Here is a 1,153,433-nt window from a genome sequence, read left to right as displayed (position 1 = left end):
TTTCTGTCTGTCCATAAGCCTTTCTTTATTTGCACCGGGACTACCCTTTGTAGCTGTGTCTTGGCAACATTCTGTGTGTCTTACCAACCAGAAAACAATGGCTCAGTTAAATATAATTCAAGTTTTATTTCTCAGCAAATCTTCTAGAGTCTCCCAAATAAATACATCATTAAATGATGAAATCCTTGCTGAGCTCAGACTCTCTATCGAGAGCTTGATATATTTTAGCACCCAGTTCCTCTCTCTCCTTATGTTCTGAGTCTAAGCAAATTCTAATTGTGATTTATCTCCCCGTGGAAGTCTGACTACAGGGAGAGTTCTCACTAATAATGCCACTATAAGTATTCCAATTCTCTGACAGTTCTATTTCTCATTGCAAATTAATACATGGGACAGATATAAATGATATTCCACATTGGTTAATTTGAGACTGCCTACCTTCATTGAATGAACAAAATCTAATCAGAAGCCACAGGTCAAACATCAGATTTGGGTCCATGGTGGATAATTTCTCCAAGGCTCTCTTGGGCTTGTCAGACTGCTAATTTGCTTCCCTGGAGGCAATTCTCAGATATTACCATGTGGAAACTGTTCTAAATTCCTACAGTCCTCTTTGTACTTTCATTCTAGGAAAGTTTGGAAACTGTGTGGGCAAAAATATTGTGAAATTGCAGGTGGATATTGAGGAAATTTAGGTGATAATCATGCAGAGGGAACAGTTGCTTTGAAGGCTGGGAGTGGTAGGTCAGGCAAGGATAGATTCTATATCCTTCTATAGAGTATCCACAACATTGCCAGCATGCCAGTGTGAGGGAAGAAGAAAAGCTTCCATAGAAGGGAATGTTTATCCAATGATAGCCAAATTTTGGAGGATGAGGAAAATAACAGTTCCCTATCTATATTAACTTGGATTTGCCTCTACCCTTTATCATTAATCACTGCTCCAAACAAAGTTAATGGGAATGTTATGGCTCAGTTTCTGTGGACTGGGGAAGCTTATCAATGGGGCTGCCACTTCCTAGCTACTTGTGGAATTTATCTGTGTTAAATGAGTTCACTCGGGGATGTCACGAACATTATAAACTCTGTCCTGCTTGGATGATGAAATATTAAAAAATATTCACACACATTTAGGAAAAAAGAAAAAGGGGAAAAAGATCCAACTTCCTCCCTCCATTCAGCCATGAAGACTTAAAAGGACATTTATCATTACACACAGTAATACACATCAATGGAGCTTAATTATATTTTTAAACCCAAATAGGTTACAATTCTGTGATTATTCGGGGACACATCCCTTTAAGAAAGACTATTTTGAAAGATCATGCACGATAAATTGGTAGCATACTAAAAAGTTGCTTTCTTGGATGAAATCTACCTGAATAGCTTGCTGCCTACCTGAGACATGCACATTTCGTCACATAGATGAACAAGGTTGTCTTATTATGTTATCCAAACAGTGAGTCATTGCTACTTAAGAACTCTTGATTCCTACAACCAAGAATAAGGCCACATCAAAAACACTGTAGCTGAGTTCCAAAGGGTATAAAATCCTTGCCCACGTTGATATGGAAAACAAGTTATAAAGCCAATCCTTCCCATTAAAGATATGTGCACTAAGTTCACTAGAGTGCCCTGCATTTCAATTAAATGATGTCTCTGAGCAACAAGAGTGAAATGCAGATGGTCTTGAGATAGTAGCAGGATGAAGACAGGAATAGCCAAGAGCTCTGCTGTTTGTTTTTTGCTAAACTCTGTGCTATTTGCATGATTCTGTTATTGAGAGTCCAGGTAGTTTTAGTCTTTTACATGGGGTGGGATGAAAGAATTAGGCAAGAGGGAAAGAGACCTAGCTAAAGAATGCCACACATCCAGTCTTCCTTAAAGTTGAGGAAGAATCCTGCACATTAGTTTTAAAAGCCACTATGTGACTTTCAGATTTGAGTTTCTTAAATATGCTAAGATAAGGCTTATAGAGGGAGAGTATGATTGAAGAGGCTAAATTTCACAAATTTTTTAGGGGCTACAAAAAACTATCTGAATCGACATTTCTAGGTAGATAACTGTCTTCCTTCCCCCACCCCAAGCCTTTTTTCCACATTATTCACCAAAAAGTCACATGTTCCTTGTGAATTAGAACTGATTTTATTAGAAATAGAATTTACTTTAAGAAATACTCTACTGATAACCAAGACACTAAAATATCCTTTAATGTAAGAAATATTCCTAGTAACTTTGCTAGGATGCTAAAAATAAATGACTTTTTGTGTCTCCTTTTCAAGTGCTGTGGGCATTGGGCTGAGGAAAAGCTTCTCTACTCATAGCTGAGTAATCTTGGAGATGTTGTCTAAATTTTTTGAGATTTGATTTTCTCGTGTCTACAAATGAGTTCAGTGATTCCTACCATCCAGTGTAGTCATGACAATCAAATTAGATAAACTATATACATTTTTTAGTTTCTGGATTACAGTCGGTCCTCGGTATAATTTCTCCCAATAATTCTTTCAATCCCAACTAGATTTTAGGCTTTTTTGGTCCTATGATAACCAACTGTAACTATAATTAGTGGATTCAATCCTTAAAAAATGATATACAAATTATTCATGATAGAATATAAATGTTTATTATAGCCATATATCAAAAGCATTAGATTAAATACATTTTATTAGTTTTTTCCAATAATTTAATACTTAATTAACACTTTATCAAATTCTAATATACATATTAATTCCACTGACAGGAAGATTTTCTGAAAGGATATAACATATAAGAAGAAGTAGGGCTTCTTCACTCAAAATCAAAATAAAATCATGATTTTATTATTCCATTTTTGCATAAGACATAGGCTCTTTTTCCAAATCCATTGGTAGAAGTTGGACAGGATTCTGAGCAGGGAGAGAAGTATGAGCAAATGTTCTAATAGCTCAATACCCAGATCAAGTACTATCTCCTTCAGCAATTCTTTGGTTATCATCTTTGGCAAATGAAATGACTGTTAGACTCAGGGCACCCTGCTATGGAAACAAAGAAGACATTTGCATCCTTCAATAGGTTTACAGTCTAAAATAAAGAGAAATATTATATATATAATATAATATACTGTAGATGTTGGAGTAAGGGTATTTGGCCAATTCAATTTGGTCAAGGTGGTGCATTCCAGAAAAGACTTAACTATAGGCAGAACCATTAACCTGATACTTATACACAAGTACTTTGTATGCATAACTAGGTGTCCATCAAGTAGGGTGAATGAGGATGATGGTGGATAGTAACAGACCTCAGAGAGGGACCTCATAAATGAAGGTACAAAAGCATGAAGCATCCTGGCCTATTAGGAGCCATAGGAAAATGAGTGGGCCTGACACAGAAGGGGTGGCAAGAGATAAGTTGGGAAAAGTAGTTGATGACAAGTCTTCATGGTTTTCTGCTTATTCTACAGAAGTTGGACATTGTCCTTAGGGGAGTGGAGAACCATTGAAAATTTTAAATAATGAGAGCAAATAAGAAGACAGACATTCTAGAAAAAAATCTCTGGAAGAAGTACAAAGGATGAAGGAAGGCTAGATTGGATGCAAAGTCCGGATTGGAGACTGTTTCAATCCTCCATGCTAGAAAGTGGCTAACATTCTCTTTTTGAAGTCTTAATGTACTGATTGTCAGTGTCATTCATTTTGCCACCTAGTTGCCCTTTTATTTCACTCAGAGGAGTTTTCTTTCTACAACTACATTGAAAACTATTCCACCCCTGACATATCTTGAATTGTTTTTTGGTATCTCCTCTATTAACCCTCTGGAATACACACACACACACACACACACACACACACACACACAAACAGCTCCCAGGACAGGGATACACACAGAGAAGATGAGCAGACAATGCTTAATTGACATATTCCACTGGTCTTGAAATACACACAATCAGTACCATGAGGTCATTCACACTGAAGGTCATATATCCACATAAGCTACTAAAAGATATCTGAAGGCTAACTCAACACACTGGAGAGTTGAAATGTGTGTGCCTCCATCTAGTTATTCGGTGTAATTTTATCTGAGTATTTGCATATAAAAATTTTTGGCTATCCTCATATGTTACTCTAATTTTGATTTTGCTGAATGTATGAGATGACTTTGCCTTCCACACATTGCCCTCATTGCTCACACCTTGCAAACTGAGTTTTCTTAGAGCCGTATCCAACTCAGTGGAATTTTCTTTCAAAAGCATCCACTCATTTCTTTGCAAAGCTGGCTTTTTAACCTGACCTTTTTCTGTATGCACAAATTAGGCTTCATTGCAAGCATTATCCTAACTGATAAAGGATTACATTATAGATGTATTAGAAACAATACACGTAACATGCTGTTTAGGTGTAGTGACATTTTGTGGATGATTGGGAGGTAATAGGAAGGAAAAAACTCCCTGTAAAATATCCCACAATTCTCACAATTTTAAAATTCATGGAATTGGGGGCACCTGGGTGGCTCAGTCAGTTAAACATCTGCCTTTGGCTGGGGTCATGATCCTGGGTTCCTGAGTGGGGAGCATGGTTCTCCCTCTCCTTCTGCTTCTCCTAACCATGCTCTCAGTGCCCTCACAAACATGTACTGTCTCCTTCTCACAAATAAATAAATAAATAAAATCTTTTTAAAAATTTATGAAATTGGACGATTATGTAGTCTAAGATAATAAGCCTCTCTACTTTGAAATCAATTCCCTCCTAAGACTAAGTTTAGTTTTTAGATGTATATGGATATGTACATTTAGGTACTAGAAATTTTAGTTGATTCTGCAAGAATGCAGCTATTCTATGGAGATGTCTGGGATTTGGGGGAAGAGAAAGGGATAGAGTGGAAAAGGTAAAGGAAGAGGAAAGAGGAGGAGAAAGAGAAAGGGGTAGAAGAAATGATTTTGGAAAATGTAAGGGTTGGAGAATATCTCCTAGGTAGGAAAAAAGGAAATATCAGAGACAGAGACATCAGGAGAAAATGAAAAAGTAGGACTGCACAGGAATCCATGACATTGCAAGTTCCCCCTCACAGCTGTCCTCACCCCCATCTGGTATGTGGTATTGTACTGCAGTGATGAGAAAATGAACACTGCCTTTCTCAGATTCTTTGCAGCAGAGGTTTCCTGACATGATTTAGGTCCTGTTGATTGGAGACACTGTGAGAGGCTTGAATTTAATTCTGAACCAAGTAGGGAGCCAGAAAGCATCAGGTCAGGCATCCATTTTTCTGATAGAGATATCATCAAGGACACCAGATTCTGGGGCCAGTCATTCTGATGGCAGCTCCTTCATGCCTAGGTGGCTCAGAACATGTGATCCTGAAGATGGTGACAGTCTCAGCTCTGGATTGCAGATGCATTTAGGGAAATGGCTTCCTGATTCCCAAGCATTTTGATTGTGGTAGAAATAGAACCTGCTCTTCCAGTATATGATTCTCTGTTTTGAATCCCTTACTGCTTAAAATAGTAGAGTGTTTCTGTTATATGCAACTGAAACCTGATTTATACACATCATTTTCGTGAAGTGACCATGAGGAATCCATGAGAGAAAAGTTGGGAGTAACTCCTTTAGGAAATAAAACTTTATCATTATCAAAGTACCTTAGGTATAAAACTTATACATGTTACGTCTGTATTGGTAAATATCACCCACTTCATTATTCATAGGTCACCTCTTTCTCATCATCAGTTGTCCTGACAATAGCCCTTAATACCAGAATTTAAAAAAAGAAAGAGACTTTTGCACAGAGTACCTGAATAATTCTCATTGGTCCTCATCCGACGAGCATTCAGAGTATCACTGACTGCTAATTAACATGAAAGTCAAAGAAATTGACATTTATAATTTCTCACTAATGTGAGCAGAAATTAGAAATACATGGGAAAAACTTATAAAGACAAGCACAAATAAGTAAGAGATTGAAATATCACAGAGGAAATGGAAAGAAATCAAAAGGAGATATGATATCATATTCCCCAAAATATCATTCAAATTATAATGCAGAGACAGTCCATAAAAAAAAGAACAAGACTATGCTCCAAGACAAAATATAAAAATTTGTTATCATTTTATAACTTAAAAACATATGATGTAATGAGATGAAGACATTTTACAACACAAACGCTTTAAGTAAATAAATGAGCCACGGTAATTTCTTTAAAGTGGATGGGTCACCCTTGAAACAAACGAACACTCACAGAGAGAATCAAATGCGTGTCATTCCCACCATGTGTAATTCATCAATGGAAGTTGGACTGACACCAAAGAGCCTGAGTAATAATTCTCTAATTGAGTAAATAGGAAATAATGGAAGTACTTCTGGGGTTTGCTTAGATTATGTGACATAAGGACACATTGGTTGAGTGTCCTGAAATTTCAGACAGTGAAGATGATCGCTTGACAATAAATTAGAAGCCACATTAAAAAATTGCTCATCACTTTTTCACATAGCCTACTCAGTGTGGCCACTAAATCAAGTTCATGAGTTTTTGTTCTCCCTCCCTTCTTGGCTTTATGGCAAGGTCCAAGGCAACAGTCCTTGCCTATATCCATGACATCAACTATTTCATAGAGTTGTTGTTGTTTTGTGCCCTCTGCTCTGAACTCAAAGCATAGATAGATAGATAAGTGATAGATAAATGGATAGGTAGATGATAGATAAATAGATTGATAAATAGATAAGTAATACAACTTTCCAAGGCATCTGATTACATGACAAATGATTTTTTGCAGAATACATAAAAAATGTATACATGAATACATATATACATGAATACCTGAAAAATGATTTTTTGCAGAATTATATATAAGGTATAATCCCCATTTAAAAGGAAAAAAAAGAGGGATGCCTGAGTGGCTCAGTGGTTGAGCATCTGCCTTAGGTTCAGGGCATAATCCTGGAGTCGGGATCCAGTCTGCATCCGGCTCCCCGCAGAGACCCTGCTTCTCCCTCTGCCTCTCTCATGAATGAATAAACAAAATCTTAAAAAAAAAAAAGGAAAAAGAAAAAAAAGTTGTGTGTATATATGTAGGTTTGCATAAAATACATAGAAAGTAGAAAGACTGCACAGATGCCAAAAAAAAAAAAAAAGAGAGAGAGAGGGAGAGAGAGAGAGAAAAGAAAAAGAACACTCCTGGGGCAAAGAAGTTAGAATAGGGAATATCTGAGGTGGTTGGGATCACAAAGGCAGGTGCAAGAAAGCTGAAGTCATCTTAGACTCCCTGTGCACCTGGATGTAATCATCACATCCTTTCCATATTGTCTTCTTCATAACTTTAGAATTTGTCTATTTTGAGAAATGGCTGTCCCTTCCTTAACTTCCCCAGCTTAGGCAGCCAATATCTCCCACTTCGGCTTCAAGCTATTCTTGCAAAAGGTTTAATTGCTTCTAGTTTTGCTTACACATATTATCCTTCTGCAGCACTAAATCCATACTAATGCCTTAGCCATAATTCTTTTAAAAATCTTTGAATTTGACAATTAGGCATTATACGATTATATATTTGGCACAAATATATTTTCGGTGTAGATAATTCAAATTATCCATACATTTCCTTTCTGTGTCTACCTCCTCCACTTACCTATCCATTCTCTATCCTAAATCCCACTTGCTTCCCCAGAGGCAGCGTATGTGATTTGTTACACATTTCTCCAGTTTCCTTCTATGCTTCTTAACATACTCACACTTCTATACATCTTTTTTGTTATTAGTTTTTGCAAAAACATGATTTACCATATATATTATTCTGCAGCCTTAGTTTCCTCTTAAAAATTTGTCTCGGAGAATTTTCCATTTAGGTATAAAAGGTCTACCCTATTCTGTTTAATTGTTGCAAAATATTTCATAAAACGGATATATTATGATTTATTTCTTGATAGACATTCAAGCTTATTACAGTTCCATGCCATTAAAAAATTCCATATTTGTACAGCAGACTCATTTTTATAGAATAGACTCTCTAAAAGTGGAATGCTGAGAGGAAGTATGAATTTTTTTGTTTTTGATAGATACTGTCCCAAATTACATTCTAAAAATTTTTTTACCCATTAGCACTTTATCTCTTGGCACTTTCATCAAAAGTGCCTGGGGACGCCTGGCTGGGTTAGTCAATAGAACAGGTGACTCTTGATCTCAGGGTCGAGAGATGAAGCCCCACTAGGCATGGAGCCTACTTAAAAATAAAATAAAGTGAAGGTTTCTTTTGAAAAGTGCCTGTTTCTGCAACTGATTTTATCTTTTAAATGTTTTTAATTATGATGGTAATATATGACATTTACTTATTGTTTGAATTAGTAATTCCAGAAACATTAAATACATTTTACATTTTTATCTGATAATCTCTACTTCTATCTTTTGACAAATACATATTTTCATTCATTTTAATAGAAATTTTAAATTGCGTTAAATGAATTCTATCTATGGATGGATCAATTGATCGATTATTCTTTCATCTGTTATATAGAGCCTCTGATAGGCAATGGTCAAAGACCTTTTATTGCATAGTTGGGTCTTTTTTCCAATGATGTGAAACCATTTCATAAGATACCACAATCCCACATACACATGGTCTGATTCTGGGCTTTCTATCCTTTTATATCAATATGTTTTTAGGTTTTGTTTTAATGTCACACTGTTTTAATTTCATAGCTTAATGACTTGTTCTTGTACTTGTTCTTGTCTTATTAGACAAGTTTCCTTTTCTTTATTTTTTTAAGATTTTATTTATTCATTAATGAGAGACAGAGAGAGAGAGAGAGAGAGGCAGAAACATAGGCAGAGGGAGAAGCAGGCTCCCTGAGGGTAGCCTGATGGAGGACTTGATCCCAGGACACTGGGATTATGCCCTCAGCCAAAGGCAGATAGATGCTCAACCACTGAGCCACCCAGGTGCCCTTTTCTTACTTTAAAAAAAATTCTCTTGGTTATTTTCATAAATTTTATTTGCCATATGAAATTGAGAGCTCATCAAGTATCACAAAACTTCACACTGGGATTTTCATTGAGGTTATAGAAATTTCAAGGGATAATCTGGGGAGAAATAACCATTATACAACACTGAATCTCTTTGTCCAAGAACGTGGGTAATTATTTCAGTCTTTAAATATCCTTCACTACATTTTTATGGTTTTGTTTTATATGGTTTCTGGGTTTTATTTTTGCTACTGCAAATGGATTTTTTTTCTTCCAAAACATTTTTCTAATTAGTCATTTCTGGTATTGGGGAAATTTTTAAAATTTATGTCTTCGTTTTTCAGCCTATCTACTTTTTAATCTTACACCTTTGTTATTCCTTTTCTAACTGCTTGCATTTTAGGTTTTGTGTTTGAGAGCTCTTGCTTGGGCTTCTTCGAATTTTCAGCACCTGGCTCTGGTGGGCTTAGGATGGTGGCAAAAGTGACCCATTGGTTGTTAGAGCCCTGTCCTTTTTTGGATTTTTTAAACTTTATTGAGGAATACTGACAAACATATACAATTGTATATACTGAAAGTGTACAATGTGAAAATCTGACATACCTACACATTGTAGAATGACTACCCGATCAAGATAATTAACACATTCATCACCTCAAAAGTTAACAGAGATAACTCGATGTGTGTGTGTGTGTGTGTCTGTGTGTGTGTGTGTGTGTGTGTGTGTGTGTGTAAGAATGCTTAAGATCTATTCTCAGTGACTTTCAAGTAGTCAGTACTGTGTTATTAACTGTAGCCACTATGGAAAACCCTATTGTGGTTTCTCAAGAAAAAAAATTGACTGAATAGCCAAATGATCCAGCAATCCCACTCCTGGGTGGGATACACCCCAAACAACTGAAATCAGGATCTCAAAAAGATCTCTATACCCTCATTGCAGCATTTGCCATAATACCCAATATATAGAAACAACCTAACTGTCCTTCCATGGATGAATCTATAAAAATGTGATATATATAAAATATATAATGTTATAATAGCATATTATTCAGCTATGAAAAAGAAGAAAATCCTGCCACTTGCAACCACATGCATGAATCTGGAGGGCATTATGTTAAGTGAGATGAGGCAGAGAGAGAGAGAGTCCTTCCCATGGGAGGCCAGTATCTTCCTATAGTGTTGCTCCATTTTCCTGCTGGAGCACCCATCCTCTCTGGTCCAGTGTTGGGTACACACCATGACTGTCCATGTGCTTCCTCAGATGAGGAAGCAAGAGATGGGAGAGCCATGCTCCAGCTACTTTGCCCACAGCCCCCAGGTGAGCTCCATGATGCTTCCTCACTGGATCCTGTGACTTCAAGTTCTGAACTGTATTCTGGACACAGGACAGTACATTTTTTTTATAATATTTTCTATTTTCTAGACATTCTTCAAAATCTCAGGTCCACCAATAGTACTGTTGCTTGTTTTCTAATGTTATTATTAATTTGTTTTCTTGCTTGTCATCTTTTTGACTGGCAAGGAATAGAGATTGAATTCAGTTCAGAATCCTGATCACTAGAATGATTTCTTCCAGATGTGAAATTTATCATATCTTTTGTCAACCTAAAACATGCTAGTGATTCTTCAGCTCCTTCCTCTATTTCATAGGACACTTGATCATCTGGTCCCTTCCACCTGTCCAGCCTCTTTTCTAATCACCTCTTCCCTACAGCCTAGATTTTCACACAAACACATCCTGAATACTTGTATCCCCCACATTCTCTCTCACCAGTCCTTACTCCTCACACTCTTCATTAGTTTTGCCCATTTCATCAGTTAGATTAGAACTAATAGGGCACCTCCTCCAGGAAGCTTTCCTTGACCTCCAAAATTAGGTTAGATGTCCCACATCCCTTCATCCATGTACCTTCTGCTTATTCCTGTCATTGCATTTGTCACATTACATGGAATTTTGCTTTTTACTTGTTCTTTACGTTTTTAGCCTGTATTTTATGTGAAAGTCAGGGATTGCAATTTATGCACCATGTAAACAACCTGATGGAAGGAACTGCCATCGATTCTTATCTGTATAATTTCTAGAGCTCAGTACCATGCCTTAAACATAACCTCTTAAAAGCAAGAGCTTCGGGGTGAGTCAGACTTGGATTCCAAATCTATTCTGTCATTTATTAGCTCTGTGCAGGGCTGGTTACATAATTGGGGGTGGGGGGAGGCAGGGCAAAATAAAAATGTGAGCCTTGACTAGGATGAAGAAGTCAATCTCTCTTCCCATAGGCCTAACTCCTCAACCCACAGCTGATGGGCAATCTTTAAGAGATCACAGCCTCCTTGTGGGAATGAGATTGGTACCTGGATTAGGAACAGGTAAGTGGCTTTTGCCACCACCTATCAAAAGGGGCAAGACACTGTCAGACCAGGACAGAGACCTCTCTTTCCTTGACCATTTCAAAGACTCCAACTCTCCCTGTGCACATGCCCAAAACCCGTCCTACCCCCATCTGGGAGACTAACAGCAATGGTGGACCGAGGGTCTTGTCCTGCAGACAGTCACTGCTCTGTCATAGGGTGAGGTCAATAGCAAAGATGGGAGAGAAGCCAGTAACCTCTGATAGGCAATCGGAAGCAAGACCACTTCTAAGCTAAGGTTCCAGCTCCCGGTATATTCTACATTGTCTCTTCAGACCTTACTTTAAAAACAGAAATTCAATGGTAAAATAATTAAAATGTCCAGAGGAGACAGTAGAGCTTTGATCTCAGGAAGAAGGAGGCCCTGCATAGCTATTGTGGTTGCAAGCCCAGGAAGCTGGCCCTGACTCTGTGACCTAAAACAGTTCACCTAAATTCTGAATTTCAATGTCTTCACCTGAGAAATAGACATGATAAAACCTACCTCATCAGGTTGCAGTAAGTTTTAAAGAAGTAATGTCCTTAAAGCTCAGAATACAGTACACTAATATTTTTATGGGAAGTTCAAGATCTCCTCTTTGGAAGGACTCAAATACAATTTTTTAATGGACTGCTTTGCTAAAGCTGAAAATGTGCCAGAGTTTATGGAGTTATTAACTCTCTTAGTCACTAATCCTTTTCTTAGCCCTTACCTCTTTGGGGTTGGATGGTGAAGTGGACAAAATGGCCATGGGATCATTTCACACTGTGGTCCACCATGTGGTGTGGAAATCAACTCTTAGCGTACACCTCAGGGTGGCTCCTGATCTCCTGAGGTGCTTAAATAATTCTGTTTCCTGAGCTCCACCATCAGAATAGCTGGAGAAAAGATCTGAATAGATGTTTCTTGCAAATATCCTGGGTGATTCATACACACACAAATTTTTTTCTCAATATTTTCAGGGTGTTTTTCCCCTCTTTTGAAGTCAATTCACTTGCATGGAATGGATAAATCTTAAGTGCACATTCACCGACAGATGCATCGACCCTATGCAATCTGAGCCCCTATCAACACGCAAAATACGCAATGAGCTACGTGTTTGTGTTCTCCCCAAATTCATCTTTTGAAGCCACAAACCCCAAGTGATGGTATTTGGAAGTGGGTGCCTTTGGGAAGCAATTAGATTATGAAAGGCATCGCCCCCACCAATGGAATTAGTTTCCTTAATAAGTGGAGGCACAAGAAAAGTCATGACTTTCTTGTGCATGTGAAAAACACAGGAAGGTGGCTCTCCATAAGCCAGGAATCTGGCCTCCATGGTACCAGATGTGCCAGGGCTTTGATCTTGGACTTAGCAGCCTCCAGAACTGTGAGAAATAAATGTTCCTGTGTTAAAAAGAAAACCACAAAGCCCAAGCCACTTGCCCCCAGGACAGTAAACCAAGATTTCATTGCAATTTCAACTTCTCCAGCAGTGGAATTTTAAACCAAGCAGTCTGGAATTTTCTGATCAGTTCCAATGAGGTCATCTGTCACATGGGTTCTCTCCATCCCCCAAAGCAAGATAAGGCGACACCACCTAACAAGACTTCCTCTCCTCTTCCCTCTAAGAGAAGATGACCTTGCTAAAATAATGTTTTTTTTTTTTTTTTTTTTGCTAAGAACTTCTTGTCTCACTTTCTTTCTGAAATAAAACAAAAACAAAAACAAACAAAACCCTTCCATTTTGTACGATTCCTTAGAGCATCTCTCTACTTGCCAGATGGGATGTTGCCTGATTTACGAATCACTTCAGAAAACTTATTAGGTCTTCAAATTTACTTGGTTGAATTTTTCATATTTATTAGTGCGTAAGCCGCCCAGTCTGTGGTATTGTTATTACAGCAGCCTGAATTGACCAGGACAGAACATTACCATCACTCCAGAAAGCTACCACCTGTCCCTTCCCGGTAAATAGACATGCTCAGCCTCCCAGAGATAATCACAATTAAGATTTCTTTCCAACATAGATTTCTTTATGCCTGTTTCAGAGCTTCACATAAAAGAATCATGTGTTACATACACTTTTCTGTAAAGCTTTTATTCAGTACATTTCCATCCACAATGTTGTCTGCATCAGATGTTGGTCCCTTCTGGTTGCTGAACACTATATAAACTCTACGAGTTCCTTTCACTACAGGAACACTCTACCATTTATTTATTCATCATCCTACTGGTAGGCAGCTCTGCTACTTCCAATGTAAAGCTATTATAAATAAAGTTGCCATGAACATTTTTGTGCAAGCCTTTTTAGATAGATTCTTATGGCTCTTGGGTAAATACGTGGAAGTGGAAATGCTGGGTGGTAGAGGAGGGTGTAGATTTAGTTTCATAAGAAAATTCCAGTTCTTTTACACTCACACCAACAGTGTTTGAGAATGTCAGTCACTTCTCATCCTCACGGAAATTGTGTTGTCAGTCTTCTATTTTTTTTATTTTTTATTTATTTATTTTTTTGTCGGTCTTTTAAATTTACTTTTAACCCTTCTGGTAAGTATTAAGTGATATCTCATTGTGGCTGTGGCTACCTTTTTCCTGACAACTATTGATTTTGAGCACTATTTGCATACTCTAATTGGCCATTCAGGTATCTTCTTTGTAAAGTGTCTGTTTCAATCTTTTGTCATATTTTGAATTAGGTTATCTGTCTTTTTTATTATTGAGTTGGAGGAGTTCTTTATCTATGCAGGATGCTAGCCCTCCTTTGTCAGATAGGGCTTACCAATCGTTTCTTTCATTCCAAACTCTATTTTCTTTTAATGGTGTCCTTTGAAGAGCAGAGTTTTTTTGTTTGTTTTGTTTTGTTTTCTAAAGATTTTATTTATTCATTCATGAGAGACAGAGAGAGAGAGAGAGGCAGAGACACAGGCAGAGGGAGAAACAGGCTCCATGCAGGAAGCCTGATGTGGGACTCGACCCAGGGACTCCAGAATCACACCCTGAGCCAAAGGCAGATACTCAACCGCTGAGCCACCCAGGCGTCCCAAGAGCAGAGTTTTTAACTGTTGCTCAAGTTCAGCGTAATACTTTGTTCCCACATGGTTAATGCCTTCTCCCAAGCGAACCACGTCTGTATCCACTCATCTCTGGACTCCCAGCCTAACCGTACCTGAGAGGTGAGCTGGGAGGTGAACAGCACACATTTCCATTTCCATTTCCAGTACACATGTCCCCCATTTCCATTCCTCCTCACTCTTCAGGCCCCTGCCTCCAATGCCCTCTGAACAATGACATCAAGGAGGTGGACTCACTAGGCACCTTTTAAGAAACGTCTGTCCCTGATACCACCATTTGGCAATTTTTATTATCCAAAGAAAAAGACAGCAGCCCTTATTTCCTGTTGTTCCACATTTTTCAGAGACACAAATTACTTACTGTGTTTAAAAATTCCTGACAGCATGGAGCCCCGGGTCACAATTTAAAATCTTCAGAATTGGGGGCAGCCCGGGTGACTCAGTGGTTTAGCGCTGCCTTAGGCCCAGGGTGTGATCCTGGAGACCCGGGATCGAGTCCCATGTCGGACTCCCTGCATGAAGCCTGCTTCTCCCTCTACCTGTGTCTCTGCCTCTCTCTGTGTGTGTCTCTCATGAATAAATAAATAAAATCTTTAAAAAACAATTTAAAAAAATAAAAATAAAATCTTCAGAATTGGGAACTCAGAGTGAAGGGAGAAGAGGAAGACTGAGATGCTTGTAGTGAGCTCCTCGGGCTCTTATGTTATGTTATGTTGTGTTATGTTATGTTGTGTCATGTTATGTTATTTGAGGTCTCTGTGTTCAGAAACAATCATCTGGAGCTTTCACAGCATTTGACAGGGGGTTAGGGAGTGAGGTAACCATCTTTGATGAGAAACAGCAGACACAGGGAGAAGGCACCTTGCCTCAGGCCATTGTGGGGAGCTTGGAACAGAAGCCAGGCCCCTATCAGGAGGTCCCAGTCGCCTCTAAAATTCCACCATCAGAACCAGGCAGAGCACAAAAGAGAAACCCACTGAGGAGAGGAAATGTTTTCCCACAAAAGCAATTTCCTCCAATTTGTATTTCAGCAACAAATTCGTTTCCAGTTTCAGATGCCACTATTCAAAACTGACCTGTTGCCTTTCGACTATAATAGAAGCTCTCTCATTCTTCAGTGATTTGCTTGTAAATATTTATCAATATAGCTTGGCCCTCAGCCCCCTTCCTCCGACTCTCTGACAGGGAGCCCCTGGCCCCTGCTGGCACTTCTCAGGCCTTGATTACGGTTACCTCCTTCACAGGGATCGATGTGCTTTCTCCTGTGGGTTATGAAGTGCTATAAATGCTTACCACTGAACTGTCGATGTGGAGAAATAAAAAAAAAAAATGTAAATTTTCAGAGTTCAGTGATCTGCATTATGCTTTTTATACTTTTGCATAGGTCCGGAAGATTTGCTTTAATCTTAAGAAAATGAAGCAATAGATTAGATTAGCTTCACTATATTACTCAGTACCCACTCTGCTAAGATCCTGAAACTGTCCCATTCCTAGAGTTGTATGTGTTTTCTCTTCCAATAGAATCTGGTTTATTAATGATAGGAACAAAGGCTTGATTAAAATTTCAGTCTTCCTCTCATTGACTGCTATAGTCATCTAAGGCAGTGGTTCCAAGCCCTCAGCCGGCATCAAAATTCCCTGGAGAACTTGTTAAAACATAGATTTCTGGGCCCCGCCTCCAGAGCTCTGATTCAGAAGATCTGGAGTGGGGCCCGGAAATTTGCATTTCTGACAAGTTCCTGCTAATGCTGATGCTGCTGGTCCAGGAATGCAAAGCATTGATTTGGTGCTTCCATCTGAACAACCAAGGGTATTCGCTTTTCAGTTTTGATTTCAAGCAAGTGATTGCCTTACTCCCATATTCTGAGCAGTGCAGAATAGTAAGGCTTTGTCTTCACAGGTAACAGGGTTCACCTCATGCAAAATCTGAGAATAAGTGACCCTCACACGAACAAAGACACATCTCTAGGTACCAGGGGTAGTAGCAGGCATCCTGCCCAGTCTTGGTGGCCTCTGGCTGTGTTGGGTTTCTCCAGCCCTGGAAAGGTCTGTGAAATGTTCTTATATGTTCTATGCTTCCTTCACATCACTACCTCTTTCTAGCCAGCTGCTTTTTTTTTTAAACTTCTTCCGCAGAGATATGTTAATTAGGATCTTCTTCTCGTTTGATCTTACCCGCTACATCCCCATCTGTTTTAAACAGTCTCCTACCCACACTTCAAGGCTTAGCTGAAACCTCACACCCTCACCCCCATGACACCCTAGAGGAACTTTCAGCACCTCTCTGTGGTCTGGGAGCATTATGATCAAATATCGCACCTAACACATGGCCCTGCCCTTTTCTGGTTACATGTTTATCCCTTTCTATGAAACTCAGGATCTTCTAGACTGAGCATTGTCTTAGTTATGTCTGTCACCCTGCAAAGTCACACTCAGTAAATTAAGAAAGCAAGACAGGAGGAAGGAGGAAGAGAGGATGTTCTGCTCCCAAGACATATGTATCATTCATTACAGAAAAGGGTAGGATGGTATTTGGGTGGTTGGGGAAAGCAGTGAGGGCTGCTACTTACCATGACAAGGCAAAAGCTTGATTCTCACATCAACAATGGAATCAGCCGCATGAATGATTTCACCATAGGCAAGACGTGGATCCAGCCCTCCAATAGAGGAGGAGTGCAGAATGCATTGCCCACAACCTTCTGATTCTTATGGCCTTTTGGCAGAGAGGATGCTGATGCCATGATAATGGTGGGGGGCTGGGTGCGGGGGGGAGGTTACTTGAGGCTGAAGAACTATAAGACTCAGGAAAGATATGGGATGAGATAAAAGCAAAGGCCGATTAATATTTGCAAATAGAGTTACTCATCATCGGTGCACTATACACCAGGCACTCATCTAGGGTTAAACATACAACGAAATTGAGAGTTATGCAATAAATTAAAATAGTATATATTTGTATCTTTATCCTGTGTGAATAGTATTGGGATTTCCTTTAATATAAGAAAGAAATCATAGATTCTTTTCTACATTTAATTTATCTTCAATATCTTGCAATATACAAGTGACAAATGAACTCACTCATACAATATAAGCCTTTTTTGCGGGGTGCCTGGTTGGCTCAATCAGTAGAGCATGTCACTCTTGATCTTAGGGTTGTGAGTTCAAGTCCCCTGTTGGGCATAGAGCTTATATATATAAAAACTCTCTCTATATAGATAGATATAGATATAGATATAGATACAGATAGATATATACAAGGCACATATATGTATGCCTTTTTGTTCTTTCCAAAAATAGTGTCAGAATATTTCTTCATAGAGCCACTTTAGAAGATAGTTTGGCGGTATCTTACCAAAGCTAAACAGTCTCATCATTTGATCCAGCAATCCAGCAATCATACCTCTAGGTATTTACTCAACTGAATTGAAAACTTATGTTCAAATAAAAACCTACACACAAATGTTTGTAGCAGCTTTATTCATAATTGCTAAAAATTAGAAACAACAAAGATGTCCTGCTGCAGGTAAATGGACAAATAAACCTTGTTAGATCCATAAAACAGAATATTATTTAGTGGTTAAAAGAAATATGCTATCGGGACACCTGGGTGGCTCAGCAGTTGAGCACCTGCCTTGGGCTCAGGTCATGGTCCTGGGTCTGGGGATCGAGTCCCACATCAGGCTCCCTATGAGGAGCCCATTTCTCCCTCTGCCTATGTCTCTGCCTCTCTCTGTGTGTCTCTCATGAATAAATAAATAAAATCTTTTTTAAAAAAGAAATGAAGCCATGAAAAGACATGAAGGAATTGAAACCATATTGCTAAGTGAGAGAAACCAGTCTAAAAGGCTATATACTATATACTATGTGTTTAGAACAATATGGCCTTCTTAGAAAGAGACACTCTGGACACAGTGAAAAGATGAATGGTTGCCAGGGGCTGGGTGGGGGAAAGAGAGAGATGAATAGCTGTAACACAAGGATATTTAGAGCAGTGAAACGACTCTGTATGATACTGTAATGGTCATAACGTAATCCACCATTACAGTGAATGCATGTCATTATACGTTTGTCAAAACTCATAGAATGTGCAACACCAAGAGTGATCCTAATCAGTGGACTTTAGTTAATTATAATGTCCATATTGGCTTATCAATCATAACCAATGTATCACAATCATATAAAATGTTAATAAAAGGGGGAAATGAATGCAGGGGAGAGGGAGATTTATGGGAACTACTGTACAATTTTTCTGTTCAATTTTTCTTTAAACCTAAAACTGCTTGAAAATGTAAAACATGGGGTGGGATAGGGAGAAAAAGCAGACTAATTCTGAACCACTCCAGAGGATCTAACTCAGGTGCCAGGAAGACCTTACTTAAAATGAAAGTTGATAAATATAGGAGTAGGTCCCTTTCATTGGTAGGCTCATGCTGCAATTCTATGTCTACCTAGAATGATGGCTCATGGAAGAAAGTCATATTTCAGTTAGGTTAGAACATTGGAGTAGATGATAACTAAGGTTACCTGCAATTTTGATATCCCGTGATGCAATAGAAAGTAACTACAAGTATAATAAACTCTATATATCAGAAAGGGAGACAGAACATGAAAGACTCTTAACTCTGGGAAACGAACTAGGGGTGGTGGAAGGGGAGGTGGGCAGGAGGTGGGGGTGACTGGGTGGCGGGCACTGAGGTGGGCACTTGGGGGGATGAGCATTGGGTGTTGTTCTGTATGTTGGCAAATTGAGCACCAATAAAAAATAAATTTATTTTAAAACAATAATAAATAAATAAATATCTGCTAAATTAAGATAAAAAAAAAAGAAAAGAAAAAATTAAAGTCGGGATGACATATTTCCCCAGACTAGGGGCTGAAGAAGGCAAGCAAAGCATGTGGAATGGCTGTAATTCTGAATAGTGGTCCTTGCCCAATAAGAAGTGAGGTGAGAAGGAGGAATTAAAGAATGGTGCTTTTTTTTTTTAAAGATTTTATTTTTATTTATTAGACACAGTGAGAGAGAGAGAGAAAGAGAGAGACAGAGACAGAGACAGAGACATAAGATATTGACAGCTGCAGAATCTCCCTCTCACCCTCAATTTTCCAAAGAGTATGATCACATATAAATGTATGTGTGTCCACACACGCAAAATCACTAGTGGCATGAGTCACCACTAATGGGTTGGCCAATTAAGTGGTTGATTTGTTTTTTGAAACATCCATACTAATCCTCAAAGATACTGTAGAAATGAGAGAATAGGGGCACCTGGGTGGCTCAGTCAGTTAAGCATCTGCCTTCAGCTCAGGTCATGTTCCTGGGGTCCTGGGATTGATCCCTACATGGGGCTCCCTGTTCAGCAAGGAGTCTGCTTCTCCCTCTCCTTATGCCTGCCTCTCCCCCTGCTTGTTCTCTCTCTCTCTCTCTCTCTCTCTGTCAAATAAATAAATAAAATCTTTTTAAAAATAGAAATCAGAGAATAGACACCCTTGGAATAAGAGTCTCTAAACTAAATTGTCCCACATCTGGGTATTTTTACAAATCTCCTCTTTCTCCTCCTATAAGGGAAACTACAGGCAAACTTTATAAACACACCTGGCTACAAAGCCCCTCTGTGGTCACTTAGGTGTTCTCCTCTAGAACATTAAAAGAAATTCAAAGTTCCTGTCTGCAGAGCTGCTGTTGCCAGGGCAACAAAGCCTCATCAGAATGCAGTTGCTTTGAGTCTCAGTGCTCCAGCTACTGGCTCTTTTGATTGGTGGACACACAGGAATCTCTTTATATCTAAGAAAGTTAATTTCTTCATATGCAACTATTGCACAAACATATCGGTCACCTGGGTCCAGACAGACTCCTGTATCTGGTTACCTGAGTAGCACTTGTTCATGGAGAGAGGGAAAGCAATGCCAGAGGATAGACCATTCTGTCCTTCACAAAGAACAGGTGGTACTAAGGGGTCCTCTCTACTCTGCTTTCCTAGAAGTTCTCCAGAGATCCACAAAGCTTGAATGTTTGTTTCTAATAGGCAGGCATTCCATCCTCCCTGAAGGCACTGTAATAGTCTATGACACAGGTAAATTCAACACGGGCAAATTCTCCAACTAGAACTGACACTAATGTTCCCTAAATATTTAAGGCTGGGACCACTCATCAACAGAATTCCCTGGCACTCAGCTTTTATTGGAAGGTCTTCCAGAAACAGCCTAAATTCTTATATTTCAGGTTTGTTCCAACTCAAACAACTTACCTGAGTGATTTCTGGAAAGTATGTAAACTGATATCGATTGGGTTTGAGCTATTTTGAGCTTGATAGAAATCCAGATGAGATGTTAACCCATTCATACAATCATGAGTCTGTATGTATATTGATTCAATAATCCAGAAAGCCAGTATTTTTCATGGAGATATGCTTCGGAGAACACTCTCTATCCAATTTTTGTTTTCTTTTTGTTTGTTTGTTTCAATTTTTGTTTTATTGGCAATAAGTGACCTGACTTTCTCATTCATTCTATGGATGATGATACAGCAAATGTGCTAATGTACTCATCTAAGAGAAATCTGAAATGGGGTCATTTTCAATTTTCTTTAGGAGAACAATAAAGACATGATGACTGTCTCATTATGAAGGTTCATTTCATATGCAGCATGTAGATTTTTAGTAAAATTTTTAGTATCTTGAAGGCTTACTCTCAGGAAAGCTTCATGCCTTTTTTTTTTTTTTTATATACTGTCATTGCATTTTCCCTGGGTATTCTAGTAATATTTCTAGAATTTTTACTCTCTGTCTAGCATTTGTGTAATGTACTGTATTCTTATATTTTACTTTTAAACTTGTCCCTCAAGAGGTACCTGAGTGGCTCAGTTGGTTAAGCATCTTTGGCTCAGTTCATGATCCCAGGGTTCTGGGATGGAGCCCAGTGTTGGGCTCACCCCTCAGCGAGGAGTCTGCTTTTCCCTTTCCCTCTATCCTTGCTCATGCTCTTGCTCTCTCTCTCTCTCTCTCTCTCTCAAATAAATAAAGTCTTTTAAAAAAATAAACCAGGCCCTCAAGACTTCTGATTTTTACTAATTATTCCCATTAACTTACCACGGCATTTCCAAAGAAAATTCCAACACTTTTTTTTTCATTTTTTTCCTTGATAATGTCTTCCTTGAAAATAGCATCATTTCAAATGAAATCCATTTAACTTCATTAGGTCTAGAGTGGGCATTTACCTCCTCTCCTGATAGGCAAATTCAGGTTCATTTGGGTTCAGGTGGCCCACATAACCAAGGGATTCTGGATGTGATCTCTGAATGTTTGTCCCATATTTTTATAACTAGAGCCACTTGCCAGGTCATTCAGCAACTCCAAAATGATTGTTTAAAGCAAGACAATGTGCCTGTGTGGTAGAGTGTACAATGTAAAGCCCTAACCTAGAAGATTGACATTAAAACTTGACAGAAACATTCCTTTTGCAGTAAAATAAACAGTTTTTTCTCCTCCTAGATAAGGTGCAGTAATTTTTTTGATTAATCCATATGGTTTTTGCTCTTGCCTCGGAAACCACTAAAGACAACAATTTTCCAGCTCCCTTCCTCGAAATTTTCATTATCAATAAATGCCTGTGATATCAGCTGAGATTGCTTTAGCCCACACATCCGGCTTATATCTTAATTGCAATAACTTCTTGTCACAAACAGCCAACTGAGCTGATGTATGGAAACACTGGATTTTTTTTTTCTCCTCCCCATCCTCCCCCCTGTACCTCCAGCCCCCTTCCCTCCATTCCCCATTCCCAACCTCACGGAGCCCGGAAAGTCTTGCAGCATTCCTGAAAAGTTACATAAGACACCAGGAGTAGATAACATTGTATGTTTCAAGTTTAAAATGCAGAATGTTTATGCCTGTCGGGAGAGAAGAATGAAAGAATATCTTTTTCAGGAATCCTATCTGAAATGACTGCAGTCTGAGAAGTGTTTCCCTTAGTGTAAAAACGATGTTTGAGGAGTTTGAGTGTTCTTTACTACCTAGTCAATGGCAAGTTCTTTGTTCCTTAAGAATAAATAACAAGGACCTAAGGGTCTAGGTTATAGCCACTTGGCTGAGATTTCTTAGGTTTTGTTGGAGGCAGGGGCAATGGAAGTAGGACTTCAGATCCAAGAGCAAGCAGTATCTTTGGTATGGAAGGACCAATAGGATGGAGGATGCGGGTTGTGGATTGGCATGAAAGAAAGACAAGCCAGGTTCTCCCTCGAGCATTTGATCACCTGGCTAATGGCTAGTTTGCAGATACAGAGAGTTAGGTCTGCCCAACTCTTGAGCTTTAATCCCAGCAGCCTTTTCCATCTGGCAAAAGAGACACCTTCTCTGAGAACAGAAGACACTGTGCTGTAATTCAAAAGAGGAGATCGTGTAGTTGGCAAATGGAAGCACCGAGAGAAGGCTTAATGTGTAAACATATTTGCCTGAATCAATATGCCACACAGAATTGGTTCTTCCGAGGCCTCCCGACCTTGCCCTTCCCTTCGGTGAGGTCAGCAGCGCGCCCACACACACGCACACACACACAGCCCCACGGCTGATTCCAACACGCTGCAACCGTCTCCGAGCCAACACTGAGTTACGGTCATCTCAGCACTGCCCAATTTCCAGGAAACTTCTGGGGCGCTCTGTTCTTTGTGGTCTGGCATCAGGATGGAAAGTTTAACCTGAACGCAAGTGGAGGCTGGTTGGTTCCTACAGACTCTGCATTCTTTTCTCCGGGGGGTTGGGTTTGTGAACAAGGATTGGCCCCACCTGTAGTGTAAATATTTTCAAAAGGCTTGTAGAGCGTAGACATGACCTCTGCCCGGTGCACTTACCACCCATCTAGATAAGTAACAACAGAAGGGAAATGCAGGGAGCATCTCCACTCCATTTCTTCAGGATGGAAGTGACTTGGAAAAAGGAATAAATGAAAGAGAACTGAACAATACAAAACTGTTCAGCTGGTTTCTTCCCTCTGCCCACATTGACTCCTGCTGTTGCTCTTTCTCATCCTGCTGAATTTATTTCTTTTATTTTCTGTTATGGAGATCTGCCACGGTGTGACTGGGGACTGCTGAATATAACTGAAATAAAGCACAATGTTTACCAATGAGTCTCCTTGTGGCAACAAGACCCCTCTGTTTCATTTTATTTATTGAGCTGTGATGGGCATATAGTGAAGCTGTACCTGTTCCATGTACACATCTTGATGAGTTTGAGATAAGTATTCCCATTATCTTAATACTGTCTCATTTAGGTCTTTCTTGCATCAGTACTTTTACCTGATGTCATTAATGATATTCACTCTTGCCCATATTCACCAGAAGTCACTGGAACCCCTGCTAAGCATGAGACACCATGCAAAGCCAGGTGATAGGGAAAAAGGCCATTGCAATGCCATCTGTAAGGGTAGTAGAAGACAAGAGAAAGTGACTGCCACATCTGGATGGCAATTCCAGGGTAATGGCCTCCAAGGGATGATCCTGACCAGCAACCTGGTCGGATTATTAATCTCTCTGTGTTTCCCATCTGTAACATGGAGACAAAACTAGTATTTCTTATAGACGTGTCTTATGAATTAGATCTGGGCTTCCAGTGACTATCTTCTACTTGTAACTCACCTCTGGCCCAGGAAGTTTAAGAGATGACCCATTTTCTTGTTGCGTTGCAATGACTTCCAATGCTGAACGGAGATGAAAGGGAAGTTGGGTTTTCTTCATCTCGGTTGGGATTGATTCTTCCTGCAGCTTCCATCACTTTGTAGGGTTAAATTAGACATGGATGAGGCAAGTCCTGCCCAGCTAGGTAGATACAAACTTCCAACACCCAAGGCTTGGGCAAAGTGTGACTCACCAAATCTCCAGACGTTCTAGAAGGCATAAGAATGTGAACATTCGGGGCGCCCGGGTAGCTCAGTGGTTGAGCATCTGCCTTTGACTCAGGTCTGATCCCGGGGATCCTGGGATCGAGTCCCACATCAGGCTCCCTGCAAGGTGCCTGCTTCTCCCTCTGCCTGTGTCTTTGTCCCACTATCTGTGTCTCTCATTAATAAATAAATAAAAATCTTAAAAAAAAAAAAAAAGAATGTGAACATTCAATTGTCTGGTGTTTGATGTTTGGACAGACCCAAGTGCCAAGAGAGCAGCTGTAATTCACATGACCAATAAGAGCCAGGATCACTTTGATAAGCAGGAAGATATACCCCCATGGTTCTACCTTAAGTTGCTGTGTCTCAGCACAGTAACTCACACGGAGGAAGATCTCTGGATGAGAACTTAGAATTTAATTGTTTGCCATACTAATGAACCAAAGAATTGAAGCTGGTTAAACTCTTTCAAAGACGCTATCACTGTGAGAAACTGCCATATTAAGACTAAAATTCTCATTTGACCTGGAAGATTGAGGTAGGATGAAAAGGTTTCGAAAGGTGGAATTTGGGGGGTGATACCACTTATCTAAGAGATAGTTGTATAACACATTTCCACTTATGTGACATCCAAATAACAGACACTAAAGAAACTCTTAAGTGAAAAATTTCATACTCGATGTGATAACAAAGAGCCAAAACCCAGGGAAACAAGGTGATATCAGTAAAATAAGCATGCACACACCCCCAAAGAAAACTCATAACTCTTCCCAATCACCCCATGAGATAGATGTTGTTCCCATTTTATAGATGAGAAAACTAAGTCCTAAAAACATGAAGGGATTTGCACAAAGTCATCCCAAGTCACCTTCCTCTGGCCTTAAAATCTGAACACTCAATACTGCAATATTCCTTCATGTCAGAGATTTACTTATGTTAAATGCACCACTTCTAAAAAGGCACGATATTCAAGGCTACTTCTGGCTCTGCAGCCTTCACCTTAATATAATATTACCTAATGTCAAGGAATTTCTTAAAAATTAAATCATCCTGTAGGGCAAAGACTGAAAAACTATTGGCCATGGTTCAAATCCAGTCCTCTGTCTTCATTTTTAAATAAAATTTTATTGGAATACACTCATGTTTTATGTATTATCTATGGTTATGTTCAAGCTGCAATGGTGGAAGAAAGTAATTACAATAGAAATCCTATGCTCTGCAAAACTGAAAATAAGTATTTCAGTCACTTGCCATGCAGCCCTTTGCAGATTCATATAAAAGGGTTAGTATAGGGCAGCCTGGGTGGCTCAGTGGTTTAGCGCCACCTTCGGCCCGGAGTGTGATCCTGGAGACCCGGGATGGAGTCCCATGTCGGACTTCCTGCATGGAGCCTGCTTCTCCCTCTGCCTGTGTCTCTGCCTCTCTCTCTTTCTGTGTGTGTCTCTCATGAATAAATAAATAAAATATTTTTTAAAAGGGTTAGTATAAAATTAATCCACCTGCCTATATATTATACACAATATTTTACAGTGGTCATGATATTAACTGTGAGACTTCTTGCAATTTCTTAAAGCACCAAATAAATCATAAAAGACTCAAGGCTACTTGATACAGTGTTAGGGGTAAGTGTATTTTATGCCATTCAAATCCACTTTGGGTAAACTTAGTACAATTCCCTTAGGCAAAACATCCTACTCCCCAGTGATCCTGGATAAATATAATCTTGACATGAAAGTATTCAACAGGCTCTAGTCTATAGCTGAAATTGCTACAGTAGAAGATGTATACTGGTTGTGGACTCACTCAGCAAATTTATTCATATTAAAACATGCTTTAGGTTTTAATTTTGCTTTACCACCCCCCACTTGTACAATTTGATTTTTGTTGTTTGCTGTGGTTTTATAAGCCATTTATCTTTCCTTCTTAGCTTATGAGCGCTTGCATTCTTTTGTATCTAAATCTTCAAACAGCCATACAATGAGTAAAATAAAATTGTTCCTGTCTTTCCTAGTTTTCTTTTTCTACTGATTCATTTGCATTAGTTTCCAAACATGTTCTTATTTTCTCTCGTCTTAAAAAAAAAAAAGAAGAAAGAAAGAAAGAAAGAAGAAAGAAAGAAAGAAAGAAAGAAAGAAAGAAAAAAAGAAAGAAAGAAAGAAAGAAAGAAAGAAAGAAAGAAAGAAAGAAAGAAAGAAAGAAAGAAAGAAAGAAAAACAAAAAAACCTTCTCTTGACCAACCTTCCCCTCTATGGTCCTGCTGGCTAACATTTCCTTAAAGTATAACCCCTTCAGAACTTTCTTCCAATTCTCTTATTTCTTCCCTTTCAAACTATTCCAAGCAGGCTTTTGTCCTCCCCACTTCCACTCCAGCTACTAGCAGTCAGCAATGACCTCATTGTTAAACCCCTACTCAGCTCTCAATCCTCATGCCACCTGACTTGCAACCGCAGCATCTGATGTATTTGCTTGCTCTATTCTACTTGTTATACCCTCTTTCCATGGTTTCCAGGCCACACCCTCAAGGGATCTTGAGTTTTGTCCCAGTTCATACCTAGAACTATGCCTGAGACTTTGGTGCTCAGTAAATAAGTGTTTAAATAAAGGAGAATGAGACACCTAACCTCATCTGCACCACAAAATAAATTCACACCACTGCTAGCAGGATACTATCAAATAATGTTTGGAAGCTTGTTAAAAAAATATGTTTATCAAAAAACCCAAATGATCACATTCCAATGCAAAAATATCAAGTAGCATTAACAAAATAGCTACCCTTCATCTATCTGTGCTATCTATATACACACTTCCTTTAAGGTATTTAAAGAAACTGTAAAATTTTTATTGATAGGGCAATGACAGTATTTCATTCTTCTGGGAATACCACCCATTTGGGGGAAAGAATTACAAATCTGAATAGATCATGGATTGAAAAGCATGGCCCAACATCTTTCTTCTTTACTTATCACTGTATTTGACAGAAGTTGTAAGAAGATCCTTGGGAATATATCAATGATGGATACAGTGGTGAATAGCCATGTTAGGAAAGCCAGTTAAGGAGGTCATTTGGATCAGGATGACACATTAACTACGGTGTTATCTCCTCTGGTCAGATAATATGTGGCATGCAGTAGGGGAACCTTCCCTACCTTCCCACTGCCTGTGAAATAGAAGATAAGCTCATTGTGGGTATCCAGTAATACTTCACAATAGAATGAAATTGGAAAAAAGAAAGCATCCTGGTAGATTTTAACTGAGTTGTTCCTATTTAAGAAGCATTTTTTATTCAATAGGTTGCTCCTAGATCAAAACACCTGTATGTGATAAATAGAAATTAAGAAGCCAGACTCTCACGGTTATTCAAAACAGCCTTTGAGAAAACAGAAAGCGATTTTACTGAGCATCTGCACGTTTAAGGAGACAACAAGCACGTATCACGAGAACACTGTAAACACAGTATGAGGACGAAGTTAGGATTGTGATATACAGGGCTTCCTCTGGGTGGGTGACATGCCACCAAGACAAATGGCATTCCAGCCACTCAGTTGGCCAACGTCTAAGATTATTAACCAACTTCCGTCCTGTTCTTTTTTTTATGGGTTTTAATGACCAGACGAGATTTCACTGTTTAATATTTAAACAAATGTTTTTTTATGCAGAGACAATAAAGCCACTGTTGAGGCTGGCTAGAACTGTTTAATATTCTCCAGTATGGCTGACTGCCATTCCTGCTGGAGTAAATGGCATAAGTTGATTTCTAGAAGTGTTCAGAAATTGAAGCTCTTTTGGTGACACATGTGAAAGGAATCTCCTTGAGTGGCACACATAGCATACCAGGTGTGTGTGGTCTGCCCTGCAGGGTGAGTTCCTCTATTGTTCTGGCTCTTCTAGAAGAACATGATTTGGTTCGGATAGCTTGTGTTGGCTGAGTGAACTGGCTCGCCTCCACGTGCTGCTCCTTCTCTGCATTAACCCTTATCAAATTGCTGATGGCCTTTAATATACCCCTTCTTAATTACCCACTGTCAGATGCAGCTGGGTGGTGGGTTTCTGTTAGGAGATTCAATATCCCACCTTGGTAAGATGACCTGTAATGAACCACTGAGGTAAACTTACTTAGCATAAGGGCATGTTTCACATGAGGCAGGACATCTCTCAAAAGCCACTTTGACCTACTTAAACACTAGTTCTATATTTTTTTTGTTCAAAGTTAGGTGTCATAATTTTTGGATTACATCAGGAAGCCTAACTTTACAAAATGTTCAGGATCTTTTATGTGCCTGAAAAAACTGTGATGGACAAATCCACAGACGGTCTTTGATGACACCCCTAAGGAGGTTTTATCTCTTATAAGTTTGAGTGTGGGTAGGACAGGCTGCAAATTGGGTCACTATCCCTGAGGATATTTAGCCACACAACCCTCAAAATACTGAAGTTGTACATTCTACTTGTGCCCATCATGTTTTAACTAGTTGGGGATTTTTCGTTTTTTTGTGTTTTTTTTGTTTGTTTGTTTGTTTGTTTTTTGCCTAGATGAGAATGGAGTCAAAGATAAAAGCCAGCAATTGGAAATAACAATATAAACCATCTTAAGTGGTGCAATCACAGCAATGAGACAGGGACCAAATAGAATTTAAGAAAAGTTTGTTGATTTCTATTGTCTAAATTGCCTTCTTTAATAACAATCTTTATACATCTCAAATGTAAAAAATAAAATCATTTGAATATTATTGTGTATAAATTCTAAAGCTTCCATAACACAGTCTGATAAATGATTCCTCCAATCCAACACCCATAGAATATGCATTAGAGAACACAATTTCTCAAAAAAGGCATGAATTGATATAACTCATCCACATTCTCTCCCCAAGCTCTCCCAGACTCATGATTTCAGAAATGGCAGCCCAGAGCCAGAAAACCATTTAAAGCTACTTGGCCACAGGGAGAAGTATTTCTCAAATTTGTCAGATCAGAAGTATTCCTTGGGGCATTTGTTAAAAATATAAATTCCCTTCACCCTTACCCACCCACTCCTCACTTCAGATCAACTCAAGAATATAGATTGTTAATAAGTCAGTTTTTTATATGAGGAAATTGTGTGAAACATTTTTCCAAGGTATAGAATCCCAAAATTATGACCTCACCAATTGAAGATGTACCAGTTTTGTGGCTTAATATATTCACAGGGAATGAACAAGAGAAACTGAAAAAGAACTAAGATATAAAAAGCATATATAAAAAATATAGATGGTAGGAGAGAAAAAATTAAGCATGGCAAGATAATGATCAGAAATAAGTAGTGACTAGAAACTTAGGATATGAGAATATGAAGGGAAAAAACAGATACAAAGACAGAGATGTAGAGAAAGAGATTGATTTCCAGAAAAGTTTGCTTTCTCACATTTACTTTGAATTAGTCTTGGACTTGTGTCCAAGATCAAGGTCCCCTGTTCTCATGACAGGGCCCTGCTCAGTAGCCCCTGTCTCTTTTATGCATGTAGTATTAGACACTTGGAGCTAATTAGGAATATGTGAAGTTTTGTTCTTAAAGTGTTTATTTTTAGAGTAAAATAATTAAGGAAAATAAATAGGAGTAGGACATGTGTTGATGGAAGAGCTACCATTAATTGAGCATGTAGCTATGTTGCGCTCACTATCCTTGTGCTCTAGCATTTCTTCATTGATCTTCACAACTCTCCAAGAGAGGTTTTATTACAATTTTATTGATAAGGAAACAGAAGCTTAGAAAAGTGGTTTATCAAAGATAGCATCATCTACCAGTGGGTTTGAACCCAGACACATCTCTTTCTTTTATACTCTATATTCATGAGACAGTAAGCTGTGGATTATGAGGCAAGAATCTGGATTCATTTCCTAGGTTGCCTGATAACTAATTGTGTGTATTTAGTTCCATGTTTAGTTTTCTTTGTGCCTTGGTTTCCATTTCTTCCAGTCTGTAGGCAACTTTTCTATTATCTGCTCAATATAGTATTAGTTGACATTAAGTATGGGGTTTCTATTTGGGTTCTACATCTGGTGTGAAATTGGGAGGAATGTATTCAAAAACTTTCAGTTGCTATCAAAATGGCAGCAGTAGCTCACAAGTGAGGAAGCCCATTAAAGCAATTCGAGGAACTATTCACCTATCTGGGAACCATCTGGTGGGTTACTATTGTCTTTGGACCTTGTCTCACACTTGTCAGCTTGCTAAATTCTAACAAAAGGGACAGAATGAAGCTACTATCTAAAATAAAGCATCTTGTGCCAACTGGCAAAAGGCAAACATGATCTCCCAGACACTCTTGCCTAGAAGTAACTGTTCTCTAATGAGTTGCTGTTTTTATTAAATATTATGTAGAGCTGATTCATCCTCTTGGATTATAAGAGACACAAACATAACGCAATGTGCTTTTCCTATGCAGAAGCTATTTGCAGCTATGTAACAAGTCCCGAGTGAATGTCTGAAAATCAGTCATGTTTGTACAGATTTAAAGAAGTTTGCACAAAGCTTTGAAAGAATTAAAAATAAGCATTTTTGAACAATCACTGCCATCCAAAGGACAATGCTCCCTGGTGTCAAGGCGTATCCTTTGCAAGAAGGAGCTGGGGGATGTGAAAAAGAACATGAAATTAATGTTAAGAAAACAGATGTCCAGAGCCTTAGGGATTAGCAATGCAATTCCTGAGCAAGAGAGCTATAAAGTGCAAATGAGTCCAGGAAGGAAATGCGATAATGTGGGGGAGTGATATCTATTGGGTAGATCCTAGGTCTGTAGGGGTTTCATATTTTCAGCAACGACTCAGTGATGGCACCAAGAACATATTTGTATTCGATAAGTTAATAGGTGACCCTGGGCTGACCCAGAGAAAATTAAAAGTCAGAATGCCTTTATTCAAGATGGGGGGGAAACTTGGTGAAAAATTTAAGAATAATTTCCAGACAACGCAAACACTACAGAAAATAACATGGCAGGAGAGAGCTGTTTGCAGTTTACCATGAACTTCATGCTATCTCTAACTCATCAGTACACAACGTGGTAATGTTTCCATAGAAGCATATAGGATGTACAATAATTAACTGGAAAGGGAGTATCCAGTGGGCCCCCTTTTCTTTCACCAGTAAAACAAATGACAGAAGGAGAAAATATGAGAGATTTAAAGAAAGGGAGATTTGGGTCAACCAAGGGGATGAGATTTGCAATGAAACAAACTGTTCAACACCGAGAATATCTGGTTAAGGATGTAGAATTATCATCCTTATTATCACTTTCTTGAGGTCTTTAAAAATCAGAGAATTTCTTGTCCAACCAGGACAAGGTACTTGCTATTAGGATGACCAACACGAATTGCACCTAGGTTTAGAGGATTCTTTAAGGGTCCCTTAGTCTGTTGCTTCTGTGGACCTTAGGAGAGGAAAGTGCAGGCTGTTCAAAACTTCCCTGGGCTTCTTGCTCTCATCCTGGACCCAGACAGCTCTCAGGATAACCAGACTTAGGTTGTGCTGGCTTTTTATCTCTCTGTGTTAATTGACTCTAAAGTTGGAGCATATCCCTGTTTCTTCCCACTCTATCCCCCAAAATGGAAACGGATGAGTTCATTTTCTCCTGCCCTGAACTAGCTCTGACTTTGCTAGCTCATGTTCTCAAATTTAGTTGTCTCACATAGCAGACGAAGATGAAGAGGAAAAAAAAAAAAAGGAAGAGGGATGAAAAGAAGAGAAAGCACAGGCAGTGCCAAGAGGATGACTGGGGATGTGAGCCTTGGTTTAATTTCCATTTGCACATGATCTTGAATGGGACTCAACATCAGTTAAAATGCTATCTTGACTCTGGAAATGTAGCTTTAATGTGAATTCCTCAGTCTCCCACTTCCAATCCATTTGTAACCCTAAAACTAGAAACTCTGGTACTTCCAGTTCTTTGCATTATCAAAGAAGTGGTCTCTGATTAAAGAATCAAAGTCATCTTGAGTTATAAGAGACATTAAGAGGAAGAACATCTAGTCTAACAATAGATAATATCTAGTCTTTATTTTACAAATTTGCAAACGAACAGCCAGGAGAATAAATGACTAGACCAAAACTACTCTTCTCTGGTTTACAGTCAAGATTGTGGTTCAGTTGGTTAAGCATCTGCCTTTGGTTCAGGTCGTGATCCCAGAGTCCTGGGATCAAGCCTTGTGTCAGTGCTCAGTGGACAGTCAGCTTCTCCCTCTCCCTCTGGTGCTCCCTGGGCTTGTGCGCACACGGTCTCGCTCTCTCTCTTTCTCTCTGTCAAATTAATAAAATCTTAATTAAAAAAAAGATTGTGGGCTTCTTGTGAGCAGGACATTTGTCTATCTTTTTCTGCCATAATCTCAGAACTTAGCACAGTGCCAGGCATAGAGTAGAAACTCAACGTGTTTTTATTGAATGAATAAATAAATGATTCCTGATGCCCTTTCTCGTGTTCTTCCCATTCAAGCACACATTTTAGTTCTAAAAGAAAAAACAAAATCCAAAAAGCAATCTGAGGACCAATTTAGCTCACTTCACCCCACCTCAAGCCCTGAAGTGACCTAATATTTTATCTTGGAATGTTCCACTGTGTTTCCAAAAATTCTTAGTATGTTGTAGTGTGGTTTGACTTAATTCTGTTTTCAGAAAAAAAGTCTGGCTAAGTGAGCCTTTCACAAATGCTCCATTGTTATCACCAGTCTCAAACTTTCACCAATGAAAAGAGTCACCTTATGAAATTTTTGCTGTTTTGATTCTCAGACTTTCTCCTACTCTTCACAATTAGAGGAACTCTTTTACCTTAGTTTATAGTAGAAGTAAATAGAGTACCATAAGCCATATGTAGGTAAATCTCACCATAAATTCTAATATTAGAAAATCTGATTTCCACTAAATTCTACCCCTGAAGTTAATAATAAAGTATATGTTCAGCAAATTGAATTTAAATAAACAATTAAAAAAAAAGAAAATATAACTTCAAAACAGATACATTACAGGGGAGGCCAATTTTTTTGTAGTACTGGAGGGTGTACCATAAGAGTCCTTTAAATATTGATCTAAGGTGTAAATGTGGTTCAAATTACATGCCACCTTTTCAGAACACATCTACTGTGCAAGAGAGGTAACTTCTGATACAACTGCAGGATAGGTAAAGCAGCCAACTGCTATGGCATGTTTTAGGACTGACTCAGGGCATTGGGAGTCAGAGTTCCCAAAGCCCTGTAAAGCATGTGGACTCTTTCAAGCTCCAGAAGTCAGGGATCATCTAAGAACTACCATACTTGAAACTTGCTCCACAGCCAGTTAAGTCCAGAGAGGAAAGAGGAATAGGAATAGGAAGAGAACATTTTAACCCTTACTGAATGTCAAATGCCCTACTCCTGGCTAACTTTGACTGACACATAACAAATGCTAACACACAGGACGCCTGGGTGACTCAGCAGCTGAGCATCTGCCTTTGGCTCAGGGCCTGATCTGGGAGTCCCAGAACCAAGTTTCGCATCAGGCTCTCTGCATGGAGCCTGCTTCTCCCTTTTCCTATGTCTCTGCCTCTCTCTCCGTGTCTCTCATAAATAAATTAATTAATTAATTCTTAAAAAATACTAACTCTGACACTGAAATATTCATAATTTTTTTAAAAAGTAACTCGGGGACACGTACAATACAGTAAAATAGAGAAATCAAGTGTACATGAGGAAAGGGATAGGAATAGAAAAACAGAGAAGCTAAAACAACAAAGTGCACCATAATGTATGTTATTACAAGAGACATGGATGTTGATTCCTGGCTTTTTAGCAAGCAGTCAGTGAGGAAAAGAGAACTGATTAGTTATATAACTCGTTATCTCTCTAAGATTTTTTTTTTTAATGCTCTAGAAAGCACACCAGATAGAAATTTGTCTCCTAAGTCCTCATAAAGATGACTCTGGGTAAATAATAAATAGCATCCCTAATGACATAGTTATCATAGATGAGTGGTTCTCAAACTTCAGAGTTCTCAAACTTCAGAGTCAACTGGAAGACTTATTAAAACACAGATTTCCAACACCACTCTCTTTCTGGTGCAGTTCATCTGAACTAGGGTCCTAGCATTTGTATTTTTAATATGCTTCTAGGTGATAGTCATGTTGCTGGTCCAGGAACCACACTCTAAAAACCTTTGCTGTAGGCACAAGGCCAAATTTGCCAGGTCCTTTTCCTTAAGCATCTTTCCGTAAAAACTGATGACAATGCATAACTACAATTGAGCAGTTACCTGGGATTAGTTCAAGTGCGTCCAGACACATTCCTTCTGGAGACCTAGTCCACAGCAGAGGAAGAGAGGTAATGACCATACCACTTATCCATTAATAATATTTGCTATATCATTCTTTACTGCAGCCCAAACTCTGTTGGTTTATTCATTGTATCTCTCAGCAAACATAGATTTCTTCCTCACTCATCAGATTGCTCTGGAGAAAGAACTCTACCTATTGGAACATAACTATCGTGTCGGCAATCACAAGAACAATCTTTTCTGATTGATGGCTGCCTCTTGAGTATCAGTAGTCTTTTGCACCTGTATTACTCATTATGTACATGTTCCCCTTTCATTATTCATCCATTATTCATCAACTTTTTAAGAGTGAGATCCCTTATATTTCCAACCAGAGGTCAAATTCTATAGACATCTGTAATGCTTCCTTGCCTCACTAAGTCACATGGCGTAGCACTTGTATAAAATGGGCACTCAATTATTTGAGAGCTGAACAAGATGCTTAAAAAGAAAATGGTAAGAAACCGGTGAATCTGAAAACTCATGTTGCCAGAGGAGATTCCCCTCAGCCATCGTGGCATACCTTCTTTCTCATCAAGATGGACTCTTGTGGATTGACTACATTCTACTGAGGAAACGAAAATGTGTGTTTAAAAATGTGATTTTACTGACAGTGTGAAAAATACATGGCATCGTTATCTTCCTTGAAATAGGATTTTTTTCCCGTATTTTAAAGCTGAGTTCATTCATTGATTCAACAAATATTTTGAGCTTTTAGTACGTGTAAAGTAAAAAGAGTACTATCTTAGGGAGCTCACATCACACTATGGAGCACAGACACATAACTCATTAATGTGACCCATACTAGATTGGACATACCCATGAAATAAGCTGGGGAAGCAAAGAAAATAATGAGCTTGGAGTGTGGGCATAGAAGGTTCTCATATCTAACCAAAGGAGCCGAATGCATATGAAGGGTAGCACACATTTTAGGAAAACAGGACTCGTACTGTAAGGAATTGGCATGCCTTTTACCATAACAGGTGAAGCAAGCAAACTAATCCATTAATCAGCTGTGAGCAAGGGAAGCATGAAGAAGTTTGAGAGGACACACACAGTAACATGTTTGGAGTGGGGGAGCCGGAGATATCCCGCCACCAGTTGTGATGGTCCTGACATTTCACCATTAAGAAGCCATTCTTCTACATCTTAAACATTCTCTAATTTTCTTTTTTTTTTCTTTCTTTTTAAAATGTATTTATTCATGAGAGGCAGAGATAGGCAGAGGGAGAAGCAGGCTCCCTGTGGGGAGCCTGATGCGGAACTCGATCCCAGGACCCTGGGATCACGACCTGAGCCAAAGGCAGACACTCAACCACTGAGCCACACAGGTGCCACCATTCTCTGATTTTCTAAGTCCTCAGGTAAAAACGTCATTTCTCCCAAGACAGTATCTTTCAACGTGGTGACACTGGACATTTTGAACTAGATTATTCTTAGCTGGGAGGGACTGATAAGCTGCAGAATATTCAGCAGCATCTCTGGTATCTATCCCCTAAATGTCAGTAGCAGCCCACTCCTTAGTCATGACAATAAAAAATACCTTCAGACACAGCCAAATGTTCCCTGGGAGGCCACATCACTTCCCATTAAGGTCCACTGTTCTAGGAGGTATAACACTTTAGGTTGGGGTCAGGTCTGTTCTGTTTCTTGAGATTGAAGAATAGCTCTCCTCTCTCTAGGGAGACTGCCTCCTCCATGTAGTCACTGTGCAGCTAAGAGAGAAGTGACTGACCAATTAAGAAGTAGGATGGCAATTGCCCACCAATTGTATTGGCTATAACAACTCTATCAATGGGGCGACAGGTGTCACCACCAACTGAAAATTTATGAATCAAACTATTTGAGCAAAGGAGAGATCTTGGGAGAGGGAGGAGAAGCAAATCAGAGTGTGATAAATCAAAATGGCCCAATTTTATAAAAGCTTGGAGAAGAATGTCTAAATTAAATCTTTTCTGTTTAGGTATATCAAACAGCAGAAAGGAATTTAATTGTTGATTTATTGATTGACTAAGCATCTATAAAGTACATAATTATCACTGATACATTATTAATAATCAATCCTGAAAATAATAATGTCCTTTATGTATATATAATGCTTTACAGCTTTTAAAATCCTTTTCACATATGACCTTTTCCAAAAATTGGCAATATTCTGATGTTTCAAAAATCAAAACAATCTAAAAAAGGATAAGTGTGAAAAATCTCATTTGTACCCTTGTCCCACCCACTCATTTCTTTCTCACTTCAGATAACTATTTTTCAGTTTCTTTGCTATCCTTCGAGAATTTCTTCATGAAAATCCAAGAATATACAAATATATATTTATATTTTCCTGTTTCTTACACAAAAAGTACCATGCTACACATTCTGTTCTGCAGCTTGTTTTTTTTGTTTGGCTTTTTTTCCCCCACTTAACCTCTTGGAGACTCCCATACAGAGAGCTTTCTCATCATTTGTTTCTTATAGCTACATTGTGTTCCATACATAGATATGCCACCATTTGTGTAAATAGTTCCCTATTGATGAACTCTTGGATTATTTCCAATTATTTTCTATTGCATGCAATGCTGTGATAATTACCCTTGGCCATACATTGTTCCATGCATTACCTTCATCTGATCTTGACATCAATCTAATGAGATAGACAGGGAAAGGATGTTCTCTTTGTTTCCCAAACTTGGTTCTTTTTCTGTGTGTGGTAAAAAAAAAAAAACACACACACACACACAATCTTAATCATATTTATGTATACAGTTCACTAGTGTTGAGTATATTTACATTATTGTGAGACAGATCTCCAGAAATTTTTCATATTGCAAGACTGAGACTCTATACCTATTAAACACTAGTTCCCTTCTTTTGCTCCTAACTCTAGCCTCTGGTAATCACGTCTACTTTCTATTTCTATGAATTTGACTCTATTTTAGATACTGCATGTAAATACTGCATGTAAATTGTGTTTTTGTAGCTGGCTTGTTTCACTTAGTATAATGCCCTCCAGATTCATCCATGTTGTAGAATATGACAGGATTTCCTTTCTTTTTAAGGCTACATAGCATTCCATTGTGTATATACTACATTCTGTTCCATTCATCCATTGAATGGATGACCCTAGGTTACTCCCATTCATAGTTATTGTGAATAGCGCTGCTATGAACATAAGTGTGCAAATATCTCTTCAAGACCCTGCTTTCAATTTTTTTGGTTATATGCCCAGAAGTGAGATTGCTGGATCATATGATATTTCTATCTTTAATTTTTTGAAGGATCACCATATTGTTTTCTATAGTGGTTACACCATTTTACATTTTACATTCCCACCAGCAGTGCACAAGGACTAAGTTGTATTCTTAAATATTCTAAAGATGATGTGTTATATATGCAGAAACCAAGACAGGCTGCAGCTAATAGAACACCAACTAGGAAAGAGAACTTCTTGACACAGTCCAACAGAATTTATTGACACAGTCCAGTGTTCTGTATTATTCTCCTCACTGTATTAACATTCCAAGTGAAGCAAACAATGCAAATGTTATTTTCTGTCATCAGTAAGTTTGATCATCTCTGTTAGAGTCTCTATAATAATTAACCCAAAGATTTTTCTACCCTTTGAAAGGATAAACTTTCCCCTCATTCCTCATGTATGCTAGTGCTCTTCTCCAGCACCACTTCCAAAAATGTAGACGATTAGTATACTGGTTCATTGGTAGTTATTTATGCCAGGTTATATTCATCCTCCATTATATATAAATTAATTGAAATCTTGAACTTGGGAACACAATTATGCCCCACTGGCCCAACATCAGGGAAAGAATCTCAAATGACTAATACAGTAACCTGGCTAGATGTGTTTGCTAACCCAAAAAGCTGTGATCTCTGGGCCAGGCACGTGGGGCCAGAGGAAGAACTAACTCTTGGCTGTATTAGTGGATTTTTCCACCAAAGAATTATTGCAGGAAGACGGGTCACAAAGTCAAAGCATATATTACTGAGCAGGGAATACCATCAGAGGCAAAAACAAATATGGGCAGGAAGAAAGGAAAGGCTGGCCCATTCTCCCTCACACGTCTCACCTCAAAGATGTTGGTGGTTGGAAGCTGTTTCAATAATGATAGCTCAGACTGATGACAATGCTCTCTAGAACTGTCCTTGTGATCTGGCTGTTTTATGTTTCAGAAAATATCCAGTGAAGTAAAGAAAGGTCATTGCCACGGGGAAGGATACAACAGAATGTTGTCCAGCAGAACTATTACTTTTCCTGCTCTACATATGTCTCAAATCAGCATTCAAAGGCTTTATGCTCTAATTGTCAGGGAGCTTGCCGCTGATGATAAAATCATGATCTCTGACACTGGAGTGCACGTGTCAACATTTAAGAAAAAAATAGCTTTTATGCATGAATGGCACAATTAATAGTCAGCTAACAAGTACTTGAATCTGATATATCATAGCAAAACTAGAAATACACCCACATGTAGAAGGAGATATGGAGATGTGCCTGTCTTCGACTTGGCATTGGTTGGAAGGGGAAAGAATCCTCCCTAAAGAATTCATAACCACACTCGCACATATGTAGGTTTGCTTCCCAATTTTGCACTTCCTGTTTGGTCCAAAGAAATCTGAATCTAATCCAATCCCTTGGGGAATAAGCCTTGACCTCCAAATTCTTTCTATTTCCCAGTGATCAAACCATGAATCTGATCACAAATTATCTTATCATTTATCTTAACACTTAAATTTATTATATAAATATTTCCAGAGAGCAGTAACACATGAAGACATTATTAGCCAGATATCTACGTAACTCTATTCTTAGCCATCTACATAGCTAAAGCAAATAACTCTTGAATCTCAGAATTCACCAATTCGAGTATTGCTCAGTTACAAGTGAGGAAACTAAAGCATAGTAATTAATTAACTTGCCCAAAGTCACAAGAAGTAAATGGTGGTGATTGGCAAAGTAGGATTCAATCCATGATAAGTCCCAAATGTTTTACTACTGTACTATATGCACTGCCTCTTTCTAGTGCACACATTCTGGTTTTTTGCAAGAATTTAAAAATTTCTGAATATTTTAGGGCCTATGTATGGTTAGTGAACAAGTAATATAAGAAAACTGTTCTTTTGAAGAGTATATTAAAATAGGGAAACATAAAATAAGCAAGTAAAAATAATAGCTTTAAGAAAATGGTAATTGGTATAAAGAGTAGAAAAATGAAATAAAGAATGACTAACAATTAGGATAGGGCTGCTTTTTCAGCAGAGCTATTTTATCTTATCACTAAGTTGGTGATGCTTGAGAAGGGTCATGAATAATGAGTTTAAAATCCAGTTATCCTGAGATCTGGAGTCACAGAGAGAACTTCCCAGCCAAAAGGAACAGCAAACATAAAGAGCCTAAGGTAAGAGGTTGCTATATTTGACCAATAATCACCTAGTGGCCTGGAGTCTACATGAAAGCCAGAATGGTTGGATGATTTCAGAGCAGTGTGTGGGTCTAGATCATGTGGGGCCTTGTCATTAGCTGGAAACTACTGGAGGATTTTATCATATCACTCGAACCATTTGAAGAACAGAGTTGCAAAAGCAGTACAGAGAGTTTCCAAATAATCCTTCACCTAGCTTCCTCCAATGTTAACATCTTATATAATGACAGCACAATGACAAAAACGAAGAAATTAACTGAACTACAGATTTATTTGGATTCTTTTTTCAGTATTCTTTTTCTCTGTCAGGATTCCACACTGCATTTAGCTGTTATATCTCCTTTGTCTCCTTCAATCTATAATAGATCTTTAGTCTTTCCTTTTCTTTCAGGACATTGATATTTTGAAGGATGGTCAGCTACATCTGTAGAGTTTTTCTCCATTTGAATTTGTCTGATGTTTTCTCATGATTAGATTGGGGTTATACGTTTTTCAAAAGAATATCACAGAAGTGATTCTCTTCTCTGTTCATCATTATATCAGAGGGAATAAGACACTATTACAAGGTGATGTTAACCTTGATAATTTGGTTAAGGTACTGCCTATTGGATTTCTCCAATACAAAATTACTAATTTTCCCTTTATAATTAATATCTTACTAGAGGTTCCTTAAAATCATGAAAATGTCCTGTTGCATCTCAACTTTGTGTCTACTGATTTTAGCATACCTTATTGAATCTTGCCTGCAGCAATGACTAGTGTGGATTTTACTCCACTTAACCACTGCCCAATAGAGGGAGCTGGGGGCACCTGGGTGGTTCAGTGGTTGAGAGTCTGCCTTTGGCTCAGGTCATGATCCCAGGGTCCTGGGATCAAGGCCTGCATCAGACTCCCTGCCCAGAGCCTGCTTCTCCCTCTGCCTATGTCTCTGCTTCTTTCTCTGTGTCTTTCATGAATAAATAAATAAAATCTAAAAAAAAAAAAAAAAAAAAAGAATAGAGGGAGCTGAAGAAAAATCTAGGGCTTATCCAAAGTGAAGAGTCTATTAAAAAATTGCTATTGGATGTATTGGATGGGCATGGGTTGATAAAAACACACTCACAGAAGGGGCATCAAAGATTTGCCTGGTTTAAACTTATTTTGTGAAGGTTAAAAATATTTCCTTGGAATCCAGAAGCAAAATTTGTCTTTAATGTGGATTTGCTCCCAAAGTTCAGACTTGAGATTGTATTTTAAGGTAGTCCTAGGTCACTAGTGCCAGAGGAGCCAATGGTGTATGTCTCAATCTTAGTCCAAAGGCTTGAGAACTGGGGAGCACTGATGTCCCAGAGCAGGAAAAGATGGATGTCCCAACTCCAGTGGGGACTGCAAATTCATGCTTCCTCTGGCTTTTTGTTCTATTTGGGACCTCAATGGACTGGATGCTGGGAAGGACAATTTACCTTATTAAGTTCACCAATTCAAGTACTAATCCTTTTGAAAGCATCCTCATAGACACACTCAGAAATAATGTTGTACCAGCTTTCTGGGGATCTCTTAGCCTCATCAAATTGACCCATAAAATTAATCATCACATTTTAAAATTTAAGTAAAGTTGCATGGTAAAATTTTTACAGTAACTATTAATGGAAAAGAAACTATGTTTATAATTTAAAACCAGTAGGGGAGTAAAAGATGGAATGAGAGAAAAAAATTCAAATAATTTCAAAGGCAAAAAGGAAAAGAAACAAATATACTCAAAGGTTTAGAAAAGGGGAAAGAAATAATAATGGTAGAAGTAATACCATGTATATAAATATAATTACAATAAATATGTGTGAACTAAATTTAGCAGCCAAATGGCAAAGATTATTACACGGGATTAAAAGATCCACTTATATGCTGTTAACAAGAGATGCACATGCATTATAATGCAGAAAATTTGAGAGTAAATATTTGAGACAAATATTAGACAAAGGAAACCCAGCATCAATATATTTATATCAAATCCTGTAGACTTTATGATCATACCGGAGGTACAGTCACTATATTGGATAAAATGTTTAGTTCACCAGGAGGATGATATTTTTAACATATCACTAACGTCTATAAAGTAAAAATCAAGAGAACCACAAGAAGTAGATCAATTCACCAACATCCATCTTTCAACTTGATAAATATATAGATTTTGAATAACACAATTAACAAGTTAAATATAAGATGGATATTTAGAACATTTTATCCAAAACATACTTTTTAATCATACAAAATAAAAAAACCCCACAAAACCTACCCTTATAAAAATCTCACCTGTAATATGCTTAGATCATGAAAACAAGAAATCTCAAAATTTAGTATCATACAGACTTAATTTTCTGACCACAATATAGCAAGATTATAAATTAAATAAAAATATAATTAGCATTATTCCACATATCTGGAATTTTTTCCATGTATCTTGAACTTTTTTTAAAAATAAGCTCCACATCCAGCATGGTGCCCAATGCAGAGTCCAGACTCTTGACCCTGAGATCAAGACCTACGCTGAGATCAAGAACAAGATGCTCAACCAAGCCACCCAGGAGCTCCTCATATCTGGAATTTTTAAAAAAGAAAAGCAGAGTTCAAAATCTGAGTCACAAAAGAAATAATAATGAAAATAAAAAATTAGAACTATCCAATACTCCAAAATACTACATAACAAAAATGAGTGATACTGAAAAAAAGCAATGCTTAGAAGTATAGAGCTTAAATCTTTGTATTAGAAAATATTAAAAGCTGAAATTTAAAATAATAGGCATCCAGCTTAGAAATTTAGGAAGAACATCAGAAAAAATACAAAAGACATGAAAAAGATAAATTTGTAACATACAAGGTAGAGATAAAATAGAGGATTAGCAAAGCCAGAAGTTTATTCTATGTAAATACTAACAAAATTGATATCAGTTCAGCATCTCAGCCGAACTCATCAAGACCAAAAAGACGAAAAATCACAGTTTTTGAAAAATTTGTTGCTAAAATGGACTCAATAAACTTTTTTTTTAAAACTTGAGTTAAACTAGCCATTTAAGATATTGAGTCAGTAATTTAAAATCACAAACAAGTGAGAAAATCCTAGGTGCATTAATGTAGGTAATGTAAATCACTCTAGCTAATTTACAAAGAAAAGGATTTGGAACAGGGTAATCACCTTTACAACATCACTGCAAGGACTAGGCTAGATTTGGCAGACTTTTTCTGTAAAGGACAAGATAATAAATAATTTAGGTTTTATGAGTCATATATAATCTCTGTCACATATATTCTTTGTTTTGATTTTTGGTTTTTAACAGCACCTCAAAAATGTAAAAACCATTTTTAGCTCGGATTATATAAAAGCAGGCCATGAATTTGGCACACAGACTCTAGTGTGCCCGGTCCTGATCTTAAGCTCAACATCCTGGAATGATAAGTGGAAGCAGGTGGTTTGTTGCCCACATTCAGGATAATTGCTAACTCTTCACTTTGCTTTATGTTCTTTTTTTTTTTTTTTTAAGAGAGAGAGAGTGAGAGCAGGTGCAAGTGGGGGGCAGAGCGGCAGGGGGAGAGAGAGAATCTTGAGCAAGTTTCATGCCCAGCATGGAGCCGATGTGAGGCTCGATCTCATGACCCTAAAATCATGACCTGAACTGAAACCAAGAGTCAGACACTTAGCCCAGTGAGCCACCCAGGCGCCCCTATTTTATGCTTTTTAAAATTAAGAGCGCTTCATATTCCACCCTCAGAAAAAGTTGATTAGGGAAATAAAATGTCCTCAAAACTCCACAGAACTGCTTTTTGTACAACTGCATTCAACATGAACTAAAATGGAAATGTTTATTCCTATTTTCCTGCAATTCTAATAAGTTATGTTCTTTTTCCCTGTGTGTGTTTATTAACGTACAAGTTTACAATAGATTATAAAAGATGTGCTCATATATCTATGTAGACATGCATGTCTTGACCACTGTATATTAATATTATATATTTATATCTAATTATAAAAATATATTAGAGACTTATTTGTGTTATCTATGTCCCCAAAGCTGTCAGCTCTGTCTGAGTCTTCCGTGGCTATTGGCTTCTTACAATTAAATGCATTTATTGATTTGCTTATCACTTTCTTGTCACATTACCTAGCGTGTCATGTGTTAACTAAATATCACAATTCAAGACATTTTGGAAAGAATGAGACAGATAAATTGAATAAATAAAATATGAATCCTAAGAAAGTATGGAAAGTATTTTTATAGCATAGTTAGCAGCTTCGCTGTGCTCAAGATATGATATATGTACCACTAAAATCATAATTGATAATATTGCATTGACAGTGGATGCCTGGAATATATATAAAGAAACAATATTTTTCCATATGTCAGTTCCTTTCTGTTTATTCACTTTTGTCTAGAACTAGCAAATCCTGAATATGTCTGGATGCAATGGTAGTTCTAGGATATCTAGAATTTCTAGCCCAATTAGAAACACTTCTCTCTCATATTTTTATATTTTTTCAATAAATGTTAACAATTTCTATATAACAAATCAAGCTGATGGTTTAGAACCATGATCTTTCAACTCTCCCTAGCCCACCACTTCTTTGGCATATGTTCTTATTGGTCCAGTTTCAAAGGGATTTAGCATGCATGTTTTTACTGAAAGCACAGGACATCAACCCTGGCACGTCTATAACATAGTGGACAGAGTCACCAAGAATTTCCCTGAGGTCGAAAAGAAATTAAATGACATTCTTTCCCTGAGTTCTCAGCTGGAGAGAAAGAACAAAACAACCTGTTCATTGCCATCTATAGAAATTTGGATCTAATCAAGGACTGAATATTAATCATGTTTTTACAGGAAGAGCAACACCAGGAAGCTTTTCTAGCTGAAAAAAAAAAAAAAAGAAAAAAGAAAGAAAATGAAAATAAAGCAGTGCACTTCACAGACAAGAGTTCTGAAAATGACTCATCCAGGAATCATGTCAGGAATGCCTGGCTGTTACCAGATGGCTGATTTGGGTGTCAGACTGAATTCTTGAGATCCAGGTTGTAGGACACTCTCTCCTTTGGATCAGATCTTACCTTAAACTCGTTGAGACCCCAGCTGATGTCCAGATGGGATTGGATGTTCCAGGGACATGGGGATGACGCTATGGTCTTAGGGGTTAGCTGACTTGTGGAAGAAGCATATTTGTTCTCAACTCTCTTCTCTGTAATGGAAAACTACAGACGCAGCCTCACCTGTCTTGGTGGGATTTCAAATTAATGTAAGCACATTTCTAGAATACATACTCATTTGGATGGCAATTCAATTCACACACTTACAGAAATATGCCGAGTCTACCTACTGTTTTTTATTTCAATTAACTACATACTGCCTTAGGATGCTTCATATTTTTTTAAAGATTTTATTTATTTATTTATTCATTTATTTATTTATTTATTTGAGACACAGAGAGAGAGGCAGAGACACAGGCAGAAGGAGAAGCAGGCTCCATGCAGGGAGCCCAACTTGGGACTCGATCTTGGGTCTCCAGGATCATGCTCTGGGCTGAAGGCGGTGCTAAACCACTGAGCCACCCGGGCTGCCCAGGATGCTTCATATTTAATGCATAACACAATTTAAACTCAAATCATTTGATTTTTCATTTATTCTCTTATCTACCAAGGCCAGCTATAAGCTCAGCGAGAACAGGGATCATGCTTTTTACTCTCTTGTGATCCCCATCTAGACTGAAGTGGAATTCAAACATATTCTGAATTTCAAATGAATAAAAAAAAAATCCAAGTGATGTTCTTCTTATGAAGGAACATCATGAGCTAAAAGAAATCAAGATAAAACATTTCCCAGAAACTTATCTTGTTTTATTGGAACCAAATGGCAAAATCCTATTGGATGGGCAATGTGATTGTTGGTCTGTATGCTGTTCTCACAGATGTGCTGGGCACAGCATGCTTTTTCCTGGAGCATAAACATGGGTGATGCCTTCCTCTGCTTTTCCCTTACCATTGGATTTTAGCATTCACCTCAAAAGCAAAACTACTTAAAAATTCATCTACATATATAGTAATCAATCAGCATTATTATTGAGAGACTACTGTGTTTGTGGATTATTATTTTTCAGAAGTTGAGTAGGTGTTATAAAATTAAAAAAAAAAAAAACATTATAACACCCAAACTAGAAGTCACTGTGATGGGTTAATATGATTTGCAGTGTATTTTTGGGGAAGTAAACTTTAAGTTTTTTAAGTGTGTGTGTGTGTGGGGGGGATATTTTGCTAATTTAACTCTTTTAGACACAAGGATCATGACCCTCATTAATCAGGTAGGCACTTCTGAGTTTAACAATACCTTAGAGATGTTTTCCAAACTGTACTCCTTGATACACCAGTTTCTGGCAAGAAGTCAGTAAGTGTTCAATAAAAATAGTGATTAAGTAAGTTTGGGAAATTGTGCCTACTTTGTCACCCACTTGAATAATTCCCAATGCATGTAATCATAGTAATGATTCTGAGAAGTCCTTCTGTTAAGAAAGCTTTGCTCAGCTTTGTTTAACTCAGTGTTTCCCAAACTAATTCACTTGTCGACTACCACCCCCTTTTATTTTTGATGATTTATTAACATTTCAAAGGACACTAGTGTTCCAAGGAGCACAATTCAGAAAAAGTTCCCTAAGGAGTTTATTCTTTATTTCCATTCTTTTTGAGGACAATAAAAGGATTAGTTGAAAAAAACCACACCTGCTCTCTGTAATGAGAACTTCATGTGGTTTACTCTGCATGAGTACATTGGTATCGTGGCTAGCCACTCCCTCCTAAGAAGCAGAGAATAATCTGAAACCCGTAGGTGGGGTAAAGGAATCCTTGCTATTCCATCACCGTATGAGTCTGTGTGTGTGTGTGTGTGTGTGTGTGTGTGTGTGTGTGTGTGTGTGTTGGAGCATTTATTTCTTGTTTCTCACCCCATGTCACTAAATGTAGAAAATATACATATGTACATTAAATGGACATATTTCCTTTGGTAACCACAGAAATAATTTGTCGCTGATTGCTGAGTTTTTTTGTCTTTGCAATTTGTCTGTAATTCTCCAAAAGATCAACATTCCGTGATATTTGGGAGAAACAAGAAAGATAAAGATATACCTACCTACTGTCTTGATAATTTCTTCTATTGTCCAGAATATTCTGTGATGATGGATAACGCGTGTCTTCAACTTCTTCCCTCAACCTGCTTCATTGTTTCACTTCATAAACATGTTCAAGTCTTCTCTATGCTAATCAGACAAACTCTCTTAAATCTCTTGGTTATAGTATTATTCCTCATACTATTCTCAGCCAAATTACTAGAAAAATGTTACTTTTAGTCATTCTGTTTGCACCTCCAATTTACTCTTCAGCCCTCTACATTCTTCCTTAATTACTTTTACTGATACTATTCTGAGAACACCAACCATCATGTCTCTGTTATTATCTTGCTTGATCTCTCTGATGTAACTGACTCATTAACCAGAGCCTTCGTGAACTTTCTACTCTCATAGTTTTCATTATACCACACCTTTTCAGTGATTCTAATTCTTGGTCATTTTGCGGAATTCTCCATGTCCATCTGACCCTAACTTTGCTGTTTTCTGGTGTCTGTGCTTGCTTACTCTTCTCACTCCATTTGTTCCTTCTGGGGAATGTATTCCATTCTCAAATATTTAGCCACCACTTGTTTGCTGATGATTTGCAATTATCTATCTCCATCATGAATATCTTCCCTATACATCAGACTCACATTATCAGATGTTTCCCAAACACCTTTATCTAAGTGTTCCACATGAATTCATACTCAACATACTCACAGTAGAACTTTACACCCCTTTCTCCTACTTTTCAAGGATTTACTTTTCCAAATGTAATCCTTACTACAGTTGGTGGTAGCCTTATAGTCTTGGTCGTGCCAAAAAGAAGCCTGTATTGCACCTTCATGCAGTCAGCCTTTCCTCTTTTCTTGCCCTCCCTTGCAACATCTAAGAGTAACTTGGTCCTTTCAATTCTGTTGCATTGCCATGTGGAATAGCTTCTGAATTTGTGGTCTCACTCATGCAAGTTTATTGACCAGAGAGCTGCTAAAATCATTTACCTAAAACACAAATCATGTCAAGTCATGGCTCCACATCATGCCTACCAGTCAAAATATAAAGGAAAGCTCTTGTCTATAGTACTTGTTCTCTTTCAGATTGCCTGCAAATTCTTCATTTTTTCATCTACTTATCTCTATGAAACTGGATTTTCTTCAGATACTTCCAAAAAAATTAACACAGCAGATTCAATTTGGAAACAGAACTCTTAAGCTAGTCACTAAAAACATTTGCAAAAAATGTAAAGCAATGAATGCCTCTTTCCTCACTAAATGTGATTCTTGTTTTGGAAAAAGTAGTTGCTTTTCATAAAAACAGGTCATTTATGTTAACATAATAAAGTTAGAATTTGTTATTTTTAAATGAATGAATGCATATTCTAGATGCCTCAGTTGTCATTTCTAATGGTAAATACAGATTGATGCAACCTGCAAAGGTCAAAGTTATTAAACATCCTCAATCATATTTAACAGTATAAAGTCATCCTGAGACCAAAAGCTTTATAAACTTCTGATGTAACTGTTACAATATAAGCTTCTATGCATGCAGATGTTCATTCACCTATTTGAAGTGTTAAGATAATGTTACATCTGACTGCATCTAAGCCAATCAATTCTGGGGTCTCCTCCTTGAGAAAGGACTCCTTCAACTCCAGTCTAGATGAGGTTGTTCCTTTCCTGTGCTCCAATTGTGCCGAAATAACTTGATTTCCTTTATCTCTCCTAAAGAATTGTCAACACTTGAAAAAGGTACTGTATTTTTTTCACTTTTATATTCTCATTGCCTTGATCAGTGCTACAAGATAATCAATAACTATTCACAAATCAAAGTCAGGGCTACGGCTGACTTCAAAGAAGCTTTCAGTTTTTGTGGCTGGCTTTCTTCCAGTTGCACCCAAAGTCAGATCAGTCTCAAATTTTCTTAATTTATGCCTATAAATCACCAATTCCGTGTGCTTATCCACTCACTCATCCATTCAACAAATCATGAGTGCTTACCGTGTCCCAGGCACTAGGCTAGGCACGGTTTCAATGCTGAAACAAAGCCCATGTGTTCTCTTCCCATTTGAAGCAAACTGTCTACAAAGAAAACTCTAGGGGCACCCAGGTGGCTTAATCAGTTCAGTGGTCTGACTCTTGAATTTAGCTCAGGTCATGATCTCAGGGTCGTGCGATGAGCCCCATGTGGGGCTCCAGGATCAGTGTGGAGTCTGCCTCTCTTCCTTTCCCTCCGCCCCTCTATCTAAAAAAATAATAATAATAATCTTAAAAAAAAGAGAAAACTCTAGTGCACCAGTAAATATACAAATACTGTATACTTGTACTTATGGCTAGGAAAAACAAACATTGTGCTATTATAGAGGATCAGGAAGGGACAAATCTTTTGATGGTTTGGACAATCAGAGAAGGATGCCCTCAGAGGATGATATTTAAACTAAAACTGTAAAGGGAGAAAGAAACAAGTGCAAAATGGAATAAAGAACAGGAAGTGTAAAGACTCTTAGGTAGGCAAGTGCTTGCCCTATGTGAAGAACTAAAAGGTAGGAGTCAAGAATAATCCTACTTTTTTAAGTGAGCAACTATAGGGGTCTTTTATTGCCACCACTTAACTGACTAAGCCTCCTGGGTGCCCCTAGAGTTTTCTTTGTAGACAGTTTGCTTCAAATGGGAAGAGAACACATGGGCTTTGTTTCAGTATTGAAAACGTGCCTAGCCTAGTGCTTGGGACACAGTAAGCACTCATGATTTGTTGAATGGGTAAGTGAATAAGTATATGGAATTAATGGTTTATAGCCATAAATTATGAGAATTTGAGACTGAGCTGACTTTGGGTGCAATTGGAAGAAAGCCAGCCACAAAAACTGCCCCTGGGTGGCTCATTTGGTTAAGCATCTGCCTTTGGCTCAGGTCATGATCCTGGGGTCCTTGGATGGAACCCTGCATGGGACTTCCTGCTCAGCAGGAAACCTGCTTCTCCCTCTTCCTCAATCCCTCCCTCCACTTGTGTGCTCTCACTCTCAAATAAATAAATACAATCTTAAAAAAAAAAAAAAGATCACTCTGATTGCTACCTGGGAAATGAAGAATGAGAGAATAAAATTAAAAATAGGAAGACCATTTAGAGAGTTCCTGCAACATCCAGGTAAAAGTAGCTTAGACTAGGGTAGAAATGGAAAGATTTGAGATCTATTTGGAAGCTAATTTACAAGGTTTGATGGTAAATTGGAATTGGAAGTGGAAATGTGAAGAAAATGTAGGAGTCAAAATAATCCTACTTTTTTTAGGTGAGCAAGCTAGGGGGGTCCTTTATTGCAAAAGATGTCTTCAGGACAGTAGCCTTAAAGAGTGGGAGAAGAGCTCAGAAATCAAAAATCAAATCGTTTTGGATATTACATTTGCAATTCCTATGAGACATTCAGGTAGACATCGGTGAAAGGTGAGCTTTGTATAAACGTTTGAACTCAGAAAAAGATGACTGATCAAAAATGTTAATGCCAGTCATCAGCACGTAGATAAAACATAAGTAAAATAAAGTTCAAAATATTTCCTTTGCTTCTTCTTCTACTTAAAAATGCTGATATAATTCTTGACCTCCCCCATCCCATATTTGTGATATAAAAAAAAGGTTCAAAATTGGCTTCCAACTCTAAATTTTGAAAGCCTTGCTGTCTCTCATTTACGATGATTTCAATAAATGATTATATTGCATCTTTCAAAAGATTAATTTTTCAGCTTTTCTGGATAGGACTTGTACTACAGAGTGTGGTATTCCTAAGGGTTTGAGAGTAGATCACTTCTGGGAAAATTAAATTATTTTGCAAGTATATGAATGAGGTCAGTTGTTATTTATATTAACCCATGGTGAAAGAATTTATAAAGTTAGGAATCATGTGTGATTAGTGAAACATCATCCTCTGGTGTTTTGTTTGGGAAGTTTAGATTTAGGATACCAAATTTTCTTGAACAGGTGAGACCTGAATTTTGTTTTCAAAGTTGATATAGTTATTTTCTCTATGGCAAAAAGCCTACCAGTCTAAGTCAACATTATTGCATTAACTATGGGTGGGTCTTTTTCCACTTTTAGATTTGAAGCTAAAACTGAAATGCTTAAGTCATTAATCTTTGTACTCCCAAGTTCGTGTAAGAACTCATGCCTGTGGAATTCTTTGATTGAGGTAGCGATGTCAGGAATTTTGGAGAATATCCTACTAAAAATCTCCCGAAGGCTTATTACCTCTCCTATCAGTACATATAACACACAAATAAAACAAAAAAAAAAAACCTGTGATTTGCTAACAAACTTAACCCTGAAGATGGAGGTGGAAGACATTTATGCATGAAAAAACATGACCAATTACATTTTTTTAAAGTTTCATCTTAATTCCAGTTAGTTAACATACAGTGTTATATTAATTTTAGGTGTTGGTTACATATTCTTACATACTAGTTTCCAAGCATTACTAGACATGGGGATCTTAAAACAATGACATATTACCAAACTTTTCATCTATCACTTGAAGATTTTGGAAAAAAGAATATTATGACTTTGGTTAAGCATGTAAATTATACACATGTATGTTTACGTGTATATGTGTATATATGTGTATACATGCATGGATGTATATGTGTGTGTAGTATATATGTAAGTGTTGGTGTATTTGTATATAGGAACATATGTGTAATGAAACCATAGATATCAAACTATTGATATGGATTTCCTCTGAAGAAGAATGTGAGAACATTCAGATGCATGAAGTGGGCTTTCATGTTTATTCCATATATGTTCATAATATTTTAATCTTTTACCATGTGAGTGTATTTATATTTCTTGCATAATTTAAAAAGAAATAGAGGGGAAAAAGAGGAAAATAAATAAATACTTGGATAATATTTTACTTAAAAAGCAGGAGGATAAAGAAGACAAAGAGAATAAAGGGAAGACAATAAAAAGTAGAAGTATGACAAAAGTGCTTAGACTTGCTTCATCAACTTGTTTCAAATCTGGAAAATTGATGCAAAGACCTGGCCATCTGAACTTTGGCTAGACCAAATGTTCCCAGTAGCAATTGGTGGGTTACAAACAAATGCACCTTTATGTACTGGTTTCATATAAAGAGAGATCCACCAGAATCAAGAACTTGTCTTTCTCTGGGCTTTGCCTCCCCATTTCTATTGCTGTTCATCATAGGGATCCTTCAGAGGATGAGTCATTACCAGCATTATGCTGTTGATCTGTGTTTTCGGCTCCCATTATTTAGATGGCTGACTTTGGCTGAGATCCTTATTCTTTTTGTTTTTATTAAATTCTCTTTTTTAAAGAGTTTGTTTGAGAGAGAGAATCAGAGAGAGAGAGAGAGAGAGAACACACAAGCTGGGGGTGGGGTAGAGGTAGAGAATCTCAAGCAGACTTCATGCTGAGTGTGGGGCCCGATGGGGTACTAAATTTCATGACTCTGAGATCATGACTTGAGCAGAAACCAAGAGTCAGACACCTAATTTAGTGAGCCACCCAGGCATCCCTTTATTGATTTCTTTTTCAAAACAAGCTTCTCAATGCTGTTCTATCTTTCCCTTGGGAATGGTCATCCCAATCCTCATGAATCATAAAGTCATTCCCTTAATCCTCATGAGTACTTGTTCAATATGTAACTCTTTGTAGAAAGAACCTTGAGCAGCTTCTCTCAGAGAAGGAAAACCCTCTAACTCCTGGGGGGAATTTCTATGTTATATCCACCTTGCCCTCCAACATCTGCAGAACCCCCTAGAAGAACATATACTATTCCTGTGGAGGAATTCCCACAAGTGTTGAGTGGACTCTTGTTACCAAGAATACAGTGATATTTGAATGAATATCTCTCAAGGAGCTGGAATGGAAATGGGTTTCATTACTGACAATGAAATGTCCCGTTGTTCCTTTCTCTCCTTCTGCTCATACCCTTATATTCCTCCTTTCTCTTCTCCTTCTTTCCTTCCTTTTTAACTTCCTCTTAGTTTTATGTCCAGTACATCCAAGAGTCGTTGTTTACAGAAGGCTGTCCACCCCAGGGTAAGTGTGACTTTTTCTGGGAATGAAGTGTCAGCGGGCAGCCTTGGTATTATTGCTCAGAATGATGCAAAGCCCTCATAGCAGGGGAGGGCCTGCGGCTCTGAGTGATGAGCTAGAACCCTAGATTTAATCTGACAGGCAGCCTCAGTGACTCGAAGGAATTCACAAGGAACACTTGGTCCCTCCTCGTGAGTCCAAGCGCTGTCTGGAGCTGCCAGTCTGTCTTGTCCTGTACTCCTTGCCCAGGGCAGGTTGGAGATCCTAACCCACACTTTAGACAGAAATAGGGTTGCTTGTTTGCTTCAGATACTAAGAACAACAGCATTTGAAAATGTCTTAAAATTGTCCAATCATACCACATTTTATTAACTGTCCCTACCTCTGCCCCCAAAAATAAAGGCAAGAGGAACAAAAGAAAAAGAGAGCCCTATCATCTCTCTAACGTCCCATAACATGGTATATCCTATGGTGAGATGTGGCAGTGAGTACAAAAGGCTGTTCAGTCTTCCTGGATATTTGGGGCTAGTTTTCAGTATTTTTTTTAAAGATTTATTTATTTGATAGAGACAGAGGGAGAGCACAAGCAAGAGGTGCCAGAGGAGAGAGACTCTGAAGCAGAGTCCATTCCCAGCACAGAGTCTGATGTGAGGCTTGATCTAAGGACGCTGAAATCACGACCTGAGCCAAACCCAGAGTCGGACACTTAATGAAGTGAGCCACCCCAGTACCTGACTTAAATGAGGCAAATAATGTCAGAGAATGATTCTCTCTACAGGGTGTTGGGAGAGGACGCCTAAGATATATTTACTTTGAAGAAATCATGCACTTAAGGTGTCATTTAAGTGATTTGATCTAACAAGTCATTGACTGAACATGGAATTAAAATTGTTTGGAAGCAAATTTTCCATTTGATATGTTCTTGGTAAAGACTAGCTGTTGAACAAAAAAGTCGTTGACATTTGACTCATGCAACTTTCCAAAATGGGCACGTGCAAGATTTTGAAGGTGTAGGCAAGGTTATTTAGTTGTAACTTAAGCCATATTCCACAAACTTCAAGATTTCTATTGGACAGAGATGACAAAATTATCTCAAATAAAGAAATGAAGTCAAAAGAATTTAGATTAATTTTCTTAAGTATACTTTGGGTTTTGAGTCCAGAACATTACCTGCAGGGCAATTCTCACCCTCTATCTGTTACATTAAGAACCTGGAATCACCTGTCAACTTGAGAAAACCCACCCAGAAACATTCAACAAGTTTACTTCTCACCAAGCAGGAGAGTTGGCATTGTTTAAGAGTTTGAAGACCCTCTCTTATTTTTACGTACATGCCTGGGCATTGTGAAGTATGCTCATCCCCCAGGCAACCCAGAGCACAATATTTTCTTCCTCCAGGTCCTTTAATAACTTTGGATTTGCACTATACCAGCATATAGCACCTTAGCATTGCTGATTTTTAATGACTCAACAGGTCTAGACTCATAGGCAAGAATTTTAGGGCCATCGCCCAGGCCTGAATCAGCCAGGACTAAATCCAATTCATCACTTTGCAACGATATTTGTTTATTCTTGTTCCAAGTGTGATTCAAAGAAAAACAAAGCCCAGGGAAGCTCAGTACAATGTGTTAGCCTGCAAATAGAGTTATTTTAATGAAATGTATAGACCTGGTCACCATGCCATTTCAAGGACTCTTTTGACTTCATTTATCTGAAGTGACCAAGAGAATCGCAAGTGAGTCATAATTATTTATTGTTCTCCAAGACAAAAATAAAATGAGTAATAGCCAAGCCTCTCAGAAAAAAAGGATGATATACCAGAATATTCATAATCCTTCCATTGTGCCCAGTTTCAATTATCTGATTGTCAGTGTGTTTATGGCTGCCCTTTGGATAAAGCCCAAATCTGTGATCATTAGCCAGCATTATCTCAGGCAACATTAGCCTAATGAAACTCTCCTAATCTTTTGCACCTTGGGCAAGGTGACTCTAATCTGGTTATTGATAAATCACCACCTATTCTATTAATCATCTGCATTCCTATGTTGTGTGCAATAAATGCCAAAAACCTGGAAGTTGTCATTTCCTTCTTTAAGTCTCAGAATCACAATTTATAGTTGTGTCTTGAGGTCCAACCAATAAGTCCTTCCAACTTTCAACATCTCTAGAGGATGTCATCTCACTCTGATTTTATAAAGATGATCCTGGCTATGGGTGGTGAAATCCCTAAGAAGATGGCAGGTAGGTGGGAGATGAGAGGCAGGCTCTGTCTCAGCCCCAGCAGTACAGCTACAGTCCTTGACCTTGGGAGGCAATGCTTCTCCATTTTTACAATATAACCATGATAACATGACCGACCTATGGTTTTCAAAGGGTGCCCTGTTTTTGCCTTAAAGACAAATTTAAAAAAAAAAAATACACACACACACAAAGAAACATATGTTTGTTCCCTACCTCTTGGAAAGAATTAGAGACATCTGATTAAAAGTGAATCTGATTACAGGTTGTAAACAGTAGAAAGTCTTTGCTTTTGTGTGGGTTGAGTTGGTTCAATGTTCCAAGGAAAACCTGATAATTCTTCCTCCCTGCCTATATTAGAAGAAACTTCCCTCTGCGGTAGGCTTTTTTAGGGGGCTGGGTCTGCCTCTGAACTTAAATCAACTACATCAGGAACCTGGGTGATGTTCTGGCTGTCTATTGAGATGGTTGGAAACAATTCTCGCAAGATATTTGGAGATAATTGACTGCTTCAGGTCAGGATCACAGCTGTACAAATGGTTCTTCAAAAGGCATGACATCAATGAAGTATTTCTGATGGTTGAAATAAGATACTTCTTATTGTGGTATTTTGTAGGCCAATTTATTTTGTAGACATGAAAACTCTTATAGAGCTTGTCAGGACACACTTTACCTCCAACAGACGATCTATCTTCCTTTAATTGAGTTAAAATGGATTTCTCAGAGAGCCATAAGAAGGTTCAACTGCCAATAATGACTAAGGATATAACCCATACTTAAACTGAAGTTTGGTTGTTTTCACAAGCAGATAACTTACTCAGTCAAGCATCTTGGCCATTCCATACAAACAGAGTTCAACAGAGCTACTGATGGGATAAAACACTGATATCTGAGTGTATTGTGTGTTTTTACCCTTATGATGGGTTGAATTTGCAATCGAGTCTATTCATATTCAAATGGACCCCCACTTAGTCCTTTATCCCCATTTGTCTTTTGGGATTTATCTCTTTCAGTTTGTGGCCATGTCAGGCCTGTGCTCAGGATCTACCCCTTCTATCAGTAATCCCCATGTTGGCTGGACTCAGATCTGGATTACTTTTTCTTCCTCTGTACTACTTCAGCAATAATGCATGCTCTTGGTAAATACATTCTTAATGATTGTAAACAGATACTGTTCTAAGAACATTTCCTTTCTTCTAAAGAGAAAGGCACACATTTATACATGGATGAATATGTTTATGACTGTCAGTGAAATCAGGTCTGAGAACGTCCGTGTTTCTATTCCTGGTTAAAATTATATTTAAATTCTTTTAGGGAAAATTTGCCATTACAGGTTTTCAAGAATTTCAAAAGGAGAGACAGAAAGAATGAGACTGGCAGACTTTTGGAAACACTTTGATGTTCCTCTCATCTTTGCCCCTTAACTCCTTGGTGTTTAAGTTTGTTTTATTTTAAAAGAGAAGTCAGTCAGGGTGCCTTGGTGACTCAGTCTGTTGCTTTCAGGTCATGTCTTGATCTCAGGGTCCTGGGATCAAGCCCCACCCCATATGACATTGGACTCCCTGCTCAGCAGGGAGTCTGCTTCTCCCTCTCCCTGTGCCCCTCCTTGATGTTCATGCTCTCCTCCCACCTACCTCTCTCATATGTAAATAAATAAAAAGAGAAATCAAACTGTTCCTCTTTTAAAAATTCTTAAAAGTCTGGGGTATCTGGGTGGCTCAGTGGTTGAGCATCTTTCTTCAGCTCAGGTTGTGATCCCAGTGTCCTGGGTTCAAATCCCACATTGGGCTCCCCACGGGGAACCTGCTTCTCTTTCTGCCTATGTCTCTGCCTTTCTCTGTGTCTTTCATGAATAAATAAAACCTTTAAAATAAAAATTCTTAAAAGTCCTATAAAGATACTACATACACTTAATTACGAATTAATAGTAATATTTCATCATTAATTGAAACTGCAGATCTGAGATATAATGGTGATACTCTGAAAAGTTAAACTAACATTTCATTTCTTTATTGAATTGTTGTCTCTTCTACCACACAGAATAGAATTGCCAAAAGTAATATAATCCATAATTCATATAACATTGTGGCCAGAACTACAACCTAAAATAATTTTTTTTCTACCTCATGGCTCCTAAGGAGAAATGCCCTCAAAATGCTGGAAGTACAACTCATTCTGATCACAGACCTTCAGATCTACTGCATCCAGCAGTTGGGCAGAATTTTTGCCCTATTCAGACAGACACCCCGTTAAAAAAAAAAAAAAGCCCAAGCACCTTTTTGATCTAACTTTAAAAAGCATTGTCAATGTCAAGAACACGGAGACTGTAAGCTGTGAGTTGTTTATTATGCTAGAAGGAGTCTTCTGTGTTGTATTGTTTGTGTGGTATGAAGCAACATTGTATGCCTGCCGTCCCTTTGGGACCCTCATGAAAAGGAGATATTTTATCTCTCTGCCTATGCCCGTAAATGAATTCTGCGAAGTAAATACAATATATAAAGACAAGCCTGGCTCCAGAGTCATCTATGTACCTTCTTTTGGTTAGAGAGGAAGTTACTCATGCTTATCAGAGGACCAAATTTTGTGTGCCTTTCTTAGGTCATCGGCATTATGGTAAGAAGACACCATTAAGGGTGGTTTTTAGGAACAAGGTGTGCCAAAACATGGTCTCCCTGTCTATTGGCTCCAGGGAGAGTGCTCCTTCCTTTATCCTTGAGGTAGAGGAACTTCTATGAATAAAAAGAGAAGTCAGATATCCTTTGAGAATGGGCATCAGATCACTAGTCATATAGGGGAGGTGGTTAAACACATTAATTTAAAAATATTTTTTCCCATCTATGGCACTGAAGTTTGGAGAACTGGAATCCCTTTTATTTTATTAGTTTGAATCAACGTGGGATTACTTGCCTCCGTGAGGAAACCAAATATGCAGGAATTTAGCCACTTGACAAAACCGTGACCCCATTACAAGCCAGACAATGGGAAAGGACAATGGAGAAGGAAAGTCAAGTTGAAATTGTATTGCTTCATGACTGAACCATGTCATTTATTTCCTGATCCTGACTCACAGCCTCTTCCACCCATGTACATCAGTTTTGTCCAATCTTTTCCATTTCTCCAGATTCTTCAGAGCATGGGAGTCTGACATCTGTCATCAGTGTAAATGTATTGTTGGGGTTAGATAAAATTGCTTCAAAGCCATGAACATCCAGACTCAACTCCTGAATTTGCTACTTGCTAGCTATGGGGCCTCAGACAAAAGCTTTCTAAGAACTTGCTTGCTTTATAAGTGATCATAGATTTTGTAAAGTAGCTATATAACATCTGAAACAATTTCCTAGAAAGTGAGGATATAAAAGCAGATCATAATTCTAAGATGTTTTCAGAAAAACAACTCATTGAAAACACTTGAGCTATTTTTTTTTTTTTAAGATAAAGGATTCAACTGGGAAGTATTTCGTTAGTTAACCATCCTAAGACATATAGTACTTATTATGTATAATATGTTAACAAAATTAAAGATTTAATTTTTACCCAAAGGCTTTGAAATGATTCTTGAAATTCACATGAAAATATTAACCATATATTACTGAGTTTAATTTAAAATTTAGAAATAGAGGGGCACCTAGGTGGCTCAGGGGTTGAGCGTCTGCCTTTGGCTCTGGTCATGATCCCCGGGTCCTGGGATCTAGTTCTGCATAAGGCTCCCCACAGGAAGCCTGCTTCTCCCTCTGCCTGTATCTCTGCCTCTCTCTTGTCGCTCATGAATAAATAAATAAAATCTTCAAAAAAATAAATAAATAAAATAAAATTTAGAAATAGAAATAATTCAAAGTTTTATTTATTTGATTTTACTGAGATACAATTGACATACAACATTATGTTAGCTTCAGGCACATAACATAGTAAGTTGATATTTGTAAATGTTGCAAAATGACACCACAATAAATCTACTTAACATCCATCACCACACATAGTTACAAATTTTTTTTCTTGTGATGAAAATTTTTAAGATCTACCCTCCTGGGATCCCTGGGTGGCGCAGCGGTTTAGCGCCTGCCTTTGGCCCAGGGCGCGATCCTGCAGACTCAGGATCGAATCCCACGTCGGGCTCCCGGAGCATGGAGCCTGTTTCTTCCTCTGCCTGTGTCTCTGCCTCTCTCTCTCTCTCTCTCTGTGACTATCATAAATAAATAAAAATACCTTAAAAAAAAAAAGATCTACGCTCCTAGCAACAACACAACTTAGCAAATATACAATGCAGTATTTAATATCCTCCCTCTGCTGTATATGCTCCCCCATTACTTATTTTAAGAATAATTTAGTTTTAATCTTAGAAAATCAAACATAGGTGTCTATGAATACATAACTGAGAGTTTTATGAGCTTCTCTTTTCTTTATTCCTCCCTTAAGGAATCCTTCTCAGAAGCTTAAAATACTGTTGTCAGTATCTTGTTCAATAGCCATCATATATTAAATCTGCTAAAAATTTTTAACTTACAACGTCAGCTCAACCAACATTTCAATCATGCAGAAGCCTGAAGTATCAAGATTAATTCACCAGGTGCAAATTTTATACATTTATAGCGAATCTGGAAAGTATATCTTTGGATTGATTTTCTGTGAGGTTACAGTGGTCTATTTTGGCCTGTCTGCCCCTTAATATCATCTCTAAGTATAAATTGGAACCCATCAAGTACCAAATACAGCTGGAATGTAATTGCCCAACAGTGATGTCAAACTCCTAGAGAGTAACAGTCTTAAGCTAAGTATTTCAAGGGGTTTACATCAATATCTTCTCTTCCTATCACTGATCAGAGAAACTGAAGGACTGAACAATTATGATTTCCCAATCTCATTCACTGGAGGAGAAAAATACTATGGAAAGAATCACTTAGGATTCCGGTCAGTGTCCATCAGCTCCCTCTCTACGGGATTTGTGTAAATCTACATTCTAAAAAGTGAAAACCCGTTCACACTACTCTCAATAGTATGGGCATCTGTTTTGACTCCTTTGGTGACTTAAAAACATCTCTGGGTCTGGATGTGTGCACTCTTGAAACTGCAATTTGTCAGCTTTGTAGTTGACAGATGGCATTTGTAGGGTTTGATTCGGGCTTGTCTTTAAGAGAAAAAAAAACTTTTTTTCTTAAAACTGTATGCCTTTATCAGAAGTCGCCCCTGGGCTGTTTACAAGTGCCATGGTTACAGTCCAGCTAGACTGATGATATTCACATGCAGGAAACAATGCAAGGAAAACAGGATTTGAACGGCTCCGACTGCACTGGCCCAAGAATTCCAGGAAGTGATTGTACTTTATGAAACCGTCTGTGCTCCGCTAGATTGTCTATAGCTTTTAAGGTCAAGTCCTATCACACTGAGTTTGCAATGCCCTTTGTAACAACGCGGAGTGTTTATGAAGCTGAGTACATGCTGTATTGTTTACCAGGCCGTGCGGTTTAAAGGTGCGATATCCCAATCTGCTGTTCAGGATGGCACTGGGAATCGATCAAGGGCTTTTCTGACATGGGCTTGGGATCAGTTCAAAGAGCCACTAGCAACAGGGACCATGCAACAGTCCAGAGCATGGAGAAAGTCACGACGCCTGCAGTCTCTGGCGGGACAGACGGGTGAGACGGTAGAAAATAAATGTGGGGAGCACTCTGAGTTTACGTTTTAAGATTTCTGTGCTTCCTGCTGTGGCCGAGCAGTCGCTTGTCGGAGGGAGAGAGGGTCTGGCGTACAGTATTCCAAGAGTGCGGAAAGGAGCCGGAGACTACAATGGAATTTACTTCTTCGTAAGAGAGCTGGGAGGCAGCCAGGCATTCCAGGCCTTGCTCTTGGATTCTTTGATTTCTCTGCAGGGCATAAGGACCAGAGATGCCTTGTGCTGCTGGACTCGGGCTGCTGGAGCCGGACAGTGGACACTGATGTGGGAAGAAAAGGCAAAAGAAAAATGAAATTTCCTTACTACTCCCAGCCCATTGACAAGTCCTTGAGACAGGCAGAGTGACCTTCATCTAGGAGCTCAGCTGCCTCCACGTTCACCCTTGGCTAAGGGCAAAAGGCAATCTTAGCTTAACTTTATCCCAACCCCCAGGATCCTGTAAGTCTCCTTTAACATATAAAAATTCCTTAGGAAACTTCCTTTATCTCTACTCCCAACCTAAGATACATGTTGGCAATCATCCTCCAAGCACATGGCCCACCTATATACATCTGAAGGGTCTCATGACTGAGTTTTTACTAAACAGCAATAAATGACCTTTTCCTAACAATAGCTGGCTCCCTCAAGATCCTGGAGACCTCACTTCCAAAATACCTTGGAGGATTGTGCTCTCCCTAACCCTCTCCCAACTTGAAAACATATAATCAGTTGCCCGTCATAACCCCAGTGCAGCACCTTCTGCCCATGGGTCCTGTCGTGGGCTTTAATAAAACTATTTTTTTTGCACCAAAGATGTCTCTAGAATTCTTTCTTGGCCATGGGCTTTGAACCCCAACATTTTCCTACATCAGACACCAAATCAACTCAACTGACCAGACCCCTGCTGCTCCTCCCCCATGAAGGATGTTGAAGCTAAGTCAAACAAGCAATAACACATAGCTATAGTTTAGGATGCTGTAGCAACTGATCATCTAGGCCTGCACCCTTTCAGGTAGGAGCATCCACTGCTACCCCGGCTTAAGTGAACTGACTTTCTGGAGATGTTCACATGCTATGCTCCAAAGTGATGGCCCCTTAGGGACAAACGTGACAGTACTGTTTCTCAATACATGGACTGAATGAGCTTTAGGGGGTGATTGTTGCTGTCAAATCAATCAACCTAAACTTAAGGGAGTGCATTAGTTTGTAAGTTAAGTGACTTCCCATTAGGTGCCATTTCTTCGAGGATGGAAAATAAATGGACAACAGTGAAATACTCTCCATCCAGCTCCACATTATGTACCCCACTACATTACTGGTTTCACAATGGAGGGTTGTATTGTGTTGAATATATTCATTTTATTTTTAAATTTCATCTTTAAATTAATAAGTACACTATGGAGAAAATTGCACAGGTCCCTTTAAGCCTTTTAGTAAAACTTATTTCTTTCAAGTAGGCTCATAAAAGAGTCACTGTTGGATGTAGTAGTGAGCATAACCACCTCATAAATAGTTGCCAATGACTCTTCAAAATTCACAAAACTAAATAAAAATTTAAAAACTCCACTCATCAGGTAAAAATATGGTAGAAAACACCAGATCAGAAATCCTATGATCTTTGTTCTGGGTTTGGCTTTGGCACTAACCGCTAGGAAATTTCATTTCTGCTATTTATAGGCATTGGGACAATCACTCCCTGGACCTTTGTCTTTTCACCTGCAAATAGAGGAGCTTTGAATATGTGATATATGCAAGGGCTTTCACATCTACAAAGATAGAATCTGAACCTGTGGCCTCCAGAGAAGACTCTATGGAGAGAGAGGGTGAAAGCTTCCTGGAGGAGGTAAGAAAGGCCCATATGGGAAAAAGAGCCAAGGTACCAAATTTTGAGGATTAATACCGCCATAAGAAGAAAAAAAGTACTTAATACTTTACATTTGCATAGAACTTTTTAAAAAGTGACTCCACAAAAAAGAAAATGACTTCATATCCATTAAATCTTCAGAAAAATCCTAGGATGTTGATATGGCAATTTTCTTTGTTTTTTTTTTTTTTTTTTTTGATATGGCAATTTTCAAATCACAAATAAAGATTGAAGGTGAGTCTTGCTGAAGGTACCTAGTATTGAAGGCTTGCATAAAAAAATAAAATAAAATAAAAATACCCCCCGACAAAAAAAAAAAAAAAAAAAAACCCACAAGTTTTCAGGCTCCAAGACCAGGGCTCCTTAAGCAGTCCAAATAAAAAGGTAATGGTGTCTGATGGAGAAGAAGTCAAACTGAGAGCATGTCTATTCTTGGTTCTTGCTGTATCACGTTTAGTTTTCTCAATGTTCTATGACGCAAAATGTAAAAGACCATTCATTGGCCCTTTGTAGGAACATCTTCTGATTTTAACTGTGTTAATTTTATTTTTCACCCTGTTAAGATATAACATTCATAGAAAAGAAAGGAAATTATGGAGGTATTTACTTGAGGCATATCTTGGGAGAAATATATATTAGAGAGTATGAAAACCATTTTTTTGTGTGTCCTAAGTGCTCTCAGCACATTGTCAAATGATATAAATAAATGTTAATTACTTAACTTATTCAATATTTATGCAGGTGGAGCTAACAAAAGCCTTAAGTACTATAGATACAAAAACAATATGTGAGGTACTAAAAAGCTGTTTTTATAGGGAAAAATACAGTTTGCAATTCTTATGCTGGAAAAAGAAGACTTAAAATTAATGAGCTCAATAACCATTCTAAGAAATTAGAAAAAGAACAGCAGAACAAACCCAAGGTAAAAAAGAGGGGAAGGGGTGATAGGAAATAGTGCAGAAACAAATAAAACAGAAGGTAAAGTTTCATATAAATATTCAAAAAGCTCAAGGTTGTTTGCAAAAACAAAGTTCTGGTGGATGTATCAAGAAAAAAAGAGAATATGCAAACAAACAGAATAGCCCCCCCCCAAAAAAAAAGAAAAGAAAAAAAAAGGAGAAATTAACATTATTCCCACAGATATTTAAGAAGAAATAAGAAAATATTATGCACAATGTTAGGCTAATAAGTTTGTAAGCTGATGAAATACATGAACTTGTAAGAAACATAACTTATAAAAATTACTCAAGAGGAAATAGAAATCCCCTACAAATTAGAAATGTAATTGAATCTGTAGTTTAAAATCTCATAAAGGAAATGTCATGTCAGATGATTTTACTTATGAATTCTACCAAACATGTTTTACACAAACGCTTCCAGAGACTAGAAAAAGATGGAAAGCTTTCCAACATATTTCATGAGACTTGTACAAGCGCAGTACAAAAACTAAGAACAAAGCAAAGCAAGGAAAATTACAGGTTAGGATTATTGTCATTCACTACATTAACAAGTTAAAGGAGATAAGCCATATAATTAACACCCAGAGTAGCAAAAACCTGTCCAATGAAATTCAATAACCATTCATGATAAAACTTTTGGCAAAGTAACAATAGAAGAGAATGTCTTTAACTTGATGAAGATCTATAAAACTCCAGAGCAAACATCATATATAATTGTAAAAGTTTGAAACTATTTCTTCTGAAATCATGAGCAAAACAAAGATGATATTACCACTACTTCCTTTCTACATTGTCATGGAAATCCCAATCATCAAGATAAAACATAAACAATTAATTCAATTAATCAATCAAGAATTGCAAAGAAAGGAACACGTCTCTTGTTATTAATAGGTGATATGAAAACCCAAAGAGAAAACCCAATAAAAGTAGTAACAAATCAATCAGCAAAAAAATTCATTTCTAGCTATAGTCAGATACAAAATGTAACTTAAAATACCTTCTACAAAAGTAAAGGACGCCTGACTGGCTCAGTCAGTAGAGCATGCAACTCTTTTCTCAGGGTTGTGAGTTCAAGCCCCGCATTGGGTACAGATATTAGTTAAAAATAAAATTTCTAAAAAATAAACAAAAAGAAAACACCTTCTGTGAAAGCAGGTAGATATAATAAATGATATAAAGCACATAGATACATAGGAATAAATCTAACAAAAGATATATGACATATGTATGATTAGAAAGGTTTTCAAAGCTCATTAAAGAACTCAGCCAATGGTAAAATACACCATCTTTTTCGGTATGAAGAGTCATATCATAAAGTTGTTAATTCTCAAATGGATCAGAATAGTAAATGTGATTACGATAACAATTTCAAAAAGTTTATTCTTGGAATTTAACTAGCTGATTTTGACATTTATATAACAGAATAATGGACAGCCAATGTGCTCCCAGGGAAAGAAAATAAGTAATTTGTGTGGCACGCCTGCGAAGCTCAGCAGTTGAGTGTTTGCCTTTGGCTCAGGACATGATCCCAGTCCAGGTATAGAGTCCCACATTGGGCTCCCTGTGGGGAACTACTTCTCCCTCTATGTTTCTGGTTCTCTCTGTGTCTCTCAGGAATAAATAAATAAAATCTAAAAAAAAAAAAAAAGAAGGAATTTGTGCTCTTAAATGTAGTGACTCATGTAAAACTATACTAATTAGAATACTAATAATGTGATATTGCACTCTAACTAACAAGGAGACCAAGGGGAATGGAATGGAGAGCTTAAAAACAAATCCACAGATATATGGAACAAATATGACACCTATAACAGAGGTGGTATTTGAGATTAATAAAAAGATCAGCCATTCAATAAAAGCTACATTCAAAAATGTTTAAAGATTTTTTAAAATAATCTCTATACCCAAGCTTGAACTTACAACAGCAAGATTAAAGTCTCATACTCCACCAACTGAGCCAGCCAGGTGCCCCTTACATTTAAATTTTTAAAACTGAACTTACAGCCCTCTTCTCACACTAAACACAAAAATCAAATTCCAAGAGGATTAGAGAAATAAACATGAAAATCAGAAGTACAGAATCCCAAGGGAATGTAGGAGGTATCTATAAACAGAACTTAAAATTTACAAACTCTAAAGAACAAGATTGAAGAATTCCATGACTTTAAAACTAAGAACAATTCTTCATCCAATGAGCCCACCAAGAGAGTAAAAATAACTAGCGATGGAGTGAGAAAACATAATTACCTCACATATCATTTATGAAAGCAAATAAACTCCACATAGTTAAAATTTTTGCCTATCACTATTCCTGCTTTAAGAGCTTGAATCAATTAATTAAATAAAAAGAGAAACAACCCAATATAAAAATGGGCAAAAGACCCAAAAAATAATTCCAAAGGAAAGGAAACACACATGGCCTGTCATAAACACTGAAAAGTTGCTTGGCTTCTTCAGTAATCAGAGAAATGCAAAGGCAAGATCACAATGAGGTTTCATTCCACATGTACCAGATTGAAGAAAGAAAAAAAAATATTTGGACATTAGCATGTGTTAAAGAGGATGTTGAGCAATGGGAACTCTCATCTAGTTCTGGTGGGGGGTTAAATGTGCACTGCTACTTGGAAAACAGTTTGGGATTGCCTAGAAATGTGAACATTCATAGTTTATGACCCAGAAATCCACTTCTGGTTCATACTCAGACTCTTGTTTATGCGCACCAGGAGCCAAGTACCCGAAAATTCTTATCAGTGCTCTTAGCAGTAGTCCCAAACTAGGAAACATTCAGATGCTGATCAAAATCAAAAGAAATAAAGCAGAATGGACAAATTCAAATGTGCATCAAAAGCAAAATAAATGAATTCTCTTGGTGGAATATTACATAACAGCAAAAAATAGTGAGCTACAGATACAAGCATCAACATGGATGAATTCCTAAAACATAGTTTTGAGCAAAAAGAGTAAGTCCCAGGGAAGTATAAATATAACATTTCCTTGATATAAACTCCCCACTAAGTCAAAACTAAACCATAGTTTGTTTAGGGATATACACATGAATGTTAAAACTACATATGGGACACCTTGGTGGCTCAGCTGGGTAAGTGTCCGCCTTCAGCTCAGGTCATGATCTCGGGGTCCTGAGGTCGAGCCCCCTGTCAGGTTCCCTTGTCAGCAGGGAGTCTGCTTCTCCCCCTGCCTCCCTCCCTGCTAGTTCTCTCTCTCTCTCTCCCTTTCTCAAATAAATAAATACAATATTTCTTTTTTAAAAATCCTACATATATATTTATGGGAAATGATTAACACAAAATTCAGGATACTGGTTACCTGTAATGGGGGCAGGGAAAGCAATTGCCAGGTCCACATGGAAGGGTTTGAACTATAGGTTATGTTCTGTGGGTAAACTGCATAGTAGGTACTTAGATATCCACATTATCATAATCCTTTATAGTATACGGGTATATTTTAGATTTTTGTATATGGATGATATGGATGATACACCCCATAATAAAAATAAATAAATCTTTGCTTACCACAGCATTCATGTCCAGAAGCACTTCAAAATAATCCCATTCTTTGCCACTGGATTATTTTGGTAGAAAATGCTTTTATAAAAAGCCCTGTCTTACAGTTAACATAATCGATGAGCTTTCAGGTTTGGATGGACGAGGCGATAGATAGTGAGAGGGGGCCTGTGGCTGCCAAGGGTGCACGTGAACAGTCAGAGGGCAGGAAGTCAGCGGGTACTGTGGCCGACATACTTCACATAGCCAGTAATTTCACCCAACAGTCCCTGTCTGCAGAATTGTCGCAAGCTGGAAATCCCACATCAGTCACCACTTCCCTGGTGACATTAGGCTGTTCTTCTGAATAATGGAAGGCTGAATTTTAATCACAAAATAGAAGGAAACGGAAAACAAAGAACGAACCCAAGAAGTGGAATATGAGGGCTGGGGTTTCTCCCTAAATTTCCCTTACACTTGTGTGAATGTTCTCCTCGGTTAAGTATTTGGAAAGCACATTGTATTTCATGAGTTTTTTTCTTCGCCCCTAAAAAAGAACAATTTGTTCCTCTACTAGAAAGAATGGCAATGTTTTCTTTCTTTATTACATGATAACACCATGTGACACCAGACAGGAGAGATCTTATTTAGGGGATACATGTGTGTAAAACTAAAAAGAAAAAGCTGGGAATAACAGAAAAGTAAAATGGTTAAAATAGTTAGCTCTGGCAAGGGTGGCATGATCACTGAGATTTACCAGGTAAGGAGGGTGGTTCTAAAACACTGGCCATATTCTATTTTCTTAATCCAGCTAAAAGATACATGGCCTTTCCTTTTACTGTTATTCTCTAAACTGTGCATGAATTTTTATAATCTCTTTTCTACACATTGTAAATTTCATAATACCTATTTATTTGCTTTATTTTACCTGAAGTTCTTAGATGCTCCTCATCAAAAGAAAAAAAAAGCAGAGATAAACACAGAGGGCCCCCAAAGAGCAAATATCAGAACCAAGCAGGCCAGGGTGAGAGAGATTTTTCTCACGTATACCTGGTACTCTTTTAAGGCATCAGACTTTTAAATACACACTTCTCATAAGAGACACTTTAAAGGCTCTCCTCCTGACCCCGGACAAATTACACGCATTTGCCAGGAGGCTATGGTTTGAGTGGAAAGGGAAAGGAATACCAGAAGAAGAGAAGCCACTGAGGTTGCAACCCAGTTGGTCTGCCAGAAGCATCTCAAGAAGGATTCCAAAAGCAGTGCGTCAATGGATGTAGAGCAACAGTGAGTTAGCCCCACAGCTGCCTGATAGTATGATGAGCGTGTCTACCTGTTTGCTTCCTGTGGCCCAAGCTACGTCTTCTGTCCCAGAATAATTGTTATCAGCAATGCCCTTTTGCTCTCAAAAGCATCCCGGTGAAGTATGCAGTCATCCTCTACACAAAGGAAAAGATGTTCACAGTGCGGGGGAGGGGGGGGGCTCATCCAGAAAGACATCATAAAAGGGGAGAAGCTGGAGTTTAGATGCTAGCCTCTAACTGCCCAGAAAGGATGGAGAAATTTTTTTAAAAAAAAGAAATCAAGACAGAGAGAGAGGGGATAAAGGAAAAGGAGAAGGAAGGGGGGGCGGGATTCTTTGTGGATTTGTTTAGATCTGTATGAAAAAGAAATGAGGAAATGTAAAACAAGACTCCTACATCCAAAGAAAGGATTGGTGGACGCTGGAGGGGATGGCATGAGAGGAGGGGGCCAGGAGGGGGTAGGGAGGGGGTGAGCAGAACAGGTGAAGGGGATCAAGAGACACAAATGTCCAGCCCCAAAGTAAGTAAGTCACAGAGATGAGAAGTGCAGCGTAAGGAGTATGGTCCATAAGACTATGATCACTGGGGCGCCTGGGTGGCTCAGGGGTTGAGCGTCTCAACTTCAGCTCAGGTTGTCATCCCAGGGTCCTGGGATTGAGTCCCACATCAGGATCCCCTCTGCCTGTGTCTCTGCTTCTCTCTCTGAGCATCTCATGAATAAATAAATAAAATCTTAAAAAAAAAAAAAAAAGACTATGATTGCTTTGTGTGGTGACGGAGAGTAACCAGACCTGCAGTAAACCTTTCGCAATGTATAGACTTGCCCAAACACTCACTATGTCGTATGCCTGAAACTACTATGACGTCGTGTGTCAATCCTTTGCTTCAGTGAAAATAGACAAATGAATGAATGGAAGAAAAAAATGCCAGGGGATTAGCTCTTACTTTCTTGACCAACTTGTCTTCTGCTTTGAGCTTCTAAATGGTGTGCCTGGGCTTCTTTTCCCTCAACTCCCTTTTCATCTGAGATGTGTAAAAGACACACGGGAGGAACTGGAATAATCACAGTTGATTTAGAGATTAGGGAATTTCAAGCCCTGCATCATGTCTTGGGAAGAAAGGTTGGAGGCTTCCTACCTATTCTCATCACAGGGTTTGTGACCTGTGTTCCTGCTATTCCCCAATACACATTCTTGTGGCTTTGTTAGTTCTGACAAAGAATGCTGGAATTTATGAGCTCTCTCCTCTTTTGACCCTTTTGGATGAATTTATCAACATTCTCTAATTTTATTAACAAAAGAAAAGGAATTATTTTTAGGTGTGATGACCACAGAAGGCTGAAACCGGACCCTCCCAAGCATGTTGCAACTCTATAAAGCGGTCCTAGGAGGCTCTCTCTCCCTCACGTGATCTCAACTCATAAGTCATTGTTTTGTAAACCTCGTCCTAAGAGGACCAAGTCACAAAGTTTCTGTTTTGTTTTTTCTTTAAAAAAAAAAAAAAGAATTTGCATATAACCATAAAGTGAATAACAGCTTATAGCAGCAAGGGATGAGGAGGTAAGGAACAGGACGAGGTAGGAAAGTCTTCAGAGAAAGAAATTCAAACCCAGCCTGGAGTATATCTCAGCCTCCAGAGACCCCAGGAAAAATATGAATGGCAGAGTTAACTAGAACACAAGCAATTTAATTTGACTCAGGAGAATGAGTAGAAAGAGAGGGCTGATCTCAGCCTTGGAATCAGACACTCCTAGAAGGAAAAAAAAAAAGGCATTTACTAATTAATTCATTTATTTATTTATTCAAAATGAATAATAGCAATCATATCATGGTTAGCTACAAGGGGAAAATTTTATTTGTTGCTTTCAGGTACACTAAACTCTGGATATCAATTTCTTGAGTACAGGAAGATCACTCAGAATTACTCTAAAATGCTGCAATATATTTAAGAAAGATCCTTGGCAGCAAAAAGACTCACACTACACAAGCTTGAGCAAATTTATGGCAACTCTAATGGGCCAGTAAACATTATCAGTAATGTCTTCATTTTTCTTGGTTTTAAGGCTACTTCTTTTGCTACGTGGACAACTCAGTTCTCCCTCTTAGTCTCCACTTAAAAAGGGAGTCAGGATTCATATGTTACACTAGCCCTAGAGTCTTTGTGGCAAAAGAATATTTACCCAGTGTTGAGACTTATGAATATAAAAGAGAATGACAAAGCAATCTACAAGAATTTCTCCCTATCAACACTGGCTCCAATAAATGTCATAGTAATGAAGATTTGGGAAGTAGAAGCTTTTCAGTAAAGGGAAAGGTATCAATCGAGTTTAACTTGGAACAGGGAAGAGAAGCATTTAAGTTGTGTTTTAGAGTGTAGATGTCCACCGCATACATACTTGTTCAATCCTCATTAAGGCACTGTGCCAAGCATTTATTTTTTCCCCACTCTTTTTCCAAATAATGGGTGAGTTCTGCTCTTTACCAGAATGGAAAAGGTGGCGATGGCAACTTCCCCTGAAGAAACCATCTGAGCCTTTTAGCTGAGATGCCTAAGGGAAGCCACACAGAAAGAAAGCTTCCAAGTATTGGGACAGGATTTTTCTCTTGAGCATTCAAGCTTATTTGCCTCTCCAGACAATTTTCAGTGTCTCCTCCTTTTAAAACAAATGCACTGCATTTGTTCATTTGAGAAGTCTTCATTTTGAGTGCTGTTGATATATGGATTAATTTTGAAGTGATGTCTTGGTAGAAATTGGCACATGATCAGCTGATAACAAGGATGACCCAGAAGAGAGAACAAGTGATGCATGTGGAAGTCAAGGTGGAAGAGAGTGGCAAAGACATCAGGAGACAGGGAATGATAAAGGAAAAGAGAGGAGGAGACAACAAGAAAGATTAATTTCTCTGATTTAAGACTTTTATCTGAACTGGCTCTGGTCATTGTAGGAATTAGCTCACATAATGCCATGCAATACCCAGTTACCTGGCAAACCTTTATTGAACATCTCATAGGTTCCAGACACTCAATTCAAGTCTAAGGATTCAAGACTGAACAAGACATGGGGTGTCTGGGTGTCTGAGTCTATTAAGCGTCTATCTTCAGCTCAGCTCATGATCCCAGGGTCCTGGGATGGAGCCCCATGTCAGGCTTTCTGCCCAGCAGGGAATCTGCTTCTCCCCATCCCTCTGCTCCTCTCCCCCCCACCCACCCACCTGCTGCTTGTGCTTGCTCTCAAGTTAATAAATAAAATATTTTTAAAAAAAAGACTGCACAAGACAAAGAGAGGACTTCTGCGGCAGACTACATCCCAGAGGAAATTACATCTAAATTCGGCTTTGAGGAATGAATAAGAATTTTCAAGAGAGGCAGGTAGCCAAACATGGCCATTTGTGGCTTCTGGTTCAAAAGGATCCTCAAGCATTGCTTTTGCAATTCTTTCACTTTTCCCCAGAGTCTCTACACTTTATCTCCTGGAGCTTTCCATACTGCCCCATATCTACTTACTGTCAGGAAATGACCTAGGCTCCTGTTCCTCAGACAAAGAGGTTCACCATTCATGAAATCCTTCAGTTTCTCTCCATGATCATTCATCCATATATCCCCAATCCTACCTCATCATCTCGTCTTACAGGAGAATGTCCTCATCCCCCCACCCATTACTCCTTGATATAACCAAGTCTTTCTTCAATCATTGAGACCTGTACCTTTTGTATCTCTTCTGGAACCTTTGATACCACTGTCTTCATCCTCCCTCCTGCCTTCATCTCACACCCTAGTTCAGCATGAAAAACGCCCAGCTTTTCTCCCTCTTAAATAGCAAACACATGCATACACACATACTCACAAATGTTTATTAAAACAATTCCTGTCAGGATTTCTCCTACCTGTACTTATGTTGTTTTATTCATTTCATTTACAAATCATGAATTCTTAGTGATTCTCAACCTAATTAACCTTTCTACACTTTTAGACATCACTGTTTCTTCCTTCTTGCAGTGCTCTCCTTACTAAAATATTAATTTCTTCCCAGTTCTCTTACCCATTTAATTATTCCTTCTAGATATCTTATCATTCTTTATCCTTTAAATATTTATAGTCCCCAGGGGCACTTGGGTGGCTCAGTGGTTGAGAAACTGCCTTTGGCTCAGGTCATGATCCCGGGGTCCTGGGATCAAGTCTTGCATTCAGGTCCCCGCAGGGAGCCTGCTTTTCCCTCTGCCTATGTCTCTGCCTCTTTCTGTGTGTCTCTCATGAATAAATAAAATCTTTAAAATAATAAATAAATAAATAAATAAATAAATAAATAAATAAATAAATAAATATTTGTAGTCCCCAGAGTTCAGGTTGTGATCTGCTTCTTGTTCCATTAGCTCTCCCAAGTAATTTTATTCATCTTTAGGGCTTATTTTCTCTGACTTCCCGTGCCCAACCAACAGTAATTTCCATCAGATCTTCCTTCTTTGTATTTATCAGTCCCAACCTCTTCTCTGTATCCAACCTATTGCCATTCATCAATGCTGGCTATCCTCACTTATCACCTTGTTTAGAATTAAAGCCTCCTAATGCATTTCTGCCTCCATTCTGGCAACCCTCCAATTCCTCCACAGTTTGCCAGAGTGATCTTCCTAAGTGATAAATCTTATTTTGTTCCCCTGCTTAAACACTGGAATGCTCTTCATTGCCTTCAGGATCAAGTTTAAATCCTTATGAAAATTCTCATTGTGACACAGAGACTCATTTAAGGTCAATCTCGATCTACTTTTATAATCTCTCTTCCCCTTCTTTATACCAAGTGCACACTTGGAGAAAATTTTCATCACCCTTCAATCATGCCATGATTTTCACACCTCATGCCTTTGCTTCTGCTGAAATTCCAGCCTGCAATATCTTTCCAGAATTTTTCCACATGGAAAAATTATACTGATTCTTCAAAAATATGAAAAATAATGACATCCTCTGCAAAGCATAATTTGTTCTACCTCCTTACGCTCTCCACCCTACAAAAAAAAAAAAAAGTCCCAGACAAATTTAGTTACTCTTTCTTCTTGGCTCCTATAATATTTCATCCATTCCACTACTAATAGCCCTTACCAGATTGTTTCACGGTCATATGATAACTCTGTTTCTCCTGGGAAATCAGGGTAAGGACAGTTAATGTCACGACTGAAACAATGATGATCTAGAACACTTAAGCTGGTGAGCCATCTCCTATGCCATGGTGTGTGCTTAGTATCATCCTGCTGGAGGGGAAAGTAGATCTGATAACCTCTGAAAGGCTTTGTCTGTACTACCATGATTCTCTGAATAGCTTCTTTCACCATTGCTTCATCAGGGAATCCATACAGCTGATGCCTTTGTTTTGTAAAGGCCACCCTGTGAACAGTGGCAGGAAATACAGCACCTCTCTTACCACATCATAGGTGCCTTTACTGAAGGTGACATCTTGATAGCCTTCAGGCTTGCTCTTATTCCCAAATGCCTAGATAAGCAGAATAACATTGTTATGGTGGTCCCATAAATTGAATCATTTTGAAAAAGGTCACAGTGGTTGGGCTTTTCCATAGGGGGTTTACTATGACATACAGAGTAGTAGAAATGAATGTATTGTGTGTCATTAATCTGTTAGTTCAACAGAACTTCCTTGAGATCAATCCAAATTTGAGAGTGCTTCTGAAGTCTGAAGAACTTTTCCTTTTCTAAAATGGGAACTGAGATAGAGATGTAGTTTCAAACCTCATGGGATAATTTAGTCTAATTGTAGGTATTGAAAACCCATGTGAGCACCTACCATGCACCAATTAAGTGAAATATAAACAGACACTGTGCAAAAGCACTATTTCTCAAGAATTGAAGCTCCCTGAATAAATTATCAGATAAAATTCTTTTAAGCAACAGTTTTATAATATCGAATGGACATTGTGGGTCTCGTGTGGACAATATGTGATCTAAACAAAATGGGAGCAGTTCAACTTTGAACATTTGCCCTGCTCTTTTTGGAGGGAAGGGAATGAAGGATGTGAAAGAAATTGGTCTAAAAGTTGGAAGGATCTTAGATCTCCTATCACAGCTTCTCTATAACTGCTTATAGGACTTAGAGAAGACAGCCATCTGGTGCCTCACATTCTCCAATACAATATGGATAAAATACCTGCTTCACAAAAAGACACAAATTGAGTATGATATGTGGAATGACAGTTACCTTAGTTCTTAGGAGAAGCCACACACTATAAAAACAAAGTATTTTCATCTGTATTGTGTATTATTCAGTCATTCAGCAATAGTCATTGTGCACTATGTGTCAAGCACTATTCTAAGTGTGGGAATGAGTAGAGAACACAAGAGACAAAAAAAAAATCTCGTCTTATTAAGAACCAGCATTTAATGGAGGAAGACAAAAGGAAATAAACAACAAAAAATTATATATTGGAAGACAGTAGGTTGGATGGAGAAAAAATGAAACAGGGGAAGAAGGCAGGGAAGTCTAAGATTGGAGATGGATTCCAACTTTGAATAAATGATGCTCTGGGAAAACCTCACTGACAGCAACAGTTGAAAAGCACTTGAAGAGGGAAGTGAGATGAATTATGAAAATGAAGATATATGGAGAAAGAATCTCTGGGGCAGAGGACACACAGGTGTGAAGAATTTAAGATGGAAACATGACTCTCTGTTCAAGGAACGATGAGAAGGCCAAGGTGGCCAGCCGGTGGGAGGAAGACCAGAGAGTTAGCAGGAGGCCAGATGCACAGAGCCTTAGAGCTCATTAAAAGGATTTGCTTCTCTCAGGCAGATGAGGAGCCATTGGGAAACTTTAATCAGAAGAGAAACATGGTCTGACTTGTATCTTAAAGGTATTCCCCTGGCTGCTGTTTTGAGAATAGATGTGTGGGAAGGTGCCCAGGTAATAAGCTGTTATAGTAATGCAGTTAGTGGTTAAGGCAGAAAGGTAGCAATGGATGCAGTGAGAGATGATCACACCATGTATTTTAGAGGTAGAGACCGCAGGATTTCCTATTGGAATGAACTTGAGGGTGAGAGAAAGAAAGGAGTCAGGGTGACAGCATGACTGTCATCCTAGCAAATGATAGAATGTACTGGCCATTGTAATTCCACTGATGTGACACTAGCTCAATTTCAGGGAATTTAAGGCAAATAATTTAACATTATCTCTTCTTCCACATTTGTATGTATCTTTCCAAGTGATAAAAACGTGAATATTCAATAGGGAAGTTTTAACGACTTTGACTAGGGGCGCCTAGGTGACTCAGTCGGTTAAGCATCTGCCTTTGGCTCAGGTCATGATCTTGGGGTCCTGGGATCGAGCCCCATGTCGGGCTCCCTGCTCACAGGGAGCCTGTTTCTCCCTCTCCTTGCCATTCCTGCTCTCTTGCTCTCTCTCTCTCTCTCTCTCTCAAATAAATAAATAAAATTTTTTTTTAAAAATACTTTGGTTGAAAAATAAATAAATAAATAAAAAAAATAAAAATACTTTGGTTGAAAGAAGCTATAAAATAAATTTTATATATATACATATACATATAACTTTATCCTATATATATATAACTGTATAAATGTACATAACTATATATATATAGACTTTAAAAGGCTCACTTAATCCTAACAAACTGTCTGTGAAGTAAAAATAGATCCACATGAAAGGAACAATATGGTGTTATTACCCAGGTTTTACAAATGAAGAAACCAAGGCCCTGAGAAACCATCATGCAGCTAGGACCAGTTCTGATTCCTTCTCCAGAGAACTACCATAAACACTGCCTCTCTGATCACATTAAACCCATGCGTGTTACTTTTATAATAAAAATAATGATTTCTATGTGGAAGGCTCTTGGGTTTCAACAACGAATGAACCCCTCCTCTTCCAGAGAATGTAGGTTGGTATTATAAGTAAGACACAATGGATTACCAGTTGGCTTTTTTTCCTCTTTAAATCTTATTTCCCCATCCTTCAAGTCAGAGAGTCATTAATCGGCAGCTTTGTCGTTCCATATGCATTAAAGCTAAACTGTGAAGATTGACTTGAAATGCAAATGCTGTTTTAACACCTTTCCAGCAAATACTACTTATACTAATGCCAGGCAAATAGCGAGATCAGGAGATTGTGAAACTCAGTTTTTTCTCCGATTCAACTGTCTCTATTTGCTATCCTAGAATATTCTGAAGGCAGTAAGTCATGCTAGAAGAGAAAGTTTATAACAATTTGTATTTCCTCTGCTGTGGGGCAAAGAAAACCTTAAATGTCGGTTTTATAGTCTTCTGTACTCCCCAGGGAATTTAGGTATGCAGAGCTTTGGCTGAGATAGGAAAGGAACAGCTCAGAGGTGGAGGCTGCTGCTTAAAATGTTCCTTTGTTTCATTTTTTTCCTGTTATTGTATATGAAACTTTGAAACCATCCTGACTTTCCATTCCAGAGGCACAGGCCAGCACAGGTGCCAATTGCCAGGACTGCTTGGATGAAGGGCATACACCGTTACCAGCTTTTATGGGGCTCAGAGAGAACGCAGAGGGGGTTTCATGGAGAAGTTTTACTATGAGGTTAAGATGTTTGCATACCAGGGGGGCCACGGTAGCTCAGTTGTCTAAGCATCTGACTCCTGATTTCGACTCAGGTCTTGATCTCAGGGTCCTTAGATCAAGCCCTGAGTGGAGCTCCATGCTCAGTGGGGAGTCTGCTTGGGAATCTTTCCCTCTGCCCCTTCCCCCACTCATATGCACACTTCACCTCTCTCTCCCTCTCAAATAAATAAATAAATCTTTAAAAAAAAAAGATGTTTGCCTATAAGGGTAAGCTGTAATCCTTTGCTACCTTTGGGTGAAAGGTGTCCTGTAAGGAAATTCAATAAGGGAGATCTTCAGGTTAGATAGAAGGTGGAATGAGGTAGGGTACGAGTAGTCCCCAAAACAGAGTGGAAATTCAAGGCTATGGGTCCTAAACTCAGTCTGTGTTTACTTGTCTTGTAGGCTGCTGCGCACAGTGTCTAAATTGTCGCTGCTTCCATTTCCTTATCTATGGATTACAGCATGCCATGGGGATAGGTGTCGTGTCCATACATAGATACCATCATTTCTTGGAAAATAAGCGCTTTGTTGAGCCGACAGGGCTCTCTTTTCTGTAGAACAGGGTGTGAACCAGAGCTCCTGGGTCTCACTCCAAAACTCTGAAGATATTCAGAAGATGCTATGGACAAGGCACTTTGCTTGACTTTAGGTAGGTTACCCAACGACTGTGCAGAACTTTGGGAGATCTGCTTTATTGTTCTTTTGGGTATATTACTCTGAAGTGATGGACTTAAAGACCTTCCGGACTAACCACTGTGCCATGTTGAACAGCAAAGCCACTTTAACTTGCTAGGTTTATTCTCATACTCTCGCCTGTGCCACCTCTCCTCTCAAACACCATGCACACACACACGGGATATCTCCTCACACTGGTCATTTGCCGGACCGATCCCGATGATTTGAGGGATGTCAAAACGCTTTCTGCTGCCAGATTTATGCACCCCTAAACTCTTCTCCTGTTATGACACTGAAACCTGTTATTAAAATGGAAAGGAGAAGAATCAAATCTACTCTGTTGTTGCTCATAGCATCAGTATGAGCACTGGGTTTGAATCCCAGCTCTGTCGCTCACTAGCTGTGTGATGCCTCTGAGGCTCAGTTTCATCCTCTGTGAAATGGGCACATTAATAGTACAGGCCTCATAGGATTTTCTATGGGAAATATAAGTAATAATGATACAAAGTGCTTACAATCTCGCCTAATATGTAATAAACACACAATAAACACACTTTTATGATTATTTCTGGTTCGCCCATCTTCAGCCAGAAGAGGAAGGGCGAAGTGTTATATTTGCACCAACCATTTATGAGTGTTCAACATAATTTTTATTTTACTCCTGTTGATGGTAAATTTTAAGGGCTTGTAAGAGTTGCCTCGTCCTGTAGACAAAGACCATTCCAATCACTCTATTGCTAATGACTGGAGTGACCTCTAGTGGTACCTTTATCATACTGGGCGGGGGAGGGGGTGACCACTCAAAGGCCACTGCTAGCTAACATCAGCTTTTACTATTTTGCTTGTAAGCCCAAAATTCACAAATTGCTTAAGTGGAAACTAATGTAGTGTTTAATTGGGTTGACTGATTTCATAATGAAAATATTAACATTCACAAAGTAGTTTCAACGGTCCCTTCTGAACATCACCACACCCGTGCCACTATATGGGTTTGTTTTCCATTACTGCTAAGTCAGAGGAGTCGTTCATTCATTTTCAGTTAAAATGGGTTGGTTGTCTCCCATGTGCCTGACACTGTGCTAGACAGGAAGAGACAGATAAAGATGAAAAATGGCCAAGCCTCTGCTCTTAAGGAGCTCCTTACTGAGTGAATGATTTGGGGGACAGTTTGAAGAGCAAAGTACTAAAAAAGTGTCTGCTTCTCGGAATGTACTAAAAAAGATGCCAGCACAAAGAATTAGCACTGTTTGGTGCTTTCTGGAATTGTAGACAATCTTTCTTTTTCTAATAAGGGAAGAAACAGACCCCCTTTAAACAAAGAAAGCGAATAAAGTATCATGTCCATCAAAATACAAAAGAATTCTCTTCCACGGGCTGGGAAGTATTGGCTGAGTGTAGAGTCAGGTAGCAAAAAAAGACAAGTATACTGCTATGGTTTTGTTTTTTTAAATCCATATGAAATAAAGCAAATTCAAATTCTAAAAATCCTTTAAAGAAGTTATTTTAAACTTGTTTCATTACCAGCAATCATATCTCCCTTCTTTTTCTGGATAATTCTACTTTCAAATAAACTTACTCCTTTCTATAAAGCAATGCATTAATAAGTAGGCAAGTAAAGATGATAACTTTTTAGAGCTTGGTATAAATTTTCGTGTAACTAAGTTCACAAGTCAGGAAAATATTTTGTCATATCCTATTTTATCTCGTAGAAGATTGGCAATGTACATCTAGTCTGTGTCTAAAGAAGTAGGATTCCCAAAGAGAACGTTAGTGCTCTGTTATAATACCTGCCCTTCAATCATTTTTATTTGATGGCTATACGAAGCTAAGGAATATTTTTTGCTACACATGAAAAGTATAATTGTCTCTTATTTCTCTACTCACTCTCCATGAAGACTTTAGTGACGACTAGTTGACAAGCTAATAACCTTCAAAGAGCTATTCAGACATGGCAGGCATTTAGAAATTATTCAAGCCTAATTCAATCTAAAGGCCGCAAAATGAATTCACAAAATCTCAAGTTCCTCCCTTTTAACTTTATTTTTTTTGTAAATTTATTTTTTATTGGTGTTCAATTTGCCAACATATAGAATAACACCCAGTGCTCATCCCATCAAGTGCCCCCCTCAGTGCCCGTCACCCAGTCACCCCCCCCCCTTGTAACTTTATTTGGCAATACTATGGCGATAATTCCCCCCACTTATAATGTAACTGGAATTTTCCTGAAATATTAGGCTTGATCATTGGGAATTCTGTTCCATTTTGTTTTAAGGTTTCTATTTAGTTGCTCACTTATGTTCATTCTCATGTCCTGGGAGTACAGACACAGTCCATCAGGAGCACCCAAAACGTTTTGTTTTTAAAACTTATTTGTTGGTTTATTCTTACTTATGTTTTCTTTATTCATTACATCTGGTTTTTTCTTCTTATTTATTCCTTATTCTTCTGAGGATTCACCTTATTTATTCTTAGCTGGTCCTCAGTTTAAATAAGCATTAAGACATTCAACAGGATGTACCACGTCTGATGAGGAGCTGGAATAGGATGGAACATGCAGTTCATAAAGAAATATTACAGAAAAGATGTATAGGGAAAAAAACCCAGGTTGAAAATTATAACATTACCTGTCCCTGGGGAGTCTTTGATTTCTCACTGTCAGATTTTGTTGACTCAAGATTTTATTTGCTTTACACTTATAACTACATTTACAATCTAATAGTCCATCATAGGCAATTAATATCCTTAGTCAACACTGAGTGGTAATTTGGACACAGTTAAACAGCTTATGCTTTTCTAAGCACTTGTACTAAACATTGGGCTAACATTAAGTTTGTTTGCTACATTGCTTTTAGTTATTTGAACTTCTCTATCACCACTTAAAACAATTATCAGCACATGTCTAAAACAAATAACAGAGGTTAGTTGGCAGCACAGATTTAAAAACAACTTCTCATGCTAACTGGGAAAAGCTATAACATTTGGATATCTAGCTTCAATTCCAGGGAAATAATAAAACTGGGTCAGGTCTTCATTAGAAAAGTGTTAGGGCTTATTGGGTATCTACCTCTGCTCTGTGAATTTTAAAAGTAAGTAGATGTAACTTCCAGAAGCCTCAGAAAATATTGGGAGATACAATCGTTATAATTATGCCTTTGAAACTTTTCAAGCTAGCGTGTTCTTTCATACCATTCCGTTTTATCCACACCCGTTTTTGCTTCATCTCCTTTGGAGTATCATCCACAGGTTTGAGGTGTTTTGCTCCTTAGCTAATTGCTTCTCTCAGCAGTTTGCTGCCACCTAGTGTCCAGGATGGGCAGTCATGCATTAAATCAGATTTGGTGAGTGACAGCAACTTGACCCTCACCAGAGAGCGCACAATGCAAAAGCTGGCATATGAGAGTTGTGATAATGGCTCTCATGATGATCCAATAATGCCATCAGGTAAGATTCAACTCCCATTAATACGTACCTCACCGTAAGAATGACCAGGAACAGTTCCAATCTCAAGTTTAAACTAGAAAACCAACTTACACATTTTCAAGCAACTGAGTTTCTTTCTTTTTTTTTTTTTTAAGATTTTATTTATTTATTCATGAGAGACACAGAGAGGCAGAGACACAGGCAGAGGGAGAAGCAGGCTCCCTGTGGGGAGCCTGATGCAGGACTCAATCCCAGGACCCTGGGGTCACGACCTGAGCCGAATGTAGACGCTCAACCCCCGAGCCCCTCCAGATGCCCCTCAAGCAACTGAGTTTCAAAACTTATTAATTATGAGCATTCTTCTGGCACCAGCCCTACCACATGAGTTTAGAGAACACAATCCAGAAGATTTAGTAGAATTTCAGAGGGATTTATACTGAGTTCTGCCAATTTTAGGAGTACTTTTCAATACTAAGTCCCAGTATAAGGGAAACTTCTCCTTATTTTGTCTACAAAGTGTTAGGCTTCCTCCACTTTAATCTTCCATTTATATCCAGCTACAATTGGATGGCATATTACTTCTGAAAGTCTAGTTGTTACTAGGATATGACAAACAGTGTTTGACATCCACTTTTCTTTCCAAGCCTGTTCCACTTATAGCTGTTCTGAAGAATAGACTTCATTTTGAGAAGTGAACACAGGGCCGTTACATAAAGTCTGATTGATGGCAGTTAAGGTGGGCAGGAGTTATCAAAATCTGAAAACGAAGTGTTTGAAGGGGAAGGAATGTATTATCATTAAAGGAGTGGGAGGATAGGATTGCCTGCTCTGGCTGAATGATGGGTTGGAAGCACCAGCCTTCATCATAGATCCCAACAATGGAGCCCGGCATCCTCGAGGACTCGCTCTGCTGGGCTGACCTTCTCACAATTCATTAAATGCCATTTGTCAAAAAAGTCCTCTTCAGCGATCAATCTAGTCACAAGCAAAGACTTGTTTGGACATCTCTCTGTATGTCTCACCAGACTAAAATATTAAAACTTACAAAAGAATGACCTCAGCAACTCAGAGCCAAAAATGAGGGAATTGGGGAAAAGAGAGAAAAATTCAGCCTCACTGTTAAAGTGATTCCAACATCTCTCTTCTTTCCTCCCTACTGACTATGTCACAGTGCTCACACTTGCCCACTCCCATTCTCCCTCATACACACCCACAGGTCTTCACATATTTATCTCTCCTCTTTCTTTTCTGCAAGAAATATATGCCATGGAATCACTCTCCTGGTAGTGGAGCAACCACTGCAATATTTAAAACCCTCAGTTATAAATTTTATGGCTGCTCATAAAGTTCCCAACTGATTGCCAATCTTTCCCAACCATTTCCTATATGGATATAAGCTTAAAATCTTGGAGCATAACACATGGTCTGTGTGAATAGAACAAACAGAAAGTCCTTACTTTCATAACTCTAAACATTTTCATTTAAACAGTCCCATATTAGCAAAGGTGAGACTCCTTTTTTGTTTTGATCATTAAGTGTGGCTACCTGAAGGAAGACAGGATTTTGCTTTGTTTCTGTTTTGTTTTTAAGATTTTATTTATTTATTCATGAGAGACAGAGAGAGAGAGAGAGGCAGAGACATAGGCAGAGGGAGAAGCAGGCTCCCTGTGGGGAACCCCATGCGGGACTCTGGGATCTTGACCTGAGCCAAAGGCAGATGCTCAACCCCTGAGCCACCCAGGTATCCTGGAAGACTGGATTTTGAATGAAGGATTATCCTGACCATGCTGGCTCTGTTCTGTCCCTATATATCTGATGACATTCTTAATGAACATCTAAACCTATGTTACATATGAGAAAATTTCTTAGATGCTAAGCAATAATGCAAATTGCACGTGTGTGTGTGTGTGATATATACCTATCTGTATATACACCCAATGTTGCTGATAGATTATATGCATTAGAGGGGATGAGTCAGGAACAAGAATCTAGGCTCTTTTTATGAGAAAGTCATCCAGACATATACTTTCCCTGTACAGAACTTGAGTTTCCGATTGCCAGTATTCATAAACCTGATGGTAATAAAATTCTTTTCTTTGTTTTAAAAAATACATAATGACACTTACTGTATTTCACAAAGAAGGCTAAGCATCCTTTTTCCACCTTGTTCTATTAATATTACAGAAATCCATCAGTTGTCTATTGGTGTGCCCTTGATAGGATTTTAAGAACAATTTCCTCTTCAAAAGGAATGGGGGGGGGGGGACCTTGAGCAGTGAAAGACTGTACATTCCAAGAAGGTTAGCAAATTTCCTTCAATGGAGCATAGTGAAAGGACTGTGGACAGTGTGTGTTGTGCTTTATATATTTAAAAAAATGTATAAAAAAGAAGCAAGGATATCACCATCTCTTCCAGCATCCAGATCTACAATTTACAGAGTTAAACAGTAATTTTGAGCAACTTTGAAAAGACAATCAATATCATATGCTATTTTAAACAATAAAAACTTAGGGTACCTGGATGGCTCAGTGGTTGAGCATCTGCCTTCTGCTCAGGTCGTGAACCCGGGGTCCGGAATCAAGTCCTGCATCAGGCTCCCTGCATAGAACCTGCTTCTCCCTCTCCCTATATTTGCCTCTCTCTGTGTGTCTCTCATGAATAGATAAGTAAAATATTCTTTAAAAAATTAAACAACAAAAGCTTTGTCTTTTTACCTCCAGCTATCTTACATTTTAAAGACACAGACTCAAAATAGCACAATGCATATTTCTAGATTTTGATCATTAAAATGCTTCATCTGTAGCCTGCTAGTCACAAATAGTCAACTTGAGAAAATAAACCAAACTAAAAGTCTTTCTTGTTCCTCTAACCATTTCTGGATTTTTTTTTCAACCTTCTCATTCAAGCAAAGAGAGCCCAAACAAACAAAATCCAGCTGTTTGCCCAATCTTTTTGATTTACGCCTGCATAAATCAAACCAGAAGTGACCTTATTTCTTATTTCACCAAAGGGAGTTGGTGACACATCTAAACCTCCCCCTGGGTAGGAGAAATAGGATAGGCCAGAAAGACAAATCATAGACCTGTAAGTCAAGGTTTATCATAGAGAAACAACAGGAAATATCTATGAGGTTGTTTACAGCTTGTCAGGCTGACTTAATATAAGACTACATAATGTGACTTACCTTGACAATAGTTTCAACTCTGGAATTTCCTTCCCCTGTAGTAAATTTTATGGTGCCCTTGAACCAGGGAAGCAGTGTGGTATGCAGTGTGGGAAGACACAGGCTTTGCTGATAGACAAACTGAAGTGTGAATCTCCAAACATCCACTTGGCTTTGGCAATATCTTAATGAATCTGAAGTTTTTAATTGTAAAATGAGTGTAAGAATCTATACCTAACATTACTGTATGAAGATCTAGAGATAATATACAAAAAACTCCCTGAATAATACATCTTTAACCATTTTTTAAACAACATTTTATTTATTTATTTGAGAGAGACTCTGAGCATGAGCCGAAAAAGGGCAGAAGGAGCAGAAGGAGCAGAAGAAGCAGACTCCCTGCTGAGCAGGAAGCCCGATGCAGGGCTCAATCCCAGGACCCTAGGATCATGACCTGAGCTGAAGACAGATGCTTAACCGACTGAGCCACCCAGGTGCCTCCATCTTTAACTATTATTGAGAGAATTATGAGCATCAAGCTATAGAAGCCAGAATGAGGAGAAAATTTTGTCCAAGACACAGGTAGTAAAAGGAGGTAAAATCAGGAGAAATCAAATATCTCTTTAGTAAAAAGTTTATTTAAGATTCAACCATCACAATGAGGCAGGAACCAGATGATAGAGACTTTGTGAAGGTATATGCTGCCCCAAACCGGAACTGCTCTACTCGATCACATCTCAGATTTATCACTTTACCAAAAGGCCCTCTTAGAAATAGGCCCTGTGCAAAGTCGTGCTTGTGGGAAGTGTCATTCCACAACCATTATGCTAAAATCAACCTGGTGAACTGCAATGCAGCCTTGGCAAGTACTAATTTTCCTCACCCACTGGGCACATGCCAAGTTGATGTATTCAAAATTTCATTTATTATTCAATTTACATAAAGAGCTATTATTTGGAGGTTGTTTTGCTAGACTGTAGACTTAGGAAATGTATCATTCAGCAGAAATATGCAGCTAAGGACTTTCATCTCAACTTGACATTATTGTTACTGGTGCAAAGGTGTTGCCTTTTAGGCAAGAGCTGAAGTAAGAGCTGCCATATGTCTTGGCAGAACTGGTATCTGTGAGATCCAGCACTAAGCCCCACGTGCCTTGGCACAACAGCTGCACAAATCAGTGCTGCAGAACTTGTTCTAAATACGTCACAACATAGATCTGGAGCAAGAAGGCAGAAATTTGAAATCCATAGGACTAGGTTTGCTCCTCCTGGGAGTGCTAGTTGTTTTACTTCTGCAAATATCTCAAGTATCCTTTTATGCAAGCCACTGTATACACATTATTAATTTTTTACCTGTCTTGCCCAGAACTCTAAAAATCATTTTATTTATACCTCAAAAAACATTTTTCACTGGATAAAAAGGGAGCACACCAAGTTTCAAAGCTTCAAAAAGGGAGAATTATTTCAGAACCCTGCCAATATTCACTGCAGTATGATTAGAAATGAATCTTGGATAGGCAAAGATCTCTTGGATAAGACCCAAAAAAATCCCTACCAAAAAAGAAAAAAAATGATAAATTGGACCTTATCAAAACTAAAAATGTCTTATATCAAAGACTCTATCAAGAAAATGCATAGACATACTACAGACTGAGAGAAAAATGTTTCAATGCATTGGCCAAATGACCAAGGACACATATCCAGAATATGTAATTACTACAAACCACTGATTTTAAAAATGCAATAAATATTGGCAAAAGTTTTGAATAGCGACATTCCACAAGATAAACAAGTAGACAAAAAGCACATGAAAAAGCTTTCACCATCATTAGTCATCAGTAAAATGGAATTTAAAACCAATAAAATGCCATTTTATGCTCATCAGAATAGCTAAAATGAAAACCTCTGACAACACCAGGTGTTGGCAGGGATGTGGAACATCTGGAATGCTCAGACACTGCTGGTGGGAGTGTAAAATAATAAAGTACTTAAGTACTTTGGAAAACTGGTTGACTTCCAGCAATTCCCCTCATAGTTATTGACATAGAGAAACAATAACATATGTCCACATACAGACTGACATGTACAAAAATATTCATAGCAGCTTTATTCATAATAGCCAAAAGTTGAAAACAGCCCAGGAGCCACTTCCTAGGGACATGAATACACAAATTGTGCATATTCATATAATAGAACAGTCCTCTGTAATAAATAGGACAGAACTACTGATACACACAACAACCTGGATGAGTTTCAAAAACATCATACTGGGGATCACCTAGGTGGCTCAGTCAGTTAAATGACTCTTGATTTCAGCTCAGGTCATGATCTCAGGGTTGTGAGATCAAGCCCTGCGTCGGGCTCTGTGCTCAGTGAGGAATCTGCATGAGATTTTCTCTTTCCCTGTCCCTCTGCTCCCCCCTGCTTCTCTCTAAAATAAATAAATAAATCTTTAAAAAAATTGTCGTACTGAGTGAGAGAAGCCCGACACAAATGACACCGTATGACTCCACTTATATAAAGTCTAAATTCAGACAAAACTAATCCAAGGTGCTTTCAACATATCATTTGACCAGAATATAATCCAAAATTATTCAATAAAGAAAGAGGGAATATGAAACATTCTCAAGAGAAAAGACAAGCAGTGGAGACTGACCCCAGGATGATCCAGATATTGGAATTAGCAGGCAAGAATTTAAAGCAGCTATACAGCCATGCTAAAGTTTGTGACGGGCCCATGAGGAAGGAAAAGGCAGGAAACACAGACAAGAAACGGAAACTAGAGGGAAAAAAGAACCAAATAGAAATCCGAGACCTGAAAAAAATTAAATATCTAAAATTAAAAATTCAATGAACAGATGAGCTAAACAGCAGATGGGAAATTATGGAAGAATTATTGACCTTGAAGACAAAGAAGCAAATTATCCAATCTGAGAAATAGAGAAAAGTAGATTCCAAATAATATGTAAGGCCTCAGGAACTCATGGCACAATATCAAGAGGCAAACAGAATTTTTGGAGTCCAGTAATAAGAAAGAGAGAATGAAGCCCCCTAAAAAAAACTATTTGAAGAAATAATGGTTGAAATTTTCCCATAGTTGGTGAAAGACAAACTCTATATTTTCAAGAATCGCAGCCAACCTGAGTCTAAGAGGTAGGATAAAGGGGCTTGGTGAACACATATTTCAATTATTCTGTATGTTAGAAAACATTTCATAATAAAATGTTGAAAATAATATTTAAAAACTCATAAAAACAAACATTTAGATCTGTATATGATATTGTATCTCAACATATCAACTTTTAATAAGTAATTAGAGTGTGTTAGGTGGATATTCAAGCTTCAAGCATTAACTGAAAGGTGTTCAACATCTTTGTGGTTCCTGCTTATTGAGGTAAAATGTGGTCCATGGAAACGGCAGCCAATGATTCGCATTATCTGATATAGTGTCTACTCCCAAATAATCAGTTAATTTATCATCCTCTTGTCACTCACTGAAAGTTCTTCATCTCATCTCATCAATATATACACATCTGATGAAAAAGTTTTTGGTTTTGTTTTTTCTTTTTTTTTAATTTTTATTTATTTATGATAGTCACAGAGAGAGGGGCAGAGACATAGGCAGAGGGAGAAGCAGGCTCCATGCAGGGAGCCCGACGTGGGATTCGATCCCGGGTCTCCAGGATCGCACCCTGGGCCAAAGGCAGGTGCCAAACCACTGCGCCACCCAGGGATCCCTTTGGTTTTGTTTTTAAAGTGAAAATGAAAGATGGGAGACAGAGTGCCATGCACAGCAACCTCCTCCCCACTCTTGTGTTGGTGATCTGGTCTTTCTCAGCAAGAGTGTACATTACAAAGATGCACCAGAGAGTCTAATCTTTCAGCACTATATTTGACCATAGGATGATAACGAATAGCGTTCATTAATTTATTTGTCCTACCTCTGCCACTTACTAGTCATGTGACTATAAGCAAATCCCTAAATTTACTCAAAACTCCATTTCTTCTCTACAAGTTGAAGAAGTGAAGAAAAAAATTGCTCCCTCGAGCTCCTTTCATGCCGAATATTTGTTGTCACCACTAGGCTCTTTTGAAAAGGACAATAATTCTATGTTTCCAGGAATTCTACTGAGATGCCAGGTCAACTGAATTTGTCTGGTATTTTTCTCTTTGGTCCAAGTCCAGGATCTACTTGCAGTCGGCCCCACCTGAACCCAGCAGATTTCGAACATATTCAGATAAGCATCACCAGCTCAGAACAAGTGTTCTTGTTTTAAAAAGGGAACTGACATGAGCAACTAGGTGGGTTTTAAAAGATATGAAAATCCCCAAAGAAAGTTAATGTGCTGTGATTAAGTTCGTACAGAACTGACATCATGTGGGGGAAAAGGAAAACCACCTACAAGAAAGTGTTACGCCTGTCCCTGTTTTCAAGTTCCTCCCACGCGTCTACTGCTTCTGTTGAAACTTGTAATTGCTAAAGTACTTTTTTATCATAAAAAGAGCTATAGTTCTAAAAGGGACTATTGGCACCCAAATTCAGCTTTGGTGCTCGAGGCCATTAAATTGTGTCTGGTCATTTCTTTTCTGGGCATTTAATAGCATTACTGTTGTCAGTGTGCCCAGAAAGGGGGGCATTTTCTATGACTCATAAATACAGCGCAAATATTCCACTAATTTTTGAATATTTCTTTCTTGGGACAAAGAGCTGGATTATATCGAGGCATGATGGCCAAAATAAAAGCAAAGATTTCATGACAGGTGAAAAGCAATCTACGTTCAACTGGCTAATCAAAGCATTCAAGTAACTGTAAAAAACACATGTCCTCATTCAAGGTGCTTTAAATAAAAAGAAGTTGCTTTCAGAGTAAATCCAAACTATGGATTGGATTTAAAAGTCCAATTTAAATCTCCATTTAAAATCTCCATTTAAAAATATAACATCTGTGTTAGCCTAATTTTCTGAGTAAGTAGGGATGAGCTGATGATCAATTCTGAGAATTAACTATCAGTGAGGCTCTTATTTGCACCCCTACCCTTTCCCCCTGGCTCTCCATAGGTATAGCTAACCCCAACCAGTATCTATTCCAGGAAATGCTGAAATCTGTTTATTTTGTAATTAACAATCAGGGCAGGCTTTTTCTGAAGCTTTTGTCTGGGCATCCAGAATCGCTGACTGCCACTAAGTTTATGACATTTTTTTCAGGCAAGAATTCTATCAATTCAAAATTATAATTCAGAGATCACTTTATGCTCGGGCCAAAAAGACAGAGATTGCAGTGTTTTCCCAACTTTTCTCCCAGAAGCCCCTTGAGATCTACAGAGATACATCAAGGGCCTGGTCCTATTTAAGTGAAACAGCTCAGCTTTTTCTGTTTCTTTTTAAAAAAAAATAAAATGGATGAAAAATCATGGATTATATCCAACTCCTCTCAATTTAAGGTTGAGAAAAATGGAACCTCAGGGACATGCAGTGGATTTTTATAATGTAGCTCAGCTAGGGGATTTAGACAAGTAACAATGATTAGACCAATAAATAGGAGAGAGAAAGAGAGAGAGAGAGAAGAGAAAGAGACAGAGAGAGAAGAGGGACAGAGAGAGAAGCCGAGCTGGGACCCTGTCCCACGGTGATACACCATTTTTCTCAGTTACCTTGGGTAAATGTCACCTCTATATCATACCTAATGTGTCTTGTTCCTTTTCATGTTTGTTGCCACCACTTTAGCTTAGGCCTTCCTTGCTCACCATGGGACTAGACTGTGTCTCCCTTCAGTCTCATCCAGCATCTTCTCCCTTCAATCCATTTTACCCCCTGCCACCGGACTTCCTACTGACCATGTTACGGCCTTGATGAGAGATACCTGATGGCTCTCCATTGTCTTCTGCTGTGCTTCCCAGGGTGCAGCACTGGCCCTACATCAATGCTACCTGAAAATTTGTGAGAAATGCTGTTCCTCAGGCCCCACCCCATACTTGCTGAGTCCAACACTCCAGAGTTAGTGCCCTGTAATCTGTGTCTCATCAAGCCTTCTGGATAATTTCAATGCACACTCACACCGAAGAACCCTAGTCTACAGAAGAAACTCCAAACTCTGATGGTTCTGCATCATCAGTTTCCAACCTACCTCCCATCTTTATCTTCTACTGCTTTCTAAAATGGAACCTATGTTCCATATAAACTGTACCATTCCTTTGACCCAAGAGATGACTGAACTTTTCCTACTTCTCAGCCTTTTCTCACTCTGTTGCATGAGCCAAAAGTCTCCTTCATGCTCATCTGTCTATGTCGAAACACCAGCCTTCTAAAGTCAACCTCAACTGCTCCTTCAAGAGTACCTCACAATATCCACATGACTACAATAACTTCTCCTTATTCTGAATGTCTACAACATCTTCCCCCTCCTTTGTTTTTTTTTATATCCTGACTAAATTATGATTATTTATCTATATGTCTTGTTAGAGCTCCTAGATACTTTAAGCCTATGAGGTAGAAGGCTGTGCTTGTAATTGTTTTGTATCAATGTGCCTACAACATTGTATAGATTTAATAAATATTTGGTAAATAAAAAAATAAAGACTTCTTTTTTTAAAAAGATTTTATTTTATTTTATTTATTTATTTTTAAAGATTTTATTTATTTATTCATGAGAGACACAGAGAGAGAGATAGGCAGAGACACAGGCTCCACGCAGGGAGCCTGACGTGGGACTTGATCTGGGTCTCCAGGATCAGGCCCTGGGCTGAAGTGAAGGCGGTGCTAAACTGCTGAGCCACCAGGGCTGCCCAGAATAAAGACTTCTTGAGACTAAGAACTATATCCTCCTTGGCATCCAGATGAGGTATTGTATATAACAGGGGCTTAGTATGTTTATTACTTGAATAAGAAACTGAAGAATAACAGTTTCTCTCAAAGGTCTGGTTTCTGATTCGTGGTAACATTCTTTGCACATCTTCTATATAACATTATTTTTAAAATACTTTATGGCCAAAGTTCAAATGGCTAGGAATTTAAAAAACCTGAATTCTAGACCAGTTACTTGCTGTATGTCACTTTACATAAGCCACTTGTCTTTTTTGGGTTTAAATTTCCCCCATTTAAAATGAAATTTTTAGACAATATGTTTTTAAAGCTCTCCTACTGTTTAAAATCTATAATTTTATAAATTAGCATAGTGCAGTGAAAAGAGCTCCCAATCACCAGACACTGAGTCTTTCTGTGATAACCATTCTGTTAGGCACTAGAAGTGAATTTTGAGTACCAGATCCAGCCCTGTAACTGACTAACTTTTTATATTAGTCAAGCTCCTGTACTGATTTGGAACTTCAATTCTTCACTTATAAAATCAGCTTTTATTCTAGGAGTTTTATCATGCAGGGCATCTCTTTTTTCTCATTCTCTCTTACTGCATTTACTCTGCCTTGTGCTGCAGCCATCAGTACAATCTTTTCTGCGAGATTGTTCCACTTCACCCCCCCATGTTTTATCTTCTATTCATGCAAAATGTTTAATAAATGCCTGTTGAGTTTAATTGGAAAGAGTACATGTTTTCTTGCAACTTACTGTAAGATTTGGTATTTCAATGAAAACATGACTATAGTTTTCTATCAAAAATTTTAAAGTCTTGAAAATTGTGGAATATCACAACTTCAGATGCTGCTGTATCATTGAAAAGTCTGTAGGTTTTAAAAGGGATAGTGGGACTTTATTTTACTTGACGAATTTCAAGCCTGACACTTTCTTACAGTAGAATCAATCCATAGTGGCAAGGTTAAAAATTCATGCTGACTGGAGTGACACCAGGCAAAGAAAAAGAGGCTAGGAAACAATCTGGAAAATCAAAAAGCAGAAAGGCTAGAACAACTCAATAGTCTGTATCAATGATGGTCTCAAATCCTATGACAGTCTTTTCTGAGGATAACAATGTGGTAAGATACATAGCACATTGACCATCCTGAAATGGAGGGTGTGTGAGAAATGTGCCTTGGTACACATGCTCTGTTTCTCAGATTATGCCTGAAGAAGAAAATGCTCCAGTGGGATTCTTTCTAATCAGCTTCAAAATATATATATATATATATATATATATAATTTTGTATATAAAAAGTATATATGTAAAATTGTATTTATTAAAAAAATTAAAAAATAAAAAAAATAAAATTGTATTTATTTGAGAGAGAGCAAGAGAGCACAAGCAGAGGGAGAGGGGGAAGCAGACTCCCCACTGAGTGGGGAGCCCCACACAGGGCTTGATCCCAGGACACTGGGATCATGACCTAGGCCGAAGGCAGATGTTTAACTGACTGAGCCACCCAGGTTCCCCTCCCATCAGCTTCTGTGGAGAGAATTTTGCCACCTTCTGAAATTACATAAGAGAGAAGATATCCTTTCAAATCTTAGATGGAAAGAGTGAGTTAGGGTGGGCATGAAGTCTCCCAGGCACCCTCTCATCAAAATATAACCAGAATGTAACTCACCTCTTTCCACAGACCATAGGCTGAAAACCAAAGAGATAACATAGAAGGAAGAAAATATGACCACTTGGAAAGCTCTTATCATCAGGTGGTTGTATATCCATTGATAGTGAGACAATTTTGACTTTGAGGCTGTAGTAGGCTAAGGCCAAAACTATACTAAATGAATATGAATCAAAAACTCCTAAGCCATCATCCAATGCAGGAACAGTAGAGGGAAGATTGTCTGGAGGCTGGACCAACAAGAATTTCAAAGCCCAGAATCTGGTCATCAGACCCAGGTGATGTAATTTGCCAAGGAGACAAACTGTTAACTTATTTGGTAGTGTAAGTGGTTTCTGGGCCATGAATGAGCTGAGGGCATATAATTGAGCAGAATTACCAATACTCATTCCTCTGGCCACAAAGACATCACATTCCACAGTACTGAGACCTCCAAAATTAGGATACACTGTGAGACAGAAGGAAGGAAAGGCGCAAAGACATGTGCATCTGTATCCCCTTTGTGTCTTTTGCATTTTCATTAGGAGCTTGGAATTAAATCCATGCAAGAGAAATCTAGAACTCTTTCCAGCTTGTCACACTTACAGTTCTTTTTTTTTTTTTTTTAAGATTGTGTTTATTTGTTCATGAGTAACACACACAGAGAAGAGGCAGAGACCCGGGCAGAGGGAGAAGCAGGCTCCATGCAGGGAGCCGGATGTGGGACTCGATCCCGGGACTCCAGGATCATGGACCGAAGGCAGGCGCTAAACCGCTGAGCCACCCAGGAATCCCCTCACATCACCATCCTTGAAATAAAATCCAACTCAGCGATCTGGTCTCACTTAGAAACCCAAGCTTCTCAAAGAGCATAGATTGACATGTCTGGCCTTTTACAGATTAGGTTGATGTAGTGGATTGTATTTTTGTTCTCAAATAGTCATTGCCCCTACTTTGGGAGAATAAATGTACCCATCTCATTGACAAGAGGCTTGACTGCGTGGCTGGCTTAAGCTAGTGCAATGTGAGCAGAAATGATGCTCCAAGAAGAATGTTCAAGAGCCAGTGTGTGGTTCTGAGAGCAATCCTGTCCCTTTGCTAAGATGAAAGAGTTTCAGGTTGGGATCACCCCTTCAAAATGAAGAGATTGTGGAAAGGAGCCATAACAAACATATAAACATATGAACTTGAACAGTAAATTCTTGTGATTGTGAGCCACTAAGTCGAGGGTTCATTTGTTACCACAGTATAGCTTAGCCTGAACTGACTGGTACACTCATGTTAAGTCATAGGCTTTCTTAACTGTCAGAAAAGCATGTCAGGCATCTTATTTTCCAATAAACAGCTGGTACATGTATAAAGGTGCTATGCTCAATGTTTCATCATATTGAAATTTTATGTATTGATATTTTATGGTTTTGGTTCAAATGGTCTTATCTTTTCTAGGAGGGTGGTGATTGAGAACCATATGCATCTGCATTCTCCCATCTACCAGTCTCCGTTTGGCCTGAATTCATTAATAGCCAATTTCCCCTGAGGCCAACTTCTGAAATTGTGTCACTAATCTCAAAATGTTCTACTAATTGAAACTTGAGTGTTTCCCTCGGTTTGCAATCTAAGTTCTATAAACTCCTATTGTCATTGTTTGGAAGCTTCGTAGAGAAAAAAGGCAAAACGCATATTATTTTGACCTTTCCAGTGCTCAAAGAAGATATACCTGATAGAAGCCAAAGTATAGTTTAGCCTATAAAATCATGTGCATTATCTCTCCTGACCAAGTGAAGAGCTGTTACCACAGAGATACTGGCCAGAGTGTAGAGGATTTTCTGCTCTTAAGAAATTATGGGAAAAATTTTCTATATTACACTTCAAAGTTTAAAGATGGAATTTTATCATCTTTAAACATGGGATTATTGTACACATTAATTTTCTCTACTGCAAAATTAAATGCAATTACTCTTCCAATTTGCAATCAGCCAGTTCTCATTGGTGTCGTATCTGACAATTTTTGCCCTTTAATTGAAGGAGATAGTTCATTTATATTTAATGTAATTACTGATAAGCTACATTTGGGTCTCGTATCATCCCATTTGGTTCCTATATAGTCCTTTCTTTATTGCTTTGTTCCTCTCGTCTTGTGTTCTTTGGGTTAATTAGGTATCTTTCAGTAGTAGTTTCTATCTCTTCTGTTGGCTTTTAAGTTATATCTATTTGTAATACTTTTCTAGTGATTCTTCTAAGGCTTTTAATACAAATCTTTGACTTATCACTAAAAGAAAGCATCACTACAACTTAGGTTACTTTGTATTAATACCATACAACTTTATATACAACGCAAGAACCTTAAAACAATACCATTCTATTTATATATTCTTTCCTTTTATCCTGTTATTACATATTTTATTTTTATATATGTTGAAATCACACAGTACATTTACCACTTTTACTATTAATATTTAATTGTCTTGAATTAATTTAAGAAAAGCAATAAAAGACAGACACTTATAGTTACATAGTTACCCAGTATTCTTAATCTTTCCTGTAGATTGGGTGTTCCATTTGATATCATGTCAGAAGTTTCCCTTAGCATTTCTTATAATGTGGATCTAGTGGCAACAAATTATCACAGTTTTGGTTTATCTACCACTGTCTTTACTTTGCCTTTGTTTACAAAAAAATTTGTTGAATATATAATTCTAAGACAATACTTGTTTTTTGTTTTGTATTTGTTTCAGAACCTTAACGATGTTATTCCATTGTCTTCTGACTCCATTCTATGGAAAGCCAGTTTTCAGTCTTATTACCTGTATGTGATATAGCTGTTATTCTTTGGATTCTTTAACTGTTTATATTTATCTTTGATGCTCAGAAGTTTGATCACAATGGATACAGGGGTTGTTTCCTTTGTGATTATCCTGGTAAATGTATGGTTGCAGAGCTGGTTAGTCTTCGTTCACATTTGGGTTCTTTTTTTTAAAAGATTTTATTTATTCATTCATGAGAGGCAGAGCCATTGGCAGAGGGAGAAGCAGGTTCCCTGCAGGAAGCCCTGTATAGGACTCAATCCCAGGACCTTGGGATCATGCCCTGAGCCAAAGGCAGATGTTCAACCACTGAGCCACCCAGACATCTTTCACATTTGGTTTCTAAAGCTTTGACAACTTCGGCCTCCTGGTTGGCTATGGTGTCAAACTCATGCAGCTACTAGACCTTTAAACAATGAGACCTCATACATGGAGAAACACAAAATTGTGAGACCATGAGACTGCTGGGCATATCCATTAACCCAGAGACCTCAGTCTTGTGAGTATAAGACCGAAGACCATGAGAAAGTAGGACTGTGGAATGACAAGGTGTTGAGACCATAAGACCTCATGTTTCAAGATTGCAAAATGTCCACATGAGACTGAGATTGTGAATATGATGGGATACACAATCTCTGTGCCTACTCAGACATCTGATTTATTATTTTACAATGCAGTTAAGTAAACACAAAGAACTTATAGGTCCTGTGGCTTTATTTGGAACTAGCTAGGTTTAACTCTGTTTCTTTTTTAAACAATTGCTTAGGTATTTAATCTTCATAGATTAATTAAAATTATAGGCAGGTTGCTGCCTTTAGGACTGTCAAGGAAAAATCTCTTCACCTCTTTCCTCTTGAAAACTACTCTGTACTAAGAACTACTACTCTGTACTAAGAACACAGAACTCAAAATCCCTTTTTGATGAAATCTGCAACCCTTGATCACAAAATGGGAAGAAAATAGTTGGAGGAATAGTACAACTTAGCCAAAGAGGGGTAGGTCAATCTAAATTTTGTTGGAGGTAACACCAATAAGAACAAACCCATTTGCCCTGCAAAACCCAGGAACAGCTTAGGAATAGGAGGCATAAGATACTTTGTAAAATGAAGCTCGGCAGGAAGGGTATAACCACAGTGGGTTCATTGAAAATTTATTTTAAGAGCAGTTAGATACTCAGTGCTTCATCCTTTCCAGATAATCAGACCACTTCTCTTCCTTTCCACTACTGAATATAACAGGTAATTTTTTCAGAGAAAGAACATCAAAGAGGCTCCAAATTTAAAAAAAAAAAAAAAACATCAGGCACAGAGAAAGATGTTAGAGATGTTCTAAACTGCAATCCATAGACAGGTCTATTAAGTACATACCTACCTTCTATCACTCACCAAATGACAGAATGCCAATAATTTAACATAACCTTCCAGACAGGAGATTGAGAGATCCATCTCTGAAGAAAGTGAATTAACCCAGAAAAAAACCCAAATAGATACTGATATTTTGGGGTTCCCCAGTGTATCACTTAGAGAAAGCTACCTGCTATAACAAATAGAGACCCTACCCCCAAAAACACGTTCATGTTTAATTCTCACTCACTAAGAGTCATGCCATCATTCAGGCATCTGTGCAGATGGAGACTCTGCCATCTTCAACACATGATTTCCAGGATTGTACTCAGAATCCTTCTCATTCCAGACATAAGGGAGTAAACTATGGTGTTTTCATGGGCCAAGCCTGGAAGTGGAAGGAGTCACCTCTACTAACATTCTGTTGTGTAAAACAGTCATAAAGCCATATTAAACTGCAGGAGGGCTAGGGAATGGATTTTGGTGGGCAGCTGGAAATTTTAGCCACACTCAACCAAACTTCTAGACCCAGGACTAATGGGCCTCCAATGAGTAAACCCTCTTTGTCCAGAAAGCCTTTTAGTGGCCATGCCTGATTCATAGAAACAATCCTCAAAAAAAATGAGATTAGGACACAATAAAAATGCAACCACAAGAAAACTAGGAAGTATCCTTGGAAATTAAAATTATCATAACTCCAATTAAACATTCAAAAAATCTTGAAGGATGAAACTGAAGAAACCTCCTAGAAAACAGAATAAAAAGGAAGAGAAGACCAAAAGGAAAGAAAAGGAGAGGGAAAGGAGGGCAAGGGAGGAGAAGAAACAGAAGGAAAGGAAGGAAAGGGAAGATGTGAGAAGATTTTAGCATCATTTCAATAGCAACATTGGAAGCTAGAAGCAAAAGATTAATGGCTTCAAGCTTTACATAAAAATTTATTCCAAGCCCAATGATTAACTGTGTAAAGAAAATTTCATATATAAACTGAGCAAAGTCTCAAAAAAATTATCTTCCATGAATCCTTAATTAGGAAGCCAATAAAGAATGTGTTCAACCAAAAAAAAAAAAAAAAAAAAAAAAAGAATGTGTTCAACCAAAACAAGGGAGAAAAATAAAAAAAGATACAGACACAGGATCCTAGAAAAAGGCCATACAAAACAGGAAGAGAAGAAGCAAGGGAGTCTTAGAATGAGGGCAGAGGGATGTCAGAGAGTCTCACAGCAGAACTAGAGAAAGACAAGTATAGATCTAAAAATTGAACAGAAATTTTTAAAAGGGGGCTGTTTCAAGAAAAAATAAAGTGGAACTGATCATCAGAATAGATTTCACCATACATTATGGAAATATGTTAACAGAGTTAGTGGAAAATGTAGTGAAATGTAGCCACAGGGTCAAAGAAAATTAAGGAAAGGCGGGGGAGACTATTAATTACAGAAAGAATAAAAAGTCACAAAAGAAAAAAATGTAATCACAGAATACAACATTATTAACAATATTCATATACTCTATTTGCTATTTGTTGATGTATAACAAACTACCCCCAAACTTTGCAGCAACACCTATCTGGGGCATCTGGGTGGCTCAGTCAGTTAAGCATCTGCCTTTTGCTCAGGTCATGATCTGGGGATCCTGGGACCGAGTCTCACATCAGGCTCCCTGCTCAGCATGGAGTCTGTTCCTCCCACTCCTGCTCTCACTCTTTCTCTCTCTCAATAAATAAATAAATAAATAAATAAATAAATAAATAAATAAATAAATATTATATATATATATATATTTTTTTTTTTTAAAGCAAGCACACTTATTATCTTACAATCTGTGGTTCGGGAATTTGAGCATGGCTTAGCTGAGTCTTACACTCTGGTCTCTCAGAAATCAAGGTGTCAAGCCAAGGTCTATTGTATCATCTGAAGGTTTGACTGGAGAAGAATCTGCTTCCCTATTCAGTCAATGGTTGTCGGCAGCATTTGGTTTCCCACAGGAAACAAAGGAACTCAGTTCCTCATTGGTTGTTTGCCAAGGGCCACCATCATTTCCTTGCCCCATGGGCCTCTTCATTTTGGTAGTTTACTTCATCAAAGTCAAGAAAGCAATCAAGTCTGCTCACAAGACAACAGGTAAAGTCCTCTGTAACCTAGTCTCAAAAATGACACCTATTTGATGTTGCTATATTCTATTGACTGGGAGCCAGTTACTTGAAGAGAGGGGATCACACAATACCAGTCATACCAGGACATGGAGATAATTAGAGACCATTTTAGAAGCTGCCCACAACACAGCAAGATAGTTTTTCAATTTTTACAGATTGAATTCAATTTTACAGACATACCTAAAAAGTGTGATAGAGATCTATTGAGGGTTCTGGAGGGAGAGGGTAGGAAGCATAAGAGAATTAAAATTCACAATGTATATGCAGGCAATCCATAAACAATATCTAATAGATATCAACTGGAGGATAGTAACACAAACATATAGCATTTAGGGATATGAAGTAAATATCAAGAGAATCTCAAAAAAGTTAACAATGATTGCCTCTAGGGAGAGGATGGGGCAGGAGACAGCTGGTTTTGGTTTTGTTTTTTTTCCTAAGCAACATTAAGCAAAGACTTGGTATTTTTCAGGTAAATATAAATGGATGAAATTTTGATTGCTAAAGGAAAACTTTAATGTTGACCACATTAATTGGATTTCAGACTTTAAAAAAAAACTTTTTATGATTTTCTTCACTTCGTGATTTTTTCTTGTCAGTTGTATTACTTTTTAATTAATTAAAATCATATGGTAACATGCAAAATATATTATCAGATATTCATTGTTATTTCTAGTTTTTCCTTTGGTCAGTACAACAGGTTTTATTTAAAGTCTGTATTTGTGTGTGTGTGTGTGTGTGTGTGAGAGAGAGAGAGAGAGAGAGAGAGAGAAAGAAAGATAAAGAGAGAGAGGAGGGAAGAGAATTGAGACTTTGGTAAATGTAACAGTGAGAACATTTCAGTGTCTTTTCACTAGAGTTGTAAGAAAACTATCCCCTCATCAGTGCCTGGGACTGATATAGCACAAGAGAACCACTTCCTGAGCAACCCCCCCACCCCCCACCCCCAAAAAGATGGAAGGATTTATGAGTGCAAGGAAGGAAAAGTACAAAAGGTGTTTCAGGCATGAGGACATTAATTCATGCCATTAACTAAGCACTTTTCTTTTAAAATAGGAATCTACCCATTTTTTTCCACCTTCTCTTTCTAGTATGTTCTATTACATCTTTATTTGTCTACATTTTAACAGGAAATTGGAAAATATTTCAGTGAAATTGAACAGCAGTAAGGGTGAGGTATCCCTTGGACAAAGGACAGCTTTCAATGATGGGGAAAAAAAACAAGAAACATGAGGATGGTCCATACGTCTTGCCACTTTTTACTGTGACCAGGGATATGGTCACTAGGTAATGTGAACAAAGGAATATTACATGTGGATATTTTTAAATTTTTGACATTTCCTCATGAAAACATAAGACTCCTCTTGAATAGTTCCAACTTTAGAGATAGTTGCTACATCTTCAATTGTATTCATGAAATGTTCTTTTCTTTGTAATTAAAAAAAAAAGATTTGCTTAGATTTAAAAAAGAGAGGTTTGCAAATCTAATTGCTATCTTTTGTAGAAAGTGGAAGTGTTTAACAAGCCACTCTATTCTCTTTGTATGCCTAGACATTTACATGGTTCCTTTTTTTGGTAATCATTTATCAGCTATTTTTAAAGATGACAAGAATATATTTTTTTCTTTATTTCTGACACAACTTTCTATTGTTCCCAATAACAACTGAAGGAGTATTTTTATTTGTATGTTCATCTTCATATTTACTGGATTTAAAAAAAAAATTTCTTGACCTTGAAGTACTTTTAAATTTAGTCTTAAATTTTAACTCAAACTCACCTGTGGTCACTCTTACAGTAGATGTTTTGAATGCCTGTCTTGCAAGCTGACCTTTGAGATAGGGGGCCCAAGTGAAGTCCTTTGCTCAAGGTCACATGGCTAGTTAGTGCCAGAATCGGGAGGATGTCCGCTCTCCTGACAGATTCTTATGCAATGTTCATTCCGCTGTGCTTAAAATTCTCTCACTATTTCCTCTGGTAAATAAATGGAATTGAGATTTGTTTTGTTTTGTGGGATTTATGAATAAATACTCCCTTCTGCCTCTAGGTGACAAATTAAACATATGTCTGCACAACACTTATCCACTAACATTCATAGTAGCATTATCCATAGTAGCCAAAAAGTGAAAACAATACAAATGTCCATCAATTAATGAATGGATGAACAAAATGTGGTCTATTCATATTCAGTAATAAAAAGGAATTAAGTACTGACACCTGCTACCACTTGGATAAACCTTGAAAACATGCAAAGGAAGTCAGGCACAGAAGTCCATATACTGTGATCTCAGTTATATGAAATATTAAGAATAGGCAAATCTATAGATACATAGAATCATGGATGCATAGAGTTGAAAGAGGCAGGAAGGCTCGAAGATAACAGGCAAGAGGTGTGGGATTTCTGTTTGCAGTGATGACAGTGTTTTACAATTGATTGTGATAACAGCATTACATAGTGCCCTAAGTACACTAAAAGCCATTGAATTATACACTACAAATGTGTGTAATGTGGAATATAAATCATACATTAATAAAACTGTTAAAAATGTGCCTTTGTTGGTGCTCATTTTAAAAAGAATTTAGATTTATATCATTAAGATGAAAAGAGATATCAGTAGCAACCATAGATATAAAGGTGCTCTTATAAAACAAATGTTATGGGGTGACTGGGTGGCTCAGCTGGTTAAGAGACAGTCTCAGGTCATGATCTCAGGGTTATGAGGTCAAGCACCATGTCAGGCTCCCCACTCAGCATGGAGCCTGCTGGAGATTCTTTCTTCCTCCTCCTTTACCCTTCCCTTCATGTGTACCCTCTTTCTCAAAAAGATTAAAAAAAAAAAGATAAATAAAATCTTTTAAAAACCCCAGATTTCTCAGAACTAAAAGAAACTTAATGTGTTTTGAGTTTGTGTGTGTGTGCGCTTTACCTTATGTATTAGATCCTCACTGTAAACTGTGCTAAGAAAAAATTTGAATGCCTATTTAGCTGTCTGTGATAGGCTCACCCTTTCTGCAAATACAGACCCTCCAACCTGCAGCTAGGAACTGCTGGATACAGGGAGTAAAATGGCAAAAAAATAAATGAATAAATAAATAAATAAATAAATAAATGCCACCAAGGGAGTTCATGGTAAAGATTCCAGTTAAAAATATATATATATACAAAAATACTAATTCAGAAAGATACATGGACCCTGATGTTTATAGCAGCATTATCAACAGTGGCCACATTATGGAAAGACCCCAAAAGTCCATCAACTGATGAATGAATGAAGAAGATGTGGTATATATACATATGAATGGATAAAGACTGATGCACACACACACACTGGAATATTATGCAGCCATAAAAACAAATGAAATCTTACCATTGCCACTACATGGATAGAGCTAGAGTATTATCCTAAGCAAAACAAGTCAGTCAGAGAAAGACAAATACCATATGATTTCACTCATATGTGGAATTTAAGGAAAAAAAAAAAGAGAGAGAGAGAGGCAAACCAAGAAACAGACTCTTAACTCTCTGGAGAGCAAACTGATAGTGAACAGAGGGAAGAAGGGGGGTGAGGGGTTGGGCTACATAAGTGATGGGAATCAAGGAATGCACTTGTGATGAGCACCAGGTCATGTGTGAAAGTGTTGAATCACCATATTGTATACCTGAGACTAATATTACACTATATGTTAACTAACTGGATTATTTATTTATTTATTTATTTATTCATTTGACAGAGAGAGACCACAAGCAGGGGGTGTGGCAGGCAGAGAGAGAGTGAGAAGCAGGCTCGTCGCAGAGTAGGGAGCCCAACTTGGGGCTCCATCCCAGGACCCTGAGATCCTAACCTGCGCCCAAGGCAGCTGCTTAACCCACTGAGCCACCAAGCACCCAACTAACTGAAGAGTTAGCATTTGTTGAGCACATTTTACATGCCAAACACCACGCAAATAATTGTACATAGTTTTAAAGTTATAATAATGGCCAATTGAAAAACCATTTATTACTCTACAATCAATATTGGTTGGCTATTAAGATAATGAAGTGTTTAAATTATTCAGTTGACATCTATTTCATGACTAAAGTCATCCACTGTCTTATTTCTCTCTGTGTCTCAGGAATCTATTTGACTAATGATAATCAAAGTATAATTTATAATAAAAACATGTTGAACTCTCAAAAGCAATTAATGAGTTAGCAATATGATTAGCTTGTGACTGCAGTTCATTAAAATCCAAGGAGTAGTTAAACAGTTGTCTTATTGATTCTTTTCATCTCCAGTTCAAGAGAGCAGAGCAAGGAAAACTATTTACAAAGGTAGCATATGGAGAGTTATGAGCATAATTGGAAGGCTGGCTAAGGCCAGTGCAAGTTTGCAGACTCTCACGAATATTGTGGTCTGATGACTTTTCAAAGGATTCGCAAGACTAACCACTGCTTTCTGCTTTATCTCACGCACCTTCCAAGAAGCCCTCAGACACAATAGTTGCTTTATTCTTTTGTACTTGAGCTTGAAAAGTGAGTTTCTCTTTATTATGTATAGTTTGGGTGCACGGCAGGTGAAGGCAGGGGCTTGGCCATTGACAACATGTGTCGCTCATGCAGTTATGTGGATTACACTTACCTTTCTAAGTGTGACTTTTCTCCTGAGAACAAAGTGCTTTACAAATATCTGCCAGAGCTCAGAACCTCAGCAGGGAGACAAGAAGATAGGGACCAGTAGTAAACTATTTCACACCTGAGAAAATCAAAGGAAAAGAGGCTTTCCAACTGCCACGTAAGGAAATTTTAATCTTTTTTTTTCCACTGTAAAAATTTATTTTATTGTGATAAGAACACAACATGAAATCTACCCTCTTAAAAATTTTTAAGTGTACATTATTGTTGACTATGGGTATAATGTTATATGGCAGATCTCTAAAGCTTACTCATTGTACTTAAACTTTATGCCTGTTGAGTAATAACTTGCCATTTTCCTCTCCTCCCAGACCCTGGAAACCACTGTTTCACTCTTTGATTCTATAAATTTGACTATTTTAGATAATTAATGTGGGTAGAAGTATGCAGTATCTGTCTTTCTGTGACTGGCTTTTTCCACTAAGCATAACGTTCTCAAGATTCATCCATGTTGTCACATATTGCAGTATTTCCTTCTTTTATAAAACAGAATAATATTCCATCATATGTATATATCAACAGCTGGATGAATAGAGAAAATATTAATATTTTAACTACTCAAGGCAAATGAGCTAAGAAATAATTCGAGGCTGAGTTTGACTCCTGCGTGCTGACAATGGCAACACAATCTGAAGAATTCGCAGGGACTCTGCTTAAGCTGTAGGCATCCATGCTTCACAGATGCTTTCATTGCAAATGGCACTTTGGACAAAGAGGTGTCCAACAAGACAGTTTTGAGCCAAGGGATTGTTGAATTGACTCTGGAAAATGTGGCATGAGGGGCACCTGGGTAGTTTAGTCGGTTAAGCGTCTACCTTTGGCTCAGGTCCTGATCCTGGGGTCCTGGGATGGGGCCCCCACATTGGGCTCCCTGTTGAGTTGGCAGTCTGTTACTATCTCTCCAGCTCTTTCTCTCTCTCTCTCTCTCAAATAAATAAATAAAATCTTAAAAAAAAGAAAAAGTGTGGCATGAATATGTAGCTTAAATATAAAACAATCACTATTAAGCACACTGCATAAGACAGCCTCTGCAATAATTGCCTCTGTGACCATAACAGGGATTTTTTAGCTGCAGAAGTTTACCGGAGGTGAACTTGATTGAATCAACTCATGAAAGGATTTGGAAAAATTTTTAAAAAGTCTGTGCATACAAATACACACTTGTAAATTACCAATATATGTTTAATCCAGCCAATCAATAATGAATGAAAAGTTACAACTAGATTTTGAATTAAAGCTGTTTTTAGATGAACTGATCATGGGTTGCCTAGGTGTGTCAGTCGGTTAAGCATCCAGCTCCTGATGTCATCTCAGGTCATGATCTTAGGGTCATAAGATGGAGCCCCCAATGGGCTCCATGCTGACCAGAGAGTCTGCTTGAGAGTCTCTCTTTGCCTTTTCCCCTCCCCTACTGCTCATGCACTCACGCTCTCTGTAATAGTAATAATAAAAGAAAAAAAATTTCAAAAGAAAAAAAATTAAAGGGATTGTTATCAGCAGAATTGGAACCAGAGATGGTGCAGAAACAAGACAGCAAGGAGAGGCTATGCCCATGAGTGGCCACTGGTGTCAGGCATCAACACTCTTGGGAAATGGCACTTCAGGGTTCGGAGGGAAGGCATCAATAACCCAGTAGGGCCTTGACTGGTATCTATAGGGCAGGTGCTATTTTTGTCATTGGTAGGAAGCTAGCAGGCAGTGAGGGAACCAGCGGGTGCCAGCTGGGGAAGGTCTGCGTGCTGTCTCACTCATCATGAACCAGAAACATCTTGAGATGGGTCCTCAGACAGAATTCCATTCAAGGGGCTGTCATTGTCCTGGGGACTCTCAGATCAATGGGAGCAATAAAAGAGGAGAGGTGATTTCTGCACAGCAAAGAAACAGTGTTTTGTTACAACTGTGGCATTATTTTTGTCCCAGATCACTGTTGCAAGGAGAAAAAAATAGATGAGTTATGTTCACCTTCCAAAAGGATATTTTTAGTACTTTTAAAAGCCAATTATGAAAAGCCATATGCAATTATAAAATAATGTTATGTTACTCTAATCCTGTAGTATAGTGCCAACAAGAAAAATAAAACCCAAAAATTAACTGCAATAAAGTGTCCTGTAGGTTTCTAAGTGATACTGAGATTGTAATTTTTAAAATAGCCTTTATATAATACAAGTCTAAATAGTCTGAGTTTTGTTTTTGCTGTTTGCAAATATGTTACCATGACCAATCTAAGTCAAGAGAATATTTACAGTATAAATGATGAAATAAATATATGCTTGTCTCTCATACCTGCTGCTACAGATAATACAGCACACAGTTTCTATCTTTCCTGAATTAGAATTTCTTTTATTTGCTTGAGGACATGACTTCATTTCTTTTTTTCATTTTTCTTAAACTTGTCAGTAAACTTATTTTTGCATTAATCAAAGTATTTAAATGCCTTTCTCTTGAGTCATGCTTAACAGAAACATAAACAGGGTTGGCTTTAGATAAAATTGTAAAAAGGCAACATTTGTTTCCAAGCCTCCAGCTTACCCAAAATGTTTTCAACCTTCCCCAAACCCCATCTCCCGCCTTCCAAAGCAAACTGTGTCAGTTTAACCTACCCGATTTAACCCATGGCAACCTATCTTAGAAACAACTACTGAAATTACTTACTATCTCCTCCTTTTATCAAAAAGTATCAAAAATAGCAGCTGAATTTTAACAAGAAACAATGCCTGGGCTGCTCACATCAAGGTAGCTTTAATCTAGGAGTGTACTTGGCCTGCCAGCATATGCAAAGTCTCAGGAAACATCTGATGGTACATCTTCCCGAATGTAACTATTAATGGCACATCATTTTAAACATTTCATGTGAAAACAAACATGGCTATATAAATTCGGATTGCAAAGTACCAAGAATCGCAAAGAAAAAACACAAGACTGTGAGGAAATTTTATTATTGTGATAGGCTGTTTGAACAACCACCACCCCCCCAAAGCCATTCATTTCTGTTATTTGATCTCATGTCCCACTGCCATCAGATAGGCATCTGTAGGAAAATTGAAACAGCACAGTCTTCAGCCAAGGGAATGAAGTCCTAATGTCTAATTATTTCAGTACCATCCAGCTGGAGAGATACCAGAAATTAGCAAGAGGACGATAACTCTTATGCAGTAGAAATAAATTGAAGTTCCAACATCTACTGCTGGTGTGACCTTGGGCAAGTCACTTACCCTCTTTGAGTAAATCTCTACATGCCACATAAAGGTAAGTGAGTCTTGTTTCTATTTTTTGTTCTATTTCTTGCTTTGTAGAGATGTTCATAGGCCCTCTCTGGAGCCTGGAATCTCATCCCTACAGCTGAGCGCCTCCCTGCCCACTAGCTGACTGCTGGTCTCCTGCTCTGGTGTGATGTCCTTCTGGGCTTCTGAATTCAATTTAAGAATTGCCTAGGGTAGAGTGTCAGCATTTGATCATAAATAATTATCCTTGTTGTATATTAAGATTTTACACAGAAATAGAAAAACATGTCTGTGTTTTAAGAATCTGTGGATGATTTTTGCTCACATCCCTCCTCCACCTGAAGGATCTGTAGGAGCTTGTGAGGAATGCAGAATTGGTTCTGGTGATGCCTACATCAGAGGTGGAAAGAGCTCGAGAAATCACACTCCTTTCTTTGGAATCAAGATTACATCTATCTTGGGTTTATTTGCCATCTGTGCTGGTAAATCTTTTGGGGAGAGACAGATACATAGTTTTAGATTTGAGGCCATCAATTAGGTATTTATATAAATAGCAAAATGTCTTAATCTGAACTTGGAATTCCTGGTAGAGGGTTTGTATACAGACAATGCCACTTCCCTCGTAGAAAGGCAAGCCATACATATGCACACAGAGAAGTGTGCAGGGTCTTTCACTCCTAAAAGACAGCCCCCAAGTGCAACTGTTTTTGATAGGGACAAGCCCCCTTTCAATGGCTACCGTGTTCTCCTTAGTGTTCTCCCAGAAACTGGGAATTTGAGTCAGCCCCAGGGCTTTGTTTGCAAAGGAGACACAAAACACACGGCCACTCTAAAGCTCCAAGAATAGTACCTGTCAAGAAAGGGTATGTTAGCAACCAGAAATTAAAAGTGTATTTCCCTAGAGATTTTCCAGATAACACGGTCTGATACATTCTGCTCAAGTTTGAGAGTTGTTAGCACATCTGGCTTCTAATCCCAGGCCTCCCACTGTGATTGTACAACTGGTAGACGGAGCAGGTTCCTCCCCAGCTGGCATGCAAGGAGGCTCCGGCTGAGATGGGAAAGGCAAACGAACATTCTCAGGGGATGGGAACAATCTCAGATCTATCTTCCCTTTAGCTTTGAACATGTTTATTCTAATGCCACAAACTTACTCTCAATTTTAGGACACGTGGCTCCTATTTATTGTTTTTCTTTTCTTTTAAGAGACATAATTTTCTTTCTTGTTCTTCTATTTTTTTCTTTATTTTATTTTGTTTTATCTAACACAATGAACACAGACAGATACAAAGAGTACAATAAAAAAGAAGTATCGTAAGCATGTTGAAAAATTCCTTTCAAGGCTTTTAGCTATGCATATGCATGTGTTCGAAAATCAGAATCATAACATATAGAGTCACTGAACATTTGCATTTCTTCTTTAAACTACACATGTCATGTGCCCAAATTTTTAAGGAGCTATATGCCTTCTTCTGATTGATTTCAAAGCCCTATTTATATATTAAAAACAGTTACACCTTATAAAGGTAGCAGTCTTGTTCCTGGTTTATTCTTATTGTTTGTTATTGTTTGAACTCTTTTTTTTTTTTTTTTTTTTTTTTAGGTTAAGGTAACCATAATTTTCTGAGTGACAAAACCAAAACACATCACCATGGATGTATTTTTTTTGTTTTGAGGAAAAAAAGCTCACATTAATCTACATGTTGAGATAACCACTATTAGTGCTTGGTATGTATCTTTCTCAATATGTATATTTACATATAATATATATATTTATTTTGATTGTGTTTACCTGAAAATCGTTGTCCGTTACTTTTACTTTTGACTTGGCCATATCCCTTTACTTTAAGCCTATGGCTAAAGAGCTCCACCTAATTGGATTCTGAATTTTTCCCCCTCTAATTTGAGAGACTTACTGTGGCAGTTAAAACCACTTACTTTATAACGTGTTCCCACCCACCCATCACTGTTTCTGTTTGTTTAAATATTTTATTTATTTATTCGTGAGAGACACACAGAGAGAGGCAGACACAGGCAGAGGGAGAAGCAGGCTCCATGCAGGGAGTCCGATATGGGACTCGATCCCAGGATCCCAGGATCACACCCTGAGCCAAAGGCAGACAGATATTCAACTGCTAAACCAGCCAGGTGCCCCTCTGTTTGGTTTATTATCACAGACTATTCTCACTCTCTCTCTTCTTTGTATACATTTTTTTCTAAGATCTTATTTATTTATTTGATGGAGAGAGAAAGAGTACAAGCAGGAGGAATAGCAGGCAGAAAGAGGGGCAGACATTCTCTGCCTGTGGAGCAGGGAGCCCAACGCAGGGCTCAATCCCAGGACCCTGGGATCATGACCTGAGCCAAAGGCAGATGTTTAACTGACTGAGCCACCTGGGCATCCCCATTCTTTATTTTTATAGTTTCTTTTTTTTTTACTTTATTTTTATATATAGCCTTTTTATGTTTTGTTAGTGATCACATTTTGTTTTGTCATTACTATTCAATTAGTTATTTACTGATGAGTGTTCTAATATTATACAGTTTCCCTACTAAGAACTTCTGGGGATGCCTGGGTGGCTCAGTCAGTTAAGCAGTCTGCCTTTGGCTCAGGTCATGTTCTCAGGGGACCCTGGGATTAAGCCTGGAGTTGGGCTCCCTGCTCTATGTGGAGTCTGCTTCTCCCTCTCCCTCTGCTCCTCCCCACCCCATCCCACCCCCAATTCATGCTCTCTCTCACTCTCTCTCAAATAAATAAGTAAAATCTTTATTTAAAAAAGAACTTCTGATACTTTTATTATGCTGTATGTGCATATTTGTGCTAGAAGCATCTCTAATATTAATTAGTTTCCATGGTCATGTACATGTCATTTCTTGTTTCACATAACCTACACATTTTCCAGTTCTCCATTTGGGTTTTTCATTCGGTTCTCTGGACCAGCTGACAGAGACCCAAGCCCATTTCCCATCATCTTTGTGCATAAAATATCTACAGGGAGTCTTCACTCATCAGTACGCAATGATCCCTTCTCATTTGTAGGCTCCAGTGTTCAGGACAATTTTCTTCTTCCTTTAATTATTGCTCTGGGTTCATCAACAGCACTATTTCTCTGAAAGTCTGTTCGACATAAATGTGAGTCCTAATTATATCTGCATTGCTCACCTTTTCTTCTTCTCTCTCTCTTTCTCATTTTTATCTCTAGACTCTCTGCCTTAATTTCAGGAACAATTCTTGAGTTTCTCTTCCACTTCAGAAATTTTATATTTTCAGTATCCAATCTACTATTCATTGTATGCATCATGGCTTTTATTAGACACTTGTGTTTTTCATCTCTCTCTCTACCACTCTGATTTTAGAACTTCATGACTACCTATTTTGGATTCATATATGCAAATTTGCTTAAGGCACTTTAATAACACAGTTAGAATCATTGAATTTTCTTTTCCTACTGTTTCTTGAGGCAAATTTGTTTCAGAGGGAAGCATTTGCTTTGATTCTTCAGAGCAGTTCCTTATATTAGGTTAAAGAATATTACAGCCTCTCTTTATTTATAAATATGGCAACTTTATATGATTTCACCGAAAAGAAATATTTTCTTTTTTAGGACTTATGACTTAATCCTCCACAAGTAAACTGTTGCTGCCCAGATTGACTTATAGCCAAGTCAAAGTAAAGATGAGTTTGTGAGAGATTTATTTGTGTCTCTGTTACTATTCTTCAGGTCCAAGTAAATGGGAAGATTGAGTATTATTCTTGAAATGAACTTGTGTTGTGCTAGGTGAGGTAGGGTATGGGGGAATCAATACCACAATCTCAGCAGTCAATTTTGTCCATGTAATTTCCATATGTGATGGTGGATGCTGCATAGCAAAAAACCCCACATTTCCTTAGGACTGCCTAGTTGCCATTCTCTTTTCAGTAATCATGGCAGACAAAAACAATGGTTCTTGGCTGCTATATACATTTGCCAGGGGATCCCTGGGTGGCTCAGTGGTTTAGCGCCTGCCTTCGGCCCAGGGCGTGATCCTGGAGACCCGGGATCAAGTCCCACATCAGGCTCCCTGCATGGAGCCTGCTTCTCCCTCTGCATGTGTCTCTGCCTCTCTCTCTGTCTCTCTCATGAATAAATAAATAAAATCTTTAAAAAAATACATTTGCCAGATTTGGCAACTAAAAATATAAGATGCCTTGTTAAGTTTGAGTAAATAACAACTTGTAATATTAGTATGTTCTATGTAATATTCAGGACACGTTACACTAAAAATTATTTGTTGTTAGTGCAAATCAATACCACAATGAAGTATCACCTTCTATCTGTCAAAATGGCTAGAATAAAAAAGATAAGAAATGACAGGTGTTGCCCAGGATGGAGAAGAAAAGAAACTCTCATGCACTGTTGGTGGGAATGTAAATTAGTGCATCCACCATGGAAAACAGGATGGAGAGTCCTCAAAAAGTTAAAAATAGAACTGCCCTACAATCTAGTAATTGTGCTACTAGGTATTTGACCAAGGAAAATGAAAACACGAATTCCAAAAGATATATGCACCCTTATTTTTATTGCTACCTTATTTACAATAAATAGATAAGATATGGAAGCAGCCCAAGTGTCCATCAATAGACAAATGGATAAAGAAGATGTGGTGTGTGTGTGTGTGTATATATATATATATACTATGGAATACTACTCAGCCATAAAAAGGATGAAATCTTGCTAACATGGATGGATCTAGAGGATCCAGAGGATGTTATGCTAAGTAAAATAAGTCAGACAGAGAAAGATAAATACTATATGATTTCACTTACATGTGGAATCTATAAAGCAAAACAAATAAACAAAAAAGTAGAAACAGACCCATAAATACAGAAAACAATCTGATGGCTGTCATTCGGGGGATGGGTGGAGAGGTGAGCAAAATTGATGAAGGAGAATGGGAGGTACAGGTTTCCATTTATAGAATGAATAGGTCACGGGGTAAGGTACAGCATAGGGAATATAGTCAATGGTATTGTAATAGTGCTGTATAGTGATGGTACACTTCAATAAAAAATGATTTATTGCTACTCTGAAATTCAAACTTTGTTATTCATCCTGCATTTTACCTGGCAACCTACTGCTAAGCCTAGGCACAGCATTAAGTTCTTTTCAACACAACCAGGCAGTCAGTATAAATCAACCGGAGTTGACATGTGAATTGATGCCCATTTGACATCTTATAATGGAGCTTACCTGGTAGGATACAAATGCTGACAAATAGGTCATACTTGTCTTCAATACTTGCATTTCTGAGTGTTTGGATGCTTGCTGGCGTCTGTCAGGATCTCTCCCACACGTGACCAGGAACACTGCTGTTATGCGGGAGGAATGGCATTGGTCACTCTCTATAAACTGTCATCAGGGTGGGTCCACCTCACCATGTCTCCCATAAATTCCTCAGATGTCATGAAATGTCAGTAGTGCCCTTCTCTAGTTCCTAATGGCCATGCAAGTTTCTATTAAGTATTTCAAAGGGATTTGGAGGAAAAGAATATTAGATGACTGTGATATAGTCATCTTACCACCTAACCTGGAGAGTCAGAATGATTTTCTTGATCTGAAGCAAAACAAATTTTTGCACATGGTCAATGGACATATTCCACCATGAACTTTAATGATCATATAAATCGGATTGTGATACTTATCTATAGAATGGCCAGTGTTTTCATGAATTCATTGTTCTCGTTGTAAAAACGGTTTTTAGAAAAAGGTAATCTTGAAAGTGGCTCTTGCTCCCTAGTTGGAATGTGAGGCAATGCGCAGACAGTAAGACGTGCTAATTAAATAGTGTGAAATATAACCCTTTAACATGATGAACGAAACCTTGGAAATTTCCCATGAAGATAATTTCTTGTTACAACACACACTGACCAAACTTTAAATGAGGATCTATTGAGAATAAAAATCAAAGAATTTAGACAGCACCTCCAAAATGATCATACGTGGCCTCTTTCCTTCTCTGCCTTTATCTCTTCCTCTCCATGGGTGACATATAAAGAAGAATTCTGCAGCATTAAATCAGATTTTATTCTCACTACTATCATCATATGCACATCAATGATACATGTCATACTCTTGCTTAGTTAAGTGGAGATTATAAGGAAAGCATTCCTTTAGAGAATTTGTTACTCAACTTCTATGGATATTTCATTCTAGAAAAATAAGATTTTGGTCTACGTATTCAGGACTGATGCCTTTATTTGAAGTTTTTAGTAAATACTAAGGCCACTGTTCAAACCTATTTAAATACAATAGGAAACTACAAAGTTGATTCATTTTCAGTTCAAAAAGTATGTTGCTAATAATGTCCTACTGTTCCTGCAGTAAGATTACTTTCCTTTTTATTTAATTAAGGTATACCTGACACACAATGTTACATTCGTTTCACATGTACAACATAGTGATTCAACAAATCTATATAGTGTGCAATGTTCACCCCAAGTGTAGCTCCCATCTGTCACCATGCAACGCAATCACAATACCATGGACTATATTCTTCATGCTGTGCCTTTTATTCCCATGATTTATAACTGGAAGCTTGTACCTCCCACTCCTCTTCACCCATTTTGTCCTTCCCTCTGGCAACTGCCAGTTTGTTCCCTTGCATTTAAGAGTATGTTTCTGCTTTTTTTAGAAGGTTACTTTTTTTTTTTTGGTGTAGAAATAGCTTTGATTTTTTATTTTAAGTTTTATATGTAATGCATATTCAAAGTAAAAATCAAAAAGTATAAAATGATATAAAGAAAATAGGAAAAAAAACTACCTTTAATCCCAACACTAGAAGATAAACTTTACCATAATGTTGGTATATCTTTCTGGATTTCTAGTCGTTTCTACTTAGAAATATAAATGTGAACATATACATGAATATAAAACTACAATCAGAATGTTGACTTTATTTTAGGTAATATGTGCTTCAGCACTTTGTTTGAATTCCTTTTTAATTTTAAAAGCCACCCTATAAAGTAGGTATTGTTAGCATTCCCAGTTTAGAGATAAAGAAATTCTGAGGACAAATTAGTCAGCTTGTCCAAAGCGACACACTAGCAAATGGTGAAGCCAGAATCTGAAAAGCAGATTTACTCCTGAGACAAGACAGGTGAGGGGCTGTTAATGACTTGCATTTTTCACCTAACAGCATATCGCTGACACCTTTCCACATTAATACATACCTAAACACATACATCCTCTTTATGGATGCATAGTATGCCTTTAAATGTTTGTGCCTCAATTTACATAAATGATCTCTTTGTGATGGGGTTTAGTTTGGTTCTTTTTTTGTCAATTCTACAATAATGCTATGAAGAGGACCCTTGCCTAGATCTTTGCTAATCTCCCTGATAACTTATTTAGGATAAATTCCTGAAAGTAGAATTTGAGTGCTCAATTTAATTCCTTCTACACATTGACAAAATGCATTTTCTAAAGGTTACAGTCATCTACACTCCTGCAAACAGCACCCTAGAGTAACTCTTCTCTACACTGGCTCCACATAGAAAAATTCTTAACATCTCACATTCCGGGTGGTTCATCGGTTTAGCACCGCCTTCAGCCCAGGGCGTGATCCTGGAGACCCTGGATTGAGTCCCACATCAGGCTCCCTGCATGGAGCCTGCTTCTCCCTCTGCCTGTGTCTCTGCCTCTCTCTCTCTCTCTCTCTCTCTCTCTCTCTGTGTCTTTCATGAATAAATAAGTAAAATATTTTTTTAAAATCTCACATTCCAAGACACTTTGAAAACAAAAATCTCCTTCCGTAGTGAGTTAGTACTATCACTTCCAAAGTCCAAATACTTTAAAGACTATGATTCTTTGTCTATTGGACCAATGCTCTTGCAGAAAATACGGTTCCAGGGTCCAGTCACCCAATCACGGCCAGCAGGCGGTGCTCATACACAGATTAGAAAGCTCTCTATGGCCACATTTACTCTGATGCTTAGGGCATCACTCACATCGTCTCAAACTCTTGGGCAGCACATTATGGCCTGCTTACTGGAAATTTACGTAATAGTTTGTCCAGTAATCTCTAAAATTCAGATTTTTTTTTGTTATTCGTCTTATATCAATGCCTTGGCAGGAGTGGTGTTAGCAAAGTCCAAAATAGCCTTCCCATTAGGAGGTCTACTATCTATAAGCAATTATAGCTTACTAGGACTCATTCACATGAGTTTTCAAGCATCTGATCTTAAACACGAATCAGCCAGCTTTCAGCTTTTACTTCTTTACCTATACTTCTTGTCTATAAGGAATGTCATATGCCAAAACACTACCTCATGCTCTTTCTCTGCCATATTTCACTTGTTTTAAAATATCATACATTTCTTATTAAAACTGTGGCTAAATATTTGTCATTGCAAGACTGAGGTGAATACATTTTTCTATGTTTTCCTTCCATTAGAGCTCAGTTTATTTTTTTTAATGCCATTATATTGGAAAGCATCATACTGCCTCGTACTTAATATAAGCATATTTCAGCCTCCTCTATGATTTCAGAATTCAAATGGAAAGTTTGAAAAATATGATCACACACATAAAAAAATGTCTGAACATTCAAAATATCAGAAACAAAACAGATGAGCATATGCTAAGGAAGAATAAAAGAAAAATAGCAGGGGGAGGGGGAAACAAGCCATAAGAGACTCTGAATGATAGAGAACAAACTGAGGGTTGATGGAGGGAGGTGGGTGGGGGATAGACTAGATGGGTGATGGGATTAAGGAGGGCACTTGCTAGGTGTTGTACGTAAGTGATAAATCACAGTATTCCACTCCCAAAACCAATATTTCACTGTATGTTAACTAACCAGAATTTAAATAAAAATTTAAAAATTTTTTGAGAAAAATATTTACAACAAATATGATTCGCAAAAGATTACATCCTTAAGAAATGAAGAGTTTGTAATTGTCTATTAAAAATATTAAAAACCCTAACAGAAAAAAATGGATGGTGAACTTGAACAGAATTTACAAAAGTAAAAATAACTATGGATGTATTTCAAGAACAGATTTAATCGAATTAGTTATGACAAAAATACAAATTAAAATGATCTTGTTCAAATTAGCAAAGAGTAATTCAATGTTAGTAATAACATGTTAGGACATGGCAAAGGTCAAAGTCACACCTCACACATGGTTAGTAAAAGTATATAAACACTCTAGAAAGAAATTTTACAATTTATAGCAAAAACATTAAAAATATTTATGCCCTTTCACCAGTAATATATTTCTGGAAATTATCAGAAACCAAGTCAAGTAGTATATATGTAAATTTCATTCTGACATTATTTATTCCAACAAAAGACTACACACCACCAAATATCCAACAATGCAGCATAATTTTTAACATATAAATGCAGCACAAATACAGGAAGAAAATATATCCTATTTTTAACATTTATTTTTTCTGGATGTAAAGTAATGGTTTTTGTTTTTAATTTGTACTTGTTTCTCATACTTTTACAATCAGAAAAAAAATACATAGATTTAAAAGATCAACTTGACTGAGGTATAATTTCCATAAAATAAAATGTACATACTTTAAGGGTAGAATTTTGGCAAATGGCATGCTAACATGGCACTCATCATAATTAAGATACAGAATATTTGAATTTTTAAAAAATAAGCTCTACACCCAACCTGAGGCTTGAACTCCCAACACCAAAATCAGGAGTCCCCTGCTTTACTGACTGAGCCAGCCCATTGCCCCACATACAGAATATTCTCTGCCAAATCTTTCCGCTTCGATCCCCAACAATCCCTGGTTAGCTTTCTGTCATAACACAGCAGTTTAGCCTTTTGAAAATTTCATGTAAATAGAATCAGTAGGTTATCTTTCATGTTTCTCTTATTCCCCTCAGCATAATTTTTTGAGATTTAAATATGATGATATATATATATATATATATATATATATATATATACCCATAGCTTGCCTCTTTTCACTGTTGAGGAGTATTGATTTCAAAGATATACAACAATTTGTTTATCAAATCAACTAATGATGGATATTTGGGTTGTTTCCAGTTTAGAGTTATTATAAATAAAGCTTCTAATTACATTGGCACATGTGAACATATGCTTTAGTTTTTCTTGAGTAAATATCTTGGAGCAGATTTTCTGGGTAGCATTGTAAGCGAGTATTTATTAAAAAAAAAAAAAAAACACCTAAAAGCAGTGTTTCTAAGTAGTTATACCAATAGATCTGCCCAACAGCCAAGTATGAGAGTTTCAAACGTTCTACATTCTAACCAGCATTTATAATTATCAGTCATTTTAATTTTAGCCACCCTCATAGGAAGAAGTTTTTATTTCCTTAATTATTAATGATTCTTAGCCTCTGTTATGTGCTCATTGGCAAAATCTGTAGGTCTCTTTTTGGGAATAGTCTGTTCAAATCTTTTTCTAATTTTCAATGGGATGTTTCAGAACTTATTATTGAGGTGCAAGATTTCTTAGTATGTTCTAAATAAAAGTCTTTTGTCAAATGTGTATATTGTGAATATTTTTCCCAGCGTGTAACCTGCCTTCTTAACAATGTCTTTTGAAAAGCCCTTTTGGATTTTAGTGATGTACAATTTCTCAGTTTTTTTTTTTTCGTTTATGGATTACGTTTTTGGAGTCGTATCTAAGACATAGACATACAGACTCTGAAACCACCCAACACCATGGACTGTATCATCAGAAGAAATTTCTCTTGAATTTCTGTTTTTCCTCTAGTGAGCAAGAAACATGAACAAGTCCTTTAAGTTATCTGAACATTCGTTTCTTCACCTACGGAATACATATTTTTATACTCAATTTCAAGGACTGTTTTGAGCATTCAAGAGAGCTTAAAATGTCTAGAGCAGCACCTGACACAGATGAGGAAAACAAGACATGTTGGTGTCTCTTTAATGACCTTGGTCAATTATGGCCTTTAAACAACAGTCAGCTATGGGTATATTAGAATGCATTTTCCCTCAGGGTTTCTAGCTGTAAATTTGCATTTCTGGCCATCTAATTTTCATTTTGATTCTGCTTCCTAATTTTGTGATGACTCTTTGGTGAATCACAAACTTTTCTGAGCTGTAGTCTCTTTCTCTGAAACGTGATGTCACTCCTCATTCTTTATAGTCACTTCCATCAATAGCTTATGAAGAGCTGGCATTTCATCAGGAATTTAAATATCAAAATAAAAGAAAATTTCTTTTTTCTTCTTTGTGATCTCTGAAAGTGAAAAGACAGTCTTCCAGCTACTGAAGTACTGAGTGCCTTCTACCACTTTCTCCTAGTCCAGAATAATAAAAATTAAAACATAAAACAGCTTAAAGAAAAGAGATGCTTTTTTTTTTTTGCCCTGTAAACTAGTTTAGCTAGGTCCCAAGTTCAAAAACTGAAGGAAAATTAGGTCATTATTCTAGAAAATCCAACTACAAATAGGAATTTTGCATCCATAGAACCATAGCGTCACTATATTCATTTCTTTGTAGCCTGATACACTAACAGCATCAAATGTACCAATTGCACACAAACTTTTTACTATGAAGGTCCATTTTTATCATGTTCTCTTTTTAATTTTTTTACAATTTCAGCTTTATTAAGCTATTCATCACTTCTGTATTTTGAAATATTTTATGAATACAATGTCAAATATTAAATATTAATTGATTATAGCATGTTTGATTCATCAAAATCTTTGTAAGTAATGGTCAGTGCATCTAATTGGCATGAGAAAAAGAAAGCCAGGTTAACTTGATGATCCTCCTGCAAAAGAGGCTTAGTTAAATATTGTGGTAAATTAACTGCATTCTTTACCCTTTCTTGTTTCCACACCTTTTGTTAAAGTGACTTCGGAGTTCTTCCTCTAAAGATGGAGTATTTCTTCATCCTTGATGCCTTGATTTGACCTTTAGGATAAGTGGAAGTGACAGTGGGCTAGTTCTGAGCCTAGACCTCAAGGGGCTTTGCACGAGGCTGCTTGCTGACCCTTATTTTCCCATCATCCCCAAGACAACATGCCCTGGTTAGTCTCCCAGATAATGAATGAGACTCATATTGAGCAGAGCTGGGTAGCTCATCATCTTGGTTATGGCCAGCCTGCATCAGCCACCTTCCAGCAGGTGAATGATCTCAATCAAGATCAGCACAGACTCTTGGTTAACCCCAAGGCTGACCCCACAAAATAAACACATATCACTGTGCCACAACATAGTTTTACAGTTGCTTGTTATGTAAGTAACTGAAACAAGTCTTGTGAGTTTTCTTGCACATAATGGGAACACATCTATTATGCTTTTAAATACTTTGAAAATAACCTCCAAACAGTTTTTATTTCTTCAGATACCTAAGCGTGGTTACTCCCGCTAACAAACAGACCTCTTCTGTATACATGTGATCACAGCCATTGTTACAAAGAGGCCACATATAGGTCAGATAGGAGTCCATTTAATACAAAGCAGGAATGGCTGCCTTCAAATGCTGCCATGCTCGTTTTTAGTCTCAAAAATCAATTTCTAAGTGAAATCCCCAGAGCCAATAAATCTGGATTCAATGAAAACGTGTGTACGTATGTGTAAATATGTGTGTGTCCTTGTATCATACCTACATATCTTTATTAAATGCCTCAAAATATTTTTAAATCATATACCCACCATAAAGAAAACTTGAATAAATTCTAATAAATACAATTACCCAGATTATTTTCCCTACTGGAAGTTTATTTTAAAAAGGTTAAACCAAAAAATAAAAAATAAAAAATAAATAAAAATAAAAAGGTTAAACCAAAGCATTAAATTATTTTTAAGACTCTCCTAAAATATTTTTTATACCAAGCAGGAGGTAATTTTCACAAACTGTTAGTTAATGAGGAATATACACTTCCGAAACATAATAGTTTTCATCTAAAACCAGACACCACATCCTATTCAGTAATAAATACTTGATTTATCACAGTAATATCAGAAACAAACAAAACATACAAGGGCACCACCATTATTTATCTGGATTCTAGAAGTAAGACGTCATACATTAAAATAAACAAAAGAAGATGTCAGTATTAGAAAAAATACATTTATCACTACTTGAAAGTAACATCATTTTCGATGGAGGCTATTCAAGAATACTGATAAAAAATATTTGAAGTATGAGAAGTTAAATAAGGTAGCTCGTTGAAACCCAGACAAAAATAAGTTGACATCAGATCACGCTGTACATCGTTTCAATTCTTATAATTGAGGATTGATTGAAATCACCTTTTTACTTAAGAATAATTTAGAGGAATAGTATCTCAGGTTTGGAGATAGATAGATAGATAGATAGATAGATAGATAGATAGATAGATATAGATATGCATATATATGTCAGTATATAGATATTCATATAACTTTAAAATAATACTTGTGACTATTTTTACTGTTGATTAATGCTATGAAGATTAGCAGAATTTAGGCACAGCACAGAAATGAAATGAAAAGTGGTTAAATTTTATTATAATTTATTCCTATGCATACTATACCACGCATATCATCAACTAAGTAAGTGCTATAAATCGTTATCAACATTTCAGTTTATACTGCAAAGTCATTTGTACTGTGGTTGTAAAAACCCACACTTATATATAATTATTTCAAGTACTCAGTAATACTAGAAAGTACTAGAAAGCACCACAATGTTTTTTAAATGCGAATTATTTTTAAACATGCCTGTAGCTATGGCAAGCACACACATACCCTCTCTGTTTACTCTGTGTGAGGGAGATGCTATGCTACTTTGCATAAAAATCATTTCTCAGTGAGAAACAATTCAACTTTGCACTCTGACTTCCAAAAATGCTCAAGTATATATGAAGGTGGTGAGATTCATGCAACCCCAGGTGGATGGATTGAAGTTCATCTTCTCTTCCTCCTTCAGCCTACTGTTTGGGAGAGACACTAATGAACACTGAAATGACCATACATTTAATACAACCAGAAACACAAAAAGAGAAAAAGAATCAATGTAGCCTGCTGCTGCAAATTCAAGTGTCTGTTAGGCTTCTAAAGACAACCCAACAGAGAGTAACAGATATCAATCATTACATCACAAACAAAAAATGATATGAGTATATGAAAAGGCGATCAATCTCACTAACAATGAGAAATGAAAATTAAGATGAGCTATAATTTTTGTCTACTAGATTGGACGAAATTGAAATGACTGATAATATTCAGTGCCAACAATACAGTGGAGAAATGACATTTTCATCAAATGCTGGGGGGTAGATAAATTGGTACAATTTTGTATAAGATAGTTTTGTCTGCATTTGAAAGGAAACCCAACTAGGAGCCCCTGATTGGCTCAGTCACTTGAGCATCAGGCTCTTGGTTTTCACTCAGGTCATGATCCCACGGTCATGAGATCGAGCCCAGTATTTGGGTCTGAGCAGAGTCTGCTTGGGACACTTTCTCCCTCTCCCTCTTCCTCTGTGTCTCCCCTGCTCTCTCTCTCTCTCTCTCTCTCTCTCTCATATAAATAAATAAATCTGGGGAATAAAGGGTGTGTGTGTGTCTGGGTGGCTCAGTTGATTAAGCAGCTATCTTTAGCTTAGGTCATGATCTCCGAGTCCTGGGATGGAGCCCCATGTTGGGCTGCTAGCCCAGCAGGGAGTCTGCTTGTCTTCTCCCTCTGCCCCTCTCTAAAATAAATAAGTAAATTTTTTTAAAGATACATGAAGCCTACCTTTTCTGACAGAGAATAAATTTGTGGCAGTGATAAATTTTGTGTGTGACATTTTGGTAGTATCTGCCAAAATTTAAATGAATAAATCTCTAACAGTGTAACATTTCTTCCAGGAATTTAGGCTAGAGATACTTCCAGAAACACTGTGGAAAGATATAGGCTTCCTTGTAGGTACTTCTGGGATTGTATACATGTATGTGCATCTGTATATCTTTACACAGTACTTCTGGAAATATGTGAAATATGTGTAATCATGCCAGCATCATTAATAAAAAATTGGAAATAACATATAACTTAAATGTTAGTTAATGCTTGTTAAATACTTGTACCTGGTATAATATCAGGTAAATATGTGCTAAGTGAATATTTAATGTTTTGGGTTTTGTTGTAAATTATTTGTTCTGTTTTGTTTTTTTAATCTCCATCAATGTAAGATTAAATCAATTGCAAATATCCACATATCAGAATGCCTTACAGCTATCAAAAAGAACAACATATGTTTACATTTGTTGACATTGAAAGATGTACAAGATATATTGTTCAGAGAAGAATAAGGCAAGTTTCTTAATAGTATGTGTAGCATCATCTTATTTTTCTTTAAAAAGGCAAGGAAAATAAGGCTAAGAATATAATTGAGAAAGAGTTTAGGTTTCGATATTGTCATATTTTTTAAAAAGATCCAAGCATTACTTATTTATTCTTCTGGGTGATTTTGGATGTCCCTCTTTGTTTTCAGTTGCTTAGTACAATGGATATAGATAAGATGTATTTTATATTTAACCAGCTTAGAGTTCTTAGCACCTCTTGAATATATAGTTTGATGTCTTTCATCAATTAAAAATCGCCAGACACTTCTCTCTAAATAATACTACCACCCATTCTCTTTCTTTTCTCTTATGGCACATCAATCACACATGTTAGACATTATTATCATCTCTTCTGTGTTTCTTTTACTCTTTTCTAAAATATCTATCCTTTCATTTCTTTGTGCTTCAGTATGGATACTTTCTTCTATCCTACCTTCAAGGTTACTTATTCTACCTTTACTCATTTGCAATCTGCTGTTAAACCATCCACTGAGTTTGCAGATTGCATTTTTCAGTTCTGGAATCTCCATTTGATTCTTTTTATAGTTTCTTTAGAATTCATATTTATTTATTTTAATGCTTTTGACATGTATTATGTATTTTGAAGTCCCTGATAACTCCATTATCTGCATCTGAATATCTATTTTTTCCAGCCTTTCTCTTGATTTTTAGCCAAGTCTTATCCCTTCATATGACTTATAATTTCTGATTAGAGCCAAATATTCCCTATGAAAAATTGTAGAGATGTTTTGAGACTCTAGATAATATTACCTTTCTCCAGAGAAAATATAATTTAGTTTCTGGCAGGCAGCTATGCTAGATGCATTAGTAATCCAAGATTTCCTTTTTTTGATCAGGAATTGAGATGATCTAAAATTGGGCTTAATTCTATATTAAATGTTCTAGTTCCAGTATCCCAGTATCTACTTTACCTTCACCTTGGAGAATCTCAACCAAAACTCTGGAATTTTTGTGAACCATTTCCCTCACATTGGTGGACCTTGAATTCCAATTTTTATAATCTCATTCCTGTTGACAACTCTACTCAGCTTCCCAACCTTTAACATAGCTTATTGTTTTGAAAATTGACAAATGGTTTGAGAGACCAACTCTCTGACTCTGGACTTACTTTTTTATTGGAGAGGGGGAAGGGGCTTTGGAGTACCCAAATCTTTACTTGCCAGTTTTTCTATCTATTTTCAAAGAAGATTTGTGAGAAGCAAATTAATATACCATTGGCAAATTACAAATCACAAGTAGTGTTTTTTAAATTAAAAAGAAGAAAAAAAAAGACATTATAGCAAATCACACTTTGAGTTAATTAATATCTGACATTTCTATAAAAATGAGGCAGAAGTTTTAACAAGAATTCTACATTTAAAGATTATATTCTAGGTATTTGAACCCTACAAAATATCAGGGGAACCACTAAGTGCATAAGGTATTAAAAATGGGAAACTGGTTGTCTTCGGGCTACTCCTTAAGATTAATCCCACTGGAAACTGAGATCTACTAAAAAGTACCAAAGTGACCAAACAGTAGGAAAGAGAATGAAATATCTGGGTTAAAATGTTAACATAAAGCCATAATCTTTTTCTATTAATACTATTAAGATAGCTATTGAATGCATTATTTTCTCTTAACCATATATCTGGCAGTCCATCAATGTTAGTTAATACAAGCAAGTAAAAAAAAATGGTAATGTAAAACAATTATCAGCAGCAACCAAGCATAGAAACGGCAAAAAAAGAAAGGAACTGAAAATTCTTTTGTGACTTCATATCTCCTGATACCACAACTACCTCTCAGAAGTCATATCAATGAATAAAATTTTACAAAATCCTGGAAATTCCCAATAATACCCACTTCCCATTTAGGTATGCCCACATTGGCAGTAAATAGGTGAGTCAGGAAAAATTCAGGGGAAAAGATGTTAATGTAAGCATTATGAACAGTGGGAATGTTAAGTCATACTGTGTGGACAGAGTGGTCCACCTTAACCATAAATAAAAGAAAAGGAACAACAATAAAAGAAGTCATGAACTGAGGGATAGACACAAATTTCCAGTCAGTGCCTCATGTCAGAGAAAAACTTTAAAAGAATATAAATATATAAACCAAGGATTCAGTTAAAACAGTAAAACCATATAATAAGAGGGAATTGAGAAAATTCTTTCCAGCCAAGGAAACAAATGGATAACAAAAAACTCACCATTACCTAGCTAATAAATAAATAAATTAGAAACCTTAAGAAGCAGATTAACTATGACTGAAAATTAAATTACTGACAAGGACAAAAGCCTTTGAGATAATTATAATAAATGCTGAGGAAATGGGCAAACAGATAAGACAATTAAAAAGAAGACAATAGATACAAAAGATAGACAAACACCATCTATCATCATGATAGTTCCTATCCCTGAGGAAGAAAACAACAAATAAAATAATAACAACAAAAAGAATGTTTAAAGATATAATAGGTCTAGGTAATTTTCTGCTATCCTAATGTCCAACTACAACCGCAGGGTAATAATAATAATAACAACAATGACAACAATAACCTCAGAGAGAATAAAGAAGAAAAAACTATAAAATGAGAGGCTGAAAAGCAAATGGATCAATGGTAACCTATTTGGCAAATATAAGAAAGCCAAAACTCATGCAGTCAAGACAGCTGAAGCTCAACACAGTTTGCTTTACAGAATTCTCAAAAGGTACAGGGACACACAGCCTCAGATCTCTCTAGAACTGTGGGTAAATGGAAGAGATGCCAAACTGATTGAGAGTTTTTCCCAAAGAAGTTAGCTTCTTAGTATCCTTTCCCATCTCGTGCTAAGCCTTTAGATTTATTATCTAGATATTTAGATTCAGTGGCTGTATGCACACTGATTTCTAACTGCAGAGACCCCCAACCCCACCCCGCAACAACCCCAGTTCCCCTGACTTTGGCTCCCAGAATGATGGCACTTGATTGTCCAAATAGGAGAGAATTGGGACACTAAGCAGTTCAAGAGGACATATTTAAAGACATCGATATTTGGAGATTCTCAACAAAAAGTCCATTAAGGTCATCCTATAATGAAGTTTGAATACAACATGCCCAACCCATTAACTCAGTGCTTCCAATCAGCTTTAGTAACTTATTTTAATCATAAACAGACAACCCAGAATTACGAGAACTAAAGGAAAACCTGTAACACAAAAGAGGCAAAACCAACCAACCAACAAAACAATAGGGAAAGAAAAAAGAAAATCCCAAATTAGAGAAAACTGTGTAGGGAAAAAAAATCTTTAAAGATGGTATTATTGATATCCTCAGAGGTAAGGAAAACCAATGCATCCTTGAAACTAGATTAGGATGCTCTTAAAAGGAGATTTCAAACAAGCAAAAGCTTTTAGAAACAGAAAATGTAAAAACAAAAACTGAAAAACTCAGTAGACAATTTAGAAAATGTAAGTGAGGAAGCTCTCCATCAAATAGTGCTGAAAGACAAAAGGATTAAGAAAGAGGGTAAGAAAGTCAGAAAGCCAATTTATGAATCTAACACTATAATAATAGGCACTTCAGAGAGATAAAATAAAAACAAGTGAGCAGAGAAAGTCATCAATAATATAATTTAAGAAAATCTCCCAGAACAGAGGTGCCTGGGTGGCTCAGTTGGTTAAGTATCCAATTCTCAGTTTTGGCTCAGGTCATGATTTCATGAGTCCTAGGATCTAGCCCCACATGAGTTTCCACACTTTGACAGGAGACTGAAAAATTCTCACCCTCTGCTCCTCCCCCTTCTCTCACAATTAATCAATCTTTTTTTTTTTTTAAAAGAAAATACTCCAGAACAGGACATTCATCACCGAATAAAAATTATATGTTATGAAAATACAAACAACCTCATATAAAAATGGTCTTCCAGGGCAACCCAGGTGGATCAGCAGTTTAGCGCCGCCTTCAGCCCAGGGCCTGATCCTGGAGACCTGGGATTGAGTCCCACGTCGGGCTCCCTGCAGGGAGCCTGCTTCTCCCTCTGCCTATGTCTCTGCCTCTCTCTCTCTCTCTGTGTCTCTGATGAATAAATAAATAAAATCTTTTAAAAAAAAAGGTCTTCCAAAGAAGATATATATATATATGTATATATATAAGTATATATATAAGGAGTTCTCTTGTATATATATATGCAATATATGCAAGAGAACTCAAAACATGTCTACACAAACTTTTGTACATAAACTATAAATTCTCCATGATAGCTAAACTATGGAAAACCCAGGCGCCCATCAGTTGGTAAGTAGCTAAACAAATTGTGATATATCCATACAATGGAATGCTATTCTGAAATTAAAATAAGGGAAGTACTGATACATGCTGTAAAATTAATGTATCTTGAAAATATTATGCTAAGTGAAAGAAGTCAGTCAGGAAAAGTTATATAACTGTATGAATTCATTTATCTGAAAAGTCCAGAAAAGGCAAATCCGCAGAAACCAAGTAGATTAGCAATGCTTAATGCTAGGAGTTCAGGTTGGAGTTAGTGTTAATAGCTATGGGTATACATAGTATATGAAATTTCATAATATAAATATTCTAAATTTGATTATGGTAATAATAGCAAATTCTTTGAATATACTAAAAAAACATTTAATTGTAACTTTAAATAGGTGAATTGCATGATAGGTAAATTATATCTCAAAAAAAGCTGTTTATATGTAAATTATACTTAATTAAAGCATTTAAAAAATGATTGGCCAGGCTTCTAGTATAATGGATGAGAATAGATGCAACCAATGTATTTTATTACCACATTTCAGAATACCAAGGACAAGAACAAGACTATAGACTTCCAACGGAAGAAAAATTAATAAGAATCAGAAATCTGAATGGTGTCACAGTTCTCAGCAACAATCAGAACCATGAAGAAATGCATCAATGCTCTCAATATTCTGAAAGTAAGCACTCTGCAATCTAGAATTCTATAGTTAACCAGACTGTGATCAAGCTAAGATAAAGATCATTCTGGTATAAAATATCTCAAAAAAAGTAACCTTGTGCACCCTTCATCAAGAAGCTTCTGGAGGATGCACTTCTTGAAATGAGCATTATCAACTAAGAAGATGACTAGGGATAAGGAAATGGGTCATCCAGTGCTGGAGAGAGACAAAGAGAATTTTCCGGAAATTCCCAAGGAAAGGGGAAATCTGAAATGATAGTTATGCTCTAGATCAGAAGGCAACAATCCAGTCTGAAGTATCACAATAAGCAACAAATATACAAAAGCAGTTTTCACCAAGAGCCTTAACTGCCATCCAACCCAAAATGCCTGCATGTACCTGCTTCAGATGCTTATGTGTTTTGGATTGCATAACCATGTGCTGTGGAAATTTCTGTTCTGTCCATGCTCTGATATTAGATCATCTAAAGACACTCATTTCAGGAATGCCTGGGTGGCTCAGTGGTTGAGCATCTGCCTTTGACTCAGGTCGTGATCCGGGGTCCTAGGATCAAGTCCTGAATCAGGCTCCCCCCCCACCCCAAGAGCCTGCTTCTCCCTCTGCTTATGTCTCTACCTCTCTCTCTGTCTCTCTCATGAATAAATAAATAAAATCTTAAAAAATAATAAAAGTAAAACACTCATTTCAAACCACAGAAGTGCACTTCATTCACCTTTACTTGGGAGCTAAAAGTAATCCATGATGTGATGTGTTAATCAGAGTATCCAGGATTATGCTGGGTAACAAATTATCTCTCAAGCTTTGAGGATCTATCACTCTCATACTACATGTCCAATGTGCCTTGGCATGGATATCCTGCTCCTGTAGTCACTGAGCACCCAGGCTAATAAACACTCTGATTCCTAACATCTTGTTCTCACAGTTGCCGCGGAGGGTTAAAGAGAGTTGGTTTAGCAACCACGCCTGAACCGCTCCCAGAAATAATATACATCTCCTACACTCCCATCACATTGGCAAGAGCTAGAAAAATGATCCTACTAGAACCACAACGTTTCTAGGAAATGGGACAGACCACATGAATATATGGTGAGCAATAAATATCTCTACTATATAAACTGAGAAGTAAAAATTACAAAGTAGCCTGTTCTCTCTGAACCTAGCTATCCAGAACCTGGCTCTCAGTCCACACCCCAGATGCCCCACCTTGGTAAGCCCTGGTTTCCCAGAATTCAGTTGTGACCTTGTCCACTTGTCTCCCCATGGGAAGCAGTTGTTGATTCTCAGGAAGCTGAAGTTAGAATATGAGACTGAGAATGTTCAGCTTGTTTTCTTCATCAGTGGGCCTTCTCCTAACATAACTATGTTTGTATTTGCTACTCAGATTTTCAAAAAATAAGAGCAGGCAGATAGAGAGAAAGAGAGTTAACCCAAAAGTCAGAATAGTGATATCTCTGGTGGAGAGAAATGGTAATACAGCTGAGAAAATGAAAAAGTAACATAAACTATTTCTTAATCTGGGTAGTAAGTGCTGGGTACATAGGTCTTTGTTTTATTAATTTTCTTAAACTAAATCTCTATCTATCTATCCATCTACTACCTATCTAGTCTACCGGTATGTGTCTCCAGTTTCCTGTTGTACAGTAAGGATTAACATTGACCAAAGAAAGATTTGGCCTGAGAAGTGACCTCTAGACCCTTAGAATGTCTTTCTTGGAAAGATCATGTTTATTATCTAGAGGCCTTGGATGTGTGATATCAGCTTGACCCCTGGAGAAGCTGGAAATACAGGTCAGCTATGTGGGCAGTCAGCTATGGCCATGTACCTGGCCTCAGTGAAATCCTGAACTCCAGGGCATGGTGGAGCTTTCTTGTTTGGCAACACTCTTTGCATGTTGACACACAGTGTTCCTGGGATCAGTGGGCCCTGTTTGCATGACTTCCTTGGGAGAGGACAGCTGGAAGCTCTTGAGGACAGCTGGAAGCTCTTGTCCCATCTGGTATGCTATCCTACGTCCCTCTTCCCTTTGCTGATTTTGATCTGCATTCTTTTCCTATAACAAATAAGAGCTTTGCTACATTCTGTAAATTCTTTCAATAAATCAGTGAACATGGAGGTGGTCTTGGGGACCCTGGGACTACATCCAGATGTAAGACAGTTTTTGCAATTAGTTTTTTTTTTTAATATAACAGAAGAAAAGTTCCCTAAATATAGGAAGAATTAAATCTGCAGAACAAAAAGACATTTTGTGCTCTGTAAAAGATTTATTTACATCAGGACATGTCACAAAGAAGTTCCTGGACATTAAGTATAATGAGGGAAAAGAAATCTTTAGTCATCCAGGGGAAATGCAGTTTACTTACGGAGACAGAAATAACTGCTGCTGAATTCCAGGGGAGAATATTAAAAAAATTATAAAAATCTGAGAAAGCACTACTGAAGAATATAATACTCAACTTAAATTTATGTTCAAGTATTAAACTAACAGACCAACATTCTTACTGAGGAAACAATCATGGGGTAGTGCACCCGTAGGCCCTTGCTGAAAGCTGTTACGCCAAAGTGAAATCATGCAATCAAATATGAATCAAAATATAAATAAAGATCTCAGAAAGGGTGACACGGGACTAAATTGATGAGCATTAAGCACTTAATTCATTTTATTGTGGAACCTGGTTAAACATGTGTTGGAGGGGCCCCTGGGAGGCTCAATTGATTTAAGCAACTGACTCTTGATCTTGGCTCAGGTCTTAATATTGGGGTCTTGAGTGCAAGCTCCATGTTGGGCTCCATGTTGGGCTTGGAGCCTATTTTTAAAAAAAAAATAACTGCTAGAATCATGGGTGAAGAACAGAATGTAGATGTTAAAACTCTCAGCTAAATAAAAATAATAAAATAGAAGTCAGGATGTGATTGGGAAGAAGGTGGGAGGGAGGGGGAGAAAACATGATGAATTCCTCCACCTTTCATAGCAGAAAGCTAAAGAATTTTTTCAGAAATGGACCTAACCCAAAAACATGACTCTCTCTCCGATATTTTTCATAACCAACTTTCCTTAAAATAAATCTATATAATTGAGCTAATATAAAAATAACTGACATTTATGAATCACTATATCCTAGGCACTGTTCTAAATGTTTTCTTTATATTATCTCTTCTTAGCTTTGCAACACTCTATGATTTAGGTACCATTAATCCTATTTTACAGATGAGAAATCTAAGGCCCAGACAATGTGAAATAACTTGCCGAAGTTCCCACAGAAAGTTAAAGGGTGGATCCTGGAAGAAATAATTTTTCATGTATGGAAACAATTCTATACAGTTTTTGACTTCAGATTTCTTTCCTCCCTTATGTTCACTTGTAATTAAATGTGAAATCTTAATATGATATACATAGCATAATATCATTGTTTTTACAAAAATGTCTTTCTTTGATCTAGCTATATATGCATGTGCATTGAAAAATGTTCCAGATATAGTCAGCAATATTGCAATAACATCGTATGATGGCAGATGGTGACTGCACAACAAAAAAAGAAAAAGAAATGTGGAGGAACGTTGCTCACCTAATATTAGAGAAGATGTTTCAGACATTTAAATTTGGGGTAATATCTCTGCTCTATAGTTATGTATATTGTTTGAATTTACATAATTCATAAGGTCTATAAAATTAATAAAGCACTCTTTAAAAATGTATCTTATAATTTGGCCAGGAAAAACAGCAAGCTTCTGCTGTACCAATACCATGAAATTTTGAGCAGCTATTTAAAGCCCTAGTATAGGGCCCCCTGGGTAGCTTAAGTGTCTGACTCTTGGTTTTCCCTCCTGCCCTGATCATGAGATCAAGCCCAGAGTAAAGCTCAGGCATAGAGTCTACTTGAGATTCTCTTTCTCTCTCCTCTCCTGCTCTGCCACTCCTCTGTCTCTCTCTAAAATAAATAAATACATCTTTTTTAAAAAAGTGCTGGTGTTAAGACTTATGGATAATGGATAAACTTATTTTTGTAGAAACAATCACTTTTCTTTTTTTTTTAATTTTTATTTATTTATGATAGTCACACACGGGGGGGAGAGAGAGAGAGAGAGACGCAGAGATACAGGCAGAGGGAGAATCAGGCTCCATGCAGGGGGCCCGACGTGGGACTCGATCCCGGGTCTTCAGGATCGCGCCCTGGGTTAAAGGCAGGCGCCAAACCGCTGCGCCACCAGGGATCCCCAGAAACAGTCAATTTTCAATAAAACATGAAGAATGCATTTAGTCATGTAAAATTAAATATGGTGTGTGTGTGTATGTGTGTTGTCATATACAGAAATAAGTTCTTCAAGATAGTAGCAGGGAAAAAAAAAAAAAGATAGTAGCAGGGGTTATATCTGAATGTTAGAATATGAGGGCAGCCAGGGGGCCTCAGTGGTTTAGTGCGCCTTCAGCCCGGGGCCTGATCCTGGAGACCGGGGATCGAGTCCCACGTCAGGCTCCCTGCATGGAGCCTGCTTCTCCCTCTGCCTGTGTCTTTGCCTCTCTCTGTGTGTCTCTCATGAATAAATAAATAAAATCTAAAAAAAAAAAAAAAATTGAGATAATTTTTACTTTATACTGTTTTCAGAGTTCTCCAAATCATTAATCATAAACATGCTATTAATTTAAGTACAATTGGGGAAATTAAAAAATTAAAATTTGGGGAATTGTAAAGGCCAAAGATACATTTGTATATGTCCTCAGAGAGGTTCCCTGATTTTTCTGTGCTGGCTGTTTGGCAAAGGTGTGGGTGTTTGGGTTTTTTCCACTATTTTTTTTTTCCTTTGCTCATGATTGCTTAAAACCTCTTTCTTGATTATCCTCTTTGAGATGTAAGACAGCGGGAGTTGTTCGGTATTGAGTCATTTTGACGGGGCGGGGGAAGAAAATGCTCCAGGGCCATTTGAACAACACGAAAGAATTGATTATATTTCTGACCTGTTGCTGCTCAATTAGGTGACTCTGCCCAGCTGTGGCAAGATTGCCCGAGCAGGCTATTCTGCTTAGGGAACATGTCGTTCTCAGTCCTTTGCTAGACTGATTTACCCCCTTTCTACTTAAAATGTGGTTTCTGGCACAGCAGCACAGACCTCACCCAGGAGCTTATTAGGCCCGCAGAGCCTTGGGTCCCACCTCAGACCTACTTTTATCAAGATCCCCAGGTGATTCTCAGGCACATTAAAGCATGAGAACTGCTGATTCCAAGAACATCATGTTTCTGATTCTCTCTGATGGGTGGTCAAATGTGTGCCTGCATCTAGGTCAGAGAATCACAGAAGGTTATATGGAAAATACCCACATTCCACAGAGGAGAAACCTGGAGCAGAGAATATTATTTCTGCTCCTTGTGGCCAACCATACCCTGGACACACAAACCTGCTCCAGGACCTGCAAAACCACAATCCAGAGATGTAAATTGGCAGCACTGGTTAGGATGCCCAAAGACAAGTAACACTGACACTAGAAATTGGAAATTGAAGACCATGTTACTTGAATGTTCTGTTGCTTCTTCAGGGAGCTGATTTTCCAGCTCTTAGTACCCAGGTTGGCATGTAGCAAACACTGTGTTTTTAACCTAATAAAGAATAAACTAGGGGCAGCTGACTGGTCGATGGAGCAAGGATCATAAGTTCGAGCTCTACCTTGGGTGTAGAGATTAGTTAAAAATAAAATATTTTTTAAAAGAAGAGGAAGGGGCACCTGGGTGGCTCAGTGGGTTAAGCATCTGCCTTTGCTCAGGTCATGATCCCAGGGTCCTCTGATGGAGCCCCACCATGGGCTCCTCCCTGCTCAGCATGGAGTCTGCTTCTCCCTCTCCTTCTGTGTGTTGGCTCTCTCTCCCTGTCTGTCTCTCAAATAAATCAGAAAGAAAGAAAGAAAGAAAGAAAGAAAGAAAGAAAGAAAGAAAGAAAGATTAGATGAACTTAAAGCTAAGAGAAAATTAATACAGAGTTTGACAGAGGAGCCCAAGGTCAATACCAGTTAAAGGTAAATCCAGGATTTGCATTTAAATCTTTTAATGGCAAGGATCCCTGGGTGGCTCAGCGGTTTGGGCCTGCCTTCCAACTGGGGCGTGATCCTGGAGTCCAGGGATCAAGTCCCGCAAGGTCCTTGCATGGACCCTGCTTCTCCGTCTGCCTGTGTTTCTGTGACTCTCATGAATGAATAGGTAAAATCTATTTAAAAAAATAAATCTTTTAATGGCCGTTCTGTGTTCTTTCTACCTCCTTTCCCCATTGTTGCTTTCCTACTTGTTTCTCTTTTAGCTGGTCCTCTACCATCCAAGTAAGATAATAGACCCAATGGGAAATTATGATAATCTCAAGAGCTACCAAAACGGTAATTGGAAAAGAGTCATCACCCTTTCCCATTTAAATTTGTTAAAATCTTCAGAGTAATGTGTGCTTTGTGAACATGATGAAATTATGTCGAATAAGCTTGGTGTCGAAACACCAAATTTAGGGAAAACTATGAAAAAAAATTTCACAATGAGCAAAAACAAAGCTAAAATCGTGGACTACCTGGGGAAAAAACGTAACAAATTCCATGTGATACCAGTTAGAACTCCAGCAGCATGTTTTCAGGAGTTCATGGGACAAGTCTAAATTTCACCTGGAATCAGAAAGAAAGGAAAACAGCCAATAAAACTCTGAAAGAAAAGAGTGATTAAATGAGACTTGCCTCCAAGAGAGTTCAGCATTTACCATAAAGCTATTGTGCATGAAGCAGTATCTTACTGGTGAATTTAATTTGTACTTTAAATCACATATTAGTGATATTTTTATAACATTGAGTCTTTTTGGCTAAGAAAAAAATACAACAATATCTTACTGGTGAATTTAATTTGTACTTTAAATCACATATTAATGATACTTTTATAACACTGAGTTGCTAAGGAAAAATACCTGTCTCCCTTTATTAATACATGGCCTTCAGTAGCATCGCATAATATTTCTTATCTATATATATCTTGTTAAATATATTTGTTAAGTATTTTATGTGGATTATAGTAGTTACTTTGTGGCTGTCACTATCTCTGTTGCTGTTATTATGAATTGATCTTTTCCAACCTTCTATTTTCCACTCTTTATAAAAAGCCAACTCCATGTATAGGAATTGAATCTGTAGAAGTACTCAAAGAAATTAAACATACATAAAATGATGTTTCACTGCAAGATGGCTTCAAAAAGTAAAAATAAGGTTTGACAAGTAAATTCTATTCTATCCTTACAATGACATACTCTGGAGTCATTTTTTTTAAATGACTTGGATATATAACGAATTGACATGAGTCACCGTCTAAAATATATCATAAAGAAAAAGAATTTTAGAACAGCATGTCAAATAAACCATCTTATTTTCTAAATTATGCATGTCTACAATGTATTTTCAATAAAAGCTCATGCTATTTTGTAATTGGACAAAATTAAAGTGGGACATCTTTAATACAATGCAGTATATTGCAAGCTTTATTGTTCACTTGAGAGAAATCAAAGCAGTATAAGAAAGAAATTTGAAAATCAAAATATTAAAAACACCATAATCCCATGATCTTGCCCAAGCAATATTAATATTATAATGCATATGTTCCTTTTCACTCCTTTCCCCTATAATCTCTTTCACTGTTTTTTATATTCCCCATAGGAATGAAACCATATAATGCATATGTTCCTGCCTTTTTTCCACACTGACTTGTAAACATATTATACAGAGTTTACTAACTATGAATATGCTGGCAATATAATATCCTATTGTGTGATGTCCCATAAATTATTTAGTCTTTCTCTTACAATTAGAAATTTAGGTTGCTTCAGTTTTCTCCACCCTAAAGAACAGTGTGATATGGACCTTCAAGCAAACAGCAATTCTATTAAATTTTAATTACAATTAATGTGACTTTCATATTGAATATCTCAAGTTGAAATCACTGCTGTAGCATTCATACTTATTTATAGATACATACCATCGCAAGATAACCACTTGAGAAATAAAAAATTCATCAAAGCTGTTTATTTGGATATTTAATAAACACAAAATAGTTACTTCAGTCACTTTTCCGGACTTTTGTCTGGAATGTTTCATGTGCTTGATACTCAGAATAACTTAGCAGAGTGGAAATTGCTTTGGATCGTGAAGGTCAGCTGATCAATTCTTTTTGCGGATGTTTTGAGGCAAGAATTCAAAAAAGACTTACACTAGGATGTAGGGGAAGGACCTCAATGTTCTTTTATTTTCTTTGTAAACCACCATTTAATTAACTGTTAAAATTAAGTAAAGAAAATTGACTTGTGTTAGTAGAGTGCACTAACAATGAGCATGTTATTATTACGGACCTCGGCTGAAAGCAGTCAGTCTCCATGCTTTGTCAGTGGGAGAATTTAAATGCCTTTAAGGAGAAAAATGAGACAACAGCACACTGAGCCAACTATGCAATTCTACCAAATTTTCCAGGAAATAAAGTTCACAATGTTTATTTGAGAAGGTACATGATCTCAAAGGCTGCACCTGCAAACTGCCATTAATAATTCACTTTGTCTGATTGCTACAGATAAGGAGAATATTGTAAGAGTTGGTATTTAAATCAGATAAGGAGAATATTGTAAGAGTTGGTATTTAAATCTCCACTTCACAAATGAAGAACTGCTCCCCAAAGAGTTGAACCCTCTCACCCAAAGTGATGCTACCCAGATATGTTCTATTTGAAATTGGTAATTCTCATGGAATGTGGGCTCTGGTTTGTTTGTCTAGAAAACAGAATATTCATTAGACAGATTGCTTTCAAAAATCAAAACAATTATGTAAATTCCCAACTACTTCAAAATGACATAAGGATTCACGACATCATTAAGTGGCATTTAAATGTGAATTTTACATCTAAGGTAGTTGAAAATCTAGCCTGCCTTTGTGGAGAGGAGGTGAGATTTATTGGGAATGACATGAGCAAACTTTCTGTGTAGATGGTGATATTTTACAGAGTTCTAGGAGTGGACAGATAAGTGATAAAATGAGTACAGTAAAATTTAACAATAGAATCTTGGTGAATATTCAATATTTGTTATAAAATTCTTTCAATTTTTCTGTATGGTTGAAAATTTTCTGCATGTTATAAAAATATAATAAAAAATAAAGGGAAAAAGGCATGGAGTTTTAGAAACCCATGTCTAGGCAGACAAATCACTTACAGTTATTTAAGAAACTCAATTTGAAAGAATGCACAAAAAATTATCTTAGGCATTTGGAACCTGACTGCATTTCTTAAGAAAATATTGATTTGTCTAAATTGTATTCAACTTTACTGTAATAAAAACTGAGATTATGGATTCTTTTCTGGATATTGGAGAGGTATATTTTGTGTTCAGAATGCTTCATTATTAATAGATTTATTTACCATTCGTGTTGTTAGCAGCTGAATAGACATTTCTAAGTGTTTCTTTTTTGAATAACTATAGAGACACAATTTCTCTTTCGTTGTCTTTTCAACTGTTTTCACAATTCTTAGGACAACCTGGAAAGCAAGCGAAGCAAATTTTGAGTAATTTAGTATGTCTGGGAAAGCCTTGCCATCGAGCTCACTTGAATTGCTCTTTTTCTGGTGCAATGGGGAAAAAACAGCTTCCTCTTTCAAGGCAACAAGCTCCAGAGACAGCTGCCCTCAGGGGCTGGATTCACCTCCACGGTTTTCCTCTATTCCATGTGTCTTTCGATTTCACAGTTCAAGGAAAGAAGGCAAAAATAAACAAACAAAAGACCCCTAAATAGTCCAAGTATCATTCTCAAAGAAAATGATTTGGGACAATTGTCTTAAAAGAATAAGCAACAATCTTTTTAAAATGACCTTAATAAAGTAGTAGTTTTGCTTTTCTAAAAATGATGGACTGATGGAAGCTGTGTGTTTTCTCTCTGTAGTTCTATAAGGCGCATATGTGTTTAAGCTTTGTAAAGGCAGGCAGTCACTGCACTTTATTCTTTCTGGAAATTCTGGGCTGTCAGAAAACCCATCTTTGCTATGTTTCTCCTACTATAGAGGATGTGGATGAGTCCTGCCTGCTTGTTTGCTAAAGATATTAAAACATGTTAGAGCAATTCTTTGTTGATACTTATATGCCGCTCGAGGCTCTTTCTGATTTTTAAATGCTTCACCAGGCTTACTGCCTTTGTAATACTTAGCAGTGGGAGCTAACCCTGTCTTAATGACCATTTATATATTAATACTCTTCATAATAGTTCTATTTATTTATTTATTTATTTATTTATTTATTTATTTATTTGATTTTAGTTCTATTTATTTTTTTAACAACTTTCAGAAACCTGAGTGTATTTGTGAAAGTTCCTTCCTAAATTATCGAATAACAATGGTAAAAGATGCATTTATTGCAATATGATTAGTTTTTCCTGGGAGAGATATGCAGGTTATTGGCATAAAAATATATGAAAAAGAAGTAACAGAGCCTACTGGCTTTCTCCCACGAACCCAAAGCATTAGATGCAATAGAAGTGACAGAGAGCTTTAAACCTAACAGAAATGGAGGGAATCCCTGCAGGGAGAGAAGACTCAGTCTTTGTTGCCATGTATGTAGCAGAAATGGCAGTGAAGAGCCAGGAACAGAGGTTAGGGAACTAGGTGGGAAACATGTTTTACTGTGTTCTTTTCTCTCCTCCAGTATTTCATCTGCTGTCCTTGTGGAATAGAAAAACTTTTAACTTCTTGAGAACCCTCCATACTGTTTTCCAGTGTGGTTGCACCAGCTTGCATTCCCACCAACAGTGTAAGAGGGTTCCCCTTTCTCCACATCCTCACCAATGTTCATCACGGCAATGTCCACAATAGCCACAATGTGGAAGGACCTGAGATGTCCATCGACAGGTGAATGGATAAAGAAGATGTGGTCTATAGATACAATGGACTATTACTCAGCCATCAGAAAGGATGAATACCTACCATTCACATGGATGTGGATAGAACTGGCAGGTATTATGTTGAATGAAAAAGGTCAATTGGAGAAAGACAACTTTCATGTGGTTTCACTCATATAAGGAATATAAGAAATAGTGCAAGGGACCATAAGGGAAGGAGGGGAAACCAAATGGGAAAAAACCAAAGAGGAAGACAGACCATGAGAGACTCTTAACCTGGGAAAAAACTGAGGGTTGTTGCAAGGGAGGTGGAGGGAGGGATGGGGTAACTGGGTGATGGGCATTAAGGAGGGCATGTGATGTGATGAGCACTGGGTGTTATATGCAATTGATGAATTATTGAAAACTACATCTGAAACTAATGATGTACTGTATGTTGGCAAATTGAATTTAAGTTAAAAAAAAAGAAGAAGAATAGGAAAACTTTAATTCCAGCCTAATGCTGGGTAGAAGAGTAGGTAACATCAGAGAAATTTTAGAACCTGGTTTGGAAGAGAAGGGGAGAAGAAGTGGTGAGATAAATTAGCCAACCCTCCATACAGTCCCTCCTCCTCCTACCCTGCTTCCACCCTTAGTGAGATAACTACAACTAAGTGAGGGGACTCTTCAGAAATAGCAGTGCCTGAAACAGAGGTGCTGGAGGGTATCTGAGGAACAGGACCATTTTATGAAGAGGGTAGATGTGCAGTAACTCAGGTATAACCTCAGAGGCATATGCCCCTTTCCCTGACCAGTCTGAAGGGGTGGGAGCTAGGGCTGAGGCCTTTGTCCCTTCCTCTGTCTATACCTCACTGGCAGGTAGAGTTCACTGATTTAAAAGATCATGAGCTTGTGGAGAAAATAAGGAGACATCCACAAAGCACAAGCAATATAGAAGTGAGATCACATCTGGAAAACCTAAGCTAAAGTAAGCAGAATTAAAGAGCATGAAGAACCAGAATTTAAAATAAGCTCAATAGAAATTTTCAATGAGATAAAGGAGAATATTGAAAATACGTGCTGTGGTCAGCAGTTAGAGATAAGAACCATTTAGTGAGACAGGGCATGAAAAATATGGTAGCTACAGAACGATCTTAAAAGGTGATTAATTGGCAGAATAGGTATAGTCAAAAACCTAATTAAACTGGAATATCAGATCCAGGAATTCTCCAAGAAGGCATTAATAAGAAATAAAGAGATGAAAAATAGCTTATTTAATGTAAAAGTCCTAGAGAAGGAGGGGAAAATACAATCTATGCTAGGAAAAGTAGGGGACTGAAAACATTTGTGTAATATAGGAGTCCCAGAGAGGAAAATGTATTTTATATATATATATATATATATATATATATATATATATATATATATGCTAAGAAACATAACAGAAAAAAGTATTCATGATAAATATAAATGAAATAAATTAAGATCAAAAGATAAAACAGCTCAGATTGAATTAAAAACAAGACAAAACAAAATGCAACATAGCAATATAGTGTATGAGATAAATTTACAATAAAAGAATATTGAATGATTGAAAATAAGTTACCAGATAAATATGAGTTAAAAGAACACATTTTAGGCACTTTAATATTAGTCAAAATAAAATTTAAGACAAAATTCTTAGAAATCAAAGAGAGACATTATTTACTAGAAGAGAGATAATCAAATAAGACTCCAAAGACTATAACTGCATCCAACTATATAGTCTTAAATAAATAAAGGAAAACTGATACAGATTAGTCAACTGGTAGCTGAATATTTTAATAACCCCTTTCCAGAGTAGAATGTAGATTATATAGCTCATGCAGAGAAAAAAGAAAAAAGACAACACAACTTACAGGTATATAATTTAAATATACATATACCTTTGTACCAAACATACACCAAATATTCACAGTAATGAACTATGAATTTAGGCAAGAAAGAGAGCTTCAAAAATTCTAGAGAATTCAATGTAATATCAATTACATTTCTGATCATAATGCAATAAAATTAAAAAGTAAAAACAAAATGAAACTCAATCTGAAAAGTCAAAACAGTTATATCCAGCTTCAAGAGATTAATTCAACTCAACAGACATTTGTTAAGCATCTACTAACTTGCAGTCCTTGGATACCTACAGAGGATCCAATAATGCACATTGAGATACAGGATAAAATATAATAACCTATTTACATTTTTCTCATACTTTAAAAAATCTATGTATATATTTTTAAATGTATATAATGTATTGGTATAATACTTGAAGTATATAATATGTACAAGTAGTAAGACATGTCATATATTAGTTATGTGTCTGTAGTGTTTATATTAATTCCCGAGGGTTGCCATAACAAATTACCATAAACTGGATGGCTTAAAACAGCAGAACTTTATTCTCTCAAATTCTGGAGGCTAGATGTTCAAAATCAAGGTGTCAACAGGACCATACTTCCACAGAAGGCCATAGGAAAAAATCCTTCTTTATAAGTGTTCTTTCCTTCCACTGATTTCTAGCAACCCTTGGTGTTCCTTGGCTCTTGGCTACAACACTCTAATCTCTGCCTTTTCTTCACATCGCTTTTTCCCCTCTGTGTGTGTGTTTCTGTGTCTCCCAAGCTCCCTCTCCTTGTTAGGACACCAATCGTTGTACTTAGCCCACCCTAATCTAATAGGAACACAACTTGATTACATCTACAAAGACCCTATTTCTAAATAAGATTAGTCACAGGTACTAGGGGTTTGGATTTAAATATATCTTTCTGGGGACACAAGACAACTCACAACCTTTTTTAAATTATGGAAGTATGCAATTCAAAAAAATTGAGATCACTAATGTGGAACTCAGGGGCAAGTACCATGGGAAACATGGGCATATGTCAGATATGGCTCCTGGCTTTTGCACACTAGCAATCTGTGTGACACATCACAGGTTCACTAATTACCATAATATATTTTGGCAGAATAAATGTTACAAGAAGAGTCCTGACAATGTTATAAGGCAGTGCAAAGGAAAAAGGTCATAACCAGGTTAGGGAATCATGAAAGCCTTTGTTAAGGAGGTGATGTTTATCATGAGCACTGAATACCATTTCATCCAGAGAGATGAACACTCTATAGAATGATTTCCTGGCACAGATACAGAGCCCAGGGAAGGAGCCAGAATACTGAATATAGTTTGGTTTAGAGTGATGGATAGAAAAATAAGAGGAGATCACATCACAGAATCCCTTGGAAACCAGAGGAAGATTTTATTTTCTTGTTGCTTTTGTTTCCTGAGGGTTTTTTTTTTTTTTCTTTATTTGGTGGCAATAGAGAGCCACTGAATGTTTTAGAAAATCTTATTCTGGAGGCAGTGTACATAATGGTTGGAAAGATGGATAGACAGGAGATACAGGGAGATACTGTTTAAATACCTAGGCCAAGGAGAAATAAAGACCTAAAGCCTCAATATCTATGAGAATAGGAAGGAGGAAAGTGATAGGAAGACTATTACCAATGTAAAAGAAATAACCTGACAAGTGATTTATTGATAAGTTGGAAGAAGTCAAGGGGCTTGAGTAATCAGGAGGCCAATACAAATGGTCATGAAAAGAGAGTAATCAAAAGGAAGATAGAAATTGTTTTCGTAAGGGCTTCAGGTTGGGGCACCTGGGTGGCTCGGTCAGTTAAGCACCCAACTCTTGATTTCAGCTCAGGCCATGATTTCGGGGTCATGAGATTGAGCTCTGTATCAGGCTCCATGCTGGTCATAGAATCTGCCTGAGATTCTCTCTCTCCCTTTCCCACTGCCCCTCCCCCTGCTCATGCTCTCTGTTTTTCTCTCTCTCTCAAATAAATAAATAAATCTTTTTTTTAAAAAAAGTTTGATGTTGAAATTTGGACATAATTAGATTTAAGCCTACCAAACAAGGATGCCAGATAGAAAAATGGAAAAGGTTTTGAGAGCTCATAAGACAATCCACGTCAGAGGCATAATTTTGGGAGTCATCTGCCTAAATCAAGGTGAGAACTAAAGCTCTGAGAGTCCATTCGCTCTCAAGGAAGAAAGTAGCAAAGAAAGCAGAGATAGGGTGGGATGGAGTTTGTGGTCTTGATTTAACTGCTTATTTTTTAAGTTATTTTCCATATCCTCCAACAGATTTTACAAATGGAATTGCTGAAGCATGCGTTTGTAGCAGAACAAGCCTTTCTTCTGCAATATATTGCTTTTCCTCTCCTCATCTGCTCATTTTTTCATTCTTTGCCTATTAGGCCAGATAATGTGAAGCTAATAGAAGTGGGTGGCCACAGAGAATTCTGGGATAAGTCTCAATTTTTAATAAATACCTTTAAAGATTCAGACACGCACACAAATACACAAGTATAGCAAGCATTGTGTTAGAAGTCGGGATATATGAGGGATGCTGAGCTTTAAGAAACTGTAGTTTAATGAGGAAGCTTTCAATCATGTAGGGAGAAATGCTAACAGCAGAACTGAAGATGTTTGATGAATGAATGGGTAGCTAGGTCTCATTATTTATATAACAATTAGACATTTATCTTTTAATGAATTTGGTGGTAAGGCAAAAGTGAGGAAAAAAACCAGCAGTACCTTGTAGCTTGAGCAGGAGAAAAGAAAAAAAAATACTTTTCATGATGAGGAGCAGGTAGGCATGGTTACTCAGAAGAAAGTGACCCAAGAGAAAGGCAGTTGGATATTCATATGATAGGATAACTGGCAATGCAGGGTCAAAAGTAGGCACAAGTAGATAAGGCTGGATGCCAGCCCAAAGTGAGCTCCAGTCTTCTTTCTGAAGAGGAAGAGAAGGTATGAAAAATAATTTGAGGATGGAGGAAGAACGTAGAAGTGGCAGAGATTGGATAACCAATTAATATCACTGGACCTTAAAGATAAGAAATAGGGACACCTGGGTGGCTCGGTGGTTGAGCGTCTGCCTTTGGTTCAGGGCGTGATCCTGGAGTCCCTGGATCGAGTCCCACATCTGGCTTCCTGCATGGAGCCTGCTTCTCTTTCTGCCTGTGTCTCTACTCTCTCTTTGTGTGTCTCTCATGAATAAATAAATAAAATCTGTAAAAAAAAATAAAGATAAGAAATCTTTAAGTTGCAAGCAAAAATATCAAAGGAAAAAGAATCAGACTGCGTCTCAGACTTTGCCACAAAAAAAATGCCTCAAAATCCTTGAAGAAAGAGTGAATTATACACCCATCTAAGCAGTCTTTCATATATTATGACATAAATATTTTGGAATATACAAAGAACTCAGGGACTGTAATCCCAGATATAGATATACTGCACAAAAATGAATTAAGAAGCAATTGCAGAAGAGAGATGAATGAAAAGTTGAGTTTGAAAAGCAACTGACACAGGGACACCTGAGTGGCTCAATTGGTTAAGCGTCTGCCTTTGGCTCAGGTCATAATCTCAGAGTTCCGGGATTGAGCCCTGCATCAGGCTCCCCAGTCAGTGAGGAGTCTATCTTCTCCCTCTGTTCCTCCCCATCCCTGTGCTCTCTCTCTCTCTCAAATAAATAAATAAATAAAATCTTTGAAAGAAAAGAAAAGCAACTGACACATAAATGAATATTTTTATGCTATACTTAAGATACATTTAGGGTTAAACCCAACTTTGTTTCCTGGCCCAGAAGACTACATGACAAAAATTTGATATCTTTGAAAAAGATGAGTTCCAAACCAATCTTTAAGTAAAATTTGTTAAACAAATTCATTCTGAGGTTGGAGACTGCCTGGCTATAAAACCAAAAATAGCTTGTAATATTATTGAGTTAATATGGAATTGATACAATATATTACTCCAATTCCCAACCTTACTCTTAGCAAGGGAATGAACCCTAGCAAGGGAATGTTACAACAATATAAAAATTTGACTTAAATAAGACTATGTTGAAATCTGTCTTTAAAAATATTTTTTTAAATTTCCTAGTCCCTTCTGTATTTCAGGAAATCTCTACCCTATGAGTTTTTCTGAGAAGCAAAGTCATCTCCCAGTGAGGACAGGAAACACCAGGGCTCTACTGGAGATAGCTTGAGCCCCTAGCCATGGCTTGTGTCATCAAATGTACCCACTCAAGACTGAATGAGGAGCTAAAGGTAAAAAGATGTGCCTACGGGAAGCTTTTGTGGTGGACAACAGCAAAGGCAAGAGCTGCTCTGCCTTCCCAGGGGCCACAGTGGCAAAAGTACAGAGGAGCCACCTGCTTTCCAGGGCTGGGGCAGCAGGCACCCAACTCATCAGATTGTTTAGTGGTGACAGTAGCAGTGTCCCCACCTGACTCACTGCAGGTCTCAACTGCAGTAAAACTGTGGCCGTGGCCTTAGTTCTGACCTCCTTTTATGTGCCTTTTATGTGGCCCTTTTATCTGCCACCGTGGACCCTGGATATTCACTGAGAGATCTGTGGAATACGTGCATACGCATATAGCCTAGGAGGAAAATTCTAGAGTTCAAATATCGTACCATTTCACTGAATACAACTTTCCAGTTGTGTCTCCCATTATTACCATGCTCTACAGGCTAAATGACTTATCACCTGTACTCACTTTCATTTCAAGCTCCTGATATTCCTTGCCTGGGATGACATTTCTCTCTTTCTCTCCAATGACTTCACCTTTTTGAAGACTTATGCCCCTTACAAAACTTAACCAAAGAAGCCAATGCTTCCGTGGCCATGACTGAAAGGGGAATGCACAGGTGTATCTGGAGAGAAACCCATTTTGTACTTTTGATGCATGGTGGCTTCCTGCTGGGAAGCCGTGGTGCTGAAAACAGCGACCATCTCTCAGAGAGCTGGGAGGGCCGGCTTATGACTTGAACTGAGTATTCTTGTCTATTGACATTCTTCCATCGAATTGTGTAAATCTCTTCCTAGAGTGCTTTCCTACTACTTTTCTCTGTTTTCTCACAGGGATTCCCTCTCCAAAGTGCCATCCTTAAATAAGAGCCTTGTATTTCATTAGCTGCCCACTGGAATGAGCAAAAGAATTAGCCTTTTTACAAACAACTGCATTTTTCATTGCTGTTTCTGTGTCTTATTATACACGAAAGAGGACTTACATTAGACGGTGTTCCAGGGCCCATTTCTACTAGCTAGACAGATCTCTTGCTATACTCCTCAAGCTCCCACTTAAATGCCTGGCCCTCCTTAGTGTGTTTCCTAAACCCTCACCTGCCCATTTCACATCCTGACTACATTCCATTCCTTCCTTTACATTGCCACATCAGTTAGTGCTTCTTTTAAAGCAATTACACTTACAATCAGATGCAACAATGACAAATGACATGTTCTTTTATACCTTTCCTAGTCTTTCCTCTTTCCTGTACTTTACTTTTTTTCCTGTACTTTAAATTACTGAAAGAAACTAACAACCAAAGATGTTCACAGATTCAGTCACTCAGCAATCACTAATGGGGTTCTTGCTTGTTCAGGCACTGCACTTGGCTTTGGTCACCCAAAGATGAAAGTAATAGGTTCTGACCTTGGGAACTCAAAATCTAGTGGGAGAGAGATGGAAACATGGCAGAGCATCATTGTCCATTTAGGCAAAAAAGAAACATACAAGTTTTGGGATTTCCTACAATCCCATAACAGGTGGGTACGGGGAGCAGGGAGGATAGAACTGCAAAAAACTTCCCCAAGAAGTAGGACCTGAAGTCATTTGTAAAGCATTAGAATATCAAAATGGGGGAAGGAAAGGAAAAAATACTTTCAAGGTAGAGCAATAGTGTGAGCAAAAGCAGAAACGCAAAAAGTGATCAGTGTATGCAGAACACAAGGATTTCAGTATCACTCAAGTGTGAAATACAGAGGTGAGGTGCAGAGGCCAGATGACAGAGGGACACACATGTAAAGAAGCTTGGGATTCATTTTGAAGGTCCTGGAAAGTCAGTGAAGGATGAATTGGCTTAATACTTTGGATAGATCACTCCATTGCCTTTGCATAAGATGGATTTGAAAGGGAAAATACCAAAGGCTGGTAAAGTGATTAGGGGGCTGGTACTATACTCTCCACCACAGAGTATCTATTCTAGGATAGGGATTGTAAGGTAAGAGAGGATGTGATGACTTGAAGAAACAATTATACAGTAAAAAATTGATTGTGTTTGGAGATTCATTTTCTGTGGGAGATTAGGAGGGAGGGAGGAATCAAGGCTGCTCCCCCATTTTGTTGCATCAGAGAGATGGTCAACCTGGAGGAAACATAGGAAGCTAAAGAAGATGATGTCAGTGTGGGACCAGTTGAGTTTAACTGTAGTGGAGTTGATACCTAGCTGGAATTTAGATCATTAGGTCCATCCTGACTTACTAAACAACTGAATTTCAGGAGAAAATTCTGTGCTAGACAGATTTGGCTTTACCAGTATCTAGCAGTATCTCACGGTTATACACATGAGAATGGGCAATGTAGAGAGATAATAAGATGAGAAAAGAAACACCAGGTTGACACTAGAATAAGGTATACCAACTGTAATGATGGGCGGCAAACAAAACCTTCCAAAGGACATGGAGACAAAATGGTCAGAGATGCATGGGGGGGAAAAAGCAGATATTTGAAGTGAGGGAGTGTGCTACCATGTGAAACTGGATGAGGATCGAACACATGCCCTGAATGTGACGACACGTCATTGTGCAGGTTGCAAGCTAGAAGCCAAATCTCAGAGAGTTGGGCAGCCCAGGTGGCTCAGCGTTTTAACACCACCTTCGGCCCAGGGCATGACCCTAGAGACCAGGGATCGAGTCCCATGTTGGGCTCCCTGCACGGAGCCTGCTTCTCCCTCTGCCTGTGTCTCTGCCTCTCTCTCTCTCTCTCTCTCTCTCTCTCTCATGAATAAATAAATAAAATCTTAAAAAAAAATCTCAGAGAGTTGAGTAGTGCCCGCAAGATGTGGAAGTGAGTTAAGAACCATAACTGGTGAAGAGTGCAAAATGAATGGATGATAGAGAGGACCAGAAATCTTGCCAGTTTATACAAAATCAGCTCTGCATAGTTTAAAATGGAATGTCTACAACTGTCTGCAGCCCCACCTGAGCACAATTATCAGAGCCACCCCTTGATCCCCGACCTTCAGCCATCCCTCAGATCATGGGACATGATGATAGCAGGTGTTCTCAAGATAGATCAAGCCGGCAAAACGATGTGGATGGTTAAGCAACTGTCTAGCAAAATGGATTAAAATAGATAGCCCAACCACTTGTGCATTTTAAGTTTTCTTCAGCCAGCCTTGCTATAAGGATGAATTGCAAGGCTAATGGCCTCAGTTCTCTGCTGAGGCATTCCCTACAGATAGTTTTCCATAAAAGCCAGGCAAGGAAGCAATTACAGAAAACATGGGCTACAGGGCAATTTACACGTTTAATACAATCCCTATCAAAATACCATGGACTTTCTTCAGAGATTTAAAACAAATTATTTTAAGATTTGTGTGGAATCAGAAAAGACCCCAAATAGCCAGGGGAATTTTAAAAAAGAAAACCATATCTGGGGGCATCACAATGCCAGATTTCAGGTTGTACTACAAAGTTGTGGTCATCAAGACAGTGTGGTACTAGCACAAAAACAGACAATGGAACAGAACAGAGAATCCAGAAGTAGACCCTCAACTTTATGGTCAACTAATATTTGATAAAGGAGGAAAGACTATCCACTGGAAGAAAGACAGTCTCTTCAATTAATGGTGCTGAGAAAATTGGACATCCACATGCAGAAGAATGAAACTAGACCATTCTCTTGCACCATACACAAAGATAAACTCAAAATGGATGAAAGATCTAAATGTGAGACAAGATTCCATCAAAATCCTAGAGGAGAACACAGGCAAGACCCTTTTTGAACTCGGCCACAGTAACTTCTTGCAAGATACATCCACGAAGGCCAAAGAAACAAAAGCAAAAATGAACTATTGGGACTTCATCAAGATAAGAAGCTTTTGCACAGCAAAGGATACAGTCAACAAAGCTAAAAGACAACCTACAGAATGGGAGAAGATATTTCAAATGACGTATCAGATAAAGGGCTAGTTTCCAAGATCTATAAAGAACTTATTAAACTCAACACCAAAGAAACAAACAATCCAATCATGAAATGGGCAAAAGACATGAACAGAAATCTCACAGAGGAAGACATAGACATGGTCAACACGCACATGAGAAAATGCTCTGCATCACTTGCCATCAGGGAAATACAAATCAAAACCACAATGAGATACCACCTCACACCAGTGAGAATGGGGAAAATTAACAAGGCAGGAAACCACAAATGTTGGAGAGGATGTGGAGAAAAGGGAACCCTCTTACACTGTTGGTGGGAATGTGAACTGGTGCAGCCACTCTGGAAAACTGTGTGGAGGTTCCTCAAAGAGTTAAAAATAGACCTGCCCTACGACCCAGCAATTGCACTGCTGGGGATTTACCGCAAAGATACAGATGCAGTGAAACGCCGGGACACCTGCACCCCGATGTTTCTAGCAGCAATGTCCACAATAGCCAAACTGTGGAAGGAGCCTCAGTGTCCATCAAAGGTGAATGGATAAAGAAGATGTGGTCTATGTATACAATGGAATATTACCCAGCCATTACAAATACCCATTATTTGCTTCAGTGTGGATGGAACTGGAGGGTATTATGCTGAGTGAAATAAGTCAGCCGGAGGACTAACATTATATGTTCTCATTCATTTGGGGAATATAAATAATAGTGAAAGGGCATAGAAGAGAAGGGAGACAGAACATGAAGACTCCTAACTCTGGGAAACGAACTAGGGGTGGTGGAAGGGGAGGAGGGCGGGGGGTGGGGGTGACTGGGTGGTGGGCACTGAGTGGGGCACTTGACGGGATGAGCAATGGGTGTTATTCTGTGTGTTAGCAAATTGAACACCAATAAAAAATAAATTTATTATTAAAAAAAAAGAAAACATGGGCTATGTGTCCCTGTGTCTGCCCACCTCTCCCTCCATGGCCTTCTCATGCTACTGTTCATTTTCTTCAGCACCCTATTTTGAGACAGATTTACAGATGCTGTCACACCAACTGATGTTTGGTGATAAAAGTCATTTTCTCTGCTTCAGCCCAGATTTTTCTGACCAGCATTCATAATGAACATTTGGATCTCCTTCAGGATCAAAGAATGCAGGGAGAATTGTCAAATGATAGCCTGAAGACTCTCATCACAGTAGACTGGGTTTTGTTTTGTTTCTTAGTTGCCGTATTTGCAAACACATTAGGTCTCTGGGACTATATTCTATTTGCTTTGAAATCCAGGGTTTTAAAACTCAGAAACAAAGGTCAAGATCCTATGTAAGAATCTAGATGGACAAGAATATTCTCACTCTTCCTACTCCGACAAGCAGGCAACCTGAGGTGAATGCTGGGGGCTGCATTCCACTGTCCAACAGGGATCCTGCTTGGTTGCTTCCTGTGGGTTGTGACAGAAATTGGCCTGAAGCAAGAAGGGGGTGGGAAGGTTTTGTCTACACTGGAAGCAGGAGCAGTTTCTCAGAGTTCATTGCTCCTATATTTAAATTTGCTTTCTTAATGCTCAGCACATCCTCTTGTTTCAAGAACACATTCTCCAACTTCTCCATTTAGTTTGTAGACTTACCTTCCTCACCTGCCAGAAATTGGCTGGAGGAGTTAAGTGACTTCTCAGTAACCTACTTCCTACCACTACAGGGATTGCAGGCTGAGAAAGTGACAAATCTGAATGGTCATCCTGTGATGCCTGATGAAAAAATACAGAAAAATTTGTATGTACAATAAATGTAACTTGTGTCCCAAGGGAGAGAGGACATTTTGAAATTTGTTGATTTTTCCCCCTTGGTTGTCTATTAAGAAGGAGAAGAAATGTCAATCCCTCTGGTTTTCTTTGCTGAAGCAACAAAGAACAGCAAGGTGCCCAGCAGGGTCTCCTAGCACATCAAACTCTGGCTGTGCAGAGACTCATCACCAGATAAACACCATCAGCCAGCCCTGCCACAAATGAAGGTGTTCCAAGCAAAGATTAAATCATGATCATCCTCTACCCTGACACACACACACACACCTCCCCACTTCTACCCCAAGTCCCAGCTGTCTTCCAACTGTGGGAAGCCCAGATTGGATTATGAGATGCAAAAAATCTCTTTTAACCTATAATACCAGTAATGGGATCCTGGTACCCTTAGTGTCCAACATAGGAAAAGGGACAAGTCTCCTGCTCAACCATGAATTCAGGCACAGGCCCAAGAGATGATTTAAGAAAGGTTGGGAACAGAAGTGGTCTGGGTGGCTCAGTGGGTTAGGCAATCTGACTCTTGATCTCATCTCAGTTCTTGATCTCAGGATCATGAATTCAAGCCCTTTGTTGTGTTCCACACTGGGCATGGAGCCTACTTAAGAAAAAAAGTTGGGAACAAAAGTTGCAGAAGAAAGATCAATAGGGAAAAAAGAATGGAATACAATTCTCCACAGAGATAAAAACGAACGAGTGTACTTTTCAATTGTGAAATTGGAACCTTAGCCCTTGCCTGGCACAAGAAGGTATGGGTGGTGATGGTCAAGCATGATAAAGGAGTTGAAAGGAAATACACATAAGAATAGCTTTGAAGAGGAAGTCCCTGAATTACAATAGTCAAATCTCAGGAACTCAGTTAATAAGTTAGTATTGGGTAATAGTTACTAATTGTAACATTGCCTTTTGAAAAAAAATTAAGATTTTATTTATTTATTCATGAGAGACACACAGAGAGAGGCAGAGACATAGGTAGAGGGATTACAACCTGAGCCAAAGGCAGATGCTCAACCATTGAGCCACCTAGGTGCCCTTGACAAATTTTTAAATGCAATAGCAAATGGCAGAAAACATGTAAATTCCAATTTTTGAAAGTAATCAGAAGAAAAGCAGTAATGGGAAATATGAGATTTTATCTTGCTCCCAGCTCTCATGACCTGAATGTCACACAGATCCCCAAGTCTACTGCTGTTGCTTCATTTCTGTTAGTCATCCGTTAAGTGACTTGAACAGATTTAATTACATGTCATAAGAGAGGTAATGAAACCATTATATAATATAGCCCATTTGTAATTTTTTTTCTCCTCCACAGCTTCTGAACACAGAGATTGATTTTTTGAGTAAAACTGATTTACCCTGATGTGTCCCTCTGGTGACATCCCACAGGACTCCAGTTCCACCTGCTTTATTATCCAACCTCCCAACTCTTATTCTAGTCCTAGATCCCAGAAGGTAAGAGGAAGAGGAAGGCAAGGAGGAAATGAGAGGAAACAGTTCTAACACCAATGCCTGTTGCCAGAGGGCAATTCTGGAGGCCAAGAGATCACTTTGGAAAATATTGCATGATTTCAGGAAGTGGGTGATGATGGTCTGTGTGGAGGGAGGAACAGAGAGAAACTGACAAATTAAGAAATACTTAGAGGATTATTGTAAAGACTAATTGGTTTAGGACAAGAAAGAGGAAATAAGAGAATGATGGCTTAAGCAAATTGATAAATATGGTGCTTGTTACTGACCAAGGAACAAAGAGGAGAAGGAGGCTATTTATGAAGTAAGATGACTAATTCCGTTCTGAATACCCTGAATATGCAGGGATCTGAAAGACCTCCAAATGGGGACCCAATAGGTAACTGAATATATGCATCTGAAGCTCAGGGGCAAGTCATTGCTAGAAATACAGATTTGAGAGTTAGCAGGACTTAGGAGGTGGCAATGGAAGCTGTCAGATTATTGCAAACCCCCACAGGGACCATAGGGAATCCATAGCGTTAGAAGAGCAAAGGGTTTTGAGAAACTCCAACATTTAAGGGACTGATAGAAAGAGAAGCCTAGAAAACTGTAAAAATGAGATAAGAGAAGTAGAAAAAAAAAAAAAACATAGACGAAATTGCCGGAATAAAAACTAAGGCAATAGTGTATTTCAAGAATGTCTGAAAGATGGTAGCAAGGCACATAGAAGACCAGTTTGAGGATCTTCCTAAATTCTCCATATAAAAGGAGATAGAGAAACTAAATAGCAAAACCAAAACATATGGGAGCATGTAGAAGAATTCTTAGTGACAAGACACCTTTACAGACTCCAAAATACAAGGGAGTGACAACAAACTATCAACAGTGACAAAACTCATGCAATTCCAGCATCTGTGTGGGAGAATGAAGATGGAAGCAACAGGACACCCAACAGACCTGAGATTAGGAGGACCTCAATATAGCCACCAGGAAATCACTAGAAAGTCAAGTGGGCCAATTTGGGAATAGCAGCTGAACTGGGCAGGGGTTTCCTTACTCTGAATCTCTATTTCTATAGTGACAGCACTCACAATAAGATCTCAATCAGTTGGACTAGTATCCACACTCTGAACTCTTGAAACTGAATTTCAGGGCTCCTCATGGGACAGCTCCCACACTGGAGGAGTGAAATAAAAATTGAGCATATTAAAGAGAAGTCTAGCTCAAAGTGAGGGGAACAGAAACAGGACATCTTAGACAAGCCACCAACATTTTATAATACCATGTGAGAATGACAGGAGAGTTTTGTGAAGTTAAAAAAGCCATCAGAACTAAACCTCCTGTTACACATTCAGGAAAAGGAAATTGCCATAAAAAATTATCAAGTTCAAATTTTTTACAAGCTTTCTACAAGATAAAAAAAATAAAGAGGAGAATAACATCCTATCCAAAATACAAGTGTTCCAAATGGTGTGTTCAAACTAGATCAAAATGACTGCATACATAAAATAAGGTAAAAGACAAGAAAATTACACAAGACATGAAAAAGCAACATATATCAGAATCAGAAGACCTCAAATGAGGTGACGGAAGTAAAAAAGAATTCGAGATAATTCTGGAGATGGAGCTATGGAGATGTGGAATCATTCACTATATTGTATACTTGAAACTAGTGTAACATTGTATTGCAACTATAGTCAAATAAAAATCGTTTTAAAAAGAAATAAAAGAAAAAATTATTTTAGAAATAAGGAGTAAGCTAGACAGCACGACAGTAAAAACAAACAAACAAACAAACAAAAAAAAAACACCACAGATAACGCCTTAAGAGAAATTTAAAAGAATGAAAAAATAGAATGTTTTAACTCAAAAGAAACAAAGACATTTTTAAAGGGGCTCAAGAGAAAATGAAAGTATTGAAGTTAAGTAAAAATGATCTAATAAACAGAGAATATAAAAAAAAGAAGAAAACCGAAAACAAGAGAATAGAACGAATACCCAAAACTAAAGTATAAGAGAAAGTTTCTAAAATTAAATAAAAGGATTTGAAGTTACATATTGAAAGAGCACAAGTCCACATAGACCCAAATAACGAATAGTACAACATTCTCTAGAAAAATCCTAAACTTTAAATTTATAGAGAAAGAAAATTAGATAATCATCAGACTTTTTGACCTCACAGCTTTGTGTCAGATTAATATAAAGTGAAAGATAGTCAAAGATAATGATTATGGGGGATCCCTGAAGTGGCTCAGCAGTTTAACACCTGCCTTTGGCCCAGGGAGTGATCCTGGAGTCCCGGGATCGAGTCCCACATCGGGCTCCCTGCATGGAGCCTGTTTCTCCCTCTGCCTGTGTCTGTGCCTCTTTGTGTGTATCACATGATTAAATAAATAAAATCTTAAAAAAAAAGATAATGATTATGAACTAAGGATTTTATATCCAGCAAAAAACAGACCATCAAAAAGAAGTATATAGAAAAGTCATCATCACAAAGAAAGAATAGTATTCCTATAATTCTTTCCAAAAGAATCTACTAGTAGAGAGCAAGCTTTGAGCAATCGAACAACTAGAAAAACATGACATGAAGCCAGATGATGAGCAATAAATCTATAGCAATGTGTAAAACCAAGACTAAAGAGAGGCTACAGGGAAAAAGTTTAATATGCAACAGCTGCATGATCTGACAATGTAGATATGGTGCTGTCATTACCTAAGTGTATAAGGATATTGGCATATGCAAACAATATTTTAAAATTACTTTAGTTATTGTAATTGATGGTACTAGCATTAGTGTTAGTACTCTGGGAATAGTTTGTATATATAATATGGGGATAGTAGTTTTCTGAATCTTGGCACTATTGCCATTTTGGACTAAACTGTGTTTAGGGCCAGTCTGTGCATTTAGGATGTTTAGCAGCATCCCTGGATCCTAGATACTAGTAGCACCAAACCTCCTCACCTCAAGAGTGACAACCCAAAATGTCTCCAAACATTGCTAAATGTCCCCTGAAGAGGACAATCACTCTTGATTGAGAACCACTTGGAAAAATCAAATGATTAATCATGAGACATGCTAATTCTAATTCATCCCCTGAGTCTTTTAAACCAAGATTCTTGGTATAGAGGAAAAGAAATACAGGTTATAGTATATACACTGAGGAGAGAGAGAATTTGCAGTATCCAAATTTTAGTCTTCAAATGTTATTTCCCATTAAGAGAAATCAGGGCTTGTTGGAGAAATGGCTGGCTCTGGATCTGGGGCAGGAAATGATTTTGGAGTTCCTTAACATGCCAGATATCAAGGAAGAAATTAAAGACAATTAGGGTCAATGTTGAAAAGACTCAGGTTCTAACTTGAAGAGTTAGATCACTGGCCAAAGTTCAAACAATTAATCTTCAACAAAGATAAGATTTGCATTTGGTTGGAAATCATTAATTATGTTTAAATTTATGAGTTCATAATAATATTTTAAAAACAATGATTGATTTTCTTCAGAAGATGATAGGGAAACAGGTAATCACCTTGAACTCTTGTAAGTAAAGAATATGAATCAATACTTTATCCAGCTTTTCCTCAATTAACCAAATAGTGGATGAGAGAAAATATCTCTGTAATAGGTTTTCAAAAATAAATTCAAATGAAATGATAGATTAGAATCTCATCGTTTTAGCAAACTCCTACAATTTAATAAATAGATCAAGGCATTGAGAATCAATGACACAAAAAGATCAACAATCAGACATAATGTGCCTCCTGAAAAAAGGACACAGTACCACCTATAGTCTTGCCAAAGAAATCAAACCAGACTCTGATTAAGTGTCTGGGCCTACCTTTTAGTTTATAAGAAATAGAGGGGATGGAGGAACATGCTACCAGGAGTATGGCTATCAGCAAAATTCAGATTGTGAAAAAATGCACAGCAAAATGGTCAGAGTTTTTTCACAGTCAGATTGTAAGGGAAAGAAAAGGATGCAAGAGGAAATTACATGAAAAGAGAATTAAATGTTACATCCAATAGTTTTAAATGGGCAAGGCTAAGCTGTAGTGTCTAAGCTATCATAGGGATGCACATAAGAGTGATAAAACCATGCAGAAGTCCAAGGAAAATATATTTTGCAAGATTTTATTTATTTATTGATGAGAGACACAGAAAAAGGCAGAGACATAGGCAGAGGGAGAAGCAGGCTCCCTGTAGGGAGCCCAATGTGGGAATCAATCCCTGGACCCCGGGATCATGATGAAATGATTTGATTCGATACAAATCGATTCTTTTCGATTCGATTCGATTCTTTTCAATTCCCTTGATGCACCCAGGCTGCCCTACAAGGAAATTATTAAAACAAAAGTCAGGGTGGAGGTTACTCGTGGGAGGAGAGCTTCTGAGGTGGCAGCATGGTTTCTATTTCTTGGCCTGAGTGATGTTTACCAGAGTGGTCAATATATATATATATAATAATTCACTAATTTATGCACTCATTCTCCATTATCTTGTGCGTCTGTTCTATTTTACAATGAAGAGATTGCAAGAGAGAAATAGACAGGAAAGGCATAGATCTCAAAAATAAGTATTTCTAAAACCTCTCAATTTTGTGACAAGTAGGTCAATTTTTGCCTCATTGAGGCAGTTTTGGTGAAGTGAAAGATGCAGAACATACTGAAGTAGGACGAGGAAGGGAGGGAGGGGGAAATGGAAACAGCAAACACAGGCAACCCCATAAGAAATATAGCTTTGGGGGACACCTGGGTGGCTCAGAGGTTGAGCGTCTACCTTCGGCCCAGGGTGTGATTCTGGAGACCCCAGATGGAGTCCCACATCCGGCTCCCTGCATGGAGCCTGCTTCTCCCTCTGCCTGTGTCTCTGCCTCTCTCTGTGTGTGTCTCTCATGAATAAATAAATAAAATCTTAAGGAAAAAAAAAGCTTTGGGGCACCTGTGTGGTGCAGTGGGTTGAGCGTCTGACTCTTGGTTTCAGCTCAGGTATGATCTCAAGATCGAGAGATGGGGCCCCATTGTCAGGCTCACTGCACAGTGCAGAGTCATCTTGAGATTCTCTCTCTCCCCTCCCTCTGCATCTCCCACTCTCTCTTTTTCTCTCTCACTCGCTCTCCCTCTCAAATAAATAAATCTTAAAAAACAATTAAAGGAACACAGCTTTGAAGGACAAACAAGAGATTTGGCAATAGAGAGAAGGATGAGCCTAGAAAAAAGAAAGAATGTGCTTAATTGTTGGTGGAGAGTAGTACACAGAAAGGGGGAGATTAAAGAGATAACTGAGAGACAGCCAGGAGCCAAAGTGAGAGACAGCCAGGAGCCAAATCTTGAAGATCTGATATCAAAATAAATCATGATAAAGAGAGAAAATTTTTTATTTAAAAAAAAATAAAATCCTTATGTCTATAGTAATTTAATTGGCTGATTGATTAAGGGAAAGAAAGTTCTTTCTTTCAGTAAAATGTTAATTAATAAACATGAAGGAATGAGAGAACTAGAAAATAGTTTTCAACAGGATGGGAATAATAGGATGCTGGACTTCAGCAGTGAAATATTGAGGAAGAACAGGATATTAACATAGCCTCAAGTTATCTCCCCAAAAATCACTTATTAATTATGAAGGGAAAAATAATAACTTTGAAGCAGAGAAATATGGCAGACACTTTATCCAAGTCAATATTACCAATATTAGAACAACACGACCCCATGTACCTCCTGGTATAATGCACTGAAGAAGACACATGTCAGTCATATTCCTGCCAGAAATGAATGGCCTGAATTCTAACTGCAAGAAAAAAAAAATCCAAATTACAGGACATTCTAAAAACTCATGGGGCTTTATTTTATAAAACTGTTAAGATCACAGAAGACAAAAAAAGTGGGCGAAGAACTATTCTAGATTAAAGACCCTAAAGAGATATGACAACTTAATATAAGAGTCATCTGGGATTGGATCCTAGCATGGAAAAAGAAAATAGCTATTTAAAGGACATAATTAGGAAAACTGAGAGAATGTGAACATGGGCCATGGATTCACTATTAGTATTGTTGTCAATGTTAAACTTCATGATTTTCATCACTACACTATGTTTACGTCAGAGAGTGTCGTTGGTCTTAGGAAATACGTCCTGCAGTATTTAGGAGGTAAGAAATTGGCTCTCTCTCCAATGTATCTGAAATTATTCTTTATGAATTGAGACAGAGACGGAGGAGCAGATGGGGCAAAATGTAAACAAGTGGTGAATCTGGATACAGAGTATATGGATTTTCTTGTGCTATTCCTGCAAAATCTCTGTAAATTTGAAATTGCATCAAAATAGAAGAGGGGAGAGGAGGAATGATTGATGGATCAAGGTCAGTAAGGAGATGAAAGGGGACAAGATTTAAAGCACATACAGAGGGAAGAGCCCTAGATTAGAGGAGGGACACTGTCTCCATTGTAAAAGGAGAGAAAGGGGAAAGATGGCTTCTGGTGTCATTTTCTGTGTTAGTTGAATGGAGAGAGGATAAAAATATCATCCTACTAGCAAAGGGAAAAGTCTTTATATTACTCTCATCCACTTTTGAAAATTGATGAAGGAAAGAGCAAGTGTGAGCCTGGAGCAGAAGGACCATTACTTGGCAGAGTGTGTTAATGAATCTTTGGATATGCAAAGAAAGGCTCCGGGTTCACTGTGTGAGCACACATGCCCACTCCTGTGTAGTGGAGGACAGAGATTGGGAGAAGTGGAGGGAGAAAATAAATAATGCAGGAGGGTCGCAGCCTCACCATTACTGGGGAGACAGTGGTTCAGAAGAGAGTGAGGCACTTACTCCCCTCTACCGCCCAGGCCAGGATGCCTGGTTCTGGTCCTGCTTATGATTTTCCCCTAAACCAGTTTTCACAGGATGAGCCTTGGGACTATTTTTAAACTAAAGGCATAAAATGTGTTCTACCTGTAAATTGTTCACATAACTGTTAGCCTTAGTCATTGCTCAAATTTAAAAGCTATTTGTTGAATGATGAAATCCTACAACAAATAGTGAAATATTCAAGTTTTAAACCCATCTCTGTAAGTACAGAACAGTATTACTTTCATGGCTTTCTGTTAAAATGCCCCCAAAGAGACCAATAGTCAAGATAGATGCAATGCATTTTCATTCAAAAGTGGGTTTTTCTTCCTTGAGTGGCTCGCAATTTTCACCATTACCTCTCTTCAGCTTGTTAGAGCAAAGATTTGGTCAACTGACAGGTGCACCATAAAGTCTTAAAAATAAATAAAAATTTGGCCCCCAGAGACATCTTTATGCTTATAATAGTAATGCTGTTCAAGCACAAAGTTTAAATATAGTGTTCTTTACACATGAAAGAGTATAAGGTCTAGAAAAAATTTTTTTTTCTAACAAATGAGCATTTACCCATTCAAATGAAGTAAAAGCCTATTTATATAATTTGGGGTGTTGGAAAATTGATTGGATGGGTGAATTTCTCTATCCAGCAAGATCCAGCCAGTTACTAAGTCTCTCTTATTTTCAAAAGAGGGACTAGGAATAAGATTGCTCAGAAAGTTGGACAAATGACATCAATGGCCAGAAACAAGAAGCTGGCACCATATAGCTGGATCTTGGGTTCAGATGATGGTACAGGGCCCAGCTGGGAGGGAGAGGCATCTTTGTTCCATTGTGTATAATGCAAGTGGAGAGATGGATCTCATATACAGCTCATTTTATACACCAGGGATGGACTTGAAGGAAGGAGGAGGACAGGATATTTACTCAAACACTGAAATCAAGCATAAATTGCACACAACGGATACAAGATAATGTGTCAGAGATGCTATAAGAGCACACTGATTTACAACCATTATAACGGGACCACATCTAAGAGCCAAGCACACATTTTATAGATAGTTCTTTCAATAAGCCATCTAAAAGGCAAATACCTAGCAAATACTTTGATGTTTTACTCATCCATTCTATGGACAGTATTATGTTCACGGTCCCAGGTTAGAAATAGGACAAAGAAAAGGATTGAAGAGTGCTTATCTCAAAAAGCTCATGGCCTAGAATGAGATGCTTGCCATCAACATCATCATCGCCATCATTATCCTCATGACAGTGGATATACACAACAAAAATATGCCTCTACTATTATGGGAATATCAGAGAGGGAGACAGGAGCAGTCTGTTAGAACATTCTTTAGGAACTGGTAGAAGAGTATTGAAAGGTAAAACAGACTTACACAGGGAGAGTAGAGTGGGTGGGCATAAAGAAGAGCATGTCTGAGGGCAACGAGGCATCAGAAAGCAAAATGCCCTTAGAAATCAGAATTTTGGTCTGCCTAGAGGGGATAATGCTTGTGGAGATGCAATGGCATGTGACAACTGCTGAAAGAAAAGTTGGGGGGTCCTGTATCTCATATTAGGGAGTTTGAACTGCATCCTGAAGAATCTCCAAAGACCACTGTTGCTAGGTAGAGCTGAAACCTTCCTGTTTTGAAGTTTTAAGATTGACTTCTCAATTTAAAAGTGTTCAAGATAAAAGATTCTAAGAGGAAACACATTATAAATGACCTAAGTTTGCAGTTACAAGTTACATAAAAAAGACAAATTGACCCAGCAAAGATAATCTGTTATTGAATTTTAGCATGCAAAATATCTATCTCAGCCACTTACTGGAGTGCTTAGAACTTTGCTTCTTCTCTTCCTTAAAATTGTTGGTATGACTATCCCTCTCTGGATTTTTAAACAGTTTTTCTGTTAATGTGTTAACTGTCATGTTTCCTAACAGTCTCTTTTGGCATCAAATTCAAGTGGTCTCTCTCCAGGTACCAGGATAATTTCCCAGCAGGATGGTGTATAGAGAATTACACAGTTGAATCAGTGCCAGTGAGCAGTGTAAAAACTGACATCAAGTCCCACAAGATGCCTAGATAGTGAGGAGAAACTGACACATTTCAATTATACATGAATCTCTCACCCTCTCCATGGTGGTGGCCCCAATAATGTTTGAAGTTTGGTTTTGCCTTAGCCTCGTAATGCCTTGAGAAAGAGACTCTGATTATAGTTTTCTCAGCATCCAAAAGATTATACTAGTTTCTACTCAAAGAGCTGTTAGTAATAATTTCTACCTTAGCAACTGTACAAAGCTTCCCTGATGTGAATTCTGTGCTCCCACTTATTGGCAAATCTTTAGCTCCCCAAAAGAGTCATTATAGTGAATTTTATTTCATATACTTGAAAAATTTTAAATGTATGCAAATAATCATTGTGTTTCCCAACCTTTTGAGATAAAACAAATATTTCTTTATAGAGATGGGAAAACTCATTCTAGGTTTGGAAAACAACATTTGCAATGGCTTTCAGGAATGAAAGTATGCAGAAAACTTCAGAAGACCATGTGGCTACATCAGATATATCTGAGAGGTGAGGCTCAAGCAGGAAGTGGTTTTGCTTACTGTGGCGAGAAAGGAGCTAGAAACACATCCCAGAATCTGGATGGGTATTAGTGAAGGAGCTCAGGCAAGTGAATGACATGCTCAATTTGAATTTAAAAGATTCATTCCAGCATCATTAAGGGGAACGGGTTATAAGAGGCATGCCTTGGATCCCAGAGACCATTGGAAACCTTTTCAAATAACTAAAGCCAAAAATGATGAGGCAGTAAATGGAGGATACAAAAGACCTCAGGAGGAAGGAAAATTGGCAGGACTTAGTAACTGGCTGGATCTTGCTGGATAGAGAAAATACAGGGATTTGGGGTGACTCCCCAGTTTGTGGATGTGATTTCCTGTATGATAATGTGCTATTTACAAAGAAAAACAAAGAATACAGGAGTAAGAACAGTTAGGGCATACATAATGATAACAGCTAAAATTTATTCAGTGCTTATTCACCATCCACTATGTTAAACTCTTTGCATTACGTTATGTCAAAGGGCATGATGAGTTTGAGAGGCCTATGCCATCCAGGGGAACATCCTCATCAGCAGCATCAGGAGGATATGAGTCTGCAGCTCAGAAGGGTGCATTGCTTTGGAAATCCCAATTCAAGAGTCATGATAATAATAAAAGCAATGGTTTATTGAGTGTTTGCCATATGCCAGATACTGTTCCAAGTACCTCATGTGTATAACCCTTGTAATTCTCAGACATTCACATAATATAGCAACTATTATTAATTCTTTTTATTTTATTTTATTTTATTTTATTTTTTTAAATATTTTATTTATTTATTCATGATAGTCACACAGAGAGAGACAGAGAGGCAGAGACACAGGCAGAGGGAGAAGAAGGCTCCATGCAGGGAGCCCGACGTGGGATTCGATCCTGGGTCTCCAGGATCACGCCCCGGGCCAAAGGCAGGCGCCAAACCGCTGCGCCACCCAGGGATCCCTCTTTTTTTTTTTATTTATGATAGTCACAGAGAGAGAGAGAGAGAGAGGCAGAGACATAGGCAGAGGGAGAAGCAGGCTCCATGCACCGAGAGCCCGACGTGGGATTCGATCCCCGGTCTCCAGGATCGCACCCTGGGCCAAAGGCAGGCGCCAAACCGCTGCGCCACCCAGGGATCCTATTAATTCTTTCCATAAAAGAGTCGAACAAGAAACATTAGTTGACTTGCCCAAGTCATGGAGCCAGTAAAGACTCTGAATCAGGAACCACATTCCCAATTCCTAAACCTTAAGGTTGAAGACCCACAGAAAGTTGCAAAACTAAGAGCCCCAAGCCACACTTGTGTTCCTTTGGTAGTAGATTACAATTTACTGCATTTTCAACCCTGTGGTGGGGTTCTACAACCCAGGGAACAAATGGGCATGTCTTGAGGGAATTCAAGTTAAGAAACTGGATTTGAAATTCTCCTTTGTGTGATTTTAGGCAAGTAACTTTGTCTATGAGCTTCATTTTTTGTCATTCTGTCAAAGTTGTATAATACCACCCAAAAGAATTTTTCTGACAATGAAAAAAATGGATTTCAAAGTGGAGCATATAGTGAATAGGCACTAAAAGCCTATCATACATTCAACTCTCTTCAGTCTGCAATAGCCTATTCACTTCTAAAAGTAGCCACCATCATCACAAAATACCAGTGAAGAGTCAAGGTCAGGGTTGGGGAAGAGATACTTCAGAATGGACTTCCTTCACATCTTCTTTGGAAAATTAACATGTTCCGGTGAGAGAATCAACACTTTTTATCTACCCTATTTCAAGAATTAGAATGAGCAGCTAATTATGTCTCCGTTCTAAGGTAAAGAGAATTATGAGATATTACCATTTCTTGGTTTTCTACAAAAACCAGTATTTTGTGTCCTTAAACTGACATAATAATTTCTTTAAAATATCATACTAGATATTAATCCATCTGTAGCTATTTTGCATTCTCAGATCACTGGGAGTATTATTGCTGTCATTCAATTTTTAAAACCTTGAGCTTTATGACTCTGCAGATTCTCTCAACTTTAAGTGCAGTTTTATTGCATTTTGAAAATAAAATATTTTCCTTAGATGCACAACTCTTATTGTTTTTATTGAACAAATGTTTAAGCTTCTCAAGGACAGAGAGTGTCTTGCATTCTTTCACACCATCTGTAGGTACCCAAGATAGTTTGGAGAACTTAACAAGCAGTTATTGAACACAAAAATACAGACATTCTATAAAGTATTTCATAAGAATCATTCCACTGGTAGGTCATTGTTGAGATTACAGCACACTTTAATTATAGCATATCTGGGCATTTGGAAAAATCTTATTAGGATCAGTGCATAACACATTCTGAGATAATTAAGAACTCCTAAGCTTTCTGAGATCCCATTTTACTTCATTGGATAAGCTAGGCTGCCAATGAATAAGCTAGACGCTTGAGAAAATTTGCAGAACTATTTAAAAATACATGGCTTAAGTCTTTCTTCCTTCTTGGAGTCGGGCATAATCCATCTGATTAAATTATAACCCAACCTAAGTAGTACTTTAGAATCAGTCAATACTTCCTTCTCCCCAACCTGATTTCCAAGGCAGAGGCATAAAAATCCCATCATACTCTATAATTTAGGTATTAATCTTTGACTCATCCTTGACATTCTACTTACACCTACACAAAGTCTCAGTCTTACAAAATGCCACCATTTCAAGGTTTAGCAAATTGAGGCATACAGCTCTTTACCGCTAAAAGAAAAATCTCTCTCCTTGTCCTGACTTCTTGCTCCCTCCCTCTCCCCCAAAACTACTTTAGCACATGACGAGTTTCTATCCTATCTCTAACTTCAAAAAAAATGTTGTATAAGCTCTCTAAATTAATCGAAACTCTTGAAAGTTAAGAGCTTAATAAAAACTCAAGGGTTGGGGTGCCAGGGTGGCTCAGTTGGTTAAGCTTCTACCCTCAGCTCAAGTCATGATCCGAAGGTCAGGACCCCTGCTTATCAGGGAGCCTGTTCCTCCCTCTGCCCCCTCCCCCTCGTGTTCTCTCTCTCACTTGCTCTCTCTCTCAAATAAATAACAACTTAAAAAAAAAAAAAAAAAAAAAACCTCAAAGGTTTCCTAAAGAATATGCTGTTTTATGTCATCGATGATACCTTCCAGAAATTACCTTCACACCATTCTGTTGCACAGCAACTAGGGCTTCTATTATTAATACATTCCTGGCATTATGCTCTCATTATAAAAAATCCTATTATATTTGATTGAGTTTAGATTTCTGCTTCCCCTTAAGACTACTTAGCACAGTGATTCTTTTCCCTAGCTATACGTTAGAATCACCTGGGGAGCTTTTAAAATACCAATGCCTGGGCCTTACCCCAGAACAAATAAATCAGAATCTCTAGGTGCAAAGTCTGAGCTTGGGTGTATTTTTAAAGTTATTACTTTTTTTTCAATACACAGCCAGGGCTTAAACTATTGTTTTAGCAATTGGGGGGCACTTAAGTTGGGTTTGGCCAGGGCTCACTTGTTATCTTCTAAGCATGACCCATGATCTGCACATTGGCAAGAATCTACTCACCTCTAAGATATGAAGCAGGCATTTAAACTTTACTTTTTAAAAAAGATTTATTTATTTATTCTAGAGAATGAGCATGTGTGTGTGTGGTGGGGGCAGGGAGCAAAGCAACAGGGACAAGCAGACTCCAACCTGGGCACAGAACCTGAAGTGGGGCTCAATCCCACAACACTGAGATCATGACCTGGTAAAAATCAAGAGTCAGATGCTTAACCAGCTGAGCTACCCAGGGACTCCAGGCATTTAGACTTTAATGTGCGTGGACGTCACCTGTGAATCTAAGCAAAATGCAGGTTCTGATTCAATAGGTCTAGAGTGGGACCTGGGACTCTACATTTCTGATCAGTTGCTCTGGATTTCTACAAATGCTGCTTCCAGGAACACCTTATCTCTTGTAACTGCACTTGTTCACACTGTTACACATTCCAAATATATTGATTGAGAATTCATTTCCATAGGTGCAACTTCTCCCTTTAGACCCAAATTTCTTTTGAATCAACCAAAGAAATGGCAACGTTAATGGGTAACACTAAATTGTCACCAATGTTGCCTCCTTTGACTCTCTAAAAGAGTTCAGGTTTTGTTTGCTTTATTATTTTGTTTAATAAACATTTTTATTTGTGTAAGCTCAAATAGATTGCTTAGCTGCCCTAGAAAGCAACAGAGTTAAGAGATGTTGATTTAGCAAATAGTAAAAATAAGTACTCATGTATTAGGATGAACTCAAATGCATAACTGGTGGTTCTTATTAAGTTAGTGTGGTTTCTCGTCTCTATACTTTCATTCCACAGTTAGCCCCAGATAAAAGTGTCGTGCTCATCATAAAAGCAACTCAAGATCCTTCCCAAAAAAGGTGAGGCAGTTTCAAGGGTATTCTTATTGTAGCATGCTTTACATAGCTTTTCAGGCATTGCAGTTTGAAGAAAGCCAAATTTCCAAGCTAAATTCTATAAGTGGAAATTGGAGGCTATGGTTAAGTGAACAGAAATAGAATTGACAACCTAAATGCGTCAACATCCATGAAAAGTGACATCAACAGGTTTGGTGTGCTATTGCTTCTTCTTCTTCTTCTTCTTTTTTTTTTTAAGGTGAGTAGGTGTTTAAAACTTTTAAATGTTTAGAAAGTGTTCTCTTCAGCTTATTTTGCTTTATGTAATTTTTTTAACAAGAAAGGAATTCTTTGCAAGGATTAGAAGATATGTTAGCACCAACAAATGTAAAATCGTGTATCTGGCTAAAAACAAGGACATCAAAAAAGACTACAGCCCTATCTCCCAAGAAATATAATTTGGGGACTATTATCATAATCCTTAATAATTAGAAGAGACTTCTGCACCTTGGATCTGATCATGAGTATCTACAGAACTGCCTGCCATGGAACAATATCGCTACTTGGCTGTTCGTGAAGCATTTGAGGAGTCTCTTTGCTGATATCCAAAGGGCTACTTAATGAATTTTTAAGAGAATAGAAGAATAGATCAATTTAAAATTTCGAGAACAAAAAGATGAAAACATTTCCAGGCAATCTCTTTTATCATTCTGCCTAAGTTTGTTGATGTTGTTACCTTTAAAATGAATTATTTGTGAGCCCAGAGAAGAATATGTCAGTTGTTCTATCAAAATATTTTACCTCTACTGGTGAAAGGCATTCAGTAAAATTCTTGATGAAGCAAAAACTAATCCCTCCATTCTCTTTATACCCTAATCGTCGTGTACATATTTTTATTATAGGTCATTCGTGTTTATTGTATTTTGAATCTATTTACTTCGGTAGACTGAATTCTCTGAATGCAAGGATTTTGTTTTTGATCATTTCTGGATTTAGCACCTCACCAGTGTCAGGTACTTTTGGAGACTAAAAGTGGTTCAGGACCATCAAGATCATATTGTTTAACCTAATATTGTTCAATATTTGATGAATGAATACACAATTACTTCAGATTAATATTCCATATAACAATGTTGAACTTTTCAAAAGGAAAGTCAGCATCTATTCTATGTCTTTCATGTTTTACAATGTTTATGAAATGATAGGAAGTATCAATTAGTCAATTGCTGACTTGATACTATGGTGATTTCCCCAGTTATCGTGACAAATAATTCAGCCCTAATAGAGAAAAAATAGACCTCTGTGCCTCATTATATTCTGATAAATGAATTAAAGTTTTGTGGATCTTTTGAATAGGAGAATGTTTGTTTCTAGAAACAGTTTTTCATTCAATGTGTGCATGGTTATGTGCTATATATATAGTACGCTCTATATAGATTTGTCTCAACATTTCTTAAGAGCAGACAAAAAACTAAAGTGGAAAAAATTAACTCTGGAAAGTTTAAATGAGCTTTTTGAGGAAGATGCCTCCTCAACTGAAGACAACTTCAGAGAAATTCAAAACAGTTAACAAGCTAAAGGATACCAGAGTGAAAATTAATATGACAGAGCCATATTTCTCTTAATTTCATTGCCCAAATGATGGTATGAGAAATTCTTTATACCATTTAACAATATATTTCAACAATAGCTCCCTCTGTGAAGCAACATAACCACATAAACCTTCCAAAGGACCATTTTTACTTCTTGATGGATGTTTCTATCTCACTTAAATGACATATTGGCTTTGAAGCCACTCTAATTTTGAAGGTCTAAATAGACCTTCCTCAAGGAAGGTCTATTTTTGAGATATTAGGCCAAATATATATATATTTCCTTAATTTAAAACAAGTTTGCTTCCAATATTAGTATTCAAAATGACTTGCTGCTATGAAAAATAATTAGAGGAAGAATTCTTATTTCTCTAATGTAGAAGTCTCACAATAGGCTGTCCATGTTTAAAAGTAAGAAATATATGGGGTGCCTGGGTGGCTCAGTTGGTTAAGCATCTGCCTTCAGGTCAGGTCATGATCCCGGGGTCCTGAGATCAAGTCCTGTACCAGCTCCCTGCTTGGTAGGGAGTTGGCTTCTCCTTCTCCCTCTGCCACTCTCCACTGCTTGTGTGCTGTCTCTCTCTCATTCTCTCTCTCTCTCTCTCTCTGCTTTCTCTCTATCTCTCATATAAATAAATAAAATCTTCTTTAAAAAAAAAAAGAAAGATACACCATAACCCCTTTCCAAGGAATGAAAACACCATCATGTGAGTTAAGTGTTTAGAAGTCAGCCTTTCAATCTCCCAGAACATTAACTAAAAAGAATGAGATAGAAAAATGGACACTAAAATCAATTAACTTTTGAAGTGCCTGGGTGGCTCAGTTAGTTAAGCATTGGACTCTTGATTTCACCTCAGGTCATGATCTCAGGGTTTGGGATCAAGCCTGTGTCAGGCTCAATGCTAAGCAGGGAGTCTGCTTGAGGTTCTTCTCTGCCCCTTCCCCTGCTCCCTCCCTCTCTCTCTCTAAAATAAATAAATCTTTTTTTAAAAAGTTGAAAAACTCAATTAACATTTCTTTCAATTAAAAAATTAACTTTCTTTTTTGCACTATTGGTGGGAATATAAAATGGTACAGCCATTATGGAAACACAGTATGGCAGTTCCTCAGAAAAGTTAAAAATAGAACTTCCATATGACCCAGTAATTCCACTTCTGGGCATAAGCCCTAAAGAGTTTAAAGCAGAGGGGCACCTGGGTGGCTCAGTGGTTGAGCGTTTGCCTTTTGCTCAGGTCATGATCTCAGGTCCTGTTATCGAGTCCCGCATCAGGCTCCCCACAGGGAGCCTGCTTCTCCCTCTGCCTATGTCTCTGCCTCTCTCTCTATCTCTGTCATGAATAGATAAATAAAATCCTTAAAAAACAACAACAACAACAACAACAACAACACTAATTTAAAGCCAAACTTGAAGATGTATTTGTAAACCTACATTCTTAGCAGCAGTATTCACAATTGCCAGAAGGTAGGAACAACCCATGTAGCCATTAGTAGATGAATAAACAAAACGTGGCATATCCATAAATGGAATATTATTCAGCCTTAGAAAGGAAGGAAATTCTGACATATGCTATAACATGGATGAACTTGAACACCTTATGCTGAGTGAAATAAGCCAGTCACAAAAACACAAATATTATAGAGTTCCACTTATGAAAGATACCTAGAACAGTTTAATTCATCCAGACAGAAAGCAGAAGGGAGGTTGCCAGAGGCCAAGGAGAGTGAGGAATGGGGAGTTAGTGTTTGGTGGGTACAGGGCTTCAGTTCTGCAAAATGAAAAGACATCGATGGGCACCCAGGGTGGCTCAGCAGTTTAGAGCCGCCTTCGGCCCAGGGCGTAATCCTGGAGACCTGGGATTGAGTCCCACATCAGGCTTCCTGCGTGGAGCCTGCTTCTCCCTCAGCCTGTGTCTCTGCCTCTCTCTCTGTGTCTCTCATGAATTAAAAAAAAAAAAGAAAAAAGAAAAAAGAAAAGACATCGATGGTGTTGATGGTCTCACAACAATATGAGTGTACTTCATACCACTGAACTCTATGCTTTAAAATGGTGAGATGGTAAATTTTATATTATGCATACTGTATAAAAATTCAAAAAAAATGTTTAATTAAAAAAATCATCATCTGTTGTCTTGGTCAGAATAGACACCCACAGACACAGGTCGGTAGGACAATGAATATTCTGAATCGGCATAATAGTCATGATATTGGGAGTGGCACCCAAACACCTGTGCTATTGCTTGGGTTCTGTGACTTACCAGTTCTGACAAGTCCATTCAGTTCTTGAGTTTTGTGTTGACCTCTTCTGAAAAATGAAGTCATAATCCCACTTCTGATTTCCATGTGATGTTGTCATAACAGTGAAATGAGGATTTTAAACTGAAAAAATCCATGTCCCAGGTTGGAAGGAGGGTAGGGTCCAACAAAGGACTTTTATGCCAGGAGACTCTGTTAATAAGCAGACGGGTTCAGGGTAGACAATCTGAAGAAGGCCTAGTGGACAATCCTTCCCCCTCTTAGCTGAATGGCCATATGGAGAAGTCCACCTTAAACCTAACCTTAATTTCACCACTTAAGAACCTATTTCTTGTGTAACCACAGACAGGTTACATTATCTCTTCACACTTTGGTTTTCTCATCTGTTAAATGAGAATAACAATCAATAATTACCTTGGGGTTGAGGGACGCCTGGATGGCTCAGTGGTTGAGCGTCTGCCTTCAGCTCAGGTTCTGATCCTGGGATCCAGGATCGAGTCCCACATCAGGCTCCTTGTGGGGAGCCTGCTTCTCCCTCTGTCTCTGCCTCTCTCTCACTCTCTCTGTGTCTCTCATGAGTAAACAAATAAAATCTTTAAAAATTTTTAATTAAAAAAATAATAATTATCTTGCGGTTGAGACAAAGATAGATTACGGTGCTTAAAGCAGTTTACCTGGCTGCCAAGAAATTTATCAATAGAACATCACGTCTGTATGTAACTTATGGCGTTGGTTCTCAAGTTTTAACGTGCATATGAATTTCTTGAAAAGCTTGTTAAAATGCAGATTCTGAAACAGTAGGTCTAGGGTGGGGCTCAAGATTCTACAGTTCCCAAGTGCGAAGGTAATGCTGATGCTGTCCACCCATGGACACATTTTGAGCAGCAAGATTCTAAACCATGGGTCTCACAGTGTGATTCACTTTTAAATATTCTGGTCTCACTTTAAAAAAAAAGAAATAAGGGATCCCTGGGTGGCTCAGCGGTTTAGCGCCTGCCTTTGGCTCAGGGTGCAATCCTGGAGACCTGGGATCGAATCCCACGTCGGACTCCCGGTGCATGGAGCCTGCTTCTCCCTCTGTCTATGTCTCTGCCTCTCTCTCCCTCTCTTTCTCTCTCTCTCTCTCTCTCTCTCTCTCTCTGTGACTATCATAAATAAATAAAAATTTAAAAAAAAATAAAAAGAAAAAAGAAATAAGAGTCAGAAAGTTTAATCAAGAGTGCTTGGGTGGTTCAGTCAGTTAAGCATCTTCAATTCAAGTCATGATTCTAGGGTCTTGGGATCAAGCCCACATCAGGCTCCCTGCTTGGTGGGGAGTCTGCCTCTTGCTTTCCCTCTGCCTGCTGCTCTCCCTGCTTGTGTTCCCTTCCTCTCTCTCCATAAAATACATAAATAAATAAAATCTTTTTTTTTAAGATTTTTATTTATTTATTAATGAGAGACACAGAAAGAGAGAGAGAGAGGCAGAGACACAGGCAGAGGGAGAAGCAGGCTCCATGCAGGGAGACGTGGGACTCGACCCCGGGATCTCCAGGATCAGGCCTTGGGCTGAAGGCAGCACTAAACCACTGAGCCACCCGGGCTGCCCAAATCTTTTTTTTTTTTTTTTTTTTTAAAGAAAGTTTAATCAGGTCTCAGTTTCACTGACTTCAGTCCTGAAAATTCTACATTTTTGAGCAATAAGTTACTTTAGACCTATAGACACAATCATTTAAAATCTCCATCTTTTATGAGAGGGAAAGAAAAGCCCAGAGCTGATGAATATTGTGCCTATCATCACAGAGCAATAGATTTAGGATCAATATCTGAGTTTCTCAGCTCCCAGTCCTTACACTTTCCAGGAATACAGTGATTGAAGACAGAGTCTTAACACAACACCCCCACAGACATATATTCTAACTGAGGAAGTTTTGGAGGACAGAGGGACAATTGTTAGCCTTTACAGAGAAGCCAGGGAGTATCATGCTTCATTCTGCTCCAAAATGTTCTTCTGACTCTTCCCAAAGGAACAGAAATGAATGACTAATCCACATTTTGTCAATATCTTCAAACCTAAGCAAGTTTAATACAAAACATCCCAGGCCATTTCCACCTTGAAAATGATTTTTCCTTGGAAATTTAAAAACCACTCATCCAAGATTCAGGCTTTGTTTGGCCTTTGGATCTTTGAATCTCAGGCTTCAGGGTCCTACTCTTTAAAACAGAACCACTGGGGCCCTCCCTGAAGAACAGACAGTAATGGTGACAGCCAACACCTAGGGCCTATGAGACTGTCGACTCAGAGGGGGACTTTCTCCACACCCATGACTAACCACTCCTGAGCTTCCTGAGAATGTGTTATAAATGTTCCCAGAGCTGTGCTGCAGCCCAGTGGGTGCTTTCTTGGCTCTGTCTCACCACATATGTTATCTTCATGGTAGCTGCTCCCAAAAAGGGTTGTAACTCAAGGGAATCTCTTCACAGATTCATGTCTGGCTTTAAAACAAGGAGCTCTCAAACCTGTCAAATCAGGAAAGCAGACGGTATCTCTATTTCGGGGTACATTTTCCCTCTGGGTGTGTAAAGGTTTCCTTCAGGAGGACTCTTCCCTTTTACATTCATAGGTTTGAGGCTTGCATGTTGGAAACCAACTCTGTGTCTGGAAAAGATCCTTTTTCAAGGTGTACCATTCAGCGAAGTTCAGGTTGAATCTATAGGGAGGGGATAGCAGCGGGTGAGGGTACACCATGCACAGCTTAATGTACACAGCATGCAGCATTAGTTGAATACTTCTGTTGGTTGCCATAGGAATGAGAAGACTTTTGATTTTAAATCATAGTTCCTCTGGAGCTATGTTAAAAATGTGACTGTGGATTCTTGCTGTTTACAGCTACGAGCTTTTTAAATCTAGGATTCTAAAAAAAAAAAAAAAAAAAAAAAATGCAGCCCAAATGTTTACCCTGTCAAAGGAGGTTACACTAACCTGAAAAAAATGTCACTCCCAAGGCCCTACTAAAGAACATGGACTTCTTCCAACTACCTTGGGCATCACAACTTCCAAGCTAGTGAAAAACAATGTGGTCCTGTTATCTTTCTTCCAGAAGGGATTTGTGAAATACACAAAAACTGGTGGTAACTCCCCCAAGGCAGTTGTCAGTTACATTGTAGGGTAGGCTGGGGAGGGGTCAAGGGGAATATTTTTAAAAATAAGGAATTGGTCTAAAACCAATAACTCTTGAGATCATTTTTTTAAAAAGATTTATTTATTTATTTATCTATTTATTTATTTATTTATTTGAAAGAGAGAAAGAGAGAGCACAAGAGGAGGCAAGGGGGAGGGGCAAAGGGAGATGCAGAAGCAGGCTTCCTGCTGAGCAGGGAGCCCAACTTGGGGCTCAGTTCCAGGACCCTGGGATCTTGACCTGAGTCAAAGGCAGATGCTTATCTGACTAAGCCACCCAGGGGCCCCTGAAATCACTTCCTAAAGTTGTTTTACCAAACAATTTTAGGCACCCTCTCTGTTTTTGTTTCCTCTATTAATTGCCCCCCTAATCATTTTTATCATTAATTCAAGGTTTTGATATGGATTACCAGTCTGTAATTTTAGGGTTAAATGCTGCACCAAGTTTGATTAGTGCCTACTCCCCCCTTCTCCCACCACCAGCTAGATGCTGCATTTTTCATCTAATTTGAAACGCTATGGAGAAAAGTTGAGCATCTTATGTAAAGCTTCCCAACTGGCATACCAAGTTGTAGCCCCCCAAACCCTGGATGGCTGAGTCCCTAAAGCTGACTGCCCCTCAACACATCTTCTCATTTATAAATATCATTTTTCAATGTATGCCTTAATATGAAAAAAAGTTGGGAGAATCTAAGTTTGGTGAACTTGTACTCTCCTTGAGAAAACAAATTTGTCTGGTTTATTAATGTATTCCCAACAACTCATCCATTGCTTGGCACATAGTGAATGATAAACAATTATCTACCAATTAAATAATTATGAATAAATGAATAGTGACTGAACATTTAGACCAGACAACATGTCTGGACTTACCCCTGGAAAAATATAAACTTCTGTTGTTGAACCATTTATTACCCAATGGATGCAGGGCCTACTCTGCTCCAAGCATCTATATATATTATGTCGTTTAATTTGGCTGAGGAAAGAGAGAAGTTTATGAAAAAGAGTGGCCAAAATTCTGCTATAGTTTGTAACTCCCTGTTGCAGGAAAAGGAAAGCAGAGTGGTAGAGAGAAAAACAGCTGCCCTTTTGGTGAGGATATGTTGGCAGGGGTTCTTGATGCTTCCCTCCTTTGCATGGCACACCAGAAAAAGAACACATATGGAGAGCTCGTGGAGTCCACGAGCATTCTTTGGGGAAAGATAATTATAATAACTAACACTCTGGGGCACTTACTATGGGCCAGGTACCATTCTAGATGCATCTAGATGTATTATTTCAACTAATACATGAGATAGATGTCTTTGGGGTACATAGGATGGGATATATTATTCTCGCAAATCCTTACATTTGTCAGCTGTTGAAAAAATATTTTCAAGTAATTCCTAACCTAAATGCTTCCTGTGTGTCAGGTTCTGTGTTGTCTACATAGGTCATCTCATTTGATCCTTATTTTTATTTTTGTTCTACAGAGATGCAAGATGAGGTGTACAGAGGTGAGCTTGCTCAGCTAAGAAGCAGCAAAACCTGGATGCCCAAGCCAATATTCTTAAGTACTTTACTACATTGTCTCCTGAATGATTTCAAAACATTTCTTTGGTGTTTATTTTATAGCAATGAGTATTCGAGACTAAATATGAAAAAAAAATCTCCAGGTACTAATTAATAATGCTTGTGACAAACTAAAACTCAGTAAGTACCAATACGGTTCTCTTTATTTCAGAAGCAAGCCCCCACCTACCATCACTCCCCTTTATAAGCATCATGGGAAAGGTGGTTCTTCTGTCATCTTCAACCCACTAGGAGCAAGGAATGCTGATTTGGAAACCTGATACCTGTGGTATGATGCTCCTCAGTGCCTTCAGGTGATAGATCCCAAAGACATTTATCTCTGAAATCAAACCAGGAACTGTGTCATGAATAATAATAATAATAATAATATTTGTTATGCAAATACCCTTGCACAAATGCACAAGTAAAACATTTAGTATTAATATTTAAGCACATAGACCTTGTTGTAGAATGTGTCAGTATATTAAAAACCTAAAAAGAAAAAAAAGAAAAATAAAAAAATAAAAACCTAAAAAGGATGAAATAGTTATCAAAGTTCCTTTGATTTATACAGTTTTGTTGTTGTTGTTGTTTTTTTAACCTTGGCATTTGGGAAGAAAAAAAAGGAGTTCACGGTTATCACTGTGTCTCTATTCATTTTTATCATTTTCTCCTATGTCTTTATATCTCTGTCTACCTCAGTCTTTTCTAATCTGAATTTGTCTATCAATCTATCTAATCTATTGGTAATCCTCAGTTTACATAGTAATATGGGATTGTAAAAATGACCTTGAAATGACCTAAAAATGACTTATACTGTTTTGATGCAATTCAAACTTACTCCCTGTGGGCTCTCACTGCTATATTCAATCTTATTTTCCTAATATGCTTTGAAAGTTCAGGAGCCAAATCTCTGTAGAGTCTATGACTCATGCCCTCAGAGATCATTCTTCCTTCTTTATACAACACAACTTGGGATATTTTCAGGCTACTTATCCTGATTTTTAGGAGGACTAGGAAAATGCAACTGAACTTGTGATTAGTTTTTGCCCCTCCAGGAGAGTTGAAAACAAATTACACATTCTCTCTACACATAAAGAATTGAAGGCAATATGATTTTCTTACCAAAAGAAATGAAGTTAAATATCATTATAATACATCCTCAAATTCATGTTTAGAAAAGCTACTACTGTCAATTCATTTCTCCATCAGTAACTGGCCACTTTCACACCGTCATAGTTAGGGATTTGAGAGTTATAATAGAGAGTTACTTGAGGATTCCTCCATTCCCTACTCAACATTTCTTCATTTCCCTATTTCTAGATGAATTAGATAAACACTAAGAGAGAAATAATTTATGAGTATTCTTTCTGCCAAGCAAAAAAAATTCTGTATTATAAGAAAGATCACCTTACTAGAATCCAGTTGGTAAAAAAGTACAATGCCTTTTTCAACCCTTGTTCTTTACTCTGTGAACCAGCCCTTTTACAGATATTAAAAGAGGGGAAAGAATATTTTCAGAAGTGGGCAGCAAGTGGAGCTAAAGGCTTCATTCTCCTTGGCCTTGGCTTCTGCCATATTGGCCAATGCCACCTCTCTTCTAATATGGCTTTCTCCAATGCGTCCAGAATGTGTCCAGCTGTGTGATTTTATTTTGAAGAATTTTTCTGCTAACTGAGAATAAGCCAAGGGGGAAAATTTTTGACATTATGTTCTTGAATAGGATTTAGAAGTCTGTCTACGGTCCTTTGGGGGCAGTGTCAGTCCCTGGTCCAAATTATGATGTTTTAATGCCCATCTCTGCCAGCTGAAGGTAGGCTTACCTCATTTTATTGCACTTCATAGATACTGTATTTTTTTTTACAAATAGGTTTCTGGCAACCTACATTGAGCAGGTGTATTGACTCCATTTTTCTAAAAGAATTTTTTCAATCACTTCATGTCTCTGGGTTATATTTTGGTAATTCTCACAGTATTTTAAACTTGATGAGGATAAGGATGATGATGATGATGATGTTTGTCATGGTGATTGGTGATCAGTGATCTTTGATGCTGCTATTGTAATTGTTATGGGACATCACAAACCGCACCGGTATAAGACCATGAGCCAAATCAATAAAGGTGTGTATTCTGATTGTTCCACCAACTGGCTATTTCTTCATCTCCCTCCCTCTCCTCAGGCCTTCCTATTCCCTGAGATACAACAATATTGAAACAAGGCCATTTAATAATTTTACAACGGTCTCTAAGTGTCCAAGTGAAAGAGAGTCACACATCTCTTGCTTTAAATCAAAGGCTAGGGCAGCCCCGGTAGTGCAGCGGTTTAGCACTGCCTGCGGCCTGGGGTGTGATCCTGGAGGCCCGGGATCGAGTCCCACATCGGGCATGGAGTCTGCCTGTGTCTCTGCCTCTCTCTCTCTCTCTCTGAATAAACAAGTAAATAAATTTAAAAAATAAAATAAAATAAATAAATCAAAGGCTAGAAATGGTTATGCTTAGTGAGGAAGGTATGTCAAAAGCCAGGATAGGCTGAAAACTATGCCCCTTGCACCAAGAAGTTAGCCAAGTTGTGAATGCAAAGAGAAAGTTCTTGAAGGAAATTAAAAGGCTACCTCAAGGAGCACCTGGGTGGCTCGGTCAGTTTAGCACCGAGTTGGTCTCAGCTCAAGTCTCGATCTCAGGGTCATGGATTCAGGCCCTGCACTGGGCTCCACATTGGGCTCCATATTGGGCACTTTGGGTGTGGAGTCTACTTTTAAAAAAAAAAAAAGTGCTACTCCAGTGAACACATGAGTGATAAGAAAGTAAAACAGGCTTGTTGCTGACATGGAGAAAATTCTAGTGGTCTGGCTAGAAGATCAAACCATCCACAATACTTCCTTAAGCCAAAGCCTAAGCCAGAGCAAGGCACTAACTCTCTTCAGTTTTATTAAGGCTGAGAGAGATGAGGAAGCTGTAGAAAAAAAAGTTGGAGCTAGAAGGAATTGGTTCATAAGGTTTAAGAAAAGAAACCATTTTCATAACAGAAAAATGTCAAGTGAAGCAGCAAGTGCTGATGTAGAAGCTGAAGCAAGTTATCCAGAAGATCTAGCTAAGATAGTTAATGAAGATGGCTGCACGAAACAACCGATTTTCAATGCAGGCAAACAGCCTTCTATTAGAGGGAGATGCCAGCTAGGACCTTCATAGCTCAAGAGGAGAAGTCAACACCTGCCTTCAAAGCTTCAAAGGACAGGCTATCTTGTTAGGGGCTGATGCAACTGGTGACTTTAAGCTGAAGCCAATGCTCATTTGCCATAAAAAAAACTCCTATGGCCCATAAGAATGATGCTGAATCGACTCCTTCTGTGCTTTATAAGTGGAACAACAAAGCCTGGATGACAGCACATCTGTTTACAACATTGTTGACTGAAAATTTTAAGCTCACTGCTGAGACCTACTGCTCAGGAAAAAAAGATTCTTTTCAAAATATGACTGCCTATTGACAATGCATCTGGTCATCCAAGAGCTCTGATGGAGATGTACAGCAAGAGTAATGTTTTCACACCTGCTAACACAACATCATTCTACAGCACATGGATCAAGGAATCATTTCAACTCTCAAGTCTTATTATTTAAAAAATACACTTTGTAAGGCTCTAACTGCCATAGATAGTGAGTCCTCTGATGGATCTGGGCAAAGCCAAATGAAAACCTTCCGAAAGGATATCTGGGTTACTCAGTCAGTTAAGCATTTGACTTCAGCTCAGGTCACGATCTCAGGGTCCTGGGATCGAGCCCTGCATTGGGCTCCCTGCTTTGCAAGGAGTCTGCTTCTCCTTCTTCCTCTGCCCCTCCCCACCCCACTGATTCTTTCTCTCTCAAATAAATAAAATATTAAAAGAAAACCTTCTGGAAAGCATTCACCCTTCTAGATGCCATTAAGGACATTTGTGATTCATGGGAAGAGGTCAAAATATTAAGATGAACAGGAATATGGAAGAAGTTGATTCCCACCCTCATGGATGACTTTGAAGGGTGCAAGATGTCAGTGGAGAAGTCACTACAAATGTGATGGATGGAAACAGCAAGAGAACTAGAGGCTGAGGGTGGGACTGAATTGTTGCCATCTCATAATAAAGCATAACAGAAGAGGAGATGCTTCTTATAGGTGAGCAAAGAAATTATTTTCTTGAGTTAGAATTTATTCTTGGTCACAATGCTGTGAAGACTGTTGAAATGATAAAGGATTTAGAATATTACATAAACTTAGTTGATCAAGCAGCAACAGGGCTTGAGAGGATTGACTCCAATTCTGAGAGAAGTTCTACTGTGAGTAAAATGCTTATCAAACAGCATCACAAGCTACAGAGAAATGACTCATGCCAGGAAGAATCAATCAATGTGGCAAACTTCATTTTTGTTTTATTTTAAGAACTTGCCACAGCCACCCCACCTTCAGCAACCATCACCCTGATCTATCAGCAGCCATCAGTATGGATGCAAGACCTTCTATTGGCAAAAAGGTTGCAACTCTCTGAAAGCTCAGATGTTGGTTAGCATTGTTTAGCATTGAAGTATCTTTAAATTAAGATATGTACATTTTTTTAGACATAATGCTATTATACACCTAATAAACTATAGTATAGTGTAAACAGCTTTTGTATTCACTGGGAAACCAAAAAATTCACTTGACCTGCTTTATTGCGATACTTCATTGCAGTGATCTGGAATGGAACCTGCGATATCTCCAAGGTATGTCTGTATCTGGCACCTTATATATAAGTGAGGCTCAAAACATGACTACATGCTTACATGGGATAAAATTAGGTTCCTCCTCCATGTGAGACTTTGTTTTTCCCAGTCTACCTTCCCAACCCTCGCAGCCTTCTTTAGCTCTCCAACGATCATGAAAAATCTTTTCACAAGAAAAGTCTGGAAATTCATTTACTTTAAATTAAAAGTAACTGATGATGGCTTAAAATGTTTCCTCTCCCAGGGAGAGTTCAATGTGAATAAAACCTCATATAAAATGTTTGCAGTCTCCTACCATTTGATGACAATCTTCAGCAAGCAGAGAAGGAGAAACTTCTTCTGAGGAATGGGTTGAGAGAGAAGAGAGTGACTTGCCAAGCAGAGAGAAACCACTGCCATTGCGACATATTCTGAGGTCAACTGTTTGCAAAAATAAATGAATATATTGTTTTCTTTACTTGTTTAGCAAAATAGCAGTTAATCAAAGATCTTAAACCTAGGGACCCCACCAAGGAATCCAAAATGCTCCCACATTCTAAGAGAGCTTCTAACATTTTAAAATTAAAGTTAGTTGAGTTTGTTGGGAAAAGAGAAACTTCCCCAATATTTCATGCAGGAAGAAGGCTGAATGAACTTCATATAGTTCCACACAAATATAAAACATTGTCTGGGGATCCCTGGGTGGCGCAGCGGTTTGGCGCCTGCCTTTGGCCCAGGGCGCGATCCTGGAGACCCGGGATGGAATCCCACGTCGGGCTCCCGGTGCATGGAGCCTGCTTCTCCCTCTGCCTGTGTCTCTGCCTCTCTCTCTCTCTCTGTGACTATCATAAATAAATTAATTAAAAAATAAAAAAAATAAAAAAAATAAAAAATAAAAAATAAAACATTGTCTGCTGGAGAGTTCTGGAATCCAGTAAAGCAATTAAACAAGTAAAATTAATTATAAAATTGTCAATAACACAAAACTCTTCATCTCTTAGTAAACAATAAACCCAAACTGACTCTGGTGGCAGTTAGCACAACGATACAAAAAGAACAAAAAAGCCAGTTGTCCACATAAAAATCAGGTGACCTTCTTTCCCAAAATGTCTGGGTCTTGTGGATCCAATAGAATGAATAAGTATACCCTCAAAATAAATTAATACAAACTGGTATCTTTCCTGGTCTCTAGATTCCATCTTCTAATATACCTTCATTTTGAATTAATCAAATACTTTTCCCTTCCTATATAGAGCATTCATACACATATGCTCTTGTCATGAAACTGAATATAAAGTACACACATCTCTGCCGTGTCATGTATTTGTAATAATCCTGGATTATTTCTTTCAATCTTACATTTCCAAACTTCCAGGTTATAATGCCATTGATGTAAAAGATATAACTCTACTTTGGCCTCTTTTAAAATAGTTTTTTTTATTTCTTGCTCACTGAGATATGTTAACACTGAGTTAACTTTTAGAGCTGACGTTTTGAAGATGATTTGGGCTGAATTGTTCAGTGCTACATAAGTGTTATTCTGAATACTTGCCCTAGCCTTGCCTTCTTCTGTGTCTGGTTCTGTTATACTTCAGAACAATAAGCCATTATAAATGTTGCTTTTGAGTGGATTAAAGTTATAAAACAGAGCTGAGCTGATCAGATCGTGACAATGGCTCTCGAACATTATAATGCTTCTCACCTTTAAAAATAATTCCTCACCCAGTTATCCCTATATGTAATCTATATCTATGCTCACAGAAAGTAAAGGCATTTTTTGAAAATCTATTTCAGAAGCTGATCTTATTATGTTAAAAAAAAACAGTGGTTAATTATTTAGTAAAATGAAGTCCCCGTTTTGCAAGTGAATAATCATTCCCTTCCCAAATGTATTTCTTTCTCTACGGTGAAATTTTCCTCTCTGTGTTTTCTTAAATCATGGCCCTTTCTTATTACATGTAGATTTTGTAAGACACTTCGAATTTACCTTTCTTGGTCAACTGTTCAGAAATGACGGACTTCCAAACCCATCCCCTAACCTCTGGGAATCAACTCCATTTTTCAAATTTCCAATTTAGCATCTCTGTCTTCAATAACACATTCATCTGTGCTCACCTAAATATTCGGTGTTTGTCAGCACCAGTAGGTTGTGCAGTCTCTCTCCCTGTCTCTCTCTCTCTCTCTTTTTTTCTCTCACCTATGAGTCATTACAATTTCAGTAGATTCACAATAGAGAGTTCAGAACCTGTCGCCCACACCTCACTGTAAGCTAAGAAACCAGAAGACAGCTTTCTCCTCTTGTAAATGTCAAATGTTCAGCATGTCTCCGTTGGAGGCTGAATAGAAATGTAACCTTAGAAAAAGTAAGTCCTTGGGCCTGAGCACAGCTTTGAGTATTCTGCTCTAAAGTGGACTTCCCTACAAGACCATATGCTTGGTAGTTTTAGCTTCTTGTTTCATCAGGCTCAACTCAGCAGCATCAGCTTAGTATCTGATTTGTTCTGATTGGGTGGGAGAGCCCACAAGACAAACAGTAGGAGATTTTCAGGTTTGTCTCAAAAGCAGCCAGAAGAACTGTATCTATGGGAGAGGGGAGTGTGGTGGTCTTCCATCTAAGACTTCTCAAATGTAGCTCCTTTTTTCTTAACAATCCAACACACCATACACCATGCCATATTCATTACTAATTTTTCTTGGTCAACCAAGGGTTGAAAACCCACTATAGCACTCGAATTTGACTATGATTATGCCTTTCATGAGCACATCTTCGGGTATTGTGTCTAAAAGTCTTTCCTGAGTCTTGATAGGGAGGATATCCAACCAAAGTCCTTTTTTGCTCTTGGGCTTATTTTGTTACATTCAGACAGAAAAGAATGCATTTAGACATATTGGCGTGATTTAGGCTAGAGCTTTGACCAAGCAATCAGAGGCAGGAAGAGGAAGAAAGGCCAGGGAAAAGAGGGAGGGGGTGAAATCAGATGTTCACTTTATATTTCACTCCAGAAAACAGCTCACAATTATAATTACCCACCTTGTTTTGCAGCTCAGAATAAAAGTGGCGTTGCACCAACCCCTACCCAAACAGCCATCGTGATTAGAAAGTACTCCACACCTTGGAGAACTGAGGAGACATGAGCATAATTTTAAATGCAAATTAAATTGAGGGGGTAGCAGAGAGAACACATAAAAGACAGTAAAACAAAACCTTTCAATTTTCTTAAATTAGCAGTCTAATGTGTTCTAAAGAGCAGCTCCACTCACATCTCTTCTTAGGGGTTGCATTTCATCACAATATAAAATGGGCAAATCCATCACTTTCCTCTGCTCAGTGCTCTTGAATTGAGATTGAAGGGAAAATTAGAAGCTGTTCATTTGGGCTCGCGTGCTCAGCAGCATTGCACAGCTTCATTTTATGCTCTGCGGTGTCCTGCTGCAAGAGGTCAACAAGTGCTGGTGAGTATCTGCTAACTTCAAGACTCTTCCTTTCCTGTATCTTTTTTAGCTACCTTTCTTTTTAGGGGGGGGGTCTCCTAAAAGATCTATGTTATAATGCATTTTTTTTAAGGCTGGGAATTTCAGGCAGCTTTTTAAGCTTCTTCCAGTGACTGATTCGCAGAAGGAAAGAGTTATTTTCAGCCTAGATGCTGGTGACTGATCTATGTATGTATTAATTATAACAGGGGAATGTTTAACATATGCTAGCTAGAACGGCCTTTCTCTACAACCCGTAACCAGCATTAGGGTAAGAACTGGGTGCCCCCAACAATTCCGAGACAACTTTTCTATCCTATTAACTATTTAATCATGTAATTCTGTTGCAATTGCAAATCAAACTGTGACTTGGGGTTATAAACATAAATTATTGAAGCCCAAATCCATTTTTAAACAACTATGGCACTTCTGTGCGTAAGAGATGGAAGGGGTGAGGGGGACTGGACAACAAGATGGTTACATGTCGATTTTGAAGGTGATGATTTTGTGCCCAAGTTTTATATGGGAAACTGGTCATTTTCTTCCCTCACAGTGGAGGATACAAAGAGGCTGAGGCTGGCGTCACCTTCTGTTGCTAAGGTAACATGCTCTGGCCATTTTATGTGATAAAGGAGGTCCAGTGGACTGTATACATTATTCATCGCTGTTCTAATCAAACAATCAAAATTGTTTACTTTCATCGGGAATTTAGTGAGATCAAAGACGCTCTGGCTGAAATTGTTCTTGCTTTGACTGTCGGCAGTTAGTCCTTGATTTTTTTTTTTTTTTTTACAGTAAGTATGATTTGCTGTTGGGGTACCTTTGGGTATTTTTTAAAGTTTTCTCTGATCAGATTTGGCTTCTTAAATTAAAATATGCACTGTTAGAAAGAGAAACGAATTGGATTAGCCTTCTGAGCTTGATTTTAATGACTTTGTCTTTTAAATTCTTTCCAAAAACATCCTGCAGAAATAGAGTATTTCTGCAAGTATCGGGGAAAGGCTACATATGCTAAAAAGAACCCAACAGGCTGAACGCTTTTTAATGAAGTGCATCAGCTTCCTGACAGGCTAGTGCATGATAATATTATGATCATTGCTCTACAGAGCAGAATTCTTTCTCAAAAGCAGCCTGGGTCAGGGGCAAGCAGGTGATGATCCTGTAGCACTTTATAAAATGTGCTGGAGGGAATCACCAAAAAGGAAGGAATCCAAGGCATTTTTACAACAAACATGTCAGCATGTGTCATAAACACAAGGCACCTATAAGTGGAGGCTCGGATTCCCAGGCGGTTCTCACTGTTCTAGGGGAATCGGAACTCCCGGGACCAACTGAGGATCAGTGCAGAACCGCTGACACTTAACGATGCCATTCATCAGACAGACCTTTTGAAAACGGATAGCATATGAATTTAACAGCCTAATTTCCGGTTAATATACAACAAGGAAAGACTGGTATGTTATTTCTCTTTAGCTTAAATCCTCTGAGTAGAATATATTTCTTTGAATGATGTTGATTAAATGTTGCATTTTCTCATACAGCAGGAAAGCGATGTTGAGGGTGGCTTTAGCATTGGAAATGTCAAATGATGGAGTATTCTCATGGGATATTTCTTATTCCAAAATTTTAAATATATATGTGTATATATATATATATATATATGTCCTTATAATATATAACAAATATAATACACTGTATATACACATGCTTATATATATATGGTTTTAAACATCTATTTGACAGTCTAACATATTACAGATTTGTTTTCCTTTTTCATAGGCATACAAGTAACTATTTTGTCTTGAAACTCTGCTTTTGGGACAACAAGGATGGATTATCCCAAAATGGATTATTTTCTGGATGTCGAGTCTGCCCATAGACTCTTGGATGTTGAGTCAGCTCAGAGATTCTTCTACAGTCAAGGAGCTCAAGGTAATAAAATGGGAGCAGGAGAGAAAACTCCTCTCTTTTGCATGTTGGTTTTATATTGACAGTGCAGTGTCTACTGCAGTAGCTTCAGCTCCACTGCAGATCAGTAATTGGGATTATTAAATCAATAACAAATCTCTACCAAACTGTTGCTGAAATTGCGGCAGGCGTGTAATAGAATGGATCAATGCAAACTTCTTGGATGTGATTAAAAAAAAAAAAAGAGCATTCTACTCAACTTTTGGCTCAAATGCCCCCTTTGAACAGCTATGTTAGAAAATAATTTCCACCTCCTTGCACCCAATACATAGGTATCTGGGAAGGTATCCAGAATGCTCCTAACCCTTCCCCCTGAAAAGGTTAAGTTTGCAGCCACTACACTTGAGGAGATCTAGGGCACTCTGACCTATCTGATTGAAATCCAGCTGGATTAGGGGCTCCTGAGATCAGCTGTGTGCTTCTAGAGCTGCCGTATCTGTTTTAAATCAATTCAGTTACTGCTCAAGGAATTGACAGTGCACTCGGGGAAAAGGAAGGAGCATGGCTGTTGTGAAGTGTGGCTGCTACGTGCATTTTTATTACATTTTTCAAGATGGTCAGTCAGGCTCCAGATTGCTTGCTCTTCTTGTTCCATGGTGCCTTGGGAATGTTTTGTCAGAGCATTAGAAAGAAGCCGGAGTGTTTCATGGGATCTCCTGACAGGCAGGAGATTTTTTAAAAAGTGGATTTTCTCTTTTCCATGGAATATTTAGAGTATTCGGTCAAGGCACCCTGATGATAGGCCAGTGATGCTCTGAGGAGAAAGGCAATGTCTGTGATCTTAAAGAGCAAAGTCGTCAAATTCTTGGGAGTCAGAAGCCAGAGCTGAGAAGGGGTGCTGTTTGGGGGATGCTGGTATCTTTGTTAGGTGGTGACAGGTACTTTACACAAGGCCATGATGAGATCTCCCTTGGCTTTCCCAGAGGTCTCCTCTGCACTGGCTTTCTCTCCCTAGCAAGCCAATTTCCCATGGCAACCTCGAAGGCTTGCAAGCCTCCTTCTCCTCTGCTTCCATTTTCCTGGGTATGATCCAGGCTTCTTCTTAAAGTCAGGAGGGTCTGGGAAAATATCTGGTTGATGTGCTTGGGTCAGTGCGCTCATCAGCAGAGCTCAAATTAGCAAAAGTGATACAACAGCTAATTTTCCTCGGGCCTCTGGTTGTGTGCAGTCAGCAAATGCTCCTCTCAGCCACCTCAAGAGACATGAATACCTTACTGATGTGAAAGAGTGAGAGGCTGGCCCGCAACCTCCAGCCCCTTCTAGATCTGCAAGTACGAAGATGCTAGAAGTAGATGGAGGAAAGGAGGGGCTGAGGCTCAGTCCGGGCTCCAGTCCCATGTTTAAATGTGACTGCATCTGATTCATTCGATCTGGGCGCAGCAGTAATGTTCAGTGGTGGGGTCATCTCTCTGAGCTGTGTAATCATTGGCACAGAGGAGAAGGGGAGTCGAGTTCGTTAACTTTGCCTTGCAGGAGAGACCATTTAAGGCTTTAAGAAGCCTGTGGGCTCCGGGCTTCCACGGAAGGAAAGCAGGCAGGGTGTGGGAGGCTCAGAGGACTCAAAGCAGCCTGGTGGTTGTCAGCAGATGGAGTTTGGGGGTGGAGTGGTCAGAATCGTCGCCATCCGTGACTGCGGTGTAGACAGCAGAACTGGAATGACTCGAAAATGCAGGGGAGGTGGTAGCGTAAGCCACCAGTGCTCCTGGGAGCACGTTCATTTTAAGGTAATCGGACCGACGTTCCAATCCAAGAATCTGGGACTCATTGTAAGGTTGAGGGGTCCCTAAACATCAACTAGGTTGATTTTTTTTTGAAAACCCCAGCCTTCCTGAGTCAGACATCCGGGTGTACAGCCTAGGAGTTTGCATTTTAAGCAAGAGCTCCAATGATGATAACCTAGCAGCACATCAGTCTAGGAGCTCACATTTAAGGACCAGTCCACCCAACCCCATTTCATTCCTTCCTCCCCAGAACAGGAACATTTTCCTTCACATAAGAGGCAGGATGACACAGGAGTTGCAGACCCAGGCCCCTGACCACAGAGGTTCAAATCATGGGTCTGCCACAGTGAACCTAGGCAAGCTCACCTCTCCCATCAACAGAAGTCATCATAGTGGCCAGTTCCTAAGTTAATAAGGGCCTTCAGGAAGTAAGATTTTAAGGCGCTGAAAACTGTCTGCCCCCTAAGAAATGCTACACATCAGCAAATCAGTAAAATAAACATCGCTGGCAAAAGGCCATCCCCTCCTCTGTTTGAAATTTCATAAGGAAGCCATTGCCAAACAAGAAGGTAGCCTGATAGGAGTTTAACCTCCTATTTTTTAGAGAAAAAAAAAAAAAGAAAGAAAATTTAATTTGACATGAATTGTAAAACAGTGATTATTTTCTGGTCACATCAAAACCCAGGTCAAAATTGAAAAATAGTGAAAGTTTGTCTTGGTACTCCCTCCCCACATAGTCCTCCTTTTCACATGAGAAGTGAAACCCCCCTTTCTTCCCTACGCCTTCCCCAGAGCCACACCACCGAGGGCCAGTACCCCAGTCTCCTTTCTGGACCTCTGCTGCCACTGTGACGTGGGGCTTGTCACTATACTGCCCCAGGTCCTCCCTGGTGTCTTCCTTCCACTTGGCACAGACTCCCCAGTCTTTCCTAGACAACCAGCCCCTGAACCTGATAAAAGGCTCCGCTGAGTGGGCAGAGGCCTGAGAACCACAGTCTGCACTCCTCCCTTTCAGAACCAGATGGATGTGCTTGAGTGGAGATTCTGAGCACCAGTGGAAAGGGGGCAGAGTGGGAGGAGGCTCTTGGGAAAGGCATTTGAGGCAATTAGGGTTTTTGTGCTACTGCTGAATCACAGCTCATGGCAGCTCTCTCTCTACCTGGCCAGCTCAGCCCAGGACAGGGGCATGGTAGGTTAGGTACCCCTGCTCTGACATCTTCTTCTAAAAGAAAGTCCAACTGGGAGCATAGTATGGAGCTAAGCACCTGAAACTTGAGTGACCTGGGATTTGACCCACTAAACTGGTGGGCGATCACTGCCCTTTTGAGTTGTTCATTCTCAAAGTTATGTTGGTTATTTCTGCAGACTGATCAGGTGTTCTTGCAGGTGTAAATTCTTTTAAAAGGGGAAGGAAGAAAATCTGAGTTTTATTTTCCGCATTACCATCCTGGATCAGTTTTATACTCAGATTCAGAAACTTCTTAGAAACCAACTCCTTCTCTAATAAGCACATGCAAAATGGTTGTCTAAGGCCATGATACCAGAATTATAGCATTTTTTACCCCATCACAGTTATTTTTCAATTCTTTTTGGAAAGTAGCAAAAGGCCTGCCCCTAAGAACATGCTTTTAGCTAGTAAAAGCCAGAGAAACCCCAGAGGTTGCAAAAGAATGACAAAAGCCATCCAATCTATCATGGAACAAATTCTTCTGAAAGTTCCAGAGATTTTCTAAAGTCAGTCATGAGCTCTGTGGAATAAAGCAGGTTGTTCTGTGGACCTTCATCTTTCCTTGGTTTGGTCCCCAGGTAAGGAAGATGAGTCCATGTCTCTTGGGGAGTCTGCTTTGGAAAGCATGATGTATTGCAGAGAGTAGAAAAAAAATCTAGGGTCACCCTGTTCATCATCCATCAGTGAAGGATACTCTTCCAATTAATCTGTGAGTGCTCCGTCACCAGTAAAATGTGCTTACCGAGAGGGAATTCTGTGAGGGTCTTCATGAACTCAAAGGGAGGATTCTTGCTGTTAAAAATACACCTGGCATAGAGAGCAGCCATGTCCCGACATCACCCACCTTCTGGGTTTCTGACAATGATGACTCACACACTCAACTTCGGTCTGTAATATTTTTACTGAACAATTGCATTGGGAGAGAAGTCCTATTATAAGATCACAAAACTAACATCAGGATTTTCATGTTGGAAGGGACATTATAGACGGTGATTCTCTTGGCCCCTCCTGAAACCAAGTGAAACAGAATTTGTGAGGGACAGACCCAGGTCCCAGAGCTACAGTTTCAAAGAGCTAATAGGCTATTCTGATGAATAGGTAAGAACCACTCTTAAGGATTGTTAATCACATGCTATTCAGAGGGTGGCCGGGAACTAGCAGCACGGGCTCCTTCTCTGGGCTTGTTAGAGATGCAGAATCTCAGGCACCCCAGACCTAGAAAAGCAGAACCTGCATTTGGACAAGATTTTCCAGTAATTTATGTTCTTTTGAGAAGCAATGACTGGATCCAGTGCATATTAGAAACACCTGGTGAGCTTTTATGGACTCAAGACTGGAGTCCCACAGCAGACCAATTAAATCAGAATCTTTGGTGGTGAGCTCTATACTTTGGGGATCATTTTAATTGTCCCTGGTGATTCAACTGTGCAACCAGGACTCAGAACTAGTGACCTCCTGTTTTACAGTAAAGTAACACATCTTGCAGCTATTCTTGCCTGGGTATCTTTCTCTATCTAGGTCCTTCCCTTAAATAAATCCACAGCATTGGAAAGGTGCAAATGGACTTTTTATAAAAAGGACTGGGCTATGTATGGGTGCTACCCTTTGCATATGCTTTGGATCCATTAATCCTCAAAGAAACTTTGGGAGAGAGGAATTATGATGCTTATTTCACAGATCAGAAAAGACTACACATTTAGAAAGCAGTAAAGTCAGGATTTGAATTCAAGTATTTCTGACTCCAACAACCCTACAGGTAGTGAAGGAAACATTCATAATGAAATCAACACTTCTAGATATGGTGAAGTTCAAGGTGGTTCCACCACATGCCCAGATCACACAGCTTATCAGATCACACAGCTTATAGCGAGAAGGTGGAGACCGGAACCCAACTCCTGTTACCACACACACCTATGCCCTCTCTGCTATACTAGGTTTCTTTTCTCCAAGATCGTCAAAATCCTCAGACAATTAAATTTCCTTCAAAAGGGAAAATATATTAAAAGGTAACCAATTGACTAAAGTCACTAGGCAATTAATTGTATGGCTCCTGCTCACAAATTTCCCCTCTTTTATCTTTTTAAATTACTCTTGGCATTAGAACCAGGTGATCTACTCATTTCATTATATAGCATCTTCTCAGTCTTGTCCAACGAAGGGAAATGCTGCTCTTGACAACTGATGAATGCCACAGTTAGTAGCTAAGAATCTTTTCAAGTTGTATTTGGAAATGGAGAGGAATTCATTTAAACCCTCTCTTTCAAACATCTTCTCTTGCCCACCCTATGAAATCTGTAAGAATAGCTGACTCTTTGATCTATAGCTCTGAGTTAAATATACTCTACACCTAAACTCTAAGCCTCTGGGACTTCTTGACATGGCCCCAAGAGACAAGGACATTTGGTAACACTTGATCAGTTGCAAGTCATTGACTACGGTCACCAGCACAGAATGTGCTCGTGCTATTTCCTCCCCTGTGTTTCATGCAAAACCCAACCCAATGTTGCCTTCTCTGTGAAGCTTTGCCTGACTTTTCTAGCCTTTTACCACAGCGTTCTGTTCATGCTTACTTTATAGCCTTTATCCTATTATATTATTCAACTTCCACTACTTACTAGCTGCAAGAGCTCACATAAATGGCTTCGTGTCTTTAAGCATCAGGGTTCTCATCATTTCTTTTTTTTTTTAAGATTTTATTTATTTATTCATGAAAGACACAGAGAGAGAGAGAGAGAGAGACAGAGACAGAGACAGAGAGAGAGGCAGAGACACAGGCAGAGGGAGAAGCAGGCTCTATGCAGGGAGCCCAACATGGGACTCCATCCTGGGACTCCAGGACCAGGCCCCGTGCTGAAGGTGGCGCTAAACTGCTGAGCCACCCTGGCTGCCCTCAGGGTTCTCATCAAAATGGATATAACCCTAGCTCTAAATTCATAGAGATTTTTGAGCATTAATGGAAGTGTGCTTATAAAGTGTTCAGTATATTATTTATTATTATTGATTAGTCATTGATGCTTTTGTTTCATTATTACTTAGGTGTCTGTTTCCTACCTAGAGAGCACTGATTTCCTTAAATACCATTTTTCTGGGTGCCTAGTATCATCCTTGGTATAGAGTAGGAGCATTAAGATTTAGTAAATGTCTCTATTGAACTCAAGGAATGAAAATGCTTAAATCTCCATTACAAAGAGATTCTCAGGATTCAGGGAAAGAACTTTTGACAATTAAAGATCTGGAAAGTAGAACCTTCTAGGATCTTTAAGGAATTCAAATCTTTAATTGAAAATAAGAGGCTGCTGAAGGCCAAAGGGAGGGGCAGGCAAAAACAATTTTCAAATACAAACAGGTGCAGGACATGGAAGAACATTATCAATTTTGCTATATCTCCCATAAAATAGAAGAAATTTAAAAAGCAAAAGCAAAAAGAAAACAACAGCAGGAGGGATTTTGTGTGCTATTGAGGAGCATTATTAACCTTTTACCTAGATTTAGAGGGCCGCTAAACAATACCATTCTTAGAAGAGCTCTTTAATTTATGATACTCTGTGATTGTTGAATTTTTATTCTGCTTAAAAGTAGAAGTATAGAATAAGTGACCAATGTTTACTTTGCTGAACTTAATTGACCTCAGTCCAAAAGCTGCTCTCAACATATTCAAGAAACTAGCTCTGAGTTATATCTCAGTTGAGATACCTTTCCCCTTCCTTCTTTAGATGCTTACTGCCTAATCCAGTGCTTACATTTTTTGGTTGACTAACTCTTAAACCAGTTTCCATTCACACTCCTGCTTCTGACCAGACTCAATGGAAGGTGGCTGTAGATACCCACCTAAGCCCCATGCTAGAGACACCTACCTTGAGAACCACTCACTGAAAGCCTGGCCATGGGGTTTCTAGGAGTCTTGCTAGGAGCAGATGCCTGGTTGTCTTCCTTCTTTTGGTCTGTCCCCTGAGACCTTCATGCCATGGTCTTAGATGTAGCTCATAACAGGACCTAGAGGTCAAATTGTCCCCATAAGAACTGAGGTAGAAATGGTGACTGGAAAGCAACCTGATCCCCATGTGAGGTATGATTGCCAAATGGATTATAACTTTTCTATTCACCAATATGATGTCCTCCCATTTGCCCCTCAGAGTCCTGCTAGGACCAGCCAGCCACATTCATCTTCATAGGGTATGTCCTAACCAAGTACGATACATGTAATTTCCAGACCTCTGTCTCTGAGAAGTGCTTCAGAAGACACTTTTCATATATACTTTCTAGCCTTACTTTCATGGCACTCAAGTCCTCACCCTCAACAAATACTTGCTTTTTGTCTTTTTTTTTTTTCTTTCCTCTAAAATTCTATCCAGGAAGCAGCATGCTGTGCTTCACTCACGGATGACAAGCTAACTACCAAGCCTTCCCTCCTAACCTCCCACACACTCCATTTTAGACCTGTAATTGCTCACACGCAGGCTCTCCAAACCTGTGTTTAATACAAGGAACATTCTGTGTGAAGGAGAGGGTGAAGGCAGATTAAGAGAAAAAATATTATGGAGATAGCCAGCCTGCCAATTTCATCCGTAGGTAGATGACCATAAAATGTAACCTTCCATTTCCAGAGTGTGCCATAGGAACAGGGCAATTCTCAGTACACAAAGTAGCATTCTTGGTGCCAGCAATTTACCTGCATGCAGTCTTCCAAACCTTTTTTGTGCCTTTGCCCCCAGCAAGCATCTGCTTTGCCATGTATTGTGACTCAGAGACAGAGAAGATGAGGGGATGAGAAACAGAAAGGGGAAAAATTATGTGAAAATACAATGAGAGAATTCCAATCAATTAATAACTCCTACTTTCACATAAGACATATGAGGGAGTCGATTATAGATTCGGCTCACACACAGCCAGCATCAGCCATGACCCAATTAGCATAAGCAAATCACAGGTGCTTGGGAAAGAATTCTCCTCATTTTCCCAAACAAATCTGTTTTCCTAAAAACTTTCAGTACCACCCTCTGGGACTAAGCTGGCAGAGGCAAGGGTTGAGAGCCTAGCTCATGAAAATCAGTTCATGGCTAATACCATTTTTAATATTTTAAGGAATATTTCAGTAAACAATTAGACCCCTACACTCATAAAAAACCACAGAATGAATAATGGTGGGAAATAGTACTTCTGAGGGACACCTGGGTGGCTCAGTGGTTGAGTGTCTGCCTTTGGCTCAGGTCGTGATCCCAGGTCCTGGATCAAGTCCCACATCAGGCTCCCCTCAGCCTGCTCCTCCCTCTGCCTATGTCTCTGCCTCTCTCTCTGTGTCTCTCATGAATAAATAAATAAAATCTTTTTTAAAAAAAAGTAAATAAATAAGTAGTACTTCTGAAATGTTAGGACTGAACAGAGAGACAATGTTGGAGATCTATGTATCTTTTTTCAACTATAAAAGCAAAACAGGGTAATATTGAAATATTTGGCCAAAAAATGGGAAGGAAAATCAACCCTACACAACTACTATTGACCCTTGAACCGATACAAGGGTTGGGGCAAGTACTGCCTATGAAGTCAAAAAGCAGTCTATAGCTTTTGACTCCCCCCAAACTAAATTACTAATAGCCTACAGTTGACCAGAAGACTTACCATTGATAAACCATCAACCAGCACATATTTTGTATACGTCCTATGTATTATATACTGTATTTTTATAACAAAGTAAGCTGAAGAAAAGAAAACATTATTAAAACAATCATAAGGAAGAGAAAATACATTTACAGCACTGTATTTATCAAAAAAAAATCCACCAATGAGTGGACCCACGCAGTGCAACCCACATTTAAGGGTCAACTGTGCATATGTATTATGAATATATTCGGCCAGTTTATGCTTTGCTTTTTTACTTTCTTAGTGGTATATTTTAATAAGTAGAAGTTTTTAATTTTGATGAAATCTGTTTTTTTATTATGATTATGATTTTATCCTTTAACAAATTTTTGCCATCCTGAACATTATGAAGGTATTTTTCTGTGCTATTGTTGTTTTTTTAAAGCCTTGTAGTTTTAGCATTCACATTAAATCTGTGATCCGCCCTAAGTGAATTTTCTGGATGATATGGGGTAGAGGAAGGATTCTCTTTATTAAAGAGAAAAAAAACTATTCTTATTACAACTGACATTTTGAAATGGGATCATTGAGAATAGAATATTTTATCTCTTTTCTTTCTTGTGTTTTCTCCTTCCCCCTTACTCTTTATAGTCTTTATGTTGCCCAGATCAAAAGTGAGTTATCATAGATGTGGTTTATATATCTTTGGAGTTTGTTCTTTACATGAAATTTGAACTAGGAAAGTTAGCGTTCCATTTTTAAGTTACTCTCAAAAGATTGAAGAATTCCCAAATTGGACTTTTTCTCAAAAAGTAATGATCTACATGGCATAAAATAGCAAAAAATCTAATATAGTTCTTTGTATACAATTGTGAATGTTGGCGTACCAATCCTAGGACTACTGGAATTAGAAATAATTGAATTAAAAAAAGAAATAATTTAATTTATTATTCTGTCATGTAAGGTTATTTAAAATGTTTTTGTACATTTAAGGTATTCTCCTAGATATTATCCACTCTAATATTCGTACTATCTGTCTATTTCCCTATTATTCAACTATCAGAAAGTCTTCAACGTCTATTTCTGTACGTAAAATTGTGTTCATGATCAATCTATTTGCAGCACTTTACTTTTGTTATACAATACATTAATGTCTTGGTGGATTAATAGAATTTCAACACACAAAGCACATTCATTCTGTTGGTCATTCAACAAATATTTATTGAGCACCGGTAGACTGCCAAGTACTAGCCAGGTATGACTCCAGCAGTCAATAAAACAAACTGAAACTTGCCTTTATGGAACTCACATTTTAGTGAGATTTTTTCACTTCAATTTATATCCCAAATATTTATTTACCTTTCTTTAAAATTAAATATTCAAAAAAATTAAATTAAATTAAATTAAATTAAATATTCAGATATTAACAATATGTCTGAATTATTTGCAGCAGACACTTATATGCCTATCAAATCGTGTGCCCCTCCTTTTCATAGTGTGGAGTTCTTTTGAGAAATTCCTATCCAGCCAGGAATTATACTTCCCACACCCTCTTATACCTTTGGTAGTGCCTATAATCAGTTCTTGCCAATGGAATGACAACAGAATTAGTGTGTCACTTCCAAGCCAAGGTATTTTAGAGGCGGGTGTACCTTCTCTACGCTCTTTTTTTTTTTAATTTTGTTTTATTTTATTATTTTTATTTGAATTCAATTTATTCAACATACACTGTGTTATTAGTTTCAAGGGTAGAATTTAGTGATTCATCAGTTGCATACAACACCCAGTGCTCATTACATCAAGTAATACCCATCACCCAATTACCCCACCCAGCAGCCCTCAGTTTGTTTCCTGTGGTTAAGAGCCTCTTATGGTTTAGTCTCCATGCTCCTTTTCTTTTTGCTGGCTGGTTGTAGATGACACGAGGCCCTAGGGGATGGTAGAGCCCAGAGGGAAAGTGCCAATCACTGTTTCACTTCAGATAGGAAGGGGGTCTAAAGTAACTCAGACTCCAATGTAAACAAAAAAATACAAATGTAAGGTTTATTTGATAAATTAGCATTACCATCGCATTGTTAATACTGACAACTGTCAATCTGAATAGGTTTGATGATATGATGAATATCATGATGTTTATCTGATAATACAATCATTATCCTTGATCTAGTACAATTTTGGAGTTGCCAAAAAAAAATGATACTGAAAGAGACAGTCAGCTATGCATCCTCCCGAAGGACAAGGCCAACTCCTAAAAGGAGATTTTTGCTAAATACTGAGGCCAACACAAAATTAAGTGCATCTCTTAGCAGTTACTGACTTTAAAAAAAAAAGTTGTGTAAGAAAATAGGAGTAATTTTGAGGACTCCATGGCCCATGAACCAAATTTGCATAGTTACAGTATCAAGTGGTTACTATTGGAATTCTGATCAAATTAGGCTGAGGAATGTGGAGAATATGGTATAGGAAACCATGTCCTTCCTCATTCTGTATAGTAGTGAGTGTAAACTGGGTCAAAAAAATATATATGTATGCTTCATATGCTCATATAGGAATAGAATTTTTTTCCCTCTGTGGGAGTTGAACCAGTGACTAGAAACAGAAGTGGAGGGGAGACTTTTCACTTTTTCACATCTGAATATTGTACCTTATGAATAATCACCTATTTAAAAATATATTTTTTAAAAAATGCACTGTAGCTTGTGAGAAATTATTAGTATTAGGGAAGATATTATTTTACTGAATTCAACAAAATCCATTATGAAAATCGGTGTATGAGAGATTGCAGAATTGACACCATAATTTAGTAAGTACCCTCAATAACATCCTTCTCCTAAAACCTATACAGTTTTCTAGGTTTTCACCTACAACAGCTATTAAAATCAGTGTTGGAAAAAACTGAAGTTAAAACTAACCCTCTGAATCACTATATACTAAAATGATTAATTAAGATTTTTTTCACTTAAAATGTTTTTAAATACTGAAGCACATTGTTATTTTTGCTTCATCAAAAAGTCTATGTTGTATCCTAATACATCCCTAATGTATGATATGCCAAACTTTTAATCAAATAAACAAAAAATTACTTGTCTACTTATCATCTTTAATTTATCTGTTAACTACATCTTTTGTGTATATTTTAGGGTATATAAAATATTCATACAGTACAATACTGACCCATAGATTAAGAAGTACATTTTGGGGAATGCAGGCTCAGTAAGCTTCTGCTGGTGGGTGGCTGAGTCTGAGTTTGAAGATGCATCTGTATCTGCTACAGAAGCTCTGATATCCCTGATAGGAGTAGTCAGATCAAGGCTGTCTCAGAAGCATGGTTTGAGATGAGACTTGATTGCTGATAGGATTTTAATTGGAGTTAGGATGAGGAGGACATTATAAAACAAGAAGACATAGAGGGAACTGACAGGGCTTGTTCAGACCACTAAAGCAAGTCTCCAACGGGGGTCTGGGCCCATTGACAGCAGCATCACTGAAGCCATGTTTAAAATGCCTTCCCCACACTTAGTAGATTAAAAGTTCTGGCGTAGTGGAGTAAAAAATGCTCATTTTTATCATGCTCCTAATAATTTTTAGGCTCACCAAAATTTGAAAATATCTAATTCCATGGAACTACACTGGAGGGCATGTGGATTTGTACTGCAGAGACATTATAGATGATAATAAAAAAATAAAAATAAAATAAAAAAAATAAAAAGCAGCAGTCAATCCCAAAAAAGGAAATTGAGAAATGGCTACTTTGAAGTATTCATCACAGATGGGTCAGCCATATTACTAATACTTACTTCAGTTTAAAATATTTGCATTTCCATGGCGTCCTGAGCACCCTGTTGTTACATAACAAAGAGACTTGAAAAGTTTCAGCCTCATTCCTTTTTTGAGTGTTGGACAGTGCTATTGTTTAATTACCTTTGAACTCTAGAAAAAAGCCCAGAAGGTCAACAATGTTGGCTGCGTGCCCCTCTCCTGCCTGCTTATCCTAAAGTTAAGGATATTTTAGGTATTTTAGTTAAATGTATTTTTCAAGTTGGTCAGTAAATGTTTCAGTTGTTGAAAAACCCCCTTGTGTCATTAAAGGCTCTTAGTCCATATATATTCTCAGGCTCTTCTGAGTTTCACACCTTTGTTACCCCTGATGCAACTGTAAGGTAGGAAGATAAAAAAAATGATGAATATCCTGGACTCCCTTTTTTCCATAAGCTGTTTCCAGGACAATGTGTCGAACTCATGGTGATCATTTTAATATTTAATATAATCTGAGTATAATTTTGCCTCAAAACATTTTATTCCAAAATGTCATGTTCCACGTATTATGTTGATACATTTGTAATCTTGGTGCATATATTGCCACTTTGTGACAAAGGGCTTGTGTTTTTATTTTCCTCCTGTGGAGAAAAGATAGAAGACTTCTACCAGGCTACTTTAAAATGAAACCCTGGTACCAGTTAATGTGCATCAAGATTACAATAAAAGCACATTGCCAATTTAAACTGTGTGTGCATTCCCTGCATTTCTCACTCAAAAAAGGGGAACTATTTGAAAACTTAGGTTTTTACAAATTAAAGATGACCAGGGCAACTGAGTGGCTAAGTCAGTTAAATGCCCAGCTCTTGATCTCAGCTCAGGTCTTGATCTCAGGGTCATGAATTCAAGCCCCAGGTAAGGCTCCCTACTCAGCAGGGAGTCGCTTCTCCTTCTGTGGCTCCCCTTGCTTGCATGTTCTCTCTTTCTCTCTCTGTCAAATAAAGGTGTAAAATCATTACAATAAAAAGTCATAAAGGAACAAAAATACATTTACAGAGCTGTACTGTAGTTATTTTTAAAAATCCACATATAAGTGGACCTGTGTTGTTAAAGGGTCAACTGTATTTTAATTTTTTTATACTTACTTTTGGTCACTTTCATACCTGTTCATATTTTTACAAAGTGATGTTGTGGCCTATACAAAATCAAGGTTATGAATGCAGTCTTTTCCAGGACTGACTGAAGAATATCATGTTTTAGGGCTGGGCTTCAGAGTAACGGATCTGATTTCACACTATGATTTCCCTTTCATAGTTTATGACATTAAGCAAGTTCTTAAATCTCTGGCTTTTCCCTTTTGAATGCAAATGAGAATACGAGTTCCTAACCCAAACAGTTATTTTGAGGATTAAGTGGAACAAAATGCATTTCACGAACTCTGGTCCAATATATGATTTGCAGGTAATACTTATGAACTCTTTTATAATAATAATGTATCTGTTTTCATCATGTTTTAGAAAAATGCAAATTAAAGAAATATATATGAAAATATATAGCTATAGGGGCACCTGGGTAGCTTAATGGTTGAGAATCTGCCTTCTGCATGATTCCGGGGTCCTGGGATTGAGTCCCACATCAGGAAACAGGAAACCTGCTTCTCCCTCTGCCTATGTCTCTGCCTCTCTCTGTGTGTCTCTCATGAAAAAATAGATAAAATCTTTAAAAAAGAGAAAGAAAGAAAGAAGAAGAAAGAAGAAAGAAAGAAAGAAAGAAAGAAAGAAAGAAAGAAAGAAAGAAAGAAAGAAAGAAAATATAAAGCTATATAACTAGACTTCATACTTAGGGACTATTGCTTAAACCAAGGGGGGAAAAGTAGGCTAACTGAAGTCTATTTAAGGAGTAACATTAAGTAAATAATAGATGACACTTTGATGGAGCAAAATCCATAAAAGTGATGTAGGAATGACTAACATTTGGAAACACTGAGCAAATAAACATAAAACACTAAGCAAAATGTCAAGTATCTAATATGCATTTAGTAAGGTTTAGCTCTTGTGTTAAATATGCTTTAGTTTTGTCAAGCTTCCAGTGGAAAATAGCAGGGCCACCCTGTCCCATCTCTGGTCCTCTCTGCCACCATTTATTCCTAATTCAGATTTCTAAGCTCCTTGAAAAAGTGAGACAGTCTGAAAACACAAGAACAAGAAAAAACAACAAAACTTTGGTTTTTTAAAATACAGCTGCCAAAAATCTCCAAAGAATTTTCTTTAAGGTTGGACTGCTGGTAATTTTCATCCTGCAAACTGTCTCAAAACATTAGCTCCACTGTACTGATTTCCTCTGGATTTACAGCAAACCCTAGTTTATCGGGTTGTGGCTTCCAGGTGGTGACTGACATAAGTCAGCATTTACCAAGGAATGAGGAAATCGATTTGGGAAAATCCACTTTAAATCATACTTCTCAATAAGTATTCGTCTAAGGAATGGTAGATTGCCGCAATAAGGAAAACAAAGAACATTCATGAAGTAACTGTTGTGTCTTCAAGAAGCTCAAAGACAACACATATAATGTAGTACAAAGTACTCTAATAGAAACAAACACAGGATCTGAAAGTTGGGAAAGGAAAGAATTCAGAGAATTCTTTGTGGAGGACTTAACGACTGAGTTTCATCTCAGGATTAGCATAGTAGTGGGGCTTCCCAACAGAAAAAGCTAGTACATATAGGTCTTCCCAGAAACAATTCAGTAGGGCCAGATCAAAAAAGTAACAAGAAGGTGAAGGTGACATCTGAGATTGAAGGAAAAAGCAGAGTTCAAGGAAAGAGACCTTGCATACGAGATTAAGAAATTTGCGGGGGGTGGAGGGGTGCCTAGGTGGTTAGTCAGTTAAGTGTCTGCCTTTGGCTCAGGTCCTGAAACCAGACCCTGGGGTTGAGCCCTGCATCCTGTATCAGGCTCCCTGCTCAGCGGGGAGCCTGCTTCTCCCTCTCCTTCTGCTGTTCCCCCTGCTTGTGCTCTCTCTGTCAAATTAATAAATAAAATCTTAAAAAAAAGAAAAAAGAAAAAAATTAGCAATCTGTAGAAAACACAAAGCCTTGGAAGGATTTCTAAAGCTGGGACAGTTTCTGGGCCAATTCATCCCCAATTTTGTTAGATATCAGAAACATACATTTTACAGCCCTGACTCAGATGCACTGATCAGAATTTTAGGGAGTCGGGTGTGGCAATCTGGATTTCCTTCTATTTTTAAGGGGTTGTTTTTGTCTTCTTTTTGCAGCTCCCAGATGCTTTGATGTAAATAGTATGAAGTCTAGAATTTGAAACCCACTGACTAGTCTCCTTCTTTACTTTTAAAATTCTTTTCTTTTCTTTTTAAAAGATTTTATATGTATTAGAGAGAGAGAGAGAGAGAGAGAGGTGAGAGGCAGAGGGAGAAGCAGGGAGCCTGACATGGGGCTCAATCTTGGGACTCTAGAATCACAACCTGACACAAAGGCAGATGGTTAACCGACTTAGCTACCCAGGTGCCCCTAATTCTTTACGTTTGTAGATGAGAAAAATAGAGCCAAGAGAGGTAAATAAATTAAATAGAATAAAAACCCAAGATTATATTCATTTATATTCACTATTTGCTGACAACTAACCATATTCTGGGAATTCACAAAATAGACAAATCCCTAGGCCTCAAGGAGTTAATCATCTAATATAGGGACAGATAAATAAGTAAATGATTTCAGGACCAAAAGATAAATGCTGGGAGGGCTGTGAGTTTTATAAACACAGAGGAAGGCACCCATATCAGAGATAGGTTAGTGTACGCATGTATGTTGGGGAGAGAGGGTAGATGTGTTTTCACTTTAGTGTCCAAGTCCAAGATGAGATGATGGTTAGTCAGCCTTTGCCTTAGACTTAAGTAGGAGAAAAAAAAAAAACATTCAGAGCTGTGTGAAATGGCTTGTGACAAGGCATGGACACATTAGGAGTATGATATGTTAGGGGAACCATGTTACAGAATGAAAAGGAAATTGGAAAATATTGGAAATTATTGGAAAATATGGGGAATGGCAAGAGAAGAGACTAGAATAGCAGGTGGTAGCCAAGGCATGAGCATACTTAGTAAGTAGGCTTAACCAAGTCAAACCAAGTAGGCTTAACCAAGTCAAACCTGATACAGAAGGCACTAAATTATCTAACACAGAGGAGAGCTGTTGTGAGATCTGTTTGTATCAAGACCACAGAAATAGAGGTCAGATTAGAGGGAGTGAGATTAGAGGTATAGAAAGAGAAGCAGTGGGGCACCTGGGTGGCTCAATGGTTGAGCAGATATCTGCCTTTGGCTCAGGTCATGATCTTGGAGTCCTGGGATTGAGTCCTACATGGGGTTCCCTGCATGGAGCCTGCTTCTCCCTCTGCCTATGTCGCTGCTCTTTCTGTGTATCTCTCATGAATAAATAAATAAAATCTTTTTTTTTTAAAGAAAGAAAGTGAAGCACCTGCAATGATCCCAACAAGACATAAAGACAGTGTGAAAAAGGAGCTAACTGATAGGGCACTTGAGTTAAGCATCTTCCTTTGGCTCAGGTCATGTTCTCAAGGTCCTGGGATTGAGCCCCCATGGGGCTCCTCGCTCAGCAGGGAGTCTGCTTGTCCCTCTCCCTCTGCCCCTCCCCCCCACCTGCTTATGCTTTCTCCCTCTCTCCCTCTCAAATAAATAAATAAAATATTTTTTAAAGTGGGAGGGGGGCATCCCTGGGTGGCTCAGTGGTTTAGCGCCTGCCTTCAGTCCAGGGCATGATCCTGGGGCCCAGAGATTGAGTCCCACATTGGGCTCCCTGTATGGAGCCTGCTTCTCCCTCTGCCTGTGTCTCTGCCTCTCTCTCTCTCTCTCTCTCTCTGTGTGTGTGTGTGTGTGTATGTGCGTGTGTGTCTCTCATGAATAAATAAATAAAATCTTAAAAAAAATAAAGTGGGAGTGGGGGGTGGTACTGACATAGTGACTTCAATAAGAGTGAGGGATCTTGGAATATTAAGAGAGTTCTTTCCAGATTATGTGGTGGTAGGGTGAGTAGACGGAAAGTGAGGGAGGGGTACTTCCATATGTCTTATGTGGACCCACTGGGTAGAGGGTGAGGCTGTTCATTGACAGAGAGAATATAAAAAGAAAATCAAGCTGGAGGGGAAAAAAGATATGCTCAATTTCAAATATACTGAATTTGGAGACCCTATAGAACGTCCAAGCATAGATGACCAGCAGGGAATAAATTCTATAGGTATAAGGCTTGATAGAGAGACATCTATATAATAATGTCACTGACTGCTTTACAACTATGTCTAAATATGTGGTTCCACTGGGCCTTTAATTTTCCTTTTGTATTTTCTTGGAAGACTGGGAGATGGTATAAAGGAAACATTTATTTTGTAAATTAAAGATTTTGACTGTAAGGACAATATTTTCTCTCTAGCACTAGTACTTAAAATTAATAGGCCGTTTGAAATATTTACATAAACCAAATGTTTGAAGTTACCAATTATTATTTCAAATTCTGACTTGTGTTTTTATAAGAAGCAAATTTTGAGTTGACACAAGATCATCTAAAGAAAACAAGTTTTTATTTTCTTTTAGATAATCTCAATGCAGTTCAATCTCTTCACAGAACTGTAGGCTCTAACAGAATGTTGCAAAAGAAGGGGAAGAAAAGAGATCCAGCTAGAGCTGTTAAAAATAGACCTTACTTTTCTTTTGAAACTACTCAGTAAGATCTTTTGTTACATTTAGTTAATTATGTACTATTTGGTGACTGAATTATGTACCATTTGATCGATGACAGGCAGAGAAAAAACTAGTTGGCTTAGCCCAATTCAGTTCTTGTCTCTGGAAAGCAAAACCACACTCCAAACATTATCTCCCAAGACTGATTTTTACATTAGCCGCCCTATCCTATGCTAGCTCAATAATCTGGACATGCACACAGAAATTGCAAAGGGAAATGAGAAGGGGAAGAGGACTCTCATTTCATATGTCAGGGGCTTAGTGTTTATTATCTTGTTTAGTACCAGAAAGAGAAATTTGTGGAAGTATTTGTTGTTTATTCTCATTTTAAAGATGAAGTAATCCATGTTTCCAATAATCAAGTAACTTCCCAAGCTCATACAGCTGTTAAGAATGAAGCCAGAATTAACGATCTTGAACCTTTTGATTCATCCTATTACATCTTGTGGTCCTATATTATATTGGCGACAGTGGCAATACTAGGAAAGATGTGCAGTCACACATGATTCCTCTATTTCGACATATTCGAAGGTGGAATCTCAATATAGTAAGATACAAATGTGACAATGAAGGCATTTTATGTAGTTATACTCTTAGATCCAACTTTTTCTTTCTTTTTTTAGGAAAAGATTCTATTTATTTATTCATGAAAGACACAGAGAGAGAGGCAGAGACATAGACAGAGGGAGAAGCAGGCTCCCCTCAGGGAGCTGGATGAGGAACTTGATCCCAGGACCCCAGGATCATGACCTGGGCCAAAGGCAGATGCTTAACCATTGAGCCACCCAGGTGCCCCAGATTCAACTTTTTCAAGTGATTTTCACCTTTATTTATTTGAAAAACTATCACTATCGGATGGTAGATCATCTCTGTCCTTTAGGCTGAATTGCAGAGTTGGGGGTGGGGGTGGAGAAAAAGACAATCTGCCTAAACCCTCATGGGAACTTCTTATTTTCAAAATTCGTTTCTCCCTCTCACTACAGACATAACACATAATAACTATAGAAATTTTAGAAAATATAGACAAACAACACACCAAAACTCTCTACATCATCCAAAAATAAACACTCTACAACCAGTGAATATCCTTGAAATCTTTTTTATACGCATTAGCGTGCACACACACACACGTACGTTTCTTTTAACCTTAATCAAGTTCCTCAGCTTTATTACCTTTAATTTTCTCTGTCTGAATTTAAAACATAAGTAAATTCTTTATATCTCGGTATAGTTGATTCTAACAAATGTAGGGAATAATCAGACACAGTTTGGGCTAAGACATAGAGGTCAACCATGCTTTATTTTTGCAGAAAGGGTGACTTTGCCAGCTGGGTTGATGTTCCTGGCTCTGTTCTGCCATTATTTACTAGACAGAGTCTCTGACTAATACCCTGTGATCTGATCACTGTCATCAGGCCATCTGTAGACACAACAGAATGCAAATAAAATATCTTCTGAATCTATATTGGGCAGGCCTTCCTCTTAGACACATACATTTAGGAATTTTTGTGTTTTTCCCCTTCCACCATCACAATATGTTTTTATTTTTATTTCATCCAGTGGTAGCACTTCATTACCTACCATGAGCAAGTGCTTAGATCTAATATCTCATTTAACAGTATAACATCTAGAATAATAGAACATTAGAACTAGGAGGGACTTAATCCAATTGGCTCATTTTACAGGTGATGAAACTGAGGCTCAGAGAAGAAAAGCAAAGCAAATCGTGTTAAACAATACCTGATATATACCAGAAGCTATGCGTGTTTATGTCAAAGTCACAAGCTTGTGTCAAAATCACAAGCTTCTGATTTAGATAGGATTGCCTCCAGCTTATAGGAAATTAAAGCTCAGCAGGATCATAGAACTATGAAGAGGTAAAGCCATGATTCCAAGATGAGTCTTTCCAACTCTGCTTTCCCCCACAATATCCTGCTTTTCTGGAAAGAGGTGACATCTAAATCAGACATCTAGATAGTTAAGAGAACAGAAAGTTCTAGTTCTGGTTCTCTACTACCTAGACTGATGCCCCTCTCTCTACATCTTGCTGTTGTACATGGGGCTCAAATGGGATTAGGCCCATGGTATGCACCTCTGAGATCACTTTGCAAGTGATAGAGCCCAGCAGTTTGCCACACAAAGATATATCCAAGTATATGTCATCCTTTTATACATTGAACATGAATTAGAAATAGCAAAACCTTCAGATTTCACATCATGTCATTAATTATAGCAACTATATTGAAAATCAACCATGTAGAAAGTACAAAATCAAAATAAATAAGGCTTAACATTACCTGTGCTATTCAACACGATTGGAAAAGTGACTTGCAGATCTGAACCAGGCATGTTCAACATTTAAGTCATAGAAAGCTATTTCAGTTTATGCCCAACTCAGTTCAACATACAAAGCCTAAAACACATTTTCCTTTTCTGCATCTAGCATGATTTAGCACCCAGCCCCCAGCCGCTCTGCACAGTATCTACTTTAAGAAGCTGAGAGGAAAGGAAGCAATGAACATTTGTTGCCCGCCTACCATTTGTCAGGCTGTGTGTTAGGTGTTTTACATTTATTATATAATGTTTTATCCTCCCAAGGCCCAGTGAGAGTTTATTTTATCTCTAATTTACATATAAAGAAACTGAAGCTTGGAGAGCTCACTAACTTTTTTCCAAGATCTAATAAGCATTAAGCTTAGTAATTATGCCAAGGTTTAATTGCGCAGTGACAGGCTTACTTGGAGCCGTCCGGTAATAATAGTTTTCAAATAATAAATGTTTATTGGGAATTTTCTTTGCCAAAAACTACATGTATTGCATGCTTGAATCCTCATAGCAACCCTAAACCATTGGCATATGTAAAGCCCATCTTATAGATCCACAAAGGGTAAGTGATCTGCATGAAATTGTACAACTTTTATTTTTAAAAATGTTTTTAAATAAATTCAATTTAATTAATATATAGCATTACTAGTTTCAGAGGTAGAATTCAATGATTCATCAGTTGCATACAATACCCAGTGCTCATTACTTCAATTGCCCTTCTTAATGCTCATCCTCCAGTTCACCCATCCCCCCACCCACCTTCCCTCCAACAACCCTCAATTTGCTCCCTAGAGTGAAGAGGCCACAACTTTTAAGTGTGGAACTTCAGCACAAACTCAAGAAAGCTAACTGCAAAGCCTGTGCTGCTAACTTTTATTTCTTATTGTCTGAAAGGAAAATAATATCCACATCATTGTGTTTATATATATTCAAACAAAATGAAAATTACAATGGAAAAAGACAAAGAAAGAGGAAGTTACTACATTCTCACAGTATGCTGGATTGGGGCTGGGAATAGAAACTTTCCAGCCATAGAGGATGAGCAGAGTTTAGACAGGCAAAGATGGGGAGGAGAAGAAAAAGAAAGATTTTCCAGGGGAAAGATTTGTACTGTCATTTGATAATGTTTTCTTAATTTGTGTTTGAGCTTATGTCTTAAAATCTGCTCATTGTTCCATCAAAGTGGTTAAGATTTGGGTTTTCTGGCAGACAAAGATGGCATCTAACTGTGCATGATTGATGCTCTAAGTCCCCTGAGAAGCCATGTGTATTGTATAATTGCCTAGGGTTGCATATCAAATTACCCCAAACCTTAATGCCTTAGAATAGCTAATGTTTATCATCTCACAGTTTCTATAGGTGAGGAATTCGAGAGTATCTTAGCTCAGTGGTTCTGGCTCAGGACCTGAGGTGGTAGTCCGGAGGGATGTTGGCCAGTCAGCCAAAGGCTACAGTCATCCAGATAGAGGAGGAGTTAAGATGCTGGAGGAGTAGGAGCTAGAACCCTAAGCTCACCTGTTCCCTCGACAGAGCAGAGATAGTTAGCTATCAAATTATTCTGAACACCCAAGAAGTCAATCAATAGGTCTGAGAGAACAAAACTGCAAGTCAGCAAGTAGAAAAGCAACCACCTTTTGCAAAGTAGGAGGTGAGGAAGTTCCTGGGGGCAAGCAGAGTTGCACAAGCAGCAAACAGAGAGGGAGCCAATTAGGAGGCTACCGCCAAGTATTAGAAGTGGTCCGGTGCAAATCTGAACTTTTAAGTTCTCTCCTGTAGAGGATGCACCTGGATTAAAGGTGCTCAGGTGGTGGAGAGGTGCAGGATCCCAGGAGCGACGGGGTGGTCTGAGCATCCCCTGGGCGGCAGGAAGATGGTGGTGCCAAAGTGCAGTGCTGCTCCCAGGCCGGGAGCTGGAAAGGCTGCCCAGAGCCGGGTGCCCGCTTTCTGCTATAAACTGAGCACAGGCTATGTGGTAGTGTGACGGCTTTTCCGGGTTGTTGGGCAACTGAGGCAAGATCCTTCTGTGCAGGCCAAGGGCAAATCGGAAATTTGGAGTTTTGAAACTTGATCATGCACCTGAGATTTAAAAAAAAAAAAAAAAAAAGGCTCAGACACAGGCAGGATGAATGCAGGGTTCACATGGAAACTGGGGAAACAAATCAGGTCATTGATTGCTTTTCTATGAGGGCTCACTGAAGAGTGGGGGGCCAGGGAGCAGGGCAATGCCTTATTCATCCCTTCCATCACTGCTGAAAGCCTTCAGGGAGCAAAACAGTGCCACCTAGTGGAATCTGGAGCGGCTTCTAGCTGCCAGCCGCGCAGCCTCCCTGTGCCCTGGAGGGGCACTTCCACTGGAAAAGTAGTCCACCTGAGAATCTGTGCACCAGCACCCTCCCCCAGAAGACCAGCATGAACAACTCACTCACCCCAATTTTACGGATTATAGAAGCCCGAAAAGCTTCAGCTCTAGGGGAAGTAGATTTGAGAGTCCTTTGTACTTTTGTTCTTTATTTCTTTTATTTTTACTATGTTTTCATTTATTTTCTTATTTTTTCCAATTCCTTTTTAAAATTGTTTAGTATTGATTTTTTAAAAAATATATATATATACTTTTCATACATATTACTAACATTACATACTTATATTTCTCATTCATATATATACTTTTCATACATATTTTTAAATTTTTTTGGTCTACTTTCATTTTATTTTATTTTCTTATTTTGGGATCTAAATTCTTTTAACCAACAGACCGAAACACACCCAGGATCTGGTGGGGTTTTTTGGGTTTTCTTATTTTTTGTTTTTCTTGTTTGGGGTTTGTTTTTCCTCTGTTTTTTGCTTTGTTTTTATTTTTTTTTTCTTTTGTTTTGTTTTCTTAGGCCTTGGGGTTTTTTTATTCTTTTTTTTTCTCTTTCTTCGTTTCTTTTCTGGACAAAATGACGAGATGGAGGGATTCACCCCAAAAGAAAGAACATGAGGTAGAACTCATGGCCAGGGATTTAATAAATACAGACTTAAGTAAAATGTCTGAACTAGAATTTAAAAGAATGATTACAAGGATGCTGGCTGGGCTTGAAAAAAGCATAAAAGACACAAGAAAATCCCTTACTACAGAGATAAAAGAACTAAAATCTAGTCAGCTTGGAATTAAAAATGCTGGAACTGAGATGGAAACACAAATGGAAGCCATACAAACAAGATAGACCAAGTAGAAGAGCAAATCAGTGATATAGAAGTTAAATTATGGAAAATAATGAAGCCAAAAAGAAGAGGGAGAGAAAGGTAATGAACCATGAAGGTAGACTTAGAGAATTCAGTGAGTTAATAACACATAATAATATTAGTATCATAGGAGTCCCAGAAGATGAAGAAAGAGATAGAGGCAGAAGGTTTATTTGAAATTATAGCTGAAAACCCCCCTAATCTGGAGAAAGACAGACATCAAGATCCAAAAGGACAGAGAACTCCCATTACATTCAACAAAAGCCAGTCATTGCCAAGGCATATAATAGTCAAATTCACAAAATACGCAGACAAGGAAAGAATCCTGAAAGCAATAAGGGAAAAAAGATCCTTAACCTACAAGAGAAGACAGACCAGGTTTGCAGAGAATCTGTCCATGGAAACTTGGCAGGCCAGAAAGAAGTGGAAGGAAATATTCAATGTGCTGAATGAGAAAGATACACAGCCAAGAATTCTTTATCCAGCAAGACTATCATTCAGTATAGAAAAGCTAAAGAGTTTTCCAGACAAAAAAACAAAAAACAAAACAAAACAAAAAAACTATAGTTTGTGACCACTAAACCAGCCTTGCAAGAAATTTTAAGTGGGACTTTTAGAGTGGAGAAATAAAGACCAAAGCAACAAAGACTAGAATGAACCAGAGATCATCACCAGAAATATCAACTCTACAGGTAACACAATAGCATTAAATTCATATCTCTCAGTAATCACTCTGAATGTAAATGGACTAAATGTGCCAATCCAAAGACATAGGGTATCAGAATGGATTAAAAAACAAGATTCACTTACATGCAGCCCTCAAAACACTCATTTGAGACCTAAAGACACCTGCAGATTGAAAGTGAGGGGATAGAGAATCATGTATCATACTAATGGACATCAAAAGATAACCAGAGTAGCCATACTTATATCAAACAAACTAGATTTTAAAACAAAGACTATAACAAAAGATGAAGAAGGGCATTTTATTGTAATTAAGGGGTCTATCTATCAAGAAGATCTAACAACTGCAAATATTTATGCTCCCAACTTGGGAGTACCCAAATATATAAATCAACTAATAACAAACATAACCTCATTGATAATGCAATAGTAGAAGATTTTAACACCCCACTTATAGCAATGGACAGATCATCTAAACAGAAAATCAACAAGGAAACAATGGCTTTGAATGACACACTTGACCAGAGAGACTTAACAGATATATTCAGAATATTTCATCCTAAAGCAGCAGAATATAATTCTTTTCTAGTGCACATGGAACCTTCTCCAGAATAGATCACATATTGGGTCACAAATCAGGCCTCAGAAATACAAAAAGATTGAGATCATACCATGCATATTTTCAGACCACACTGCTATGAAATTTGAAGTCAATCATAAGAAAATAATTTGGGAAGACCTCAACTGCATGGAGGTTAAAGAATATCCTACTAAAGAATGAATGAGTCAAACCAGGAATAAAAGAAGAATTAAAAGGAATACATGGAAGCAAATTAAAATGAAAGCACAACAGCCCAAAACATTGGGGATGCAGCAAAAGCAGTTCTTTTTTTTTTTTTTTAAGATTTTATTTATTTATTCATGAGAGACACAGAGAGAGAGAGAGATAAAGGCAGAGACACAGACAGAGGGAGAAGCAGGCTCCATGCAGAGAGCCAGACATGGGACTTGATCCCAGGTCTCCAGGATCATGCCCTGGGTTGAAGGCAGCGCTAAACTGCTGGGCCACTGGGGCTGCCCAGCAAAAGCAGTTCTAAGAGAGAAGTATATTGCAATATTCCAGGCCTACCTCAAGAAACAAGAAAAGTCTCAAATACACAACCTAACCTTACACCTAAATGAGTTAGAAAAGGAACAGCAAATACAGCTTAAAACCAGCAGAAGGAGGGAAATAATAAAGATTAAAGCAGAAATAAATGGTATACAAACAATAGATTAATGAAACTAAGGGCTGGTTTTCAAAAGAATTAGTAAAGTTGATAAACCCTAGCAAGACTTATCAAAAAGAAAAGAGAAAGGACCCAAATAGATAAAATCATAAATGAGAGAGAAGAGATCACAATCAACACCACAGAAATGCAAACAATTATTAAGAGAATACCATGAAAAACTATATTTAACAAACTGGGCAACCTGGAAGAAATGGACAAAATCCTAGAAACCTACAAACTACCAAAACCAAAACAGGAAGAAATAGGAAATTTGAACTGACTCATAACCAGCAAAGAGATTGAATCAGGAATCAAAAATCTCCAGAGAAACAAAAGTCCTGAGCCAGATGGCTTCCCAGGGGAACACTATCATACATTTAAAAAGTTAATATCTATTCTCAAACTGTTCCAAAAAATAGAAATGGAAGGAAAACCTCCAAACTTATTCTACGAAGCCAGCGTAACTTTGATTCCAAACCTAGACAGAGACTCCACTAAAAAGGAGAATTACAAGCCAATATCTCTGATGAACATGGATGTAAAAATTCTCAATAAAATACTAGCAAATTGAACTGAACAGCACATGAAAAGAATTATTTAGCACGATCAAGTGGCATTTATTCCTAGAGTGCAGGTGGTTCAATATTTGCAAATCAGTCATGATACACCATATTAAAAAAGGAAAAGGATAAGAACTGTATGATTCTGTAAATAGATGCAGGAAAAGCATTTGACAAAATACAGCAGCCTTTCCTGATAAAAACGCTCAATAAAACAGGGATAAATGGAACATACCTCAACATCATAAAAGCTATATACAAAAGACCCACAAGTAATACCATCCTCACTGGGGAGAAACTGAGAGCTTTCCACTACAGTGAGGAATAAGACAAGGATGTCCACTCTCACCATTACTATTTAACATAGTACTGGAAGTCTTAGCCTCAACAATCAGAGAACAAAAAGAAATAGAAGACATTCAAAATCTGCAAGAAAGAAGTCAAACTCTCACTATTTACAGATGACATGATATTCTATGAAGAAAACCCAAAAGACTCTACCAAAAATTGCCAGAACTCAAATATGAATTCAGAAAAGTTGCCAGATATAAAATCAAAGTGCAGAAATATATTGCACTTTTATACACCAATAACAAAGCAGCTGAAAAAGAAATCAAGGAATCGATCCCATTTGTAATTGCCAAATTACCAAAAATGATAAGATGCCTAGGAACAAACCTAACTAAAGAAATAAAAGATCTATACTCTGAAAACCATATGAAAACACTTATGAAAGAAATTGAAGAGAACACAAAGAAATGGAAAAATACTCCATGCTCCTTGATTAGAAGAACAAATATTGTTATAATGTTATCCTGCTCAAAGCAATCTACACATTTAATGCAATCCCCATCAAAATACCACCAGCCTTTTTCACAGCTAGAACTAGAACAAACTTTCCTAAAATTTATATGGAATCACAAAAGACCCCAAATAGCCAAAGCAATTCTGAAAAAAGGAAAAACAAAACTGGAGACATCATAATTCTGGATTTCAAGCTATATTACAAAGCTGTTGTCATCAAGACAGTATGGTATTTTAAAAAAAGGATGGTATTTTTAAAAAAGGATGCCTAGGTGGCTCAGCAGTTGAGCATCTGCCTTCGGCTCAGGGTGTGATCCTGGGGGCCGGGATTGAGTCCTGCATCAGGTTCCTTATGGGGAGCCTGTTTCTCCCTCTACCTATGTCTCTGCTTCTCTCTCTCTCTGTCTCTCATGAATAAATAATTTTAAAAAAGTATAGTATTGGGACAAAAACAGACACATAGATCAGTGTAACAGATGAGAGAACCCAGAAATGGACCCACACCTATATGGATAACTAATCTTCAACAAAGCAGGGAAGAATGTATAATGGAAAGAAGACAGTATATATATATATATATATATACATTAGTTTCATTTTTTTTTATTAAAAAAAAGAAGAAGAAGAAAAGGAGAGAGGGAAACAAGCCATTAAGAGACTCCTAATGATAGAGAACAAACTGAGTTGATGTAGGGTGGTGGATGGGGGATGGACTAGATGGGCAATGGGGATTAAGGAGGGCACTTGCTATGATGAGCACTGCGTGTTGTGTTTAAGTGAAGAATCACTGAATTCTACTCCAAAAACCAATAGTGCACTCTATGTAACAACCTAAAATTTAAAACAAAACAGAACAATCCCTCCCCCAAAAGAGTCTGCAGTCATCCAAAGGCTTGATTAGGGCTTCCAAGGTGGGTCACTCAGGAGTCTCTGTCCTTGCCACATGAGCCTCTCCCTAGGTTTCTTGGTTGGGTTCCCCCATGACATTGCAGCTGGCTTCTTTCAGAGCAAGAAACCCAGAGATAAAGCAAGGTGGAGTCCACAATGTATCTTATGACCTGGCTTTGGAAATGATACACCATCACTTCTAGAATATTCATTCTAGTGGTCACAGAGACCAACCTTGATATGAGAGGGGGCTACACAAGGGTATGAATACCAGAAGTTGGGGATCATTGGAGGCCATCTTGGAGGCTGGCTATCACAACACACACACATTTTCACAGGAGAAGAAAAAATTCAAAAGAAGTAAAAAACATGGTTCCTATTCTTGAACAGATTTTGCTAATATATCTCAAAGCCTCAGGTGGCTTTAAAATTAGGTACAATTTTACAAAAAACAAAATGTTGTCCCTCTGGAGAAGTCAGTATGTCTATGTTAAGGTAGCTATTAAATCACCTTGTGTCCATCTTTATCCAGGTATTAATTCAAGGAAAGCTAGATATTAAAGCTTTAAAAGAAGACTCAGACCAAGTCCAATATTATAATAGGAACAGGGCTGGCTTGAATGCCTGTCATGAAACCATGGGAAGCCACCACCTTTGGGGACTGCTGTGGACTTCAAAATTCTATAGTTCTATCCACATAGGCTAAGATGGGAATGGTGTACCTGTGAAGTTGTGCAGTGTGAAAGTTCTGAATTAAGGCCAGTAAACACTGTGGAGCTGGAACTCTAGACAAAAATTATAAAAGCAAGGCAGCCACTCCTCTCCTTTGTGGCCCCACAAAATTAATCAGAAAAAAAGAGAATTCATATCAGAACTTTGTAGAATGGATAGCTCATTTAACGGCAAGTTTAGCTGAGTGAGCTAATAACAATTCCACAGATTCTGGGTTTTCTAGCAAATTATTTTTAGAAAAGAACAAATGTCTCAGCAGCTACTTACTAAATTTGTTATAATAAAAAGCTTAAAAGTATTTTCACTATATTTTTGTTAAGCCTATTTAAGACATATGCTACTAATGTAAACTTTTTAGGGTTGATATTGCAGTTAATAGCATAGATCCTTATTATTTACATTTTGTATTTTCTACACGGATGATTTTGAATAACATTACTGCAGTTAGTGACATCACACTCATTTGTTTGTTTTGTTTGTTTGTCTATTGAGAGGTTAGGGAGACAGAGAGGAACAGAGTGGCGGGGTAGAGGGAGAGGGAAAGAATCTTAAGCAGGCTCCATGCCCAGCACAGAGTCCGAGGCAGGGCTCAATCTCACAACCCTGCAATCATGACCTGAGCCAAAATCAAGAGTCACATACCTAACTGAAAGCCATCCAAGTGCCCTGACATTTAGAGGTTCTCGTATTTTTGATTCATGTTAGATATGCAAAATACCGATATACACTTCATCTTTACAGCCCAGATTCTTAATCTGCTTGGCTCCTCTATCAATCAATTAATTTTTAATTAAAAAAAAATTAAAGACCTCTAGCATAATTGCAGGATAGATTACCCTCAAGGTCAAAACTGCATTTATCTACCACCTGTGTGAATAACTGACAATGACAGTTTTTTAGAAAGATTGAAAGTAAGGATTGGACATCCCCTCTAGTCCTTGGAAACTTTCCTAAATAGAAACATGTGTTTACTAGTTCCTTCTAATTTTCATTAGAAAAAAACCTACAGAAAAGTTGCAAAAATAAAATAGTACAAAGAATACTTACCTTTACTCAGATTCACCTATTGATAATATTTTGCCCCATTTGCTTAGCATTTGCTCTCTTGCCTCTGTCAAGCAACCAATTGATCAATTGATTGCTTTGTCCAGAGAGAAGTGTAAAAGTGTATGTTTATACTGAGAGAGGGCGGGAGAGAGAATATATACATGCAGTTGTGTGTGTGTTTGATTTTTGTGTGTATATCTGTACATACATATTTTTTTCCTAAATCATCATGGCCCTTTATCCCTAATACTTTACTATGTATTTCCTAAGAATAGGAATAGGATAGCCTTTTTCATAACCACAGCACAGCTGTCAACTGCAGTACATTTAACATTGATACTTTACATGTTTTTATTCAAATTCTAGCTAGTTAACAGTATATAACAGTGTAGTAACAGCTAATATTCAGTGTAATATTAGTTTCAGGTGTATAATATAGTAATTAAACACTTCCATACAACACCTCGTGCTCATCACAACAAGTGCACTCCTTAATCCCCATCATCTATTTAACTCATGCCCCTAGCCACTTCCCTTATGGTAATGCTCAATTTGTTCTCTATAGTTAAGAGTCTCTTTCTTGGTTTGCCTCTCTTTTTTTCCCTTTGCTTATTTGTTTTGTTTCTTAAGTTCCACATATGAGTGACCTCCTATGGTATTTGTCTTCCTCTGACTAATTTATTTCACTTAGCATCATACCCTCTAGTTCCATCCACATCATTGCAAGTGGCAAGATTTCATTCTTTTTATGGCTGAATAATATTCCATTGTATAAATATATACATCCTCTTTGCATTCATCAGCTGATGAACAATTGGGCTATTTCCATAATTTGGCTATTACAGATAATGCTGCTGTAAGCATCAGGGTGCATGTATCCTTTTGAATTAGTATTTTTAAATTCTTTGAGTAAATACCTAATAATGCAATTGCTTGATGGTAGGGCAGTTCTATTTTTAACTTTTTGAGGAACCTCCATACTGTTCTCCAGAATGGCTGCACCAGTTTGCATTCCCACCAACAGTGCAAGAGGACTCCCCTTTCTCTGCATCCTCATCAGCACCTGTTGTTTTTTTTTTTTTTTTAAGATTTTATTTATTGGGATCCCTGGGTGGCGCAGCGGTTTGGCGCCTGCCTTTGGCCCGGGGTGCGGTCCTGGAGACCCGGGATCGAATCCCACATCGGGCTCCCGGTGCATGGAGCCTGCTTCTCCCTCTGCCTGTGTCTCTGCCGCGCTCTCTCTCTCTCTGTGACTATCATAAATAAAATAAAAAAAAAATTAAAAAAAAAAAAGATTTTATTTATTTATTCATGATAGTCACACAGAGAGAGACAGAGAGGCAGAGACACAGGCAGAGGGAGAAGCAGGCTCCATGCACCGGGAGCCTGATGTGGGATTCGATCTCGGGTCTCCAGGATCGCGCCCCGGGCCAAAGGCAGGCGCCAAACCGCTGCGCCACCCAGGGATCCCAACACCTGTTGTTTCTTGTGTTGTTGGTTTTATCCATTTTGACAGATGTGAGGTAATGTCTCATTGTAGCTTTGATGATGAGTGATATTGAGCATCTTTTCATGTGTTGGTCATGCGTAAGTCTTTAGAAAAATCTCTCTTCATGTCTTCTGTCCATTTTTAATGGGGTCAACCATTTTTGGGGTGTTGAGTTTTTAACTTCCTTATATGTTTTGGGATACTAACCCTTTATCAGATACATCATTTGCAAGTATCTTCCACCATTCCATAGGTTGTCTTTTAGTTTTGTTGTTTCCTTCACTGTACAGATGCTTTTCATTTTGATGCAGTCCCAATCATTTATTTTTGCTTTTGTTTCCCTTGCCTTAGGAGACATATCTAAAAAGAAGTTGCCATGGCCAATGTCAAAGAGGGTACTTCTTGTGTAATCCTCTGGGATTTTTACAGTTTCCTGGCTCACATTTGGGTCTTTTGTCCATTTTGAATTTATTTTTGTCTACGGTGTAAAGAAGTGGTCCAGTTTCATTCTTTTGCATGCTGCTGTCCAGTTTTCCCAACATTATTTGTTAGAGATTGTCTTTCCCATTGGACAGTCTTTCCTGCTTTGTCAAAGATTAATTAGCCATATAGTTGTGGGTCCTTTTCTGGGTTTCCTATTCTCTTCTATTAATCTATGCCTATGTTTGTTCCAGTGCCATATCGTGTTGATCTCTACATATTTGAGGTCTGGACTTGATGCCTCCAGTTTTGCTTTTCTTTTTTTTTTTTTTTTTAATTTTTTTTTTAAATTTATTTATGATAGTCACAGAGAGAGAGAGAGAGGCAGAGACATAGGCAGAGGGAGAAGCAGGCTCCATGCACCGGGAGCCCAATGTGGGATTCGATCCCGGGTCTCCAGGATCGGGCCCTGGGCCAAAGGCAGGCGCCAAACCGCTGCGCCACCCAGGGATCCCTGCTTTTCTTTTTTTAAGGTTGCTTTGGTTATTTGGGGTCTTTTGTGGTTCCATACAAATTGCAGAATTGTTTGTTCTGGCTCTGTGAAAAATGCTATTGGTATTTTGATAGGGATTTCATTGAATGTGCAGATTGTTTTGGGTAGTATAGACATTATAACAATATTTGTTTTCTCCCAATCTGTGAGCTTGGAATGTTTTTCACTTCTTTGTGTCCTCTTCAATTTCTTTCACCAGTGTTTTATAGTTTTCAAATCTTTCAACTCTTTAACACTTATACTTTAATGCTTTCTTTGAATTTCAATTTTCTCAGCTGATCCCAGAATGTCCTTTATAGCACTCTTTCCCTGCAAGACAGGATCTAGTCCAGAGTCAGTTCAGTCTAAGTTCTGGCTTCAGTACAGAGTCAGTCTAGAGTCAAATATCTTTTATCTCCTTTTACCTGGAAATTTTCAAAGCCTTAAGCCTTGTCTTTTAAAACATTGGCTTTAAAAAGAAAAGAAGAAAAAGAAACACAGTTCTCCTTCTCCTTTTTAAATAAACACTTCCTACTTTTGAAGTTGTCTGACATTTCCTCATTGTTCTAGTCAGGTTACTCATTCTAGGATGGAACACTCCAAGAGTAAGGTCATGTTCTCTAGGTATCACATCTGGAGGCACTCAATATCCATTTGTCCCTCCATGGCATGGTAATTTTGATTGTCCAGTCAATGTGTTTTCCAATTTCTCCCTTGAAACTAATGAATCCGTGGGAGAAGTTTTATGATCATGAAAATATTATCATCAAAGTTTCCTCCTAGACTTAGCATCTATTATGGATCTTTATTTGATCTTTTTTTTTTTTTTTCCTTGCTTGATCTTTATTACAATGGCTGCAAAATGATGATGATTTTCTAGGTCCTGCACTCCTTCTGAATTGAAGTGTCACCTCTCTGCATTCTTTTGGAAACAAGAGACCTCCCCTTTCCTGAATCTCTTTATCTAGTCATTTATCCAATTACTACCAGTTTTATCCACTCATCTATTTATTATTAGGACTCATGAATGCCCATTATTAACAATTTATCATTTATTAGTGGACTTAATTATTATTATTTTTTGTTTTGTTCAAATTGTTCCAGATTTGGCCAATGCAACCCCCTTCAAGTTGCCTCCTATGTTTTTGTGACATGCCCCTTAATTTGGAGGAACACTGCCTTGTTTCTGGCATAATAAGACTATTCTTATTCTTCCATTTTTCTTTATATGCATTTCCAATCTAGTTATTTGTTGTTTTTAATGCAGCACAGAATGCTGGGAATAGAACATTTAAAAGATCATGGTTATAAAAGACAGATATGATGATAACCTAAAACTAATACTAAGACAGAAAAAAAAATACAGAATTTTGGGTAGTGGAATGTAGATAATCACAAAGATGGCCCAACTCATTAGGAAACTATTTAATCAGATCGAATTAAATAGTTATTAATAGTATGGTTTTGTAAATATTTGGTACTTAAATGCAATGATTATCATATTTATTTGTGCATATTAATAAGGTGGAAGCTTTTTTTAACTTAAAAAAGAGCTTGTGCATTTGTTTTTAAATTGATAATAGTTGTATCAAATAACTACAATACTCTACATACCATAATATTCTCCAGGATATATTTGTTTATGTAATAACGTAAATATTTTATTTCTAAATGTTTAGTAGGGGGATCCCTGGGTGGCTCAGCGGTTGACTGTCTGCCTTCGGCCCAGGGCGTGATCCTGGAGACCCGGGATTGAGTCCTACGTCGGGCTCCCTGAATGGAGCCTGCTTCTCCCTCTTCGTGTGTCTCTGCCTCTCTCTGTGTCTCTCATGAATAAATAAATAAAATCTTTAAAATAAAATAAAATAAATAAATAAGTAAATAAATAAATAAATAAATAAATGTAGTAAATGGTGACTAGCAAATTTGTATTAAGGTAAGCACAATTCTAAAATTTTCTAAAATTAATTTTTTACTGATATATGTATAGTGATGTACACAAATATAAAATATATGACTTAATGAACTTTTACAAAAGCAATCACTTTTTCTAAAAGGTATAATCATCACTCAAGTCAAGATATAGAAAGGTTCCTTTGTCACATCTTCCAAGACATTATCTTTCTAATTAACCTCCTATCAAAGTGTATTAGCTTTATTTATTTTTCTTGAACCTCACATAAATGGAATATATACATATTCATATAATATATAGGTCTGGCTTCATCTGTTTAACATTCTGTTTATGAGATTCATCTATCTTGTTTGTAGTGATAGTTTGTTCTTTTTCATTTCTATGAAGTATGACACTGTAATTTAAATATTATTATCATTTTTGTACATTTTGCTTTTATTTTTTTTAATTTTTTAAAAGATTTTTATTTATTTATTCATGAGAGACACACAGAGGGAAAGAGAGGTAGAGACACAGGCAGAGGGAGAAGCAGGCCCCGTGCAGGGAGCCTGACATGGGACTCGATCCTGGGTCTCCAGGATCACGCCCTGGCCTGAAGGCAGTGCTAAACTGCTGAGCCACCCGGGCTGCCCTACATTTTGCTTTTAATGGTTATTTAGGTTGTTTCCAGTTTGGGGATGTTATAAATACATCTGGTATGGACATCCGTGTCCATGTCATAGGGTGTTTGTGTGTTTATCTATATTTATGTATACTCTGTGTGTAAATAGGTGTCCAGAGTGGTTTTACAAGTTTACATTCCCACTAGCTTTCACAAGAGCCCCAATTCTTCTACATCGTCACCAATACTTGGCATTGAATGACTTTTAAGTTTTAGCCAGATTGATGGGTGTGTAATGATATGTCATTAGGTTTTTTATTTTAATTTACTTTTAAGTAATGATTTTAAGCATCTTACTGTACATTTGGATTGTCTTGTGTATGAAGTGCTTGTTCTTTTGTCCATTTTAAAAATATTGAGTTGTATTGCCTGTCTTTTCATTATTGTCTTAGAGGTTCTTTATTTATTCTGGTTACAAATCCTTTGTCATATACAAAACTTAGAATATCTTTTCCCAATCTGTGCCTTGCCTTGCCACTGTCTTTATTCTTTTACGATTTTCTTTTATTTTTAAAAATATTTTTTTTATTTATTTGAGAAAGAAAGCACAAGCATGAGGGAGAGAGCAGAGAGAGAAGCATACAAAGCCAACTCCCTGCAGAACATGGAGCCTGATGCAGCTTCAGAGGGGCTCCATTCTAGGACCCTGGGATCATGACCCAATCCAAAGGCAGAAGCTTAACTGACTGAATCACTCAGGCACCCCTAAGATTTTATTTTATTTTATTTTTATGTATATATATTTTATTGAAGTTCGATTTGCCAACATATAGTATAACACCCAGTGCTCATCCTGTCAAGTGCCCTCCTCAGTGCCCGTCACCCAGTCACCCCCACCTCCCCGCCCACTTCCCCTTCCACTACCCCTTGTTCGTTTCCCAGAGTTAGGAGTCTCTCATGTTTTGTCACCCTCTGTATTTTTTCCCACCCATTTCCTAAGATTTTATTTTTAGAGTAATCTCCATGCTCAAAGTGGGCTTAAACTCAAAATCTCAAGATCCCAGGATCAAAAGTAGCATGCTCAGAGCCATTGACTGAGCTAATCAGGTGCCCTGTCTTTTCTTTAAGAACACTACATGTAGTTTATTTGTACTAAGTTGTTGAACTTATATGAGCATAAACATGTTTGAATATATGAACATAAACATGTTTGTAGTATTCTCTTATTATTCTTTTAATAGATATAGGATCTATAGTGATTACTGATGTTTGATTTCTGATATTGGTAATTGTATGCTCTCCAATTTTTATCTTTGTTATGCTTGCTAGAAGTTAATCAATTTTATTGATTTTTTTTTGAAGAATGAGCTTTTTGTTTCATTTGCTTTTTTATTGTTTCCATGTTCTCAATTGCACTGACTTCTGATCTTATCTTATTAGTTCCTTTCTTCTACTCACTTTAGATTTATTTTCCTCTTCTTTTTCTAAGTTCTTGAGGTAGGATTATTGATTTGAGAATTTCCTCTTCTCTCATATGGACATTTAATGCATAAATTCCGCTATCAGCACTGTTTCATCTGCATCCCATATATTTTGGTATGTTGCATTTTTTAATTGTATCTTGTGATGAACAAAAGTTCTTAATTTTAATAGCATCAATATGCCTGTTTATTCTTCTATTGTTAGTACTTTTCATGTCCTATTTAAGAGTCTAGGCCTTAAAATATACTTCTAGGAAAAAATTTTCTTCTAGAGACTTTATTGTTTACCATTCACTATTAGGTCCATGATCCACTTGGAATTGAATTTGTGGGTGGTGTGAAATAGGGACCAAAGTTTGTTTTCCACCATATGAATATCCAAGTGATCAAGCACTATTTATTGAAAAGTCCATCTTTCCCTCACAATACTGCAGTGGACCTCTTGTCATAATCAGGTCACTGTTTATATATGGGTTTATTTTTAAATTCTCTGTTCTCTTCCATTTGTCTAATTATCTTACTTTGTTTTCAAATTCTATACCTTTATAATAAGTCTTGGTATCCTCTATATCCTACATTTAAGTCTCCAGTTATTTTCTTATTATTTGTCATGATAAGGCTACTCTTATCCCTTTGCATTTTCACACAAATTTTAGAATCAATTAGCCAATTAAAAAAAGTTTGGAAAAAAAAAGTTTGGAATTTCATTTAATCTATAGATCAATTTGAAGATACTGATGCCTTTACATAGTGTGTCTTTTAATCCATGAACATGAGAATGGGTTACTCATCCCACTCCTCATTTATTTAGATCTTCTTAATTTCTTTCAGGAGTGTTCTGTAGTTTTTCATATAGCGGTCCTGCTCATCTTTTGTGGGGTTTATTCATAGGTATTTGGTGGTTTTGATACTATTGTAAATGGTTTTTTATAAATTATACTTTCTATTTTTTTCGGTATATTGAAACAAAATTGATATTTTTTACTGCTATCATATCAGTGATGTCAAATTCATTTATTATTTCTAATAGTTTGGATTTTTATGGATTCTATATGTATACTCTCATAACATACATGACTCATCACAATTTTATTCTTGTTTTACAATCATTATATCTTTCTAATTATCTTTCTTTTCTTTAACTTAAAAGTCACTGCATTGACCAAGACTTCCAGTATAATGTTGAATACAAGTGCTGAGAATGGACGAAGTTTGGAAATCTAGGTACTCAGGTCTCATCCCCTCAAAATTCAGTAGGTTCAGGTTGAGGGCCTCAAAAATCTACATTTTAACAAGTATTCTAAGCAATATCAATGTAGGGGTACCCTAGAAACACATTTTGAGTAATACTTTTAAAGCTTCACTCACCTGAAGAATTTTCTTGATTAGGATGGAATATTGCTCTCCTCTTTCTTCCTTCTCTTCCCACCTTCACTTCTTCCATGCTAGCAATGTTATTTTTCTGATCACCCTCTTGTGCTGCCTTTCTTTCTCTGTCTCTAGTTCTGGATACAACATGCAGGGTCTTCAGTATTAAAAAGTTGACTGGCTTTAGAAAAGAAAAAAATCTTTTTAATAGCATCAACATGCCTGAGTCAGCAGTCCTATTCAAAAAGAAACAATCTTTTTAAAAAAGTATATTCAAAAGTTGTTGAGATCACAGTTGAATTCAGTTATTTCTATATACATATCCACACCCACACATGCATGTACACAAACAATCATATGGGTCTTGCTACATGATGAGGAAAAAAACAGATTCTAAAGGATACAAAGTTGTAGAAAATAAACTTAAATAATAGGAAATCACTAGAGAGAAATAGAGACCATGTGGTTTCCTAAATATGGCTAGTTACAAATCAAAGACACAATGTATTTTCTTAGATTAAGAGACAAAATATGCCTTGGATATTTATGGAAGGAAGAAGAGAGAGAAAAATAGCTGCAAATACAGAGTATTATAGCTAGGCAGGGCCTTAAGATCGCGTTAGCTGACCCTGGCATTTTTGTAGCTGAAGTGACAGAGATCCAACCTGGTAGAGTGAGTGACTTGCACAGTGTTACTTGGTGAGGTAGTGGGATGCACCCAGCGTCCCAGATTCCACTTCAGAGTTTCTTGCTTGATGTCATTCACATAGTTTATGATAAGAGATCACGTGTATGAAAGGAATCCCAGAGAATAAGGAATGTGGAAACAAAAGTGAGTCCTTCATATAGGATAAGAGAGAGCTACAGGAAATGGAATCAATTTTGTCAGCAAGTTGTAAGAAAAGATGTGAGAAAGGAGGCAAAGTGAAAAAAAGAATGGGAAAAACTAAATGAGACAAAGAAAACAGTTAAATTACGGAAGTCAAAAAATGGAAGATAATAGAAATAAAAATACAATAAAATAATTCAAGAACATGTAGATCAGTGTAGTATTTTTATGTCATTTTCATCAAAAGTATATCTATCTAGAATTATTTTAATAATAAAATTTTTAATTTTATATTTTTTATAATTTTATGTTTTTACTTATAAAATATAAAATCTTTAATTTTATTATTAAAATAGTATTTTTAATTTCATTAAAAATTTAATGAAATTGTATGAAAGTACATTTAGACTCTTGTAAAGAGAAGTACACCTAAAGTGGTAGCAATGTTAAGTTCTTGATCTTCTAAAATGCTGAAGGAAGAAGATATAGAAATCCAAAGAGGTACTTCTCTCTATCAAGAACCATTAAATCTAAAATCAAAGAAACACAAAGAAAGCTAAGGCTAGCTGTTTTTTCAAATGTCTATATTGTTTTTTTTTTCTTTTTAAGACATGGATAATGAATGAAAATACAAGAGATGGAGAATCTCAAAGATTTTTGAACAGTCAAGTGTCACTGGCTTAATTCAAAGAGAGTAGAGTTTTTACAGTATTCAGAATTGTTGGACTTTATTTCCTTACTTTTGCATTTCCTTAAGAACCTGAACCTAAATGTTACAATCATAATATTGGTTTGCTGCCTGAGTAGCCATTTAAAAACATTAACCTTCATGGTTCATTTGATGAACCAAATACTCCTGTTGTGTCTCCTGGGAGAGGAGACATCCATTTTTAATCTATATTTAACAGAGATAAACTGGACACAATCATGAGGCAAGTGTCATAGAAAAGTGAATTTTAAGTGTGGCTAGTCAACCAAATATATACTTAGCAAATCAATATACTGGTTAAGGACACAGGATTTAAAATCAGGCAGACATGGGTTTGGTTCATAATTCACTCTTTACTACTCATTACTTTTTCTCCCCTTCCTTCCTCCCTCCCTCGCTTCCTCTTCTCCCTTCTTTTATTAAAAAATATCTATTGAGTATTTACTATGTGCTAGGTTCATGCCATAGACTAGTGGGCTAGTTATCTGACATTCCTGAGAGAGAACATGAAAAGTTTATAGGGAAGAAATTTGTGGTGTGTGACATAAGCAAAGGTGCAGATGAAGAAGTGAGCCAGACTGGGACAAATCTGAGCAGACTGGAAGCAAATAATGGGGGATGAGTTTGGAAAAACATGTTAAAGTCAGGTTGTGAAGGGCTTTGCATGCCAGGATAGGCAATTTCAAATTAACTGTGCAGATAATTGGCAAACAATTAGAAATTGAATGATTTGGGAGGAATCTAGTACAGAAAGCCAAAGGAGGAGACTACTTCAAGAACAGTTTATTGTGCACTTCAGAGCAGACAAGAAAGAAATGGATTTAACTGTTAAAAGAATATGATGAACTTTAACATAAGTTTGGGTGGTAGGGATGGAAACCAGTGGTGGGGATGAAAGGTGAGATTGAGGGTGAAGACATGGACCCTGTGTAGCAAGAGTTCCAAGGGAAGCACAAGCAGAATGAGAAGGAAATAGTATGGTAGAGATTGAGGAAGCAGTGAGGCCTAGGGCAGGTATATTTTTCCTAAGATGAAGCGTTACCAGCTATGTGTAGAGTAAAAGACCAGTGTGGAGAGACTGAAGACTCTAGGGTGCAAGAGTTCCGAACTGACAGCAGAAGTGCAGAGGGGAGTCTTGCAGAGCTGGGGCAGCACTTCTTCCTCTGAGATGGAAGGGTCTGACTTGACACTGAGATTTCCTTTGTAGCAGGGAGGGAATCAAGGCAACATTTATCTGTGTACTCCAGGTGAGCTCTTATTAGAAAGAAGAGTGGCAACATCAAGCCACAAAAAAGACCAAGTGACTGAGGCCGTAGAAAGACAAACATAAAAGAGGTTAGCCCATCAATAGATTCAGTAGGAGCATCAAACCATTCTGATTCACACTCCAGAAACCTTTCTACTTCCTTCTGTGCTGTGTAATGTGGGAAAATTGCAGTGCAAACATTCAAAGAAATGTGAAGTGCTCTTGATCTTCACCTCAGTGGTACAGGGTTATAGAGACTACAGGTCCAGTGCAAAGACCGTTGTGTGTCCCCTAAAGCCACGAAATAAAGAAAAAACTTAAAGGTTAAAATGAATGGGTATTTATGTAGGCATAAACACATCCTAGAAGTTCTCTGTGAGTACTCGGAGTCTACATTCAAAGTATCAACTCTGAAAACTCTATGGCCCAACTGCTTCCAAACTTGCATATATCTTTCCTCGACCCTCCACCTCTAGGGTCAAGGGGACTGGTAAGAGAGCTTCTGAAGTTTGCAGATCCGCTGGCATCTTTATTTGAGCTCGGGGTTGGGAAAGAGGGAGCCTAGGGGTACCCTGGGTGCAGCGCCCTCCCCTGTGACCACCGGGGAGGGGGGGGGGGCTTGCACTCCAGCAATAATAACCCCTCACAAAGCCAGCTGAAGTTGGTCCATCTGGCCAGGCATCCTCAGTCTTAGGGAACCCTGTGGGTTAAGGAGACCCAAGTGTGCACTTGAGGAGCCGAGTAAGTGCGTTTGGCGGGAGAGGGCACAGTGCTGACGGGGCACCTTTGCTTCGGAGTCTTCCCTTACGCATCGGCCTATCTGTGCCAACAGCTGAAAACTGGGGCTGCGGGCAGGAGGCGGGGTGTCAGTCGGGAACACTGACCCATTGGCCCCGTGGCTGCAAGAGGAGTTAGGGGAGCCCTGGCGCAAGGCAGGGATAGCCTCATCTGTGCTCCAGTCCACCAATCCTTAACGGCTTTTCTTTCTCTCCCTTCACCCTTTTCTCTCCTTTGCTCCCTTTCTCTCTCTCTCTCCCTCTTTTTTCTCCTTTGCCCCCTCTTTTCCCCCCTCCCTCCCCGTCCCCTTCCCTTCCTCTCCCCTCCCCCTCCCCCTCCCCCTCCCCGTGTGTGAGCCTCTTCCTTTCCCCTCCTCCCCTTTTCCGCCTCTCTCCCTCTCTCTGCATCTCCTTCTCCCTCTCAGCTCGCCGGGCGACCCTGCTCCTGCCTCCCACGTTAATGGCGGCATCTTCGGAGGATGATATAGACCGGCGGCCCATCAGGAGAGTCCGCTCCAAGAGCGACACGCCGTACCTCGCCGAAGCCAGGATCTCCTTCAACCTCGGGGCAGGTAAGGACGAGCCTGTCGCCGGGCTCTCGCCCCCACCCCGCGTCCTGGCCCCCCTTGCCTCCTGGCCGGCTGGCTCAGCCCCCTCCCCCCTCGGGTGCCCCCCTCCTGGCAGGGCCCTCCCTCCCGCCCGCCCCCCTTCCTACCCAGCCGGGCGCCGGGCTCGCTCACTCGCTCTTTGTGTCGCCGGTGTTCGGAGGGGTGTGTGCTGTGATGTGTGTGTGTGTGCGGGGTGTGCGCGCGCGTGTTGCGGAGGTGGGGGAGGGGAGTGCGTGGAGCCCTACATCGGCCCAGGACTCACACACGCGGGCTTTCCCCTTCCACGCGGAGAGGAAAGTGTTGTCGGTGGTAACAATGATCTTAGGGATCACCAAGAGCTGGGTCGGGCTGCCAGGGCACCGGCTGTGGGCGGAGGGTCTGGCTAGGCTCTGCTGCTGAGGTTTGCTGGCGGGGTTACTAGAGGGTGGAACTTGTTGGTGACATTCAGACCGGTGATTTCTGGTGGGTTGACACCAGTGCTGCGGTGTTGGCTGGGGAGAGGGTGTGGGGTTGACAGCGGGGACAGGACCTTATCCTTTCACTGAGCTGTTGGAGAGCAACCCCAGGGATGATGATGATAATGATAACATGGTCTATAGGATACATGTTAGGTGATTTGACTGTCACTAGTCCTGGTGCCCAAAGTGGCCCAGAAGGCATTAAGTGGAAAGGACAACTGAGGTGAAGGAGGGAGGGAGGGAGGGAAGAAAGGAAGAGGCAATAGAAAGGAGTGAGAGACTCAGAGAGTCAAATTGCTTGGGTTGAGATCTCTCAGGGTACCTGATAAGAGGTACCCTGTGTCTGCTGTCCTCGCTGCTGCTACTGCTCCAGATTCACAGGCGGACCTCACCCTGTGTTACTGGCAGATGATCACCATCACTGGAAGGAAGTTATTCCCCACTACCTTCATAGTGCTGCCTTTTCTGAATGCCTCCTAAGCATCCGCCCCAGTTTGTGCCTCTTCTTTTCTAGAGTCCCTCAGCATTCTAGCAATTCCAGTGCAAAAAGGGGGAAGACTTTCCCTCAAAATAGGTTTGAAAACCAGATAATAGCTCTCTCTTTAGCAAACTAAATCCTTGGAAATGGAACTGAATCAAAGTATGTGTGTGCCCGTGTTGGGGCAAAGAGAACCTTTAAATGATAAGTATTGTATACACTGTTGAGAAGTTTGGACAAAGGAGAAAACTCTGATGAGAGAAAGAAGATGTAGTGGCTAAGTAACCTTCTCTTCATGACTGAAAGAATGGCAACTGAAAGTACCAAAGTAGCCAAGTTCCTTAGAGTGTTATTTTCCTGTGTTGGTGATTGGGGTTTTAATCATATGTTCCTCATCACTCCTAAAATGTTTTCCTTTGGATTTAGGGCTGGGGAAATGACTTCTTTATTGGGGGAAGCTTTTGCCATTTTTGTGGCATGCTGTAGTAGCCTGTGGTCTCATTTTGGAACTGTTAATCCTTCACTGGTATGTTCCAGATTCAGGATGTGGATGTGAGGAGTCTTCAAAAGTACTGAGAAGAGTGTTTTTTTTTTTTTTCTTTCTTTCTTTTTTTTTTATGACTAAGATTGTTTTCTCACGGAGCGATATTAGAAATTGTACCACTGACCTCTTTGCTACCAAACTCTGGTATATTCCTTGGTGTCTTTGGCTTAACACAGGAGAAAAAGGGCTAGAGTGGCAGTTAGTAAAGGTTGTTTAACCTTGTTTTACTTTTACAACAAAACAATAAAATAAAACACTAAAGGAAGCTTCAAGTTTCAGCCACTACTGAGTGAGGTTGAGCATTTGCCACCAGATTAAACTCAGTGACTTGCAATCTTTTATTCTGGTTGAATTACTCTGGAGGCCAATTAAAAGATTGGACTTTTCAGTCAAGACTTGTTTCCCTTTAATCTGGAAATACAAGCCCAGTGGGCTCCACGTGCCTTCTGTATGTCCCTTAGAATCCCTCTGATAGCAAGAAAAGACACCAGCAAGAAAGAGAAATGCCATCCAGAGGATGTTGGAAAGAAGGGGGGGCTGGTGTGCAGTCGCAATGGGCTCTGTTCTGCAGTTAGGGGAGCTGTCCTCTGCTTGTGGTGCTGAAGCGAAGAGCTGTGTGACAAAGACGTAACTGTAAGCAAGACACTCGAGGGAGGGGTCCCCTGTCCCTCCCAGTGATGGAGTCCCAGGGAAAATGCAGAAGATCTAGGCACCGAAAACTTTTCTATCCCTGCCCACCTACATTTACAGCCTGTTTACTACCCTCACGCCCACTGCTCCACTGCTCAAGTCAGGCAGTTCTGCTCTAATTTTGCGCAGGCTGCTCACTCCTGGCGCTTTGTTTATTTTCCAGCTGGTTTCTGGTTGCTTTCCTGACGTAGTAAGATCTACTCGCAGATGTGCCTTTCCCCCACGTTTAAAAGTAATTGTAACCCCTGGTTTAAAAAGCAAACAGCCTTGTTTATCTCCTTGAGCAGCAAGTTGTAATTAAACTATTAGTGTCGTTATCAGTGTTACTGAGCAGAGGAGTCTGCACACTTCTAATAAATTACATAATTTGGGCATAGAGAGAATTTTGTCTCTTAACAACAATTTATAAACAATTAAGCAAGGAAGCTTTCATCTGCCCTTTATTCTCACTCCTCTTCTACCCCTCAAATAGTCACTTATTGTTTATTCTTTCCAGAGAAAATTTTTATTGGTTTAAACTATTTATGTTTAATTTTTGCTTTCCCACACCCACTTATTACATATTTTAGAGGTTTAGTAATGCTTCATGAACTAAATATACATATATTCATTTTATTTGGATATCACAAAGTCATTTTGGGTACCAACACCCTTAAACTAATCTATAGAGTTGCCAGATAAAGTGGACAGGGCATTTTGAATACTAATTAAATACTTAAGCATCCTTTCAACTACATCCTGTCCCTGAGGGCACTTAATATCATTTCAGAAATAACTCCACAGCTTGAGTGAAGGATATACTCCTCCACCTACAGTCCCAAGTCAATCAAAGAATAGCACCAAAATGTGGGTCTTACTTCAGTTTATGAAGATGCAAATTTCAAGTTTCAGCCTAAACTGACAGGGTATAGAACAGAAGTTTTCTGAACCATGATTTCCATTTTTCAAAAAGAGCCCCTTTTATAGGTTTTTAACTTCTATTCAGCACTTAGTGTATTATGCTAATATTGATAATGATTGTTTACTGGAGGTAGTATAAATGCTGCAGAAAATTAAGCCAATGTATTTGCTGAAACTTACCTAGACACATCAGACCTCATTTAAAACATTGAAAGAGGTTTCTTTTTTCCTGAGAAATTAAAATGTGTTATAAGGACATCGTGTAACAGAAGAATGTATTCACACTATTAGTAGCAAGTGTTTCTAATTGTGTTCTCACTTGATAATGAACATCACTGACATTTAGCTTGTGAGAACTTACCCTGCCTTATGAGGTCATTCATTCACTGCATTCAATGCAGTGAATGCTTATCTGGCAGATGTTTTCCTATAGGCTAGTGTGTTTTATTTATCTTTATATTGAGAGTATATAGAAGAGTATTTGATATATACATATTTGATACATGCTGAAACTGAAAAGTTCTCTGTAATTACACACTGAGGTGAATAGAGGTATTATGGTAAATAGAAGATTTAAGCTCATCAGAAATTTCTTAGAGGAATGTCAGAAGAAGGAGGACTAGTCACCCTGATGATTTAGGATTTTTAAAACCCAAAACCAATATTGGGCCACAATTGAGAACAGTAAGTACTTCTCTAATCATAAGGAAGTTTAACTTTTGTTGACATTTCAGAATTGCTTTTATGTGGAGTAGATTTTAAGTTAATAGCATGGTCAACCACAGAATACCTATCTTCTTTGGGAGATCAAGATCTGTTTTAGTTTCTGATTCACTCAAGGGTAACTGTTCCTGACTTCTACTGGTCTTCTCCACTCTTTCAGGCACAGAGGATAATAGTCAAAATTGGCTTGTTCTGGCTGCCTGTAAGAATGGATGGGTCAGCCAGATTAAGTTATAAACTGGGTCTAAGGAGATCTCTTTCTTTCCTACCTTTCTTGAGAAGGAAGACTGTCTCTTAGTTAAATTATGAAAACCTATGATACTAAGAAGTGACAACCCAAAATATGCCATTATCACTTAGCAATGAGAATTCTCCGTAGGCAAAATTGTGAATATTGTCATACTGAACCAAGATTGTTTTACCAATCAGAAGGTCCTTATAAGCATCTTCTTTCACTTTTTCATTGAAGAATGTCAATGTCTCCCTATATATATATATATATATATATATATATATATATATATATATATTTTAAACTTATTTCAAATTGAAGACATCATATGGGTCTGGCTTTTATTTGATGGACCCAAAATCTGCTTGAAAGTATTGCTTCTAAGAGAAAAAGAAAGAGAAAGAAAGAAAGAAAGAAAGAAAGAAAGAAAGAAAGAAAGAAAGAAAAAGAAAGAAAGAAAGAAAGAAAGAAAGAAAGAAAGAAAGAAAGAAAGAAAGAAAGAAAGAAAGAAAGAAAATAATGGGTTTCATATTCAGTAGCCACAATCCAAATGGATGGCCATGTAGTTCACCAGAAGCTTCAATTATTGGACTTTCTAAGGGTCTGCCCTCCTTCTTTACTGTTGTTAAAGCTAACCAACCTGTAATCTCATTACGTAATACATTCAGATGGTACTGATGAAAACCACTGCAGACAATATAAATAATATAAACAAGGTAAAGTAAATAATTAACAATATGAGGAAATGGGAAGTCCTTTGCTGTTAATATTTATCTTGGCTGCTTACAATGTCATCATTTCAACAACAATTCATACATTTATGAGACAACTCAAACATAAAATCTGTGTCACATGGTTTAATTTTCTTCGGATCTCTGGTCTGAGCATTATTAATTTTTTTTTAAGATTTAAGTATTATATTTATTGTTATCACTAAATGATAAGTTGCTTGTTTAGTTTGTCTATAAATGTATGTATATTATATATGTTGTATATTATATATATATATTTTTTGATTTCATAAAGACCATGGAGGTGTGTTTTATATGAAAAATATGAATCAAGAGTCAGAAAAACTTGATTTTAATGCATCTCTGCCTCTAAAAGCATGGGCAAGTCATTTAATTTTTCTAGGCTTGATTCATTCAGCCCTAAGATGAGAGATTTAGATTTTAAGATCTCTAAAGTCTCATCCAACCTAAAAATTTTCTATGAATAAACCAGTACTTCTAACTCTTGCTGTACTATTGGGTATACACTATACCACTGATTTTTATATGCCATCTTATTTATGGTATAAAGCATATAGTAGAATAGCATAATTATAGCAATAATTAAAATATTGGATCACAGCTAGTTATGAAAATAAGTTTAATTAAAAGAAGAATTAACAAATATTAATAATCAATAATTAATTCTTAATAATTAACAATGTGTTCGAAGGCCTATCTACATACATCATCTTAATTAAAATGTTTTAAATTTGAATATTCAGGGATTAGAGTCTTTTACATGATTGATGCTTTGTAAATATTTGTTGTATGATTGAATAAGGTATTGGAGAAATCATAGCAATGAATGGAAAGTGAGAAAACTAAGTATTAATCCAGTTTTCCAATTGACATTTTAGTTTTTTAGCCTGTACTCTTTTATAATTAAAATGAATATGCAAGATCTATATTTTCCCTTTATCCTTTTAAATTACCAGGAGAGGTAAATATATTCCTTTGGAATTCAGATAGAATAGCCCCAACTTCTAGGCACTAACTGTAAAATTTAGGCCTGAATTACAGAGAATTTCTTCTCCTTTTTCTTCCCAAGCATGCATATATATTAACAGGAACAAATAAATTGTTGGTTGGAATAAGTGCAAAACAATATTTTTATGCATATATTTTAATACCAAACAAAAATATTTTATTTTACACTTGGACTTACTCCCTGATATATGCAACTTCAATTCATGATTATGTGCTGTACAAGCAGGCATTAAAACACAAGTGGAAACGAAAGATAGTTTGTAGAGCTATTTCTCTCCTTGACTTGATAAGGTGAAAAAAGAGACGTATATTATAGACTGTATTATATCATAATAACAAAAGAGGCCCCGAAAGAACTATTAATAGATATAATATGTTCCTCACTGAATGATACAAGAATTCTAGCATTTTTTTCCCTTTGTTTTGCCGCTGTTCCCACCCACTTTGGTTTTGGTTTTGTTTTTTTCCCACCCACTTTGGTAGATGATAAAGTGAATGTGATTTCAGGAGGAAAAAAAGTGGACTTTGTTGAGATTGTAATTGCTTTAATTTACAAGTCTTTTATATAATATAGGATAGTTAAATAAAAGACAAAATCAATTTTCTGGCCTTATTGAATGATGATGGATTGGCATAACTTTTTATACAGGTTATCGAAGGACATCAGGAATAATCACTCTACTAGTTATTTGACATTTATAAAGATACGTGTTGTGTAAAAGCCTGTAGCTTTCCTATTGATCTTTTCTTCCACATCTGTGTATCTTAAACTAACAATTCAGGAGCAGAATCTTTGAATAGTAAACACTTGGGCTGTAATGGTAGTCATGAGTATTCAATTTTTATCTTGATTTTGAAACTATACTGAACTTTATCATTATTATTGCTTGCTATTTATAGACATACAAAGCTCATTATTTCAAGATCTCTACCAAACATATGATAGCAGGTTGGTTTAATACTCAATAATGGTTTGAACAAGAGTACAGAAAAAGCTTCATTATGTTTAAATTTGTCCCTACTCCATTTGGGCCTTGTGCTTTGTGGGAGAGGTGGAAGACATAAGAAGAAGTAATAATATAATAATATTTATTTATTTAGCAAATACTGAGAAGTTAAATATGTATTAGACCATGTTTTAGACATTTGGGAAACATTAGTGATCAAACAACATCTAACCCTCATAAATTTTAACTTCTAAAAGTGGATTATGGACAATAAACTATAATATTTACATACATTCTATAGCATTTTATAAGTTAAGCACTAAGTCAAAAACAAATAAAGGAAGGTAAGAGTATAAGGCATGTGGAGGCAAAGAAAAGCGTAGATTGGAGGATAGGCAACACCGAGAAGAGGGAACATGAACAAAGTTCTCCGAAGTAGGTGAGAGAATGAGCAATGCCAGTGTGGTTGGAGGACAGGATAAGAGAGAGCTCAGGGAAAGCAAGTGTAAAGGCCCTATGTCTGGAGTGTTCCTGGTATGTTCAAGACCTGGCAAGGAGCCCAGTGTGTCTGGAGAGAAAATTTGTGAGGCAACAGGAACCAGATTCCACAGGATCTGGCAGGCCACTGCCTGGCTTTGAATCTCCTCTTAGTGAAATGTGGGACGGTGCAGGGATTTAAGCATAACAGTAACACGATTTGAGATAGACTTTTATTTATTTATTTTTAAGATTTTATTTATTTATTCATGAGAAACACAGAAAAAGAGGCAGAGACACAGGCAGAGGGAAAAGCAGGCTCCAGCAAGAAGCCTGATGTGGGACTCAATCCCAGGAATCTGGGATCACGCCCTGAGCCAAAGGCAGACGCTCAACCGCTGAGCCACCCAGGCATCTCTGAGATAGATTTTTAGAAGGATCACTGGGGCAGTGGTGGTGTGAGCAGACAGTAGTGGGACGATGAGGAAGCAGGGAAACTGATTTGGAAGCTATTACAATAACCCAGAGAAATAGTGATGGCTCAGCAAAGAGGTACAGCAGCCACAGTGAGAAGTGATCAGATTCAGTATGTATTTGAAAGGATAGCCGACAAGCGTTCGTGGTGGATTTAGCATGGGTTGTAAGAGAAGAAAAGGAACACGAAGTCCCTCAAAGGTTTGACCTGAGCACCTATGGGATAAAAGAGCCATTTTGGAGCTTGAGGGAATGGTCAGAAGTTCAAATGCAGACATGTCAAATGTGAAATGCCTACCAGACATCCCAGTGGAGGTATCAAATGGGCAGTTAAAGGGCCTAAGGTTAAAAACGCGGTCTGGCTCAGAAATAAATATTTAACTTGTCTGTATATATAGAGTGTTTACTAACATTGACTGTGCTAGGGGCTTTATTAACATTTGCCCATTTATTTCTCATTGGTATAATTAATATAATCCTTATTTTATTGACTTTGAAATTAAGTCACAAAGAGGTTAAATCATTTAGCAATGATGATATTGATAATTAGGGGAATAGGTGAAGAATTGGAAGTTAGATCATCATTTATATGACTCCAAACCCATATTCTTTTTTTTTTTTAAGATTTTTATTTATTTATTCATAGAGACACAGAGAGAGGCAGGCAGAGACACAGGCAGAGGGAGAAAGAGGCACCATGCAGGGAGCCCGACGTGGGACTCCATCCCGGGCCTCCGGGATCAGGCCCTGGGCTGAAGGCGGCACTAAACTGCTGAGCCACCCGGGCTGCCCTCCAAACCCATATTCTTAATGGCTATGCTGTCTTATAACAGACCAAGCTTATATCAGCTTTGCCATAAGGACAAATTTTAAGCTGAATGTAGCTAAGAGAAAAAAAAAATGGTAGAACTAAAAATGCATCCTACCTCAGTATTTAAAAAAATGTTTGGCTAGGCCTCACTTAAAAATGCACTTTAGGGACGCCTGGGTGGCATAGTAGGTCAAAGAGCTGACTCTTGGTTTTGGGTCTGGTCATGATATCATGGTTTTGAGCCCCACATAAGGCTCTGTGTTGAATGTGGAGCCTGCTTGAGATTCTCTCTCACCTCCCTCTGCTCCTCCCCACTTGTGCTTTCTCTCTCAAAAAAAAAAAAAAAAAAAAAAAGAAATGCACTTAATATCACCTCACATACACACTTGCATATTTATAACTGGAATAAAATATTCCTCAAAATACCCTTAATAGGTATGAATATACTCTGATGTTTTCTATATTATCCTATCCCATCCCTTCCCACCTCATTCCTTTCTAACATAGTCTAGTTATAAAAATGCTAGTTACAACCCATCTCAAGGATTTTACAACTACGGTTTAAAAAACATTACTTCATTGGTTGTTTACCAAGTGCTACTTCTGAACTCAGAAGCAGTATTTACAAGGAAATACCACTTCGATACTTCTTCAATTCCCCCAAGAATTTGGTAAGTTCATTTTCTTAACTAGACATGAATGAGTCAAGGTGAAAGAGGAAAACCCCAGAGTCAGGACCAACTTAGCAATTGAATACAATAGGCACAGATCCCAGGCTGACAATACCTTTCAAGGCCCACAAAAATGTTTTAATTTCTTTTAAAGTCAAGAAAAAAATGAATATAATCCAGCCTGGTTTACATTTGTCTTTATACCAACATAGTAATAAAATATAGTTTTTATGTTTTTTTTTTTAGTGAAAAGGGTTTTTAAAGGCAAAAATGCCTAGGAGCCATGAAAGTCTTATAATGTAGCCCTGCAGAGTAGAAAGAGGACAGATAGAAGCCTTTCTTCTCCAAAGTAGTATAGTGGTTATGTGGATATACTCTTGAAACTAGACTTCAGTTTTCTCACCTATAAAATTGAATTAATAATAGTGACCATCCTGGAGGTGTTTTATTATTTTTTTTCCCATAGAGTAGGTAATTTTTTTTAAATGTGAAAAGCTTAGAATAATGCCTGGCATAGAGTGAGTATTCATTACACAAAGCGGGAGTGAGCTTTCTTACATTTCTGTGTTTTGCCTCATCTTCGTTCAATTCTTCCAAGATACTACAAAACAGAAAAGAATGGAAAGAATGAAAAGAAAAAGAAAAAAAGGAAGATGTCCTTCTAGTTACCACATCTTATAAAACTCAATGAACTACAAATTCAGGAACTTCCACGTAAAGAACAAATTTTCTTAGCTGAATTTCACCTTTACTCAATGAATCTTGTTTGGAGTACTGAATGAATATGACAAGCCCCAAATGAGAAAGGAAGTCACCTTCAGATTCTAAAAGTTAAGGAAATTTACGTTTAATAGTCTATCCTCTGAGAAGTTGAATGGATCAACTTTGAAAAGTTGATCTTTTGCAAATGGCCATTTGGAAATGGCTATCCCATTCAAATAACTACTGAACTTTCCAGTGATTCCCCTGGATGTGGAAGAGATATTTTGTGGGAAGGGGAGGAAAAAAAAAAGAGCAAAGAAAGGGATACAGAGAGAAGAAAGGAGGAAGGCAAAGAGGGAGGAAGAGAGAACACAAATTTTTAGTTTGAGATGTCATCCACGTAGGCCAGGTGGACATCAACAAATCACAGAATCTCAGCTTTTAAAAACCAGAAGGAGTATTTCCTCTTCCCTGAATCATGGGCACAAGTGTTCTGTGATGGGTTTGGAGAAATACTGATACCAAAATCTGAGTATGCTACTCAAGGGCTGTATCACCTCTGAATCTTTGAAACCTATACATGGAGACAACAATGTCTGCCTATTTTTTGTTGTCACTTTAAGGACCAAACGTAAAAATGTGTTGCCAAGAGCCATGTGCTATAACAAAGGCAAGAAACAGATGTGGTCAGGGTGAATGGGACAGCTTTAGAGGTCTAGCTCTGGCACAAATAAGGCATAGGAATGAAAATGTGAAAAACAGACTAATTCTACCTCAAATGTTGTCTTTGCCATAGCCAAAACTTCAATACAGCCTAATAGCCCAGAAAGACTGCCTATAGCATCTACCTTGCACCTCCACCATTAACTCTCATCATTGTATGAAGTGTGGCCGCATTGGGATATTATCCATCCATAAGAGACAAAGTGCTTGAATTTTTAGAAGTGCTTGTCATTTTGAAGCTAAAAGTAACCATACTGCACTCTAGAACCACTGGCCATTTGGAGCATTAGTCCAGCTTAGCCATAAACAGACACTTGGCCAAATAACCAGGTGCATTCATCTTTCACAACCTCCTCTCCCATTTCATTTTCTTCACGCTCCTCTCCTTCCCCTGATTATTATTATTATTATTATTATTATTATTATTATTATTATTATTTTTAACCTTAAACCCAAAGCTTTCAAGGCCAGATCTTTATTTCTGAGAGGAAGAGGCTCAAATGTCCCACCCCCTTCATCCCACCCCCCCTGTGTATCTGCGGAAGTTTACAGCTGTTTATTACCTCCCACTCAAACCATAGAATTACATAGTTTGCACAGCTGTGAAGCCAGCTGCCCTGTGTTCACTCCAGATCTCCCACCACGCTGCCTTTCAGCAACATCTTTGCTTTATCTGGTTGTGACACCGGCTGTAATCAGCTAGGAAGCAACTCTTTCCGTAAGAAAAGTGACTTCCACCAGCAGTTTTGGCATGAAACTCAGAGCTATCTCACATGTAAGGCAACTTCTCAGTTCTAGAAACAATTCCTCAATGTTTGGTTTGGTCAACTGAAATAGAACAAGCAGAAACAAAATTAGGAGTGAATGGGTTCTTATATTTATTTGTACTTTTTGTCCTTGTCACAGTTTACAGGGGATTTCATTCATATAAAAGCAAAAGATTTCAGCGGATGCCTGGGTCTGCAGCTAGGATGGGTAATGCAGACCACGCAGACCACACCAAATTGTGGTTAATCACAGATTCCCCATTACATATAATTTATGATACCACATAATTTTCATGAGTGTATTTTACTGCATTTTTGACATAAAAAGATATTTGGTGAGTAGGCTTTAAGCAAATTAGGTGCTTGATCCATTATTACAATTTTGCAAAACTTCAAAATGATTAAGTCTTTTTTTTAAGTTGTTAAAAGACCTGAGGTAGTTTTCCTTTATCTTCTCGTGTAGGGAGTTCATTTTAAATGTGCAAAAATAAATCATTAGTGTGGTTTCTGATGTTTTAGCCAAAGGTATTTCCTACACTCTGTGTACCACTCACTCCTTGCCACAAAAAATTCTCTCTGCTTTCTGACGCAACCAGACAGCACAGTCAATGCTCCCTTGGTTTGTTGTTTAGTTGATTTGAAAATTCTTTTTTGTCTTTCAAAGTCTATTAATATGTTTACACCTATACTATAGGTAATATTCTTTCTGGTGTCTTAAGAACATTTTGTATTTCTAGAAATAAAAGATTTGCCTTTATTTTTCTTGTCCACCAAGATCTGAGTCAAACCATGTCATCTTGTCTGATGGAATAGTAACCACATAAATGGAAGTACGTGTTAAGTCTAAGAACAACTAGAACCATCCATAAATATGATACCAGGTCAACCCAAAGTAAGCTCAAATCAGCCTTAAACTCACTTCATTGGCCTCTCTGTTACAGCTCATATAATATGATCTGTATGAACAATTTCTGCTGTAAAGTTACCTCATAAAGAAATATATCATCTACAGTCCTTTCATAAACCCAATTATAGGAGCAATTCAGGAGAGTTACAGCTACTAGAATCTGTGTTCTATCTGGTTCCACTTATTAAAGACATTGAAGTGGAAATATTGAGGTGGAAAGGAAACAATGACTGAATTTACCGAATACAGAAAAGACTGGTATAATCACTCAATCAGGCATTACTTTGCTTCTTTTATTGCCATGTTGCCAGCTTCATTTATTCTAGGTGATTTGACCAGAGAAAAGCTATCAGCAGGCCCTGTGTATGCAAATATGAATATATATATATTTTAAATGTATTTTCAGTATCTCATTGACTTGGGTTTTTTTTTTTTTCAAGATTATTTATTTGTTTAAGAAAGAGAGTGTGTGCAAGTGAGGGGAAGGGGCAGAGGGAAAGAATCTTCAAGCAGACTCCCCAATAAGCACAGAGTCTGGATGTGGGGCTGAATTCCATGACCCATGAAACCATGACCTGAGCCAAAACCACGAATTAGATGCTCAACCACCCGAGCCACCCAGGCGCCCCTCTCACTGACTTATTTACACAAAATTGTGTATGTTTCATTCAAAAGTGTTGGCACTATTTAATTTAAATCCAAATCTTCATAGTGCTTGGATAACTAAGATGTTAAATGGCAAATGGCAGAGAAATAAAAGAATAGTAATTAATAAAACATCATTAGATAATAATTAAGAAAATATATTATTGAGTGAAGACAAAGTCCAAATGTAAAAGATGCGATTCCTTTTATTCTTATGACATGGTTCAGACCAGAAGGTATTCACATGAAATTTGTTGTTCTACACAGAATTGAAATAGTGATACTGAGGGCAGCCTGGGTGGCTCAGCGGTTTGGCACCTGCCTTCGGCCCAGGGCGTGATCCTGGAGTCCCGGGATCGAGTCCCACGTCAGGATCCCTGCATGGAGCCTGCTTCTCCCTCTGCTGTGTCTCTGTCTCTGTCTCTCTCTCTCTCTCTGTGTGTGTCTCTCATGAATGAATAAATAAATAAAATCTTTAAAAAAAATAGTGATACTGATTTTGAAAAGAAATTCCATAGGTTATAATAAAAAGTCATCAAAAGAGACCAAGTTGAGAAATGGGTGTTAATCAAATTAAAGCTTTTCTGCAGCCAAGATTCATCATTCAGAACCAGAGGGAAATGAGAAGCATCTGATGGCTACTTGTACATTGATTCCAATATTTGGTGCACTCCCCGCAACTGGGCACATACACTCAACAACACCAGTGGATATATTTTTTCAAAGATTCCATTTATTTATTCATGAGAGACACAGATAGAGAGGCAGAGGCACAGACAGAGGAAAAGCAGGCCCCATGCAGGGAGACCGATGTGGACTCCATCCCGGGACTCCAGGATCCTGCCCTGCGCCAAACCACTGAGCCACCCGGGGATCCCCAACACCAGTGGATATTAAAGTGAATGTAATTTTCTTTACAGTTTATGGTTCTCAGAAGACTTTATTCTTTGCCAATCACTACAAACCTCAAATACAGTCCAATAACCACAATGAATCTTGAGTGCATTTCAGTCTTTCCTAAATAATAACGGGTTTCATCTCTCTCATGCTTCTCTTCAGTGATTCTAAAGAATTGTGTTATTTATTTTATGCTCATAAAAATATAAATTCTTCCATAAGTCCTCAGTGTCCATAAATCTGCTGCTGAGGTTTACTTATTCTCCACCCCCTGAGGGGGAGGACAGTTTCGAGTCTTAGATCCATCTAATTCCCCCTCCACCCACCCCCACCTTATGTTCCCAGCTCTGCCTATGTAAGGACAAAAAGCTAGAGTCTGTATAGTTGGAAGCAGATCATAGGAGCAGGGTGGCAAGTAAAAGGGAGAGCTCTAGTCTTCCTAGGGATAAACTGCCAAGAGTGCCCACTGGCTTGTAATATGCCATCATATGTAGAAGGAGAAAAATAATGTCTGGAGATTATTGATTCACATGGGAGCTTTGGTTAGGTAAAAGTGTAGTGTGACTCGTTTGACTGCTCTTGAAGTGTTGTGTATAGAGGGAGAAGCACAGATGTGTCAAACAGACCTGAGTATGAATTCTGACTCTTTTGGGCAAGTTTATTATCTTTATGAACTTCAGACTGCTTACCTATAAAATGGACATATTCCTTTCCCAGGGTCATGAAAATGACTTGAAGAGGGTATATAAAGTACCTGGCATAGTGGATGCTCAGCAAACACCTTTCAAACCATTTAAACAAGAAGCATGTTCAATTTAGTTTAACATAAAATCTCAGTATTGAATCACAGGGACAACTATTAGATAAACCAAAGTCCCCTTATAAAACCCGTACAAAAGTTTGAGAAAAGAAGGGATGACTTGTTTATCGTGACTTATTTCATTAAATATACTTATAGCACATATTCACCAAAGGCTTGCTACATGCTTGATATGGATTTAACAGTTTCCTCAACATGTAAATCCATCAGTGAGAATATCATCATCCACAGGACTCCAAACTTTTTAAGGGAAGGGACCATGTCTCCCTTATATTCACCCATGAATCCTCAGTGTCTAGCATAGAACATGGGCCATGAGAGGTGCTCAAAAAGTGCTTGCAATGAAAATAACTGTTATCATGGCAATGACCATTTTGCTATGAGTCCATCTTCCATCTTTATACCAAACTCAGTGGATTTCTTCAGGTTTTAAAGAAAAGACCTTCATTTATTTTTTTTTTTGCATTTTCATGTTTTTATTGAGATGTAATTGACTTACAACATTGAGTAAATTTATGGTCTACACATGTGGATGAAAGGACTTCATTTTTTAAGAGCAGTTTTTGATTACTAGCAAAATGGACAGGAAGATGCAGAGATTTTCCCTATACCCTTTGCCCCAAACATGCACAGCCTCAGCCATGATCAACATCCCCCACAAGAGTGGGACATTTGTCACAATTGATGAACCTATATTGACATGTCACTATTACCTAAAGTCCATACTTGAGCTTAGATTTCACTCTTGGTGTTGTACTTTCTGTGGGTTAGTCAAGTGTATACCGGCATGGATCCATTATTATAGTGTCATACAGAGTATTTTTACTACCCCGCCAAATTCTCTGTGATCTTCTTATTCATCTTTCTCCCTATCCCTCATGCTTAGCAATCACTGACCTTTTTACTGTCCTTATTGTCTTTTCCAGAATGTTATAAAATTGGAATTATACAGTTTGTAACCTTTTCAGATTGTCTTCTTTCACATGCATTTAAGGTGGTATGTGTGTAAGATTTTTCCATGTCTTTTCATGGTCTGATAGTTCATTTCTTTTTAGCACTGAGTCACATTCCATTGTCTAGATGGACCACAATTTATTTATCCATTCACCTACTGAAGGACATCTTGATTGCTTCCAAGTTTTGGCAATTATGAATAAAGCTGCTATAAACATCCATGTGCAGGTTTTTGTGTGGACATAAGTTTTCAACTCTTTTGGATAAATACCAAGGAATGCGATTGTAGGATCATATGGTAAGAGTATGTTATGTTTTGTAAGAAATTGCCAAACTGTCTTCAAAAGTGGCTCTACCATTTCCCATTCCTCACAGGCAATGAACAAGAATTCCTTCTTTTCACTTCTTAATAACATCTATGGACACCTTCATATATTTGGTCCTTGTCTCCTTCTGACAGTTTCCATAAGCAGAAGCTTTAGAAGGAGACACTTACCCTCTCAGAGCTGTCTACAAGCCATGCAGACCTCTCAGTATTGCTGTATCCACCTCTTCAGCCCTGCTCTCTGGGAAGGGTACAGAGATATGATATTCTCTAGAGTTTGTGTCTGGTCCTAAAATACATGGAAAGAAAGGGTTATGTTGGTTTTCAATATTATTTCATTATAATTGCAATAGCACTAGTGATGATACCATAAGCTTTTCTCCATCAATACATAGTTCATGGTCCTCCCGGCCCCACAGGTGATTCTCTAAATATGATGGAAGTTTGAAAGTGCAGTTCTTGCAAAGGAGATTGGCTGTTACTTCTTCATGCATTACAACTAAGAATACCTTTGATTTTGCCCATTTTGAAAATGCCAAAGTAGAAATGAAGCAGGTACAACCAATCGTAATGTGCTCCTTCTCATCGATCTGGCTTTTTGTTGTTGTTTTTTTTTTTCTTTTTGAGGTTAACTGTCAGAACTCACATCACTGTGACAAGATCATGGGAGTCTGCCATTTTCTATATCTCTGAAGACTATAGCTAACTTTTATAAAATAAACCTCACTGAACTAGAAATAACATGCTCTGTATAGGACATGACCCTATATCTCTAAGTCCTTAGGGTATAAACTTGGACTCAACAAAACTTTTTAAAATTCTGGTATAATTCTCAGTCTGCCTTGAATTTTGGAGTGGGCAAATTATTAAAATATTTAAAGAATTGAGCTTAAAGAAAGCCTAGAGATTACTGTTCCTGTTAACACATCTTGCAAATGAAGAAACTATGTCCTAGTGAACCCTATGGTCTCCAAGAAGAGGGGGAAGAAAAGGAAAAAGAAAGTCTTCAGAATTTAGACAGTCAAAAGCGGCTCAGTTCCAGGGGTGTGCTGGCAAGAATATAGGTTCTTAAGAAACCAATGAAGCACACCTTTTCCCAACTCCACGGTCAGTGACATCACATCAGTGGCTTGAGATCAGCCATAGAGTGACTATTTACACATAAAAATCAGCAAATACTACTATAAGTCAGGACATTTTTTGAGAGCTGACACATCACTGCTCAGTTCCCAGAGTTGAGCCTGATATTTAGTTATCTTTCTTTCTTTTTTTTTTTTTTAAGATTTACTCATTTATTTATGATAGACATAGAGAGAGAGAGAGGCAGAGACCCAGGAGGAGGGACAAGCAGGCTCCATGCCAGGAGCCCGACGCGGAACTCCATCCCAGGACTCCAGGATCGCGCCCTGGGCCGAAGGCAGGCGCTAACCGCTGAGCTCCCAGGGATCCCCTAGCCTGATATTTAATAGACATACTCTAAGCACCATCAAATATATATGTAAGTGGTTTAGGCATGTTTTATTAGATGCTAAAAATATCAAAGGAAAAGTATCAGAACGGTTTCGCTTGACCAATTTAATTTGACAACTTAACATTCTAATGTTTATTTACTTCAAAGGATCTAGGAACATGTTGATAGGTAAAATTACTTTACTGCTATTTTAATATGGCAAAATCAATATGACTAAGATGCAGGATATAAGCATGTCTGTCAAAAATATTCTTTCATCTTTAGAATAGACATAAAAATGCATGATACAACTTAACAATTATTCATAGAGAATGTTTTATCATTTTTTATTGTATTTTGGACACTTAGGAAGATGAAAGTGGATTTCTTTCTGCAGTCCACTCAGTAATAAGATCAGGTTGGCCAACATTCCAACATATTATGCAACATTTCCACATTTCCCAACTAATGCTACTATAATATATTAATTCTATTTGGAATCGAGTTTCAATCAAATAAATGGTGAGTCAGTTGCAATACCGCTGCATACTGGCCTTGCCAAATGGAAAGGTGCATCTTGAAGCAAGAAGTCAACACCTATTTGGAATTCTTACGGCCTATCTGTCCTTAGAACAATTGCTAATCTATATCAGAGTGAAAAAAGTCATTACATGTAGGCTTTCCAAAGAGAGCCTCTTAAAATTATATTTCAGTTTCTGCAAGTCACATGTGTTTTTTAAGCAGTGGAGAGAAAGGTTTTTTTGTTGTTTTCTGAATAGTTGTTAGCTTATAGTAAATGCAGCGATAGATGAAATCAGGATCCCAAGGGAGCACCTGACTTGCTGGAGGGAATTTGAACAACCTCCTCTATGCTCTTCTTCCCTTTTAAAATGTGACTCAATGACAATCATAAAGGAGTGCATGTGCATACACTAAGAAACCAAATTAGAACTTCACATTTATGCACGAAGGCAGTGTAGGGTAATAAATGAGAATGTTTTCTCTCTTGGTGTGTTTTAAAGGTTTCCAGGTCATTTCTGGGCATTCTGACATATAGAAAACATATAAAGCAATTCCGAATGAGAGGTCATTAATTGAGAAAATAGCCTAAGGATGGAGAATTCTAGGAAAAAATGATAAGACAAACCTAAAAGGAATTAATAAATCCCGTTTCAGTTACTTTAATATATGCCAACTGAATAACGTGAATCAACAGAAAATGTTGTATGTGGCCTCAATATTATCTCATAATTAGGCTTGGCATGTTCCTTTGATGTAGAAAGTGACACCTGGTACATTGGGACAGTGTAAATAAAATCTATTTTATTTTAGATTTGTCATTGGGAAGTAGAATTGACTGATTTTGACAAGTTTCATGTAACTCAGTACAACAAGGTCTCTTTCTATGGGGACAATTACTTAGAATGCTATCAAGCCCTTTTTAGGGAACAGATCCTGGGAAGAGCAATTACCCCATCAAACCTCTGTTGGGCAAAAGATCTTACGTCATTAAGGTCATGAATTAGTGTTGAGGGCTGGAAATTTTCTTTTCATTTACTTTCTCTTTTTGAGGAAAGAATGAGTTCCAATCCTGGTTCCAGTTGGGGTCTGGGGGTTAGACCATGGCCCACGGAGTCTTGCCCTTGGGGTTACATCTCACCTCCAGGCCTCATTAAGTATGAGACCTTGAGTTAGTTGCTGAACCCCTCTATGTCTTTTTGTTTCTGGGTAAATTAAGGATAAAAATAGCATCTATCTTACAGTTGTGGGAACTAAATAAAGCAAAACGTACAAAGTTCTTAGAAGAGTTTCTGATACATAGTAAGTGTTCCGCAAATGTTCACTGGTTCTATTAGTGACCCTGCTGGCTCGGTCAGCCCAGGATTCGAATAAGCTTTAGACACTCAGCACCTATTGGGAGAGAGCCATAGACACAGTGTGAGCAGAGCCAGCTGGCTCAGCTGTGTCGTCCCCTCTATGAGTCCCTGCTTTTGCTTTGTTCTGCACAGATCTGCTTAGAGGCTCTGAAGAAAACCTCTTCAACACCCAGGTCGAGTCCTGGCTGAAGCAATCTGTCCCAAAGCCATCATCAGGCTGTGACTAAGCAGATTCAGAATTCAAGCCTCTTTTAGGTAAAATGATTTATGGGGTTAAGTATTTAACTCAGCAGGCAGGTAAAAGATGTGATAACCAGTGTTTAGTCACTTATAACTCTAACTGCTTGAGATGATTATGCAATCTGAAATGCCACAAAATGTGGGAAGCAGGGTATGAGTCAGTGAAGACTTAGATCCTCTTGCCCTTTCGTTTGGAAAGCCTCCTTGGTGTGTCCTCCCACTGTGGGGACTCTTAAACCTGGTTGCACAATTAACCCAAAAGGGCAGTAGTGGGACTAGAGTTCCAGATATTAACACAGCTATTTTACATAATACCTCTGCTTAGTATCCGCTACCCCCAGATCCTAGTGCTAGGCAGAAGGGACACAAAGATAAGTAAGCAAGCCCCTAGTCCTGAAAGCCTGAGTTGTCTAGGGTAGTGGGATAGTAAAGAGGTGGTTCCATGGCAAAGTGTTAGCAATGTCATAGTCAAGGCACAGACAAAGCTTTACTGGACGTAGACAATGAAGAGCCTAGCCCTGCCTGGGACAGTAGGGGAATCTTTACAAAGGAGGGCACCTGGGCAGATCCTCAGAGGATGAGTCGGATTTTTCCCATGGAGGAAATCATGGGGAATTGAAGGGCATTCTGCACAAAAGGCATCTGGCACTTAGTTTCTTCTCACAAAGGTTGTATTCCTTAAGAAATGTGCGTATATGATCTGCAATGCACCTAACTGACTGGACGTCTCTGCCATTGAGGAGTGCAGACTGAGAGAAGAAAGTCATGGAAGGTGACTGTGACATACCATAAGTGCTATACCAGCAGAAAATACGGACCCCCCAGCAGAGCCTCAGGATCTGGTGGGGCCTCAGAGTGGAGACTCACAGTGGAGGTGGTGCTGGAGTAGAGTTTTGGGAATGAGAGGCATCCCCCAGGAAGGCAGAAGAAGGAGTGTATTTGTCTCTCTCTCTTTTTTTTTTTTTTAACAGGGGAAAGCGCAAACACAGTCAAAGGGGTGTATTTGAAGGTATAAAGGTCAGATGGCATGCAACCTCTCAAAGAGCAGGAAAACTGGAGAGCATGTGTGAGCAGGGACTTACAGAGGAGATGAGGAGAGGGGACCTGACAGTGCAGGCCTCATGCAATACTCAGCAACAGTAAGGAAGATGGATTGGAGAGTGTCCATACAGGGAGGTGCATAGTTTCTCTGAAGCATTTTGCAAGACCCGAAAGAGGCATGAGCTGGGGCAGTAACAGCAAGGATGGAAAATTTATTTAGAATCAAGATATTTTGAAAAGTAAAATAGCCAGGACCTAGTAATCGTGGACTCTGAAGGGGTAGGGAGAGAGGGATGAAGACCTCTAAGTTTCTTTCTTGGCTAACTAAGTTCTGTTGACCAGATCAGGGAACAGAGGATGGGGCACATACTCTCAGGACAGGTTAATGAGCTTATGTATACACAGACAGGTAGGTTTGCGGGTACCTGTGCGGTCTCCCAGGGGAAGATCCATCAAGAAGCGAATACATAGGTTAGAAGCTAGGGAGAAGTACTCGTATTTACTAAAATCAGGTAGGTTCAGAGATTCTTGTTCAGGGTATCATCAGCGATTACATTGTGCCAAAGTATAGATACCCTCAACTGTTGTCTTCATTTTAGGTGTACAATGTAGTGATTGGATTTATGTGCTTAATACAAATGATCATCCTAATAACTTTAGCTAGCATCCCATCACCATGATCCCATCCCATCACCATCCCAATGTAGTGATTGGATTTATGTACTTAATATAAATGATCATCCCTAATAACTCACCATGATCCCCTCCCATCCCATCCCAATGTAGTGATTGGATTTATGTAATTAATACAAATGATCATCCCTAATAACTTTAGCTAGCATCCCATCACCATGATCCCATCCCATCACCCATCGCCTTTTCTTTCCTTTTTTGTTTTTTGTTTTGTTTTGTTTTTTGAGTATGGTTGACACATTATGTGACTTCAGTTTCAGGCAATTCAACTTCTCTATAGGTTATGCTACGCCCACTACAAGTGTGCAGCAGCTACCCTCTATCACCATATAACACTATTACAACATCACTGACTATATTCCCTGTGCTGTGACTTTATCCCCATGATTTATTCACTCTATAACTGGAAACCTATTTCTTCCTCTCCCCTTCACCCATTTTGCCAGTCCCCCCCACAGTCCTCCTCACTGGCACTCATGAGTTTATTCTTATGTATATAGGTCTGATTCTATTTTTTGTCTGCTTATTCATTTGTTCTGTGTTTTAGATTCTACATATGACTGAAATCATATGGTATTTCTCTTTCTCTGTCTGACTTATTGCACTTAGCACAATACTGCCTAGATCTGTTCATATTGTCACAAATGGCCAAATTTCATCCTTTTTTATACCTGGGTAATATTCCATTTTGTATATATACATATCTTCTTTATCCATTCGTCTACTGATAAACATAGGTTGCTCCCATATCTCGGCTATTGTAAATAATGCTGCAGTTCACATAGGGGTGCATGTATCTTTTCAAATTAGCGTTTTCATTTTCTTTGGGTAAATACCCAAAAGTGGAATTACTGGATCATATGGTATTTCTATTTTTAATTTCTTGAGGAACCTCCTACTGTTTTCCACAGTGGCTACACCAGCTTATATTCCTACAAGAGGCCCAGAATAGCCATCACCATCCTTTTCTATATTTGCTATGACCTAACAGAGCATTAGGAAGTCCTATGCCAGGGAAACCACGGTGAGAGACAGAAGGGGATTGGGAACAGACTCCGGAAAGACATCTATTTTAAAGGGTGCAGAGAATAGGACTCAGCACTAGCAGGTGAGGAGGAACCGAACGATGGGGAGGGAGACAAGAGCAGGCCAAAGGATAAAAAGGATTTTCTAGGGAAATACAGTGGCCAGTCGCCTTCATTCAAGGGCATTCGCTGTGAAAGAAAGATGGGAACAGTACCCTCATTAGCTAGAGTGGGACAGATGTCAGAGGAGGTTTTGTTTTGTTTTTCAGTTATGCACAGAGGTGTGGCTAATCTGATTTCCCTAGTTAGGTTACAAGCTCCCTGAAGAAGCAACCGTGTTTCCTCTAGCGCTGGGCACAGCCCTGATGCTAATTCGGGGCATGAAGATTCGCATACTAATTTTCGTCACAGAATTATTCAAACAACATCAATGGTGTGCACAAAAATTTAAAATGTAACTTCTTCCTATTTTTAGAAATATACGAATATACACATTTCATAATGGGAGAAAGCAGGTTTTGCAATGTTAACTAATAATAATGAGTCTTTTAAAAATACTGTAATTCCACAGATACTCATCCTCTTGCTCTGGAGATTTTCTTTTATTTAGACTTAATTTTAAAGTGTAACAAGTTATGTGCCTGCTTTTCTCTGCACACTGGCCTTTCTCCTACATTCATCTGTTAAGTAACATTTTCTCTACCACAGTGCTTGGACCATATGTTCCCCTTCTGTAGTGTTTTGACTTTCTTTGGTGGGGTAAATGGTACTTGGAGTGAGTCTCATCATTCTCAAATACCAAGCAAATACACTAATTAGGCTTAAAAATGATATCAACTCTTTCTGGGCAACAACTCATTGATCAAAAATATCACCCTACTATTGCTCCTAAATTGAAAGGTACAGGTTGGTTTATACTGGGGAACGCATGCCCCCCAAAACATGAGAGTCCACATTTAAAGTTTCTGTGTGTACTAGGATGTGTCGTTTAAGCTCAGAAAAGTGTTAGAACTGATTACAAATCATAACAAATGGACTCTATTTTCAACTGCCATTTTTAATTTAAACTTGTACCAAATCTAGTAGGATTTCCAGACATTTATATAAAGATACAATATAGATATGATAAAAAAGAGACCTTTAAGGAAGAAAATATGCCCTTCAAAATAATGAAAAGAATAAAACAATCTGGTGAACTCATGGAATGCATAGCAGAAGCCTCTCTTTAATAGAAGTCTGAAAGTAGTCCTTAGCGAGCAGTGATTTCTGTGGTTTCCATGTGCATTTTCCTGAGGTGAAATTGGGTGTAGTTATTAAAAGATGTTTAGATCTGCAAATAAAAAGACTGGTTTTCACAGCTAAATTCCATTTCATGCCAAGATTTCTCAACTGTGTGCAATAAATTAAGTTCCATTTCCAGGAGTTGCCCCTCATGTGTACATAAGGATGTGTACATTTTGTATCAGCTCAGTATTTTCAGAGCACTGTGACAAATGGTTCTATTTTTTTCTCAACTCATATCCAGTTTCTAGAATTTGTACCATCTAGCCTCACCTGATGCACTAGTGTATCTTGCAGACCTACACAATTTGTCGCTTTCTTAGAGGGATGGGATATGCAATGTCATTAATTCTATTACCTTGTTTTAAATTAGACACTTGAAAAACACCACATTTCAAGCTAGGCTTAATAACCACATGCAGCAGAACTAGAAAGAAGGCTGTCAGTTCAAGGCATGTCTTGGTTCTAATATTAAACCTTAGATTTCACAGATCTCATAATATCTGAGCTGTGACTATTTGCTTCAGGCACAAACGTGGCATTTAAAAAAATTTTTTTCAACCACATGGACATTTCGCTTTGCCAGAATATTTACTGCTTAAAATATTTAATGCTTGAAAATATGAAACTCTAACTAAAACATCCAATTTTGTCACATACCAAGAGTCAGATATCTTTTTGTCTGATGAGATCCTCTTTCGTTCTTTACATTTCCAGGCTCCTACATACTTGTCACCCATTTTGTATTCATTGGCTGATGGATTGATTGATTAGGCTATCAAATTGACTGCCCATAAATTGCATTCTAAACACAAAAAGACCTTTTTTTCTCTTAGAATTTTTGCCTACAACTTTCACTCTGGGAAATTAAACAGTATAGATATACATATAAAGGACCAGAGAAAGCAGTCGTGGGTAAAAAAGAAAGGTGAGAGAGTTCATAAAATTTAAAATGTGTGGCAACTAGCTTGGGTAGCTCAGTCGGTGAAGTGTGTAACTCTTGATTTTGGCTCAGGTCATGATCTCAGGTCATGAGATTGAGCCTGAGATCCAGTTCATGATCAGTACTTGGATTCTGTTTGCGAGTGTCTCCCACTCCTTCTCCCTCTGCCCTTCTCTGTGCTTGTGCACACATTCTTTCTCAAATAAATACAATCTTATAAAAAGTAAAATAAAATAAGTGACAATTGTGTGTCTTCCAGATGAAACAGATACATAGTTTTTTGCATGGGAACTACCCTGTATTTTATACTGATATATATATTTGGTATTATTAGCTCTCATTGCCCATGACATTCATGATTAATGTTTGCATAACTCCCTAGAATTTACAAAGTGCTCTTAGCTCTTATCTTCTCAACTGCAAGGTAAGCTCCTTTAGACCTAGAGGCATATTTGTATTTTCCTGACACTTCACAGGCTTAAATATATCCAAATCAATAAATCTTTGAGCTGTTAGGAATCTGTGGGATGTTTAATGCAATATCACAGCTGCAGATACACATATTATGACTGAGAGTCTGTTTTCAGTAGAGGCAGGAAGAAAGAGGTACAGGCTTTGGCATCGGAGTTGACTTAGTTCCCAAAAAGCAAAACCATTTCCCAATAAAGTAAATGAAGATGTTGCTAAAAAGTTCCTGAGTTCTTTGAAAGTATATCTGTAACTGAAGAATCCATGACTTTCTATTATCTCTCTAAGGAGACTCCGCACTTGGGTGCTGAAGAGATGGGGGCGCCGGGTGAGGGCTACCCCAGGCCCTACTAGCCAGAGTAGCATATTAAAAGGATGAGTAAGGGAAGGGTTCAGGGACTCACTGTGTTATCTCTCCAGGACTCACTTCATCTCTCTTCATCTTTATGACACATTAATTACCCAACGACTCCCGCACTATATCACATCTTATCCAATTTTTCAAATAACCAATTTGCTAATATTTGTAACCCTATAATAAATCAAAGTTCAGCTACCCCAAAACATCCCTAATGAAATGACATCTCATATTTTTTCAAATGTTAAAATAAATATCTTAATTTTTAAAAAATATTTATTTAAAGGAAGTTAGATGTGGCCATCTGTTGCCACATAGTTAACCAGTAATATAGTAAATACAAGATGAGGACATAAATCTATTTCCATTCACTGAACTCCTTAATCATGTGGCCTAAAGCGACTGCAGAACACCACTCACCTTTTTAATTTGTATTATGATAGTGAGGGCTAATCCTAGGACACTGCATTTATTTTCAAGTACCAAATGACAAATTAAATAAAATTTAATGTGGTGGGTTTTTAAAAATCCATTGTGGTGGAGAAAACATGCAAATTCATGTGAGATGCAAACTGGTTTGAAATGTAGTTTGTACATATGGGAATCCAGGAGCAGGTGGGGTTTTTTGCTCTTCCTGTAGTAAATTTTTTAGAAGCTTGGTATTTTAAGATCTGAGAGTCCAAGATTCTCTCCTGCCAATAGTTTTGACTGGAATATACTGTACCATCAGGCTTGCCTACCTCCAGATCTGATGGAAAATAAGAGATTCTCAACCATTTTCATAGATTCTTGGGGCAGGAAACCATTCATTATTTATGTTAAATCTAAAACTAAAACTAAATAATTAAAAATAATTACTTCAATCAACAATCATTTACTGAGGGCTTACTCTATGCCAGGCATTGTGCTTAGAAATGGAAAGACAATGATGAACATTAAAATATTACTCCCTGTTCTCACAACTCTCACAATCTTAAAGGGCACCTCAGTCTGAACAAATAATGTTTGAAAAAATTTTTAAAGATTCTATTTATGTATTTGAGCATGTGCATGAAAGAGAGAGTGTGCACAAGCGGTGGGTATGTGGGGGGACAGAGAAGAGGACCCCTAGCTGAGCAGGGAACCCAATGCAGGGCTCCATTGCAAGGATCCTGAAATCAAGACCTGAGCTGACATTCAGTGGACTGAGCTACCCTGGAGCCCCGTGATGTTTAAAAAAATTTTTTAATGAAAAAAGATTATTGTCCAAAGACTTTTTTCTTTAAAAATGCATATACAACCTTTTAACCAAACATGAGGTTATTTTCCTACCTCTTTTGGCTATAAATGTTTACTTTCTTCCTTTTAACTATCAATATCTATGTCAACAGAAGAAAGTATTGGTTACAAAGCCAACAGTCTCTTTATTTCCTTTTTCCTGTTTACTTATAGATTGAAGAAAAAAAGTGAGAATTTCTTCTGTTGTCTTAACACACTCCTCATTATCATTTACAAATTTAAGTTAGTCCAAAATAAGAAAACAATCTTCCTATTTCTGTGGAAAAGCTTATTCTGTGAAGCCTGAATCAGTACTGGCAGCAGCCTCCAGTAAAGCAGATGCCTGACCATGTTCACCAGCTAACATTGGTGGTGGTCCTGGCAAGTCTGCACATACCCTTCCTGCAAAGGTTTCCACTCCGATTTGATAAGCATCAGACAGCGGATGTCTGGGTAGATGTGGGCTTGGGTTCTAGGACAAATCAGAAACTCCTTGTGTATATTATCTTTTTTCTATTACTCCATCTTCATATTTGGAGTTTCACATATTTTGAGTAAAATCTCACTCAACTGTTAAATGGAGTTATTTAAATAAAACAGATGTATTATTTTAAGGTTTATTTTTATTTTCATTCATCATTCATATCATCTTCCCTAATTTAAGAAACGAAGAAACCTTAAATATTAGTTATATAACCAAGTTGGTCTTTACCTTTTTCCTGTTCACTCGCAGACTGGGGAAATAAGATATTGGACTGTAGAATAATATTGAAGATTCTTAGATTCTGTTGAAAAGAAAGAAAACTAGATAGGGTCCTTTACATGATATAGCTTGTTACAGAACATCATCTTTGATACAGAGAAGTCATGACCCATCCTTTTCCCACAAAAGAATCAGTAGACTTCCAGAGTGGTAATCTTCATTCATGTTTTAGTAAATTTACTCACTTTTAAGGTTAGAAGTTCTCAATGTGCACACAGCATTTGTGTTTAATATCCACTGATTGGCAGAAAAGGTGAATAATTGAGTAATACTCAACCATTTTTGTACTTTATTCAATGCAACACTATTTGCATAATCTGAAGAACAAGAACATGGATATGTTTGAGATGTATTCAGACTACTGTTACTAACTGGTATATGTCCATGGATGGAATGACTTCTTATAACAGCTCTGGGGTCCCACAGCAGTTCAAAAGGCATGGGTGTGGTATGGAAGGGAGAGGGGGCTTCTTCAGGTTAAATAATGCATGGATCCTTTTTAAAAGAAAAAAAAATATTGCTGGGCCTCTGGAATTGCAAACCTGGTTATAAACTCTTGTGCACTCATTCAGAGCCTTTGTCTAACCATAAAATCAAAACAAATTAACAATCAAATACAGGCTACAAAATCAATTAAAATCAAATTAACAAAACTCATTTGATGTGGCAAAACATGTTGTTTGGTTAAAATTAAATTACCACTCAAAATGTGAATATGGTATCGACTACTATGGCAACGGGGCTTCTGATTTCAGCATGTCTATATATTTTAAGTGCCAGGAGATAATTTTTTGGTAGAACATAGTAAAGCCTTAATTTCTTCTATGGATTTACTTGGTGCAAATAAATTTTTTACTTATAAGTCTATCTTATAGTCTGCAATAGTATTACTTATCACTGTTGCAAAAAAGTTACAATTGAATAAAATTGATTTTTTTTAGATTATCAACTGAATAAAAACACCAAATCAAATACATTTCTGTAGAGAATTTGCAGAATCTTAAAAAGGTGTTCAAGCACTCTCCTACCCCCATTTCCAATGACTGTGGACATCAGTTTGAATAAAATTGATTTTTTTTAGATTATCAACTGAATAAAAACACCAAATCAAATACATTTCTGTAGAGAATTTGCAGAATCTTAAAAAGGTGTTCAAGCACTCTCCTACCCCCATTTCCAATGACTGTGGACATCAGTTTGAAACCCCTAGAAGCCAGTAAACCTTCTGAACTTGCACAATGTAAAAGGGTAGTCTCTATAATAATAACACAAAGGCTTGAAATTCAGGGTTATAAGATATTTAAATGTCCAGTTGAGATTCCTACAAAGAATATTGCAGTTTCACTACTAACTCCTATTGTTCCTTCGTGCAAATTAGAAAAAGATGCCCCTCTCAGCAGACCTAACCCCAAGCTGGTGTTCACAGCTTAGCCACAGGGGCCAGGCAAGATTTCAGCTCCACTTATCCCCTGACTCATGCCTTCATGTTATGACAACCTGCACAACTGTACATGGCAGACTCAGGATATTAAGAAGTTAAGGAAGCAAGATTCCTCTCTTTAATTTTGTTTTCCATAGAAAAAAATCCTGACTCTCAAATTGACTCATTAGCGAGTTAAACCTCTTTGTAATGTCATATTTACTTCAATTGATTAAAGCAAATGCACTGGGAGATACTCCATGCAGTTTCCCTCAGGAAATTAATCTTGGTGACCTCATCTTAAATAAAAGACACTTTCTAATCATGGTTCCATTTCCATTTATTTCACTAATTCCATTGCATTTTCCCCATTTTTCCCATTTACTATAATTGTCCAAGTAATCAAACCCTAATTTCAAGTCCCCTAGCACCTTCTTGATCTCATTTTTTTTTGTAGAGGCTGTTTCCTTGTTATATGTGATGTTGTGATTCATAAAAAAATGTATATTTGGTCATTCAGATGATCAAAATATATCCTTCATATATGATTTGGTCTTAGTCTACGGTTCCTGGCTCACAGCTCTAAAAAACCTTAGAATTTCCTGCAATGAAAGCCATAAAGGTGTCTTTCTTATTTTGATGAGGAGACCTTTGGAAAGCCTTTGGGTAACCCAAGGATGGAGGCTGGTTACCAGGAGAACCAACCACGTGATGCAGGATTGGACCATCAGTCTGGGAGGGGAGCTAGGCTGGAGATTGAGTCAATCAATGGTCAGTGATTGAATCAATCATGCCTATATGATTGAAGCCTCCATAAAACTCAGAAGAACAAGGTCCTTGGTTGACGCAGTCTCTTAAGGTGCTGACTCTTGGTTTCGGCTCAGGCCCCAATCTCAGGGTGGTGGGAGCAAACCTGTGTGGGGCTCCCTGCTAAGCGTGGAGTTCGCTAAAGTTTCTCTCTCCTTCAAGTTCTGCCCCTCCTTTCTCTCTCTCTCAAATAGGTAAACATGTCTTTAAAAACAACAACAACAAAAAAAACCAAACACTTAAGGGTCACCTGGGTGGCTCAGTTTGTTGGGCATCGGCCTTCCAGTCAGGTCGTGATCCTGGAGTCCTGGGATCCAGCCCTGCATTGGGCTCCCAGCTCAGCGGGGAGTCTGCTTCTCCCTCTGCCCTTCCCCCTGCTCATGCTCTCTCTCTCTTTCTCTCTCTCTCTCTCTTTCTCTCTCAAAAGAATAAAATCTTAAAAACAAAACAAAACAAACCTTAAGGACTATGTTCAAAGAGCCTCCAGGTTGGAGAACATGTGTGGATTTGGAGAGAGTGGTGAGCCTGGGGAGGGTATGGGAAGCTCCAAGACCCTTCCCATATACCTTGCCTTATGCATCTCTTCTGTCAGGATATTCAGCTGCATCTTTGTCATATTCTATTATAATAAGCTGGTAATCTGCTAAGAAAAATGCTTCTCTGAGCTCTGTGAGCCACTCTAACAAATTAACCCAAAGAAGGGGTCTGGTTTATAACCTGGCTTTCAGCTGGTCTGAGCGGATAGGGAGGCTAAAGAGCAGACTTGTAGGGACTGAGCCCTTAACCTTTGGGATCTGATGCCACCTCCAGGTAGATAGCGTCAAAATTGACTTGCATTACAGGATAGGCAGTTGGTGTCCAAGCACTGTTTATTGCTGTGGGGGAACCCCTAACCCGCATTGGAATTGGTGATCAGAGCCACCAATTTACTGTGTGATGGGGACTAGAAAGTTATTCACCATGGCAACATTTCTCAGCAGCAGTGTGGATATATATATATATATATATATATATATATATATATATATATCCTCACTTGCTCTCTCTATATATATAGCTTAGTTTAAATAAAGTGTTCTTTTCATATAGATAGAGTATTTTGAATAGGAATACATCATGGAGAATTATGTAATACTGTTATCCTGAATATTGCTCACTGAGCTTGCAAATGCTGTGTACGGGTCATTTCTCAATGTGCATGTTATTGAGAAAGTCAGCTTGTGTTCCCATCCTGCTCTAACCCAGAGAGAAGGGAGGAGGAGAGAAATTTATCAAGAACCTGTGGCAGAGAACTCTGAGATGACACCCAGAGGTAGAAACCAGGAAGTTGAGGATTGAGTTTCAAGAATCTGACTGTATATTAGTGTAGTATTATTGTTGTTTAGAATCTTTGAGTTCATAATAAAAGCCCGATGTTTAGAAGAGCAATGGAAGCATTCCAGTGTTGTGTGTGTGTGTGTGTGTGAGAGAGAGAGAGAGACAGAAAGAGAGAGACTGAGAGAGAGAAAGAGAGAGAGAGAGAGAGCCCATTCCATTCCATGTGGGTGCATGCACATAAGCATTCTGCAGAGGCAACTTTATATATGAGCATCAGGGTCTGAAATACAGAAACAGATAATTGCTGTAACGCGATCATGAGCTTATGTAGTAAATCCTCTCTTCTCTATGCTTCATACCCAGCAGAATTATGCAGAGGCAATTTTACTTAGTGGATTATGGCCATTTATCACAGAGTAAATCATTGCCAGATCCCTGCAGAAGTAGAGCACTAGGAACTGCCTTCTACCCAGAGTCAAAGCCTGTAGTACTTCCCTCTTACCTCTGTTTGCATGCAAAATGACCTCCTCTGGGCAAGCAAACTAACAACTGCACGTCCAACAAGTGTATGCCCTAGGCAAGTCCTTTTCTATGCTGCCTTCCTGGTGTTTACATACATTCATTCCCAGCTGCCTTAAGGTCATCTAAAGCACATTGAAGCAAAAGTTATGGAAAGTTACCTCCAAAACTAAAAACATCTGCAAATCTTAAAGGGATGCTTTCTGAAATACTACAACACAAACTGCCCTGCCTCATCCCTGTCATCCCTTATGTGATAAATGGTTTTGGAGGACAGAGAAACTGGGCAAAAGATGGGCAAAAACATATTTTGGCTTTATCTGGTTCCCCCTCCTCTACTGAAGGACACCTAGCACAATTTGTCACTCACGCGGATCTCAGGCAAACTGCTGGGTGACACTCATGAAAAACTGAAATTCTTCATTATAGCCATTGATGTAGAGGCCTCTCATTCCTTGTCACTTCCCTAGGAGAGACTGCAGGGCTTTAAGAATACAAATTAATGAATTCCTCAAATATGGAGTTCCTCCTACATTCTGTACATGGACTTGGAAACTAGTAATGCTGAGTCGTCCTCTCCTTGTCACCCATATTCTGACTCCAGGATGGTCTTGGCTTCTCTGTGAATTCTTTGTTCTGTGATATCTTCAGGGTGAAGAATCTGGATCCTTTGTGCACCTGCTGTTTCATGGTAAAGTTTATGATTGTTCCTTCACTACTATAAAACCATTTTCAAATTAGTGTTCACCCTAATAAAGAAGTGTTTCCTGTCTTCAAATGTTTGGCAAGCTCTTTATTTTCCAAATAGGCCAAGGAAGGCTCTATTCAAAAGAACACTTCCATCAAGCTTGTTCACTGTTAGCTAAGCTCTTCATTTGGAAGGAGCAGAAAAGCTCAATTCAGTAATCTCAATTCATGGGAAATTATTATAATGAAAATCATATCTATAGACAAGCAGACATTTCATGGCAGTCCAAAATCAGTCACTGTCCACACCCCTTTATAGTAGGCTCTCCAGGACCTGGGCTGTTCTTCCTATCTAATTGTTACTTCAGCAACAAGTGTTCATGATTTCTGGTCATCTCTACTTTTCCCTGGAGCAAGGTGAGCAGTAAATTCTTATTTTTCTCCCATTATCAAAATCTCAAGTGAAAGAATGCATTTGTCCTAACAAATGAATATTGACTCTGTTGAGGCTTTTATACCAAGTTATCTTGTAGGATTCTGGTCAACCTAAGTGTTGATAGGTACCCTTTCTTGGTCCAGTTCATTACATCTGGATATTTAAAATGGCAGAGAACGTGAGCCCTGCACAGGGTGCTGCTTGTGGCTGCTTTCTCCCACAAGGCATGTGAGCAAAGCCATTGTCCTCAGAGAGCACGTCAGATGTGGCACATACCATGACTGACCCTTCCAGTATAACATCAGGCCACAATGATGTAGTAATGATATTAGGGTTTGAAGCCGACGGCCAAGAAAGAATTCTTGGGACATCTTTGGTGTAAAAAGGTGATTTTATTGAAGCACAGGGACAGAAAGAAATGCACTGGGATCATGAGGAGTGGCTGATTATATACTTTCAAGTTGGGAAGGGTTAGGGAGAGCATTAAGTCTCTAAGAAATTTTGGAAGCAACATTTCCAGGACTTTGGGGGACTGGCTATTGTTAGGAAAAATTTATTTATTATTGTCTAATCAAACCTTACTCATGAGACCCTTCAGATGTTTATTGGTGGGTCATGTGCTTGGTGGGTGATCTCCAACTTGTATTTTGGTGGGTAGAGATTAAGGAAATTTCCAAAGGAATTTTTATATGTTAAAGTAGACTTACAGGATCCTGGGGATTGTGCTAAGATTACCTTTTGCCCTTAGCAAAGTGTTAACATCAAGGCAGATGAGCTTCCTGTTTCAAGGACTTGCCAATGGGTTGTAAGTAGTAAGGAAATTTAATAATTTTTCTTCTGCCATTATTTCCCACATCAATAAAAAGACTATATTCACAAGGACAAATATGATTAGCTTGTGTTTCCAGTCCAGTTTCTAAGACTGTTGCATATTTGCATATGGATTTATTGTAGTTTTGTTTTGTTTTGTTTTTAGAGAAGGAGAATGGGGGTGGGGAGAAGAAGAGAGAAAATCCCAAGCAGGCTTTATGCCCAGCGTGGAGCCTGATGTGAACCACTTCAACTCACAATCTTGAGATCACAACCAGAGCCTAAATCAAGAGTCACATGCATAGCCAACTGAGCCACCCAGGTGTCCCTGCGTATAGGCTTGTAATATTGAGGCTACGGCTAAGGGTTTCATAAAAATATTGACTGAAAAATATAAATCTTTTCCATCTAAGTCTTTAGTATTTTGCTTTTCATGAGCTTGGATTGTGATAACATATGGCATAATTACAGGAAAGGTAGCAATAACAACTTACAAGAACTGAAAGATGCATTTAGCCTTTGGGAAATGTTAGATAAGGCTGGATAGTGACCAGCAGTTGAATTTAAAAAGAGGACCTACTATTAATTAGGCAGGCAGAGTAACTGAAAATCATGATTCTGGATAGCATCCTGATGATGGGAAATGAGAGACCAGGTAGCTACCAGGTAGACATAGGCATTATCTGAGTGCCTATTCTTTTATGAAATACATAGCCAGCTGGAAACTCAATTGGGAGATAGGGAGGGGGAGAAAAAGAAATATTTGTGTTGAACCTGTATCATCTTTGGATTCGGATATTTGCATTGTTCAGCTGTGGGAGCCCCTGATGAGCTGTGGCTCCCTGTATTTAGGATAGCCCTGTTTTAGGCAGGACAAATAAAATATGTTCAGTTCACATGCATCATGAGCTGCACTATTGACTAAAAAGACAAGGCTGTCAGCAGTCTGTTGCTTTGCTTGTGTACTGTCTGTGTAATGTCAGGAACCCTGGTTTCAAGTGTGTTGTCTTGTCTCCCTGCATCACCATTCCTTGGCCAGGTGGGTTGCAGCAAACGCACAGATGCTTTCGTGTTGGGCATCCAAGCAGGTAACAAGGAAAACTCTGTGTGGGGGCTGAGTGTCTCACACTTACAAAGATCAGATCCACCCTGGATTAGTGGTTCAACGTATAAGAATTACATTTTTAACATGTTTATTTAAAAAACAGATTATTTACTCTCCTTGTGCTCCAAAATTTGTAGGGCACAATGACAGCTGAGTGCCATGGGTTAGGTAATAAATGTGACTGGGCTTTCTTTTACCTATGGCCTTAGGACGGTGAGATCACCTTTAACTTCAAGTTTACTTTTAAACATATTTGGTTATAGTCCCAACCACATGGATTTTTCAGTGTAATAAAACATATTTTTATAGAGTGTCATCATGTGCTTGCTGCTTCGATAAGCAAATCTGCGACGGATTCCAAAATAGCATTTTTCAGCCTCAAGGAGCTTGCTATCAAATTACAGAGAAAAGCAATCATAAAAGTCACAATGGTCATAGCAATGAACATTGATTGCATGGTAAAATGCTTTAACCGCATTTCCAGCCATATCCAAAAATATTATAAATTATTCTCTCATTTTCACCAAGGAAAATATTGAGTCAGTGTGGTTAAGTGGCAAACCCAAGTAACCAGATACAGGATTCAAATTTAGATTATCGGGTCCCTGGGTGGCTCAGTGGTTTAGCGCCTGCCTTCAGCTTAGGGCGTGACCCCTGAGTCCCAGGATCGAGACCCACATCGGGCTCCCTGCATGGAGCCTGCTTCTCCTTCTGACTGTGTCTCTGCCTCTCTCTGTATATCTCTCATTAATAAATAAATAAAATCTTTAAAAATTAGATTATCTGAATTTAAAACTGCATTTTCCTATTATATCATGTTCAATAAATAAAATAGTGAAATAATAAATAACAGTTATACAAGTAATTGCTCTTAAAATTCAGAGAAGGAGAAGATCAACATAAGAGGTCCATTAGTTCTATATTTGCTTGATAGACTTTATAGGAGACAGTGCTAGAATGCTTAGACACACACATATAATGATATCTACACACACATGCACATATACATGGTGATATATACCTAGATACACAAACATACATACACATATACGCACATGGCGATGTCTACACACACCTACATCTATGCACATACATACACATATACATCGTGGTATGTACCTAGATACACAAGCATACATGCACACATATGCATACGATGATGTCTACACCCACATACATCTATACACATGCATACACACATATACATATACATGGTGGTATATATCTAGATACACAAACATGCACACACACGATGATGTCTACACATATAAACACACACACACACATATACATGGTGGTATATACCTAGATACACATACGCACATACATACACGTACACGATGATATAAATGTAGATACACATACATGCATGCACACATATTGTAGAGAGAGAGAGAGCGAGCAAACACTAAACTCGTTCTAGGAGTTTATAATCTAAGAAAAAATACAGGACACTGTCATGAAAACAATGCTTTTCATTAGAGCTGACACACAGACTAGCGCTGAGCTGCACTGACCATAATTGCATGTGTTGCCATCAGATAGAAGGGGCTCCTGTGTTCACCCTCCCCCTTTGTCTCCATAGACTAGTAAAGAAAAGCATACCTATTAGGTTAACATGTAAAGGTAGAAATAGTTCTTTCTTGTTTTGCTCAGGAAGGAAACCCCAGACAGCAGTTATGTCTTATTCCTGGCGGTCTCAAAGCAATGTAGAGGAGTAGTAGAGGGGGACCTATCACCGCAGACCTGCCAGCCTGGTCGTTGGCAGTGGGATCAGTGGGAAAACAGAAGAGAGGTTCAGGTTTCTTCTCTTGGGCTGAAGCAACGGTATTTTTACAGTGACTTGAGTCAAAACTCTCCGTTATCACAAAACTAATTTAGAAGTTTCTTAAGGTCTGGATGCTGGTTCTTAAAGCAGGCCTGATGTCCCAGGAACCAGATGCCCTCTTACATGCTTTGGTGAATATAAATGACTTCTTCCTTTGCCATTATGGTTTTATTTGTTTATTTCTATGATATGTATTATATCGTTTATATCATATTCACTTGTATTATGCATTCATTAATCATTCATCATGGCTTCTTTTATTTATTCATTCATTCATTTAACAAATATTTACTGAGTTGCCTACTTTGTGCAAGTTAACAGGGCACATTTCACTGATTACATTCACCCAATTGCTGATGTCTGCTCTGACATCCCTGAAGAGAATTCTTTCTCGACAAGACAATCCTTCAAAGGTCATTGTGCAGATAACAGCATAGTAGTTTTGCGATTTTAAAACCACTACTCAGAGGGAAAATAAAATCTTTTCTTCTTAATGCAGTTTTTCCCTTCCCTTTGGGTATTCAAAAAATACCAACATGGTAATGAGAGACAGTGTGTTTTCTTCCCCAGTAAGTGGAATCTTTGTTTTAATAGTCTGGCTACATACCCTTTATTGTCTTAAATATAACACAAGGTTCACTTATGAAAGGATGTGACTGGTTTTCTTACACTACTCATGAATTGATGGTAATCCCAAACCAGGAGCTTCTAATTTTTTCGTGTCTGTGTGTGTGTGTGTGTGTGTGTGTGTGTTAGACCAATGCCAGCATTATAAACGCATAGCTTTCTCAAGAGATTCTTTTCAATAGGAAAATAATTCCTGGCACAAATTCTGATATTTTGTTGATAATCAATTTCGAAGCATCACATGCAGGAATCATTGCTGTTTGGTATATAATTAGACCGATGGTTCAGAAATCAGTATTCAAGTAAGAATAAAAGGGAAAAAAATTAAATAGCCTGTTGTTGGAAAGTGTCAGTTGTTAGTGGTTGTGCACGGTGCTTCAGGGTTGAAGGAACTTCTAGAATCCTTTGCCACACTGTGTGAAGTAGTTAATTGTCAAGGAGGCTAGCTCTCTGGAAATGATGATTCTGAAGTTGAGTTCACAATGACAGCTGTTTACAGAGTAAAAGAGCAAAGCCCTTCGATGCCCACTGTCAGCAATCTTGATAAAAGTAGTCATTTTGTTTGTTTCCTCTACTTTAAAAACACTTAGCTAAGCCTCAGTGTCAGAAAAATGGATACTTAAAATTATGGTAGTATATAAAAATATTCCATCAATAAAATTACATGTTTTATAATTACCAACTTAAATCACCTTTGGTGGTGAGTTTTGGGAAACAGAAGGGGACGTGCGAGGGCAGACATCATGCCCTGACTTCTTTAACTATGGGAAAATTATAAGTTTTATCTAAATTCAGAAAGGTTAGAAATAAGCTGTCAAGCCATGGATGAAGTACAATACCAAGGAAAATATTTCCCTTAGTGAAACAATTGAAAAGTGGGACTATTTTCCAACTGACTGAAAAAGATGATTTGAACGGGCAGCTCTCATAGAATATTTGAATAGGAGGGAGCTTGGAGATTGCCCCCTCATTTCATGGTTGGGACAATTTAGGGAGAAAACTCGAGGCTGAATCAAGGGTTGATGCTAACCTTTGATGCAAAGCCAGAACCACTCATCAGTTTCTTTCTTCTAACAAGGTTGTCTTCTCAAGTTTGAACTTTGTTATTATTATTGTGGTTAGAACTCAGTAGGCATATAAAAGCAGGTGTAAAGCCTAAAATTTCAAACGTTGACTTAAACTCCTTAAACTCGACACAGTTACCTTTCACTGTAGAAAAACACATCCTTTAAAAAGACACCAGTATCCTCCCATGAATTGAATGTGAAAGGCAGGAGGGTCTTTTGCCAATCTTACTGATTCACAGCCAAGAATGGAAAAGGTCTGATCCTGTGCAATGGTTTCCCAGAACAGTGATGAAAAGATGTATTGAGGGGAGTTTATTCCAACCTGCCTTTACACAAAGGCCAAGAAGGCTGTAAGAAAGGGCTCAGTTTGCTTTTGATTTATAGTCAGGCTCCTCCAACAAACTGGCAGATACTGCTCAGAATCAATCTAATGTTAAGCGGGAGTCGAATGCTAAATCACAGCTCTCCTCGAGTGAATCTGGCAGGAACAAAGCTGATGTGTTGACCCTATGGGGTCCCAGTGCTTTAACCAATTGCATTGTTCTACCCAGAGTGACCTTTCTAGACAGGAACCAGCATTTCAGCATCTCAGAATAAGAAAGGGAGCAAACGGTAGAAACCATGGCTTCCACATCTGCCCTGGCCTAAGCCTGGGGCTTCAAGAGGGCACTTGGGTCCATTAACAGCAGATTCAGGCAAACTAAATGAGAGAAAATGAGCACTGCCAAAGCCACAGCTTCCCTCTCCAAGTTCCCCCACTGTATCAGCTGGTATAACTGGTCGCTATATTTTCAGTTTGCACCATTTAGCAAGATGAGGGCTCGCAGAAATGAATCCCCTTCTCTTTTTCCAGTGATGAAAATCTAGAGACTACAGGCAAGAAAGGAGTATTATCTTGTCAGAGTTATTTTTAAAGATTTTGAATAACCTAGCAATGATATACAAAAATCACGTTTTTTAAAGATTTTTAAAAAGATTTTTTATTTATTTGAGAGTGACAGAGAGAGAGAGAGAAAGCATGAGCATGAGAGGAGCAGGAGAGGGATAAACGGACTTCTTGCTGAGCAGGGAACCCAACATAGGGCTCCATCCCAAGGCCTGAAAATCATGACCTGAGCTGAAAGCAGACACTTAAACGACTGAGGGACCTAGATGACCCAAAATTTATTTATTTATTTTAGAGAGAGGGAGTGGGAGGGGCAAAGGGAGAGGGAGAGAGAATCTCAAGTGGACTCTCCTCTGAGCACAGAGCCCCATGCAGGGTTCAATCTTAGGACACTGAGATCACAACCCAAGGCGAAACTAAGAGTTGGATGCTAAACCACCTGTGCCACCCAGATGCCCTCAAAATTACATATTTTTAATGGGGACCTCAGGGTGATGGACAGGAAGGAAATATAATGAATAAGAGAATTTCATCAGGACTCTGAGGATATGTTAGGCTCTAATTTTCTTTTTTTTAAAAAAAATATTTTATTTATTTATTCATGAGAGACACATAGAGAGGCAGAGACATAGGCAGAGGGAGAAGGTGGCTCCTTGAGGGGAGCGCAATGTGGGACTGAATCCAGGACCCTAGGATCACACCCTGAGCCCAAGGCAGACAACGACTGAGCCACCCAGGCATCACTAGGCTATAATTTTCTATAAAATTGTATTTCATGTTGAGGGACTGTTATGGTTTTTGAGGTGGAATAAGATACCAGTATTCATTCACATTTGTTATTTTTCTTACCTATCAAAATACTAATAAAGTGAGGAGTTAGTTATCAGACAATATAAATTAATCTGACAGAGAACAGTGGCCAAGGCCTTATTGGGTGCCCATTGTGTGCTTAACATTCTAGTGCTCATTTAAGCAAATTTAAAACATTGTCTCTGCCTTCCAGCAGCTAATAATTTTAGAAAGAGATAAGACAGGTAAGAGAAGAATAGAGTACAGTGTGAGACAAAATTTGATTTAGTGCTAATTGAGGCCATAGAAAATAAAGGCTTAAGTACATCTTCGGGAATGAGAGGGAGAGCATGAGTTGAACTTTGAAAGAAAGACAGGAACTGAAGAAGCAAGAATATTTGGAGAAGAAAGGAAGAAGTCACTCAACTGAAGAGCTGTATTACTTTCTTACTTACAGAGGTTCTTTGCATGATACAAACCACCATTTCTTTGTTCTTTGCTAATACTCTCTATCCCCAATTTCTCTGTTCTCTTTTCCTCTTAAATTACCTGAGTTCATGTTTTTGCCTTCACAATTCCAGGATATTGCTTTTGCTGAGACCACTAATGCCTTCTATCCTATTAAGTCTAAAGGTCAAGTCCCTATCTTGTCTTTCTAGACCTGTCATCATCATCTGTGATGGTAGGACCCACCTCACTTCCATCATATGCCTGGCTTCCAGGACAATCCTTTCTTCTGGTTTCCCTCCAGAGTCACTGGTAACTTAATCTTGGTCTCCTTTCAAAGCCCCTGATATTTTAACATTGGACTGCCTCAGAGCCCGGTCCTTGTTCCTCTCTTCTTTATCTACACCAACTCTCTCGGTGGTCTTCTCTGATGTCATGATTTTAAATACCACATAAACAGAAATAACTTCCAAAATTATGTTCTGAACCCAGACAACTCTTCCAAACACTGTAGTCACTTGTCTATCTACTCTTTGACACCAAAACTGAACTCCTCATTTGTACCCATTAAACTGTGCTCTTACCCTCAGCCTTTCTGCCCAAGTTGATGGCTACAACCATATTCCTGGTTGCTTAGTCTAAAACCCTGGAGCCATCCCTTTTTTCTGTGAAAGAGAGAAAGAAAATCTGCACAGGTGTATGAGTTGGGGCAGGGTGGGGGAGAAGAAGGGCAAAGAGAGAGGGAGAGAAAGAATCTTAAGCAGGCCCCATGCTCAGCTATGGTCTGATAAGGGGGCTCAGTCTCACCCTGAGATGATGACCTGAACCAAAATCAAGAGTTGGATGATGGGATCCCTGGGTGGCGCAGCAGTTTGGTGCCTGCCTTTGGCCCAGGGCGCAATCCTGGAGACCCGGGATCGAATCCCACATCGGGCTCCCGGTGCATGGAGCCTGCTTCTCCTTCTGCCTGTGTCTCTGCCTCTCTCTCTCTTTCTCTCTCTCTGTGACTATCGTAAAAAAGAAAAAAAAAAAAAGAGGTTGGATGCTTAAGTGACTCAGTCACCCAGGCACCCCACCCTAGGGTCATTCTTGACTCTTTCTTTCTCTTATCACCTACATCTGAAAATCTTTAAAAAAAACTTCTAGTGTATGACCGCATCTTGCCACTTCCACTGGTACCACTGTGGTTCATGCCACCATGGTATCTCTCTTGGTTCATTCCAAATCCTCATTTCCTCTTTCTCCCATTAGAAATCTATTCCCAAAACAGAAGCCAAAGTGATCTTTAAAAATGAAACACCATGTCACTGATCTACTCAAAACCCCTTACAGGTTCCCAGTTTCACTTGGAGTAAAGCCAAAATCCCTACAATGACCAGCAGGGTCTGGAATCCTGTTACCTCCTCTACCCTTATTCCCTAGAATTGTCCTGCTCACTCACTCTGATCCAGCCACATTGACCTCCCCCCACCTTTTTTTTGGAACCCATCAGGTAAACTTATGCCTCATAGCCTTTTTGCTGTTTTCTGTGCCTGGAGTGCTGTCCCCCAGATAACACATGGCTCATTCCTTCACATCCTTCAAGTCACTGCTCAAATGTCCTTCACCTCACCAAGGTCCCTTCTAACTCCTCCATGTTATATTGCAAACTACTTGCCCAGTCTCAGTTTATATTGTTCATCATCTGTACCCCTGAGAAAATGTAAGCTCTGTAAGACCAGTGATCCTTGTCTGTTTTGTTTAATGAGAAAGACCACATAGCAGGTACCCAGTGAGTATTCACTGAATGAAGGAGCAGAGACTGGCCATGGCTAATTTATAGAAAGAGGGTATTATTAGATGACCATGGTATGGGTCAAAGAATCTAAAGAAAAGTGATGAAGACTGAATACATCTCCTCAGGTGCCCACATCAGGCTAAATTATGATCTCTATTTGGATCAAGGTCCTAACTGCAGAAGGAGAGCTCTGATTGGCCTAGTTTGGTCACCGGCTTGACCCTAGGCCAGGGGTGGATGGGGCAACTTGATGGACTATTCATTCTATCTGAACTGGCTCCTATGAGAAAAGAACAATTCCTCCCTTTAAAAATCAGTGTTCTATTATTTTCTGAAAGGAGAATGAATAATAAGCAAACACAATAGAAGGCCTATTCAGTAGTCATTCAGCCAGCATTGACTGGGGGCTAACTTCGTCACTTATTGGGCTGTTCACAGTGGGGTGTGTGAGAGGGACAGTCACATAAGCAAATATAATGCAGTATGACATGCTAAACTTCTATGGTGATAGAGAAAATTGAACAACTGCTTCTCTCTGCAAGGAGGGAGAAGAGAAAATAAGTGAACCTTTTTAGAGGCCCTGAGGTGTTTCATTAGAGAGAAGCTCAGCATTTCATCCTTCAGTCCTGTCACCTGTGGTTGCTAAAGGGATGCTGAATTGGAGCCTCTTTCATGACAGTTTGAGATACTTTCTCTTGCTCTGTCCCTGGGATGGAGAATAGATTTAAGGAATCAGATCAGCTAAGATAGCCAGGGATGAATAAGACCCCAGGAACTTGTCCCTCATCTCACTTCTTCCACAAACAAAGTGACCTGAGCAAAGCTTTACAGTGAAGTATGAACATGGTGTCCTTGGGGAGAAGTGACGAGACCAGCTTTGGCAAAAGCAGGTGCTTGCTCAGCAACCTTCAGAAAGAGACAAGATGAGGCAGCAGAGTGGAGTGGTTCAATGCATTGGCAGGCAGGGCTTGAAACTGTCTCCTTGGGAGAGTTTCTTCACCTCTCCCATACTCACCACTAGAAGGAGGAGCAAATGTGCTGGGCCCTAACCTTCATTCAGAAGATCGAATGAGAACCGTTTGTAGTGCAACCAGCACAGCGCCCCATACCAAATAAGCAGCCGTCATGTTTGCATTTTGGGGGAATGTTTGCTGAACATCTCTACAGTCTGGCTGCTGTTCTAGGTGCCACAATAAATGACACAGAAAAATAGTGCTCCTTTCCTAGGAGTTACCCCGTGGTGAGAAAAGCAGGTAGTCAATACAGAATAGGTTTCATAATATGCGGATGGTGATTGTGTCATGAAGAAAAATAAAGACAAGCCAGCAAGAAGGTAAAGGGGCAGAGATGGGCAATATATTAGTATAAAGGGAGGCCAATGAAGGCTTCTTTGATAATGACATTTGAACAGAGACCCAAAGGAGATGTTAATATACACATGTATATGCATGTAAGTATATCAAAGTAGGTGAGTAGGTGTAGTCATTTATTTAAATGCATATATTTACATATATTTACTTATATATCCATGTATTTGCATTATAGATTATGGTTAGAAATCAGAGAATAAAAGAGTTGTGACACCATCTTCAAAAAACTAAATCTGCAGAATAATTTTTTTTAAAGATTTTATTTATTTATTCATGAGAGACACAAAGAGAGGCAGAGACACAAGCAGAGGGAGAAGCAGGCTCCCTGCGGCACTCGATCCCGGGACCTCGGGATCACGACCTGAGCCAAAGGCAGACACTCAACCACTGAGCCACTCAGGCGCCCATGCATAATAATTTCTAATACTGAGAAAGTTCAAATACTCAAAAATTCAAATGCTACAGACACCACATTCATGCCCATTTATTTAAAGCTATCCATAATTGTGAAAATGTCAGTGTGTCTTAGAAATTAGTCTATTATGATCATGTTCTTGCAATTTTCATTCAAAATCCTGAAAATTTTACTTTAGGCTAGGATTCTTTTGCACTCTGAGGCCTTTTAGATGCCATTAAAATGGAATTCAAGATTTAGAGACATTAAATAGAGCTGTACATTCTTGAGCTTGATATTCCCACTATATTTGTTCCTTAAATAAAAGCTTTTTTCAGGGAGCAATCATCAAAGGAATTCTGAAGCTTTTCTATCTTGACTACACCTACGTGTTTGCTATTTTTGGCAAGCTCCCTCCTAGTCAAAAACATGCTTAGATTTTAAATTTTTCTTGTTCCTAGTGAAATTCGTGAGATTTGTCATTTTAATTTTATCTTCAAAGTTGTATTTCTCCCCCTAAGGTCATCATTAACTTTTGCCTCATGTTAAAAAGAGAGAGAGAGAGAGAAAGAGAGAGAAAAAGGGAAAGATGATTATTAAGGATGATTCATGTTAGGTACTTCAGTCTGAGATGCACTATTTCTCAAGTGCTCTGATAGGAGATTATTAAGTCAGTATTTCAGGAGTGTTTTAGAATTAAAATTGAACATATGTCAAGTGTTTTCTTGTGTGACAGTTGGTAACCATTCCCACCAGTACTGATTCCCAGGTTTTATTGGGTTATAAAATCTTGTGACTGCAGCTTTGTATATAATTTTTCCTTTATTCACGTTTGTTATTTTTCTATGATTGACATTTTTTTAAAGAGAGCCATTTGGCAGGGGCAAGGGTCAACTGAAAGGGATAGTGCAGGACTGCAGTTCCTGTGTCTTTTTCTCCATCCTTTGTGTATACCAAGCAAGCATAAGGAAAATGTCATGTGTCATTCATTATTTGAAAAGAAATACAAAATCACACAGAGAAGAAAATCTTTATGAACCTTTGGGCTGGAAGACACTTAGTGCTCCAAATTCTTATTATATTGATTAAGAAACCAAACCACTCTTTAAAAAGAGTGGCTTTTTAAAGTTAATTTAGTGGTGGAAGCCGCATCAGAATCCAAGATTTGTCGTTACTGACCTCGTGGTGTTTCAACCATAACATTCTATTGTCCAAAGTCAAGAGGAAAATGTATGGTGTAAATTAGCTTTCCAAAACACACTCACATTTCTGTTTTCTTTACTGGGGCACCAGACTTCCCATGTAATCAATATCACTTCCCAAAAAGTTTCTTCCACAACTACCCTCTGGCAGTTAATAAATTGAATGAGGATTTAGTGTGAATTCATGTGAACTGTGAATAAATTGGATCCAAGAAACATTTGCTGTGCACCAAGAAAATGCTAGGCATGGTGCTAAGTCCTGGATGTAGAAATAAGATAAAAAAAAAAGGGAGAGTTTGAAGTCAGAAAGCCTTGGACTTGAATCCTGGTTCAGTCACTTAGCAGCTGTGTGGCCTTGGAAAAATAAGTTAACCTCTCTGAGCTTCACTCCACTGGGCCTACTTCTGAGGACAAAATGAAACATGCCACTTTGTAAAATGCCTAGTCTTCTTGACCCATAGTAAACCCTCGAAAGTGAGACATCCCCCCCACCTTTAACTCCCAGATTAATCAATATAGTCAGACCACACTGTGAACAGGTGATGGTGACACAATTTAATAAACCTGCCATGAGTTACTGCTGAAGTGCCGAGGGCATCCTTGGGATATCCTAGAAGGATGTTTAAGGGGGAGCAGGAGAGGTGATTGAATAGGGAAACTATTTACAGGGCAGACAGGGATAAGGAAGAGAATTTCAAACCAAGGGAACTGCCCAAACAAATCACAAGCCTCAATGTGTGGGGGTCTGAACAACTCTGTCAATAGAAATAAATGAAGCTAAATTTTCTAGTAGCCACATTTTTTAAAAGATGCATTTATTTTAGAGAGAGAGCAAACAAGCAAGGGCAAGGGAGAGTTGCTGACTCCCTGCTGAGCACAGAGCCCCACATGGGGCTCCATTTCACAACCCTGATATCATGACCTGAGCCAAAATCAAGAGTCAGGCACTCAACCCATTGAACCATCGTGGCACCCCTCTAGTGGCCACATTTTTAAAAGGGAAAAATGGAAATGAATGTTGAAACCATATTTTACTTAGACATATATCTAAAATGGTATGTACCAGGAATCCCTGGGTGGCTCGGCGGTTTAGCGCCTGCCTTTGGCCCAGGGCGCGATCCTGGAGTCCCGGGATCGAGTCCCATGTTGGGCTCCTGGCATGGAGTCTGCTTCTCCCTCCTTCTGTGTCTCTGCCTCTCTCTCTCTCTCTCTCTCTCAAATAAATAAATAAATAAATAAATAAATAAATAAATAAATCTTTAAAAGTAAATAAATAAAATGGTATGTACCAACATGTCCTCCATTTAAAAAATTATTGAGATATTTCACATTCTTTTCCCCATACTAAGCTTTTGAAATATGGTGTGTATTTTCACTCACTGCACATCTGAATTCATCCTGGACACCTCTGAAGTGCACAATAGCCACATGTGGCTGGTGGCTACCATAGTGGACAGCATCGAAATAGAACAGTGAGTGTGCAGGTGGGAAGGAGCTCCACGGTTAGAAAGGAAGGCAGGGACCGGATGACAGGGGGGGGCCTTACAGCCCTTGTGGAAATGGACTTGACATTTCTTAAGTAGGAGAATTAGATCACCACATCTGTGACTTACAAAGATCACTCTGGGGGAAAGGGGGCTTGAAAGAAGGACTGGCCCTTAGGAGGCTGTCACAAATAATCTAGGTAGAGCATTGCTTCTCAATCTTCAGTGCATACGTGGATAATCTGAAGATGTTAAAATACAGCTTCTAACATTCTAGGTCTCGGATAGGGCCTGAGAGTCTGCATTTCTAACAAGCTCCCCAGATGACGCTCATGCTGCTGGTTCATGGATTGCTCTTTGAGTAGCAAAAAGCTAGGATAAAAACTAAAAAACAGTGTAAGCATTATTTTGCCCAGAGAGAAGGAAGACTCTTGAGTTAATAATCAAAATGCAAATAAATGACATGAATTCTTCATGGTCCAAAACTAACTACTTAGTGCTAAGCCCTATTTGAAGTCACCCTTTCTCTGGGAACTAGCTGTGTCAATTAAGGCTGTGAATGACAATCATTATCTCGCATTCCAATTTTGTTAACCTTTCCAGGAAGTTCATTAATACATGTTCAAAGGATAAAGACATTTTGAGCGCAGACTGCCTGTGATTTAATGCTCCCAGGGAAGAACATTTTGATTCACAAATAAGTTGGAAACCATAGGACTGTAACAAAATTGCCCATGTAAAGGTTGGATGTATGATTAATGAGTCCTTGTGTTTGATGCAGGTAATGTGCCACCAAGTGATGAGACAGCACAGGTCAGGGAAGGGAAATTACAACAAAACCGGTAAATTTGGGGGGCGCCTTTGTGGCTCAGTCGGTTAAGCCTCTGCCTTCAGCTTAGGTCATAACCCTGGGGTCCTGGGATCGAGCACCTCCACAGGGAACCTGCTTCTCCCTCTGCCTCTATGGCTCTCCCTACTCATTCTCTCTCTCTCTCTCAAATAAATATATAAAATCTTTAAAAAAACATTAATTTTTTCATTCAGTCCATATACATTAAATAATTTGGGAGAGGTCAGTTGATCAGTATAGAGAGTAACATCATGGTTTTTGAAGTTTATTTTATTGTATATATTTTATTCCGCCAGTTTTTGAGGGCAAAGTAAATTCAACCATTGTGATGACTTTTTCTTTTCATTTCATTCTTTTTTTTTTTTTTTTAATTTTTATTTATTTATGATAGGCACACAGTGAGAGAGAGAGGCAGAGACACAGGCAGAGGGAGAAGCAGGCTCCATGCACCGGGAGCCTGACGTGGGATTTGATCCCGGGTCTCCAGGATCACGCCCTGGGCCAAAGGCAGGTGCTAAACCGCTGCGCCACCCAGGGATCCCTCATTCTTTTTTTTTTTTAATAGAGAATTTTCTTCAGGGAAAATTTGTCTTCCCTTAACCAGAATTTATATTTTAGGAAAAAGAATCCTCAAGTTCATCGAGAAAGAAACATAACCCTGTTGTTCTTGGAGTTCCTTAAAAACTCCCAAATCATTCTTGGCCTTTTGGGGAAGTTAAGTAAATAAAGAATTAATATATTCAATTAGAAGAATTCCAACATACACATCTGTGTTCTTTGGGAATGCAGAGTTAAACTGTATAACTTACTTACTTTGCCAAGGCCAACAAAGCTGGGTTTTTTTTCTCTTGATTAAGTTGAAAGAACCTCAGAAGGAAGGGAAAAAAACCCAGTATCTGGGGGATTTATATACTGGGGAGATTTAATTGATGTTATTTTTAAATATATGCATTTTCTTCTATAATATTTTGAGTGCCCTCTGTCTTAAGTAAGAATGTGTGTGCTTTGTGGTTTAGAGTAGTTATGTATAAAACCCAATTTGGGGGATCCCTGGGTGGCTCCGCGGTTCAGCGCCTGCCTTTGGCCCAGGGCGCGATCCTGGAGACCCAGGATCGAATCCCACATCGGGCTCCCTGCATGGGGCCTGCTTCTCCCTCTGCCTATGTCTCTGCCTCTCTCTGTGTGTGTGTCTCTCATGAATAAATAAATAAAATCTTTTAAAAAAAAATTAAAAAAAAAAAAACCTAATTTGGGTCCAAACAATTAGGGCAAGAAAACATTTTCCTTTAGCCAGGGCTGCTACCTGGAAGACTGCTTGATGCCAGGACTGTTACACTGCTGTCTCATGAGACCTAGTGCAGCCAGACTGCCCTGGTGCAGCATCTCCCTTGCCCACTGACTGAGGCTGGTACAGTGCCCTCATAGCCATGCTGTAGACACCAAGATGGGTCTTTAAGATGCCTCTGCAGTATGAACCACGGTGTTTGGATGCCTTGATTTCCAGATACGTTATACTCAATCAATAACTAATTTTCTTCCGATCTTTGGTTTCTAGGTCAAATTCCCAAATACCCTCTAGGCACCGATGCCCAGAGTTTCCACAAACATCTAAGGAGAGAAGTGCGGTGGGAGGAATAGTTTAGAGTAAAGGAAGGTAGAATCATAGAAAGAAACACTCACGGGGACTTACAGCAACTGAACGGCGGGACACTCGAAGACTAGAGTCCACAGGCAAGGTTTAAGCAGGAACAACAAGAGGCACCTAATATCTATCTATGCCCTTTGAGTTCTAGACCCTTGGCTGACACTTCTGCAAAATTCTCAGGTACTCTGCACACCAGTGCCAAAGGGCAGTTATTGTCCCTTCCATTTTACTAAAGAGAAAAGTGAGCCTCAGTAATACTAATTAAGCTATTCAAGAGCATTAATGTTTCAGTGGAGGAACCTGACCTTAAATGTGGTATGTCAACCTTGCGAGAGCCTGGGAGAAGCCCAGGTGTGTGTGTATGTCTGTAGGTGTGTGGAGGAGGGGAGGCCAAGAGTGGAGAGGGGATCATAGCAGAGTAATAGCAGAACTTGACTTGGTGAGAGAAGACCTGATCTTGCAATTCCTTAGTCCTTACAGGTGTAGCGGTGGTATGCCCCAGACATGCAGTAAGACAGATTGATGGGATGAAAATCTACCAAAAATTCCGTAGCATTCACTTGCAAGCGGCTAAGGGACACTTTCAGTGGCCCTTGGGATAAGGGTGTATAGCAGAGGTCAATAGCAAATTTAAAAAAATATATTCTTTCATATACACTATTGTGTAGTGATTCAAAGACAAATGCCTTCACTGAATTCTCCATCGGCCAATCAGTGCATTTGTTAATCACTGGCCTTTCATGGTTTGAGAACTGCAATGGCTCCCACCATGAGACTCACAATCAAAAGATAATCATTCATTACTTCTTTCTATAAATAATTCTTTGAGCATCTTCTCCATGATATTTTGGAGCTTATAAACTAGTAGGGAGAGGGGACCAACAATAATATGCAAGAGAACAACTGAATTGCTTTGATAGAGGAGATATCAAGTGTAGTAGGAGTGCAGGGGAAGCAGGTGTGAGCCTACCCACCCCGTGGCCAGTGGAAACCCTGGTCCACCTCAGCCCACCCATTGCATCAGCCTCTTCTTAGACCCTCAGTCCCTGTCCCCCACCACACTGCAGCCACACTGGTCTCTCTGTCTGTCAACACACCAAGCTTCTTCTTACCCTGGGGCTCTGCACCACTTGTTCTCTCCACCCACAGCACCCCCTCTTAGATGGTCACAGGGCAGTTAGGTCTCCGCTCAAATGTCAAATGTCACTTGGTCAAAATGTCATTCCTTCCTCTACCCTCAGTCCTGATTACATCTTGATGTCACTAACCACTACTTAATATTATGTTATACAATTTCTGCTTATTTCCATGGTTGTTATGTTCTTGGGCTGCCTATCCTTCACCCTTTCCCAAACATGTACACACACACACACACACACACACACACACTTATATATATTATAATCTATAACATCAAGGAAGGGATTTGAGTTCATTATTGTATCTATCCGCTGTGCTTGCCACAGTGCTTAGCAGAGACTCACCAGTCAATACCAACTCATTGAGTGAGGGAGAGGAGGATAGAGAGGGAGGGAGGGAGGGAAGAAAGAGAAAAGAGGAAAGATTCAACTAAGGAGACCTGAGTGGATGTGTTTTTAGATAAGACAAGCAGGGGGCAGGAGGAGGGCTGCCATATGTAGTGGATGCTAGGGATATAATGATAGAGGTGACATTCAGGTTAAGGAGTGGCAAGTCCCACTGCCCGAGATGGCAGGGAAAACTTAGGGAGAGAAGTAAGAAGTAATCTGAGATTCCAAAAGATTAACAATTCTGGGTGGCTGAGTTAGTTACATGTGCTACTCTTGATTTTTATTTCGGCTCTGGTCATGATCTCAGCGTTATGAGATCAAGCCCCACGTCTACGCTCCGTGCTGGGCGTAGAGCCTGCTTAAGAGTGTCTCTCTCTATCCCTCCTTTCCCCTCTAATTAGTTAACTAATTAGAGGGGAAGATTAATTATTCAAAGATTATTAATGATAAAAAGATTAATGATTCAAAAAGGCAGCAAATACTGGAAGGGCATTCTAGGCTATGGGCGCAATCCAGATATTACTCCTTAACTTTTAAGCAAGTAAAGTATTACAGCACAACCAAGCTTAGGTATGAATGGCCCATTTTAAGTCAGTACTTAGACCAACTATTTATTTCTTGAGGGTTTTCAGAAAGAATATACATCCTGCTTGCTAATTAGGGGAATGATGACTTGTCCTGCATACTTGGGTAGTCACCTAAGAAGTCAGGCTATTGCAAAGGAAGCTGTCTTCATTGCTGGCTAATGTCCAGAGCATACCTTTCTATTGTCTTGTAAATGTTGTTGCATAATTATCATGTGTACCCTGGCACAGTGTGAGAAAAAATTCAGATGGGTTGCAAAATGTCAACGATGTATGGCCCTTTCCTGAATCTATATAGTGGATGGTCTCCCTGTTTTTTATTCTAGTTGGTTAATTATACCAAAAAGAACTCTGTTGGTTCCAATCAAATAATGTTCAGATTCTTTTCACTCTAAAACTGTTCTCCTTTCTTTCCCTTGTAAAGATCTCCAGGTAGCAACTTAGAGCATTTCATTGATTTAAGATTATGTCAAATTGCAAAAAGGCTGAATGACACCTTCTAAATGTCATACCCTACCATAGTCACTTTTGGGAAAAGCAATATCCATTTTTTTTTAATTTGACCTTTCTTGGGAGCACGTTTGGTACATGTGATTCACTTCAGTTCTCCTCAAGTCATCCACATAAAAGATTTATAAAAGGATCTCCACCAGTGTGATATCTCACCATGTGGCATGGAAAGAATGTTTTACAAATGCCACAGTGTGATGAAAGGTAAGGCCATGTGTCAAGCTGGGGGTCACCCTAGAGAGAGCGCTCATATAGACAGAATTCACCTTCATGGCTTTTTATTTCATAGCTTTGGAATATCACCCAAATCAAAATACGAATGTAAATGAGACATTCTTAACTTTCAAAGTTAGAACCAGTTATTAGGTTTTCAAAATATTAGACGTTTTCCCCACAATTTCTTTTCTGGGTGAAAAATAACTGCTTTGTCCTCTTGCTATAATAAGAAAAGCATCTCATCATACTCTCTAATGGCAACATTTGGAGAGATTCCCAAGAAGTGAAAAAATTAACTATATTGTTTTGGGGAGTGGATAACTGGCCTGTTAAGAAGGCACCTACAGGGGCGCCCGGATGGCTCAGTCGGTTAAGCATCCGCCTCTTGGTTTCAGGTCAAATCATGAACTCAAGGTCATAAGATCCAGCCCAGAGTTATGTCAGGTTCTGAGCTCAGTGGAGAGTTTTCTGGAGATTCTTTCCCTCTCCTCTTCTCTCCACCTCTGCTCCTCCCCTGCCTGTGCACACTAGCTCTTTCTCTAGAATAAATAAACAAAATCTTAAAATAAAAAAAAAAGAAAAATGCCACCTTCGTTGCAGATTCATTGCTAGAAACTGACATGTTATGAATTTCTGACGTGTCAGTAATCTAGGTGGTCCTGGCCAAGCTGCTTGGCCGTGTGGTTAGACCTTATGATAGATTATCTGGTGTTGATAATATTTTCATCATGAGATAGCTTGAGTCTAATATGACCTTGAAAATAAAGGAAAGGGGATTTTGATAGAATTGTTCATGGGCAAACTTTTATCCAAGTGGCCATTTATACTAAAAGGCATACATAGAAGAGGGGTAGCTGAAGATGCTGCTGCTAGTAACAGCAGTAATAACTCAGAACTCATTACTCTAATGCTATAGCATGTTATTCTGTTACAGGTCACAAAAATTTTCACATACCTTATTTACTTTAATCTTTCCATCAACACTGTGTGCAAGTTTTAAAATCTTCTTATTCCTATTTTATTGACAAAGACATTGATGTAAAAAACAAAAACAAAAACAAAAACAGACATAGCACTAGACCCTAGGTCTTCTGACCTCTGATCCTACAGTCATTCCATTACTCCATTGAGAAAGAACAAAGAATAGTTGTATAAGCAAGAAGCAGTGACAAAAAAATTTTTTTAGCTCCTTAAACTAACCATCTCTACGCTGGATGTTTATACTTTTTCTTGGTTACAATGAGTGTTGGGATATAAATCCCTGGAGGTTTTTTTTTTTTTTTTTTTTTTAATCCAGAGATAGGCATTCCATATGTGCAAAAGAAAACATCTCAAAGACTGGGCATCTCACCAAAAAGCTACAACCCAAGAACAATGATAAGCAAGCAACACATGCAAGAGACATACTTTGGCATTTTGTGCCTATTGCAAACTTTTCCTAGCCTTCAGTTAAATAAATTGATTTTATGTCTCATTGTATACCATTGTTCTTTCTCTTAAAGTCAGTAGAGCGATTCTCTAATTTCAATATGTGTACTTCATTAGAGAAGTCATAACAAGGGAAGAAATATCCATGATCTAAAAAATTTTGAGTTAAAGAAGTTTAAAAGTCAGGATACCTTGGTGGCTGAGCAGTTGAGCGTCTGGGTTCAACTCAAGGGATGATCCCGGGGTGCTGGGATCGAGTCTTGCATTGAGGTCCTCGTGGGGAGACTGCTTCTTCCTCTGCCTATGTCTCTGCCTCCTTCTCTGTGTCTCTCATGAATAAATACATAAAATCTTAAAAAATAAATAAATAAATAAAAGAAGTTTAGGGCAGCCCTGGTGGCCCAGCAGTTGAGCGCTGCCTTCAGCCCGGGGTGTGATCCAGGAGACCCGGGATCAAGTCTCACATCAGGCTCCCTGTATGGACCCTGCTTCTCCCTCTACCTGTGTCTCTGCCCCCCTCTCTGTGTCTGTCATGAATAAATAAATAAAATCTTTAAAAAAAAGAAGTTTAAAAGTCAATTTGAATAGCTCATTTTTCAGGGATCCCTTCTCCACTTCTAAGTGGTGAACTATGCTAATAAACCTTTGAGTATGGTATTTTTAAAAATAAGCTGAAGTTACTAGGAAGATAATATACAGTAATTATGCACTAGGTTTATCAGGGCCCTTGATTTTTGCATTCAAGATACTCAAGCTAAAGATAAATGTAATGGTGTGCCTTAAATTAATAATTTGTATTAGTAAAGTGATTTGGAGAAAGATTTTGAACTTGTTAATGTATTTTGACAAGAGTTGAGGGGGGAGACTCTACAAAAGATGGGAAAGATGGGTACAAATGAATCATTGGCAAATCAATCTAATTTAGCAGTGAAACTCAATTGGGCATGTCAAGTCAAAGCAATGGTCAAGAGGACCACAGACTGATGGTCCAGTCAGCATCGTGGGCACCACATGCCCCCTTTAACCCATTGTTGGCTGACTTCACCTATTCGACCATGTATGGCTTGGCCATCTCATTTTCATAAAGAAGGCAGGCAAAGGAGAACAAGTTCAGAAAGGGCCACAGAAATAATTATAGGGGTTCACTTGTAAGAATAAAAATAAGAAAGAACAGAATATCCTCACTGCTTGGCTGACAGCTCTGCCAGGGCACGGATGGCAGCAGGGGGAGGAATTAATTGCAAAGAAGGAGCTAAGAAGTCTGTAGAAGTTTGGGAAGGAAGCATTTAGCAGAATCCTGGAACTTTAAAGCTGTAAGGTATCTTAGAGATCATCTAGAGATTTGGTTAGAATTAATGAGGCTAAATTAAGCTGGGAAAATGAGATAAAATGCAAGAAAAATCTTCTGCAAACGAGAACTACTTAATAATGCTTTATTGAGCAAAGTAGAAACTCTTGCTCAGTTCTTTCTTCACATCATAGGACCCTAGAATATGATATTCCCTTCCAACATTTAAGCCAATACCTTTACTAATATGAATCCAGGATTAAGCCACTAAAGAAGTGACTTTAAAAACTGTTGTCAGATCCAGACTTTTGATATCCAGTTAGTATTACTTATACCATATTGGTAGCCTCATCTGATTCAGATTTATGGAGCTGTATAGAGAACATATCATTTCTAGGCTCTGGTGTGCTCATTTAACCTCACACAATCCTTTAAATTTATATGCCCCTTGAATCATAGGAAATGGAGCTATATAGTATATAATTAAACTTACATAGCCAGATAATGCCAAAGATGATGAGTAGATACTAACTTCTACCTATGTTCTCCTATTTCCAGGCCAACTTATTGAAAAAAAATAATTATTTTTAAGTCCCTATGAGTTTGCAGTCCTCATTAGCAATTTATGATAGTATAAAAGAAAAAGAGCCTCAGGAACAAAAAGCTACACACAAAATTAATCATTTTTATGTTCTGGCAAATGGAATATCTAACTAGGGGAAAATAGAAGCTGAACAAGAAGCTAATTTTAAAAAGGAAAGATATATCTATGAGTATCAAAAGAGGAGTGAATTTTAGAGGCAACTGGCCTGATCCAAGTGATTCTAAGAAATTTGGCAAACACTGACTTCTGACTACATTAAATCTAAAATGCTATCAACTATAGGATATACCATTACTTCATCTGCCACCCAGAAAGAAAAGACCAATTAGATCATGACACAATACTGTCCTATCTCATCGATTATAAGATGCATCTTGCTTTCTTAAATGTTAAAATGTTTCTTAAAATGCGCATAGTAGAATCAATGAAATACTGTATCTTAAGCTTAAACACACGTAGCAATTGATTAAGTCTGTAAACTTAACAACAATCAAGTGTTGATCGCCTTCCCCTCGGAAAGCCCTTGACACCCGAGGTCGTCATCTCTATCATCTTATTCTGAGAGGAGAAATTTTTAAAGTGACTATGAGTTTGGGGGTATGTTCTTTTTTAAGAAAAAAAAATTTTTAATTCATTCTCTGTTCTTGGGTGACGAGAGTGGCAAAAATAAAAACCTTATGTGAAGATAGCTTATCTATGTGGCTTTTAAGGGAAGAGGAGACGCATTCCATTATACAGTGAAGGTGAGCATGCCTGTTAAAATATCAGGCTGCCCTTTCAAAGCTCGTGTATTCACTTGTGAAATGCTACCAAGCTGCACTAACTTATCTGTGCTCTGCTGAAGTGTGCTTCTCTTTGGTCTCATTATCTTATCACCTCTCTGTGTGTCCTCTCATTTGAAAGTCTGTGTGTGTCAATACTGCTGCACTCAGTGGCTCACGCAACTGCCAACTGGTACCTTTGAGCCAAGCAGGGAAGCTAATCAGGACCTAAGGGCTGGGAGGAAGCAGGAGGGATTTAGACTAGACATTTCTCTCTTCTATGTCTCTTCCTCCCCCTGTGCATCTGCACCACTAACCCTGACCAGCCCGCCACTCTTCACAGGGGATCGGGGAAGGAGGAGACAGATTAGGGAAGGAGGGGAGTTTACACCTGAGCTTCAAGTGTAAAATGGGTTTTAATAAATAGGAAAAAGAAAAAACATTACCGTATATCCATACTGAAACATGCTGGAAGCATTGGGAGTGCGACCATATTCTTTTCTGAATTTCTCTAAGCTGTGCTCTAATTCAGTTTCCCAGCTTTAACACTATTGACATTTGGGGACAGATAATGATTTGTTGGAAGTGGTGGGGGCTGCTCTGGATACTGTAGGATGTTTAGCAGCATCACTGGGTTTCCGATGCAGGTAGCACCCCTGCCCTAATGACACCAACCAAAAATCTCTCCATCACCAATGTCCTCCAGAAGGCAAAATTACCTCCCCACCCCTCTCCATATGAGAACTTCTGCTCTCATTGCTCCAGAAAGAAAAGCTACAGGGGATGGAGTAAAACTCCAAATAGTAACACATTATCAAGTGCTCCTCTACAAAGGGCGAAAAAGGATTTCTTATTCTAGAATTGGCCAATGCCAAGCAGAGAGGAAGAGAAAATTACTACCATCACTTCCAAAATACTGTCTGGAACTGCCTTGTATCTCTTAGACTTTTTTTACTTTTTCGTTTGAAACTAAATAAATGTCCATTGAATTGTATGCCAATTGATGGGGATCCCTGGGTGACTCAGCAGTTTAGCACCTGCCTTTGACCCAGGGCGCAATCCTGGAGACCCGGGATCGAGTCCCACGTTGGGATCCCTGCATGGAGCCTGCTTCTCCCTCCTCCTGTGTCTCTGCCTCTCTCTCTCTCTCTCTCTCTCTCTCTCTGTCAATCATAAATAAATAAATAACAAATATATTATATAATAATAATAAATAAATAAATCTTTTAAAAAAAGAATTGTATGTCAATTGAATTATATGATGATCCTCATATTCAGCTCAAAGAAAACAATGCTGCATTTTATTCAGTGACTCTAAGAGGCACTTTGAAGTGTTGACTTACTTTTATATGTCTTTGAAAATTCTTTTGTCCCATAAATTTTCCCAAGTTCTTTCCATCTGTTCTGTCTTGCTTGGAATGGCCAGGCGCTGACAGCCTAATGAATGAGAAAGCAAAGTGCATGAGTTTAAATACCTGAAAGGAAAGAATTCACTGAAATCAGATTTATTTGAAAGATGATGATTGGTCCCATTACACAATGATCTCTGCTTTCTAAGATCTTTTCTTATAGAAATTTTAATAAGTATTATTTTATTAAGTATTATTTTTGTCAAACGTAGACTTCAATTGACCACACTAGTATGAAGATACATTCCAAAAAAATGAGTGATCATTAATCCATAGAAATTTATTCAGATACTTTATTGTAACTTACATAGTCTTTGCTACAAACTTGTTCAGTAACAGCAACCACTACATGTGCTGTTCAGAATCTCACCTCTCTTATCCTCAGCATATGTGTTGCAAAAGAATTTTCCTTTTTGGCTATATGTGGGTTGCTTGGGATTGGGCTTTTAACATTTTTTGGTAAAGTCTGGGGCAAAAATTGATCAAGCTATCTCATTAGTTAAGTCAGAAAACTTTGTCATAGAGGAAATGACTCATCTGTTCTCTTGAAAATATCACACTTGAAATCCATCAATTAACACATCGTATGGAATTTATTTAACAATGCTTTTTGAGGTGTCAAACTCTTCAACTCCTTCCTAAAATAAATCTCTTCTTAAGTGATCGGATTCCCTTGAGGTCAAAGTGCCCCAACTACTTCACTTTTCTGGAAGCATAAAGCATGGATGCAGCTTTCAATTCTGGCTCATGTTCTCTTAGCCCCAAACAGTCCTCTTTGGCCTCCAGAACCTCTTCATGGTCCCCTTAATTCATATCTCAGGACCCCCTCCTGCCAACAATGACACTCTCAGAAAGGCTCCAATGACTAATTGTCAAGTTGAACCACCTTGTATTTGTTTCGTCACTGGAGTAGTGTTTGCTGCTGTTGATTCTAGTTCGGTCATGGAACTTCCATCCATTGGCTTCATGACACTGCTGTCTTCTCCTCTTCATCCACCCCAGATCCCAGTGTCCTAATCTCCTATCCCTCCTTACTAATTGTATCTCTGTGTTGTATACTGGATCCATTTCTCATTCTCTACTGTTTCTTAGACATCCTAGCCAGGCTCACGGCTTTAGTATATCACTCCCAATTATACAGATTTGGAGTTCCCAATCTAGCTTTAAAACCTAACTGGAAAAAACAAAACAACAACAACAAAAAAACCTAACTGGACCTCATTTCCAACAGCTATACAACTAGGTCCACCACCCTGTCATTTGCATATGCTCCCATTCTAGACTCATGACCTCACCATTGCCTTTGCCACGACCACACTTTAATCTAGAAGAAAGCCTTCATCTCCCCCTTTCTTTCCCCTCATGCCACATAGATCGTATCAGTGGCAAATCAGGTAAGAGGCACCATTGTGATGTCTCTATCTCTTCCCTTAATTTTCAATCTCACATCCTGGCTCAGATCCTTGTGCCCTCTTGTGTGGGCTAGGCACCTGTTTGATTTTCTCCCTTCTGATTTGTCCTACAAACTGCTGTTAGAGATTACCTCTTTATAAAGAAAGCCTCCTCCCAAAGAATGCAAACAATTTTCCAAACTCCGAAACTTGCAGTAGTCCCTCCTAGTATGCAATGCCTTCTACATTCTGACCTCAACCCACTTATATCTGTGATGTCCCACATGCCAGCTAACCCAGGTAACTCCCTGTCCTCTGAATACTGTCCATCTGCATGTTGTTGTGCTCACATCATGGTTTAGGTGTTGTCTCAGGACCAGCACATCAGTGGTGCCTGAGAACTTGTCAGAAATGCAGATTTGGGCCAAATTCAGATCTGCTGAATGTGAAACTCTGAAGGAAAGTCCCAGCAATCTGTGTTTTAATAAAATAAGACCTGCAGGTAGGGTGCCTGGGTGGCTCAGCAGATTGGGCATCTGCCTTCAATTCAAGGTCATGATCCCAGGGTTCTGGTATTGAGTCCCACACTGGCTCTCCAATCAGCTGGAAGTCTGCTTCTCCCTCTCCCTCTGCTCACCTCCCCACTCCATGCTCTCTCTCCTTCTCTCTCTGTCTCTCATGCTCTCTTATAAAAATAAATCTTAAAAAAAATAAGCCCTCCAGGTGATTCTGATTTATATCAATGCTTGCAAACTCAAACTACTTTTCTCTGTTCTTTCTGCTAAATTTTTCTCCATCTTGTGAAAATTTACTTAGATATGAGGTTTGTCTATGGGATTGTCTCTGGTTCTCTGATCTGCTCCTACACTCTTCTCTGTCTTTATCATGCCATTTGCCAGGCCATTTGTTTCCCAATTATATGCACCTGTGGGCTCACCCCCGGTAGATGTTAAGCTCAAGGATAGAGCTTGTGTGTGTTTGTGTATGTATTGTGTGTTCAACTTTATGCCTTGTCTTGTTTATTTGTCCTTTGCTTTATATTTTAAAAATAGAATTGAAAGCAATACATAAAACTTTCCTAATTTGTGAGCGATGTAATTCATCAGAATCTGGAAGGTTATCAGAAGCAATGAAATAGCACTTAATATTTGGGAGAGTAGCTTTAATCATTTAATAAAATAAAACTTGTCTTTATTCTTACATGCTTATTCTATTAGGAGGGGCCTGTCTGATATTGTGGTACTGACTTCAGAACATTTTGACTGTCTGATCTCTGGAAAAAAAGTTAACACCCAATAACATCACAGAGACAGGAAGCTATGTTTTCAGAATGTAAAGCCCATGGGACTATCGTGTGGCATAATTGTTTTATCCAAAAGGGTGTCTAGAAGCAAAGAAGAAAATTTTCTCAGACAGGTATGAAATTTAACTTTTAAACTGAGTGTGGCTAAATTTGCCCAGTAGTCCTGCATCTGTGATATGAATTCTTATTATTCCACTTTGCACTGCTAATATTTATTGATTCATTTGACTGTTATTTGGTTATAATATAAAACCAAGTCACTATGATATGCATGTATGTTTAATATAAAATATTCTTTACAAGCCTGATTTTCTTAGGTATGGAACAGACTGGGAGGATGGGCAAAGGGCAAAGAAATGGAAGGCAGAAAGAGTAGGGTCTGAGTGTGTCACACGGGTGGCGGTAACCAATTTATAATTTCAAATGTAGCCATAAAGTATTGAAAACTTTGCTTTAATTTGTTTCTTTGCTTTAATTGTAGGCAATTAAAGTAGTGACTAATTCGTGCTTCTAGCAATTGGCCAAAAAGACTTTAAGGTAATGAGTTCTAAATTAGGAAACTCAGTGTCTACTCTATATCCAGCACCTAGAAAATGGCACCTTAGCTCTTAAAATCTCCCAGAAGGGAGATACAACAACCCTATCTGACAAATGAAGATGCCTGTGTAGGGGAGGCTACAACACTCATCCAAGGTCTACAGGCCACAGTGAAGAAACTCACCAGACTTGGGCATCAACACCACTGGGACCTCCTTGACAGATGATAATCAGTGGTGCTCAACCCTGGGGTGCTTGCAGTCCTTTTGAATACTAGATATTTTGGCAGTGTATTTAACAAAATTCGAAGACTCAGAACAACTCAAGTCAATAATAACCGCAGTGTAAACCCTTCCCCCGTAAGCAGTGGCCTCGTGTCCATGCAAGCATCCTCAGCTCTCCTGCTTTTGTTTATGACTTACTCCCCTCCGTCCTGTGGATGGTGAGCAGAGCTGTGTGTGGCTTTCCCTATACATATGGATCCAAGAGGCTAGTCTCAGCACTCCAGTGAGGGGACTTTTCTTTGTTGTTGCTTGAGGTTATTAACCACACATTTCACCTCTACACTGTGACATATCCTCTCAACTCAACCTGACAGTCATTGCAGTATATTCCGTTATAACGAAAATAAGCTTTACACATTGCCAAAAACTTGGCAACACATGTGACAAGATTGCAATACACAGAGGCCCCCTAGAAGATATCATCTCACATCTTTTGAATGAGTATGTAGTGGAATAGAAAGGCTTGGGCTATTCTATAATAGAAATGTGATAAACAGAAAATTTTAAATGATGCTAATTGGATTTTTAGAACCCTATTAAAAATTATGATTCATAGCATATTCATAGCATGCTTTAATACAAGAAATTATCTTTTATAGAATATTATTTAATCAAACAATGCCTTTTTTAAATGAATCAGATCTTCATTATACATTTGGACTAGTAATCTCTATAAATTCAATCTTTAGGATGATGAATACTGAGCATCCATCAAAATTCCTGGGAAAAATGACTGTCCTTAAAAAACATAGCCAGGAGGACATGTATTTTCAGAATTGTGAATTTGTTTGCATGATAACTGCAATTACAAATCTGGAGTTTTTAATCTAGCAATCAGATGACAAGATGAGCAATTACCATTCCATGCTTAACTATTTTTATGATGACTTTTTTTTTTCCCAAAGCAGCTGTTGCGGTTAAAAACGCAAAGATTCCTATTTTTTCTTCCCATGCTACAGTATTTTGGCAAACAAATCTCTGTTTCCCAAAACATAAAGAGTCTTACTCTGAAAGATGATGTAACACATGTGTGCTTTCATAGATTTTCCAGTGCTTAATGATCTTGTAGATATGGGCTTTTTTTTTTTTTAAACCCAGACAATGCTTAGTACAGAATGGCTACTCAATGAGGAGTTCATGAATGGTTGAGTGAATGAATAATATTTGGGTTATTTAACTGTATCTTTCTAAAAGTGATTGTGTGTGTGTGTGTGTGTGTGTGCGTGCGTGCGCTCGCGCGTTTGTAATTGCAACTGGAAAGGAAAACCCAAAATATTTATTGACTCTATTTTCTTTTCTTCCCCAACTGGCTGATGAATTAAAGAGGTAGATAATGTTCTCTGGAGAACTTCAGACAAGAGATGTGTGCTTTATAGAGTCTGAGTCTCTGTGTTAATTACTATGTCAATGAAATACAAGGGAATGAAAAAGATAGGATGATGGATAGATAAACAGATACATGCCGCTGATCAGATAAATATCTGATCAGTTCAGATATTTTAGTTTCCCAGCGGATTGGGTTAGAATAGAGACATAAAAATATCTTTACAAAAAGCGGGCAGGAATTCTGATCCTTCACACCAACCCAGTCTTAGTGAATCCATCTAAAAAGATTCATCCTTTATAATGCCTTCACTATTAATCACGGGCATTGCTTGTTGCTTCCTTGTCCATGTCTTACACTTACTTGCATCCTTTCTAGTACTTGCTACACTGATCTCCCCCCAAATCTTTATGTGGATGTTCTCCTAATAGCCTTGTTGTAGCTTTAATGGGTTACACCATGTTTTAGTAATCTTTGTACCTGCTGTGTCTGGCATAATATTGTTGCTCAATGAAGTTTGTTGAGTTTGATTGAGGGAGGGTAAATATATAACTACTCACACCTCAGCTGCTGTTATTTTAAGCAGTTTTACAGTTTAAAAGTATAATCTGCAGAGCTCAAATTTTCCATTGAGGCTGCAGGACAGTTTCCATAATTTTAATAGGTTTGGTTTTAATCTATACACTATGTCATATTGGAAACAGGGATCACAGTGTAGAACCTCAGTTATTCCTGTTCGTAGGAATTTTTTCTTATTTTCTCTGTGACATCTCAAAGTAGAGCTCAGTAGCAAGTCCTGACCCATCTAATGAGTCAACATATTTCGTGACAAGCAGGTAACTTTTCCATTATAACTTTGTGTGCAAAAACGTGTTTTGTCACCCACATAGTTCCAAATATGACATTAAATGATTCATTGTAATGACTCGTGCAGAAACTAGTTTCTTGAGAGCAATTACTAATCTATACAACAGAATTGCTTAATTGGTCTCTGAAATATTAGTACCATTATTCAGTCCTTGGGCACATTAAAAAATATACTTTCAGAGGCTCCTGGGTAGCTCAGTTGGTTGAGTGTCCAACTCTTGGTTTTGACTCAGGTCTTGATCTCATGATTTGAGATCCAGACCCACGGTGGGCTCTTTTCTCAGGGAGTCCACTTGGTATTCTCTCCCCTACCCCTCTCCTTGGTATCTGTCCCTCTCTGTCAAATAAATAAATCATTCATACATATATATTTATTTATATAAGATATAGATTTATATATGATATATATATTTGTATATATACATGCACCCATACATGCACACACATATGCTTTCAAGTTTTTTTTAAAAAAGATTTTATTTATTTATTCATGAGAGACACAGAGAGAAAGGCAGAGACACAGGCAGAGAGAGGAGAAGCAGGCTCCATGCAGGGAGCCCAATGGGGGACTCGATCCCAGGACTCCAGGATCACACCCTGAGCCAAAGGCAGACGCTCAACCACTAAGCCACCCAGGCGTCCCTGCTTTCAAGTTTTAAAAATTTGGTGGAAAATAACTTTTGTGACATTTCAGGAGAGCTATTCATCAATACTCATCAAAATTAATCGCATGTAATTTCTTTCAGCAGTTCTGCTCATTAAAAAAATTTTTTTTAAGATTTTTATTTATTTATTCATGAAAGACACAGAGAGAGAGAGGCAGAGACACAGGCAGAGGGAGAAGCAGGCCCCATGCAGGGAGCCTGATGTGGGTCTCAATCCCAGAACTCCAGGATCACGCCCTGGGCCAAAGGCAGGCGCTAAACCACTGAGCCACCCAGGGATCCCTGCTCATAAAAATTTATCCTGACATAGCGATCATATAGGTACCAAAAGATATGGCTATAACATTCATGAAATTGGATTTATCAAAATAGTAAAAATTAGAGACCACCATGATGTACACTAATGGTTAACCTACATAAAACTGGTACAATGGAATATAGGAAGGTATTTTAAATGATATAGAAATATTTTCATGAGTTAAGATCAAGGTTAAAACATCAGGTTGCAAAAGTAAGGAGGCACAATCCCTTTTTGAAAAATAATACCTACATGAGAAAAAGGGAGAGAATATCAATATTGCAGCCACATCTTTAGGTGAAAGAATGATCATGATTTCTACTGTCTTATTTGTAGCTATACGTATTTTCTGGGTTTCTGTAGTGAACATAGATTGTTTCAGCAATAAGGAAAATAAAAGCTATCATTGATATTTACACAGATTCTTTCACATAGAATTAAAGAAAGCAAACTACCTAGTGCCGAAAGAGCAGATACTCCACACCCAAGAGACCCAACTCACCAATCTCAGCACTTTGCCCTAAGCAACCTTGATGGAACCTCATTTTTTTTTCAGTATCAGGCTCTTAATTACCCATTAATCCAAGCTAGTGTGAAAGACAAAACCTGTTCGCCAATTCTACTATATCAAAAGAAAACAAACAAACAAAACTCTCTCCCCCAGGATTGAAAGTCTCTTTCAATTCCATGGTTTTATATAATAGTGTTTTAATTTCTCTTTTCAAAAAAACTTCTCTTTCCTTCCAAGGAAGTAATGTAGACTAATAAAATGATAAATGTGAGGCCAGATGTCTTTTTCGGAGAAAAAAAAAAACAGACTTTAAATAAGCTTCATAGCTCAATTGTTCTTACAAGATGAGACACAGATGGAAAGGCCTGTGGATTAGAACTTTCATTTCCCTCCCCCAAAAAAGGATATCAAACTTTATCTTTTATCTTTTGTGGATAGCAAATCATATGATTCTATTTTTCTTCCAATTAATGGTTAGAACAATACACATATTTTAACATAATTCTTATCTTCTTGGTATTAAAATCCAGGACTCCACCCTTTTAAGGAGAGTGATCTAGGACCCTAACACTAGAGGAAGGAAGTATAGAATAAATGAACTGAATTTGTTTAGAACCTGTATCTAGACAACCCACCTCCATTGCCTGGTAGTCATCTTTGCTTGTCAAGAAGCCTCTTCTTATATGTAGAACATTCAGTTTAGGTGGGTATGGAACAGAACTAATCAAGGGACGTCTATCCACATTAAAAACAAAAGAGTTCCTCAGACTTTTTCCCTCTTCATAAATACCCTCATTTCAAAATGTAGGAATTTTTAAACTCATTTTTTTTCCTCCTGGTAATTAGTTGAAAGGAGGGACAAAATTGCTGTTTTATGACAATTGTGTTGTTCCTGTATCTCCTCCTTTCCCCAAAATAATTCATATTTCTCTTCCTGAAGATAATACTTCTTTCTTACTCCAGGCATTTATAAAAATGCTCTCATTGAATCTCACATAAGATCTGTGTGAAATTCCTTCAGGTTTCAAGAAACAGAGATGCACTTGGGTTCTCTCTGTGCATTGTGTTTCTCGTAAAAAAAAAAAAAAAAAAAAAAAATCCTGAGAGGTATTGGCAGCTGCAGAACTGGAAGGCTATTCCTTCTGTCAGGAGCTGACAGTGGCTTGTGTTCCGGCATCTTCTCTGTAGTGACCCAAGAGCAATGGCCCTGGCATGCCCTGATCAGATCCGGCATGCCCCACTTCTCTCACTAAACGTATCTTCCTCTTCTACCATTGACTATGTCTTTGCTACCTTCTTCCCCTGTCATGGCTTCTGCTTACTTCCCTCTCTCTGCTTCTTTGCTCCTGCTCTGCTCTATTGTATGTCACTTCTCTGTGAGTCTCAAACTCCTCAAGAAAGAGCATGTTTGGCCATCAGTCACCCTCTAGTACCAGGTAGAGAACCCTCAGGAAGCAGCAGGCTTCTTAGGCTATAAATGGCCAGATTACAAATGGCTGTCTCTGTGCTTCAGTTGTCCACTCTCCTGTGTATCAGGTGTTTCTCTGCCCTGCAAACACCTCAGCAATGGCCATGGATTCAGCAAGTGCTTCTTCCATCAATGTCTGGTAGATAAACTTCCTAGATTATTCTGTGAGTTGTAAGGTGATGTGACATTTCACATAATAGGAGGAGGCCTCATTGCTTGTTTTCCTCTCAATCTCTGATTGACAGGAATACGGGGGGTTCAGAAATCATAGGAGAAAGGAAGTGTAATAGTTTGAGAAAATGTTGACAAATATAGAAGATTACAATTTGCCTAGTCACATAAACATTCAAAATAATGCAACACAAGATCAGGCCCTGAGTTTCTTTAAAGGCATTACACGAAATGCATCCTTGATTACATAAGGCTATGACAAAGAATACTGTCTCATCACCGAAAATAACTGGTAGGTTTTAATTTGACTTGTTAAAAGTTTACTTTTTTTTTTTTTTACAAGAATCATTCTCTATCTTGACATGGGTGTTGGTTACAAGGGTGTATAACAAATGGGAAAAGGACACCTACTTATACTTAATGCATTGTTTTTGATGTTTGCTATCTTTCAATTTGAAGGACATTCCATGATTTCTTTCTGCCATCTCATCCCCATCTTGGCCAAAGCTTCTCCAGCTTGAGGCTCCAGCTTAAACAGGTCCTACACTGCACTCTGCTCTTCCTATTGTTCTGCCCCATATCAGTCACCTGTTCTGAAGTAGTTCTGGTCTGCTTCTGTCTTCACCAGGCACCGATTTCAGTAACTCCTGTGTCTCTCTTACTGCCTACTTAGCAGTGTGCCTCCTGAAGGCAGACATCATCCTTGATTTTACCTCGTATGTCTCTATAGCAACCAGCACAGGACTTAGCTCATAGTAAAATTTCATTAAGGACATGAGTCTAGAGGAGCACCTGTGTGACTCAGTCAGTTAAGCTCAGGTCATGATCTTGGGGTCCTCGGATCAAGCCCTGCGTCGGGCTCCCTGCTCAGTAGGGAGTCTGCTTCTCTGTCTCCTTCTGCCCCTCCCTGCCCCCTGCTCCTGCTCTCCCCCCCCCTCAAATAAATAAAATATATTTTTTTTTTTTTAAAAAAAAAGGACTTGACTCCAGGAATGTTACAAATGTCAGGAATCACAGAGACCCGTGGCCTTTTATTCTTTCTGAAAGAGATAGCTGATACACAGGGTGTGTGTAGGGAAAGATGGACAAACATGAACTTTTTTTATTAGTAAAAATTTTAGAACTTTAATCTTTTTACTTATTTTAAACATACACGTGCAAGATAAAATTAACTACTTTAAAGTCTACAATTCAGTGGCATTTAGTACCTTCATAACTTTGTGCAACTACTACTTCTATTTTCTTTTTTTTTTTCAAATTTTTATTTATTTATGATAGTTACACACAGAGAGAGAGAGAGGGGCAGAGACACAGGCAGAGGCTCCATGGAAGCAGGCTCCATGCACCGGGAGCCCGACGTGGGATTCGATCCCAGGTCTCCAGGATCGCGCCCTGGGCCAAAGGCAGGCTCCAAACTGCTGCGCCACCCAGGGATACCTACTTCTATTTTCCAATACATTTTCATTGACCCAGAAGAAAACCCTGTACCCATTAAGCAGGTTCCTCTGCTTCTCCCCTATCCCCAGCTCCTGCCAACCAGTAATCCGCTTTCTGTCTCCCTTCACCTATTCTGGACGTTTCATATAAATGGAATTCTACAACATGTGGCCTTTTGTGTCTGGCTTCTTTCATTTAGCATAATGGTTTCAAGGTTCATCCCCAAGGTATCATGTATCAGCGCTTCACTGCTTTGCGTGGCTCAAGTACTAACCCTTTTGAGCATGAACAAAGCAGCAGATGCTGTGCCAGCTAGTTTCCATATGTATCCCCTTGTAGTCCCTGAAGCAGCCCTAAGATATATATAAATAGTATTATCCTCATTTTACAGGTCTGAATACTAAGGTTCGAAGACATGAAGTCTCCAGCCTGAGTTTGGAAAACAAGCAAACCAGCCCACCTGGTCTGGGATACACATTCCTGACCCCAGGTGTCACATACCTAGGTGTCTCTCCTGGTAGGGTCCTTCCTTCACTTCTGGGTCTGTCTATGCACTACCTGCTGACAGATTAGTGACACAGCCTGACAGTTCAGAGTGGGCCAGACAGATGCTTGTCTATGGTTTCCCTTGCTGGAAATCACTTGTTAGTTCTCAATATAGATACTGAAAACTTTACAGAAATGTCTGCTGCTCTCCAGAGGCCATGTAAAGTTTCAGCCAATTGAAACCCGAACCCAATTTTCCCTCATCTCAGGCGATCACTGGAGAAGAAGATCTCTTTCAAGCTCTGTTTAAACTGTTGAAAAGAAGGGGTGCTTTGAATATGCATGAGCATCACCAAGGCATCAACAGCAGAGGTGGATTTTAATAATTAATTCATTAGGCCAATTTATTTCTCTAATTGGTTGTGAAGCTTTGTCAACTAGGAGATAGTAAAAACAATTAAAAATGTAAAAAAATTTAAAACCTAGTGAAGTTTGAGTATTAATGATGCACAGGGAAATGAAAACAGACAGGAGGCCCTAATTATTTCTTAAATAAGTTTTTAAATATTTACAAATTGCATTTCAATGAAACTCATTTTTATTTTTATAAATGTGTACTGTCTCCATTTGTGCTGGGGTATTGGCTCCAAACATAAGGCCTGAGGGCCCTTTGGCAGTTGAACAGCAGCATTCTTAACACTGGGGTCACAAACCACTTCAGGGGGGCTGGTAACTCCTCGCAATTATCTGGAAAACATTTTGAGTGTGAATTTTTTTTTGAGATAGGAATGCAGAACTTTTTTCAGATTCTCGATTTAGGAACCACTACCTCACAGTTTTCTCCCTGACTCTCTGAGGTGGTGGTCAAGGTAGTCTGACATGTGAGACCCTAACTTTCTCTGCAATGGGGGAGGGGCTTCTGTCATCATCCCAAGAACTCTCATGGCCACTTGGCCCCTTAGCAGGGGCTTGGAGCCCAACCTCAGAAAGGCTATCCCTCTATCCTTTCCACCTGTCCCTCTCTTATGAGTAAACCAGACTGTACAGCCAGGTCAGAAATGCAGCAAGCGCTGGGGGCTGCTAGTTTCAAGGCTGAAACTAGAAGCAGTCAGCTATTGGAGATTGTTTTCTGGAAGTGCAAAAAACAAGAATGAGCAGAGCCTGGCAACTCAGAGTGTGGTCCATGGACTGGCATCTTCTGGGAGCTTGTTAGAAACATAGAATCTCAGGCCCCGCCCAGATCAACTGGATCAGATGTCTGCATTTTTAACTGGTTGCCCAGGGATTCCTAGACCTGATGGAGTTTGGGAAACACAGGTCAGGCTGGTGCAGTATTCTGAACAACGCTCTCCATTCTCAGCATGGCTCCTTCTCCTCCATCTCGCTTAGGAAGCCACATCCTCCTCCGTCACCGCCCTAACTCCCCCATGTCACATAGGATTCCTGTTGTTCCCTGAAGTCAGCTAAAGAAGCACAGTTTCTAATACGTGTGATGTCCTGTCCAGCCTCTGTCTGGTACACAAACTCCTGTGGCTGCCCTCTCTTCATGGTGCTGTGATAAGGAGAGAGAAAGGGGGCGCCTGGGTGGCTCAGTTGGCTAAGTGTCCAATTTTTTATTTCAGTTCAGGTGATAATCCAGCCCCATATTGGGCTCCACGCTGGGCATGAAGTCTGTTTAAGATTCTCTCTCTTGGGTTGCCTGGGTGGCTCAGTGGTTGCGCATCTGCCTTTGGCTCAGGTCATGATCCTGGGGTCCCTGGATCGAGTCTGACATTGGGCTCCCTGCAAGGAGCCTGCTTCTCCTTCTGCCTGTGTCTCTGCCTCTCTCTCTATGTGTCTCTCATGAATAAATAAATAAAATCTTAAAAAAAAAAGATTCTCTCTCTCTCCCTCTGCCCTCCCTCACTCACTCTTGCACGTGTGTGCACACTTGAACTTTCTCTTTCTCTTAAAAAAAAAACAAAAAAACAAACAAACAAAAAAAAAAAACCAAGAAGATGAGAGAAAAGAATTGAAAGATTGAGTTCTCCAACCATTTCTCTATGGGCTGTACAGCCATGAGCAGGTCACAGCCTTTGGGGCCTTCTTCCCTCGTCTTCAATCATTAGGGTTTATGGTAAGGATCAAAGATACTTCTTAAAAGTACTTTATGCCCAGTTCCAAAAAGCCACTTTATTAGGTATGCGTGACATGCAAAAATATGTTCCTGTTTAATGCGTCCAACTTGATGAGTTTGGGGACAGGTATGCACCCATGAAGTCATCACCACCAACAAGGCCATCATTTCCATCACCTCCCAAAGTCTCCTCCTTCCCTCTTTGTATTATTATCACTGTTATTGTTGTAGTATTATTATTATAATAATATGGTAATAGCATAGGATCTACCTTTTTAGCAAATTTCAAGTGTACACTACAGCACTGTTGGCTCTTGGCATTACTCTGTGTGGTACATCTCCAGAACTTATTCAATTTTCTGAAAAGGCAATGAATTAAAAGCTAGAAAGTCTGCTTTTCTTGTAGCTGATCAGGCTCTGACTAGTTTTGTGTGAGCTTGGGTAAGTCTCTTCCCCTTTGTCTCCTGGCCAATAAAATGAGGCTTTGGTGGTCTATCATATCTTCTGACTCTGTCATTTTATGTATTAGCTCCCAGAGGAAGTCATCACCCACCAGAGGTTCTAGAAGTGGTGAAAAAAGCTGCACTGTAGAGTCAAATGCCTGAAGGGTATCCCTCGAGACAAGTATATGTGCATTGTTCCACTTCCACAAACATTAATCCCCCTCCATTAGTGATTCTAAGTTGCTGTGACTGCTTTATACAACCCAGAGCCCAAATCCTTGGTCCTTTGTGACATATCTTCTGTTAAGTTTGCCTCAAAATGCAACACGCTTCACACTCACTGAGCAGGGTTGCAGATTTCTCTTGACAAAATGAAAAGATTAATTTTGAGCTTCAATACTTGGTGTTTATCTGTCATGGTGCCAACTGCCATTGTAATGATATAGTCTCCCATGCAGACAATTAAAAATCATGCTGACGGAATCTGTTTTAATTGGTTTTGCTTTGAATTATAATTCAATGAAGAGGCATCGCTTATGTTATAGGAGAGCCACCACGCTTTGTTTGAAGTTTCAGCAATTCTTTGATTTCCTTTAGATACAGCTCTTTCTCCAAAACATCTCAAGGAGTCCCCCAAAGCCAGGGAAGTAAAAGGAATGGTTTCCGTGGTGCCTAGAATTCCTTTTCTTTTTATTCTAGGCTCCAGGGCTACCCCCGCATCCCCTGCCGTCTACCCAAAATTCCCTTCTCCGCTGAGAGCCTCACATTCTGGTATTTTCTCATCTTGTACCTTCTTACTTCAAACTTACCTGTTTTAATCGTTCCCTCAAAAAGCCAGATCACTGCCACTGACAAGCAAATGTGGCAAATGAATCTGTCTCCCAGTATTGAATAGTGGGTGCTAGTGAAGATGCTCTTTCCTCTTCTTGGTTTACAAATGGAAAAAGAAGACAATAATCATCCTCCTCTTTTCACTGAGCGTTAGTGACAGTTGCATGGGAGAGGAAGGGGTAATGATGGAACAGCTCCTTAACCCCACCTTCTCCCAAATTAAGTCATACTAGAAAAATCCCAGCTCACACCCAACAAAGGGGACCAAACACAGGCTTTGTGGGAAGTTAAAAGAGGGATCTGATTAACTATCCTTGTTTTTTTCTTCTACTTTTCTTTGTCCCTTTATCTCTTTTCTGCCCTAGACAGCTTCCTTTACCCAGCTGAACACAGAACAGTATGCAGAACCTTTCCACAAGAGACTAACAGTGTTTAGGAACTTTGTTCCCCTTTCCTTGTGTATGCTCATCTTCCCGGGGAACAAGGTTTAGTTTGCAAGAATCTTTCCAACGAGGACAAGAGCAAGTTAACTGAGCATGGCTCTTCACCCATGAGGGTGGACCCTTTCTAGATACATAAGTAACAGTTGTACATGAATATTATCTTCTAGAACCTTCAACCAATGCTACTTTAAATGGCCCCCTTTCAACTCAGAATTGGAACTCCATAAATGACGCTTAATTTAAATGAGCATTGACATTAACTTAAAGAGGCTGTTGACCTATCTCCTTAATAGGCCTGATGGAACCAGGTCTACTCAAAAGACATACCAGCCACTCACCCTTTTATGAGAGCTGTTTTATCAGACCTGTTCATTTGGAGTCTCAAAGAAAGGATGTCACCTCTTAAACATGTCATCTTTCCCTTAATCTGAGGTTCTCTCTAAGGTAAATTCAGTCATTCCCTTTAGTCTTTTAGACTTCTGTAATTAAACGCTGTGGGTGTGTATCTTGGGTTTCATATTAGGGAGAGACAAAGCCTGATTAGGCTCCATCCCCAGGGACAGATCACTAGTCTGAGACAAGACTCTTTTTATTCTTGAGGGCTTTGCGTTCTATGACATCCTGGGTCAGAGACCTCTATCACTGGTGCCACCATCCCAGAAAATCATATCTGACACTTTTTAGCTATCTTCATAACTTTAGAGTATCATACAGTGTTTCAGAAATGGGAAATCCTGTTTTCATCTACATAAATCGCAATAGCCCTAGCTTGGGAGAGAGGCTTTGATTTTTTTTCCTTTTGCTTTGAAAAATCTTTCCAATTTTATTAACAGACCAGGGCAGTCAGAAGGATGTGGTTACAAGTGTCAAAAGACTTCATGAATCCTATTTCAAAAAAGAAGACCCAATTATCAGGACAGTATTTACATTGGAGTAGGATGTGCAATGGAATTAAAGCTTAGGTGTAAGAGCCTCCAATGGGGTTAGCAGTGAGAAAGAAAAAAAACCACTGTGGTGACTCAGAAGGGCACAGGCGTGTGTGTGTCCTGTACATGTGTGTAATGACAGGATTTTTATAGTGGCAGTGTGGCTTCCCTGATTGGCAGGGAGGAACAAGTTTGGCTCCACTTGCCTAGTGATCTAAAGATGATACTTTTTATAAACCCTTACTGCCTTTTGGCATTTTTCATGAGTAGTGGAAGAAAAGACTCTTTTAGAAAGGGGGTTTTAATCAAGGAAATAGTGATTGAAAATTATAAAGCAGGTGAAGTTTCTGCCTCCGTCTCCCTTTTCTGCAAAATTTTACTGCTCTCCATACCATCTTCAGATTTTTCCATCCATTAAATCCTGGAAAAATAATTTTAAACTTATTCATAGCAATAATAAATGGCTTGGCAGTCCCTAAAGTAAAATGGTTAATGGTCAGAAAGATCTGGAATTGAATCCTGGCTCTGCCACATACTGTGGAATCTTGGAAAAGTTCGTCTCTGAGCCTCAATTTCTTGAACTTGAAAATGGGAAGAATCAAACCTTCCCAGTGAATTGCTATGACTGAGTGAGATAATGGTCTAAAGCACTGATTGCAGGAGCTGGGACACAGTAAATGCCTAATAAATGATAGCTTTTGTTATTGTTGTATCACATCACCCTAAAGTGAGAAAAAGAGATTTCAAACCTTGGGAATTTTTCTAACATTAAATTGGAAGTCTTTGGTGTTATTTATTAGGAAAGACAAATACTGAAATCAAACCATTTCCTATTAGGAAGGTAGGTTCTTTATATTGCACAAAATCACTACTAATTAAAAATAAGCAAATGTTTAATTTATTTTTTAGCTTTACTGAGGTATAATTGACACATGAAATTGTAAGATAGTTAAAGTGTGCATCGTGGGGATTTAATACATGGATATATTGGGGAAGAAGTTCCCCGAGCTAGTTAATTAACACATCCATCACCTCACATATTTACCTTAATGGTATATGAGTACATTTAGAAAATTGCAGTGATTTAGAATACAGCGTTATCAACTGTAGTCACCATGTTTCACATTCACTCTTCGGGCTTGATTCATCTTCTTGCCCCTTTGTACCTTTTCATCAACTCCTCCCTATTGTTCCTCCCACCCCCAGCATGAGACAGCTACTTTTCTACTCTATGTCAAGGAGTTAAACTATTTTCTTTTAGAGTCTACATATAAGTGATAGTCTGCAATATCTGCCTTTCTCTGTCTGGCTTCATTCACTTACTGTAATGCCCCCAAGGTCCAGCCATGGTGTCCCAAATGGCAGGATTCCCTTCTTTCTCATAGCTGAATAATATTCCATTATACATGTATACCACATCTTCTCTACCCATTCATCTGTTGATGGACACTTAGGTTTTTTCCATGTCTTGGTTGTCATGAATAGTGCTGCGATGAAGATGGGAGTATGTACCTCTTCAAGATCCTTGTTTATGAAGTACCTCTTCAATATCCTGTTTTCATTTCCTTTGGATATATAATTAAAAGTGGAATTGCTGGATCATATTGTATTTCTTTATTTAATTTTTGGCAGAAGCTCCATTCTGTTTTCTATAGTGACTGAACCAATTTACAGTCCCACTATCAGGGCACGAGTATTCCCTTTCTTCATTCTTCACATCCTTGCCAACACTTATTATCTCTTGACTTTTGGATTATGACCATTCTAACAGGTGTGAGATGATATCTTAATGTGGTTTTGATTTGCATATCTCCCTGATGATTAGTGACATAGAGCACCTTTTCATATACTTGTTGGCCATTTGTATGTCTTTTGTAGAAAAACTATTTAGTTCAGAAAACAAAAAGCAAAAAAAAAAAAAAAAAAAAAAGTATTTAGTTCCTGTGCCCATTTTTTCATTGTTTGAGATTTTGGGGTATTTTTTTTTTTAACTATATGAGTTCTTTATATATTTTGGATATTAACTCCTTATCAGACATATGATTTGCAAACATTTTCTCCCTTCCCATAGATTGACTTTTCAGTTTGTTTATGGTTTCCTTCACTGTGCAGAAGCATTTGGGTTTTATGTAATCCCACTTGTTTAATTTTGCATTTGTTGCCTTTGTTTTTGGTGTCTAATCCAAAAAAATAATTGGTAAGACCAATGTCAAGAAGTTTACCCTCTATGTTTTCTTCCAGAAATTCTGTGGTTGAGGTCTTACATTTAAGTCTTTAAGCCATTTTGAGTTGATTGTTGTGTGTGGTGGGATGTGTCCCATCAATAAGAGTTCTTTATCAAGCAAGGCCACATCACAAAACCTGGCCATCTGTGGACATCACCTACTTTTGGAAGCTCTGCCATCTACTATTGTCCACATAACCTTGTGCAAGTTACTTGTATTCTCTATGCTTAGATTTCTAATTCCAGAACATGAGAGGAATAGTTCACCTTTTCATGAGATTTTAGAGGAGAGTAAAGAAGTTCATATATTTCAAGAGCCTTGAAGAATGAATGAGTGACACATGGGGTGCCCTAAATTTGGTATTTTCAAAGAACTTTATTAAAATCAACACAGTGAATCCAAGAAGTTAATTTGAAAGCATCCATTCATTAAGTGCACGATGAATTTAAGAAAAATAAAATACAAGAAATATTCCAGTGGTTCCACTACCAATAAGATGTGTGAATTTTTTCAGCGAAGCTGAAAAAACATTGTGTTAACTATACTCTGTTGGTTATTATGTGCATAGCAAACCCGCCTCTGAACCTGGGTAGATGTGTCCTGTTGGCTTTCATATGGATTGGAGATCTGTAAGAAACATAAAAGCCCTGGGAGTGAGCTGACCCACTTCCATGTTCAGAACACAGTGTTGTATTGAATTACACAATTGATTTTTAGAAAATCCCTCTCTCAGTTGGAGCTTCAGATTCATTCTATATTTTGCTTCTCTCTGTGGTTTCATCTGTTAGTGTAATAGAGCAGAAGTAGTTTCCTACCACTTTAGAAGCTTGTACTTAGGGTTCATTCATTACATCCATTTTCTTTATTTTGTAGACAAATATAAGCTAAAATTCATTAGCTGTTAGGGGTCATTTGCTGCTTCCCTGAGGTATAACAGCATTTTGATTTTATACATTCCTGAATTACCTTTCTCATGATTTTCCTTCCAAAAGAAGGAAAATTCTGTTGCCGGCCTCATGTCCTCAATGGGATTATACATCTGCATACCATTAAGGCAGAGAGAAGCCATATGAGTACTTCCCATTATCAATGTACTGCTCTGGAAGAATAAGGCTCAAGGATGGATTTCAGAAGGTTTCAGAGGGAGCAGTGAAGGCAGAGATGGAGACTAGAAGGGAAACAAATAATGCTGTCCTATTTCCTTTATTTTCATCGCACGCTTAATCCGTACTCCACCATGTAATAACGGGATCTATTAAGACACTTGGGTCCTGAAGTTTCTGTGGATTGACATTAATATACATGGTCTAACAGCAGGTGTATCTGACACCTAGTGTAGTGGTCAAGAGAGCATCAGTTCTGGAACCAGAGTATCTGGACTCAATTCTGGACTCCATTCTCACTTCTACCGTTGTGACCTTAGGCAGGTAACTTCTGCTCTCCGCGCTGGGGTTTCCACATCTGTAAAGTGAATGCAAAGGAAATTAAGTTAATATATTTAAAACATTTAGAAGATTTATTGACATTATTAACTATTACTAGCTGTTTCTCTGTTCCTATTTCTGAATGAGGTGATTGATAGCTATTGAGTATTGTTTCTCTGTTTTTGTTTTTGTTTTTTTTTTAATTGTATTTATTTATTCATGAGAGACAGAGAGAGAGAGAGGCAGAGACACAGGCAGAGGGAGAAGCTGGCTCCATGCAGGGAGCCCGACATGGGACTCGATCCTGGGTCTTCAGGATCAGGCCCCGGGCTGAAGGCGCTAAACCGCTGAGCCACCAGGGCTGCCCTCTGTTTTATTTAGAAACACACTAGCATTTTACAAATGGAATAGGGAAATGACTGAAAAACATCAGTTTTTATTAATATGGCCTATCCCTTTTTAAAAGAAATTTTGAAAAATCATGTGCTGGAAGTAATAAATCTTATCATTCTTGTTTTGCATGGCTCGTGCATTATAAAAGTCGCATCCAAAAGAAAGTAATGAACTTCAGCCTACGCGCTGTCTTTTTACTTCCCCAGAGACTTCCCTCCAGTTTCATTCTTTGCATTATTATAGTGCTGTTTTAAAACAAAGATACATGTGCCCATCATACATCAGGACCTGTTTTGAAAGAAACTACCCAGACTCAGCCTTAGGCCCACATGCCTATTAATAGTAAAAGGATAAGTTAACCTCTCTATTAAAATGAATGTCCAAGTTAGATTATGTATCTTTTTTTTTTTTAAGATTTTTATATTTATTTGAGAGAGAGAGAGAGAGCTTGTGCATATGTAAGCATGGAGGTTAGGGGGGAGGAGCAGAGGGAAAGAGAAAATCTCAAGCAGATCCCCCACCCCCACCCCCGCCGCTGAGCCACCCAGGTGCCCCTATACTATTTATTTTAGAAAAAAAGATTGGATTTCACACAGGAAGGACATATTAGGGGTAAATGGTAACCAAAAATGAAAGCTCCCCTTGCTCTGCCATTGTAGCCAACACCACACTGGGCAGCTAGAAAGTTCCTCTTCACTGAGAATATTCACCCATTGAGTATATAAACAAAATCCTCCTGAATCAGTCAAGACACATGGATCTGCTTTCCTTTAGTTATGAACCAGTTTGGATTAGTGATTTCCAACCAGGCAGGAAGATAAATTGCAACAACCTTTAAGTGAACTTGGCATTCCAGCCCTGATCATCTCTTGAGAAACTCCTGGTCATTTTGCTTCCCCTCAGCTACTTCTTGCTGCTCCTGCTTTCTACCCTCCCAGCTCTACTTTGCAGAATTTGTTTCTATTTTTGCTCCTTTCTTCACCATATGATCCTTTGCATGTTTGGCTGTGTCACTCTCATCTGCTAGGGCATTGCCTTTTTCATCTTTATCTCATTATGAAATGAAGGTTTGCTAAACTCACCATCACTCTTGATAACTTCTCCATTCATTAGGAAGGTAAGCATTCAAAATAAAGAACAGAAAGAAAAGAAAAAAAAATTTAGAGGAGACTTTCCATGATGTTAAGTTTACATTAGTGATGGGGATTTTTCTTTTTTCTTTTTTTTTAAAGATTTTATTTATTTATTCATGAGAGACACGGAGAAAGAGAGAGGCAGAGACACAGGCAGAGGGAGGAGCAGGCTCCATGCAGGGAACCTGACGTGGGACTCAATCCCGGATCTCCAGTATCACACCCTGGGCTGAAGGCGGTGCTAAACTGCCGAGCCGCCTGGGCTGCCCAATGGGGATTTTTCGACATTTAAGTTTTCTTTGAATTTTAATGAATAATTTTAATAGATTGGGAGTGTTTCTCACTATGGCTCTATGCATTCCCTTATGTTATAAGTCTCTGTAATGTTGAAAATAATTTTTCCCCATGGCAAACTCCAAAAATCCAAACATTTCACTGATTGACTTAGAAACAGGAAAGCCAATAAACTGTACATTTATTTCATCATTTTTTTTTTTTTTAGAGAGAGAGATTTTAAGTAATCTCTACACCCTACATGGGGCTCAAACTCACAACCCCAAGGTCGAGTCTCATATTCCACTGACTGAGCCAGCCAGGTACCCATCATCTTTTTATTATTATTAGTATTATTATTATGGATGTATTTACCATTTTTTTCCCAAAGGAACTGAGCAGCTCACAAGGATACATACCCTCCAACAAGATCGCTTGAATTTAAAGTTGTGACATCCCTTTTCCAAATAAAAGAAGAAAAAGTTAAAGACATAGCTGGAAAGGGGGCACCTGAGTGACTCAGTCGGTTCTCAACTCAGATCTCAATCTCAGGGTCACGAGTTCAAGCCTCATGTTGGGCTCTGCATTGGGGATAAAGCTTACTTAAAAAATAAATAAATAGGGCAGCCTGGGTGGCTCAGCGGTTTGGCACAGCCTTCGGCCCAGGGCGTCTGTGTGGAGCCTGCTTCTCCCTCTGCCTGTGTCTCTGCCCTCTCTCTCTCTCTCTCTCTGTGTGTGTCTCTAATGAATAAATAAAAATCTTAAAAAAATAAAAATAAATAAACAAACAAAGTTGGAGACAATGTGGAGACCAAGAGGCTAAACAAGTATATCTTCATGACTCAAACCTCTTCTTTGGAGTTCACCTGGTTGACTAGGAAAATAGAAATACAATCAAATTTAGTAGTAATTCTTCAACTTACAGAACTAACTGGTGACTTTTACCTGAGAGAGAAACTCCTCTGTGGAGACCCAAGCGTAGCCTTTTTGCTAATTGCTATTCATTCTCTCTTGCCACTCAAGTAGAAAGCCTTCAAATGACTGTGATATAGTCATAGGCTATCCTTGAATCTTCTCTAATTTATTTCTTAAATACATAATTTATAATCTTTATTGCTTTAATATTAACAACAAAAATCACTTGCAGTACATCTCAGACATACTGTGGTAGAGAATTCCCAGGTTTGCACAATGCTCAAGGTCAATAAGTCAATATAAAGGAAACAATAGCTCAGGTTAAGGACAATTAATCTTGAAACAAAGGTTAAGCAGGGATTTCTCCTATAACTCCTCATGAAGATGAGCACAGTTTGATTGCTTGGATGTCTTTCTCCATGACATGCTGACAGCAGTATCAGGAAGTTCTATAGATTTAATTATTTTAACAGTCTTGAAAATAGGTTACTAGTAACATTTTTTAAAGCCCCAAATAAAGTCCATTCTGTCCAATACCTACATTTTATCCTTTGTCCTCATTCTTAATTGCTTATTATCATAGAGCTGATTATCATTAAGCTATTAATTATTTAGGAAACCGACTCATCTTAATGTTAGTAGCTAAAATTCCTCCTCATGTTTTCATGAAAGGATATTTCCTGTCTTTTGCTTAATCACTTTAGATACAAGGGCTATCCAGATATCTGCTAGAACTTCACTGCATAAACATGGAAGCAACTTCACTCAATTGTATTTAATGTCGAATCAGGTTTCATAGATATTTTGGAGTCACAAACCCTTGAGAAGACAACAAAAGCTGTAGACCCCTTCCCCATAATGAAGAAAAAAGTTCATAATATTAAATGTTATGTATCATTTCAGAGATTTGATAGACCTCCTAGAGCCTATGCAAAACCCCTCTGCCCCAAAGATGTCATTAATTCTAATTTAAATTAACTCTAGTTATTTTAAGATATATACACATAAACAAAACCCTGTATAATAGCAAATCTTGCTCTGGAACTTAACTAGAAATGACCACAGCATCAGTGTTGAGAGAGAGACTGGGAAGGGTTTTCATTCACGTAAAAGACAATATAATTCCCTACACAGATGCAGATCCAATTTACTAAAATTAACAGAACCTGCTGTTTATGCCTGAAATATTCCTGGAGCTGCCAAAAATTAATATTTCTATGGAAGCAAAAGCCAGCTTAAAATTGTCCCTCCTTCATGAGAAGACTGGACTTTGGCAAGCATACAATGATATTAAAAAAGGCTGAAATGAATTCTAACATAACCTTCCAACCACAGTATACGACAACCTAAAAATGAAAAGAGCTTTCTTTTCTGTCCTATGTGAGGGAGGGAGCCCTGAAATAAATAGAATATTTAGGAGCTATTATGATTTGATATTTGGGTCTTTCTGATACTCATTAGTCATTTTGGTTTTTTAACAATTATTTAATGTCTCTCTTTTCCAAAAGAAAATTTAATTTTGGGATATGATTGTCAGGTTAATTCAGAGCTAGAATTATCTATACAAAGAAGTAGCTGTGGGCTTTGATTACCTTGCTAAACTTAGCCAATTACAGTTGACTTAGTGGGTAGGCAGTAGAATTGTCATTCTATCATTTTGCTAATATGACGTCAATTAACCAAAAGGATTTATTTATAGATCATGAAATTCTCGGCTTAAAGTGGAACATTATGTTTCTCTATTCTCTAGTTAGGAATTGTCACTGATTTTTGCAGTTCTCTGTCTAAATACTATTAGAACAGATTCTGTATATTTTCTCCAGCATATCTGTATGTATTCAGCACATATAGACTGATATGTTCACACTTTTTGCAAACCCAAAAAGTGAAGCAAATTTAGACTGTATGAAAGGACATAAAATTATGTGGATGTATTCTTTTTATATGAAAATAACTGTGAGAAATAGATGATCAAAGGTTTTTTGAGGTGGAGTTCCTATTCGCTTTTGTTTTTTTATTAGTAATAATTGGTGTTTTAGTATTACTTTAAATTCAGATTTGAGAACTTTTGAAAGTGTAATATTTTTGTTAAAAAAGAAGGAAATAACATGAGAATTTAATTGTAGTTGTCTCTGGATGGGTAGGATATAAATGGTTTCTATTCTCCACTATTTATTTATCTTTGTTTTCCAATTTTTCTGTAATAAAACTTTATAGCTCTTGTAATGAGGAAAAAGCAACAAAAAAAACCTTCATTTTGGGAGGGGGGGAAACAATGCTCTCATTGTAAAAAAAAAAAAAAAAAAAAATGTGTGCCTGAGGCACCTGAGTGACTCAATGGTTAAGTGTCTGCCTTTGGCTCAGGTCGTGATCCTGGGGTTCCAGGATCCAGTCTTACATCCGGCTCCCTGCAGGGAGCCTGCTTCTCCCTCTGCCTATGTCTCTGCCTCTCTGTGTGTGTCTCTCGTGGATAAACAAATAAAATCTTTAAAACAAAACAAAAAAACAAAAATGTGGGCCTTTTTAAAAAGCAGTTTGGAATATAGGCAAGACATACTTTGAAGCCTTTGGCCAAAGGAAGCCATCTCAGAGATGAGGACAGGCAATGCCTATTTTGAAGGAGTGTGAGTGGGGTGTCTTAAAAAGAAAAGAAGTAAAAATCACAAATTTTGAGGCTAGAGAAAAAGTTCTTTCTAGTAGTGAAGAGGACTATTTACATGAAGTTGTATCTTAGCCTAATATACAGCCCTAAGGGACCTCTTAGAAGGTTTGATAAAAGAGTTTGGGACCACATGGTAGCTGTAAGTACAAGACCAAGGAGTTCTCTGCTTGATTTAGGAGGAAATGGGAGTTCATTTGAAAGCATTTGAGTAGGTGAGTGATGAGATTAGTGCTATAGTTGAGAAAAATTAATCTGCAAACCAGGGTAAATGGCTTGGGAAAAAAAGTAACAGTAGAATGAGTATAAGGTGTTGAGGCTCTTTAAAATGGCCCAAATGTGATCTTGAATTGGGCTTTAGTTTTATGACTGGAATGGATGAGTAAGATAGTAGAAGATTATAAAAGAAAATTAAAGTGTCTTTAGTTCCCTTCATTCAAGACACACCATCTATTCAATTCAATTCACAGCTGACTGGCTCTAAAAACTAGAAGTGACCTAAAAATTCTACTCAGGTTGGAGACCCAGCTAACCCAACTTCCCAGAATCGTACTCTATTCTCTTTATTGATTACCCTCAAAATAGGATTCAAGGGTCTTAGACAAAAAGAATCTGTGAAAAAAAGGTACTGCTAGTAAGATATTTGTTTATTTAAATCTCTGCTTTATGGAATCAGCATATTTAAAGCTCACATTGATAATGTCTACATTGAACATGTAAATAAAAATGGTGAATTGATAGAGAGACAAAGAGAGGGAGGGAACCAAAGAACATGTAGTTTAGATCACCAGTCTATTATCAGCTAGTGACAGCATATAATAAATGAAGACTCACTTCATCTAGACGTAAACATTTTAAAATGTTGAATTTTGCAAGCCTCAGCAAAATGAAATTATAAAAGAATTCTGATTTTTCAGTTTGTCCCAGAAACAGAAAATAAAGTTTTGCCTCTCCATGTTTTCTTTTTTTTTCTCTCCATGTTTTCTGATTAAAAATCCATTACATAACACATAGTAGGCACTTAACAAATATCCACTGTGTGACTGGATAAATTAACAAATAATTAAATACATATGAAATCATGGTGCATTTTTTAAAGCCATGTGAATACTTGGAGATATTATATTTACAGTTTATAGACATTAGGTTTGTCCAGAAATAGGGAATGTCATGGTACCAAAATGAGGAAAGTTATCCAGAAAAGCACCACTTCACTCAAGACCTCAGGTACATATTGTGTCTTGCACTTTGATGACCTAGAGCAAGGGATGACATCCTTAAAATAGGAGAAAATTTTATCTGTCATTTGATAACTGAGTAACCGATATGTAAGTCATACTTGGATACAAAGACACAAAGCACGGATCAGATGTCTGCTCCCTTGTTTAAATTCACATAGGACATATAAGGTACAGCTTGCTTTGAAGTGTTTCCTGCCTCTTTAAGAGGAGACTTGGCCAGTCTGGAATTATTCTACATTCTACATTCTACATTCTACATTCTACATTCTACATTCTTTGGCAGACATAACAAGAATGGCAACTATGATATGATTAGCTTGTACAGTGATTATATTTAATCCTCTTGGCATATAGAACAACCTAGAAAAAATGGGTAAGTTCCCAGAAATGTACAACCTACCAAGACTAAATTATGAAAAAAATAGAAAATCTGAACAGACTAATAATGAATAAGGAGATTGAATCTGTAGTCAAAACCTCCCAACCAAGTAAACCCCAGGACCATACAGTTTCACTGGTGAATTCCACCAACACTTAAATAATTAACACCAATCCTCAAACTCTTCCAAAAATATTAAAAAGGAGAGAACAAAGAATTAACACCAATCCTCAAATTCTTCCAAAGATATTAAAGAGAGAACACTCTGAACTCATTTTATGAGGCCAGCATTACCCTGATACCAAAGCCTGATAAGGCCACTACAACAAAAGAAAACTATAGGCCAATATCCCTGACAAATATAGATGGAAAAATTCTCAAGAAACTACTAGCAAACCAAATTCAACAGCATATCTAAAGGATCATTCACCATAATCAAATGGGATTCATCTCTGGGATGCAAGGATGGTTCAACATATGCAAATCTCTTCAGCTGTGTGGAGAAAAAGAAAAGAGAATGTTAAGTCTAAGAGTGGAAAACTTGCTTCTCTTAATATGGCCTTGGTCATTTATGGCACACACAATTTTAAGGATTTCTTAAAATAACTGCTGTCTTTGGGTTTGGAGAAGAAAGGGATCTTAGACCATGTAATCTAAACAACCTCCTTATTTGTTTGAGGAAACAATATACCTTGAAAAAGCAAATGAGATAGCAGACGAGGGTGATACTCATTTCTGTCAGAAACATAGTAAGACCTAGGGCTTTTTTCCTCATGTGCCTTTAAGAAAGCATTTTGAAATTCTGGAATACAACATTTGTTAATGGAAGAGCAGTTGGAAATAACAAATCATATTAACTAGGAGTCTGAAACAGAATCCAAACTGTATAACCTAAAACTGATTTGTATGCTCATATATGTTTAGTTTTAGACTAATGGGCTTGTTGCCAGGTCAACACATTTCTCACATTCTAGCATCGACATTGAAGAAAGTTCATCATTTTCCAGTTATGGACTCAGAACAGTAAACACTGAAAAATAATTCATGGCTATAACATGCTTTAAATAGTTAGACAATTCATCTCTTGTCAACAAGAAGCACTCCTGGGCTTTTTCAATCTGGCCCTGGTAAGTGGCAGCAAATAAATGCTTTAGGGAGTCAAGAATTTATCATATGAAAGTTGATGAGCTCTCAAAGCAAGCAAAATTGAAATGCTTCTATTAAATTTAGTGTAACACTCAAGATTTCATTTACTGTATTGCTTGTTTCAAAGTTCTCTGCCTCGTAAGCTTAGTTTAGTTTCAGATCTTTACACTGTTGTTACCTGGAAGAGAACTACCTCCCATGCCCCTCATCATTTGTTCCCTTTGTGTTGTCAGGAACGTAGAAGTACAGGGAGATGTAAAAGATTGGTAAATCTATGTCCATGCTAAATGCCAAGATACCTTCTCTGAGCCAGGACACTTGACTCCTTTTCCATCACGGCCAATTAAAGTCTTAGAAATTATGACGTTCTTATGTATAAAGAGTCTTTCTGAGATTTTCTTCAAGTAACCTGCAGTGTTAGACTATCAACTATAGTGTGATCCAAAGGGCAAATTCCAGATTAGTAGTGAGCCTGAATATGATGAGGAAGACAAGATATGAAGAGATGTAGTTCTGGAGCTCATTAATTGTTTGTCCTTGAGGAAGTTATTTACTATGGCAGCTCACTGTCTTCTCATCTGTTAAGTGTCTTCTGAGGTCCCTTTTATATCAAAAATGCTATGATCCATATGCTATTGGTTTCTTTGCTTCCTTTTCTATGTGAAATTTGGGTATATCGGAGTTATCTTTTAATATACTAGATAATTATTGCTCTAGAGTCCTCTGTACCATAACCTGAATCTGTCCTTCTCTCCATCCTCACCACTGCCATCATGTTTGAAACACCATCTCTCTCACCGGAATCATTTACTGGTCTCCTGCTTGTCACTCTTGACATGCGTGCACACCACTTCACACACAGTCTGTTCTCTTTGTGACAGGCAGGGTGAGCACTTCTAAGTGTAAATCTTCTAATGGCCTCTTACTAACTTGCAATAAAATCTCAATCCCCTTAGCCTTCCTTAGAAAACCCTGCATGATCTGGCCTCTGCTTCCCTGACATCCTTCTGCCCTTATTCACCATGCTCTGTTGTTCTGGCTTTTTTTCTGCTCCTCACACAAACTGAGCTCACTCCCACCCTAGGGTTTTTGAACTAATGGCTGCCTTTATCTGGAATAGTCTTCCTCAATCAATCATCACGATGGATGCCCAAGGCTAGGTCCTTCTTGTGATTCAAAATTTTTGATTGTTGACTCCCTTAGAAAGCTTTATATAACCCCCATCTTGACATGTATTCAAATCACTCTCCATTCAGTCATCTCGCTTTAGCCTCACCATAAGACTGACCATTGTCTGAATTTGTCTTATTAGAATGTGTATTCACTTGTTCACTGATTTTAGTCCCACTCACCCAAAAATGTTTGAAGAAATTTTGCCTATTTTTTCCATTAATGTGTCACTAGAGCGTGCCTGGCACATAGTAAGTGCTCAATAATATTTTTTTCAATAGCTATTTTTTAAAGACTTTGGAAAAGACTAAAAACATGTTTCCTTTAACTGAAATAACTTAGCTTTGTCAACTCTAGGGTCTGAATGACATAATAGGTTCATAGATATTAGTAGAAATGTCTCAATCTTCTTCCCTAGAGAGGCCTGAGCTAGTGAAGTCTAGCTTTAGAAACCAAAATTTCCATAGATTGGGCAGAGTTAAGTGGGTTTAAATTAGTGGAGAGAAACAGTGGTATTAACCCAGAATAAGTTAAAATAGAGGATGCAAGGCATCTTCATGTAGCTTACACCTTTAAATTACAGTTATCCATAACTTAGGGAACCAAGAATAAACCAAATGTGCAACATATCTGTTTCAGACAGAAAATTCATACAGACTCAAATATGGCCAGAGCACACATAAGTCCAGATAATTGTAGCAGTCGATGGGAAAAAAATATTAGTAATTGAAACAAAATGTAATACTAGGATTGTTTATCCTTGTTTTGGGAGTGTGATGGTCGAGCCATAAGGGAAAGAAATTAGAAAAACAAAAGTCTGAATGTATACATCCAAATAAATAGTTCTGTTCATATTGCCTTCAGAATGAATTAGAATATCATTTATACAGCTTTCCTCCTTGTAGGCAGATAGATCAAATCAAGCTTCTGATGGTGACTTGTTTCTGAGAAGTTGCTAGGACAACTTAGAACATCCTAGAACAGAGTGATGGACCATCCTCAAGAGGAAGCATCTGCACATTTTCAAATACACCCTTCCCAAAGATGAACATTTTATTCCTCAGAAAAGTGAAATGCTTTGCTTTTGCCTCACAACTGGTTAGCAATGAAGGGAATTCAGAAAAGAAGGAGGAGAGTAGGTGAAAAGCTTTGAGGATGACGGAAAACTGGGGCCCAGATGAAATGTGAAAAGGTGATAGGTAGCTGGGCAAACCCAGAGGGAAAGAACGATGGAGACAGTAGACTTCTGTAGGAATGTGTTCTGAGAGTAAGAGTAAGTAATGATGTAATGATGCCTGTGGGAGAAGTGAGGAGTCAGGTGGGGGTACATGGAGTTATGAAGGTGTTTCTTCCTCTCCAGCCCACCACTGGCATCTGGGCAGAGGTGTTGAGACATTTTTGGGGATGCCTGTGTCAGAGTGTGAGATGGTGTGTAGCACAGGGGAGGTATTGAGTGCTCCCTAGTTTAATACTTTATCTAGGGTGCCACTGGTGCAGCATACCAGGCCAAATGGATGAAACATTCTTCTTAAACATTTTTTATTGGCTTCAATTTTACTTATTTTTCAACGTATTCTTATTATTTAAAACTCAAGGGTCTCAAAAGACTATACACATGAAACAATCTCTCCCGCCAATTACTGGTATATATATATATATATATATATATATATATATATATATATATATATATATATTAGGTATCCCTTGTGGAAGATATTTTCAAAGAAGAAAATATATGTGGAAGGGCAGATTGAATAGTGATGTACTATGTTTTATTTAGAGGTGTATTTTTTACCATGGTTTCATGTAAAGTAAGATAGATATTACTGTTTCTATTCTGCTGACAGGACAACAGGGAGAAGTTAACACAACCTAGGCTTAGTACCTTTTTGGTGGGAATATCCAGATTAAGTTCCAGTTGGCGAGTGAGGGAGCACAGATGGAAGAAAAGAGTAAAGATAACTATAAACGAAATTTCCCACATACTAGTTTCATGCTTGGTTTTTTTGAATAGTTACAAAGAAGAAAGTTTTCAATTTCTTTGAGGCAAAAAAAATTTGAAATCATTAGTGTGTCTACATTGTTTCTTTATAAAATTCTATAAATAATAATGGTCTTTTATTTAATATCACAAAAGCGACAACAATCATGGTCTTGGTGAATTAAGCACCAGGGCCTTTGTTTCAGCTTGAATTACTTTCTGGAACTTACCAGGAAGCCATCAACCTCACCTGACTTTTAAAGGCATTGAAAATACGCCCACAGTAACTTAAAATATTAAGGTAATATTAATTCCCAGGCTCTGATTTTTAACTCCTGTCTTTCTCTTTCTCACCTGCCAACTCTGCTTCTTTTTTCAGTTTCAATTTCAGCATACATGATGAGAAAAGATACTTTTTAAAATGTATTTTTTAGAGAGAAAGCACACCAGCAGTGAGGGGGGGAACAGTAGGAGAGGGAGAGAGAAAGAGAGAAAGTGGACTCCACGTTCAGTGTGGTGCCTGATATGGTGCTCAATCTCATGACCTTGAGATCATGACCTGAGCCTAAATCAAGACCCGGTTGCTTAATTGACTGAGCCACCCAGGTGCCCCATAAAGGTACTCTTTTTTTCTACTTACCAAACAATGTATCTGAATTTTTTGGTAGCAAGTTTAGTGAACTCATAAAAGCAAAGTCAAAATCTTGATTTCTCTTGAACTTGAATTGTCAGAATTTTATCTCTTTCATCTATCTCTATTCTGGAAGACAGTAACACTGTTCCAGCAGGAAGGACTTTAGGCTGAACATAGAAGTGGAAATCTCTAGCAATAGTGAACTGAAAGGTGAAGAAGCATCCTCAAATACTACTCAAGCTATCATCTTTGCAAAATTTCCAGAACAAGTGCAACCAAGAATGATCAAAAAAGATACTGTGTATCCCAGAGAGGCATTCATTTAGCTTTGGTGTCCACAGCTAGGAAAGATAGTTGAAATACTTCCTGTGCAATATTGCTAGAGTCTGAATTACATACTTTGAAAATCACAGTCTTTTAGTTACAGAGAAGAAAATTTTTCTATGAAAGCAAGTACCTCCTCAGTAATTCACTTATAATTTGAAATATTTAAAATTATTTCAAATATTAACTGCATTCACAATCTTCTCCAGGGAGCCAGAAGTTTCTAAACAGTATTATCTCATCACTTCAATTAGTTCCTAATGTGATGAATAAATAGGGCATATATTTAAAATCTTTTTCATCCTACTTACAAAAAAAGAAAAGATAAGCAAGAAACACCATTTATTCAACTTAGTACAGTTAGACCAAATCAAGAGATGAGACAAACCATAAAAATCTCTTTCCAAGGGATCCCTGGGTGGCGCAGCGGTTTGGCGCCTGCCTTTGGCCTAGGGCGCGATCCTGGAGACCTGGGATCGAATCCCACATCGGGCTCCCGATGCATGGAGCCTGCTTCTCCCTCTGCCTGTGTCTCTGCCTCTCTCTCTCTCTCACTGTGTGCCTATCATAAAAAAAAAAAAAGTCTCTTTCCACAAATTACCACCCTACCTTAAGGTAGCTAAATGGTCCTGGGCAAGTAACTTGACAACCCCAAACATCAGCTTTTTCTCTATAAAGATGGGATTAAAGGCCTTCTTTCCAGAATTACTGTGAGTATTGTAGAGCTATATATGTGAAACCAACAATCCGGTGTCTGACAGTAATAGATATCTGTAAAAACTATTTGGAGCTTGTATAACAATATCACTTCACTTAGTGGCCTAAAGCAACACAAATCTATTATTTCATAGTTTCTGCAGTCAGGAATTCAGGCACAGCTTCACTGGGTCTCACAAAGCTGCAGTCAAGTGTTGGCCAGGGCTGCAGTCTCATCTGTAGGCCCAACTGAGGAAGAATTCATTTCCAAGCTAATGTCACAGTTGACAGAATTCAGCTCCTTGTAGCTGTAGGGTTGAAGAACTTGGATTTTTACTGACCATTGGCTGGTGGACCCTCAGTTCCTAGAGGCCACCTTAATAAGGCCACTTGCATTATCAAACCAGCAAAGGAGAGAATTTCCTTGTGTCATGAAATCATAGAAGTGACATCTCATCACCCTGGCTGTCTTTTATTGAGTAAAAGAAAGTAACAGTTCCTGCTTACTCTAAAGAGGAAGAGATCCTACAAGTGTATAAAAATAAGAAGAAAAGAATCATGAGTCCACCCTAGAGTCTGCCCACCATAGCGTCTGATACCTAATTCCTTCTTTTTCTACCTTACCAACTCTTTCTTATTTTTTGGTTTCTATGTCAGAAGACCATGACCTCTGCTGTCCATCAGGATATTCTTTGTGTAGGTGGTTAAAGATGGTACCTTAGAGTTTCCTAAAAATAAAATAGAAAAAGACAGCTTGAAGTGGAAAACACTTAAATTACTGTTTTATAACAAGTTAACTTGTGTTCTGTAAATTTATGTTAGGTAAAATTTTGTTAAAACAGAAGGCCTTTTGTTTTCTCTTGTTGCATTATGTTTTTTATGCAATTTTGTTGGACTGTGTTCAGAAAATTATTGTGAATTAAAATTATTGAGTATAGAAGCACTCACAAAACACAGACACTACAACATAATTTTGCTATGTAGCCTGGAAGTGGTTGTGGATTTTGTTCCCTTAAGTGTGGTTAGAAATAGCCACAAGCCCCAACATGAGACAGAATGGCATCAATGCCAGTGTTGGTGATTGTAGGTAGTTTGGCCATGTTTTGTATGCCCTACTTGCATCTCCAGTCTCTGGGGTTTTTGAGAACCAGGTCTTCCAAGATGGTAGGAATTTGAATGATTGTAAGGCTATTGCTGCTGATGATAACAATGATGGTGACGGCTAGCTAACATTCGCTTGTATTGATTACATCCCAGTTATTCTAACATGCTTCATATATGCAATCTAATACAATCCCATGAGAAAAGAACTATTATGATTCCCGTTTCACAAATGCAGAGAGAGAGCCTTAGACAGATTAGAGTCACATGGCAGGCGAGCAGTAGGGCCTAGATTCTAACCACACAAAGGTTTGATCTCAGAACCTCAGAACATGAAAAAACAGGAACTGTAAGACACAAACAAGAAGACTAATGATAGGTTAAATACAATCTTCAAAATGTTATGGGACTATCTTGCTGGGATGGATCAAAGTTTCACCTGTGGCCAAGGAATGGTGTCAGCCCTTGTCTGACACCCACCCCATCTTAGCTGCTGTGAATGTACATCCAGATGCCGGCAAGCCATTTTTCCTTCTCTTAGAGCCAGTCAGTGGGGAGTAGAGCAGCACAACCATAACCCCCTCTGCCCCACATAGAGCCTTTAGTGGGATTTGGGAAGGGTCAGGCTTGTACTATGCAATGAACAAAGTAGGGCACTTCTGTGGCAGGCTGTCCCTTCTCAATGCTCCATGGGTCCTACATGCTACCCCCCTACAACCAGGCTACCAAGATAACCCTGTTTCCTCACACATCAGCCTCCCAACCTGATTCCAATGTCTGATGCAGTTAATAGAAGCAGAATACTGGTCACAAATACACCAAAATGTGCACATTTAATGGACAGTGAGTCCCTCCATATCACTGGATACATATCTCATTAAATTAAAATGAATGAAGACTAGTTGGTTATATTCCACGTGCCCACCTGGGCCAGATGTGCTGAAGTTAGGCTGTGCAAGAGGAAAAATTAAAGATCTGGGCAAGAAGGCAGGAATGTAGGTGTAATAGTTCCACAAAGCAAGAACAAAGGATCATGACCATTTATATACTTCTGTCACCAGAGATCACTCCCAACCCCAAAGCAACGGAGTTACATATTGATGAGAAATCAGGAGCAGAATTTTTATGTGGGTGTCCCATAGGAGACTTTGTGGAGATCTAGTTATTATGTCTCACTAAAAATCATTTTCAGACGTTTATATACTTTTCTCTTTTGATGTTAATTCCTTCAAGAATGAATTGTATAGATATTTACAGAAATTTCTTTTAAAATGTAGAATGTCTGATTGCAGTCAAGCCAATATTTTGGCATGTCTGATCAGTTTTCTTTGAACATTGAGCATTCATTCCATTAACTTACTCCATCATGCTCACGACCTAAACATGACAGAGAAAAAGTTTTCATCCATGAGAAAGAAGCTAGTGGAGCCAATGTCCAAGAAATCCCTTGTAGAAACAGATTTCCAGATACTTGAGTATGGAAGGAGGCCTCCTCCACACCACCCAATGGACCTGCTTCCTCACCCACATAGAGAAATACCAGTGCTTCACAGTAGGGGAAATTTCTGGAGCTACTATATAATACAGTTCCAAGTGAAGTCCTATGTATTAATGGGTAATTTAGCTATAGATTTTCTATACCTACACCTATATTTTCTATTCTTTTTAATAATTGTATTTATTTATTTACTTATTTAACTTTTTGAGAGAGACAGCATGAGTGTGGGGAGGGGCAGAGGAAGAGGAAGAGGGAGAGCCAGAGAATCTTTTTTTTTTTATTGGAGTTCAATTTGCCAACATATAGCATAACACCCAGTGCTCATCCCGCCAAGTGCCCCCCTCAGTGCCCATCACCCAGTCACTCCAACCCCCCCACACTTCCCCTTCCACTACCCCTTGTTCATTTCCCAGAGTTAGGTGTCTCTCATGTTTTGTCACCATCACTGATATTTTCACTCATTTTCTCTCCTTTCCCTTTATTCCCTTCCACCAATTTTTATATTCCTCAAATGAATGAGACCATATAATGTTTGTCCTTTTCCGACTGACTTGTTTCACTCAGCATAGTACCCTCCAGGTCCCTCCACATCGAAGCAAATAGTGGGTATTTGTCGTTTCTAATAAGAGCCAGAGAATCTTAAGTGGACTCCCCTGCTGAGCACAGAGCCTGACACAGGGCTCCCATCTCACAACCCTGAGATCATGACCCGAGCTGAAATCAGGAGTCCGTCACTTAACCTAGGTGCCCCATATATTTTCTATATCCACACACTTTTCACCATCTCCACAAAAATAAATAAATAAATAAATAGATAGATAGATAGATAGATAGATAGATAAATAAATAAATAAATAAAGTTTGTATCCTCCACCCCAAAATTATGTGTCTCCTAAAGTAGTGACTATTTCTTCTTGCTTTTGTATTTAATTTCCAAGAGTGTAATCAATGCTTTACAGAGGAGTGCTGGGCATGAAGGAAGCATTTAATAAATGCTTGCTGCATTGAGCTGGTAAGGAAATAACTCTGCACAGTCAGCAGCTGAATTAACTTAGTGAGTGACATGATCTCGCTCTCTTGGCCATGTTCAGACAAGACCTTGGGGACACTAGGGTACCCTGGCTACACGAGAGTGAGTAGCAGCAAGAAATATGATATGAGCTAACTTTGTTGCTTTCTAGTCTATTGCATAGTAGCACTGTGGTAAGTTCTTTGAATATACTTACTTATTTTGGGACCTCTGGGTGTCTCAGTCGGTTAAGCATCTGACATTGGCTCTCAGGGTGTGATCTCAGGGTCCTGGGATCAAACCTTGCTTAGCAGGGAGTCTGACTTCTGCCTCTCCCTCTGTCCCTCCACCCATTTGCATGCTTTCTCTCTCTCAAATAAATAAATAGAATTTTAAAAATATATATATTTATACTTCTTTTAATTTTCACAATCCTTTAAGTTATGAGATAAGGAAGCTGAGATTTGGAGAAATTAAGTGACACAGTCAAGGTCAGACATCAAATATGTTGTCAAATCGGGCTCTGACTCCAAGGCCATGTTCTTTCCATTAGACTAATGTGATACTTGCTTCTTTTTCTTGCTCGCTGTATAGTAACATCATCCTACTAAAACCGAAGTATTTGTACTAAGGTGGTAGAAGAGGCCACAATCTTGGACTTGCTAAGTTCTGGAAGGATCTTGTTAAGATGCAGTTGGGTCTTCAGAGTTTCCCTGCTTTGTACACTTCCATTTGAAAGGAGAAAAGCACAATATATATAAATTGAGCATCAGATATCAAGATTTTTCTGTTTTGTTATATCACTATGAAAATAAGAATAATTTTTAAGATGCTGATGACGATTAAAATAAAATTTCTATCATGCTTGGGTAGAAATGTCCGTCAAACAGAGTAGTTTGATATTTCAGTGTTTACTGTAACATTCAACTCTCAAACTGGGAGACTAGAGGGGTGCCTAGGTGGCTCAGTCAGTTAAGCATCTGCCTTCAGCTCAAGTCATGAATCCAAGGTCCTGGGATCAAGCCCCACCTTGGGGTCCCTGTTCAGCGGCAGTCTTCTCCCTCTCCTTCTGCCCCTCACCGCTGCTCATGCTTTCTTTGTCTCTCTCTCACAAATTAAAAAATAAAAATCTTTAAAAAGAGAGAGACTAGAGCTGATAGTTTTAAAAATAAGTACTTTGTTTAAAGAATCACATAGAGTTGGCAGGGAAGGAGTGCTGTAAACATTTTAATTTTACACTAAAATTCATTTTGATAAGTATCCTGCTTTATTTGGTGTATCTCTTGTGGGAATAGTTAGGAGCTGACAATCTTCTCTTCTACTGGTATTATCACTTAATTAAGCAACTTGTTTTAGTTGCCTGAGGGCTTCTACACCTTTATTTTAAAAATAAAAAAGTACTCTTTAGAACCACTTATTATTACCTTGACAATCTACTTCAGTGTTATGGCTTTATACAAAGCAATCATGAGAGGTTATTTTTATGCCATTGGAAATAAGGACTTTTATTCTATGATAACCACCCAACACTGTATTTCTGCTACTTAATAAGAGACCTATATAAAAAAATAAATAAAAATATGTATGCAAAATCAGAATGAGGAAAAACTATATTTGACTATGAAAACTGCTGCTTATCTAATGTTCTACCCTTAAAAATCTAATTGGAAAATTTCTAAAAGCAACCAGATGGTTAATTTGCATTATTCAGGTATAGTTAACTTAATTATTTAAAGCATAATTTCATGTCTTCCCTCAGTATTATACACTACATAGAAAATCTTGAACTTAAAAAAAAAAAAAAAAGAAAATCTTGAACTTTTGCCCACATTACTAAGAAAAATACATTATAAAAGTATATCATATTTTCTTGTAATAACAAGGTTACAAGTAGAAGGCTGTGTGACCTTAATAATGGCCCAATGTCATAAATTACTGATGATCCATTTAAAGGAAAGTATATAATTTCAAGTTGTAAAGATTATTTTAAATAATAAAACACAAGGACGTCTGTGTGGCTCAGCAGTTGAGCATCTGCCTTCAGCTCAGGGCATGATCCCGGGGTCTTGGGATCAAGTCCCACATCAGGCTTCCTGCAGGGAACCTGCTTTTCCTTCTGCCTATGTCTCTGCCTCTCTCTCTCTGTCTCTCATGAATAAATAAATTTAAAAACCTTTAAAAAATAAATAATAAAACACATTTTAATAAATGCATTTAACAGTAAAGATATTTTTCTAAGTTTTGCAAAAAACTAACATGAATACACTGTAATGATTGATTATTTAAAGAATTTTAATGTACCATAAGGCCCAATGTACATCTAACACATAATTATATATATATATATATATATATATATATATATATATATATATATATATCTCTTCTGGCTTACAATTTGACTTATCTCCCCTTCATTTGCTATCTGAAATAAACATTTTCTTTTAAAAAAAAGTTACTTTTTTGTCATCTGTTATGTAGAAAGACCTTGAGGTGATGTTTTGATGATCCAAGTATCTTGAAGTTGGAACCAGTGGCATCCGTCTCTCTTGTTTAAATCCCCTAGAGTGAGAAGAATATGCAAAATTTCTCCTGACTAGCTAAGAGCAGTAATCAATTTGAGTCGATTTTTGAAGAAATTAAAATAAATGTCACTTCCGTAGGTCTTCTAAGAACTTTAGCTCTGGGAGCATGGACAGCAGAAACCTTACACCTCTCGTCTTTGACTGATCTCCTTTTCATTGTTTCCGTTTCAAGGACAATTGTATGGGAGTCTGGAAGAAAAGAAGAAATACAAACAAGGAGCCTTAGCATTGGTGATGATGCTAAAAGGTTGGGGAAAGCAGAGCAAGGAGACTGGGAGCTAGCAGTTACACACACACACACACACACACACACACACACACACACACACACACTAACTTAGAAATATCTATTTCTTTTGAAGCTGAGGGGTAAACCAGTTGCTTGGAAATCATTGTTTCCTTATACATGATGTGTTAAACTATGCATCATAAATTGACAACTGATTCCCACTGCCAATGAGTGGAAGGTCAAGGATTACAGTCCTATATGAGCAACTATGCTTTGCAGATATTCAAAGCATGGTTAGAAAGACCTGATATTGAGCAGAGGAGATAATATAGGTAACAGGCCTCATATTGGTTATGACATCTTGGCAATCTATGAGCAAAGTTCCCTTTGCCTTTCATTCAGAAGAGGTCATTTTTTTTTTAAGATTGTATTTATTTATTCATGAGAGACACAGAGAGAAAGGCAGAGACACAGGCAGAGGGAGAAGTAGGCTTTCTGCGGGGAGCCAGATGTGCGACTCCATCCTAGGACCCCAGGATTGGGACCGGAGCCAAAGGCAGATGCTCAACCACTGAGCCACTCAGGTCTCCCAGAACAGGTCAATTTAATATTTGCATTTATGTAAACCTTTTATATGGCCATAAATGCCTTTTTTTTCTTTGAATAAATACATTGTAGTAGAAACAAAATAGGTTTTAAGGTCAAATAGATATGAGTCTGAACTTCAGTTCTGTCCATACCAGCTATGTGTCCTTGTACAAAGTGGTCAGTGTCTCTGACTCTTAGATTCCTCTTACATTAAATGAAGTTTAAATTTCAACTAAGAATCAACCATCCAGCCAAGAGGAGCTGCAATCATGTAGGTAAGCGCACAGGTCTTGGTGCTCTTGATGATGGTACAGACGTTGTTCTAAGCATTTGGGCCACTCAGGTAAAGCGTACAGACCAAGTCCTTTTTCTTAGGAGTTTCTATATCGGTAATCAACTTCAGGAAATAGTAGAATGTCATTAACATACACGAAACACTGTATTGTAGACTGAATGGACTTGAGGGGATATCTGTCTTGTAGAGCCTGCAATGATTCGAGAAATATTTAAGGAAAGAAATAAGCATTAGAGAAGTAGGGAAAACAGCAGCAGAAGGTACCACTGGCGAAATTGGTGAAGAGACGTCTTGGAGGAGAGTTCAGGACCTCAGCTAAAGGATCTGCAGGTCTAGAAGAGAAACTTCTCTCCCATGTCAGCCTTCTAATGGTAGAAACAAATAAGTACAGTGAAAGCTTGAACAGCAACAGGCAGCCACAAATCACCTGGTTGCACAAAGGGTCACTTGGTTGCAATCTCCCCAGAATAAGATTCTGAAGACACAAATTTAAAAAACTACAACAGGTGTATGCGTGGTGTTTGTATATGTTTGTGTGCATAGTTATGCACAACTGCATCTGGGTGTTAGAGTCTATATGTTTCAAAACTTTTTAAAAAATTTACAGTGTGATTATGTGCATGATGTGCTTATAAATCTTTGCATGATCTATAGGGAAAGTGAGGAAGCGCCGTAAGTTATTTTGGACTCTTTTCTTCTTCACCAGATCCCATGATACTTAGGTGTTACCCATCACATATGCTACCAGGTGTTTTGTGAATCCTTCCCGATTCTCTCCTGTGTATTTTAGTCTGTGCTGCCAGGCACTTGCTCATTCTTCTGCAGGGAGGAAGGAATGGAGTACAAACATGTCACAGTGAAGAATCCCCTTAATGCTGAGCATTCCTTCTGCATCAGATGGCAGTATTGTCATCCATGGCACAGCAGGCATTTCACCTCCAGGATTACTATTTCTGCTGGGCACAGAGACACTCTCATGTGCTGAGATTATTATCATATATATGGCTGTTGTGTACTATTTATAAAAAAAATATGCCTGAAAGGAAGATAACTCCTGAGGTTAATGCTTCTATTTAGCATGCTCCCCACAGGTTGGAGCACCCGATCTCTGTGCTTATTAAATTCCTTCTGTGGGCTCTGCTACGGGATTGTTCACATGCGTTCCTGTGATGCAGGTTATCTTATCCCTTTTAAAAGGGCATTTGTCTCATCAAATGACAGCATTCTCTTAGATTCTGCAAAAGTAATGTTGATTTATTTAAAAGAGCTCTCGTATTGCCTTTAAAATTTCATCTGATAGAGTAAACAATTTGCTGTGAGCAGACCCCATGCACTTGCTAAACATAGATGTCTCTCTTCCTCTTCATGTTCCAAAATCAAGCCCATGAGGTAAATAGTTGAAATGTAATTTGTTTGCAGATAGCAAAAGTAAGAACTGTGGAAAGGAAATATTTTGAAACCATTTCTAAAAAAAATAAAACAGATTTCAACACTATGGAATAAAGACTTCCCTTTGGAAGGATGACTTTAGCCATCATGTTGGTATTTGACTGTTGTTCAGGGCATGTACCTGGTGGACTGCCTGGCACATAGGAAGAGCTTAATAAATGTCTGCCTAGGGAATGGATTGATAAATGTTCACATCGAAGAGAGAGATCTTAAATGTTATGCTCTTTTTTTCTTTTTTTTTAAGAGAAAAAGACCTCTCATGAAGGGGTGATTATGTGGGAAGGGGCAGAACATGAGAGAGAGAGAGAGAGAGAGAGAGACTCTTAAGCAGTCTCCACACCCAGCACAGAGTGGACATGGGGCTCCACCTCATGACAGTGACACCATGACCTGACCTAAAATCAAGAGTCTGACACCCAATTGACTGAGCCACCCGGGTGCCTCTTAAATGTTAAGATTTTAAATGCAATGGAAATGGAATACTCTGATGCCACCTGTCAAATATTCCTTTTGGGATTACACTGCAAATTTCCCTCAACATAGCAATGTTTCTAAGGACTCTGCTTTCACAAGTCCCATTTCCTTTCATATTTAAGGATCCCTACTGCTAGGTGAGTGTGCCCTATGGGCAAGGTGCCCTTTTAGAACAAAGCTTTGGGTAGACCCTGAGTTTAAGGTCCAGAGCACAAGGCACTCACTGATGTTGCTTACTCATCAAAATCAGATTTCTTATGTGTAGATGGGGCAAGAGCTTTGGATGCTTTTTTAGGCTTTTTACAGTTATACATTTGCTTGTTAACCTTTGAAATGGTGTTGTTAAAAGATAAACTGAGGCATATTAAAAATGTTAAGAACTTGCTTGAGCAAAAATCAATTCAAATTGGACAACACAAACCTGTCCTCACTCTGTGACAGGGAACAAGGGACAAAACTTTTACAAAGAAGCAGAGGCAGGGTAAGGAAATTATTTGATTGGCAGAAACGTAAGGGGTTGCATTATTTGAGAAAGCTCAGTTGGCAATTTTTGGTTGGTTGTTCTTAGGTTTCAATTTTTTAACCTTGAGGCTTTTCATGCTTAGGTTTGATTTTGCTTACTAGGCTACTAAGACATTAAAGCCACCTTTGTCTAAAGGCCTCCTTATTTAATTAATTTAACAATATTAACCCCACACAAATATTGTAACTATGGAAATTTAAAATGTTATCACTTGGGGCACCTGGGTGGCTCAGTCGGTTAAGTGTTCGTCTTAGGCTCAGGTCATAATCCTAGGGTCCCAGGATTGAGTCCACCCATGTCCAGCTCCCCACTCAGCTGGGAGACTGCTTCTTCCTCTGCCCCTTCCCCCGCTCATGTTTGCACTCTCTCTCTTTTAGATAAATAAAATCTTTTTAAAAAAAATAAAACAAACAACAACAAAAATACCAGTGCTCCGTGTGTGTGTGTGTGTGTGTTAGCAGGTATAGATCAATGGAGAGCTCTGAATCAATAATATATACACATATAGTTATTGCTATTAATGTTAGTATTAATACTAATATTGATAATGGCTAGGACCTATTAGCCCAGAGAGAAGTGGTAAAAATATGAAAACAGCCATAAAACCCCAATGAGAGCACCCTTCTAAGGCCATCTAGTAAGAAGAGAAAAAATTTACAAAATACATGCCAAGATGTTTCAGTGGTACAGTATTCCAGTAATAAGCTATTTAAAAAGTGTTGCTTTATATTCAGGAGACTCTATTCCCAAAGGCTGGGAAATACCTAATATATTTGGAGATATTTCCATCCAAAATTGATTTTAAAAAAACAAAATGAGGGTTTAAAGGAGCAAAACAACATTCCTCAAAATTTACCTCTTTAAAACAATTTATTTCTCAATGATACCATTTAACGGAGGGTTTTAAACTATTTGCAATTTCCCATATATTATTTTTTATTTAGGCTCTGATGTACCTCCTCATCTTGACATGGTTAGGAGAGTGTTTCCTGGGAACAACAGCTGATCATTGAGTGATGCTAGTATATGTACATTATATACATAAGGAATAGTATAATAAATGAGCCGTAATAATTCAATGTTACCCTTGCAACAGTGCACCTGGATTTTTGTGAATCCAGCCACAGCTTTAAGCTGGACCAATAACACATTATAAATAGAATCAAATTAACTAACCACATGGAGATTAGGCCTGTGTGTTCACATCTTGACCTTTAACTATCAGAAGTAATCACTTACTGATGGAAGACCAAGTCATGCCCATTGTTTTCTGCTTATAGTCTTACCAACATACATAAATATACATACATGTATTTCAAATATGCAAGATTTTTACCTAAACACTAATATACATAAGGGTGGTTGTTTCATGTTTCTTTCTTCCTACCATCTCCTTTTCCCAAGCTCCTTCAGGCTCCATTGGGCTGGATCAAGGCACCAATTCATTTCAATTAAAAATTCAGTGCAACTGGTGGAGACGTTTATTTGGAAATTTTATAGCAGTTCATTTAGAAAGGAGAGTGGTAGTGGAGTTTGATAAAAAGGTTTCTCAAGACAATTGGTTTGCAATATGCCTGAGGATTAGCTCACTTTAAAGGACATTTAATAGCTTCTGTTGCACATCCTGATAAACATTTCAGTGTAACTGATCACTTTGAAGACAAGACATGGGAACGTAAGCAGACGTGAGAAAAATAGCTAGGTTGCCGGTTCTGAACTTATTTTCAAATGGCTTTCTGCCATCAGAGAACACTAAATAAATTCCCTTGAGAAATCCACCTCAATTTAAAGGAAGCAAATCTTTCTTTTTTTTTTTTTTTCTTTTTGTTCTTTTAAAGAAAGTGCTGTAAGAGTCTGGATTAACAGCTGAAAAATCAAGACATTCATGAGAACCACTAAAATGCCAAGGAAATGGAGACTTTTTTTTTTTTTTTTTGCCTTTCTCAAAGCACATTTAATCTGACCACCACCAATTATCAATGATTATTCTATCTAGAATTTCAAAGGCAGGTAATTTTCTTCCTTACTACAACTCAAATTACTCTGCAGATGACGCTTTGTTCATTCTGCACAATGCAACACCCTACAATGGTTGAGGAGGATTCCACTTCTCCCCAGCAGGAATCACCCGGTATGGCAGTAAGGAAACTACTGAATTCGATGCTACAGTTTCTCAGCTTATGAGCAATAACAGAAGCTCCCTGGGAGTGTGTAAGAGAATGATCCTATTAGGAAAACCTCACCCCTCTTTGGAATTCTAGAAGACTTGGCAGCAGAGCCACTATATAAAGCACTTAGGTTTCTGTGGGTGCAGGCCCAAGAAGGTACCCCAGTCAGCCAGACCTACAAGCACCAACTTATAAGAACACTTGCACCTACTCGGAAGGGGAGTTTCCCTGAGCTGGGGGAGCAGCGGGATGAAGAAGATGATGGGTGGTCTGCAACCCCTTGTGGAGAGAGCCCATAGGCAAAACCCAATGGAGACATGGATTGTGAGTCAGATCTGAGGAGAAAGAATGTAATCGACAGCACCCATCACTGCAGCTGACAGCTGGACTGTGAGCATGCGGGAGAGGTAGTCTTTGGACTCAAAAATAACAGAGTGATGCTTAGGTGAAGGCCAGGACTCCATGTGAGTTGAAAGGGCAGGAGCCAGTGGGTTTTGAGATTTTGCTGTTACTGATACTGCTAGTGCTTTGCCAGAGCTGGTGAGGCTTAGGAGCATTCAGATTGCACCAGCTAGGACACCAACAATCATGTTCATAAATGTTGTATTCTGTACAGTATTTAATGGCTTTCCCATTCTCAGATAATCAGAAAATAATGCAGAAAAGGTCTTCCCTCTTCTGTCCCCAGGACTCCTATGAGTATTTGAAAAACAAAACAGAAATATAGTTCTTGGCCATAAAGTTATGTTAAGAGGTTTAAGGTTCCAAAAAACAAATAAATGTACATTTCTTCAAATTGAAGGAGTCAATTGCTTAGTCCCTGAGATTTCCCTAGGGACTTCCTTCTATAAAAATCAGAGCCTGCTTCTTTTTCCTGGACTGGCTTTGAGATCTAGGGAGGATCTTATCTTCTGCTTCCCTTGTCCCAGCACGTCACAGGATTTGACTGCCAGGACTGGAACTGGGAGTCTCAAGGATTCATTTTGCCTTTTGCTTCAGTCAAATTTTATTTCTTCACCTCAACTACCCCTTCTTATCTCCACGCCTACCCTGCACTGGTTTCCTTCCTCCTTCTCAACTTCAGGAAGCTACTAGAATAACGGTTGCTGTTGCATTCTCCTGATACCTGCTTCTTCCTCTGCATTCACTGCAGCTACTGCTAACAGACGCTTGTATTTTTTCCACCAAGTTCAGATACAGATGCAAAATTCTTCCCAACCTGTGCTCCTGGCAGCCACCCCTGGTAAATCGACTTTGCATAATGAATGAAATAGATTTGCCATTCCTCCTATATGACAGTGCCTGGAGAAGGGAAACTTACTCCATCACTTGTCCTCCTTGTAGAAAAAAAATCTCTTTTGATCTCATTTGGATTTCCCAGGAGCCTAGAGCCTTATTCAGCATCTGTATTAGTTTCTGTGAGCTGCCATAACAAAGTACCAAGAAGTGAGTGACTTAAGACAATAGAAATTTATTGTCTCACAGTTCTGGAGGCTAGCAGTTTGAAGTGAAGCTGTCAGCAGGGCTGTGATCTCTCTGTCAACTGTATGGGAGGGTCCTTCCTCGCCTCTTTCAGCTAGTGGTATTTGCTAGCAGTCCTTGGCATTCCTTGGCCTGTAGATACATCACCCCATCATGTGGTGGTCTTTCTTCAGTGTCTTCACATTACCTCCCCACTGTGCTTGTCTATATCACAATTTTAACTTCTTATAAGGACACCAGTCATATCAGATTAGGACTGATCCTAATAACTTTACTTTAAATTCCTTAAATCTGCAAAAATCCTATTCTGAGGTGCTGGAATTTAGGACTTCAACACATCTTTTTTTTGTTTGTTTGTTTTGTTTTGTTTTGTTTTGTTTTTGCAGAGGGGAAATCATTAAACCCACAACGGTGTTCCAATGCCCTGTTTTAATACACCCATATAGTATAATTCTTCCCAATTTTACGAAAGTTTGTGTGTTCACACATCTAAAACATTATTCCTTACCCAGATTGTACAAACTGGGACATGATCATTCCACACTCATACATAGGCAATAGATCCATGTAAACATGTTCCTGAATGGACTGATCAATGAGACTACTTACCATGTTCCAGGGAAGTGGGTGCTGAGCCAGAGATGAAAAGGATACAAGATAAGCTTTGGATTTTAAATAGTCAACTCAAGAAGCTTGGAAGATGATACATAGATACAAATTTAAATAGTAATCTAGGACATTAATAAGGTAACACAAGGAAACAAAGTACCATTGGGAATAGTGGTGGACTGTAATGGCATTAGAAGACATTACTGCAAGGAAATACAAGAATACTCAAATCTTGTAATTAGTCAACCCCCTAAAAATTTCCTGAAGAAGACAGATATAAGTAATAACAGTCTAAAGCAATAAAAATACCATTTTATCATTAATTACACACATATCCAATAAGATAATGTGGCATGGTGGTAAAGATGAGTTAAACATAGGATTCAGGAACTGAGTAGTATCATATATTTCACATAGCTCTATTTTGATTTTCCAAATCACCTTAATAGTCTGACAGATTCCACATACCTATTAATAACTAAAGAATTTTGAACTTAGACCTTAAATTTTCTTTCATTTTTTAAAAGATTTTTTTTATTTATTCATTTGAGAGAAAGAGACAGGGAGACAGAGAGAACACAGCAGAGGGAGAAGCAGACTCCCTGCTGAGCAAAGAGCCTGATGCAGGACTAGATCCCAGGACCCTGAGATTATGACCTGAGCAGAAGGCAGATGCTTAACCATGTGAACCATCCAGGCACTCCCTAAATTTTCTTAAAAGAAAAAAGAAAAATTGTAAACAATTATGCAGTGCTGTGCTGAATGTTTTCCTCTCTTGTCCTGCATTTCAGGAGCTTTGGTTCTACTATTTAAGAACAACACTTATGGGTATGTTCTATTATGTGGTAAGAAGGACCACGGTCCTGAAGAGAAATTCTCATGAAGCCAATTTAAAGTATCAATGACCCAACTATGGCCAGGCAATGGCCCACAGCTGGGGTGATTCATACCTTTCTCCCTTCCCTTCACACAACCCTGTAAAAACAACCCAACTAACAATAGAAAATAATTAAAATCTTACAAAGGGAAATCAGAAGAATCTGACTTAAGGGTATGATATGCAAAATTTCTAGAACTTACTTCTGGAATATAAACTCCTTATCCATCCGTGCTAAAATAGTAACAATCTCTAGAAATCATTGACTCTTGGATCTGAAGAGTACCAAGAGGTAACCGAATGCGTCACGTTGCTTTGACAGCACTGGACATAAAACATTCTACACAGAGGGGCTGTAATGTGTGTCCTAAAACCTCTAGGCAGGCAATCCTTGGTCTCTGTCAGAAACCTTTTTTTTTTTATCATATCACATCTTGAATAATCAACAATTCATCCTTCCTTTTAACCTAAGTCTCTGGCACTGCCCATTGCACAGGACATATAGTAAGCACCTATTAAATGTAAAGAAAAAAAAAACACAACGCACTTTAGAATGTATAAAAATCAAATAAGAAATAATCCTAACACTTGAAAAGTTTAGTCCATTGCAGAAATGGCAAATCTCTGGCAAGGGTGTCACCACTGTCCTTGTTCCTTGCAGACACCATTAATTGATCACATTCCCCCTCCCCCTCCACTGGTGGACATAGTTTCAGAATCCTCAACACAACATCCGGGCAGGCAAAAGACATTGATTAAATTTGGCAGAGGGGATGAGATTGATTCGTTAACCACAATTGGCATATCACCAATAATGACTCCAGTTATATATATACATACACACATACTTATATATATGCTTATATATATATATGCTTATATATGGTAAGTAGAGATTCAAATAATGTGGTAAAAGAATGAAAAGAAAGGACAATTTATTCTGAGTGGTTGAAACAGAGTAGGCTTCCTGGAGGAGAAAGTATTCAAATAAGACTTTATAGAATGACTGTGGTGTCAGCAGGGACAACTTTGGAGCACAAACCTTCCTTACTGGGACAGCACAGGAGCAAAGGCACATGGTGTGTGTCTGTGGAACTCTGTGAGTTGATGATCCCATGCGACTGGGTTCTGAGGTATGTATAAAATGGGGGCAAAAGTAACTTAGAGTCATGTTATTCAAGACCTTCAATGTCATAGGAAATTTTTTTTCCTGAGGTAATGGAAATGTTGGGAAGGAGAAAATAATACACATATTAATCTAATCAATTTCTTTAAAATAGAACCATAAATAGAATCACCCATTCCTCCAAAGAGCTGCCAAGCACGAGGGTCCTCCAAAAGCCACTTAAAGTTTTGTCATGGAAATGTATATGTTTCTCTTTTGTTTCATTTCCTCAGATGTAGGGTAGTAGGCCAGGCTAATAGGATGTATTTTTGGTTGACCTGCTTGTCTCAGAGGATATTTGCACCTTGTTAGCATTTAACTTGTTTCTGTCAAATCCTGGAAATCCTGATAAAACATTCGCTTTGTCGTGTACCTATGGAAGTGTCACTGTGTGATGGATGGCTTTTGTCCAGGGACTTCCTGAATACCTTATGTTTTGAAATTTGGCTCTGAATCTGCAAACGACATGAGAACAATCTGATGTGTGAATGAATGGGAATACAAGTCAGGAATTTATCATTTTGGTCACTTCCTGGCAGAGTGACTTACGGTCAGTTCCTGATTTCTCTTAATTCCAGAGCTGTACAGCCCAAAGCATAGTAAACCTTGAAATTAATAGTCACAATCGAAAGCTGCTAAACTGGAATAAGAGTGTGACCAAAGGCAATATATATATTTTTGATGATTTTGATGATGATGGTTTTAAGGGAGTCTACCAGTGGAAAAGTCTACCAGAAGTCAACTACTGCCCTATCTTCTTGGGTCCTCAGGGGACCTATCATTGTTTAGTCTCTTCAATTCATTAGGTCACAGTCTATTTAAGTTTAATTCCAAAAATTCTCTCTTTCCTGAATTATCTAAAGGACTACTGCAAGAACAAAAGCAAATCTTCCTTTGTGATCAGTCACATATACAAGAGCCCTGTGGTTACAGAGAATCCTACTTCCTGCTGCATCTTTAGTCTAACCATCATCAGGACTCATTATCAAGATCCTAAATTCTCCCACCTTAGCTACTTTGCCTCAACCAGTTCTTGGAACCCCTTTTTGCTTGAGAAACAAGCCAGGAGCACCCTGAGCGTTCTCATCTTTGCTCAGGACTAAAGACAGAGAATGTGCTCTCCTGAGCAATGGGACCAGGAAAGGGATCATGTGGTATTAATGAAATCTCAGAATCTTTCTCAGCCCATGAAAATTGAGGCCTCTTCTTGTTCATTCTCTGTTGAAATCAAAGATTACTCTCTTCGTGAAGTACTGTGTTTCAAACAGATGCAAGTAGCCAACTAAGAAAAGTATAATTCCCAGACACAGAATCTGGAAAGCAATCTCCTGTTCTCAGTAAATAGTTCTGTGTACGAACTAGATCAAATGCTGACTTTATTCACAGAATGCTTGTATTTATTTTTCCTATTAGCTGTTTCCTGCCTGTGGGCCACAATTAGATGGGAATTCATTGCTTAGATAAAAATTAGGTCAAGTGTTACCCTAAGAAAAAGGATCTATAAATTACACTTAGAGCACTTAAAACCAAATTAACATAGTTGCATGCTCATTAAAAAAAAAAATACTAACATTTTCCTAGGCAGAAATATTACTCAGCTGCTGATAAAAATAATCACACTGAATCAGCTAACAATATGAGTTTATAGTTTGGAGTTTTTTTAATATCACCAAAGCCTGAGACCATATCTTTTAGCCTTTTACCAGGGTTAATGCCTCTTAGGACTGGTTATGATTCTCCCACTCTTAAGACATGAGATTCAATCACCCCGCTTCAGCCAAACTCTGTGGACACAAAATAAGGGATGTGTAGTCACAAGATCTAGGGTTAAGTTCTGAATTCACCACTTATTCACTGCAATCTTGGTCAGGTCATTGCAGTCATTCAACAGACAAGTATTGAATGTTTCTTCCATGCCAGCTCCTGTTTTATGCATTTGGGAGGCCAAGATTAAAAAATACAATCTGATTTCAATAAATTTACTGTAGAGTGGAGGAAGAGATATGCAATATGAGAGTTGAAATAATGGAGGTTATGGAAGTCAACACAGAACACACAATGAGTTTAGGAAAGGACTGGGAAGACCTTTTAAAGTGACCTCACAGTAATATTGATGAATTCCCCAAGAGTCTAGATATCATACTTTTTATTACAGAAATTCCCTTTGTCAAGACCCCAGTGCCCATGAGGCTTGGGGAGGTCAATTCATGGTGATCATACCCCTAGAAGGCTGAGGTAATTCATGAATTTACAGGTACATATATAACTTCCCAGGGTATTGGATAATCACAACTGAAGCCTTATTTTCTCATCTGTCAACAGGGCAAATAGTGATAATACCAATACTTTCCTTAGATACTTTCTAAGTGTGTGGCTAAGTTTGGAGATCAAAGTCTGGATATTAAAGTATCAACCATTCACACAGTGTTGAAACCACCTAGTGCTAAGTGCTTTACATGAATTCTTTTATGGAGTCCTTCTGCATAAGGTTGTAAATATTTGTATGATAATTTTATAAAGGAGGAAACTGAGATTCAGAGAATAAATAACTCACTCAAGATCACACAACTAATAAGTCTCACAGCCAACTTTTGATGCTGGCTTATTCTAAAACCTGTGGTGTTAGACTCCAAGTTTAGAATTTCCTATGAAGTAATAAATATCTCCAAGAACTATAGTAAATGCAAACACTTTCACTAGAATGACTTAATAAGATGTGGCAGGAAACAAAAAGGAGCTAATGAAAATAATTGCTAGTTTTGGACACTACCATCATAAGTTACTGGCTATTCTTTTATTTACCACCTACACATACTTTTTTGCCTATTGAAATATATAGTGCTTGGTATATAACCATGAAGGAACTGTCCCAAGCCTACACTATCTATATCAGTGAATGACACTTACAACCATTACAAATAAGTAATTTATAGCTTTTCTTTCTTGTTCTATACATACTGATAAGCCTTTGCCATGGCTTGTATATTTCAAGTGTATCAGGAATTCTATACTGTATGAGTAGTGTGTACTAAATGATATTTAAACATGATACCATGGTGGGTGTTATGTAGACCAAAGTCCAGAGGCATTGAGAGAAGGTAGCAATCTAGGGTTTTTGGTGTTTTTTGGTTTTTGTTTGTTCATTTGTTTTACAGTAGCAGCAAACACACTTCCAGAGCCCTGTGTACAAAGTTCAGTCTTAGGGAACAGAGCTAAGAATTAGACCATTATCCAAGGAGCCTGCTTGGCCACAAATGCTGATTGAGCTCTTTTCGTGGTTATGGATGGTGCCTCATTAACCATATCTTTGTACACTTGCCCAGAACCAATATGTTCACCATCATTAACTAACATGGACTCTTAATACATAAGGACAACAGATGTTAATTCCAAATGCACAAGAAATTCTCCAGAGAGAACCTTTTAAACATTGCTGGTATTATTAGACACAGGGCTTTTAGGGCTAAGAGGTTTCAACATCCATAAGGCACCATTGGGTTTTCTATAAAAATTCTCAACCATGGCTTTAGAATGGTATCTTAAGTGCACTGTTGTTCCAAGGTTATGATGTAAGGGTTGCTTGACAATTACAAGATTAATTGCTGGTATATTACATAAACTATACCACTTTTGTTGGGCAAGGCAGGCAACATTATAAAGTAGATTTATAGTTTTAGACCACTTTCAGAATGTCGCTACCCTAAGCATGTGGTCCACAGACAGAATGCCATTGCAGGGCTGTGCCTTTTCTTCCCCAAACATCTCACACACTCTTGATATGCTGGTGACTAAAAACTATTTCCTCAATAAATTAGAAACGAATTTCCAAAATGTAAACATTTTTGTTTGTGTAGGAGTTAGGCAAATGGCCATGGCTCTGATTTCTTGAGAGAAAGGACCCATGGAGAGGCTGAAAAATGGTCACCCAAGTCTCCGGCTCAGAAGACGAAAGGCAGTGTGTGTAAGGTTCTGCAAATCTGGATCTCATTTAGACTACACACAGGTCCTGTTAAAGAAACATGTGTGAATAATAATGGCATCTCCCAGCTTTCCTTAGGCTGGGACAGTTAATCCACGAACCTCAATTTGGAACGTGCGTGTTAGTCATGTGTTCTTTTTTTTTTTAAGATTTTATTTTATTTATTCAAGTGAGAGACAAAGAGACTGAGACAGAACATGAGCAGAGGAGAGGAGACAGAGGGAGAAGTGGACACCCCACTGAGCAGGGAGCCCGACGCAGGGCTCCATCCTAGGACTCTGAAATCATGACCTGAGCCTAAGGCAGACACTTAACCAATTGAGCCACCTAGACACCCCTTAGCCATGTGTTATAGTGAAATATATATTGAGTTGAAGAGAAGAAACAGAGTAGTAAATGCTTTACCTAGTGACTTCCCATCATTGCACTATTGTAGACAAAGAGGTCATCTGCTCTGAGAGGAATAAGCATGCTGAATGCACACAGGAGCTTGGTCCTCTTAAAAGAAGGGCAGTTGTGCTCTCTGTTTTACTTATGTCAGCTATGGAAACCCAGTTTACCCAAGTTTTTCTTGGTTGTTTTCTTTAGCTCTTCTTTAAACTCATAACTAGTCATACTTTCCACTATACAAATAATAAGCGTGAAATATAACCTCATCACTTCTGGCAAGCTAGAAATCAGATGCACATTTGAGTAGAGCCCATAACTGACCCTACACTACAATAGGTAATTTTGATGATGTCAGATTTAGTTAACATTTGAAATAAATGGATAATGTACATATAAACATATATTTGTAATATACATGAACCTGTATATATATATACACACTTTACATAAACTTTTTATGGACATATAGATAGTAATTGACATATACTAACATATATACTAGTATATAATGTACTAATATATAAAAAACATACTAATATATAATAGAGTATATAATAGATATAATTACGTATATGTTAAATATTATGCTAAGAATGATTCATATGTTGGTGGAGGTGAAGGTGAGAGGAATCTACAGATCAAATACAGTGGAGTCACAGCCAGGTCAGCTGGAAATCACCAGAACTGGGAGAATGTGAGAAAAAGAGAAATGCATCTCTGTGTCCTTATCAGGGTCACTAGCACAGATGGAGTAATGATACTTATCACAGTGATGCTTATTGTTCCAGGGCTGTATCTTACTCTCTTTCAAGCCCAAGAGGGAAGGGGGGTGGTCAGTGTCTTATTATCACTCCCTCAGCTGTTGAGAAGTCCAACACTGTCTAGGCCAACACTCCTGCTGTATTATTATCATACAGCACAAGGTCACCAATGCAATTAGCAGGGTTGAGAAAAAAGAAGAAAGGAAATTAAAAAGGTTCCACTTTGTTTGATAATGTCTGGACAACTTAGGGACTTCGAGAGACTAAGAACATCTCTGTGTGCTTTCCATTACCAATTAATCAGAGCAAGCTGAGATATAAATTAGCGCATTCATACCTAGCTGTGACTAGGGAGACCTCTGTGCAATTGGGACAACTGTGTTGCAGTGGACAGAACAATGGTTTCTGCTTTGGAAGACATGGATTCGGGATCCCTGGGTGGCGCAGCAGTTTAGCGCCTGCCTTTGGCCCAGGGCGCGGTCCTGGAGACCCGGGATCGAATCCCACATCAGGCTCCCCGTGCATGGAGCCTACTTCTCCCTCTGCCTGTGTCTCTGCCTCTCTCTCTCTCTCTCTCTCTCTCTGTGCGACTATCATAAATTAAAAAAAAAAAAAAAGGAAGACATGGATTCTATCTAAGGACTACTCCTCATCAGTTGTGTCTCTGAGCAAGGCATTTCAGCTTCCAGAACCTGAATTTTTCACCAGTAAATGGGGACTCTCAATGATCCATGAAAGGGCTTCATGAATTCTAAAGTTTGATAATTACAGCATCATTTACTAACCAGTAGTGTAGGGAGAGAAGTTATGAAGTTGGAATCTTTATTGTATGTATTAGCCATCTCAGGCTGCTAGAAAATATCATATATTCGGAGGCTTAAACAACAGACGTGTATTACGCAGATCTGGAGGCTGGGAAGTCCAAGGTCAAGGTGTCTGCAGGTTTGGTTCCTGGTGAGGGCTCTCTTCTTGGCTTGCAGATGGCTATCTTCTTGGTGTGCCCTCCCATGATGGAGAGAAAGAGATCTCTGGTCTTTCCTCTCCTTATAAGGTACTAAGCCTATCATAAGAGTTCTACTCTCAAGATCTCATCTAAACCTGCTTACCCCCATAGTACCCCCATCAACTGCCATCACATTGGGTTTAGGACTTTAGCATATGAGTTTTGGAGGGATACAAACATTCAGTCCATAAGACTGACATAGTGAGATGACCATTGTTTTTACTAACCCAAAAGAAAGGCGGTAAAGACCAGAGATTATGAAATGTCTGGAAAGAGTTCTTCCCATTTGAAGGCCAACAGCCGCAGGCAGGATCTGACCACAGAAGGACAGTCCAGTACAGCATCCTTAGGAAATAAGTGTGTCTTCTAAATGAGGTTTAGAAAGTCAAGTTTGAATAATCACTGTTTCATCTTACAGTATAAAATGATCATTGATTTGGTTGTTTACCTTCTTCACAAAATGGTTCACATAACAATGGTTATGTTTTACCCACTCTTAAAATAATAAAATATCTTCAATGTAATGCTAAAATAAAGATAAAGCTCAATTGATTCTGCAGAATTGCAGGGACAGCCAGGTGCTGAGTGGCAGTTCAGGGAAGACTGGTTCGGTAGCAATTTATGATCTATGAAATTTACTTGTAGCAAATCTAGGCAAGGTAAGCAAGGAGCAGAGAAGATAACATTGAGTTTCATACAGGATGCTAAGGTGTCGTGAATTTGGTACCATGTGAAATATTTTCTGTTGATGGGGATGTCCAAGATTCTTACTTTCCTGTCCTTGACATAGAGTAGTAATGTAGGCTCAATGCCTGAATTCTTTGGGCATTCTTACTAATCCCTGACTGTCCATCACAAGTAAGGAAGATAAGGTGTGGGTACATTAATTCACTGTTTCTCAAATTTTTGCTGCGTGTATAAGAGGGGTCACCTGAAGGAGTTGTCCACATATAGATTCCTGAGTCCCATCCTCAGAGTATGTAATTGAGTTGCTGGAGAGGCGGGGGAAACCTAAGAATTAGCCCCACATATTCCCAGGTGATTTCAATGCTGCTGGTTCAAAAGGATGATGTTCTTTCAAACTCCATGTAATTTAGAGAGGAATTATACCTCAACACTGAGTCTTAATGGCTAAGAAATAGTTGCTTCAGCTAATTTGTCATTTTGAAAAGATCAGATGAAAACTCAAGAGATGAACATGAAGCTCTACACAGACTAGCACATAGGACTTGGTTTCCATTGAGGGATTCCTCAGTAGCTTAAAAGATTTCAGATTTGATTTCTATAGCCCAGCTTTTCATAGTCACCTGCCTTTTTTGTTGCTGACTTTCTGCTTTGTGTCATTGATTGAATAGTCGTCCTCTCTATCTGCACAACTGAATTTGGTGTGTTAGTGCTGGCATATTAGTGCTACCTAGGGGTAGGCAAGAGTAGGAAGTAGGGGGAGAACAGGTAGGAGGTCAGGTGAACGATGCAGCCTAATTTGCCCAAATACTGGTCCCAGCTTTTAAAACTGAAATGTTCCCCATTCCAGCAAACTCCTCAGCCTGGACAAACCAGGAGAGTTGGTCACTTACTCTAGCAGAAGGACAGTTTGCCAATGACCTTGGGGGAAGAGTAGGGAGAGAGAGAAGGAAATGACGACCTATCATGTCATTCATATTCACACTACTGCTTCAGATTGGTGAAATCCTTAGACAGTGATGGTATCACGGGAGCAAAATAATATCTTTTAATACTGATGAGTTGATTTGATGAGTCACGCCTGCTGCCTTCCACCTAGATTCCAGTGTGAGGCTAGTGTTGAAATAACTGCTTCATGGATCCAGATGTGTGAGTTAGTCCCTCTCTCTGTGCTCTTTTCATCTTTAGTTCCCCACTCTTTTCACTCTCTCTACTGGGCACCCTTGTATACTTCTCTCATAGGCCCTGTGCTAGTTGTTCGGTAGTTCAAAGCAGTCCTAAAGGGTCATTATGGAGGCTTCCTCATTCTCTACTTATCAGTGCTATTCAAATATTATAGTTTGCAAAGCTATAAAATTAAAAGTTTTAAAGTCTTGATTTTCCAGGACAGTTCCACTTTCAGAGGACTTGTTACATTGTCCCAGCAAGTATCCTTAGCCTCCCTGGTTTGGGAGATTAATTTTTGGCTTGCGAGGTTTGATGTTATATATTCCTTCAGCTGTAAAGCCTTATGATTCTGTCCTCCCCTCAAAAAATACAAGTGACTCCATAACGAACTTCAATGGGGGAACTCGAACTTTTGATGCTTTCCTTTCTCTAAGAAAGGCACTACTCTCTGACAGGAACAGCTGAAGGGGACTCCAAATTACTCTCTTTCTCACTCAAAGAGGGATACAGGAAAGAGAAACAACTCTTTCAATTATGTCTTACACCATCTGTGAATAGGCATGGTACCCAGCAAATCTCAGCCTAAGCAACAGTTTTAGGGAAGAACCATTACGATAAACAATATCAAAGAGTTTATACTTTCACTGTGCCTAAGTAATTCAAGCTGATGGTGATGTTTGTGATTGCAGACTTAAAGTTCTCACTTCCTCTCATCCAGAACAAATGGTACATCAAGCAAACAGATTTCATGTATTATAGGACCCAAGCTTTCCTTGGTAAGGGGAAGAAGTTAGACAAATATTTTGATTATATTTTAGACTTCACTCCAGGCTATCTTAACTAACCTCTTCCTCTCTGTCCACCTCTCCACCCATATCCTGTGTAAACGACTGGTTCCTTACATGAGGTGCCCCAGTGGCTCAGTCGGTTAAGTGTCTGACTCTTGATTTCAACTCAGGTCATGATCTCAGGATTGTGAGATCAAGTCCCACATCTGGCTCCAGGCTCAGTGGGGAGTCTGCTTGACATTCTCTCTCTCTTCCTCTCCCTCTCCCTCTGCCTCTCTCTCTCTCTTTCTCAAATAAATAAATAAATAAATAAATAAATAAATAAATAATAAATATTTTTTTAAAAAATAGGACTGGTTCCTTATATTTCTGAAATTCTCTCGTTGCTTCCTCTCTCCCCAGAAGAGAATGGAAAAGTTTCAAGAATTCTTCCCCTACAGCCCAGCACTCTTATTCTTTATGTCAGAAAGAATTGCTGCCTAAAAATCTCAGCCTGCACAATCCTCTTTCCTCCCACACACATGCCAGTTTTTGCAGGTTGAGATGGGGTAATTGAGAAGGCGTATTCAGAATGTTCCATTTATGTTCCCAAAGGTTAAGGAGCCTCCGCAGGTCGCCTAACTTCCCTCTGCAAATAAAACATTATGCAAGTTGCCTTGCTGAAAAGAGACTCAGTGCTTTGGTGACAGAAAAGAAACACCAACAATAGATGGTAGTTGTTTTCTGCAGGATTGTATGCTAGGGAGTTAAGGGGCCCGTAGGTGCCAAACTAGTCTCTGTGTGTTTTACTGCTGTTGAACTAAAATAAAGCTTTCAAATGAAACACATGGTCCCTTATGGGTTAGTGGGCTAGAGTCCCACTTTGCAAAATGCTTTCATTTCTCCTCCTTTCTCTCACCACCCCGCCAGTCGCCTGTTGTGTTTACTAAGGCTTGAGCTTAGATAATGGTTAGGAACTGGTGGTGGGGAGAGAAAGAGGAGAGAGAGAAAAAAGTAAAAGAGAGAGGTACAGAGACAGAGAGAAGAAGATAATGACCCAGAGAGAGATAGAAAGAGAAGGAGAGAGAGAGAGAACAGGACACAAATGTCCTCTATTCTGGGGACAACGGATGACCTCTATGAGGACAGCCCTCCCAAGCAGAGCAGTCATGTTATAAACCTGAAAGGCACAGAACCTGACTTATGTAAGTAACAGGCTGGAGAATCACAGAATTTAAGGGGGTGGCAAGTAATCCAGTTTAACTACCAGCTTTCACAGATGAAGTGAGACGAGAATCCAGGAGAGATTTCATGGCTTCTCTGGGCTCACATAGCTAATTACCAATAGTGTAATTTGTAGGACTGCTAAGCTGCTTCAGGCACTGATGAAAACAAACAAATAAACAGCTATGCCCCCAGCAAAGTGGATTTTGCAGTGTGTTTGGGCAAGGGTCCCTTTTGACCACTGTCCTGGGCATTTGACTGGTGGTGCCCTGGTCAATTCAGTTTGGAGGTCAGAAGCCAAGTCCATGGCATGTGACCCCTGTGCAGCTCTCTGACCATAATGGCAGGCTATGCCTTTTGTATCTGATGGGGTCTTCAATGCCTGCTTCTGCAAGGTGCCAGAGGAGAGCTGCACCTTACTGGATTCATTGCAAACTGGAAATAACATTACCTAACTGGTCAGACTCTTTCAAGGATTAAAGGAAAAGTCATTTAGCAGATACTTGTTGAGCCCTTCCTATTTGCCACGCTCTCTCAATTGCGTAGCCTGTATTAATTCATTTTCCTTCATAGTAACAATAATGATTCCAGTTCATTTATTGTCCCCACTTGACAGGTGAGATTAAAGTCCAGATAGGGCAAGTGACTGGCCCCAGACATTAATTAGCTCAGTGTTCAACAAATCACTATAAATGGAGGACTTAGAATTTTGACCCCAGCAACCTGACTCGAGACCCAGCCCATTTTCAGAGCCCTATTCCAATGCCTGGCATATAGCAGCTTTTCACAAAATATGAATTCACTTCCATTGTCAATAGTAAGAATTCTGAAGTCCTAGTAACCTGGATTGCAAGATGGGGAGATATAGGTCTACAAGTTGTGGGGTTTTCTTCCCCTCCTTTTGTTACCTACTCCATTTAAGTCATTTTTTTGGAGGACGGAAGGAAGAGGGAACAAGGGCCCACCATTCATGTGGGTAAAGCTATGGGACAGTCTGGGACAAGTATGGGACAGGTCTCTTTGTTTCCAGAGGAATATTGACATATATTCACACCAATTAATGGTCTTAACTCTCTGGCAGGAATCAGAAGTTCAGGTGCTGACCAGTGCATGGAAGGACCCCCTCTAACACCATAGCTCTATGATTCCTTAAGAAATGACAACTGTCTCTTTTTTGTTTGTTTTTCATGATCCTATCTGAACCTAAACTCTAAAGATTAATTCTCTATGAAAAGACACTTCTAAAGATGTCAAATTAAATAGAGAAGTAGAGGAGAGGACATAAGAAGCAAAGAGGGAGTGGGAGACATGCTATATAGTCTATCAAGATGTGTAGATCAAGACTTTCCATCATTTTCACCAAAATAGCACTGAGGATGGATAATGGATATACTGAATAAAGACACAAAGTGGAAGAAGCAGGAAGAAAGAGTGAGGGAAGGGAACAGAGAAGAAAGTTATCACAAGCCTTCTTAATACCCTGAAAAAGCAAATGGCACCTCCTTGTCTTTTCCCAGAGGACCATTCAGGGAACTAGAAACACATTATGAAAACCTATGGATCGTTTAATATATGTTTGGGATCTAGACCATGGGCAGGCATTCTATTAATTTAGAACAAAGAGAAATTAGTATATGCTGGCAGTCCCTTCACCAAAAGCCAGGAACTTCAATTCTATCCATAGATCCACTCCATAAAACCTCTTCTAGGTGAGAGTAGTCTACATCTTGCCCACTGCTAGGGGCCAGGTCTTGGGTAACTTGTCCTCATTAATTCTCTTTATAATTTAGAGGGAGGGTCCAGCATACTCCCCTCTTCATCCAAGTCTCTTCTCACTGCCATCCACATGCTCCTCATCATCTGTATCCACTTCTGGGCCATGATTGTGCTTCAGGTAAAACTCTGAGCCATGAAAGACATTCACAGGCCATTGATAGATTCCCAGCTTGGAGCTGGCAGTGCTTCCCCAGGGCATGCAGAATGAAGAAAAAATTCAGTATGACATCCAGGTCCTTCCGTCAACAATTCCTATCTAATAGCCCAGCCCATTTCCCACCCCTGTATCATATACCTAATAATCCAGTTCTACCTCATATTCCCTGGACATCTGCTGAATAGTCCAGGCCTATCTTAACCCTTGTACCTCTCCCTAATGGTCCAGCCCCATCCCCAACACATTGCACCTCTACCTTCTTGTTTAGCCCTTCTATACCATAGTGATGGTCCTACTGCGATTCTATGTGATGGTCCAGCCCTAACTCCCATCCCTTAAACTCTGAGTTTCAGCCCTATGCCCTACATTCCAACTAAGCTGGGCTCTTCACTGTGTAGCAAACACACCTTCCTTTCTGCCATCCACAGGGTCCTTGTTAATGTTTACTCTGCCTAAATAACCTTCATACTCTGTATTCTTAAAATATTACCACCTGTGTGAGATCCTTCTGGATCAGAATTTCTCCTTTCATCATCTCTGTCAACTGCTCTTTTCATTGTATTATATTATTCAGAGTACTTAGTGCATTCTATTTTTAGTTATATGCACTTGTAAATATATTGCCCCAACACAGAAGATTTTAAAGGCAAGGAACTTGGGTACAATGCCTCAGAACCTTTTAACAAATAGTCCCTGAGCTCCCCCTCTGTGTCAGACATGGTCCAAAGTGCTAGGGTTTTAGAGGGTGACTAAGATGGCTTTATAAGACCTTATTTTGTAAGCTGATACTTTATATGCCCCTACAGTGCCTGGCAAGGTGCCAGTAATAGGTCCTCAGTACATTCGTTGAATAGAATGAAAGAGAAGAAGCAAATTAGTTGGCTGAATGAGCACTATAGCTGAACAGGGACACAGTAACAAACAAGCAAACAAAAACAAAACCAATCAAATACTTCCTGTGCACCAACAATATCTCTAATTGGCTCAAAGAAAACATGCACATTTTCTTCAATAAGATGTCAGAGGCATTGGCAGCCCATGTAGGTAATAACACACTGCTCTGTCTATTCAGAGTCTTTGATGTGCTTTTATTATTTTTTATCCCTTTTTTTCAGATGGTTGCTATACAACCTGATATTCAATTCATCTAAATGGAAGATTCATTAATGCATGATTACATGTTTCATCAAGGGGATTTTATCAAGCCCCTTTTTGGAAAGGAATTTGGAGGAATGATTTCTATTAGAAAATGTCAGCCTCTAAAAGTTCAAAATTATAACTATCCAGAAAACACTGGAGCCTGATTCCTTGGGAATTTTATTTGAAGGATCTGCAGTGGATACTTCCACAATTTCACACATACAAACACCCATGTGCATTCTCCTCCGTCTCTTCCTTTGTATGTGGAAGAACATTAAGTCGCCCCTCCTAAGTACATAAAAGCTCCATAACCCATAATATATATGATATGTAATCCTCTTAACACATACATTCCCCTACCACATACTTGCATTTCCATCTAGCAGTAAAGAACTACACAGACTCATTCCATGACAGGAATCCTTGGACTGGCATGAGTTGGAAAGCTGACTTTTATCAGCTTTTAAAAGCCTTCATCTAAGGGATGATTTTTTAAAAATTCAATTCTTTCTAAAAAACAAGTGCTAACATCAGCGCATGAGGAAAATTAGTTAGTTTTCAGACCCAGGAAATAAGATTACTATCTTGGGAATAACACTATAATTATCATCTATAATGAATGAACTTAGGCTTTGTGACTTAGGAGAGGTCACAAAATCTCAGGAGACCATCAATAAATGTGTGGTTGAAACAGAAAGGAAAAAAAAAAGGAAACACAGAAAGACCCAAATCCAGTCAACCCACGGAGGAATCAAAGGCATATGATTGTAACTATGAAAGCTGAAACCAAAGAAGGAAGAAAGGTTTTCCAACAGAATAGCCTGCTAGATCAAAAAAAAAAAGAGGGGGGGATAGATAAAAATAATTTGTCAGTACTTATCCAAAACTATGAGCTACTGGACGTTGGTACATGACTCTGAAGATCAGACACTTGATTCACTGGTATTTGCATGTCTCAAATCCCTTTCCCAAATGCCTCAATGATCCTCACTTGGTTCAAATGTCCTAATTATCTAACAAATGGCTTTTTATAGTTGATTGTCTCTAATCAAGACCCAAAAAGAGATCCTCACATTGCACTTGGTTTATAAGTTTTTAAAATCTCCTTTAATTCACATCATCAATCCCCTCCTTTATCTTGCCATTCACTAGGGAAGTAATCAGGTCATTTAATCTCTGGACTTCCCCACAATCTAGATGTAGCTCATTTCATGGTCATGGTGCCATTTAACATGTTTCTCTATTCCTCATATTTCCTGTAAACCACCTTGATTAGCTACAGGTTCAGTTCTTTGCCAAAATACATCGTGGATGTCATAATGTTGGTTGTTCTGCTTTGAGTGAGGTTAATATTGATTAATGGCTTGGGTATTGTCAGCCTAATCCATCCATTCTGAAGTTCTTAATCAATCTTATACCTAAATATTTTAAAACCCATTGATAACTGTTGCTTAAATTTCTATTTAATAAGAGGTTGAAAATGGTTCTTTTATAGCTCTTTCATTTCTTCTGCCTTTATTAGCTGGAATTTTTTTATAAAGAAAATGTTCCCAGGGTGCCTAGGTGGTTCAGTTGGTTAAGCATCTGACTCTTGGTTTCAGCTCAGGTCATGATCTCATGATTTTGAGATCGAGTCCCAAGTTGGGTTCCATGCTGGGCATGGAGTCTGTTTAAGATTCCCTCTCTCTTTCTCCCTCTGCCCACCCCCCAACCAAAAAAAAAGAAAAGAAAAATATTTCCTCATCAAACATTTGGTTACCCTGAAATAGAGTGTGTATATGAAAGGCAGGATATATGATTGATTATTTTTCATTTTATTTCCATATTTGCAGAATAATGAGTTGATAGCCAGCAAGTTTTTCTTCATTAGGAGCACATGGGTTTTAAAATTACAAATGTGCTCAATCCCTTGTAATCATTATTCCCTTTGGTGCTCTAATTATTACATCTTTGACAAGTAGGAGACCCTTCAAGTTACCTCCTATCCCTTTTGAAATGGCCTCAATAGATACTGAGAGCATCCTTCCTTTCTGGCATAATAAGATGTTTCTAGTTCATCTTGTGCTCTTCCCATCCTAGACCTGGAATCTGTCATCTCTCTGAGGAGCCCTCATTCCTTTCTCATGGGGAGTGATAGTTAAAAACCACAATCTAGATACAAGAGGTGTTTGTTGGTACTGCCTCTTCATTGTCTTTAAGCGTCATCACTACACAAAGCTAGGAAATTCATAAAGGTATTGTGGGCACATTAAAAGAAAACTTGCATCCGCTCAAGGTGCATACTACAGTATTTATTCATGAAATATGACAGAGTACCTTGGATTTGTTTTAAAATAGCCTAAGTTTAAAAAAAAATAGAGGGATGAAAAAAAGAACCTTGGAAAATGTTAAAAGTGGATGATGGGTATGTGGGAGTTTTTTATATTATGAACTCCATTTTTACTGGATGTTTAAAAACCTCCATAATAAAAAGTTTTAAGAAAAAGGTGTCTCTCTCTCTCTCTCACACACACACACACACACACACCCCTACCATTTCACTTATTTCCTCCCATTCCATGTACATCTTAAAGCAACCTTTTCATTACTCAATTTTCCTGGTATCTTGACACAAGCCAGAAAGTAGGGGACACAGGATGTGAGTATTTTAGTCCTGATAAAGGGGAATCCCAGGGTATATTAATGAATTGCAAGCCTGGTTTGTTTCAATATTGCAGGTTTTGTAGTTCAGCTCCTTTCCCCTATGTCACCAAAATGCCCCTGAAGCTCCTTATCATTCTTGCTCTTCACTATTGTCCTAAGCCATGTTGGATCCAGGTATCTCCTCCTAAGGGCAGGCACAGACCAATTCTCTGTGTTGAGTGCCTGGCACTCCCCTAATTGTGCAGCTCCTCTACAGCCATTTTTCTGTTTAATTCTAAATATACTTCTCAAAGTAAGACCAGTTCAGATCAGAGATGAAAAAGATCATAAACAGGTATTTGGTACACACTATGCCACTGTTCTGGGCACCTGGGCACCAGATAGGCAAATATTAATAAAACAAAGTCCTATTCTCAAGGAAATTGCATTTTAGTGAGAAAGATATGTAAACAAGTAAGTGCATAAGAATCTTTAAGTAGAAAAAGATGTATACAATGGAATATTACTCAGCCATTAGAAATGACAAATACCCACCATTTGCTTCAACGTGGATGGAACTGGAGGGTATTATGCTGAGTGAAATAAGTCAATCGGAGAAGGAAAGCATTATATGGTCTCATTCATTTGGGGAATATAAATAATAGTGAAAGGGAATAGAAAGGAAGGGAGAAGAAATGGGTAGGAAATATCAGAAAGGGAAACAGAACATGAAGACTCCTAACTCTGGGAAATGAACTAGGGGTGGTGGAAGGGGAGGAGGGCGGGGGGTAGGGGTGAATGGGTGACAGGCACTGAGGGGGGCACTTGACGGGATGAGCACTGGGTGTTATTCTGTATGTTGGCAAATTGAACACCAATAAAAAATAAATTTATTTAAAAAATTTTTAAAAATAAGTAGAAAAAGACTTTTGATGTTAAGTACAAATGCTGCATTAGATGTTCATGAAAAGGGATTTTGAAACGCAAAGAAGGACCAATTAATGCTGAGGAAGCAGAAATTGGAAGCCCAAAGAGGTGGAATGTGAAATGGGTCTTTCAATCTGAGTGGGGATTCCACAGCCATAAAGGGGCTGTAATTGAGGGAAGAGGAAGAGGTATGTAAGGAGAAGGAAGTAGATATCCAAAGGTAGAGGAGTATGAAGGGGCAGAGAAGGGACATAAGGGAAAGAACCTGGTGTTTGCTTTGTGTCAGTAACATCATAAACCTGTGACTCTCGGCCCCATGAGCCAAATCCAGCCTGCACCAGGTATCAGAAAGAAGCATACTGGAACACAGACACACAGCAGTGTTTACAGATTGTCCATGGCTGCTTCTGCACTACCATGGCCGAGTTGAGTGGTTGTGTGCACAGCCTGAAATGTTTATTCTCTGATCCTTTGCAGAAAAGTTTGCCTAACTCTGCCCTAGAACAATATTTCACAAACTTTAGTGTGCATAGACATCACGTCAGAATCTCATTGAAATGCAGATTTTGATTCAATAGGTCTGATTGAATCTGATTCAATAGGTCCCCTTATTCAGATAAGCCTAAAATTCTGAATTTCTAAGAAGCTCCCAGGTGATGCCAGTGTTGCTAGACAGCTTGGCATGTTCTGAGCAGCAAATGGCTAGGGAATCTCTGATTCTCAGGGTTTGTTCTTCCAGAATGACAGGGAAGAGTTGCATCTGAGAAAATATCTGACAGTTGAGAATATGGCCAGAGCTGAAGTCATTCTGGACACAACTTGATTTACTAAAGTTCATTGAGATGCAAAACCCTCATTTTGGTAAACACTGTTTAAGCTTTTAAAAGAACAGTGCTATAAATGCCAAATGGCCATTAATCATGCCTGCCTCCTTCCTCAAAACAAGGCTCATACCAGAATCACCATATTCTCAAAGCATCTCCATTTCTTTTCCTTTATGCTAAGGATCTCCCAATTGGTAGGCTACATAAGCCCCCCACCCCATACACTTTATCCCTCCTGAGCTACCTGCCATGTACCTCTCTCTCTTAACTGCAATAATTTGGTGATCAAACAATTTTCCAAAAGCAATGTCAAGTATCAAAGCAAAAGGACACTTTATAAAACACAAAAAGCAAATCCAGTGGGCCTCTACTTTGAACCATAACAGATTTCCACCTACCCTATTCCAAAACCCTTATAACGTTATAATAAAATGAGAACAGTCACCTGAGTGACTTCAAATATGTTTTCCTTAGGGGCACCTGAGTGGCTCAGTCAGTTAGGCATCTGCCTTCATCTCAGGCCATGATCACAGGGTCCTGGGATTGAGCCCCACATTGGGCTCCTTGCTGGGCCTGGAGTCTGCTTTTCCCTCTCCATCTGCAGCATTCCCTGTTTGTGCTCTCTCTCTCTCTCTCTCACTCTCAAATGAATAAATAAAATCTTTATATATATATGTTTTGCTTATTTCAGCCTGCTGTTACGAGAGTTGGAGTTGGGAATAGCCCCTTCCCTCCCCTTTATTTTCTTAATTTTTTTTTTGTATTTTTTTCTATTGGAGTTCGATTTGCCAACATATAGTATTACACCCAGCGCTCATCCCGTCAAGTGCTTCCCTCCGTGTCCATCACCCAGTCACTGCATCCCTCCGCCCACCTCCCCTTCCACTACTGAAGGGAGAGAATCTTAAGCAGGCTCCATGCCAAGCCCAATCCAGGGTTTGATCTCATGATTCTGATATCATGACCTGAGCTGAAATCAACAGTTGGACTCAGTTTAAGCTGATTTAGGCCACCCGCCCCCTTTTATTTTTAAGGAGAGGATTAGAACTAACCCGAATTTTGGCAAATACTGAATTTGAAAGAATATTTAAAATCCTTTGGCATTCAAATCTATTTATTCCTGGCAAAGAACTTCCTATTTCTGCACCTCCCCACCCCGCCCCCCAAGAAAACACTCATGTAAAGGACCAAACTTGAAGGACACTTTGGAAATCAATAACTCTCAAAAGGATAACATTTAGATGAGCTAACTCCAAATGACTCAGAAAACATATGGATTGAATTCCCACAGAAACTTTATACATGGACTTTATATTTAATGTGTTTAATAGAGTGCCTGTTACAATTTTTCTGAGAAAAAAAAATCATCTCTCACTCATCATGACTCCATAGGGTTCTTGATTCTTCTGGGGCCCTGGCCCAGGAGCCAAGGGTGAGAGTCCCCACTCGATTACTAACTCAGCTGTGTTTGGCAATTCACTGAAACTCACCTCAACATCTGCATCATGCCCGCTGAGGCTCATTCCAGTGCAAAGAGCAGAATTGGGTGGATTTGCCCAAGATCACCCAGAACCAAAAGCCAAGCTCAGCCTTCTGTTGTCACATCAAGGACTTTCTTTAACATTCTGTTCTGTGCTGCTCCTATGAATAAAATTAATCTATTTATCACCCTGTTCCTGACAGACCAGAAATGGAAGCTTCCCCATCCAATCTGACCTAAAAGTCTAACCCCCCAGTACTGCTCAGTTGCTATCCTGCTTTGGGGGGCTAACAGTGGAAATCAGTCGCTATTGTGGGGATTTGTGCAGGCTCCCATGCAGTAATGGAGATTTTTAGTTCAAATCCACAGAGAAATTCCTATGTAAGCGTGGCCTGCATTGTCATGTTTCAAACTTTTCTGAGAGGGACTCTAGAGGCCAAATGTACCCACACGATGACGCACATCTTACACGTTGCTTGTAAAGTGCCTTCACTCCTTTTATAAGTATGTAACGAGGAAGATCAGGAGCCCTATGGGGAGAAATCAGGAGACACTACTCTACTGTGTGTGTTTTAGACAAATGCTATATAATAAATCTAAGGATAATAAAAATGTGAATGGGAAGCCTGAAATAATTTATAACCAATCTGACGAAGGCTCTCAATATATTTTCTCAAAGGTAACAAAATGAAGACAGCAAAGGAGTATGTGGAGATAGATACCAACTCATGACCTCTGCAAGCAGAACTGCTCCAATACTTAGGTGCCAATCAGGGAAAGGTTCCCACTGCGTGGCTTAGGGCTTATGGAGCAGGACAAAGGCTGATTTCCCACACACTTTCAGCAGAGCCCCCTATACACATATTCCAATGCTGCTTACAAAGGGCCTGGCACTGTCCTAAACTAAAGATACATAAGAATTTTGTGACCTTCATAATAATCCAAGGATGTATTATTTACAGTAGTAGCTATATTTGCACCCATATGATTATTATTTTTATTCTCATTTTACAGATCAGGAAACTGAGATGGGAAGCAGATAAGAGACTTATCCAAGCTGGTGATACAGCTAGTGAACTTCAGAGTTAGAATTCTGCGCTAATGAGAAAACAATCCTCTGAGCTTTAGCTTATCCCTGCCTTTGGGAGCAAACACATATTGCTGTCTTCTCAGGGCACACCTGCGAGAGCCAGCATGCACATACTTAATCAGTACAGTCTGACTAAAGAGACCCTCCCCAGACTCAGAAATAGTGATTTCAAAGTTTCTCTCAAGAGAAAATGCCCCCAAATTGCAGCATCCTTAGGCAAGGCTCACAACCAAGCCTTAAGTGTGAATATCAGAAGCCTACAGTAGGCCACAGTGAAATGACTTGCATATATTCATGTTGTATAGTTGTCATGCCCGTGATGTGTCATGTTTTGGGTACGTGAGGCTGTTTCCTTCTGAAGCTCAGCATAGGAAATCAAAGGGTTGGATGTCAGTTTAGGGTAAAGGTAGAATAGTTTTCAAGCTCAGGCATTGCCTAGAAGAAAATACCAGTAAATAATGCGTGATGGGATAATGCACACTATCCAGTCTTAATCAACCAAGAATAGAGAGCACCTCTTACGTACCAGACCATCCAGCCCATAGCAGCACCGGAATGCACAGAGTCATAATGTCTGGCCCTTTCTTCCTCAGCTTTGCCCCACACACCATCATCCTATTTCAGGGCACAGAACTCTGCTGGTTCCTGAGTGTCCCCTGGGGCTTCACACTTGTGTGGCTTTGCATTGGCTCTCACTGCTTGGAATGAGCTTCTTGCTGGCCTACCCGGTAAACTACTCTCCATTCATCGAATGACTCTTACATCACCATCCTGTGATGCTTTCTCTGTCTCCCTGCAAACCTTCCTTCCTCTGTCAGCTATCCCACTGTACTACACACTCCCCTTCAGCAGGGCAGTTTTGGCTTAGTGCCAAGAATTCAGGCTTTGGGGTCAGACAGTTTTCTTCCACCAAGACCCGTTCATTAATGACTCTTCCTCAAATGGGGATGGTCAGAGTATCTGTCTTAGAGTGGGGAAAGATCACGATATACTCATATAACCCTTTAGAAATTCCCTGTATGTGTTTCCAATTCATATCACATTGGACTGTAGTGGTCTCTTTAGTGTCTGTTGCTTTTTGAGGCCGATCATACTTTTCCACCTATGATTCCAGAGCACACAGCAGAGTCTCTGTGGAAGAGCCTTCAATGAATATTTATTAAATGAAAGGATGAATAAATATTACAGCAGCAAGGATTTCAGAACCTTATCTAATGTTCTGCCATGTGTATAAGGATTTCCTCTACAAATCAAGATTTGATGATCCCCACAAAATCACAGGTACTTTAAATATCTGTGGACTAAGTCAATAATAAGCTACTATAGATTTAGGCATGGATGGATGAACTTTGTTATGGATGAACTTTTGAAAGAACTCTGCTGCTCACCAGGGGCTTGCAAATATAATTCAACCCCTATACGGGAGAGATAGAGGGAAACTGACATTGAAATTAAGTATTTCCAAGGTCATAGAACCAATGAGCAGTAGAGCCAGAACAAGAAAGTAAATCTCTTGAGTCCCTGGTACCTATCCTGAGGGAATTTACCATCATGCAGGGAAGCCTAACTCACACATGGAAAAGTTGGAAAGAAACATCACACTGTGTATGAACAAGGGCTGAGTGGTGAGCCAGCATCTCCAAGTGCAGCTGGAGTTCAGCCTGGTAATGTGGTTGCCCTGGGGATTATTGAGTTGGCCTCAGAGAATTGAATCACTTCTGAAATATTTAGAGCACCTGTGTGCTGTTCAGCATCATTAAGTTGTCTAGTCCCCTTTTTAACTTCCCTGGGTCCTGAAAGTGTTATATATTATAGTTTGGAACTGTTGTCTAAAATGGGAGGAGGTGAATAAAAAGGTATGAGACAGATTCAGACGCACTCTTTTCAATGGACTTATTTGGAATTTATGGCTCCATGCAATCAATCTTTCATCCACTTAAAATTTCACCCGTGCTTCTTCTTATATCAACAGCATTGAGATGACACATGTAGCAGTAGGGGATTGTTAATAGTCTGGAGATGCAGTGCGGTGGCTCACGGTTTCAATATTTTAATACGTTCTTGCTTACAGTCATGTTTTTCAAGCAGGTTAACTTTGCTAAAGTGTAGAGCGGATTACAAAGGCATGGCTGAAAGCAATGAAGATTCTAGAAGGCTGTGTAAATCCTCTGAGCAGGAAACTTAGGGTATGAGTTTGAAACAAAGCAGAGATGGGTGGAGATAGAGGAAAGACCTGAGTGGAGGTTAAGCTCTCTGAGGAGAGAGCCTGGGTCTGTCTTACTCAACTGAATGTGGAAATTGAGAAAGAAGAGAACAATGTCATTATGCAAGGCCACTCAAACAATACAAATGTAGCACCATGCAACAAAATCTTGAAAATCAGCCAACTGGGGAGGCTCTTAGAGACTCCTGGGTTCCTTTTTGCATCCTCCACCCACCTTTCTCTATTGCCCAGAATCCTCTGGAAGCTTCAAGGCTCATGTTTTAATTATTTCCTTCCTCTTGGTTTCCTTCAAATCAAGTCTGTGACCCTTCCCTTGAGACCTTTGTGCCCCAGTCAAACTTACTCAGGGCTAGATCAACAACACATGATAATATCAAAAGCCAACATTTACAGAGTACCAAGTATTTTACATTTATTTGGTCCTCACAAGAGCTCTCTGAAACCAATACACCATCCTCATTTTTCAGATGGTGAAACCAGGCAACACAGAGGCAAAGAGTCAGGATTTGAATGCAGGCTGTCTGGCTCCTGAACCCCCTTCCAATATTACACTTCTTTCACAAATAGGGTGTGAACCTGGTCCACTGTGGCAGTTCTTCTATTCTTATATGAGTGTTTTTATCCAACCCTGTGGTAGTTAGAAGACTGCTATGAACATATTTATTGATTTGAATAGATCAATAATATTCACTGAGGTCACATTATTCTCAGAATACCATGCTAAACTGGGGTACAAACAGCTAACATTTATTGAATGTGTACCATGTGTCAGACTTGCTACACACTTATGAGCATTCACTTCTTTAAACCTGAAGACAACACTTTGAGTAGGATTATCATCAACTTTGGTTTATAGATGAGGAACTATAACCCTAGAGTTCACACAACCACTCAGGGACAGAAATGGGGTTCAGACTCTGAGATTGTCACTCTAGATGTCATACTTTTATTTTTATTTTTTTTAAAGATTTTATTTATTTATTCATGATAGTCACACAGAGAGAGAGAGAGAGAGAGAGAGAGGCAGAGACACAGGCAGAGGGAGAAGCAGGCTCCATGCAGGGAGCCCGACGTGGGATTCGATCCCGGGTCTCCAGGATCGCGCCCTGGGCCAAAGGCAGGCGCCAAACCGCTGCGCCACCCAGGGATCCCTAGATGTCATACTTTTAGCTACTACACTCTGCAGTAAGACAAGTGGGCTCATGGTTAAGTCAAGGAAATGTATGCATGATCAAGAGCCAAAAAAAATTGATCCCAAAATAATATATGATGTGGGCTTTCATGGCCTAAGTGAATGGAGAGCATGTCCCTGAGAAGAGGAGCAAAGATTAAGTAAGATTTGAATAAGCAAAAACAAAAAGTCAAGGCATTCCAGACATGGAGGTCAGGGTGAAGGTCAGGGTGAGAAAATGTGATGGGTAAAAGTAACATTGATTTATAGATTAGCAGAGTCAGAGATTTCATGTTGGGGGGGGTGGTAGTGAATGAGTTGTGATTCAATAGGAAAGTTGTAGGCATAGGAAATATGGTCTTTTTCCTGTAGATATTTTTAAAAATGAGAAGAAAAGAAAGAAAAAAGGCAGAGTGAGGGCTTTGATCTCGGGGTTCACTGAGCCTCAATTTCTCCATCTATAAAACAGAACTATTAATACCACCTTGCAGATACCGTGAGCCAAGGTGTGTAACATGCTAAGCACAGTGCCTGCAAAGGGTGCATTTGCATTGAATGGTTGTTATTCATCCCCACTGGGCGTACAGGATGAACATAGCAACAAGGTGCTGCATGAGAGGGTAGTGCCTGTAGGGACAGAAAGGACCCTAGGACTGTCACTGGTGCATTGAACATCAGCAAAGAAGGCAATGATATGTGCCAGGTGACTCTTCAGTTTCCGGCCTAGGAGGTAGAAAAGACAGGAACGAGAGAGCCAACTCATGTGGAGAGCATAGTTGCCAAGTTTTATTGCAGATAAATTGTTCCCACAGTGGGACAGTGGGAACAGCCAGGAAACAATTGGAGAAAGAGAACAGCTCTTTAAAGTCCTGAACTGTGGCCCTGAGTTGATCAGAGCCATCTGTGTAGCAGAGCATGCATGTCCCTGCTGCACTCCCCAGACACTCTTTCCCCAGAGATAGCCATGGCTTCCTTATCACTCAGGGCTCAGCTCAAACGTCACCTCCTAAGAAGAGCCATCCCTGACCACCCTAAGATGGGGAAGTGGCCCCCACACTCTCTGGCCCATCATTTTGTTTTCCTTCCTTCCTAACACTCATCAGTATCTGCAGGTGTAAGAAATGTCTGTTCACTTGTTCACAGTCTACCTCCCCAGGGGAACAAGGGCCTCGTCCTCTTCCCCACTGGGTCAGGGCCCAGAAGAGGGTCTGGGACATGGCAGGACTCAGGAGCTTTAGCAAACGGTATCAAACACCATTGAACTCAATAAACATAAATGCATTTGAATAAATGAATAAATGAAACTATAACGTTGAAATTCGGCAGCAAATGAGGAGAGATGACGGAAGCTACAATCCACCCCTTAGATGGAGATAGAGAGCACAAATGAGGTCAAAGAGGTAGGAAATGAGGCAAGATTATAGAAGTGGGTCCAAGGGCAGAAAGGCAGAAGATATGTCAGAAAGAAAGGGGTAAGGGAAGAAAGAAAAAGAAAGAAGAGAGGGAGGGAGGAAGGAGGAAGAGAGGGAGGAAGGGAGGAAGGAAAAGAAGGAGACTTCAACATGGCCAAATGCTGTAGGGACATGAGGAAGACTGAAATATCTGTCAGCCTCTGAGGAGCAGGGGCTCCTCTGGACCATGAGCTCCAGCCCAAGAGAAGGTATGAATGCAGGTGCTGCTCCTCGCCAAGCCCTGGCCATCTTGAAATGGGAAATGAAGAAGCAAGATAGTGGTTTAAGGGGAGAAGAATGTAAGACAGAAGTAGGTCTTCCACAAGAAAAAAGTAGATATGAAGAGGGGGGAGACTAAAGATGCTCAAGAAAAGAGACATGGGGCACCTGGGTGGCTCAGTCAGTTATCTGCCTTTAGCTCAGGATCTTGGGATTGAGCCCTGTGTCGGGCTCCTTGCTCAATGTGGAGTTTCTCCCTTTCCCTCTGCAACCCACCCCCCCCCCCCCGCCACCACCACTCATTCTCTCTCTTTCTCTTTCTCTCTCTCTCTTTCTCTGAAATAAAATCTAAAAATATCAAAAAAGGGGTACATGAGGGATCCCTGGGTGGCGCAGCGGTTTGGCGCCTGCCTTTGGCCCAGGGCGCGATCCTGGAGACCCGGGATCGAATCCCACATCAGGCTCCTGGTGCATGGAGCCTGCTTCTCCCTCTGCCTATGTCTCTGCCTCTCTCTCTCTCTCTCTCTCTCTGGGACTATCATAAAAAAAAAAAAAAAATTCAAAAAAGGGGTACATGATAAGAAGAGGACATCTGTCCTCAAGGGAGGGCAGATGGACTGAGCAGATCTACAACACTGGCGACCACAGAATGACTTTTTGATGACTTGTGGCCACATTACCTGTAAAATCATAAGCTCAAATCTATGAAGAGTAATAGAAGAATACATGAAAATGGGTACTAATGCCTTTGCCATGTGGAAAGATGTTTTCATCTGCTTAAAATCAACTTAGGCGCAAAATAGAGCATCCAAAGCAAACTGAGAAAATTAAAGAAAGATGACAGTAGTCAAAATAGAAGGAGAGAGGAGTTCTAGGGCTTTTGTGATCATGTTGGCCAGCTCCTTGGTTGAAGCCAGGCCCTTGCCTTTCTTCAAAAGCCAGCTCTGGGAAATGGGGTTCTCACTGTCTCTTGCCTTCCTTGTGAGGTTTTTGCAGAGGCTCAGTAAAATAATAATACACTATAAGGCACTTAGAAGTATGTTATAAATGAATTTGAGCTGGTATAGTAAATACTTGAAAGTGATTTCATTATCCCAGATGTAACGAGACAGCTTTGTGTACACCCATTGAGAGGTGATTAATGGGTCTCCAGCAACCTCATGCAAAGGCCTTTGAAAGCACCTGTTTGGAGGAGGCATTGGACCAGCAGGAGGCTTAATGACTCTAGAGAGATGCTGCTGCCAGCAGCAGGGTCCTCACAGGTTCCCCAAGTGATAAATCAGAGTTATGGAGATGGAGCTTGGTAGGGGGACCCCCTACAGCCCCTGCCTAAGGGAAAGCCGGCTCCACTGCATGCATTCTCAGATATATCAACACAAGAACATGAGTCTTTTTTTTTTTTTTTTAGGTATAAAATCTTTAAAAAAAATCACACAGCGGAGAAAAAGAAATACCCCAAACTCCAGGCCCCAAGGGATTTGAGTTCTCTGTGTTACATGCTCTCAGGGATGGTCTGATCCTGCTGTGCCCTCCTCCCATCCAGGGGTCAGAGCTCGGGCAGGTTGATGAAGCTGAGACCTTGAGGCTGATGGATTCATATTTTCTCCTCGTTTTTCTGTCTTCCTACATATCACCATTCTCTCTTCATTTGTACCAGTCCTTTGGGTTCATCATGTACTTTCTTGTTAAGAGTACAGTACATACTTGCTTTCATCTATGCGCACACACACGCCCATGGGCACACATTACCACAACAGATCCTAAGGGCAGGACCTACTCCAAACCCTTTAATCTCCCAGTACCTGGCATAGTGCTTTGCTCAGTAAATCTTCGTGGATTATATTTCCATTTTCACATTTTTTGTGCATTTGTAAATCAGTACAAACTTTCATTCAAGAGATTGTATACACAGAGATGGGCACCATGATTTATTCCAGAAAATCATAGTGTTAGATTGTTGAATTATTTTAGAATTTCTCATACATCAGCATGGCACCAATATACCACCCATTCACTCATTCATTCACCAGTGAACACTTATCATTTCCAGAGACTATGCACTGTGTACTGCATGTACACATACACACAGATCCCTGCTCCCTAGTAACTCAGATTTATAAAGGAAATACTAATAATAAATAAATAAATAAATAAATAAATAAATAAATAAATACTGGATGACTTAACATATTCTAATAAGAGTACCAGACAAAAGAGCCACTGGGGTTGTCCTGATAATCAAGCAGTGGTCACAGGGAATTAGGGCTCTTTTTTTTTTAAGATTGATTGATTGATTGATTGATTTGAAAGAGAGGGAGAGAGGGAGAGAGAGAGAGAGAGAGAGGAGGGAGGGACAGAGGAAGAAGGAAAGAGTCCCAAGCAGACTCTGCTAAGTGTGGAGCCCAACACAGAGCTCAATCTCATGACTCTGAAATCACGACCTGAGCTGAAACCAAGAGTCAGTCACCTAACTGGCAGAGCCACTCAGGCACCCTGGGAGTAGGGTTCTGAATGATGAATAGGAGCTTCCCTACAGTGGAAAGCCCTTGTTAGGCCTGGTGGTTCCTTTTTTTTTTTTTTTTTTTTTTAAGATTTTATTTATTTATTCATGAGAGACACAGAGATAGAGAGAGAGAGAGGCAGAGATACAGGCAGAGGGAGAAGCAGGCTTCATTCAGGGAGCCCGACATGGGACTCGATCCCAGGTCTCCAGGATCAGGCCTTGGGTTGAAGGCGGCGCTAAACCACTGAGCCACCCGGGCTGCCCGGGCCTGGTGGTTCTAACATTATCCTTGCAACTCACTCGGAGACAGTGCAAATCTAAGGGCCTGGCCACTGTTTGCTAAAAATCTGTAGATTGGAGTCAGGGTATCACACATTCCTGTGGAGTACAGGAAGTGTTCCTGGAATCTCCCTGAGTTGGACCCAGACTGCGCCAAGGGGAAGAGACAATCACATCTAGCTCGAGTGGCTTTTCCATGTTCAGTAGGTGCCTTTTGAGAAAGTTTTGTTGGGAGGGTTACCCACAAGCATCTGTCCAAATCCCTCACAAGCTCTCAGAATGCTGAAGGGTTTATTAATTTGGGTGTTTCATGTAGACAATTATCATTTGACCCATTTAAAGGGAAGTGCCTGTATGTCTTTGATCAGAGAATTCCTATTATCTGGAAAATTGCTTTTCTAGTAAGCTGGGACAGGGGATGTTGAAGACTTTGCCTGTTTATTTCACTTTGAAGTTTTAAATCGTAGTCTGGCTTTAGAAATAGCAAAGTTACATTTGCTTTCTATCTCTCTGTGCCACTCCCTTCAAAGGATTCATTTTATGAATCATTTCACCAGAAGGATGTTGTTTGAACATGTCCCTCTCAATGACACTACCATGCTTGTGGCTTTATTTTTTATTTACAGCTTTACAACACGGAAATTGAGAGAGGATCTCATCTGATGACAAGGACACAGGGAATAGGGTCTAAGAACACAATTGACCATTTAAAACCCTGTCCAAGGAAGTTTAATGAGATGAAAAAGAATTCTCTGATTCTACTATGACCTTAGGTTATTGGATCATCGTTCCATTGTGATGAAGCGAACCACAGGAACGCATATCCTCAGATTAAAATTTATGTCTTATTGCTAAAAAAGCAACTTAAAAAACACATTCAAATGGTAAAGATTTACACATTCCTGAAAATGAAGAAAAATGTTTGCAAGTTAAAAGGTCACTCTCAATGCTTAGCAATTCCCATATTAGAGACAAGTATCTCAATAGTAATTTCTTATTATTATAAATGGTCCTCACTGAATACTTGTTGGCACTAACCACTTTAAATATTTTTTTTCCATGTTAAATGTTCAAAACAACTCTTGGGAGGTAGTATTATTATGCCAATTATACAGATGAGTAACTGGTGTGAAGTAGCAAGATTAGGGAACTTCCCCAAGGCCATGCAGAACTGCATGCAGCTCTCAAATGCTAGCTACACCTGCTATCCCCACATCAGTGCTTTGCTGGGGAAGCAAAGGAGAAGCAGAAAAGATGGCCAATCAGGCTTCCAAATGAACTGAAATCCTAGCTTTAAAGTTAGGTGATTCATTGAGACCCAATGTCATAGACAATATAGGCTTCAGTTGCTAAGATGGATCCCAAACAACACGGATCCAAACAGAGAACTCACAAAGAGAAGCAGTTAACAGCTCTTGATAGTGATTGGTGCAGAGGGAGGAGCTGGGGTGAGCTGAGACTGGCTTGGTCATTATTCCTATCTGGTGCTTGCCTCTGCTGGGGTGAGTCAGTATTCTGAGGCAGATGGGACCTTAAGGAATGCAGATCCAAATAATGCTTTAGCTGTCACTTAAAAAAAAAAAAAAAAAAAAAAAACAGTAGAGGAAGGAATAGGGAATGTAGATGATGAGGCAAAAATATTTGGGTCCAAGCATAGCATCCTAAAGGGAGTCAGTTGGTTTCAGACATGCAGTGCCATGTGATAAGAGGGCTCCTTCTCTTTGACCTTCACCTTCTCCTTCTTTCTTTATGAGCTGGGAGACCTTCCCAGTCAGCCATGCACAGTCCCACTCAGTCAGCCAGAACCAGGCGACCCTTTTTCTCTTGCTTGCCAGCCCTCCGAGTTTGGGGAATCAAGATCTCTCCTGAGCGTCACCTCCCAGGTCAATACCACCTGTCCCTCTCAGAGTTCTCTGCTCCTCTGAACATGCACCAACAGAGGAAAGGAGGGGACTTGCAAGCCAGGATGCTCAGTGGCTGAAGACGGTAGAGGGGATGGTTAACATTATTATAAGCTTAACAAATCACTGCTTCTGGGTTGCCTGGGTGGCTCAGTTACTTAAGCATCGGACTCTTGATTTCAGCTCAGGTCATGATCTCAGGGTCGTGAGATCGAGCCCCACATCAGACTCTGGGCCTCCCTCTGTTCACTCTCTCTCTTTCTCTCTCTCAAATAAATAAATACATCTTAAAAAAAAAAAAAGTCACTGCTTTCTGCTGAGTTCTCTGAACTATGGAATGCAGCTCACATGCTCTTCTGTTCTTTCCTCCCAAATCTTCCTGGCCAACTCAGAAATGCCAGCCAAGCTAAGCACTCATAGTCTTTTTCCTCCAATTCATCACTGATGCCTGCCATCCAGCAGTGCCCAACCATGGAATATCACCTTTCAATCACAGAAGCAGTCATTCCTCCAGCAGTGATAGAGTGGTATTAGCACTTTGTGGTTTTATTTATCTTGTATTCATTTGCCACATGTATCAGCAAACACGTATTGAGTCCAATATGTGCCAGACATCATTCTAGGTGCTGGGGAAAAAAATGGGTACAACATTATTCCCAATATTAAGAAGCATGCCATTTAATAGAAAAGTTTTGAGTGGAAATCCAGATTTTAATAAGCTATATCTAGATCAGCACTTTATAGTTAATCATAAATTTTTAAAACCCAAGGTCATTAAAAAGGAGTTTTATTTAACTCTTTCTAAAGGCCACGCATTGCATAATAAATTTTTGGTAAATAAAGTATGTTTCTAAGTAGATTTGCACCCTAAGAAATAAATCCTTCTGCTAACTAGAAAATGCACCCATCCTGAATGACTTTGTATTAGTTAGCTTTGCTGTGGTAACAAACAACTCCAAAATCTCAGTTGCTTGCAACACTTGTTTCTCATTCATGTTATGTGTGGGCTCTTTTGCCAGTTGTGGCTCTGTTCCATATGTCTTTTAATTTCAGAACTCATGCCGGAGGGAACTTCCCCAAGGCCATGCAGAAGGGATCTCTCTGGTGCATACTGATCTAGTGAGAGGAAAACAATAAGGAAAGGGGTGGCCTCTTGCAAAGCCTCTTAAAGCTTCTGCTTCATGAGGTGTATGTTTTACTTAATCATATTTCATTGTCCAAAGCAGGTCACAACATTAAGGTCAGTGGGGTGGGAATACTCTTCACACAGACAAAGGGTGGAGGAGGAAAGTAAATGGTTACCCAATTCCACTGCCTTCAGAAAGTCTATGTTGTTGGCTGTATCTATATCTATATCTATATCTATTGCAAAGATATTTAATGATCACATGCATACTAGTCAAGGCATGCTTGGAGAATTACAAATGTCAAGAAATCATGATACTTGGGAATATATGCTAATCTGACACCAGAGTTCCAACACTCTTGCACCTTGCACGTTGGAGGCCTGGAAAGAAATGGAAGTGGTTTTGTCAGCCTTCTCTCAAATTTCTGGGCCATCTGGGAGCAGATGGCAGCAAGTAAGATTTACTGATGAGCCAAGCAGCCTTCCTTTAGCCAGTGTTTCACTGTTATCCAGTGCCATTTTGATGCATTTAATGAAGTTTTTTTTTCCCCCACTGATTCATTCCTTTAATAAATCAGATAACTCAAAGATAGACTTAAAATATGATTACAGCAAAAATCTTCTGTGGTTCAATTTCCCTTTTTAAATTTTTTTTTTTTTTTTTAACTATCCCCAGACTAGGGGATAAAGCTAGTCTTGGAGTCAAGCTTTAGGGGGTGAATCTCACAAACACATGATCCCACCTGTGAAACTTCCTCTTGCCAGTTGCTCTGCCTTCACTGCTACCCCCTGGTCCAAGGCCCCTCAGGTCATCCTGCCACAGTCCCCTGATGGGCCTCCTACTTATGCCCTGCCCCCCTATCATTCTCAGTAGCGCAGCCAGCCTAAGCCCTTAAAGTCAGAAGTCAGACCATGTGCCTCCTCTTCCCCAAATCTGCAATGGCTCCCCTTTCATTCAGAGCAAAAGGCAATCCCTTGCAATCATCACCTACAAGGTCCCGCCTAATCTGGGCCACAGGACTCTCCCAATTCCTTCTCTGTCCTTCTCTACTCATTCTGCTCTAGCCTCATTGACCTCCTTTTCCCTAAAACTAAATATGTTCCCATCTTAAGGCCTTAGTTTCAGGCATCTCTTCCTTTTGCCTGAAAGGATCTTCCCCTGGACATCTGCTTAGTTAATTCCCTCACTTACTCAAATATCACCTTCCCGGGGAGGCAGAGGCCGGTCACCATGTTTGATCAAGAAACTGCCTCAACATTTGGGGTCCTTCTGACCCCATGCTGCTTGTTCTTTTTACAAATAGCACTTTATCACCATTTAACCCTCATAATAATTTGCCTGTTATATTTACTGTTTGTCATTTAATCCATACCTTAACCCTAATCTTTTTAAGTGCTGGTCTTCTTCCCCTGAGTTCCTCAAATGTGAGTTGAATGCCAAAGACCAAGGAGACTGCACTAATGCTTGGGCTTTATTACACAAATTATGCTGTCCTTACATGGCTTGAGAAATGGATGCATCAGAAGGCTCTGACTTAAGTAGCATCCTGAAATTCCAGTTCTTTCTTTCCTCATGATAACATGCATACTCTTTTCATAAGCTAGTAGCTGTATAGGGAAACTGTGTCTCTCATGTAGACTTGGGCGTGACGGTGGAAGCCCTATGTGTATTACCTCATTTGATCCTCCCAATGCCCTATAAAGCAGATCTATTATTTTTGGCTCAATTTTTATAATCTAATCAAGGATGGGCTTTATGTTTATACAGAATCTGAAAAATGTGGTCAGGGAGCCACAAATGCTGTAACAGAAGCCCCAGGTTGTAAGGAATTTTGTAGGAGGGGCAGGGGGAGTAGGAAGGATTTTGAGAGCAGTGTAAGTTACAACATGAAAAGTAGGAGTTATCTCGAGTAGCCAATTCAGGATCTGGTTTTACTGTCTTTTAGGATTTGGCACATAATAATAGTTAACCCCGAAATCACACTGGGTGTGAATTCCACTCACTTGCTGGCTGTATAACCCTCAGTAGCCCACTCACTCCCTAAGTGTCATCTGTAAAATGGGCATAACAATAGACCCGCTTTATAGGGTGTTGGGAGGATCAAATAAGATAATACACACAGGCTTCCACCATCACCCCCAAGTAGAATTCGCAGTCTACATGAGAGACACATTTTCCCTATAACTTTATAAAGCTACTAGCTTATGAAATGAGTATGCTAAAAGTTTGTATTAAATGTATGAATGCCAAAAATAAATAAATAAATGTATGAATGCCATAGTGCTCCCCATGAACCCTCAATCTGTCCAAATAAAGTACTGAAAACTGCAGCTCCTCTTGCATTGTTAGTCTAATGATGGGAATGGGCAAGCCGTTTTGTTCATTTTGAGCCATCTTGTCAAGCTGAATGGTCTCTGCCAAAGGAGCACATTAGAGAAAATTGTTGTCCTGGTAAAAACTGAAAAGCCTGGGATAGTGTCCAGCTCATTTATGATTTAATGCATTTAATGCGCGCTTCACCTTATGCAAATAATAGACCACACATGCATAACTTCTTTTGCCTTGATAGTGGCTCTTCAAACCTGGATTGAATTAGGAGAGAAACGTTCTGGGTCTGTCAGAGGGAAGCAGTGAGACAGACACACCCATATGGATTTACAGTTACATGGGAGGTTTGAGGACCTGGTTGCAAAATCCTCACGTATAGGACCCACTTTGGTTGTCAAAATAATACAGTCTATTAAAATGTTTCATTCTCTTTCACTGTATCTTGAGTTAATGGTGGAGCAGAGCAGAAGCAATGGAAGCTGTTGCTTCAGACATAGTTTTCCTTTTCATGGAGAAAGGATAGTGTGAGTAATCAAAGTTCATCCTCCTACTTGTTCAAACAGATATGAAGAGCTGAGACATTGTCATGACCTCTGTCCTCAAGGAATCCACAATGTAGGTGGGAGGTGGGAGGAAGACAAGGAAACTATCAACGCTGAGTAGGACAAGTCGTGCAGGTCATATGAATGACAACAGCAAAGGAGAATAGGTTTCATTAAGAAGGGTGTTGAAGGACAGGGTGATGGGGCTCTGAGGAAGAAACAGGCTTTGGAACCAGGCTTTGAGGCAATGCTAGGATTTCTTAAGGCAAAGAATAGAGGCTTCCAGAGGGTTAAGAGGGAGAGAAAAAGTATGGCGTCTTGATGGTATAGTGTCCAGGCAACACTCTTAGGCCAGTAATGTGGCTAAAAATGAGATTGGAAAGGAAGGAGAATCTCATTATTCCAGCCTGTAATATGTGCTGGGCAACTTTACAAACGTGATTCCTCGACTCCCCCTGCAAGCCCTGTTGGACAAGTGAGAAAACCAGGAGCTCAAAAGGGAACACAGTCCCATGCAAAGCTGATGCCAAACCCATAGCTATCTGCCTCCAGTGCCTGTACTCTTTGCATCCAATACCCAAATGCTATGAATTAAAATCTAAAAATAGAGTCAAGAAGAGCAACAAACCTTCAATAAACATTCATTCATCAACAGTAGATAATTGCTGCTGAAGATACTCCTGCTCTCCCTTCCTCTCCAGATTTTCCACAGAAAATGCTGCCAGGATGATAACAACAGAATGGCTTGAAAATCAGTTAAGCAGGAAGGTACATGGTAAACTAGCCAGCTAATCCCTGGACAGGTTCTAGGTATATGGCATGACCCCTTCATTGTTATCTGTATGACTTTAAGAACTTGTATTTAGGGGCCTCCATCCCTCCTCCTGGTGGCCTGCTGTGCCCCTGGCATCTGCAGCTGCATGGTGAGAACACCAGGAGCTTGCAACCTGTCAGCCATGAGATTAACCAAAGGCGAAGAGATGGTTAGCTTTCTTCTTTCTGGCTTCTTCCACTATTACTGCAGATACCACTTCTCCCTCTGGGACAAAGAACTCAGGTCCTTCTCACACAGGCAGCTCACTCAAGACTAAGGCCCTTTGCTAATTCAGGAGTCACATGAGCCTCCAAACTCAGCAAAACAGTTCTGCCCTGGGAGGGAGAGAAGATTCAAGAACCCCATTTCTATTTACGTGAGGCCAGCTGCACCCTCTGCGGAGTAGGGGCAAGGGACGGGAGGCTCCGCAGGGGGCAGCTAACGTGTGCTATCAGCTCACATTAATGGCAACTTGCACAGCAGCACATCTTCCATTCCTGACCTGTGGGATTTTTAACTTGAAACTCCCTACTTCACTTTTTAAACTTTATCGCCATCTCGCGACTACTTTTAATATTGCAGGTGGACTAAGTACTTCTGGAGCCCCTGTCTCTCGCTCAGAAAAACAAGCAGATAAAGAGAAAGAAAGCCTAAGAGTGTCATTGTAGTTATGACTTAATATCTTTAAATCTCAATAGTCAGGTTTGCGTTGCCCAGTTGCAGTGAGCTTCCCTAACTTCTAGCTGATGTCTCAGCCCAGCCAGGCTGTTGCCCCTATGACATCTAGGCAAGAAGTCCTGCTGTCTGACAAGTCACTTAGGACCTGTGGGATATCTGAGAAACGGAATGGAATATCTACCCTACGTACATAAAATTACATTAATAGGGGGATCCCTGGGTGGCGCAGCGGTTTGGCGCCTGCCTTTGGCCCAGGGCCTGATCCTGGAGAGCCGGGATCGAATCCCACGTCGGGCTCCCGGTGCATGGAGCCTGCTTCTCCCTCTGCCTGTGTCTCTGCCTCTCTCTCTCTCTCTCTCTCTCTGTGACTATCATAAATAAAGAAAGAAAAAATATTTAAAAAAATTACATTAATAACACGTGCCCAGCATAGAAAAAAAAATCCAAAAAGTGAAATTTAAAATTGTCTTTAATTCCATCACACAGTAGTAACTCTCTCAACATTTTGATGTATATCTTCCATGTGTTTATGTATATATGTCACAAAAGTCGTATCATTATACACATGTTCTTGCTAAACTTCCTTTTAAAAAATGTGAAATCTTCTTTCTTGTTTGCTGCTAAACTCCTAGAGCCTAGAACAATATTTAGCCCAGGGGGATCCTCTAAAAGTAGTTGTTAAATACCTCTTACACTGTTTGGGGGGAATGCAAACTGGTGCAGCCACTCTGGAAAACAGTATGGAGGTTCCTCAAGAAGTTAAAAATAGAACTACTCTATGATCCAGCAATTGCACTACTGGGTATTCACCCAGAGGATACAAAAATACAGATTTGAAGGGGTACGTGCACCTTGATGTTTATAGCAGCGTTACCTACAATAGAAGCAGCCCAAGTGTCCATCGACTGATAAATGGATAAAGATGTGGTGTATGCATATACAATGGAATATTACTCAACCATCAAAAAGAATGAAATCTTGCTATTTGCAACAACGCGGATGGAGCTAGAGGGTATAATGCTAAGTGAAATAAGTCATAGAAAGACAGATACCATATGATTTCAGTTCATGTGGATTTTAAGAAACAAAACAGATAAATGTACTGAAAGGAAAAAAGAGGGGAGAAGCAAACCATAAGAGACTTTTAATGATAGACAACAAACTGAGGGTTGTTGAAGAAGAGGTAGCTGGGGGGATGGGGTTATTGGGTAACAGGCATTAAGAAGGGCACTTGAAGTAATGAGCACTGGGTGTTATATGCAACTGATAAATCAGTAAATTCTACTCCTGAAACCAATCTTACACTATATGTTAACTAACTGGAGTTTAAATAAAAATGTGAAAAAGAAAAAAAATAAACTTTAAAAATTAAAATAGTTGTTAAATGAATGTGAATAAACAATGTGTGAGATTACTCTGAATACATGTATAAAATTCCACTTTGGGGATATCCTCTAACTATCCTACTCTCATCTGATATTATGATCCTTTCTATTCTATTATTAACAAGACTATAAAAAGCGAAAGCAGTAGAATTGTATGAGTTTTACTCTTTAGCAGCACAATAAAGGGGTCCCTCAGCCAACCTTGTGGTAATAAGCCGGCAGCATCAATGGTGGTGACCGCTTACCAAATAAATACAAGCTCTGATACAGATGATTGCTGTGTTTGCACAAACTTTACCCATCAGAATGAGACCAAGGTGACTTCCTCTCCTTCAGAACCATAATCTGTGGGCAGCCCCAGTGGCTCAGTGGTTTAGCACCGCCTTGAGCCCAGGGCCTTATCCTGGAGACCCGGGATCGAGTCCCATGTTGGGCTCCCTGCATGGAGCCTGTTTCTCCCTCTGCCTCTCTCTCTCTCTCTCTCTCTCTCTCTCTCTCTCTGTGTGTGTCTCTAATAAATAAATAAAATCTTAAAAAAAAAAAAAGAACCGTAATCTGTGATCCTCCAGTCTGTCTGCAAATTACAATTACCTGGGGAAATCTTAGAACTAGGGAGGCCTAGGTCCGGGCCCCCCGAGATAGTGACTTAATTGGTCTCAGGTGGATCTCACTCACATGTATTTTCCAGAACTCCAGGGTAATTCTAAGTGCAGCCATGATAGAGAAACTCTATATGGATTTACCACAGATTTCATATCAGGGAGATCCTCCCATGAAGGGAAACAGCTCCAGTAAATACGCCCTCCTTGAGTGTGTGTGGCTCAAGATGAACACACAACGCCATGGGTAGCCTCGCTGCTCGGATACGAGGCAGCGAGTTCTGCACCCTCAGGCTCATTGGAACCTCTCAGAGCTATTTTTGGGAATTAACAGCACAAGTAAGGCAAGTAGAGTGGATATCTATTAGATAACTTGCCAAAACCATAATGACTTCACATATGCCTATCGTAACCCGTGTGCACATAAAGCCATGGACTGCATCTATTGGATATAGTAAGCCCGTTAGTACGGCCAGACATAGGTCTTAAAACAGGCTTCAATTGCCAGGTGGAGGAAATTAGCTTTGGAACTACATGTATACTTTGTAATGGGTTTAGCTCCATTTGGGAGATTGATGAGGGAGCTTCCCCGGGATCCTTTAGGATCTGAGACCACATATTCCTTTGAGAATCCCATAGCCTGATTACATATGCTCTCCTTTCACATGTACTAGACTTCTGAGCAACGCTGTCTGAACTGAGCATGCCCAGATCACTTAGCCCTCACCTCCCCCCACCTACTTAATAGGACTTCACTTGGGACCAAAATGCCAGACAGTCCCATGGGCTGGAAAGGAGCTAAGGTCATTGGATGTAGTCCTTGCTGGTCCAGGAGATTCCAGTTAAAAATAAAAGTAAACAACAGAGAAACATTATTAGTGCCAAAAACAGCTCTAACCATATTTCTTTAGGGAATAAAATGTCTCATTTTTAAGACTCCAGTGAACTGACAATTCCTTATATGTTTCTCTTCCCACGTAATTGGTTTTGATCTGGGCAGTTCTTTCTGGTCTTTCGAGTATGGCTGCTGCAATTTGGGGAGGGCCGGGAGGGTCTCCCTGGAGAACTGGAAAGGTCGGGTTTGTGGCTCTCTGCAATGTGTTAAGAGTAGAATTCAAAGGAAAGGAACCGAAAGTTCTATTGATGCCTTCTGGATGTTGAAGTTTTAAGCTGCCAGTGTGCCTGCCTGTGCAGCTTGCTGTGACAATGAATTCAATCTAAATGTGCTCTCTCGGGTCAGTGGCAGGTGCGGAAACATTGGATTCAGATACACGTGCTCACATCGAGATGATCACAAAAATTCTTCTTCGAGGAGTCATTTCTCAAAAGAACACCTAATTGGGATGAGTAATAAAAGAATCATCAACAGCCTTGGTTTCTGTGTCTCTTTGTTACACAATGGACACGAAAAATCGTTCACGACCTCTCCTGCTAGAACATTCAATAATATTGGCATTAAGTGTGCCCAAGCCCTCCCAGACAAGAAAATAAAGCCTCCTTCAACCCTGCACCCTCTTATTGTTGCCAGGGGCCGTCACCCTAATGCACACATATCTACACTTGTGCAGGGGCACGCACACGTACGTCACCTCATCGTTAGTGTCCACTTCCCCACTTACACTTATATCCTCTCCCTGGCTTCAGCCTCTATCACTCCACTGAAATCTCCCCAGTCAAAGAAGACAAAAAATGTCTTCGTTCCAAAATGTAATGAGCACTTTGCAGTCTTTACCTTATTTGACTTTTCTGGCAGCATTTAGTGCTCTCCTTGACACACCATCTTCCTAGACTTTAGGCCACCATATTCTCTTAGGATTTATTCCCTACTTCTATGGCCATTCCTGGGGTCCTTTTTGGCTTCCTTGACCTCCTTGGCTCCTCTAAACTTTGTGGTTGCACACTGTCCTCCTCTCTCCCCTTTTTTCTTCTCTCTGTAGCTTCTCTGTGGAGAAACCCATCCACACCCACGCCTCCCTGAGCTCACGACTCTCGAATCTACTCCAACCCAAATCATTCTCCAAACCCTGAAACCATATCTCCAACAGACTCCATAATCACAGCGTGTCCCAAGCTCGGCTCTACCACTAGCTTGGCTCTACCACTCATTCTCCATATGTCTATGACATATAGGACATATATTCAATGTGTCTCCAGGAGGCAACACCCAGAGCCCATTTGCCAAACCAGAAACCTGGCCATCACTCTTGATAACCCAGCCACCATATCCATCAAATCTACTTCCTAAATGTCTCAGACACATCACCTCTTCCCATCTTACCTACTGTCTCAGTCCATTCCGGCTGCCAGAACAGAATACTCAAACTGAGTGGCTTATAAATAGCAGAAATTTATTTCTCAGAGTTCTGGAGGCTGGAAAGTCCAAGCTCAAGACGCTGGTAGATTCCATGTCTGGCAAGAGCCTGTTTCCTGGTTCATGCTATGACCTCTCATGACAAAAGGGGTTAGGGAGCTTCTCCAGGGTCTGTTTTATAAGAGCATGAATCCCATTCACAAGGGGTCCACCCTCATGAGCTAATCACCTCCTAAAGACCTCCACCTCTAAACATCACTGAATTGAAGATGAGTTTTCAACATAAGAGTCTGGGTCAGGACTTGGCGAGGGGCTACAATCATTCAATCTACAGCAGCTGCCGTGGCTTTAATCAGGCATCCTGCATCGTCTTGCAGGGGCATCACCACGGGCACTTCCTGACAGGGCACACTGTTTCCATTCTTGCTGACCCACTCTCCACATGACAGACCAGAACCTTCTCTCTATATGGCATCCCATCCTGTCAGGATCTTCCATCACGTTCAGCATATGACCTCTTGCCATGTGTTCTATAAGGTTTTCTCTACTCTCTCACCCACTTGCCTTTCCAGCCTTCTGTGTCAACCAGCTCCCCTGCACCACACTCCAGCATATGACTCGGGCGCTTGCTTTGTTGTGTCTTACCCCAAGCCCTTTGCATATGCTGCTCCCTGGGCCTGAAGCACACTCCCCACCGAGACCTTCCCACTGTTTTTTCCTCATTATCATCTACATATTCTTTTTTTAATATTTGATCTATTTATTCATGAGAGAGAGAGAGAGAGAGGCAGAGACACAGGCAGAGGGAGAAGCAGGCTCCTCGCAGGGAGCCCGACATGGGACTTGATCCCAGGTCTTCAGAATCACACCCTGGGCCAAAGGCGGTGCTAAACCGCTGGGCCAACCGCTGGAGCTGCCCATCATCTACACATTCTTACATACAGCCTCCCCAGGAAAACCTCCTGCAGCCCCTCAAGCCTGCGCCATAATGGTCTCTTGTCTTCTTGTAGATCACCTGTGTGTACTTCTATCCCATCACCTATTACACTGAGTGAAACAGCCTGTTTATCTGTTATCTTCTTGCTCTAAGCAGACTGCAAATTCCATAATGGTAGAGTCTGAATCTTATTCATCACTTGCTCACAATACCCGTCAATTGCCTGACAAACAGTAAGTGATTAATAAATATCAAATGAGTAAATGCAACCTGATTTCACTTCTCTAGTACAGGGATGATATGAGGAATAGTAATGGAAACAATCATTTTAAGGCATTAAAGTCATAAAAGTACCCCTAGAAGAAAGATAATAAGCCCTTTACCTCACCCTAGTTAATGTAATCTTTAGTCATATGTGTATGCCATAAACTGTTAAAATAGTCCAAGTAGTATGGTTCTTTTAATTTGGCTAAGGGAATGAAATTGTAATTTAAAGGGGTGTCTATATGTAGGTACCTGCAAGTGTTCATAAAATTCTGATATTAATGTAATTAAGCAGCCCCAGTGGAAGAAAATGAGCTAAATATTTCCTTCTTTCTGGGATCAACCTGTGTTGGCCTGCGCCCTCTTCTGGATGAATGAAGAATAGCTTAACTGGGAAAAATTCTGTAAGGAATGATAATTTAGGACAAACCCAACAGTGTGTTCTGGGTTCAGATCAACTCAGACTTTCCAGAGGAGAAAGAGTACTTGAAAACCCAGAGAGGAAAGTGTGTGATGTTACCACTGGTCAAGAAACTGTTTTTCTGCAGTGTCACGCAAGCCCATTCTGTAGGAGGTCTTCACCCTGTGATGTGGCCTTGTGTCCCTGCAGCTGAGAACCTACAGACTTCCTGGTGGCAGTGTCCGTCCCCCTGAACACACAGTCTGGCCATCTTCTAGAAGACCAAACCAGGGACCACGTCTGCCCAGCCACTCTCTTTAAGGCCTGGTTGCCAGATTTAGCAAATATTTGGCAAATATTTTCTTTTATCTGGAAACCCTATCTCTGACATACCCAGCCACACCAACTCTGGTCTCCTGATGCTGCCTTGCTTCTTCAATTCACTTGATTTTCTTCTTAAAGTCCATTAGTCTCTTCAATTGCTTGAATCATTTTCTTAAGAAATATTTTTATCCTATTTTATTTGTATTAAGTTCTTCCCCATTGTTTCTACTTCATTATATGAATTTTTACATTGAATTTATTTTTACTTTCTATTAATTATTTTTGACTACTTCCTTTTCCTTCATAATTTTTTTTTCTAAGTTGGTAATATTGTCCGGTGACTTGTTTTTTTTTAGCCTTACTACTCCCCCTCATCCTTTCCCTGAGAAACTTTCAAGCTTTCAATTTCTCGGTTGATTAAATTATATGCATGTTTACATAATCTTCTCTTATTTTAATATTTTACTGATTCCTTTCTATTTCTATTAAAGTTCAGTTTCAGTGTCTGAAACTCTTGGCTATGAATTATTCTTCACCTCATTTTTACTTTATCTACTGTCCACTAATTATTCCTGACTCTTGTGTGTTTCATTTTAATTTGACATTTTACTTGACATTTAAGCCTTTTTGACTTTTTCTTCTGTTATTCAAACAAGTATTATCTTCTGATTTTATTTTTAAATCGTTATTTTTTTCCTCTAATTTTACAAGGAGCAATTCAAGAGACATGCTGATAAAAGCAATTGGAAGGATAGCATGCATTTTGAAGGAGAGCACACTATGCTCCTTCTTCCCCAGGGCACTCCCTGGGGAGAGTGCCAGGACAGCAAGGACCCCTGCCTGTTGCTCTCTGTCAGTTAGTTTTTTCATGGGCAAAGAAATAAAGAACGTTGAGTCAGGAAATGAGATAAGGAATGGGATCTTGAATACTGTTTTCTGCTTATAAGAGTAATTTTGCAATAGTATCTATATATCTGTACCTAAAATATTATTATGGGCAATTTCAAAGGGACAGCTGCCCCTTGGCCTTGATAGTAAGTAAAGTTCAGGAGACCTCAGAACAAGAGATTCCTCTTATGTCCTCTCCAAAAGATGGTAATATGTTAAGAAAGAGGAGGAGGAGAAAGAAAGAAAGAAAGAAAGAAAGAAAGAAAGAAAGAAAGAAAGAAAGAAAGAAAGAAAGAAAGAAAGAAAGAGAGAAAAAACTTTAAAAACAAAAGAAAGAAAGAAAAGAAAGGAAGGAAGGAAGGAAGGAAGGAAGGAAGGAAGGAAGGAAGGAAGGAAGGAAGGAAGGAGAAAGAAAGAAAGAAAGAAAGAAAGAAAGAAAGAAAGAAAGAAAGAAAGAAAGAAAGAAAGAAAGAAAGAAAGAAAAAACGGACAGAAGGAAGGGGAAAGTGAAAATGAAATTTCAAGAGTTTTTATATTAACCTCCTTTTTTGGATGACCTTAGAGAGAAAAGACAATCTGCACCTTAAAAAGATGCAAATCTTCAGAAATTCACCTCCAGTGTGGCTGCTTGCACACAGTAGTTTTCAAGAAAGGGCAGGAGTAGGGGATATTTTGTCCTCCAGGGGACATGTGGCAATGTTTGGAGACACTGTTTGTTTTCACAACTGAGGACGGGGTGCCGCTGACATCTAGGAGGTAGAAACCAAGGATGCTCCCAAGTTCCCTATAATACACAGGACAGCCCCCAGACACAAAAGACATTGCCCAGCCCCAACTGTCAAAATAGCTGAGGTTGGGAACTCTGCTATAATGGCAGGTTTCTTAACAATCTTCCTCTCACCTGACAGGACTTCTATCTACTCCCATTTGATGACCTCTTCCCAAAGATCCCCTCTGGTGAGCACAGTTTCAGCTCCAACAACCAATCATGTCCAAGATGTCCTGTTCATGTCTTATTTCTCTACAAATTATTTCTCTACACATCTTCCTGGGTTGAGGAGCTCAGACCTCAATTTTTTCTTCCCAGTGTCCTGCTTCTTCCTTATGAGCCATAGTTCAAACAGTCCACTCTCCCTGAAAATGCAAATCTGGCCTATGGAGCATGCAATTTCTCACTAGACAGGATAGACTATCCATGCTTGGACCAGAGCCACATAAGCCCATGCCACCCATCCCAGCAAGTCACTACCAGCAGCCCAGCCACAGAGAACAGCTGAGGCCCATGGCTATACTTTTTCCAAACCCTGTAGGTTCCCCATGACTGCTTTCCTCCACCAGCTCTCAATATCCCCGGTCACTCTTTCAACTTACAGGTTTGAGGCAAAGGGAGACAAGAAGCTATGGATGAAGGGAAGGCACCCACATGGAAGGTGACAGAGTGTGGGGGTGAAGAATATGGGTTCTGGAATCAGAACACCTGCACTCAACTCCCAGCTTCTTGTCACATGTCTTAATCCCTCTGTGCTTTGGTTTCCTTATATGCAAAGTAGAGCTATCCTAAAGGGTTGTCGTGAGGATCAAATGAGTTAGGACAAGAAAGTAGTTGGAACAGTGCCAGAAACAACCTGCTGGTAAAGGCCATGCCATTTTTCAACAGCCAAGAAGCAAATGTTCTGGTCACTAATACTACCCTTAGATAGCATTGTTACAAATGAATCAACCAGATAGTAGCATGACCAGAGGTGACCTCTCTCCAAGGCTAAGGGAAAACTTAAACAAATGTCAATTCCTTACAAGGGCAATGGGACTGGACTCCGTCCTACTTGACATTAATTCTGTTTCCTTTTTGCTATTTAAGAACGAGTACACCAAGTACAGTTCTCCAAGCTTCCCCACTGGTTGATTCTCAGCTCCTTCTCCTTTGCCCCAGGGGAGTTCTTGGCCTTCCCCCTTGTAACTCTGTACATAATTATTATGAAATGCAAGTGAAATGGGATTTCAATTATTTTATTAAAGATAACAAATATAGCTATACTCTTGGAGTCATATAAAACAAAATAGTTTTTGAAATCACTGGAAATAGTTATATTTTTCCATCAGCTGAGTATTAAAATATGTGAAAAGCCTGGGGTAAATTAAGAGAGATTTTGGCCTATTAACATTCCTAAACAGTTCTAAATAGGTCAAGAATCCAGTCGTAATATCTATGGATTTTTGCTTCTTTCTTATTTCCTGATTGTACCACATGTTTTATAATTTAACATCTTTTTTGAGGGGCAGCCCAGGTGGCTCAGTGGTTTAGCTCCACCTTTAGCCCAGGGCCTGATCCTGGAGACCTGGGATCGAGTCCCACATCGGGCTCCCTGCATGGAGCCTGCTTCTCTCACTGCCTGTATCTCTGCCTCCCTCTCTCTCTGTGTCTCTCATGAATGAATAAATAAAATTTAAAAAAAATAATTTAACATCTTTTTGAAGCAACTGCCTTAAAATCTAAAATAAAATCCCATTTTCCACCTTCAAAAAAATTTTAATGGTGGGTTTGCTTATTACTTTAACAGAATATCTATGTCCATCTTAAGATTTAAGATTTAGGGGATGATTGAACTATTTTTTTTCTTGCATCCCAGTACATACTACAGAATCTGGAACAGAGAAGACATCTCTTTTATGTTTGCTAAATGAATAAAACATACGTATAAACTAACAAATGAACTGTTAAAACTATTCAAATTTTTTTTTGTTTTGGGTTGTTTGTTAGCTTGTCTGTTTAACTAGCTTCTTTCACAGAAACTACTCCCAACAATAGTTTTTCTGGCATGAGAATCACATTCAACATCAAGCCTTTCCATTTTTATTACGTGACTTCTCTTTGACCTGGGGAAGGATAAATAGTTCATAATCAGTAGGGTAAAGCAATTACATACCTAGAGGTCACTAACCAGGTCAGTCTAACATAATCAGAATCCCATCCAACCAGCCCAGTGTAGTATCCTAGAAAGGACATGGTCTGGCCACTGAAAGAGGTGGCTCTCAATCCAGGGTCTATTGCTTCCTAAGCCTTGGAGCCTCCATTGCCTTGTGTATGGAAGGGAACAATTGGGATTTTGTTGAGATGATATATGTCAAGTGCCTGGGATACAGTGAGCCCTCTGTACATATGCTACATATTAGGACCTGATCCTAATCACTTCCAATGAAATAATAGGAAAGTCATAGGAAAGCCAACCGGATAGTAGGAAGCACTCCTACCTGTTAGCTGCTTCTGTATTTCTCAATCCTTGACTAAATGTTGACATTACCTACTGAACTTTTGAAAAATTCTGATGTCTGGTACCTATCCTCAGGGAGCCTGATTTAAATGGCAACAAGGTATCTATATAGTCCTAGAGTTGCCCCAGGGGATCCTAGTGACCTGATTGTGATACCTGACAGGTGTACACAATTGTGTCCCTGTACTCAGGTAGGTCATAGGTTGGGTGATAAACAATCACTGAAGAACATTTTCATTCGAATGTATGTTCTTGTGCTTAAACTCTATTTAATTTGATGTGTTGGATATCTTTTAAGTAAGATCTTCAATGCAAATTCTAGAGCCTTCCTCCCAAAGCACTCATGTAATCATTAAAATAACACATTTATTACATAGTAATTTATGTGTTACATAATTTTTTGAACATAACCTATGTGCCAAGTACTGTGTATTCTTCTGGGATCCAGAAATGAGCCTGATGCAACCTTTGCCTCAAGTTGCTCCCAGTCTGCTAGAGGAAACAAGGGACAGTGACAGTTTAATGTGACATGTGTTCCCATATGGGTATGCATTGTAGAAAGGTCACTAACCCAGGCTTTGGAGAGAGAGAGAGAGAGAGAGCTTGAGAGCACATTCAGAGTAGGTGATGATAAGGATAGATAGGAATTATCTGCCCAGAGAAGAGCAGTCCAAAGACAGAAGTTGGAGGCATGAGTGGGGAGGAGAGCTTGCCAATTTCGTATAATAATCATGAATTAATCTTGTTTCATCTTCAAGGTATTAGAGTAAGTCTGTAGGCACCTATCATACATTAAAGATTTTATTCAATAATAGGGATTTAGAATTTTCCTACCTGGTAACATCTCATTAATTAAATTCCCAAGGAAATATGTGTGATATAACGTGACATAGTATGTTAAGAAGTTGAATAAATAACTCCTAATATCATTTGTTTTTCAAGTTCTACAACACAGATAAAATTAATTTGCAAGCTTCCTTTTCTCTTTCTTTTCCTTGTCTAATAGACTAATTAAGGCAGGTTTTGTGTGCCTGTCATTGTCTGTATATGAGATAGAAGAGTGGAAATGTCAAACGTGTTCTGAGTAAAATAATTCCCAGATAGTTGACCTGTTGGCAGCTCTGGTTTTAACCACTTAGTCAGATCAATTTAAAAATGTATTATTCCATATGCTCAGTGGTTTTCAGCCATAGATAATTGCATTTTGAGAGGGACATCAAAAAATTGCATAAATGACATTGTACTTAAAATATGCATAAATGTGGTGTTTCGGTGTTCTCGTCTCCCATTATCGTACTCAGGAGTTAACTTTTTCACCTTCCAACAACCTCATGTTTAATGATGCTTTCTGATATTTATTTATTTATTTATTTATTTATTTATTTATTTAGCTTTCTGATCTTTAAGTGAAAAGTACTGTTGATGATAAACTAAAATATTTCCTTTCCCTCAGATAATCTGTATATCATAGCTTTGAGTTCAGTGCAGGGTATCTAATTTGTCAGTATTCTTTCCTTTTGAATCTGGACTTTATGAAAGAGAGAACTTATTGACTCAGGGAACTGTAATAGCTGAGAATGAATGCAGACCCTCCACTGATGCTATTAAGACTCTAGCTGAGTCTCTTCATCTCGTGGTTGTTTTGCCTTCAATCTCTGGTAGTTTCCATCTCTAAAGAGGGGAAACTGGGCTCTTACAGGCCCAAAGCCCCAAGTGCATACAACTTATGGTCTCTGAAAGGGAAACTATCAGTAAGCCACCCCTTCAAGTCCCCAAAAGAGCTCTGGCCCTGGTTGGCTGTATGCCCACTCTGGCTCAATCACTATGTCTGGGGACATGAGCTTTTCTGATTGACCCTTGGACCTCCCACTGTGGTGAGATGGGACCCTTGATAGACAGGCCTACCAGAACCACAAGGAGAGAGGAAGAGCAGTCCCCATGATAAAGAAATGGAGGCAGATAAATTAAAAGATGAGCATTGCCAAAAGCCGCATTATTATAGTTTCTCTCATTCATCCCTCAAAATTGTACTATTTTCACAAAGTATAAAATGAAGATCCAATAGAAAAATTAACCACATTCAACATGTAAATTTGAAATAAACCTCTGACCCCAGAACACTGGGACAGAGTAAGTAGGTCTGTAATTAATATTTGAAATGGTACTATTTGAAATGGTAGTTCAAAGGGAGGGGAGAGTCAGCGATTTCTCTCCTTCAGAGAAGTTTCTAGGAGAAGCCAAATTTTAACCTCCAAGTTGCTTCGGGAACATGACATATTAGCAAGATCTATTACTAGGATTCACTTAATTGCTAGTAGTGTCAAGCTATGCCAGTTTGATGTATCCCTATCCACTTCATCAACAAATTGGATCTATAAGCCAGCTGGTCAGAAAATCTTCTCTGAAATAAAAGAAAATTCTCAATTTCTCTATTCTCAATTCCATTTTTTTAAAGTTTCCTGCTTACTATATCCCTTCTGCTTGTATATTCATTCTTTAGAAATGGTAATGAGGGGTGCCTGTGTAGCTCAGTCAGTTGGGAGTCTGACTCTTGATTTTGACTCAAGGCATGATCTCAAGGTCATGAGTTTGAGCCTCATGTTGGGCTCCATGTGAGGTGTGGAGTCTGCTTGGGATTTTCTCTCTCCCTCTCTGCTCCTCCCCACCTGTTCATGCTCTACATACATACATACATACATACATACATACATACATGAAATGGTAATAAAACCAGTAGGCTCCAGCTGGACACTGTCCTTCCAGACTTAGGCCTAAGAAATCATTTTAAGGAGATTAGATAGTAGATTAGATAGATAGATAGATAAATAGATAGATAGATAGATAGATAGATAGATAGATAGATAATGATCTTTAAAATATACATGCTTCTGCTTCCCTTCTTCATATCTGGATTTCAACTAGCTTAACTAGTTGACCCACTGACACATCTATGTTACAGTGCCTAATATAGTATCTGAACTCTACTATGTATAAATTATGTATACTTAATAAATAAATACTTATTAATGATGGTGGAATGAGGAAAGAAGTACTAAGAATAGCAAGTCACTACATGAGAGAGTATATTGATGAGTACCACATAGAACCACTTAGAAATTTGGCACCAGGGGGAAAGGACCTAACACTCCCAGTACCTACTAACCCTAAAATAGGGCTGTCCTAACCCATCTTGCTAGAAGCTCCCAAACATAAGCCTTTACATACTGTTGCTTCCACAGCAGTTTTGTTCAGTAATTTCCCTGAACACTAAGTTGGCATCTCTAGCTGGCTGGACTGAGATCAGATTGACAAGTGGTGGCACAAGGGACCACATGCTCTTAGGTGACAACAGATATGAAGAGAATATGAAATGCCTCCTCTTGACTGGGTGCTTGCTTGGGGACCCAGGAGAGTCTGTATCCTGAGATGTGTTTCTCCCGTACAATGGTTGCGTACTTCTAGACTGACTAGAAAGGTGAGAAAACAGTATTAGCGTTCGATTCAATCATGCTACAAATTTTGCTCAGGAAGCTAATTTCTCTGGCCTGATCCCAGTTTAAAGGACCTTGCCTGATCTGCAGCCTAAATGAATTTTTAGGCACGTGACATTTCAAACAGCCATTGTCATCTTTAAGAGGATACTTTAACACTAATGTGAGTCCAGTTTCCTCTTGGCCTATTTAGAAAATAACAAATTGTACTCATGAGGTTGCATAATATAAAGCAACCTAATTTGGAGCCTTACAAGGTTTGGCAGCTGCAGTAAAATGGGAGTTTATAAAGAAAGGGGAAAATGATCAATTAGCTTTGTGCCACCATAATGGTCCAGCATCTCAGATTCACCTCATCATTTTATCTTTTCCACACTGCTGAAGAAAAAAAAAGCAGCATAAAATCATGTAATTTATGAAATCTTGAGTAGTGATGGGTCTTTAGAAGTATCACAGTAGGAATTACTATTTTTCTCAAAATGCACAGCTAACTTTTAGCAAAAACAAAAAGTCCCAACCAAACATGGGGATGAATCTAAACTATTAATGCAAATAAAAACCATAACAATAATCTTGATGCCACCTTACGGTGAAGTTAGGAAAGTGGAAACTACTCTTCAGTTCTACCCTCAAGAATCATAAGGACATACCCAGTAACATGAAATATCATTTGCAAAAATCAGAATCTTAAATGTTGAAGTATGTTACAAACCTTTCTGGAACTACATCATACATTCAGTTATTGTCGTTGTAACAAGTGTCGATAATCTTTAACATTCAATAGTTAGGATCAAGCATCTGAGGATAATGGTATAGGCAAATCTGGGTCCTTACAATTTTTTAAGATCTTATTTATTTAGGAAAGAATGAGGGGGCGAGCAGAGGAAGAGGGAGAAGCAGACTCCCCACTGACATGGGCCTGACAAGGGCCTCGATCCCAGGACCCCGGGATCATGACCTATGCCAAAGGCAAATGCTTAACCAATTGAGACACTCAGACGCCTCAGTCCTGACAATTTTATTTAGGGTTGTGTATGTGTGTGTGTGTGTTTAAATACAGAGAGCTAGGTAATAGAACATCAATGCCATGTTTTAATTATTATATCATAAAACAGAAAGATATAACCAGTGTGGTCATCCACGTGATACTTGAATAATTCCTACAAAATCTCCAGCTTAGCCTGAGTACCTCAATAATCAGATATTTACTAACCATTTCAAAAGACAGATGATTCTCTCTTTGCACAACTGACCTTTTGGGCATTCTTCTTTATATTATTCCTATCTCTCACTAAGTCGTCCATGCACTGATCACACTTCACAGCCACAGCTAGGCAGAAAAAGTCCTCTTTTCCGTATGACCACCCTTCATATACTTCAAGACACTTACCAGCCCCCCTCTATCTTCTTTTCTTCAGACCAAAATTGTTCTTTTTCAAAAACAGAATTTAACAATTGTATGGAGATTGCCTATTACAGATCAAGCAGTGAGCTAGGTCCTAGTGATAAATGGGACACTGGTGGTTGTTCTTTAACAGCTCACAGTTTAGAGAAGGAGACAGCACATGATCAGAATGGATAAAAATGAAATAAGTGCAGTTGCATTATTAAAAACAAGATGCTGGCACACAAGATGGGGGGGGGATAATCTTCCTGGAAGAATCAAGAAAGGCATGGCAGAGGAGGGGATGTTTGGGTTGAGTCTGGAAAGGCAGGTAAGAATGGCAGGCAATTATGGGCTGTGGGTTGGCCTGGAGGAGACCGGACTGCCTCTCTACCTAGAGGGAATGTAAGCAAAATCATTTGCATGTAGGGGAGGTGCCGAGTCAGGAAGAGGACATCCATGGAACTGCAAGGCAGCCAGGCATGGGATGTCTGGGTGATGGGAAAAAAGGGAGGGAGGAGATAGTGGTATATGATCCACGAGAAGTATCATCTCCAAGGGCCTCATAGGTTTGTTTGGCAACATGAGAACCACTTATTCCAAAGGTCGTAAAGAGCCACTGAATGATCTCTAGCAGAGAAATGACACTGTCAGATTTGCATTTTAGCAAAACATATCAGATGGTTGTGTAAAGAGGAGGAGAAGGGATGATAGATAGCACAAGGGAAGTGGCCAGAAGATGAGTATGGAGCAGTCCTTAGGCAATAAAAACTAAGAAGCTGGGTGGGGGCCCCACTGTCACACAGGTGACATCCTCATCAGCCCCTTGTACCTAACTAGATGTGAGAAACACATGGTCAGGAGGATTTTAAAATTTATTTTTTCTTAAAGACCCATCTTTTTCAGCCATCGTATACCATATTGTGGTTTTCCATATCCATGCCATTTTGGCTTCTTTCTTGATATTGATGAAATCTGGTGACCCTTCTACCATAATTTAATTGCAGCCTGTTCTTCCCCACAGGGTAATGATCCTGAAGTAATACCAATGTCACTATTTACATCATGGTGTCAACTTAACTACAATTAGGTCACAGTTCCAGGCTATTAGGAACTATTATCATAATAGCTACGGCGTCCTTTGTTTGCAAATGCTGAGTTGTGAGATAGAGAATTATATGCACGAGTAATTAGTTTTAAATTTATTTTTGCAATTATATTAATTGAACATGGAAGCAAATTTAAAAATATGAAGGGCATGGCATTGAGCCTGACGCAATGTCTTCACAATAGGCAGATTAAAGATGTGATTATTCCCAGTAGCTGAAAACAAACCTTGCTCTTCTTGCAACAGCACACTGCAGATACAATGACCCATGCATCCGCTCCAAGTTCAATGAGCACTCAGTACATTTGCCATGTGGAGTCTTCATGAGAGTCACTTTGAAAATGGACTGATTCCCAAAGCAAGAGGAGGGCATCCCAGTCTTCCTGCATCTTCACTCTCCACTTGGACTGCTCATGGGCAGGCTTCCCACATTCCCCAACTTTCAACAAAACACACAACCATTTGTGATCGCTCTAAGCACCTCATCCTAAGACCCCAGTTGCACTCAGCATCCAGCCAGCCCTACTCTGGCAAGCTGTCCACTCCTTCTATTGGTCATGGCCGTGGGTCCCGTGGAGTGAGGCTGCTTCATCTCACTTGGCCCAGCTCCTTCTTATGTGCCCATCTGCTGTTCAATTCTGTGTAGATTCCAGTGCAGGCCAGTCTTTGAACTGAACACGGAGGGGCCCTGGCGGGTCAAGTAGGGGGTAGGAGTAGCAGGTTCTCCTCTGCATGTCTTCCTAGACCCACTCTGTGATGCCAGAGAGACGTACAGGAAAAAAACGTACTGAGCAAAACACTTGCAGTACTAAGCCACCTGCTAGAGGGCAACATATGTTAAATTATAACATGGCTGTTTTTCTGTGGGATGACACGGGGTTTTTTTAGATCAAAACCAAAGTCCAGTTTCTCTGATTTAAAAAAAATTTCCACAGTGTCCAAAGCCATTGTAACTGAAAAACAGTAGCCTTTGAGTTCTTGTTATTTTTCAAGGGATGTATGTGGACACCTTTATTATGGCTCCTGTCCCCTTTCCAGGTTCACAAAACAACCTACCATGATTCAGGGCAGCTAACCTTCTCCGCCACCAAGTGTAAAATCCTCTCTTGAAAGCTCTATTAACTTGACTACCTAAAGACCAACAGGTAAGAGAGGAAGTTCGAAGGAAAATATAGGACTGAGGACAAAGGGACATTTTGTGATTGTTGTGCCTCTCCCACAGCTTTTAACCTCCAGAGTCGACAAGGGCAGGCTTTTAGGGGACCTTGTGTCAAAACTAAGCAGAAGGTCCATTATTTTGGTATTTATAGTGCACAGCTTGTGTTATCTAGAGAGGGACTCAGTTGTTTTGCTTGAAAAGGTTTTGTCAGCTGCTAACGTTTGCACATGTCTATAAAGCCAGGATGTGCCCCCTGTAAGAAAAAATATGTACACCGTGCAAACACATCTTCTACTCCCTCCACTCCACTCCCCTGCCTTATCTAATAAACGGCTTATGTTTTGTCCTTGTGTATTAAGAAATGACAGTTTTTTTTTTTTAAAGCTGGCATTTAGAGCCGTCAAGAAATAATGTTCAAAGGATGTATCCATCCTGCTTAAAAGGCTTTATATCTGTCCCCTCAATCCCCAGGAAAGAGAGTTTAACTTATCAGATTAGATACTGAGTTTCTCATAGAGAAACCCAATGTAGACATACGACCAAAACATAAATATCAAATGGCTCCATCTGATAAGAGCACCGAAGGCGATTTCCCCCCAGGTCTCAGTGGAAAGAGATTGTGCAGATTACGGAACAGCACAGGGTCTACAGGTTCATCAAGTGACTTGTCTATGAAGCCAGGGTGCCCTGCAAATTGACTGTGAGCTCTCACTGGGTCCCAGAGGCACTTAACAATGTCAAAAACTACATGCAAATTTTAGCACTCAAAGTCCCAAGACCCTCTTGCAACAAAACCAAGAGCCATGTGCCAGTTATGCACTGGGCAGCTCAGAACTTGGTAAGATTGATAAAACACTATCAGCTTCTGCCTGAGACCATATCACCCCAGGGAAAGTCTGAATGGATAAGACGGCTCTCAGATCATGTCAGGGGCTCCCAGGTGACTCCAGATCTACTCTGCAAGCCGCCGAGTGAAGGCAACTCCTAAGAGGTGGAATTATTTTCTTTCTTCCTCAAGGAAGAAAAGGTAGTAATACACCAGGTATCCCCTGATAACATTTCACTTTCAGCAAATGGAAAGTGTTCCCAGAGATGACATGTGTACATCCTACACATTTTGACACTCTTAGGGCATTATTCCTGAATTTATAATGCCAGAATTTATAATTATAATTTATAAGTATATCCAGAATTTCTGGAACTTCCCAGGAAACTCTGAAGACACCCTGATTCTGCTGAACAGTTTGAGACATCTTGTTATGTTCTTCCTCAACCTCTGCTAGCTTCCCCACTTCCAGGGCTGCTCCTCTTGTCTCTTTCACCGACACCCTCACTCTGCTCGGTCCTTCAACTAGGGAATCTTAAGGCCTCCATTCTTGGTCTTTCTTGCCCCTGAGACTTTGCATATCTCCCCTAGTGACTACGTCAACTACCATGTTTGTGCTTGAGATATCGGAACCCCCAGTCTGAGTTCCAGATTCTTGTCCCCATCACCTGTTTGATTTCTTCACCTGAAGGCCCCACAAGCACCTAAAATGCAGCAATTGCAAATGTGAATTCATTAGCCTCCACCACCAAAAGGTGTTCTTACTCCTCCACCTCCATTAGGGCTGCCATCTGCTCAGTTGCTCTATTAGCTGGTTCCAACCAGGATACAGAAACCTCACCATAACTGAAATTAGGAAGCTTAATATAAGAAGTATATTAAACTATGCTGGGTGGCTAACTATAAAGCTACAGAGAGGACTCTAAAGGACAGCCTAGGGCTGAGGGAGAGCACCCAAGGAAGGACAAATTTGGAAATGGGCTGGCATTCAGATCTTACTGGGATGCTACTGTTGTGGGTCCCCTGGATTATGGAAGTGTTAGTTGGATGTCCAGGTACAAGCTCATTGATAGTCAGAGTGGCGAGCCCTGGCCCTCTGGAGTTCAGATGAGCCCAGGCTGGTGGGGGGGGGCACACAGGGAGTACAGACCCCAGTGTATGTATGAGGTCTGGAGTGTGTTGTATCTGCATAGGGAGGCTATGGCAATATGGCACCAAGCCACACCAGAGCTGCTAGATGACCAAGGGACTACACATTGAGGGCCCGCATCTGGGGCAGGGAGCCATCGGATGTCTCCACACATCTAGACCATGGTGAGACATGCAGCAAAAGCAACAAAAAGTGCAACTCAGCACACGGAAAAGGTAGGGAAGCTTCCTTCTTCCTGTCTGCCACTCCAGCACCCCCTAGTGACCTGGAAAGGAGGACTTCTGGAAGACTCCAGCTCATTTTGGCAGAGCAGGTCCAGAGGAGTGAATCTGAGGCTGAGCAGTAATAAATCGATGGCTGGCACTGTTGCCTACACTAAGGTCCTCACATTTAGTTACCAGACCTTGCAATTACCTTACCCTTATCAGGTAATCTGTAGCATGGAGTCCATCGTCTCTCATCCCTACCACCCTCTCTTGGGTTTATCCTCCTCTCAGCTCTCAGGTGGACCTTGGCCATAGCATTGTGACTGGTCTTCCTGCCGCCAGTCCCACGACCACAGGCAACCAAGAATCTTCCTAATATAACAAAATTATCTTTATTATGTCCTTACTTAAAAACCTCTGGTGGCTAATTGGCTGGTGCAAGACGTTGATAACAGCAGCAACAACAAAAAAATGTGTGTATGGAGCATGGGAGGGGGAGAATCACGTGACATTCTCTGCTCATTTTCCTATGAGCCTAAAACTTCTCTTAAAAAAAAAAATAAAATCTAAAAAAAAAAATAAATTAAAAAAAATAAAATAAAATAAAATCTTTTAACTTTTAAAGAGAAAACTCCTCTGTGGCTTCCCTTTGCCAACTGCCTTCTCTTGGGATCAGGTTATATCCAAATTTCACGTCCACGTGGCCTCTTTTCACTTCTCACCAGACAGAGTTCCTCACACCAAGCCCCAAATTTCCACCACTGTCCTCCAAAACAAAGCATTTCCTTTGTGTGTAAGATCCTTCACTGCCTTCGTCCACAAGGAAATTTCTAGCCATCCTTCAAGCCCCAGCTCCGATGCTAGCTTTCAGCAAAAGCTTTCCAGAGAATCAAGCAAGCCAATTGTTTCTCTCTCTGCTCTCAATTTATTTCCTAACCGCAATATTTTAAATTACCCCGTGTACATGTCAGGCTTTGTCATCTGTTTATAAAGCAGAGGCAGGGACTGTTTCTTATTCAACTATTTGTCCCCGGCCCCTAATGTCGTGTTTGGTACAGAGGAGACACTCAGTAAATGTTGGTTGACTGGTAATAGATGAGTGACTGAATGAAGAGAACAGCACCAAGAGCCTATGTAACAAATGTATTGCCACGTTGCTACCCTTGAGAGAGCAATGGCATTTAGGGAGTCAGGATACTTGTCTTGTGTTGGGGGGGGGGGAAGAATAGATCAAAATAAAAATGCTAGACGTTCCTATAGACACACCCTTAATGAAAGTATGATGTTGACGATCAGTGAATTTACAAGTGCTAACTCAAAATGATTAATAACTAATAAACCTCAGGAGAATTGGATACTTCTGGGCCTGGGTTCCTAAGTAGAATAAATTGTCAAAGTGATAAATGACTACTCAGGTGGTTATTTTGTTGTTTGTTTTGTTTTGTTTTGCTTTCAACATATCAGCATTTGAGGCTGTTGTAGCACTTCGCCTATGGTAACTCAGAAATCCGATGGCTTCCAGTTGAAGGGTACTATTACCTTTTCATAGAAAATGAGCAACAAAGTAAGCCTCAGTCACATGTGTAACTATAATTAGGCTTCTGTTAATAGTAAGCTAGTGCCAGGCGTCTAGTTCAGCACTACACACGCATCTCCTTGTTTACAACTCACATTGACTTAATCAATTCCTTCTTCCATGACTGGGGACAGTTTTCTGAATAGTACGTCAGTTTACAGTCCACAAACCAGCCTCTCTATTAGCCAAAGTGTTGTGGGACGAATCTGTCTCAAGGAGACTGGCAGTGTAGACTGGGGTTTTCGTTAGCCAGTCAGTATAACCAGATGCCATTGAAGGGGATATAGGTTGGAGCCCAGCTCTGGATCTACAGCTTTTCAGGTTGACCTTAAGGAGGGACTTAGATCAGAGATGCCTGGGAAGCTCAGTGGTTGAGCATCTGCCTTTGGCTCAGGTCGTGATCTCAGGGTCCTGGGACCGAGTCCTGCATTGGGCTCCCTGCAAGGAGCCTGCTTCTCCCTCTGTCTGTGTCTCTGCCTATGTCTCTGTGTCTCTCATGAATAAATAAATAAATAAACAAACAAACAAATAAATAAATAAATTTTTAAAAGAAGGGACTTAGATTATATCAGAATCATCCATGTTTATTTTGCATTTGCTACCTTTGGCCAACTCCAAGGAGACAGCCATAAATGAAAGGCTGCTCTGACCAAGAGGCGGATGTGGACCCTTGGTTTCAACCCTTGTCCTCACTCACTGAGCTCAGGAACTCAAAACTGAGGAATTCAGAGGTGACTGGCCAGCTAGGCATCTCTATTCTGATGGTACCACTAAAAATAGAATCTAATTTGTTCGGTAGTAAGGCCAAAACAACTATATAAACACTATCCTGCCTTCTAGAACATGAAGCTTCAGCACCACCCGTAATGATAAGAATCAAGTCCAATGACAAGAACAGCTTTATGCACTCAGAGCCTTCACCTTGCAGTCTCCCCTAAGTAAACAAAAGCACTGCATATGGGTCATCTTTATAAATCGGTCCCTACAAGAAGCCACAAGGTGGTTACCCCCAAGCGGGACTCATCCGCAGTCTTAGATAGAGGGCTGGCCATTTGGCCCACACGCTAATCATCTTTAACACTTTTTCTCTCGTTGAGGAGCTATCAGGGAAACTAGGAAAACACTGGGCTGACATTTTAAAATTTCCATTACTCCTGCACAGCCCAGAATTCCATTTCAGGCTATGGCCTCTGTAATCACACCGGCATATCCGTATCTCCGATTGCAAACACAATTTGTTTTATACATGATTACATCTCCACTTAGTGGAGGGTGAGCCCAAATTTTAACAGTGCATTTAGAATGATGTTTGTTGACATTATATCTGCCATTGTAGGTAAAATTAGCTTTGCTTTGTGAGAGCTGCCACGGCTCTCTATCACTGTTCCATTTGCATGTAGAGATTGTCTGTTTGTGTTTTTCAATATTCATTAATTTGATGTGATGTCATTCTGACCATAAAACATGTTATATGTCATAAGTGAGCATGCTCCCTAAATCGGGACTCCTAATACAAAAGCATTGACCAGTGCCAAAAACCATTAGGACATGTTGACATGTCATTAAATATGAAGATAGAAGCAAAAAGAACCATCTTTTTTTCTTTTTTGAAAGAATTGGCATTTTATTTTTTTTTAAGATTTTATTTATTTGTTAATGAGAAACAGAGAGAGAGGGGGGGGGAGAGAGAGGCAGAGACACAGGCAGAGGGAGAAACAGGCTCCTCGCAGGGAACCCAACGTGGGACTCAATCCCAGGTCTCTAGGATCAGGCCCTGGGCTGAAGGCGGTGCTAAACCGCTGAGCCACCCATGCTGCCCAGCATTTTATTTAAAAAAAATTTTTTAATTTAAATTCAGTTTGCCAACATATGACATAATACTCAGTGCTCATCCCATCAAGTCCCCTCCTCAGTGCCAGGCACCCAGTTACCTCCATACCCCCACCCACCCAAAAAGAACAATCTTAACCAGAGCCATCTAAGTGGGCCAGGTATCAGTTTCTGAAGATCATTAGAATTTAATCTACACCCAGGATAGAAACAATAATTCTTTCAAGTCACTTGAGCTTTAATTTTTACCTCTTAATCATCACCCAAGAGCATAAATAAATAAATAAATAAATAAATAAATAAAAGAGAGAGAGAGAATTTTAAAATATCTTTGATTCTCAAATGCCATTGTTTTGTAGGGCTCAGCGCTGACATTATAAAGCTTTTAAGGCAAGAAAGAAACACAACCACTTTGGATGTGCGCATTGCTAAGATCATCTTTCGAATCTGGAAATGACGTTTTAGACTCAAGAAAATACGATAAATATTTTACTAGGATGCCTTACAAAACTTAGAGTTAACTTTCTCAAGCACAAACTGGGGGCTCATTTTTCTGCTGCGATGCTTCCTGTGACTTCTAGCTGTTCCATGTGGATCCCTCAGTGCAGTCACTGAGAAATTCAGAAGTCCATTAAACCATCATTTTCTGTGTGCAGCAGCAATGCCCTTAAATGTGTACTGTGCTTGAAGTCAGTTTTATCTCTGCCGGACTCTGATCTCTCCAAGAAGAGACCCTTCTACTCTTTTGTGTATTTTATTTTTATTCCTGTACTGTGCCTGACATTGTAGAAGCGCTGGGGCACATTGTCACATAGACCGTTCACAGCCCACTTGTTCCATTGAACAAAATCACTTCCTGATCTCAGCCCCAGTTCGTTTTCCCATCTTCAAAGCATCATAATAGGTAATAGTGACCTTGAAAGAGAACGGTTTAAAAAGGAGAGAAATAAATAAATAAATAAATAAATAAATAAATAAATAAATAAATAGACAGAGACATTAACAGGCGCATATTTTGCCTGAAACACATGATTCACTCAAAAATGTTGATATTGGGGATCCCTGGGTGGCTCAGTGGTTTAGTGCTTGACTTTGGCCCAGGGTGTGATCCTGGAGACCAGGGATCAAGTCCTGCATCAGGCTCCCTGCATGGAGCCTGCTTCTCTCTCTCTCTCTCTCTCTCTCTCTTTCTCTGTCTCATGAATAAATAAATAAAATCTTAAAAAAAAAAAGAAATGTTGATATTATGTTTGTTACTATTATTGTTAACAGATAAATTCTTGTTGACAGATAAATATCTGCTCAGATGTTGGCTGAAATTTTCCAAATGAACTTAAATGTGTGGTAAACAAACGAAGAGAGGGTGAGAGAAAATAAACCTTGTTTCTGTCCTGTTTCCAAATTACACAACAATGAATTACTGAAGCATAAAGCTTGTCATACTCATAAACCGGTAAAAGAAACCCCAATAAATTGTATTAAGTTCAAAAGCCACATTATGGGGGATGACCTTGAGCATTTCATGCCATTTGCCCCTGTGAAACTTCGGCTGTTCCCTTCCTCCCCAATTTGAGTCATTCCTAGGTTAACAGAGGAGATGAAGAGCTTTTCCAAACCTGTCACCTGAAATAAACTGCCAAAGAGTCTGCGTTTGCCAAGATGATAATGTATATTTTTCACGCTCTCTTCATTAATGGTAATCCATGCATTATCAAGCTTTTGCTCTTCCTGTTTCTATTTTCTCTGCCTGGCACTTAAGGAGGGGCTGAATGTAATGATGAGGTAAATTTGTATCTGCATTATAATTAACAAGTAAGTTGCAGGGGCGCCTGGGCGGCTCAGTCGGTTAAGTTTCTGACTTGATCTCAGCTCAGGTCTTGATCTCAGAGCTGTGGGTTCAAGCCCTGCGTTGGGCATATACCCAATGTGGAGCCTACTTTTAAAAAAATTATTATTATTATATTTATAAAATATAATAATAATAATAAATTATTATTATTATTATTATTATTATTATTATTATTATAGGGATGCCGGGGTAGCTCAGTGGTTGAGTGTCTGCCTTTGGATCAGGTCCTAATACCGGGTCTGAGGATCTGTTATGCATCAGGCTCCCTGCAGGGAGCCTGCTTCTCCCTCTGCCTGTCTCTGTGTCTCTCTCTGTGTCTCTCATGAATAAATAAATAAAATCTTTAAAAATAATAATAATAGGGCAGCCCCGGTGGTGCAGCAGTTTAGTGCTGCCTGCAGCCCAGGGCGTGATCCTGGAGACCGGGGATCGAGTCCCACATCCACCTCCCTGCATGGAGCCTGCTTCTCCCTCTCCCTGTGTCCCTCCCTCTCTCTCTCTCTCTCTCTCTCTCATGAATAAATAAATAAAACCTTTAAAAATAATAATAATTATAATAATTAACAAGTTGCAGAATTACAGTGAAGGTAAAAGGCTTGCTGTTATACAAATGTCCCAGAGAATAGGGGAATTAGGAGCAAAATAAGTAGAAGGAAAAAGTAGCTACAAATTGATGTGCATTCCTGTCTCAAATTAACTGTTTCTTAGAAGGAAGAAGGAAGACTTATATGTTGAAGTCCAAGGGACCTGAAAAATAGTATTCCCAGTATTAATGGCTACTATTTTTTAGTAATTAGCTGTGTTTCCAGAGCTGGGCAAAACATTCCATTTATCCTTAAAGCCTTTTATGTTTGATGCTGAGTTTGGAGTTCTGAATTTGGTGCTATTAATTAGCACTGATTAACAGATGAGGCTTAGAGAAATGAAAGATCTTGTCCAAGATCCAGAGACAGGACTAGAGAGGCAGATGAAGTCCCTAGGTTGTAAAATTTGAGGAAGCACTTGCTTTCAGGTTTGTACAAGTGGAGATCTGGCCCTGTACAGTGAATGCCTCCTTAAATTTTATGCCCCAGGTACCTGCTTAGTATACTCTACTCTCCTCCCTGCCAGCATCACACAACTGAATAAAAGAAAAAATGGCTGGGGTCCCTCGGTGGCTGAGTCGGTTAAGCATCAGATGGTTGATTTCAGCTCAGGTCATCATCTCAGGGTCGTGAGATCGAGCCCCACATCAGGCTCCATGCTCATCGAAGAGTCTGCTTGAGATTCTCTCTTTCCCTCTCCCCTCTTCCTCCCCTCAAAATAAATAAAAATAAATCATAAATAAATACATAAATAAATAAATAAATAAATAAATAAATAAATAAATAAATCTTTTTAAAAAATAAAGGAAAATGGTCAGAGCAGACTTTAGATCTGATCCAAAGTTCATGTTTTTAACCATTCTGTTAGGTACCATACCAGGTAATCATCCTCAGCTTTCTAGAAGATAAATTTAATAAATAAATAAACGCCTAGGGCAGGTATGTGGGGCACACACGGATTAGAAAGGCAATACCTGTCTTCAAGACTACAATGTCTTGAAGTACACCATAGTTGGTGTACCACGAATTGCTAATATTCCAACCAAGCTAAGAGAGAAGAAGAAAGGGAGGAAAGACCAAGCATCGCCCTACCTTGTAGTATCATCTGGCTCTAGTGCCAGCAGGCATCATGGGAATCTTATACTCTCTGAGTCTTATTTCCACACCTGTGAAATGGGAATACTAGCACCTGGGTTGTTTACCCCACAAAGTCACAATGATGACAAGTACCAAAATGAGATGGTACACTTCATGGGACTATCAAGTAGAGAATAAATATGAGTTCCTATTAGAAGGAATGCTGACTGTAGTGTACAGGGCAATAAATTTGGAGTTGGATTCCCTGATTTCAAATTCCAGCTTTGCCTTTTATCCTCAGTAGAACCTCAAAGAGGACTCTTCTTGCAGGATCCTATTTCCTCATTCATTAAATGAGGGAATCTGATTCAAAATACTCAAAAAGCATTTCATAATTATGTGACGGAAGCATTAAAGGAAATACTTAGTAAAATTTGTAACATTGTTTGTAATCCCATTTTATGGTACATAGATTAGTAAACATTCGATGATGTTGACTCTAGAGATTACTATGCAAACATATTAATGATGTTATAAATAAATAAATAATAATAAATAGCAATAAAAAAGAAAGAAAGAAAGAAAGAAAGAAGAAAGAAAGAAAGAAAGAAAGAAAGAAAGAAAGAAAGAAAGAAAGAAAGAAAGAGAAAGAAAGAAAAATAATAAAAGGTAAATTTTAGGTAAGCATAAGGAACAAGATCATAACAATCCATTTATTCAAGAAATATGTGTGGAGCACGATGATATGATACGTTGAATCTATATCTCCAGAATCTAAGCCCTTTGTTCTACTTTGTTAGAATCTCTCCCAAGCTAAAAAAAAAAAAAAGAATCTCTCCCAAGCTACCAAATAAAGGAATGGAATTACAGAAAAACCAGAAGGCTGTAGAGAAGGCTTGACCAAGGTTCAAATTCTGACTCTGACACTAACTAGCTCTGTAGCAGCTGCTGGGTATATGTCAACCTTTCTGAGCCCCAATATCCCAGTGTGCAAATAGAGTTAATGATACTTTGGAGGGTTCCATGAGGATTTGTGGAGCTTATACAGATCCTTACACACAGCAGCTGCTCAATAAACTATCTGGAGTACCAGAACTCTAGTTGGTGATCAGAGCCAGCAGTCGCACCCTGGGGAACAGTGGGGGCAGGTAGATTTATAGGTTCTGTTCTTCTCCACCTCAACCATGTCCTCTTGAAGGGTCTCACAGGCAACATGACCTTCCGATCTAAACAACCTTGCTTAGAGGCTTTATTGTAAAGGGAGAGGATGTCTGTACAACCTTCTCACATATGAATTCCCCAATTCATGTCTCCTGGCATGTCAGCTGTCCCCCAAAACCCAACAGATTTACACTCTGCCTCCTTGACTCACAGGCAGTAAGAACAGCACTGTAGGAAGAATTTTGTACCTGGAATCCAAAGACTAGCATCTGAAGCATATCCTCTCTTTGAGCTTGTGTTTTTTTTATCTGTAAAATGGGAATAATGACAAGTGCTGCACTTTGCAAAATTTTGATAACTGAGCAAGATGTTTTTAAAATGTTTAGAAGCCTACAGTGTTGTACAAACATAAAGATCCATTGCAGGGTACAGGGCTGGCACCCAGGGCACATGAAAGAAGAGCAGGTGAGTTAGCCTATGTGGAGCCAGCATCACTCCTGGATGAATAAAGCAGAGTTCACACCCTAACATCAGTAACCCAGAACTTATCTGCAGCTCCTCTAAATTGTACTCTATTTGTTTAAGATTTTATTTATTTATTCATAAGAGACACACAGAGAGAAGCAGGGACATAGGCAGAGGGAGAAGCAGGTTTCCCATGGGGAACCCCATGTGGGACTTGAGACCCTGGGATCGCGACCTGAGCCAAAAGCAGATGCTCAACCACTGAGCCACCCAGGTGTCCCTGAAGTGTACTCTATATACTGAGAGCAAAAAATATTAAGATGACACTGCCTTGGAAGTCAGGTCCGTGGTAATTAAAAGCCATGGCACCTCTTCCTACAACCCTACCCTGGTCCCAGGACTCCGTATTGACGTTGGAGTAAATTGAAAGAACTTTATTCATTTTTAAAATATTTACTGAATATTGCCCACAAGCAAAACACAGTGGGAGATTAGAAAGAATCAGAAACGGAGGCTTCTTTCATAGATCTATTACCGCTGCAGCTAAGAATGTTTAAAGAGAATTCCAGCAGCTCAAAATTTAATGCAAAGGGGACTAGGGATACTCTAAAATTAGAAAAGATTCAGCAGATCTAAGGGATGATGGACAGGTCCTTATCAAAGGCCAGCGACGTGAATCTACTCAAAAATTGGCTATATTTCAAAATAAAATAGCAGAAAAGATCTATGACTAAGGTTTTGCCTTGAAAAATTAATCCACGTAAGCTATTTCATCCTATATTTAGCAACATTTAGGATGAAATGCCATTGTGCGGTAACTCATGAAACAAACATAAAAAAGAAGTTATTACTTAAAATAACTTTGCAACAAGTATTACGACAGCCCAATGCACCATGTCAGACATTGTACCTGGTTCCTGCAGGACGATGCAGAAGAGAATCGCATTTACGACGTCATATGAAACCTCCCACATTTTCCTAATATTCTTTTTTTTTTTTTTTATGATAGTCACAGAGAGAGAGAGAGAGAGAGAGGCAGAGACATAGGCAGAGGGAGAAGCAGGCTCCATGCACTGGGAGCCCGACGTGGGATTCGATCCCGGGTCTCCAGGATCGCGCCCTGGGCCAAAGGCAGGCTCTAAACCGCTGCGCCACCCAGGGATCCCCCTTTTCCTAATATTCTTATGCTACTGCAAGTCTGGAAGCATCTATCGTTTCATTACCCTGGCCAATTTTTTTTTCTCTTTTCTATCACTAACTGATCTCTTAGAAGCTCGTGTTTCCCTGGCTTTACAATTCCCCATCATCGTATTCACTCATTCCCTGAAACCATACAATCCTTGCAAGATTTGCTGTTTCTCTTTACAATCAATTGACATTGTGTTGTCAGAGAACATCATTCATCAGCAAGAAACAAATCTTAATAGGATTGGCCTGAAGATGCACAGTGGGAAGAGGGGAAATACCATGATGACTTAATTTATAAGTGGAAGTTTACATGTGACTTACCCCTATAATGATACTTTGCTTCTCTAAACTTTATAAATGTGAAAGTCTGGATAACGAGGAGTTTCTGTTAGTGATAATAAGGTCTCTAATGTAACCTCTCTACATCAAATATAATTCTTTTCTTTTTAAAGACTTTATTTATTCATGAGAGACACAGAGAGAGAGAGAGAGGCAGAGACACAGGCAGAGGGAGAAGCAGGCTCCACGCAGGGAGCCTGACGTGGGACTCGATCCGGGGTCTCCAGGATCACACCCTGGGCCAAAGGCGGTGCTAAAACGCTGAGCCACCCAGGCTGCCCTATAATTCTTAAATTATAGTAAGTGATCATATTTTGCAGTTGCTTAGACTCATTTATGCCCATCTTAGAAATGCTAAGTGCTTTTTCCTATGATTTGTATCACAAGTTTATGAACATAATGGAAATAGATGTTTTCAAGTCATTTCTTTTTGCATTGCCCTTCAATATGTACCATTTCTGATGGAAATCATGTGTGAGAAGCTCATTATGCCAGCATGGATTGTTTCTCTGGTTTTGGTCCTCTTTCAAATCCATCACCTAAATTGCCTGTTTATCTTGGCATATGCTTTCCTGGTGGTAGCTGCTAATACAGACGCATGGCAGATGCCCTTTGTATTTTATACACAATTACCTGGTAGAACTTCTGTGATGCAAATTTCAGGCACAAATAGCTCCCAATAACTATGTCACTTTTTTGCTGAGGGCTCAACTGACCTGTTGATCAACACAGTTGAGTTGGGATATCAGCCATAGGTTGGAAGTGAAAATTTCTCTACTTTTTCCTCTAAGTGATAAACATATTTGAGTAAACACAACAGCCTATTAGCTAATCGACAAGTACTGAGAGCCTATTAGTTGGTCAAGACTGTGGGGAGGCCAGTACAGCAGGTGCATGAAAAGCAGGAACTCCCCTGAAAGAATACAAATGTGAACAAAATGAAATTAGTGCCTATTCCTCTGTTGCATGCTTTTTGGGATGAACAGTCCTCCGAGTCAACAGTTCTTAGTGTTTTGGAACATGTAGATCATCTCATTAAAGCTATGAACTATCTGTCAAATGCCACACGTACATACGCAAAAAGTTGAATAAAAGGTAATGTATCTCCTGGTTAGGAACCTCTGTTCTGAGAGAAAACTTCCTGGGAATCTCTGGGTGGCTCAGAGGTCTAGCGCCTGCCTTTGGCCCAGGGTGTGATCCTGGAGACCCGGGATTGAGTCCCGCATCGGGCTCCCTGCATGGAGTCTGCTTCTCCCTCTGCCTGTGTCTCTGCCTCTCTCTCTCTCTCTCTCTCTCTCTCTCTCTGTGTGTGTGTGTGTGTGTGTCTCTCATGAATGAATAAATAAAATCTTAAAAAAAAAAAAAACTTCCTACATCCCTATAGTCATTCTGGGCATTACATTACATCAGACGATGTACATAAAACTAGCACGTGGAATGGAATTTAGCACATGTGCAATAGATATTGATATAGTTCCTCCACCACCACCCCCTTACTTTTTGAAATGCATATTGTGTTTTAAAAGTTCCTAGATTTGGCTGAAGACTGTCCCCACTAGAACACCACATTAAAACAGCATCTTATCTTGCCATAGCATTTATATTATAGAAAGCCCAGAACTGAACTCCAAAAGGAAAAAAAAAAAAAATTGGCCTAGAGACTCCTCTTTTCTCCTACCCCAAAAAAAGTCTCCCATTTCTTTGCTATCCAAAGCAGAAATACATAATCCAGTTCTAGGAGCCTCTCCTTCATATATCTTCAGACTCATTCTAATAAACCATATATCTTTTTAGTTTCTTCACTAATCTCTTTGAAAAAATAGTCTATGTTCCTTCCTCCACATTCTTCCCTTAAACTCACATGGCACCCCGTCTGTAGTGTTCCTTCTGACATATCACTACAGGAGCTTCTTTAGTTAGGTCCCCCACGAACTCCCAAATGCTACCTATCAGACCTCATACTGCTAGAACTTTCTGCAGCCATTAGCCCCATTGGCCTAACTTCTTCCTCTTGTAGAATTGTGGTTGCCCTTGATATCTTTCACTCCTGGCACTGTCTTTCCTGGATTTTCTCCATGATTCTGAGCTCTCCTTATTTGTCTGTTGTCTTCCTGTCTAGTCTCTAATTGATGTTTCCCAAGATACTATCCTGGATCTTCTTTTCTCATTATATGCCCTCCCCAACAGATTTCATCCATTCCCATTGCTTTAGTTCTGCCCTACAAACTGATGACTTCTAAATCTGTGCCCTGATCCTCACCTGAATACCACATCCATATTTATATTTGGATATACCTCAAAATATCTATATTTTGACATACCTCAAAATCTGTGCTCCCCCAAGCCCAGGTCCTTGCCTATTTCACCTGTTTCCTATCCTGACATCAATATCCATCAAGCCTCTTGATAGACAAGGTGACTTGGACTCACCCTTGATTCATACTCTTTATTTCCATCGAAAGTTGTCCAACAAGTCCTGAAGAGTCTTCCTTTGTAGCATTTCTAGCATTGGCTTCTTCTCCATCACAACCTGCTTTGGGCCCTCATTCCTCTTATCAGGATTTGTAGAGTGGCCTTCCCTTTCCACTCTCTGTTTACGAATCCATATCACAAATGTCCAGCAGGCAGTGAGCTCAAACAGAACTGATCATGAGCTCACAGTGCTTAGAGACAAAAACACCAAGCTCTTTTGTGTGGCATTCACAGCTCTTCACACTCTGGTCCAAGAGCTTTCTAGCCAACCTTTTCATGACTCCATGCCTTTGTTTTGCTTTTTTCTGGCAAATCTTGCAACCCTTGTTAAATCTAGTCATTGCTTAAGATATAGCTTAGATGCCACCTTCGTTGTGAAGATTTATTTTACCTTTCCCACCCCAAGTACAATAATCACAATTTTGCTAATGCTGCTGGCATAGTTCATGTCACATATGGTCATTATGCACAGTTGTTCAGATTGTTCAGTGAGCAAGGACACACGGCCAAGAGGGCAAGGGTCTAAAATCCAGCCTCCTGGCAGAGGGAGTATCTTTTTTTCTGATTCACATAAAGGTGCAATGTAGGAAGTGTCAAACAGAACTTAAGTTTAGAGCTCTTAAGTGCATTTGACTCTCTAGACTATGAGCTTTTTAGGGGCAGATCTTGTTGACCTTTTTAACCTCAAGGCCAAGTGCAATTTCTTGCACTGACTTGCAAAAATTGTCAAATTTGAAAGATTAATGACAGCAACAGCAACAATAATCTAGTCAACATGTTAAATCCCCTATTATGTTGTAGGAACAATTCTGAATGTTTTTGCATGGACAATATTTTGTTATCACCATAAGCCTATGAAGAAGGTACTATTATTACTTCTGTTATACAGATCATAAAACTGAGACTCAAAGAAGCTTAGTTATTTGCCTCAAGTCACATAGCCAGGACTTGAATCCAGGCCTATCTAAATCCAGAGCCTGTATCCTTAAACACTATGGCAAGTAGAATAGGTATGGGCAGGTACACACCGAAAAGGCCCTCACGTGCCCATGATGGTAAGACCTGTGGCTCAGGACCATCTGCGAATGTCAAGTTTTTTTGTAGAAAACAGTCTGATGAAGAGCAAACCCAGAGGCATCCTGGAAGATGCCTGCAGAAGAGAGACCTAATCTTTCTGTACAGGTAGAGGGCAAGTTCAGCTCCTGCTGTCTCCTGGGAGTCTGAAAGCATGCTCCCAGCAGGTTAGCACCCCAGAAGTAAGATGGCTAACCACCCTGTGCTGACTGCAGGTGTCTCCTGCTCCACCTCCCACCACCAGCGCCATCTCTCTTTTACCTGCAATAAATGTCAGCTGACTTGATGGCTCTCACACAAATCCTAGTCATATCCAGGCTCTGTGTAAGCTGTGGAGCCCCTCTCTCATGCTCAGACATAGGGGGACAGTAGAGCTATCCAGTTATTCATCATTGCAAGGATGATGGCGCCCACCCCCATGCCCCAGTGTGTCACCCAGGATCCATTAATACATTGAACAGGACAAAGAGAGACACCTGCTGAGAAAAGGCGTGCTGATGGATGAATGATCCTTTTCAAATGACCGTGGGAGAAAGGTGAAACCTCTTTCCAGACCAGTTTTCACTATGTGTGTTAAAAACCATGATTGGTCCCTTCTGGAAGGCTACCCAGAGGAGCACCAACAATGCCTGGTTCATCCAGCTTCCATCTTGCTACCTATCACCAAAACTGGCTTGAAATTAACCCCCAGGATTCTAGGTAGACTGAGGAACTGGGACGTGACAGTGATTTGTTTTCCTTTTCTCCTTCAGAATCCTGGTTTAATTTCCCTCAAAGCTGGGGGATCCCTGGGTGGCTCGGTGGTTTAGCGCCTGCCTTCAGCCCAGGGCATGATCCTGGAGACCCAGGATTGAGTCCCATGTCAGGCTCCCTGCATGGAGCCTGCTTCTCCCTCTGCCTGTGTCTCTGCCTCTCTCTCTCTCTCTCTCTCTCTCTCTGTCTATCATGAATAAATAAATAAGATCTTTTAAAAAAAAATTCCCTCAAAGCCTGCTGCAGCACTGAAGGATTACTTCCTCCTCAGAGCTGTGGAGCATTTGTGTCTGTCCCACTCATTTGAAAAGTTGTATTCCATCCATTTATCCATTCGAGTCATGAACCCAGAGGTTGTCCTCTGTGCCAGGCACTTTGGTAGGGGCCAGGATAGACAAAGCTCTGTTCACATTCTCAAGGGAGAACTCAGTGAGATGGGCAAGGGAGCTGGGGAGGAAGACAACCCCAGTAGAGGCTGACGGTTTGTGTAACACAAGAGAGAGGTAAAGGCACCAGAAGAGAGCAGCATTGATGTGTTTAGCCCATCCCAAGGCAGGACCAAAGAAAGGCTGCACAGAGGAAGGGCACATGAGTCATGAAGGAGAAGAGGGAGAAGTCAGAGAGTTTCAGGCAAAAATGCTTTAAATCACAAACGTCTGAGTGTCGATGCAACACAGTGGCATTTTTTTAAAGATCCCCCTGAGACTCCAGTGGGCAGGAAAGTTTGAGAAGCACTGCTCTGGAGAAATGCCCTAAGCAAAACAGAACTGCTGCATCAGGAAATTATGCCTCTCTTATTCATTTATCCTGCTGCCACCAAACTCCTCCTCCACCTAGGGCAGCTGGCAGCCTAAGAATGGATGACCAGCACACAGGGACCAAATACTTGCTCCCTACCTAAAGGTGGGACCCAACTCTGTGGGCAAGTTCATGCTTCAAGCTTCCCCATGGGGTCAAATGAGACCACATCCTTTGCTTTGAGCCCCCTCCCTGCCCTATAACCTACTCCAGCTCACCCTTTCTCCTGAGAGCATCACTGAGCAAGTTACATGCACCTGAATCTCTGTCCTGGCTCTGTTCCAGGGTACTGACTCCAGATTCTTCAGTCCTTTGAACTATTCATTACAGACACTCAGTGTGGATTGAATGGTAGTGAGGTAGTACAGTTTCCTAGCCAGAGGACGTATGGACCCTTACAATGTTACTGCAATAATGCGTTGTCCCTTAATTGGAAGAGCGTGGAGGACAGTGGCTCAACCCAAGGAGTTTGAAGAGCCACAGTGACTCTCAGACTTGAAACAGACAAATCTGAAGAACAAATGACTCATTGTTCCTTAGTCACATCATACAAACAGCTGCCAATCTTACCTCTTTTGAGGACTATTCATTCATGGCCAAAGCTTGTCATTTCTTCACTGCGTTTTCTTCATTTAAAAAAATACATCCAAGGGGTGCCTGGGTGGCTCCATGGTTGAGCATCTGCCTTCGGCTCAGGGCGTGATCCCGGGGTCCTGGGATCGAGTCCCACATCGGGCTTCCCTGCATGGAGCCTGCTTCTCCCTCTGCCTGTGTCTCTGCCTCTCGTATGAATAAATAAATACGATATTTTAAAAAAAACAACACACATCCAAGATGCCCAGATGATACACTTGAATGGTGTCTCACTGATCAGCCTCTACTGAGACTGCTCCCTCATTCTGGCTTGTCAGAGTATCATTTTAATTTCATGTAAATGCTTTCATGACACTTAATGGTTAAGTAATCATTGTTTTAAATGTTGATGCAAATGACAATGTCTTTTGAGTCACAAACATAGCTACTGTCTCCCTTTAATTTTTTTTGGCACTTTTTTAAAAAGATTTATTTATTTATTTGAGAAGGGTGGGGAGAGGGAGCATGAGCAGAGGGAGGGGCAGAGGAACAAGCAGACTCCCTGCTGAACAGAGAGCCTGACTCTCCGGGCTTGATCCCAGAACCCTGGGATCATCACCTGAGCCAAAGGCAGACAAGACACTTAACTAACTGAGCTACCCATGTGAGCCAGCACCTTTTTAAAAAAAATATTTTCTTTTTTTTTTTTTTAAGATTTTATATATTCATGAGAGACACAGAGAGAGGCAGAGACATAGGCAGAGGGAGAAGCAGACTCCATGCAGGAGCCTGATGTGGTACTTGATCCTGGGACTCCAGGACCACACCCTGGGCCCAAGGCAGGCACTAAGCCACTGAACCATCCAGGGATCCCCAAGATTTTCTTTTAAAGTAAGCTCTACACCCAACATGGGGCTCAAAATCACAACTCCGAGATCAAGAGTTGCACACTCAGGGTGTCTGGGTGGCTCAGTTGGTTACACGTCTGCCTTCAGCTCAAGTCATGCATGATCCCAGAGTACTGGGATCAAACCATGTGGGGCTCTCTGCTCAGTGGGGAGTCTGCTTCTCCCTTTCCCTTTGCTCCTCTGCCTACTCATGCTAGCTCACTCGCCCTTTCTCAAATAAATAAATAAAAATCTTAAAAAAAAAAAAAAGAGTTGCACACTCTACCAAGTGATTCAGTCAGGTGCCCCAATTTTTTGCACCGTTTTTTAATAAAATATTTTATATCTAAAATCCTTCAAGCAAAAGACTTTTTAATCTGCTGGTTAAACCTGCAAACGGGCCCTATGAACAGAGCTTTTTTGTGTGTCTGGAGAACCTCTTTGGGGACTACAGGAAAAGAAAGATAATCCCAATTTGTTGACCATTGATCCTCCAACAATTACTCAAGTATCTCACAATCAGTATCTTTGCCTATGTTGCTCTAACAACACTTGTGTATCAGCGTTGCCAGCCACACTCATCCTCCAGCACTGGGGGAGGAGGACCATCACCCTAAGTGGTGAGTCACTGTAAAAGAAGGCACAGGGGACCAGTTTCTGGTTGAAACAAATATACCAGTTCTAGGTCCAAGAAAGTTTGCATCAGTACCATAACTCTAGGAGTAGGAGCTGAATCTTGAGTCCAGAAGCTACACATGCAAAGGACAACCATACAGGCAATTGTATTAGTTAAGATAAAGGCTAAGCTGCTAGAACAAAGAAGTCCTCAAATGCAGTAGCTTAAACAAGATAGAAATTTGTTTTTCTCAAACTTAACAGCCTAGAAAGGAGTGGGCCATGGCTGGTGAGGTAGCTTCTAGGATTGTTCTAGCCATTGTCACTTCTCCAAGAGTGGGAAGGGTAGAAAGGAAGTTGGTACTTCCTACCAACTGTTTTTTTTTTTAAGATTTTATTGATTTATTATTAGATTTATTTATTTATTTATGAGAGACACAGAGACAGAGAGAGAGGCAGAGACACAGGCAGAGGGAGAAGCAGGCTCCATACAGGGAACTTAATGTGGGACTCAATCCCGAATCTCCAGGAAAATGCCCTGGGCCAAAGGTGGCGCCAAAATGCTGAGCCACCCGGGCTGCCCTCTTTATCCTGTTTTTACGAAGAAACTAAGATTCAATAAAGTTGAACTACTTGCCTGGGGTTTCAGAGCATGGAAATGACTAGGCCCATATCTGCAAAGAGAGACACATTACCCTTGCTCTTATTTATTTTATTCATTCATTCATTCATTCATTCATTCATTCATTCATGAGAGACACAGAGAGAGAGAGGCAGAGACGTAGGCAGAGGGAGAAGGAGGCTCCCTGTGGGGAGCTCAACACAGGACTCACTCCCAAGACCCCGGGATCATGACCTCAGCCAAAGGCAGATGCTCAACCACTGAGCCACACAGGTGCCCCTACCCTTTCCCTTATTTATCTATCTATATGGCTGGTATTTAATGCATCCCAAATCTTGGTTAAGTAATGATTTCATATTTTTCTTAAACTCAGAAATTTAGTTGCAGATTATAAGTTTGAAATGTCCTGCAGGGATCCCTGGGTGGCTCAGCAATTTAGCACCTGCCTTCGGCCCAGGGTGTAATTCTGGAGTCTTGAGATCGAGTCCCACATCGGGCTCCCTGCATGGAGCCTGCTTCTCCCTCTGCCTGTGTCTGTGCCTCTTTCTCTCTATGTCTCTCATGCATAAATAAAAAAAATCTTAAAAAAAAAAAAGAAAGAAAGAAATGTCCTGCAAATAAGGGGTACCTGGCTGGTGCAGTTAATTAAGCATCGTACTCTTGGTTTTGGCTCAGGTAGTGATCTCAGGGTTATGAGATTGAGTCCCACATTAGGCTCCGCCACAGCTCAGAGTTTACTTAAGATTCTCTCTCTGCCTCTACCTCTCCTGCTCATGCTTGTGCTCTCTCTCTCACTCGCTCGCTCTCTCTCTCTCTGAAATAAATAAATTAAAAAAAAATGTTCTGCAAGTAATATTATAGGAATTAAAATATTCATGGGAAATAACATTTTGTAGATGTTATAAAGGGATATTTCAAAATCTGGTGATCAAATAATCATAATTTGAGAATCCCAGTGCCATGAAAGCTAGGAGGAATGAGAGGATAAAGGTAGCAAAGAAACCTGTTAGAATTGATGACTATAATGGACCTTCTCTAACATAACTCACTTTATCTTCATGGGGATGAGCACCAAAAGCATCCAAGTGCCTTCTTTTTCAAATTACTTCATGGGCAATCCCCCTGCTAGGTCCCCAGCTCTAGAGGAGGACTTTGCACTTGGCATGTGTTCACCATATAGTTGTGGAACTAAATAAACAGCTGGCTCTTCATCTTTGAAGAGGACTAGAGAAATCAGAGTCAGGTGGATTTCAACAACTGTCTATCCCTAGAGACCTGCTTGTCCATGCTCTTTGTTTTCAGATGAACAACTGGAAACCATGAAGTTATGTAGCATGTTCAAGATCCTACAGATGGATAGTGGTAGAACTGGAACTAAAAGTCAGCTTTCCTACATGGGTTATACATTCATTAAAATTCATCAAACTGACACTTCAGATTTGTGCGTTGCACTGTATGCAAATTATACATTTAAAATATAACCCTTTCCAACTCTTCTTTTCTGTCATTTCTCTTCCATTATAGTTCTCTGCAAAAGGATGAATCAGGATAAAAGTAGCTGATACAGTTCTGGCTACAAACAGCCTAACCAAGGTCAGATTTTGAATTTCCATGGAACACATTATAAAGTCTCAATAAACAATCAAGGCTTGACATAGGGATACCAACTTTGTTTATTTTGCCAAAGAAGGGAAATTAAAAGATTAAAAACTTCACTATGTAGAGTCACCTTCATAGCATAAGACAAAGGAGATGTTGGCATCTTAATAGGAAGGGCATAATCTCAGAATAAAGACAATGTTTTCCTCCAAAAAAAAAAAAAAAAAAAAGACTGTTTTTGTTAAAGGCTTATGAAGATTCTTAAGGGATCAGCACAGAGGAGTATCCGGAATTCCTAGACTCAGTCAGAAAGAGCCGACAAATGAGGCTCAGTGCCTGACTATAGGCAGAGATAGCTTTCCTTCTTCTGACCTGGGCTCACACCTTATTGTGTTCCCACTAGGCCTAGAATTTTTTCATTTGAGGGGGGATATAGATCAAGCAAGAGTGAGACCAGTAGTGTCAATGCTTGGTAGCCTTGGTAGAGTCCATATATTGTTCCATGTAGGAATCACGTACTCCTCGAGAGAGCTCCTACATAAACTGCATTAGCCCACACCTGCTGGGACCCCAGGTATAGCTGCGCAGATCTCTACTCAGCATGAGGCCTGCTCAGGAAGCCTTTACAGGGCATCTACAATTTGATCTATTGTGAAAAAGGAAAAATATGAGTTGGTGTATATTGTATATTGGATTCCTAGAGCCTCTTCTAGCTTCTGGCGGGAGTCTGCAATCCTTGCATTTCTTGCCTTGCAGATGTATCCTTCCAGTCTCTGCCACTCTCATCCCATGCCTTCTCCCCTGCATGTCGTCATATTATCTTTCCTCTGTGCATGCCTGCCTCTGGCTTTCTTCTCTTCCCAGAGGTCACCAGTCAAACGGGATTAATTCTATCTGCAAAGACCCTATTTCCAAATAAGATCACATGTACAGGTTTCAGGGCTTAGAACTTCATATATCTTTTAGAAGTACACAGTTCAACTCATGGCAGTGCATAAGATTTATTCTGTGTCTCCGGTGAGCCAGGGTTTTGAGGAGGATTTCAGATCTGTATCAACTCCCCCAAGACCCCGACAAAGAATGCATCTACTCATCTCATAGGGTTGAAACTCTAATGACTAGCTACTTGCTGGTCACCTTGTATGTGTTTGCAGTGCTTTTTGAGGGACACTAAAGACGCACAAAACCTAGTCTCTACTTTCAGTCCCTGATCTACCTCTCACCAGATATGGATCCCTTCTGTGCCCCAGTGTCTCAGTCTAGAAATTGGAGATAATAGGGCACCTTCCTCAGAGGCCTGTTAGGAGGATTACAAGAGAAAATAGATGCTGTGTGAGCCCTAGCAAAGGTTCAGTAAATGCTACCAAATGCTATAATCCAATATGTGCACAAAATACACCCATACTTTTGAGAATACATAAGAAACAAAAGCACAGTATAACATACAGACATTGATGCTGCGATTTAGAAGTTCAGACAAAGAAAGGAAAGCATCTCAGATATTAACTAATACCTTATTTACGGCTTTTTAAAGAGATTTCATTTATTTATTCAGAAGAGACACAGGGAGAGAGGCAGAGACACAGGCAGAGGGAGAAGCATCTCCCACAGGCAGGGAGAAAGCTCCCACATGCAGGGAGCCTGATGCGGGACTCGATCCCAGGACTCGATCCCAGGACTCTGGGGTCATGATCTGAGCCAAAGGTAGATGCTCAACCTCTGAGCCACCCAGGTGCCCTTTATTTATGGTTTGCATGTGTTTGTGTGTGAATGCGTAGATGTGGGTAGTTTGATAGGGAAGCAGGAATCTGGAGGATGGCTATTTTCCCTGGGACTGAACAGGAATTTAGGACCTGATCTTCCTCATTTTATTTCCATCTAGCCATGTGGTTCCTGCAAAGGACAAACTCTGTTCTGTGTTCAGCCCTGCGCTCATGGTGGCTGCCAACCTGTATGTCTTATGTAAAACGAAACAGACTCTGAAAAATCTCTTAGACCTGTGCATTGAGCTGGTCACCCCATGGCTGAGCAATGTATTCTTCTGCCTGAGAAGAGATTATTCTTGGACCTAATCTTTTTACAACCTGCTCAAACTCCCTGTTCACTGAGAGCCTTTGATCAGGGCCACTGCCTTGTGCTTTCAGATTGAGCACCATAGAAAACAAGATCAAGAGACAATTTGGCTGCCCCTTAAAGAACTATGCGTAACTGCAGCAAAGAATGAGTTGACTTAGCACCAAAAAACAAAGACCAAAAAACAAGACCAAAAAACATCTAAACCCCTAATGTGCCTTTAGGGGTTTTGCACTTTGAAATAGCCCGAAAGAATTTTCCACAGCCAGACTCTTTATTCAGACTGAAAGTAATGTATCTGCAGCTACTGTAGCCACTTCTCCACTTATATTTATATTGGTATAATGCTAATTGTAATACTAATTGATTAATCTAGCTCAAGGCTCTCAAGTGTCTGCACACAAAATTGGAATGTAATTGCAACAATAAAGAGATCAAATGAGGTTAATTAAAACATAAAAGATGACAAATGCTAAGTCAGGAGGCCCTCCGTATGCGCTGAAAAGTGTGCTACTTATTTATCAGGCATTGTTTGCAGATTCCTAAGGAAAAGGCTCAAGGCAGAATAAATTCAGTGATCTGTTTACACATAGATATCAAATAAAAGTACTCACACAAGGGCTGGTTGCAGCACAATTGCACACTCAAGCATATATTCCATAGAGCACTGTTCAGATGCGTCATTATAGAAGACATAACACTGAACTGGCATTAGTGCCATTTTCACATTTCTCCTAAAGCTACGAACTTGAAGGATTAGCATCTACAGGAGACATGGCAGGAGGAGGACAAGACAGATAAATGGAAACAAGTAAAAAATGAACTACTTCGAGGTTTAGACATGTAATTTGCATTTGTAGAATTAAAAAAGAAGGAGAAGGGGACAGCCCGGGGCACATCTTGGGTTAGCCACACCAGAACAAATTGCTTGCATTTTCAAGGGCCACTGGGGGGCAGAGGGGGTGACATTGTACCTCAGACCTAATTTTTGTCCAATTTCTCTTCTTATCGACTGTAATAGAAAGAGTCTAAGGACCCATCACTTCAAAGCCATCACAACTTTCTAAAGCTTAAGATTTCTGTTCTTCATCATTTTAGTAACAATCTCTGGCTCTAATCTTATTTTTTATCAAATATTTTGTTCAGCCCAGGCAGTCTCTTAACTCCTGCAGAGCCAGGAATGAAATGAGATGGGAACTTCACTGATCTTAACAATTTCAGATCTTTTTTTTTTTTTTATACTTTATTTATGAGAGAGAGAGAGCCTGCATGCCTGTATGCACATGAGCCAAGGGAGGGGCAGAGGGAGAAGGAGAAGCAGACCCCTTGCTGAGCAGGGAACCTGGACCCAGGGATCATGACCTGAGCTAAAGGCAGATGCTTAACCAACTGAGAAATCCAGGTGCACCAACAATTTTGGATCTTTTTCTACTCAGCTACCTGGGTCTGTTGGGCCAGCTGCATGGAATCACAGGGGACCATAAACCTGTCCCTGCTACCAGCATCAGCAATGCATGTCACCACCACCCTGCTCCCATCACCAAGGAAGTTTTTGGACATTATGTGGTCATTTATTTATTCAATATTCAACACATTATTTTTTGAGTGACTTTTATTGGGGAACCAACATAGTCCCTGGTCTCAGGGAGCTTATGTTCAGTGAAGAGAGACAGAAAATAAACAAATTAACAAGGAAATGTGTCATATAATGTCAGATGATGGTAAGAGTCAGGAAAGAAAAGAAATCAGAAAAGGGTCCAGAAAGTGATTAGCGTAAGGGCACTATTTTAGAGCGTGGCCAGGAGAAAGCTCCCAGACAGGGTGCTGAGCAGAAACCAGAAAATTGGCATGAGTGTGCCTCACTTCAATATTCCTTAAATAGACTCATGAACTCAAACCTTATGGGAATGAAATGCAGAAGGTATAACAGAATCCTTTCTCAGTAGTTCCAGGAAAATAATAGGAAGAGCTAGTTTTTACTGAGCACCTCACAGGTATGAATTTAATCCCCCAAAACCTTTATCCCCTGGCACCTTTGCGAAGTAGGAATGAGGATTACCCTCCTTTTGCCAATGTGGTTATTAACTCACCAAAGGTTATAAAGCAAGTGGATAATGAGACTGAGTTTCCACTCCAGGCCCCTATGGGTTTTTTTTATTTTTATTTTTCGGAGCAATTAATGTACTATAAATGGCACATATTTAAAGTGTACAATTTGAGGACTTTTAACAAAAACATATGCCTATGCTCATGAAACTATCACCACCATAGGAACCGTAGCCCTATGCCACACTCATGCTTCGTTTTAGTCCTACCAGCTGTTCCACACTAGCCTCCAAGCAATTCCTGGTCTGCTTTCCATCATTTCAGATGAGCTTGCATTTTCTGCAGTTTTATATAAGTGACATCATACAATGCGAACTTACGAACTTTTTGGTTTTGCCCCTTTCACTCAGTATGATTATTTTCTGATTCATCCATGCCGTTGTGGGTATCAGCAGTTCAACCCCTTTTTTCGCAAAGTAGTGTTCTGTTGTATAGACGTGCCACAGCTTGCTTATCTGTTCACCTGTTAGTGAACACTGGTGCTGTGTCCAGATTTGGTTATTACAAATAAGCTATTGTGAACATTCATGCACAAATCTGTATCAGACCCTCACTCTTTTTTTTTAATTTAAGTAATTAACATATAGTGTATTAGTTTCAGAGATAGAGTTTAGTACTTCGTCAGTTGCATATAATACCCGGTGCTCATTACATCAAGTGCCCTCCTTAATGCCTATCACCCAGTTACCCCATCTCCCTACCCACCTCTCCTCAGTGTGTTCCCTAGAGTTAAGAGCCTCCTATGGTTTGTCTCTCTCTCTCAGATTTCGTCTTATTTTTTTTACTCTCTCTTCCCCTATAATCCTCTGTTTTGTTTCTTGAATTCTACATATGAGTGAAATAATATGGTATTTGTCTTTCTCTGATTGACTTATTTCGCTTAGCATAGTACCCTCTAGTTCCATCCACGTTATTGCAAATGGTAAGGTTTCAATTTTTGGATGACTGAGTAATATTCCATTGTGCATATATACCATGTCTTTATCCATTCATCTGTCGATGGACATTGGGACACTTTTCATATTTTGGCTATTGTGGTCACTGCTGCTATAAACATTAGGGTGCAGGTACCCCTTTGGATCACTATGTTTGTATCCTTTGGGTAAATACCCAGTAGGGCAATTGATAGTTCTTAGGGTAGCTCTATTTTTAACTTTTTGAGGACCCTCCATACTGTTTTCCACTGTGGCTATACCAGCTTGCATTCCTATCAGCAGTGTAAGAGGGTTCCCCTTTCTCCATATCCTCGCTACTATCTGTTATTTCCTGGCTTGTTCATTTTAGCCATTCTGGCTGGTGTAAGATGGTATCTCATTGTGTGTTTAATTTGTATTTGAAAAAATGTTGAGCATTTTTTCATGTGTCTGTTGGCCATCTATATGTCTTCCATCAAAACCCTAGAGGAGAACACAGGCAGCAACCTCTTTGACCTCAGCCTCAGCAGCTTCTTGCTAGACACATCTTCAACAGCAAGGGAAACAAAAACAAAAATGTACCATTGGGACTTCATCAAGATAAAAAGCTTTTGTACAGCAAAGGAAACAGTCTACAAAACCAAGACAACCTACAGGATTTGAGAAGCTATTTGAAAATTTCTTATCAGATAAACGGGCTAGTATCCAAAATCCATAAAGAACATATCAAACTCAACACCTAAAAAACAAACAATCCAGTCAAGAAATGCGCAGAAGACACGAACAGACATTTCTCCAAAGAAAATATACAAATGGCCAACAGACACATGAAACACTCAACATCACTTGGCATCAGGGAAATACATACCCTCACTCTTTATCATTATATAATGAGCTTCTCTAAAAAACAAGATAAAAATAGAACATGTAGGAGCTGCCTTGTGTGGCAAAGTAACTGAACTGGAACCAAAGCCAGTAGATAACCAAAAGCTGTGACTCTTTCCTAGTCTGAGGTAATGAGTAGCCATTGAAAAATGCAGTTGTAAAGGCTTTCATTCAGATGTCCCTTGGTTTCTCCATGATTTAAGGAGAGATTGCCTTAGATAACCTGGCCAAGAAATCCCTGTCTTGCACTCTCTCTCCAACATTTATCAATGGTGTGACAGTCAACAAGTCATTGTCCTCCCCAGGACTCTTCCCTCATCAGTCAAAATGCCAGCCAACTCTAGGCTGACTCATGACTTGTACCAATTAGAGGAAAGCAGGAGATTATCTAAGTAGTTGGATATTCTCATGTCACCCCACTCCTCTTTACTGCTACTCAATCGTGATCACCAGGATCCTGGCATCTCAGAGCCACATGCAACCCCAGGAAGCATGTAAAAAAACCGAGGCCCCAGGAGTAGGGGGTGCCATGGTACCCCCGCTAATCACTGGCAGAAGGGAGTCCAGAACCAGGCTTCCTGACATCTAGTACAGAACCCTTCCTCCTACATCAAACTGCTGCTTGTTGATTCTTCAAGTTTTATCTCCAGCAAATGTAATGAATTAAATGAGTGCATTTTCTTTCCTATTTTATAATGAATTAGGGTGGCAATCATGTCTCGGAATATTTACTATACAATATGTGGTCAAATCCCAGTTGCAGAAGTCCTCGGGACACAGAGTAACACCTCGCTACCTAGGTAGATGCTACAAGAAAAGAAATACTTTTGAGGGAGAGAAGCTGTAATATGAGAGGCAGCAAATAAATGATTCATTCCCCCCCACACCCCGCTGTTAATTTAAGTTATAATTACCCAAACTTTAAAAATAAAACCTGAAAAGCATCGCTGTCTCTGCCACACAACAGCAAAAGCACACCCCATTGCATCAACTCAAATCACACATTTAACAACTGCTGTTTTAGGTTTCACTAATTAAGGAACGATTCTTGGTACATGCATTTCTACTGCAATTAAATAACTCACAGTGTAGGATGGAAATGTTAAGTCTTCTTAAAGCTGCTTTTTCTCTTTTGGTGTTAAAAGATGAATTTCTCCTGGAGACCAGAGTTTTAAGAGCTTTTTCGTGTTTTAACTCACGAAAGCCTCAATATATTGGTTTAGAGTGACTTCTTTAAAGCAACTTAAATTATAGGGTAACAGGCTGGAAGTTTCTCTTTAGGATAGTGAAATATTCAGTGGAGATAAAATTGCTTTATAGATGGCTGACCAGCACTCAGTTTAGAATTCATAATACATGTCAAACCTTGAGTGGAAGGCGGCATAATTTTTCAGTGAGCTTTATTGCTTGGGAGCTATGTGCTGCCAAGAAGTGACGAAATGCCCCTTTGCAGCCTCCCTGTGTCTTGTTCCTGTATGCAGCTCTTGCTGGCTTTGCCATGTAAAAAGCCAACAGGTTGGAGATTTTTATGTTGATGATCAGGTTTAATGTATTCCTAAGTGTTATGCTGGTTTATACCATCTAAGTTTCTCAGCCTGTCATGAATAGATCAATTCCAATATTTTAACATGCCTATCCCTCAATATGTATCATTTGGACAGAGACACTTGATGTCTTCTCATTGCAGGTGCGAAGGTAGAAAAATCGGGACAGACTGAAATGATTCTAACTCCCGTCATCCAAGACAATGGTAGCTTCAAAATGTCTGTATAGATTTGCCTTGGGGATTTCCTTATGGCTGAAAGAGGAGGTTGGGGGCATGGCCTTTAGAAAGTGTTTGCATAGCAAGCATATAGTCTTCACTTGGATGTTATGTTTATTGGACTCCCTATAACACCAATTCCATGTGAGCAATCATTTGCTACTGGTGAGGTTCATGGCCAAGGCGACTTCCCATGCCAGTCCACCTACAGAAAATCTTGGGCACCAGTCCTTTTGGATAAACCTTTGGCTGGGGAAAAAACTAAACCAGATCAGCAGTAAATGCCCCTTAAGGAAGTACCCCCAGGGGATGCCTGAGTAGCTTAGTGGTTGAGCATCTGCCTCTGGCTCAGGTCGTGATCTTGGGATCGAGTCTCACAATGGTCTCCTCGCAGGGAGCCTGTGTCTCCCTCTGCCTGTGTCTCTGCCTCTCTCTCTGTGTCTCTCATGAATAAATAAATAAAATCTTTAAAAAAAGAAACCACCCCCCAGAGTAGTAGCAAATTAGTGATAGGTGCATGATAATTAGCCAACTTCCATATCATCTCTGTCACTTGGCCCATTGCATGGGGTACTCTTTATGACCATTTCTTATGACATAAATCATCTCTGTGAAGTAGAGGAAGGGTCTTCCCTGAATATTACAATGGGGAACAGTAGCAAGTAGAAAACCATAGCACCTGAAGGCTGACAGAAAGAAAAAAAGAGATAGAGGGCTAGTCTGGCAACAAACACATGTTCTAAAATCTTTCTCGGCATGAAAAGCTCACCACTGGATGCCATTCCCTCTCTCACGACCTCCTATCTCTCCACTTGAACCTGGATCTTTCACTGGAAGGGGATGGGAGCTAAAATTCCTTCAAGTTTAACGCTGGGATTTTGGGAAGCTGTAGAGTTGTGAAATATGGATGTATTTCACAGCAGGTGTGAGTCAGGGATGCGGCATTAAGAGAACTGAGAGCAGATTATAAACCAGAAACAAGTACACAGCCAACGTATATATAATCTGATGTTTGTAGCTGGCATAAAAAACCACGCAAAGTAGACTGAACTGTTATAGGGCATTATAAATGGCATAGGGTTTGCAATCAGAATGCCACAGATGGACCTAAATTAATAAACATAAATTTTCTAATACACTCAGAGTTTTTGGATGTTTCCTTTTGGAGAAGTTCCTCAACAAGGTATACACAAATTTGAGCAGGGAACACCAGATTCATGAACTCACCTATGCTGCCCATAACTAACGTCACCCACAAAGTGATTAAATGAGAACGCCCATGAGGGGAACTCTTCCCATATTCATGGACACTGGATCTCCAAAGTCAAATTCCATCTGTTGCTCACCCTTTAGGAAATGAAACATTCTAACACAAAATAGGAAGGAAGGGAGAGAGGGAGGGAGGGAGGAAGGAAGGAAGAAAGAGAGATTCATAAACTCCAAAATGACCAAAGGCAATTCCCATTAAACATGTTACATATTCAGTTATAATTAAGTGACTTTTATGTGCCCAGCACGGCACTACTTAAACACCACAGGGATACCAGGATGTATAAATACAATCCACGGTTAAATTTCTTGAGCATTTATTAGCCAACTGATATAGTAAGTCTTTTAGATATATTATCCTCTTGAAAGTAACCACAACCCTATGTTGTCATTACAGGTAGTTCCCCCATTTATAAACAATGAAACTTTTAGAAGTTAAGCAACTAGTTTTAAGATCACACCTTGAAAAATGCCAGGCTTGGTATTGAAACTCACATAATCCTACTCCAGTGCTCAAGTGTTTAGCAACAAAGATCTGCTGAAGAAAGTAGCCTCAGAACTAATGGAGAGAGGAGTGACCCCACACAAATTTTCCTGACTCATTGTAAGATAAGCAAGCACATCTCAGGGCTTAATAGCATTTTCATTAAGGCATTTCAGCAAATACATTCAATCTTTGCAGAATCCTGATAATATTCAATTTTAAAAAGAGTATACATGCACCTACAAGTCTACAGTTAGGTAGCTACCCAAAAGAATTGAAAATGAGTGTTCAAATAAAAACTTATACAGGAATGTTTATAGCAACATTATTTACAATGGCCAGAAAGTGAAAACACCCCAGATGTCCATCAAGTGATGAATAAACAAAATGCAGTATGTAGTGGAATATTGTTCACCCATAAAAAGGAATGAAGTACTATTACAGCTATAATATGGCCGAATCCTGAAAAAATTATACAAAGGGAAAGAAGCCAGACACAAAAGGCCACATATTATGCAATTCTGTTTATATTAAACTTCCAAAATATGGAAACCCATAGAGACAAAAAGCAGACAAGTGGTGGTCAGGGGCTGGTAGGGAGGAGGAAACAAAGAGTGACTGGGTACGGTGATTTCCTTTTTGGTTGATGAAAATATGATGGAGCTAGATGATGGTGATGGTTGTACAAAATCATGAAAGTACTAAATGTCACTGAATTATACACTTTGGATGGGTAAAATGCTGAATTTTATGTTATATGCATTTTATCCCAACTTAAAAGAAAACATTGGGGTAACTGAGTGTCTCAGTCAGTTGTCCGACCTTGATTTTGGCTCAGGTCATGATCTCAGGGTTGTGAGATAAAGCCCCGCATTGGGCACTCCCCCCACCCCAACCCCCATTTGCACTTTAAAAAAAAAGAAAGTATAATGGATCTGCGGCAAGACATTTCATGAGGCATTTATCTGTAGGGGTTGATGAATGCACAAGGCACATGCTCTATCCTCAAAGAATCTAGATATGCTACTGTCTGATGAAATTAATTAATTAATTCCTGTTTTTCCAAGACCATGATGGTCTGCTTGAGTGACAAATGGTGTATCTAATCCAATAATTTCTCCACTGTGGTTGAATCGACACCAGTCAATGTGTGATGACTTGCAGAGGTTATAAAACATTTGGGGGTTCAGAAGATCTGAGAGGCATGTGTACATTTCTATTTTCAATTATATTTAAGAATTTATGATACTATAAATCTGTAGACCTTTTATGCATCAAGCCTTTGAATTTTCTTGTTTTTGCTGGAACAATAGGAAAATGATAAAAGATGATTGTTCTCCATATTTAGATCCTAGGTCATTTTATGCGTTATTAAGTTTGCCAAACTGCATGTGGGATTAATTGGAAACAATTGCAATATTCTCACTACATTGCACCACTTCCTTTCGTTAATTAAGAGACATTACCCTCTGTTCTACAGATGACAAAAGGGATGGTTCTTTTTTTATTACCAGGTGGCAGCCATAGACAGAAAGGCAGGAATTTCTGTGTGTCTGAGAACCAAGGAGATGAGAGCAGTCTGGAATTCCAGTATGGCAGCTGCAGAGAGAGATGCTGGGTCTAATCTCTTGGCTTTTAGGTACGCTTGATTCTAAGCATCTTATTCAATCTGCCCAATTACACTTTTACCTCTCTCTTTGCTAGGTCACAAAAGCAACCTGCCTGATATTGGAAAACATGTTAAAGAGGATTAAACAACAATGGAGTTAATTAAGAGTGTCACTTCACCATTCACAATTACATATCTATATTTAATTTTTTAATTAAAAAATAAATTTGGAAATAAAATTAATAAAAGAACATCCATATACATTTTTAGCAATAAACCTCTTTTAAAAATTATCCTTTATTTTGGGGGCACCTGGGTGACTCAGTCCATTGAGTGCCTTTGGCTCAGGTCATGATCCCAGGATCCTGGGATAAAGCCCTTCACTGGGCTCCCTGCTCAGCAGGGAGTCTACTTCTCCCTCTCCCTCTGCATGCTGCTCCCCGTGCTTGCGCTCTCTCTCTCAAATAAATAAATAAAATCTTAAAAAAAAAAAACTCCCTTATTTTGAATTTAGGAGTGTTGGGGATGGGGTGTGTGTGTGTGTGTATATATATGTGTATCTCTGTGCTTCAACAGATCATATCTGTGATCACATTATCATAAAGGAAATAGCAATTCAACAAATGTTTATCAGCTAGATGTGGTTAGAGGACAGAGGAAGATTCAGGAAATGGTGATTAAAGGGATATCAAAGACTTCATGGTGGCCTTTGAGTTGAGACTGTTTCTGGTCACTCAGGCAGCTCAGGCCCTCTCTGATTTGGGGACCTTTACATAAGCAGTTGACCCTGCCTGCATCACACTTTCCATTTCTGCCCCTGATTTCCATCTGGCTATTTCCCACATCACCTTTAGGTTCTCATATAAAGCCACTTCTTGGGCAGCCCTGGTGGCTCAGCGGTTTGGTGCTGCCTTCAGCTGGGGGCATGATCCTGGAGACCCAGAATCGAGTCCCACATCGGGCTCCCTGCGTGGGGCCTGCTTCTCCCTCTGCCTGTGTCTTTGCCTCTCTCTCTCTCTCTCTCTCTGTGTGTGTGTGTGTCTCTCATGAATAAATAAATAAAATATTAAAAAAAAATAAAGCCGCTTCTTCCAGGAAGCCCTCCCGAATCATTCCCCCAGACTGTTCAAGTCCCACCCCTATGCAGTGCCACAATTCTATTTCCCTTACAACAGCTCTTACCACATTCTGTGTTTGTAGCATGTTTAATTATCTGCCCTCAGGCAAGATGATAAGCTTCATGACCACAGGTACTATACCCACCTTTCATTGTCCTTCCTGTTCATTCTCCAGTGTCTGGCATGGTGTTAAATACATATTTGGCAAGCAAATGAATAATGGGGAAATGAAGAATGAATGATGAAGAAGATTTGAATATATCAGCGTTTCTCAAACTCTAGTTAATAAACTCTAGTTCCTAAGAGCTTTCAGAAAAAGAGGAGTCCAATGTTTAGAAAATATTGGGTTAAGCTAAGCTAGCCAGGTTTATTTGTTGCAGGACTTCTTAGAGCATTTGAAATGCTAACGTAACCTCGAAGGGGAAAGGGGTTATCAGTAAACAGGATTACCCACAACCATTGACTACACCTCCATTTTTCAGTAGAGCATTTCCTAAAACCAATATTCTGAAGAGAATATACTGATAAATGGTGCAAAAGACAGAGAATAAGGAAAGTGCATTGTCTGGTGAGTTGCTTATTTTTTTAAAGTAGCTTAGAAGTAAGTGGGGCTGTGGACGTCAAGAGAAGAATTGCAACATGATGTCCAACATAATAGAGGGCTCAGAGGTTTGAAAAGGCTTTGCATACAGTACTGTAACCTGGTGGATTTTTAATGGAAGTCCCCTAGATGATTAAGAAATTTTGTAATATTTCCAAACTTTTAAATAAATTATGCCCATAAATTACCACATGGCCAGAGTAGCTCTTTTGGTTGGATGCTGACTAGGGCTGCGCAATTTAGATCAGGATGGACCTGGAGGATATTATACTAAGTGAAGTAAGTCAGACAGAGAAAGACAAATACAGTATGATTTCACACATATGTGGAATGTAAACAACAAAGCCAACAAACAACAAAAACAGAAACAATCACAAATACAGAGAACAAACTGGTAGTTGCCAGAGGGGAGATAGGTGAGGGGATGGGTGAAGCAGGTGAAAGGAGAACTTTCAATTATAAAATAAAGAAGTCACTGGGATGAAAAGTACCGCATAAGGAATAGAGTCAGTAATACTGTGATGACGTCGTATGGTGGCAGATGGTAACTACACTCACTGCACTGAGTAACACATAGAATTCTCAAATCCCTGTTGTACACCTAAAGCCAAAATAACATTGTATGTCAATTCTATTCCAATAAAAAAAATTTTTAAGACATCCTTCATAACCCAACACTTTATTCCAGCTTCCCAAGTATAACCTGAAGAAACATAACTATTCCTGTTACTTTTTCTGTGACAAGACTGGTTGCCTTGTGACTTTCATATCAGTTGATGCTTACTGCATCAGGTTCTGCAGAAGAAAGATAAAAAGGCATGGTAAAAAAAAAAAAGACATGGAAAAACTTTTTTTTTCCCAATTTTTGAATGAGTGATAAATTAATGAAGGAGGAATATCAAAATAGATGTAATTAGAAAATTCTTTTAAAACCACAAACATGCAAGCCAGACATGCCTGGGTTTCTATCCTGACTGCAGAACCTACCAATTATATGACCTTTAGGACAGACATACGCATTGCCAGATAACAAGGTACGCATTCTCTGCCAATTCATTTAAACCTCACAATGAACCTAAGAAAAGGATGAGGCTCAGAAAAAGTTTAAGCAAATTCAATATGTAGCAAGTGATAGAGTCAGATTCAAACTCTAGGTTATTTAATGACAAAGCCAATTCCTTTCCACCAGTCTGAACACTTCATGAGGACAGACATTACATCTGCTTTGTTTATGTTTGCATGTCCAGACTCCGGCACATGGTAAGCTGTTAATAACTATCTGTTGAATGACCAAATGAATGTATGAATATATGAGTGATTAAGCAAATTATCATGCTGATTTCAATATACCTTCTCTTTTTGGACCTTAATTTTTTTTTTCTTCTGTTGGCTCATTATAGGTACTTAAAGTCTGACCTGAATAGGGATAGATAGTTCTTGGTCAAAACAGATCTCCTGCTCCAGAATATTTGGCCATTAGTAGCAACGATGACTATGACAGTTAAGAACATTAAGGGTAAAAAAAAAAAAAAAAAGAACATTGAGGATAAAGTGATCACCAATTGTGGGTAAGCTGTCCAATGCAGCTAAGATTGACTAGATGGTTTGAAGCAATTCCTTATGACTGTAACATTAGCATGAAGGTTGAGAAGTGTAGTTGTACAAAGTATGAGTTGAAAAGAAAGTTGGCTAAATGGAAGGAAGTATAATTATAAAAAGAAAGGAGTGCATGCCAGTCAGCCATAATGCCTTGGGAGCAAACCCCATCTTAATGATTACCATAGGGTTTCTGGTGATGGTGTTGGCATTGGTGGTAGAGGTGATGACAAAGAATATCTAAGATTTGTCTACCCTGTGTCAGTTTTAATGCTAAGTACTTAACCAGAACCACCTCCTTTCTCCTGACAATAATCCTATAACTTAGTCCTAATTTTTATCACTTTTTTAGACATATGGACTTAGTAAAGATCCAAAGCTAAATTACAGGGTCCATTTAAACCCTGGTCCTCCCCAATTCCAGAGCCTGAGCTTTAAATCCAATACTGTTGTGCCATAGGAGAATATAATATAGGTCATATTTCCATTCCAGTTAGGTTTTATTGCATGTTCAACATCAACATTTCATTGACATGGATCAGGAATTCAGGAAGGGCTCGGCTGGGTGATTCTGGTTCTAGTCTCTGATAAGGTTCCAGTCAGGCAATGACTATGGGGGCTGGGGATGGAGCATCTGGGAACTCTCTCTATGGTGTCTCCATCTGGGCTATGTTGGGCTTCCTCATAGGATGGCAGCTGCAGGGAAGTCAGTTGTTCACTTGCCAGCTAAATGCTTCAAGAGTAAATATTCCAATTAGTAAGATGGAAGCTAACTTGTCCTTTATGACCTAGAATTATTTCCACCACACTGACTACAAGCATGCTCTAAGCTCTCCCCTCCACCCAGATTCATAGGAAGAGGAATTAGATTCCACCCCCTGATCGGGAAGTGGCAAGGTTCTAAAGAGTAGGTGGGATGGAAGACAGCTGTGTCCAACTTTAGAAACTGTAATCTGCCATGTAGAGGCTTTGGGATGGGTAAGAGGGAAAATATCCACACTCAGTACTTAATCATTTGCTGGAAGCTCCAAGCTTACTCCAAGGAACTTTAGAAAGGGGGCATTGTAATCTCTTTCCATTTTAGAGTCGAAGAAACAGAAACTCAGAAATGTACCTGGCCAATGTCATTCAGCACCTGCTACACACCAGGCCACTTGACAGATGCTTTACCAACACCACCTCCAACTTACCCTTGATCTATGATTATCAGCATTGTTCAGAGGAAGAAGCAGAGGCTAACTAGCTTTCCCCAGTTAGTGGGCACCAGAACTAAAATCCAATCCCAGGTCTCTCCCTACTGTATCCTCCACCTTTTAAAACCTCACTCATTTACCCCATTATGCAGTCCACGGTGTATCTCCCTCCCTTCTGTTGTTTTTCTTGGGTATCAATCCTTTTTGGATGCATGTCATCACATAACTTCCACATGGTGCTTTGGAGAGAATTAAAAGAAGCATCAAAACCACCTGCCCTCTGGGAAACTGCCTTTTTCTGTTTTCTCCCAAAGCTGTCATATAGACGTTATGCTGAGCTGGCCAAAAGACAATTTGAAAAATGGCTTCGGAGATTGGCAGTCGTTCTGACTTGGCAGAGAGTGAGTTATTAACTGCTCTGTTATAGATTATGCTGGAGGCCTCCGATCTTTTTCTTGTCAGGCTCTGCCTGCCTTCTGGGAAGTCCTGTGTGAAACAGCCCCCTTTGCTCTGAACAAGAATCCTTTGACCTCATACCTTTCTTGTTTATGGTATCGTGGACCTTCCAAGAAACAGGTTGGTCTAAGTTTAGCAACCGTGGTGAGCTTAATATGGCTTTGGCAAGAAGAACCCGATACAAAGAGTCTTAGTAAAAACAAACAAACAAACAAACAAACAAACAAAACCAAAGAGTCTTAGTTAGCCAAGAATAGCAAGGGACAAAACAAACTTGTTTTATTTTATGTTTTTAGTCATAATTTCTCTTTATTTTATTCTAATTCTGGTAGTTAATATACAGTGTAATATTAATTTCAGGTGCATAGTGTAGTGATTCAACACTTCCATGCAACACCTGGTGCTCATCACAAGCTATAACTCCATACCCCAAGAAACACATAAGGCAACTAAAAACAACGCATTTAAAAAATAATCAGCGGAAAAAAAAAATCAGCGGAAAGGAGAGAAAAGAGAAGAGTGAAGGAGGAAGAAGGACAATGAAGAGAGAAGGAGGGAGGGATGCAAAAAGAAAGAAGGAAGCAAGGAAGCAGAGGTTGGGGAAGTCAATCTGCTCAGAATGTGGGTCAACCTCAAGTTGGGTAGAAAGAAGGTAAATGAGGTAGAAGAAGAGGCGTTCCCGTGGGCACCGCCATCTCTCGAGCTCCCCAGTGCCATCTCTAGTATTTTGTTATTATCATGTCATATCTAATTATACTTAATATTAAGAATAAGGGCACTTGGCTGGTGCAGTTGGTTGAGCACTCAACTCTTGATTTCAGCTCAGGACATGATCTCAGGGTCTTGAGATTGAGCCCCGAGTCAGGCTGTGCGCTTAGCAAGGAGTCTGCTTGAGATTCTCTCCCTTCTCCCTCTCCCCTCCCCCTACTCACACATGCTCTCTCTCAAATAAATCTTTAAAAATGTTAAAAATAAACCTTTACATTAATTGACACAGACATTAGCCAATAGCTGATCATAGACATGATCTCCTGAAGCATGCACAACAACCTGCAATATTCTCATCTACTCTTTATAGATGAGGAAATTGAGGCTCTCAGTACCCCACCCTGCAGAGGCAACCCTGCTGCATGCAGTGTGTTGTAAATCCAGCAGGTGGTGGTAAGGGCTGACAGCTGGGGGCATACAAAATACTTCCAGGATTGAGTCCATGAACAGGTTAAATTTTCCCAAGACTCAGTCACTCTTCCAGCCCCGGGTCAGAACTTCTAGCACAACCATCCTCCAAGTCTGAGGCTGTCCCAGGCTCCAGAGTCTCCAGAAACTTCATCAGTAATAGCTTTGTGTTGACATGAAGGCTATTATGCTGCTTATGTAGGTGGAAATATGTATTTATTATTTGAAGCACAAGTGTATTTTCTCTTCATTTCATTTAAACAAGAATTTATTAATCCCTTAGTACATGCACTATCATTTATTTAGTGGTGTTGTGGAAACAAAATAAAGAAAACGATTAATAAACTTGAGTAGCTGAAAATGTGATGGAAAAACAATAGAACCCAGTGAGCACAATTGCTGGGCACCCATGAGGAGCCATTCCTTGGCCCCTCTGTTTTTCTTTCTTAATTAGACTTTATTTTTTATTTTTAAATTTTGTTTACTTTTTTAAGGATTTTATTTATTTATTTGAAAAAGAGAGAGAAAGAGAGCATGAGCAGGGGAAGGGCAAAGGGAGAGGGAGAAGTAGCTCCCCACTGAGCGGGGGCTCCATCCCAGGACCTTAGGATCATGACCTGAGCTGAAGGCAGACACTTAACTGACTGAGCCATCCAGGTGCCCCAATTTATTTTTTAGGGCAGTTTTAGGTCCACAGCAAAATTGAGCAGCAAGTACAGAAAGTTCCCATATATCTCCTTCCCTCCCACACATACCCACAGCCTCCCCATTATCAGCATCTGGCATCAGAGTTACATTTGTTTCAACTGATGAATCACCACTGATGTGTTACTACAATAACTACATTGACACATCATTATCGCCCAAAGTCTGTAGTTTACATAAAGGTTCACTCTCAGTGTTATACACTCTATGGGTTTGGACAAATGTATGATGACATGTATCCACCATTGTAGCATCATACAGAGTCGTTTCACTGCCACAAAAATCTATGTTCCATCTATTCATTCCTGCCACACACACACACACACACACACCCTCCCTAGCCCTTGACAACCACTAATCTTTTTACTGTCACCATGGTTTTTACCTTTTCCAAAATGTCATATAGTTGGAATCATACAGGACGGAGCCTTTTCAAATTGGCTCCTTTTATTTAGTAATAGACACTTAAATCTCCTCTATCTCTTTTCATAGCTTCATAGCTCATTTCTTTTTTTGTTTGGTTGTGTTTTTTGTTTGTTTTTGCAAAGATTTTGAAGATTTTATTTATTTATTTAAGAGAGAGAGAGACAGACAGACAGACCGACAAACAGCACAAGCAAGGGAGAGGAGCAGAAGCAGACTCCACGTTGAGCAGAACCCATTTTGAGGCTCAATCCCAAATCCCTGAGATCATGACCTGAGCCAAAATAAAAAGTCTGATGCTGGGCAGCTCCCGTGGTGCAGTGGTTTAGCGCTGCCTGCAGCCTGGGGTGTGATCCTGGAGACCCAGGATCGAGTCCCACCTCGGGCTCCCTGCATGGAGCCTGCTTCTCTTTCTGCCTCTCTCTCTCTCTCTGAATAAATAAAATCTTAAAAAAAAAAAAGTCCAATGCTTAACCAACTGAGCCATCCACATGCCCCATTCAGAGCTCATTTCTTTTTAGGCTAAATAATTTTCTGTCATCTGGATGTACCAAGTTTATTTATCCATGCACTTCCTGAAGGACGTCTTGTTTGTGTTTAAGTTCTGGCAATTATGAATAAACCTGCTATAAACATCCACGTGCAGGTTTTTGTGTGGACAAAACTTTCAATCCATTGGGGTAAATACCAATGGGTGCAATTGCTGGATTCTATGTCAAGAGTTTATTTTGTAAGAAACCATCAAACTGTCTTCCAAAATGGCTGTTTGGCATTCCTACAGCAACGAATGAGAGTTCTTGTGGTTCCACACCCTCACTGCCATTTGGTGTTGGTCCTTCCACTTTTTAAAGCCCTACTAAACTGAATTATGTGGAAATGACTGGAGAGCCAGAAATAAGGCCAAAAATGATTCCAACCAACAAAACTAAATGTCAGTGCACCTGGGTGGCTCACTGGTTGAGCATCTGCCTTTGGCTCAGGTCATGATCCTAGGGTCCTGGGATCAAGTCCCTCATCTGGCTCTCCACAAGGAGCCTGCTTCTCCCTCTGCTTAGGTCTCTGCCTCTCTCTGTGTGTCTCTCATGAATAAATAAATAAATAAAATCTTTTTAAAAGAAGCAAAAAAAAAAAAAAACAAAAACTGTCACATCTGTGATGTCCACGTAACAGGGTTTCTCAGCCCTTCCTCAAATATGTCATATTCTTGCCCTGTACAAAATACTATTAAGTTAGGCTTCCTGTTTTCCCAACCCATTAAGAATTAAAAGCATTAAACAGATAGAGACAATAAACTATAAGACAAGACACAAGCATTAGCTTGTTAATAAATAAATTAACAAGCAAGTATGCGATTCTACATTCTTTGGAGTCATAACTGCACATCAACCTCTCATAAATGGTGTTTATAAGAATTATCTTCAAATGATACATGCGTCCTGGTGTTTATAGCAGCATTATCTACAATATCCCAATTATGGAAAGAACCCAAATGTCCATCAACTAATAAGTGGATAAGAAAGACATGGTGTGTGTGTGTGTGTGTGTGTACACATATATATGTATATATTTATATATATATATATATAATGGAATATTACTTAGCCATCAAAAGTAATGAAATCTTGCCATTTGCAGGGATGAGGATGGATCCAGACATTATGCTAAGTGAAACAAGTCCATCAGAGAAAGACAAATACCACATAAGGTCACTTATATGTGGAATTTAAGAAACAAAACAAATGAATATGGGGAGGGAAGAAAAGAGAGAGGCAAACCTCTTAAGAAATTAAGAAACAGACTCTTAATTGTAGAGAACAAACCGGGGATTGCTGGAGGAGAGGGGAGGCAGAAATAGGTGATAAGGATTCAGCAGGGCATTTGTTGTGATGAGCACCAGGTTGTATGTAAATGATGAAGCCTAAATTACACACCTGAAACTAATATTACCATCTATATTAACTAGCTAGAATTTAAATAAAAACTTGAAAAAAAAGAGTACCTCAAAACACTTGTTGAAAGAAGGAAATGGTATTCAAGATCCCACAGCTATTGAAAATTGAGAAGTCCCAGATTTGTGCTTGCAGATTTGTGGTTGAACTTAAATGCAATGTATGTAAAATGCTTAGCACAGTGCCTGATACATAGTAGTGCTAATCCACATTGGCTGCTATGTAATGATGGTGGTGGTGATGATGGTGATGATGTAACAAGTGGTTAGACAATAAGGAGGGGGAAATGGAAAGGGAAAGGCATTGGAATTCCTCCAGCATTTATCGAGATCCTACTATGTTCCAAAGTGAATTCAAAGGTAAACAGTATGTGGTTCCTCTCCTTGAGGAAACACTTGTCTAGCGTGTCACATAATTACAATAGACTGTGATAAATGTTGTACACATCTATTTATAAAAGTAGAATGATAACATAGTTGAGGGGGCTGCTAATTTCGACTATAAGATTAAGAAAACCTACAGTAAATACTGGAGCTAGGCTCAAAGAATTTTACTGTTTGGTAAGGGGTAGGCATTTTAAGATAGGACATTCCAGGCAGAGGGAACAGACTAAACAAAGGCATGTTGTCATGGAAATCACGGCGCAGTCAAGAATGCAGACCATGGTAAAATCAAAGAAAGTACAGCCAGGAGATGAGCCAGAAAGTTCCCTGAAGGCCAGCTTATGATTACCTGATTACCTAGATATCACAATGAATTTTATGTGGAAGGTAGCAGGTTGCTATTAAAGGTTTTAAGCTGAGAAGCTACATGATTAAATGTCTGCTTTCACCGGGTGCTCAAACTAGAGGCAAGATAGAAACTGGACCAGAGTGGGTAGAGAATGGAGGCAGGAAGCCCAGGCAGAGGCTCTTGGGATCTTCTGGGATATTGCAGAGGTCCTGGAATTGGAGAAGAGATGACAGGTAGATTCTACAGACTGAGTGGTCTGTTGGAAGGGCTCCAAAGAGCGGAGGGAGATAATAGAAAATGCAGCGAAACATGACTCAAAGGTCCCTAACTTTGGTAATTGAGGCAACCCAACAAGGGAATTTTTTATAAACCTGAGATTTATTTTTTAAATTTTTCCTATCCTCTGGTGAGGGATATGAAAAAAAAAAAAAAGCTGAAGCCTTTAATATAATTTTTTAATTTAAAAAAATGTAAAGATTTTACTTATTTGAGAGAGAGAGAGCACAGGTAGGGGTGGGGCAGAGACAGAGGGAGAAGCAGACTCCCCACTGAGCAGGGAGCCCGATGTGGGGCTCCATCCCAGGACCATAACCTGAGCTGAAGGCAGACACTTAACTGATTGAGCCACCCAGGAACCCAAAAACACTTCAATCCCAAGTTTATTTGATATTTTCTTGCTCCGCCTAGAGAACACCACTTGATTTATGCCATAAAGCTAGAACCAAATGAATGCAATTTATTTTTCCAAAAGTTTCAAGTAGGGATAGACAAATACTACTCAAATTCTGAGCCCCACATGACCAAATACAGTGTGAAGTGGGACCATCCAAAGTGACTAGGTGTGGCCACATGTGGCTATTGAGCACCTGAAACATGGCTACTCATAATTGAGATGTGATATAGGTGCAAAATACATATAATTCATATCAGATTTCAGAGATTTAGTATGAAGAAAAGAATACAAAATAATTTGTGAATAATTTTCTATTGATTACATGTTGAAATAATATTTTAGATGTATTAGATTAAATAAAATATATTACCAAAATTAACCACTAATTTTTAATGCAACAACTAGAAAGTTTTAAATTACATATATGGTTCACATTGTATTTCTACCAAAGGCGCTGATCTAGGAAATTCAATTTTTGTGGCATCAATATTTAATGGTTATATACGGGCCAAGGGTACATTTTGTATTATCGCTTGTCTTCTCGTTACTGGGGAGAGTCTCACCAGTAAATAGAAAAACCTGATGCTTTCTATTATCTTACTATGTATCCTTATTTTCCTTAAGACAGAAGTAGTTACCATAGCAACTGTGGCAACATACTGTATTTACTACACCTAGAGGGGGTGAAATAAACAGACATCAATCTGTCATTCAGATTTACACTTTTTTTTTTCATGTGTAGCTGGTCTTTGCAAAACTGAGTGCTGCAAGTAGGAAACCTGACTTGTAATTCCTGCCTGTGTCACTGGCTTCTTTGGGTCTGTATAAGAAGGGTAATAATGATCCCGTGCCAGCTTCAGATGTGTGGACAGACACTTACAATGGACACTGAAAGTTATACTTAGGGCACAGTATCAGTATAATGTCAACACAGTTCAATATAGTAATGGTATCTAATATTATGTCCAAAGCTGAGGCAGGTAGGAAGGACAAGGTAGTTTTCTTTGGTGGATATGGGTGAGGGGTGCAGAAGGAGAAACCAAAGGATGGTGATCAATATTAATATTTGTTCCCATAAACTTTAACAGTCTTTTTTAGGTACTTAACACATTCAGCAACAAGACTCCACTCGCTGAGAGAAGACTGGGAGCCCAGAGCCCCCTCTGTGGACAGAGCCCCCTCTGCATACTGGTCAGCCTGGCTTTGATATGGACAGAGCCAAGAGGCTGGAGTTTTTTATGCCGATCATCATGTTGCATGATGCTTTCACTGTTATGCTTATTTGTGCCATCTGAGTTTGTTAAAAAGCCATTTATTCATGGGCCCATTCTATACTTTAACATATTGGTCCCCCAATAAGTATCTCAGAGATGACACAGCGGCTAAGAAAGGAAAATTGGGGTAGATTGAGACAATTCTTATCACTTTCACCCAAGACAGTGCTGGCTTCAAATTATCCAGAGAGATTTGCCTTAAAGATTTCAATTTGGTGGGAAGTAGAGGCTGGGGGAATTGGCTTTTAAGAGGTACTTGCATAGCAAGCTTCTGCCTTTTGGTTGGATGTTATGCTTTTTTTGGGGGGGGGGCGGCGCTGGCGAGGGTTTATGATGATCAAGTGCAGGTGAGAGGAGGGGGATTGGCTAAAGACCCCTCTACCCAATATATCCCTTTGGCATTTCAGGGAACTTAGATATGTGGCAAAAGTAGAAACACTCCAGGTTTTATTTTTTTTTTAATTTATTTTATTTTATTTTTGTATTTAATTTATTTATTTATTTATTTATTTATTTATTTATTTATTTATTTATTTTTATTTTTTGACTCCAGGTTTTAGAGCTCTCCTTTGCACAGGTGTTATAAATCTATGCACTCTATCATTTGAAAACTTCTTCGGTTAATGTATCACATCTACAGCCACCCTAAAAGAAAATCAAGGAAAGTGCTACACTTACATCTTGAGATGGTACACGTTCAGAAATCTCTGCTAACTCAGCATTGGCATTTAGGAGGTCCTCTACCCCAGAAGAATCAAACCAAAGGGAAATAAAAATGCCCTGCAAAACTGTAGCACGCCCCCACCCCCAAGGAAGTTTCAAAAAAGGATAGTGGTCTTCCCAGCATCTCCCTCTGGGCCTCTCCTTTCACTCCAGGGGGTGGGGGAGGTAGATGGGGGGACAGGAGGGGAGTTTCTGATCAGAACTCAAATAGCAGGGTCTGAATTATATAATGGAGCTGCTGTGAGTCAGGTGACAGGCTCACTGAGTAATTCCCTGCAGAAGGAGACAAACTGCATGTTAAAGAGCTCAACAAATACTTAAAAAAAAAAAAAAAAAAGGTAAAATAAAAAGCCCAGGCCGTGAGTTCCAGACTTGCAAGCTGCAGTTTTCTCTGAATGCGCTCGCGGCTGAAACAGCTGGGCGGGCTGGGCCGGTCGCAGCCTCCCCCGCAGAGGCTGCTGCGAGGGCCAAGTGCAGGTCCGGGGGTCCGGCTGGATCACCGGGTTACTTTCTGTTTCATTTCGAAATGTTCCCTGCTTCTGGAATTGGTTGCCTCCAATGTCCAGGAAAACGCATGACTCCTTGGAGACTCCAGCCAGGCTTTTAAGAGCTGGGGCTTTGCGAAGGTAAGAGGCATCCCCCTGCGAGCCCGACAGCCAGGGGCAACCTGCCAACTTGGGGGGGGGGGGTCGGAGCGAGGCCCGACAGCTCCGGAGGGGTCTGAAGGTTAGCAAAGGGATACGGGGGTCCCTCCCACCCAGATGGGTGGCCAGCCGGCCCACGGTGGGTGGAATCGGTCCCCAGCCCCTGGGGGCTCCCTTGCCCCCCCATTCTGCCCTATGGAGGAGTTGATCAACAGTCAGGGACTTGGCATGGGCTGGCCCAGGGCTGGGAAGGAAGGCAAGGGGCTGCCTGGCACCCAAGGGCTGCCTGGGTGGGTGCAGCATGTGTATTCCAGAGCCTGACACTTGAGGCTGTTGCTGGGCTGAGAAAGCGCAGCTATTAGGAAACCAGAAAACAGACCCAGAGGGGAGGATCCTTGCACGAGCAAAGAGCTTTGGGAAATCTGTAAGGTAGGCGTTTTGAGTTTTATTTTTATTTATTTACTTTTTTTTTTTTTTTTTTTTTTTTGCGTTTTGAGTTTTAAATGATTTTATCGCCTTTCGTGTATTCGTTAGTTGGATTTCGTGGTTTTTAGGTTTTCCCCTTTTGGGGCTGCCAGTGTGGACTGGTTTGGTCTCTCTGTCTTTGGAGCCGGTTCATAGGATGTCTTGGAGCCCACTGGCGTTTGGGAGGTGGGTGCCTGGAAGTCACAAGACGTTGATGGGAAACTGGCCCGACGCTGTTGTTCAGATCAGGGGATTCACTTGCAAATCTCACTGCAGTCGGTGGAGGCTGGGCCTGGCCTCCGCGGAGGCAGGCAGCACTTGGGAACCTCAGGAAGTTTCTGACTTAAAGAGACAGGAAAGGAAAAACCGGGTCAGCAGTTGTTATTTGGGGGGAAGTGGGAGCCTGGAGAAGTTGTGCATGAGAAAAGAGAAAGATGACCGGAAAATTGAAGGATAAGTACAGGTTTGGTGAGATCCCATCTCGGGCCGTGGCATTTTGAGGTTTGAGGCATGATGATAAAAATCAATAGGGCAATGGATACCAGCCCACTGGGCTTGAGTGAGAACGCTACGATGGATTCTTTTTCTTGGGGACTCCTAGGGACCTCGAGAAATAGTCTAGGCGTTAGTTTCCAAGACTTCCTCTCTAATGACTTTTCTTTTTTGGCCACACCGAGGTGCTCTAAACAAAATATGGTGATGTTAGAGCCAAAGAGAAAACGTGCTGTAAAGGAGGTCTATGAAGAGTTATTCAATTTTTTTGCTGCCCGGTACCCCTTCCCCATCTAACTTCCTGTTTTTGGTAAATTACCTGAGCTGAAGGTGTCTAATATAAACAGCTCTTTTGAGTGGTACAATGATCCCCGTGAGAGGATGTTTGGATTTCACAATAAAAATGATCTTTACTCGGTGGTTGTTAAATCTTTGAGACCATGGGCCACATTTGGGAACAGAAAATATTTTGCGGATCATGAATTTCTAGAGTCCTCTCTTTACTACGGCCCCATCACCCCCATCTCTTCTGTGCTCAACAAACACAACTAAATGATGACAACAGAACCCAAAGGCATAGTGAGGTTGCTAATTAAAGCCCACATTTGGAATATAGAAAAATGTCATATTGTAAATGTTCATAATATAAGAGAACAGCTCATGGAGCCCCCCCCACACCCCATCTGCAGGCCATGGCAGTCCCTGGAGAAAGCACTGCTTAAATAATTAATGTCAGCACAGCGAGGTCGGTCTTTTTATCCACATTTCCATCATTTGAAACCAATGGAAAATCTGCATTTCTACACTTCAATAATATCATGAGGAATGAGATTCGTAAGGAGGACCTCCAGACACCAGAAGATCCACCCGTGCCTTTCAGATCACAGAAGATAACATGGTACTCTGACTAGTTTTACTTCTGAGTGCATTGCCTTGCACTCCAATTCACTAAAATTTGGTAATCTGCCTAAATCGTAGTGCCCACATTTTCCACCCCAAGAAACAGGACTTGTGGTTTTTACAAAGGGTTTTTGTGTTACTTTCAGTGTGAGGCACAATCTGGGAAATGCAGTTTGGATACCAATATATCAAGTGTGGATGTCCATTTCTGGGACAGTTCAATAGTTCATGTGACAGCTCGTCAGAAGGTATGAGATAGGAAGGCTTTTGAAAATCTGGTTCTCATAGAAATGTAGACACTTTGTTTAAAAGCCTTAGTCTTTTGTGTTCAGGCTGACTTGGGTCTGCGTTCTAATTCTTTGACCTATTGAGTGATGTCAAGCAAGCTTCTTGACTTTCTATGATTTTTTTCTTTCTCTCTCTCTTTTTTTTAAAAAGATGTTATTTATTTGACAGAGAGAGAGAGAGAACACAGGCAGGGGGAGCAGCAGCAGCAGGCAGAGGGAGAGACAGAAGCAGGGAGCCCAACGCAGGGCTCAATCCCAAGACCCTGGGATCATGACCTGAGCCAAAGGCAGATGCTTAACCAACTGAGCCACCCAGATGCCCCCTAAGCTTGTTTTTTCATCTGTAAAATTAAATAGTAACAGTGCTTACCTCATAGGTTGTATGGGAAGTGAATAAAATGATGTATAAGTAGAACAGCACTTAGTACAATTCTGGCATAAGTAACATCTAATAAATAATATCTGCTATAATTATTGTTATGATGTGCTATTTAATGACCATGAAATAGTTGAAGAGCCAGGTCATTGTTTTTCCTTTTAAAATCCCAGAAGGAATAATGTTGTGCAACTTTAGAACAAATTTGGGATCCTCAGAATGTTCTGGAATGAAGTTATTTGCATATCTGTTCCTCTGCGTGATGAGGCATCATTGCCTCATGTATTGCACAGAAGAGACTATTGAACTGGATTAAGCCATAGAGCACATCAGTGGCAGCATAAAGGTGGGGGGAGGAATATTTGTCTCCAGAATCACTACACCCTACTCCCTGGATCACTCTATTCCTGATAATCTCACTGGGGACCACACCAGGGCAGGAGGGTGAGCAGCAAAGACAAAGTAGCCCTTGTTTCTACTCCAAACACCTTCCCATGGCTGGAGTTTGGTGCAACAGACTTAGTTTTCCCTGCTTCAGCCTGTGTTAGTTGTGGCTCTGCTGGGTTCAGGATTGTTGGGCTCAGAACCCCTCCAGGTGTCACCCATGTGGCCAGCTCATGCAGTAGGGTGATTGTGATCATGACTCCAGGCCTCCAGTGGGGTCAGTATAAAATCTGATACCCTGTACAAGCCCCTTATGGGCTCAGCTTCTGTTTTTTTCTTGCAGTCTCTTAACATGGGATTTAATGCCTGCCATTAAGCAAACTCCCGATCATATGCTATAAAGTCCAAAGACAGGCATATAATTAATCTAAAGGATAAAGATGTCAAAAAGTCTTGATTTTTGCATTCCATGGGTATTCTGCTTCCTGTAGAATTCTGAATCCATATTTACAGGAAGATGCTAAGAGAAGGATTTTGTAAAAGGTGCTCTAGGAGTAGCCTAGGCTTCTCAAAGAAACTAAATAAAAATCCATCCCCCTCACCCACCCCACGCACACAATGGGAGAGTGAAGGATGGTGTAGAGTGTCTTCTTTTAAGCAATGCACCACAAAGACAACACAAAAGTCTAAAATCAAGAGAAACAGAAACAAAATCCAATAGAATAACAGAGGAGTAAGACACAAGATTCAAAAATAAAGAAGCAAATTTTGAAATGTGAAAACACCCTAATTTGGAAATACGATAATGCTAAGGAATAAGAAGAAGAAGCAGAGTATGGGAGAAACCACAGAGAGAGAGGTTATAAATTCAGCCCTGTAGCCTGGATCAAACATCCTCATTAATAAAATGCAAAAATAATCCCTACCCTGCTCCCAGGGTTACTGAGGGACACAATTAAGAGACTGTGTCAAAACCAGAGATTAGCAGTATTCCCTCAACAGTGTTGAAAACTTGAACTTTAGCTGGGGCTGTCCATAGGTTTTTTTTTTTTTTTTTAAGATTTTATTTATTTACTCATGAGAGACATAGAGAGAGAGAGGCAAATACACAGGCAGAGGGAGAAGTGGGCTCCATGCAGGGAGCCTGACGTGGGACTCGATCCTGAGTCCAGGATCATACCCTGGGCCAAAGGCAGCGCTAAACCACTGGGCCACTGGGACTGCCCTGTCCATAGGTTTTAATAACTATTTAGTATTTTTAAAAACTGACAAAAAAGAAGGAATATGTGTATTACTAAAAAAAAAAAAACAAAAAAAAACAACAGGATTTTCAGGGCACCTGGGTTGCTCAGTTGGTTAAGCATCTGACTCTTGATTTTGCTCAGTCGTGATCTCTGGATTGTGAGATTGAGCTCCATGTTGGGCTCCATACTCAGGGGGGAATCTGCTTAAGATTCTCTCTCTCCCTCTGCCCTTTCTCTGCATGTACATGCTCATTCTCACTCTCTAAAATAATAAATCCTTTAAAAAAAAAACAACCCAGGATTTTCTTCTTAGTAATAGAGAAGAAACTCACTTTGGGTAAGCTATTGGTAATAGCTTAGTGAATAAATGGTAACTACTGTATTAGTTTGCTAGGGCAGCCGTAACACAATACCTCAGACTCAGTGGCCTAAGCACTTAGTCTAAGAAACTTATTTTCTGGGACGCCTGGATGGCTCAGTGGGTGAGCGTCTGCCTTCGGCTCAGGGTGTGATCCCAGGGTTCCGGAATCGAGTCCCACATTGGGCTCCCTGCATGGAGCCTGCTTCTCCCTCTGCCTGTGTCTCTGCCTCTCTCTCTCTCTCTCAATCTCTCTCTCTCTCTGTATCTCTCATGGATAAATAAATAAAATATTTTTTTAAAAAAGAAACTTATTTTCTGATAGCTCTGGAGCCTGTAAGTCCAAGATCATGGTATTGGCATAATTGGTTTCTCCTGAGCCCTCTCTCCTCGGCTTGAAGATGACTGCCTTCTCTCTGTGCTCTTGTATGTGTGTGTGCTTGTCCTCCATGGGTACACACCCCTGGTGTCTTTCCTCTTCTTAGAAGGACACCAGTCAAATTGGGTTTGAGCTCCACATGTATGACCTCATTTAACTTTGATTGCCTCCCTGTAGGCCCTGTCTCCAAATACAGTCCCATTCTGAGGTACTGGGGGTTAGGGCTTCAACATATGGATTGAGGGGGAGCACAATTCAGCCCATAATATCTATCAATTAAGAAAGATCTATCATTAAGGGACACCTTTGGCTCAGGTCGTGATCGTGGGGTCCTGGGACTGAGTTCCACATTGAGCTCTCCGCAGGGAGCCTGCTTCTCCCTCGGCCTATGTCTCTGTCTCTCTCCATGTCTCTCATGAGTAAATAAATAAAATCTTAAAAAAAAAAAAAAAGAAAGCTAAATAAGGGGTGCCTAGGTGGATCAGTAGGTTAAGCGTTTGCCTTCAGCTCAGGTCCTGATCTAGATTCAGCCCTTCATTGGGCTCTCTGCTCATCAGGGAGCCTGCTTCTCCCTCTCCCTCTGCCATTCCCCCTGTTTGTGCTTTTGCTCTTTCTGTCAAATAAATAAACAAAATCTTTAAAAACAACAACAACAAAAAAAGCTCATTAAAAGGTATGTTCTTGTTCTAGAAATCTATCAGGTCCCTAAAGGAAAATGTTATCTCCATAAAGGAACAATGAAATCTCCAAACTGCGATGAAGAGACATCATGGAAAGTAGTCCGGTAGACCAGGCCCAAGATTGAAGAGGAGCTTGAATTCCTGGTGTATTTCAACTAAGAGGGGGGAGTGAGGAGCTTGTTTTCTGACTTCCTCCCAGGTGGTCTGTCAAAGAACTAGTAGACTAGTCCCTGTGGTGGTTGCATCTCTATGGTGACAGCTGTTCTTAGAAGATGGATTTAACATTGTTTGGAATTAGATGCTCCTTTGAGGTCAAAAGGATTGTGGCATTTCACTGCCTAATTTCGCACTTCCTTTCAATATTCTCTCTCTTCAAGGAAGTCAAATGTTGATCCCACCATCTGGGGTCCTGCTATGCTTAGCGTGATTGTGCATACTTTTCCCCATTTCTTCAGTTGGTCTCCAGCTCTCCTTGTTCACAGTGTGAACAGTAACATTCAAGGACATGGTTACCTGAAATACACATACATACACATATGTGCACACACACACATTTATTCATTCCTGAAACAAAATTTGTGAGTAGAGAGGAAGGTTTTTTGTGATATTTACACATCACTTTCTTTTAAAATGTCAGATTTTTTATTTCAGAGAAAGAGATATGGGGTCCAGCTCACAGCTGAGGTGTCCCCACAAATATGAGAAGCACAGGGGAACTGATACCTATTCTCAATTCATAGGCTCAAGAGGGGAAGCAGGTGATTTGCAGGTGTTTGCAGATAAGAGTGAGCATGCTCACTGCCTGAGCATGCTGTTGCTCCTTACTGCTCATAACCATGCCTTTAGGGGACAATTTGCACACTCTGGTTGGGGCACATCCCCGGTATATCCAAACAGGAAACATGAGGAGATCATGCAAATAAGGCATACCCTGATTTTCTTTCTTTTTTTTTTTTTCTTTTTAAAACAATGGATAGTGGTGGAAAATTATATTGGAAGAAACAAAGAAGCACAAATTTAGTAATTTGTAAAACACCCTGTTGTGTTGTGTCCTTTTGCATTAAAAATAAGGTACGCTGGGGTGCCCTGGTGGCTCAGTTGGTTAAGCATCTGCCTTTGGCTTAGGTCATGGTCCTGGGGTCCTGAGATTGAACCCTGCATCAGGCTCACTGCTTAGCAGAGAGTCGACTTCTCTCTCTCTCCCTCTGCTGCTCCCCCTGCTTGTGCTATCTTGTTGTCTCTCTGTCAAATAAATAAAATATTTTTAAAATAAATAAATAAAATAAAAATAAGGTATGCTTCCATGCCCAAGGAAATTCCCTGAGCATCACAATCATACCTTCTGAGCCTGCTCTTCATACTGTCTCGGCACAAAGAATGCACTACATTCTTAGTTTTCTCCTTCTAACAGGATCCATTTCAAAGGCAGGGGAAGAAACATGTGTTAGTACACTAAATTAGTCTGCCCAACCTTCAAGCTGGTTGGGTGCAATGTTCTCTACAAGTATCAGGTACTCTCATCTGGGTTATTATAAAGAGGCTCTTGAAACTATGATGTAATTCAGAATATGTCAGAGCCTGGATTACTTAGCACTGATTCAAAGGTTCATGACTTGCCCAAAAAAGGACCCAGAGCCTGAAAAGGTTTAAGGACACATACTCAGGAACAAGCCATAGGACTTTAAGAAAGCTAATACTGGTTCCCTTTGGCTTTCAGATAAATTAGGAACATAAATTAGGAACTCTTACATAAGTTGGTTTGCTCACATATAGAACTTCCCAAAGTAAAAATGTAGGATTCTTGTTTTGTTTTGTCTTGGATAAAGCAAAGAAATCACTACCTTGGGGTTTTGTTGTTGTTGTTGTCATTGTATTTAACCAGTAAGCACTTACTGTCTACTGAACTAAAAACAAAATGTTGTACAAAGGGTTTTGCAGGGGAAGAAAAGATGAATCAGATCTACTGTATTTAGAGAAAAAAACATGTACGTAAAAGTTTTATGAAGATACAAAAGATGACATCTTCATGAGAATGGAAAAAAATAGTTATTGAAGTTGAAAAAAAGGGAGATAATTCTAGCTAGTGAGGGCTTTAGGAATGTTTTCAATAAAGGTCTTTTTTTAAAAATTGGAGTGTGATTCCTTTTTTTTTTTTAAAGATTTTATTTATTTATTCATGAGAGAGAGAGAGAGAGGCAGAGACACAGGCAGAGGGAGAAGCAGGCTCTATGTTGGGAGCCTGATGTGGGACTTGATCCCGAGACTCCAGGATCATGCCCTGGGCCAAAGGCAGGTGCTAAACCGCTGAGCCACCCAGGGATCCCATTAATAAAGGTCTTGAGGGATGAATAGGTCTATTTCAGTATAGAGGGGGAGGAGGAGAACGGGGACATTCCCAAGAGAGGAAATGGAATGAGTGGGAAACAAAATCATACACAAGGCAAGTGAGCAGGCCAGTTTTGTTGGAGGAGCAGGTGAAAAGAAAGCAACCAGTTGTACATGCATTGGAAAGAACTTGGATGTCAAGCAGAGAAGGACAACAGTATGTGTTCCTTCTGAAATACACATTCTGGTGGAAGCTTAACAGTGAATGGAGAGAGAGGTGAGTGAGACAGTCAGTTACAGTGTTCTTGCAGGAGCCCAGAACCAAACAATGGTTAATAATAATGATAATGATAACAATAATACTAACAACAACTAGCTCTTACCTGTTGAGTGCCTAGTAGTTGTTGAACATGTCCCGTAGACGATTGCTTTTAACTTGCCCAGCAGACCTGGGAGGTAGGTACAAATAGACTTGATCTTCATTATTCACAGGTTCTGTATTTGCACATTCACTTATTCACTAAAATTTATTTGTAGACCCAAGATCAATACTCATGACGCTCTCATACTCATTCATGGACATGAGCAGAGCTGCAAAAACTTTTGCGCCACACGTACATTCCCAACTGAAATCGAAGAGGGTGGTGCTCGCCATTTGTCCCAGCTCTCAAACTGTAAACACGTGTTGTTTTCAGGGTCTATTTAGTCTCGTGATTTTCACATTTTTTTGGCTTTTTGTTGGTGATTTTGCTTTTTATTGGTGATTTTGCCATTTAAAATGGTCCCCCAGTGTAGTGCTGAAGTGTTCTCTGGTGTTCTCGAGCACAAGAGGGCTGCAGCGTGCTTACAGAAGAAATATGTGTGTTAGATAAGCTTCGTTCAGGAATGGGTTATAGTGCTTTTGGCCAACTTCAAGGTTAAGGAGTCAATAATATATACTAAAATAAGATGTCTTTAAACAGAAACACACATAAGACAAGGCATCAGTCGGTTAGTTGGTGAAAACATTGTGACTAGAGGCTCATGGGAACCTTACCTTATATTTCCCCAAGGAGCAATGGTTCTGCATTCACTACTTCAATGTTCACAGTGACTTTATTGAAGAAGGCTACTTGAATATCAGGAATCCTATAGTACTCTCCTTTCCACAGAGGAGTAAGCTAAGACTAGGAGAGACAAGGGCCTTGCCCAAAGCCAAACAGCAGGCACAAACCCAGTCTGCCAGACTCGCATGTCATCATGTGATCACATACATTTGTAATGACATAACAAGGGTCTGTATCAGGTGATAGCGATGAAAATGAAGAATGGTAGAGAGAAGATAAATTACAAATGGTTTAGGAAGTATAATCAACAGGACTTGGTGCGATTGCACATGGAAGGCAAAGAGGAGTAGGGTCCAGAAAGACTGAAGTCAGGAGGAGAAGATGACTCAGAGGCCAAAGGTTACATGAAGGGTAACCAGCAGGTTCAGCTGGGCTTAAGGACTGGGGTTTGAGAAGAGAAATGCCAGTTGTTATTTTCTGAGCACTCATATATTCCAAGTGCTGTTGTGAGACTCTACCCGAGTAATCTCATTGAATCCTTACAACAGCCCCCAGACAGTCACTATGATGCCCATTTTACAGATGAGGAGAGTGAGGCTCAAAGGTAAAGTAACTTGCTGACGGGCACCTTGCTTATACACAAAACAGGAAATTCAAACCCAGGCAGAGTGACCCTGGAGGTTACAATAACAGAAAGAAACTTTGGAGTTTGAGATATCGGAGGAAGAGAGGCATTAGTGTTAGCAATACTCTGTCTTGTTCTCTAGTCTCTTGTTTTTAATTGTATTTTTACAATGTTTTCTCTTTTCACCACATTTTCCTATCTTTGTGTTTTTGTTCAAATTCATCCTACAATGCAGGAATGTTGTTTCTCTCCTAGCCCTTAGGTTTCTTTTCTTTTCTTTTTTCTTTCTCAATGTTCAAAGGATTAACTAAAATCATTTAATAGCTGGGGCACCTGGGTGGCTCAGTTGGTTAAGCATCTGACTCTTGATTTTGGCTCAGGTCAGGGTCTCAGGGTCGTGAGATTGAGCCCCACACGCTCTGTGCTGGGCATAGAACCTGCTTAAGATTCTCTCTCTCCCTCTGCCTCTCTCCACCTTCAGATGTGTGTTCTCTCTCTCTCTCTCAAAAAGTTATTTAATAGCTGCAGGAACTGAACATGTTACATTGAATTAGTTTGTGATATATCGTAAAAAGTTAGGATTTCAAGGTTTCTAAGAATGTAATAAATGTTACTTAGCAACAATTATTTTCCTAATCACTTCTGCATTTCACATTAATAGACTTATGGTTTATTGACAGATGTGCTCCTTAATATAGGAAAACATGATTATGCTATTTGTGTATTAGATTTGGATAACCTGACATAAAAAGACATGTTTTGCATTTCATCTCAGATATCAATTATCTTTTAACTTTTTTTTTAAAGATATGAAGTCTCTAAGTTTCCCAAATCCATATCCCTGAGGCTATGTCTATGTCTATGTCCCAAAGATATTAAGAAATTAAATATTCCCTTGACACTTAGATATTAAGCATTATTTCCACAGGACTCCCAGCAGTACTGTTCCTGGGGAAGGAATAGTTTCCAAACACAGAGGGGGTCTCTTCTAAAAAGTGCCAGAGCTGTTTATTATATTCAAAAACACACTCATGATAGGAAAAAATTCCCATCAGGATCTTAGGCTCCCTCCTCCTTTGCAAAGCCCCTTCAAAATGTCTAGAAGGTGAGCATTCTTTCTGGCCACACAGAAGGGACTCTCCAGAGCTGTGGTATTTCATCAAAACACCTATGCCCACAGAGTTCAAATGCCAGTGGTTGCAAGAACGGTTAGCTTGAATCTCTGCATGCAAGCAGGAAAGAGTTCACCTACAAGGGACTTTCTATTCTTTGAAATAACCCAAGTATGAAAACGTTCCTTTATGAATTAAAAAGAAACCTTTTGAATGATTCTGAAGTCAAAAGAGAGAGTTGCAATGCATCTGGTAGCTGTCCTATGTCCTCATTCAGCTCTAAGTAACTCTTAGGTGAATAAAGTCTGCATTGGTATAGAGATCTGGTAATTCGGGAATAAAGGCTACAGCAAACCCAGAGAAATCTTTGTCCTCTTCTTAAACTGCTGTAGCGTAAAAGGGAACTGGGAAAAGTGAAGCCATGTTTGTTTGATTCAACAAACACCCGAAACCATCTTTCAAATATTCTGGATGGAATGGAGTCCAAAGAGTGTTTTGCCAAACCCGAGGGAAATTCACTCCATGTGTTTCTGATTCATTTATAGTTTAATCATCAAAATACTGCTTTGTAAGGAATATTTATGTCCAAGAAACCTTTTATGAGCCATTTTAAAACATTATCTTGAAAACAGGAAGCACTGTTTTGCCAAGAGCGAGCAGATGCCTGGGCAGAGGTTCTGGATTTGGTTGTGGGGGCAGAGCCAACTTTATAATGCCTTTGGGGGGAATCTGTTCTGTGTGTCTGTCTCCACTCACGAGAATCACAGAAATCCTTCAGGGAAAATAACCCAAGAGGAAGGTGACCACTAGCTTTTGTGATTTCTGCTCAAACTTATTCCCTTTCTTGGATTTTCATACGCTTTCACTGTATTCCATTTGTTAAATGCTAATTCAGGAGATAACTTCTCTACTGAAATCTTGCTAGTATCTTAGCCCTTAAAAACCTAAGGTAGAATTTCATAATTGAGCTTAGAAAACAGTAGCTTCAAAGGAGCTATTGACTTCATGAATAGGGGGAAAATATTTTTCTCTTTATTTTTGAGGATTTTTTAAATGACTAAAATTGTCAAAATTGAAGCCTCCTAAAATTGCTTTTACATAAAGTAATGTTTATGTCACTTTCTCTCTTGTTGCTCTTCCTTGGTTTTTTTTTTTTTTTTTTTTTTTTTTAAGATTTTATTTCTTCATGGGAGACAGAGAGAGAGAGAGGCTGAGACACAGGCAGAGGAAGAAGCAGGCTCCATGCAGGGAGCCTGATGTGGGACTCGATCCTGGGTCTCCAGGATCACACCCTGGGCTGAAGGTGGCGCTAAACCACTGAGCCACCCAGGGATCCCCTTCAATGGGGTTTTTTAAGTAAGTTCTCCATTTAGCTTCACCCAGAAAATTGTTAGAAATGAAAATTCTCTGAGCCCATCTCACATCTGCATCCAGCAGTTCTCAAACTCCATGTGCATCAGAATCATGGAGGCCTCATCCCTAGAGTTTCTGATTTGGTAAGCCTGGGTGTGACCTGAGAAATTGTATTTCTAACAAGCCCTCCAGGTGGTCTGCTGGTGCCAGGACCCCACTTGGAAAACCAGGATTCTGTACTCTTCCTAGTTCTCACCACTGGCCTGCAGTTGAGTGGCAAGGAGGCAAGTTCAGAAGCACAGGTGTAAGTGAAGACCATTCCGGGGTGCATCCACTAATGGTTACTTGGGATGCCCACAGGGACTTTCTATTCAATATGTTTCAGTGATTTGGCAAGGATGCCATCTTGAAATTCCTGTGGACCATTATTCATGGCCAAAGAAGTGAAGTAGTTCACATAATTATTGGAATTATTGTGTAAATCTGGCCTCCACAAAGATTTAGTTTGTGAAATAGTACCACCAAGCCAAAGTATATGAAACATTTATAATCTTCAGAGACCCTCATGAATTAGTAGACTTTAAAACTATATAAGTTAGTAACTAGATTCATCTGGCGACAGATGCTTTTTCTGTCATTAAAATGTTAAAGGACTTTTATTGCATGGATCTTGCATAAGGAATATTGAGTATATAATAGGAAAACGCCCTTGATGAGAATTGTATAATTGACACTAATAGGTTGAACTGATCCTCAGGCAAATCGTGAAACTGGAGCTCACTGAGGGCATTTCACCAGAGAATTCTGTTGGCATGCTGCTTTTTGATGATCTGACAATACAAATAAAGAGCGTATAGAACCTTCCATTTAAAAAAGTGGTTCACAAACTTTCACATGTGTTAGAATCACCTGGGAATCTTGCCAATATGCAGATTTTGATTCAATAGGTATGGATGGAGTGGGGCTCAAAGTACTTCATTTCTAATAGTCTCTCAGGTGATGCTAATACTGCTCATCCATGAGCCACAGTTGGAGAGTCAAGGTTCTAGCATAGTGGTTCATGGCCCTGAGAAAGCTTTAAAAGATTCTAAATCAAATATTCTGGGTGGGACTCAGCCGTAGGTATTTGTAAAGCACCCCAGGTGATCCGAATGTGCAGCCAACATCAAGGAGCTCTGACTTGGAAAAGTAGTGGTAGCCATTCTAGGCTACCTCTCTTGAAATCAAATGTGTTACCTGAGTCTTTGGTGAGTACTTGATTGCAATGAATTCACACTTGACTTCTCTCATAAGTGTCTTAAGTGCCTATTTCTACTTTGCTGATAAGGGAAAGAGCCAAATGCTTGAGATTCCAGATGGGTTGACTACAGAGTTGACATTCAGTTATGAAAATGTAGCGACCCATCATATATCCTCACCCCTACAGAGGCTTTCCATTTACTCTTCCAGATGAGCTACAGGTATAACTATGAGCACAACCAACATTGACATGCAAATAAAAAATGTTTGATATGCTCAAGTACTTAGACACATATTTGAGAACTCAGAATCTTGCACTTAAAAAAAAACTGAGATAAAAAATTGCCTGAAAATGTTAAGAGCAGATGTTACAATTCACTTGTCTCTGGCATAAAATAAATATAATATTACTTCTGTGGAACATCTGCTTCTGCTTATAACTGCACCCCAGTGGACTTGTTGGATGAGCCACCTGTAGCACGCACCCTGAAGTAGCTGAATGTGCTATCTGCGGTTGGGATAATTAAATATCATACACCAAAATATTAGAGAATACCTACCTAATAAAATTATTTCATTTTTAGCCTAACTGACATGGAACTTCTCTTTCTCACAATAATTAGCCAACAGTTGCAGTTACTTCTTCAGCTCACTCCTAATTTCTGTTAATAAGACAATGGCAAGATAGAAAAGAATATACTCCTATTTATTCTGGCAGAGGAATACAGACCCCATTTGTCTAATAATTGTATCCAGTTATTTAAATATGAAATCCTAAAGAAGAGGACTTAAACACATAGCATATTTTTAGCAATGATCAATAGAATGATCAGTAATACAACAGACATGGCCAGGACAGTCATAAAGAGTGATTTCTTGTTCATCAGGACACTACACTGTAGGGCACCTCCTGTGTACTTGGAATTAACCCTCTCACCTACTAGGGTGAGTAGCACAAAGCAGCCAGTCCTAGAGGAAATGCTTTAGGAACCCTTTTACTTGTTTCTTCTCTGATTTCCTTGTCACCCGACAGTGAATCACCTGGAACACCTCTCTTGGGCTCTTTATACATCTCCTTTTATCTGCATTCTTTTTTTTTAAATTTTATTTATTTGACAGTGAGAGAGCATAAGCAGGGGGAGTGGTAGAGGGAGAGGAAGGAGCAGGCTTGCTCCCTCTGCAGGGAGCCCAATGCAGGGTTTAATCCCAGGACCCTGAGATCATGACCTGAGCTGAAGGCAGATGCTTAATCGACTGAGCCTCCAAGGTGCCCCTTTTATGTGCATTCTTGTCAATATTTAGCCCTCAGACTTTCTCACAGTCTTGGGTGTGACCACCCTATGGCTTACAACATCCCCTACTGCTCCAGGTGGAAACTTACTGTCCAACTTGATCCCCAAGGAAGCCATTACCACTTTGACAACCTCAGGCAAGCCCGTTCAGCTACAATTACAACAGACCACCTAGAAGCCTGGGGCAAGCAAAGTGATGTGGCTCTGGCACTCAGATTACTGAAGACATCCATGTAGGGTGAAGGGATGAGTAGGGAGTAGGAACCACCTGCATTCACTGGGAGAGGGGGATGGTATTGGTCCCTCTTGGACTCGGGTCCATCTGGATTCATCTCTAGAGTTCTGGGGCCTCTCATCACTCAGATTAGAGTTCTGGAGGTGGGGCTGGAGGAAGAGGAATGACAAAGGGAGCTTTTAAACTTGTACTTTCTTGGAAAATCATGATTTGAAAATGTACCATTTGAATTTCATTTCCCTTTAATACTGAAAGTTCTGACCAATAAAACCCACTTCCCTTCAGAGGCCTTCCAGGCAAACCTAGTTGCTCATTTTTGAAAAAGAAAAGAAGCTGACGTAGAATTTTGAAGTGATGGCCAGTACACATGTGGGTGTCTCTTTGCTTACATAGTGAGATTTTCTTTTTCAAACAAGGGAGGACCACATTTGGAATCTATCTGCAGGAGCACAACCTAAAATCCTGTCCTTGACAATCACTGGGATAGGCCCTATAATTCTAATAGCTAGTGGTTGTTTTCAGCTTTTGGTGATTGACCAGATGTCTTAGGGTGGATGGGTTTTTAATACCGAAATGGGCCAAAGAGAATGGAAAATTGCCATAAACATTAAAAACAAAATAAATAATAACAAAGGAAGGGCAGAAACAGAACCCGTCAGAAACAATACCAAGAATTGAGGCAAGAAAAGTGGTAAGAATTGCATTAAGTAATAATTAGAAAGTCATCCTCAGAGCCTAAAGGATAGGTCCGTTGAGGAAGTCAAGAGCACCAAAAGATAGCCCAAGTAGATGGGAATTCAAAAAGCCTAACAAATTATCCAGACTGAAATTGATGCCAAAATTGATAAAGAACACCAACAATAAGACAAACATAAGGAATCTAGGCAAGTTCTTCTGGTAGTTCTTACTTAAATAGCCTGGGAACAGACCAGTTTCGAAATACTGATTCCAAGATTTGTCATAGATCTATTAAAATCTCCAGAGGTGGGACATAGGGATAGGAACTTTGTTTAAGCATCCATGAGGTGATTTACATGCACACTGAGAGCCTAGGATCCACTAGCCCAACCAGTAACCTTCTCTTGTGCTTTCTGTTGGGACAAAAGTTAGTTCTTGGAGTGGACATTCTGTAGCTGCACTGTCTAATATGGCACCCACGCGCCACATGTGGCCAATGGGCACTTGAAATGTGCCTCTTCCAAATTGAAATCTGTTAAATACACACTGAATTTTAATTTTTTAAAAAGATTTTGTTTATTTATTTGAGGGAGAGCATGTACAGAGGGAGAAAATGAGGGAGAAACAGACTCCCCACTGATTCTGGGACACCAAGACCATAACCTGAACCAAAGGCAGATGCTTAACTGACTGAGCTACCTAGGTGCCACTAAATACACACTGAATTTTGAAGACTTAGCAGAAAGAGAATAGAGAGCATCTCATTAACAATTTTTATATTATTCACATGTTGAATAATTATATATATATATATATAGTGTATATATATACACACACACATACACACTCTTGGGTTAAAGAAAATATTTTTAAAAAATTCATTTCACCTACTTATACCTTTTAAATGCAGCTACTAGAATACTTTAAATTACATTTGTGGGTCACATTATATTTGTCTTGGGCAGTGCTATGCTTGAAGCTGTGGATAAAACAGCAACGTTTTACTGTATGGTATATAAGAAACAATGAGAAGACCATAGAAATGAAGGACTTTTACAAATTAAGGTTTACTTATTTGGTTGTGTTAGAAAATGTAGGTTTAAAATTAATTGTAACTGTGTGCGTCCGTGTGTGTGTGTGTTTGATTTTGGGTTTTTTGTTTTTTTGTGTTTTGTGTGTGTGTGTGTGTGTGTGTGTGTGTGTGTGTGTTTAGTTCAGTACTGAGTAAGGTAGTTATTTAGTAGAGATTTAGGAATGAAAGAGCATTCCCAATATGCCCCTGGTGGAAATATTTCCCAGATTAAGTAGAATACTGATATGTAAGTCATTCAGCCATGTTTTGTCCAGAAATTAGTCAAGGAAAATGAAATGAGATATAGATAGATAGATAGATAGATAGATAGATAGATTTAATTAATTAATTTAATTAATTAATATAATTAATAATATAAGATTAATTTATTTATTCATTCATGGAAGACACATAGAGAGAGGCAGAGAACAGGCAGAGGGAGATGCAGGTTACATGCAGGGAGCCCGATGCGGTACTCGATCCCGGGACCAGGGAATCACGCCCTGAGCCAAAGGCAGGTGCTCAACCACTGAGCCACCCAGGCGTCCCTGAAATGCTATATAGTGCTATATATCTCTTGATATATAACACATTTGTATACACACGCGCCCCCCCAAAAAATATCTATTTGTAATAAGTAGGTGATAAATGGGTCCAGATAATGTCTGATATATCAACCTTAGTTTAGCTTCTCTGAATTTAGCAAAAGAGAAATCTGAACTCATTCAAATTGGAGACATTTTTAATCCATCCTAGTGATAAATATCTATGGTCCCAAGTACCATGCAAGATCCTAAGGATACAGTGATGAATAAGCTAGATTATAGATCCTACTTTTTCAAGGCTTGCAGGGAATGCAGACAAACAGGCAGTTATAATGCACTGTGATGAGCTGTAGAATCAGGAGCTAAGAAATCACGGTGTGGATGCACCTGCCAAAGACTTCTCGAAAAGAGCAGCGTCTCCCTTGAGCCCTGAAGGATGTACAGAGGTTGTTCCAAGCAGAGGGGCGTGTGTGTTGATAAGGCTGGAGGCAAGAGAGTGTAAACTGTGAACACTTGGAGAACTGAAAATAAATTTTTGCTGTCATAGTACGTTGGGGGGTGGGAGACTGGTAAGGTGTGAGCCTGGGGAAGTAAATATGGGCCACATATTTTCTGGTGGTATGAAGTGGCCAGAAAAGGCAAACCTATAGAGGCAGAGCATTGATTAGTGGTTGCATGGGGGCTAGGGTGAGAATAAGGAGTGACGGCCTTCTCTTCCTTTTAGGATATTAGCAATGTTCAAAAATTGGATTGTGGTGATGATCGTACAACTCCATAAATATACTAAAATCCATTGACTCGTTACACTTAAAATGGGTGAATGTTACGGGGTGTAAGTTATGTTTCAATGAAGCCGTCGGGATAAACAGGCATCTTATAATCCCTGCTAAGAAGTTTTGATGCTCTCCCAATTAAGGCAAGAAGGTATTAGTGATACAGATTCCTGTACCTGCATTTTAGGAAGCTCCCTATGGGATCATACACAATCTCTGCTGTTTAAGGCTCTGGTGAGGGGACGAGAACTGACCTCAGCTGAGCATCTACTGTGTGACAAACACTGCCTAGACACCTTATGCGCATGATCTCATTTAAATGCCGCAACAGCCTACTGGTACCTTTACTTTAGCTGGATGGTTTATTGCTGTTGCAGTAGAGATGCAGTTCTATTAGATCTGAAATAGAAAAGCACTGCTTTATCTATGAGACATTTACACCTCAGGGAGGTGAAGTCACCTGCCCAGAAGCACCTGGACAGTAGGTGACAGAGCCAGGATTGGAGCCCAGGAGATGTCTGATTGATCTAAGGCTTGGTCTTTCTGCTCACCCTGCTTTTCTGAGATTGGGTGCATGAGTGTGCACCTCACAGAGTAGAGCTGCTTGGTAGATTGTCCAGCAGAAATACTTATACACACTCTTTGTATTAGTTTGCCATGGCTGCTGTAAAAATTTACCACACATCTAGTGGCTTAAAGCAATACAAATATATCCTTTCTGGGGGGACTGAAGGCTCCTTCTAGAGGCTCCAGGGTAGAATCCATTTTCTTGTCTCTCAAAACCACCTACATCCCTTGGCTCGCTATTCTTTCTTTGAGATGGGATCACTGCAACCACTGCTTTTTTTTTTTTTTTTTTTTAGGATTTTATTTATTTATTCATGAGAGACACAAAGAGAGAGACAGAGACAGAGGGAGAAGCAGGCTCCTTGTGTGGAACCTGATGTGGGACTTGATCCTAGGACCCCGGGATCATGACCTGAGCAAAAGGCAGATGCTCAACCACTGAGCCACCCAGGCGTCCCCAACCTCTCCTTCTTCTTTGACCAGACTATCTTGTCTCCTCCTTACAAGGGCCCTTGTAATTTACATTGGGCCCATCTGGATAATCCAGGATAATCTTTTTATCTCAAGAGCCTTAATTTAATCACATCTACAAAGTCCCTTCTGCCCTGTAACAGTCAGAGGTGAGGGAACTAGAATGTGGACATCTTTGTAGGGGGGAGGGAGCGTTATTCAGCCTACCACACCCCTGCGTTTAAAAGGAGAAACCTGTGTTTGAAAGGAGTCTCAGAATAAATGTAGTCTTCTATATTTTGACCTTGAACATAAGCTCAAAAGCTTCTCTTATTCATAACCAAAATCAAGACTTAAATAATACTGTTATTCATCTCCCATTTTAAAATGTCCTTCTCTGGAAACTTGAGTAAAATAATTAAGAAACTTGATGATATGCCATTAAGAATATTATTTTCCTCTGAAGGTATTATTATTAGTTGATAAATTGCAGGCCTGCTTTAACATGGCAAGCCCCCAGAGAGATCTCACACCGAAGGAATGTGGAAGTTTCGACAAATGAGAACAAACACACATGTAGAATAATATTTATATTGCTCAGAAACTGTTTTGAGGCATACTTTCCCTTCTACAGTGTCACTTAAGACAACCATGTGCTTCATAAAGCACTGTTTAAATAGGCCTGTGTCTTATTTTTTTTAAAGGTTGTGTGGTGTCTATTTTGCTGTAGGTTTACCTCCTACAGCAACAGCTGTAAATTGTCAGTTAAGGCACCAAATTACAACAGAAGAATAAGAACAAAACCAGAGGCCATGAGGCAGCCTTGAATCTGCTGACCGAGAGCACAATATGGAGAAAGAGACTTAGTCGTTGTTATTTAAGGGTTCAGGGCTCTGCAGGTTGTTCTTTCAAAGGTGGGAGACCCTATCCTATACGTGTGTGTATGTGTATTTTTAAATATACATTCAAAATATTCAATGGTAGGAGGTTGGGAGTTGGAGAGGATGGAATGTTCCCTCAGCTGTTATTCAGAATTCTCCTGTATATTCTTGTCTCTCTTTGACCAATGACAATAATACCTTTCTCTGTTAACTCCTGTCACCTTCACAGGACAGATCACCCTCTTCATTTTTGTTGTCTTAAATTCAGCCTACCAATATGAACTTTTTTTTTTTTTTAGTTCACTTTGAACCTCATGGCTGAGTTTGCTAGAAGTAATGTTTTAATTAAAAAATGTCCTAGGGGGATCCCGGGGTAGCTCAGCGGTTTAGCGCATGCCTTTGGCCCAGGGTGTGATCCTGGAGTCCTGGGATCGAGTCCCGTGTCGGGCTCCCAACATAGAGCCTGCTTCTCCCTCTGCCTGTGTCTCTGCCTCTCTCTCTCTGTGTCTCTCATGAATAAATAAATAAATCTTTTAAAAAAATAAAAAATGTCCTAGGTGGTCGACTAGATTTAGTCTCACAGAGTAGAACCCTGGGGACTCAGGGACCCTGCTCTCCGCCATGAACTGCTTGTGTGACCTCGGGATCAGTCTGTCTGGATCTCTGTTTTTCCACATGAAGTTCAAGCCTGCCAGTGTTGTGTAATAGGACTGTGAGGCGCTTTTCGGTTCCAGTACCTTATAAGCTCAGAACATTTAGTCAATATGGAACTATGTGTTCAGTCTTCGTTTGGGGTTTCCAAGAAGTGACCCAGAGATACAATTTTGTGTGTAAGTTGTTTATTTAGGAGGCATACACAGGAAATGCTGGCAGAGGTTTGGGGAGATAAGACAGGAAAAGAGAAGAAAGGTGACAAGGAGTGCTTTATCAAGCCAGTCACCACTGTATGCAGCATGCCTCCACATTAGCCCAGTTTGGGGGTGCGGAAATTGGGTGTTTATTCACACACTCCTTCTCCATCATTGGTTGAATGCTGCTTTGGAGGGCATTGTCTCTCCAGCACTTCTTGCTCCTTTACTCCTACAATCAGGGGGAAAAATGGCCTCTGTACAGAGTTGCAGGTGTTCCCTGTAAGCTTTCTAATTATGGAAGTGAGTGCCAGTGAGATAAAGGCAGGGCGCTGACTGCATCTGCTAAAATGTGTATAAGGTTCAGGGAAGGATGGGAAGTGAATGGTCAATTAGGAAATGAGAGATCAGCGGTCTAACCTTTTGTTGGTTTCTTTTAAACTTGCCACAGAGGTTCCAGAGATTACAAGACATTGGTCTGCAGTATTTAACAGCATATGCACCTACATGGTGGGTAGAAACAAGAAAATAAATTTGTAGCTCAGTGTCGAAAAGAGCTTACAAAAATCCTGACCAGTGTGGAATCCTGACCAGTATGTTAGTAAATTATGGGTTGTCTATATTATTTACATAGAGACACTCTTAAAACACCACTCTGCAAAAATCTGCAGTGCAATTTTTCTCACTACCTGTTCTTCAGAAAAATGATAATAAAATGTCATAATGCTATGACATTTAACTAACAAAGAGTTCATCCCTAATTTCTTGGTATAGAAGGGTCAGTCTGGCTAGGAGCATTCCCTTATGTGTTTGGGTCTTTCACGCATAGGCCAGTGCAATGTGTAAAATGGGGCAATTGGTTCTATGATCATGCATTGTTCCTTGAAAGGCTTTGGCCTTCAGAGATGCTCTTAGAAATAAGTGGGGTGGGAAGAATGGGATAATTAAATTCATTTCCCCCTTCTGAACTTTATTTCTGAGAACCCAAGTTGCCAAGATCTATGAAATAGAGGAGGCTTAGCAATCAATCACTTCGGAAGGAGGTGATGGAAAGGGAAGGAGACAGCGGGCCAAGGAGCTCTAAACCTCAGTCATTTTGCATTTCAAGACAAGAGAGCAGGATTGCTGACTTGTACATTTCCTTTGAGAGGTGGCATGCTAACGGCATATTGAAGAGTCTAATAAAGCCAAGTATAGGTGTAACCTCTTTAGGAAACAGTCAAACTAATAAAAAGTGAAACTCCTTGGGTGAATATTAAGTAAGATTTGACTTACATTCAACTCAGAATCTTAGAATAAGAACAGACTTTCCAGAGCATCTGAATTGACCCTATTATTTGGCTTAAGGAAAAAAAAAAAAGACCTTGAGAGTTTTGGACATTTGTCCACCAGGGCCAGAGAGCTTATGGATTCAAGTGTCTTGTGCTCTTTCTATCCCACCACATGGCTATACAGTCCTTCCTCCTTCCTTCCCCTCTTCCAGCCCCCTCCCCCACTCGCCCATCTCTACCTCCCTCTCTCCCTCTCAAAACAAAGATGTTCATTTAAACAGGAAAACATGGGCAGCCCGGGTGGCTCAGTGGTTTAGTGCTGTCTTCAGCCCAGGGCATGATCCTGGAGACCCGGGATCGAGTCCCACGTCAGGCTCCCCGCATGGAGCCTGCTTCTCCCTCTGCCTGTGTCTCTGCCTCTCTTTCTCTCTCTGTGTGTCTCTCATGAATAAATAAATAAAATCTTTAAAAAAAATAAAAAACAGGAAAACACCTGATCTGAAAGGACAACTATCAAGGATTAATTTCTTTTACCTTATGCCTACATGTAATAGCTTCACACACAGCACCCCTGCCCAAATGTTGTGAAGTTACCTTCGGCTTTACAATGATAAAAACAAAACACTGTAAGGTCTGCAAGGATTTGCGTTGTGGTAATTTGTTTAACACGGAAAGCAAGATAATTTACCCCTATGTAGGGATGGAAGTTGAATGAGCATGCCAGGAATGGAGACAGAGAATGTTCTCATAGAAACCATCTTTTTCTCGACCTGGTCCCTATTTGGTCTCCACTTTGAGCAGTGTACCAAAGACCACTTAGTTGTTTTTTCCTTTTTTAAATAAAGAAATGTTTCTGTGTTCTCTGTCTTGCTTCTGTCAGTGTCTCTTTGCCTGACTTGCTCCAAGGTAGTTGTCATTTAATACTTCTGAACCTCAGATTCTTTGTGTTGCAATAATACTTCTTGGCAGGGATAGATCTTGTTTTGGAGGGGTCTTTCTAAGAAAAAAAATACAAAAATCTATGACTTGGGAAATTTAGGAAAAACCATGACCCTGTGAACACATTGCTAGGTACTCCCTCAGAGCCTTAGAAGAGGCCTGTGCCTAATTTAAGCATCATTACCTTTTACCTTTTCAATAAATCCACCCATATGCCCCAATGTCTGTCCATCTTAAGAAATCTGGCCCATACCCTGTCTGGCTGGGTTTATGGCAGGATCCTTGGCTGGTCCCCGGCCTGAGTGCCATCTCTCATGGGTGGCCCCAGTAAGTAGTCAAAATCTGAATCTAATCATGTCACCCCCACCGCCGCCTTGTGCAAATCTCCCTGATTCTCCATGATCTTCTGGATAACGCCAAATTCCTTAGAAAAGCATTGAAGGCCCTCCATGGGAGAAAACCCTTGCCCCTCCAATACTTCCTCTTGCCCGGCCCTGAGGACCACCTCCACACTCCAGCCACGCACACCGTCTGATGTTCCTGAAATAGGTCGGGCTTCCCTGCCTCTGAGCCTGCCACGTCCGCTCTCTCGCTTCAGCATCTGTCCAGCCTACTCCTCTTTTGAACTCTGCCCCCAGATCACCCACAGCGACCTCTCCAGGACCCCTGCCTTATTAACTCTGTAATCACCATGGTAGACTCATGTCTTAAGGGAAATGTGTGTTTGACAACTTTTCAGAATGATGTAAAGGAACTAATAAGATAGGAAATGCACAATGACTCCATTCAAGTTCCTGTAATACCCGGATTGTTATCATAGATTTTCCCAGAATAGTCCTAGCCATCATCAGGCCTGGTCTACCCCTCTTGTCGATCTCTGCAGCAGGGATAATGAGGCCAACTGGTGAAAAGGAGACGGCATATTTTTGTATGCACAGAGTAATGATTGATTGGTTCTAAGTCACACATTTCTTGGCAATTCCAAAATTAGTCACATTAGCCCATTGAAAAGGCTGGCACTAACACCTTTTCCCAAAATGTAGCACTTGTACAGGAAGAGAAGTGCAGTGTCGCGTGGAAAAGATTGAAGAAGAGAGTGGCCCTGAGACTGCTCAAGTGAGATGTGAGGCCAAACAGCCTTCTCCCCTCCTCACCTCCAACCCAACCACCCGGCACATTGTTCCCGAGGGGCCAGGGGGCTGCCTTGACCAGAAACCATCGTATTTGTCTTCCTTCAATGAGAGGAAGAGGGAGGGTGAATCCCACTTTCTTTTTGCCACTTGAAAAAATTCCACCTACCTCCCAGCGTGTCCCTTTGCACGGATCCCTTCTGATCATTATTATAACCACTCGATGTGTTTCTGAATCCACTGGGTGCCTCTCTAAATGTGGCAGTGATGTGCGGGCCACTGACCTAAGGATATAAAGCAGCTGGTGGTCTTACATTCAGGAGTTCATAGTGCAAATGTGCTTACAAGAGAAAAACCCTAGGGGTCCAGGGAGCTCTCCTGAGCTCTGCTTTGCAGTTGGCAGTGGGCCCCCAGCAGTCAGATGTGAGGAGAGACCCACCCAAGGACTGCCAGTGTATACAGTTTGTATATACCTGCATGCAAGCCTTGCTTGCATTGTGTCGCTCTGGCATAGCTCGGATAACGTTGGGTAACAGGCATTACTTTGAGAGACATTCCCTTTCCATGTTTGTGTGTGGAGGGGATCCAATGCAGTGAGTTTCCTTTCAAGTAAATGATCCCCTAAAACCATGCAACAAATGTGGCAGTGTATTCTGGGAATTCACTAAGACACTGTGATTCTTTCTAAAACAAAATCAGATGGTAAAAGTTCCCTCATCCTTTAGTTGTCAAATACTTGCTAAATAACACAGTTGATTTGGAATGGCTTCTTTAAGACTTGCTTCTCCGGGCACAAGAGCAGCTCAATCAGTTAAGCATCCAACTCCTTTTTTTTTTTTTTAAGACTTTATTAAGTCCTGCAGGAAAGAAAAAAAAAAGACTTTATCTATTTATTTGACAGAAAGAAGGAGCAAGCATGCACAAGCACAGGGAGCTACAGAGTGAGAGGGAGAAGCAGGCTCCCCAGTGAGCAGGGAGCACTGCTGTGGACTCAATCCCAAGACCCCAGCATCACGACCCGAGCTGAGGGCAGATGTGCAACCAGCTGAGCCACCCAGGCATCCCTACGCATACAACTTTGGATTTCAGCTCAGGTCATGTTCTCGAGGTGGTGAGATTGAGCCCTGTGTGAGGCTCCCCACTCAGTGGGAATCTGCTTGAGATTCTCTCCTTCTCTCCACCCCTCCCCACCACTTGTGTGCATTCTCTCTCTCTCTCTCTCTCTCTCTCTCTCAAATAAATAAATTTTAAAAAGAGAAAACAAGAAACTTCTCGTTCCCAGGATGGCTGTGCTCTCCAAATAGTTCCTTCATGTCTGCATAGGAATGAAATCACTTTCGCAGTTAGCCAGATTGATCAGCTACAGTAGAGAGACAGAGTTCTCATCACAATCCAGAGAAATGTTCAGTGTCGCTGCTGGTAAAATGGTAATGTGATTATGACATCATGATCAAATTATGGAAGGTTGTTTTGTGTCCTAGCAGAAGGAAGGTGGGAAAAGTCCAAGTCTTCAACATTGTTTCTTATCAAACAGAGTGAAACACTGGTGATTCAAAAAGTTTACAGGAAAAAAAAATTAATTGTGTGTGTGTGTGTGTGCGTGTGCAAGCACAGCAGATAACAAATACTGAAAGGTTTATTATTTTGCCTCTTTCACTCTTTGCTCCTACACACCCAGCCCCTGTTGCCCTTAAAGGGACCGAGTTGAGAGGAGGATTCATCGTCCCCCACCCTTCACCCTTCCCCAGCCCCAGGCCAGGCGCATCAGGCTAGCTCCATAGAAGTGGGTCATGCAAGCTCCACTTTTGTGGGTAGTGCTTTGGGCCTGGTGACCTCTCTGCTTGTTCTCACACTTTGCTCCTTGCTTAGAATACCCCTTGCGCTCTTTCCCATGGCTGCCTGTCCGGGTCAAGGTGCGACCTGCCCCAGGGTCATGTGTTGATCCTCTAAACCAGAAGCTTTGCACTCTAGTCACATTTGGTTTGGATCTTTTTTATGATGCTGCTCATAGGCATTCTTTGCATTGCTATTACTGTCTTACCAGTTTACACTTAAATTCTTTAATGGAATGAGCTCTCCTTGGGCTGCAGGACACAGTGCCTTGCACTTCCCTAGCAGTGCCCGATAAGCATTGGATTGAATGCATGAAAGAGTTAGGGGGGTGGAACTGTGGTGAGTTTGGAGTCACATTTCTGGGTTACAAATAGAATGACTTCTCTGTGTGATTGTGGCAAGGTGAGTAGGATGACATGGGCTGGTTTTTAAAAGGTGCCCACTGCATGTCTATGAAAACTGTTTATTTGAGACTCTATCTCCTAATTCTCATACAAATTCTTTTTACCGTTTCCTAGAGACATGGGTGCAGACCAAAGATATAGACAGCCGGGAGAGAGAGATAGCCTGGCTGTTATTTATATGCCTTTATAAAATCTTTCCTTCATCTTATTTTAACTTTTCAGAAATTCCCTTGTAGAACTGAATCTGCCTACACAATTTCTTTATAATTAAACTTGTGCATCAATATTCATAGCTCCACCTACTCTTCCTCCCATTTTGGGGCTGTGTGCAGGTTATACAGATGTCTAGGGATGTACTTCCATTCTCTGCGACATACACCCGGCCAGCTTCCCCCCAGATTTACTGATGGGAATGTTCACCAAACAGGGCTACAGATTGGAAGTTCCCAGGTATGCAGCCTGCCCAGATGGGCTTGTCCATGCAACATTGCATTTGGTTTCTTTTCCTGCATAAGTGTAACATTTTGGAAAACAGTGTTAATACCGGCCTTTTCAATGGGCTGATGTGATGAATTTTGTAATTATCAAGAACTTTATGATCTCGGGAATATAACAGTATAAGGTATTATTGCAAAAATAAATAAATAAATAAATAACCCGAGAGATGCTAAAGACCGTACTATGAAAACTCTTCTGCATCTCTGCCTCTCTTGCAAAGCAAACTGGTGTTAACTCACATTAGCCAAATGTCTTCTTATGAGCACATGCCGTGGCATTTCCTGGTTCCTACCACGAATAGGAAGAAAATTTTTAGGCTGAAAGAGATAACGCATATGTCCATTCTTTCTTATGTTAGGATGTGAACAATCTGAGAAAAAATGTTGGAAAGATTTCTGGTCATGTAGGAGTAATTTCACAAAGCATCCCCAAACATAGGCACTTTCCTTTACATATTCTTTAACTTCTAGACATGTTCATTCTAGTTAAAGGATTAGGAGTTTTCCAGTTCAGAATCTGACCACGGGATCACTGTCTTGACCTAGGTTCGTTCCCAGCCCTCACGAGGGCTCCTTATGTTCAGGGAGCTGATTGAATCAGAAAGTTCCTGAAATGCAGGGGGAGGATTCTTCAAGGTATAAACCATATGTAAGTGGATAATTGTACCAGGTAGCTTAATTGTGGGTCTCAGCTTATCTTGACTTACATATTTTTTATATATATTTTTATCTTTTGTGGTTTATCCCCTTCTTCAAGCCAAACACTGAGATACCAGAACCCATCAAATTGCTCAAATTCCCAGAATCCACTTTCCTGCATCAATTTTCTTTCCAAATCCCAGGAAGCCTCTTTTCCTGGTTGTTTTTGGGAAAAGATTAAATGTTTGCCTATTGATTAGAAATCCCAGAACTGAAACTGAGATAAACCGTGAGTTCACATTTCCTCTAACCGGCAAGTCCCCACATCCCTATTCTTAATGGGGATGTGGCTTCTCCTGTGTGACTTCCCCTGAATCAATTGGCCTCTGCTTGCTACTGCCACTGCTGCTTTTGCAACACCATACACCTGATATTCTTCTGCCTAGAACTGCCTAAGCTCCATTTCCCCCAATGCAACTTTCTCCAGCTACTGTTTAAATCCATTTTTTGCTCTTTCCCTTGAGATATGAATGATGACCTTTCTACTCCTTCCCAGTTATTTACTATTATAAGGATTAACCTACCTACAGTTTCCTTTCTAGGTTGGCTCTCAAGAGACAGTTTACCTGCATAAAAAATACTAGACCTGAAATCAACCAATGTAGGTCCAAAGTCCAGTTTCTATCACTGTTAGAGCCTCTACGTTCTCATCTGTCCAGTGGATCAGTTCTTGACCCTCAAAAGATGTTCTCCCCATCTACAATTTAATAAGTGTATATTCACAATAACTGCGTAATTGGTGATGTGACATTCATTGTAAACGAGGATTTTTAAATGTCTTCTTTTACCATTATAACTAGGATCCTTGAAGGTATAAAGATCAATATCTTGATTTTACAAGGAAAGAAGTAGGGTCCACAGGTCCTACAATCAGAGAATTAGTAGCAAAGCTGAGAACCAAACTCCTGCCCAAGGATTTCCAGTCCATTGGGTTTCTTCTTGTGTAACATTCTGAATCTGCGAACTCAAACACATACAAATTAATTTTGTGCTTCCTACAAAGAATTAGGTTAAGCATTAAAAGTAAAGAAAGCCTGGGCAGCCCTGGTGGCTCAGTGGTTTAGCACCGCCTTCAGCCCAGGGTGTGATCCTGGAGACCCAGGATTGAGTCCCATGTCAGGCTCCCTGCATGGAGCCTGCTTCTCTCTCTTCCTGTGTCTCTGCCTCTCTCTCTGTGACTCTCACGAATAAATAAATAAAATCTTTTAAAAAAAAAGTACAGAAAGCCTAGTTCTTGCTCCCCAAAATAATTATGAACAAGCAAAGGAGAGAAAGATGTCACCAACTAACTAATGCAAGGTAGAATGAAGTAAATGCTACAAAAGATTAAACATGTTTGTAATTTCTCTTAATTTAAAGAGAATATGGCATTTAAACTGGGGTTTGACCATCACATGAAAAATTTGGAAACATGGGGAAGTAGGGGTAGGAAACACATATCAGGCAGAGGAGATTGCACAAGGAAAAACCAGAGTTTTGAGAGCGAGTGGTGAGGACTGGAAATATAGGAAAGACTCATGTTAAGTAGCATGTAGAATTTCTAAGTAGATGTGTTGAGAATTTATTTTTTTTTTTTTGTGTTGAGAATTTAAATTAAAATCATAAATAGTTTGGGGCCATATCATCTAGAGGTGTTTGGCTTTTTGTTTTGTTTTGTGTGTGTGTGTGTGTGTTTTGTTTTTGTTTTTTGTTTTTTGTTTTTGTTTTTTTTTTTGTGAACGAATATCCATTGCAGCTTTGAAGAGGCTGAGGGTATGAGAAAACTTAATTTTTTAAAAAAAGTAATCCCTAGGGGTGCCTGGGTGGCTCAATCGGTTAAGCATCCCAACTCTTTCTTTCTCCCTCCCTCTGCCCCTCCCCTTCTTGCCTGCATCCCTTCCCCTCCCCTAAAATAAGTAAATAAATCTTAAAAAATAAAAGTAACACCTAGAAGTTCAGTCTAGGATGGGTTGGAAGGGCCAAAAGGACAAACATGATGGTAATGGAGAGAAGGCAGATTCTAGAAACATGTCATGTCAGGACTGAATGTAAATGGACAGTTCTAACCTCAAGAATTTATATCACTGATCACTTCTGAGCTACCCTCTCTGGTTTCCCAGAAAGGGTATCTTTCAACATGATTTTGTCATCTCCCAGACACTAACCAAGTCATATCATTTACTTGTAGAATATTAGCTAAGATTGATTCCTAAATATTTTTTGTATTTTTGCTGGGAAAATAAGAGGGTAATGTTACTTACACAGCTAAGTAGCTTGTTTCATAAGGAAACAGCAAACCTTCCAGTTCTGGTTCAATAATACTGGAGTATCCACTGACGATGGTTTCAGAACTTGTGCTTAATACACAGGAAGCCTGTGTAGATTTCTATAGCACATTCATGGAAATGTAAGAACAGAATTTGACCAGAGTGTATAACTAAAATAGGTACTTTGGGTTTGAAACTTCTGATTTACAAGTTCTGGAACTAGTTTTATACTTAACAAAAGCCAGGTTGTCCCTTAAGTTAACATCATCTAAACCACAGTATTCCACTGGTATATACAACTGAAATGTTGTCCAATTGAAACCACTGACATTGAATTTTCATTAATAGAACATGAGGTCTGTCAATGTTATCATTGTTCTAAGTTGATATTTTAAGCACTTTGAAAAATACTCTTTATATTTTCTCTAATTCACACCTGATCTATGTTAATTATCTCAATAATCCAAATTTTCCTAGGGCTCAGATTTTCTCTACAGGCAAAAGTTTAAGCCTGAGGTCTTCTCTCCAAATGAGACATTAACCCCCAGAGACTAGATATCTGACTTCAAGGGTTCAAAGCAGCAGATAGAGGTTTAAAATTGATTGAGAGTAGATATAACTGGATCTCCAATGTTCTAGCAAGTGACTCCCTTAATTTTCATTCCAACAAACATCAAGTTCTTTTGTATTTAAATGTTGCTGCTGTTTACACTGAACATACTGCTCCATCAGAAGTTTGTAAAGTACTACAAATTAAATTATATATATATACACATTTATGAAAATGAATGAAAAAAATTTCCATTTATGAAAAATGCTATCAACTTGCGTGTGTGTGTGTGTATCTTAGAAACTTTACCATTGCTTACTTTCAAGATATCCCACTATCCTTCTGGAGTTCCCAAACAAGTAATTTTCAATTTGATTTTGTCATTTCCTAGACACTAGCCAAGTTATAGCTTTCATTTATAGAATATTAGCTAAAATGAGTTTCTAAATATATTTTTTATTTTATTTATTCACGATAGACACACACACACACACAGAGGCAGAGACACAGGCAGAGGGAGAAGCAGGCTCCATGCAGGGAGCCCGACGTGGGACTCCATCCCAGGTCTCCAGGATCAGGACCTGGGCTGAAGGCGGCGCTAAACCACTGAGCCACCAGGGCTGCCCTCTAAATATTTTTTGCACATGTCAATATGTATGTACCTATATATATATATATATGAGGTAAATAGCTTTTTAATAAAAGCTAAAACCTAGAAACAATTCAATGTCCATCAAGAATAGAACGGATAGGGCAGCCCCGATGGTCCAGCAGTTTAGCGCCACCTGCAGCCCGGGGTGTGATCCTGGAGACCTGGGATCGAGTCCCACGTTGGGCTCCCTGCATGGAGCCTGCTTCTCCCTCTGCCTGTGTCTCTGCCTCTCTCTCTCTCTCTCTCTCTCTCTGTCATGAATAATAATAATAATAAATAATAGAACGGATAAATTATAATCATGATGGTATACTACATAGCAGTAAAAGTAGCAAACTACAATTATATAGATAAATCCCATGAACATAGTATTGAGTGAAAGAAGCTAGGACACATATTGTATGATTCAGTTTACATGAAGTTCAGAAACATGCACAATTACACTGTTATTATACTTTAGAAACAACTTAGTTACCATGAACTGGGGAGGAGGGTGTGGTTAGTGATTGGGATGGAGCATTAGTGGGGCCTCATCTTGATCTGGGTGATGTCTGCATGGATATTCCTGGAACTTCATTCACAATGATATGGACATTGGTATATTATGGAGCTGGATATTGGATTGTCTAGATCTATTCCTGATCTTTCATTCCTAATTGGGCAACATTTTTACCATAAAAGATATGATGTTCTGGGAACATAGGTAAAATCAACCATATGTGCTTATTACTGTGGGACTTCAAAATGACGTACAAATATGGTTTCAGTCTTCAACTCACCAGGTGAGGAACCGTAAGTAATACGGATATATTCATTATTCACTTAGCATTTTTTTAAATACCAGCTCTGTGCAGGCAAGTGTGCTAGACACAGGGATGGCTAAAATACTCTTTGCCTTCAGCGAGCTCCCAAGTTTGTTGAGGTGATGGATGTGCATGCTTCCATGACATGTGTATATGTATGCCAGGTACCTGATGCCAGTGTATTAGAAACCCATGGAAGACTGGGGTGGAGGAAGATTAATCCTACCTATGAGGAGGGATTTAAAGGATAGTTTTACAAATGAGATGATATTTGGATAGTTCTTGATTGATGGTGATTTGAGAAGACCTAGTAGGACAATATAGTTTAGGAGGAAAAATGTGAGTAAAGACCAAGATGAATGAAAAAAAGCATGGTTTGGTGGAAAGCACATTTGAAGGACACCTCTCAAGGTACTAATGGGGTTGCCTTGGAGTGGTAGATTTTTCCTACTTCTTTATATAAGACTATCACTACACATTTTCTAGAATAAGAATGTACTATATTCACAATCAGAAAAAAATATATATATGATTTTACAGGAATGTAATTTGGAATGTTATGAATAGGTTAAGAGGATCCAGAATCCTAAAGATTTGGATTTTATTCTGTAGGTAAATGGGAGATAAGGAAGGCCTTTTTACAGAGGAGTGACATTAATTTCAACAACTGGAGACCAATTCAGAACAGTATTCGATTCAGCTCCAAAATGTGTTATATCAACATATGCACTAGGTCAGAGAAGACAATAGCAATGTGGATCAGAATGTTAATGATAGGCTTCATGGAAAGACATGGGATTGGAGCTCATCCTGGAAAGACTTGTAATATTTAGATCAAGGAAAAAGCAGGGGAGGGGACGTTTTAGGCTGAAGCAAAGTGTGATCAAAAGCAAAGTGATGAGGACAGATGCTTCTGTTTGGAAATAATGAAATTGGAGGATGCATAGGTGAAATCAAGGGAGGTTGTGACAGCTTCTAGTTCTAGGAGGGAGGTTTTGGACTTGATTGTACAAGCCAGGGGAGATTTTCACGCAGAGGAATGATAGGATAAAAATAGTTCTTGAACAAATAAAGCTCATTCAGCAGCAGTGCTCAGGGAGATGTGGTGGGAGAAGCACTAACTAATCTCCGTGTAGGGTGAGCCAGTAGAAGCAGTGGGAACAGAGCAGCAGAGGTAGCACGTTTTAAAGTTAAAAAGTCAACGGAATGGGTGAAGATTGGCTAGGGACTGAATGAGAGGAAAGAGTTCATGGTCCTTCCACTGTAGAGCAGAATTCCAGAGTCCTGAGGATAACTATAAATTGCCATAGGATCCCATTCAAATGGAAGTGTCAACATCAATCTCTATTATGGAGGCATACATTTTTCCAGCAACTAAACTGGGTTGTACTAGCCACTCGTTATCCTGCTGAGTCCCCTCCATGACCCAGGGGGGACATTTATGAAAGGTTTGATCAGCCTATGGCCATGAAAAAGAGCAAGCCTATCTGACAGGGGAACACCTCTACTGCTAATTTTATATTTATCATGTGACAGCCAACTAAGGTAATCAGGTTGAATCAATACTGAAAACTAAGGGTTTGGGCTCCATTGCAGTGTGTCTTGATAGGCAAAAGACACGGGGAATAGAGGTACCCTTTCCTTCAGAGCTTCTTAAAATATGGAAGAATTGTCATAAGCAATTACAATTAAAGAGTCTTCATCTAGCTTGATTGCTGTAGATGACCTAGAAATAATCTCAAAGTATTATGTGCCACAAAGTCACATCACACAGATCACCAATTACCATGGGTGGCTAGCAAAAGGGTGTGAAAAGTGCTTGGATGCCATGTTAAATATTCATAATGAAGTAGTGAAGCAGAAGGTTCCCCTTTGATCCTTGGTTACAAAATTATCCACAATGCTGGTAGGGGTGATGCATTATGAATGCATATGAATAACACGTCCATCAAACAATCCTGGAAAAACACCACCAAGATGCAAAATGATATTATTTGCAAAGTATTTAAGCAGCCTTTTACTTCCTTCATCCTCCCTCCCCACTGCATAGGAAGCAGTTCTCCTTTTTTAGAAGAGAAATCTTAAAAGATTGCTGAGAGTTGAAGCAATTTGGGTGGCATCACGGTGACAAACGAATAGTGGGGAAAACTCTGAGTTGGTCAAGATAGTCATGTTTGAATTTTGGGGAGCAGGAATGTATCGGTTAACCAGTCTGTCGTGCTTTCTTTTCCTACAAAGTAAAAGAACCTACCCATCTCCCAGGGTTTTTGAGAGGATCAAAGAGATAATGGATGTGAAAGCAGGGTTCAAATGTGAGATCCCGTCAGTGTGACTAGAATGTGAAGTTCCCATACATTTTTGAACTTTGCAGAGCCCACTAAGGAATATCGATCTCCTAGAACAATGTGCTACTTGTTCAGCCTGCTGATGCAACAAAGGTTTAAAGAGGAAAGCACTGTTTTTAACCATTCATATGAATATTTAACACAGCATCACACTGCATGTTATAGAGCTCTCCATCCTCAACATGATAATTAGCAATCAGCATATGGAATACCACTACATGAGGTGACTTCCAGGTGGACAAGCCATTCTTTTCCAAACATCATTGCTATTCCATGTGTACAGGCATTGCAGACACAGGGAAACATAAGATATAATTGCTCTCCACAGAGTCTCAGAGTCTACGGGGGGAAGCAGAGAGATAACCACATGTACATACAGCCATGTGAGAGCTGAGGCATGAAGAAAATATTATAGGAGCACCAAGGGAAGAGTGAATAACTCTGCCTACATAAGCAAGAAAGTTTCATCCAGGAGTTGAAGTCTGAGCTGCAGGTCATAACAGTGTCTGGCAAACCAGCTAGATAGGATATTGGGGTTGTGGGCTGTCAGTATAACCTCAGGACTCCTGACTGAGACCTTACGCTACTCAACTCCCTACCCATCCAACTCTTACTTGGAAGCAAAGCATTTTCTTTGAAGTTTTCTAAGGCTTTATTGGGTACCTGAGACCAGAGGAATATCAGCTAAGTGGGGAGCTCTGGACCTAGACTAGAATCACTGAGGACTCTGGATCACTATTCCTCCTTTTTAGGATAATTTCAAACCCTCTAACTATATCCCACCCCATGCCTGGCATGTGAGGTTGACCAGATGCCCCAAGGAACTCAGCATTCCCACCATGGGTTGGTTGTGGGCCATTGAGGCCAGGAGGGTGGACTGCCTAGCAAGTTTAGCACATTGTTCCACTAGCCAGTATGCCAGTACGTGTGTGTGTGTGTGTGTGTGTGTGTATGTGTGTGTGTGTAAATCAGGTGAGATTAGTGCTGACATGCTGATTTGGGAGGACTCAAATCATTTCTATAGACAAAAACTCTTCACACTGTAGGGATGGCTGTGGTTTGTAGAACAGTAGCATGTGTCTCCCCAGGACTACCCCACACTGGAAAATTCTCCACTTATAGAGCTGACCAGTAAGTCAGTGCTCAATAATTACAACAGGTCACCTCATTGTGACAGAAAAAGTGGAGCTGGGCCATTATCTTATACCATACCCTAAAATTAACTCAAAATGGATTAAAGACTAAACATAAAACCTAAAACCATAAAAATCCTGGAAGGAAACCTAGGTGGTAAGTTCCATGGCATAGGTGTTGGTGATGACTTTTTTTTTATTCTGACATCAAAAGCAAGAGCAAATAAAGCAGAAATAAACAAGCGGGGCTATATCAAACTAAATAGCTTCTCTGCAGCAAAGACAACCATCAACAGAATGAAAGGCAACCTACTGAATGGAAGAGAATATTTGTAAATCATATATGTGTCGGGACAAATAATCCAAAACATATAAAGAATTCATGCAACTCAATAGCAGTAAAATAATCCAATTTAAAAATGGGCAGAACATCTGAATAGACATTTTGCTAAAGAAGACATACAAATAAATGATCAACAGGTATGTGAAAAGATGCTCTACATCATTAATCATCAGGAAAATGCAAAGCAAAACTATAATGAGATATCACCTCATATCTGTTAGATGTGCTCTCTGTTAGAAGAGCTCTCATAAAAAAAACTAGAAAAAAGTGTAGGTGAGGATGTGGGAAAAAAAAGGACCCTTGTGCATTGTTGGTGAGAATATGAACTGGTTCAGCCACTGTGGGAAACAGTTTAGAGATTCCTCAAAAAATTTAAAATAGAACTAACATATGATCCAGAAACTCTACTTCTGGCTATTTTTCCAAAGAAAATAAAAACACTAATATATGCACTCCACATTCATTGTAGCATCATTTGCCAAGACATGGAAACAACCTAAATGTCCATTGACATCCATCCAATGTCCATCATATTCCAATGTGATGAGTGGAAAAGGAGATATGGTATATGCATGTATGTATCACATACACAAAAGGGAATATTATTCAGCCATAAAGAAAGAATGAAATCTTAGCATTTGAGACAACATAGGTGGACCTTCAGGACATTACACCAAGTGAAATAAGTCAGAGAAAGACAAATACAGTATGATCTCTCTTATGTGTGGCTCTAAAAAATAATTAAAAACTAAGTTCATCAATTCAGAAAACAGATTGATAGTTGCCTGAACTGGGGAGTAGGAGAAATGGGTAAAATATGTTCAGTTTTGGGTTTAATTTAAATAAATTGAATTGGAAAACTAAAGTATGTCAAAGAAGAATGAATGAAACCAGGATTCCACATTGCTGATTACAAACTTTATTTTAAAGGTACTTTTTTATCTTATAGTTACTTTTTGAGTTTAACTCAACCCCCAGCCTCCAAATTCAATGGCACAAGATGCTGGGGCTCTTCCTAATGAATTTAAACATAGATATAGGGGCATCTGGCTGGCTCAGTCGGTAGAGTTTGTGACTCTTGATCTCCGGGTTGTAAATTCGAGCCCCATGTTGGGTGTAGAGATTACTTAAAATCTTAAAACACAAACCAAACCAAAAGAAAAACCATGCCCCTAGCCCAGGAGCTGGAGAAGATGAAGGAGGCTCTAGCAGAGTCAGCCAGGCAGGCTGGTTGATATGACCGCATGTCTGAGTTGCAGCAGCATCTAGTGACCCTGGAGCAACCTTCTGAGCATAAAAGGTACATGTCCCCTGCTTTACTTCCCCCTTCAAAATGAAAAAAAAAGAAAATCTGCCAACAGAATGCTTTCTGAGAAGCGAGCAATACAGAAAAGTAGTCTTCTGCCTTTTTTCTGATTTTATTAAAATATTCCCTTCTGCTCTTTGGTTTATTCTCTGACACAGTTCTGTTCCTATATCTTTTTCTTCCTCTAAAAAAAAAAATCGCACAAAAAACCATAACTGAACTCAAATTCCCTCATCAGCATTTTGTTGCCATATGGAGGTGGCTGGCCCCAGAGGAATAAGTTTGAGACTTGGATGGATGACGAGGCACATTATCCAGAGTGGCCGGCCCACGATGTTGAGCACCAAGAAAGAAATGGACTTAAGTTTAATTAAACTGTCATGTTGGGGATGCGAGGGGAATCACATGAACACTATTTTCTGAACACACCTCATTAAAAGCTTGCTCAGGATCTCAGATAATGAAAATATCAGGTATTCAATGTGATAAACCTTGTAAATTTCACACCAAAATGCAAGGCCTTCCTCAGTGTGGCATTGACATAACTCTGTGTGTGTGTGTGTGTGTGTGTGTGTGTGTGTGTGTTTTACTATTATGAAAGGTTTTTGACCCTAATTGGTATCTGCCTTTTTTTTAATTCAAGTATAATTGGCATGCACTGTAATATGTTTCAGGTGTACAATATAATGATTCAACAAGTACACACACTTCCCAGTGCTTATAGCAATAAGTGTACTTTTAATCTCCTTTACCTATTTCGCCCACCCCCCCACCCACCTCCTCTCTGACAACCAGAAGTTTGTTCTCTGTATTTAGGAGTCTGTTTTTTTGTTTGTCTTTTTTTTTTTTTTTTTTTTGCTTGTTTCTTAAATTCTACATAGGAGCTATTTTTTTATAACCAAAATACACTGACAACACATGCATTGTTATTTACCATGTCCAGAAGCTAAACAACTAAGGTGAGCAAAAGGATAAGTCCCAGGTTAATGAAAGACAAGGCTTTCCTTCCCTCTTTCTCCCTCCTCCCAATTCTCCACCTGAATCCCCCAGTGACAGATGTTGAAGGACAAATCAGAGTACCTTCCTCCTGCACTGTAAGCCCCTTGAAAATGAAACATCCCAGTATTTTTAAGAAATTGAAGATCTAGAAAAATGTTAATTAAATTGTCAAAAAGCTCCTTGCCTCATTTCAGTGCAGTGCATAACTAGGTAGCCAGAAGCTATATATAGCATCAGAGTGCTATTCTTGGCTCTTAATATAGTTTTAATTATTTAATTTACACAGTGTTTCAAACAGTGAGGGAGAAAACTAGTTGTGACCGGGTCAGAACAGTCAGGTACCACAGAAATCTTGCAGTGTCTCTCTCCAATCCTCCTCATTTTCTGACACATCTCCTATCTGTGTCTTGGAAATATTCTACATCATACTGCAAATGACAAGTTGTAGAGAAGTAGTAGATGTCAGACTCACCTATATTAAAGCTATCATTCATCCATCCATCCATCCATCCATCCAATATTTACTGAGCTCCTATTTAACAAGTGCCAGGACTGCACTAGAAGCTAGGGGAGCAGAGTGGAGTGGAATGATAAATCATAAACTGTGATTCTTGCCTTAGTGATGCTTATTGAGAAGGAGGGAGACAAACATGCAGAGACACAATTAAAAGGACTTTCAGCAGTACAGGCAACTGAACTGCCATTCCCCAGGGTGCCTAGCCTGCATGTATACACCAGACACTAAGGGCTAGAGTTACAATGCCCAATTCAGGGACAAGAAATGTGGCCTTGGCTTTGCTTAAGGCAATGACCATAGACCCTGCTTAAGGGAAGGTTCCTCAGGGGTCTTCCACACTTAAACCTGGAAATAGTACAATAAAAACAAAAATATTTTTTTTCTTGCCTGGAAGGGCAGGGAAGTAGTGAGAAGCGTTAAGCTCTGGGGATCTGGGTATAAGTTAGGAATGCCCCTGGGATAAACCAAAACTGCAAACCTGTCCCACTCTTTATGTTAGGGATTTGAATTGATAGTGCTGATAAGATTTGGGAATCCCAGGGCTAGAAGTGAACATAATTTTTCTTTTTCTTTTCCCCTGGGCCATTGGAACCACTGGCATACTGACAGAAGCAAATTAAAATTCTATAGGGAATGAAAAACCATCCTGTTGAGCATAAATTCACAATGAAAAGCTCAAAAAGTCGCAAGAAGAGATAGACCACAAGAAGGAAGGTCAGCAGATGTAACAAATAAGGACTAGAAATAAGAGAAAAATCTAGATTATAAAACACAATGCTTACAATAAGAAAATTAAAGAAAGAATAGAAGCCACCATGAAAGAAGAGACAGCTTTAAAAACCAGAGACAGACTAGAAAAGGAAATACAGCATCTAGAAATGAAAAATATAGTCTTGGAAACTATAAGTGGTTGGATTCAGTAGCAAAGTAGACAAAGTTGAAGAGAGATTCAATAAACTGGATGATCTAAGGATTTGAAAACCTAAGTAAAATGAGGAATTTTCTAGATAACCTATAAATTATCAGTATGGACCAATAGAAAACTGAAATCCCTAAAATTTCTAAGGACATTGAATCCACAATTTAAAAGAATCTGATAACCAGAAACCACTAATACTAGAAGGTTTTGCTGATGAGTTTTAATGAGCATTCAAGTGAGGTTATCTTTAGGGGCACCTGAGGGGCTCAGTCGGTTAAGCATCTGACTTGATTTCAGCTCAGGTCATGATCTCAGCGTAGTGAGATCAAGCCTTGGTCAGGCTCCATGCTGAGCCTGGAGCCTGCTTAAGATTCTCTCCTCTCCCTCTGCCCTTCCCCACCCCCAGTCACACTCTCTGCTCTCTCTCTCTCTAAATAAATGACAACAACAAAAACAGGGGTTAACTTTAGGTTATAAAAGCTGTTCTAGAGAATAAAGATGTAACCTCCATCTTACACAAACTATGCAATGAAATTGAAAAAGAAGGAATAGAACCCTGGACAAGGACCATATAAGAGAGAAATATATGAACCTAAGTGCAAAAATACTAAAAATTTGAAAACAAAGACAGCAAGCTAGAATAGAATTATTTCAAGAATGTAAAGTTGTTTTAACCTAGGAATGCTATTTAGGATTTCACCACATAATTTATCAAAGAAAAATAAAACAATGATTATCTCAATAGATACATAAAAACTATTCAATATAACTTAATACACTGGGGAACAACAAAAGTGGCTTTATAAATCAATGAGGAAAGATGTGCTATGCAATAAACAGTAATCGGGAAGAAAATGTCTCACATGAATAGAATAGGATCCACTGTCTTTTTTTTTGTCTTTGAAATATATTTTAAATAAAAACAATATTTATAGGGGATCCCTGGGTGGCTCAGCGGTTTAGCACCACCTTCGGCCCAGGGCGTGATCCTGATGTCCCGGGATCGAGTCCCACATCGGGCTCCCTGCATGGAGCCTACTTCTCCCTCTGCCTGTGTCTCTGCCTATCTATCTATCTATCTATCTATCTATCTATCTATCTATCTATCTATCTCTATCTCTCTCTGTCTCTCATGAATAAATAAATAAAATCTTTAAAAAAAGACAATATTTACAGAATGTTACAATAAACGTCCAGTTAGCAGTAGGTTCCAGGGTGGCTCTGAACACCGGGAGCAGGTACCTTTGTCTACCCAAGTGTGCTAAGAGAGCCTTCCAAAATGTCATTCTTAATGCTATGACATGAATGAAAAAGAGGCTCCTGAAAGAAAGAAGAGGGAAGGTCTTCCAGATGAGGAAGTAGCAGGTGGGAAGTCATGACAAGGCAAAGTGCTTGGGAATGGGAGCCGCCTGGAGTAGCCACGAAGCGGTAGGAGATACACAAGGTAGTAGTAAGAGATGTGGCTACAGAGGAAGATTTGGCTGGTCTTGGCTCTAGGTCAAGATTTGTTATCTCTGGAAAGTTAAATGCTCCCCGAAAGCTCCTACTTCTATCTAGACTGTCATTTCCCTCTTCCAAACACAGTCAAACACACTTTTTATGTATCTTTCCTCCTGAGACCTTCTTCCAGAGGTTGCAATGTATCCACTTTTAGAGTCAAAAATTGCATTTTTGGAAAGATCATCTTAGCAATCATCTACTAGTCCAGTCCCCTCATTTTAGCCATCCAAGAATGTAAGGATCACTTTGATGACAGGCCACTCTGAAGGTTTTTATCTTTGCAATACAAGTCAATTCAGTGGCTTTCTGGGAGAATTGATTCCTAGAGAAGATTTATGAAGGAGTCAGGGGAAAGACTGTATCAGAAGTAGTTCATTTTTCATTGGTAGAAAATTTCATGAAAGTAACACTGTCATATAGGCATATGGGTGCTTAATATATTATACATTATTTTAATGGGTTCTTATAAAAATTAATAAAAGAATTTGTCTCTTGAATTCATGTTTTGAAGAGTGAGATGGGAAGCCATCTCCTCCCACCCCTCGCTCTGGGAATTTTTATCACAAATGAGAGAAGAATTAAGATGAAAGATACATAAGGCTTGGTGCAGAAGATGGAGTGACATTGAGGAGGTGAGAGGATTCAAGTCCAAGTGACAAGGAGGAATGAGTGATCTGGGAAGAAGCAACAGTCTGCACAAGGAAATGATGATAAAGATTTGGGGCCAGAGTGTTGAATTTCAAAATGTGACTACACATTCCAAATCAGTTTGATTCATTCCCTTGCCCAGCAACACCACTTGCAATAGCTCAAGCAAACATAATCAAGTCTTTCTCAAGGATTCTCTGTAGTGTTTCGAAATTTGGTTTCTTAATTCAGCTCCACCTCCCAAGGAAAATGTGGCAACCTGAAACATGAAGTCTAACACATAGTGTGCCCTCACTTTGGGGAAATGCTCTTGTGTTTCTGGTCTTCTCTTTCCCTTCTCATTTTGGTTGAAACCTTTGTGTTTCCTGATCCTCCAGGTCATGCTTGAGCCATGGGTAAATTAAAACATCCAGGAAGAATCCATCTAGTTTATAAGACTGCTATCACCGGAGGTGATATGTCCAGCTGATACTGGCAGGTGATTAGTGTGAATGATAGCATCAGTCTGGATTTGCAGATGGGGATTCAATTGATTCCTTCATTCCTTCCTCCAACAATTAGTTATCCAAAGAGTTCTGGGCTCTCTTCATGCTATCAAACTCATCTTTGTATTTATAATTAACATCCGGAACTATCTATTTGCATGGAATGGACCCTTTACTTCCTGGGTTACCAATCTTGTTCCTATTTTACACAATTTTGAGCTAAGGTCACGTTGGACAACACAGCAGCTCATTGCTCATCTCTTTGAGCAAACCACACAGTGTCAGAGATCAAGGCTAAAATGCCCGCTATCTTCGCTCAGCCACCCAGTTTCTTTCCTGACTTGGCAAAAACACCAGCATACACTACAAAGCATTTTATACATTTCTGCTCATTCTCATCCTTGGTTGTAAATATTTATTCATAGCAAATAGCTCAGTTCTCTTTTTATTCCCCTATTACTCATGGACATATCTGTATCTCTCATTAGTTACATGTTTAACAAAACCCAAGGGAAAATGTAATCAGAAAGCTTGCATTACAATCCTGTGATTTATTGTGTCTTCAATGATGCCTTCATATTTCAAAGCCAGTTACAGAAACAAAGCCTGTCTCTGTTTCAAACTATCCCGAAGATTGACACAGTGTCAGTTGTTTGCTGATCGGGTGTGACTGTCAGAAACTAAGCTTAGTTTTGCCAATGCCTGCGTTGGGAGTTCACTCTATGTGAATATAATGATGGGTAATAGTTCCCAAACTGTGTAGAAAGTGTTCTGAACAACTCACAGTTGACTTAATATGCGCCATTTAGGAAAAATGAGCAGATCCTAATATACAGACATGCCCTGTGTGGGCTTGTGGACATATGAGCAGGAAAGCTTTATGAGTAATGTTTATAATTCATACACACTAATGATGCCTTCAGCATGTCTGAGAACTTTTAACTTTGGAACGATCAGGTTTAGGCTGTGGAGCAGTGTCTGCATCTCTCTCGTGGAAGCAAAACAGTAATGTTTTATTTTTAAAGTAAAGTTGAGATTCGGATTTAGAGGCATGAAAGGCGTCTTCGCCTTAAGGGAATTGACAGATCTGGGGGACACTAGACTTGGGATACATGGTTATTTTCTTGAAAGCAGAGGATCTTTGGGCACCTGGGTGGCTCAATGGGTTAAGTGTCAGACTCTTGATTTTGGCTCAGGTCATGATCTCAGGGTTGTGAGATCGAGCCTGTGTGGGTCTCTGAGCTCAGAGTGGAGTTTGCCTTAGAGTCACTTATCCCCATAAGAGCAAGTAATTTTTGTCAAGGATTTAATAAGTCTTTTTTTTTTTTTTTTTTTTTTTTGCCTTCTGTGTTGCAAGAAAAAAAAAGGGCATGTTTTACCATGTTTTTAAAAACAAATGACAGAATTTGCGAATGAAAGAATGTTTGTTTGGGTACTTTTTTTTAATCCATAAAATGGAAAAGCAGATTGACTTCCAGTGTCTATAGGCAGATCCTAATGAATATAACAGGATTGCCCTTCATCTTTAAGAAGCCCTCTAGGAATTTCTTCCTGAGCTGGCTTAGAAAGATATTTTTACCTTCACTATAGCTTCTTTCCTGTGGGCACATTTCTGGACAGCCGTGTGATACAGTGGAGTGGGACAGTGTCTGAATGGTGAATGGCTTGCATTCCTTGCAGACCTGGACTCTGCCTTGTTCACATGATACAGCTTTGTGCAGCTTCTCTCGTCTCCTTGGATCCTTCTTTGTCAGATGGTGGTTGGAACCTCTCAAATCGTGGAATTGTTGTGAGGATTACATGAGACTTTTTTTTTTTACTTAAAAATAGAAAACATATGCAAAATATACAATATTATGTAACTTTAATTTTAATATACAATATCTGTTATTGCATAAATACGTTTTATAAATAAGTATATAAATAAAAACATTTAGTATATTTATTAGTAAAAAGCCCAGCAGAGTTTCGCCAGCACTCTGGAGGCTCACCAAGTGATGTGTCCCAGCCTGCCTACCCGCACAATGGACTTTTTCCCTGCAGACTTATCATTGTGACCCTGAATGGGTTTTTAGAACCTATGTTTATCTCTGTATACAAGTGTATCTACAATTTTACTCTTAAATTCCAATAGAACATTCTATATGATCTCTCTTGAGACTCTTCTTAGCCTTGTAATGTGCCCTTCCAGTCCTGTAAATAACATTCTTTTCTCATATAACATGGCTACAATCTGTTGTTATAATAACTTATGCAGAAATAATATGTATCACAGAAGAAAATTCTACCGACATACAATGTATAAAAATAAATACAATTCCTCTTTAGCAAAGCTTCTCTAGTGTAAAACACACACACACACAAACAGTTTTGGAAGCTCACTGGATCACAGCATCCTGGTGTGTTGGGAAGAAGAGAAAAACTTGGCTTGTTAGAAGCAGATATATGCCTTTGATCATTCACTTCACAAGTCGTAGAGCATATTATAATGTTCTCCTCAGTGAATTAGACCCATCTTACCTTCCGTGGTAGAAATAATTTGCATGTCATACATTTATACACCTGCAATTCCCACTTAAGATCTCCCTATTGCTGGCTACTCGCAGCTACTCATACCACAATTATGCTTCTTGAATAACTAAAGTTTCTCACACTTGGAAAAAAAGGGGGGATGGGAGGGCCAATTTGCATTTCTCGCCGATGTCACATTATCCTATTACCTTGTTCCTGCACCTGCTCTGTACAAACACAATTGTGATTCGGTCCTAATGGCCAATTATCATTAGCTGATGTGAGCTTTTGTCAGACAGCCCTGAGGGGCTCACCACACCATGGATCCCAGCCCTAAAAGGATAACATCCATGAGTATCAACCACAGTCTATTTCAAGACTTAAATGGCAGAAATCTGCCAATATAGATGAAAGGTAAGAACCTGTGCATCCTATTTTTGCCCCTGTTCTCTTTACCCCCAGCAGCTCTGCTCGAAATGGCAGGCAAGGTTTCTGTGTCCCATGCCTGTATCTGGATAACCCTTCTGGGTTGTGTTGCATGATGCCATATGTTTCTGTCCCAAAATAGTGCTGAGGGTCCTTCTGAAGGAAAACCATCTAGCAGCTCTCTGCGTGTCAGTGGGATGGTTGGAAAAGGAAAAGTATGCTTTGCAGTTTAACATATTTTGGCTCCGATTTTTAACTGGCAAAGTGCTAATTGTGTAACCTGGGAAATTTATTTAATCTTACCCAGCTTCTGTTTCCTGAAGCATAAGATGGAAATAATAGTTTCATTTTATGGTGTTGGCATGATAGCTAAATAAAGGGATAGATAATATTCAAATACATACACGAAAACGTCCCTCATACACATTTGTCATTATTGTATTAATCTTCATAGGTTAGATTAATCTCCAGCTCAGAACAGCACAAGTTCATTTCTCGTACTGCATGGCCTTGTGGGTTGGCAGGTAGGTTCTGCTCACTTCAGAACACAAAAGAAAGCAGCTGCTATCTCGAACTTCAGCTCATCACTCATAGGTTACAATTGGCCACCTGGTTCTATCCGTTACCCTCAAGGGGAGTTAGATGTATAAATTGCAATCCTATCATGTACCTGAAGATAGTAAATCAGAAATATATGGAGAATAATACGAATGCCCACCCACAATATCTATCTTACAAAAATGAGTCAGTTCTCATTAACAATACAGTGTGGAAATCCTTCCAAACCAATTTGTTAAGATAAAACTCATTATTTTTAGTGGCATCATGCTTTAAATATACTGTAATTTATGCAACCGTTTCCTTATCAGTGGACTTTTTTTTTTACTTTATTGCAATATAAACACGCTTAATGTCATCTCTGTGTTCAGGTGCTTCTATAAGATAAATATCCTGAAGTGTCTAAATCACCAAAATCAACCTGTTTCTAAGAAGAAACATAAGGTTGTGTTTATACGGCTATAAATCTCATTTAATATGGGATTTATGATTTGGAACAAAATGTAAAGAAATGGACTACTTTGGAACATCAGACTTCTTAGTTACTAATCTTTAACAATTCTTGGGGTGCCTCAGTAGGTTAAGCATCTGCCTTCGGCTTAAGTCATGATCTCATTGTCCTGGAATCCAGTCTGGAGTCAGGCTCCCTGCTCAACAAAGAGTCTGTTTATCCCTCTGCCCCTCTCCACCCAACTCATGCATTTTCTCTCTCAAATAAATAAAATCTTAAAAAAAAAAAATTCCCAACCTCTACTTATTGTATCCTCTGTCTTCCCCTGGACATGAACAGAAATACCTGATCCCAAATTTTAAAATGTAGACTGAGAGCCTTCCTTGGGTATCAGCAATATAGACTGTAAAGGTGCTTGACCTAACAAGACCTAACAGAAAATGCCCTACCAGACTGCTCTTTCCATCCCAGCAACAAAGATTAGAGTCCTTCTAACCTCATGGCGAAGTTCCTCTTCTTTGGACTTGAGAACTAGACCACTCCAGTCCTCTTCCCATCCATGGCAATGCAAAAAAGAGAAAGAAACATTTCTGGATGACACTGCCATCAAGCTATAGGAGTACATGCCTGACAGTTGTCCTTCAAATCACCTCTTTCGCCACCTGTTTTGTCTAAATGCTTCCAATCTTCCTTTCTCATCGGGTTGCTATCTGCTAAGTGTTTGTAGAACAATTTGCACAGAACAACCCCTTAGTAAGCATAATTACCATAAGCCTAGAAGGAAAATTGCTCTCTATTCAGTTTTAGAAGAAGAAGAAGAAAAAAGCAAACCCTTAGCTAAGACAAAACAAAAATCCCACAAACACACACACAAAACTACTCACACCATTTAGATGTCTCAACTATATTTTTAAGAATTCAAGTTCTAAAAACAGACACATGAAATTGTTTCTTCAAAGCAACTGTCCACCGACTGCTCTCTAACCTAACCTGCCAGGTTAGGTTAAGAAATAATAAGAGAGGGACGCCTGAGTTGCTCAGTTGTTGAGTGCTTTTCTTCGGCTCAGGGTGTGATTCTGGAATCCCGAGATCGAGTCCCACCCACATCAGGCTCCCCATGAGGAGCCTGCTCTCCCTCTGCCTATATCTCTGCCTCTCTCTCTGCGTCTCTCATGAATAAATAAATAAAATCTTAAGAAACAAATAATAAGGGAAAAGCTAAGGCCAGAAGGAATTTTGCAATAGGCTCCTAAACACATTTTCAAGAACATGATGGGAGACACTCATCTTTTAGGAGAATAAAAGTTTGCCAGTCATGCAGCTGCTTACTAATGTTTATGGGAGTGACATTCAAAATCTTAATAACTAGATTTTCAAGTGTCAGAAAGGATACTCAACCTACTAGAACAGATGCCAGCCATAGTGATGCCTACAGCTGTACCAGTGCACGGGGCTGGTAGGAGCTCTACTAAACGTCACTGTGTTGTCTGAAGAATTTTCACTGGCCTCCCACAGCCAGCTCTGCTTCTGTCTCCTTGCTCAGCATACAAATGCATTATACTAAATATAAAAAAGCCTGGAAGCTGTATTCGCTTCTTAATGAAAGTCTACTTCCATTCCATTCCATACTTCCATCCCGGCATCTGCAAACACAGGAACACACACGCACACGCACACACACACAGGAGTGGCAGTAGTGGAGCGCAGTTCTATGTCGTAACCGCTTAGAAGTCATTTTTAACACTGTTCTTAAGTTTGTATTTTGTAGATGAGCTTATGGTTCTGGTTTTAACATGGGACACATTTAGATCAAACTTAGAACAAAATGGCTATGTTTCTGAAATTAGAAATATAACATACTGCTAATATTTAGAGAGTGGATTTTCTATGGCTGCTGTCACAAATTACCACAAAGTTGGTGGCTTAAAACAACAGATCCTTATCCTTCCATGGTTCTGGGGACTGTAAGTCCAAATTTAAGGTATGGGCTGGGCCATGACCCCCCCCCCCAGAAGTTCTTTGGGAGATTCCACTCCTTGCCTTCATCTAGCTTCTAGTGACTGTGGCATTTCTTGTGGCTACCCCACTCCAGGCTCTGACCTCAGTTTTTACATTGCCTTTTCCTCTCCTACCTGTGTCTCCTTGTCACTGTGTGTCTCTCTTCGGTGTGTCTTTCATGAGGACACTTGTCATTGGATTCAGGGATCCAGGATGATCTTTTCATTACAAGATCCTTAACTTCCAGGGCACCTGGGTGGCTCTGTTGATTAAGTGTCTGACTCTTGATTTCAGCTCAGGTCCTGATCTCAGGGCTGTGAGATGGAACCCTGTGTTGGGTTCTGCGCTGAGTGTGGAGCCTGTTTAAGATTCTCTCTCCCTCTCTTCTCTGCCCACCCCCAACTTGAACACACATGCTCTTTTTAAAAAAAATTATTTATTTATTCATCAGAGACATAGAGAGAAAGAGACAGCAGAGACACAGGCAGAGGGAGGAGCAGGCTCCATGCAGGGAGCCCGATGTGGTGATGTGGGACTTGATCCTGGGTCTCCAGGATCACACCCTGGGCCAAAGGCAGGTGCTAAACCACTGAGTCACCCAGGGATCCCCCACATGCTCCCTCTCTTAAAAAAAAAAAAGTCTTAACCTCATTATATCTGTAAAGAACCTTTTTCCAAATAAAGACATATTCATGTATTCCAGGAATTTGACATGGATATATACCTTTTGGAGGGCCACCATTCAATTTGCTTCAGGGATGCTAGGAAGAGAAAGCAGACAGTTCCCTAGCTGGCTTAGTCGGTAGAGCATAAGACTTTTGATCTTGGAGTTGTAAGTTCAAGCCTCATGTTGGGTATAGAGATTACATAAAAATAAATATAAAAAAAAAGACGGGGGGGATGTAATGGGTCGCTTGAGTATAAATTGAAGAGAAAAATGGTGAGGAAGAAAAAAATTTAATCTTTCTGTGCATCAAATATGTGTAGTGATATTTACTTAAGCTCATGTCTCTTTGAATGGCTCCACTGCTTTGCCTTCTTTTGACATTAATATTTTGTATTTCTAGTCTATCTTTCTCATAAGAGTTAAAGCACTTTGTGAGTATTTCCAAATTTCTATTCTTTGATTTTAACTTCCGCTAAGCCTAATAACTGTTGAGCTTTAAAAGGAGGTTGGCCAGAGACAAGCAGAAAGCACAACAAAATCTGAGCTCCAAGTTGATCACACTCGGTTTCTCACATTTGACCTTGGGGAATTTTAAGGTTTATAGTTACCTTCATGTCATCATAATGGTGGTATCTTCTAGAAAGCCCAATTTTCACATGCTGCCTTTCTGGGTATAACACTCCTGTCGGGCTAAGAATCATCATAGATCCCCACCTACCTACCCCATCACCATGAATTCCACTTAGCCTGTGACCTTGCAGGTTCTCCACGCGGCCACCACCTCTGCCACCACCCCTCTACCCCCCAATACCTCAAGCTGACTTTCCCAGGGAAGTCTTGCTTCACCTGCTCCATCTTTTCCACATTATTCTGCAGAATTCCCTTTTCACATGGCTCCCACTCAGATATTAAATGCCTATTTCTCCCTGGCTGCTCTGAGCTATAAATTTGCACATGTTTCAGCTGGGTGGGTTCTGTTTCTCTTTCTAAAATATTTTATTTATTTGTTTGTTTATTGAGAGAGAGAGAGAGAGAGAGGAGAGGGGCAGAAGAAGAAAGAGAATCTCAAGCAGACTTCCCATTGAGTGCAGAGCCCTGACTCGGGGCTCGATCACACGACCTTGAAATCATGACCGGAGCTGAAATCAAGAGTTAGCCACTTAATTGACTGAGCCATCTGGGAGCCCCAGTCCTCTTGGTCTTATAGGTCCTTCGTTGAGTGTATCTTCTCTCCTATTAAATTTTAACCTCTGTGAGATCAGGGGTCCTGTTATTTACTTTGGAAGCAGAATGTATTCCACCGGTAGGCAATTAATAGTATTTTGGGGCCGATGCCCCTGGGATGCTTCTCAAACCTTACTGTGCCTCCAAATAACCTGGAAGTCTTGCTAATATGCAGGTTCTGGGGTAGAGCTTGAGAGGCTGCATGTCCCCCCAAGCTCCCAGGTGATCAGGATTAGCTGTTTTGTGCAATTGTACTTTATGAGTAGAGGTCTTAGGGTCCCAAACAAGTTTCAAGGAGAGGATCTACAAATTAAGTGTATCCTAAAGAAGAGATGGGACCAAGATTGCCATGTAGATAAGTGACGCTGAGAGGGACCCCAGGAGAGTTTTTCCCACTTGGATCATCTGAGTAAGAATCCCACGCAAGCTCCATGGGCCCTGCGTTGAGAACCTCTGTTTTAGGTGGCATAATGTTCTGCACTGTCTTTCCTTTCAATGTTTCCCTCCTTCCTTGTCCTTTTTTTTTTTTTAAAGATTTTATTTATTTATTCATGAGAGACAGAGAGAGAGAGAGAGAGAGAGAGAGGCAGAGACACAGGCAGAAGGAGAAGCAGGCTCCATGCAGGGAGCCTGACCTGGGACTTGATCCTGGATCTCCAGGATCACACCCTGGGCTGAAGGCGGTGTTAAACTGCTGAGCCACTGGGCTGCCCCCCTCCTTCCTTTTCAAATTAAAAAATCCCACGAAAAAAAGCTTTTTCTCGAGAATGCTCTCAGATGACAGGTTTCTTTCATTATCCACGCAGGGAGATGATTATTCATAGCCACAATAACGCTGGGCCATAATTGCAAGGATCATAATTAACAGGTGTGTCTTCTGGGATGACACAAACCCAGACTCCATATAAGGTATCTTGTGGCCTTGGGAGCTATAGGGACATTATAGTAATGGGTATCAGAGGAAGGCTTTGCTGTAGTAGTATTCCAGGTAGATAGGGCTTCTCAGCTTCCCAGCTCCACCTGAGATGCTAAAATCCCAACGTCCTTTAAGACCAGCATGGTCTAACAGAACTTTTAGGGATGATGGAAATGTTCCGCCCCGTGCACTAATACAGTAGCCACTGGGTACATGTGACTATGGGGCATGTGACCGGTGGCTGGTACAACCAGGGGACTGAGATTTAATTTTATTTAATTTTAATCAATTTAAGTATAAACAGCCACAGGTGGCCAGTTAGAAGCTGCAAACTCGAGAAAAGCAGTTTAAGGAGATGGATCGCCAATGAAAGGAATAGCACTCAGAGGTCTACCTTAGTCTTTTTAATTTGAATAAAGAGCCCCCATAACTGCGTGGCATCGCCTTTAATATTTGAGCCCAAGCTGGTGGTTGTGTCTCTGTGCTATGCTGCTTGGCCAATTAAAATAGAGGCCCCCAGGGATCCCTGGGTGGCGCAGCGGTTTGGCGCCTGCCTTTGGCCCAGGGCACGATCCTGGAGACCCAGGATCGAATCCCACATCAGGCTCCCAGTGCATGGAGCCTGCTTCTCCCTCTGCCTATGTTTCTGCCTCTCTCTCTCTCTCTCTCTCTCTCTGTGACTATCATAAAAAAAAAAAAAAAAAAAAACCTTAAAAAAAAAAATAGAGGCCCCCAGAGCCTGTAGGTCTGGTTTAGTGTTCAGTGAGTGCATAAAAGATTGCAATGGGCTTAGGACCGTATGGGGTTTATGCAGGTCTCCTGTTCTGACCTGTGAGGCATGCAGCATAGGTGGGAAAGGCGTGCAATTTTAAAAAGCCATTTAAGAAGAGATGTGTCTTTTTCTTTTCTTTTCTTTTCTTTTTTTTCTTTTCTTTTCTTTTCTTTTCTTTTTCTTTTTTTCTTTTCTTTTCTTTTCTTTTCTTTCTTTTCTTTTCTTTTCTTTCTTTTCTTTTCTTTTTTCTTTTCTTTCTTTTTTTCTTCCAGGAAGTAGTTAAGTGAAATGGTTTGGGAGAGGGATCTGAGCATTTGAAAAAGAGGGTAATGAATGTTTTCCTATACCACAGTGTGGTAAATTCTATCATATACTCCACCAGCATAAGAAACGGGGCCTCTGCTATAAGATAAGGCTTATAATTAGCCAGGGACCTAGTGACATGAATCTGACATGAGAAGATACAAGTGAGATTTACCTGTGGCTGGTTTGGCTGGTAACCTAGGTGAGAAGGGGGGGGTCCCTAAAGGCCCAATGGACACCAGGAGAGACTGGTGTCATTAAAGGGCACTGGACACTTGAGGCCCCTAACCACTCAATGAAGAAAAAACTGAATGTGCTGATTTCGTCAGAATATCTTGCAGTTGAGAAGTGGTATCAATGATGGAGCAGTACAACTGCAATGATCAGAAGCTTATTATAACACAGCAATTTAATATCCCCAGGGGAGTGCTGACACTTTTACCTGGGAGGGGAACCCTACGTGCAGTTTGCCCTATTGGAGGAGAGACAAGCAGTGACTTGCACTTCATGGAAGAATCAGTCACAGGGTATTATGACATTAACTTTAGGGAAGTTCCTAGAAACAATAGCAGTGATAGTGCATCCTTTAACACTATTTTAGTGGGCTAGGACAAAAAAGAGAAAGGTCGTGGCTCATAAGGAATGAGGTGTGGTGGGAAGACAGAGGCCGGATTTATACACCCCTGGCTGTAAGCACCTGTTTTCACCACTTATGCTTTGCATCAAGATCACCCCAAGGGAGCTTGTTAACGCTACAGATTCCCGGCCCTACACTTACCCACTAAACCAGAATCCCAGTGCTTTGGTTCCCCCACACACACCCCTATTTTTTAAATAAGCACCCACGGTGGGTGGTTAGGATTTGAGGCTTCTCCAAGCCTTAGTTCTCTGAAAGGTGATGTAGGATTCACAATATCTGAGTCCAGACTACTGTAATAGAGTGTGACTTATTTATTTTTTTTAAAGTGCACAACAACAACAACAAAAAGGGCTCAGCTTGTAGCTGTTATTACCATGGAGCCCTGGGTCTGCCTTACTTAAGGCACTGTTCTGTCTTTGGAGATCTCAGTAGATGTCATTCGCCTGGCTGAGCCTTAGCCACCGTGCTCAGGACAGCTGGGGAACCTTCAGCCGCGTTAGCTGGGATCCCGGAGCCGCAAGTTGTTGTTCCTGAGGATTGATAAAAGCAGCCTTTTCTCTCTGTTCCTTGTTCTTCTTAAGTTTTAAGGACACCGGTGGAGGAAGCGCCCCCCCCCCCTTCTCCTCCCTGAAGGTGGGGGAGTTTCTACAGAGGGTGACAAGATCAGTTGTGTCCTAACAGGTTGCCAGGTGCAGGGAAAAGTCCAGGGGTGTGGGCAGGACCCCCCAGAGGAGGGTCCTGGGCTCTGGCCCCCAGGGAGGCGCGGGCAGCAGCAGGGCTGGAGCGCAGCAGCCGCCTTCGGTGTGGCACATCTTGCTTTCGTTTGGCAGAGGGCGGCTGGAAGGAAAGGGGGAGGAGGGGGAGGCTGGCATCGCGCCCCGGAGCTCGGAGGAGTGAGGGTGCAAGTCGCCGGTGCTGGGATCTGCGGAGGGTGGGGCTGCCCGCGGGAGGCGGTGCCCGCGAGGCCGCGTCCCAGGTGGGACCCGGGGCGCCTCCCGGAACCCTCCTGCGGCCGCGGGGCTCCCACTGGCTCGGCGGCGAGGTCGAGCCCCTCTCGGCGCCTTCCCCGGCCCGCCCCGCGGCGGTCGCGATGCCGTAGGGACGCGGGTGCGGGGGGCCGGGGGCCGGGGGCCGCGGCGGGGCGGGCGCGGGGGCGGGCGCGGGGGCGCCGGGGCCGGATGGCCGAGCCCACGCGCGCCGCGGAGCCGGGGAGGTTCGCGCCCCGCTCGCCGCGCTGCAGGGAGGGCGCGGTGCCAGCCGCGAGCGCCCGGAGACCCAGAAAGAAAGCTTTTTATTTGCTGAAGATGAAGCCCCTGAAGGAGCCCGCCCCCAACAACAACGTGTCCTTTGTGATCCATTGTCAACTAGGCAAGGAGATCAAACACATTTGCAGCAACTGCAGCCGGGGGGAGGACGCCCGGGACGGTGAGTGCCGGGGCCCGACGGGGCGGCGGCGAGCGCTGGGGGGCGGGGGGGCAGGGCCCAGTTTGGGGGCGCAGCCGGCGTGTCTGCCTGGAGAACTGCGGAGCGCTTGGCGGAGCGCTGCCCTGACCCGAGCCGGACCGCAGCCGAGCACAGACACCGATGCATGGATGGATGGATGCATGGATGGATGCACGGATGGATGGATGCATGGATGGATGGATGCATGGATGTCTTTGCTCCTTCCAGGGAGGGGTTTGCAACAGTGAAATGGGAAGCTCTGGGATTTTCTCCCGCGAAGGTGGGGTTTGGGGGTGATGGGTGGCTGTCAGGGGGGTAGCATCACTCGCCTTAGAAAGCTGGTGACACCTGCTCGCCTAGCTTTCCGGGCTTCTTAGCTCTTCTCCCTCGCATCCTTGCATTAGGATAGGGCTCTGCTGGGCTGCGTTACAGATGTGCGGCTCGGGTGGGTGCACTTTGGGGAGGCGGTTCGGCCTCGGCCCCGGCGCCCCGAGACTTGTGGAGTTGGTGAATGATGTCTGTTTGGAGTAAAACATGGCTGTGATTTTTTTTGGGGGGGCGGGGGGAAGCGGGGGAGCGCACGCAGCTGCTGCCCCTCCTGGAATGGTGCCTAATGGGCCCAAATGTGGGAGGTGGGGGAGGGGCTTGCAGCGGCTTCCAGGTGAGCCTGGGAGTGTGTGAACCCCGGAGCTCCCCCCACCCACCCCGCCCCCAGATGGGATCTGAAGGGAGGTGGTGACAGGGCGCCGGGCTGCCGGCCACTCTGGGCTCAAGGAGCCAAGACCGAGGAGGGACCGCTCGGCGCGGTCCAGGCTGAAGCCTCTGCAGATGTGGAGGCGACGGTGCATTTCGCCGGAGCCTCCGGGCGGCTCCGAAGCAGCTCCCACAGCCCACTCGCGAGGGCCACTGAAGGTCGCAGAAAAGTTTCAGGCAGCAGATTTTGCAGAGAAAGCATCAGCTCCCGGCCAGCCGGAAGCTCCTGGCTCCAGCACTCACCCGCTCCTGGCCCGGCTGACACTCACCTGCGCCTGGCCTGGCTGACACTCACACCTGCTTGGGCAGGCAGCCTTTCCTACCAACCAGGCGGGTTGAGCTTGTTCCCTTTGGAAGAACAGATCTTGTTTAGGATCCCTCCATTCACTGTCTGCCTCTGAAGTGCAGAGTAATGAAGTGACGGTGGCTTGGCTAATGTCTTCGCAAAATTAGAGTCCTGCCCGCGTAAATTATACTTTTCTTTGATTAAACTGTAAGAGAGGCTATGGAGGATGACACTAGGCATCCAGGAGGAAAACTGGAGCCACAGTCGAGCACACCAGTGCTGCTCCTGCTCCATGTGGGGGAGGACATCCTTTTATGAGAAGCGAACGCTACCCGGCATGTGTTGGGTTCTTTGGTTACTGTATAAACTGATGACACTTCTGGAATATAAATGGATGAACAGAATGATGCAAAGCCAGACTTTTACCATATACTGTAACAGAGCATGGGATGCGGGCTAAAATTGTTAAGATATTTATTTGACAGAGGACAGGGCAGGAGAGGGGGAAGCAGGCTCCCCACTGAGCAGGGAGCCCAAGGTGAGACTCTCTCCCAGGACCCTGAGATCATGACCTGAGCGGAAGGCAGACCTTTACCAACTGAGCCACCCAGGCGTCCCTAAAATATTTATGAATGAATCACTCTGTTGACCGAATTGCTCCCCAAATTGGCTGCTTCCACAACCTTGGGGATTTATTTAAATTAAGACTTGTAAATGTTGCTCCAGTAGGGAAAGGTCTATTTCTGCACTCAAGATTGTGGTTCCATACGTAGTTATACACACTGTCATGGGTAAATGTGTCGGTGTACACGGTCAGCGGCGGCAGGCATGTATTTTAGCCTATAGCACAGATCTCTGCTTGTAACCTGCATCATCTCTACGGTCCCAGATGCTCTGGAATGTCTTAAGGAGCTACCCATGGATGTTGGCCTGTCTTCTGATACGACTAAAGGATTTAATTCAAGGGGAGACCTCGTACGGTGGTGCCCACACTGCTAATCCTGCCTTCCTCGTGTGCGGTGCGCTCCCTTTAGTCTGTAAAATAGAATGAGGTCAAGTGTTTAACCCTTCTACTTTTACTGCCAGAGCCCAAAGCTGTACCGTCAAAGGAAAGGAAGTTCAAATTTCCTTTCCTGCAAAGATTAACCTTGCCTGATGGTTTGTCAGGAGTGAATGTTCTGTTAGATAAGTTCTCCGGACGCTATTTTCAATTTGACTTCTCTTTTCTGTATGCCAGGAGAGCCAGCTACTTGGAAGGAAATGTGTAGTGAAGATTGTAGGCACGCAGGCAGATTTGGTAGGGCTCCATAGAGGAGGAGGTTTCTTGCTTTGTGTTCAGCACCATAAATGTGTCTGGTTTCTCACTCAGCATTGAAGAGGCCATTTAGTGGCAACCAAGGAAAATTTTGGTCCAGCTGGAAAGCCTTCACTTGAGATTTTACATTAGCAGAATTTTACAGAGGCCTTGCCCACTCTCTCTCTCTCAATTTCTTTATATATAAAGATAACAGTTATTTTAAACAGATTTAAAAGCAAATTTTAGTAACTAGCAGTTTAAAGGCAACCCATAACTAAAAGTATTTGGCTAATAGAGAACACACTTTAAAAGGAAAAAAGTATTCCTAGCTAGTTGAACATTTATTAAAGGTGAAATTACATTTTAGCAATTGCCATTTTACTTAAGAGTGTCAAAAAAAAAAAAAAAGTTCCTGGTATCCACTAGCTAGTATTAAAGATGCTTTGCGGGATCCCTGGGTGGCGCAGCGGTTTAGCACCTGCCTTTGGCCCGGGGCGTGATCCTGGAGACCCGGGATCGAATCCCACATCGGGCTCCCGGTGCATGGAGCCTGCTTCTCCCTCTACCTATGGCTCTGCCGCTCTCTCTCTCTCTCCCTGTGTGACTATCATAAATAAATTTAAAAAAAAATAAATATGTTCTTCTCTAGGATTTTGATGGAATCTTGTCTCACATTTAGATCTTTCATCCATTTTGAGTTTATCTTTGTGTATGGTGAAAGAGAGTGGTCTAGTTTCATTCTTCTGCATGTGGATGTCCAATTTTCCCAGCACCATTTATTGAAGAGACTGTCTTTCTTCCAATGGATAGTCTTTCCTCCTTTATAGAATATTAGTTGACCATAAAGTTCAGGGTCCACTTCTGGGTTCTCTATTCTGTTCCACTGATCTATGTGTCTGTTTTTGTGCCAGTACCACACTGTCTTGATGACCACAGCTTTGTAGTACAACCTGAAATCTGGCATTGTGATGCCCCCAGATATGGTTTTCTTTTTTAAAATTCCCCTGGCTATTCGGGGTCTTTTCTGATTCCACATAAAGAAGATGTGGTTTATGTATACAATGGAATATTACTCAGCTATTAGAAATGACAAATACCCACCATTTGCTTCAACGTGGATGGAACTGGAGGGTATTATGCTGAGTGAAGTAAGTCAGTTGGAGAAGGACAAACATTATATGTTCTCATTCATTTGGGGAATATAAATAATAGTGAAAGGGAATATAAGGGAAGGGAGAAGAAATGTGTGGGAAATATCAGAAAGGGAGACAGAACGTAAAGACTGCTAACTCTGGGAAACGAACTAGGGGTGGTAGAAGGGGAGGAGGGCGGGGGGTGGGAGTGAATGGGTGACGGGTACTGGGGGTTATTCTGTATGTTAGTAAATTGAACACCAATAAAAAATTTTAAAAAATTAAAAAATAAATAAATAAATAAATAAATAAATAAAGATGCTTTGCTTCAAGTAATCATCTGTTTTGAAAAAGTTGGAGAATACAATTCACCATTAATGCTCAAAGATAGGTTTGCTTCTTTCATTTTTGCTGTTTCGGTTACAATACTGAAGCCATTTTCAGATAAAGAAACAAGCTTCCATAGCATTTTGGTGCTAATGGCCAAATACACAGAGCACATACAGGATAGAATAAAGATTCAGACCCCTATCTTTGAAATCAAGGTGCTCTCTACTATGCCATCAAACTGTTTTTTTCTTAAAGTGTCACCCACACTGAATGTAGAAAGTTAGGTGCTATGGTGTGTGTATGCATGTGTGATATACAGGTGCAGTCTTTTTTTTTTTTAAGATTTTATTTATTCATAAGAGACGCAGAGAGAGACATAGGCAGAGGGAGAGAAGCAGACTTACTGCAAGGAGCCTGATGTGGGACTCGATCCCTGGACCCCAGGATTACGACCTGAGCCAAAGGCAGACGACACTCAACCACTGAGCCACCGAGCTGCCATCTTAATAGACCAGGTTTATTGGGATATGGAATTAGAAGGAATTACAGAATTTTTTAGTACACTTAAATTTTTTTTAAAGGTTTTTGATTTACTTATTCATGAGAGACACACAGAGAGAGACAGAGACACAGGCAGAGGGAGAAGCAGGCTCCATGCTGGGAGCCCGATGTGGGACTCGATCTCAGAACTCCAGGATCACGCCCTGGGCCAACGGCAGATGCTCAACCGCTGAGCCACCCAGGCGTCCCTCGCTTAAGTTTCTTTTATCTGCCTTATCTACCTGACAGAGAAGCTGGAACTGGGGAGGAACAGAGGGAGAAAAACTTTTAGCCAAGTGAATTAGAAGTAATGTACATTGTATGGCCACAAGAAATATGGCTAAATCATCACTGGACTTACATTGGTAGTCAATACAAGAATATGATTTAGTTTACAAGTAAAAAATCAACTTCAGGGAGGCATCTATCCCAGAAGGCAAGGGATTTCTGGAATATAATTTGACACATATTTTCTATTCTCATTTGAATTCCTTTTAAATCTATTAAGAGTGAAGGATTATCACAGGAATTACAACATCATTAATCATTCCTAGGATGTCATTTCAAGTAAATTTAATAGAAACAAGACATTTTAAACACTTTAGTAATATTTTAAACAGATTTAAAACCAAATTTAGTAACTTGCAGTTTAAAGGCATACTTTACAAGTAATCAAATGATAGATTTAGAAAGAAGATCTATTGATCACAGCTGCTACTCAATGCCTTTCATGTGTGATTAATCAATATTTCAAGGTGGCCTTCGTTTTACTAAATATAATTTCTATTCAAATATTCATACAGAGATTCCCGAATCCATTGACTCACTAGACACATTTCCAAATTTCGTCTGAGGGATTGCAAATACCGTGTTTTCTCGTGAATTCTAATACGAACTTTTAGAGTGACAATGATTTGTCATAGTACTTCCCGTTACTGGCTACAGGGTTCATTCTGCAAGACAGCCTTTTGGAAGAGAACGCCTTTTGGGTTTCTGTGGGTCAAATCCTTCATTTTGCAGAAGAGAAGATTGAGGTGCATCATGATTATGTGAGCAGTCCTTCATGCCCCAAACACCACGTGGTGTCAGGGCTAACAGACCCTGTTCCTTCATGAAGGAAGTAGTTCCCAGTAGCAGTCTAAGACTGGTTACTGGCTACTCCACTCACTAGCTGAGTGACTGCAGGATACGACAGAAGTAACTTCTGTATGGAATTGTGTGGATTAAATGAGATAATTGGTACAAAGCGTGTAGTGTGGTGCCCAGCAAGAGAAGGTGCTCGAGAAATGCTAGCTGTGATTATCATCATCTGTATTGTTACTACCGAGTCCAGTTGTGTCTTGGGTTTTTCCTCCTGTTCTCCTGTGCTGCTTGGCCTCTTCCTTGAATTGGGTCCAAAGTGAAACCACCCATTTCTACTCTCTATTTAACGGGGCAAACCTACATTTTTAATAAGGCAAGTGAAGGTGAGACTGCAGAAGAGCCCCTTCAGCATTGCACAAGTCAACAGTATTTTGTTATTATTGTTGTTGTAGTCGTTTTAAAGCTTTAATGGTGGGGTGCCTGGGTGGCTGAGTCGGTTAAGCCTCTGCCTCCAGCTCAGGTCATGATCCCAGGGTCCTGGGATCAAGCCCCACGTTGGGCTCCCTGCTCAGTGAGGAGCCTGCTTCCCTCTCCCTCTGCCTGCAACTCTGCTTGTGTTCTCTCTCTCTGTCTTTCCCTCTCTCTCTCTTTCTCTCAAGCTCTCTTTCTGTCAAATAAATAAATAAATAAAATCTTTAAAAAATAAATAAAGCTTTAACGTCATGACCAGTAGGTTCTAGGTAAAAGGGCTCATGTGTATATCTAAATTTACAATGACTAGGCATTTTGTGGTTCATCGAGTAATCAAAAAAATGGTCAAGAGGAGAACCAGTTGTTTCTCTGGGAGGAAGGCCAAGAGCTGAAGGAAGTAGTAGCTAGAGAATTTTATCGGCAGGGGTCTGATGGACCCCTCAGTCAAAGGGACAGCTCTGGAAGACTTGGGGATACAGGTTGGAAACTGCTTCCTTGAGGTCAAGAGAGCCTAGGACATGCTCTGACTTGAGTGGAGTGTAGAGGTTGTGTGTAACCCATGTGACCCTGGGAAGAAAGCACCTGTTGCAGCAGTAGGGAGAAGAGGTATGGAAGGGTTCAGCAGGATGTTGGGACTAGTGTACAGAGAGGAAAATCCTAAAGCAGTTGGGCTCTTACATTCTGTTAGAGTATCCTGTACTCAAACAATGAAGTTGTTGATTCATTCTCTTACAATTGTTTATCAAATCAGCAGCTTGAGTGTGTAGGGTCCCCTCGGCTTAGGGGTAGATATCAACAGGTACAACAGCCCATTGTTACCCTCGAACAGTCTGAACTCTAGTGAGAGCAGCAGGAGGTAAACTGCTGAATCACCAGAGGAAGCCATAAACTGTGTGAGTAAAGCAGGAGGGCTTCCTAGAGGAGGTGATATTTGAAATGGGACATAACAGAGGAGTCCTTTCGGGAAGGGAAAAAACCACACACAAGCGATTGAAGCTGTCAGAGAGCATAGCTTGTTCGGGAAAGGGGAGAAGTTTAGTGGGTAGAATTTGTGAAACGTCAAGGGGCGGGTGGAAATGACCTGACTTAGTTTGGAAATATATGCTGGGGAAATTCATTTTCTTCCGGCAATATGTTTGTGAAGCATTTTTTATGTGCCATGTCCAGTATTAGGAATATAAAAATCGGTAAGACCTTATGGTCTCTGCCCTCAGATACCTGATGAAGCAGTAGGGGGAGGGAGGTAGACAAATGCGCATGCAGAAGTTTTAAAAATGTTTGAGAGAGAAAGGTATTGTTTTAGGGGCAGAAAGTGGAGAGTGGTCAGTCCCACCTTGGGTCTGAGGGAGGTCAGGAAAATTCTGGTACAGTTTATGGAGTTTGGATTCCATCACTGGAATCCAGGATCACTGAGGGCTGCATGGGACTTTTTTGTTTGCTTTAAAGAGTCTGTCTATTTATCTCTCTTTATCTACTTATATATCCATTTAATTATCTACTTATTTATCTATTTATCTATCTATCTAGAGTAAATGCAAGCAGGGGGAGAGAGAGAATCTCAAGCAGACTCCACACTAACCACAGAGCCAGACTCAGGGCTCAATCCCACAACCCTGAGATCATGACCGGAGCTGAAGCCAAGGGTCAGATACTTAATCTGCTGAGCCACCCAGGTGCCTCTGCACAGGAGTTTTTAAGCAGAGGTGGTGTGACCGAGTTACCTTTCTAAAACTATGATATGGAGAATGGTACACAAACACAGAAATAGAAAAGGATAACAGGCCACTCTGAATTTATCATCCCCATTGCCCCACTCCTGTATTATGTCGAAGCACATACGAGTGGGTTTTTATGATGCTGTTGCTGGCAGTGCCTAGGCAAGGACCAGACAAGAGAAAGGGCCCTAATGCCACAGCCACTCATAGTTCCAGACTTTGAGCAGTCTAACAATGTCAAAAGACCAAGATTCTGTGATTCTGTTACAGATTCCTAAAAAGCCCCAGGAACACCAGCAATTCAAAGTCCATTGGCCTTATTTTTAGCAAAGCTTGGAACTTATATGTGATTTTCCTAATAATTTCCCCTTCCATTTTAATATCTTCTGATGCTTTACAGATGATCTATAAATATTCACTTCGTTTAGGAGAAGAGAGGCTAAAAATATTTGTAAAATCTATAGCCTGAAATATACCCACGTGTCTAAAGGAGATAAAAAGGACTAATGCAGAAGATAAATACGTAAAACTGTATTGGTGGGGGGAGGGCTCAATACTTGTTTACTAGCCCCAAACATTTGTTTCTGCAGTTTGCTAATTCATGTGAATGGTAAAAACTTCTAGGGCTTCAGTAGGTATAGAGAGTTTTTGGTTTGGTTTTATTGAGAGAGCAAACATGTGCGTACCAGTGGGGAAGGGGCAGAGAGAAAGAATCTTAAGCAGGCTCTTGCTTGGTGTGGAACCCAACACAGGGCTCGATCTCACAACCGTGGGACCATGACCTGTGCTAAAATCAAGAGTCAGTCACTTAACCCACTGAGCCACCCCGGCGCCCCACGTGTTCAGAGTTTTAAGCCCTGTCTGAAAGGAGGGGGCATGATGAGCCAGTTAGGAGTTGCCTCTGATGGCTCCAAACTCTGTGCCAACTAGGCTTTGTGATGAAATCATTGTTGCAGTCAGAGGGCCTGGGGGCAGAGAAGGGATGAGCTCCCCTTCAACCAGAAGGTCAGTAGGGGGGAAACAGCCAAAGGGGTGGAAGTTGCAGAGTTCTGGGTAAGGGAACAAGGAGCTAAGCAAGAATCCGGTAGTTGGGTTGGAAACAAATGAACAGTAGAGACAACTCAGCTGGAATGCTCGCCATAGACCAGCTGGAAGAAACCATGTGATGGTGGCTTTTGAAGCTGTATTCTTTTCTACATCTGAGGCCAGAGGAAAGCTAGAACACGGAAATTCATGTATTCACATAACAGGCATTGATGGTGGCCGTGAACTTGACATGCGAAATAGGTAAGGGATGAGTTTCTGCTCTGGGGGAAACTTGCAAGGGACGTTGCTATGTGGAAGTAGGCTAAGGATGCTACGGGCACACAGGTGGGACATCGGCTTCTTGAGAGTGAAGGGCACCAACGTCATATGAAGGGAGATGGCACTTGAGCTGAATTGCGGTGGGTGAATAGCATTGGTCTGGCAGAGATGCCGAGGGAAAGAGTCTCTCCGGCAGGACCACGAGCAGAGATAGAAGAAAGGTTAAGAGGTCCAAGGACAGGACATCAGTTGTAGACCGCTCAGGGCAAGGGGCTGTCTCACCTCTGCTCTTCACCGCTGTATCTCTAGTACCTAGAACAGTGCGCGGATACGAGGCACTTAAAAATGTGTTCAACCTAAGAATATACATGTTAATTTATTAATTTTTTATCTATTCTATAAATATATATTTACCTATTCAAGTGACTGCAGGGACAGAAGTTTGCTATGACCAGAGTGGAGCACGCACACCTGGAGAGGTGAGACTGGACCTGGAGAAATGGGTAGAGGTCCATAATGAAGGGCTCTTGGCTACCATGCCAAGGAGCTGGGATATGTGCTGTGATGGGATGCAAGAGGCTTTGGAGGATTTCAACAGCTTAAAATTTGTTATTTTTCCTTTTATTTATTTTTTTTTAAAGAGTGAGAAGTGGGGAGGGGCAGAAAGAGGAGAAGGAGGAGAGAGAATCTTAAGCAGGCTTTCTGCCCAGCATGGAGTCTGACTCAGGGCTTGATCTCAGGACCCTGAGATCATGACCTGAGCTGAAGTCAAATCGGTTACTTAACCAACTGAGCTACCCAGGCACCCCTTAAAATTTTTTTTATATTTACTTTTTGAAAAATTTCAAGCCATAATTGACAAAACAATTGTAAGATATCTAAAGTGCGTGTTGTGATGATGTGGTATATGTATACATTGTGAAGGGAGTCGCACCATCTAGTTAATTAACACATCATCACTCTCCGTATTTACCTTTGTTTTATCAGAACATTTAAGTTCTACTCTTCTTAGTAAATTTCAGGTTTTTTTACAGCACTAGGTTATCAACTGTGGTCACAGGTTTACATTAGCTCCCCAGACCTTATGGTCATCTTCTAGCTGAGAGTTAGTACCTTTTTACCAACCTCTCCTTATGCCCCTCCCTCCACCCACAGTCCGTGGCTACCACTTTTCTGTCCTGTTTCTATCAATTTCACTTTTTAAATTTTTTTTATAAGATTGTATTTGTTCATTGGAGAGAGAGCACCCATGAGAGTAGGGAGAGGGAGAAGCAGACTCCTGGCTGAGCAGGGAGCCTGACTCAGGGCTCGATCCCAGGACCCTGAGATCATGACCTGAGCCAAAGGCAGACGCTTAACCTACTGAACTACACACAACTTTTCTTTTTAAAAAGCAAGTTGCTACCTAGAAGTGATCCCATGCAGTATTTTTCTTTCTTTGCCTGCTGTATTTCACTTAGCATATTGCTGTCAAGATATATGTATGTTGGGCAGCCCTGGTGGCGCAGCAGTTTGGTGCCACTTGCAGCCCAGGGTGTGATCCTGGAGACCTGAGATCGAGTCCCGCTTCGGGCTCCCCGCATGGAGCCTGCTTCTCCCTCTGCCTGTGTCTCTCCCTCTCTCTCTCTATGAATAAATAAATAATTTTTTAAAAAAAAGATATATGTATGTTGTTACAAATGGCAGGGTATCCTCCTTTCTCTTGGCTGAATAATAGTCCAATGTATATATACCACATCTTTATCCATTCATCCTTTGATAGACAGGTTGGTTCCACCCCATGGCTATCATGAATAATTCTGCAGTGAACATGGATGTGCAAATATCTCCTGAATATCCTGTCTATATTTCCTTTAGACATATACCCAGAAGTGGATAGCTGGATCATATGGTAATTCTATTTTTAATTTATTGAGGAACCTCCCTACTGTTTTTTCTGTAATAGCTGCGTAAGTTTAAATTCCCACCGACAGTACACAAGGGTTCTCTTTTCTCCAGATTCTCGCCAACACTTGTTACTTCTTTGCTTGCTTACTTAAGATAATAGCCATTCTAGCAGGGGTGAGGTGATCACTCATTGTGGTTTGGGTTTGCGTTGTCCTAATAATGAGTGATGTATGTGGGTTTTTTTTTTAAGATTTTATTTATTTATTCATGAGAGACACAGGGAGAAAGGCAGAGACACAGGCAGAGGGAGAAGCAGGCTCCCTGAATGCAGCCCGATGCGGGACTCGATCCCAGACCCCAGGATCATGCCCTGAGCCAAAGGCAGATGCTCAACTGCTGAGCCACCCAGGTGTCCCATAATGAGTGATGTTGAACACCTTTTTATGTACCCGTTGACCATTTGTAGTCTTCCTTGGAAAAATGTCTATTCAAATTCTCTGCCTATTTTTAAATTAGATTATTTGCTTTTTGACCATTGAGTTGTATGAATTCTTATATATTTTGGATATTAACCCCTCATTGGATATATGATTTGCAAATATTTTCTCCCATTTCATAGACTGACTTTTTGTTTAATTGATGGCTTCCTTTGCTGTGCAGAAGCTTTTTGTTTGTTTTGTTTTTTCTAGTTTGATATAGTCCCAATAGTTTATTTTCACTTGTTTTTTTGCTTTTGATGTTGAATCCAAAAAAAAAAAAAATCACTGCCAAGATCCATGTCAAGGAACTATTTCTTATCTTTTCTTCTGGGAGTTTTATGGTTTTAGGACTTAGACTCAAGTCTTTAATGCATTTTTGAGTTGATTTTTGTGTGAGGTATAAGACTATGATCCAATTTCATCCTTTTGCATGTGGCTGTCCAGTTTTCTCAACACCATTTCTTGAAAAGATGAATACCTTCCTCTGTCGAATATTCTTGGCTCCTTTGTCATAATTAATTGACCATATATGTGGATTTTTTTTTCTGGGCTCACTATTCTGTTCTATTGATCTGTATATCCGCTTTTGTGCCAGTACCATACAGTTTTGATTACCATAGCTTTGTAATATAGTTTGAAACCAGGAAGTATGATTCCTCTTGCCATTTTTTTTCTCTTGCTATTGTTTTGTTGTTGATTTTTACAGGTTTATTTATTTTAGAGACAGAGAGAGAGAGAGAGAGTGGGAGTAGGGGCAGAGAGGGGAGAGAGACACTCCTCAAGCAGATTCCCCACTGAGTGTGGAGCCCAACATGGGGCTTGATCCCAGGACCTTAAGATCATGACCTGAGCTGAAATCAAGAGTTAAGTGCTTAACTGACTGAGCCACCCAGGCGCCTTGTCTCCTGCCATTTCTTTTCTTTTCTTTTCTTTTCTTTTCTTTTCTTTTCTTTTCTTTTCTTTTCTTTCTTTTCTTTTCTTTTCTTTTCTTTCTTTTCTTTTCTTTTCTTTTTTCTTCTCCTGCCATTTCTTAAGAATGCTTTGGTTATTTGGTGTCTTTTGTGGTTCCATATAAATTTGAGGATTTTTCCCCATGTCTATGGAAGACGTTATTGGGGTTTCAGTTGCTTTATTGAGATGGAATCTGCACATTGTACAATTCATCCATTTAAAGTGTATAATTCAGTGGGTCTTAGTATATTCACAGAGTTGTGTATCCATCACCAGAATGAATGTTAGACCATTTTCATTACCAGAAAAAGAAACTCTGCCCACCCCGTCTTCAAGCCTATCCCTGCAATCCTATCCTCCACTAACCACCAATATACTGTTTGTTTCTGTAGACTTCCCTAGTCCGTACATTTCATATAAATGGAATCCTGCAGTATTTGGTCCCATGCCTGTCTTCTTTCACTTAGCATAATATTTTCAAGGTTTTTTTTCGACAATGTAGTGTCGGTATTTCATTTCTCTCTATTGCTAAATCATTGTGTGAATGTGACACATTGTGCTTCTCCATTAAGTAGTTGATGGACGTTTAGGTCTCTACTTTTTGTCTGTATTATGAATAATACGGCTGTGAGCATTCATGTGCAAGTTCTAGTGTAGATGTAATTCTCATTTCTCCTGGGTGTGTACCTAGAAATAGAATTGCTAGATCATACAGTTATGCTGTTTAACCCTCTGAGAACTGTCAAGCTCTTTTTTCAAAGGGGCTGTACCTTGTACCTTTTCAAAGGGGCTGTACCTTGTACCTTCCCACGAGCAATGACTCTATGAAGGTCCCATTTCTCTATATCCTTTCTAATACTTGTTACCTGTGTTTTTAATTATAGCTTCCCTAGAGGATTTTTAAAAAAGAAAACGAGAAGGTTCTGAGCTGGTGGTCAAGAAGAGAGTTCCCCATTTAGGGAAGCCAATAAGATTTTTTTTTTTTTTTTTTAAGAAAGCCGAGACACCTTACATGTATATATATTACACTTTGTAATTGGCACATGTTCTTTGCTTGTGATCATCACAACAACCTTTTCAGGTTGGAATTACTCTTTGAGAGTGTTAGAGAAGAGGGAACAGAGAACCAGAGCAAACACGGCTTCCTGCATGTCACAAGCTGTTGCTGCTGTACCCAGACTGTCCCTCTGGTGCCACCACCTCAGCCATGTTGGCTGCTTCTGAGATGTGAACCTCTGAGAAGAGACTAGTTATTTTGGTCAATGAAATTCAGCTTCTTAGAGTGATTAATTAAATGGGGAAATGATTCTATCAGGAAAATCTGGGCAAAAACCAACACCCATAGCCAACTGTCAATTCCTTGAAAAGGACAAGAAGAGATTATGTGGTGGAAAGTGTTTGCTTAGCATTAGGAAGCGTTGGGGACTTGGGTCACCTTCATCCTGCGTTTTTTCCACTTGTAAAATGAATTTACTTCTCTTCTCTGAAGACATTGTTGAGATGCATGAAAACCCAGCTTGATCAGAGGTTGGTAAGCTTCTGCTCATGAGCCCTCTGCCTGTTTTTTTTTGTAAGGTTGAAAAGGTTTTGTTTGTTTTATGATTTCAAAAGGCTGGCCAAAATCAAAAAAAGACTAATATTTATTTAGTGACACAGACACTTAGGTGAAATTCAAATGTTAGTGTTAATAAATAAAGTTTTATTGGCACACAGCCATGCACAATCATTTATGTACTGACCATGGCAGCAGCTGCAGAGCTGAATACTTGCAACAGAGACCGGTAAAGCCTAAAATATTTCTTCTCTGACTCTCATCAGAAAAAGTTTGCTGACCCCTCACTACATCAAAGTTCCTGTGATGAGAAGTTGCCACTCCTAAGCATCTCAGCACCATATCTGAATTAGAATCCAGGGGGATCCTATCATGTCTGTGACGCTCACCTGAACTGCACTTCTGGTCTTATCAAGGGCTACTTGACATTCTAGAGTGTCCAGAGGGACAGATTTAAAGTGAAAATCTGCCTAAAAAGAAACAACTTGTGGGAATTGGGTTTGTGGATTATCTTTGCTCCCCACCCCTACCCTGACCTTTGTGTGGGCTTCAGGCTGGCACATTTTACAAAGGGAATGGATTTCAAATCCCCACCTAAGAGCTCACCATCTTGACTATTATTGTTTCGGCATGAACTTTAGAATAATCGCTTCTGCTATTTTGGCACATGGAGATTTGCCTCCACAGTAATTATTTTGCAACCCACAAAAGTAATTATAAAATCAAATAATTATCCTCTAAACAAGCTGTAACTGCAGCCATGGTTCTTTGGGGGGAGGGGACTTCCCATTCTTTAATTTTCATTTTTAGGGGTGCCACATTCTGCTTCCCTTATCCCCCCCCCTTACCTCTGTTCTTGTGTTATTTCCAGTATGATACCAATCTATAGTGAAGCAGCAGCTCCTTTTGATGGAAGCTCTTCAAAACAATAGCCCTGCTCCAAGATTATGAGTAGGACAGAAGAGCAATCAAGAAAAGGGAAAAGCGAAGCCTGATTTAATTCTTCAGGTGATAGGAAATAAAATTGCAAAAGGGAAGATCAGCCTACCAGACTACATTACGGGTTGGCTTGAATTATTGAGAGCTGCACTGTAGTGAGGCCTCCAGAATCTGAAGGTGTTCTCAGTAAGGGTTGGCACCAGTACTTCCTGGCACAAAGGGAGGAATGAAATCTGCCACACAGTTAGCGACCATCCGTCGCTGACAGACTGGGCACAAATCAGAATTAGATTATTTCCTGAGAGACTTAAAAGTCTGTTTATGGGTGTTTGTCTGACATGTGCCGCAGACACTGTACATAACATATATTTATGTGTTTGGAAATTGGCACCTGTCTGATAAACTGAATTACTTGCCTATAATGAAACAGATCCTAGTGACCGAGACCATCACAGATCTGCTACACATTCAAGAATAGCCCTCTGCAAATGTCAGTAACTCACTAATTTATAACTTTCTTTGCCAGACCACTGAAAAAGTCAAACATGCCACAGCCGGGAACTCATCCCCCAAATGAACACATAGTGAACCTTTTTGGCTTGCCCAGAGTCCTACCTAATGTTGTCATATCCAGAATAAATAGTATGGTGCAGTTTCCCAACAGCCATGGTATGAGTTATTCATGCACTATTAAGTAGCCTATGGTCAGAACACCACAACCCAAAGTAAAACTGAATACGAAAGATGAGATTTTAATATTTGCCGTTGAAAGAGCCTTTTGCGGTGGAAATAGAAATAATGGGGGGGTGGGGGCACCTGGGTGGCTCAGTCGGTTAAGCATCCCTCTCGGTTTCAGCTCAGGTCATGATCGAGGGGTGGGGGCACCTGGGTGGCTCAGTCGGTTAAGCATCCCTCTCGGTTTCAGCTCAGGTCATGATCGAGAGCCCTGCATCAGGCTCTGCACTCAGTGGGGAGTCTGCTTCAAGATTCTCTACCCCTGCCCCCCCTCAAATAAATAAGTAAATCCTTAAAAAAAAAAAAAGAAATGATGAGCTATAGACCCCACCTGTCCTTGCCCAGGGTCTTTGAGATTGAATTGTGAAGGTATATGGTTATGGTTATGGTTATGATGGGACCATAGAAATAGCTTGGAATACCTGGTGAAGGTAATAGCTTTGGGACTACATGTGTGGGTTAACTTTTCAAGTTTTTCTGGAAGGCAGGAGGGGGAACATTCAAAAAGGAATATCTGTATTCAAGAAATAAAAGACACAAAACATAACTAAGGAGAATAGAGATTCTTTGGAAGAAAACTTAGAAGTGTCTTGGAAGATCCCCATATATAAGCCAGATAAGGGGAGGAGGGGGTTGCTCTGTGTGCCCTCCCATAGGGTCCTAGAATCCTAGAGATTTTTAGAACCACAGTTTAAATGTTGTTCTCTGCACTAGTCTATTTAGATGAGATACAATGTATTACAGAGTGATTATTGTATTTCTAGAATATAAACCTCACTTCCTAAGAGGAGATTACACCCTAAATTTTAATTCAGGGGAGATGATGAAACATCTAGGGCAGCTGTGATATAAATAATGTATAACCAAATAGGTAATAAGTGGGGGTGAGGTGGGGGTGGTGTGTTTGTGAAAGAGCAAGAGCATGCTCCACATGCACACCCCAGGGTAGAGTTAGCTTTGGGAAAATGTACAAATTGACTGAAGAAGTACATCATACGTAAGTGAGCAGGAATATAACATTCTTAGATTCAAATTATTTCAGTAGGAATGTTTAATCTCACACCAACATTATTAATCACCTTTTAAAAAAAGACAGCTGCTTAAAATGAGATTAGACTAAGCGCACAATCCCTTTCACTCCCTTCTTCATTGTCTGATGGTCCTGAAACCCACCACTGGATTTATAAGCGAGGGTTGAAGACCAAGCCGGAGTGACATTTAGCATTTAAACCATAAGTGTGACAGATGGGTCAGTGTGTGTTACTGGTTAAAGTACATAATTCACTGTGAATGAAATGGCACAAATTTACTTTGAAACTATCCTAGCCTAAATTACAGTAGGATTGAACTGGGAGGATTTCCACCATGATTTTGGAAAGCAGACACGGCTTATTTTTATTGCAAAATCCTAAGAGTGCAATTCCTGGCAGTGTTTACCAGAGAGAAGGAATTAGCAGCCTCAAGGGGAGGGTTAGGAAAACAGAGCACCCTCTGGGAATCAGCTCCTGCATCTCCATTCCAATAGCCTCAGCAGAAAGCAGCCTCAGACCAGTCATTGGGTCCCAACCTCTCTTTACCTTCTTGCAAAAGGAGGTGAAGGAGAGGAGGATTGTTCTTGTGTTTGCAGAGGGTCTCAAAGATATTCAGAAGGCATCTGAAACGCTTTCAAAAATAAACACAGGGGTGTGTTGTGCATTTATATCCATGGTGCCAGCTTGGCTTTGCACATTCCCAGGGAGGAAGGAGATGCAGCATTTCTCTTTTCTCCTCTTCTTCTCTCTGTTCATTGGTGATGGTGGGTGAAAGAACAGAGGACCGACAGGCTGTGTGACCTGTAGGACTGGGCAAATGACTGCCGTCTTATTTCAAGGTGAAAGAGCAGAGGGGTCCCCTGAGCGAGGTGAACAGATGGCAGCATTGTTGCTGCTACACTGCTTCTGGCTGCGAGTGTCCCCCCACACACACCCCCAGCCTCAGCCGAGCCCTTTTCAGACTGTGCAGGTCACTCTAAAGAGCAGTCTCCTGGAGGCTGATGTAGAGACCGAGTGCGTGCTGATGGCCGGTCCTCCTGCTCAGAAGAAAAGGGCTGCACGTTCTTCAGCAAGGGTGGGTGGGCTGAGGTCCTCTGGGAAGTACAGATCCTCTTTAGGATTCATAGTCCTCTGCTATTCAACTAAATCCATAGAAGCCACAGAGTTTTTAAAAGGAATGACTGTGTCTATGACTTAGAGATCCAAGGTGTTGGAGGGTATTAGGGAGCAGTCTGGAAGTGGGTGGTAAAATTGGGGTACTTTGCACCTCCACCTTTGGTCTTGATTTGCTCCCTTCCTTTGCTTCCTTATAGGTATTCAGGGTCATAATATGTTGGGTTCCTCCCAAAACACAGAAGTTTAAATTCGCCTTACCACTTGTGGGAGAATAATTTTTTGCCAGGCGTCTAAATATGTTGAGATCTATGCTGTTATAACCAGTCCAAGGTAATAAAGCAGAAAAGACAAAATCTTCCATTTGGAAATATGGTCTGCCCAGATTCTGGGGTCTGTGCCATTCCAGCAGAGACCAGCGGAAAGCATTCCCCTTCCTGCCAGAGGCTTAAGTTAAGGGGGGGACTGTGTCATGCTTCTCTATTTTGTCTCCCAAAGCGGCTCTGATTACAATGGGAGAAACTTTATTTTTATTTTATTTTATTTTTTTTTACAATGGGAGAAACTTTATAATTCAAGTTCTAAAGTTCAATGTTGAGATTTTTGTCAACTTTAATGAGATGTTTTCTGGAATGTGTTCCACATAACACTTGTTCCTTAGGATGGTAATAGGTGGTATGTGAAAAATTTCAAGATCAAACTAATTTGGAAAACTGAGCTAAGACAAAGTTAAGTAGATTGTTTTAATCTCGGAGCCCTTGGTATGCCCGTGCACATTGTGAAGGTTCAAAAACAAAGTGTGTATACTTGTTTACCCACATTATTAGTGGGTTTTTTTGTTTCTGGGGGTGGAGAGAGCATCACAAAGGATGAATGCCCCAGAGGAAAATTAATGTGCTGTTTCAGAAGTCCTCCTGTAGAAAATACTATATTGATTGACCATGTTTCCTACTTTGAATCACAGAACAAAGAGGTACGTTCATGAATATTTCCTTCTACTGGGAGCTATTAGCACTAAACTTTACATACTAACTGAAAAGAAATACTTGTGCTGAACATACTGATTCAGTGAATTTTTTTTTTTTTTTTTTTTTTTTTTTTGGTTAAAAGAGCTCTGAATGCAAATTAAACTATTATATTGATTTTACCTGTGCTTCAGTCAATCCAGGCATTAGGGACTTTCTGCTTCTCTAGTCAGGCTCTAGAGCCATATGGCAGGGCTGGGGGTTCCAGAGACCTTGTGGTCACCACATGTGGAACATTTTAGGTCTGTGTTACTCAACTGTAGGACTATTGACATTTTGGATTGGCTGATTCTTTGTTGGAGGTGGAGGGTTCTGTGCATTGTAGGATATTCCGCAGCATCCCTGGTCTCTACACACTAAATGCCAGAACTCTTTAAAATGTACCTGGGACTTTATTTCATCATGTATGATAAGGGGACAGACTCGGAGAGAACTGCCTTTCAACCAAGAGTTTATTTCTTACAGTTTGCAAGAGGTGGGGCATGCATGCATGCCGTGCAGGGCCTGCCACTTGGAGAAGTATTAGGGTTGGTTAGGAGGCAGAAAGAACAAGGGAAGAGCCCAGCTCAGAGCCTTTAGTGTGTGTGTGTGTGTGTGTGTGTGTGTGTGTGTGTGTGTGTGTGTGTTGTGGTTTTGTTTTGTTTTGTTTGCAGGGAAGGAATGTGCAAGTCAGGATAGGCAAGGTTGAGCAAGTGTAGGATTGGATAGTTTGAGTAATTTTGCCTGGCTCAGAGCTGTGGAGTGGTTTCTGGTTGTAAGGAACCTGACCCTGGGGTGACTGAGGACAGAGCAAATATTAACTTGGTACCAGAGGATTAGATAAAGGAGGTGTTTGGGGTATAAGCTTTGGTTTGGTTGGTTTGCATAAAAAAGGTGAGGCAGCAGGCAAGTTATTCACTATCTCTAGGAATTAGCTGGCCCTAGGAGGGGCCAGGTCTCCTGGATGTCAGAGCATCAAAAAATACAAAAAAATATTAAAAACATGATTGATACAGCTATCTCCCAGTGACGACAACCCAAAATGTCTCCAGACATTGCCACATGTCCCCTGGTGGGGGGGAGGGGTGCAAAATCAGCCGTGGGGTTAGGAACCACTGCTTGAGGGCCAAGGTGGGTAGTGCCAACCATGAGTGGTCTCACCAAAGCAAGAGAACACCGTGACTAAAGTTCCAGAAGACAGCTCTGCGTGAAGGTGCTGATTTGGATCAGCAGAAGTCAGGAGGATGTCCTGAGGAGGGGGATTCATGTGACCTCGAGTAAAGGTTGGGGAAGGCGGAGACTCAGTGGGCAATAATATCTCGTTCACTTACTGTACATCCAGCCCTGTGCCAGTGATGGGAATTGTGTCCTTCCTCTTCCCAAAAGATCAGTAGTATTTATCTCATCTTGACAGAAAAGGAAAACGAGACTCCAGGATTAAGCGTCAGGCTGGGTCACACCGTGGGCATGTGTCGGTGTTGGGATCTGCAGTCAGGTCTCTGTGATTAGAAATAACATCAGGTTAAGGTGAAAGGATATTCAATTACAGACAGAAGTGTCTAGACTGAAAGGTAGGTGGTACCCGGAACGGTGGCAGATTCCTAGCAGGGGACTGGTATGATGCAGAGGGCATCTGGGTTCATCTGGCACCAACACAGGGGAGCTGCTCACAGGGGGGGCTGGGGTGCTGCGTGGCTGGGTGAGACCAGGTAATACAGGTGTGATGATGCATGCGTGGCCAAGGGTGGTGACGATAGGATTGGGGCGAAAAGGGGGGCAGCAGAGATATTTCCAGGCAACAGGAAATAAGGGCTGAAGAAATGAGTGAAAGGTCATACCTCGTTGGGTCTGAGACAGAAGCAGAGCAGAATGGGGCTCCCCCCACCAAGGGAGGGACCTGGGTGTAATAGGGAAGTGGGGCTGGGGGGTGAGGGGAGTGTATCAGAGTGTGGTGGAGTCTGGGCTCACCTAAAGAGCTGAGTTTTCCATTTCCATGCCTTGTTTTTAATTTTCAGAATTAGCTCCCTCATTTGACACTCCCAGGAGCCAGGCACTGCTCCTTTGCCCTTGACATATATGAACTCACTTATTACAGTGGCTTCTGAATATGAAGGCTCAGAGAGGTCAGTGACTTGGCCCCCATCTGGCTCCAGGGTCCTGCCCTTAGGTCGCCCGCTGTGCAGCCCCTGGACCACGTTATTAATGCTCAGCTGCTGGGCGCTCCTGACAACTTTCTCTCCTATCCTTGCCTTTCTCATCTTTGGAACAAAGGAGCTGAGCTTGTAAATCCTTTTGCTCTACTATTCTGTGTCTAAGGGTAATAATTCCACTTGCTGAACAGCCGAGCCATAATTCTGTTACTTAATTCAACATGACGGAGACCTTTATCTTAAAAAGAGAAATGGGTTTTCTGGTGTCTTCTCTATGAGCCCTTGGAGGATGGCTTGGGAAAAGAGCCTCCTCTGGAACCCTAGCACCCCGCCGCCCAGCATAGTTTGCAGAAAGCCGTTCTGCCTGTACCTCAGTTTCCCCTGCTCACCTGTGAGCTCCTTGAGGGCAAGATGAGGTTTTATTCGCTTTTGTATTCCTGGCACATAACTTGTTCCCAGTGGAAAATCAATACTTGTTTTGTTTTCGCTTTTTAATGATTTCAGACTGTGAGGGAATCATATTTAATAAGTTTCACTTGTGTAGCATTACCATCATTCAGGGATACTCTTTCTGGAAGAAGAGGATAGTATTTAGCCCTTAGCATGCTTACAAAAATAGAGGCAGGGAGTCGTGTTAGAAGGAAATGAAGCTTCTTAGCCAGCTTGTGTGAGGGCAAAGGACTTCGGAGGCCTCAATGTATGGAGCGGGAGGTCAAGTTGACGTTACTTAGCATCGAAGAGTTTAGACAGGCGTTGGCGAACTTTCTCTGTAGAGGGCCAGATAGCAAACATTTTAGATCTCACCATATGGTCTCTGTTGCAGCTAATCAATTCTGCTGTTGTAGCTCAAAAGCAGCCATAGGCAATATATGAGAAATGAAAATACATGAAAAATGAAAAAGCATGGCCGTGTTCCAGCACGATTTTATTTACAAAGATGGGCAGCCAGCCGGACTTGAACTAAAGGGTCAGAGTTTGCCAAACCCTGATGTTGACTCGCAAGCATGATAGAACAGGGCATGTATCCCAGCCACTTACTGTGTGGTCTTCATTAGAATATGCCTCTGATTTCCCCATCTATAAAATGGTGCTCTAACCACATCCACACCCAGGGCCGGGGTAGGATTAAATGAGATGACATAAAGCATTTGGCACTGACCGACCCTAACATACATCAAGCACACAATAAAGGGTTGTTATTATTATTATTATTATTATTATTATAAGTAGTACGTATCTCCTCTTGCCTTTTTATCCTTCTTTTTTTCCCCTTTTAATCCTTCTTGCTTATCATTGTATTAAATACGCTTCCATGAACTCATTCTTGTGAATGCTATGTCAAACGTTTTACTTTCAGTCTTCCTTTTTTATCTTTACACTTCTTCAGTTTGAAGAAGAATAAGGAAAATATCCGTAGTTCCTCCTAACTAGGATTGTTATAAGAATACAATTCACGTGCAGTGATTCACACGGCACTTGGGAAATAGCACTGAGTATATTGTAGCTACGAGGATAACGAAGAGGTTTAAAGATGTAGGTTTGCAGAATGAAGAATTTAAGAAAGTCACAACTTAGAAATCTTAGGAAATTTCAATTGAATGGGAATTCTGATGGAGAGATTTTTAGTATTCAGGCTAAAAACTTCATTTTTTTTATTTTGTTTTTAACATTTGGAATCAATTAATTGGTTGGCTCAGTTAATCAGTGATTTCCTGAAGTGGAATCCATTGCTCATAAAACTAGGAACTTTAAAACCAGTCAAGGCATTTGCTTTTTGAAATGATCTGTTTATATTATAGCCGAAACAAGATAAATCACACATGCAAAACAGCTGTCTTGTTGGTCGTGAAGAACAGACTGTGTTCTGCTTATTGGGAACACTCAAGAGCAGTCATTGTGCTGAGCCGACGATTGTTCAGTAACATATACAAGAGGTGAATGCAGGACTTATCCAACTGGGCCCGGCTTCTTCCAAGACATGTGTTTTAAGGCTTGGAGAACAGATTTCTCACCCTTGGCACTCCTGATATTCTGGGCCAGCTTATTCTTCATGATGGGCGGTTGTCCAGTGAATTGTAAATGTGCAGCATCCTGACCTCTACTCGCTAGATGCCAGTAACAACCCCCACCTAGCCCCAGATTTCGCCAAATAGCTTCCCCTAGTTGAGGATGGCTAGTGTAGACAGATGCTTTGACAGTGCCTAGAGACCTCCTGGTGCAACATTTCCAAGCAATGGCAACTTATTCCTATGGAAACACGCATGCCACATTTCTTGGGGTTGTCCTGATTTCAGATAGCCTCCCCCACTGATTCAGCATGCATGCCGCAACTTGGAAGCCCACCTAGGCTGATTTTCTTAAAATTGAAAACAGGGTGTGAGCGTCCCTATGCAGCGTTAGTCTTGCTTAAGCTCTGAAGTTTGAATAATGTGTATTGTGCCACCTTTCCTCTTAGTCTTTCTGAATTTTGCTTAGACAAATAGTTGGTGCGCTTCATATTGGTTAACAAAGCTAAATGTCATCATATATCGTAAAAGTGATGAAAGTCCACTGTTAGTTTAACTGAAAAAAATTTCTCATTTAAAACTTTAATAAAAGGCAGAGCAATACAATTTTTAGGTCTCCTGTTTCCCGTACTGGTGATAAGGTAAAGCTTTTTAGTGGCTTTCATGTGTTCCACAACCATTGATTGGTTTAGTAATGCGTTATATTATATGTGTCTGGGAAGGGCTGGCTTCTTGGAGTGCATGAGAAGTGCTATATACCTGTTTCCTGGAATACCTTTCCAGGCTAATTCTGGCACATTGCCTGTATTACCTGAAGCAGATTCATTTATCTTTACCTTTTTTAAAATTTTTATTTATTTATTCATGAGAGACACAGAGACATAGGCAGAGACACAGGCAAAGGGAGAAGCAGGTTCCCTGTAGGGAGCCCGATGTGGGACTCGATCTCAGGACCCCAGGACCATCACCTGAGCCGAAGCAGACGCTCAACCACTGAACCCTTTGCTCGGTTCTTTAAAACAGGTACCAAAAATTACCAATTTTCTTTTTAACCCACCTTTGTCCGAAGAATACAATGATAGCAAGAAAAAAATTGAAGTTTCCTTTTTTTAGTAGATCTTACCCCCAGGTGCCACATGTGTATTAAATCTATAATAAGGTAAATTATGGGGAACATTGAAACAGGTGTCACTATTTAAATTGCGTCTTGAAAATATTTATGCTAGAACCTGTCTATAGCTTTCTATATCACTATTCTGAGACTTACGGAATTTACCAATCTAATGAAATACCACAGTTTCAACACTGGGGAGAATTTGTGAATATACTATTCCACCTAATGCTGTAAAATAATTACTCGCGGAGATATCTTTTCTGGTATTATACAGCCTGGGAATAACTTTACCAAATTATTCCTAGGCTATTCTGTATTTGTCATTTATTAAAGAGATACATTTTACACTAAACAGTAATACCTTGAAAAGTAACTGTGGCCCATAGTACTGTGTATTTTTGGAATGTTGACTTTCCTGAGACATAATTAAGCTCAACCTATTTTGTACTGAATCTGTGTACAGATAATAATCTGCCTTTAGTTCCTCCCCTATTTTAAAGCATTTGACTAAATGCTCTTAAAAAGTAACTCTTAATTTTGAGCTCTAAGTCCTGGGGGAAGTCTTGGTCTCACAGTAGAATAGATCTTGTTTCTGTGTGTTGTTAAAATAGTAATTTCTAGGTTCTACTTATTACTGTGTACAGAATATCCCTCGTGCCTTGGATCTTTGTGACATTTACTAACTCTGTGATGAATTTTTATTCTGTTTGAGAATATGGAAGATCATATGAAATCAATACTTTTGTTATTATATTGGAGTCTTGGTCAAAATTTCCAGTAAGAGCAAGTCTTAGTTTTGTGAAACTTTTTTATTCCTGAGTGTCATAGAAAGTGAAGCTGGCTAACGTCTCCCTTTCCTACTCTTTTCCTGTACTTTCATTTTTTCTTTAATGCTACGGTTTTAATCTTAGCTTGCAATTACGTTTATAAGGAGAAAAATCTGGAAGACAGCCGCTGATTAGCTAAGAGTTTCTGTGCCATAGTATGAAGATAGCATTGGTGCATATTCTTGTTAAAGGAACAGCCTGGAGCTCCATTCCTAATGCCCCCACCCCACCCCCCTACAACCCAAGCCAGACCCCAAACTTTGGATCTTCACACAAAATCTTCAAACTCTTTAACATTAGATTTTTTTCATGTCAGCAAAATCTTTACCATTGCTTTCTGGAAGGCACTTGATTTGGAAGAACGAGGTGAGACTGTCCTTCCATCTTTCTAGCTCCAGCCGAATTGCAGACTGCGACTACATGAAGATATTTCTCATTTTCAGGATGCAATAACTGCAAACACTTGACCTATTCTACTAGATTAGGACAATAGTTAGGATAGCTACTGTTAGGACAGAACTATAAAAAGTATTACTGCCAGTTTTACAGACAAGTGGTCCTGTATGGGCACATTCTGCTAGAATGTACCATTATATTTTTGATTCTTTCTGCAGAGAGCTGTCTCTAGCAGTTATTGGCAACTAGACAAAAACATTTTCTAAAAATCACCATATGATACTGTTTGTTTTCAGATGTTTATTCTAGTTGGTTGGCTTCAGAACCAGAGAGGAAAATGCACTAGATGGTATTGATTCAATCTGTCAGAATTCAGAAGCTTATTAATTCCTGCAGGTTTGATTGCAGGCATAAAAGTTGCTTTACAGTATGAATTGTTCTAGAAAAGAACTTTCCTGATGCTATACAGAGCTGATTTGCCTGCTTCCTGTCCCACAGGGCATCCTAAACAAAGTGCTAGATTATGGTTTTTAATAAACCTATCTACATACCTTCTACTGAATATAATAGAGCAAAACAGCCACAGGAAATATTTCTGCTGACATTTCAGTACAAACTTAACTTTAAGAAAATCTGAAAAACCGTTTTCTCTAGATCCTGTCTGAACCATTACATGACTGTGTGTGCCCCACAATATTGTGCTTTTGAAGAGCAGAGACCCCTGTCTATCCAATTCACAAAGCTGCATACAGAGCAGATGTTTAATAAATGTTTGTTGAACTCAAGTCATGGAGGGTGGTTTGTTGGAGAAACTGATTTTTGTTAAAAGTCTTTATTATAGATTTTTTCCCCCTCTAAACCACTTCTCCTCATATTTTATCTTAGGAGTTCAGTTATTGTTCTCTCGGTGAGCCAAGGAAGAACTCAAAATGAACAGCCACTGTTTCACGCCCCTGTGGATAATTCATGGCTGAATTCTCCAGATAATTAGAAAAAATTCCCTTTTATTGGCTTTAGGGTTGTGATTGTATCAGACTGTGACACAAAAGACTTCCTTGTCAGACTTAAGTTTTCTAGCTGTGTCTTCTCCACTTGCAAATACGGATTCCCTTAACCTGGCTTGTCGTCCTGAGTTGAATCTTTCTCAAATCCATTCAGTCCCATCACGGCATCTAATTTTTAAATCAGCATCAAAGAGAACAGTTATATTTGCATGCGAGCCAGTATAAATGGCCAAAATTTACTTTTCTGTGTAGCAAAAGGGCAGGAAATAGACCAAGGAATTACCTTCAGTGTTTCTTGAAGGATAGTTCAATAAATATCAAATGCTGTTAGAAAACCTATGAAAATATTGACTTCATGGGGTCTAATTCCTTTCTGCTTAATGGATCTATACCAAATCTCAGGCAATTTCCATCTAAATATATGCCTCCAAAGCCTTCCGAGTGTTCACAGAGTGTTTGCTTTGTGTACTGCATGATCACATTGTGAATATATTTGAATTCCTCTTTGCCTTTTTAGTCAACTTAGCTATAAGATTAAAATCCAAAATTTTTCCCCAAGACAAAAAAATTAACCATAGCTATATCTTATTAGACCAGCCAGTGGGCTCTGTTGTTTTTATTAGTCTATAAAGTACTTGACATCCATTTTTTCATGAATGCCGTTTTCATGTGAATTAGATTCTGTAGAATAAAGATGGTTTTGGCATCCAACTCAATTTGAACTTAGCTATACACCCTCCTCTCATAAAGAGCCCCCTCATTTCCCCCTCCATTTTTTTGATGGGGGTTCATCTCCTTTCAGAATACAAATGTTCCAGAAAAGTTGTAAGTGGCTAATTTTTTTTTAAACCCAGCAAACCATTTTAGCGCACTGTTGTTTCTATTTAAATAATTCTTACAATTCCACTTTGAAATGCAAGAAATTTGCTAGCTAAGAATTATGACTAGTGGAATATCAAGGTGATATATTTTTAAAATTTTTTTTTCAGTTTTTTAATTAATAGGAGTATCTGAGTGGTTCAGTCAGTTAAGTGTCTAACTTTGGCTCAGATCATGGTCTCAGGGTCCTGAGAATCCAGCCGAGTCAGGGCTCCCTGGTCAACGGGGAGTCTGCTTGTCCCTCTCCCTCTGCCCCTCCCTCCACTCGTGCTTGCTCACTCTCTCTCAAATAAATAAACTTTTTTTTTAAATGTTATGAATTTATAATAATATTTGGTTCTTAACTATGGCCAGGAGCTGAATTAACCATTTTGGTGCATTATCTTATGTAATACAACACTATTTAAAGATATTGGGATGCCTGGGTGGCCTAGTGGTTGAGCATCTGCCTTTGGTTCAGGGCCTGATCCTGGAGAGCCGGGATCAAGTCTCACATTGGGCTTCCTGCAGGGAGCTTGCTTCTCCCTCTGCCTACGTCTCTGTCTCTCTCTCTCTCTCTGCCTCTTGTGAATAAGTAAATAGAATCTTAAAAAAAAATAAAGAAGATCTTCTCATTCTAAAAGTTTTTATTTTTTTATTATTGTCATTTTAAGGTGAGGAAACTTGCCTTAGGTCAAGAGGCTCATTTCTACCCATTCCAACACTGAGTTCTTAAATGCTGCATCACACATACTCCACTGATAGCCTCCGGGAAGAAAGACAACATTCAAAATTATCAGTAACTCCTCTATTCCCTGTACATTCAACCACAGCTCCACTAAGTACCATTTTGTTAGATTTAAACCCAAGTGCAATTTTCACATTATAATAATGGCAATGTGCTTTTCATAAAGTCATAATAGCTACTGTGCTACATGCCATGCTAAATGCTTTCACATATTTCATTCTTCATAATATTCTTCATTCATCCTTTACAACAATTTAAGAGATAAGTCTTGGGACGCCTGGGTGGCTCAGTGGTTGAGCGTCTGCCTTGGGCTCAGGGCATGATCCTGGGATTCCGGGATCGAGTCCCACATCAGGCTCCCTGCAGGGAGCCTACTTCTCCCTCTGCCTGTGTCTCTGCCTCTCTCTGTGTCTCTCATGAATAAATAAATAAAATCTTTAAAAAGAAAAAGGATAAGTCTTATTTTCCCTCTTTTACAAAGGTACATGCTGAGGCCTTGCCTCTGGCTTATAGATGGCAGAGAAGGGATTGAATTCAACTCTATCACCACACCCCAAATCAGAAAATACAATTATAGAGAAGATCATCTATGACTTTATGGTGCAAGTAGAACCTCTCTTCATAGCTGAGTTTCTTCTTTCAAATCCTATACCTGTGGATACACAGGTACATAGATAGGTAAGTAAACTTCTTTTAGAACAATCTAGCTATTTGATACATAATGTTTGGCAACTTATTATCCACTGAACTGGCAACCATGAGAGTTTTTCATGTCAGTAATTAGAGATGTCCATCCTCATTTATAACGGCCACATAGTCATGCATCTGATTGTCATCCCTTAGGGTAATCCCTCATGGCTGGACAGTTGGGTTACTTTTTGTGCTATTAAAATACAAATTAAATTTAATTTGTGATGCGACCCTTCAATTTTGATATATGTATCAAATTTGATAGCAAGTCAGCAAATCACTATGTCACATAGAGACTTTTGTGAACAGCCAGTTATCAAGTCAAAGCAAAAGCAGTTCAATCAGATTGGGCATAACCCTTATAACCAAAACACACCTTTCAAGAAACATATGACAGCCTCTCATCTTGCCCTTGCATGCGTGAAAAGTCTCCCTGTGTCTTACCTGTGGCTTGGAGGTAGATACCATCTCCTGTTCTGTAGCCCCGCCTCCAGCCAGGGCTCTCTCTAGAAGTAAATAAAGAATGAGTCATACCTATAGTTGATTGTTCTAACCATGAACGTTCCAGGAGATGGGAAATATTTTATATAACAAGCCAGAGCCTACCCTGTCCTTTTCTAAGAAACCTGAATTCATTTATTCATTCAAAAATCCTTACTGATCATTTCCTGTGTGTTATGGTCCTTAGCCACCAATCTAGTAGGGACATGTCAATCAGGATGCTTTGGCTGCAGTGAGAGAGCTCCCTGCACATTTGCCCTTAAACAAGGAGATCATTCACTAACATAAATTTGTAAGTGGAGCTAGTTCCAGGCCCGATTCCACTGCATCACAATTCTGTACTTTGCCCTCTTTTGCTTCTGGACTCCATCCTCAGGCTGATTGAAAAATGGCTGTAACAGTTCAGTCCTCACATCCGACACCACAGTGACCAGGGCGGAAACAGGACTGTCTCTTGGCTATTAGAGCAAGGAGGCTGTTCTTAGAAGCCCCACTACCTAAAGGCATCACTTATGGATCTCACTGGCCAGATCCGGACAGCCTACCCACTCTTAATTACTGACCAGAGATCCACCCACTGGTGTTGGAAGTAGGGTCAGATTCTGGAAAGCTCGTGCTCCTGTGGAGAAGATGTAAATAACTGAGCCTGATCTGGGTTCTCTCTTGGGAAGGAGGATGCACAGAAAAGGGCTTGACATTCTCTGTTAAAGGGGAAGCTGGCATTGCGAAGTGACACAAATAATCATCCAGGCAGAGGGAATGGCAGGTGTAAAAGCCTCGAGGCAGAAATTACATGTTTCTTGTTGGCTTTGAAGAAGAAGAAGATTAGCAGGGTTAGAGCCAGTGAGGGGGGCAGATCATGGCCCCCCGAGTTGACGTGACATCTCTGAGTCCTTAGCCTGAAAACAGGATGACTCACTGGGGGCTTTACAGCAGAGCAATGGCATGTTTGTGAGAGAGTCCCAGGCTGCTGTGTGAAGGCCTTGGAGATGAGTAGTAGGATTAAGAATGGACGTTGGAGGTGCCCGGGTGACTCAGCTCTTGGTTTTGGCTCAGGTCCTGATCTTAGGGTTGTGAGGTTGAGCCCCATATTGGGCTCCATGCTCAGTAAGGAGTCTGCTTGAAGATTCTCTCCCTCTGGTCCTCCCCATGTGCTCATGTTCTCTCTTGCCCTCTCTTTGTCAAATAAATAAATAAATCTTAAAAAATAAATAAAAGAATGGAGTTGGTGTTCTGGGCAACTGGTCTACCTTGAGGAGAGTAGAGAGGGCTGGGAACTATTGAAGAATTCGTTTTGACCACTCTTGGTGATAAATTGGATCTGGGGGAGTTGATGGAAGAGGTGATATCAAAAATGACTCTGGATTTCTGTCTGAGTGTTTAGAAAACTGACCTTGCCATTCCTAAAGAAGTGATCAGATTGGGGCACCTGGGTGGCTCAGTTGGTTTTAAGCATCTGCCTTTGGCTCAGGTAATGATCTCAGGGTCCTGGGATCAAAGCCCTGTTTCTCCTTCTCCCTCTGCCCTCCCCCCACCCCTCTCCCCACTTAGGCTCACATTCTCTCTCTCAAATAAATAAAATCTCTAAAAAAATTATCTGATTAAGGGTGAAAATAATTCATTTTCAATAAAGTGAATTTGAGATGACTATAAAATATTATTTAGAGATAAAGAGTAGTAATAATAGAATGATTCAGACACTGTTCAAAATGTTTTCTTTGTATGAAATAATCATGTTTTCACAGTAACCCAATGAGGCTGATGCCAGTGTTAACCCCATTTTACAGATATGGTAACTGAGACTCAGAGAAATTAAGTAATTGGGCCAGAATTAACATAGCTAGTAAGTTGTTTTATCAGTTAGAAGAGCCTTCAAGGCTAGAAGCTTACATTTAGAAATATTCAGCTCATCAGTGTTCCAGCCACAAGAGTAAATGGAGTTGTCTAGGGACAGCTGAGCTATGGGAAATTTCATGATTAAATCCAAGTCTGGTGGACACACAAGAACTATAGAGGAGGGGGCGCTTGGGTGGCTCAGTGGTTGAGCTTCTGCCTTGGGCTCAGGGTGTGATCCTGGGGTCCTGGGATTGAGTCCCACGTCGGGCTCCCTGCAGGGAGCCTGCTTCTCCCTCTGCCTGTGTCTCTGCCTCCCCCTCTCTCTCTGTGTCTCTCATGAATAAATAAATAAAATCTTGAAAAAAATAAAAGAGCTATACAGGAGAGGGGAAAGGAAGAAGAGGGAGAAAAAGGTCTTCCTATAGGTTGGCTTTAACGAATGTTAAATTGTTAAAAACAAACAAACAAACAAACAAACAAACCATAAATTATTTTACTCCTTTACAAGCTAAGAAGCAGGTTTTGTTTTATTTTTACCTTTTTTTTTTTAATTTATGATAGTCACAGAGAGAGAGAGAGAGAGAGGCAGAGACATAGGCAGAGGGAGAAGCAGGCTCCATGCACCGGGAGCCCGACATGGGACTCGATCCTGGGTCTCCAGGATTGTGCCCTGGGCCAAAGGCAGGGGCCAAACCGCTGCGCCACCCAGGGATCCCTAAGAAGCAGGTTTTAAAAGGTTTTGAACTTCTGCCAGAGAGTGTGTGGAACATGGACATGTTATGTCAACACCTGATTCTGTCATTGACAAACTACAGTTTGTATAAACTTCTGCAAGTCACTCCTTTGCATTAGGATTAGGTTCGACTGCATAAACCAAAATCATAATAACTTAAACAAGGTAGCAGTTTATTTCTTTCTCGTGGAAAAATGCAGAGGCCTCCAGTTCAAACCTATCATGCGTGATGGCTCCATGGTGCTACCTTACTACCCTTTCATTACTATGAAGTGACTCTTGTCCTCATAGTGGCTGCCAAATTCCAGCCATCACAGCTTTGCTCTAGAAAACTGGGTGAAGGGAGAAGCAGATGAAAGAAATGGCACATCCCTTCTCTTTAGCAGACTTAGCAGAAGTCCCAAAACATCAGCTTACAGCTCAGTGGTCAAAGGTTAGTAATATGGCCACACCCAACCTCCGAGGAGGCTAGGAAATGGTCTTTTAGTTGGGCAGGAAATCAAGAAACTTTCACTAAAGAGAAGAGAAGAATGGATATTGGCAGGCAACCAGCCATCCCTGCCACTGTCAATTTGCTCTTCTCTAAAATAAGGATTAACATATTCGCTCTACCTCTCCTGTTGGCTTGTTGTAGGGATCAGATGATACAACTGGGCAAGTGCTTGATAAATGGTGAAACACTATGCAGATAGTTGCCTGAGAAGGGCCATTGACTCCTCTTGCACACAGTAGGGATATATATTTTGAATGAGAAAAATCTTTGGAAAAGTTAAGATTTTCCACTAATCTGTAGGTGCAAAAACAGAAGCCAGGAAATGTGAACTGGGGAGAGAGGATATTTTTCCTACAAATTTTCCCACAAATTTCCCTGACAAGGCTTTCCCTTGCTTTCAGAATCAATATCAGGGCAGCCAAGACTGATACTTGATTAGCTCTGCAGTAAAATGTGCCATCGGTGTTGCCAAACGCAGGCACTGTCTGAGGAATGCAGGAGAATTATCTGTGGGGGCAGCAGTCATGTCATTAACCCACCTGTCCTTCCCGCTCTGACTTGCCAGTATCATGATGAGGGTTCCAGACCAAGGTCCCCCAAGAGGACTCCACTGAAAGGAGTGGCTCTATCATTCAGAGACTAGTTGCATTGGTCACTCAGAAATTGGATGCATCGTGTAGCTAGTTACTGTGCCTGGAGATTCTCGGAGCCGATGATGTTCTTTTCCCTGTTCATCCCTGACTGCCCTGGATTTATTTCATCTGCGAATGTTCATATCCTTTTTGAGTTTGCCTCCTCCAGAAAGACGATGCTTTTGCCTTTTAATGATGACTTTTAAGATTGTTCTTAGAACAAAGTAAAGAATTTCGATGGACTCTCATTATACATGTGCTTTAGATGTTCCATATCAATTTCCCATTCCGTTCCGAATGGAATGGTGTTTACTTTTGTGTGGCACTTTCCATTTTAGGGTCTTTTTTTAAAAATTTATTTTAAAGATTTTATTTATTCATGAAAGACACAGAGAGAGAGAGAGGCAGAGACACAGGCAGAGGGAGAAGCAGGCTCCATGCAGGGAGCCCGATGTGGGACTCGATCCCGGGTCTCCAGGGTCACACCCTGGGCTGAAGGCGGTGCTAAACCGATGAGCCACCCGGGCTGCCCTCCATTTTAGGATCTTAAAGGGAAGGAGCTTTACCTTCTCCCTCCTCAACTCCCTTACCCCATAGCTCGGGTTGTATGATTCATGTGTAACAAATGTTTGCAGAGTTAATGCACTGTAACCTCATGTGCTTTGATACCTCCCAAAAGTACCCAAAGGGACAGAGATGAGGACAGAGGCCCAAACCTGGCCTATTTCTTGTGACATCCCTGCTTTTGCCTCTAGTGACCTGAGGCCTTATCAACTAATACCCGGAAGCTTTGAAAAGGGGATGGAGACTAGCAAAATCAGAGCTAATTTAGTTGTGACAAGTTTTATTATGTAACCTCAAAGAAAAACTGAAGAGATGCTTTATAAATTATTATTATTATTATTATTATTATTATTATTATTTGCTTTACAAATTAAACTACTGTATTGCCAGTAAAACTGCAGGCCAAAATTCTAACTTAAAACTTAACTTCAGCAACCTGGGGAGGTTTCCCAGTTGGAACTGGTGCTGTTCCGTTAGTTTCATTGCTGCTCTGGAGCATTTGATGGTCATTAACTGTACTTTCTGAAGCCTTCCAGCTAAGACACAGCAGCCTTCCCCCTTGCCACTGTCAGACGAGATGAACCAAGAGTAAATTCAGACAAGGAATAACCCGCAGAACCTCTCAACACCCTCGATCTGGAGTCAGGAGGTGTTTAATGAGCACACACTAAGTGCCAGTTATTAGTCTAGAGTTTTCATGTGTTAATATAATGATTATACCATGAGAAGTAGATATGATACCTATTTTGCTGTTAAGGAAATGCAAATCTGAGATTGATTAATTATGTGCCCATGCCCACAATGCGAATCGATGACAAGTACTTGTATCTCAGTGTTCAGAGTTCAAATTCTAGGCTCTGAGGTCAGTATATTCGGTCATTAAAAAAAAAAAAAGAATCTAAAAATGCACTCCTAATTCGATGTGAGTTCAGAACTTCTTAAGGGGAAAAATTAATTGATGACTTTCCCTGCTGAGATATCTTGAGAAATTGAACATCTTTCACGCAGAACAATAATAAAAGGTCCCCAATGGAATTATTGACAGGACAAAAAGAATAGGACATTTACCTCTGGGGAAAAAAAAGACTAATGGAACTCAGTTTCTGCGTTCTGAAACAAGAAAAATTAAGAATTCCTTGTGAAATAAGCAGTTTCTTTCTTTTTTGAGTAATGGTTCAAGCAGACCCACGTTAGAGCGATTGATGGCAAATACACTTGGAAATTATACACACAAGGGAAAGAAAGCAAAGCTGTTTTAGTAAAGACCAACATTCCTGCGAAAATATTTTCTCCAGGAGTGCTGTTTATATTTCACATGCTCACTACGCAAATGACAAACAGTACTGAAAAATTGGTCTGAACTAATGGGAGGTAAACAAAGAAACTGTTGTGTCATCAGAGAGAGAAAATGGAAGTAGATTCAGGCAATGACTCTTCCATGGAATGTGGGGTCTTCACAAGGTTCTCTATCATTCCGTGTTCAATAGGTAACCCAGGGGCTGTTACCATGAGATCTTACAATGAGCTCAAGGGAGGAAAAATGCTGAGGAGTGTGTTAACCTTGATAGTATCACGGGAGGAGACTGCTGAAAAGAGTTGGATCAAAAAGCCTACACTGCTTGGTTTCAGGCACCCTCAAGCCACCCATGAGGTTTGGGGTGTGAGAGATGACTGGCCCATCTTTAGTTCCAGGAGTCCTGGGCCACATTAACTGCCTGTTTGAGCTGTGCATTCTGGGCAAGTCACCTGACTCCCCTGCATCTAATTTCCTGCACCTGTAGAAGGAGTCATAAAGGACACTGCCTTGGCATTTTTAGAAATGATGCCCCTTGATGGGATGAGCACTGGGTGTTATTCTATATGTTGGCAAATTGAACACCAATAAAAAATAAATTTATAAAAAAAAAGAAAAGAAATGATGCCCCACAGAATGCTGGTCTATTTTGAGACCTCAGTGGTGTCCTACCGTGGAAACCAAGGAGCCATATTTGTGGTTAAATTAAGTTTGGGAACCAAAGGGTCAAACAAAGTTTACAAGGTGTATTGCGGACCTTCTCAGAGCCTTAAAAAGGCTAAAATAAATTGTGATGTGATTCTTTAAGAAGAGAACATGTTATGTCAGCCATAATTTCAGGGCAACAATGTTAGGAAATTTGATACCCTTCCACATAATGCAAATGTTATGAAGATCTAATGAAATAATAGATGTAAAAAAAATGAAATAATAGATGTAAAAGCACTTGGAAAGAGGGGCACCTGGCTGTATGGCTCAGTCAGTGGAGCATGTGACTTTTCATCTGGGGTTGTGAGTTCAAGCCCGAGGTTGGGTGTAGAGATTACTTAATTTAAAACACACACACACACCTGGAAAGAATGAAGCACTATGTGAACATTAGACATGTGTAAAGAATTCAAATTCTTTGAATGTTTTGGAGCTGGCTAGCATCGCTGAAGGGATCTTCCTCCTTAGCCACCTGAAGGCTATGGATTTAATTGAGAAGAAGGGTGTAAGATTCTAGGCTTTGACAGGAATGCCATAGTGTATTTTCTGAAATGTAATTCTTAGACTGTTCACACCAAAATTACCTGGGCTGCTTATTAATGCATTTATGTTACGGGTTCAGATCTAAGATCAAGACCAAGGATCAAAAGTTTTAGCAGATACTTGAGTTGATTCCTAACTTCACTGAAGCTTGAGATCCACCAGCCCGGAGAATCAGAGGCCTGATCAGAGCCTCCAAACTTCATGTAATTCCTTAGTGGTGAAGTGGTAAGGAACTTCACCTTTTTGAGCAGGTGGTCTGCCCGGTACTAGAAGAGACCTTTTTTTAATTATAATTTTTTTTTATTTTTAGATAACTTTTATTGAGTCTCTGTTCCATGCCCCCAAGGAACGCATTTAATATACACCTGTTCATCCTTATAAGTCAGTATTATTCCTATGTTATAGGAAAGCAAGCTGACAGGACGTCCCTAAGGTCACACAGTGAATTTGTTAGAGCCCCTTGTTTAAAAGTGAGAGAGAACCCAACCCACTTGGGCTTAAGTAAAAAAAGAGAAGGTATTGGTTCATGTAATGAAAATGTCCAGAGTTAGAATGGTTTCAGGAAGGGCTGGATCCAGGGGTCCAAATGATATAAAGAAGTCTCAGTTTCACCTGAGCCATCCTTCCCTCAGTTCTTCTCTGTTGTTTCAATTCTGATAGGCTTTTCCTTCGAGGTGGCAGGAATATTACCATCAGCTTCCTGCTATAGAACAAGGCTTGGGAAACTATTGTCACAAGGGCTGGCTACCTGGTTTTGTAAATGAAATGGTATTGAACACAGCCATGGCCACTTGTGGACATTTGTCTGTGGCTGTCTTTATGCTGCAGTAGCAGTTGAGTATTGGCAACAGAGCTGTATGGCCCATAAAGCCTAAAGTATTTAGGATTTGCCTTTACAGAAAGGGTTTGCTGACCCCTGTGGGAGAAACCAAGTTTTGTTGGTTTGATTGTGAATCTGTGAGAGGCATTATTTATTTATTGTTAGAGTATCCGGACCCTAGGGCCTGATGTGTTAAGATGAACAAAGAACTGGGGTGCCTGGGTGGCTCAGTCGGTTAAGTGTCTGCCTTCGGCTCGGGTCATGACCCCAGGGTCCTGGGATTGAGGCCACGTTGGGCTCCCTGCTCAGCAGGGAACCTGCTTCTCCCTCTCCCTTTGCCCCTCCCCCTTTCTGCTTGATTTCTCTCTTTCTCTCTAATCAATAATCTTTTTTAAAAAGAAAGACGAGGGCAGCCCTGGTGGTGCAGCGGTTTAGTGCCGCCTGCAGCCCAGGGCATGATCCTGGAGACCCGGGATTGAGTCCCACATCAGGCTCCCTGCATGGATCCTGCTTCTCCCTCTGCCTGTGTCTCTGCCTCTCTCTGAATAAATAATTAAATCTTAAAAAAAAAAAAAGAAAGATGAAAAAAAATAAAAAGAAAGATGAACAAAGAACCTGCATTACTTAAAGATTGTTTCTTTGGATTAACAGAGGGCTTGGGCGTTCATTTACAGTTTAAATAAACAAGGTCCATTCCCAACACAAATATATCCTATGGATTACAAGAACAATAGAATGTGTTGTAAGATTCTGTAGTCATTATATGCTTCAGTAGTTGAGGGTTAGATTCCTGGAAGATGAAACAGGAATGTTTTATTGAATACCTCAGGAAGAACTTTCTTTAAAATGTCTAGTATCTCAATAAATATAACAACACAGACATGTATAAATTTAAACGAGACATTGCCCCCACCTGTCTGCTCCTGTAACTTTAGTCAGTAATAGGGAGATTCGAAAAGCCGAGCTTTCCTAGAGTGGGCAGGTATTCTTAAAAATAGACAAGGCTTAATTTGTAGCAGGTGTTTCTTCCTAAGCATCCTCTTTTATTTATTTATTTATTTATTTATTTATTTATTTATTTATTTATTTATTCATGAGAGACACAGAGAGAGAGAGAGAGGCAGAGACACAGGCAGAGGGAGAAGCAGGCTCCATGCAGGGAGCCCGATGTGGGACTCGATCCCCGGTCTCCAGGGTCACGCCCTGGGCTGAAGGCAGCGCTAAACCCCTGAGCCACCTGGGCTGCCCAGCATCCTGTCTTTCTGTCCATTAGCTCCTCCTCAATTTCCCCAAGTGTAAGATGGGGATGATTGTACCACTGCCTGGTGAGATTAACGTAGGATCTTAGAGTATGCTCTAAGTGTCTTGGTCAGCGCGTGGCACAGACTCGGTGGCTGAAAAGTGGTAGGCGTATCATCGCTGTCCTTGTCATCATTGTCTATGACTAAGGAAGCACCATCCTGCGTAGAATCCCCCTTCCTGTTGTGTGCAGAGTTCCGCAGATCACATTAGTCACTGAACCTCTTTCTGATATGATGGCCTGCAGCTCCTGAACCGGTACAGCTTCTGTCTTTGCTCTCTTTAAAAATCAGTGCATCACAGGGCCCTGGATTTAGGGGCATTCTCGTATTCCTCAGGGATTTCAATTACTGCTTTAAGAGAAGATTAACAGACTCGGGCCATCTTTGGTCCCAAGGGATCCACGAATTCCCTCTCTCTCCTCCCTCCCCATACTGGCATAGTGTCCTTGTGTGCTTTTGCCGAGGTGCCTGGAAGGGATGCTCTCAGTCTGTTCACAGTGTTGCAGGCAGTGGCAAGCCTGTGAGCATCCTTTGGGACCTGCTCCTGGCATGGGTGGAACTGCCTCCTACCGGGCAGAAATCTCTGGAGCCAGAAGAAAAGGAGCAGGTTGGCCAAGTGCCTGAGAAAATATGCTGAGAAGAATGGGCCCAGGTGTATGTGGCCTCGCTCTTCCCCCACCGCATCGTACCAGCACACCCTTTATTGGTTCTTCCCTCAGGAAGGATCCTTTTCTTGTAGCAGCATGACTGAGAAGCAGCTCTCTCTGTATAAACATCTGCATGTCCCTGCAGAGGCACAATGCACAAGACCCAAACGTCATGATGGTGTCTAGTGGCTGTGTCTGGAGTGTGCGTGGTTTCCTGTAGTGTGTAATTGGAGTTTCCTCTGGTGAGTCCCAGGTAGAGGAGACAGCCCCTGTGTGTCCAGAAAACTGAGGGGCACAGAGCTCCTTCTCCTCTCCCCACTGGGGCCTGCAATACTCAAGCAGACTTGGATTAATGGATGAGCCCTTTGTTAAATGCAGCTGTATTCCCATTAGCACTGGGCTAGGCCAGTGTCTGTGTTTATGCCCATCAGTTCTTTTGTTTGTTTGTTTTAAGATTATATTTATTTATTCATGAGAGACACAGAGAGAGAGGAGGAGGCAGAGACACAGGCAGAGGGAGAAGCAGGCTCCCTGCAGGGAGCCCGATGTGGGACTCGATCCCAGGACCCCGGGATCACGCCCTGAGCTGAAGGCAGGTGCTCAACCGCTGAGCCACCCAGGCATCCCTATGCCCATCGGTTCTAATGGGCAGATTGGATCTATCATTGACTGATGGTAAGGAATAGCAAAGAACGTGGAGTTCCAAGGTTGGAAGACCAGGTATGGGCAGTGAAGGTCAAGGAAAGGGCCGAGGGAGAAGATGGGCGAGAATACCATAGATCCTCATACTCGGCATCACTAACACACCTATGTGTTTCCAGGCATCATGTCTGCATTTGCGTCAAACGCCTTAGTGGCCCCGTGGTCAGTGGGGCAGTGTTGCTTTACCTCCTATCTCCTTATGGGCTGGTGGGTGTTCTTTAAATCAGATAGCCCTCTCTGGGCAGCAGAGCCTCCTTGTGCCCCCGTGGCCACCTCCTGTAATGCCCACCCTTCATCTCCTCTACCCTGTCCTCCCCATCTCCTCCCCACCCCTCAACTCATGGACAGGGCAGGGGCTTCTGATTTTTATTTTTTATTTATTTATTTTTTTGGCTTCTGATTTTTAGAATAAAAATGTGTCAGTCCTTTTTTTTTTGTTATTCTTCTTGTAAACGTACTTCACAGCTAATACAGATCAGTCCTAGATTGGACCGAAGCTGTTCAGAGTTCTGGCCTCTCTAAGACAGTGTGCTGTAACTTATGGAGTGGAAAGGGGAAAATACTGCCATCTTACTCCTGATAAATCATACTAACCCTTTCCTTGCCCTAAGTCATGTCTGTAAAACTGAAAATGCGTGTTTAAAAGCGGGGAAGCCACAGTCGTGGAGAATTTCCTGCATGGCTGGGACCTGCAGGCGTCCTTCTGCAGCTGTAAGAGAAGGTCGGACTCCTTGCAGCAGAAAGGTGGTGGTGGGTTTCGGGCCTGGGCCGTTCAGCATCGGTAACCCACCGTTGGCCTCACGTCCGCCCCTAACTTGGGCCACCAGTGTGGTGAAAACAGAAGCCCCATCTAATGAAATTGGAAGAAGTGAATGTCATCAGATCCTGCTCCCTAAGCTTTCTATTTCTGAGTTCACTTTGGGTTGAGAGGCCAGTATTTGTGAGGATCTTGGGTCCCTCCAAAAATCTAAGGAGCACTTGGTACCTGGAGAGATCCAAGTGGGGGTAGGGGCACGGTATGGAGGGACTCCAGATGCCCTGGCCTTTCTGCCTCTGTTGGTGACTGGACATCAGATAGCATAGATGCTGTGGCTTCCCCCTTCTAAACTTTTCAGGGGATCCCTGTACGTCTGACACCTTCTAGGACAATAAAGTTGGTTCTTTGGATGAGCCTTGAAAGCCAGGCCACCATGAGAAATTTAATTGTGAGGATGCTAGCTAAGGTGCCCCCCCCCTTGCCCACACTCCCATTGCACACTCTAAGGGCCCACCAGAAGCAGCCCCAGGGTGCCAAGAGGGGTGGGCTTCAGGGCACCAGCCCATGCAGGTGCTTGGGTTCTAGTCATGAAAGTCATGCACCAATGAAGTCCTTCCTCTCTGTTTTTTCAAAAGGGACCGAAAAATCTTGTCCCCCACCGTGTCTCTCCCTCTGAGTAAAGTGAATCCCGGACTGTCTAGTCCCCTGAAGAGCATTTACGTGGATGGAGGTGCTGGAAAGACCCCAGAGCTCATCTGGCCAGGCTTCCCCCCTTCCCCCCTTGCTCCTGCAGATCTTTGAAGCAGCTCAGCTGCCCGCCTCATACCTTTTCGTCCAGCATTCTGTCCTGGCAGTTGACATTCGAGCTGATTCATGTCGAAGTGAACAATTTCTCCAGACAGCTGGCTCCTCTCTCTGCAGCACGAGGAAGCCACCTTTGAGAGCAGTGGGCTTGGCAAAGCAGCCTTTTCATCATCTGTTTCAAAAGAAGGCTGTTTTTATAAATGTGCCGGGCCTGCCTGCCCTTCCGGTACCCTTGTCTTCATCCCGTTCTCTCCCAGGCTCCTGCGAGGTTGGGGACCACTTTATTCTGAGCCTGGTTGTACTTTCCGTTGCTTTTCTTCCCATCCCTACTCAGGAGTGCCAGTCCTTGCGCTCAGACCTTCCAATTTCATTATCTGGTGGTGAAGCAGCCAGGTTGGGAGTCAGCCCCTATCATCAGATGAATTGGGGAAAAATGTAATGTGGATGATTAAAATATAAATTAATTAGAGTAATCCAATCTGCTCAATAATCTGTACTTAAGAGCTAAACATCTTGAATTTAATAATGTACATATTAAAGAGCCATTTAACTATGGAGTTGTAATTATGCCTTTATAATCCTCTGTCAGCTTCTTGCCACTCTAGGTTTTTCTAAGGCACTCCTACTTTCTTATAATTATTTTAATGTGGTAATTTTGGAATAATTTTTATTCATTTTTTTAAGATGTGATCAAGAGACAGCTTTTGGGTCTTGGTGGTGCATTTTTCTTAAGACAGCTAGCGATACTGATTTTATACTTTTTTTTAACAGTTCATTTATTTATTTGACAGAGACAGCACAAGCAGCGGAAGCAGTAGGGAGAGGGGGAGGGAGAAGCCGACTCCCCACTGAGCAGGGAGCTTGACATCCCAGGACCCTGGGATCATGACCTGAGCTGAAGGCAGATGTTCAACCACTGGGCCTCCCAGGAGCCCCTGATCTTACACTTCTTAAGATGTGTTGTCTGTGAATGAACTGAATCAGGTGTCCTCCTCATTTATTCCCTTTTTAAATGAATTATTATTGGATGCCAACTGTGAGAGCAAACCCCAGCACCAATTCTAAAAAACCCGTATCTTGAATTTTTTTTTTGAGGGATTCGGCATATAATCTCTTTATCAAACCTTTAACAGAGATGTTTCACCTTGGCTAAACCTAGGTCTCAAACTTTAAAAGTTTTATCTTTTGTGTCTTAGGCTAGAGAATCAAAAGAAAGATGGAAACTCTTCCAACCAAATGCAGATACCCAGATACACATGAACTTGTGCACGGATTTTCAGGGGTATGTTGCCTCCTGAAGCCTGTTGGGATCCGTGGATCCCAGGATGGGCTCTTTGCTGAGCGAGCTTTCCAGTTTGGCAGCAGTGTGTGTTTAGAGAGGTACTGGCAGGTAATTCTGGGCCGGCCACTCGGAGGTTCCTGAGGCCAAGGCAGGAAACCAGAACTTTCTGCTGTAAGTTGTAGGAAGCCACTGAAAGCTTCTGGAAAAAAAGCAGGCTTCTGGAAGAGTAATCTTGCAATAAGATAAAATACAGGTTTAAAGGCCAGAGACTGGGATTGGGAAAGTAGGTTTGGAGACTTGTAAAAGCTGGTTAAAGAACACTCAGATTATAAATGAAGGTAAGAAACAGGAACACAGTGATGGATGTGAAAGAGAAAGTGATTTCGTGCAAATCAGATCACTAGACTTTCCTGGACTCAGAACTCCCTTGGTACAATGCCCACATCTGTCCCTCCCTGCTTGGCGACCCAGCTACTGAGCATCACTGAAGCAGCACCCACTCAAAGCAATGGATACCATTTAAAGAGAATAATTGCCAGATTCAGTGGTTCCAGACCCTGTTCACTTGTTCTGTTTGGATTCTCCTTCCTCACTGTAGCTGGTTTTGTTCCCTTCTCTCCTTGGCCTCCCCCCAACCCCTGCAGCCCAAACTTCCTCAAAGTCTCCCCAATCTGTCTCTTCCTCCCCTCCGCCCCCAGTCCCCCAGGGCTGCTGGATTCATCTCCCCGAGGCCCACATCTGATGTGTGACACTTGTGATCAGAGACCTCCGTTCCGACTTTTGGAAAGAAGTCTCCTGGTGACTAACCATAGTTCAGAATAGAGTCTTCCGGTGACTAACATTCCCATATGTACTCCTGATCCCTCCCCCTTCTCTCCTCCCGGAAAACTCTACTTTGTAAATCCCTCAGCCTCGTTGCTACACCTGCAGCCCCTTCCCCTCCCCGGGAGCACGGCCCACTGTCCCCATCCAGTCTCCCCACTTGCATCCAAGGCAGATTTCCCTCAGTTGCTCTCTCCTACCCTAAGATGTGAAATCTAAGCTTCCAAAGATACTTTGCAGGAAGCTGCATTATCTGGCTCCAAAGGCCTTGTCATGGAGCCTGCCTACCGTCCTTTTCTTCAGCTTCCTTCTCTAATCAAAGTCTTAAAAAAAAAACAAAAAACAAAAAAAAAAAAAAAACAAAGCAAAGTCTTGGGCACCTGGGTGGCTCAGCAGTTGAGCCTGCCTTCGGCTCAGGGCGTGACCCTGGGGTCCTGGGATCCTCCCTGCAGGGAGCCCACTTCCTCTGCCTATGTCTCTGCTTCTGCCTCTGTGTCTCTTAGGGATAAATAAATAAAATCTTTTTTAAAAATGCAAAGTCGTGGGACCTCTGGGTGGCTCAGTGGGTTAGGCATCTGACTCTTGATCTCAGCTCAGGTCTTGATCTCAGGGTCGTAAGTTCAAGCCCCACATTCGGCTCTACACTGGGCACAGAGTCTACTTAAAAAAAAAAAAAAAAAAAAGAAAAGAAATGTGTTCAAGTGATCGCTGTCTACCCAGTCATGAAACACAAAAGCTTCACCCATCCCTGCTTCCTTGTCCTCCCTCATGCTGGTCTGAGAAGCTGCCAGGAGCCTGTGATTTTGCCATTTGGTTGGGTCTCATCCTTTCTCAGGTCCCTTCTATCACACCCTACCTGCGTTCCAGTCACGTCCCCCCAAGAAGACCGCAGTGGCCTCCTCATTACTCTCTGCCACCTTGTCTTCCAGTTCGACATTGCCTGTGCAGTGAGAGTCCTAGAAATAAATCTAATTGTGCCTTCTCTAGCACACTGATTAACCCGAAGCCCATCCCCCTCCTAGACCCTCTTGATCCCCTTCTCTCTGTTCTACTTTTCCTTTAATTTTCCCCCCAAACACAGATCTCCCAACATAGTGTACAGTTGACTTAGTTGTAACATGTATTATCCGCTCCCCTCCCCCTGCCCTGCCAGCCGAGGCTCCGAGAGTTGGTGCTCTTATCTGTTTTGTTTGCTGACGTAATTTAAGCAGCTGGTACGTAGTGAGCACTCAGTACATATTTGTTGAATGTCATAATGTCAATTCCTTATTTTTACATCCTCATCCTTTCCCCTCTGCTTATAGAATAAAACCTAAACACCTACTAGGAACTTTCAGAAGGTTGCCTGTTCTGGTTCCACACTCCTCCAGCCCCTGTCCCTCACCACTGGGTGTCCATCATGAGATGGACATTAAGGGATACTCCAGATTTGATGGGTTTCTGGACATGCCATGTTCTTTCAGCCTTCTCTGTACCTGTCCGGTCTGTTCTCCTTCCAGAGATCTACTTCTCTACCTTTCCCCATGTGGGGGGAAACATTTCCTCCTTTTTCAAAGTCCAGCCAAAAATTCCATCCCCTGTGGGTCTCCTCCTATGCCCTGAAGGAGAATTAGTTTCTCTCTCTCTCCTGTTTGCTTCAATTTCTGTGTGATTGCTCCTGGTGTGCAGTTTTACACATGGACCTCTGTGTCTCCTCCCCTAGACTCTGTGCTCAGTCATGTCCATTTTTTTCTGTGTGTCTGCCCCCAAAATGATCACAGGGTCCATTACAGTATTATTATGTTGTCACTTAATGCAATGATTGTAGAGAGGAGCTGCCATATGTTGAACCACGTAGTCAAAGGTTTGAGGGCCGTCACCACACCACATGCCCAAATTATTGCTGTCCTCACCCCCAAACCTGTACCTGCCCTGTGTCCCCTGTTTCTGTGAGTGAAAGGGTGTCAGTCCCCTGGCATGAATCTGGGCATTGGAAATGATCTACCTCCTTTTCCTCAGATCACCCAACTAGGTCCTATTGACTTTGCTCCCAGACATCTCCCAAATCCATGTACTTCCCCTCTGTCTTGCTCTTGGGAGCCTTTGCCTACCTGTCATCTCTGTCACCAAGCACACTGCCTGGCACATCGTGGAGGTGCCATATGTATTTCTTGAATGAGTGAGTCTCTGAGTTAGAACCATTTCAGGTAGCAATAGGCACAGACTACTGGGCTATGAGTTTGAGCTTCTGAGGAAGCCTATGTTGTTGCTAAAGTCTGGGTGATTTTTCTGAAGGTGGGGTTGGAGGCCCTACAGAGTGGTTTTGGATCAGCCCCAAGGCTCTAGATGTTATCTGACTTTCTAGACCAGTGAAGCTCTCTCAGCCTCCTGAGTTTGCCAAGGGGGTCACGTTTTCTGATCTCTTCTGTCTTAAAAATTCAAATCCCGGCATATTTCCCTCACTGGGATATGTAAATTCTCATGTAAGTTTGGAAAAGGGTTTGTCTTTTAACAAGTGATGAAAGAGATCAGGGCAATTGTGACCCCTAAAGAAGGGTCCACTAGGAATAATGAGTTGGAGGGTCTTCGTATCCTCACACATGAAGTTACGGGATTAGTCTCCATGTTCCCTCAAGTCACTTTCAGCTCCCAATTTCTATGAATATTATTATTATCATCATTATTAAAGCAAAATACCAGGAACAACAGCAACAACAACAAAACCTAGAGGAACCGAGGCGGTTGTAAAGTCTAATGAAGGGTGAGTGATTCTAAAATCAGTCTAAGCTGGAGACATCACTCAACAGATTCCAGTGCTGCTTTGGGTCTGGGCAAAGCAGGAAGGAGAGTCGTGGGCGGTAGAGGCGTTGGCATTGGAACAGACAGTTGATAAATGTTTTCAGCCTCCTCTTTTCTCGGCAGACGGTGCTATAGTGATTGCATCTGCCAAGTCTTAATCTGAGATATTGCTGGACCACTAGTTACACAGACTGTGTCACTTGACTCCTCTGATGCCCTCTTCCTGCCTCGTTGGGGAATCTCGATGTGTCAAGAGGGTTCTGTTCCTCCTCCACCCCGTTGTCCTCCTTTATCAGGTCTAAGTCGAGGTTGGGTACATTTGGGGTGCTCCAGATGCCTAGGGTTTGGCTGTCTCCAGCCTTTAGAACAGGGTGGTATGACTTCCATTCCAAAAGGCAAAAAAAGAGAAACGGAACTTCAGTCATGTGGTTTCTGTTATCTGTAACCATGGAAAACGTTGGCCATCTGTGAGGATCCCATTTTAACACTTTCTCTCTCTCTCTCTCTCTCTCTCTCTCTTTCCATCTCTTTCTCGGGGAAAACAGCTGAGGAAGTGGAGAGGCTGGCGGCCATGCGTTCTGACTCCCTCGTTCCAGGTACCCACACCCCACCCATCCGCAGGAGAAGTAAGTTTGCCAACCTGGGAAGGATTTTCAAGCCTTGGAAGTGGAGAAAGAAGAAAAGCGAGAAGTTCAAACACACATCCGCAGGTAAGATGGTTGTTTCCTTCCTTTCTCTTTGGGAGTTTGTTGACTTCAACTCTGTATGTTAATTAGCAGAATTTAATTATTGTGGACCATCTGAGCCAAAGGGAAGAAAAATCAAGCCTTAGAATTGCTCTTGTGTTGAATAATTCTTTGGTGCAGTTGAAAAATGGCTTTCAGATCTTGTGTGTTTTCTCGTGTGTTAGGTTTTTTGTTATGTTTTGATCTGCCACTTGTGTCTAATCTATAAATATCTGAGCTTAGAATTCCACCTTTTCTGTAATTGAATGCTTTTATTCCACCACTGACAATCCATTTCTTATTGTTCAGCCTCATTTGGACTGCTTTGGTAGAAAGCAACCCGTAGCAGAAAATAAGTTATTTGTGGTCTTTGGCAGATGAGAATAGGTTATTCCATGGAGGAAAAATCTTGAATGAATGATTGTTGGACACGACAGGAAAATGCAGGAGAATGAAAACAAAGCATCATGTAATGGCAGGGACAACTCTACAGTTGATGACTTAGTGGGCAGAAGGGGAATTGGAGGGAAGTCAGCATTAGCTGAGGGGTAAAGAGCACGCTCTGGAGTCAGACTGCATGGGTTCAAGCCCCAGTTCTGATATTCAGCAGTTCTTTGATCTTGCTCAGTTTATTTAACTCTGTATCTCAGTTTTCCCACCTGTAAAATAGAGCTAAGAACAATATTTTACCTGGCTTAAAATTGTGAGTTTATGTGACATGCTATGTGGATCTATTTTAAATGAGTAGGAGTGTGCGGAGGGAAGGGTATAAGGAAAGAGGCCTGATTTCACCCTGTTGGCTTTGAGATAAGATGATGGAATAGCTATGCAGATATTTTTATTTGTTTTGTTCTGATTTTGCTTACTGAATGCCCAAGTCCTTTCAAGTCTACACTCCAGGGCTTTAATCTCCTCCTCCCTCTTCATCCTCAAAACCTCAGCCTGCCTTTCTCCGCCTGAGAATCATCACCTCTTCTGTGTCTTGGTCCTCTCCCCACCTTCCCACTTGCAAACTAACTGTGAAGTGGGAGATGGGGCTGCTTGTTGTACCTGAACATAAATCCGCAGATCTGGGAATTTTCATGCTAATTGCTTTGGGGGAATGAAAGAAAATAGCAAACATAGGAAAGTTGCAGATAGTCTTGAAATCTTAGACGGTTCTCATGGACCTCTCCAGCTCGTGTTTTTTTTTTTCTTTTTTTTTAAGATTTTATTTATTTATTAATGAGAAACAGAGAGAGAGAGAAAGGCAGAGACACAGGCAGAGGGAGAAGCAGGCTCCATGCAGGGAGCCCGATGTGGCACTTGATCCCAGGTTTCCAGGATCAAGCCCTGGCCAAAGGCGGCGCTAAACTGCTGAGCCACCTGGGCTGCCCCAGCTCGTGTTTTCTGACCTTTCCTTCAGTGGAAGCCCCAATGCCCTGTTGCTGTCATCTGTTAATTCTTGAGATTGGAACGAACCTCCAAATTACAGTAATCTCAAACCTGTCAGCCCTGGGACTGAGTCCCTTCACTGGACTACATTCTGCACCCTCCTGGTCATTGGACAGGTGTAATAAAACCTGTAGGCCTTTCATGTATTTCTAAACACTGCTGAGAGATTGACGTGCAAGCAAAACCCTAAATGGATGACTCCTTTTTATCCCCCCACCCCAGGGGAAAACTAGACCATGACCTCTTAGGTAGTGTTCTGTGAACTCTGGAAAAAATAGTTTTGGGACTCCTGGATGGCTCAGTCATTTCAGTCTTGGTTTCGGTTCAGGTCATAATCTCAGAGTCATGAGATCAAGTGGGGAGGTGGGGGGTCTGCGCTCAGCAAGGAGTCTGCTACAGATTCTCTCCCTCTGCCCCTTCTCTCATGGTCTCTGTCTCTGTCTCTCTGTCTCTCTCTCTCCTTCTCTCTCATAAATAAATAGTTTTTTTAAAAAAATAAAATTTCCATAAGATCCCTTACCAGGGTCTTCCTGACTTTGCGGTAGAAAGTGGCTTACAATCACACAAACACATATTGAACCAATGTCCATTCATCAGCATGAACCCCTGAATGATGGTGTGCCAGATGCCTTTCCTACCAGCAAATCAGGAGCTTTGTTTTGTCCATTTGACGAGACCTTTAGGTAAAGCTCGGATGCTCCTGGCATGCAAAGATCTAGTGTGCTGATTTCAGGATGTTGGGAAACTGGTCCTTTGACAGATGCAAATACAAGAACTTCAAATTACTCGTGGATCATTCAAAGTTTGAATATTATTTGCATTTAAAACTCTTTGGGGAGAAAATATTTGAAACACGTGACTGGCAAAGTTGTGGTTTGAATCATTCTTATCATTAGCTATTCTTAGCAAGTTCTTGTGATTGTGATTTCTCTGGCCAAACTGATGAATTTGGCAGTTGAATGTGATATTTGGATGTAAGCTTTTTTTTTTTTTTTTTTTAAAGAGACATTGACCTCCTGAAGTAGAAAAGGTAGAGGATATACTATAGAATATATCCAAATAGGTGGAGGGATACCTGAATTGAGTGAGCTATTCTAGTTCTTTAAAAAGTCAGTGGTTTGCACTGTCATTTCCTTTGTACTTAACTGGATTCAGAAATATTATTCCTTATTTTTGGAGAGACTTGTAGTACCAGTTTTTAGCCCACAGGAGAAAAAAAAGGACAACATAAGGATGTTTAACATGATAAATTGTATATATATTCAAGTAATACTTTGAAGTGCAAACTTTCCTATGCATTGGTAAGAGTTAAGTACATATACAAGAGGATTGATTAATTATGGGATTGTTAATGGTTGGCCAGTGTTAGCTGATATGTATATATTTGTGTTGTATGTGTGTATATGTAATGCCCTCCCTTTCATGTGTAAAATAAGGTCCACAGTTTTGATACAAAGATCAAGTCCATAAATTCCTTTATATTATGCATTTGTATTTAAAACTGTACTTTAAAAAATAATAAAACTGTACTTTTTTTAAAACACATGAAAGAGCATGAACATAATGCACACTTGGCCTGTTTGGTACTTCCACAGTGAGTTGCCACTTTTTAAGATGCCACTTAAAATTTGCCATAATCAGCTATGCTATGGTTTTCCTATAGCTCAAGTTATGGGATAGGTGTGTCTGTGTATACCACATCTTCAAAGATAAGCCCAGAAACATTACTTTCTAATTTGTATAACAATAAGAAAACTGCATTGGAAAGTTAGGATCTCACTATTTCCCTCAATTTTGGCATCAACAATTGTATGAACTTTTCAAAGGCCTCCGTGTCTTGTGCTGCTTGTACATCCATCCTATGCTAGGCTGAAGGCCAGGGTCCTGACAAAGCCTTCAGCATTAAGATCCTGAGACTGAACTCCAGATGGTGGTGGAAACACTGGAGGACGAAGCAGCCCTGCATCATAACAGTAGGGAAACAACAGTAATGGTTGGAAGGTAAAATAATGGGTCCTCCGGGAGGTGATCCTTACGTGCTTTGCAGCCTGTGCTCAGAGGCCATGTCCATGGCCTGCAACACAGCCTGACACACCCAACCTCCTGTGTGGAGTCAGCAGTGTATGTCCACAACACACACCCCCAGAGCTACTCTGGGAACAAAGACAAATGATAACATCCCCTCCAAAGTAGAGCAAGCAGAGCCTCCCCAAAATAGTCAATGGCAACCATCTTATCCAAATTCCTTGAAAATGAGGACTGTATTTATAGAAAAATAGAACTGGCAGGAATAAACGATGAAGATGCCACTGAGTTATGCTTTTATTTCCTCTTGACAGAAAATCATAAGCTGTAGGGGGTTGGCCCTGGAAATCTGCAATGTGCCAGAAGTCCCTTTGTGCTTCTAAGCTTTTCCGCATACCTAGGGCCTTGAGCAACACGATATTTTTAAAAATTAAAAAACGTTACTGAATGCCTACCCATGCTGAAACTGTACCCGCTCTGGAGATAGATAACTGTGAGCAAAAGCAGACCTTGTTGGTGACCTTGTGGCATGCACAGTGTAGTGGGAGAGGCAGGCAATCGAAACACATGGATACAGGTGGGATCATGATTATGATTAGGGCAGTGAAGGGAAAGTACTTGGGAAAGTGAGGGGGACACTTGATGCCATCTGAGGGACCAGAGAAACAGTCTCGAGGAAGAGAAGTTTGAACTGAGATCTTGGGGAAGTAGTAAGAATTTAGAAAACAAGAACTCCAGGCAGCAAAACAGCCTGTGCAAAGGCCCTGTAGTAGAAGAAACAGGAATGAACAGGCTGGGAAAACAATGGCTAGAGAGTGGAAAGCTAGGAGTACGCTGTCAGTCGAGGCTGGAGGGGTCACCAAGGACTGGACCCTCTCTAGGCCTTCATCCTGCACAGCGGATTAGACAAGAGTATGTGTGGCTCCAGGAAAACCAATTTGGCCATGTACAGATTATGGTAACTTGGACTCATATTTGCTAGTAGAAATGAGTGGGTTTGGGAGATGTTATGAGGAATAAGTTCAGGACCAAATGACAAGTTGGATTTAGGAGGGAGAGAGAGAAGGGTCATGTTTGACACTGTAGTGTTGTTTTAGGGCATATGGTTATAGGGTTTCCTGAGATGAGTACTTTGGAAGAGTGGCAAGTTTGGAGGAGTAGGGGGAGGGAATGGGGGATAGAGGAGCTATGATCTCCATCTTAGGTGTGAATTGAAGTTGATTTTGTGATATCCAAAGTTGGGAGTTGAATATATGGAATGCAAAGAAGTGGTCTGGACTGGGTGCATAAATCTTGGGTCTTCGCATATCCGCATTAGAGTGATGACCGTGTCAAAGATGGGCTGGGAATACGTATAGAGTGGAAAGAATGGAAAGAAAAGAGGATCCAAGTCTATCTTAGAGGCAAAGACTATCATCACTAGTGACTAGATAGAGGAGGATGAACTTGTAAAGGAGATTGAGAGGCAATGACTTTCTCTGACCGACTTATTTCATTTAGTGTTATACGCTCTAGCTCTGTCCATGTTGTTGCAAATGGCAGATCTCATTTGTTTTGTGGCTGAGTAATATTTCATTCAATATATGCCACCTCTTCTTTACCCATTCATCTATGGGTGGACACTTGTGCTGCTTCCATAGTTTGGCTCTTGTAAATAATACTGCAGTAACCTCAGGGGCATGTATATCTTTTCAAATTAGTGTTTTTGTTTTCTTTGGGTAAATACCCAGTAGTGGAATTGCATGATCATATGATATTTTTATTTTTAATTTTTTGAGGGACTTCCATACTGTTTTCCACAGTATATGGCTACACCAGTTTGCATTTTCACCAACAGTACATGAGGGTTTTTTTTTCCCACGTCCTCACTAATGCTTGCAATTTCTTCTTCTTTTTTTTTTAATTTTTATTTTAGCCACTCTGGCAGGTGCAAGGTGATGTCTCGTGGGTTTTTTAAAAAGATTTATTCATCTATTTATTCATGAGAGACAGAGAGAGTCAGAGACACAGGCAGAGGGAGAAGCAGGCTCTCTGCAGAGAGCCTGAAGTGGGACTCGATCCGTGGTCTTGATTTGCATTTCCCTGGTGATTGGTGATGTTGAACATCTTTTCTTGTGTCTGTTGGCCATCTGTATGTCATCTTTGGAAAAATATCTATTCAGGTCCTCCAACTGTTTTTTAAATGATGGTTGCCAAAGGTGACAGTGGGGGGATGAGTGAAATAGGTGAAGGTGATTAAGGGTACACTTACCATAATGAACACTGAGAAATGTATAGAATTGTTGAATCATTATATTGTACACCTGAAAGCAATATAATACTGTATTGTTAATTATACCTCAATTTTAAAGAAACTTTAAATTTTTAAAGAAAAAAGGCAATGGCTAGAGAGGTAGGAGGAAAACCAGAAGAATGTAGTGTGACAGGACCCAGGAATGGAAAATGTTTTAAGGAGGGTATGATGAACCATGTTCACTGCCATGGAGAAGCCAAGTGCAACACAGAAAAACACACCTGTCGACTTTAGGGATTCTGATCAACTTGAGCTCACTGATGACTTTGCAAAAGCTTTCTGGGCAGATTATTTGGGGATAGATGCCAGATTACAGTGGAATGAGAAATTAGTAGGAAACGGGGGAAAACAAGCTTTTGAAGGAGTCTGGCTGTGAAGTGGGGAAAGGACAGGACAGGATGAGCCCCAGAGGAAATGTACACATGTCTACAGGGGGCTGTCTGTGTGCCTTCTGATTTGTCATTGTCATCGTACGATGGAAGTGACATAAGTGCTACAAACCAGTGTGAGGGATCCAGTAGAGAGAAAGAGTCAGAAGATCTATGAGAGGAGAGGTGAGGGTAAAGTGCTGAGAAGCTAGGAATGAGTGGGATAGAAGGTACAGATAGAAGAGCTCTTACCAGAAAAGGAATTAAACCTCCTGCAGTGAAATAGGGCAGCAGAGGGGCTGGCTGTAGAGGGAGGGAGGGAAGAAAGAAGGAAATTGGGTATGACTCTATCTGGCAGCTGAGCTTTACCACGTAATAAATCAGCTCATCTTTTCACGGAGACGGCAGGAGTGGGACCTGCAGAGTTAAGCCAGTTTCAGGATGATGATTATGACACTACATGGCACCAGTGACTTTCTCCAGGGGCTTTGGCTGTCCAAATACAGCTCTAGATGAAGCAGACAGTTGGGTCCTTCTAGCACTGGGATTTTGCCAGATGGATTAAAAAGTGGGGGTGGATGGAGCAGAGGAGATTAAGGCATGTGTATCAATTTCCTAGGCCTGCTGTAACAAATCACCACAAATTTAGTGATTTAGAACCACAGAAATTCATTCTTTCACAGTTGCAAAGGTCCAAAGTCCAAAATCCAGGTGTTGGCAAGGTTGCTTTCTGCTGAAAGCTGAGGGGAGTGTGGTCCACACCTTTCTTTTCTTTCTGCTGGGCTATCCTTAGCATTCCTTGGCTGGTGGCTACATCACTCTAATCTCTACCTCTGTCTGGATATGACCTTTCCTCTATGTCCTTCTGTGTTACCAGTCTCCCTTTCCTTTGTCTTATAAGGACAATAAGACATTGGATGAAGGGTCCACCCTATATCCAAGGCCATCTCATTTAGAGACTTTTAACTGAGTTATATCTGCAAAGACCATTTCCAAGTAAGGTCACACACACACACACACACACACACACACACACACACACACCAGGTAAGCTGTTAGGGCTTGAACCTATCTTTGCACAGATACAGTTTAATCCACTACAGTATTGACTTTAAATTGGATAAGAAAGGAAAGTCGATAGACTTTCAGGTTCCAAAGGAGTCCAAGACTTTTAGAACCATCAGTAGGCCTGGTAGCCAGAAGCATGCTAGAAGAGCAGAGGCACCTGAGTCCCCAGCTGTGTCCTGAATAAGTGATTTTCAAAGTAGAGACAAAACACAGACTAAAACTAAAGAAATGGGTGGCTGAGGTAGAGGATTAAGTTAAGAAATTATTTAACCATTCATCTTTTGACGGACACCGAGGCTCCTTCCGCAGTTTAGCTATTATGGATATTGCTGCTAGAAACATTGGGTCAATGATCCCATCCACTAGTAGACACACATACCTTATTTGCCAAATTTTGTGCGGATTTAATTTGCTATATTCAATCAAGAAACAAAAGGAACTTTTCTCTTTGGTTTCAGCATTCAACTAATTCCTGAATTAACATTTTCTTGGAAAGATTCTCCTTTCCTTTTTCAAATTGAGACATTTCAGTCCATCATACCTTTAAAGTACTGTATCCTGGGGCAGCTGGGTTGGCTCAGTGGTTGAGCATTAGCCTTTAGCTCAGGCTGTCATCCTAAGGTCCCAGGATTGAGTCCCCTCTGCCTATGTCTCCACTCCTCTCTCTATGTGACTCTCATGAATAAATAAATAAAATCTTAACAAAATAAAGTACTGCAACCTAAGTGATTCATAAAAAATCAAAGGTTGCCTTTTAAACGTTCACTCTGCCTATTAGCACACCCACCTAATGAACTGGTGGTATAAGGCAGGGACTTTGAAACAGGATTCATAAGAGGAAAGAGAAAGAAGAAAGAAAGAAAGAAAGAAAGAAAGAAAGAAAGAAAGAAAGAAAGAAAGAAAGAAAGAAAGAAAGAAAGAAAGAAAGAAAGAAAGAAAGAAGAAAGAAAGAGAAAGAAAGAAAGAAAGAAAGAAAGAAAGAAAGAAAGAAAGAGAAAGAAAGAAAGAAAGAAAGAAAGAAAGAAAGAAAGAAAGAAAGAAGAAAAGAAAGAAAGAAAGAAAGAAAGGAAAGAAAGAAAGGAAAGAAAGAAAAAGAAGAAAGAAAAGAAGGAAAAGAAAAGAAATAGGACTCATTGATGGCCTGTCCCCTGTGACACAACTGGGGACATGTGAACCATGGACTCTGTCCGTGTCAGCCCCACCTGCCTGCTGGTGATAATGAAGGACCAGGCCTGAATATGTTGGGGGGCTCCCTTCATATTCATGATGGAGTGCAGGAATAGTCTGCGTGCTTTTGCCCAGTGTTTTCTGTACAACGTGATACTGATGTTGTGGGGTCTGTGGACAGGACACTTACAGGTACTCTCATGAGCATGGTGCTCCTCTCACTGAGCCCCTCTGCTCTTCTGCTGTAGGTTCTGCTCATCCCAAATCTCCCAATAGAGTAAGAGCCAACCCTGAACCCTGGCCTGTGAGCTAACTACTTCCTCTAGTTGCTGGCTACCCCTTTCTCTCAGGGTCAGACTCCTCTTCCTTTATTTCTTGCATTGATTTACCCAGAGTCTCTGATGACTTCAGCAACTGCTCGTTTCCGGGAATCTCTTCCTGGGAAGCCTGTGTCTCTGGACTTGTTGCTTTTCAAATAATTGTTGCTCCTTGGATAATGAAGACCATCTACACTGGATTCTGCCTTTGGACTTGGTGTGATGGGCTTCAGAGCTCTTCAGAAAGAGCCGTGGCTAATATCCAGAGTGGTTGGCTGGCATGCCAACCCCACATTGCCAATTCCTCGCTACTAGGAATTCCTAGCATGTCCTGCAGTAAGGGGAGTACATGTACACTTCCTGGAGAGAGAGAAACCCTAAGGTTTTCATGGAGGCTTATATTGACATCATTTTGTCATGCAGGATTGAAAATCACTGTTAATCAATGGAATCATTGGCTTTATGTCCAGCATAAGATCAGCTCTGCCCACCGTAAATAAAGGTCCTGTGGACCATCACTGGACAGCTCTGGAGTTGGAAGTTTGTATTTTCCCCCCTCAGGCATAGACATGAAATCGATGTATTACAAACATTAATGCTCATAATCAAGTGCGTGTGTGCTTGAGAGAGATGGTGTGGACCTTTGCACCCTAACCTTACTGTTACCTTGGAGTCTCCCTTTCAAACTAACAAAGTAATATTATCTACTTGGTCAGAATTTAGGTTTTTAAACTTCTGTAAAGCCATAGAGAGTTTGGTAAGCTTGGCATGTTGTTTGTTTATGTGCCAGATACCCCCATTATCCCCAAAAATGTAACGACAAGGACAGACATGGCCCCTTCCTCCAAAAGGTTATGATCTTGAAGAGAAAAAAAATAGATAATAAAGCTAGCAATTACAGTACAGTGTCTGTGATATTAGAGGAGACACCCAGGGGCTCCAAGAACTCAAATTAGACAAACCCAGCTGAGTTACAGGTTAGCAGGAAAGGTTCCCTAGAGAACTGGTTGTTTAACCAAGGTGTTAGGGAGGGAGTCTTCTCTCCTGGTGGGAAGAACAGAACACAGGAGAGTCTGGAGAAGAGAGAAGGAGAGATTGCCAGTCTACAGCTTGAGAGGGAAGCTGTGGTTTGAGAAGGATTGCTGGGGGAGAAGCAGAGTAGTGAGCGATGAGGATGAATGAAGAAGTGGGCAAGGATCTGCTCATGAAGGGCCTTACAGGGTCTGTTACAGAGTCCAGACTTTATCCCAATGCAGCATCCTACTAAAGCTGTCAGAGGACTCACCTTTTAGAAAGATCATTCTTACAGCATGGGAAATGGGAAATGTTTGGAGTGTGACCAAACATCATTTTCAGTTTATAATAAAACTACTTCTGTGTATTTGTGGAATGAGAGAAAACCATGATACAGTTTAAGGGGTCACCTTCTTGCTATCATGGAATCAAATGGGATATTGTGTATTCCTGTTGATTCCAGTCACAAGTAAACCGTTGGTGGAAGGAAGCAGGTGGTTGATTATGATGCTGGAGAGAGATGAAGATAGCCCAGACTAAAACAGTGGCTTTAGGCTCTGAAGACTATGGACGGTGGCAAGAGATCTTTAGGAGACAGAATGAGCATGACTTGATTACAGACTGGATGTGGAGGGTGAGGAGGGCAGTAAGGAACCACTCTGGCTTCTTGCTGAGCAGCCAGGCAAGTGGAGGTACCACTCACCCCATCAGGAACACCGAAGACCAATGCATTGGTGGGGGAAATGGTTTATTTGGGGGTATGCTGGCTTTCAGGTGCTTCTGGGATACTCAAGAGAAGAGGATATTGGATGTAGAGAACTGGGATCAGGAGAGGTCTGGCTGGAAATGCAGATTTGGAAGTCATGTATGTCTGTGGATTCATTTGAAGCCATGGGATAGAAACTCCAAGGTGAAAATAGGAAGTTGGAAGCAAAGTAGGGCTGCAGTAGGAGCACCCTGAGGGTGCTACCAACTTGTAAGTTACACGTACAGGCAGTGGAGCTTCTGGGGAGACAGACAAGACCCACTAGAGAGCTAGGGGGGAAAACAAGAGGCACTGGTAGCATCATTTGTGCAGAACAGGGGAGCATTCAGGCATGGAGAAGGGTCTGCTCTGGTGGGTCCTGACGGGATGGTAAGTATCCCATGTGTTTAGTGACCAATCATCGTGGGTGTTTTTGGGAGAACAGGTTCAGGGAAGCCTTCTGGCTGGGAGTTAGGAAGCATATGGTTAAGATATGAATGCGAGAAGAAGTAGACTTCTTTTAAGAGGTTTGGCCAGGAGGGAGAAGGAGAAATAGATAGTAGTCAGCAAAATGGGAAATGAGCTTCAAGGGAGGTGCTTTTTTTTAAGATTAGTTGGACTGTGTCAAGATGGAAAATTTGCCTTAACGTGGCTTTGACATTCCAAGGGAAGTAGAAACATCGGCAGAGTGACTGCGAAGCCAAATAAATATATTTCCACACATTTTTCAGTAATGACATTTCTTGTGACTAGGAAAAACAAACATGCAAATAATTGGAGCACTATTTAGCATCTGATTTTAATAAGAAATCATCAAACCAAGCTGTCTAGCCTTCAGCATCTGGGTAAATCACACATTCTCTTTGGGTAACTGGAGCTGAGCATGGACATGCAAAGAATATTCTTACCAGCATCTCCATCATGACCCTCAAAGGGAACAACTAGGGGTTGGAAGGCAAAGTAGACTCAGTGGCCCAGTTTAAAAAAAAAATCTCTGATAAAGGCAAAAGACTCTGGAGATCAGTACCTTCCTAGGGCTGGGATGGTAAAGATGTCACTGTTTCCTCTCAAGGTGACCTTCATCCATCACTCTTTTCTTGTGTATCAAGGCTATAAATTCTTTTTTTTTAAGATTTTATTTATTTATTCATGACAGACACAAAGAGAGAGAGGCAGAGACACAGGCAGAGAGAGAAGCAGGCTCCAAAGCAGGGAGTCCGATGTGGGACTCGATCCCTGGTCTCCAGGATCATGCCCTGGGCTGAAGGAGGTGCTAAACCGCTGAGCCACCTGGGCTGCCCAAGGCTATAAATTCCTTAGTGACAGAGATCCTGCCTTTTCTTCCTTGTCTCCTGGGATTGAGCAAACATCTGACATAGTGGGTGCCTAATGAGTACATATGGAGCTAGAAGGAGGTAGCCAGCCTACCATACAAGCTCCTCAGCTTATCAAGATCTGAAAGTGGAGAGGTGAGGGTATTTACTGAAACATACAACTTTCAAGAGATTTTTCATCATTCAGGATTGTTTTTCAGTTTTTCTGAATTATAAATGGGGCGGTTATATGACATCGTGTGTTTGATTTCAGATTATTTGGGCAATGCTGTTTTTTGGATTATCTCTTGTAATGTAACAAAACACCCCTCAACATAGTAGTGGCTTAGAGCAACAACCTAATGGTATTCTGTGACCTGATGATTGCTTGAGCTCAGCTGGGTGGTTCTGTGGCCAGGCTCTCTTGGGATGTCCTATGTCTGCAGACACATGGGATTGGGGTCATCAGGAGGCTCACCAGGACATAGGGTAAGCTGGACCCCTCTTTTCCTCCATAGATTCTCAGTGCCATTCCATGTGGTCTCTTCATGTGGTCTTTCCAGCAGGGCAGCTCAGGGCCTCCAAGAATGCAAGGCCTTTTAAGACTCAGTCCAGAATTAGTCCAGTATCTCATTCACAGTTTTCTGTTGGTTAAAAGCAGTCACGGGACCAGACTTATTGTTGGGTCAGACTAGACAAGGGGGTGAGGGTGTGAATGCCAGGAGCATGGTTCATTGGCTGCTGTCTATGGAAGCTATCCACCATTGTTCAAGGTGTAACAAGGCTACAACTCCTGCTCCTTCTGTTCTTTCTAGGTAGGATTTGCTTCACCAATTTTATATAGAGAACAACAACAGCAATCACTATTGTGTCTTCTGTGCATGTGAAATACACTTGACCCCTTCCATGCCTTATGAGCCCTAATTACACAAGCAGACCTCCATGATACTCTTAACTTAATTTGGCAGGTGAAGAAACCAAGGTCTGGAGGAGTGAAATAATTTCTAATTAGAAATGGCAGACCTGGAATTTGAACTTAGCCTAAGTCTTATCACCTATATTGTGTTTCAGAGCCATGAGTGTGGGAACTCATGATTCAGATGCTTTCTAACATGGAGTTCATCTACTTCCCAGTGATGTCCTAGAACAGTTTCCTTTTCTGACACATCTCGGAAAAACCAACTTGTGAAGGAAGAGAAGCTCATCGATGAAAATTGTCACAGAAGGCACAATGTGAATCTTTCTTGAAGGCCTTTCAAGGCAGTGGTTAATATCTTACTCATCCCCGTTTGTGTCTCATAGTATCTAGTGTGATGCCATGTCTACCCACTGTTTTCCATTTGTTGAATGGCTAAGAAAGAGCAGATTGATACTGGCTCCAGAGAAATACCATTCGAAACCATTACATTTGTATTTACAGCAGAACATGATGTGTCTCATCTGGGAACAAAACATGTGTACATTAGGCAAGCAGTGGGTGATCACATAGACCTCAGAGTGGTTGCTAGATTTACAGCTAGACATTTGCAGAGCTGATTCTGAAAGGACACCAGCCATAGAGCATTTACCATGAGTTGTGTTCTTGGCCTACTGACTTCTATGACAAGCCAAGAGTTCAGTGTGGCAGGTGGTATGGAACCATGGTTAGGACACAGACCGTGTAGCCCAACCACCACATTACCACAGACAGGTTGTTTGTACCCTGTGTGCTCAGTGTTCTTGTCTAAAATAGGAATACTGGTGCCTGAGTGGGTCAGTCAGTTAAGCATCTGCTTTCAGCTCAGGTCATGATCCCAGGGCCCTGAGTCGTCCTCCCTGCTCGGCGGGGAGTCTGCTTCCCCCTCTCCCTCTCTGCCTCCACTCTATTTGTGTTCTCTCTTGCTCTCACTCTTTCTCTCAAATAAATAAATAAAATCTTTAAAAAAAATAAAATCGAAATAAAACTGGTACCTCATAAAGTTATGAGGATTGAAAAAGAATTTAATGTTGGAAAGCTCTTAGAACAGTCCCTCCACATGATACGTTGTATGTAAGCTTTATCTACCATGACTTCTACCCCCCCCACACAGAAATGCATTAAAAAACAATCATCAAAGAGTAAGGAAAGACTTATCTCATAGTCTTTGGATATGGTGTACATATAAAGTAACAATTCCAATGAGATTCTCTTAAATTTAGGTAGTTTTATTTAGACACTGGGTATAAGAACCTGCTTTTAGACACGTTGTGTAATTGTGCATAGCAGGAGCTTATCCTGTGTTTTCCTAGGTACCAACGAGTATTTCCTGCTCTCTATGAATTTACAGTTAAGTGAACAAACACAATGGCTTCTGAGGAAATGCCCCATCCTGTTTCTCCCTTTGCGATACCATCGGCAAAAACATGTGTGATTTATAAAAAGATGTTCTTGTGCGAGGTGAAACAACGTGGGTGTAGTCTCCTTTGGAAAATCAGCTCAGTGGCCAGGCAGAGTGGTCAAAAAAATAGAGAAAGGTGTAAACAGGATGACCATATACTTTATTTTCCAAACCTGGCCATTTTTTGACTATAAAATGAGATGCCATTACCACTTAGACTGGGGCAGAGAGCCTGAAACAGGCCTGTGCCAGGCAAGGTAGGGGGCATGGTCACTCTGTACAGACCGCCTGGACACAAGCCACAGACTCTGAGGTCAGTCCTGTTCTACAGACAGAAGAGAAGTGCCAGTTAACTCGCAAGAGAAAGTAGAAGGGACCACTTGGAACCAAGACTCCTAAGAACATGAAAAAGGCACTCAACTGCCTGCCATTTCGGCTAAATGAATTCATGGTGGTGGGGTCCCATAGCATCTTTGATGGATTCAGTACCTCCTTCCCAGACCTCAAACTGCGTGTCTGCCTCCCATCTTGCTCTTCACCTGCCGGATGTCTTGATCAGAAATTCTGTCCCAGTGCCAGTCTCTTCCACCACGAATTCATTCTGTCCTCTCCCACATGTCTGTCCTTCTCTGAGGCTCCGGACTGCTCTGGTCACCTGCTTGTATGCCAGCAGACCCCAGGCAGGTCCCCACTTCCAGACCCTCCTCTCATGGCTTTGGGCGTCGCTCTTCATGTGCAACACCATGTTCTTTCTTTGCTCCTCTTCCCTAGCTCTGGTCATCCTCTCATATTTCCCCCCTCCTCTTCTGAGAGCGCTCATTTATCCTGTCTGAAGCTCTGATGTCTCCTGAGTTCATTAAGTTCCCAGATATTTGCTGGCTGCATCCATAGGGCAGCATTAGAGTCCATTCTCCGTGAGCCAAAAGCAAAATTCCATTGAATTCAGAAATTCAGTTTTGTAAAGATTTCAACCCTGAGGCCAGCACTTTGCAGGGCCTTCCCACTACCCCTCCGTCCTCCCCAAATAAGTATGCACACACCAAATGCCTCCTTTCTGCTCTCACAGGCTTCTCCTCCAAAAGCACCCTGATGCTATGAAATGAATCATCATTGTTCACTCTGGAAATACCTTAGAATCACGTATCAATTTTATTTCCATAACCAGTTCTGATTATAGGCATGCATCACCTTCCTTCCTCCACTACCACTTTAATATAGACATTCAGCTGGGTCTCTTGGGTTTTCCCAGAAATCTTTGGCTTTTTCCCTTTGCTTCACTATAAACAACATCATAACGTGCTAGCACAACTAATCACAGAGGTAATAGCTGATGGTCAGTGGGCAATGAATGACAAAATACCGAAGCAGGTGCAATGCAGCTCTTACTGCCTCTCCAGTCCTAGGAGTCCCTTACTGCTAACATTGTTTTATAGGTGACGATAATGAGGCTTAGGAAGGGTCACTAACTTGCCCAGGATCACTCAGCTGGTTAACGGTAAAGCCCTAGAGGACTTGAATGCAAGCCTGTCTCCCTTCCCAGTCTCCTGGGCTTTGCTCGGAAATATCACCGTTCCACGTGACTAGAAAGCATAAAGAGTGAAAAGGTTAAGAGGTACGTATGCACATCTAGGTTAGGTAGGTGTTAACCACTCTTGAATTCGGAAAGCTGATCTCCTTAAAACAAAATAATACTGGAAATAAGACTCCATGATTTCAATGACTAACACTGGCATTCCCGAGGCAAAGAAAAAATACCTTCATGATGTTGTACCTTGTCCCTTTAAAAAATGAGTTCCTGCGTGTCGGTTGATTGATTTTGTTGTCATTGGTTTCCTTGTTGAGTCGTAGAAGTTACAGGGAAGATGTTAGGCAATTAGAATTTGGGGCTTATTTGATGAAAGAAATACCAAGTAACCGTAATAGAAAAACAGACCGTGAGCCCACACATGAATCAAATGGTTTTTGAAGGTCAAGTTTTAAAGGTCTTCCTTCTTTTTGTTAGCCCAGGGGAGAGTTGGATCAGGGGCATTGTGTGAATACAAAATGTGTGAGATTTTAATGAAACCACATGGATGAAAGAAAGCGTTGTGTACCACGTACCTGCTTTGAGTGGCAGCCTGACCTGGGGAAGAGGACGTGGGGGCTCACCCCAAATGCCTGGGGGGTACCTTCCTGTCTAATCACAGGGGGTTATAATTAAGTGGCATTGTGAGGGGTCTTTGTGGGGAAGTCAGGGAGCAGTGCTAATGACGTTCAGACACAGATACAATTTTGGCATAGAAGACTGCTGTAATGTCTCATCTATTTTTGCCCTTTAACAAGTGTTAAGTTTCTGAAGGGGACAAATGCATTTCTGGGACCACGGAAAAGCTGCTCTGTTTCATGTTCCCAGGCTCTCTATTCCATGGCTTCTTGGGAGACTTGAGATACTCTGAGATTGTAGGAAGCTGCTTGCTACCACTGCAAATGGTTTTCAAGGAAGCCCGTGAAAAGGGCTTTTAAATGCTTCTTGGCACACAGGAAGGGGTTGTTGAATGCAGTGGTTAGAGCACCAAGCTAATTATATTTCCAGACATTTCTGTGAAGATTATATGAAGCAGCTATGAACTGTAATATTCTACAACCTCCTTATACAATACCATATCCCTACGTTTAAAAAAAAAGCTGTACAATTTATCCATCATAACACAAAACTCTATTTCATGCATGGGCAACTGGGAAGATTCGTTACCAGGAGATCTGCCATTACACCGAGGATAATTCTCACCTGCCTCATGAATAACTGAAACATCGTTTGATAGATCTGGGTCAGGTAGATATTTACAGAGATTCTGGTAATCGTGTGCCTTCCCTCACGGCTGTAGTCACATCAGTGTCTGGTGTGTCTGGGAAGGCTGGTGGGCTCCTGTGTGTTGAATTCTAATCCTAGGTATGTAACAAAATCTCTCTCAACAAGTCAACACGTTCATCACACACTGCACCCCTGTATACGGTAGTTATGGTCATAATTTTGTATTTGGATTCTAAATAGCAAATTTGAAAGAGATTTCTTTAAATGAAAATAATAAGAGTCCATTCAAGTTTGAAAATAGAAAATTCACCTTTCATCTTGACATCCTTAAAAATTACGATCATTTATACATATTAGCTTGCAATTTTATTAATTTCACATAGTTGAAAGCAAAACAGTCATCTCCTTTATCTCCATGCATCCCATTAAAAAATATCTCTTATTTTAATTTTTTAATGTAGTGGTATGTGGTAGTAGAATTCTTGCTCCTAGTCAGCCAAGGCTCCTGACTGTAACACATTCTCTTGGGCGTGTGCTGTTATAAATAACCCTGCCACTAGCATCTGTGTACGTAGCGTTTCCATCTTATGTACGTTTTTCTTTAGCGTAGAGACTGGTTTAGGGGCACACTGGGTGTGAATATTTTTTTTTAGCCCTTGCTTTCCAGAAAGGTTGTGATGTGATGCAGAGAGTAATGACTTCACACTCTCATGGTTGCAACAGAGAGACATGTAGTGTTAGGTTATAAGTGTGGTCAGTGAGAAATCAGGCGAGGAACAGGGGGCCTCTTTCCTACGATATGCCAACATTAGACAATCTGTCCAGAGTGACTGTGACCACTGGCCTCTATTTGGACACATTTCTTCTCTTGTAGCTAATATTAAACTCCTAGTGTGAATGTTGCAACCCAAGTGTAGTGTAACATTTTCCCCATCAGAATACCTGAACTTTAAGGAGAACTTTAGTAAGAGCTGGCGAGAAGATCTCTTGATATTGTTACCAGAGTGAACAAGCAGAAACCACAAATGAAATATTATTTACAAAAGGTCCCCTATAGCAGGATTGACAAGAACAAAATAAAATACTCCAGGAAATAATTGAATGTTCCAAGACAGTTCTTTAGTTAAGGTGAATTATATGAAAATTGGAATTTCTTCAATTAACCAGTGAATCTGTATTGAAGACCCAGTGAGAACTAGGAGCCACAAGCAGCCAGGTGTTACTGGACCATCAATGTTGAGTCAGGGTAGCAACCATGAGAAGAGGCTTAGAATGAACTAGGTCCTAGCCCTTATTTGTCATATTAGGGATGCCAGACTTTATCTTACAGACAGTGGGTTACCAATAAAAGTTTTAAGCAGGACTGTAGCAGAGGTCCTATTTCAATTCAAAATAAATTGGGCAAAGGACATGAACTAAAAAATTGAAGAACACAAATGTTCCATCAATATAAAAAAAATCTCACCCTCACTCATAATTAAACAGAAATTGAAACTAGTAAGATACTGTTTTTCCCTGATGACTTTGGTAAAAGTAAAAGAAATTGATGGTTACACCATGTCAGCTAGTAGAGTACAATACAGCCGCTCTCATATGATGTTAGTGGGAGGGTGAATCAATGCAGGCTGTTTTAGAGGATGATTTTGGTAAGAGTAATCAAAAACAATTTTTTAAAGATTTTAATTCTTTTTAAAGCTGACCATTTTTAAAAAAAAGATTTTTGAGGGCAACCCAGATGGCTCAGTGGTTGAGCGCCTGCCTTCAGCCCAGGGCCTCGTCCTGGAGACCCAGGGTCGAGTCCCACATCAGGCTCCCTGCATGGAGCCTACTTCTCCCTCTGCCTCTCTCTCTCTCATGAATGGATAGAGTCTTTTTAAAAAAAAAAAAAAAAAGGATTTTTGAGTAATCTATAAACCCAACATGGGACTTGAACTCACAACCCTGAGATCAAGAATCACAGGTTCCACTAACTGAGCCAGTCACAGCCAGGTACCTCAAGAGTAACCAAAAAAAATTTTAAAGATTTTATTTATTTTGGAGAGCGTGCACGCATATGCGGGGGGCAGGGGCTGCAAAGGGAGATTCTCCAGCCGACTCCACACTGAGCAGGGAGCCCAATGCAGGGCTCCAAACCACAACCCTGACATCATGACCTGAGCTGAAATCAAGATTCAGAGGCTCAACCAACTGAGTCATCCAGGTGCCCCAAGTAACTGAAATTTTAAACGCACACACCCTTGACCTTGCAATTCATCAACCTAGCAAAGGATGGTAAGGCAAGGAAAGATTCTGGAGACAGGAAAAGATGCTGCAAAGTGACAGACTTGAGGAAGGACATGCCCAAAAGGAGTCGAAAATCTCCAGTTAACCTACACGTATGTGTGCAGAATTATAGGGAGATGGATATACAAGGTGGTTCTTTACAGATTGTTTATAATATTAGAAAACTGAAAAGAAGACAAATGATATCAATTGAGGCTGGTTACATAAATCATGGTCTTTCTATACCATGGAGTACCAGCAGAGCCACAGAAAAACACAGGGTGGATTTGTATCCCCAGATATTGAGAGAACTTTAAGATGTACAGCTTTATTCATGTCTGTTTATTTCTTTTTTTTTTATGTCTCTTTATCTCTTGACTTCAACACTCCCCTTATTTTTTTAAACAAAAATTGCGTATATTTAAGATATGCAACATGATGGGTTGGTTATACATATGGTAAAATAATTGTTACAGTCAATCTAATGAACATATCATCTCCCCACATAGTTACCATTTTTTGTGTGTGTAATGAGAGCACCTGAAATCTACTCTCTGAGCAAATTTCCAGTGCTCAGTACAGTATTAACGAACTAGTTTTGCTTTCTGGGTGGAAAATCCAGAGTTATCCTTCCCCAGTGTGCTGTGCTCCGGGTCGTGGCTGGCCAGGACACATCCATATCTGTCTTCTATCATCCAAAGCTGCAGGCTCCCAGCCTGGGCTGCCTGCCTGCCCCCTAGCAGAGCGCTTTGTAGCTCAAGGTCATATGCCAAGGGAGCTTTCTGCTGTCCGACTCCCTGCATCAAGCTTGGAAAACAAAATACTGCACATCAAGCTAGATCTGAGGCCAGGGTGATTATTTGAATACAGCTAAGACTTTCACTCTTTTCAGAATTATGCCATAGAAATGATAGCATTTGATCACAGAAACCTCAGCAATGAAGTATTGGGGAAAAAAAAACAATGTAAAAGGAGCATCTTTTTCTGTCTGATGCTCCTTCATGGCTCACACTGCCCCATTGTTTAGCTCGGGCTTCTCTGGCAAATTCTTTTGTTCAACAAATACTTACCCAAGATCTCCTAAATGGCAGGCTCAGAGCAACGAGAGCTAAATAAGACAGTGTCTGCCTACACTGAACACACTCTCCTGGAAGACACCAAGCTGGCAGCCAGTAATTAGAAGGCTGTGAGATAAGTGATCATGAGGTATACACAGTGCTGTAGCAGCACAAAAGAAGTGATTCCTTGATTGTCTTAATTTAGTCCCAATTGAGAATTACCGCACAGAGAAATGACCTCATGTCTCCACTGGAAAATACTGGTGCCTCAGCTTATCTCAGCCCCTCACCTGTGCCCGAGTGCATTTAAAAAAAAAAAAAAAAAAAAGCCTGTGTGACTCCTAGAAGTGCCAACACTGGCGTCTGTGGAGAGACGTGGTGATCACTACGGCCCAGTGGGGTGTTCACGTTCACACCTTCCAGTGGTTCCATGTTCAGTCTTCTACGTGTTTTGCGAGCATCATGTTGTATTTACTGAATGTTAAGTACTGAGTCGGGCCCTTGGACACAAAGATGAAAAATGCAGTTGGGGCGCCTGGCTGGCTCAGTCGGTTAAGCATCCGACTCTTGGTTTTGGCTCAGGTTGTGATCTCCGGGTTGTGAGATCAAGGCCCACGTCAGGCTCTGCGCTGGGCATGTAGCCTGCTTATTAAGATTCTCTCCCTCTGCACTCCCCCACTCAACCTTCCTCCTCTCTAAACAAGAAAAGAAAGAAAAAGACAGCTCCTCCTCTCAGAGTCTTGAGTCTGGCCCAGCTGGGGCAAGAACAGGGCTGGCAACACGGTGCTGACGAACAAGGAACACAGAGCGTGGTTCTGAGGGGACTCTAGTACTATTGTTCAAGGTCAGTAAGAGGGAAGAGACAGGATGGGATGCTGCAAAGTTAGGGATGTGAGGAGAAACGTGTCCAAAAGAAATTATGAAAAGAAACCTACATAGCCTAAGAGTGGATTCGTGGAGATATTCTGAGAGGTCACGGAGAGCACTGTGACCTTCACCTTCTGCAAAAGTGTGTGTGAGTAAAAACAGTAGATGAGAGTCCTTGCAAGCCCTACATGCCAGGTACTGTTCTCAGTGTAATTCATGCACTTTCTTGTTTAATTTTCCCTGTAGACACACAGGAGTTTGCATTTGTGGACACTGCCACGCAAGGAAGTTTGGATAACTTGCTAGTGTCACCTCTTGGCGAGGAGGGGAGCCAGCCTCGATCTGGTGCACTGCCCTGCGGAGCCCACAGACTTAACCACAGAACCACACCTATGTTCCATCCACTGTAGGAGTTTGACAGGCACGGTTAGGGGAGAGGATATTCCCCCAACAGAGCAAATGGGATCAACAGAGGCACCAAGGTGGGAAATCAGAAGTGTGTTGTAGAAGTTCAGAGCATTGGTTAATAGCAGGCAAGTGATGGGATGTCTATCAAGGATTAGATCATGGAAAGTAGTAAAGACTGCAGAGTTGGACTTTTCTTCCCTTGGAGACTTCTGAGCGAGGAGGTGACATAATTGCAGCTGGCCTTTGGGTGACTCACTGGAACAGTAGAGAGCCCGGCAGGGGGAGGCCAGTTAGAAGGCTATTGTAACAGTCTAAGCAAGAGATAATTGGAGCTTGCAGGGGGTGGTAGCATCAGAATGAAAAGGGGGGGGGGGAGACAAGAGACACAGAGGAGGCAGAGGTGATTGGACACGGGAGACAGAGATGTGGGGGCGAAGCAGAAATCAAAGATGCCTCTGAGATGTTGACCCCGATAACTCATGATTGGTAGTGCTTTTTTAACAGGAGTGTGTAAGAGTTGAAAATGTAGGAGATGAGAAGAGAGAAGGCATTTGTTTTTGACAGAGGTCTCCTGGCCAGAGAGGATTCAGAAAGTCTCCATCATGCAATGAAGGAGAGGCCATCTGCTGGGAGTGCAGGGTGCCCAGGCTGGGTTCTGTCGTGTCTTGAGAAGAGAGGGAACATTCTTAACCCCATTAGGGGGGTTTGTTTTCTTGGCCTGCCGCAGCAAGGTATCACAAACTGATAAAATTGAATTCCGGAGGTGCATCACCTCACAGCTCTGGAGGCTGGGGAGTCAGAGATCAAGGTATGGGGCGGGAGTTCCTTCTGAAGGCTGAAGAAGAATTTGTGTCTTGCCCCTCTCCCCGCTTCCGGTGGTTCACTGGTAACCATTGTCACCCCTTGGCTGGTGGCTATATCACCCAGATCTCTTCCTCATCTTCAGACATGGTGTTCTCTCTGGGTGTGTATCTGTGTCCAGATTCCCCCTCTTGATAAGGACTTTGGTCATATTGGGCTAGAGATCTACATGACCTCATTGTAATCCAAGTATTTACATCTTTAATGGCCTTATTTCCAAATTAAGTCACATTTGGAGATGCTAGGAGTTTGGACTTCAACATGTGAATTTTGGAAGGAATATAATTCAACCGATAACAGCCAATGAGATGAAGGCCTTCTTGCTCTCAAAAGATAACCAGGCTTTTCTTCTCCTTAGGCATCTTCCAGAGGTTTGTGAGCCAAAGCCATTATTGGCTTAAAAGATGTTATCAAATCTGTAAGGGTTGAGACCTGTTGACAACTCATTAAGGGACTTGCAAACATTCTTAATTAGCAAAAGAATGCCAGTTCCTTCTCCCAAATACCAGAGAACTCCAGAGAAAGTAGTTGCTTAGCTGGGAGCACATGGCCTAATTGCTAAAGAACTCTCACTTGGAAACAGCTGCTTGAGAGAGAGAGAGAGAGAAAGAGAGAGAGAGAGAACAGGCACAGACCAAAGCCTGGACTGGGAGTCCCACCTTATCCTGCTTTGGCCATCAAGTTTTGCCAATAAAAATAGTTTACAATTTTTAGCCTGAATTGAATTTTTTTCTTCTTAGAAACTGAATTTTATCAGCTTGTTGAAAAAGAAAAAAAAAAGCCCTCTGAAAATTTTTGTTTAAAATTTTTTGTTTATCTGATTTTTTTTTTTTTCAAATCCACCCTCATCAGCTAATGGGCTGTTAGACCTAAGTAGGGTCAGAGAAAAACACACCTGGATCAAGATGTGTATAGTCCTCCTCCAGGAAAAGGAAATGTCAGCTCCGAGAGACCTGAGCCTTCTGTGTCAGATGGCTGTAGGTTTGGGCATCCCGGAGATGGACAGACGCCCATGAATGAATCACAAAGAGCTCTGCCCTGGGTGTTTATAATTCAGATCCAGTGCTTCCCTAAATCGCTCTTTGGTGGTTTTCCATTTCTGTGTGGGTATATTTACATTTACACCCCATTTATATGATTTGCCAGAGCTTGAGGCTGATAGCTTAAACTTTTCCCTTCACTTCCAATTTTCATTTGCCCTCCCAATCTCTGTAGCCCTGAAAATGAGCTTTTCTGAGCTCCTCATTAATTTTTCACTCCTTTCCCTGCAGGAGATGCACAGACACACAGCACTAGGATTGCAGGCCAAAGAACGCTTGGCAAGCTACTGCTGCACCCAGCAATAGATTTCAGAAACACACCTCCAGGGATTTTGACAAGTGAAATGCCAAGGGCCTGCTCATACTGTAATTACGAGGTTCCCATTAGGCCTTGAGAAAGTTGCACCATATCCCAGTATCAGGGTGTGCAGTGATTTGCTCCTTCTGTTTTTAATTGGGTATTAAATTAAGAGTAGTGGTGCGATACACTAGCAAGATCACTAGCCTAGCTACTACTCGTGTGACCATAGACAAGTGAGTTCAACTCTCTGAACTCTTTTTATCTTCAAAATGTGAGGCTTAGATTAGCCCATCTCCAAGAGTCTGTTACATCTAATAGTCCTCTCGTTTTGACAACGAACAGCATTCTTTTCAACAAGTATAAAGAAAAGCCATTTAACAGGTTCCCTCTGTGTCACTGTTTCTGTGGCCAAGAGCAGGATCTATGTGTTGGAAGTCTAAAAAATTCACTCACACCCAGCTTTATGAAAGAAACATGCCACGTAGAAGTATTCCCATTAGAACAGCTCCATTGCCAGCTCACTGTCGTGACGTTGGAGGCCGTCTCCCGGCCTTGGCCCCCGTCCTTCCCATGTGACCCATACAGCCATCACTCCTGATTAGAAGATTAAATGCATTTCTTAGGGACCCTTTACAAAGTTATTTCAAGTTCTGGGATTTGGGGTCGCCTAGGACAAATGCGGGCCAGAGACCTCTCTAGAGTCTCAGTGAGCATGAACTTGCTCCATTGGCAGAATTAACCCTATTGAAATTTTTACCCAGGTGTCTCAGTTGGAATGGGGGTGTCGCAAGGTCCAAATCAGGCTTTCAGGATGTTAAACTACATCGGTGGTGCCCATGATTTCCTTCTGCAGAGTCCTCTGAAATGAAATAAATGTATGAATATATAGGTGGTCTTCCAAGAACTAATAATTCAGATGCTCAGTGAATAAAGTAGGATAAATGCTGGTTTTCATCACTACACCACACTGCCTATATCTGATGTCTAGAAGTAATTGTCTTGAGAATAAACTCTTTTGATCAGGAGCCAGGACTGCTATCTGTGAAAACTGAATTCCTTCACATTGTCCTTGAGGACAATAAGCAATGTCACAGGAAGGAAAGTATTAAAAGCAAACCTGCTAGAAAAGAAAAGAAAGAGGTGTTAGAGATTAAGTAGTACAATCATGTGAGAAATTTCTCCACCTGAATTTTGTCATCTTGGTTAGGACTTTTTGTAAAAGAAAAAAAAAGTTTTTAATGGCTTGCTTCCCTGACTAATAGAAAATGAGAAGAATTTTCAGGCTGAGCTAAAAATGAGAATATTTTTAGAAAAATACAGCAAGCACTTGGAGTGCAGACAATTTGTTGCATCAACATTAACTCAGAAATGTGTTGAATAGCCAATGGATTACTTCTTCATGTGAGCAGAGAGTAGGACGGAGTGCAATATTTAAAACAACAGGTAAGAAGGGCACCTGGGTGGCTCAGTGGTTGAGCGTGTGCCTTTGGCTCAGGTCATGATCCCCAGGTCCTGGGATCAAATCCTGCATCAGGCTTTATGACCATAGGGAGCCTGCATCTCCCTCTGCTTGTGTCTCTGCCTCTCTCTGTGTGTCTCTCATGAATAAATAAAATCATAAAAAATAAAATAAAATAAATAAAATAAAACTAAACACTAGGTAAGAAAATCCTGAAAATGTTACTCATTTCATGTACCAAAAAAAAAGTGCTAGAAAATAAAACAAAGGGTAGAGCAATAATTATTTTGAGTGAAGCTCTAACACTATTCAAGTCCTTGACATAACCCCATTTTCTTTCCTAAACTTGGTTCTGCCCCTACACTAAGTCCCTCAGAGCTCATAAAGTGAAGGATTCAGAAAAGATGGTCTCTGAGGCCTCTGCTAGTTCTAATATTCTTTAGTTTTAAATCAGTACATATGAGAAAAACAAGTCAAATTTTATTAAGTAAGTTTTCAGCTGTATTCAGATATAGTAACAGCAGAAATGATAGACACAATATTTACCCTTTCTGTTAGCTAACTATCTCTCTTTGCACAACAGCCTTGCCAAGCACTGCTCCAGGTTATAACTATTTGAAAAGGCTGTATGATGTTATCTGAAAACTAATTTAAATAAGCCGAAAAAAAAGTATGGTTTGCCCTTTTAAATGCTATTGCAGTAGGCTACCCTTACAAGGAATGTAAGAACAAAGGGTGGCCTTCTCGTCATTGCTAGCTCTTCTTCTCCGTTGACCAAGGAGAACTGCAGGTAAGATCATTCTTGCAGCCCTTTTCTCATGAGCCAGAGCAGATGTTAATGCTTAAAGAACACTTGTGGTCCAAGAAAGGACAGTCAGGCTTAGGCACAGACTTTTGGGAATAGCACTACCTTTCCTGTGTTGGCACTCACCACTATTCTTCCTCCTATCTCTGTTTATCCTAATGTTTACATCCTTTTTCTTCTTGCCTTATGAGTCTGACTCACTAATGGCTCTCAGAGGCATCACTTTGCTCAAAGTCATTACACTGGAGATGACTGACCATGAAAATTATATCTTCAGAACACTGAGGGGAAATACTACTAACCAACAATTTTGTGCCCTGGTAGGACATTATTCTGGTGAAATAAAAATGGTTTTAGTGATAAAAATCTAGAAGCTTACCATGAAGAGAGAGAGTCCCAAAAAGAAATGGAAAAGAAGGACTAGCTCCCCCAATAAAGAAGCACAATGCAGAAAGCAATAATGAGCAAAGAAATTGGTAAAATTTTATAAATAGGAATAAGTGCTGATTGTTTAAAAATACAATTATATGCAATTGGGGGTGTTAAACTCAATGAAGGCTGAACCAGTGTGCTATACAACAACCTATAAACTAGAAGAGGATGACCTGAATAAAATTTTTCTAAGATCGCTATATTATTCTGGAGGTGGGAATTAGGAATTCATTTTGAACTCTTTAAGTCAAATAAGCATATTGAATATTTAAGGGTAACCCCTAAATGAATAGAAGTAAAATGGATAACTTAAACCAGTGAAGAGAGAAATGGAAAAAGAAACCTCATCACTCTAAAAGAAAATAACAAAGGAAAGAAAAAAGGAAAATCATGATAACTAGCACAGAAAAAGAGTTGAAATATATTCAAATACATCAGTGATTACAATAAACATAAATGTTCTATATATTATCAGTGAAAAGATGGAGGTTGCTAAAAAATATATAACAAAAATCCAGGTATAAGCTACTTCTGAAATATACTTAAAATATAAGAATACAGAGAAGTTTCAAAGGGCATAAGAAGATATACCAACCAGTATTTTTTTTAAAGATTTCATTTATTTAGGGAGCACAAGCAGGAGGAGCGGCAGGCAGAGGGAGAGGGAGTGGGAGAAGCAGGCTCCCCACTGAGCAAGGAGCCTGAGGCAGGGCTCTATCCCAGGATTCTTGGGCTCATGACCCTTGCCAAAGACAATCAACTAAGTCACCCAGGTGCCCCCAACTAATATTTTTTTTAAAAAAATGCTAGTTTATCTACATTATTACCAGGCAAAATGTATTTTTAAGTCAAGAAACATAAAGTTCATTATGTATTGATAAAAGGAGCAGTTCATTAAGAAGCTGTAACAATTCAAAATATGTATGTGTCTAACTTGATAGTCTCAAAGCATATATGGCAAAAATTGGCAGGATATAAGGATAAATTAACAAATCTAATAATATGTCTCTCAGTAATTGATGAGTCAGACAAAAAAAAAAGTAAGGATATAAAAAACAAAAGTACACAATTAACAAGCTGTAAGACAGCCAAAGCTCATTATAAGTTCAGAAATTTAAAAATAAACATCTAAATAGTGTACGGATTAAAGAATAAGTTATACTAAGGGCACCCGGGTGGCTCAGTTGGTTAAGCAGCTAAATCTTAGGTTTGGCTCAAGTCATGATCTTGGGGTCCTGATGGGCCCCCCATCAGGCAGCTTGGAGTCTGTCCCTCTACCTCTCTCTCTGCCCCTCTCCCCCCTCCACTTAAATAAGTAAATAAAATATTAAAAAAAAAAAGAATATACTCAACAGTAAACGTTTAGAACTGACTGAAAATAAATATATTACATGTCAGACTCATATGAAATATAAAACAGTAAGGAAATATATAACCTTAAATGCATACCTTTGACAAGAAGATTGAAAAGTGCCAAAGTTAATCAGAAAACAGTGAAATGGTAAAAATAAGATCCATAAAACCTTCAGTTATTTGACAAAACACAATTTTAAAAATCTAGCAGAATTATTTAAAACAAAGACACAAGTTTAAAAAATTATCAGAAATGAGAAGAATATAGCTACAGATAGAGTACAGTCTTTTTAATCAAAAGGAAAACTTGAACAATTTATACAAAAACTTAAAAACTGAAGTTAAAAATACAGCTTCCCAGGAAACCATATGAATGGCTGAAATGGATGCTAATAGAAAAACCTGAATAAATTATAACCAGTATCTAAATTAATCAGGGAGTTTAACAATTCTCTTTCTTTTCTAAGGCTTTTTTTAAATCGAGATATAATTTGCATAAGTAAAATTCACCCTTTCTCATGTATTAGTTCTGAGTTTTGATAATTCTGTACAGATATGTAACCTCGCCACAATTAAGATGTAGGTTTTTTGCTCTAAAAAATTCCTTCCTGCCTGTTTGTAGACAGCTTTTTCCCACCCCAGCCCCAGGGACAGTTGATCTGTTTTCTGTCCCTGTTCTTTTGTCTTTTCCAGAATGTTACATAAATGGAATTAGAAAGTTTTTAGCCGTTTGAGAATGCATTTCAGATTCATCCATGTTATGGTGAGTGTCAGTAATTCCTTTCTTTTTCTTGGGAGTAGTATGCTATTGTGTGGATATACCAGTTTATCTATTGGACCAGTTGAATGGCTTTTGGGTTGTTTCTAGTCTGGGGCGATTATATTTAAACATGTTCTCATTTCACCTGGGTAAATAACAGAATGAGATTACTGGGTCACGTGCTAAGGGTATGTTTCCCCTTAGAAGAAATCGCCATGCTGTTTTCAATGTGATTGAATTTTTATTTGCTTTGTGTTCTCATCAGCACTTGGTGTTGTCACTTCTTTTATTTTAGCTATTCTAATACGTATGAATGGTGTTTCATCGTGGTTTAGATTTGCATTTCCCTAATGATTAAAGACATCGTGCATCTGCTCATGTGCTAATGTGTTATTTTTATATCTTTGTTCAAATCTTTTGACTTTTTTTTAAAAAAACTGGGTTGATTTAATATTACTGAGTTTCAGACTGCTTTATATCATCTGGATATCTGGATAAATATTCTATATAGTAGTTTAAAATCGCCTTTTTTTAAAAAAAGATTTCATTTATTTACTCATGAAAGCCAGAGAGGCAGAGACAAAGGCAGAGGGAGAAGCAGGCTTCCCATGAGGAGCCTGATGTGGGACTCGATCCTAAGACCCTGGGATCATGCCCTGTGGGAAAGTCAGACACTGTCACTGAGCCACCCAGGTGTCCCTAAAATCATCCTTCTTAAAAATGAAAAAGATAGGCCTAGGTGGTTATTTAGCCAAATTCTACCATACTGTCAAGGAACAAATTTTTCCAAAACAGAAACTAAGAGAAAACTCCCCATTCTATTGAATAACCACAATACCAAAAAGACATTATGAAAAAGAAGAATCCATAGATCAACTTTACTTGCAAACATAGATTAATATTGTCAAACTAAACCGAGTAATTGGGAGGAAAAATCTTATCCAAGTGGGGTTTATCCCTCCAAGGACAGGTTAACATTAGAAAATATATAAATGTAATTTATCATATGGCCATATTAAGGAGAAAATCTGTTAATTATCCCAAAAGAAGAAAAAAAATTTGGTGAAATTTAACATTCATTTATGAATATTAAAGGAAGAAAAAAATGCATCAATTCACAAATGAAAGCAGACACTTATTACCTGGTAAAGTATGACTACAAAATATACCATATTGAATGGTGAGACATTCTTTCTGGAGGATAGCTAAAAAAGAAGAGTGTTTACTCTTACTACTTCTATTTACCACAGTCTGGAGCTCCTACCCAAAAGAATGATATGGTGATTTCTACATAAAAAATACAAGAAAACCTATGGGGAATGTAGAACTAATATGGAAGAGGGGTCACCTAGTTGGCTCAGCCAAGTAGACCAAGCAACTCTTGATCTCAGGATGGTAAGTTTTAGCCCCACATTGGGCATGGAGCCTACTTAAAAAAAAAAAAAAAAAAAAAAAAAAAAAAAAAAAAAAAAAACTAATATGGAAGGTTTGGCAAAATGGTTGAATATAAGATTAAGATGTATTTTAAAAAATCAATAGAAGTCATATGTAACAGCTAAAAGTAGTAAGAAAACATAATGGTAATTTTTAAGAGAATTTATTCTTGACAGGCCAAAACAACACTCAGAACTATGACTGTAGTTTCTATAGTTGATTCTCTACTTCACTACTAAAGGACTTGACTCCTTATGTTGCCCCTAGAAGAGATCTGATTCTCCCTATACCTTCCAGCTTCTTTACAAACATCTGTTCCCAGTGGACTATTCACTGTGTGTGTATATATTAATCCATTTAATTTGATTCCCAAACCTTTAAAAAGGAGCCACTATGTCTCTGGCAATTATCTTTATCAAGCACCCTCTCTAAACATAAAACAAATAATCTTTGTTTTGGCCCCCATTTCAGTATAGAACTTCTTTTTTCCCCTAATTTTGTCCACCTTTGATTCTAAGCTTTCTGGATATCATAAAATTGTTCCCATAGTAATCCCAAAAAAGACCTTCTAAGGTCAACTTCAACATTTAAATGACTTTTACCTGTAGAAAAACAGAAGATATAGTGCAGTACACAATAGAATATTTTCTCATGTGCTCCCAAGAGCAGGGGCAACATGCTATTACTCAACTTTGTATCCTGTAACAGAGTGTCTTACAGAAAAAGATGCTGATTATATTTTTTTAATGGATTCTATAAAACCTCAAAGGTCCAGAAAACAAAGTGCTTCATTTTAGGTCTCCCATGAGGAGTAGGGAGGTGTTGCTTCATTCTATCTCTTTGACCCCCGCTGTCATTGTGCAATGGTAAAGCAACCTCCTATAGGTCTTCCACTAACATTTGTTGGACCTGGACAGAAGTAAAATACAGTTGCTTCCCCCTTGACTTCCTCTTCCCACCCTAGGCCCATCCCCCGCCACAAGAAACCTCTGAGGCCTGAGTCCTACCAGCCCACTACTCAGACTCCATCTTCTGGAAGCTCTTGGCCATGTGGGCAAAAAATTCAGTGGTCCCAAGTACCTACTGCCCAGAATGTGGTTTAAAAGTGGGTGCAGGATTCAGGGTATACCCTTGACCCAGATGTCTTACCTTATATGGAAGGTCAGAGTGGGGGATAAGTGTCTTCTTAGATACCAGGCACAGGGCAGACTTTCTCTGCTGCCTGTACAACCAGGAATACATCAGCTCATTTCAGAATTCTGACTCAACATACTATCATTTTTTAGGTAAAAGCATAACATGTAAGAACTTAGAACTTTGGAACCATCTTATCCAAACTTTTTGTTAACTGGGGAAACCAAGGCCACAGAAATGAACTGACTTGCCAATGATCATGTGACAAGGTCGGCATTAGACAACAAATAGAAAGCCAAGTCTCCAGAGTCCGGATAATCCTTCCCATTATTATTCTTCTACCTATATATTCAGTGCCTGTCACTGTGGTTCTCCAGCGCTTTGGCAAACCATGTTGCTAGCTCTGTTGCTATTGAGTAAAACTGGCCAGTTGTAATCACAATGGAGCAGATTGCTGCATGGAGGGCCGAGGAAAATGTATTCACATGCTTTCAGCGTCTACATAACTCCTAATTGTGAAAAAATAAATTCCATGTGATGAATAGGATATGTCATTTAGAATTAGAAGTGGACACCAGTGAGCTCTCAGATAGGCCGAAATGCCAGAACCCAAGTAAAAACAATGGAAAGGAATAGCATTGCATTGTTGGTTTTTATTAAAGTTGTCCATTTTCATCTCTTCAAAGTTCCCTCCGGAATAACATACCCAAGACAACGATACTTGGATCCAACATGGCACTGTAGCTCGGCCATCACTCAGCCTTGAATGCTATTGCTGTAATTCATTGATTTTATTCTGAGAAGTGAAGTGAGAAAAGGAAAAATATAGCTCAGAAAATAGCTCTTCTTTCATTCATGTGTATATTATTTTTCCAATAACTATCTGTGGAATGGGTGCTGGGTACTAGGTCCTGTGCTGAGTACCAGGACAGGAGGTGAATGAGGCACATATAGTCCTTGCTCTTGAATATTTTCCAGTCTAATGGAAAATCATGGGAGATCTTTGAGAAGGAAAAGCAGTGTGTGGAAGTGCTAAGCCAAGAATGTGGGAAGCCTTGACAGAGCAGAAAGCAAAAAGGAACACGACCTTTAGCAAGCACCTATTAGCAAGCCTTGGTGAAGATGCTAGGTGCTTTGCTGCTGGGATGAGGAATAATGTTTTTCATCTTTGCAGGAGAACAAAGTGAACTACAGCCTGGGGGGATTCAGGCAGGGAAATAACATTTACATATTTTAAAAGCTTTTAGAATAGGAAATAGATACCTAGAGGAAATTATGGAATATTCTTATCTGCTAATCTTTAAAGCAGACCCCCTGGCGTTGAGTGGTTTAGCCATGATCTTGTGTGTCTACGAGAGTGATGGATTGGGGAACCCCTCAGGGTCACTGCAAACTCCATTTGCCTTTATACGGTTGACAGAAAGCTTAGTGATGTTGAGCAAGATGTATCTAATTGTTATTTAGAAACTGCTACTACAGTGTTTAAAACTGATGTGTGTGTGTTGCGGGGGGCGCTTGGGTGACTCAGTGGTTGAGCGGCTGCCTTTGGTCCAGGACGTGGTCCGGGGATCAAGTATAAAATCTTTAAAAATAAATAAATAAATAAAACTGATGTGAGGGTTTTGTGAACTATAAGTGAGATACAAGTAAGTTTTATTAAATGACTGAAATCAACAAAAATAATATATAATATAATAATATAATATATAATATAATAATATTAATAATATTTTGTGTGGGAAGAGGAAGTCAAGTGCCTAGTTTTTATGGCACTTTTTCAGTGGATTAATACTGAATTACAAAGAAGAGGCATAGTCTGAGCCAGCCATGTAGTTCTATGTGTATTGTCTCTGCAACAACTTTATTTTTTAAATTTTTTACTTTTGATTAGTTGCCACCATTTTATTTATTTAAACAAATAACCTTTGTTTTTTGTATTTTTATGTACAGATGGTTGACAATACAATGTTATATTAGTTTCAGGTATATGACATAGTGATTCAACAACTCTATGTTTTGCTGTGCTCCGTATTTGCAGGTGTAGCTCCCATCTGTTATCATACATTACTTCAATACCATTGACTTTATTTCCTATGCTGTACTTTTTATTTCCCAATTTATTCATTCCATAGCTGGAAGCCTATATCTCCCATTCCCCTTCACCTAATTTTGCCCGGCTGCCCACCCCTTTCCCTCTGGCAGCCATCAATTTGTTCTCCATATTTATAGGTCTGCTTCTATTATTTGTTGTTCATTTGGTTTTTTTTAGATTCCATATGAGTGAAATCATACAGCATTTGATCTTTCTCAGTCTGACTCATTTCACGTAGCATAATACCTTCTAGGTTCATCCCTATTACTGCAAATGGCACGATCTCTTTCTTTATGGCTGTGTAACATTCCATCGTTTATATATAGCACATCTTCCTTATCCATTCATCTATCAATGGACACATAGGTGGCTTCCATATCTTAGCTATTGTAAATAATACTGCAGTAAACATAGGAGTGCATGTATCTTTTGAAATTAATGTTTTCATTTTCTTTGGGTAAATACCCAGTACTGGGATTATTGGCTCTTACAGTATTATTATTTTTCAACTTTTTAAGGAATATCCACACCGTTTTCCACAGTGGCTGCACCAATTTACATTCCCACCAACAGCGCCTAAGGGTTCCTTTTTTTACCCCCGCATATCATTGCCACAACTTGTTATTTCTTGTTTCTTTTTTTATTTTACCCCATTCTGACGGGTGTGCAGTGATACCTCATTGTGGTTTTGATTTGCATTTCCCTAATGATGCATGATGTTGAGCGTATTTTCATGTGTCTGTTGGCCACCTGTAAATCTTCTTTGGAAAAATGAAATGAAAGTTGTCTGTCTAATTTTTAATTGGATTTTTTTTTGGTGTGAAGTTGTATAAGTTTTTTATATTTTTTGGATATTAACCCCTTATTGGATATGTCATTTGCAAATATCCTCTTCCATTTAGTAGGTTGCTTTTTCATTTTGTTGATGGTTTCCCTCACCCTGCAAAAACTTTTTATTTTGGCATAGTCCCAATAGTTTATTTTTTGCTTTTGTTTCTCTTGCCTTAGGAGGCATATCTAGAAAAATGTTGCTAAGGCCGGTGTCAGAGGGATTACTGCCTGTATTCTCTTCTAAGATTGTTATGGCTTCAGGTCTCCCATTTAGGTCTTCAATCAATTTTGAGTTTATTTTTGTATATGGTATTAGAAAGTGGTCCAGTTTCATTCATACATTGAAATCCTAACTCCTTAATATGACTGGATTTGGAGGTGAGGCTTCTAAGAAAGTAGTTAAGGATAAATGAGGTCATAAGGCGAGGCCCTAATCTAACAGAAGGGGTGTCCTTGTAAGAGGAGATACCAGAGGAGCTTGCTTGCCTTGTCTCTCTGCACAAAAAGAAGAGATCATGCGAGCACACAGCAAGAAGACAGCTGCCTGTAAACCCAGAGAAGCCTCAGAATGAAACCTACACTGCCAGCACCTTGGTTTTGGACTTCCCAGCCTCCAGAACAATACATTTCTGTTGCTTAAACCACCCCATCTGGGCTATTTTGTTATGGCAGCTCCTCATACCCTCCCCATTTCTAACATCATTTGTAAGAGAGAAAGCCCAGTTGAAGATGTGACACCATTAATGGCCTGTTGATTTATCAGATAAATAAACTAAGAATAGAACATACCCTTTTAGTGTGAGTGATTTAAATTATGTGTCAGTGGTAGTCTTCATCACCATCATTGACACTGGCTTACATTTGGTCTACAGGATGCAAGTAAAACAGGCATGGTCTCCTGTTCGGGATTTTTTGTTGATTTCAGTCATTTAATAAAAAGAAAAATGTTGTGAGATCCCCACAATATCCTAACTTTACTGTGGCATTCCTGTGTAATCTCACAGAGCCTAAAAAATAAACCCACCCACAAGGGGAAGATGAAAGTGAAGAGTGGGAGAAGTAATATGACCTTGAACTTAATTTGGAAATATAATTCATATTCATCTTTAACAACTAAAGTGGATTGCTCTGAAGTTTTCTGTTAAATCTAAGACTCATAAAACTAACAGGATAACTTATCAAGAGGAAGAATGGCGTTTTGATCCATTGGCTTGTCCCATGTCATGTCTATGTGTTATTGTCATATAAGTATGAGAAGTCAAGCACGTAGGAAGAGTTGCAGTTTTTGAAACCCAAAAGGTAGAAGGGAAGTCTCTCTTGATCGGTGTGTCTATATGCTTTCCAGTTGCTAGCATCTGAAATAATCACAGCTGGGGATGACTTTCTTTGCCTTTAGGCTCTCTAGTTTTTGAAGCTTGTCCCCACAGATGATGTTAACTTCCGAGTTTTTGTGCCACTCCACAGCCAGCCGGTGTATTCAGGCAGCTGATGGAGATTAAAATGAGTCCTTCCAACCCACTCCTTTCTTTTTTCCTCTTTCTCTTTTTACCAACATGCTTTCCAGGATAGAAATCAAATTGATAAGGAAATAAATTTGACCATTTCTTTCCCACTCCCCTGGCGTTAATTCATTTATCCTATGAGCAAACAAGTGATTGGCTCATTTACAAGACTCTCTAAAGGTGAAAGAAATTCCTCCCCTGATTAGAGATTAAACTAATGCTTCAGATCCTTCAAACACATAGGCTAATTAGAAGTAGTTGGACAGCCTTTAGAGGGCAGATAGAGCCTTGGGAGGGAAAGCTTCTTACATATGTGTCATGTTTTATTATTCTGTAAACTTGGGAGAAACATACCTTAGAAGCTTCTTTAGGAAAGCGAATCAAGTCTTGATGACATTCTGGGTGCAGATTACCATTAGCAGCAAGACTTGCAAGGGTGTGGACATTAAAAAATATGTACAGTGTAGAGAAAAGAGCAAGTGCAAAGTCTGCAGATGTGACAAAACCCAGGCAACTGATGCTTGTGTGGAAATTCTTAATTAGTAATTTCTAAAAGATTTTAATTTGGGATATAAGCAAATATTGTGATAATTTTGTTTATTAAGCAAAGCCTTTGTGAGTATTACTCTTAGGGAAGGTCTCTATATGGAGAGGTGCCAGGAAAAAATAACAGGTGAAGGTTGGGTCTACTCTATGAATTGTTTCTAGAAGCACGTAACTTCTCCTGCCTATCACATGTGACCACTAGAAGTTCTATATATAGATATATATCTTATATATCTATATATATCTATATAGAGAACCGCTGAGAAGGTTCTATATATATCTGTGCTCAAAAGGAAAAACAAAGATGGTATAGAAGGGCAGGATAGCATGAGTTTTAGATGGCTGGGGGAGAACTATTTTGATATTAAAAAAAAAAGGCTCAGGGGTCTCCAGTGTTAAGCATTCATAAGGTAGAGGGAAAATAATTAAAAACTGAATTTCCATAAATGCAAACTTAGATGTCAGGCATACACCATTTTTCCAGAACTAAGTTAATTCCTTGCAACCTACGTGGTTGCAAATAGAGTTGGTTTGAACTCTCTTGAGCTCTGTTTGTATTCTAGGTAAGGAATACTGTTTATAAATAATCTCCAAATGGTCTACTGGATTATAACTTTATGTTTTCCGTGGAGACTGGAAAGCATCAAACCAATTAAAGATGGATTTATTTCTAAGAATGTATTATCTATGTTGATGCAAATTAGTCTCTGCCTTGCCCTCCCTAATTCCTTCTTCCCTACTCTCCCCCTCCTGCCACAGCTGGCCCCCAGCAATGGTATAGTAATGATGCTCTAAAATAATTGGATGTAATTTATTGTTACCTTTACACTCTATGATGAGTTATTTGTAGTAATACTCTGCAATTTTATTTTCTTGGTTGTTAGAGGAAAGCTATTTTACTTTTGAGCTCGAAGAAACCATGCACCTTTCTACCAGGAAACTGGTTTAAAGCTGAAGAGTGTCCCTTTTGCCCTGGTTGACTGGCTGATGGGCACTGAGTGGGTCAGAACCAGATTCACCTCCCACCATGCGGATTGCCCTACTGAAAACCCTGTAAACCCAGCAGCCTCACCTGGGGCCTTGGTTCTGCTCTGTGCTTCTCCGGGACATTCACGTCCCCCCTGTCCTCAGTGGCTCTGCTTTTCTCCAATATCTCAGTTCCTCTTGCCTGCTCCCAATCTCTTACTCCTCACCTCACCACACAATTTTACCTTAAGAGCCTGGTATAGATGGCAGCAGCCCCCAAGCAAGATCTCTCCCAGCTTCCTACCCCTACCTATTCTCTGCCACATCCTGCTACACTGGAGGAAGATCCCTCTACTTTCTGAAGATCTGTCTGGACCCTCTTTTCCCACCTAGACAGAACCTCCTATCACATCCTTTCTCTCCTAGGAGTCCATTTCCACTTGTTACTGGATTTTGCCCCTACCTGAAGATGCTGTAGGGCCTCCCATTTTCACAAGCTCCCTCTTGACCCTAGCTGAGCTTCACACCTTGCTCCTGGCTTTACTGCACTTGCTCCTTGGAGATCCTAGCCCTCCATGTGGCTACTTCCAGTTTCCTTTTCCTTAACATCCCAAGGGCTCTTCCCCAGCGGACCAGTTCCTCTTTTGCCTAAGTGATGTGGTTTGGCGTGTTGGGGTCCAGAGCCAATAGCCAAGAAAGAATTCTTGAGACATCTTTGGTGCAAAAAAGGTGGTTTTGTGAAATCACGGAGACAGAACCTATGGACAGAAGTCTCTGCACTGGGTTCATGAGGAATGGCCAAATATAGAAGATTTTCTATCCTGTGGAGGGGATGATAATATCAGGGTTCCAGGAATTTCATCTGTAGGTTTCTTCAAATTTGGCCATTGATAAAATTGCTTTTTTCCTTGTAAATCATTAAGATGGTTGCAAATGGATAGAGGTTCTTGTCTGGGGTGACTGTGATCTCTCTTGGTTAACCACTTGCTTTTCCTCCAGCAAAGCATTCATGTTAAGACAATTGGGCGATCCAGGAGGAAGGTCACTCTGCTGTCTCAAGAACTTGTCAATGGGCTGTAAGTTGTAAGGAAGTTGAATTTTCCATCTGCCTTTGCTTCCCACATCATCAGGACCAGTCCCTCCCCTCTTGGCTTCAGTTTCATGCATTCTCCTCCTTTTCCTCGGCTCATAGCCACTCCTCTGCCTTTTCCCAGTGCCTCACTGCTACAGTCCATACAGGTTTGAGCCTGAGCCCCCTCTCCTTGTACCCTGCCTCTAGAACATTTTCATCATGCATGTGGCTCTATGTATCACATTTGTGCTGATAGAACCCAAGTCTAGATTTCTATCCATTTCCATCCACATTTTCTCCTAAGGTCCAGGCTCACACTTGATATTTCCCGTCTGTCTTACAAGGACCTCAAATTCATGATGGCCAAAATCAGGCTCATCATCTACCACCTCCAGCCATATCCTCCTCCTGTGCTCCCTTTCTCTATCCTCTCATACAAGATGAACGCAGCAGTGATTGTGAGCTTCTCAGAATCTTCCCATCTACCACATTGAGTCAGTCTTGAAATCTGATTGATTTGTTGGACATGTTCCCTTTTGTCTAGTTCCCGTGACTCCTTCCTAGGCCAACCACCACAGTCTCTCATCAGGACTATGGCCATAGCATCTTCTGGTCTCTCCTTACGTCCACATTGGCACTCTACGATCAGTTCTCTGGCCGGAAGCAGCAGCCAATGTGGCTGTATCCCCACCCCCAAAAAAACATTTGAGTCTCTTCCAGCATGCTTATAAAGTCCAGAATCCTTGACACAGTCTACAAGGCCCTGCTTGAGCTAGCACCACCTGCAGGCCTCCTGCAGTCCCAGCCACCCTCTCCTGGCACACTGGCTCCAGCCACACAACCTTTCCTTTGCTCATACTTCCCACTCCATAGCTCTGGCACATCACCTCCCACCCAGTCTTCAACTCTTAATCCTTCAGACGCTTCCAAATGTCACTTGTTCACATATCCTCCAGTTTAAATCAGGCACCACCAACATAGTCATTCATCAGTCATTCATGTCTTTGTGTTACTAGAAATTCCCGTAGAACTTCTCTCAGTGCACAATCCTGTGCCTCCTCCTCTGATGATGTGACATCTGTCACCCACAGCAGTCTGCCAGCCTGGGGTCCTCTGTGCAGTCCTCTTTGCTCCTGGCACATGGGAGGTGCCCAGTGAGAGCTGCTGAATGAATCAGTGAGTGACAGATAAATAGAGACCTCCTCCTGGAACTGACCTAGAGCTCTGGTGGCTCTGACTAGCTGCTTCAGTGCTGCAGGTGACTGGACAGGCTCTGTGCCCTGGTGTGCAGCTGCTTCTCAGGTGTAGCAGTGAGTCTTCCTGCTTCCCATCAATCACTCCCTCCTAATGGCAATGTTCTGTTTATATACATGTGAACACTTTTACCTTCTGCCTCTGAAGAGTGTTTACTTTAAGAATTGCTTTTTTTCCCCTTAGATTTTATTTATTCATGAGAGACACAGAGACATAGGCAGAGGGAGAAGCAGGCTCCCTGCAGGAAACGTGATGTGGGACTCGATCTCAGGACCCTGGGATCACGACCTGAGCCAAAGGCAGACCCTCAACCACTGAGCCACCCAGGTGCCATACCTTAAGAATTTCTAAGTAGACATGAAAGGAAGGTAACTCATCTGCTAAAATCTAAATGTAGCTGTGTTAACCCAGTAGAATGACATCAACTTGAAATGTTTCTAGAACTATTCATGCTTGAATACATCTTTTCAGCTTATACTTACACTGAGAGTTGATAGTTGCCTTTTTCTTTAAGTTGGGAAAATAAACAAAAAACACATTTGAAAATTAGCCCCTGCCCCAGCGAAAGTCCTCTATAATCTCTAAGTTTTGTGGATGATGCTAAATCAGGAAGCGTGGCTGATTTAGTGTCATGAACAAGGTTGGTTTTACTCTGCTTGACTGCATAACAATCCATAATATTCGAACACACAAACATGAAATGTGCTGTGAAACCCTCGTGGTGTGAAGGAAGGAATAACAGAAATAAAATTGAGAAAAGGAAATCATACACTATCACAAAAGACAGAAGCCACAAGCCATACTTTTGTACCGAGGCCACTCACTAGCAGAAAGTTTCATTTTCTCTTGATTAAGGAATGTTGTGAAAATTTCAAATTGTTTTCCATTCGAATCATCTTTCCACCTATCTCATGTGAATACAAAAGCATTTGAGCCAAGGTGCATCTTGAAACCTGTGAACAATCACGTTCAAAATCTCAGGCTCTCAGAATAAAATATTTTTTTCTCAGACTTTCAAAAGAGAATTCCGTTGAAGACCTGGCCAACTGTTTAATTCCCAACACTGGAATGTCATCAGTTGTCTGCTTGTGGTAGATACGTCACAAAACTATGGAGATATACCATTCTGTAAATGATAAATGATTGAAGAAAAAAATGCTTCTTTGAGCTTTCCCCAACCAACCTCCAAAATTCTGTGTCTCTATACACACTTCGACATGTTACGTTTATTCATTTATTCCTCTTCTGCCCTTTAATGGCACTCCTGATATTCCTGTTTCCCACATTCTTGAATCCTAAATTGTGAACTGGCTGGTTGGTTGGTATTTTAATATAATTGCCTTCACCAAGTTGTGTGATTATCAGCTTCAGGAAACCCTCTGTGGAAATGAACAAGCACCGATAATCAATCGACAAGCACCTTCGGTGCAACCATGAGCTGTAAGGAAGAATTCTCTGGAAAATGAAAAGATTGGTGCCTGAGCCCTGTTCATACCTCCCCAGGTACTTGCCAAGGCTCAGGTAATTGGGATAAAGGAAAGGGCAGAGACAAGACGTGAAGAGATGTCCCAGGTTGCAGTTGTAATGACTGGAGTTTATTTCTCCGGGTTCTTGTCTTGTATATCAGAATCTTTTGAAGATCTTGTTAAAACTCATGTTCCTGCTTACTGCCCCCCCAACCCACACACAACCCTCCAGAGATTCTGACTCAGTAAATCCTAGATAGGGCCCATCAGTTTCCATTTTTAAAAGTTTCCTAATGATGCTGCTGCTAGCAGTCTGACCCCACTTTGAGTAGAACTGGTTGAGCTGGTTTGGCCTGGCCAGCCAATAGCGGAAACTGGTTTAGGCCAGCCAACAGTGGGAACTGGTTTAGCCCAGCCAGCAGCAGAACTGGTTTAGCCTATCCAGCTAACAGTGGGAACTGGTTTAGCCCAGTCAGCTAACAGCGGGAACTGGTTTGGCCCAGCCAGCAGTGGGAACTGGATTAGGCCTGCCAACAATAGGAAGAGCTGACCCATAATTTCCCTTATCCCACTCTTTTGCCACTTTTGCAATAAACCTGTGTTAAGATCTAAGAAATTATAGCGGAACCATTAGTCATGTAACCCACAGCATCAAAATATGATGGACATGGAACTCAAAACAGCATATTCAGTGGTGACAATATTCTACTCTGAGTGCAGGTAGCACTTAGGCTGACCAGGGCAGAAACTTATGGAAGCCAGAATTTGAATAGGTAGGAAAGGACAAGGCATCTCTGAAGAGACAAAGAAGCTTAACTTTATCAGTAGGTGTGCCAGTCATAAGCTCAGTGGTACAGCTCTGGGATGCTGCTTAAAATCAACAGAGGCCCACCCTGTCCTTGGAGGAGCCTCCTTGGGTAAAGTCTGATACTTGGAATGCTGGGTTTCACTGGGGCCTTTTTGCTGTCCTTGGGTTAATACCACCAGGTTTCTTTTCTTTTTCTTTTTTAAGATTTTATTTATTTATTTGAGAGAGAGAGAGCACACAAGCAGGGGGGAGGAGGGATAGAGGGAGAAGCAGACTCAGGACCCTGGGACCATGACCTGAGCTGAAGGCAGCTGCTTAACCGACTGAGCCACCAGTCGCCCCACCAGGCATACCCCCACTTTCTAGGTATCCCAGAGAGCCTCTGAAAAGGTTTTTTCCACCAGTGGGAACATGCTTGTCAGAATTTGGCTAACTGAGAAAACATTTGTATTGCTCGTTGACCCAGACTTGCCCTCTGCAATTAGAATAGCACTTTGCTTTGTTTTCCCTGAGGGGGAAGCAGTTGCCAAGTTTTAACAATCAGCTTCTAACAAATCTGATGGAAGGAGCAAATCAATTGGGCTGGTGGAGAAATAATTAAGTTTCAGACTAATCATCAGAATTCAACTTTGACCAAATTATTCAAGAGATTCATGGAAACCCCTCTTCTTGGCTTGGGGTAAGGTAGTTTCTAGGTGTGTTGGAGAAGGTCATTGACAATGCAAAAAAATACGGTTCGGCAATTTGGAGTATTTTCTTCCTCTCAAGGGATCAAAAACAAAAATGAACATTGTAAATCGCCACAGCAGATTCTGTAATTAGAAATGAAAAGCAAGGGGGCACCTGAGTGGCTCAGTGGTTGAGCATCTGCCTTCAGCTCAAGGATCCCGAGGTCCTGGGATCAAGGTTCCACATCAGGTTCCACTCTGGAGAGCCTGCTTCTCCCTCTGCCTATATCTCTGCCTCTCTCTGTGTCTCTCATGAATAAATAATTTTTTTAAAAAATGAAAGGCAAGGACAGTTTTAGTATTTAACAGCATAGCCTGTTCATTTACAACCATTGCACTATAAATGTTGTGTATTTTTTTTGTCAGAGTTTTGTGTGTGTATATGTGTGTGTATTTGGTTTGGGAACACTGCAGAGTAATCAAGGCTGCTGATACATCTGTTATGGGTGCCTAGGTACACTGGGTGCAACCTCAAGGATGTGTAGGATTGTGTTGGGAGGAAAAAAACCTGTTTCTATGTATATCTGCTTTTAGCAGCAAATCTGTTCATATTTTGAAAAGCTCGCAAAACATCCTGGCGTAATAGCAGTGTATACTGTGATGAAACTGTAATTGATGTTGCATTATGCATTATTCATATGCAAATCATGTCTTTTAAAATAATCTCTAAAGTGACAGATGGACAGACGTTCTCTGCCTCCTTTATGGCCAGTCAACCTCTAACCAAGCAGGTCACTTATTAAAGGAGCTTATGACCTTTACTTCATTCTTTGCAGTGTAAGACAGTCCAAAGGGCTATTTTATTTCTTCCCGGAGAGGCTCGGCCTGGCCAGACTCAAATGTGATTGGAATTCATTTCATGACACCATCAAAACAAAAGAGATACATTTCTACTTCCTTTCACCTATTAAGGTTTGTCACAAATATGGCTTGGAAACATTCTAAATAAATTACTTTGCCCTGTTGGAAAGAGTGCCGTGCTGTTAATTTTATTGCTTTTCTGGCAAGCACATTAGTGTTAAGCAGTAGATATAATTGGAGGCATATTATAAATTAGACACGACTGCTGTTGAACACAAAATCTATTCCAGCTTTAGATAGAGGAAAACATCTGAAATATTTTCCAAGGAAAAACGGGAGAGTTGCACTAAGCCCTAGCAGTGGTTTGTTAATTGTTGTGAGAATTTTTAAATATTTTCCCCGTGTTGGAATGGTGACTATACTGCTTTTATAATAAGAAATCATAGTAGCAATAACAGATGTGACGATGTGCAGGATTGCCATTCCTTTACCAACATCCCAATACCTGCAGTAATTTCTTGAACTTTTCTTCTTTCTGAAACTATATATATATATAGTTAAATATATATATATTTTAAATCTAAACATGTTAATATGGGGTAGAAATGTTTCTTTGCTTTGAAATTCTAAATTTGAACTGATTATAGACTTACAGAAAAGTTGCAAATGTCGCAAGAGCTGCTCCAGACCCTAAACCTTGCTTCCCCAGTGTTGGCATCTTATACAACTACAGGACATGATCAAGGATAGGATATTAACATTAAAACCACATTATCAACTAAACTACAGATTTTATTCATATATCACCTATTATTCCATTGGGTTTTTTTCCTTTCTGGATTCTATCTAGGACCTTGAGTTGAGTTTTGTAAACACTTCTCTTTAGTCCCCTGTAGTCTGTAACGATTCATCAGTCTTTCTCTTTCATAAAAACGTTTATTCAAGCAAAATTTCTGTGTGTTTGGTGAAATATGGCAAAGTAATATGTGTGTTTTGGGGAATGGGATGGCAATGGAATGGGAAGCTCTTGAAATACTCGTTTGCTTGAAGAAAAATTTTATGGAGTCTTTTCCAATATATTAATAATCTATGACAACTTAGTCTTATTCAGTGGACTTTACTAATTCCAATTAATAGTAAACCACACAGATTTGGTTAAAAACAAAGGCTGCATTTTAATTTTAAAAATCTGCTGTTTTAAAAATAGGTGGTTTTATTCCATTAATTTTTTATTAAACTCTCAATTGATGTAGATTTTTCATTCTAATTGTTGACTAGGAGATCTTATTGAACATGAAAGACAAATTTGTAATTAACGTAAGTATTATTTGTACATTGTAGATTCTTTCAACCTCATAAATAATTCTGTTCCTTAAGTATCCTCCCTAGGAAGGATCTTACCTCTCTTTTTTTCCTTCACTATAAAAAAAAGCATTGGCTAAGCAAAGATACATTGCAGCCAGAATCTTGCTGAGATTCTGTACACTGCAAATTAGTGTGATTCAAATTAATAAGTTGTATGAGAAACTTAAAAGCTGTTACCAAAATATAATTTTAGAGAACAGTTGATTTATAAACTAATCTATTCCTTAGTACCTTGGCCCTCCAGGGTAAGAAAGACAGGAGTTCTCTGCTTCATCCCTCTTTACAAATGATTATTGAATGGAGCTATATACACCTGCCCCAGTTCCACAAACATTATTTTTTTTCCTTCTCTTCTATTTCAGCTATGCTCTGTTTCAACTGTTCTGTAGTTCACATGGTCTTTTAAACGTGTTTTATTTATTAATTTGAGAGAGTGAGAAAAAGAGTGAGAAAGAGCACAAGCCATGGGAAGGAGCAGAGATAGAGAAGCAGGGAGCCTCAACACCAGGTTGATCCCACGACCTCGAGATCATGACCTGAGCAGAAGGCAGATGCTTACCTTACCGAGCCACACAGACACCCTTGCAGGTCACTTCTGACACCCCCCAGAATGAGCTCAGACCCCACAAGTGAAAGGTCACAGTCACAAGTCTGCCCCAGTGTCTGATGCCAGCAACAAGAATCACCTGCACTTTTCACTCAATCTCTACAAATCCAGGGCTTCCCATCTCCAGTTCAGTCACTTTTAGAAAGACACACAGAACCCTGGAAAGCACTTATACTTACAACTACAGTTTTATTATAAAGGACACAGATTAGGAACAGCCACATGAAGAGAAACATAGGGTGAGGTCTGGGCAGGGTCTTGAACACGGAGTTCGCACGCCTTCTCCTCTTGGAATGGGGCATATCATCCTCCCACCACACATCAGTGCGTTCACCAACCAAAAAGCTCTACTGAAGGGCATTTTTATTAGTGTTTATTATGACTGGACTTTGACCACTGGATTGAAATCAGGTTTCAGGCCTCTCCTCCCTCCCCAGAGATAGGAAGGTCAGGCTGATATCAGGTGACCCAAAGCTCCAACCCTCTCATCAAATGGTCTTTCCAGCCTGACCATCCTGAAATTATCTAGAGACCCACAGTGAGTTACCTCATTTGCCTCAACTATCCGGACCAGCCAGGAATAACAAAGACATGCCTGTGACTCAGGAAATTGCAAGGATTCAGTCTTTTTCTCAGGACAAAGGCCAAATTCTTTGGATTTTTTTTCCTCTTTAATTTTTTTTTTCTTTCTGATAGTAAAAAAACAGGATATTGCATACTGTTTGGGAAATAGGAAAAGTGTTAAGAGGGAAATAAAAAGCATACATAATCCTACATGGTGATAACACCACTATGAACATTCTGACATACAGTTTTACCAATATTTTTCTCTGCATTTTAAATGATATTGAAACATAGTTTATTTTTTTTCATAGTTAAATTTATCCCTAAACATTTGATGTTTGGATGCTGTTGTAAATAGTACTTTAAGAAACTTCATTCCCTGACTACTTATGTTTTGTAGAAATAGAGAAATGCAATTAATTTCTGTATATTGACATTGTAGTTAGGATTTTCCAAATATATGATTATGTTGCCTGCATATAAAGTTTTACTTCTTCCTTTCCAATCCTCTCCCTCCTTTCCTACCTCCTTCCTTCCTCATAATGCGTCATTGTGTTGGCCACCTAAGATATTTTTAAAAACCATTTTATAATACAGTACAGTATTAAATAGAAAGAGTGGGAGTGTATGTCCTTGTTCCACATTCCTGATGTTCTGATGTTCGGGTGGATGTGTCCAGACTCTCATTATTAAGTATGATGTTAGCTGTAGGTTATTCACAGATGCCCTTTATTAAGGAAATTTCCTTCAATCCTCGTTTTCCATGAGGGTTTTTTTTTTTAATCATACATGGATGTTGCATCTTTTCAAATATTTTTTTCACCTTTTAAGAAGATTATTTTTTTCCTTTTCTGCTAGTGTGATAGATCACAACTGAATCATTTTTGCATGCTCTACCAACCTTGCATTTCCTGGGATAAATATCATTTGGCCATGCTATAGTATACCTTTTATATATATTGCTGGATTTTTTTTTTTAAGATTTTATTTATTTATTTATTTATTTATTTATTTATTTATTTGAGAGAGAGAGAGAGCAAGAGAGAGAAGGCACAAGCAGGGAGCCTGAAGCAGACTCAAACCCAGGACTCTGGTATCATGACCTGAGCCAAAGGCAGACGCTTAACTGACGGAGTCATCCAGGCACCCCTGTATTGCTGGATTTCTTAAGGATTTTCATGTTTATGTTCATGGGAGATTCTGGTCTGTAATTTTTCTGTATTGTCTTTGGTTTTCTCATCAGGATCAAGCTGATCTTACAAAAGGAGCTTAGAAAAAATATCCTTTCTCCTCTATGTTCTGAATGAGTCTGTGTAAAATTATTATTTCTTCAATAAATGTTTTATGGAATTCAGTAGTGAAGCCATTTGAACCTGGCATTTTCTTTGTAGACAGGTTTCAATTTGAAATTCAGTATCTTTAATAGATATAGGACTATTTGCATTTTTTCTTTCTTCTGGTATCATTTATAATAATTTGTCAGGCAATCTGTTATTTCATGTAAGCTGTTGAAATGTTGACAAAAAAGTTATTCACCCTATTTGCTTATAATCCTTTTTAGTGTCTGTTGTATCTGTAGTGATGTTCCTTAGTTTTCTTTCATTCCTGATACTGACAATTAAAAAAAAATTTATTCTTGATCAGTTTTGCTAGAGAGTTAGCAATTTTGCTGAACTTTTCAAAAGTCAACTTTTAATTTTATTGCTTTTTGCCTCGTTTTTGCTCATTTTCTGTCTCACTGATTTCCAGTCTTTATTATTTCCTTCCCTATAGTTTTGTTCAACTCAGTTTTGCTTCTCCAGCTCCTTTAAAATGGGAAGCTTCTATCATTTTTTTTCCTATAACATGGGCATTTAAAATTTTTTTTTTCCTTTAAAGACTGTTTTAGTGACATCCCACAAACCTCATAGGCTATATTTTCATTATTATTGGGTTCCAAATATTATCTAATGTTTCTTATGATTTCTTTTTAATCTCATCAGTTATGTACACTAGTACTGTTTACTGTTTTGTAATATATAATTATTTTAAAAATATTTTTGTTTTGCTTTCTGAGCTAATATCACTGTAGTCATAGAACATATTCAGAATGATTTTAACTATTTTACATTTTTCAAGACTTATTTTATAGCCCAGCATATAGAATATCCATGTTTTGGAATCCCTGGGTGGCGCAGCGGTTTGGCGCCTGCCTTTGGCCCAGGGCGCGATCCTGGAGACCCGGGATCGAATCCCACATCGGGCTCCCGGTGCATGGAGCCTGCTTCTCCCTCTGCCTGTGATTCTGCCTCTCTCTCTCTCTGTGACTATCATAAATAAATAAAAATTAAAAAAAAAAAAAAAGAATATCCATGTTTTATGTGCCCTGAAAAGAATTATATTTTGCAGTTTGGGGTCAAGTATCCTGTAAATAGGTCAAGCTGGTTGATAATGTTGTTCAAATTCTGTATACCATTACTGTGTTTTGTTTATTTTTCTATTAAATACTACAAATGGAACACTAACTTTTCCAAGTAAAATTATGAATTTGTCTATTTTTTCTTTCCATACTGTCAGTTTTTGATTAAGGTATTTTGAAACTCTATTGTTAGGATTGTTAAATAGCTCTTTTTCAAAAATTGACTTATAATGTAATGGCATTCTTTATATCTGGCACTATTCCTTGACATGAAGGTTATTTTGCCTGAAACTAATGTAGCTATTCCAGCTTCTAAGCATTAGTTTCTGAATAGTTTATCTTTCTTCTGTCCTTTTTCTTCCTTCTGTCCTTTTACTAAGCTCTACTTGTAACCAACCTCTATTTATGTGTTTGTGTTTGTATGTATTATACTTTTTAAATATGTAATGGATTTTATTAAGTAATTCATGAGTTGGGCAGCATCCATCTAGCAAGTAAAGAAATGCTCTCTCTGTATTTAAATATTTACAGTGTGCATTCTCTGTAGTAGATAGTATACCATGCCTTTTAGGGTATTTTTTCATGTAATTACCAATGTAGTTGTATTTAATCTACATTCTTGCTGTTTGTTTCCCACTTGTCCCATTTGTTCTTTGTTCTATTTTCCTGTGTTTCATGCCTTCTTTTAGATTGTTGAATCACTTTTTTTATTAACTATATTCCCTTGTTTTATTTATTGATTTTTTTTTATTGCTCTGGGATTTACTATATTCATCTTTATTTTTTCAGTCTACCTTTACTTTATATGGTGCCACTTTATATATAATGTAAGAATCTTTACACAACAAACTTTCATTTCCCTTCTCAGTCCTTGTGCTACTCTTCTTTTTTTAAAAAACAAATTATTTTATTTATTTATTCATGAGAGACAGAGAGTGAGAGAGGCAGAGACACAGGCAGAGGGAGAAGCAGGCTCCATGCAGGGAGCCCGACATGGGACTCGATCCTAGGTCTCCAGGATCATGCCCTCGACTGAAGGCGACGCTAAACCACTGAGCCACCAGGGCTGCCCTTGTGCTACTCTTAAAATGCATTTTATTCCTTTATACAGTACAAACCTCACAATACATTTTTATTACTTTTTATAGTTATCTTTTAAATAAATTTAAAACTGAGAAGTCTTTTCCACTTTGCTCCTCTTTATTCTTTTGTGTAAATCTGAGTTTATCTGATAAATTTTTCTTTGGCTTTAAAAACCTGCCTTAGGGATCCCTGGGTGGCGCAGCAGTTTGGCGCCTGCCTTTGGCCCAGGGTGCGATCCTGGAGACCCGGGATCGAATCCCACATCGGGCTCCCAGTGCATGGAGCCTGCTTCTCCCTCTGCCTATGTCTCTGCCTCTCTCTCTCTCTCTCTCTCTCTGTGACTATCATAAATAAATAAAAATTAAAAAAAATAAAAATGAAAAAAAAATTAAAACCTGCCTTAATATGTCTTATAGTTCAGGCTTACTGGAGATGAATTTGCACAGCTTTTATTTAGCTGAAAATTTCTTTATTTTACCTTCAGCTTTGTGGGATGTTTTCTCTGGGTATAGAATAATAGGTGATGGGTTTATTTTTCCTTTTGCAACTTAAAGATATTATTCCATTGTCTTCGATTGCCTTATTTCTGATGAAAAGTCAGAGATCATTCTTTTTTGTTGTTGTCGTTCACCTTTATGTAATATGTCTTTTTGACTGGTTACTTTTTTAAAGAATTTCTTCTTATCACTAATTAGAATAATTTGATCATATTATTCTCTTGTGTCACTTTTTAAATATTTATCTTGCTTGCTGTCTGTCAAGCTTTTTGGATCTGTGGCTTTATTCCTTTATAGTTTTTTATCAAATTTGGAAAAATTTAACCATTATTTTTACAAAAAATATTCTGCACCTTCCCCTCATACCTGTCTTTTGGAATTCAACTTACATTTGGATTAGTTCATATTGTTCCATAGTATTCCTAGGCTCTACTCATTTTTTTCAGTCCTTTTTCTTCTAGTTTTTGAGTTTGGATAGTTTCTATTCCTGTGTGTTCAAGTTCACTATTCTTCTGCATTGTCTGATCTGTTAATCCCATCCAGTGAAACTTTTAATTCAGATACAGTATTTTTATCTCCACAGGTCTTTGTTAGTTCTTTCTTATATCTTAAATTTTTCTCAACTTCTCAATGTTTATGTTTACTTTTGAATCCTTGGCCATAAGTAAAATACTCTTTTTAAGTCCTTGTTTACAAATTCCATTATCTCTGTTATTTCTGGATCTGTTTCTATTGATTGGTTTTCCTCCTAGTTATAGTTGACAATTCCCTTTTTCATTTGCCTAGTAATTTTTGATTGAATATGGACCATCATGGTGTGATATTGTCGACTGTCTGGATTTTGTTTTACTCCATTATACAGAATTAAGTTTTGTTCTGGCTAGCAATTGTTATTTGCATTAACCTTCCAAAGCTTGTTTTTAAGTTTGTTTTGAGTGGGTCCATAGTAGTTCTCCATTTAGGGTAAGGGTAGCCCTTCTAATGTCTTCTGGCATCTCTACAGAATGCAGCAAGTGTTTAGTGAATTTTCTTCCCTCTTAACAGTATTTGAATGAGTCCAGCTTTCCCTAGAAGTTGTATTTTGCTCAAAAGCGTTGAATCTCAGCTAAAAACTCCAAAGGACTTCTGTTCTCCTATCCCAGCTGCCTCAGCCTCCCTGTTGCCTCCAGTCTCTGTCTCTTCAATTCAACAGGACCACTAATCTCTACTTGATACCTGCATCTCTGTACCAGTCTGGAAAGTGCCTTCAGACAGAAATCTGGGGAGATCAGAGGACTAACCTCATTTGTTTTCCCTTTTCTCATAGAAAAGTCATGTCCTCCTTGTCTGGACTGTCTGAAAAGAGTTGTTTTCTAGGTTTTATCCTCATTCTGAGTTTTTTACAGTCAAAGTCAAGTCAGATTACTCTGTCATAGCTGGAAACTGAAATTCTGCCCTTCCTACAAAGTTCTATGCCCTATTTTTTCTTTCACTCTCTCTTAATCTTTTAAGTATTTTCTATGCTCTTCAGAAATTCTCCTTTAAATGACAGGAGAACAGTCTTTTGAATAGATATACCATAATTTGCATAAGAATCCCCCATAATTTACATGAGCACATAGATCCCAGTTGTGCATTAATATTAATGTACTCTTTTTATTATTTCTATAGGATAAAATGAAATTACTATGTCAAAGGAAACAGACATTTGCATGGCTCTTTGCACAAATTACCAAGCTGCTATCCAGAAAGATGATTCTGGTTTAAACTCAGCAGCACTATTTGAAAGTGTGCATATCTCCATGACCTTGCTAGTATTGGATATTAAAATATTTTTTTAAATATTCAATTTAAGTAAAAATTGATATCTTATTGTTGGAATATCATTTATCTAGAAGTTCATTATTTTATTATTGCTGTGGTTGAATTTGTATGACATCTGTTATTTTTCACATTTGTTTTTTGAAAACCTATTAACTTAAAATATGTATATGTTTTTAAAATATCAATAGTGGAGAAGTTCTTACATTTCCTGTCCCATACTTCATCATGCCAATTTTATTGCTCAAAGAAACCAAGTTTTTTTTTTTTAAAGAAACCAAGTTTTAACACTAGGTTTCTAATTTAGATCTTATGCTATTACTTCAGTTACTCATTTTAATATTTACTCTTTACTTCCTACTGTTATAGGTTAGACTCTTAATTTAATCCTCCACCTTCTCTCCCCATCCTTCCAGTATACTTAACTAGTTAAATCAGTGAACACTGCTTACATTTATGGGTCTGTGTAATGATATTCTCTGCAGAGATGCTAGTGTGTTGTTATAGTTCTCATTCTTGCAGAGCTTTCTCTCCTTCAAGTGTTTAGTTCTTTGTTATTTTTTTTTCTTCTTGTAATACCTTCCTTAAAACAATTTTATTTTTTAGCTCTGGCATGTTTATATTTATTGAGCCCTCATTTGCTATGACTGCCTTATTTTCACCCTCCTCTTTTAAGTATGGGATGTTTACTTTCTAGATCACCATTTTTTTTTTCTTCAGAGGACTTCTTTCGCTGTTCTCTGCCTGCCTCTCGTTGTTTTATGGATTCCACACCATTATTCTGTTTTTTTTTTTCTGTTGCTTTGCTGCAGCACATTCTAAAATAATTGTAAAGAACCTCACACACTTTGTTTCATTAAACATGGAATTCCAAGCTCAAATTAATTTTTATGAAAAATTGAGGATATTATTTTGTAGCATTGAGTAAGTATTTTGAGACGTTAAATGCATTCTGATTTTTATTCTTTGGGGTATGACCTTTCATTCTTTTGAGTGTCTTTATCATCGATGTTTTAGAATGTCCTGATTGTGTATCTAGACATTCATTGTGCATGGCATCCAGTTGACATTTTCAACCAAAAGACCTTTGTCTTTCAACTCTGGGAACTTTTTTTTACATTATTTCATTTAAAATTTTACTGTCTTTGACTTTCCCTGCTCTCTCATTCTGGAAATTTTTTCAGTCAGATGTTAGATTTCACTGAGGGACTGTATCTCTATTCTCTTATTTTCCATCTTTTGTCTTTTATTTCTAATGTCTGGGATATTTCCTTGACTTTGTATTCTAACTCGTACACATATGACTTCATTTATCTTGGTAATCATTTTTTATTTTCAAGAGGTTTTTCTTGTTTTCTGTTTCATTTTTATAGTATACTCAAAGGACATTTTATGGAATTATTTGCTGTTGATCTTTATATTATCTGTTTCTCCTATGATCAATTTTTAGTTTTTGATTTATTTGTCATGGTATTCCTCTTTCATGTAAGAGTTTTCCCTCACATTCCAAGTGGCTCATGGCTGTGAATTTATATTTAACAGTGAGGCCTTTAAACTTCCATTTCCAACTGTGTTTTGGACTAGATTCTCTGAAGGGCTTTCCTGCAGAAAAACAAACAAACAAACAAAACAATTAGGTCTTAGATGAGTCCTATTATAACGCATGCTGAGTTTTTAGGAAGTGACAAAATTTTTCAGCTTCCCTTTCCTCCATAAAGCAACCACTGCAATTGAATAAATAGTCTGATGCTGACACCTGAGCAGAATCTGGTAGGCAGAATGAAAAAACTGAAGTTATCATGAAAGAAAACACTGATCAAAGGCAGCAACAAAAAGATACATTAAAAAATTTCTGTTGGGCAGCCCTGGTGATGCAGCGGTTTAGCGCTGCCTGCAGCCTGGGGTGTGATCCTGGAGACCCAGGATTGAGTCCCACATCAATCCCACATCCCACTCCTTGCATGGAACCTGCTTCTCCCTCTGCCAGTGTTTCTGCCTATCTCTCTCTCTCTGTGTGTGTCTCTCATGAATAAATAAATAAAATATATTTTTTAAAAAATTTCTGTTGAGGATCCCTGGGTGGCTCAGTGGTTTGGCGTCTGCCTTTGGCCCAGGGCGCGATCCTGGAGTCCCAGGATCGAGTCCCACGTCGGGCTCCCAGTATGGAGCCTGCTTTTCCCTCCTCCTGTGTCTCCGCCTGTCTCTCTCTCTCTCTCTCTCTATCATAAATAAAAATAAATAAATAAATAAATAAATAAATATTTTTTTAAAAATTTCTGTTAAGGGGCACCTGTGGGTGGCTCAGTTGGTTAAGTGTCCAACTCTTGATTTCAGCTCAAATCAGGATCTCAGGGTTGTGAGATTGAGCACTGCATTGTGCTCTCTGCTCAGTGCACGGTCTGCTTGAGACTCTCCCTCTGCCCTACCCCTGCTTATGTTCACTCACCCTCTCTCTAAAATAAATAAAACTGTAAAAAATGAAATCAAATAAAAGCTTCTGTTAAATGTGGAACTTAAACATACATTTAAATAGCTCATGGGCAAAAGAATAAAATATAATGAAAATGCAAAATATCTAGAACAAAAAAATAAAGTACTACATATTAAAACATTTGGAATATAGGGAAGTTCATAGCCTTCGGTGTTCATATAAAAGAGAACAGATTAAAACATCCATGTTAAGAATTAAGCATAAGAACAACAGCATAAATCCAAAGAAAGTAAAAGGAAGGAGATTCCGAAGATACAAAGCTTAATAAAATAGAAAAGTTAATAATATAGGGGATCAACAAATAGAACCACTAGAAGAAGAAAACAAGTACGTAGGTTGATATTAGAAATGAATAAAGGGCAAAGTTTAAAAAGGTAATCAGAATATAGTACATACCTTTATAAGTGATAAAATGTAAATGAAATAAATTTAGAAAAATATTAACTGATCCAAGAAGAAATAAAAACATGAATAAATCTGTAACCACTAAATAAGAGGAATCAATAGATAGGGTGCCCAGGTGGGCTCAATCAGTTAAGCATATGCCTTGGGCTCAGGTCATGATCTCAGGGTTCTAGGATTGAGCCCTGCAGGACTCCCTGTTCAGTGGGGAGCCTGCTTTTCCCTCTGCCTCTCTCCCTCACTTGTGTTTTCTCTTGCTCACTCTCTCTTTCTCTGAAAAAAAATAAATAAATAAAATCTTAAAAAAAAAGAAAAAGCTGAATCAATAGATAAAAATCTTTCCCCAAAGAAGGCATCAAAGATTTTAAAGCAAATTTTACCAGACTTTCAAGAAACAGATCATTATAAACAGATTATTATAAACCTTCCTTTCTCTTTGAGAGAAAGGAAAAAGGAGAGATGCATGCTACCTCGTTCTGCTGGACTTGGTTCATAATTCACACTAACAAATGATAGGATAAAATACATGTGATCATTTCAATAGACACAGAATAGTTATGGTGTGAAATTTAACATCTACTCATGATTAACAAGAAAAACACTAGAAAGGGAGCCTCCTTGCATTAATAAAACATAACAACAGCAACAAAAACAAAACCAAATAAAACAGAAGTAAGCATCATTTTTACTTATTTTTATAAGCATAATTTTTAATGCTGAAATGTTAAAAATACTTTAAAATCAGGAATAAGAATGCTCATTGTTCAGGTTTTTATTTCACCATCCTACCAGTAGCCTCAGGCAGTGCAGTAAGTCCAGAAAATTACATTAACATTATAAGATTGAAAGGGAAGAAACAAACTGTCATAGTTTGCAGATTATATGAATTTAGGTAAATATGCAGGTCTCAGACCAGTTATTAGAAATAATACAAGTATTGAGCAGGATAAGCTATAAGTAACTAGGCTCCAACTGTATAAAAAGCAATAAAACTATGTTGATTTTGGAAAAATAAAAAGACTGAGAAAATCCAAAAAGGAAACTAAAAGATCTGCAAAAAACATTTTGCTCACAGCCATGCACAGTGCAGATATCTGTGTGTGCAGATCCTAAAAGTAGCTGAGTGCTAGGCACAGGTTGCTGGTACCCTTCAGTCTTGGCTTCTGTGCCCTCTGGTTCCCAGAAGCAGGGTTGCCTTGATGGCTTGACTTTCTCCCACTTCTCTCTGCCAGGAGCTATTTCAATTGCTCCCATGTGTTGGCTCAAGAACAGAAAGACTACAGTTATTTTCTTTCCAAAAACTCTGTGTTCCCTTGAGACTTCTCTGCCTTCTTGAAGTCTCTAGAGTGGGGAAGGAATCTGGTCTGAGGTCATTTCTAGAGCTTTTATGGATACCTCCACAGGAATAATAGCTTGGTCTTTACAGGTACAGGTGTTCATTTCAGACCTAATCAGGAACATCTAGTTAAATCTCTCCCCCACCCAACCTCCTGGGAAATGTTATTTTATTAGAGGATGAGAGTATCCAGATACCAAAAGTATTAAGAAACAGCAGGAGGATGTTCTGCCACATGATAAAGTGAATTTTAGGATCAGTAATCAACAGGTTTAGAGTTAGAGCCTCATTTCTCTAGCTGAACGGGTTTCATCTGGGGCAATTTTGCCCCCAGGGGACGTTTGGCAATCTCTAGAGGAACTGTTGGTTGTCACAGTGTGAGGGGGTGGTGGGGTGAATAGGGGTGCTCCTGGCATCTAGTGGAGAAAGACCAGGAATCTTGCTAAACATCCTAGAATATACGGGACAGCCCCAGAGCAAAGAATGACATGGCTTAAAATATCAGTAGTGCTGAGGTTGAGAAACTCTGCTCTAAATCAACAACTCATCCCAAAGTTATAAATCTAAACCATCGGGATCCCTGGGTGGCGCAGCGGTTTAGCGCCTGCCTTTGGCCCAGGGCGCGATCCTGGAGACCCGGGATCGAATCCCACGTCAGGCTCCCGGTGCATGGAGCCTGCTTCTCCCTCTGCCTATGTCTCTGCCTCTCTCTCTCTCTCTCTCTGTGACCATCATAAATTAAAAAAAAAATAAATAAAAATAAATCTAAACCATCATCACAGTAATAACAATTAGCATTTATTGTGCGCTTAGGATATCCCAGATAAAGTGCTAAATAAATTGCATATATATTCTCACGGAACCCTCATGGCTTCTCCTGTGAGGAAGGTACTATTTTTGTACCTTCTTTACATATGAAAAAAGCTGAGCTGGGACGCCTGAGTGGCTCAGTGGTTGAGTGACTGCCTTTGGTTCAGGTCGTGATCCCAGGGTCCTTGGATCAAGTCCCACTTTGGGCTGCTCACAGGGAGCCTGCTTCTCCCTCTGCCTATGTCTCTGCCTCTCTCTCTCTGTATCTCTCATGAATAAATAAATAAATAATTTTTTAAAAAAGAAAGAAATAGCTGAGGGAGGTTAAAAAAAAATAGGTAAGATTACCTAGTGACTAAGGGGTGAAGCTGGAATTCAAACTGGTTTATTGGACTCCAGAGCCAGACCTTACAACTAAGCTAAACTGCCTCCTGAGTAGGGCCAGTGCTTCATGATCTAGATGAGAGACTATAGGATCCTGATGTAGGCTTGTTCCTTTTTCAGCTCTTCTAGTTAAGTGCTCTCTATTGATGTGGGATGGGTTTAGCCCAGAACTGGTTTTATACCACCAGGGAACTGTTTGGTTGAAGACCTAGATAGCTCTTAATTGTTTTACTACTACTTGATTCACATAAAATGAACTTCCTAAAGCCATGCAGCTGGTTGAAGCTGAAACTGACAACTGCCCCCCCAATCCACCCCAACGCGCACACTCACAGGTATTGTCTTTATGGCACTTGATTCTGTACACTGCCTCCAACGCGCATACGCATACACACACACACACACACACACACACACACACAGAAGAATCCCTTCTGAAGCTGCACCTTCATCTCCCTTCCATCCATGTCTTCGTCTGGGTTAGCCTAAAAGCAGTGCCTGAGATAAGGATTTGGGTGTAGATAGTTTATTTGGGATGTGATCTTGGGAAACAAGAATGAGACAGAGTAAGTCAAGAGGAAAAAAAGCCAACACGAGGTGTGTTGTTCAGGTTGTCACTGTGAGTGTTGGGAGCTCCCGGCCCCATTGCTTTAAATCCATGCCTTTCTAAGCTGCACTTGTACTCAGGCTGAGCATGAAAGAGCTTGGGGCAAGTAATGGGAAAATGCAGATGCAGGCTGCATGCCTGAGAAGGAATGATTTGAGTGAAATTGGGTTTTAGCTCACATGGGATTGTCCCCTGTAGGTATAGCTGAATCCAGAGTTAGGCCTAAGGGATATGAACCCTCTACCAGTGAAGGGTTCACCAAGCACAGTGGCAAAACAACAGGTGCATAGTGGTTTCTCAACTAAGTTTGAATATTCTTCTGCTTCACATAAACAGGAGATTGGCTGGACCTGTCAGGTTATGTGATCTGATGGCCCCAGTATGGTGGATGTGCTACGGTCAGATTTCTTCTTCTTCTTTTTTTTTTTTTTTTTTTTCAGATTTTATTTATTCATGAGAGACACAGAGAGATAGGCAGAGACACAGGCAGAGAGAGAAGCATACTATCTGCAGGGAACCCGAAGTGAGACTCGATCCCAGGACCCCAGGATCACTCCCTGAGCAGAAGGCAGACGCTCAACCACTGAGCCACCCAGGCGTCCCCAGATTTTCTTCCTGATACATTAGCTCTCCACTTTTTCCCTTTCAAAATGGTGCTCGAATTATCTGTTTTTTAATAAAAGTCCTAGACAAATATAATCAACAAGAGGTAATCCTTAAGGCTGCAGTTCCTCATTGCTATTCTTGAGGAAGCTACTCTTGAGGATGTTTAACTAGACTGAAACTGGAGGGATGTGCACTAAATTAATACACTTTTACAAATCCAGCATGCTGTGGAGTCCAGCGACTATATTCGGAATGACGAGCGCAAGCTGGTTGTGCCCTGAGACAGGCTAAGAGGGAGAGGCATCACATACAAGTGCAATTATGAAATGAGAGTCATGTGACATACAGCAGCAGAAAAGTCCCTAAGGGTAGCTTTTATTTTCTTTAAAAAAAAAAAAGAAAAACAGTAGCCAACATTCCTGGAGCACTTACCATGCATTAAGTCTTTTAAGGCCAACTTGAGAAAATATTAAAGTGTTCTGGAAACAGAAGGGCATTTACTTTTAAGGAGAAAGGAGGGAATTGGGATGGGGAGAGCCATGTGAGAGTCTCTGGAGCTGGCAATGTTCTTTCTCTTCTTTCCAAGGGGTGTTTAGAGAGTAGGACTCTTTATAATGAACAAAGCATTCAGCTGTGTACACGTTTTTGTAAGTATATTTTGCAATTTAAAGAAGGTAAAAATAGGGGCACCCGAGTGACTCAGTGGTTGAACATCTGCCTTCGGCTCAGAGTATTTTCCCGGGGTCCTGAGATCAAGTTCTACATTGGGCTCCCCATGGAGAGCCTGCTTCTCCCTCTGCCTGTGTCTCTGCCTCTGTGTGTGTGTGTGTGTGTCTCATGAATAAATACATAAAATCTATTTTACATTTTTTTAAAAAATAAAGAAGATACAAATATTGACAATTTGTTGAACTTTAACTCCTGAGGAGGAGGGAACCATGAGAAACCTTTCAGCCTGCTCTTTGCATTACCTCATTTCATTCCTGTGACAGCCTATCGAGCAGATGACAAAGTGTGTTATCCCTCTTGTGAGAGGAGGAAACTGAGGCACACAGAGGTTGAATGATCTGCCCCAGGTCACACTTCCAGCGGGTGGCAAGTTTTGTTATTTAGACCTGATGCTTTCACTATTTGGAGTGTCAGAGCTGGCCGGTGAAGAGAAGTGCTTGGCAGCCTCTTGGTTTATTCAGAACCTGAGCTAGCCTGCCTTGGCTCAGTTATTCACGGACTGGGCCCTGGACCCTCAGAACCTTGAAGCGGGACATGACGAGGGCACAGAGCCCCGTAGGAGGAAGTTGGTTCATGTTGTTTCAGATCAGCTGATACCTTTCTATAGAAACCTGCCACTTTCCTCAGTCTCTTGGAGTTTTCCTTTAAATTAATAGTTACCAGTCATAGTGGTAAAAATAGGTGTTTCATGGAGTTGGGGGGTGGTATATGCAGAAGGACCTCCAAAGACTGAGGTGCTGGAAGACTGGGGAAAAGGTAGCAAATCCAGCTCCTTGAGAAATGATTAAGGACACTTAGAAGCATGTCTTGGATGCCTCAAGACCAAGTCCATGTCCCTAACCACATTTCCCCTAAGAGCTGCTTATATGGCCTTAGAGGCTAGGAGGACGTGCTGAGGGGACCCCTGGGAGGAGAATGTTTGAGAATAGGTATGTGTCAGTCATGTCTTCAGGGCAGATCGAGGAGGTTATGCCTAGGGGCACCTGGGTGGCTCAGCAGTTGAGCATCTGCCTTTGGCTCAGGGCGTGATCCTGGGGTCCAGGATCGAGTCCCGCATCAGGCTGCCTGCATAGAGCCTGCTTCTCCCTCTGCCTATGTCTCTGTCTCTGTGTGTGTGTGTGTCTCTCATGAATAAATACAATCTTAAAAAAAAAAAAAGAAAGGAGGTTATACCTAGAGGGTGTGCTTAAGGCTGTGGTTAACCCAAGGGAAAGAGTGAGAGAGGGGAGCTGGTGTGTTCTAGAAGGTTTCAGATCATAGAAAACTCATTATGTTGGAATTATACAAGATAGCCTTAGTCTGGTTCACACTCTAGTGTCTGCACATTTGACCTCAGCAAGGTGCCATGTTTAGTGGGTTTTGGGGTTTGATTCTGGTTGACGTTCTTTTCATCTTAGGGCTGGTCATTTATTTTGAAACTTGGGCTCTTCCTCAGTAGTGATGTCATGTTGGATGTGTTTATGAAATGGATGTCTATGAATAATCTTGGAAGACTGTTAAGAAAGGGTAGTAAATATCAAATTAAAGTACATCCTTGGCTCTTAAAAGGCTACAGTTTGAATCTCAGTCAACATCTGACATGCTCTACTCAACCAAGTATTTATTTGGCATCTGTTGTGTGATCAGTTAGCACATGTTGCAAGTTTCACAAAAATGGCTTCTTCGTCAGGAGAATGGGATGTATATGAATGTGTGAGTATTGCAAATCCTATCGAGTTAGGCTTTTGAATTGGTGTGTAACAAAATTATCCGTAATTCACCTTGTAAGCCTAGTCCACGTATCTCCTAACACTTTCTTTTTCTCTTATGTTCAGTGGTGGTCATAATGTTATATCCTTCTATCACCCTCCGGGTACTGTAATCTTTTTTTTTTAACCACCTTCTTCTCTTTTTCATTCACCCTCATGGCACCTAGCACAGAGTTCTGCACCTGGTAAGCACTCAGCAGATCTCTCAGATAAATTAATGCACCCCATAGCCTCTCTGTTCAACTCTTGATGTTTCTGAGCACCAGGATAATATTAAATATTCATGTTGTATGTAAAGTCCATTACTCCCTTCTGTAAACCAATGTGTAGTCCTCAGTGCTGGTCTAAGAAGCTAGATGGAATCAAACAAAAAATTCAAAATTCAGTCAGTTTCTACCCATGAATTAAAACTTTACAGAAATATTCCAAACTTCTCTAAAATGAAGAAGGAAAGTGAACTGAATATGTCAATAAATTTTCTGTCTTACCCATTTTTAATGTCTGGACACACCTAGGCTGTGTGCAAGTGCATGAAGAATTATACAAGCTCCTCCAACTATGTTGTGGCACTGAGGCTCCCCTCCCATTTCTCAGAAAGGCCAGAATGGAGGCAAAAAGCTACTTGCCTGAACTCTTTACCCAAGTCCTGGTGGTTTATTAACTAGTATCCTTTTCCTACCCCTCCATGAAGTCACTGCTCTGATGCATGCCCCAAAACCCCTGCTAAGAGGGGCTGTACAGGAGAGTGGAAAGAGTCCATCACTGGAACTAGACCCACTGCGTTTGCACCTCTGCCCGACCGTAATTTAGACTGATTCTTCCAAAGATTTATTTATTGAAAGACAGCGAGCAAGAGTGAGTGAGTGAGCACGTGCGAGCAGAGGGAGGAGCAGAGGGCGAGGGAGAGAGGGAATCTTAAGCAGACTCTACACATAGCACAAAGCTCAACTCGGGGCTCGATCCTAGGACCCTGAGTTCATGACCTGAGCCGAAATCTGGAGTCAGATGTTTACCCAGGCGCCCTTACATCAGTCTTTTGATATCATTCTTACAGTGCTGAAACTTAGTCATTTAACCTGTAAAATGGTAACCAGAGTAAGTAAAATTCTAGGTCATAGTGAGGGTACCTAGCCGCTGGGATAGGCCCCAGACAAACATTTCTTCTCCCCTTATTGAAGAGTTTATAAGAAACCTCTCTCTGGCTTCCATTTTCAAGCTTTCTCTGTGTTTCTCAATTCCCAAGACACAGACTAGTTATTTTTTTAACATCAGGTCTTTCCCCCCCTGCCAAGCATATTTTTCAGATGGTAGAAGTTCAAAAATAAGGCTTGTTCGTGAGGAGAAAAGCATCTCTTCCAGAGAAATTCTGGTGTTAGACAATGTGTTTATGAAAGCCCATGAGATTAATGTAAACCTGTAACACCTGTTGGAAAACACCAAGTGACTTTGGAATTGACCCAAGATTTCTTCAGTGGTAAAGATGACCACTCTCATGATAATTGGTCACTTAGAACACCACAGTCATGCTCACGTGGAGCTTTTCAGTGCTAAGTGAAGGTTCTTCAAGTTGGAGGAAGTTGATGTTGTGTGAGGTTCAGGGAGTGGCTCCCTGCCCTCCCCTCCACCCCACACCCCCACATCCCCGGGTGTGGGACAGGCACTGGCGGAAGAGGCCCCAGCTCCCAGCTCTGGTATCTACAGCTTGCAGCACAGGGCTGCTTGCCTTTCCGTCCCTGCTTCCTGCCTAGGAGAAGTTTCAGACCCCACATCTATTGAAGCATTAACCCTTTCGACCTCAAAAAGCCAGATCTTTAGCTATAGGGCTACTTCCAGCAGATGGGAGGTTTCTGTGAAAACCTGGCACCTTCCCCGGCCCCCCTGACCCCCTGGCCCCAGCCCCAACTATTGCTCGAGTCACCTCTGAGGGATCTGAACTTGTAGAGAGGAATTCAAATGGTAGGAAAGTGTGCCAGAGGTTTTCCACTGCACTGAGCAGCCGAGCCTAACCTCACCCCTCTTAGACTGTGGACTTGGGCATTGAAGATACACCCTGTGAGTAATGTCACATCCACTTGCACAGTGACATACTTGACCAAGGGCCCGTGGTCACATGGACCATCTCTCATCCTAACTTTAGGTTAGTCTTGATTTTTGAAGTGCCTTTTGTCCGTTCCCCTTGGGGAGAATGCTTCCCCTTGGCAGCGTCTTGGGTGTACAAATCTTTTATGACTTGTTACCATATATAAGGAGTAAATGCAGAAATATAATAGAGGGCTTCCTCGAGCTCTGCAGTCCAGGTTCCCAAACTAACCTCCTCTCTCACCTCACTCCTTTCCTCCCTTCCTAAAAGTAAAACGATCTGTTTAAACAAACTAGGAAAAGTGAATACTCCCAAAATGGAACAGTGAGGCACCCTGCCGTGGTGTTGCAGACACTGTGCATGGAGAGTTAATAGGGAAATGATGACCTTGAATGAACTCCCTGCAGACTCTGACCACTGAAGTGTGGTGCTGGCCTGCTTCTGTCCTCATGGATGGTGAGGAGTGGTGTCGGAGCAGGGGCCGGGGTAGTGATGCAATGGAGGCACAAGGTAGGGAGTATTGGGTTTCTTCCTTCACTCAAGCCATGGAGCACAGGACCTCACTTCTCCTCCTGTAGACTGCCGTGTCCATCTCTGTCCTTTAATTCTACAGCCCAGGAGAGCGATCCAGCTGAGGACACACTGCCCTTCATTGCCTTCCCACCACCCGACCCCCAGGTCTGTGTTGGGAAAACCAGCATTTGAGGAAAGGCAGGGCAAGCATCCTGAGGATGCTCCTGCAACCCTTGTTACTGATGTCCTTTTAAAACCTCTGTTCGCCTCTTGGGGGGAAACCTTACCCAGCATTGTGGCATTGGTGTCACTGTGCTCCTCCACATTTTGATGATTCGGATGAGTGGCTGGCAGTTGAATGCTATCATGCCAGCACTCTGCGTGAGAAGGAACAGGTGCTTTCTAATCCAAAGCGTGTACAGTCTGTGGTACGTACACGCAGGTGTGCAGCTGACAGTGATGCAAGGCAGGACCAGATAAGTGTGTAATGGAGGCAGGGGGGTGGGGGGCGGAGGCAGGGAGGGTGGGGTTGCTTGCTCTGGAGTCTTGAGCAGCTCAGGGAAATAATTTCTCCTAGTTCAAGATGAATGTTTTTCTGGGGGGCGGGGGGAGAAGCAATGCAGTGAAGAAGCCTTGTGTGCTGGGAGGGGATAGCCAGGGTGCTGGTGGGATTGGGATGGAGGCGCTGAGCGGGAGCCTGGGGGTGGGGAGGTGGTCAGGGGCACCAACTCCAGGCGGAGCTGCAGGGCCTCAATTCCCAGTTCTGCCCCCTTATAGCTGGGTGACCCAGGGGAAGGTTACTTAATCACTCTGTTCTTCTGTTTGCTCAGTAAAATGGAAGTAATAGTACCTCCTTCATAGGATTCTTGTGTAGTAAGCTCTATTATGGATTGTATACCTTATGTTATTGATCACATAATACGTAATTAGGTAAGAATATATAATACTGCGTATGGTATGATAGCTGTACGATGTAACAGTAATTTATGATATAGTTATGAACTATTATTATAGCTATTATATATTGTAATTTGAGGCTCAGTGGCATAGGGCCTAATATTATGCCAATTTAGTGACCGGCAGTCAATTCATTTTCTAGACAATGGAGAGACTCAAAAGGTGCTCAGGGTCTATTTGTATATGATCTGACCTGTTTTCTAGAAAAGAATTCTGGCAACAGGATAGGTGGGTATAGGTGAGGCTGGCAGCAGGAAGACACATCATATGCCTCTTTCCATCGGAAAGGGTGCAAAAAAGACCATAACCAGAGTCGCAGAGGCCCACTTGGAAGGCCGGGCTGTTATAAGAAGTGATAGGGATCATATAAACAAGATTTTAAAGCCAACTGATGAGGGAAGCAGAAGAAGAGACTGCGTTCAGATACATGTCCTGCAACATGAAGTCCAGGACTACTGTGGGCTTTAAATACATGGATTTATGCACGTATATACGTGGCTGTATGTAGATAGATAAGTGTGTGTGTGTGTGTGTGTGTGTGTGTGTGTGTGTGTGTGTGTGTAAGAAAAATTGCAGGAACTTTTATGGCTTGCCATGTGTCTATGATGTGATTGCGCATTTGCCTCAGTGTGTTACAGAAGCAATCTGTTCCTAAGCCCCATGGCCACCAATCTTCACTGAGGAATCATCTCTGTGTTAGAACATTTGCCAGCACTTTCTAAATAGTGAACAATCTAATAACAAGATCACTTTTTCAAAAATTCACTTTTAAGAGTTTCAGTACAGAATGATTTCATTCTTTACATCTAGATGCCTTGTGTTGTCACGAGTTTTTAATTAGGGTTACTGATTAAATCCCCAAACACATTTTCAGCTTATATATATGGAATTAGATGAAGTGTACGTCTCCTGAAATAAGGGGCGGATGTGGGGAGCTTCCTCCACACCTGATCGAAGATGAGCTTTATAATTGCCGTAGAAATTAAGCTTTAAAAATATGTGTGCACAGCACTGGCTTGCATGTTAAGACATCCTGACAATGTCAGACTACCTGCATGTTGTTCTACCCAAATGCGGGACTTTGAGCCTAGAGAGGTGCTGCTTTCCCAAAGTTGTAAGAATGATAGTGACGGTTATTGAGAGGAGGGGATGAGTAGGTGGGGTTTCATTGCACTAATTTCTCTACTTTTAAATACTTAAAATCTTTCCTATTCTTCATTTTTAAGGAGAATTACACTTTCAGAAATAGGAAGATACTGTTCAGAACAGTTGCCTAGAGAGGTGGTGTGGTTTTAGGGCTATTGGAAGCACCACTGATCCATGTCTAGATTGACCCGATCGGTTAAGGTCATTGGCTTTAGTCTTTTTCAAAATGAGCAGGGTGACCTGGGAGTTTACACAGTGCCCCAGAAATAGCCACCGCACAGAGCATGTATTGGGTGTCTTTGTGTCATTTTGTTTATTTGGGATTCTTCTTAAAAGCCAGAGGCAAAGTTTGGGCCTCTGAGGAAATGGTTCATGGGATGAATTTTGAAGAAGTAACATAATGGATGAGCAGGAACTTAGCAAACTTCCCACGGAGTGCAGCTCCCAGAACTTGGAGGGAGGAAAGGATCCTTAAAATGTGAAAGAATAATTTAGATGTGGAAGACAAACATGTCTTCTTTAATTTCACTTAGAGCCAGGTCAGCCTGGATCCAGCTCCCGCATGTGAGTAATGGTTTACAAGAGAATTTTATTGCCTTCTTCCTCTCTGAGTGGCCAGGTTACTATCGTGCTCCCACCGCAACATTGGATCCTTTTGAAATGGGAACATTTCAAAGATGTTGAGAGAATCCAAATCTGTATATTTTTACTATTGTAAGAATAGTGAGCATTGAATGGGGCTGTCACAGGAATATAAATGAAGGACAAGAAGGAGAGAGTAGCTTAGCAGATTGTCCCTTTCTCTCACCCAGGTGCAAAGTATTGAACGTGAAAAAGCTTATAAAGGATGTGTGTTTCTTGGGATCCCTGGGTGGCGCAGCGGTTTAGCACCTGCCTTTGGCCCAGGGCGCGATCCTGGAGACCCGGGATCGAATCCCACGTCGGGCTCCCGGTGCATGGAGCCTGCTTCTCCCTCTGCCTCTCTCTCTCTATCATAAATAAATAAAAAATTTTTTTTTAAAAAAAGGATGTGTGTTTCTTAAAACCAGAATTGGGGGCACTTAGGTGGCTCAGACAGTGAAACACCTGCCTTTGGTCAAGGTCTTGGGATAGTGTCTCGTGGCCTACTCCCTGCTCAGCGGGGAGTCTGCTTCTCCCTCTGCCCCTCCCCCGGCTTGTGCTCTCTCTCTAATAAATAAATAGAACCTTTAAAAAAAAATAGAGGGAACCGGAAGGGCACTTAAATTTAGATCCTACAGCCAACTCTGCTGGGGGAGAAATGAAAGCCATTAATATCTTCCATCAGATTGGCAACATCTGTCCTTGCTGATTTGAGAGGGGTTGTGGATGTGAATATGTAGAGTGTTTTGTTGTCATTAATCTCCGAAATTTTGATCAGAGTCTCAGTGTCCATAACTGTTCCTCAAAAACAGATAAAATAAAACCAAGTTGAAGTCAAAAACCGGTTTTGAATTGTGTGCTGCAAACACTGGCCCCGTCACATCCTTTTCGTTGCCTGTGTTCCCCAGCCAGGTAGAGGGCACTACTAGGGCTGTCATAATAGCGCATGGTCTGAAGTCAGGGGCAGGGGGCTCTGACAGTCCTGAGAGGCTCTGGTTCAAATTGCTGGTTTGCACATGAAGGAAGTGAATTCTGACGGGAGGTCAGATAGCTCAGGTCTCAAAGGGGCAAGAGAAGGTGCCATCTGGCATTCAGGAGGACGGGTCCTTGTGTTTTCAAATTATTCCCCCAGTATCCAAAAGGTTGAGTTAGACCCTCATCAGAAAGATCCAAGGAGCCCAGGGGTATTAAACCACAGAGAGCTCGTTCAAGAGCAGTGATCAATCCCCTGTGCAAGTCTCCCTCTCCCCAGTGTTTTAACCAGAGGCATACCACTGGGACCTCGAGGTGTGGATGCCAGGGCCGGGCTGCATCCCCAACCAACTTGGAAGAACCATAGAGCATGACTTCCCATACCATGGTGTTCCTTGGGGTTCAGATCATTAAAAGCAGTTGTAATATCTATTTCCATTTATTTTCTTAAGTGAATCCATGAAATAATCACATCAAGTGTGTTGCCTATAAAATGAAACTATTTGAGAGCATTCAAGTATGCATGTGCAGGCTCATTGTGACTCAGTCACTTGATAAGTTTATAGTTTAGCAGTACCCTGTGTACCTGTGGGCATCGTGGCTATTAAAAGAGGTCAAAATTGATTTTATTCTGAGTCAAATATTGTTTCCTTTATATCCATAAAGGCCTTTTGATTAAAGACAAGAATTTGTATCAGTCAGCTTGAGTGGCTGTAACAAAATACCAGAGACTGGGTGGCTTAAACAGCAGAAAATTAGAAAATTATTTTCTCAGTTTTGGAGGCTGGAAGCCCAAGATTGGGCTGCCAGCATGGTTGTGTTCTGGTGAGGACTCTCCTCCTGGCTTGTAGGTGGTCACCTTCTTGGTGTGTCCCTCACATGGTGGAGAAAGAGACAGCAAACTCTTGGTGCCTCTTCTTTTATATGTATTTTTATTTTATTTTAGAGAGAGAGAGCACATGCTTGCACAGGCCCTGCTTTAAAAAAAATAATAATATTTAAAGCATTTCTCTTATTCAAATAAGATTTCCTTCTTGGGATTTAGACCAGAAGAAAAAAAGACGTAAAAGTAGATCAAATGATAGGACTGAATTAGCTGTGTGTGAGAGTGAAAGAATACGAATTAGAAATTATCTTAGTTTACTAACTCATGAAAATACTTTATTGCATTTATGTTTATGAAACAATAAACATCCATGTATCAGGAATCTCTAGTAAGTACTAAATACTAAATGTTCTGGCTGGGAAGGAAAAAAGACCAAAAAGAAGGTGGAATGAAGGGGGAAGAATTGGCTACTTAGTACTATGGATATCCAAGAAGGAAAGTAGGGGATCCCTGGGTGGCTCAGCGGTTTAGTGCCGCCTTCAGCCCAGGATGTGATCCTGGAGTCCTGGGATCGAGTCCCAGGATTGAATCCCCTGCCTGTGTCTCTGCCTCTCTCCCTCTCTCTCTGTGTGTCTCTAATGAATAAATAAATAAATAAATAAATAAATAAATAATCTTTAAAAAAAAAAAAAGTAACTACAGATGCCCACAAAATACTGTTTGCTGGGGTACCTGGATGGCTTAGTCTGTTAAGTATCTGACTCTTGATTTTGGTCAGGTCATGATCTCAGGGTTGTGATCTCTAGCTCAAAGGGGAGTCTGCTTGAGGATATTCTCTCTCCTGCCCCTTCCCCTTGTTTTCTCTCTCTCTCTCTCTCAAATAAGTCTTTCAAAAAATTACTACTTGCTGGTGGAAGCTTGTTGAATGCTGGACAGACCTCTTCAAGAGAATGGGTGACTGGTTTATACTAAGAGATTGAGGCTCTCCCATTACAGATTGGAATGGATTTGAACAATCTTCTTAGCCCTAAAGTCAAGAGTGTGACCCATCGCAGTATCCAAGCTAGGTGTCCATGTGTTGAGTGTCCACCTGTGCTCATTTAAACATTACTTCCATCCTAGTGTCAAACACCATTATTTCTAATCTACAAACAAGAAAATCGAGGCTCAGAGATGCTCAGGAACTTGTCCAGGGTCACACAGCTAGTAATGGTGGAAATGGAATTTTAGGTCAGGTCTGTCAGACTCCAGACTCTCTGCTTTTAACCAAATGTCAAAACCTTACCATACAGGTCAACCCATTTATCAGGATGGCCAGTTCATTTACTAGAAGTGTGCTTCAATATTCTCATTTGCCCTTTCTCTTGGTAGTAGGTGCAGTCACGGGGCATAAAATAATGTATTTTTACAATACTCTATACACTGCAGGCTCTCCCTACTATTTCTAAAGAATCCTGTGGAAGTTGGCTGGGGATGTAAATTGTCTGATGGAAGTTTTTTAAAATTTTGGCAGAAATTTGCTACCTAGAGAAATTTTTATGATTAGCCACTGGTTGGTTCCTTCTTGCTTTCCCACTTCTCACACCTGGCTCCTCAATATAAGGTCCATATGAAATGCCTATCAGGTTATTTTGGGGGAAATAAGAAAAAGGGTAGAAAGTGCAGATGTTAGTATGCAGCTGGTCTTTCTGAGATTGATTCTTGGTGTGATTGGAAGTATCCTAGAGTTTCACTTTTGGTCTTAATTACAAAATGTTAACCTTGAGCAAATACATCATTGGAACCTCTCAGCCTCTGTTTCTAAGAAAGTTGGCTTCTCATCCCTTCATAAAATAATTGATTCCATAGCTCTTTGTTTACCATATAGGCCTATTCGTTATACTTAAAGAATTTAAAATGGCTTATATGTATAAAAATGTAAGCACAGATGTATCTCTGATGTATCATCATAACTCTCTAAATGGTAGATGACTTTAGCTGACAGCTACTAGAAATTTTAACTACCACTGGCCCTCAGGAATCCAGATTTAAATGAACCCAGGCTTGATGGGCATTGTGTTGTGGAATTAGAATTGTCTTCTGGCTCCCTCACTTCAAAAGTTATTCTGAACTTTGAAAACACAAGCTGGTAGTTAAAGTGCTGAGGAAACAGTAACATCAATATACCTTTATTAAATTGTTAATTTATTTGATTGATACTTTTAATCAGGTGCCAACACACAGCGTTATAGCTCTATAGGTAATCATGTCTCCGTGTGATTTATGTCAGTTTACATCATTATGGAAATATCATAATACTTCATTAAGCATTAGGAAATTAGGTGTTCTGTATGAGTGATCTTACCAAAAGATTATCCCTTCTAAATACCTTAAAGAATTTTTTCAATCAATCTCAATAGAAGCCTCTTGAAAATATATGCTTTCCCATTTCTCCTTAGAATAAAGTAAGCCTAATTTTATGTTTTCTTGATGCTTCGGGGTGTTTATTAAAACATTTCTTACTGTGCCATGCACTGAATGATTGGGCTAATAGAGGGTGTAGGACAATTTAGTCTGTTGTCTTTAAAATTCCCTCCCCCATCTCCATTTCTGTAAACTATCACTTCTTCCAATCTGCCTCTTGCTTTGTGATTTATGTTTCTAATCTGGAATGGGCTAGGAACCAGACTACCAAACCCATTTAAATTGTAACTACAATTAAACTAAACTAGCTAGGTGTGGGAGTTTGGGGAGCTCTCAAAATGATTAACTGCATGAGTTTTAATATGTGGATTTGTGCCATCCGTTCTGCTGGCTGCATTGCTTTTCTGGCTTCTTGCTAGCTAGCTGGAAGCTGGAACTGCAATTTAGATAAGGGAATGCTGTAGTGACTTCAAGCTCTGGAAAGTATTTTAAAGTAATTCCTGGAGTCATCTGGAGGACAGTCATTAGTAAACGTGAAATCCCTTTAAATTTAAATACATCATCGTAAGGAACAATTATTAATTGAGCTTCAGAATCCCACTCTAATCGGATCATATTCTATTCCAGTGATTTCTTTGAATTGGGGGAAGAAATGACACTGATATGGAAGATTTCATCCTTTAGCTTCAGCTCATAATCTGAAGGATTTTTATTTTTCTTGCATATTTTTGTTAAGCAACCATGAACCTAACTCCATTGAGGCAAATTAAAATCTTAACTGAGCCTTCTCATTAACTGGTAATGTGAGGCCTGAAAGGGGTTTAATAGCCTCATTAGAAAATCCATCCAGTCTGTGCTTTTAGACAGGTGCATGCATTTTAAAATAACCTTTTAGGTTCATTCTAAATTAACAGAGCCTGGTATAGGTCCACCACCTTCCCTCCCCACCCCACCCCCATCACTATCTGAAATCAGAACATTCCCATGAAACTTTTTGTAAGCTGGAATGGCATAAGGCAAGAAGTGGTTACAGTTGACCCTTGAACAATAGGGGGTGAGGGGCACTGACCACCCCCCCCACACACAGACATGGAAAAATCCATGAAAAACTTCCAACTCCCCACTTAACCACAAACAGCCTACTGTTGACTGGGAGCCTCACCAGTAAAATGAAGAGCCGATTAACTCATATTTTGTATATTATAAATATTATAAACTATATTCTTACAATAAAGTAAGCCAGAGAAAAGAATGTGATTGAAAAAATCCTAAGGAAGAGAAAATACATTTATAGTGCTGTACTATGAGTAGACTCGTGCAGTTCAAACCCATGTTACTCAAGAGTCAACTGTACCATTAAGTTATGTTAACTTTTTTGAGCATTTCTGGACCCCCCCAAAATAACCTCTTTAGGCTTTTATGATACCTTAGGACACATCTTGCTAATGGACACACAAAATGAATGCAATACAAAGACACATAGTTCAAAACTGGCGGCTTGATGCTGAGATGCTGGGTGTAGTTCCCAGGGAAGGTGCTTGGCGACGCCACTCTTGCTGCTCAGGGTGCACCTGCCTTTATAGCAGCTCACCGCAGAACAGATGCTGAACGCTATTTTTGCTTTGCCCCCACCCCCTTTTTTTTGTAGAAGTGAAAATTATCTTTGGATTTCTCTCCGTTAACAAAAACAGATACTAACATAGGTCTTTCCCAAAAGTGACGTGGCAGGGACACCTGGGTGGCTCAGTGGTTAAGTGTGTCTGCCTTTGGCTCAAGGCCTGATCCTGGAGATCTGGGATCGAGTCCCACATGGGGCTCCCTGCATGGAGCCTGCTTCTCCCTCTACCTGTGTCTCTGCTTCTCTCTTTCTCTCTCTCTCTCTCTCTGTGTGTGTCTCATGAATAAATAAATAAATAAATAAAATCTTTAAAAAAAAAATAAAAGCAATGCAGCATAATGCGAAGTTTCAAAAAGCAAGGGACACCATGCCTGTCAAATTCCCATCTCAAATTTGTTAGCTGAGACTTGGATTTTTTTAATCCTTTTATTTTCCCTTTACAGTTCTATTTCTTCAGGGTCTTGGTTATGGAATAAAAAAAATATATCTGAATATTTTAATGTTTATAAAGACGTTCATAAATGGAGTATCCGTATATGGAATATGGAGTGTGTCACTGCCTTATCTGGAAAATTAAAATGCCTTTCCTCAGATATGCAAATTAGGAAATGACAGTAACTTTGAAATGAGCATGTAATATAAAAATTATGAATGACCTAGTAAATCCCACTAACTGTGTTATTCAAACAATGGTTACACAACTTCGTGTGACATAGAGTACCAAAAGGAAACAGGGTAGTAGTACTCCTTACATACAGTGTTCAAAATACCTAGAATTTGTTAAAGCCCAGTTTCAAGCAGCTTTGTTTTCTCCCCCTCTAACTTCTGGTGAAGATTTTTCCTCCAGCCTCAACACTGTGGTTGTCTCTAAGGCTCAGTGATGTCTCTTTTGTTGCTTCTCATTTAATTTCAATTCCCCAGGAAGCCCCTGCCCTCCATTGGTTGTGTACTGAACTCTGGTTGTCTCATTGCTTCTGATTTCTTGTCAGTTCTTCAATAATATATATATTTGGTCGACCATCAACATTTTCATTTGGATACCCCAGCTCATTCAGGAGATAACACCACCTGCTCTGTCCCACCCCCAGCCCATAGCAGACACTTCCCCACACAACCTTAGCATCATGGTGGGGGCATCATTCAAGTTCAGTGCAGAGAAGAATTTAATTTAGAAATTAGGTGCTTATGTCACTAGAAGAATGAAAAGTAACCAAGTTATCTGAGTACATATCGGTGGGTAGGTAATCAGACTCAGGTTGGTCAGCACAACAGAAACTGACACAGGCCTGAAGATTCAAGTTCATGGTTGCGATCTCAAGCAAAAATCTTTAAGGGGGGAATAAAATCCCTGGCAGAAATGGAAGAAACAGGAGAATCTGAGTCCCCAAGAATAGAGGGTTCAAGGATAAAATCGAGAAAAGGACCAAGTTTACTATAACCGGGTTTTCAGAATCAGAATATTTCAGGCATTAGCCCTGATTTAAAAGAATTTTTTTAAAAATATTTGAGACAAAAAAAAAATATTTGAGACAGAGATAGGCCTGAAGATTCAAGTTCATGGTTGCGATCTCAAGCAAAAATCTTTAAGGGGGGAATAAAATCCCTGGCAGAAATGGAAGAAACAGGAGAATCTGAGTCCCCAAGAATAGAGGGTTCAAGGATAAAATCGAGAAAAGGACCAAGTTTACTATAACCGGGTTTTCAGAATCAGAATATTTCAGGCATTAGCCCTGATTTAAAAGAATTTTTTTAAAAATATTTGAGACAAAAAAAAAAATATTTGAGACAGAGATAGCAACAGAGATGGCGAAAGAGAGCACAAGTGGGGAGGAGAGGGAGAAGCAGACACCTTGTGGAGCAGAGAGCCTGATGTGGGGCTCGATCCCAGGACCCCAGGATCATGACCTGAGCCGAAGGTAGATGCTTAACCAACTGAGCCACCCAGGCATCCCAGCTCTGATTTTTCATACCAGGTTAGGGGCTTACTCTCCACTCTATCCCCAAAGCCTCAGTGTGTGCCCAGAACACAGGATGTGCTAAAAGCAAAACAAATTGTTGGAAGAAAGAATGAGTGAAATCCACAGATCAAATTTTAAAAATTGATTCATTGACTTGAAGCTGAGCAGACAGTTGAGATCTGGCTGTCCTCCCTGTCCAGTCCCTCCTACCCTGAAGACTGAGGGCACAGTGGCCTTGGTGGGATCTGCCCACAGTGAGAATGGGAAGAGCCTGTCGCTGAGATCTGTCCCTGGTATTTCTCGGAAACTAACCCTAGTTGCAGGAGATGTAGGTGCTACCTTTAATTCCTATGACTCTCGATAAGTCAAGAACAAGGCTTATTTTAAAATTTTCTCTGGTTATTATTTCCCTATTTTATAGCCTATTCAATTTTTTGAGGAATTTTGCCTTCATCTAATTTGTTAACATGTGGCATTCTGCCTTTAAAATAATAATATAAATATCTTTAAAATCTCCTCAACTTTTACACCTGCTGGGCCAACCTGTTAAATAGTTTTAAGGATTTATTTCAGTGACTTGACTGAATGTGAAACACAAAATCCTCTCATGTTCTTTTAATAACATAGAAAAGAGCAGCTTTCACAAAGCCGGAAGTTTAGCAAAAGTAGCTTGAACTAAAAAAAAGAATAAAAGTAGCTTGAACTCAGATGTCATTCAAAATTTGACCTTCATAATATTTCCTAATCTTTTTTTCCAAATCCTTTCCAAGAATCATCGTAAGTAAAAAAGTGCATTAGACCCCTCCTCAGGAAAAGAAACTCAAATAGCCCCTTGCCACATGACTGAAATAGACATGAAACTTTGAAGATTGACCCACATCCCAGACATCGGTTTCTTTTAGATACTCATGTACTAACCCTATAACTCAGAGGGGTTGCAATTGCTGAGTAGGGAAGCTGGTTGAGACCTTTTGTTCCAGTTCTGATTAACTAGAGAACTTCCTGGCTCCTGTGATCATGGAGCTGAGCTCTGAGGCCTTCCCAGCCCAAGTCCCAACTGACTCCTCCCTGTCCTCTCTCCCATCACTTGGCTGTCTCCAGAGACCCATGGCCTCATGTAGACCAAGATCTCCACCACCTTTGCATCCTATACATGGTATTTACTCAGCATATGTCTATTCATGATGTGGCGGTCAGTGATACAGTGAACTACATTCATGTTATTATGGAGTAGTAACTATCTTTGGGGAGCACCAGAGGGAGATTAGTTAAGACTGCTGAGTTAATGAGGGGACAATCTTTTGTGCTCAGGATGTCTAAGCTTAAGCCTGGAAACCTTAAGCGTTAGATTTTGGTTTGGTTTTGTTCAGTCCTTGGGTTTGTTTTTGTTTTTTTTTTAAGTAAATACAAAAGATAAGAAGTAAATTTTCAAAGTGTACCTAGAAATCAAGTTAATGAGATGGGCCTGCTACCTAAATGTAGTCAGTATCTTACCTATAGAAATACTTAGTATTTGGGGACCAAGTTAATGAATAACCAACGGAGTGAACTAGCTTTCGACACAGTCATCATATTTCAGAAGTTTCAACATACAGTGGTACTTTTGAGGGTTGCCTCACTGGTAGAGTTAAACTGCTTGGATTAAGTCATCCGTATATCTTTTCTCATCCTCTTTTGTCCAAAATAAAAATAAAATAAAATAAATAAAATAAGATGCAGGTTTCTATATTTCTTAATTCCTGTGGTTTGTGTCATTACTACTTATATCATACTAAGATGCGGCGATACTACACCCTTGTGGGTTGGGAATAGGAGTGGGTGAATCTGTTCCTGTTGCTCTTCCACACTAGGCAAAGAGGCTTTCTCCAGAAATTGAAACACAGAGGGCAGGCTCCAGGTGGTAGGAGAGGAAATAGGTCTCTTGGTCTCACCTGTGAAGCATTAGTCAAGAGAGTTGCTGGGCCTCCTGGGATTGGAAGGGGTGACATGTTAAGGAAAATCACAGAGGAGAGAGTTTTGTCTTTCACGGGCTCTGAGCATTAAAGATGGGAGCAGTGTCCCCTGAAAGTAACATGGAGCAATAATCACTGGCAAAAAAAGAAACAAAGCTGGACACAAAGGCAGTCAGACAGATTTTATTACTTACTTTTGCTGTAGAGGAGAGACCCCAGTGTACCCTGAACTCATCTCCATGGAAACAAAGAACAGGAGGCCTTTTAAACACTGGGGATGTGCTAAAGGAAAAGTAACAACAGGCCTTATGGGATGTGAGTAGGACATCTGTGTCTGCTGACTGGGTCTTATTGAAGATAGAAGTTATTAGGCTCCTTCCCTCCACAGACATTGGGAGACAGAGGCTGCTCTGTCTTTTTTTTTTTTTTAAAGGAGAGAGAGAGAGAGCGAGAGAGCATGCCACTGGGGTGGGGGGTGGGGGCAAAGGGAGAGGGGGATAGAGAGAATCCCACACAGGGTCCACGTCCGGTGCGGAGCCTGACGCAGGGCTCGATCTCATGACTCTGAGATCATGACCTGAGCTCAAACCAAGAATCTGACATTTCACTGACTGAAATGTTTTTTGATGCTTACACTTCAAAGGAGTTACTTTCTTGAGAAAGACACTTGGGTCATAGAAGATCTACATCTCCAAGGGACAGAGAAAGGATTTTCTGTTGTAAGTTTTCTAAAAGAAATGCTCTAAGAAAAGAGAGCTGAGGGCCTTATGTCAGGTATTGGCCAGAACAAACAGGAAGCTCCCATGGAAGCCTTGAGCTTTCTCAGGCAGCCCCAGAAAATGGGGCTAGGATCATCACCATCCTAGGAACATGGCCTTGAGCTGCTAGAGAGTGTGCTAGTGTTTCCTCAAGTCTTGTATAGATTGCTTGTGTTGGAAATGGAGTTCCTGTAGGCCAGGACTGGAGTCTTTGTCCTCACTTTGGGAGAAACTCCAAAGGGAAAAAACAAGACAGATGTCAGAGGAACATTCACCCGGCCATACCCTGAGAAGAACTTCCTTCTCTGGTTACCTTGGGGCGTCCAGTTACGTCAGTAAGGAAAATGTCATTTCCACAGATGACAACAGAATTTGTTAAGTGGCTTGGATGAATGGTGTAATTTCCACCTGAGACTTTCTTCTTGGTAAAGTCAAACATTAGCTTTTAAGGAAGTTAGAATTTTATGGTTATGGTGATTTTCACGTATCATAAGCTTTTTTAAATCAAAGATCGAAACTGTGAACATGACACGGGCCATTAAATGCATTTTTTACATGAAGGCACAATTTTATACTTACTTTTGAACGAAATCACATCAAGAGGATTTGCTTTGCCACTTGTCTTTTTCTTTCTCTCTTCTTTCTCTTTCTTTAGCCACAGAAGTTGAAGGTTTTCCTCCTCTAACTTGTGGGAAGACTAATTTTTTAAAAAGATATAATTAATTTATTTATTTTAGGAAGAGGGAGGGAGAGACTGAGTGAGAGGAGGGCAGGAAGGCGTAGGGGTAGAAGGAATCTCAAGCAGACTCCATGCTGAGCGTGGAGTTCGACATGGGGCTCAATCCCAGGACCCTGAGATGGTGACCTGAGCTGAAATCATGAGTCAGGGATGCCTGGGTAGCTCAATGGTTGAGCGTTTGCCTTTGGCTCAGGGCGTGATCCCGGAATCCTGGGATCGAATCCCACGTCAGGCTCCCTGCAGGGAGCCTGCTTCTCCCTCTGCCTATGTCTCTGCCTCTCTCTGTATCTCTCATGAATAAATAAATAAAATATTAAAAAAAATTTTTTTGAAACCACAAGTCAGACGCCCAACTGAATGAGCCACCCACACTCCCTGAAAATTCTGATTTTTAAAGTTCTTTCCCTTGGTCTTCTACAACAAGGGTCAGCAAATTCTGATGTACAAGGCAAATCCATCTCTCAACCTGTTTGTAAATAAAGTTTTATTGAAACACAGCCCTATTCCTTCATTTGCACACTATCTGTAGCTACTATCGTAGAGCTGAGCAGTTTCCACAGAGACTGTAGCTGTCTGTCCTTTTGCAGAAAAAGTTTGCCAAGGCCTGCTCTATGTATTCACAAACAAATTCTTTTTTTCTGTTATAAATATATTTTCTATCTATTTGAAACATGGAGCTGGAAGGCTTACAGAATCTGGATTGATACTTTGTTTTTTGTTTTTTGTTCTTTTTTTAGTGATTTGAAGATAAAATCATTTTATTATATCTCATAATTTATGGATTCTGAATTCAGGCAGGGTGCAGCTGGGAGATACTTCAGCTTCGTGTGGCTTTGAGTGGGGTCATTCATTGGTATCAGCTAATAGCCAGGCTGGTCTGAGGGTCCTAAGATGGCTTCACTTGAGTGATTGGCACCCTGGGACTGATACTTTGGACTTAGTTATATCCCCCCAACTTCCCAGATTTGCATTTGAGAGATTCAGCTTGAAGGCACTTCATTGTTTGAAGACCCAGTGAAGCTTCAAGAAAGAGAACAAGTGCATACCAGGCAGCCAGGTTTCCTCAAAAACTAGGAACTTTGACTCACATATTTAAAGACCTTCACACACAATGGAAGGAGATGCACATATTCCTTGTGAAGCTGCAGTTCTTAACTTGGAGAAATGTATGGATAAGTGTCTATTTTAAAAATTAAAAGAAAGCTATAATAATATGACCTTCTTTCTCTGAAAAATAGAACCTTTCCATCTGGAGAGCCTGAATGGCTCAGTCTGTTGAGTGTCTGCCTTTGGCTTGGGTCGTGATCACAGGACCCTGGGATTAAGCCCCACATTGGTCTCACTGCTCAGTGGGGAGTCTGCTTCTCCCCCCACCATTTCTCCCCCTGTCTTGTGCTCTCCCACACTCATACACACCCACTCTTTCTCTCTCATGAATAGATAAAATCTTTTTTTAAAGAAAACTTTTATTCAACCTTTCCATAAAATTCATCTCAGTGCTCCTCTAGAAAGAAATCAAATCTTATAATCAAAGAGTCAAAGGAGGTCTTAGTTCATGATGTGATTTCTATGACCTTAGGTGAAGAATCAACAACTTTCTTTTTTTTTTTTAAAGATTTTATTTATTTATTCACAAGAGACACAGAGGAGAGGCAGAGACACCAGCAGAAAGAGAAGCAGGCTCCCTGCGGGGAGCCTGATGCAGGACTTGATCCCAGGACCCCGGGATCCTGACCTGAGCTGAAGACAGACGCTCAACCACTGAGCCCGGTGGTATCCCGAATCAGCAACTTTTAAAGGCATTTAAGCTCATAGCCAATTATCATAGCTCCACATTCTCACAATTACCCTCTCTGAGTTTTGACCTCTTAAAACTAAGCTCATTACCTCATACCCATTAGGTTGGCTATTATCAAAAAAGAGAAAAAGGAGAAAGAGGACCCAGAAACTAACAAGTGTGGCAAGAACGTGGAGAAATTGGAACTCTTGTGTATGGTTAGTGGGAACGTAAAATGATGCTGCCACTGTGAAAAACAGCATAATGATTCCTCAAAAAATTAAAAGTAAAATTACCATGTGATCCAGCAATTCCACTTCTGGTATGTGTCCAAAAGAAGTGAAGCAGGATCTCAAAGAGATAATTGTGCTCCCATGTTCATAGCAGCACTATTCATAATAGCCAAGAGGTGGAAGTAACCCAAGTGTCCATCAACAGATGAATGGATGAAGAAAATGTGGGTAAAGAAAATGTGGAATTACAATGGAATATTATTCGGCCTTAAGAAGAAAGGAAATTTTGTCACATGCTACAAGATAGATGAACAATGATCACAACAGGTTAAGTAAAATAAGTCACAAAAAAGATAAATACTATATGATTCCACTTAGAATGAGATACCCAAGGTAGTCAAATTCTTAGAGAAAGTGGAATGGTGACTGCCAGGGGCTGGGGGCAGAGAGGAATGGGGAGTTGCTTAATGGGTGTAGGATTTCCGTTGTAGGAGATGAAAAAGTTCTGGAGATCTGTTGCACAACAGTATGAATATACTTTACACTACTGACTACACATAGGAGTGGCAAAGATGCTGGATTTTACGTGTTGCACTACTGTTTTTAAAAAAGCTAAGCTGATGGCATCACTGAACTAACAGCTTTGACCCCACACATAACAGAATCTAGACAGTTTCTGTTTAGACTCTGTCTTCACGGTTTCACAGAAATTTATTTATTTGGCTCACTCTGACAGGTGATGGGGTATTTTAATAAGGGAAACAAATCAAATGGAGTTGATCGATCTGTTCTCATCACCTGCTCTTGTAATATTGCGTGGGTACATCCTTGGGCAAGATTTTCTATTAATCTGATGATGAGACCAGCACAGCCCCTTTTATGGGGTTGCCAGAAAGGAAGAAAATGGATTGGTGATGGGCATTTGCCTCTGGAATGCCACTGAGATGAGCTACATTCCCATTGGTACCCCAGTCGCACTTTGTCCCCTCGCCCCTCACTCACTCATGGAGTGGTACTAAGAATCAGAATTCTCCCTCTCGGGGGCTGCCTCAACCCAGACCTTTGCTCACAGCAGCCCATCTCTGGGACTCAGTCCCTGACATTGGTCAACTGCCAGACACCATTCTGGAACCAAGTTCCATTTGTGATGTCCTATACAATCAGTCTCAAGCAAATGAAAGAAATGGAATTCTGCTGTTTTTATTCGTGAATTAAGGCTTGTACCTTTGTCGGCTTCCACCGTGCATGCCACAGTTATTTCAAAAGACCTGCAGAAATAGCCGTCAGAAACAAAGGTTGCAATCACAAGTTGCGATCACAAAAGATGAGCAGCCTGAGCATTCATTTAAGGGAGCAGCGTGCTGCCTGCCGTGTCTCCCTGCCTTGTCATCACTGCGACGACTCATGGCATTCTGTAGAAACAGGCAGTGTCTCCAGGAAAGCTTTGAGTAGCACTCTGTTTCCAGAACTTTCTTTGCTACTGCATATGTTGTGAGATTTCTTCTTTTTGGCGGTGGTTGTGTTTTTCAGTTTCTCCAATTGCTGTTAGGATAGATGTTTGACTTACAACCCTGCTATTTAAATATTCTGGGATTTTTTTTTTTTCAAGGATAATATCCAGGCTGATTTTCTCTCCCCTAAGACAGATTAATTATTCACTTCTCCTCTTTGAAAATAACGGATATTTCACCATACTGGGTTTTTTAATCATTAGTTGGCAAATGTGTAAAGTATAGCCAAACCCAGTCCGTCTTTTCTGGGTGAAGCATCTTATCATGCAAAAGAGAAGCTTGAGACAGAAATGAAAAAATGTTTTGTATGCAGAATAGGAAGGGACGTTCCTACATCCCTTGGACTTTCTCTTAGATTTGGAAGGATTTGTTATTTAATTACAAGCAGCTATTACGCATTTCTTCTTCATGAGCATTTCTGTTATGCTTCGGTGTAAAAGTCTCAATACAGCTCACTATTTCAATATACAGATCAAAATCCATGGTGTAGCTGCACATTCTTTGCTATATAATTCTCTCCACCTGAAGTGACCAATGATATGCACCTTCCTAAACCTTCATCTCCATGGAAGACTGTGAAATTACAAATTTATGTGTGACTCTGTATTTCGTGTGGCCAGTTTAAGTTTTTCCTGAAGGAGAGAGTGGTAAGAATAACAGTCACAAAAAATAAAATAAAATAAAATAAAATAAAATAAAATAAAATAAAATAAAAGTCACATGGTTTAGGAGTTTTAGGTGCAGGGCCAGTATGCTCGGTCTTTGTAGGTGAAACGTCATTTAGTGATAAGTAAATAAATGCTGAATTTAATAAAAGGATTTAAGAAATGATCATAGTTTTACAAGCAACAAAATCCTGTCCAGGAAATAGCAAAAATTGTGTCTTTAGTTCTTGTATATATCCACTGAGGCCCATCTGTACAGGTCTGTGCATTCATAGACAGGCTGGGCAACTTTGAGAGGTATTCCTGGTTTTTAAAGACACAGATGGGGGTGTGTAATGGCATGTTCATGTGTGCACATGCTGGAATCAAACATTGTGATTGGGTTCCAGTCCATCTTTACACTTTGGGCAAGTTACTTAACATTTTCCTTTTCTGCAAAATGGAGATAGTAGTATCGACCTTGTAGAGTTGTGCTGAGATTTACCTAAAGTACTACATGGAAAACGCATAGAGTAGCACCTAATGCATAGTGAGTGTTACTATGGCAACAGAAGGGAGAAACCAGGTCTTCGTACGACATGTCGCTTTCAGGCAACGTATATATGTGAGTAAATATCTGACATAACTGCGCATAGGTAGAAGTTTTGCTAAAGACTCATTTATTTATTTGAGAGCCAATGAGTGAGGGAGAGGGAGAGAGAGAATCCCAAGCTGACCGTGGAGCTCGATGGGGGGGCTCAATCTCACCACCCTGAGATCATGACCTGAGCCGAAATTAAGAGTTGGATGCTAAACTGACTGAGCCACCCAGGTGCCCCTGCGTAGGAACAATTTTTTTTTTAAGACTTTTGCTCCAAGAGAGGGAAAGAGAGCATGAGTAGATGAGGGGCAGCAGAGGGAGAAGAACAAATGCAGAGCTTGATGTGGGGCTCAATCCCATGACCCCAAGATTATCACCCAAACTGAGATCAAGAGTTGGACACTCAACCAAGTGAGTCACCCAAGCACCTCTCTGTTCTTTTTTTTTTTTTCAAATTTTTAAAAATCTGTATTCTTTTGTTAATTTTTTCAGTTTCTTCTTTCTGTCAGCCTAAACTTAAAGGTTGGGATTCCAACATATGTGATTTTAGAGAATCACCGCACAAAACAGTTTCCCTCATTGCTTGTTATAATGCCTAAAAATTAACCATGAGGACTCCGTCTTTTGAAAATAAAAACTTCTCTAAAATTAAAAAAAAAAAAAAGACTTTTGCTCCAAATTATTAGCTGACTTTAGTTCTGACTATAGCTAATATAAATAAAAACTCTCGATCTAATGCTGCTGGCTTTCTCTGATTTATAAATGCCAGAGAAGTAAGATTTTAAAAGCCTAAAATGTCTTAATACTGCCTTCTAAGGACTTTATCCAGCAGTGTTGATCTGGCCATGGATAGAAAAACAAGCAGCAAAAAAAAAGAAAAAGAAAAACAAGCAGCGAAGCAGGCAAGCTTATTTACATGAAGTTGGCACTACAAAACACTTGGACAAGGAGCCTATTATCTTTTAGGTAACAGGTGGTAGCTGGGGTATTAAGCTGTTCTGGGCAGGATTTCAGACTTCCATTCTTCCATGCCTCCGGCAGTATATACTTCTATCATAAAGTGATCAATAATAATTAGGTGTCTGGAATGAAATACAGTGCGGCATTATGCTTCCCACATCTGGAAGGAGAAACTCACTTAACTAGCTCTAAATCAGTGCACTTTGTTTTTATTCCTGGGGGGCAGTGTTCGAGGCAGCAGAGAACACGGTGGAAATGTGAATTGTGGCTTGGTGCACAATCACACAAAAAATTAGATGTTATGACACACTTTCCTGCAAGTAATAGAAGCAAGCCCCAAAGCACAGAACCTTTATTTTCTGACATGAACACTTTTATCACATTGCCTTCTCTGACTGTAGGGCCACCTGTTTCACATTTAATAAAAAGTGGCTGTCACAACGGGTGATGTATAGGTGAAGGGGACAAAGCGAAGCTTGTCAACGGGGCTTCATGTAAATTATTTTTCAGATCTTATAGTTTATTAAATCATGTTCTAGCATGTTCCCATCACAGGGTGCCAATAAATGGACAAGGAATTATTTCTCTTTTGTGTCTCGTAGATCTCAAAAGAGACAACTGATATTCACTCTGTTAGAATTTGATTTGAAGTTTTCCTGTGCAAGTGGGGGCTTAAGGATCCAGAACACGGGCACTTTTCTCAGGGTGCTCCCAAGAGTGCTGAGCCTGGTCCTCACAAAATCACTTCCCCTAAGTTGACTCCTTCCTTGTCACTCCAGGGTTGGGTGGCAAGAGCAGTGCATCCTGCTTTCAAAATTCAGAATCCTTACTTGTGCAAAATTCCCTAAAATATTTTGCCCCCACGCCTTCCGGTCCCTGCCCTGCTGCCTAGAGACTTACGAGCATCAAGCGCAGCTCTTCCACACTGTTGGCTGACCTAGTTGAAGAAATGACCAGGAAACGAATTACAGTATTTATTGCCTTATAATCACCCGTTCTTTCATTAACCGGAGAGAGTCTGCTGGCCAACTGCATAATTTCATTATCTGGTGGCTGAGTTTTTTATTCCTCTTCAGAGACCACTGCAGCAGTACAAAGGGAAGTCCAGTTAGTGAGATTGTCCTCTTAATGTTTTTATTTTGGAAAATAGAATATATTGGAAAAGTGCAATTTAACAAGCAAACTCCATGTAACCACTGCCCACGTCAGGAGAATTACCAACAGCCCCTGGCAGTGCCTTGATGTGCCTTTCTTTGTTCTTTTAAGATTTTATTTATTTATTGTGGGGTGACAGGGGCAGAGGGAGAGAGAGAAAGAGTCCTTAGCAGATCCTATGCCCAACAGGGATCCCAGCATGGGGCTGGATCCCATGACCCTGAGATCATGACCTGAGCCGAAATCAAGAGTCACATACTTAGCCAACGGAGCTGCCCAGGTGCTCCAATTACATTTCTAATTATGCATCTCTAAAAATAAGGGAAATGTCCTATATAACCACAAGACCCTTATCATATGTACCAAAACTAATAATAATTGCCTAATAATACTCAGTTCATATTCGTGTTTTTCCAACTGACCCCAAAACACTTTTATAGCTGGTTTGTTCAAACCAGGATCCAATTAAGATCCATAAAGAATTTTCGAAGTAGTTTTAACAGTCCAACTTGCAGCTTAAAATGAGTCTGTGACCCTGCCTTTTTCCCATACACTTAATCAGTGGCTAGAGCTCCCGCGGGACCTGGCTGCAGGCCCTTCGCCCACAGGAAAGAGGAAAACAAATCACCTCCTCTCTGCTAGTAACATGGTCCTACTCTTCTGCTCTGTGACTCCAGAGGAAATTGCTCAGTCCAAATTACTGTCAGAAATAAGTGCCTAATATCAATTATGTCAAAGCCAAAAATGTTATTTTGGGCAGAACTCTGTGGTACTGGCCTTCTCAAGATTAAAGAAGTCTAGTTATATTTATCTGGAGAATGCATGGGGGGCCAGCCCATTTGGGGAGCTCACTGGAATGCAGCTCCAATCTCTACCAGCTGCAGCTTTTACCAGGACCACAAGAGGACAGGTAGATGGGTGACTGGTCCCTTTGCTCTGTTAGGATCTTTCTGGTCAGTCATATCTTGCTTGCTTGGTATTGCAGGACTTTTGGATTTGGTTGTGTTTATTTCCTTGGCTGAAAAGCTCTTTATGAAGGAGCTTGGCCCTCTCTGACCCTGCTAAGGTAAGACGGGCCGACCTCCCTGGCTCCTCTTTATAAAAGAACACCACAGTGGTTTCCTGTGATCTGGTATGATTTTAGATCAGCATTTCCCAGAAGGTTTTCCTTAGAATGAAAGTCCCAAAGTACTCCCAAAGTACCCCATTTGATCATACTGTTAAATGAATTTGAGAGAAACACTGGCTTCTCTACCATACATCCTTTTGTGCTAATGAATACTGTGATTCTCCGGTGGTACATGACATTTCCCCAAATTATTGTCCTCGCAACCCTTTCCACAGAGCATCTCTGGAGGTTACTGTTCTGTGGAAGAGACTTTAGGAAGTGCTGATTTGGAGGACTTGGAGGGAATCACAAACAATAATACATAAACAATCTCATCTACCTCATACATTATGAAGACTTTATCCAAGCTAGCTACATAGCATACTCTAGGACAGTGGCTGGGTTACTGTGTTGGAGACGAGGAACTTTGTTCATGGACCCCCTGCACTTGGACTTCTGCTGAGGTTCATACTGGAATGATGGGGGAATCAGGATCTGTACATGGGACAAGGGCAGTTAGGCCTGAGATTCCATCTTATAGATGGAATTTCCACATGGTTTGGACTTATAAAGGAAAAAAAATCCATACTGGTCAGCCTCTCTGATTTTGAGGATCACTTGACTTTAATTGCCAGATATTTTGTTAAGATTTTATTTATTTATTAAGAGTTTACTTATTCATGAGGGACACACAGAGAGAGAGGCAGAGACACAGGCAGAGGGAGAAGCAGGCTCCCTATAGGGAGCCCAATGTGAGACTCGATCCCAGGACCCCGGGATCGCGACCTGAGCTGAAGGCAGATGCTCAACCACTGAGCCACCCAGGTGCCCCTATCTATTGGTTGATTGATTGATTGATTGATTGATTGGAGAGAGTGGAGTAGGAAGGAATAGATGGGAAAGGAGACAGAGAAGGAAAGCATCTCAGGCAGACTCCACGCCAAGCACAGAGCCTGACACGGGGCTTGATTTCACCACCCTGAGATCATGACCTGAGCCAAAATCAAGAATTGGACATGTAACTGATTGAGCCATCCAAGTGCCCCACCAAATTTTTTTAAGCTTCATTTTGATTTAGTAATTCGGTAAGCTTTCTTTAGATGATCAAGTAATCAAACCTTCTTGCCTACTTATTCCACATTTGGCAAAATGTTTGGATATTCCTAGAACTTGAACATCTTTGTTAATAAAAGGCACAATATATGGTGCTCATACCAATTACTTTCTAGATTAACATGACTTCTTGAATATGTTTCTCATACCATTCTGTCTGAATCTAGACCTTCACGGGGGCATTCACCTCTGCTTTCTCTTCTTTTTCAGTATAGAATTTAGATTGACCACCTTGTTGCTTTTATCATTAATTTTCTTGGGAAATAACTGATCAGCTGGTGTTGGCCATTTGGTTTTTCAAAATGGAAGATCTCCAGGTTTATCCTATTTCTTCTTCCTTGCCTTTCTTGCCTTTTATAGATTGCATGTGTAAATTTAATTTTGAAACCGTCTCTTCATCTTTAAAGAAATGAAAGCATTTCACATGAAGACAGTGTGAATATGGGTTGATTATTTTATACTGGGTTTCTTATGCTATCACTGTTGTATTATATGAATAATCCTCATTATTCATACTCAGGTGGGAAGGAGAGGTATGTTCTAGGTTCTTGAGGTACATTCCATTTGTCATTTGTAGATTTCTAGACTAAATTCACATTCCCTGGGGTTATAAAATTTCAAAGAGATGAAAGTCACCAATTTTACATACAAGTTGACTATTTTAACAACTGAAGGTATAAGACTCTGGAGTAAGCTACTGCAAATTTCATCATTGCTCAATTGTTTTCCTACTTCAAATGTCTGGCTCCTCCAGAATGTAATTTAAAGGCAGCTGAGCAGAGAATTCAACAGAGATGGGTTATCCTAGAGGACAAGCTGCACAAGTCCCTGCATTGGTACTCTGAGTAGAACCAAATAACTTGTTCTGGCATCACTATTGCTTCCCCCACCACTGGCCCTGTTTCCTCATTTTTTAAAAAATAAAAAAGCAGTACTTAAAAGTTATGAAACATAGTTTTTTTTTCTTCTATCACTACTGAGAGCATATAAAAAATGGGCTGCCATGGGGCACGTGGATGATTCAGATGATTCAGTCAGTTAAGCATCCAACTCTTGGTTTCTGCTCAGGTCATGACCTCAGAATCATAGGATCAAGCTCCATGTCAGGTTCCGTGCTCAGCAGGGAGGCAGCCTGAGATTCCCTCTCCCTCTCCCTCCCACTCTTTCTTTCTCTCTTTCTCTCTCAAATAAATAAATCTCTTAAAAAAGATGTACTACCCAGAAATTGTACATCTTGTGATATATTCTAGAAGAACTCAAAAAATTAATTTAAAAAAAGGAAGGATGCCTGGGTGGCTCAGTCAGTTAAGTGTCTGCCTTCAGCTAGTCATGATTCTGGGGTCCTGGGATTGAGTTTCACGTTGGACTCCCTGCTCTGCGGGGAGCCTGCTTCTCCCTCTCCCTCTGCTCCTCCCCCTGCTCATGCCCTCTGTTGCACGTGCATGTGCACACACACACACTCTCTCTCTAATAAAAACAAATAAATAAATAGAAACTCTTATACCTATTCACATGCATGCTGGAAGAAATACATTCATGGTATAAATGTTTGTATGCCCCAAATTTGAAACACATTTCTGTTAGTTGCAGGTGGGTAAATAAATGACACTTCTGTCCCATGTAATGGTATGTGGTATTCAAAGAGAATGAGTAAGTACTGATAGGGAGATCTCTAAAGCATATTGACCAATGAGCAGGAAGAAAGTGTTATAAGATAATACAAGCAGAATGATCCCATTTATGTTTTTAAAAACTGCATTTATATATAGTGAAGGAGTGAGTGGGAAGGAAGGAGCAAAGAGCTGGAAAGAAGAGAGAAACAGAAGAAAGATCTCAAAGGAGGGCAGTAGTGAAATATGAGGAGTTTTGTCGAGAGGACAGAGTAAAAAGGATTTTTTTCACTCTATTTCTTGATTAATTACAGTAAAACATTTTCATAAATGAAATAAAAGCATATATGTGTATGCACATGCACAAAAATAAAAAGAGAATGTGCCTGTTATTTTTTTAAAGATTTTATTTATTTATTTTAGAGAAATATAGAGTGTGAACAGAGGGAGGAGCAGAGGAAGAGGGAGAGGGAGGGGAGAAGAATCTCAAGCAGACCCTGCACTGAGCACAGAGCCCAATGAGGGGCTCGATCTCATAACCCTAAGATGATGGCCCGAGCCAAAATCAAGAGTCAGACACTTAACTGACTGAGCCACCCAGCTGCCCCAAGAATGTGCCAGTTATTTTTAACAAATTCATCCAACTCAGGCATTTGCTAGGGAGAGCAGCCCACCCAAGACATCTCTGTGTTTAAGTTCATCAATGTCAGAGAAGCGTGGGATTCCTTGGCTGAGCACAAACCTGTGTGGATAGGGAGGCTGAGAGGGTAATGGAGAGGAGATGCTGGGGACCTGGCTTCTGGTAACCATGGCATACCCTGCAGTGCTGGCTCAGAAGAGCCCCCAGGCAGCTCAGTTGGCTCAGCGTTCAGCGCCGCCTTTGGCCCAGGGCATGATCCTGGAGACCCGGGATCGAGTCCCACATCGGGCTCCCTGCATGGAGCCTGCTTCTCCCTCTGCCTGTGTCTCTGCCTCTCTCTCTTTCTCTCTCTCTCTCTGTGTGTGTGTGTGTGTGTGTGTGTCTCATGAATAAATAAATAAAATTAAAAAAAAAAAAAGAAGATCCCCCAGAAGCACTTAGACAGGAACCACTCCATTGGGAGGGTTGGTCTCTGGGCTTTAGTGGAAGGATCAGTTCTTCACCACACCCTGCATTTCTAAAGCATTTGCTCAAGTGAGAACAGGCTTCAGAACAAGAGGTTAGAATGTAAAGCTGTGGGAAATACCCTTAGTCTTTCCTTTATTTACAAACCACTGTGGGGATAGGTGGGCTTTAAGACGTAAGTCTTGCTATTATGTAGGTATGGTGAGGCCAACAGATCAGGAGATGCCTGCCATTAAAAAGATGGTTTGGGGATGCCTGGGTGACTCAGTGGGTAAAGTGTCAGACTCTTGATTTCAGCTTAGATCATGATCTCAGGGTCCTAGGATTGAGGCCCATGTCGAGCTCCCTGCTCCGCACAGAGTCTGCTTGTCCCTCTCCGTCCCTCTCTGTTCCTTCCCACCCCCCATCCCCCAGCTCTCTCTCTCTCTCTCTCTCTCTCTCTCTCTCTCAAATAAGGAAATAAAATCTTTAAAACAAGATGGTTTGTTATACTCACAGAGTCCAAGAGAAAGGATCATGCCATGGAGGGCCATGCAGGGAAGCACCAGTGTCAGTCAGGAGGCAGAGAGAGGAAGGAAAATGTGGAAAATGCAGGCAAGAGCCATAGTGTGTTTTCTACAGGAAAGAATGGAGAGAGTAAGCAAGCTTGCCTGGCTGGTATGAATCATTGCAGCAGGCTCCGGGGCATAGGGACTGTCTCCAGTTGTCTGGAACCTGGGCCTGGGCTGACTAGGGCAGGGGCAAGTGGCTGTAGAGTAAGATCTCCATGAAGGAGGTGGTTGGGGTATGGGCCCTGGGTCAGTTGCTTTGCATGTGGAGGGTATGTTCACAGGCTAGTCACGTACTGTCTGTAGGATCTGGCTAGGCCTGAGGGAGGCAGTCTCACCAGGAGTTATCCAAAACTAACGTAACAATGTAGGTAGACTATATTTAAATGAAAAGAAAAATACAGAAAGTCAAAAGACAAGATGAATAGGTAGAGATGCAAGAATAATTATGCGTCTCAAGGTTTTCTGCGTGGCTTCTGTATTGAGACTGGGTTTGATGGCAAGCTTTGGAAGTCTTCCCTGGACATCCTAACTTTTGATTATGGTTGGTGAGGGGTGGGTATTTGGGGACCATTTTGGGCACAGTAATTGTGAAATCTTTCCATTCATTTCAGGCAAGAGGATACGGGAAGTTTCTTTTTGTGTATTTGGATCTACTCAGCTAATTCTTTGTCATCTATAAAAGTAGATCAGAACTTTTCCCCCTTTTCCTCTTCAGACTATCTCTCCATTGGGCATAGAATTTCAGACCGAATGGCCCTGCTGTAGACTTTCACACGTTTACTGGCTTATGTGATTTTGTTTTTGATGTTTTGCTTGCCACAGGACCACCTCAAAAGGCTATTACAGCATTCTGCATTTACAGCAGCCTGCAAAATTGGTCCTTTTTTTTTAAAGATCCACTATCTGATCTGTATTTTCATTTTGAGGTGGATGGGTGAGGATTAGATTCCTGCTTTTTCTATTTTGGTTCTACTGCTTAGAAATTTGGAAAAATGTTTTTAGAAATTTACCTTCATATGATAACTTTCTCACCCTTTGATTTTAATGTCCTCATGCTTACTGTAGCCTAATGTTTATTTTATTTTTTTATAATGGTTTTTTTAAAGATTTTATTTATTTATTCACAAGAGACAGAGAGCCTAATGTTTATTTAATTGTCTGTTTAGATGTACTGTTTTTGTTTTTAATGGATGTTTTTGCCATTATGAGAATTTTCTCTCATGGTCACTTTTTTTTTTTCTTTTTCATGTCTTAATAACTATATGGAGGTATCATTTACTTACCACACAATGAACTCATTTCAAGTTTGTAACTCAGGGATTCCAATAACTTTAAAGAGTTGTACAGCCGTCACCATGGTCCAGTTTTATAACCGAAATGTTTAGTCCAGAGCATTCCCATGTGTGGTCACTCAGATTTCATTCTGCCCTGTGCTTTAATAACTCAGTAACATTTGAGTGATCCTTGTGTTTTATATTTTCTTGTTTTAAAATAAGCCCTTACTAACTCTATCTTTCTTTTTTATCAATTTTTTTTTTTTTTTGAGAGAGAGAAAGAGTGAGTGAGACCAGGGCTGGGAGGGGCAGAGAGAAAGAGAGATTCTTAAGCAAGCTCACATCCAGTGGCAAGCCCGACGTGGGGCTCGATCTCACAACTCTGAGATCATGACTTGAATGGAAATCAAGAGTTGGACGCTCAACCAACTGAACCACCCAGAGGCCCCTAAAAATACTGCTTTTTACCACACCTCTAACAAGACCATTTTTCAGTTTTTTTTTATTTTTACTTTCTTTTTTTTTAAGATTTTATTTATTTATTCATGAGAGAGAGAGAGAGAGAGGCAGAGATACAGGCAGAGGGAGAAGCAGGCTCCATGCAGGGAGCCCAATGTGGGACTCGATCCTGGGACTCCAGGATCACACCCTGGGCTGAAGGCAGGCACCAAACCACTGAGCCACCCAGGGATCCCCAGTTTTCTTTTTTTTAAATAGATGGATGACTTTGTGCTGTTCCACTTTCTAGCATCCAAAGGCCAAGCATTGCCCAGTGAATCAGCTCATGGTCATGCCTTAGATCTCACTTTATCTGATTTATTCCTGCTATCCTTTGAGCAGATGTGGTACCCATTACACCTCCTCTCTTCCCTGAATTGTCAATTCTCTGCCTCTGACTTTAACTTTTTGTAATTTCTTCTCCGTTTTCCTTTTTTTCATCTTTGTTCTACCCAACGCCAAAGTTGTTGGAGAGGGTAGATTGGATCTAGTCTTGGTCAGTGAACAGGAAAAACCATTACGTTTTCTTTCTCCCCACATCAAACCCTCCTTCCCCCTGAGTTTTGTAGTTCAGTAGTAGACCAGGTCAGAGGATCTTCTGCACCACACAGCCCACACAGCCCTTTTACTTCACTTCCTGGAGCAGTGGTGAGCCTGTCTTTGCCTGTAGTCAAACTTAGCTCTCACTTTGGAAGGGCTGCTAAAAATAAGACTGGAAGAGAGCATCACGTATACCTTGTGTAAAAGAGAGCCCCAGATGGAAGACTCTCCTAAGAATAAAGTGTAATTATGCCATTTTACTATGACATACAGCCTCAAATAAACTAATAAGTAAATTGCCTTCCATTTTTAGAGCCTTGTACGTTAGATTATATTTAGAGCCTATACTCACCGTAATGATCTTCACAACAATGTGGTATGGGAAAAAACAAGCGTTAATAATTCTTTCTGCCCTGCCACTTACTGCTATTTGACCCTGAGCAAGTCAATTTTGCAGGGTTTCAGGTACCTCTGAAAAATGGGAATGATAATACTTCACAGGATGTGGTGAGGATTAAGTTAAATAACGTGACATGCCACGCTTCTCAAAATGATCTGGGTATCCCCTGTGGGCACAGGGTTCTGTGCTAGGAAATAAGACAAAGCGAGAGGATAAATAAGCCATCTCTTCCCAAGATGTCAGTTCAACTTGGAAATTGGTTGGGGGTGGAGTGTATTTTTGGATTTAAATAAGAGCAGATAGATCTATTATGTGAGCTCCACTTTAGTTCTTTTTTTTAAAGGAAATATTTTATTTATTTGAAAGAGAGAGACAGCAAGAGAAGGAGAGCGTGAACAGTGGGGAAGAGCAGAGAGAGAGGGAGAAGTAGGCTCCCAGCTGTTCAGGGAGCCTGATGTGGTCCTGGGATCATGACCCAGGCTGAAGGCGGATGCTTAACCGAATAGCCACCTGGGTGCCCCTCCACCTTAGATCTTAAGGAAAAACTCAGTACAGTAAAGAAATGGCATGCTTGGGACAACCAACTCATTCCTACCCTTGGAGCCCCTGGCATTCGTTACTGCTTCACCATTAGAAGTGTTTCCATGGGGCAGCCCCGGTGGCAAAGTGATTTAGCACCGCCTTCAGCCCAGAGTGTGATCCTGGGGACCCGGGATCGAGTCCCATGTTGGGCTCCCTGTGTGGAGCCTGCTTCTCCCTCTGCCTGTGTCTCTGCCTCTCTTTCTCTCTGTGTCTCTCATGAATGAATAAATGAAATCTTTAAAAAAAAAAAAAAAGTGTTTCCATGGAGGGACCATGGGTGGCTCAATGGTTGAGCCTCTGCCTTTGGTTCAGGGCGTGGTCCTGGAGTCCTGGGATCAAGTCCCACATCAGGCTCCCTGCATGGAGCCTGCTTCTCCCTCTGTCTGTGACTCTGCCTCTCTCTGTGTCTCTCATAAATAAATAAATAGAATCTTTAAAAAAGGGGGGAGGGCAGAGAGTATTTCCATGGAAAAGTTTGAGAAACACTGGTACCTGGAAGAATTTATTGCAGTCTACGCTAATAAGCACAATCTCAGCCCCTCATCCTTGTCTTAGAAAGTATCCAGCTTCATTTCCACAGCATGTGTTTGAAATCTCTTCTTAGGCATAACTAACACTGGGCGCACCATCTTCCCTACAAACCTGCTTCTCATCCCGCATCCCCCACTGCGTAATCAACACCACCTGTCCATTCAGTTGTGCAAGTCAAGAACCAAGCAGTTGCCCTCGACTCCTCTCTCTCCTCCACATCCTTACTTGACACCATGGCAACATTGCCACCTTCATGTGGCTTGAGTGCATCCTTTGCCTTCATGTCCATCACCAGCACCTGGATCCAAGCAACCACCATCTCTTGCCTAGACTAGGTGATCCCTAGACCCAGCCTCCCTCTGATCCATTCTCCCCACGCTTAAGTAGGCCCTGATCTCTGATCATTTATTCCCATTGCCCTTAGAATAACACGGTCCATGCGGCCCTGCCTAGCCCAGCCCCATCCCTCTGGCCACATCTCGAGTCCTCCTCCATCTGGTGTTGGCAGCTGCAGCAACATCGGGTGCTTTCTCTTCACCAGCGACACCATGGCTCCTCCATCAGGAGCCACTGCCCAGCTTGCTGTGCCTGGAGTGTCCCTCAACCCCTACCTGACTACCCTTTGCCGAAATAATACACATTCATCTTCCAAGCTCTGCTCCTGGGTCTCTTCCTCAGAAAAGCCTTTTCTCGTGGCCCAGTAGGGGAGTTAGAACATGTCCCTTTCTTTTACCTTCTGATGACCATCTGAACCGCATGTTAGTCAGTCAACTCTGTAAGGGGTGGGACTGCCCCTTAGGTCGCCATCATCTCCTGCCCCTGCCAGAATACCTTTCTCCATGGGCAGGGTGTCTGCCATTGTCAAATGAGCACAGGGAGCCCACAGAGGTCCATGTGGCTGAGTGGTTGGCCTGGGAGCACCCACATTCTATGGAAACTTGCCATCTCAGACCACCAAGCCCACGGTTTTGCCCACCTTTCTGTGGATTCTTCCTTTGGTGCTGGGCATCAGGTCCTTCTACTTCTGTCTGTGGTTTTGAAAAGCCCCTGAGAAACCTCATTTTGATTAAGAGAAACCCATTCAATTGGTGGTTCGATATGGGACTGCAAGGCACCTCTTTTTGTGTGCTTTCTGGGTGGCTTTATGCCACCCACAGGATCTGTTAACAAAGTCCTTTCTTAAAAACCCCTGCTCCACCTTGCCTGTTGAGTCTTTTCCCATGGGGCCCCTAAGCAAATCTTGGCTTTAAAGGGCTACAGGATTTTTGCCCCTCAGTGTCCACGGTTCTTGGTCACACCACTTTTGAAGAATGAAGCGTAGTGAGCAGGAAAGCAAAGTTTACTGAGCGATAGTTATAAAGCTCCTGAAGAGGGAGGGGGGGCTCTGAGGGTTGCCTCAGAGTTTCTACGGTTAGGGGCTTTTATGAGCTCTTTTGCAGAACTATCTTAGGCTGGGCAGCCTGGGTGGCCCAGCAGTTTAGCACCTGCCTTTGGCCCAGGGTGTGATCCTGGACACCCGGGATCGAGTCCCACGTCGGGCTCCCTGCGTGGAGCCTGCTTCTCCCTCTGCCTGTGTCTCTGCCCCTCTCTCTGTGTCTCTCATGAATAAATAAATAAAATCTTTAAAAAAAAAAAAAAAGAACTATCCTAGGCCATTAGAGTGTGCTGGGTCGTGCCCATCAGGGCTTTGGTCACGTATCTGTCGACCTATTAGGTTAACATCTCTGTGCTGATGGTCTTTTTTTTTTTTTTTTTTTTTTTTAACTGACTTCTGTGGGCTTATCTCTTAGCTGCTCCTTGCCCGTGACTTTAACAAATGCTTTGTGATTAATTGTCTTATTTACGGACATTTTGCAGAAGTCATTTCTGCAAAGGCCGCAAAGCAGAATGCTGGTGTGGTCCTGTCTTCAGCTACAAATCAGTATGTTAGTGCTGTTTTATTTTTGCTGTCGTGACTCTATATTTTCTTGTTGGGGACCCTGGCCCTGACTGCCCACCTGTCCACCTAACTCCTAACAAAAGCAGACAGGGCTTTCTAACCTAACTGCGTGCAGGTCTGTCTCCCTTCTCTGGGTGTTCCTCTTCTGCAGAGAGGATATCTTTCTGCCCTCCTCCACAGGGTGTCCTTTGGTATGAGTCATAAAACTCCTACATCCTGGAGACCCGGGATCGAGTCCCACGTCGGGCTCCCTGCATGGAGCCTGCTTCCCCCTCTGCCTGTGTCTCTGCCTCTCTCTCTCTCTCTCTCTCTCTCTCTCTCTCTCTCTCTCTGTGTGTGTGTGTGCGTGTGTGTGTGTGTGTGTGTGTGTGTCTCATGAATAAATGAGTAAAGTCTTTTAAAAATAAGTAAATAAATCAGAGAAACTGGGGCTGGGGCATCAGTGTTTTCTCCAACTGGCAAGTGACTTGACCACAGTCACATGGCTAGTAGGTAACAGAATCATAGTCCCTATTTCTTTGCTTGCTTTCTAGTGCTTGCTTGTATTCTTTGGACTAAATTCTACCGAGCGTGGTCTGTGTGTAATTAATCTGTATTTGAATTTATCTGCATAAAATGTCTTTATTTTATAACTCGCTCCCCCCACCCCAAGGAATAACTGTGTATCCGAACCAAAGGATGTAGAGCTTCTCAAACTGACAAAAAACAACCAAAATAAGCTCTCACCTCCTCCTCTCAGTGTTCAGGCAGGAACAGAAGTGTCAGCTGCTGGCTTTCCCCACCTTACCTGGAGCCCCAGGCCTGCCCTTTGTGCTGCCACTCACTTTTCCACTTCTGGACTCTTCACTCAGATCGCCCTGTCACGCCCCCTGACCCCAGAGAAACCTTCCCTCTTCCCTCCTCCAGTGCCACCTGCATACGTGTTTGGCTCAGGCGTGCAGCTGGGGCCTGGTGGGTGCGTTTCATAACTGGGCAGCTCACACCTCCCTTGTCTGCTTGGATTTGGAGCCTAAGAGAGGAGAACAATGAGCACCTGTCCCCCGAGGGTCCCCCACTACCTGGCCCCATCCCCCATCTCTCAATCCAGAGCACTTTGTAGGAAATATTTTCATACCTTTTTTTTAATAGTTGGGAAGCAACAAAATTCTCAAAATATGAGACGTGATCCATATGAACTACATGATTTTTTTTAAAAATCCCACTTACAAGGAAATGCCACCATCAGGAAGATGGGCCAAGAGTGGAGGTAGCATTTCCACCTTGGAATCCTGGCTCCTCATGTCAATAGTTTTGCAACTCTGACAAGTTATTGAATTTCTCTATGCTACAGATTTCTCCACCTTAAAGCAGGGTGCAATAAAATGAAATAAAAGTGCCTACCTCATACGTGGTTTGAAGATTGTTTTGATGATCAAGTGAAATAATCTGATTAAAATGCCTATCAGGTTTCATTCATTTGCATGAATAAAATGTGACTTACAGAAGCTTTCCCATAAGCTATTTTTTAATACATGTTAACATAGGAGTCCTTTGAAAAGCAGCTCTGTTACTGACTCACACCTGCTTCTCTGTCTTTTGCTGTAGCCCTGGAAAGGAAAATATCAATGAGGCAAAGCAGAGAGGAGCTGATAAAACGAGGAGTCTTGAAGGAAATCTATGATAAAGGTAAGGGAGACTGGTCCCCGCCACAGGGAATCTGTGTGCATATTTCTCGGAGTTGGATTCCTTTCTCTGCGTCGCTTTATCAGGATTTGAACCTTTAGAACTCCAGACGGTTTGGGAGAGAAAAGAGAATTTTGCAGACCACTCCAGAGCACTCGGTATTATATTAGAGAAGAGAAATCAAGCTCCCTTTTTCTCAGCTTTGGAGTCACACCGCAGGATGCTGCACAGGCTGATGTGGCTGGAGGAATGATGTGGGTACCGGTGGGGAGCCTGTTGGTGTGCGAATACGCACAGCTGGGGCGAAGTTAATTGCTGAAGCTCTTTTGGGCACTAGGGGTTCCCAAGACAAATGTTAAAAATCTGCAGGCATCTAGAATTTCCTTAACAGATTGCTTGCTGGCGGTCTGTCTCCCCACAATAAAAGAAGTCGAAGTGAAGAAAATGATAAAATATAACTGTATGCAGAAGAGATTTCAGGTGATAATATTGACAGTGATGCTGCGGACGCTTTGTGAAAGTGGCCGCAAGTGGTTGCCAAGGAAGACCGCGCCTTTTGCTTATTGAAGGACGGTCTTTAAATACAAATTATGCAGCGGTTTAAGTGGTATATTAAGTATTCTTCATTTTTATTTTTTAAGAGGTCTGCTGTCCTAAATTAGGCTTTCTCTCCTACTCCCTCATTCCTCCTCTCCCCTCAGGTACCCTCCCCTCTCCCTCCTCCCTTCGCCCTCCTCCCTTCTCCCTCCTCCCCTCTCTGCCCCTCCCTCCTCCCTCCCCCCCATTCCTCTCCTTCCTGCCCTCTCCCTCCTCTTCATTTCCCCTCCTCCCCTCTCCCTCCTCCCCTCTCTGCTCCTCCCCTCTCTGCTCCTCCCTTCTCTGTTCCTCCCTCCCCCTCCATCCTCTCCTTCCTGCCCTCTCCCTCCTCTTCCTCCATTTCCCCTCCTCCCCTCTCCCTCCTCCTCTCTCCCTCCTCCTCTCTCCCTTCTCCCCTCTCCCTCCCGCTCCATTCCTCTCTGCTCCTCCTTCCCCCTCCATTCCTCTCCCTCCTGCCCTCTCTCTTCTCCTCCTCTTCCATTCTCCCTCCTCCCCTCCCTGCTCCTCCCTCCCCCCCTCCATTCCTCTCCCTACTCCTCTCTCCCTCCTCCCCTCTCCCTCCTCCTCCTCCATTCCCCCCTTCCCCTCCCTCCTCCCTCCTCTCCCCACCCTCCTCCTCTCCCCTCCCCTCTTCTCTTCTCTTTCCTGTCACCTCTTTCCCATTAGGCTCCATGAAATGACAAAGTGTCCTCTTACAGCCTTCATGCAGTCATCACCAGTAATTTTCTATTTCAAGTCTTACTATTGTTTGAAGCTGGTGTTATCTGGTGGGCCAGATTATTGAGCACATATTCTCCTGTGAAGATCCATCCTGATAGTTCAGGCAACCCCTGATCCTGGGTTTAGCATGTTTCTATGCATCTTCTGCAGGCCTGATATAAAACGGCAGCTCGCGTTTCTTACTCTGGTTCACCCTTCTGATTCCACCGTTGTCAGTGACTTGGGCCTTATGCCTCGCGTGCATTTGACCTTGTCCATTCCTGTCACAGGGCTTCCCGGTGGCACTCCTCGAGTACTGTTTCTTAGCACAGATTGCCCCCCTGAAATGCTACAAGGAGGAAGTGGCCCTGCCCTGCCCTAAGTGGCAGGGGTGCTGGAGGCAGGGTGTGAAGTTGTGCTATTTCTGACTATCTTCTAGAACTATCAGAGCCTCCTGGGGCCCGGAAATCCACTTGGTGAGCCACTTTATCCTTCTTTTTCTGGCTAAGGCCTTACCAAAATACAAAACACAATACAATTGGCCATGCTCTCCAGGGAAGAGGAATCCACAGCTTTGTCAATTTTCTCCAGTGTCTTGCTCTCTTTACAACCCCCAGGCCTCCCCTTAAATCTTCCCGCTTCCCCCTTCGGCACTCTGCAGCAGAGGTGGTCAGTGACTGCAGGTGTCATGCTGCACGATAAGCATCCACCTGCTTGAATAAACACTCCCGTCGCATTTAAAGCCTGCTCACATCTAGTGAAATGATCCCTTCTAGCTTCTTGCAACCTTTATGTCTCTTACTATAAACCTCCAAGAATACTCTAGAGAACACATTCTACTTTAGCATTAATTATTCGCCTTGCACCTAAAACTCGGTTAAGGTAAGTGTTCCCCAAGGAACTTCTGACCTAACCAAAGTAGCCATGGGTTGTTGGAGCAGAAGCCTCATTGTCTAGAGACAGAAACAGGGGGCATCGAGGCTGGGGCCTGCGGGCACTGCTGACGGCTCCCAGGGGCTTCGTTGTGTGTGCTCAGAAACTGCTCGTGGAGGAAGGGACCAGCTGAGCTGCTGCTTCACCACCCCGTCCCGACTGGCTTGTCTTTTCGCTGTACTGTCTGTGCCTCTCTGTTTGGCTGGTGGCTGCCTTTCCTTACCAGCACGCACACTCCAGGAGAACACGGACCTCAAGGCTTGCTCCCAGGTCCCGCCAGCCTCGGGTAACCCTTGAGATAGATGAGGCTCCCACACACGTTTACTGTTTGGATGCTGGGAAAAGGAGAAGCAGAGAGGGACTAAAATTAGAAATCCCTTGCACACTGTACATGCAGAAGCATGTATTTGCTATGGGTTTTTCTGATTAAAAGCATGCATTTGAGGGGAACCTGGGGGACCCAATCATCTTGGTTTCAGCTCAGGTCATGGTCTGGGGGTCCTGGGATCGAGCCCTGTGCTCAGCAAGGAGTCTACTTGAGGGTCTCTCTCGCTTGCTCGCTCGCTCTCCCTCTGCCCTCCCCCTTCTTGTGAGCTCTCACTCTCTCAAATAAATAAATCTTAAAAAAAAAAAAAGCATCCATTTGTATCGCTGTGGATATTAGTCACGTTACCTTATATGCTATCAGCTGTTAGGAACATAGGCCCTGGCATCCGATCGCTTGGGTTCAATTCCAGCTCCCCTGCAGACTAGCTGTGCAACTTTCATCAAGGTGCTTACCTTCTCTGTGCTTCAGTTTCGTCACCTGAAAGCATGGACAACGTGATGAGGTTTACCTGGGCTAACACTCGTGTGTTAGCTCATAGGGCTGCTGTAACACGGTGGCACAGTCTGAGTGGCTTAAGCAGTGGAAACGTACTTCCTCCTCACTGTTCGGGAGGCGGGAAGTCTGAGATCGTGATGTCACCTGGATGGATTTCCGTGCGGCCTCTCCGCTTGGCTGGCGGATGGCTGCCGTCGCACTGTGTCCACATGTGGCCTCCCCTCCATGCACACACGCTCCCGCTGTCCCTTCCCCTTCCAGGAAGGACATCAGCCCTATAGGATCAGGGCCCTGCCCTTAAAACCTCATTTAACCTTAATCACCTCCTTAAAGACTCTTCCTCCAAATAGAGTGACACAGTGGGGCGAGGGGCGGGGGGGGGGGGGGGGATTCAGCACACGCATCTGGGGGGGTGCGGGGGATGCAATTCAGTCCTCAACAACATGCGAGGTTACATAGCAGCCGTCATCCCATACATCCTCAAGAGGTGGTGACACACCGTTATTAGTATCATCCTCACCTTTCCAGGTGTTGAGACCCTTTTCATGCCTCACCATCGGTCCACAGGCCCCAGAGTTAGGAAGGAGCATTGCTGCCCCCTTTTATCTGAGGTGCCAGGATCCACAACCCCCCCTTAGCAGTGTTGGGGTGGTGGTGACGCGAGACACCTCACCCCCGGCCTGATTCAGTTTCCCTCGTACACCTCTGCTTTTGGTTTTCCTGTCTTCCTCCTTCCCCTTCTAGGGCATTCTCCCCTTGCTGTAGCTGGGATCCTGGTGGGTAAAACAGATGCAGCTCTGTTCCCACGACCTGAGTGAAATGGCAAGTGGCAAAAGGATTTCTTAATCATTTTCCAAGTTGTGTGTTTCCAAGAGATGTTTCAGATATTTGGAGTGATCATTGCATAGTGGTAATTCCTCATTGTGTGCCGCCTCCTGGACTAGGACAAATGACTCCAGTCACCTCCTGGGACGTGTGGTCCCAGACAGCTGCCTGGTGTCTGGAACTACTGTGCCCACCCATCCACCTGCCCGCGAGGGCCGGCCTCCCTTCCCACGGTGGCCACGCTGTGCTGTGCATGAGCTTGCTGACCTCGCACAAAGCGGTTTATCCTCAGTAGGTCAGCTTTCCTCTTCCAGCTTCTTTACATTATTGATTTTGCTTAATAATACCCCACTTGGCCATAGAAAGTATAAAGGGAAACAGTAGTGATGTGAGATTTATCAGTATTGGGGCAGGGTGAACTCAAAATCGATGAGATTTTATTATCCTGTTACTTCTCCTCAAAATTCTTTATATTTTTCTTAGCAGGTTAAAAATCCCAAGCTGAGACATAAATTTAAATGAGGGAAAATGAGAGACTGGGTGGAAGAGGGAAAAAGATCTCAGATATCTATAGGAACAAGGTCAAGAATCCTTCACTTAATGAAATGCATTGGAAATAAAGAGTACAAGCACTTGATGGCTTGTGGGTTTGTTTGCTTTTATTGATTTCCATATAGAATCACATAATTTTTGAGAGCAGACGGAACTTTATTTTTTTAAGATTTTTTAAAATTTTATTTATTCAAGAGAGACACACAGAGAGGCAGACACATGGGCAGAGGGAAAAGCAGGCTCCCTGTGCGGAGCCCAATGTTGGCCCAGGATCACGACCTGAGCCAAAGGCAGATGCTCAACCACTGAGCCACCCAGGTACCCCTAGAAGGGACTTTAGATAAAAGTTTTAAAATCCGAGAAAATAATTTATTCTCTGGACATATTGAGACCATGTGAGAATGAAGGACACTTTAAAGACTCCGTAAAAAGAAAATTTTATGGTTAGTCAAGTTGTAGTAGGTACATGAAATCATAAATTCTTTTAATCCCATTTTCCAAAATTTCCACAATAGGGATACAGCAGGTTTGGGAAGAACACAAGGTAAATGTTCAGAGAGGCCATCATCATTCTAAATTATAAAAATGTTAAAACCAACTAGTGATGAAAGATAATCTATAATTTGATAGCTTATTTTTTAACTGCTTATTTCCCGATCCTGTGGCCTGTTTGTTTGAATCAGAAGAACGTAAGGGCTCTCTTAGACTCAGGGTCATTTGTTCATCCAACAAATTGGTACTGAGTGCCCCTGTGGGCTGGGCGGTCCCCCAGGGGTTGAGCTACAGCGATAACCAAAAGATCAAAATTCTTACCTTCTCAGAGTTTCTATTCTACTAAAGGAGATAGGAAATAAATAAACGTGTGATCTGCTGTCAAGGAGTGACAAGCCTCATGAAGAAAAACAGAGCAGCAGGGCAAAAAGATAAAATCATAGGTAGAGCCATGATTTTAGATAAAGACAATCATGGAGAACTTCTGGAGGAGGTGATACTAACACAGAGAAATTAAGTGATCTGTGGCTGAAACAGGGGTGTTGGTCCTACCACTTACTTCCAAAAAAGCTTTGACTCACTATGTTCCTTTTAAATTCAAGCCTGCAGGAATGCCTGGGTGGCTCAGTCAGTTAAGCATCTACCTTTGGCTCAGGTCATGATCCCAGGGTCCTGGGATTGATCCCCACATGGGGCCTCCGACAGTGCATGGGATATAGCTGGTGTTCACTTAAACGTTTATTGACACGTGCAACTGGCGGCTGTCTGTCTCTGGGTTTATTCACTTGTGTTGCTGAACTTCCTATTTCTCTGATCCCCCTTGTTTATTCAGCTCTATGGTCTGTGAAACTTCATTGCCCGTTATTTAAATAGACAGTATCATATTATGTGTTTATTTATGTAGATGGATGCTACATATCCTACTTCCAGATAGTGACTTTTAAGTGTTAAGGAGAAAAAGATCCTGAAAACAGGGAATGGTTTGGCCATTAGTAAAATCCTGATGCTATCTCTCTGACTTAGCAGGGATCTCAAGAGGTCACCTGGCCAAGCTGGTGGTGTTTTTCCAACATAGAGATTAAGTGGTGGAAGCCCAGCGAGGTTATTGCCCTGTTGAAGGGCACACGGCCGCCAGCGAGTGTAGACTCTTAAAACCCCTGCTAAGCCCGTGTGTCCTCCATTTGGAATTTAGGGGAACACAGGAAAACTTTGTAACGTGTTGCCAGTTGGTGGTCAGAGGATCTCAGTAAGTATTGCTGTTTGTGTTTTTGCAAATAGTCTCTACAAATAGCCGTAATGCTGGGTTTGAAGAATATCAGGGGTGTTAACGGTGGCAGTTGTGTGGATTTTCCTGGAAAACCCCTGTTCTCCCCCAGGGTCACCTGCTGCATATGGGATGGGTGTGTTTAATTCACATGGATGTAGCCACCAGTTAGCAGGAGGGCAGGAGAGGGAAGGGAGACCTTGTCCCAGCAGTGGCCGGAACTCACTTCCACACCCAAAGGGGAGCCTGGTGCTCCATGCAGGGGTTGTAGCTGGGGCCGTGGCAGCTCCTGCAGGAGTCTCCACGCAGTCCCACTGAGACCCTGGGGAAGGAAAGAGCCCCCGGGGGAGGGAAGGGGAGCACGGGGCATGCAGGATAGAACTGCCTGGACGCCAGTGAGCAACTTCCTTCCCACTGTGTGCTGGGAATTAGAGATAACGTGTCACAGCAGATAATAAAGTGCCCTGAGGTGTGCTTTTGGCCTTAATTGAGTGAGAGCAACATTTTGGAAGGTGTTCTTTTTAATGATAAGCACAAACAGAAGCTCCCTGCAATGGACAATGCTTTTTGTGCAAGAGGCTGCATTTTCCCTTCTCTGGGATTCAAGAGAAGAAAAAGAAAAAAAAAAAAAAAAGCCCGATATTTAAATTAAAAGGTCATTATGTTTTAAAAATAAAGATTCTCCAGCAGATCGAAGGAGACAAATGTAGTAGTTGATTATCTGGTACCCCAGGTGCGTAGGCTTTTCAAGTCAGAGTTTGTGGGAAATGCTTTTCACAGCCTTTACCAGGCACAATTACTTTGTCATGTTTTTTAGCTGTTTCTGATGCCTCATGTAGGAATGGCATCTTCGGAAAGCTGTGGTATAGGGTAGCTGTGTCGAAATAAAAAGAGTGCTTAGCTTCTGCATCAGCGACTGTAATTACTGATGGAGCTCCTCAAAGCCCAGTACAGTGGATTGCCCTCGTGGGGTAGTTGGGAAGTGCTTTAAACAATAAAGAAAATAAATAAAAGTTGTGACCAAAATTCTCTTAAGCAATATGGTTCTTAAAAAAAAAAAAAAAAATTAGGGGCATCGGGATAGCTCAGTGGTTGAGTGTCTGGCTTCTGCTCAGGTCATGATGCCCGGGTCCTGGGATCGAGTCCCACATCAGGCTTCCCGCAGGGAGCCTGCTCCTCCCTCTGCCTTTGTCTCTGCCTCTCTCTGTGTGTCTCTCATGAATAAATAAATAAATAAAATCTTTTTTAAAAAAAATCACCACCCCAAGCCAAAAAATGACTGACACTTTTCTTATAGCCATGAACAAACATCCCCAGAAAATTTACTCATCTCTTGCGTGTATGGTGAATGCCTGTGATGTTGCAGGCACCTTCCTGGGCATCAGGAATATGAAACAGAGACAAGCCTGGCTTCCCTGGACAACAGAACCCATAGTTCCAGAAGTAGGGTTCAGGCACTCAACAGTTATGACAGGGAAAGTACAGTATGTCCGGGGATACCTGGAAGCATCACCCACCCAGGCGTGGGGACTTAGGGAAGGCATCCTGGAAGGAGTAGTGTCACAGAGGAAACTTGGAATGTGAGGAGAATTATCCTACAGAAGCTGACAGGCAGGGGGAATGTCACAAGGGGAAGGACTAGCCCATGCAGAGGCACCAAGTTGAGGCTAGAGAGGGAGAGACTGTGTGTCCAGTGTGTCTGTAAGGTGAGGGGGGTGTTGGGGCAGATCATGCAGGCAGGGACACTATACTCGTTGCTTGTCCTTTATCCTGAGAGCCCTGAGGGGTTGCGGAAGGCTGCTCTGCATGATCAGATTTGCAGCCTCATTGCTCTGCCTATGGAGAAGAATATGGAGGGAGGCCAAGACATGTGTCAGGATGGCCAGATACTGACTATTGCTGGGATTCAGTGATGTGATGGGGGGTAGCAGGAATGGGGTAACTGGGGAGAGAACAGACTGGAGAAATAGAGGAGATGGAGTCAAGAGGACTGCTGAGATTTGTGGAGAAAAGAGGATGGTGTGTGGGCTTGGCTGATACTCAGGATTCTGGCTTGAGCGACCAGATGGGCAGATAGAGGGGCCATTCACTAAGCCAGGGAACCCAAAACAAGCCAGCTTAAGGCACCAAATATTGCCATGGTTTGACCACACTGGGTTTGAGATACCCACGTGTCTATGTAGATCACTAAAGATACAGATCTGGGAACACCTGGGTGGCTCAGCGGTTGAGCATCTGTCTTCGGCTCGGGGCATGATCCCCGAGTCCCGGGATCGAGTCCCACGTCGGGCTCCCTGCATGGAGCCTGCTTCTCCCTCTGCCTATGTCTCTGCCTCTCTCTGTGTGTGTCTCTCATGAATAAATAAATAAAATAGTTTTAAAAAATAAAGATACAGATCTGAAGCTCAAGAGAGAGAACTGGGTTGGAAATGCAGGTTTGGAATAGTCGTTGTATGTCATGAAGTCACATGAGTTGATGATCATTCTCAGAGAAGGTATAGAATGAGAACATAAATAGTCCTGATGGAAGACCCCATGGAGCCCCAACATTAAATGATCTGGGAGTAAAGCAGAAATGGTCTGGGAATAAGAAAAGCCCTCAAAGGGGCACCTGGGTAGCTCAGTGGTTGAGCATCTGCCTTTGGCTCAGGTCATGATCCCAAGGGCCTGGGATTGACTCTCGCATTGGGCTCACTGCAGAGAGCCTGCTTCTCCTTCTGCCTGTGTCTCTGCCTCTCTCTGTGTGTCTCTCATGAATAAATAAATAAAATCTTAAAAAAAAATAAAATAAAAGCCTTCAAAGACTGAGAAGTGGATGGAGAAATAGGATGTAAACCAGAAGTGTGTATCAGAATGGAAGCCAAAACAAGCGGCAGTGGTTTGGGAAAAAAAGTGGTCTGAAGTGTCAAATATAGACATGTCAAATAAGATAGGAACCAAGAAGTGTCCTTTGGGTTCTTTTTATGCCACTTAATTGTAGGCTTTTAAATTACCTATGGAGCCAATGTGTAGTCAACAGGGTGTAAGTTAAAGGACTTCTGGTTTCAGGTCACAAAGACTTCCCTTAAGAAGGATGAAGCAAAAAAAAAAAAAAAAAAGATGAAGCAATAAGCAAATTTAGACCAATGATCTTTTGTGTTTTATCCTCTGTAGCACTCCAAATGCCTTGAGTAATGCTTGGCACTTCTCTGTGTTTATGTAATATTTATGGCATGAATGAGTGAGTGAGTGAATGAATGAATCTCCCATCATAAAGTCCACTGGTAGGACAGCTCCAAGGATGGTTAATTCATCGGTTCAACAACATGGCCAAGGGATGCCGTCACTGGGCTCCAGCCCATCATGGTAACAAGACGGCTGCAGCAGTTCCAGCCCCCCATGCAGACCCAGTATCCAGAGGAAAGAGAGAAGGCTATCTCTTCTTGGTATCTCTCTCTAAAAGCAAGCAAACCTTGCCCCCAAAGTTTCTCCAGAATAACTCTCATTTTTCATTGACCAGAATTTTGGGAGATAACCACTAGATATTTTGTTTCCCTAATTATCACGAATGTTTCCATAAACTGAAGTGTTACAGGCAATCTGCTCCCATGGTCAGCTGCCTTGGAGGAGTTATCCTTGGAAGACCCATCACCCTACCACCCTTTCCAACTGCCGATCCAGGCAGGGCAGGGTACCATGGGCATAGTGGGCATTGCTGGCCCCCACCTACCTGGCCCCAGCCTTCTGATGCTTGATCACTCCACAGACACTGGTCTGCGCTGATGTTTGCAAGGCCAAGGCCAGCCAAACTTTGGAAGGCTGGTAGCTAATAAAAGGAAAACTGATCATACTTAGAAAACCCTCCTTTTTTTCTTTTTTTAAAATTTTACTTAGTTGAGAGAGGATGACCAGGGGGAGAGGCAGAGGGAGAGGGAGAAATAGGCTCCCCTCAGAGTAGGGAGCCCAATGCAGGGCTCAATCCCAGGCCCTAAGATCCTGACCTGAGCTGAAAGCAGACACTTAACTGACTGAGCCAGCCAGGTACCCCTAGAAAACCTTTCTTGACCTCCCTGGAATTTGCGTCGATTTAGACAAGTAAGCAGGGCATTCAGCTTTAACCATCACATAAGTGTCTGTAAAACAACGGCACTCGGATAGAAGCTCCCCACCCAGGATTCTGGTCCCAGCTCTCTCATCTTCTGTGTCTACAAGGCACAGGGCAGCTTTTCATCTCTCCGGACTCTGATTTCAGAGTGAATGCAACCCCAGGACCCTGACCGCTCCAGCACCAAAGCCATGCTTTCCTTTATTCCCCTCTCACTGTGCCTGGTCCTTCGCCTGCTTGATGGAAGGCCATCTGTCTGCCAACCAGGTGGTCCCCTAATGTCTCAGGGATACCCACGGAATGACGTACTCTTCAACTCCATCCTGCCCTGGCTTGTCTTCTCATGGGGCTGCTGGAGGATCAAAGGACAGAGTCACTTTGGCCTTTTAAGCCACTGGGGAGATTCCATTGTGAGGTCTCAGGACTTCGCTGCTGGCTGGCCATGCCCAGCTCTGAGGCTCTTTGCTGCTGCAGTCAGGGCTCCTGCCTTCCACATGTGCCCCAGAACCTGTCTTCGTTCCCCCAGCCCTCTCTTAATTTCTTGGAAGGAAATATTATCCACTAAACTGACCACGTACTGGGATGTGGGCCAGGTTAGCAACCTCATTTCAACCTCCCAGTTCCAGAAATGCATTCCCTTTTTCATAATCATTAGGGTCGTTGTTGTGATTTTCAAGTGTGTCGTGAGCTAGTGGTGTCCAGTCAAATTTTCAGCTGTAACAGAAACGCTTTACCATCATCTGAGCTGGCCACCACGGCCGCCTTGAGCTAGCCTCACGTAGTTGTTGAACACTGCAGGTATGGTCAGTCTGACCAAGGGCGGGAGGGGGGGCTGCATTTTAAATTTCATTTAGTTTTAACCAATAACAGCTACATGGGGCTAGTGGGGGCCCTATTGGAGAGCCCAGCTAGAGAAACAGAGTTGCTTACATCTTGCCTAGATATGGCCAGCCCCTGACACCTCCTTTCCCCATTCTAGCCATTGAGGATTTTTTCCTTAAATCTTAGATTCCAGTTTTCAGCTCGGCTATATCCCAATATCCATGCAAGGCCCCTTGCACAGGAATGCGTGATTCTGGGAGAATCACATGATCACATAATAGCATAGGGGAGAAGCTGTGCCACCTCCATCAGTTTATCTTCAACCCCCGCCCCAGTTGCATTTTTGATATCAAAATGCCCAGGAATAGCAAGGCGGTAAGTCCTCTTCCAGCTACAAACCTTGGAGCCAGAGTCGTCCTTTGGAGTTCATGGTCAAAGCCTTCATACTTCATCAGGATAGTTGATGTCAGAACCAGCGGCCCTCAGTGTGAAGATGAGGGGACAGGCGGAGCTGTACCCAGTACAGATGAAAGAAATAGCTCTAGGAGGAAGGCACCACCATTTGACACAATGGGGGGTTTGCAGTCCCAGCAAGCAACTGAGAATCCACGTGAGCTGTAGTTTGTATCGAGGCGAGGCAGGAAATGCTGATAAATGCAGCAGAAAACAGCTGCAGGAAAATACAATCGAAACAGGCTCCCAAGGTCAATGCCACTCTTGTGATAAGAAGTCCTTGCACCTCGCGTATTTGATGGTTTAGGCAGAGGCCTCTTATCAATTTCAAAATAGGATATTCAACCCAGCACAACTGCAACAATAAAAAAGCAAGATGATTCTCCAAGTACAAAAACATGTACCATTCCACTCTGTGTAAGAAATCGTCCAGAGTATCACAGAATCGATTAAATTATGATATTGAAACACATCTTGAACAGATTTTCAAGGTAGTAGGTTCAGAAGGACTCTGAGTTACGAAGATGCTTGTATCAGACAGAAAGGAACCTCATGGCTCTTGCCAAAATTGTTCCTCTGTATAAGCTGGCCAGAATAATCCAAAGACTTGTAGCTGCAAATCAAGTGGAAGATTCTCTAACTTATAGATTCCTAAAATATTGGTTCCCTGATCCTGCATAATCCTGTAGTGCTGCCTCAAATCCTGGTGATACGCAGAGACTTTTAAACACAGAGAGACACACACACTCACAGTGACCTTTCCACCATGGAAAAGAAAGCCCACCAGGAGAGAGAGGCTGCAGAGTGTTTGGTTTGGTTTGGTTTGGTTTGGTTTGGTTTGGTTTGGTTTTGCAAAAAAGATGTTCAGTTCAAGTGTTTTTAAATGCTCAGGAATCAAATGCATTCATCTGCAAACAGGCGATAGGAATGTATTACTTTCTGTGTATGTTTAAAATTCTGCAAAATATTATCTGCAGCACCATTTAGTTTAATTACATCCATTCCTTGAACTCAGGCAAATTGAAGAAAGTATCTCCCACAAAAGTTAACACGTGCCAGGGAGCCACTTCCAACTTCTTGGGCTTAAAGCTTTTAATCTCTCAATAAACTCATTCAATAAATTATTTCTTAGCTAACTGTTGGTCGGCAAATCATTTGGCTGACTATGAGAGCAGCTAGTAGCTTTGACTACAATGATTTAAAAGGTTACTGGGATTCGTGGAAGCTTTGCCAAAGCTCTGCATAGTGTTGCTAGAGTGACCCCTTTGTGGGTTTCAAAACAATAACTCTGCCACCTTCATGGGTGGATTTTTTCCTACTCTAGTGGAAAAAGTCTGTGTCAAGAAAAAAAGGAAAGTCAATGAGTCTGTCCTTGGTGGCTTATTCCTATTAGGACCATCGCTACCAGAGGAATGCTTTCTTGAGAAAGCATCTTCAACTTTAACTCATCAGCCACCCAGTGGAGGTTCCCCTTTTTGGTCAAATAGCATGTGTGGGAAGCTAAAATAGGCCATGAAATAGGCTGAATAATAGCTCTTGTCTCAAAGGGGAACAGGAGTTAGCAAATGCTTGCATTAGGCTCTCCTTACATGTCTTCACAAAGATAATGGTTTGCTTTAACATATGTGGCTCTGCTTTTTGGTTTTGCTTTAATTAGAGCCATTGGGGATTTGAGTGTTTGAGTTTTCACCAGCGCGCAATTTCATGGTGTTGTTCGCTCTTCTGTATTGTAACTACTTAATGGTAACAGAATTGGGGTTTTAACTCTGACATCGATGTGCTTTACATATAAAGGATTATTCTACTGTTCTTTTGCCATCCTTGAGGAAGTAAACTTTCAAAATAAGTCATTTTAAGTGAGATCACATGCTCTCACCACTTACTAGCTCATTACCTACCAATTATGTAACTTTATGGAAGTTATTTTAACCAAGTGGGGTTCACTTTCCTTTCTACAGGGAGGGTAATTTTGGTACCAACCCCATAGAACTGTTTTATGTATATATTAAATGAACAAGTACCTGGCTTATAATCAAGTCCCCACGTATCCTTTAAGGGGTTGTTACTATTATATATAAAATGTCTGGCATGGTACTTGACACTTTCAAATACTTAAAAATATTTCTTTGACCATCCCTTTCACTGTCCCATTTTTTTCTCCTTGTCTTTCTACTGAATATATAGAGGCTTTGTATGTAGAGCGCAGGCTTCTAGCCCTGTGCTAAAATTTAACAGTTGTTTTTAATAAAAATATAAAACTACTGGCAAACAATAAACCTGAAATTCTTCAATGTAGTTCCTGGTTCTTGTGACATGCCCAAATAGAGCAAGAAGACAAGGAGAAGAAAGCCTAAATGAAAGATGGTTTGCTATTTTAGCTTCTCTGTTATTTCAGGCTTATTTGCAAGTTTTCGGGGGGACTTCTTATTTCTTCCCACTGCCTTACACATAGCACTTGGATCTGGAAGGAAGTTGGGCATTATCCAAAACAGTCCTTTTTTGTTTCCAAGGGAAAGAAACAGAAGTCCCAGAAGTTCAATAGCTTGTTGCAAGCCAATGATGGCAAAAATAAGAATATGGCCCTGCCTATGCTGAGAGTCTGGGTTCTTTCCACTGTACCTGCTGCTTCTCTCTTCCCACCCAGCCCTCCTGAGAATGAGTTAGGAGTGCTCACCAGCACCCTTCTGTTCACACATGGAGAGCATGGTTTATAGCACCATCCTGTCACCTTTCATTTCTTTTTACCTGAGATAGAAAAAGCATTATCTTCCCTTGAGACTCCAGACTCCTAAGGATCTGAGGGGTCCAATATTAGCGCTCTTGGTAAAGGCTAGTCTACAGGAAGTCATTGATGGGCCTGACAACTTTCTACTCATGTCCTCCCCCAACCCTGGACTTTACATCAGCCCCCCAAGAAGAAAGCTTGAGTCCTGGATCAATACTGGTCCAAGGTGAGGAGGGGAAAATGCGGAGTACACCCCCAGCACTCGCCATTTAGATTCTCTCCACCCAGTAGAGAAACAGGGACCTAGCAATGAGGTCACTGCAGAGAAGGGTAGAAGCCAGGCAAATCTTCCAAGGCTTCCAAGACCATATGGTGTACCCACAGATCCAGCTGCTGGTGGTCCTTTAGGTCCATGGGAAACCATGTCTTATGGACCTTGGGTGCCTAGAAGGGGAGGCCAGTATACTATCCCTAATATGCCATATCCTTCTCCAGGGCCATATCCCATGCCCCCTCCCCAAGCACCCGGGGCAGTGCCACCTGTTCCACGGGGCACTGTTCCACCAGGATCCTGGGGACCACCAGCACCATATCCTGCCCCTGCAGGATCATATCCCATGCCAGGACTCTATCTCACTCCCAATAATCCTTTTCAAGTGACTTCAGGACCTTTTGGTGCTGCACCAATGCCTGGTGGCCCCCATTCTTACCATTAAGTTGATGAATGAAGAGATGCTTTGCTTTTTGAAGTACATATATATACACATGAATGTATATATAAAAATTACTGGTTTCACTAATCTTAGAGGGCATTCATGAACAACTCTTACACCTCTCAGAGTAGGTATCTGCCTCTTGTATGTATAGTACATCTTATAGTTATAATCAGATAAAAATATCAAAGTAAATCATTCAAATATGATTTTTTACTCAGTTTTTATGGAATGTTAAAGTGATGTATATTGAATAGCTCTTTGATACAATCTGTTTACAACAAGTTTTCGATTTGTTTAAATTATGAAACCATACACTTAAAAATCTAAGACTATATGGATCATTGTTAAAATCTGCAACCTCATTGGCAAATTACCTTTCAGTATTTTTTTATAATCACTTTTTCCCCCAAATAAACACACTTTGAGAACAATCACATTGTCACAATTTAAATAATTGATGCCTCTCAACATCTTGAACTGCTCTGTCTATAGGATAAATAAACCTGGTTCTTTTGAAGTTGTACTTTGGGTATATATTTTAAAGCTATTGGTAATTATCGTCAGATGTTGAGGTCATTAGCCAGGAGTGTTCATTTATATCCTTGATCTTTTAGTAAAAACTTCTCTGAAAAAAAGAAAAAAAGAACAAGCAGCCAGACCAAAAAAAAAAAAAATGAGGACTTGGGGAAAATTAGTGCCTCATCAAGAAATCAGAGGAGTGAGGGAGGGGTTTTCCCTCCAACAAAAACTGTTATTTTTTCATTTAATGTAACAAGGCAACATGAAATTTTTATGTTGTTGTTGTTTTGTTTGTTTGCCAAATATAAGCATCTATATATAGAAAAAAGTTAATAATCATTGAACTCTATTTCTATCTTACCAAGTTTACTTTGGAAAATTTGCCATCCCGCATACATATTTCATTTTGATGTGATCCTGATCCACAGGTACATATTGTTCTACATTCCTGCTTTTGTCCTTGACATTATTTCAGACACATTTTTTAATGTCTGGGCACCACCCACGTGGTCACTTCATTTGCATTTCTTTCATTCCAGCAAGGCTCTGCATTTCACAAGAGGCACCTGGGACACTTGATTTTGACTTATTTGTACACATACTCTTCATTCTTGGAATAGTCCATCTTCTATTAGCTCTGTTTGCTTATGTTCCCCCACTACACTGCTCTTTTTCTTGTATTTGGTGTACACATTTTATTTTGCAAATTAAAAATCAAAAAGTTTTGTAAGCCAGCAACTCTCCATCTGACCTCCCTCTTATGCAATCTGAATAAATAAATATGTGTGCACACTTTTATTTGTACTATTTAATCTAGTTTTAAAGTTTTACTTTTTTTTCTGATCCACGTGAAATATATTGTCATAATAGTTCAACATATAGGTATAAAGCAATCCTTTATACTTGTAGTCAACTATTATTTAAGCAAAGATGTCTGATCCAACTAGAAATACATTTTTAAACATAGATTTTTACATAATTCATACGCATATCTTATAAAATCAGATTCAGGGGTGAGCTTAAGTTTATACTAAAATATTTTTTCAGGGATGCCTGGGTGGCTCAATGGTTGAGTGTCTGCATTTGGCTCAGGTCGTGATCCCAGAGTCCTGGGATCGAGTCCGGCATCAGGCTCCTTGCAGGGAGGGAGTCTGCTTCTCCCTCTGCCTATGTCTCTTACTCTCTTTGTCTCTTGTGAATAAATAAATAATTTTTTAAGTATTTTTTCAGAATTAAAACTTAGTCTTTTTTTTTGTCTTCAACTTCAAAGCGCCATGAACTGTGAGCCCTCTTGGAACAAAATATCTCTTCTGTGCAATTTTTAATGTGATTTAATGTAATGTTGTTACATGGCTATCTCTGAGAACCCAAAGAATTCCCATTGCTCATTCTCCCTGTGACCTTTATGTATTAAAAAAAAAAAAAAAAAAAAAACCAGCTTCAGTTCATCTTAAGCTTTGAGAAAATTTAACTGATTACAAGGTGTCAGTCACCCTAAAGCCAGAGTATTCCTAAAACAAAACAACAATCAAGGAGGGCCAGCCACATGGGTGGCTCAGTGGTTGAGGGTGTCTGCCTTCTGCTCAGGTCATGATCCCCGGGTCCTGGGATCGAGTCCCACATTGGGCTCCCCACAGGGAGCCTGCTTCTCCCTCTGCTTATGTCTCTGCTTCTCTGTGTCTCTCATGAATAAATAAATAAATAAAATCTTTTTTAAAAATGGAGGAAAATTAAAACAAACAAACAAAAAAAACTTCAAATATAGGCACAAAGGTAACATCCAGTTACAGGTGGATACAACTCCTAAATAAAGCAAAACATTTTTTAATGTACCTTTGGAGCCAGTCCTGTGGAGCACAACTTTTATGTAAATCATGCTTTCAGAAAGAACATGAAAAACAACTCCACAGGAGACAAATCCTCCTCAAACACGTGGTCCCGATGTTGGGAGCTCAAGTCTTCTAACTTACTTCAACTCTTTTTCCTTCTTTTTAAACTCTTATCAGGGTTTAACTTCCCACTTTAGCTTCTTTTCCCCACGTCTCACAGTAATGCCTGCCCGTGTCTGTGTTTCTGCATTTCTGCACCTGTGCTGTGTCCTCTTAGCACTTGGCACCGTGCCAGGCTCGTGGGTGGGGAGGCAGGTGCGCTGTGGTAAAGCTCCAGGGCTGGGGGCGGGGGGGCAGCCAAGCGGACAGGGGTCTCTACAAGCATCATAAGGTGCTGAAAGCAAACATCTGCCTGACCCGCAAGGTCATTGCGAGCGCCCACAGTTCCTGGGTTGTGATGCATGTTGTTAGTTACAGGCTCTCGACAGATGTTTGCCTGTTGAACGAATTAATTCTCTGTCACCGCTCCCCTCACTCTCCTTGATTCGGTGTTAACCTGACTCTACCAACATCTTCATTTCTTAGGTCTCACAAGGGGTAGAGGGGAATGAATAAGGCTGGCACAATTTCCATGGCCAGTTCCATACCTTAGACCCCATGGCTTTCTGTCTCATCATTTATAACTTACGACCTTGACTTACGCCCACTTCTGCATCATGTTCTTTGTCACTTCTGTGACCTGATGTTACCCTGTTGAATATGTCTGCATCTGGCTCAGATTTTAATTTTCCACCCTACCCTACTGCTCTTCCCAGTGCCCTAGTCCTTTGTGACAAGCTCAGATTCATGATCCACGGCTAAACAATGCAACTTCCTGCTCTCTTGTCTTGAGATTTAAACCAACTGTCTCTATTCCGTGCTAGCCACATAAACAGCATTTTTTGCCCCAAACCTCATCGTATCAAGGCACTGTTGTCATTCCAGATTATCTTGCATCTCTGATTCCTAACCTCTAATCCAGTGGGTCTCAAAGTGTGGAACTCTGACCAGTAGAATCAGCTCCAGCATCCCCCAAGAGCTTGCTAGCCATGCATGTTCTCTGTCCCACCCCAAAACCACTGGAAACTCTGGGGGTGGAGCCCAGCCATCTACTTTAACTTCCCTGCAAAGAATTGTGATGCCTGCTGAAGTTAGAGCAGCGCTGACTCAACCCCTCTGGCCTTGCATGCCTTCCCCCTGCTTCCTATTCCTACTACTCATCCTGGTAGGAAACATTACTGGCAGTTGTTTTGGTTTTTATTTTTTTAAAGATTTTATTTATTTATTCACGAGAGAGAGAGAGAGAGAGAGAGAGAGAGGCAGAGACACAGGCAGAGACACAGGCAGAGGGAGAAGCAGGCTCCATGCTGGGAGACTGATGTGGGACTCGATCCCGGGTCTCCAAGATCACACCCTGGGCCAAAGGTGGCGCTAAACCACTGAGTCACCGGGGCTGCCCCTGGCGGTTGTTTTGTGCAATTTTGAAAGCCATTATTATGGATAATTTTAGAAGATCATGTAAAGCATCAAAATAATTTCTGATATTGCATAGGGCAATATTATTTCTAACGTTATTTTTTAAAGATTTTATTTATTTGAGAGAGAGAAACAGAGATAGCACGAGAGAGCACAAGAAGGGAGGAGTGGGAGAAGCAGGCTCCCCTCTAAGCAGGGAGCCCAATACAGAGCTCAGTCCCAGGACCCCAGGATCATGACCTGAACTGAATGCAGACGCTTAACTGACTGAGCCATGCAGGCGCCCCTCTAGTATTATTTCTAGTATAATTTCTAATATTACTATAAAGAGCAAATTCTTTCTCATCCCTGATAACAAGAGACAGTGATGATCTTGATAGATAAAAGTACAAATAGTCCATGAGACTAGACTCCTCCTAATCTGGAGGGTTAAGTTCTTTCTAAAAAAGGAAAATAGGACAGCCCAGATGGCTCAGCCACCCTGTTTAGTGTCGCCTTCAACCCAAGGCCTGATCCTGGAGACCTAGGATCGAGTCCCATGTCGGTCTCCCTGCATGGAATCTGCTTCTCCCTCTGCCTGTTTCTCTGCCTCTCTCTCTCTCTCTCTCTCTCTCTCGTCTCTCATGAATAAATAAATAAAATCTAAAATAAATAAATAAATAAATAAAATCTTTTTTTTAAAAAAAGGGAAAATAGTTTTTCTAATAATGCTAATTAAAATGCCAATAAAGAAGCTAATAAATCATCTTTGTAAATTTAAAGGACACAGAGAGTTACATACTCTTCAAATTAATCAAATATGGAATTACCAAACATTAGGAATTCCCAGCTGATTTCTTAGCTTGATGATGAGTATATGGGATCAGTTACATTAGTATTTCTACTTTTGTGTATGTTTGAAAATGTCACAATAAGAATTTTAAAACAACAGTTACTTAACAATGGCATCATCGTAGGAGCCTCATGTTATAAGAATCCAAATCAGATGGTCTTCACTTTTGTCACTACTATTCTTGGCCATAAATGATATTAATAATGGATTTGTCATATCTATTGAATGGCTTCAATTTATTTCTGCTAGATCATTATATGTATATAGATAGGTAGATAGGTGGCTCAGTGGTTGAATGTCTGGCTTTGGGTCAGGTCATGATCCCAGGGTCCTGGGATGGAGTCCCCACAGGGAGCCTGCTTCTCCCTCTGCCTATGTCTCTGCCTCTTTCTCAGTGTCTCTCATGAATGAATAAATAACCATTATTAAAAAATGGTTATCAAGGTTAATATTGAAATGGCCAAAAGCTAAGAAATTCATGTGATCTGTACACTGCTGCTGTGTAAATAGAGAAATGCTTCACAAAACAATTATACAAGATTCAGGTATATGTCACTAGATATTGAAATATTAACACATAAGTTTCACCTATTGTGATTTCTCTTAAAAGGTCAGAATTCTAATTGCAGAAAAGGCTTTATGTAGGGAGGTGATCAGCAGAGCCTCCTTTTTTTTTATTATATCATAAAACATTGGAAATCCCTTTATGACCAGCCATAGGAAGATAGCTAAATAAAATTCAGTTTATTCGGGGTGTTTGAGTGGCTCAGTCAGTTAAACGTTTGCCTTCAGCTCAGGTTATGGTCCCAGGGTCCTGGAATCAATCCCTGCATCCAACTCCCTGCTTGGTGGGGAATCTGCTTCTCCTTTTCCCTCTGCCTCTCCCGTGGCTTGCGTGTGTGCGCACTCTCTCTTTCTCTCTTAAATAAATAAAATCCCTTTTAAAAAATTCAGTTTATTCATCCAGTATAATCATTAAGATTATAATCATGCAAATTATAAGGTTTATAATAGTAAAAAACCAAGACAGGAAATCTGATGCATAGTAAAATCACAACTATGAAAAATATATACAAACTGTTTCTGTTAGGTTGTCTTACTCTTTCTTTTTCATCTTTATTTTTTTGGTGGAAATGTGTATTTAGAAATTATGACAGTGGAATTCCCTAGATTGTTTCCTCTCCAAAGCGGTTTGAGTCTTTGTGACTCAGCAAAGGTACTTTTAATGTATGGGGAGCTCAATATTTTGAGAATTGCAATGTCCCAAGGAGCGCATCTCCTTTACCAGCAAAGCCTCCAGCCCTAAGTCAGCTGCCTTGATGAAACTGAGATTCATAGAGTCTAAGGTAATCCAACTACAATTGTATCTTTGCCCCAGAACTGTTTCCATGGTACTTCTTAACTGTTAAAACGTACAGCAGTCATTTGTATCATTGCCCTGAAGAAGCAGAACTTGGCAGTGGCACTGAAACCCCCCCTCCTCTGGTTGTCTTACCAGGACTTCTTTACATTGGAAACATCAAAAATCAAAGTGGTGGTGCTACGAAGCCATGGCATCAGTGTGAACATGCTAAATTAAAGTGTGCTGCAGGGACTGGGGACCATCCCTTATGGGATGGCGATGCAGTAACCCACCTCCCACTCCACCTTCCCTCCTGAAGATGCTCAGTTCGGCAGTCTACTTTCCATAGCATCAGCCTTAGAGCCACACTGCTCTTCTTCTCTTATTAATGAGGAGTAGTCATCATTTTATTTATTACAATTATACTAACTCCCATGCCCTTCCAGGCATCCAAAAAGGCTAAATGAAAAGAACAGGGAGAAAAAAAAAAAAAAAAACACAATCTTAAAGTATGTCAGTGCTTTATATCATCTGCCTCAGATGATTTTTTGGTATCTATTCTGTTTTTTTCTGTTTATACAAGATTCAGGTCAAATATCCTGTGTCCTTGAACCATATGTTGTCTAAAGCCCGTTGGTTTGTAGATTAGTCTGTTGACTGTTTTCCATCAGGCCAGTTCTAACTGGGGAGGAAGGGGGCCCACAGAGCATCCTTTACCACTGCTTATTGTTGTGTATAAAATTGACCCCTTGGGAGGAGCATGGCAAAAGAAAAGGATCATTTATACAAGATTCACCTTGGAGTCATCTCACTGTTTCATTCCTATAAGTAAATCATCTTTTGTCCAGATTTAAGGCTTTGCTGGTTCCTGTGTTTCTGACTAAGCATAACTTGGGAGTCTTTTGTCTGAATGTTTATTCATCTTACTTGGAACAGCTTTCTGTCCTCTTTAAAAATTAATTTGACTTTAATGTCTAGTTATTTAGGACTCCCCTGGGCTAGGATGAAATCATACTGGGGGAATTTTGATTTGACAAATGGCCATTGTGCGGGAGCCTTTGATCCTCTACCATGGTGTTAACTAGACGCCCAACCCTTGCTTTGAGAAGCTTTAAGCAAGATCAAAGTCTGCCCTTCCCCTCCCCCAAGACGTGATCACTGGTGGGCAGGGGGAGAATTCTGACACTCCCAGCATCCTTAGGATGCTGCAGCCCTCAGCTTTGGTCCAAAGCCCTCTGAGTGGTCAGTACTTGCTCCCTTAGAAAGTTTGCAGAAGATGGGACCTTCCCAACAGCCAGTGAGCAGTGGTCCTTATTGTCAGGAGGTGAGCCTCAAGAAACTTTGAGCCCTCCTAAACATTTATCTCTCTAGAAAAATTGGATGCTGGTGGGAATAGGAGAAAAGAGGATGAATTTTTCCTAGAGCCTTAGCGAACCATGCTTCTGGTGTGTGTTGAGTGGTATGAAGCCCTGGGCTCTCTAGAGTAGGAATTCCTACTCAAGGTTTTCCAGCCTCTGAGGCCTGCTCGATTTTTCCAGGTTTTCCAAAATTACAAAGAATAGTTCATTTTAATTCATTTTCATTAGAAAAGATACATCCAAAATATGGTGATTATGGTTGGAAAGATGGAGAGCAAACAGGCAATTTACTAGAGGTCACTGGAAATTGCTGCCTTCGTGGTCAGATGCCATATGTCTAAAAATAAAGTGTCTGAAAAGCAAAAGATCAAGTGTAGATTTTACAGACTGACCTTGAAAAAGATTGTTCAAAAACATTTAGATTCGATTAGCAAATGATAAATGTCACCCTTCCCTGGAAGGTGGGCGTTGTCTAACTGAGCCATCTCCTCTCGCTCCCACAGATGGGGAACTCTCCATATCGAATGAAGATGACTCGCTGGAAAATGGACAGTCCCTGAGCTCCAGCCAGCTGTCTCTGCCTGCCCTGTCCGAAATGGAGCCGGTCCCAATGCCCAGGGATCCCTGCTCATACGAGGTGCTCCAACCTTCAGACATCATGGATGGGACAGGTAATGCAGGACGCGATGGGACATGGAAGGGACAGAGTTGTGGGATAGGCCCCCAGCACGTGGCATTCGGGACCTGGAGCCTTGGCTGGACGAGGGGTTCTATTTTGAACCACCCTGAGCTTACGAATCGCCTGGAAATGGGGACGAAACTGCCCAATTAGTAGATATTCACACATGCCGTTCTATAGTTTTTATACAACATTTTTTGTAATCTTAATGATTTTAAAGAAGACAGCCCTGTTTTTGTAATATCGGGGATTTAAAATGTCATTTTTTTTTCTAGCACTTGTTTGTCTTAAGCTCAAGCTAAGGAATCCTATACTTTACACAGTTCCTACCTAACTCACATGTTTGTAAAGCCCTAGCACAGCCTTTAAGTCCAGTCTGGGCATACCAGCTAGTGGTTGTATCTGGGTAGCAAATTTTATCAGTTTACAATCAACGTGTTAATTGGCTAGAGTATACAATTTACCGGTTAACTCACATGCTGCTGATGGATGATGTTTGGTACCATCAGACTGTCACTACTTCTTTGGTCCAAAGCCCTCTGAATGGTCAGTACCCACTCCCTCAGAAGGTTTGCAGAAGGTGGGATCCTCCCAACAGCCAGTGAGGAGTGCTCCCTGTTCTCAAGAGATGAGCCTGGGTGGGGAGGGACCTCCTGAAATCTCCAGAGTTTGGGCAGAAAGGCCACGTCCTTTCGCCACACCATCTGCAATGTCTGCGTCAGCAGAGCTCAGGTGGGAAGACAGGAGAGCTGGTGTTACAGAGTCCATTCCAGGCTTCACTTTGGGACCTGGTGAGTCATTTGCTCCATCGGTGTGTCCGATGCTGATGGTAATGGTGTCCCTTGTGAGAGGGGGAGAACTGAGTGCTCCTGAGGATTATTGGCAAGGCTTTGATGCTGCTACCCAGATTAGGGAGGAAGAAGAGGGTGACGGGTGAGTCACTAGAGTCATTCCCATTCCAGCAATGTTGGGAGGCAAGGGGCTATGCATCTGAGTTACAATCCCCCCAGGCTGAGGAGATTTTTTTCCAGCTAAAGAAGGGAATTGTGTTTCTGATCCAGCTTTCCTTGTGACATTATAATCATACAGATTTGACTGTTAAAGGGAGATCTGTCATCCCAGTGAAATGAGAGTTTCAGTCTCGTTGGCCAGGCTGTCAGCATGGAATGAAGGCCTTTGTTTCCTACCCCCTCCTCCCCAGGACAGCTCTTAACTGGAGCCAGTCGGGGTCACCCATGGTAGAAAGGAAGAGTCAGACCCAATGCCGAGCCAAGAGAAATGGGGGAACCCAAACAGAAAGCCATAATTCTGGCAAGTGAGAAGACAGAAAATGGGAGACAGAAAGACATTGTCTTGGTGCATCCCTTGTCTCATCAAGGTTTAGAAGAGCCCCTAAAGCTGCAAGGTGCCTGCTGGCAGCTGCTGCCCAGCCCCGGAGACACACGTCAGGGTGCCCGGTCTGGTGTCAGCCTCGAGGGCTGCTCCGTTACTTCCTGGCCCAGACCCAGGAAGACCCAGGGGGGCAAAAACAAGACCCCAGAACCTACCATGGCTTCCTCTCAGCAAAGGACAAAGAGGCCCAGAGGAAGATGCTGGTTCGGTTCACCTGGGGGCCTCTTTGTCCGCCACCCACTGCACCTGCCATCCGTGGATTGTCGCTGTGGTCCCATGAATCACGTGTGAGAGCACTCACAGAATGTGTCATATGAGTGCCAAGATTGAAGTGGTGAAGCTTGGGATTGTTTTGAGAAAATAGCCTCTTCCTAACTCCCTTCTTGCCCCTCCTGCCTCTCCCTTACTGCCTCAACCTCCCTGTGTGTTCCCCCACCCTCCCCACCCCCTGCCTGATTGGATTTCTAGTGGCCTCTCTTGAGCTCTCCACACATACGTGATGACCTGGAACAAGTTGGTGCTCTGCTGTGTTGCTAACCCACACCCCCATCCTGTGCGCTCCTGCCGGCCCCACCTGCACTTCGTTTGTGTAATGTCTCCTGTGTGTCATATGGTTGTCCCCTCAGTGTCTGAAGAGAGTCCCTCTGCCAGTGAGTCTGGAGTCCTCCTGGCCCAAGATCCTTCAGCCAAACCAGTCCTGCTACTGCCCCCCAAAAAACCTGCTGCTTTCTCTGGAGACCATGAGGAGACCCCAGTGAAGCAGCTGTCCCTTCTCAAGCAACCCCCCGCCCTGCCTCCCAAACCCACTGCCAGGATTGCCAACCACTTAACAGGTGAGTCCAGACGTCTTCTGGGGGCGTGCGGCCCTGCCTTCCCTTCAAGGGATAATCTCTTGCTCTCTTTCTCTTTTTAGCCAAGGCCTGTCACACCTCTTTGGTGAGGCTGCTCTGTGGGACGTTTGGGTGTTTCTATGTGCGTCTCGGTACACACAGTCATGACCTGGGTTTGTGTGTCTTTGTCAAGAAGCATTCGGTATACACCTGCCAGCCGTGTGCCAAGAGCCTTTGTCGTGTGTATCTGTAAATATGTACATTGGTATTTATGTGATTGACTCACGATTGTTTGCCCATCGAGGTGAATTAGATTCAATGTCAAAAATCTTTGCAAAGATGAAGAGTAGTACCTTGTTCCCTTCATAATGAGTTTGCCGAAGCTTTAAATTTTTTGTCTTTAAATTATTGATCTGAAGCCCAGCATATTTCCTCTATTAAAATTCATGTCTGTGCTGTTTGTTCTATTAAAAAAAAAAAAAAAAAGACAAGTAGAGACAAATCTGCAAAGCATCGTGGGAAATACAGTTAAAAGAAGAGAAGGTTTAGGAATGCGGTCCTGAAGTGATTTTTATATTTTCAAGTTTAACGTGTTAGTGAACACACCCAGCGCTATTAAATTGGGCACCTAGTGAAATTGTATTTCACTGCACACGAACCAGACACTCCTCTTGGGTTCAACGCTGTGGTTTGGGATTAAAGAGTAAAGATTTCAGGGGGTTGTTTCTGCAACCCTGAGAGTCTTTCCACTGACCAGTTGCCTTTTTACAATGCACTTAGTATTTTTGTAAATGGTTTCTAATTGATCTCTGTAGGTTTTTGTGAGACGTGATGAGGATGGAGGTGGGAAGAATTTTCATCTGTTTTGTAGTGGAGAAGCTGAAGCTTCAGAAACATCAGGACCTTCAGCAGGGTCAGCAGGCGTTGTGCAGTAGGATCATCCGGGGAGCCTGGTCTCTGGTAGGAGGCCGTCTCCCCAGTGGTGCTGAGTTTTATTCGAGTCCAAAATAAACACAAGAGTGAGTCAAACCACTCTATCAGCATATATGTCCATCCAGGTCAGATGTCTGTGGCTCGAAAGAGCACATTTCCATCTACAGGAGCCGTCCAACACATTAATAACCCTTTAGTGCGGTGTCCTAAAATGTGAATGCATAGAAAACCACAAAGGAACAAATGCCCCCATAAGCTTCTTTCTAAGAGATGACCCCTGTCCGTTTATCTGTCTAATGAAAATCAGATGCCTGCTATACATATCTCCTATCACTGACTTTTTGCACATGGTGGTATCTTCGGAACTGGTTCTCCTGTTTGTGAATACTGCACAACACGGTTTTGTTAGCTGCCCGGTGTGGAGTAGGGTTCCCTCATTTGGCTCCTTGGGGGCTCTCCCATCTTCTGCCGTAAAAATCACCACAGCAGACATCCTCTGCAGCATACACTGCATTATGAGCATCTGAATTTCTCCTAATTTATTTCGAGAATTAGAGTTGCTTATTCTGATTCCCGAAATCATCTATGTACCTTGGAAGAGCTAGAGGCTTTTGAAGGCTTTGATGCCAAATTTTCCCAAAGATTAAATATTACAGAATCAGCTTCTGTATGTGGTTCATATTTATTCATCAAACATGTGCTAGGTTTCAATGCAGGTACAAATAAGTGACAGTTTACTGTATACATTTTGCATATGTATTTTTTATATATTACCTGTATTGTATAGACACACAATAGAGCACCAAAATACTATCGGGAGTATCACTTCGAGTTCCGTGCAGTCTGATCAAAGGGCATGCATGGAAGGGCTGCAGCTTGAGCTGACCCTTAACGCATGAAGGGCATTTATGGAGAATGAGGGGAGAACATTCCAGGAGAGAAGCCCCCCATCAGGCCCAGAGATGGCATTGTTTTGGGTCCGTGACGAGGTGGCTGAGCTGGGGCAGAGGGTCTGTCTCAGGATGTATTGAAAAAAAGGTTCACTAGGTAAGGCATAGGAGGATTTAGATTTTATTTCTGGGACAGTGGGGAGCCTTGGGAGGCTTTTGAGCAGGGGAGTGATGTGAAGAAAATGAGCCTTTTGAAAGTTTTCCTACATCACTGTGTAGAGAGTGAACAGAAGGAGAAAGTTGAAGACTTAAAAAGGCCAGCCCCATGCCTCATTCTCCAGAATCACACTAGTTGAGTAAAACTGAATAATTTGAACCAGGGAGATGACGGAGGAAGCCACTTCTGTTTCTGAGATAGGACCTAACAAGCAGGAGGAGAGAGAACAGAACAACAGAGACGGAATCTCGTAGCCGGTAGCATCCTCTAACTTATCTAGTTATCTAATTAATGAAGGCACACTTCATTCATTCACAGCTTCAGCTATGAGCTGTGAGCTTGGGCAGCCTGGTATCCATGGGACTCTTGATGTAGGAAAAACAGAACCCAGTCTCTGGCTTCCCTGGTCCTTTTATAGGGAGAGTGGACTTCTCTACTCTCTATAAACCTCATCTCTACAGAGCTTGGATCACATGGATAAAAATACCTAAGAGCTAATAATCCTTGCCATGTTGGGTCTGGTAGCCTCTTAAATAAGAAGACAAGACAGGTGGAGGTCTCTGTGGGCTGCAAGCCTGGTGCTGGCCTTTTCGGTTTAAACTCATTTAGACGTGCTTAATTTTTGTAAGCGAACAATTATAATGAATCTGCATCACCACAAGGCAGCTACATTAACCCTGTTCTGTTAGTAATTACTCTAGAGACAACTGGGCTGTGTCAGAAGAAATTAATCAACGAAGAATGCTAGAACTCTACTGAGTTGAGTTGAGACTTAGCAGTTGTAGCATGCTCATACTGTCTGTTGTCCTGTTGACATTTTTGAAAGGAAACCCAGGACAGTTTGAAAGCCACCAAGCATGATTAATAAGAGAGTGACAGTGGTTAACGGTCCGGTGGGATACTAGAGGAAGCACGAACCTGACCTGGGGCTGCTTCCAAGTACATGATCAGGCAAAGACAGGCAGAAATATCTCTACTTTGGCATGTGCTTCCATTTTCTCAGGAAAACCATTATAGACTTGGAGAATGTTCTCCGTTCTCCAGCAAGTGGAGAGAAGCCTTCTTGCTCTCCCAAACAATCTTTCTTCTTCCCTTGTCATCATCCTGTCTGTTCTTCTCTTCTCCAAGAGCAGCTGCAAACAGCTCTGCCATGCACTGTACTTCCAGAATGGAAGGAGAATCTGATGCTCCATTATTACATGCCTCTGCATAATGCATATGATCTGAGATGAATGATTCTCAAAATGCATCTCTCTTGGAATGATGATGGACCCCAGAGGAAAAGAGTTGATTGAAGTGAAGAAAAAAAAAAAAGAACTCCACCACTGTCTCCTATCTTTCTAAGTCTTCATCAATCACCTCTCCAGCCATCCTGGCTCCCAGAGTCTGATATGACACACTGCATGAATAATCCATGCCTCTGCATATGGTACCTGTGATTAGGTACCCCATCGATGCTATTTGAAGGAAAGATAATCAACTCCCGTGAGAGCTGGACTTCGTGGTCTGGCATTCACACTTGGGTGATAATGGCAGCTACCACTTTTTGAGAACTTGACGGCATATTGTTTAGTCCTACAGAGTCAGTGCTATTATCATCATTCTTTCTTTTTCTTGGAAGAGGAAAATGAAATTTAGATAAGTTAAATAACTCTGTCATGGTTACATAGCTAGTAAGTGCTAGAGATGTATCCACTTTTTTACTCCAAAGTTCTTACTTGTAATCATTGGTTTCTAACATCCTCACTAAGATACCTATTCTTAAAATTCAAAACAATGGAATTATGAGCTTTCTTTGTTGTTTTTGTTTTTGTTTTGTTTTGTTTTTTTGTCTTGTTTTGTTTTTTTGCCTTGTGACTTTCAGTCCTTTTAAGAAAATTGGCTTCTTGGGGCATCTGGTTGGTTTGTTTGGTTAAGGAGTCAACTCTTGATTTCAGCTCAGGTCATGAGATCAAGCCCCGAGTTGGACTCTGTGCTGAACCAGGAGCCTGCTTAAGATTCTCTCTCTCTTCGTCTCATCCTTCACCACCACTACCCCTACTCATACTCTTGCTCCCCCTTCTTTCTCTCAAAAATAAATAAATGGATTGGTTGGTTGAATTCTTAAAAAGGAAATCAGGGGGCACCTGGGTGGCTCAGTTAAGTATCTGACTCTTGATTTCAGCTCAGGTCATGATAGAGTCCTGGGATCCAGCCTTGCATCAGGTTCCTGGCTCAGCAGGGAGTCTACTTGTCTCCCTCTTCCTCTTCTTGCTCTCTCTGTCTCTCTCTTAAATAAATAATCAATTTTAAAAAAAGGAAAGGAAATTGGCTTCTTTATTTGCATAAGTCAAAGACAAAAATGTATCCAGTCTTTCAAAAATAACTAATATTCTCAAGGCACTTGATTATAAAGAGGAGGACCTGAATGCAGTTGGGTTGGGTTTGGAAGAACATGTTAAAAGCTGAGAGTCTGTAAGAATCAAGAACAGGACAAATCACAAAGGAAGCATTTTGGTCACAATTAGAGATTGGCAGTTCAGCAAAGAAAAGGAAATGTTGGGGGAGCCTGGGTGGCTCAGTTGGTTAAGCATCTAGCTCTTGATATGGGCTCCGGTCATGATCTCAGGGTTATGAGATTGAACATTGTGTCAGTGTGGAGCCTGCTGAGATTTGCTCTCTCCCTCTCCTTTTGCCTTTCCCCTACACATTCTTCCCCCCTCTCTCTAAAATAAATAAATCGAAAGAAAGAAGAAAGAAAGAAAGAAAGAAAGAAAGAAAGAAAGAAAGAAAGAAAGAAAGAAGAAAGAAAAAGAAAAGAAAGAAGAAAAGAAAGAAGAAAAAGCGAAAAGAGTTGCTAATCCTTTACAAATAAGTCCTTCTGCTAATGTGAACCTGCCCAGGGCTTCTTTGTCTTTAGACCCTGAAATACAAGGAACTTCTGTTGATCAATGGCTAGTTTCAACATTCCGAAGTTTTTACAACTACAGACTTTCCTGGCAAATGGCTCCCATGCCCTGTGGTACTTCTTAGCCTCACCCGGGTCAAATGAGAATCTTCTATCCAGAGCTTATCATACCAAAACCAATGTTTCTCTTTATACCATCTCCCTAGTTCTGTGGACACTATCCATGGCTCACTCTTCTGTATTCCCATTCTCACCTCTGATTTTGTTGTTCCTCACTGACCCTATTACTGTGTGTCCTCATTTCTCTCCAGTATCCTTCCCTATTCTCCTCCTGCAGATTCCTCTCCAACTCCACAAAATCATTCACTCTTACCTCTACCCTTGCATTCTACTTCGAAAACACAAGAAAACCACTAAGTGGACCACTGTGACTTTGGACCTCGTCTCTGCCTCTAAGTGGGAAACATGAACTATAACCCAGAGGCCCCAGAAGGTTTAAGGTTCATAGTCTCTGAGTAGTTGATACCTTGAAAGAATGGGAAATATACCCAAATTTACTCTTTATACCTAATTTTCTGTATTTTTCCAGTCTTTTTTTTAAGATTTTATTAATTTATTCATGAGAGACACACAGAGAGAGGCAAAGACACAGGCAGAGCGAGAAGCAGGTTCCCTACATGGAGCCTGATACGGGACTCAATCCCAGGACCCCAGGATCACGCCCTGAGCCAAAGGCAGACACTCAAATCACTGAGCCACCCAGGTGCCCCAGTATTTTTCCAGTCTTGATTTCCCTTTCTTAAAATGCAGAAATTCTTTCTGGGTACGTTGGAGGACTTTCTATGAAAACCTTTTTTATTTTTATTTCTTTAGATTTATTTATTTATTCATGGGAGACACAGAGAGAGAGAGAGAGAGAGAGAGAGAGGCAGAGACACAGGCAGAGGGAGAAGCAGGCTCTATGCAGGGAGCCTGTGCAGGACTCGATCCCAGGACCCCAGGATCACGCCCTGGGCCAAAGGCAGGTGCCAAACCACTGAGCCACCCAGGGATCCCCTAGAAACCTTTTTTAAAAAGGCGCTTTCTGCTCTCACTTCTGTGACCAGCGCAAAGATTACACCAAAATATCTTTTTTTTTTTTTTTTTTTGTAGCACTGTTAGGTGGGAGATTTAATGCACTTGGCACTTCTTTTATTGTGGTGAAAACATAATATAAAATTTACCTTCTTAGCAGTTTGTAAATATGCAATTCAGTAACGTTGACTATATTCACATTGTTGTGCAACAGATTTCTGGAACTTTTCCATCTGGAAGAATTGAAACTCCCCTTTTTCCTTCCTCCCCTCTTAGCTCCTGATACTACCATTTTACTTCTTATTTCTATGAATATGGGGTACCTCCAGTAAGTGGAATCCTACAGCATTTGTCTTTTCATCAGAGGCTTATTTCATTTATATGCTGCCCTCAAGCTCTATCCACCCTGTAGCACACGATCGAATCTCCTTCTTTTGTAAGACTGAATGGCACTTCTGCTCTGAGTGCCCACCATGTGCAACGTGTCCCACCAGCCTTGCTACAGTTTATAAGAAGTGTTCCCTCATCAGCTGTAGGGCTTGTAGGCAATTATTAGCTACAGAAAATGCTTCATACAAAGATGTATAAACATGATTCTCAAGAAATTCAATAGCAAGAGACCAAATCCTTTTGAAAGAATTATACAGAGCATCATAAAGGAGGATGTATTTAAAACAGGCCTGAAAGATGAGTAAAATTTGAAAAGTTAGGGAGGGGAAAGGAGACTGTGGTGGAAGGTGAAGCAGAGTACACAGAGGCACCTGAATACAAGGCCCAGTCTGTTCAGGAACTAACACACGGCCCAGCTTGGCAGGGGTGCAGGATTTGTGGAGAGAAGCAGGCCAGAAATGGGTTGAAGGGAAACTGTGGAAAGCCTCGAATGCCATGATCATGATGATGGATTTAACTTTGGTGGAGGAAGTGGGCATGTTTTGTGGACATTTAGCAGCATGTGCTTGATCTCAACTCACCTGTCTCCTTGACACCCTTGTGGATTTGATGGACAGTAATGCTGGGGGATAGATGCACAGCCAGCTGTACAAAGGAAACTGGGGGGTGGCCATCATCAGTGGAAAGTGCAAAGGGCACCAAGCTACTGCCCTTGGTTCTTCCTCTTGGACATCGTTTCAATGTCCCGGGGTCAGTTCCCTGAGAGCAGGGATGGAGTCGGCCTTGGTCCCTTCTGTATCCTCAGCTAGCGCTGAGCAGCTTGAGAGAGAGAGAGAGAGAGAGAGAGAGAGAGAGAGAGAGAACCGCCTGTGGCTGAAGCATTAGAGGAGGAGCTGGATGATCATTTGCCCACGAGTTCCTAGCAGGATACTTGTTATCTCAGGCTCTGAGGTGTGCCATAAAGGCAGTCTGACTTGTGCTGCTGTAGTGCTTGATGGAACCACGATACCTAGATGGAAAAGCAACCCCTTATTAGAGTCACAGATAGAACATGACAGTCATCCATCAGTCAAACTAGGTGGCAGAGAGCACGTTGGGAATGTCAAGGGAAAATGGGGACACCCTTGGAGACCACCAACTGCAGGTGGTCAGACCAGCTGCCACCATCTCTGTAAATGCAAGAGGTAGGAGTGTGTCTTCCGACAGTGAATGAATATCGTGCATCAGGTAGAGGCGAGGTTGGAGATGAATTGCAGCCATCCTCTTTTTCCCTTTATAACATCTAAGGATCTCGCTTGAACTTACACCCTCATCCTGTATGTTCTTCCTCTTTATAGTTCCACATGGTCTGTGTAGCATTTCATTTTATACGATCTAAATTAACGACTTCCAGACATCATCGATCAGTCCCTTGGTTCCAGCGTCTGAGATCAGATGAGCGTGTTTTGCTTGCCTTCGTGACTATGTGACTTGGATTTGACTCTCCCAGCCTTCTCCTGGACAGTCACAAATAGCAGTCCTCGCAGTGGGCACTGTCCGGTCCATGCTTCTTACTGTTGTCCAACTCTAGAACCTTCTCACTGTCCTTTGTGCCTGTCTTGCAGTAGGCATATGTTCCACAGCTCAGTTATCGATGGGACAGTGCTCTCCTCCCCCGGTCTCCCCGAGAGCAACGGCGCTCATCCGCATCACTGCAAAATCAAACCACCTAATAATGGGCTTTCGCGCAGATGATTTGTAATCTCCAGCCAAATGCTGGTCTCAACAGGTGTTTGCTGTCATGTAGGGACACCTACAGTTGTGACTCTTTAAAAGCAGTTTCCTGACAATGAATAATGTATACTTTGATTTCAAAAAAATCAAATTTAATTGCATGCCCTATGAAGATGACACGTGGCCCAGCTGTGATCCCCACTCACCACCCAACATCTCCATCCGGTGAGGCACGTCCCTCCCTCCTTGTTGTCATCTGCCTAGATGGTTTTGTGGAAAGTGACTACCCAGAGTCACTTTGTGGGAAGTGACTCAGAAACAAAGTCAGGTGCTGGTGATGAGTGTGCTATACTGGCATTCAGTTTTAGGACCCTGGAAGGTCTCAGGACACATTTGTCACAAACCTCAGATGTTCGTTAGTTTCCACGTAGGGCATGTAACACAAGTCACTTCTTCGTTTCTCTTTTTCTCTGCCCATCCCTCTTACCATGGGGGTTGGTCGACACATTTGGCCTTTCCAGGCATCTGACCAACGAACTTAGAATCCCTGGGAGGTTCTGAAGGAATTCACCAAGCTTGTATGAGCACTTTTGTTGCAGCCAGGGGGAGTCTGATTCCAGGCTTTGGTGCCCCTGGACTCTCATTGAAGTTCTAAGTACACTTCGTAGAGGCTCTTTATGTTCTTGGGGGGAGTGCCTGTCTCTATAAAAGGAGATCGGAGACTCTAACCCATTGAAACCAGGTGGCAAATGGCTGAGAAATTGTTACAGCACCTTCGCTCATTAAGGCGCTAAGTGCTACTATCATTGACAAGTGCCCTGATGCATATCTCAGGCAGAAATGGGCTTCAACAGCAGGTGTTAATAAAAAACAGAGAAGAGAGGTTTGGAATGTGTGCCCTTAGCCCACTCTGGTTCTGTTATAGACTGTGGTCCTATGGCACAGGAGTGGACTAGAAAAGTAATCTGGAGTTTTCATCCCCTGGTCTGAAGTCAGAAGGCAGAGCTGTGTCATGTCTGGATATACAGCCTTCTTGGGTTTTATGGCTCTGTGACACTCACAGTTTGAGTTTATTTTCCTTGTTCTCTGGAACTGGTTGTTTCTGCCTTTCCCACTCCATCAACAGAGACAGTTTTATGAATATACTGCATCTCGATTAGTCTGGCTGCAGAGGGACTCATGCATTTCTAAGTCAGCGGGCAGAGAGAGCTTTGTGTGCCCCAGCAGGACCGGCCACTGTCATCATTATAAATGCAGGAGGCAGAGTGTGTCCTCCAATGATCCATAAATACCATGCATCCCATAGATGCAAAGCATTTTATTCAGTTAGGTGCTATTGAGGCAAAGGAGACATTTTTTTTTTATCCCTTGATTTTTAGAGGTAAAGAGTCTGAATCCCCCAAAAAAGATTAGCTCTTTCCAAAGCCTCTGAACAGCAGAAAATCTAGGTTGTCATTCTCAGTTTTGTGTTCTTTTCCACTAGCCCTCAATACTGATGCAGGGTGGCATGCATTAGAACAGCACCCCCAAAACCTGAGTGGCCTTGCCCTTTTTGCTTTGCTGCAAGCATTGAAAGCTGCCCAGAGGGTCCTTTGAAAGCTCTCTTTTGCATTATTGGATTCCCTTTCAGCTGGCTTTTCACCTGCTTACTTAGAACCACCACCTACTGTACTCACGGCACTCCCGGGTGCTGTTTTGGCTTCTCGCTTCCCTCTCCAGATGGGAAGCATCAGGCTAGGAGATGCTCACAGGTACATCAAGAGTCCCATGAGCAACAGGCCAGGATGTGGCACTCGGCAAATTGCAAAGTGTGTCCACATCATCTTGTCTGCCCCTCAGGACAACCCCTGAGAGAGGCAGAGAATATCTTTTTTTCATTCAGTATCAGAGAAGACTACATTTATTGAGCTCCTTTTACATATCAAGGAATCAAGGACTGAACTGGAGGGATTTTAACACAGGGCAGTCCTCCGCTGACCCGTTCAGGGACTTTGTAAAATGATTAAAAGGTGCCCTTTGGAAGAATGAGTCTCCTGAGTGAGAGTCTCTGGGCCAGTGTTTGGATTTTAAATGCTTCCCAAGTGCTCATCATACTCAAGGAGTAAGAGGAAAGAATTAGGGAGAATCACTGATTTGGGGGCACTTTACAGCTACCCGAGGCAGGGATATGATGCATCGGTTCCATCCAGCCCCTGGGCCAGTGTCCACCCTGAGTGTTCAGCAGCTGGGTCTCCAGGCTCTATTTCTATGTCCCCAACATATAAAAAGTAAAAGACTAATCTGCAGGAATCCAGTGTACTGAAAGCTGAACTGTCTAAGATCTATTCACCTAATGACTAGCTTTGCCTAAATCTAACATTTGCAATTAAGGGATTTGTCTTAAAACCAATTTGTCTAAAGGTGCTTCCAACTTAATTTTATATTTATAAAAATTTTACATAAAAATCACTTATGGATGAGTACTTTGTGGATGAAAAGATTTCTTATATCCTTTGGGGTGAATTTTTCTGTTTTATTTGTTTTAGAATACTTTGAGGACATTTCAGACAAGTTTGCCTAAAGGAGCATTTCTTCAAAATTTTGTCTCAAGCAATAAATATTTAATCAGATGTTTAGCTTTTCCTACTGACTTGATTCAGTGCATTAGATTTCTCATTTCCTTCTTGCTGATTTTGGTATGTCCTATGTGTACTGTATGCATGTGTTAAACAAACAAGGAAACATACACCCAATACTCATTTCTGTTTAATGAGGCACTGACATTTTTGTGACACAGATGACAGCCTGAGATGAATGGATTGGGAATGGAATGCATGCTCCCCACTGTTTCCTTCCAAGATGCCACATACTTAAGGCAGTGATTTCCACCAAACTAATTAGGGAAGTTTGGGAGACTCTTATTCGGGAGGTCAGAGGTGAAGCCCAGGAATACAAACTTCTAGCAAGCATCAGGCCACCATTGCAGGTGGTCCAACAGCTCTGCTTAAAAGTCCGTGCTCTTGGGATACCCAGGTGACTCAGTCAGTTGAGCATCTCACTCTTTATCTCAGCTCAGGTCTTAATCTCAGGGTTGTGTGTTCAAGCCCCACATCGCTGGGCTCTATGCTAGGTGTTTGGCATCTGTTTAAAAAAAAAAAAAAAAGGAGTTAGTGCTCTTTTTTTTTTTTTTTTCTGTTGTTTTCAGAGAACAGGACAAGAATAAGAGGTTGTGTGGTTTTCAAATATGGCTTTTTTTTTTTAAGATTTTATTTATTTACTCATGAGAGACACAGAGAGAGAGGCAGAGACACAGGCAGAAGGAGAAGCAGGTTCCATGCAGGGAGCCCGATGTGGGACTCAATCCCGGAACTCCAGGATCACGCCCTGAGCCGAAGGCAGGCGCCAAACCGCTGAGCCACCTGGGCTGTCCAAATATGGTTTTTAAAAGACAAAGCTGGCACCCACCCCAATAGAATCCCTAAGAGGGGGTGGTAGGGTCTGCATCAGTGTGAGGCTAACACATCCCTGGGGTTGAGAATCATAAGGCTGCAGGAGTCCGGGCTTCACTAGTGGAGCCGAAACACATGGGAGGAGCCATCCAAATGCAGCTGGCCTTAACCAGCACAAAGTCGAGCAGAATGAAATGGAGGTGCTGGCCATCTGGGTCACAGGAGTTCGGGGCAGGAAAGGCTGCAAGGGGGATAGGTATTGGGTCTTCAATTGTGCTTTGAAGGGTGAATGCAATTTTGATCATTGGGCAGAGAGGGTGCTTCAGGGGGCATGTGGGACAAAGGCCCTCAGAGAGGATGAGCATGGCTACTGGGAAACCCAGTGGGGAAGCTGGCCTGGGTTGGCCAGAGTGTCCAGGGAGATGCAGGCAGGAGGTACCTGCTGGCGCTGGGCTGGGCTGGAAGGCCCGTAGCACTGCCTGGGGCAGAAAGTCATTGTGTGACCTCCAGCATGACATGTGCTTTAGGGAGGTGTCTGGTATGGGGTGCAGATGGAATAGGAGGATGGACTCTGTGATCCACCCTACAAGAGGATTTAAGGTCCCAGACTGGTGTCGTGGTCAAGGGGGCAGAGAACACAGAAGTTTGCAAGAGACAGAAAAAGCGATAGACAGAAACTCAGAATGGCAGACCGTGTTCAGCTAGCTCCAGATCTGTTATGAGCAGTGACTTGGTATTACGATGTCATAAAGATATAAAAATAGGCACAGAGAGTGACTACACATCTGGGCTGCTCAGGCCTCCTCGCTTGTCTACCGTGATGGGGATTACCAAGCTAATTTGCTGATAATTCTGATAATACTAAGCCACCTGATTTTAACCTTTTCCCCAACTTCCTCCCTTTTTACCAAATCTCCTGAGCTAAAAAATTATTTTAAGTAATTCATTTTTATTTCCTACCCACCTATAATTGATGACTGTGTGTAGTGAAACAACTAGAAAGGAGATGCAGGCAGGAAAAGAGAAAGGCGTCCTCGAGGACCCCTCCATCTCTCTTCTTGAGCAGTGAAAGTAACCATGGCCACTAATTTGCTTACTACCTCCTTGCCCATTCTGATACAATTTCTGGTGTCCCCTTGGCCATTTTCCTAGAGAAGAAACCAAGTAAGCTTTGCTGTAGAAGTGGTGACAGGAAACACCGTGGTAGAGTGTGTGCAGGAAGTTGTAGTTTTGCAAGATGGTAACCCAGGTAGTCACTGTTCCTTCCCAGGTAGATGGCTCCATGCTGCCCTCCTGGCTCTGCTTCCTCCTGCCCAAGCGAGTGAGCACTTACCTGGCTTAGACAGACAGCTAGACCTACAAAGGAAGGAATAACGGGTAAAGGTTCTTGGATAGAAACCCTTAACATTTCCAGACATATTGCATTTGCGCTACGTTTGCTCAAAGGCTTCTGAGAGCCAAAGGGATGGACCCTTCAGTAGCAGGAACTGGACAAAGGGGATGAGTTTCTGGTATCTCAGCCTCTTTGGAGTAAGCACCGTTGGTCATTCACCTGAACGTGGTTAGGTTACTTTGTGTCCTGTGCATGGGGGATGGTGACAAACAGGATGAGCCTTTGCGGAGGAGCATGAGGGAGCCCTGTGGTTATGACCAGTTGGCATTTTGGTGTTGGGGAGCAATCTTATCAGGCTCTCTGGAATTATTAGGCTTCCCTGTGTATCTCAGCTGTAGGATCCACAGCTGCATGATCCTAAAATTTCATTTTATGCTCATATTCCACCCCCCACTCCCGGCAAGTATGTATTTCTGGGGAAGGTATGAATGCATCCCACAGCAGAGCCTCAGCACATCAGCTCATCCTGTAAATGAGTTGTGAGCCTCTCGCTCTGTGAGCTAGGCACCGTACAAGATGCTAAGGGTAGAGTGACCAAGTATCTGAGGTCCTTGTTCTCCAGGAGAGGAGCCAGCTATGTATACAGGAAGTGCCATTTGGTGTCTTCAGAGTCCAGTGGCATCGTCTGCAAAAGCAAGATGAGAATGTGTCTCCACCACAGGCTCATTGTGAGGATGACATTGAAAAGCACTTGAACAATATCTGGCCCGGGGGGAGGGGCAACTCGAGTTATTCCCACCATCGTGGTTGCCACCGTTGCCATGGGCAGGGATGAACCCCACATCTGCAGTAGACCCACTGGTGCGGAATAGAAGGGGCGATGTAATGACCCGGGAGTGTTCCTCGGGGAAAGGGAGGTCATTTTGCAGTTGGATCTTGAAGGGGGAGGACAAAACAGGAATACTCCGACCCGAGGAGGGAATGTGGCAAAGGCCTGGGGGTGTGCAGACATCAGGGAGTTTGGGAAATGCAGATGTTCTGGAGGGAAAGAGAGGTCTCACATGTGTACCTTGGGCTTCTCTGCAAAGTGGGAGCAGCGCTCTGCCAAGGGAAGGGGGCCTCAAGGAGACCAGGGAAGATAATGACAAGCCGTGGAGAGAAAATGAGGGCAAAGGCCACCCTGTCATGGAACTGGGGGGTGTTGGGTGTGTGCAGGTGCCACCACAGCCCGGGAGTACCTATAGCAGCCCCACCATGGTGTGAACAGTCCAACTATGGATGGGTGGGTAGACCAGCTCAGACCTCATGGAGGCCACCATGCTCAGACCTCATGGAGGTCAAGTGTGACCATGAAGAGATGAGCTGCGTAACGTGCAGACCATGGGGGGCTTGCCTCTTCATGGGGCACCTGAGCCTGCTCTGTGACAGTGACTCTTCATAAAGCATCCTGCCTAGGTTATAGATGAGGGAATTAAAGTTAGCACCATAGATGTCCCTTGTGGAGGGACACGCTGTTAACGGACGTGAGCCTAGGACTGGCTTCTAGTCCTGTGCCTGTATAAAGGTGCCAGATGAAAGGATATTAGCACGTTACAGTGGCAAAATTGCACACATCATAATGTATCCTAGGACAGGTCTCTTTGAAGTTCCATGGGTTTCCATGAATAGAAGAATGGACCATCATGTTCATTTCCCCTTCCTGCTGCTGGTTGGCCTCACTTAGCCTGACAGCTGTGTGACAGATGTCACTAATGCCCCCCGAGGGCCCTTGAGGCCAGCACGCTTTAGGCAGGAAACGAGTTGGTGGGTGCTTGCTGAGTTAGCTAGCAGCCACCCTGCTGGTGTGTTCAGTCGGTGCATTTTATCTCAGGGCCCATGTCAATGCCTACAGTCCCAAGGTGGGCACGTGTGGTGTTCTAGGTTTCTTCCCACACCCTAAAACTCACAGCTGCCTCTCGCCCTCCTTTTGCTGCAGATCCTGGCGCCCCTGTGAAATTGCCTTGTCTGCCAGTGAAACTGTCGCCTCCGCTACCTCCAAAGAAAGTCATGATCTGTATGCCTGTAGGGGGGCCAGACCTCTCCCTGGCATCCTACGCAGCCCAGAAGAGTGGCCAGCAGAGTGGGGCCCAGCACCACCATGCAGTCCTGCCATCACAGATCCAGCACCAGCTGCAGTATGGCAGCCTCGGCCAGCACCTCCCTTCCACTACCGGCTCCCTCCCCATGCACCCCTCCGGCTGCAGGATGATAGAGGAGCTGAACAAAACGCTGGCCATGACCATGCAGAGGCTGGAAAGGTAATTGATGGGGGGGGGGGGCTTGGCTAAGTGGGGGGTTAGGATCTGATCATAACCCAGGAGTATAAAGACCAGAGTTAAGAGCTTATCCTCACTAGGGGAAAGGTTTGAAAGTAAAATCAGACCAAAACCTGAATGTCAAGGGAAGTGTGGAAGAAAAAAAAATAGTGTTGCCAATTGCCAGATTCCAGAAAAGTCACATTTATCAAAAAGTAATATATATATATATACACATACACATACTATAAAATAGTATAATATGTATAAATATATAAGTAATACATAAATATAATAATAAGTATGAATATGTTAATATGTTTAATACAAATTTTAAACAAGTATTTAACATAAACATTTGATATAAGTATATTAACTTATATATTTACATGTACATATATCTAAATACATGAATATATAGAAAGAGGAACATATAACACATACTTCTATAAGCCTTAATATTTTTTGAAAGTATATGCATATAATTATTATAGTGGTTACTTGTCAGTTGGGAAGATGGGAAAGAAATTATTTGACTTTTATATTTCATATCTTTCCGTACTGCTAATTTTTTATTTTGTATGTATTGTTTTTATGATAGAAAAAAGGGGGGGGGGAGACAGGGATGCCTGGGTGGCTCAGTTGGTTGAGCATCCAGCTCTTGGTTTCGCCCTCAGGGTCATGAGATCAAGCTCCATGTAGGGTTCCATGTTCAGTGGGAAGTCTGCTTAGGATCGTCTCTCCCCCTCTCCCTCTGCCCCTTCCCCTGCTCACATCCATGCTCTCGCTCTCTCTCAGAAAAAAAGAAAAAAGATCTTTTGAATGTAAAATAAGGAAAGATGAGAGCTGACAGGATGTTGGTGAAAAAGCAGTGGGATGGGAGAGGTAGAAAGGCACGCCCTTGTTTTTGCTGATGAAAGAAGCAGAGTACCATAGCTTGATTATTGACTATTAATGTTTAGCCACACCTGGTGCAGTTGCCTCTTTCACCAGAATCTGCCTCCAGTAGCATTGCTGGGAGGTCTGCAAAGACCCAAAGGACTCATTCCGAAGTGTGTGTGTGTGTTCAGATACCGCCCTACTTCTACTAGATTTCCCAACATGATCCCAAGGCATGTTGCTTCCCCTAATTTCCTAGCACAACAAGAACAAAATGTTGCAATCTGCCATGTAGGATGTATCTGAGCTTGGGACCCTGACTGCCTGTCCCAGAGTAGTGACCACTGTCAGCTGGGTCCTACAGATGGGAAAATCACAGTCTGGAGAGCCTGCTGGTCACCAGGCAGAGGGCCAGAGGCAAGATGGACACAGTCAGGAGCTTTCTGTAATAGTTTCCAGACTCTTGGCGACATATTCTGTGTTTGGGCTAGAAGTGATTCCAAGGGAAGTAGTCGTTGCTAGGAATTCTGACTTGATTGTCCATTAATATCTGCCCTCACTGAAAAAAAAAAAAAGATGTCTTTGGACCCTTGCCATCCTTTTCAACTACTATTATTGCTAATAAAGAAGGTAGTTGTTTCAATTTTGGATGGCACTTTTTAGTCTTTGATATATGTTTATTATCATCTTGATCCTCCCATGAGCCAGGGAGACCTAGTAAGTAGAGGATGCAAAGACAGGATATACAGTATCTTTAATGAATTGGAAACTCTTTCATCAATTGAAAAAGATCCTCGAGAACAGCATGGTAGTTGCTAAATACATGTCTACTTAAACATGCCATTTTAAGAGGTCCAGTGCGGAGACAGAACATGAGAGACTCCTAACTCTGGGAAACGAACTAGGGGTGGTGGAAGGGAAGGTGGGCGGGGGGTGGGAGTGACTGGGTGACGGGCACTGAGGTGGGTACTTGATGGGATGAGCCCTGGGTGTTATTCTATATGTTGACAAATTGAACACCAATACAAAATAAATTTATTAAAAAAAAAAAAATAAGAGGTCCAGTGGAAAATACTAACCAACAAGTGACAAACCGTGTTTCGATTCAGTCATTCTTGTATTTGTAGATTATTTCAGTTGCGTGTAGACCAATAGGTAGGTCTGTTGGACCTAAACCAGGTCAGGTTCTCTACTGAAATGAATCAAAGAGAACAGATGATATTATGGGGAGAGGGTGCAGGAAGGGGAAAAGCCTGATGTTGGCAGCTGCACCAAGACAATCCCATGTGCTTCGTGCCACCGTCGGGCTCTCATTACCCCTGTCTCCCTCCTCTCCCACTTAGGTCAAGGCACAGGGTTGTTCTGATAGACCAGCCAGGACATAGGGAATTAACATGTATATCACTCTGATAAGATCATCCTCCAGAGAGAGAGAGGCCTTCTTCCCAAACAAATAAAGATGGAAAGATTTTTCTGAGCATCCCCATATGGGTCTTCCAGATGCCCTGGATGGATCTGAAGCAAGGCCTCACAGGCCACCTTTTCATTAGTCTGGGATCGCCTTACTTTTAACTGTCTAAAAATGCTCCCGGTTGCCTATCAACATGACTTCATTTTTGTTCTGACCAAGTTTAACACAGAAAGAAAGAATCATTTCTCTCTTCTGGCAATTTCCAGTGACCCCAAAAAACACTGCAGGAAGGAAGAAACATTACCGAGCACTTAGGCATGCTGCCCGCAAAGCCCCTGAGGTCTCATGGAATGTCACCTGTCGGGCACTGGTGCATTCCTGTGGTCTGCTCCTGATGAAACACTGTAAGTCATGTGAAAATCAAATGAAGAATTAAGGAGCATTAATGCCAGACTTCGGGCCATAAATCTGAATAAATAGTCCTGTTATAATTGAAAGGGGCAATAAAGAGCATCCAGGCAACCAGCCCACTGCCTGTCGCAGCATTCCTGGCCATTTGTCTTCCACTCCCTGCAAGAACGGGAGCCTCCCGTGGGCCCCAGAGAGTCCACCCCATGGTCAAGAAGGTATGATTATTAGAAGGTTTCTTATATTAAGTTAAAAGTTTTACTTCTCCTAACTTAGACCCCCTCAGTTATATTTCTAGTCTTCCTTTCCTGTGAAAAGTTTCCAAATCTTTGAAGGTCACTACCATTGACTTTATGAAAGGCTTCTCTCTTCCACACCAATAATCAATAATGGAATCCAAATTTCATTATAATAACCATTTATTGAGGGGCACCTGGGTGACTCAGTGGTTGAGCATCTGCCTTTGGCTCAGGTCATGATCCCAAGGTCCTGGGATCGAGTCCCACATCGGGATCCCCACAGGGAGCCTGCTTCTCCCTCTGCCTGTGTCTCTGCCTCTCTGTGTGTGTCTCATGAATAAATAAATAAAATCTTTTTAAAAGATTATTCATGAGAAACACAGGCAGAGGGAGAAGCAGGCTCCCTGCAAGGAGCCCGATGTGGGACTTGATCTCAGACCCCCGGAATCATGCCCTGAGCCAAAGGCAGATGGAGATAGTTTCCTTTTTTTAAGATTCATTTATTATTCATGAGAAACACAGGCAGAGGGAGAAGCAGGCTCCCTGCAAGGAGCCCGATGTGGGACTTGATCTCAGACCCCCGGAATCACGCCCTGAGCCAAAGGCAGATGCTCAACCTCTGAGCTACCCAGGCTTCCCTGAGAAGGTTTCTAGACCCTTTACCATCTTGCTTGTGTTCTCCCAAGAATACTCTAAATCTCTGATTTGTGTGAACAAGTTCTTTTTCTTTAAGTTTTTTTGAAAATTTGTTTAAATTTTACTTAGTTAATATACGGTGCACTATTGGTTTCTGGAGTAGAATTCAGTGATTCATCTCTTACATACAACACCCAGTGTTCATCATAACAGGTGCCCTCTCAAAAGACATGAACAGAAATCTCACAGAGGACGACATAGACATGGCCAACACACACATAAGAAAATGCTCCGCATCACTTGCCATCAGGGAAATACAAATCAAAACCACAATGAGATACTACCTCACACCAGTGAGAATGGGGAAAATTAACAAGGCAGGAAACAACAAATGTTGGAGAGGATGTGGAGAAAAGGGAACCCTCTTGCACTGTTGGTGGGAATGTGAACTGGGGCAGCCACTCTGGAAAACTGTGTGGAGGTTCCTCAAAGAGTTAAAAATAGACCTGCCCTACGACCCAGCAATTGCACTGTTGGGGATTTACCCCAAAGATTCAGAAGCAATGAAACGCCGGGACACCTGCACCCGATGTTTCTAGCAGCAATGTCCACAATAGCCAAACTGTGGAAGGAGCCTCGGTGTCCATCAAAAGATGATGGATAAAGAAGATGTGGTCTATGTATACAATGGAATATTCCTCAGCCATTAGAAACGACAAATACCCACCATTTGCTTCAACGTGGATGGAACTGGAGGGTATTATGCTGAGTGAAGTAAGTCAATCGGAGAAGGACAAACATTATATGTTCTCATTCATTTGGGGAATATAAATAATAGTGAAAGGGAATATAAAGGAAGGGAGAAGAAATGGGTAGGAAATATCAGAAAGGGAGACAGAACATAAAGACTCCTAACTCTGGGAAACGAACTAGGGGTGGTGGAAGGGGAGGAGGGCGGGGGTGGGGGTGAATGGGTGACGGGCACTGAGGGGGCACTTGACGGGATGAGCACTGGGTGTTATTCTGTATGTTGGCAAATTGAACACCAATAAAAAATAAATTTATTATTTTAAAAAAAAGAATTCAAAAAATAAATAAATAACAGGTGCCCTCCTTGATGTCTATCACCCAGCTAGCCCATCCCCCACCCACCTCCCTCCATCAGCCCTCCATTTGTTTTCCTTCATTAACAGTCTCCTATGGTTTGTTTCTTTGTCTTTCTTCCCCACCCTCCCCATACGTTCATCTATTTTCTTCCTCAAATTCCACGTATCACTGAGATCATACGGCATTTGTCTTTCTGGGACTGACTTATTTCACTTAGCATCATACTCTCTAGCTCCATCCACATTGTTGCAAATGGCAAGGGTTCATTCTTTTTGATGGTTGAGTAATATTACACTGCATCTTCTTTATCCATTCATCAGTCCATGGACATTTGGGCTCTCTGCATGGTTTGGCTATTGCCGATAATGCTGCTCTATATATGAACAAGTTCTTAATCATTGCTCTGACCTGAACTTACTTGGTGACACAAAGAAGTGACTTGTGGTTGGTCACTTACAGCTTTGGCTCACCAGATTTGGGGGAGGGGATGCAGAAGAAGGGAACTACAGACCAAGTTGATGCAAACTTGAAGAGTGCCATGTTTGTCCAAGGTCCCAAGATGAGAGCAGCCACGCCAGAGGCAGTGTCTATATCACAGACTGCCACCATCTAACTGCCGGGGTGTCAGCCTCAGGTACCACTTCTCTTTGCCTTTAATTCCCCATCTGTAAAACAGGGGTAATAATGCCACCGCCAACCTCATTAGGGCTGTTTGTGAAGAACAAGCGACTTCTTCCATCCAGCTCAGTCATCCTCCTTGGCATGCAGTAAAAGTGTCCAAGAAACGGTAGCAAGTGTTAAGCCAAATTATATACAAATTCACCTTCAGTGCCCCTGAAGGGCATATTACAAACAAGTTTGATCCAGTGTCGGAGATTTTGCTTGTGTCAGTTTCCTGAAATGACATGGTCTTCATTTGTTTCCCTTCCTGATGATTCATCTCTTCTTTGAAAGTGACATTTTCTCATTTCAGTTATCATGCAATTTTTAATATCTTCAATAAGCTCTATGATCTAATTGACATAAATCTGGGAATTCAGACTTAAAAATCCTAATCAGCCACTCATTTTCTTTCTCATCTTAATTCAACCTATCAGTTCCCTGTGCTCTGGCTTCCCTGTTAGTAAAATGAAGATGGGGTATGTATCCTTGTTGACCCTGAAGGAATTTGGGGGTGATTCTTAAGGGAATACACCTTAAAGAAAGAAGTCCTTCTTAATTAAAAGGGAAATTCAAACTTCTAGTTGCTCAGGCCAGAAATCGTGGGCTCACTCTTGACACTCTTCTTTCTCTTGGACCTCATGTCCGCTGGGTTGGCAAAAGCTCTTGGGTGTGCATGGAGGATGTGTCTTGGATGAGCCATTTTCCACCAGCCTGATCTTCTGCTTCCACTCCTGCCCCTTCAGTCAAACGGACAATGTGTAACAAAACTCGGGTCATGGTTGCTTTGGTTTCCTATAGCAGCCATAACAAAGTACCACAGACTGGGTGGCTTAAACAATAGGAATTTATGTTCTCACAGCTCCAGAGACTGGAAATCCAAGAACAAATATGTCAGCAGTATTGCTTTCCCCTAAAGCCTCTCTCCTTGGCTCGTAGATGGGTAGATGGGGCCTGGGGCATTCACATGGTCTTCCCTCTGTATGTGTCTGTGTCCTAATCTCCTGCTCTTAGAAGAATACCAGTCATTTGGTTAGAACCACCCTCGCCCCCATGACCTCATCTTACTCAGTCGCTCTTCTAAAGACACTATCTCCAGATGCATTCTGTGGGTCTGAAGTACTGGGATTAGAATTTAAACACATGAATTTTGAGGGAGACATGATAACCCATAACAATGACTGTGCCCAAAATGTTCCTTTGGCCTTCCAATGCACTTATGAGTATAAAGCAAAGCAGAGGAGCATGGCATGGACCTTCTGTCCTCTCCCTGACTTGTTATCTGCACTGCCCACTCTCTCCTACCAAAAAGGCCCTCTTGCTTTCTCACAGCCTTCGACATGCCAGATACCCTCTGAAAAAGGGCCTTTGTACCTTCCCTCGCTAGACTGCTCTTCCCTCGCATATCCTCAGGGCTCCCTCCCTCCCCTTCCTTGGGCCTGTACTCTGTTGTCCTTCCTCAGTGAGGCCCTCCCTAATCCCCCTACTTAATGCTACAATCCTCCTAGTTACACAGCATGTTCTCCAGCTCCCCTTCATTCTTTTTGTAGCATTTTTCCCCACCTAGCATTCTGTATTGCTTGCTTTTCATTTTGCTTATTGCTCTTCTCACCTAATAGAATATACTGTCCACAGAGATGAGAACTGTTTTATTCAGGCTTGTATCCAAAGTGCCTAGAATAGGGCCTGGCTTACAGGCACTAGGTGCTTAATAAACATTTGAGTAAATAAACAGATATGTGAATGAATGAATATAGAGGCCTCAGTAGCCACTATGGTTGGATTGTTAATCTCTTCCCTGTTGATGGATATTTAGAGTGGTCCTGATGTTCTTTGTCACTGTTAAGCTTAGAGTTCTCACAAGACACACGTTACATAAATTCTAAGTGATGATGTGGAGAATGTGTCTTTAACCTTTTTTATTTTTCTCATAACCCTAAAATCTTGGACATTCCCTCTGTATAGAATGCACCCTCCTCTCCTCCACCATCCACTCCACCTTGTTTTGCAAAGCAAAATTCTGCTTATTTTTCAAGAAATACTGTGTCCTCCTTGACCACTTCTCAGATTCCCAGAGGAAGCTCTGCCTCCTTCTGGGCTGCCTCTGTCTCCACACACTACCTCATGTTGTGCATTTCTCTGTATATTCTCTCTTAGAGGTGGGTGGGCACCATCCTTGTCTTCCCACTCAACGCTAGTCCATCACAGGACCTGTCATGTAGGAAGTACTCAGTAAACATTTATTAAATGAATGTGATTAAAAGTTCTTCTGATCTTTGAATAGAAAGGTATTTTAATCTGATGTTTAATGTTTAATTAGAAATTCCCTTAATTATAGAAACAAGCTTTAGCTGTGGATACACTCCCAACCCCATGGTTGAGCTGTGTGAATTCTGTTTTTGTAGATATTAGAAACAAAGTAAAAGTGTCTTCCTTTAAAGTTTAACACAGGTCTTTGTCACATTGAATAGTATCAGACTTGAGTTCAAGATATTGTAATGTTGATTAGGAACTTTACTCACGGAAGTTCATTGTCCCTTCATTTAATTCTCTTGTACTGTATTCATTGTACATGATAAAATGGGGGAAGTGACCATCCATGGCTCTTCTAGCAAACTGCTGAGGTGTAGGGTTTCATACTGGATCATCCAGCTGTCTTCAGTATCCTCAGGTTTTAACTTAACTTTCAGAATTTTGAGAATTTATAGGGACCTGAAAAATCAGCACAAGCAGATGAAAGGTGGATGAGGGGGCATCCTGACAGATTAGAGGAAGGGGAGTATATTAGCATGGCAGGAATAATTGAAATCTGGGGAGTATATTAGCATGGCAGGAATAATTGAAATCTCTGGAGTGAAACTAAAACAAAAAAAATTTTTTTTAATAAAATAGAACAAAAAAAATTCACATTTTTGTTCCTATTATTGCTCATATGTATCAATAATTGATATTTTTAATACTGTTTTATTTTCACCTATGGGTTTTGGTTTAGGGAATTTTAAGAACCATACATTTAGTTCTACAGAGATGCATTTACTTACTACATATGGGTCTTAAAGTGGACAAGTAAACACATCTCTAATACATTTACTTTTCCTCCACTTTTTCCTACCCTCCAATCCCTCAACTGCTAGAATAGGAAAGCTGCAGTATTTAAAAAGGAAGGTGCCTGTGTTTCCTTAGTATCTGTAAGATCAGTTAGCAGTTTTTTATGGAGTACCTTTTCTGGACCAGGCTCTGTGCTTGACACTGGCAACACAGCAGCGAACCAGGTATGGAGGGCTGCTGGCCCCAGTGGGTCATGGAGTCTGTGGGCAGAATAAACCGGGTGAGTCAGTCCCAGGAAGAGTTCAGAGAGGGGGACAGCTTGAGACATGGGATTCAAGATGGGCTTCTCTGGAGAGCTACATTTCAACTGAAATCCAAAAGATGGGAATAATCAGATGAAAAGAGAGAAAGGAAATGAGAGAATGTTCTAGGCAGATGAGAGGAAGGAGTGGTGAGATTTTTGTGAAAAGGAAGTTGACAGTTACTCCCCAAGTTCATAGAGGACCAATCATTGAGAATGAGAGAAATAACAGAAGACTGTCATCTGACATAAAAAAGAACCCAGGAGCCACTGGAGAGAAGATGCTGGAGGTCTTCAAGAAAGATAGGCTAAGAGCTGTCTCAGATGCTTTACCTGAGTACTTCATAAAGGAAAACCTAACAGGTGAGATCGTCTGTCAGGACCTGTCCCAACTCTATAACCTTGTGTTAGATAAATTGAAGTAGGTTATTAACTCCACTGTGTTTCTAGAATTAGAAACATGTTTGTATGCCAAGCATTGTGGTAGACACGCAATAACATCTGTGGTCTTTCTTTTAAAATAAAAAACTTTTTAAAAAGATTTATGTATTATTTTAGAGAGGAGGAGAAGAGGAAGGGGCAGAGAGAGAGAGAGAGAGAGAGAGAGAGGGAGAGAAGCAGAGTCCACACTAAGTGCAGAGTCCAATGCAGAGGTTGATCCTACAACCCTGAGATCATGACTTCAGCTGAAATCCAGAGTCAGATGCTCAACAGACCGAGACTCCCAGGCTCCCCTAAAATAATATTGATAATTTTAAGTATGTGAATAGTTTATTTTATGATTATAATATCTCCATTTTTATATGTATATATTAGCTGGGAATTAAATTGCTACCTGTCAAGAATACTGAAAAAGGAATGATTTCAGCTTGGACAGGAGAAATTAAAATCTATAGCCCCGCTCCCCACACAGATTCCTTCAATCTCTCCCATCCTATTATTCCATAATTACTTTTAGACCTTCCAAAGGGCACAATTCATTTGTAATCCTAGTATAAATACATTCCATGGTGGCAACTACTTTTTTTCATGTGGCCTCCAGGATCACAGGAAATTCTAAAGAATAATTAGAATAATTCTTGGTGGTGAACTAGATGATTTCCAAGGTTTCTTGTAGCCATAACAGTCTAATTCCTACGTTGGCTTGTGTTAAGAATGCTTCTGTCTGCAAATCAGAGTGCTCCGTGATGATAAGCAGATGTGTATTGGTGCCCTGGCAAGAATGAAACCGAATGCCTAAATGTCAATTGCTTGTGAAGTAGCATTTGTTTGAAAAAGCTCAGTGTTTTGTTCATCATCCATGAAACAACATACAAATTTAAATGAAACGCATTTCCAGGGAAGGATTCTTTCTTACATCAGTGATCATGTGTCCCTGACCTCTGAGGCCAGAGCCGTCAACCTCTTACTTTAAGTCATTCTTTAATCATGAAGCATATATTTATCTGTAAGTGGCTCCATGTCGATATTGGTTTATAACGTAACTGTGATTCTGAGGGGCGTGATGTGATTTCAGTGCAAGGTGATGTCACTATGAGCAAGGCTGATGCTCCCCTGTAAGGTGATGAGCTAACTGCTTATGGGAAGGTTAAAATGAGACTGTACAAACTACTAACATCTTTTGAAATCTTAAGAAGATAAAAAAAAGGAAGTATATTTTCAAAAGCGAGAGAATCTGCTCCTGAATTCCATGTGTGCATCGGTAGAAACCCTGCTCTTGCCCAGATTACTGATTCTTTTATCTTCTTGGAAACCGTCATCCAGAAAGACATTTCAGGCCAAAAATATAAAAATGCTATAGGAAGTGTTTTAATAAACTCATGGATAGTATCCATAATGACTGGTTTATGATAAATGGTCATTGCCCAAGTACATTTCTAGTTAAAACAGTGACCACCAACATTGACATTTACGAAGCACGCTGCACACCAGCGTGATCCTCTGAAAGAGCCTAAGAGGTGGACAGACAGGTCTGTCCATTTAACCAATAAGGAACCAAACTAGTGAGTGGCCCAGCTGGGTCTCAAACACAAGCCTTCTCGCCCCACATCCTGCCCTCCCGGCACCACCATCCAGCCAAGCACGACCTGAAACATCTGCTAATGTCTATAGATGAAGTTCTGTGAGAAAGACACCAGTGTCTGGCTCCTCCATCCGAACTGGAGAATGCTGGGACGGATGGCCTGGGGGTCAGACTCTGCTTATCTTTTGTTTTATTTCTCCCATCCCCTCCCTAGACAGGATTTCAGAAATGTGAGTCCCTGGTCCTTGGAAAGGGCAGAGGAAGGGTTATGAATGAATGAATTTAAATTCATCACCACTACTGGAAAGAAAGCAGCTCAAAACACACTCTCGACTCAGGAAGGTTCGGTGCCCTAATCTATATATAGAATGGCATAGTTTCCTGCTGACTGGAGTCCAACCCAGAAACAAAAGCTCTAATGTTGAGTTTCTTATCTTAGAAGGCCACGATAAAACACACAATGCGGGCCTGCTTGCCTAAAATGAAGCTGATTAACTGTTTTCTTGGATTTCAGTGGTTATTTCTGTCATTCTTCAGCCTAAGGCACTGCAATTTGTAGCATAATTTCTCACACATTTTTGGTCTCCAAGAAGAAAATTGTTCTCTCTCCCCTCTGAAAACTCTCTTTATAACTCGTGCACACCAAATTACAAAAGCTGTTCCTTTGGAAGTTTCATTTCATTCTCAGTGTTATATTTGTAGATAATAAATTTTCTCTGTCCTTTGAGGAAATTAATGTCTTTTTTAAAAACTTGAACAAGCTCTGCATCTGAAATCAGATACTGCCAGAAAGCAGTATCTCTTTATTATACATTTTTCTTCAGAAAGGAGGATAAAATGGTTCACAAGTATGTTTGAAGAAGATTAGCAGTTTAGAATAGACAGTGATTTTTAATTTCAAAACCTACCCCCGATTTCCTAAAAGAGTATCAGAGGTGTTTGATGACCTGTCATCCCCAACCCATGGATGAGGCCCAGTGCCCTGCCATGGAATGTGCCTGCTACCACATGACACAGATAAAGTCATGATATAAAGCTGTCTTGAAAAGAGACCAACTGTTGTCATGACCCTGAGTGGTTGTTGGCATTCATTTCTTTATGAATTATTATAGTAAACTGCCTCTCCCTCACCAGTAATAAACATGATAGGTAAGGCAGTCTTCAATATTCAAAGTCCAAGGATTCCTTAGAAACATGCAACTATTTCAATAGGAAGAAAATGTCAGAAGAGAAATAGATGGAAAGCTGAGGGGAGGGAGGCCTTTGTGTTCTCCACCTGTGTGTCTCCTACGTGGCTTAATAGAGTCAAAAAGAGAGTTGGATTTTCCAAAAAGAAAACTTGCTAAATGTTTGTCTTGATGGAGGTAGGACTGAGGGAACGAATAAAGCTTTCACATCCATGGATTATCTTGAGGGCATAATGAAGGAGAAGAGAGTTCAAAATATCTGCTTTTGCAGATTTGGGATTGCCCTTTTACCCTCAAGCTTTCAGAATTTTTGTTTTTACTTTGTCTGTTGTAAGTAGTAAAGTAGTAGGCATCCTGTCTTAGGCAAATTTTTGTTTATTCTTCCCTGTTGGTTCTTTTTTTTTTTTTTTTTTTTCCATGAAGGAAGATACCATTTTTGGTCAATGAGGACGAAACAGAGTCCTCATCCTTGTGGGCATACCTCCTTTTAGGGGAGGAGACCAACAAATATATAATGTGCTGTGAAGTGGAGAAGGAGCATTGAAGAAAAATAAGGCAGGGAAGTGGGAAGAGTTGATGGTGAGGCCTTTCTATCCCCAATGAAATAGGTTAGTAGCGTGACCACAGTAAACCCATGTGTTCCCCCCTTTTAGTGACAAACACCCCACAATCCAAGGTTGGATTATTGGCCTACTAATTATTGTCTCCTCTCTCTTGTATCTTCTTCTGTCTGCATAGCTACTCATCTCCAGCCTTGTGCTACCCACACTAAAACTGTTATGCTGTGTGAGTCTAGAATTCGAACCTGCCTCTGTGTTCCATAATAGCCTCTGACCTTGGGGCTCTTCAAAGTAGAATTCATAGCAAAAGAGCAGTTGGGTTCTATGAGCATCTGTTATCCTTGCTTTTTGTTACATAGAAAGTTGTTGTGTTCCATGTTTTTTCTTGAGTTTGTGGAGCAATTGCATTTCATAGCACATATATGTACAAGAAAATCATAGGCAAAAAAAAGAAAAGAAAAAGAAAAAAGAAAGAAAATCATAGGCATTGAGGGTTCTCTGGGAGAGGACCGCCTGGTTAGTGTAAAGAACACAGGCCCTGGAGTCAGAAGACCCAGATTTACGTCCCTGCTGTGATCACAGCCATGTGATCACTCATTTTTCTCAGAAACATAATGCCTCATCGATAAAATCAAGATAATAGCAGTACCCTTCCTAACTTCTCAAGTTTTTGTGAAGAATAAATGAGAAGATGAACATTTACAAAGCACTTTTATAGGACCCTTAAAGGACCATGTGTGTTAGCTATTGTAGTTTTTCTGAAAAATGCCCTGCTCCTTCATCCTGAGCCTCGGAGCACCTGATATATTTAATTAATAGAATGGAAATACTCCAAGATGGCATAGCTGTCCAATGCCTCATGAATATCACAGAGTATTCATCCCTATGACATTTTCTGGGAAAATTACATCATTTGGAGCTAGGGAGATGGAGAATCTCCTCTTTCCCCCACCCCGGAGAATAATTTAGGTTCTTTGGTGTTTATTTTAATTCGTCATGGAATGTCGTACAAGAAGAAACCTTCTAGATTCCATCTACTCCAACTACCTTACAAGATGGCCTAACTCTGGACAGTCTTTTTTTTTTTTTTTTTTAACTCTGGACAGTCTTAATGGAAGTAGCCTGATTGGCTGCAAGTGTAAAACTGGAAAATGGTGATCCCTGGGTGGCGCAGCAGTTTGGCGCCTGCCTTTGGCCCAGGGCGCGATCCTGGAGACCCGGGATCGAATCCCACATCGGGCTCCCGGTGCATGGAGCCTGCTTCTCTCTCTGCCTATGTCTCTGCCTCTCTCTCTCTCTCTCTCTCTCTCTCTGTGACTATCACAAATAAAAAAAAAAAAAAAAAGGAAAATGTAATGACTTCACACCCTCTCTTTCACATGTTCTATGCTCACATCGTCCTGAGTTGGAAGGCACCATGGGTGCCTTGACATCCATGACCATGACATCTTTCCTTGTGTGGGTCTCCAAGCCTTGTCTCTTTGGATTATTTTCTCAGGGAAAAAGTCTAGGTCATGATTTCCAAAACCTTAATTCTCCTTCTGCAAGGGTATTTTCCCTATAACAGCAAAACTCTAAAGGTCACAGGGATAATTATTTTAGTGAATTAAATGTGTGACCTAGTCTGATTCCGGGGGACTTTGGTTCAAATATTTGATTGACTTTTCCGTCAGTTCCAAAAACATGCACAAAAATGGGGCTAAGAGATGAAGATCATTGATAACCTCTGTCTGTGACACAGCCGGTGGGCCGGGGGTAGTAATCATAATACGACAGATGCTGTGACAGAGTTCAGAGCAAAGATGGGAAGCACAGAGAAGAGCCTGGTGTTCCTTGGAAAAATCAGAAAAAGTTGCTCAGAAGAGGGGACACCTGGTTGGCTCAGTGGTTGAGCGTCTGCCTTTATTTAGCTCAGTTCATGATCCCGAGGTCCTGGGATAGAGCCCCACATCAGACTCCCTGCAGGTGACAAGTGAGATCCTTCAGAGGTCTTCACTGGGAGAATTAACATGATCAGATCCATTTGACATCCCTAGAGAGGGTGGGGAGGGGAAGGTTCTGGAAGAAGAGCAAGTTCAAAACCATAGCAGGGCTTTTGCTTCTGTGTAGGCAGTGGTATTGTGACATCAGTAAGGGATAAGGTTCTGCAGTCTTCCTGCCTGAGTTCAGCAATGCCTGCACTGCTCTAGCCATGACGTGATATTGGCCATGTGCCTCGCTTTTCCTCTCTAAAAGGGGGGGGCTTACAGTAGCACCTACCCAACAGGGTTGTTGTGAGCCTTACCTGAACCAAGGCATGGCCCATGGTGAACATTTAAAATGTTGACTTTTATCCTGTTTGCATGCAGTAGTGCAGTAAGAGTAGAGGCAGGCTCCGTCCAGGAGGCTAGGACGAGAGGCTTTATGTTTACCTGTGGTTTCAGTCCCCATCAGCTATCGGAGAGTAACAGTGGACACAAACCACCGGCAATGAGAGCCATTTGAGTTCCAAGCAAACTCAGTGCTTAATCCTGAGGAGTTTTGATGTGAATGGTGTAGAATGGATCTTATTACCCTCGGGCACTTTGACAGGTACTCTGGAAGGCGTGGTGACTCAGGCCACCAGAGTGTCATTTTGTAAATCATGACCTGGGCCACGTGGTGAGAAAAGCTAGCTCACCCAAGAGTCTGCTTGGAGCCCTTGCATTATTGGGGTAACTGCTCAAAGGCTAGATCAGGGGCACAGAGAATGTATTCAGTGCAAGCCTAACAGCATCAGTGTGTTGGTTCTACTCCCAGGGTCCAGCCTGGGACACAGCAAGTCAGGAACTTAGGAGAAAGGATCCGTGTGGTTCTCAATCATCCAGAGAATGCTGCAGATTCTCAGCAGTAACTGCCAAGGTTGCTTTGGAAGAGATTCACACGGTACAGCTCTGAGGAAGCAGCAAGAAGCAAAGCTGTTGTAGATATTCTTGGCCAGTGGCTCCCAAATGGGCAGTTTTGCCACCACAGTACATTTGGCAGTGTCCGGTGATGTTTTTGGTTACCACAACCAGAGGAGATGCCACTGGTATCTAGTGGGTAGAACCCAAGGATGCCACTGAACACTCTACAATGCACAGGACAGCCCCTTACCATGAAGAACTGCCTCGCCCAAGTGTTCATCATGCCGAGGCTAACAAAATCTGGTCTAGGCCATTATTTAACCAAAATGTGATACATGCATTTACTGGTAGAACGTTAGTTATCACAGTCACATATTTATTTTAACCTAAGTTATAAACACATATAATCATTAGCATAAGAAACCTATGATTACAAATGTATTGCTTCAGATGAGGCTGACATGGTCTTTATGATCTTTTAAACATTGACTTAAAAATACAAAGTAAAATGGTATAAATGTACTTTACATATGGCACACTCACAAAAAGGGCGTGTGGGTATGACCAAGCTTAGGGAAACATTGATTTAAGCCAGAAGTCCGAAAACTTCACAGTTTTTCAGCTGGCTCTATTCCCCATGCTGTACCTTCATCCTCATGACTTCTTCATTCCGTAACTGGAAGCCTGTATCTCCCACTCCCCTTCATCCATTGGCCCAGCGCCCCATGCCCTCTGGCAACCATCAGTGTCTTCTCTGTATTTATGGGTCTGTTTCTGGTTTTGTTTGCTTATTCATTTTAATTTTCAGATTTCCCATATAAGTGAAATCATGTGGTATTTGTCTTTCTCCATCTGACTTATTTCACTTAGCATAATACTCTCTAGGTCCATTGTTGCAAATGGCAAAAAACAAACAAACAAAAAAACCTCATTCCTTTTTATAGTTGCACAATATTCCATTGTATGTATATCCCACATCCTCTTTATCCATTCATCTATCGATGGACACATGGGTTGCTTCCATATTTTGGCTATTATAAATAATGCTCCAATAAACATAGGAATGCATATATCTTTTCAAAGTAGTGTTCTTGTTTTCTTCAGGTAAATACCCAGTAGTGGAATTACAGGATCATAGCTAATTCTATTTTTAATGTTTTAAGGAACCTCCATACTGTTGTCCACAGTGGCTACACCAGTTTGCTTTCCCACCAACAAGTGCATGAGGGTTCCTTTTTCTCTACATCCTCACCAACACTTGTTATTTTTTTGCATTTCTTGTCTTTTTAATACTAGTCATTCTGACAGGTATCGGGTGATATCATTGTGGTTTCTATTTGCTTTTCCGTGGATTTGACATGCTGAGTGATGTTGAGCATCTTTTAATGTGTCTGTTGGCCATCTGGTTGTCATCGTGGGGAAAATGTCTATTTAGGTCCTCTGCCCATATTTTAATTGGATTGTTTGTTTTTTCTGGCGTTGAGTTGTGTATATTTTTTATATGTTTTGGATATTAACGCCTCATTGGATATGTCATTTGCAAAAATTTTCTCCCATTCAGTTGGTTGCCTTGATGGTTTCCTTGGCTGTGCCAAAGCTTTTTATTTAGTTTGATTTTGCTCTTGTTTCTGCTGCCTTAAGAGGCATAGCTAGAAAAAATGTTGCTAAGGCCAAAAAGAGTCTGCCTGTGCTCTTTTCTAGGATTTTTATGGTTTCAGGTCTCACATTTAGATTCCTTAATCCATTTTGAGTTTATTTTTGTGTATGGTGTAAGAAAGCTGTCCAGTTTTGTTCTTTTGTAGCTGTCCAGCTTTCCCAACAGTGTTTATTAAAGAGATGGTCTTTTCCCCACTGTATATCCTTGTCTTCTTTGTTGTAGATTAATTGACCATATAAGCGTGGCTTTATTTCTGGACTCTATCCTGTTCTGTTGATCTGTGTGTGTTTTTATGCCAGTAGCATATAGCTTAGTGGTATATCCTGAAATCTGGGATTATGATACCTCCAGCTTTGTTCTGTTTTCTCAAGATTGCTGTGGCTTTTTAAGGTTTTTCATGCCCCCCCATACAAATTTCAGAAAAGATTTTCTGATAGTTGAGATAGCAAATATTTGAGGCTCTATTGCAACTGCTCAACTCTGCTGTTTTGGAGCAAATGAGGCCAAGACAATCAATGTGATGAGGTTGTCAGATGAGTCAACAGATGAATCATCAGATGAGTCCCTTCACCATCCTGAACATTACAATACAGTGTCTAAGATGAAGCCTTTAAACTCAGTGCCCAAGGATGGCCTGACTGTAGCAAGATAGAGCACTATTACCTACCCTGGTTAGTAAGATTTAAAATACTTATAAAGTAATAATGCTCTCTTATACATTTCCTCCACCTTGCATGTGTATAGTTAGTGGGGTTTGTGATTAATCAGAGTACACAATCCTTAGGTACAACATTTTGAAGCAGGATGAATTCAAATTCCAACTCCCTTCCTTTTAAAAAAAATATTATTGAGTATCTCAATGTATGTCTTCCTTTTTTTTTAAGATTTTATTTATTTATCCGAGAGAGAAGAAAAGAGTGTGTACATGCACACAAGAGAGCATGTGAATAGGGGAAGAAGTAGACACCCTGCTGAGCAGGGAACCTGATGTGGGGCTGGATCCCAGGACCCTGAGATCATGACCCGAGCCGAAGGCAGATGCTTAACCAACTGAGCCACCCAGGCGCCCCCCAACTTCCTTCTTCACAAATCTATCCTCATGGGCTGGTTAATTACCCTCCCTCAAGCCTTAACTTCCCACTTAATAAAATGAGGATAATGACATTTCTCTTGCAGAGTTATTATAGAAATGAAATGAGATACCAGATATGGAAGTTTCTAAAACAGTGGACAATACAGTAAATGTTCACTTTTCACTCCCTCCTTTCCTTGTCTATCTCAGTTCTTTTGCATATTTTTTAAAGATTTTTATTTATGACAGACAGAGAGAGAGAGAGAGGCAAAGACACAGGCAGAGGGAGAAGCAGGCTCCATGCAGGGAGCCCGATGTGGGACTCGATCCCGGGACTCCAGGACCACGCCCTGGACTGAAGGCGGCGCTAAACCGCTGAGCCCCCCGGGCTGCCCTTTTTTGCATATTTGATGAAGATGCCCTTTTTGTCATTAAGCCATTGATGAAAGTGCCAGCCAAGTCAGGGGCACCCACAGCCCTGCAATACACCACAAGTGCCCCCCTGAAATTTTTAAAAAAATTCTTAGTACTCTTTGAAAATGATTTGCCAGCCCCTTAGAAAAGCTCCTAAATCTCAGTGATTCCAGCCCATATTCACTCAGCAAACATAATAAAAGTTTATTGAGTGTCTGCTTTGTGTCAGAACAGTACTCGGCATCTGCTACAAACGTGAGTAAGACACAGCCCTGCCCCTCCAGGAGACCCCAGCTTGGTTGGGGACGGGAGGCAGCAAGCAAACAGATGTTCACAATTTTCACAAGGGTGGAGTCTCTGGAGAAAAAAAGAAAAAAAAGCCAAGTATCTTTTAATGCTTTGTCCCAAAGCATCGCCTGGGACAAAGTATTAAAAGATAAATAGAAATCGACACAGTAAAGGTGGAAGGGGAGCACATTTCAGTCCAGGAGCATGTAATGCATCGTTACATATGTTGTATGTGACCGAGGGAGGAGTTGTATGGGTACAACTGGGAGGAGGGCTGGGAAGAGGAGGACTGGGAAGGGGGAACGAGGGTGGGTTTAATGATTTGGGTTGGATTGTGCAGAGGATTGCACATCATGCTGTGCTTGAACTACTGCTTCCAGGCTGATGGTTTTCACTTCTCTTTACCGATAAAATCTTTTACTGAGAGCAGATCTGCCAAGGGACACCTCTATTATAGAAAACCAGCCTAAGACTTATACCCACCTAGGTTTTCCCCTTCTTGCCTACAGCCACCAGGGGTGGAGGCCACATGTGATCAGGTGCTACATTTATGTTGATTTAGTTCTTGGCCTTGGCGAGTAGAGCTCATAAGGTGTTAATGGGATCTTCCATTTGTGTCACTCATGGAGCACTGGTTTTGTGGGCTAGGCAGGTATTGGGAGTTCTCATGGGCAAAGCTGTGAGATCTGGGTTTTAGCAAGTTGCCCTGACAACGGTGTGAATACTCTGAAGCTGAGAGTGTTTTGAATTCACTTGGAAGGCTGCTTCTGTCAATAATAGAAGAGGGCCTCATTTCCAGGCACGCCCATGGCCACTTCACACGCACCAGCCCTGCTATCAAGGTAGGTTTACCCGGTGTTGCTCAAGGAGACAGGGACTCAGAGAGGTTACATAATTAGCCCAATGTAAAGATTTGATAGTAAGTGGCAAAACTTGGACTCCAATCTGTATCTCGACTCCTCAGACTGAGATCCGATAATAAACTTTCCAGCCTCTGCTCAGCTAACTCTTCTCTCCTTTGTCTTTTCTGCTGTCCTTTGGCTCACCAGTTACCCAATGTATGGGATCATCTGGGTATTTGTCTTCCACCCAGCACCTTCCCTGACATAGTTGGCAGCCAGTGGATATTTATGAACCAAACCCTTTTGGTAGATTCACTTCACTTCCTGGGAAACACTTTTTTTTTTAATCCTTGTGGTAAATTAGATGTTCTATCACCTGCTAGAGTCATAGAGGGAAGGGAAGGTGACCTGATTGGCCAGGTGAGATCTTCAGATATGTCTGTAATACCCGCAACAGGCAATCACTGATCACCATGACCAGTCCTTGTTTCACAAGGCTGGTGGCCTGACCACTCACACCTGCCACCACGACTGGTGGGGCGGGGGGTGGGGAGGCTCCTTATAATCCTGTCCCACTCAAGGCTTGCCCTTCTTCCCTTGCATCTCTGAAGGAGGAGAAACCACAGCCTCCTGTTTATCACAGCCTAGCTGTAAGGCTGAGCTTCTTACTTTTCTTTGCATAATATTTCTCCTTTCTCTGACCCCTTGAGATAATTGGAAACTTCTATCTTAAGGAATTCTTGTGCTTTCTCATTTCTAATGTTTTTTTTTTCTTTTGGCCTCCAGAGAGGCCACCACACAGGTACATCTATTAGCTGCTGATCACCCGCTCTCTCCCACGCAGCATATCCCCAGCTCCATGGTTGTATCAGAGCCATTGTTAATTAAGCTGTCAGTGACGGAGAGGAGAGGGCAGGGGTGGGGAAAACATGGGCCAGGCGTGCAATTACGTTTCTGCCTCCTCCAGTGCTTTCCCTAACTCTCAGTGTGGAAATCCGAGCACAGCTGGAATGCAGCAGGTACATTGCCCAAGACAGGGCCACATGGCAGGCGGGCCCGTAGGTGCCCACCACCCAGCTCTTCTGTTTGCCACCTCTCACATGCTCCAATTGCCGGCTCTTATTGCCATTGGTATTAAATCAGGTGGGAAATGGACTCTACACGGCCAATGGCTAATAAGATGTTGCATTTTTGTAAATATGTGTTTCAGTCTCCCTCAGCCGTCGAAAGGTGTTTAAGTTGATTGAGTTCATTGCCTGGAACGTCATAGCTCATAATGTGTTAACTAGATTTTCCATTTGTGTCACTGCAGAGTTATGTGCAAAACACAGAGAGGAAAACAGCTCTTTGGAAACAATAGAAGGAAGAAAGTTAATTGAATTTAAATCAGACATAGCAATAATTTAAAGTATAATGAATGTTTCAAAGGAGACTCTCATGTATTCATATGTCACGAGTAAAATTTTTCTTTTGTATGAGATATTCTAATGCAAAGTTTATTGATATATAGTTGATATACAGTATAGCATAACCGCACCCCCCACCTTCTTGTGCATGTCAGACATTCTTAGATGGTAAAATGCATTGAGTCACCTATGTTTACAAATTCCTTAAATGAAAGATATAAATGCCACTTCTAGTTAACCCAAAAAAGAACTATAAAATTGCACTGTGTTTCTGGCTCCATTTTTCTTGCTGGATTTCATTCAGAGCCTGGCCTCAAAAACATTCTAAAGTACTATAGAGACCTAGGAGAGACTCTTTTAAAATAATAATAATAATAATAATAATAATAATAATAATAATAATAACTATTTTCTTTATTTTTGTTATGCATTTCCTAATTTCCCTACAATGAATTTATATGGCAAACCATTTTTAATTAAATTTGTAATGAAGCAAATCATTTTTAATTAAAATACATTTTTTATCTGAGTTGGTTCACCTTGAGAGGTAAAACCAAGAAAGTCATCATCACTGCCCCCTGGAAAATTAGCCTATGACAAAATCAGACTAACACTACCCATAGCTGCTGAGAGTCTGGCACTGTCCTTTGGAGAGAAATCCCTCAAAGTCATCCATGACCCTGCCCACCACGATGATCATGCACACGTCTCCAGCCTTATGGTCCCTTGTCTGCTCTTCCTCTGCATCTCCATCCATGACATTTCAGAGTCTCTGTGAGACTCAGCCCCTATCAGTCATGCTGTATAGCTCTGAAAACTAGAACCTCATGCAGTATCTCTCTTTCCTAAATTCCTAGCTTTACCCTCCAATTAATGCTTTTACTCCTGCAAAACATGTGGGTTGCAGATGAATCTTGCTTTGATACTTGGAGATGTTGATCTTAACCATAAGTATTTCTGGAATTCAAATTCTTTTGTTAAAAAAAATGTTTGTGTTTTAATTTTTTTTAATGGTGAAAAATGCTCCAAACCAAAAAAAAAAAATCATAACCACTTTAAAGTGTACAGTTGAGTGGCATGGAGATGTCCACACTGATAGGTAAGCCGCACCCCCATCCCGTCAGGAAACTCTGCTGCCCTGAAATAAGAAAAGAGATGTGAATTGCCCAGTAGACCCTTTGTCTCTTAGGATGGGACAAATGACTTTTAAAAAGATTCTAATGCATTTATGTGATGTGTTGGCCAGAATTAACATCCTCTTTCCTCTTCCTCTTCCAACAGCTCTGAACAGCGGGTCCCCTGCTCCACTTCTTACCACAGCTCTGGTTTGCACTCTAGTGACGGTGTCACAAAAGCGGGACCTCTGGGCCTTCCAGAAATAAGACAAGTGCCAACTGTTGTGATTGAATGTGATGACAATAAAGAAAATGTGCCTCATGAATCAGACTACGAAGACTCTTCTTGCCTATACACAAGAGAAGAGGAGGAAGAGGAGGAGGACGAGGACGATGATAGCTCGCTGTACACCAGTGCGTACATCCCAGCGCTTCTTAGAGGGTGGGAGGGCAGACTGGTGGAGGAGAGCTGCCCAGGGTGCCCCGCACTCTGGCTTCTGATCCCGGCTCCGTGTCCACTCGCCAGGGCCATAGGGCAGTTCAGTTGGGAAAATGAAAGGGTAAATGTCCTCCAGACACCCTCCTATCTTTAAAAATTGCAACACCATGCCATCACTTCTCATCTCTTAGGTGGCTTTTTCTTTCTTTGACTCCTTCCCTTGAGATCCAACCCCCTTCCTCAAAAAAAGGGAGGGAGGGACCCAAAAACTCAGTTCCAGTCTATAGCATACTCAGAAATACTAGCCATTGCGTAAGCAACAAATTCATTTAAAAGCACACTTCAAGGGGCGCCTGGGTGCCTCAGTCAGTTAAGCATCTGCCTTCGGCTCAGGTCATGATCCAGGGGTCCTGGGATTGAGTCCTGTGTGGGGCTCCCTGCTCAGGGGGGGTCTGCTTCTCCCTCCTCCTCTGTCCCTCCCCCACCTCCACTAGTGCACTCTCTCACTCTCTCTCAAATATATAAATAAAATCTTTTTAAAAAATAAAAATTAAAAAAAAGATAAATGAACACCTCAATAACTCTACAAGGCCTGAATTTAAATGCCCTAAGGCCTTTCCATGGAAGAGAAGCAATGAAAAAGCAAAGTTCCAAAATCTGGCTGTAAATAATAAATTCTAGTTAAATGAGTACAGACTGATTACTTGGTCAACTTTTTTTTTTTTTTTAAGATTTTATTCATTTACTTAGCATGAGCAGGAGAGAGAGAAAGAGAGAGAGAGTCTCAAGCAGACTCTGAGCTGAGCATGGAGCCCGATGCAGGGCTCAGTTCCATGACCTGAGCCAAAACCAAGAGTCGGATGCTTAACTGACTGAGCTTCCCAGGCACCCCTGTTTGGTCAACTTTTTAATGAATTTACACAATAGCCACCTTTTACTGAAATATATACTGTGTGCCTAGGTGTTACAATTTTATTCTGTTACATGCATCTTACAATACCTGCTGACATGGATGCCATTGGCCTATTTCACAGATAAGGAAAGAATATGGAGAGGAAAGGGACTGGCCAAGAACCTCACATCTAAGAGGCAGCGCTGGGATTTGACTCCAGCTAGGTCTTGTTCCAAGGCCCTTGTTCTAAAACCAGTGGTGAAAAAAAGAAGACCAGCTCTACTAAATAAAATCCAAAGGAACCCCCCAAATGTGCTACTTCCTAGTCTCTTCCTCTTGCTTTCCATGCACCAGGCTTCAGACAGTTAGCTGAATTGGAAAGCTGGGAGGACGCCTGGTGAGCAAGCAATGATATGGTCAAAATAATGTCAAGGAGACAAAAACCACAGAGGGGCCCCGGGGACCCATGACTGGGAGCAGTGCCCAGCCTCTGCTCACGTTTCCTACCCAGAGAATTGAATGGTTCTCAGCCTTGGGACCCCCGACATTCAGAGCAGGTAATTCTTTATTGCGGGGCCTGCCCTGTGCATTACAGGGTGTTCAGCAGCACCCTGGCCTCTGCCCACTAGATGTCAGGAATACCGCCGCCTCCACCGCACCCCAGTTTTGACAACCAAAATCTATCTCTGGACTTTTCCAAGTGTGTCCTTGGCAGGGGGCGGGAAGTGGGGTGCAAAGTCCCCCCTAGTTGAGAACCATAGATTTATTCCAATCATAAGGAAGCCCTGCCCTCTGCTCCATCCCAGAATGTTACTGGTTCCAGTGACCTCGCTTCCACTCAAACCCCATACTCACCCCACTTTGCCCAACTATACTTTCCTTTGCATGCACACCTCCCACCCCCAGCTCCACTCGGCTGACCTCTTGTCTCCTGCGATTGCCTGGCTTCTCCATCTTCTCTGAGGCTCCCCACTGCAGACGGCTGCCAGCTGCTACCTTTTTCTCAGCTGGCACCTGTCCCTTGAGTGCCAACCCCTCCTCTCTGAAGCTCCCCGTGGCTGCTCCAGGCCGCCAGCCCTTTCTTCTGTTGTGCTCCACGGCCCAGCCAGCCCTCCTTTGTGATGTTGCCTGCCTGCTGGGGTTCCTGGGGGCAGGGGCCAGAGATCCCATCACAGACTCCCCATGAGCCCCTCACACCCACAAGACAGTGCTAGGTCCATCGAACATGTCGGTTGCAGGAACTCTATCAGTGACCATTTGAACAAGGCCTTAGGCCACTCGCAGGTGTTAAGCTCCTTGGGTCTGTCTTCCTGCCTCGAACCTCATGGCTCACCGCTGGCCACATGGAGCCCAGGCAGGTTTATGTCAGCATTAAGGACTTCTTTCTCCCTCTCGCAGCCTCCCTGGCCATGAAGGTGTGCAGGAAGGACTCCTTAGCCATCAAGCTCAGCAACAGGCCCTCCAAGCGGGAGCTCGAAGAAAAGAACATCCTTCCTAGGCAGACAGATGAGGAGCGATTAGAGTTGAGGCAGCAGATCGGCACCAAACTCACCAGGTAGGACTGCCCGGCTGTCGGCTCTGCGGCCTCCCTCCCCGCATCACTCCCAGGGGGTCTCTGGAAGAGCCTCCTGTGGGGACAACTAGGTGGAGAACAATCCAGGTCTTCTCCAGGGTTACTTTTATATAATCCCTTCCCCTTCACTCAAGCAGATCTTGAACAAAGGTTCGGGGAGAAGCTAGAGGGTGGATTTCCAGGGAGAATAGTGCCTGTAGGAGAATCACTGGCATCCAGTAGATAACGATGACCTGCAGAGAGCAGTTGTGGTTTGGTGAAGCTCCAGGCAGTCAGATAAACACATTTTCGGCTCTTCCTTGCAAGTGCATGAGGCCAGCGGTCCCCTGGGCCTCGTTACTAACCTGTGATCCTTCCTGAGTGGTTGCCTTTTTGTACAGATATTACAGACATAGGCTCAGCGGCTTGTTACATTAGTGCATTGAACACCTATGTGTGCGTCCACGATCTAGGGCACAGGAGTGTGGCATTCGTTAACGTCCGCGGAGCACTTGTCATTTGCCTGGCATTCTTCTAAACATTTTATGTGTATTAAATCATTTCATCCTCGAGCCTCCCTAGGAAATTGGGCATCTGTGTGCCCATTTTACAGAGAGGAGGCTGCCGGGTGTGGGGAGCGTTCGCTACCTGCCCCGTGCTGCAGAGATCGGCTCCAGGGCACCCCTGCTTAGCCAGGTGTGTCTTGCCACCCTCCCCACCTTGGTCCTGGCCGTGACCACCTGGAGCCCTTCCTTGTCCCGGGCACTGTGCCCAGGCTTTGAGCTGCCCTCTGCCCCTTCCCAGCGGGACAGGCCCGAGCAATGCCCTTGTTCCCTCTGCATATGCTTCTGCATTTGTAAAATGGGAGCTGTAAGGGTTCAGAAACATAAGTAAAGCATTTTAAACACTCAGTTATCCTCCCAACAACCCCAGCCGGTAGCTTTCATTTTCTTCACAAATATAGGTGAGGAAAGGGGTGAGGAGGGAGCTTACAGGGCCATCGATGTCACCCAGCAGCGTGCTGGAGTTCAGCCCTCCCCCCTGACTTATGTCCTCACTTCAGGGCAGCTTCTGGCTCATGGTTAACTTGGTTTCATCTCAGAGGGGGTTGTTTTCATGGTACGGGGCTGCGTAAATTGCTCAGCATCGATGGGTGATTTGGTCTTGTGTGTGCAGTCTTTAGAGCCCCGGGATAGAGATCTCTAACCACCTGCCACACGCACGTGCACGCATCCACAAACTCTTGGATGCTCATTGAATGTGGTAACACGTCCAGGGTTTAGTGATCCAGGTCTCTGTTAATGCTGTGGTGACAGCTCCCTACGGCCTCCTGGGGAGCCTGCCCCATTGTTGGATTGTTAAACATTCTTCCTTCTATGGAACAAAAATCTCTGCCCATGCAACTCTTCCCCGCCCCCCATCCCATTCTCTTCCTCCAGCGACTGCCCAGAGCCTCATCCCTGTTTTCCTCCCTCTTGGAGACAGTGATACTCTTCTCTCAGATCTTTTGGGGTATGGCATGGGTGGATATGGTTGTGGGCTGTTTCCTCCAACAGCTTGTCCACTTTTACACCTGACATTAAAAGACTTGCCTTTTAGGGGACTGGAGGAAAAAGAAGGAGCAGGTCCCCCTTCCTTGAGGTAGACACCCTTTATCGTGATTCTTTGCCCTAAATTCTCACCTCCCCAGCTTTGCTACAAGACAAGCAGAGCCCCAGGTATGTGAAGGGGACATGGAAGGATTCCCTGTAGGAAGTGATGTGGGGGAGAGGCCGGCACATCTGGCTGCCCGGAGTAGGGGGGTGCATCGTCCATGATGGGGGGGCGAGGAAGATAGGACATGTAGAAAGCAGGTGTGTGACTGGCCTCTCTGCTTATCCGTTGTAGAGCTGTTCCACCTGGAGGCAGCTAGAGAGTAACAGGCCATGGATGTCCCACACCGCCACCATGACTGGCTGGCAGTGGCAGTGACGGGACCACGGGTTGGGAGAGACACAGACCCTGCGAGTACTAGGAGTTCTCCACAGTTGAAGCCTCATCCTTGCATATCAACCCTTCCCACCCCTTCTCTTTTAACCACACTTCAATCTGCTTGGAATTCCCAAAATCCGCTGAAGGGTCCCATTCCCAATGCTTCTCTCTTACCCTGGTCATGGCCTGGGGGCAGGAGGGGGAGAAAGAGGGGAGTTGGGAGGGTTGTGGTGGGCTGGCCTGCATCCTTGCCCCAAATCCACCTCGTCTTTGTTCACTCTTCCAGCTAGGGAGTTTATTTCCTCATGGCAAGACCCCGGGCATTTCCAGCCAGACTCTAGAAAGTGGGTCTGAAAGAGAGGATGTCAGGAGGGCTTAGCTGGTTGACCAGGTGTAGTACAGAGGCCAGCGAATCAGGGCACAGGTCAAACCCACATCTCACCGTCGTCTTTGAGATAATGCAGCCACTGATTCACACCCAAGGAGTTTTCAGGGCTATTCCTTTTATTTTTTTTAAAGATTTTATTTATTTATTCATGAGAGAGAGAGAGAGAGAGAGAGAGAGAGGCAGAGACACAGGCAGAGGGAGAAGCAGGCTCCATGCCGGGTCTCCAGGATCACACCCTGGGCCAAAGGCAGGCACCAATCCACTGAGCCACCCAGGGATCCCCTATTCCTTTTAGAATAAGAACCCTTCTCTGTACTTCCAGCCACTCATTTCTCCTGAAGTCAGAGCCCAATGAAGGGGAAATCTGAAGGTGACTGTGCAGAAGTAGTCAGAGGGCAGGAGCCTTGGGTTCTAGCTCTGGTTCTAGTTTCCTGAGCAGGCATCTGCCCTGGGCCTTCACTTCCTAACCCAAGAGGATTAGATTAAGTCATCTGATGACCTCGTGCCATTGGTGAGCTTTATTATCAAAAAAGTAACTAAAAGAAGGTAGGACTCCGCATTAGAGCTTGCAGTTCTGGGGCTACACTGCTGCAAGGAGGCAGTGAAATCGTGCTGGAAATCTTACGTGCTTTGAAAAGCACATAGCCACGTCTGTGGTGCTCGTGGAGTGACAAGCAAAACACAAAACATAATTTTAGCTTGGCAGTTTTAATAGTATAAGACAAACAAACAAACAAACTATGCAGCATTCCAAGAATAATCCCAACTTGGGAGTGGGAAGCAGAAACTCCAAGTAAAACGATGTCAAGCATTAAAGGCAGGGTTTCTACATAAGAATGCAAAAACATTGTTCTTCCAAAAATATGTTCTCATTGATGCTATTGGGCACTCTCCAAAGCCTCAATCAGCAAGTCATCTGGATGTTTTGACTGTAAATAACTATCAGTCAGTTGCCATTTGAGAAATGTGGGCTGCCCTAGAGACATGAACAGGGTCTACTGGGTGAACATTGCTCTGTGCTTTCCGTTTATAAACTCAGGATGGGTGCAGAGAGCCAAGGGGTGAGCAAGCCTGTCCACTGGGGTGTTGGGGGAAGGGAGCAGTACAAGTAGCAGAACTTCTTTATAAATTTCTTTTGTATCATTCTTCTTAAGCTGATGACTTGTGTGTGTATTATAATGCACATGGTCTATGAGTGCAGTAGCTCTGATACGAAGCTGAAAGAAATGGCATGTTTGGGGGTGCCTGCCTAGATTACATTGATGGAGCCATGGGTCTAAAGGCCCCTTCTCAAGCTGTGTGAGGAGGACTTTTCATCCCTGGTGACCTCTGGTCGTGGAAGTGTGTGAGCTCAGAGCAGCTCCTCACCCCCACCTGAGCCCTGCCCAAGTGCAAGACCACACTGCTTTCTCTCTGGGCCTCTTCTCGGGGCCCTTCAACCCAAACCCTAGGAGGTGGTCAACATGATCACGCCTTCTGGCTCTCCTCCACTTTCCAGCTTGGCGCATTGACTGGCTCAAGAAGGGAAAGTCTCCCTAGAGGCTGGAGCTCAGGGCCACTGGAGATGGGGCTCTCAGGGACTGAAAAGAAGCACCCCAAAATGGCATGTGCTTGTCTCTGAAATATCCTTTAGAAAGTCATCCTGTAAATCACCAGGACTGCTGGTTTTCAAAGGAAAGAACGGGCACATGGCCCATTCGTGGCCACTCAGCAACCAGTGCACTTAGGCCATTTCTTGGGGGAGCAGCCAGCTTTCCAGACCCAGCCGGCGTGGTCCTCTCCCACCAAGACCCTCTCCTCCGGCCCCTCCAGAATGTTTAGATCAGATGGGAAGGAGAAGCCGGGGAAGAAAAATCAAACAGAAGGCACCTTGCAATGAATGCAGGAGTGTAAAGCACTTAGAGCGTGAAGATTCAGACAGTCTGCTTCCGTGACACACTCTTTCCTTGAAAATACCTCTTCTCGCTTTCCGTATCAGCCTCCCCCTGGGTCAAGTGCCTTCATCTTTTTGGCAGTCATGGTTGACCAGAATTTTTCAGCACCACCCAAGCAGGAGCAGACACTTTCCCACTTATGATTAGAAGCATCTATCTCTATGGGGAGCTCGTGGAAGCTTGCTCTGTTTGGGGAAGAATGGTTTTCCCTGTGATGCCCTTTCTCTAGACCAGACATGTCGAGTGATTTAGGCTCCTCGCCTATGATTCCACCCAATGATCAAAGGAAGATACTTAATTTAAGCTACTCAGAGTATTCGTGTTCTAGGGCTGCCATAACAACGTACCAGAAACTGACCGGCTCAAACTACAGAATGGATTATCTCCCAGCAGCTGGAAGTCAACACCAGGGTGTCAGTAGGGTTGGTTCATTCGGAGGGCTGTGAAGGGGAATCTGTGCCGTGCCTCCCCTCTGGCTTCTGGGGGTTTGCTTGGCCGTCCTTGGCTTTCTTTGGCTTTCGTTAGCTTGTAGATGCATCATTCTGATCTGCATCTTCATCTCTACTTCTCCCTGGGAGCATGTCTTTGTGTCAAAGTGTCCCCTTTTTGTAAGGAGACCAGTCACATTGGTGAGGACCCACCCATAATGGCCTTATTTTATATTTATCTCTATAAAGACCCTACCTCCAAGTAAGGCCCTATTCTGACCTACTAGGGTTAGGAATTCAATGTATGAGTTTGGAGGAGATAGGATTCAACCCATAACACTTGGGGAGATACAAAGTGGGTCTACCTGGGAAGAGGTCACCGGTTCAGAGACATGCCAGCACCAGCCAGATCGTGATCGTAAGTGAAGCGGGCATTTCTAAGATTGTTGACAGATAGTGTTGGGAACGGGGGCAACATGGAAAGTCCACCCCTTACCCAAAGCACTGGTACTACCCAGATAGCTGTAACCCCTGTTTTGCAGAAATGAAGGACTAGTTTGTCAGAGCCTCTGAAAAAAATCTGGATTTTTTTTAACAAAAGTTCCGATTTTTTTAAGATTTTATTTATTTATTTGAGAGAAAACAAGTAGTAAGGAGGAGAAGGAGGGGGCAGAGAGAGAGAGAGAGAGAGAGAGAAGCAGACTTCCTGCTGAATGAGGAGCCTGATGCAGGACTCGATCCCAGGACCCTGAGATCATGACCTGAGCCGAAGGCAGATGCTTAACCAACTGAGCCACCCAGGGGACCCTAAAAGTTCCAAATTTTTAAAACACGGTACAGAGCAAGCTGTATATATTTATGGACCAAATTCAGCCCAAGGACCACATCCCAGCCTGGGCACCTGGTTTTGATCTCTGATTAGGAAGCTATAATTTTTCTTCTGGGGACCACAGTTATGCATTCTTGGGGGGAGTACACTACACGTTTTTCCTGAGATTTTGAGAAAAGAATATTACTGTGTGTTGGGAGGGGCACCTGGGTGGCTCAGTCGGTTAAGCATCTGCCTTCGGCTCAGGTCATGATCGATCTCCAGGTCCTGGGATCGAGTTGAGCCCCGAGTCAGGCTCCCTGCTCAGCGGGGAGTCTACTTCTCCCTCTCCCTCTGCTCCCTGCCTGTGCATGTGCTCTTTCTCTCTCTCACAAATGGACAAGTAAAATCTTGTTTACTCAGCAGTTTAGTGCCTGCCTTCAGCCCAGGGTGTGATCCTGGGGTCCCAGGATAGAGTCCCACATCAGACTCCCTGCATGGAGCCTGCTTCTCCCTCTGCCTATCTCTGCTTCTCTCTCTCTCTCTCTCTCATAAATAAATAAATAAAATCTTAAAAAAAAAGAGAAAGAAAGAGAAAGAAAGAAGAAAGAAAGAAAGAAAGAAAGAAAGAAAGAAAGAAAGAAAGAAAGAAAGAAAGAAAAGAAAGAAGAAAGAAGAAAGAAAGAAAACCAGTGCTAAGCATGTGTCCAGATCAGAGGTAGGACCCTCTTTTGATAAATACGAAAATCCTCCTCTCCTCCCCTCCCCACTAGGGATGGTTCCCCTCATTTAGGGAGCCACTGTCTTTGTGGTGGCAGGAGGCAGTAAACCAGCTGGGGCCCCTGGGAAGATGTTAGTCCTGCCCGTCCCCCTAGACCCTAGTATGTTATTCTCTCTTATTTAGAATGTAATAACATGGTAGAGAGAAAGAGTATGCTAAATCTACATTTTCTGCTGCCAGGCAGCTCACTACAAGAGTCACTATAAGCAGAATATAAAGTCATATGTGCAGAGGATTAGGTCCTGCGTTAAATGATAATACAGCGTTCAAGGCAGAAAATTGAAATCCATTTTTATGCTCACGGCACAGGCAATAAAGGGCAGTAATTCTGACTTCTAGCTGATGCTTGTGCCCTGCTTATGGTTTGGGAAGATCACTACCATGAGTCTGATGCACCAGAGCCTTCTTCTGAGGTGGCAAACAGCATCTCCTTCCCACCCAGCAAAGTCTAAGCACCGATGCTAAGTGTGAACCGGCATCTCCCCAAGGCTGGGTAATTTCTTCTGCTGCAAAAGCACATCCCCAAAATAAGAATAACACCCAAAGGCTGTATAAATTCAGTTCAGCTTTGGCTGGCTGGGTAGCCCTGGGCACAAGCCCCTGGAAGTCAGCATTCCCGTAAAAGAGGGAGGAGAGTAGACCCGAGGGCAGTTTAGGAGGAGCTACTTTGTGGACCTGGCCCTTGCAGCCCCAGCATCTTGGCCGTGGTGGTGACAGCGGTGGTGCTGGCACTGAGCCCAGCTCAGAGGGGACCAGGACGGAAGGGAAAGAGGGTACTGCTCCCCATCCACGAAGCCCTGCCGGGCATGCCTCGGGCTGGTGGTCTCTCTCTGTGGATTCTGAGACCACCCCTAAAGCAAACTGAAATGAGGTACAGGTCACCTCTCTGACACTGAGTGGACCTGGTTCTTTGCACAGCATTTGCACAGCAAGTGCGTGGACCCTTCCCATCGCTCAGATGCTCGACACCTCCCATTAACTGGCTGCACCAAATAGCCCTTCTTAGAAGCCCTTCGGAAAAGCTGACATCTCGTGAAGTCGAGCCAAGGTTCCAGCACTGTCTGGCTGAAAGAGAAGGGCAGCTGCACATTTTTTAGGTTTTGCTGTTCAGGAAAGGTGCAAGAGCTGTCCCCGGAACACTTGACTGGGACGCCCTGGGAGAAAGTGGAACAGAACTTCAATAGCACAGGTGTGGCCTCAAGGCATGAGCCACACACAGCAGGGGACCGCAGCCCCTGACCTGTTGCAGGGCCCAGCGACACCCTGCAAGGTGGCCGCTGTTCGAGTCCCTTCTTGTAGAGATGCAGGAGCCTCTTGCTCCCCCACCCCCACCTCCAGCTGTTAAGAAATGCAGTGAAGACAACTCCTGACATCTTGTAACCCAGGCGGGGTTTCTGAGCCCTGACCGTGTGCGTGCGAGCCCACGTGCGTGTGAACCTGTGTGCACATGTGTGCATGTGCATTCAGGAGAAGAGGAGTCGCAGTTTGCAGGCCTTACACAGGATGTCAGGGGACAAAGCCACATCTTGTCAGGTGCTTCCAGTGCCCCGTGTGTGTGGCTCGCGGCTCTCCCGGCCGCCCATGTGTTCTTCGGTGATACAGTAAGTGTGGAGGACAAAAGAGCCGCTCTCTACTCAGCAAAAGCAGAATCAGTCTGGGTTTGAAACTTGCAGAGGTTTAAAAAAAGAAAAGAAAAGTGACTGTCCCTGGGGGTTAGGGAGCCTTATTTTGTTTTCTGTTCCATAGCTTTTTTGAACAGCTGCGCTTCAAAAGCTGGGGCGCTGGGGTGGGGAGGGGGCCACGGTATTGCCCCACAGACGAAGCAGAGAATGGGCCAGCCTTCCAAGCTGCTGTCCAGCTACATTTGAAGTGGTTAAAAGTCCCTCTAATTCTCCAGCAATTTTTGTCCTCATCGCTATGGGGAAGTAATCTGCAAGGATTATTCTTGTGGTTTACCTTAGCAGATGGCAGAAAGAAAGGCCCCGTTTCTTGGAATATTTGGCTAAGTAAGAGAAGAATCAGCCTGTCTACATGGAGAGGCAACCACCCAGGGTGATGGTCCCTGACATAACGTTACCTAAGACTCCAGAGGCCTCTCTGTTGATAACATGCTTTCCCGCTAGCACTCCCGCTGATAATCTTCGTCTCCACCCTGCAAGGTGGCTGCTCTTGGGATCCCTTCGTGTAGGTGAAAAAACTGAGCTTTAGATAATTCTGAAGACAATAAGGAACAAAGAGAAAACACACCTTTCGTATCCCAGACTTCCCTATCTGCAGCAGACATGCTGAGAAAAAATGTTTAGTTTGGTTTTAGTTTATAGGTTGAACAGAATTTCCATCCCCAGGTACCTGTGGTTGGGAGGGGATTGTGTGGGATGGTGGTGGAGTTCTAGACCACAGGCTCTGTCTTGTGTGTGAACATGTCCTCAAGGAGGAGAGGTGAGCCATGAAAGGGAGAGGGGGTAGGAGATTTTCCTCCATCTCGGACTTAACTGGGCTTTTTCTTGCATTGCAGTAACACTGTCCACAATAAGTAGGAAGAGCTGAAGCACTTGGCACTGAGGTTTGGTTCTAGACACACTCCTGCCTGGTGGAATGTGTTGAGCCAAGGTCATCCAGTGCAGTGGTTCCCACAGTATGGTCCATGGGTTGGTGGCATAAGCATCACCTAAGAACTTGTTGAGATGCATATTTGCAGGCCCCACCTAGTCTCTAAATCAAAAATTCTGAGGATGGAGGCACCTGGGTGGCTCAGTGGTTGAGTGTCTGCCTTTGGCTCAGGTCATGATCCTGGGGTCCTGGGATCAAGTCCCACATTAGGCTCCCCACAGGAAGTCTGCTTCTCCCTCTGCCTATGTCTCTGCCTCTCTCTGTGTGTCTCTCATGAATAAATAAATAAAATCTAAAACAAAAAAAAAGAAATTCTGAGAATGGGACCCCAAAATCTGCATTGTAACAAGTGTGATTCTGAGGCACACTGATGTTTGGGAAGCAGGGGTCTAGTAGACAGAGCAATGTAGCCTATTAAGCCTATGAACCTTAGGTTGAAATCTCCATCCTCCGTGTTCTGACTGGGTTCCTGTCCAGCCTCAGTTTCTACATCTGTAAAATGGACCTCCCACTCAAGGTCATCAAGAGCTCTAAATGAGTCATTCTCCCAATTGCAGTAGATAATGAACACTGGTCCCTTCCCTCTCACTGTGAATTTGAGTGTTAATATTATGCTAGACTCTTACTACTCAGAATAAGTAATGCTATATGCCCTAACAGGTAAATCCTAAATCCCAATGGCTTAAGGCAATAAAGGTTTATTTTTCCCTAGAGTAAAGCCTAATGTAGTTCAGACAGCCTCTCTATAATAGAGCCATCACACACTTTTAGAACATGCAGCACCAGCATTTCCATAGCAAGGGAAGAGGGGATAGAGGAGATACACACATCGCTTCTGCTCACGACCCACTAACCAGACTAGGCTCCAGACCCCAATCCAGCTGCAGGAGAGTCTGGAGGAAGTAAAGATGCAGTTGGAATATTTGATGAGCACAAAGTGTCTTTTTTTTTTTTTCCATGCACAAAGTGTCTTAGCCACAACTTCACTGAGCCAGGTTTGTCGTACATCTTCTGTGTTTGATGGTTGTTCTGGCCATGGCCCCATCATATGAAAGGGACCGTCGTATCTAAAACAGCCGTGATTAAAAGACTTATTAGAAATCATGGTATATACATAGAGTGGAATGTTGCTTGACCTTTAAGAAAAAAAAAAAAAAAAAAGAAGGAAATCCTTCCATTCCTGACATAGGTGAACCTGGAAGATGTTATGCTAAGTGAAATAAGCCAGACATAGACAGATACTTCATGAACTCACTTGTCTGTGGAATCGAGAGAGAGAGAGAGCAGTGGGTGGAAGTGAGGCAGAAGGAGATGAAGAGAGAGTATCAGTCTTAAGCAGGCGCTGCGCCCAGCATGGAGCCCAATGCGGGGCTCCATCTCATGACCCTGAGATCACCTGAAATCAAGAGTAGGGTGCTCAACCAGCTCAGAGTCCCACTTATATGTAGAATCTTCAAAAACAATCACTCTGAGAGACAGAGAGGGACAGGTTGTAGAATGGTCATTACCAGAGATGGGGGAGTTGAGGGCAAAGGAGAATTATGGCTCAGAAGGCAAAAACTTTCAGTCATAAGATGAATAAGTTCTGGAGACATAATGAACAGCACGATGACTAGAGTTAATAGTAACACAACGAAAAAAAAATAGTAACACGACGTATACTGTAATTTCCCCTGAGGGTAGACCTCACGTGTTCTCAGCACACACTCAAAAATGGTACCTTATGATGGGAGGTGATGGATGCGTTAATTAGTTTGATTGAGCTAATCATCTCACAAGGTACGCATATATCAAAACATCATGTTGTACATTCTGAATACATACAGTTTTCATCTGTCCAAAATAAGAAAAGCTTTTTCACTGTTGGCTGAGGGAAGAAGGCAGCCAGCTGGCCGTTGGAAGGCAGAGAGCATGGTTTCTCCGAGGGGAGCCGACCACGCGACGGTCTGAGGCTCTGTGTTGGGGCCAGCATCACTACATGCTCCTGATCTGCATCCGTGAACAGTTTAGCAAAGCAGCTCACAGACATCAAAACAATGTAATTAGAGAAAAAAAGAGACTACAACCAAACACTGTGTCCATTTAAAGGGGAAAAAAACTGGTTTAAGTACAAATGGGAGATCTCAGAAAGGAACAGTTGGACCTTGAGCTGAAAGAGTCTGGTTTTGGTAGGTATGAGGTTAACGTTGCAGAGTCTCATGTCTCTAAAGGAGACTGTGGAACCTCAGTTTCAGCAAATTGATTCCATCATGAAGTGTTGACTGAGCGTAACTGAGGTGCATGGCACTGTACCGTGTCACTTAAAATGTAGCTGGATAATCCTTCTACAAGAATTAAGACAAGCCAGTCAAGGCATACTCATTGTTTTCAGGTAAAGAGATGCTAAGGACAAGTTCTGTGGGGAAAGGGTAGGTCCTTCTGAAATACAGTTTTTTTATTGGTATAAATCTCTGTTAGACTGTCTTCCCATTTTTTTTCCCTTAAAATATTCTCAAAAGAATAGGGGTGGACAAGGATGATATAAATATTGAATAATCCAAATGCTTGATTCAGAAACCAACACGTTAACCGGAGCAAGTTTAACTCAAGGTGTCGAACCACTTTTCCTGCGATATATTCTTTTCTTCACCTACAATCTTTTGATCCCCTTCTAAACCAGAACAGATAAGGATGTGTCATTTCTACCACACTGTTATCCCGGAAAAGATCTCTCAGAACCATTTGTGAACTTACCAGGAGGCAATAAATAAGCGGAGTTAAGTCATCTTGAGAAGCAAAGTATCTTTCTTTCAATCTTTTGGTTCTACCTCAAAATCTGGCCTTGTGCTTCCAAATTGGCTTATTTTTTTTTTCTTTCTCTCTGAGCTTTGTGCCTGTATCTCAAGGAGACTGAATTTCTTCCCCTGCTTGACAGTAGCATCATCTGAATCTGAAAAAGTAATAGAATTAGAGCACTTTAGAGGCCCCGTGGGCACTCCTATCACTGCCTAGAATACCTGTAATTTCATAGATAAGGGAACTGAGCTCAAAAGAAATTAAGCTGCTAAGTTCACGTCATTACTTGGCTACACTAGGATTTGAAACCACTTTCCCTGCCCCTAATCGGTGCTAAAAAATTAATACACCTGCAACTAATATCACACTGCATGTTAACTAACTGGGATTTAAATAAAAACTGTAAAAAAAAATGATATCCCTCAGAAAAGGGAGAAATGTATTCACTTCTCGCTGGAAGAAACAGGCCAGTGATTTGATTCAAAGTCTGACGAGTCATACTCTTATTTTTCTCAATTCGTGTCTGAGAGAAAAGGCCTTAAAACAGAGGTTTTGAATTAAATCTTTGAGGAACATTTTCAGTCATCAGAAGGCCCATGAGAAAGGAGACCTTGTCTTCTCACATAGGTGGGTTCTTCCAGGGGCACTGTTTCCCTCCTCGATCCTGCTTAGTGAGCTAAACATTTAAATCATGCCCAAGCAAGAGCTGTTTTCGCATTTTACTAATTCATAGTTAATCTCAGCTCAGAAAGTCTCATTAATAATTTTGAAGACTTGAGCGGGTTCTTTGGAAGATTCAGTGGCTGGTGCCTTGCTTGGAGTTTGCCTATTGTGATAGTGGTCAGTCAAATGAATGAAGCTCTAATGGTTTATCCTGAAGATTTTTGTTTGTTTGTTTGTTTGTTTTGTTTTTTGTTCCTTGTTTCAATGGTGGAGTTGGCCTCTCCAGTCTCCAGGATAATTTCCTTTTTTTTTTTTAAGATTTTATTTATGTATTCATGAGAGAGAGAGAGAGAGAGAGGCAGAGACACAGGCAGAGGGAGAAGCAGGTTCCATGCAGGGAGCCCTACATGGGACTCCATCCTGGATCTCCAGGATCACGCCCTGGGCCGAAGGCAGGCGCTTAACCCCTGAGCCACCCAGGGATCCCTCCAGAATAATTTCCATGGGATCCCATGCTTTTTCTCCCTCGCCCACCAAAACTGGCTTCAGGTTTGATTAAATGTGATTTTTCTGCAGCTTCTATAGAGAGCTGGCACTCGGCTCTGAATACTTAAATAGCAGGATTGGATTACGGTTGAGAAGTGCGTGGTGCAGTTGCTTTTCATGTGTCCCCGCACATCTTCGCTTACTGGCAAAATACCTCAGATCACATGCAAAATGCTAATAAGAGTAATTCATTTTATTTATCTTCATTATGTTCATTTCACTCTTCTTGATGACAATGCAAAGATTTTTATAACAGCCTCGAAAATTGCATATATGCTCACTAAATAGAATATAAACAGGAAAAATTATCCAAAGATACAAACCCTGGAAAATCGCTTTTCCCTCTGATTCTGAAGGCAATTCCTTTGAAATATAAGTGAATACGCTTCTATTTTAGGAAGTGTGATCATGAAAATTTTATGTTCTTGGCCCATCAAATCATTAAAACAAGAGTTCTTCAAAACGAGAAACCTTGTTAGTTCCTTTGGGGGAAAAAAAAAAGTAGGCAGACAGATAAATAGTGCGTGCTGCCCGGTAGTCAGTACGTTGCAAAGAGTTTTAGCCTCTTTTTGACTTATGATTTTCCTCATTTTGTTTATCTTCATATTGTAACTTACTAAGCTCCCTCTTAAAAGATGCTAAGATAGGGGATCCCTGGGTGGCTCAGCAGTTTAGCACCCGCCTTTGGCCCAGGGTGTGATCCTGAGGTCCTGGGATCGAGTCCTGCGTTGGGGTCCCTGCATGGGGCCTGCTTCTCCCTCTGCCTATGTCTCTGCCTCTCTCTCTCTCTCTCTCTCTCTCTCTCTCTGTGTCTCTCATGGATAAATAAATAAAATCTTTAAAAAAAATGCTAAGATAGGCGATGGCATCTACTGTGTGTTAATGACACAGTTAATGACACAGGAGCTGCCCCCCCTGAATTGACTGAGCCAATGAACCTGCCACCTGCATGTTGGGAAGCGTGGCCCCCATACCACACAAGGGAAGCCCTCGGCCCACCCTCCTTCTGTGGCTTGGGGCTGCCTTCGTACTTCTGGAAGCCGAGTGGGTGGCTTCTGCTCAGAGCCTGCGGTGCCCGTCCAGCTCCGCCCTGGAGCACCTCCCCAGCTCATCCCAGCTTCTCGGCTCTCTGTCCAGTAGCCCTCTCTCTTCACGGTCCTTAATGACCAAAGTCATTTGGGACCACAGCCTGTGAAATCTGATTCTCAGTCAGCAAGCAGTGTGACCAGGATACGCTCAGGCATTTGCCACAAAGGGACTATAAATCCATATGGTTTAGTCCAGGCAAAAACAAAATAAGCCTGTTCTTTTTTTTTTTTTTTTTTCTTTTTAAGCCTACATGTAATCTCAGATTCAACCTACTTAAGAAATTAGTGAAAAATTGTCAGAAATGTATATCATGTGTTACATGATATCTGTTTAATAATTTATTAATGATAGAAGGCTGGGGTATGTGTAAAACTGTGTGGAACATTTTCTCTTTTTTTAAGCATTATTTTTTATTTTTTGAGAGGTGGGTGATGGGGGCCGTGGCAGAGAGCATCTCAAGGAGACTCCCCACTGAGCACAGAGTCCGACGCTAGCAGACCAGGATCTCATGACCCTGAGATCATGATCTGAGCTGAAACCAAGAGTCAGACACCTAACCGACTGAGCCACCCCAATGCTCCTATATGGAATATTTTCTTAAACATTAATCATTTCCATAAAAGTTTTCAAAAGGCCTGTTTGATAGCAAACTTGATTCGAAAGTGTATTCTGATCTCCTTTACGTACGTCACAGTTATCCTCCTGTTGAGCTGATAACAGATTCCTGAGGTCATGGACCCTGTGAGGAGGACGGAATCCTCCTGTAAGGCCCATGAATAGGTGGGGCAAAGAATCCTACTGAGGGAAGCATGCCTTTAGCTGCCACAAGTGGAAGAACTCACAGCCACGCCACCACAGCTCAGCTCCAACCGTGGAGCCACCAAGGCTAACCCCCATGTGGGCCAAAGTTTGAGAAGAGGACAGGAGTCCGGAAGCCACAGTGGTGGATGAGAGCTTAGCGTGGAGACAGTTGTCATAAAAAAATACCGTGTGGCTATCCAAGTAATGGGCCATGTAAGGAAAGGTGGCACATAGGAGATGTGACATCTTCCAGATATTTTATTTGTTTAAAGATTTATTTATTTGTTTGAGAGAGAGGGTGGAGAGAGGGGCAGAGGGAGAGAAAAAATCTCAAGCAGACTCCCCACTGAGTGCAGAGCCTGACTCCGGATCCCAGGACCCTGAGATCATGACCTGAGCCAAAACCAAGAGTCAGATGCTTAACCAGCTGCACACCACCCAGGCACCCGCAGACACTGCTTTGTAGTGATTGATGGTGGTGAGGAAGACAAGAGGACTGTGCTCAGTTTCTCAGTCTGACATGTTGGGGGACCCAACATATTGCCTCTTTCTTATCAGGTCATGAGCTACACAGCACATGACTATAGAAGCCCCCCACTTCCATTTTGCATTGAGGAACCAAAATAATTCACAGTGAGTAAACTGCAGCAGGGCCTCCAGTTCTACTCCACTGGTTGATCTGCCAGGACAGAGTCCAGCTCAGGTGACACCTGTGGCAGAGGCCACAGACCACAGCCTGGGGGCCAGATCTGGCCCGTTTGTACATCCATCCAGCTTTGGTGGCGCACTGTGGCTATGCTCATGTTATGACAACAGACTAGAGGAGTAGTGACAGAGACCACACGGTCCACCAAAGTCAACGTGCTTACTATTTGGCCTTTTTCTTTGAAGAAGAAAGAGATGACACGTTTAAGGATCTAGACTGAGGACACTCAGAGAAGGTGGCCTTGCCTCTTGCAGTATTGACAGTGGATCCATTTAGGAAGTGCCTACGCTTAAAATATCCCCGTCACAGGGAGAAATTTTCTCTTCACGCCAAGACGTTTTCCTCTGTGCTAATTTCTCTAATCAGAATAATTGCATTTGCTTTTACTTATGTGTCCAAATGTGAAGCACCATATTGTTTTACAAATTATACTGGGCATACAGTCGATTCTTTTAAATTCGATTTATTACCTGAGCAATTAGGAAAGCTGTTTTCAAGGACAACCAGGTACCATCAGAAGCAGCACAGCTGAGCTGCTGGCCAGCAGAAGAGGGACTGACTGTACAGGCAGATGAGAGAGGGAATACAGTTTGGTTTTTTTTTTTTAGAGGTTTTATTTATTTATTTGAGAGAGAGAGAGAATGAGCCCGGGAAGCAGCAGGCAGAGGGAGAGGGAGAAGCAGATTCTCCACTAAGCAGGGAGCCCAACATGGGGCTCGATCCCAGGACCCTGAGATCATGACCTGAACTGAAGGCAGATGCTTCACCAACTGAGCCACCCAGGCATCCCGAGAGGGAATCCATTTAGCAGAAGATGTGTGTTGTCCTCAAGAAGGAAGGCCACACGCCATGCCAGGCAGGCCCAGCTGGGAAAGGAGTATGAGGAAGAGTGATGAGCATGTTCTTGTTTTTGCTGCTGGAGCTGGATTCAGGCCCCAGGAATAGATATGAAAGTGCGAGGAAGAGGGACACAAGGAGGCAAAGTCCAGGCCTGAGCCTGCAGCTCCACACTCAGGACGCTCAGGACGGGTGATCCAGATGACACCTAACCCAAGCACCACACAGATGGGAAGAGAGGTTGTGGTGGCAGTTCCAGCAACTCACAGAACCGCAGATGTGTGGGATGTGTATAAAGTTGAGGTGACCAGAGCCTAACAGAACGTCTGTACAACACTTACTGCATGAGGAAAACGCGTGCTTTACACACACACGTGTGCGCCCACATCAGGAGAACCCGTCTCCTGACTAGAGAAGTGAGCTGCTGAGAAGGGCCTGGAGCTTTGCTGTGGTTGGTGGTTTCCCATCCCTTTCCTGCCGTGAATGCCCAGAAGGAAGCCTTCCAGGGCTTTGAGAGGCTGAGCCTTCCTAGTGGTCGGTTGGGACTCTGCCTCCAGACAAGACCAGCCTCACAATTTCCTCTGATTAAAACATGGCGGTCATGAGGTGCCTGGGTGGCTCAGTTGCTTGAGCGTCAGACCTGAATTGGGCTCAGGTCATGGTCTCAGGGTCGTGAGATCGAGTCCTGTGTCGCCTCCACTCTGAGTGTGGAGTCTGCTTGAGATTCTGTCTCCCTCTCCCCTTGTCCCCTGTAAAGAACAAAAGACATGGTGGTCAGGATGCTCTCCCTGGGGTAGGAGACTGCTCCTGACGGAATGTTCCACAATCAGCCATTTCCCTCAGGATGAGGGTGGGTGTTTCTCTGACACCTTGGGAGCTGGTGTTGCTGGCAGTCCCATGGGGGACATTACAGTCATGGCCCAAGGGCCACTCATGGATTCCGCCCAGTTTCCCTGGGCTCCTACTGGGGCCTTGCAACCCTGAGATACTGACTGCTCATGCATTGATGCCACGGTCCCCTGTGATTTCCTCCAGCATCACACATTGAAGTGCACATGTGGGAGAGAGGGGGGCTGTGTGAGGTAGGTGCTATGTACCTCACATGACCAGATCATCAGGACATAGAGCAGAAGAGCATAAGGGAGGGAAGAGAACTTGGACCCTCATTCACCAGGCTGGGAGCTAAGAGTCTCTTAGTGGATATGTGCTATGAGTTCAGTCAGTTTGGGGGGAATATATTTAAGGGGTAAGGGAACAATCTCTTCTCCTAAGGGATTTCCCAAAGCATTGGGTAGATACGGCCAAGAAAGTCTCAAGAAATCATTTCTGTTAGTTTCCTGTATAATCAAGGCAAAATCTATTCAGAGGGTCCCTATCACTTCATTTTCCCGTGGTTATTCCTCTTTCCCTTCCCCAGATAAATAGATCCTTTCCCAGACAGATAAACACATCCCATTCACCTTTCCTGATTCTTTTCCTATTAAAAAGATTTCCAAAGAATACAAGCTTGCAAATCCAGACTACTTAGACATTCCTAAAGTCCACCATGCTGCCAGGAAGAAAAAGTATGTGTGGGGAGGGGGTTGGGTTGGGGGAGACGATCTGGCCTTTTTTGGTACATTACCTACGTGGAGAGACAGATCCTCAGGAAAGTGCTTACAGTTTAATGAGGGTAACAACATTCAGTCCCCTTCCTTTGGACTGCAGGGCTATTGGCTTTAAAATGAAGATTTACAGGGCGCCTGAGTAGCTCAGCCGGTTGGGCATCTGTCTCTTGGTTTCAGCTCAGGTCATAATCTCAGGTTCGTGGGATTGAGCCCCGTGTCGAGCTCCCTGCTCAGCATGGAGTCTGCTTGAGGTTCTGTCTCCTTCTTCCTCTGCCCCTGCCCTTGCTCATGTTCGCACACAAGTGTGAGCTCGCTTAAGGGAGAACTGTAGGAAATTTTGCAAAATAATGTAACCAAAACCCACTCTGCATGGGCATCTGAGACTCTTCGGAGGTTTTATGTGTTCATCTCCAGGTTTCTAAACAGCATGGGATCTCATTTGAACCTGAGTGTTATTGTTTCTAGAAATAGGGGCCCGTGGGAGGCAGCGGAAGGACATTGGCTGGAGCCCCACTGAGTGAAGAGGGGGAAGGAGGCTGGCGATTCCTGCCTCCTCTCCCAGCTCCTGCCTCACCTTGTACCCTCAGAACTCTCCCCAAGGAGTGCTGATGGCCCCGGGAGATTGGCCCATTGGGAGTGAATGTGGACAAAAAAGAAAAAAAAAAAGAGCATGAGCTGCACCTATGCTGCTGCTCCATGTCCAACTCTTCATCCTTACATGCTTTGCTTCAGAAAGGAATGATGGGTTGTGCGTGCTGTTTGAGGCCCAGCAAAGCAGAAATATTGGGGAAATCTGTGACTGTAATATTTTTTAAATGAATGGATGAATGAGTGGGTGAACAAATTAAATGTGTACTCTTACAGCATTTTAGTGTCGTCTGGGCTGTGCTCGTCGACCTGCCCATGATACTGCCCATGATAGTCGCTCAGCAGTGACACCCAGATCTTCCTCTCTTCATTGGATTCACTCTTTGTCCTTGCCCCAGTGGTCCGTGTCCATCAAAAGCAACATTCTTTAAAGGACTAAGGACAGTAAGTACAGGGATACCTAGGGAAGGCTCAAAATAAGCCTCTCTGGATGCCCACAAATACCTGAAGTTCTTGCTTGAGCTTAAATCAAGTCTTTTGCTGAGATTCAGACAGTTGTGGGCATGTTTGGTGGACATGTCCTGAGCCCACTAGAGGTCAACTTTCTGGTCTCCACTAATGGATTCTGAGCATGAGCATCCATCAGTAGTCAGGTGACCGGGTATTGTCAGGTGGGTTTTCCAGCAGTGAATGCAAGAGTCCTCAGTGAAGGGGCTAAGGCATAAAAGGAGGAGAGTGTCCAATGCCATTTGATCATGGTAATGGCAGGACACATTAAAAAACACATTAAGTGGGGACCTCCAGCAATAGTTGGGATAATTTGTAAAGATTGGAGATGATGGGTTTGTGTGACATGGGGAATATTGTGTGTAAGTCATCTGAATATTTCTCTTGGCTTATTCCTCTTAGAGGACTTAGAAGTTTGAGCTTCTACCTTTAAAGAGAAACGGCACAATACCAATCTTATCAAATGACCATTAGCTGTCACTCTCTTGATGCACCAGATTTGCTGTGTGTGACAGCCAAAGCAGCCATCTCCTTCCCCTCTGGTAGTCCTCAGTGTCTCAGACCTGAATAGCTTCATCAGAAAGGAAGATCTTCACATCCATCTTCCACCAGGAAACAGGGCTCACTAATTACGATAACTTGAGGAGGATTTATTTGCAGCATGACTCATAACAAAGATGTGGGCAGACTTCAGAATCCTTCTCAACACACAGCTCCTGGCAGCTTCTGTCAAACGGCCAGAGTTGACAAATGAGATGAATCTCTTTGGCATTGTGATTCGTGTAGATTACTGTTGCATCTTCTGTAAGAACCGAGAAAGTGATAGACTGCTTATCTGTTATGATAAATAGTTGAAGGCTTAGCCCAATGTCTGGTATGTAACGGATGGACAGACAGAAAGACTCACTCATGCATGGATGGACAGATGGAGGGACAGATGCACAGATGGATAGACAGATAAAATTAAGCTAAAGTTGACCAGGCCTCCTTAATCACTTTAATGTGGTAGATAGAACAGTGGACATTTTTAATTCCCACATTCCTTATCTTTTGACATCACATTGTTTTAGCCTTTGTACTGATTGATTCTTCAGGTAGGGATGGCCTTGTTAAAATGAGTATATTCTTCAGGTAACTTGATTAGCTATCTTAATTTCTACTGTAACAATTCAAATACTCTTTCAAAGTAAAATCTTACTGATTGCTAATACTGGATTTATGCCTAATAATGCTGGTAATACTGAAACTATTCACTATGTAGGCTCTCAGATTTTTTGTTTTTAAAGATTTTTTTTAAGTCACCTCTGCATCCAGTGTGGGGTTCAAAATTAGAGCCCTAAGGTCAGGGATCCCTGGGTGGCTCAGCAGTTTGGCACCTGACATTGGCTCAGGGCGTGATCCTGGAGTCCCAGGGTCGAGTCCCACATCAGGCTCCTTGCATGGAGCCTGCTTCTCCCTCTGCCTGTGTCTCTGCCTCTCTCTCTCTCAAATAAATAAATAAATAAATAAATAAATAAATAAATAAATAGAACCCTGAGGTCAGGAGTCACACGCTCTACCAAGTGAGTCAGCCAAGGCAACTCCAGGCTCTCACTTTTCATACCGCTTTGGTTTTTATTAAATGGGCTTAACGCATAGCAAAACAGCTGGTCCCCTTGTCATTTCCATACTGATTTCAACTCCACATATTTCAGTGTTTTCTCTGGCTTTTACCTCCCAGTACCTGAGCTTGGTCATAGGGCCTCACATTGGGGCCACAGCCTCCAATGGACAAAGCCAAAAACATGTCTTTCTTAAGAGTAACCTGTTTATCTATTTGAAGTCAGAGACTTTTCTTCAAGGTACCCAAAATAAAATGTCATGCCTTCTCCTTCCTTTAAAAGGGATTTTTATCTCTCATCCCCATTCGGGCCTCTCAGCGCTCCTGGGCGGCAGGTAGGCCTAGCTAGTGGTTACAGCCACCTGCCGGACACCAGAACTGGGCACGGAGGTCCAGCAGCGTAACATGCCCAGGCGACCTCCTGGTTAACGGGGGAGGCAGGCCAGGAGTCAGGCTCTGGACTCCAACCCGTTTTCCCCTCTCTGGGCTCTTTCCCATGCTGTAAGCAAGCTATTTGGGAGGAGAATGAGGAGGAGGAAGAAAATTGAAAGCTATTGCCTGGAAAGAGGTGGGTGCATAAATCGATAATTGTAAGACTTGTTCCGCCTGGCAGGGAGGAAGGGTAGCAGGGCACAGGCCTGAAGTATAAAAGCCAAACTGCCGTTCACTCTTCCCAGAGGAACCTCTTCAGGGGCAGAGGCCAGGACTGGGTTCTGGGCTCCACTCCATGGGCTGAAGTGTTACTTGTTAATCGAATCATCAGAGGTCTGCAGAGCCCCTCCTGGGTGCCAGGCCCCGTACTAAGTCTAGGAGCTCAGAGGTAAATAAGACATAATGTGCCTGTGGAGGATTCCCGGTCTAGTTGAGAGGATGGTCACGTCAGTGGGTAGTGCGGGTGTCGTGGGCGAGGCTGAGATCCCGATGAGGGCGCCCAGCAGGGGGAGCTACGAGCTCTGCTGATGGAATCAGAGGCGCCCCTGCCACTTCTCCAGGCCCTGGATGTGCACCCGGTTATCTCAGGATGTGCACCTCGGAACCGGGGGTGAAGGTACGGGGGCCTTCCACTCACACCACTGGACACGGGGGGAGTGAGTGTGAGCTCGGATTTCGTGCAGTGTCACCCCTCTCATCTTAGTTTTGAGATCCAGATTGAGTTCCAGGTGTCAGCAGAGTGGAACGGGCTGGCTGTGGCCTCCGTGCCCTCCCTCTGCCCCCACTCCCTCCCCCCTCTCCTTCCGTGCACCAGAGTTCTAGGCAACCCACTGCCGGCCCATGGCAACTCTCCATGCCACGGAAGGTGGGGAGGCCGAGGCTGGGGAGAAGGCCAGCTCCCCCGAGGCCCCCCGCCTGTCGGGTGGCCGACTCAGGCTGGGCATGGCACACGGGGTGCTGCTTCTGAAGCCACCCCCAGGACAGGGCACCCCTGGGGCTCTTGCTATGCATACAGCCTGCAAGCACCCCAAGCTAAGGGTGCAGAGAAGCTGGGAGAGTGCTGACTCTCGAACCAGGGGACTCGAACGAGCTTCCGGAAGTAGCCGTTCATCAGAGGTGCCACACGGTAGAGAAGGGTCAGGTACGATGAGGGCTCTGGAAAGGCCACGGATTTGGCAGTTCCGTCCTCAGTGACCTTGGCCAGAGCTGATCCCTGATGCTGGAAGAGCAAGGTTTGAGAACCGGTCATTGGCTCACGGTGGCGTGCTCCAGTTAGCAGACTGCAGAGCCCATGGTGAGCCAGTGAGGATGTTCTTCATCCAGAAAGTACTGAAAATTTCATATGTCAGCAGAGCAGGAGAGCCCGTGCAAGAGGCCCTTCCTGCGGGGCCCCTGCAGCCGCCCAGGTCTGTGGTCATGAAGCAACCCTGGTGGGGTGAGGGCGCCGGGTGGCCCCGTGTTGCAGGGCTCGAGCCCCCGGGTCCAGTGGACAAGCCAGGTGATCACAAGAAATAGGTCCAGTAGGACGAGCACCGGCGTACAGGAGACACAGGACTGTTGTCCCACACCGTGGAGGCACCGTCACCAAAAGGTTAGTGACCAGAGGAAGTGATGTTTCAGGCTGATGCTGTGAGTTTGAGGACTATTACCAGTTAGCCCAACAAAGAAGAAGAAAAAGGCATGAAAATCGAGAAGAAACCAGAAAGACACATTATGTCTAAAGGACAGAGTAGGAGTGGGGAGATTCTTGGCAAGCATCCAGATCACAAAGACTCTTATAGGACACTGGGTGTTTGAAGCCACCCCACCCCCCAAAGGTCCCGGGTGGATGTGCATAGTTTTCAAGCAGGGAGGGATGTGGTCAGGTTTCCCCTTAGAAAGGGCATTCCGTGGGGTGGAGGAGGACCCAAGAGGCATGGGCTGCAGCAGCCAGGAGAGATGCTCAGGCCTGCTTTCCTGAGGAGGCTGTGCTGGGCTGGAATGGGGGACGGTTTGGACCTGGTGGTGGATTGGTTGTCGAGGGTAAAGCAGCCCAACGACGATTCCCAGTTTCCTGGGCTTGGACAGCTCAAGGGGATGCAGACCTGTCTGGGTAGAAGGGAAAGATGGATTCAATCATCGAGGACCTCCTGAGTCCGACAGCTTGTAGGAGTATATATTGGAAAAGGAATCTGCAACTCAAAACTAAGACGAGAGGTAGAGATTTTAGAGTCATCGGGATATCAGATATGAACTAAAGTTGTGACTGGGGGTTAGGATCCTCCCAGGGGCTTGTGTGGCATAAGAACTGGTAGGATCCGGGCTGAAGAATGACTAAAAGCACCTATTTTGTTCTCCGTGGTCTCCTAGGACCTGGGGATGTAGCAGTGACCAAGGCCAGACAGAAACGCCCAGCCCACACATAACCGATACATCCTCTGGAAAGATTCCCAAGGAGGGGCTGGAACTCACTGTGTCTCCCTCCCTGGCCCCACCATGCCTGTCTTCACTCATTCCATCTCCCACCCGGGGCAGCAATTGGGAAACCCGTCTCCTTCCCCCTTAGGAGAGAGGACGAGTCCTTCCCATTTTTCTCTTCCCACCTGTCTGGAAGGGCTGTTCCCTCCTCCTGGGGCCGAGATGCAGAAGAGCAAAGGTAACCCTGCTTTGCCTTTTCCTGAGATGCAGATACAGCTTCAGAGATCCAAACTTTAAAATCCGGGCGCTCAGAACAAGCAGCAGTTGCAAACGCTAATGAAATCCGTGACCTTGGCAGTTCTGACGCCAGCAGAAGGCTCATTAGCTCCTTGCGGCAGAACAAATCCTTGTCAGCATCAGGAGTCAGACCTGCAAAGGTTTTGTCACCACGTCTCTGGGGGAGAGAGCCTCCCCTGCTCTGCATATTGTTTTAAGCATCTTGCCACTACATTCTCTCTCGGTCTCCTTTTTCCAAGGCCAAAACCAAAGTGCCATTTGCTTCAGGTTTGTTTTTCATGGTCCCTGCATGAGAAAAGAAGAGCCTCGGTTTGTTTCCTTGTTTCTTGCTGTCACCAGCATAGAGTTGTTCCAACTGATACTACACAAAATCCATGTCTAACTTCTGCAAGAACCTAGACGGCTCCCAGGTGGCGATGGATGGCGCGTGGCATTTAAATAAGAACTCACTGATTTTTCACTGCCAATGCAGGTCATTTAGCAGTGGTCCATGTAAGGAAGAAATCGTTTTGGAGTGACAACAACTTTGCAGCTCAGAGATACCTTATAAACCAGGGCCACATATATAAATAGAAGCTATTTACATAGATCACTTGAGAGCACGTTAAAACTTCCACTTTCCGATCATTCATTTTATAGAAAAGTTTAACTCCCAAGAACGTTTCCCATATACATGGTCATGTCTAAATATAGAGTCGGGAACCACTTTTTAAATGTAATTGTGAGTTTAAATCCGACATAGTTACTTGAACGTACTCTCAAGGCAGGGGTAAGAGATACAATACATTCAGAAAGCACCTCTGTCTTTATTCCTGGAGTTAAGGCAGCTCCTTGGGATTATTCATAAAACTGACCACTATTCATTAATAGAGTAATTGTGCTCTGCTATCCGGCTTTCTAGTAACCAGTATTTCTGTACAAGGTAGATCTGGAAAGGAGCCCAGCAGAAGGCTGCTTTACTTGGACCATGTCAGGCTGCCCTGGGTCCTTCCCTGAAGGACCACTGGCCGCTAGAATTCTGAAGCTAGAGCTTTAGGCCTTCGGTTTATGAATTTGGCTCTGTCCAAAGACCAACCGGTCAAGGACAGGTAATATTTTAAGCTGATATAAGTCATCCTTGTAATAGACTGACTTAACTTGTGTTCTAGTAAGTGAAGGCCATCAGTTGGGAACTCTTCATTAATTCCAATACAAGCATAGACACCTACGTACAACACCTACACACAAGCCATCCTGCTTGCCCTGTCTTGGTAAAGATCCATCCCTCCATTTGAGAAGGAAGGCCTCTGTGTCCCTGGACAACCCCACCCCCCACCCCCAACCTCCTCGGGATTCCGCACCGTCAACCGAGCCTCCTCCCTCCTTACGTAGTGTCTCGACAGGACCACCTCATCTGGATTCTTTCCATTAAACACATCCAGTCTTGTCCCAGTAAAAAGTGTAAACCTCACCAGAGCCCACTTCACCTGCAACTCTCTCGTCCAGCCAGGCTTTGGGAAGAATCATCTCTCCTTGTCCATCTTCCCACCTCTGTTCTCAAGCCCCTTCATCCTGGCTTCCAGTCCCTGCACCCCCTGAAAGAACTCTAGATGAGGTTGCTAACAGCCCACCTGGTCCTGGACCCCATGGGCAGTTTGCCAGGCTCACCTGACTCCTCAGCAGCACTCGGCACCCGTTCGTTGTTGGTTGTGCCCATCTTGCCACCTCGCTTCCAGGATGTGCTATGTTTTCACCTGCCCTCACGGCCTGCCCTCCTCTAGCTCCCGGGAGGGTCATTATGCTCAGTCTGAGTGGTAAATAGTGAGCTTCTGTGAGGTTCCAGCCTCAGTCCTCTTGCCTCCTCAGGCTGTGCTCCATCATACTCCTGGCTTCAGATATTCTCCATATTGCAGACCAGCTCCAGATTTCTTTTGGTTTTATTTAAATTCAATTAATTAACATATAATGTATTATTAGTTTCAGAGGTAGAGGTCAGTGATTCATCAGTTGTATGTGTAACACCCAATGCTCATCACAGCACATGCTGTCCTTAATGCCAGTCACCCAGTTACCTCGTCCCCCCACCCACCTCCCCTCCAGCCACCCTCAGTTTGTTGCCTATGATTAAGAGACTCTTATGGTTTGTCTCCATCTCGATTTCATCTTCTTTTATTTTTCCCTCTCTTCCCCTATGATCCTTTGTTTCATTTCTTTTTTTTTTTTTTAATTTTATTTATTTATTCATGAAAGACAGAGAGAGGCAGAGACACAGGCAGAGGGAGAAGCAGGCTCCCTGCAGGGAGCCCGACGCGGGACTTGATCCCGGGTCTCCAGGATCTCGCCCTGGGCTGAAGGCGGCACCAAACCTCTGAGCACCCAGGCTGCCCTGTTTTGTTCCTTAAATTCCACATGAGTGAGATTATAAACTTGTCTTTCTCTGATTGACTTATTTGCTTAGCATAATATTCTCTAGTTTCATCCACATCATTGCAAATGGTGACATTTCTTTTTTTTTTTTTTTGATGGCTGAGTAGTAGTCCACTGTATATCTATACCACATCTTCTTTATCCTTTCATCTGCTGATGGACATCTGGACTCTTTCAATAGTTTCAGCCCCAGATTTCTCTCAATGGCCTCGACCTCTCCACTGAGGTCTCCACTGAGCCCCGTGCATGCACCTGCCTACCTGACCTCTCCACTTGGATGTTACAAAAGCATTCTGACTCAACAATCCAAACTCAAACTCATGGTTCCCTTCCACCCTTACCATCCTCCAAAATACCCTGCTGCTCTTCCCTCGTTCCCATCTCAGTGAATTGTTTTACCATCCATCCAGTTGTGTAAGCCGTGAAACCTCAGACAGACAGACAGACAGATCTTATGTATCCCTGCTCCTCCCGCCTCTGTCCATCTACACCGCATCTCCACGGTCTGTCTGCTTGGCTTCCTAAGAACGGGCCATGTCAGCTGCCACCGCCTGGCTCAGGTGTCCCCCCTCCCTTACCAGCTGCACAGGAGCCTCCTGTGGCTTCTTCCCAAACCGTCTCTTGTCCTCTCACCGCCAATCCCTTCTCCAGACAACCACCAGGAAATCCATTGTAAATCTGAAATGTTCACTCACCCTTCCCCTCTCTGATTCTAAAATATCAACTCTTTCGTTGCCAAAATCCTGAACACAGCCCCCACGGGCCACACGGCCTGGCACCTGCCTGTTCCCCACCATCCTTCCTCCCCTGGCTGTCCACCTTCCAGCAACGTGGCTCCCTCTGCCCTTCACATCGGGGCACAGTGTCACTTCTGCTGGGGACCCTCTCCTGACCCAATTGGGTCAGAATCCCCGCGCACGTGCCTCCTGTCGGAAGCCTTTTACTACAGATACGTGGCCTACTTACTTCCATGACTACCTGGTGAATGATTGCCTCCCCCGGAGGCAGGACCTTGACCTGCTTGTCCTGACCTGGTGCCCCTAACACAGAACTTGGCACAGAGCTGGCCTCTAACAAATAATTTGTGAAATGAATAAATGGGTTTATTTATTTTTATTATACGTTTTCTTTTTTCTTTTTTTTCTTTCTTTCTTTCTATCCTTATTTCTATCCCTCCCTCCCCAGCTCACTTGCAGTAAAACAGTCCTCATTCAGATGTGGCTAAGTACATAGCATATGTTTCTAAAAACCATGCCTTAGGCAATTAAATTACTATTTATTATTCACAGCGGAGTCCCACACCTTGTCCACGAGAAAGCAGGTTCTGAGCAGAGCGAGAACGAGAACCCAGATCCCCTAACTCCTGAACTGTTTAGTGCTTTGTCATCACGATGCCCCAGTATCATTTCCCTACCCAGTCTCATCTTCAAAGCCAAAATGACTGATCGTCGCCCGTGTCCTTCGGGAGAGCTTTGCTGCGTTTTATAGCCGTGATCGGCCTCAATGTTCTTAGACCTTTTCAAGAGAAATGACACCTCAACAGAGGGCCTCATTTGAAAGCGTGTGTCTTTGACTCCGAGGCCTCCTAGCTAATGCAATTTGTCCTGCTTAGAGCTCAGTCACTTATTGTTTTGTCCCCTCCAAACATGACCCATAAGGAAAAGCAAAAATGAAAAAGCCAGCACAGAGCCAGGCAGTGGGTCCGGGGAGAGAATCGGTGGGGTTCTCAGCACAAGCCAGTGGGGGAACTTTCTGCAGATGCTTCTGGCCATAAGGCTTCTGGGATGCAAGCTTGCATCCGGAGCTTCAATCACTTTGAAACCTACTGACCTAAAGCCCTGGCTTCACCCAGAGCCTGGATTCCACCAAGTGGTCCCATAAAGCCACCTGCACATCCCTCCAGACAAAGCAAGCGTTCTGGGGTAAGATAAATGGAAAGGTGAGACAGGGCCTCCGAGAAGCTCAGTCTGAGTGTGGTCCTCATTCCAGACCAATGACATGGTTTCCTCCCCAGGTCCGCGAGTGCTATTTTCAGAAAGGCTTAGAGATTGTGGAATCCCAATTTAGAGCCTCCAGTATTGCAAATTTCCAAAATATACAGCTGGCCCAGATCAGTGGGAAGCAACGGTGTCTTCATGGGACATTTGGGAGGGAACGTGACTAATGAACATGAAAACGTTCTTATAAACTGAAAAACGCTTCAGATTACAATTTCTAGCCATTTCCAGGGTGCTAAGGAGTTTACAGAGCAGTATCTGACCCCAAATCCTTTCTGTAGCATCAAAGCCTGTGCCCTCCCTACTAGAGCATCTATGGTGATGACATGGGGGGTGGGGGGGTCTCACAGAGTCCAGGGCAATGAGGAGGATGACAGGTGACAAATTGCATTGAATTTAAACTGCTTGCACTTGGTAACTCCACGGACGATGTTTTCACGCCGGGTCTCTCTTGAGATTCCACGGTGTGGACGCCTTGCCAGCCGGAGACGCTGGTGGCCGATGCTGGGATTGGGGGCACAGCCTGTGCTGCCAGGAGAGCACCCACTTCCCACCCACCCCGCCGGGCTCCTTCTCATCTCACACACACCTCCTCCGGGGGGTGAAGCAGGCTGCTCAACTTTGGGGGGGTCTTGAGATAACTGCCCAGAGCTTCAAAAAATGCAGGCGTCTCCGTGAATACTGCGGTGCACGGTTTGTGTTGCTCATTCCTAGAACTTTTTGCACCACCGCGTGCCCGGCCCACCGGCCACCGACTTCTATCCGGACGCGGGGGCCGCTGCTGGCTGTCCCCGCCCGCCACTGTTGCATCCTGGCAAGTTCACGGCCCTGCTGTGATGCTGCACTCGGTAGGGCTCAGTTACGGTGCCGGTGCCGGCAGCAGGAGTGGCAACAGGAGTGTCGCTGCTGTTCCCGTCCCTTCCCTGGGATGGGCGGAGACCAGAAGAAGAGCACCTATTGTTCTTCGCAGACAAGACACACTGTCTTGCATCCCCCCGGGGCCATGACCCTCTTGGTGCTCTAACTGGCTCTGCACAAACATGGCAAGAAGCGAGCTCTAGCCTGGGGGGAGGGGGTGGAGGGAGGGCAGAGGCCACGGTCCCCGAGTTAGGAGGCCACAGGAAAGAAAGGGATCTCTGTGAAGGGGAGAGTCCCGGTGGCCCCAGGCGGTGGGGGAGCAGGGCTGCGGAGGGCGGGGGCAGGGGAAGGGGCAGGGTCAGCTCCCGGACGCGCCGCCCGGTGCCTTTCCTGGGGTTGAAATTGAGGAACTGAGCCGGCGGCGTGGTGAAGGCCCGCAGCCCGGGGCCCAGGATGGGACAGCGATTGGAGCCACTCTCCTCCCTGCCTCATGTATCTACGCGGGCCGCCGAGACTAATGACCCAGGGAGGATACGATATGGTCCAAAAACTTTTCCTGGATTTTTTCCGTAGGCGGCTGAGCCAGAGGCCGACAGCAGAGGAACTGGAGCAGAGGAACATTCTAAAACGTAAGTGACTCAGCCCCTGGCCATCGCGGACGCCGAGCGGTGGCTTCGGTTCTTGCTCGGGGTGGCGGCCGCGAGGTTGCTCCCCTGTGCCCCGGGTGGCAAGGACCGCCAGGCGCTCTGATGCTTGCTGCCCCCCCCCCACCCAGCCTCCTGAGTTAGGGCATCCGGGTGGCCTCCCCGGCAGAGGAGGCGGGTGCGCGTGCCCTGGCTCGTGGGACGCTCGCAGACCGCAGAACCACCTGCCCTTTCGTGGGCTGGAAAGTCGGAGAAGCTGCAACATTAGATGATTTGGAGCAGAATCAGGGGCCCCTTCAAACCAAAACTGACCTAAAAGCCACAAGTACTGTGGCTAAAATAAGGTAGACAGCCATGGGAAACTGAGGCGGCTGGCTGCTGTTGATAACCCCCCCTCCTTCCTTTGAAAATTAAATGTAAAGTCTAGGGGCGCCCGGGTGGCTCAGTCGGTTAAGCGTCTGCCTTTGGCTCAGGTCATGATCTCGGGGTCCTGGGATCAAGCCCCGTGACGGGCTCCCTGCTCAGCAGAGTCTGCTTCTCCCTCTGCCCCTGCCTCTCCTGCTGGTGCTTGCTCGCGCTTGCTCACAAATAAATAAAATCCTTTAAAATATTTTTAAAAATTAAAAAATGTGAAGTCTAGGAAAGCATTTCCAAGTGAGAATGCTTCAGGTCCACCTCTCAGGACTCGTACAACTGGCCCTTGGTAGGCCGGCCAAGTGCTCCCGCCCCAGAGAGGCTGGCCGTCGCTCTGGCTGTGGCCGCAGAACATGAACGAGCCCCTTGTTTGGCTCAGGACGCAGTCCCTGGGATGGAGAGAGGGAATCCACTGAGTGCCAACCAACAGGAAACTAAAACGTCTCAGGGACACCGGGATTCCTCCATATGGTGGGAGGTATTAATTAAAACGACAAAATCTCTCTGCCCACGTCTGCCCCCTCATTATCACTACTCTCACCAGCACTGTCCTCAAGATGCTCTCAACAAACACTATTTTTAGTTTAATTCATGACCCTTTCTCCCTACACACACGTGCACTTCTAGTTTCTTCCTAGCAAAGAGAAATACATGCTACGGAGACTTTCCTAGGAATGCCGCGCCGTGTGCACGCATGTGTGCATGCGCACACACACACACACACACACACACACGCACATCCAACCACGTGAAACCTCAGTTTGAGTGGCTGGATATTTCCACTTAGACCAAACTAAAACGCTCTTGATCTTGCTTTTCTACTCCTCTCCACTGTGGTCTTGGGAGTTGGTCAGCTTTGAACGGTTTGCTGAGGGTGAGCTGTTGAATTTCACCTTGGGGAGGTTTTGGGGTGGGGGGTGGCCCTCTGTCCACCTCCTGTCCCCCTGCTCCAGGCCGGCTGCTGCCTCCCCAGCTTTCAGGACTGGCCTTCCTCAGTGTCGGCTGCACCTCACCTAATTCCCAGTTCTCTAGGAATGTGTGTATATGTATTTTTTCTAACCAAGAGGTGCCCTTAGAAGTTTCGAAGCTTAATATACTGTAAAATGAATGAGACCTTTTTTCTGATGATTTCCATGGTCAGGGAAGTGTTTGGCCTGTGTGGTGTCTCCCTTTCTGCCCCCATCTCTGCTACGTGATCCATCATAAGCTTTCCATGGTTGCAGAGGAAGAAAGACAGGTGTCTATTTATTCCTGAAGTGGGAAACCGGGTAAACATGCTTCCTTTCCCACCCACATACACCTCACCCACCTAACCCAGATCTGTTGTCTTCTGGAGGAATCTCAGTACAGTTTGCCTACCCGGCCAGGCTGTTTGGTGGCCTCCAACCTACTCCCAGACAAAGAGGCTACAATTCTCTGGGGGGACTGTTTGGATTTCAGAAAATAGTGCTTCTCTCAGCAGGGGCTCAGGTTTTAGAAAGAGGAGGTCTGAAGCCCCCAGCTCCCTGGGAGAGTACAGGGAGACCACGGGTCCCTCACGCTGGGCTTTTATCTCCAAAGATACTCAGATCTCAGAGGCGTCCAGTGAGCCCACGCGGCTTAGATTCAGGCGACCCACGCAGCCATCTAGACATCGTTCCCAGGGTCCCCTCCTGTTCTGATCCCTCTCCCTCCTTACCGTGTTGGAATAGCCAGGTTAGAGAACTGCCTGACCAACTTCAGACAGGCTGATCATATCAGTCCCAAAACTTTTCAGAAATGAACTTCTACTTCCTATTAACTCTTCACTTTTCCCCTGTGTTCTGGACCTTTGTTTTCCTAATATTTGGGTTTGTTATTGTTCTTGTTTTTGTAATCTGTTCTGATTCTTAAACAAGAAATGTTTCATGGTCTGAGAGAACACCCTCAAACCAGTTCTTCTGAATCTCATTTTCTGAGCTTGAGGTCATTTGAGGAAGCACATGTGTGAGGGGGCTGAGCCCTGGGGCCTGAGGTCTGCGGCCCACCTCAGCCCCACCCTGCCGACCCCCGGAGGGCAGCACTGGCTTTGTCCGGCAGCCAATGAGACACTGTGCACATTTGAGCACATAATGAGTGCACTCTGATGGTGGCAGCAGACAATGACATCACGGGCCTTTCCTAGCCTCTCTTCCCAGTCATCTAATGGGGTTGTCTTGGTACCCTCAGCCCAAGAATTCATGGCCCTGGGTTTGTAAATGGCTTTGAACTAAGGTATAGATTGCACAGGTGGTAGCTGGCGGCCCCGCCCCCTCCCGGGGGGACCTAAGAAACACACACACACACACACACACACACACACACAGGAGATGGCTTCATGCTCTGTGGTGGCTCTCAGGGAGGCTTGTAGGATAAGGAGGCCCCAGCCAGAGCCTGGGGCCAGGAAGCAGGAATGAAGAGGAGGGACCGGCCCCAAGCAGAAGATGACAAGGAGAAGAGGCCCCTTATTCTAGCAAGAAAAAAAGAGCTGGGCTGTTTGTCTAATGAGTTAGGTAGCCGTGTAGTGTTGTCGCGTGTGACCAGCCCCTTAACTCCCCCGGGCTTTCACATCATCATTTACAAGCTACGGAGTGCTAGGCTAGGCCGTCTCTTGGTCTCTTGGGCCCTCATGGACCTACTATCCCATGAGCCTATACATTTTAACCAAGGGCCCTGGAGCCACCCCCTGGGGTCCTCACTATCCAGACTCGAAGTCTTGCATCCTTGGGCCACCTGCGAGTGCACTTGTCTGCAATCTCCCTTCTTCTTTCTGCCTCCCAATTTTATCTCTGATAGATTGATTCATACTAAGATGTCAATGGCTGACTAGTTTCATGAGTTTTTATCCAAGACAAACTTGCATTTTTAAAGGGAACTCTGGGAGGGAGATTAGATCTTTAAAGGAAGATCTTTTAGGAAGGAGCTCTCCTGGAGGTGGGGGGGGCGGGGGCAGGGGTGAGGAGGTTGGGGCCCTGTGGGGCATGTTGCAGTGGGGTCTTCTGGTCACCTTGGCCCACTGCAGGATGTGGGCATCCCTGGTGCCCCTTACAAGATCCTGAAACTGGCCCCGCACTCCAGGCACTCACAGAGGCCAAATTGTGCCCCTGGCGGTGTCGCTCAGGGCCTGAGGAAGTGGCCACCCACAGCGTGAGTCGCCTCTGGTTGTGGTGGCTGCTGCCAGGGCATGCAAGGAGAAGCTGGGTAGGACCCCACTCCTGGGCACAGCGGCTTCCCTTTTTTAGAGACCCGTTCTATCCTGAGATGACTGAATTGCAAGTGTGCGCTGATAAGAGGAGTCGAGTTATTGAAACCTAATTTAACGACAGTGATTTCCAAATGAGAGAGAACAAGTGCCAAGTGCCCGGGGTGTTCTAGATTCCGTGGGTGAGAAGCAGAGACCCTCTTTGATGTGGTCTGATGGGCAATGCCAGGCTTCTACCCATGCCTCCAACCCCAAGCCCGGGAGGAAGATCACCCGCTTTGCTCACTAGGAGAAATCAGCCACATTCCCTGCCCTCCAAATCTCTGCTCCATCCCCAGACCCTCTAACCTACGGCTCTTTAAACATCTGATGAGTAAGTCAGCCCACCTATTAAGCTGGGAACGCTTAGACTCCAAAGTCCTCTCTCCTGAGACACTCCCTAAAAAGTCTAAATGCAGGCAATTGTGTCCCACACTCTGGCCTCCCACCTGTTCTGTGGACTTCTTGGAAGAGTCAAAGAATTAATGGAATCAGGGCTTACGAAAGGTGAGCGTTTTGAAGTTCCTCGTGCAGCGCACGCTGGCATTTGGCGGCAGCCGGGCCGCCTCCTGTTTCGGCGGAGTGGCAGGTGCCCCCGCAGGCCACCTTCTGTCCGGTCCTCACCGAGCGAGCGCCAGACCCGAGGCCACGTGCCCGCGAGCCCCCGTCGGGCGCTGGGGGGCCCACGGCAGAGTGGAGCGGGCCCCCGGGTCTCGTCCAGAGCAGGGAGCCTGGCCTCTCTCCCCAGATGCCCCGGCCCCACTGACAGCGGTTGTAGGACCTTGCAGGGCCCTTGCAGGACCCACCCCCCTTGCCTTGCACCCACTTCTCAGCCCACCTGTCTGCCTGGGGACTCGACCGCCCCCCTCCACGTGGCCCAGGAAAGGGAGTGAGGAGGCCCGCCAGCCAGCGCACCCTCCGTGGAGACAAGGGGCGGTTGGGAGAGCACCCCGAGTGGATGGTCGCAGGATTCGCCTGCGTGGGACTCGGTTTCCCAAAATCAGGGGCATTCTTCGATGTTTCTTGCAGCTCGGAATGAACAGGAAGAACAAGAGGAGAAAAGAGAGATCAAGAGGAGGCTAACCCGCAAGGTGAGCGGCTTTGCCCTGGGGCTGGGGGGGGAGAGCGCGGGGCCCACGGGACCGGTCAGGCGCTCCCACCGTCCTGCTCCTTGGCCCCGAGAGCGAGCGGCTCTCTGGACCCCACACGGCCTCTCCCGGGGACAGTGGGCAGCTCCGTCTCATGCCCCTCAGTCCTTTCGGCGGGTCACATCGTGCTGCTTGATTTTTTTTGTGACACGCCCCCCTCCCCCACCCAAAGCAACTTAATGTCAGGTGCATCATATGTCAGTTAACCGCGAATATTTTGTTTTTTAAAAATTCACCAAATTCGCTAAAAGTTCACCTCACTGAACACTGGAAATGCATTCTCAGAATCAGCAATGCAAATATAATGCACTTATGTGCTGTGACCCCGGGAGAGGAAATCTCCCTTGCCCCCCGCCCCCCATACTATTCCTTACCTATTCACTGAGAACTCATTGACTTCATTAGGCCAAGTCCAGCGCGAATTACTGAATTAGGAAAATGCCGAAAGTACTGAACAATTTACTGAAGGTGTTGGAAAAGCAGATAAAATCTTATAAAGCCAGAATTTTTATGTATGTTTAACCCCTAAAATAGACGGGTTGGCCACGCAAAGTAGACCCAAATGGATCCAATTCTGTATGAGTGGCCTAATAACAGACTCTTATTTGAAGCTATTCTTGGATGGCGTTGACACATTTAATTAATTGATAGCACACAAAAAACAATACTACATTCTGTGTTTTTAATCAGCCTCCTACAGTGACCGTCTTGAGAGAAAGATACTCAAATCTTAGAGACAGTTAAGAGACCCATTAAAATTAATTTTTAAAGGTTTATTAATGGGTTTTTCTCCCTAGAAATATTATATGAAGGAAGAAATTCAGAGATCCTAAAACATGCCCTACAACTATTAGGGTGATGATTTGTGTTTCTTGGCACTTACTCTCACTTGGAACATCCCATACATCTGGTGACAAACCCAGTGCCCCCCCAGTTATAAGGAGTAGGACAAACAAGTGCGTGAAAGGCCAGATGATGGTGGCATCCCCCTGGACTGGCTCCTCTTCCTCCCCATTAGCTCTCCTTCCTTCCCCCCAAGAAAACTGCCTGATAATTTTTGCATCTGCCCTCCCTGGGGCTGGCATGGAGGATGAAAAATAATGACTTTAAGGAAAGGGAGAGTGCTTTTAAGGGAGAGGCTGGAAGGAGCTTTTCCATCTGGTTTTGCCGACAGAGATGTGAGCCTGCCGGTAGGTCGGGACTTCATATGGCCTCCTGGCCCTGGGCGGGTCCTTTCCCTCTGGAGCCTTGAGTACAGCAAGACCAGATGCCAGTGGTTGTGGCTGCATTTCAGTTATCTGCAGTCAGAGGTTTTCCATCTAATTTTAATGTACTAGTGAGAACAGTGGAACCCAGGAGCTGATGCAGATAGCAACAGACCAGTCTTATTCTTCAGCCAAGCTGAGACTAACTTAAAAATTATATGCTCCGTCTTTTAGGTAGGAAATGCTGGCCTCCGCTTTTCAAAAAAAAAAAAAAAAATGCTAGCTAGCTAAATGGATGGATGGGAAGAATGAAAGAGAGACAGAAAGATGGAGGCGAGGAGGGGACATGCACTTGGGTCAAGTTGTATTGATAGTGGGAATCGGGTCTTAAGTAGCTTACTCTTCAGTATTTGGTTGCAAATGATATTTCTGCTGTAGGTTAAAATGCAATGCTACCGACCCCTGCTCCCTACCCCTGCTGCTGGCCCACCATCCCCAGAAACCTTACTTTGGCCACAAAAATTATGTCTTCACCCTCTAAGGAGGGAGCCCAGGTTTATGTACCCCGAGGAGCCAGGAGCACAAGCCCAAGCTCCCAGGGGAGAGTCCGGAGTGGTTGGTTGGTTGGTTGGTTGGTTGGTTGGTTGGTTGGTTGGCTCCACAGCCCCCGAGACTCGCCCAGTGGAAGAAGTTGGTGCCTTCACTCCCTCCCTCCCTCAGCACACTTGGGTGCAATGCCTTGTTGATTTGCAGAGATGGTGCCTAACGTCTCCATGGAATTCAGGCATGAAAAATAGTCACTGACCTTTAGATCTAACATTTAGTTTCCTGTTCACTCCAGATTTCTGCTGTTAAGTCTATTCGTAAAATATCCAGATCATGATTTCCAGAAATAAAAACTAGAAATTCCATGTTTAACCTTTCTCTGGTCATGGTGTATTTAGAAATTAACACCATTTGTCCAACACCCCATGGTAAATCTTGCTAGTCCTAAGAAATACCAAAGGATTTCGGGTGGGAGGGGTATGGAAACAGCATATGTCTGTATGTATTTTAATGATAGTACAAAAGCTCCCTGAACTCACATTTTAGAGAATGCATTTTCGATTCAGGACGGACCCATAAAGCCTGGGACACCTATGGTTTCCTGGGACAGGCCAGCACTGCTGCCAGAAGGTCCTGTCCTAGGAAAGCTAGGGCCGTCTCAGCACAGACTGGAATCACTTAAACTCAGGGAGCCACACGTTGTCCAGGCGAGTAGGCTGGTGCCACAGCCCCTGAGGCCTCTGGTCCCCAGATCTCCCCACCACCGGCCAGGAGGGAGCGGCACGCTGCTCTGGCCCTATCTGGAACCTCACCATGCCCAGCTCCATTCTGTCCAATACCAGCCTGGCAGTCATCGAACCCTGCTTGGGGTTAGATCTAACCATCTAATCACTGTCGGCCAGCCGGCAGCAAGCTGGAGCGCTCTGGCACCAGCTGGGGGTACAGGGCAGCTGCAGGAGACAGGGTCAAAAAGCCAGGGTGGTTTGGATTCACTTGTGGGTGTTTGTTTCATGCACCTTTGCGGTGAAGATTGTATCTGACTGCGTTTTCTATTAATAGAAGTAAATACAGTCTAGGGCTTAGAGGAAAAGTTGCTTTTAAATAACATGAATAGACGGTCTCCTAAAGAAAGAGCGACAGTGTTGCTCCAGGAGAAAAACCGAGTGGCAGGAAATGATAACAGAAACATCACTCTTGTGCCATTTAAGTAAAAGGCAGGGTGTTGGTGACTAGGACCCAGAGGGGGCTCCGTCCCTGTGAATTCTCCTCCTCCTCCTCCTCACACCCCTTCCCACAGACCCATCCCGTAGGCCTGTCCTCCCGCTTCCCTGGCAGAAACCAAGCCCAGCTCTACATTTGTGGACTGGCTTTTCTTTGGAACTCCCTGACCGGCAGGGTCTCCTCTGACCTCCTAACCATCCCTGCATACCCTGACTTTGCATATTGTTTGCATATACACCTTTTTTGCATCTAAGACACACACACACACACACACACACACACACACACTTAAAATGATTTACACACCCATCCTGCAGAGCACACTCAATTTGACACATGGATGTGGACTTACAAAACCAAAATGAGACAGAAGCACAATGGAAGGTGCCTGTCACCCACGGGGAGAAGTAGCACAGGTGTGGGAAAATCCACACCCACGCAGACAGAGGAGCTGCGTGCAAGGGGACACTGCAGTGTCATGAAGAGCCGCAGGCTGTCTATCCGGAGAAACCTGTAGATAGCTCCAGGGGCAATGAAGCTCTGTCCGGAGTCCTGGCAAAAGCCCAGGTCCAGGAGTCAGAAGCCCTAGGTATCCCCCGCCCCCAGGGCCCTGCCCCCTCACTCTGTGTGTCGCATGTTGGTGCCTCTCACCTCGTCCGCCCGTAAATTCACAGACTGACCCGGCAGCCTCAACTCCTCCGGCTGACGGGGTCCGTCTCTCTCCTCCCCTGCAGCTCAGCCAAAGACCCACAGTGGAAGAACTTAGAGAAAGAAAGATCCTCATCCGTTTCAGCGACTATGTGGAGGTGGCTGATGCTCAGGACTATGACCGCAGGGCCGATAAGCCGTGGACCCGCCTCACCGCTGCTGACAAAGTAAGCAGAGGGCCCGGGGTGGGGTGGGGGTGGGGGGAGTCCTCATGCCTCAGTTGGCCCCTATGTCACAGACAGCTGCGAAGCTGAGGTCACGGTGTCAGTAATGGGGGTGCCGCAGGGCTGCGGGGCCTGCCTGCCGAGCCAAGGGCGCTGTGTCCCCAAACCTCACCCCTGGGCTCCAGATACTCTGCAGGGAGGTCACTGAATTAACTCTTCACAGCTGCAGAGAAGGCGCGAGACAGTCATAGATATGCTACATGACAGCGGGAGGACAGGCAGTGTGGAGGCTGTGCCCAGAGGAACAGAATAGCCCCTGTATGGGCACGCAACTGCTCACGGGCGCCAGGCTCCACACCTATTGTGGACCTTTGGTGAGCAGGACACTGTCCTCGGAGCAGGGTTCAAAAAACCACAAAGAGACAAACTCACTCTGTAAATTATTATAACCCGATGGTAGAAACGGGACACAGATCACAGAGACCGCGAAACCTGCCTCGCTACACTAAACACTCATCCATTTGAAAAACAAATAATCTGAAGTTGAGTTTGTTTTATAGGAAATGCAGGGAGGCAAAAGATTCATCATTCTTGGGGCACTGGGGTGCCTCAGTTGGTTAGGTGTCTGACTCTTGATCTCAGCTCAGGTCTTGATCTCGGGGTCATGGGTTCAAGCCCTCCCTCTACTTAGAGAGAGAGACCTCATTCTTACTTGTCCACTGGACCATGTATCAAAATGAACCTCTGCTTTGTAATCCTTTGTGACTCTAGTCCGGTCACCATGAGGGACTAACAAAAAAGTCTAAATTAATGACTATGTCCCATGTGCAAGTTAACAGTGGGAGGAGTCTGGGGTACACTGGGGGCCTTCTCTTAAAGAGTCCTGCCCATGAATTCCCAGGGCCAGTGTTGTTCTTATATGAACCACAGGGCGAGGTCATCTACAGCTCAGTCTCCGGCCTGACCAAGTGCAGGCAGTGTGAACGCAGGGAAGCTGTTGCACTCGAGAAGGAACGATGGGGCCAGAGGCAGACAGACTTTCCAGAGGTGCTTCCCACATGCTGGGTCCACCCCACAGGTCCTAACGAACGGAAACCGCTGCCCCCTCTTAAACACAGCACTCCCCTCTTCCCTGTGCAGGCATCTGTGGGGTTGACCCGGGGAACGGCAGCACCATCCACCACACATACACACGGTTGTGTCACATACACAGGAACGCAGGAAGGGGCCCTGGCCCTTGTTGCCTTTTGTTCCTGCTCTGATGACAGGGTGCTGGCTTACCAAGGATGAGGGATCAGCAAAAGTGGAGGGAAAGCACAGCATGTCTCCACACACACACGTGCTGAAACTGTGAGCAGCAGGGAACTCTCTAGTTCCTCACAGGCTGTTGTGGCAGAGGAACAGGAAGCGGTGGCTCAGGCTGATAAACAGGCACAGAGGCCGTGTGTGCCGCCTCTCTTGAGGGGGAGCCACACTGATCCTACCTGAGGAATTTCAGCCCCCAAGGAAGAAGTGAGGTTTCCTCCAATGCCAAACCTCCTATCCCGTCCATCCTCACCAGTCCTTGCGGTGTGATTGCCTGACTCTCCTCTTGGCCACCGCACATCTGTGGACAGTGCTGGGAGGAGGCGGCCATCCACACATGGCACAGCCACCTTAGAGTCAATGGAGCTGTCAACAAGTGGGGGCTTTATACATCACAGGATGGCGCAATCACCCACCCCTTCTAGAAGGATCCATCGTGAGGCATCACCCTGCCCATGGTGAGCTCAGATCATTTCCCCAGGGAAGATGAGAGGTTGACATTTAAAGCCCCAAGGAGTGTGCGGCAGATCTGTGTGGGCTGTGGCTGCCTAGACAGCAGTGCTCCATAGAGACAGGAAGACAACACTTGGGGCAACATGCCATGTACCACCATTTACAATTTACATTTAGCGGGAGGGGGATCCTTAGTAGGTTCTGGGTGATTTTTTTTCCCCTCCCCATGAGAGAATTCATGTTACGTACTTTGTCGAACGGCTTTGTCGAAGAACACAGAAAATAGAGGTGAACTCCTTTCCATCTGCCTCTTCTGCATGTTCACGGGATTCTCTCTATTCCAGGCTGCCATTCGAAAGGAGCTCAATGAATTTAAAAGCACTGAAATGGAAGTTCATGAATTGAGTAGACATTTAACAAGGTTAGTGTACCAAGCAGTTCTTTTCCCTTCCCCCTCCCCAAAACTGTAATATTTGCTTCCAGACGAAACTATCCCATCTGCTTCTGGATCACAGGTTGGGTGGCAGGTGTGGCGCAAAAGAAGGTAAGAGGTCAGTGTGAAGTTCCCCTACGGTTACCGAAGCTCAGGGAAGGAGCATTACAGCCCAGGCTAAATGGGACCTTCTGGAAGCCTAGTTTTTAAATTATCCAAACTAAAGATCTGATTAAAGATCTGATAAGTGCTGAGCCACCAATGATGCCAGAGTGGGTTTCTATGGAGACAAGCTGAGAAGTCAAGACCAGTGACAGTTTACAAGCTCGGCCCAAGCCAAACCTGGGCAGAAATACCAAATCCACACGGGACTTCCAAGGTGGAGGTTCCCTCCTATGATTCCAGACTGAAGCATAGAGAGATTTAAGGGGCTGATATAAAGTCACATGGCTAGTTAGCAACAGAGACATCGACTTAATTCTTAGGACCTGTACTCACTGGTGAACGTCTTAGAGAAACAGGACGTACCAATTCTATAGTGCGTGGACTCGGAGACACAGGCCAGGTGCTATACCTGGCTGCTGAGTCCAAGCTGAGAGCATGGGCTGAGGGCCAGCAGGGCCCTCCGGTTTGACCCCCAGGAGCTCCACATTAGACCATCCCAAAATCAAAGGTGAATCCCATGGGGCTCAAGGACCTGAGAAGTTCTGTAGAGATGTGCCTTTTCGTGGAGGTTAAACCAGATTCACCTTGGCACTTGTCAGCAGTGGGGAATCTGATGATGGGAAGCTTGGATGGGGGGAGTCTGGCACCTTTGGCAGCCCCTTGGTCTTGATTTAATTATTTGTTTTTCTAGGTTTCACCGACCTTAACAGTCCAATTCCTCTTGAGTGCTATGCTGTCTTCAAAACATAAATTTATAAGAACCATAAGTGCTGGTATTTATTCACTTCCCCATTATGATGTAAATCTTCTGAACTGCCTTTTTTAAAAAGAAGAAGAAGAAAAATAAAAGGAAACATGATCAGGATTCTCTTTGCGAAAACGCGATGGTCACCGCTCCATGATCAGAGCTGCTGGCACCACCGCTGATACGGAGGGCACCGGCAGACCGGACTGAAGGCTTCCCAGCGCTCGGAGCGGGCCCGGTCCTCTCCAGCCAGGCCCGGCAGGCCAACCTCATTTAGGCTCATTTAGGCCCCAGCCAAGCTTTTCTCCTAAAGTGTGTGTCACCGGGGTCCAAAGAAAGCCGAAAAAGTGCGTTTGGCCTGGATATGACTGTGCAAAGCAAGTGGTCTTGTAGGCCTTCTAGACTCGGCCAGACACACTGGCTCCAGGCGCGGCATTGGGCTCGGGGGCCTCTTAGGAGGAGGATGCTGAAAGGGAGCACTGTCCTCAGTTGCCCCTGTCCTTCCTCTCCCTCTAGCCATCATCCATACGGTGAATGAAAGGGAAGGTGCTTTTCTGGGGGCATCTGTGGTTGACCTTTGGTCCCAAGAACGTGTGCTCCTGGCATGAGTACCTGTCGTGTCCCCGCAGACTGAGCTGAGCTGCCTTCCAGGGAGCTCTGGTTTAGAAGGGAAAGCTGTCATCTGCTCAGTTCAAATTAATTGACCCGTCTGTGTCCAAAAAGCCAAATGTCACGGGTGATCTTACGCGCACAGCCACGGCTGTGGTACTTCTGTGGTATTCGTGCATCCGAGTGTAAGGACCCTGTTGAGGACAGAAAGGCTGGGGTAAGAAACTGCTTGGCTGACGTTCTTCATTTTCTCCGCGCACCCCGGGGTGAGTGACTGTGTGGAATGGAAGTTAACAAACAGCCTCTGAGTATAGGACCAATGCATGCAAGCCAGAAACCAGTCCTGAAAGGCTGGCTGTCCAGTCACTGAGGGACTGGTACTCCAGAACCACTTGATGGCCTTCTAGTCTCCTTTCTTTGCACTGAAGAGTATCCGTGGAGGAGCTTCAGGGTTTGGCATATGCCAGAATCGTGCAAACACCAGCCACGCCTGCTCATGCTGTACCTTCCTGCTCCTATCCGGAGAGAATCCTTCCTCTCCCTCATGGTGCTGGTAAGACTGATTGGAGATGTCTCTCCCACTGTCCCATTCACTTGGGACCACAGGAAGGCAGTGCTCTTCTGACAGAGGGACAACAGGGATAAGGATGTGCAGTGAGAGGAAGGACAGCCCCCAAGCCCTAACAACTCTCTTGAGGCCCATTGCAGCTTCTTCTGTTTTCCTTCCTAACAGACCTCATAGGGCCCTCAGGCACACAGCTCTGCCTGGCTTTCTGTTATGGTCTCACCGTTACCACCACTTCTCTGGGTAATGGCTCGCTCCCCTCCACACGTGCCCAAGAGTCAGAGAGATGCCAGATTGGCCGTCACAAAAAGGAGTTAAGCGGCTCCCACCCCAAAACGTGTGGAAAGCGTTACTCTGGGGAGGCACACCCATCAGTGAGGCCATTTAATTTTCGGCAGGCGTTAACAGCTCCTCTGGCCAGCATTAATCCAGGACCTGGGCATATTTTGGGGGGAGCTCAGGGCAGTTCTTTAGGCAGTGCCCACTAGCCGTTGCAAAGCTGTCGTGCGCTTTTCTCCTGCCATCTGGAGTGAGCACGCCACTGCCCAGCCCAAGGAGGGCCGCCATCACTAGATCCTTTTTTTTTTCTTTGAATGTTGAATCTGAATAGTTAACTGTCGTGGGAAGGTATATTGTTCAGGGAAAACGTGGTCGGGATTTCAGTGTGGCTGTGTAAACACAGTCTTCCCGAAAGGCTTACTGACGTTTGAATGTGCAAATGGTATGACGAAAGATGTAGGGCTCTTTCGTTTGACTTCTTTACGGCAGGCACGTGTTCCAGGCAGAGGTGCCTGCCTTGCCAGGATTTGAGTCGGAGCTTCCTGTGACTCCCAGCTGTCTTCGTGTGGCTCACAGGGCCCTGGCACGGTGGTCGGGCCTTCCCTGGGCCCAGGAGCGAGTCCTATGGGAACTCATTCCATTGCCTGGACTCCTCCTCTGAAGGCCAATGGCTTCTCTGCTGGCTTCGGTTCTGGGGCCTCTGAAGCCCTGGGAACATGACGCCCAATTCAGTTTCCCTGCAGCCAGCCAGCAGCCCAGGTATCCTGCCCAAAGTGCAGTCCACTTTGAGCATGGAAGATATGGAACACAATTTCCACTTCCATTCCTGCAGAGCACCCTTTTTGAAAAGTCAGTTGCAGGAATTAGGGGTGAACCTTCCACACCCCAGAAATCTCACTTACCATCCAAGTGGGCTATTTCAAGCCCACTTTAGGGGGCTCAGCAATCTCAGTGGACCACAGGATGGGGCCTCTGTCTCTTTCCTTCCGTGAACTCTTGAGGTCTTTAGAGAAATCTATCCACATTTCTTTATTGCCATATTGTTAGGACAACTGGAAGAAGTTACAAATAAAAAAAAAAAAAAGTGAGATGGGCTAGGTGGTTTTAAAATGCATCCATTTTCTGAAAAAGCTGCAGTTCTCAAAGGTCTTGTACGTATACATTCCCAGTTGAGCCTTTTGTCATTTGGATTAGCGTGAGAGGAACAATGTGAAATTTCGCAAATCAAAAGGTTTCCCTCCCAAAATCAGACATTGCCCCAACTTCCCCACCACCATCTGTGACAGAAAGGACTGCCATTGGCCTACTTGCTCTTTCAAAATTGCTATCTATTCCTCTCCAAAGGCCCTCAAAGCCCTGTAAAACTTTTAAAACTTTAGCCTTTATGTCAAATTAGAGAAACCAAACAATGTGATGGTAGATGTGATAAAAACCTGAGTTTATTTTTTCTCCCGCTTATGAACGTGTATTTATATTTGCCGAATGAATATCGTGGTGTGTGCTTCGGTGAATGGGATTTCAGGCTCTCCCCGTGCACAGCCAGTGGGTGAAGGTCACCTTAGATGACTTTTTCTTCCCATCTGTCTGTTAATCCCCAAACCAGTTGCTTTTTCCAGTTGCTTCCCGGGTGTCTGTACATAGTTTGTCTGTGTATAGGAGCGCTCTCCTGTGTTCTAATTTAACAGATGATGGCTGTATGAGGAAGACAATGTAAATAGAATACAAATTAAACTGGATCTCTATGGCCTAGGTTTTGTACATACAGAAACTGCATGGTATTTAAATTATTGTTTGTCTCTGATGATGTATGCAGTTTCTTTAAAAACAAACCAAAAAAAAAAAAAAAGTCTAAAAAAATTTCCTCGACTCCTGTGTGTTTTATCAACCACTGAAAACACTTTCAAGACTGGGTTTGGGAGGAAGGCAGGTCTGTTCATCAGCAAACAGAGTTATGGAGATGGAAAACCACTTCGTGTATCAGGTATTATTGGGGGGAAGGATGGCTGTACATAAATTAGCTTTCTAGGACTAAGATGTAGCACCCAACTGTCTGTTCTTTAATAATCTAGGAATAACGAATATAAGTTAACTTGTTAAATCCCTCAGAGCATCTCTGTAATATGTGATATCAGATAGCTTTGTATAGCAGCAATGCCTTGGGGAGCCAGTGGGGTGTCACTGCCCCAAAGCAAAAGTCCCAAACTACTTTGCTTTTGAGTACTTACCTCTGTCTCCAGGAGAAGTCTTGAGTATTTGCCCTGTAAAGCTAAGAGCTTTATCACTTATCTTTCTGGTTCTAACTTGTCTCTTGGAAGGTTCTGGAGGGAAGGAAGAGGGACCTCAGTGCTTTCTGGCTACATTTTAGGTGGGTAAGGTTACTAGATATCATATGCTCAGTCTGCCAGATGCCAACTCAGTAAGTCTAGGTGGTCCTGAGATTTCTGCATTTCTAGCTAGCTCTCAGGACACACTGATGTTGGAATCCAGGAATCATGCTTCTGAGTAGCAAGGTGTGGAACAAAGGGAGCTGCTCTTCCTTCTCCTGGGAATGTCCAGCCTCAGAAGGTTGGACTGACCATATGCTCTACTTACTTCTTTGCTAAGCAACAGCTGCAAAGCCGCCATTGGATGTTAGCCTTCTGCATCACTGCACCAGCTCTCACCTATACTAGCCGCAGGGCTCCTGGCGCAGGAGTGGCAGCAGCAGAGAGGGCTGGCATTTACAGAAAGGGTTTCAGGTTTCAGACTGAAAGCTTTGCCCCCATTCTGCCCTCTGCTCCCCTCCAGAGCTCTCTGACTTTGATACACCTAATTGGCAGAACAGGACTACAGTTATCCCAGGGAGTGAAAGACCTATAAAGAAAAGCTTTGGTAACACCCCCAACAGGCTCTGCCCTGCAAGAGGGAAGGAAACTGACCACCATCTTGAGGGAGCCCTTTCTGAAGTAAACAAAGGTTGTGGCTACACATTCCCGATAGATAGAGGTGGCCAGTACACCCATCAGATCTGTTTCGTCATCCTAGGACAGACAAGTGGTGGCTGTGTCACAACCCGTAACTGGGCAATTTGGCTGAGTCACTTCTCAGGGCTTCACCTTTCTCATCTCACCAATGAGAACACAGATATCCTGTGCTATCCTTTAGGGCATCAGCTTTCTATGACTTGGGCTTACCTGAATTTTAAAACACTAAGCCCTTAGGAGAGAGCTTTAGATAAGTCCTGCCAGGGCACTCTCTTGAAAAACAGTGTGGATTCCTCTTTTTCAGACCACCTGCAAGTCTGACATGCATGCCTGCTACCCCTCCTTGCCTTAGGTTGACCTCTTGGAGGGCTCATTAGCAGTGGGACCTGCCCCCTCTGCCATGTGCCTTCAGGGGGGCTCAGCCTGAAGCTGCTGTCCTTTTTCTGGGCAAAGCACTCTGGGGAGGGTAGGGGCTTGAGCACCTTGGGAAGTGATGCTTAAGTACAACCTATTGTGTCCCCTCTACAATGCCTCAATTTCGGGGGCACATCAGTGATATGTTTACACCTGATAATTAATCAAAAGGACAAATTTGACACCATGAACACTCCCTAGATGGCTCTCTATAGGTCCTTAGCACTCCCCTGGCCTCAGATTAATGATATTATCTATAGCTACAGCTCAGATCTACCCTGAGCTTCTGGCCTGGGTTTCCAAATGTCACAAAGTGGCAGTGTAGCATAGATGTTAGGAACATATGGTGCAGCCCTAGAGCAGAATACCCTGGACCTCCTGGCCCATCAGGTTACACCCTGTATGGTACCCTTGAGAAGCCCCTGGGCTGTACCTGTCTTGGCTAGGGCACCCTCCCAATGCTAAGCACTCTGGAAACCTTCAGCCTATACCCCACTGCAGCTCTAGCTGCTCTCCGGGACACCCTCTACGTGGAGCACCTCAGAAACTCCTGGTCTGTGCCCACCTTGACTCCAGCTGCCCCCATCAGAGTGCCTCCTGCATGGGACACCCCAGCTCATGCCCACTTCAGCTCAGGCCATTCCACCAGGGCAGCTTAAACACAGGGTGTCCTGAGACACCCCACCCCCACCCTAGTCCATGCCAAACACAGCTCTAGCCAGCCAGTCACCAGGCATACACACAAAGTCTATGCAGGGAATGACCATACATAAAACCATTCCTTCAAATTTAGGAGAAGTAGCGCTCCCCCTAATTCATATAAACAAACACGAAGTCAAGCAAAATGAGGATACAGAGGAATAGGCTCAAAACAAACCTCAGAAAAAGAAAAGGAAATGAAGATAATCATTTTACCTGATAAAGAGTTTGAAGTCATGGTCATTAAAATGTTCACATGATTGGAAAGAAGAATAGATGAATTTAGTGAGAACTTCAACAAGGAGAAAGAAAAGATGAAAAAAACTGGGTTAAAGAATACAATAACTGAAATGAAAAATACAGTAGAGGGAATCAGCAGTAGATTAGAGGATGCAGAACAGATCAGCAATCTGGAAGGTAGGGTAACGAAAAGCACACAAGCTGAACAGCAAAAATAAAGAAATTTTTTAAATGAGGATAGGTTAGGGAATCTCTTGAACATGTTCAGCAAACAAACATTGGCATTATGGGGGTTCCAGATGGAGGAGCGGAGAGAAGAGAGCAGAAAAATTTATTTGAAGGAATAAGAGCTAAAAACTTCCCTAAACAGGGGAAGGAAACAAACCTCTGGATTCTGGAAGCACAAAGAGTTCCAAACAAGAGGAACACAACTAAGTGCATGCCACAACACATAATAATTAAAATACCAAAGATTAAAGAGAGAAATTTAAAAGCAGCAAGAAATAAATAACAAGTTACACACAAAGGAAACCCTATAAGACAATCTGCTGATTTTCCAGCAGAAAGAAACTTTGCAGGCCAGAAAGGAGTGGCACGATATATTCAAACTGCTAAAAGAAAAAAAAACATACAACCAAGAAAACTCAACACAGCAAGATTAGCATTCAGAATTGGAGAGAAATTGGAGAGGGAGCTTTCCAGACCAAAAAATAAGAAGAAAAGAGAAAAAAATTGAAGGAGTTCATCATCACTAAATCAGCCTTATGAGAAATGTTAAAGGAGCCTCTTTAGGTGGAAAAGAAAAGGCCATAATTAGAAGAAAATTATGAAAGGAAAAAATTTCATGAGGAAATACACAGTAAAGGTAGTAAAGCAATCACTTATAAAGCTAGTGTGAAGGTTAAAAGACAAAATTTAAAATCAACAAACTAAAAATATTGGTTAAGGGTAATCACAAAATTTAAAAATGTAAAATATACATATAAAATGTGGAGGAGGGAGTGAAAATACAGTTCTTTGAGAGTGTATTCAAACTTAAGTCATCAACTTAATATAGACTGCCATATATTTAGGATGAAGTAGCACTATATGTGAACTATATGTGAAGTATATATGAGCCTCATGATAACCACACACCAAAAACCTGTAATAGATACACAAAAAATAAAGCCAAAGACAGCCAAGCATAACAATTAGAAAGTCAGTAATCACCACAGAGCAAGAAAAGCAACAAAGAACTACAAAAAACATCCAGAAAACAAAATGGCAACAAATACATACCTATCAATAATTATTTTTTTTAAAGATTTTCTCTATTTATTCATGAGAGACACAGAGAGAGAGGCAGAGACATAGACAGAGGGAGGAGCAGGGAGCCTGATGCAGGACTCAATCACGACCTGAGCCAAAGGCACACTCAACCACTGAGCCAATCAGGTGTCCCTCAATAATTAAATGTAAATGGTCTATATGCTCCAATCAAGACATAGAATGACAGAATGGATGAAAAAACAAGACCCCAAAAAACAAGACCCATCTATATGCTGCCTACAAAAGATATCATATCTAAAGACACACATAGGCTGAAAGCAAAGGGATGGAAAAAGACATCCCACACAAATGGAAGTGAAAAAAAAAAAAAGGGCCAGGTAGCAACACTTGTATCAGACAAAATAGACTTTAAAACAAAGACTTTAATGAGACAAAGAGGTGCATTATATAATAAAGGGATCATGGGCAGCCCTGGTGGCTCAGCGATTTAGCACCACCTTCAGCCCAGGGCATGATCCTGGAGGCCCAGGATCAAGTTCCATGTCAGGCTCCCTGAATGGAGCCTGCTTCTCCCTCTGTGTCTCTGCCTCTCTCTCTGTGTATCTCTCATGAATAAATAAAATCTTTAAAAAAAAAAAAAAAGGGATCAATCCAAAAACAGGATATGTAACAATTGTGAACATCTATGCATCCAACACCGGAGCACCTAAATACATAAAGCAGAGCAGTCCGGGTGGCTCAGCAGTTTAGCGCCATCTTCAGCCCAGGGCGTGATCCTGGGGACCCCGGATCGAGTCCCACGTCAGGCTCCTTGCTGGAGCCTGCTTCTCCCTCTGCCTGTGTCTCTCTCTCTCTCTCTCTCTCCTTTCTGTGTTTCTCATGAATAAATAGGTGAAATAAAAAAAATGCATAAAGCAAAATACATAAAGCAAATAAATATTAACAAACATTAAAGGAAGAAATGGACAGTAATGCAATAATAGTAGGGGACTTTAACACCTCTTTGACATCAATGGATAGATCATCCAGGTAGAAAATAAGGGAAGAGTGTCTTTTAACAACACATTAGACCAGATCGACTTAACAGATATATACAGAACATTCTATCCAAAAATAACAATACACATTTTTTTCAAGTGTATATGGAACATTCTCCAGGACAGATCACATGTTAGGCCATAAAATAAGCCCCAGTAAATTTAAGAAGATTGAAATCATATCATGCAGCTGAACACAACAGTATAAAACTAGAAATCAATAAAAAAAAAAAACCTGGAAAAACACAAACATAAAGGCTAAACAACATGCTACTAAGTAACCAATGAGTCAATAAAGAAATGAAAGAGAAAATAAAATACACGTAGGTAAATGCAAATAAAAACAGTCCAAAATCTTTGGGATACAGTGAAAGCAGACATAAGAGGGAAATTTATAGCAATATAGGCCTACCTCAGGAAACAAGAAAAATCTTTTTTTTTTAAGATTTTATTTATTTATTCATTAAAGACACAGAGAGACAGGCAGAGAGAAAAACAGGCTACCTGCTGGGAGCCCTATGTGGGACTAAATCTCAGAACTTCAGGATCACGACCTGAGCCAAAGGCAGACGCTCAACCACTGAGTCACGTAGGTGTCCCAAAACAAGAAAAATCTTAATCTAACCTTACGCCTAAAGGAACTAGAAAAAACAAAACTCAAAGTTAATAGAAGGAAGAAAGTAAGATCAGAGTAGAAATAAATGAAATAAAGACTAAAAAGGTTGAAAAGATCGAGAGTTAGTTCTTTGGAAAAATAAACAAAACTGATAACCTTTAACCAGACTCACCAAGAAAAAGAGAAAGAGGACCTAAATAAATCAGAAAGGAAAAGAGGAAAACAACCAACACCACAGCAATACAAAACAAGAATAACTACTACAAAAAATGATATTCCAACAAAATGGATAAGCTAGAAGAAATGGATAAATTCCTAGAAATATACAATCTTCCAAAACCAAATCAGGAAGAAATAGAAAATCTTAATAGACCAATTACTAGTAACAAAACTAACCTGTAATCAAAAAATTCCAAACAAACCAAAATCCAGGACCAGATGGATTCACAAGTGAATTCTACGGAACATTTAAAGAAATAATACCTATTCTCTATTCCAAAAAACAGAAGAGGACGGAGAGGCACATGGGTGACTTGGTGGAGCATCCAACTCTTGATCTCTGCTCAGGTCTTGATCCCCGAGTCATGAATACAAGCCCCATACTGGGCATGGAGCCTACTTAAAGGGAAGAAAAAAAAAAAAAAACAGAAGAGGAAGGAAAGCTTCCAAATACATTCTACAAGGCCAGGATCACCCTGATACCAAAACCAAAGACATTGTCTAAAAAAACAAAACTATAGGCCAATTTCCCTGATGAACATATTTGTAAGAATCCTAAACAAAATATTAGCACACCACTTAATACTTCAAAAACATCATTCACCATCATCAAGTGGGATATATTCTGAGGATACAAGCATGGTTCAATATTTTTGTAAGTCAATCAACACTATATACCACTTTAACAAAATAAAGTTTAAAAAATATATGATCATCTCAATAGATGCAGAAAAACCATCTGACAGAATTGATAAAAACTCTCAACAAGTGCATTTAGAGGGAACATACTTCAATACAATAAAGGCCACATATGACAAACCTATAGCTAACATCACACATGATGGTGAAAAACAGCTTTTCCTCTAAGATTAGGAACAAGAAAAGGATGTCCACTCTCACTACTTTTACTCAATACAGCACTGGAAGGCCTAACCACAGCAAGCAGGCAAGAAATAAAAGATATCCAAATTAGTAAGGAAAAAATAAAACTGTCACTATTTGTAGATGATATACTATACACAGAAAACCCTAAAGACTCTACCAAAAACTATTAGAAATAATAAATGAATTCAGTAAAATTGCAGGATACAAAATTAATATACAGGAATTTATTGCCTTTATATATATACTAATAATGAAGTGGCAGAAATTTAAAAAGCAATTCCATTGGGGCTCAGTCAATTAACTGTCTGACTCTTGATTTCCACTCAGGTCATGTCAGGGTCATGGGATTGAGTCTCGAGTCAGCATCTATGCTTAGCATAGAGTCTGCTCCAGATTCTCTCTCTCCCTCTGCCCCTCCACTCACACTCACTCATGCTCTTTCTCTAAAATAAATAAAAAGCAATTCCATTTACAATTTCACCAAAAAGAATAAAGTACCTAGGAATAAAGTTAAGCAAAGAGGTGAAAGATTTGTACTCTGAAAACCATAAAACATTGATGAAAAGAACTAAAGGTGACAGAAATAAATGGAAAGACATACCATGCTCATGGATTAAAAGAATATTGTTAAAATGTCCATACTACCCAAAACAATATATAGATTCAATGCAATCCCTATCAAAATGCCAATACTATTTTTCCAGAACTAGAAAAAATAATCCTAAAACTTGTATAGTACTAAAAAAGATCCTAAATAGCCAAAGCAATCTTGAGAAAGAACAACAAAACTGGAGGTATCACAATCCCAGATTTCAAGTTATACTACAAAGCTATAATTAATTCAAAAGAGTATCATACTGGCACAAAAAACACATTCAGATCAATGGAATAGAATAGAGAACCCAGACATAAACCCATGAGTAGATCATCAATTAATCTATGACACAAGAACGTACAATGGGGGAAAAATAGCATCTTCAATAAGTGGTTAAATGGTGCTGGAAAAAGTTGACAGCTACATGCAAAAGAATGAAAATGGACCACTTTCTTATACATGATACAAAAAATAAAATCAAAATGGATCTAAGGACCTAAGTGTAAAGCCTGAAACCATAAAACTCCTAGAAGAAAACACAGGCAGTAGTAATCTCTGACATCAGCCCACGAACATTTTCGTAGATAAGTCTTGGACAAGGGAAACAAAAGCAAAAATAAACTATTGGGACTACACCAAAACATAAAATTTTTGCACAGCAAAGAAACATCAACAAAAGAAAAGCAACCTATTGAATGGGAGAAAAAAAAAAAGATAAATCCAATAAGGGATTGATGTCCAAAATATACAAAGAACTTACATAACACACACAAAAAATGATCTTATTAAAAAAAATAAGCAGAGGAGAGTGGCCTGGGTGGTTCAGTAGGTTAAGTGTCCAACTCTTGATTTTGGCCCAGGTCATGATCACAGGGTCCCGGGATAGAGCACTGTGTCAGGTTCCGTGCTCAGCCTGGAGTCTGCTTGAGATTTTCTCTTCTTCCTCTGCCCTTCCCCTGCTTGATCTTTAATAAATAAATATTTAAAAAAATAAATAAGCGGAGGACCTAAATAGACATTTTTCCAAAGAAGACATACAAATGGCCAACAGACACATGAGAAAATGCTCACCATCACTAATCATCAGGAAACACAAATCAAAACCATAATGAGATATCACCTCACATTTGTCAGAATGGCTAGTATCAAAAACACAAGAAACAACAAGTGTTGGTGAAGATGTGGAGAAAATGGAACCCTCATGCACTATTGGTGGGAATGTAAATTGGCACAGCCACTGTGGAAAACAGTACAGAGGCTTCTCAAAAAATAAAAAATAGAACTACTGTATGATCCAGTAATTCCACTACTGGGTATTTACCCAAAGAAAATGAAAACACTAGTTCCAAAAGATACATGCAGCCCTATGTTTATTGTAGCATTATAATAGCCAAGGTATGGAAGCAAGTGTCCACTGATAGATGCATAGATAAGGAAAAAGTGGTGTGTGTGTGTGTGTGTGTGTGTGTGTGTGTGTGTGTATAAGTACAATAGGGGAAAGATAGCATCTTCAATAAGTGGTTAAATGGTTCCACAAATTCAATTATGTCTCAGACTTTTGTTTTCATAATTTCAAAGCCTGCCCCTCTGCCCTTCCTCCCCTTCCTTCCTTTTCCAGTGAATGTCATCACCTAGAAGTCACTCTCTCTTTTCTACTGCCAGCTGATCATAAACCCCTACCAGTTAGTTCTAGAAGCTGGTCCACTGCCCTCTAAAAGGCCCTCACCTCTCGCCAGGATGATCATAGTCATGTGTCTCTGCTGGTGCAAAGTCTATATATATATATATATATATATATATATATATATATATATAGCAGAATATTAGTCATAAAAAAGAATGAGATCTTGCCATTTGCAACAACATAGATGGTCCCAGATAATATTATGCTAAGTGAAATAAGTCAGATGGTGAAAAACAAATACCATGTGATTTCACATACATGTGGAATCTAAAAAACAAAACAAGTGGACAAAAGTAGAAACAGACCCATAAAAACAGAGAACACACTGATGGTTGCCAGAGGGCATGGGGGGTTGGGCCAGTAGGTGAAGGGGAGTGGGAGGCCCAAGCTTCCAGTTATAGAATGAGGAAATCACAGGGATGGAAGGTAGAGCAGGGGGGATACAGTCAGTGGTACCATAATAGGGTTGTATGGGGACAGACAGGTAGCTACACTTGGGGTAAGTGTAGCAAAACACAGGCTTATCCAGTCACTATGTTGTACATCTGAAACTAAGGCAACATTGTGTGTTGACTATACTTCAATAAAAAAGAAAGAAAGAAGAAAAAACAACATGGTGCTGAGCCCCAAAGCTCTGGGGTCGAATTCTGGCACTACCTATTACTAGCTGTGTCGGGCAAGTTACACTGTGCCTCTGCTTTCTCATCTGTAAAATGGGAATAAAGGCACCTATTTTATAGGGCTCTTACGAGAATTAAATAAAACATGTATAAGGTGCTTAGAAGAGTCAGGTCTTACCAAAGGTAAGATGGCATGCTGGACACACGCCTGACAAGTTCCACAAATTCAATTATGTCTCAGACTTTGGTTTTCATAATTTCAAAGCCTGCCCCTCTGCCCTTCCTCCCCTTCCTTCCTTTTCCAGTGAATGTTATCACCTAGAAGTCACTCTCTCTTTTCTACTGCCAGCTGATCATAAACCCCTGCCAGTTAGTTCTAGAAGCTGGTCCACTGCCCTCTAAAAGGCCCTCACCCCTCGCCAGGATGATCATAGTCATGTGTCTCTGCTGGTGCAAAGTCCTCCATCCACAGACCTGCTCGCACCACTCTCCTGCCTGACATCTGCAGCACTCCTGCCCTACTGGTAAGATCCCAACCTCCACTGCACCAGCCCTGGGGCTGGTATGGCCCACCCCCTGCCTCGTCCTGCTGAGAGGCCCCAGAGCAGGCCCCTGCAGCGTGTGTGGCCCTGTAGCCCAGCACGGGGGCTGTTGATGGGGCCGTGCTGTAGTGACCACCCTGGGGACAACACATGAGCTTTTGCAACTGAGAGATAAGATTCCTTGAATGGAGTCCAAAGGAGGTCTCGTTTAGGGGACCCTGGAGTCTAGGGAGGAGCCAGAGTACTGTTTGTACAAAACAAACAGTATGAACAAATACTTGTGCCCTACAGTAGCTGACATGCGGCCAGTTTCTAGCAGAGAGACTGTGTGGACACTTAATTCCTGTCGATACCACTCGCAGTTCCCAGATATTACACGCTGACCACATACCGGGAGCTGGGCTACATGGTTTTCATATCAGATTTTATTTAATCCTCACAACACCTGGTGGCTTCCACCTGGTGGCTACCAGGCCTGACTCTAAAGCATTGCTCTTAGCCTCTCTGCTAGGTCACTGCATGCATGGCTTCCCCACCGCTTCCTTGGACTCTTTTCTCAGCTTTCATCCACTTATCCCAGTTGCCTGTCTTAAGTAATCATATCATCTTCTGACACCGAGAACCACAGATCAGGAAAAACACCCAGGTCTCTCCAAGCCCTCCAGGTAGTGCACGGCCTGTCTGCAATTCACACCAGTGGCGATCTCACCCCACCAACCATGAGCCAGTCCGCCAGTACTTATGACTTCCTGCAAAGGGAACTCATGTTGAGCCAGGCACTGGCACAGCATGGGTCCCACGTGGGTCTGTGGCGAAGGCAGGACAAGAACAGCAGGCTGCCTAAAGCCAGAGAGGAAGAACACATCTGACATGTAATCAGTCATGGGCACGCAACCAGTCCCTTTCCCAAGTGCTACATTTGGTAAAAGGGGGTTCTGCTCATTTTGTGCCATTAATTAAAAAAATAAAAAAGCTCCTTATTTCATAATAAGAGGCCATGACCATCCCTATTTCCATGGGGCAACACCCCAGATGAAGGCAAAGGGCCTTTTAAAAAATGAATTAATGAATTTGTTTGTAAAAGAGACAGGAAGACTAAACCACGAAAGCATAACTTACCGATTCTTCTGCTAAGCTTTGACAAACCGGTTAAGATGCATGCTACCCTGAGCTGGAATTCCACATGCTTGTTTCTCTTCCCCTCTGTAACAGATCAAGACCATACCTCATGATCTCTGAGGCTCTGAGTCTCCTGCATGGTGACGTCATTGCAGTTGTTGTTCCTTTAGTTAAAAAAAAAAAAAAAAAAAAAAAACAAGAATGGAAGGGAGGGAGGAAGATTCAATCTGTTCCTTATTACCAACCTGGGGTTGGGGGGGATGGTTGTCACTGACACCTTTGTTCCAGGGGGGTTTCCAGGGATCACAGGAGGCTGTGTCTTTACAAAGCCTGTGACCTCACAGCCCCCTCCCTGAAGAGGGCAAGCGAGTTTCTTCAGCTGAGCAGGTTCAAATACATCACACACTGGTGAAGCCTATGATCTCAGAAAGTCCTTCCCATGAAGAGAATTGGGGTAAAGAGCATGTATCCTGGTATCCCAGTGGGCAGTGAGTGTGCAAGAGCTGGGGCTTTTTGCCTTAGCACCTGACCCTCCCAGAAGGAAAGCCCCAGCCTGGATGCTGGTTCTGCAAGGTCCTGTGGTTAAAATAGCGAAGATATCACCAGGTGGGAAGCTGGCCTTGTTCATATTATGAGGTGCCTTGTTGTTGGGGGTGGGGGGCACTTCTCCAAGCTACCACTAAAATGCTTATGGTCATCCCCAGTGGCCCCCAGACTCACCCCCCTGCAGAACACCCACCCACCCACAGCATGAGAGCCTCTTGCTGCCGGTTAACTCTCAGGTTTTCCTCAATTCTGACTGGGTTATGACAGCTCCAAAGCAGGCAAGATAAATCCCTATGCTGTCCTCCCTTCTTTCTAGAAAAACATGTGTGATCTCATGCATGTGTGGAGGCTGACAGGCTGCTTCTGGGGAAGGGAGCTTGGGGCTGTCGCTGTTGGCCGCATACCCTCTTTCCCCTGGCTGCCTTCTCTCCCCACACAGCACATATCCCTCTTCTACTAAAAAACCTAGTTATAGGGGTGCCTGGCTGGCTCAGTCGGTAGAGCATGTGACTCTTGATCTCAGGTCATGAGTTCAAGCCCCACACTACATGTAGAGATTACTTAGATAAACAAAACATTTTAAAAATTTAGTTACAATTATTAAAAAAAAAAGAAGAAGAATTTATAAATGCATATAGTACTGGTTACCTTTAGACTTGCCTGAACAAGGAAACTTACCTATGTGTAATGTGTTTACTCTCACAGACCTTATTTCAATTATATCAAAATTAAAAATCTAGGAACAGACCACAATAAGGAAATGTGGACATTTTTCAGACCATCTAGCAGCTGGTCAGAAAAACGGAGCCTCATGGGGCCAAGCAGTAAGAGGTTCCTATTTCAGGTCTCTGCCCATCACCTCCCCGCCAACACCCCACAAGCTGGGAGATAAGCACATCTCTTGATGGTTTCAGTTCATTGCAAAGACATGGTTTTGCCCTCCAGGAACCAGCTGGCTCTGCATGAGTAAAAACAGTGCAAGTGCAGAACATAATTAATTGAAGTGGGAAAGAGAGAAAGACAGAGAGGAATGGCTTTGGGTTTGGACAGTTGTGGAGAGAAATCTAAAGCAAAAAAAAAAAAAAGTCTTTGATTTGGACAGAAAAGGTGTGGACCATTCTGCTGTGGTTGAAGATATTTCACTGTAGGTTCCTGTCAGTAGGCGAGAGCAGACACTAATGGTTGACCACTGGTCCATGGAATGGCTTAGAGCAAGTAGCTGGGGGAGCGTCATTTGCATTTCCGCAGCAAGCCAGTGAGGGGAGTTGAGATGTCTCCTGAGCCACCTCCCAGGCCTCAGCTCAGAGCTCAGATGCAAAGGCATGTCTCCCAAGGCCTGGTTGAGAGCTGCTTGTGTTCCACCCCTTCCTCTGAACAAAATCACTCATAGAACATTAATGGTGACAGGAGCACTTAGTCCAACCCCTTCTGGTGCTCTGCTGCCCTGTAGCACACCAACGTGCGCAACCCTAACAGAAGCTCTGGGTGGTGTATCCCTGCCTCCCCCCTAAGCTTCACCTCTGCACCCCCTCACACTGCTTGCATCAGCCCTGGTTACTGCTGCTGGGTTGACCTTTGTGTCCTTATACCATCATCCTCAGACCACCCCAACACCAGCTGCCATTAGCTCTGCACTCTGGCACTGTGCTGGACACTTTCATCTCTCATCCCTTTTCACAGGCAAGGAGACTGAGGCTTAAAAGGAACAGGATCATACAGCTAGGGAAAGGCATAGCCTGAGAACCCCGGGGCTTCAATCCAGTTGCCCTGCCCCTACGTTGACCAGCAAATCCCACAAAGGATGCTCAGAAGGATGTTTAAGATACCAATTTAATGCTGTGTCTATGCTACTAAACCACATCTGCTCTGATAGTGTCAGCACTGCGTTCAGCAGCCTTTACATAACAGGAAACCCAAAGAGAGGCCAAAACTAGTGTTTGTTTCTATAAAGGAAGTCTGGAGCTAAGCAAGGAAAAGCTTGTGACATCATCAGTATGCCGCAAGTCTGTTTTTCTGCCCCAGCATCCTTATCATGTGGTTTCCATCCTCATGGTTGCCTCATGTCCCAAGGTGGCTGCTGGGGTTCCAGCATGATGTATATTATACAGGCAGGAAGTGAGAAGAAAGTTTACCTACCTGACAAGTAAATTCTCCGTAAATGAAGACCTCTTCTGGATGTCCTAATGACTTTGCCTTCCATCTTATTGGCCACCCCTCTTTGCCCAAGAGGTTAGAAAATAAAGTTTTATTAATATACTCCTACCTCAAATAAAACTGAGGTCTGGTTAGTAAGGAAGAAGGAAAGGATGGATATGGCTGGTTAGCAGCCACAGAACTAACCTGGGTAATGAACTGACCTATGATAATGTTATAATGAAGGTACTTCCACTGGTCCAGGGGAGACAGACTTCCTGGAAAACATTCGAGTCTCGATACAGAGGTTCTGATGAACTGCTGTATAAACTTTTAGCGATACTCCCACCATCACCTAGAAATGAAGTCAGACTAATTATTTAAAAATGAGAAAGTGGTTACAAGCAGGTGGCATCCCCTGCAGCATATTTCTTTCTTTGGCAGTCAGGGTTAAGCCCTGTACTAGGTGAAATCTACATTCCCTAAATCCTTGCTCCTCAAACCATGATCCCCGCCGAGGACCAGAAGCATTGGCATCACCAGAGAGTATATGAGGAATTCAGAACCTCAGCCCCCACCCCAGGACTAAACCAGAATCTGCATTTTAATGAGGGGCACCAGGGGACTCCTATGTACATTACAGTTTAAGAAGCTCTGTTCAAAAGGCATGATTTGCTTAAAGGAGACCTTTATTCTGGGTTACAGGGTGAGGCTCAGGACCCAGAGGACTTAGGGCTGGCTAGATCTGGGACGGGACCAAAGAGAGCCTGGGCTCTTGGACTCTTCTTTTTGACCTACTCTGTGTCTGATGCATTCTCTCTCTCTGCTGTCCAGATTCCTTTGGTAGAAGACACCTGACTCTGTAATCCCCTAAAAGCCTCATCTCAGGAAGCAGCCTCCTCTAAGACATTTTGTCTTTAGGGAGATTGAAAATTATAATGCCACCTCCCTGAGAAGAATACACATTGAAACTGTTATTACTTGTGATGCAGTAATACCTAATGTTTATTGAGAGTTTAGTCTGTGCCAGGCACTGACCTAAGAGCCGTGTGCGTATCTTTCTGTACTTAATCCGAACAATTCTGTGAGGTGGCTACTGCAACCATCATCCTTCCCATTTTACAGATGAAGATGGCGTGCCAGCCAGAAAGCATCAACAGGGGGGCACGTCGACAACGTTTTATCCAGATGCAGGGATCTTAAGGATCAGAGAACAGACAGAGGTTGTGTTTCAGGATGAGGAAGTAGCTTGGTCAAATACAGTCCAGCCAGGAGGCTGCTCAGCTCTGTGGGTGACCTTGTATAGCCTCCTGGAGCCTCACCTCTCTTACCTGCGTACCAGGGGCAGGGTTGGGGTGGGGGGCATGGAGTCAGACGACTTGCAAGCTCTCATCCAGCTCTGACATTCCTCAAGTCCAGGTGTGCCTCCCCTGTGATCTTGAAATCAATTGGCCTTAGCGGCTGCACACCCCCATGACTCTGAGCAGGTGCACCCAGCTGCCACCAGGCCTGGCTGCAGCCCAGCTCCGTCTGGAGCCCCAGATGTTGGACACCCTCCCAAGCAGTCAGAGGCAAATAAACACAGCTGCTGCCAGCCACTCCTCACCAAGGCTTCCCACTTGACTCATGTTGGGGGAAGGAGCTAGGTGAAGCCGATTTTCTGTAGAGTTCCAGAATAAATGAGACTTGATACGAAATGTTCACAAACACCTAGCCAAAGGAGACACTGTTTGCCAGAGCTCCTAATGCTCACCCCACCTGAAAGGACTGGCTGTCTCACCTTTCAACTGGTTGACAGAAACCAGAAATAGGTGGGGAAGGAAAAGCCACTCAGACTTAGTTCAAGGCTGTAGGTGCCTGATGCCCCTCCTGGAACCTTTGCAGGGTACAGATGCAGTTAACAGATTTGCTAAGTGGAGCAGAAAACTTTTCAGAGTGTCCTCTCAGTTCAGACTGGACCCCATAACAACGTCCCTCCTTCAGCACCCGTACACTGCCACGGACACCAGGGAGGCTCCTGGTAGCCGCGTGTCTGCCGTACGACCCCTCCATCCCCACACAATAGATGGCTGGTCTGTGGACAGCACCAGACCCAAACTGGACCACAGCCTCTTTTTCACAGTCTGAGAAACAGAACCCAGAGACTCTGTCTCCAGAGGCTGGACCTATGACAAATAAGCTTACCATCTTAGAGTCAGGTGTCTTCTATCAAAGGAATCTGGACAGCAGAGAGAGAGAATGCATCAGACACAGAGTAGGTCAAAAAGAAGAGTCCAAGAGCCCAGGCTCTCTTTGGTCCCGTCCCAGATCTAGCCAGCCCTAAGTCCTCTGGGTCCTGAGCCTCACCCTGTAACCCAGAATAAAGGTCTCCTTTAAGCAAGCTAGCTAGCTCCAGACGATTCCATTACTTGTCACCACAGAAGTATTTTTTTTAATATTTTATTTATTCATGAGGGACACACAGAGAGAGGCAGAGACACAGGCAGAGGGAGAAGCAGGTTCCATGCAGGGAGCCTGGTGGAAGACTTGGTCCTGGGACTCCAGGATCACACCCTGAGCCGAAGGCAGGCACTAAACCACTGAGCCACCCAGGGATCCCCACCACAGAAGTCTTAATCAACACTGAGGCAGGCATTCATGTACTCAAACTCATATCCCTGGTGAGCCCAGGCCAGCTGAGATGTGCTTTGGCTCTGAGGGAAAGGAAAAGAGAATGAGACGTGATCTCGACCCTCAAGGAGCTCACGGGCTAGTGTGGGGCCTCAACCAATGTATTAAATGTGGCGAAAAGGACACAGAGTACCAGGAAGGAAACAGGCCTGGGGCAAAAGGAAAGGTGCAGAGAGCCAGGAGAGCTTCCTGGAGGAGGAGCTGCCTGAGTTGAGCCTCAGAGACAGAGCCCTGCAGTGGGGAGAGGACAGTCCTGGCAAAGACGCCCGTGTGCCCGGAGAAGGGCAGGCTAGCACAGTTTGGGGGAGCAAACAGGCACAAGGGGCTGTCCTAGATAAGATGGGGATCAGGGAAAGGAAATAAGACACAGCCCCAGAGGCTTGCAGTGCAGAGGGAAACCACAGGGAAGGTTCAGTAGAAGTCCAAGACTAGCAAACAAGAGCCTTCCAAACAATTACCATGAAATGAGTGGTGCCTGCAATGTGACAGAGCCAAGAGGAAGAAGAATCCCCTTTCAGCTTGGCAGTTTACTAGAGACTTCAGGACGGGCAGAGCAGAGTTAGGCCTTGAAGTGCTGTGCCGATTCAAAAGGGCAACTAGCACCCGGCCACCTTCTTGCGAACTATGCTATCAAAAATATTCAATATTACACGGAGCTCCAGATCCCTTAAACCGCTTTCACACAGAACTCACTGGATGCCCACGAGCACACTGGGGGGTGAGGAAGGTAACAGAATGGGTTTGACCACAGGGAAGCAAATAGAGCCCCCCGGGTCACAGAGCTAGTGAGTGGGGCCAAAACCACGCATGCCAGAGTAACCCAACCCTGCGCTGAAGCTTCTCTCCTGTGGGGCAGCTCAGAGGAACTGAGAGCTACTCTTAACGATGAGAGAACACAATACGTACTTGTGTAATTTAGTATTTGCCTTCCCCACCCGACTACAAGCTCCAAGAGGGCAGCTGCTGTATGACTTGGTCAGCAATTAAGCTCAGTACCTGGTCCATAATTGGGAGCTGGAGTGTGTTCAAACTGACTTCACAACTGAATGAGAATGACTACCAGGGTGAAGGAACCCAACGGAAAAGGAGAAATGAGGGCGGGGGCAGAGGATCACTAAGGCTCGTTGAGCGCAACCTTCGGACATGTGGAAGTGAATGGTCCAAAGCCCTCCTCTTCCTTGCTGCCTCCCTCACAAACCATGGCATTAGTCCGGAGGGCGGGCAGAGTTGGATAAAGAGAGATGCCAGAGCAACAAGTGCCAGGTTGCTACTTTCCAGCCGCACAAAGGAGATGAGGCTAGCGTGTGCGCCAGCGGTCCCCGGTGAGTGTGCACATAAGCTTTTGGTAAACATCACAGTCATACCTACTTTTCAGGTGTGATCCCGAGTTCTAAACACTAAGCACCTGCTGTGATATTCTATTTGGAGTTCTGCTCCATCAGGACAGGTTTCTGGAAGAATTTTTCCCATGTTCTCCTTGGGTCACATTCTCCAGCTTCCCCCTGTGGTTGCCCTACAGTAAAACCAGCTCCCAGGAGTAATGGTCAACTCACCTGGCAACTAACTGTCCACTCACTTTGTAACCTCCAGAAGGCAAGGCTGAAAGAAACCAAAGACGACAGGGAGGAACGAGTCAAAAAGCAGTAAGAGAGGACAGTACCCCCACCCCCCTGTGGTCCTCCAAGAATATTCCAGCCTCCATTCTCATCACCCCTCTTTCTTCACCACCCCCCAAACTGGTACCAACTCTGGGTAAGCCAATGGCTGACCCAGAGAGGGGTGGCTGGTGCCAAGACCCACAAGCAGTTTCATTTGGCACAGAGTCTAAAGGAGAAACAGCTCTTTGTTTCAGCCATCAGAGGGATGACACAAAAATTCCCACACTCTCCTCTCAAGGCAGAGAGAAGTATCCTCTGGCCCTTCCAAAGCCAGAACATCCAGCTGAAGACAAAAGCTGCTTATCCGATGGGACTACTGGCAGATGCCAACTGCAGGGCCAGCCACCACCCTGCCGGCTGCCCACACCCCACCCCTCCCAAAGGCTGCCCCTGGCCAAAGAAGTCCAGACTCGTCTCCTGCTTGAAGTCTCACAGCACCAGCACAGGCTGTCACTCGGAGCAAGAGACTCGTCCAGGGCATAGATGCTCTATTTTTACCCTCATCCTCGCAGACTTCCCTCCAGATTCTTTGCTCTTAAAGAGAATAAACCCCCACGATGGGGAAGTGATAGCCACATGACAGGGAACAGGCCAGAGCCAAGGGAGGATTCTAAGTAATTCAAGACAGGGCAGGCGTGCCTGACAGAGCAAGAGAGGATGGAGGCCTTCAAGCTCTTCCTCCATCCACATCATGTGATGAGGGTTGCCTCATGATTTTCAGGAAAACTTTCCATGAACAGCAACAAAAAAAAGTGCTTCGTTCTAATGAACCCTGACCTCATTTACTGAGGGAACCTCAGCCACACCGCACAAGCCTGGGTGCACGCAATCTGTCCACTCCATTTTTTGTCAGGCAGAAGTCACACATGCCCTGACCTTCCTGGGCTCTCAGTAGCTCCCAGCAGCACAGACTTGAAGCTTTTTCATTGTGTTTATGAACACACTGTAAAAAAAGATGAACTGAATGAATGAGCAGATGTTAAAAAAAAATGATATTGTGTAAAGGAAGGACTAAAACTATATTTAATAACGTTAGACCCCTTGGGCATCCCAGGTAGCTCAGTGGTTTAGCGCCGCCTTCAGCCCAGGGCCTGATCCTGGAGACCCGGGATCGAGTCCCACGTTGGGCTCCCTTCTGCCTGTGTCTTCTGCCTCTCTGTGTCTCTCATGAATAAATAAATAAAATCTTAAAAAAAAAAAGTTAGACCCCAGTTTTCCAAAGGAGCGGGAGAGCCCCACAGGTTAGCCCTGACAGTTTGGGCTGTAACAAACCCCCTGAGCTGTTACACCGAAGGGAAATTCTGCAGCATCTTGACAAAACGTCTTGAATAATGGGACTGGGGGGTGGGGGGGTAGTATTTTCATCGGGAGCCATGCTTCTCACCAAAGGCAGTAGGCAGAAATGTTTTCAGAATGCTGAGGCTCTTGGCAAAACAAAATTCTGGTATCAAAGTGCAACTCGACCCTCACCCTCACCCATACTGCCACTGTCCTCACAGGGGACCCTAAAAAACCCCTTCTGCTGAGATGGAGCCCTTTGGTTGCCTAAGAAAGAAAACTCTGGATGGTATCAGACTTTTTTTTTTTTTTTTAAGGATTTTATTTATTTATTCATGAAAGACACAGAGAGAGACACAGGCAGAGGGAGAAGCAGGCTCCATGCAGGGAGTCCAACGTGGAACTCGATCCCAGGACTCCAGGATCACACCCTGGGCCAAAGGCAGATGCTAAACCGCTGAGCCACCCAGGGATTCCCTTGACTAACTTTAAAAGAAAATCCCCACCTCCCAGCCCTTCACCAGAAAGGTCTTGACCAACCTGAATTTGGCAGAACACTTCTGACCCCTTCGTAGGACAGCGAGTCTTCCCTTCAGCTCATCTGGACCTTCCCGAAAGTTGTGAAGAGGCATGTGTCAGCCTCCCAAGCTTTCTCCTGCCCAAGAATTCCAGGGACCCCCTCGCCCCCCCACACTCACTCTATAGTGTGCTAGTCTTCTCTCAGAATTCAGAAGCAAGCAGGAACACATACCTTGAAACTATCCTCTTGTTCAGAAGTTGCTGAATCTCTGTTTCCTCTTGGAGTTGAGATTTACTATCACTTGACTTTTTAATCTGTTTTTTAGTAAAAAGCTGTACTAACAAGACATGGGTCATAAATAGAAATAAACTTATTTTTGTTTTCTGACTTCTCAGTGAATTTTACGCATCCCCCAAGAGCGCCAAACAGCAGACAACTAGAGCAGGAGTTCCTTCTTAGGTGTTTGCTATCTCCAACCAGCTAGAAAGTAAATGTAAAGCAGGAAATGTCGATAGCATTTTGCTTTAAGAAGTTTTCTTCTGGGTGTATTTTTGCGTTTTAGAAATGAAATACTTTGGGATATGTTACTATTCAGAAGTACCAGCTGGTTTCAATGACTTTGTTCGCTCTGACTTCTCAAGTTATTTTACACGTTAGGGAGGGAATGAATGCTCCAAATTCTAACTGCAAAATTTCATGGTCCCGCCTCCTCTTCTGAGAGTGGGGCTGGGTAGGGCAGGGAACCAACTCACCACTCAGGTTCCTGCAAGTCCGACAGCTGAACCAGTCTTGAACAAAGGGCCTCATCTCAATCACCAATCTCAAAGCCTACAACTGTCAATGAACAGTTACCATTTGTGGCATAACAGGGCCTGGGGGCATTAGCTATTAACCTTAGCCTGCCGCTTCTCCCATTCCAATTCTGAGTGGCACAGTGCTTCCTAGAGCCCACCCAACATTTAATGACCCATCAGGAAAAAAGCATGAATTGGGCAAGATATCCACAAGTACTCTCTCTCCTTGTAGGTAAATTTAGACACATTTTGTTCAATAACTTGCACTCCAACCGACACAGAGAAGAAAAATGTAAGATTTTTATTGAAACCTATTTGGCAAGACAAAGCCTCAGAAACCAGACAGCTTAGATTTAAACAAGTACTGCATCAAGGAAAGCCGAATCTGAGCTGTCAACAAAAGGAAGTTGTTCTTTATTCCAGAAATAGCCTTAGAAAGTAACGAGCTTGGTGCTAATTAGAGAGGAACGGGACAGGCTTGGTTATACACTGCCTATCAAAGCGCCCGCCTTCCCTGCCTGAACTGTTTTGAAAATGGGGAAGTGTTTTCGAATAACCCTTTTCAATGCTATTCAGAGTTGAACTTTGTACTTCTGTGAACCACAAGATGCTGCTCCACGATATGCCACCCAATCTTACTCGGAAAAAATTATGCTTTGGGCACAAAAGCAAGAACCCTATTTTCGGTAAGTTTAGTGACTGGGCCTGGCAGGCCGTGCACATCAGGAGCGGTCAGGCTGAGTGCACGGGGGTCCCGCAGTGTTTGTGCCACAAGTCGATGGCCTTGCTCACAATCGCGTCCGAGCTGTCCTGAGGAATCTGTGGACAAGCAAACGAGTCTTTGTGAAATTGCCATGTTTATAACTTCATTGTCTCCCTCATTCATCATGCCTCAGCAATTTCCCCTGGAGTTTTCACTACTTTTCAGAAAGTGATCCTATGAAAGGCTGCAGCCAGGATCTTTGTTTAGTGGGCCACTGGAGGACACAGTAAGGAGCTCTGGCCAGACTGCCCGGGGTTTCAAGCCTGCACTGCCCATCATGTGCCCCTGGGCAGGTTACCCAACGCTACCTGAGTTCAGATCCCATCTTTAAAATGGGGCAAATGACAGCCTCTTCCTAAAGCTGTTTAAGATTATGTGGGAGAATCCATGAAAAGTACTTAGCGTGGGCCCTGGCACTGTTCCCCACTAAAAGAATACTGATGACTCATTTATTCATCACATTGTTCACTGGGTACTCACTATTTACTGAGCCACTATTCAAATGTTAATAGTGACCAATTAAAAAAAAGAATAGATTTTTGGATCCAGTGAAATTCATCCTGGCATAAATTTCTTGCCTAGTTAAGGGTATTCTGAGATACACAGAGATTCATTTAGATCTTCTCCTACATGCACTATGTACGTATTTAAGCGCATTAACAAACCCAACTGGGATTCGGCCAGAGATAGGAACAGCAATGAGAGGGCTTATTAGAGTCCTCCGTGACATCAGGCTTCCTTTTTCCACTGAAAAGGATTACTCTACCTCAGATATTAGATCTCCCCTCCTTTCTCAACAAGCCTCCTGGTGGTCACATAGGGAGAGAAGACTCTGGTCTGCATGCACACATTCATGATAACAGTCTCACTGCTCAGACCGTCTTCCCCCAAAGAGGATGCAAACTACACTCCACAGACCAACTCTCTGCTAAATGTTTCCAAGGGGAAAAAGTGTTTCTTACAAGGTAAAAGTATCAGAGAAAATAATGTAATGTGGGAGGAAAACCTGGTTTGCTAAACAAGACTTCCTTTCTAGATTCAAAATCAAATTTTTAAAAAAGCACACTTACATTTTCCAGAAACTTTGTTATCTTCTCTGCATTGTTCAGAGCCATTACTTTTATTTTAAAGGTTAATAAAATTTCCACAGCTACAAAAACCAGGATCTTACAGGATCCACTTACAACTTTATCCCAAACCCTAGTAAAAAAAAAAAAAAAAAAAAAACAAGAGATATAAGATCATTTGAGTTTGAAATTTATGGTTAGCTAAACATCTAATTATAAAATTAAGTCAAAATTACTCCTTTTAAGTATAAATTTCAGAAAAAAATCTATAACAAAATAATCATCAAAAAAACAAAAGCAAACTAAATCAGCCATTTGAAACGTATTTCACATACAACATTGGAAGGGAAAAGGAATGATTACTAAAAAGGACTTGCTCTACAAGGCATCTGCCAGGCACCCGTCCTCTAATGACTGAAACTTGACATTTTAGGGAAGGAAAGTCTTAAACCAAAGTTTGGATTTTACTAAGAGTAGGTAATGTTAATCTAATTATTATTATTAAATACTAAGGAATAACAAAAGTGGTGTATGAAATGAGATCAATGCAATTTCATTTTCCAGTGGTTGAAATTCCTAAAACTTCTCCAAAAGCTTAAGGAGCTAGGAGGCACCTCGGTGGCTCAGTCAGTTAAGCATCTGCCTTTGGGTCAGGTCATGATCTCAGGGTCCTGGGATCAACCCCCTACATGGGGCTCCCTGCTCAAGGGGGAGTCTGCTTCTTCCTCTGCCCTCTGCTCATGCTCTCTCATAAATAAATTAAAAATTTTTTAAAGAGCTTAAGGAGCTATTGATTTGCAACCACTCTAAAATAACTATTCTCATAATTCCTATGCCTATTTATTTATTTATTTATTAAAGATTTTTAATTTATTTATTCATGAGACACAGAGAGAGAGAGAGGCAGAGACACAGGCAGAAGGAGAAGCAGGCTCCATGCAGGGAGCCTGACATGGGACTCGATCCCAGGTCTCCAGGATCATGCCCTGGACTGTAGGCGGCACTAAACCGCTGAGCCACCCGGGCTGCCCTAATTCCTATACCTCTTAAAGTTGGTTTCACACTCTATGTGCTTAGTCATGTACTGTCCTGTGATGTTCTCTGCATGTTGCCTTTTCTCCCAACTACCTCATACAGTCTTGTGGGGAGGGCCAGGACTCTCAAATGCCAGCAACACATGTCTGAAATGAATAAAAGTTGGATGTGAGTCTCTGATCTCTGCCCACCTTCAGCTACTTTAAAGATGTCAGGAAGAACAAAGAAACAGGAATATTTCCTCCAGATCAAGGTCTACCATATTTCTGGAAAAGAAAAGCTTAGACCTCTGCCTGGAGACGGTTTTAGATGTGAATATTGTACAGCATCTAACATACTGAGGGCCTTCAAGTTTTCTAATTGTACACTCTAATGTCTCTAGCATTACCATTAAGTTGTATTCACATCAGGTTAACATTACTAATATTCTAGCATTTCTAACTGTAAAAATAATAAGCTGAATCAAGTGTTGCTCTGTTGACTGCCAAGGAGTTAACTTCAAATTATGGTATTGTCCTAAAGCAGATTCATACTCTGAAGGATAATCACACGAAAAACCAGGATCCTTCTCTGCTTCAAGCCTTCAGATATCTTTGAAAGAGATACTTGCCTCTGTAAACTTGATTCAGGCAAGCACCCTGCGAAGCACCTCTTGAACCAGAGATCGTAAGGAAGTCTGGACAGTGCAGAACACGTCTTCAGATGACTCAGCAAACGGCTATCTTCCAGATTCAAGTACTGTTCAAAAGCCTTTGGCTAATGATAAAACAGGAAGAGAGATTACTTGTTTCCTGTGACATAACATTACCCGATTTTACAGCTTGTGATGAACAGGATGAATCAAACGTACAGGCTGAACGCAAAGTAAGTGCCAGAAAACAAAACTCCAGACTCATCCAAGTCACTGGTGACGCAAAGTTCCCAAGTCAGCAACCAGCAACACAGGACTAAGGGGTTTTCCAGGGCACTACTGGGCAAAACCAAACAGCTCTTCCCCCAACAGCAGTAACAGCAGTAACAAGGTTACATGTTCCCCTAACAGCAGTAACAAGGTTCCACATCCAAAAGCAAGAGTCCAAAGCAACATTTATTTATTTATTTATTTTTTTTCCCAAAGCAAAATTTAATTGTTCTGGGGAACTAAGAAAGATCCATGGCACCCCTGGCTATTCTGGAGCAGTAGATGAAATATTCAGGAAAAGGGGAGAAGGGGAGGGATGCCTGAGTGGCTCAGCAGTTGAGTGTCTACCTTTGACTCAGGGGCTCAGGGTATGATCCCAGGATCTGGGATCAAGTCCCACATCCAGCTCCCTGTGAGGAGTCTGCTTCTCCCTCTGCCTGTGTCTCTGCCTCTCTCTGTGTGTCTCTCATGAATAAATAAATCTTAAAAAAAAAAAAAAAAAAAAAAAGGGAGAAGGGGAAAGAGTAAGACCAAAGAAACAAGAGTAGGACCGAAGTGGAGAGAGGTAATTAGGAAGAATGGGACAAAAAAAGAGCTGGATGTGAAAAGGGCCCACCAGTCCTTGACCACCCACACCCAGGCCAAGTGTTACTGTGCACCACACCAAAGACACCCCTACATCAGAGACATCCAGAGGAGGCACTCTGTACCCCACATGCAGGAGAATTCTCGGGAGGCAGAGAAATAACATGGAGGGAACAAAGCACCTGGATTCCATGTGGAAGCCTCTCCCATAAAAGGGTAAGTATCAGCCAACTCTAGGAGCCTGGGAGAGCTAACAAAGCCATCTCCCAGACCAGTCAAATCCACCTGGCACAAGCTGCTATATTTATGATCCACCAGCCAAGAATAATGCCTGGGGGTCAAACTCTCAAGCCCGTATCAGTATTAAAAAAAAAAAATACAACCCAAAACTACACTGAAGTATCATCTCTAGTAATCACACTGAGTACTTACCCAAAAAATATAAAAACACTAATTCAAAAAGATACGTGCACCTTGAGGTTTACTGCAGCGTTGTCTACAACAGCCAAACTATGTAAAGAGCCCAAATGTCCATCGATTTATGAATGGATAACGATGTGATGTATATATATAGTGGGATATTACTCAGCCATATAAAAAGAATGAAATATTGCCATTTGCAACAACATGGAGCTAGAAGTTATGATGCTAAGTGAAATAAGTCAGAGGAAGGCAAATACCATATAATCTCACTCATGTGAAATTTAAGAAACAAAATAGATGAACATGGAAGGAAAGAAAGAGAAAGAGAGGCAAACCAAGAAACAGACTCTTAACTTTAGAGAACAAACTGATGCTTACCAGAGGGCAGTTGGGGGGGATGGGTGAAATAGGTGATGGAGATTAAGGCTACACTTACCATGAGGAGCACTGAGTGTTGAATCATTAAATTATATACCTGAAACTAATATAACACTGTATGTTAACTCTACTGGAATTAAAAGTTTAAGACTTAATGAAAAAAATTCACCCTTAAAAACAAAAAAAGATATATGAAGGTATCATCTCTCACCTATCAGACTGGTGAAAATGACACACCATGTTGGCAAAGGAGACTGTAGGGCAATGCATCCTCATCTACTGGTCATAAGGATGAGGTCTATGAAGGAGAATTTGGAAATATCTAGCAAAATAACATAGGCCTTTATCCTTTGATCTAGTCAACTGATTTCTAGGAAACACATCCCCCAAATATACTGGTAAATGAAAATGAAAAGGTAGGTGTATCTGTATTTATCTGTAACACTGTATAATACAAAAGACTGGAAACACCCTAAGTGGCCAATAGAGGACAAGTCAAATAAATGAAAGTATATACACACAGGGGAGTCGTATGAATCTGTGAAAAGGAATAAGGAATGTCTCTATATACAGGTGACCCCTGAACAACATGAGTTTGAACTATGTGGGTCCACTGATATATAAATGTGTTTTAATAAATACATGTACAGTACTACAAAAGTATTTTTCTTCCTTATGATTTTAATGACATATTCTTTTATCTAACTTTATTATAAAAATAGAGTATATAATATACAAAATATTTAATATGTGTTAGCAGACTGCTTATATTCTTGGTAGGCTTCCAGTCAACAGTAGGCTACAGTAGTTAAGTTTCTAGGGAGCCAAAAGTAATACATCATTTTGAACTGTATGGGGGTTTGATGCCTCTAACCTCAACACCATTCAAGGGTCAACTGTAAAACTTAAGGCATGATTTCTAGCATATATCAAGTGAAAACAGAAGGGTAGAGAAAGATGCATATCATATTATTAAATCTATTAAATAGATGCTATTATTAAATCTAAGAAAGATAGTAAATATAAATACATACGTATATACTTTCTTTTTAGTGGAAAGAGATAATATTTACATTGCCTGAAAGTTTTAGTATACAGCAAATGGTAGATGAGGTTATTATATTTTACTGCTAAACTTTTAGGTTATTTCCAGTATTTCCATGACCCTCAAATTCTTTACTTTATGAAGAAAATAAAACACACCTGAACAAGAGAAGGCAAAATCTGACAGACTTAACCACTCTGAGAGGAATTTACATTGAACTTAAGATGAGGTTGCTAACAGTGTTTATTTAAAAAACAAAAACAAAAACACCTCTCTTTCGGATGGCTTTTAAAAAGCAGTGCAATGGCAATGAAAGAAGGCTCACTTACTTTAATGACTGAACACAATTAAGTCTGAGATGGCCTAAGGACAGTCTGTTCTGAAAAAAGATTAACCAGAGGCCATTCATGTCACACACTAAGGCTGGATTCTATTCTCCTTGCCAAAAGCAGGATTCATCAAAGGGCAACATTTCCTAAAGCGTGTAAGCAGAGGAGCAGCTGTGATATAACCCTATCAATCAGAATATTATGACATAATAAATGTGTCACCATCAGATAGTGTCTCATCTTTTTGTCATGCCAAAAACCCATCATTGCCCATTAAGTGCACATTTTCCTACAATGATAAAACAAACTACGCTTTGTGATAACCAATTTAGTTGGTAAAACCACAAAATCTTGAAGATGCTAGACAAGATTATAAAAATTACTTTAACAAGAAGCTAAGAAGAAGAGATCCACTAACCACAGTAATAAAAATTTTATGGGAGACTAAACACAGCTTAAATAAAGAGAAAAGTTCAAGTAAGCCGTAAGTCAAATAGCAACACAAAGGAAATTTAATTTTTCTTACACATTCTGAAGAACTTTAAAAAAAAAATCATAACTATTTAAAACTATGTGTGGAGTACTAAGACGTACATATTAAACCTCCTTTTTGAAGAGGAAGAAATTAAGGTTTAGGGGAGGTATTTAGTATACCACTGATTCAAAATTCACTTCTAAGAAGAAACCAGAAACCAGTGTTAAGCCACCAGTGCCAAGGCACTTTTGAAACAGAACAACAATATGAAGGAATTTTCTTTACCAGCTACCAAAACATATGAAGAAGGTTATGTTAAATAAGTCATATGGTATTAGTCCAGGAATAGACAAATAGCTTGATGCGGAAAAAAGCCCAAAAAGAGATGCTAATGTATATGGAAATCTAGTACATGATAAAGGTGTCATTTCAAATCTGTAAAGAAAAGAATGAATTGATAGTATAAGCGGTAGGTAGTTCGGCTTACTAACTGTGTGACCTTGGGCAAGTTACTTAACTGCTCTGTGCTTCAGTTTCCTCATCTATAAAAACAGAGAAGTGTGTTAAAATTAAGTTTTCATTAACATAGTAAATTGCCTGGCATGAAGCAGGAGCTCAATAACTGTCAAACAGAAAGAGGAAGAGGAGGCAGCTGACTGAAGGTTTACTGCAGTTAACAAAGAAACAAGGTCAAATCTGTGTCAGTACCAATTACAAACACAAATCCCTCACAAATTAAAGGACTAAATTTTAAAATGTTTCAATATAGGGACACCTAAGTAGCTCAGTTGGTTAAACATTCAACTCTTGATCTCGGCTCAGGTCATGATCTCGGCTCAGGTCATGATCTCAGGGTTGTGGGATTAAGCTCTACTAGGCATGAGGTCTGCTTAAGATACTCTCTCTTCCTCTGCCCGTCCAACTGCACCCTGACTCTGGCTCGCTTGTGCATGAGAGCTCATGCATGTGCTCTCTGTAAAAAAAAAAATTTAATATTAAATAAATAAAATTTTTAAATATTTTTAAAAGTTAGAGGAAAGTTTTTTAAAACCCTGTTTTTTAATCCTGGAGTTAGGAAGGATTCCCTACGTAAGATACAAAAAGCAAAATACTGACAGATCCAGTTGCATCAAAACTTTAAAAATCTCTCTACGACACACAGGGAGAAAAGATTGTTAACATATGTAATGCAGGATAAATATCCAGAGTATATCAAAGCCTTTTACAAATAAAAAAGAAAGATGCAAAAGAGAGAGGTGGACAAATACAAAAGACTAAGCATAGGCAAAATTGCTCAGCTTCATCAGAAAATGAGGATATGTAAATTAAAACGAGATACCATTTTCACTATCAGATTAACAAAAATTTAAGAAACTGATTCTATCAAGTATTGGCAATGGAGTGGAAAACAGAAAATTTTATCTGTTGGGGAAAGCAAAATTGGTATGCCTTCTGGGTGAGCAATCTGGCAATTAAAAAATTAAATACGGGGCACTTGGGTGGCTCAGTCAGTTGAGTGTCTGCCTTTGGCTCACGTCATGATCTCAGGGTCCTGGAATCAAGCCCAATGTCGGGCTCCCTGCTCAACAAGGAGTCTGATTCTCTCTCTCTCTCTCTCTCTCTCTCCCAGCCAACCCCCACCCCACCCCCGTCACTTGTGTGTGCTCTCTCTCAAATAACTAAAAACTTTTAAAAAAACAAAAAATTTAAATACAGCACTCTTTCAACCAGGCAATCCCCTCATAGGTACCTGCTCTACAGAAACACATATATAGAAAGGCTAACATAGAAGAACATGCTGACTGTCAACATGGACCTGTTATATTAAAATATGGCAAAATTATTAACAGGAAATACTATGAACACATTTTTTAAGAGAAAAAAAAAAAGTGGTTTTAAATGAGTGGCTCTCAATCCTAGCCATACTTCAGAAACACCTGAAGCTTTTTAAAAAATAGAATTCTGGAACCCACGTACCCCCCTGAGATTCTGACTTACTGGGTTTGGGGAGAGGAAAAGCACTGGTAATTTTTTAGAAGCTCCCAGGTGGTTCTAATAGGAAGTCAGGGCTGAACACTACTGATCTGCACTGACTTGGAAAGTGTTCCAAGACATTAAGTTTAAAAAAAATTGTACAGTTATATGAACATTATAATATTTGTTTTTTAAGTTACATATATAAAATATAATCATTATATGTGTGTATGTGCATATATATGTATGTGTGTGTGAATGGATTCCATTCATCCTCATGTACATAAAACAGTCTAGGATATACACCCAGCTAATGACAATGTTTACTTCCTAGAAGGTGGGGGATGAGGAGATACAGATCTATGGGAACACTGGATTCATCAGAATACTTCAAGAATGTACTTATTACTTGTGTCATTAAAAATAAAGAATTTTTTAAATGTAAACTAGCAAAATGCTACTGGACTGGCTTCAATACTAAATAAGAAAAGCTAATGAAATCATGGTATAATTTGGACCTCTTGATCTAATTAGGCAACTAACATTATGCTTCCATTGCCATGCTTATTTTTATTGAAATTAACTAAGTGAATTAAATTTTAAAATTCTGAAAATCAAATTTTACATAATTGAAATCTATAAAACACTCTTGGAACAGTGCTCAACAAAGCTAAAGGGTCTTGCCAACGGTTCTGATGACTGCAGTTAGCACAGTGATCCTCAGGGCTTAATCAACTTTCATCAGCACCCCTCCTCAGTCCCTGCAACCACTATCTTCAGTTACTGCTTTCAACAGACTCTCAAATGACACAACTCAATGATTTAAGAAAAAAGACATTCATTTTTATAAATGAGAGAAATAAAGAAAAACATTTGAAAAACAGAAAGGCAAAGAACCACTGGCTTATGCTGAGTACGCAGGTGCCATGCTATTGTCTGGACTCCTGAGTCAGAGCGCAGCAGCCAGCCAGTAGGCTGGCTCCCTTACATCCATTCGCCTCTCCCTCTTCACTAACAGAATTCCATTGTAACAGATCACAATATGCCTGGCTTTATAAAAACAAAAACGAAACCACATTTCCCAGCCTCTGTGGCAGACAGAGGTAGCCAGGTGTCATGGTCTTGCCACCAACAGATATGCAGAAGGAAAGTCTGTCCAAGGGACTTGACTGACTGTCCCTTCTCCTCCTTCACTCTTGTCGTTGCATTTCCCCTCCTACCTGCCTAGGACACGGATGTCACAGTGGTCTCTCAGCATCCATCCTGAGCAAGAGAGGAAGGACCACAACTAAGACTGCTGGACTGCAAGGACAGGAGCCTGGGTTCCTGAAGATACCATGGCACTGTGGCTCCAGCTCTGGACTGCCTTACCTCTAGACTTCTGGTTACATGAGAGAGAAAAATAAAGCTTCAGGGATATTTGGGCTTTCCATTATATACAGCCAAATTTAAACCTTAACTAATACAGAGAAGCAATTCTAGATAAAGCCAGTAGATTCTCCAGGATAAGGAATACAAAAGAGCAGGGGTTTGCAATCTATGGCCTGCAGGAGGCTAAATCCACCCACAACCATTCTTTTATGCATTGTCAGTGGCCGCTTCTGTGCAACAAGAGCAGAGCTGAGTATTTGCGAGAGACACACAGAGACATAGAGACCATCTGGCTCATCAACCTGAAAATATTTACTATCTGATCTTTTATGGAAAACATCTTTGGCTCTTCCTATAGAGGGTCCACTCCATTGTAGCAGCACCAGGAAGTAAGGGTAGTTCCCCAGTATCACTGCTCACCCTGACTCACCAACAGCCAAAAAAGCATTCCTTACCAGCTGAGGTAAAGACTCCCGGTACTTGTTGTTTAGTTGGTTCACAAAGCATCGGATGATCCAGTAACAGTCGACACTATCCTCTACCATTTCTTCCACGGCTTTGGCAATGGCAAGAAATACTTCATCTTCTGGCTCCTGAAAGATCAATAATAAATCTCCGGTAAAGAGAGGGAGCCAGCAGAATAGAGGAATACATATTTCTTTCATAAAAATGAATGCTTACCCCCTAACTTCTGAAGAGGCTGTCTTAATCAAAGTGGAACCAAAAAGCACACAGTCCACCACTAAAGAGAAGACCAAGGCGGAGATAAGAATGGGTAACCAAAGAAACCTATTTGGATTAGTGATGCTGACAACTATCCATGTTTCAGGCTGAGCATGCAGAGGTTTTTCCACCCTCTACCATTTAAGGTCACCAGAGAAAACATAAATCATAAGCAAGGTCCTGACTCTCTACACACAAAAATATTCCCAGGGCTAGAAGAGAATTTCTTTGAAAAATATGTGATAAACACCACAATTGGAAACATTTGTTAAGACAGTGATTTGCAAAAAGTTCAATGACTCCAAAAGAACTAAAAAAGCATTTTCTTTATTTCAAAGTATTCATTCATATATTCCTTTAGAAAGGAGCCTCGGTGTCCATCGAAAGATGAATGGATAAAGAAGATGTGGTCTATGTATACAATGGAGTATTATTCAGCCATTAGAAACGACAAATACCCACCATTTGCTTCGACGTGGATGGAACTGGAGGGTATCATACTGAGTGAAATAAGTCAATCGGAGAAGGACAAACATTATATGGTCTCATTCATTTGGGGAATATAAAAAATAGTGAAAGGGAATAAAGGGGAAAGGAGAAAAAATGAGTGGGAAATATCAGAAAAGGAGACAGAACATGAGAGACTCCTAACTCTGGGAAACAAACAAGGGGTGGTAGAAAAGGAGGTGGGCGGGGAGTGGGGGTGACTGGGTGACGGGCACTGAGGGGGCCACTTGATGGGATGAGCACTGGGTGTTATGCTATATGTTGGCAAATTGAACTCCAATAAAAAAAATAAATAAATAAAAAATAATAAAAAAAAGAATTTTGTTCTAAGCACCCTTAAGCACCTAAAAAGTTAAAATGTCCTTAGAATCAGAATTTTAGAAATCAGAAGAATGGCATTTCTCAAACCCTGTGTCAATACTCAGAATATGAATGGAAACCCTCAAGTAAATTTCAACAAAGTAATCTTATAAGAACTAGAATCTACTTGAAAATTGATTTTGTTTTCAAACACCGTATCTTATACAAAATCACATCTTCAGCGGTGCCTGTGGCTCAGTCAATTAAGCCCCCAACTCTTGATCTCTTGATGTCAGCTCAGGTCACAATCTCAGGGTCATGGGATTGAGCCCCACATCAGGCTGTGTGGGATTTATGCGCTCTATCTCTCTCTCTCTCTCTGCCATTCCCCCAGCTCATGCACACATGCATATGCTCTTGCTCTCTTAAAAAAAAAAAAAAAAAAAAAGTTTTCATCTAGGATTTAACAGCCAAAAGACTTCAGTGTTAAAAAGAAACTAAAAAGTATCTCTCTACTCTCCTTAAGGGCCCCAAGTTAAATCAAAATTCCTATTTTAATAAAAGCATTTCAGGGATCCCTGGATGGCTCAGCAGTATAATGTCTGCCTTCGGCTCAGGGCATGATCTTGGAGTCCTGGGATCAAGTCCCACATCAGGCTCCCTGCATAGAGCCTGCTTCTCCCTCTGCCTGTGTCTCTGCCTCTCTGTGTGTGTCTCTCATGAATAAATAAATAAAATCTTTTTTTTTTTTAAAGCATTTCATTTTAGGCCTCCTTTCAACCTCTTAATATTCTATAAAATGTCAAGAGTAACAGAATCACAACAGGAAACTGAGGGTTGCTGGAGGTGAGGTGGGTGGGAGGATGGGGTAACTGGGTAACAGGCATTAAGGAGGGCATGTGATATAATGAGCACTGGATGTTATGCAACTGAGGAATCACTGAATTCTATCCCTGAAACCAATAATACACTATGTGTTAACTTAAAAAAGTTTATTTAAGAAAAGAGTAGGGATGCCTGGGTGGCTCAGCAGTTGAGCAGTTGACCTGCCTTTGGCTCAGGTCATGATCCCAGAGTTCTGGGATCAAGTCCCACATCGGGCTTCCTGCATGGAGTCTGCTTCTCCCTCTGCCTTATGTCTCTGCCTCTCTCTCTCTCTCTCTCTCTCTCTCTGTGTCTCTCATGAATAAATAAATAAAATCTTAAAAAAAAAGTAACAGAATCACAGAAAATAATTTTTTCTAAATATTAATTAACGTATCAGAGGAAAAGAGAGAAGGAAGGGAAAGACAGCCTCCTTTCTTGGACTCCCATCCCATACTGGGCACTGTACTGAGTGCTCCTGAACATGGCATCTCACTGGCTCCAGGACAGTCTGAGAGGCAGGGAAGAAGACCAATGTCCTTGACTATGTTCCCAGCCCCGTGTGGGGTGCCGTCACACACTCTACTAGATAGCAATACTAATGAGGCTGAGTGGGTCTTGATGACCGGGGAGATGTGGGAGGCAGAGCCAAAACCAACACTTTGATGGCACATCTGCCCAAGACTACAGTGATGTGCCATCAAAGTGTTGAGACATGCTGAGCAGGAATGAGGTGAAAACCATAAACTATCATTTAGATTTCTTGAACTAATAGATAACCTAACCTAATTTAATATATAATTTAAGAACTTGCAGAGTACTACCAACTTTGCTCTGCCAGAGATAAGGAAAATTTAAAGAAGTCTGTCAAGACTTCCAATTATTTTCAGAGCCATTCTCTCTTTATAAACTTAACATGAATGGACAACCTCAGGTCTGTCCATGGGAGCCACATCATTAACTTCAAAAAGAAAGAACAAGTGAAAACTCAAAGTGCTATACAGGTAGATTGCAAACTGCAATAAAAAAAATAAGTTTTGGGGTGCCTGGGTGACTCAGTTAAGCATCTGCCTTTGGCTCCGGTGGTGATCCCTGGGTCCTGGGATTGAGCACCACACTGGTCTCCCTGCTCAGCAGAGAGTCTGCTTCTCCCTCTCCCTCAACCCCTCTCCCCACTTGTGCTCTCTCTCTAATAAATAAAAAAATAATAATAAGGTTTACAGAATACCACAGCTTGCAGGCAAATCCTGATTTGAGCCATCACTGTTTTAGCCACACACAAAAAAAGTTAAAATGCCTAAAATGAACTTTGAATTGCATTAAAATAGCCAAAGCCCAAGAGCTATAATCATTCCTTTACCTGAACTTTCCCTCTTCCCTTCTTTTCCCTTTACAAACAATAAGCAGTCCAAGTAACTAGGGTACAGGTTTGTCAAAGATGGAAGTTTAAAAACAGGTTGGGGCCTGCTGGGCTGTGGCCTTAGGTCAAGGTCAAGGAGGTGACCTATTGCACCAGCAGGCAAGGGTCAAAAGGTAGCTGGCAGTATGGGTTACAACGAGAGGAATGAGCAAAGCAGTAACCATACTAAGGAGAATAGGAGCCTTTATATATTTGCAACTCTCAGACAAGGAAGCTGCAAACACAAAAGGGTGAAGGTAAGAAGAACTCACGGGCCTGGACTGGAATCAGAGGTATTGGTACTGGAATCAGAGGTGTGAAATGAGGGTTTTTAATATTCAGAGGTCAAAAGACATATAAACATACACGTGTGTGTGCACATGATTCTGTATACTAACAGAATGTGTACATATTTCCTAGCTCTGCCTACATACAGGACCGAGAAGCAACAACACACCAGAAACAACAAGCACGTCTAGTGCCCTATTCTTGGTTTCTAAATACCACCCTTTATTCAAAAGGGACATGGCTGATTTTAGGAGTGGGGTAGAAAAAATACAAGATGGGCTTGGAATATCTTTTTGTGCCGGAAGGTAAGGAAATGCTCAATGATGGGGGCTTGTCAATAAAGACACAGCAGTCAATTTGAAGGGTCTCCCACTGGCCTGAGACAAGCTGAACATCAAGTAAATAATCATATTAATGGGTTATAGGCCACTGAATAACAGAGGAATACATAAATTCATACTGATATAAATAAATGAGAAAGGAAACCCCTTCCTTATAAAAGAATGCCAACTAATAATTGCAGAGGGAATGAAACAGAAAATGACCACTTGACAATCAGCAGAGTAAAAATTATTTCAGGCAGGAATCATTACATGTGGATGGATATTTACATAATCTCAAAGCATCTCCTCACAAATTATTTATTAATTACAAGAGGAAAAATAGTATCCTTAGACTGAAGAAACCAGGCAGATGCCACCTTAACCAAGTGATCAAAGTTAGCAGCAATAGTAATAAGTATCATACTTCTGTGGTATTCCTGACAAAAGCGCATAATCAAATATTAGTCACAAGGAAACATCAGGGCAGCCCGGGTGGCTCAGTGGTTTAGCACTGCCTTCAGTCCAGGGCGGGATCCTGGAGACCTGAGATCGAGTCCCATGTCAGACTCCCTGCATGGAGCCTGCTTCTCCCTCTGCCTGTGTCTCTGCCTCTCTCTCTCTGTCTCTCATGAAAAAAATAAATAAAATCTTAAATAAATAAATAAAAATCTTATCTTTAAAAAAAAAAAAAAACAAGGAAACATCAAATGGACCCAAACTGAGAAACACTCTACTGTCCAAAACTTTTCAGATGTGTCAAGATCATCAAAGACAGACTAACGAACATCCAAATGAAAGCAGAGTAAGAAGATGTGGCAATGAATGCCACCTATGAGCCCACACTGGATCCCAAACCAGGAGAAGGACAGCAGAATATCAGTATGGTCTATAGATTCATGATATTTTATCACTGATAATTTTCTGAGTTTGATTATTATACTACAGTTACAGAAGATGAAACATCTGATGATGCTAGGTAAAAGTACATGGAACACTATACTATGTCTTCCAATTTTTTCTATGTCTAAAATGATTTTTTAATGAAGAGTTAAAACATTTAAAAAATTTTTAAATCACCAACAAATGATAAAACTACTGGCTGAAAGTTTCATAAGAAAGTCTGATAAGTTCTGAACCAAAACTTACTGTTTATGATAAAGGGCATTACTGGGGCAATTGCCAAATGTGAATGGAGTCTGAAGATTCAATGTTAATACTGTATCAATGTAAACTTCTTGGTTTCAATGCTTGTACCATGGTTACCCAGGGGAATGTTATTCTCTTTAGGAAGTCTATATTGAAAGAATCTGAAGTAATGGAATATCATGTTAAAATTTTTTTTAAAGATTTTATTTATTTATTCATGAAAGACACAGAGAGAGAGAGAGAGAGGCAGAGACACAGCCAGAGGGAGAAGCAGGTTCCATGCAGGGAGCTTGACCTGGGACTTGATCCCAGGTCTCCAGGATCACGCCCTGGACTGAAGGAGCTGCTACACCAGTGAGCCACCTGGGCTGCCCTGCATCTTATTTTCAAACGGTTTAGGAAAAAATATGTATACATGCAAAGGAAAAAATGACAAAGTAACATGGCAAAATGTCAATGCCTGAGGAACCTGGGTAAAGAGCATATGGGAATTCTTGGTAATGTTCTTGCAAAAGCTTGCCATCATTTCAAAATAAAATGTATTTTAAAAAATTAGACAGGGACGCCTGGGTGGCTCAGCGATTTAGCACCGCCTTCAGCCCAGGGCGTGATCCCAGGGTCCCGGGATTGAGTCCCACGTCGGGCTCCCTGCATGGAGCCTGCTTCTCCCTCTGCCTGTGTCTCTGCCTCTCTCTCTCTCTCTCTCTCTCTCTCTCTCTCTGCGCACGTGTGTGTGTGTGTCTCATGAATGAATAAAATCTTAAAAAAAATAAAAAATAAAAATTAGATTGAGTCAGAATACGCAGGATGACGAGTGCCAGGGAAATATGTGTTGCTTTTATTCCACAGAGAGTCATTGAAAGTTTCGAAGACAAAATACAATGCAGTCAAAAGGTCAGCAGGATGGGACAGACTAGAGTTGAGACAAGTGTCAAAGAAAAGCAGCACTAACCAGTGGAAAGGAGGGACTTCGAGGCAACTTTCCAGACTCCAGCTGATACATGCGGAGATAGACTTCAACCTGAGGTGTGGCATCGTTGACAAAGCGAACAACGTGCAGGGCATGAAGCACATCACAGTACTGCTCCTTGCGATACATCATCACCTGGGCATGGGATTCATGGTGTGGAGGCAGGATCCCTATACAGAGACCGAGGGGGGAAAAGAATGGGCAAAATACTGAGACACAGACCCAAAGCCCTCCTCTATTACAGAGAAATCAAGTGAGAGCTGCCCTGTCATGATTAGACTGCAATCACACAGATATTTAGTTACCGTACAGATTTTGTTTTACAAATTCTCTTTATAAAACAATATTAAATTTTAAGTGAACTATCAATATTTGATGCCAACTGCATCACTGAGACTTAAGAGAAATTGGAATGGCATCATAAAGCCCTTGAACAAGTGTGCCACCTAAGTCAAGACAATAGCTACTTCAATTATCCTAATGATTTAATTTTTGGTTGTTGGCCTGGGGCCACCCTCAGCTCCTACAGACTGATCTCCAGTTTTTGCACTTGGCCCCTGCTACAGACTGAATTGTTCCCCACCCCCCAGATTCATATACTAAAGCCCCAACCCCAGTGTGCCTGTAACTAGAGATAGAGCTGATAAGGAGTGACTAAGGTTAAATGTGGTTGTAAGGGTGGGTGAACAGAGCTATTGCCCTTCTAAGAAAGGAAGACATACTAGAGTCTGTGGTTTCTCTCTCTGCCATGTGCGGACAGAATGGGAAGGTGGCCATCTACAAGCCAAGAAGGGAGGCCTAAAGCACCAAGAGCCAAACCAACCAGCACCTCAATCCTGAACTTCTCAGCCTCCAGAAGCATGAGAATATACTGTTGTTTAAGCCCCCCAGTCCATGGTATCTCGTTATGGCTGCTCGAGCTAACAGTACAGGCCCCTCATCTCAGAGCCACTCACAACTCCTCAAAGCCTTCTCTTCCCCAACAAGCAAACTTGCTCACAAAGTAACCTAGCTTCGGGAATACAGAATCTGTGGCTGATGAGGCCACCTTACATTACATTCTGATACTATTTGTGCTCATCAACCCAATCAAACACGTCTACCTGTGAGGCTTTGGAGCAAAAACCGTATCTTTTTTTGTTTTTTTTTTACAAACAAATGGCATGGAAAAAAGCAGAGTGGAAGGAGCACTGGACAGGCTTTTAGCATATCTGATAACCCCAGAATTCTCACAAATGTCTCTCTAGGAACTTGTTTCCTCAGCAGGCAGAGGTGAAAAATGGGATGGTTAACCATCTCACCAAATGTCCTTCGTACAACACTAGCCCCAAAAGCCTGTATGAGAAAAAGAGTACCAAGGGTCAAACAGATTTGCAAAATGTTGACATTGAATTTTCTAGGTTCTAAATTCTGCTATAAAGAAAAACATCTTAGAGACACCTGGGTGGCTCGGTTGGTTGAGCATCCGACTCTTGATTTCGGCTCGAGTTGTGATCTCGGGGTCCTGGAATCAAGCCCCAGATCAGGCTCCCAAGCTCAGTGCAGAGTCTGCTTGGGATTCATTCTCTTTGTCCCTCCCCCAGTGCTAGCTCGTTCTCTAAAATAAATAAATAAAATCTTAAAATAGAAACTGTATTTATTCTAGCCTCATTAGATTTAACAAGACTGTATAGGGACATGGAGTCAAAGTTCATGTCATAAGTTCATAAGGTTTGCTATCCGGCTCTATGATTAACTGGCTAGATGATGGTCAGCAACTTATTCAGTGTCCCTATACCTTAGCTGCTCCATCATAAAAATGAGACTAATAATACCTATCTAATACAGCTGGTGTAATGATTAAAAAATTGACATATATAAAGTACCTAGGAAGCATATAGCACATACTAAGCTAGTATAAGAGTTAGCTGTCCATTTGATTAAGGATCACTCTTTGCTATAAAACAACAGAGATCCAGTATTCTAAAGAAGTGTCACAAACTGCAACTGGACATCTCCCACTAATCCACTGGTATTATTAATAAGACACGTAGTATTTCCCAGCCAAAATAGATGGTATTGACATTACACCTAAAAGGCATCCCTGGAAAGCATTTATTTTGATGGCCACCGGAAACACCAAGATTTAAGAAAAAATGCTCAGGGAAAAACTAAAATAGTTGATACTCGCTCTCAAGACATAAACTGTACAGTGGCCTACCGGAAATACAAATACATAAAGACGTGCCAGGACGCACAACACACAAAGGCATCACACAGTACTTTCCAGTATGGGTTGTATCCCCTCGCTGCCTCCACATTACATAATCAGACTTAGGATGGCAGGTTTCTCAAGTTCTGAAAATCCAGTACATTCTGGAAAGAAAAATGAGGTCTGCTGTCTATCCTACCTTCGGATGGGCTCTACCAACCTGAGATCAAATCCCAGCTCTGCCACTTACAGACTGGAAGGCCTTAGGCAAGTTATTTAGCCTTGTGGCCTTTGACCCCATTTGTAAAAATGGGATGTTAATACCTACTTCACAAGAGAAGTCTAGGATTACTCTCATTTTTTTTTTAAGAAAGAAAAGTTAGATGGTTAACGGATGGATATTATATGCAACAGCAGGCTGAGCAGTAACAGAAAAAAATCCTTGGCTCAAAAGGGACGCTGTCAGTCACTTTTCCTCCACAGAAACTGAGCAGGTTCATTTGTCCTTTCCTTCAGCCACTCATCACTGAAATCTACCCATTTGTGCTTCTAGGAGGTAAAAACTTCAATTTCTTTCTGACTCTGATAGCACTCATTAGGAAGTTAGACCTTTGCAGCTGGGAATCACAGAAATAACAAACTGAGGGCTACGACCTACAAGTTAATGTGGCTAAATAACCTCACTTAACAGGTGCAAAAATTGAGGCCTAGCAGGGTCTTCCTCACAGTTACCCAGGTGACGGTAAACCCTAGGCCAGTTCTTTCTCCAATTCGATGCTCTTCCCACACCTAGTTTCAGGAACACACGTTACTTTCTCTTCTATTATTACTAAACTAACATTCTTGGAGTCCTATTTAATGCACTGCTACTAAAGTCACCTTCTTAAATGCTCTCACAGTCCGCAGTAATCCAGTCTCCTAAAACCAGACCTAATATGCAGTAAAGGGCCTAAAAAAAAAAAAATGCTCTTTTTTCTGATAAAATGACAAATATCCCGTCATTCAACACTTTTGAAGATAAATCTTCCTACTGTTGGGTCACATACCTAAAAGCACCTTCCATACCAGTGCACGGTACATGGATGGGAGAGGGAACCTCTGACTAAAAGTACAAAGTTTCTCAATATCTAGAGGAAGAGAAAGAAAACAGCAATTAGGAGCTTTTTCATGTTGATCAAATGAAAGTGCATTTCAGTCTTTAAAAATGACAGTAAGACATTTCTTCAGAGGAATTCTACTCAGTAAATCTAGGAAAGGCAAGGTCTGATTTCTAGCCCAGGTGTTTCACCAACTAGCTATTTAAAAACAATTAGTGCTTCACCGAGTAGGTGATGTATTTAGCATCTATTACTACATTCCCTACATTAGCAGTAGTTACTACTTATAGAATTAATTTCATTTAATCTATACCTCAAGCTTTTGGGGTTGTTATTGTTTTAGAGATGCAGAAACTGGGGCACCTGGGTGGCTCAGTTGATTGAGCGTCTGACTCGATTTCAGCTCAAGTTGTGATCTCAGGGTGGTGGGATTGAACCCCGAGTATGGCTCCTCGCTTAGCGGGGAGTCTTGCTGGAGATCTCCCTCTACCCCTTCGTCCCCATTCATGTGCCTGTGTGCACCCATGCATGTGTGCTCTCTCAAAGAAAGAAAAGATCTCTCTTTAAAAAAAAAAAAAGGCAGAAACTGAAGCTCTAAGAAGTTAAATGACTTGATGAAGTTAGCACAGCTACTGAGTGGCATTGTCAGGCCTCAAATCCCCACATTTTCCAATAAACCACACTCAGCTGTCCTGGACCTCAACTCCCCCTACTTGTCAAATGAGAATAATTCCAGACATACTTAAAACATAGACTGTCTAGCAAGGATCAAAGATCAGGTGGGAAATTGTTTAGAAATTTTAAAAGCAGGATGCCTGGGTAGCTCAGCGGTTTGAGCATCTGCCTTTGGTCTAGGGCGTCATCCTGGGTCCTGGGATTGAGTCCCACATCGGGCTCCCTACAGGGAGCCTGCTTCTCCCTCTGCCTATGTCTCTGCCTCTCTCTGCGTCTCTCATGAATGAATAAATAAAACCTTAAAAAAATGTTTAAGCATTCTACACATATTACTTTTTTTTAACCTATGATTCAGTTTATTTTAGTCAACAGAACAGACATTATTACTATGAAGAAACTAAAATGTCAATACATAACGTAGTCTTGGTATTTCCATAGAAGAAAAACCATGGCCAAGAGTTGTTGCAAATTTACCCAGAAGCTAATAACACCTCTGAAAACCGAGGAAAGGAAATATATAGGTATAATACAAGGAAAAAAAGCATCACTGACTTGAGTCCTCTCAAAGACATCTGACTCAGCCTCAGCAAAATATAAACCTGAAAAATCCATGACTTCTGTCAAAATACACCCTTCACCTTTCATCCTATCACTAAAAATACAGCAGGTAACAAATAGTGCTGAATGTCTTTTAAGATAGCATTTCTTTCAGGACAGCTGAGACGACTAAAACGCAATAACCCTGAGCTTGTAAAACTCACCCAGTCGGTCATCTTTTAGGAGAATTTCCAGTGATTTCTTTTCTTCAACTCCACGAAACCCCACTTTCTCATAATATACGGAACGGAAGTTTCTCTGAGAGTCCTCAGTCATGTTTCATTCTTGGAGGGAAGAGAAAGAACAGGGAGGGGGAAAGAGCTTAAAAACAAAGAGTAAAGAATTAGGAACGTCTCCAATGATTTTCTGCGACTTCGCCATGAATTTGATATACTAAAATAAGCTGGCTGCCCTCGCACAGGACTCAACATTAAATATCTCTTTTTAAGCAGCTAACACCACCTCACCGGTGTTCCTTGGCCAAAAACCGAGACATAAAACTAAAGTCCTCTGAGCTACTAAAATAGATTTTGCAAGGTGCAGATACTAAGGAGGACCACTTATCGGAGTTCCTAGCCATCACACAAGTTGAAAGAAAAAAATTAGTAAAATTCGAAGACGGACTAGATAGGGGTCACCAAACAGTATCCACCAGGATTTTTGTTTTACAAATATTATGCATTAAAAAAACTGGACTCTATTCTAAAGCACTGGCAATTTATTATCTTTCAATGGGAGGATTCCAGGTGGTTTAAATCTTCTTTCTTTTGCTTAGCTATATCGTCAAATGGGCATTTTGTAAAATGAAAAACTAAGCTATCAAAGTAAAAAGCCACATGCTTCTCGTTGAGTTTCCCTTCAAACACAGTCCTATCAAATGCAATTACCCAAATCCAGAACCCACCAGAGAGGAGCAGCACCAAACTGCAAACCAGAAGAGGGGCAGGAGCATAGCCTGTTCACAAGCGAGGCCACAAAGCTGGGGACAGAACAACGAACTTAAAATGTGGCATCAGAACTCAAGACAATTCAGCGGCCTCAAGTTCCTTCACCATAAATGTTCCTAAGACTGAGGGCAAGTCAACAGGGAAAAGGTCAAATCAGGTTGGCCTTTTAAGCATAAAATGAATGTAATGGATTTTTCAGGAAGTACTGCACGCCTGACTGAAATACTTAAAATACCCATGCAAAAAAAAAAAAAATACATATATATATACACACACATATATCACATATATGTATAATCCCCAAGTTTTAGAAATCCTGAGAAGCCTCCAGTGACCCAAGGATGGTTGTGTTCCAGCCAGCCACAGTCTTCCTTATTGAAAAAATATGTTCAGGGCAGCTCGGGTGGCTCAGCGGTTAGCGCCGCCTTCCGCCCAGGGCGTGATCCCCGAGTCCCAGGATCGAGTCCCACGTCGGGCTCCCTGCGTGGAGCCTGCTTCTCCCTCTGCCTCTCTCTCTCTCTCTCTCTCTCAAATAAATAAATAAATAAATAAATAAATAAATAAATAAATAAATAAATAAATAAATAAATAAATAAAAATAAATATTTTTTCAAAAAAAAATAAAAAAGAAAAAAAGAGGCATATAATTAAAAAAAAAAAAAAAAAGATATGCTCGCAGTCCCTTCAATTCCAGGAAGAGGAGGGATCATTTACCAGAAATTCTCAAGGGTTCTGAGCTCTGGGGCCCAAATGTGTTTTTTTGTTTTGTTTTGTTGTTTTGTTTTGTTTTTTTTTTTGAAAAAACAAAATTCCAAGGCACTAAAGCCGCTCGTGAGTTGGGGGATTCCTTTGGAAGCAGTATCCAAACAGCTGCAGGCGGATGAAACGCCATCCTCGGGGCAGCCCGGGTGGCTCAGCGGTCAGCGCCGCCTTCGGCCCAGGGCGTGACCCCGGGGTCCTGGGATCGAATCCCGCGCCGGGCATCCCTGCACGGAGCCTGCTTCTCCCTCTGCCTGTGTCTCTCATGAATAAACAAAATCTTTAAAACACAAAAAACAAGTAACAAGCCGCCATCCTCGGATTGCACTACAGCGGAATGCGGGTCCTGCGGGAGGAAACACTGCAAATGCGCCCCCGGCCCCGATGCAAACACACCCTGGTCCGAGGGCCCAGGCCCCCTCACTCCGCTTCACCTCCAGGAGAGGAAACCGCACCCGGCTTGGGACTAAGCGGTCCGGGGGCAGCCGCGCGACCCGAGGGCCGCGGACGACACCGACGCGCCCCGCGGCGACCCCCGCGCCCGGGAGGCCAGCGCCTCGCAGCCGCCGTCGCCGGACGTGACGTCAGCGCCCTGGGCGGGGCGGCGCCGAGAGTGGCAGCCCTCCAGAGCATGCGCAGAAGCTCCACGCGCCTGAGCGCCCTGGGTCCGAGGCTCGCGCTTCCGCGCCGCACGCGCCCCGGGCACCATCCTCTAGCTCCCCCCGCCCCCCACCCCGCTCTGGCCCGGAGAATCTCGCCGCCGCCTCGTCCCCTTGTGCGCGCTGTCCTGGCGGCAGGTGCTTGGGATGCTCTCTCTTCCAGGGCGGGGCGGCGGGGAGCTCCCCACCTGCAGGACACCTGGGAGCCTGGTGAGATGCTCCGCAGACAGGTGGCAGACTCCTGCTTTGGTTGTTTGTTTCCTTTTTAATTCTTTCGGTATGTGAAGACCAGCTGCATGAAAAATGCAAAGGGGGAAGCCCTGAGTGGCTCAGCGGCTCAGCGCCTGCCTTCAGCCCAGGGCGTGACCCCGGAGACCGGGGATCGAGTCCCCCAGGGGGCTCCCTGCATGGAGCCTGCTTCTCCCTCCTCCTGTGTCTCTGCCTCTCTCTCTCTCTCTCTCTGTCTCTCATGAAGAAATAAATAAAATCCTTTTTAAAAATGCAAAGGGAATTTATTCACAGCTCGCTGTGCAACAGAGCCACCCTCCCTTGAGTTTTCTCCAAGGCGGCCGAGGAGTGGAGATGGTTGATGGGGGACGGGGGGGGGGGGGGGGGGGGGGGGGGGGGGGGGAGCGCGAGACTAGTTAGAGGGGGGCAACCTGGGTGATCCGAGCCTCCATCAGCCGTGTGTGGCTTTCTATGGTCCGAAGTTGGGACAAAAATCAGAGAAGCTGGCAGTTATTAATCAAATCCTGGCCACCTGGGGCCAAATGTTACTATCATTTATTGATTAGCTTCCTGGGCTTGTTCCTAAAGCTAGCAATCTGGCTTCCTTTAAGTCTGGCTCATAGCAGGCAGGCTTCCTAGGCTAGTTATTACAGATAGGCATTGGTTTTCTTTATTTTTTTAAATATTTTATTTATTTATTCATGAGAGACACAGAGACAGAGCGAGAGAGAGGCAGAGACACAGGCAGAGGGAGAAGCAGGCTCCACGCAGGGAGCCCGAAGTGGGACTCGAACCCAGGTTTCAGGGTCACGACCTGAGCCAAAGGCAAGCGCTAAACCGCTGAGCCCCCTCCCCTCACCCCCCCTACCACCACCACCACCACCACCACCACCACCCTAGGCTGCCCGGTGTTGGTTTTCTAGCTAGGTTGCTGCAGGTTGTGAGTCAGAGCTCTATTTTTTTTAAGAAGTTGGTAGCTTCATTCTTTTTTTTTTTTCTTTATTTATTCATTATAGACATGAGAGAGAGAGAGAGAGAGAGGCAGAGACACAGGAGGAGAGAGAAGCAGGCTCCATGCCAGGAGCCCGACGTGGGACTGTGTAGGATCACGTCCTGGGCTGAAGGCAGGCGCTGAGCCACCTAGGAATCCCCCCAGAGCTCTATTTTTATATACGGTTGGACCACTGTATCTTCAGATTAAACACTATAATAGTAAATTAGGAAAATTGAAGGTTAAAAACAAGATATACTAAATGTAATCCCCAATTTATTAAGCTTAGCAGACATAAAGCTACTCTGTAAAATGGCTATTAAAGTCTATAAGCATTTTCAATTTCTCTGCTTAACCTATCACAGACCAGCAGTGGGCCTGGGGAGATCCCTCTGAGCATTGCCTGAGTGGGTTTTTAAACCAACACAGCTTGAGAGGAACACCCTGTTCCCCCCAGAGAAAAGTCAGTTCAGTGGCGGGTGCTGCCTCCTTAAAAGCCCAAACGTATGGGCAGCCCTGGTGGCTCAGCGGTTTAGCATCACCTTCAGCCCAGGGCCTGATCCTGGAGACCTGGTGTCGAGTCCCACATCAGGCTCCCTGTAGGGAGCCTGCTTCTCCCTCTGCCTGAGTCTCTGCCTCTCTCTCTGTGTCTCTCATGGATAAATAAATAAAATTTTTTAAAAAACCAAATGTATACAGAAAAGATCACACAGAGACCAAGCTCTAGAGGGAAACTGGCATCAATGGTGCAGAAATCAGTCTGGCACAGGTAGAGGGAGAAGCAGGCTTCCTTCCAGGAAGCCCAATGCAGGACTCGATTCCAGGACCCCAGGATCACAACCTGAGTCAAAGGCAGCCACTGAGCCATCTAGGTGCCCACTAGATAGAACTTAAAGAAGCAAGTGGTGGTTGAACTTGCTTAAGCTGTTCCCAACTGCCCCTCACCATCTTTACTTCCTCAGCCCTGAGGTACTAAGCCTTGCTTTGGCAGTGTTTCTTCACATTGGGAGGAATTCTTCAAGTTACAGCTTCACCTGAACCTTGGGCCAGTCACTAATGTTTACAATTTCCTTTTCTTTTAGTCTTTAAAATAGAGCTAATTAGGGTGACAATATTGCAGGTATTGGAAGGATTAAATGGGAAAGTGTGTAAACTGGGGCAGCTGGGGTGGCTCAGCGGTTTAGCGGCTGCTTTAAGCCCAGAACGTGATCCTGGAGACCTGGGGTCGAGTCTCACGTCGGGCTCCCTGCACGGAGCCTGCTTCTCCCTCTGCCTGTGTCTCTGCCTCTCTCTCTCTCTCTCTCTCTCTCTCTCTCTGTGTGTGTCTCTCATAAATAAATAAATAAATAGATAGATAAATAAATAAATAAATAAAATCTTAAAAAAAAAGGAAAGTGTGTAAACTGCTTGGCACAGTGCCATGGCACAGTGAGGAGTTCTGTGAATCAGCTGTCAATAGCGTATGCGTGACAACATGGTTGTCTTTAACTGCCATTCACTGTGCTTTTTGGTGAGCTGATAAACTGAATATTTGGAGGTTTCTCTGTTCCTGTAGAAGTCTCCTAGAGACCCTTTCAAAATGTTTCTCTGCTTAAAATCCTGCGGTGAGCTTCCTGTTTCCCTTAAATACCACAATGTTTTCGTTGTATGCCTTACCTCCACCTCGTCTTCTATCAGGGACCCTCTTAGGATCTTATCATGTTTGCTTTCTCTGCCTGAAATGCTGTTTCCCCAGCCAGCCACACTTCCTATTTCCTCACCTTAATTTTGGTCGCATGTTTCCACCCCCTAACCACCCTACCAAAAAATTGCAAACTCATTGCCCGAGTCTCAATCTCCTCCCATACTCTACTTGTCCTTTCTTCCACAGCACTTGTCACCTCACACACTACATTAATCCACATATTTTCGTTGTCAAGTCTGGTGGGAGGCCACCAGAATGTCAGTTCCACAAGACCAAGAAACTTTGCTTTGTTAACTTCTACATCCCTAGTTGATGGGACAGTACTTGACACATAGTAGGTACTCAATTCAGACTTGCAGAGAGATCCCACACACTGAATGGATGGCCATCCTTTCCTTCCTAACACTGTATGTTTGGGCTTTGAGATGTCAGAAGACATTATTAGTCATTGGATGCCCGCCACCACACAGAACATAGAGTGAGGTAGGCAAGTGTGATGTTGTGATTCACAAGAAATACATATTTGATTCTTCATCCCTCTTTTTTTTTAAGATTTTTATTTTATTTATCCATGAGAAACACAGAGACCTAGAGAGAGAAGCAGGCTCCCCTCAGAGAGCCTCATGTGGGATTCAATCCCAGGACCCCAGGATCATGATCTGAGCTGAAGGCAGATGCTCAACCATTTAGCCGCCCAGGTGCCCTTCATCCCTGTTTCTGGCTCAGAACTCCTAAAATCCTTGAAATGTCCTAGGTATTGAGAGTGATAAAGATATGTTATGTTAATGAGGTGACTGTTGGACTACACCTGAGCATGGGCCTGCCCCCCTGACTTCCAGGAAGGTGAGAGAGGCTGGAAGTGGAATCAGGCCTTAATGGCCAATGATTTAATCAATTGTGCCTATATAATGAAGCCTCCATTAAAACCCCCAAAAGGAGGGGGTTTGCAGAGCTTCCGGGTTGGTGAATTCCTGCAGATTTGGGGATAGTGGTGCACTTGGGAAAAGTGTGGAAGCTCTGTGTCCTTCCCTATATCTTGCCCTAAGCATCTCTTCCAACCGGCTGTTCCTAAATTACATCCTTTTATAACAAATTAGTAATCTAGTAAGTAAAGTGTTTCTCTTTGTTCTATAAGCCACCACTAACAAATTAATCACACCCAAGGAGGAGCTTGTAGGAATCTCCAGTCTATAGCTGGTGGGCCAGAAGCCAGGGAGACAGGCTAGGTTTTCATCTGGAATCTGAAGTGGGGTGGGGGAACCAGTTTGTAGGATAGACCCCTTAGTCTGTGGAATCTGATGCTATCTCTGGGTAATCTCAGGATTATTTAAAATATAGGACACCCAACTGCTGTCCAAGAACTGCTTGATGGTGTAGGGAAACCACCCCCTCCACATGCACGTGTGGGTACACACACACACACACACACACATATGCACACATGTCAGAACTGGATGTCATATCTAAGCAGGCATTCCATTTTTATGGGATTTCATTGAAATATGAATTGTAAAGGTCACAGGTGCACTTCATTTTGAATGTATACCTTGCTGCCCATTTCTGGCTAGCCTCACTCTTTACTGCTTTGTAACCGGACTGCCCTCTGGTGGTGAACTGTTTTTACTAAATTATGGGAATAATTGTACTAGTCCATCGAATGTCGAGGTTGAAAAGGGAATTCAAAGTCAGCCATTAAATCTGGGGCAGTGAGCTAGACTTCAGGGTATGAAGACAGAAGAATATAGGAATGGCATCATAGCTTTCAAATTTGAAATTCACTTTCGACAGGATAGTTGTTACCAAATACCATCAACTTCCATCACTTCCTCTCTTTTCAAGTAATAAAAAATGGAGACCCAGTGAGGTCATAGCTCCAAGGCAACAGCATGATTGGTGACTATAGAAATTCAGGTAATCGATGTATCAGATCACATCTCTAAAACCTCTGAAGAGAGACAAATCTGGATATTCCTGCAGGTTAATTTTCTCCTTCATATTGGTTACTTGGTAGAGAAGAGGCTAAGCCACCCTGAGTTGGCTCAATCAAGTATGCAGATACCAGCCATGAGACTCTGGAGGCTCCCCTTTTCTGACCAAACAGAGCAGTTCTATACTTCACCCTACTCTAACCCATCATTGTAGTAGATAGGGAAAAAAAATAAGGACAGAGGACCCCTCTTGATGGAAAGATTGGCCACAGTGAATATAGACCCTCTATGCCTGGCCTGAACTCTGGGATAATTAGATTTGAGGGATCCCATGCCCTTGACTACTTTCCACTAATAAGCTTTCCCTCTAACAAATCATGTGTTATGCCTACATCATTTGACACTACTGGTGTTTTCATGACCCTTTTTCATGTTGTATAACGATACACAGAAGTGTAGCTTTGGGATACGGGATACTCTCATATTCAAAACTGGGAGCATATGTATTATGTAGATGTGATTATAGACTTCAGCACTGTCCCTATGGTTAGGGTCATGATTTTCCTAGTGCTTAAGGGGTCACTTAACAAATAATAAATCCATCAACCACTGATAATTATTTGGTCTGGGCTCTGGCTGATATTTTGAGTAAATCTTTGACCCTTCTAGAGTCAGGATGGCATGTAAAATCAGCAGGGTGGGCAGCCTGGGTGGCTCAGTGGTTTAGCACCACCTTTATCCCAAGGCATGATCCTGGAGATCCAGGATGGAGTCCCGCATCAGGTTCCCTGTGTGGAGCCTGCTTCTCTCTCTGCCTCTCTCTCTCTCTCTCTCTTGCTTTCTCTTTGTGTGTGTCTCTCATGAATAAATAAATAAAATCTTTTAAAAAATGAAAAAATAAAGTCAGCAGGGTAAAAATGAAAACTTCATTTTCAGTGAAACTGGAAAAAAATTATAAAATAAGTGAAGAAATTTCCAAAAGCAGTGGAGATAAAGCAGGGCACATGCAGGAGAAAGAATCTGAGTTCTGGGTCAGTTTCAGTTGGTCGATTTTTCTTCTCATTATAGGTAATGTTTTCTCCTTTCTTTACATGCCTGATAACTTTTCAGTGGATACCAGACTTTCACCATTTTGGGTGCTGAATATAATTGTATCCCCCAAATATTCTTGAGCTTTGTTTTAGAATGCATTTCAGTTCTTTGGAAATAGTTTGATGCTTTTGGGTTTTGCTTTTAGGATTTGCTAGGTGGACCCAAAGACGTGTTTATTCTAGGGAAAATTATTTCCGACTTCTGAGTACCTGATGCTCCATGAATTAAGCAGCTTCTCAGTCTGGCTGGTGAGTAAAGGCACTAATTCTCCCCAACACAATGTATGTAGTTCTCTCTAATCCTTTAAGATGATTCTTTCCCCAGCCTTGGGTTGTCCCCCCCCCCTTTTTTTTTTTAAAGATTTTATTTATTTATTCACAAGAAACACAGAGAGAGAGGCAGAGACATAGGCGGAGGGAGAAGCAGGCTCCCTGCCAGGACCCTGATGTGGGGCCTGGAATCCCAGGACCCTGGAATCATACCCTGAGTTGAAGGCAGATGCTCAATGACTGAGGCAACAATCAGCACCCTCCTGGAAACTTGAAAGGGACCGTGGGTAGATCTCTGGAGCTTGCTGTGGTTCCTTCCAGTACTCTGTCCTTCAACTCTGGCCACTTTGCTTTCCCCCAGTCTCTCAGCTCTGCATCCTCAAATCAAGGAGTCCACCAGGCCCTACCTGGGTTCCTCCTCACTGCGCCACAGCTTGGAAACTCTCTCCGGGCAGTCAGCAGGTGACTGACATCATAGGTCATACCTCATTTGTTTACCCCTTTTTGTGGAATCACTGTCCCTTGTTGCCTGATACCCAAAGTCTTGAAAACTACTGTTTCATATATTTTGTGCAGTTTGTTGTTGTTGTTGTTGTTGTTGCAGGTAAGAAATGCATCTGTCCTTGTTCTGCTGCATCTTGGTTAAAAGCAGAGGTCTCCGGGTGCCCAGGTGGCTCAGTCGGTTGAGCATATGACTCGATTTCAGCTCAGGTCTTGATCTCAGGGTCGTGAGTTCAAGCCCCACTTTGGGCTCCATGCTGGGTGTGGAGCTTACATTGAAAAAAAAAAAAACAGCAGAGGTCCAATAATTATTTTCAATTTTGTCATTTTATTAATTCCACACATTTCAACATTTTGTCAGGAAAAAAAATGTTAAGGAGAAATGTACCCAAGTAACAGCACATTTCATAAAGGAGACCTGAGTAGCATGTTAAGAAATGCCATAGGAGTTGAAACAGTATTTCTTGGAATGGAACGAGAAGCACTGTGAAAGGAACAGCATTTGAGATGAGGAGTAAAGAATTTGTGGAAAAGGGGGTATTTTTGGCACAAGAAATGGCACCCACTGAACCACAAAGGAAATGATGATGGGTATTTGGAGAATGGGAGTCATCCTGCAGCAGCTGTGTGGGTGTCATGGGAGATAAGGCTGGAGAGAAGGAAGGCCAGATGTGGAAGGTTGAAGGAACTAGGACCAAGAACCCTTGGGGGGGAAGGGGCAGTGACCCAGATCAGTGGGAACGTTAGAACAGTGGACATCAAACACCTGTAAACGGGAGACACCGGGAGGCCAGAGGGCCTCTCTGGAGGTGCTAAAAGCCATTGCAGAGGGAGAGAGGGATGGGTTTGGACAGCTGAGAAGATGTGAGAGGTCGTAGCTAACCTGGGACCCAAATCTGGACATCTGGGATATGGTGGCATGAAAAACCAAAATGAGGAAGCAACCAGGAGCAGGTGTGAGACCCGGCCGTGTCAGTCACAAGCTAGCTAAGCTAGAGAGAACAAAGATCAGCATTTGATGACAATATCCAGATGCAGTTGTAGATGGTGTGCCCATGAAAAAGTGCAAAGCTAGGATGTTACAGGCACTTTAGGATGAATTCCTGAACAAAGTACCTATTGAAAATTCCCTCCACATGGGGTTTGATTTTGCCCCCAGTTTCCAGCCATAGAAACTCTACATGGTATAATTCTCAAGAGCAGCAGCAGAGGGCAGCAACTGTAAGTGCTTGGAATATTCTTCCAAGGCGCTGAGAGGAACTGGAGATTTTCCCTTCACCAAGAGTAGGTATTTCCTGGTGCTGGAGAAGAGAAGGCTGGCCCTGGCTTGCCAGGTAAACCACAGATCCATCTTCTTGCAGATAGAAATGCTGAGCAAGGCAACAGGGACTTCTTTATTCCCTCAAGTAAAAAGAATAACAGCTAAATTCATTGAGTGCCTACTATTTTAAAAGCTATGTGTATATTATGCCATTTAATTATCTTAACAACCTGAAGAACTTGGTATTATTATTACTACCATCTACATTTTATAGGAAATGAGTTCAAGTGGATACAACTTGTAAATGATTGATATCTGGTTCCAGAGTCCACATACTTAAACATTACATTGTGTTACCTCTCCAGGAAGTGGTATTGTTAGTAGAGTATGTGTGTGTGTGCGTGTGCATATGTGTGTGTGCATGTGTGCTTTTCGATGCATAGAGAGTTTTTGTTAGCTGTTTATGTGTAGGGTAAGATGGATGACTTGTAGCTTTTTTTTTTTTTTTCTACCAGGATGCTACAAGGCAGAAACGAGATACTTTGGTTTAGGGAGCAGAGCCACTTAAAATGTGGTCTCGTGGCTACTGCTGGTCCTTGTTATGGGTCTGCAGCAAGGGAAGTACAGAAACTCGGAGCAAGCATTTAGATACTCGTATAGCAGCTTGAATGTAATTTTATGCCTCTTGAATCTAATAATAAAAATTGGGGACTCATATTTTGTAGGTCTTTCATTTTCTAGTAATTTCTATTTATTATATTTGAGAAAAGTTAAGTCCATGACAGATTGGAATTTTTATTTTTAAAAAGCTGGTTCTGGGGCACCGGGGTGGCTCAGCTGGTTAAGCATCCAACCCTTAATTTTGGTTCAGGTCATGATCTCAGGGTTGTGAGAACAAGGCCTACATTGGGCTCTCTGTGCTGGGTGTGGAACCTGCTTGAGATTCTCTCTCTCCTTCTCCCTCTGCTTAAAGCTTAAGGAACAAGATCTTCTTCACTTCTTGGCCAAATCATGGCCATGAGTACAGGAAAAGCACATATGAAAAAACAGATGGAGTATGGAATAATTTTTTGAAAACCTGTTCTTATAAATTGCAGAAGCATGTACATTTGATTCAACAAAGGATTCTGAGATCCATGTAACCATCCAGGCTTCCACTTCAATTTATTCCTAGTCACTTAGCTTTAAAAAATAAATTAATTAATTAAAAAACCTGACTTTTCATTGAAAGATGAGCCTTTGGCCTCCCTCCAGCTTTGGCATCAAAAAGTAGCTATTTGGGAACGTAGGGGAAAAAGTTTTAGAAGTGACTTTTCTCAGAGAAAAACAAAAATCAAACAGAAAAAGAACTTCCCACGGCATAAGTAAGATTTAAAAATAGGAGTGGAGTTTGTTAGGGTAAAGGAGAAGAAAAATGGGGAAATAAAGGGGAAAATGCTTAGCTCTCTGTCCTGTGTCCTTAGCAGCACACAAACACGGTCGATATCCGTCTGTATGATATGATTTGCCAGGAAGCGTTTCTCAGTTCCCCCCAAATCTTTTCTCCCCTGCATTTTTTTTTAGATTTTTTTAAGGTAATATCTACATTTGACGTGGGGTTCGAACTCACAGCCTCAGGATCAAGAGTCGCTCACTCCTCCAATGGAGCCGGCAGGGGGTTCCCTGCTCTGCACCTAAATGCCATTCTTTTTTTTTTTTTTTTTAAGATTTTATTTATTTATTCATGAGAGACACAGAGAGAGAGAGAGGCAGAGACATGGGCAGAGGGAGAAACAGGCTCCATGCAGGGAGCCCAACATGGGACTTGATCCCGGGTCTCCGGGATCAGGCCCTGGGCAGCGGCACTAAACCTCTGAACCACCCAGGCTGCCCTCTTAATGCCATTCTTGAGTTAAGATTCTTCCTACCATGAGAGAGCAAGGAGCCCTGGGAGGTCAATGCATGCAACCAAATCCATCATTTGTATCTTGGTTTGTAAGAGTTTACCAGGCCCATCCAGAGAGCGGGATTTGAAAGAAGAGCTAGATGGGATCTGGGGTGTTGCAAGCGTTCATTCTTCTCCAGCAAACAGTCTGAGTCACCGTTATGTGCCAAGCACTGGGAACACATGTCCCTACCCTCAAGGAGCTTACCATCTACTGAAAGAGACACAAATGAATCCACAAAATGACACAGATGCAGGATGCTTTAATGCATCCACGAGGTGGTATGGAAGGGTCAGAGGAGAATGCATTCACAGTGGGAGGGAGGGAAGGAGGGGCAGCAGTGGTCAGAACGGCTAATGGGAAGGTGGTTGGATCATACTGGTGACTGTGAGAACGTGGGTCTTTCCTCAGAGTGAAGTGGGGAGTTGTCAGCTGAGGCACAGTGACACGATCTGACTTGTATTTTATTTTTTATTTTTTTTAAAATTTTTATTTATTTATGATAGTCACAGAGAGAGAGAGAGAGGCAGAGACACAGGCAGAGGGAGAAGCAGGCTCCATGCACCGGGAGCCCGACGTGGGATTCGATCCCGGGTCTCCAGGATCGCGCCCTGGGCCAAAGGCAGGCGCCAAACCGCTGCGCCACCCAGGGATCCCTGACTTGTATTTTATTAAACACACACACACACACACACACACACACACACATTTGCTGCTATGTTGAGAATAGACTTCAGAGGGGGTAGAAACAGGAATATCTGTTAAGACCCATTGCAGAAATTCAAACAATGGATTGTATTAACCACATGCTTAGCTTCCACGAATTTCATGTGTAAACATCTTCCCTACATGTGTGTGCCAGACACACCTCGTTCTGGACAACCCATGCCATGATCCTGAACAAGCAACTTAATTCTGTTTTACCCATAAACAGCGATCTTGATGATTATTGTACTTATACCTAGAAGGCTGTCATGATGGATCAAATGAGTTAAACTGAATATTTAGAACTGTATCTGCTGCATATAAATAAACCATAAGCACTAGATCATGTTAGTCAATATTTTTAATCTTCCTTTCCTGTTACTTTCCTTTTTTAAATTGTCTTATCTGGATTAAGGAAAGGAGGATATGTCCATTCCCGGATGAGGATAGCTGAAGTCAAGTCTTTAAGGAGTGACGTAAATCAAAAGTCAAGTGTGGCAGCAGCTGAGAACCTGGAAGTTAGTTCTAGGTGGGTCAGAGTGGGGAAAGCTCCTGTAGGGATGTCACAGGGTCATCAGAAATACAGCCTTGCTCGCAGGTAGGTGTGGCCACAAGACTAAATCCTAGGCCAAAGGAGGGGACAGGGACAGTATGTGTGAAATTTTGGGTCATGTCCTTAAAGAGAAGCGACATGTGGGCACCTGTGTGGTTCAATCGGTGAAGTATCTGCCTTCGGCTCAGGTCATGATCCCAGGGTCCTGAGATCAAGCCCCATGTCAGGCTCTTTGATCGGCAGAGAGTCTGCTTCTCCCTCTCCCTCTGCCTCTGTGTGCTTGCTATCTCTCTCTCTTTCTCTCATGCTCTCTCTCTCTCTCATGTTCGCTCTCAAATAAATAAATAAATCTTTTAAAAAAAAACAATTCAAACAGAGATGTGAACAGGCATAAAGGTGCCAATTTCACATCTGTAAGAAGGTGCAGCTGCAGAGAAGAGACTTAGCAGTATCTACTCCCATCCACTAATTCTGAGTGCTTTTACTCTCCGAGTCCTGTTAAGTTATTCTGCATCTAGTCCTCTCTCCATCTGTGTGAAGCCTTCACTCTCTTCTTCGTTGCACCCATATGCAAGCCATTTTGCCATCACCCGATCCCTCCAAAATGTCTGAAACTCAATCCAATCGTTCAGCTCTTACACTTGACCCAATTATCCTAAATTTCAAATCAGAGGCAACTCGATGCTGGTCTCTCCAAGGACTCTCTCCACACACACCCCTCCTCTATGTCCTCAACATTATCCTGGATTGGATTCTCCTGATGTGTAGTTCCCAGGAGGACCCTGAACCATTTTCTGAGCCCAGAGGCAGCTCATCCAATGTAAGTCTACTCTTTCTCCCTCTTCCCACAAACATTTATTAAGCTCTTTTTCTTTGCTGGGCGATCATACCGGAGACCAGCCAAAACAAGTGCAAAGACCAGTTGTCATGTGGCACAGGTGTTTGGAGGCTCACTTCTATCTGTAGGATCCAGGAAAAAATGTGTGATGCAGGGAAGGGGAAGGGAGTATGTGCAAACTTTTCTGCATGGGCTTGGAGTAGGATGTTTACACAATATGAAGAATTCATCTATGTTACACAGGTGAGTGATAGGTAGCCATAAAGGAAAGATAACTCAGGATTTAGGACATTTCCAGAAATCAACATGCTAGTATCCCTCAATATTATCTTTTTTTATAAAATAAATTGCATTGCTGACCTGGGCTCAAATTAATGTTCTATTGGTTTATCAAGCAAGTCCAATGGGAAGCCAGAGGGATCTGATTATTTTTATCAAACAATACAGAGCCAAATTTTGCAAAGAGCCCTCTTGGCTTTGGATCACTGTGCGCTTTCTCCTCGGATATGGTCTCTCAAATGCCACATGGAGCTTTGTGTGTCCTGGCCCTTCTCATTGCCACATCAATGGCAGATTCTTAATACTGATTAGATGAGTGAAGGTATAAGATAAAGGTAGGAGTGCATCAGACATTACTGGTATTTCACAGTGTAACCTGCCCTCTCTCCAGATGTTGGTTTGGCTACTACATCCATCATTTGCCATCTGCATTACTCTTGGCAAATTGCTTATGAGCGTTGGATATGTGAGAGGTTTAACAAGAGCTAGGCTGGTTGTAATAATTACATGAAGCCACTGTCACACTTCTCATGCTTTCCTGACTGAACAGAGCTCAATTTTCTGCCAACTCGCCATGGACAAAGCTCTTGCCCCCTACCTCTGGCCCCTTCTAAATTCATATTTCTAGACAATCATTATATAGAGAGACACCCCTCCCTGTGATGCCAAACTCACTTCTATACAAGTCCTGCTTCTGACCTAGCAGCCCTGAGTGCCATGCCTCCTGCTGGTGTTTGGGTAGCTGTCTGGATTCCCTCTTTCATCCATCTCATCCATCTGCAGATGGCAGGGCCCACTTGCCACTACCCTCTGAAATTGTCTGTCTTCCATCAATCCCACATAGACCAATCAAGGCAAGGCAAGCACCGCCCCCCAAAAAAGACTTTGTGAAAAAAGGGATGAGAGGCAGAGAAACCTTGCCAACCTCTCTGCTCTCCCTACACCTGCTCCTCCAAATGGGTGCCATATTGAAAAAGAACTGATCAATCAGGTATCGTTCTGGCAAAATCGATAAGCTGCTTTTTTAAGGGGTATTTGTTCTTTGGGATGGGTAAATCACTAACCAGTGGGGTGATGTTTCAGGTGCAAACAATAGCAATGGAAGAGAGAAATTTGGGCATCAAGCAGTCCTAGGACCCTCAAGCCGTACCAACTGGACCAGTTTATTTCACCATAAGGCAGGTTCTATTGATCCTAGAATTATACAATGAGCTTGTTGCCTAAGTAACCTTGAAAAGATGTCTTATGATGCACCTGTTATGCCAAAAGGTGGAAGAAGTTGTCTTGGAGGTTACTCTGTCTCATCAGGGTTTAACAATAGAAGTCAGAACATCCTCCCTAGTGACAAACAAGGTGATCCAAAGACCCAACCAAAAATTTGAACAGCAACAAAAATCCCTTCAGTCATAAAGGCAGTAGGAAGTTCAAGAATTAGTGTGTGGAATCTGCGCACCTCGAATGCTTTCCTGTATCCCTGAGAATTTCTAGGTGGCAGGATGAGCCTAAAGACCTGGTGCCCAGAGTACTAGTCTCAGCAGCAGCAAGGGAAGAAAACATAAAAGAGAATAAAAGCCACCTGCTGGATCAGAACACCAAATAAAAAGCATGGCCCTCATTTTTAGCCAGCTGCTCTGAGTCTCCCCAGTTCAAGCTGAGAAAAGGTTGGGGGTTGGGAAACTGTGCAGCTCACTGGCTGTGGGTGGCCCCTCACCTGCACATTGCCTTTGGGAGAGGGATGTTCTCTAAAAATGGGGTGGGCAGGAAAGCCTGGGTGGCTCATCGGTTGAGCATCTGCCTTTGGCTCAGGTCGTGATCCTGGGGTCCTGGGATGGAGTCCTGCATCGGACCCCCTGCTCCATGAGGAGCCTGCTTCTCCTTCTGCCTATGTCTCTGCCTCTCTGTCATGAACAAGTAAATAAAATCTTAAAAAAAAAAAAAAAGAAAAGAAATGGGGTAGGCAGTGGGCATCTCATTCGAAGGTGGGACACCGGTGTGTGCAACACAACATCCAGGCTAAGCTGTCCCCAAAGTGACCCAGGCCAGAGCTGGGAAGTTCCTAGGTTCCTTCCATTTGTAGTTTTTCTTTTTTCTTCTTTATTTACTTGAGAGAGAGAGAGAGATCTCTGTCTCTCTGCAAGAGAGAGCATGACCGGGGAGGAGAGAAGCAGACTCCCGGCTGAGCAGGGAGCCTAATGTGGGGCTAGATCCCAGGACCCCAGGATCATGACCTGAGCTGAAAGCAGATGCTTAACTGACTGAGCCACCCAGGCGCCACCACCTGCCTCCCCCCATTTTTGTTTTTTTTCTTTCTGAAGGAATTCCTAGGCATGGCAGGTTTATATTGCATTTACACAGTATTATTCATACAATGTCACCTTGAAACAGTTTACTGTCTACCCTTGGCCCTCTAATCTTATTACTTAAGTGTTAGCAGGCAGGGCATGGGAGGGAGTGGAATACCAAACTATTTTGTTTTCTGGGAAGAAGAGAGGGAGCATACGGAAAAAAAATAAATAAATTAAGCGTCTGGCTAAGGAAACGCCTGACCTGTTCCCTTTCTCCACCCTGACCCATTCTACTTGTTTTTCACACAGACAGGCTCCACAGAGATTAATCACAGGCTGATTGTTGTACACTTCTTGCAGAGCCAAGAAAAAAAAAACTAAAAGGAGGCATTAGAAAACCGGGTAGCTGGCTAGAAGCAGAAGGACTGAGATGCCCATGAATGTGGGGGAACCGGGTTGAACGGGAAAGCAGTCTGCTCTCCAGATAGACTGGTGAGCGCCTGACGTTAGGGCACGCTAAGAATACAAACCACTGCAGTGGCTTTCTTTTTGGCATCTGTTTGCCTGAGTATATCAGCTTCTTTTAGGTTTGACTCCTATTTGTTAGCACTGGGGAAAAAAAAAAAAAAGGACCATTCCTATTTGTTAGCACTGGAAAAACACAAAATTGACCAGTTCACAATATTTTTGCCCATCCCAGAGAGAGTCAAATCAATTTTAGCAATTCTAAGCCGAAGACCAGTTCTGACCTTTTAAAGCCCTTAGAATCTGAAATGTATTTTTCTGCTAGAAAAGATTTTAGGAGACTATCAGCTGGCTCTTGAAGAAAGAAAGGAATTATTAATGCAGTTTCTGTTCTGGAGTGAGGCAATTGAAGCAGAGAACATCCCAGGAATTAATTTTCCTGAAGCCCTGTAGCCAGTTACGGGTGGGGAGTTAGAGTCCAAGCCTCCCCCTTTGGCAGGGTTCCGTCTTACATCCTGTGGTCTCCTCGGCTGATGAGCAATCATGATGCATTACAAGCAATCCGCTCCTCCTGTGCTGGAAGAGGCGGTGGGGAACAAACAGGTGGTTCCTCCCCAGGCTGCCGAAGTCTGCAAAGGGAACGGGGCGAGTGCTTCTTGAAGCCTGGCTGTCCGTTAGCATCACCTGAAGACCTATAACTGCACCCCTGGCACATGAGTCAAATCAGAGCCTTGAGGGGTGAAGCCAGGGCCTCTCTAGTTTGTGCAAGCTCCTAGGCGAGGCTGAGAGCCACTCTTCTAGAACTCTGAGGTTCTAGAAGGGTGGGATGAGGTGGGGGGATGGTAGATGGAAGAGAGACTTGTCTGGAGCCATGCCCACACTCACACTCACCTGGAGGGCTTGCTGGACCCAACCCCAGTGTTTCTGATTTGCAGATCTGGGGATCTGCAAGGTTTTGTATTCCTGCAGAGCTCAGGACAATTCTCTGATAACCGCTGACCTAGAGGTAACTCGCCCCCCCTTTTTTTTAAAATTATATTTAAATTCAGTTAATTAACATATAGGGTATCATTAGTTCCAGAGGTAGAGTTCAGTGATTTATCAGCTGTATATCACACCCAGTGTTCATCACATCACGTGCCCTCCTTCATGCCCATCACCTAGTTACCCCATCCGGACACCCCCCTCGCCTCCAGCCACCCTCAGTTTGTTTCCTAGAATTAAGAGTCTCCTATGATTTGTCTCCCTAGAGGCAACTTTTCAGACTATGCTTGTCTGTCCCAAGCCTGAGACTGTCACCCCTGGAGAGGACTTGGTGTGCACAGGTGAACAAGGAGGGGAGTTCTGACTAAGAACCTGGGTAAAAATGATTACAGAGCGTGTAACTCCTGTTGCAGTTGTGCTATTTCTCAGGTGTCCTGGAGCTGGAAAAAGTTGCCAACTAGCAACCCAGGATATAAAAACCAGAATTGAAAGTTGATCCTATTTCTTTTCTTAGCTCCAAGTCAAGTCTCTTGAAACTCATATGAGAGCTAGTAGATTTTCAGCAAACAGCTCTAAAAAGGCTTTACATGGTCTATTATCAGGCCTTACGGCAAGCCAGCAACCCAGAGTGAGGAAAGCAGCATGCCAGGAGATTTGGGCCTGTTTGACCTCTGTGGGGCTTGTCCTGACTCCTTCACTTCACCTTATAGGGTAATTGCCAGGACCTCAGCCACAGAATGAGGTCTGAGAACAATTTGCTCTCAGAGGAAAGGCAGCAGTGCAATGAAAACACACAGGGTGTGGCAGTTCCACAGTTCTCCGAATATAACCACCAGTCTCTGCTGCTCCCTGGATTCTGTGTCTTCGAGACGTACCAAGCCTGAGCGAGGTCCACAATGGAAGGAATGGTGTGCGAGTCCATAAAACCCCAACAGAGGGGGCAGTGGAATAGAATTTACGCATGCATGGGTGATGTCGATAAGGCAGGGGGAGAGGGTTATGTGATGATGCAGGAGAGACATTAGGGTTTGAAGTCGACGACCAAGAAAGAATTCTTGAGACATCTTTGGTGGAAAAGGTGGTTTTATTAAAGCACCAGGACATGACTCATGAGCAGAAAGAGCGGCACCGGGGTCATGAGGGGTGGCCCATTCTATACTTTCAAGTTGGGAGGGGGTTAGTTACGGAGAGTATAGGTCTCTAAAGGAAGTTTGGAAGTCAGGTTTCCAGGACCTTGAGGGGTCTAGCTGTTGTTGGGGAAAGGTTATTTATTACTGTTAATAAAATCTGAGTCATGAGACCCTCTAGTCATGAGACCCTATTGGTAGGTCACCTGCTTGGGGGATGATTGCCAACATGTATTTTGGTGGGTAGAGGTAAAGGAAGTTTCCTTTATTAAAAAAAATATATTTATTTATTTATTTATGAGAAACACAGAGAGAGACAGGCAGAGACACAGGCAGAGGGAGAAACAGTCTCTATGCAGGGAGCCTGATGTGGGACTTGATCCCAGGACTCCGGGATCACATCCTGGGCCAAAGGCACATGCTCAACTGCTGAGCCACCCAGGCATCCCGGTAAAGGAAATTTCCAAAGGATTTTTTATGTGTTAAAGTAGACTTCTAGGATCCTGGGAATTGGGCTAAGATTGCCTTTTAAGAGTCTTTAGCAAAGCATCAACATTGAGGCAGCTGAACTCCCAGAGGTCACTCTTCCTGTTTTAAGGACTTGTCAATGGCTGTAGGTAGTAAGGAAATTTAATTTTTCTTTTTTTTTTTTTAAGATTTTATCTATTCATTCATGAGAGACACACACAGAGAGGCAGAGACACAGGCAAAGCCTGAGGTGGGACTCGATCCCAGAACCCTGGGATCAGGCCTAAGCCGGAGGCAGATGCTCAACCACTGGGCCACCCAGGCACCTGTAAACTTAGTTTTCCCTTTGCCTTTGTTTCTCACGTCGAGTGATGGCCATTCCAGAGAAGTGGCTATTAATTACTGTGTAGAAAGGAGAAAATTGAACAGAATCTCCAATGAGCTTGTAAGTTCAGAGCCGCGCTTCACCAAACCAAAGATCCCTTCCATGAAATTCTAATGTATGCAGCGGCGTGGCATTACCTTCACACTCTAGGGAGCAACAAAATCTTGGGGGAATTGCCAACAGAATCACCTCCCTGTGCAGGACCCTACTGATGGGATTTGGACAAACCCATGGAGGCCAGCTACTCAAATGTGGGAGACCCTGAGACTCTTAAACCCAGATTTTGGGGTTCCCGGATGACTCAGTTGATTAAGTGCCCACCTTCAGCTCAGGTCATGATACTGTGGTCCCGGGATGGAGCCCCGCATCGGGCTCCCTGCTTGGATGGGAGTCTGCTTCTCGCTCTCCCTCTCCCCTTCTCTCTCTCTCTCTCTCTGCCTGTCAAATACATGAATAAAATCTTAAGAAATAATGAAAATAAATAAACCTGAGATTTTCAGTGATTCCCTAGTGGGGAGAGACAAGAATTTGGGTACTGCAGGTCATGAAGGCCCCTTTGGCAAGTGTCTGACACGGCGCCCTGGCGCAGTCTGCGGCCAAGGCAACGCTTCCCCTTGACTTCTCTAGTGGCACAAACGGAGGCTCTCGGGGAATCTGTCTGCCTGGGGCTGAAGGTTTCACGATGAGGCTGTTCTCTGGACCAACTTCTGTCCTCTACAATCTGAATTGCTCCAGAGTCCGTGGATCAAGGGAAGTACTTTAAAGCACACAGGTACACCACATGGCGTTGACTTTCAGGGGATTTAACTTAATCTGAACGTGTCACTTGTGAAGAGGGTTTTTCCAAGCCCTTTAGCTGGGTCAAGGACACCAACACACCAGTTAAAGAAAGTACAAGGAGGCTTTAGCACAGACTTTGGGGGTGGTTTGTGACAGGACTTGAATTGTTTCACAAGCCCTGGCCCAATTTCCGCAAAGCTTTCAACATTGAGGATGAAAGGCATTCCAGGGCTGAAAAGGATTCTATCCTCAGGAGTGCTGGGACCGCCAGGGGTAAGGCCAGCTCTGGGCTGACTTCTGACAGGCTTAGGAGAGAGCCCTTTCATGCCACTTAACACTCCGTGTGAACAGCCGCCCCCTAGAAAGGATATCATCTTTCCCCATAAAGAAATACAGACCTGTCATTTTGCTTTTAGGTTCTCTAGAATGAAAGGGCTCTGAACAGTGGCAAAGAGGCAAATGAGAGTAGCCGTCCCCAAAATGTCAGGCCTGCTGACCTGATCAGGGAAGAGAGATGGGGAGGAGGGAGCTGGTGTTGCAGCTCTATTACCTGGGGAACTTAAAAAAAAAATTTTTTTTTTTAAATTTTGGTAAAATATCTGAAACACAAAATTTACTGGTGTAACCATGCTTAAGTATATGCTTCAATGGCACTTGGTGCGTTCACACGATCGTACAACCATCACCACCATCTGTCTCCCGTCTTAACATTTTTTAATTAGAATTTGAATGTAGATTTCTTTTTCTAAAGCCATTAAAATGAATGAGGTAAAAAAAAAATGAATGAGGTCAATCTTATAGGCTGATGTGGAAAGATGTTAAAAATACATTTAAGAGGAAGAGCCAGACACCGAGCAGTGAGTACGGTAGAAATCATGTTTGTGTGTACCCTTGGGAAGGGAATACAGATTGTGGGTGGGGGTTACCTCAGATCGTAGGGACAGCCTGGTGGGCACTGTCTTTGGAAGCTGAGGAGGGGTGAGAGAACTATATTTGCACACACACACACAAAAAGGCTACAGGACAGATTCCTAAGCGGAGGGTGTGCCCCAGGGGCTCAGGAAGGAAATGGGAGACAAGGTAAAAAAAAAAAAAAAAAAAAAAAGGCAGATGTTGAATCCTTGAAGACTTCAGGTTTGGGGGAGTCCCAAATAGGAAGACCAACGAGAAAGGAGGGTGGGATCCAAGATACACTTGGGCTCTGGTGCTCATTTAACACAGAGGTTGGTATTGAAAATTCTGCAGCCAATGCCAACAGTCTGATAGCTCTGATCAGCTCTAGAAGCGAATTAGCCAGAATTTTTAAGATTCCTGTAAGAATTCCTCCTTCATTCCTTCTCATCTGCTATCCTCCTTCTCCTCCTCCTCCTCCTCTTCCTCCTCCCACCCTCCTCCAAGCTGTTCTCAGAACACAGATCAGCCCTGCCAGCCACAGAGGAGCTGTATTCCAGATACAGTTACTTGTCTCCAGAACCTTCCATATCTTAAATGCATAGGTCTGGTCTTATATCTGTTTTCTCCATCCTCTGCTTTTACCCTGAGCATGAACAACCAGGAGCATGCTCCTGCCCTCCCTTCTCTCTGCTGCCCCTCCTCCTCTTCTCTCCCCATCGCTTCCCTCCCACTTACTTCCTCGGTGATCCATACAGTGTGAGCACTTCACAGCCAGATTGATGCACAGCTGTTCTTTCCAGGCCAGCTCTCTCTTCCATTTCATGGCAGCAACCTGCACGTCAAGTGCAGACTCAGCCTAGCATATTGAGGAGTGCCTGATTGACTTCTCCAGGCTCTCCTGTTAGGTCCCATGTCCAAGACAAGCAGCTCAGAAGCTTAGAGGGACAGTGGGGGCTCTGGTCTTGCTACCCCACCCCCACCCCTGCCTCTTGTTGTCTCACTGGCTGTCATGCTTTCCTGGTCCTGGAGTCTGAGGAGTCTGGAGTGATTCCTCATTCTGAAGGCAGCCTCAAATAGCCTTTCTGATTTAGACCCCTCAGTGCTCCCTAAAAGGGCATTAGTGACTTGGAGCTCAAGACTGAGGACTGCCCAGCACCTTGTGGGCTGTGGACATGTTCACATCAGCGGCAGCCACACAGGCCCTTTTAGGGTCCCTCCTTCCTGATGGCTCAGAGACAAAGGGGCATGCAGGTTGCAATTCTGGGATGGAGCCCCATCAGTGTACCAATCGTTGACCAAGAAAGGAATTAATCTAGAACTGCCCAAGAAGGGATCCGAAAAGTTTTGTTGTCTTTCATTTTCACGTGTGGCGAAAAAGAGAGGGTTTGGTTTGATGCAAGGTGATCAGACGTGTGTAAAAGTAGGAGAGGGAGGTGTTCCCATAATTAGGATGCCATTTTAGAGGAAGTCCAGCAACGAGCTCAGATACGGGGAGCACAGCTTCTCAAGTCGTGGTTGGCCTCTAGTTATGCTACAAAGCTGTTGTAGTTCAAGTCATCTCTCAAGAGATCTAACCAGCAGATGGAGACGCCAAAAGCAGAACTGGAGGAAGCCTGAACTTGAATGAACAAGGCAAAAGATTTTGAATATTTTGCATCAGCTTTTGTGTAGAGGTTTTGGCCTCAGGAGGCTGTACGGCTGTCGATCTGGTTGTGACTTGGCCCAAACTCTCTGAAGTGGCGTCTTTTTCATCGTTGTCTTGGGCAGCCTTCCAGCTGGCAGGCCCCATCGCTGCCAAGTGCACCTGCCTAGGAATATCTGGGCAGAGGGATCTTTTCTGCTTAGGCAAGATTAAGGTAGGTGTGGGTTAATAAAATGGGAGCCTACTATGTAGAATGAAGCGAAATGATTTTTTCCCCATTTCTATACAGAATTCTGCATACTTTGTGTATGGCTGTTACTCATTTTCATAACAATTGTTGCAGTCAGTTTATTTTTTCAGACTGAACCACCCAGACTTGCCACAACATGTGCTAAAAATGCACAAGTTAAAAGAAGCAGGAGAGAAGAGAAACAGGAAAATGGTGCTATGCATCTGTGTGTGGTGGCGGGTGTGGGGAGAGGTAGACGGGCACAGGTGGACACGCAGGTTTCTCTTCCTTTGACCAGTGAACAATCTGGAGGGCTTGCAATACGACTGCATCTGTTCTTTTAAAGCAAAAATTGAGAGGCTCTGAAAGCACTGCTAATCATATCCTGTGATTTCATAGGAGGCAGGATAATCCCTGGTTTACAAAACAAGAAATGGGCTTGAATGGAAGGAAATCAACATCATAGCGAGATTCCAAATCTGTGGAGGCACAAATGGTTGTTTCTGAGTTGAAAAATGTACCTAAGTGCTAAGGAGAGTGCAGTCTCCCGTCAGGGTGGGTTGTCAGGGCAGTCTGGCACTCGGAGGACTAGACCCCATCGCAACCATCCCTTGTGTTTGGGCAGGTGGTACTTGTGGCTTTGACAATGCACTCACCCTGACGGCCTTCTTCAGAACAGCTCCTGGATGGACAAGTGTCCTAAGATGTGAGTGTTACACGAGCACAGTGATAATCCGTGTAGATGCAGGGCTCTGCTTTATTCTCTTAATGGACGGATCACGTTCTGAATTCATTAACGTCAGGACCTGCTCATCAAGGGGTGACTAACGAGAAGGCAGCTTTGTACAATAATGTCTAATTCTTAACTGTTTTTAAGTGATGGGAAAGCACAGCCCAGAGGAAGTGTGTATTTGCGGAGAGTTGGAAAGACAGCAGAGGATGGGAAGTCCAGCTCATCTGCGAGCAATCTCATGTCATGCAAATCTGAAATTAGGCTGAGCTCCATCCAAGATGATGGCCCTTGGACGTTGACAATGGAGTCAGCAAAGATGCTCTTGTGAACAAGTGAGCCTGCTAGAGGGTCTTTCAGAGCTTAGTGTGAGGTATGAGGTTAAGATATTAAAAGAATAGAGAATTCTAGAATTCTAAAGTCTATATTGACATCTTGTTGTCTGGATGAAGCTTTCACACACACACATACGCCCCCTCCCAAGTCAGGTGGCCTCTCCCCTCCATTTCCACATTTCCAAAATGAGATTTTGAACCAGATCGCTCTAAAGAACCTCCAGTTTTTTGAAGATTCAGTGAATCTTCAGGACAGTTGATTCCCACTGTTTAGTTCCATGCATGCTGACACATGGACAGCCTCCCTCTATACCACACACACACACACACACACACACACACACATCAGATGCACCACCATCATTCTCACCCCCATTCTTGCTTTGGATCCCACAGACTGGTCAGGTACCTAACTCATGAGCTAGAGCACCTGGCTCTAATAAACAGGAAAACAGCTGGAATTGTATCTTCTCTTCAATCTTTATTTGCTGCTTCCATTTCTTTATCCCACCAATGCAAATTGGGGAGGACAGCAAAAGGCCACATGTAAGGTGGCACCCACCAGCTGGTTGAGCAATGCCAACCACAGTCCCCTGAGCATCACAGAGGTAACAGTGGGCATCAGCTCCTGGGTCTGGAGCTCAGACTGCATGGCCTCAGGGCCCAGTAGGGAAGGTCACCTCCCACAGTAGGTTTGGCCTTAAAAACACTAAAAACAGTTGCATTCATTGTCTTTTTTTTTCTTTTTTGCTTTAATAATAATAAAAAAAAGAAAACCAAAACCTTCTATAATTTATAAGCTATTTTTTGCTATCTACATTATATATAAAATATAGACTCTGTTTACTTTATAACACACATCTTTTCCCCTTGATAAATAACTCTTTAAAATATCTAGTATACATGCCTTGACTTTTTATATATAAGTTTGGTTTTATACATATACATACATATATATATACTCATGTTTGTAAAACACAATAAATACATACTCGACAATGACAACCAAACAAATGTAATTTTGGTTAAAAGAAAAAGAAAAAGAAAAAGAAGTAGTACTGTAAAAGCACCAGGCAGCAAAAAGAAAGCCATAATTGCTAGAAACTTCTCCCTCCCCTGGGTGAGGCACAGGGCACAATACCAATGAAGTTTCGACGTGTTTGGATGCCTGAAGGAGGAAGAGGGGAGCAAAGTAGCTGGTCAGGTCACTTGCTTTTTTTGTTTTGTTTCTGAACCTGGGATTAGACTAGAATCACAGGTAAGTCATTGCGTTTATAAGGAGAAGTCATGGGGCTCATTCAACAACTTAGCCCTTGTGAGGATGGCTGCAGAGAACAGATCAGGACGGGGAGTGAGAGAAACAGCAGGACACGACCTATGGTTATTCTGCAGGCCCTGCCCACACCAGCCCAGGCGAGCTTTTGATGCTGCACTAAGCGTAGAGCTACTGCATACGACACAGTCTTGTTGAGTCTACTCACTGCTGGTTTAAACAGAAAAAGAGTACAACAGATTTAGGAGTATTCAGTAGTGCAACAGTTCAGTAGCCAGACTGAGAGTGAGATGCTTCAGTGGCTCCCTCCAGGGCTCCAGCAAAGAAGGACTGTGACACGAGGACGAGAAAGGTCAGTACACCACCGCCTTCCACTGCTAACCAATGTGGTCACTCAGGTATGATTCTGGCCTCACCTCCAGACTCCGAGACCACTGAGCCCATCACCTCTGATGGCAGCAGCATGGGAGGCCTTCGCCCCTCCCATGGGAAGTTCTGGGAGCCTGACTCAGTCAGGCTGTCCCTGAGACTCCGAGCACTGCCACCAGCCTGTTCCTCTGCCCAGGGTAGGGCAGGCCAGGTGGGGCGTGCCAGCTGCCTGTCAGGACGCCACGCTGCAGACACAGACAGCTGTCCTGTCACTGCCCTCCTCCCTGTCCTCAAAACTGAAATGTGGGGCTCTGATAACTTCTTAATGAGCTCCCCAGTGTCCTGGCCTCTGCCCTGCAGACTTCAGAGCTTTAATGGCCAAAAAAGGAGGCAGCAGGTGGGGCAGGCATCATAAGCCAGCCAAGGCCTGGATCTGTATCTAGGAGAGGAGTGGGTGGGTGGGGGCACTAAGCAGAGCTGGCCTTAGGAAATCTCAAAGATGGGCATCTAAATGTGTGTCCCTCGTCCTTGCCAAGTACAATACAAACTACAGATAACTGTTCCCATTACAGTCTCCAGGGGACACCAAAACCAGCTAGCTTCTGAGTACATTCAAGACATAACTGAGTTGCTAAAAAACGCGGGAGCTCAGGGAATACAGCCGGTTGCAGGTCTGAGTCCTAATCTCGACGCCTCCACCAACTTAGCCATGGGACTTCAGACAAGTCACTTCACCTCTCTGCCTCCCTAACCCATCTGAGAGCTCTGAAGGTGCCATGTACAGCAGGATGGGACCTGCAATGAGGGGCTTCCAGGCCTGGTTCTAACCCTAAGGAACGTGTTGACCTCCGCCATCAGTCTCTGGGATGAAAAATAAAGGGTGTGAAGACACTAGGCTCAGAAGTCCCTTCGGATGCAACCGGAGCTACTTTCTCCCTGGGATGTCTCCCCAGCATGCTGAAATTTCCCTCCATACCCACCAGAATAAAAGCGATGCCATCCGAGACCTGCTTTATGACCCAGCTCAAATTCGACAGCTGGGCTAGGGGCTAGGAGACAAGATGAAGAGAGTTGAGAGAGCGCAGAGGTATGAATGCAATGCACAGGTAAAATCGGTGTCACAGACAAATGAAATTTAAAAGCCCCACTCCCTGAGAAGACGTTTTCCTGTATTAGACCACCCAGAGCAAAATCCAAGGCCACCTCTAAGAGCGGGCCAATGATGTCCTGCAAATCCCCAACCCTGCGGTTTGCTGCATCACAATCAAAATCAACTTAGGAAAGTCAATTTTAAAAGACGCTGAGTGCAATTTCCATTTTGGAAAGGGAAGAAGAATCGACTGCTTCTATTTGCAGCTCTATAAGGAACCTTCTAGCAGAACATCAAATGTGGCATCCTGCTCAACAGGAGGGCGCGGATGGCAGGGGAGCTGAGCCCCGTGCAGGTGCAGGTCCCGGTCCCAGGCACTGCGAATCACGGATGCTCCACGGGACATGAGAGGAGCGGCTCCCACCCCGCCCCCGGGGGGTTCAATAAGGAGTGAACAAATCTATCTTCTTGGGAGGCTAACGTGGTTTGGAGAAGAAAAGTTTTGGATTCGGGTGACTCCACTTCTGCTTAACAGCTGTGTGACTTGGGGCAAGTTATTCTTCCCAGAAGAACCCCGATTTTCTCATGTGTATCATGGGAATAACAATACCCAATACCACAGGGTGGCATTGGGGGTTAAATGAGATAATTTATCTAAAATACCCTACACACACTGGGTGATCAAGAAATGTGGGCACACAGCGAGTACTGGATGGCTCTCGAAAGGGTCCGGGTAAAGCTCATCTTGAAGTGGAGTCAGCCGAGACTGCCCCTAGAAGGAAGGTCCAGATACACCTGACATACAGATACTTGCCACCAGGTAGGTAAGGAGTATGCGTGGTACCTGCAACGTCTCTCCCATGGAGAGGAGAAGTCATAGAAGAGCTGGCAGTGGTCATGGACTCTTTCTGCAGAAGAAAACTCAAGAGAATCCAAACTTTCCATGTAAGCCCAGATCATTCCAAACACTTGTGAATACCAGGTAAGCACCACTGACCTCCACCCTCTCTGTACCAGTAGCGTGAGCAAACAGTAGCATGAGCCCAAATTTCCAAGACCAGAAGCATCTACACAATGATGGCTGCAAACCAAGCAACAGTGACTAAATATGAAGGCCTTGCAGCGGTACCTCCCTTACATGGGGTCTTTGAAACACAGTAACCAGAGGGGCCTCGTCCTGGGTCAAAGTCACCTGGTGGCACCCAGACCCCACAGCACACCATGAGGTGCTGGGCCTTGCCCCCGTAGGCTTTGTTGAGAGCTTGAGATCGCAGCTTCCCATTGTGGCTACCAATCAAGGCTTTGCAAGTGGTAGTAAAGGGGCAAAAGGCGCACTAAGGAAGTATCTTAATTTCCTAGAATTCTTGCATTTAAAAAATGAACTACCTAGGTCTTCTCTTCCTCTTCTTCCTGCATCTACCTACGACATGCATTTCAGTAGATAAAATTTGAGTATGCTTACTAAAATATTTCTCATGCTTCTTTTAAAGAATATAGTTTCTCTCTATATACCCTAGCCTCAAATGACAATTTTTGTTTTAGACACTGAACATTTATCACAGAACTCAGAGGCCTTTGGAAGAAAAAAACACTTCCCAAATCTTTTGGTTAAGCATAGAAACATATAATCGAAACCTCCGGAATATGCCTACTTATATTACAAACAACTTAGAAAAATGGGACCCACAGAGTCATCTAGTTTCCTTTCCCTTCGTCCTTCATCACAGCCTTGTGGGCTAAATAGAAAAAAAAAATTATTTCTACTGTTTCTACAAAAGTTATTTATCCAGGGGGCTATTTAGGAGAACCTGAAACAAAGCAGCCCACCACATGGCCCTCTGCTCACACTATTATTGAAACTCATTCATTCCACCAAATCTCTAGTTTTGAAATGACACCTGCAAGAGGCAGCACGCTCATCACGAACTCGTGACGTTAGGGCCCATAAGGTACCGGGGAGAGTTTCAGCTGGCTAACCTAGCCAGGCTGCAGCAAGGCCCCCAGGAAGTGGGGTGACTTTTTCTGGGAAGGCAACCCCTCCTCCTCTGTGCTAGAAAATGACCAGCAATCCCGTGGTGCTTGTGGACATGCCCACCCTGCACCCAGGGGCAGCCAGGGAGGAGGATGGAGGCTACAACGGACCCTTCTGTTCATTCTCAGATTCTGACTCCTCAGAGCCTGGGGGGATGGGGGTGAAGGTCCTCATGGCCCCTTAAATTCCCTTCCAGTTCTACCGCCAGTCATCTGAAAGGACTCTGTAACCTCAATTGTGAGCCAAAGACAACTGTTGGACTTCTGTGACCTGGGAACAAAAGCTATGGAGACTTACAAGTCACGGTCTCCACATCCGACCCTGGCGAAGGGCTAACGGGGGATGAAGGACTAAGAAAAGGTTAGTCCCCCACTTTCAAAATGTTTGACTCGGTGTCCCTTTCAAGAAAGGGCTGAATTGCAGTGACACTTGGTGGTGAGCGCCGACGACCGCTTAGGGGTGTGTGTGTGCAGTGTGCGTGTGTGTGCGCGTGTGTGTAGCTCCAATTCCTCCCTTTGGAACTGCCCCCTCCAAGCCTGCAGGCTACCACCTCCACTAAGAGCTCTCTAAGCAGAGAGGGACAAGACAAGAGACAAAGAAACCAAGGAAAGGAAGACCATGGGTTTTTTTCCCCCCCACATTAACATTCTCGGCCCTACATGAAGATACACCTCCAAGGGCTTTAAAACCCCCCATGAGAAACACTGAAAATTATGTTCCTGGTTGTCCTTTTGTTTAATACCTATTCAAAAGCTTGCAGGTGTCAGCATCTTGAAAGCTAAGGTAGGTCAAAGCTAAGGAAAAGAGCCTTGACTTTTTTTTTTTTTTTTTTTCTTAAAGAGAAAAAGATTCTCCCTGCCTGGAACCGAAGGCTTCCCTTTTAAATCCACAAAGCTAGGTGAATCTCCTAAAAGTCCTTTATCGGTTTGGTAGGAGACACAGGTGTCAGAGCCCAAAGCCCGTCCAGGGCGGGCTCACCTTCCTGGGGCCCCCAGCCCAGCCTGCGCGCTGGTGCTCAGACCCCCTCCTGCTGGGCCCCGACCCTGCTGGAGAGCCACGTGAACGGACATTTCAGTGCCCCATCCCCTGCCCTCAGTGCCACCCCACCCGAAGTAGTAGCATAAGGTGGCTCCTTGCAATTTTTGGACTGTTGCCAAATCCCAAGGGCTATTTTATTCTCCGCCTCCTCTGTCTGCAGCCAGAAGGCTGGTGCCCTGCTCCGCTTGCTATTCCTGGCACTCCCTTACCCCATGGCAGGCCAGGCCGAGGGCACCGAACCACTTAGGAAGACGCTCCCCCACCCGCTTCCTATGAGCAACACCAATCGATCAAGATCGCTGTACACTGCGCTACCAAGGGCTTTCTCCTGGAGACATCTGGAGTGGCTTCCTGGACGTCGAGCTCTCTCCTCGGCCCGCTGCACCCCCGCCTCTCCCCAGACCAACAGGCTTCCGTGGACATCCGAGGAGGCGCCTTCTCCTGCCAGGGGCGGGCGCAGGGGGTGGAAAGCCTGCACCCGCTCCGCTTGCCATTGCATGGCAGGGGCCCTCAGCCTGCCAAGGAGGCCGAGGGGTGGGGGCGGATGAGATGGGGGAGACACCAACCCCTCCCCGCTTCCCTTGGCAGCGGGCAGCAGGAGCTGCTAGGCCTCCTCCCCTTCATGCAAACGCCCAGCAGGCCCCCCTGCATCCTGCCCCCCTCCGGGGGGGTGGCCGTTGAGGTTGAGGTTGAGCTCACCCTGCCAGCAGTCTTACTGGGTGCCCCTCACCCATTGTCGGATGCCGCCCCCCACCTCTGCGCCCCGCACAGCCCGGGCCGCCTCTGCAGCAGCCTCCACCCTCTCCGGGCCCCGGGCCCGGGCCTCCCGGCCCCCCGACAGGTGCTAACAGTACAGGGACATCCTGCTGCGGCGCATGGCCTCGCTGATGAGGTAAGCGGGGCTCAGCTCGGGCTCCTCGGTCATGACGGCGATGTTCTGCCACTCGCCGGTCTGGCTGGACCTCTTGATGGTGTCCACCACGCACAGGGCGTACAGGCAGTCGTCGAAGGTGGCGGCCATGGTCAGCGGCCGCCCGTCCCACGTGCGCCGGTCGTCCTGGTCCTGGAAGGCCTGGCGCACGGCCTGCATCATCTTGATGGTGCCGCGCAGGTAGGGCGACGGGATGTCGCTGAAGGCCTTCTCGGGCAGCAGGGCGTTGCTCACGGGCGTGGCGTCCTGCAGCAGCAGCTCCTGCGCCGCCGCGCCGTTGCGCTGCCCGTACAGGTCGGTGCCCGCCGCCAGCAGGCGCCCGGCCGAGCCCACCACCGTCACGTCCTGCTTGAAGTCGCCGGGCACGTTGAAGTTGAGGGTGACCGTGCAGCACACGCCGCCCTCCAGCACCATCTGGAAGGTGCAGAAGTCGTCGCTGGTGATCTGCCGGATGCCCTTGATGTGGTCCGTCTGCTTCACGAAGGTCTTGAGCAGCCCGTGCACCTTGACGGCCTTCTGGCCGGTGAGGAAGGTGAGCAGGTCGATGATGTAGGTGCCCACCGAGTGCAGCCCGCCGCCGCCCATCAGGTCGTCGCAGCTCCAGTTGTACTTCTTGCCCAGCAGGCTGCCGCTGTGCACCTGCACCTCGCACACCTGCAGCTCGCCCACGTAGCCCTCCTCGATGAGCTGCTTCATGCGCACGAAGGCGGGCAGGAAGCGCAGCACGTTGCCCATGATGCTCATGAGCTTGGGGTAGTAGTGCGCGGCCGACATCATGCGGAAGGCGTCCAGCGGCGTGGCCGTGCGGTCGCAGATCACGTTCTTGCCGATGCCTGCGGGCGGGAGGACAAACAGCCGTGAGGGCGCGCGGCGGGGGCACAGCCGGCCTGCAGCCCGGTTGCTCACGCAGCAGGCTCGGGGCCCAGCTTCTACTCATGCTACAGCCTACGTTCCCGTTATTTCATTTGACACTTTGTGTACTTATTCATGAGAGACGCAGAGAGAGACACAGGCAGACGGAGAAGCAGGCTCCCTGCAGGGGGCGCGATGCGGGCGGGCTCGATCCCGGGACCCCGGGGTCACCACCTGAGCCCCACGCTCAACCGCTGAGCCACCCAGGCGCCCCATTCGATTTTAAACACTTCGGTCGATTACTTTGCTATTAAGACAACTCCATTTATTAACTCATTTTAATATATTTACATAGCCCCTGCTTTGGAGATGTTTTTAAAATTTTACCAGTATAGAATATATATATATTTATGTATTATTTATATATATAAAATTCTATATATATAAATATTATACATTATATATTATTTATATATATAATTATATACATTTTATATATAAAAATATATAAATATATATTATTTTTACATTATATATTATATATTATATTATATATTATTTATATGTAATTATATTTTTATATATATAAAATACATAAATATATATTATTTTTATATTACATATTATATTATTTATTTTATATATATACAATTATATATATTTATATATAAAATATATAAATATATTATTTTTATATTATATATTATATTATATATTATTCATATATAATTATATATTTATATATAAAGTATATAAATATATATTATTTTATATTATATATTATATATTATATTATATATTATTTATATATAATTATATATATATATAATATACAAATATATATTATTTTTATATTATAGATTATATTATATATTATATATTATTATATTACATTATATATTATTTATATATACTTATATATTTTATATATAAAAATATAACTATATATTATTTTTATATTATATATTATATATTATATTATCTATTATATATTATTTATATATATAATTATATATATTTGATACATATAAAAATATATAAGTATATATTATTTTTATATTATATATTATACATTATATATTATTTATATATAAAATTTTATATATATAAAATATATAATATATATAATAACCTATAATATAGGTTATGTGCCTTTATATATATATTATAGGATATAAAGCACTTCATGTTTCATTTCTATGAGTCTATGACATTTTATTTAATTTAATTTAATTTAATTTAATTTTATTTTATTATTTTATTTTTAAAGATTTTTTATTTATTCATGAGAGACACACACAGAGAGAGGCAGAGAGAGAAGCAGGCTCCATGCAAGGAGCCGGAGGTGGGACTCGATCCCAGGTCTCCAGGATCACACCTTGGGCTGAAGGCAGCGCTAAACCACTGAGCCACCGGGGCTGCCCTATGACATTTTATATACAAACATATTTTACTTCTAAAATACCGATAAAGGGCAGCCCCAGTGGCTCAGTGGCTTAGTGCCACCTTCGAATCAGGTCGTGATCCCGGGGTCCCACATCGGGCTCTCTGCATGGAGCTTGCTTCTCCCTCTGCCTGTGTCTCTCTCATGAATAAATAAAATCTTAAAAAAAAAAACAATAAAATTAAAGTTTAAATATAAAACATAAGGCCTACACAATATCACTTTTTTTCACATATAAAACGTTTTATTAAAAGTGTATTTCCAGATGCCTGGGTGGCTCAGTGGTTGGGTGTCTGCCTCTGGCTCAGGATGTGATCTGGGATCAATTCCCACATCAGGCTCCCCACAGGGAGCCTGCTTCTCCCTCTGCCTATGTCTCCGCCTGTCTCTGTGTGTCCCTCATGAATAAATAACATCTTTAAAAATATAATAAAAAAATTTTTAAAGTATCTTTCATATGAAATATTTTATAGCTTTTATATATATATTAAATATAATTTCTTTTAAAAATGTATTCTTAGAAATATCATGGGTAAAGAAGGGAACGGTGTCTCTGTTCAGTGAACCAGAATATGTAAGCTTAAGTCATAGCCAAAGCAAGTCTGATTAAATATGAGGAAGAATTTCTTAATGATACCCTGTGAAGGTCTAAGCTTTTAGCTCTCTCCTCTACAACCACAAACAAAGGATTATATTTTGAGTGTTATCCTGCTTGTTTATTTTGCATTATGAATTAGGGCTGGCAGTGGTCAGAGTTATGTTTGCTTAGTTTTCCCTGCTCTTGACGGGAAGAGTGGGTGGGTATTCCCTATATCTGAGGGGTGAGCTGTGGCTGGTTCCTCCCAGACCTCCATCTGTTTCATGGTGGGGTTTGGTGATTTTGGCCAATGCGGCTGAGGCCAAATAACAATTAGGCTTATGTGATGACTGTACTGGATGCATAAATTACAGGTAGATTCAAGCCCTTTGGGAGACTAAGTGATTCTGGGTCTAGAGAAAACAAAGGATCAAAGGAACGAAGACTGACAGGAATGAGAAAGGGATTTATTCTGTAGAAGCCAAGAATCAGGGAAGGAAAACAATTCAGCTGAACCTGTAGAGACAGCCAACTGGAACATAATAATAATAATAATAATAATAATAATAATAATAGAATTACATGGATTTTGTTAGTAAGCCAGATTGAAGGCTGCTAGGTAGAAAGAGTTGGAGAATTTCTGAGTCAGGGTACATGTCTCTTTTCTGGTCATGCTCTGCACATTGACCCTCTACTGGGGACCCTCCAGCCATAGACGAGGGAGATACCACAGGAAAGGGAGCAACGAGACATACAATCCCATCCCAGTTGTCCTGACTGTAGGCATTCAACTTGACAAACTCCATGAAATCGCACAATAAGCTAGACTGAGATAGGATTTGGCGGGGGGGCGGGGGGGGGGGCGGGGGGCGGGGAGGTCCCTGCAACTGTGGGTGTCTGTCCAGTGGAGATGCCTGGATGAGGACACGGTCTGGCACATGGCTCTCATTTTCCCGGTGGAAGAACCAGCCGAACAAACAGACATGGTCAGGACAGATTGTAGAAAATAAATACAATCAATGGGCTGTCGATTTCCTCACACACATTTAATTCGGGCCCTGAGTGAAAGGCCTGGAAGCCACACAATGACCACATCTCCTTGCCTTGTCCATACTGGCAGAGCTGGCTGGCTTTTCTGATGACCATGAATGATCAGTAAGAAGCGCCTTTAACTCTTAGCAACCAGTTGAGAAGAGGGACAAGGAAACATCGGTTTGTATGACCAAATGTGCCATGTGCTTGCGAAACATAATGTTCTGATAACACGACCCTGTAGGCATTAGGTTCACGTAACACCAGCTCATGCTGGCAGGAGCAGATTTACATGTAAACGGATTGGTAGGTCACTGCCAGGACAGGTGACTAATGCTGCCAAAATCTGCCTCACACCTGCTAGGTATGGGCTGTGACCTCTCCTATACCCTACCTCAAGGTTCCCCCAAACCAGGACCCTACCTGTCATCTTCCTAGTACACTCGTGTTCATCTTAATGGCACATGAGAAAAAGTTTCTTATTCTTCTATTATACTCTCTATTTTTTTTTTAAGATTTTATTTGTTTATTTGAAGAGAGAGAGAAAGAGGGAGAAAGAGCATGAGGGGGGCAGGGGCGGGAGCAGAGGGAGAGGCGCATTCCCTGCTGAGCCGGGAGCCCAAGGTGGGGCTGGATCCCAGGACCCTGAGGTCACAACCTGAGCTGAAGTCCGAGGCTTCACCCACTCACAAGCCTTATTTTTCTACCATAAAAAGATTATAAAATAGTAAAAGAAAAAAATAGGGAAAATTAATTTACTTCCCATCCCCACACATTCCCCCGAAGCCATCATGAAATAGGTAATTCTTTGCAGCTCTAAAGATGAAAAGATGCTGTTGACAGCTCCTTCACTAGAAAATGTAACGTGAACAGACACGAAACCCCCTAGCACTTTCTAAACTCATGCATGGCTCCCCCAACGTTCGGAGATAAAGAATCTCTTCTGTTAGGCTAGTTACGTATGTTGTGGCTACACACTACACAATAAAGTCCTCAAAAACAGACACTGGCTCTCATTTCTCAAGCCTCCACTGTACCCACAGCACCCAGTGAACGTTGCTGCCTGCCCCACCTCGCGGCCTGCGCTCTTTAGCAATATCCACACTTCCCAGATGGCTCTCAGCAGCATCTTAACTCATGATACCTACAAAATGCAAAGGAGACTTCTAGGAATCTATCATAAAGAAATAATCTAAAATGTAAGCAAGGCTTGTTGCCCAAGGAGGCTTCTCACTGAATTATTTATTAAAGCAAAAAGCCAGGAACAATGCAAATGCCCAATAATAGAAGAATGGGTATGTAAGCTGTAGTACAGCCGTATAATAGAATAATTGTGAAGTCGTCCAGCATGATGCTAACAAAGACTTTCTAATGGCAGGCAAGATGATTATGATGTCATGTGAAGTGAAAAGGGCTCTATTCATAGACCTACTATGATCTCAACTCTCTCTTAAAAATACAAAAGAAAAAGAGAAAATCTGGAAGGAAACACCTCAAAATGTTCACAGTGGCTAATTCATTCGTAGCATTATAACTCATTTTTATTTTCTTTGCTACGTTTTCTTGTATTTCCTAAGTTTCTAGTTTTATGGTCAGAAAAAAAGGTTAGCTTTTTTTTCTTTTTCCTTTTCTTTTTTTTTAAGACGGGGCAGAAGGAGAGGGAGAAGCAGACTCCCCACCGAGCAGGGAGCCCGACGCGGGGCTCGAGCCCAAGATGCCAAGATCACGACCCCAGCCAAAGTCAGACGCTCAACTGACTGAGCCACCCAGGCGTCCCTTAGCTTTTCTTTTTTAAACTCAAAGGAGAGTGCTCTCTTTGGCAGCATCTATACTAAAATAAACTCAGAGGAGACACAAAGACCTTTGAAGGATGGTATTCACATGATGGCAGAGAGTGCCTCCAAAGCCTAGGCTGGGCAGGCAGGTACAAGAGCCAGTGGACCTGTCCCAGTGCTGTGCCCCAGCGGGCTGGTGAGCGCTCCACTGACCCTGAACTGTGAAAGCTTCAGAGGCTCAGGCTACATTGCTAGGTCTCCTGGCTCCAATTCCTTAGGACCTCTTTATGATTCTGATGAAAGCTACAGACTCTCTTCAGAAGATGCAATTCAAACATACACACAAAACCATACCCACACCCCAAGCCTGAATACAGTTCCCTCAGGTTCCCAAGAAGCAGGCATCTCCATCATAAACTGTACAGTAACTTATTTTTAAAGTATGTATGTATATATGTATTTATATATTTTTTATGTCCAACATGGGGCTTGAACTCACAACCCCCAGATCAAGAGTCGCATGCTCTACTGAGTCAGGCGCCCCTGTAAAATAACTTCTTAAAGGCTTTATGACATACTGTTAAAAACAAAATTACACTTCTGTTTTAAAAGAAACCCCAAATGCAGAGCTGGGAGGCCCTTCACTGATTTATAAAGCAAATTCGTTTTCTCTCTATTCTGAACACTCTCACCTTGACCCCACCCCTTGGTAGGACTTCTGCAAAGCACCCTCTGGAGCCCCATAAATCCTCAGGTCCTCTTTCTCAGCTTCTCCCCATCAAAATGCCCAGAACCTGAAACTCCGAGGTCCTTAGCAGTTTAACAAGAACAAAGGGCTTAGGCCAAAGAAATACAATTCTACTTAACAAAAAGTAGAACAAAGCTTGCTTATTTGGTTTTTCCGATTTTTGTTTTATTTCAGATTTACTGAGATATAATTGACGTGTAAAATTTTAAGATTTTTTAATTTTTTTTAAAATTTTAAAGATTTTATTTATTTATTCATGAGTGACACACAGAGAGAGGCAGAGACACAGGCAGAGGGAGAAGCAGGCTCCCTGCGGGGAGCCCGATGGGGGACTCGATCCTGGATCCCAGGATCACATTCTGAGCCAAAGAGAGACGCTCAACTGCTGAGCCACCCATGTGTCCCAGATTTTTTTTTATTTTTAAAAAAGTTTTTATTCATTTATTTTGGGGGACAGGGGCAGAGGGAGAGGGAGAGAGAGAAAATCTCAAGCAGACTCCCCACTGCCTGACGTAGGGCTCAATCTCATGACCCTGACGACCTGAGCTGATACCAGGAGTCGGACACTTAACCAACTGAGCCCACCCAGGTGCCCCTAAAATTGCAAGATATTTAAAGTATACATCACGGTTATTTGATATACGTATGCACTGTGAAAGTATTTCCACCATCTGTTTAACCTCTCGTGTTGATCTTTTTGTGTGTGCAAGAGAACATTTAGGTGTTCTACCCTCTTAGCAAATTTCAATTACACAATACAATGTTATCAGGGATAAACACCATGTGTACATAAGATCCTCAGACCTCACTCCTATTATAGCTAAAAGTTTGTACTTAAAGGAATATAATTCTAATTGTAGACTTCCAGTCATCAGACACAGTGAGTGTGCATCGGGGTGTGTGCAGGTGTGTGTAAGTACATGAGCGCGGCACAGAGCATCCCCTCACTCCTAAAATCACATGCAGTGGAAAGGGAACTTCCGTTGTCTGGGTACACGGTTGACACCCTCAACAATCCTGGGTGTGTCAGATGCCACTGAATACATGCTGGGTTTCTTCCAAAGACAGCACATAAATACCTGCCTTCCAAATCGCCTCTGTCAGCCTGGGCTTTGGTCTGGCTCTTCAGAAAATACCACGGGTCTTTGGTATCTTTGTGATTTTCAGGTGTCTTGTAGCACAATGCCATTCCATGAAAAAGTGCTAGAAAAGCCTCTTTAGAGAAAAGCCTTTTTTTTTTTTTTTGCCCTTCTCTATTTTGTGCTGAAAAGGAAATAACAAGTGGGGCCCAAGTCTTGTACTGCTCCCTAAGAAGCACACGACTCTGGCGTTCCTTTGATATGAAGGTAAATGGATACCACCAGGGTGACAAGAGCTGAAAGACTCCATTTCTCAGGGAGAAAAGCTCAGGGAGAGACAGAAGTCCCCTTTCTCTTCCTGCCCCCAAACAGCCAACGGCTGCTTCCTAATGGGGAACCACGAGGGGAAGAATATGACCCTGGTCCCCGCTCTGCAGACCCTCAGAGGAGTCTCACTTCTGGGAGGGCTTTATCAGAAGGCCAAACATGCTCCCTTAGGAGCTTATACTTTCTTATGGCAAGATGTGGTGTCCTCCTTCTAAGGCCAAGGATCCACATCTCTGGGACCCCATGTCATCTTAAAGGAAATCATGCTGCAGAGGATCAAGACAAATCAAGGACTTGAAACATATGGATTCAATTTCACTCCAAATAAACAGGCCATGCAAAATGGAAAGCAGAGATAAAATATGACATGACTGAGAAAGAAAGGGTGTTTTGTGTTTTGCCAAGCCCCAAACCTTTTCCCAAGCAGTTGGGAGAGTTTTAGTGACGCCCACTGGTGCTCACAGTGACATAAAGGAACAGCAGGAGCTTTCTGGGCATCTGGGGACTATGGTGTCTGTGGCCACCCTGCTGCTTCCCGCCCCCTTCCCCTGGGGATGTGATCTGACCCATGATACCATCACCGTCTGCTTGGCTATCTCCACCGAGGGATCTGCCCCTGTGCCCAGAAATGGATGCCTTGGCATCTCGCCACATGTGTCAAGGCAGTGCACTGTGACTCCGGGTGGGTGGCAGCGAACACATCAGGACTGCCCTGGCATTGTGAGGAGGTCTTCAGAGCCTGCCTCCACTGTAGACCATTTATGCTTTTGCACAAAGAGCCTAAGCTTCTTCGTCTTTTGGGGCTTGAGGGGAGGGGAATACATTGCCCCAGAATGTTACCACCCTGGCATGTGGATTATTTCGAGATTGAAGACAATCAGGACCCAGCAGACCTAAGAGGAGGCTTTTTACCTCCCCCTTAACTGCCTGAAAGAATTCAGATAGAGGGGCTGTAACCAGGAAGAGAGTTATTAGCAGTGATAACTTTTTATATCAGAAAGGTTTATCTGCATGGCCTGGCAAGCATTTGTCTATTAAACACTTGCCTTTTCTCATCTTCCTGTGAAATGTCTTCATTCTCCCCTTTGAAGCCCCAGACTCCTGTCCTCTTCTCCTCGGCTCGGTTACGATCCATAAGCCTCAATTAGCTGGCTGCCAGGGAGTCCCATATTTTAATGGGGGCTCCCGTGTGTAAGAAATTTGCTTTTCTCCTGTACGTCTGTCTTACGTCAATTTAATTTTTAGCCAACCAAAAAACTTAGGAGGGAAGATAGGAAATGCTGTCTGTCCCAACAGCACCTTGGGCTGGAACAAACAATTTTTCAAGGGAGGATCCCTTGTCAGGGAAGAAAGTGAGAGCTCCCTTGTCCATACAATGGGAGGCCTAGGACCCTTCCTTACCTCTATCAGGGAGCTGAAGGAGGGGAGGAAGTGAGATCAGTGGGAAAATTCTGGAAGTTGAAAGAGCAACATGCAAGACCGTGTGCCTGCTCTTCGTCAGAAGCTTTTAAATGAAATAATTCCAGAAGGAGTTTTACTGCCCTCCTGAGATCTCTCATGGGGAAACAGGAAACCAGCTCCCTCCCTCCACAGCCTGCTGCGTGTGTTTTCTGTAATGAGCCACAGTATCCACAGCCCTCAGGAGGGGTTCGTGCTGCAGAGGACGGGTTTCCAACCAGGAGATCCTAAGTCACTTCCAGGCAGCTGTGCCCCCACTCTCCAAACTCAAGTTTGGGCCCACATTTCTTTCCAGAGATCAGAGCTTTTTCTTTTTCTTTTCTTTTTCTTTTTTTTTTTTTTTTTTTAAGATTTTATTTGTTTATTCATGAGAGACACAGAGAGAGAGAGAAAGAGAGGCAGAGACACAGGCAGAGGGAGAAGCAGGCCCCATGCAAGGAGCCTGATGTGGGACTCGATCCTGAAGGCAGACGCTCAAACGCTGAGCCACCCAGGTGTGCCAGATCAGAGCTCTTGTAGGGGCTGACACTCCATCCAGATGAGCCCCCGAAGGAGCAAGAGGCCAGGGACTTCCCAGCGACACCTCTAGGGAAAAACACAAGCCGTCTGCTGTCCCAAAGAGCAGCTACCCTTTCCTGCCCCTGATCAAGTAGGTTATCCCTGGGCACCTGGAGTGTGCAGGTGCCACCCGGCCACCCCGAGGACACAGCCATCCTCTAGCACAATCAGCCTGAAACTTCAAAGCACGCTTCCCTGCCAGCACATTGCCAATTACACACTCCCTTATCTAATCGATGGTGCAAATCTATGAGGCCAATGCTACCTTCCCCCCTCTGATTATGCCACTTGTGTTGACAGCACCTTATCTTCTGAAAGCCAAAGTGGCTGCTGGTCCTCCAGGCTGGCTCACAGAGGTCCGGGCATGTTGGCAGGACTCCCACACGGAGCCCCATCACATACAGCCTCCTAGTTCTTCCTCCCATTCACAGGAGGTGGAAAATATTTCTGTGCAATTCAGGCAGGGAACTCATCGTCTTCATTCATACTCTATTCTGCTGACGTTTCCTAGCACGGGGACTGAAAAATGAGTGCAAGAGATGGATAGGAGCTCTCAGTCTAGTAGAGAGGACTACCCAGATATGAGGGATTACAGTATCTTATACATGATGGGATCTAACAGGGGGAGAAGCAGTGAGAGCAAGAAGGGCTGCCCAACTGACCTGGGTGGGGTAGGAAGCTCTGCCGAAGACGGGACATTTGAGCAGGGTTCTGAAGTATGTGTAAGAGTTTCCCTGAGGGGCACCTGGGTGGGTCAGTCAGTTACGTCTCTGACTTTTGATTTCAGCTCAGGCCACGATCTCAGAGGCGTAAGATCAAATCCCGCATTGGGCTCCATGCTCAGTGCGGAGTCGGCTTCTCTCTCTCCTTCTCCCTCAGCCCCTCCCCCTTCCTTGTGCTCTCTCTTCCTCGCTCTAATAAATAAATTTATTTATCCTTATTTTTTCCTAAAGGTTTTATTTATTTATTCATGAGAGAGAGAGAGAGGCAGAGACATAGGCAGAGGTAGAAGCGGGCTCCCTCCGAGGAGCCTGATGTAAGACTCGATCCCAGGACCCTGGGATCATGACCTGAGCCAAAGGCAGATGCTCAACCACTGAGCCACCCAAGCATTCCTAAATAATTTCTTTTTTAAAAAAGAGTTTATCTGAATGACTATTCAGAAGCTTTGGGTTCCATTTAGAAAACGGTTGAAAACCAGAGTGTTTAACCTAAGATTTGAGAAACCACTAAAATTGGAAATTGTATGTACATATCCTGATATTTAATTTTCTGAGAGATCCATTAGCACCTTAAAAGATTTTATGACTCAAAGGAAATCAAGCAGAACTGGAGTCTAGAGGGAAAGCAAAAATGAAGGCAAAGTAAAGAAATCTCTGGTTTTAAAGGAATTAAGCATCTGAACAAACTAGGCTACGTACAACCCTTCCTTCCATGCTCCCCATGGGTTTTACTCACTCCTGGCGACACTGCATGTGTCTCAGCTCCGACTCTGCCCTCCTTTCTTCCCTCGGGGTTGGCATCTTCGGTGCCTCTGCCCTCCCAATCCGCCCCCCCGCTACCCCCCACACACACAATTTTCTTTCAGCTGAGAATGTTTCTTTCAGCACCAGCAGGGATGGTGCTGAAACCCCACTCTGTGCCCTCTGGTCCTTCTTCCTTATAAATTAGGAAGAGAGGTCCTTTGGAGAAATCCCCTCATCTTCAATCCCCATGAGAGTTCCTGACAAACAGCTTCCCAACTCAAACCACTAATCTGGTCTGTCCATAACAATAATGACGTACTTTAAGTAAATCTTTTTTTTTGTTTTGTTTTTAAGAGAGAGAGAGAGAACGCACAAGCAGGGGGAGAAGCAGTGAGAGACAATCTCAAGCAGACTCCCTGCGGAGCATGAAGCCCAATACAGGGCCCGAGCCCATGATTCTGAGATCATGACCTGAGCCAATATCAAGAGTCACTTAACCTGGAATGGCTCAGTGATTGAGCATCTCCCTTTGGCTCAGGTTGTGATCCCAGGGTCCTGGGATCAAGTTCTCCCTCTGCCTATGTCTCTGCCTCTCTCTCTCATGAATAAATAAATAAAATCTTGAAGAAAAAAAAAAAGAGTCGCTTAACCCACTGCACCACCCAGGGTCCCCAGCCATCTGTTAAGCACTTATGCCAGAAGAGGCTGAGCATTTTACGCGCACTCTATTTTTTTTTTTTTTTTAGTGTACACAACCCCTTGAGGCAGGTACTAATATTGTCCCCATCTCCCAGATGTGGAAACTGAGCCTCAAAGAGGACAAATAACTTGCCCACACTTCTACAAATCAATGGCTGGGATTTGAGCTCAGATTGCTGGGCTTTAGAGCAAACCTGGTATTCACTTTTACACTCCTACTACCTTCCGAACACCCTTGTCTTAAGACTGACTCAGTTGTTCTTGTATCTGAATTATATACAACATGCAGAGGTGGCATTCACCTCCCCGATATGTGTTCCCAATGCCACTGGCAACACATGTCCGTGCACATGTGTGCAATGCCTGTAACACATGGCATCTCAGGAGGGCTCAAGGGAGAACCATATAGCTGACCATGGTGGGAATCAAAAACCAGGGCCCTGGGGGTAGGGGTGCCTACTGCTCAAATGGATGACAGGCCAAAAGCTCCAGAGCACCATGGTTAAGTTTCCATTCTAGTCTCAGACCTGACATGGAAATGGGTCAGGGTGTGACCTGCATTCAGTTCCTCCTGTCAAGGCCCCTGACTGGTGGGCTCTCAGAGAGGCGAACAACCACAGAAAGGAAACCAGCACAGCTGACACTGATGGGACTTGACATTGAACTGAATTCAAGGTTCAAGTGGTTTTTCTCTATCCAACCAGCCCTGAGAGGCTAGCCCCTACCCTACCAACCCTTTTTATGGGTTCCCCCATCACTACTCAGGACTGTGGTCTGAAGCCTCCTTTTCCAGAGGAATCCCTACCAGTAGTTGGATTTTCTCAGACTGTTTCACGTGCATCTGAGCCCATAAGAGCAGGGATATCCAGAGCAGGACAGTACTCCTGAAATACCTTTCATTTTGGGCACCCATCTGCATCACTATGGCCCGTAGGTGTTGACAGTGAACATAATGTTGGGAAGTCACTAGCCAGCCCCTTTCTGGGCATTCCGTAGAAGAGAAAAGAAAAAAGAAAAAGCTGGCCACTTCTAGCCCAGGGGAGATCAACAGCAGGTAGGTAGGTGCTTGGGAAAGAGACACCTTCTAGGCTAGTGGCAAGCCTGCCCCCACCCCCCAATAGACAGGCCTAAGGCAGCCCTTCCCTGCCTGTAGGTGGCACATACAGACCCCAATGTGAGGGGCAGGAGGCAGTGGGAGAGCCCATGGGAGAACAGAGGCCTGGGGTTGGGTGGAAGGGCTGCAGGGGTCAGGGACTTAGGGACACAGGAAAACAGCCAGGCTACGGGCTCACCGGTGGAGTCCTGCTATGGCTGGTCCCAAGTAGTCAAATGACACCCACTGCATCTTAGTGGTCCTTCTTCCAGGGAGTAGCCTGGAACAGCCCCTCTAGAGCCTGCACCACTATTCCACACCTGGACAAGTCAGAATTCAGAGGATACCACCTGGATGCAGGCAGTGCATGTGAGCCACGCTTTCCCTATAGAAGCAGCCATGTTCTGCAGTGACAGGGGACACGCAGAAGGCTGAGCAATTGGGTCACCAGAGTCATCAAAAAGATACTGAGCTACTTAAAATGTAAATGATTGGGTTGGGCAAGTTTACTGGATTGCCCTATAATTCCATTCCCTACCCACCCAGCTAGCAGGATGGGAGCCTAGAATGATATAGTAGTATGAACTTTCATCACACATCCCACAGGTGGGAAGTTCCACATTATCTCCCCAAGTCCCTACACCGTCCTCTCCAAAGCCTCAGACCCGAATGGTCAATTTTTGAGTCAATGCTCTCCAGAGACACACCATCCTCACTGTGCATATAGTACACAAGACGGTAGACTTTAGGCAACTTCTCAAACAACCCAAAAAGTCTCCATTCAAGACAAACTCTTTAGTGAAGGAATCATAGCTACCCACACTTACCCAGTGATTTTTTTTTTTTTTTTAATCAGGATACTTCACACAGCCTAAGTTTTTGGCCTCTCTTCAACAACAGAAAGATCCAGAAACATTGGGTTTCTTCCCCCAGAGCCTCCTGCAGGACAACAACCAGCTGGAGCGGAATCGTGGCTTCCATAGCTGGGTGGTGCACACATCTCCCTGCCAGTCCCTAGTGAACGGCTACGTTAGATTTCTACTGCTGCCATACCAAACTACCAACAACGGAGCAGCTTGACCCAGTGCCCATTTATTATCTTTCAGAGCCCTGGATCAGAAGCTGGGCAGGCTCAGCTGGGTCTCTTCTCAGGGTTTCACAAAGCCACTCGGGGAAGAATGTGCTTCCAAGTTCACAAAGTTATTGGTGGAGTTCAGGGCTTTGGAGCTAAGGGCCTGAGGTTCTGTACTGGTTGCCTTGCTGGCTGTTCAGCTTCTAGAAGCACCTGCATTCCTCAGGTGCTGGGCCACATGCAGTCCAGTGATGGTAGATGCAAGTCAGTCCTTCCCACACTGGAATCTCTCTTGACTTCCTCTTTTGTCACCAGCTACCGGGAACTCTGTCTCTCAAGGGTTCCTGTTATTGCATTAGGACCCACCCAGATCATTTCCCTTTGGCCGTATAACTAATCACAGGAAGGACACCAGGGAGCAAAGGTCATCTTAAATTACACCACTGCCCTTCGTCCATGGGCACATGAGCTCTAGAAAAAAAGTCCTGCCAGGAGGAAGACGCTCATGTACTCTCCCGACATTAAAGTACCCCAGACACGTGCTGACATGCCTTTCAAATCAACCTCTGTTTCTGTGTTCTCTCGGTAATTTTTACTGCATCAGAAGCCTCGGTGAGGTACTCTAAGCTTTAAAAATCTATTATTAGTCTCCTTGTTACCTTGGAGATTGTGTCCCCAATTCAGGGCTCCCTGTAGGCAGCCGTAATAGGAACAGCGCTGGGCAGGGTGGCGGTCCAGGTCTCGGGGGCTGAAATGAGCGCGAGGAAGGGAAGAGGAGCTGAAATGGTCTTGCACCCGCTGGGTGCTCGGCGGCTCAGTTAGGCATCACGCCGGCATGGGCACCATTATCCCCGTTTGTCCCAAACAGGTCATTGAGGCTCAGAGAGACTAGGATGGCCCAGGATCACAGAGAGGTGACAAGTCCCCACTACAGATTCAGTTCTGTGTTCCCCAAGCCCTAGGTTTTCTACTTTACACCTAAGGAACCACTGCAAGTGGAAGGGGAGCAGCAGGATTCAATGCCTGAGCCTCGGAGCTACCAGATGCATTAATAAAGAAGCCCCAGCACACTGGACCACACTGGACCCCAGCATGGAGTCCCGAAGTGATTTGGGAAGGCAGCGGAGGTGGGGGTGGGGGTGGGGAGGCGCCAAGGCCAGTGCTTGAGGGGGATAAGTGGGAAGCAAAGGGCTGGGGGCTCAACACTGGACCACAGTGCTTGCCATCCTGGCAAGGCCGGTGTCCAGTTGCTCCACATCTGGGGCAGTGAGCCCAGAGCAACGGAAAGAGGACAGTCAGGAAGGAGAGAGGCTGGGGAAACTGGTGGCGGTGGGGACAAGGTTCCCACAGCTGAACACAGGAAGCCCTGCAAGGGCTACAGCCCTGTGCATGCATGCGGCCACCAGATGGCCAAAGGAATGGGCAGCAAGGTGCTTGCTGCAGCAGCAGAAGCATGTGCCAGCAGCAGAATGACAGCAAGGCCACACTACCACCACTTCACTGCCCCGTGAAGCCCAGGAGGGCAGATCCTCAGGGGGAATATGCAGCTCAGTGAGGTCAAAACCTGCCCCGGAGAGGAAGGTAGACCAGTGCTCTGGGCTTCCTCCCAAGGAAACCATGGACCTGACCCCCTCTGCCAGAGCCCTGGAAAGGATCTTCAGTTCTAACACAGTGCTCCTGTGGATGTGGCAAGACAACAGCAATAACGCCCTGGCACAGCCAGGAGGCAAAGCAGATCTGGATAAGGTTTGTTAATCAGGATAATCATTAACAAACCACTTCCCCCGAGCACTTTCACCTATGCTATCTTAGAGCAGGGCTGTGACAAGATGTGGGGCGTGATGGGAAGGTGGTGGCGGTTAGAGACAGAGAGGAACCTATAATTAGGTGACTGTGCTTGGGGTACGGTGGGTAGTGGAGACTTGCAGTTTTCAGGGCTGCCTAACATCTGAATCTCCTTGTTCTATCTGGGAAATTTCTCACCATGTGTGAGTCTTGGTGGGAGGGAAGACTTCTCCCGTACTATGGAAGCCAAGCCAGGGGCATGCTTTCCCAGCAGCCTTTGCAGAAAAGGCATGGGCACACACCTGGGTTTGGCTGACCAGGGATCCTGCCTGGGTTTGGTTCATAAGAAAGGAGGAGGATGGAGAATCCATGCTGGCAGTGGGGGGTGGTGATAGCCAGTTTCCAAGGGATGCGGTGGCAGTGATTCCAATGAGGACACCTATGGTCCAGAGCCAGCACCATCGAGAAAGCAACAGGGTCCATCCATGTTGGCTGGGTTCTCTGGCGTGAATTAGATTGGGATTCCAGCTGCCAAGACTTCCTTTGTCCCTTTTGTTTTCCAAGCCTACTTTCTCAGCCTGCCTCACATTTCTGTGATGAACTAATAATCTCCTTTCAAGAAATTCTATTCTGCTAAAATCAGTCAGGTAGTTTCTGTTGTTTTCCACTAAAATGCTTGTCCAGTACAAGGTTTACAAGCTTTCTGGACCCCTTTTTGAAAAGACTGATTAGAGTGCGGCAGAACCAGCGAGTACCTATTAATAAAGGACCCTAAGATCCAGTGGGGTTTGTTGGAAATGGAAGTGGAATGAGGGTAGTAGGGTGATGTGTTTTAAAGTTCTGCTTCTAGGGCACTGGGGTAGCTCAACAGGTTAAGCATCTGCCTTTGGCTCAGGTTATGATCTCAGGGTCCTAGAATCGAGTCCCACATCAGGCTCCCTGCTAAGCAGGGAGCCTGCTTCTCCTTCTCCCTCTGCCCTTCCCCTCCACTTGTGCTCTCTCGCTTGCTGGCTCTCTTGCATATAAATAAATAAAATCGTTTTTTTTAAAAAACAAGTTCTGATTCCAGCATGTGGAACTGTGTGACCTACGCCATTTGACACTGAGGAAACTCGGTTCCCTTATCTATAAAATTGGAACAGTGATACCTTCGCAAGGCTGTTTTGAGGATGAAATGACAGGTGGACAACTGCCCCACCACATAAAGAGTACTCGTGAATGAGATCAACTGAGATCAACAATGGATCCAACTAAAAACTGCTCATGTCAGCTCCTAGAGCTACAAGAATGAACAAGTTGGGCAGGAGGGACATTACTGCATGGCAGTGGGGTGCGGGGGGAGGCGGTGGGTCGATAGCAAGACTTGGAATTGAAATGGGTTCAAGTCCGGCTCTGCCACCAATTCAATGTGTGAAAACCATCTTTGAAATGGAGCTGATATCTGGCCCTGGCAGCTTTATAAGACCGCTGACAGCATGACACAAACAGCATAAAGGGAAGTCTGCTGGAAGAAATAGCCTATTACAAGAAGAAAGTTACTGCTGACATGGGTTAGTGAAACAGGAAACCTAAAAAGCAAACCTGTGGATGCACTCCCTATCTGGAATCGCTGGGCTGGATACTAGATGCTCCTGGGAATGAAAACAAAATGCAGAGCCTACAGGCACCGGGTTGGGGTGCTGAGTCACTCCATACACCCCAGGCAGGGGCTTCTGTTAGCATTACCGGCTGTATGGGGTGGCAACAGGGGTCAAGACTGGGAAAATGCAAAAAGCAAAGACACACTGAGACATTTAGCTGTGCACCTTATTAGCTGCTCCTAACAAATAACTGAAGCTCAGCTAGTGATGGAAGGCTGCAAATGAGAACCCCTCCTTCCTGAGAACCAAACCTCACCTTGGTTGCAGCTAATATTTTGACAGATCTGGGCTAACATCACGGCGAGGAGCAGGATCCTGTCTACAGAGCCCAGAACCTTGGCAATGAGCAAGATTGAGGGAGGAGGCTGTTAGGGAGGTGGGGATGGGGGTGGGGAGGGTCAGTTTACACAGCACCTCACTGAACACAGAGATCCAGAGGCCAGCCAATTTCTTCCCTCCTCCACCCTTCTCTCTTAAAGGGACAGTCCTTAGTTTCTCATCCTGGGACCAGATGACAACCCCCTGCGCATAGCTGATGACAGTTCCAGCAAGCCCTGTCTGCTGAGGCCAAAAACTGGAAACTGCTCATTGGGAGCGGAGCCCAGTCATTCTGCCGCCACAGGCACTAGCTAGGGTGAGCCTTCAAATTTTTTTTTGGGGGGGGGCAACAATTTGCAAACAATGTAGACTCTTTTTAAAAGAAAGAATCCTAGTTGGCAGGTAGTTTCAGAAAACTGGGCACACCTAGATCTATGTTTGTCCCAGCGATACTAGTTGAAAGCCTGAGAGACTGGAAAGCCCTTGGCTTGCTTGATGATGTCAGGTGGCAGTAGCCCCACTTTACAATTGAGGAAATGGGCTAATACTGTGAGGCCCTGGAGGGGGCTGAGATACAGACACACAAGTAACCAAAGCTCTAAAGGCTTCAGCCCCAGGGGAAAGAGTCCCAGCAAGGCTGTCATGGCTCCAGATACATCCTGAGGATGCTCCTGCATGGAAGGGACTCTTCACTCCCAGGAGAAGGGTCTGCATGGGCACAGTGCTGGAACAAGTCTGGCCTGGTGCTCCTGAGCACCCGGGCATGCATCAGACTTGTACAGGACTAGGGTTGAGTATGTGGGGAGATGCCCGGATGACTTAGACACAGCGATGCCCTAAGGGTGCACCAGACATAGAGAACGAGGACAGAGACCAGGCTTGGTGGGCTGTGTCCCACACTGGGGAGGGTGTTGGAGCAGTTATGACTGGTGTCTGTGCCCGGGGAGCAGTTCTTGCGCCTTTCAGGCCCTCTGAGAGCAGAGCCAGCATCTGCCAAGGGGCCTCACTGTGGCTCGTCCCCTTCCCCCTTGATAGGGTCCTGTCCTCCACCTGAGCCCTCACCCACCCTCCTAGCCCGAGCACCTCATCCTGTGAAAAGCATCTCATGCTCAATCACACTGAAGTCTACATGCACCCCAGGAGTAAGAAGAATAATAGAACTAACACTTATGGGTCGAAGCATTGCCATGTACCAAGCACCCAGCAAAGTACAGTTACACTCGTCCCAATGACCCTGGAGGTCACTGCCATTCCCATTCCACAAACCATGATGAGTCAGTACCCAAATTCATACTCTAGTAAGTGACAGAGCCGGGATTCGAATCCACATATTCTGGTTCCGTGTATCAGTGGCTCATCTTGAATAATACGTTGCGATTCTAAATGCAATTTGACAGGCAGCAAAACATGACTACATAGGAATCAAGTTGTAATCACAGATTTTCACGTAACTTTTCGTTCAGCTGCAAACATTTACTTAAAGCCTCCTGGGGAAAAAACAGGAGGAGGTGCCCTGGCCTCAACCTACTTGTGTATTTTCCACGACTACTTTCCACGCTTTAGAACCATGGTTCCCAACCTGAATGCCTCGGCACCCAAGGTGTCCCGAGGCCCCACAGGGAGCTCACAGGGGGCACTGCAGTGTATTTTAAATATTTGAGGAACATATAGTTGTGCTTCGCATCTACTGGACATTACAGGAACCACTGGATCAAGGAAATTCAGTTTCAATATTGGATTGCATGCATTCCTTTCAATAACACCCAATCTCTAAGCAGCTTGGTTTTTGGCAATTGCTGCAATGAAAATAAAACAAACAGAAGTACCAGGCAAAAATCCAGGTTGGACAGAGAAGAGAGCGGTTGTATTTTGCCTCCAAGGTTTGAGAAGTTGCACAGTGCCCAAAAGGCACACCTATACCATTACAATTCGTTCTGATTATTTAAGAACGAAACACAAATGCTATCATTCTTTCAATTTATGTGTTTTTTTTTCAAGTATCCTGCATGTTAGAACATAAATACTTATTATTTGGATTTACTAAATTGCTAGGTCTTTCTATTGTCCTAGGAGCACCATGAAAAAGTACTGAGACACTAAAGATGTTGTGAATGGAGGGTGTTTGGGAACTTCTGTTCTAGAACATTCTGTGAACTCCCTCCTCTCACTCATAATTATAAATTCTGTAAAGGTAGGAGCCAAAGTATTGTATTGGTCAATACTTTGATTTGCCCTCAGCAAGGTACCTGGCTTGCTGTAGATACTTTTTAGCACTTGTTCACAATTGACGATAAAAGACTGAACCCAGCCGTGAGAAGCCCTTAAACATCCACAGAGGTCTAGCGAGGTGTAAGTGATTATGGGGTGATTACTCTCCAGCTCACAGGTCCCACCAGCTGGGGGTCAGAGATGCATAAAACACCTGCTGGGCCCTAGCAAATAAATACAATTTTCTGAGCTCTCTGATGCAAAGTAAAATAATCAACTGCCTCTTAAGGGCTTTGAATACAAATGAAGATACAGCATTTCAGGATAAACCACTTTAAACTCCTCTGATAAGGAGATTTCTTTGCCCAGAGGTTGGGATTATTTTATTTAAGCTCCATCCATTTTTGTGTGGGATTGATCTACATCACTCCCTCCAGTCTCCAAAGTCTCCCTCTACCCACACCTCCAGGGAAGGAGGGGCGCTCAGCAAGCAGGGGAGGGTCATTGCTGGTGGGCAGCTGCAGAGTTCAAGTGCCAGCTCCCACCGCCCCCCACCCCCCAAGCTGGTTTCTCACGGCTGGAACTCTCCAGAGCAGGAGTTGCTTGCCTGCTCCTCTATCTGCTGACCAGGAGATAAACTGGTCGCTTAGCAACAGCTGCATCCCGCTGCCAGAGCAGAGGAGTTGTGGGTCCAGTGTGAGGCTGACATTCTAATCTCCGGCGTGTGCCAGTCTTCTGTGTGGGTATCTCAAGGGAGGAGCAGACCCACCCAGGCACCTGCTCCCACAGGGCTCCAATCCCAATAAACTGCAGATGATATCAGCAACCTAAAAGCACCACTAGAAACAGAAAGAGTTCAGAGAATTTTCTTTAAAACTGTGCAGAAGCGGCATTCGCCCAACAGAATCTGCTCTTGGCAATCCACCTGCCTGCCAGGGAGCTCTATTCCCCCCAAACACTCCTCATTCTGCTGCTCTCCCTGGTGGTTTTCAAGGGGGCAGCGTTCACCTCAACAAACACCTCTGCCATCTGAGGTTGAGTAATCAGTATGCATGGGTCTGAGTCCATGACAGCGGTCGGGACTTTATGTGGACCTCTGTTCCCATGTCCCAGCCCCAACTCTCCCACTGTTTGCTCATCTGCAAAGGATGGGACTGAGCTAAAGCAACATTTCCCAAAGTGCGTCCAAGGAACACCAGTCCTACTGGGTGTTCACTGCCGGGTCGTGCACCAGAAAAGGACTCCAAGGTCAAGGAGTTTGGGAAGCGCTTGCTACAAATGTTAAAATGGTTTTGATTCTGTGTTCCACCCCCACTGCCAGCCTCCATCTCATGCTTTGCAGTCCTGCCAATGACCACCTTTGCCTCATATGCTTGTTTTGATGGTTTTTTAAAAGTAATTTTAAGTACCCAGTCACAAAGGCACACGCAATAAACTGAGGTTGCAAGTACCGTCTCCATAAAAAAAAGTCTTCGCTAGTATTAGCTCTTCTTTGCACTGTTCATGTTCCATGAATCTCTAATGAATCCATAGTGTGACACAATCCCAAGATTATCTGACCATTTCCTTTTATAATAAAGCACATCAGAGAGAAGAGTGACAGCTAGTGTTTAGACTCAACGTTCTATAGGGTCCTTCAAGTATAACGTTCCATGATTTATCCTCTCCACACTGCCTTGCTATCTAAACGGCCAATATGCGTTTATTTGGGGGTGTTGGAGTAGAGAGGAGATGAGGGGACCAGAGGGGCTCTGAAGCCTTGTCAGTGTTACCAACGGTGCCACCAGCTGGCCCTCCCATAGCCTCAAGAGAGGAAAGCACAGTAGCCATTCTAGAAGGTACCATTCAGGGAAGGCGGGGATGTGAAAACACTTCAAAACACATTGGGAAGCACACGCTACCCACCTTCTATCACACACACACACACGCACCTTTAGGCTGAATGAGTAGGAAAGAAAGAAGTTCATATGAAAAACTGCTCAGAAAAAAAAATCTCAGCAACTGGAAATGTAAACAACTCACCGCGAAATTCAAACAGACACACTTTTGCCAACTGTTGATATGCAATCAATTCTTCTCAAGGTCCATAGTGTTAATAGTGAGTCTTTTAAAATGCCCAACACCTCTTTCCAATCTATCTATTAATATCCTCCAAACATTGATAGAGTACACACACACACACACACATACACACACACACACACACACCTCCTGTTTAGAAACTTCATCTGCCACTGCCCACTGCATGCCATTTGAGACTTTCCATGCACTGGCCATGATTTATTTCTTCAAAGGGTTTCTCCGCTTTCCTGCTGTTAAGTCCTCAAGTTCCAGCAGGTTCAGCCTCACCGCACACTTTCCCATCTCATCCCTTTGCTCCTTCCTCTGCAGTCCGTATTATGTCAATGCCCATCCAAGGCCCAACCACAGTCCCATTTCCCCTGGGATATCTTCCCTGGGGACTCCGAGCCTCAGGTATCTCTCCTTTTCTAATCCTTGCTACCTGAGTCAGGTATACTTTCTGAGTCTTCTTCTATAAACATATGGAATTTGATCATATTTTCATCTATGGTATTGGAGCTCCAAGCCACCTGTGAACTCCGTAACGGTGAGCAAGGTCTCCCAAACTTTCCGAACTTCTGTTTATTTCTGGTTTATATAAAAGAGAGAGAACCATAGTATCTACCTCAAGAGGTTGTTATGATGGGGAAATGAGGCAATGCGTGGAAGCTACTTATAGCACCCAGCAGAGTCGGTGCTTACTAAGAGGCAGTCTTCAGTAACCAGATGGTGAAACCCTTTTGAATAATCAGACCATATCATATCTACTTCTCGGTGTCCTCCAATGGCCTAGCGTGATGACCATCTTCCACAAATCTGTGTTGCTTAAAATGAACACAACAAGGGAAGAAAAGAAGTCCAGAGGAGAGAATGTTGAAAGGATACTTACTCTAGTTTTCAAGGATATAAAGAGTTATTTTACAAAAGATGGTGAACATTAGATGTTTTTGTTTCTTTGAAGACAGAGGATGAAGAAAAGACTTGGATTTTCAGTACTCATGGCTGGAACTTCCTGATGCTGCCAACGAAGCTGCAGTAGAGAAGGATACACGTGGGAGAGCCAGACCCAGTAGTGAGTCTCACCTCAAAGCTCCACCGCTTATTTGGATAAGTAACTGCGCCTCTAAGCTGTGTCTTCATCTGTAAAATGGAGATAACTAGAATGTCAACTTGACTGGGAGGTTGTGAGCGCTTGTAAGAGCTCAGCATAGGTTCTAGGACATACTGAGTGCTCAGTGAATACTAATAACGGTCGTGATGTTGTTGTACCAATGGGTGTGGTGCAGTTTATTTCTTTTAAATGGCCGCTCATGAGTTGCTTTTGGTAGATAGTTGAATAGGTTTGCCCGTGGCACGTGGGGGCACTACTTGAGGTTCTGAAATCTGTCAGACCAAGGACCACTCTGGTGGGCAAAACAACTCTGCTGACTGTGTGTGCAGACTCTTCATTAAGAATCACTTCTTCTGGGGTGCCTGGGTGGCTCAGTTGGTTAAGAGTCTGTCTTTGGCTCAGGTCATGATCTCAGGGTCCTGAGATCGAGCCCCATGTCAGGCCCCCTGCTCAGTGAGAGTCTGTTTCTGTCTCTTCTCCCTCTCCAACTCATGCTCGCTCTCTCTCTCAAGCGAATAAAAAAAAAAATCGCTTCTTCTGATCCATGTGTGTTTTGCTCCTGGGTCCTCTCTGATAATTGATTGACTCTGTGATTTCACCCTGGTGGAGAGGAGGTGAGCAGATGAGGTGGGTGCAGAGGAACAAAGAACTTTCCAGAGAAGAAGAGTAGTGTGAAGTGACACAGGTTGTCACGGTGGCACTCCCCAGCTCACTGTCCCTGAGGAGAGGCACTCATGGTCAGTCCAGTGGGACCCCACCCAGCACAGTGTCATCAGGACTCTCCATCCCTGGCAGAGCAATGGGGTTCCATAAAAATACAGTCTCCTTCCTCTCTCACTTACCTGGAATCTGGTGACCCCAAAACTTACTGAAGTATGTCTTTTTATTTATTTTTTTAAAGATTTTATTTATTTATTCATGAGAGACACAGAGACAGAGACAGAGGGAGAAGTAGGCTACATGCAGGGAGCCCGATGTGGGACTCAATCCCCGGACCTGGGATCATGTCCTGAGCCGAAGGCAGATGCTCAACCACTGAGCCACCCAGGTGTCCCTGAAGTATGTCTTTTTAATAATGCCAAGCAACACTTGAGTTTCAAAAAAAATTTTTTTAATTGCTCAAGGGGCACCTGGGTGGCTCAGTTGAGTAATGGTCTGACTCTTAATTTTGGCTCAGGTCCTGATCTCGGGATCCTAGGATTGAGCCCTGCATCAGGCTCCACACTCAGCACCGAGTCTGCTCGAGAATTCTCTTTCTCCCTCTCCCCTCCTGTTCTCTGCACTCGCTCTCTCTCTCTCTCTCTAAAATAAATAAATAAATAAATCTAAAAATACATATAAAATAAAAATTGCCCCAAACAGTATTTTTTTGGTGGAGAGTCATCCCTTATTCAATTCATTTGGACTCTACAAGCAGTACATTATTTTCCTTCCCTAACTTCTTAAAGAAATAACTTATAAGTAGCTTGCTAGCTAGCTAATAAACAAACATGTGGCCTGGTTTTAAAAGATTTACTTTGTCACTAAATAGCACCTTTCTCATGACTTTAAATTCTGCATTTCACAGGAAAAATAAAGTTCTTACTACATGGTATAGAAGTTAGAAAGAAAAAGATGCAGAACAAAGTGCATGGTGCACTTACTATTTATATATAAGAAGAGAACAAAAGTATATTTGCTTGTATTTATATAAGTATCTCCGAAAGACAACACTGATAACCAGTAATGCTGGTTTCCCCTACACAGGAAATAGGTGCCTCAGAGCAGGGGATGGGGGGGAGCTTTTTAATGTATCTGCTTTTGTGCTTCAGATTTTGAACTGGTTGACTACATTTCTAATTCCAAAATAAATAAGTAAAATTACAACTTTTATTCCAAAAGGACAAAAAATAAGGGCTCCTGGGTGGCACAGTTGATTAAGTGTTCGACTAGGTTTCAGCTCAGGTCATGACCTCAGGGTCCCGGGATCAAGCCCCGTGTCAGCCTCTGTGCTCAGCACAGGGTGGGCTTGTCCCTCTCTCTCCCCTCGCTTGTGCATATGCATTTGCTCTCTCACTCTTTCAAATAAATTTAAAACATCTTAAAAAAAAAAAAAAAAAGGGGATGGGGCAGGCCCTGTGGCCCCAGTGGTTTAATGCCACCTTCAGCCCAGGGTGTGATCCTGGAGACCCAGGATCAAGTCCCACGTCATGGAGCCTGCTTCTCCCTCTGCCTCTCTCTTTCTCTCTCTCTCTCTCTGTCATGAATAAATAAGTAAAATCTTAAAAAAAAATTTTTTTTTAAAAAAGGAAAAAAATAACCATTACTATGTCCTTGGGATGGAAGTGGGGGGCCTAGGTTTCAGGAAGGAGGGTGAAGACAGATTCAACGAGGAGGGACATTTCCAGCACCATGACAGCTTTGGCATGGCCCCCTGCCAAGAGGCACTGAATACAAGGTAACAAGCCTATAAATCACCCAAGAAAACTCATATATCATGCCTCTGCCTCTGATAGGGGAATCTTGGTTTTCATTATAATACAATACAGTCAAGAATTATCCAGAAATTCAGCTGTTGCAGTGTCATGGGCTGGTTGGCTTAGAAGTTGGACAGATGCCAGACCCATCCCTTGGTAGCTGCACACACTCAGGTAAGAAGAGTTAGCCAGCCACTCAGGGCTGTGACTTCCTCACTGGTCACATGTGGCCAGTAATATCCTGAGGAGCGACTAACCATAACTCATGTAAAGTGACCAGCTGCCAGCACTCACTTATAAATGAGAGATAAGGAGCCCAGAAGCCACCACAGGGGAGGCTTGATGAGTTCCCTGGTCTTTACCTGACAACGAAAGAAACCTCCTTGGCATAAATACTGCTACCCCCAACCCCCAACCTCACTAGAGTTAGTTCTCAGCCAAGAGCAAGTAAATCTGGGGATCTTCCTGGGGAGGTTCCACTTAGGCTTGTATCTACCCTGGTCCAGGGTCCCAGGACAATTCTAGGTCCAGCTGGGGTTCATTCATTCTGGGGAGATCCAATCTTGGGATGAAACATGCCAGCCACTGAGCCTGGGGTGAATAGGGGCGCACAGAAGGCAGTAAAGGAATGTCATCCTACTATGCTCCTCCTTATTACCTTTTCTAAACTTGCAGACGTAAGTTCTAGAGTTTGGGAGCCTGGAGAACAGCACTTATATGTTCAGTCAGTATATATACATTCACAGTTCTTATAAACACATATATGTGCAGTTAGTACTTACACAGAGAACCTATAAATACCCATGAGGCGACCCAACATGAAAACTAGGTGGAGGCACCGTATCAGTCCCATTTCTATAAATCTCACCAGAAAGTCTGCAAATTGATTATAGGCATAATTTAATGAACACCTACTATTTGCCAGGTACTGTGTTAGGTGCTTTACTTTCGTTCTTCCCTGCAAAGTTAGATTACTGTTCCCATTTTACAGATGAGGAAAATGAGGCCAGTACATTGAACCTGTGAAGGGTCACAATGCCAATCACCGGTCAGAATTTGAACTCAGGTCTGAGTGCCCACCTGCTTTCAAATGTACCCCTCAAGGTGAGTGCCACATTGAGTGTTTGAGAGCTAGACCAGCAGCACTGTCACCTATAGGACAAGTGGTCTGTCCCAGGAGCTGGTGCCAAAGATTCCGTGTCCCCTGGTAGGCTGAATGTCAACATCCTAATCCCCAGAATCCATGAATGTTCCCTTGTATGAAAGCATAAGGGACTCTGCAGATGTGATTAAGTTAAGGATCTTGAAATGGGGAGATTATCCTGGATTATCCAGATGGGCCCAATGTCATCACAGGGTCCTTATAAGAAGGAGGCATGAGATCTGAATGGGTGGCAGGGAAAGTGTTATGAAAGCAAGAGGTTAGAGTGATGTGAGAAAGTGTTCACTAAGGAATATAGTCAAGGCAGCTTCTAGAAGCTGGAAAGGTGAGTGGATTCTCTCTGGAAGCTTTCAGAAGGAACACAACCCTGCTAGCACCTTGAATTCAGACTCACCTCCAAAACTGTTCAGATAATAATTGTGTGTTGCTTGAAGCCACTAAGTCTGTGATAATTTGTTACAGCAGCCACAGGAACCTCATACATAGGCTTCCTGTCCAAAGGAGGGATACTTACTGCCCAGGGAGACATAAAGGCTCCTGGGTGGCAGTGATCACAGTGCGCAGTGATTCACTGGAGGACCCACACCTTCTGAGCCACAGAGAGGCCCATCTGGAGACAAGTGTGCAGGGAAAAGACAAGAGCACCCATGACTATCACATAGGGAGGTGACCTGTGCTCCTCCCCATTACCTTCTTTTTTAAGATTTTATTTATTTATTCATGAGAGACAGAGAGAGAGAGCAAGAGGCAGAGACATAGGCAGAGGGAGAAGCAGGCTCCATGCACAGAGCCCGATGTGGGACTCGACCCTGGAACTCCAGGATCAGGCCCTGGGCTGAAGGCGGCGCTAAACTGCTGAGCCACCTGGGCTGCCCCCCATTTCATTTTCTAAACTTGCAGATGTAGGTTCTAGAGTTTGGGAGCCTGGAGAACAGCATTTATATGTTCAGTTAGTACATATACATTCACAGTTCATATAAACCCATATATGTGCAGTTAGTACTTACACAGAGAACATATAAATACCCATGAGGGTACCGATGGGGGCCCCAGGGAGGCTAGACCACAAAGGGAAAAAAAGAGGTTAGGCCTCAGCTCCTCCTTCTCCACTTGCTCTGAGAATTGATCTGTTCTTTCACTGCCTGTATAGCTTCTTACTTCCACTGTCACTCCCAGACCCTAAGTTATCTCAGGGGAGAGCGCGGTCATAACCCAAAAAGGTGGGAGCCAGTGCTGTATCATGAGACCCAGAGGCGGACTTAAAGGGAGACCTGGGGACTCTGTGAACCACCTGGTAGGGCAAAACATTTGCCTCCAGCTACTTCCACATTAGAAGAAAACACAAAACAGGAGAGCGGTGGGGAACAGGCAATATATCTGGCCAAATACCAACTCAGTCACAGGAGTTATGAGAAGACAGTGGTGTCCGGAATGACACATGGCCCACATGGCATTTCCCTGGAGTGTCCCTTGACTTGACTATTTGGGGAGGGGAGAAACAGTTTTCTATTAAACATATTTTTTTATAAATTTATTTTTTATTGGTGTTCAATTTGCCAACATATAGAATAATACCCAGTACTCATCCCGTCAAGTGCCCAACTCAGTGCCCGTCATCCAGTCACCCCCACCCCCCCACCCACCTCCCCTTCCACCACCCCTAGTTTGTCTCCCAGAGTTAGGAGTCTTTCATGTTCTGTCTCCCTTTCTGATATTTCCCACTAATTTTTCCTCCTTTCCCCTTTATTCCCTTTCACTATTTTTTTATATTCCCCAAATAAATGAGACCATATAATGTTTGTCCTTCTCCGATTGACTTATTTCACTCAATATGAATATTGAGTGGAGCCTCCAGTTCTATCCACATTGAAGCAAATGGTGGGTATTTGTCATATTAAACATATTTTATATTAAAATGAACACAAGCATATCTGGAACCACATACAAATTTTGCATTAACTGTAAGAAGAAGAGATTTCTGACTTGAGACCAGGTCCTTAAGATATTCCCTCTGATTCCCAAAATATGCGTTCCCTTTTCTTTGTTCTTAACAAATACATCAGAAGAAAGTCTGAGAAGCATAGTTTAGGGAAAAGAGCCAACACCGGAGCCTTCCCAGCTGTGTCTGATTCCTGGGGTGGCCAGCAACTAGCTGTATCATGTTAGTTACGTAATATATGTTAATTGTTATTGTATATTACATATAAACCTTCTATATATATAAAATATACATTGCATATAAATACTTTATATATTATATATATATACACACACACACACGCATACACACACACACACACACACACACAAGGAAATAAATAGTATATTTAAAATATATACTATAAGGACACCTGGGTGGCTCAGTGGTTGAGCGTCTGCCTTCAGCTCAGGGCATGATCCCAGAGTCCGAGATCAAGTCCCGCATGGGGCTCCTTGCGAGGAGCCTGCTTCTCCCTCCGCCTGTGTCTCTGCCTCTCCTTCTCTATGTTTCTCATGAATAAACAAAATCTTTAAAAAAAATACCTACTATACCTTGTACAATATTATATAATGTTATATAACATAGTATCTACAAACATATATGTATTTTACACATATATTAATCATGTCTCTATGCCTATTTCCTCATCTGTACACTAGAAATGAGAACTCATACTAGTTTTGATTAATGGGCTTTCCTGCACTTAGAAAGGACGTAATTTGAGATCCCAAAGCCTGGAGGCAGAACAGAGCTCTGCTGAGCAATGGGCCCCTCTCAGCCGCCTGCTCAGCCAGGGGGGTCCCTTGGTGAGTGGTGACTTCTCTTTCCCCCCAGCTCAGGGCTCAGGCCAGCCTGTGGCTGCCACCAAGCACAGAGTGCCCCAGAAGAGGAACCGGAGAGGGGTGGTCAGGGGTGCAGGGTCGTTTTTGGAAGCCTCTCTATTGACAAAGATGCCACAGACACCAATCAACTCCACTCATTCTCTTGGTTTCTCCTAGTATAAATCATGAGCTAGTTAATAGTGTTAGTTAATAGGCACTGAAAAGAGACAGCTGGACAAGCATTTTGGAAAACAGGCATTATTTTTAATAATGTAAAACATATATCTACCCTAAAGCCCAGAAATTCCACTCCTAGAAATGTAACTGAAATGAAAACATATGTCTACACAGAAGACCAGAATATGAATGCTCACTATGTGGTTTTATTTACCCTAGTAAATAGTAGGCAGCCCCTACTAGATACCCTAAATACCTAAATTTTATGTTTAGGGGCTAATTTATTTAGGGGCTACCCTAAATAGTAGCCCCTAACTAGAGACCACTCAATGCACATTAGCAGCTGAGTGGACAGAGACAGTATAATATACCCAAAAAGTAGACTATATTCAACAGAAAAGAAATAAGCTAATCGGACATGCAACAATATGGAGAAATCTCAAAAATACTATGCTGCGTGAAAGAAAAAGCCATATGCAAAGGAGCACATACTGTATGACTCCATTTATACCAAACTGTACAATAGACAAAAGTAAGCTACCATGATGGAAAGTGCATCAGTGGGTACCTGGGCTGGGGCTGGGAGGGGAATATGGACCACAGGTCACACAGGAAACTTTTTAAAATAATTGGGACATTCTACATTTTGAGATTGGGGCAGTGTCACATAGGTATATATTTTTTAATTCACCCAACTATACACTTAAGACATATTTTATTATATGTAAATTATACCTCAATAAATAGAAAAAAAACTAAGGGACAGAAGGAGGGGAGAGGTAGGATGGGGGAGAGATGGAGGGAGGGAGGGGGAGAAATTGCGGGAGGAAGGAGGGCACGGGGGAGGGATAGAGGGAGAGGTGTCCAATGTCTTTGAGGACACGCTCCCTTTCAGGAAGGCCAACAAGCCATTTTTCTTTCTTTCAAAATCCTCCACACGGTTGTTCATGCACTGCCTGAGTTTCATCCTGAAGGGGTTGTAATCTATGAAACTGTGGGAATATGGATTTTTGTTTTTCAAGGAGAGACCTCCAGCCTTCTGCCACATTAAAGAAAGAGAGTAAAGACTTTATGGAGGATGGAAGCCCTAGAAAGGACACAGTACTGTCCCCCTGAACCAGGCACAATGCCTGGGCCGATACTAAGCTAGCACACAACACGCACTTTGGAGGTAGAAAAAATTAAAGAGTTGGCACCTAGTGGATGCCCTGAGATTCCTGAGTATCTCCTCATCACCCAGGACCCCTCTTCACCTCCTCACCTCCTCACCTCCCCACGGTCCAGCAGCTTGAAGTCTTGGCAGCTGCACCACCAAGACCCTTATTCCAGCTCTAAGGTGGTTTCTGTATCGGTAAGTTGGTGCCTGGCCATACTTGATGGAGAAATACTTCAAATGACCTCCTCTGACACAACAATATAAATGAGGAATAATCCACAAGCATATGGTGACTAAAAGAGCACGCATTTTGTCAGAATGCAGCGATGTCAAGGGAAAAAAAAACCCACACAAAGTGGGATGTTTTGAATCACGTGCCATGGAAAACTCTTACAGGATTTTTTTCCACTTGTAAGCTCTGCTTTGACCCTCATTGCAGCCTTATATCCTGCTTCCAGATCAACATTTTAAATGAAGGGAAGGGGAAGAATCGTGAAAGAACAGAAAGATGATCACATCTGGTGACAGGAGGCCGGGGATGAGATGTGGGAGCCCGAGAAGCCGGGAGGAAACAGAGCCCCTCTCTTCTGTGGGGCTGAGGGAATCCAGCTCTCCACCCTATTAAATAAAGTGAGATGCGCAAGAGCCCTCTCTGTCAGTCCTTACAACAATCAGTCATTGATGCTCAAGTATTGGGGATGCGGACAGACAACAATGGGGTTCTGTCCAATATCTTCAGTAAGGATTAATTCTCAACAGGTGCCCAGAGAGCTGACCACAGCATCACACACTTGTACAGACCAGTGGCCCTCCTGCTGAAAAATAGAATTTCAGGTTTCAAATTTCTTTATATGAAATAGGGATCCATTTAATGAGGATAGTCTGACTATCAGGGTTAGCTCTATATGTGGTTAGAGGCTCAGCATGCCTTAATAATATAAATTCGAATCCACAGGGCATAAAAAAGGAGAAAGAGGGCTGTTAGGAAGGAAAGGAGACATGACCAATAAAACTTCAGGTACAGGGATGCCTGGGGGGCTCAGCAGCTGAGCGTCTGCCTTCACCTCAGGTTGTGATCCCAGGATCCTGAGATCGAATCCCGCATTGGGCTCCCTGCAGGGAGCCTGCTTCTCCCTTTGCCTATGTCTCTGCCTCTCTCTGTGTGTCTCTCGTGAATAAGTTAATTAATTAAATCTTTAAAAAAAAAAACCTCAAGTACAAGGGGAAGGCTTGTTTGGACCCTGATTTGAAAAGGCTGACCGTGACATGGCATTTTACAGACAATCAAAGAAATCTGATTCTGAACCATGTAGTAAATGAGAGCAGGGAATTTTGTTAATCGTTATGGGTCCAATAGTGGCATGGTGGCTATTTAGAAAGGAAAAAAACAAAAGGCAGAGAGCAGGAGGAAAGGAAGGAAGGAGAGAGAAAGAAGGAAAGAAAGAAAAAAGTAAGAGACCAACAGATACTAGCTCGGATCAGAAAGCTTCATACTGTTAGGGATGGAATGCTGCCCACATTGATCTACAGATTCAAAATAATTTCTATCAAAATTCCAGCTGCCTTTTTTTGGGGTAGAAATTGGCCAGCTGATCCTAAAATTCATATGGTAATACAAGACACCCAGAATAGTAAAAACAATATTAAGAGCAAAGCTGGAAGGCTTGTCATTCACGATTTCAAACTTACTATAAAGCTATAGTGATCAAGATGGCACGGTACTGGCATAAGGATGGGCAAATCATTTTTTTAAATATTTATTTATTTATTCAGAGAAAGAGAGAGAGGCAGAGACACAGGCAGAGGGAGAAGCAGTTCCCACGCAGGGAGCCTGACGTGGGACTCAATAGGATGGGCAAATCACTGAACAGCAGCATAGAACTGAGAATTCAGAAATAAACCTTCACATGCAGGGTTAATATATTTTCAACAGGGTGCCAAGACTATTCAATGGGTAAACCAGTATTTTTTTCAACAAGCCATACTGAGACAACTATAGACAACTTTCCATCTACATGGAAAGAAGCTGGACCTTTAGCTCCCATAATGTGCAAAGATTAACTCAAAAATGGATCAAAGACTTAAATGTAAGAGCTAAAAATATAAAACTTCTAGAAGAAAACACAGAAGTAAAACCTTGAGACCTTGCATTAGTAGATGTTGACAGCAGCATCTGAAATACATGGGCTCGAACCTCATTTCTGCCACTTTCTTGCTATGGCCAAGTGGGTGGCTTGATTTCCCTGCGCCTCAATGGGAATGAAAATGCAGTCATCCTCACAGGATTGTTAGGAGGCCTATATGGGGCGACACTCTCCTGGCAGCTCCCAGAATATGAACTCAATGTGAGTTAACTGCTAGGCACGTTCCCAGTAAGTACAGAGTGAAGCCTATAAGTGGACTTGGGTGCTAAATTGAAAATAATGCCATTTCAAGATTTCAAAAAGAAATTCCAACTTACAAAGCTGGGTTTGAACTGTCTGCAAGGGGTACTTTTCATGGGCTCTGTTGTGTACAACAATTTGTTTTCAAATATTAAAGGCTCCAAGAGTAGCATGCAGGAGTCCCTTAGGCCAAATTCCACCTGAAGACATTGCTTATGGAGCACCTAGTGTTTTACAATTTTGAATTTGGATGCTTTTAACGTAGGTCACATTGCCCCGGTGAACCACAAGCCCTGCAGTGCCATATCGTCTAACCTCAAGCCCATCCCACTTGTTTATATCATAACCTGGTTCCTGAAGGTGATTACGATTCTCGACTCTACCTCAAATGCTGGGAAGGGAAGTCTTTTTGTTGGTTAACCAAGCTTCTTCCTACAAAGGTTTGAAGAGCCTTTTTTTCTTTTAGAGACTTTTCATGTTCGGGAAGGTTTTAAAAGTTCTTTTTTAGTATCTTCAAAAACATAAAATACAAAGTTCTAAAATATCTGAAAAGATAACCTAGCCATCGTTGCCCCAATAGAAGTGTAACAAGAAGTACAAGCTCCATGTATAATTCTAAATTTTCGAGTAGCCACACAAAAAAAGTAAAAAGAAAGAGAAATCATTTTCATCATACTTTTTTTTTTTTTTTTTGTCTCATACATTTCAAGTGCTCAATAGCCACGTGTGGCCAGGGTCTCCCGAACTCAACAGGGAGATACAGACAACCAATGACAAACCAAGCACTGTAAGACCTTAAAAGGAGAATTAGAGGCATAGAGGAAAACAACACCCATGTTGCAAAGTATTGAAGTGGCAGGTTCTGGGGCTTTGGTGGTCCTAGGTGGTGACAACAGTCACACTGAAGCTTCAGACAAGTGAATCAAGACCACATTATTCCAGGGTACAGGGGAGGGGAGGATATTCAGGGTTTCTGTTTGTGCCATTGTTTCTACAGCTGTCCTTTGTATTCCATATGTTTTGGGGGGTGAGACAGGGCAGGCTGAAAAAGAAGCAAGTAACAAAGAGTAGAAGGTGGGTTTGACAGACCACCACTCCTAACATTTATCTCTGCCTCAGGTCCTGGCCCCGAGTCATTAGCTGTTTGCAGGGTCCCCAGGCCAGGAGCTTGCTGGGTGGGGATTTCTCCTGCCACTCCCGACTTCCCCTCCCCAACTCCCAAGGCAGCCTTCTCCATCTCCAAAGAACAGGCCTTCTGCTTCTGCTATTCAAGGAATATTATGTTCTCCCCACTGTGATATTTTGGGCCTTTTTGGCAGGAGGTGGGATGGGCAGGGGTGGAAATAACTCACGAATGTTCTCTGAACAAGGAACCAGTAAAGTACAGACATCTGGCTCCGGGATTTTGCTGGCTCCAGGGATGTCACCATAAACCCACTAACACTAATTGCTTTCACGTCTGCTCCCATTTCTAGTGGAAATAAAATGCCTCTCTAGCTAATGGAAAATGAAACACCCATTGGCTGTCTGTTTACCACGATGCGTAAGAGCTCTCTATACCACCATTCCTCCCTCCAACCCCCATCCTGAAACCCTCTGGAGGAACTCTTGCTCGAAAGACTCTAAGGGCCCCCATATACAGGGTAACGAGGATCAGAGAGGACACCTGCCTTCCCACCAGGGCTGTGGAACTCCTTAATCCTAGACGAAGTCGCTGAGAGGGGATGGCAGAGAGAAGAGAGAAAAGGCAAGGCATCCTTCTTGTTTTTAATTTACATTTCCAGGCATAGTTTGGATCTCCTTACTTGACCCTAAGCACAAAGACCTGAACCTCAACTTCTGAATTCAGTTTGACTGGCAAAGATGGGAAAATACAGGTCCAGCTAAAATTGGGGTTGACTATACTTGCTAAAATCACCTTTGGACTTGAACTGAAACATTGGTTCTTCTTGGGTCTCAAAGGTGCTGGCTTTGGAGTAGAACTTACACCACCAGCTCTCCTGGTCCCCGTGCCTTCTGACTTGGACTGGAACTACACCATTTGCTCTCCTGGGTTTGCAACCCACCGACTATAGATCTTGGGACTTCTCAGCCTCCATAACTGTGTGACCCAACTCTTTTATTCCTGGAAACCACGGGTCCAGCTAAAAGTTAATGATTCTGTTACTAGAGAAGGTGAGAACTGATTAGGGGGAGGGGAGGGATAGTGAGGGGTCTGTGGTAGGTGCTGGAGATGATGGTGTGTAAGATGCAGGCTTCCCAATGGTCAGTGGGGGGACAGACAAGGGATTGTGTAATTATAGCATACTGTGATCTATCTCCCCTTATCTCTATCTCTCTGCCTATCTCTAGCTCTCCCATTGGCTTGATTTCTCTGGAGAATCTTCACTAATACATCCACTATTTGGCTTTCATTCTGAAGATCCAGCTTCCAGAAGACTCTTACATCCCTCACTATACAATTTGCTCCTGGGCTGCAAAGTTTCATCTTCCTCATCACCGTCTTTGGTTCCTACCTCCCTCTATAAGCTGCCTACTCCATGGCTGGATACAGAGCAGTACCTCTTGACCAGATTGACTTAGACATTTGGAATAAAGATCATATTCAAATCAAAGCCCTTTGTCATATTTCTTTGGAATGCCTTTGAAACACTCTGTTACAATGGCTGAGAAAATTGGCCAAGATGGCCAAGTTCAAAGGGCTTATCTTAGAATAGAAACTTTCTTCAAAGCAGCGACTGGGTTTGTATACACATCTCCTGCGTAGTTATAAAGTTCTATGTAGCAAACTTTAGGGAAAATTAAGATCAAATGGGGCTCCGAGAGGCAAGCTATTACCACAGGGTTTAGTCATATGGTTTTTTCCTGAGTCACTCAATTTCATCAGGAGAGAACTGCAAACACAAACCCTCTGTTCAACCTAGACGGTGATTCCAGCCCAACCACCTCCCATCTCATATGCATCCAACCAACTCTCCGAGATTGCCCAACCAAAGATCATAAGTTCACAGCATATCTTTTCTTGGGTCAGCTCCCAAAGGATGGGAGCACTTGGCTTTGCTCCCAGAAAAACTGTGATCTGGCAAAGGTATGTGAGAAATGTGCCCTTCCCTGCCGACCACTGCAGAAGAGAGTGGCCAAGAGCCCTTCAAAGTAGCATTTGTCCCTCATGTGGAGAGTGTTTATGAACTGACACATTCTCTGTCTAGCTCAGGAAATAGCTGCCTGATCAGAACACAATTGAACATGACCTTGGGCCCAGCTGTGGCAGGCAGAGTTAATTTCCTTTCCTGCTCAGGGTAGGACCCAGTTCCAATTGTCTCGCTTTGCCTAATTAAATTTTCTGCACAATGTAGCAAGTGCCTTATCTTGGGCAGAGAGGCAAAAGCTTCCCCTTGTTTCTCCTTGTGGTTTAAAATGGAAGTTTGATAGAGGGTCCATTTGGCTTCAAAATACACACACACACACACACACACACACACAAACACACACACAGCGTTAATTGTGAGGAGAAAGTACTTTTTCTACTGGTGGCTGCTATTCCCATAAAAATTTATATTCCCCTGTAAAGACTTCTCCATGGGACCCAGCAGGGAGGAAAGATAAAGCAACCATGTAAAGGAGCTCAGGTGAACAATGTAGGACCTAAAAGAAAGTAGGCCAGTGGGCCTAAATAAAATCCAGCCACAGGTGAACAAAAGGTTTAATAAACAGGAGATAATGTGATGCCAGCACAGTTCCCGGGCCTTCTACCCTTCAGCATTTTCATGGTCAATGTCACTCCATGCTCACCTGGTCAAAACAGCTCTGCCAAGGGAAACAAAGTGAGCTGCTGTATTTGCTTACTTACATATTCATTTATTTTGGAATGACTTTATTGCTTTTTGCAGGAACGGTATGTATTTTTTTTTCTTCTTTTAAGAAACTCAGAAAAATCTGAAGAGGAAATTCGAACTCAAACCCCCACCACCTGAAAAGCATCGATCAGTAAAAGTTGGGTGACTGTAATCCAGTTACCTCTTCGTGCACATCTACGTCGAGGAAAGTGGACAGATTTTAGCGAGAGAAATAATGTTCATGGAGTACGCCACACACCATCTCAGATAAAGAGGATTCCATTATTTCAACTCAACGGAAGAAAAAGAAACTGGAATGAAACAGAATCTTCTCGCTTTCTGAAACGAGGCAGACTTTTAGCCTGGCACAATTCTGAAGGCAGGGTGAATGTCTAAGGCCAGCTGGGGTAGATGACATCAGAAAGGCAGGTAACGCAGGGAAATAAAGCTCCAAACCTAAGTGATGTGAAAATGTTTCCCTTGGCACTCTGGAGAGATGTCTTCAGTTGAGATAAGAGGAGCAAGCTACTCTGGGCTCTGTGCTGGGAGCTCAGGGTGCAGGATCTCACAATGAGGCTGTATCTTGATAGATTATCTGACCTCTTAAGAATGGAACATCCACCTAGCACCGGGTAAATCCAGTGAAGGTGCAAAGAAGGGTGTTAATCGCCTAATCGCCAGCAGGAGAAAAGTGGGAAACAGTTTGAAAGCTCAAAATCAGTGTCAAGGAGCTCCCAGGATAGGCCAACAGAGGTCTGGGCAGTTTGAATCAACAAAGAGAAAGAAGGAAGGAGAGGGTAGGAGAGAAAAGTGTCTTGCAGCCTCAATAACAGAGCCAAAGCCTTTACCCCAAGCCCCACCCTTCACCTTCTGCCTTGAGCAGCTCAGGCCTTGTCATTATTCACACAGCAAGCAGTTTAACTTCCAGAAGACAGTGGGAAATGCTTTCATAGTAACCAGGACCAGAGCGCCTGGGTGCCTCAGTTGGTTGAACATCTGCCTTCAGCTCAGGTCATGATCCCAGGGTCCTGGGATAGCGCCCTGCGTCAGGCTCCCTGCTCAGCGGAGAGTCTGCTTCTCCCTCTCCCTCTGCCCCTCTCTCCCCTGCTCATGCTCTATCTCTCAGAGAAATGAAATCTTAAAAAAAAAAAAAAAAGCAACCAAGATCTAACCAACTGCCTGGTAAAGCCTTAAGCTCTTAAGCCTTAAGGAAGAGTCCAGGGCCGTACCCACAGCCCAGTGCCGTCGTAGTCCTGCAAACTCTCTGTCTCTATGTCGCAGCACTGTCGGGAGGAAGGAGGAACAGCAGCAGAAGGAAGGCTCCAGGCAAAGTAACACCTCAGATCAGAGAAGGCAGCTGTGAAAACAGCAGGCTCCAGCGCGGTGGGCCTGCCTCCTCTCCTACCCTGTGAGGACTCATACGCACATCAGCTGCACACAGTTGTAACTCGTGGCCTGTTCCTTTTGGATTCAACAAACTGGGTGTCACCTGGGGGATCTCTTTCCCATCTGGAGAGGTAGGCGGCTGGCCCACAGATGAAGGCCTGTCCCAGTCTGTGAGGGGTATCAGGCCTGAGTATAAAAGAGTACCTCAGTGTCTCCTCTTTGATGAACTGGGATCAGGCCTCTTCCCACCCTGCCCGGTGATGTGACTTCCAGTGAGAAACATGGACAAGGCCTTTGCCTGGACGCTGTGTGGAGAGGCTCAGCACGTGGGCGTTGGAACCAGGCTGCCCAGCCTAAGTTCTGGCTCTGCTGCTTTCAAGCTGTAGGAGTCAAAATACTTAAGTCCCTTGTGTCTCTTTTTTCTCATGTGTAAGATGAGGGAAACGCTAGTAGCTACCTCACAGATACTGAGGAGGAGGTGGCACACACAAAGTGGCAGGAAGCAATTCAGGAAGCAATGCATGGTAAGGGCCACGTGGCCCATCGCCACCACTGAGCACCGTAACCACTGCTGTGGGCTTAGCTGTCTCCCCAAAAATTCCTATGTTGAGGCCCTAACCCCCAGGACCTTGGAATGGGACTATATTTGGAGATAAGGTCTTTAAAGAGGTAATTAAGGTAGAGAAGCCTTTGGGGGTGGGCCCTAATCCGGCACGACTGGTGTCCTTATAAGAAGAAGAGATTAGGACATGGACAGACATAAAGGAAAGACCACGGAGGACACAGGGAGAAAACGATCATCTACAAGCCAAAGAGAGAAGCCTCAGGAAGAAACCAGCCCTGCTGACACCTTGATCATGAGGTCCAGCCTCCAGAACGGTGGGGACACACACACACACACACACACTCACCCGGTGTGCAGTACTTGGTTATGGCAGCCTGAACAGAGCGATACACAGAGGTTGCCTGCGAGGGGCACCTGGGTGGCTCAGTGGTTGAGCATCTGCCTTTGGCTCAGGTGGTGTTCCCAGGGTCCTGGGATTGAGTCCCGCATCGGGATCCCCACAGGGAGCCTGCTTCCCCCTCTGCCTGTGTCTCTGCCTCTCTCTCTGTCTCTCTCATGAATAAATAAATAAAATCTTTAAAAAAAAAAAGTTGCCTGTTACTGTGGCAGAGCTGATGTTCACCCAGTATGAACCAGTGCCCTAGTACAGCCAGCATCACATCTGATTGGTGATATCAGTTATAAAATATTTCAAATATTTTTAACACCTGCCCCTCTTCATACTTGTGAGTCCTATCCTTGTGGTGCCGACTTTTGGATGGTAAAAGACTCAGCTTTTGGCTACAGAAATCAGCAAGACTATGTCTGCTTTCTGCCCCCCCCCCTTGTCTTGCCTTCTATTCTGGGCTTTTCTGCAGCTCAGAGCTCCCCGTGCTCTGAGTAATGCCCCCCTTCGAAGTATGGGACTTGTGACAACCGAGTACAGTGAAGGGGTGAAGAGGGCTCCTCTGAGCAGAGGCGTCACTAAACCGTCATGAGAGAAGCCCTCTGGGATCCTGTCTGCTTCAGACAGTGTATGCGTCTGAGGACTAGGACGGGGTTGCTAGGACAATTAGCATGCTTGCTGTGTGCGCGATACCCTTCAGTCCATCAAGTGGGATCAGTAGCATCCACCACGCACACAAGAAGCCCAGAGAAATCTCCCTGCGATGGAAGTTGTACCAGAGCATCAAGTAGACCTGCCCCTTGGCTCTGTCACTGAGTTAGTCTTCACCTACACGGTCCCCTGGAATGTCTGCACCCAACACCAAGTGCCAAGTTTGTGTGACACTCTCTCTGGTAGGGCTGCTGGCTGCGCAACTTGGGGGAATATTTGCCCACGGTGCCCTGACCCTTTCATACCCTCTTGGGTAGCAGGAGGAAGGAACCGAAGTGACCTATCAGTCTTAAAAATCTGCCTGGGGACGGGCACCAGAAGGTTAGGTCCCTCATTTGCTAGGGGTTGTTTGGCCTGCCAATGGCCTCCATTCTGTCCCCTGCCACAGTTGGCAGACACAACAAGCGGTAGGTATGCAATCCCTGTCCAGAGATAATCAAAAGGAGAGGTCTGATCCAAGAATAACCGGTAAAATCCTTTCTAATGGAAGGTAACCACTGTGGCATTCAGCTCCGGAAGGGCAGGGAGCTCCCAGATGGCTATAATTTAGCTCTTTACTCTCCCCATCCACGGTAAGCCAAGGGTGAGGCAAGCTGAAAAGAATGTCTGAGCATTCTTTGGCCAAAAGGGGAAAAAACCCAAACAAACACAACCTCCCCACCCCCACCCCCATCACTCTGAAGCACTTTCCTCCGCAGCTACACCCAGCTACCACCGCCGGGCTCATCGGGCAGCCGGAGCTCCTTCTCGAACAAGCACACATGCAAACCAACCCCCGGCAAAACAGAAACCACCTGGTAGGTCAGACCTCAAAGCCCCACCAAGCCAACCAGGTTCAATCTCTGAGCTCAATTTGGTTCTGTCTTCTGAACAGATTACTGAGAACAGCAGTCACCCAGGAATGACACAGCACAAAAACACCCCATAAAAAGAGGCCAATATAAAATGCACAAGGTGACCAGGTCCCTGACAACTCTCCCAAAAGTCAGAGATCTGAAGCCTACAGATGATGCTTTCATCTCCCTTATAGAGAAGGGCTTTGTTAGCAGCCTAATGCCAAGTTCCATCCACCTACAGGAGGCTGCTCTGTCCCCTCGTCAGGCTAAGGGGCATCACGCCACTTCTAAGCACCCATTAATGTGCCAAGTGCTCTGGGGAAACTAGAGGAAAAAAAAAACAAGCACAGGCCCTCTCCGTTAGCATCTTGCAATCCGGAGGGAAGAAAAGATGCGTATATTTGGAAATGACTCGAGATGGCAGTACGGTCCCACTGGATGGAGTGCCAGATTGTGTGATGCAGGCCTGTGAGTGCTAGAAGAATCTGAGAGGGCCAGAGGCAGCCAGCCCCACCACACACCCAACCAGCTGAACAAAACTGGCTTAAGAGAGCAGGAGCTGAGCTGTTTGTCTTAAACAGAAAGGGTGATGTATTCGGTGGGTGATCACGGCTGACTCCACAGAGCTGAAGAGAGCAAGTCTGAGAGTCACTCTGCTAGGGTTCAATTCCCAGTAGCCCACTGGGCTGTGTGGGTAGCCCTGGGCCCCTCACATGGTGTCTCTGGGCCTCCCATGACCCCATCTGTGAAGTGGAGACCAACAAAGCCTACCTGAGATAGGCTCCACGCCCAGCACGGAGCCCCACATGGGGCTCGATCTCATGATCCTTAGATCACAACCAGAGCTGAAATCAAGAGTCCAACACTTAACCAACTGAGCCACCCGGAGGCCCCCAGAATGTAATTTTAAACAAGATTTTCTCGGGCGAGGGCTGGGGAGGCCCCAGGTTCCTGGGAATACGGCATCTGTCCGAAGAGCCTGCAGCTCAAAGTAAAGACCCTTGTAACCTCAGCTAATGCGGCGGCCAGAAACAGAATTGGCCTGCTGTTCCTGCTGGTAATCAGTGGCTACAGAGCCCAAGCAGGGAGTAGAAGTCCGCACTGACGAGAACGCGTGTCAGGGGTGATGTCCCAAAACACCCAGCGTCAAGGAATGAACCAGCTCTTTGCTGAAAGGCTTCCCTCCTTAACCCTGCACTGCTTGCATTCAGATCTTTCCCCAGCACTGTTGGCCTTTTTGGTGAGAACACTTAAAATATTCCTCAGAAGCTAGACCCAAACAACCAACTCTTCTCATGTCCTGGTAATATTGGTTCCCTCCCCTTCTTTCACTGTTTGCAGAGCTTGAACATTCAGGTCTCCTCATGAGACAGTTCCAGAATGTGCTTGACTATGAGAAACATGGCTGGTCTCTCTTTGCCAGTCAGTTTGCCTTGCGCTTCCATCCACTGAGCCCCTTCAACACCGATATCCCTCCCACCTGAGGGAGGAAGTGGAGAGACACAGTATCACTGAGTCACCCTACCTCCTCCACCCACCTGGCCTTGGCCACTCAAGCTCCCAGTACAAAACAGAGTTCTCAGAAGTGGACGGGAGGTAGCTGCAGACCTCAGATGCCTTCCTACCCCTCATCTTTCTTCAGGGTGAGCCATCTGTCCAGGTCCTGGATCCAGGGGGGCGGGGGTATGGTTTCACTTCCACAGGGCATCACCTAACAGACCAGACCCTCTGTGGCTCTGGATTCAATAGTTGGACAAGCTGACCTATTGGATGGCTCACTTCCTCGTCAAATGAATATCTGCTTTGAGCTGGGGAAATGGCTAAATGAGATAAAGACCACAAAGCACATAGTTTAGAGTTTGGCACATGACGACCATTCGCCTAACTAATCATTAGCATTATTATCTGTGTGGTTATAATGATTAGCGTCCAGTTTCCTATTCATTCATTAGACAAACATTGACTATGTTTCTCTACCATCAACCACGCGCCAGGCACACAGTGGTAAAAGACTGGCCTGGTCCTCAGCCCTCATGGAATTTAAGGTCTCCTGGGAGAGACAGACAACAAACAAGCAAACGGAGAGAGAAACGTCATTTCAGGGTGTGGGAGTGCTATGCAGGAATCAAAGGGAATATGTGACAAAATAACAAGAGGGAACTTACGTTGGATAGCACAGTCAGGGAAATGACCTTCAGGCCAAGACGGTATGGATGAGAAAAAGCTAGCCACATGGAGAGAAGCAGAAAGAACAGCACGTCTGAAGGGCCTGGGGTAGAAAGAAGCTTGATGGGTCTGAGAAATGAAGAAGGTTGGTATGGCTGGTGTGCCATCCAAAAAAGGAATGTGTCACTGGATGAGGTGGGAGAGTCGGGCTGGGCCTATAAGCCCTGGAAGGGAGTTTGATTTTTATCTTAAGGGAGGTCTCAGAATTTTTTTTTAAATATTTATTTATTCATGAGACAGAGAGAGAGAGGCAGAGGGAGAAGCAGGCTCCATGCAGGGAGCCTGACGTGGGACTCGATCCTGGTCTCCAGGATCACACCCTGGACTGAAGGCGGTGCTAAACCACTGAGCCACCGGGGCTGCCCCTCAGAATGGTTTTGAGCAAGAAATGGTACCTCACAGGGGTGCTGGGAGGCTCAGTCGGTTAAGCATCTGCCTTCAGTTCAGGTCATGATCCCAGCGTCCCGGGATCGAGCCCTGTGTTGACTTCTCCCTGCCTACGCTCTCTCTCTTGTGCTCTCTTTGTCACTATCTCAGTAGCTATCCCTTTCTCTCTCTCTCTCTCTAATAAATAAAAACCTTAAAAAAAAAAAAAAGAAATGGTTCCTCATAGATGCATCATGCTTTCTCCAATTATTCACAATCAACATTTTCTATCTACGCTTTGTTGAGCACTCCCCATACAGCAGGCTCTGCACTAAGAATTTTACCTGCATTTCCCAAGCACGGCTACCAGCAACAGGCGCTAGGGTGGTGGCAGTGGGGACACACAGAAGTGGATGGATTCGAGAAGTACGTGCTGACAGAACGAATGGGGCCCAGGACAGACACCAGCACAGCCACTGCCACTAGCTTCTCAAACTGTCCTATCACCCTTGTCATCGTCCCCAGTCACGATTATCATTCACCCAAAGAACAAGATGAAATCACCTCATCCACTTCCTTATAAAGCCCCCATGACACACACTGCACTTTGAAAGGCAATATGTTCCATAACAAGCGCGTGCTAGGTTACTCCGTGCCCTAGAGGACTCTAATAACCCATGCTTGGGTACTCTGTCTTTACCTACCTCCAAGGGCTGAGTCTAGAAATAGTTTCCAAAAGAACAACTGCTGAATGGTCCCATTGATTTAGGCTGGCTCTGAGAACAAAAGCAGAGAAGTGGCCCAAAGACGCCAAGTACCAGTGCTGCTCACTGACGCAGCTAGGACTGACGGCGTCACCTAGATGGAGGAGTTTTCCCTACATCCCGCAGTCTGTCACATGAACGCCCAGAACAATGTCAGGCTCAAAGCAGGAACCAAGGCCTGAGCCTGGAGACAGCGTCCCACAAATGCGGCAGTGTAAAGAATTGCTGGAACGTGGGTTCTTTCAACCACAGGATGAATAACACCATCAGTTGCCACATCATCACCAGAACAATACTGCATGAAGGGACCTGCTGGGAAACCATTCAGCTGAAAGAGCTCCATCCAGCCCCCAGGTGTAGAGTGCAGACTCCAAGTTAGTAAGAATGTCCTGGAAAACGTGCATAGTAAGGATGACTTTCACAGTGGGAGGCAGGTGCATTGGGGCAAAGGGGACTTTCTAAAGGTGGATGCCTTGGGTCTCCCATCCTCCCCTCAGCCTGGAAGAACTTGTTAACTTGTAGGTAAGAAAAAGGTATCAGGCTTCCCTGGCCTGGCTTCAGCTTGTCATTTCTGGAAGGCAGCCGTTCACTTACTCAGTAAAACCTTACCCCCAAGCCAGTGCAGGGGACAGGCGAGACAATAAATCGTAACAAAACAGAGAGTGAACAAAAAAAGAAGGAGGAGGAGGAGGAGGACGACGACGACGATGAACTGGCAGGAACAGCCACATCTTGGGTGGGTGACTGTGCCCCTCTTTATTAATTATTATCCCAAGATGCAAAAATCCAACCAAGACACGCAGTCTGGTTGACACAGAGCTGATGAAACCCGGTCCTTTTGCAGAATATGAAGTTGTCAGGGGGTGATTCTCCGGGCATGGCGGTTTATTTTCTTCTCCCACCCTTCTAGCTTGTTCATCTCTGACACAAGTCATGAAGCCTCTGCTATCTGGAAACTACTGAATGTGGATGGCACAGAGAAGCTTGCCGTCAATTCAGACCTGGGCCGCCACTCGCAGGAACCCCTCTCCCGAGGCCCAGAAGATTGGCTTCATTGGTCATCTCTGCTCTTTATTTCTCATCCTGTTCTTACTTAGAAGTGTGAGATGTTAAAGCTGAAAGGCATCTTCGAAGTCCAGCTGTCTAGGACTCACAGAGGAGCTGAAGAAGCCGTCCCAGGGAAGATGAATGCTCACAGGGACGCATCTGGAACAGGTGGAATGAAAACCAAGGTCTCCTAAGCGCTGGCAGAGCGAGAGCCTGGGAAACATTTCTCAGCACCTTCTGCTAATATTATCAATAACACAAAGCCCCCGGAGGAAGTCAGATGGGCATGGACACACACAGACATTCAGAAGGCAGCCTAATGATGGTCTGTTCCGTGTTTCCTGCTCAGCCTGTGTTGCTGGGGAGCTACAGCAGGTGGTTCCTGGTTTTGTGGTTTTCTTCCCCTCAAGTTCCCACCCACCAGAAGGCTTGGCATGGAGCACAAGGAACAGATGGCTCATGCTCAAGGCCAGGCTGCCATGTTGGACCTTTCCTGCATTTCCTGTAGAACAAAAGTTGTGCCAGTTCGAAGGGGTGAGCAAGTGTCTTTCCAAAGAAGATGGATGTGATTGGAACCTGGAGATCAAGATACCGAAAAAGGAAACAGACTATTTTAGAGGCTCTTATGTTTCCCTGTGGGAGGGAAGGAAGCCAGGGAGCTGCTCATGCCTCTACTGGCCAGAGCTCTACTCCCAAGGGACGGCGTGAAGGCAGAGGACACCTGTAGGGAGCCTACAGGGTGTGATACCGAAGGGACCGCTCCTGAATCTCCACCATCCTCCACCACCATCCTCTCCCACCCAGACTCGGTCAGTAGCTGCTGATCGCCTTGCCTCACCCCTGCTGAAGGCTACACCAGAGCTGGAGCCAGGCTCTTAAAAAAAGGGACATGAGATCACTCCTGCTAGCCACCCTCCAATGCCTTTGTGGTGCTCTTAACAGAGAACCCCGAATCTTTACTGGCTCAGTGAGCAGTCCTTGGTCTGCCCCTACTCCTGCACAGCCAGCCCCATGCCATGGCTCCTCGGCCTTCTTCTCCCATCACTTACTCCCTCCCAGCCCACTGGCCTCCTCTTGTTGGGAAACATGCCAACACATTCCCACCCCTTTGGTGTTTGCTGTTGCTTCCACTTCAAATATTCAACCTGGGAATGTCTCCACATCTTGCTCCCTTGCTGCCCTCAATCATCTGCTCAGATGCCACATCGTCAGAGAGCCCTTCTCATACCATCGCAGAAGCTGGCGCCCCCCCCCCCCCCCGGCTCACACACCCCTGTCACACTCTGTCCTTGCCTGGCTCTGCTTTCTGCAGAGCTGCCGTCATCCCGTTAGTGTCTCTCTTTCCCCCACTGGAAGGCGTGCACCTCCATGCTGGCAGCACTCGGTCCGTTTGCTACCCTGTTCCCAGTGACAATGGATGGGACATAGAAGGCATTCAGTAGACTTGTTGGCTTGCGTGGAACTAAACCTGTACCTTTAAACCTGGTTTGGAGGAAGAAGACTTGATTTCCACGGGAAAACCCAAGGCCAGTGGGCCCCCTGATTTCTCTGCATACGCAGGCTTGTTTCCAAATATATATTCTCCCATTTGTCCACATAGTCCTGGTTTTTTATTTTTGTTTGTGTGTTTTTTAGTGAGCTCTACACGCAATGTGGGGCTCAAACTCATGACCTTGTGGATCAAGTCATATGTATGCTCTACTGCCTGAGCCAGCCAGGTATCCCCACACAGCCCTGTTTCTAAAGGGTGATGACCAAGCCTCAGGACATGCCACCTAGAGCCGGGCAGGGAGACCAAGAAGAGGGCTCAGCAGTGGACTTCCCAGAGGGAATGGGCCTCATCCCACTCAGAGTCTGGGGAAGACCCCCTCCCATCTCCTTCCAGGAGACAGCTAACTCAAGAGTGGAATGCTAAGGAAGAGTGGAAGAGAAGCACAGGGCAAGGATTAAAAATTGTCATGAGCCATGATGGCCCCCAGAGCCCTCCTGAAAACATCCCAGCTCCACGGGAATAAAGACAGAGCTTTGCCTTTCCAACTTTGCATCATATGGAGACCTAGGAAAAGAGCTGCTGTTGTTTCTCCTAAGTCATTTTTTAAAAAGATTTTATATTTATTTATTTATTTGAGAAAGAGAGAGAGCACAAACATGGGGAGGAGCAGAGGAAGAAGCAGACTCTCTGCGGAGTGCAGAGCCCAATGTGGGGCTCAATCCCAGGACCCCAGGATCATGACCTGAGCCAAAGGCAGATGCTTAACTGACAGAACCACCCAGGCTCCCTCTTCTAAGTCTTCTAAGTCCTACTTGTTAGGTAGTTATCTTAACTCTCTACACTTCTATTTATGCAGCGGACTGATGCCTCTACTTCACCAGGACTGATTTTCCAGAGTCTTTGGGAGGCAATGGGCACAGGCGCTCTCCTCCTCCATGTGGGAGGAGAACACAGCCCTGCAGCAATGCTGCCGCGTGTTCCAAGTGTGTTTTTTTAAATTCCATGCCCAGTAATTGTGCTTAGAGAAATCCACTCCAAACAGGATGTCATAAATCAGGCAAAAAGTGATATGCTAAGATATTCATCTAAGCACATTTATAATAGAAAAAAGCTGGAAACAACCTAAATCTCTAAAAATAAGAATGATCACGCATGTAAAATTCTTAGCCCAGTGCCCAACACCCAGTGAGTATGCAACAAGGGTTTGCATTGTGAATAATTAAAGAAAGTGTGGTACGCTTATATGATATAGATCATTTCTCAAGCTTTTCTCCCCTATTGGTGTGGCCACATGCATATCAAAATCTGAGTGAAAGAAATACTTGAACAACTACCTTTCAGCGGGAGACTGTATGTCCTCCTGTATTGTCAGAAAAAGCCTTATGACCCCAACTCCTGTATTTGACAGGTGCACAGAAGGCATATGCCACCCCCAAGACCTGTTCTCTCTCTACCCTCACTGCTGGGTTAGTAGTCTGTAGTAGCTTTCTTTCTCGGAGGCAGGGAGGAAACATCATTCTAGAATCCCATCAGCATTTCTAGCATCTCTCACATTTTGGACCTTGGGTAGGATGAGTGTCACGGAGGCAGGGGCACTGCACAGAGAATCAGGCTGGAAGCCCCTCCTGTCTACGGGAGGTCTCTATAAGAGTGCAGACAGTCTGCTGGGCAAGCATAGCCCTCCTCCAGAGCTGTCAGTCAAACGGACACAGCAACTGTGCTGGACAGATGGACGGCTGGTTTCTTCCTCTGGGAAGCACCAAAGGGGCAAAATCTGAACTCATGAGCTGTAGTTCCTTGGAGGAGAAATACATCCAAGGAATGAATACTAGGGAATGCCTGGGGCCCTTCCCTTTTCTCACCGTGATGCACACATCCAGGCACATACACACTCACACACACAGACCTCCTCACCCCCCCATAGATATGCCAACCACACACACACAGACACACAAATACGCAATGCACAAACACGCACAGACACACAAACATACACAATCTCCCTCCCTTTCCTCTAGTGATGCCCCTTCTCCAATGAAGGCTGCAGTTCAATCCTGGCATTCTAGTCACAAAAAGAACCAGAAGTTTCATGGTTTGTGATGCTGTGAAGACCTCAAGTGGTACCACAGGCCCCCAGAACACTTGCTGCCCAGCTAGATTCTCAGGAGAGAATAAGACTGAAGGTACAGGCACCAGAAAGGCATCCCCAGAAGAGACCAGAGAGACCGCCCACCCTGCGACAAGGACTCTGAGGTTTGCCAAGTGATGCTGGGTGTCCACAAGTTCCTGCTGCATGGTCTTCCCTCCCCAGTAGATCTCTCCCATCGTCCTCCCACTGCTCCTTCATCTTGATTGCTTCCTGCGCAATAACACCTCTAACAGGACAGATGCAGATGCTTCCTGAAAGCAGAGATGCTTAGGTGTCTGCACTTCGACCTCTACAAGTAAGTCACTCACTGTCTCAGGTGCATGAGAAGAAGGGAAAGAAAGAAAGAATGAATGAATGAAAAAGGAAACCCACGTTCCCTTTGACTCAGATCATTTCCATTTTAGTAGGAAGCATGTGTTCACCCAGATACTAGCTGGCTGGTTCCTTTGTTTAAACAAAAGGCTTTCCTGAAAGCTGCAGGGAACCAGAGGGCAGGGATTCTACACAGGGATTTTCTCTTAGTGAAAAGCAGGAGGTTCTCTGGTGGGAATGCCCTACCCTGGTTTGACAATTCTGGAAAGCCAGCTAGCAGAGTAGACTGCGAACATGTGTGCCTGGGGAGTTCACCCAAGGAAGTGTCGTGTTCTAATTTAATTTTATTTATTTTATTTTTCCAAGGAACTATTTTAAATCCACCTTCCTTTAATTGGCTATTTCTTCTACAGCTAATGCTGATTGAAATACAGATTTTCCAGGCTGGAGCGCATGTGCAGGAATGAACATGGCACCTGCAAAACAGGGCATGTCACAGGGCACCACGGTACCCCCTTTACAGCTTGCTGGCTTACTCAAAGCTTTCTTGAAAACCAACCAGGTGAATGCCTGTGAAAGTCTGTTTCACTTCCAAAAGAAAATAATGGAATGAAACCTCAGATAGTATTACATTGGAGAAAAAAACGAAGTGCCCAGCATAATACCTGGCAGATAAATAGCAACAGAAGTACCAGACCCCCTCACTCCAGCATTCAACTGGGACCAGATTCCCACTGACAGCTGAAATTCATGGGCAGTTACTGACACAGACGGCCCTGAGACACAGGATGGGTCTGTTTATCAAACACCTGCCACGTGCAAAGCACTAGGCTAGCATCCCTCTCTCACTGTCATGTGTCATCTTGAGAATACAGTGACGCCCACTTTACCCTCCAGAGGACAATGCTGAGGGAGCTCAGGTTATGAGGCCAAGGTCATCCAGTAGTAAGTAGCTCAACAAACGACACCCACGTCACTAGCTCAGCTTCTTCACAGGCAAAGAGAACTCATGACATTCAGATGTGGGAGCTCTGCTGCCTGGGATGCTCAGTGAATTCGCTGCCAGTATTTTGCAGGCACTAAGGAGTGAGTGATCCCTAGAGCCTGGGAGCAAGCAGAGGAATGACTCTGGGACCCAGGAGCAGAGGTCAGGGTGGATTGATAAGGCAGGCCTCCAGCAAGGGACAACTTAGTACCCTGCAAGCAGGATGGGGACTGGGGACTAAGCACCAGAGGATGGAGAGCTTTGAGAAAGAATGGCTGGCAGCGTCCACTTGGGAGAGAACACAGCCCTGGTACCAGAAGGTTGCAGTTCGAGTCTCAGCTCTTTCTCTTATTTCCTGTGTCTGGGGGCACGTTATTTAATGCCTCCGGGCCTCAGTTTTCTCCCCCACAAAGCAGGAATATGACAATGTTTCTTATGTGGTTGATGTGATAAGCAAGACTATGGGAAAGCATTTTCAGAAAACACAGGAAGGTGGAAATGGCCCTGATGTGGTGATGTGGGAACCCACAGAACAAACTTAAGGTTTGTTCAGAGGCTTACAAAACACTGAGTTTTTCCAGTCTGACTCAGTCATGTTGAAACTACATTTTCAAGGCCATGCAGTCTGTCCAGAACCCAGGGCCACGTGTCTGGGATATACATCAAGCTTCTGCAGGGAGAACATGTATGTGCAGGAGGGCTTGCCTTTCAAGAAGTCCAGTAACCATGCAAAAATCCAAACTGACCAAATGTGAAGCTCCGGGGAGGTAAGAGATGTGAGCAAACAGTGAAGAGTTAAAAACACAATTTTTAGGGATCCCTGGGTGGCGCAGCGGTTTGGCGCCTGCCTTTGGCCCAGGGCGCGATCCTGGAGACCCGGGATCGAATCCCACATCAGGCTCCCGGCATGGAGCCTGCTTTTCCCTCTGCCTATGTCTCTGCCTCTCTCTCTCTCTCTGTGACTATCATAAATAAATAAAAATTAAAAAAAAATTAAAAAAAAAACCACAATTTTTAAAAGCACTGCTGGTAGCAAACTTCTCCTGATGCTCCTGGGACACTCAAATGCTGACACACCTCCGTTTCACAAATGCCACTGTTGCATTTGGTCATAAAGTTTATGCCACCATCTGCTACTTTGGTCTGTGCACATCTGGGACCCTGGGGGGGAGGGGGTGCCTGCTGGGCACCTCTCCATCATTAGCAGGCCCCGGGGCACAGATTGAGCCTCCAGACACTGAGGCCCCTAAGCATGGGAAAGGACCGCTCAACTCTGAGGTCAACTCTGCAAAAGAGAAAACCGACCGGCCCCTGATAGCAAGCTGCTGACTGCTCCCTTTCCAAATGGCTCATAGCCAGGCAGAGCAAAGAGGCCTGACAGTGTGCCAAGTCTCACCAACGCAATCAACATTCAAAGACTTGCAGGCCCGGGAGTCCCAAGCACCTTGCGGGTGGGAAAATCTTGGTGGGAACGAGTTACTTTTTCTATCAACCATCTTTGAGTTCCACATTCTTTTCTTGTTGGCATTAGAAAATGTAAGGAACCCCAGCCCCTGTGCAGGGTCTGGAGAAGGCAGGGGTCCCATCTCGGCTCCCAGCCTCCCGCTCAATTTCCCTGGCTCTGGTCCTAGTGCCTCTTTTGACAAAACATGAGCCTCGCTCGGGCTTAGTCTGGGGTGACACTGTCACCGAACCGTGCGAAAACTGGGGGCTGGAGAGGAAGTGGGGAGGATGTGCAAGTGGAGGCAGGAGGAGGTGCCACCCGAAGCCCTGCTGCCGGCCGTGGAAACACAAACTTGACGTTTTCATCTTCCTGTCACCTTCTCATCTCGGGCACCCCCGGGTGGCTGTGCTGGCATCTCCTTTCCACCACCTCATGCACCCGGCATGTGAAGGACTGCCCCAAGAAAGAAAAGAGGATTAAGCATTCAAATCATGAAGCTGAGGTTTCTCAGCCATTTCTCCAATTAAAGCAGAGAACTTTCTCTAAGGGAACCCCCAACCCATGATCCCCACCCCCGCCTACCCCCTGGGCAATGGAGATGATCGAATAAACCTCTGCGTTGCACCTGCACACTTCCTGCCCATAGTCTTCCATCAGGAGCAGAGAGGACTTTCTGATTATTCAGTTGCTCTAATGAACAGGTCTGCTAGGGATTCTATGACATATAGCTTCCTGCCTTTCTCTCTGGCCTGGTTAAAAAGTACCATGTTGGACAGATATTTTCTTGACCACCCAAGAAGTGGGAATTAAGATCTTAAGTAGCGGGGATCCCTGGGTGGCTCAGCGGTTTGGTGCCTGCCTTCGGCCCAGGGCGTGATCCTGGAGTCCTGGGATCGAGTCCTCACATCAGGCTCCCGGCATGGAGCCTGCTTCTCCCTCTTTCTGTGTCTCTGCCTCTCTCTCTCTGCCTCTCTCTCTCTCTCTCTCACATGAATAAATAAATAAAATCTTAAAAAAAAAAGATCTTAAGTAGCACCAAAGTCCCTCAACATGTGATGCTAGTCTGCTAGAAATCCACACAAACCCTAAGAATATGAGCCTAGGCAGGTATCTACAAAGATGCACTCCCAGGAGAAATCAAGGTTGAGTGGGGTCCATTAGTTCCATGACAGAGAGAAACCTAGGGGCATCTCCCTGGCCTCGGCTCCTTGCCAGGAAGCGATACAGTGGGTCACAGGGAAGACCGTGTCCCCTGTGTGTGGCAGACGCTGGCATTGTCGAAGGACTGTGTGGCCCCAACGCAGAAGGGTGGCCGCCCTCAGGAGTTGGTTCCTTTGCATACCATCAACCAAGACACTCTGCCAACTTGTTGCTGCTTTAAAAACTGCCAACTACAGAAAGCCTGGGTGGCTCAATGGTTGAGCATCTGCCTTCAGCTCAGGGCGTGATCCCGGGGTCCTGGATCGAGTCCCACATTGGGCTCCCCGTGGGGAGCTTGCCTCTCCCTCTGCCTCTCTCTCTGTGTCTCTCATGAACAAATGAATAAAATCCTAAAAAAAAAAAAGAACTGCCAACTGCCTATTTAACCAAAAGAAGAAGCTTTCACAAACTGTGAGTTCCTTGGTGCCCTCGGGTGTCCTGCTGACCGAGAACTAGGAGTTGCTCAAGTCCTGCTGCTGTAAAAAGCTTCACCAGAAACTTAGTCAGGTGGTGCCCTGGGCCCCTGGGCACAGCTCAGACACTAGGGCTCCTAGAAACAGCTCTTTGCCTAGGGTTTTCTGGAAGAACATAACAGTATGTTGAAATAGACTGGATTAGCAAAAATCATCTTAAAAGAGTAGTACAGAAAACAGATTGTATCGCATGTAATAAAGGAAATATCATCTTGCAATACTTGTCCTGTATGTTCATATATTTATGCATTAATATATATGTATGTACACATGCATGCATTTTATACATATACAGATCCATGGATACATTAGTTGGACAAATGTATTTTTCAAATGTGATCACAGGACTTCTGGTCTCACATATTCTCCTAGAACCTTGCCACTTCTTGATAAAGAGTTAGAATCCATGGCCCTCCCCTTGAATTTAGGTAGGCCTTTGTAAGTGGCGCGATGAAAGACAAAATGATGAATGATGCCATGTGTCTTCCAAGGATCAATATTAAAAGGTGACACAGCTTCCAGAGGACTCACGCTCTCTCTCAGGATGCTCTCTTACAGAGTCTAGGCACCAAGCTGCGAGGAAGACCAAGCCGCCCACAGGGGTTTCTGCGAACAATCCCAGCTGAGAGCCCAGCGACGTGCCAGTGCCAACTACCAGACAAATGAGTGAGTGAGCTTTCAGGTGACTTCAACCTCTTGCCCTCTTTAGAGCCACCCAGATGATGCAGCATGGAGCAGCAATGAGCTGTTCCCACCAAGCCTGCCCAAATTACAGATTTAAGAGCTCAATATATGACTGGTATTATTCCAAGCCACTAAGTTTGGAGGTTACTCATTATGCAGCAGCAGGGAAGCAGAATCAGTGGGTTGCAATATAAAATGGATGTTCTCTCTTAATGTGGGTCGTATTTTAAAAGTTTGAGCGACACTGAACTAGACCATCTGTACGAGCAAAACTTAAATGTATTCATTAATTTTTCTAAGCTTTTATTCACTTATTAACTCTATAAATGTTTGCTGTGCCTCATACTCTGCTAAGCATATTATATACTGTTTGTTCAGTTTTCCCAGCACCCCCGGAAGAGCGTACCTCAAAACTCAAAGCGTAGCGGAAACAATTGATGTCTGGAGCCTGTGCCTCCCAAGGCACACCTCCTACAAAAACCAATTTTCTCCACCCTCGACATTCACAAATGCGGAAATGAAGGTCATGTTGTCTTAGCAGCATCCTCGCTCTACTCTCTCAAGGGGCTTCTCACTCATCAGTGACTCAGTCCCAGCCTGTCTCTCTGCACACCAGGCGGCTTCAGAACCCACCCTGAGCTGCCGGGTGTCAAAACAAGAAGCTACAGGTGCAACTGCATGGATCAGTGAAGAAAAAGAAGACAGCCAGTGTCATCCAACCAGCGACTGACCAGATCTCACCTGGCTAGATGACATTCCAAAGAGCTAAGACTCTTCTTAGCGAGACAACACAGGAGGGAGACACAGTGGAACTCCTCTTTCTTTGTCTAGTTTGACACTTTTGCCAAAGTGAAACTTCAGGAAAGTTTCCCCATCTGGTCTCTTCACCTCTGTCTCAGCCAGTGTAGGCTGCTATCGCATGATACCACAGCCTGGATGGCTGAAACAAGAGACATTTCTTTCTCACAGTCCTGGAGGCTGGGAGTCTGAGATCAGTGTGGCAGGTCCTGGTGGGAGCCTTTCCTGGTTTGCAGACAGCCACCTGCTCCTCTATCCTCACATGAGGGAGAGAGATCATCTCTCTGGTGACTCTTCTTAGAAGGGCACTAATCCCATCATGGCAGTCCCCCCACCCTCAGGACCTCATCCAAACCTAATCATTTCCCCAAGGATCCCCCACCAAATACCATCACAATGGAGGTTAGGACCTCAAGTTAAGAATGTGGAGGGACACAACACTTGGTCCACAGCACCCTTCCTCTCATCAGGACGCCCTCCTACGTGGTTTCTCTTGTGGTTCGACACATGTCAGTGGCCTGTGCACACACACCTGGCCACTGGGCTGTTCTAGGAGTGGGCAGCGCACAGGATTTTGCAGCCTCTACCTCCTGTGTCTTCCCATCTCACACCCCGATGGCGTAGCCCACCAAGCCTGGGTCCTGAGAGAAAGCAGAAGATCTTAATGAACAAAGCAGCAATCTGCCCCCAATCCACTTCCTCCCAGCATCTCTGGTCATAAAACACTTCCTGTCAAATGTCTCTGGTCATATGTGCAAGTTTAAATAGGAATATTCATCATTTACTCACCTAGCCCTGGTCTATGTAATCAGCATGTGCCAAAGCCTTGGTCTGCTTTTAACAGGGCTTTTCAACAGCAGCATAAGGGACATTTTGGAGGGGATCATTCTTTACCGTGGGAGTGACTGTCCTGTGCCCTGCAGGATATTCACAATAGCATCCCTGGCTTCTACTCCCTAGATGCTAGTAGCATCTCCCCAGGTGGGACAACCAAATTTACCTCCAGACATCGCCAAATGTTTCCTGGGGGCAAAGTCTCCTCCAGTTGAAGACTACTGGGGTGACCTGCAGGAGGGCTTCCAATGGGGAGAAGCCTATAGGGGTTTTCCACAGGCTGCCACTCTTTCTCTCGCCCTCCACTCCCCTCACATCACATTCTCTCTCTTCGGCGAGTTTCCACTGCCTTTACCCAGCTACCCACAGCTTCCTCCCACTCTGCTACAAGGGTTGGCAGAGAACAGTCCCCCCCATTAAGGCTTTATGGGTTCCTTTGTCCACACAGCAACGCCTGCTCCAGCTCCTAAAGGGGTTATCTGCAGACTATTTGTTCAAAAAACATTTTCAGAGCCTTCTTGAACAGCCTCACCAAGTTCTTGACACTAAGAGAAAGCAAGCAGAGATCTGTGAGGCACCAGGTCCCAGAAGAGCCTGGAAGTCACAGACAGGGCGCCAAGCAAGTGCAGGGTTATTGCAGAAACACGGAAGTCCAGTAGCCATCTCTGGGCTCAGGCTTGAGCAAGATGAGGAAGGAGGTGACCCCATAAAGTGATATCAGAGCCACATCTTAAAAGTCCAGAAGGAATCAGCTAAGCAGATGGAGCAAGGAAGGCATTCGTTGAAGACAGGGAGGAGGGAAGCACAGTGGGTTCTCAGGAGAGCAGGCTGGAGGCCAATAAATCATCAGAAAAAAACAGCAAGACAAAATGTGGCGGGGAAGCCAGAAGCCTAGAGAATCTGCCACATGCTCAGCCAGCATCTGATGCACTTCAACAGGTTACGTGTGGCAGCAAAGGTCCCTATACGAACTCACATCCTGAGCCATACAACCTGAGAGTGTCCCCAACCCAACACCACCAGGACAACCTCAGAGCTGCTCCTTTCTAGAGCTTTCTCTTTGGGGCACATCTAAGCACAAGCTGTACTGCACTTGTGACCCATCCCCCTTCTTCCAAGAGGTTGGCAGCCTGAAATGTCAGGTACTACTGTGATCTCTATTTACCTACCTGGGAAGGGGGTGCTCATAGACAAGGCAAGCAACTAAACTCAAGCAGAGAAGAACAAAGAGCTCTAGAAGAAGGTATCTTCGATTTGTAAAATGATGACTGTGGTAGGGGTGCTCTACAATCTCTGCTCTCATCATAAGAAACTTAGCAGGTGAAGCTTTTGCATGTGCTGTTCCCTCTACCTGCAATGCTGCTTGCTCCCCACTCCTTGCATCTTCCCCATTTCCGACTCATCCTCTCCCTGTCAGCAAGACTTTACTAATGACCTTCATCAGATCCCTAGGACACGCTCTCTTCTTCCTTCACCTTTCTAACCGTAATTAAAGAATCAACTGTGTTTCCCTCCACTACACCGTAATCTCCAAAAAAAAAAAAAAAAAAAAAAACAAAAACAAAAAACAAACAAAAAACAGAGCCTGCAGGGCTTTGGGTACAACATCTCCAGATGGGTCTGCCCAGAGATGACCTCCAGCACACCAAGCAGGTTGTTAAATTGTTGGGATACTTCTCTACTGGCTGGTGAATAGCTGCTGTGCCAAACCCACTGCATGCTTTCCCCAAGACCAAGACTCAGTCCAAACTATGCAATGACTTTTCACGTCAAGGTTTCTGAACTTCCTGGACAGAAAGCAGGCCCTCAGAAATGGGCTAGCCTGGGACTCTGAACAAGATCTTGCCCTTTATCCATGGCTAACAGAATTAGAAAAATTTAGTTCCTTCCCCAACTAGCTTTCTTGTAAAATGCCACTGTTATAAATACAGTAGTTGGGGAGTGGAGAGTGTGATAGAGGGGATTTTAGCATGCATTAATGTTTTCATGTGTAATTAGGAAGTTAATTTCAGGAACTTCTTTTGTGCATGCATAGAACAGGTCTAGACGGACATACACAATGCAGGTAATAGGTAATGGTGGGTACTCCAAGAAAGGGAGCTCGACGACCATGGGGTGAAAGAAGAGGGACACTAGCATTTTGTGGTTTATTCTTTTGTACATTTGGATTTTGAATCACATGCATGTACTCCCTGTACACACACACACACACACACACACACACACAAAGTTTTTAATTTAAATTCAACTGGCCAACATATAATACATCATTAGTTTCAATGTAGAGTTCAATTCATCAGTTGCATATAACACCCAATGCTCACCGTGTCACGTGCCCTCCTTAATGCCCATCACCCAATTACTCTACCCCATTACCTGCCTCCCTTCTAGCAACCCTCAGTTTGTTAAAAATTAAATTTTGGAAGTATGTAAGCAAAATTTAATTTCAAAATAAAAGCAAAATAGGGACATTTAGAAAAAAAATCTAATACAACAGTAGGATATAAAATGAAATTAAGTTCCCCCCTCCCAAAACCCTATCCATTCACCAAATGACTGTGAACAGTTTCTTGTATATCTTCCCAGAATATTTATCTTTTAACAGTAATTAACCTAAATGGGATCATGCTGTATGTTCTATTTCACACCTTAATTTATCGCCTAGTATCTCAGAGATCTTTCCATATCTGTGGATACGTATCTAAATTATGGCTCTATAGGTTGCATATTACACTGTGTTAATATAGCACAATGGACACAATCCATTCCCCTACACATATACACTTAGGATGTTTCCAGTTACTCAATATTATAACTAATGCTGCAATAAACGTTTGTGCTAAAACAGCTAAATGAATCCCCAGAGGTGGAATTGCAGGGGTGAAGAAGGGTAGGTGTGATTTTAACATCGCTATCGCTGCACTGCTTGGCCCATACTCAATCACTGTGTGGCTTTATTTTCTCCATCTATACATCAGGAAAATATTGATGGGCTATCAGGTTACTTCCGTAAAAGGCTTGGCTAGCCTGAGAAATACAAAGCAGGGTCATTTAAGGTGACGTTCGGTCAAAGGCACTGTGTTCATGCAAAATCCCAACACAGAACCGTTGTCTGGGGCCAGACACGAGGCTGGACTGCTGGTCGGTCCAACAGCACCTGCCTCAGCCGCCCTGGATGCCCAGTGGCCAAGGAACAACAGGTCTGCTGTGTCCAGGAGGACCTTTTATTTTCCTCCTAAAATCACTTTCAAAGAAAAGAAGTTGCTCTCATAAGTGAGGTATGAGAGTAAGGGGAAGCCCAACCCAAAGGCAAATGGGTCTCAGTGAAGGCAGTGATAAAAAATAAGTAGAGTTCCAACCTCTAAGGCCGGAGTTTAGGAAAAACCCAAGAAGATCTAAGAAGGTTGGATATCTGCTGGGTTTCCCCTTTACCCTGATCCACCTTTGAGTTCCCACAATGACATGCCAAGCCTCACCGAAGGCACGTATTTGAAAATATCCTTCCTCTAATCATGGCAGATGCAGCAGAGACTGAAAGGACCTCTCTCACCAATACAAGCCACATTCATTCATTCATTCATTCATTCATTTAGAGAGAGTGGGGGGGAGGGGCAGAGGGAGAGAGAGAAAGAATCTCAAGCAGACTCCTCCGCTGAGCATGGGGCCCGATGCGGGGTTTGATCTCAACCCTGAGATCATCATGACCTGGGCCGAAATCAAGAGTCAGAGGCTCAACAAGCTGGCCACCCAGGTGCCCCTCCATAAGCCACTTTTAACTCTCTTCCCACCCACCCTCTAATGCAGTGTCATCCAGGGACGCCTGGGTGGTTCAGTCAGTTAAGCAGCTGCCTTCAGCTCTGGTCATGATGCCATGATTCTGGGATCAAGCCCCGGGCTCCCTGCTCAGCAAAGAGTCTGCTTCTCCCTCTATCCCTATCCCCTGCTCATGCTTGCTCTCTCTCTCTCTCTCTCTCTCTCTGTCACATAAATAAATAAAATCTTTTTTTAAAAAATGCAGTGTCATCCAACAGAACTTTCTACAATGATCCCATCGTGCTCTCCGTCAGCACTATCCACCATGGGAGCCGCTAGCCACATGTGACCACTGACCATCTGCAATGTGGCTAGTATGACTAAGGAATTGAATTTGTTATATTATTTTCTTTTAATTAACTTGAATGTGAATAGTCACCTGTGGCTGGTAGCTACTGTGTGGGCAGAGCAGCTGTAATGGCTTTTAAAGTACACATGCCCTTTTAGCCCAAATCTCTCTCAGTCGGCTCGCTGAACACCACAAACTCTCCAGCTATCACATAACAAGTGGAAGCACAGCAGTGAATATTCCCTGGGCCGAAATCGTGATCATGAGCTGCGGCAGTCACTGCTTCTGTCTGGTGGCACGCTGCTGCACACCAGACACTGGACAGGGTCGCATCACTGGTACGCTGGAGTCTGGGGAAGAAAAGACTCTCCCCTCCTTCATTCCACAGACATCAGGGCTGGGCTGGGCTCTGGGGTTACAGATGCATAATAAGCCAGGGGAGTGCATGAGAGGAAGAGGAAAATATACATATGTGGAGACAGAACCCAAACCACACAAACCACGTGCTGAGCATTCTGTGCATGCTTTTCCATGTGTCATTTCACTGATTTAGCTTAATAGAGAAGACAAGTGCCAAGTGACAACGTGACATGATAAAAGGGGTTAGTTGTCTTATGTACAAAGAACTCCAGGAGTCTCAAAGGGCATGTGGTGAGTTCAGCCTCTACCTCTATTCCAAAGTGTGATTTTGCAGAGATCTAGGCCCGACAACCCCCTCACCCCGACCTGCGTCCAGTCATGCCCAGCCTGTTAAAACCTAGAATAAAGAAACTGTGCACAGCGTGTTTACATAGACAGAGCAGAAAGGAAAGTTTTGTCAACGTGGAAGGCAAGAGCAATGAAAACGTTGGGAACCAAGGATATAAATTACCTTCTTTACAAAGAAAACTACTTGCAATCACAGACTCTTGATAGATCTTGCAACCCGAGAACTATTCCCAAGCCTGAGAAAACACAGCGCTGTCTATAAAACATAAAATTATACCTTCCCAAAAATGAACTGAAAAAAAATTTAATTTTAAAATGCAAATGACTTGGGGTACCTGAGTGGCTCAGTCAGCTGAGTCTGACTCTTGATTTCAGCTCAGGTCATGATCTCATGGTCATGAGGTTGAGCCCCTTGTTGGGGGGCGGCTCTGTGCTCTGCGGGAGAGAGTCTGCTTAGGGCTCTCTCTCCCTCTACGCCTCCCCCAGTTCACCCAGGCTCACACATGCGCTCTCTCTCAAATAAATAAATAAATCTTAGGAAACACCAATGACTTGTCTCAACTAGTAATATATTAATATTAATTCTCTAACATCATAATATGACATGTTTTGCATGTATTCTATATAAGATTCATATATTAATCTACATTACCGAGCACTTAATGAACTTGACATATATATGATTTCTATTATTTCCAATCTTTACCATCCACCACCTTGCAACAGGGGCTGTTCCCATTTTACAAATGAAGAAACTGAGGCTCACTGGCCAAGTATTGACCTAGGTCCCTAACCCAGACCTCCTGAGGTGTGAAGCTAGTGCACTCCACGCCATCCCCTGGTCTCGGCGCAGTGCTGTGACTTCTATTTCACTCCAGCGGCAAGGCCTCAGCTTTGCCATCCCACACACAGCCCAGCACAGTGATGAACATCCAGCCCTACGCAGGTATCACCAAAACCCCCTGAACCGGCCAGTCTGTGTCAGAGCTGGTGCTATGGTGGAGGCACTAAGATAAGGTTCTGAAAGCATTATTGTTAACCCAGACATAATGTATTAATTTTTTATAATTGATATTTACGGAGGTGACATAGACACCTACTAATATTCCACAAGTTGGACATGATTTTATATCAGGGAATGAGAACAAAATCGCAGAGAAGGAGACCAATTTGTGTTCTTGACTTCTGGAGACAGCATCCCTGCCATCACAGCACTTGGGAATTAACTCTTTCAGATGTGTGGTGTAGAAGATTCAAGATAGATCACCCAAACTTTACTGACATGTGACTTTTCTGGAGACTGCCCCCTTGTCAAACCCTGAAACAGGATCGAGTTGTAAGCAGCTGTTGTAATGCTAACGTTTGGGCAAAAGAGAGGGAGGGATCAGAGAATAGATAATTGCAAATAAAAGATGATGAGTTCCTGGGATTTCGGTGCATCCGGGTGTGCCCACAAGTCTGAAAAAATAAGACGACAGTAACACGGTGGCCCAGGGCAGGCTGAACCCAGGAGAGGCTCTGAGGTCTAGCTCTCCTTCACAGCACTGCTGCCAGCTTGGAGGCTGTCTGTCTGTCTCAAAGGCAGGAACTATTATCCAGAGCCTTCCTTCGAGGACATGAGAAATACCACAGTTCTGCATTTTGAGAGTTTTCTCTGCATGTGCAAAAGCTGAGCTACCGACGGAGGTGGTTGTTTCTTGAGCACTTACTATGGGCCGGGCCCTGGACTAAGCACCTGGCATGTATCACCCCTTTTTATCTTCATAGGGACCATCGACGTTAGATATTATTTTCCCTGCTTGACCGACAGGGGAACACAGCTACTGAACTAGTCAACTTCTCTGTGGTCTGTCTTGAACTGTGGTTCTCAACACGGTTATCCACTACTACCACATGGAGATGAAGAACACTTTACAAAATACCCATGCCTGTGTTCCTTCCCCAGAGATGCTTAATTCTGGCTCGGGGGTGGGGTGGGGGTGGGGGGTGGGGGTGGGGAGTAGCCTGGCATCCGGGGCCTGGGTGATTCTAATGCTTAGTCAGGACTGAACATCACCACACTAAGGCAAGCTGGGGGCAGGGGAGACAGGATTCGGACCCAGGTCTAATTCTAGAGCCTGTGATTTTAACTGCTTATCTCTCTGGCCCTCTGTGCTGAAATTAGGAACATGAGGTGCTGCCAGTCAGTAAGAATTGTTACAGGAACACCAAGCTCGACCAGTTCTTCCATTCCAGGCTGCCCAGGGCTCCCGTGCGGTTCCAGATCTTTCCACCTAAGGGTTAACGTGAGTTCTTTGTGAACCGTGCCCATGTGGATCATAATCAATCCTCAGATGACTACTCTCAGGGCCCTGCCCCTGGGCAGCACCTCTCATTTCTAGAAAAGCAAGAGCTCAGACATCCTCCCATTCCAGGACTGGCTTGGTCTCCTGGCAGCAATTTTGCTAACAAATGTTTTCAGAAATCAAAACCAGATATGTTTCCTATTAAATCAGAGAACAGCTTTCAATGTAAACAGTACTCGGGTTATTATCCAAACATCCGTAGCCCATTTTGAGAAATGCAGAGCCCCCTTTAATGCTTTCAAAGAAGGGCTTATGTCACTACCTTTCAATGCTTCGGCTCTGCCAATACTTCCCTGGTGTGTGTCCGTCCTGCTCTCCCTACGTCCTCCACTCTTTCCTCTTCCCTACTGTTCCTCCGCCATGGGACAGATGGAGCCACTACAATTATCTGGGTATTCAGACACACGAGGATAAAAAGAACAGGCTTTGGCCTGTGGCACTGATTATTTCATCTGCTAATCTAAAAGTAATCAGACCACTGCAAAGAACTCATTCTACGATTCACATCTGCCCAGGCTGATATAATTTCATGATACCATAAAGCATTTCACATTAAGTTCATCTCCCCCAGCCGTCCCTACGAGCCTGGGCAGCGCTGTACCCAGAGAACCACCCCCAATAATGAAAGGCAAAATGGGGTGCAAACATGTTCGATGTAGGCTCATCAGGCAGGAGGGTGAGAGGGGATGCATATGCTCCCCAGAGCCCATACTGCCCATGCCTACGTTCAAATGGCTTGCCCTTATTCCTGGAGAAATGGCCAAGTCCACAGTGTCATGGAAACCATCAGACCTTATCTCACCAACCATTGATTTCAAACTAGCTATGACCTTAGGCCAGCACCCTAAAACCACATGGGCCCCAAGTGTCTTCCCATATTCTGAGACCCACTCAAGCCCCAGAGGTCTATGAGTGCCAGCATGGACATCCGCTCTCCTCCTTGGTCCTCACATGCATGCTACCATTGCAGATACGGGGGTTTTGCCCCAGTTTCTGAACTAGTAGGGGTCTGCGTGAAAAGCTTCGTTCAGAAACAACAAATCTGGGATCACTGCAAATGCCAACATCTCTTTAAAATGAAACACGGCACACATACCTGACAGGTCCCACAGACAGACACCTGCCAAGAGGCAAGGAGGGAATTTGTGAATGTAGACTTCAATTTCATACTCTGTGCAAAGAATTTCTCTCTTCATCTTTTCAGCTCCACTATAAAAATCAGCCTCCTCTAATTAGTAAGTGAAGCCCCTTAAATGGAACTCGATTAATAATACAAATACCAACCCTCCTGTAACCGTACATTTATCATCAGTAATGCATAACAGACCAGCTTATGCACACAGCAGAGGGGATTGAACAGCGCAAAGAAGCAGAGCTCAGCCTCTGGCAGAAGGCAAAGTGGAAGAAGAGGGAGGAGGGAAGTCATTAGCATTCAGGTAAAGGCGAAGGCTGGCAGCCTTCCAAGCCCGCACATGCTTGCACTCCAGTCTCCATAAAGGGCCAGATTTCCTGATGCTCACTAAGCACCACTTCTCATATTCATATGTGAATATTCAGGAACAAATATGCATCTCAACGAGACCCAGACACTGCCATGCCAGAATCTATTTGATAATAGTAATAATGTTGGCACTTGTACTGAGCCATTAATCTAAGGAGACCAAGATCCAACCCCACCTTTCCCCATATCAGGAGAGCCATAGAATTCAAACAGTTTAGGAAAACAAGCTCTCATTTTTAACATTTTCCAGGTCCAAAGGCAGACAGATCCTGTCCTTAGGCAATGCCTGGCTTCTTCTCTCTCAAAGTTATAGTTCTAACATGGAGAGAAGGTTCCTGCCACCAACCAGAGGGAGTGACAGCTGGGTCTGGCATGACTTCTTGCTACCAAGTGCGCTTTCAAAGGTACCATTCTCTCTTATTCCTGCAGAGTCAAGGGCCGTACTCTAGAAGAGGACATCTTAATGATGTAGCTTAGGGCATACACAAACATAATAAAAATGCAAGTCTAATCTTTCAGAAGCCAGTAGCTTGTCCTGCTGGGTTGCACAGTCCGTACATCCAAACCTTTGCCATCCTAAGCCTCTGGGGTGGACGCCACAGTGCAGGTCTGATCTCTTAATAGAGCATCAGGTCAAGGAACCAGCCAGGTATGGCAGCCTTGATTAGAAATAAGGTAGTAGTAGAGGGAAGGTGGGAGAGTGTCTGTTCAACTGCAAAAGGAGGCAAGAGATGCTGGCAAGGACAAAAAAACTAGCAAAGGGAGAGAGCAGCTCAAAGCCACCATGCTGGAGCTAGGACCTATCACCTCGTCCACATTGCTAACAAAAACAGCCCCACTGCCAGCACGGAGACCCCGTATTCATCTGCAACTTCCAAAATCGAAACCTAAGAACCAGCACTCTCAGGGTTAATCCAAGAGAATGAGGCCCAAGCCTCAAAACAAGAGACCTGTATTTGCTAGAACAATGGGGGCCACCAGCCGGATGATTAGTTATATCTGGGATGGCCCTGATCTCAAAGGGAGGACCATCCTTCTGGAAAGGCCACTCAGCCTGGGAGGGGCCTGGCTGTACAGCCCCAGGAGAAGAAGGGCTGAGCCAGGAGAGGCTGGGTAACTGTCAGGTCCAAACAGGCCTGCTGCAGCCACCTGCTAATCCCAGAGTGACATTCTCAAGAAGTGTCAGCAGACATGTTCCCGAGATTGGCGGTGAGTCACACGCACAGGCTGCATCTACTTTCTCAGACAGGTTTATGCAGGTGGCAGCCAGTTAGCTACGAGAAGGGAGGACTTGCAAGGAAATGGGCGTCCTAAGAGAGAACCTGAAGGCTGCCATGATCCCATTAATCCATCCTACTGACAATGAACACAGCCTCTAGAAGGTGGAAGTATGCATCTGAGGCTTCCGTCCTTCTACCAGACCCCAGCAACGTGTCCCTAATCCTCTCTGGACTCTTCTCTGCCCACCTTGTATGGCCTGAAACTCAAGCGGCCTCCTGAATTCTAAGCCCATCCGTTTTGGGTGTCAAAGTTTATTGGCAAAAATTTCCTAAGCTGGAGGGGCGCCTGGGTGGATCAGGCAGCTGAGCGTCTGCCTTCGGCTCGGGTCACGATCCCGGGCCCCAGGATCGAGCCCCATATCGGGGCTCCCAGCTCAGCGGGGAGCCTGCTTCTGCCACTCCCCTCCCACCCCCCTCTCATGCTTGCTGGCTCTCTCTCTTCCTCTCTCTGTCTGAAATGAATAAATACAATCGGTACACCTGGGTGGCTCAATGGTTGAGCATCTGCCTTCAGCTCAGGTTGTGATCCTGGGGTCCTGGGATCGAGTCCCACATCGGGCTCCCCCAGGGAGCCTGCTTCTCCCTCTGCCTATGTCTCTGCCTCTCTCTGTGTGTCTCCCATGAATAAATAAATAAAATCTTAAAAAAAAGAATAAATAAAATCTTTAAAAAATTTTTTTCTAAGCTGGAAAGGAATGTTTAAGAGATCTTTCAGGAACCTATGTGCCCTCTGAGATGTTAAATAGATAACTGTTTTACCATCATTAGAAAAAAATGCAAGATTTAAGTTGGAAGGTGTATGAGCCTGCTAGGGCTCCCATTACAAAGCACCCCACACTCGGTGACTCACACAGCAGAGATGTATGGTCTCACCGTTCTGGAAGTTGGAAGATTGAGCTACCAATGGGGCCGGTTCCCCCTGACCGTGTGAGCGAGAATCTGTTCCATGGCTCTCTCCTGCTTCTGGCAGTCTGTGGACAATCCTTGGCTTGCTCTGTATCATCCCAGTCTCTGCCTTCATCTTCACGTGGAGCTCTCCTTGGGCAAGTGTCTGCCTCCAAAGAGTACCTTTCTTTAAGGACACCAGTCATAGTGAAGTAAGGCCCATCCAATGATCATGTTTTAACCTGAAGATCCTATTTCCAAATAAGGTCACATTCTGAGGTATTAAGGGTTAGGATTCCAACATAACTTTTTTTGAGGGTTGGGGGGATGAGGTAGGGGCACAATTCAACCCATACTGGAAGGAATCTTAAAGATCCAGGGATCCAGCTTGAGGGATTTTCAAGCTGTGTTTTATGAAACACCCACTTAAAAAATTCTCAATAAAAAAAGAATCTTTCTGCAGGTATATACTTATCCCTAGATTCACTGAGTTGCATACATTAAATAAATATAGCTTTTGACATGTCAATCATACCTCAATAAAGTGTTTTTTAAAAAATAAAAGATTTTAGGGATGCCTGGGTGGCTCAGTCGGTGAAGCATCTGCCCTCAGCTCAGGTCATGACCCCAGGGTCCTGGGATCGAGCCCTGCACCAGGCTCCCAGCTCAGGGGGGAGTCGGCTTCTCCTTCTACCCCTCCCTCTGTGCTCTCTCTCTCTCTCATGCACTATCTCAAATAAATAAATAAAATCTTTTTAAAAAATAAATAAAAGATTTTAAGGATTAATCAATTAGATAAAGAGACAGAGAGAATCCTCTGGTCCAATATGTTTGAGAAATGCTCCAACCGGTAGCCTAGAAATCCATTATTACAACACAAATTTATAAAGCACCTCTCTTCTACATCAGTTCCTAAGCTGGAGGGGACTCCAAAATTCACCAAGACCTGGTTGTTTCTGAGAAATTGGGTTTTTTGAGGGGGATGATGGTGAAGGTGTACAGAGCAATAGATGTCAGTGTATGTGGTAAATGCTATGACAGAGGCAGGCACAGGTCACTGTGGGAATCCAGAAAAGAGAAACTCACCTTAGCCTTGGAGAAGGCTTCCTGAGGGGGAAACCTAGCTGGTTTTAAAGAATGCCCAATAAAGTCATCAGGACAAAGGCATTCCGGTCAAGAAAGGAAAGCGAACAGGGGTATAACACAGCAGACATTTGAGGAAACATCACAAGCTAAGTGCTTCTAGAGAATTGAGGACAAGACAAGCAGGGTGGAAGGTAAAAGATGAGGTGCACAGACGAGGGCTTGAGGTTTAGCGTGAAGAGTGAGAAGAACCAATGGAAGGACTTCTGCACAGGGGTGACAGAAAGAGAACTGCCTCTGAAGAGACATGGAGTAGGTAGGAAAGAGGAGAGGCAGGGAGGCCCATGAGGAGGCTGTCTGCTGCACTGATCCAGTCAAAAGATTACAGTGAGGCTGGAGCTGGCAAATTATTTTGCAGCCATCATAACGAAGACTGGATGAGACACACCATCAGTGGGTGCTAAATCTAGGAAGCAACTGTAGAGGTGAGCCAAATGGGGTCTTAAAAAGTCTCCCCACGGGGTGCTTATTAGTTATAACCCCAAAAATAGTAATAGAGGAGAAATCGGGTATGCCTGGACATGGTGATCAAAATGACTATCTCCAATGCTGCACAGAGGCATCGTGCATCTCTACATAGGATCCAACTGAGAACACACAATCTGAATTTAACCATGAAGAAACTCAGACCCAAACTGAGAGCCATTGTATTTGTAAAAGAGAGAGAAAAAGGAACTGTATTCTTCAAAAACGCGACTCTCCTAAAAGACCAAGAAAAACTTGAGAACATTCCAGGGTAAAGGAGGGAGCCTAAGGAGACTGAAGTCTGGCGAGGGGGTAAGCGGTACAGCAGACATCACTGGGTCAAGTAGCAAGGCCAGATCATGGAAGGCACTTTGCAGGAAGGTGCCACCTTGATGGTTAAATCACTGAAGTTCGGTAACGGCCTCATGGTGATGTAATAGAACATTCCCCTTCTTAGGACACACAAGTATTTAGAGGGAAGTATTTAAGAGTTAGAGGCCATGAGCTATGCAACTCACCCTGTGTGTGTGTGTCTATGTGCATATGCACACCTACATACATGGGAGAGAGACTATGCGCACACATGCGACAGAGATGCAATGTTAACAGCAGGTGGATCTGGGTGTTCTTTGTGTTATTTTTATTCTTGAAATTATTTCCCAATAAAAAGCTGGGAGAGAGAGAATGCTGACGGCCTGAACTAGGGCAGCAATGGGGAGTGGGAAAGGTAATATCTGCAGTGGTTGGTAGGATTTGGGGAGATGAGAGGTCAGGGGGGACACCAAGGATGGCTCCAAGTCTCTGCAGTGTGTACCCTGAACATAGGGAGGGAAGAAAGAAGGAGAGCAAGCTGATCTAGAAAGGAGAGGAGAGGATTCTGGATTAATGCCCAGCATTCATGATTCCTTCAAAAACCTTTCTTAATGACATCTGTGATTGGCCACACCTGACTCTGGCTACAGACCATCCTATACATAGAAGGGAAGGCTCACCGTAGGCAAGTGAGCCTTCTCTTTTTGCTCTGCAAGCACCATCAGTCATTTTTCTCAGGTGATGGTGGAGCTGTGGTATTGCCTCCCTGTCCTGTCTGAAGGAAAGTTCTAGAAGCCCCTTCTCCCAAGTGTCCCCTCCACCCCCATAATAAGGCAGTTGGCCCAGCGAGTCCTCTGCATGAAGGAAGCGTTCCACAAAAGGGGCAGGCCGACAGTTCCCCTCTTTTGTCATGTTAGCCTACACAAAAGGGTGCTCTGATTGGTCTTCCACCAAAACAGGGATCTCTGAACAATTTTGAAAAGAAAACGAAAAACTTCCAAATGCCATAGCAACACTCAGACTTCTTCACAAATGCCAAGAGGGACAGCATATCTGCCCACTCCATGCATGTCATCTGCAGCGGCTCCATGTGAGATTCGATGCCTTGTCTCCACTCTCCCAAAGATAAAGAGAAATGTGCTTAAGAGAAATGTGCTTCAGGTAAATCAGGGTCTCAAAGCCACTAGGTTGACAGGGAACGTAGGGACTCCCAGAAGGGCCGCTGAGGATCATGTTTCCAGCAGCCCAGTGGGTGGAGTTCCAGCAGCACCTCCTGAGATGCTCGGTTCATAATGCTCTGGCTCCAGAGACAGCCAAAGCCTCTCTCAAGCAGGGGCTAATTTTAAATGCTGGAGCACAAACCGTGATCTTCTGCCCTTGGGAGAGCAAACACAACCACCCGGGCAACCCAGGCCAATGGCAAGCAGAAAAGAGAGCTGTGCAGAGAATCAGATACCATCACTGAGTTCTCATGGTCCATAAAAGACCTGACGGCCAGACACAGTGGTTCATACTCTCCACTACTTACAGACCCCCAGGTGTTGCTATTAAGGGTGCAAGACTCTACCTCCCTCAGGACAGAATTTTTTTCTAAACGAAATGCTTTCCTAAAGCTTTCAGGAAAAGGTATATGGTTTCTATTTAAAGTTCATGGAAATAGTCTAAATATGCTATGGTTAAGACCTTGCTTGGCGTTTCTTCTCAAATGACTCCTCTCTACCCGTCATTTTCTCCCCCATAACTTCTGTAAGACTAACTGGCTTTCCTACTCGGCTCTGGAGAATCTATAACCCCATCTGATAAAGAACCCTGAAGCATGCTGCCAGTGTTGCCCTGATGAGAAGGCATGCCAGCCAAATTGTTTCAGAAAATTCCCTCTAGGATCCCTGGGTGGCTCTTCAGTTTAGTGTTTGCCTTCAGCCCAGGGCGTGATCCCAAGGTCCTGGGATCAAGGCCTGCATCGGGCTCCCTGCATGGAGCCTGCTTCTCCCCCTGCCTGTGTCTCTGCCTCTCTCTCTCTCTCTCTCTCTCTCTCTCTCTCTGTGTGTGTGTGTGTCTCTCAAGAATAAGTAAATAAATAATCTTAAAAAAAAAAAAAGAAGAAGAAGAAAGAAAATTCTCTCCATATTCTGGAATGTCAAGCTGAGCCAACAGCTTCTTGCTGATTTTTCACACGTGGACCACAAATGATCTGGTTCCTCCGTGGGGAGTGCTACATTGGTATTCTACTTGGGGCAAGTGCTCAGGATGCAATTTTAACTAAACTGAAGCTCCTCTTTGAATGGGTAGCAGAACCCCAAACCTCTCTGTAGTGAATTAGCTGTGGGGAACCACACAGGGACGTGGGGCTTATCTTTGTTGCTCTCAGGCACTTCAAAGTCCATGAGCGCCCAGAGTCCCCAAGACCACGCCTGGGCTTGGTAGGAAGATTCATAGGACTCAGCCTACAGGTGGCCATACTCAAGGCTGTGAAAGAACAGGAAACAAGAGCAGCAAAGGGAAAAACGCTCACAGGGCAAAGTCTGGGGGAACCAGGTAAATGTTGTCGAGACTTTCCTGGTGGAGTAACACAGCAGCCACCAGTGACCACAGGTGTGGCCAGAGAAGCCCATTAGGGACTTCGTGTCCACTGGTTTTATTGGAAGCTGGTCACGTAGGCGCTTTCCAAAATTCCGGATTTCCAGAAGGAAAGCAAGTGTTTGATATAAACCAAACTGTTTGTACTAACAGTTCAGGCACAGCAAGCCATGCTTATCACTTAGGGAAAGTTTTATATCAGTGTAGGGAACTATTTACAGCCCAGCTCCCAGACGCCAGCCAAGGGTCAACCTCGCGAGCCAGCCTTTCTCAGGCCAGCAGTCTTGGGCCTACACGACAAGTAAACCAAGACTCAGGCCAAGGTATGTGAATCCCAGGCCATAGCTGCCTTGGGATGGTGCTGGGTAAGCTGACCTGCCATACCTTGACGTTAGAGAGGCTCCCACATGTGGTTGGCCCAATTTGATACATATGACATCCTTTCTCATCAGCTGTGATGCTCATTCTTTGTACACGCCAGACAACTCCTGCCAGAGTCCCTAATGGACATCCTGGAATTTCTCAGAACCCAAAGAACCCTGAAAGAACATCTGATTCATTCCCTTCAGTATACGGATGAGGAAAGAGACCCACAGGGAGGTTAAGTGCTTTCCCCAGAATAAGTCTGGACTTGAAACCCCCTTCATTTCTGACAGACTCTCCTGGCCCCTGACACCGACCTGGCCCTGATCCATGGCCCTCAGCCATGACCTCCAGATCTGAGAGAAGGGAACAGACCAGCAACATGGAGGCCTGATCCTAGGAAGCAGGCTGGCTCCATGACTGGGCTGCGGGGAGGGGAGGCAGGGAGGGCAGGAAGGAGAAGCCAGCAGCTCAGGCATGAAGAGATTATGGAGTACGTAGGGTCAAGTCCAGTGCATCTTGACAAACACTGGGTCACCAGGAAAGCCCTCACCGGAAAAGGCCTCCAAGTAGTTGTTAAGCAGGTGGTGGAATTGGGGCTCCAGGGACCCACCAATCTGAAGCCAGTAGCTTGGGGGCAGGGGCAGCCAAAGGCCAAGCAACTTGTCATGGCCCCAAGCAAATGGGTTGTACCATCATCTCAGGGCAGCAGGAATGTCAGTCAGCAAAGGGAACTGAAGGCAACGGACCCAAGCAATAAGAACCAAGGTAGTCTTCACTCCAAAGATGCATCAGGCCCACGTCAGAAAAACTAGTGATCCTGATAAATCCACCAATGGAGGGAGGGCTCCTGCATGCTGGGTTTTCTCTAACCAGACCTCCATTCCTGCCCTAATTCTTCATTCTCCCACGTAGAAGGGATGTAGACACAGAATTTGGATTAGACTGAAGAAACTGTAGATTACTCTGGCTACCCTCTTAAATTGAGGAGCTATAGGGTCAGATTTTGGTGGTAGTGGCTGTTTTTTAACATGTGGACCAGGAAGCAAAAGGCCAGTGATCAAACAGAGAAGCCCAGATGGAAGACAGAGCACATGACCTGGTTCCCAGCACCCCTGCCTCTAATCTCTCCTGAGGCTGGGCCACAGCTCTGTCTGGGGCTCCAGGAGACAGCTGGACCCTAATCATACCTTCTCCCTGCACCCTTGTCCCCTTTCTGTCTACACCTGGGGCTGGTTTCTAGGACTTAGTGAGTACCAGTAGGACTGGCTGGCCCAACCTTTCAGAGTTAGCTTCTTTGCTCTTTATGACAAAGAAAGCTTGTGAAAATGTTCCAGGTTAAAGGAGTCTAAAGAGAGGAGGGCTGGGGATGGCAGGGGCCAACAGGTGAGGTGACCGCTAAGAGGTCTGTCCCCAGCACTTTCTCAGCACTGAGCCTCCAGCTCAGAATCATGCAGTGAGTAGGCTTGGGGCCCTAGGCTAAGAACGTTGGTTCGAAAAGCCAGTGCCATCCCTTCAGAGCTTTGAGAGCCGAGCACATGGTTCATTCAACTCCTCTGGACCCCAGTGCTCCTTGTCTATAAAACATCAAATTATAAAGGCCCACCATCCCCTTTCCAAAGTCACTGGGGCCAGATGCAAGTCAGGACTCCCAGATTTCAGAAAGATAATATGGTGAATTTACTAGATGTTATACATCACCCCCAACATTTTTCTCTACAGAGGAATGGGTTGAATGAACATTCACAAGAAGTGGGGGAGAAAAATCAAACAATAAACTGTCTCCCATCAATCCAGCTTAGGTTCTGTGATCAAATGAGCTTACCAAAAAATCAAAGGACAAATTCGTATTTCAGACTTGGGTTGGTTTGTTTGGGTTCTTTGGGGTGATTCTTGTTTTGGTTTTGGTTTTCATGCATTCAGAACTGAGGCTTCAGGACCGTGGCCCTGTATCTATCTGCCGGATTATTCTGAAGATGATACAGGTTAATCCTGGGGCAGCACTTTGCACAAGGCCTGTTACCACCTACGATTACATCGATGTCGATCTGTCTCTCACTAGGCTGCAAGCTCCTTTAAAACCCAGAGATACTATCGTAGTCGTTTTCAAATTCACCTTAGCACCTAGTGAAGTGTTCCGTGCATTGCAAGGCTTGAATAAATGTTTGCTAAATGCATAAATCGAGTTTCAAAGGTAAACTTTTTTCAGCCTTCAAAATACAATGGATCCTTGCAGATTCCCTGCAAGAGGGGAAGGGGGGGCAATTACATAATCATTTGAAGACGTACACACGTAGAAATCCTTACTCCTTTCTTTTTCATTTTTATTTTTTCCCCTTCTTTTTTAAAGCATCCTTTATAATACGAAGTCCTCGGAACTTTAAATGAGCAAGTCAAATGGTAGAGATAGCAAGCAGCATGGCAGCTTACATTTAGTGAAAGCTACAATATGCCAAGTGTTTAATGCACTTTATATGAATTAACTCATTTGATCCTTTCAACTATTTTTTTTTTAATTTGCCCATTTTACTGATATGGGAACAGGACAGGTAACTTGCCTAAAGGTACACAGCTAGTAAGTGGCAGCTTTCCAACCACCTGTGTTCCCATGGCCTCCCCCATGAGGGGGACACAAAAACCCTTTTACTCAAATCTTATGGGTTCAGTTGTGTCCTCCCACCCCCACCCAACCGCCAATCTTCCACAAAAGATGAAGTCCTAGCCCCCACCACCTGTGAACGTGACTTTGTTTAGCAATGACATCTTCGCAGATGATCAAGTGAAAATGAGTGAACTTTGTCCTTACAAAAAGGGGGATTTTAGACACACGGACACGCAGACACACACAGAGACCACTACTGAACGTGAAGGCAGAGATGGAGGGCTGCCTCTACAAGCCAAGGGAAAGACAGACACTCTCCCCGCTCCCCGCAGCTGCAAGGGGAAAGGCCTGGAAAGGATTGTCCTGACACCTGGATTTCAGCCTTCTGGCCTCCAGAACTCTGAGAAATTAACTTCTGTTGCTTAAGCCACCCAGGTGGAGAGATTTTTGTTAAGGGAAGCCCAGGAAACTAAAATACAAGCGCATCAAGGCGCTAAAAGAGATGTGCTAGAATCAGGAAGGCCAACATGTCCCGACGGAGGGTCCTGCGAAGGAACAGGCATGACACAGTACCCCACTCTTACTGGAAGGACAGCAAGGGGTCGGGGCACCAAGGAGCTTCTCGCTCGCTGGCACATCACCAAATCCTACTTCCTGGCCTTTCAAGTGCTGACTTCTTTTAAAACCAACCGAAAGGAAGCCAAGAGAAGACACATTTCCATGCCGCCCACGAGCTCCTGAGAATGAGCAACAGCACCCAAGTCCCAAGAGCACGTGTGTTCTCACTCACATCACCACCCCTCTCCGCTGCGTGAATCCACTGCTGGTATTCTCCACCTCCCACAGACCAAGGTCTGCTCATGATTCAGAAACGCGCGAGAGCAGACAGCCAGGGACCCATGCCAACGCTCCCTGCCCCCCTTATGGGCTGCAAGCAGGAGACAGAAGTGGCCCAAGAGGGAGACCAGAGCAGGAGTCAGGAAGAGGGGTGTGTGTGCGTGTGTGTTGGGTGGGGGATTGGGGGGGTACTTCAGACCCCAGGACCCTGGCTTCATCCTTTGGCTGTCACTCACAGCAAACCTCTGGCTGCCCCCATATGAAAAACCTCAAAGAGATTATAAATGCATCGGGATGAGATTGTAAACCATCTGATGCTGTGGCTCCCACCAGAGTTTAGGGTTTAGTCATCTGAGGCCGTCTGATCTCAATCTCTCTGCTCATGTGCCTGTCACACTGGGGCTCTGGGCACCCTCCCCACCACCCTCACCCCCCTCCCTGCTACCCCCAGGCTCCTGTCCTCGCAAGCACCTGAGCAGAAGCCACATGCTTGGCAGTGGGCAGCTATACCTAGAGAGGTGTGTGGTGGGTCAGGTTTCTGACCCGCTCTGGGCTGAGTTTTACGCTCAGGGTTACTTCTTTCAGAAGTCCCTATCACTGAATCACCTTGGTAATTCCAGACGCCCATCAGGGGTTTTGTTTCCTGAGAGGGAAGCCAACCCCAGGCTCATAGGAGCCGTGGAGAATGGTTCTAGGCAGGGAGGCAACCACGAGTGGGAAAGCCCCCTCATCTCTGGTCTGCATTTGGTTCTAGAAATTCTGGAGAGGTGGACATGTGTTACTCTACAGAGAAAAATCCTCACTTTGTCTCCCCAGAGGTTGACAAATTGACAGGGAGATGTCTGGAACTAAGCAAGCTCCACGGGGCCGAGAGGAATTAGGGTTTCTTATAGATTGGTTTACCTTTCTATTTATTTTTTTTAACTTTTTTGAGATTTTATGTATTTATTCATGAGACAGAGAGAGAGAGAGAGAGGCAGAGACACAGGCAGAGGGAGAAGCGGGCTCCCTGCAGGGAGCCCTATGTGGGATTCAAGCCCAAGACCCTGGGATCACGCCCTGAGCCAAAGGCATATGCTCAACCACTGAGCCACCCAGGTGCCCCTGGTTTAGCTTTTTAAAAAATATCAAAAATATATATATATCAACACATATTGTCATGACAGATTGGGTTTACTCCACTCTGATCCATTAAACACAGGTTAATTTTTAAACTACCTGTGGCAGCCACCTCTAATCCTTTCTAGAAAAAAAGCAAAAATCTAAAGAACATACAGACGGATCTCAATGGCTCTACTGCAGAAGATCAATGCCGAGTGGAGCATGAGGTTTGATGCACAGCCTCTTCGAGGTTCACAGACTGAGGCACCTGCACCCTCCCCTCCACCCCAGGCACATGGCTGCCTCCTGGGAATAAAAGTTTTCCTAGTCACACAATCACAGGAACATTATCAAGGAAAATGAAGAGCTCACATGAATTTCTGAAGTAAGAACAAGACAACCCCAAAGACACCTCCTCGTCCCTGAAGAGGTGGTGAGCTGTGCTCCTCCCCCACTCGGGGGAACCCGGGCAGAGAAGTCTGGGGAGCACCACACAGGGGCATGCCACTCCCACTCCTCTCTGCTCCCATGACTCAGAGGTGACTCAGTGGCCCACGTGGGAAAAAAAAATCAAAGACGGGGCTTTCTATCATAAATTTGAGGCAAAGAGGCAACGCTGCCTCCAGCATGCAGCTGTGTAGACCAGAGACACACATGCTCGACGTGGAAAGTGGAAAAGATGACATGGGGAGCTTAACCTTCCCAGACATGCTCCCCCTGCAGATCCCAAGCCAGACTTGCCAGAAGCCAATGGGCACCTGCCAGGGATTTGAGAGGTGACCTGGACTTGCTATAATTTTCCAGAGCCTAAATAAAATGGAGGAATGGTCTCTAGAAGGTTCTGCACCCTGTAGAACTCTGCTTACGGATAGCAAGTGCTCAGGAAATGTGTGGGGAGGATGACTAGTAGGTCTGCCTCCAGCGGAGAGCCAAACAAGAAATGTGGCTCCCCCATCCACCGATGGTACCCCATATTGTTGGGCAGGCCCAAGTATCTCCATTTGGAACCAGTTTCTTGTCCATCCCCAACCCAGGGTCCTCAGGAACACTCTACAGAGAACAAATCCTATGCCCAAGGAAGGACAGAGCTGGGGCTAGAACCTGGGTCTGGATGACACCATACCTGAAGCTTCTATGCCAGGTTTTTGATTATTGATTATTGATGGCGAGCCCACTAAGTGTGAGCAACCATCTGTAGCTGGATGTGATTCAGGGTAAGCAAGACATCCTTAGTGTAGTTTTAAACTGGACTCTATAACTTAGATTCTTTGGAACTGGCTGCCAGTCTCTTCTTGCAAGAAAAATAAACATGGAGCCTTCACTGGCTCTGCTCTCAGTGCTCTTAAATCATTAGCTTGGGCTACTTCAGGGACAGGCTTCAGCTGAAACCTAGAAGCATTTTCTATCCAGGCAACAGAAGAGGTTCCAGATACGATTCTTGGAGCTCAGACTGGGATCAGTGGTTCAAAAGGATGATTTCACTCCTTCCTCCAGCCTATCCCATCCCAGAAGCCTAGAGTCTTTGGCTCACCCAAAAGAAAATAAGGACAATTAAAACACAAGTCTAATTAATTGTTTCCTAGTCCCTTGGCCCTGTTTCCCTCATCCAGACTTTTTAAACCTTCTTCATATTATTTATCATCTAATAAGCCATCTCCAAACTCCTTTGAAATAGAGATGTAATCAATAATGCTCTCCACTGAACCTGTAAGGTGATCTGATGTGGCGGAGCAGACTGATCTTGACTTCAGTCCCACCCCCGATTAGCTGTGTGACCTTCAGCAAATGACCTCAACTCTCTGGGCCCAACTTTCTTCCTTTAGAAAATGCTACAAATACCTGCGTTATAGGGTTGCTGCAAGGCTAAAAGGATAAAAATGAGATGATATGAAACTGTTTTGTGGGGGTGGTATTGCCCCAGCTGTCATCACTCAGGCAGCCAGAAAAAAAGATCCTATGGCTCCTCAGAGAAAAGAAGTTAATTTGGAGGAAGATGACGGAGTATTTCTTTCTTTTTTTCTTTCTTCTTCTTCTTTTTTTTTTTATTTTTTATTTTTTATTTTTTATTTTTTATTTTTTATTTTTTATTTTTTATTTATTTATTTATTTATTTATTTATTTATTTATTTTGATGAGGGAGTATTTCTGATGTGACTTCTACGATGTGATATGGGGCAGGGAGAAGAAAAGCCCGAGGGATAGCCACGGTGGTAACCAATAGATTAGACCAGTGTTTTCGTTCATCAAAGGCAAGACAGGCAGACAAAGAAAGGGACAGGCAGGAAGGATGCAGAGATCGTTGTCCCATTTTTACCAGCTGTTATGAGTCGAACAACGTCTCCTCAAGAGGTAAGTCCTAAACCCCAGTACTTTAGAACTAACCTGATTTAAAAATAGGCTCCTTGCAGATGATCAAGCTAGTACGATGAGGTTGTTAGAGTGCACCCTCATCTACTGTGACTGGTGCTCCTGCAGAAAGGGGAAATTCAGACAAAGGCATTCACACAGGGACAACATCATGTGAAAAGGAAGGCAGAGTTTGGGACGATAAGCCTCTCTCTATAAGCCAGAGAGCGCCAAGAATGCCAGCAAACCACCAGAAGCAGGAGAGAGGCATGGAACAGAACTTCCCTAGTAGCCCTCGGAAGGAACCAGCCCTGAGGACACCTGGATTTGGGGCTTGAGGCCTCCAGGACTGTGAGACGATACATTCCTGTTGGTTAAGCTCCCCCTATTTTGTGGTATTTCCTTAGAGCAGCCCCAAGAAACTAATGCACCAATCAACCAGAGGAGGCTGTTATTACCATTATGATGAATTATTGTATTTTAACACTATGGGGCATAAGACTGGTGCTGAGAAATGATGCCTGTGGCTCATGCCTTCATCCTCTCATCCTATTTTTTTACAGAGTTTATTTATGTATTCATGAGACACACAAAGAGACCGAAACACAGGCAGAGGGAGAAGCAGGCTCCCTGTGGGGAGCCTGATGCAGGACTCGATCCTAGGACCCCGGGATCACACCCTGAGCCAAAGGCAGATGCTCAACCACTGAGCCCCCCAAGGTGCCCCTCTCAGGATCGTTCTATAAGCTCCTCCGCTCCAGCCCGAGCTGACCCTCTGAAGCACTGACCAGTTTGTTCCCACGTCCCACGGCCAGGAGCCCAGAACAATCCCACCCTGGTGCCATCTTTGTCAGCAACGGTCCCACCAAATCCCATTCCCTCTGAACTCAGACTTGGAATCTAAACAATCTGCTCCTTAAAAGAAAAAAAAATCAAGTTAGGACAACAGCTGAGTCTGGCAGAGAGCCTCATATCTCTACAGAATAAGCCTACATCTTCTCTAATTCACAGGTCCCTTCCCCACCTCCTTGTGTGATAGGTAGGATTCAGTTCACTTACACACTCAGTGCTCCCAACAGGGTTACAAGCACTACTTTGTCCCCTCTAAAAAACACATTGGTTAAATTTAATTGTATACTTGTGGAGGGAGGTTGGGAAAACCCCCACAAATCCCTTGCTGTCCCTCCCACCCAGAGGGGTGACCTATGTCTTCTCACCTCGAACCCAAGGCCTTTATAACAGACTCAATTAATAGAATGAGTCAGGGCTGATGGTGGCCTCTCACACCCCTTCGGGGGGCCTCTCGGAGCTCAGAGTGACTCGCTGTGCCCCGGGGTATTTGTGATTCATTGTGTGGCACTGACATCCTTGGTGCCTGTGACCTCAAGGAGAGGAAAATGAAACCTAAGGCAGATTCTGGGTTCTGGGTTTATAAGTCTGGGTTTCTAAGTCTGGGTTCGAAAAAGCCACATAGTAGCATCTGCTGTTTTCTGAGATACTAGGTCTGGAAGCTTCCAGACCCTCTGGAGAAAGTCCAGCTACCCCTAAAATCTCATGATAAGAGAGAAGGTGGTGGGGAGCCAAGGACTCCCACCTGTTCCAGCTCTCTGCCTCCCCCCGTTGACCTCATCTTCCCTGCCCAGGTACCCAATAGGGATGGGAGGAACCTTTGAGAAGATCCCAGGCCTGTCCACCATCAGATTGCAACAGCATGAAGGACCCTGAGAACCCTTTAGCTAAGCGCAATCGACCTCTAGGTTGGCACACAAAAGAAATGATGATTTCTGGGGTTTTGCCGTTCATGTACTCAGGCGCTGTTTTGGAGAGATGCATCAGCAGCTCGAGATCATCGGCACGACTGTTAGGTAGTGTGCTCGTCCGTCAGTGACACACACAGTGGTCTCACACCCACTGGGAGGAAGCTCATCCCTCCTTCCGTCTCTCCTCTCCCCTCTCCTTCCACCGCCCATTCCTGCCATCTGGGGGTCTGCTCTCCCACTACCTGTGACTATTACAGTGACATCCTGCATGTACCACGCAGGTCCCCCCACCTGGCTGGCTTCCCCACCTCGGGGGCCCACCGCCTCCAGGCTCTCCCAAACAGCCCCCGACATGTGGTCTGGACCCAGGGCTGGCGGTGTCCCTCCCCACTGCCTGGAGGGCCCTCTGCTCCTTGGGCTGGTGCTGAGGCCCTCCGTGGTCAGAGTGGTTCTACATCTCTAGCCCCACGGCCTGCCAGTCACTCCGCACACCAGCCTGCAAAGTCCCTGGGGCCCTTCCCTGAACACCATGCCCATCACCCATGCTGCTCCCTCGCTGGGAAAGCTGTTCGCTCCCCGCTAAAGCTTCACCCTCTGGGCCCCGATGCCCTGGTCCCCTCCTCCTCCGGCTAGCACAGCCCGTCACTCCTGTGTCCCCAGGGGACTGGGAACTCTTTGAGGGCAGGACCCCAACTCATTCTGCTTCTAACACACTTGATGCTGGCCGAATCACTGCCAGGCTGACTTCCAGTAATTCCAGTGGGCCTCCCCAGAGGCCCCGGGCTCCTGGCATCAGACGGAGGGTTTTCCAAGGAAAGAGATGAAGGGAACCGATCACCCCTTTGGCCAGCGCCAGAATCTGCCTTAGGTTTCATTTTCCACTCCTCGAGGTCACAGGCACCAAGGATGTCAGTGCCGCACAAGGAGTCACAAATACCCTGGGGCACAGGGAGTCACTCTGAGCTCTGAGAGGCCCCCAAAAGGGGTGTGAAAGGCCAAGGAGCAGGTTTAACTTTGGACTCTGACAGTTTGTTTTGTTCTGTTTTTTGGTTTGTATGTTTTTGTTGTTTTTAATATTTTATTTTTAAGTCATCTCTCCACCCAACGTGGGGCTCGAACTCACAACCCTGATATCAAGAGCCGCATGCTCCACCGACTGAGCCCACCGGGTGCTCCGGTTCTGCTTTTGTATAATGCCTATTTTCCAATGTAAAAATGACACAGTGATAGCATGGTAGGCGAGCTATGTTAGATCCCCCACACATAAATGCAACAAACCCTTTTGTAAAAAACACAAATTTCCATCATGGGCCAGGTGTCTCCCTTAACTCTTACTACCAGACTCGGAGGAAGTGAATTATCTTCATTTGCAGATAGAAAAACAGAGGTTCATGCGCATGCACCGCGCTCCCCCTCTCAAGTAAATAAATAAAAGAAATCCTCAAAAAAAATAAAAAATAAAGAAAAGAAAAACAGAGAGGTTAAGTAACTCGCTCGATGTTATACAGCCGGGAACTAGCAGAATCAGAACCTGAATCAAACGTTTGGGCTACTAAATTGCTGTGCTGCCTCTCAACTTCAGGCCTGATGAGTGGAGGGTGGCCTGCTGTGTCCCGGGGTACTGGTGACTCATTACACCATCCTTGGTACACGCATATGGTGCATGAGGCTCACGCTGGCATCACTCCAAGAGGTGGGAAGGCCAGTCCTCCGCTTGTTGGCTTTCTCGGTGGAGGCTGAGCCTGGCTTCTGTGTTTTCTGGGAAGATCTGCTGCTGGGCGAGGTGGAGTGATGGAGAAGGAGCCTTCTTTCTCTCTGAAGTCAGAGGGAGGGAATTCACGGTGGTGCGGGAGAGAGTGCGCCCCATGCATCCCGGATGCAGGGAAATACAACAGCACACCACTCACACATTCAGCTGGCAGGAAACAGCTGCCAAGGGAGAAGCGGGCAATGTGGGGGCAGAGTGGTACCGCCCTGCTCCGGAGGGTGGAAGGTGTGAGCTGACACGGATGGAAAGACAAAAGGGGGTGGGGAAGGCTGCTGTGGCTCATTAGCCAACCCCATCTGCACTGGAGGAATGGAAGCTGTGGGAGCTGACTCAGGAGTCCCCGGGCACTTCAGATGGCACAGTGGCAAGGGTCTGCACAGGGCAGGGGGGGCGGGGGAGGTAGAGGTCTCCCCTCCCCTCTGAACTGGGGCATCCTCCCTCCTTCCCCAGCGGCTCAGGCTCAGTGACAAGAACAAGCCTGGGGGCTCATGCACACACAGACAAAATGAGAAAGAAACTAGATAAGTGCTCCCAACAGCCTGGGGCCATTTGAATCCAGTGGCAGGGGGCTGAATATTTTATTCCCAGTTTCTGAATGTCCTGAATTTAAGGCCCTCCCTAGAATTTCTGTCCCTCTTTTAGTCCCTCCCATCAGAGCCAGAATAAACTGGCGGGACATCCCCAGTCACTGCTGGGCTCGGCACAAAGCAATGGGCTGTGAGCTTCTCACCCAGCTCACCCAGGGCCCTGCCAAAGCCAGCCCCAGCAGAGCTCGACTCTTATTACTGGAACTTTTGGGAGACAGGAAGAAATCACCTCATCTCCGGTCCTTTGCTGGGTTCCCTTAATTTTCCCAGCTGGGCCAGGAGGTCAGCGAAATAACGGGTCTTTTGAAATCCCGACTGCTAGAATGTAAACAAATTCGGTCCTCCTTGAACATAATCAGTAGCTCCGTAAACCACATACAACAAAAATAACCCAAGCCCACCCCGACGGCTAACCCAGGCATCCAAAATCCCACTGTCCTCTTCATCTGGTGCCAGGACACCTGTCTGGAGAGAGGGAAAAGCAAAGCACCTCGTGTGTGGCTTACAGATGCCGTCCGTGGAGCTCAGCACGTCTGTGAAGATGGGCCGCTAAGATCTCATTAAGCAGAAAGCGTCTCTCTTTTCAAACTGTCAAGTCACACGAGTGAGCAGTTAAGCAACTCTAAGGGAAGATGGGAAGGGCTTCTTAAGGAGCATTTAAAAATGCACAGCACGGTTACCTGTAACATCACCCAGGGCATTCAATTAAGTGCCAGGCCCTGGGTCAGCATTCAGCCTGGCTTCTCTGACCACTAGAATCCAGAAAGGTGGAGCTAGCAGGCACGGTGGCAATCACACAGCCCAGCCTCCCAGCGTGTAGATGCTGTGCGAGGCCCAGGGTGTGGGGCAGAGGGTGTGGTGAGGGAGGGGGCTCACGGCCATACACTTAGTCGGAGGCAGAGGCAGGGCTGTACCCCCAGGTCTGTGCTGTCCACCGTGGGAGCTACTAGCCAGACACAGCTACTTACATTTAAACTCATCAAAATGGAATAAAATATAAAATTCACTTCCTCATTTGCCTGGCCACGTCTCACGTGCTCAACAGACACATGGGGCCTGTGCTGGACGGTGCACCACGGTGCATTTCCATCACCGCAGAAAGTTCTACACGACAACGCTGCTTCGGTTCATAAGACTCCTGAGTTTTTCCCACTCCACCAGAGGCCTGAGTCACATTTTTACCACAGGTGTCCACCCATTAAGCACTGTGAAATGGGTTCAGTGGGACAGAGCCAGCTTTTCTTCTTTGTGATGAAATAGAAGACAACAGAAAATACAGCGCATCATCTGCCAATGAAATATGGGTAATGCCGGGCCATAAAACCTTTTTGGTTTCATGCAATTTTATTGATGCACATACACACACTATCTACATCTATGCATTTATAGTTTTATATCCACTGGGCCACAATGTAAAATGTGTTCCCTCCTGCAGGTCAAAGTCACAGAAAGTCAGACCCTCTCATGGCAGTGTGCTCCTTATCTACAGATGTTGGAATGCTTTTGCCCCCATTCATCGTCCCCTTTTCCAGATGACTCAGATCAAAAGCTAGTGAGGCAGAGTGTCTGTTCCATAGCATCACACATGGGTTGTCCTCCAGACCTGATTTTCCCTGTGTGCTCTTCCCTGTTAATTTTCTGTGTCAGTTTGGCTAGGCCATGCTAGCCAGGTATTTGGTCAAACATTATTCTGGATATTTCTCTGAAAGTATTTTGTAGGTGAGACTAACATTTAAATCAGCAGACTTTGAGTAAATCATATTATTCTCCATAGTGTGGGTGAGCCTCGTCTAATCAGTTGAAGGCCTTAATAGGAAAAGCCTAATCACCTCTAAAGAGGGAATTCGGCCAGCAGACTGGCCTTTGAAGTTGAATTGCAACATTGACACTTCCCTGGGCCTCCAGCCTGCTGTCCTGTCCTGCAGGTTTCAGACTTGCCAGCACCCACCACTGCATTAAACAACTTTGTAAAATAAATATCTTTCTCTCTCTTTATAAACACACACTTCCCATTGGTCCAGTTTCTCTGACAAACAGAACTTTCCCTAATACACACTCATATTCTGTCCAAAGAAATCCTCCTCATCGTTCAAGGCTCTCTCAAATCCCACCTCCTCTGTGCAACACCCTTGACTTCCTGTTAGAAATGCTGCTTCTGCTATGCTCATTTCTGTGGTATATTGCTTGTGTCACATTTTTGCAGATTATTGCGCTTTGTACTGTGGTTAATACTTAGATTCTAAACCTTGCTTTTCAAAGTGTGGCCCATGAACCAGTGGCACCAGCATACCCTAGAAACTTATTAGAAATGCAGGATCTCAGACCCCACCCCAGACCATGGAATCAGAATCTGCATTTTAACAAGATGCTCCAGTGAGCCGTGATCACATCAAAGCTTGAGAAGCAGGGTTTTTATTTTATTTTTTTTTAAGATTTTATTTATTTATTCATGAGAAACACAAAGAGAGAGAGAGAGGCAGAGGGAGAAGCAGGCTCCATGCAGGGAGCCCAACGTGGGACTCAATCCCGGGTCTCCAGGATCACGCCCTGGGCCGAAGGCAGTGCTAAACCACTGAGCAACCGGGCTGCCTGAGAAGCATGGTTTTAAAGATAGCTCCTCAACTGTGAGGAGCATTAAAAGATACTGATGCCTACTTACTACCCTCAGACTGGTGCAGCTGCTCTGGGCTACAGCTTGCGTGGGCATTGGGATGTAAAAAACCTTCCCAGGAGTAGGAGTTCCTAAGGTGCAGCCCAGTTTGAGAACTACCATAACCGAACCCCTCATCCTGTAAGAGGAACTGAGCAGAGTCCAGAGACCGTCAGGTCCCAGAGTGAGTTAGTATCAGGAGCGGAAGCCCACCAAGGTTTCCTGTGTCCCTGAAAATGTTAACGAAAGAGAAAAAGGATCCATATGCACCATCAGCAAATTTAAAACGAAACCTGGATCATCCAACACCCAGCTGACGAAGGACATTGGCATTCCACCCAGGGTCTCCCTCGTAAAGAAGAACGGAGAAGATTCTCTATGAATTCAAAGAACCACTCTGTTTAGGTTGGATCTCAGGAACCCTCCCCATTTATAATGACGGTCAAGCACTGAAACCAAGTATATAATCAGTGCTGGGAAAGACAGGAGCTGCCCCCACCGCCCCCCACCCCAGGGTCTAGGGTGACCCAAAAACATCCCGCGCCAACACAGACACTACCCTCCACTGGCTCCTTCATTCTGTGCTGGTCCCTGATCGCTGCTCCTGTGCTTTCCATGACAGGTACAAGATGATGCTATTACTGTGCCTTCTTAGCACTGTTGCCATATGGCATGGATTCCCTTACCTGAGGTAGCAAATGAACAGGTATTTGCCCTTCAGGTCAGCTTTATGCTGACCTGGTCGTCTAACTCCCCTGCCAGCTTTCCGATCCGTAACAACAGGCGTTCACTCCTGTCCCCCCCTCCCTTTGGCTTCCTATAAACTGTCCCCAGGTCAATCTCCGGCCTGGAGTTGGCTGGAACAAATATCTCTTTGACATTGACATGAACAGCCTCGGACGTGAAGATTCCTACTGCTGCTGACAGTGCAGTAGTTCTTTTTGGGCAAAACGACATCTTTCCTTGGTATAATGGAACACAATCTGCTTAATGAGGCACCACAGTAAAAGCTACCACCCAACGCACACTGCGCCGATAAATCTGTGCCCAGAAATTATACTGAACCCCACAGAATGACAAGCTGGACAGCTGGTTGAAGCAGCTACTCATACAGATGTGTTCTCAGCAGTGACATTAACAGAAAAAAAAAAAAAAAAACCCGCACACACCATCAAGGGCACAATGCACATCAGCAGGCACACGCGTAGGCGCACGCACGTGCACACACACAGCTGGCAAGCAGCCCTCCCCGTAAGCCATACCAGTCATGCCACTTTGCCCCCAAAATGCATCTCCTCCCTTGCAGATGAAGGGAAAACTGCTTCCTGGTCTAAAGGAGAGCTATGTGTATTTGCGTAATAAATTTAAAAAAAATAAAGTCAAGCTAATCAACAATCTGGCAGCAACAGTAATAAAACAATGCTTTAAAACATTTAGCAACCTGAATAATTGCAGCCGGCAAGTCCCAAGCTTTTCAAGAGAGCTACCGGGAGTAGCCAGACAAGCTGGGAACTGGCAGGGACTCTTATAAACCGACGGTGGCACCTGCATTTTACAGTTAAAGAAACAAAAGTCTAAGAGGTCACTTGCCCAAGGTCACACGGCTAATTAGTTACAGTGTCGGGCCCAGAACCACCTGTCCAGGCTCCCATGGCAATAGCCCCTGGGCTACAGCACACCCCCATCCCCCACGGCCCAGAAAGAAGTCCCTGCAGACGGTGACAGGTGACGAATGTGCTCTGTGCAAGGATTCTGAAGCGGCTTCCCATCTATACCGGGCGCCAAGTTTGGCTAAAAAGAAAACTTCCTGCAAAGCAAAGGGGAACTACACACATAGCAATGGGACGGCTCCCAGATCCTTTAGGAAGGCTGAAGCCAACAGGAGCTTCCCTTCCCACCATGTGGCAAGTTCGGGAAGGCAGAGGAAAATGATGGGACCACACCAGCCCTTTTCAGCCGCGTGTGGGTTTTGGCAGTCCAAGGTCAGAATGATAAATTACCCTATCACCAGGAGGCAGCGGCTTCTCCTCAAATTCAGAGTCACATCCAGTTATCCCCCCCTGCAAAAAGCAGAGCTCCTTGACCTTTATATATCCACTTCCACTTCCTAGAGGACCGCTTTTTCCCTTCGGCCAAGGCCGGACTAATTTTTGCTCCACCACAAATGTCTGCACATGCCTGGGGACAGCTGTCCCAGATTCAAAGGAGCATAGGATGTAAGAACCAGAGGGTCACCCCAACCAAGCATTTTCCCCTGTGCTATTGTCTCTCTCTTTTTTTTTTTTGAAAAATAAATTTATTTTTTCCATTAAGATCAGATTTTTTTAAATCGAAAATTTAGAGAAAAAAAACAACCCATAATCCCACATAAGAATCATCATTAGGGGACGCCTGAGTGGCTCAGTGGCTGAGCATCTGCCTTCAGCTCAGGTCATGATCCTGGGGTCCTGGGATCAAGTCTCGCATCGGGCTTCCCGCGGGGAGCCTGCTTCTCCCTCTGCCTGTGTCTCTGCCTCTCTCTGGGTCTCTCGTGAATAAATAAATAAAAGCTTTAAAAATAAATAAGAAACATCATTAGGATTTTGGCTTACAATCTACTAGACTTCAATTTTCCGGATGTGTGTGTGTGTGTGCTTTCAACAGCCACTCTCATGATATAGAAATATTTCTGCATCTTTTTTCTTTATCCATAATCATTAAAAATATCCCCATAACGCTGCAGCCTTCCTATCCATAATTTCAATGCCTATTTAGTATTTAATTAGCTGCATTTGCCATACCGGTTTTCCTGCTGTGGATTGATGTTTGTCTCCAGTGTTTCAGTAACATAAACAAGGCTTCGCTAAACACTAGTGTGTGCGCAGGTTTCTTCATAGAAAACATTTGATGTTACTTCCTTAGGAGAGCTTCCCCAGAAGTCAAATTCCCCATTTTCCTCATTGCTGGAGAAACGTGGGCCCCAGATGAATAAATACCTGATGAGCTAAAAGGAACACTCTCTGGAGAGCCAGGTGAGCGACGAGTCACTCAACCCCTCCGAGACTCAGTTTCCCTCATGCATCCAGGGCTGGGTCCCTGCAAGGCAGGTCACAGTCTTCGGGCTACCAGGAGTGGGATAAATTTAAAATTAAATAAAATTAAATAAATGTCTGCTACTTCACATGGCCTACCGTGGACACAAGTCACTGAGTCTGTCCTGTCTCCCTCCTGCTTCTCTGCTTTTCACAGCAGCCGCTCAAGAAAAAGGACTTCGTCAAAGCCCATCATGGGACGTGATTTGTTGAAGTATGTGGGGGCTGTGCAGATCAAGTGCAAGGTGTGCAAAGCAGGCAGGGGTACTGGCTGCCCACCTCCCCGCCCCCCCACCCGCCCACTGCCCCAGTCTCCAGCACTGCCCTCTGAATCCAGGTCAGCCGTGGAATTACACCCAGCTCGCTGCATACCTGGAGGTGGTGACCACAGGGGACCGTGACGATAATAAACACACACAGGGTGTTTGGGTGTGTACAAGCTGTACAGCAGTATGCTGGACCGTAGGGGTGGTGAGAAGACGTCAGAGATGTATAAGATATGGGGGGAGGAGGGAGTCAGCCCGTGTCTCCTCCGGTGGTTCTCCGGGACAGTACAGGGGCCACTGTGTCTGCAGCCACGGGTCACATTGCTAATGAATGTCTGCAAGTCAAAACACTGCCCTCGGCCCAGAGCCACCAGGACAAATGGAAAACCACAACAGTCCTGTTTTACTCTTATCCAAGATGACACGTTGCCATTTATCTTTGGCCTGTTTTAACCATGGGTTGTGATCAGAAGGGAAGGGAAGCCCAATCTACTGGCAACACAGCTCCTCCGGCTATGTACTGTCTCCTCCGTTAGGAAATTCGATGGGGGGACGCCTGGGTGGCTCAGCAGTCGAGTGCCTGTCTGTCTTTAGCTCAGGTTATGATCCCCAGGTCCTGCGATCGAGTCCTGCATCAGGCTCACCATAGGGAGCCTGTTTCTCCCTCTGCCTGTGTCTCCGCCTCTCTGTGTCTCTCATGAGTAAATAAATAAAATTAAAAAAAAAAAAGGAAATTCGACGGGAACTCCAACAGAGTCATCCTGACTCCCTTTTCATATCTTGAAAACCATAGCAGACTGTGCATGCGGAGTACAGATTTTGCAGTACGTTGCACTGGCAAATACGCGCAAGCCTTAGAGTCCAGCAGACCTACATCCGACTCCAATTCCACCGCTCAGCTGACAAAATACAGCACGTGACAGAGGGAAGGCACCCCTGCAAAGACCTACGGTGATTTTTACCAATACCAAGAAGCCAGGCTTTGCCAACTAAACTAGGACATGCCATCGACTGTAAGACAGGTCTGCATTGTAGATGCTGAAGAGTGAAAAAAAAACTTAGTACCTTAGAATCTGTAATATGTGAGGGGCGCCTGGGGGGGGGGCTCAGTTGGTTAGGTGTCCAACTCTTTTTTTTTAAGATTTTATTTATTTATTCATGTGAGACAGGCAGAGACAGAGACATAAGCAGAGGGAGAAGCAGGCTCCCAGGATCATGACCTGAGTCAAGGGCAGATGCTCACCCACTGAGCCACCCAGGAGCCCCAGAAGTCTGACTCTTGATCTCAGCTCAGGTCTGGATCTCAGGGTCATGAGCCCCATGTTGGGCTCCACAATGGGCATGGTGCCTACTTTAAAAAAAAAAAAAAAAAAAAGATCCCTATCTCCAAATTAAAAGAAGAAAATACTGGGTAGGTTCTGGGTAGATTATAAGCTCTTTCATAGTAGATACCATATCTTATACATCTCCGACCTCTTCTTACCACCCCCTACGGTCCAGCATACTGCCGTACAACTTGTACACACCCAAAAAATGGATGGTGAATACAAATGTTGAACCAGTTAGAAAACTGATACCCCCAACAGGGAACTGCTGTCCAGAGGGGATGTGGGGGCGGGAAAGGAGACAAGCCAGTGTCAGCGGCTCAGTGCAAGTCCCCCACTGAATCACCCACGCAGGCAGACTGTGGTGGCGCCCACTGCAGTGAGTAAGCACAAGTAGCCACGTCTCAGTTCCACAGACAAAGCAGCACGGAGGTACCCCTGGGCCTCCCGGGGAAAGCCAGGCAGCCTCTGTGCCCTAGATGTGAACGGCTGTGCATATTAAGTCAGACAGGCTATGTCCCCCAGGGCTCTAAACCTGTCCCCCAGGACTCTCTGAGAACAGCACTGTGCAGTGTAAACAAATGTCCCACGTGGGTGGAGCTAGAAGGAGCAGTTTAGACAAACAGAACCATGTGGCATTATTTTTTTTCCCCCTTAAATGTTTATCCCTGCTGGTTTTTCCTCCTCTGGGGCCCCAGCTCTATTGGAAAAGGGGAATAGACGGAACAGAGGAAAGAATCTCATTTTCCACCGCCCACTTTGGATTATTCATAGTCATGTAGGAGATGAGAGGGGCTGCCAATGACAAATTTCAGCAACAAGTCATCTCAAATCCCTACCTTAGCCCTTGACTTCAGGCAAGGCCATTCTGTGGGAGGCGCATTGGGCATGTGTGTGCCCACACCGTCACCAAGGCACACTCCCCTCACTCCCAGCTCCAATCAGCTGGAACTCCCGCAGGCCCAGCGCTCCAAGCAGCGCTCACACAAATGGGTACTGATTTCACAAAGGGAGTGGGACTTGAGGAGGGGGGGGAGTGCCAGTAATAATTAGAAAAGCAGGGGCACCTGGGTGGCTCAGTCCGTTAAGCGCCTGCCTTCTGCCTTGGCTCAGGTCATGATCTCTGGGTCCTGGGATCGAGTCCTGCATCAGGCTCCCTGCTCAGCGTGGAGTCTGCTTCCCCCTCTCCCTCTGCCCCTCCCCCACTCATTCTTTCTCTCTCTTTCTCAAATAAAATCTTTAAAAACTTAAAAAATAAATTGGAAAAGTGGATTTACCTATTTGTTGAGGCTTCACGTGCTACTACTTCTGCAACCTTCCCCCTTGGGTGCAGGGAAACACGGGGGAGTGGAGAGAGGAGGTGTTCGGGGCGGGGGGGGGGGAACCCAAGTGCCGGCAGAAGCCGAGAAAGCAACTTTCCCATGAAGTCGGGGTTCTTCCCCAAAGCAGGCCCTCGGGAACTGGCTGCCAGTGTTCTAGGTTCTTCTGGGATGAAGACTCCTGCGGCAAGTCCCTTCCCTCCTGCCTATGCTGCTCTCTGCTTTGAGCTGTACATTGGCCCAAAGTTGGGAAACCCTCCCCAGGTTGTTGGGAGGGCTAAGGAAGCATCTGCTGCATTCCCACCCTGGCCTCACGCCAGCCTCAACTGTGCCATCTGCTGCCCAAAATACCTGTGGTGACCCCCAGTGGGCAGGGGTACCACTTACCTGCTTACTCATTCCCAACATCTACTGGGGATTTTAGGAGACTTTCCACAGCCAGCCTATCTCCTTCTTGTTAGAGTCCTTACTAATACATAGAGGAGGTCATGCCCATACTTTCTGAAGCTTCTACTCATGAGACGCCAAACCCACTGTGCAGACTCTCTGCCCATTCTTGGGAGGAAAGGAGATGCACTCAACAGTTTGGATGTCTCAAGAATCCACGTCTAGGGGCACCTGGGAAGCTTAGTCAGTTAAGCACCTGACTCTTAATTTGGGCTCGGGTCATGATCTCAGGGTCCTGGGATCGAGCCCTGTGTGTCAGGCTCCATGCTAAATGTGGAGGCCTTGAGGAGTCTCTCCTTTTCTCTCTGCCCCTCTTCCCCACTCGCAAACTCTAAATAAGATCTTAAAAAAATAAAAAATAAAAAGAATCCACATCTACATCAAGCATAAATGAGTGCTATGTTCACTGCTGAATCCCCAGCCCTGAGATTAGTGCTGTCTGCTAGAACTTTCTGCAATGAGGTATATGTTCTATGATGCACCGTCCAATATGGAAGCCACCAGCTAGCCAGACGCAACATTTGAGCACTTGAAATGTGGCCAGGGCAATTGAGGAACTGAATAGCTTATCTCATTTAGTTTTAATTTATGTAAATTTAAAGAGCCACACACAAGAGTATAGCAAATGGCTACTATATCACAAAGCATGGAACTAGACAGTGCCCAGTATGTGGATGGTGCTCAAAAAATAATCTGTCCAAGGGAAGAGTGACTAGATAGTAAGCAGCCCACCATAATAAGTTCTGATGAAGCAGGATTCTCACGTTTATCAGGTATTCACTTTAAACAAATCCCTGTTTATTAAGTCAACAACCTTCTGAGTCAGGTACTTTGGTTAACTCTGCTTTACAGATGAAGAAACTGAGGCTAAGAAGAGTTTAAGAGGAGGATCCATGGCCACAGAACTCGGCAAGACCAGCACAGGGACGGGGCCGCCTCTTAAAAGTGGTCAACTTCGCCACTAATGGAAAAAGCATTCAGGAGCCTCCCTTTTCTTTCCACAGGATGACACCAAATTCAACAGGCATCTTTTCCTTTTGAAATAAAGCAATGAAGATACAGTGTGTACCCTGTGATGTTTTAATTTAAAGATTTTATTTATTTATTTATTTATTTGAGGGTGGGGATCTCAAGCAGACTCCATGCTGAGTGAGAAGCCGGCTCAGGACTCAATCCCACAACCCATGAGATCATGACCTGAGCTGAAACCAAGAGTTGGACACTGACCCATCTGAGCCACCCAGGGGCCCCTGTGGAGACATTTTAAAAGCCTAGCCAGTGCACTCACCTAGCAAGGCTCTGGTGACCGACCACTGGATCCCTGGTCAAGAACTAACCATCCATCCCACCACTGTGGCATTTCCCCACAACCACCTCCCCTGACAGCAGGCTACCCTGCAGGAGCCTCACAGCCACGGGAGAGCTCCGGTGCCCTGATGCTGACAAGCCTGTCCACATGTCAAGCATTGAGTGTCCTTCCCCAAGGAGAGTCCCTTACCCTTTCTCCTGCAGTGAATCACAGCCCCACCCCAGCACTGACCCTTGTACCATAAGGGGTTCAACTGTATCACACACAGACACGAATTTCCAAGTTTCTGTCACCATGGAACACAAGCACAAAACCAGGAGCTGAGCAGAGACTCCCCTTCTCCTCAGCTGACTCCACTCTCCAACCACCACATGGACCCAACTCCATCACACAGGGAGCTTTTGTCTTTACAGTGTCTCTCACTGAATGGATTTTTGCAGCTCTTTTCACACCCTATAAGACTGCCATTTGTGCTTCTCTCAAGGGGGTTCTTTCCAATGATCCTGCAAGCTGTTTCCTTCCCCTACCCCAGAGGAGTGTCATCTGTGACTGTCATCATTTGGAATTGAGGGGAGAGAAAGATTTAAGTGGAACTTAATGCTGATGGGGTGGGGAGATCGATTTGCTGGCAAACAAAAATAACTTTAATTCTAGATAAGAACAAAAAAAACATTTTTTTTTTAAATTTTGGACATTCTTAAAGTACCCTCACTTTGTCTTAAATGGTCAGTCGTAGGAAACACCATTTTCCTCTGAATATTACTCCAGAATCCTTGAAAAGGATTTTATATCATAGAACCTTCTATATCTTCTTTCACAATTATTTAAATCTGACCCCCCCCCCCTCTTCTGGATCCAGTATAAGCCCCAGAAGGTCTTCCTGGACCATCCAGGCCCTCAGGAATTCCTCTTCCCTCTGCTTTCAGGCAGGATCCATTATCTGTAGGGCCACCTCCTCAGAGACCCATGCTGCCTGAGAAGGGCCCTGGGGACCAGCGTGGCCTTTCCCCACAGGCCCTGTGCATCTTATCTCTAACCTCAAACTCAAGTTCACCACTCAGCAAAACAAAAGCTCCACAGTGAACCTTTTATCCAGCCTCTAGATCTAACCCTTCTAGAAGACAACATAGCAATATTAGAGGAAGCCCCTTCCAGATCTCACTTTTGCAAAGTCTCTCATTCACACATACAACACTTTCTGTGGGGGGAATTCTCTGTTTGGTTTGTTGTTGTTTTCCCTGTTTTTTCTCCTTCATCTGTTTTAATACCCTTTGTGGATTGCCATGGGGAAGCTACCCAGGTGGCTGACTCTTAATCCAATATTGATATTTTGAGGTTATTCAATTGCCTTAAGCAAATACTTCCTGGCTTTACAGTATCACAATTCACTCTGCACTTAATCATATATTTTATTGTATTGTTGTGTGTTTGCATATACTTATCTTGTGTCCAGAACAAAGACCATATCTTACTATCTGGGTCATTGCTAACAGCCAACACAGTGCTACAGGCATTCAAACGCATTTATTAAATAAAAATAAATGAAGAAGAGAAACACTCTCCAGACACTGGGCAGGATAAGTAACTGAGAGATCCTGGACCACCTCAGAGAATCTTCAAATTGGGAATATCCCAAAAAGAATGTTTAGGGCATTATCAGGGCCCAAGGCAACGCTGGTGCCCGAGAAGTCAGCATCCGCTCACATGGCTGTCTCGCTTTTCTAAATAATGAACCATTTCAATGAATATTTGGCAAAGCTAATTTTACTTGGGCTGGAGAACTTGTTCAGCTGCATCTAGTTCCAAAATCAAAAATAAAGGGAAGTTATTTGAAAACCAAAAAAATCTACCCCTAATGGGACAACACAACAAAATCACAAAACCAATGCTTACAACCCAATAATAAGAAGACAATCCAATTTTAAACGCTCAAGAAATGTGTAGATAGATGACTGGCCAACAAGCACATGATAAGGTGCTCAAAATCATGAGCCTTTGGGGAAATGCAAATCAAAATCATAATGAAGTAGCGCTACACACTAACTATAATATTGGCTGTACTCAAAAAGGCTGACAATACCAAGTGTTGGTAGGAATATATGATGGTAAACCTACTTCAAACAATTGGGGGGGGGATCTATTTATTTGTGAGAGAGAGTGTGCAAGCAGGGGGAGGGGCAGAGTGATAAGGAGAGGAAATCTCAAGCGGACTCTGCTGAGTTTGACCCTGAGATTAAGACCTGAGCAAAAATCAAGAATTGAATGAGTACAGCTGCTTCAGCAAGCAGTCTGGTGGTTAAATAGGTAAATATATACACACCATACAACCCAGCAATTTCACTCTTAGATATCTATCCAAGAGAAGTGAAGGCATAGGTCTAGAAAAGACTAGTATGCAAATGTTCACAGCAGCATTATTCATCATCATTAAAAACTGGAAAGAATACAAACATCCATCAGATGGTGAATGGACAAACCAATCATGGTATATCCATACAATGGACTATTACCCAGCAATAAAATAAAAATAAAAAAGGAATGAATTTCTGACAGATGCAACAATGTGGATGAACATCAAAAACATGCTAAGTGAAAGAAGCCAGACACAGAAGACTACATATCATAGGATTTCATTTATATGAGAGCTCTAAGAAAAGCAAAACATGTGTGGTTGCCTGGGGCTTAGCCTGGGATTGAGGACTGGCTGCAAACACACACAAGGAAACTTTTTGGGATGTTAGAAGCATTCTAGAACTCTGGAGATGACTATTATAAACATTTACTAGAAATCACTGAGTCTCAATAGGCAAATTTTATGATGCACAAAGTTTATCCCAGTAAAGCAAAAAAAGCAATGCTAAAGCTACAAACCAACTTAATTGGGGCTTCAAAACCCTATAGCTTCCGCTTATGCATACTATGCCAAAAGAGCCTCTCAGTGCCATAAAAGCTATTACAGTTGGAAACGAGAAATTTTAAAAATAATTTGGATCATTTTAACATAAAGTTATTTTTTCTGCATTTTTTTAATACTCCACAGGGCATTAACAATTCTCAAAAAAAAAAAAAAAAAAGCCTAAACTCCAAGGCATCCCCAGCTCACCTGAGAAGCCAGGGCACCTGGGGGGCTTGTGGTTGAGCATCTGCTTTGGCTCAGGTCATGACCCCAGGGTCCTGGGATCAAGTCCTGCATCAGGCTCCCTACAGGAGCCTGCTTCTCCCTCTCTGTGTGTCTCTCATGAATAAATACATAAAATCTTAAACAAACGAACAAACAAACAAAAAAACCCTAAGAAGCCAGCTTCCCCAAAGCCCTGCTGAGAGACGTAGACTCAGTCAGGGTAAAGGGTCCATGTGGGTCTCAGCAGTGAGGATTTTAAAGCTTTTCACCCAACAGTCACGTTGGTCAAGTCTGAACCAAAAGGATCTTTTGCCTTCAAGGTCTTCCTGCTTTAGAGGAAGATGCTCAAGAGAGTGCTCTCTGAGGGGCCCACACTCACCAGCTGAACTCAGTGGAGCAGCTTCAACAAGTCTTTCCAGACCCACACTCACATGACACGTCTGCCAGGTTTGTCAATGCCCAGCCTGCCTGGCCAGGTGGACTTGATCCAGGCCAAATTTGTATTCATCAGGGTTCTCCAGAGAAACTGAATCAATGGGGAGGGGGTGGATGGGTGTATGTGGGGGGAGAGGGGAGAAAGGGAGAAAGGAAGGGAGAGAGGGAGGGGGTAGGGGAGGGAGGGGGACAGGAGGGGGAGGAAGACCTCGGGAGGGTGAATGAAAGCAAGGTAGATTTATTTTTAAGGAATTGGCTCATGCAATTATGGAAACTGGCAAGTCCAAAATTTGCAGGGCAGCAGGCTGGAGACCTAGGGAAGGGTTGATGTTGCAGTTTCCAGTGTGAAGGCCATCTGAAGGTGGAAATTCCTCTTCCCCAGGGACCTCAATCTTTTTTCCTGACTCCTGACTCCTTGGAGGCCCTACCCTAATACTTGTGCACAAAGGGTCTCTCCCCGCAGTTCTCTGCTGCCACATCCAAGCAGGAGGTGCTGGACCATAAAACTCCATGGAGCCAGCTATGTTTATCTACTTTCCCATCACATACTTTACAAACATTTACATTCTAAATTTAATAATAAGGTTGGCATCATTGGATCATGACACACATTTTTTCTTTCCTGTTTTACTGTGGTCCTTATAAAAGCGATGAAATGTCAAATGTGTGTTTGAGGACAGTATATAAAGATGTGAAAGCAAGAAATGTCTACATTTGTAAAATCTTCAACAAAGTCTGTGTTTTTGTCATTAGCACCTTCTGGGAGTGTGGCACAGCTTGGGATGCCCACTCTTAACCCCTCCAGCCCCACTTCCTGCAGTAGAGGGTCCCCATGGCATTTTGTGATGAGTCCCCCACATTACCAGATAACCTCCAAAGACTGGGCCAGGAGAGAGCATCAGACACAAGCAGAGACAACTAGGAGTGGGGGCTGGAGTGGGGGAGGCTAAACCGGTAATATTCCTATTGGGGAGCTCTGTCTACCACCACATGGGCCCCCGAAGCAGAGAAGACCAAAGAGCGATGGATGATGAGGTCACCACACGAACAGAAGCACAGCACAGAATGATAAAATTCCAGGAGTTCAGAGTTCCCAGGTACCCACTGGGGCCTGAGCTACGTCCCCACCCCTGAATTCCACAAAGGGCCCTGCATCCTTCTCACAGGCGATGATAAAACCTCACAGGAGCATGGTGAGTTCCTGGGAACACCATCAGCACCTTCTAGATCGTGTCTCTGTAAAGCAAGTATTGGATTCTCAGCATATCCCACATCTGAAGCTTGGCTTATGCACATTCCCCTTAAAAAAATAAAAATAAAAAGGTGGGGGTGGCACCTGGGTGGCTCAATCAGGTAAGCCTCAGACTCGTGATTTTGGCTCAGGTCAGGATCTCAGGGTCATGAGATCAAGCCCCGTGCTCAGCAGTGAGTCTGCTTGAGACTCTCCCTCTGCTTCTCCTCCTCTCCCGGCTCATACTCTCTTTCTCTCCCTCTCTCACTAAATAATTTTTTTAATGTAAAAAATAAATTTAAATGAATTAAAATTTTTTTAACTATTTTCTGAATCTAGGTAGATGGAATCATCTCTTTATAAAATATGAAAAGCAATCCTCAAAAGTATCATTTGGAATAGGCTGAAGAACTGATCACCTCAATGAGACGTAGAATAATCTTTATTAGGTTTATGCAGATAGCTATGGGCAGAGGTGGGGTGGCTAAGCCTGTCCACATCCCCTCTCATTTTAATTGTCACATCAATTATATACACTTAGTTTTTTTTTTAAGATTTTATTTATTTATTCATGAGAGAGGCAGAAACATAGGCAGAGGGAGAAGCAGGCTCCCTGCAGGGAGCCCGATGTGGGACTCAATCCCAGGACCCCGAAATCATGACCTGAGCCAAAGGCAGATGCTCAACCACTGAGTCACCCAGGTGTACCAGTTATATATACTTATATCATAGTATCCTAACATGGTATCTTAACATACTATGTCATAGTATCTTAACCCATCTTTTTGATCAGAAGCCTGAAGTTCAGCAGGGATGGTTACACAGTCCTGACCCACCAACCTTTTGCATCATCCATGCTTCTGTGACTCACAAGGCCATCTACAGTGACAAGCCATAACTGCCCTGAATCAAAATATGTAACTAATTGCCCCTATATTTCTTTCTTGGTAAAACCCTTAAAACATGCTATTTACTTCCACCACTTTTCTTTTTTCTTTTGGTTCTTCCCCCATTTCGGGATCAAAATGTCCAATTTCTTCATCTGGCTTCTCCTCACTCCGATTTGCACTTCTGCAGAATCGAACATTTTCGAAGCCAGATATCATCAACAGAACAATCACTCAACTGCACCTAATTTCAGTTAGATGAAATGAGACTGGCGAGGCTTGACTTTTCCTCACCCAACGCCGTCATTTCTTCCATCTACATCATGCCCCAGGGCTTCCTCAGCCCTACACCAAGCTGATAGACCAAAACCACTGCACTTGGGGCTCAGCGGTGGAGAATACCCAGAGAGAGAAAAAAAAAATGCAATTGCCTCTTCTGCACGGTCTTCGTAGAAAAAATGCATCCAGAATAGGCTTCAAGGGGGAGCTGGAAATGTGGGGTTTGCTGGGATTCCAGAATGGTTATTACTGAGTCCAAAAGGGACATCTGATCAGCAGCGGCCGTCTGTCAGCCTGTGTGGCAACCACGCCCAGCACCCCTGCACCTGGGTCTCACCCCTGTTCCTGCAGCCCTTCTCTGGGTACACCTGCTGCTACTCCGCAGTAGGGCATTAAAGTGCGGGGTGCTCCAGGTCCTCAGCTGAGGATGCCAAACAAGTCAGGGCAAGGTTACTGTGCACACAGTCAAGGCTCCACGGAACTCTACAGTCTTCTTCGCAGTCCCAGAGGAGCCTCCCGTCCCCCAGAGAGGCTTTCCCCAGAGAGTCTGCACTACTGTCTCCAAAAACTGGGGCAGGGAACGTGAAAACAGATGCCATCACATTACACACAAAGGCGGCAGGTATTTTAACACAGCTCCCCCGCCAGGTTAATTATTCACAGTAGGGTTGGTCTTGTTTTCCCCAAAGGCAGAGAGCCATCCCAGCTCTGTGTCCAGCAGCCACCACAGGCACATCACCCGGGAGCTGGAGAGACATTCTGAATCTTGGGCCCCACCTGGGAATCTGCATTTTGACAAGAATTTTTTTCCCCCTCGGGTGGCTGTCTGGGAGGCACTGTGCTTCCGCAGGCAGGACAAAATGTTACTGACTGATTGACCCATCCTGTTTATGACCTTTTGTCTTCTTCCCCCAAGTATTCATTCATTCACTGGAAAGGCATTCATTCGTCCTTTGGCAAATATTTATAGTGTGCCTACTAGGTGACTCAGAGCCTGGTACTGTCTAGGGGAGATAAGGCCACCCCGGTGAGCAAAGCAGGCACGGGCCAACCTCAAAGAGCTTTCGTTCCAGCTGGGGAGACAAACAGCAAATGAGAGCACAAGCAAACAAATGAGAGAGGTCATCACAAACAGCGATAATGCTATCAAGAACACAGAGAGGCTGCAGAGGTTTAAGTGAGAAGTGGGGAAGACTCAACTTCTGGTTGGGAGGGAAAGACCAGAATGGTTTCTCTGTCTCTGTCTCGGTCTGTCTCTCTCTCTCCTGATAGAACATTTGAGCTGGAACATCAGAATGAGCTAGCCATCCAGAGGAATGAGGGAGAACCCTCTGGGCAGAGGGAGGAAAAGCCAGTTTGCAAAGGCCCAGAGTCAGGAAGGAGCTGGTGAGTTTGAGTTAGAAGGCCCAAGTAGGGGTTCCTGGGTGGCTCAGCGGTTTAGCACCACCTTCAGCCCAGGGTGTGATCCTGGAGACCCGAGATCGAGTCCCACATCAGGCTCCCTGCTTCTCCCTCTGCCTCTGTCTCTGCCTCTCTCTCTGTGTGTGTGTGTCTCTCATGAATAAATAAATAAAATTAAATTTAAAAAGAAGGCACAAGTAGCTGGAAGGCAGTGAGCCGGGTGATGGGGATTACTAGGCAGGGTTTGTCCAGGCCAAGAAAACTGAATGTTGCTCCAGGTGCCATGGCAGCCACTGAGAGATTCTGAGCAGGGAATGAATGACATAGCACCATACATATGCATACACGCCACTCACCTGTTATACAGAGGCTAGCCTGGATAAGGAACAAGAGTGGACCTAGGGCGGCAGTGGGTGGCTCGCTGCACAGCCTAAGTGCAGGAGGACAAACCGGACATAGGTTTTGACAGACTCCCCAAAGGCCAGCTGGGAGCTGTGCTGCTCTGGATACAAAGGTGAGGGAGACCATCCTGGCTGCCTTCAGGCACCTGGCAGTCAGGGGGCTCCTGGAAGTGAGGCCTGCGAGCAGCTCAGCAAAAAAAGCAGTGTCATCTCGGGGGCCGGTAAATTTGGCAACATCTATCTACATTAAAGGAAATGAACACATACTTTTTGACCAGCAGCTCACATATTTACCCTACAAGCACAGTGGTGAGTGTGCAAACCGACATAGGTTCTAGGTTATTCACCACAGGTTCGTATAGGCAAAAGATTGGGAACAACCAAAATGTGGGTAGTAGAGAACTGGTTAATGAATTTTGCTTTAACCATACAATGAAATACTATATAGCAAAAAATAGAAACACGGAGGCATGCCTGGGTGGCTCAGTCAGTTAAGCCTCTGCCTTCAGTTCAGGTCATGATCCCTGAGAGTACCTCCCAGTTGAAGAACAGAGACTTGGGGGGGGGGAAGGGAGGGAGAAGGGGGGGAGACACTTGCTCTTCCTATAAAATTTTATGGTATTTTCAATTTATACCACGTAATACATAACTCATTCAAAAATAAATGAAATTTAAATTGTACACTAAAATAGGTTTGAGAGGGGGCACCTGGGTGACTCAGTGCATCTGCCTTTGGCTCAAAGGGTGATCCCAGGGTCCTGGGATCAAGTTCAGCATGGGGTTCCCCAATAAGTTTTTACTTAAATAAATACATAAAATGGGTTCGAGAAAAGATGAAGACAGCCTTTGGCACTAGACCACAGCAGGGTATGGGAAGGGCGAGACTCTGGAGAGGAGGGAATCCTGGGGCCAAGTCCTGCAGGATGAACAGGCATCCATCACAAACACGAGCCAGAAGGTGTTCCAGATAGAGGCATGGACCTATAAGCAAACAGGGACCGTTCCAGGACACCTCAGTCATTCTGGGTTTCACTATAGTGCACAGGGTTCCAGAAGAGCCAGCAGGACATAGCCTGGGCAGGCTCGTCATGAGGCCAGCTCCTGCCTGTCAAGCCAAGAAGCTGGGGACTCTTCTAGAAGTGACAGCAAGGGGCACGGTGACATGATCAAGTCTGCAGCTCTTCAAGGAAAGGCTGGCAGTGGTGTGGAAGCTGGAGAGAGGCAGTGGTGAGGAGGGGCAGACTGGAAACTCACCCAGAGACCTAGAGAGGGGCCCCTGTTCCTTCTGTGGAGGAAGCAATGATGGAGAAAAAGGAACTGAGCCCACGCATGGGGCAAACAGGAATAAAAGATAACACCAAGAACCTCACCCGAGCTACTATGATCTAAGAGAAGGAATTGAAGCCAAGAAGCAAGTTTAGGGGGTGAGAGAGGAAGAAAGGACTCTCAGAAGGTAGAAGCGTGGGTTCAAATCCCAAGCTATCCATCCCTGAGCAATTCTGCTCAGCTCTCCGAATTTTAGTTTGCCTTATTTATAAACTGGGGCTAACATCTATGTTTGAGGGCTATTCTCATCATGAAATGAAGTGTTTTATTTTTTTTAAGATTTTATTTATTTATTCACGAGAGATACAGAGACAGAGGCAGAGACATAGGCAGAGGGAGAAGCAGGCTCCCTGCAAGAAGCCCGATGCGGGACTCAATCCCAGGACCCAGGATCACGCCCTGAGCTGAAGGCAAGATGCTCAACCACTGAGCCACCAAGGCGTCCCAAATAAAGTGTTTTATATGCAGCACCTACCACATCGCCTGGCACACATGAGGTACTTAGTAAAAGACAGTCCTAGGCACTGTCGAAATTGTACAAAAGAAATGCAGGAAGTCTCTACAACAGAGAAATATGTCTAGTTCACCAAAGTAGGGATTTCAAGGGAAGTTTTAGAAATTAAAGGAGGATGTATATGATCCTATTGATTCCAAGTGTCATTCCCTGATGGTCCCCAGGCCAGCCCCTCACCTTGACAGACATGAAACCAGTCACGAGTATGGACAGAGGGACCACTCGCCATTGCTGGGCAAGCAACTCAAAAGCCCAGGCCTTTGCCAAAAGAAGGACAATTCACCAGGATCAGTCAAGACTGGCTTGTTCCAATTTCAGGCAAACACCAGCATCTATAAACCCCCCAACGGCCAAACCAACTCTGCAACTGTCCGGGGTGTTTCACTTCCTGTGTTAGGGGTGTTGAACCTCACCATGACAGCAAACACACCAAGACAACCACCCAGCTGCACACTCGCAGGTACAACGTGGAAGAAAGTGACCTCTCGGGATTTTCCAGTGAAGATGAACTGGGGAAAGAGATGAAAGTCCAGCCCCATCTAAATTCAATACCCCCACGTTTTCTATAATCACAAACTATCTGAAATGACCTGCCAAAACAGAAGTGGGGGGGAAAAAAAGTCCCAAGAATTACTACAAAAATATAAACAAAACCCTATTCCTTAGTCATGGGAATATTCCTTATTCCGGGGTCTATTTCTGAAGACTCCTGCTTGGGTTTGAAGAGATTAACTCTTGTTAATCTTGTCAAGAAAAAAAAATCTTAAGGATTTTTGAAAATAAAGACAGAAGTATCCAGAAAGGTATAATTTATGCCACCTCTCTCCAACCCAGAGCAGCCCAAATGCTTTCTTGGTTAAGGTACAAGAGACTGTCAGAAAATAGGAACATTCTTGTTCCCCGAATGGCCGCTCATCTGGAGATACAGCCTGAGGGGTGCTGACCTGCAAGACTGTTGTCATAGTGGGGGAAAAGCAACGTTACAAGGTCTTTCTGATATGACCAGTCCTGGGCTTTCTACAGACACGGAGCTCAGGACAGACCTGTTGGATACAAATTGTCCTTACAGGGCAGCCCGGGTGGCTCAGTGGTTTAGTGTCTGCCTTTGGCCCAGGGCATGATCCTGGAGTCCCAGAATTGAGTCCCACATCAGGCTCCCTGCATGGAGCCTGCTTCTCCCTCTGCCTGTGTCTCTGCCTCTCTCTCTCTCCTCTCTGTGAATTCTCATGAATAAATAAATAAAACCTTTTTTAAAAATTGTCCTTACAGATTTATGCCATCCAACGGTTATGACCCATCTGGTATGCACAGATCCACCATAAAGACTAAGGTTAGCAACCCGATTACTATATTACATCAAACAGAAAAGTCAGAACCCAATAACATTCAATCCAAGGCTCAAGAAAATAAGCAACAAAGGTCAGAAACTTAGTAAAATACAATAAAAAGAGTTTTCTAGGAAGAAAGAGTTCTAACATTCTGGTCATTCAGATCTCTGAAGACAGAATTACACACACACACACACACACCACACATATATGTATACATTTCACCTGCCCTAGATCCATCCCTGTTTTAAAAGATAAAACTCGCCTTTACATAAATTACCACTGGCTTCCAAGTACTGTCCCTGCTCTTTGCCTTGTAACTTCAACGTCCTGTCCTGTGCCATAAGCTTTGTCTCTTTTCCTCGCCAATAAAAATTCCAGCTCTCAAGGGTGCGTGTTACATTTCCTGGGAGGGTAAGGAGTGAGCCCCAGTCCTGGGATTGTCTCAGGTAGGTGTGAGAACTGCTGGTGGACAAAACAGGTGCTGCTTTTTCCTCTGGGCAGGGCAGGGCGCGGATGCTCTGTGCTCTGAGATGGTTCGGGGGCTGCCTGGGTGGGGGTGGGGGTGGGGGGACCGCAGGGTGAGGGGCAGGGAGTTCCCTCCCAACCTGCTCCTCCACGTCAGGCCTGGGAACTTTCCCGGGTTATTAAGGAGGGACTCCTCGCATGCTCCCGCGTGCAACTGACAGCCTTGGGCTCCTTCCAACTCAAAGCAGCCATCCCTTGGAAACTACTGCGCCCATGCCCGCAAAATTTCAGATCTCTTATTCCAAGCCCACGCAGAAGACAATTCCTGAGCTGCCACCAGAGTTCAGTTCCCCTGGTTTTGTCGAACCGGTGGCTACGGACCCAGGACGCGCCCCCCCCCCCCACCTGGAAGACGTCCCAACGGATCCCCTGACCCCCGTCCGACCGCTCCCGCCATCCTTGCTCCGGGCTAACGCGGAGTAATCCCAGGTGAACGTCACATTCTGATCTCACAGCCAAGCCACGGCAGGAAGAAGCCAAGCGGCCTAGCGGGGCGCCCCCGCCGCCCCCGCCGCCCCCGCCAGGTGGCCCCCGCCGCCGCGCGCACGTGTGCGGCCCCGCATTCGCGGTCCCGGGCGCGCACTCGCAGGCGCGCACGCAGCGGGCGGCCCCGGGCACCGCCGGGCGCTTAGTTCCCGCGCCCCGCGCCCCGCGCCCCGCGCCCCGCATCCGATCCGCCTCCTCGGCCCCCGCGCCACGCACGTGGGAAGGCGCGTCCAGGTGGCGCCGGCGGAGAGCGGCGAGCCCGGCGGCGGGGGTGGGGGGGGCGGCGCGGAGGCCCCGCGAGCCTCGGGGGTGAAGAGGGGGCGAGAGCAGAAGAGCAGCAGGCGAGGGGAGAAGCCGGGGGGCGGAGGGGAGGGGGGGGTCGCTCACCCAGGGTTTTGACCGCGATCTGCCTGGTGAGGGGCGGCGGCAGGTTGATGCACACCAGGTCCACGTCCTGGTGCAGCAGCACCTCGTCAATGCGGCTGGTGTAGAAGGGGACGCTCATCTCCTTGGCCAGCTCCTCCGCTTCCTCCTGCGTGCGGCCCCACAGCGCCTTCACCGCGAAGCCCTCGTCTTTGAGCAGCGGGATGATGACACGGGCCGTGAGGCTGGTGCCGAACACGCCCACCCCGGGAAGCATGGCTGCTCCGGCCACGGGTCCTGCTCGGGCTCAGCTCCCCGGTCGCACACGCTCGCGCGCGCGCACACACTCACACACACACACACACACACGCCCCTCGGGCCGCTCCTGCACCCGGCGCTCGCCGCGGGGCGCCCGCCACCCAGGGCCCGGCCAAGGCGCCCGGCTGCCGAGCGCGCCCCAGCCGCAGGCGGAGCAGCTCGGGCAGCCTCAGCGCGGCGTCTGCTGCAGTGTCCGCCACGCGGGGCCCTCGTCCCTCCCGGGGGCGGCGGCAGGGACCCCCCCGGGGCCCCGGCTCAGGCAGCGGACCCGCCGCAGCGCCGGCCGGCTCCGCGAGCCCCGCCGAGGCCGCCCCATGGCCGGCTCATGCCCGCGCCCGCGCCCGCGCCGCCGCAGCCCGGGGCCCGCCGCCTCCCGCGGCTTCCCGCAGCCGGACACTCGCACGCCCGAGTGGTCCGCCCCGCCGGGTCCCCCGACTGCCGCGCGCGCGCCCGGGGCTCGGAGCGCAAGAAGCGGGCGGCCAGCGGGAGGCCGGCTACGCGCGCGGTCCGCGGGGCGCCGGGCGCGGGTCTCGAGCTGCAGCGCGGCGCCGGCGGCCACGACCCGGCGCCGGCCTCATTCTGCTGCCATGTCCGCTCGCGGCGCGGCGCGGCGCGGCTCGGGCGGCCTCGGCCCCAGGCCGGCTCGGGCTCGGGCTCGGGCTCGGGCTCGGGCTCGGGCTCGGGCTCGGGCTCGGGCTCCGGCGGGGACGAGGGCGGAGTTGGGGACTTGGGCTGTCAGCAGCCGGGTGTCGCCGCCCCGCCCCCGCCCCGCCCCCGCCGCAGCGCCGCGCGCCATTGGCCGCCGCGCGCCGCCCCCGCGCCCGCCCCGCCGCCGGGGCTCCGGGTGCGCGCAGCGCGGGGCGCAGGAACCCGCCCGCCCCCGGCCCCCGGCCCCCCCCGCCCCCCGGCCCCGCCCCGCGCGCCGGCCGCCCCTCGGCGCCTTCCCTTTCTTCGCCCTCGCCTCCTCCTCCGCTCGCCGCCGCTTCCCACGCCGCGCCCCACGCGGCCCGGGCCAGTCGTCAGTCCCCGGGAAAGGGGCGGGCGGGCGACCCGGCCGGGAGGACCCGGGGGTGGGGGTGGGGGGGTCCCAGCGAGGTGTGCGCCCCCGAGCGGGAGCCTTTCCTGCGCGCCCAGAACCACCCCAAGGAAGCTTTCCGGGCATCCCCTCTCAATCCTTGCACCAACCTTAAGGTGATCGGAAACCCATTTAACTGACAATGTCATCGAGCCCAGGGGAGGGTAAGTGGCTCGCACAAGGTCACGCAGGAGGTGAGCCGCGCACCGACGCCGCCATCCAGGCCACGACGCGGAGTCCGGGCGCTGGGCTGGGGAGGCCCCCCTCCGAGAGAGCTCGCTCCAGGCCCGCGCCACCCCTCCCGCCCTGCGCCCAGCCTTGCTACCGAGCTCTGCCCTCCCCGTGAGGCCAGCGGCCCAGTGGACGCTACGGGAGGGGTCCCGGGGGGCTGCGGCACCCTGTCCACGCCTGGGTTTCGAGATGGAGAGGACGCCCCGGCCAGAAGCTCCGCCAGTCCCTTGACCTCTGGCTTCGGCTTCTTTCGCCGCTTCCTCCCCCCCCCCCCCCCCCCGCACCCTCTGCTCCTTTGGAGGGAGCACCCCCCCCTCCCCCCCCCCCCCCCCCCCCGCTGAAGCTTGCCGGGCACCCGCCTGCGCGCATTTCCTGGGCACCGATCGCACTGACATGTAAGTAGTAAGCACTCAATAAACATTTGCTAAGTAAATAAATATTCACTGAATGTCCACTTTGTGCGCACTTGGTGCTGGGATCCGGGACCCAAAGCTGAATCGTACGGGGCCCGGCTTCCAGCTCCGAGTCTCTTGAGAGGTCAGGGGTCCTGGCATGTCCCTCTCCTGCCTTCGGCTCTCAGCTCCATGTGGCACAGGGTCGGCTTCGACACCGGAATGGAAAACGTGATACTTGCAAGCTTTTGAAACGACTTGTAACAACCGGCAATGAGGCCGGCGCCTCGTGTGTTGCAATGGGGGGAGGTGGCTGACCTCAGGGCGTTAGAAGAAAGGGACAGAGGACACTGAGTGCTCTGAGTGGCTGCCAGCGGCCTGGGAAGGTCTGAGACAAAAGGAGTATTGCCATCAGTACTGACAGGCTTCTTTTGAGCAGAGGTCTTGTAAGAAGCAAGGCAGGACCGCCTACGAGGGCAGAGGGTGCAGGCAATGGTGTCAGACACCAGGCACCCTCTAGGCACAAGAGGCCAGGCCATGTGTCAGCGATGGCAGCGGTTCATCTGGAGCAGGAGATGTGGAGCTGGGCACCGGGCTTGGAAGCAGAGCCAGAGCACCTGGGGTTGACTCTTGGCTCTGCCGTTATTAGCCATGGGACCTTAAGCAAAATACTTCCCCTTTTTGGTGCCACAGCTATATCTGTTAAGTCAGGGTAATAATGGCATAAACAAAGGATTTTCAAGGACTAGATGAGTTATTTTTATAAAGGCCTTAGAATAGTGTCTGGCACATAGTAAGCTCTAGATAAACGTTAAATAAATATGGAGAAGGGTCTGTTACCAACATCATTGCTCCATGTGAGAGCCAATTACATTGGCCAGGGCAGCAATATCTAGCCAGCAAGAGGTAGTTTGTGTTCCTTTAAAGGGAACTGTACCCTTAGCTTCCGTGTGAATAAAAATAGACCTTACATCTGTGTAATATCAAAAGAAAACTATCACATTTGAGTCTCATCAAATGTATAAAGCAAACATCATCCCCATTTCATAGAAGACAAAACTGAGTCCTGGCAGCAACTCAAACTTACAAGTCTAAAGCAATGCTTCATTTCCAACCTTCCCCCCAAAACTGTTGCTCCCCCAGGCACTCCCATCTCAACAAATGGCACTGCCAGCCCACCGTTTGGCTAAAAACTTTAGAGGCATCCAGGCTCCTCACTAGCATACACTTCTATAGTCCAGCTTTAGCAGATCCTCTCTGCTCAGCTTTCAAAATCATCCAGAGTCTGAGAGCTCCCCTGCATGGTGGTCTCCAGGTCACCATCATCACTGCCTGGACCAGAACATTCACCTCCTCACTGGTCTCCCTCTTTGTATTCTCAGTGCTTCCCCCAGAGTTCACATTCTCCACACAGTAGCCAGAGTGAGCCTTGCACGAGCAGAAGAGGGAGAGAGAATCTCAAGCAGACGCGCTACACTGAGTACGGGGCTCCGTGTCACAACCAGGAGATCACGACCTAAGCCAAAACCAAGAGTCAAATGCTCAACGAAGTGCGCCACCTAGGTGCTCCAGCCAGAGTAAACCTTTAAAAGAGAAGTCTGATCATGTCCCACGAGGCTTGACACCTACCAGTCAATAAATCCCAAAGGCCTCAGGATGGCCTGAAGAGCATTGCCTGAACTAACCTACCCCGCCTTGCACGTCTCTTCACCTACGGCTCTCCACCCTACAGCCTGCATTCCAGAATACTGCCCTCCCCACTGCCCTGTATAGACCGAGCCTGTTCCTGTCTCATGGCCTTTGCACTTGCTGTTTCCTCTGCATGCCCCGCTTCCACGCACACCCTCCTTCCACCCCCACATATCGGTGTGGCTCACCCTCTCGCTTTACTCAGGTCTCTGCTCAGATCTCCCCTCCTCAGATTGCTTTGCCCAACCATCCTGGCTAAAATGACATCTTTGTCACGTTTCATCTTTTTATCTGGCTTTATTTTTCTTTCTACCTCCTCTCACTGCCTCACAACATATTATACACCTGTTTATCTGTTTATCATCTGTTTTCCTGAGCAGATTAGAAAATCACAGAGATCAGAAGTTTGTGTGTCTTATTCACTTCTGAACCTCCAGTGCCTAAAATTGTATCTGGCACCTGTAAGACACTCAGTACGCATTTGTTGAACGAATGCTTATAGGTTCTCCCAATAACCATGTGATATTATGAAGAGTGTATGAGTTAATATTTATAACCTGCTTAGAGCTGTTAATATTTATAAACTGCTTAGAACATGCCAAATGCCATGGTCTAGGTCCCGGAGAAGAAAGGCAGAGTATGGCAGGGTGCCTGCCTTCAGGTTGCTTATGCCTGGTGGCCTGTTAATTGGAGACATGAATGGACAATGGCAACACAGTATGGCTCATGCCACAGTAGGAACCTGCAGGGGGTGATTTGAAGCAGAGGAAGGCTTTGAAATCAGAATGGGAAGCCTTTGAAGACCTTCAGAGAGAGGAGAGGACTAGACCCAGATTTTGAAAGACTTGCTAGAGTTAGCTAGAATAAAGAGGAGAGAATATTCTAGACTGGGAGAGGCTAAAAAGAAGCTAACTCAAGGTGGAAGGGTTTGTGTGAAAGAGTCCAGGACATGATGGACAATCACAAAAGACTTAAAGCAGACAGTGAACAATTTTAAAGATGTAAAAAAAAATTTTTTAAGTAATCTCTACACCCAAGGTGGGGCTCAAACTCACAACCCTGAGATCAAGAGTTGCGTGCTCTACTGCTGAGCCAACCAGACACCCAGACTGACATTTTAGAACCATCACTCAGGCTCTGATATGGAGAGGAATTACAAGGGGGTGCACCCTACACAGCCCTGCAAGGTCACCATGCAATACCCAGAGAGTGACGGAAGGCACCGGCAAGGGAATGAAGATGCAGGCACGAGTACGTGAGAAAAAACAGGGCACTCTGCTGTAATGAGATGGAGTCTCCCTGGCCTTGTAGCTAATCAGATGTGGGAATTGAGTGAGAAACACTTGGGGCGACTTACCAGGTTGTAGTTGGCAGAGAAGCTGGCTGTCCGTCTGTGTCATACTGGTTGACAGTACTGGACAGGGGAGGATTGCTCTTAGCATGCATCGGTCCCGAGCTTCTGATAACATGGACCTTTGAACCCCAGGGCTTTTACACATGATACCCTCACAAATACTGGTGTTTATTCTTCATGTTCTTTGTGTGAGACCCTCTTAAATCTGGAACCTGAATCCCAACACAACCTGATATCTTGACCTTTTAAACAGTTTTGAAAATAAGTTCTAAAACAGTTCCCTTCAAAAAATAAAAAATAAAAAATAAAACAGTTCCCTTCATTCCATGATTTATCTGCCAATCTCTACTTTCTGCATCTGGGTGAAGGTTTTAGGCCTATTTTACTGTCATTTAGGATGATTGGCATATGACTCCAAAAAGAACATTCTAAACCCTTTTTTAGAAATAAAAATAGTGAGGATCCATTTTTTTTTTTATTCACAGCTCTGGGATAATGATAAAATGGGATTTCTTCTCATATTACTTCAGTTTAATGATAATTTTAAATATTTTCATTGTACAAGTCACTGATATAGAAATTTCAGAAGTAAGATGAACTCTACCTTAATCTCTCCATCCTTACTTAGCCACTGTAAAAAATTTGGTTTATTTGCTTCCACAATTTTAGAACTATTCTATGGTTTTAATGAAAAATAAAATATTGCGATATAGTTAATTTGTCTGTTCTTTTTGATACAAAGTAGAAACAAGTCTTGCTTATTTTTAGTTGAGTATCCATGAATCCCCAATACCTTTATAAATCTTAACATTTGTAAAATGAAATGCTTTTGCTCTTGGTAGAAACATAGCTTTGCCAAATGTCTGCCAAAGACCCTGGAGCAGTTCTACTAAACACTTCTAGTATGCATAGTGCTGAAATTTATTCCTGAACTTGTCATTTGTAGAGGTCTTTTTAAAAAGATTTTGTTTCTTTATTTGAGAGAGAGCGCATGTACACACATGGACCTGAGAGGGGGACAGAAGAGATGCAGACTCCCCACTGAGCAGGGAGCCCAGCTCTGGGCTCCATCCTGAACCCTGAGATCATGACCTGAGCTGAAAACAGACACTTAACCAACTGAGCCACCCAGGCACCCCTAGAGTTTTTAAAAGTACTCATTCATCATCATCAACAAAACCCACCTTCAACTCTTTGGGGGGGTTTGTTGTTAATAACAGCTACCATTTATTGAGTGCGTGTATGTATTCACTCCTCACAGCTTTTCCTGGTAGGTACAATTATCCCCATTATTACAAATAAAGAAACCGCTACATAAAAAAAAAAAAAAGTTAACTTGCCTGAGGGAGATCATAAAGGCAAGCATTTGACTGAAATCACCAGACTCCCAAATCACAGTCTTACCACGAAGCCCCTGAACTTACATGAGATACCACAGCCTCTGTTTTCCCCTGACAACAGTGCACTTGGCCCTCTAGAGAAGAGCAGCACACTTGGATTTCCCTTCTGTCCTTCTCCCCTTCCCCTAGCAAAGGTCAACAGCCTGCCTGTGGAGGGGCTCCCTAGAGCTGTGTCCAGGTCAGAAAAAGCAATACTGTGCCTGTACTACTGCTCTTGGGGACAGGGGCATGGGACAGTACTGTTCACTGTCATCTCTCCCTTTGACTCCCGTGATAGCCTCTTCAAAGAACAGACTAACGCTTTTGCTGCCTCCCACCTGTAAGTAATCAGAGAGAGCTTTAAAAAGCATCAGCCAGGGGATCCCTGGGTGGCGCAGCGGTTTGGCGCCTGCCTTTGGCCCAGGGGGCGATCCTGGACACCCAGGATCGAGTCCCACGTCAGGTTCCCTGCATGGACCCTGCTTCTCCCTCTGCCTGTGTCTCTGCCTCTCTCTCTCTCTCTCTCTGTGACTATCATAAGTAAATAAAAATTTAAAAAGCATCAGCTAGGCGGCACCTGGGTGGCTCAGTTGTTGAGCATCTGCCTTTGGCTCAGGGTGTGATCCCGGAGCCCTGGGATCGAGTCCCCCATCTGGCTCCCTGCAAGGAGCCTGCTTTTCTGTCTACCTATATCTCTGCCTCTCTGTGTGTCTCTCATGAATAAATAAATAAAATCTTAAAAAAAAAAAAAGGCGTTGGCCATGATACTTAAATAATAAATAAGTAAATATATTAAACTTAAAAATTGTACGTCAAATATTCAACAATAAAAATAATTTTATAAAATACATATCAAGACAAAAATGAATAAAAATAAAATCACTGGCTCTCTTGATGAAAACCCTCCACTGCTTTCCTCCTGCATCTACAATACAATCTAAACCCCCCAAAATGGCCTGTGGGCTCTCAGCTCTGTCCCTCTGTTTAACAGGAATCAGATTCTTGGGCCCAACAAGGATAGAAGAGAGAAGGACCTAAAAACCTAACGTACAGGCAAGGCTTTACTGGGGCTACAGATGGAACTGAAAGAAGACAGACGACCAACAGAGCACAGTTAGCACATCCTCCCCAACAGAAAGAAGTCCTGCTTAAACAGAGAAAGTTCTTGCTCAGGGTCCCATTGGGGTCAATAGGCTAAGAGAAAGGAGGAAAAAATGCCTCATCCTGATTGGCTAGAAGGGCCTCGTCCTGATTGGTTGGAAGGGACTCCCCCTTATTGGTTGGGAAGGTCTCATCCCAATTGGTCGACATTGGCCGACCATTCAGGCGGTTCATTGGTGCTTTTTGGAGCCTTAGGTGGGTGGATGTGTATTTAAAGATTTCATTTATTCGCTTGAGATAGAGAACACAAGCAGGGGGCAGAGGAAGTAGGAGAAGCAGACTCCCCACTGAGCAGGAGCCCGAAATAGGGCTCAATCAGAGGACCCCAGGATTATGACCTGAGCCAAGGGCAGGCTTTTAACATACTGAGCCCCACAGGCGCCCCCCTGGGTCCTGTTACATGTCTGGCTTGTTATACAGGCCTCATCCTGGCCACATCCTGGTTCTTTTCTGTAAGAGAAGCGGCTTAACAGTATCAATCCACAGAAGGTGCCCCAGAAATAGCATAATATTTGTCACCTGGGGCTTGTTCCTGTAGTCCCTAACTATGTCACCTGCACCTCCTTTGTCTGACACAGGCATCTTTGAGCTGAGAGTCAGACATGTGGCAATCACACCTACACCTCCTCTTGATTCCATTTTTTTAAAGACTTATTTATTTATTTATTTATTTATTTATTTATTTATTTATTTATTCATAAGAGACACACAGAGAGAGGCAGAGACACAGGCAGAGGGAGAAGCAGGCTCCCCGCAGGAAGCCCGATGTGGGGCTCAATCCCCAGATCCAGAATCACCCTAAGCCGAAGGCAGACACTCAACTTCTGAGCCACCCAGGCGTCCCCTTTTCTGTCTTTTTTGTTGGAGTAAAACATACGTAACACAAAATTTACCATTTTAGTTATTTCTGAGTATACAATTCCCATGGTCATGCATATAAATCTGTATTTTAAGAAAGAAATAACCTATGAGATGCAAAGAAAACCACTTCGTTCTACATTTCTGTGTTTTCCTTACATTTAAAATGAATCTTAAAAAATTACTGTTTTTTTTTTTAATTACTGTTGTTTTTTTTTTATTTAAATGTTTAAGTGAACAATTAGTTCTGGTCACATGCTCAGAAGTTTCTCTTTTTTTAAAGATTTTTATTTATTTATTCATGAGACACAGAGAGAAAGAGAGAGGCAGAGACACAGGCAGGCAGAGGGAGAAGCAGGCTCCATGCAGGGAGCCCAACGTGGGACTCAATCCCGGGTCTCCAGGATCATGTCCTGGGCGGAAGGCAGGCGCTAAACCACTGAGCCACCCAGGGATCCCCTCAGAAGATTCTTTAATTTCCAACTCCCCCCCAAAAAAAAAAATTTCCAACTCCCTCTCTGAGTAAATGAACACAGTGAAAGAGGGAGCCTAAATGCATCTAGCTATTTTACTAGTCTTCTGAAATACCAAGAGTAATAATGACCCAACTAGATTGCATAGCAACAGGTTTTTTTAATCTGTGTCACTTGCCAGGCCAAAAGAATTGGAGACACAATTTAAAAGGCTTCCACCAAACCTGTGGCTCTTAGTGGAAATGGTTTTAAAATAAATACACAGGGGCTTGGACATTACTAGCTCCTATGGAAAATACAGAACTTTCCTTCTGGATGTGTGAAAATCCTCAGAGCACCTGTCCTCTTCCTGCCCCCAGTTTTTCTAGGAGAATACTATGCTATGTAACTTTCTCCTGCCTCACTGGGTATGTGAGGGCATGGGGCAGATGGTATAATTGTTCTATACATAAACAGAAAGAAAGTATGGTGTTTTTTCTGGACAGATCAATAAGTACAAAGGAAAACTATTTAGAATCCCAAATCATTAACACACTGCTTACACTCACAGATGAGCACACCAGAAAAATAACCCTCCTAACAGTCTGGCAGAAAGTAAATATTATTGGAGAGAGAATAACATGGCCTTTGCAATTCAAATTAAGAGCATTATTCCACTCCCTCAATTTCTGGTTTAAAGGGTAGGGACATAAAACAATAACTTCTCCGTTTTAAACATTTCTCTCCTACTTATTAATTAAGGCATCATACAGAACCCAAAATCAATCACTTGAACTGTACATATCTAGGCAATGTACAATTACATGTACAATTACATGGGCTGTGGCTCTGTAATTCTGGGGTCCAACAGAGGGCCACCCAAAGGGGGGAGAGACACAGGGCTTGTTCTTAGGTAGAGGTAATCAGGGCCAAAGTGTGGCCTGGGAGAATGATGGCAGAAAGAATATATCAATCACAATGAGAATAGAAAGGAACCAAGGCCATTAATTCACTCATTTATTCATCCAGGGATGGTAGAAAAATTATTTGACATCTGGTATAGTATGGGCACCAACCAGTCCAAACCCCAAGCAAAGGCTTGGAGGTCCCCTGTAGATGAAGCCTCAACATGTTATTCCTGGGTCATGGTCAGGCCTGGAAGACTTGGGGGAAAGGTCAAGGCAGTGGGGTGGTAAAGCAGCACTCAAAGGAATAGGAAATGCTCCTTGCCTCAGTTAAATTAATTTTAGAGCTTCCATAGTAAGCAATAGAGGGGACAGTCCCCATGGGAATGACAGTCCTGATTCTCCTGGGATTCTCTTTCCTCTTGAACTCTCACCAGCTATCACTATCATCACAATGATGCAGCTATCCTTCCCCATGTCCCCACCCCACTCTCCCCCATTACCTCCTCCCCCATCTCCATGCCATGCACATTCACTTTTTGTTTTTTCTCTCCGCACACAGCCAAGACATGACTCCAACTTTTATTTATTTTTTTAAAGATTTTATTTATTTATTCACAAAAGACATAGAAAGGCAGAGACACAGGCAGAGGGAGAAGCAGGCTCCCTGTGGGGAGCCCAATGTGGGACTCAATACCAGGACCCCATGATCACCACCTGAACCAAAGGCACAGCCACTGAGCCACCCAGGTGCCATGACTCCAATTTTTTAAATCTTTATTTTTTAATTTTTATTTATTTATGACAGTCACACAGAGAGAGAGAGAGAGGCAGAGACACAGGCAGAGGGAGAAGCAGGCTCCATACACCAGGAGCCCGACGTGGGATTTGATCCCGGGTCTCCAGGATCGTGCCCTGGGCCAAAGGCAGGCGCTAAACCGCTGCGCCACCCAGGGTTCCCATGACTCCAATTTTTAAACAAAGGGCTAGGAGCAGAGGCAGAGGGCTAGGAGCTAATGGCTGGGGAATAATACCAGGTATAGCATTAAACTTGAGAATGTGGCTTACAAAATAAAAGCATAATTACCTTCAGCTTGGAACCTCTCACAGGCCTTCCCTACTTTTACCATGTCATGGTACACAGAAAAATAGTATTTGACAGCACACTGGGGTAAAATAAGGAAGGCCTCATGCAGCTTGGGTGACCTGCCTATGGGCAGTCGGGTCCCCTGAGGGAGGAGAGACCATCTCTCAAGCAGATTGAGAGATCCCTCTGGCCCATCCCTCTCAGAGGGGTTGGGAAGCTTGCTTGTGTCCCAACTGGAAGGGTGTTATCTAGCAGTGAAGTGGTATTCATAAATGTGCAAAATCGCCATCAGAGAGACAAGAGGACTACCTTGGCTACCAAAGACCATAGCAACAACACTTAAGGAGAAAGCCTTCTCTATGAGAGTCCAAACTAAGAAAATTAGAGAGAAGTCCCCCAAAGAAGTTCCTGCCCCAGTGAATATCTGGTGACAATTTTCCTAGCTAAAAGAAAAATCCAGCCCCACAAGAACTCATATGAAAGTAAAAGAAGGGCTGGTTACAGAGCCAAGATCTTCTCTAGCCACCCTTAGGTAGAACACCAACATAGGGCTAAGCTAAATGAGTATGAATATTCAATTCACTTTAATTCAATCCAATCTGACCTAATCAAATAATATCCCTAGTGAAATAACCCTATCAGGTATTGGCAAAGGAGAAATATTCAAAACAGGAAGGGCCCAGTTAACCAGCAGGTCAAAACTGTGCTGCCTGAGCAGAGGCTACCTCTGTGCCACCTGCTGGATCAGTCAGAGTGCAGAGGCAGTGACACAACTGGCATTTACACTCTCCTGACCTGTTCTGGCATTTCCAAGGGCAGGACTGTTGCATTAGACCCTCCCCCATCTGGGGGTCAGAGAGGGTCTTCGTTTTTCCAGGACTATATAGTTGCTATCGTGTTTGGCTTCCCAGGATCATACACAGTTTCTGCTTCTGGAACCCTTCTTCCCTTCCTGACAAGATGAGTTCCTAAAGGAGAGAGACAGTTTTACTCTTTTCCAAATAATAAATCATTTATTTACTAGTAAAACAATAATTGTACTTAGGAATATTAACAGATATTTAGAGAGACTCTTCACTCAACAAATACAGAATACATATCCTTTATAAGCCCACCCAGAATGTTTACACACTTGACCATTTGTTCGGCCACACAGGAAATCACAACACATTCCAAAGGGCTGATATCATACAGATCATGTTCTTTCACCACAATGCACTGAAAATAGAAACTAACAGTAAATGTGTATTCTCCCAACCCATAAATTTGATGATAAAAAATACCATTCTAAATAATCTCAGAATTCAAAAAAGAAACTATAAAGAAAAGTAACAATATTTAGAAATGATACACAAAGAAAGAAGAAAGCACACATATAAAAACGTATGAGGGGGGTGCCTGTGTGGCTCAGTTGGTTAAGCATCAGCCTTCAGCTCAGGTCATGATCTCAGGGTCCTGGGATTGAGCCCCATGTCATTGGGCTCCCTGCTCAGCTAGGAGTCTACTTCTCTCTCTCTCCCTCTGCCTCTCCCCTCTGCTTGTGCTCTCTCACTCTCTCAAATAAATAAATAAAATCTTTTTAAAAAAAGGACATATGAGATACACCTAAAATCGTGGTCAAGGGACTCCTGGGTGGCTCAGCGGTTGAGCGTCTGCCTTTGGCTCAGGCCTGATCTCAGAGAGCTGGGATTGAGGCCTAAATCCGGCTCCTTGCATGGAGCCTGCTACTCCTCCCTCAGCCTATGTCTCTGCCTTTCTCTCTGTGTCTCTCAAGAATAAATAAATAAAATCTTTAAAAAAAGAAATTGTGGTCAAGAGGAAATTTAAAGCTCAAATGCATTTTTTTTTAGAAAACAAAAGAGATTTGGAAATTAATAAACTAGGCATTCAACTGAATGATGGAGAAAGAAAAGAATCTAGAAGAAAGGAGAAATTAATAGGAAACATGAATAACAAACATGAATAGCAGTCTAAAACCAAGAATATAAGCATTAGAAATAAAACCAAAAGATCATTAATTAAAAGAATGATAAAAAAAAAACAAATTTCTGGACAGACTAATTGGAGAAAAAAAGACAGAATAAACAATATGAGCAATAACGATGCTACAACCAAATTTTTGCCTATGATTTTGAAAACATTTATGAAATGTACAACCTCACAGAAAAAATATAAATTACAGAAGTGACCAAAGAAGAAATAGAAAATCTGAATATACCAATCACTATGAACATAATTGAATGACTAGTAAATATCTCTTCTCAAGAAAGGCTATAGGTTCAAACAACTTGACAGGCAAGTTTAATTAAACCTTCTAAGTACACACAATTTTTTTTTCTTCATGAGAGACACAGAGAGAGAAGCAGAGACATAGGCAGAGGGAGAAGCAGGCTCCCTGCAGGGAGCTTATGTGGGACTTGATCCCAGAACCCTGGGATCGCAACCTGAGCTGAAGGTAGACACTCAACCACCGAGCCACCCAGGTGCCCTGGAACACATAATTCTTGTCTTAGTCAAATAGTTCCACAGAGTGAAAGAAAGGGAAAAGCCACCTAGTTCATTTTATGAGGTTACTATAGGTAGAAAAGTACTTTTTAAAACAACAAAAGAAAAGCATAGGTCAATATAATTTATAAATATAAATGCAAAAATTCTAGGGGTGCCTGGCTGTCTCATTGGGTTAAGCAACCTACTCTTGGTGTCTGCTAAGGTCATGATGTCAAGGTCATGAAATCAATCTCTGCATTGGGCTCCACACTCAGAGCAGAGTTTCCTTAAGATTCCTTCTCCCTCTCCCTACGCCCCTCCCCCTGCTTGTGCACATGTGCTCGCTCTCTCTCTAGTAAAAAAATCTTTAAATACAAGAATTCTAAATAAAAAACAATCAAATCTAATTTTGCAATATATAAAATAGTCATAATTAGGGTTTATCCTGTAAAAATATATGACTCAATATTAGAAAAATGTATCAAATTACTATAAAACATGAAGATGTTAAGAAGAAAACCATATGATTATCTTGAGAAATATAGAAAAATGTCACCAATATAATTCAACATACATTCATCTTAAAAAATAATAAAACTTTTAACAAAGTATAGATAGCAACACTTTTAACTTGAGAAAATGTTTCCCCCATAAAAACCCCTATAATAATATCACATTTAGTGATGAAACTTTAAACACATTCCTATCAAGTTCAGGTACAAGGTAAGGTGACCATTATCACCCCCACTGCCTGATATCGAACTGGAAGTCCTTGCCAATGAAAAGAGAGAAGAAAAGAAGAGGCAAGGATGCTTGGGTTACTCAATGATTGAGCCTCTGCCTTTGGCTCAGGTCATGATCTCAGGCTCCTGGGATCGAGTCCCGCGTCAGGCTTTCTGCAGAGAGCCTGCTCCTCCCTCTGCCTATGTCTCTGCCTCTCTCTCTCTCTGTTTCTCTCATGAATAAACAAATAAAGTTAAAAAAAAAAAAAGGAAAGAAGAAGCAAACGATTCAGGGAGAAGAAGACAAAATCCTCATCATTGCAAATTGTCTTTATTGAAACTCCAAGAAAATCTTCAGACAAACTATTAGAAAGAATAAGAGGGTTCAGCAAGGTTGCTGCATATAAGATCAACATTTTAAAAAATAGTATTCCTTTAAACCAAAAATAACCAGTTAGAAAATTTGGTAGGAAAAACTCTCATTTGCAATAGCAAAAGAAATGATATTGAATCTAGGAGTGGCTTAAGCAAAGGATATTCGGGGCTTGATTGGGAAAATATAACGTGTTGAAAAAAAAGAAAAGCTGAATATATGATCAAAAAGAAAGACTTAGGGCAGCCCTGGTGGCGCAGTGGTTTAGCGCCACCTGCAGCCCAGGGCGTGATCCTGGGGACCCTGGATCGAGTCCCGCGTCGGGCTCTCTGCGTGAAGCCTGCTTCTCCCTCTACCTGTGTCTCTGCCTCTCTCTCTCTCTCTCTCTCTCTCTCTGTGTGTGTCTCTATGAATAAATAAATAAAATATTTTTTTAAAAAAAGACTTAGTATCCTTTACCTCAGTGAATTTACAAGGTCAATATAATTTTGAAAAAGAAGAGCATTGGGGAAAACACCGTCTCGGTTATCTACTAATGTACAGCAAACCTTCCCCCGAATTTAATGCCTTACAACAGTCATTGTGACTTTGTGGCCTGGGATGGGCTCAGCTGGCTCAGCTGGACAGCTGCCCTTGGAGGGTCGGTCAGGTGGCTGCATGCAGCTGGTGGCCCAACTCAGGGCTGGGCTCAGGGCTGAGCTCAGTGGGCTTGCTGAGATGGCGAGGCTCCTCTCTTTCTCTAGGGGATATTAGGGCTTATCCCTGCCCACTTGGTCTCCCCCTAGGTTTCTCCAAAAAGGCAGCCAGAGAATTCACACAGTGGCTCAGAGCTCCCAAGAGCAGAAAACAAAAGCTTACAACATAAGTTTTAGGCCAGGAACTGGCATAGGATGACTTCCAGCTTACCCAAAGGCTAAAGCAAGTCACAAAGCCAACCTAGATTTAAGAGGTGGGGACTACAGGGGTCTGTATATAGGAGGTGTGGTTCATTGGTACTGCAGGGACCTTTTGCAAGTCAAGATGTGTGAAGTTAAAGTGTAGTGGTGCAAATCCAGAGAAGTAATCAGTGGATCAGAACAGAGACACCAGAAACAGGTATTCGCTTATGAGGAACCTGATAAATGATTGGAAGAGTCATTGTAGGTCAGTAATTTTAAAAAATAAGTAGGGGGGTGCTGGGTTAAGTTAAGCATCCAACTCTTGATTTTGGCTCAGGTTGTAATCTCAGGGTCATGGGATTGAGTCCCATGTGGGGCTCTGGGCTTGGCACCGAGTCTGCATGTCCCTTCCCTCAGCTCCTCCCCCCGATCACGTGCCCTCTCTATTTCTAAAATAAATATATAAAATCTTTAAAAGTAAGTAAGGATAGGACAAATGACTCCTCATACTTACAGGGAATTTCTACAAATGCTTTGAGATTTCTCCCTTTAAGATGTAGAGTGTAAGTAATGTTCCGTTGAGCGTTAACTAGACTTCATGAACAGAAGTGGGCTCACTTCTAATGAATAGAATAAAGTGGAAGTGACAGCATGTGACCTCAAAAACTATGTCCTAAAAGACACTACAGCTCCCTGCTCTCTCACACTTTCTCTTGAATGGATCACTGGCTCTGGGGGAAGCTCGCTACCATGTCATGAGGACTCTCAGGCAGCCTTGTGGAGAGGCCTCTACAGAGAAGGGTGCTTCCTGCCAACAGCCATGTGAGTGAGTCATCTTGGAAGCACGGCCTTCACATGATTGTTCCCCTGACCAGCATCTGACACAGCCTCAGGAGAGACCCTGAGCCAGAACCACCCAGCGACGTGGCTCCCAGATTGCTGACTCTCAGAAATTGTTGACATAATAAATGTTTGTGGTGCTAAGCTGCTAAGTTTTGTAGTAATTCTGATGTAGCAATAGGTAACCAACATGATTTGTCATCCTCCACATGAAACAAAATTGGATCTTTCCTCACACATCGCACACAAAACCTTAGAACTTTCTAGAAGATTATATGGGACAATGTCCATGATTATAGGAAAGACTTCTTTTTTTTCTTTTTAAAGATTTTATTTATTTTTTCATGAGAGACACGGAGAGAGAGGGGCAGAGACATAGGCAGAGGCAGAAGCAGGCCTGATGTGGGATTGATGCTGGGAATCTGGGATTATGACCTGAGCAGAAGGCGGATGCTCAACTGCTGAACCATCCAGGCATCCCTATAGGAAAGATTTCTTAAAACAAACATATAGACACAGACATGTACCATAAAGGAAAAGAACTACAACCAAGATGAAAGGATAAATGGCAAAAGGAAGAAGGTAACTTCCAACACATAGTATGCAGAACACACAAAGAGCCCCATCAAATAACTCAGTAAAGACAGGCAGCCCAATAGAAAAATAGGTAAATGTAATAAATAGATAATCCATAAAGGAACTAACCTAAATAACCATTAACCATCTCACTAATAACCAGAGAAATGCAATTTAAGCCAGGGTCGGAGTCCATTACTCGTCCCTCCAATTGATATAAATCAACAAATCTAAAACTATCAAGCGTGTACCATGATGCGGGCAAATGGGAATTCTCATACATTGCTGTATAATTTATTACAGCCGGTGTGGAAGCAGTTTGGCAAAAGGAGGTCAAGCTGAATGTCTATATACACTGTACCTGAGACAGTTCCAGTCCTGGCCATTGTAGAGTTTCCAGAGACCATCTCTGGTACCATTGCCCAAGAAGACCAATTGTTATAGATAGTTATTACTGAACCAATTATGGTAGAGAATATTTGTGACAACCTAAACATCCGTTAACAGGATGGAGAAATACTAAAAGTGACATATTTAAACTAAAGACACTAGAGCATACTGTTGATTAAAATAAAAGTATATGGGCAGCCCTGGTGGCTCAGCGGTTTAGCGCCGCCTTCAGCCCAGGGTGTGATCCTGGAGACCTGGGATCGAGCCCATGTTGGGCTCCCTGCATGGAGCCTGCTTCTCCCTCTGCCTGTGTCTCTGCCTCTTTGTCTCTCTGTGTCTGTCATGAATAAATAAGTAAAATCTTTTTAAAAAGTTTGTTAAAATAAAAGTATAATATTATTCTGATTTTTAAATCACTGTGCAAACAATTCTTTTTATGGATATATTTGCAGTTTCTGTGGGTTTAAAAGAAAATGTGAGAACTCATAGGATGGTATGTTACAACTGTAAGCATACTAAGCCTAAATAAGAGACTTTAAAAAATAGATTGGGAAGACCGATAGTTAATTTATGGGTCAACTAGACTGGGCCACAGGGTGCCCAGGTATTTGCTCAAACATTATTCTGAGTGTTTCTGTGAGAGTAGTTTTGGTTGAGATGAACATTTGAACTGTTAGACAGAGTAATGCAGATTGCCCGGTGGGCCTCATCCAATCAGGTAAAGGCCTGAATATAACAAAAAGTCTGACCCTCCCTCAATTAAGAGAAAATGCTTTCCTGCCTGACTGCCTTCAAAGTGGGACTTCTACCTTTTAATTTCCTTTGGATTTGAACTGAGACATCAACTCTTTCTGAGTATCCAGGGTACCAATTCACCCTACATTTTAACAACTTCTGAAGCATACTGCCAAGCTACCTTCCTCAACCTTTCCAGAGTTATAAAAAAACAATATATACTTCCCCAAGCCCTTGCCAGCACTGAAAGCTGGGTCCTCTAGGACTGTCTTGACCAATATCTTCTCTATGGTTTATTTATTACCTCTAAGAAGGCTTTAGCTTACTGGAATTCTTAATCAAATCCCCAAATCTGGGATGTCTGGGTGGCTCAGAGGTTGAGCATCTGCCTTTGGCTCAGGTCATGATCCTGGGATCCTGGGATCGAGTCCTGCATTGGGCTCCCTGCAAGGAGACTGTTTGTCCCTCTGCCTGTGTCTCTGCCTCTCTCTCTGTGTCTCTCATAAATAAATAAATAAAATCTTTAAAAAACAAAACAAAAAAAACGAAATCCCCGAATCTTTGACTAAAAACAGAGTTTTTGTTTGTGCCAACATCAAACTGAAAAATCTTAAGTATATATATATCTTAAATATATATATAAATTTTTTTCCATCAACGGATAAATGGGTACATACTGAGTTAATTAAATATACACATATATACATGTACATAGATTTAGGAATATATATATATATATATATATATATTCCTAAATTCCCATTTCTCTTTAAACTAATGGAATCTCCTCTTGTTTGGGGAACCATATATTTTAATTTCAAACACTCTTTGAAGGCACCCAGAATTGCTAACCAAATTCTGGCTCTTTTTTGAAACGAGATCTGCATTGATGGAAGTCACAGAATGTGCAAGGTGTCCATGGGGGGCATCTGTATCAGTCACCAGGATGTGCTCCTGCAAGGTTTGTGGACCAGTGTCTGCCGAGAACCTAGATGAAGGGCAGGGGCTTGTCCCAGATCTCAGGGGTGGCATAACCATGTTATTTAAGGATTTTCAAAGGTAGAAGCACCAGTTTCATTTTTTGTTAGCTGCTCAGGATCTCTTCCTTCTATGAATGACTTTTATTTTCAGCCATTTTCAACTTGCAAAGGATTCTACTTGGCTGAGGGCCTAGCAGGTGACCTGTCACTCCTGCATACATTATAGAAACATACATGAGGCCATGTCTTCATTACATGCTGTCAAAAGAGTCTGCAGAATAATTCAGAGTAGCAACAGAAGCATCTTAGGATCTGTCCAGCCCCGAGGGGGAAAATGAAAATCAGCCAAATGAAAATCATGGCATTTATTTGGAACCCTCAGTAAAGAGAGCAGGACTTTTATTAGCAACATCTGAGACGGCTATTTGAAAGCCACAGTGTGGAATTAGAAGCTGAAGATAGATAGCCCTAGGGATGGCAGGATGGGGTAACAGGTTTCTAAAGTCAACTAGACCATGTATGAGTGGTCAGCGGGGTGACAAGAACTAACAAACCCTCTGCTGTGGCCTCTGATTCTTGGATCAGCTTCTCTGCCCAAAGTTCTGCCAAGTAGAGCAGCAGACAGCAGCCCTGTTCCACCAGCCAGAGGGGCAGAGAGGGGACGAGACCAACAGGAACCCGCAGCCTCTCTCCACCCTCATGGCCGGTTTCGGTTGGTGGCTCTGGGTGGTTGGTGTTAATCCTTCACGGACTCCCTGCATTGTTACTCTTCATAGGACCATGTTACTGTATTGAAATATATAGGAAACCCTTTATCATTTGCACACTTGGCAATTTTCTTTGCCTACATTTGAGTTCCAACCCCATGTCAAGATTTGAAAATCTATATTGCACTAAAAACGAGTTGAGCTGTTCAAAGGTGAATTCTTTCTTTTTTTTTTCTTTTTAACTAACAGAAGTGATTAAATGAACTGCAAGAAAACTTCAGTTTATCTGTGAAGAGAGCTATAAGAATCTACAATCAGGAGACCAACTAATTAACTAATTTTGTTCTAACCTCATTAAACTGATGTCCATTCTGGGGATTCCAAATGATTGAAATATGCATTTATATACTTTATAATAGAGGCTACCTTCTAATTGGATGGAGTAATGGGAATGAGAGTGGAAAGGAATATATTTTTTCAGTTTTAGTTTGCTCTCCTAAAATATGTTAAAGCTCGTGAGGTTTAGAATGCACTCATTTACTTATTAATTTCTCTATTTTTAAAAACCTGTTCACTAATCAAAAGTGGTAGTGAATTATCACTAAGTGCTTACAGTTGTTTGTCCACTTTCCAAGTCAGTAAATAGAACATTTCTGGCACCTGAGAAGGCCCACTCCAACCGCCCCCTCCATCACTATATCCTCCCCACTCCCCACTGTCCACTATTCTCACCCCTAACAACAAAGACCAGTTTTGCTAGTTTAAACATTTTTTTTAGGTTTAAAGATTTTTTTATATAAATGGAATGATATAATATGTATTCTTTTTTGTATGGCTTCTTTAATTTAACATGTTTGGGAAAGTCATTTAGGGTGTTATGCATAGCTGTAGTTTATTCATTTTTAAAAACTTTTAATTCCAGTATAGCTAACATAGTGTTGTATTAGTTTCAGTTATACAATATAATAATTTAACAATTCTATACGACACCTAGTGCTCATCACAACAAGTGCGTTCCTCGATTCCACCACTCATTTCACCTACCCCCCACCTTCTCCCCTCTGGTGACCATCAGTTTCTTCTCTAGAATTACGAGTCTGTTTGTTGGGTTGCCTCACTCTTTGCTCATTTGTTTTGTTTCTTAAATTTCACATGAGTGAGGTCATATGGTATTTGTCTTCCTCTGACTTATTTCACTTAGTATATTACTCTCTAGCTCCATCCATTTGTCGCAAATGGCAATATTTCATTCTTTTTGTGGCTGAATAATATTCCTCTGTGTGTGTATTGTCTTTTTTATCCATTCATAAGTCAGTGGACACTTGGGCTGTTTCCATAAAGTGGCTATTGTAAATAATGCTGCTATAAACACTGGGGTGCATGTATCTTTTCGAATTAGTTTTTCTATTTGGGAGGTAAATACCCAGTAGCACAATTCAGGGATTGTAGGATATTTCTATTTGTAACTTTTTGAGAACCTCCATACTGTTTTCCAGAGTGGCTGCACCAATTTGTATTCCTAACAACAGTGTGGAAATTTCCTTTTTTTCCGTATCCTCACCAACAACTGTTGTTTCTTGTGTAGTTGATTTTAGCCATCCTGACAGGTGTGAGGTGATGTCTCATTACAGTTTTGATTTGCATTTCCCTCAGAATGAGTGATGTGGAGCATCTTTTCATATGTCTGTTGGCCATTTGGATGTCTTTTTTGGGGAGTATCTGTTTATTTCTTCTGCCCATTTTTAATTGGATTATTTGTTTTGGGGGTATTGATTTGTATACGTTCTTAACATATTTGGGGTATTAACTCTTTATGGGATATGCCATTTGCAAATATCTTCTCCCATTCAGTAGGTTGCCTTTTAGTTTTGTTGATTGTCTCCTTTGCTGTGCAGCTTTTTATTTTGATGTAGTCCCAATAGATTATTTTTACTTTTATTTCCCTTGCCTCAGGAGGCATATCTAGAAAAAATGTTATTACAGCCAATGTCAGACTGAGGCCTTACTTCCTGCACTCTCTTCTAGGATTTTTATTTTTGGGGTCTTATATTTGGATATTTAATCCATTTTGAATTTATTTTGGTGTATGGTATAAGAAAGTGGTCTAGTTTCATCCTTCTGTGTGTGGCTGATACAGTTCATTTGATTGCTATGTAACATCCCATTGTATGGACAATACAATATCTTATTCATTCATCCTACTGCTCACAGATATTTGGGTTTGCATATAATTTGAGATTGTTAGAAATTGTGCTGGTATGAACATTCTGGTATATGTTTTTTAGTACTTATCTCTGCGTGGCTTTCCATTGGATTTAAACCTAGAAATGAATTGTTGGGTCATGGGTTATATGAATGCCTGATTTGGAGAAATAACGCCAAAGACTTTTACAAAGCTATTGTGAAGCTTCATTTATTTTGGCAGACACCCTTTTTCTATTTCTGGCAAGGGAAAGTTGAGTGAGTAGGATTTTTAATGCCTTACAGGTTTCTTGGAACGAAATATCTTTTTTACACACACTATTTGAATGAGTAAAGTTTAAAGTAATTAAAGGTTTAGAGATTTAATTTCTTTCTAAACTATAGACATTTTTCTTGGTAAGAAGTGTAAAAGTGCTTGGGGAAAAATACATTTGGGGATTTCCTTGTTGCCAAAATATCTGAAAAGTAATTCCAACCACTCAGCTCAAATAATCCACAGCAGGGCCAGCCAGCCTCTGACTTGGTATCATCCTGGGGTTTCCAACAAAATAAACAAACAAAATACAGAGAGAAGCTGGGATTCCCCACTATGAAAGCATTGTCACTCCTGTGAACTTGAGCAAATTAGCAAACATTTTCAATAGATCCATAGCCCCACCAAAAAGTAAGGCAGCATTGAATACTTTTCTTTTTAATTTCTAATGTGAATCTTAGTTTCCATTTCCCAGATATGGAATACAGGTAGAAATAAGCAACTGTAGTTGGGAATAGAGGGAAGTGTTTCTAAGAACATTAAAAAGTTCATAGGTGGGATGCCTGGGTGGCTCAGTGGTTGAGCGTCTGCCTTCAGCTCAGGTCGTGATCTCAGAGTCCCGGGATCAAGTCCCACATCAGGCTCCCATTAGGGAGCCTACTTCTCCCTCTGCCTATGTCTCTGCCTCTCTCTCTGTGTCTTCACGAGTAAATAAATAAAATCTTAAAAAAAAAAAAGTTCATAGACTGTTCCCTACAACCTGATTCTTCATAGACTGTTCCCTACAACCTGATTCTTCAGTGTAAAAGTTAACTATTTTTCTTCTCCCAGAAAGGCTAGGAAGTCACTCTCTGGCAGGACTTAATACTCTTCTAGAGTTAAAAAGGTAATTTGTAAAAAAAAAAATATTTTATTTAAATTCAATTTGCCAACATATGCTATAACATCCAGTGCTCATTCCATCACATGCCCTCCTTTATGTCCATCACTCAGTGGCCCCCCTCCCCTTCTGCAACCCTTTGTTTCCCAGAGTTAGGAGTCTCTCATGGTTTGTCTTCCTCTCTAATTTTTCCCCACTCAGTTTCCATCCTTTCCCAAAAAGGTAACTTTTTTGCATATAAGCATAGAACGGTTAAGTAGCCAGTCAAGAAAATTGTCCATATATCTCACATTAAAAACCATTTTTAGGAGACCACAACTAAAAGAAAGAAATAAATGGCAGTATATCCATACACTGGAATACTATACAGCAATGATAAAGAACCATGTACAGCTAGAAGGATTAATACAGACACATCTCACAGACATAAAATGACATGGAAGACACCAGACAAAAAGAGCATGTCATACTATGCAAGTCCAATGCACAGAAAGGTCAAAACCAGGCAAAAGTAATTTATGGTAATGGAAGTCTGACCAGTGTGCTGGTGGTGAGGACTGACCCAAAGAGGGTGCTGGACAGGCTTCTGGGCTGCTGGTTCTGCTCCCTGATCTCAGTATTGGTAACAGTGGAGTATTCATTTTGTAAAAGTTTAACAAGGTGTATATTTATCAATTTGTGTGCTTTTCTGCTGTTTGTTATATTACAGTATTTTTTTAAAAATAAGGTTGCTATTGGGAGAAAAGATGGGCTAAACTTAACTTTGATTTTTTTTAATAGTCCAGCAGCTTAGGATGATGCTGAGTAGCCCTCTCCTTACTCAGGAGCAAAGAGCCTCCCCCAAACCTTAGCAGTGACAATGACCATTTTGTGGCATGACAACTACGTAGTAGTAGGCTTTGTGTAAGGTCCTGTACATATATTCTCTCCAGGCCTTAGAACAAACCTTCAAAATAGGTAACGTTGTCCCCAGCTCACAGGTAAAAAGTTCCAAGACATTGAACTATTTCCCCGAGGTCACGCAGCTAGTCGATGTCTGAGTCAGATCTGGGTGCAGCCCGTCTGCATCAAAGCCCAGGGCTCTCTCTTGAAGTAAGATCCAGGCAAAAAATTCTACTGTGGGCAGTGAGCTCCCCTCTACCTCTTGGGGGGAACCTGGATAAAGATAAACATCCAGGAGGGCCTGGCAGGGGGCTAGTTCTGGAAGGCCATGCACCAGAGGGCAATGTGTAGCCTGAGGACCAGGCACCCGGGTGGAGGGGTGGGGCCCAAGCCGTGGGTCCTACCAGTGCAGGTTCAGTGCCAACGCTTTGCTGCCTTCTTTCTGGCCATCCAGCTATTTAGGAAGTTGTCCTGGCTCGTCACTGTTGCAGGACAGAGGGAAGTGTACACCTGGAGTAAATACCGAGGTGCCATCCAATTGAGGCTTGCTTGCTTAGGAGCTCGAGACAGGGCCATTCACAAGAGGTACATGCAACCTGGGCTTGGCAATTAAACCCTGATGAACCACATGTCTGCCTGAGTGCTGTTTTCTCAGCTTGGAATGTGCCCTCCTCTCCCCAAACCAAATACACACACATACACACACACATACACACACACTCACGTTTCCTCATCCAGGAAGCCTTCCCAGCTACCTGAGCTCACAGGGCTCTCTCTCATTTTAGGGAATCTCTTCTGAATACACCATTTCATTTAATCTTTGCAAAAAAGTGACAACTCAATGTGACCTTTTTTCTCAGACCAGGAAACCAAAGCTTAAAGAGGTGGTCTGCTGGAGGCCAAAGTGCCAGTGAGCGGCACAGCTGGGATTCAAAGTCAGGTTTTGTCTCCTACCTGCCCCCTCCCACTCTGTCCTACATCTCTCTCCTCCATTATCCCATAGTCCCCGTGCAGCTGTATCTTTAAATGTATCACCCGTTCCTATAATCACGGGCTTATTTGCATGCCTCCCTGCCTCGATGTGAGGAAAACTTGAAGAGTTGTATGTAAGTAGGCTGTAGAGCCCCCGTCCTTCGCAAAGTGCCTGATAAACAGTAAGCGCTCAAAAAGACTCTCAAAAGAGAGGCACCTGGGTGGCTTGGGCGGTTGTGTCTGATTCTTGATTTCAGCCCAGGTCTTGATCTCACGGCTGTGAATTCGAGCCCTGCATTGGGCTCTACGTGGTGCGTGGAGTCTACTTAAAAAATAAATAAATAAATAAATAAATAAATAAATAAATAAATAAATAAATAAATAAAATTAGAAAACAAAATATAGGGGCACCTGGGTGGCTCAGGTAGTTGGGCGTCTGCCTTCGGCTCAGGTCGTGATCTCAGGGTCCTGGGATCGAGTCCTGCATCAGGCTCCCTGCTTGGTGGGGATCCTGCTTCTCCCTCTCCTTCTGTGTCTGCTCCTCCTGCTTGTGTGCCCTCTCTCTCTCTGTCTCTCAAATAAATAGATACAAATGTTTTAAAAATTAATTAAAATAAAAAGATTATGGAAAGAATAAAAGGATGAATCTGTGCATACTCATCTTGCATTCCTCTTAGCTAGCTGCTAAATAGCGAACAATCTGTAACTATAAATCATAAGTGGGACAGCCGAGGGGGCCTCAAGACATCTGCTGTGGAATCAGAGAGGCCAGGAGCTCTCTTGTCTCTTCCTCTTCTTCTAAAGCCACCAATCCCTTCACAGGGAGGAGGGCAGGCTCCAGCCTCACTCATGACCTAATCTAAACCTAATTACCTTCCAACGCCCATCCTACCCCTCTGATACCATCACAGTGGGAGGTAGAGCTTCAACATATGAATTTGAATTTAGGGAGGACACAACCATTCAGTCCCTAATAGTTGTTATAAGAACTCAGTGAACTGAAATATGGTCAGCACCTCAAGCCATACCTGGTAATAGTAAAAGTGGACATACCTAGAATAGGGTGAAATTAGCCACGTGAGCAGGGCAGCTTACAAACCATGGCGGGAGTGCAAAGGAAAGAATTGTCACCTATTCCAGGATGTGTACCAAGGTGCCGGGTGCTGTGATCTACACGTACCTACATGTAGTCTATGGTCACCACCTAATACTGTGTGGAGGGATATTACCATCTGTGTGTTATGTATGAGCAAGGAGAAACCCGGAGAGGTGAGAACACTCACCCAAAGTCACTCAGTCGGGCAGCCTGGGTGGCTCAGCGGTTTAGTGCCGCCTTCGGTCCAGGGCGTGATCCTGGAGACCCGGGATCGAGTCCCATGTTGGGATGCCTGCATGGAGCCTGCTTCTCCCTCTGCTTGTGTCTCTGCCTCTCTCTCTCTCTGTGTCTCTCATGGATAAATAAATATAATTTAAACAAAAAACAAAGTTACCCAGCCAGCCCATTGTACAGCTGGGGCATGAGCCCAGCTGTGCCTGCCCCTGCGGTCCACACTTTTCATCTATGGGCTGCACTTAGACTGAGTAGGGGCACTTGGGATTGGCTTCAGGTGAGAGGAGGCAGCAGAAGAATCTTGAAAAATAAAAAATTAAATTAAATTAAATTAAATTAAATTAAATTAAATTAAATTAAATTAAATAAATAAAAAATCTTGAAAAATCAGTCCGGTATTACAGAGTAGAGAAATCTCTGTAGTCCTCATTTTGGCACTTAATGCTTGGTATTGGGTTTCAGGCTACCTGCTTTGGCTGTGTCAGGGCTTCTCAGCCTCAACACCATTCACATTTGTCCTGGTGGCTGTCCTGTGCAGTAGATGATGCCGAGCAGCATCCTTGGCTGCTACCCACTAGATGCCAACAGCACACCGCTCTCTCCCAATTATGGCAACGAACGAGGTCTCCAGATATTCCTCCCTTGGGGGGAAAGACCACCCGTAGTTGAGAACTACTGATCTATGTGTGTACATGATCCCTGCAGTCAGCGGCAAGCAGCCAGGAGTACGTCATGCCTTTTTTGCATTCGACAAACGAAGAAGCCAAATCTGGAAACACAGTGATTGTCATCTGTTGTCACCTGTTGTCATCATTGTTCCTTTCGTACCTGTCTAAGCAGCTCTCCCACTTGTCCTTCGGATCTCACCTCTGATGTACCTTTTCAGGGATGCTTTCTCCAAATCTGGACTTGTCAGCTTCTCTCTGTTCACTTGAGTGCCCAGTGCCCCCTGGGTTCTCTCATCGGACTCCCAGACACCCCGGCAGGGGAGCAGAAGAGCGTGCTTTAAGCTCTCTATTTGAGTTAAGGGAGCGAAGGCCCAGAGTGCTGATGTGGCAGCTTCAAGATCACACAGCAAAGAAGTGACAAGCTATAAATCCCCAGTCACATGATGGTGGAGTGGGTCCCCAGGGGGGCAGAACTGTGGACGCCCAGCAGAGAGAACATCAGGTGGGCTGGCACCTGGGGCAGAGTACCTGTCACAGAAGAAAACTGGAGTTGTAGGGCAAAAGTTGGTCAGAAGCTAGAGGCCAATGTGGTGGGAACAGAAGACTGCATGAGGGCAGGTGCCCCCAGAACACACCAGATGCCAACTTTGTGCACAGGACTAACCTGGAGGAAAGGCTACATCCTGTGGACACGCCAGATGGTGAATCTGAGGATGCTAACAATCTTCTGGCTTAGCCCGGGTTTGAGGACTGCTGAGCTGGAGGCAGAAAGAGGAATCTGGAGGAGACAGTTTATGCATCGCGTGGGCCCAGGTGAGTTGATGTCCAGCGAGCTGTATACACTGTCCTTTCATGGGAAGATGTCAGCTGTGCATTTCATTGCTGATGTCAGTGATTGGCACCTTCTGTTGTGCCAGGTCCTGCAATAGGCTGAGAGGGTGCGAAAGAAAGTGCAAAAGTAGTGGCCCCTGTCTCTCAACCCTGACCTACTTATTGCAGGAGTAGATGTATGGTTATAAGCTGTGACAGGAGCTGAGAAGGAAAGGGGCAGTGTGCCATGAGAGCGTCTAATGAAAAGACATATCCTCACGTGAGGGCTAGGGAAGGTTTCCTGGAGAAGCTGGTAACTGAGCTAAGATCTGAAGAGGGAATCAGAAGGAATTATGTTCCTATGTGTGCGTGTGCTGAGGTTAGGTGGTTGCTTCCAGGCTGAAGAGACAGCAAAGATTCTGAGATGGAATCACAGGGAGGGTAGAGAACCATAAAACAGACAGTTGAGCCCAATTAAAAAAAAAAGGTAAAATTATTAGAAACGAGGAAAATAAAGCTAATGCTCCATCAGTATTTTCAATGGTGAAGGGTTCCCCTCCCAAAAGGCCAAAAATAATGTACTACCTCAAAAAGAGAGGTAGGCTGGCTTTGCAGTCAAGACCTCCATCTTAGTGATGGCATCTTAGTAGACGTGTCAGTCCAGAGTTTGACCTAAGAATGTCCAGCAATTCAGTTTTTCCAATTCATCAGGTCAGTCAGTTTCAGGGGATTGATTCACATTGACCAAAGTCATGGATAACAGATGGATAAATCAGAATACCCTGTAGAATTTTGATGCAACAAATGCTTTGCCTTACAAATTGAAATATTCATGTCTGTTGGTCAATGCACTTCCTTCCCTGTAAAGTAGTCCACAGAGGTAAAGCAAATACTGATCAGAAGGCTAATGGGAGAGCAAGAATTGGAACGAAGCCTACTGGTCAAATAATCCATCTGTGACTGTTTGATGCTCCATTCTCTGCTAGAGATAAGCATGTTTTCTGAGCCTCAAATCAGAGCATAGAGCTTAACAAAAAATCTAACCTGATTTGTGGCTGTCATTCATTCATTTAGCTCTCTTTAATGGCTTTTTATGGATTAATAATAATATTAAATAACTATAACAGTTAAGCAATTATATAATTTTATACATTTATTACATAATACAATATATAGTACAACCTAAAAATAATATTTTGTTATAAGTTAAATAAACCACCAGTATTAGAAAGAATAACATAGGGATCCCTGGGTGGCGCAGCGGTTTAGCGCCTGCCTTTGGCCCAGGGCGCGATCCTGGAGACCCAGGATCGAATCCCACGTCGGGCTCCTGGTGCATGGAGCCTGCTTCTCCCTCTGCCTGTGTCTCTGCCTCTCTCTCTCTCACTGTGTGCCTATCATAAGTAAATAAAAATTTAAAAAAATATAAAAATTAAAAAATAAAAAAAAGAAAGAATAACATAAAAGTAAATGCTACACTCAGGAAAATATACAACATTTAATTAAGTATTTGTGTCATTATTTTTATAAAACATTATCTATCCAAGTTGATGGTTTGATTTCCTGCTGACACGTAATTTCTGCTAATACTCAGTTTTCTCCATTATTATTTTTTCTCTCAATTAAAAAAAAATCTCTTTAGAAGCCTGGGTAATTTAAGAGATATTTATGGTTCCATTCATTATGTAAGACATTTTCAGTTCTTTACTATTATTCATCAGACCAAGAAGGAATGACGGACAATTCAGTGACAATGAACAACCCTAGTACCAGGTATAGTTTCTAAATGCCATTTTTTACTGAAAGAAACCAGGACTCCTTGGCAAAACAAGCAATTCAAGATCTGGGGCAGGAATTGTTCAAGATAAGACTACAACATGTTGTATTGCCTGAAATCAAAGCCACCACCAAAGGCTCCTGGGGTCATGGTAAAAAGATACAGAAATTAACGAAAAGGGGCTTTCTCTCTGGCCGTAGTTGGGTCCATTTGAACACCAAAAAATACTCAGACTGAAACACGTCAAATATATAAAAATCCCATAGCTCGTATCCTGACAATTTTAAAACAAATTAGCGATTTCCTTTAGAGGTTGCTAGGAGACCAACTCCAGACAGGCTGTTAAATAAAAGGAATGGATCTTTTTCTGCCTTTTCTGAATAACCTGTATTTCAGGGTAACTGACTTGTCGTTTTGAGAAATACCTTCTTTGTAGAAAGATCACAGCTGATAAAAGCAGGAAGAGTGACATAATTAGACAATCATCATTTTCAAATCCCTAGTGAGTTCATGGATCTAGGCCATGGACATCAGTGGGCATGAAAACCATTAGGTAAAAGATTCTGAGGATTTGTATTACGGATATATCAGGCTGACAATATCTAGAAGCATCAGTCAACTTAAAATCACGAAAGATGGAAAACACCAGACATCATGTTTTTCCTGATGTGATGCAGTAGGAATGCACACTGGATTACCACCAGAGAATTGTTGCCAAATGAACGTGAATCTAATCAAGACTCTGGATTTAACTATCTGTTTACAAAAAATATGAGGGTAAGAGGAATGTGTTGGTACGCCTAGGTGGCTCAGTTGGTAAAGCAGCTGACTTCGGCTAAAGTCATGATCCCCAGGGCCTGCGATGGAGCCCCAAGTCAGGCTTGCTGCTTAGCGGGGGTCTGCTTCTCCCTCTCCCTCTGCCCACCCCCACATGTGTGTGCTCGCTCGCACTTTCTCTCTCTCTCACTCTGACACATGAATGAATGAATGAATGAATGAATGAATAAAAGGTAGATAGATCATAACCTGAGCTGAAGGCAGATGCTTAACCCACTGAGCCACATAGGTGTCCCAATAAATAAAATCTTAAAAAAAAAAAAAAAAAAAGAGGAATATGTTAAGTGACATCAGGAGAAAACAATCAGTCAAATCTGGAATGTGAGGATCACCATAGGATAGATGACCCAGTTTCTTTGACAAATGAATGGCATAAGAAAGAGGTGAGAGTGGGGGGATGTGAGGAACTTATGATGTATATTGTGTCAGTTATCTCAGGTTGCCATACTAAAATGCCTTAGACTGAGTGACATAAACAATGGAAACCTATTTTTCTCAAAGTTCTGGAGGCTGGAAGGCCAAGGTCAAGGTGCCAGCATGGTTGGATTCTGGTGAGAACTCTCCCCCTGGTTTGTAGGTGTCTGCCTTTCCTCAGTGCATGCACACAGATGCCCTGCTTCTAAATGTTATAATCCACCAACTGGCTTGGGACCCCACCCTCATGACCTCATTTAACCCTAATACCCCTATTTCCAAATATAGTCACCCTGGTGATTAGGGCTTCAACATCTGAACTCAGGTAGGGGGCACACAATTCATTCTATAACACATGTCAACCAGATGCCAAGCATAGAACTTCCTTCCTTGACTTCTGATTGCAACAAACCAGCTGTAAAACACATTTATGGGACAGAGAAACTAACCAACACCTATTAGACACTAGATGATGTTAAGGGATTATTTTTTGTAAATGTGACAAGGATGCTGTGGTTGTTTTTAAAATTACTTATTGCTTGGAGATGTACACAGAAGTATTTACTTTTGAAGTCATGCAGAATCTGGGACTTGTTTTAAAATAATATGTAAGGGGACGCCTGGGTGGCTCAGCGGTTGAACACCTCCCTTCAGCCCAGGTGTGATCCTGGAGTCCTGGGATCGAGTCCCGCATCGGGCTCCCTGCCTGGAGCCTGCTTCTCTTTCTGTCTATGTCTCTGCCTCTCTCTCTGTGTCTCTCATGAATAAATAAATAAAAATCTTTAAAAAAATATGTAGGAAGGGAATATAGATGAAACAAGATCATGTATATATCAATAAGTGTTAGAGCTGGGTGATGGGCATTCAGGGCTTTGCTATACTATTCTCTCTACATTTGTGTAGAGATTTTTCATAACAATAAACAATATTTTTAATGCAAAAGAGAGGGAAGGAGACTCAAGAGACATCATCAACCATGCATAATATATAGATCTTGTTAAACCCTTATTCAAACACACCATGTGATTAAAAAGACATTTTGGGACAATTGAAGCAAACTGATTGTGAACTGTGTGTTAGGTGATATCATCTAACCTAAATATTGTTAATTTTTTTGTGTGTAATTGTGAGGGTTTTTTTATTTTTAAGGTCCTTACTGTTAGATATACATATTAAAGCATTTACAGGCCATATTAGTCAGGATATTCCAAAGAAACGGAGCCAGATATAAGATACAGATAGATATTTCTTTTAAGGAATTAGGTCACATGATTGTGGAGGCTGGTGACTCTAAAACCTGCAAGGTAGTTTTAGAGATCTAAAGTAGATCGAAACAGAGTCTATCTTCTAGCAGAATTCTCTTTTTCTGAGTCTTGTTCTACTAAAGCCTTCAACTAGTTGGATGAAGCCCACCCCACAATATGAAGCACAGTCTGCTTTACTGAGAGTCAGCAGATTTAAATGTTATCCTCATCTCCCCAGAAACAAAAAGCTAAACCGAAACCCCAAAATACAAAAAACAAAAAAAAAATATCTCCACAAAAATTTCCAAAATAACATTTGACCAAATATCGGACATCACAGATGCTATGGACTAAATTGTGTCCCCTGCCAAATCTCTATGTTGAAACTCAAACCCCCAGTATGACTATAATTTGGAGATAGGGCCTTAGGAGGTAATTAAACTTAAGTAAGATTATAAGAAGTCCTTGATCTTTTTTTTTTCTTAAGATTTATTTATTCATAAGAGACACACACACCACACACACACAGAAAGGCAGAGACATAGGCAGAGGGAGAAGCAGGCTCCTCACAGGGAGTCCAATGCAGGACTCCATCCCAGATCCCGGGATCACGACCTGGGCCAAAGGCGGGTGCCCAATGGCTGAGCCACCCAGGCATCCTAAGAAGTCCCTGATCTAATAGGATTGGTGGCCCTCTGGGGTAGGCACGAAGGAGAGGTCACGTGAGCACATAGCAAGATGGTGGCCACCTACAAGCCAAGAGAAGAGGGCTCAGAATGAAAGCTACCTTGCACCTTGACCTCTGACTATCAAACTCCAGAACTGTGAGAAATAGATTTCTGTTGTTCAAGCCCATCTGTGGGTTTTTATTATGGTAGCCCAAGCGATTGACACAATTAACCAGCACACAAGCATTTATATTATCTGGAATTTTCTTTAAAATACTCAAAAAGAGTTAAAAGTAAACAGGGAGAGCAGATGTGACATGATTGGCAAAGTGTTGATAATTATTAAAAATGATGGGTAAAGTGGGATTTCATTACATTATTACCTGAGATTTTCTATCATAAACCATTTATAAGAAATATTCATGTTCCAAAAAAAAAAAAAAAAAAAGAAAGAAAGATTCATGTTCCAACCCAGTAATGACAGGAAGACTTCACACACCCTCTTTGTACTGGGAAGACGAATGTTTTAATAATGACATTCTTTATGTACTTTTGTCCAGCTCTGATCTGTAGCTTCTTTTTTCCCATTCAACCACCAAGTCCTCATTAAGGTATAACTAACTCAAGGACATAGAGATTGTTAAAATGATCATCATATCACGAGGGAAGAACACTGTCAAAAATATTGGGCAGAGGGGTGCCTGCGTGGTTCAATTGGTTAAATGTCTGACGTCGGCTGAGGTCGTGAACTTGGGGTCCTGGTTGGGCTCCCTGCTCAGCTCAGCGGGGAGTCTGCTTTCCCTCTGCTATATTTTCTCTCAAATAAATAAATAAAATCTTTAAAGAAAAATTGGGCAGGGCATGTCATTCAGGGCTTTCTACAACTGAAACCACAAGAGCTGATAAGGATGTTTGAGATTTGCCTTTCAAAGATCTAGATAACATGTCACATCATCACATAAATCCCTGTATCAAGATTTAAAATGCAAGCTGCTATATTTTTACAGTTCTCATAATTGGCCTGGGGAAAGCTTAGAATATTTTCTTCTAAAATTGTATATAAATGCAAATATTTGCACCCAGCTTCCTGTTACTATATTTCTGTTCTAGCTAAGTGGTGTCATTGGTGAAATGGTGTCATCGGTGAAAAAAAACCCACCAGAACCAAAGTTGCTATTTAGGATCTTTGATTTTTCTTAAGAAGAGCAGAAGCCTTTTCACCTAATACTAAATTCACACTTGAAGGTTGAAGCATATTTATCACATTAAGCATATCTAGTTTCAGAAACCTCATACTCTTTATTGAAATTTGCAAAATAAAGAAAAATCATTAAAATTTTTCAGCACAACTACTGGGTATTTTTCCCCAAAGACACAAATGTAGTGATCCAAAGGGGCACCTGCACCCCTATGCTTATAGCAGCAATGTCCACAATAGCCAAACTATGGAAAGAGCCCAGAGGTCCATTCACTGAGGAATGGATAAAGAAGACGTCACACACACACACACACACACACACACACACACACACACACTGGAATACTACTCAGCCATCAAAAAAATGAAATCTTGCCATTTGCAACAATGTGGATGGAAATAGAGGGTATTATGCTTAGTGAAATAAATCAATCAGAGAAAGACAATTATCATATCTCACTCGTGTGGAATTTAAGAAGCAAAACAGGATCATAGGGGAAGGGGGGGAAAATAAAACAAGACAAAATCAGAGAGGGACATAAACCATAAGAGACTCTTAATCAGAAGAAACAAACTGAGGGTCGATGGAGGGGAGGTGGGGGGACTGGGTTACTGGGTGATGGGCATTAAGGAGAACACGTGATGTGATGGCCACTGGGTGTGATAGACTGATGGGAGCACCTGGGTGGTTCAGTGAATGGCTAAGCGGGTTAAACATCTGACTCTTGATTTCAGCTCAGGTCATGATCTCAGGGTCCCGGGATGGAGCCCTGCATCGCATCGCATCCAGCTCCCTGCTCAGCGGGAAGTCTGCTTCTTCTCCCTCTCCCTCTGCCTCTCCCTCCCTGCTCTTGCTCTTTCTCGGTCTCAAATAAATAAATTAAAAAAAAAAAAAAAGACTGATGAATCACAGACCTCTACCTCTGAAACCAACAATACATTATATGTTAATTAATTCAATTTAAATAAAATTTAAAAATAAACAACAAAACTTTCTGCTCAAGAAGAACTGGGTCAGAGAACCTGTTGAAGTGGACAGAAAGGAAGGGTCTCCCATCTGCTCTGTCCCCTGAATAATTCATTGGTGGGGCCCAAACAGGCTTGAAAAATGGGGACTCAGCATAATTGTTTCTAAGTGAAAATGGAAATCGGGTGTTGAGGGTTGTTTGCTGGGAAATCTGGACCAGTATAATGAGAGCCTTGGTGTCCTGCTGCCCTGATTTGACATTCCAGCACACTATTCCGGACCTCTGACTGTCCTCCTCTCTTCTGAGAGGTACTGGCTGGGCAAGGGGAGAGCCCAGCTTCCCCTGAGCCCCCAAGGTGCACCTCAACGTCCCTGGGCTGCTGGGAAGGGGCTGCCCCCACTCTACCATCTTCCAGGTCTGAGAACAATGCTTCTTCAAAACTGTGTCATTTAACTGGGGCTTCCCCAGGGTCAAGGCAGATGGGACACTGCGTGGCCTGCAGGTGTCTGCCCATTGCATCCAACAAAAGCAAAACCAAAACATTCTGGGAAGGGGGAATGGATCAATGTGGCAGCGTCTAAAAATACCCAAGGAGGAGCGTAGAAGCATCCCATCACCCGAGGGCAATCAAATGAAAGCCACAGAAGAAAGTGTTTGCCAGAAAAAGAAGAGGGCCCTTTGAGAGGAGAGGATAGCCTGGAGCTGCAGGAAATGTGTATTTGGGGCACTCAGAGGCTGGAGGGGTAGCCCTCAGGAGGCAGATGCTGGGAGAGCCCCATAATAGCCTCAGGGTGATGGCCAGGGGGAAGGCCAGCTTCAAGCACTGAGAGCCCATGGCCCCGGGCCACACCTTGGGACGTCAGCAAGTTCACGGAGGAGCCACAGGGGCTCTGGGAATTCTGACCCTGCAGGGTTTTCCAGCCATCAGCTAGAACAAGGAGAACTGGGTATATCACATAAGGGCGGTGGGTGTCCAGAGCTCTCGGGGTACATGAGACAGAGTAACAGCAAAGCTCCCTCTGCACCTGTTTACCAGAAACACCCCTGGACAAGGGGCCACTTTGGGGAGGGGGGTTGAGGATCTACCTGTTGGGCAGCATCCCAAACAGCCTGCTGTGGAAGAGATGCAAACACAAGTATCAGGTGACAGCCTTAGGGTTCCCTGTGGGGCCGGGCCCCTGGGGGAACCAGCAGGGGTCTCTGTAGCCCCCCAGCCCTTTGTCCACGCTGGCCACCCTGTGCTTTCTCCCTCCCCCAATGGCCGAATATTCCAGGTCTGCTCTGGGCCCTGCCCCGCCTTGTCAGGTTTCCAAGCACATCCTCAGGCAGCCGAGCAGTGCTGGCCTGGGGCTCCCGGAAAGCTGGAGAGAGTGTCTCCCCCCCACCCCCTCATACCCATCACAGCCCCACGCTACCTCTGTCTTCCTCCCCTGGATGAAACTCTGTTCCCTGCCAGTATTCCACGCAGAACACCCGTTTGTCCTCGGGACCCTCCTGGGGGGATGGTAACTGGTAAACCAGAGCAAAGACCCACAGGTGGCCGAAAGGAATCTTCCACCACCGGGTGGGCCAGATTACCCAAGATGCGTATGGTATGTATGGTAGAGAATTTATGAAGACCTTTCCCACCCATCGTCACGTTCTGGTTTGGCAACCCCCGAGCAAAGCAAGGGTTATTAATTAACAATTCATAATTATTAATCTAAGTAGAACTTTACACACGCCAAGCTGCAGTGATGGTGGCAAGGGCGCCCAGTTACTGGGTGGCAGAACTAGAATTCAAGCCTTGGCTTTTAATTTCAAGTAAAATCCTTTCTCCAATAAAATCAGAATGCTAGCTACTATTTATTCAGATGTATTGCATGTCATCCCCCATCCTGCGTGCCTGACACATTTTAACGTAGTTAAAGGGGATCCCTGGGTGGATCAGCAGTTTAGCACCTGCCTTTGGCCCAGGGCGTGATCCTGGAGACCCGGGATCGAGTCCCATGTCGGGCTCCCTGCATGAGGCCTGCTTCTCCTCTGTGTCTCTGCTGCTCTCTCTCTCTCTCTCTCTTTCTCTCTCTCTCTCTCATGAATAAATAAATAAATAAGATCTTAAAAAAAGAAAAAATGTAGTTAAACCGCAGGAAAACCCTTTCAGAGAAGGTAATGCTGTCACTGCCCCCATTTGGGGGAGGAGGAAAACTGAGGCAGAGGGAGGCTGTGTAACTGCCCGAGGTCACACAGCTAGACCTCACTATCCTACGGCTGCCGAAAATTTTGCTATTTCTGCTTTGCTGCAAATCCGAAACTCAGACTAAGAAAATGAAGTAATGAATAATGAACAGATAGGGGCCCCAAGAGAAAGTTTGGGGAAGACGGGGCCAGCAGTTAGAACCCCGGCCAGGGGGGCTCAGCCACCAGCTCAGCCCACAGGCAGTAACGTGTAGATGTTTGCTACTAAATCTGGGTAGGCAGGCAACACCAGCTTATCCGAAGCCTAAATGAGATGCGGGTTTAGAGCCGGTGTGGGCCCGGGCCCCGCAGGAAACAGATGGTGCGTCCTCCACTGTTCTAACTGCAAAGAACTCAACAAAGATGCTGTTTACAGAAGGGTGGGCAGAAAGAGAGGAAGCAAGGAGGGGTGGTGAGACACCCAGAAATCATGAATGCCCAAAATTGTTACCGCCTCGAGGACAGCAAGGACCAAGGGAGGGAATGTGTTACCAGGAGGCAGGGATCGCTGGAGCCAGGAGAGGGACAGCGTGCCAGGAGCTGGGGGTGCCACCACCTGCGGGGACCTTCCACCTTCTGTAGGTAACCCCCCCACCAGGGGCAAGGGCCTTGGCGAGGCCGCCTAGAGACAGCTCCTGGGCCAGGGTCAAGGGCCTCCAGCCCAGCCACACCGCAGGGGAGGGAGGAGCGTTCTCTCCCCACCTGCCCCCCTTTATCAGAGACGAGGGGAGGCAATGCCCCAGAGCTGGTTTTCTTCTCTGCACCTGGCTTTCAACCCTTGGCTTCTTTCGTCTTTTAAATTAGGAGGAGTAGGGAGGCCTGGGTGGCTCAGCGGTTAAGCCTCTGCCTTCGGCTCAGGGCGTGATCCTGGGGTCCCAGGATCGAGTCCCACATCAGGCTCCTTGCATGGGGCCTGCTTCTCCCTCTGCCTGTGTCTCTGCCTCTCTCTTGTGTGTCTCTCATGAATAAATAAATAAAATCTTTAAAAAAAATTAGGTGTAGTAGTATTTAATTCGAGAGAACACAGGGGTGAGGGAAGCTAGTGGAGAACACCGGGCAGGTGGCCCACACTGTCATCCTGACCCTGCCCACGCAACAGCTTGAGCGAGAGCCACAGTGTTTGAGCACCAATTGCCTGTAACAGAGCCGACACGGCCTGGCCCGTGCTTTCTCCCCAAAGGCAACTGCGTGAAGTAGGTCACATATTAAAGGGAGCCACACCATCATGTGTTTCTTGTCCCAGAGGCTGCACTGGGCAGGGGGCTCCATCAGCACCCAGAGCCCTCCAGCCCAGCCACGCTGCAGGGGAGGGAGGAGCGTTCTCTCCCCACTTGCCCCACTTTATCAGAGACAGGGGAGGCAATGCCTACCCCAGAGCTGGTTTTCCTCTCTGGCTTTCAATCCTTGGCTTCTTCCACTTTTTAAATTATTAGTAGTAGTATTTAATTCAAGAGAAAGGCAGCAACAGGAGAGCAAACCAATTTCCAGAGCAGCTGTGCTCACACGGGCCCAGGCAGAGAGCATCTGGTTGTCCCTGCAGGCAGAGGTGACAGGGAGCTGCACAGCTACCTGCTGAGCATCTCTGCTGGCGCAGGAAGGTGGGAAGGAAAGGGTGGGGGTGGCACCCGGAGCTCTATCCCTCACTCAGCATGCAAAGAGGAGGGGAAGGGCTGTCTCCTGATAGGCAGGAGAACGTGGAGAGTAGAAGAGAACCTCAAAAGAAAAAGCAGTCTCTGAGGCCTGAAAACAAAATCCCCCTGTGGAGGGCCTGAGTGGGGGGCCGGCCCCTGGGGCCTTGGCCCTCCTGTCACTTGGCTGGGCCCCTTAGAAGCTCCAGAATCTCAAAGCTCCAGTGCCAAGTGCTCAGTAACCTCTGGGTTGGGCAAGGAGCAGGGGGGAGACCGAAAGTGGGGTTTCCATATTGAATCTCCTCTTAGCGATGAAAATTTAAATAATGAAAAGCGGGGGCTTTCTTCCCACCTGTTAGACTTGTCACTCAGCTTCATCTCCCACGGCACCGGGAAGATCTGGATCCTGACACTGTTTGACAAGAACTGCTCTCAAGTGAAGAACAATTATATAGAATGGCAAGCAGGGATGAGGTTCATGCTGACAGAGGAGCGAGTCACAAATCCACTGGGGCATGGGAAGAGGCGGGGGAGGGACTGTTAAGTGGCTCAGCCAGTGCTGCTTACTCTTAGTCTTTGGGGTCCCTCATGCTCTTCTTTACTCACTGTTTTTACAAAGGGTCCTTGGTAGTAACTGGGGACTCAGTGGAGATAGAGGTCAAAAGATCACCATAAAAACGTGGTGTCGTATACCCTGGGCTCTTCCACCTGCAGTATTTCTCTACTCACGGCTTGCCCATCAACCTGGTCACTGGGGCCCTAAGCCAGGAAGTTGCCTTTGGGTATTTGCCTCTCCCCCACCATCCATATCCCAGTGAAATAAAATATACGGATGGTGCACCTATGATGTGCCAAGCAAAGTTGAGATCCTGAGTGATTACGAGCGTAAGGACCTCATGCAAAGGAGCTTATGGCTTTACCAGGTGAGACAATAATAAATATATAAATAAAATCACCTCGGGTTGGGTGTTAGGCTGTTTTGGTCTGCTGGGTAAAAAGAAACTGGCTTCATTCCAGTTGCGGAAAAGACCTTAGGCATTTGTGACCAGTGGTTCCAGGTCAGCAAGGATCCAGTTCCTTCTGTCTCTCTGCTCTGCATCCTTGTTTTGCTTTATGGTAAAGCTGAAAGCAAGATGCAGCAGCAACCCGGGCATCATGTTCAAATGTTACCAAGGCCAGGGGAGAAGAGAGGCGTCTTGTCTTGCCGTGGCTCTCCCGGGAGAGAGGAACCTTTCACTGGCAGCCCTCACTGACTTCCCCTTGGGTCTCTTCAGCTGGAATTGAGTCATTTGCCCATTCTAGAACCCCAAACTAGCAGAGGGAATGGGATTATCACTTGGGCAAACCAGATGGAGTCTCTGCCCCAAGGGGGTATATGGGAGGATGACCAAAATTCGTTAAGAAAGAAAAAGAAGGGAACAAATTCTGAGTTGGCAGCCAACAGGGTTGACAAAATATTTTAAAAGCATTAAAAATAAGGTGGAATAATGGGACAGAGAGGTCAGGAAAGGCTGTGGTCTTGTCCCCATTGTCACCACATGGAGTTAGGACAGTGGCTTCCTAATTGGTCTTCCAGTGGTCAGTCTTCCGTCCCCCACTCAATGAACCCATTCTTCACTTTGCCCCCTTGGATCTGCCTAAAAGACTGAGCCTAAAACACTGCCTACCTAGTCATGTCTTCTTCTTGCTTAAAATGTTCCTGTAGGTCCTTGTCTCAAATAGAATAAAAAGACAAACTTGGGCAGCCCCGGTGACGCAGTGGTTTAGCGCCGCCTGCAGCCCAGGGCGTGATCCTGGAGACCCGGGATCAAGTCCCACGTCAGGCTCTCTGCATGGAGCCTGCTTCTCCCTCTGCCTGTTTCTCTGCCTCTCTCTCTCTCTCTCTCTCTCTCTCTCTCTCTGCATCTCTATGAATAAATAAATAAAATCTAAAAAAAAAGAATAAAAAGACAAACTTATTAGCATGATGTGCTAGTGGAGTACTTAGCACATGCAAGGCCCTACAGCCCTACCATGGAAATGCTATTACAGCCCACTGAGGAGACCATCGGCCCTTGAGATGTTAAATTACTTGTCCCTGCATTATTAGTTTCCTAGTCCTGCTGCAACCCATCACTGCAAACTTAGTGATAAAGAATAACACAAACATATTATCTTATGGTTCTGGAGGTCAGAAGTCTGAAATCAGTTTCAAAATCAAGATGTCTGCGGAGCTGCCATCCTTCTGGAGGCTCCAGGGGCAAACCTATTTCCTTACCTCTTCCACCTACTTGGGGCTGCCTGTGTTCCTTGTCATGTGTCTGTATCACTCAACCTATGCTTCCCACTTCCTTCTTTTTGATTTCCTGCCTCCTCTCATTGTGATCACACTGGGGGTGCCCGGATAATCCAGGATAATCTCCCCATCTCAAAATCCTTAACTTAATCCCATCTGCAAAGGCCCTTTTGCCATGTAAGATAATATAGTCACAGGATATGGATATTAGGACAGGGACGTGTTGAGATAACCTCTACTCCAGCTACTACTCCCGAAGTCATGTGACAAGGAAGCAGTTGAGTCAAGGTTTCAGCTCAAACTCTCAAATTCACAGGAGTCACGTCCTCCTTCATAATCTGGTTGTTTTGGCTTCCACCTGGAAAGCCTTTCTTGCATACATACCCAGCCCCTCACATGGCTAATTGCCACTTAATACTAGGACCTAGCTCACAGTGACCTCTTGGGAAGCCTTCCATGACAGCATTCTTCCCCTACTCTTCTAGCCCCATATGGACCCTTCAGCTGGACTGGATGTCCCTGCTCCGTGAGCCCACGTACCAGAGCTCACTACTAAATGTCATTTGTAACTCTAAAGTTATAGGCTTCCAACAGAGCACATGGAGCTCAGGAAAATTGGCTGATTGGTTTGTTGGTTGGTTGATTGAGTAAAGGAATCAACTGAGTATTTGCAAGGAGAGAAATATTTTTTAAGATTTCATTTATTTATTCATGAGAGACACAGAGAGAGGGGCAGAGACACAGGCAGAGGGAGAAACAGGCTCCCTGCGGGGAGCGCGATGCAGGACTCAATCCCAGGACCCCAGGATCATGACCTGAGCCGAAGGCAGATGCTCAACCACTGAGCCACCCAGATGTCCTGCAAGGAGAGAAATAATTATAAGAACTACGAGATACAAGGAAAGGGAGCTTTTGGCAATTTTGTGAAATCTGTTTTTGGTTGGGAAGAACTTTGGGGTTTGGGCTGCCTTATCCTTCCAAGAACCAGTAGGGATCAGCGTGGTGCTCTGAGAAAGAGGCAGGTAAGTAGACGCTCTTGGGCTGCTCTGGTTTTCCAGCTAAATCCCCAGGTGGGAAGGAAGTGAGTTTCAGGGCAGCAGCTGGCTTGTAGAACAGAGTGAGCTTGTGGTTGTGCTGTCTCTCTGGGACAGGTTTGTGATGGGTGAGGCACAGAAGGAAGGGTTTCGCAGTCCAGAATGAGAAACGCTTAACCACTCCCTAACTTGTGAACATACTTGTGTTTCATACTCCCCCTCCCCCACAACACACACATAGAGGCAAAAAGACATGGGTAGCCACAGTCTAGAACTAGTAAGTACTAGAACCAGGCTTTGAACTCAAACTAGGTGGGCTCAGGTCTGTGTGCTTACCACTGCACCATACCACCAACTGTGTTTTTTTAAAAGAGAGTAGTATCTGGGGACTTTGGAGCCTGGGCTAATGGACAGCCTGGTCACATATAGACAAAAAGTCCAGGAGAAGAAGAGGGAAGAAGGTGGAGTGAGGACTAATTTCAAAGCCAGATCTCCCGAGACCAAGCACAGCACAGTGCCCACACCCCTGGGTTAGGCCAACTCTTTGTCTCCTAAATGTTTTTCCTTCTCGAAATTTGCAATGGTTATTCAATGAGCATTATCATTTTTACCAGATAGAAAGGAAACTTTGATGTAAGGAGTTTTATGCTACAATTCTAGCTAATTAGGTCTTAGTAAGGGCACTAGGGTGGCTCAGTGGTTGAGCGTCTGCCTTTGGCCCAGGTCGTGATCCTGGAGTCCCGGGATCGAGTCCCACATCAGGCTCCCCGTGTGGAGCCTGTTTCTCCCTCTGCCTGTGTCTCTGCCTCTCTCTCTGTGTGTGTCTCTCATGAATAAATAAATCAAATATTATTTTAAAAATTATGTCTTATTAACAAGAGGCAGAATGACTTCTCTCCCAAAAGGGCAGATTTATTTCTACTATGTAATTTCATCAATGAGTTCAATCAGTGAGGGGTTCCTAAAAAGGCCTGCCAAATATTCTGAATTATGTTTTTATCAAACAAATAAATATAAGAAAGGAAAGCTAAAGCTTTTACTTTAGCCAACGTAAGTCCATACAAACCAGGGCTCCCCTGAGGAAATTTGGGTATACTTTGTGGGATAATAGAAGGACTATGGCTTTAGTTCTTATTTCTCCAAAATAGGTGCAAATGCATCATACTTCAACCCTGCTTACCCAGCCGAGGGCACATGGCTAAGGTAAGCCAAGACCCCTAGCACAGCAGGGCATTGGCAATTTTCCAAAGCTGTACTTTTTTTCTACCACTATGAAGCTCTGCATCCATAAAAATTGCTCCACGCTTGCTTAAACACAATAATGACACCTTAAAACATTGCAGTCCTGTCTTAGACCTCGTCCAGCCGGCCTTCTCACATATGAGGAAGTAAGGGCAAGGGATCTGCTTGACTAACCGGAAGCCCCAGAGTACAGGGCGCACACCCAGCCTGGAGGTATGGGTGTGGTAGGCTTCAAGAAAACCAAGGGAGGAGGCAACCAGAAACAGCAACGTTAAAGGGTAAGTGGAGGATGGGGTGCCCTAGGTGGCTCAGATGGTTGAGCGTCTGCCTTTGGCTCAGGTCATGATCTCACGGTGGAGCCCTGCATTGGCCTCCCAGCTCAGCAGGGAGCCTGCTTCTCTCTCTGCCTCTACCCATGCCCTCTCTCTCAAATAAATAAATAAAATATATTTTTTTAAAGGGGGTAAGTGGAGGAAAAAACAGCAAAGCAGTGGGAAGCATGCTCCTAAATGTTGAGGGAAAACCAGCAAGGGCCCGGGGTCTGAAAACAAGGGGAGGCAGATGTTCAAAGCAGCTGTCAATGGTGTCAGGTGCTACAGAGGCAGGAAGAAGGAAGGACCGAGAGAATCCCATTGGGCGTGGTGACCAGAATGTCCGTGACCTTTCAGCCCCGTGGTGGAGACTGAATCAGACTTTAGGGGCTCAGGGAGTGAGTGCAGGGGTGAGTGAGGGGAGACAACAAGAGAGAGAGCACTCTAGCTAGAAGGGTTGCACCTGTTCATGCGCCCCACCTTCGGGAGGAGCGTCCAGGGGCAAGAGACACGAAGCAACAAAGCTACCATGAGAAAGAGACAGGAAGCCCCATCCGTATCTGAAACCCAACTGGAGCATACAGGCCAGAGGACACTAGTAGGAAACGTGCCGCTTCCAGTGACCATAGAATTCACTCAAATCTTGGTTACTAGAGGATATTATGCTAAGCAAAATAAGTCAATCAGAGAAAGACAATTATTATGTGATCTCACTCATGTGGAATTCAGGAAACCAAACAGAGGGGGGCACCTGGGTAGCTCGGTGGTTGAGTGTCTGCCTTTGGCTCAGGGCATGATCCCGGGGTCCTGGGATTGAGTCCCACATCAGGCTCCTAGTGGGGAGCCTGCTTCTCAAAATGCAAAAAAAAAAAAAAAAAAAAAGGAAAGAAAAGAAAAGAAATTATTTATTTTATGAATAAATACAATCTTAAAAGAAAAAAGAAAACAGACGATCCTAGGGGAAGAGAGGAAAAAATAAAACAAGACACAATCAGAGAGGGAGACAAAGCATAAGATACATTTAACCATAGGAAACAAACTGAGGGTTGCTGGAGGGGAGAGGGGTGTGTTGATGGGGTAACTTGGGTGATGGACATGAAGGAGGGTGCATGATGCAGAAGCACTGGGTGTTATATGCAACTGACGAATCACTAAACTCTACCTCTGAAACGAATCCATTACATGTTAAGTAATTGAATTTAAATTTAAAAAAAATTTTTAAGATTTTATTTATTTATTCATGAGAGACACAGAAAAAGAGGCAGAGACACAGGAAGAGGGAGGAGAATGCAAGGCAAGAAGTCCAATGTGGGACTTGATCGTGGGACCCTGGGATCAGGCCCTGAGCCAAAGGCAGACACTCAACTGCTGAGCCACCCAGGCATCCCTAAATTTTAAAAAATCTTTTTTTATTATTATTTTTAAAAATCTTTAAAAAAAAATCTTGGTTACTTGAAATGCTTAGGGAGGACTGACCATCTAGCTGTACATGGTGATCCTCCATCTTGTGATTTGAAAGACTCTAGGGAGGCCCCAGATCTCCCTAAACCACTGTCCCTGGCTAAGGTGCCCTAACACCCTCACTTTTCCTTTCTCTGCGGCAGGAGAATGCCACAGATATTCCTCTTCTTATAAAATTTGTTTATTTGAGACACAGTGAGTGCATGAGCATGAGTGTGTGTGTGTGTGTGTGTTGGGTGGGTTGGGGGGGTGGATAGAGGGAGAAAGAATTTCAAGCAGACTCCCTACTGAGGACAGAACCTGACATGGGGCTGGATCCCATGACCCTGAGACCTGAGCGGAAATCAAGAGTCGAATGCTTAACCCACTGAGCCACCCAGGCATCCCTGAAGGGAATTGTTTCTAAACCAAGACTCTCAGAGTACTTTCTGATCCCAGCAAATGACCACACAGGGTCCCTAATGGTTCCTAATTTGGCATTTTGACACAACCACTAATCTATTTGGGGGATAATTTGTTTTCTCTAGAAACCGGCTGTAAACACTGACAACCATTTGTCAATGATTGTTCTTTAGTTAACAGGCCCTGCCTGTTACCCCAACCTTACAACCAGTGGGTGTTCTCCACTAGTTCAGAAGGGAATAAAATCCAGTGCATTTTGAGGAGGTCAAGGAATGCCAATGGAGTGCAGCGCTGGTGTTTATCTTATTTTTTTTAAGATATTTATTTATTTATTCATGAGAGACACAGAGAGAGAGCCAGAGGCATAGACAGAGGGAGAAGCAGGCTCCCTGCAGAGAGCTCGATGTGGGACTTGATCCCAGGACCCCAGGATCACAACCTGAGCCAAAGGCAGACGCTCAACCACTGAGCCACCCAGGTGCCCCTGGAGTTTGTCTTCTCAGGAGTAACAGAGAGAGGTCTGAGAAGAAGCCCAGCCCACACAGGCATAGGCTAGCTGTGGAGTTGGTGGCTGGACATTCAGCAACTCCCGTCCCTCACCCAGTGGCAAAAAAGACATTTGTCAGACACCAACTGCGCACCAGCGCTTTGCTAAACATTGGACACATTTCCCCTCCCAACAACCTATGAGCAGGATATAATGGCTCTATTTAACTGACAAGGAAAACAATCTTCAAAGAGATTCAGGAATTTATCAGGTGTCACACACCAGTAAGTTCCAGAACCAAGATCATGAACCAGACCTGCCTGCCTTGAAATTCCTATGTTTCACGACTCCAAGACGCGGTTTAGGCAAGTCTGGTCTAGCTGTTTGTTCTGAAGATTAGGCAAGATAATGACTAAAAGTGCTATGAAAACTTCAAAGAGGAAGAGCAAAGCCTCCTCGCTGATCTCCTTTGGGCACTTACAGCGAGCACACGCTCCAACCCGAGTGGAGGCATCCACGCAGTCAGGGGATCCTGGGAAGGCCCACGTTTCCAGACTACTGACCGAGTGTGCTGCACCCATGGGGCCCCACGGGAAGGTTTATACATGAAGGGGGCATCTTTTTGCCTCTCTGGTTACCACATCATTTCCTCATCTGGTGTTTCGACCCAGCCCTCTATAAAAGTTGTAGAATCAATTCCAGAACTCTCTTGGCCCAGCCTTTTGCTTGGCTGACTCATTATTCAGGTCCTTCAGTTCAAATGTCTTTCTGTAAAAGGGCCCCCTCCCATCACTCTGTTTTATTTTCTTCATCTCTATTCTTTAAAATTACCTTTTGTTTGTTTGTTTGTTTAGGGTATTATCCATTTCCCACACTCACTCCCCTTACCCCCAAAATGAAAGTAGAGATTTGTTCTATTTCCCACACCTAAAATCATATCTTGTATCTCACAGGTACTCAGCGTATTTGCTGGATGGATAGATGGACAGATGGATGGATGAGATTATATAATGGTGCTTCCCCTCTTTGGGCTGCTCCCCTGTGCTCAGACCCAGGGACATTCTCTTTCACTGATGATACGGCTGGTTTAGGACCTACAAGCTAAGCTACCATAAAAGCAGGGTAGGAGAGAGGTTGCCCTAAAGCTTGCCCATGAGAGGTGCTGCAATAAGGCAAGCAGAGAATGGCCAAGGTGCAGGTCTAGTGAGCCGCCCTTTGTGCTTGCTGGCATGGAAGGCCTGGGCAGGAGACGAGACTGGTAGGGAGGTGAGGATTAGCCAAAGAAAGGCCATGAATGCCCAGAGAAGGAGTTTGGATGCATCTCATAGGAAATGGGGAGCCCTCCCATTTTCTATGAGATGCAAAGGCAATGCAAGCACCCTCGGAGCTTTTGGCTTCCAACCGTGGATATAAAGCAAAGCTGATGAAAAATGACATTCGTGATGAAGCAGGATCATTAGCCATGAACTCATGACTCCCTGCTCATTTCTGAGAGGCCGTGTTTGTCAGACCTGTTCTAAACCTCTACTCAGGTACAAGGTGAAGTGCTATGAAGACAGAGATGCCAATAAACTATTCGGCTGCTGGTGAAAAATAACACATTTCTGAAATATCAAACCTCTAGAAAAGTACATGCAAATAGGTTATGCCTGCAACATATACCACCATCACAGATTTAAAAAACGATTAATGGTCATTTTTAGCAAAAATCATTAGTACTCCATATTCTTTCCATTGTTGAGGTAATAATTCACCTGATAATAGTGATTCTTAGCAATAGGAAAAATTTCTGGCCAGGTAATCAATTCAATGGCTATGAGTTACGCCTTCGATTTTCACTGACATATGCCCAACCAGTTTTAGGCTCTTCAAAATTGGATTCTGTTCCTGAAAATGTGACTGTTCAATAAAAAGCCAAATGAACATTTATTTTATTTTTTTTAAGGATTTATTTGAGAGAGAGAAAGCGCACGCGCAAACAGGCGAGGGGCCGAGGGAGGGACTCTCAAGCTGACTTCCCACTGAGCATGGAGCCTGACTCCAGGCTCCATCCCATAACCCTGAGATCATGACCTGAGCCAAAATCAAGAGTCAGAGGCTTAGCAGACTGGATCACCCAGGCACCCTGAGCCAAATAAGCATTTAAATTACATTATTGAAAATTATTGCTTACAGTACCTGAAATTCTCAATAAAACTGTAACAGCAGTCCAGCCGGTCTTAAGGGTTAACTTGCTTCGGGCTTATGCACATCTTGCTTGCTGACTTAAGTCCCTTTGATCTGTAGCAGAACTGACTTTCTTTGAGATTTGCAGAGCCCTGGTCTTGAGGATTGAAAGACCAGAACTTCCTAGAAGATAAGGGCTGATTGCATTCAAAAACAGCTGCCAGTGATGCAATGTGTCTGTTCATGGTCATGTACACATACCGCTAACCACCTGGGCACCTGCTTCTCCTGAGCATACCCCCTCTCTCTTTTCCCATGCCTTCCCCCTTTAAAACACCCCACACCCCTGGCGCCCTCTGGACAGGGAAGATGGTTTTGGGGACTTTAGTCCACCTTCTTCTCAAGTTGCCAGCTTCCTGAATAAAACAATTTTCCTTTCCCACCATCACTTGTCTCTTGACTATTGATTTTCGAGTGGTGAGCACCCAAAACTGAGTTTAGAACCAGTTCTCTGCCCACTAACAAAAATGCCAGAAAGCCTCTTTTTAGGGAGAAAGGCTGGATCCCACTATTATAATCACTTGGAAAACTTACAAATCCGGATGCTCCATCACACTGGAGGCCAATTATATTCCAGGCCAAGTGAATTAGAATTTGGTGGGGGAGGGCTGGGTGTCAATAGTTTTTAAAGCTTCCAGGGGTCTCCCACGTGACTTATGCACCTGGGGCAACCCCAAATATAGAATCACCTGGAGAGATTTTTTAAAATATTGATGCTGGGCCCCCTCTCCAGAGATTCTGATCCAGCTGATCTGTAGAGGAGATGAACGCAGGTGAGTCTACTGTGCAGCCAGGATTGAGACTCTCTGGCCTAAAGCTGCTTCCTTAATTAAATTAGTCCAGACCAATGAACCAGTTTTGACTATTTCCCCGTATCCTCCAATTCTCTGCTGTTTTCTGTAGTCAACCATGATAGGGTAGGGTGAAACCACTTTTTTCCCTTTGAATTTATATGTGGATTAAAACCAGCACCATCTTAAACTGTCAGCCGTGTATATCTTTGTGCATTAATACCTTTCTTCCCTTTGGGGCAGCAGCCCTTTGGGAAACTAACTCCTTGGAGTGCTTGTGGCTATCAGACGTGCAGAGGAAGGCAAATAGGATAACACCAACAAATTAACCTGATTCCTTCATAGGAACTTGAGAAGCTTTTAAAAATCCTGATGCAGGGGGAGCCCAGGTGGTTCAGTGGTTTAGTGCCGCCTTTGGCCCAGACCCTGATTCTGGAGACCAGGGATCGAGTCCCGTGTTGGGCTCACTGCATGGAGCTTGTATCTCTGTCTCTGTCTGTCTCTCTCTCGTCTCTCATAAATAAATAAAAATCTTAAAAAAAAAAAAAAAAAAAAAAAAAAAAAAAAAACTCCTGAAGCCCCATCACACTATAATCCAATTATATTCCAGGCCTCTCTATCCTCAGAATTCCATAGAACTTCCCCCTGGGCTCAATCACCAGTCACCTGTGGTACAGTCAGCTAAGCATGCAGTGAAAGGGTGGCCTGAACAATGCAGGCATGTAGCAATGTCCAAAAATGAGGGGTTGTGAGTGAGGATCAACAAAAAGAAAGATACATGGGGGGGGGGGGGCGTGCAGAATTCGATGATAGCCACACCTTGTGCAGGGAAGGAATGATCTGTCAACCACCTGAGATGTTAGGGAAGTTAAGCAGCTTTCCTAGGCCACAAAGTGGATGGCCAGGCCTGGATTCAAAGCCAGTTGCCTATGAATCCCAAGTGGTTTTTCTCTGAGTTGTGGGCAACATGGTGAAACAGGCACATATCGGCTTATGTGAAACCTTTGGGGCCAGATTGTCTTGGAATTTAGAACTTGGGGGGCTTTAGGAAGGTATATAAACATTTCTGCAGCAAAATATGTTAATATTTTTGCTAAAGAGGTCAGGAAGCCTCACTTCTGGGGCTTTGGGCACTGCAGACAAGAAATCGTGGAAACGAACATCAGAAAAGAGAAATGCATGTATGTAGTAAACATTTGTTGGATGGATGGTGAACATTGAGTGAATTGAGACATTCTGCAAAGCTCCGGACACCCATAACCCTAACAATAACCTTGCAAGATAAGTCCTATTACTACCTCCATTCTCCAAATCAGGAAATTGAGGCACTGGTGGGTTAATTAACTTGTCTAAAATCATCCAAGTCCAAAAAAAAAAAAAAAAAAATCATCCAAGTCCATTCATTTATTCAGTCTCGGTTTCTTTTTCTTTTCTTTTTTCTTTTTTTTCTTTTTTTTTTTCATTTGACAGAGAGCATGAGAGCAGTGGGGAGAAGCAAACTCCTGGCTGCAGGAAGCCAGATATAGGGCTTCATCCCCAGGACCCCAGAATCATGACCCCAACTGAAGGCAGACATTTAACCAACTGAGCCATCCAGGCACCCCTGTTCAGTCTGTTTCTATTAAAATCTTACAGCTGAAATTTTTTAGAGAATTTTTTTTTTTCTTACTGAATTGTGGAGTATTTCCAGAGTGACTGGGAGGCACTGGGCTTTGATCTGAAAGTTTTAGCTCTGTAGCTTTAAATATGCCTTTTCTTTAGTGTTATCTTGTTTTAGCAGCAGCCAATCCACACAAAACAGCTGCAGGTTCTCCCCTCTGAGATCTGTTAGAAGTCTTGGGAAATTCAAGGGGAAACTCATGGTTGATTCAATTCATTCATTTGCTGCTTTTTGAACACCCACAAAGTACTGGCACTTTACCAGAATTAGACCCACTTCTGATAAAGCGGAGCAGTGTGTGAACTTCTACGAAAGCAGTATTGTAAAATAATAGTCTCATGACTGGGGAAGGCTTTTCCTTAATAATGAGACTCCACATGTAGATGCAGAGCTTGGCCATAGACAGTGTGTTCTGCTTCCTATGTGACTCAGTTTCCCCCGGAATAATAACCTTTACCTTCCTAAAGTGATCTAATGAAATTCACAGGAGTGGTTTCCTGCTACTGTGCCTAATGTATTTCAGAATAAATATTCTCAGTGATTAGAAGAGCACTGATACTCTAATAATTCTTGAAATAGAAAGTCTTAAACTGCACGATCATTCAAAACGCTGAGAAAGGACGCCTGAGTGGCTCAGTGGTTGAGCGTCTGCCTTCGGCCCAGGGTGTGATCCTGGAGTCCCGGGATCCAGTCCCACATCGGGATCCCTGTATGGAGCCTGCTTCTCCCTCTGCCTCTGTCTCTGCCTGTCTCTGTGTGTCTCTCATGAATAAATAAAATCTTTAAAAAAATGCTGGGAAAACAATGTACTTTCATGTTTAGTGATTACTTAACCTTTCACTTTTCCCCCTCTAGACCTTAAAACTATTGCCTAAAACTTACAAATAACCCTAGCTGTCTTGCATCTATTTGGTGATTAACTGAATTTTATTATTTCAGAAAGTTAGAAAATGGTTTTCTAATTTATTTTTCATGATTTTTGAGGTTATGAAAAGGATTCAAAATTGACTTATTTATCCATAAACATTTGTTTAAAATATGCTATCTTTAAGAGTAATTTTATTATGCTTGGGTAATGGAAATATTGATAATGAAATCCAATGGAAAGAAGGGTTTATCTATAGAAATTCATTCTATGGACAACTTTGAACAAATTTATTCTTTTTTTTTCTTTTTAAAGATTTTATTTATTTATTCATGAGAGACACAGAGAGAGAGATGCAGAGACACAGGCAGAGAAGCAGACTCCAGTGCAGGGAACCTGATGCAAGACCCGATCCCAGGACTCCAGCATCATGCTCTGGGCCGAAGGTGGACGCTCAACTGCTGAGCCACCCAGGTGTCCTGAACAGATTTATTCTTAAAAGAAAAAAAAAAAAAAGATTAAGAGCCCTTATGCTGAGTTGGCTTGCCCTACAAGTCTACCACTTTCTTCTTCATAAGGCTCCCCCTGGTGTTTCATAAAATCCAGCTTTACCCAATTCTTTCAAGTGCTTTTAATTATCCAAAAGAACTATCCATTGATGTCTCATCAAACTATTACCAAAGCTAGAACTGGTCAAATTTTGAAAAATACTAGGTCATAGTAATTTCTCAACAAATATTTGTTGAATGGATTAGGAGGATATTCTTACAATCTCACACCAGAAACCAGGCAGCTAAGGCAGAAAGAAGCAACTTAGCTCTAAATATTCACCTGTTGGCTGTGTGACCTCAGACAAGTCACATTATTTCATTTATATATTGATTCAGCAAACTTCCCTTGATAGGTAATCTAGGCCAGGAACCAGCCCCCAGCTTCCACCTCCCTCCTGGGCATTAGGGACATAAAAGTGACCAGACAGGTATGGTACCTGCTTCATGGACCTTATAAACAGAGAATCTCAACCTTGGGGAGCATCAGAATCACCAATAGGATTTGTTTTTTAAAAAAAGGTGGCTGGGGCCCACCCCTAGAGTTTCTGATTCAGTAGGTTTAAGTTTGCATCTGATAATTTGCATTTCTAACAAGTTCCCAGATGATGATGATGATGCTGGCCTGGAAACCCTACTTGGAGAACCACTGCTCTAGGAGGACTAGAGTCACAATAGTATAAGTGCTATGAGAAGTGTCTTTGGGGACAGAATTGTTTCCCCAGACACACAGATTTAGTCAATTCTAAGATCTTAACATCTCTGAAATTGGGATATAGTAAACACTACTATTCTTCTCCACATTTTTTATATTTTTTTTATTTTTTTTCTTCTCCACATTTTAAGATCTCCAAAATCAAAATGCATTTTATGAAATACTGTAACAACATTTAAGCAGACACCATAACTGAGACAGGCAGTACTGGCACGAGGAGAGACATAGATTGATGGATTAGGATGGAGAGTCCAGAAATGGAGCCACACATCTATGGGCAACTGATCTTTAACAAGAGTATAAAAACCAACCAATGGGGGACATCTGAGTGGCTCAGTGAATGTCTGCCTTTGGCTCAAGTAGTGATCCTGGGGTCCTGGGACTGAGTCCTGCATCTGGCTCCCTGCAGGGAGCCCGCTTCTCCCTCTACCTGTGTCACTGCCTCTCTCTGTGTCTCTCATGAATAAATAGAATCTAAAAAACAAAACAAAAAAAAAACGATCAATAAGGGAAAGAATGGTCCTTTTCAACAAATAGAAATGGGATAAAACATGGAAAAAACTGAAGTTAGACCCCATCCATTCCCATGCACAAAAAATTAACTCAAAGTGGATCAAAGACCTAAGTGTAAGAGCAACAACTATAAAACTTGTAGATGAAAATATAGAGGTGAGTCTTCATGACCTTGGATTTGGCAAAGGATTCTTATATAAAACCAAAAGCACAAGCAACAGAAGGAAAACACAGGTAAATTAGATTTCATCAAAATTAAAGATGTTTATGCTCAGAATGGGAAAAAATATGTGAAAATCATGTAATCTGGAATATGTAAAGGATTCTCACTACTCAAAAATTAAAAGATAGCCTAATTTTTAAAAATGGGCGAGGGGTATGAACAGACATTTCTCTGCAGAAGTTATATAGATAGCAAATATGCACATGACAAGAGCTCAACATGCTCAGGGCTGGTGGTGGGAGGGCAAGAGGGGAGAGAGGGTAGGGATAGCTGAAGAGCACAGGATTTATTTTTGAGGTTATGAAAATGGTCCAAACATTGACTGTGGTGGTAGTTGCACATATCTATGACTTTCCTAAAAAACCACTGAACCATTTACTTTGAATAAGTGAGTTGTGGTATGTGAATTATGTCTCAATAGAGCTATTTAGGAGTGTCTGGGTGGCTTAGTTGGATAAGTGTTAGACTGAATTTTGGCTCAGGTCATGATCTCAGGGTCATGAGATTTAGCCCTGTGTGGGGTTCTGCACTGAGCATGGAGTCTGCTTGAGATCCTCTCCCTCCTTCTCCCTCTGCCCCTCCCCATATTTGTGCACTCTTTTTCAATTAAATTAAATTAAATTAAATTAAATTAAATTAAATTAAATTAAATTAAATTAAAGGCACATAGACACTCCATATAAGCAGATCCCTACAGGATGGATGATAGGTAACCAAGCCAAAAGTGGAGGAAGGGAGGCGATTGGAAGGAGGGAGCAGGGAAGGAAAGGAAATCTCAGGCTGAGGGAACTGTGTCTGCATGAAGGCCTGGAGAACATGAAGCATTCAGGAAAACAAATGAATTTTTATATGGTTGGTAAATGTTCTCTTTGAGGGAGAGAGGGCAAGAATTACAATAGGGTCCAGCTCCAGAGAGCTTTGTTCTCATTACCTTCACTCTAGGCCAGCAGACCCCAGAGTATGGTCCCAGGATCACAGACAACCAGAGGCAACCTGGGTGCTGAGAGCCTATTAGAAATGTAAATTCTCAAAAAAAAAAAAAAAAAAGTAAATTCTCTACCCCATCCCAGTAGCCCCACCCTAATCTGATGAATCAGAAACTCCAGAGGAGAGGTGGTGGCAGCAATCTGGGTTTTAACAAGCTCTCCAGCTGATAGCACTCAATCACTTCTCCTGTCTTCTTACAAATCTAACTTGTCTCCAGAAGCCAGCGTTTTTTGATAGAGTCATCTGGTCGTGGGGCCCTTTGCTTGAAATTCTCTGACATTTCCCAGTGCACTTACAGTGCATTAGTAGACCCAGGGCTGACCCAATTGGAGTTATATTTTGAAGATCCCACCTGGTTGCTCTGTGGAGAAGAGATGGAGAAGAGATGGAGAAGAGAAGGAACACTTGCAGACAGAAGAAGAGGTCGCTGCAATAATCCAGGTACATGTGGTAGCTGAACCAGACACAGAGCATGAGAGGGTGGGGAGAGCACCCCTACCTGGGACATGGAAGAAAACTCAACAGGATTGGGCTTTTTATTTCCAGGTGGCCTCCTGAAACTTTTTCTGTGGTTAAAATATACACAACATAAAATTTACCATTTTAACCTTTTTTTTTTTAAGTATTTATTTGAGAGAGAGAGCACAAGGAGGGTGGGGAAAGGAACAAGCAGACTCTGTGCAGAACATAGAGCCCATCATGGGGCTCCATCTCACCGTGGGGATCATGACCTGAGCCAAAATCAAGCATCAGAGGCTTAACCCACTGAGCCACCCACGTTCCCTGCTTTTAAACCATTTTTAAGGGGGCAGCCCGGGTGGCCCAGCGGTTTAGCGCCGCCTGCAGCCCAGGACCTGATCCTGGAGACCCGGGATCTAATCCCACATCGGGCTCCCTGTGTGGAGCCTGCTTCTCCCTCTGTCTGTGTCTCTGCCTCTCTCTCTCTCTCTCTCTCTCTCTCTCTCTCTCTGTGTCTCATGAATAAATAAATAAATAAAATCTTTAAAAAAAAATAAATAAATAAACCATTTTTAAGTGTTTAGTTCTATGGCATGAAGTACATTTGTATTGTTGTAAAACCATCACTGCTATCACCCTCTAGAACTTTTTCATCTTCCCTGAGACTGTATACCCATTAAACAAGCACTTCCTATTCTCCCTGCCTTTAATAATCTCTATGAATTTGGGCAGCCCGGGTGGCTCAGTGGTTTAACACCGCCTTTGGCCCAAGGCGTGATCCTGGAGACCCAGGATCGAGTCCCACATCGGGCTCCCTGCATGGAGCCTGCTTCTCCCTCTGCCTGTGTCTCTGCCTCTCTCTCTCTCTGTGTGTCTCTCATGAATAAATAAATAAAATCTTTTTAAAAAAAATAATAAAATAATCTCTATGAATTTGTCTATTGTAGGTACTTCAGATAAGTGGATCTATATGGTATTTGCCCTTTGTGTCTGGCTTCTTTCACTTAATGTTTTCAAGGTTCAACACTGTTGCAGCCTGTATCAGAATTCCATTCCTTTTTATAGCTGAATAATATTCCACTATATTGTTTCTCCCTTTGTCTGCTAAGGGACTTGGGTTGTTTCCATTTTTTTGCTATTGTGAATAATGCTGCAACCCTTGTCGGTGTACAAATACCTGTTTGAGTCCCTGCTTTCAATTCTTTGGGATAAATACCCAGAAGTGGAAATGTTGGATGGTATGATATTCTGTGTTGCTCTTTGAGAACCTGCGAAACTGTTTTCCAGAGTAGCTGTACCATTTCACATTCCTAATAGCACCATATGAAGGTTCCAATTTCTCCTCATCCACACCAACATTTGTTATTTTGGTTTTTTATTTTTTAGATTAATTTATTTATTAGAAAGAGTACAAGTGAACATATGAATGGAGAGAGAGGCAGGGGGATCCCTGGGTGGCTCACGGGTTTAGTGCCTGCCTTTGGCCCAGGGCATGATCTTGGAGTCCCAGCATCAAGTCCGACATTGGGCTCCTTGCATGGAGCCTGCTTCTCCCTCTGCTTGCGTCTCTGCCTCTCTCTCTCTCTGTGTCTCTCATGAATAAATAAATAAAATCTTTTTTTAAAAATGGCGGGGGTGGGGTGGCAAAGGGAGAGGGAGAGAGAGAGTCTCAAGCAGACTTCATGCCCAGGTCAGAGTTCATTGCAGGACTTGATCTAACAACCCTGAGATCATGACCTGAGCCAAAACCGAGAGTCAGACACTCAACAAACTGAGCCACCCAGGTGATCCTTTTTTTTTTTTTTTTAAGATTTTATATATTTATTTGAGAGAGAGGGAAAGCACAAGGGGAAGGAGAGGCAGAGGTAGAAGGAGAAGAAGACTCCCCTCTGAGCAGGGAGCAGGACATGGGGCTCGATCTCAGGACCCTGAGACCATGGCCTGAGTCAAAGGCAGGTGCTTAACCAACTGAGCCATCCAGGTGCCCCTATTTTTTTTTTTTTTTATAATAATCAGTCTCATGGGTGTGAATTGGTATCTCCTTGTAGTTTTGATTTGGGTTTCCTGAATGGCTAGTGATATCATCATTTCATACGCTAATTGGCCATTTGTCAATCTTCTTTGGAGAAATGTCTGTTCAAGTCCTTCGCCCATTTTTGCATTAGGATATTTGTGGGAGAGGGGTTGAGTCATTTTTAGGATTTTTCGTTCTTTGGGTTTTCTTTTTTTTTTTTTTGCTATTGTGTTGTAGGAGATCTTTATGTATTCTGGATATTAATCTCTCTATTGGGCAGCCCAGGTGGCTCAGCGGTTTAGCGCCACCTTCAGCCCAGAGTGTGATCCTGGAGACTTGGGATCAAGTCCCATGTCAGGCTCCCTGCATGGAGCCTGCTTCTCCTCCTGCCTATGTCTCTGCCTTTCTCTCGTGCGCACGCGCTCGGTGTGTGTGTGTGTGTGTGTGTGTGTGTGTGTGTGTGTGTGTCTTTCATGAATAAATAAATAAAACCCTTAAAAAAACACCTTGTAAAAAAACCTCTCTCTTTTTTAAAGATTTTATTTATTTATTTGACACAGAGAGAGCACAAGCAAGGGGAACAGGAGACGGAGGGAAAGGGAGAAGCAGGCTCCCTGATGAGCAGGAAGCTTGAGCAGGGCTCCATCTGAGGACCCTGGGATCACGACCTGAGCTCTAGGCAGATGCTTACCTGACTGAGCCACCCAGGCGCCTCTGGATATTAATCTATCAGATCTATGATTTGTAAATATTTTCTCCCACTGTGTAAGTTCTTTTCTCTCGATCGTATCCTCTGATGCACACCTGGGCCTTGATGAAGACCTGTGCCTCAGGAGCTATAGAGGCAGCAGGAATTTATCAGGGAAAATACATGCTTGGTCCTGGGGTGAGGGAGGGAAGTGGTAAATAAGGGGATTTAGAAATTCCCCTTGATGGGGATCCCTGGGTGGCTCAGCAGTTGAGCGGTTTAGCGCCTGCCTTTGGCCCGGGGTGTGTGGTCCTGGAGTCCTGGGATCAAGTCCTGCATCGGGGTCCCTGCATGGAGCCTGCTTTTCCCTCTGCCTGTGTCTCTGCCTCTCTCTCTCTGTCACTCATGAATAAATAAATAAATAAAATCCTTAAAAAAAAAACATAGAAAAGAAAAGAAATGCCCTTTGAAGACCCCAACCTGCGCCTCAGGGCAGAAATCTCATAGTCCTATTTTGCATATCAGAAGCAGAGGATTTTGTTTTTCTTTTGGCATTATTTCTCTAACCGACTCCACTTATGCCAGGCAAGAAAGATGCCTAGAGTCAAAGAAGGCCCAGATCTTTGTTGGTTCCCGAAAAAAGCAAATAAAAATCCAGCGGCTTCCTCCACAGAATACAGGTAGCCTTTGAAGAAGCCTGCACAGCTGGCTGGCCCTGGAGCTTAGCTCCAACGTAACTGTCCTCCAGGTTTCTGAGCCACCTGGGAACTTGCCTGAGGACAGAATCAATGGTGTGGGCCAAGAGGAGCCACAGAGGAGCTGGGCTTGGTTTTGAAGGAAGATGAGAGTAGAACTTTCTTGATCAACTGTGGTTTTCTTTCCCAGATGGGGGCAACCCTACTCTTTTTGGCTGTGGATTTAATGGTTAAACCCAATATTCTATGGTACCAAAAAGCTGAGCAACGCAGGAAAGAATGCTCACCCCCCACCTGTCTGGTTCTATGAAGACAGATTATCCCCTGAAGAGTGTTTCCATACTGACACTCCTTCCTCCTCAGGGGAGGAACAGCCAAACATCAGGCTGGTCACTTTGGGACAAGTAATCCTCTGGTGACTTTCTCTTTGGGACACAGTTGTGCAGAAAGCACTGTCTTGTTAAGACACAATTTAAGATCAAGGTCTACATCTCCAAGCAAAGTTTCATTGCTGAGGAAGAATGTTGTACAATTGAAGAACATTCCAATCAACCACGTTAGAAAAAAAAGACTGGCTTATCTTCTCATTCTTTTTACTTAAAAGGATATTATAAAACCATGTTTTGGTGAAGAGGTACTTAGAATAGGCAGCAGCCAAAAAAAATGTAGAGGAGTATCAAGAAATTTATTTTAAGAAAGTCCTATTACTTCCTAGATTTGTAGTACCTGCCAACTTTGTTATTATTTTTTTTTTAAGATTTTATTTATTTGAGAGAGAGCACAAGTTGGGAGGGGGGGTAGAGGAAGAGAGAGAAGCAAGTTCCCCGCTGAGCAGAGAGCCCGACATGGCGCTCCATTGCAGGTCCCTGATTGTGACCTGAGCCAAAGGCAGATGCTCAACCACTGAGCCACCAGATGCCCCTAAAAATAAACTTTTAAAAAAGAGGGTCTACCACATTGTATAAGCATCAGGCCTAACAAAACTCACACCCATCCCCATCCCAATTAACTAAGGTACTAAAAGGCTAAAAACCCACTTCCTATGCAGTTTCCCATCCCAAATTAGGCCAGTCATGTTGTCCACTAGCCTACCCGGGGTCCTGCAATGAGCTTAAACGACATCATCATAATAATAAAATGCCAACAGCACATGCCTCCTCTCATGATGTTCCCTGTGGATTTAAAGCTCAAAGAGAAAAATCCCAGAGACGTCAAATACCAGAACTTTAAAGTTCAAGTTCAAAGGAATTAATCTAATATTTCCACTCTTGTGAGTCTAAAGTCCAAATTCCTTAGGATAATTTTAAAAGAAATTAACAATATCCTCCAATTTCTTCTAGTGATTCTAACCACAGGGCTCTGGGTGTCTGGGTGGCTGGTAGGGCTCCTCTGGGTGACCCAGGCTAGAATGACTGCAGTCCTCCAGGGTATCCAAAATATCACTAATCACGCCACTTTTTAGAAAGTCCAAAGTGTTTACAAGAGCAAAGGCTCTGAGTGGCCCTGGCCCCACATCTACTCACTGGCAAAACAAAAACAAACGAAAAGCCAAATTCTGGCCTTTATAGTAGTTACCCAGGCTGTCTGTAAATTAGGTTCCAGAAACCAATACCCTGATCCATAGCTGAATGGAGAGAGGACAGAGGAAGTCTCTGGGTGAGCCTCTCCAGGGAAAAAAAATAGTTAATCTCAATTAACTATTAATCAACAACCCATGATTTGTGTACTTCTGTTTCTTTAGGAGGCTCTTCAACATTGAGAGCAATTGAGAGCATGTCCTCTGCTGTGTCCACTACTTCCTTCCAAAGAGGAGCAGTAAAGACATCTCCACTTTCTTGCAAAATTTAGAAATTTGCAATGGCCTGATTGTTACATCTATTTCTTTTGGTTCTCACCCACCCCCGGCATACTGAAGACCTTCAAAACTCAATTTCCCCTCTGAGTCTTAATTATTTAAAGCTAGAAGCTTATAAACCACTGCTCTGTACCACACATGGAACTCATTGTAGTTGACAGTCCTGACCTGCCAATCCGGATGAAGAAAAAACCACAATGAAAAGCAGCAAATGCTTGTTCCAATTATAATGATTAAAAGTGCTTTTCTTCGTAATTTGGCATCTCTCTCCTTTGTCCGTTTGTTGTACAATAGAATCATCTAGGAAACTTTTTTAAAAATACTACTCCAGGAGAGCCTGGGTGGCTCAGTTGGTTAAGTGTCTGCGTTTGGTTCAGGTCATGATCTCAGGGTCCTGGGATTGGGCCCCTGCATCAGGGTCTCTGCTCAGTGGGGAGGCTATTTCTCCTGTCTTTCCCCATTACTCCCTCTCTAATAAATAAATAAAATCTAAAAAAAAAAACAAAACAAAAAACAAAACAAAACCAAAAAACCACTACTTGCTGAACTTCATCTCAGAGAAATTAAATCAGAAGGAGAGGTGGGGAAAAAAAAACAAAAAAAAAGAAGGAGAGGTGGGATGCAGAGGGGTGAAGAGGTAGAAGGATATACGTACCTGTTCAATCACTTTTCCCAGGCAATTTGAGCCTGCTGCCAAGGTCAAGAACTGTGTGACCTCAGCAGCCTGGGTGGCTCAGTGGTTTAGCACTGCCTTCAACCCAAGGTGTGATCCTGGAGACCCGGGATCGAGTCCCACGTCGGGCTCCCTACATGGAGACTGCTTCTCCCCTCTCTCTGTGTCTCTCATGAATAAATAAATAAAATCTTTTTAAAAAAAATGACTGTGTGGCCTGCTGAAGCCTGCTGCCCACCACCGATCACCCCAACCTCTGCTGTTCCTTGGCTTACTTTCTCATTTTGATGAAGTGCACCCTTCAGTAGCCTCATAAGAAAGGTGTGTAGGATATAAATTTTCTGAGTCCTTAAACGCCTGCAATGTCACTCATAGAGTGAACCATTAGCTCACTACATGAACTCATGAGCGCATGGTTTTCCTGTGCATTGAAGTTTATGTTGAAGTTATTGTTGAAGTTGTTAAGTTATTTAACTTTGGCCATTGCTCAGGAATCTTAGGTGGTGCTGTTGAGAAGCCCCCTGCCATTTTAAATGTTGCTCATTTAATTGGAACCTACTATTTCCTATGAATGCATTGGAATATACTGGGCCATTTTAGTCAGAAGACTCACATCACACATTTAAAAATTCTTTTTTTTAAAAGATTTTATTTATTTATTCATGAGAGACACAGAGAGGCAGAGACACAGGCAGAGAGAGAAGCAGGCTCCCTATGGAGAGCTCGATGTAGGACTCAATCCCAGGACCCCTGGGATCATGACCTGAGCCAAAAGCAGACACTCAACCACTGAGCCACCAAGGTGCCCCTAAAAATTATTTTCTTATTAATCTCCTTCCTTCCATTTTCCCTATGTTTGTTTTCTGGGACTCCACTCCTTGATCTGACCTTCTGAATTGAGCCTTCGGGTAATTTTTTCTTACTCTTCTATTTTCTTTTTCCCTCAAGCTGTCTTTGACTGTTTTCCAACCTCATGACCAGATTTCTTACTTCAGTCAACCTATTTAATTTCTTTCTAACGTTATTTCAGTAAACACAGCAAAACATTTTCCCTGGAAGTACGCAAGCTGATTTTGACGTTTATATAGGAAAATAAACAAGAAAGGCCATAAAATTTCTAAGAGGAAGTACACCGAGAGAGGACAAACCCTATCAGATACTAACACAGTTACAAAGGCTTAGTAATAAAAGCTGTGGTATTATGCAGAAAAGGACACATGGATCCTTGGAGCAGAATAGAAAGTCCAAATATAGATCCAATAGATTATAGATAAATTTCATATGTGAGGGATGCCTGGGTGGCTCGTGGTTGTGCATCTGCCTGATTCAGCTCAGGGTATGATCCTGGGGTCCTGGGATTGAGTTCCACAGGGGCTCCCTGCAGGGAACCTCCTTCTCCCTCTGGTTGTATCTCTGCCTCTCTCTCTGTGTCTCTCATGAATAAATAAATAAAATCTTTTTTTTTTTAAGTTTCATATATGACAAAAGTGCCATCTCTAATTAGGGGGTAAAGATAAACTTTTTAGTAAAAGATATTCCAGTGACTAGGTGGACATTTGGAGTATACTAGAGTTGGATCCATACTTCATCCCATACATCAGGATGGACTCAAAATGGATCAAAGATCTCCATGAAAGGTATTCAATTGTAAAATATTCGAGTATCTAATAGAAGAAAACAGGAGTGAATTCCTTTATAACCAAGATATAGAGAAGGTTTTTCTAATTATGATTCAAATTTCACAAGTAATAATAGAAAAGATTGGTAAAGTCAACTACATAAATAACAAAAATGTTTACATGGCAACAACATCAAAAACAAAATCAAAAGACAGAGGAGGAAAATATTTGTAAATGATATCACAAAGAGCTAATTTCCCTGAAACATAGATAGCTATAGATACATAGCTAGAGATATAGATACATAGGTATTTATCTATCTACCTATTTATGTATATATATATTGCTTCTAGAAATCAAAACAAAGCAAAAGGCAAAGGACACAGGGAGTTCATGGAAGAAAGAACTATAAATAACACTTAAATATACGAAAATATAAGCAAGTTTACTCTAATAAGAAAAATGTAGGGGCACCTGGGTGGCTAAGTGGTTGAGCTTCTGCTTTCGGCGCAGGGTATGATCCCAGGGTCCTAGGATCAAGTCCTACATCGGGGTCCTCTCAGGTAGCCTGCTTCTCCCTCTGCCTATGTCTCTGCCTCTCTCTCAGTGTCTCCCATGAATAAATAAATAAAATTTAAAATATATATATATAAATGGAAATTGTACCCGGGTGCCATTTTTTCACCTATCAGATTATCTGCACCACCCCCTCCCCGGGAAAAAACTCTAAAAATTTGCTATCATCGTACTTTGTTGGGAAGGCTCAGAAGAAATAGGCACTCCCATATTTTATTGATGCAGAATCATAGAACCCCTTACAGAAGGGAATCTGGCAATACTTACCAAAATACAGACATATTTTCACTTTGACACAGCGGTCACTCTTCTGGGAATATATCCTATTCAATGTTCTATGTAAGTATGCAAGAACATGGGTACAAAAGAATTGACTGAGGCATGATTTTTTAAATTTACGGATTATAAACAACCCAGGTATTTAGCAGCTAAATGCTAGCTCAGTAAATGAAGATGCATCTATTTGATGGGATAGTATACATCTATAAAAAAGAATGTGGAGGATTCCTACTGATGTGAAGAGATCTATCTATAGACCATACCATTACAAAATGAAAAGAACACTGTATATAGAATATTATTTGATTGAATATGTACAGTATGCTGCACTTAGTGGAATAAAAAGATCCATTGTATTTGTCTTCAGTCATAGAAACACCACAAAGATAAATAAGAAACTAATAAAAATATTTTCTTTGGGAGGAATCAGTACTCAATTTGTCTAAGGATGTGAAATAGATTTGAGGGACTCATGAGTTTTGTTTTTTGTTGTTGTTGTTGTTGTTCTTCTGTTTCCTGAATTATTTATTTTGGTCTCTGTATCAGTTAGGAATGCTTTCAGCTATAAGCAACAGAAAAAAATAAACAAAAAACAGTTTATTTTTCTCAGATAACAAGAAATAAGGTAATAAACAGATACTGGGCATCAGTTAGGATAGGTATCTCTACAGTTCTTTTGGCCTTTCCCTCATGACTATAAGATTGTTGCCACAACTCTAAGCGTCACATCCACATTCACAAGAAAAAAAGGATAGAATAAGTAATATCATAACATTCCTGATGCTTCTATCAACATAGCAAAGCTTTTCCAGAAATCCCTAACAGTTTTCCCTACCCCCAGTCATTTGGCTCCCAAAAGAAAACAGGATTCTCATCATTGGCTTGGACCATTGATGATTCATCACCTAGAATTGAGCACGTTACTATCTTGAATACATTTAGGGTTCTAGTCAAAGAAAGAAATGGAGAATGGCAGGGTTGGCTATGATTTCTTTCTGTCATATTGGAAATTTTCCTCCCAAATCACTGATTATCCATTCTTTTTTTTTTTTTTTTTTAAGATTTTATTTATTCATGAGAGACACACAGAGAGAGGCAGAGACATAGGCAGAGGAAGAAGCAGGCTCCCTTTGTTAGTGTTAGTATATTCCAAATATTGCATTATTTATCTGAAATTCACATTTAACAGGGCATCCTATATTTTATCTGGCAAGATGGAGGTACCCAGGGAATATTTGGCAACGGCTGGAGACATTTCTGGTTGTTACAACTCCAGGGATGGGTAGAGGCCAGGGATGCTGTTAGACCTCCTACAATGCCCAGGGCCAGTCTCCCACCACAAAGAATGATCTGATCCAACATGTCAGTAGTTCTGAGGTTGAAAAAACTTTCTCTAAAGCAAAGCCTTTTCTTTTCAGCTTGTCCAGAAAGCTCTAGACTCTTGTCTGACATTTTGTACCCAGGATGGGACATATTCATTTATTTTTCACATCTCAGCATGATCTATTTTCCATGGTCATGTTAAAGACTCAAATGTGGGGTGCCTGTGTGGTTCAGTCAGTTAGGACTCTGCCTTTGGCTCAGGTCTTGAGCCCAAGGTCCTGGGATGGAGCCCCTGCTCTGCAGGGAGCTTGCTTCTCCTTCTTTCCTCTCCCTCTGCCTGCTGCTCCTTCTGCTTGTGCTCTCTTGCTCTCTGTCAAGTAAATAAATAAAATCTTGAAAAAAAAAAAAAAAGACTCAAATGTTCTATCTTCTTTTACACGTAATAAGCAAACCAAGGAAGTGCTGGCCAAGATAATGCAGCATTTCTATTTTGTTCGGGGCCATGAGGGCCGGCCTGCATACAACGCCTGCCCCAGCCTCTTCTTGGTCAAGGCCATGCTGAGCCCCAGCCTGACAAAGCAGCCCTGAGTAGCTGGGGTGTGGGGTGGAGGGGGACTTGACTGGCTCTTTCAGGCAGGGTTTCCACCTTCCTGGCCATGAGGGGAGGGGTATGAGCCACACACAGCTGCACTTCTCATGAAGAGACGCTTTCTTCCCAGACCCAGGGGTGGGAGGGGAGCTGGTGGCAGAAGGTGGGGATGTATGACATGGCCGTTAATCAAACAAATTTTAAGAGCACAGGGGAGGAAGGAAGCAAAGGGGTGGAGAAGGTTCTGGGGGTTTTCTGGTTATGAGATGTGTATAAATTCCTGTGAGGTTATTTGAGGATATTTATCCCAAGCCCTATTCACAGTTGTCCTTGAAATGAATACCAGAACATTAGAATTCAGGGGTAATCGCTCCTCTTCTGCAACCACCGGCCCCATTTCCTTCCCTCCCCCAGACCCGGTGCCTCACACATGTCAGTGTGTGTGCAAACAGAACCAACATGGACATTTTCCACTCGATTTGTACACCTTGATGTCTCCAAGGAAAAAAAATTACTGGGAGGTTTTCTTCCCCTTTATTTTATTCATTTTTAGGATAAGGAATATATATTTTTTTTAACCGCTCACTGCTGACTCAAGGGTAGGGATTAAAGGGTATTTTTGAGAATTTAAAAATAAAAATCCATTCAGGCATTCATTAAGTCATGCAAGATGAATCAGGCTGTTGGTTACATAAAAGCTTGGCTTTTTCTGGGAAATCTGTGCAGTTCGCTGCTTGCTGCAGAAAGGAATGCATGGAGCCTAAGAGGGGCCATACAGACAGCTTCATAAACAGCGGAAAAGCCCCTTTGAGGCTCAGCTATGGCCTCACATGGCCTAGATAAGAAATCCAAGTAGAGGAGGCCTGGGTGGCTCAATGGTTAGGTGTCTGCCTTTGGCTCAGGGTGTGATCCTGGAGACTCAGAATCGAGACCCACGTCAGGCTCCCTGCAGGCAGCCTGCTTCTCCCACTGCCTGTGTCTCTGCCTCTCTCTCTCTCTGTGTCTCTCATGAATAAGTAAATAAAATCTTAAAAAAAAAAGAAAAGAAAAGAAATCTGAGTGGATGAGGGGCTGAGGGGTGCTGGCAACCCCTCCTTTCTCCACAACCTTTCATCATTTGTGGGTACAGTAAAGTCACTGAGTTTAGTGCCAATGAATGTTTGTCATTTTCACCTCAACTTTAGCGACTGAATCTATTTTTCTCGTCTTTGGAAAGTACTGTAAGCTAAACTGAATTATAAAAATGAAAAAAGACCCTGATCTCATCATGCATCCTAAAGGCAATAGAGATATCCAAGGGGAAAAAAACCTTTCTTTCTTTCTTTCTTTTCTTTCTTTCTTTCTTTCTTTCTTTCTTTCTCTTTCTTTCTTTCTTTCTCTTTTTCTTTCTTTTTCTATCTTTCTTTTTCTTCCTTCCTTCCTTCTTTCCTTCCTTCCTTCCTTCCTTCCTTTTTCTTTTCATTTCATTCCCCGTGTGGAGCCCAACACAGGGCTTGAACTCATGACCCTGAGATCAAGAGTTGGACATTTAACCAACTGAGCCACCCAGGTACCCCAAAAAACTATCACTTATTGAGCAATTGTTATTTGCTGGACACATTACACCATATGCACATAATTCCACTTAATGATCCAACAACTTGATGGGAAAATACTGTTGTGACTTCCCATTTTAAAGATGAGAAACGGGGTTTCTTACTAGCCACAGAGTTAGTAAGTGGCAGAACAAAGCATATTCCACTTTTTTTTTGGCTTCATATTGAACATGACCTCTTCCATGTTATATCTCTAACATCATTTTAATTGTACAATGTTTTGAGTTGCTTGCTCACAATTTCTTGCCAATCATTGAACATTTGGGTTACTTCCAATTTCTTATGGTTGTGGATAATGTTGGACTTGCTTTCTTTATGATTATGAATAGTGTAATGACCATGTTGGAGCAAAATTATTTTTGGATTTAGGTCTTTGTCTTTGTAAGGATAGATTTCCAAAAATGAAAATAGAATGTTGTTGTCCTTAATTGTTTTTATTTTTAAAGTATAATTACATGCAATGTGATATTAGTTTTAAGTGTAGAATATAGAGATTCAACACTTCATACATCACCCAGTGCTCATCACAACAAATGCCCTTCTTAATCCCCATCACTTATTTCACCCATCCCCCCACCTCCCTTCTGTGACCATCAGTTGTTCTCTGTATTTAAGAGTCTGGGTTTTTGTTTGTTTTGTTTGTTCATTTGCTTTGTTTCTTACATTTCAAATATGTGTGAAATCATGTGGTGTCCATCTTTCTCTGACTTATTTCACTTAGCATTATACTCTAGGTCTATCCATGTTGTTGCAAATAACAAGATTCCATTCTTTTTATAGCTGAGTAATATTCCATTTAATATATATGTATAAATATATAATATATATTTATATATAATGGAATATATATATATATTACCTCTTCTCCATCGATTGATGGATAGTTGGGTTGCTTCCATATTGTGGTTATTGTAAATAATGCTGCAATAAACATAAGGTGCATATATATCTTTTGGAATTAGTGTTTTCTTTTTCTCTGGGTACATAACTAGTAGTGAAATTACTGTGTCATATGGTATTTCTATTTTTAATTTTTTGAGGAACCTCCATACTGTTTTCCATGGTGACTACACCAATTCGCATTCTCACCAACAGAACAGGCAGAGGGTGAGGGAGAAGCAGGCTCTGCAGGATGCCTGACTTGAGGCTTGATCCCAGAACCCTGGGCTCTGGGTGTCGATTAGAGTTTTCTAGATATAGTATCATGTCATCTGCAATAGTGAAAATTTGACTTCTTCCTTACAAATTTGGATGCCTTTTATTTCATTTTATTTTTATTTTTTTAAAGATTTTATTTATTTATTCATGAGAGAGAGGCAGAGGGAGAAGCAGGCTCCATGCAGGGAGCCCGACGTGGGACTTGATCCCGGGTCTCCAGGATCACACACTGGGCCAAAGGCAGCACTAAACTGCTGAGCCACCTGGGCTGCCCTCTAGGAATAAACTTAACTGAGAAGGTGAAAGACCTATAGTGCAAAAACTATGAAACATTGGTGAAAGAAATTGAACATGACACAAATGAATGGAAATGGAAATGTATCCTTTGTTCATGGATTGGAAGAAACAGTATTGTTAAAATGTCCATACTACCCAAAGCAATCTACAGATTTAATGCAATCCCTATCAAAACACCAAGAGCACTTTTTCACAGAAACAGAACAAATAATCCTAAGATCTGTGTGGAGCCACAAAAGATCTCAAATAACGAAAGCAATCCCCGAAAAAGAATAAAACAACTGGCAGTATCACAATCCCCAATTTCAAGATATATTACAAAACTACAGTAGTCAAAACAGTATGGAACTGGAATAAAAATAGTCATATAGATCAATAGAATAGCATGGAGGGGTCAGATATAAACCCATGCTTATATGGTCAATTAATCTTTGACAAAGGAGAAAAGAAGGGACACCTGGGTGGCTCAGGGGTTGAGTGTCTGCCTTTGGCCCAGGGTGTGATCCTGGAGTCCCCGGCTCCAGTGCCACATTGGGATCCCTGCATGGAGCCTGCTTCTCCCTCTGCCTATGTCTCTGCCTCTCTGGCTCTCATGAATAAATAAACAAAATAAATAAAATCTTATTGTTTTTTTTTTTCAGTCTCTATTTCACTTGTTTCTGCTTTAATCTCTCTCTCTCTTTTTTAAGATTTTATTTATTTATTCATAAGAGACACACACAGAGAGAGGTATAGGCAGAGGGAGAAGCAGGCTCCATGCAGGGAGCCTAATGCAGGACTTGATCCCGGGATTCTGAGATCACACCCTGAACCAAAGGCAGATGCTCAACCGCTAAGCCAACCAGGCGTCCCTGCTCTAATCTCTATTAAAGATTAGGGATGTCCACTCTTACGGCTTTTATTCAACATAGTACTGGAAGTCCTAGCTGCAACAATCAGACAAAAAAAGAATTAAAAGAAAAATGAGAGCTTATCCTATAAGAAATGGGAATGTTTTTAAGGAGTTTTATGTGTGGAGAATCATTGATGTCCAAATAGGCCTGTTTCTCTGTATCTCCAACAGCAATAAAAGTTATTACTGAAAACATAATTTAAAAAAATTTTTAGAAAGAAATTTATAGTAAGTGGTTTGAATTTAATTTTGCTTTATAAGTAATCAAGTCAATGTTTTTTCTCATCCATTTCTTTTTTTTTTTAAGATTTTATTTATTTATTCACGAGTGATACTGGGAGAGAGAGAGGCAGAGACACAGGTAGAGAGAGAAGCAGGCTCCATGCAGGGAGCCCAATGTGGGACTTGATCCTGGGTCTCTAGGATCACAACCTGGGCTGAAGACGGTGCTAAACCACCGAGCCACCCGGGCTGCCCTTGTCATCTATTTCTTGACCAGATACAAATCTCCTTTTATGGGACACCTGGGTGGCTCAGCGGTTGAGCATCTGCCTTTGGCCCAGGGCATGATCCTGGAGTCCCGGGATGAGTCCCACGTCGAGCTCCCTGCATGGAGCCTGCTTCATCTGCTGCCTGTGTCTTTGCCTCTCCTCTGTGTGTCTCTCTCATGAATAAATACCATTTGTTTTTTTTTTTAAGATTTTTAATTTATTTATTCATAGAGACACACAGAGAGAGAGAGAGAGAGAGGCAGAGACACAGGCAGAGGGAGAAGCAGGCTCCAACCAGAGACCCTGACTCGATCTAGGGTCTCCAGGATCACGCCCTGGGCTGCAGGCGGTGCTAAACCGCTAAGCCACCGGCGCTGCCCTTTCATGAATTAATAAATAAAATCTTAAAAAAAAATCTCCTTTTATGAATTTCTTTTAATCCAGTTATTATAGGGGCTTTAATGTTTATCTAATCAATTGCAATGAATAATTAGATAGCAGATATTTTGCCATTTGCTATACTCTCAGTATTGCCCTTAGGTTGCTATCTCTTTGAGTATTTGATACTTCTTTCATAACGCTTGTTAATATTTATTTAAACCTCTTTGTGTTTTTCATTGTGACATCCTTCATTCAGAATTCAGGCAACCACTTCTCTTTTCTCCAAGTAACCTGTGTTTAACAGTTCTGAGACATTTCTCAGTAGTATTTATAAAAAGTAAGGTTGGAAATAACACACAGAAAAACAGCAAACCCTACCTCAACCTCAGCTTTACTAGAACAATTGGTTGCTGAAAGTGACTGTCTCAAACTACCCAGAACTGATTGGTGCAAGCCATCCCAGTATTTAACAGCTCTCATTATGTGATGTTGAAAATTCTCCATTACAGCTAATTTGAAACTCTTCTGCTACGCAGCACCATTTGCCTTTGTTCCATCCTCTAGCAGAGACAGAACAGCTAAGCATTGTTCCTCAGGCAATTATTTCTCATGGGTAACACTCGCCAGCGCATGGTGGGCTCTCAATAAATACTTACTGATTAAAGCTGATATTGAAAATCTCTAATTAGATCTATTCTCAGGCTTTCTTTCTCAAAGTTGAATGAGCGAACAACTCTTTTTTTTTTTTTTTTTTTTACATCCCTCAGATCATCTCTGTGTCTAACTAATTTCAGGAAATTCTTGGTCCTCTTGAAGCATAGTCTCAAAGTTGAGATGAGAAGTCGTGTGTCCGCACCCCCCCATCACCTCTGCCCCAACACTCTCCCAGGGTGGGAGTCCGCTTTGTTCCTCACCCCCACTAAGATGTGGTGTTCACAGCCTTCACTAGGGAGTGAAAATATTTATCATCAATGCAAGAAGATATATTAAAGTCAAAGATAAGGACACCTGGATGGCTCAGTGGGTTAGCGCCTGCCTTTGGCCCAGGGCATGATCCTGGAGTCCGGGGATCAAGTCCCCCATCGGGCACCTTGCATGGGGCCTGCTTGTCCCTCTGCCTGTGTCTCTGCCTCTCTCTCTCTCTCTCTCTCTCTCTCTCTCTCTCTCTGTGTATGTGTCTCTCATGAATAAATAAATAAATAATCTTTAAAAAAAAGTCAGATAGTTTTGTATGTATTACATGTAATTCTCTCTCTTTTTTAAAAAAAGATTTATTTAAGTCTTTAAAGACACAGGCAGAGGGAGAAGCAGGCTCCATGCAGAGAGCCCAACATGGGACTCAATCCAGGGTTTCCAGGATCATGCCCTGGGCTGAAGGCGGCGCTAAACTGCTGCACCACCGGGGCTGCCCTACATGTAATTCTCAAAATGATTAAGATAATTTTTTTTTTCTGAGAATGTTTTACATTCCCCAGTCCTTAAAATACCCTCAGGAAACACCAGACTAACAAAAGGAATAATGCTATAAACCCTATTTCTCTGTCACTGTCTATCTAACTAATCTGATGGCAGAGGCCATAATTACTACTTTGGAATGAAGGGGCTGCAGCCCGAAGAGGGGTGACCCTTGACCCACTGACGATTGTCTTTACTTTGGTTCTAGGGGGTTTTGACTTAGCTTTTGGAGTGATGTTGTTGGGATCTGGAGCCGACGGCCAAGAAAGAATTCTTGTGACATCTTTGGTGCAGAAAGGTGGTTTTATTAAAGCACAGGAACAGGGCCCTGTGGGCAGAAAGCACTGCGGTCCTGGGGGGTGGGGTGGGGTGGGGTGGACAACTGGTTATATACTTCGGATTGGAGTAAATAAAAATAGGAAATTCCAGAAGGATTTTCATACACTAAAGAAGACTCACAGGATGCTGGAGGCCTAGCTATTGTCAAGCAAAGGTTTTTCCCCTCTAGCAAGGCATTAACATCAGACAGTCAGGAGCTTCCTGGAGGAAGGTTACACTCTGCCCGCCTCAGGTATTTGTCAGCGGGCTGTGGGTTATAAGGACACTTAATTTGATCTACGGTTCCGTCTGCCTTTGTTCCCTACCTCAGTTTGAAATTTAAATCTTCAGAGGTTTCTCTTTCCAATGTTTCACAACCTTAGTCGCCACTAAAATTGAATTGACAATGCGTGATGGGAGGCCCAGATGCTGTGCAAAAGCCTCGTTCACAGGCAAAATCCATTACATAAAAAAAGAACTATTCTGTTTTCCTTATTTGGCTTAAAGAGAAACCCATTTCCCATCCCCCTCTTCACCTCCGGTTTCATTTTTTGTCAGAGAGGAAGGAGTTAATAACCTCATAAAGACTCCCTGTTGCCTTCCTGGATGCTAAATAGAGTCCCCAAAAGAGAGAGAGTTCACCTTCTACTGCTAATGTTCTGTGACTTCTATTTCATAAGCATCTTCCTTATGGACAGCGTTGAATCTGGAACACCCTGCATTATCAGATTTGTGTGACACTTCCATTCTGCATCCTAAAAGAAAGTTTGACAACCTCTCCCACCCTCTGATTGAACCAACCAAGAAAGCCTTAGGAGGTGGGTTGGTTGTGCTCCGCCCAGCTTCCCTGTAAGGGGCCTTTCCAAAGCCCCTACCTGCCTGCCTTTTGTGACCTGGACACAGAGATGTAGCTTAACCCCCCAAACCTTTCATTCTCCTTTTGAGCTGGCGGTAAGATGACTTAAGGGGGGAAAATGACCTTTCAGCGGTTTAGCTGGTGGGTTTTGTTTCTCCACACTTAATTGGCTGCGTTCCTACCTGCTCTGGATATCAGATGACCCCTTACCTTCTCCAGAATGCTGCCTAGGAGATAAACAACTGACAGCATAGGCCTTAGAAAATTAGTTGGTGCCATGAGGATGGAACACAAGAGTGAACAAAGAAGTTGATTTAGGCAGAGGCTTTCCTACTCAGATTGAAGAATGATCCATTTTCTTATGAGGAGGGAGCAGAAGGCAAGCTGAGGACAAAGCAGAAGCTGACACCCCGCAGCCACGCCTTCTCCAGGTGGGCTACCTGTGACCTTCCTCAGGCACTCCTGGCTGCTCTAAAATCAAGGAAAAGAAGAACAAATAGTTCACTTACAGAGATCACAGCCCTGCGAGACATGAGCTCCCTCAGTCCACAAATGTCCTAGAAATTAATATACAAGAACAAAGCATTTTTGTCAATAATCTAGCGTCCAGAAAGAATAGAAATACAATTAAATGTCTTTATAATGTGCAGCCCATTGACAGATGTTTGAGGCAGGCAGAGTGTGATGTTCCTCTGGGAAGCTCCCAAGTATCTTAATGTGAATGCCCTGCTAGAAGGAAAAACAACCTTAACTTGCCAATGGCAAGACCTCTGGTATCCTCTGCATCTTTATTAACCTATAAAAATACTTTTGAGGGGCACCTGGGTAGGTCAGTGGTTAAGCATCTGCCTTTGACTCAGGTCGTGATCCCAGGGGTCCTGTGATTAAGTCCCACGTCAAGTTTCCCACAAGGAGCCTGCTTCTTCCTCTGCCTATGTCTCTGCCTCTCAAGAATGAATAAATAAAATCTTTTTTAAAAAGAAAGAAAAGAAAGAAAATCCCTTTGAAACTTACCTTTTCCTACCTCCCCCAACTCCCAAGTATATCATCAGCCACCCCTCACAACCCCAGGATAGCTCTTTTTGCCCATGGGTCCTGTCCCTGGTGCTTTAACGAAACCACCGTTTTGCACCAAAGGCATCTCGAGAATTATTTCTTGGCTGGCTCCAGACCTCAACCCATCAACCCTCACCTATATTCCCAAACTACATCATTTAGATTCTCTCACTAAGTCACTATTGCTTAATTATAGGGTTCTCCAGAAGGCAAAGGAAACTGAGTTTGAATTGCCTTCCAGAGTTTTTTTTCCCCCCAGCCTTTCTGAGGAGCATAAGAAGGGGCTTTGGAAGACAAGCACTAATCTGACACTAAAGCCCAGAGGTAGCCAATATTGATTGTACATGGCAATGCACCAGATTTCCTTCTGGCATTTTTAACCTTTCCTGGCTTGAGTGTCCTACAATAAGATATAGTATTTTTGCCACTTATATTTTAAACTTAAGAAAAGCATAATAGGACATTAGCTATCAATTGCATTTAAGAAACGGTTACTGCATTAGGCTAAACTTCTTTCTGTTTAATATCAATTTTAGTGAGCTTGGGTCTAAATCACCTCTTCCATTAATCCCTCAGAAGGTCATTTTTAGAACACGGGTATGAATAGATAAAACACAGGGAGAAATATCTTGAGTGACAGTTTTAGTGTCCGTGGGTACAGCGACGAACTGGATTGATTTAGAAGTCCCATCATGGCAAGGTTATCGACCCTTCCTTGGCCAGCACTCTCCTAAGCCAAGCTTTGCAGCAAACCAGTTCAGAACTTAATTAATCCTTCTCTTTGCTTCGACTTTTAAAGCAGTCTTGATCACGGGCAGCCTTCTTTCAATGAGTGATATAGTGTTAGAATTTTCTTTTTCTATCAGATGATGCAATCCCAGTCTTGGCAGTGCCTCGCCTCTGACCTTGGGCCAGCCACTTACCCTCTACATGCAGGTGGCTGCAATTAAAATAGAAGATGTTAACATTGACCTGAAGCTTCAGGGACAAATAAGTTATTAATGATTTGAAAGCACTCAGGACCTATAGAGTGCCATAAAAATCCCTCCTGCAATTATATACGGGTAGCACAAGGGAAGCACGGTAGCCAATCACCACAGTGCAAATGAACCACTTGGGTGCCATTTTGGTTTTCTGTGAAAGCAAGCAAAGGACATATAACCCTTTTCTGCCTCCAGGTTTTTGTCAAACTTCATGAATACTTGTAAACCCACTTTCTAGTTATTTTCCTGTGGCTGTACTGTGTCAATTCAACATGATTCAAAGCTGTCTTTATATGTCAAAAAGCCTAGGGTGTCCTCATTGACTTTGGACTTCTTTGACCTAGAAAGGAGAAAGCAAAGCTTGTGTTACTAAACATGTTAGCAGAAAATGCTAGCAGGTTTGGAGCACATAAGGCTCTATCTAGAAACTGGGACGGAATATGTGGAAGAAGAGATAGGGAGGCAAGTGGATGTCAACTATGTCAGCCGTCTTCATGTTTTGGAAAATGTGTAGGTACTCTACTGTCATGTAAAACGTTTCTAGACCAAAAGAGGCCAATTTAAGACAACACTTTAAAGAAACAGTGCTTACTGTTGGGTGGACATTGTCCTCTTTGGCTCCTCAGCGTCTGTAACCCCTTCCAATATTTGGAGAATTCTCTCACTTTAGGAGTTTTGGTGGGAGACAGAGCCTGCCTTCCACTCTAGATGGTGACAATGTGAGATACCTGCTTTTCCCCAAATATAATAACCACAAATCAGAGGTCGACAGAAAGAGGCATCTGCTCTGGACTTCACTTTGTTTTGTTTAAAGATTTTATTTATTTATTCATGAAAGACACAGAGAGAGATTGAGGCAGAGACACAGGCCAAGGGAGAAGCAGGCTCCATGCAGGGAGCCCAACATTGGACTCTATCCTGGGTCTCCAGATTCATGCCCTGGACTAAAGGCAGCGCTAAACTGCTGAACCACCTGAGATGCCCTGTTCTGCACTTTGAAAACAGAACTGGTGGGATCCCTGGGTGGCACAGCGGTTTAGCGCCTGCCTTTGGCCCAGGGCGCGATCCTGGAGACCCGGGATCGAATCCCACATCGGGCTCCCGGCACATGGAGCCTGCTTCTCCCTCTGCCTGTGTCTCTGCCTCTCTCTCTCTCTGTGACTATCATACATAAATAAATAAAAATAAAAAAAAGAAAATAAAAAAAAGAAAACAGAACTGGTAACATGAAGAAAGGACCAGAGGTACTCTGTGTGACAGTGACAAAGAAGCCCACCTTCTTGGGCAACAGAGGGAGTGGTGCATTGGCAGCATCCAGATCCAGAATGAGCAGTGTGTGGTCCTCCTCTCAGATGTGTTCTTCCTATGGAAGTTCTACAGTGGAATTTTGAGTACTGCTCCTGGCTGAGGTCCCAGACCTAGTCCCAGTGATACTGTGAGATACCCCAGTACCCTTTCATTATTAGTAACTTTTTAATATGGAAAATGTTCATCGTTTGCATATGTATTTGTATTTGTTCAAACATATACCAACCATTTATCTCCTCCCCCTCTAGTTCTCCTCATACAATTTACTTACCATAAAATTCACACACTGTAGTTGAACAACTCTATAAATTTAGAACAACTCTAAATTTATCGAGTTACATCACCACTACCACAATCTAGTCACATCTTTGCTTGGTTTTAGTGTATCATTCTAGGAATTTTGACACATATTTGATTTGTTTAATCACCCCCACAATCAGGACTTCATCACCCCAGAGGACTCTCTCCTTCCTGTTATAGTTATACCTTCACCACACCTAACCCCTGGCAACCACTGATCTGTTCTCCACCTCTAGAATTTTGTATTTTCTAGGATGTCATACAGTAGGTAGTGTTTTGTGCCTTTATATAATGCTTTAGAGAGTCACCCAAGTTGTTGCTTGTGATAATAATCTATTCCTTTGTGCTAAGTGGCAACAAGTTGTATAGCTGGACCAAAGGTTATCCATTTACTTTTCTTTTCTTTCTTTCTTTTTTTTTTTTTTTTTTAAGATTTTATTCATCCACTCATGAGAGACACAGAGAGAGAAGCAGAGACACAGGCAGAGAAAGAAGAAGGCTCCATGCAGGGAGACCAATGCAGGACTTGATCCCGGAACCACGGGTTCATGCCCTGAGCCAAAGGCAGACACTCAACCGCTGAGCCACCCAGGCGTCCCTCCATTTATCTTTTGATGAACATTTGTGTTGTTTCTGGAGTATGGGGTGGAGGGAGGAATTATGAATAGAGTTGTTATCCAATATCTTTTTTTGTCTTTTAAAAAATACTTTTCATTTTAGAATAATCATGAATGTATAAAAGCAGTTGGGAATACTATACAAGTAACTATTTTTCTAAACCACTTAGGAGCAGTTGATAATCTGATGTTATCCCCCAAAACTTAACTATGTAATTTCTACACACAAAAACATTCCCCTACAAAATCACAGTATGACAGTTAAAATCAGGAAATCTACCTTAACACATCACTACCACCTAATCCCCAGAGTCATTAAAGTTTATGCAGTTGACCCAACAGTGAATTATATAGCAAACATCTCAAAGTCACAATTATGCCAAGTATTTAGCTATCAAGTTTCTTGAGTCTCCATCTGTCTGGAAGAGTTCCTCAATCATTTAATGGCTTTCATGACCTTGACACTTTTGAAATTAACAGTCTAGTTCCTTTGTAGAATATCCTTCAATTTGGTCTCTTTCATGTTTCCTCAAAATTGGATAAAGGCGATCAATTTTGGAAGTAATTGTATCCTATAATTTCTACCTGTCCCATTATTGATGACATTCACTTTGATCATTTGATTAGGTGGTATATACCAGGTTTGATAAATTGTTTGTGGGGTGGTATTTAGAAACTATCTAGATATCCTGTTCTGTATCACACACACACACACACACACACACACACACTACAAATAAAATAAATGCATATTTTAAAATATACATATCTTGAATCTATATTCCTATCATTTCCTGTGTTATTTAATAAGTTATAATTATTAATCTTGTGTCCTTCTGATGTCCCCATCATTCTTGGGGCATGTTCTTGCTTTCTGGAACTACAAAATGTCCCAGGATCATCTTGTTCTTTTCTTGTGCAAATATGTTTACTGATGTTGGGTATTGCTGCTCCCATCTTTCAGTAGACAGAACTAGGAAAAATATGTATGTATATGCATATATACATTCACGCATTTTTTTAAAGAGATTTTATTTATTTATTCATGGGAGACTCAGAGAGAGAGATAGGCAGAGACACAGGCAGAGGGAGAAGCAGGCTCCATGCAGGGAGCCCAATGTGGGACTTGATCCTGGGACTCCAGGATCACGACCTGAACCAAAGGCAGATGTTCAACCACTGAGCCCCCAGGTGTCCCCATAAATGCATTTTTAAAAAGATTTATTTATTTATTTGAGAGAGAGAGATAAAGTGCACACAAGTGGGAGGGGCAGAGAGGGAGAGAGAATCTCAAGCAGACTCTACTGCACTGAGTGCAGAGCCCAATGTAGAGCTGGATCTCCCAACCCCCAGATCACTTGAGCAGAAACCAACTGTGCCACCAGGTACCTGCACATACACACATTTATGTTACATCTTTCTTTCATCTATCATCTATCATCATCATTTATCAGAGTTTTTATATATTTTAGATCTTAATTTTTTTATCACATATATGATTTGTGATTTTTTTTTGCCTCATTCCATAGGTTTTTCTTTCCATTTTGTTGATGGTTTCCTTTGCCGTACCAAAGCTCCTTTGTTTGATGTACTCCCACTTGTTTACTTTTGCTTTTGTTACTTTAGTTTTTGGCATCAAATCCAAAAAAATCACTGCCAAAACTAATGTCAAGAAGTTTACCACCTAACTTTTCTTTTAGGAGTTTTATGATTTCAAGCCTTACATTCAAGTCTTTAATCCATTCTGAGTTGATTTGTGTGCATAGAATAAGACTGGGGTCCAGTTTCATTCTTTTGCATGTGATTATTCAGTTTTCCCAGCACCATTTACTGAAAAGACTATCTTTTCCCCATTTATATTTGTGACTCCTTTGTCATATATAATTGACCACATTTATGTGAGTTTATTACTGAGCTCTCTACTTTGTTCCGTTGATCTATGAATCTCTTTATGTCAAAACGATACTGTATTGATTAGTATAGCTTTGTCATGTAGTTTGAAATCAGGAAATGTGATGTCTCCAGCTTTATTCTTTCCCAAGATTGCTTTAGCTATTTGGGGTCTTTTGTGGTTCCATGCAAATTTTAGAATTGTTCTATTTTTGTGAAAAATGTTCTTATTTTGGAATGCCTGGATGGCTCAGTGGTTGAATGTCTGCCTTTGCCTCAGGTCGTGATCCTGGGGTCCTGGGATTGAGTCCCACATCAGGCTTCCCACAGGGAGCCTGATTCTCCCTCTGCCTCTGTCTCTGCCTCTCTCTCTCTGTCTCTCATGAATGAATAGATAAAAATCTTTAAAAAAATAGAGATAGATTTATTTCTTTCATTCTGATTTGAATGCCTTTTATTTTTCTTGCCTAATTGCTCTTGCTAAGACTTCTAGTACTATGTTGAATAAGAGTGGCATAGATGGGCATTCTCATCTTGTTCCTGATCTTTGAGGAAAAGCTTTCAACTTTTCACTGGTGAGTATGATGTTAGCAGTGGGCTTGTCATATGTGGCCTTTATCATACTGAGGTATGTTCCTTCTATACTCACTTTATTGAGAGTTTTGTTATGAATGGACATTGAATTTTGTCAAATGCTTTTTCTGCCTTTTTTGAGATGATCACATGATTTCTATCCCTCATTTTGTTAATGTGGTGATTCACATTGACTGACTTGTGGATGTTGAACCATCCTTGCATCCCTGGAATAAATTTCACTTTATCATGGTATGTGATCTTTTTAATGTGTCATTGAATTCAGCGTGTTGATATTTTTTCGAGATTTTTGCATTTATATTCATTAGGGATATTGGCCAGTAATTTCTTTTCCCATAGTGTTCTTGTCTGGTTTTGGTATCAGCATAATGCTGGCCTCATAAAATGAATTTGGTGGTATTCCCTCCTCTTTTTTTTTGAAAGCGTTTGAAGATTGATATTAATTCTTTTTTTTAAAGTTTTTTTTTTTTTTTTTTTTTGAGAAAGAAATAGAACACAAGTGTGGGAAGGAGCAGAGGAAGAGGGAGGAGGACAAGCAGACTTCCTGTTGAGCAGGGAGCTGGACACAAGACCCAATCCCAGGACCCTGAGATCATAACTTGAACTGAAGTCAGATGCTTAACTAACTGAGCTACTCAGGTATCCCATGAATTGGTATTTATTCTTTAAATGCTTGGTAGAATGCATCAGTAAATGTACCATCTGGTCATAAACTTTTGTTTGTTGGGAGGTTTTTAATTACCAATTCAATCTCTTTACTTACTTTATTTGTTGTGTTCTGATTTTGTATTTCTTTTCTTTTTAAGATTTTATTTATTTTTTAAAGTAATCTCTACACCCAATGTGGGGCTGGAAACTACAATCCCAAGATCAAGAGTTGTATAGTCCACTGGCTTAGCCAGCCAGGTGCTCCAGATTTTGTATTTCTTGATGATTCAGTCTTGATGGATTGTATATTTTTAGGAGTTTATCTGTTTCTTCTAGGTTTTCCAATTGGTTGATATGTAATATATCATAGTAGTTGCATGATCTGTTGTATTCTTTGGTATCAGTTGTAATGTCTCCCTTTTCATTTCTGATTTTGTGTCCTCTCTCTTCTTGGTAAGTCTGGCCAAAGGTTTGTCTATTTTCTTGGTCTTTTCAATAAACCAGCTCTTAGTTTCATTGAATTTTTCTGTTATCTTTTTAATCTCTATTTATTTTTATTCTGATCTATGGTATTTCCATCTTTCTACTAACTTTGGACTTAGTTTGCTCTTCTAGTTCCTCCGGGTATAAAGTTAGGTTCTTTATTTGAGATCTTTCCTGTTTCTTAATATAGGCATTTATTGCTATGAACCTCCCCCCTTATAACTGCTTTACTGCATCCCATAAACTTTAGTGTGTTGCATTTCCATTTTCCTTTGTTTCAGGACTTTACTTTTTTTTTTAAGATTTTATTTATTTATTCAAGAGAGAGGGAGAGAAAGCATGAGTTGGTGGGGGAGGGGCAGAGGGAGAAGCAGAAACCCCGTTGAACAGGAAGCCCCATTTAGGGCTCAATCCCAGGATCCCAGAATCATGACCTGAGCCCAAGGCAGACACCCAACCAACTGAGCCACCCAGGTGCCCCCCAAATTTTTCTTTTGATTCTTCTTTGATTCATTAGTTGTTTAGTAACATGTTGCTTAATTACCACATATTTGTGAATTTTCCAGTTTCCTTCTTGTATTTGATTTTTAGTTCATATCATTGTGGTCAGAAAAGAATGTGTGGTATGATTTCAATCTTCTTAAATTTATTGAGACTTATTTTGTGGTCTATTGTGAGGTCTACCATGGAGAATGTTCCTTGTGGACTTGAGAGGAATGTGTGTTCTGCTGCTTTTGAATGGAATGTTCCGTTCATGACTGTTAAGTCTATCTGGACTAACTTGTCATTTAAGTCTGGTGGTTCCTTATTGATTTTCTCTCTAGATGAAGAAAGTTGGGTACTAAAGTCCCCTGTTGCTCTTTCCCTTGGCTTCTTTCCGGTGGCGGCAGCAGTGGATTGTTCAGACATGTCCAAGATTAAGGCTCGAGATCTCGGCGACAAGAATCAGGAGGAGCTGCTTAAACAGCTAGAAGACCTAAAGGTGGAGCTGTCCCAGCTGTGTGTCGTCAAAGTGACAGGTGGCCTCCCTCCAAGCTCTCTAAGATCTGAGTTGTTTATAAATCCATTGCCCGTGTTCTCACTGTCATCAACAAGATGCAGAAATAGAACCTCAGGAAATTCTACAAGGGTAAGAAGTACAAGCCCCTGGATCTGCGGCCCAAGAAGACATGTACCATGTGCTGCTGGCTAAATAAACATGAGGAAAATCTGAGACCAAGAAGCAGCAGTGGAAGGAGCGGCTGTACCCTCTGCAGAAGTATGGGGTCAAAGCCTGAGCGCTGGCATTAATAACACACACACACACACACACACACACACACACACACAGAGTCCCCTGTTGTTATTGTTTTGCTGTCTATTTCTCCCTTTATACCAATTAGTATTTGCTTTATATACTTAGGTGCTTCTATATTGAGTGCATTAATATTTACAAATGTTTTATCCTCTCATTGGATTGACACCTTTGTCATTATGTAATGACTTTATTTGTCTCCTATTACAGTCTTTGCCTTAAAGTCTATTTTGTCTGATATAAATATAGCTACTCTGGCTTTCTTTTGGCTCCCATTTACATGGAAGATTTTTTGCATTCCTTCACTTTTAGTCTGTATGCATCCTTAAAGCTGAAGTGAGTCTCTTGTAGGTAGCATACAGTTAGTTAGGTCTTGTTTGCTTGTTTGTTTTAATTTATTCAGCCACTCTGTCTTTTGATTGGGAAATTTAGTCCATTTACACTTAAAGTAATTATTGATTGGTATGGACTTATTGCTATTTTGTTAAGTGTTTTCGGACTGTTTTGTTCCTTTCTTCTCTTGCTCTCTTCTTTGTGATTTGATCCTTTTCTGTAGTGGTATGCTTAGATTCCTTTCTCTTTCTCTTTTGTGTATCTGCTGTAGGTTTTTGCTTTGTGGTTGCCAGAGGCTTACATAAAGCAACTTATATTTATAACAGTCTATTTTAAGTGAATAACAACTTGTTCAAATGCATTCTAGAGCACTACATTTTTACTCTCTTCCTCTCCGTGTTTTACGTTTTTATGTCACAATCTATATCTCTTTATCTTCCATTCATTAACAAATTATTATAGTTACAGTTATTTACCTAATATCCTTTTTTTTTCTTTTTTTTTTTTTTTTAAGATTTTATTTAGGGCAGCCCAGATGGCTCAGCGGTTTAGCTCCACCTTCAGCCCAGGGTGTGATCCTGGAGACCCGGGATCAAATCCTGCATCGGGCTCCCTGCATGGATCCTGCTTTGCCTCTGCCTCTGCCTCTGCCTCTCTCTCTCTCTCTGTGTCTTTGTTTATTCATGAGAGACACAGAGACAGAGAGAGAGGCAGAGACACAGGCAGAGGGAGAAGCAGGATCCATGCAGGGAGCCCGACACGGGGTTTGATGATCCCGGGTCTCCAGGATCACACCCTGGGCTGAAGGTGGAGTTAAACCGCTGAACCACCCGGGCTGCCCCCTAATATCTTTTTAAATAAGATCATTTTTCTTTTCTTCTTCTTCTTCTTCTTCTTCTTCTTCTTCTTCTTCTTCTTCTTCTTCTTCTTCTTCTTCTTTTTAGAGAGAGAGAGCACATGTGCATATGGGAGGTGGAAGAGACAGAGGGAGAAGGACAGAGAGAATACAAACAGGCTCCACACCCAGCTTGGAGCCTGATGTAGGGCTCAATCCCACAACCCTGAGATCATGAACCAAGCTGAAATCAAGAGTTGGATGCTTAACCAACTGAGTGCCCCAATAAAATCATTTTTCCAATTAAACCAGCCAGGATTGGTTTCTGTGGCTTGCAATTAAGAACAAGACCACTACTCTTCTATAACTGGAATGTCCCCAGACCTCACCAGCTGATGGTGACTAATAAGGTCACTTTACTACTTAGACACTTATTTTGTTAGTCAAATAGCCCACACTTGTATAACTACACTGTTATACAGAGTTGTTGTTTGTCTTCCTTTTCATGTTTGTAGACATCTCCAAGTTCCTTTAAGCCACTGCCCATTTCAGCAAAATGAATCAGCCCCACCCACTGCTTAACAGTCTACTTGGGCCATTCAGTGTTCACATGTCATTTCTCCAGTGTAGTGGGTAATGACTTGTAAACACTCCTCTTCTTGGCTTCCATTCTTAGAGGCCCCCAGGAAAGACCCAGAGCCCCAGGGATCACAGAATTTAATGAGCCGAATGCTTTAATTTTGCATAAGCTCTTCCCTCTTTAGAGCTCCTATGTTGTCAAGCAGACAGGATGGAGGCAGGTCATGCCATGACCAGTGTGCTCTACCTGAAACCACTACTCTCCTCCAAACCTTAGTCCTCTTCTTGAATCCTGTTTAGCATGCCTGAATTTTTATTTCCTTGAATCCACTCTCAGAAGTTCTGTATTTATCAATTCTTTCTTCTTTTAAGCTCCCATTCTGCTAGCAGTTGTCCAGATATGACTTTCTCAGTGCTCCCTTCTACCATGCACATCCATTATGGAGTAGACGAGCAAATTCAAAGGATTCTGGACCTGGGTGAAGCCTGTGCACATGGAGAGTCCCAAGAGTAACAATGTCTTTCTTCTTATTCAATGCCTAATTCTCCTTCTCTGTCTCCAAAAACATCAGAGGAACCCCTCTTTAACCCAGTCTAGTTGAACACCTTGTTCCCTGCCTTGGAGATTCCCAGCTGAGCTCAGAGGTGAGAGGCTACCTCTCCTACCAAGTCCCTACAGGCTCTAAGTTCTTTCTCTTGGTTTGGGCCCCTGCTATTTTCTCTCTGCCATTGATATGTATTGATATGACATTGATATGATATTGATATTACTTGTCTATCTCTATGTGAAAAATTAACCCAAAACTTAATGGCTTAAAATAATATTTATTTCCTCATGGTTGCTGTAAGTCAAGAATATGGGAACAGCTTAGCATGAAGATCCACAAGCCCTAGCCAAGTCTTCACATGACAACAGCTCTAGCTGACATCTTAGCTGGGAGATCAGATCCTGAACCATACAACTAAGCTGCTCCCAAATCCCTGACCTACAGAAAGTGTGAGATAATAAGTGTTGTAAAATCATGTGTCTTTGTAATCAATCTCTTACTCCACCCCAGTCCTCTGGCAAGTGATCTAGTCTGTGTCTTATGCCTGGAAAAGTTTTCCTTTTCCAGAGTATGACATGAATAGAACCATACAGGAAGTAGCCTTTTGAGTTTGGCTTTTTCCCCCCTTTAACATAATGCCTTTGAGATTCATCCCTATTGTTGCATATCTTATTCATTTGCTCCTTTTTATTGCTAAGGAGTATCTTTTTGTAAGGCTGTACCACAATTTGTTTATCCACTCACAATTGATGGATATTTGGGTTGTTTCCAGGTTTTGGCAATTAAGAATACAGCTGCTATAAACATTTGCCTGGAGGTGCTTCTGTGGACTTATATTTCCATTCTCTTGAAATACTCAGGAGTGAGATTGGATCAGAATGGATCACAGATCTAAATGTGAAGCCCAAACCTATCAAACTTCTATGGCAACATTTTCCAATTGAACTTTATGTAATGATGAAAATGTTTGGGACGCCTGGGTGACTCAGCAGTTGGGTGACTCAGCAGTCTGCCTTCAGCCCAGGACATGATCCTGGGATCCTGGGTTGGAGTCCCACATTGGGCTCCCTGCAGGGAACCTGCTTCTCTCGCTGCCTGTGTCTCTGCCTCTGTGTGTGTGTCTTTCATGAATAAATAAATAAAATCTTTAAAAAAATGAATATGTATTATTATCATCCTGTGTCATTCAATACAATAGCCAGTAGACACACATGGATATTAAGTACTTGAAATGTGACTAATGTGGCTAAGGAACTGAACTGTTAATTTTATTTAATAAGATTTTAATTAATTCAAATTTAAGTAGTCACATTTGACTAGTAGTTATCATGCAAGACAAGGCACTTCTAGAATAAAACACAGAAGAAAATCTTTGTGATTTTGGTTTAGGCAGAGATTACTTGGGGCACAAAAATCAAATCATAAGCTATACAATTTTTTTTGATAAATTGGACTTATCAAAATTGAAAAACCCCTGATCCTTAAAAGAGGCTTGTAAGAAAATGAAGAGACAAGCAGCAGAGAAAATATTTGTAAAACAAATACCTGGCTAAGGAATTTCACAAGTTGATCATAAGAAAATGACCAGATTTTTAAAAATAGGCAAAATATTTGAACAGACACTTCAACAAACAGATTTAAATGGCAAATAAGTACATGGAAAGAGGCTCAGCATAGTAATTCATTAGAGAAATGGCAATCACCGCCATGAGATACCACCTTACACTTAATAGAATGCTGTTTTTGAAGATTTTATTTATTTATTCAAGAGAAAGAGAGAAGCAGACTCCAAAGAGAGCTTTAAAAGATGTCTTGAATGAATGAAAAGGTATATACCTTTTTTTTAGTTGAAGTATAGTTGTCATAAAATATTATATTAGATTCAGGTGACAACATATTGATACAACAATTATATACATATTACAACAGCTCACCATGATAAGTCAGTCTGATTACCATCTTCACCATACAGAGTTGCTAAAATATTATTGACTATATTCCCTATGCTGTACCTTTCATCCTCATCATTTATTTACTTTGTAACTGGAAGTTTGTACTCTTTATCCCCTTCACCTATTTCACACTTCTCCCACCCCACCCCTGGTAACCACCAGTTTGTTCTCTGTATTTATGAGCCTCTTTCTGTTTTTCATTTGTTTGTTTTTAGAATCCACATATAAGTGAAATCACATGGTATTTTTCTTTCTCTGTCTGACCTATTTCACTTAACATAGTACCCTCTAGGTCCATCTATGTTGTTGGAAAGGACAATATTTTATTCTTTTTTTTTTTATGACAGAGTGATATTTCTTTATATCTATATGTGTGTGTGTGTGTATATATGTATGTATGTATATCACATCTTCTTTATCCATTCATCTATCAATGGGCACTTGGGTTGCTTCCATATCTTGTCTATTATAAAAAATGCTACAATAAACAAAAGGGTGCAAAGATGTTTTGAATTAAATATATTCTAAAAAATATACTTTTTTAGTAGGAAAACTCAACATTATAAATTTGTCAATTCCCTCTAAATTAGTTTATAAAGTAAACTTGATCTCTTAAAAAAAATACCAATAGATTTTGATTTTAGAAAGAGCCAGGTTTTTTCTAAAATTCCCAGGGAGAATATCAAGGACAATTGTGAAACGGAATAGTAAGAGAAAATTCCAGTTAAGTGCAGTAGAATGAAGAGCTCTTTACACTTCATTTCCCCTGAGACCTCTCTGAAATGGGAGTAAAGGAAAAAGAAAACAAGAAAGGGAATGTAACCTTGCTAGATCAAAGAAATTCAGGAAAAACAGGAGATAAGAAATGGTAACACATTTGGAGACAATGAGAAGATGATGGAGGAATGGATGACCAGAGCTGAGAAAGCAGAGGTGTGTGTGCAGAGGTCTCTCCAGGGCCTACAGCCTGGAAGGAAAATGATTTACTGGTTCATGCCAGGCCTCAGAGATGGATATTTTTGTACCCTATGCCCATGAACTAGCTCTGTCCTCATCCAGTGACCCTACAATGAGGCCCAATGATGCACACCTCCTCCTCCTCCTCCTCCCACACCCTAAGAATCCTATCACATATTGCCAGTCTTACTTATGAAGAGTTGTCAAGGATCACTAGATAATTGAGGAAAGTCTTCAACATGAAAGATCAAAACAGAGAAAAAAGTAAGTCAGGAAAAATAGAACAGTGTAGGGACCAGAAGAAAAGAATACACACACATACACTATAATCATGGATGGATCAAGGTGGTAATTGCAATGTTTCTGGTTGTCTCAAGCTTTTGGCTGAGATTCAGAAGGTTGAGGACAAAGTGGCTAACAAATATCCCCACCTTTTACTTTATTTATTTATTTTTAAAGATTTTATTTATTCTTGAGAGATAGAAAGAGAGAGGCAGAGACACAGGCAGAGGGAGAAGCAGGCTCTCTGTGGGGAGCCCAATGTGGGACTCCATCCCAGGACCCCTGGATCATGCCCTGAGCCAAAGGAAGATGATTAACCACTGAGCCACCCAGGTGCCCCAGCACCCCCACCTTTTTTTTTTTTTTTAAAGATCTTATGTATTTATTCATGAGATGCACACAGAGAGAGGCAGAGAGACAGGCAGAGGGAGAAGCAGGTTCCCTGCAGGGAGCCTGATGTGGGCCTCCATCCAGGAACTACCTGAGCTGAAGGCAGACACTCAACCATTGAGCCACCCAGACGTCCCACAGCTTCACCTTTTAAAGAGAGGTGCTAGATCATTCACATGTAGTGGGATACAGTGGTCAACAGCCTGGGTGCAGGTGCTAGAGTGCCTGAGTCCAAATCCTGACTCTGCCCTTACTAGTTCGTGACTGTGGGGAGACCAGCTGACCTTTTTGTGTTTTGGTTTCCTTATCTGCAAAAGGAAGATCATCAAAGCACCACGTCACAGAAGCCACAGAATCGTTGTGAGGATTCAAGGAATTTAATAATCCATGCAAAGTGTTCAGATAAGAGGCTGGCACTTAGAAAAAGCTCAGGAATATCAGCTAATTGTTACTGTTAGCCCCTCACCCACCCTCAGGCCTATAGAAGGAAAGACATGAGTATAGTTGTTAAAATGTAGGTGTCTTTTTTCTTCAAAAATTTATTTGAGAAAGAGAGTGAGAGAGAAAGAGCATGAGCAGGGAGAGGGGCAGAGGGAGAAGGAGACTTCCTGATGAGCAAGGAGCCCCATGTGGGACTTGATCCCAGTACTCTGGGATCATGACCTGAGCTGAAGGCAAATGTTCAAACAACTGAGCCACCCAGGTGCCTCAAAATGTAGGTGTCTTTCCTGTACCATCATGGGGGAGCATTGGGGAGTCCGTCCTTAACCTCCAGTTAACTGAGGAGAGGGCTTCAGTAAGCACCCAGAGCGTTTGACCTGTGTGCCCTAGAGCTAGATGGACTCCAGGACTGATATTTGGTAGGTACCTGAGAAAGCCCAAAGGTGAGAAGATGAGGCTAGACAGGCTTGAAGCGGTACAACAGAGAGTGAGGGTTTTGTAGGAACATCCTCATTTCTAGGATTTGGCAGGGAAAAGGTTTATTCACATTTTTCATGGGCTGGATATGGCCCCATGGAAGGGGAGTTGGCTAGTGGTTTTCTTGGAAAGGGTCCTATTTCGTGGACTTTCTGCCAGGGGAGAGACGGCCTCAGTCAGCAGAGGTTCAAGCTTGCCAAGATGCAGAAACTGAGAGGGCCTTGATTGCATCAAGGGAACTATGGCTAAAAGGACCCTTGAAACTACCCAGAGCTCCCACATAAGGAAGAAAGGACATCTGGACACAGCTGGGACTTTGATCTTATCCTTTTTTTTTTTTTTTTTTAAGATTTTATTTATTTATTCATGAGAGACACACAGAGAGAGACAGAGATATGGGCAGAGAGAGAAGCAGGCTTCCTGCGGGGAGCCCAATGTGGGACTCGATGCCAGGATCCTGGGATCATGACCTGAGCTGAAGGCAGACATTCAACCACTGAGCCACCCAGGTACCCCTGCAAGTTTTTTTTAATTGGGAAATCTACTTTTTTTTTTTTTTTTTTTAGGTTTTATTTATTTGAGATAGAGAGTGAGAGAGAGAGAGAGAGAGCACAAGCAGGGGGCAGAGGGAGAGGGAGAAGCAGACTCCCCACTGAGCAGGGCACCTGATGTGGGGCTCCATCCAGGCTCCCAGATCATGACCTGAGCTGAAGGCAGACACGCAACCTCTGAGCCACCCAGGTGCCCCAGTTTTGCAGTCTTGGTGTCTATGTTCTTGCTGCTCTCCCGTGTTATTGAATAAAACCCTCGGAAAATTTTAGCCTTCTCATAGGTATGTTAAAATCAGTCCATTGATAAAGGACATGCAGCCTATATGTTTAAGTCCCTGTTTGCATTTGTATCAGAGGTTTAAAGAGGACAGTCCACTCGTGAGGGCCAGCATGGTAATCAGCAAAGTAAGTGACTCTAAGAGGATATAAAAGTCGGGGTGTGGGGAGATTTTCTTCCCAGAGGTAAAGTTGGGCATGTCTGAATCTCACCAAAGGGAGGAGGCAATAAACACTACCTCCCAGCCTATGTGCTCCTAAACTGCCCGGTTATGCCAGGAAAACCTTTGTAAATAGGGTGAGTTATGGATAAACTGTTTTTGCTTGTTTAATTTTGGTTTGTTTTGTGCTTCTAGGGACTCATAAGCAACATGAAAGAAAAAGTAATTTGCTTCTTCATTTTGATCAAGATAGCTAAGCTGCTATCCTCTGAATTCTAGGCTGCTTTCCTGTGAGGATGCTCATTTATTCATGTAATATATATGAAGTGAAATAATCAATTGGCATTCACTGTCAGGTACTGTGAGGGAATGGAAATTCCCTGGTGAGCAAATAGAGACAAAAAGGTCATCTTCAGGGAAGCCTAGAGCTTGGTGGGGGAGAGAAATAGAATGGAGAAAACATTTCAGGATGAGGGGACAGTCTGTTTGAAAGAACAAGGCCATCAGGAATTTCAGCTGGAATAGCTTGGAAGGAGAAGTTGGTGGCTGATGCTTTGAGAGGAAGAGTCAGCTCTTTGGAGCCTGGAAGAAGGGATGGGGTGGAGAGTGGGGTGGAAGGGAGCTGTAGGTAGTAGACTCAGGGACCTTGATGGAACGCCATGCCTCAGTGGTGGCTGGACCTGTGGGTGGTGGCTGAGGGTACTTGTTGGGCCTTGAGACCAGGAAAGGTGGCAGTGAGGGGCACTGAGCCTCCTCAGTGTCCGAATGAAAGGAAGGATGAACACTTAGTGGCTCATCTCACAGGCATGAAAAGCAACAGAACAACTCCTTGGTGAGAGGCAGTGTGTTTGGGAGGCTGGACCTTTGTACCTGGAGCTAAAGCATTTAGGTTCAAATCCTAGTTCTACCAACAGCTTGGACAGTTACTTGAAAATGGGGTTTACACTGTTTTATCCAGTGGTGGGGCAGATTTAAATTGGCCTAATGCATGTTAAGTTCTTATAAGTGTTTACCACCATGTCAGTGCTATAAACACATTAGGGAAAAAACGGGTAGATGTGAGGCCTGCCTCCAAAGTCCTTGGCCTCATTGGTTCTCTGAGGGGCTGGCTGGTACAGCCTGTGGGAGCAAGAGGGGTTTCCAAAGTGGGCTGAATTTCCAGCCAAATTAGGAAGTGGTTGAGGTTTGAGACGGGAAAACAAATGTTAAGGTAACACTTTTTTTTTTCATCTCAAGTTCCCAGAGCACTTCCCGTTCAGATCCATCGACAGGCTCATGAGCCATTCCACTGTAGTAACGGTCGTGCCGGTGGTAAGCCTGAATCCAAACTGAGAAAGATGAGCGATTTTAAGGGGAATCAGACATGCAGAGCCACATGGGTCACTGAGTCCTTAGAGACCCTCAAAGCGAGCACGCAGGTAAAGATCACAGTGGTGGGGGATCCCTGGGTGGCTCAGCGGTTTAGCGCCTGCCTTCGGCCCAGGGCATGGTCCTGGAGACCCGGGATCGAATCCCACGTCGGGCTCCCGGTGCATGGAGCCTGCTTCTCCCTCTGCCTGTGTCTCTGCCCCCCCGCCCCGTGTCTCTCATGAATAAATACATAGAATCTTAAAAAAAAAAAAATCACAGTGGTGGTGCCAGGGAACCCAACTGGAAGCACCATCACTGGAAGCAGCGTTTCAAGGAGGGCTGCCCCAATCTGGAATGCACTGTCCCGCAGCTGCATCATCCAGCGGTGGCTCCAAGCAGAAAAGAGGTAATAAATCACGACTTAAGAGGGAGGGTCGCTCACAGAGGCCCGGGCAGGTGGGCCCGGCGCGGCGGGGACTGCTCGGCGGCCTCCCTCGGCTGCAGCGGACCCGGACCCCCGCGGGGCGGGGCGGGGCTGGCCGGGGGGCGGGGCCATGGGCGGGGCCAGTCAGGGGGCGGGGCCAGCCAGGGGCGGGGCCTGCCGGCGCATGCGCGCTCCCCCGCTCCCGGGGGCCTTGACGGGCGGAGCAGCGAGGGGGAGGGGAGTGGACCCCCCGGAGCCCGCGGGCAGGGCCGCCACCCGTGCGGAGCCTCGAGCCCGGGCGTGCTCCGGGCCTAGCCTGCGGGCCGCCGCCGCCCGGGAGACGAGGGAGGGGGCCGGAAGCGAGGTTCAAGGTCCGGCGGCCGGAGCAGGTGGGCCCGGTGGGCCGCCGCGCGGGGGGAGCCCGGGGGGCCTGCGCCGAGCGTCGGGTCCGGGGGAGCCCGCGCGGCCCCCGCCGCAGCCTGGGTGGCCCGTGACGGCGGCCGGGGCTGGTGGCTGCGGGGCGGGGGTGGGGCAGGGAGGTCGGGCTCCCGGAGAGGGTGCCTGAGGCTTGCGGGGCGAGGGGTCCGGAGGCCGGCGGGCGGGGAGCGAGCGCGGGGAGCCGGCTGTTGCGCGTTGCAGGCGGCGGGGGAGGAGCGGAGACCTGGGGAGCGTGGTGCTCGGAAGCCAGAGGCAGCACCTGCTTGCCGTGGGGGTGCGGGTGGCGGTGGGGGTGGGGGTGGGGGTGCGGGGGTGATCCAGCAGGCCCGAGGCTGGACGTGGCCAGGAGGAGCCAGACCACCACGCGGGTTAGCAGGTGGATGGAGGTGTCTGGTGGCCCTGGTGAGAGCAGTTGGTGGAGGGGATGGCCGGGCACTGCTCCATTGCACGCACTTAGCTCTGAGAGGTTCAAGAAGTATTTATCTGTGTAAGTTTTTGCAGTTCCTATTTTTGTTTTAAATATTTTTTTTAATTTTTTTTAAAATTTATTTATGATAGTCACAGAGAGAGAGAGAGAGGCAGAGACACAGGCAGAGGGAGAAGCAGGCTCCATGCACCAGGAGCCCGACGTGGGATTCGATCCCGGGTCTCCAGGATCGCGCCCTGGGCCAAAGGCAGGCGCTAAACCGCTGCGCCACCCAGGGATCCCTAAATATTGTTTTAAAGATTTATTTATTTATGATGACACAGAGAGAGAGAGAGAGAGAGAGAGGCAGAGGGAGGGAGAAGCAGGCTCCATGCAGGGAGCCCGACGCGGGACTCGATCCCGGGGCTCCAGGATCAGGCCCTGGGCTGAAGGCAGGCGCTAAACCGCTGAGCCACCCGGGGATCCTTAATCTCGAATTCCTGATCTAACCTTTCATTTGTTGTATTTTTCAGCATTGGTAGGATGCCACAGGGAGCATACAGACATTTTTCTTTTTTCTTTTTTTTTTTCCTAATTCAGTAGGTGAGTTCAAAAGTTTGGTTAAACAAGAGACTGCCATTCACCCAGAATAACCTCCAGTGTTTGGGGAGCCAGTCCTACACCCAGAAAGCTCCCAATGACTGTTTGATGAATGCATTTATTTTCTCCCCTGTGGTCCTGTCTTCCCTCCCTGAATATAAAAGGCAGGGTAATGGATTTCTCCATTCACTGAATCAGCACAGTGGTGGCCTGTGCTGCCAGAGAAATTTGCTTTTCCACTTGAACAGGGTTGTAGGCTTGTGGAAGGTAGAGCCACTGCTCACCCTGACACCCCAGAGAGGCAAATAAATGTTGGCATAGAAGATGCTTCCAGTAGATCCTCTGTGGGAGCATCTTGAAAATAATCTTACGTTCTGAGCATTTTTTGATCTTGGAAGCACATTTCAGGTGGCACTGTTGTAAAACACGTAAATGTTTTGTTTAATTCCTACTTTGCACATTCATGGAAAGACTTGCAGAACACCTTTGGATTAATGGAAAATTTAGCAAAGCGTTTCCCACATTCTTTAAAAAAAAAAAAAAAATCATGTGAAATGTTCACTGGTAAAACAGGAAGCATAATGGTTTTATGAGACCAGAAGTTTTCTGATTCATTAGTTAAGATAGACACGGAAAACTTAGATTCTACTAATAAATTAATAAGTTAGTATGAGAAGAGATATGAAATGCAAATGATATATATGTTTAGAATGTATTTTGATTGTATTATAGCCCGTGAGTGTGTGTATACATGCATCTGTATGTGTAATACACATGTGTGTCATTAGACATAATTCACGTCTAATGGATTAGATGAGACCTAAAGCTGTCTTCCCAAAAAGTACTTGGTGATTGCATTTGCTAGGCAAAGAATCTAGAAACTACTGATTTTTGGAAATGTTGAAACATGAACAAGTAAAACTTCGTCCTACTTTATTATTTTGAGTTCAGTGTTCCTGGTGAAAGTAATTTTATTACTCAATAATGAAAACATTTGAATAGGAAAACTTAGATGAAAAATTAGTAACATTTTACCCAGGCATTATGTCCTAATCTTGTCAATCATACAATAAAAAATTCCTTAATATTCCCAAGTGTTTAAAAAAATTTTTTAAAAGATTTTATTAAGTAATATCTACACCCAAAGTGGGGCTTAGACTCACAACCCTAGGATCAAGAGTCTCATGCTCTACCTAATAAGCCAGCTGGGCACCCCAGTATTCTCAAATTTTTGACAACTGTTTATAATTAGCAACAAATTCAATACTCCTGCTCAGAATAGAATGAAGATTTGTCTTCATTTCATAGCTATTTGGCAGAAGACCTATCACTGAGACCTTCTTGCATAAGAACTGTATAGACAAAGAGCACTGTAGCCGGCTGCTTTATTTTAATGCCTCTGTTGATTGGATTTTCCTTAAATTGTTTAAAGTTCTTAATGCTTTAAAATCCTACCTTCATGTCTGAGGAAAAAAATAGGACAGTTTATTCAGGAGTTACGTAGAAGTCTTTGACCGTAAGCAGGAATGTTTGCAAACATTTGAAAACCTACAGAAGAAGAAAAGAATTTTCTGGAACAAAGTGATGTCTTCAAATTTTAGCAGTGGAGTCAAACTTTTTTTTTTTTTTAAGATTTTACTTATTTACTCATGAGAGACACACAGAGAGAGAGAGGGACGCAGAGGGAGAAGCAGGCTCCATGCGGGGTCTCCAGGATCATGCCCTGGACTGAAGGCGGCGCTAAACCGCTGAGCCACCAGGCCTGCCCAAACATCTTCCTTTTTGAGAGAAGTAACTAAAGATATATATTAAGCTAAAAATGATCACATAAGTAACTTCATGTAATACGTGTGAAAGTTTTAGGCAAGTTAGTATTCCCAGTATTGGGAACTTTGATTTTCACAGTTTTTATCAAGATGTGCAGATTTAACAGTTATCACCTATGACAGTATCTTAAAGCCTCAAATGAATTTTTTCTTGATAATTATTGAAGCTGGCTGATGGGAGCATAAGAATTCATTATACTATTTTTGTGTATGTTTAAGTTTTTCCATAATTAAAAAAAAACTATCAACACCTCACTTGTTACTTACTGAGGTGTTTCAAATAATTAGTTTTTCCAAATAAATTGAAGTTTCTTAAAAGCCTAGCCTGCCCATGCCAGGTGAAAATCATGTCAAGCCATTTCCCCCTTGCATCCTTTATAAATGGGGCACTAGGGTGATTTTCATGATGGTTCAGCATTCCCATTGTTGCAGTCTGCAGGCTGCTTACCAGGGTTCCTCTGTACCCAAGTCAGCCCACCTTCTTCCCCCACCCCCATCAGCAGCCAGGGGCCTTTTTTGGTGTTCCCAGGCTCTGACCTGCATTCCTTCTTTGCAGAAAGGACTCCAGGCAGCGAGAGAGTCTTGTCCCATGAGGTTGTTGTAGAAACCAGCACTACACCATTTTTCTCTAACCTATCCTCTTTTTCAAAATTCCAAGCTTCTTCTCTAATCTTTTTGATTACATCAGGGATGGGTTATGCTGCAAATTTGTCATTGTGCTTGCTTTTTGTTTTTAAGTAAGGTTTATTGAAATCTGACTTAGGTATTATGAAATTTCACCCTTCTTATTATACAGTTCCATGAGTTTTTGGAAACCACTACAAAATAAAGACATAGAATTTTCCACTGCTTTACTGCTTTAAAAAAGTTCCCTGGCCCTCCCTGCCTCCTCCCTCCCCCAGTTCCTGCAAACCAAGGATATGATTTCTGTACCTACAGTTTTGCTCTTTCATAATATCATATAAATGATCTCAATAGTATGTAGGTTTTGGTTTTAGCTTCATTTGCTTAGCATAATGCTTTTCTTTATTTTTTGTTACTTCAAAATAATTCTAGGTTTACAGAAATGTTGCAGAAATAGTACACAGAATTCCCATATATTGTTCATCCAATTTCCCCTAAGGTTAACGTGTTACCAAACTAGAATACAAGGATCTAAACCAGGACATTGACATTGGCAAGATACTGTTTGCTATTTTTGCCTCTGCAAAATTTCACTCAAATTTTGCCACTTCTCCCAGCAGTGTCTCCTTTCATGTCTTGGATCCAACCCAGAATCCCTTTGGAGAATTTCTTTGTCATGTCTCTTTAAGTCTGCAATCTGGGGAGAAGTCCCCAGTCTTTATTTTTCATTATCTTGGTAACTTTTTTGAAGAGTACCAGTCAATTTTGCTGTAGAATGCTTCCGCCACTGGAGTTTGTCTGCTGTATTTTTAATAATTAAATTAAATGCATTTTGGGGGGAAATTCTACGGAAGTGATGTTTTGCCCTCTCATTGCATCCTCTAAGGAGGTAGATGAAGTCAGTATGTCTTGTTACTGACGATGTTAATTTTGATCACTCAGTTGAGGTTGGGTCTGTTAGCTTTTTCTCCTGTCAAGTTACTATTGCATAATACTGTAAAAGCTCACTCATGTTTTTGCATAGAGTAGCAGTTTATTCTTTTCATTGTGGAATAATATTTCATTGTATAGATGAATCACAGTTGGTGTTTTGTTTTGTTTTGTTTTTTGTTTTTCCCCCTTTATAAGTTGACGGACATTTGGTTTGCTTCCTTGTTTTGTCCTGGCCCTATGCAATGGACCCTGGTGTTCTGTTGAACATAATTTCACAGAGTACCAACATCAGACAAGGCTCTCCTGTGATCACAGTGAATCAGGACAAAGACAAGACAACTCCATCAATTAGGTCTGAACCCAGACAAAAACAAGAACATTTTCTAAACCACAAAAATGACAGACCATCCTCCTATCCTGGCTAATAGGAGAGACTGCTGCGTCTTGATCCCAGCTCTAGCCCTGTTTCACTCGTTGCACCTTTTCAGGAAGGTTCACGAAGATAACCAAGGTGTCCTATTCCCTGACGGTCTAGAACAAAGCTTGCTTCTAGCAACTCTCACTAGCCTTCCTGACACAGACCCGGCTCCTGTAATAAATCCGTGCTAACACTGTACCTGAGACACTTTGCAGGTCCTCAGTGTGCTGCTCTCTCCTTGCAACTTGCTCAACCTCAGGTGTGTTTGTGGTCTTTCACTGGAGAGCATGGACACTGTAAACCTACAAACACATGCATTGAAAATCCTTGCTTTTCCTCTGGTCTCCAAACATGCTATTTCTCACCCCACCTCCAACTCTTTTTACTCATTACTTGGGAAATCTTCCATTTTTTAAAATGCAAATATAGATAAATGCTATAGTATATACTATCTCCTTCCGTTTCTCTTACAAAACACTATATGCATCTGACTTTTTCCCCTCGTTATATTCTGGAGATATCGGTCAAGGTTCTAGAGAATGTCTTGGGATGCCTGGCTGGGTCAGGCGGTAGAGCATGCAGCTCTTGATCTTGGGGTTGTAAATTTAAGCCCTATGTTGGGCATAGAGCTTACATTAAAAAAAAAAAAAAAAGATTAAGAGAGAATGTCTTTTTTTTTTTTTTTTTAACATGAAATCAGCACATTGGAATGCTTTGTGGAATGAAATAATCCAATTTGTCACTAACAGGTTTTTAAAACCTTTTTATTTTATTTTTCATTTTAAAATTTTTTTAGTAACTGGTTTTTGAGCCTCATCTTCCAGACATTTTAAAATATTTTAAAAATTTTATTTAAATTCAATTAACATATAATGTATCATTGGTTTCAGAGGTAGATTCAGTGATTCATTAGTTTTATGTAACACTGCTCTTTCCACCCTGTCCTCCTTAATGTCTGTCACCCAGTTACCCCCTCCCCCTACCTCCCTCCCCTCAGTTTGTTTCCTATGGTTAAGAGTCTCTTATGGTTTCAGACATTTATTTTTAACCTCTCTTACTATCCTCTGCTCTGCTTATACTAGCCATCACTTCTTTTTTTTTTTTTGTCTGCTTATAAATACAGTGGCAAGTTACATTTAATCACTTTGTTCATTTGTTTTTTTTAAATTGTAGTAAAATACACAGAACATAAAAATTTACCATCTTAACCATTTTTTTTATTCATGAAAGACCGAGAGAGGCAGAGACATAGGTAGAAGGAGAAGCAGGCTTCCTGTGGGGAGCCCAATGCAGGACTGATCCCAGGATTCCATCCCAGGACCTCAGGATCACCACCTGAGCCAAATGCAGATGCTCAACCCCTGAGCCTCCCAAGTGCCCCCCATCTTTTTTTTTTAAGGTTTTATTTATTCGTGAGAGACAGAGAGAGGCAGAGACAGAGGCAGAGGGAGAAGCAGGCTCCCTGCAGGGAGCCCAATGTGGGACCCGATTCCAGGACCCCAGGATCACGCCCTGGGCCAAAGGCAGACACTTAACCGCTGAGCCACCCAGGCGCCCCAATGTGCCCCTTTTTAAGGGAACAGTTCAGTAGTGTTAAGTAAGTACATTTACTTTGTTGTATAATCAGTCGCTAAAACTTTTTATTTTACAAAGCTGAAACCCTATGCCCATTACCTTTATTTTTAAACTATCCTATAGTTCACATACAGGAAAATAACCCTTTTTGAGTGTAGTGTTTCGTGGGTTTCGACAGACACAATCCTGTAACCACAGCCTTAATCAAGTCGTAGGACAGTTTTGTCACCCTTGAGAATCCCCTCCGGCCCCTTTGTGTTTTCACTCCTCCCTGCTCAGGCAGCCACTGGACCTATTTTCTGTTCCCTTAGTTTTGTCCCTTCTAGAATGTCATATTGGTGGATTCATATGCATATTTTATTGTCATTCTGGGTATTGTGACTGTGCCATTGTTTACTGAACTCATCCCCCATTGATAGGTTGTTTCCAATCAACCACAGTGATCTAAAGAACAACTGTAGATCTGTCATTTTGGATGTGGGCAACTCTGTTTAAAAATTTTCCACACTTGGGATTGCTAGGTCAAAGGGCAAATGCACTGGTAATTTTGATAGGTTGTCTTCCAAAGGGATTATGACATTTTGGTAAATGTATTATTTTTCTGTTTTCTAGATCTACAGACCTTTCATTCTGAGTTCTTCCAACAGTTTGCCCACTCGATCAGAGTCAGCCCTGCCAGTTACCCTTTTGATGTCAGTGAGCCAAATATTGTCCTCCTCTGTGTCTGGTTTTTTATAAAATTCCTCAGGGCTGGATAGAAATTTACTAAATGTGCTTTAAGTCACAGTTTCTTTTGACTTGATGTTCTCTTGGTCTTATTTGTTGGCATAGTACAAGTCTTCCTTGCCCAGTTCCATTCTCAGAATTTACATTCTCGTAGAAACTGTATTTTGATCAAAAGTTGAGAAGGCATGCCTTTTCCTTACCTTTTCATACCTTTTAAAAAGCAGAACTTGATTTTTTCAAATGAATTTTTCCATCTTACCCCTTCCCAAGCCTCTAAGGCAGTATTTCTCAAACTTGGAGAATACTGCTGGTCTGGGGGCCAGTCTTTGAGAACCACTGCTTCAGGGCCCCTGGGAGTGCTTGAGAACATAAGTGGGAAACAGTTGGTTTAGAGGACGAATACCATCCAGATCTGTTACTAATGATTTTTATAAAGGGCATTCTTACATATATATACACACACACACACACACACACACACATATAGATAGATACACACATGTATGTACAAAAACAAGTTGATTTTATTTGTTTCTGTGGTTTTTTTCTAGAACCCATCTCAGGAATTAGTACCACAAAGACAACTTGATGCAACCTCTTCAGATTGCCCCCTGTCGATTACTTTATGGGCTGTATCGTGGATTGAAGTCTCCAGCCTCCACTGGAACCCGGATTTGCCCAACAATGGCTCGACCAAGTTCAAGTAGGTCTTTCTCAGCCTGCCACCCCCTTCATCTCCAGTGGAATTTGTAGTACCTGAGAGTTCCTGGACTTTGAGGGGGAATGTCTATAGTGGCGCGAGTGCTAGGCAAGCTTTTGGAGAAAGTTGCCATCTTTCCTCAGGCAAGCCCCTTCCAGGACAGGGTCTGGGATTACCTCTGAGTAGTCAAACTGAAGTCCTTTGGATACATTTTATTGCTTCTCCCAGAATATTTGCATTCAAGCTTCTTACCTAGGATTTGTCTTTTAAAGTCCTTGCCTCTCAGCGAGGTTTGTCCTTACAGCATTATATGGAGTTAAATGTTCTGCACAGATGGGATTCTTATCTCTAGCTGGGCTCTTAATCTGTAGTGAATATAGTGCCTAACAGATTTATATAATACAGGATCTTTGGTGGGCCTGTTAAACGTGTGTTAGTATGGTATTGAAAGGCCAAGCTGACCTCTTTTTGTTATTTTTCAACTTCTGGATAACTTCTTTCTAATATTGCAAGTGTGCCCAGACATACCAGCCCCTCCTTCCATTTTGCCCAAGTTCAGGAACAGAAAACAACCAAATCCCTTGGGAATAAGGCAGGCTGCTTGAATCTATGGGGGACCCACAGCTGTGTGCTTGCTTGACTTCTGCCCAGAGTGGGCCATCTGGGTTTGGAACTGCAAAATGTCCTGGGGTATTTTCCCTCAGTCATTGGGAAATGCCTCTTCTTCTTTCTTCTTTCTTCTCCTCCTCCCCCTCCTCCTCCTCCCCTTCCCCCACCTCCTCCTCCTTCTCTAGATTTTACACCATGTTAACATTATTGTATTTGCATCCTGTTTTCCTTTTTTTTTTTTTTTTTAATTTTTTAATTTATTTATGATAGTCACACACACAGAGAGAGAGAGAGAGAGAGAGAGGCAGAGACATAGGCAGAGGGAGAAGCAGGCTCCATGCACCGGGAGCCCGACGTGGGATTCGATCCCGGGTCTCCAGGATCGCGCCCTGGGCCAAAGGCAGGCGCTAAACCGCTGCGCCACCCAGGGATCCCTGCATCCTGTTTTCCAAGAACCAAATCCAAGCTGACCTTCTTGTTTCTAGAAGTTGCTAAAAGTGGGACCTTAATAGAATCACCTTAACTAGGATCTATTCATCAGGATGATGTTTCAGGTTTTTGTTTTGTTTTTTGTTTTTTGTTTAAAGATGTTTAGAGCTAAGGGAAAGCATTATGAGTGAACTTTGAAGTCCTTGAGAACATTTGTAGGGTTTGAACCCTGAAGTCATACAAAGAGTCCCTAGTAACGTACTCTTTTTTCTATTAAGCATCTTGTTTTTTTCAGGAGATTAGACCAAACTGCAAACTCTAATCCACCCAGACTGGGTTTCTTTTTTTGAATTCTTCCTGGTTGGACAGCTTTAGTGAGCCTCATTTGTCATACTGGTCTATCTCCGAAGGGAATGTGAGCGTGGGCTAAGCTTCGGCATGGTCGGCAAATGGTTGGGCTAGTTATATCATAAGGGAACAGTGTACCAGCACCATCTTAAATCCTTTGGGACTTAAACTTCCTAACGTGATCCCAGAGAGCGCCTGGGAGGGGCACCTGGGTGGCTCAGTCAGTAAAATGTCTGCCTTTGGCTCAGGTCATGATCTCAGAGTCCTGGGATTGATCGAGTCCTGAGTCAGGCTCCCTGCTCAGTGGGGAGCCTGCTTCTCCCTCTCCTTCTGCCCCTCCCCCTGCTTGTGTGCTCTTTCTGTCAAATAAATAAAATCTTAAAAAAAAAAAAAAAAAAAAAGAATGCATTTGGAGAGGGAGTTGGATCCTCTGCTTCTTTGTTTCTGAGAGTCTACTTTTACTCCCTGTGCCTTCTTACCAATAGCCAGAGAGGAAGGGAAGGGAAGAAGGGATGGGGATCTTTATTGAGGTTCTCAGTCCTGGGCCAGTCATGAAGGTGACTCTGGGCTTACCAGGCTGAGGTCTTATAAGGAAGGTGGCAATATATGAGAGACCAACAATCTGTCTTACCAGCTTGGGGTACAAAATAGAGTCATGTTCCTTTTCATATCTCAGTTCATTGTCTCTCCACCTCCATCCCCCTATCTCTCCTTTTCTCCATCTCGGCTATCCCCAGTTCCATCTCTCAGGGGATGCTCCTTCATTCCAGGGTCTCCATTGCCTCCAGTGGGGGAGACCAGAAAACCTGCTGCACCAAAGACTCACCTGCACTTTTGCCAAAATTTGCAGTGCATTAGCATAGGTTAGCCACTCTGGGGAGATGTCTGTGTTGGTGGTGGTGGGGGTGGTGGTCACAGGCAGTGCTGGTCTGGCATTTTCCCATCCATTAGCTTTTAAAAATCTTTCTAACAGCCTGCTTGTGGGAAGGCAGTACTGTGTACCTCAAACAGCCAGAGAGCAGAGGGCAAGTCCTTTCCATCAGAGCTCACAGGTGGATGGATGGGAGACAGCCGAGATTCAAAGCCAGAGTCATGGGCCCTGCTTCTTTCTTTAAGATGCTATATGCTCGCACATTAGGCCACATGAATGGTGTCTTCATGGTACAGGAGTGATTTTTTTTTTTTTTAATTTTTAAAATTTAATTTAATTTATTTTTAAAAGATTTTATTTATACATTTGATAGAGAGCATAAGCAGGGGAGCAACAGGAAGCGGCAGAGGGAGAAGCAGGCTCCCCAGTGAGCAGGGAGCCCAATGTGGGGCTTTATCCCATGACCCTGGGATCATGACCTGAGCCAAAGGCAGATGCTTAACTGACTGAGCCACCCAGGTGGCCCTGATTTTTTTAAAGATGTATTTGCTTATTTTAGAGAGAGAGACAATCTCAAGCAGACTCCATGCCCAGCGTGGACCCTGATACGGGGCTCAATCTCTCGACCCTGAGATAGCAACTTGAGTGGAAATCGAGAGTCAGATGCTCAACTGCCTGAACCATGCAGGTGCCCCTGTATAGGACTGATTTTTATTTGAGTATCCGAAAGTATGATTTCACACGAGGTCAAGTCCAAATAGGAACAATCAATACAGGATATAAATGTCCACATGGTACACTGGATTTATAAAGATTTTGTTCTTTCTTCAGATATGGCTGATTTTCGGAAGCTTTTTGCAAAAGCGAAGCACATAGTCATCATTTCAGGGGCTGGCGTTAGTGCTGAGAGCGGAGTCCCAACTTTCAGAGGAGCTGGGGGCTACTGGAGAAAATGGCAAGCTCAGGTGAGGGGCGTTTCCAGAATTCCAAGGGTTTCCTCTGAATGAAACCGTGGCAGAGTTTGACTCAAAGCCTGATGCCTAACCCAGGGGGCAAAGTTCCAAAATTAACTGTGATTCTTGTCTTGCTTATTGTGGCATCGAAACATAGTGTGTGTGATGAAGGATTACGGTCTCAGACATAAGCAAAATAGCCGCTTTCCTTGCTTTCTAGATCTGTATAGATTGTATTTATTCCCATAACAATTTATTTTTTTAATTTTTTTAAAGGTTTTATTCATGAGAGAGAGAGAGAGGCAGAGGCACAGGCAGAGGGAGGAGCAGCCTCCCTGGGGGTAGCCCGATGTGGGACTTGATCCCAGGACCCTGGGATCACGCCCTGAGCTGAAGGCAGATGCTCAACCACTGAGCCATCCAGGCATCCCATATTCTTATAACAATTTGGATTTCTTCTGGTAATTAGAGTCAGAGAAATCTTGGTTAGCATAGTTCATCACTCTTCTACAGATTTTGAAATTAAATACTACACATTTTTTTAAAATATTTTATTTATTATTTATTTATTTAAGTCACAGACAGAGAGAGAGAGAGGTAGAGACACAGGCAGAGAGAGAAGCAGGCTCCATGCACCAGGAGCCCGACATGGGATTCGATCCCGGGTCTCCAGGATCGCGCCCTGGGCCAAAGGCAGGCGCTAAACCGCTGCGCCACCCAGGGATCCCATACGGTTTCACTCCTATGCGGATATAAGAAATAGGGATAGGGACTATAAGGAAAGGGGAAAAACTGAGTGGGGAAAAATTAGAGAGGAAGAAAACCATGAGAAACTCCTAACTCTGAAAAATAAAAAGTTGCAGAAGAAGAGTTGGGGTGGGGGGAGAGGATAACTGGGTGGTGGGCATTCAGGAAGGAATGTGGTGTGATGAGCACTGGGTGTTATACTATATGTTGGCCAATTGAATTTAAATAGGAAAAATTTTAAAAAGAGTGATCTCTTGGGGTTCCCGTATATTTTTCATCATGCTTAGTGCAATATGATCAACCCTGAATCCTACCATGGGACCCATGCAAAGTGCCACTAGTGATGTAGAAAATGCTCCCAAAAAGCTGAGGAAAGTCATGACATGACATTTTTTAAAAAAGTTGAATTGCTTGATATGACCTATAGATTGAGGTCTGCCACTGTGGTTGCCCACCAATTATTTCAGGAAGATCCATTGGAAAAAAAAAAAAAAAAAAAAAGGAAATTCATGAGGCCATTGCCATAGCTACACCAGCAGGTGCAAAAATCTTGCACTTTTTTGTGAAATACATATATATATTTTTTATTTGTAAATGTTTTATTTGTTTATTCATGAGAGACAGAGAGAGACACAGGCAGAGGGAGAAGCAGGCTCCCTACAAGGGGCCTCATGTGAGACTCGATCCTGGATCCCAGGATCACACCCTGAGCCGAAGGCAGATGCTCCACTGCTGAGCCACTCAGGCGTCCTGTGAAATATATTTTTATCTCATATTGAAAATGCGGCTTCTATGCGGTTCAGGATTGGCTTTAAGAGAGGTATACCTTTAGACTCCATGGTGATTTGAGAAAAAGCAAAGTCATTATATGATAACTTAAAGCAAAAAAAAGGTAAAGGATCTAAAGCTGGAAAATTTAGAGCCAGCAGAATTTGGTTTGATAATCTTAAAAAGAGGTTTGGCTTAAAAAAAAAAAAAAAAAAAAAAAGCCAAGCTAACAGGAGAAGTAGCTTCTGCCAGCCAAGAGGCAGCAGACAAGTTCCCAGACCCCATTAAGAAGATCTTTGAGGAGAGAATATGTCTGCCTACACAGGTTTTTAATATAGACAGAGTGCCCTGTTCTGGGGGAAAAATATGCTACGAAGGATGTTTATTAGTAAGAAAGAGAAGTGATGCCAAGATTTAAGACAGGAAGGGATAGGCTAATTCTACAGTTTCATACAAATGCAGTCAGGTTTCTTTCTTTTTTATTTTTATTTTTGAAAGATTTTATTTATTTATTCATGAGAGACAGAGAGAGGCAGAGACACAGGCAGAGGGAGAAGCAGGTTCTATGTAGGGAGCCCGAGGTGGGACTCATCCCAGGTCTTCAGGATAATGCCTTGAGCTGAAGGCAGCGCTAAACCACTGAGCCACCCAGGCTGCCCTGCAGTCAGGTTTCTGATCAGGACAGCCCTTATCTATAAAGCTGATAACTCCCCAAGTTTTCAAGGGAAAAGATAAAAAGCAGGTGCCAGTCTTGGTTGTAGAAGAAGGAGGCCTGGACAACAAGAATCCTGTTTCTGGATGGGCCCCATTAATGAAGTACCTTGCTAATAAGAGACTGCCTTTTAATGTTCCTTTGATATTGGACAATGCCCCTGGCCACCCAGAAGCCCATGAGTTCAACACTGAAGGCGTCAGACTGGTCTACTTGTTCCCAAACACAATATCTCTAATTCAGCCTGTAGGTCAAGGGGTTATAAGGACCTTTAAGGCTCATGAAACACAGTGCTCTATGGAAAGGATTGTCAACACTGTGGAAGGGTACCCTGATACAACATCATGAAAGTCTGGAAGGATTATGCTAGTAGAGATGGCATCATTAGAGAAGAAGCTGTGAAAGCCGTCAAGCCCAAAACAATAAATTCTTTTTTTTTTTTTTAAGATTTTATTTATTTATTCATTCATGAGAGGCGCGCGCACACACACACACACAGAGAGAGAGAGGCAGAGACACAGGCAGAGGGAGAAGTAGGCTCCATGCAGGGAGTCTGATGCAGGACTCTATCCCGGGACCCTGGGATCACGACCTGAGCCAAAGACGGACACTCAACCACTGAGCCACCCTAGTGCCCCTATCTTTTATTTTTTGATGTCTACTGTTAGTCATATGTATAACATCTATAGTCTTTTGTATCGTATATAAGAATATTGATGTAGGCCCTGACAGATGATTTCTGGTGTAAACAGACAACATATTTTCGGTATTGATCCGTACAGGACAGCACTGTAAATGTATTTTCTCTTCCTTACAATTTTCTTAACATTTTCTTTTTTTCTAGTGTACTTTATTGTAAGAATACATTATATAATACATATAACATACAAAATATGTGTTACTTAACTGTTGATGTTATCGGTAAGGCTTCCAGTCGACAGTAGAAGCTATTAATATAGTTAAGTTTTGGGGAAGTTAGAAGTTATGCAAGATTTTTGACTGCACAGAGGTTGGTGCTCTTAACCCCCACGTTGTTCAAGGGTTAACTGTACATGTAATAAAACTCACCGATTTGAAGTGTATATTCAATCAATGAGTTTTAACAAGTGAGCCAACACCCACCATCCTGGTTACAGTGTACCATTAGACCCTTAGGCACCGAGCCTCCTCCCCTCCCCTGGCCTAGGAAATCCCTAGTTTGGAAATGTAGATTTTGTCAGTTCATTGCTCTGTGCCCAGCTCCAGAACTCTGGCACATGTAAGTGCTTAGTAGACCTTTGTTGGTTGAATGAAGGTCATCATAAATAGTTACTTCAGTCATGAATTCCAGATTTAGTAGGTAGGTTCTTGTTAAGTGAAGTGTTGATGAACCTACCTTTCCTTCCCTACTAAATGCCTCGGGCTGGCAAATGTTTGGGATTTGTCACCTTTCTGCTGTCCTTAGATGAGCCTACGGATGTAGATGTGAGGATTGTTGCCTTAAAGGTGAAGGAGGGGAGGAAGAAGAGCAGAGGGTTTTTTTTTTTTTTTAAGATTTTATTTATTTATTCATGAGAGACACAGAGATAGAGAGGCAGAGACACAGGCAGTGGGAGAAACAGGCTCCATGCAGGGAGCCCGATGCGGGATTCGATCCTGGGTCTCCAGGATCAGGCCCTGGGCTGAAGGCAGCGCTAAACCACTGAGCCACCAGGGCTGACCGAGCATAGGGTTCTTAGGGTCCCACAAGACAGAGGAGCCACACAGAGCAGTTCCTGAATTAGAGAAGCAGTGGGTGTGGGCCTAGAGGGCCTCAGGGTCTCTCCTAGAGGAGAGAAGTGGTGAGTAGTGTCAAAGCAGCTCAGATTTTGTGGGGAAGCAAAGAAGTCAACAGAATGTGTTTGACTCCAGCTGTGTTCCAAGGACACACGTACACTAGTTCATGTGCCACCCGTAAACCGTGTCAGGTCACTTGTGTTCTGAGTGGAGGGCAGGAAGCCAGTCCAGGGTGGATGTGGATAATCTGCAGCATAGACGTTTGCTCCCCCTTCATTCCCCAGATGAAGGCTGACACTACTGCTAGGTAGAAGGGTGACCTTTATAGTCAAAGAAAACGTATAATACCAGCACCACCACAGTCCAGATAGGGAATGCTTCAGTTCTTGCCAGAGCTTCCCTGTGGCCCTCTCCCCATCGGCTTGCAGTTCCAGATGACAGCTACTCTCCTACCTTTCACTACAATGGAGGATTTTCTCTCCCAGAAGAGGAATCATCCTTTAAAAATATATTTTTAAATATTCTGTTAACACGTATGCTCTTTTATATGTGTAGTTGTGTGTATCTGTGTAGCTATAATCATAAAAAACTCAACTGTGACCGTTACACCTCAGGTGGGCATTTTGCATCATACTTTTTTCCCCTAGATAAATGAAATTGACTTTCAGTATTTTAGGGCTCCATGAAAAAACAGATTCAACCTAAATCCCTCTCTGGCATTACTTTGCTTCGTGTCCATAAGGTTCTTGACTGGTAAATGGGACAGTTTGCGATATCCCTGCCTATTAAGTGGAGAAATTAAAACCGATTTCTCCAGGGTCCCCTGTTAGTCCAAGATTGGGGCTCAGCCTGGTGCCCGGAGCCCTGTCCCGAGTGGGGACGTCCGTGGGCCTGTGGTAGGTGTGCTGCAGCCTGCCCCCTCCCAGCGCTGCCCGCTGCCATGGTTCGGAGCGCCTGTGTGTCCCGCCCTCTCTGACTCCTGCCTCTTCTCTCACCCCCAGGACCTGGCCACCCCTCAGGCTTTTGCACGAAACCCTTCCCTGGTGTGGGAGTTCTACCATTATCGGCGGGAGGTCATGCTCAGCAAGGAGCCAAACCCCGGGCACCTTGCCATTGCTGAATGTGAGGCCCGGCTGCGCGAGCAGGGCCGACGGGTCATGGTCATCACTCAAAACATCGATGAGCTGCATCGCAGGGCTGGCACCAAGAACCTTCTGGAAATCCATGGTGAGGGGCCCTCATGTGGGGGGCAGGACCAGACAACAAAACACACGTCCTGCTGTTTCCCACCTGGACCCACTGTATCAGAATCTGCATTGTTGAGATTTTATTTATTTATTTGACTGAGAGCACAAGCAGGGGGAGCAACAGGCAAAGGGAGAGGGAGAATCAGACTCCCCACTGAGCAGGGAGCCCGATGGGGGACTTGATCCTAGGACCCTGGGCTCATGACCGGAACTGAAGGCAGACATTTTTTTTTTTTTTAAGATTTTATTTATTTATTCATGAGAAACACAGAGAGAGAGAGAGAGAGAGAGAGAGAGAGTGGCAGAGACACAGGCAGAGGGAGAAGCAGGCTCCATGCAGGGAGCCCGACGTGGGACTCAATCCTGGGGCTCCAGGATCAGGCCCTGGGCTGAAGGCGGCGCTAAGCCGCTGAGCCATCTGGGCTGCCCTGAAGGCAGACGCTTAACCGACTGAGCCCCCCAGGTGCCCCCAGAATCGGCATTTGACGAGACGGCGACATGAGGTATCTGGTGTGCACATTACAGGGCAGAGGTGCAAGTGCCCAGCTGAGCTGAGGGGAGAGAAGAGGCTCAGGCTATCGAACAGCTATGGCTTGAACATGAACCACCCGGGAAGAGCCTGGCATTCCTGGGGGTGGCCGTTTACTTTCCGCAGCTTGGGGGCTGTGCAGCCGCTCCACCTGCAAGCCTGGAGGAAGCTGCCAGATCTGGGACCTGCCCTGCAGCAAGCCCACTGAGTCTGTGATGCCTGTGTAGTTTGTCTTACATCCCGCTGGCTTCCCTTCTCTGCATTGGTGACACCCTGCTTCTCCCTCATGTCCTCTTTAACCCTCCCTTTGGGTCTTACCAAAAGTCTAATCAGTCCATTCTCACAAGAGCATGAGCATAAATGGGCATGCGAGATTTCTTCCCCAGGGTGTTTGTATTTAAGGGTCTACAAAACTTGCATCCCAAGGAATGCATTTCTTAACTGTGGAATTTCCAGAAGCAGTGACCCAGTGGGGAATGTTGCTAGTCTCTAGGTATGCAGTGAAGTTGCACATTTTGGCCTGAGATAATGGCAGTTGAGCAGGGTTCACTTGGGGCCGGTCTCACTTTCGTGTCCCAGCAGTAGTCGGCCACCTGCTGACTGAGTGCCTTATTGACACCTTCTTCGACTGGGTCTGTCCATGTGGTTCTTCTCATTTCTTTGCAGTGTCAGAATGTAAGTGGTGTCACTTGCCATGTATAAATGCATAAAATGCAGATGTTAACACCTATCTTACAGTTTTAAGGATTAAATAAGATAGGGATGCCTTGGTGGCTTAATGGTTGAGCATCTGCCTTTGGCTCACGGTGTGATCCCGGATTCCCGCAATCGAGTCCCACAACGGGCTCCTTGCATGAAACCTGCTTCTCCCTCTGCCTCTTTCTCTGTGTCTCTCGTGAATAAATAAATATTTTTTAAAAAAGGATTAAGTAAGATAATATGTGCATCTTAGTTGGGACTTGGGGGTTGCAGATAATTAGAACTCTCTTCCAATTTAGGTGAAAACAAAAGAAAACCCTTCCTTTCATCAAGCTAAAGATGCCACCAATTTTAGGGTGCATCATACCCAGCGTGGGGCTTGAACTCACAACCCCGAGATCAAGACCTGAGCTGAGATCAGAGTTGGATGCTTGACTGACTGAGCCACCCAGGCACCTCAAGATCCATCACATTTTTTTTTTTAAAGATTTTATTTATTTATTCATGAGAGATGGAGAGAGGGGCAGAGACATAGGCAGAGGGAGAAGCAGGCTCCCTGCAGGGAGTCTGATGCAGGACTCGATCCCAGGACCCCAGGATCATGACCCAAGCCGAAGGCAAACACTCAATCACTGAGCCACCCAGGTGCCTCGATTCATCACTTTAAAAAAAAAAAAAGATTTATTTATTTATTTATTTATTTATTTATTTATTTATGATAGACATAGAGAGAGAGAGAGAGAGAGAGGCAGAGATACAGGAGGAGGGAGAAGCAGGCTCCATGCCGGGAGGCCGACGCGGGACTCGATCCCGGGACTTCAGGATCGCGCCCTGGGCCAAAGGCAGGCGCCAAACCGCTGAGCCACCCAGGGATCCCCCGATTCATCACATTTTTAATGTGAACCTTATGAAGAAAATAGTCTGCCAAAACCATGATATTTTATTATCCTTTAGAATTGTTATTTTGTACTTACAGGAATGGTTTGTTAAAACTTACCTAGACACAGATTTTTAGCACCTATATTGCGCTTTTGCATATAAAACACAAAATGTGAGTGAAATAAAGTGACCCAGCTTGTTTGTATCACTTGCAAATGACTCCGAGGCGTCAGTGACTGTCTTCTGTGCATGCCATCGAGGGGATTGGTGATGCAGCATTCCGTAAAAGGCTTCATCTCCTTGTCTTTGGGTTCCCTTCCAAGCTGCTGACACACATCCAAAGTCTGATACCGAGCCTTTCTAGATCTTACCCAGAGGCGTCAGTGGAAGAGTTACAGACAATAACTAGGACTCATTTTCCTCCTCAAATGGTCCTTCAATGGTTCGTTGGCGTAAATGGCCAGGGCTCGCCTTCGTTCCATCAGGCCACCAAGAATAACACCCAAACCGCTGCACATCTCACCCGTCATCGTTACCCTTCAGCAGGTGTGTGATCGCAGGCTACAACAGCCCCCTCATGTCCTGCATCTGGCCTGGTGACAGTCGTAGGACACCTGGAATTTCAGAGATGCTTACGTGGGGGAAATGGCTGTAGTAAAACTGACAAAATAAGTATATTGTCTCATAAAACTGAGAAGTCCTGACGTGGAGATGATATCCTTAGCAGACTGTCCTTTCTGTCCTTGAGTCCCACTCTTATTCCCCAGGCTTTGTTCACTCTGAGTAAAACCTCACTTCTCCTCCTGCCCTTTGAGTCCAGGAGGCAGATGCTCTTAGCTTCTTCAGGACTGCTATATGCCTTTGTATTTCCCTTCATACCCAGAGCAAGCCCATTTGTTAAAATGAACATATAAAAACTAGATTATTTTGTACCCATTTAGACATGGAGACAATTGCTCTTGATTATACTCAGTTCTGGTCTTGTTTAATTTGTGTTTTTCAGGGAGCTTATTTAAAACGCGATGTACCTCTTGTGGAATTGTGGCTGAGAATTACAAGAGTCCAATTTGTCCAGCTTTATCAGGAAAAGGGTAATTATACTGCCCTACAGAATGAGTGTGTATTATTTCCTCTTTTAAGTTGAGCATGAATGTAAGGAAATTAAACATTAGCCTAGGAGTCCCATGGATATTTGTGAGAAATAAGACTAGATACAGTGCAGCCATGTGATGAAAGAAATGTCTTGCTCAAAATTTACAGTGCTAAGTGAAAACCACAGGATCTAATTCTTATCTAATACTATAATATGATTCCAACACACACACACACACACACACCCCCTTCATGTTGGCATGTCTATATATAGGTAAAAGACCAGAGGAAAATACAACCAAATATTATTAGCAGTGATTATTAAGAGTGGTGGGATTATGGGAAATTTTGATTTCTTCTTTTTTTTTTTTTTTTTTTTTTGATTTCTTCTTTACATCTTTCTAGAACTTCCTAACAATTCTATGATGAACAAGTACTATTATTATAATTAGGGAAGAAAATAAGAGTAGACTTGGAATATTGAGAAAGTTTTTACTTGACCATTTTATTTTTTTAAAAAGATTTATTTATTTATTTATTTATTTATTTATTTATTTATTTATTTATTTATTTATTTATTTGACAGCACAAGCAGAGGGGAATAGCAGAGGGAGGGGCAGAGGGAGAGGGAGAAGCAGACTCCCCACTGAGCAGGGACCCTGACACGGGGCTTGATCCCAGGACCCTGAGATATGACCTGAGCTGAAGGCAGATGCTCAACCCACTGAGCCACCCAGGCGCTCCTTACTTGGCCATTTTAAATCAGTATAAATTACACAAGTAATATATCAGTACAGTATTGTAGCAGAAGATTCAAGTTATGATGACGTATACAGTGCATATCATGAAACTCCCCTTTAACATACCGGCTGCTCCATCCCCTCTCCACATACAAGTTCCCTCTCTTGAGATATAATCACCAGTAGTTAATTGTTTGGCGTCTGTCCTTCTAGTCCCTTGTAAGTCAGCATGCATTAATTATGGGTTTTGTACTATATGCTGCCAGGCAAATATGCAGACTTCTTGGGTTGTGTTATCTCTTTGTTCTTTGATTATACCAAAGACATTGTTTCTTGTTCTCCTGTTACTTACTTCAGTGCTCCAGACCCTGAAGCTCAAGATGCCAGAATCCCAGTGGAAAAACTTCCCCGGTGGGTACAAAAGCTTTGATCAGTGTTTGGTTTTCCAGATTTCCAGAGATTCCTCTCCTCTCCCTCTTCTCTCCCTCTCCTCTCCCTCTCCTCTCCCTCTCCTCTCCCTCTCCTCTGCCTCTCCTCTCCCTCTCCTCTCCCTCTCCTCTGCCTCTCCTCTCCCTCTCCTCTGCCTCTCCTCTGCCTCTCCTCAGGCAGAGACACAGGCAGAGGGAGAAGCAGGCTCCCCGCAAGGAGCCCAATGTGGGACTCTGTCCCTGAACCAGGATCACGCCCTGAGCCGAAGGCAGACACCCAACCGCTGAGCCACCCAGGTGTCCCAGAAAGATTATTTTTATGTCAGTTTTTCAAAACCATATGTTACCACAGTGTTTCCTAAAATATTTCATAGAGCACTAGATCCATGCGATATTGATGGGCATTACATGAAAAAAACACATGTTATGTGCTAAAGTAAATATAGAAATCACATATTAAACAAAGTCAAAGTATGTTTGCTTTACTGCAGGACTTCTCAGAGCATTTAATATGCTGAAATACACTGTTTCTTTTATTTTTTTTTAAAGATTATATTTATTTGTGAGAAGTGGGGGTAAGACAGAGACAAAGGGAGAAGCAGGCTCCTTATGGAGCAGGGAACCCAATGTGGGACTCCATCTGAGGACCCTGGGATCATGACTGGAGCCAAAGGCAGACATTTAACCGACTGAGCCATCCAGGTGCCCCACAGTTCCTCTTTAAAAAGTGGTTATAATATGTTAATATTTCACCAGTTTATTTAATCACAGAACCCTTTTTATGATTCTTAGTAAGGATTTTCAGTAACAAATTCTAAAGTTTGATCTAAAACAGTAAGGAATCCTGGTCAGTTCTTTAGTAGGAGGTTGTTGTGATGAAAATGATGTTTGGAGGATTATTTTAGAAGCAGTATGTAAGAGGACCTAGAGGTAGTAGGGAGTGAAAGATGAGAGGTTTTTAGTAATTGACACTGAAGAATGTGGCTGTGGTCAGGGCAAGAAAAAGGTGCCTCTGAGGAAACAGGAAAGGAGGCCATTGATGAGACTAGCATGTGGTTGGGGTGTTAGAGGCAGGTCTGAGCCTGGTTCCTCCCAGGCAGCCACACAATGTGTGCTGTAAAGTAGCTGGGAAAGAGGAGCCTCTGTTAAAACTCAAAATCCAACTGAGTCAATGTTGGAGATCCCTTTGGCTTTATCTGAGATTCATGTGTCAGGCAGCTGACAGAAAACAGACAGAAAGGAGCCCCAAGGAGCCACACAATGGAAGACTTATAGGCTGGAGGAGGCAGGGAAAGGAGGTTTTTTAAGCAAAGAGGGAATTGTTTCAGGCAAAGTCACCTTCCTTTAAGGCGCCCAAGGGGGTGTTTCAGGCAAATTACCCCAGTAGTGCTGACCAGGTCATTCCACATTGACTGGTTAAAGGTCATATTCCCCAGAGAGCCTGAAGTTGCAGCCAGGTTAGGTATGAAGTCTTGGTTTGCTGGCGTGGGGCTTAGCACAAGTGACTCCAATTTGGATCTGTTGTCTGTCCTTTTTCTTTTTCTTTTCTTTTCTTTCTTTTCTTTTCTTTTCTTTTCTTTTCTTTTCTTTTCTTTCTTTCTTTTCTTTTCTTGTCTTCTTTTCTTTTCTTTTCTTTCTTTTCTTTTTTTTTTTTGAGATTTCATTTATTTATTCATGAGAGATACAGAGAAAAAGGCAGAGACATAGGCAGAGGGAGAAGCAGGCTCCTCGTGGGGAACCCAGGACCCTGGGATCATGACCTGAGCCAAAGGCAGATGCTTAACTAACCACCCAGGCACCCCTAAAATGAGTACTTTATATTCAGGATAAGCTCACATGGTCTGAAAGGGGAGGAATACAGGATAAGAAGGTTCAGAGCCACCTATCTGGACAGACTGGATTTGGGGTAGCCCCTAGCCTTCCCGTGACCCACCTGGGCAGACCTGGCAGGGCAGGTGTCAGGGTTGGGTGAAGAATACTGTTCTTACAGGTGTGAAGAGGCAGGGTGTGGGGGCCTGCTGAGACCTCACGTCGTGTGGTTTGGAGAAAACCTGGATCCTGCCATTCTGGAGGAGGTTGACAAAGAGCTGACCCTCTGTGACTTATGTCTAGTGGTAGGTCTCTCCTTTCCCCGATCCTTTAGATTTTCTGGAACACTGGAACTGGGATGGAGTTTGTTGTATTTTCCCTCCCTCTTTCCCTCCCTCCCTCTCCTGCCCTGTCCACCCTCCCCTGCCTCGTTCCCTTTCCTTCCTTCTCCCTTCTGATTTGTGTGTGGAGAGATTTTGTGGTACCCTACAGAAAAATGAACTAAATGAATATGTATTAATCTTAAACATGAAACTGTATAGGACCATATCTTGGGCTTCACAAAGCCCCTCTCCCCATCCAAAAAAGAAAGAAAAAAAGAAAAGAGTATGTTATTGCATGAAAGTACTACATGCTCATTATTAAATTTGAGAAAATACAAAAAGTACAAAATTATAAAGAGGAAATTAGAAATCACCAATAGCTCTACCATCCAGAAAAAGCCACTGTTAGCATTTTAGTGTATTTTTTTCCTAGATCAGAAGTGAGAAATTGTGGCCTGTGGGCCAGATCTGGGCTGCCACTTGTTTTTGTAAATAAAGTGTTATTGGAACACAGCCATGTCCATTCTTCTATGGGTTGTCTATGGCTGCTTTCACGCTCTAATGGCAGAGTTGACTATTTATGATGGAGACTGTCTGGCTTACAAAGCCTTAAAAAATTCCTATCTGGTCCTTTACAGAAACACATTTGCCCACCCTTGGTCTAGATCTTTTCTCATGCAGATGTATACATATTGTTTAAAATTCAAAAATGGGCTCAGATGGTATGTTCTGTTTTGAAACAACTTTATTCGCGTAGCAATTCACTTAGCATATTTCACATTAGTACATCCACAGATCTGCATCATCTTTTAATTGGCTGCATGGCGTTCTATTTCCTGGATATAAAATGAGATACTTAACCAATCCTCTCTTTTTGGACACTTAGGCCATTTCACATTTTCATATCTTAAATAATGCTGTGGTGAATATTCTTAGACATAACTTCTTAGTATGCTCTTCAGATCCTTTCCTTAGGACATATTTTCCTAAAAGTGGAATTAATTGGACGACGGGTATGCATATTTGAGAATTTCCTTAACATGTCTTTAAAAACAGAAGCAAAAAAAAAAAAAAAAATAAAATAAAAACAGAAGCACATTCTCTTGGGTGTGTATTCATCCAGCCAGTATTTATTGAGTGCATTCCAGTGTAGCATCAGTGCTCATGACTGAGGGTCAAATGAGAAAAGCTGGTTTGTACAGTGTGTTCTGGTCTTTCCTTTTTTTTTTTTTTTTTTTTTTAATGATAGTCACACAGAGAGAGAGAGAGAGAGAGGCAGAGGCAGAGGCAGAGGGAGAAGCAGGCTCCATGCACCGGGAGCCTGACGTGGGATTCGATCCCGGGTCTCCAGGATCGCGCCCTGGGCCAAAGGCAGGCGCCAAACCGCTGTGCCACCCAGGGATCCCTGGTCTTTCCTTTCTTGAAAAGCACATTTGTAAATACATATTTGTAGGGAAGAACCTGAAAGAATATGTATCAAAATGTGAACAGTTGTTATCTTGGGGTAGTAGGATTATGAATGACACATATGTTTTTTTTTTTTAATTTCTAATGTTAAAAAAAGGGGGGCATAGATTATTGGCATCACCTCCTAGAGCAGAAACGAAACTGAGTCAGTGATCTGCCATTTCTCTCCATTTGTGCTACATTTTTTCTAGCACAATCTTTTCTAGTGATCAACCAAAAGGATGTCTCCTAACTTCCCATCTCTCCCTTGGAAGCTTCCCAGTGATCCCATGTAGCTTAGTTTCCCTCACATCCAGACCCACAAACCTGCCTGAGCTTATGTAAGGTTTTCTGAGAATGTTTCTTCTGCCCAAAGTGTGGTCATTCATCCGTTTCCATTCCTTTGCTTTGTAGGTGGGAACTTCCTCTGTGGTTTATCCTGCTGCCATGTTTGCACCCCAGGTGTCTGCCCGGGGAGTGCCAGTGGCCGAATTCAACATGGAAACCACCCCAGCCACCAACAGATTCAGGTACAGGGATTACCAAGGTGGGAGATGGAAGGTACTAAGCAGATTGAGAGGTGTCATCTGAACAGACCTTACCCACTGTTCTCATTAAAAAAAAAAAAAAAAAAAAGACACAGAGTTTATGTTTTCTAATTTGGTCTATAGTTGCTTTGATGGAAGAACAAAGTATCGTTAACTGTAGACCAAGGCAGCTATGTCTTTTCCCAGGGAAATTGCCTTAGGGCTTTTGTTGTTCATATTTTGAAACTTCTTTGATGAACATTTTGAAAGTTCTTTGATTCCGTAGCCTTGACTTTCATTTGCATTTTTCAGTGAGAGCTGGTAATGGCATTTAGGTGTAGGTGAGTTGAATACCCAGCACTTAGTCAGGGAGATGCCCGTGCAGACCTCTGTCACCCACTGTTCTCCCTGGGCAGTGGCCAAATATCTCCTGAATATCCTTAATATTAGACTTGGGGCCATGTCGTGGTGCTGATCCTATCACCCATATTTGCGTGGAAAGTGGAGACCATCAGACAATGCGTTTTTAGTCATTCTGAATTGTTTTATGCTCAGCTTCATTTTGCTTTCTTTTTTTCACGCTGTTTTGCTGCTGCTGTTGTCATTTTAAAGATTTTATTTATCTATTCATGAGAGACACAGAGTGGCAGAGACACAGGCAGAAGGAGAAGCAGGCTCCCTGTGGGGAGCCCTATGCAGGACTTGATCCCAGGACCCCGGGATCACAACCTGAGCCAAAGGCAGATGCTTAATCACTGAGTCACCCAAAGCCCCTTTGCCCTGGCTGTTTTGTCTTCCCTTTATTTTAATTTCTATATTTTTTTATCAGTTGGCTCCATTCCTTTCTAGAATAAGGTAGAACATAAATAACTCCTAAAGAAATATGAATAAATAAAATATAAAACTTCACTAAAACTTGTTATCATTACATTAGCCAGTGGTTGTCATGTCAACTACATATTTAAAAAGTATGACTGGGTACCAGCCATGAGATTCTGATGTAACTGGTCTCATGTGTAGCCTGGGCATTTTGATTTCAATAAACTTCCTCAATGATTCTGATGTGGAGCCGGGATGAGGACCAGCATTCTGAGTCCTCAGTGGGATAAAAAAAAAAAAAATATTCCATAGACTGTGTGTAAATATACTTGATGATCCTCTGCAGCTGGGCTGACTGAATCTGATCTCCTCCGTCTGTTTTAGTCAGTATGTTTGTGTCCTCAGTCCACTTCTTCATTTGTGTGTAAGTGGTAGGAAGTAGGAAGACATTCTCTTAAAAAATTGCCTTCTATGTAAAACCGATTCTTTGAAAACTATACAGTAAAAGAAATGAAAAGATCTAAGTCTGTCGAAGGACCTTTATGTCCTTGGACCAGACACTATTGTTAAGATGGCAGCACTCCCCAAGTTGAGTTACAGGTATAGCTGGTCTCTATCAAAATTGCAGCTGGCCTCTTTGCTAAAATTGGCAAGGTGATCCTAAAAGTCATATGGATGCATGGGAGCCAAAATAGCCAAAACAGAGAGAATGATGAAGTTGAAGAACTCACACTTTGCAGTTTCAAAAGTTATTAGGAAGTTACAGTTTATTAAGACAACATGGTGCTGACATGAGGATAGACATCTACATTAGTGGGGCTGAATTGAGAGTTCAGAAATAAACCCTCAATCTATGGCCACCTGATTTTTGGAAAGGGTGTGAAGACAATTAAGGGAAAGAGTAGCCTTTTTTTTTTTTTTTTTTAAGATTTTATTTATTTGAGAGAGAGAGTGAGAGAAAACATGAACAGGGGATGAGGAGAGGGAGAAGCAGGCTCCCCATCGAGCAGGGAGCCTGATGCGGGACTCCATCCCAGGACCCTGAGATCATGACCTGAGCCAAAGGCCAACACTTAACCACCTGAGCCACCCAGGTTCCCCAAGAGTAGCCTTTTTAACAAATGGTTCTGGAATGGCTGAATTGTCACCTGCAAAAGAATGAAATGAGACTCCTTCTTCATACCACATATAAAAATTAACCCAAATGAACGATAGACCTAACTATAAAAGCTAAAAGTATAAAATACTTAAAAGTAAGTTTTTGTGGCCTTTAGTTAGTAAAAGCCTCTATGACATGACATCAAAAGCACAAAAAACATAAGATAAGGGGGTAAATTTCCATCAACACTAGAAACCTCTTTACTTCAATAGGCCCCATCAATAAAGTGAAAAAACTCATGAAATGTGAGGAAATATTTGCATGTCTAGGGACCCCAGGGTGGCTCAGCGGTTGAGCATCTGCCTTAGGCCTGGGGCATGATCAGGAGGTTCTGGGATCGAGTCCAGCATTGGGCTTCTTGCATGGAGCCTGCTTCTCCCTCTGCCTGTGTCTCTGCCTCTCTCTCTCTCTGTGTCTCTCACGAATGAATAAATAAAATCTTAAAAAAAAAGAAATATTTGCAAGTCTAATATTTGTATGGGACTTGCATTCAGAATCTATAAAGAACTCTCACATTTCAATAATAAAAAGACAAATTGTCCAATTTAGAAATGGGCCGAATATTTGAACAGACATTTTTCTAATCATATACACATGGTCAATAAACATATTGAAAATATGCTGGGGCAGCCCCGGTGGTGCATCGGTTTAGCATCGCCTGTGGCCCAGGCTGTGATCCTGGGGAGTCAGGATCAAGTCGAATGTTGGGCCGCCTGCATGGAGCCTGCTTCTCCCTCTCCCTGTGTCTCTGCCTCTCTCTCTCACTCTCTGTGTGTCTCTATGAATAAATAAATAAAATCTTAAAAAAATATGCTGAATATTATTAAATTAGGGAAATGTAAATTAAAACCACCATGAGATTCCACTTAACAGTCACTAGGATGGCTATGATTAAAACAAAACAAAACAAGTATTGGTGAAGAAACTCAACCCCTCATCTGTTGCTGGTGGAAATGTACAATGGTGCAGCTGCGTTAGAAAACAGCCGGGCAGTTCCTCAAAAGGTTAAATGCAGATTTAACATATGACCCAGCAATTCTCGTTGGTATATAGCCAAGAGAAATGAGAACATGTGTTTGCACAAAAATGTGAATGTTCATAGCAGCATCATAATAATCAAAAAGCAGGAACAATCTAAATGTCCTTCATTTGATTAGTGAATATATGAAATTTCATATATACAATGGAATATTACTCAGCCGTAAAAAAGAATGATGTACTGATCCATGCTACAACATGAATAACTCTTGAAAACATTATACTAAGTGAAAGAAGCCAGACACACAAGACCAGAAATCCTGTGATTCCATTTATTTGAGAAATCCAGAAATCAACAGAGACTCCAAATAGATGTGTGGTTGTCTAGGGTTTGGGTAAGGAAGAATGAGAAGTGTCTGGTTTTGTTTTAAGATTTTATTTATTCATTCATGAGAGACACAGAGAAAGGCAGAGACATAGGCAGAGGGAGAAGCAGGCTCCCTGTGGGGAGGCTGATGTGGGACTCAATTCCAAGACCCTAGGATCACAACCTGAGCAGAAGGCAGATGCTCAACCACTGAGCCACCCAGGTGCCCCTGGGAAGTGTCTGTTAGTAGGGAGAGGTTTCTTTTTGGGGTGATGAAAATGTTTTAAAGTTGATTGTGGTGATGGTTGTACAATTTTGTGAATATACTAAGAAAAAACCCATTAAATTATACATTTTAAACAGGTTATGTGTGATTTTTTTTTAAGATTTATTTATTTATTCATGACGAGACAGAGAGAGAGAAAGAGAGAGTCAGAGGCACAGGCAGAGGGAGAAGCAGGCTCCATGCAGGGAGCCTGATGTAGGACTCGATCCCGGGACTCCAGGATCATGCCCTGGACTGAAGGCAGGCGCTTAACTGCTGAGCCACCCAGGGGTCCCCGATTATGTGTGAATTATATCTCAATAAAGCTGTCCTATTAAAAATTAACTTCCCTTCTAACTTATCCCCTGAAAAATAGATGAGAGGCCTCTAATATGCACTGTGGCGTGCATGTTTAGCACCAGGGCTAGCATGCATCCTGAAAAGGAACATCAGAGCCAGACAACACTGGCCCCTCATCTGTTTGAAAGAGCATCAGAATCCTCCAAGAGGAGGAAGGAATCAACTTTCTGAAGAAGGACGTGAGGTACATCCCCAGTCCCTTCTAATGTGGTTGATTTTTAGTCATATGCTCTCCAGCTCACCTCTACTAAGTATGAAAAATGAAGACAAATCATCATGGTAGGGAAGTAACAAAATGCAGGTGAGGAAAAAGAAGAAAAGGAGACTGCTTCCACAGCCCAGAGCTGGCCTCTACCCCTTATGCCTGGGACAACCCAGCAGGTACTGGGCATCCGTTGTGTGTGTCTTCCTGTGAGAGGAACATAGTTCTCCTGCAAGTTAGGAAGAGAATTGTGGCCTATAGTATCATTTCACAAGTTGGCCCTCTTAGGGGCGCCTGGGTGGCTCAGTGGTTGAGTGTCAGCCTTTGGCTCGGGTCGCGATCCTGGGGTCCTGGGATCGAGTCCCACCTCAGGCTCCCTGCATGGAGCCTGCTTCTCCCTCTGCCTCTCTCTCTCTCTCTGCATCTCTCGTGAATAAATAAATAAAATCTTTAAAAAAAAGAAACTTTGATCAAATTTTTCTTACCAGTGTAACTGTCCCGTGAACGATCATGCTTTTATGCAGAAGTCATCAGGCTGGCACTGAGAAGAGATGTAGGTGATTTTCTTACCCTTCTCAACTTTTCAAACAGGGAGCCAGGCCTAGAGTGATGGAGTTTTCTAATGCACAGTTTAATAAAGGCAGGATTTTCTCTTACATGTCACGTGCAATAGATTTTGGTTGAATTTTACACTAGGTCAGGGCTCAGCAAACTGCTTCTTGTAGACCGACTTCACTCACAGTGTATTTGTAAATAAAGTTTTATTGGAACTCGGCCATGGCCATGTGTTTAGGTATTGTCCACGGCTACTTTGGCCCTACAACAACAGAACTGAGACATTGCCACAGTGTCAGCCTGCAAAGCCTAAAAGATGTTCTCTGGCTCTTTACAGAAAAAAAATTTCCCAACACCTCTTCTAGGTTAATGAGAGAAATGACAACTGGTGGAATAACACTTTTTTTTTTAACCTGATTTTCTTTATTACTTAAACAGGGAGTAGGGATGCTGCCTACACTTCAAACTTGGATCTCACGGGACTGCTTAGACCTTGTTCAAGTTGTTTAGACTCCTTGCCCCAATTCTAATTTAGAGACAGAGTCACAGAATTTGCCTCCCATTAAAATGTATTATTAATATTTTCAAGGTGTTAATTAGTTCCAGTTTTGTTTTTGTCATTTTTGCCATGCCTGATGGTTGTGTGTCAGATGATTTCTGACAAGCCATTATAGTTAGAGTAGATCCTACTCTAGATTTGGCTTCAGGGTTTTATTTTATTTTATTTTTTTAAGATTTTATTTATTTATTCATGAGAGACAGAGGCAGAGACATAGGCAGAGGGAGAGGCTCCCTTATGGGGAGCCTGATGTAGGACTCGATCCCAGGACCCCAGAGATCATGACCTGAGCAGCCAAAGGCAGATGCTCGGCCACTGAGCCACCCAGGCATACCTGGCTTCAAGACTTTGTTATTCAACCCCCGGGTCCTTGGCACATGAGGGTCTGTGCATTTGCTGAGGCAGAAATAGGATTTGTGCTCGCCCAAGAGATGGTACTTTCCAAGCATTCTGGGGCCTCCAGTAACCACCATGTTCACCTTTGAATTTTTCTAAACTTTAGAATTCAGTGGAAATCCACGGATACCTACTAAGTATGTACTCTGTGCGAGACTCTCTGTTCTAGGTGCTCAGGATAGGCTGTATCAGGAAACCAAAAAATCTACTATGATGACATTCTAGTGGCAGAGGCAATCAAAAATAAGCATAATAAATGTGCAAATTCTGTAGCAGGTGAGAAGTTGGGTAGCAGGCTGTAGCAAAAGGCAAAAGTAGAGTTGGAGGTGAGCAAGAGAGATTGCAGGATTCACTTAGGTCATTAGGGTAAGTCCCACTGAGAAGATGTCTGAGTGGGCTTGAAGGACGTAAAGGAGTTAGTTAGCTAAGGAGATTGTCTGGCTAAGAGCTTTCCAGACACAGAGTTTTTGGAACACCTGAGTAGCTCAGTGGTTGAGCATCTGCCTTCAGCTCAGGTTGTGATCCCTGGGTCCTGGGATCAAGTCCTGCATTGGGCTCCCCACAGGGAGCCTGACTCTCTTTCTTCCTATGTCTCTGCCTCTCTCTGTGTCCTCATGAATAAATAAATAAAATCTTAAAAAAAATCCTTCCAGACACAGGACTGTCTGGAGTAGAGCCCTTCCCACTCCCCACTCCCCCCAAGCCACAGCACACCTGGAAGGTGCAAGGGACAGCACTGGAGGTCAGTGTGTATATGTGCTGCCGAAGGAAACACTGGAGGTCAGTGTGGATGGTGTAGCAGGAGGGAGGGAGAGAGGCCAGTCAGTGTGGTCAGGAAGTACCATGTTTCTGCAGGGGGAAGAAGTGCCCCCAAAGAAGGCGACAGCCAGTGGAGTTTATAAGGGGTTTTCAGCTAGAAAATTGTTTTATAGATTGATTTAATCATGTGTTTGCTCAGCAAGAGGGTCAGGAGTTTACTTTTAATTTATGGTTGACCAGTTATAGGAAGTCCAGGGCCCTACCTGGCTGGACTGTCAAAGGGTAGGTGTAAGGACACATGCCTTAACAAAATCCACTTAAAGATATGTAAGAATATTTTATTTATTTAAAAATATTTTCACTTCTAACAAAACTGCATTCATTTATTTTGCTTTGCTTTGTTTGATCCAGCTGAAGGCCTTTTCTGTGAGTAGGGACCTGCCAGATTATGCAGGTTGCCTGTTGTGCATAAATCATGCTCCTGATTCTTCTGGTGTTCCCACATGTCTCTGAAGATAAAAATCACCTCAGCCCTTATTTTGTAAAGGACAAAAGACAGACAACCAAAAAAAAAAAAAAAAAAAGGAAAGAAAATCAGATCCCAAGGTACTAGTCTAGACTTTCTGATCAGTTATTTCAGGGCTCGAGGAGGACTGTTGGTATATTTGACCAGTGGCCCAGGTGTATCATCTGGGAGTTCTGGGGAATTACTGGATTACAAACTGTGGTTTGGATACTTTTCTGCCTTTTTTTTTTTTTCTTTCTCTTTTAAAGTGCAACAAGAAGTTATGAAAAGAAATTTATGAAGTATCCTTCCCCCTAGTCTTTCCCACCTACACTAATTAAATAGAATTATTTTTAGTAACCTGCCATGCCTTTCCAAAGCATACATCAGATGTTCTTAGGAGTAAGCCTCTTATAACAACTGTATTTTTTTGGAGTTTGTTGCATAATTTTTTAAAAGATTTTATTTATTCATGAGACACACACAGAGAGAGAGAGAGAGAGAGAGAGGCAGAGACACAAGCAGAGGGAGAAGCAGGCTCCATGCAGGGAGCCCGACGTGGGACTCAGTCCCAGGTCTCCAGGATCAGGCCCTGGGGTGGAGGTGGCGCTAAACCACTGAGCCACCCGGGATGCCCTGTTGCATAATTCTTATTTAAATTAGATAATTACATTAACCAATAGCAGTGACATGAACATATTCCAGAGTAAACCCAGTGGTCCTGAGTCACCTGCTGTTGGGGAGCGGGGTGCTGTGTGCTATACAGTCTTTTGAGAACAGAAGTCCTCAAGAACTTTTGTTCATGTACCTCTTTCACATTTTTAAATTTCACCTCTAAAATTTTATATAGAAATGGTTGAGAAAGATGTGATTCCAAGTGTCCTGGAAATAAAATATTGACATTTTATAATAAAACCACCATTATGGTTTTAAATAAATCCATTGTGAATGTCACAACTACTCGATACCCACCATCATGTATTTACAAAATACATACACAAACTCTTTTTTTAAAAAAAAGGTTTATTTATTTATTCATGAGAGGCAAAGAGAGAGAGAGGCAGAGACATAGGCAGAGGGAGGAGGCTCCCTGCAGGGAACCCAATGTGGGACTCGATCCCGAATTCTGGATCCTGGGATCATGCCCTGAGCCAAAGGCAGACACGCAACCGCTGAGCTACCCAGGTGTCCCAATACACAAACCTTTTTTAACAGCCTTCATGTTTTTTCCTCCTTGAACATGTATTTCCATTCTACTTTCATAACAAATTTATATTTGTGTAATTTATTTTTATGCTTAAGAATGTTTTGCTGACTACCCTATTATATTTCTGTAGCAAAATATGGTATGAGTCAGTTCTTTTCAATTTCCTTAAAATTTAAAAAATGTTTTATTAAAAGAATTCCTCCAGATTGAACTGTCACTAATAGTAATTTGTGGTATGGCTGTTGACGACAAGTGAATGGTAAATTCTGGTTAATAATTTCATAAAAGTGCAATTGTATTGCAAATGCATCTCTTAATAGATGCACAGGCCGTGAATTTTTCAGATTACTTTGTGTGTCCCTGGATGAGTGTTGGAAGGAGACAGAGTTCACGTGGTTCTAGCCCAATCCACCTGCAGTCACAGATCAGGTCTACCCTAGCTCTCTGTAAATGAGGGAAGCTGCATCCCAGAGGAACATGGTGTGTGTCCCCAAATGTAGGAAAAGGTGCTCTTATAGGATTTGGAGGGAAGGTGGAATTTAGGTGAAATTTAAATGAAGCCATTTTTGGGAGACTGAACAGCAAGCAGTACTGTGTGGGAGTCCAGTGCAGTCTGGCTGGTGGTGCAGGGTCTTGTTTCCCTGGAGACCGCACATCGAAGGTGGATGTGCAACACTGTGCCCAGACACGCCTGTGTGAAGCTCTGCCCCAGGGTTAGAAATCAAGGTTGCTGCTCGGTGGCAAAGTGTGACGTAGGTTCTCCAAGCACATTTATCTTTCACTGCTGTAATTTCTAAAAGCAGTTTCTGATACTTTATGATTTTAGAGAAAATTTCTCCGTGAGTAAAAAAGCAGTAGTCACTCAAAAGATGGGGTTGTTATGATACTTCAGAGCTCATCCTGGGGAAAGAAATACTGTTTCCTATTTGCAGTTGGCTCTATCTGTGTCTCCTAGTCTACCTGGTCCAAGGGAGGGCAGGCTAGATTATTACTGGCCAAGCTAAATTTCATCTTCCCAACATCAATGATAATTCTTAGCTTTTACTTTTTATAGACATTGGTACTGAGAATGTGAGCCACACAATTCCCCGGGCAGGAAAGGAATTTTATTATGGCATTGCCACCCAGGTTTTGGGTCTCTTTTCAAGGTATATGCTAAAACACACAGAGTAGTTTTGTATCACATTTAGTGATCTGTTCATGGACAGTCTTATCAGACCAGACCCACTCTGTTTTGTTAAAAGCAAGAATGAAGTTGCCCTACTTGCCTACAGATGCACTGTCACCCACTCTCTCGAACCTGTTTATTTGCTGAGGTTTACACCAACGTTTCAAACGTCCCTTGATCTGACTCCCCGTACATTTTCACATTCTGCTTTAAGGCATCATTGTAAGATATGGGGGAGGGGTATGGCTTGCTCTTGTAAAGTGGAAGAAGGATGCACATGGAAAGGAACACTCAGAAGTCACTTTCTTAGGGAGGAAAGCTGACCTTTGGGAATTCCCTAAAAGTTCTCTGTGACTGGCTATAATTTTGGAGAAGTCCCCAAGGGGCTCTCACTGTGCAGGACACTAGTTTTCTGGTAGCCAGTGTTGAACGTACCATAGATGGCAGAAGAGTTGGTTAGTTGGGGATGTCCATTAGTGGCACTTTATCCAGAGAGAAGAGTATTTGAGGTCTTAGGTGTTCATCATCTGTGTTGTGTCAAGAATCTACAATATGAATATTGAAATCACTAGAAAAATCCTGCTTTCATAGTATCCTTTGAATCCTGCATTCAGAGTTGGGCTTTTTTTTTTTTGGTCCCTGTTGTGTTTTTCCTTGAAGGAAGCAACAATTACTAATTTTTCTTTTTTTTCCGTTCCCTTTGGTCTTTTCTACTTTCTGACTGTAAGTCATTCATAAAGCCCAACAGATGGGGGATACCTGGGTGGCTCAGTGGTTGAGTGTCTGCCTTCAGCTCAGGTTATAATCCCAGGGTCCTGGGATCCAGTCTCGCGTTATGCTCCCTACAGGAAGCCTGCTTCTCTCTCTGCCTATGTTTCTGCCTCTGTGTCTCTCATGAATAAATAAATAAAGTCTTGGAAAAAAAAAAAAAAAAACAGATGGCTTAAGAGTTCCTGTTCACTCAGCTAAAATGTTCATGGTATGTTTGGTGCATGAGATTATTTTTCTTGTGTCCTCAGCGCATGAGAATGCTGTTCTAATGTAATATATAGATTTTGGAAAACTTAACAGCTCCAGTTACAAGGTTGGCCATACAGTCACAAAATGAATTTTACAATTATGGCTCCCCTCCCCCTTAAATAAAATTCTTGTTTATGGCACCTAAATTCTAGGCAATTGCTTTCCTAAATTCCCTCAACCACCAGAACCAACCCGTAGTGAAATATCTACATCTAGAGTTGTCAGAAACTAGATGAAAACTGTGGGAACAAAGCTCATAATACTGTATCAGTGAGCATTTGGATTTTGCTTTGGATGTAACTGAGACACGTGGGACTCGCCGAGGTGGTACGTTCATTTTTCTAACTGCTTATTTGTCCTCTTTCAGGTTTCATTTCCAGGGGCCATGTGGTACCACTCTTCCTGAAGCCCTGGCTCCTCATGAAACTGGCAATGTTTCTTAGTTGTCCTGGGGAAAGAAGAAATTGTAGTATGTCTAAGTACTTGGGCCACACACAGAGGAGAACTGATCGTGGGGACCGTGAGCTAAATACTGGAAAATCTAGAAATACCATCAGATTCCCTGGCTGGAATCCCCCCTGATGCTAAGTAAAGCAACAATAGCAAACACTCTTAGAAGTCAGAGAACAGCCAGGTTAATGCATGTTCTTTCATGTGAACTTAAACCTAAGATCTCTCCTATGTGTTTGGTTGGCTATTGGAAACATTTTGTGATTAGATTATCTTTTGAAAAAACTAATTATCCTGATTGTGTTGTTTCGATCTGGACGCAGAAGTATAGGGGTAAAACCTTGGTATTTCGGATTTTTGCCAAGTTGTGGTGGAAAATAAAATCACTCTCTACAGTAGGGCATTTATTGTATAAAGATCTGACCCCCGCCCAAGAGATGTCTTTGTGGGAGGCTTTTCCTTTTTAGCGTTGACCTTGTTCGGCTGCATTGCCTCATAGTGTGTGGGATAGCTGACAGTGAGAAGTCATGCAAGGAAGGAAGAAAAAAGGAGCATCAAGACAGAAAATCAGGATGGGAAAATAAATGATGCAAATATATGGACTCCAAGGATAAACACAGCTGCCTAAAATTGAGGGCTGGCCTCCTTAGCAGCCACGGAGGACAGTGAGAGGTGATGGGTGATGGTTGTCTATTTCCCAATATCATAAACACAGAAGCATACGGTCCCTGCCAGGCCCACCAGGCCTTCCCACTGAATTCAGAAGGGTTTCCCTTCCTCCCCCACTTTATAAACAATTATGCTGATAATACCTTGGAGTTAAGTAGTAAGAATGCAGCTCTCTGCTCAAGCCTCACCACCTAATGCAGCCCCCGGGGCCCTTGGAATGCCTGGTGTCCGGCCTGACTGGGAGGAATGGCCTTCAGTAAACAGCGTAGGGAAGCCACACAGACCCGGGTCCCTTGGATCAGGTCGGCTCCCTGGGTGATGACACATCTTGCCTCGGCCCCTTTACAAAATTGCATTTAATGTGACACCCTTGGCTTTTGTTGAAGTAGGCAAGACACGGTCACATAAAACTGCACTGCTTTTTCAAGTCACAACTTTTAATAAATCCCAAAGGTTCTTTGCCTGGGCAGAGTGGGGATGTTTGTAACTTACAAGGCATAGGGCTCCTGAGGGCTTGATTCACCTTTTGCTGAGTAGGTCAAGGCACTTACACAGAGGGGGCCTCTTCTAATACAGTTTTTCTACGTGAAATACCATCATCATTGCGCTTCTCAAAGTTAAATTCAAACACTGGCCTAGTGTTAACACTGGTAAAAATCAGCACACTGTCTGGATGAGTCTAAGCATATTTTTAATCTGTAATTTTCCATCTGCCCAAGGCCCCAGTATTTTGGAACTGTTCCTTTGCAACTCCTCATCCTGGGCTTTTGGTACCAGCAACTTTTTTGTTGGTTGGTTGGTTTTTGTGCTCTGCCATTTTTGTTCATGTTTTGGTTAGAGAAGATGAAAAAGTTGAAAGTACAAACTGTGACAATTTAATGTTTACTGAATGTCGACCTATGATAGACGTTAGAAATAAAGTGATAAGTAAGATGATGGACATTACCCTCAAGGGGTTCAGAGTGGTTGGAACAACTATTGTGTAAACTATTTTTTTTAAAAGATTTTATTTATTCATGAGAGAGAGAGAGAGAGAGAGGCAGAGGCAGAGACACAGGCAGAGGGAGAAGCAGGCTCCCGGCAGGGAGCCCGACATGGGACTTGATCCAGGGACCCCAGGATCACACCCTGGACCCAAGGCAGACAGACGCTCAACTGCTGAGCCACCAAGGTGCCCCATGTAAACTACTTTACAATGTTGAAAACTACAAGAAAGAAATTTGTGCAAGATTCAGAGGAGATCGCAGTTAGAGATGGAGCAGGCATGGGGTAGACGTTAAGGTGCTTGAAAGGCTTTCAGGATGCCTGGGTGGCAGTTCTTGACTATAAATAGTTCCATGTGGAGGAGTGTCAGCAGGGGATGTACAGCATGTACAACTGCATGTATGCAGCAGCTTGGTTTGTTCAGAGACTGATGAGTCATTTCATGTTGTATAATAGGTGGGAGAAGACAAACAGATCAGGAAGGGCTGTGGATGCCAAGAAGTGGAATCTACCTGGGGGATGGGAGGATAGAAGCAGCGCTGGGGTTGCGGCCACTGAGTAACGGTGAAGTCATTCTTCAGGTTCAGGGTTTGCGTTGGACCAGCCAGTGTTCTGGGTCCTGGGGTTAGAGCAGGGCCCCAGGTAGGGTCCTCTTCTCATGGGGCTTATATCCTAAGGTGGGAGTCAGACGATTAGCTGTCAGGGAGTGGTGTTGGTGATGAACAGGTGTGCACAGTCCAGGGGCAGGTGGTGGCCGAGGTCGCCAAAGCCGCGTTTGGTGCTGGGCACTTGTTGAAGCCTGCATCTGTCAACTTGTTTCCATCAGTGCCAGAAAGACCAAAAAACATGTCCTGTTGCTATAGCACAATTTTTCCCTTCGGAATGCCTCTTCTTTGGAGAGCGGGGAGCGAATGGAGCCAAATCTACAAATACTGGTCCATCAGATCGAATGTGAAAATTAATAAGGGGCGATCTCACTAAACTGGAGTTGGGGAGTTCGGCAGGGGGAGGTCTCACGCTCTACCACTTGCCCCCTCCCCTCCCCCCCCACTTTTTAAAGACTTTATTTATTTATTCATGAGAGGCAGAGACCCAGGCAGAGGGAGAAGCAGGCTCCCTGCAGGGAGTCCGGGATCATGACCTGGGCCGAAGGCAGGCGCTCAACCGCGGAGCCCGCAGGTGCGTCCCTACCACTTGCCGCTAATCCACGGAAGGGTGGGCGGACCCGGCGCGTGGACCCTGCGGCATGTGCCCCGCAGGAGCAAAGGCTCTCCTTCCCACCCGAGGAGCCGTCCACTTGTAACCGCGGTTTACTCCGGTGGCCCTGGTTGGACAGCGAGCCCTTCGAAGGGCGCCCCAGCCCCTCGTTTGCCTGTGGTGCTGCCAACAGCTTCCTTGCCTGGGATGGCGACTATTTTTTCTAAATACCCCCGTTTTTGCTGGTAAAAGAGCAGGTAGTCTTACTTTTTTAAGGTTAACAAGACCGGGTGCTGCGGCCCCTGGGGCAAGGTCGTGACCCCGGGGTCCCGGGATCGAGTCCCGCGTCGGGCTCCCTGCATGGAGCCCGCTCCTCCCTCCGCCTGGGTCTCTGCCTTTCCGTGTCCCGCATGAGTAAATAATAAAAATCTTGAAAACAACAAGGAACAAGAGCAAGTGGCTCCCGGAGCTCGGTCACCGGGCGGGTGGTCGCCGGTTTCTGGGTCACTGGGCCGCACCGCGTAGGCCCGCCCGTCAGCGTCCCCGTGGAGGAGGCCTCGCGGCGGCCCTTCCCTTCCGGGGAGCGAGCCCCATCCCGCCCCGGGCGTCTGGCCCGCCAGGACGGGAGGAGCCGGCGGCTTCCCGCGCGGGGAAACCTCCCAGGGGAGGGGGCGAAACACGCCCCTGCGCTCCTTAGGCCACGCCCGTCCCCGCTCTGCGCGTGCGCACACCCCTCCGCCGCCGCGGCCGGCCCCGCCTCCGCAGGGGGCGACGCGACGCAACTCACGTCGCTTGCTTTACACGTCACGCGGCGCTTGCGCGTTGCTTCCGGGTCAGAGGCTAGACGGTCGGGCGCCGCGCGGGCCATGGTGCAGCTCCGACCGCGCGCGTCCCGCACTCCGGCGTCGGCGATGGTGGACGAGGGCCAGCCCGCCTCCGAGGAGGAGGAGGAGGGCGCGGAGCACGGCCTGCTGCTCGGGCAGCCCAGCAGCGGCGCGGCGGCGGAGCCGCTGGAGGAGGACGACGATGAGGACGGGGACGACGAGCTCGACGACGAGGCCCCGGAGGAGCTGACTTTCGCCAGCGCCCAGGCGGAAGCTCGAGAGGAGGAGCGGCGGGTCCGGGAGTCGGTGCGCAGGTGCGGAGCCCGCGGCGGCCGGGAGGACCGCCCCGCCCCGCCCCGCGCGCGCCGCCCCGCTCACGTGTCGCCCTTTCAGGGATAAGACGCTGCTGAAGGAGAAGAGGAAGCGACGCGAGGAGCTGTTCATCGAACAGAAGGTGGGTGGAGGGCGGGGGCGTCTCGCTCTCAGAGCCCCGGGCCGGTCCGGGTCCCGGGGGCCTGGGGCGCTGCCGCCGTGCGCCGGCTGAGGGCGGGGGTGGGTGGGCCGACTGGCGGAGGCCGGGGGTCCTTCCCGTCCGTGCCCGCCCACCGCGACAGCCCGGCCACCACGCGTCGCCGAGGCGGCGTCCGTAGCAGGCCCGGCTGCCGCGAGCGGTAAGCGAGGTACTTCGGGAGCCGAGGGCGGCGCGGCCGAGTCCGATGGCCGCGCGCACTGACGCGTGGTGGGCGGGGCCCGGGTGGGAGCGCGGAGGGGGGCGGGGCCTGGGGTGGGAGCGCGGGGGGCGGGGCCTGGGGGTGGGAGCGCGGAGGGGGCGGGGCGAGGGCCGGGGGATGGGAGCGGGAGCGCTGAGGGAAGGGGCGGGGGTGAGGGTCTCAGGGGTGGGAGCGCTGAGGGGCGGGGCCCAGCTGGTGAGTCCGCGGAAGGCTGTCGTCCTTCATTGCTGATTAATTTTTAAATGTTTTTTTATCAAAGAAAAGAAAACTACTTCCAGAGGACGTTCTAGAGAAGTTAACTGCCGCCGGACAGACTGAGTGAGTAGCGGATCTTGCCCCGCACACCTGCCTGTGAGCCTGTGAGGCGGGCACGTGTATTTGAATCCAGTGTAGTAGCGGCGGGAACACAATGTTCTTGTCATGCCGACGTCTTTGAGGGCAGCCCGGTGGCTCAGCGGTTCAGCGCCGCCTTCAGCCCCGGGCGTGGTCCTGGAGGCGTGGGGTGGAGTCCCACGTCGGGCTCCCCGCTCCCGGCATGGAGCCTGCTTCTCCTCCTGCCTGTCTCCGCCTCTCTCTCTCCTCCCGTCTCCCTCTCACCTCCCCTTCCCCTTTGTCTCTCATGAATAAATAAATAAAACCTTTAAAAAAAAAAAAAGACCTCTCTGAAGTCGGTGGGAAAGGTGGAGGGCGTTGGGCCCACTGGCGGCGTGTACCGCGTGTGTGTCCCGTGGCGGACTTCGGCTCCTCCGCCGCGGACCCCAGGGTGTCGGGTCAGTGGATGCGTGTGCTCCTGCCCGTGTGCTGAGCACAGGGTGGGTGGTGGGGAATAAAGTAGCGTGTGGACACCGCGCTGAGTGGAGCGGCCCACGTGCGTCCACCAGTCCCGAGGGTCGCCCGGTCCCGTCCTTGCCTGGGCTACGACCGCTTCCTTTCTCGGGTCATTCAGCAGCTTTACCCTCTGGGGAGTGGTTAACGGCGAATGCTGCCGTCCTCCTCTTTCTCATCCCGTGAAGTCAAACCTTAATGCATTTAGACTTCCAGATATTTGGTGGTGGTTTTTTAATGCTCTTGTTTTTCTTTTTTTTTTTTAAGATTTTACTTATTTGTAAGAGAGAGAGAAGCAGAGACACAGGCAGGAGGAGAAGCAAGCTCCATGCGGGGAGCCCAACATGGGACTTGATCCCAGGACCCCGGGATCACTCCCCGGGCTGAAGGCTGCGCTAAAGTCTTGAGCCACCCGGGCTGCCTGCCCCTTGCTTTTTCTAAATACTTTAAGTTCAGAAGTTTAATAGTCCTGTATTTTTTACCTAGGCTGCTGTTATCAAATTTTCAGTAGAAGAACGTTTCCAAAGTTACGCAGATCCAGAACATACTAAACCTACAAATGCACTTGGTGGCGTAGTGCCCTTTCCTCTTCAGAAACCGAGCTCAAATGTCACCTCTTCCTTCTCTTGCTCCGCCCACCCCATCAGCTCCTCCTCCGTATAGCTTTTCTACTGTGCAAGTGCTTCTGTATGGGACACTCCTGTCTTGTCAGCTTGGTCTCGCCCTTTGACCAGTATCCCTCAAGTCTCATCCTTGTCTCCATTTTGCATTTGTGCAACTGTTGAATTAATCCTTTGATTTCTCCCAGTAGAATGAAGCTGTCCTACCACCTTTCACTTTGAATATCGTCATATAGCTCATTTTTTCCTTAAGTCTTTACCTATTAACCACAGCAGTCTGCTTCTGTTGAGTCTGCTAATAAGCTTTCACAGCTTACGCTCTGAGGTGCTCCCATGCTTGTATGTACTAGCCTGGGAATTGGGAGCAGTGCATCAAGAGGGACTTTCGCTTTCCAAAACTGATTAAAGAGCCGAGGTAAAAAATTGAAGATGTTGGTAATGAAAGGGGGGAGATCTTACTTGTAAAGCCAGATGAAATTGTGTAATCCGTGATCTTTGCTATGTGCCATACCAATCAGTATTTTTGTTTTTCCTTAGCATAAAGAAAGCATCAGGAAAGTTGAAAGAAGGTATGAACTATTTTAAGTAACTTATGTAAGTATCAAGTGCATTTGCACATATTTGCAGCCAGATGTTCCTGGCCCTGGGAGAGTGTGGCATAGGCCTGGCCCCAAGGATAGCTTGGGTCAGTTCTCAGTTCCTTATAAATAAAAATTGCATCCAAATTGGTAGAGTGGATGTTTAAAGTAAACTCCAGTAAATGTTCCTGCCTTATTTTTACATAAATACTAACTAGAAATAAAACTCGATTTTTTAGCTAATTTGAAGAAGAAAAGTGATGAAGACTATGAAAAAGGAGGAGATTCCAAGAACACTAAAGAAAAAGTACAAAAAATACAGTCTGTTGGGTAAGGAGAGTCTTTTCACATAGGATGTAAAGGTAGCGGGAGAGGGTGAAAATATGAGCTTAAATGGAGAAAGATTTTAGTTAGGAATAGTTTCCAATTAGATCCTCTCTGGGAAAACCAGTTCTGATACTCATATAAAAATATTTACCTACGAAAAAATGGTCTGTTTCTAGTCAAATAGCCCTGTGATTTATTCATTATCTGTGCATATATAAAATTAGGACCTGGAGTTTTTTCAGTTTTTGAAGTAACAAAAATGCCTTTTATTTTCAAAGTAAGCACATTTTCAGACTTGCTCATTCTGACCTTTTGTGTTGGTCACCAGCCAGAATAAAAGCTACTTGGCTGTAAGGCTGAAAGATCAAGATCTGAGAGATTCAAGGCAACAAGCAGCAAAGGCCTTTATACAAAAATCTTTGTATGGTCCGGGAACCAACAGAACTACTGGTAATTTCTTTAACACAGTTTCTTTTATTTTATTGCAAATTAAACAAAGAAATGATAAATAATTCTCTCTTCTTCTAGTAAATAAATTCCTGTCTCTTGAAAATAAGAGGTTACCAGTGAAAAAGGCTGCGGTCCAGTTTCTTAATAATGCTTGGGGTAAGATCCCACATTATTCTTAGTTTTTTATATATCGAAAAATATTCTTTAAGGAGACAGTAAATAATCTTGACGCATCAGGTTTTTTTCCTTATAATGGCTCCTATATTTATATGCTAAAGTTGCTTCTGAAGAATAGATCGGTGTGGTCTGTAACGTATATCTACTATGAAATCTGATTTAGTAGACCTAATTTTAGTATTTATATTCATAGAAACTTGAAAACTTTTGAATTATTTCTTGAGAATTTTGTATTTAATATCCTTATTGCATAACATTTTCTGTTTTAGGAACCCAGAGAAAACAAAATGCCAAGAGGTTTAAAAGACGGTGGATGGTCAGAAAGATGAAAACTCCTAAGTAGTAAAGCTAAATGAAGAGTGAGAACTTGTACATATAGAACTTAGTTATGTGGTGTAAAGAATTCATTTTTCTGAAAGTCTAATAAATCGTTTGTAAATCACTGCAAAAATCCTCGGTCTTTTGGGGGAAGCCCACCATCACATCACATGTCATCCTTCCAGACTACAGTTGTGTCTTGTCATCTTTGAGGGCTACACTGGAAGAAGAAACCGTTTAAAAGGAATTATATTCCTTTCTATATAACTGAAAGCCCATCTCCCACCCCACGGTGTCGGGTGCGCGGCAGGAGGGGCAGGGCCAGGGAAGTGGACGGTGACCGTTCTTTCAAGGGCAGCTCTCAGATGCCTTCATCTTGCAGATGCTTGATGAGAATCTGTTTCATACAACACAGAGGAGGGAAGAAGCAATTGAAAGTGCAATATTGGAGTATAATAAAGATTCCTTAAAACTCAAGCCTTATGTACAGTTAATAGTCAACCGCAGGATATGGTTATCTTGGTTAAGTGTTCTTTAACCGCTCTGGAGGATTTGCTTTAGGGGAAGGCCACGTGCCAGATTTTAATTTTTACCAAAATAGGAGGTAATTTCCTGTTTTCTGTCTGCAGCACCCACAGCATCAGGCTCGACCCTAACGCAGAGAGGCCGACACACTGAAGGGAGTCTTAGGTTGTAGAACTCTGATCTAGAGTAGGAACCGTTCATTGTGTTTGCTCTAATCTCATGTTAATCAGAAGTAAGTGGGCACCTTATATATAAACTCCGCTGACACTCTAGTATCTGTAATAGTAAATTTTTAATGGCTGGTTAATTATATCACTACATTTTTATTGCAATATAGTACTCATTTAAGCACTTAAAAATGGAAGGTGTACAAAGATTAAATTAAGACACGGTAAATTGACTAAATATTTGGTTTTTATATAAATAAAGGTCATAACCACACTGTTGACATGTAATACTGTTATAATACAACAGTTGAACTTGTGAGTCTACGACAGAAGTCGTCTGTAGTTAAACAGGAAACAAAGCTGAAAAGGACCATGTTAAAACGAAACTACTGGGACTAACAGGTCGGGATTGTAAGTAGCAACAGACATATTCACTCAGCTCCTGAGTATTTCAAGTTTTACAGTACACATTAAAAATGATTTCTTCCATCAACACTATAAATTCAAACTGTCAGATGTTGATGCGTTTTGCAAGTTACACTGATTGAATGCTGAGATGGGAGCGGGGGTTGGAGCATCTCCCGATTTGAAGTTTACATCACCCACATGCTAACACAAACACAACTTGTTCTGTTTCCTTCCCCCCTCTCCCCCAAACAAAGGCGGCAGGATTTTTTGGTTTCTTTTAGGTCATTGTTTTAAAGGATTTGTGATGATCAATTTGAACGTCTGAAATTCAGTAATATTTAACTCTTAGACAACTAAGAGGTCAAAGATGGAAAATAATTTCTCCTAACACCAAGTTAGAAAATCATTTGCATCATGCTGTAAACTAGGAAGCAATGTAAAGCGACAAAAACCTGTCCCCAGTACATAATTAAAAAAATCTAAATTTCAAATCAGCAGAGCTGGTCTACTTCCATGTTGACTATATGCCACAATAGACGTGTGAGCTCCTTAAATGCATAGCTAATGTAGGTAGTCTTCCACTGTGGCAAATGCACAGGATCCGATTCCCGATCGAGCCATCAGACCTAGACACTGTGTGGCCTGTCCCATTGCGAGGGCAAGTGGAGGTTGCTTTGGCAGATTGTGGGTTTCTGAGGAAAAAGGATTCAAAATGAAACAGCAGTTAGCAAGACATTTTCTAAAAGCGGGGAAAATACTGCCTTACCTTAAAGATTACTGATACCTACGCTGTTCTTCATGACCTAACTAGCGATGGTAATTTCTAAGCAAATGAGGATTGTGTTGGACATGCTACTCTGGATGATGCGGGTATTGGGTATTCAACTGTTAAGAATTCTTGCAGATTTAGACTTAAAGCTTTAGATACTTAAAGATGTGATTTCTTACCTGCTAATTCAGTGAGGAGTAAGGAATATTTAGTGTTCCTCAACTTGACTAAAGTCAGTTGACTTAACCAGAAAAAGACACCAGGTTTTCAGTAAAAGTTCACTGTTGGATTCTTCCCCTTTTGGGGAGAGGACCCAGCTGAGGCTGTCTCCAAGGCACTTTGGTGAGTGTTACTTGGGTTTCTGGGGGCAAATGGTGTTGGCGGCCATAAGAGGCAACAAGAGCAAAGCCACCCTCTAATCTCGGAGGGAGTTAGAATTTATAATTGGTAGATAAAATATTTTAAAAATTGCCAATAAATTAGTTTTCAGGATCATACATACCATACCAGAAATTTGTCAGACAACTGTAGTACAAATGTAGTTAATCACCAAAATCTGTTCTTTGCCATAGATGAAAAAACGAATTACTGGTGAAAGTGGCCAACCACTTAGCAGCTGGTGATCCCTTCTTGGGTAGAGATGTCCACATTTTAAGTTTATGCAGATTCCCAATTTATAACAATTACTAATCAGTCTTGTAGACACAGTTGACAACAAAGGGCAAAAGCCATGACACTGGCTGGTAATGCTCCATGACTAGTTCTACTCTGGATTCCAAGTTTGCAATGTGGCGAGAGAAAGAAAAGTTCCAGAAGGAATGGAGCCCCCACCTCCAAATAAAAAGCAAATTCAGGATTTAAAGGCACAAGAGAAAATAGGATCAAGAATGTAAGAATGACTTAAAAAAAAAGAAAAGAAAAAGAATATAAGAATGAAATAATGCAAAAAAACAAAAAACATACAGATTAGTCAGGAAGTATGGTTTGGAAAGTGGTCCGTGGGTTAGGATTAAGTCCTGGCTATTCTTTGTCAAGATACTTGTTAAAACTTTGATAGTGGTAAGCATTTTTTGCCAAGTCTAATATATAAGCAGGACTGGCTTTTACAGTTCTGCCTGGAGTCAGGAACAATTTTTATACACAAAACCATCATAACAATAAAAACTGAAAAGGAAACATCTTTTCAAAAATGTTGCTTGATGCTTTATAGGGAAGTAACCTAGCTCGAAGGTAAGCATCTAAGAGGTACTTTATTATAATTTTCTTGCGGGGAGGGGGGTAGCGGCAGCATGTGGTTTAAGCTAAATCTTTATAATTTTTTTGGATATAGAACTTGTAGGAATTAATGTGACAACTTTAAGCACTAATTAAAGTTGTAAAATATCACGATATTTATAAATGCACATTCACCCACAGCAATTAATCTTGTCATTAATTTTGTAGGAATATATGATTATAAATTTACTATTTATAGCTGAACCTACATACTACAAAATACATAGCACAGTAAGAATACATATATCTTGCATAAGGGTGCTAAAAAATTTAATACCTAATAACTGAATTCCTTTAAAGAACCCAAGATATAAAAAACTGTCCTAAGAAAACTAGTTCCTCCAGAAATTCTTTCCAGAAGATGTGGTATATATACACAATGGAATATTACTTGGCCACAAAAAAAGAATGGAATCTTGCCATTTGCAAAAATGTGGATGGAGCTAGATAGAGGGTATGCTGCGAAGCAAAATCAGTCATAGAAAGACAAATACCATGTGATCTCACTCTGGAATTTAAGGAAACAGATGAACATATGGGAAGGGGGGAAAAGAAAGGGAAGCAAACCATTAAGACTCTTAAAGATCGAGAGCTGAGGGTGGATGGAGGGAGGTGGGTGAGGGATGGGCATTAAGGAGGGCACTTTCATGATGAGCCCTGGGTGATAAATCACTGAATTCTACTCCTGAAACCAGTATACACCATATGTTAACTAAAATGTAAATGAAAATTTGGAGGAAGATGAGAATAAAAGCAAAGAAATGAAAATTCTTTCCAAGTCGGAGGGATACCTAAATACGAAGCAATTAAGCCTTCATGATTACCTATCACAGTAATTTCAAAAACGCTGTAAGCCAGAATTTGCCCTATAATCCCAGCACTGCTAGTACATTCTATTTTTACCAATCAAGTTAAATGAATCTCATGACCTAAGAATACAACACATTATCCAAAGAAAATTCACATTATTTTTTATTTACAAATTCTAAATTTAAGAAAACACCACAAAAGATGCCTTTAAAAAAAAACAAAACTGTTCTCATTCTAAAACCTCCATTATGTATACTTAATACACAATGAATTAACAGTCGGCCCTTGAGAAGCAGGGGTTTGAACTGCATGGGTCCACTTCCATGTGGGTTTTTAATATCGTTACAGTATCATAGATGTATTTTCCCTTATGGTCGTCTTCCTATCTTTAGGTTTACTATAAGAATAAAGTGTAAAATGCAGGTGACATACAAGATACGTGTTCATCAAGTGCTCATGTTATTGGCAGGGCTTCCAGCCGAGAGCGGGCTATTAAGTTTTAGGGGAGTCAAAAGTTACATGCAAATTCTTCCAAGGTCAACTGCACTTAACTCTGTAAGAGCAAATAAACGGACTAATAAGGCTCAAATATGAATAGCTGCTTCCTTTACATTCTGGCCCTGAGCCCTGCCCTCTACAGTCTCCCGCTCCCGTATCTACAACAGTCTGAAACCTGTTCCTAAAAGCCCCCAAACCCGACAGGCTCAAGTTGCAAGAAAAGACTATTAATGTGGAGTCTCATTTTAGAATCAGATTCTAAAGTCAGGTGAAAAAAATCATTCTTCTTTATAAATTATCTTTGAAAAGAAATTACAAGATAGTTTTACCTAGACAGCCCTGTAGAGTGTGTATGTAAATGCACAGAATGCTGCAGGCTTCATATATGAAGTGTGTTTGTTCGGTAGGTAAGTACGATCATCACAGTCTGTGGCGATCGAGTTGCTGGCAGGAACGGCAACTTCCCGTGCCTCACGCAGGCTCACCTCTGGCCAAGCCTCACTACTGAAACCCTTTCCTTTCTCCTCCATCCTTTTTATTTGCTAAGGGCATCTCGTTGAATATGCTGAACTTTATCACAAATACACTGCTCCTCTGGGGGCTGGTGCCGACCGCATGGCACGCTCACGTCACCTGGAAGTCCTTCTGTCTGCATTTTAAGCACAGTGGGAGCTGCGGGAAGTGTGGTTCAGTCCAGAAATGCTCATATATAACACGCACACAAAAGCCTCTATTCTCCCAACTTCCCAAGGTGGATCCCAAAGTCCTGGGGTTTTTTTGTTTTTGTTTTATTCCATGTGAATCCATTTCATCTGGAACTGAGATCATGGAGGGGAAGGTTTCTGTATTTCAAAATAATTTTAACTTTTAAAATGCTGAAAGCATTACCCCTTAAGATTTTACCAAAATACAGCTCCCAGCGCAAATACCATCTCAAGTATTCAGAGAATCTAGCTGAAGCTGTGCTTTACTCACCTAATATTGCACTGTTAAGAGCTGAGCACACAGGTTCTCTCTGAATTGGGTCAAGCTGATTTCCAACTGGGCTGTTCCAAGGATCCGAATAAGCGAGTAAACTGAATGCATCCTGTTGAAAACATAGTTTGGTTTTTAATTCTAACATTTAAACTACTGTGGTGCCCCGCGGTTACCAAGTTGAGAGACAAGTAAAATACACAGCTTGGTGGCGTGAGGCTGCTGTAACATTTAAACCCACTTACCCCCTAGGACTCTGAGGCTACATATTCTTTACCAATTAGATGATGCAACAAGGCCGATGCTGCTTTCATTGGTCTTTACTATAAACAGCCATTCTCATTAATCGTCTCCCACCCCTACAACACATATACATCAGCAGAATGAAAAGGAATTCTGGAATGGGCTAAAGAGGAAGACAGAAATATCCAGATGCTAATTTATTACCACTGATCCAAATTTAACACTAAAAGGATAGGGCCTCCCTGTAGATTTTTTTAAAAACAGATGTGGGAACTCGATACATCTCACTGAACGTCCTTTTCTCACTCAGGAATCAAAAATTTCAACTGGTCCCCTTCACAAACATGCAGTAGTCCCCACCATCCTCAAGCCACCCTTCCTAAAGTGACAGATGATCTTTCCAATCAAGGACTCTTTGTCTTCTTTCCACTGAGGTGCCTGTTACAGTTTCAGACGCTGGTTTCCAGTTGAAGCTGCACTGTCAGCTGCGGTGTGGCCTCTGTGAGCAATGGCCTAAGTGTCCGTTTCCTCACGTGTCTACAGAAAAGGCTACTTGAGAACGTCATAAGGACGAACAGCTCAATGAAGTTAGCAACGTCAGTTCACTCTAATCTTTCAACATGTCTTTTTTTTTAAGATTTTATTACAGAGAAAGAGAAAGGGCATGGGGAGGGTCAGCGGGAGAGGGAGGAGCCTCTGACTGAGCAGGGTGCCCAACGTGGGGCTCGATCCCAGGACCCTGGGATCAGGACCTGAGCCAAAGGCAGACGCTTCACCCACTGAGCCACCAAGGCGCACCCCCCTCCCCCGAGGTGTGTTATTTTGCCAAAAGTCAGAGCCCTAACCTGGAGCAGCAGTCTAGACCCAGAGAGGCAAATCACAGATGCCTTCCCCATTCCGAAGGCACACGTGGAAAAGTGCTGAGGCAGCTGTAGGTCGGTGAGGTAACACTTTCAAAATGCTGATTAGGGACCCATGAAAGGCTGAAATTCCTAGAGCAAAGTATTCCCAGGTGCAGCTGCGTGGACATTCCTCTAACCTACTTCCTACCGTGTGAAAGCAGAGGTGGGGGTAAGGTTTCCAGGCCCGGGGGACTCTGGCCCTTCTCACCCAACCAGCCTGTGTCGGGGAGGTGGGGGTGGGGGTTAGAGGCCCCTAAGGCACCAGCTGTGCAGCCTGAGGCCACCAGAAGGGAATACACGCCCCCTACACACACGCGCGTGCACACACACACACAGGCAGTTTCCCCGCGTTGAAGGTCTCATCCATGTCAGACAGCTTGGCCCCGTTTTTAGAATGAAAGGTCTCCGAAGAGAAAAATTTACTGCCCTATTTTGAGTGCCCTGCAGCTACTTGTACGTGCCGGGAACAGGGAGGAAGCTTCGCACACCTGCTCATCACAAGATCTGCTTCTTACAGGCACCCTGCAGAGCGACTCGGTTCTGTTTCTGTTTCTGGGTGCCCCCACCCCCGAATTTACTGATGGAGGGAATATTCATGTCCTACCGCCCGGAAGCCGACTCCAATCAGTGGCATGCTTTCTGAGGGACTGATCTCTGCTCAAGACTTGACACCCACAGCCCCGCCCGGGGATCACTCCCACAGAACAGATCTAGTTCTCAGGCATCCTCAAGGACTGCCCAAGGAACGACGGGCACGTAAAAACCTTTAAGCACAAAACTATCCCCGTGGGTCTACAGACGCAGGCACGCTACCAAAAGGAGAAATGCTGCAGTCCCAAACCTCAAATCCAGACCATTCTTCTGTTTACACCTTCTAGTATTTTAAAGAAAAGCTCATGGAAAAAGGCGACGAAGGTAGTCATTTACCCGCATGGATACCGGTGACACTAGTAATTTGTTCTCATGTTTCAATACAATCGAATGTTCGTTGCACGCAGCCGCAGTCACCAGGACCCAGGTGCTCTCAAGGACTCAGACACACTGGGCCTCCGGAGGGTCCGAGCGGTCGCGGCGGGCGAGCGGGGCCACCTGACACCGCAGAGCAAGATCCGGGGCGGCAAGGCCGGGAAGGGAAGGCATGGATGGAGGCAGAGGTAAGGGGGGGTGTCCTAACGGGCCCCTAAATCACACTAAACAGCTTGGATTTGTTTTCCGACGTGGCGGTGGAGCTTTAAATCGAGGACCGATGTGGATAAAACCGGACTTCAGGAGGACGGCGGCAGCGCCGCGGAACCACGCCCCGAGTCAGGTGAGGCTGACCGCAAGACCACCACCACCACCACCTTAAAAGGAGAAAAAAGGGGGGGGCGCCTGGGGGGCTCAGTTGGTTAAGCGGCTGCCTTCAGCTCAGGTCCTGATCCCAGGGTCCTGGGATCGAGTCCTGCATTGGGCTCTCTGTCCCTCCCCCTGCTTGTGCTCGCGCTCTCTCACAGAGAAAATCTTTAAAAAAAAGAAAAGAAAAAGAAAAAAAGGTTTATACCTCCAGGTTCTTCACAAAGAGAATGAAATCGAGGCAGCGACATTAATGCTTTAAATCCCGCAGTAAAACTTAACTGAGGTGGTGACCAAAGAAATGCGAACAAGCAATTTTAAGGTCTGATGTGGAAGCCACTAGTACATCAATGCAGTACAGCCTCTGGCACTTTCCTTTTCTACTGGTGGTGAGCTGCTAGAGTTTCTGGAAAGCAGTGCAGCAGTATACAGCAAAAGCCACAATAATCCTATCCTTTGACTCTTTCTAGGACGCTCTCCCAATGCTGTAATTTTTTTTTTTTTTAAGATTTTACTTATTTATTCATGAGAGACACAGAGACACAGGCGCAGAGACACAGGCAGAGGGAGAAGCAGGCTCCACGTGGGGAGCCCGACGTGGGACTTGATCCCAGGTCTCCAGGACCACGCCCTGGGCTGCCCCCAGTGTTGTAATTCTAAGGAAGAAACAGAGATTCATGTATAAACGCGTTCACTAAAGCATTTCAATAAAAGCAAAAAACCTCACAGAGCAATGCTTAGATGAACTGACCCAGGGGCACAAGAGAGTATCATGTTGCCATCTAAAAACACCTAAATGCACAGAAACTGGAAAGAAGTTTTTCTGACAATAAATAAAACAATACAAAATAATCTAATTACTAGGTAAGATACACATGGGATGTAAGGCACAAAACTGAACATGTCTGTGAACTATCACGGGATTATGGGTTCCTTTTTGCTTCAGAAAAAAAGGTCTCAGTGGGAATCGTTTCTGAGGCCAACATGACGTCGCTTAGGTAGGGTCCTCCACTGTGCTCAGTTGGCTTAAAACCTGTCACAGTTCCCGACCAGGATGGGCTTCAGGATGGGCTTCGACTGCCAGCTGGGGCCGCCCGTGCCTACCTGAACCTCCACAGGTCCGTGAAGGGTGAAAGGCGAGGGACAAATTCAGGTGGCCCTCCTGAGCCACTGGCCGGCACAGGCCGGTAGGAAACAGAGCAGAGAGAGGGGAGCCGAGGACGAGGACTGGGGGCCCCCGCAGAGCCCCCCTTGTTCCTCCAGGCCTCAGGGCAGGTGGAATGCACGGTGCCTCACAGTAATGCCTTTAGGGAACACTTCCCTTTGCATTTAAACAAATCTCTCTCTATATGCATGTGTGATTCAGATATTTATGCAGATCCGCACAAAATTAAAGACAAAAAATACCCACTGCAATCACACATGCCCTGAAGTGAAAAATAAAAGGAAAAGGAGCATTTTCTAAACCTTCTCAACTATCGCAAAAACACCTGTTGTCCCGGAACCTTCCAGCTGTTTGAGCTTATCCCTATGTGCTTGGAAGGTTGTTGCGGGGAAAAGGAAGGAAAGAGTTCAGGATATTAAGAAAGTCTCTTAAAGCAGTTGGCATTTGCTTAGAAGTCAGAAGTGCAAAATCAGAGCCATCCACGTGCTTCAGATAAAGAAGATGAATTACATCTTTGCATAATCGAGTGTATCATCAAGGACTCCCTTTGAGAAGAGGCCACATAATCCCATTTTTGGAGTTTCATGCACATTAGAATCTAAGCCAGTGAGCTGATTAAGTGAAATCTTAACATTTTCAAAGACACTACACACGTCACATTCCTTCATCACGTGCCATCGGCATAAAGTTTTAACAAGAAAACAGATGACCTAGTGTAAAAAAGTGTGAAATCTTAAAAATGCTTTTTTTTTTTTTTTAAGATTTATTTATTCATGAGAAACACAGAGAGAGTGAGGCAGAGACACAGGCAGAGGGAGAAGCAGCCTCCCTGGGGGGAGCCCAATGTGGGACTTGATCCCAGGACCCCAGGATCACGACCTGAGCTGAGGGCAGATGCTCAACTACTGAGCCACCCAGGCACCCCTACAATCTTAAAAATGTTTTGCGTCCCCAAATATTCCCTAAAACAGCAGTTTTCCAAGTACAGTCTAGAGACACCGGAGTCCAACATAAAACCCCTTCAGGAGGAGCTCCATACTGTTTTTGTAACAAAACTAAGCTACTACTTCCTCTCCAGTCTCACTCCCATGCTCTCACAACCACACAGCGGGGCCCTCCGGAGGCTACAGGGTGTGTGACGACACAACAGACCGAATGCACCAAGAGGTAGGAGAATGCAGCTTATTAAACCCAGCATTTAGAGAGAATTACAAAAGTGTAAAGCAATGCCATTTTTCTAATCTTTTATAAGTTATTTTTCATAAAAACAGTCAATGGATTTATGATTATTTGTAAATAAACTGATTACAGTTTCTAGTATGATAAATATAACTCATATGAACAAAACTCTTAATAAACATTCATTAAATAGCTGGATGCTATGTGTATTAGATATTATTATAGGGGGAGGAGTTAAGACCCAGTCTGATCTCAAGGACTTCCTCACCTTATGGGGGCAAATGTGCACAGCGCTTTTCCTAATACACAAATGTCTGATTTTTATTTTATTTTTAAAAAATTCCAGTATAATTACACAGTTACATTAATTTCCGTTGTATAATATAGTGATTCAACAATTCTACGTGTTCCTCAGTGTGCATCATGATAAACGTGCTCTTCACCCAGTCACTTGTTTCACCTACCACCATCTCTCCTCGGCTCTCTGTAGTTAACAGCCTGCTTTTCTGTCTTTTCTCTGTTCCTTTGTTTCTTAAATTCCACATATGAGTGAAATAGTGTGGTATTTGTCTTTCTCTGATTTATTTCATTTAGCATAATACCCTTTAAGTCCATTCAGGTTGTCACAGATCGCAAGATTTCATTCTTTTTTATGGTTGCGTAACGTTCCAGTGTGTTTGTGTATAAATAAATAAATCTTTATCCAATCGTCTACTGAGGGACACTTGGGCTGCTCCCATAATCCGGCTATTGTACATAATGCTCCAATAAACACAAGGGTGCATATATCTTTTTGAATTACTGTTTTCATCTTCTTTGGGTAAATACCCAGTAGTGGAATTACTGAATCATATGGTGGGTCTATTTTTAATTTTTTGGGATCTCTCCAAACTGTTTTCCACAGTAACTGCCTCAGTTTGCAGTCCCACCAAATGATCTGACATTTTAAATGAAAAATTGTTTAAATTACATATTCCACCGATTTTCTTTTATTTAGCATAAAAATTGTTCGACCTTTTTTTTTGAAGAGTTGAGGGTCACCATTAGAAACAGCAACTGTGCTGTCCTGTAGATGAAGCACTATAAATACAACAAACACACCTCTCTTCCTACCCCAGCTACTGAAACTATAAGACCGCACATGCCTTTAACTGGAGATGTAGGCAAGTGGCTCCTAAACCCGTCCGAGGAGGCTGAGCCGCTATGTTCTGTCTACACTAGTGCCCCACTGAGGCTACACTGCTGGAGGCTATTTCATGTTTGCTGCTTTCATGCCCTGTCTGGGGCTATAGGTGGCGCTGGCTGGGGCACTAAGTCTCAGTTTGGGTCAGGAAGGGGCGGCTGAGGCCACGCTCTTTCCCACCACACCCAGACACTGGGCTCAGGGCCACCACACACATCTCCCCTTTGTTGTCTGGACGTCTTCCAAAACGTTCAGAAGAAAATATATTTGTAACGAATCACCTTTGAGCCCAACCTAACACAGGATTACAGAAAAATTAAAAAAAATACAATGGCTAGGTTAACATTTCACACACTTATAGGACTACTAGGACCAAAAAAAGAAAAAAAAAAAGATTTCTAAAGAATCTTAACATCTCTACAACGAATTGCGATGCTGACTTAAGGCAGTGGGAACTCCTCCATCTGCAACTGATATATAAAGCTATGGCTAACACACTACACGTTGAAATTTTATCTATCCCACCATCTATCATAAACATCGATCCATAAGAGGTCTGAAAATGTATTTTAACTATCCTGGTTTTGAAAGATGACCTAATGCTTCAGCAACCACCATCAAAATGCAAACCATGTAGTATACGTTCAACTTGCTGCAGCCTCGAACAATGTCTACTGAAATAAAACTATCTCAAATTTATAGTTTCATCAGCAAGCTCATACCTCTAATAACTCTGCCCATTTTATAGCCGAGAAAATAAAGCTAAAAACCTAAGTTGACCAAGGGTATATAGAGGGGACAGGTGGCAGGACCGGGATTTAATCCCTATTTTTTACTGGAAGTCCAACAAGAATTCCTCACCCTACTCAATGTTTCACAAAATTACAATTTCGTTCCTTCGACAAATTTCTAATTTTTCAAGAAAAGACAAATCTACCTTCAACATTTTTTTATTTGCTGTGTTCTTGCCACATTCTCTCCTCAGCTGTTCACTCATGGCTTGTAGCTCTCTTCCAAAGTGAATCATTCTTTCTATGGCGGCTTGACTTCCTCCACACAACTGGCGTCTTAACTGACTCGAATCAACTTCTGTAAGCAAAACAAACGAGTATTTTACTACCTTATTGAATGGAATACAATGGAGAAATCAACATAAATTGCTTATAACATCTTGTAGGTTTCATTTAGTCACTACTACCTAATAATTCATCTAAATATGTAGATTTATTTTTAATTCAGGGTCTTTGCTTTAAGTTTAATTCAGGAACTTTGCTGCTATAAGGTATCCTTTCTCTATGTCTCAAGAATCTAGGCTCTGATCTCCAGCATGCAGTTCAAAGTCAGGTGACAACTTTCCAGATTAGGATGGACCTGGGATAGCAGGGAAAGGTTTATAAGCAGTTACACATAAATCTCTAAAACTACAGTAAGCAGCATCAGGAAGAGAACAAAGCCAGTTAACTGCCTCTTGTGCTACTCTGACACCAAACAGAGATGGAATAAAAGGACGCGTTTCAGCTCAAAGCTAAATGACTCCAATAAAAACACAGAAAATACCATGTTATTGAAAGAGTTAAACACACATATACAAAATAACTGTATGTATATATCTTGGCAGACGACACTCACTTATCAATAATGTAACTGTATGGATCACTAATGACACAAATTACTAATGATGATGATAATCAACATTTACTGAGCACTTACTTTGTGCTTATTAGTTTTTCAAAGATTGGCTCATTTAATCTTTATAAGGACCTATGAAGTGGCTGTTATTATTTCTGTACCCATTTTACAGATGAAGAAACTGAGGCACTGAGCTCTTCAAGTAACTTGTCCAATGTTACACAGCTAGTAAGTGGCAGATGCAGAATTTGAATGCTGGTAATCTGACTCTAGAACTCCTGCTCTTAATCACCATGCTTAAATTACTCTCTGAATGTTGAGGCTGCAGATATCTGAGAGTATAATTAGGCTACCTTTCAAATGAAACCCCCTGCCTGAAAAGGTGAATCTACACTGAACACATAATCCTCAACAATCCTCAATAAAGACTTTTTAAACCTCAAAACAGAAATCTAATGTTGCCACAGAATTCAGACAAATTTTTAAGCTCCAATAAATTTTCATTCTCCAATTGATGGGAAAGTTTGCTGATGGTTTTAACTTTATGGTACAATCTACTACACAAGTTAACAACCAACCAAAGTTATACGTGCTAATGTACCTTTCAGCCACGTAACTTAGGGGGTGCGGGGGAGAAGGGTGGGTCACACTTAAGCACCTACCATGTGCCAGGCACTGGGCTACACACAGTCACATATATTCACATTAAATCAACATAGGAAACTGTCCTATTAGAATTTATAAAATCATCTCTATCTATCTGGCCTTTACTGGTTATACTAAGTATAAAAACTTTTCACATCTCCAACCCCAAACATCCTAAAGAACATTTAACACTAAGAGTACGGCTGCATTAATGACAGCACTGAAGTCAAGCCCAAGCAATTCTGCACAGAAAGCCATCCGGCGCTTAACTTTAGAAGGCACGGAGAAGTACCTCTGCTCTCTAGCAACCCGCTCTCACAAGACAGTTTAAGTAACATGTACTATAGTCAAATCCAATGGCACATACATCTTTAAATCTGATTTATGCTCATCAGCTGTGAATCAATACAAGTAAAAACATAACCTTGTAGTCATCATTTTTTATTAAAAATGTAAGAAATATCACTGCAGACCCATTTCGGTGTCACAATCTTCCATTTCGTGGTCATGTTTAGAGCTACCATTTAGGAAACCATTGGATGAAGTCTCTCCAACCCCATTGGAGTAGTGCTCTGTTTCCATGTCTACATCATTACTGGAAATGAAAAAAACAAACCTAATTTTAGAAATCGCATACTTGCAGCTTAGTTTAAAATAAATTACTACTCAACTACACAGCCTACTTATAAACTGACTTCGTAAAGCAATCTGCAAAAAAAGGTGTTTAGTTCAATCCTCAATGTCTTCAAAGCCAGTCTGTAGCTTGCTCTTAACAAATTTGTACTCCTGGATCAGGGAGAAAAAAAAGTCTATGTCCTAAACTGTAGTGGTTTTCTGACTTCGTATCAATATGGACAAATTCTTTTTTACATTCTTCCCACTTTTTTCCAACTCAGATCTGTACTCTGTTTTTTGTTAATCAGCCTTTGCCCGGGGACCCCCTCCACCTCCATCCGGCATGCATTTCCAGCATTCAAGGAAGATGGGGGGAAAGATTCACTCTCAAACCATTCCTGGATCTCACTTCCCCTCTTGCCTGCCCTATTCATCTCTCCTAAGATGATTTTTTTCTTTGTCTCTTGACATTCTGGCATTTGTCCTCAATCCTTGGAGACATAGCCTCCCACAAAGGTAGATAATGACCTGGACAACCACTCTGGCTGGTCTTCTTGCACCTTGCTGGCATCCCACACTAGTTTTCTCCAACGGGCTTTCTTATTGGCTAAAGAATCTAAAGCACTGCCAAATCTTCATTTTAAAAATACCATTTTGGATAATCAGAATGCTAACTTTTGCTCATATCACATTTACTGAAGAACAGCCCTGTGCCAGTCACCATATCTGGACACACTGAAACTGTCACCACACGTTCCCCATCTCCTCCACACTCAAAGAACTATAAACACCTACTCTTGAAGACTTCTCCAGTGAAGATCTATGTAAGGATTATACACTCCAGAAGGACATATTTCATGAAAATATAGGAAATACTTAAATTAAAATGTACTTTTCTCATTTAAAAAGCAATATATATTCATTTGTAGAAAAAAAACACTGGAAAAAAAAAGAAAAGAAAAAAACAACACTGAATGCAGATAAGCATAAAGTGTTCTGTGCATGATGCCACCAGACATAACCACTAGCAGCACCTCGGAGTGTGCGAGTATAAGTGTATATGCGTGGGGGCACCACTTCTATCAGTAAAATGTGTGAGGCAAAACGGCACAAATCTAGGAAGAAAGAGGTAATCGCCCCAGTACTCCTCCATCAGTCAGAAAAGCTTGTTTACTAGATTTTTTTTTTTTTTTTTTTTTAAGTAGGCTCCCCACCCAGCAAGGAGCCTACACAGGACTGGAACCCACCACCCTCAGATCAGGACCTGAGCTGAGATCAAGAGTCGGATGCTCAAATAACTGAGCCATCCAGGTACCCCTAGTTTTACTATATCTTGACGAACTTTGAGAATTGATAAGAGAAACCAAACTTTAAATGATATAAGTATACTAAACTTTTCTCTTTTTTTGACAATATAGTATTTGGGAGGAATTCTTTCATTCAACACACATTTAAGAGCTTTTGAGCCATGTTCTGTGTTAGGTGCTAAGGATACAATGACACAGCCTCTGTCCTCCAGGGGCAAACAGAGGATCCATCAGCACTATGATGAGAGTTAATTACACAGAGTGACACAACATTCGGTGGGGATGTAATCAAGGATATTCATCTTGGAAGAGTAACAACAGAACTGAGTGTTACAGCCTGCTTGAATGAAAGTTAGTCAAGGGAGGGTAGGGAGTAGCAATTTAGATGGGCAGGGAGGGCCGGGTGCAGTATAATGCAAAAAGCACACCTCTGGAAGTTAGAAATCCTGGGACATAGTCACAAGTCTGCAACTTACTAGCTACAAAGTATTGATTGACCTTAACACCCCCCAAAAAACCATTTCCTTTTCTGGTATTCAGCTCTACATCTGTAAAATGGTTTTAATAGTTAATACCATCTTTGCCTACTTCACAATACAACTGTAAGGACAGCCTTCTCGAACTATAAAGTAACTGATACTGCCTAACAGTTTAAGGCAGTTTAAAAGCTTACTTCTTCTCCTTCTACACTGCACTCAGGATGCTGTGTCACCAAACCCTTCCGGTGAGCTTACTTCCCTGAACTCAGGTAGTAATAGGTCTCTTTAGCAACTTCCTGCCATAAAGAGTATTTAAGAGAAAAACCCACAAATTGCCTACAGCCCTGACCCCAGACAACGGCAGAAGCTTCTACCAATAAAGTACTAAAGTGCTATAAAGTACAATAAAGGGTTAACTTTTTAATTGTCTCCACACATTATTTTTTTACCACAGTCTTCTAATCTGTTTTCTAGCATGTCACTTCTACTGTGAAAGGCTACCCTAATCTCCTCTGCTTTAAAAGACAGCCATTTTTTCCTCCTGTTCTCCTCATACCACTTCTTGCGGACTTCCATTACAGCCTGTGCCACACACACCATTACTCAGTAAGCTGTCACCCGGGATAGGTAACCTGGATATTCTGATTACGCTACCAATTTGCAAATACAGGTTTTTACACATGTGCCTTTCTCCAGAATCATATTTCCATTAAGATGCCACGTTAAAAGCTAGGTTCTTTCTCCTTGACAATAAAGTTTTACACGGAAGAACATTTCCCCCAAATGCAGTGTGACCCATCAATTTATGTGAGAAGACCAATCTATCATCAAATTGATAAAATCTACACATTATTTTTTATTTGTATTATTTTTATCATTCCACTAGCATGAATTCAGATGCTGGATGATTTGAGCAGGCTGACTTCTTAAGAACTTGCTCTCATACACTAATAGTCAAATGACTGATTACATTCCACAAACCTTTAGGTTCATGAATCTTCAACTCCAGTGTATGAAGGCATGTAGACATTCCTTCTCTCAAAGCTTCTTGAAGTAAGAAACCATGCCTAGCAGGATGTCTGACACCCAGCAGGTCCTCAATACTCTGCTCATGCTATATGGTTATTACTAAATGACTCAGGGGTCCATCTGCTGCTATAAGCAAGCTCCCTAAAGTAGGATTTCAAAAAAGATTCTTTGTAAAGTTAGTTATTTGGAATTCAGCAAACACTCTCCACATTTACACCAAAAAAACCCCACAGAGGAAAAAAAAGTTGTAACTGTATCATATGTTGCTTCTAGAGAGTAAATATACTGCTGTGACTTAACTTGGAAGTATAAGAACAGCATCTATGTGACCATCTGTACAGGCCTGTGCCGGCAGGAAAACCAGAAGAAGGCAGAGCCCAGAAAGGATTCTTAGACCCCCGCAGAGGGCAGAGGGCTGCAGATTCAGAGAAAGGAACAAAGGAAAGAGGCTGTGTGCACACGGGGAGACTGAAAAACTCTGGGAACTTACTCCATGCCCTTTTATTCTCTGGGGCTTAGGAAGTCTCAGACCCCCCTGATGGACCATGTAATGCAATTTTTCTAAATTGTTAAAAACGAAGACACTTATCCTTAGGTGGTTTATAGTACTGCGTAAGCTCGGGAGGTCACATACCTGGTGAAGTTATTAACTTGCTGTGATCGTGACATGTTTATACTGTTTAGTTCTGGTACGTTCAAATTGGATGACTGGTGTTTACTATGGCAATATGATTGATGTGCTTTATTTGATATGACACCATTACTACAACTTTCAAAACCTAGGGGAAAAAAAACAGAAAAAGATGTATGAACAGAGAAACACACACCAACTTATTATTACATTGCAAATAACGTACCCAGATTCTGATCCTGCATTTAAAATTCTTCTAATGTAGGGAAGTCAATGCATGACTTAGATAGTAAACAGATAACTTCTTTGAAAGGATATAAGGATGTTCATTGTAGGCTAATAATTAGCATCTCCTCTAACAGTTACTGAGGCTTAATTATGGATCTTATTTATTCCCCACAACACCCCCCCCCCAGGGGAATAGTGCTCTCATCGCTCTCATCTCACGTATAAACCCACCGAAGCCAAGAAGCTGGGCGTGCGTGCGTGAATGTATGATATTCTAGATGGGAAGGGGAGAAGGACACAAACCAGAGAATCGTGTGCATGTACAGGATGGCGATGTAAATAAAACAAGAGGCAGGAATGTAGAAAGGTATATGCCAACTGAGCAAAAGCAAAGGTGTTGGTCTATGAAAGGAAAGGAAACAGCGTCTGACTTGTTTCGAAAGCTGAACGTAAGGAGGCCACAGAATGCCTTGGGAAGAATGGAACGAGACAAGCAAAGAAAGAAGGCTGGGAGAAACTAAATCTACAGAAGTGACGGCATAAAAGCCAAGAAAGGAGAGAACTGTAGTTAGGAAGGGCGAGGAGGAACAGGGCCGGGCAGAGCAGATGCTGGCAGGAGGTGAGCTGGGAGGGGAGGAAAGCTGGCAGCCCAGCGAGGCCTGCTGACTGGTGGACTAAAGCCGCCATGGCCATGGCGCCAGTGTTCACCGATGCTTCATTCCGACAGAGCTACCTTTTATCTTTACCAAATGTCTACAATTTAATTTCCAGAGACAACCCGAATATTGACCTTTGTTTATGAAGATCTGCTTATAACTTGTTCTCAGAAACAGCTCTCCTCCAAGTTACCCTCTTGGTAGTAACAACACACGAATCTGACCCACTTTACAATTTTTCTTCCAGAACGTCCTGAGACCAAGTATGCACATGTGTGAAACAGCTACATGGAAATGTCCAGATTTTTTAAACTTTATTTTTTGGGGGGATTCAAAAGTATAAACAAGGGTAAAAACTTAAAAGTACTGTCATAAAACTGAGCCTCACCAGAAAAATGTGCAGTACTTCCTTTGCCTGATGCTAAATTGTGGATGTTCATTCCGTGGCTGGGGCTCATACTCGGACTACTGAAAGGTCGAGGACTAACTGGGTAACTGTCTTGAGATTTAGGACTTCGGCCTCCCAGACATCGTACTTCACTATCTGTACCATTCACCATTTCTATAAACTGACGCACTCTAAAAAAAGAAAAGACAAAATTTACTGAGATAATTTCAAATAGACATTTATTTATTTATTTAGTAAAAACAGATTTCTAAGAGGAAATATTTTAAGAACTGGTATTTATCTTTTTTTTTTTTTTAATTTATTCATAGAGACAGAGAGAGGCAGAGACACAGGCAGAGAGAGAAGCAGGCATCATACAGAGAGCCCGACGTGGGACTCGATCCAGGGTCTCCAGGATCATGCCCTGGGCTGCAGGCGGCGCTAAACCGCTGAGCCACCGGGGCTGCCCAAGAACTGGTATTTATCAATAGGTATGGCCTTTAGACAGTATGCTAAAAATATTAACTATGGTTTCATATTATGTACTGCTTAAATTTAAAAGTGTCTGGAAAAATCAGCATATAAAGCAAAAGACACTGTATCTCCTTTAATCAAGATTTAGTGAGAAAATGAAAACCTAGCTGTGGCTATAATTTTTTTTTTTTAATTTTATTTATTCATGAGACACACAGAGAGAGAGGCAGAGACACAGGCAGAGGGAGAAGCAGGCATCATACAGAGAGCCCAACGTGGGACTCGATCCAGGGTCTCCAGGATCAGGCCCTGGGCTGAAGGTGGCGCTAAACCACTGAGTCACCCGGGCTGCCCTATGGCTATAATTTAATCAAAATGGACTTTATTTTCAGAGTTAAAATGATTTAATCAAATAATATTTGCACTCGATAACAAGTAAAATAGTATGTAAGAACACGATGTGTTTAATGTACACATGATGCAAAGAGCCTCCCATTTAACCAAAATGAGCCACATATTTAAAATTTTACTCTAAAGCAAAACAATTTTGACATTTGGCTTACAAAGGGTTTCTGGTACATCAGAGAGGTGAAATATTAAGCTTAATAACACGTGAATTTTAAAATAACAAAGATTCAGAAGGCCAATAAAAAAAAGTCAAATTATGATGGCTATTATTAAAAAAAGATGTAGACTTAAAAAAAAAGATGTAGAAAAGTATTGGCAAGGATGTGGAAAAACTAGAATCCTTGTACATGGTGAGACTAAAATGGCACAGAGCTATAGCATTCTGAGGATCAAATTTGTCAAAAGATTAAACAGATTATATATATATATATACACACACACACACACAAGGTATATGTAAGTATATACACAGTGTGTGTGTGGGTGTGTGTGTATATATATATTGTGTGTGTGTGTGTGTATATATATGAAATATATATATACACCCAACAATTCTATTTCTGGGTATATACCCTAAAGAACTGGAAACAGGGACTCCAGTGGATATTTGTACACTCCTGTTCATGGCAGCATTATTCACAATAACCAAAGTGGAAGCAACCCAAATGTCTATCAGTTATTCAGCCTTTGAAATGAAAGAAATTCTGACATATGCTGTAACATGAATGAATTTTGAGGACATGTTGCTATTAGGAATAAGCTAGTAACAAAGAACAAATATGTTATGACTCCACTTAGATGAGGTACCCAGGGTAGTCAAATTCAATTTCACAGAGACAGAAAAGTAAAATGGTGGTTGCTAGGAGCTGGGTATAGGGAGAAATGGGGAGTTCGTTTCTCTGGGGATAACGAAAAAAAGTTCTGGAGATGGCTGGTTGCTGACAAATGCAGAACAGTGTGACTATACTTAATACCATAGAACTGTGCATGTAAAAATGACAAATTTTATGTTATGTACATTTTACCAATTTTCAAAATCACACAGACTTACAATAAGGTACTTTCCAGGAAGAAAAATGGATATCCATCTCATAATTAAGATTTTAACATTTCTGAACATAACAGCTAGCATAATAGAAGAGCAAACACACAGGAAAAGATCCTATCTGCTTATAATCAACACAAGTGGTTTTTTTTTATATATATAATCTGTTACTTGAATGTGCTATATTACAAAATTGTATGTAAATATCTGAAAAAAGGTGAAACAAAAATTAAAACTATTAAAGCATGACAATAATTCTGATTATATGTAACACACACATAATACAGTAACATTTTATTAAACTTACTTTAATGTGAAAAGAAGATTAGGATTTCTTTCAAGTAAACTTGGGTATAACTGTTGTGTTGTTTCAATGGCTTCTCCCATTCTCCCTGCTAACACCAATTTCTGAATTCCTATTTAGAAAAAGAAAACAAGAGATTGATTTTTTTGAGTAGAAACAAAATAGTGGGTCCTCAAAAAAAAGTTAGTAAAAAAAACAACTTTAAATAAATTATTGCAATTAACTTTCATTTTTCTAAAATCTAGTTCCTATTAGGCAATCAAGAAGAAATTTCATACATACTAAAAATTAGAAAAATAAGTACTTCATAAAACTATTTTTAAAAATCACAAATATACAGGTAATACAGGAAAAACACCTGTTAAGCAATACTGAAATATTAACCTCTAAGATTAAAAAGATGGATGTGTTTCTATAAATGCCTAGAATGTGGTGCTGGGTTCAAGAATACTTTTCCCAATCTCATCAAGTCACACACACTAAACAGGTACAGCTATTAATATGTCAATTATACTTCAGTGAAGTGTATTTTTTAAAGATCATAGCAAACATTAGAGATAATATTCAGAATGTCTTATCAAATACAATAACCTTTAGCTCCCAGTACTAAGAGAACACTGGCTTTTGAGTAAGACCTGAATTCCCCAGATATAGACTGAGTGTTCCCTGTGTGTTGGATATTTGTTAAATTAGATGACGAGGATGCACAGAGTAAGTGATTGTCTCCTGTTTGCCAGAGCTCAGAGCATAGTAAGAAAGACAGACAAGCCTATGATTAGTTAACAACACAATGTAATTAGTGTTATTATAGCAAATTTGACCTATAAAAAAAATTGTTTCCAAGCATCATGATTTCACCCATCACCTGTATTTTGATGCCTATCCTCTCACCAAGTCATCCCCTCCCTAATGGACTAACTGCACCGCATTTAGGAAGGCTAACTGTGGAGGAGTGACATGCTGACTTGCCCTTGGTAGAACAGGCCCGACAGCTCTGGCCAGAGTACTGGGACCCAAGAATTAAAATTTAAGATCAATACTATCTTAAGTTTAGATAGCAATTCAAATGCAAAGATTAATATTTCTTTTACATATTATCTTCACCAGTATCTAATCATGGGACCACATTACCTACTAAAAAATTTTTTGTTAAATGTTTACTTCCCAAAATCTAAAGCAAACATTTAAGGGGAAAAAAAAAAAAAGGTAAACATTTCTTATAAAACTATCTCCAAAATATCTTTCTATATCCAGAATGCTAACACAGTCTTAATGTGAGTGTTTTTTAAATTGGTCTTCAAAAATGTCAATGAAGATTAATTTCAGAGGCATCAATTTTAAGTTAATATATTTGAAAATTTTTTAAATTAAAAAATATAATTTCTAAAAATCAACAAAATCAAACCTATAATCTGAAAACAAGTGTTATCCATGCACCACAGGGTCCTTACTTTGTCTATTCTTAATGGAAGCTAATTCTTCTAGAACGGTCTGGTCTGTAGATCTGGCAAAGGCCTCTGCTGTGGCACAGTACCCATGGTGGACTAAATAAGATGAAACCATTCTTAAAATAAAAAGAAGAAACACACATCTTTTAGTCAAGAGAATACAGGCTTCATACTACAACTTACATAAAACAAGATCTACTCTGTTGTTACAAAACCAACCTATTCCCTTAAAATAAGGCTTTAAGGACCTCAACTTTAAAATCAGTTAAAAAAAAGAATCATTTTGTTCTAGTCATGTAGTATTTCCAAAAAGAGAACCGCAAATGCCATGTTAAGAGTACTCTCCCTAAGAATAACTGTCACAAGAGAAGAATCCCTGACAGACTCTTGATTCTTGGTTCCCCATTATCCCCAGGGTCCTTTCCTGTCACTTCCCATCCTTATATTCAATATTCAATCCTCCTAACCATAATTTCTGTTTCACCTTTAATTATACAACTTATCCTAGTGAAGTGCTGGCATTTTCTAAAACACAACACTTTTTAAATAACAGATTAATAACTCTTTGGTGTTATGGAGTTCAATTCCTTTCTTTTCTCATCAGTTGCATGGGATAGGATCTCCAAGAGGTGAACACAGGTGAACGGGAGAGAGGCTTTTTCAGAACAAAGTCTATGAGGGTGATAATACTAACTCACGAAAAACAGCCCTTCTGATCCAAATCAGTATTACTGTACATGAAAGATTAGTTACTCAAACGTGATTTACATGGAAGTGCCATGCTTTCAAAGAACAAGTTTGTTGTTTTTCAAAGTCATCAAGTGGTCAAAACACATTTACATCTAACTGCAAAAGGTTAAAGAAAACTTAAAAAAAAAAAAAAAGGTTAAAGAAAACTACTGACTCAACAATATTAACCCAAATATCCAATATATCCAAATATTCAACTCCTAAACCTGCCGCCATCTGGCACTACTAACACCCTATCAGAAAATGGTAGGAAGCAGTGAAGAGGGATGGAGGGGGCAGCAGGGAAAATCTCCAAGAAACAGATTTTGCATTTTACTTCATCTAATTGGTCAAAATGATTTACAAAAGTAGGAAAGAACTTTTTAAAATGGACTTCCTAGGAGGTCACGGTGAGTGTCAGTTTTAGAAAGAATGGGGTGGTGGCCCTCACTGGACTCTGGTTACAGAATTAAGTTAAATGAGGCTTCCTCTACTACGATCCTGCTATGATCCTCAGTGGCAACCATTTTTAAAGTGCGAAGGGGAGGTGACCCCAGGAGAGCAACTTATCGTCACTCTAACTCATGGAACTATGAGGTTTTCAGCCAGGCTTTGCTGTTCTGTCAGCTGTGCCGGCAAAAAGTACCAGTGCAGAGGCTCTGTGATACCAGATGATAATAGCTCCAGGGAAGAAGCATGTTTTCAGAATCACCATCATGTCTTCCAATCATTATCTCCTCCAAAAAACACACACAAAGATTTATTATATCTTTAAATGTACAACTGTTCAAAGCAATTACACAGACATTTAGGACAAATTGTTAGATTCATGGTATCTGAAAGTCTCTGCTATTTTCTTTGATGAGATGACAGCAGGGAAAATGACTATTTAAATTTACTTGTACTTATTTGATTTTTAGGTCTGCACTATTTCAAGCTTTAAGAGCTACCACTGAGTACTACTGACACCCAGGCATCATCTCCAGCCTTTTAGCAAAGGTATAATCTAAAGAGTTGACTATCATAGGACTTACGTTTTCCTGCTGACTTCCATTCCAATGAAATTCTACTTTTCCATAAAGAACAAGTTGAAATAAAGGTTGTTCATTTTACAATATACTTTTATTGATACCCACTGTTTGCTCTGGTATCACCTACCCATTCTGTACCATCGTTATCATGAAATCCTAAGTATTTATCCTGCTTTTAGGAATCCTCACTCCATGTTCCTATTTGGTCTTTTACTCCTTTTGCTGTCTCTTAAATGTCTAATAATAATATATTAAAATAATTAGTAAGATTTAAAAACTCCTTCAACTGGAGGCTTGTGGTCAGATTTCCCTATATAGAATGAAGACAACTATAATCTAATGGAATCTACATGAAAAATAAATAGATTTCACAAAAAAGGGATCCTAATAACCAATAGTAGCTGAAATTATTCTTAGAGTGACCCAATTCACTGGAAAACTTGAGTCAAATCTTGAAATACAAAATATACACACAAGTCTGTATTCCAGTACATTAACTATACCATTATTTTGATGCTTATTCCTACTGAGTAATATTTCTTTTCCCCTATACATATTTGAACTACCGCTGAACACAGCCAAGTTCATGTCCGAAACCCACAGTTCCCGAGTTACACAATCTAAACTATCTTCCTGAATTTATCTTTGCATTAACACTAATAATAAAAGAATCAAGTAACCTATGGAAAGCATTAAATCCTATTACTAAGGATAGCAAATGTATTAACTAAGCAATCTTGAATCACTTTATTTCCTCCACCAAATTAATACATCAGACTAAAATACATTTTTGTATGTGTGCCACCAAATAAAAAAATTATTTTTAAGTAGAGTGAATTATCTTTTAGAGATTAAAATATAATCAACACATTAAAATTATTAGAATATGTAAAAATCACTTTTAATTAAGAGTAAATTATTTTATAGATTTAAATATAATCAATGATACACTAAGATTATTAGGATATAAGTTAGATTAAAATGCTTCAATAAGTATTTTTATGCTAAAAGAATATTTGATAAAAAATATATATTTTGAATAATAATGTCCATTCACATTTCTTCACTTACTTTTGTATCATGGTCTGCCATTCGCCTTCCCGATCTCCAATAGGAAACCGGTCTATCTGTGCCTGTATTTTGGTTCTCCACTCTCGCATGTAGTCTTCTATATCAAACACAAAAGGATGCTGCCCAAAATTGGCATCAACGACTTCTCCTGGTGTTTGGAGCCCCACGGTAGGATATAAATTTGGCTGTAAGACAACACATTTCACTAGCATCTATCTATCCCTTTTATATTAAAGACATCTTCATTCTTTCAAATGTTATCTTTAAAATAACAGAATTTTACTTCTTTTTTTTTTTTTTTTAGAATTTTACTTCTTGAATAATTTAAAATCACAATCAAACTAGTAGAGAAAGAAAAATAATCTAAATACAATTAAAAGCAAATACTCTAAATACAAATAACTTAAAATAATCTAAAATAGATTATATGCTGGATGAAAAATACCATTTCACCATGAAAAATATAAACCAACCTCAGCCATCTATTTTATTTATTCAGAAACTGTGAAAAAAAAAAAAAAGAAAGAAACTGTGGCATTATGCTTCTAATAAACAAAAACACAAATCTTGCTTCTAATAAAAACACAAGTCTTGCTCTTCAGACTATGTCATTTAATAGATATAAAGATTTAAATTTCAACAGGTAACTCGGACTTCTCTTTCTATATATATGATATGTATGATGCATGTCTAGAAACTGCACATGAGGACTAGTGAGTTACCACAGAAGCACAATCTTAACTGGGCTCGCACTCCTTTAAGTTCATGGATTTCATTTCTCTGTACATCTGGCATGCCATTAGAAAGAGACTGTAGTAAGAATGTAATTATAAGCAAAGCACAGTGCCATTAAGAGTGGGAGATCTCTTTATAAAAGCAAATGACTCAAATGCACATATTTCTGAAGAGAAAAAGGATTCAAATATTCAAATTCACAGAGAAATGCACTTAGATATACTCCAAGATTTTGAGGCTAAACGATCAAATTTAATAGCTTCAAGTATACAAAAAAGCACACAAGTCCTTTTGGCTCTATCACTAATTGTTATATCTAAAGGGGGAATGAGTTACTGAATGTCTACTAAATAGCAGGGTTTAAGCATAATAATAATCCTGTAAAATAATTATTGTTTGCATTACAAAGATAAAGAAATTGAGGATTGGGGATAATTAACTTGCTCACAGTCTACATTATGACAGAGGAGGGACTGGAACACAGATTTAATCTGACACCAGAGCTAAATTTAGGTTTTCTTCCTATAAACTCCAAATCCTACTTTATCATCATTCTTTGTCTTTATGCCTTATTTTTTTTTTTGCTTTAATGGTTATCACAAGTATTTTCAGCACAAAATCAGGTAAAGATTGAGAGGGCATAATTTGGATATAAAACATAAGAGGCTTAGATTTCACAGCAAAAAGCTAAGAGGATGTACTTAAAAACTGATCAATCAAGCAACCAAAATCAGAAACAAAAGGAATACTGTGTCAAAATACTAAGAAACAGAACTTATTTGGGAAATAAATGGTAATGCAATGTATGCAAATGTTCTGATTCTTAATCAACAAAACTAGCAAGTTCTTACAATTTTAAGCTGGAGACAAGTGAGATACTTGTTATAACCCTCTCGTTTCTGACACAGAGAAAACAGACCTAAAGAGTCTGAGGGATTTATCTAGGAGCACACAACTTAATGACACACATAAAGCAATTATTGCAAGCCTCTCCATTTCTAGCACAGTATTCTTTCCATTAAACTCCATTACAAGATTATGACATACTTTAAAACAAAAGTATATAAAGCCAAAGACTCTTAATAAAGATAACAAGAGTACAAGGCAATCCTGTTTGTTAAGCAGAATTTATAATTCTGATATTTGGCATTGCCCAGAGATGCTTTAAAAATAGTTTGCTACTCTAAATTTTCCTGACAAATTCAGGAAAATAAGCACATCCACACTATAAAAGAAAATCAACATTCAGGAGTACTGATAAAATTGTGCTATAAAAAAAGTTTAAAATTTCCCTATGACAAAATATGTCATTAATGTCAAGACAAATGGATTTTATCGAAAAAAAATCCGCTATACATATAAGGATCAACATTCTCAATGTAAACAATATTCTCACAATACAGGACAAAGATTAACAGACCAATTCAATTTTTTTCTTTTTTTTTTCCTTCAAATTTTTTTAAGTAGTGACATATATACAAGCAATTAGAAGAAATATAAAATGACAATGAAAATATACAGAGACATTAACCTCACTCAATTGCCTAAAATACAAATCAAAACAAGAATTTTATGCACATTAGATTAAGATTTAAAAGACTGAAAATACCCAATGTTGACAGAAGGTTGAGATCATACAAGCCCTCTCATCCAATGTGCACAGAAATGTAAACTGTATAATCTTTTAAGAAAGAAATTTGGCAAAAATCTATTGAAATTGACAAAGCAATTTCACTTGTGAGAATTAAATCCTGCAGAGAAACAAACATGTGCAAAGATATATGCCCTGCAGCACTATTTTAATGGCAAAATATTAAAAAGAATGTCCATTCACAGGTGGTATTACATACCATATCATTGAAACTCAGACTCTAATAACTGTAAGATATACCATTATTTTAGGTCTAAGAAAAAACACTGCCCATTAAATCTGACAGGCCATAGATTCTAAGAAGCACTCCCATTTCATAAACGTCAAAATATGAAAAGTATACATCCTAGAAATTGTGGTAGTACATCATAAAACAAGCTATTGTAAGAAATGAGTAAAAATGTGTATACTGATACAGAAAGAGGTCATATATATTACTAAATGAAGAAAGCAAGCTAGAGACTACATAAACTATGACCCCACTGTAAACACTTAAATAATGGACAGACCTGCTAACAAGTTTAGAAACAGACCTGGAAGGATGCGCACTCATCTCAACACGTTGTGATTATAAGAAACTTCTCTTCTGCATAATTCTGTATTTATAAACATTTATTATTTGAATACTATACATTGCCTCTGGAATCAGAACACGATAAAAAACTAGAACTGGTAAAGTCAGCTGGAATCAATGAAAAGTAACTTTTTTAAGGCTACTCAACTTTAAACCTGAAGAACTGAGGAGAAAGGAATTAGCCATCGAGGGGCTAAACTATACATTTTAACTTTTTAACTTGCTAGACTACAGATATCTAAAAATAGGAACAATTCAATAGTTTTTAGCATAACCACAGAGTTGTGCAACCATCACCACAATTTTACATTTTCATCATTCCAAAAAAGTAACCTCCAACCTATTAGCCATCACTTCCTGCCCCTCATCCCATAACCCTCGACAACCATTAATCTACTTTCTGATCCTACAGCTCTACCTATTCTGGACATTTCATACAAATGGAATTATTTATATAAAATGTGGTCTTTCGTGACTGTCTTCTTTCATTTAGCATAATAATGCTTACAAGGTTCTTCCATTATGTAGCATGAATCTAGGTTATGGATTTATGTAAAACAATTGTTTTCCATGAAAATTTCTAATACATTAAAAAAATCACCCCTTCTTTTGTAGAATCAGACAAAAATAACACCTCTATGAAAATAAAACAAAAGATCTCCTATTTTCTATTAGCCTATGAAAAATATAGACCCTATAAAGAACTCATTAAACTCAACAGCAAAGAAACAATCCAATCATGAAATGGGCCAAAGACATGAACAGAAATTTCACAGAGGAAGACATAGACATGGCCAACAAGCACATGAGAAAATGCTCCACATCACTTGCCATCAGGGAAATACAGATCAAAACCACATTGAGAGGGGATCCCTGGGTGGCTCAGCGGTTTAGCGCCTGCCTTTGGCCCGGGGCGCGATCCTGGAGTCCCGGGATCGAGCCCCACGTCGGGCTCCTGGCATGGAGCCTGCTTCTCCCTCCTCCTGTGTCTCTGCCTCTCTCTCTCTCTATGTCTATCATGAATAAATAAATAAATAAATAAATCTTTAAAAAAAAAAAAAGAAAAAAGAAAAAAGAAACCACAATGAGATACCACCTCACACCAGTGAGAATGGGGAAAATTAACAAGGCAGGAAACAACAAATGTTGGAGAGGATGTGGAGAAAGGGGAACCCTCTTGCACTGTTGGTGGGAATGTGAACTGGTGCAGCCACTCTGGAAGAAAACTGTGTGTGGAGGTTCCTCAAAGAGTTAAAAATAGATCTGCCCTATGACCCAGCAATTGCACTGCTGGGGATTTACCCCAAAGATACAAATGCAGTGAAACGCTGGGACACCTGCACCCCAATGTTTATAGCAGCAATGTCCATAATAGCCAAACTGTGGAAGGAGCCTCGGTGTCCAACGAAAGATGAATGGATAAAGAAGATGTGGTTTATGTATACAATGGAATATTACTCAGCCATTAGAAACGACAAATACCCACCATTTGCTTCGAGGTGGATGGAACTGGAGGGTATTATGCTGAGTGAAATAAGTCAATCAGAGAGGGACAAACATTATACAGTCTCATTCATTTGGGGAATATAAAAAATAGTGAAAGGGAATGAAGGGGAAAGGAGAAAAAATGAGTGGGAAATACCAGAAAAGGAGACAGAACATGAGAGACTCCTAACTCTGGGAAACGAACAAGGGGGTGGTAAAAAGGGAGGTGGGCGGGGGGTGGGGGTGACTGGGTGACGGGCACTGAGGGGGGCACTTGATGGGATGAGCACTGGGTGTTATTCTGTATGCTGGCAAATTGAACACCAATAAAAAATAAATAAATAAAAATATAGATCCTAAAAATATTCAAAAGCTAAATATACGCAAAATCATATTCTCAATAGCATAGTTTTGTTCTATTTTAAAGATGTTTTCTAATGAAAATGAAAGCAAATAACATATCTATAAAAGGTAGATTTCAAATCAGTCTACAGAACTTGGAAAAGAGCATTTTAAATGAGAACAGCTTCTGTAACAAAAGGAATTCACCTAATCCTGAACTGAATTAGTTTATAGACGGACATTTCCCAAACTGGTAAGATGGGCTGGGGAAGATCATTTTGAAAGAGACATAAGGTTTTCAAAGCCGTGTAAACAGCCTAGGTTTCATGGTAAGTGCAATGGTCTAGATAAACTTTTTTTTTTTCCCCCTGTAAATATACTCTTTACCAGAATTTAATGCTACAACTGGCTAGTGGGAGATCACACACACAGAATATATAAACACTCCTATAGTGGGGTCCTTAAGGGAAAGACTAACTTTCTCTTTCCTTTTTTAAGCAGCAGAATGCTGTACTGCATGTGGAAGTCCCAGAAGATCTGAGAGTTATAAAAATAAAAGCTCTCAGAACCACTGTATTAAAAAAAGAAAAAAAAACCTTGTAACAACCTCCATAACCACCACTTTACCCACTGTTGTTACAAAGCTGAGTATTACTACTAAGTAACTATAGACAAGGCAAACAGTTAACTAGTGATTCTAAAATGGGACAAAAATAGTCAGAAGGCAACATAAAAACAGTCAACATGTCTATGACCTGCTTAGCCTCTTCCAAGTCACCACCACTTCTACAAGCGAGGAACAAAAGCTCATAAAACATCTGCTTGCTCCGACAAGTTGGTTTTACTTGCTTCGGGCCACAAAAAGAGGGGGAAAACCCCCAAACACCCAACCAGCAGAGTCCTTTAGCCAAATGGAAAGGAAACTTCACTTGTTAGTTCTGAGCCACTCAGACCTGCACTCACCAGGAGGTAGTCATGCCTAAAGCCTCCCCTCCAATAAGCACATGATCGCATCTCTACTTGTCCACTCACAGGTGTGATGACTAGTTACTTTTCCTCCCTTTAGATTGACTTGTTTGCTTGCTACTGAGTCATTCTCATCAGCAAATAAAACATCATGGTAAATCAAAAAAATCTTTCCTTGCCTCCATTTCTGCCACCAGCTACTGTATCCCACTTGCTTCCTCCCTACTGCAGTGGAAATCCTCCCTGAGGTTGTCCCTACTTTGTCATTTCCCTCCTCCCACTCTCTCTTAAACCCTCTCTGATTAGGATTTCTCCCTCCCTCACTGTGCTGAGACTCTGTCAAGAGTCACCAGTGACCTCTCCTCTGCTAAACCCGCTGGTCAGTTCTTGGTCCTTAGCTTACATGTTGTAACAAAGGGGCACCTGATGCAGTTGATTACGCCTTTCTTCTAGAGATGCTTTCATCACTTGGCTTTGAGGACACACTCAGTTGTAAGTCTTGCTCATTCTCAATCTCCCTCTGCTGGTTCCTTCTCTTCTCCCAAACATGCACCACCCCTCTTCTTGGCCTACACACTCCCTTGGAGATGTCATCTGATCTCAAGACATTAAACACCGAAATGCCAAGGATTCCCAATTTTTGTCTCCAGCCCAGATAACTGTCTCAAATTCTAGGCTTACACAGCCAACTCTATGCTCGGTAACTCCATTTAACTTATCCAAACTGATCTCCAGATCTCTCCCTCAAAACCTGCTCTGCCTATATACAGCCTTCTCTGTATCAGTAAGTAGCATCACCATTCCTTCCATTCCTTAGGCCAAGAATCTCGAAGTCCTATCCTCTTTCTCGTATTTTCACATCCAATCCATCAGAAAATTCTCTTGGCTCTAAGTTGGGATTTTTTTCAAATCAGATTTATTTTTATTTTTGAATTTAACTCTTTAATCTACCTGGAACTTACTTTGATATAAATATAAGACAAAATCCTAAGATTACACACTTTTTCAAAAGATAAACACTTGTTCCCCTACTGCGTATTAAATAATGCTTCCTAGTAAGTATGCTGATTTCAGACTCTGAATCTTCCTTAGCTTAGCAAAGTTGTTCTCTACTATAACTTTGATTTTTTTCTATTAATATTCCTGAAAATAATTCTAATCTATAGATTGGATGACTATTCTCTGCCTGTGATTCTCCTGTCACCTCTCTCAAAACATCTCTGCAACTGAAATGTGTCTTATGAATAGTGGCACCCTACATCTGCCTACTCAGGCAGCTGTCCCTGCCTACACAGATGTGAATCTGTTGAAGAATAAGGTCTCTGAAAACTCTAGAACTTGACTGTTTTTTTTTCCTGGTGGAACAGCTGGTTAACTGCCACCTCTAAGACACTTTAGTCAACAAGCCATGTATGAACCACCTAAGAAAAAATACCAGAGTCTTAGCTGTTGCCAGAAAACTTTTGGTTAGTATCCTCTGGTAATATTGAAAACTGCACAATGCAATCAGGAGCTTGGAAGAAAATGCCAGAGATATAATGGAGAGCTCTTAATAAATGTTCTTAATGGCAAAGACAGCATCACGTAGAAAACCAGGGATATCAACTCTAAAAAAGTGGTTTCAAAGATTGGACTCTAAGCATGAAGTGTGGGAAATATCTTCATCAATCTATAATCCTTATTTATTATTTTCAGGGGTGCAACGAGTGATACTGATTTAAAAAAAAAAAAAATCTATATTTCGGGCAGCTCTGGTGGCTTAGCAGTTTAGCGCCACCTTCAGCCGAGGGCGTGATCCTAGAGACCTGGGATGGAGTCCCACGTCAGGCTCCCTGCATGGAGCCTGCCTCCCCCTCTGCCTGTCTCTCTCTCTCTGTCTCTCTCTGTGTGTCTCAAATAAATAAATAAATAATCTTTAAAAAAAAAAAATCTGTATTTCGAGATGCCTGGGTGGCTCAGTGGTTAAGCATCTGCCTTTGGCTCAGGTCCCGGGGTCCTGGGATTGGGTCCCACACTGGGCTCCCTGCAAGGAGCCTGCTTCTTCCTCTGCCTATGTCTCTGCCTTTCTATGCCTCTCGTAAATAAATAAAATCTTAAACAAAACAAAACACCATATTTCAATACCCTAACAGATCATTCAGTGAATACAAAATGAAAATTCTAAGTGCTAAGAAAATATATCATAGTTAGGTTTTCCTCCCTTCATCTTATACATGGTGCATATTACAATGGCTAGTCTTCACCTTGGTAAACAAGGTATCTAGAATCAAGCCAGTTCTCCAATCTGTAATGACACAATCACCTGCTGCCTGAATTTCTGCAACAGCATCCTCACAGGTCAGCCTGCTTCTGCTCTCACTCCCTGCCCGAGTCTACCTTTCAGCCGGCAGTCAGCGATCTTGAAAACTGAGTTATACCGTGAGAACGGTAAACTCTGCAGTGTGGCTGCATTCCACTCACGGTGAGTGCCCAAGTACTCATTATGGCTCGCAAGATGTCCACCCTCTAGCCCACCTTCCCCCCCATGACCTCGGACTCACCTAGCACTGTCTTGGGTCTCCGGGCCCCTTCCTTAGTCGGGCTCCTTCTAACTGCTCCCTCTGCCTGGGACATGCTTGCTCTGCCTGCCGTTCAGGTGACTCCCTTCACTTTGTCACAAGTCTCTGCTCAAGTCCTCAGCCCTTGCAAACCTTTCCAAAGGTGAGCAAACTGTATAACCCATGTTCTGTCTCTGGTACTTCCATGTTCTTTTTCTCTTTAAGAAGTACCTAAAACCTTTTAAAATGTTTTAATTTACTTATTTTTAATGTGTCATTTACTCCTATTCTCCAGCTTCAAGAGGGCAGAGACCTTCACCTGTTAGATGAATGATGCACCCCACGCACAGAATCTGCCACAGAGCAGTCATTTCGGTATACTCGGCATAAATAAATGACCACAACTGTTGCACAGCCACTTGCTGAAAAGTTCAGTGATACCAAAGAAACATATTTTAAGTGAATGCAGTGACAGTGACATTACAAGGTGTATTTTAAGTAATTGTTTTTCTGTTTTTGTGTTGTTGTTTTTTCTCACTATAACAGTAGTTCCCTTGGGCCAGGGCACCAAATGCCATTTGGAGCCTAATTTCTGAAGGTGACAACAATGGAGGCTAGAGAAAAGCTCTCTATTCTATGCATCGCATATAAGCTTGATAAGTATCAGTAAGACGGAATTCCAAACAGGCTTAATAATAGTTTCTTCGTATTTCTTTTAATTAAAAATACAAAACAGCTTTTAAAAGAAATTATGTCTTACCGGTAGGTCGGTGAAAGCAATACCTAAAAAACAAACAAAACAAACAAAACAAAAAAAAAGTGGCATTAGAAATGGGTTTTCAAAGGCAGATGATAATGACAAGCTGAATTTATAACTGAAAACAAAGGAAGGAAAAAATTTAAAACCTAAATATAAAATAATGAGACTAGCATTTTTCTCAGAAAGAGCAACAGAGGTCTGAACGAATGCTATCTCCTTTCAAAATCAACATCCTCATTAGTCACACACCAATTTTATTTCTGGAGTACTGCAACTGCCTCCAGGACTTTAAAAATGGTTTCAGATGTATCTTCTAAGCTATGTCAGGAGCCATATAAGAAAACTGGTTGCAAAATAGTATCTAATTTTTTACCAATACCCAAGCTGCTTTACACCCAGTCTTTTCACTTAATCTTTCTCACCTAGATTTAGCTTTGTAATTTTGAGGGGAAGGGAAAGAAGAGATTTTTGTTGTTGTTACAAAGAAAAAAAAAAAAAGTGAATGATGCGAAATACAGTACTGTTGTTTCTTTAAAAAAATTTTTTTTCTCATGGAAGTACATTCTTAAATAACTTTGGACTATTCTGTGAAAAAACTCAATTCCTCATTCAAAGGATCAAGATTTATAGGGTGAGAATTTCTCACGAATGTCCTCTGACAGTAATTTCAACACAGTCATGTTCCAGATAGACCTGAATTAACATGAAGTCATAGGAGTAAGTCTCTGGCATCCCAAAGTGATGATTTAATAATCTCTCTTCAAATATTTAAGTATATTACTTGGGTGAAAATAAAATAATAAATAAACCAATTATTTCTGTAGGACCTCATTCACAGGTTTAAGAGGACTGAGCTCTAGAAAAACAGGAGACCGAGTTGGTTTGTTAGTTAATTTCAGTTCTTCCCACCTAAACACACGTTAAAACAAAACAAAACCAACACACCAGCACCAGTACCTCTCCAGTGTTGATCATCATCTAAAAATTAGGGGTGTTTCTGTTAAATCATCTTTAAGGTCTCTTCCCACTGGAGATTTCATGGCTTTGTAATTGTGCTGACCCATCAGAAAACACAACTATCTGACTCTATTTATTAAAGTAATAATTAATTAAAAGACAAACTATGCATCTCTACTATATGGCTTTTAATAAATGTGTAAAAATAGTGGTTTGTAGTTAAGTTCTGTTTTTAGGACTTTTAAAAACTAGTAAGTTCATGTTGGCTTGTCAGGAGGAAAGCAAAGCTGGAGGTCTCCCCATATCCCCCATAAAACATTGGTAACTTTTAGCTTTATTAATAAATAGAAAGCAAAGTGACTTCCGGCCAAATATGAAAATTTACTCTAAAATCTTCAGAAAACTAAAAGGATACAGAAAACAAGAGAGATTACGTTAATAAAATATTACCAACCGTATCTTAACAATTTTCAATAAAAAATTATTGTCCTCAAAGATATCTATTATAGCAAAGAGGGTCTACTTCTGTAGGTTTAGCAAAAATTCCTTTTTGTTAATAGGTAATAAAATCCTCAGTCCTTACCAAAAACTCTAATGAAAAACCCAAGTCAGTTTCATAGATTAGCTAACATTTTTTGAACACTGCCAAATATAGCTACCACAAACTGTACAGATTCAGACCACAAAAAGATACCACTTTAGTAAGTTAGTATAATTAAGTTTTACACAGAAGGCAATTAATTTATATTTCTAGTTTTCTGATTTGTCAAGAGGCTTTTTAAAAAGTAACCTTCAATTGATGATATTCAATAAAACAAAGTAAAAAAAAAATTTCCAATTAAATTAACCTAGATACTGTTTCTTCTTTAACTGTTTTCTCAAAAACCTTTCCAGAGCACCTGGGGAGCTCAGTCGGCTGAGTATCTGCTTTCAGCTCCGGTAGTGATCCCAGGGTCCCAGGTCTGAGCCCCACACATTGGGCTCCCAGCTCAGCTGGTAGTCTGCTTCTCCCTTAGACCCTCCTCCCTCCTCCCTTCTGGGCTTTCTTTCCCTTTCTCTCTCAAATAAACAAACTCTTTACAAACAAAACAAAACAAAAAACCCTTTCCATTCCTCTATGATCAGTAAATATATATTTTGGAAACCTTTATGAAACAGAAACTAAAGATGTATCAGCTTTTGGGTGGAAATGATCCACCTCAGGAAATATAAAAAACAGGATGTAAATAATATTTTATCTTCTAGATGTTAGAATTTGGACCAGAGGTTAAGCATACTTCTGTAAAGACCCAGAGAGTAAATCTTTTCTCCTCTCCAAACCATATGGTCTCTGTCATAACTACTAAGTTCTGCCACTGGAATAGGAAAGTGGCTGCATCGCACAAATGAATGGGTGTGGCTTTGTTCCAATGAAACTTGACTTAAAACATAGATAGGAGACCAATCTGGCACATGGGCCTTGGCCTGTTGAACTCTGTTCTAGAAGAGTAGCTCTTTGCCACTGCATCCCCAGCATCTAGCCCAGACTCTGGCACACAACGATAATAAACATTTAATGAGTACTCACTGTGTGCCAGGAAATCACCTAAGAACTTTGCATGCATCAGTCTACTTTAACAACCAAAAAAAGGTAGGTATTATAGCGACCTTATTTTACAAATTGAGGCACAGAAATATTAACTCGCAAAAGGTCACACAGCCTAAGCAAGGAGACAAACCCAAGCAACTAAAGAACCCATATTAATGACTCTCTTTGGGCTTAATAAGCATTTATTAAATTTATAAATGAATACTGATAAAGGTTTCAAATTTAAACTTAGAATGTACCTTTTTCTTAAAAAGTATCTCACTTTCAAAAATAGTTTTCTTATTGAAGAGAAAATTTCAATATAAATGTTTGTGAAAATCTAGTGAGAAACAAAATCACATCATCATGACCTTTCCATCTTCCAAAATAAAATTTCTTCTCTGGAATAAAGTTTTAAAAACTGTAAAAAGAATAATTTTGGTTTTAAAATTATGCCTTCTTTTGCATTTCTGAATCAAAAGTCATACCTAAAAGCAGATTTCTGCAGTTTAATTTAAATACAAATATCTTAAGCAGCTAAGGCAATTAAAACCATCCCAGTTAACCGCTCTGATACATCAGAGCCAGAAGAGTAACAACAAATAAACTAAAGAGGCTGCATCCTCTGGAAACTAGCTGGCCACAGCAATCAAATCACAAGTATACGTATCTTGCCTGGTGTCCTGAAAAAACATTCTTTTACCAGTAACCACCAGTCTACCCATGGACTTGGGACAACCTTTAAGTCAGATAACACAGGACTTCAGAATCAATATTAGTAATGAGAAGGGAAAGATTTAACCCAAATATAAAAGTGAAAATATTAATTTTATATCAGGAATACGGTGAGACAGTAAAAAGGAATGGTTATTACCAATGTAGCCAGAAATTTAGAATTTTCTATTATGAAATGAAAGACACAACAGTTTTTGTATTATATTAAAGAATATCTACTGTATACCTAAGGATACTGTTTATGGTCTAATTTTTAAATACTATTTTTCAGCACATGGAAATTTCTGCCTTCTGAGTGATTTTTGCTTCCTTTAGATTTACCTCATCAGAAATAATTTGCTTTGAATCAAGGACTTTTCAAAAAACGTGAAACCATTTTATTTTTAAAATATCAGTCTTACTATCCTTTATACTTTCTGTATAAAAACAACAACAAAAAATTAAGAAAATATAACCACCACACACAGTTCTCAATTTGAAGTGCTATGGGTGCATACACAACTAAAAAGCCTAATTTTATATTAGTCTTATAATGGATAGGCTTCTTCATGTTTTCATTAATATTTGTTTGTTTATTTATTTATTTAACTCCCATCTGTCTTTTACCCTTAGAAATTTTGCTATTAGTTTTTTGTTTTAATTCTGCTCCTTGGGGTGCGTGGGTGGGTCAGTTGGTTGAGCATCTGACTTTGGCTCAGGTCATGATACCAGGTTCCTGGGATCAACTCCCAGGTCAAGCTTTCTGCTCAGTGGGGACCCTGCTGCTCCCTCTCCCTCTGCCTCTGCCCCTTCCCTGTTTGTGTTCTCATTCTCGCTCTCCCAAATAAATAAAATATTAAAAAAACAAACTCTCCTTTCTGCAGAACTTGTAGTCATCATCGTTATCATGCCTGCCCTTTTAGTAGGTCAAATGCCTTTCATTTGGTTCCAGTATCAAGCCTTTCCTTCATTATTACCCCAAACAGAATACACTAAAAACTGACAGCCTTTTTCTCTTGGCACCTGTTACCTAGAGAATTCAGTCACACTATCAAGTGTTTAGTGTTTTACTCAAAGCAGAAAACATTTAGCATTTCTATTCCTAGAATAGATATGTGAACATGGGGATTATTTTCATAGTTATTCCCATACATGTGATACAACATAGTCTTCCCAGAATATAAATTTTCACTATTTCCTCAACTTCCACCTAGAAAGAACAAAGAAATCATATCCAGAGGCATGTATTTATAATAGAGGACTATATAGTAAATGTGACTACCATGCTGTAAGTACAATAATCACAATACTGGATTATTTTACATGCAACACATTTTCTTAGTACCTAAACTATGTCCATTCTTGGTGTAGAAGCAGGTATTGTTGATAAGGTTAACACAACAGCCAATAACATCACCAGTCGTAAACGTTGGTCCATAAGGTTGTCCCGTTCCAGAAGAACAAAACGAATGTCCATCATCCCCATGATAACCATATGAATGTTTATCCCAGCCTAAAGAGAAAGTTCCAGTATATTTACAATGAAAAGTAAGGTTCCCCTGTACTAGTGCTACTCACTAAACATTATGACAAGATAAACAAGAATAGTACAATAGATGACAGCACAAAGATAAAATCCTCAAATATACATTTAAATTCCCAACAATTATACCACATGATTTCTACATTAAAATACTGTTTATAACACTAAGTAACACTAAGGAAAATAAATTTACCACACAGAAGACTAAAACATGTATTAAACAAGACTATGATTAAAAAAAATAGCAAGACACATTTTCCATGCATATTTCCTTTGCTAACAGACCAAAGGAATTTTGCTTTGATTGAAACACATAGAGTTTAATATAAAATGGGAGATTTTATTAAAAAAATAAAATAAAATAAAATGGGAGATTTTTCTATTTTCAAAAAGTCTCCCCTAGAATTAATTTTTAACATTAGAAAACAGAATACCAGAAAATATAATACAAGAATCACTTTCTTCTGATTAACAGTTTTGGAAAACAGTTCTGGTATCCCAACTGACACCTTCCTTAGTTTACTTTTACTATTAGCCTACATTCCCAGAACATTAAACAAAGGAACATAGGTTAAAAGCCAGACATGTGCTGGGTAGCTAAGAGAATCAATCACATTAAAAGATTTCAAGTAGTTGATATGACTATGTAATGGAAGCTAAAATAACAAAACAAAACAAGCAAAAACACAAAACAAAAAAAATGCATGGTAAATGCATGGTAGATAGAAGTTTTGCTAAATAGCATAAAATTTCAATCTTTTAAAACCACTTGGCTTCCACTTAGAACTCATAACATAGGTGATTAAAGATAGAACATCAATGTATTTAACTATTTCAATTTATTACTTCAAATTTTTAGCCAGAAGGAGGTAGCCGTAAGACAGTGCTATAATTCAATTTTAAGTACCTGGTAGTCTATTCATGTTCACACCTTGAGCAGAAAGACCAATTCCCATGTAACTGTTAAAAAAAGGGAAGGAAGAAAAACAGGTTATTATAACCACATGTGTAAAAATTACCAAATACTCTGAAATATATCAGAACCCAGCCCAAGTTGAAACACTTAGGACAGCTACAAAAAATTTATTACAATTCATTAAATAGCAGGAAGAGCAATATGAAGCAACAATAAAACCCAGATTCACTGTAAATTCCTACAGTACTCATTCATAAATACAAAGTACTAGTAATAATTATTATGCACTCTAGTAACAACTATAAAAATCTTTCAACTTATCTACACATAAATATTTAGGATTAAGACTTCCAGTAAAAAGTATAGGGGGATTTGTGGAAAAAAAGATAAACAGTCATTGGGAGACTTATAATTCTTTTTTGTTTATTTGGGTTTTTTTTTTTTTTGAAACTTGTATTTCTAAAAAGACATAGTAAAAAATCTAGACCACAAAAATTGGGACCTGGATACAGATTCGAAAAAATGTCAAATTCATATAAAGACATTTAAAATATTTAATAACATTACACTTGAAAATATGTACTGTATGGTATCCATATACTGGTTTTCTCGGAGTTTGGCAAAATGACAAAATCAAATTAAATATGGGACTCTTAATTTTTAATTTATCAAACTAAAAGAACAAAATTATCCCCCCAAAAAAAGAAATGTAAGAGGAAGAGGAAAAAGTAATTATTAAGGTATGTGATTCATTTTTAAAAGCTTATAAAATATTAATAAAAGCTGATAAAGATAGTTGAAAAGCAGGAAGAGTATAAAGCAGTACACTTGTAAGTACTGATGCAAAAAACCTCCCCAAATACCAACTAAATAAAAGATGAATCCAGTTTGCGAAAAAGCTAATTGACTATGATTGCATCAAGATTTTAAATGGCACTTGACAAATTTCAGCTACCATTCTAAATAAAAACTCAAGCAAAATAAGAGCAAAAGGAAACTAAAATATGATACACTTTCTTTCAAATCTAATACAACAAGATATTCAACAGTAAACACTGAAACCATTTCCATTAAAATCAGGACAAGCAATTGTCTACAACTGTTAAACATTATTTTGAAGGTTTCAGACAATAATATAATGAAAACAAATAACCAGTATAATATTAAAAGATATACAATAATATTTATTTGTAGTTGCCATGATTATATATATAGAACACTACAGAATTTACTAACAGCTTTTAGAATTACAGTGGACTCTTAAACAATGCAGGGTGCTGGGTGCTGGCTTCCATGAGGTCCAATATCCATGTGTAACTGGATTCCCACAAAACTTGCTACTAATAGTCTACTATTGAAGCTTATGGGTAACATGAACAGTAAAATGATACATTCTTTTTAGACATTTATTTATTTGAGAGAGAGAGAGAGCACATTTATTTATTTGAGAAAGAGAGAGGGCACGCGCGTGCGCCCGAGCACGCACATAAGGGGAGGGGCAGAGGGAGAAGGAGACTCCCCACTGAACAGGGAGCGGGACACCAGACTCGATCCCAGGACTCTGAGATCATGACCTAAGCCGAAGGCAGACTCAACTGACTGAGCCACCCAGGTGCCCGACATATATTTTGTATATTATGTGTTTTATATACTGTATTCTTAATATGGAAGAAAAAAATGTTTAGAAAATCATAAGGAAAATACATTTATAGCATTGTACTGTATTTACTGGGAAAAAACCTGCATATAAGTGTGCCTATGCAGATCAAACCTGTGTTCAGAGGTCAAGTGTAATTAAGTCTTCTGGAAAAGTGACTGGATATAAAAAAACATTTAAATTTCTCTTCTAGTAGTACTAGAGGAAAAAAATAGTATAAACATACCAATCACAAAACTATAAAAATCACAGAACAGGAATCTCAAGCAAGGCATAAAAACAATATATAAACATCTGTAGGGGCACCCGAGTGGCTCAGTTGGTTAAGCATCTGTCTTCCATCCAGGTCATGATCTCAGGGTCCTGGGATCGAGTCTGGCCTGGGGCTCCCTGCTCAGTAAGGAGTCTGCTTCTCCCTCTCCCTCTGCTTCTCCTCCCACGTGTGCTCACTCTCTCTCACTCGCTCACTTTATCTCAAATAAATAAAATATTTTTAAAAACCTGTAAATAGATATGTTATGTATCTGGATAACATGACAGCACAAAAAAATATTTCCAAAATTACTGTATACACATAGTAAGACTTAGGATTCCCAATGAATTTTCAAAACTAGAAAATGATTTTAAAGTTCCTATGTAAAAATGCAGAATTTTAATCAAGAAAAACATTTTTAAAAACAAAAGTAAATTCATGTTTGTCCTACTAAATATTAAAACTCTGAATGAGCTGAACTCACAAAAGCAATATTACTAACAAGAGCAGGTGTCAAGTGAGACAAGAGTGACAAAACATCAAGAAACAACATTTAGAAATCTAGTCAAAAAAGACTCATTAAGTGTGTTTTTTTAGTTAAGTCCCTCTGTTCCAAACAATACAATTTAAGTATCGGGAAAGAAAAAAAAAAAAAGGCTTATTAAGAAGGTAGAAGACTCCAGTCTTTGAGGAGAAGAAATGCAAAGCTGTGAGCAGGGATACAGCAAGGGACCTACAAAGCTGAGTCTATGAGCACTTGTGAATGGCTACCAGTTTCCCCTTCTGAGGACACAAGAATTAAAAATGCTCCCTGCTTAAAGCCAAAGACTGGCTTTAAGACAGGCTTCCACTCCTGAAGATAAGGAAATGCTAATACCACCTGCTGCCTTGGTTAAGAGAAAGAGAGGTCTCTTGATGAATACCAAACAACGCCGTGGAATGATCAGTGGCTGCATCCACAAAGCTGCTAATCCACCCTGAAGAACCAAGCTGAAAATTCTAACGGATACCTGCTTTTAGTTTAAGGGTCCAGGTGCTAGAAAGCACAAACTGTAATCAAGGGAAAATAAGTACAGAAAAAGATGAACAAAATGAAGAAAAACTTTAAATTTCCCAATCAAAATGAGACCACAAAAGCAAAATTCTAAAATATACCAAATACATAGAAGGCCAAGGAAATCTACAACTGCAACAAGAATTCATTCTCGATGACATGAACGAGTGGGCAGGAAGACAAAGCATTTTCAAAAGTACATTCAGGATATGTAAAAGACAAAAGGAATCGTGAGCATGAAAGTTAAAGCCAGATATCAATATTTACTGAGATATTTAGCTATTTTTCCACAACTAAAAAAGAAATTGAATTGAAAATGCATACCACACTGAAAAAGATAAAAATAAACATGTCTCACGTCGGCACATTGTAGAATACCAGTAACACATACTCCTGAGAGTTTCCAGAAGATGGGGCACCAGAGGGCTCAGCGGTACCTTCAGCCCAGGGTGTAATCCTGGAGACTCGGGATCAGGTCCCGCGTCAGGCTCCCTGCGTGGAGCCTGCTTCTCTCTCTGCCTGTGTGTGTCTCTGCCTCTCTCTCGGTGTCTCTCATGAATAAATAAATAAAATCTTAAAAAAAAAAGCTCCCAGAAGAGAACAGGCAGATTATCTGCTCTCCCCAAAAAACCATTAGACTGATGATGATAAACAATGGCACAAAGTACTAAGGTAAAGAACTCCCAAGCTAGAACCGAATGCCTACAGTAGCATTGAAAATGAGGGCAAAATAAGGTTGTTCAAGATAGTAAAAAGCTAAGTTTACTACCCACAGAACCGCATGAAAGAACTATTTGAGGATATGCTTTAGTAGCAAGACAAGTGGAAAAAAAAAAAACTGAATACATGAGTCAAAGAAACAATCAGCACAAAAAATTATGAAATATGCAACTAATAACAATTAGATTCTTTAAAAATACTATTGCAGGGCACCTGGGTGGCTCAGGTGGCTCATGCCTTCGCCTCAGGCCATGATCCCAGGGTCCTGGGATGGAGCCCCATGTCAGGGTCCCTGCTTCTCCCACCCCCTCTGCCTGCTGCACCCCGTTTGTGCGCTCACCCTCTCAGTCAAATAAATAAAACCTTTAAAAATAAAAATACCATTGCTTTTAAAATCTATAATCCACATACTAGAATACAATTAATGGTACTTTACATATAAAGAGACAGGAAAACATGATGCATATTCAAGAGAAAAGAAATAAAAGAGAAAATGACTCTGAGATGATAAAGTGAAATTGAAATACAAAGAATTTTGAAGCAGCTGTTTTTAAAAATGCTCAAGAATGTACAGGGAAATTTGCTTGTACTGAATGAAATGATAGCAATTTAAACAAAGAGAAACAATAAAAAAAAACAAAAATTCTGGAGCTGAAAAACATCTGAAATCAGCATTTACCTTATGTACTTAACGGCACATTGGAAATGGCAAAACGAGTAAGTAAAAATCAAGAGAGAGCAATATGAAGAACAGAGAGAAAAAATATTGGGGGGGGGGAGGAAGTCCCTTGAGGCAGTATCCAAAGGTCTAACATACACGTAAACCAGAGTCCCACAAGGAAAGAAGAAGAAAGAAAGAGGAGGAAGAAGAAGGAAGAAGGAAGAAGGAAGAAGGAAGAAGAAGAAGAAGAAGAAGAAAAGGAAAATGGGTTTAAAAAATTTGGGTATAATCTCCCAGATGTGGGAAAACAAAAACATTTATATATTCAAAAAGCACGGCAAACCTCATCAGGTTAAATGTAAAGAAAAGCACACACCTAGGCAGAAATCAGTTAAACTGCTGAAAACTAAAAGCGAAATACTGAAGGCAGCTGGGGTGGGGCAGGGGGGTGGACAGGACATTTTACTGTCATAGGAACACGGAGCTGAATACTCACTTGTGCATTTCTCACAAGAATATATGAAACCCAGAAGACAGTGAAATGAAATATCTATTAGCACAGAAGCTGGGGGGTGGGGGGGACTCATGTTGTATTATCACATTTAAGTTCCTTAAATTGATTGCACTTTACAAAATCATGCAGTAAAAACTGCAGGGCTTATGGGGAAAAAATGGACCAAGAGCACAGCATTCCAAAATTCCGTCAGTAAGACATTTAGAAAAAGAAAAAAACCCAATTTAAAAAACAACAAAATTCAATAAAAACGATTTTACACATGCTGAGTTGTTTAAAATACATAAACACTACAATAAACATAGCACTTCACACTGAAAAAGACCTGAAGTTTACTTGGGGAAATAGGTACACAGGACTGTAGTTTGTGGGTTATTGTGAAGTAGTGGAAGGAAAGTTATTCCACGGGGGCAAATCTGTAATGGCAGATGTGGATGGGTGTGGCCTGTAACAGGTAGTGAACTATGGCTGATAGATGTCTGAGGTGTTGCATGACATGTAAAAACGAGCTCAAATTCAACAGCAGAGAGGGAGTGGCAAGATTTTTTTAAGTACACGAACAAAAAATTTATCATTGTGGTGCTGTGTATTTAGGAAAGAAAATGAACATAAAAACTTTTCAGATCCATATAACACTACAGATATTTTCAAATTTTACATTTTTTAGCATTTTTAAAATTTTGGTTATATCAAATACCTAACAAGAGAGACTAAGAAGAATAGTTTTCTTTTTTTTTATTTTTATTTTTAGAAGAATAGTTTTAATTCCTACTACAGGTCTAAGTCTACTAGCTTGTTTTCCATCTGTTCTCTCCATTCATCCTTTCCCATGTCGTTAAAATTTTTCTATATTTAACCTTTTTGTTAGCTTTTTGCTATACATTTTTTTTGTTTTTTTGTTTTTGTTTTTTTTACATTTTGGTAGTTTTTTAAAAGATTTTATTTACTCATGAGAGACACAGGGAGAGGCAGAGACATAGGAAGAAGGAAGAAAATCAGGCTCCATGCAAAGAGCCCAATGTGGAACTCGATCCTGGGACTCCAGGATCACACCCTGAGCCAAAGGCAGATAGATGCTTAACCACTGAGCCACCCAGGCGTCCCTACATTTTGATATTGTATTAATGAACACCATGTAAGTGTTAAAAATTGAATCTTTAACATAGTCTTGATTGGATTAGTATATTCATCACATGATGACAATAGAACACAAAAATTTTTAAAGCCTGTTTACCTCTTCCCACATTTGTGTACTGTTGTCATGTTTTACTTCTTTGTATGTAACACATCCCACAAGAATATCACCATTATTGCTTTATATAATTAATGCTATTTTGCTCAATTAGATATACAACAGACTTCTCATCAGAAACCACGGAAGCCAGAAGGCAGTGGGATGTGTACTGCAGTGCTGAAAGAAAGGCCTGTAAAGCAAGAATTGTATACGGAGCAAAACTATACTTCAAAAATGGAAAAACTACAACACTCCCAAATAAACAAAAACTGAAAATTTGTCACTAACAAAACTGCATAATAATAATAAAGCAGAAAAGAAAGGAAACTAGATAGTAACTCAAATCTATAAAAAGGACATCAATAAAGTTAACTACATAAACATAAAAGACAGTATAAATGATTTGTTTCTCTTTTCCCACCTAAAAAACATAAAGCAGTAATTATAACATTTTGGGTTTGAATTATATACAGATATAATTTTATGACAATAATAGCAAAAAAGGAGAAGGGAGAAAATAGATATACTATGGAGCAAAATTTAACTACTATTGAAATTAAGTTAGTATTTATATCTTCTTATTAAGATATTCTCTAAGTAATCCTCTAGAGCAACCATAAGAAAATAACTCAAGGAGCACCTGGGTGGCTCAGTCGGTTAAGAGTCCAACTCTTCAGCTCAGGTCATGATCTCAGGATCCTGGGATACAGAGCCCTGCATATGGCTCTACACTCAGCAGGGAGTCTCCTCAGGATTCTCTCTTTCCCTCTGCCCTCTCCCTGTTTGCTCACTCTCGCTCAAATAAATAAATCTTAAAGAAAAAAAAAAAAAGAACTACAGAAAAGTCACAATGAAATTAAAAGGTACACTGCAAACATTTAATTCACACAAAAGAAAGCAACAAAGGAAGAGCAGAGAAACAAAAAGGTAGAACACAGGAAAGTATCAAATGGCAGACTTAAGTCTTGTTATCAGTCATGATGAACAATTAGAAGATCAACAAGGAAACACATACATGAACACAACCATAAACCAACCAGAACTAAGAGACATCTGTAGAACTCTGCCAATCATGGAGGAGACATGCTTTTCAAGAGCACACAGAAGAATTTCCAGAATCTACTAGGCCGTAAAACAAGCCTCAACAAATTTAAAATTGAAATCATAAACAATAATATTCTCCAATCACAAGAGAATTAAATGAGAAATTCCAAACACAAGAAAAATTCCAATGTATATAAATATGTGGAAACTAAACAACACACTTTAAAAAAAAGAAAGAAAGAAACCACAAGGGAAATTAGAAAATACTTAGAAATGAAGGAGAATGAAAACAAAACACACCAAAATGTATGGGATGAATCTAAATAATACTTAGAAGGAAATTTATAGCTGTGATTTACAAAAGAAATATCTCAGGGCACCTGGCTGGCTCAGTTAGCAGAGTGTGTGACTCTTGATCTTGGGGTTGTGGAAGTCAAGCCTCATGTTGGGTGTAGGGATTACTTAAAAATACAATCTTTTTTTTTTTTTTTTAAGAAATATCTAATAATCTGACTTTCTATTTTGAGAAACTAGAAAAATTAAAAAAAAAAAAACCCTAATAAACCCAAAGCAGGCAATGGGAAGCAAATAATAAATATTGGAGCAGAAATAAATTAAATTGGGGGCCAGAAAATTAACAGAATCAATTAATCCAGAGTTGGTTCTACTAAGAGAAAAGACTCAAGTTAATCAAATCAGGAAGAGAAGAATGGTAATTTCTACCAAAGTAAAAAAAAAAAAAAAAGACTTTTTAAAATTTTTAAAGATTTATTTATTCATGAGAGACACAGAGACACACACACACACACACACACACACACACAAGTAGAAGGAGAAGCAGGCTCCATGCAGGGAGCCTGATAGGGGACTCGATCCCGAGTCTCTAGGATCACACCCTGGGCTGAAGGCGGAGCTAAACCACTAAGCTACCCAGGCTGCCCTAAAAAAAGACTTTAATAAAAAGAACTATAAGAAAATACTAAAAGAAAAAACTACATAGCAACATATTATATAACCTACTTAAAATGGACAAATTCCTAAAAGTCATAAACCACCAAAACTGAATAGTAATCTTAAAACTTCCCAGAAAGAAAAACTATGCTCTGATGGTTTCACTGGTGAGTCCTACCAAAAAAAGAAAAATTATTACCAATCCTCAGACTACTCCCCACAAATGAGGAATACTTTCTAACTAACCCTACAGGGCCAGTGTTACCCTGTTGTCCAAATCAGACAGAGACAACACAAGAAAACATTAAAAACTATCCTTTATGAATAGGTATGCTCAAATATTCAACTAGCAAACCAAATCTGGCAACACACAAAAAGGATTATACATCATGACCAAGGGGAATTTATCACAGAAATACAGGTTTACAAACATAATCAATGTAATACACCGTACTGAGAAAATAAGGGAAAAAGGCAACATGATCATTGACACAGGAAAAAATTAAGACAAAATCTATAATCCCTTCTTTATAACAAAACTCAACAAATTAGCAATAAATGGGAACCTCCTAACCTGGTAAAAAGCAACTATTAAAAAACCCCATAAATGGAGATCCCTGGGTGGCTCAGTGGTTTAGCCCCTGCCTTCGGCCCAGGGCATGATCCTGTAGTTCCAGGATTGAGTCCCACATTAGGCTCCCTGTATGGAGCCTGCTTCTCCCTCTGCCTGTGTCTCTGCCTCTCTCTCTCTCTGTCTCTCATGAATAAATAAATAAAATCTTTTAAAAAATAAATAAACAAACAACCCCATAACTAACATATTTAGTGGTAGAAAACTAAATATTTTCCCCTTAAACAAGAAAAGGATATCCTCTTTACCATTTCTATTCAGCACTGGACTGGAGTTTCTAGCTTGGGCAATAAGGCGAGAAAAAGAAAAGACATTCGTATTATAAAGATAAGAGTAAACATTTTCTATTCACAGACAACACAATTTTGTACATAAAAAAATCCTAAGGAATCCTTATCAAAAAACTAATATACAAGTTTAGCAAGATTGTAATATACCAAGTTCAATATGCAAAAATCAGTTCTGGGACACCTGGGTGGCTCAATTGGTTGGGCATCTGAATCTTGATTTTGGCTCAGGTCATGGTCTCAGGGTCGTGAGACTGAGCCTCACATCAGGCTCCATGCTCAGCAAGGACTCTGCTTGGAATTTTCTATCTCCCACTCTCTGTCCCTCCCCCAGCTCATGCTCTCTCTCAAAATAAATAAAATCTTTTTAAAAAATAAGTTTTATTTCTACTCTCAATTAACATTTTGAAAATGAATTGAAGAAAATCCCATTTACAACAGAATCAAAAAGAATAAAGTATCTAGAAGTCAATTTAATAAAAAAGTGTAAGATGTAAATGCTAAAAACTATAAAACGTTGCTGAAAGAAATCAAAGAACACCTAAATAAATGGAAAGATAACCATGTTCATGGACAGGAAGAATACTGTTAAAATGGCAGAGCTGTCCTAATTAATCTAGAGATACAAGACAATCCCAATCAAAATTCTAACTTGCTTTCCTGCAGAAATTAACAAATCGATCCTAAAATTCACATGGAAATGCAAAGGGGCCCAGGAGAGCCAAAACAATCTTGGAAAAAAAAAAACCTGTGGACTCACACTTCACAATGTTAAAAGTCACCAGAGTTATAATAATTAAGAGTATATTATTACTGGCTTTAGAATAGATACATATATATATTAATGCAACAAATTAAGAATTTAAAAACTAACCCTTATGTTTACAGGCAATTGATTTGGACAAGGGAAACAAGACAACATAATGGAAGAAAGAATGTTCTCTTCAACAACTAATGCTAGGACTAGGTGTTTCTATGCAAAAGAATGAAAGAAAAGCAATACCTCAACATCATATATCTAAATTAACTGAAAATGTGTTAGGAAACTAAGAGGGAGAGCTAAAGTATAAACTCTTAGACAAAAACACCAGAATAAATCTTCATAACCTTAGGTTAGGCTATAGTTTCTTAGTATACCAAAGTTACAAGGAACAACAAAAAGATAAACTAGACTTCATAAAAATACAAAACTTGTGGTTAGAAGAATATTGTCAAGGAATTTGAAACAGGAGAAAATATATGCAAATCATATAGCTGGATTTCTATCCAGAATATATAAACAACTCTTATAACTGAGCAATAAAAAGAAAATCCAACTAAAGGACCTGAATAGACTTTTCTCCAAAGAAAATACACAAATAGCCAATAAGGACATGAAAAGATGCTCAATATCATCAGTCATTAGGGAAATGCAAATCAAAACTACTGAGAACTCACTGCACACACCCTAGGAGGACTAGAATTCAAGAATACATGCATTGGCAAGAATAAGCATTTAGAATTTTCACAGTTGGTGACAATGAAAAACAGTGCAGTCACTCTGGAAAACTGTCTGGCAGTTCCTTGAAATGGTAATCATAGTTTCTTTATGACCCAGCAATTTAACTCCTGACATCTATCCAGGAGAAATTAAAACATATCCACACAAAAATGTTACACAAATGTTCATAACAGCTTCATCTGTAATAGCCCAAAATGTGTTTCTACCTACTGATGAATGGACAAACAAAATGTTATATATCTTTACAATGGAATATTATTTAGAAAGAAAAAGGAATGGAATACTAATATATGGTACAGCAGGAATGACACTGAAAACATTAAGATAAATAAGCTGGAGGGTGCCTAGGTGGCTCAGTTGAGCATCCAACTCTTGATTTTGCCTCAGGTCATCATCTCTGATCTCAGGGTTGTGGGGCTGTGCTCAGCAGGGAGTGTGCTTCTCACCCTTTCCCTCTGCTCCACCTCCCCTCTTTCTAAAATAAATGGATGGATCTTTGGGATGATAAAAGATAAATAAGCTGCAAACAAGGTCACATGTTGTATGATTCTACTTAAATAAAATGCCCAGTGTAGGCAAATCCATACAAAACAGGTAAATGGTTGCCTAGGTTTGGGAGGAGTGACTGCTTATGGGTATAAGATTTCTTTTCCAGGTGATATATCAATTCTCAGATAAATGATAAGGATTGCACAAGTCTGTGAACATACTAAAAACTACCTAACTGTATGTTTTTAAGGGTAAATTTTTATTATTCTGAATTACATCTCAATAAAACTCTAAGATATTAACAAGAGGTCTTTTGTTTTCTGCTACAAAATGTAAAGAACTTGTAATTTGTCACTCCCTTCCCCACAATAAGAAAAAAAAGTTGAACAAATTTTTAAAAATCTACAACTCTCTGTGTGAGTACAGAGGATCAGAACTTATCACGAACAGGAGCTTCTGAAGAGAGTTAACTGGTAAGAATACTTTATAAAAATAACAGTGAATTCCTGAAGGCAGAGCATAAACTAGCTGGAAGCTTTAAAACTCTTGAAGGTCCAGTTTTAAGAGAAGCGTCCACATATTCAAGAGTTTCCCTTTAGTAGCTCTGCCAGATTATCATCCAGGAGGAAGAAGATCTCTTCCAGTTTTGGGCATGGGAGGAGGAAAAGTAACCATTCTGAGATATGCCCAGAGCAACATGTCATCCCTTTTGGGGGGCGGGGGGCGGTGCAGGGAGAGGGAAGAGCTGAAGGGGAGACAGAATTCCAAGCAGGCTCCATGCCCAGCCCAAAGCAGGGCTCAATCTCATGACCCTGAGATCATGACCTGAGCTGGAATCAAGAGCTGGATGCTTAACTGACTGAGCCACCCAGGTACCCCACAATATCTTTTTTTTTTTTTTTTAAGATTTTATTTATGTATTCATGAGAGACGCAGAGAGAGAGGCAGAGACTTGGGCAGAGGGAGAAGAAGGCTCCATGCAGGGAGCCCGATGTGGGGCTTGATCCTGAGACCCTGGGATCACTCCCTGGGCTGAAGGCAGAGAGGCTCAACTGCTGAGCCACCCAGGTGTCCCTCAATGTGTCTTCTTTAACATAGACCTGCCTTCAAGGTAAACTACTTTGTCAGAATCTTATTTGAATTTTAAAAAAAAGAAGAAAAAGGGCAGTGAGACAACTCTAGTTCCAGGTAGCCTTCATGACAAAGGGGGAGGAGGGTAGAGACTAAAATTTTTCTGAAGTTCACAGGAAAGTCCACTATTAACAACTGAGATTTAATCATAAAATTATAAAACAATTCCTTTCCCTGGTACCTTATCACTACATCAGCAAAGCTCTAGTATAATAGTATAATAACAGCAGGTTATAATTCAGAGAGGTTCAAGACACAGACTCTATTCAAGGAGTTTCTAGGAAAACCCCAAATAACAGTGGAAACAAAAACAAGGAAACCAGAGAAAAATGAAGCCTCTGACACCGTCGAACAATACATACACCAAGCAAACATTAAACACAACTTGACTCAGAGCCAGGTTACAAAACTTCATACTAACCATCTATTTACCTAAATTCCTATTACCCAAAAAAATCACATAAAAATTTCAACAAAAAATTACACTGAACACTAAAAAGAAAAATACATTCTGAAGAAATAAAGCAAGCATCACAACCAAACTCAGATAAGGCAGAGATTTTGGAGTTATAAAACTAGTAATTTAAGGTAACTGTTGTTAATATGCTATGAAAAATAATTTTTTAAATGTTAGAAGTTAAAAACACTACTACAAAGAATGCTTTTGACGACTTCATCATTCAACTAAGTGAGGAAGTGGAGTAGCAATCCACTGAAGATATGTTAATAAAAACCTTCCACACTAACATGCCAAGAGAAAAACAGAAAAAAACCAGAACAGAACATACAAGAACTGCAGGACAACTATAAAAAGTATACCATACACATAATGGGGATACCAAAAGAATAAGAAAGAAACTTGGGTATTTTAAGCAATAATGGCTGGGGATTTTTCCAAAATTAGTAATAGGCATGAAACCAAAACTTCAGAAAGCTTAGAGAATAAGAATACTAAATAGAATAAATTCCAAAACATCAACACCTAGAGTTATATTCAAGTTTCAGAAAATCAAAAAGAAAATCTTGAAATAAACTAAAGGACAAAATGAAACAAAAACTCACCTTTAAGGAGAGGGTTAAGAATTACATCAGACTTCCTCCCACAAATCATGCAAGCAAGACGACACTGGAGTGAAATCTCTGAGTGTTGAAAGAAAAAAAAACTAATCTAGAAACGAGTATCCAGCAAAATTATCCTTTAAAAGTTAAAGACAAATAGACTTTATCAGGCAAACAAAAATGGAAAGAACTGCCCAACAGACTTGCCTTGCAAGCAATTTTAAAAGTTCTTCAGAGAGAAGGAAAAAGCATAGGTGAGAAACTCAGATCTACATAAAGAAAAAGATGAGGAATAAATGAAGATAAAATAAGATTTTATTCTTCTTATTCTGAATTGACCTTAATTGTTAAAAACAGTAACGATGAATTGGGTAATTATAGGTAAGTGAAAATGAGAGCAATATTACCTGAGAAGGGAGGGAGGAATTGATCGTAGTCTGTTGTAAAGCACCTGCACTACCTATAAAATGGTAAATCTTTATTTTTATTTTAAAAGATTTTATTTATTTATTCATGAGAGACACAGAGAGAGAGGCAGAGACACAGGCAGAGAGAGAAGCAGGCTCCCCTCAGTGAGCCCGATGTTGGACTCGATCCCTGAACCCCAGGATCAGGCCCTGATCTGAAAGCAGAGCTTAACCACTGAGCCAGCCAGGCATCCTGGTAAAGTTTTATTTGAAAACCGACTTGTATTCATTGAAAATGTCTACTGCAAACCCTAGGGCAACTACCAATAAAATTTTTAAAAGACATATAATTGATATATTAAGACAGAAAAGAAAATGCAATCATAAAAAATGTTCAATTAAAACCAGAGAAGGGGGATCCCTGGGTGGCGCAGCGGTTTAGCGCCTGCCTTTGGCCCAGGGTGTGATCCTGGAGACCCGGGATCGAATCTCACGTCGGGCTCCTGGTGCATGGAGCCTGCTTCTCCCTCTGCCTGTGTCTCTGCCTCTCTCTCTCTCTCTCTCTCTGTGTGACTATCATAAATAAATAAAAATTTAAAAAAAATCATTAAAAAAAAATAAAACCAGAGAAGGGAGAAAACAGATTTAAAAAAAAAATAAAGCAAAAAAACCCAAACCTGATTAATAGCAAACAATTACAAATAACACTGACATTAACCCAGTTACAACAATAGCCACTTTCAATGTGAAAGGTCTAATTTACCAATTAAAAGAAACTGACAGATTGGATAAGAAAACAAGGCCCAAATATATGTCACCTAGAAGAAATGTGCTTTAAATATAAAGACACAGATAGATTAAAAGTAAAGGGATAGAGAAAGGTACACTATGCTACTTAATACTAATCAAGAGAAAGCAGGGCTAGCTGTATTAATTTCAAAGCAGATTTAACAAGGAAAATTACCACAGTTAAAGAAAAGCATTTCATAATGATAAAGAACCAATTCTCGAAGAAGACATAATGATCCTTAATATTTATGCACCTTATAACAAAGTGTCAAAAAATGTGAGGCAAAAACTAATGGAACTGCAAGGAAAAAGTAGTTAAACCCACTATTATAACTGGAGACATCAACAAATTTGCATTGGTAACTGGAAGACACAGCAAGCAGAAAAGAAGTTAGGATGTAGTAAAAGTCAACAGCACTCTCAATCAACTAGATTTCACTGACATTTACAGAATCCTTCTATTCTGTTCCAGTAACAGTAGAATACACTTCTTGTCACACTCACAAAACCATTCACCAAGACAGACCACCTTCTGCTCCAGCAATCACACTCCTAGGTATTTACCTAAATAAGCTGAAAACCAACATCCAGGCAAAACTTGCCCATGAATGTATATGACAGTTTTGTTTTTGTCAAAAACTGGAAGTAACCAAGATATCCCTTGATAAGTGAATGGATAAAACCTCTGATACACCTGCACAATGGAGTACTGCTATTCAGCGACACAAAGAAAAATCCATCAAGCCATGAAAAGACCAGGAAGACTCTTAAATGCATATTGTGAAGTGCAAAGAGGTCAGTATGAAAAGGCTACACACTGTACGATTCCAAGTATAACCTTCTGAGAAAGGTAAAATTATAGGGACAGTAAAAAAAGATCGGGGTTGCCAGGAGTGTGGAGATGGAGGGATGAACGGATGTTACTAGGAGGGGATTTTTACGGCAGCAAAACTATTCTGTATGACACTGTAATGGTGGGTACAGGATACTATGCATTTGCCAAACCCCACAGAAGTTACAATACGAAAAGTGAACTCTAATGTAATCTGAAGATATTAGTTAATAATACCAATACTGGTTTATCAATTATAGCAAATGTACACTAATGCAAGATATTAATGAGAAACTGGAGGAAGGAGGGATATATGGGAATTCTCTGTACTATCTGCTTAATTTTTCTGTAAATCTAAAATTGTCCTAAAAATGAAAGTCCACTATTTAGGGGGCAAAAACACCATAAATAAATATAAAGGGCCAACAGGTTAAAGAAATATTCCAGCATACATAATAATGAATTATCCTTAATATACAGTATGCTTAAAAATATTGTGGAAAAGATGTTCACACAAAAACCTGTTTGCAAAAACTCATAGCAGCTCTACTAATTCATAACTGACATATCAACAACACAAAGTTCTTAAACTGAATTAACTGCAGTAAGGCCTTACAATGGAATACTACTCAGTAATAAAAAGCAACAAGCTATTGGTACAAGCATTGATGTGGATTAATATCAAATGTATTAAAGTCTCAAAAATCACATATGATACAATTCCATTCATATGCCATCTCTATGGGTGTGGAGAAGGTTAATGGTCATTCTCTCTTAGAGAAGTATGGGAGAATGATGGAATTGTTTTGTATTTGATTATGGTAGTGGCTACACGACTCTGTGCTTTTGTCAAAACTCATACAGGACTGCACAAACCAAAAAAAAGTGAATTTTACTGTACATTAATTAAAGATAAATTTCAGGGGCATCTGGCTGGCTTAGCAAGTAGAGCATGCAACTCTTAATCTCAGGATCTTGAGTTCAAATCCCATGTTGGGTGCAGAGCCTACTTAAAAAGAAAAAAATTTAGGGGCACCCAGGTGGCTCAGCTGGCTAAGTGCCTTCAGCTCAGGTCATGATCCCAGGGTCCTGGAATCGAGCCCCACATTAGGCTCCCTATCAGTAGGGAGTCTGCTTCTCCCTCTGCCTCTCTCGGTGCTTGTGCTCTTGCTCGCTCTCTCAATTAAATAAAATCTTTAAAAAATTTTTTTTTAAGGGAATACTCTTTTCAATAAATTTTTTAAAAGATTTTATCTATTTATTCATGAGAGACACAGAGAGAGAGAGAGAGAGAGGCAGAGGCACAGGCAGAGGCAGAAGCAGGCTCCATGAAGGGAGCCCGACATGGGACTCGATTCCGGGTCTCCAGGATCACACCCTGGGCCGAAGGTGGCGCTAAACCACTGAGCCACCCGGACTGCCGAAGGGAATACTCTTAATAGAAAATGAGTAATATGGGATCCCTGGGTGGCTCAGTGGTTTGGCGCCTGCCTTTGGCCCAGGGCGCGATTCTGGAGTCCTGGGATCGAGTCCCACGTCAGGCTCCCTACATGGAGCCTGCTTCTCCCTCTGCCTGTCTCTCTCTCTCTCTCTCTCTCTCTGTCTAAAATAAATAAATAAATAAATAAATAAATAAATAAATAAATAAATAAATCTTAAAAAAATAAAAAGAAAATGAGTAATATTTGAAATAGGCACTTGGGGGGGGGAGAAATATGAAAAATATTTGACCTTATTAGTAATCAAGGAAATCCTCCTCACAATGGCAAACCATTTTTCACTTAATGTATACTAAAATAATCAGTGACATACGCAAAGCTAGATACAAGAACAGCAGGGCTGTTTATGTTATTTAAAATCCAGGGCCAGCCTATATGTGTAACAATAAAGGAAAGCATTAAATGACTTTATACGCATATATTTAAATTCTGTAGCACTCATGTCCCCATCTCAAGAAGTCCCCACCCAGGCCCAGTGCACCGCAAATACAATGGGTAGAGGAAGAGATAGCCCTGTAACAGAGAAGCCAGCAAACTCTGGCCAGGCTCTGCTAGAATCCCCAATACCTCAAACAAAACAAATCTACGTGGTTATTATAAATGCTGCTATAAAAAAATGTAAAGATATTAGACAATAATAGAGGAGGAAAGCATGTCAGGGAACAGTGCGTACGTACATTTGCAGAAAGGTAACTGACAAAGTTTTCCAAAAGAGCTAATGCGGCCCTTTTGAGTGAAGTAATTCAACTTTTGGAAGCTCCAAAAGCCTGGTGAACTAGGTATTTGTGTCATATAGGATTAAAATTACCTTTAATTTAATCATAAAATTTAATCTTAATTTAATTATAATAATTCATTTAACCAGTGCCTTATTTGAATCTCAGAAGCAATTTGATCAATGTAACTTAACAAAAGTGTTCATGAATTTCAGAAATAATGAAAATTTCAAATTATACTAAACATTAGGTGTTCAGTAAGAATTCATCTAGTGGGTAAAACAGTAACCAATAAAATCCCTTGTTTGATGCTTGATGTTAAAATTTCAAATTCTGAGTAGTTTCTTCTTGTTACTCTAGGTACAAGAGGGATCTTTTCATCTTACAAGACATGAAAATTACTTAATACCTTTTGAAGTGAAATGTCTTATTTCTGTCAGATAGCATAATGACTGTGATAAAATAAGACGCTCAAATTAAAAGCACCAAAAGAGTTACTGCTTCAAGATACATTGGTGTATGTATATCTATTTCTATATATAGAAACTTATGACAGTTATCTATAACTCACGAGCTACCAATCTTAAACTTGTGTAAAAAAATATGACCATACATTCACTTCTTTATGTGAAAGAAAAAAACGTAACTACTTTCAACCATTAAAAGCTTCAGATATATATCCAATTAATGATTCATATAATAGTGCTATAAAATTAAACTAAAAAACATTTCATCAAAGCTGCAAATGTTCCTGTGAAAATATTTAATCAGGTTTTTAGGAAAATGCATATTTCAGGGTTAAAAAGCAATCACTAATCAAACCAGTTAAGAACTTCTAAAAAGGGGATCCCTGGGTGGCACAGCGGTTTAGCGCCTGCCTTTGGCCCAGGGCGCGGTCCTGGAGACCCAGGATCGAATCCCACGTCAGGCTCCCGGTGCATGGAGCCTGCTTCTCCCTCTGCCTGTGTCTCTGCCCCTCTCTCTCTCTCTCTCTCTCTCTCTCTGTCTCTCATGAATAAATAAAATCTTTAAAAAATAAAAAAGCATACAAAAAGAAAGCAATTGTCTAGAGAGCTAAGGTTCAGAAAGATTATGAACACATCAAAAATTATATGGGAAGAAACACATGAAACTTCACTTGATTGCTAAACTAATCATGCTTTTTATTGTTTATATTTTATATGATGCCCTGAACACCTTAAAAAGTTTCCAGGCCAAGGAGCCCCCGGCAAAGCTCCTTATCTCACTTCCACACACACTATCATGCCAGTATTTCCCTTGACCTAAATCATCCCAGAGTCAGGGACCAGAAAATCAGAAGCCACCACAATAGCCCAAAGCCCACGCAGATCCTTCCCACTGGCCCCTTCTAAACTGTTTAGTCCTGCCCTACTTTGCCTATCCCTTGGGAGCCCTGACCCAAGCCCCTCCCTTACTCCTGTCTCCTGCCATCTGACCAAAACCTGGTACTTCCCCTGGGACCCTTCGTGGCATATGGGACCTCCCTCTCTAGGAACTGTTAGTATAATAAACTTCCTTCCCAAGCCTTGTTCTTATTTCCTCCTACAGCTGTTAACCACTTTACCATACCATATCCAACATGTGCATTCTTAAAACAGCCACGATTACTATACAAAAATAATCTAAGAATATGAATATCTAAAATATTACAAATTACTGGGATCCCTGGGTGGCGCAGCGGTTTGGCGCCTGCCTTTGGCCCAGGGCACGATCCTGAAGACCCAGGATCGAATCCCACGTCAGGCTCCCGGTACATGGAGCCTGCTTCTCCCTCTGCTTGTGTCTCTGCCTCTCTCTCTCTCTGTGTGACTATCATAAATAAATAAAAATTTATTAAAAAAAAAACAAATTACTAATCACTGGATGATATCTGAGCTAACAGAATTAAGGTCAGAAATTTATAAGCAAATTTACAAGCAAAAGAAAATGGAAATAATTAACCACAATGCTACTATTCAAACCTAGAACATTTTGATTTCCTCTCTATGATGCAAAATTTTGTTCCAATTCCAATTCTCACAGCAAAGCAGCCACCTCACTCTCTATATATATACTGGACTACCCTTCTTCCTCAATCCCTCCTAAAGCAGAAGGATCATGGAAAACAAAACAGGCTCTACTACTTGCCTATGGAAAGTCCACCATAACATACGTCAACATTTCTCCCATTATTTCTAAAAGGGTTATAAAAATAAACGATACCCTTTTTTCCCCTAAAGATTTTATTTATTCATGAGAGACACAGAGAGAGAGGCAGAGACATAGGCAGAGGGAGAAGTAGGCTCCCTGCAGGGAACCCGACATGGAACTTGATCCCAGGACCCCAGGATCCTGACCTGAGCCAAGGGCAGATAATCACTGAGCCACCCAGGTGCCTCCAAAATAAACAGTACCTTAAAACAGGGAGTGCCTATGCTTATGAAGACAGCCTTCAAGTACCTATTCACTTATCCTGCCTTTTAAATAATAATTAAGACAATAAAACTCAAAGATCCATGAAAGTAGAACACTAGAGTTTGAGAGGTCCTCTAATAACTCTTTGTCAAGGAATCTCATTCTGCAGTTAATTACAACAACAAACCAACATAACTTGGTTTTCCTGACTTTAAAGTAGCCTGTTATAGTGTTAACCATAGAGTAAGGAAAATAATTTATAAATAAATAAAGTTAAAATATTAAATAAAAAAATTGCTTATTTCAATTTTATAAACTTTACAAGTTTATATCCATCATACCAAGTGAGGTGTACATACAAAACTATAAAGATTGTGGTGTATTTTATTGTTTGATTTTTTAGCAATAACCTTTTGCTTCACAAGTGTTAGAACTTAAAAGTTGACACTGGATCTTTAACACTTTTTAATAGGAAGTCTCCAATTTATAATACAAATAAATAAGATAATAGTGTTTTTACTTGCATCCTGTAAGACTTATATAAGAAAAAAATATAGGGGATCCCTGGGTGGCTCAGCGGTTTAGCACCTGCCTTGGGCCCGGGGGCGTGATCCTGGAGTCTCGGAATTGAGTCCCACAATGGGCTCCCTGCATGGAGCCTGCTTCTTCCTCTGCCTGTGTCTCTGCCCCCACCCCTGTCTCTCATGCATACATAAAATTTTTTTTAAAAATCTTAAAAAAAAAAAAAAAATACATACAAGAAATGAAGAGAAACTAAATAGAACATAAGAGTAAATAGTCCCCATAGGAAAAAAAAAATGGAACAGAGAAAATTTCCTAAGTAAACAAAGAAGGAAAGAAAAGGTTTTGTGAGCAAATGATAAAGAAGTTAGGCAACGAAGATCCAGCATACATTCATATTTGGAATGCCCCCCCCTCCAAAAAAGCTATGTAATGGTACAGGATAAATACTGAAAATTATCATATGAGAAAATTTTCTGAAATAAAAGAAGACTTGAAATTATCATTTAAGGCCATACATGAAAAATAATACCAAGATATATTCAATACCTGCTCTTCAAAGAAAATTCTTTTGGCCGTCCAAGTGAAAGACCAAATGTTTTCTTAAGTAGGCTCCATACCCAGCATGGGGCCCAACGTGGGGTTTGAACTCACAACCCTGAGATGAAAATCTGAGCTGAGAGCAAGTGTCAAATACTTAACTGACTGAGCCACCCAACGATGCTAAGACCAATTTTCTTAGAAGGAAAAAAAGATGGCATAAGACTTTGACAATGATATTTCACACTCGAGTCAATGAAGCTCAAGAAAATACACACCAGGGATTTTATATCCAATCAAACCTTCAAATAAAACGGGTGTAATGGTCATAGTTATGAACCAGAAAGGACTAAATAATATGTTTCCAAGAGCCCTTCCTCAGTTCTCTACTAAAGAATTATCTTCAATGACAAAAAAAGACCAAAAAATAAAAAAAATAAAGAATGACAAAAAAACCCTAAGACAAGTTTTAGTATAAGGTCTGGTACAGAGTCATTAAACATATTGCATTTGTAACTAACATTAAATGATGACATAACAGAGCTGTAAATATATATGTGTATGTAAATACTATGTGCTTTTTATAACATGTAGATATAATAATATAACAAAATGGGGGAGAGTTTGCCAAAAAAAGGAATGAACTACTGATACGCTGGACTACCCACATGAATCTCAAGTGCGTCGTGCTGAGAAGAAAGCCTTACTCAAAGAGTTATATGGCATTCTGGTTTCAAATAAAAAAAAAAAATTACAGAAATAGAAAACAGGATCGGTGGTTGCCAGGACTTTGGGGTAGGAAGAGGATTTGGGGTAGGTGATCAGAGGGAATTTGGAGAGATGAAGCCATAGTTCTGTTTCTTGGGGAACCTGGATCTGCCACTGGCTCAGGTCGTGGTATCAGGGTCCTGGGATTGAGCCCCAGATTATTATCAGGCTTCTTGATCAGTGGGGAATCCGCTTCTTCCTCTCCTTCTGCCCTTACTCCTGCTTAGGGTCTCTCTCGCATACTTGCTCACTCTCAAATAAATAAATATTAAAAAAAAAAAAAAAAAGGTTTGTTTCTTAACTGCAGTGGTTGTTACATGAATCTAAGCATTTGTCAAAATTCACAAAACTATATAGCCTCCTCCCAAAAAGTGGATTTTACTGCACGTATCAATAACAAAATTTTAAATAGCTCCCCCCCGCCCCCAAAAGATACTAGGGAAGAGAGGGGACCTGAAGAAGAGGTTACTAGGGGATTTCATTATTGCTCACAAAAGAGATTATCTTAAAAGAAAGGGCCTATAGGTTTTAGTATAAAAGCAACTTTCGAAATGTAAAACTACACTAACCTTTCCTCTACAGAGAGCAATGAAAATAGACATCGTAAAAAAAAAAAAAAAAAAATTCAAGTCACAAAAATGTTTCAAGTTTCCTTTCACTCCTATCTCCAGCTAACCACTTCCCCAATCTAGAAGCAGCTACTGTCACCATTTATGTGTGATATCTGTTCAGAATTTTCTAAAGCACATTTGGTTATATAGTGGACCCTGAACAACATGGTTTGAACTGCATGGGTCCAACTTACACGTATTTTTTTATATTACAGTACTGTAAGTGTATTTTTTTTCTTCCTTAATCACATTTCCTTTACTCTAGCTTGCTTTATTGTATGAATATATAACAGATATAAAATATGTTTATCAACCATTTATGTTATCAGTAACAAATCTGGTCAACAGTAGGCTGTTAACAGTTAAGTTTCTGAGGAGTCAAAAGTTATACACAGAAAAGCTGGGGTAGCAATACTTCTATCAGACAAAATTGACTTTAATTTTTTTTTATTTATTCATGAGACACACGGGGGTGGGGGGGAGGGAGACACAGGCAGAGGGAGAAGCAGGCTCCACGTAGGAAGCCCGACGTGGGACTTGATCCCGGGTCTCCAGGATCACACCGTGGGCCGAAGGTGGCGCTAAACCGCTGAGCCACCCGGGGTGCCCCAAAATTGACTTTAAAACAAAGACTGCCAAGAGACAAAAATGTACTACATAATAAAGGTACCAACCCAAAAAGAGGAAATAACAGTTGTAAATATCTATGAACAACACTGGAACACCTAAATACATAAAGAAAATATTAACAGATATAAAGGGAAAAATGGACAGTAATAAAATAGTAGGGGATTTTAACACCTCACTCACACTAATAGATAGATCATCCAGATAGAAAATCATTGTAAATGACACATTGACCTGATGGACTTAGATATATACAAAACATTCCATCTAAAAACAACAGAATACACATTCTTTTCAGGTGCACGTGAAACATTCTCCAGTATAGATCATACAGTAGGCCACAAAACAGTCTCAATAAATTTAAGAACATGAAATCATACCATGCACCTTTTCTGATCACAGCAGTATAAAACTAGAAATCAATTATAAGAAAAACACTGGAAAATACAGAAACACATGGAGGCTAAAACAACATGCTACTAAACAACCAATGAGTCAATTAAAAAATTAAAAAATACACGGAGACACATGAAATGAAAATGGAAACACAAAAGACCAAAATCTCTGGGACACAGCATAACCAATTCAAAGAGGGAAATCTGTAGGGAAATTTTGTACCTTAAACCAAAAGAATCTCAAATAAACAACCTAGAGACTCCTGGGTGGCTCAGCGGTTGAGTGTCTGCCTTCCCAGGAAAGAACTTTTTTTTTTTTTTTTTTTTAAAGATTTTACTTATTTAATCATGAGAGAAGGGGGGGGGGGGCACAGGCAGAGGGAGAAGCAGGCAAGCAGGCTCCATGCAGGGAGCCCAGTGCGGGACTCGATCCTGGGTCTCCAGGATCATGCCCCGGGCTGAGGGTGGCACTAAACCGCTGAGCCACTGGGGTTGCCCAGTAAATAACATCTTTAAAAAAATACTGCAAAAAAATAAAAAATATATATTTATTTATTTACTTATTTATATGGATTAAAAAATATATATATGTATATACACATATATATTTATATGGATAAATTCTTAGAAATAATCTTCCAAAATTGAATCAGGAAGAAACAGAAACTCTGAACAGACTTATTATTGGGAACAAAATTGAATCAGTAATCAAAAAACCCTCAACAAACAAAAGTCCAAGACCAGACGGATTTACAGTCAATTCTACAAAACATTTAAGAGGGACGCCTCGGTGACTCAGCAATTGGGCAGCTGCCTTCGGCTCAGGTCGCGGTCCTGGGATCTGGGATCAAGTCCCACATCAGGCTCCTACAAAGAGCTTGCTTCTCCTTCTGCCCATGTCTCTGTCCCTCTCTCTTTCTCTCTGTGAGTCTCTCATGAATAAATAAATAAATCTTAAAAAAATAAATTTAAAGAGCTAATGCCTATTTTCTTCCAACTATTCCAAAAAATAGAAAAGGAAAGCTTCCAAACACATTCTACAAGGCCAGCAGTAACATGACCAAAACCAGACAAAGACACTACAAAAAAAGAGAACTACAGGCCAATACCCTTGATGAACAAAGATGCGAATGTCCTCAACAAAATAATAGCAAATCACATTCAACAATACATTAAAGGATCATTCACCATGATCAAGTGGAATTTACTCCAAGGAGCCAACAAAGATGGTTCAATATATACAAATCAATCAACACGATATACCACATTAGCAAGAGAAAGGATACAAATCATATGACCATCTCAACAGAAGCAGAAAAGGCACCTATAACTCAACAACCATTTTTTTAAAAAGGTTTTATTTATATATTCGTGAAAGACATAGAGAAAGAGAGGCAGAGACACAGGCAGAGGGAGAAGCAGGCTCTATGCAGGGAGCCTGATGCGGGACTCGATCCTGGGACTCTGGGATCATGTCCTGAGCCAAAGGTAGATAGATGCTCAACCCCTGAGCCACCCAAGCAACCCCACTCAACATCCACTAATGATCAAAACTCTCAACAAAGTGAGTTTAGAGGGGACATACCTCAACATATAAAGACCATATATGAAAAAACTCACAACTCACATCATATTCAGTAGGTGAAAACTGAGAACTTTTCCTCTAAGATCAGGATAAGATGAGACCTGGCTACGTTTAGTTAACATAGTCTCAGAAGTCTCAGTCAAAGCAATGAGACAAGAAAAAAAATAAAAGGCATCCATATGGGTAAGAAAGAAGTTATACTGTCACTATTTGCAGATGATGTAACACTACACACAGAAAACCCTACAAATTCCACCAAGAACTATTAGAAGTAATAAATGAGTTCAGTAAATTTGTAGTATACAAAACTAACACACAAAAACTGGTTGTGTTTCTAAACTAATAACCAAGTAACAGAGAAGAAAACAATTCCACTTGCAACTGCATCAAAAAATAAAATATCTAGAAATAAACTTAACTAAGGAAGTGAAACTATAAAACTATAAAACACTGATGAAAGAAATTAAAGATGGCACAAACGAAAAGCTATCTCATGCTCATGGATTGGAACAATATTGTTAAAATGTCCATATTACCCAAAGCAATCTATAGATCCAATGTAATCCATATCAAAACACCAACAGCATTTTTCACCTAAGTAGAACTATACTAACATTTGTATGGAACCACAAAAGACCCTGAATAGTTCTCAAAGCAATCTTGAGAAAGAAGAACAAAACTGGAGGCATCATAATCCCAGGTTACAAGATATACTACAAAAAAAGCTATTCAAAACAATATGGTGGCACAAAGATACACACACAGACCAAAGAAACAGAATAAAAGGTTCAGAAATAAACCCACACTTTTTCTTTTAAAAGATCTTATTTATTTATTTGAGACAGAGAGACAGCATGAGCAGGGGGAGGGGCAGAGGGAGTAGCAGACTCCCAGCTGAGTTGGGAGCCTGATATGGGTCTTGATCCCAGGACCCTGAGATCATTATCTGAGCCGAAGACAGATGCTTAACCAACTGAGCCACCCAGGAGCCCCTAAACCTACATTTCTAAGGATAATTCCTCTATGACAAAGGAGGCAAGAATATGCAATGGGGAAAAGATCATGTGTTCAATAAATGGTGCTGGGGAAACTGGTCAGCTATGTGCAAAACACTGAAAGTGGACCACTTCTTCACACCATACACAAAAATAAACTCCAAATAGATTGAAGACTTAAATACAAGACCTGAAACCATAAAATTCCTAGAAGAAAACATAGGCAGGAATCTGCGACATTATCCTTAGTAACATTTTTCTAGACAGGTCTCCTCAGACAAGACAAATAAAAGCAAAATTACTGGGACACTAAAGAAAAAGGTTTTGCATAGTATTAAAAAAAAAAATAAAACCCACCAACAAAAGAAAAGGGCAACCTACTGAATGGTAGAAATTATCTGCAAATGATGTATCCAATAAGGGGTTAATATTCAAAATAAATATATAATATTCAAAATAAATATATAAATATATTTATAAATATATAAATAATATTCAAAATAAATATAAATATATAATATATAAATAAGTTTATATAAACATTTTGAATACATAATATTCAAAATAAATATATAATAAATATATAACATTCAAAATAAAATATAAATATATAAATAATATGATATTCAAAATAAATATATAATAAATATAAATATATAAATATTCTACATATATATATATAAATATTCTACATATATATATATATATATATATAAAACTTACACAACTCAGTAGAGGGGGGCAAAATAATAACCCAATCAAAATTGAGCAGAGGAGATGAATAGACATTTTTCCAAATAGGGCATATATAGACAGCCAATGGAAACATGAAAAGATGCTCAACATTACTAATCCCCAGGGAAATGAAAACCCAAACCACAATGAGATTATTTTACACCTATCCAAATGGCTGAAATGAAAGAGACAAGAAATAACAGGTACTGGAGAGGATGCAGAGGAAAGGGAACCCTCTGCACTGTCGGTGAGAATGCAAACTGATGCAGTCGCTATGGAAAACAGTATGGAGGTTCCTCAAAAAAAAAAAAAAACCCGAAAAGATAAATACCAGATGATCCAATAATCCCATTACAGGTATTTACCAAAGAAAACAAAAACACTAATTTGAAAAGATGCATCATCTATATGTTAACTGCAGCATTTTTACAAAGACCAAGATATGGGAGCAACTAAATGTCCATTAACAGATGAATGGATAAAGAAAATGTGATACAAACACAAAATGGATACACACAATGAATATTACTCCACCATAATTAAAAAGAAAACAAAAAAATAACCACCACCACCAAAACAAGAAGGCAACCTACTGAGTGGTAGAAATTATCTGTGACCATGGATGAATCTAGAAGGCATTACACTAAGTGAAATAAGCCAAAGACAGATATCATTTATATGTAGAATCTAAAAAAAAAAAAAAAAACTGAACACACACAAATAGAAATCATATAGCAACCAATATTCTTTTTAATAATAATATTGGTATTTTAATTTAGAAATATATAGTTATGTTCCAGTACAAAACAAATAAAAAATTATGTCAATAACATTAGAAACAAAGATTTTCAGATTAAGAAAGAGATACTAGTGTAAAATTAGAGAATTCAAGTAAAACTACTTGAAAACTGCACTCTAGGGATCCCTGGGTGGCGCAGTGGTTTGGCACCTGCCTTTGGCCCAGGGCGCGATCCTGGAGACCCGGGATCGAATCCCACGTCGGGCTCCCGGTGCATGGAGCCTGCTTCTCCCTCTGCCTGTGTCTCTGCCTCTCTCTCTCTCTCTCTCTCTCTCTCTCTGGGTGACTATCATAAATAAATAAAAATTAAAAAAAAAAAAGAAAACTGCACTTTACTTTGAAATGCATTTAAAAATAACATGGATTGACAGATGGACATATCTGTGGTAAAGCAAATACAGCAAAATTTTAACTCTAAAATCTAAGCGGTGGGGATCCCTGGGTGGTTCAGCGGTTTAGCGCCTGCCTTCGGCCCAGGGCCTGATTCTGGAGTCCCAGATCGAGTCCCACATGGGGCTCCCCGCATGGAGCCTGCTTCCCCCTCTGCCTGTGTGTCTGCCTCTCTCTCTCATGAATTAATAAATAAAACCTTAAAAAAAAAAAAATCTAAGTGGTGAGTGAGTGATCACTGCATTAACTCTTCTGTATGTCTGGGAAGTTGGGGAGGAAAACTGCTTAGAATCTGTACTGTCGGGGGGGCCTGGGTGGCTCAGCTGGTTGAGCTGCCAACTGGATTTCAGCTCAGATCATGATCTCAGAGTCCTGGGATTCAGCTCTGCATGGGGTTCCGCACTCAGCAGGGAGTCCACTTGAGGATCCATATCTCTCTCTCTCTCTCTCTTTCTCTCCCCATCCCTCTACCCTACCCTCTATCTCTCTCAATAACTCTCAAAAAAAAAAAAAAAAAAAAAAAAGGCGATCTGTACTGTTAAATTACAAACAGAGATACAGTAGGATGAAGCTCAACTTTTAATCAGCCTGTGTTCCATCCAAGAACAATTACCACTCTGTAATCATTTTAAACATGTTTTCAACCGTTCCTCCTGAGAAACCTATCCAAACTGCCAGATCACCGACAAAGTCAAAAGGTCTAGGACCAACTGACCATTTCTCCATATTCTGAAATGCTTGCTTTGCTTTCACCTAAATGATTCCAGCAGTCAGGAAGCAACAAGCACTCCACATATCTGAGATAAACACAAATAGACTGGTTGCAAACTGGTTTTCTGGTTCTGAAAAAGTAAAACTCGACTTCAAGTAATATATTCATTATGACAAAGCTATATGGCCTTTTAGTTATATTGAAAGATGATGGGTATTTTCAAGACATTATTAAAATGAGATTTTTCCCTCTGATTTTTCATTAAATTCATCCTAAGGTAAAACTATAGGTAGTGGCACACGTGAGAATAATATATTTTATTATTCAAATATATCTTAAGTCGATTTTTTTTCCCTCAGAGTAAAGCTAAAATTTGTTTGAATAGAGAAAAAAAAAAAAAGTGGAGAATACACCACAAAATGTCAATTGTGTTTAGTATATATGGGTGTAGGACTGCAGATTCTTTTTAAAATAGTTATGCTTTTTTCTGCTTCACAGGATTTGACTTCTCCTTTTGCATTAAAAATGCATTACCTCATAACTACAAAAAGAGTTCTTGAAAAAAATCCATATGCACTTGCTGGGTATAAAAAAACCGATGGGAGTGAGGGGTGGGGTTAGGATGATTTGAGATTAGTGCACTGAAAAAAGATAACCGACTCAAGAATAATTTGAGAAACATGATGGTGGTACTGTCCCCTAGGTCACTCTTCCCACACTTACCGGGGACTTGGTTAACTAACACTTTCCTCAGCACTACAAATAGCTCCCATCACCTTCGGTCAGCTCTAAAGGCAGGTAAAAGAAGTAACACCTAACACGTGCTCTGTACAAGGCCCGGAGCTGGGGGTATGCCTCCACTCAGTCCACATATTCCTCCAGCACCGATTTTTGCCAGTATCGTTCTACATACACACTGGGACTACCACGCTAGGGAACGAAACAGACCAAAAATGCCTTCTGCTTCTCTTCGTGTAAGTTGTCTTTCACTACTACATCCAAACCGGCATCCCCAGCAATTCCAGCTCAAGAATCTTATCACATCTCCTCTTCAACCTCACTTAACACAGCAATATATACATCTCTCCATATTGCCTGAGTTTACCAGCTCCTTACGGATTTCTTCATTATCCAGCCTAAACTAAAACTGGCCATTTCAATATTCTGCCAGTAACCTCAATGTACAACTGTTCTTCCGATTTACCTATCATTTCCCATCCTGTATCAATCATACAATTCAACCTTCCTCCCTAATCAGCCAAGTACGTTGAGAAAAATGTTGTTACATATGTAAACTGCTGTCACAACAAATTCCTCGTTCTAAATCTCGTGGTTCCTCAATACTTTTACTTTTCTGATCAATATTTTTATCTATATGGAGGGACAACACAGATGAAGCTGTGAAAAAGACAGAAATCTGTGCTCTCGTGGAGCTAACACTCTCACTCTCACATGGAAGACGGATCTTAATTTAAATAAACAATTATGAACCTGCAGAAGGCTTGAAGAAGCAGTACAAGGGGCCATAAGAAGAGGTGACAGGAGCCTAACCTAGCTGGGAAGAAGAAAGGTTGTTATGAAAGGTTTCCTGAAGCAGAGATACTTCTGTTCCATTCAATTCCATACTCCATCCTATATTCCTAAATTATTTAAAATCCACCCCACCACCCCCCAAGCAAAGGAATTCACCTCCTCAATCCTTCTTCGGACTCACAGTGACTCCTCCTCAACTGATTCATAAAACCAAGTTTCTCCCACCCAAAAGGAAGTTGGAGTCATCTTTCTGGAGAGTCATTTGGCCACTGCATCACAAGTCTTAAAAATATGCGTATCTTTTCCTTTGATCGGATAATTCTACTTCAAGAAATATTTCCAAGGAAACAGAAATAGATTTCGTGCATAAAAATTATAATAGTGAAAGGAGTTTACTTAAATAACAACAGAATAGTTATGGATGTGCCTTAATATGGGTAAAACAAATTATGTTGCAGCCAAAAAGTAAAGGAAAAAGAAAAAAGATGTTCGGGGCTTTTAATCCTACAGGAAAATGCTTATAAGAAATGTAAGAAATATGCAATGATACATACAGTAAATAAAAAATAAAACAATGTAAATATCTGTAAAATACAGAATAATTATGTTTTTGTTTTTGTTTTTTGTTTTTTTTTATTTATGATAGGCACACAGTGAGAGAGAGAGGCAGAGACACAGGCAGAGGGAGAAGCAGGCTCCATGCACCGGGAGCCCGACGTGGGACTCGATCCTGGGTCTCCAGGATCGCGCCCTGGGCCAAAGGCAGGCGCCAAACCGCTGCGCCACCCAGGGATCCCCAGAATAATTATGTTTAAATATAAAAAAGCATATCTACAAAACCTGGAAGGAAACAAGTTGAATTTTTAATAGCAATTATACAAGATTATAATTTTCTTCCTCATATTTTTCTCTACCCTTTTGAATTTTTCAATTAGCAGTGTATTATTTTGCTGAATGGATAGAGAACTGTTTCCCACAATAGCAACACAAGTTATGCAGCCCACTGGCTCCACTGTTTCCATTCTTCACCTCTGTATCTGACATACTACACCTGCTCACCTGCTTCCATCCCAACTTTAAGGCAATTACTGTAACAAGGATTAACAGTACATAGTGAGAAACTGGTGGGCACTTCAGTCCTGTTTATTGACTTTCGTGACTTCTCGTACAGTAAGTCTTCCTCTTTTCTCTGATCATTTCTTCTCAGAATCTTTAGCTAGTTCCCTCCTATATATCCAATAAATACAGCGTTTCAAGTGTCTGTGCTAGGTCTTTTTTATACTACATACTTGGGTGACTGATCACATCGATCCCTATGGCTTTAACAACTTACATTCTGATGACTCCAAAATCCACCTATAGCTCCGCTCTCTATCCATAAAAACCCATAGCTTTACTATTAATTATCTGGATGTCCCACAGCAATTCAAACATTGATCCCATCGTCTGCAACTTCAAAGTTCCACTTCCCTCCAGTATTTTTTTTTTTTTTTTTTGTTTAGTCTCCAGAGACCTGGAAGTTATCCTTAACTCCTTCTTTCTCAACAGCCACCCTCACCACTCCCACCTCCCAACTAAGGTGGGTTTATTTTTTTTCTGTCCCAGACAGCTATCGCAGCTGTCAACTTCCTCACTAACTCTACCACACAGATTAAGCCCTCAATTTAAAATCATAATAGCCCAACTGGTCCTCTTGATGTCAGTCTCAGACCTCTTATTTTCTGTATCACCATCAGACTAACCTCTGTAAAATGTAAATCCAAGCACTATCGCATTCCCTTGCTTAAAAACAGTACCTAAGAGACAAAAGACAATGCCCATCAGTATGAGAAGCCCCTTCATGATCATGTCTACACAGAATCTTCCCACAAAACTTTGTGCTGGTTTTTCTCCATCAGCAACAGCAGCATCAAGTATGTGCATGCACCTACTCATCCTATGAGGTTGGCACTATTATTTCCATTTTACAGATAAGGAAACAGAGTTTGACCAAAAGTACAAAGCCATAGAATTATTAAGTGGCAGACCCAACATCTGAACCTCCATCTGTCCAATCCCAAAGTCCTTCACTGTATTACTTGGCAAAAGTAACTAATCAGCTTCTAAAATAGATATTCAACTTTAAAACCTGTTCAGCCCGGGTGGCTCAGCGGTTTAGCATCACCTTCAGCCCGGGGCCTGATCCTGGAGACCCGGGATCGAGTCCACATCAGGCTTCCTGCATGAAGCCTGTGTCTCTCATGAATAAATAAAATCTTAAAAATATAAATAAATAAAAATAAAAAATAGAAACTGTTCATAAATGATCTCTGGGTGATCTCTAGGAAATAAGTCTAAGTAAGGTCAATGAGGGCTAAAAGACAGGAAGAAGCAAGAGACTCAACTTTAACTTTCTTCATAACTATCAACAAGCTTTCTCTGGAGGCTTCCTGCACGATCTTCCAGTACACTTGGTCACTTCCTCCATCATACTTCTCCTCTAGTTTGTTCATATGTCTATTACTATAAATATTTTAACCTACACTTAATAAATTGTAATTTATTGACATGCTTAAGTCCCTTCTTACCTGAGAACTTCTGGAGGGCAGGGACCTTGTCTTAGGCCAATCCATCCTTATAAATCTTAGGTTCCTAGCACATAATAGGTATCCAACAAATTAAACCACCACCTCCTCCTCTGCTGTTTAAAATCTCTCACAATCCATCCATCCCTAGGCATCAGCCTCATAACCCAACCCCTCTATCTCTAGCCATCTTTCATGCTACTATCACACACCATGTCCAACGCCCTGCACCCCCCCCCGCCCTGCTCAGTACTGCCTTTTTATTTTTTTAAGATTGATTGATTGATGATAGACAGAGAGAGAGAGAGAGAGAGAGAGAGAGAGGCAAAGACACAGGAGGAGGGAGAAGCAGGCTCCATGCCGGGAGCCCGACACAGGACTCGATCCTGGGACTCCAGGATCGCGCCCTGGGCCAAAAATAGGTGCTAAACTGCTGAGCCACCCAGGGATCCCAGTACTGCCTTTTTAAAACAGGTATCATATCACTGTCCTACTATAAAGACTGAAGGCTATTATCTATAGAGTATTCCCTTCTCAGAACTATCATGAATACTCTAGAATCTATTTCCAATCTTGCCTCTGGAAACTCTTCACCATAATCCCTCAAGTCTCCAACAATCCTGGGCCACAGACCTCAGCCAAAGATAACATATAGTTCCAGTGCTCCCCTGAGACTAATTCCACCACTATCACAGTCTGGAATATTTTTCCCCAGAAGAGCTTCTCAAATTCTTAATCATTTTGTTAGGCCTACCACTACTACCTTTCTTTATAAATATGCTTCCTTGAGCTAGAATTAACCACCATCCCTGCAGATGTCCCATCTACTCTCTTGCTCCTTTTTTTTTTTTTAAATAAGAATTAATCGCCTTTTTAAAAAGATTTTATTTATTTATTCATGAGAGAGAGAGAGAGAGAGAAGCAGATACACAGCCAGAGGGAGAAGAAGCAGGCTCCATGCAGGGAGCCTAATGTGGGACTCGATCCCAGGTCTCCAGGATCACACTCTGGGCTGCAGGCGGCGCTAAACCACTGCACCACTGGGGCTGCCCTACTCTCTTGCTCCTAAATGGATTAGTATGTCTTATTTTTTAAAAAACATTTTATTTATCTATTCATAACAGACACAGAGAGAGGCAGAGACATACACAGAGGGAGAAGCAGGGGAGCCTGATGCGGAACTCCATCCCAGTACCCCAGGATCAGACTGGAGCCGAAGGCAGACGCTCAACCATTGAGCCACCCAGGTGCCCCTGGTTAGTATGTCTTAATTTAGAGTACTTGTTTAAGTCTGCTCCTTGCCCTGTCCCACTGTACCCGCCAATGACTCTGACATTCCTTGTGGGCAAGGACCCACACATAGTTCAGTCCATGCCATTGGGTTTTACTAAGTGTCAGGTCCTCTACTAGGAGCTATGGATAAGACGGAGATGAACAAGATAATTTGAAAATAAAAAGATAATTTCATATTTATATTCAGCTGCCAACAATGCCTGACACATCATATGTGTTCAGTATATATTTGCTAAGTCAATAAATACATTGCTTACTTGATACCTTTGTTCACTTTTTCCATTCTCTTGTTCACTGAGTTTCCATTTGCTGCTTATCACCCATCGAAACCAGAAGGGAAGACCTTTTAAAGCCTTTTAAAACTGAATGTGAAGACAGGCCTTTATTTCTCTTCCATTCCCCCAGAAATAATCCAGAAAGTCAGCAAGCATAGAAGGAACACTCTAAGGACTGCACTTTATTATCAGAAGAATTCAGGGACAGAACACAGAGACTGGATTACTTGCTAGTTTCTCCTGAATCACTGGCACAGTGGCACCAATATTTTGCTCAAAAAGCTAAAAGTACCATACTCATAATAAATTATAATTCTAAAAATATTCAAATAAAAAATTTATCACCTCTCACATTTAAAATTAACTGTACCTTCACTGTGTTAGTATGTATAATTTAAAACTTGAACAAAAATCCTGCACTGAAAGTAGATTCATGAGACACAGGCTGCTTTTAGAAATCCATCTCAGTGGTCAACAATCATTAACAAGAACACAAAAATAAACAGCCTTTAAATATGTCTCCTAAAAAAAAGTTATACAGACAAGGTGATATAGGTGATTTAACTTTTTGTTATGAAATGCATTAGAAAATTATTTTTTTAATTAATTATAAAACTTAGGCTATTGTGTCCCAATAAATAAGCTTATTTTCTTGAACATATACAAAATTACGTTTAGTTTAAACAAAAATCTAAGGGGCACCTGGGTGGCTCAGCTGGCTAAGCATCTGCCTTCGGCTCAGGTCATGATGCCAGGGTCCTGGGATGGAGCCCTGCATCCTGACTCCTTGCTCAGCGAGGAGCCTGCTTCTCCCTCTCCTCTCAGCTCCTGCTGTCACTATCTCTGTCTCTGTCTCTCTCTCTCTCTCTCTCACATAAATTAATATATAAATAAAACCATTAAAAATAAATAAGTGAAAATCCAAGCCAAAACTCAAAAAATATTTCTTTCACTCACTAAAAGGAACTTCCTTCCAGCCTTATTTCTTAGGCATAAGGTATAAGTAACAATTATCATAATCACATTCCTAATATCCCAAGGCAGACCCAGAAATAATGCATATCACAGATAAATTAAAAGGTAATTCATACTCAACTCCCACTATGTCATAAGGAAACTTGCTGCACTGACCAACTTATCATAAAACATGATCTTGGACCTAAACATTTATTTACATGCTCTAATCCTGGATAAACACACTGTTTAAAAGAAACTTAAATTTCAAATTGAGCATAATAAAATCTCAGATGAGCACGTATCACTGCAAATGAAAAGTGACTAACAGCTGCTCTTTCTGGTCCATTCTTTACAGAGATGTTGGGATTTTAGTAAGGAATTTTTAGTTTTCTTAACACAATTAAATACATGTCCAGAAAGACATTACTTCCTCAAAATTAGCAATATGACTTGCTCTTCTTTCATAAATGAATTGTGCCTCCCTTCCAAAAGCAGGGGGTTAGACCCAGAACTCTGTTCAAAAAATGTACAAGATAAGATCTGCCCAGATATACAACAGTTTTCTCCAAGAATACACAGGACCTAAGTCTTATTCAACCATTCGTTCATATGGATGCTAGCTATCAATTACGTACCAGAACTACAGAACATTAAATAGTCCCTTACCCTCGATCCTGGAGTTTATTCCACCAGTAGGCAGACAATTTAAACATATAGATAATACAATTACAGTCTGGCCAAAATGTAAAGGAAGTATATTAAAGGCATAATCCTATTTGGGGGAGGAGAAAGGCCATCAAAAAAGGACCTTTAAACTGGAGCTGAAGAGTAATTAGTTAAGCTGGGCAAACGATAGAGACAAGAGAATGTGAATATAAGAGAGAAGGCAAGAGCCTGCAGAAAGAACTAGAAATACAAGCCAGCATGTACAGTCGGAAAAGTACAAACAGTACTTATGGGACTACACTGCTATCTACCCAATGCATTTTTTTTTTTTTTTACAGAGAGCCAATTCTGATTAAAAGCAGATCCTTGGGAGTACGTTCTAACCTAAAAAGTCTGTCCCACCTCTCTCTTTGGGGTCATTTTATGTTGATTCAACTCTATTTAGCATCCTTTCTATTTTCTGGGGCTTATTTCTTCAAGCCTAAGCATGCATCCAGGTGGAAATGGAGATTAACTGGATGCCCAAGTTAGAGCTTCCACTGCACAGGAAGGAGAGGATGTGTAAGGATCTTGAATTTAACTGGAGTAAATGACAAAACAAAAACTGCCCTATGAAACACTCCATCCAATCTAGCTGTCAATTCAGTATTTTTAAGCATATCTGTAAGTCATTTCTTAACCACTTCCACATCTGTTGACATATGATTAATTTAAAATCAAAACAAAGGGGCGCCTGGGTGGCTCTGTTGGTGAAGCGTCTGCCTTCAGCTCAGGTCATGATCTCAAGGTCCTAGAATTGAGCCCCTCTGTCGGGCTCCCCTGCTCAGTGGGGAGTCTGCTTCGCCCTAGCCCTCACCCATGCTGTCACCACCTCTTGCACTTGTGGACTCTCTCTCTCAAAGAAATAAATCTTTTTCAAAGAATCAAAATAAAGGAATTGTTGAGTTTGTTAAAAAAGGGAGGATAGATAAGAATTAAAGACTCTTTAACACCATTTATCATTAGAGAAATGCAAATTAAAACCATAACAAGAAACCACTAAGATACCTATTATGAGAGCTAAAAATTTTAAACCAAAAAACCTGATAATACCAAGCACTTCTAAAAGGAGGCAAAGCAACAGGAACTTTCATACACTGCTCGTGGGAATGCAAACTAGTACAGTCGCTCTGCAAAACAATTTGGCAGTTTCTTAAAAGTTAAAAATGCACTTAACACACGATCCAGCAATCCCACTCCTAGATATTTACCCAACTGAAATGAAAACTCAAGTTTACACAAAAACCTGTACATAAATGTTTATAGTGGCTATATTCCTAATTGCCAAAAACTGGAAACAACCCAGATGTCCTTCAATTGAGCAGTGTGGATAAGCACACTGTGGTTGGCTCAACTATACAATCAGCAATGAAAAGAACTGATCTACCAATATATCCGACAACAGGAATGAATCTCAAATGTATTACACTAAGTGAAAGATGCCAAAATTAGAAGACTGCACACTCTGATTCCATTTATATGCCATTCTAGAAACAGCAAAACTAGAGAGAGAAGACCAATCAATGGTTGCCACCAAGAGACGGGAAAGAATCATCCACCAAGGGGCATAAAGGAATTTGGCGGGGGGTGGGGGGTGGGGGGGGGTGGTGATGGAACTGTTTTATCACTGATCTTTGAACAACGGGTGGTGCGGGGACACAGATCACCCACCTCCCACCCCTGCCACCACACAAGCTGAAGATCCCATATGACTTTCGCTGTCTCCAAAACTTAACTATTAATAGCCTAATGTTGACTGGAAGCCCCACCAGTACCATAAAGTTAATACATATTTTGTACGTTATATGTATTATATGCTGTGTTCTTACAATAAAGCTAGAGAAAAGGAGATGTTATTAAGAAAATCATAAGGAGGAGAAAATGTATTTCTAGTGCTGTCCTGTAGTTATAAAACATGTCCACATAGACCCGTGCAGATCAAACTTGTATCATTCAGAGGCCAACTGTATATCAACTGTGGTGGTGGTTACAAGACTATACATATCTGTCAAAACTTGCAGACCTGCACACCAAAAATTATAAATCTACAGTATGTAAAAATCACCTAATTTTAAAACTGAAAGAAAAAAAAAAAAAAACGAATGAGGGATGCTGGCAACAAAAACATGAGACTGGGGGGATCCGTGGGTGGCTCAGGTGATCCTGGAGTCCTGGAATCCAGTTTTGCATCAGGCTCCCTGCTTGGGGGCTGCTTCTCCCTCTGCCTGTGTCTCTGCCTCTCTCTCTCTCTCCGCCCCCCTGTGTCTCTCATGAATAAATAAATAAAATCTTTAAATAAAAACAACAATAAAATGAGACTGAGAAGTCACAATGGAGTAGGACTGTAGGTTTTAGACTGTAGCCTCAAAGCAAGAGGGGTACCAAATGATCTCAAGAAGGGAACAGACGCATTTCAGTTATGTTAAGAACACTGACAACTGTTGCAGACTGAAGTTTAAGAGTGAAACAGGGAGCAACTGGGAGACCTCTGAACCTACCACCTAGATAATTTAGGGGTAAATCAGCAAACCCAAGGCAGAGGCCATGGAGATGGAGAGGGGAAGTTCAAGACAGGAAGTTCTCAAGGTTCTAGCAACAGTGAAACCATTAACCAAACTGATGCTGAGAAAAAGACCTTAAACAAGCTACACTGAAATACCCCGTGGGGCACTCAAATGGAAACATCGGGTTAGTTTTATAGGTCTAGAGCTCAAGGGAATAACTAGAGATGTAGCTTTAGAGTTGACATTCATCAGGGTGTTTGCAGCCATGAACATATAAGGTCAAGATCACGCAAGGACAGAACACGTAGAGTAGAAAAGCAGAGAATCCCACAATCATCATGAGCAACACCAGCACGAATGAGGTTGGTGGTATAATTTCTAATAAAAAGGCTTGGTTGAAAAAAAAAAAAAAAAAGGCTTGGTTGCCTTGGGAAAACTGAGGCAGTTCAATAAAAAGTTATCAGTGAATTTCTAAGGCTATACGTACTTTCTACTTTCCACACTGTTGCCAAGGAAAAATTCAGAATAATTATTAAATATGGTTGTTTGTTTGATTTTTGTTTTGGTTTTTTTTTTTTTGTTTTTTTGTTTTTTTTTTTGGTTAAACATAGAAGCACCACTAACAGAGGTTAAATGATTCACTTCAATGCAGGTCAACTTAATAACTAACTCAACTGGGCCAACTCACCCAGTAAGTTTATCTTGGGAGTTGGACTAATGACTCTATGGATGTTTTGAAGGACCTCTGATACCACAATGAAGTTATCAGGAAATACCATAGGACAGACCCAGTGATTCTAGGTAATTAGCTCTTCATCAGAGATATGCACCAAAATGCCCTGTAAAGCCTACTCAGAACATGTATCCTGCCCAAGCTCTGCTTCTGAAAACAATGATTTTGGAACTTTTAGGGTAAGGCCCCAACTACTACATTTGTAATAACTCCAGAAGTGATTCTGATGTACACACACATACTACACACTAATCCCAAGATGAAAGGCAATGCTATAAAAGTTGGTTCCTGGATCTACACAGAGCTCTCATTTGGAGGCTTTCATAACACATCCTAATCCCTGGGAACTACCTCCAATTGAGAGCATACAAACATATTTCCCTGATCTAAACCCAAAATTCTAAGTCTCAACCCCTATGAAACACCTATGAATCACCTTTTGGCCTGGTTAACTGGCTCTGAGAAGATGTAAATTCTCAGCAGAATTCAGAAAAAGGCAGTGTAAGACAAGGCATGGGAAATGAGTCACTGTCTCTGTTGTTTACTTCCATTTCTCCAATTTAATGACAAACCAACCAGAAAAACTTGCTTATTTCACCAACTCAAGTATTAGCTTCAACTAGTATTTACGCAGAACTATGTCCAACAGCAGAATATTCAGATCCTACTTTACCAGTTACCAAAAATATCCAAGATTCTCATTTTCCAATTACATCATAAATATTATAAATCAAGACAAAAAAATTATCCAAGAGCAGCAAATTGTCCCACCAAAAGTTACACTTACCCATCTCTTCCTTTACTGACAATTTTTACTTCAAAATAATAAATCCCACAGGCTGCTGGTATCGGATGCGTGGCGCGAACTGACGCTGCATCTTTTGGGGTTTTGCCATGACCTGTACATGAAATAGGAAGGGGGGAAAAATCGGATGAGATATTCAATGAAAATCTTAAACAATTCAGGAACAAATATGGTTTTCAGAATGATCCATAAACATTCATGCTCTCACCAGTACATATAAAGACTTAATAAAACATTTGTCATCACAATCCAATACGCAAAGTCGCCCAGGTTATTAGTCATGGGACTCTTCACACCATTCCTAGATTTAACATACTTTCAGAGTTTGAACACACTGAACCTACCAAACTAAATATTTTAGGGTAGACTATATATTTAAGAGAAAAAATGATGCATTTAAAGAACATGATGAGGGCAGCCCCGGTGGCATAGCAGTTTAGCGCCGCCTGCAACCCAGGGCATGATCCTGGAGACCCTGGATCGAGTCCTACATCAGGCTCTCTGCGTGGAGGCTGCTTCTCCCTCTGCCTGTGTCTCTGCCTCTCTCTCTCTCTCTCTCTGTGTGTGTCTCTCCCATGAATAAATAAATAAAATCTTTAAAAAAAAAAAAAAAGAACATGATGAAAATACGATCTTAACTTTATTAGATCCAAATATGCATCTAATTTATATTATTGCAAAGTAACACTCTTTTGTCAAATGGCCTGTTTAAACTAGAAGCATCTATATCATAAGACATACATAGATATTTAAAGATTTTATTTATTTATTCTTGAGAGAAGAAGAAACAGGCAAAGGAGAAGCAGTTTCCTGCAGGGAGCCTGATGTGGGAATTGATTCCAGGACTCCGGGATCACAACCTGAGCCACCCAGGTGCCACATAAGGTGTATTTTTAAGTGAAATTCTATATAATTAGATTGAATGGACAAAGCAGCTTTCTTACTTTAAGAATTTTCAAGTTTGGGGGCGCCTCGGTGGCTCAGTCAGGTAAACAACTGCCTTTGGGCTTAGGTCATGATCCTGGACTCCCTGCTCAGCAGGGAGTCTGCTTCTCCCTTTCACTCTGTCCCACCCACCCTCCTCCTCCCGAGTGCTTTCTCTCAAATCGATTTTTTTTAAAAATCTTTAAAAAAAAAAAAAAAAAGAATTTTCAAGTTTGTTCTTGGACATACTCTCATCAATTCTATACAAAAGCTGATCTATAATCTTTGGTCAATTATAACCTACTAAGAAATATCTCTAATCTCTAGCTGTATTTGTTTTTTCTCTTTTTTTACGAAAGGGATATGTCATCAAACCACTGCTGAAATCTTTAGAGAATCTGTTAAACAATGGCTTTTAAAGTTTTTAAAATAGCAATTCCTCAGTTCTAATCCTGGAGGATTTCCCTCACTCACAATCACCTCCCCTGTCCCTCCTCACCCAAGACACAAATTAGCCTAAAAGCTAGCATGTGAACAAAAATCAAGTAAGTGACAGAACATATGCCCATAAAACCACAGAAGAAAAACAGAAGTTCAAGTAGCCTACCAGAAAGTACTCAGAGTAAGACAAGTCTCCACAATCCCCAAAAGGACTATATGAGAAAAATACTCTAAATTATTATTCAGTGTTCTTGTTAAATACACTTTACCCAATGTATTGGGTAAATTAATGACTTAGGTCATTAATCCTTTAGTCATACTATAACAATACCTTCATAGGTAGAAAAATTCCCCTTCTCAAATTTATCCTAATTGTTTTAAAATGAAATACCTTCTTTTAAATCAAAAATTTTATCTCAGCTATACAATAACCATCACATACCAATGAAATACCTTCTCTTACCATACACTTTATCAAATTGCATTATTAAACAGTTTACGTTTGCAATCCAAATTGGTACATGTTCACAGGGCCCAAAAGAAACTGAATGAACTTAGCCACTCCCTTCTATTACCATGAAAACCTGCGTCCACAAATGTCTTAAGTATATACAGTTACAGGCAAAAGTTCTCAGAGCCTGGTGACCACTGGGAGGTGATAAAATTGAACGGGCAGATAAAACCAGAAGCAGCAATATACAGATGCCCCTAGAACTGCTTTACCATACATAGGTAATAGATCTACAATGAGCTAAGCAGAAGGAAAAAAACAGCATAAACCTGCAGAATGACATCAATCACTTTTTAAAAACAGACATTTAATAAATTACGGTTTCAGTAAAACTCAATTTTCAGTAAAAACGTGTTCAAATAATTGAGTTGCCTGGGAAATGGCTAGGTAAACTAAATGCATTTTAAAAACTTAGTTAAAACAATCTAAAGAAAACCCTGATTAACCCCTGGAGTCCTAAATCAACTAGCTTTTGTTTTTGTTTTTTCTAGAAGGGAAGTGACCAAAACTTTTAGGGATAAAGTAGTCTCAAGGTAGTCCTAGTAATAATGATGATAATAAAAAATGACAATAATTAATATACATTTAATGCTATGTGAAAGGCACTGCTTAAAGAGTACTATGTTCACTTGTTTAGCATTCAAAACAATTTCTTTTTTATTTATTCATGAGAGACACAGAGAGAAAGAGAGAGAGAGAGAGAGAGAGGCAGAGACACAGGCAGAGGGAGAAGCAGGCTCCCTACTGGGAGCCTGACTGGGACTCGATCCCAGGTCTCCAGGATCACACCCTGGGCTGAAGGCGGCGCTAAACCACTGAGCTAACGGTGCTGCCCTCAAAACAACTTCTGAAGTAGGTACTGTTTATTATCATTTCACAGTTGAGGAAATTAAGGGAAGAGGAAGAAACTCGCCCAAGGTCATGCTGCTGTGTGAGAATTCCAAACCAGGGTTTGTGCTGGGACTTAAATTCAAGAAGTCAGAAGCAGTGCAAGCTCTGAACCCACAGGAAGGGTCCACTTACAATGAGCATTGTGGGATCACTCCACTTGTATTCCTATCTCCTATTCTTGCTACTTCTATGGGAAAAAAGAAAGAAAATATTTGAAGGTAAACAACTTTCTCAAAGAATTAAGTGCTTTTGTATTGATTTTTCTCATTCAACATCTGTGAAATAGGTTTTAACCTCAATTTTAAAGAGAGAAAACTCTTACAGATGTTAGTAACTTGCCCCTAATTAGTAGAATCACACATTAAGTCTGTATGAATTAAAATGCCCTACATTTTCCCCTATGCAAAAATAACTATCAACTACACAATTATCAATCTTCAAGGTTCTATTACATTTATTATATTTATTATTATTATTCCATGAAGGTTAAAAGGATTTGTTTCATTTTAAAATTAAACTTAAATGTAAAGACCCAGGAAAAAGTTGAGATGCCAGATTAAAAGCATTCATACCATCTCTTAGGTGAGACTAATAATGTCAGAGTAAAGGGCCTATTTCTAATAATGCTCATCAGCAGGAAGCTTATCACCTTAAATTCTGTGACATCCAGAAAACAACCTCACACTACCGAAGTATAAACTGTTAAAACCACAAAGTCTTCAGGTTAAGTGTTTTCTATACGGCTCAAAAAGAAAATACATATTGCTTCAAAACTCTAAGGCTAACAAGGTTAGCTCCTTCATTTCACAACCTGTTGATTTCTTTTAAATGAAAGATCCCCCTCTACTCTCCAATGTGCCATCAATTGCCTTTCTGGAAATACAATCCAGTCTTCCCTGTACCACTATTCTTCCATACAACTAAAATTCCTTAACAACCTCCTACTCAGCCAAGGAAAAAGATAAACTTCCTGAAAACCTTGTTGGTCTGGCACTACCCCCCCACCCCCACCCCCACCCATGCCCAGCACTTTCCACGGCCTTCCTGTACCAGCCACACTGGCCTGACCCGGATCTTTGCCCAAACTACTGCCCCCGAACTGGAAAGTGCTACGTTTCTTCCTCACCTGGTTATATCTTGCTCATCCCTCAGCTCTTAGCTCAAGTTTTCCTTCCTCAATTACTCTTTCTCTAACCTCTCTGACTTGGTCTAACCTCCTTTTTCTATGCCCTCGTGGCAACACGGCTCTGTCCCATACGACATTAACACACTTACCAATTACTCGTGATTCTCTTGTTCTTCTCACGTTTGAATTCCTGGACCTCTTTTCTCCCACTGACCTCCCACTCTAACCTTAATCATTCCCTTCCGGGGGCTACACTCTGGATTCCGACATCAACTGAAACCGTTCCACCTCAGACACAGTAAATTCTAGCGAAATCTGTTCTGCTACAAAACACATTGCTTGAATACAAATTAGCTCACAGGCACTTGATAGATACAGGAATGATGTCAGCATAATAAAGAAGTCATTTAGTTCATAACACAGCTTTCCCCATACATTAATGAATTAAAGAGAAAAATCTAGGAATACACAAAAAGCCCTCAAAAACCCTGAGGCGCCTCCACAAGTGCATTCCTGTAGTGTGCAGTGTTTAGGGGCTTCGGGGACCATCACACCTGCCATGGTCACTGTATTAAGCCATCTGGGGAAAATTCAAGCCCAATACTGATCACAAAGTACCAAGGTATTTCCTCTTTGTTACTGGTATGGACCCATGCATCTCTTGCATATTTACTTCATACTTTCTGTTATAACTCACTACACTATTTTATTTTGCTGCTCAAACTGACCCACCCCATTAGCCACTGGGAACTTTTTCATTTGGCTCCTCTGACACGCCTGCATTATGGTTTTTCTTTCTGTTTGTTATTTTCTGGCCCCAGAAGACACTAGAGGCTCATCTTGTATGTTTCCTATCCCAGTCCTAGAACCAGCCATTTCTCCAAGGAGCCCTGAGGCTCCTTAAACTGGCAAACAGCATTAGAACCCAACATCTAGCTACTGGGTATGTTCCTTGTTACTGAGGTGCCATTGCTTTTAGGCTTTCTCATTGATAAGAGCAAGGAAACATATGTATGCATACTAAGTCCCTGTGTGTGTCTATATTTCTGTATGTAATCATCTGTGTTTGTATTAATAAACCAAACACGAGTTCACACTGAAGTCTCCAACTTTATTACCACACTGATCATTCTAACTACCTCTCTCTGCTTATCCGTAAAATTCCAGCCCAATGATAAGAAACTTAGCTCCCACCATCTGCCATTCATTTAATTATTCAATTCCAATATTTATGTATAACAGCATCTGAACTGGTAGCCCATATTCCCATGGGATACAACTTTATTAGTAAGAGTTAAGTTTCTTTGATCTTTAGTTTTACAGATTACTGATTTCCAAATTACCTGTGTCAGCACCTTCCCCCCCCCCCCCCCATTCTCAGAGGCTGTTTTATATATCTGTAATACAGTTGGGTTGTTTTGTTACATTATGTATTTTATCCTGGGATTTGCTCCTCCATCCTAAATGATTTTTTTTAATTTGCATACATTTAAATTCACTCTCCATGGCTGCAAAGTTCTGTGGGTTTGATAAATCCATGGAATGATATATCCACTAGTATAGTACCATACGGAATACTTTCACTGCCCTAAGAATCCCCTGTGCTTTGTATGCCACCCTTCATCCCTCCCCTCCAGCCCCTGAACCACTCATCTTTTTATCATCTCTACAGCTTTGCCTTTTCCAAATCACCAGGTAATTGAAATCACAGTATGTAATCTTCTCAGACTGGCTTCCTTCACTTAGCAATATGCACTGAAGATCCCTCTGTGTCTCTGCATGGATGGACAGCTCATTTCTTTTTATCACCGAATAATACTCTACTGTATGGATATACCACAGTTTATCCATTCACCGATCGAAAGACATCTCGGCTGCTTCTTGTTTGGGGCAATTATGAGAGAAGTCACTACGAACAGTCACATGCAGGTTTCTGTGGGTACCTAAGTTTTTAAATCGGCTGGGTAGGAGCACAACTGCTGGTAAAACTATGTTTAGCTTTGTCAGAAACTGCCAAACCATGTTCCAAAGCGGCTTCATCAATCTGCATTCCCACCAGCAGTACGCCAGTTCCTGTTGCCCTGCATCCTCACCAGCAACTGGCACTGTCAGGTTTTCTTTGGACTTTAGCCATTCTAATAACTGAAGTTTGTACACTTTTCCTCTGTTTGAAAAGGGGGTTGGGGGGGGGGAGGGGTGAAAAGGGCTAAACCCTGAATCAGACTTTTATTTTTGATCAAACAGCTGTCAAGCACTTCCATCTCTAAGAAGGAAGCCCAAACCCCAGGGCTTAAGGCTGTGAAGGATCAGCAGCCTGTGATGCTGGGCACCAATGCTGGTGGAAATTTAACGGGGCTTGTATTTAATAGGACTATTACTTTTGTGGTGCTCTGGTCACAAAGTTCCACAGGTTTCAAGTGGTCTGCCCCAGCCCCCTTTTTCCCATAAGCCGCGTTACTTTTAGTGTCCAATTCTGTGGAAAACATAAGGTTTTTCCTGGGAACACATTTTTGGCATTAGAGCTGAAATGCCTGTGTCTTCCTCTAGGATACAATTCCCTGTCCTCTCCCTCTCCCCTTTCTAAACATTTTGCTTCCACGCTTCCTCTTCCACATCAAGGGAACTCCCATTCCTTGAACCCTTTCCACCCCACACCCCCCATTCCCCATTTTCCCTCTTCCAGGACAGGCTGCGTGGTAATCACTTAAGAGCTCTCCAATATCCTTGATTTCTCTCACATGCCTGTCCTTCCACCACAGGCCACCAGCAACAGCACAGCCTTAGCTCAGTACTGTAATCCACCTTCCCTCCTCCTGCCCTGGGCAGCTGGCCTCTACCAAATAAGGTCCAGCAGTCTCGCAAACGCAAATAGCCACACCGCTAGGGATTGCCACCTAGCCACCGCTAGGGACAGGTGGCAGCTTGCACTCTCCCACTGCTATCAACAGCACACCGGGATGCCCTTAGTTAGCTAGCTCCCCACTCCCCTCCACGGCTGGCTCACTGGCCCACGTGTTCATCACTCACTCGAAGCTCTCACTCATATCCTCAAGTAAGTGAGCAAACCACCTCGCCTACTTTACGGTATAATGGGACTCCGCTACTGTATGTGGCCACATTCCACTCTCGCTCTCCTGTTACACACATAGCGCCCAGAGTCCACTCTCATCCTCACCTTTCCCCGTATTACCAGAGGGGTCACGTGTCCTCCTCTCTCCAGGACTGTCCTGTGCTCCTGCACCGCTCTCCTCCCTCCAAGCCAGCCCTGTCAGCCTCCCAAGCTTTTCTTCACCCTTCCCCTCAATCTCTCGATCTATAAGGGCAATGTACCAAAATGCACACTTCCCACAAAATCATACGTGCTATAGATCAGTGTCGATAATGCGCTGGGGTTGGTGGTAAACATAATGAACTTTTTTTTCTTTTGAACTTTAATAAAAGCAAGTACAATTACTATTATTTTGTCAAAAGCTATATTAAATTTTGTACATTCTTACCGGGACTCTGTACATCAGACTAACATTACCCTCTCATCTAACTTAACGTCACTTCAGTTTCACCCACACTGCCAAGCTAAAACAAGACTTACTTAGAAATGGTACAATCATCTCTAACACAGTACTTTCCAAAGGGGTTTTTATGGATAATTTTGTTTCTGTGGATTCTCATTGTCTTTGCTGACACTAGAAGCCAATCACCAGACACAACATAACTCCTCCACTATCAACCATTTAAAACACACACACACACACACACACACATACACACACACACACCAATCCCGCCTTCACCTCCATCCTGCTCCAAGTACTGCTTAACCTCTTTCTTCGTCTGTATTTCTCAAGAGTAATCCTTAACATTTTCACTATCCCTTCTATTGGTCCCTACTATTTACTCTGATCTTTGCCCCATCACTAAATTCAAACTGCTCTCCTAAGGTCACAATGATCTAATTTCCAAATCCAGTGGAAAACTTTCTCTGCCCAGCTCACTAAACCTATTTGTTGCATTTGATACTAAAAGTCTCTTCCTCATTTCTGACACTCCTCTCTGCTCAGCTTCTGGGACACCACACTCTTCCCATGTCCAGATACCTCTTAACTATTCCTCCTTGGACTCTACGTGATCTTTCAATGTCGGTGTTGCTCAGGGTTCCACTCTGGCCCACTGCTCTTCCCACTTTACCTACTCTCTCTTACCCTCTCCTTGAGTTTCGGCCACCATCTGGAGGTGACTCCCAAATCAGTCATGACCTAGACCCCTCTCCCACGCTCAGGTCAATTATGGTATGTGCCCACCCTTCTGCGGCCTCACACACTGACCCTACTGTAAGCAGAGACCCTACTCTCCTTTTGCCAGGAAGGTATTTTGTATCTCACAAGTACTCTTGTACACCTACAGCAGATTCAACACAGATTAACATCTGACATGAAGGCCACCAATTCAACATCATAGCATATAATGAAAAGCTCTGCCCAATTAAGAATGATGGCAATTAGTTTATCCAATCTGTTAAGTCCCTCAGGAATCTGGAATAGGAAGCAAAGGATAAACCGGTCAGGAGGGAAAAGAGAAGAAAACAACCAGAAACTACAGCTGAGTCACTTCAGCACTAGAATAAAGTGAAAAGTCATGAACTCCAGCTGCTGCAATACTTGGAGCCACTTTAACTCCTAAAGATCTGTTCCTGCTCTTTCTGGAAGGCTTCTCTGGGTTCTTCTGGTTTCCACAAAGTCTGATCATATGGCCGAGATTCCCATTCCCACTCACCTCCAAATATACTGTAATACTTCCTTGAAATTATTATTTGATTCACAGTTCACTGCAAGAACCTCACAGAGCTATAAATAAACCCTAGTGTCTTCCTTGATTTCTCTCTCCATCATCCCATTGATTCCCATCAGTGGCACTTTAAAAATGTATCACAAAGACGTCTGCTTTGCTCCACCCTACCACCAACCGAGTTCAGATCCTTATTTCTTACACAGACTTCTAAATGAGTTTGCTATTTTCAGTCTTGTACTCTTTGAATCCATCTTCCAATTAGTTGTATAATATGACAAAAGTGAAAATATGAGCCAGCCACTTCCTATTTAAAATCCTTTGATGATTCCTCATGTCCTACAGAGTAAGAAGATCTAAGCTCGGTAAAAACAGTCCAAAGGCCTCTCATGATCTTTTCCCAGCTGCTACTTGTCACACACTCTCAAATTCCAACAAACCGAAATTGCTTGAAGATCCAAACCTATACAATGGTTCTCACCTCTAAGCTTTCAGTTAGGCATTTTCACGCATAAGGCCTAGCACCCCTCCTCCTTCCCTACATCCTCATCTCTCAAGACTGACCACTGGCCTCATCGCTCCCAAAAGCAGTCCCTGACTCCCCACCTTCATCTCTTCCAGGATCAGCCAGGGGTAGATGCTCCTCTGGTCTTCCACCGTACTCTTTATGACACTTTCCATACTACACTTACGTGTTTTACCTGCTTTGAGCTCTCTGAACTCAGAGATAGTATCTTATCACCCTGCAGTGCCCAGAACCTGGCACAAAGTATACATTTACTAAAAGCTTGTTGAATAAATAAATGGAGAGCAAGGCATATACACCAATTGTGTAGCAGAGTATCTGTCCTATAGCAACGGCTCAATGAATTATTACTACTACTCTCTCCTACAAGTGTGATTATTACATTCACTTAATTCTTGCAGTTATCAACGACCATCTTTGAAGCTAAATTTCCCAGAATACTGGCAAAGAGATTCCGGGGGAAAGCACAGTTTGGTTTTTACATTCCTTTACTTTAAGGAACACTTTTATATCATCCCCATAATTCCTAAGAGACATTTGCATTGGTAGGCAAGCAAATATTGTTATTTGTTCAACCTTAGGAAGTGCAAAAAATTCAGTAAGTAATTTAACAAGGGTCAAAGGCCTAATGGCTGGTGGTGATACTGAGAGGGATGGAAGCTAGAAGCACATGAGAAAGTCAGCTATTTGGCTAGATGCTACTAGTAATGCTTCAATTAAAACAAATTCACTAGTTCATAGCCACTTAACATTTCCAACTTTTACTTATCTCGTGTTTCTTACAAGCTGCTCTAAATCTGTATCATGAAGGCACCTGGACTTTTCCGTGGCATTGGAGTGTTCTAAGCAACATTTTCTTTTTCCCATAGGAAGTACTTTTAACGTCAACTATTTTTCAAAAAGTTCTAAACGTGATCACTGGATTTTTACCTATTAGAGATGATTAAAACTCATACCAATTGAAATAGGCAATACTGTATTGTTGGAAAGAGCACTAAATTTAGAGTTGGTGAAAATTAGTTTCCAACCCTGGCTTACGTGTGACTGGGAAAATCTAGCCTCCAGGTGCTCCCACTTCCTCACATCTAAAAATGAGAACTCCACCATCTTGTCCAAATCCACTAACATGCTTGTGTATTAAAAAGCTTTGTAAAGTATCCAAATGTGATAACTGCACAAATATAAAAATGCAATCTGTAACTGAAACATTTAGGACTAATTGATTCCATTGTCATACGCATTAAAATGCTTTAAGTTGGAATAAAGTCCTCATTATAACTAAGTCTAAACTTGTCACATTTACACTTATTCAAAGCTGACAATCTTAAAAATAAAAGGGGCTATGCCTGAGTGTTTCAACAGTTGGTGTGTGACTGCTAAGCAAAAAGTCTTTTTAAAAATTTTAACATACAGTATATACGCACCCTGCTCCTCCTCTGCAATCCAATCAACTTTGTCTGCATGTCTGGCATTGTTTAACATTAATCCCTCCGAATCATTTAAGGAACCATATGGCTTCCAAAAACGGTAATTCCAACTTAGAAGAATAACATCTTAAAAACCGAGCATGTTCAGAGCAAAAGAAACCAGGATGTTTCTATCTCAAAGGTAAGAAAAATCCTTACCATTCTGAAAAGATTATCATCAATCTTTGCGAATTCTGCGATATGCAAAAATATTTTATGAACAATAGTTTCAATGTTAAAAGTGCCTGAAAACGCTTAGGTAAAAACTCAAAAGTGGCACAATGATATGTGAAATAAAATTCACTCTTATTTTGTGACTTAAAAGTTTTATTCTCTACTACTTATGACACTTCCCCTTTGCTCCCTTCCCCTCTTAGTGGGACAGAGCTGCCCAGTACTTTGGTGTGGTCCACTCAGAAGGCACACAGAAAAACAACAGGAAAAAAGAAAAAAAAAAAAAAAACCCACACACATTAAAATAACAAGAGGAAGAGGCAGTTGAAGGGGGGAAAAGAGTGTATTTGTGACAAGGGGGAAGGGAGAGACAAAGAAGAGGGAGAGAAAACAAAACAGATGATAACAAAATCTGTTCTTTCAGAAGTAATGCTTTACGCTTATAAAGGAGTGAAGTTTCCAGAGAGTGTATCTTAGTATTACACAACAAAAAGTAATAAAGAGGCCAAAAGGAAAAATCATGGAGACGGCAGGGTCATAAATATTCCTAACTCTAACCAATTGCTCATAAGCATGCACTTTCCCTCTGACCCAAATCATAATTTTATGTAAAAGGAGTTAATAAAACCAATCAAGGCATGCTACAGTGCTACAGAAACTCTGATCACAAATGCTACATCTCACGGAAATTCACAGCTGGAAATTTCCTTACCATCCAGGGTCATCCTCCTCACCTCTCAGAGGAAGAAACTGAGGCCCTGTCCTGTAACATGCCTGAAATCACAGATGATCGCAGGGCTCGGCAAAACTAGGGTTCTTTGTTCAATAATTTTCCGTCATCCTTTGCCTCTGATTTTATAAGCTAATTATTAACCATCGACCACAAATTTAAGATAAAGTTTCGTCAAGTCTAACAAAAAGCTTTCCGGTAGCCACACGAGAAGTAAACACTTCACGGCACAGCACTGTTCACGCAAATTAGAACACACACACACACACACACAAAAAAAATGAAATAATAGCCTTCATGGGGTATTCACAAAATGTCCTAACCTAAGGAGAAAACAAAGGTCATTTTCGGCCACTGAGATTAAGGAACATAATATCTAAAACTGAAAGTGCTTCGCTGGACCTATGGATAAAAAGGAGGACTATTCAACAAGGCCTATTTTTGTGCGTGATTCTTTCCAACCAAATCATTTGGTAGATTTCTGTCGCCATTCTCCCTTCTGCTTTAACAGTAACTTATTTATCGAGGTTCTTCTCACATTTTAGTCCCGTGGGCTTCCCGAATCTAACCACAAGAACTGTTTATGCCCCCTGTATCCCTGTCAACTAGGATCTGATTAAGACCCTTCCTTTGTAGCCAATCAAAAGGGAGTCTGCTTTGAATGTAAAAGCTCCTGCCTCAGGTTTGGGGCCTAAAAACTGCATTTGTTTCCAGACGGACGGATGCATTAGATTGATCTTGTTTTCTCCCAGACGAGTAAACTTGACTGCATGCTATGAATCCGGGCTACATTTCCAAAAAAAAAAAAAAAAAAAAAAAAAAAAAAACCCTCAGAGCAAATGCATGATTTAATTTAACATGAAAACTCATCTGCTCCGAGCTTTGTTTTAAGATAAGCAGAGGAGGTAGGTGAGGGAGGAGGGGGCCAAGCACAAGCCCAAGGCTGTTTTATCATCACCATCAGCGTTATTATTTTTTTTTAACTGCAGGTGTAAAACCTAAGCCGGTTTTCTTCAAAATGCCCTCTAAGACCGTTTCAAAACACCCGTTTTCCGCGAGACTTCATCGCACAGCAGCACGTGAAGAGGGGGCACTTCCCATCAGTGGCCGCAGGCTTCCCCCCGGGCAAACACCTACTCGTGAGGCTCGGCTCCTGCCCTCCTCTCCCGGCTGCTGCGAGCGAGAGGCCCCGACCGCAAACTTGGGGCCGCAGCCCGCTTTGTCCCCCCGCACAAGCTCTGGCCTAATTTTGGACGCGATCCTCCCCCGACGGCCCTCCCCCCGCCCTCCCTTGATTAGGAATCCTACCTCGGGATCGCGCCTCTTCCCCGCACGTAAGGGGAGACCGCCTGACCCAGCAGCACCTGGAGAACAATGTAACCCAACTCCAGGTCCCCGGATCCCTGCACCCGAGCCCTAAGGTCTATCTTCCGGGGACATCGGAAAGCGAGTTGTGTCCTGTCATGCTGGGTTCCCCGGAGGTGTCCCCCTCCCGGCCCGGGATTAGCAGCTCGTTGCAGCCCGAGGCCCGGCGCCCCCGCGCCCCCGCGCCCCGCGCCCCCGCACCTTTGTAGTGCACCCGCAGGTTGTTCTGAGACAGGCCGATGTAGCTGAACTTGTCCTTCGGGCTCCAGGAGCGCGGCAGCGGCGTCTCCTGCTCGTCCACCGCCGGGTAGAGGCGCCGCAGCCGCCGCTGCAGCTCCTTCTCCTGCTCGTTCAGGGCCGAGTCCCCGTGCGGGAAGGGGGCCGCCGCGCTGCTGCCCGCCGCCAGCGCCGAGGCCGGGCCGGGGCCCGCGGCGAGGCCCGGGGGCGCGGGGGGCGCGCCGGCGGGGGCGGGGGCGGGGGCGGCCGCGGCGGGCGGCGGGGGCGGCGGCGGCGGCGGCGGCGGCGGGGCGGCGGCGGCGGGGGGCGGCGGCGGCGGCGGCGGCGGGTGCAGGAGCAGGGCGGCCGCCGCGGCCCCCAAGCCGCCGCCCCCCGCGCCGCCGCCGGGCGAGCCGGCCGGAGAGGAGCCGGCGCTGACGGCCGGGGGCGCCGGCAGGACGACTCCGGGGACGGGGGCCGCGGCGGCCGGCGGCGGCGGCGGCGGCGGCAGCTGCTGCTGCTGCTGCTGCTGTTGTTGTGGCGGCGGCGGCGGCGGCGGCGGCGGCTGCCCGGACATCCCGGCCGCGACTCAGCCTGCGGCCACCTCCACCTCTGGGCTCCTTCCTCCTCTGCTTCCCGGGGGCGCTGTCGCTGCGGCCGCCGGCACCAGGCGCCCAGTCCGCCCGCCCCGGAAGCAGGCGGCGGGCCGCGCGCCGACGGAGAGCGCGGCGGTTGGGGGCCCGGGCCCGAGCCCGGGGGGCGGGGGCGGGGGCCCGAGGGAGCGTCGGCCGGGCTGCGGGCTGCGGGCGCGGGGGGCGGGGGCGCGGCGGGGCGCGGGCGCGGGAGGCGCGGGAGGCGCGGGAGGCGCGGTGGCGGCCGCGGCGGCCGCTGCTCTCGCGGCTGCTTCCCGGCGGGCGGGCCGGGCCGGCGCGAGACGCTGCGCGCGGGCGGCGCTGGGCGAGGGGGCGGGGACGGAGGCGCGCGGGGCGGGGGGGAGCGCGGGGGGCGGGGCCGGGGAGCGCGGGGCGGGGCCGGGGAGCGCGGGGGGCGGGGCCGGGGGGGTCCGGGCGGGGCGGGGGGGAGCGCGAGGGGCGGGAGCCAAGCCCGCGGGGGGGCGGGGCGGGGCGGAGCGGCGGGGGGGAGCCCGCGGCCGGGGGTGCGAGGCGCGCGGCCCGAGCGGCGGAGCGCTCGTCCGGGGCGGGGTCGGTCCGCCCGTGCCCCCCCCCGGAGAATCTCCTCCTACTTTACTTCTTTTTGTTGTCGTCGCCCCCCCTCCCCCACCCCCCTCCCCCCTCCCCCCCCCCCCCCCGCCGCCGCCGCCGCCGCCGCCGCCGGAGGGCTCCCGCTGCAGCGGCGGGGCTGCTGGTCGCCCAGGCGAAAGTAATCGAGCCCGGCTGGGGCAGCGGCGAGCCCGGCCCGCGGGCGCCCGGGGCGAGCGGAGCGGCTCGGGGCTCCGGGGGCCACGTCCGCCCCGAGAGCAGCGGCCCCGCTCGGCCGCGCGAGCCCGGGCGCAGGTCCCCGCCCGCCGCGTCCCTCTGGGAACCGCCTGCGCTGTGGTTGCGCGCGGAACTCCGTCCCCAGGACACTCCTCGCGTGGGGCCTGGACCCCGTTTCCGGAGGCAAAGCCTCCCACCTCCTACACCGACACCGGTCACTTTATTGATGGCTCCCACGAGGAGCGAAGCGGAGGTGCCGCGGGGACGCCGCCACGGGCTGGCGTGGCCTTGCAGGAGCGGGACGCGACCTCCGGGAACCCAGGACCGGGGCGCGCCTTTGGCGGGGGCCTCCAGAGGCGTCACGACAGTTTATGGACTCGTTGATGTTTCATTGCGGGCCTCGTGAGGTAGCAACGAATCGTGCACATTTTTTTTTTTTTTTTTAAAACGAGGAAATATTCACTGAGGTCAGCAGAGTCGAAATAGGACTTCCTACTTTGCAGTTCCCACTGGAGTGCCTTTGCCTGGCCGACGGATTGGGCACGACTTGCCAAGCGCCGCTCCCTTACCCATCCTCGCATTCCTAGTTTGTCTTCGCCACTTGGCTTTGTCTGGACCATCCTTCCCTTAAGCGGGCAAAAGTCGATCTCGACGCGTGTAAACTCCGTGCTATGAATTCTGGCGTTTTGTTTGCTCCCAAAGTCCCTGTGATGGTGAATTGTGTGGCCAAATAAGCAAGGAACGAACGGTTTGCTGAATAGAGAATTATTTATTTTGTCTTGAAGAGGGTAGGTAAATGATTATCTAATTGAAGGCCCCTAATGTCTGGCCAGAACCAATAAAGTCGTTCAGTCTAATTTCTCCCTCAATTGCCCAGACAACTTGATGCCCTGTTGTTCTTTAATAAAAATATCCAATAATCCTAACCTATTGTTTGATGACTTTTTCCAAGCCACTGCATTTTAAATTACATGATGTCATTGTATTTAAACTGTTCTAAAACTTTCATTTACATTACAGTAACAATGACTTAAGTGTAAGCCAAACTCCTTTTAAATGTTGGCTAATCAAGCTTGGGTAAATGGGCTCCAAGCCTCATCAAACTTTCTTGAAATAGTCATCAAGTTTTTATTTAGGAAGATGTACTTTTCCCTGTCAGCGCCCGTAGAGAGCGTTTAGAACCTTACGTATTCTAGGAGCCGTCGAGAGAATAAAAGTGTCTGATATTTTGTTAGAAGCTTTTTAAAGGGGTAACTGGTTGCTCTCCGAACAAATGACCTCAAGAAAGTAATGACCTCACTTTTGGGGGGAGGACGCTGTGAAATAGCCACTTTTTCATAAGAAAGGTGGAAGGAAACAATGGCAATGTCATTTTAGAAAGCCACGTATTTGGTGAAATGTATAAAGAGACATAAAGATACTCATGCCTTTTCATTTCTGCCAAAAAAGTCAAGGACAAGTAACAAATCTAAAATGTGGAAGAGGCATGCCTGGGTGACTCAGGGGTTGAGCACCTGCCTTCGGCCCAGGGCCTGACCCTAGAGACCCAGGACCAAAGTCCCGCATCGGGCTCCCTGCATGGAGCCCACTTCTCCCTCTGCCTGTGTCTCTCATGAATAAATAAATAAAATCTTTAAAAAAAATAAAATGTGGAAGAATCTTAGGCCTAAAAATGTTCAATGAGAACTAGATGAAATATGCTAGTAAATGAAATGCCCAACATGAAAAGCCTAGTTGAAGAAATTGTCATATATACCGCTCAAAAGGATTAGGACCGCAGGAGCACATTTAGCACATTGGTTTGAATTTTATCTTAAATGCATCCCTCTGGGCAGTGAAATTGCCAAAAGAAGGAGGCCAACCAATTAGAAAAAGGCACTCCTTCCTTCTGATGTGGTCAATGGATATTGGGCCCAATTTCAGACCTCCTCCCTCTGGGCCCCTTGCACAGGCCCAGTCTGAAATAAATAGTATACATTTCCTTAAAAATATGGTTTTGAAGACATGGAAGAGATCTGATGATGTGCTACGTGGGAAGTGCCTATACAATAATTATGCATTGCCAAAATTGTTACCAAAAAGATGGGAATGAAAAAAAATCACAAAATGTTTCTATAATGGGCAATTATAATATGTCATTAAAAGTAAACCTCTTTGAAATACTGTGAAAATAATATTAAAAATATTTTATGAAAATATTAGACTCGTACATAGAAATACAGGTGTTAAAAATCCATTAGCCTTGGACTTGTCCACAGTCTTTTTGAACCTATTTCCAGTCTTTGTCCTGTATCGCTATAATATTGATATATATCTACCTGCTGAGGTTCTTGGTAGCAAACAATAGCTCTCTTAAGCAGAAGGAACTTACTGGAAAGATACCGCATGGTTCTCAGAATTGACAACCAGGCCTGGAAACAAAGGCCAGAGGGAGTCAAGCAGCATAAATATACCGGCCAGGGCCCCACCACTGGTCACAGCAGCCACCATCAGATGCCACCTCCACCACCTAGACTCCCCTCTCTGTGACCCGCAATCTTTTCATGCTCATTCAAGTTTGAAAGTTGACAAACTGTTGCGTAACCACACCAGGGGCTGCCCGGAGCAGAGATTCCCAGCGTCCCCTATGGATGGTCTATAGAGGTGCTGAGATTGATGCCATCAGCTCACGGTAGGCCTGGAGTGCCTAGAGCCTGCAGAGCTGGTCGTTTCTGGAAGGGAGCAACCTCATGCATTCATAGAGTACTTTACACATCATATTCATTTTCTATACACGGCATGACATGAAAAAGTTTAGAACGCATTGCCCTAGTGGACAAAGGGCCACCAATGCCCATAGTTGAAGATTTCCCAGTACTAGGAAAGAGGATCAGACGCTGGCCAGACAGTTTCAGTAAATATTCATGACGGCATCCTTTTGGGTACTGGAAAATGTGATGGCAAAGTATCCAAGATCCAGAGTATGGCTTTAGGGTCTGTATTAGTTATCTATTGCTGCTTGGAGAATCATCCCCAAACTTAGTGGCTTAAAACAATAACATATTACACGGTTTCTGTGGGTCAGGAATCTGGCCCAACTTAACAGAACCCTCTGCATTAGGGTCTCTTGTGAGCAGTCAAGGTGTCAGCTGCGCTGCCCTCATCCCGAAACCTGAAAGGATCTACTTCTAAGCTTACTCACCTGGTTATTGGTGGGATTTGATTCCTTGGAGCCATAGGACTGACTAAGAGCCTCAGTTTCTTGCTGGCTATTGGCCAGAAGTGCCCCCTCAGTTCCTTGGCATGGGGGCCTCTGCTACAAAAACAGTTTTGTGTCATCAAAGGGTGCCAGCCAAGACAGCAGTAGCAGCAGGGTGGAAGTCACTCCTTTGTAACCTCATCACAGGAGTGCCATCCCATCACTTTTGCCTTGATCTGTTTGTTCAAAGCAAGTCACTAAGTGAGTCAGTCACTCTGGGTTCACTAGGTCCAGCCTACATTCAAGGGGAGGGAGTGATACGAGGGGATGAACAGAGATTTCAGAGTCCAAGCCTAGGTAGACAAAATCTAATGAGGACGATTTGCATCCTATCTCAGCCAGGCCAGGGAGGTGGTGCTGCCTATGATCACAAACCCAGAGACAGGATCCCTGGGACTTTGGGTTCAGGATGAAAAGGATCTGTAGACTCACACGGAAGGACACAAATGTATTATTTCCTATTCATGTGTGACTAAAACAGTTACAATTCAGTGTACATTAATAAAATAAATGGGAAAGCCCAGAAGTTATTAAATTTAGAGGAAACTGTATGTTTTATTAATCGGATCTAGAAGAATTTGAACAAAAACTGTAATTCTGACTTTAAGAGCCAGGCTAACAAGTTAATCTACCATTAATCTGTTTTTTTCTCTTACTTTTTCCTTCTGCTTTTTCTAGTCTACTGTAACTCCTCTTTCATCTGTCAAAACACGTATTTTTTTCTTCCATATCGATTTTTAGGTTCCCTCTTAGTTTCCTCACAGTGCCATGAAAAGTACATGCAAAATTTAATAACAGGCAGGAGCTGAGCTTCCTAGGAAGCTCAGAAACTCACTTCCTCTGCACTGTCTCCCTTCGTGCTATTGGATAAGTGTGATCAGGTTCTTGATGGATTCATAAAATGGGAAGCCTGCCCCAGAATTTCCCTGAGTTCCAGGCAGTGCCTCCTATTAGCCTAGGAAACGCCCTTTAGTTGGGTGGATTCTATGCCATGCAGGCAGCCAAAGGCATGCTGTTTCACTCCATTGGGCTGATATCATAGAATACCATAGACTGGGCAACTCATAAACAACTGATGTCTATTTGTCATAGTTCTGGAGACTGGGAAGTCCGAGATCAAAGCACCTGCAGATTCAGTGTCCAGTGAGGGCCCTTTTCCTGGTTCCTATATGGCTATCTTCTCACTGTGTCCTTAAACAGCAGAATGAGGCGAGGGAGAGCTCTGTGTTCTGTTTTCTAAGGGCACTTATCCTATTTGGGATCCACCTTCGTGCCCTAACTATCCCCACACTGCCCCACATCCAAATACCATCACATTGGGGATTAGACTTCAACATACGAATTTCGGGGAGGGGAACACAGACAATCTATGGCAATAAAAGACAAAAGTAGAAAAAATAGAAGAGAAAAAAAATAGATGGGTCATTAAAGGATAAGGATGATTAATTCCCCAAAGTGCTAGACATCACCGAGGGCTATTGCTCACCTACACACTATGGGTTAGCCCCCTACTTCCCTAAGAGATGGGCTGCATATCAGCCATCATTTATTGGGTATCTATTATATGCAATACACAGTGCTGGGCAGCATGTGGACATTTCTAGAAAAGAATCTTAAGGTCCTTGCCTTTTTTTTTTTTTTTTTTGATTAAGGTCCTTGCCTTAAAGGAGTTTATAGTTTTGTGGGAAAGAACATTGCTTTTTTAAAAAAGATTTTATTTATTTATTCATGAGAGACACACAGAGAGAGGCAGAGACATAGACAGAGGGAGAAGCAGGCTCCCTGTGGGGAGCCCGATGCAGGACTCGATGCCAGGACTCTGGGATCATGACCTGAGCTGAAGGCAAGAAGCTCAACCACTGAGCCAGGCTTCCCCTTCCCCCAAGAACATTGCTTTTACCCAACATTGCTTTTCAGATCGAGTTTGGAAAGTGCTATACTAGTGACATGGTTATGTTTCTAATATCCCAGGAAAAGCAATTCTCCAGCTCACTCCATTGTTCTAAGTAAGATGAGTTAATTTTTCAATCTGAGTTTTTTTGGTTACCTGAGTTACTGCATGGACATAATTAATGCACATACATACATTTTTTTTTTATCATGATGGTCCTCCAAGAAGGTGCAAGGTGTAATTTGCAATCTAAGTAAGTATAGGAAGAAAGTAATTTAGTGAAGCAATTTATTTTGCAATTCACTGTTTCCTTCATCATTGCTATATATCATTTTATGCTCAGTAATTAATTTTTTAAACATTTTTGTTTGTTTACCTTAAGTGCTTTTAATGCTATGCAAGGAAAAAATATGCCAAGCACTATGCGAGGCTTTCTAAATCGTAATGTTTCAAAGATGTCAGAACATCTGTATTTGGAAAGCAACATAAACTATTTCAAAGACTTATTTAGTAGTTTTCTGCTTCAGCTGTGATCAGTCTATCTTACAAATATTTAACTTATAAATGGATATCAATTATTTAAAGGAGTGGCATTTGCTAGGAATTACTGACCTGTCTCCTACGATCTCGGTCACTCATATGTGCTTTGTGTCCGAAAATTTCCCCATGGATAATTGATCATCAGCATTCTTTTTTTTTTTTTTTTTAAGATTTTATTCATTTATTCATGAGACACACAGAGAAAGAGAGAGAGAGGCAGAGGGAGAAGCAGGCTCCATGCAGGGAGCCCAACGCAGGACTCGATTCTGGGATTCGATCCCAGGGTTCCAGGATCACGCCCTGGGCCGAAGGCAGGTGCCAAACCGCTAAGCCACCCAGGGATCCCCAATCATCAGCATTCTTAAGAGACCAAAGACCTTTCTAAATCCTTAAACTCCAAATCCCACCATCGCAGAGTATGCTACCCTATAAAATTAGGTAAGTATGATAATAATTTACATGGTTAGGGAACAACAAAGCTGCACTAACATGTAGATGTTGGATGGCTATTCAGTGATCAAGTGCTTATTTCCGAATAGTGCACTAACCTCATCCCATGTGTGATGCAATTTGTGCTTGGCAAAATTGCAAACCTGAATTACGTCAAGATTCTGGGCTGCTTTTTTTTTTTTTCTCACTTTTTAAAAAGTATTTTATTTAAATTCAATTTGCCAACACATAGTGTAACACCCAGTGCTCATCTCATCATGTTCCCTCCTTAATGCCTATCACCCAGTTACCTTATCCTCCCCCCGCCCCCCGGGCTGCTTCTAAAGAGTCAAGATTGTGGGTATTCAATGTTGAGCATAGTGTGTAAGTACTGCCCTGGTTAGATTCTTCAGTGGTGCGCATCCCTCTTTATCTCAGCGTGGTGGTTTATACACACACGCACACCTGTAGTTGACCCCAAAATAGCACCCCAAAACATATCCACCTGTGAACATGAATGTGACCTTATTTGGAAAGAGGGTCCTTGCAGATATGACTAAAGATCTTGTAATGAGATGATCCTGGATTGTCATGGTGGGCCCTAAATCCCATGGCAAATGTCCTCCTAAGAGAGGCAGAAAAGGCGATGTGAAGTTGGAGCAGGGGGAGATGCAACCACAAGTCCAGGAATGCCAAGATCCACCGGAAGCCAGAAGAGAGCCATTTCTCTTCCAGAAATGGAAGGCGTGCAGCCTGCCAATACCTCTATCTCTGACTTCTGGCCTTCAGGACTGTGAGAGAATAAACTGTTGTTTTAAGTCATCAAATTTGCCAGCATTCGTCACGCAGCCTAGGAAACGAATGCACACATATACTTCAAACTTATTAGGTTCTGGAGAAAAAAAAGTTGCACAAAGTTGTTAAGAAGATTAAGTATACTATGTGTTGTGGAAGCCAGAGTGATCCATTAACACATTTCCTTCATCAAAATTGCAGTGCTTTTTACTTGAATGTACTCTGCTGTAAGATTCAGAGCTCGTGTGTCATGTTAATTATATACCTCAATAAGGCAAATCTAGGCTCACTACTTTTCATAATTTTATAGCTTAGCATCATCTCTCTCTCTCTCTGGTTCTGATTGCATTTCAGTAAAGGAAGGAGTTATAAGCACTCTGGTTTGATGGGAAAGTAATTTTATGACTGGGGTATGAATTGAAATCGTCTCTTTTACTGGGCAGAAGCATAAATGCCACAAAACAGCCTTAAGGACACTATTAGAAGGGCACCTGGGTGACTCAGTTGTTAAGCATCTGCCTTCAGCTCAGGTCATGATCTTGGGGTCCTGGGATGGAGCCCTGAGTCAGGCTCCTGGCTTGGCAGGGTCTGCTTCTCACTCTCCCTCTGGCTCTCCCCACCATTCGTGCTCTCTCTTGCACTCACTCTCTCTCTCTCTCTCAAATAAATAATAAAATCTTTAAAATTAAAAAAAAAAGGACACTATTGGAGGGTCACCTTGGCCACCACAGCTCAGAGCTGTTACCTTTTAACCATTATATGCCTAATGTGATGTGTATCATGCTTTAACGACTATATAAAAGTCTGACCCCATAAGGATAACTTTGTAGGACAGTTGTCTTATATCAGGTTTCCTAGAAGCAAACCGTGAGATGGAGTTTCTTTCTTTTTTTAATTTAAAAAATTGTTTAATTCCAATATAATTAATGTACATTGTGATATTAGTTTAGGTGTACCATATAATGATACAACACTTCTTTGACAATTTTATTTATTTATTTGACAGACTGAGAGTGTGGGAACAGCAGGCAAAGGGAGAAGCCGGCTCCTCATGGAGCAAGGAACCCGATGAAGGGCTTAATCCCAGGACCCTGGGATCATGACCTGAGCTGATGGCAGATGCTTAACTGACTGAGCCACCCAGGCACCCTTGATTCAACACTTCTCTATAC

General features: G+C 41.8%; 6 protein-coding genes, 7 long non-coding RNA genes and 1 pseudogene across 42 annotated transcripts; 5 read left to right on the top strand and 9 right to left on the bottom strand.

Moving 5' to 3' along the window:
* Positions 1-106,480: 106,480 nt before the first annotated feature.
* Positions 106,481-128,004, top strand: LOC140626205 (uncharacterized). The gene is made up of 3 exons (XR_012025407.1): positions 106,481-107,145; positions 108,724-108,848; positions 127,239-128,004. It is a non-coding gene; the product is annotated as an uncharacterized lncRNA (long non-coding RNA).
* Positions 128,005-181,692: 53,688 nt separating this feature from the next.
* PHACTR1 (phosphatase and actin regulator 1) lies at positions 181,693-736,700 on the top strand. Of its 11 annotated transcripts, XM_072813912.1 has the most exons (17): positions 181,773-182,012; positions 182,584-182,630; positions 183,338-183,484; positions 183,810-183,962; positions 225,379-225,525; positions 529,457-529,621; positions 626,455-626,535; positions 649,416-649,583; positions 651,610-651,816; positions 666,654-666,975; positions 689,256-689,503; positions 691,819-691,975; positions 721,572-721,627; positions 726,324-726,385; positions 730,149-730,289; positions 732,389-732,465; positions 733,334-736,700. In XM_072813912.1, exons 4-17 carry the CDS (start codon positions 183,860-183,862, stop codon positions 733,347-733,349), a joined length of 1,950 nt encoding a protein of 649 aa, XP_072670013.1. In that variant the 5' UTR covers positions 181,773-182,012; positions 182,584-182,630; positions 183,338-183,484; positions 183,810-183,859; the 3' UTR covers positions 733,350-736,700. The 11 variants fall into 11 exon arrangements, with proteins under 11 accessions (XP_072670023.1, XP_072670013.1, XP_072670014.1 ...); XM_072813913.1 differs by lacking the exon at positions 182,584-182,630; XM_072813916.1 differs by lacking the exon at positions 651,610-651,816 and having other exon boundaries at positions 181,778-182,012.
* Positions 203,235-225,769, bottom strand: LOC140626256 (uncharacterized). The gene is made up of 3 exons (XR_012025451.1): positions 225,669-225,769; positions 221,394-221,574; positions 203,235-206,452 (listed from the first exon to the last, which is right to left on the bottom strand). It is a non-coding gene; the product is annotated as an uncharacterized lncRNA (long non-coding RNA).
* LOC140625995 (uncharacterized) lies at positions 300,740-398,476 on the bottom strand. Its single transcript, XR_012025236.1, has 3 exons — positions 398,236-398,476; positions 320,823-321,137; positions 300,740-301,845 (listed from the first exon to the last, which is right to left on the bottom strand). It is a non-coding gene; the product is annotated as an uncharacterized lncRNA (long non-coding RNA).
* Positions 627,759-638,236, bottom strand: LOC140626254 (uncharacterized). Its single transcript, XR_012025447.1, has 3 exons — positions 638,023-638,236; positions 629,435-629,566; positions 627,759-629,096 (listed from the first exon to the last, which is right to left on the bottom strand). It is a non-coding gene; the product is annotated as an uncharacterized lncRNA (long non-coding RNA).
* Positions 711,593-724,262, bottom strand: LOC140626255 (uncharacterized). Of its 3 annotated transcripts, none has more exons than XR_012025448.1 (3): positions 723,735-724,258; positions 715,626-716,022; positions 711,593-711,813 (listed from the first exon to the last, which is right to left on the bottom strand). It is a non-coding gene; the product is annotated as an uncharacterized lncRNA (long non-coding RNA). The 3 variants fall into 3 exon arrangements; XR_012025449.1 differs by lacking the exon at positions 711,593-711,813 and adding an exon at positions 713,858-715,131 and having other exon boundaries at positions 723,735-724,262; XR_012025450.1 differs by lacking the exon at positions 711,593-711,813 and adding an exon at positions 713,858-715,127 and having other exon boundaries at positions 723,735-724,262.
* A 20,924-nt stretch (positions 736,701-757,624) lies between the features above and the next one.
* TBC1D7 (TBC1 domain family member 7) lies at positions 757,625-781,046 on the bottom strand. Of its 7 annotated transcripts, XM_072813641.1 has the most exons (9): positions 780,873-781,045; positions 779,675-779,749; positions 778,935-779,054; positions 777,448-777,528; positions 774,193-774,380; positions 768,146-768,283; positions 760,820-760,965; positions 759,178-759,307; positions 757,625-758,163 (listed from the first exon to the last, which is right to left on the bottom strand). In XM_072813641.1, the coding sequence occupies exons 3-9, from the start codon at positions 779,044-779,046 to the stop codon at positions 758,077-758,079; spliced, it is 882 nt and encodes a 293-aa protein (XP_072669742.1). In that variant the 5' UTR covers positions 779,047-779,054; positions 779,675-779,749; positions 780,873-781,045; the 3' UTR covers positions 757,625-758,076. The 7 variants fall into 7 exon arrangements, 6 of the variants coding, with proteins under 6 accessions (XP_072669742.1, XP_072669746.1, XP_072669743.1 ...); XM_072813645.1 differs by lacking the exon at positions 777,448-777,528 and having other exon boundaries at positions 780,873-781,046; XM_072813642.1 differs by lacking the exon at positions 779,675-779,749 and having other exon boundaries at positions 778,935-779,091.
* Positions 781,047-804,174: 23,128 nt separating this feature from the next.
* Positions 804,175-917,393, bottom strand: GFOD1 (Gfo/Idh/MocA-like oxidoreductase domain containing 1). 2 transcript variants are annotated; one of them, XM_072813639.1, is made up of 2 exons: positions 917,252-917,393; positions 804,175-811,279 (listed from the first exon to the last, which is right to left on the bottom strand). In XM_072813639.1, exon 2 carries the CDS (start codon positions 811,221-811,223, stop codon positions 810,360-810,362), a length of 864 nt encoding a protein of 287 aa, XP_072669740.1. In that variant the 5' UTR covers positions 811,224-811,279; positions 917,252-917,393; the 3' UTR covers positions 804,175-810,359. The 2 variants fall into 2 exon arrangements, with proteins under 2 accessions (XP_072669740.1, XP_072669739.1); XM_072813638.1 differs by lacking the exon at positions 917,252-917,393 and adding an exon at positions 915,773-916,248.
* Positions 891,749-915,043, bottom strand: LOC140626003 (uncharacterized). The gene is made up of 2 exons (XR_012025238.1): positions 894,030-915,043; positions 891,749-893,681 (listed from the first exon to the last, which is right to left on the bottom strand). It is a non-coding gene; the product is annotated as an uncharacterized lncRNA (long non-coding RNA).
* A 39,850-nt stretch (positions 917,394-957,243) lies between the features above and the next one.
* On the bottom strand, positions 957,244-963,805 carry LOC140626328 (uncharacterized). Its single transcript, XR_012025516.1, has 2 exons — positions 963,676-963,805; positions 957,244-957,419 (listed from the first exon to the last, which is right to left on the bottom strand). It is a non-coding gene; the product is annotated as an uncharacterized lncRNA (long non-coding RNA).
* A 33,205-nt stretch (positions 963,806-997,010) lies between these two features.
* Positions 997,011-997,737, top strand: LOC140626263 (large ribosomal subunit protein uL29 pseudogene; annotated as a pseudogene).
* A 9,389-nt stretch (positions 997,738-1,007,126) lies between these two features.
* SIRT5 (sirtuin 5) lies at positions 1,007,127-1,043,291 on the top strand. Of its 11 annotated transcripts, none has more exons than XR_012025221.1 (10): positions 1,007,127-1,007,356; positions 1,015,065-1,015,216; positions 1,018,302-1,018,435; positions 1,023,407-1,023,632; positions 1,026,763-1,026,850; positions 1,027,949-1,028,002; positions 1,030,010-1,030,133; positions 1,032,012-1,032,127; positions 1,038,955-1,039,149; positions 1,042,811-1,043,182. XR_012025221.1 is itself a non-coding variant. In XM_072813614.1 (10 exons), exons 3-10 carry the CDS (start codon positions 1,015,102-1,015,104, stop codon positions 1,042,884-1,042,886), a joined length of 933 nt encoding a protein of 310 aa, XP_072669715.1. In that variant the 5' UTR covers positions 1,007,147-1,007,356; positions 1,014,400-1,014,479; positions 1,015,065-1,015,101; the 3' UTR covers positions 1,042,887-1,043,291. The 11 variants fall into 11 exon arrangements, 10 of the variants coding, with proteins under 10 accessions (XP_072669711.1, XP_072669713.1, XP_072669712.1 ...); XM_072813614.1 differs by lacking the exon at positions 1,038,955-1,039,149 and adding an exon at positions 1,014,400-1,014,479 and having other exon boundaries at positions 1,007,147-1,007,356; positions 1,042,811-1,043,291; XM_072813610.1 differs by lacking the exon at positions 1,038,955-1,039,149 and having other exon boundaries at positions 1,042,811-1,043,291.
* A 3,124-nt stretch (positions 1,043,292-1,046,415) lies between these two features.
* On the top strand, positions 1,046,416-1,050,726 carry NOL7 (nucleolar protein 7). The gene is made up of 8 exons (XM_072813619.1): positions 1,046,416-1,046,881; positions 1,046,961-1,047,021; positions 1,047,558-1,047,616; positions 1,049,281-1,049,312; positions 1,049,561-1,049,651; positions 1,049,977-1,050,098; positions 1,050,177-1,050,254; positions 1,050,545-1,050,726. The coding sequence occupies exons 1-8, from the start codon at positions 1,046,610-1,046,612 to the stop codon at positions 1,050,616-1,050,618; spliced, it is 789 nt and encodes a 262-aa protein (XP_072669720.1). The 5' UTR covers positions 1,046,416-1,046,609; the 3' UTR covers positions 1,050,619-1,050,726.
* Positions 1,050,727-1,051,391: 665 nt separating this feature from the next.
* Positions 1,051,392-1,144,565, bottom strand: RANBP9 (RAN binding protein 9). Its single transcript, XM_072813607.1, has 14 exons — positions 1,143,918-1,144,565; positions 1,130,763-1,130,874; positions 1,090,880-1,090,932; positions 1,089,775-1,089,942; positions 1,085,192-1,085,214; positions 1,076,142-1,076,326; positions 1,073,314-1,073,426; positions 1,071,866-1,071,974; positions 1,069,632-1,069,822; positions 1,068,363-1,068,507; positions 1,064,772-1,064,893; positions 1,062,962-1,063,113; positions 1,056,021-1,056,132; positions 1,051,392-1,052,385 (listed from the first exon to the last, which is right to left on the bottom strand). Exons 1-14 carry the CDS (start codon positions 1,144,507-1,144,509, stop codon positions 1,052,255-1,052,257), a joined length of 2,208 nt encoding a protein of 735 aa, XP_072669708.1. The 5' UTR covers positions 1,144,510-1,144,565; the 3' UTR covers positions 1,051,392-1,052,254.
* Positions 1,144,566-1,153,433: the final 8,868 nt, after the last annotated feature.

Source organism: Canis lupus, chromosome 37 (assembly GCF_048164855.1).
Source record: "Canis lupus baileyi chromosome 37, mCanLup2.hap1, whole genome shotgun sequence".
Taxonomy (NCBI): Eukaryota; Metazoa; Chordata; class Mammalia; order Carnivora; family Canidae; genus Canis; species Canis lupus.
The sequence above is the reverse complement of the archived record's forward strand: the minus strand, read 5'-3'. Positions and strand labels throughout refer to the sequence as shown.

What these genes read in the sequence shown, in the direction of transcription:
- PHACTR1 (XM_072813914.1), top strand. Translation starts at nt 183,860, where the DNA reads ATGGATTATCCCAAAATGGATTATTTTCTGGATGTCGAGTCTGCCCAT. An exon ending in AGACATCATGGATGGGACAG is followed by an intron (nt 649,584 to 651,609) that starts GTAATGCAGGAC and finishes TTGTCCCCTCAG; the next exon opens with TGTCTGAAGAGAGTCCCTCT. An exon ending in TGATAGCTCGCTGTACACCA is followed by an intron (nt 689,504 to 691,818) that starts GTGCGTACATCC and finishes TCCCTCTCGCAG; the next exon opens with CCTCCCTGGCCATGAAGGTG.
- TBC1D7 (XM_072813641.1), bottom strand. Translation starts at nt 779,046, where the DNA reads ATGACTGAGGACTCTCAGAGAAACTTCCGTTCCGTATATTATGAGAAA. An exon ending in GGTATGGAAGGTGCTTTTAG is followed by an intron (nt 774,381 to 777,447) that starts GTATGTGACCCA and finishes GTCTCTGTATAG; the next exon opens with GGATCCTGCCTCCACACCAT. An exon ending in GGGAGTCTTTACCTCAGCTG is followed by an intron (nt 760,966 to 768,145) that starts GTAAGGAATGCT and finishes TTTTATCATTAG; the next exon opens with CCAAAGGCTTTTGAACAGTA.
- GFOD1 (XM_072813638.1), bottom strand. Translation starts at nt 916,025, where the DNA reads ATGCTTCCCGGGGTGGGCGTGTTCGGCACCAGCCTCACGGCCCGTGTC. An exon ending in GATCGCGGTCAAAACCCTGG is followed by an intron (nt 811,280 to 915,772) that starts GTGAGCGACCCC and finishes TCCCGCCCGCAG; the next exon opens with GCATCGGCAAGAACGTGATC.
- SIRT5 (XM_072813608.1), top strand. Translation starts at nt 1,015,102, where the DNA reads ATGCAACCTCTTCAGATTGCCCCCTGTCGATTACTTTATGGGCTGTAT. An exon ending in GGAGAAAATGGCAAGCTCAG is followed by an intron (nt 1,018,436 to 1,023,406) that starts GTGAGGGGCGTT and finishes TCTCACCCCCAG; the next exon opens with GACCTGGCCACCCCTCAGGC. An exon ending in GAACCTTCTGGAAATCCATG is followed by an intron (nt 1,023,633 to 1,026,762) that starts GTGAGGGGCCCT and finishes TGTGTTTTTCAG; the next exon opens with GGAGCTTATTTAAAACGCGA.
- NOL7 (XM_072813619.1), top strand. Translation starts at nt 1,046,610, where the DNA reads ATGGTGCAGCTCCGACCGCGCGCGTCCCGCACTCCGGCGTCGGCGATG. An exon ending in AGCTGTTCATCGAACAGAAG is followed by an intron (nt 1,047,022 to 1,047,557) that starts GTGGGTGGAGGG and finishes TTTTTATCAAAG; the next exon opens with AAAAGAAAACTACTTCCAGA. An exon ending in GTTTCTTAATAATGCTTGGG is followed by an intron (nt 1,050,255 to 1,050,544) that starts GTAAGATCCCAC and finishes TTTCTGTTTTAG; the next exon opens with GAACCCAGAGAAAACAAAAT.
- RANBP9 (XM_072813607.1), bottom strand. Translation starts at nt 1,144,509, where the DNA reads ATGTCCGGGCAGCCGCCGCCGCCGCCGCCGCCGCCGCCACAACAACAG. An exon ending in AATCTTCTTTTCACATTAAA is followed by an intron (nt 1,069,823 to 1,071,865) that starts GTAAGTTTAATA and finishes TTCTTTTTTTAG; the next exon opens with AGTGCGTCAGTTTATAGAAA. An exon ending in TCTTAACAGTGCAATATTAG is followed by an intron (nt 1,052,386 to 1,056,020) that starts GTGAGTAAAGCA and finishes CTTTTTCCTCAG; the next exon opens with AAACCCACAATCTGCCAAAG.